Source organism: Balaenoptera ricei, chromosome 5 (assembly GCF_028023285.1).
Source record: "Balaenoptera ricei isolate mBalRic1 chromosome 5, mBalRic1.hap2, whole genome shotgun sequence".
Taxonomy (NCBI): Eukaryota; Metazoa; Chordata; class Mammalia; order Artiodactyla; family Balaenopteridae; genus Balaenoptera; species Balaenoptera ricei.
Genome location: NC_082643.1, coordinates 138,974,995 through 140,102,753, shown reverse-complemented (window position 1 = coordinate 140,102,753; position 1,127,759 = coordinate 138,974,995). Strand labels below are relative to the sequence as shown.

The 1,127,759-nt window shown below is 53.2% G+C and overlaps 9 protein-coding genes and 2 long non-coding RNA genes across 40 annotated transcripts; 7 read left to right on the top strand and 4 right to left on the bottom strand.

Moving 5' to 3' along the window:
• Nucleotides 1-33,564: 33,564 nt before the first annotated feature.
• Nucleotides 33,565-185,892, top strand: ABLIM2 (actin binding LIM protein family member 2). Of its 22 annotated transcripts, none has more exons than XR_009503383.1 (24): nt 33,565-33,691; nt 73,864-74,007; nt 82,418-82,601; nt 89,777-89,892; nt 96,825-96,951; nt 99,927-100,020; nt 110,518-110,605; nt 114,923-114,981; nt 123,422-123,499; nt 130,846-130,992; nt 132,453-132,572; nt 133,179-133,211; nt 134,879-134,999; nt 136,409-136,507; nt 143,610-143,711; nt 144,269-144,322; nt 149,509-149,628; nt 150,592-150,644; nt 151,149-151,287; nt 162,919-162,980; nt 168,388-168,442; nt 169,818-169,883; nt 170,049-170,129; nt 184,119-184,207. XR_009503383.1 is itself a non-coding variant. In XM_059923664.1 (21 exons), exons 1-21 carry the CDS (start codon nt 33,682-33,684, stop codon nt 184,230-184,232), a joined length of 1,938 nt encoding a protein of 645 aa, XP_059779647.1. In that variant the 5' UTR covers nt 33,565-33,681; the 3' UTR covers nt 184,233-185,892. The 22 variants fall into 22 exon arrangements, 2 of the variants coding, with proteins under 2 accessions (XP_059779647.1, XP_059779646.1); XR_009503382.1 differs by having other exon boundaries at nt 151,146-151,287; XR_009503386.1 differs by lacking the exon at nt 132,453-132,572 and having other exon boundaries at nt 151,146-151,287.
• Nucleotides 185,893-202,372: 16,480 nt separating this feature from the next.
• Nucleotides 202,373-353,230, top strand: AFAP1 (actin filament associated protein 1). Of its 2 annotated transcripts, XM_059923658.1 has the most exons (18): nt 202,373-202,572; nt 260,404-260,532; nt 263,722-263,819; nt 274,660-274,768; nt 282,558-282,769; nt 286,652-286,831; nt 302,622-302,717; nt 306,245-306,326; nt 313,098-313,247; nt 320,865-321,076; nt 325,897-326,042; nt 333,054-333,171; nt 336,378-336,644; nt 339,271-339,388; nt 344,108-344,272; nt 346,455-346,645; nt 349,672-349,836; nt 352,581-353,230. In XM_059923658.1, exons 2-18 carry the CDS (start codon nt 260,406-260,408, stop codon nt 352,605-352,607), a joined length of 2,463 nt encoding a protein of 820 aa, XP_059779641.1. In that variant the 5' UTR covers nt 202,373-202,572; nt 260,404-260,405; the 3' UTR covers nt 352,608-353,230. The 2 variants fall into 2 exon arrangements, with proteins under 2 accessions (XP_059779641.1, XP_059779640.1); XM_059923657.1 differs by lacking the exon at nt 336,378-336,644.
• Nucleotides 353,231-369,054: 15,824 nt separating this feature from the next.
• SORCS2 (sortilin related VPS10 domain containing receptor 2) lies at nt 369,055-875,835 on the bottom strand. 3 transcript variants are annotated; one of them, XM_059923655.1, is made up of 28 exons: nt 760,056-760,123; nt 687,309-687,376; nt 561,258-561,357; nt 499,936-499,974; nt 459,924-460,088; nt 448,691-448,764; nt 444,628-444,692; nt 440,790-440,908; nt 438,208-438,297; nt 427,105-427,284; nt 422,180-422,326; nt 416,870-416,972; nt 409,565-409,641; nt 403,766-403,857; nt 402,743-402,850; nt 395,043-395,163; nt 394,061-394,194; nt 393,170-393,298; nt 390,597-390,768; nt 385,055-385,241; nt 383,820-383,953; nt 382,532-382,655; nt 381,090-381,202; nt 379,979-380,104; nt 376,738-376,837; nt 376,145-376,247; nt 373,362-373,507; nt 369,055-371,565 (listed from the first exon to the last, which is right to left on the bottom strand). In XM_059923655.1, the coding sequence occupies exons 1-28, from the start codon at nt 760,077-760,079 to the stop codon at nt 371,501-371,503; spliced, it is 3,105 nt and encodes a 1,034-aa protein (XP_059779638.1). In that variant the 5' UTR covers nt 760,080-760,123; the 3' UTR covers nt 369,055-371,500. The 3 variants fall into 3 exon arrangements, with proteins under 3 accessions (XP_059779638.1, XP_059779636.1, XP_059779637.1); XM_059923653.1 differs by lacking the exons at nt 499,936-499,974; nt 760,056-760,123 and adding an exon at nt 875,362-875,835; XM_059923654.1 differs by lacking the exons at nt 499,936-499,974; nt 760,056-760,123 and adding an exon at nt 875,362-875,835 and having other exon boundaries at nt 373,404-373,507.
• Nucleotides 643,734-658,382, top strand: PSAPL1 (prosaposin like 1). The gene is given in 9 exon segments (XM_059924319.1): nt 643,734-643,792; nt 644,771-644,916; nt 646,669-646,790; nt 650,927-651,013; nt 651,140-651,250; nt 651,340-651,402; nt 656,625-656,896; nt 656,898-657,022; nt 657,025-658,382. Coding segments are annotated over 9 exon segments (2,343 nt in total).
• A 93,072-nt stretch (nt 875,836-968,907) lies between the features above and the next one.
• Nucleotides 968,908-969,525, top strand: LOC132366686 (ADP-ribosylation factor-like protein 6-interacting protein 1). The gene has a single exon (XM_059924290.1). The coding sequence runs from the start codon at nt 968,911-968,913 to the stop codon at nt 969,523-969,525; it is 615 nt and encodes a 204-aa protein (XP_059780273.1). The 5' UTR covers nt 968,908-968,910.
• Nucleotides 969,526-980,820: 11,295 nt separating this feature from the next.
• LOC132366685 (uncharacterized) lies at nt 980,821-982,262 on the bottom strand. The gene is made up of 2 exons (XR_009503497.1): nt 982,175-982,262; nt 980,821-981,702 (listed from the first exon to the last, which is right to left on the bottom strand). It is a non-coding gene; the product is annotated as an uncharacterized LOC132366685 (long non-coding RNA).
• Nucleotides 982,263-982,568: 306 nt separating this feature from the next.
• Nucleotides 982,569-1,003,335, top strand: GRPEL1 (GrpE like 1, mitochondrial). Its single transcript, XM_059923649.1, has 4 exons — nt 982,569-982,678; nt 985,084-985,246; nt 986,593-986,674; nt 999,957-1,003,335. The coding sequence occupies exons 1-4, from the start codon at nt 982,584-982,586 to the stop codon at nt 1,000,301-1,000,303; spliced, it is 687 nt and encodes a 228-aa protein (XP_059779632.1). The 5' UTR covers nt 982,569-982,583; the 3' UTR covers nt 1,000,304-1,003,335.
• Nucleotides 1,003,336-1,005,219: 1,884 nt separating this feature from the next.
• On the bottom strand, nt 1,005,220-1,018,333 carry TADA2B (transcriptional adaptor 2B). Its single transcript, XM_059923648.1, has 2 exons — nt 1,018,027-1,018,333; nt 1,005,220-1,006,271 (listed from the first exon to the last, which is right to left on the bottom strand). The coding sequence occupies exons 1-2, from the start codon at nt 1,018,294-1,018,296 to the stop codon at nt 1,005,279-1,005,281; spliced, it is 1,263 nt and encodes a 420-aa protein (XP_059779631.1). The 5' UTR covers nt 1,018,297-1,018,333; the 3' UTR covers nt 1,005,220-1,005,278.
• A 428-nt stretch (nt 1,018,334-1,018,761) lies between these two features.
• On the top strand, nt 1,018,762-1,021,806 carry CCDC96 (coiled-coil domain containing 96). The gene has a single exon (XM_059924289.1). The coding sequence runs from the start codon at nt 1,018,911-1,018,913 to the stop codon at nt 1,020,585-1,020,587; it is 1,677 nt and encodes a 558-aa protein (XP_059780272.1). The 5' UTR covers nt 1,018,762-1,018,910; the 3' UTR covers nt 1,020,588-1,021,806.
• Nucleotides 1,021,807-1,025,415: 3,609 nt separating this feature from the next.
• TBC1D14 (TBC1 domain family member 14) lies at nt 1,025,416-1,127,328 on the bottom strand. 5 transcript variants are annotated; one of them, XM_059923643.1, is made up of 15 exons: nt 1,127,290-1,127,326; nt 1,115,949-1,116,687; nt 1,082,199-1,082,319; nt 1,059,357-1,059,475; nt 1,057,721-1,057,803; nt 1,056,311-1,056,428; nt 1,054,083-1,054,189; nt 1,050,542-1,050,622; nt 1,049,362-1,049,456; nt 1,047,054-1,047,125; nt 1,046,230-1,046,358; nt 1,043,592-1,043,701; nt 1,031,731-1,031,989; nt 1,028,072-1,028,145; nt 1,025,416-1,026,600 (listed from the first exon to the last, which is right to left on the bottom strand). In XM_059923643.1, exons 2-14 carry the CDS (start codon nt 1,116,668-1,116,670, stop codon nt 1,028,080-1,028,082), a joined length of 2,082 nt encoding a protein of 693 aa, XP_059779626.1. In that variant the 5' UTR covers nt 1,116,671-1,116,687; nt 1,127,290-1,127,326; the 3' UTR covers nt 1,025,416-1,026,600; nt 1,028,072-1,028,079. The 5 variants fall into 5 exon arrangements, with proteins under 5 accessions (XP_059779626.1, XP_059779628.1, XP_059779627.1 ...); XM_059923645.1 differs by lacking the exons at nt 1,025,416-1,026,600; nt 1,127,290-1,127,326 and adding an exon at nt 1,126,245-1,126,367 and having other exon boundaries at nt 1,027,876-1,028,145; XM_059923644.1 differs by lacking the exons at nt 1,025,416-1,026,600; nt 1,047,054-1,047,125 and having other exon boundaries at nt 1,027,876-1,028,145; nt 1,127,290-1,127,328.
• On the top strand, nt 1,065,733-1,084,503 carry LOC132366147 (uncharacterized). Of its 2 annotated transcripts, none has more exons than XR_009503378.1 (7): nt 1,065,733-1,065,828; nt 1,066,851-1,067,435; nt 1,069,551-1,069,716; nt 1,072,792-1,073,322; nt 1,073,471-1,073,684; nt 1,079,463-1,079,567; nt 1,084,092-1,084,503. It is a non-coding gene; the product is annotated as an uncharacterized LOC132366147 (long non-coding RNA). The 2 variants fall into 2 exon arrangements; XR_009503379.1 differs by having other exon boundaries at nt 1,069,551-1,069,881.
• Nucleotides 1,127,329-1,127,759: the final 431 nt, after the last annotated feature.

The following is a 1,127,759-nucleotide window of genomic DNA, read 5'->3' as shown; positions in this document are numbered from 1 at the left end:
AGGCCGGTGACAGCTAGAAGGTGAGCCCAGAACCAGGTCTGACAGACACTGAAGCCCCTGGGCTAGGTTTCTAACTGCGGCACTGCTGACATCTGGGGCGATTGCTCTTTGTCCTGGGGAGGGGGTTGCCATGTACACTGTGGGAATTTAGCAGTATCCCTGGCCTCTACCAACTGAAGCCGACCCCAGCTGTGACAACCATTCACATCTCTAGACACTTGTCTCCTGGGGGCAATGTCACCCAGAGTGAGAACCACTCAGGGCCGAGATATTTCTGGGTGACCCCCTCCCACCCTGTCTGTCCTTTCTCAGAACAACTCCCAGCATTAATGCAGTCACCCCAATGTCACAAACTCCCTCCCCTCCCCAGTGGGCCAGAGCCCAGGTGTGAGGGGTCAGCTGGAGACGTGGTGGGCACGTGTCCACCTCACACCAGCAAGGTCCCCACTGAGGGCCAGCATGAGGCTCAAGCCCCTCACGGAGCAGCTCTGGCCACTGAGGTCCAGGGTAGGCAAGCCGCTCCCTCTGGGGGCCCCAGAAAGGCCAGGCCCAGAGCTCGGGCTGCCCACACCCCCAGCCCAGCTGGGCCGCACCCCACACGCCACCAACATGCTCGGGGACCACACGGCAGGAGCCAGAGGCTCCAGGTGGCCATTTTCACTGTCCTAGACCACAGGCCAAGTAACGGGGGAGGATTTCACGCCACCCCCTGGGTCCTAGGGGACCAGGCAACTGCTCCCACCAGCAGCTCTCCCTCCCCCGCAGGGAGGTGTGACCTCTCCAAGCCTGGCCTCTGTCTGTGGACTGGGGTCCCCCAGTTCTCCAGCCGGCTCTCCAGAACCCCACATTGTGCGGAACATGAGCTGCTCGCTTCTGCTCCCTTTGTTTTTCTGGAAACTGTGTTGAAAGAGGCCCCAGACGGGCTCCACATCCATAAAAGGTTCTGGACACGTTTCCTCTCCTGGCCATTGTGCCCCGCTGCGGCCCGAGACCCCGTATCCTGTTTGTCTCTGTAGCTGCATTCTTGGCCCAAGGCCGGGGGGGTTTCCAAGAGCCTCCCCCACTGTGCCCAGCATCCTTCAGCTCTGCACAGAGCACCCCAACTCTGCATATTCTACCCCAACTTCACAGAGTGCACCCCAACTCTACAAGTGCACCCTAATAGCCTTCCAGGGAAGAATGCGAGCCTTTCAGGCGGGGAGGGCCTTTCCAAATAAGGGGTCCCTCCTGGAAGTTGCACCACAGGGCAACCCTATATAGCCCTGCATGCAAGAGGCTGGTTTCAACACCAGCCCAGCCCAGGCTTCGGGTGCCCCTGAGAGAGCCTGTCACCCCATGGGCCTCGCTCCCCCCCTTTTAAATGGTCAACTTGGGCTTAGAGATCTCTACGTGCCCTCCCAGGTCAGCAGCTCTGATCCCTGCAGGGTTGTAATAAATTCCAATTATCACTTGCCAAAAAGATGCTGGATCCGTGGATTGTAGCCATTCCAGTGTATTACCGCCATCCCACTGGACTGAGTAGCAAACGGGCTTAGGAGAGGCAGGACCTGCCCCAGGTCAGGTCACACAGCCCCCAGGCAGACACCAGGGCCGCCCGGGGCCAAAGCAGACCCCCGACACTCTAAGGCAGGAGACACACAGCCAGAGGAAGAGCTCTCAGGAACTTCTTGTGGGAAAACCTGTGGCCACCCACCAGCAACCCAGCTGCAGCTTCTCTTTAACCATCCCTGAGGGTCTGAGCTGGCCCCCTCCCACCTTCAGCCCGCCTGGACTCTGCTCTGCCATTGTGGACGGAGGTTCCCAATGAGCCCCCAGGACGGCTCCCGCCTGATTCCTAGACCATAGACGCTGGCCCTGGGCTGCCATCCAGAGCCGGGGGACAGGGGCTGTGGGGTGCCCTGCCTTCCATCCTCTGCTTATTTTTTAACTCATGGAGCAAATAGCAACAACTATGGTCCTACAAAGACAAAAAGCAATTTCTAACTTTGTCATGTCATCTTAGAGCATGTTCAGTCCTCTGGGCCTGTGAGGGGCTGTATCAGCACAGTCTTGGGCCAGGAAAGGTGACCTAGCCCAACCCCCAGGCCCAGCTGGGATCCCCTGGACAGCCTCCCTGGCACGTGGTCCAGCCTCTTGCAGTCACAAGGGTCCCCCACTCCGCCTTGTGACTGCTCTGCACTTTGGGGTCCAGAGCTACCCCTGCCACCACCCACCTTGGCTCCATCACCCCAGTTCTGACTTCAAGTCCCCACCCACAAGGGGGCTCAGACAAGTTGGGGTTACAGACTTGGAAACAGACTGGGATGATGTAGCACGATCTGTGCAGTGCCAAAGGAAGGGGAAGAAGAGGAAGGCGAAATCTAGGAAGGCTTCCTGGAGGTGGAGTCTCCTCAGCTGAATCTTGGAGGAAGAGGGACTAGGCAGAGAGAAGGTGTAAAGGTCTACCTGGGGACAGGGCCAGCCAGAAGAGCACGTGAGCCTGGCCTGCTCCAGGTATGCAGCTTGCTGAAGCATCCCACAGCCATTTCTGGTGGCTGCAGATTCTGGGGGCAGGTCACCCTCTCGCCCTGAGGGTTAATCTACAACAGGCCATAAACATAAATGGTGAATCCCAGGAATGCAGAGGCCCTGGGGAGGAGGTGGGTGTAGGGTTGGGGGACAGGACTACTCCCTGCTGGGTCTCTGCAACAGCCCAGACAGTGGAAGCAAGACGTACAGGTGATTCTAGAGCAGGGGCAGCAGATGCTTTCCATAAAAGGACAGAGAATAAATAGGTTTGGCTTTTCAGGTCATAATGTGGGCTCCACCACAACCCCACGGTTACAGCCTGAAAGCAGGCTTAGGTGATAGGAAATGAGTGGGCCTGGCCCAGTGCCAAGAAAACCTCATTTGCAAAACAGGGGTGGGATTTGGCCCTGGGTATGGGCCCTGCTCTAGAGAATGGGGCAGGATGGGGAATTCATGGAAAAGCACCTCAGGATCACCCTGCCACTGATGCGGGAAGGAGTCACCACAAAACGTCCCCTGCCACCCTGGAATTGGGATGTGGAAAGGTTCACCATTAGTGAAACAGGGAAGAACAGAATCTGACTCCATGTTGGATCTGTTTCTTTTACTTTAATCTTTGCTTTTTGCTGCTTTTGTTACTATAATCACTAAAAGGATGCTGCCGTTAGCTGCAAGCATAATGGCCTGCCTCAGGGAACCCTGCCCCTCTGCCTGAATGTTAAACTAAAGTGCCTTTCTTCACCTCACAGGAAGACATTCTGACCCTGCCCACCTGTGAATGGCTGCAGAAAAGAAATTAACACATCCCCTCCCCGAGGCTGGCCAAGCCAGGAGATATTTTGCAAGACATGCAAAAAAATAAAAGCCTTTTTGCTTTACTTCCTCCCTGTCTCTGTTCTATAAAAGAAACTGGCATCCAGACCCTGATAAGATGGTACTCTAGGGTATTTCCCTGGTGGTGCAGTGGTTAAGAATCCACCTGCCAATGCAGGGGACGTGGGTTCAAGCCCTCCAGGAAGTTCCCACATGCCGCGGAGCAACTAATCCTGTGTGCCCCAACTGCTGAGGCTGTGCTCTAGAGCTTGTGAGTCACAACTACTGAGCCTGTGTGCCACAACTACTGAGCCCACGCACCACAACTACTGAAGCCTGCGTGCCTAGAGCCCGTGCTCCGCAACAAGAGAAGCCACCGCAGTGAGAAGCCCGCGCACCGCAACGAAGAGTAGCCCCCGCTCGCCGCAACTAGGGAAAGTCCGTGCGCAGCAACGAAGATCCAATGCAGCCAAAAATTAAATAAATAAATAAATAAATTTATTTTAAAAAAAAGATGGTACTCTAGGACATTAGTCCTCCATCTTCTCAGACGCCCGGCTTTCCAAATAAAGTCGCTATTCCTTGCCTCAACACCTCGTCCCGATTTATTGGCCTGTCGTGCAGCGAGCAGACCGAGCTTGGATTCGGTAACATTAGGAGAGCATCTAAGTAGAGAATGGCGGAGCCGGCACCAGCACCAGGCAGCCTGGAGGACCAGTCATGACCAGAGAGCTGAAGACCGTCCTGTGCTTGACGCCGGCTCAGGACACGATGCAGGAAGCTGCACCCTTCCTCCCTCCTCCCGCTGGTTAGGACTGTAACTGCTGAATTATCGAGGGTTACCAAGAACCAGCACTTAAGAATGTTCCCAATAAAGACAGGTGACTGGGCTGTGAGGTAGCAAAGTCCGTCCTTCAGGCTGTGGGGAAACTGAGACTTGGGAAGAGAAAGCCCTTCACCCAAAGGTCACAGGAGGGGGTGAACCCAGGGCTCCCACTGGTCCACGCCAAGCAACGCCCCGTCACCTTTCCTGGTCTCTGGCTCCACATCTGTCAGATGCAGATGTGACCCGACTAAAGCAATCTCCCAGAAAGACACTCCTTCCAAGGCCAGTGCATTCCTGAGCCCCACCCGGGTCTAAGGAGCAATCTGCCTGAGAGGTCCTTCCTTTGCACATCCAAGTCTGAGGTCGGAGCCCGGGACAGAGGGAGAAGCTGCTAGTCTGGAGCCTGGCACGCGGCTGCCGCTGGACCTGCCGAAAGGGCTAGAACCATGTGTGTGCTCAGCAGAGCTCGGTCTGTGTTTGTTGTTTCTGGCCTCAGCAGCTGAAACCAGGCCCGATCAAAGATGAGCAGAGCTCTAGGCCCCGTGATTTCAGGAAATGCTCTTTGCAAAACAAGGATATCGGGACCAAACAGCCTTTCCAGATGACTGATGGCCACCCGGGCCGGGTCGAAGGCCTGCAGGAAGCGGTCAGCAGTTCCTGTGGACCGGAGACGCCACCCGCAGTGGCCGTGGCCCCAGGCCGTCCGGCTCTGTCCGGGCAGGCGTCGCCCTCTGCCCAGGAATCGCTGATTCTGCTGCCCTGGCTTCCCTCCTCGGCCCACGAGCTGGCCAGGTGCCTGCGTGTGTTTGTGCCTGGGACTCCTCCACATTCAGAAGAGGGGTACTCCCTCGTCAACACCCCAGATAATGGGACAGGGCACTCGGAGGAAGTTGGTAAGAAGGGACAAAGGCTGTTTTCACAGCCTATAAGGGAGCAAGGCCCGGACTGGCATGTCCTCCTTGTCACATCCTTAGGGGGGCCCTGTGGTACCCACCAGTTCAAAGCAGCCCCTTCCTTTAAAAAATAAGGGACAGGGTGGGGACTCCCCTGGTGGTACAGTGGTTAAGACTCCACACTCCCAGTGCAGGGGGCCCGGGTTCAATCTCTGGTCGGGGAACTAGATCCCACATGCCACAACTAAGAGTTCACGTGCCACAACTAAGGAGCTGATGAGCCACAACTAAGGAGCCCTCGAGCTGCAACTCAGACCTGATGCAACCAATTAAATAAATAAAAATAAATATATATAAAAAAATTAAGGGACGGGGTTCAAAGCGGCCACACAGCTGGCAGTGGCCGTGTCTTAGAGGTTCCTCCCATCATAGGACAGGCTCGCCCCACTGCCCTGGACCATCCATCCCCTGAGTCGTGGGTGACCAGGAGGCGGCCGCCTGGAGGAGGTGGGAGTAGGGGGCTCCAGACTGGGAAGCACGGCGTGGCCTTCACGGCTGCCCTTTTCCCTGGGAGCCTGGGGAAGCCACCCAGCTTATAAACGAGACCCCAGGGACACCCCGATCCCGTGGGCCCCCACTCCCCAGAGCACCAGCATTCCTGAAGCGGGGTGTGGCAACCCCACTGGAATTCTGGACGTTATCCCAGCCCAGGCACCAGGGGATGGATCTTGAACTTGGCTGTGCAAACATTAACCCAGGCCCCAGCACACACTTCCCAGAGGCCTGCCAGCCAAGACCCACCACTGCAGGTGGGACAGGGCAGGAGGGCTCGGGGGGAACTTCTGCAGGCCCCCCCCGATGTCGCTCCCTGCTGGGCCAGGCCTACACGTGGGTGACGCTGCCTCGGGGGGTAGCCCCCGTTTCAGCCCCCGTTTCATTCATTTGGCTACTTCTCATCTCTGCTCCCTTCCGGCGAAACCTCCAGAGCCTTCTACCCCAGCCAGCTCGGTACCCCCTCCTGAGCCTCACTCACCCACTCCCCAAAACTGCCCTTGCCCAGGCCGCCAGCACCTTCCGCGTTGCTAAATCCCATGGTTTCGCCCCCGTCCTCATCTCACTGGCCCCTCGGCGGTCACCCTCTGCCTCACCTGCCACACTGCTCTGTCTACACTCGCTCTTAGGTGTGAGCGTGAAGGTCGGGGACCTCAGAGCCCTCTGCCCCCACTGACAGTCCAGGTGCCACCTCACACCTGAGGGCGGTGCCAGGCCTTCTTCTCGGTGGGACTGGACAACAGCCCCCATTGGCCACCACCCACCCCTCCCTCCCTCCCCCGGATCTCAGAAAACAGCACCACCAGCCACTCAGCACCTGGTCCTTCACTTTCCACTGACCTGTCACACTCAGGCCACCCCGTTCCCCCGATGGTTGGGGTCCTTGGGCTCCCTGATCCCCTGTGCCCCCCCACTTCCCCTGCATTTGCACATCCTCTTCCTGGTCACCTTCTCCTCCAGGCTGTGACCTCAACTCCTGTCTGTCTCCAAAGTCTCCTTCCTGCATCGCCTCCTTCTGAGGCCTCGCGGACGTGGACAAGCCACCCCTTCCCCAGCCCTGAGGGCCCTGGGCACATCTGTGCTGTAACTGGGGTTTGTGTCTAGGCTGCCGCTAGGCTAACACTCGAGGACCCTCAAGGGCACTGCCGGGGAAGTCTGCGAGCGTTTGTTGAATGACTAACAAACAGGCACCTGAACAGGAGCCCCTGTGCGCAGGACCCGCCTGTCCCAGACACGCAGAAAGGGCAGCCCCCTGAGTTACTGCCTCGGATAGGGCAAAGCCGTGCAGGACGCTCACCCCTCTCCTCCTGCCCGATTTCCAGTTCCCCACTTCCTTCCTGGCTCTCCAGGGTGGCAGCTGGGTGGCAGGGACTCAGGTCTCATCCACGGGCCACCGCAGGCTCCGAGCAGCAGCCCCGCCGCAGCTGGACATCCACACCTGCGCCCTTCACACGCCCGGCCACCCAGCTGCAGGTTTCACAGGCCACGGCGTGGGGGGCCTGGCTGGAGCACCCACCGATCTGGTGCCAATCCAGGTGTGAGCCCGGGGTCTCCCCTCACCATGCAGGTGGGCACGGCCTCCACCCCTCTCCCCCCACAGAGCCCTCCTGGCTTCACAAAGGTCAGCTTTTCCATCCCAGCACCTCACGTGCCAGTCTTGTTAATGCCATGCTGACCCCGCACAGTACGCGCTAAGGTGGCGAAGAGCACAGATTCTGCCCAGGTGTGAACCCTGGTGAGTACTTCACTCTTGCCCTGGGTCGTCTGCCCAGGCCCAGCCCCCGCCGGCGTGGGGAAGGGGGGTCCACAAAGGAGAGCGATTATTATCATTATGGCCAGCGGGGGCAGGGTCCGGCTGCTGACAGCATTGCCCAGCCCCACCCTGTGCCTAGCTCAGTGTGGACACTGGGGACCTGGGTGAATGGATGAATCAGGCGACCCTGCCCTCCAGGGCTCTCAGCCTAGTGGTAAAGACAGCCAAGGAAACAGTCGGAGTGACTGTGACAGAGGGCGAGCAGAGAGGCCGGGGCCACCAAACAGCCCCCATGTCAACTGGAGATAGCCGGGTGGGGGGGGCTGCCTGGACGAGGGGGCTCCGAGCCTGGCCTTGGCACATGAAACACATTCCCTGGCAGGAAATGTACACAGTGAGCCTGGGACATCTTGTAGGGCCAGAGAATAGGAAATGGGATAGAGAGGATAGATAGACAGACAGACAGACAGACAGACAACAGATCGATAGATAGCTGATAGATCCAGGGATCCCCACAATGATGGGACTATGTCCAAGAGATTCAGGGGATGACAGAAGAGGTCTCGATGGCGGAAGCTGGAACAATTTAAGGAACAAAATAAAGTTGTATTGGATTATAACCCCAGGTATAAGATGAATATTCCTAAATCCATGCTGATATAAACAAAAGATTACATAACTAAGTAGTAAATGGAGGAGAAAGAAGCAAATCTCCCATGCAGTAGAATTCCAAGTGATTTATGTAGCTGCTCCACCCTCCCCAGCCCTCAGGCGTGGCTGGGCAGGTGACTTGCTTCTCAGGAGCACTTCATGGAAATAGAGGGGAAGGGTAATTTCATGGGAGGAAACCTGACAATCACCACCTTGGCCTGGGCACGCAGGCCGACCTCAGCAGTTATAGGTCATGTCAACAGCAGGTGCCCTTGCTGGGATGGGATGAGAAGGGCACTTTACCTCTGTGACCTTCCTCTCCCAAACTCATAACCCCAGCGTCACCATGAGAAAAACATCAGACGAACCCAAATTGAGCATGTACAGGGGTGGGGTAGGGTGGCAGGAGTGAGGAGTGAGGAGATTAACTCAGCTTGGTAGTCAGGGAAGTCTTCCTGGAGGTGGTGACATTTGGGCAGTGCCTTGGAAGATAGGTCAGAGCAGGCAAGGGAGGTTCAGGTAGAAGTCCCAGCACGGCCAGAGGGCAGGGCTGGATGGGGAGTGACCAGGGAGGGTGGGTGGCAGCCACGTGAGAGGGGCCCGCACAGCCAGCCCCTGCAGTCCCTTACCAGGAAGGGGAAGGAAAGTGGCCCACATGGGGGCCAAGTGACAGGATGGGGTGACAGACCTCATCACGGCACCTGCATCGAGGCAACAGTGGCCAAAAGAGGACAAAGGCTCTCAAGGCTGGGGGCCCTGGTGACTGAAGCTCAGGGACCAGGACCGTGGGTGGTAGGCTCACAAGAGGCTGATTGGGTTCCTGCCAAAGTGGACCCCCAACCCCAGTTCCTGTCTGGGTTTTTGACTCTAATCATGAACCCAAGGGACAGGCAGACGAGGCCAGGGGTTTCTAGACACAAGAAACACGCATTCCTGCGGGAAAGACAGGGGCACAGGGTGGCCGGGAGAGACCCGGGAGCCCTCTGCCTCTGGGTCTCCCATCATCGCCCACCCCACACACCCTGTCAGGCAGCAGGAAGAAGGGAGATGTCCGCACATCACCACACTTGGCCATTTCTCATGGGGAGGACTCAGCTCAGGCTGCTCCAGTGCCCAGAACGCTTTCATTTCTCCCTTGGCTGCCTGGCAAACCCTTACGCATCCTACCAAACCCTGCTCAATCATCACCTCCTCTGGGAGGCCTCCCAGATTGCTCCCAGTTCTGGGAGGAGTTAGGGGAAGAGGGGAACAAACTGCTCTTCCTTTGCCCCTGCCTCACGTGGGCACTGACCATCTCACTGCACACTCCACCCTGTGTGTCCACTACAAGTCTCCCCTTCTTTCTGGTCCCTTCATCAGAGCCAGCCACTTGCAGGCTCTAACCTGGCTCTCATTCACTTACCCTAATTCCAGATTGGCCTCTTGCTAACAGGGTGGCTTGGGTAAGGTATTTTACGTCTCTCAGCCTCCATCACTCTATCCATGAAATGGGACCACAGTCCTGTCCTATGGGATGGTGCCGAGGTTCCAGATGTGGTTGAGGGTGGACGTGACTTATTAAAGAGAGTTTCTGGGGCGGCACATGGACCAAGCAAGCAGACCCTCAGACTCGGTGGTCGGGGTCTGAGCCCAGGCAGCTGCAGAGCACAGCCTCTGGTCCCTTCACTTTTTTTTTTTTTTTTAAAGATTGATTGATTGATTGATTGATTGATTGCTATGTTGGGTCTTCGTTTCTGTGCTAGGGCTTTCTCTAGTTGCGACAAGCGGGGGCCACTCTTCATCACGGTGCATGGGCCTCTCACTATCATGGACTCTCTTGTTGTGGAGCACAGGCTCCAGACGCGCAGGCTCAGTAGTTGTGGCTCACGGGCCCAGTTACTCCGCGGCATGTGGGATCTTCCCAGACCAGGGCTCGAACCCGTGTCCTCTGCATTAGCAGGCAGATTCTCAACCACTGCGCCACCAGGGAAGCCCCCCTTCACTTTTTTAAGTGGCTCTTTTTTTGTCTCATTTTGTTTTGTTTCAGTGGCTCCTTGTCCTTGTATTTTTTTTTTAACTAAACTTTTTAATTTAAAATAGTTTTAGATTTACAGAAAAGTTGCAATGACAGTGCAGAGATCCTCACGTGCTCACGCCCTGTTTCCACAACATCATCTCATGTTGTTATGGTACGTTTGTCACAACTGATGAACCAATATTGATTGATACATCACTATTAACTGAAGTTCATACTTCATTCGGTTTCCTTGGCTTTTCCCTAGTGTCCTTTTCTGTCCCCAGAGCCCACTGGGGACACTGCCTCACACTTAAGTATCATGTCTCTTTAGGCTTCTCTGAGCTGTGATGGTTTCTCAGATTTTCCATGTTTTTCATGACTTTTGACAGTTTTGAGGACTGGCCAGGTACTTTTGCAGATTGGACTTCAGCTGGGATTTGTCTGCTGTTTTTCTCAGTCCCTTTACTGTTCATTTTCAACAAACAAAATCTGCTGCAGGTTTTGGTTCCGAGTCAGGCTGGAGATGGCCCTCTCCCAGCAGCTGTTTTTAATTAAACCGCACCCGAGATGCTGACCCCCATATTCAATGCTGGAAGAAGAGACCAGTGACTCTACAGAAAAGCGTGGGGACTCGACAGGGGCAGTTCCTAACTGTCCGTGTCCTTGAAATGCATGACATGCATGAAATGATGCTTGGAAGTGCAAAGTGGTCCCAAGAGACCCTTTGTCACTTCCCAGCTCCACAGCCGCCGGCATCTGTCAGGACACCCTCAGCAGGGCTGCGGGGAGCTCGGGGCCAGGCCAGTCTGAGGCTGGGTTACCAGCCAACTCCTATAAAACCGCAGTGCTCACCCTTTGCCTGGCAACCCACCTCTGGCATCACTCTGCAGATGACTGCCTGCTTCTGAGACGGCAGGGCTCCGAGGGGGCGGGGACTCTTTATAACAGTGACTTCTCGGAAGTAACCCAAGTGTCAAATAAATCACGCTGCAGACTCGCACCGTATAGTAGCACGAGGCCTGTCTCCACGTGCCAGCGAGGGAGGATCTCTGAGCCCCATTAAGTGGGAAAAAAGCAAGATGCAGAGTGATTTGTGCGCTACATTTTGTGTTCTAAACGGGAGGTTAGAATATCTTCATATTTCCTTGCATTTGTGAAAAGGAACTGGAAGGGTCAACCAATCAGCGGCCGCAGAGGGCTGAGTAGGGGAGCCTGGGAGACTTTTTCGGGTTGCGAAACTCTGTGTGATCCTATGACAGTGGATACCTGACGCTGTGCATTTGTCAAAAGACTTTAAACTTTATAGCACGAAGTGAACCTTAATGTATGCAAATAAAACAAATCTAGGAGGACAGGGGAAGCCCGGGTTGGATGCAGAGTTAGACAAAGCAGTGAACAGTATTACAAGCGTACGAAACAGCGTCACCGAAGAGAAGGGAGAGGTGCCTGCACATCAGTTTGGCAACGAGTGGAGGCTGAAGATTGAAGGCAAAAGGCCTCACACATGTGCCCTGGGCTCTAGCTGGTCGTGTTGTTCCCCACGGGGGCCTGGGTTACAAAATCTTACGCTTCTATACGTGTGTCCCGTAGTCAGAATGTGAATAATTAAGTAAATGGGTGGTGGGTGGTGACAGCCGGGTTTCTCACTGTGGGAGTGGGAGCTACAGAAAACCAAGGAGAGGAGGCTGGAGTGACCCATGGGTGACGGCTTAGAGGTGGAGACATCGCTGTGAATTCGTGTTTCACCTGATAGAGATACACAGGTTACATATAGATACACTTATTAGGTATGTGTGTATACGCGGGTTAGTATACATGTATATACATGCTAACTTACAGATCTGTGTATATAGATGGGTTAGTATACACATACGTACACACTAACTAATAGATATGTGTATATATATGGATACGTGTACACACGAGTAGACACTTATAGATACGTGCGTATGCACGGGCTAGTATACGCATATATACAGGCTAACTTATAGATATGTATATTTACATGGATATGTGTACACATGAGTGTACACATACATGTGTGTTTATACATGGGTTCATATACACATATACATCTGCTGAGAGGTCCTAAAAGAAAAGACACCCAGGTAGCAACAAGCACACACAGAGTGCAGGTAAATCTTGGTTCCTAAGACTTTTCTCCCACAAAAGAAATCAGGACTCTTGGAGAAATGGCTGATTCTAGGACTGGGCCAGGATAGAGACACGATGAGCCCGGCTTGTAGTGGCAGAAAAGTAAGGAAGGACATGAATGAACCAACAAATGAATGAAATCCCACCATGATGGGACGTGTCAGAGGGATGCAGGGCCAGCTGAAAGAGCCCCCAGTGGCCAAAGCTGGAAAAACTTGAGTAAAAAAAACTAATTAGCATTAGACTATAACACATAATCCCTGTCTAATCAGAAAATTCCTAATTGAGGGGCATTTTACAAAGCACCAAACCAAAACTCCTCAAAAACAAAAGAATTAAAATAAGGAAGGCTATACAGATGGCCAACAGGCACATGAGAAGATGCTCAACATCACTAATTATTAGAGAAATGCAAATCAAAATCGCAATGAGGTATCACCTCACACCAGTCAGACATCATCAAAATGTCTACAAACAATAAATGCTGGAGAGGGTGTGGAGAAAAGGGAACCCTCTACACTGTCGGTTGGGAATGTAAACTGGTGCAGCCACTATGGAAAACGGTATGGAGGTTCCTCAAAAAACTAAAAATAGAGTTGCCATATGATCCAGCAATCCCACTCCTGGGCATACATCCAGACAAAACTATAATTTGAAAAGATGCACGCACCCCTATGTTCACAGAAGTACTATTCACAACAGCCAGGACATGGAAACAACCTAAATGTCTGTCAACAGATGAATGGGTAAAGATGTGGTACATATATACAATGGAATATTACTCAGCCATAAAAAAGAACGAAATAATGCCATTTGCAGCAACATGGATGCAGCTAGAGATTATCATACTAAGTGAAGTAAGTCAGAAGGAGAAAGACAAATACCATATGATATCACTTATATGTGCAACCTAAAATATGACACAAATGAACTTATCTACGAAACAGAAACAGACTCACAGACATAGAGAACAGTCTTGTGGTTGCCGAGGGGGAGGGGGGTGGGGGAGGGATAGAGTGGGAGTTTGGGATTAGCGAGTGCAAACTATTATATAGAGAATGGATAAGCAACAAGGTCCTACTGTATAGCACAGGGAACTACCTTCAATATCCTGTGATAAACCATACTGGAAAAGAATATGAAAAAGAATATATATATGTATAGCTGAGTCACTTTGTTGTACAGCAGAAATTAACACAGCATTGTAAATCAACTCTACTTCAAAAAATAAAAGAAAAAAAAAAGAAGAAAGAAAGTCTGGGAAATTGTCACAGTCCAGAAGCCCTAGGAGATGTGACTACTAAATGTCACATGGGGTCCTCGATGGGGTCCTGGGGTCCTGGGACAGAAAAGGGAAATTAGGTAGAAACAAAGGAAACCTGAATGAAGTATGGGCTTCACTTAGTAATAATGAATCAATATTAGTTCATTAATTGTGACAAATGTACCGAACCCATGTAAGATGTTAGTAATAGGGGAGACTGGGTAGGGCTTACAAAAACTCTCTGTGCTATATTTGCAATTGTTTTGTAAATCTAAAACTGTTCTCGGACTTCCCTGGTGGTGCAGTGGTTAAGAATCTGCCTGCCAAGGCAGGGGACACAGGTTCCAGCCCTGGTCCGGGAAGATCCCACATGCCGCGGAGCAACTAAGCCCGTGCGCCACAACTACTGAAGCCCACGCGCCTACAGCCCGTGCTCGCAATGAGAGAAGCCACCGCAACGAGAAGCCCGCACATCGCAATGAAGACCTGATGCAGCCAAAAAATAAATAAGTAAATAAATAATAAAATTAAAATTAAAAAAATAAAACTGTTCTTAAAAAAAATCACATCTTTTTTTTTTAAAGAGGTCCAGTAAGGTGGAACAATCTGCAAGTGTGGAGAGAGAACGATGAAAGCCCAAAGACACCGGAGGGCATGTCCCAGGCCTACTCGCCGTGTGGCCTTGGGCCAGCCTTGGAGCTGCCCTAGGCGGCACAAGGAGGGCAAGAGGGGCCGAGCCTGGCTCTCCCTGCGCTCTCCTTGCGGTCCGGGGGCACTGGGAAAGCCGAGGCAGGCCTTCAGGGGAGGCCGCGGTTCCAGCCACGACCTGCGGGTGATCTCGGGCAAGTTACGCCCCCTCGAGCCTCGGGCCCCCTCTGTAAATCCGGCGTGAGGCCAGGCCCCTCCACAGGTCACCTGAGAATTGTAGGCTCTGTTTTGTGTAAACAAAACTCAGCCTGGGGCCTGACCCGCAGCCCCCGAGGGGGGGAGGGAGAGCGGGAGGGTCACCAGGCTCACGGTGCCTGAGGATCAGAGGGCCACATTCTCGTCTGGGCCACAGGGCTGCCCCTCACCCCACCCCGTCCCCGTGCCCGCCATCAGTCTATGCGAGGTCTGCAGTACACCCCAGGGCCGTGGGGCAGGGCCGTTCGCCACCCCTTCCACCTGCGCCCTGTCCCCATTCAAAATCCACTCTCAGGCCCACTGCCCAGTGTCTCAGGGACTTTGGCCCCTGGGGGGTGGGATGGGGGCCGGGGGAAGGAGGAGGAGCAGAGACCCCCGGTGCTGATGCCCAGTGCGGGCGGGGCAGCCTTAGAGGCAAGGGGAAGCCGGGACCTGGCCCCCAGCCCAGGGCTCCTGCTCCTCTCCAGGGCCGTCGGCGCCGTGCCGCCCGGGCACACCGTCCTGGGCCCCAGCACGGATGCTCTCATCTCGCAGACGGCAAACTGAGGCTCAGAGGGGGAGTCACTTACTCACAGGCCAGGGGCTCAGCCAAGATCAGAATCCCCGGGGCTGCTGCCTCCTGGGCCCTCAAGAGCCCTCCCCACTCCCCCCCACGAACCCCACCCGTGGGGAGGCACCTCCCTGCCTCACAACTGCCACCCTGACAACGTCCAGCTTCACCACCAGCCCTTGGCCCCTTTCTCAGGCGCAGGGCCAGCTGAGCACTGCCCTGCCGCTCCCCGGCCAGGACTGTTTTGGGGACACACGCACACCCTCCCCTGGCCTCACCTGCCCCTGCAGGTGACCCTCAGCGTGGGGCTGGGGGCTGCAGCGTAGGGGCGGCTCCTCCTAGAGCAGTCTTGCCCGGTGGTCTGGAACTCACCCTGCCAAGGAAGGGAGGGAGGGAGGCTCCCGGGGGCCCCTCAGGATGGTCCCCGGCCGTGCGATGCCTGTCCCCGGGCAGGAAGGCGCACATTTGCAGCAAGCCAGCCCTCCAGGCTGCGATCAGGCGGCCTGAGCTGTCAGCCCGGGTCATTGGCTGTGCCCGCGGTCAGCCCGCCCCGCCGGGAAGGGGCCGAGAGTCCTCCACGACCTTCCTCCTCCTCACCGGCCATTGGAAGTCAGCAATCGCGGTCAGCATTCCTGAGCTGGGCGGCAGGCGAGGCCCGCTGGCTAGAGGAGAGCAGGCAGCCTGGTTCCCAGACCGGCCTGTGTGCCCGCGGATGCGGGGACGCCGGGTGACAGGTGCCACCTCCCTGGTCCCTGTACCTCAGAGAGGCAGGAGGATGGGCCCTTGGTCACTGCTAGGCTGTCCAAGAAGAGTTCGCCCCTCTTGCTGGGGCTGGTTTCGGTAGCTGGGAGCTCAGCAAACATCCATTGAGCAACTGCTGTGTGCTGGGCCCTGTGCGAGGCCACGGCAGATCTCAGGGCGCCCAGAGAGACTACTTCCCAGAGTAGCTCCTTGTGAGTCACCGGCGGTGGCCTTACAGTTACAGATCCTTGACTCCAGACCCACCGCGTCAGCACCTTCCAGGGCAGGGCCCGGAAATCTCGATTTTTAACAAGTTCCCAAGGGGCCCCTGAGCACCCCGTCCCAAAGACACGTCTATCCTCAGACATTCACATAGGTGGGCAGAGTCACCTGTGACAGGCATGCGTCCCCTGCCCTCCACAGACCCCTGAACCACGAGGGGCGGGGCCCCTGCTTCCAGGACTGGCTGTGTGACTTGAGGCAACTTTCTTAACCTCTCTGTGCCTCCCTTTTTTTTGTTTTTTTTTTTGGCCAAGCCATGAGGCATGCAGGATCGTAGTTCCCCAACCAGGGATCTGGGGATCGAACCCGGGCCCCCTGCAGTGGAAATGTGGAGCCCTAACCACTGGGCCGCCAGGGGAGTCCTGTGCCTCCCTCTCTCAGTCTTTCAAATGGAAGAATGTTAGATACTCGGCCCCCCCATCAGTGTTTGTGAGAAATAAAAGAGTTAGTAAGTGTTAAGGGCTCAAAACATTGCCCTACATACACGTGCACACACACACACACCCCAGATGTGCATTTTCATCAGGCATCCTGCTGGCGCTGACTTAGCCACCCGGGATGATTTGTGCTGTCTTGGGGGAAGAGCTGGCTTGGGCAGGAGGCAGGAGGTGCTGGGCCTGCGCTGGCCTTGGGGCTGGATAAGAGCTGGCCGCTCAGTGCCCGTCACCCACGTGGATGGACGAACGAACGAGTGAATGAATGAGGTACGAAGTGCCTGACATTTTCTTTGCTTTTACTTACAAGAGCACGGAGTTGGTTCCCACAGCGCCCCGCTGGCTGACACCTGATAATACTGGTCACCGTGGTCCCTGACACTCTCCCTTCAGTCCAGAAACCTGGGCTCGCTTCCTGGGGCCCCTCGGGCTCACCTGGGCTCACCCTGTCTGGCCTGTCCCGGGACTGGGGCTCTGGCCTCAGGGCTCACATTCCTGCGGGTGTCACCAACCATCAGGCCGCAGGCGAAGGGCGTAAAGACGCTGATTCGTCTTCAACCATGGAAAGTAGAGATTTCACACTAAGACAGATATCTGGCTGTTCTGGAAAGTCGGGAAGCCTGGACACACGGGGCAGCGTTCCCCCGCCGCTCACCAAGGGCCTGCTGCCCCTGCATGGAGGGTGAGCTCTCCCATGGCCACGGCCACCGGGGGCTCCCCTGGCTCCCGAGTTGGCGCCCTGCGGGCACTGAGCTGTGACCCCGCTTCCCTGGGCCAAACCCTGGCGGCTTGGTTCCCAGGAACTTGCCCGATGCGCTGAAATTCCTTCTCATCCCCACCAAGCTCTCTAACGCTGCAGGCTGACCTGCAGGACCCCACCCAGTGGCCAGGGGAGGGTGCTGGTCCCTAGCCCGGGGGAGGCGAGGCCGGGGGCTTAGAGGTAGTTAGGTCCTGGCCACCCTCCTCAGGGGGCCCTCCCCCAGGTCGAGGGCTGGCAGGGTGCCAGGCACCTGGCTCAGGCTTAGATCCTGAGGGCTCCCATCCCCCCGCCACTGCCCATTTCCAGGGATGGAGACCAAGGCCCCGAGGGGCCCGGCAGCTTGGACAGAATCTCCCTCTGGAAGTCCCCTAGCCAGGGTCCCACTGTGGGATTTCCCGCTGCTCAGGTCTCGAGTCTGGAAGCCCTTTTGTGCTAGAGACCCATCCTCTGCCCTTCCCTAGCCCTGTGGGTCCTCTCACAGGGCTGAGCTGTGTCAGGAGCCCTGTATTTTCTTTTCCTGTAAATTTTTTTTTTTTTTTTTTGGCACTGCGCTGCATGGCTTGTGGGATCTTAGCTCCCCAATCAGGGATCAAACCTGTGCCCCCTGCAGTGGAAGTGCGGAGTCCTAACCACTGGACCGCCAGGGAAGTCCCGTGGAGCCCCGTATTTTCAATCCCGGGGCCACTTCGGACAATACACATCTCTCTCTGGGCCTCAGTTTCCCCATTTGCAAGTGGGAAGTGGATGGCCTGGGAACCTTCTGGGGACCACGGCTCTGGAGCAGACACTTTCCCAACTACCAGACCGCAGGCATCACCGCTCCTCTCGGCGGTGCGGGCTGAGGGGCCCGAGGCCATCGTGAGCCTGCTGGGGTGCCCTGACGCCTCTCCTCAGCCTCACAGCAGCCTCACATCCGCCTCCTTGAACCTAATTCTGATGGGCTCAGGATTGGTACAAGGAACACGAGGGCTTCCCTGAGGTGCGTGAGATGTACAAACCATCTTGCCTCGGGGACTGGCACTGTGGAGCCCAGAATTCACTTATAAACAAACAAATCACCTACGTCCTAAATTTCTTGTCTTAACCTTTTAAAGACCATTTTGGAAATCTTGCTTTAAAATAACGAAAGCCAAGCGCACCAGCCGTGATCTTAGCCCCAAGAGGGAGCACGGTGAACTGGGGCTGTCTTCCGGGTGAGTCCCCCCAATGTGGAGGAGCCGGGGTGAGCCGTGCAGTGAAGGGCAGAAGGTGGCCTGAGGGGCAGGCGTGACCACTCCACGAGAAGCTAGAAGACCCTAGAACGTGTGTTGACGGGGCGAGATACCCACAGCCGAGAAACGAAAGCTGTGAATTGAACGGACGGTACTTGGTCTGATCCCTTCTGGGATAAGCATTGCTCCCTGCAGCCAGAATGACATACAAACAGGGGCAAAGACAAGGCTGAGACCTGCAGGCCCGGTGGGGACAGGCATGACCCCATTGGCACAAAGCAGCTTTATATGTGAATAGGAGGTTGGGGCAACACCCCAAGACCACGTGGCTTGGACTTGGTTCCTGGGACGGGGTCATGGGGGCTATCTCAGCGCACTCCCATAAGGTCGCTGGGGGCTCCCTCCAGGACCAGGGTCCATCCCAGCCCACAGACAGTGGGAAGTTGCCAGACAATTACTGTAGATGTTATGGCAGGATAAACACTGACTACACGAAGATATTCTCAACGTATCCTGCGAGGCCAGGCTGAAGGAGGGGATTTCAAAACATCATGGATGATCGGAGCCCATTTTTGGTTTTGAAAATGCTCTTTCGAGGAAGAAAACTGGGCAGAAGAATATGAAAATGTTCTCTGTGGTCATCAGAGTGATGAGGTCGGGGCCATTAAATGTTCATTATACTCTTTCTGTGTTTTCAGGGTGTATCACTTTTAAAATGAGAAGATGATTACTTTGTACTCAGAAAAAATGCAGCTGGTGGATAATGAAAACCATCTTTTGGATGCAAGTTTATACATGAAGGCGTTCCTGAGCAAGTTTCTGAGCCCAGGATGGGCACACTGGCAGCAGCCCTCAGAGTTCGGGCTCCTGGAGCCACTGTCCTCAGGAGGCCCCGGGCTTGGGACCCCCGGCCCCCCTCCCCCCAGTTTTTCATCCTTTAAGGTGTTGTCACTTGCTCATGGTATGTCTCCCCCCAGACTCCCACTGTGAACAGGCACGTGGATGAGCCCCAGGGGAGGGGGTGTAATTCTCTCCCTGAGTGGCTTTGAGCAAGTCCCTCCCCTCTAGGTCCCCGTTTCCCCCCCTCTAGACATCAGACCAGCTCCCTGGTGGTCCCCACTTTCACGCTCAGGCCAAACCCGGGGGTTGGGAGGATGGGGGAGTGGTGGTGGCTCCTGCCCGCCACTGCCCTCTAGTGGACGACTGAGCCCAAAGCGCAGCATGGGTCACCCCTCTGGGGCCCGCAGGGCTAAGATCCCTGTGGCACCCTCAGGAGGCGAACCCCAAGGCTGTGTTCCTATAATCACCACCCACTCCCCAACAGGTGAGAGGGGCGGGGCTTGCCCAGGAAGTGCTGAGCTGGCTTCACCTGGTTCTCTCTACTTGCTAAAGCCCTGGTTTTTCATCATACGATAGTGTAGAGAACTTAGTGGCAGATAACGCATATTAAGAGCTTGCAGTAACGATACTGTCCCCAGCCACATGGTCACTTGGGTCCTCACCTGATCACCAAAGCAGCCCTAGGAAGTGGGTGTTCTGACCTCGCCTCCTTAGAAAGGAGCTCAGAGGAGACAGAGAGAGCCCGAGGTCAACAGCTGGCGAGAGGGGTGAGCCTCAATATGGCCAGGGGCTCTGACCCCACTGGCGGGACTTGTGGCCTGCCACAAAGTGGCTGGTGCCTGGGGTGCCGTGTTCGGGGTGACGGGGTCATCGGCTGACCGAGTCAAGGGGAGGGCCCTGCACGAGCTCTCAGCCATCTCTGTTGCTCCAGACAGGGAGCTGACTGAGGGCAAAGAAGGAAGACCTAGTCTGAGTCCCACTTCCACCAGCCACCCAGCCTAAGTAACATCTGTGAGGTCACGGCAGGGATGCAGAAAGAGCCGGCCAAGCCGGGACTCAGTGCGGCAATATCCATGGAGCATGTGTGAGCCCCCAGCGGTGGGAACTGCCAACAAGGACAGAGCAGGTGCCCTTCCCTTGGAAACTGCAAGCACCGTTCCCTCCTGGCTGCCCCTCGTGGCACCCACCTTTCAGAGGAGGCAGGGTGGGGTGGAAAGAGAGAAACTCACCCGGTTCTGACACTTCCGGCAGTATTTCCTTGAGTCAGACACTTAACGTCTCCAAGCTTCAGGTTATTCATCTTCAAAATGAGCTCAGAAGCGATCCTCCCCACCCAGCAAAGCTTCGGATGAGACCACAGCCTAGCCGATGGCCTGACTGCAGCCTCCCAAGAGCCCTTGAGCCACAGAAACTGTGTGATAAGAAACGTCAGTGGCTGTGAGCCACTAAAAATCACAGGGCTCACCCACAGGACAGGAGCATGGACAGTGGCATCAACCACACTTGGGGTCTGTGCACTTCTCCGCTCTGCCATTTGCTGGCTTCGGGAGGACCTCAGTTTCCTCATCTGTGAAATGGAGCCAGCAATATTAGGGGTTGCCAGGAGGACAGATAGGGTAACTCGGGTAAAGCAAAAGCAATGCCTTCGCTAACAGGAGCACCCATTGCTCTGGGGCCGAGTCTTTGGCAGGTGGTCATTGCTTCATTAGTGTCTACTCCCTTCCCCCATTGCCCTGGAATGTCGGCTCCTTGTTTGGAGAAGGAAACACAGGAAGGCCACAGGTCTGTTTGACTGCACCTTGGGAGAGCAAATGACAAACGGGACCTGATTTTCTGGAAGGACGAGGATGAGGGTGATTTGACAAAATGCTCTGGCAGACCCCCTTGGTCGCCACAGTTCACGAAAAAGCAACTGGGATTACAAAGCACTTGATCTTGGGGGTGTTCCCGGCTCTGCTGATGGCTGGCTGTGTGACTGCAGGCAGGGTGCTCACCCTCTCTGAGCCTCGGTGCGCCCAGCTGTGAGGTGGGTCACGCGTGGACCAGGTGACACACAGACATATTGTGGCTCTGCCTATTCTCCCCCCACCCCGCCTGCCCCAGGAGTCTGTCTGGGAGTCCCTGGGTCCCCAAGTCTGCCTTCTCATCTGAGTCCAGATTTTATTGAATCAATCAATCTAAACTCTCCAGGTCCTGCTCTTACGGGCAGACCCTGTCTTATTGTACAACCGCCTGCGGATTGTCCTTCTTCAACCGTATCCCCCCCTCGACCTCCCTGTGAGGCCAACATTATCATCCACATTTACGGATGAGGAAACTGAGGCTCTGCGGGATCAGGAAACTTGCCCGGGTCACACGGCTCGGCAGTGGCCCAGCGGGGCTGGAGCCTGGGTCTCTGGCTCTCCCGGGAGCCGCCTCTTCTAGGGACCCGGGAAACCCAGCAGGAGCAAGGCCACAGGTGAGGTGGGGGCCAGGAGACCCGAGAGAGGTGGGGAGAGAGGACCCTCCCGGGGTGTTGGCTGCTCTCCCTCGTTCTGACCCGGCCTCCTTGGGGCCACCTTTGCCAGGCTGGCCGGTGCCTCTGATCTCACCCTCCAGCTCCGAGGGGGCAGGCATGGTCACCTTGGCACTGGGCAGCCATGGGCAGCTCCAGTTACGGTCAGGTAAGCGCTGCCATAGGGGATCCTGGTTAGCCAGCCACGGGGAAGGAATGAGCCCAAGCCAGCAGGCATGTCCTGCTCACACAGTGGACGGGCTGGATGGCTGGGCGGGCTTCGGCTGCTATTCCAGACCTCAGCCCAGCCCTGTACGCCTACCGTGCACCAGACCCTACAGAACACAGGGTGGACCTGGGTCTCCGGTCCCGGTGCCCTGGCCCCCAGTGACATGACCTGGGGAGACCCCTCCCTTCGTCAGCCTATTTCCTCACCTGTGTGAGGTGATCATGACACAGAGTTGGTGAAGGACTGTAGGTAAAGTATAGGAATGCGGTGTGCCCAGCACAGGGAGGGCACTTACTTCTTGCTGTTTTCATTATTTTTACAAATTTTACAAACAGTAAAATTAATTTTGCTCTGGTGTCCAGTGTTGAGTTTTAACACATATAATCGCCCCACGACAATACAAAATGATTCTGTCCCCTCTCCAAACACGCTCTGAACTACGAATGCAATGCTTTTACCTGGAGGTGGTCAAGCTGGTGGGCTGGGCCCCGCGTCCCTGTCCGGTCTGTGTGGATGGCAGTTCCAAGGTCAGTTCCGCTTTTGAAGCCTTTGCAGGGCTATTTGGATCTGACTCTCATGTGCATGACTAAGACTCTGACCCAAACTTAGTCGGGCCCCCCGACCCCTTTTGCTTTCTTCTTTTTAAAAAAATTTTTATTAGAGTATAGTTGATTCACAATGTTGTGTTAGTTTCTGCTGTACAGCAAAGTGACTCAGTTATGCATATACATATATTCCTCTTGTTTAGATGCTTTTCCCATATAGGCCATTACAGAGTACTGAGTAGAGTTCCCTGTGCTATACAGCAGGTCCTTATTAGTGACCTATTTTATATATAGTAGTGTGGATATGTCAATCCCAATCTCCCAATTTATTGCCCCCCTCCCATGCCCTGGTAACCATAAGTTTGTTTTCTACATCTGTGACTCTATTTCTGTTTTGTAGATAAGTTCATTTGTACCCTTTTTTTAGATTCCACGTATAATGTGCCCAGTGTCCGTTCTAGCTTTGTCCTAAAGAGCCAGAACCCAGCTAAGCCGGTCCAACGCCTCAACCCCAGCGCCCCCTAGTGGATGTCCGATTCCCAGCCTTCAGCAAGGACGCTGTCTGGGGGTTTAGCCAGAACTTCTCTCACCCCGATGTTCCCTCTGAGTAATCTTCCATCCAGAGGCCCCACCTGCTCCTGGGCCATAAACCCCGCCTGTCCACCCTGTATTCAGGACTGAGCCCACTTCCACCTGTTGCAATAGTCCAGAATAAAATCCCTTTTCACTGCTCTAACTGCCATCCAGCTCTGGGTTTTCTCCGACATGCACCCCCCAGGATTCTCTTTATGGTCAGAACCTAAAGCTCACGCAGCTTGGGGGTGGGCTGCCTCCTTGACCCCACCCCCCACCCCCACACCCGTCAGGCCCAGGGAGAGCGCTTCACGGAGCGGTGGTGGGTGTTCTGCTCATGGTCGGGACTTCTGTGGCGGGAGGTCCACGGAGGCCAGAAGGACTGAAGCTGCTAGAGCCGGGGGCACTGAGGGGCTCTCACGCCCCCCGTTCGCCTGTGGCATGGGGGACGGGTCGCTGAGCACCGGCTCACATCACCTCATTATTCTGTCCCTGCCAGCCTGCGAGGGCCCTAGGATTGTTCCCATTTCAAAGATGAGAAGAGTGAGGCCCGGAGAAGGATGACAGCATGACAACCGCAAATCCTTCCTCTGTGGCTGGCGGTTCGGGTTGTGGGCATAGTTGCTCAGAAAACCCACGTGTGGGCTTTTCCTTCGTTAGAAGTTGGGGGCTGCAGGGTCGCTACTGTCTTTTCTCGGCCTCTGTCTCTCCCTCTAGCTGAGTGTAAGAAGACAGATAGTTTGCTGTTCAGAGAATAGGTCAGATTACCTGTTATCAGCAAGAATCCTCCTAACTCCTCCCCCGTCTCCCTCCCAGCGGCCTGGGACGGGCTTAGAGAAACTAGAGCAGTATCCAGGGTGCAGGATTCTAACGCCAATGAAACATCTCTTGCCTTTTTCTTCCTTTCAACCGTTCTCATCAAGGATTCCTTGAGAAAATGGAGCTCTAATACCCTCAGGCATCCATCATTCTAACGAATTAACCCCCTGCCACCCCCATGCAGCTGGAATGTCCTCGGCTAAGCATCCCCGAGAGAAAACAGGCCCGCGAATCACTGAGTCCTGGGTTCAGAACTTGGCCGGAGAAAGGCGGCTCGGCTTCCCTTTCCCATCACTCCCAGCTCCCGTTTCCCTTCCCCTACCCTCAACTCCTCCTCTGTTTTTTCTCTGCCTCTGTGTCTCTCTCCCTCTCTGCCCACCCCTCCTCCCCACGTGCTTGACGTCTCTAGTCTCTGCCATCTCACAGTCACTCAGATAGCTCAGACATGAGACTCGGCCGCTTTGATTCTAAGTTTCCCAGGAGCCCCGCCGCCTGGGATCTGCGCCTGGTATTCAAGGCTCCCACCCCCCAGCCTTGGCGGCCTCCTCTCCTGCTGGCTCCGACCCCTCCCTGTCTAAGCCTGGTCTTCCTTCCCTAACCCCACTCCAGAAAGGGAGACAGGGCTTTGAAGAGGAAGTTGAATGTAAAAGTGAACCCCGGGAACAGGAGTGAGGCCCGAGGAGAGGGCCGCAAGGCGGGGTGGGGGGCGGTGATGAATGGAGGACGTTGTCGAGCTGGTCACCCTGGGCCTTGATCGCTCTGAGATCTTCGAAGGAGCCGAGAGGAATGTGCCTGGGAATTGTCCACTCGAGCCTTGAAGAGGGGCCATGGGTGCCCAGACTCCAGCCCCCTCGGTCAAGGGTGGCCTTGGCTGACGGTGGTCTTGCACCACTGGGTTGGCGGACTGGCCAGTCATGCAGGCACCCACACCACGCATCAGCGAAGCCCAGGGCAGAATCGAAGAGCCGCGCAGGGCAGCGCCCGACGTGCCCGCTACAGTCCCGCCCTTGCGTGGCTCAGCTCTGCTCACGTCCCCGTCAAGTCCAGGCCGCCACGGGGCCTCTACAGAGACCCACTCAGGAGGTTCGGCAGAACAAGGTTTGGTCCCACGACTTCAGGAGAGGCTCCTGTGGACACGCGTCCTCTCTCTCCTCCCTGCCCTTGACCGGCACTTCCATCAAGGTCGCTTGAGGGGCGGGAGGCCCAGACCCTCGGCAGCCCCTACTGCCGGCCCCTTTCACACAGCGGTCCTTGCCCTGCCTGTTTACTGCCACCTCGGGTGGAAGAGCCCAGGACTGCCGCCGTGGTCCTCCGGGTTCCAGGCTTACTCCCCCTGCCCTCACTGGGGGGGTATCCCTAGCTCCTCATGATGATCGGGGCAGTCACCACCCCCTCCACTCCCACCCCCGGGAGAGTACCTCTGCCTTCTGGTCCATCGGTCTGAGGTCCCCACTCGCAGTCAGTTTCAAGTTCAATGGAATCTTTACTCCGTCCCCTGGTGGAAGCATCCCCATCCCCTCCGCCCACGCTGAACCAGGACCACTAATCCAGCAGAGCCCAAGATCGCAGAGATGAGCAGCACACATCCTACTAGCGGGTCACTGCGGATGATGGTGACAGGGGCCAGGCGCGCTTCTGCTCTCGGTTCGGTCCTGTGCACCGCCTGCTGGTTCCGGGCATGTACTGCATCCTGGAAGACAGGGCTCCATCTGCAGGGGATGGTCCCTCTGCTGAGCCTTGGACGGGGCATTCTATCAGCTGGCAGCTTCCGGAGATGTCTTTTGGGGCAGGACAAGTAGATCCCTTGGTCTGGGACTCAAGGTCATGTCTTCTTTGCTGCAAAATGGTACTCTTGGTCTGAGGCCTCTTCCTCAGGAGCCTATATAGACAATATTGCTGATTATTATTCACAAATTGAACACTGACTTCCTATCAGCCCCCACTGGGTGAAGAATTGGAAACCCAAGGAGTATTCCATGGTGAGTGTACTTCTCCTTCCAGCTCTTGGCAGGTTGACCTCTAAGAATTTCCCTGACACACAGCAGATATTCTTTTCTTGCTGAGTCTTGCCTGGAACAGAGTTGGGAGGTGTCACCTTTCTTTCCATCTCTGATGAGGGTCAGGCAAGCCAGAGGCTCTCAGGAATTCCCCCATCTCTCCTACCAGACCAGGGAGCAGGTGAGCGGGAGGGCTTCCTGGACTGTCCTGCCACTTAAGTCAAGCGCAATCCAAGCATCATTCCATCTGGAGGGAGATCCTGCCCAGGACACTTCAGTGTGATGTCGTTTCAATGACATCCCAAACAGTGATGCCTTAGGGGACTTGAGGGTGGTGTAATAAATAACAAAAGACTCAAGTCCACGTGGCTCAAAGGTCTTTCTTGGCTCATGGACTTGGAAGTCCAGAGATAGGTGGGTTTCAGTACTGGCTTGATCCAGGGGCTCTGGCCCCACTTCTCCATGATTTCCTCCTGATGTTGGCTTCATTCTCAGGCTGTCTGTATGGGGACAAAATTGCAATACATCCCCCATCACAACATCCAGACCGGGAGAGAAGAGGGTGTTCTGGAGTTCTCTCCTAAGGAAGACAAATATCTTTCCCAGCATTTCTCCCCACTCGCATCCCATTGGCCTGAACTGGGTCATATGCCATTCCTGAAGAAAGTCCTGTGTCCAGGGAATGTTGGGTGCTAATTGGTGTAGCTGATCCTTGTCTCCAGAGGAATGGAGTCACCCTTAGACCCGCCAGAACCTTCTGAACTGGGCCAGCTGACTGGGAAGCCCATGGGGACTTCTTACTAGGGTTGCATGGTGAGAAAGAATGGAAATTTGGGTGCTGTGAGAAAGCAAGGAGCAAGAGAAATGGGCATCAGGTAAACACCAGTCGGGAGACAGAGAGTAAGGAATCCCCGAGAGCTGCCCCACCTCTCCACACTCATATGCTTCATTAGGTCATGATTACAAACTACATACAGCCTCTGCAGCCAACACCTCAAATATCAGGAAAGGGTGAGAGGACGATTGAAGACCTTGCATGAAATTGCACCTTCCTTTCTCTCCCCTTGTGTTGGCTGAAGGCAGGTGCTGAGGTGCTCTTTACCAAGAGCAATGTCTGCACACCTCTCCTAGGCTGGATCTAAAGGCTGGCAATGCAGGAGAATTAGCCCTCTGTGGTAGCATGCCTGCAATTAGAGTACTCCACCACGTGGGGGCAGTGAAGCAAAGAGAATGATTGGCCTTGTTGAAACAATAAAGCTCTCTGTGAGAACAGTACGCTGAGAAGTGTGGATGATAGCATATTTTTCTCCATGAAGTCATGTTACCTTTCTGTTAAAAATATGCCTCTTCATGAATACAACTGAGTTCCTTTTAGGAAACTTTTGCTCCTCACCTGCAAAGTGCCAGGCTTTCTGTGCCCTGGACCCACAGTCAGTGCCCAGGCCTCTGTGTCCAGCCACACGAGGGACAGGCCCAAAGGGGTGGTTCGGGGAAGTGGCCCTGGGGATGGACGCTGCATGAGCTCTGATTCGTGGGTGAAGCCAGGCTCGCCTCACCCCAGGGACAAGGTGCAGGCTCCTAGAGTGTCGGAATGGAGGACACACAGCTCTCAGCAATTGTTTTCAGTGCTGTGGACACAGAGCACATGGGGCTGACCGGGTCCCCTCTCTGCTGGGGCAGTGTTCCCACCCACGGCGGGATTGGGAGCCAGACTTCCGCCCTCACTTCAATAGACTCAGCCGTTATGGGGAATCAATGTACCTTTCTCCTTCCATCCCGCCTGGAGAATTCAGGTGAACTGCAGGTGTGTGATGCTGAGCTTGGACCCGAATTCGCTGAATAATCCAGGTGTGTGGACCTGTGTTTGAGGCAGTGGGGCTCCAAGATGTGAGTCACATGTTATTTTTACTCCTGGTTTCATATGGCCTGGTTTTAAATTATTGAGTGGCTGGAAAGATCCCACAATGAAATCATATTTCATTTGTTTCTCCATTTGGCTGTTAAGTGAATCAATTTCTGGGCTGTATTTGGAGGTGAAGAAAGGACAGAGAAACCCGCGGCTTGGGCGAGAGAAGGCCTGGAGGTTCCCTGGGTTATTCAAGGCCTCTGGATGTGGCTTTTCCGTGGGCCGAGGGCCTCCCACTTGCAGGATGTCTGCGCAGCTGGGTTTCCAGGGTGACACCTTTCTACACCAGGCCCTAGGTGAGCCCAGCCACACCGTACTCTCCCTGTGGAGAAGCAATTTGTGGGAAGCCTCAGCAGGCCCAGGGCAAGGTCAGGAATGTTGGGAAGGGGCTCAGGGAGCCTTACATCTTTCCTTTTGCTGTGCTGAGCGAGAGGCAGCAAAGGGAATGTCCGTGGGGTGCACGCTGACCCTGGAGTTCAGTGGCTCCTCTCCTGCATGCTGGAGACCCCGGGATGCACTGGAGACCCTGAGATGTTCTGAAGACCCCTTGGTAAGCCCAACATAGCCCTGCTTGGGTGGTCTGATGTCTGGTGAGGGAGTCAGGAAATAAATGGCAAGAGCATAGAGTGACCTGGCAGGGACAGTCAAGGCCTCAGGGAGCAGAGGTGGTCCCTGGTTTAGCTGGGGGTTCAGGGGGTCTTCTCCAAGGAGGGACTCTCCAGTGGAGTCCAGTGGGTGAAGCTGAGCTGTCAGGTGAGGATGGGGCATCCCCCAGCGCAGGGGGCAGAGGGCCTGTCATGGTTTGGATCCAGTGGGGCAGGTCCCTATGGACCAAGCACCTCACCCTCAGCTCAGGCCCCTCAGCGTTGTCACTTGGCCTCCACAACGCCCCTTGGAGGCCCGACAGATCCAGGAGGGGCGTGTGCCGAAGCCCACAGGCTCACTCTTCAGAAAGGCCTGAGCGTGTGTCCCAGCTCTTCCACTGGGGAATAGTTTGCATTTGGGCAAGCTAAAGCCTCGATTTCTCCATCTGTTAAATGGGTGTGAGGATGAGGATGAGGATGGAGGGTTCTCTGGCACAGAGTGGTCCCAGGGCATCACAGCCCTAGTCCTGACTGCTTGCCTCACCTGGCTTGGCCCTGGGCATCCTCCTCAGCTGCAGGTTTTATTTCTGTTTTTCTTTCTTTCTTTCTTTTTGGGCCGCACTGCACAGCTTGTAGGATCTTAGTTCCCCAACCAGAGATCAAACCCGGGCCCTCAGCAGTGAAGGCCTGGAGTCCTAACCACTGGACCTCCAGGGAAGTCCCTCAGCTGCAGTTTTATACTTAACCTTGGTTCCCTCTACCTGAGCATGAGGCCGGCCCCGCTGGGGTTAGACAAAACCCCTCCACCCAGGCTCTTCTGCCCCATTTAAGAAGCCCTCTGGCCCCTCTCCCTCCCAGCCCCTCCTGGGCCGGCCTCAAGAAACCCAACATAAATCCCCACCTCCCCCAGACTGTGCTGGTCAGCAATGGGGTCTGCCCCAGCCTGCCCTGGTCCCACCCCACCACTCAGCATCCTTCACTTCCCAAGACCTTCAGGCTCCACAAAAGGGCAATAAACATTTGCAGGACAAATACCCTAATTTTGAAACGATTTGCAGGCCCTCAAAGCAGTGGTGGGGTAGGGGGTGGGCATTTGTCACAAAAAGAAAAGGTCTTTACCCACAGGTCACTGGACTCATTTCTTGAAAACCGTCACCCTGCACAGCCCATGCAGGAAAAATATTCCCCAAAGGTACACCAGGAATGGCTGTGTTTTTTTAGCTGAGCAGGGTGTTTTATGTAGTTAACAGATGCTTGGAAAGGAACACATCTGCATTTATTATTTTTGTGTTTTAGGATCACCTCTGGGTTACCAGGAATGGAACCTCCAAATTATAGCCTGGTGCCCACAAGAGAGCAGCGTTTGGTGTAGGAAGCTTGACCTTGGAACCAGCTGGGGCCAGGGGTCTGAGGCTGCCCCCACCATATTCCGCAGCCTTCATCACCAGAACAGTCCACATCCCATAAGAAGTGGTAGGAAATTTAGAGGAGGCGGTGGAGCTTCCCGTGTTTTCTCCAGGGTCCTACCTGGGCTCTTCCCATCTGCTCCTGGCCCCCTGTGCTGCCTGGCACCTGCCTGCTGGCATTGGGCACGCCCCCCCCCCCCTTTATGACCCAGGGCTCCCACATCCCAGCCCCAATTACACCACTGTCCTCCAGGTTCAGACAAGGAGGGCACCAGGTCACAGAGCAGGGGAGAGTGGAAGTGCCCGCTTCTAAGGGCTTCCTCATTCCAAAGGTGACCATGAGAGCCCCAGAGGCGGCAGGCTGAGTGCCCTGAGATCCATCCCAGGAGGAACGTGGGCCGGTGCTACTGCTGGAGGCTCTGGCCAGGGGACCTAGTCCACAGATGTCTTGGAAAGCTCAGCTCCTTCTGTGCTTCCCCTGAGTGAAGCCTGGCCTGGTCGCATCCGCTCTCCAAGCCTGTAGGGTAGAAGACCATGGCCCTCCTTCAAAGGTTTTGGGGAGGATGAAACCAAATGAGAGCTGTGAGTCCTTAGGCAGGAACGATGGGGCAAAGGCAGCAGGAGCGGGTAGAGGGCCAGGGGGCCACTGCCTGGGGCACCCACCTGCCAGGGGCTGGAAGGGGCCCCTGTGACATGAGCTGGGAACTCCCCCAGGGGGAACGTTTGATAAGCGCTTGAAGGGGGAGGGGCCCCACGGAGCAGGCGTAGCCCCTACTCTGTGTCCCTTCTGTCTGCAGGAGGTGTGAGCCCGGCAGGGGCGGGGCGGGCGGGGGGCGCAGTCCAGGGAAGCTCCCGCTGCCTCATGGGTCCTCCCTCTGCATCTGTACTCGGCAAGGCCCAGCTGTTCCTCTAATATCTGAACGCACTGGACAAACGTTGAAAGGGTCTCGGTTTGACCGTTAGCCTGTCTAGGACCTCCTTGTGTCAAGGAGGCCCTCTGACACCCCTTCCCTCAAGGCCTGCTTGAAAAGCAGGTGGTGGGACTTCCTTGGTGGTGCAGTAGTTAAGAATCCACCTGCCAATGCAGGGGACACGGGTTCGGTCCCTGGTCTGGGAAGATCCCACATGCCGCAGAGCAACTAAGCCCGTGTGCCACAACTACTGAAGCCCTCGGGCCCTAGAGCCCGTGCTCCACAACAAGAGAAGCCACCGCAATGAGAAGCCCGTGCACCGCAACGAAGAGTAGCTCCCGCTCGCCACAACTAGAGAGAAAGCCCGCGTGCAGCGACGAAGACCCAATGCAGCCAAAAAAAAAAAAAAATCAGGTAGTGGCACTTTCTCCAATGAATCATGTGACTCGTGATATAACTTTTTGCCTGTTTTCTTCATTAGAACGGTGCCCAGTTCACTAAAGGTGTTGAATACATGGTGGGTGGATGGATGGATGGAAGACAGGTGAGAAAAGACAGCAGCCTTTAAGGGCTGGTGATGGCGCATACTGCTCTCTGGTCTGCTTCAATGACAATAAATATAATAACTATCATTCACTGAGCCCTGACTTTTTGAGCTTTGAAGTGTTTTAGTCACACTACTCATGGGATCCTCCCAACAACCCTAGCAGGCAGGCACTGTGGTTTGAAGGCTAAGGAAGCTGAGGCACAGAGAGGGCAAGCAAGTTGCCCGAGGTCACAGCTGGTTCACAGCACCACGGATGACAACCGAAACCTGGTTTGGTCTACCCAAACCAACCAGTCTCTGCGGGCCCCGTGCAGCAGGCCTGGCCCACTTGGAGTTCCCTTGTGGGAGAACCAGCTGAGCCAGGGCAGAGGGCTTGGCTACAGGACACCTAGGTCAAGTCTCTGCTTGCCAACTTGCTGGGCGACTCTGGCAGGACTTCCTTGGGCTTCAGTGTCTGCCCTTGTGAAGAATGGAACCATGTGACCCCGAGGTCCTTCCTCAAGGAGTTGAGAACTGCTGTGACTCTCCAGTCCCTGTCCCCCTTGGAGGTACCTGCGCAGAGAGGTGGGGCCGGCTCCATGGGGAGCTCTGGGACCAGCTGAGAGCCAGGCCACCCACACCCACCCTCTGACTGATGGGGACTTGGGAGCAAGTGCCCGACCACACCTTCCTGTGGGGAACCTGATGGAGAGCTTCCTGAAGAGGGCGAGTGGAGGCAGGGGTGCTCCAGTGCTGGATGGGCTGCTGCCCAGGGTGATGGCCCAGAGGTGCCCGGTGCTGGGGGTCAGCACCCTCTCTCCTTCCCTCCATCCTTCTCTTTAGACAACAGGTACCCGTGGAGTGTCCACTCTGTGCCAGGCCCTATGAAAGGCACTGAGAAGAATAACAACAGCCTGATAACATCAAAGACATTTATTGATCTCAACTCCTGCTGGGGCACAGCACGCATTAGCTCGTGGGACCCCAGAAGTATCCTGAGAGGCAGAGACTGCTAACAGTCTAGCGATGCACACCGAGAAGCCAGGCTCCCCACCAGGCGGTCAGACGCCCGGGCCCCCCCACCCCTAGTGGCCTGCCTCTGCTCTAGCCAGGACTAACCAACTGAATTTAATGCTCTCAGCCCTGGTGGATCCTTCACTCAGCCACTTCATGGATGGGGCCCTGATGCCCACAGAGGGGAAAGGGACTCGCTCAGGGCTGCACTGCTGAGAGCAGAGCTGGGTAGAGAACAGGGCACCTGCCCCTCCTAGTCGCCTTCCGTCATCACATCCACTTGTGTTCTGGGCAAAATGCCCCAGGGGACAGACAGGCACTGGAGCTGGAAAGCTGCAGGACACCCACCCAGCCAGGCCTTCTGGGTTTCTAGGGTACATGGGGATTTGTGCGACCGGCCTTGCCCATGGCTGGTTCTGCAGGGCTTCGGGTCTCCCCTGGAGCCGCTGTCCTCGGGCCTCTCTGCTCCTGGCCCCTCTTCGGGGTACATGGATGCTGCTGGGGGCCAGGGAAGCATATGTGCTTCTGCCTTAAGAGTTGCGTTCAGAGACCACATCTTCTGTGGCCAGCCCCCCTCCCCCCTCGGTGCCAGGTCCGGGGAGTCCGCCTCCTGAACGCTCCTCGGGTCCAGGCCCTCCGCACCCCCGCAGACCTCTTCCATCAGTACCAGACACTCAGTGGGGTCCACGTGCTCCCACCCCGGGGCCTTCACTCTCCTGTAGCCGGACCCACGCCCTGGGCTGGGCACCTGACATCACAGAGGACAGTCGGCCACTCGGGGGCTGGGGGTGGGGGCTCGGGACTGCAGACTGCGACACCCGAGCCAGACCAAGGCGCCAGGCGGTGCGGAGCTCCGGGAGCCTGGGGCAGGCCACCGGGCCGCCGCCGAGCCCTAGACCTAGAGTCGGGAGCGCAAGCCTCGCCGGGGCGGGTGGGCGAGTCCTGCCGCCCGCGGCCCCCCGCCTCAGTCTCCCTCTACGGACTGGGGAAGGAAGGAGTTGACCCTCTGCAGCTGCACGACTCAACAAGAGCTGCACCAAGCTTGCTTCTCACTCGGCCGCCCGCCTCGCCACTCGCGGGATCTTGAAAGCCGTCGCCAGCCAGGCCGCCAGCCGGGCCCGAAGAACAACTCCGCAGAGCCCCACGAGCGACTGCGGGAGGCGGCAGCGGCGTCGCCCGCCTGCGCATGCGCGGGCCGCGCAGCCTGCCGGGACTGTAGTCCGTCCCTGCAGCGGTCTGGGCGTGAAGGTGGAGCAGCGGGGGCGCGGCGCCTACACTTCCCAGGGTGCGCCCCGCCCGCAGAGCGGGGGGGCGGGGCCGCGGGAAGGGGCGGGGCCTGCGGGCGGGGCCTGTGGGGCGGGGCGGGGCGGAGCGGACGCGCTGAGGGGCTGCGGCGGCGCTGCGGGCGGGCGGCGCTGCGGGCGGGCGGGCGCGGACAAGCGGGCAAGCGGGCGGGCGGCCCTTCGCGCCGGGAGGCGCGGCACCTGCGGGCAGAAGCGTCGGCTGCCGCAGAGCCCAGGCGACCCGACTCCGAGCTGCCGCTGAGATGAGCGCAGGTGAGTGTGGGGACCGAGGGACCCACGCGTCCTCGAGCTGGGTCGCGGCGCCGCGAGGGCTGGGGTGGCTGCACCTGCAGACTGGGGGTCTGCTCCAGCCAACTTTTGCTCCAGGGTCTTGCAGTCCCGAGGGTCCAGCGCGCAGCCCCCTGTTCTTGCGCCCCAGGCGGTGAGCTTGGCAGCGCGGACTGGGGACCCTTTGCCGGCGCGGCGCCGGGGTGACTGCGCTGGGCTGTCTGGAAGGCGACACTCCTTTGCTTCTCCCTGGCGTCCGGGGTCGCCACAGGCTTCAGGAGGCGGCCAGGGTCCGGCGAGGGGCGCGGGGCCAATGTAGACCCTGCCACGGAGAGGTGTGGTGACATGGGGCCTTTGCGGCAGGGGCCGCCGCCCTTGTGCGGCTCCAGCAGCTCCTGGGTCGGGGGGCGTCAGGCCGACGCCCGGCGCCCTGGGCTGGCCCGGGGCAAACTTGGGGGCGCGGAGCCCGCAGGTGTGTGCGACCCGCCCGGATGTGCGCGCGTCCTCTCTCCGGCCCCTCACCACTGCGTATCCCCACTGCTGCCGCTGGCGCCGCACCCACCGGGTCTGACAGCCTCTGTGCGGCGCTGGAAAATCCCACGTCGCCACAAGCCAGCCGCGCCTAGTGCGCTTGGGGAAACTGAGGCCTAGAGCCGGGGGCCTTGGCTCCTGGAGAGAGTCTGGAGTGACCAGAGCCCCTTTTCGAGAGCCTTCTGGGGCTCGCCACTGGGCTGAGGGCTTCTCCCTACATTCCCTGGCAGGGAGGGGCCGTCACCCCATTTTTAAGGGTGCGACCAAGACTCAGCAGACTTGAGTCACTTGCTCAGCTCATGCAGCTGGGCCAGGTTTCGAACCCGGTGCTTCCGGACGCCTGTGGTCTCCCCTGAGCCTGTCCGGCCACAGACTGCAGTATGGCCCCTGGCCATGGTGCACAAAACAGTGGGGACAGCTGTTTCCCCAGGGGGGCAAATAGGACTGCGGAGGGAGTGTGCCTTTAGCGAGCACTTACTGTGTGTTCTCTGCTTGGGGGGTGTGCTTCCAGGGACCACCCCCTCCCAGGGGGAAACAGTTCCCTCCCCCTCCTAGGTGAGGAAGGAGGGACCACATGGGCGGTGGGAATTGGAAAAGTGGCAGGGAGCAAGTGGCAGGCCCTAGGAGGCAGAATTCTCTAGAAGAGGATTTCTGAAATGGCCAACCTGTTCTCTGGAGGTGGCTGGGGAGCAGGGCACCCCAAGACTTCACAGAACCTCCGGACGCATTTATCTAATGGCAGGTGGGGGTAATGGCAGGGTGCACACAGGGGAATTTTAGGCTTTCCACGACCATAATTGATACCTCCGGTCTCCCCTGTAATCAGGGGGAGCTCCGGAAGGCGCACTGGCCTTTCCCCCTCCTCATGTATGGTTGTCCTGGGAGAAGGGGTATGTGGGCACCAGGGCCCTGGGGGATTATGGGCGGAAAGAACAAGGAGACTGGGGTTTGAATCATAGTGCCCACCTGCTAGTCTTGGACAGATCGTGGCCCCTTCTGGAGCTTGGCTTCCTGATGTGTAAAAGCAGTATTGCTGCTTCCCTGGAGGGGATAAGGTATGAGTGGGAAACCCCCCATGCAGTAGGTCCTCCCTCGGTAGCTTGTAAGGGTCAGTAAACCTCAGCCTTGCTGAGTTAATCGAGCCTTTCGGAACTGGCAGTGGGCATGCTCTCCCCTTGACCTGTCGCTCATGGCCCAGTTGATGATTTGCACTGCAGTGGTTTTCACCCACAGCCGTGGTTGGGGAGAGCAGATGGTGGTCCCTTGTGCAGGGCTCTTGGGCTCTAACGTCCGGCCACTGTGCACATCTGGCGGGTCAGGGGCTTCCATCATCAACAAGGTCAGGTCCCCTGACGGCCCTCCCCAGGGAAGGCTGGCATCACCCCCGGAGCTCGGCGCCAGTAGGTGTGGCTGGGATCACGTGGTCCAGTCTCCAGCTGCCCAGGCGAGCCGATGGTCAGACTCTGAGGCGACCTGTACAAGCACCCCAGGTGGGAGGCTCCCCTTTCCTTTATGCCATCGGGGCTGCAGGCATATCTTCCTTCAGTCCGATTACCCAGAGCGCCTTTGAGATGGCTCTGGCGTTGGCATCAAGGGCGCATGCAGTTGCCTACGTGCTTTGTTGCACAATCATTTCGAGTGGTCAGGGAAATTGTTTAAGTAGCACCATGGTGAGGTAGAAGGAGCTGGCATTCTGCATCAGATAAGCGTGCATCCAAGTGGGGTGCACTAGCTGTGCTTAATGTACTATTACCCCCACCTCGGTTTCCCCACTGTGTGCGGGGAACGCCTTTGGCTCTGTGTGCAATGCTGGCCCACACTTGGTGGGACCCAGGAGATGATGGTGAGTCTCGTAGTGGCTTCCTAACATCACAGCCCAGGTGGTCACGGCAGGGCAAGGCGGGGCAGAGGAAAGAACCTGAGCTGCGAGGGGCCCCGGTGCCAGCTCTGCCACCGTCGGGTCCATGCTCTCTTGGAGCCTGCATGTCCTCCCTGGGCAGCTGCAGGCCTGGCGGGTAGGATTTCCCCAGGTGGTCAGAGGTTCGTGGGGGATTGTGTTAGTCTTCCAGGGCTGCCATAACAAAGTAACCACAGACCGTGCAGCTTAAACAGCAGAAATTTATCTTCTCACACTTCTGGAGGCTGGAAGTCTGACATCAAGATGTGGGCAGGATTGGTTTCTACTGAGGCCTCTTTCCTTGTCTTGCAAATGGCCGTTCCCTCGCTGTGTCCTCACATGATCTTCCCTCTGTGTGTATCTGTGTCCTTATTTTTTTTTATAAGGACACCAGTCATCTTGGATTATGGATTTGGGGGAGGATGCAGTCCCAAAACAGGAGTGCAGGGCCAGGTGGAGAGCTGGGTGGCCAGCTCAGCCCTCTTCTGTTCCTGTGGCTGCTGTGTTAGGATCACGGAGCTGGAAGGGGCCTGGGGGATGCTGCAGTCCAAACCCACCTACCCACACAGAGGGGAAACCGAGGGCTGGGGAAGGAAAGGCAGCCATCCGGGGGCCAGGAGGGTGTGTGGTAGACAGCCTGAGACCCGGTCCCCTGCTCTGGTTGGCTCAGCCCCGGCATTTGGAGCAGAGAGACACATTTCTAATCCAAGTGTGGGCTCTGCTGTCACCACAGACGTTCACCACGGCGTTCCTAACAGCAGCAGAAAGTTAGAAACCAGCTACATGTGGAGGGGAGCGATGGGCTACTAGCCATGCGATTGTTCATCCAGTCGACAGATGTTTACTAAACACCTGCTATGTGCCCTGCACTGCTCCGGGCCCGGGGCTCAGCCGTGGATGAGAACAAAACAGCATCTATATCCACCTGAAACCTGTCCTCTGGGGGTGGCGGGAACGTTCTAGTTAACTGTATGACAGGAGTTTTTCATGTTAGGAGAATGTGCTTAATAAAAGCTTAATTTAGAAAACAGCTGAGGACAAAATTGTATATCTCATATGACTTCCACTTTACAAGACAGTGGAGGAGAGCAGCCTAGAAGGAAGTCGGTCAAGACGTCCACGGCGTCGTCCTCTGTTGGAGGTGGCAAAAGAGCCAATGCTCCCCTCTCTGCATCTTTATACTGCCCGTCACTTTCCCCAGTTTTCTTCATCGTGTGCGCCTTTCTTTTGCAATGAGAAACAACTGAGACAAGAGGGCGTTGCTTCCAGGTCTAAGGCCGGCGCGTGCTGCTTCCGGAGTCTGTGACTTGGTGAGAGGTCGGATGATTCCATCCGCAGGGGCCGCTGTCCTTTGCTCGGATGGAGGTCTCCCAGATGACAGCATGTGGATCTCAGCACAGATAACGCCACTGGTGCCCACTTTCCGTGTGTGACTCCATCTGAATTAGGTGTGGCCAAAGACAAATCATCCTGACCCAGAAACTCATCCGAAATGGCATCTGAAAAGGATGGCCATTGCCCAGGAACCAACGGGACGCTCTTTAACCCAGCCTGGGCATTCTGATCTCTGAGCTGTTGGTCCCTCACGTCCAGGGTCACTTCCTAACCCGCCACCCGAGACCCTTCGATTCTTTATGGTTTCCGTCCGTGAGGTAGTTTGGGGGTACATGGCCTATTCTCTAGACCCAAGCCCTGACTTTGGTGAACTCTTGGAAAGTCCAGTCTTACTGTCCCAGAAAAGGGAGTGTGACCCTCACTCTGGAGAAGTCGCCTGTCAGACACCCGGACCGTCCAGAGCATTGTCTGCATCGTGGGAGAGCTGTGAGCTGGCGAGAGGGAATCAGCAAGTCTGGTGGTGAAGGGAGCGGGCGGGGAGGGGTCCAGCCTCTGGACGGGTCTGTCCTGCCGCGGGGCCTCAAGGCCAGGCCAGCTGCCGAGACGCTGAGCTGCTCGCCGGATGCCTGACCCCAGAGCCCCGGCTCTGCACAGACACGGGCGCTTCCTTGGGCTCAGATCCCAGCTCTGCCGCCTGCCAGCACAGGGTCGTCAGACCTCTCTGAGCTTCTGTTGCCGCCTCTTCTGGGGTCTCCGTGGGGGCCGGGGGTGCTGAGTGCCTGGCACACGGGGGGAGCCTGGATATCAGTTAAAATAGTTGCAACAGGAAAACTTGGGTGGTGTTGAGACGGCAGCTTGTATTTCTTGATGATGATCGCGTGGTCTCGCGAGCTGCTGTGGGGACCGGTCAGATGTGTGCCCAACCCGCCGGCTGCGGCCTCGGGCCTCTAGGCCACGAGGCAGAGCAACCTGAGCGCTGCGTCTTTGTTTACTCAGGGATGTTTCCATTGCCAAGGTCTCTAGGGTGTCGGGCAGCACCCTACTTCAGTGTCACACAGCCTCGGCTTGTGGGGTACTCCCTTGGGGCCCATGCCGGGACCAGATGCTCCTGGGATCCTTCTCAGGGCCGCTGGAGTGTCCCCACCTACAGATGGGGAAACAGATGCCCGGGAGGGCCCATCAGGTGCAAGGCATCACGTCATGACATTTGCAAATGACAGAGCTGCATTTGAACCCTTTTCTGCCTGACTGGGTGGGCGCTGTCTGTCTGTCTGTCCCCCTGCATGAATTAGCTGGTTACAATGGTAACTTTGTAACGTGTGGCCGAGGTTAGGATGGGTAAGGCCTGACCCACTGGGGGCATCACGATGACGCTTTCTAGCGTGAGTGGTGGTTACAACCCATCTCCTCCCCTGAGCCGAGGAGCGTATTCCCATTTCCAGGTGTGGCGCCTGCCTGCATAGCCAGGAAGGCAGAGCCAGAGCCAGCCCTGCTCTGTCTGCCCCCAAGTGTGTGCTCTTTCCCTCCAGCGGGGGCTCCTGTCTGGGGTCATGGCGTGGCCCCAGGCATCCACCTGGGGATGGACAGCTCGGACCGTGAGAGAGTTTCACCAGGTCAAGTCCACATGCCCCCCTGTAACCTTGCCCCCTGGCCCCAGTTCTTCCCTCTGCTGGGTCCTTGTGGCCTTCCGGAGCTGGAAGACAGCATTCATGGCCGTCCCAGGCCTCTCCAGCCCCAGCTCAGCCCTCCAGAGTCAACCAGCCCCATCAGTGCCTGAGTTCCTTGGACTCTCAGCCCCACCTGCCGGACCTCTGTGTGACCTCGGGCGAGCCGACTTCCCTCTCTGGGCCTCAGTGTACCTGTCTGTAAAAACAGGGACCACTGCCATCCTCAGGGGTGTGACTGGCTTTCTTCTGACAACCCTGTTCCCCCACTGCCCCCAGAGAGATCGTCCGGGTTTGAGGCTCAGCCATCGTTTCAGGGAAACACGCCATGTGAGCCAGGAGGTCTCCGATCACCCTTCTGTGCCACGTAGCCCTCATCTGACAGTTTCACGGCAGGAAGCACTTTGCCCTTTACGCGAGGGTCCCAGCGTACGGGGGTTTACTCCACAGCCTGCCAGGGATCTGTGGATGTCTGACTGATACCCAAGCCAGGAGAACATCTGAGTCCATGTCCGCAGGAAGGCCTGGGGTGGGTGGAAGGTGTGCTTTGAGTTCTGTGATGCTCGCTTTGCCTTTGACTCAGCCAACAGCAAGCCCTGCGGGCGCCTCCTGCCCTCGGGGAGGCTGCTGGGCTGGTGGGGAGCCAGACCCATGTTAAACAGGTCCCGTTGCAAAATGATGTACTGGGGGGTTTCATGCACCATGTTGCCTTGGCTGAAGAGTTCTAAGCAACAAGGGAGGTGGTCTTGATGCCCAGGTGGCTTTGGGGTCAGAACACCTGGGCTCCGGTCCCAATTGTCACCTCTAGGGGAGCCCAGAGGCGGGATGAAGGCGGGCAGCACTGTGCAGCCGCAGCGCCCACAGAGGCCCCACGGGCCCCGATGTGGTCCAGCCTCAGTCTGGTCGGGGCCCCCTCTGTTCCCAGCCATCAGCCGCCTCTTGAGGGCTCACAGCTATTCTGGAATGCTCGTTTACTCGGTTTATTGAGCACCTACTGTGCGCAGAGCACTGTCCTTGCTACTTATCCCCAAACACTGCCGCCACCTTCTCCCATCCTCCCCACCCCCAGTCCTGGAATTCCTCCTCCTCCTCCGTCTCCCACGCTTCCCCCGGAACCCAAAACGTCCAGGACCCTTTCCTCCACTCCTTTAGGATCCTCCCTCATCAGGACCGTGGGCAGCAGGCGGAGCCAGGGGCTTCTGCCGAGGACTTGCGCCTGGTCCTGCCTGCTGTGTGACCTGGGGCTAGACACTGCCCCTCTCTGAGTTGCCTCATCTCAGACTGAATAACGGCCCCCCAAAGATGTCCCTGTCCTCATCCCCAGACCCGGTGGGTGTGTCACCTACGTGGCAGAAGGGACCTCGAGGATGTGATTAAGTTAGAGAGCTTGCAGTGGGGGTGAGGTGATGCGGTGGGGTCCATGCCATCGAGGAGCAGGGGGCAGGAGGGTCAGAGAAGAGGGGCTGTGGTGGCGGAAGCAGAGGTCAGAGAGGAGAGAAGACGCGGCCCTGCTGGCTTTGAAGACGCGGGAAGGCGCCACAAGCCGAGGAAGGCGGGCGGCCCCGTTTTGCCAGCTGAAGGTTGTTCGGGAGCTACGTGCTGTGCTGTGGCGTCACACGCAGCCGGGCCTCTTCCTACTCAGGCTGCGTCTGCCTCCAAGGGCTTTAATGAGCACCTTGGGGGGCCAAGGAGGAGACAGTAGCACGGAGAACTGGCCGATCCAGGCTGCGGCCTTACGCCCGGGGCGTGGGATCCCCCGCTGGGCTCAGGACATGCTGGGCGCACGCCGCGTGGTTGCACCCCTGCTGAGTGGGGCGTCGGGAACCCTCGTACATATTCTGAATGTTACTCCTGGTTGTTTGCAGTTTACTGGTAAGGCAACTGAGGCTTGACAGCAGGGGTGTGTCCAGTAACCTGACAGCCAGGATTCTAGCCTGGCAAGTTGCCTGGTCCAAAACCCGCATGGCCTCCTGCTGAAATAACCCTCCCGGCCCCCGGTCGGCTTCCCGCTCCCGTTCCCCGAGTGAACACCTGACCCGTGGAGCTTTGAATCGTCCACACCTGCCGGTTCTGCGGCCACACTCTCTGCCAGCTCAGGTGGCCCAGTCTCCCCCGCTGGAGAGGGCGCAGTCTGATGCCCCCGGCGTGCGGGGGCCCAGGGGGGGTGAGGCTGTGTGAGACCCGCGCGCTCACACGGGAGTGGGACCCAGGTAGGCAGGGAGGTGGCGAAGGGTCAGCAGACCGTCCCGTGTGGCTGGAGTGAGCCAGCCGCATGGGAGGGGCCGGGCTGGGCAGTGAGGGGAGGGCGTCAGGGTGGGTGAGTGGGTGTGAGCCCAGCGGCAGGCCCAGGGCCTCGACTCGGCCAACGCCCGCAGCCCTGAGAATTCCTGCTGCTGCTCTGACCGCGCCCGCTTTGACTCGGGGCCCCCCAGGCCCTCTGTGACACCCCACTCGCCGGTGTTCCTCATCGTGTTGCTCTCCTCCGGCTCTGAGACCGGCCTCGCCTGCCAGGCGCTTGGAGGGTAGTTGTGGAGTGCAGGGTTTCAAGCATCGGTTCCCTTGAACACACCTCCGACGTGCCGCGGAAATCAGGAAACGTGATATGTGTGCAGAAGCCCGGCGTCCAGCCAGGTGCCTCCGGGGCTGCCTGTGACGGGTGTGGGACGGGCGTGGGGTGCAGCACAGGCGTGGGGCACAGCATTGAGCGTGGGGTGCAGAGCAGGTCTGTGTGCTGAGGGTGAGGGGTGGCCCTGCCAGTGCCCCCCAGGGCCGCCTCTGGAATCCTTGGGCAGGTCTCCCCGCCCTCCCGACCCCACCAGACCTCAGTGTTGCTGTGACTGCTCTTCCCTTCCAGCCCTCTCATCACGCTGACTCGTTCTCTCCCCTCTGGCCAGGCTGGGCCCCTCTGCAGCCCTGCGAGGCCCGGAGCTGCCACGCGAGAGCTTTATTCTGCCCCTGCCACGGCTGACCCGTCCTTTCCTCCATTGGCACCCATCTCCTGACCTGACACCCCAGATTCCTTCTCTGAGAGCAGCTCACTGGGGCACAACGGAGCAGCCAGCCAGCGGCCTTTGAAGGAGCTACGAGGAATTAAAATAGCTGGCAGCAGCACACACGCCGAGCCCCTAAGTGAGCCAGCCCCTTTGGGAGGCACTCTGCAGCCCACGGCGAGGTTTTCTGACAGCTCATGCTGTTGGTGAGGGAATGGGGCTGGCGAAGGAGGGCTCAGCCTCCGTCACTGGGGCGTCCAGTAGGAGGCGGGCTGCTGGAATGGAGCACCGTAAACCTCGGGGCTGAAAACAACAGAAGCTTATTCTCTCACAGTTCTCGAACCCCGAGGTCCAAAATCCACGTCACTGGGCTGAAGTCAAGGTGTCGGCAGGGCTGTGCTTCCTCCAGAGGTTCTGGGAAGAATCCGCTCCCCGTCTCTCCCAGCTGCCAGCGCTCCTTGGCTTGCGGCCGCCTCGCCCCGACCTCGACGCCAGCATCTTCAGATCCCTCCCCTCCCATCCGTGTGTGTGGTCAGATCTCCCTCTGCCTCTCTGAGGATGCTTGTGACTGCGTTTAGGGCCCGCCCAGATAATTCAGGATAATCTCCCATCTCAGGGTCCTTAACTGTATCACATCTGCAAAGACCAACCCCACGATTTTTAACCATGTAAGGTCACATCCACAGGTCCTAGGGATTAGGACATGGATATATCTGGGGGAGGCATTATTCAGCATACCCCAGGCAGCTTCTCAGACGTTCTGTTTCTGGGACTGAAACCCTTTTTCCTTCCTGTGCGGGTCTCTAGAGTAGCTGAGGGTTAGAGGAAAGACCCGTCGTAAGTTAAAAATTGTTACTGTTAAGTCAGCTAATTGTACACATCCCCCGACCCCCTGAGCTAGATGCCGTCAGGGACGGCTGACCATCAGTGTGCATAGTCTCTAAGGAGCAGTTAGGCGAGATGCATTGAGCCTTAAATATGTTCATGCCCTTTGGTAGAAGAAGGCGGCTGATATGATTTGTGCATAAAAAGTCGTTCGCTGAAGGGGTCACGTACTCTGCAGGGTGAATGTCCAGCCACAGATGCTGGGCCAGTTAATCATCGTCCGTCCATCCGTAGCAGCTGTTCTCCAACTTTGAGGGCTTAGGACCCCTTCACTCAAAATTATTGGGGACCCCAAAGAGCTTTTGGTTGAATGCATTGTATTTATTGATATTTACTGTATTAGACCTTAAAATGGAGAATTTTTAAATAGGCTTAATTCATTGAATAAGAATAATAGCCCTTTGTATGTTAATGTAGGAGTATTTTCAGGGAACAGAGTGGCATTGCTTTACCGTTTTGCAAATCTCATTAACGTCTGGCTTAATAGACGTCTGCTGGAGCTCCTGTCCGGCCTGTTTTCTATCAGTTGTGATGTCACATGTCACGGGGCTTCCAGAAAACTCCATTGTACACTCAGGAGGGAGTGGGAGCAACGGAAGAAAATAACATCTCAATCTTTTTTATTTTTGCCTGCGCCGTGAGGCTTGTGTGATCTTAGTTCCCTGACCGGGGATTGAACCTGGGCCCTGGCAGTGAAAGTGCCGAGTCCTAACCACTGGGCCTCCAGGGAATTCCCCATCTCAGTGTTATTATGAACATGGCTTTGACCCCGCCGGTGCCCTGCTAGGGTATTGGGGATCCAATACCCTAGAGCAAACTTGGAACTGGTGATAAAAGATGGAGTATTATGTAGCCGTTAAAATGATTGTGAAGGAGGAGTACAGTGCATGTGTCCATGCTGGTGATAAATGAAGAATATAGATTACACACAGCGTCATCTGCAAAACATGCAGACAAAATGCACCGGAAGAAAATACATCGAAATGCAAGAGTTACGGGCAACTCTGCCTTTTTCCCTGATGCTTGGCTGTTTTATTTCCTTGCTTCTTCGTTTTAAGGATGTGAGGGGGACAGGATTGTGCTCGGTATGGGTCTCAAGAGGCTTGATTGGAGAGCAGCTGTCTGACCTGCTGGCACCAGCCGACTCCTGTTCCAGGGATAGGACGGCGTCCTCTATTTTGGGAGGTGGACTTTCACTGCGGAACGAGGCCTTTGAGTGGCACTGACATGATACAGGAATTTTGTGTGTGTGTGTGTGTGTACTCTTGGGATAATTTAGTCTACCGTTTTGCTCTGGGGCAAATTTCTCGGTGGCCGATGAGGAACTGGGAGCTGGTCTGAAATTCGGCATCCTCTGCAGGAATGCCCAGCCCCGGCAGGGCTCCAGCGGAGAGCTAAATATATCCTGGGTGTGTGCTGGCAACCTCGGGCACCCCAACACCCACCCGGCCACAGAGCAGAGCTCAAGGGAGTAATTGATTTGTCTAATAAAGTTCAATGTCTGCCGTTGATGGAGCATCTAGTAACGCCAGGCCCGGTAGATCGTCCAGGCTCCGTCTTGAATGCCACAAATCCCTGTGGGACGAGGATTCTTGCTCCCAATTTACAGATGAGGGCAGGCAGACAAAGGAGGCAAGACCCTCCCAAGGTCAACCCAAGGTCAACGGCTGGCAAGGGAGGAGGTGCCCCGCTCTGGGAGCACCCCCAGTGCAGCCTCCTCTGCGTGCGTGCGTCTCCCCACTGGGTCTTCTGAGAGACCAGAAGCATCTTTATGCTTTTCCAAGGGCTCAGGCGTCGCAGGTGGAAGAGAATGGCAATAACAATAATAGTAACGGCCCCGGGCAGTATCACTCATTGAGTCCTCCCGACGCTGCGGGGGTGGTTTCCGTGACTGCCCATTTTACAGGTGGGGACACGGAGGCCAGGTGACCTCGAGAAACCCGCCCCGAGTACCCAGCTGGCGGTGGGAGAGCCGGCCTGTGGACCCAGGCAGCCCCTCCAGACCCTGGGCTTCTGCTGAGCTGTGTCTTCCCTCCCTCGTAATCTGCGTTAAATGTAGGTCAGCTTGCTCTCGGCTCAGAATGAGCCGGGCTTTGGGTGCCTCCACGCCTCACGCTGCAGAGAGGGTGGGCTCCTGCTCCTCTGGTTCCTCCTCCGGCTGGACTGGGGCGTGATGGCACAGGGATGTCGTCACCCGGGAGGGGGCAGTGGGGGGGGCAGCCTCTGAAAGGGACTTACAGAGAAACTTTCCCTCTTTTCACTTAAAGTATGACCCAAAGCCTCCAAGATTGGCACCTTGGGCAGGACATCTTGCTGGAAATTGGGCCTTCAGGACATTCCTGCCCCCCCGTCCCCCAGGCACAGGGGCTGCTTGCCCATTGATGCCCTGCTCTGAGCTTTGCCGCCCCCCTTCCCCTCACTCCCAGGGCACCCCTGCAGCCCCGCAGGAGACCTCAACAGGGCTTTGCTCTGGATTTGGGGCTGACAGTGGGAGAGCCGGGCCTCAGACTGCTTCCTAGCCGTGGCACCTCCTGGGAACCCCCTGAAAGCAGTCTGCAGGGAAGGGGTGGCTCCCTGAATCCTCCCCAACAAAGTTCCTGTTTCCTCTGTGAGGGCCTGCCCCTCCCCAGGGTGACTGACACCGGGAAGGACACCCCTTTCACAGGAGACCCTCCCCCCCTCCCTAGGTCTCATGGACAGGCAACGAGTCAACCCAGCATCCCCGGGCTGGGGGTGGGGGGCAGAGCGGGTGGTTTCACTTGAGTGTATGGATCCCTTGGCCAGGCGCTGGAGGTGGCCTTGATGGAGTTCTTCACTACAGGAGCTCCCAGCCGAATGAGAAAGGCAGACAGCATGTGAGGAAAACACACCATGAGAAAGCACGTCTCTGGGGAGGCTGTGGGGACAGAGAGGAGGCAGGTAAGGAACTGCTGTGAGAGAGAAATCCTGGCAGGCTTCCTGAAGGAGGTGACATCCCACTAAGTAGGAGTTAGCCAGACAAAGCAGTAGGAGAAGGGCATCCTGCAGGACATGCAGAGGTGTGAGTAGAGGGAGTGTTTGAGGAGCTTCATTCATGCCTCTGCCCCAGGCTAGGCCCTGGGTAAGGTACTGGGCCCATGGCAGGGGCCACAGCCCATCTGCCTCTCAGGCACTATGTCACCTCTCAAGGTACCTTGCACGGCACCTCGCTTGCAGGAAGCGCTCAGTGATGACATGGCCGCAGGGGCCGAGGAGTCACCGCATCCAGAGAGGAGAGAGAGGGAGGGAGCGTGGGACCATGTCTCTGCTGAATTCAGGCTCCTGGGTGTCTGCTAGAGCTGCACCACGTCCCCCCTGCCCGCCCCCCCGTGATTCCGGGCAGAGCCAGGGCGGGGATGGGGGTGTCAAGCCCTCTCAACACGTCTAGCTGTGAAGGGAGGGAGTAAAGGCCCCAGCGCAGGTGTGGCCAGGGTGCGGGGAGGCCTCACCTGTTTGTCATTATGGATGGGAGGGGAGATGGGACCAGCAGAGGGGACACGGGTGCCCCACTCAGCTGTCTTCCTTGGCCGCTTGTCCTCCCCCAGACCTGGGACTCATCAAGGGCCATGCCCAGCCCACTTCCTCTCAGAGGGCAAGGGGCCTGGCAGCTTGATTAGGAATGGTGGCCCTGTTCTCTGGGGGCAGGGGGAGGGCAGAGGGAAGCGGCACCTTTCTCCAGCCGTGCAGGGACAGCACTGGGGGTCCAGGTGGAGGCGCGGCTCCTGTTTAGGAAGCCTGGGCCCCCTCCCTGCCCAGCATCAGGGATGCCCACGACCCAGTGCTTGACAGCTGACCCCACGAGCCCTTGCAGCCCAGACACAGCCCTGTGCATCATTTCATTCAAGAGTAGCAGACGGCTTGGGGCACAAGTGGCCTCTTCTGAGGCTTTAGCACATCTTATTAAACCCGGTAGCTCTTCAGGTCTGGGATGAGGAGGGCCACCCGTGACCCTGGGTGACGGGCACCTGTGCCCACCGCATCTGAGGTGGGAGCCGCGCGAACGGCTGCGTGCTTACCCTGGAGGCTGGGGTCCCTGCCCGGTCCCCGCTGGGTAATGCCAGGCAGCGCCCCCCTGGAAGTACCGTCTGGCCAGGGAGGCGGGCCTGGGAGTGGTGGGTCACAGCGGTGGGCTTCAGTGCCGTGTAGATTGGTGAGACCCAGGGACACAGAGAGGGGGCTCGGGACCCACTGTCCCAGTTCTGGGAAAGGGGTTACACCAGGAATAGAACCTTTTATTTCCCACGGCACCCCCTGACGCTCGGGGCCACAGCAGTTTGGAGAGGAACGGCGCCAGCGGCTGGGATCTTGGCTCGAGGTCAGGGGGGACTGTCACCGGCCACCTGGGCAGCATTAGGACAGCCTTGTCCAGCAGCGCCTCCCCTGCACCAGCCCTCGGGGTGTTTTATCGCCTCCTGCTCGGAGCCGGGGAACAGAGCTCGTGCCCAGACAGTCATCCATTCTCTGTCCAGTGTGACGGACCCACTCGACACGCAGGCTACCGCTTGGGAAGTTTGGGGGGCTTGGCCCCAAGCACGCGGATGGAAGAAATTTCACGATGGATCCCTGGACCCCGCCTGGCAAGCCAGCGCCTTGTCACAATCGTCCTTTTACTTAGGGCTCTGAATCGCCTTCACTTGTGGATCAGCTGTGCTCAATCCTGTTTACAGGTCTGCTCGGAACATTAAACACAGTCTCACCCACCCTCCCCTCATCTGTGGAAGCAGAAATATTCAGATAGTGATTCCTCGGCTCTGCTGGAGCAAATAGACCCGAATCCTGTTAATATTTGGCAAAGGCCATTTCCCTGGGTGCCCGCGAGCTGCAGGAAGAAGAATTGCACAGCAGGCTCTGAACGAGGCCACGCGTGGCCGTGGTCCTGCCCAGAAGGGGGAGGGGCTGGTAATTAACTGCCAGCCATGTCTGGGGCCCAGACTTGTGGGTCTTTCTAGGTCTTTTTGGTTTTTTTTTTGGCTGCGTTGGGTCTTCGTTGCTGCACGTGGGCTTTCTCTAGTTGCAGCGAGCGGGAACTACTCTTTGTCGTGGTGCGTGGGCTTCTCATTGCTGTGGCTTCTCTTGTTGCGGAGCACAGGCTCTAGGCGCGCGGGCTTCAGTAGCTGTGTCACGTGGGATCAGTAGTTGTGGCTCACGGGCTTAGTTGCTCTGCGGCATGTGGGATCTTCCCGGACCAGGGCTCAAACCCGTGACCCCTGCATTGGCAGGCAGATTCTTAACCACTGCGCCACCAGGGAAGTTCCTTTCTAGGTCTTATAATCCATAAGATTACAGCTCACATTCGCTTGGGCCATTACTTCTCTGAGCGCTCAAATGTTTGTGACCTCATTAGAGTTTCCCCAGAATCCTCAGAAATGCTTAGGGCTCTAGGGGTTGGGGGGAAGGGGCGGCTGAGGTCACACAGCCAGAACGGGGCAAAGCTGTGATTCGAGCCCAGGGCTGTCTGTTGGTCCCAGGCTCTCCCCACCACCCGGCGATGGGTCACAGGAGAACGGGGTGTGCAGACAGCGAGAGCTGGAGGTCAGGTGTCATGACCTTGCAGAAGGCGTGTCCGCAGGGAAGCAGGCATTGCCGTTGGTTTTAATGAGAAAAGAGGCTTAAAAAGACCCTGCTCACACACCCAGACCTCCTTGGCATTGATTCAGACTCTACTGGTCCTCCAAACTTCTTCTCAGCTGCCACTGCGCCGCCCTGACCCTCCAAACTGGCAAGCCGGACCATGGGCATCTCTCTTTGGAAACAGCTGGCTCTTGCCTTCCTTCCACACATATCTGGGTGCCACCCTCTGCCACCAGGGACCTTAAAGGGGGGACCTGACCTCTTCTAGGGGTGTCACGCTCACTTGAGTTTTTCAGAGTCTGTTTTATTATCATTAATTGTACAATAAACAAGACAGGTGTTTGTTTTTGCAAGAGCGGACGATTGAAGAGGAAACGGTGCGTGACTCTGGGGAGGCCCGTGGCCGGCTCTCCCGTCTGCGTGGACCCCACCTCGGGACCCCACCCAGCAAGCTTCCCTCACACAGGACATACGGTCCTACAGCACGCTTATTAGCAGCTGCGTGTGATTCCGTTGAGTGGGTTTTCTGTGGTTTGGCCACATTCTCTTTCCATCACTAAGTGCGGAGTGTTCTTTGCATTAAAAAACTTTTTCTATTGTGGTAAAATATACGTAATATAAACTATGCCACTTTAACTGTTTTTGAGTGTACAGTTAGTGGTACTAAGTACATTCACATTGTTGTGAAACCTTTACCACCATCCATCTCCAGAAATTTTTCCATCTTCCCCAACCAGCTCTGTCCCCATTAAGTTAATTCCTCATCCACCTTCCTGCCCCCCGACCCCTGGTGCCCACCGTTCTGCTTTCTGCCTCTGTGGACATGGCAACTCTAGGGTCCTCATAGAAGTGCAGTCAATCATGCAGTGCTTGTCCTTTTGTGACTGGCTCATTTCACTGAGCCTAATGTCCTCAGGGTTCATCCATGTTGCAGCAGGTGTCAGAATTTCCATCCTTTTCAAGGCTGAATCATATTCCATTGTGTGGATGGACCACATTTTGTTGATCCATCCATCCTTCCGTGAACACGTGGGTTGCTACCACCTCTTGACTGTTGGGAATGATGCCACTGTGAACACAGGTGAGCAATATCTATTCAAGTCCCTTCTTTCATGTCCTTGGGGCACGTCCCAGAGTGGGATTGCTGGGTCAAGAGGTGTCTGCTTCATTTCTTGAGATGCCATGATGCCGTTTTCCTGGTGGACTTTACCATCGGCGAGGGGTGCTTTGAGGGCGGGGCCTCGTCTGGTGGGCCTCTGAGCCCACCTTGCCCCGGCCGGACTCGGGGTGGCTGAAGAGTGTCCCCGCAATCCCACGTGCTTACTGTGCCCGGCCGCCAGGCTGGGCTCTTGGAGGTTCCCCAAGTGGGCCACCCCCTCCCCATCCCCACATCTTTGCCCAGGCTGGTCCCCTCCTGGGGCGCCTGCCTTCCCTGCCCCTCCCCGCAGTCCTCCAGCATCTGCCCTGCAGGTGGATGTCCTGCCGGCTCCCTGACCCTGTCCCTCTCCTGTGTCAGGGTGAGGGTCCCAGGGCCACAGCTCCCAGGACCCGGGAAGCGTCTCTGTCCACCAAGGCAGCCTTGTCCCCGAGGCCTGAGCGGGAACACGGCCATGCTGGCGAAAGTTGCAGCTGGACCCAAGGCCACAGTGCAAGACGCTGCCCCAGGCAGCGAGGGATAAATTTAGCCACGTTGATGAGAAAATGTCCTGTACCTTCCTTCCTCTACTTCCCTTAGTCTGTGGATGTGACTCAGAGGGGTATAGTTGTAACTCCCCTTAACCTACCCCGTTGTCAGGTGATGCAGAGATGCTGGTGGGTGATGGTCCCCTGACCCATAAAGCAGACCCGACGGGGTCAGTGGGTGAAGCCCCTTCCTCCCTTGGCTCAGCCAGAGCTCCCCCGCCCCCCGACCGCCAACACCTTACTGCTTTGGAGTTTTCGCTGACCTGGGCACTGGGCCAACTAACTTGTGGTAAAATAAATACAACATAAAATTTACCATCTTAAGCATTGTTAAGTATACAGTTCTGTGGCATTAAATACATTCATCCTGTGCCACCATCAGCACCATCATTTCCTGAACTCTTTTCATCTTGCAAAACTGAAACTCTGTCCCCATTAAACACCAATCCCCCACCCCCTCCCGCAGCTCCTGGCAACCCCACTTCTTCTTTCTGTCTCTATGAGTTTGATGACTCTAGGGACCTCATAAAAGTGGAAACATATAATATTTGTCCTTTTGTGACTGGCCTATTTCAATGAGCATAACATCCTCAAGGTTCATCTGTGTTGTAACCTGCGTCAGAATTTCCTTCCTCTTTAAGCTGAATAATATTCCGTTGTATGAACAGGCCAACTTTTGTTTGTCCATCCATCCATCGGACTGTGGACACTCGGGCTGCTCCCACCTTCGGCCGTTGGGAATAATAACGGGTATGCAAATACACAGTTTGGGTTTTCATGGTCCCAGCAGCAGTGCTGTGGCAGGTGGTCCTGTGGTCATGCCACAAGCAGACCAGGCCAGAGCCCTTAACATGTGGGACTTCGCTGGTCCTTCCCCACCATCCAGTGAAGTGGGTACTCCTTGTGTCCCTGGTGTAGATGGGTAAAGTGAGGCCAGCAAGGTGAAAGGACTTCCTGCCATGCCAGCCTCTAGGCGAGGTGTCGGGGCACTGGGTGGAGGGTTTTCCACACTCAGAACCCACGCCATCACCTTTCCCATGGAGTGTCCAGTCGCCTATGTGCATTCATCCATTCTCTCGGCTATTTGCTCGTTCATCAGATACTGAGTGGATCCACTCTCCTCCTTGCCCTGGGATGGGCCAGGCGAGATGCATCAGCTCCATCCCACCCTTAGGAGCTCACAGGATGGGGACCGAATCACACGGACACAAAGAATAGTTGATTGACTATCTATGTCTGCCACAGATACGGGCAGTGGGGGTGTGTGTGCAAGCCGTGCATTTGCCAACTCTGGCTACAGGTGGGGAAACTGAGGGCCAGGAGAGAAGACGGTTTCCTCAGCCACAGAGCCAGGTGTTCTGAGCCCCGGGTCTGTCTCTGTTGCTGCAGGTTTTTTCCAGGATCCGTGAGGGTAAAGTTAGCGGGTCATGATCTATGCTGTTTCTGGGGGAATTCTTTGTCTTCATCAGTTTCTCCCCCAACTCCTTCTTCTGAAAAGTTTTAAGCATAGAGAAAAGTTGGGGGGAAAAGCCAGTACAATGAACACCTTGTAATACTTTTATCTAGATGCATCAGTTATTAACATTTTGCTACATTTTGCTTTCTCTCTCCATCTCTCTCTCTCTTTTCTGAACCATTTGAAAGTGAGTTGCGTCATCACACCTAGGCTTTAGCACATGCCTGTACCCAAATATCACCCACAGAAAGTCCCCGGTCCTGTTTGCCCACCCCCAGGGCTCCTTTACAGACGTTTGTCTACCTTTTCTTCTTCAGGAGTCAGTCTAGGGTCACACGCCACAATTGGTTAGCACGTCTCTCTGTCTTTAGTCTGCTTTATTCTTGAATGTTCTTCCCACCTGTTTTCTTTTGTTTTTCTTTCATGCCATTGACACTTAAAGAGTCCAGACCTGTTGCCTTGTGGATCGTCCCCCATCTGGTTGGGTCTGTTTCTTAGTGATGGGATTCGGGCTGAGCATTTTTGGTGAGAGGCTGCTGTGTGACCTGCTCCCCGCTCAAGGGGTGCACAGGGCCCGCTGGTCCCGTGTGCTTTCAGATTTTTAGCACAGCCTGTGCGCATCCAGTGGGGATGAGGATTCTCGCACGTTCAGCTTTGCACCCATGTGCAAATAGACCTGTGAGTGGAAGGTACAGATATTCCCGGAAGCAGAAAGTTAAATGGGAATATCGTCTGCCGACCTGCTCTCCCTGGAGCTGGATCCAGTTCACACCTTTACCAAAAGGGCACCAGAGTTCCTTGTCCCCGTCTGCTCCCTGCCCAACACGGGGCACCATCAGTCTTTTCATATTTGCCAGCTGATGGGAGAAGAACACCTCCCTGCTTTCATCTGCCTTCTCGGGCACCCGAGGGTATTTTTCTGGCTTCCGGGCCATTTGTGTTTCTGTGAATTTGCTGTTTCCTCCGCAGCTTATTTTCTGTGGGGTTGCTTGTCTGTCTGTATTGACTCAGGAGGCGGATGGGTGTGTACCCGGCGCTCTGTCCAGCAGGGACATGGAATGGCTCTCCATCTGAGCGCGGGCAGTGGGGCCTGAGAAGGGGTGTGTGTTGGGGGCAGTGGGCAGGACACGGGCACCGCAGGACCGCGTCCAGGTGTGTTGTCGGGCGGGGAAGGCAGCACTGGCTGAGGAGGGGGTCTTCGAACAGGGAGACAGAAACTCGGTCACCTCCGATCAGCCTCACGGGTGATTTCCCTGCTCACCAGGCTCGGGGGGCTGCTGAGACCTTCTCCCATGAAATCAGAATGCGTCTTGGCACCCAAGGCCACCTTTGGGGGCTCTGGGCAACTTCCTCCTGGCCTCGGGGGCCTGACACCTGCGGACTCCTCTGCTGGTCTCAACCGCCTACTCTTTAAGCTTTTTCTCAGCCTTCAAAGTTCGTTTCGGCTTCATTTCCTCCGAGAGGCCCTCTGACCACCTGAGCCCAGCAGCTGCCAAGCCCCACTGCCCTGCAGCAACCGCTGGGGCTGGCCCTGCTTTTCTCCTTCGTTACACTGATCGCAGGTCGGGCCTGCACGTTCATGTGTTTCCCTGGCTGTGTTTGTTGCCCTGCTAATCTGCCAGCTCCTGGCGGGGGGCTTAGGACTGGCAGATTCCCCCCTCACCGGGCAGAATACCCTGCCCGACTCATTCCTCTGTTATGTGGACGGGACAGCCTCCAAGTAGCCCAGCCCTTGGGCATCTGGGTCAGTCTGGCTGAAGCCACCTCCTGGCTGATACCTTGGGGGGCCTTGCTGTCCTTTGCCTTAGGGGACCCTGGACTTACTGTCTCAGGGGCATACATGTCACAGATGGTCCTGCAGATGCTGTGGGGACCCACGGTGTGGCCCTTCGTGAGCACAGCTCCCCCATGTGGACGGGGGCAAGAGGAGTGGAGTGAAAGGCTGTGGTCCAGCCAGGCTGGGTGTCTGCGACAAGGAGTTTGGTCTCAATCTGGGAGACCTCGTGAGACCCCGGGGGTGGTGCTCGGCGCTGGGGACCCGGAAGTCAGTCTGGCGGGGCGGGGAGGACCAGTGATGGGGGACAGAGTCTCAACCAGGTGAGAAGGGGTGGGTGGGAGGGGCCAGAGAGAAGAGGAGGCCCCGTGAGGTACAGGGAGAAAGCACTACCGGTAATGCCGACGTTTCGTGCTGGCTGCTCCGAGACGACGGATGATTTTGGTGACAATGGGAAAGTCCGTGTTCTGGGTTGAATTGTGTCCCCAAAGAGAGACGTTGAAGTCCTGACTCCGGTCCCTGTGAATGTGACCTTATTTGGAAATAAGGTTGTTGCAGACGTAACTGGTTAAGATGAGGTCATATGGAGTAGGGCGTCCTGATAAGAAGAGGAAGAGAGACACAGACACAGAGACACAGAGGAGAGGCCACGTGACCACAGAGGCAGAGGTTGAAGGGCTGCAGCTCCAAGCCAAGCATCGCTGGCGACCGTCAGGAGCTGGACGAAGCGAGGAAGGATTCTCCCTTATGGGTTCCAGAAGGAGCACGGCCCTGTTGACACCTTGATTTAGGATTCTGGCCTCCAGACCGTGAGAGAATAGATTTCTGTTATTTAAGCCACTCGGTTTTTGGTCCTTTGTCCCAGCAGCCACAGGAATCTCATACAGTTAGGAATTGGGAAAGAAAGATGCCACTTACCAAGTGCCCATCACGTACCAGGCGAGGTGCCTGGCCCCCTCACACGTATCATCTTGTTTGGTCTCTCTGCAGCCAGCAGGCAGGCACCCCCATTATATACATCGGAAATTGAGGCCCAGAAAGGTAGAGCCACTGGACCAAGGTCACACAGCTAGTGAGAGATGGAGTCAGTTGCAAAGTCTGCAACACAAGTCTGCCTGAGTTGCAGAAGGGGAGCCAGCTGGGTAAGGGTATTGGTGTGTGACCTGTGGCCCTGTTGGAGGGTGGGGAGAGGTGGGGGAGGGAGGATGGCAACAAGCCAGACATTCTCTTTTCTGACTGTGAGGTTCCTGGGGGGCTTCCAGGTGGAGGCGTCCGGCACGCCGCTGGCTCTGGGGGTTGAGTGCTCAGGAGAGGCCCGGCTGGACTCTTAGGAATCCTTGCCCAGGGACTGGACGATGTCTCAGATCCCTTCAGACCTAATTTTTTATGCCCCTGGGAAAGCGCCAGTGTCTTCCTGGCCTTAAACTCACCTGGAAAATCTGTACCATCTGTCGTAAAGTTTTCAAGTCCTTGGTTTCATTTGTTTCTCATCTTTTAAGAGGCATTCAGAAATGAAGATGTGAGTGGGCGTAACTAGTGATGGCACACTGTGATGGCACAGTGATGAGTGGACGTGGTGTGGGGCTGTCAGGGGTGAAGAATTATTCTGGAATATGGAGCAGGGGGTCTGCCAGGAGGAGGGGGAGTCAGGGGCTTGGGGAAGCAAGTGGAGCTACCAAAGCCACCTGCGACCACGCTCCCCCTTGCTTCTCTGGTCCGGGCCCCTTCCCAAGTCACCTGATGACTGCGGGGGCTGCAGGTGGAGGGCCGTCCATGGGGCAGGGTGGCCTGGACCATGTCCTCGAGTTCAGGGGTCCTTCCAGGCACCAGTCAGTCCCACCCACCCTCTGTGTGCAGAAAGAGCGCGTTTCTCTCCTTTCTTTAAATCATCATCATTTTTGCTGGGTCCCCCACCCTAGCAGGGGTACAGGCATAGAAGTTAGGATGGAACTTTCTACACTGCGGGTGGCGACCCATTTGTGGGCATGAAATCAGTTTAGTGGGTCACAGAAGACTTTGTTACGTAAGAGGTTGAATCGAATGAAAAATAGCAGACCCAGCCCAGGAAAAAAAAAAAAAAAGAAAAGAAAAGAAAGAAAAATAGCAGAGCACATCCCGAGTAATAAGGCTAGGTATTGTTTGGTGAAAAAAATCTGTTATGTATTCACATATCATATAAACTATTGCTGCGTGTGGTAGGCTGAAAAACGGGCTCCCCAAAATATATCATGTTCTCATCCTGGGACCTGTGAGTGTTGCTTTATTTGAAAAACAGGGTTTCTGCAGATGGGATTAAGGTAAGGATGCTGAGCTGGGGAGATTATCCTGGCTTATCTGGGTGAGCCCTAAATGCCATCACAGTGATTCTTAGAGAGGCGGAGGGAGGTTACAGACTGACACACAGAGGAGAAGGGGATGGGATGTGGGGGAGGGGCAGAGATGGGGTGATGCGGACATGAGCCAAGGATGCCGGCCGCCCCCAGGATCTGGAAGGGGTGGGAAGGATCCTCCCCCAGAGCCCAGAGGGAGCCTTACCCTGCAGACACCTGGATTTCAGCCCAGTGGTACCGATTTTGGACTTCTGGCTTCCAGAACTATTGCTTTACCGGTTTGTGTTGGTTTGTTACTGCAGTTACGAGAAACTAATACACTTTGGAACAAACAACCCCAAAGCTCAGAGGCAGAAATCAGAGATCAGTTATCCTGGCTGGGGGCCTGCGGGCTGGCCGGGGCTCAGCTGACCTGGCTAGGCTCCGTGGGGGTGGCTCTGCCCCATCTCGCACCCTCCTCCTGGGACCAGCAGGCTGGCCTGGGGACGCACTCCATGTAGGGAGGCAGAAGCACAGTAGGGCAGGACTCAGAACTGGCACATTGTCACTTCCACCCGCGTGCATTGGCCAAGCCAGCCGCGTGAGCCAACACAAAGCTATGGAACTGGAGGAACCCTCTCCCTCAGAGGAGATCCTGGCGAGGGTGAAGATGCAGGGAGAGCCCAGGCTCAGTTCATCCCACAGGTGTGCACACCTGTGCCTGTGAGGCCACTGCCTGGTGTACCCCTCTCTCTGGGCGCTGATGTTGGAACAGTCTGGAAGCCACTGGCCGGTGGCAGAGGACCTGGCTCCAAGTGCATGTCCCCCGTGCCCTTGACCCTGGCGTTCACGGGTTTTCAGGGCCTGGCTCTGCCTCTCTGCGACCCTTCCTGAGAATCAGTCCGGAAGGTTCCAGGTGGGGCAGGAACAACATCTCGCCTCACCCCCTCAGCACCACATCCTCAGAGGAGGAGAGGGGCCCATCCCGCAGGGTCCAGGAGGGAAGAGGACTGCTTCCCCAGCCCCAGCCAGTCACGGCCCCAGGATGGGACGTGCAGATCGAGAATTAGCATAAGCTCCTCTGGGTCCTGGTCATCTGCCTTCAGACCACACCGGGGACCTTGGAGAGGTCATGGGGCAGGGAGCTCCCGCGAGGCCGGGCGCCACGGCCTTTCCTCCCCATGGGTGTTGGCCGTGCCGCCCCTCCTGCCCCCTCCACCCAGAACCGACGGGGAAGGGGCAGGGCTCAGGCGCCCCCTTCACCCCTCGGCCCTGGGAACCACCTGAGGCCGTGGGAGAGGAGGCCATGGGTCTCTGGACCCCTGGACCTCTGTGGGTAGGGGAGGGGTCCCTACGAGCCAGGGGCGGCCTCCCAGGGGCCCGGCTGCCACTACAGACAGGGGAGCAAGGTGCGTGGGAGCTCGGCTGCATGGGGGCATTGGTGTGAGGGGAGGGGGGCAGGGAGCCGAGGGTCGGGCGGACGCCTGGAGAGGCACGAGCTAGGCCCTGCGCTGATTTCTGCCCAAGGGTCCCAGGGGCCAAGAAGCCCCTACGCTAACGTGCCCATCTCCTGGGAGGCTCTTCTTGCAGCGTTGTGGCAGATGGTCCCATGCACAGGTGTCCTGGCCTCCGGGCAAGATGAACAGGAGGCACCAGGCCCGTGGGGGACCCTGGTGGGGAGGATGCCGGCCCTGGGGAAGTGTGGCCCGAAGGCAGAGGGCCGGCCTTCTCTGGCAGAGGGAGCCAGCGGGCTCGGGGTTCGCGCCCACGCTGTCCTCAGGCGGGGCTCGTGGGAGGGGGAGGGGGTCCTTCCGAGGGTCCTTGTGACGTGCTGTTTCCAGAGCCGGAGCAGCGCCTGCCCAGTGGATGGATGGTACCCACGGCTCCTCCTGCTACGATTCTCTTTCAGACGCCTGAGCAAACCCTCAGCCTCCCTCATTCTCAGGGTGAGACCCATGCTTTTCGATGGAGTGCCCGTTGCCCTGGCCCCTGCCCACCCCCCCACCCCAGCCCCGTGCAGCCGAGGGCGCCCGTCCTCCTGGGAATGTGGACTGGCCTCGCCCCCTTTCCAACCTCGCACAGGCTGTTCCCTCTGTCTGGCTCGCCCTTCCCGCTGTTGAGCAGCTAGCTGCCCCTTGGCCTCTGAATCTCCCGAGGCTCTCTCCTCCAAGGAATCCCCTCGACCCTCCGGGAGCTTGCTCTGTGTTACCCTCGATCGGGCACTGGGCACCCACCATGTTGCCCCTCGTTCCCCGTCTGACTCTCAGGTTGGGTAAGTAGGGACATGACAGTTCCTGTCTCAGGTGTGGTGCAGTGTGTGGAGCTTGCTGAGCGGGGGGCTGCTGTCATTGTCACCGACACTGTTGTCGTTTCTGCCCTGAGCTGGGCACGGGCCGCAGGACGTAGATAGCTGCAGAATAAGCGAGTGGAGAAACTCTTCTCATTTACAAGCGCGAGGGGCTCTCATCCTCTGCCTGGGATGCATCGTCCGTGCCCACTTGCAGGGCCCGTGGAGTTTGCCGCAGGGATGGTGGGTACCACCCCCTGCCCGCCGGGTGGAGAGCTTCAGACCAGTGTGAGTAATGAAAGTCAGATCAGGCCAGGGAAGTCCCCGCTGGCTGCCAGCACCTGCTCCGACTCTTCAGAACCGATGGGATGAGGTATTTTCTGCTGGGTGCTGGTGGAGGGGTAACGCGGCCCACCCAGAGCCTCGGCAGGCAGAGTGGTGGGAAATGTGACTCGGGCTTGAGGGCGTGGCCCCAGAGCCTCTCAGCTGTGGGGTCCTGGCCCGGGTTCACTAGGCTCGGTTTGCACACGTCACGTGCATGATTAAGCAGGATAATGCCTGCGGGTTCTATGCGGCCGCGTGCTGGGGGCAAAGCGGTGCTTCCTGCTTACGCAGCTGACAGGTCACATCGCATTTCTGCCCCAGGAGATCTTAAAGCCGAGTCTAGCAGAGAGGCACCAAGGAGAACGGGGGTCACCTAAGGGACCGGGCTGTCAGCCAGACCCGGGCAGGACCCCAATGCTGCCTTTCGTGCCCAGCGGCCTCCCGTTGGTCTCCCGAGCGTCCCAAGCCTCAGTTTCCCCTCTGGCACGCTGGGGCTGTGGAGTGGGTTAAGTAGGTCGGCCCCAAATTCATGTCCACCTGGAATAGGGTCCACCTGTGACCTTATTTGAAATAGAGTCTTTGCAGATGTAATTAACATAAGGATGGAGATGAGGTCATCCTGGAAGAGGGTGGGCCCTAAATCCAGTGACTGGTGTCCTTATAAGAGACAGAAAAGGACACACAGAGACGTACAGAGAAAAGACGGCCATGTGAGGACAGAGGCAGAGATGGCAGTGATGTGGACACAAGCCCCCAGAAACTGGCCAATATAGGGCAGTATCCTCCCCCAGAGCCTTTGAGAGGGCGTAGCCCTGCCTACGCCCTGATTTCGGGCTTCTGGGCTTCTGGCTTCCAGACTGGCAGAGAATAAATGTCTGCTGATGAAGCCCCCTGCTTGTGGGGCTTTGTCGCTTTGTCAGGCAGCCCCAGGACATGAATGCTGGCTGGGAGGTGCTGGGAGGGCTTGTGGGCTGCGCCTGGCACATGGGACAGTAGATGGTCCCGGCCCTCCCCCAGTCCCTCCCCCACTGCCTTTGCAAAGTCCCTTTCCCGGACGCCTGGGAACAGGTGCATTGTGGAGCCGGGTGGGAGTCTATTTCGGTGTGCTGGGAAGGGCTTGGCCCGTCCCTCCTCGGGCGTGAGGGTGGGCAGCTGCCACGTGACCCTCTGGCATGTCCCTCTGGAGCCATGTTGGCCTCAGAGGCTCAAGCCGTCACCCAGCTGCCGCCGGCAGCCTCCAGGGTGCTGGCCCTTCGGGTGGAGGCCACAGTCCATGGGGATGCCCGGAGGAGGGACAGGTAAGGCCCACGCTGCCCTGTCCACTGGGACCATCAGCCCAAGAGGACGGCTTCTTTTCTAACTGGAAGTCTCGAGTCCCCCAGATAAGCTCGGGGTCCAACACGAGGGGGGCAGTGTGAGCTCTGCCTCTGTTTATAAAGGCACAGAGGACCAGCGCTCACGCATGCCGACTGTATGCCCGGCCTCAGGGACTCTCTTGTGAGCTCCTGATGACAGCCCTGTGCAGTGACCCGTTTTACAGATGAGCAAGCTGAGACTCGGGCAAGGGGAGGGTCTGGCCCAGCGTGGCACCGTGGTGGGTGTTGGTGCTGGATCCTATAGTCTGGGCCGAGTCCCTGGGCCCTCGGCCCCTGCGCCTGCCCTTCCCGCCCTCCCTTTCTTCTTTCCTTTAAGGCGGTTCCTGGTTCTCAACCAAGGGTGATTTTGCTCCCGGCGGGGGGACATTTGGCAATGTCTGGGGTCACTTCTGATGGTCACAACTTGGCGGGGGTAAGGGTGCCACAGGCAGCTGGGGGATGGAGGCCGCAGATGCCACTCACCGTCCGGCAGTGCACAGGGCAGCCCCACAGAAGAGGGGTCCAGCCCAAAATGTTAGCTGGGCCGAGGCTAAGAAACCGGCCTTAAGCAATATTGTACAAGACTTCAGTCCTTCCGGTGTCGACGCAAAGAACAGGGCCCATCAAGCTAGTTAGACAGAAACAATAAGTAACTTGTAATCCACTCAAACGCCACCTGTTGACACGGTGGCCTGCGGTGAGGGTGACGGGGAGAAAGCTCTGGGGCAGGGTCGGGGGTGGGAGGAGGAGACAAAGGGGGATGGAGAGTGAGATGGAGGAGGGCAGGGGGAGGGACAGGGAAAGGAGCTTGGAGCCCCGGAAGCAGAGAGGTGGGTCGAGCCTCCGCGGGCCCAAGGTGTGCAGGGGCTCCAGCCGGGGTCCAGCCTCCATCCTGAAATGCTCCCACCCCTGGTCCTCAAGCCTCCGTCCTGGCGCGAGGCTCGGTGCCCAGCGGACCCCTCCTCTCTGAGCGGCCACAGCAGAGCCCTGCCCTCACTGGCGTCCTCCTCTGTGGCCGCGGAGTCTGTCCAGAGGCAGGATCCGGGACCCCTCGTCCATATGTCCCCATCAGCGTCCCGCACGCTGAGAGACTCGGGAGATTTTTTATTGAAGGAAGCAGCTCTGGGGTGGGGCAGTAGCAATGGCTTTGAAGCCAGACCAGTGAAGCGTCCAGCCCTGCCTCTGGCCTGACCTCACTGTGGCCCTGATCAGGGTGCTTCCCTGCTCCGGGGGGGCTCAAGGACCCCCTCTGTAAAATGGGGGTGATTACATTCCTCCCTCCCAGGGTGCTGTGGACCAGCATGGCAGACCCTCCATCTTGGTCCCCCCAAAGCGTGTAGCTGTGGGTGCCCCCTGGCCTGGCCAGGCTCAGCCCCCCATGGAGGTCTCACTCCAGGCCTTACAGCACCAGTTGGCTTGGGGTCAGGTAACATCCCCCGACCTGCTCAGTGTACTGGATTGTTCTGAAAATAGCGGCAGATTCCAGGAGCTGAGACATGTGACGATCTTCATTTCTCAAATGGAATTTCCATGTTGGTGGTTGGGCGGGTCTCCCCGCTCAGCTGAGAACGCAATGTCCTTCACTCCCTGCTGTGCTTTCACCAGATGATGGGCCGTAGTTCTGATGGCAAAGGGCAAAACAATAGTAATATTAAAAATTGCACAAACCCAGTGAAATAAGCACTGTTGTTCCCAATTCACAGATGAAGAAATGGCATCTTGTGATAAAAATAGCAGTAAGGGAAATGTGATTCTATTTATGTAAGATTATAATAAGAGCTAAAAGTAAAAAAAAAAACCCAACAAACTATAAAACTTTTAGAAGAGACTATAAGGATAAGTCTTTGTGATCTTGGATCGGGCAGTGGTTTCTTAGAAATGACACTACGTACACAAACAACACGAGAAAACATAGATAAATTGGATTTCGTCAAAATTAAGCACCCTTGTGCTGCAAAGAACATTATGAAGAAAATGAAAACACAATTCACAGAATAGGAGACAATATTTGCCGATCATATATCGGATGGGGGGCTTGTATCTAGAATATGTAAACAACCCTTATAACTCAGTCAGAAAAAGAACCAAATTCAGTGGACAAAGGATCTGAACAGACATTTTTCCAAAGAAGATATTCCAATAGTGAACAAGCCCATGAAAAAGATGTTCAACATCATTAGTCACCGGGAAGTGCAGATACAAACCACAGAGAGACAGACTTCACACCCACCAGAGTGACTGTGATGAAAGGACCAGCAGTAGCTGATATTGGCAAAGATGTGGACAAGCTGCTGGGGGGAAGGTGAAATGGTTCAGCCACTCAGGAAGATAGTTTGGCACTTCCTCAGATGGTTAAACAGAGTTACCATAGGACCCAGCAAGAAAGGGAAACGTGTCCACACAAAAGCGATTGTGCATGAATGGTCAGAGCGGCTTATCTGTAACAGCCCCAAAGTGGACACAACCCCCAAATCAACGACGAATGGGTCCATGGGGTATGTTCATATAGTGGAGAGTTATTTGGACATAAAGAGGAATGAAGCACTGACACCTGCTGCAACGTGGGTGGACCTTGAAAGCGTTATATGTGTATATACCTGTACGATATGGGCTCCCACGCTGCGGTGTCTCACAGCACACAGCCTGGAGAGTAAGGGTCCCTGGCGGGATTAGCTCAGCCCTCACAGACCCTCTCGGTGGGAGTTGACAGCTGGGGCTTGGGATCCTGCAGGCCTGGGCTCCAGTCCCAGCTGTGCTGTGTGCCCATTTCCAGCTCTGTGACCCGGGTCATTGGTGGAAATCGCCCAGCGCAGTGCCTGGCCCTTAGTCTGGGCACAAGAGCTGAAAGACGATATTGTCACTCAGACTATTCATTTTCACCCCTGCAGGGCGCTGTACTGGGCCCTGAGTCACCAAATGCATTCCCTGTTTCCCATTAGATTTAAGGAACCTTTATGGGACATCTTCTGTGTGCTGGGCCCGAGGCATACATTGAAGACCCAGATGAGGTCACTGGTGGGTCCAGTGGTGGCCGCCCTGGCTCACGGCAAGGTGACACCAGGGACATGCACTGGCCTGGGAGCCCAGAGACCCAAGCCATGGTCCTGGCCTGGTCTCAGACTTGCCATCTGTGGCTCCCCCTGTGTGTGGAGAGAGGGGATGGGCCCAGGTGCCCACTAAGCCCTGACCTTCCGTGAGATCCTCAGACACCTCTCCGGTCAGGAAGGGCTGCTCTTCCGGCGATGAAATAACACCCTCCAGGGACGTGGGTGGCCAGGGCACCTGGACCAGCTGCTAGAAGCTTCAAGAGTCTGTGAGTTGCTAGAAACTCAAGCTGAAGGTAACTGGGTGCCCCTGTGGGCAGCCTGAGCTTCCAGGGGGCTGTTCACTGCCGTATTCTCCCAGCTTCTGCCTCTGGAAGGAACCCCCCAACCCAGCACACACCACCCCTGCCGAGCCCCTGCCATGTGCCAGCCTCCAGAAGCCCAGCCTGGGGCAGCGCCACTGTCCCACGCTACAGAGGAAGACGGGCTCAGACCGGGAGCGGGGAGCTGGCACGTCCCAGGCCCTGCTCCAGCGCTTTCTCCCCACAGGGCTGCTTTCCTGGGGCCACCGTAACAAATGCTGCAGACGTTATTCTTGGACAGCTCTGGAGGCCAAAAGTCCGAGATCAAGGTGCTCCCAGCGTGGCTTCCTTCCGAGGACTGTGAGGACAGATCTGTCCTTGGCTTGCAGATGGCTGTCCTCCCCCTGTGCTTCACACCATCTTCCCTCTGTGCGTCTCTGTGCCCTAGTTTCCCGTTTATAAGGCCACAGCCATATTGCATCCAGACCCACCCAAATGGCCTCACTTTAACTCAGTCACCTCTCTCCAAATCAGGTCACATTCCGAGGTGCTGAGGGCTAGGACTCCAGCACGTGAGTTTGGGGGACATAATTCAATCCATCACAGACGAGTCCCTTTCTGTGGCCTCGTAGGAGCTCCCCCCAGCGTTTTCCAGCTCACACACTCTAAGAGTCAGGGAGACAGGGCGGCTCACTGGTTTTCCTTTTCCTGCCACCCCTCCTCCCCCGCCCGACCCCCGGCCCCAGCCCTGAGTAAGAGTCTCATTTCAGGCTCAGTGGGGCTGCTTGTGACCCCGTGGCCATCACGGTATGGCTGAGAGCGACTTTGTCCGAAGGCTCCCCTGCTTCAGGACAGGAAGAGTCCTGGGGCTTCAGGGACTGCACCCCACCTCACGGAGCCCCCCAGGGGTCTGAGCTGAGTTGGCTGGAATCTAGAAGCCAAGCTCTTCTCGCTCAGCTAGAAATCCCTTCTGACTCTTCGGCCTCCCGGGGTCAGTGGAGTTTAACCTCGTGAATGTCCCCCCACCTCTCGGTCATGGGGGGTCTTGGGACCCTGACCTGCCAGAAAAGGACCCAAGCATCAGTACCGCCACTGTGGGCATGGGGACCCTGGATTCATTACCCAAACTGAGACACGTTGGACAGAATAATTGTGCTGGGACAGCAAGCAGCACCCAGGATGGTCCAGGTGCACTGGGTCATTTGTTCCCTGGCCCGGCGTAGGTCTTTAGGGGGACCCGGCAAGCAGACAGGAGCCTCCAGGGGTGTCTCCACCTGGGGAGCCCAGACTACCTCCTGCGAGTCAGAGGCTCGCTTGCCATTGTGGAGAGGTGACCTGACTTGTCCAAGGTCGCACAGTCCGTGACCCAGGGGGACGATGGGCAAGTCCCCTCACCTGCTGTGCCTCGGTTTTCACACCTGTAAAATGGGTACAGGTTCTTACAGGATCACTGTGCTATGGGAGACACTCAGCACACAGTGGATCGGTACGGAAGAGGCCCTGGACGGGGGCCTTGAAGGTTGAGCTGGGTTTTCACAGGCGGCGATGGGCAGGCACAGCACCTCCAGGAGGGGACGGTGGGAGCCAAGGCTGGTGCTGGGACCCCTGAGGACAGCTTTGGGAGAGAGTCTGGGCTCATGGGGCGGTGGAAGAGAAGTCAGGGGACCAGGTGGGCACTGGGCTTGGAGGCTCGGTGGTGGCTCTGGGGAGCCATGGAAGGTTCCTGAGCAGGGGCGGGAGCTGCATGTGCTTGTGTTCAACGCCACCCTCCCCCATCCTGCCACCTGGCCAGCTTGGAGAGCTTGTCTGGGGGCTCTATCGTCCTGGCTGTCCCCTTGCCGTGGGCTCCGTGGGACTCCAGGGGACACTGTCCCACTGGGTCAAAATGGAGAACTTCTCAGATACTTGAGCCTTTAGAGGTCAACTCAGATTAGACACTGGGCGGGGGAGGGGGGACGGGAGGGCCAGGGGGCTGCTCCAGCTTGTTAGGTAAGACGGGCCTCGCTAGGACTGGAGGACATGTCTCCCAGTGGCCAGCTCCTGCTCAGGGTCTCAGGGGGCGCCTCTGGACATAAGCATCAGGGTGTTTTTCTGCAACCGTGTGCCCTTGTCTCCTGAGACTCACTAGCCACCAGGTCAGTGTCCAAGGACTCCCTGGGTCCTGGGGACTGCGGGGTGGGCTCCTGCTGTGTGCCTGGCTTGGTGTCCACTCCCTGCCTGCACTCTCTGACCCCCACTCCATCAGAGCTGTCGCTGCCCTGTACAGATGATAGGCGAGGCCCAGGGGTGAATGGCCACCCAGAGCCCTTGGCCCAGAGCTGGCCTCCCATTGCCCTCACTGGTTGGACCTTAAAAGCCTCCTGGGAAATCCACGGTGGCTCCTCTTCCTGGTCACCGTGGGGTTATCATGTCTGGCTAAGGGGGTCCCTGCATGAAGCAGGAATCTGGGGTTTTCCCCCCAGTGACTCCACCTGAGCTCTGCCCTTGGTCACTGGGGGCCAGGACAGCTGGCCTGCAGTCTAACCTGGCATCTCCCCAGGCTAAGCAGCTGGGCACCAGGCGCCTGGGGGATTTAAGTGAGATTGCCTCATGGGAACTGGCTAGGACAGCTCTGGTTGAATTTGGAGCAGGCAGGACCAGTTTCTGGAACCAGACCCAGAAGGTAGTAAACTTGTCCCAGTGCAAAGAGAGCTCAGAGCTGTCTTCGCTGGATGGAGGACAGGTGAATGACGTGCCTGAAGAGTCAGACAGGTCTGGCAGTGCGGGGACAGCCTGAGACCCTCACAGCCGGCTGGCTGGGTCCAGGCTGCTGATGGCCTTGCTGAGAACAGGTGGGAACAGAGAGCCGCTTACTGGCTCCTGGTTATAATTAGCAGTCAGCCCTTAAGGAGGTTAAGATGGAAGTAATGACGTGTGATTTGGCTTGATTTTCCAACACATAACGCTTGGGAGGGCGGGAAGTGAGGCCCCGGCCTGTTCCTGAACCAGAAGAAACCTATAGAGGACGTCCTGAGGGCAGGGGAGACAGACCCCCTAAGACCTTTGTGCCATTAACTCCATATTTAGAAAACCAGTCTAAAGAAACCCCTGTGCTGGAGGGCGTGCTAGCTGCAAGGATGCTTGTGGCCACGTGGTATGTGAGAGCCGTCTGCCAGCCAGACCTGGCTGAGTGCATCTTGCTCTGTCTGCACTGGTACCCAGTCCTAAGGAGCCGCACTTCTCAGACCTGGCCCCTGGCCCTGGGGGCAGGTAGGCAGATGGCCAGTAGGCAAGGGCCACCCAACATGGTCAGTATTGTGATGGAGATGAGCACGGTGATGTGTGCTTGCTGCTGTCCCAGAAGGCACCTGTGCATCTTGTGTCACCTCCTCCTGGAAGCCCTCCCTGACTACACACAGGTTCACCTCCCCACATCCCTGTGCCTCCTGCCATAGTTCTCTGCTCATTGTCACGGTTAGAAAGAAAGGCCTGAGGGGAGGCAAGAACTGTGAGCCTGGGAGCCGCTCTAGGCAGATGGGACTCTCAGGAGAGGGTGTGATGCATGGTCATACAAAGCTTTCAACAGTGGAACAGAGTCATACGATGTGGAAACCCCAAGCCAGCTGTTTGCATAATACAGAGAGCAGGGTGGAGAGCTCTACAAAACCGCCCCGGCTGATGGAGCATGGGTTCCAGTTAGATCCCCAAGGATGCAAGGAGCTCCACCTCCTGGTATCAAGGTGGATTTGCCTCAAGAGCAAACCCTGGAAAACAAGCTGAATGTGAGCTGTTGGTCTTTGGCCAACCCAGCAATGCCTGCTCGTGGGTCCAGCATTAACTGGGCCCTTCGAGAAGGGACAGGACCAAATGCAGAGCCTTTGAGGGAGAGCGGAGATAAACAGTTGAAAAAGTCCCCAAGGACCACAGAACGACATGTGCTGTGCTGTCTGGGAGGTGAGACATGAGATGAATCGCTGGAAGAAGAGGGGCACCTGCCCCCTCCACGCCCACTCCCTGGGCCCAGTGTGTCCCCTCTCCTGCCGTGTGCCACACCCGTGCCTGGCCAGTTTGCATACCCGTCTCCCCGGATGCCCACCAGCTCCTCTGTTCTTGTTTGGTGAACGAGCGAGCCCATGATTTGGGACTTGCAGACCAGCAGGTGGCAAAGGGGATGGTGGCGTCAGACACCTGAGGGGGGACCCCAGCTGAGTTCCTAATCCAGCCCTGTGGCTTTGGGAAAATCCCCGTGCATCTCTGAGCCACCATGTCCTCGTCTGTGAAATGGGGGTGATAGGCCATTCCTGTGGGGTGTGGTATGGACCAAATGATGGCCAGGACTGGGTCTGTTTTGTTCCAGTGGAATCCGGGCACATAGTAGGTCTCAGACATTTGTTGGGTGAATGAATGAATGAACAGCAAACAAGATGAAGAAGAGCTTTATTGTTTGGTGTTTGGAGTTGAACGCACTTTGGCCGAGCACCTTGCAGTTTTGCCGTCAGAATGAAGTCGAGGTGACCTGCAGCGGTTTCCGTGGTTAGGGCACCGTGAAGGGTCAGGGTAGACGCTCCTTGGCAGAAGGCAGGGCCCGCCATGCTCCCTGCACAAGCGAGGACCCCGTGGAGGAGAGATGGTGGACACGTGTTCACGTGGCATCACAGCTGGCTTCCAGGTCCCATGGCAGGAACACATGGCACATCTGCTTGTGCGTCTTGACCGATGCCAGCTTGGTGAATTTCTATGAACAAAGTGGGAAACCGCACCCAGGTGGGTCTGTGCGAATGGAGTGGAGGGGAGAATGGAGTGTTTGGTGGGTAACCCGGCCAGAGGCGAGCTCCCCCAGCTCGCTGGGCAGAGGGTGTTGAGGCCCCATCTATCGAAGTAAGGAAACCTACAAGCCCCCTGACGCTCTTGCGCAGCGTCCTGGGGGTCCGCCCGCCAGGATGGACATGGAGCTGAGAGCCTGACGTTGACCTTGGCGGTGATGCTTCCATCACCATGCCACCATGCCTGCTTCCCGAGGCGAGCACCAGTGAGGCCCAGTGCTGGATTTGGGTGGATCCCATTTGGAGCATCAGGACTGGGCACAGCTGGGCCAAGCGCTGGGGGGCAGAGGTCAGTGTCGAGAAGCCCCCACTGATCCGGAGGTCGCCATCAGACCCTCTCTGCAGGGAGCAACTGTGTCACCTGCACCCCATCACAGTCCTTGCCTCCTGTGCCTGCCTTACCCAGCAGGCGCCCAGGGGGTCGCTGGCTTCATGTGTGTTCTTATCTGACCCAGACAAGGGTCCCACATTTGGGAATACTTACCCCCATTTTATAGAAGGGAAAACTGAGGCTCTGAATGGTCACATGGCCTGCCCCGGGTGACAGCCATGGAGGGGGGCAGCTGGGATCAGTGCAGGCTGCCCCACTTCCTGCTTACCCACCCAGCCACTGACCGAGGCCAAAGACAAACCTAGGACAAGCTGCTGATGAGGCTGCCGAGGGAGCAAAGGTGTGGCCCCCGGGAGCTCCAGGTCCCCCTCCCGACAGCCTCTGCCCCTCCCCACCCCCAAGTCGCGGGTTTGCCTCTGAGACCCGGAAGGACTAAGCCAGCAGCTGTTGGTCCCCACACCTGTCAGGCATTGTACCAGAAGCTTTCTCCACTTCACTGGGTTCTAAATGATGCCTCCTGAGACCAGGCTCCAAATTACAGTTGTGAACACAGAGAGGCTTCTCAGAGCTCAATCAGCTCTCAAGGTCACACAGCTGCCCCTGGACGGTGGGTGGGTTCCAAACCCGGCCCTGCCGGCTGCCGTCCTGGCTCCTCCAGGCCCCGTACCTGGTGGCAGATCAGGACGGTACCCGGAGGGATTATAGAGGCGGGATCACAGCGACTGCCGGGTCAGACCCAAGGAAGCCACGTCCCTCCACTGTGAACGTGAGCTCTGTGCTGATGTTACCGGTAATCGTTCTTTTACTCCCGGCAAGGATCCCCAGGCTGGGATTTCATTATCACGGGGGGATTAAGTAGTCACGGCCCCGTGTGATTGATCCTTACCACCTGACTTTATATTTTACGTTATTATTATCATCGCAGTCAGAGGCTTGTTAAATGGAATGTTACAGCCGATCCAGAAATTGTAGAGAAATGAGCCTGCTGCCTTCAGGGTTAGGTCTGGAGTGTGGTAGTTTGCGGCTCTCTCCGTTTCCCTCTCTCTTTTAAGTTTTTTTTTTTTTTTAAATAGACTTTATTTCTTAGAGCAGTTTTCAGTTTATAGAAAAATTGAACAGAAAGTAAGGAGTTCCCATATACACTCCACCCCAAATCCCCAGTTTCCCCTGTTAGCATCTGCCTGTTGCATTGTTGTAATGTTTGTGTGTGCTACGTTTGTTACAACTGATGAACCAGTTTTGATATACTATTTTTTAAAATTTATTTATTTATATTTTTTACTTTTGGCTGCGTTGGGTCTTCGTTGCTGCGCGCGGGCTTTCTCTAGTTGCGGCAGGCGGGGGCTACTCTTTGTTGTGGTGCACGGGCTTCTCATTGCGGTGGTTTCTCTTGTTGTGGAGCACGGGCTCTAGGTGCACGGGCTTCAGTAGTTGTGGCTCGTGGGCTCTAGAGCGCAGGCTCAGTAGTTGTGGCGCACGGGCTTAGTTGCTCCGCGGCATGTGGGATCTTCCCAGACCAGGGCTCGAACCCGTGTCCCCTGCATTGGCAGGCAGATTCTCAACCACTGCGCCACCAGGGAAGTCCTTGATATACTATTACTAACTAGAATGCACAGTTTACATCAGGGGTCGCTCTTGGTGTTGAGTGTTCTCTGGGTTTGGACCAATGTATAATGACGTGTATTCACCCCTGGGCTCCACCTAACTCACCCCTCCCTCCCCACCCCTCACAACCACTGATCTTTTACTGTCTCCGTAGTTTTGCCTTTTTGATGATGTCATAGGGTTGGAGTCACGTGGTGTGCAGCCTTTTCAGACTGGCTTCTGTCACTTAGTAGCATGCATCTGAGGTGCCTTCGGATGGCTTCATAGCTCGTGTCTTGATAGTTCTTGATGGAATGAGGTCTGGCCACAACCGCCCCATCCCTGTCTAGGGGCCCACTCCTGTCCTGTCCTGCCACGCGAGGGTCCCGATCCCTCCTTGTTGCAGTCACGTACCAGCTGGGCCGGTGCTCCTGGCCCCAGTCCGCTCGCTGGGCGGCAGCAGCAGTGACCACAGCACTTGCTCTGCCGGCTGTGAGCACCAGTCCCCTTTGCAAAGCACCCGATCGGGCAGCTGCAGGAGGTTCGAGGAATAAGTCCATCCTGAGGGGTAAGAAGGCCCACACCTCAAATCCACAGGATTCTCAGGCTGTGATCCCAGGGCCAAGGGGACAGATGCGGGCTGGAGGGGAACACCTGCGCGGGTGGTACCTGCACAGACAGGCCCCCTCTATGCAGTGTCTACTTCCCACCACCAGGGGGCAGCACCCTGCTCTCTCGCCCTGCCACCAGAGGCCCCAGGAGGTTTTGGAGGAGACTCCAGGCGGGCAGAGTTGGTGCTCCCATAAAAACGATCCTCCTAAAGCAGTTTTCACCCCAGATCAAACAGTATTTCCAGTAACCAGGAAACTGGTGATGTCAGGCTGTGTATCCTTGAAAATGACAATGGCTATTGTGTATTGAGCATTTATGGTCTGCCAGACCCTGGGCTGCTTGCTAGACAGACATTTCTGCCCATGGTCCTAGCATCCCCTGGGGCAGATGCTGTGAGCAGGGGGCGGATGGCAGATGGACAGACGGCTGGGAGTTCCAGGTTACTGCGTGTAGGAGGTGAAGCTGGGCTGCACCCGGCCGTCTGCCCCTAGGGCTCTGACACCGATTTCCCCCCGCCACGTGGGTGGAGGGTAGACTTTGCCTGGCTATTCATGGAGACATGAGGCACATTGTCCTTTGTATGCCTAATGGATGAAAAGATAATCGTGTTGAAGATCTTTGTGGCCACACCCTCAAATCTCGATTTAGCCTCCGTGTGGACGGGGTGACTCAGGACCCCATCAGCCCCAGGTGAGCCCTGGGCAGCCCCAGGGCCGTGCACAGCCGTGAGCCGGCTCTGCCTGAGGTTTCAAACTTCAAGTCCAATGGCTCGTTCCGCACAGGGAGCCTTAAATTCTAGCCCAGGACATCCTTGCTCTCTGCCCCCTTATACCAATTTTATTAAGTGCTGGATGAGGCAGTTTCTGTGATTATCCTGTGTTGACACTTAAACCAGAGTGGAAGTGTCAGCACAGCTCCCAGGACGGCAGACGGAACTCCGGGGCCCTCGCTGGGCTCTGCGCTGCCCAGTTTGCCGTTTGGTCCTGACACCCTTGGAAACACAGTCAGACCTTGACACCGGGCCTGGGGTACTAAGGGCGACACCAAATGATTTTTTGGTGCCCATCGTCTCCTTTCTGGCACCTGCTTCTCCAGGCTGTGTGGCTTTGGTCCCCAGACAGCTGGCACCTGCTACCCTTGGGGTCTTCAGAGCCGCCTCCTGGAAGGCCTGATGTTCCCAGCGTGGCCCAGGCCCTCGCGGGCGGGACCCAGAGGAGGAGCCCTGTGCTGTGGATCTGGGGCTTCCGGGACGGGACGGGGTCTGGGGGCCTGGGGGGCAGGCTGGAAACTGGATGGAGAAATGTCCTCCTGTCTGACATCCACCTCCTCCGCTTTTACAAGAATGAGGAGACCTTCTGGGCCTGATACTCAATCAGGGCTGGTGTTCAGCGATTTTGTAAATGTGTGTGTGTGTATGTGTGCATGTCTGTCTCTCTGTGTGTGTCTATGTGTATTTGTGTGTCTGTGTGTGTATCTGTATGTCTGTGTCTGTGTGTATGTCTGTCTGTGTGGGTGCATATGTATAGTTGTGTGTCTGTATGTATGTGTATTTGTGTGTCTGTGTGTGTGTATGTGTATTTGTGTTTGTGTGTGTGTGTATCTGTGTGTCTGTGTGTGTAGGTATGTGTATCTGTGTGTCTGTGAAAGTGTATCTGTGTGTATACGTGTGTGTGTATGTGTGTGTCTCATGTGTATGTATGTGTATCTGTGTGTGTACGTGTATGTATGTCTGTGTATCTGTGTGCCTGTGTGTCTCTTTGTGTATGTGTATGTATGTATGTGTGTGTCTGTATGTACGTGTATGTCTGTGTCTGTGTGTACATATGTGTCTCTGTGTGTATGTACGTATATGTCTGTGTGTCTCTGCGTGTGTATTGTGTGTGTGTGTGTGTGTGTATGAATACGCTTAACTCTTCAATGAAGCGTGGTGTATCTGCGGCAGGCATCCCAGGTGGCGGGTGTCTTCTGGGCCCGCACCACCTCCCCTGGGCCCCCCTGTGGCTCCAGCGGTGTACAGGTGGGTGGTGCACCTGGGCCTGCGGACTCCCCACCTCAGGTGCCCGTGGCTCCCTGGCTCTTTCAGCCTCTGCTGAAACCTCAGAACTCATTCAGCCCAGGGAAGGGAGACAGGAGTTCTAGCTTTGGGGCAACCCTCACCAGGGGGACGGGAGCAGGACCAGTGCCCCGGCCCCCTTCCTTCTGAGCGACGCCCTGGAGGGGCTCCAAGGGAGTGACCAGCTCAACAACATGCCATCATTGCCCCCACTCCTTCCTGCCACCCGGGGCCCCCTAGGTACACCACCTGCACCCTGCCCTTGCCTCAACCTCAGGTCGGTGACCCCAGACCAAGATGGGAGCATGGAACTAGAAGATGTGGATCTAAGCGGAGACTCGCACTTGAGAAAGGCAAAGGCTGTTTGCTCAGAGCTGGCTGAGCGGGGGGTCAGCCTTTGTCACTGTGCCTGGCAGAGACCCAGAGTCAGATAGAGGAGTAGGGGAGCTTCCCAGTGGAGAAAAGGGGGCTCAGGGGCCTCTGATCGGTGCTGGGAGCCTGGGGAGGCTGGGGGGCTGCTACAAGGGGTGTCCCCGGTGACTGGCTAGAGGCAGGCTGCGCCTTCTTGGGCTGGTCCCGAGTGGGAGGTGGATCCGGGCTGCTTGGGGCCCCGTCGTGGGCGGTGCTCTCTGCCTGCAGCTCCACCTCCTCCTCGTGCTGGGAAGGAGCTGGTCCCCAGCCCCTAGGCATCCCCCGACCACAGCTCTGCCGCTTGGCTTGCAGCTGGTGCTCCCCTGGCTGTCGCCACTGCTGGGCTGGAGCTCCCTGAGCACAGACCCGCCGTGGGCCCCAGCGTCCTGCACGCCCGGCCTCCGCGGGCACCTTTGGAGGATGTGGGTGAGCGACGGCCCTGCCCAGACCCCAGGAGCCCCACGGTCGGGCCCTTTGACCGTCCACCCTGACCCGTCCCTCTGGGGGTCTCCAGTGCCTCCTCAGCCATCCTAGGTCATGGCTGGCTCTAAGGGGGGCGGTGACAATTTCAGGTCACTGTCCCCAGGGCACAGAGGGGATTCAGAGCGAGCTCGCAGGAGGATGTGATTATTGCACTCTCAGAAGAGAGGACCTGGGTCCCTGGCTGCAGAAGGGCTGGCCAGCTCACCAGGCCCCTGAGGGCCACGGTCGTGCCGGGTCAAGGCCGCAGGGGGATCGGCTGCCCTTTGGGAGGTGGGCACACAGAGGTGGGGGACAGGACCGCCGTCGGGGTCTCACATTACCCGACCTCCGCTGGTCCCCCGACGCCCTCTGGGTTGTGCTGGGAGATGCGCTGGGCCCCGAGTCCTCGCACCGTTGCTGTTTGCTCACCCGTGCCCGGCATGTCCCGCTTTCTAACACGGTGCCTTTTCCCCACAGTGTCGGAGCCCCAGGCTGCCCACAGCCCCCCGGAGAAGCCGGCCAGCACGGCGATCCTGTGTAACACCTGCGGGAACGTGTGCAGGGGGGAGGTGCTACGGGTGCAGAGCAAGTACTTCCACATCCAGTGCTTCATCTGCAAAGGTGAGCGCCGACCCGTCTCCGCTACGGGGCCCGGCACAGCCCTGCCGTGTGGCCGAGCCCGCCTCCCAGCTGCCACGCTGGGCCCCGGACACTCATTAGATCTGGGAGGCTGGAAAAACTGATCCCAAACCTTCAAACAACAGCGTGATCTTTTCAGCGTGGCCCGTGTCCCTTATGGGGGTGACGGGGGCATCTGCCCAAGGGGGAGGGTCAGAGGACGAGGTCCAGGTCCCGGGCAGTGTCCTCGGATGGCTGTAGCCATGTCCGTGATCCACCGGCCAGAGCAAAGTGGCCACTTGGGCGCCGTAGCCACACAGTAGATGGCCGTCACTGGTGGCGTGAGCTCAGCACCGCAGGGTGCACGGGACCTAAGCTGGGCCACGAGCCTCGGGCGCCCCGCACCCTCCCAGAGCGGGACTGGGAACGTTACCGTTCACTCCAAATGAGCATGGCTTTTTCTCTGATTATAAAAAAGAACACGAATATCACTAAATTCAGATAATACCAAAAAGATAAGAAGAAAGTAAAACAAATCACGTGAAGTCCCTCTATCGGAGCCAGGCTTTGCTCAGAACATCCTTCCAGCCTGCCCTTTCTCCCTACGCTCAAGTTAGTGCATGTTCTGTCGTGTACAATGGGGTTTTGTGTATTTGCATTTAGTTTCCTGAGAATAAATGAAAAGTAGCACTTTGGGGAAGGGATGGGCAGATCAAACCAATTTGACACAGTGTCCAAACCCAAAGGATTTGCAGTTTTAAAGAAAGAATTCTTTTAATGGTCCTGCAGACCCCTCCTCACCTCTGGACAGCAAACGGTGTCATCACAGGCTGCTTTCCTGTGGGTTTGAAGCGACGTCCAGAGATGCACAGACATTCGCCTGTGGGCCTCGACGGGCCGCGGGGGCAGTGAGCGCCTGGGCTTTATGGGCAAAGATGGGAAATACACCACGTGTAAGATAATCCAGCGCTGTGGCTTTTATCAGCACCACGGGGCCCGTTAACTGCCTGAGTCCCCTCGGCCCACCATGGTCTCAGGAGGCCCTACTGGGCACCAGGCCCGGCTTTGGAAAGCGCTAAGTAGGAAGGCGTGAGGTTTAGCTTTGACAGGTGAGGTCTGGTGAGGAGATAAATCTACCAGCTCGCCGGGAATAGTTGGGTGTTAGTGGTAGAAGCCGAGTGCTGGGAAGGTGGCCCACCGGGAGGGATCTGGGAACATCCAGAGAAGGCTTCACGGAAGAGGTGGCGTTTCGGCTCTGAGTTCAGCCAAAGAAAGAAGAGGAGAGCTGGGCCGTCGGAGGCGGCCAGGCCTGTGCCCGCGGTGTGGGGCGCAGTGTGGAAGGTGCAGCGGGGCCGAAGGAGGGGGACTGAACCTCGGGGGCTGCCAGGGGGCCTGCTGGTTCTGCCGAGGAGGCTTCCTTCTCTCACCTTCTCTCACCTTCTCTCACCTCCTCTCACCTCCTCTCACCTCTGCTGAGCGCTTCCTGTGAGCTCAGTGCTTTCCGTGTGTTTTCTTCCAAAATCCTCCAGTATTGGGGGGGCTGAGGCGTTATCTCCACTTAAAGATGAGGAAGCAAGGGTGACGTGACGTGTGACCTGCCTGGTTGTCCCCTGTGGGAGCAGCTGGCGAGAGTCGGGGGAGCCCTTCCCACGAGCCTCAGCTCTGCCCCAGACCCAGCGTGGAGGGACGGGGTGCAGGGCCCCCAGCAGGGTCTGCGTCCCAGTGAGGAGGGGGCGGACACGCATCTGCTCACCCACAGATTCATTCTGTGCCAGGTGCCGTGTCAGCCTGCAGACATAGCGGGGCCCCTGCCCTCAGTAGGTGGCATGTCTGCTTCACCTGCTGAAGGATGACGGAGAGCAGCTGAGATTTCCTGCAAGCTTTTAAGAAGTTGTGTTTTTTTAAGCTTGAGGATTGCATAGTCTTAGATTGATCTTTTATCCAGGCTCTCATGAAAATGCAAAGTCTGTGAATCATTGAGGGTGCCCTTGGATGAATAAAAAAGAAGACCCAACTTATAGTGTCTTAAATTACATGGATATTTATCACCTTAACAGGAATTCTGGAGGTAGCCTCCTCACCCCCAGAGCTGGTTAATTTAACAGCTCAAAAAAGTCATCAAAGAGTAGGTTCTTTTTCCACTTCCCCACCCCCAACTCTCCCCCCCCCCATCTTATACATGTCAGCAGTGCCTCTCCTCATGGTCTCAAGATGACTGCTGTAGCTCCAAACATCACATCCTCACAGGTTGACAGCCCTGGGGAAGAAGTTGGGCAGGGGTGTGCACAGGCAAAGGGGCCCTCCCCCTGCATGATTACTCTGATTGGGTAATCAGGGTAATCTCCCTTCCATCAGGGAGGAGAACCTTTTCCCTGGAAGCCCGCACAGGCTTCCTGTATGACTCGCTGGCTAGAACTAGGTCACACATCCACTCCACCGGCAAAGAGTAATGGGAGGATGGGGACTGACTGACTCCAGCCATGTTTGTTCCAGGGTGGGTGTGTTGCCAGGCCAACCGAAGCAGGGTCTGTTAGCACAGAAGACAATTGTGTCTAATTCTGATCCAAGAGATTCCGGTATGTTGGGTTCCTGCCGACCAGGGACTGGCTTGACGTGCCTTGGTTTACCTAAACCTGAAAATCTGTGAAAGAAATCACATAATTCTCCAGACCGTCTTGGCTGCCTCAAGCTTGGGCTTTGATGCCAGAAGGTCTGGGTTCAATTCCCCCCTCTGCCACCCCCAGCTCATGTGGGTCTTAGACATGTTTCTTAGCCTTAGTTTCCATTCAACAACCCAATTGGGCACATACTCCGTGCTGGGCAGTGTTCTGGGTGCTTGGGATGCATCCATGAACAAAACAGACATCCTTGTCCTCGTGGAGATCACATTCTAGGGCAGGGAGAGAGACAATAAGCACTAGATAGAATAAACAAAGAAATTTCATCATATGATGAAAGTGAAGTGCTAGGAAGGGGAAGACAAGGAGCAAGATAAAGACAGGATTGGGAGTGCCAGGGAGTTACTATTTTAAATTGGGTAATCAGGGCAGGCTTCGTGGAGGAGGTGACCTTTGCTTGAAAACCTGAAGGAGGTGAGGGAAGAGGATTGCAGCCAGAGGGAACAGCCAGTGCAGTGACACTGAAGCAGGGAAGTGTGCCTGGCAGTTTCCAGGACAGCACAAGGCCTGTGTGTCTGGAGTAGAGTGAGGAGGGGGAGTGGGGGAAGGCTGGGGGGAGGGGGTCCTCATGAGGACCTGGGCTCCGACACCGCGGGAGAAAGAACACAGGAGGATCCTGTCCATTTTAGTTTCATGGACCACTGGGTGCTGTGCTGATGCGGGGAGGCCAGGGCAGGGTGGGGAGAAGGGCCCGGGCCCCCAGCCCGAGACCATGGCAGCTTGGATGAGAGTGTGAGGGGGCGTCTGCTTCTGGATTGTCTTGAAATCCAGCCAGCTCTAGTTTCACACTACAAAATGGGAATCTGTGTAAGATAGAAACATAGCAAACATCCAGCACATAGTACATCCTCAAGAAAAAATGAAATCTGTTACCATTGCTACAACTGAAATTTTCACAGAAAAACAAATCTGGTTCTCTTGACCTTTTATGTGTAGTGGAGTTCTGCGCTTTTAGAACTTTTGTGGCAGGGGGGCCGCACCACGCAGCATACAGGATCTTAGTTCCCCGAGCAGGGATTGAACCGGCGCCCCCTGCAGTGGAAGCACAGGGTCTTAACCACTCGACCGCCAGGGAAGTCCCTAGAACATTTGTTTTCAACCAGAATCTTTCGTAGCCCTGCTCGTGGTGCCTTGGAAACAAGGGCCCCGACTCTGAAATGATGAAAAGATGAGGCCACAACCATGTGTGACCTCAGGAAAGCAGGCATTTTCTGATCTGTGTGGCAGCGGGAATGAGCACACTTATGATTGCAGAAAGAGCGAAGGAAACAGGAGGGAGGGAAGCCTGTGTGTGTGTGTGTGTGTGTGTGTGTGTGTTGGGGGAAGAGGCCACCAGCTCTGCCTGTAACTTGGTAACAGCAGGTGGGGTGGTCCACAAGGACACAACCACATGGGAACCATGAAGATCCACACCCAGAGCTGGTCTTAGCGACTGGGGGTGACAAGGGAATGGGGCAAAACGATTGCGTCCCAGGGACATTTATGGGAACGGGATCACATGGCATAATTGTGGAAAGTCACGGCAGGAAGGAATCTCCGGTGACGTGGGCCTGTTATTTCCAGATGGAGCATCTGAGGCAGAGGTTAGGTTAGGACCTGGGCTGGCAGTGACCACGCTGCCCTGAGCCAGCTCCCTCCAACTCATGCGAACGCCCTGGGGTTCTCGGTCTGCTTTGTGTTTTGACATCAATCGCTCTCTCCTCTTCCCAGACACCAGTACAAGAGTATCCCTCAGCTGACCACCCCAAGGGAATTGCCGTCCGTATTTGGGTAGAGAGCCTTCCAATCTTTTCCTTTGTAAGAGTCTTTTCAATTTGAAGTCCTGTTGTATATATACTTTTGTGTCCCGATTTATCCTCTTTAAGGGACCGTGTAAGCCCTTTCCCCATCATACATCCTTCAACATCAATTTCAATATATACCCAGATTCCTTCAGCTGCCTGGCCCGCAGCAAACTTAGCCATTCCTCAGCTGTTAAACGTTTACATGGATTCCAGCCCAGCACTGGGCTAATCAGTTTCCTACGCCTCATCTCGTTGATTTATTGTGACAACCATGAGCGATCAGTATGCTTAACCCTTTGTTACAGATGAGGACTCTGAGATTCAGAGAGGTTAAGTAACTTGCCCCAGGTCACACAGCCAGGAAGCATTCATGCCCAGGCTGCCTGTCTCTAAAGCCCAGCGTTTATTTACTGCATTATACTGTAGTGATGCTGCAGCCAACCCCATTCTGTGGACGTTCATGGTCAGTTCCTTGGGATAGAGTCCCAGAGAGAGACGACTGGGTCAAAGGGTAGGAGCTGTTTTCACATTCCTTTGAGTCGATGCCAAAGGGTATTCCAGAAAGTGGTACAGATTGTCTTCCCACCATGGCCCGCCCCCTCCCGACCGTTTCTCAGAAATGACCACAGTGACCGCCAAAGACGGGGGGCGGGCCGCTCCGAGTCACCCACAGCTGCTCGGTGCCCTTCATTGGGTCTCGGCTACTTGGATAGGCAGATGGAATGTAAGGACAATATGTTGTCTTGATTAGGACGTTAAAAATTATGAACGAATTTGGACTCTTTATTTTTAGCGGGCAGAGGTCTGGGTTTGCTGTCTGGCCCTGACCTTAGAGGACCCAGGCAGCTACAATCCGGTCAGTAGCAGAGATGACTGGGGCGGGGCGGGGAGGACGTGGCATTGGCCGGGCCCGGCTCTCGGGGCAGGAAAGCTGCTTTAATTCGGTCTCCTGGTGCCTCCGTGATGTAGATGCAGGTTTTAGTGGGGCACTAGATCCCTCTTCACATTTTTCTCCTCCGAGGAACAGTCAATACCGTCATATCTTTAAGAAGATTAGAAAATGAGCCCTGGAGCTCGCACGCCACTAGAGAGAAGCCTGTGCACCTCAACGAAGATCCTGTGTGCCGCAACTAAGACCCAACACAGCCAAAAATAAATAAAATAAATAAATAATAAATCTTTAAAAAAAGAAAAGAAAATGAGCCAAGTACCAGAGCCAAGGGTGTCCGTGAACCAGCCTATCACTCAAGGGCTGAATTGTTACAGGCGGCGTTTACTGAGAAAGACACTAATTCTCCTACAGAGGCCTCAGGGAGCCTATCCTTCCCGAGTCGGGGTACATCTGCTTGGCCTACGCTGTGGTGCAAGATTTTTTTTTTTTTAATAAATTTATTTATTTTGGCTACGTTGGGTCTTTGTTGCTGCACGCAGGCTTTCTTCAGTTGCGTCGAGCGGGGGCTACTCTTCGTTGCGGTGCACGGGCTTCTCATTGCTGTGGGTTCTCTTGTTGCGGAGCACGGGCTCTAGGCACGCGGGCTTCAGTAGTTGTGGCTCACGGGCTCTAGAGCGCAGGCTCAGTAGTTGTGGCTCATGGGCTTCAGTAGTTGTAGCATGCGGGTTTCAGTAGCTGTGGCTCACGGGCTCTAGAGCGCAGGCTCAGTAGTTGTGGCTCATGGGCTTCAGTAGTTGTAGCACGCGGGCTTCAGTAGTTGTGGCTCACGGGCTCTAGAGCGCAGGCTCAGTAGTTGTGGTGCACGGGCTTAGTTGTCCACGGCATGTGGGATCTTCCCAGACCAGGGCTTGAACCCATGTCCCCTGCATTGGCAGGCAGATCCTTAACCACTGCGCCACCAGGGAAGCCCTGTGGTGCAAGATTGAACAAAGGGTTTTCACGCTCTGGCTGGGTGAGAGAAGGATTTAGAGCTGGGCACCAGCCTCGGGCCTCCTGGGGTAAGTGACGTCAGTAAAACAATGGCATGGATGGTGGCCCCGCGCGACTTGGGGCTTATGTCGTGCTAGCATAGGATGCGCCTCTGTGCTGCCCTTCTCACCTCTGAGTAGGCCCAGATGAGGACTTGGGGGCCCAGAGAGATCAGGGACTTGCCCAGGGGCACACAGCATAGTGCACGAGAGGAGCCTGCGTCCCCCCGGCAGCCCTGGAGCCTGGGCTTTCAGCTGCTCAGCTTTATGTCCGAAGAGCCAACAGCTCCTTGGCGATGTGGAAGGAAGGATTTCCAAACCACTCTGGTGGCTGTAACCGGGGAACAGCACGTGCAGCCCTGTGGCCCAGGCGAGAGGACAGGGACACCCGGGAGAGGCCCGCCACCTCGCCCTGTGTAGGGGTGGGAGCTGAGCTGAGTGGGTCCCACCTGGCAGGGCCACCCAGAGCCCCCAGGTCCCGGGTCGTGTGCACTGACCGGTACATGAGCTGAAAGGGCACTGCTGACCAGACCAAGCAGACCTGACCCCCGGGGACCCCAAGACCCTTGGAGGTTCAGACTCCCACAGGTGCTCTTCCCAAACTGACCAGCCTGAGAAGCCACCTGCAGTGGAGGAAGGCTGCTAGACTGCCCTCGCCTTCCGATCCGCCAGGGCACCAAACAAGGTGGAGTTTAAAAGTCGGGGCTCCCTTGATCAGACACCAGGAACTCCCCTCGACCACCACCATCCGTGTCATCAAGAGCTGCACTGTGAAAAGCTTGTCCTCTATCCACGTAATAATAATTTACCAAAATTTACAACATATGTGTTGTTTTGATAGCTTTATACTAGTAGCTGTTATAACAACCCTATCCAGAATAAGCTATTAAATATTTAGAGCCTTGTGACCGTAAGAAATTCCCAATAAATCAATTTCCACGTAGACTGAGGGATTTTTGTTGCAGAGAACCATAGGCGCTTTCCATCTCTAAAACACGTCCCATGTGCATGCGGTTCTGTGGGGGAAAGAGATGGAAATAGGCTTTCCTAGCAAGAGAGGAACAAGGTGAAATGCCTGCTTTTACTCAGAGCCTGACTCTGGGTTTTGTAAACAGAGGTCGGTGGTCTTGCTTTGGCATCTACGGTCTACTAGTTAAATTTAAAGATGCCAGTACTTACAATTCACCAGAAACTACATCCTCTGCAATCAGTTAAAGTTTTGATGAAAATTTTTAGGCGTTGATTCAAAGATGGGCTACGTGGTATTTCAAGGCTCTGGCTAGGGGGCTGCAACCCGCAAAGACCCCGCCCTGACCAGCTGGCAGGCTGGGCCTCCGCAGGGAGGGGCTGGGGGCAACCGGTGCGCCGAGGCTGCTCCCTCTGGAACCAAGCCCGGTTCCCATGTGCCCTGGGGCCTGTCCTGAGGGCAGGCACTCCATCCTCCGCCTGGCAACGTCCCCCAGGTCCCCCCTGGGGCAGGAGGTATATTAGGGGTCAGTGCGAGTGTGCCCGGCCTCTCTCCCTTTTGCAGGCGGTCTGGCCTCGTCCATGTTGGGGGAGACGGGTGGACGGGGGTCAGGAAGCCTCACTGTGGTCAGGGGACCCTCCCACCCAGAACAGGGCCTAGCACGCAGTAGGTGCTCAGGTGTTAACCGCCTCCCCCGTCTGTTATTTTCCTGCTGGGAACAGCCCACCTGGAGGAGCGGGGGTTGCGGGGGGCCCCTGGGGCATCAGCACTTCATCCCTGGTGGGCTCAGGAGGCGAGGAGGCGCTGGGCTGGCCCCTCAGCACAGCCTGCTTCTCATCCCGGGTCCGTGCCCCTTTCTAGAAGCTTCCACAAGAAAATCCACTCATCTCCAGGCTGAGGGGCCGGAGCTGGAGTCTGTGCTTGGGGCCTGGCCCCCCGAGGGTTCAGCGAGCCACCCTGAGTTCGCACCGAGGCCTGTGTGTGGTGAGGGATACGCCTGGGGCCCGTCGGGGCCGGGGAGCAGGTGGTCACCTGCTACCTCGGCCCCTCCCGTGTGTCCCCAGAATGCGGCTGTGACCTGGCCGAGGGCGGCTTCTTCGTGCGGCAGGGCGAGTACATCTGCACCCAGGACTACCAGAGACTGTACGGGACCCGCTGCTTCAGCTGTGACCAGTTCATCGAGGGCGAGGTGGTCTCGGCGCTGGGCAAGACCTACCACCCCAACTGCTTCGTGTGTGCCGTCTGCCGGTGAGTGCGGGACCTGCAACCGCTCCTCCCCAACCCTCCTCCCTCCCTCCTCCCTCCTCCATCCCTCCTCCATCCCTCCCTCCTCTCTCCCTCCTCCCTCCTCTCTCCTTCCTCCTCCCTCCCTCCTCCCTCCCTCCCTCCTACCTCCTCCATTCCTCCCTCCTCTCTCCCTCCTCCCTCTCTCCTCCCTCCCTCCTCTCTCCCTTCTCCCTCCTCCCTCCCTCCTGCCTCCCTCCCTCCTCCCTCCATCACTCCCTCCTCCCTCCCTCCATCCTCCCTCCCTCCCTCCTTCCCTCCCTCCTCTCTCCTCCCTCCCTCCATCCTCCCTCCCTCCCTCCATCACTCCCTCCTCCCTCCCTCCATCCTCCCTCCCTCCCTCCTCCCTCCATCCTCCCTCCCTCCCTCCTCCCTCCCTCCTCCCTCCCTCCTCCCTCCCTTCTCCCTCCTCCCTCCTCCCTCCCTCCTACCTCCCTCCCTCCTCCATCCTCCCTCCCTCCTCCATCCTCCCTCCCTCCCTATCCTCTCTCCCTCCCTCCATCACGCCCTCCTCCCTCCCTCCATCCTCCCTCCCTCCCTCCTTCCCTCCCTCCTCTCTCCTCCCTCTCTCCATCCTCCCTCCCTCCCTCCATCACTCCCTCCTCCCTCCCTCCATCCTCCCTCCCTCCCTCCATCACTCCCTCCTCCCTCCCTCCATCCTCCCTCCCTCCTCCATCCTCCCTCCCTCCCTATCCTCTCTCCCTCCCTCCATCACGCCCTCCTCCCTCCCTCCATCCTCCCTCCCTCCCTCCTTCCCTCCCTCCTCTCTCCTCCCTCTCTCCATCCTCCCTCCCTCCCTCCATCACTCCCTCCTCCCTCCCTCCATCCTCCCTCCCTCCCTCCATCACTCCCTCCTCCCTCCCTCCATCCTCCCTCCCTCCCTCCATCCTCCCTCCCTCCTCTCTCCTCCCTCCTTCGATCCTCCCTCCCTCCATCACTCCCTCCTCCCTCCCTCCATCCTCCCTCCCTCCCTCCTTCCCTCCCTCCCATTGTCTCATATGGCTGGGAGGGAGGCGGGACCCAGCCAAGGGGTGGCAGGTGGACCCTGGCCCTGCTCCGAGGCACACCTTCGTCCAGCCCCACACCTTGCCGGCCCCCACCCCTTGCCCGCAGCACAGGACCAAGCCCTCCTTCCGGGATGCAGAGGCCCGTGGGTTCTGAGGCTGCCAGCACGAGGCCTCTGATGGCTTCTGGGGAGGTGCTCTCCCCCCGCCTGTGCCTTCTCGGCCCTCCCCCACACCAGCCCCTCTCCTGTCCGGAGCCTCCGCCTTGTCTCCTCTCACGTTGGTGCCTGCAGTGTCCACGCTTTGGCCTCTCCATGCCCACCCACTGCCGCTCCCCTCTCCTCCACTATCCTGGCACATCCCACCTGCGCACCCCGCCTCTCTCTACCCAAGTCCCTGATCTGTAGGTGGCACTGGCGCCCAACCCATCAGACACACGAGCCCCAAGCATGGGCGTCTTCCCAGGTCCCCCCAACCGTGAACTTCCGAAATCTGCCCAGCCACTGCCTTACTCAGACCCAGAACTCACCTGCCTGGAGTCCTGCCAAGGCCTCCACACTGGGGTCCCTGTTTTCCCTCTGCCTGTCACTCCTCCGCGCCACCCCCATGGCCTCCAGCCTGGCTGAGAGGAGCTTCACAGTCTGTTCCAGTCCCTTCATTCCTTTGTTCATTCATTTATTCATTCATCCAGGCTTTTCTAAGCGCCTACGTGGGCCAGGCCCCAGGCTGGCTCTGGTGACTTGGAGCTGCATTAGCCCAGACCCTACGGGCGCAGCATCTGGGGACACAGCAGTGCAGCAAGAGCTGCCTCCCCCCAGCCTCCCCCCGGGAAAGCAGCCCCCTCCCTCTCCCTCCTCGCAGCCCCCCTGCATCCTGGGCCCTACAACCCTTCTCTGGCACCGTGTCCCGGAGCTGCTTGACGGGAGCCCCACGTGGGCAGGGACCGGATCTGACTCTTCTCCAGCGCCTGCCGCCTGGCACGGAGCAGGTGTCCAGTGAATGGCCGCTAGAGACAGAATGAGGTCCTCAGCCCCGGCAGCAAGGCTACACCCGCTCCCCTCTCTGCCCTGCACCTCTGGGGCTCGGGGGTAGCAGCGGGCAGCCCTCCCACGTGGGCCTCCTGCCTCCCCCCTCCCTCCCTCCCTCCCCCCCCTCCCTCCCACCACAGCCCCAGACACATTGCTCCCAGGGGGAACGTTCTGTCTAGAAAACAAAGAATGAAACCCCCAGAGTTTATTCTCTGTCTGTTCTCTCTGTCTCACCACACCCAGTTGAAAGGGGACTTGCCGAGTGTTGTTACCGCTGTTTTCTGTAGTTGTGGCACGTGCTCTAGGCGGAAGGGGAAGCTTTTGTTGGGGGTGGGAAGAGGTGCTGGGCCAGGAAGGAGCAATGACAAGGGACATTTCTAACGGAAGAGTCACTGTGTGTCATTGCAGCGTGCGTGGGTCAAGGTTCCCCCAAGGATAATCTGCATGTTTGATTTCTGTGCACGTAGCTTAGAGACAAGGGGTGACATAATCACAGTGGGTTTGAAAGATCGCCTCTGTAATCCGATATGTTAAAAATAATAGCTGACAGCTGTGTCGTGCTGGAGTCACTGGGCCTGGACTTATCCACCCACTATAAACAACTAGAAAACTGGAAAAAATATACAAAACAACTGTTTTGGGATACTGGGACACAGGCACCTCAGGACTAACAGAAGGCAGCCGAATGAAGGGACCCCTGTGACCACCCAGCTTTCTGCCTGGAGGCTGTTTCTTGAACCAGAGGACAAGCAGGGAACCAAGTAGGGCGTGGCATCCTCCCCAGGCTAAGAGACAGTGATGTGAGAGACAGAACAGCATAGCAGGGGGGAGAGAGCTATGCAGAACGAGACCTCAGGAGAGCTGCATAGAGGTGCCTTTGAATCTTGGACTAAATACGAAGCCATGTAGACAGAGAGGAAATTTCACAAGGTTGGGCAAAAAATGACCAGGTTGCTGTAAGCTAAACATTCCCAGGGCTGGGAGACATTCGAGTTCTGGCCAGGTGGAGATTCCTTGTGGAATACCCAGGTATGCAGTGGGGACACCAAAAGCATCATGCCGTATTAGTGGAACTGAAATTGCCCTAGAGTGAAGGCATAAACCTGCTCGAAGTTCAAGAACAAGCCTCAAAAAGATCACGCTGGTCTGCAAGTGAGCTAACTGCCTGCCAAAGTAAAGTATAACACTCTTTGCAGAAAGAGAAGAAAACCCAGCCCTCGACAACATAAAATCGACAATGTCCAACACCCATCAAATGTGACTGGTCATAAGAAGAAGCTGGAAAACGTGACCCAGGGCCAGAAGGAAAAGCAGTCAATAACAACAGACCCAGAAATGAGATCAATGGTGAAACTAGCAGACGATGACTTTAAAACAGCTGATGTAAATATAGGTAAGTATTCAGAGGAAAACATGAACATAAGTAGGAGCATTATAGAAGACATAATGTAGAAGAAAAGAAACCAAATGGAAATTATAGAAATGAACATTGAAATTTCTGAAATAAAAAATTCCCTGAAAGGAATTAGCAGTAGATTATATATTATAGAGGAAAAGATGGGTGAACCTGAAAACATAACAATAGAAACTATTCAAACTAAAGCAATGACAGGAAAAAAGACTGAAAAATATGAAAAGAGACTCAGCGATCTGTGGATATAAATTTTTCTGTCTAGATTGGGAGCGGGGAAGACTGAAAATTTTTGAAGAAATAATGGCTGGAAAATGTCCAAATTTGATGAAAACTATAAACTCATCTCAGTGAATCCCAAGCAGAATAAGCACAGCAAAAACCTACCAACTTCATCATAATCAAACTTCTGAGTGACAGTAATAAGAAGAAAATCTTAAAAGCGGTAAGTGGGGAACAAAACAACCCAGTATGTGAAATGGAACAGAAGAATGACTGCAGACTTCTCATCTGAAACAATGTGCACCAGAAGATGATAGGACAGCATCTTTAAAGAGCTGAAAGAAAAAAAATCTATCAAACAATTCTATACCAAGCCTCCCCCACAAAAAAAACTTTCAGAAATGAAGGCAAGACTGCCAAATGGTACTGCATCTCTTTTTGGGGTGATGAAAAATGTCCTCAAATTGATTGCGGGGATTTGATTGTGTATTCACAACTCTGAATACAGTAAAAACCATTGAATTGCACACATTGAATGGTATGTGAATGTTATAGAGCACGTGAATAAAATAATGTCAGTAAAGCTGCCACACACACAAAATGAAGGCAAAACACTTTTGCAGACACACAGAAGCTAAGAGGATTTGTTGCCAGCAGACCCGCACTATAGAAAAGTGAAGAAAAATAATATCAAAAGACAGCAAGAAAATGAAAAAGCAAGCCATCAGCTTAATAGAGGATATATATCTGGTGAAACACAGGTATCTACAATATATAAAGAACTTCTACAACTCAATAATAAGAAGACCAAAAAAACTATTAAAAATGAGCAAAAGAGTTTAGCAGATACTCCACAAAAATGTATGTAAATGACCAATAAACATAAGAAACGATTACATTAAGATCACTAGTCATCAGGGGAATTCCAATTAAAACTTGTTGAAATACCATCCAATGTCCTCTAGAATGACTCACAGTAAGAAGATGGATAGTGTCAAGTGTTGGTGAGGATACAGAGTGAAAGGAACTGTCACATGTCTCTGATGGGAAGGCAAAGTGGTACAACCTCTACAGAAAGCAGTTTGGCAGTTTCTTGTAAAGTTAGACACACAGTTAGCACATGGCCCAGCAATTCCACTCCTAGGTATTTACCCAGGAGAAACAAAAGCACACGTTCACACAGACTTGTCAGCAAACGTTCTTAGCAGCTTTATTTGTAACAGTCCAAACTGGAAAGAAGCCAGATGTCCTTGGACATGAGCACCTCACCCGTGCAAAGGAGCAGCATTTGACAATCAAAAAGAACAAACCAGTGGTGTGTGCAGCCGTGTGAGTGAATCTCAGAAACATGCAGCAGAACAAGACATCAAAGACTGCATACTGTGTGATTCCATTTATACGCAGTTCCAGAAAATTAAGGCTGATCCATGGGACAGAATGCCGATCATAGCCGCCCGGGGCCGGGGTGTGGGGGGTGAGTGTGGACAGTCACAGCAGGCTTTTTACAATGGACAAAAATGTCCCATACCATGACTGTGGTCCTGGTTACATGAGTGTGTACATTTGTCAAAATACACTTCAAGGAAGTTGAACTAATAAAATAATAGCTACCATTCATTCAGCCCCTCCTGGGTCCCGGGCGTAATGCTAGAGCTTTCCGTGCTATAGGTCAGATGCATGGATGGATAAATAACAGCCCTGAGACATAGATGTTCTTAGTCCCATTTTACAAGTGAGAGGCAGGCACTCGGAGAGGTTAGGCAGCTTGCTCTGGGTTACACAGCCAGAGATTCTCTCAGAGCGCATCCAGGGATGGCAAGGGACTCCCGCTGTGGCCCAAGACCCCCCATTACCAAGGCAGCTGCAAGACAGCAAGAGGGAGAGAGGTAGACCCCAGCACTAACCACGCATGATGCAGCGCACGGCGTCAGATAGCTGCCAGGGCGGCTGAAGGACGGAGAGCGGCAGGACCATCTTGCAAGTCTTGGGATGGGGGTCAGCTCAGCTTATATATGTCCTTGCTCCCTAAGAGCCGAGACTGGCTGGCTGGGGCCCAAGAACACACCTGCTGAATCCACCTAGGGCCCTGAACGCCAGCCCCACAAAGTGGGGGGCTATGGCGGGGCTTTTTCACGGGAAGACTTGGCAGCCTCATGGGTCAGAATGCTCCTCTGGTCGCAGAGTCGGGGCTGGACCGGAGCCGGCGTGACCCAGGCAGGCTCCGAGAGGAGGCCCTGCAGGGGAAGGCGGCTGAGCTAGGCCTCCAGGGGGACCTTCAGTTATTGACATGTTCACTTACTTGCTCATTCATTCACTGACAGTGACCTGTCGAGCGCCTGGCATTGTCCGGTCCCGAAGGAGGCAGGGGGGACACGACAGAGGCTTAAGCCAGAGGACGGGGCGTGCCCTGGTCCAGATAATTCAGAGACTGCTGCCCGCAGGGCTCAGGTTCTCTTGCCGGGCTGAGCTGGGGGAGGAAGTGGCCCAATGGCAGTAGGTGGCCTGACCCTAGCTCACCAGAGGCAGGCACCCGATCCACCTCTGTCACCAGAGGGGAAGTTCCGGGGCTGCAGCAGGTGGGCCGGCTCTGCTGCCCCCACCGGCCTCGCTTGGGCAGCCCAGGGCCGTAACTTCACCTTGCCCCAGGGCTGGGACTAGGGTGCAGCCGGTGGGTTACTTGCTTTGGATGCAGAATTTAAGGGGAGGCCAAAAAAATGATCAAGGTAAATGATATTTTAATGTGATATTTTAAAAATTGAAATTAATGCAAAAAAAAAAAAGCCATGATGAACAAAATGCCAGACTTTAAATACGGAATCCAGCATACAGTCTTGCATGCTCCTAGCAGCACTGTTTTCTGAGAGACCCAGGTAGGCAAATCACGGCGTTTTGGAGCCAGACAGGTCTTGGGTTGAGTCTGGTTCTGACAGGCAGCAGCCGTGTGGCCTTGGAAAAGTCAACTATCCTCTCTGAACTTCAATTTTCTCACCCATAGAGAAAAATGAAGCAAAGACCAACTTGGGCAAGCATCTTAAAGGTGACAGATGAGGCAGGCATTAAGGAATCTGTCATAGAACCTGGCCTGGCACCTAGTAGATGCTCAGTAAACGGTGCTGTTGCCATTAGTATTGAACTGACAAAGCATCCTGGGCGGTCAGAGGAGGCAAGGTTGGATGGAGGAGGCCAATGGCTGAGACTGCCCAGTTGATCGCCGTGTGCAAGCACTGGCTGGCCCCCACTGCTCCGGCCCACTGCACCGTGATTCTGCCTGCCGGTGCCAATGAGGAGACTAAGGCTAAGATGTCAGTGACCAGGCTGAGGTTGCCCAACGGGGCCACGGCAGCGCCTGCATGCAGACACCCTGGGCCTGTGGTCCCCGGGGAGGTGACGGCGTGGTGTCTAGGATGGGGCTCCCCCCACCCAGGAGAAGAGCCAGGAGGTGGTCCTGGCTGGTAATGCGCTGTCTTATTTCAGGTTGCCCTTCCCGCCCGGGGACCGAGTGACCTTCAACGGCAAGGAATGCATGTGCCAGAAGTGCTCCCTGCCCGCATCAGCGGGCAGCAGCGTGCCCCTGTCCCAGGGCCTCTGGAGTAAGTGGACGCAGAGCTGCGTGGCGGAGGGGGCTTGGCAGTGCTGGGTGGCAGGCCTGAGAAAACTGGGACCAGAAGTAGTGGAAGCGAATAACTGTGGATGAACACAACGAAGGGAACCAGGGCCAGGCATCTCTGGGCTACTCCTGCCTCTAAACCTTTGCTCAGCCTGTGCCCTCCCCGCTTTGTGCCACTCCATCTTTCAGCCCGGCTCTAGCCCACCTCCTCCAGGAAGCCTTCTGGCCTCCTTCTGGTCCTCTCCCCCCAGCACCCACACTCAGCTCCCCACAGTTATTTCCGGAGCATCCAGGAGCCCTTCGGGAGAGCCACTAGGAGAACAGTGACCTCTGGGCTCCTGTGGTCTGGGGCTCTTGGATTATCTGCTCTGTCCCCTGGGAGCTGGGCCAAGGTGCGTATGCAGTGGGTGCTCAATACATGCTTCTTGCATGAAGAAGGGGGTTGTTAGTGAAAAAGAACCAGTAGCAGGGGCATGTCAGGAGCTTGTGGATGTGGGGCAGAGAGTGAGGCGGGAGCAGAAAGGCGCTGGCCTTTCCCTGTGGGTGGCTCTTCCGGGACCAGAGATGGGACACAGGGACAGGGAGGGAGCCCAGCGCCCCAGGCCTGCTCCCACCAGGCTCCCACTGCAGAAACGGGGTGTTCAGAGCCCATCCTGTGTGCAAGGTGGCTGTGGTGTCCCCAGTGCCAGGGCCACGTGTCCTGGGACAGAGGAGGGGTTTGTATTGACTTCCGGAGCCCGCCCCTGGCTCTCCTCACTCTCCTGTCCTCTCCTGCCTCCTTGTCCGCGACACTGAAAGTCTGTACAGAGGAGACTGCACATCCTCCCAGGAGCCGAGTGTAGGCTTCAGGGACTGGTAATAATTTTATCTGGGAAATGAGGTGAAGCCTTCATCCCTTGGGGAGGCAAGTTCTCAGCAGTTGCAATTGGTGAGGCTGTTGCTTTGGGGTCTGCTAGGAGAGTTCTCCATTCAAAACTTTCTCTCCAGCTGAGGTCTGGATTGATTAAATTTTTGAGAATTTGCTTCAACAAACAGTCCTATTATCATTAAGCCTGAAATAGTAATCAAAAACTACAGCAGAATTTGAAAAGGCGGGGATTAGTTTGAAGAGTTTGTCCAGAGCTTCCTGGCAGCCAAAGTAAAAAGGGAAATATGCCCAATCACAGACTCATTGTCTGAGACTTTTTTGAGATTTTTTAAAATGTCATGGGCAGAAAGACTGCCCTCTCCAAATGGAAATTTATTTTAAAATATCAAATTTGTGTTTTCAAAGAACAAATGCTGCCCTCACCCCCAGATGGGTCTATAACCTACCCCTTTTATAACCTATCCCTTCTCCCAGTCCATGGTGAAAATCCCCAGCTTAGAACCGTTTTTGTGCCTAGAAGGCATTAAACATTCATCACCAGCTCTTGGCTTCTGTGTGGATGTCTGCATTGCCTTCCCAGCTCCCACCTCCTTTTGTCCCCAGAGCAGCCTGGCCAGGCAGGAGTCCCTCCCTCCTTCTGCAGGAGCATAAGTGCCCTGAGCCTGGTGGAGAGCAGGGGAAGTGCTGGGTGCCCAGTGTCCAGCTAGGGAGGGGTGGGGCTGAGGTTTGAGCCAAGGCCTTTAAAGTCCAAAGCAGGGGAGCCCGCCCTGCTGTGACCAGAGGCTTTCTGAAGAGGTGGGCTTTGTTCTGAAACCTAAAACACAGGTTTTCATAGGTAGGCATTGAGGGAAGGGCACTGCATGAGCTGGGCCTAACTGCCACCCCCATGTGAGTGGACAAGGCGGGGTGCTGTGTGGGAGCAGGGAATGGAAGTGAAGAAACCAGGCGGCAAAGCCATGCCAGGGAGCTCCAGCTGCATCCTGGAGGCAACGAGGAGCCACAGATGGCTGTTGAGGGAGGTAGTGCCGAGGTGGGTTGGGAGCATGCTAGGAATGTGAGCCTGAGCAGCGTGGTCTGCCCTGCAGGTGGTGGCAGCTGGGGGAGGGACGCAGCCCTTCTTGCACGGGGTGGAAAGCCGCAGATGGCCACCTGTGGGGGCCGCCTTCCCTGGGGGAAGCGGAGAGTGGCCGGCTGCTCCCGTGGGGGTCAGGCTTGGTCCCAGGGACCGGAGCTTCCCTCTTCCGCTCATCGGCCTGAGCCTGTTGCTTAGTAACAGGATCCGCGCTTCCTGCTGGATGCCCGCGCCTTGGGGAGGGGGGCACCCCTCCTTCTGGGTGGCCAGCTCCTCCGCCGCACCTGAGCTTTCCACGCTGCTTCTGCCCTGGACCGCCTCCCCGACTGCCCTGGGGGGAGGGCCTCCTCCTGGAGAGCCCGCTTGGCGCCCATCCAGCCTCCCCTTTTCCGGGCTCCTCCCGGACTCTCCAGCTCTGAACCGGTTGCTGGTTGGAGCTGGTCACAGGGCAGCCCTCAGAGGGGCCCGGCGCCACTCCAGTCAGGGCGCAGCTCTGAGCCCGGCTGTGAGGAATAGACCCCGCCACTCACCACCTGGGTGCCCTGGGCACGCTGTGTGCCCTCTCCGGGCCTTGGGAGTGGATATGGGGTCAGCGGTGGGTGTGGGCGGTGGCCCGGAGGGGCAGCCTGGTGTGGCAGCAGCCAGGAGCTGGGAATGTGGGGCCTTGGACCGGGCCAGCCCTGTCCAAGCTGAGGAGCCCCCGTGGCCCGTTCCTGGGCTCGGCTCCACCTGCTGGGGCCCAGCCCAGCCAGGACGGGGTCACACCCGGAACCTGGGATACACTCGGAGCCAGGATCAGGCAGCCCGCCAGAGTCAGGAGGGAAGGGGCAGGAAGGGGCAGGGCCCTGGCATCCAAGGCCTCTGCTGGCTGTGTGCCGACGAGGGGCCGTGCTGTGGATGGGGCGGGTCCTCAGGCCTTCCGACGTGCATCCTCACCACCTGGGCTGTGGCCCTTGGAGCCTCTGTGTCTTCCGCCCACGTGGGGTTGCACTGTCCATGTGCTCAGGGGTGGGTGACGGGATCAGAGCCCCAGTCCCCCTTCTGGAAATGCAGTGAGCCTTTCTTGTGGCAAGGCTGAGGTTAAATGAGGGGATGACGTGGAAAGATGAGGAGGGGCTGGGCCCCATGGGGGGAGCAGGCACACGGGCTGCCTTGTGGGGTGCATCTGCCTTGTGGGGTGCAGTGGCTGCCTTGTGGGGGTGCATCTGCCTTGTAGGGTGCTGTAGCCCCCAGGAACCAATGTCCCTCCTGGCCGCCACTCCCCACCCCCCAGCCACCGCGTTGCAGCCAGGGGGTCGAGTTGCCAGTTCAACGCAGAGCCCAGTGGGTGGGATGCACTTGAACCTTTTTTCTCTCTCCCAGCAGATGCTTGCAGCTCCTCCTGCTTGGCCCGGGCTCCTTAGAGAAATCGCAAGCCAAGCCCATAACGTCTCAGGCATTTTAAAGTTAGAACCCAGTCGGTTCCTTGCCATCAAAGGTCAATCTCAGATTCGACCCAGACGCCCCTCCACTCCCAGTTAGATCTGAGGAGGACAGTGGGCGAGGAAGTCCGATCCTGCGCCCCACTCCCACCCCGAGTCCACAGCTGGGGCTCAGAGAGGCACCCGACACGTCCTGGGTCCCATGCGAGTTAGTGGCAGAGCCGGGCCTTTGAACCCATGACCACGTCTGCTAGAGGAGGGGGCACTTGAGGGGAAACAAGGAAACTTTTTGGAAGGTTCTAGAAGGGTCATGCTGGGGAAGGGGCCCAGGTCCATCCTGTTGCTGTGATGGCAGAGCCAGGCCCAGGGTGCGAGGGCGAGTGGATGGTAGGCTTTGGCCCTTCCAGGCCAAAGTGTGTCCCCCTTCTGCCCCCGGGCAGTGGGGACACACTCCCACAAGGACGTCTGCGCGTTGACAGCTGTTGTCAAGCAGATTCATCACAGAAGATTCACCTGTCATTTGCAAAGCCCTGCGAAGCTATGCTGAGCTCCAGATGTGTTTAGAAAATGATGATTGCCGTTTCCATGACAACAGTCCTCGCACCCGGCTCTGGCCTCCACGTTCACGGCTCACTATTAGTGAGACTCTACCCCGAGTTGATGGGGACGAGGAGGGGGTGTGGAGGTGCGGGCCACGTCCCCCCTCGGCTGCAGGTGGCACGTTTGCCCGGAGCCTCGGACCCTGCCCTGGGGGGAGGGGCACACTGCTGATACAGGAAGAGGCAGAGCGGGGGGCTTCCCGCAGGGAATCAGCCCCTCACAAGGTATCCCCCTCGAGACAACAGCGGTAATAGTTCGAGCGTTCAGCTCACGTGCGCTTATTCATTCCTCAAACGCGTCCTTCACACCACAGGCCTGTCTCTGTTAGCTCATGACAGCTGCGTGAGGCTGGTACTGTTGCTACCCCCATAAAATGCGTCCTTGTCTTAGTGGGCACGGAGACGTGAAGTGACTCGGTCACTGTCACACAGCTGGCGGGGGCAGCCTAGCTCCAGGGTCCGTGCTTCCAGCCACTGCCGTGCCCTGCCTCACCCCAGGCCCGGCGTGGTCCGGGATGCTCCTTTGCTTTGCCCGTCTACGAAGACCTGAACCGAGGCTCCAAGCAGGCTTTCTCGACTTCAGCGCTGTTGACATTTGGGGCCTGACGATTCCTTGTGGTGGGGCCCAACCTGTGCCCTGGAGGGTGTTGAGCAACATTCCCGGCCTCCGGGACCCTGGGGCACGACCCCCACCTTCCCCGCCCAGTTGGGAGGACCAGAATTGTCTCCAGACACGGCCAAAAGCCCCCGGGAGCAAAATGGCCCTGGTCGAGAGGTGCTGGCACAGAGCGTGCCGTGTGTGCCCGCGGTCACCCGCTAGGTGAGGGCCCAGAGTCAAAGCTGTACGGATCCAGCGTTGGGAGGTGGTGTCGGCCCTGCTCTGCTGGGGACGGACTGAGGGGGCGGGTGGGGAGGGGTCTGGATGCCTCCTGAACTTGAGGAGGGAGCTTCCTCTTGGCTCCGATGCGTTCCGGCGTTCGTTGACTGGGCTTTTCTCTGCCGCCAGCCTGGCTGGGCTCCAGGATCCTGAGATGGCTGGGAGGTCCCCTCTTCACTCCCAGCCCTGGACCTTGGGGTTTGAGCCTGTTCTTTGGGTCTTTTCCAAAGTTGCCAGTGGATTTGACGGTGTGGTAAATTAAGAAATCTAGAGTTTGACCAACAGTTCTGTAGATATTAAATATTTTTTATTCTTAAAGATAACGTGATGCTGCGCTCTGCCCAGAAGGAGAGCAAATCCCTGTCAGAGCAGAGTCTGGCGAGCCCGCCGTGCGTCGGGCGTGTCCCGGAAGCATCAGCACCTAGACGTGCGGGCTCTGCTGTCTTCATATGAGATCTGTCGTTGAATGTGACCGCCCCGCCCCACCCCCCTGCTGGATACAGGGCTCCACACGGAGAGGAAAGAGGCTTGTCCAGTGTGACCCCGAGGAGTAGGGCCAGGATTGGAGCCACGCTGCTGGACCTTGGGCCTCATTCTTTCATCTTGGGTAGGGGGGTCCCTGCCTGGCTGAGCCCGGGAGCTGCTGAGTCCCTCAGGGCACCCCCTCCTCACCTCTGCTCATCAGGGCCCTTTGGGGTCCCCAAGGCCCCACCCTTGTCGTGTCCCTGACACACACAGATATACACGGACATACTAGACACACACAGACACACACACAGACAAGACACATAGAGACACACACGTGCAGCCACACACAGACACACACAGAGACGGATAGACCTACATCCAGACATACACACATTTATGCACAGACACACTTACACAGACACACACACACAAATAGACTCACGCAGGGACACACATTCACACAGAGACACATACACTCATGCATACACATGACACATCACACACACAGGCACTAACACACACATACGTAGATACACTCATGCACACACACCCCTGCACACAGTCACATACAGATACACTTGTTTGCACACAGACGTGTAGTCACACAAAGATACAAGTGCACATAATCAGACACAGCACATGCACGTAAGATACACGTATACATACTCGATACAGACATGTTCACACACCCCAGGCAGGTCATGCTGCCTGTCTCTGCCCCTGACGTTGCCCAGCCTGCTCCACCCCCTGGTCCTTCAGCACACGTGGCACTGACTGTGGGAGCCCCCGGTGCAGCTGCCCCTGGCTGGAGGGGTCGGGAGGCAGCAGGGCCGTGTACTGAGCACCCGAGACCCCAGGGGGGGCTTGATCAGGGACGGGCGTGGCTGGAGGGGCAGGGGGGAGACCGGTCAGGGGCCCAGACCAGGCTGAGGGCCGTGGGAGGGAGAGCACCCATCACCCGGACATGAAGGCGCTTCCTGGGGCCTGGCTCCGACCTGGGCTGAGACCGGGAGCAGGAGCGCGGGTGGTCAGCGTGTCCCATGTCCGGGATGTGGCGCGGATGGCCACAGAAGGAGCTCAGAAGCCGGGGCCGGAGGGCTTCCTGGGAGGGGCACCCTGGCAGGCGAGCGCTTGGAGGACAGGCATTGGGGCTCCAACCTCTCTAAAGCGGCACCTTTCCTGGGGGGGCACAATTAGGTTCAAAGTCCGCCTGCCAACAGAGCAGGACAGGCGAGGCCACCCAGAGCTCCTGCCATCATGGCACCCTGCTGCCCGGGCCATGCTTGGGGCAGTGCCCACAGCAGGGTGCCCATGTGCAAGTCCACATCTGCTTCCGCAGGCCTGGACGCCCATCTCTGGAAGGTGGGGCCTCTGTCTGGTTCATCCTGGTATCCCGGGCTCGCGGCCTAGGCTGCATGCAGTCGGCGCTCAATGCGCGCTCACACCGGCCGTCGTGTAACGCCCGCAGCTGGACGGTTCCCCCTGTCCCGGCCCCCGGCCCGCTCTCACTGCCCCTGTGGTGTCTGAAGTCCCGGCGGTGCAGGGCCGCCACCCCGCTCCTCTCGCCCACGCCCACGAGGATGACGGCTGTTCTCCGTTCTTTCTTCCAGGTTGCAAGGGCTGCGGGGTGGAGATCAAAAACGGCCAGTCCCTGGTGGCCCTGGACAAACACTGGCATCTGGGCTGCTTCAAGTGCAAGACTTGCGGGAAACAACTGAACGCGGAGTATATCAGCAAGTGAGTGGGCGGGGCTCGCCCTGTCACCGGGGGGCAGGGCAGGGCTCGTCCTGTGCCCACCCTCCTGCATGCTCCTCCCGTCTGTGCCAGGGGAAGAGCCCCAGCTGGGCCCCTCTCCCTGCCAGTCTTGCTTCCTCAGTGTGGTTTGCAGACACTCCCATGCTGTTTCTGTTCACTGGGACAGAGACGTTAGCGCTCTCACCTTTGACCTTGTAAAACAACTCCCCGCACGGCCCCTGGTGCCACCCTCACTCGTGGATTTCGCCCCCCTTGCTGGTGCCTGCATCCTCTGCAGAATGCAAAGTGGGCGTCAGCTGAGGCTGGCAGCAGAGCAAGGAAGAGAGGGCTGACCGGGCTCAGGTGTCACAGGTGTGACAGCACAGCCCCGTCTTCTGCCGCAGGGCCATCGGGCAGCTCCCGCTGGCCGACACAGGGTCCCTGATGTGTGCTCAGGATGCAGCGATGGCTGGTTTGGGGTGCGGGGGGAGCGCTGTTATCCAGAGGCCGTGGGGAGCGAGCTTCTGGGGATCGGGCCCTGAGCAGGGGCAGCTGGTCTGCCAGGAGTGGAGGTGCATTCTAATCCCTGGAGATCAGGAAACTGAGTCAGGTGAGCCCCCAGACAGCACAGGGGAGGGAAGGGTTACAGGCTGAGCTCAAAGGAGCAGCTTCTCTGAGTGCAGAGCGGCTCCCTCCTGCCAGGAAGGGGCTTTTTTGGCAACTTCTGTCACAGACTATGCTAGTTCTTGATGCCCTGAGGGAATAGAACCATCACAGGCATTGACTGGGGTAAAAAACTGCTGCAGTAAAACTTCAGAGAATAAAACACACACACATACATGCATGCACACACGTGTGCATGCGAGAGTGGGTGTACACTGGGGGAATCCGAATCGGGTTGCTGCATGTGCCAGTGTCAATTTCCTGGTGGACCTTGTACTCTAATTCTGTAAGATGGGATCCTTGGGGAAACCTGGGGAAGGCCATCCTGGTTTCTCTGTCCCATTTCTTACAACTGTGTTTGGATCCACAATTATCTCAAAATCAAACATTGCCGGTGAGAGTCCCCACACCAAGATGAGCCTCTGTCCAGGCTGGGGGGGTTCTGGCCGCTTGGGCCAGGACCTGTTTCCTCTGTCATAGTAAAGGGAAGGGGTGAGTGACAGGCCAAGGCAGCCTTGGGGACAGAGCACTTAAAATAAAACAGAATGATGCCCAGCCCCCAGAGCGCTGCAGCCCCTCTCACCCACACAGCGTGTATGTTACTTAGCAGCCTCCGGAACAGCCCCGGGATTGATGATGAGGGCGCGGTGGTGTTGCCATGGAGACGTTAATCTTTGAACCTCCTGGATTTGCTGCATGTGCAGCCTTTTGTGGGGAGAGGTCAGGGCCCTGAGGTCAGGGCATTTGAAGGTGGACCCTAAGGGCCCAATATACACGTCCCCTCCCCTGTGGAAGGAAGGGCTGCTTCGTTTCTGAGGCTGCAGAGAAACACCGGGACTTCACCCCTCCTGCTGGCATCTGTGTGACCCAGACAAGGTCCCGAGCTTTGAGGAAAAGAGGGCGCCACTAGCTGCAGTCTCCCAACAGCTTGAGAAATCTCACCTTCTGTTAGCAGCTGAGCAAAAATCAAAATCAAACTGGGGCTAACACGGCAACGTCAGCAGTGCGGGTGGGGGGGAAGATGCACCAGAGTAACGCCCCCGACCCTGCACCTGCCGTGCCAGTCGCCTCCACATCCAAGTCCCATTGGGCTGGACCTGGGGCCAGGGGGACAGCCCCGGTTGGCGATGACAATGACAATGGCCTCAGCCACCGAGTGCCAGGCGCCGGCCATACCTTGTCTTACTTAGACCTTGCTCTTACCAATCCCACTTCACAGCCAGGAAGCTGAGGCCCAGACAGGTTAAGTGACAGCTGGGACTGGGCATTTGAGTGCAAGGCTGTTCACTCACCGCTGCCCAGCAGGGAGCGCTGGCAGCACCTCCGACATCGTCACTGCCCCTCGTCCCGTGGTGCTGACCGCGTAATGATAATTAATGAGCTCCGACTGCAGGCCAGGTGCTGTCCAGGCCTCATGCCTGCGTTGTCTTCCGTCCACCACCTGCAAACCAGCTGTCTCCTTACAGTTCAGTGAAGGGGGCTCAGCGTTTGAGCCGCCCACCCACGGCTGCCCAGATATTCAGGAGCAGCGCCCACGAGGGTGTCCCGCTCGTCCCAATTTCCCAAAGCCACAAGCCACGTGCGTGGCGCGTAGTAAGCCCGCCATTGCTGTGCGCGGGGAGCGTGGACGCATCGCCGCCGTGTGGTCCTCCCGCTCCTTCCTGCGCAGCCTGATGCCCCTCGCCCCTCGGGTTTCGAGAGCAGGAAGCTCCCAGCCACGCCCAGGAGGGTGAGGGTCGGTCCCAAGGCACACCTGCCACTTGGCATCTTGTCACCCTCAGACCTGGTCTCCAACGTGGGCGGCTTGGTCACACCCCCTTGTCGGCTCACGTTTTTCTCCAGCACCCCAGACCCCTTTCAGAAGGAGCAGGAAGCCACCCAATGGGTAAATAGACTATTTCCCACCCCGGATGTTAAACATCGGACAGAATGAACTGGAAGGAAGAGCCACGTCTGCGGAAACGTCTTTTATTTCCGAGACGCAGCTTTGATTCCTTGGGCTCAGCCTTTGGAGCCCTCCACCAGCCCTCGCTCGCCCCCTGGGCAGGCGGCCCCACCTCTTGCACCTCAGTTTGTCCACCTGTGAAATGGGACGATCTTTGTGGTATTTCTCATGGGGCTGCCCTGATGACCGAGGGGGCGTGCTGGTGCCCGTAAGTGCCCCATACATGCTGTCTAAGGGCTGTGCTGTTATCCAGAGTAGGAGGAAGTGGGCGTTTGCCCCTTGGACGTGGCCGCTCTCGTTGGCGAGGACTCTTGAGGGCTTGAGGGTCCTGGGGGTGCCCCCGCCGTCCTGACTGCCGGCTCTGTTGCAGGGACGGGCTGCCCTACTGTGAGGCCGACTATCACACCAAGTTCGGGATCCGCTGCGATGGCTGTGAGAAGTACATCACGGGGCACGTGCTGGAGGTAAGGAGGCCAGCCTGGAGGCCGTGAGCGCGACACTCGCTGGCTCTGAGCTAAGTCCTGCTCCGGGCGCTGGGGCCTGCCCGCCCCCTAGGAGTTAACAGAGAGGATAAGAAGGTGCCTCTCGTGGCGTCTGCGGCGTATGTTTGTGCAGGAACCCGCGCCCCCCTGAGCCTTTGCCTCCCAGCTCTGCCAGAGGACACCTTCCAGGGTCGGCCCAGTGAGCGCCACCTCCTCCAGGAGTATTTCCCTGCAACACTCCCTCACCTGTGCCCTTTACACGTTGACAGAGAGGTGGGAAGAACTTGCGATCCTGGTTCAGCCCTTTGGCATCTAGATGGGAAATCTGAGGCTTGGCGGGTTGAAAAGGGAGCCTGGGAGGCAGGGCTGGGTCCACAGAGGCGGCCAGGTCACCCAGCGATTTCAGGTTGGGGCGTTTCTGGGGTGCTGACAGGTGCGTTTCTTGATCTGGGTGGTAGTTACATGGGTGTGTCCCTTTGTGAAAATAACACGTGTTATGCACTTTACTACATTTGTGCAGTAAGACCAATCCCATGGGGTGAACAGGACCAAACCCACCCCCCTGATGCTCTGGCCCAGCCTGCCCCTCCACCCCACTCTGCACCCCTCCTGGGCTCTGCGCTGGGGCAGGTGGATGGGCCATCCCTCGTCGAGCATATGGTCTGTTGGGGAGGGCAAAGGTAACCAGAGGACCTGGGGGATGGGGAGGGGGCAGAGCACTGGGAGGGGAGGGGCCCTGACCCAGCCTAGGGGCCTGGGAGCCTTTTCCGAGGAGGTCACAGAAGCAGCCTCTGGGGGTGGGAAGAGAGGTTGGGGTCTGAGGCTGCAGGACCCAGGCCACCCTCCCAGACAAGGGCTTCTGAACCCTGGAAAGCCTGGGTCGGATTTGCATACTAGAGAGCTCCCTCAGGCTGCCACTGAGGCTGGACTTGAGGCCAGAGGCCGGGAGGCCAGCCAGGAAGGGCTGGGCATTCCCGCATCCCCAAGGACTCCTGCCCTGCCCGCCCCACAGCTAGAGCCCAGCGGTAGCAGGGCTCAGAATGCCTTGGTGAATTGCACATTGAGCCCTGAGCTGCTTTTCTTGAAATTACACTTGACATCAGAGCTGCAGGGAGAGAGTTGCCCTGGGGCCTCAGCTCCAGGTAGCGGGGAGGGGAAGGGGGTGGCCACACCCACCCAGAGGGCAGTGAGGCCCTCCCCACCATCTCCCCATTTCCCAGATGCCACAGCGGGAATGGTCCCAGGCTCTGTGCAGGGCTGTGCCCTTCTCTGCCCAGAGGCCCCTGCGGGGGGGCTGTGATTACACCCTCAGTGACTGTAGAGAGTTTGCAAAGCACAAACAAGGGGGGAAGTCACCGACATGCGATCATATTTAGCTGAACTTTTTGGCTGGATTCCTTCCAGTTTTTTCTCCCTCCACGTGCCAGAGTTGGCATCAAACCATTTATACATTATATCCTGATTTTTTTCAACTCCCATGTCCTATTTAATAGATTCCTATGTTTTTGTTTTGTGTTTTATGGGTCTTTTTGTAAACAGCTTTATTGGAATATAGTTCACATACCACGCAATTCACCCGTGTAAAGTGTGCGATTCGGTGGTTTTTAGTATCTTCACAGAGGTGTTCACCCATCCCCACAGTCCATTTTAGGACGTTCTCATCACCTCAAGAAGAAGCCTGTACCCCTTAGCTATTCCTCCCCTACACCCTGAACCCGTGGAAGCCACCAATCTACTCTGGACTCTGTAGAGTTCCCTGTTCTGGACACGTCATATAAATGGAATCATCCACTGTGTGGTCCTCTGTGATTGACATCTGTCTCGCAAGATAACATTCCCAGGTGCATCGTACATAACAGTGTTTCAGTGTTGCTGCATCGTATTTCATTGCAGGAGTAGACCAGAATGTTTTAGGCTGATCATTCATTGTTGGACATTCCACTTTTTCACTACGATAAATAACACTGAGATGAACATCTTTTTTTTTTTATTGCATTTCTAGTTTTCCTTAAGATTAATTCACAGAAGTGTAGAAACTGAGCCAACAACCATGAACTTTGTAAGGGTTCTTGACACTTATAAATTGCTTTCCAGAAAGTTTATTCTGATTTACATGCTTATCAACAGAACACGATCTTTCCCATCTCCCACCCTGGCTGTAACCTTTATGAAATCCTATGTCAAGTTGATAGGGGAGAACGTGGGGCCTCGCTGTTGTTTTCTTCCCTCCCACCCCTAGTGGTGCCGGCTCTTCTTTGTCATTTTTAGCCAATCAGAGTTCTTGCATTTCAGTTATCTTCCGTCAGCATTGCCTGTTTATACACTGGGGGCTTCATGTTTTTCTGACGGAGTTGGGCGGGTGGTCACATAATGAGACTGTTGACATCTCGTCTGCTGAACATCTTGTATGTTTTTCTTGGGTGGTGATCACGCCTCATGTTTGTACCCCCATCCTCCGAACGTGCACGGAGGATGCGTCCTCCCCCCGTACCCCACGGTGACGTCTCACCTGGCCCTCCCGTCTCTCCGGGGCTCTCTCCTCACCCAGACCCTGCTGCAGACCCTGCTCTGGGGGAGTCTGGGCACCCGCCACCTCCGGCAGCAGCACTGAGGCTTCTGGAGGATTCCCCCGGCCAGGGCCCCACCTGCCACAGTGCCTGGCAGTTCAAGCCTGTTTCTCTCTGTTCCCCCAAAAGACTATTCCAGACGTTCCTCGCTCTCCTGGGCTGCTCCCCTCCCACCCCAGCCAGCCAGCCACAATGACCTTGTCTAAGATTTAACAGAGAGAGGGTCAGACGTCACTCAGGGCTGTCTGCGAAGCTTCTACCCCACCCCCCTCCTGCCCTTCCTGACAGAGGCTCTGCCTCTCCTCCCAGCCACAGCCGCCAACCCTGTGCTCGGGTCCGAACCCCGCCCGCCTCCTCTGGAGCCTTACCCTGCCATCTCCTTTCCTCCCTGGGGGCCACAAGGCACCCTCCTGGTGGCTGGTTGAAACAGCTCAAGTCGCCCCCATTTGAAAAGACTAGAAACCTGTCACCCTCACCTGTCCAGGTCCGCCAGCCGCTGCACCGTCTCTTCGAGCAGCTCCCCAGAGCGCCGGCCCCCCAGCCCCGCCGTGCCGGCCCCCTCCCGCCCTCCTTGGTGCCCTCACTCTGTGGGCTCGTGTCTGTGTGTCTGGGAGAGCGTGTGCCGGGCTATCGGCCGCACGCAGGGCCGAGCCCACTCGAACCCAGGAGGCCCAGCCGGGCTCCCGGTGCCTGTCCTACGCCCGACCGCCTGGCCTCTCCCTGCGTAGATGTTGGTTTGTGCTCTGTTTCACGCCGCGCTGTGATACCTGATGGCCTGAGCGGGGAGCCTCTTAGGCTCTGTGGGCCGAGCAGTTGCCGCTACAGGTGTGCGACTGGAGCCTGGCCCGCTTCCGGCACCCTTTGGGGTGGGCGGGACACACCAGACCCAGCCCCGGCGGCCCGCCCTGCCTCTCCGGGTCCTGATCCTGAGCCAGCACTGTGCCCGCCGAGGCCGGTCCATAGACGTCAGCAGAACCTCCTTGGGGATCCGGCGGGTCGTGTCTGCGGAGCGTCCCCCAGCTCAGCGCCGGCCACGAGGTGGCTGATGGGGGGTGGAGGCTGCACTACCGTCGCTGGGCCGTCAGCGGGCCTCCCCCTGGTGGACCGGGCGGGGAGGGCAGGGGTGATTCCGTCCGCAGTGTTAGCGTCCCTGGTCCTTAATGGGCCAAGTACGGACTCGGGGCGTGTGGGGCCTGTGGATGGGGCCCCTCTGGCGCACTCGGGTTTATCCTCGGGAAGGGGACCGCCTGACTTGTGAGGAGCAGGAGAGGAACAGGCCTGGGGTGGAGGATAGAGAGACTCCCGGGGAAGATGAACGCTTCTGCCTTCGCCCCTGCGGGCGGGCGGGCTCTGTGGTGTGTGGCAGTTGAGTCAGCGGGCACCCTCCCCAGCGAGGCGGCGGCAGCTGCGGGCGGGCGGGCGGGGACGAGCCGGCTGCACAGAAGGGAGCAGCCGCCGTGCTGGCACCACCCGCCGTGCTGGCACCACCTGGGCTCGGCCCGGCGCGTGCTGGCACCCAGCTGGGCGTGCAGTGGGCTCCTGAGGGGCGGCAGGTGGCAGGGGGCAGGACCTGGAAAAGAAAGAGAAGGATCCCGACCGCTGGCTGGAGGGTGAGGGCATCTCTGTGCCCCCGTCCTCACGGTCACACTGTCTGTTCCTGCCAGCCCGTCCCGGGAGCGGGGCTGGACAGGGGCTGAGGGGCCGACTGCTCGGACCGGGCTCTGGTGCCGGGACCCCGTGCAGGTAGGAAGCTCCCTGGGCTGATGGGGAGGCCACAGTGGCTGCAGGTGGGTGGGATTGCAGGGAGCGGGGCAGATCAGCCAGGTGCAAGACCCCCAAGGCACCTGCCACCCCACACCGATTTGCCTCCTAAAGTGCTTTCCTCTCTGGAGTCTGAGTAGGAGAGCAGCCCAGGCCCCTTCCCCGCCCCCTGCAGGAGCCCTCAATCTGTGCCGCGTCTGCGTGCGCCGGGCCCGGTGCCATCTTATGCTGGGCGCCCGCCCGTGAAATGTGCATTTGGTGGTAGTGCAGTTCCCCCCACTCCCTCTGTCACTGTAAATATTTAGCATCCTCTACTGCATGTTTTCCTGCATCCTGCGTGTCTGGGGTGTCTGTCCTGAGGAACCTGCTCCGTGCCGGGTCTGGGTGTGGGAGCGTCCTGGGTCCGGCGGGGACCTGGGAGGGGCTGACACAAGCCCCCTCCCCATCGCGGGGTTGGCTGGCTGGGAGGGTTGGGGGGGGGGCCAGGGCCAGGAGCAGAGGTAGGGGGCTTGGAGCAGCCCTGCTGCAGTGCTGGCTCCTGGGGACGGGGTCGCTCCACAGAGAGAGCTGCAAGGTGGCTGTGAATCGCCAGGGGACGGCGGTCTAAGCACATCAACCAGACCAGAGCTGGATGAGCGGAGGGGGAGTTGAGTGAGAGGGAGTCCCTGGCCGAGTCCCTGCCATCACCTTGCTCTCTACTGGTTCTCACAGTATTAGCAGGAACAGGTGGGTGGGGGCGGGGAATGGGGTGCGTCTTGCTCAGCCCCATCCTCCTTAACCCTGGCGGGCTGCTGTCTGAGCCCCACCTGCCTCCTGCAGCCTGGCTGTCTCCATGGTAACGAGAAGCCCAGGGTCCCCCTGGGACCACTAATTAATCCCTTCCTCCCTTTATTCCTTCCTCTGTGCTTCCATCCCTCCCTCCCTCCTTCTTCCCTTCCTTCCGCTCCTCCATCCAGCACCCACATTTCTGAAGGCTCACTGTGTCCCACCCTGGCCTGGGGGCTGAGTTCCCGGTGAGGACGGTGGCAGGGGTCCCCCGGCCTGACCTGGAGGAGCCCTGGAGGGAGGGGGGCGGCCAGCTGAAAGTTTCTCCATTTCAAATGGACCCTCTCCTGCGACTCCAGACGCTGGTGTGTTTATTTCTTCCTCTTTTCTCCTTGGCACTTCCTTTTCACCCTCCTAAGCCAGCAGGACTTTTATCATTGGGAGAAAACAAACCCTGAGTTCCGAACAAATAAAGGCATTTCCTAAGGACAGAGGTGAAGTCAACTTCCCAAGACCCCAGCTTCTCTCTCTTTTTAAAACTTAATGAATGTGTTTATTTTAAAAACACTCTCAGAGGGAATACCTGTTTATCATAAAAGAAAAATCATCCATAATGAATGTCATCACCCAGAAAAACTACCATTAGCATTTAGATTTCATCCTTTTAGATTGTGTGCACACACACAGACACACGGACACACACACACACAAAGACACACACAGACACAGAGATACACATAGTCATACCTCTGCCTGCAGCTCTGCTCTAGGGCCTGGGACAGCAGAGAACGAGGGGACAAGGCTTAGTCCTGGAGCGGTCACCCCGGTCCTGGAGCTGGAGGAGAGAGAGGAACAGAACCCAAACAGAGTCAGGGAGCCACGCCAGCCTCCATGTGGTCCCCCAAGACCCTGAGTCCGGAACGAGACCCCGAGCCCAGAGCGAGCCTGTCCCAAGGCCTGTGGCGTCAGCAGTGGGGAGGGGGCGGGGCTGAGTCAGGGGTTCTGGGGAGGGTCTTTGCTGACATGGCACAGAGCTTGGGAGGGTCTGGGGTTGCAGGCCCCCCTGTGAGGGCTGCCAGACGCTCCCCCCTCCCCCGACTGCATCCTTCCTGCTAAAGATTTTGATGAGCTTCTCGGTAAATTTCATTTGATCGGTGCGCTCTGGAGATTAGGCCTTTTAAGATCTGGATCCAGTTCTGGTCCTTCACAAAGGAGACTAAAGCTTCAAATTGGGGGATATGCCAGGAGCAGCCACTGGGAGCTGGCTGGTCTGGGCTGGGGGATGTGTGCCCTGCAGCGGGGACCCAGGGGAGGGCTCAAAAGCAGGCGGAGGCACAGCCGGCTCTCCAGGGAATGGAAGAGACCATGGATGGCTTTAGGGAGGAAAAGGGGGTGCCTGCTTCCGATGGGGTAGGGGAGGTCCATTCCTCCGTGCTTCCCACAGCTGGGGGAGGGGGGAGGGGTTGGCTGCTCCTCTCCGCAGGGAGGGGAGGGAGTTTCTGGAGCCCAGAGACACTGCCACATCTCCACGGTGCCAGCCCGGTCCCTAATGCCCACGGTAGGGCTGCGCTCAGTACCCTCTCCACTCTGCCTGGGTACCGCTGAGGAACAGAGCTCGCTCGGTGCCCTCGGAGGCTGCGTTCCTAATGAGCCTGGTTCTGTCTGATGAAAGATGACAGCCCCTTGTCAGAAGGCACAAGACATCGTTTTCAAACCATGCACTGCAAAATCTCATGGGCTTTTGATACACTTTTAAAATCTGCGCCATCTTGAGTCCCACCTGGGTAAGGGGCTGCGCTACCTGCCGGGCTGGGGGCTGGGCTGATGGCACAGATGACTAAGGCCCTTCTAGGACAGTTGTGGGGAGGAAAGGGCTCTGACAGAGCAGGGGCTGCTGCTGGGTTCCGATCACGTGGAACGCCCCGGCCACCGTGGCCACTGCGAGACAGCGGCAGCAGCAGCGGGGATTGATGCAAGGGGTGAGGACACTTTTATTTTTGACTTCATGAGCCTGTCTTAGTCGGCTTGGGCTGCTCTGCTATGAGCTGCGAGGCTGAAACAACAGACGGTTATTTCTCATGGCTCTAGAGGCTGGAAGTCCAAAATCAACGTGCCAGTCCGCTGGGTTCCTGGCTTGGAGAGGGTCACCTTCTCCCTGTGTCCTCCCATGGCAGAGAGCTCTGCTGTCTCATCTTGTAAGGACACTAGTGTCCTTATAAGACATCATGGGGGCCCCATGTGGCTTTTCATGGCTTAATAACCTTCCATTGTGTTTATCACACTCACATTTGGACATTTGGGCTGGTTCCACCTTCTGACTGTTGGGAATAATGCTGCTGTGAAGATCTATGTACGCGTTTTTGTGTGGACCCATGTTTTTATTTTTTTTGTTCTCTTCCTTTTTCTTAAATACCTAGGAGTGGAATTGCTGGGTTGTATGGTAGTTCCGTGTTTAACTTTTGGAGGCACTGACAAAGTGTTTTCCACAGTGGCAACACCATTTTACATCCCCACCACCGACGTGCAAGGGTTCCAATTTCTCCATATCCTCACCAGCACTTATTTTCCATTTTGTTTTGTTTTAATTATTGTCGCCCTCGTAGGTGTGAGGTGGTATCTCATTGTCGTTTGGATTTGCCTTTCCTTAATGACAGTGATGTTGAGTATCTTTGATTTGCTTCTCGGCCGTTCCTGTATCTTCTTTGGGAGAAAATGTCAGTTCAAGCCATTTGCCTATTTTTTAACTGGACTGTTTGTCTTTTTGTTGTTGAGCTGTAAGAGCTCTTTATATATTCTGATCCTAAACCCTTATCAGATCTATGATTTGCAAATATTCTCTCCCATTCTATAGTTTGTCTTTTCACTTTCTTGATAACGTCCTCTGATGCACAAAAGTTGTTAATTTTTATGAAGTCCAACTTATCTATTGTGTTGTTGCCGCTCACACTTTCCGTGTCGTATCCGAAAATCCACTGCCGAATCCGGGGTCAGCAAAATATACCCCTGTGTTTTCTTCTGTGGTTTTATACTTTTGTGGGAAAACTCTTTTACTGGCACGTAACACACAGAGGAGTCCATGAATCTCACGCACTGGACACACCCAAGCCACCAGCACCCAGACCAAGAAAACACATGCCCAGCCCCCTGGGGCCCCCAAAGCAGCCACCACACCCTGACTCTGACCATATAGATTCATTTGCCTCGTTTTGAACTTCGTAAAAATGGAATCTGCTCTGCGGTGTCTGGTTTCCTTCCTCAGCCTTGCGTCTGTTCTAAGCCTCCAAGTTGATTGCTCAGGGCGTGGGGTTTGGGGGTGCATGGGCATGAGGTGCACACCACAGAGTCAGGGATCCCCCGGCTGGGGACAGAGGCCACAAAGGCCAGACTCCTGGGCGCCAAGCCTTGCTCCACCCCCTCCTGCTGTGTGACCTTGCTCAGCTTCCTCCACCTCTCTGTGCCCTGATGGAAACAAAGATAGTCATGAACCTCACAGGCTGTCACAGGATGAAGACCAGTTAGTGTGTGAAAGGGCTTCTTGCCTCTCCCTGTAGAAATAAGCGGTATCCCCGTTGCTGCTATTTTTGGAGACCGGGGGCGTTTGCCAGCTGCTGGGTTGGGGGGTGCTTTCCAGAGGGAAGAGTGTGGACGCTGGGCCGGCCCCTGGCGGTGGCCACAGGGCTGTTTCTCTGCTCAGCCTTAATTCTCATTGGTCGGGCTGGGGTTTCAAGCCTGTCCCCTTACAGACCGTCCCCACAGCTTTCTCTCTCCACCTGACTCAGTGTAGACATGCCGTGTAGATGTGCTGTGTAGACACCAGTGTGTGCTTTCTCCCCCAAGTGGCTGTCACAGAACTCCTGCTGTTTGATGTCATGAGGGTGGGTTGTCCCCCCGACCCAGAGTGAAGGGGGTGCCTGCCTGAGGAAGGCGTGAGGACAGGTCAGAGGTCACAATGTTTAAAGTGCGTGAGTCGTCAGTTGACAACTGGGACCTGATAACAGGTGGTTTCTGTTAAAGCTACAGTGCTGTTCCAATCCCCTGTTTGTACCTCAAGGACGGAGCTGCTCTGACCGCTCAGCATTTTAAGGCTGAAATGGCAGCTTCACCCTCACTATGCCTGGGCCCAGTGCCGCATTGTGACCTGCTCCCCAGATAGATCCCTGAGACTAGGGGTTCCTGCAGTGGCCCCGTGCCAGGCCCTGCCCTCGGAGGCTCACTGTCTAGTGGGGAAGAATCACCCGAAATAATTGTCAAACCCTGTGAAAATGGGGCTGTGGGAGCCCAGAGCAGGGAAGCAATCACGGGAAGCTTCCAAGAGGAGGTGGCGTTGGAGATGAGATCGGGAACATTCCAGGTGGTCCCGGGTGGGAGAGTGGGGAGGGCAGTCCAGGTGGAAGGGGCTGCAGGTGCAAAGGCCCGGAGGCCACAGAGCCGGCAGGACTGAGCACTCAGCATTCTCACGCTTCCCCAAAGCATCCCTTTGCCTGGAGACATGGGTGGGCCACGCAGACTGGCACCTCCGGCCCCACGCAGGAGGGGAGTCTGTTCTGGATTCTTCCTCCCTGATACTCAGGGGGTCCCCCTCGGGCCTGGTTTGCACCGAAGGCACCGGTGGGGACGGGGAAGGAAAGCGAGGTGCTTGTAATGAATTTGCACCCCGTTACTTACTGATTCAGCAGAGTATTACTAATTCAGTTTCAGAGAGTGGTGATTAACCTTCACATCTCAGGAAAGAGTGAGGGGGGTTACATCCACATTTAGCAGCAGGCTGCAGCTACCCCCAACCCAGGTGAAGGAATAGTCACTGTACAGTCATGCTGAAGACAGTATTTTGGGGTGACTTTTTTGGTACCGTGTAGAAATAAGCCAAACTTGCCAATGTCCTTTGTTTTGGTTATTTCGGTATCAATATTTTAATCGAATTGAATGGGTTTCAAGAATGATAAAAACAGCAAAACACTCATTGAGAAAATTGAGCGATACAGAGAAACGAAAAGAAAATGATCTATCACTTTCACCCCAGCTGTCCTGTCCCTCCATCTGGGGAAATAACGTTAGGTCCTCCCTCCCCGCCCCACCAAGATACAGAGATGCACGGGACCTGGCCCCCCTCTGCCTCGTGGGTGGGGCAGACCCATCCACCGCTGAGCCGGGAGGAGTGGGCGACACAGGCGCTCTCCTGGAGGCTGGTCTCTGCTCCCAGGCGTGGCCCCAGCGGGCAGGGGCCACATTCACACACCCTGGACGGCCTGGGGCACCACCGGTCCCATCCCATCCCCCTGGGTGTGGGCTCTCCACCACACAGCCTGCCTTCCTGCCTCACCTGAGCACCTGCGTGGGGACACGCCGTGCCCTGAGCAGAAACGCCCGTGCTCTGTGCTTTTTCCAGGCCGGGGAGAAGCACTACCACCCTCTGTGTGCGCTATGTGTCGGGTGCGGCCGGATGTTCGCGGAAGGCGAGGAGATGTATCTGCAAGGTAAGAAGAAGACCGTGCTGCTCGGGACCCGAGGGCACCAAACAGGCGGCTCCCGGGCCCACGCCCTGTGCTGGGTGTGCCCTGGCGGGTCGGCGAGCTTTCCCGCTAGTTAGGGAACCCCGCCCCCCAGCAGGGGTGGGGGTCCAGGGCCCAGCGGGCTCTCCCCGCGGAGCACCCGCCGGCGGCGGCAGAGTGACAGCCTGCCTGGTTCTGCATCGTCCATCCACATGATGTCCGTGAACCTGAGATGGACGAGATAAGAAAAAGGCCAAGTTCAAGAGCAAGGTCCAGGAGTGTTGGAAATTGGGGTCCCAGTAGCCAAACGTAAATGGATGTGTTCTGTGTGTCTGTGGTCGCTTCAAGCCTGTCCCGAAAGCCCCTCAGCCCGGGGTCCATGTCTCAGGGCTTCCCCCGCACTACCCTCCCTTGATTGATGAATGAGTGTGGAGACCACGGGCCGCTCCTGAGGCTTTTTTCCTGGTCAAGGGAGTCGCCAAAGTGTCAGTAAAGAGAGTTCTGGAGAAAAACATAGCCAACCTTCTAACCCATTTCGTGGCATTTCATGGGAAATTCCCAACCCATTCACCATTAAAATAATAATAATAACAATAGAATAAAGACGAGGTGTTCTGTGGCCACCAGACCTGCAGAAGCAGCAGGTGACAGCCAGTTGTCCCCTCCCTCCTTCTGCAGTGACCCTGTTCAGCTCCTTGCTGCTTGTTCAAAAAATTACACCAACACTCAGACCGGAGCACCCAGCTCCCAGCTATTTCTCTACATGTTTATTAACCGGGGTGCTAGCAATTCTCCTTCGAGCTACACTTAGTTTTATCACCTTGAAGACCCACCCCATCCCTGTGGCTTATTCATTCCCAAGCCTTGATAAAGAAAGATTATTTGGACACTTGTCAAAACGGTAGGAAGACGGTATTCAGGACATGGCAGAAGGGCGGGGGGATCAGGCCAACTCCGAATTCGACAAGGACGGGGGATTTATAGCCAAGGAGGGGGTGGGGATTAGGGGGGACGGGTGGGTGGAAAATTACCAAGAGGAAAGGCCGAGAAGGATTCCTGCTGAAGACAGGCCAGCGGCCTAGACGCAGGGTCAAAGGTGGGGCTGAGGCTCAGCAGGATCCTTGCTGAAACTGGGCTCGCAGGTTGAAGACCTTCCCCGAGGGACCTGGGCGGGATGGGTTAGATGCTGAGACCCCCTGTCTCTGTAGTCACATTGTCTTTTCAAGGACGTCTGTGTCTCCGTGACCCCGGAGGCAAGCTGAGTAGGGCCAGACGGGCCATTGGATGACCTCACCCGGCATCCTTCTGGGGCCGTGTGTCACACAGGCCTCCCTTTCTGAGACTGAACCTCATGGGGTGACGTCAGCCAGGACTGCCTGGTCCCCAGTGTCCCCTCTTGTTCTTCAGTCTTGAGAGCTTATGAAAGGGGTCCTTTACGCCTCTCCCAGACGTGCTGGTATGTCTCGGTGGGGAGGGGTCACCCTTCCCGAGGCGCCCACGCCCACCATAAGTGGCACCTTCAGGACGTACTGACGCCTAGCACAGTGGCATCGAGCCGGCAGCTTGGGGACACGCGCTGGCCATCAAGGGGACCCAGTCTCAGAACAAAGATGCTCTTCATGGCTCTGGGCTCCCTGTTTCTAATGCGGGACCTGCCCTGACTTTCTGTGGGATGTCGCAGCCCATCCCGTCCCCTCCCAGCCTCTTTCCCAGTCTGTGCCGGAAGGATTCAGACCCGGTCGGTGATTTTCACGCCCCACTCCACGCAGCACCAGAGTCCCACAGTGAGGGGTCCCTTTGGGGCTCTGGCCCTTCCCTGCATGGACACCCCAAGACCCTCTGCCTGGTCCACCTGGATGCTGGGACTCTAGGAGGGCGTATTTGACGGGTGAATCCCATGCAGTAAAAGCTCCAAGGAGCAGAGGTCCCGGTGAGCCCTTAGGCCTCCGAGGGAGATGAGGTGCCCCCCGCCAAATACCAGCACTGCCACCCAGCCCTGGATGCACCTTCCTGTCTGCAGACTCAGCGAGCGTAGGCGGGGGAGTCTGACTCTCACTAAATATCAGGGAGACCCAGATTAAAATAGCGCGTTGATGTTATTCTTCCCGCTGGGTTGACAAGGGTTAAAAGGAAAGACACATCCCCATGCTATGGGGATTGGAGGAAACGGGTGTCTTACCTGACTCGTGGGTGAAAACTGGAAAATTGCCAAAATGCCTCAAGAGCCTTAAAAACGCCCACACCCTTTGAGCCAAGACCCCACTTTTGGGAAGCCCTCAAGTAAATCAGAGAGATGGGGTGGAGCTCGTGTACCATGGACTCCCCGCAACTTTTTTTTTTAATATAAATTTACTTATTTATTTGGCTACGTTGGGTCTTCGTTGCCGCGCACGGGCTTTTTTTAAAAATTATTTTTGGCTGCATTGGGTCTTCCTTGCTGCACGTGGGCTTTCTCTAGTTGTGGCGAGCGGGGGCTACTCTTTGTTGCGGTGCACGGGCTTCTCATTGTGGTGGCTTCTCTTGTTGTGGAGCACGGGCTCTAGGCACGCGGGCTTCAGTAGTTGTGGCACGCGGGCTCAGCAGTTGTGGCTCGTGGGCTCTAGAGCGCAGACTCAGTAGTTCTGGCGCACGGGCTTAGTCGCTCTGCGGCATGTGGGATCTTCCCGGACCAGGGCTCGATCCCGTGTCCCCTGCACTGGCAGGTGGATTCTTAACCGCTGCGCCACCAGGGAAGTCCCTCCCTGCAACTTTATTTAGAAATAAAACATTGGAACTAACAGGCAAGGAGCAGATAGAGATATTCTCATCAATCCGTACGATGCAATATTATGCAGCCCTTAAAGTTACAGTTTTGATATTTAATTACGTGGAGAAATACTAAGACACTTTTAAGCAAAAATCGCAGGATACAAAACTGTGTACCTACGTTGTATTTAATATGTATGTGTACACTGGAAGACAGCCCGACCCAAAGTGGGTAGGAGGTTACAGACGATTTTAATTTTCCTATATATTCTTTTTTAGGCTTGTTTAAATTTTAATTAAAAGAACAGCTATTACCTTTTGTAATCATAAACAATATTTTAAAAAAAGAAAAGCTTATGCACAAACCAACCAAGGCCCGGTCTCTCTGGGAGCTCCGAGTTGGTGCAGATATTTTTCCAGGGAGGAGCAGAAATAAGTTCCCTTCCCCGGTGTTACCTCATGTGACCTGGAGGCTTTGCAGGCAGAAATGGGGTGTAGCTCCTTCCTGCCACCACACTTTTAAGCCCCTGCTGTGTGCCAGGCCCCTACTACGTCCACTCTGTGTGGCTTGTTCGGGGGATGTGAGAATGGGATGGACAAGGCTACCTCCACGCGGGGCGTGGGCTGTCCTGGCAGCGGTGGATGTAGACGCGGACACAGCAGCCGTGGCCACCCGCAGAGGGCGCGTGAGTGGAGTACGGATGGACGGAGGGAGAAAGGGGGTCGGGCTGAGGTTTAGGGAGGCCCGAGGGGGGAAGCAAGCGCTCTGGGCCCTGAAGTTCTTACCCCTATTTAGTTATATTAAATTCTGCCAAAGGCCTGACCAGGTAGGATTATTGTCGGCCCTGTGTGCAGGTGGGAAAACTCTGAGACTCGGGGAGGTCGAGTTTGAATTAGAAAAGAGCAGGGCCCTTGGGGTCCTTGGGGCGCTTGGTGACCTGTTACCTTGAGGGTGGCGCCTGTAGCTGTGGAAGCTGGGCGGAGCCGGCATGAGCGAGACAACTCAGACACCCCGCGAGTGAGTGGGGGGGTCGGGCCCCCAGCCTGCAGCCCTGATCTTCACCGCACACCTAAGGTTCCCACCTGAGCGTCCCCGAGGAGAGCCCCGCCCCGAAGCCCTCTTTCCCCAGGCAGGTCCCACTGGGCTCCGGCCCCCCACTGCGCCCGTGGCTGGGCCCGGCCGCTGCCCACCCGCACAGAGAGGAGCCGGCGGAGGGCGCACGGCAGCCCCTCTTCTCTCCCCTGCCTCTGACTAGAAGCCACCCGCACAGCCCCCCTGGGAGAAGCCTCGTCTGGGTGCCCGGGGATCCGAGGGACCCCATGGGAGCCTCAGCTCACGGTGGGACGTCTCCTGTCTGTTTCGTGTCCTCCCCCTCCCGGCGGGGCTGTGAGCCCCCGCGATCTGCCCCAGGCCCAGCCCTGACCTGCGACTCCGGCACAGACGAAGGGGAGTGAGGGTCCGAGTGTGGACGCCGGCTCCCTCCTCCTGACCCTCCGCACGGCCCCTGCATCTCCGGAAATACCACTAACACGTCCCTCTTGGGAATCCGTCCACAGGCTCCTCCATCTGGCACCCGGCATGTCGACAGGCAGCCAGAACTGAAGACAAGAGCAAGGTTGGTGGAATTCAATCTCTTCCGACGCCTTTTCCCCGGCTTCTGCGCTATCGTCACACGGTTAGGAGGACGCTGGCTGCGTCTGCGGGCTTGCCGGCCGGTCCCCACCAGGCTATGGGGCAGGTGGCCCAAGGCCTGGCGGTGCTGAGGTGTAAACAGGTAGATCAGCTGCTGGGTGGGACCAGGGGCCTTCCCGCACTGGCCCTGCCGACCTCTTCCTTTGTTCAGTGGACGCTGATGGCTGCGAACGTTTTGGGACAACTGCAAAGTTAGCGGGTCTCCAAACAGTCCCAAGACCATCCATAATTCTGACGCCAACGGCTAGTTCGAGGGGTCCTCACAGCTGCCTGCAGGTTCATTAGTGTATCTGAAGGACTCACAGAACTGTTACAGCCCCGGTTACGGTTTATCCCGGCAGGGGGCAGTGGGGAGATACAGAGTGAAATCAGCCCAGCACGGGGCAGGGTCCAGGAGGGGTCCGGACACACGGTGCCATCGTCTTCTCCCCGTGGAGTCCAGACTCGGCCCCTCCCAGTGATGGGTGACAGAGAGTATCTCACACGGAGTATTGCCAACCAGGGAAGCTCCGGGGCCGGAGATCTTAACGGTGCTCCATTAAATGATTGATTGGTTGGTTGGTTGATAGATTGGTTGCCATGTGGTTGATTTCACTCTCCAGGTGACATGACCCAAGACCACCAGAATCATAGGGTTGCTCTTTCTGGCATGGCCAGCCCCACTCTAAGAATTTTGGGTGCAGTTAGCCCCCTCCCTAAACAGAGACATCCTATCGGGTACGATCACCTTCCAGAAACTAGGGCAAGACCTCCCTCTGGGCCAGGCTAGACCACCTCTAGGCCAGGCCAAATTCCTTGCCTCTCAGAGGCCCTGTGCTGGGCGCCAGGCTGCAGGTGCAGTGTGAGAAAGGAGGCCGGCATATCCCTGACCCTTCCGGGGCTGGTGTCCCAGAGAGAGGCAGAAGCAAATAATGCAGCAGTGATTGGTGGGGCAGGAGAGCAGGGGAAGGAGCGACTTTACCTGGGATTGTTGTGGGGGTGGAGGCGGTCCTCCAGAGGAAATGAGCAGGAGCTGAGCCAGAGGATGAGAGGGTGCCAGCCCTGAAGAGAGGGAGAGGGAGTGCGGTTCCAGGCAGGGTGGGGGTTCGTGCAAAGGCCCTGGGGCAGGAACAGGGCAAGCTCCCTTTGGGTTGGGTGGCGGTGCAGTGAGCAGGGGAGGGGTCCCGCTGCCCCCGGGCTGCCGCGCCTCTGTCCTCACTGCTCCCTTTCTCCCCCGCACCTTCGCAAACGCGTTCCTTCCGCCGGAGATGCCCTCTCGTGCCCTTGCATCACGTATCCTGGCAAACTCCTCCTTTGGGTTTTAAGATTCTCCCAGAATGTCAGCCCCCAGAGACCTTGCCAACTCCTCCTCCTGCCCCACGTCCTCAACTCACACCCCGCATGCAGCTTCCTCTTCCCTAAAAGCCTGGAGGAAAGGCTCCAGTCTCTCTGTCCTGAATTCCCGGCTCCCACACGAGTCCTGACAGGTGACACACTCAAGCATTTGCGGGCTGAAGGAAGGAAGTGAATCCAGGGTGAACTGCAGCCCAGGGGACCACAGGCCCTCGAGGGGAGGCGTGTCAGCCAGCTTTGCTCTGTCAGGCACTACCAGGCCCTGTACCAGGGAGCCCCCCACCCCTGCAGGACCCCCACTGGGAGCCACACCCTGCAGGGCCCCGGGATAGTGCAGATGGGCCCCGGGTGGCGAGTGGTGTATGACCCACAGGACTCCTGGCCCGGCCTCAGGACGCCAGCAACCCCTGGCTTTCCACTCTGTCCCCCATGCGTGGTGTCCCAGGCATGCCAACCCTTTTAAAGCCACCAAACAGGCTCCGGATGAGCCGGGTGGCGGTGGGCCCTTGAAGACCCTGGCTACTCAGATGCCGCGTAGCAGCGGGTCTGCATCCATGTTTGGGAGATGGACGGGAAACTGCTGCAGGGGGCGGGGGGACCCACGGGGTTGCTACTGTGCCTGCGTGGGGTGTGCAGAGTGACGCTGGGATCACTGCGGAGCTCAGACCCAGCCTTCTCGGACCCAAGCCCGTGGGATGCCCAGAATTCCTTTCGGGGGTGAGGGGCTCGCTCTGCTGGTGGCAGCTCTGGGCCAAGAGGCCGAGGTGACCAGGGTCTCTGGGTGGAGGTGGGGAGGGGCTGAGAGGAGCAGAGCCTGGAGTGACTCTCAGCCCCTGCCCCCTCAGTCAGACAGTTCCCCCGGGAAGAGCGTGGGAGGCCGGCCGATCCGGGGGTCTCGGTGGCTCCCTGAGACTCCGGCAGCTGTGTTTGGCAGGAGGGACCGTTGCCCAGAGGAATTCTGCTCCAGGAGGAAAGGGACGGAGCTCTGCTGTTGGGCGTACTTCGCTCTTTACTGTTGATGCTGGTTCTGTTCGTTGGGTCCTTCAATAATACCTTGCGCTGTGGGAGCGAGGGGTCAGGGCTGCGGAGTCCCCCCACCCTTGGCTGTGGGGAGTGAGCAGAGCCAGAGGAGAAACCTGTCCCCAGACCTAGCAGACACCGCGGGGGCTCAGGGGTTGGGAGTTCCTGGTGGGGCTGGATGGAGACCCACCTCATGAACTTTGGCCCAGAAGTCGTGATGGGGGCATGGGCTGGTGGAGGGGACCCTCCTCGTATCGGGCCCTCGGGGTGGGTGGGACCCAGCCCAATTCAGCACACTCTTGCCAAGCCCGTTCTGAAAGAACTGAACAGAGGGAAATCCTCCCATTTTCTTTAGCAGTTGATTTCAGTAGGTTTGGAAGCCGCTGCTTTTTGGGCATCTGCCCCTTCGTGAATCATTCATGGCTCTCGGCTTGCGGCACTGAGGTGACTAAATCTCAAGCCCTGCTGTTCCTGATAGAGGCAGGAACAGGTGGACTTAGGTGCACGTTACGTCTGAGGGCCGTGGGGACCATCCTGCTACCCCTGGTGTGTCATGGCGACCTGGGGAAAGGTGGCCCTGAGCCGGGGTGGGAGGGCTCCGCGGAGGAGGACCACGTGCCCCGGGTCCTCTGTGTCCCCAGAGCCTCCCCTAACCAGGTCGGCGTGCCCAGCACCAGCCCCTGGATTCTGGACCTGCTGTTGAGCTGGCCTCGGGGCCTGCAGGGAGCCCAGCTGCTGCCAGGCCTGGTGGCAGCAGCCACCTCTGCTCTCAGCCTAGAGGCCACTGGCCCAGCAGAAGGGAGGCCCGCTGAATGCTGAAGGCCGGCAGGGCAGGGAGGAAGGGAAGGCTCGTTGCCCCGGGGGCTGGTCTTTGCCCTGGAGTTGGCTTCCTGGGCTTGTTTCCACAGATGCTTTGGGAACATTTGGGGCAGAGGCCAGCAGCCCGACAACAGTTGCCCTTCCGTGTCCTGGGACAGGATCCAGGCCCCAGTCATGCCCTGCTTGTCCCTCGTTTCACCCTCCCCGGGTCCCAGCCCCACCTCCGCCCCTCAGAGCCTCTCCTGTCTCGCCCGGGAAATGAGAATAAACTCTGGGCCTGGTGGGCCGGGCAGTGAGTGGGCACCGTCAGTGGGTGGACAGGGCAGTGGTGGGTGGGGCAGTGGGTGGGCGGGGCAGTGAGGGGTGTGGCAGTGAGTGGACAGGGCAGTGGGTGGGCGGGGCAGTGGGTGGGCGGGGCAGTGAGGGGTGTGGCAGTGAGTGGACAGGGCAGTGGGTGGGCGGGGCAGTGGGCGGGCCGGGCAGTGAGTGGACAGGACGGTAGGTGGACAGGGCAGTGGGTGGGCGGGGCAGTGAGGGGTGTGGCAGTGAGTGGACAGGGCAGTGGGTGGGCGGGACAGTGGTGGGCGGGGCAGTGAGTGGGCAGGGCAATGAGGGGGTGTGGCAGTGAGTGGACAGGGCAGTGGTGAGTGGACAGGGCAGTGGTGGGCAGGGCAGTGGATGGGCGGGGCAGTGAGGGGTGTGGCAGTGAGTGGACAGGGCAGTGGGTGGGCGGGACAGTGGTGGGCGGGGCAGTGAGTGGGCAGGGCAATGAGGGGGTGTGGCAGTGAGTGGACAGGGCAGTGGTGAGTGGACAGGGCAGTGGTGGGCAGGGCAGTGGATGGGCGGAGCAGTGAGGGGGTGTGGCAGTGTGTGGACAGGGCAGTGTGTGGGCGGGGCAGTGGCGGGTGGGGCAGTGTGGACAGGGCAGTGGGTGGGCGGGGCAGTGGCGGGCAGGGCAGTGAGTGGACAGGGCAGTGGGTGGGCAGGGCAGTGGCGGGCCGGGCAGTGAGTGGACAGGATGGTAGGTGGACAGGGCAGTGGGTGGGCGGGGCAGTGGGCGGGCAGGGCAGTGAGGAGTGTGGCAGTGAGTGGACAGGGCAGTGGTGGGTGGGGCAGTGGGTGGGCGGGGCAGTGAGGGGTGTGGCAGTGAGTGGGCAGGGCAGTGGGCGGGCAGGGCAGTGAGGAGTGTGGCAGTGAGTGGACAAGGCAGTGGTGGGCGGGGCAGTGGGTGGGTGGGGCAGTGAAGGGTATGGCAGTGAGTGGACAAGGCAGTGGTGGGCGGGGCAGTGGGCGGGCCGGGCAGTGCGTGGACAGGACGGTAGGTGGACAGGGCAGTGGGTGGATGGCACAGGCACAGATGACTTTCCCTGGGCACTCGGGTCCCCTTGGAGATAGTTCTCCCGGCCAGCTGACTGCTCCCTGCCCGGGCAGCGGGGAGAGAGCTGTACTTTTCTGTATTGTTCACTGCCTGCAAGGCAGCTAATGCACATGAACCAGCCAGACCCGGTCAGCTCCGGGTCAGCCCAGCGGGGTCTGCTCAGGGGGCCATCAGCCCCTGAGAAGTGCAGCAGAGGTGGCGTCACTAACTCCCTCTGAGTCCGGCCTCTGGGTGGAGGCAGCTCCACTGTTATGTGGTAATCCAGACGAGAGCTAACTCACTCGTCTGGAGGGCTGCTCAGCCGTCATCTAACTAGTGCCCCTCACGCCAGGCCCAGTGGGCTCCAGGACCCCCGGGAACCAGCTCCATTTCTGCGTCCAGCAACAGGGGCCAGCACCGGAGTCCGTGCCAGGCCGAGCCAGGAGAGAGAGGGCAGTCCTTCCTCACTGCCTGGAAGGTCTCCCTGACCGTGTGCTCCCCCGGGGGATGGGTGCCCCCCAGGACAAGGACGTGCGTCTGCTGAGCGTGCCCAGGGAAAACCCGTCGGAAGGCTGTGGTCCTAACTGCCCGTCCCCAGTGCATCGTTGGGCATTGGATCACGTGGTCATTCAACCCACAGCCACTGAGCACCTGCTGTGTCCCTTCCGGGCTGGGTACCGGGAGCACAGAGGTGAATAAGACCAGCGGGTCCCTGCCCTACAGGAGGGCCCACGTCATCTGGCAGGGGAGACAGATGGGCAGGTCCAGGGTGCAGGATGCTTGCCTGTGACAGGGGGAGGGACGGGGCCAGCTGGATGGGCCGCAGGGTGAGGGGGAGGCCAGCTTCCCGGAGCTGAGACTTGGCAGGTGTGCGGGAGAGTGGGTCACAGGGCCCAGCCCTGTTCTGGCTCTGGGTCCCGAGTCTGAGGAGCCGCGATCTGCTGGGGATTGAATGCGGGTCTCAGAGCCATGGCAAGGGGCGGCCCTTTGTCAGCTGAGTAGCTGGAGAGGAGCTCCTTGCGTGGAGAAGGTGGCCGGGGACAGCCGGGCGGGCTCCTGCTCTGGTGGGGGCAGAGGGAGCCTGGACTGACCGGGCTGGTCCCCCAGGCTGCGGGTCTCCACGGTTACCGTGTCAAGAGCCCGTGTCCTTCCCCACCCCCACCCCCAGCCCGGGGCACAGAGGTCCGGGCTGCTTACCGCGGGGGGACCTGGGAGGAAGCAAGAGCCCCTGCGCTGACTGTGAGGCCGCTGAGCAGGGAGAAGACAGGCTTGTTGAGATGGTCCTAGAGGCCCAAACGCAAGGACGGGGTGACTGAGCATGAGTGAGAACGTTTTAGTGGAATTCGCAGCGGCCGCCAGGGTGGGAGAGCAAGCCTTGGTGTTGGACTCTGCCTCTGCCCAGCTGTGTGACCTTGGGCAAATCACTAGCCCTCTCTGAGCCTCAGCCCCTAGGCTTTAAGTTGGAGATGAGTGGGTGCTGACCCCTCACGCGGTGTCCATGCAGCTTGTGTGTGAACTTAATGAGAACCAGGCGCCCCCATCACCGTTGTACGACGACGCTTCCCGGGACCAGGCTGAGCGGTGGGGACAGGGCTGGATGAGCTGCCCGGTCCTTTGCAGGTGTGAACAAGGCCCTGGAGAACACAACTGGGTATTGGGTTTGATTGTGAGGCTCCTTGGAACGAATTGGAGTCAGGGTAGGGAGAAAGTGAGAGAAAGCCCAGGTCTCCTGCCTCTGGGAGAATCACCTGGACTCGGCGCCCTCGTGTCTGGGCTCCCTGACCTGTGGGACGCGGGGACGCCCTGCCCTCTCCGGGGCTGGGAACCTGGCACAGGGAGGGGAGCACCGTGCAGCCACCTGCCTGCTCGGGACCCTGAAACGTGCCAGAGCAAACCCAGGTGCCCGCTGCCGCTCAAAGAGCCCGAGCCCCCTTCCGTCGGGGTCATGGTGACAGTAAGCCGGTGCCGCCCCACCTGTGCCAGGAAGTGTCCCTCTTGGTCTGGGGGACAGTTCTTGTGCCACTGCTGCAGCTCTCAGCTTAGGGGCACTTTTCTTTTAAAGCAACCAGTGTTTGTCGCCTTTGCAAAGAAGGGGCTTCCTGCCGTGAGCTGGAATAAACGGAACAGAAATAGAAGTAAGGATGATTTACCAGTGCCAAGCCCCTAACAGGCTGTGCCTGAGTCCTCAGAAACAGAAAGCGCCTTCCAAGCAGGTTATTCCATTTCATAGAGAAGGAAGCTGAGAGTCAAAGTTTTCTTTCAAATGTATTAAATGTGTGCGTACATCATTTTTGCCTAGTAAAATAGGCAACCTGGCCACAGGGGCAGTGATAAAACAGACCCAGTGTTACTGGCCTCCGATGGTGCATCTCCTTTGCAACAGCACTTGACGTTGTGTTTTACTGGGGGTGGCCGAGCCTCAGGGGTCAGGCTGAGCTCCTTGAGGGACCCCAGCCCCTGCCTCCGAGGGGCCCGGGGAAGCAGGGCAGGCCTCAAGAGGATGCCAGGGTCATAACTGGGGCAAGGAGAGGGGATGGACCAGCTGGACGAGTGACCGAGCGCAGAGATGACCACAGAGCAGCACACCCTCGCCCTCTTCTCTTTCCCTTCTAGATGCAGAACAGGCTTCCAATCAGGTTTACCCAGGCACCACCCCCTATGCCTTTCAGGTTTGTCCCTCCCACTACCGTGTCGGCCTCACATCTGGTCCTGGTGTTGTCCCATTCTCGCTGGTGTTGTGCTGAGCGTAGCCAGACCTGGGGGTCATCCACTTGGCGGGGGTCTATGACGGGTGTTAGCGTCCTGGGGCTGCCATACAAAATGCCACAGACTTGGGGATCTTAAACAGCAGAAATGTATTTTCTCACAGTCCTGGAGGCTGGACGTCCAAGATCAAGGTGTGGGCAGGTTGGTTTCTCCTGAGGCCTGTCTCCTGGGCGTGTAGAGGGCCGTCTTCTCCCTGTGTCCTCACATGTCATCCCTCTGTGCATATCTGTGTCCTAGTCTCCTGTTCTTCTAAGGACACCAGTCAGATTGGATCCAGGCCTGTCCTAAAGACTCCGTTTAAACCTAATTGCATCCTTAAATGTCCTATACAATCACATTCTGGAGAACTGGGGTGTTGACTTCAACGTATGAGTTTTGGAGGGATGCAATTCAGTTCATAATGCGGCCCCTCCCAGGCTGCTGGCGCCATTGCAGCGGGTGTGGACCACTGAGAGGGGCTGGACAGAATTCCAGGGGGTGGGAGGAAGGGACTTGCTTAGAAAACAAGAGAGGAGCCATGAGTGGGTAGGGAGAGGGGGGCCCTTTGTGGAGATGGGTCCCGTTTAGACGGGGCACGTGGGAGGTGTGGAGAGTTAGGTACGTGGGTGGTCCCAGCAGGGGTGAGGGCCGCCGAGTCAGACGACAGAGGCGGGGCTGGTGGAACGAGCTGCAGTACGTCCCCGTAATCGACATGGAGAATACGGTCTCTGAGCAGCGCAATTCTGCCTTTGCCGTTGCAACGCGCAGAAACACAGAAACTGCATCGCTTGCTCTCATCCTCCGAAAAACAGATAATCTTGACGCCGTGAAAGCTTGGTGATCACGGGAGCGGTTCCGGCCGGCGCTGAAAGCGTGGCTGCTTTGCTTGCAGCCAGGGTCACCTGCTGTGTCTTCTGGTTACAGCTGTGCTGTCGTTCATTCAAGCCTGCATGTTTATTTTAAGAATCCTTTCAACCTGCAAATGAAAAGTATCTCGTGAGCCGGCATTTCTGTTGGAGTGTAATTGCCTCTGAAAGGTTCTTCGCGTTGACAGTCTGCCTCAGCCTCCTCCTATCTCCTCCTCTCCTAGGAAACCAGAACCTCTGCAGAGAGCATCATTTCCGCCCCTGCTTCCAGCACCTCAGGGTCTCCGAGCCGCGTGATTTATGTAAGTTGGATTCTCTCTGTGGAGAGTGGGGAAGGGCCCCGGGGCCTGGGGTCGTTGCTGAGTGTGCCCTCGGAGTGGGGGACCAGGGCCAGCACCCCCCACGAGGCCGCGGGAGGGATTGGTGCAGACCGTGAGGCTGGGTCGGAGCCTCCAGTGTGGATGTGCTGTGTGACCGCGGCTGCCCCGGGATATGGCGACAGGTGCACGGAGGGGTGTGCTCACAGCTGTGGCTACAGAGGTGTCGGTGAGTCACACCCGCATCCCCACAGCCAGGACTCACCTGCGTAAATAACACTCGGGCACGTGTCACAAATAACAGTGCAGATCTGTGCCCGCTGCTGTGGAAAGTTCCTAACGTGTTTTTAAAAGACGCATGTGAAGGGTAATGTACGTTATGTGATCCCATTTTCGTTTGTGTGTGTATGTATTTGTGTGCACATGTATGTTTGGGTACATTGTGTGTGTGTACGCATATGTGTATATGTGCACGTGTGTGTGTGCGTGCATGTGTATTATGGGAATGGGTATTTGTGTGTGTATGTGTGTACGTGCACATACAAGTCTAAAAATGATTGGGAACATCTTAGCGAATAGTTAATAACAGTTACCTCTGGGTGGTGGGATTAGAAATGGAAGGTGATTGTTGTAATTATTTGCTAGTTTACTTGTCTAAGTGGCAAACTTCATTGTCTGGGAAAGAGCCTGTGCAGGGTTGGGGAGGGGAAGGGGGGGCGAGCCCTGGACTGGGTATCTTGGCCCAGCTGCACACCCGAAGGACAGCCAGTGACTTGGGACAAGTCGCCTCTCTCATCCCCCCTGCCACCCGGCCAGGGCCTCATTTTTCTCTCACACATTGGAGATGGGATTCGCTCTTCTTAACACTGCTTTTCACTCCCCGAACTCTCATTCTAGTTGGGCTAGGGCCATTCCTGACCCGAATTCCGATGGGTGATAATAACAAGGGTTCTAGTCCGGAGGGTAAATTGCAGGATGACTCTTTGCAGATGCAAACCCGGAGGCTCAGAAAGGCAGCATGAAGTCACCAGGCAGCTGTGTGCCCTTGGGCGAGATGTTAGCCTCTCTGAGCCTCTGGGAGCTCACCTGTACCTGGGGACCCACAGAGCCTGCTGCCCAGGGCCACTGAGGTACTGAGTGGGAGGCCCCGGGCCCAGCCCTGAGCCCAGAGGGAAGACCGGAAACGCTCGCTCGCTGGGATTACTGTTATGACATCTGTGCTCGTTTGCTGGGGCCGCCGTAAAGTACCGCAGACCAGGGGGCTTCAACCACGGAAATGTATCTTCTCACCGTCCTGGAGGCTGGGAGTCTTGAGTCAAGGTGTCTGGAGGGTTGGTTCCCTCGGAGGCCTCTCTCCTGGACGTGTAGACAGCCGTCTTCTCCTTGCGTCCTCACGTGGTCGTCCCTCTGTGCACTTCTGTGTCCTAATCTCCTCTTCTCAGAAGGACACCGGGCGCACTGGATCAGATCCCACCCTAACGACCCCTTTTTACCTTAATCACCACTTTAAAGGCCCATATCACCAAATGTAGTTACTTCTGTGGTGCGGGGGGCTAGTGGTTCAACATAGAAATTTGGGGGGACACGATTTAGCCCCTAATACCATCATCATCATGAATAATAATAATAATGACTATTATTATTTGAATGAGATAGTATTTGTGAAGCACTCGGCATGCGGCCAGGCATGGTCGTGTCCCCAGACTTCAGCTGCTGCTGGGAAACTGCTCATTAAACATGAACTATTATTTTTTGAACAAATTGGTGCTTGTAAGAGGCTTAGGCACGGTAGTGACCACGTAACCGTGCAGTGAGCAGGGACAGTGGTCTCTGAGATCACTGTTGCTTTAAAGGTCATGCAGCGGTAAGCAGCGGAGCTGCCTTTGAACCCAGGTCTCCGCCACCACAGAGCTTGGGTTCTTCCCAGGGAATCCCGCTACTCAGCGCTGAAAACCAGCCCTGCTGGGTCCCTTCTTCCACCTGGCAGTTCTCAGCACAGCCAAGTCCACGCCCCTTGATCAGGTCACATGGCCTCCCCGCCCTTGGGGAACACGAACTTGCCAAGGATGACGGTGGGCAAAGAAGTTGCCCACCAGCTGGGTGTGCCTTCAGCCGAGGTAGATTCCAGCTGGTCGCACCGTCCCAGCTGAGATAGACTTCTTGCTCAGCTAATACGAATGTTCTGGATTCCAGTTTTAAACAGAAGGCCTTGAAGTGTACACACGGCTATATTTTTAAAAAACTAAAAATTAAAAAAATAAATAGAAGACCTCGGGCGAATTCATTGAATCCTGTCTCCTGAAATCTGAAGCACCAGTTGTTAGTTTGACACTGCAGAGGTGCCTTGAGTCCTGGGTACCAAGGAGCGTACTCTGCTGTCTCCTCTTGCCTCTTGGCGTCCCAGTTAGGTGCAGCTCAGAGAGGTGCAGAAGCTAGTCTGTGTCACAGCCTCTGAGTCATGCAGCCACCGTCCAAGGACCTGCATCCATTTCTAACACACGGACTCCCAGCACCATGGCCAGCGCCCAGCCGGGAGACGTCCCACCCTGGCCATCCCTCCCAAGTCAGGGTTGGTATCAGCACCAGTTGGCAGGGCACATCCATGCAATTCCTTCACTGAGGAGACGAGAGTCTGGTCAAGCCTGCCCTTCTTATCTCAGGCTCAGCCCCTGCTCTTCCTTCCATCTCCCTGTTGGTATCTCCTGTCACCCTACCGTGCACCCGACTCTGCTTAGCGCTGGGCACACTCAGGACCTCAGGACGGCGGTCCCAATCCATGCACCAGCTCAGCATGCTTAAAAGGATGCCAGCCGCCTGGGACCCGCCTGCTGTGGGACGGTTGTTCTCAAATGCAGCCTCCTCTCCCTCCCTCCCCCTTCCTGCCCATCAGGAAGAGATCAATTCCCCGTGATGTCCCTGTGCGCAGGAATGGCAGGGAATTTATCATGTGATGTGGCTACCGTCTCCCACACGGGCTGTGAGCTCCTGGCGGGCAGGGCCGTGCCTCACTCACCTTAGTATCTAGGATAAAACATGCACACAGTAGGTGCTCAATAAATTGTGGGTTTTTAAAAGTAATCTTTTCACTGCCTTTTTCTTGATTACAAATGTAACCCACATTTATTAGCAAAAAAATAGTGATTGGCGCAGAGGTGAAAATGAATACCATTTATAATCCTCCCAGCCAGAGTAGCCACTGTTAATGTTTTGAAGTACGCCCTTTAGGTCTCTTTTTCTCTGTGTGCATGTATTTTTTTTTAACAAAACGAGGTCACATGGTCACATTGGCTATATTGCTTTGTAACCTTTCTTCACCGTGGCAATAAAGCAGTCAGTCGGCATGGCATAAAAGCAGCATCATAAGATTATATTATCGGTAGGATTATATTATAGCTAGAACATCATCTATGGTCGTATCTTATTATTATTTGTTATGCTGGATACAGCGTAAGGGAGAAGAAAGCTAAGGGAAAACACTTGTACGTACACACACTCCAGTGGCCTTCCGCCAATTAGACAACATAGCCCACTGTCATGGCAACCGCCGCAGAACTTGGATGCAAGGAGATGCATCTGTGAGCCCCGCTGGGCAGGACAAATGCTGAGGAACCAGGAGCACAGCCGCCTAGCCGGCCAGCTGGGGGCGGGCAGGCTTCTTTCTGAGCAGGGTCGTGTTGGTGGCAGTTGGCGTCGTCGAGCTGCCTCCCTGACCCCCGCTGTCAGGGCAAGGCGGGCGCTGCGGACTGTGCAGCTGGGGCTGAGAAAGCCAGCGGGCACTGAGTGCTGTGACCACAGCAGGACAGAGGCGGGCGGGTGGACACAGCCTGCACAGTGACCTGTGAATGCCGGCCTCTCCCAGCCCCACGGCAGCATCGCCCTTTATGTCGAGCCGTGTTGATGGCCACGAAATCCAGCAGATGGACAAGGCCCAGGCGGTACTCCCGTTTTCAGGGGGAGACAAAGACCCAGAGAACCCAGCTGGCTTTGGCAAATGCGCGATCGATTCTAGTTCCATTCGGCATGCCTGCCCCGAGGACCTGTGCCGTGTCAGGCGTGGAGTTAGGGAGAGGGACTCCATGGTGAATCAGGGTCCTGAACCCCTGGGAGCCACCAGCCTTAGGAGAAAAGGAGACAGATGCGCCCACAAAATCAGCACCTTTACTCACAGGAGAAAAACGTCCAACTCAGGTGGCGGAGGGGAAGCAGGCTGAATCTGGAAGGACCAGAGGATGAGCCGGGCAGAGAGGCCTGGGAAGGGCATTTCGGAGAGAGGGAACAGCATGCACCAAGCCCTCATGTAACCGAAAGTGCGGTCCGGCTGCTCGCCGCTCAAAAGCCAATGAAGAGGCAAGGTTGGTGGAAAGGAAACTTTGCTTTATTTTGGATGCCGGCAACCGGGGCGGGGTAGAGGAGGGTGGACTCCTGTCCAAAGGCTGACTCCCCCCGCTGACAATCACTGGGCAAGAGCTTTTATAGACGGAGGGAAGGGGCTACGTGCAGAAACTGCACAGTCAGCTCTGACAGTCGTCTTGAAATTGGTCATCGGCGGTCTGACCAGCGTCATCTTGATTGTTTTAAGTACAGTTAGTCTTCAGTTCCAGGGTCAGTTTGTTCCCATTTCCTTGAGGCCAATTCTTGGAATTGTGGCCACTTACGTCATGGCTACAGTCTGGTCATCATGTAGTTAACTTCTTCCACCTGGTAGGGGTTTCAGTATCTGCAAGTCAGCTCCCAGGATACAGCTCAGAATATTATCTGTAGCCCTTAAGGAGGAACTAAAGGTCTTTGACTTTGCTTAATGATTAAACTATTATTATTTTGTCTCCTTTGACTGTTTTCCTTTGTTTCTGCATCTTCTCACTTCTCTGATTAAACTTATTCTTTGGCTGAAGGTTTTCTACAGACGAAAGGCAGGCAGAGGACATGGGTGGAAACACCATAGGGTCCTGCTCTGTTTCACTCAGGCTCTGGATGTTCTGGAAACTGTAAGGAGTTGAGCGTGACAAGGGGCATGGGTGGGGGAGTGAGAGGCTTGGATGAGCAGATACACAAGGGCCAGATCCCCAGGGGCCTGAGTTCAGATTTCCCCAGAAGACAGAGAGGAGCAGCTCAAAAATGCTGATCTGGTGGCACCACAGTTACAAACGACAGACTCAGGGTTTGAACTCAGGTCTTCTGAACGTTGCCCAGGGTTCCCAAGGGAATCGCCAGAGATCTGAGGCATCAGGTGTTCACTCTCTCAACCTACGTCACAGATGGCAGGGATTGCCCCTAGCGTACCCAACAACTCATGCGAGCCTTGGAGTTGGTGGTCAGGGAAGTCTTCCTGGAGGAGGTGGGCTGCCGGACTTCAGAGGATGAAAGAAAGCTGGAGGGTGGAGGCTGAGCCTGGCACACTTGGGGAAGAAGGAGGAGACACCTTATGATGAATGGGCTGGAAACATCAGGGCCAAGTTTGGAAACTGCAGTGAGGGCTGTGTCACCCATCCCGGAAGGGGCTGCCGGAGGATGTGAGCTGGAGGACGACGGGGTGCAGCTGGAGTTTGAGCGACGTGGCCCTGGCGGAGAGGAGAGCCATGGTGGGGAGCATGGCTCTGGACTCAGACAGCCTGCGTCTCCTCCCTGGCTGTGTGACTCTGGGCAAGTTACCCGGCCTCTCTGGGCTCCGGTTCTGCCTCTATGAAGAGAAGGTCCTGTGAGTGCCCCCTGGGCTCAGCCCAATGCTGTCCAGGGCGGAGAGCGTAGTGTCACGCTGCTGTTGGTGGTGTTTGTTAGAAGAATTGCTGGCAGGACAGCCCCCCAGAGGCTGTGGCTGGATAGGGACGCGGGCAGTGAGGGCCTTGACCAGAGCTGCCTGGGTCTGGGAAGGGGCAGAGAGGAGGGCGGGGGCAGCGCTGACCTGGCCGGGGGCACCGAGGGAGGCCGGGGTTGAGATGAGGGTTCCTGCTGGGTTTGGGGGTTGAGCCGAGCCAGCGGGGGCAGCCCCAGTGGCCAGCTTTGCCTGTGGCTGGCAATGCCAGGCTGAGATTAATCCTCAGAGGGGACCCGGGGGAAGGAGGTGACTGGTGTGTCAGCTCCAGGAGGGACGGGAGCCTGGGCATCTGCCCCACCAGGAACTGGCTCGTGCTGGGAGCAGGCTGGGGCCTCATATCCTCTCTTCCGTTGGGCTCGTGGGCTGTAAACATTCCGTCGGCGCTGGAGGGGTGCTGCAGGGACACGGGGACTGAGACCGGTCTTTGGGGGGGAACCTCGGCCCTGCTGTGAGAGCCAAGCCGAGGCGGCCACCCCGCTCCAAGGCCTGTCCTGTCACGCGCCCCCAGGCAGCGCCCGGAGCCAGGAGGAGGGGCCGGCGGGCGGTGCAGGGGAGGCCGGGCCCAATCGCAGGGGAGCGAGCACCCAGGTGGACCTCACCTAAGCAGATGTGGTGGCCCCAGGTGCGTCACCACAAGTGAGCACCTCTGCAGTGACCTTGCTGAGGCCACACAGCTGGCCGGCAAGCCGCAGGCAGTTGGCTGCGTATTGAAAGCGCTCCAAAGCCCTGAGTGTATGTGTGTGAGTGGCTGGGTAGGGAGGTGTGTACGTGTGTACTAGTTTGGGTGGGTGAGGTTGTGTGGGTGCGAGTGAGTGTGTGGAGGTGTGGGTGTGTCAGTGTCTCCCCTCCACAGTTGTAGGCGGGTACGTTCCCTGTGTGCGTGCATATGTACACATCTGTGTGCATACGTATATTGTGCGTGCAGGCCTGCATGTACGTGTTGGGTGTTTGCATGTGTGCATTCATGCATGCACACATCGTGCATGTGTTTAAATGCATGTATGTACATCTTTTACGTATGTGTGTATTTTATGCGTGCGCACGTGTGTATGTGCGTTGTGTGCATACAAGTATACTATGTGCCTGTGTATCTATGCATCATCCATGTGTGCATTTGTATGCATGTCTACATGTGTGTGTTTTCTGTGCCCGCATGCACATTATGTGTGTGTGCAGGTCTTTGTGTTTGTATGTATGCATCCAAGTGTGTATGTACGTATGCATGCATATATGTGTGTATGTGTTTTCAGTGCCCGCACACGTGTATTTGTTTACACGTACGTGTGTATGTATGTATGCAAGCATAGATGTGTGTGTGTGTGTGGTTGTGTGTGTATTTAGACCACGGGCTGAGTTCTCACTGTCTGCGGGGACGCAGGCCCGTGTGCCACGAGGCTTCCCCACGCCTTTGCCCCTCGGCCCCATTTTGCTCAGACCCACCTCTACCCATGGCTGCCAAGCGACCACGCCTCCAGGTGTGGGTCTGACCACCCCCTCGGCTCTTTCCTTCCTCTCGCAGGCCAAGCTGGGCGATGAGATCCTTGACTACAGAGACCTGGCCGCTCTCCCTAAGAGCAAGGCCATCTACAGCATCGACCGCCCCGACATGATCTCCTACTCGCCCTTCATCAGCCACTCGGTGGGGGACAGGCAGAGCTGCAGCGAGGTACGGCCCTGCCCGGCCCGGGGCCAGCCTGCGGGGCGTGGCGCCCATAGCCGGTCCCCTTGGCGTCCGTCCCCACGGCCGTCCGGCGGCCTCAGCCTGCTTTACCCCCTCAGATAACCTGCGCCTCCTCTTTAAAGAATTCCCAGTGTGCTCTGGCCCCGAACTGCCCCTCGCAGACACACTGACGGAGAGGGTCTGGACAGGCCCCCTCGGCGGGGGCAGAAAGCAGGAATCTCGCTGGCGATCAGGAAAGTGACAGGAGCAAAGCGAGAGTCTCTTTATTTTCTTAAGTTGGGCTGATGTTCATCATCGGGAAATGTATCCTGTTCCTTTGTCCAGAACGCTCCAGGCCACGCTCCGGCTCTCCCAGCCCTGGCCTGTCCCCCCGTCCCGTGAACTCCCCGGGCTGATTTGACCCCTGGGTGAACCACAGACAACTTCTTGCCCGCTGTCCCGTGGGCAGTGTCCTTTGCTGGGCCTTCCTAATCACGGCTGCTCCTCTCCATTTAACCTGGAATTTGCTGATGAAGTCGCTTTTCCTTCTTGAGACTTCAGTGTGACCAGGCCATGGGGATGGCTGGGATGGTGAGGCGGTGTGTTTGGCCAGCTGTCGGCCGTGTCTGTGTGCCGGTCATGTGTGGTGGCCCAGCATGGGCGCCCCACTCTGAGTCTCCCAAGGTGTAGCCGAGGCTCCGGGGCGCCGGGCTCGATGGGGTCGTGCAGGCAGGCCCAGCCTGGCAGACACCTGCTGTGGTCCAGCAGCTGGCACAGCTGCAGGGCGTGAGCACAGGGCGGGGACAGCCCAGGGGTCCAGAGGTTCACAGCACACTCACCGGTCACGCCGTGGTGGCTGGTCCTTGTCGCTGATACCACAGTCGTCACCCGTTCCTCAGGCCCGCTCTCACTCTGCACTGACGCTGGGCTTCTGCGTCGCTCCACTTCCTGTGGCCCGGCACTTTGGGAGTGACCGTCCCAGGATGTAGAAGAGAAGACGAGGGTGAGGGAGAACGAGTTGGGCCCAGGACCGTGCGGCTCACGGGGGCAGAGCTGGTGCTCGGGCCCTCGTGGCTGACTTTGGTCACTGCTGCCTCCGTGCCGGCTGCGGCCGTTGCCCAGAGCGAGGTATTGGGGTTCTGTCCCTCCTCCATCTCGTGGGACCTCGAGGCCTCTGCCCTCCGCAGGCGCTGCCATGCCCGGGCTGGGAGGCTGCTCAGAGGTGGTCTCCGTGGGAGCCCTTCTGTGGGCAAATGGTGGAGTGGGCCACAGGACGTGGGTCAGCACGCTGAGCTGAACAGACACTGGCCTCGGGGTCGGACCGCTTCCCCTGCTTCTCTGGAACTGCAGCCTTCCAGCAGTTCATCCGAGTGTGGGAAGCTAGCAGAGGGAAGAGCAGTGGGCTGGGAGCACAGAGATCTGCCAGCCTTTCTGAGCCTCAGTCTCCCCTTCCATGAAATGGGAAGATTGGGAAACACTTTCCCCTTGCCGTGCTAATGGTACGAGCAGACGTCCCCAGTCGCCAGGGCTCCTCCTCGGAAACTCTCCACGGCGTCTTCCTACCTGTCCAGGAGAGGGGGAGACAGGTGAGCTTTCCTGCCTAGAAGCCCCGTTTCCAGAGCCCCTTCTGCCACGCACTCCCTCCCTAAGTCCTGGTAACACGTCTGTAGGTGGCAGGCGGTGCTCACCTGCTCCAGCGGGAGGTGCCTGGCCGGGGAGGCCGGTCACCTCTCCCCAGGGCCCCGATGACCCCCCCCTACCCCGCCCACTGGTCCTCACGCCAAGCCCCGAGGCTCCGAATCGCGCTTCCTTTCTCTGGACCCCTTTTCTCTCTTCTGAAGAAACCTGAGGGTGATGGGCTCGCAGGGTGTGGCCACCCAACGCCCGGAACCAACAGGCTTCCCTTCGGAAATGGGTCCTCGTGGGGGAGAGGCAGGGCGGGGGCGGGCCAGGATGAGACGAGGTCCAGGCTCATCCGCACAGAGCACTGTCCTGGGGGCCTTTTCCTCGGGTGCCATTGACTGTATTTCTCCAAAAAAGGAGGTTTTGGAACGTGTGTTGGGTCTCGTGCTGGGGTTCCCTCCCGTGTGGAGGGGGGTCCGTGGTGAAGCTGAGCCTGGGCCGGGGCGCTCTCCTCCCCGAGTGCCCACCAGGCGCCGGGCCTAACGGGTAACTCTATGTTGTGTCCACAGTCCCCTCGGCTGCTTTCGCCAACGCCGCCTGAGGTAACCGCCCCCGGCCCACCCCGTTTGCTCACGGCGCTGCCGCCCGGATGGTAAAGATAACCGCCCGAGGCTCCCCTGGAGGGTCTCCCAGGCCCTTGACTGCGGCCTCTGACTGTGGCATCAGGCCGTGACCCTCTGAGGCTGGGGCGTCCTCCTCGGCGTCGGTTATTTTTATAATCATATCTCATCTGCATGCTTCCCTTGCGTCTGTCGGTCCTGCGATGCGGACACCTGGGACACCTGTGTCTGACCTGAGGTCTGGGTCACGGCTTTCTTTAGAGAAAAAGTCCAGGGGCTGGGTTAGCCTGGGCCACCTCACGCGCCTCCAAGTGGGACTTGTGGGAATATCTTGGGTCCTCGAGGACACATGTGCTGAAAGCGTTTCTCTATCAAATAGCACGAACTAGCAGCCAGCTCTTCTTTCTTGTTTCTCAAAACTGATCCGCGACATAGACAGCCACCAATCAGACTCCAGTCTGCATGGGCGTCAGACCTTGGGTCCAGGAACGTGACAGCCAAAGCCTGCATGTGGGCACCTAGCACCGAGCTGCCACGCCCACGTGTGGCCGCGAGCCCCGGGCACAGCGCAGGCGAGAAGACAGGACGTCTGTGTGGTGTAAACTGGCCAGCGGGGCTGTGCAGAGGATGCCCCGGGGCTGGAGACTAGACTGCAGGGCTGTAGCCATCCCAGGGGAGCGCGCGTGCCCATGGCCGGGATGGGCCGGGCCAGAGGGGCTCGGGGTGAAGCGTGGGTGGGGCCTAGCAGGTGTGCGCCCAGCATGAGGGCTGCCTGAGCGGAGCGCGCAGGTGGGCACACAGGCAAGCTTTAAGGACAGTGGCTCCGTGGGTTCTGCTAAAGAGCAAACCCTAGGAGGCGGGAGGTCAGCTTGGAAGGGCGTGGGAGCCGTGAGCGCCAGACCCAGACTCTCCCATCGCTCATCCCACGCCAGCCTGCGGGGGCAAAGCGGCAGCGTCCACCCCACGGCAGGACGCTGGCCCGTGTCGTGACTCAGGCCAACGTGCCGAGCTGTGGCAGGCGGGCGGTCTGCTCTGCCCCCGTGCCATGGTGCCACGCCATCTCACGCCACCTGTCACCTGCCCTGACCACTCCGGACAGCGGCCATCCTGCTTGAACGGAGTCTGCGTTGTCAGTGCTTGTGGGTCTGACTCAGCTGGGCTTCTGGGCCGGGGCGGGCGGGGGGGGGGGGGGCTTCTTCTTACTGCCCGCACCTGGGGAGCCCCCATCAAGGCCGGGGGGAATACAGAATCTCAGTGGTTCTCAAACTGTATTCCAAGGGGCCCTGGGTGCCGGGAAGGATGGGGCAAGAGGGAGCTGAAAGACAGAGGTAGATGCAGGTGCCTCTGCCTCCTCTGTGGGAGCCCCAGCCGCAAGGAGGGGCTGCTGGAGGCGTGGGCGGGACCCTGGCCTCCGGTACCTGGCAGGCACGGGGACAATGCTCAGGCCAAGGGGAGTGTCAGCACCAAGGCCAGCCCCCCATCTGCCTCTGCAGATGTGCCCTGGCCGGTGGGGGGGCTGCGTCCTGGGGCCGTGTTGAGTCAGCCTCTTGGGTCAGGAGGGCAAACGCCCGAGTGGAGGGCGGAGGGGTGGGTGGATAGGGGTGGGCAGTGCTCTCGGCTCCAGGGTTCACCAGGCTGTCTTCTCCCAGGGGGATCATGATGACCGCTCCTACAAGCAGTGCCGGACCTCCAGCCCGAGCTCCACCGGGTCGCTCAGCCTCGGCCGTTACACCCCGACCTCGCGGTCGCCCCAGCACTACAGCCGTCCAGGTACACGCCCCCCGCGGCCTCTTTTTACCCCCAGGAAGCTGTGCTTCTTGTGGCTTTTCCTCTTATGAGTCTGTCTCTTACTTTAGCACCTGGAAAAACGACCAGCAGGGCGTGGGATTGCCAGTGGGTGATGGAGAGCCCGTCCTTTTAATGACATAATGAAAAGGCCCTCTCCTGCCGGGGCAGGGAGGTTAAGTGCAGAGGCAGCTGGTTACCCCGTTGGTTAGAGGAGCCGGCCTGTGAAACACACAAGGCAGCGCTGAGCACGTAGAATCCAGCTAGTGTGTCCGTAGCGAGAGATGTCAGGAAGGTAAAACAGCACAGAGGGCAGGAGACCAGAAGTCACTTAGTTCCAAGCTCGCGTGGTTCTGGGAAGGTTTGCACTATGAAGACAAAATCAACAAACAAAAGCTAGAGTCAGCATATGCATTGACACTTCACCGGTAGCTGGGTTAGTGGCCCCAAGGACAGCTGTCCCCATGGGAAGATTTGCAAGGGGCCACTGCCAGCCCCCTCCCAGTGGGGAGGAGCCCGAGGAGGGTCCTCTACACCATCCCACCTCATCCCCTGCCTGGCGCCCAGCTATGTATTCCATTCCTTTCCCTTTAAAAATCCGCGTTGCCCTCAGCGTGTCCAAGCCACGGGGACTCCGCACAGAGGCTGCTTCTTGAGGGATTTTTCCAGGCATCTCCTCCTCGGCCAGCTGTTGCATGGTTCCATCCTCACCTCCATGGACTCAACTCTGATTTTTGCAGCCTTTGTGGAAAAATCAAAACTCATTCATTTGCAAAGTTATTTTCATGGACTCCCTGCGATGGGCCTGGTACATCCTGCTCAGCAGATGTTTGGAAAGTGGGTGAGTGAGTGAGTGAATGAATGAATGAGTGAGTGAGTGAGTGAGTGACCAGGCGAGCAGGTGAGTCCAGGAGAAGGGCTGTCAGCCTCTGCTGACCCCTGACCACCATATTTGGGTCTTCTGGCCTTGTTGGTTGTGCCCGGTCAGGTGGTCACCCCAGAGCCAAGACCCAAATCTCTCCTGGGCAAGGCCGGGGTACCTGTCGGGTGACAGATCACTCCCTGGTCTGGCCAGCTGCCCTCCACCTGGGCCCTGGATCCCAAGGAGCCCCCTAAGTGGGGCAGTGGGCAGGGCTCAGGGGCCAGCAGCTCCCACCCAGCAGGCCCGGGGGCGCTGCCACCCTGACCCCAGAGGGCAGGGCTTCCTCACTCGGAACCCGGAGCAGACTGGCCCAGAGTGTACTTAGCGGCCCCCCTCCAGGTGCCTCAGAAAGGTGTGCATTCTTCGAGAGAGGAAGCAGAAATGTTCCTAGCAGAGCGGGGCCTAGGAATATTTTGCGGCTTTGTGGCCACAAGTGCAGGGCCGACTCTGACTTGCTCTCTGTTGCCCGCAGCTGGTACTGTGAGTGTTGGTACCAGTAGCTGCCTGTCCCTCTCCCAACACCCAAGCCCTACCTCCGTGTTCAGACATCATTACATCCCCTACTTCCGAGGTAAGGTGCGCAGGGCTGCGGGCTGCGGTGCAGGGCCGGCCGTGCGTCTGTGTCTCGCTCTCCTGCGTCCGCCGCATGGCTTCCCCGAGCCCGTGTCTCACGCCCGTGCTCCGCGCTTTGTGTCTTGTGTGCCCAGCTCTGTCGGTGTGTAAACGTTCCCAGGAAGTAACTTGTGTCAGGGAGCAAGCGGCGAGGCAGGAAGAGGGGTCTCGGACCTGCCCAGCGCCCACCCTTGGGCTGGTGCCCAGAGCCTTTCCCTAAGTCATCTCCTTTTATTTCCCACGTCAGCTCGGTGGGTGCGGGGACCGCTAGCCGTGATTATCGGGAGCAAATGCTAAGGCACAGAGGCTGGAGATGTCCCCGACCTCAGCTCCTGGTGGCCGGGCAGGAGGCACACCCCGCACGGCTGCAACTCCTCCCAGGGCGCAGACCCACCCTCCTTCCCCACCCCTGCCCGGGCACGCGTATGTGAATCACACCAGGAAAAGGACCAGTTCCTTTTCAGTCTGTATATTACGGACTGAATTATGTCCCCCCAAATTCATACATTGAAGTCCCAACCGCCAGTGTGACTGCATTTGGAGAAAGGGTCCTTAGGAGGTTATTAGGGTTACATGAGGTCATACAGGTGGGGCCCTAATCTGAGAGCGTGGGTGGCATTTACGAAGAGGAACAGACGCTCTCTCTGCACACGCTCAGAGGAAAGGCCACGTGAGGACAGAGCAGTTGTCTTCAGCCAAGAAGGGAGGCCTCACCCAAAACCAAGCCCTGCCAGACCTTGATCTGGGACTTCCAGCCTCCGCAGCTGTGAGAAGTGAATGTCTGCTGTGTAAGCCACCGGCTGTGGTCCTTTGTTATGCAGCCCTAGCTGATAAATACACCATGAAAAGGCTCCCAGGGCACGAGAGGAGCAGCGATGATCTCTTGCTGATTCCCCCAGACGCGTGTTAAGGTCCCCGTTCCTTACAGTTGCTGAGTGGTGAAAGTTTCAAGGGAATCGTCTGTCCCCAAGGGACCAAGGGAGGCCAGCTCAGCTGGATTATTCCATCACTGGATGGTCACCCGGCAGGGCTCCTTGGAACCTGGACGGTTCTCATGTGCGTCATCGTCACCTGTTTGCATGACTCCATCAGCCTAACTGAGAAGAGAACCCCTGGTCATCGGGGTGCCTGGGGGCGGCTTTGCCTAGATCCGTCCAGGCTGGGGCAGGAGCCAGAGCAGATCAGGTGATGGCCCTCCTCTGCCCCTTCTGAGCCTCCACGTCAAGCTCCTACTGCGTCAGGCTGAGGCAAAGCCAGGATGGGACCTCAGCCAAGGACGGGCCCCCTGGGCAGCTGCCCCCGGCCTGCAGCACCACAAACTCAGCCACATGAGGGAGGGCCAGGGGGGGAGGCCGACGGAAGGGCAGCCCACTCACCTCGGGTAGGAGCAACGAGGCCCTTCCTTCCATCCTGTGCTGGGGCAGGCAGTGCAGGCGGGCCCCCACCCCACTGCCCACCAAAATGTGGTTTAGAAACCACATTTCTAAATGTCATAGCCCTTCCAATGGTGTCCCTGAGGTCAGGGGGCACGGTGCCCTGCGGTCTGCTCTGGGTGGGCACTGGCCCCGCGGTGGGCAGGTCTCTGCCCCAGTTCCCTCCTGGCTGCTTCGGCCCCAAGTTCTCTTTTTTTTTTTTTTTTTAACATCTTTATTGGAGTATAATTGCTTTACAATGGTGTGTTAGTTTCTGCTATATAACAAAGTGAATCAGCTATATGTATACATATATCCCCATATCTCCTCCCTCTTGCGTCTCCCTCCCACCCTCCCTAGCCCACCCCTCTAGGTGGTCACAAAGCACCGAGCTGATCTCCCTGTGTTATGCAGCTGCTTCCCACTAGCTATCTATTTTACATTTGGTAGTGTATATATGTCCATGCCACTCTCTCACTTTGTCCCAACTTACCCTTCCCCCTCCCCATATTCTCAAGTCCATTCTCTACGTCTGCATCTTTATTCCTGTCCTGCCCCTAGGTTCTTCAGAACCATTTTGTTTTCTAGATTCCATATATATGTGTTAGCATACGGTATTTGTTTTTCTCTTCCTGACTTATCTCACTCTGTATGACAGACTCTAGGTCCATCCACCTCACTACAAATCACTCAATTTCGTTTCTTTTTATGGCTGAGTAATATTCCATTGTATATATGTGCCACATCCTCTTTATCCATTCATCTGTTGATGGACACTTAGGTTGCTTCCATGACCTGGCTATTGTAAATAGTGCTGCAGTGACCATTGTGGTACATGACTCTTTTTGAATTATAGTTTTCTCAGGGTATATGCCCAATAGTGGGATTGCTGGGTCATATGGTAGTTCTATTTTTAGTTTTTTAAAGAACCTCCATACTGTTCTCCATAGTGGCTGTATCAATTTACATTCCCACCAACAGTGCAAGAGGGTTCCCTTTTCTCCACACCCTCTCCAGCATTTATTGTTTGTAGATATTTTGATGTTGGCCATTCTGACTGGTGTGAGGTGATACCTAATTGTAGTTTTGATTTGCATTTCTCTAATGATTAATGATGTTGAGCATCCTTTCATGTGTTTGTTGGCAATCTGTATATCTTCTTTGGAGAAATGTCTATTTAGGTCTTCTGCCCATTTTTGGACTGGGTTGTTTGTTTTTTTGATATTGAGCTGCATGAGCTGCTTGTAAATTTTGGAGATTAATCCTTTGTCAGTTGCTTCATTTGCAAATATTTTCTCCCATTCTGAGGGTTGTCTTTCCGTCTTGTTTATGGTTTCCTTTAATGTGCAAAAGCTTTTAAGTTTCATTAGGTCCCATTTGTTTATTTTTGTTTTTATTTCCATTTCTCTAGGAGGTGGGTCAAAAAGGATCTTGCTGTGATTTATGTCATAGAGTTTTCTTCTCTCTATGTTTTCCTCTAAGAGTTTGATAGTGTCTGGCCTTACATTTAGGTCTTTAATCCATTTTGAGTTTATGTTTGTGTATGGTGTTAGGGAGTGTTCTAATTTCATTCTTTTACATGTAGTCGTCCAGTTTTCCCAGCACCACTTATTGAAGAGGATGTCTTTTCTCCATTGTATATTCTTGCCTCCTTTATCAAAAATAAGGTGACCATTTGTGCATGGGTTTATCTCTGGGCTTTCTATCCTGTTCCATTGATCTATATTTCTGTTTTTGTGCCAGTACCATACTGTCTGGATTACTGTAGCTTTGTAGTATAGTCTGAAGTTGGGAAGCCTGATTCCTCCAGCTCTGTTTTTCTTTCTCAAGATTGCTTTGGCTCTTCGGGGTCCCAGTTCTCTTTGTTCAGAAATTGGACAACGCCCCCTGCCCTCCTCTCTGGTGCAGTATGCAGGAGAGTCTGGCACCCATGGCTCTGCCCCCTGCCAACTTCCAGGGCCGTCTGTGACCTCGGGAGCCCCAGCCTTTTGCCAGGACTCACCCCTAGGGAGACTGAGGCTCAGGGACAGGTCGCTGGGCTGAGCCCAGAGGCAGGCCCTCATTCTCCACGTGCGTCCACCTGCCGGCCGTGGGGCCACCACTTCTCCCCGACACCTCTCACTGAGGCCCGCGGGCTCTGGCACATCCCAGCCTGTGGGCACTCTGCAGCCAGCTGTGCCAAGGGCCGCCTGCCTTCTTCTCAGCTGGTCACGGGGCCTGGCATCCACCCACGCTCTCCGGAAAAGCCTTCCCTGGTCTCTCCTTACAGCATCTTCAGCTTCTTTGGCTCCTTAGGTGGAGATTTTCCCTCTGGACGACACTGTGGGTGGAGGGCTCACCAAGGAGAGGCCAGCGCTTGCCCTGCTCTGGCCAGATGCCCCTCCTTCCCCCCCCCCATCCCAGACACACCTTCCCACCGTGTCCTGGTGCCCGGGGCCACCCTCCTGCCAGGACCTGCGTGCAGCGTAGGTGCCAGTGACAGCCGTTTACACTTTAGTATGAATTTCAGTCCCCAGTGTGTCCCCCGGGACAATGTCAGGTTTAAGCCTGACTTCTCACCTGTTAAGGAGCAGGCCGCAGGTCCGCGGGTGAGTGCAAGCAGAAGTGATGCTGCCGAAACCATCTTGCTGGGCAGTGACGGGAAGTGGCCGCTGAACCTGCTCCCCACAGGGCGTGAGAGGGAGAGGAGGGGCTGCAGACGCGGAACCGCAGGTCAAGGCCACTTCCCCACCCACCCGCCGCGCCCGTGGGCACCTCTTCATCTCGCCCCCATTCTGGGACCCTCCGCCTGGTGGCCGTGGCTGGCTCAGGTGGCACGTGGCAGTGAGCGGGGCAGGTGGAAACCCACCCACGTCTCGGTGAGCCATGGGGTCCCTGCAAGGGGCTGGGGCCTGGCCTCCCCTCTGGTCACCTTGAGAAGATCCACAGGAGCAAGTGAGGGAGCTCCCGACGGCAGAGCTGGGACAGCTGAGCAGCAGAATGAAGGACGTGGTGTTGGATCGTAAAGCAAAGTCCAAATGTCCACGCGTCCACACCGATACAAAGGAACGATTGGATAAATAAATAACTGGGGGAGAAGAGACAAACTCCCGGCAGAAGAATCCCCAGTAATTCACGCGGACCCTCCACCCTCCAGGAGGGGCCCCCCGCCCCGTGTCAGGTGTGGGCTGTGCACAGCGGCTCCCTCCCAAAGAGCACAGAGTGGGGGGGTGGGAGGAGCCGGACGGGGAGAATCCTGGCCAGCACGACCTCGGCCGTGGGGTCAAGGTCAATCGCAGTGGTGGGCCACGTGGATGGCAGTGCCCCTGACGTGATGGGAGGAGGGCGCCTCCCCTCTGTGCTCTTCCTCCCAAACCCGTAACCCCCGTCCAATCATGAGAAAAGCATCCGACGAACCCCAGCCGAGGGACAGTCCGCGAAACACCGACCAAACACTTCTCAAAACTGCCAAGGCCGTGGAATGCAAGGAGAGTCTGAGAAACGGTCACAGCCCAGGGGAGCCTGAAGACGCGTGAGGACCAGTGTCGCCTGGTGTCCTGGACGGGTCCTCAGATACAAAAGGGGAAAACGGGTGAAACCCAAATAAAGTAAGGTGTTTAGATAACACCCGCGTGGCAACGTGCTGGTGGCACGTAAAGTAACGGAGGGAATGACGTGCGGTCCGCAGGAAGGCTCCGTGCTGCCCGGAAATTCTCTGCAACAAGGCATCAATTTGGACAAACAGGCGAGGTGGCCGCTCACCGGCCAGGGGTTCCCCGGCATCCTCGCGTCTCCCTGAGGGTGCCGAGGGCCCCTCCCTGACAGAGGTCAGAAGCGGCCTCGGTCCTGACCCATCTCCAGGAGAAGCCACGCACCTCGGCCCAAGGGGCTCCGTGCCTTTTCAAAGTTGCTGCTCAGCTGGGTGACCTCTGGCTGTCCCCCATCCCCGGTGACATCAGTGGTTGGGGTTTTTGCCCCCAAGGCCCACGGGGGAAGCTGGCCCTCAGAGCAGCACCTGGGGCCGGGCCTCACCAGGACACTGGCCCCTGCAAAAGGCAGTCGTGGCGGGCAGGAGTCCTGTGACGTGTTAGAGACTCCAGCCACCTGGGCAGCGGTGGAGAGAAACAGGCCACTGGAAGCTGTGTCAAGACGTGCCCGGCACGGTGGTGCCGCCTTAAGTGAGCGTCCTCGGCGGCTCTGGAGTCCGAGCAGATGCAGTAAAGCCCCTGCTTCCACCATATGCTCCGCTGCCCCTGGAGATGGATGAGCCACAGTCGGCAGGACGGATCTGAGGTTTTCTCTGCGTGCCCGTGGGCGTGGTCTCCCCGGGTGCAGGAGTCTGGCCTGGCGTGAGGCTCCAGAAGGCTCTGTGCTGTGCTGGAAGGTGGCAGCTAAGGGTAAAGCAGGGTTCATGCCCCGAAGAGGTGGGCAGTCATCTACCTGAAGCTCCATCCACGCTGACAGGTGAAATTGGCGCCACGCCCAGGAAGATGCTTAAGCTGTAGTCAGCAGCCCCCATGTGGCCTCAGCCTGGTTCGGGCCGCTGGCTGTGCGCTGCTGAGCCCACCCCGACCCGCGGGCCCCCCTTTGCCCTCAGCACACCCCTCTGCCAGGCAGGAGTGTCCCCCATGAGCCCGTCTACTGCGTCTCCCCCCATTAGCCCGCCTCCAGGTTGGGCCCAGCGCTCACTCTGCCTCATCACCAGGTCACCTCGGGGTCCTGCGGCTTGCAACCGGGGCTATTTTCAAGTCAGGGGTGTCCGTTTCCCTTTGCCAAGCTGTCACATAACGCGGCGAGGGTTTCCTGGGGCTAAAGGGGAGGAAATGCATTGTGCCTTTGCGTGTCTCGCTAAAAGGAGCCGTATGCCTTTTGTGCCGTGTTCGACACGCATCACGCCCTGTGTACCATCCCATTCCTCAGTAGGTGTGGTGCGGGGCAGGGAGGGTCAGTGGGTGACCACGGCTGTCTAAATTTGTGACTTGATAATCCAACCTTTTTCGCAAAACAGAAATGACAAATCCAGACGGGATGAAAATCGGGGCCAGAATCAGAGGACTCTTTCCATTTAACGGGGCAAAAAAAAAGCTTTATTTGGGAACATGGTAGCTGATTAATACCAATGGTCTCTTATTCTCCTGTGGCTGATCGAATTTTACTCAGTGGCTTTTCAGGACAGATGTAGATGAATTCTAGCCCTTTAATCCCGATTCTGAATGGCTAATTTGTGAATTCCCCAAGAAATCAGCGTCTTTTTACGCAAGGATACTTAGGACGTGGGGGTGGGGGGTGCTTACTTTTGGTGAATTTGTGAGTCTCTGGCTTCCGATGGCAGCCACGGCAGAGCAGCCGCGTGGCTGGGCCCGGCCCAAGGAGAGGGAGTTCTGCCGAGGGCCAGGCCAGACTTCGCAGGAACCGGGAGCCAGCACGGGCTCTGCCCTGGGCGTGCCTGTTCCCTCACCACGGGGCCAGCGAAGGGGGTCCCTCGAGGTTGGATTAACAAGCCGTGGGGCCCACCTGGAGGTGTCGGTGAGGGTCCCTCTCCCTGGGCAGCGGGTTCGGGCGGCCCCGCCAGGCAGGGGAGAGGGGCTCACGAGCTTTCATGCTTGAAATGCTCTCCTCTGCTTTTCCCTTCCCGCCTTCTGTCTGCCGGCTTTGCTTTCCCGTCTGGAGGCAGTGAAAGTGGCCGGAGCACCTCCAGCCTCTCCGTGCTCTCAGACAGCAAGCCTCCCCCCTCCACCTACCAGCAGGCTCCTCGCCACTTCCACGTCCCAGGTAGGCGCCCAGGACACACGGCCGCTCGCCAGGCAGACCGTCTGTCCGCCCCCGAGCTGTCGGGGCAGGGGGGTGGGAGCGGGCCGCCGTGCCTCTCGGGGGTGGCGTGGTCCCCGAGCCTCCCCATCTCCCTCACCCCTAAATTCCGAGATGCTTTAAAAGTCCGCCAATGGGTGTGCGCATCCCCAAAGTGGCACGTGTTTTGAGTTTCTCCCGAAATCTCCACAAACACCAGGGAGGCATGGCTGCCCTCCTGAGAATGGGCTGGAGAGAGGGGCTGACCGGGTCACAGCCGTCGCTGGACCCCCGCCCCAGCCGCCTCTGTCCCTCTGCCCCCCTTCACGCGGCGGGTGGCATCGGGGCTGAGCAAGGCTGACGTGCAGTGTGAGGCCTGGGTGCCAGTCGCCGGGGCGGGTGCCAGATCCTTGCTGGGGACTCTAAACCTGGGTGACGGACTGCTGCTGACAAAAGAGCGGTAGAATGGAAACCATCACAATCTGCCTGCTCACCCTGCTGTTCTCTCCTTTTTTTTTTTTTTTTTCTTTCTTCTTTCCCAGACACTGGCGTCAAAGATAACATCTATAGGAAACCCCCCATCTACAAGCAGCATGGTACCTACAGTCGGATTCCTCTGCTGCTGTATTCGCCCTGCATGGCTGTCGGTGCCTTTGCTTCTGAATGCTTCCTGTTGTTGTGTTCTGAGACATGAGGGGGAGGGTACCTCGGGGGCCCCGCGGTCTAAACATTAGGTGCAAATTTGCCTGTAGGCTCCCGAGAGGCCCCTGCAGAAATTACAACAAAGGGTGTGTCCTACTAAGGACACCTCTGTGTGTCTAAACCCGGGGCTAACACACGTGGGCCGGGGCCGGGGCTGGGGATTTGTAACCAAGAGCTGGTCTCGGTGTGTGGCTTCAGGGATGATACTTTGAGAGAGGCAGCCAGACTGACTTTAGCCAAGGTGATGAAGGACGGAGGTGCTTGGACCACAATCTGACCCAGCCTGGTCTTTGTAAAACAGAACAAACCAGAATCAGTCATTTATTCCTCCATGAGAATTTAAGTCCTGTGTTTTGAGAATTTCTGATGATAGAATAAATGACTCAGCCTTTGGTTGAAGGGATTTCTTGCATCAGCAAAGAGGGGCTGGAGATGCTTAGTTTCAGGGGCGTCTCTCGGCCCCCCAATTTCCCTCTCAGAGGTGACCAGCCACCTGCGCTCCACCTGAGCCTGCAGGGGACAGGTACACAGGGGACAGAAGGCTCCAGATCTCACCTCTGTTTCGTCACAGAATCTCTGGTGATTTGGGGCTTGTTGCTTCGCCATCCTGAGCCTCTGTTTCCTCATCTGCAAAACAGGACCGACCCTCCACTCTGCCCTTTTCACAGGCTGGTTGTGAGGACTGGATGGGATAATGAACATGGAATCATGTTCTAAAACTGTCAAGTACGGTGCACGTGATGGGGATTGTTCTTAAGACACCAGAGAGGTGGGAAGAGGAATCCCCATACTTAAGTTCTTGTCTAGATGCGCCCAAAAAACAGCCACATCCCCCGTTGACAACTGGGTGGACGCTGCTGGGTGGAATCTATAAAAGTGCGTTTTCTGAGGCTTACTGACAAATCGGTGCTCTAGTTGTGCAGGCTTTGTGTGTTTTATCATTTTCTCCTTGACTGCAGTAGGCCCTGTGCTTTGTGTATTTCTTCCTCTTCCCAAGAAAGAAAAAGATGAATGGGAACTCCTGGGTTTCCGGAAGGCTATGCCTTTCGCCGTTGCCTCTCAGTCGGAGAAGCAGGGAGCCCAGATCTTCCCGAGGGATCAGAGAGAGGGAGGGGCGCGTAGACTCCAGGGCCCTCAGAGGTGGTCCAGACCAGCTCCCTGTGTTACCGGCGGGGAAACTGAGGCGCAGGAAGGAAGGAGCAGGCACAGAGCGGTGTCTTTCCATCGTGGCGCCCGCACTGCAGCCAGGAGGCTGTGCGTGCTGTCTGCGTCCGCGGGAAGGACTGACTGACTCGGCCTTTTATCAGCCGCTAGCTGACGCATCACGTACGCACACAGGGTCGGAGGGCCGGCCCCTGGGAGGGGAATAGGCAGTAAATCAGATTAGGAAATTGCTCACTAGCATCTGACGGAGCCCGATCTAAGACAGAGAACTTCTGACAGTAAGGCCCTTAACCGAATCGTGCAGTGGAGATTCGGTTTATTCACCCTTTTCTTTTTTTTGGCCATGCCGCGCGGCACGCGGGATCTTAGTTCCCCGACCAGGGATCGAACCCCCGTTCCCTGCAGTGGAAGCGCGGAGTCTTAACCACTAGACCGCCAGGGAAGTCCTGGTTTACTCTTACCAGGGGTAATCTCTGTGTTTCTTTTTTAATCTGGATAGAAACACCTCTTCTATCCAAAGGCAAGTGAATTCCTCTTTGACTGAACCCTGAACAATGACCCAAACCCTCTTAACGTTCTAGAATGTGGGTTCATTGATTATTTTATGAAATAAACTTTACAGAGCGCCTGCTCTCTGCCACGCATTCGGCCACGTCGTGGGGATGAACATGAATACAGTCTGTCCCTGCTTGACTGTAAATGGGCCATGAATGAAGTGAGCGCTCACGGGTTCTGTGTAGTCCTCTCCACCAGCTCTCCTTAGACAGCCGTCAGGACATCACGGATGTGGGAATTCCCTGGCGGTCCAGTGGTTAAGGCTCCACGCTTCCACGGGAGGGGGCTTGGGTTCCATCCCTGGTGGGAGATCTAAGATCCCGCATGCCGCGTGGCATGGCCAAAAAATATAAAAAAGAAAATACTAAGGACATAATGGATGTGATGGGATGCATTTGATTTCCAATAGATTTGAGATGTCTTAATTTTACAAGATTTGCCCCATTGAGCTGGACCATATCCGGGCAGAAGTGCATTGGGGTGGGGGGGCATGCATGTGTGCATCATACATGTGTATGAGCATGCGTGTGTGTGAGCATGAGTGAGTGTGAGTGTGCATGTGTGTGTTTAAAGCCCACGTGCAGCCACCAGCCCCCCATCTCAGCAAACTGACCGTCCCCTCATCTGTCAAGGGAGAGAGGCACACACCTCAGAATGGAGAACCCATCCTTTTAATAGCCAGACTTTCCAGAAACAAACTCCGGGTGATGATGTTGAGTCCCTGGACCATTTAATTAGCCTAAGATAATATATTCAGTGAGTTTTAAAATGTTATGCTTTTTAATTAATGTATTTACCTTTCAACTTTTTATTTCCAAGTCATCAAAAGTTGTTGGTTTTTGTTTTGTTTTGTTTAATTAGCAGCACTCTTCTCTGGTGCTCTAGTCCCGTTGCTGTTTTTGGGAAATGAGCCTCCAGCATGAGGATGGTCAGGCCTGGGGACTCAGTGGGGGTGGGACCCTGGCGTTGAGGACAAGGGTTAGGGTTAGGATTGGCAGTCAAATAGCTGCCGCTGAATGCATCGCGTGTGCTGGGGTTTCATCTCAACACAGCCCTGAGGCAGGTATTATTAGAGACAAGGAAACTAAGGCCAGGGCCGCAAAGTGACCCCGTCGATGGCCAAGTCACACCAGGTCTGCCTGACCCCTGAACCCACCACTCTTATTTTACATCATTTTGCATCATTAGAGACCAATAGTATTTTCTTAGACTACCTTAGTTCCAATTCTACTTGTTTACAATTTAATGGCTTCAAAAAAGAATAAGAGAAGAAAGGAGGCTAAAGAACTGAATGGGAAATAAGAAGGAAGGGGAAGAAGGAAGGGAAGGAAGAACCGCATCCCGTCGGGCAGAGATGCTGCAGGACCAGCAGAGGGCGTTGGACGGGCTGGGAGGTGGGGTGCGGGGGACCTCCCACCACCCGCTAAAGGTCCAGCTGCTATGGGCACGTTTTTGGTGTCTTTTGAACGGTCCTGAATCAGTCGCAGTGTTGAACCCAGGATTCTTTGTGAGGCAGACAGGATTCCAGCCGCAGCCGCTCCCCTGCCAGCTCTGTGTCTCGCTCTGGAGAACGGGGTTCTGGCTTCGAGGGGCTCTGCGTGAGGCCACGTGATGCTTGGCACAGAGCAGGGACTTTCCTCTCAATGGAGTGAAGCTGGCCCAGTTTTTAGACTGTTTAAAATGAATTCAAGAGGAAAAAGTAACGCCTCCCCCAAATTTCCCAGGAAGCTGACTGTCCAGCTGCAGGGACAGACGTTTTGTTTGCTTGGTAAGCGCACGTGAGCCGTCAGATGGCAGTGTGTGTGCAGACGCTGGCCCAAGAAGCAGGGGTGGCGTCTCACCGCCTCCCACACCTGCAGACAGTGGGGGGCTCGCTGCCACCTCCCAGAGCTGCCCACCCACGCCAGACGGTAGAGGCGACCCATGTAGCCTGTACTCTTAGCTCTTTCTTTGGCGCCTGGTTTAAGACGGGAATTAATCACATCTCATGTGTCTCTAGGGTTCCTTTGTAGTGGGGTCGAGTCTCATTTTGGTTTGGGGATGGGAGGAAAGGGAATGGCCCTGTATCCAGAAAGAAAATTAGAGACCTCCCACTCTAGTTGGGATGCTCCCTATAGAGGTCCCAAGGGACGCAGGGAGTGGGACGTCAGCCTTTCCCAAGAGGGTACTCACTGGCAAATACTTTCCAGGGCTCAGAAGGATGCTGCCTTGTGTGATAGGAAAGACACACGCAACTCGATTTCTCTGCTTGTCCTGAACTGATCTGTCTTTTCCTGAGACTCTGAAACAGCATGTTACAAATTAGCTGCCCGGTTAACCTCTCGTTTTATTCCTAATATTCCAAACCCGTAAGCTGAGCTCCCCATCATGTGACAGCACCTGCGTGTTATCTCATGCGATCCTCGTAAATTGGAGGGGGTGGGCGTCATTTGCCCATTTTACGGATCAGGAAACTGAGGCTCAGAGCTGTTAAGGAAGCAGCCCGAAAATAACACAAAGCTCCGGGTTCCTCTATTTTCCTAGCCATGCTCCATTTCTCGAGAGAATCCGTTGGGTGTTTTGTGGGCTGGTAGACTGGGGCTCTGGAAAGCCCTTGGTTTGAGTCTGGTTAGCTTGTGCACACCTCGTGGAACTGGTGGCGTTTGCAGAGAAAACTGGCTAAATCTTGGTGGGATATCCCCCTTTTTGGAGGTGGGGCCCTTCTTTAAGCCCTGAGGTAGCTCTACAGCCAGAGTTAGTCTGGCCCAATGTGCTCCCCGAGGCTATGGAAAGTCCTCGGACCCAGGAGGGCCGCTGTGATCTGAACTCCTGGGATCTCACATCCCCAAAAGCCCTTTGGTTGGAGCCACTTAATTGTTTTTGCATTTGCAAATTACCCCAAGTGTGGCAGTCCATTCGGGGGCCTCTGTGGGCTGTTCAAGGATCCAGCTCACTTACTTTTACCAGCAGACCTGGCCCTGGAGGCCTTCTCTGGGCTGGACGAGGGCAGTGCTCTTAGAGCTCCAAGTAGCCGCTGGCCCGATGCCCCTGGGGCGACCATGCAGCTGCCAAGAGTCCCGGCTGGTGTATGGTCAGACGCTCAGGGCTCTGCTGTCTGGCGACCGCCGTTGTCCAGGCAACAGGAGAGCCTACCCTGACGGGCGTACGCCCCTCTGAGCCCCCTGCTCCCCGCCTCTCCTGCACGGTGCCCCGCACGCAGGCTTGTCATCAATTTGCCTCTGCAAGTAGACACAGGAGGGTTTTTATCTTCACTTTGAAAACCACTGTCTCTCCCGGGAGACGGAGAAACAGGTAGCCGTCGGGAGTAACGAAATGTCAGTGTATCCAGAACGGTCTTCAACTGTGGCCTTATCTTGTCAAGGTCCTGTAGCCCAATCCCCAATTTCCAAGCTCTCGGGCCTGATGTCAGTCTTGTCCTTGGTGGTGCACAAGGGAGGGTGCTCCAAAAGGCTAGAAGGTCCGAGCCCTCCGCAGGCTGCAGGTAAGGAGCCCACCCTTGGCATGTCCTTACTATGGCCTCGGTCTCTGTGGCAGGTGGCGAAGGACACTGGGGGCTTTCCTTTCATCGTTCCTTGCATGGGGTCAGTGATTTAGCTTGGGAGGCACAGAATGGGTCTTTACCAAACGGGACGCTGAGAACTGTCAACCTGCCCTCGTGTGATTTATCTCATCATGCTTGGTTGGAGATGTCAGCCCGGCTGGGTGACAACCCCCCATCCCAAAACAGGCAGATGGAGAATACAGACACCTCTTGACTCAGCTCTAGATAGTCTGCTGAATAACAGACGTTTGCTTGCTCTGTTCCGTAGAGCGCACCTCTGGTTGTATGTTGTACCCTCTTTACTGCTGTTCGTGGAATTCTCCCAGTGGCATAGCTCACTCACCTTTTTGTGTTTAGTGAGCAGTGAGGTGGGGCAGACAGAGGAAGGACTTAAAGTCAGACTGCCTGGGTTCAAATGCCAGCCTCTGCCACCCGCTGATCCATGATCTTGAGAAAGGCACGTCATGTCTCTGAGCCTCAGTCCTCTGATCTGTGAAATGGGTCATGTGGGGATGAGCAGTCATGTCCGTGAAGCACCCAGCTGAGTCTGACCCAGGAGGGGCTGGACCACTGGGCCCTTCTGTTCCTTTGAACTTGGAAGATAGAAAGTATGTTCTTCGAAATGCCAAGTGGCCGCAGGGTGGTTGGCTGGAATGTAAATGAGGCATCACTTCACACATCTGCTCTTGATTTAGCACATCCTGTGCAAGGCCCCAGGCACTCCCCAGGCCACATTCCTGTGGGGACCTTCGCCAGCTGGTCTGGTTCCTCAGCCCTTAAAAGTACGAGTGCTGGCGACTTTGATTATTTTCCATTTTTGAGCATGACTGTGAAGTGGGAACTGACACATGGAAACCCAGCATCTATGGTGCGCTGCTTGACAGATTGATTTTTCCCTTCCAGCCGCGAGGCAATCAGATGGGGAGGACGGAAGTTTCGACCCGGATAACAGGAAGGTAATGCAGGGGCAGACCTGGTTTTGTGGGGACTTCTCCAGCTTGAAGCCTCAGGCTCCTGCTCTTAGGTTGTGCTCCTTAGGGATTAGGCAGGGCCACATGGAACGGGGACCAAATTTAAGAGGTGGTGCCACCAGCCCCCTTACAGTTAGGACTAGCACATCTACTACCAAAGTCCTCATTCTATGCTGTGTAACTTGGTCATGGTTCTATAACCAAGGAGATGGTCTGAAAAGAAAGGAAAATAAATCAAAATGCATATTTTAGGGTTTGGCCCATGGGCTGAGTTTGCCCGCCCACCCTGGCTCAAGAGGTGAGACCCCCTTTGCTTGTCTTTAAGGAAGGTAGGTGTGTGTGGAAAGAGCCCAAGGCTGGCTTACCCGGCTCTCCCCTTGTGAAGCCATGTGAGCCCCGACCTCCCTGAGCCTCAGTTTCCTCCTCTGTAAAGTGGGGCAATGCCACTGCAGGTGACCTCAAAATTCACTTCTTTTTTTTTCTCAGCAGAAGACCAACTGGCTGATCCTCAAGGGGGACACAGACACTAGGACCAACTCTCCAGACCTAGACAGCCAGTCTTTGTCCCACAGTAGCGGGACCGATAGAGGCCCTCTCCAAACGATGCCAGGGGACAACATTTACTCACGTGAGTGGTTCTTTTGAGCAAGGAGCTGACAGTGTGGCCTGAAAGTCCTTGCAGAAAAGGGGCCCACAACCTCGAGCCAATCCCCCCCAGATCTAAGCCTTGCTCATGAAAAACTGTGAGAGCAAACCCACAGACAGAATGGCCAGCCCGGTAGGAAGCAGACCAGTAGCCGTGTGCTGGCTTCCCTTGGTGACACCCTGATTCAGCCAGCCTGCTGCCCAAGGGCCATGCCGGCGTCTCCCGGAGCTCTCCAGAGCTGGCAAGAGGGCAGAAAGCCAACTCAGCCTCCTGGGCTCCTTTGGGAAAAGGGCTTGCAGGCTGCCAGGCTGGAAGTTGAGGGCCCGTCTCCCTCTGGAGCGGACAGGAGCATGGTCCAGGGGGGCGAGTCCAGACTCGGAGCCGAGAACGGCATTATCGTGTCTCCTGTGCTCATCTTGGGCGAGGGGCCGGGAGCTGGGACTCCAGATCCTCAGGGAGTGCAGGAGACAAAGACCACGTCTGCCTGATCCGGGGGGTCGTGAAGCTGCAGTAGGCGTGACCTTCAGATGTCGGGCGAAACTCCCCATAACGTTCTTCACGTCCAGAGGCTGTAAATTATAGGCAAAAACAACGGCAAGCTGCCGTCTGATGCCCGCAGTAGAGGGTGGGCAGAGTCTTTGGGTCTCAGCAGCTGTGGCTGGGTTTCTGTGGACAAGCTTGAGGCTTAGCTTGGAAGCAGAGGCCAGGAGGGGATGGTTGTGGATGTGAGAAAGCCGAGGAAAGACACTGGCTTTGCCATGAGACAGACCTGAGTTCAAATCTCGGCTCACCACTCGCTGGGCCTCAGTTTCCCCTGTGTGCCTGGCGGGGTCGTGAGAGACCCGGAGGAGGTGCCGCGTGTGCCGCCAGCACTTGGCCGGGCCCGTAGTAGATGCGCACCACCATCATCACCATTCTCGTGACTGTAAACCGTCTCACAAATGAAAGTGCGTGTGTTCCGACGTGGGAAGAGGGTGAGAAGCGTGGAGATGATCACTTGTTAAAGAAGACGTCTAAACAGAGAAAGCGTGTGTTGTTTTGTGTGTGATCTCTGTAAGCAGATGTCTGTGCGCCCCGGGCCCCGTCCACCTGGGCCTCTGCTCTCTAAATGGGATCCAGAGCCGGAGCCCAGGGCTGACATCCCCGTGGGAAGGTCACACCGGAGAGTCCCCCAGAGGGTCTCGTCCATCGGAGGCGTGCTCCTCCTGGGGAGGATCTGGAAGGGCCGAGGCAGGCTGCCCATCCCACCAGCGGCAGAGTGAGGGGTGAGGGGTGCAGGGCTGGTTACAGGAGGACCAGTGGGCAGGCTCTGGACCAGGCAGCACCAGCCTCCAGCCCTGTTCTGCCTGGTGATGCAGGACTTGCATGTGGCCCCCGGCCACCGGCCTTGACCATGGCCTTTTCTGTTTTGCACTTTGTTTTTCCTAATGCAATTGAGTTTGGAAGGTGGAGTGCTCCTGCTGTGCCAGCCCCCCAGCAGCCCCCAGTAGCCCCCAGTAGCCCCCCATGCCTTGAGGGCACCAAAGCGTTAGTCGCGGGACTCGAGAGCACCCAGGAAAGGACTATCTGGGGTCCTCAGGGTGGTCTTTTCTAGCTTCAGTCCTTCCCTTGCTGGGAGGTGGGTGGGCCTGCATCTGCAGCTCCCCGCCCTGTCTCTCCTCACGGGGGCAGCTGCTGTCCCCAGGGAGTCCCACTTCTGGCCTGCCTGTGGCTTGGGGCTTAGGGAGGTGGGGACACCATCTGGGGAGAAGCCTGGGCAGGAGACGGGCCGCCCCGTGGGGACCTCCCTGTGCCGCGCTGACCCGTTCGTGTTTCCTCACCTCTGTGCACTGCTTCCTCATCTGCACGTGCTGGACGAGGCGCCCTGGTGTCGTCCCAGGCGGTAGACCCTGTGAGACCCGCAGGCTGTGCAAGTGTTTTGGCCAGTCACACACCTTCAAGGTCTGTTTGTCAACCCCGTTCCTTGCTGCTGTGTTCCCATCACAAGCTGCAGGTGTAGCCGCGGATGGGAATGGACCGCCTCCCATCCAGGTGCGCCCGGCCGGCAGGAATTGGAGAGCCTATGCTAGAATTCGTGCTCTAACTGGGGCGAACCCTCCAAAGTACAAACAACCTGCGTGTGTGTGTGTGTGTGTGTGTGTGTGTGTCCTCCTCCTTCAGGGATGCAGGCTCACAATGACCATGACAATGGTTCTGTCATCCCTTCGCTTTCTACACATGTTCTGACGTCAATTCCTCCGAATGGGAAACCTACTGTGTCTAACAATTGCAGCTGTGCCTTTATTTCTGTGCTGGTGACATCGCCTTGTTTCCCAATGTGCATGGAAATAGCAGCGAGGACCCAGGCTGCTGGTGGTGCCTAGGTCAGGCGTGCCTTGCTATCTGCCGGCCTCCTGAGACATTTGGGCGGGATGCGCACACTCTTAAACTGAGAAGAGAGGGGTATCCGCCTTCTTTTCTCGGGTTCCTTCCAGTTTCACCCAGTAGCCCCCAATTGTGAGTCCATCGACACCAGTTTCATTTGCAAACAACCGTTATTGAACAAAGTGTTTGCATGTGACAAGGCACGCCTCCCTGGGACATCCATCTGTAGCGCACCCAAGGAGGGTAGGATTGTGACATTCAACACAGTGGGCGCTCAATAAATGTTTGTTGAATTGAGATGCATTAAATTCAACGGGTATTTATTGAGCACCCACTCTGTGCCAGACGCTGTGCAGGGCGCCGAGGGGGGAGACCGAGAAGACAAGAGCAGCCCCTGCCCCAGAGACGCGTGCAGGGAGCTGGGACAGGCAAAGACGGCATTGAGAGCAAGTGCACACGCACCCTGCCGCCGCCTGCCTGGGGTCCTCCGTGGGGCCAGGCACAACCTCATCCCACTCATGACACCATCAGCACATCTCACCTGAGACTGAATTCATCATTCAGTCATTCATCCACCCCTTCACCGGACGTTAACTGAGCACCTACTATGTGCTGAACACAGTGCTAGGCAGCGGAGAGGAGGTGGTGAATATGGCCCAGTGCCTGTTCCCCAGGGAAGCAGACAACTGACAAACCAGTGTGACATCTCTCTCCGCTATGGCAGTGGTTCTCAGCCAGCACTGCCAGCCCTTCCAAAGGAGGTGTCATTGAAACACACATTGTATGACAGACCGCTCATTTTCCTTTATGCTACACTGAGGGCATTATCTGGACTATGCATGTAGGAGGTTATATTATTGATGGATCTGATATCTGCACAGGAAAGGGATGGTATTGATTTTCTGTTACAAGAAGAGGGCCTGGAGCCCTACAGGATGAGATTCACTGCCCCAGAAGAACACGAGGTGGTGTGTGGGCCCCCCTCCCCTGGTCTAGACCCTGTGGACCGGCCCGCTGCTGCTCTGGGTCCCACCTTCCTAACCCTTCACGTCCTGTCCTCCCTTTTGAGGTTTTCCCACATCCCCCTCCAGGTGGTCACAGGTGTGCTGAAGTAAGACAAAGCCCCAGGCCAGCTGGAGACCCTTCCCTGAGGACTCAGTGATCCCTGGAAAGGACCCTACCCTTCCAAAGGGAATAAGGCCCTTCCTCAAATCCCAGCACGTGAGGGGAATTAGGGTGGGCTTGGAGGTCGGGGTGAGGAAAGCTCCACGTTAGAAACCAAGGCAGTGCAGATGGTTGGTCCCGTGGGGACCACTGCACGCCCACCCTACCTGTGGTTTTGCTGTTTTACATCACCTTCTGTGTGTCTGTCCCCATGGAGTCCCATCCCCTTGTCTTCGCCTGCTGCCCACCCATTCCGGGCCTGGTCTGGGGCTGGGATCCGAGATTGCTTCCTGGGTCCCTCACCCCCAGTGCCCACCAGTGTGAAGGTCGGGAGACAGCACCTCTGTTCCACTTTTCCTTCCCTGCTGGCAGGAGGAAAGCGGGTTTGAGGCCTGGCCGGAAGTGGCTTTCCTCACCCCCTTTAGTCCTCTGGAGTTTCCAGGCAAGAAAAAGTCATTCTCACATTTCTTAGTCCACGGCTGAAAGAGAGAGAGACCTGATTCGCTGTCTGCCAACCCCATGAGAATTTTGGGGGGTGGGCAATCCTCAGTCTGGGCGTTGGGACCTGAGGACCGCAGGGGCAGAATCCACAAGCATCACACTGATGGGACCTCAGTCCTGGCCCTCATTTTTGGACAAGCAAGAGAAGGCCCAGGGACAGGGTGTGACCGCCGAACAGGTCCTGGGGCCAGAGCGGAGGCCAAACACACAGCAGCACCCCGGCCCCAGGAGCTGACGGTCCAGAGGAGGCAGGGACACAGACAAAAACCACGTTAGAAAGTAAGGCCTATGGCGCGTGCAGGTCGGGGGGCCAGGCGCTGCCGATGGCTCGGGGGAGGGAGATGCTAAGTGAGCGGGCTTGAGGGCTGCGGGCTTGAAGGAGTAGGTGTGGGAGTGGGCCCTCCTCCCAAAGGTGAAGCCTGGCCGCTGGGCTCTGGGGGAGGGGTGGAGCCTGGGACGTGCAGGGTCACAAAGGGCGTTATGGGCCTTGGGGGGGCTCGGCCTGGCCTCCAAGTGGAGGGCGGACCTAGGGGTTCTCAGCAGAGCCCTGGCCGCCTCTCACTGAGGTTTCAGCCGGACTATCGGGGCAAGAGGGGCATTGCCATCACCCAGGCTGGGGGAGGGTTCTGGGGGAGGTGGTCTTTTGGGGGTGTCCTGGGGGGTGTCCTGGGGGGTTCTGAGCAGCACAAACAGCATGCACAGAGCTTCGAGGCAAGAAGCAAGGTGGCAGTTTGGGAAACAGGAAGCCAGTGGGGAGGCGGGCGAGGGCAGCCAGAAACAGCTGGTCTGTGTGTGATGCTGGGAATTTTCTTCTCTGTGTGCTGGGGCCTGGGGTCGGTGCGGCAGGGCCGTGAGCAGGAGATGAGGTGACGTGTTTTATGTGTTTAAACACGGACGCGCAGCTTTGCAGAGGATAGACTGGAGGCTGCTGGGCTGGGGCTCAGGGGACCAGGGTGTCCAGATAAGCCATGGGGAGGCCCCCCTGAACAGTCTAAACAGCAGGACTGGTGCGAGCGGTGGAGGAGGGGCGGGGCGGGGGGGCGGAATCAGGGATGACCCGGGGCGTCCTGGCTCAGGTGGGTGGAAGCACCTCTATTCAGAGCTGGGCAGGAACCAGGTGGGTTCTTCATGTTGAGTCGGGAGGCTGAGACGCCCAGACGGAGCTGCCGGGCCGTGGACGGATGGGCTGGGCGCTCAGGAAAGGATTCTGGGCTGTAGGCAGAGTCACAGGGGTCCTCGGCTCCCGGATGGGCCTGGGGGCGTGGGAGTGGGTCACCTGAGACCCAGGCCCTCCCCCAGGTGGGTTCCTGAGCTGTGGTACTTCTGAAAAGGGTCTGAGGCCCAAAGAAACCGTGACTCTCCTGCTCAACGCCTACCTCACTCCCACTCCTCAGCCTCTGTTTCCCATCTCCATAGCACGTGGCGGGGAGGATGGAGAAAGCGTGGGCAGGGGGAGGCCCAGGGATGGAGAGAGCCCGGGCCAGCGGAGGGGTCGGGGGAAGGCTGGGAGGGAGAGGCCCGAGGGAGCGGAGGGCTTGCGTCCGGCACCCGGCATCCAGCAGGTGGCTGGGAGTCCCCTGGGGCAGAGACTGCTGGGGAGGGCATGGCCCGCCCGGCCTCCAGCTGGAGGGACGGAGTGCCCTCTGCCCCCTGCTCACGTTCGGCCCCAGCAAGAGCGGTGAGGGTTCCAGACGTCAGGGAGGGGACCTTGGCCCAGGAGAAGCCACCTCCAGGTGCGAGAGGGGGGCACCAGGACAGAGCCCTCTGTCGTTGTCTGGGGGCTGGCTGGGACTCTTCGCTTTTAGCAAAGGTCCCTGTGCCCCCCGTGATGGGCAGGCTTGCCCCCAGCTGGGGAACTGGATGGGGTGTGGCCTCAGATTTGCGGGCAGGGGCACAGGCAGTGCCTGAGACCCTCAGGTGTCCGGGGAAAGGAGCCCACGTCCCAGGTCACAGCTCTCAGGGCCTCCTCTGTCCCCCTACACACAGCTCTGCCCGGGTCTTGAGGTGCTCCCGCCCACCTGGGAGCTCTGTCTCCCCTCCCCCGACCCCCGCCGGGAGCCCCTTATCTATGACCCTGTGTGTCCTTTCTCCCCTGAGGACTGTTAGCTCCTGGGGAGCAGGGTCCAGATGGGCCCCCCGTGCCTCCCCCTGTGCCCGCAGCAGCCCCCCAGTGAGTGCCTACGGGGCGGTGGGTGCCCAGGTCTTCCCTGAGCAGAGCCTTCCTTCCTTCGTGGGCCCCAGCACGGTGGGGGGTAGGGGGGGAGCGACAGAGTGCATGAGATCACATGAGGGGTCGGCAGCGGGTGCGATCCCGCTGGGTTGGATCCTAGCCTCTCACTTTCTATGTGACCTTGGGTATGAGAGCAAACTTCTCTGAGTTTGGAATCGCCTCGTCTGTAAAAGTGGGGATGATCCAGTCCTCCTGGCAGGTGGCACCTGGGCTTTGGGGCTCAAACGTGGGCATCCTATGGGCTGAGCCCCGGGGTGTCACACAGAGCTGGTCAGGTCCATAAGCCAGCCATGGTGAGCCTTCAGTGGGCCCCTCTCGCTTGCTTCTGAAGCCTGAAGCTCAGACGGCCCAAGGGGCCTCCTGTTCCTGTTCCTAGGGGCTGAAGGGGGTCCCAGCCCCTTCTTCCTCAGACGGGGATGCCAAGGCTCAGAGAGGGGACCCGAGCCTGCACAGGGCCACGCAGCTGCAAACTTACATATTCACATGTCAGTGAACTGAGAACCATTCACCATCCTGGTGAAACTGACGAAGATCTGCCCAGGGAAACGGCTTCCTGACCGTTGTCCACAAAGCATCCTGGATGCTGTGATGAGCCACGTGCCTGTAGCTGCACCTGGAACAGTCCTCCACCTGCAAGGGGCCTCTCCTTGCCCATCCGTCCAGTGGTTGCTCTAACCTCTGACAAGCCAGCCCAGAAGATGGACACACCCAAGGAGACCCAAGATCAATCCCAGCAGAATGCTGAGGGCAAGGCTGCCACAGGTGGGCTTCTGGGAGGAGGTGACAGGGAACCTGGTTAGGCTGAGCTTGGACATGGGGCGTGGGCAGGTGTCCAGTGGCCGCAGGGCCTGGTACAACTCGAGGTCGTGAGTACCCAGCTGCCACCTGTCCCGGTCCAGCGCACCTGCCTTCTCCCTGTGCGCCTTCTCTCTCTCTCTAATACACACACAGCACACGCTCTTAAGGCCAGCCAATGCCGTATGCCAGGCAGGTCCCTAGAAGGCTCCCACGCCTGCAAACCCTCACCAGGGCAGAGCTGCTGGAGCAGATAGGGTTACCGGTTCCCGAAGCTAGGGTCCCGGGAGATTGTCTCACCCTCTTCGTGAGTAACAATTTGATCTTATACAGGTCACTTAATTTCACTAGGCCTCAGCTTCCTGAACTGTAAAATGGGCTCATGTGTAATGCCTTGGCTTGTGACAGTCAACAAAATCTCTGAATATGTGAAGGGACCTTTTAAATGGGTTGTTCTCAATCTCGGCTGCACGTGGGATCCCGGGACCTCTGAAGTCTACTGATGGCTGGTCCCATCCAGAGAGAGGCCAATTCTAATGGATCTCAATAGCATCCCAGGGATGTGATACTGGAGACTCCTCTCTCCCTGCTCTTCCCCACTCAGTACAACTGAAAAGCCCAAGAACAATAGGGCAGACAATCACAGAACTCTGGAGGGTAGAGAGAGGAAGCTGGACTGTTCAGAGACCTGAGAACTTGAGGAAATACGCAGGACCAGTGTCTCTCACCTCCCCTGCAGTAGACAAGGTGACCAAGTAGATGACTGCCCTCCCTGGTACCCAGCAGGAGGCCCACTGGCGCCCAGCAGCCTGGAGAATAGGCCCAGGGAAACACTCTCCATCCATGGCTGGTGTCTCCCACCCCCACCTCGGGGTACGGGGCAACCAGGGAAGCACCTTTCACCCCAGGTTGCTACCAGAAACACCAGGTGGACGCAGCAGACCAGAAGAGCACTTTAATGAGCATTCTGAAAACTAAACTGTCTTCGGACTCACAGCCCGTAATAAGCCATGCCCCACGTGTTAAACCTAAACACAGTGACAGCCTGCTAACATGGAAAACTTAGCTAGGATCCAGGTCTCCCAACATAATACCCGAATGTCCAGGATCCAGTGGAAAATCACTCATCACACCAAGAACCATGAAGATAACTATTTGAATGTGAAAAGGCAATCGACACATCCTAACACTGAAAAGAATCAGATATTGGAATTATCCTGAGAAGGATTTTTAAGGCAGTCATCACAAAAATGCTTCAACAAACAATTGCGAAAACTCTTGAAACAAATGAAAAAGAAAAAAAGAAAATCTCACAGAAGAAATACAAGTTATAAAAAAAGAATCCAGGCTTCCCTGGTGGCGCAGTGGTTGAGAGTCTGCCTGCCAATGCAGGGGACGCAGGTTCGAGCCCTGATCTGGGAAGATCCCACATGCTGCGGAACAACTGGGCCCATGAGCCACAATTACTGAGCCTGTGCGTCTGGAGCCTGTGCTCTGCAACAAGAGAGGCCGCGATAGTGAGGGGCCCGCGCACCGAGATGAAGAGTGGCCCCCACTCGCCGCAACGGGAGAAAGCCCTCGCACAGAAACGAAGACCCAAAACACAGCCAAAAATAAAAGAAAAAAAAAAGTAACAATCAAAAAAAAAAATCCAATGGAAATTATGGGAAAGAAAAATAAAATAACCAAGATTTAAAAATTCACTGGATGGTTTCAATAACAGAATAGCGGGATTTGTCAGAGGAGAGAATCAGTGAACTTGAAGATAGAACTACAGAAATTATCCAACTTGAACAGCAGAGAGAAAATAGCAGAAAAGAATGAACAGAGCCTCCGAGACCTGTCAGACAGCACTTGTATCACTGGAGTCCCAGAAAGAAGAGAATGGGTCTGAAAAATGTTCAAAGAAATAATGCCTGAAAACTTAACAAATTTGGCAAAAGGCATAAACTTAACATGCTCAAGAAACTGAGTGAACCCCAAGTAGAAAAAGCTCAAAGTAATCCACACCAAAACACACCATAATTAAACTTACAAAAACTAAAGACAGAAAAAAATAATACTGAAAACAGCCCGAGGGAAAAGACATATTATTCTCCCTACCGGGGACACCAATGCAAATGACAGCCAATTTCTCCCCAGAAACCATGGAGGCCAGAGGAAGATGGCACCTATTTCATGTGCAGAAAGACATTTGCTGTGGATGTGAATTCTATCTTGGATGGAAATATCCTTCAGGAATGAATGGAAAATGGAGACATTCTCAGACAAAGGAAAACTAAGACAAGTTTTCACTCGCAGACGTACTTGGCTAAAGGCAGTTCTCCAAACAGAAAGGAAATGATAAGAGAGCTCGGAAATTCAGAAAGGAAGAACATCAAAACAGGTTACAATACGGGGTCAATATAACAGACTGTCCTGCTTGTGATGAGTTTCTTAAATCATTGATGATCGAAGCAAAAATTGTTACACCATCGGATATGGAAGCTCAAGGCAGGTAGAAGAAAGAGCGAAGACAGTCATAGTTGATGAGTGAGGAAGATGAAGTGGCCTGAGTGGAAGTAAGGTCTCTACACCTACTGTGAGACCAGAGGCCGGCAGCCTGAGCACAGGGGATTTTAGAAGCTGGCTAGGTGATTGCAGTGCATCTGGGTAGAGAACCCCTGGTTTAGAGCAGGTAAGGCTGGGGGTGAGGGCGTAGTTGTTCTCGGGGCCCTAAGGGTTCCCAAGCCTTAGTGTGTATCAAAATGCCCTGGAGGGCTTGTAAAACACAGACCGCTGGACCCCAGCCCCAGAGTTCTGAGTCTATAGGTCTGGGGTGGGGCCCGAGAATTTGCCTTTGTAGCAAGCTCCCAGGCGTGGCTGGTGCTGCTTATTGGAGACGCCGCTTTGAGAAGACTACTCTAGCATCCCCGGCTGATGAGGAGCTCCTGGGTCTCAGCTGAGGGTCCCTTAGATCCTCAACCCGACAGCCTCACATGCCCGAGTGTGCCTGGCTCTGGGTGTAAATTGGGAAGCAGGTGTGTCCTGGAGGGACCCCAGGACTGTAAGTCAAGAGGCCCTTGTCTTGTGTCCCAGGGCTGGGTGACCTTGGGCAGGTCCCTCTGTGTCCCTGGGCCTCAGTTCCCCTTCTGTGAAATGGGAGGAGCTGGCAAGGTCACTTACCTGGCGGAGCCCAGGGCGACCAGGAGGAGGGAGAGATGCCCGGTAGGCCTGGCCCGAGCCTCTGGCCCCGCTTCTCTCCCTCCAGCTCCGCTCTCCTCTGTTTCACGTGTCGGAGTTTTCACATAGATTTCCTGTGACAAGAGGGCTCCTCGGCTAAAACCAGTTTGAGAACCCTGCCCTTGATGTTGTGAAAGGCCCTTCCTGACCCACATCTGGAACCTTCCCACAGACCACCCTGGGACAAACAAGTCCCCGAGGCAGGTCCCCAGCTGAGGACTTTCCTGAGTGTGGCCTGTACAGAATGTCTTCTCTGACCCTCCAGCCCACAAGACAGGCACCTGGCTCGATCAGCGTCCTTTGCTCAGAAGCAGGCCTTCCTGGAGGGGGCGGGCGGGTGGACAGACGGGCGGTTCTGTGCACAGCGCCCGTCTCACCTTTGGAAGCTCAGTCCTCCGGTTCACAGCCTCGTGGACGCAGAGGGATGGGACCCGCCGTCCCCTCTGAGCCCTCGCGGGCAGCCCGGTGGCTCCCAGGAGCCAGTGCTATTGCCTGAGCTGTGGGGGTCAGGGACCCCCAGATGCAGCAGACATGGCCCCTGCTTTTTACGGGCCCACGGGCTATGGGAAGACAGTTCAGGCAGCCGGGAAAGGCCTCCTAAGGGTGGTGGCAGTCCCCTGCCCCTCCAGGGGGCCCAGGCTGTGCCCCTTGGGCTCCCTTCTGGGGCACATCCCACACTCACTTCTGAGCCAGGAGTTTCTGCTTTGCTCTCTCCAGACATGGCACTGAAGCGGTTAACCGGGGGGGGGGGGGGGTGTCTCAAAGTCCTGGGCCCCCCAGAGCGGCCAAGGATGTGATCAATGGAGGGAGACCAGGTGTGGGATTCCCACAGGGAATCCAGGACCCAGTGTCTCAGACTGGCCCTTTGAGAAGCTAGAAATTTGGATTTTAATGTGAAATCCCCCAACTGCAAACAGCTCAAGGGTTTTGAAAAAATAGTCTGCAGGCCACCTCTGGTGGTGCTGGGCCTCCGCTGGCCGCCTCTGGCACAGCCCTACCCTGCATGGGGGCCCCTTCCTCCCTCTGCCCCCCACTCTCCTGGTCAGCCAGGTGAGGAGCTTGGCCTGGTGATAGAGGCTTCCAGAGGATGCGGGTGCCTGCCAGGCCGGGTCAGGCTCTGTGATGTTCCTGGTGTCATGGGTGGGCTCGGGGACGTCACCCCCTTCCTGGCTTCATCCTCAGTCAGTGCCCTGGGGCTAGAGGTCTCGAATGAGGCAGGTGGGATCTTCAGGGCCATCCCATGTCACCTGCGCAGCCCCGCCGACCTGGGTGAGCCCCCCTCCTGCGCCCGGTCGAGCCTGGCTGCGTGCGTGACAGCTGTGCTGTGTCTGTTTCAGGGTTCCCCTATTCCAAGTCTGACCCTGTCCCAGGACATGGCAAGAATGGCTTGGACCACCGGGTAGGTACTCAACCCCGCACGCCCCGCACGCGCGTACTAACGGTCGCCGTGAGCTAGGGCGGCTCCCACAGCTTGGTGACCACACGGCCAGGAGGATGGGCCCTGGGGACCCTGCTCGCCCACCCACGTCTGCCTGCTACTCCACCCAGGGCCAGACCACCACCCGGCAACACCCCTCCTCCCCTCTGCTCCCAGCCCCCAGCCCCCAGCCCCCAGGGAGACCTCAGTGTCGGGGGGCAGGGGCAGCGGGGCCACCCAGAGGAATCAGACCCTCTTTAAGGCCCTCCTGACCGTCCTTCTCCTGTCACCTAGAGCCTAATAAGGATCTTAAAGGATGGAGGGGTTTCGTGGGCCATGTGGGCCCAGACTCCACTTCCTTCCCTGGAGCGCCCTTCCTCCCCGGCCCCCGGTGTTAGTACCATCACCATGGTTACCACTGATGATGCCCTTAGACTGTGACCGTTACTGGGGCCACACCGAGGGGCCGGCCTTCTCTGCCCACTCCCAGCCGAAGGCTGCTTTGACTGCCCCCTTCCCAGCTCTCTGAATCCGGGGACATGAGACCGTGAGCCCAGACAGCGTGCTGCCTGACTTGTCCCCCGCAGCTGGGCCCTCGTGTTTGTCCCTCTCCCCACAGCTTTACTAGGCCTCCAGTGAGGACCCCTCAGGTGGAGCAGGCGTGATGACACCAGACCCCCGCCAACCCCCGACACACACACACACGCGCGCGCACACACACACACACACACACACATAGACACACAGACACACAGCCCCAGGAGACTTGCTACCACTGAGGCAGCCTTTTCCCGGTCAGAGGAAGTTTGTCCACAAACCGAGGCCATTCACCCCCCAAGAGAAGCCACTCAGACTTCAGTCCCCGTGTGTTGCCCTGGGGCGCTCCCAGCCACAAGTGTGTAACGCAGGGGACAGCGACCCCTCAGGCAGACCTCAAATCCAGGGTCCAGGCACAGGGGCACATCCAAGATCAGGGACGCCACCACGGAAGCTGCGGGTGTCCTCGGGCCTTTCTCAGTCATTCTCGAGCTCTGTGGGCCCTGCCGCTGTGTGTGTCCTGGGCCCAGGTGCCTCTGCACGGTTTGCTCGAGGGAACCCCACCCATCCCACTAACCACTCCCCCCCACCCCGTTTATTCAGAATGGGCCGAGTTGGAACGGGCACGTAGCATGCTTCTCTGAATTCCCTTCTAAGGAAGGATGCAGGAGGCATGAGAAAGCAGGAGTCCACGGAACCCCCACAGCGCCGGGGATCGTGGATCCTCAGGCTCAGCGGGAGGGTCCTGAGGGCGGCGGGCACCAGTCAGAATGTTCTCTGTTCACCTGGCACGGCTGTTCTCTGACTCAGGGGCCGTGAGTGCCGAGGTCACGGACTGGGCCACGTCCACGCCAAGGCGTCCCACTCCCCAAGCCAAGTCCTGGGGTTTCTCTCAAAATAGGGGAGACAAGAGCATGGACGTCAGCACTTCCAGGCTTGCGTCATTGGCGGCCGGGCTGTGCATCCTCTAGGGAGAGTCCCTTCTTGGTTGCCAGGCTGGAAGGACGTGGGTCGATGGCTCCCAGCACCTGTGGGGAAGGCGTGGCCTCCGGAGGCTCCACCCCCAAGGAGTCTGGGAACAGCTGATCCAGACACTCTGGCGGGGACACCATCTTCAGGCCTCTCCTAGAGCAGAGAGCAGACTCTTAAGCTTTACAGAGTCGAGAGCTGAACCCTCTGGGAATGTTTCCCCTGCTGGCCTCAGGGTGGGGAGCAGAGTGTCAGAAAGCCTGTGAGTGAGTCCTGCACATCTTGGGGAGGCGATAAAGATGGAATTCATCACCACAGGAGGATTTTTAGCTTTTCACATTAGAATATCCAGGAAATTGATAAAAATTATTGTTGACTTTTTGGGGGGATTCTTTTTTCCCTACTAATGTTCTCTCCTATTTTTTTTTCCTTCACTCTTTCTAAGACTCTAATGTAATCGTATGCCTGTTTCTCAGCTGAAAAGCCAGATAATTTGATGACCAGTCTTTTACAGCTCAGCCATGTCAGATTAAGTTGTTCCTTGGTTTGTTTTTACTTTCTGAAAGGATTCCAGGTGACCTAAAGTAAAAGCCCAGATGCAGAGTGACCAAAAACCCAGTAACAGCAAATCCCAAAGGAGAGGAAAAGAAAGAAGTAGGAGAAAATTACATCAGAGACACACAGAAGAACACTGTATGGGAAAAAGCATCGACGCTTAGCTGTGAGCTTCCTGAGCGTGACCAGTTGTGTAGTTCTTATTGTCAAATGGAAGGAAGGAAGTCAGTAAATCAGGGGAGGCAGAGATGTGCCTGATTCTTGTTCTGGAAGGGATTTGTCACAAGGGGCCAGCACCATATGTCCCAAAGCTTGTTAAAATGTCCTGATAACTAGCCTTCCACAGAGCCTGACACGTGGTGGATATTCACACCTCTCTGTAGAATAAATAGGGAAACAGCCACCTACTAAAGGCTTTCCTGTGGATGAGACAGCATTGGTTCCAACATGTGCCACCTGGTCTGCTATTAAGAGACTGACCGCTGGTCACCGACAGATCCACACGGTAGCCCCTTGGAAGGAGTCCCATTTTGAAAAAACCCTGATGCTAAATAAGAACAGACTGAATTTTCCTACTAAATGACAAAGACTCTCAGGTTAGATTTTTTTTAAAAATAAAAGAAGAAAAACATGTATCATCATGAGATAAACACAAATTATTTTTTACTGGATTAGAAGTCAAAGGATGGGAAAGAGTTACCAAAATCACAAGTAGAAGGAAAGCATGAGTGGCAGTATTAATGTCAGATAAGGTAGAAGTTAAGGTTAAGATGAGTCAGTAGAATTTGTGGTAAAAAGAAGGAACACTAGTTCATGAGGACACAAGTTATAAAGCAGTTAACAGCATTCATAAATTTAAATGTGCCAAGCAACATGGCAATGCCAGAGACCTTGATAAAACGCAAGTATGGTAGGCCGTTTGAACATGACTCTTTTGAAATCAGACATGGATCTAGTGAAGGAGAAAAAAAGTATGGAGATCAATTTAATAGTGCAAACAGCGAACTTAATCTAATAGGCATATGAAAAAAATTCGTATCTTTTGAATCGGGTTTTCACATATCCCTAAAACATTAATAAAAAGGTTCATGTATGTCACTACAAAGAAAACCTTAACAAATTGTAAAAGTCAGATATGCTGGAAAGAACACATGCATTATCATCAGGCAGCCCCGAGTTCAAATCCCAGCTCTGCCACTTCCTGGGTGTGTGTTTGGGCAAAAGTTACTTAAATTCTATGAGTCTCTATTTCCTAGTCTTTAAAAAAATTATCCTTACCTCTTAAGGTTATTGCCAGGACACATAACATTATAGTCGTGAAATCTTCTAAGTTCTGTAGCGTGGTTCCCAAACGAATAGCTATTATAAAAGCAAGTCTCTACTCCTTCTTACTTCCACCTCAGTGGCTAGTGAGTAAAATGGCACACTCCAATGTGAGCTTTAGCAAGAAAAGAACAATGGTGAATGGCCACGATTTCCTTCTCACCGTTATCAATCCCAGTATAATTTTTGAAAAGTGAAATGCACGGGTTAAATTTTTTACAGTTCCATATATTAGCTGTGTGACCTTGGGCAAGTCGCTTCACGTCTCTGAGCCTCGGCTATTAAATGGTGATAATAATCACCACTTGGCATTTAGAAGGCCAGGAGTAGAGAGCGCTTTCCCTGCTCTGGACTGACACGGTGACCCCCCCCCCCTCCACCCGGGGGATGCCCCACCCTCCCTCCTGAGAGTCTCTGTCTAGTCTCAGAGCCTGGCAGACCAGAGGAAGCCGGTTCTGCTGCCAGGAAGTGGGTTTCCAGCTGCCCAAGGGGGTGGCGGTGGCCAGGGAGTTTACAGCCTGTGATGCAGGGCAGCGGGCACTAGGGGGCGGCATTTCTCTTTCGTATCGCGGCCGGGCCAGGTGGGAGACAGGTTTGCCTTGCTTTATGCTGGAGCTTCCCTAACCAGGCAGGTGCACGGGGGTCCTTGTCAGTGGCCTGAGAAAACGTCTGCAAATATTGTTCTTGAAAACTCCCAAGGGGAATCATTCAGTCAAGTGGAGGAGGTGCAGGGTCACGGAGAGTCACCGGTGGGTGCAGGGTTGCCGGGCTCTGGGTCCCAGTGCTGGGACTAAGGTGAGGCATTCAGGGCACTTACCAAAGGACTCAGTAATCAAGGTAAACAAGGTAATACAATGTTTTGAAAAATCCAAATTAATGAGAAAAATCCATGATGGACAAAGTATCAGAAATATAAAGACCGGCTCCAACCCTCCACTTAGGTGCTTACCCGCCTCGCTGCCCTCATCCCGGCATCTCTGGGCCTCAGTTTCCCCTGTTCAGGATGAAGGACTTTGGACTCGGTGCTTTCGGAGGCCTCGTCCTGCCCCCGCGCTCGCTAGGGCTATGACCAGCTCCTGACTTATCACCTCTTGCAGTAAATTAGTGCTGAAAGCTCTTTCCCTGTAATACAACCCAAGGGTGAAGAATATAATCCCTTCTTGAACTGCAGAGCTCTCTCCGTGGAAATGTAACCCCTGTACCCAGTTCCAGAAGCACTGGCCAAGAGCCCTGACCCCGTGTCAGACTCTGTACCAGGTGCCAGGGATACGGGCACAAATAAAACATTTTTCTCCACTGTGGGCAGTGGATGCAGGACCAAGACAGAGTTGGACAGGAGAGGGACTGACTGACCCTGTGGGGCCTCAGCACCTGCATTGTGGGGCCGGAACCCTCTGTCGAGGTTTGCAGGATGACTTTTTCAGGTGGGCAGAGGGAAAGAGAATTCCAGACATCAGAGTTGGCTGCTGGTGCCATGGAGAGGTGAGGGAGGCACCTGAGGCAGGTGGCCGGGGTCCGAGGTCCGTGCCCCCTCCGGGTACCATCCCTGGGCATCGTCAGCAATCACAGCCACTGTGATCGTACGGGGTGCTCACGACACTTGGGGTCTGTGCTGGGGACTTTACGGACACCAGCCACCTGAGCCCCTGGGGACAGTGCGTCTGGAGGGAGCAGAGCCGTAGCCCTAGTGAGTGAGCCTCCCTCCGGGTCCAGGCCAGCTGCGGGCCGAGGGGCCGGGCGCCCTGGAGCTGTCATCACAGCAGGAAGCAGCTGGCTGGACAGGCAAGGGCAGCTCAGGCCTGGAAGGCGGCGGGAGGTATGTGAGCAAACCCGCCGCGTGGGAAGCCGGCAGCCCCGACGAGTGTGGGCGGCCACTCGGCCCTTCCAGAGCCCGGCCTCAGTGGGCACCGTGGGCTGACCCTCCTCCCCGGCCAGGCCGCCAGGACCCCGGCGACAGCCTGCCCCCTGCAACCTGCCCCTGCCGCCCTCTCTCTTTCTCTTCCAGAATGCCAATCTGGCCCCTTGTGGAGCAGACCTGGATGCCAGCTGGGGCACGCGAGGTACAGGAAGCGGGGACCCCGTGGGTCTCTGGCTGGGGCAGGGGTCGCTAACAGGTTTCCACGAGTTTCGTTCTGAAACCACCCCCGACCTGGGCCGCTGGCAGAAGGCTGTGAGCCTGGTGGAATCGGGGAGCCTGGGGCAGTCATGTCCCCGCCTCTCCCGGTCAGGGATGGCTTTACCTCCATCCTAACGTTGCCTGAGATGCTTCCTCTCCTCCCCCCTCCCTCCGGCGCTCCCCACCTCCTAACTCAGATGCTCCTCCGGTTCCTGACCCAGGTGCTCACCTCTTGAGCGCTGCCAACCCCACCCTGACTTACTTGTCACTCCAGGTCACCTGGGGAGAGATCTGTGTTTGAATGACCGTCCCACGCCAGGGCTGAGGCCAACCCAACACCTACTGTTAAATTCTATAGCAATAGAGGAGGCAGAGACACAGTGAAAAGCCCTCGGGTCTGAAGTTGGGGCAGATCCTGCCCCAGCCCTGCTCTCCGCGTGGCCTCCCAGGGCTTCACACCAGCAGGGTGGCCTGCAGGGAGGTTGGTGTAACTAGAGAGACCCGGTCACGTGGCAGGCGCCTGCCCAAGGGCTCTGCCAGCCCTGAGCCGCCGGGCCCCGCGATGCTCACTCATGATTGTCCCCCAAGGGTGACCGGAGCCCGCTCTCTTGGGCTGCTTCGCGCTGGATGTGGGAGTGGAGGGAGCTCTAAGTGGCCTCCAGGCCCCCGGGCTCAGAGCTGGGGCGGCCAGGACCCTGCATGGCACGTGGGGAAATTCAAGGACCGGCCCGCCGGTGCCCAACCCCTCGCCAGGGTCTCCCTGCCGAGACAGGCTTGCTTGTGGCCGAGATCCAGAGATGCTGCCCTGTGGTTTCTACGTGCTCACGGAGGCCTCCCATCCGTACAACTTTAGTTTTTAACAAGCCGCTTTTAGTCTGGAAGAAAAAGCTTTTAAAAAGCTAGCATGTGGAGCTCTGTATTGAAAAGGAGTAGCTACAGGGTAAAGAAGGTAAAACAGTAAGAGGCAGGGGGGTTCAACCCCAGCAAGGCTGCCTGTCTCCACGGGGGTAAACCGAGGCAGGCCCGGACCACCAGGGAGACAGCAGCACAGCTGAGGGAGAACACGGTGCCGCGTCTGGCTCCCAGTCTGGCCTCCGGCCTCCCGACCATGCCTCCTGCTCCTAACCTCCTGCCCCTGGCTTCCCGCCGGAGATCCCAGAGCCCGTCCCCCTGCAGCTCAGAGGATGCTGCGGGCAGGGATGGAGACCGCAAGGCCCGGCCCGCCGCAGGGTGGGGTCCTGGACGGGCTTGCTTCCACCTTTGGGCCGAGCTCGTGCGTGTTCTAACCCAGCCCCTGTGGTCTCTGCTTTCTCTTACAGAATACAAGGTAAGAGGGGCCGCCCGCTCCTGCGCTGACCTCCAGCTGCCGAGCTGCACCTGCCCAGGTTAAAAGTTCCTTTTGTTGTGCTTTCCCTGTGAAAAGCAGACATTTCCCTGTGAAATGTGTGTGTCAGATGCAGTATGTACCTCTCTGCTGGCCTCGGGCTCGGCTCTTTTGTCCCCGCACATGCTTGCTTCCTGAGTGAACCCGGACTTTCGTCTCCCCGCAGATCTATCCTTATGACGCCCTCATTGTCACAAACCGAATCCGCGTGAAGCTGCCCAAAGATGTGGACCGGACAAGACTGGAGGTGAGGGGGGCCCCAGGGGTGGAGGGTCACGTCTGCCGAGCGAGTCTCTGCAGCTGCCTTGACGTCCACAAAGTCGACGTTCATCGCCCCCAAGGTCCCTGTGGCGACCGCGCGGTGCCCGGCGATGGGCTTAGAGTCAAGGTCCCTCGTTGTTTCAAAGACCGGAGAACGTGGTCATGTACCCAACAAAGATGGCTGTGCAAAGTGGGACACAGCTGCTTGCGGTTTGGGGCAGGGAAGCCTTCGTCACTGTGCTTAACTGGGTAACATTCGCCTCTTCCCCGAGCGCTGATATTCAGAAAATCGGCCCAATTCATGGCTTCCCGTTTGACCACTCTCGCCCCGATCTTGAATAATACTGAGCTCTGGGAGCAAGTGTATGTTTAAAAGACCCGCAGGTCAAGGGCACAGACATCTGTTGACTGGGCCCCACCACGAGCCACGGTCCCAAGTGGCCAGAGTGCGTACTTCATCCATCCTCACTGTCCTCCCACAAGGAAATCAAGGGCCAGCAATGGACTTCACCTCCCGAGCCATGTCAGGAAGGTTTCACTGGGGTGAGGGCTCTGGAGGCTCCTCAAGGCCCAGGGCCAGCCGCCCCACCTGTGCCCGGGGGGCTGGGAACACCTGAGGCAGAGTGTGTGTCCGGCCAGCGCCAGCCCCTGCCCTGCTGCCTGTGTGGGCGGGGGCTCAGGTGGCTGCTGGGAGGGAGCCGTAGGGGCGTGGTTGTGGTTGAGGGGCACCAGCAGTGCCCCGGGGCTCCGGAGGGCTGCCAGGTGGGAGCCAATCTGAGTGGAGAGCAGGCAGATCTGTAAGGAAGCCCCGTCTCAGGTGGTCCAGACAGATGCTCTGGCGCCCTGATCTCCGCCCTTTAAGATGAGGATATTGATAAGCACTGGGTGGGTGGCTGTAGCCACGAGAGGTCACATAAAGCCCCTCGCCCAGGGTACGGGGTAGTGGTGGCAAGGAGGGGACAGGGACGCCGGTGTGGCCGCAGCAGTTGGGGGAGGCGTGTCCATTTTGACTTCTCTGTTGCAATAGTAGGAACTTGACCCGAAGTGGTTTAAGCTAAAGGGGAATTGCCAGCTCGTACGACTTGACGGGTCCCTTCGGGTGGGGCTTAGTCATGTCTCCAGACCCAGATTCCCTCCTTCCATCTCCTGAATGTTTCCTCTGTGTGTGTTGGCCTGACTGATGGACAGATGTTCACCTCCCCTCCCCCGGGGCTCAGAGTCTGCAGGGAAGAGACTCGGGGTGGGGGTGGGGTTTCCTAGAGGGGCTCTGGGACCTGGGACCTAGAGACAGGGAGGATGATGGTGGGCTCACACAGCAGCAAGGGCTTGGCTGCGGGAAGGTGGGGAGCTGAGGCCGGGGGGGAGGAGCCGCACGGCCAGCAAGCCCGTGGACGCTGTGGTCAGGCAGTGCAGCCCACCCGCTGAGTCTTGGACTCCCCAGGGTGTGGGCGGCATCTTGCCAGCAAAGGACCACAGAGCCGAACGACCCCAGGGCCTTTGCTCAGGAGGCTGGCCACTTAGCAGGACATTTGGACCTCACCCCGTAGAAGAGGAAGGACGACTGGAATGTCCTGACCCGTTAGGACGAGTGCGGGTCACTCCCGGGGCTGGGGGCGGGGCGGCCGGACCGGCTCGGAAGCTGGGGTGTGAGTGGGGGGCAGGGGGAGCACGTGGAGGTGCTCAGAGCAGGCCCCGAATCAAGCTTAAGGGATGCCTGCCCGGTGCTCTGGAAGGCGAGGTCCTAGGCAGCCTCTTCCTGGGCCTCACCCGTGACCATCCCCGCTGCCTCTGCAGGGGACACACTCTTTGGCTCCTGCTGAAGTTGAGCCCTTGTGAAGGGTGTGGTCTTGTCCCACTGCTGTAAAACAGGAGGCTTGCGCTGCTGGGTGACTCAGTCAGGACCCGCCTGAAGGGCTCCCATTGTTCTGCATGTTTGTTCCTTAAGCGTGGGTGCCCTGAGGGCTCCTGACTCCCACCGAGGGGCGCTGCTCCAGCTCCTTGCACAACAGCAGCCTCGGGACCACCCGCCCCTTGGGACTTGCTGCTTCCCTCTTGGGTCTGGGGTTCGCTTTAACCAACTCCCATACCCCACCCCTTATTTTGCTACAGTACAGAGTGAAGGTGCAAAATATCAAGTGGTTAATACATGTAAATGTTTCCCTTTTAAAAAAAAAAACCTTGGAGGACGGGGTAATGCGTTTAATCACCCAAATCTCCAAGAACACACCCAAGGGTGCGCCCCTCTGTAATCATTCTCTTCCTGATCTCAGTCAAGCCAGGAGGCAAATTGGAAGCATTATCACAAACGGGGCACGTCCCACAGTCTTCAGGGTCTGGAGCTGGGGTGTGAGCCAGGAGGGGCTCAGGAGGGGCTCAGGAGGGCCTCCATCCCAGCAGGAGAGGAAGGGACACCAATGTTTTTATTTCAGGGGAGAGAGCTTTATTTTTAATATAAAAACAATTCATAACTCTTGTAAAAGTCCAGAAAAACACAAAGAAGAACGTAAACATTACATGGAATTCCCCTACCGAGTCAAAACTCCTGTTAGCTCCGGGGCGGACATGCTTCCGGAAATCTCTTTTTTGGCACAAATACCCAGAGATAACTGAATTCTCTTTTGGATAAGTAGCCTCGTACTGTTTATGCAGTTTGACATCTGCTTTTTCTCTCTGAAATTTTATGTGAACATTTTTCCATCCCAATTCATGCGGATCCGCCCGTCCTTTTAGATGGCTGCGAGGTGGTCCTGCGTCCTGTTCTGCTGCCGAAAACTTGGCCTCTGTGCACTGGTGCTGAATTGAATCTCGGAGACAGAGTTTTGGGTGAAGTAGAAGAAAATAGCTTTATTGCTTTGCCAGGCAAAGGGAGCCACAGCAGGCTCCTGCCCCCAAAAACTGTATGTCCCAACCTGGGTGGATTTGATGAGGAGTTTTCTAGCAATGGTTCAAGGGGGGGGGGATTGCTGATAAGATTAGGGTGTGTGCAGGGCCTGCACTCCTTTATTCTGGCCTCAGGTGGTCTTTTCTGGAGTGAAGAATACTGACATCTTCCATTTATTGGGGTTCTAGTTCGATAAAGAGCTCAAAATATATTGTTATGTGTATTCCTTGAGGTGGAACCAAGACCCTGCCCCAAGGCTGCACTATCGTTTCTTGGCTGTTCTTCCCTTGTTTCTGCATCCCATCCCTTCCCTGATTAGCAACTGTTTGAATCTGCCCTTTGGAACTCAGGGAAGGTCATGGAGGCTGGAGTCTGATCCCTACAAACAAGGAACAGGGGGCACAGAAAGGCTTCCGTGCCCAGGAGCCCCACAGTGTCCTGCTAGGCTTCAGTTCCACACAGGGGAGGGTCCCAGGGGCCAGGCTGTGGAGTGACAGACCGTTGGCTGGGGCTCGGTCACATGGCAAAGCTGCGGGTCTGCTGTGTGCCCAGCAAGGGGAGAAGATGGACGTGGGCAGACAGCTGGTGGTGCCCACACACCTCTGTAGGGTTGGTCCCTGGAAGGAGGACCACTCTGTCCGTCAAATGGTCAAGGCTTGTTATCCATCCTTTACTGCCAGAGTACTTGGCTGAGTCTCAGTGGTTTGGTGAACACGTGCCAGGCACTGAGCTGGGCCCTAGGGACGCACAATGAGCAGAAACCAGCATGAGCTCTGCCCGTAGACGCCGCCTGCTGGGAGGTAGACGTCAATCAACTGATGACCCAGATGAGTGTGTGAAGTTATACACCAAGATAAGGGCTCTAAAGGAGAGGAAGGTGGGCCTGTGAGCATTTGAAAGGGGGTAAAAGTTAACTGGGTGCAGTAAGTGTGCCTGCATGTGTGTGTGTGTGTGTGTGCACGTGCACTTGCACGTAAGGTGAGTCATGGCAGGTAGGAAGAGAATTCCAGGAAGAGGACACAGCAGGTGCAAAGGCCCTGGGGCAGGAGGCAGCATAGCCTGTTTGAGAAGGAACTAGCTGTGCTTGAGCGGGTGATGGGCAGGAGGGGCCAGGCCTGTTAGGGCCCTGAGCCACGATAAGCAGTTTGGTTTCTAGGAAGGGCAAGGCTTTTACACGGCAGGATGACCTGATTACGTAAGTAAAACAGCGCCCCGAGGCTGCCCTGTGAAGCCTAAATTGGCTATGTGGATGCAGGGAGACCTTTTGGAGGCGGTTGGGTTGTCCGGGCAAGAAATGATGGCATCTTGGACAGGGTGGTGGCAGTGCGGAGGTGAGAGGCAGGTAGATTCAGGCCCTATTTGGGAGGTCAAAGTGGGAGGGGCAGGGGCACGCCTGGCGTGACTCCGGGCTGTCGGGATGGGGTGCTGGGTAAGTAGCGGTCACTCGGTGCAGCAGGACGAACCCAGGTTCTGATGACGTTTGTCGCTCTGGCCTGTGAGGCACAGACAAGGGAATTCAGGATGCTCAGCCTGACAAAGAGAAAGGCGCCACATAGGCACCTGGTGGCCCACAGTAGGTGCTCAGTAAAGGTTGGTGACTCATGGAGGTGTTAGGAAGGAGAGTGGCAGTCCTCCGCCGCTCTGGAAGCGCTGTCACATAGAAGGCAGTCAGATGAATCGTGTGATCCCAATGCGCAGAGCCAGGATCAGGCTTCCCGGGGAGACCCGTCCGGGGCCAGTTTTACACCATCCCTGAGATCCAGCACTTTCTGTCCTGGGGGGGTCTGGGTCCCAACGCCTACCCCTGGCACCCAAGGACCTCATGCCTTGGAGGGTCTCAGATCCTTCCTGCGTTTGGCTGTGCCAGGAGCTTCCACTCTGAGGGGGAAGAGCCTTGCCTGCCCCGGGCAGACTCAAGTGTCCTCTTACCTGAGGCCACTCCTGCAAACCTCTGCCCAGCTGCCCGGCATTTGCCGAAAGACGTGGCCATTTTGCTCGTGCATCAGCCTCTTGCCATCCAAAGGTGGCATCCTGGTGGAGGGAGAGAGCACTTAGGGTCGGGATGACCTCGGTGTGAATCCAGTCTCCATAATGTCTAGCTGTGTGACCGCGGACCAGTTACTTAACCACTCTGAGCCTGACCCATACCTGTCAGATGACATCGCTGTTGCCTGTCCTGCTGGGTGGTTTGAGCATCTATTCAGTTGTTCAGAAGTAGCCGTGAGCACCTGCCGTGAGCGAGCCCCAGGCAGGTGTGATGTGCACACGGTTTCAATTATTTTGTCCATGTCACCCCCAGTTTACCAACCTGGGAACCGAGTAGGCCAGTATGGATTAGAAAAAGGTTTCCACGGGGATGGGGTGCTATGGGCTGGCCAAACAATGATTGCTAAGAACTTAGTGGAAGAGCAAGGTGGCTGGCTGTGAATGGAGGTAGGATCAGCCACAGGCTTGGCCGCCAGGAGAACAGAGGTCCCTCCTTGATGCCCGATATGGGGTAAAAACAGGATGTTTGAGAATTTATCAGATTTGGCTTATTTACAAGCACTTGATCACTAGGCTGTTCCAAGCACTTGACACGTTCCTGTACTTGGTTTTCACAAGTCGGTGCAGCAGCTGCAGAGGAGGCCTTGGTGGGAAGGGGTGGGGGTGGGGGAGCTGGAGGACGTCCCCAGGCCCTCGGCTTCTGGGGGACAGACCTGGGGTTCCGGCTAAGTAGTCACACAGGGCCACTGTGCTGTGCATCTTCCTGGATTAATTACAGTATTAAAAGTGAATTTCTAATCACCCTTCCTTGCCCCAACCTCCCAGAGCACACATTCGGCTCCTTAGATAGGAAGGTGTATCAGCCAGGGCCCTCCGGAGAATCAGAACCAACAGGAGACAGGTAGACAGACGGACAGACAGATAAGGACATAGATATGTATTAAGAAATTTAATTTAAGGAATTGGCTTCCCATGGGGCTGGCAAGTGTGGAATCTGCAGGGCAGGCCAGCGGCAGGCTGGATGGACACTCAGGCAGGAGCTGACACTTAGAAGCAGAATTTCTCCTTCTCCAGGAAGCCCTCAGTGATTGCCCCAACGGAGTGAATGAGGCCACCGCATTATGGAGGGTCATCTTCACTTAAACGCTGATTGTAGGCATGACCACATTGACAGAATACCTTCCCAGCCACCCCTAGACTAGTGTTTGGCCAAACAGCCAGGCACCAGGGCCTGGCCAGGCTGACTCATGCAGAGAGCAAAGGCTGCCGGCTGAACAGGTTTGGAAGGAGGGTGTGTCCAGGCGAGTCCCCAGGGTCCTCCTTTCTGAGTGCTCAGCAGAGGCAAGGCTGAGCGGCTCCTCTGGGGCCACCTCTGCCAGACCCTGAGGCTAAATGCACACCTGAGTTTGCTCAAGCAGGAAAAGCCCAAGTTGTAGGAATGTGCCTGAAAAATAAGGTCCCGCAGTTAAAGAATACGTCCTTTGTTTAGACTCATCTGACCGGTCTGATAAGAACCTGACAGACTGATGGTGAAGTGTGGGTTCCCAGCCACTGGGTGTGTCTGGGAGATGGGTCTGCCGCAGCCTCCGGGACCCTAGGGCCTCCCAGGAGAGGCACGGAGAACAAACAGGAGCAGTCCTCCAAGGCCAGGCCAAGTGGCAGGGACTTAGGGGTGGAGGGTGGGGAGGGAGGAGAGAGACGCAGTGCAGAGTAGGGCAGGCAAGTGGAATGGGCTCTGAAGGAGGAGAGAGGAAGCTGGGAGGCAGTGTGGCCGGCAAGGTGAGAGCACAGATTTAGATTCAGGGATGCAAAGAGCACAGATTGTCCCTGGATGAGGATGGCAGACAGGCCCATCCTGCCCTACTGGAGCTGAGAACCAGATGAGATCAGCAGTGACTCTGTACTGAGAGACATACATGGCCCGGGGCCTGCTTGCTTGGCTAGTGCAATGTGGGAGGGCTCTCTGGAGGAGGGGGACATTTGAACTGGTACCTGTAGAAGGAGGAGGAGCTGCTGTGTGAAGTGGAGGGAGAGCACTGCAGGCTCTGGGTGGCAAAGAGCCTGGCGTGTTCCAGAACCCGTAGGTGCCCACCGTGGAGCAGAACGGTGGTGGAAGAGGTGGGCAAGGACACGGTGAGACAGGGCCTCCTGTCTGCAGACAGGGCCTCCTTGTACAGTGTGATGGGGCAGGGAGGCACCGTGGGACCCAGGCCTCAGAAGAAACGTGGGCCCTTGCCGGTCCAGGATTCGCAGGCTGAGCGGGTCTGGGGCCTGAGCCCACCCGATCGGCCCCCATTGGAGCAGGGGGCCTGGCAGTGGCCGGTGGGCTGGCGTGGGGCATCTGCACTTGGTGAGGTGGGCAGGGGGTACTGGGAATGCCCTGCAGGGAAATCGAGGCAGGCCAATCCCAGCAGGGTGGCGGCTAGCCTGGGGTACCCTGCAGAGCAGGGGGAGCGCAGGCCGAGGGCCTCCACCACAAAGCCCCGGACGCTTCCAGAAGCTGCATCAGGGGGCAGGAAGTCAGGGCTGAGGGAAGGGCCCGGGATCTCGAGCCACCTGGCCTGGCGCCCAGGCTGCACGCCCTCGGGCAAGGCATGGGACCTCTCCGAGCCTGGGTTTCCTGAGGTCGTAAAATGAAAACTAGAATCTCAGGGCAGGTGAGGATGGCAGCAGCTCTCATAAAGTCCCTTCCCGAGCCTGGCCAGTGGTCCTCCATCAGTGCAGGAGAATGGCGGGGTTCAGGGTCCGAACTGGGATCCCCGAGTAGGCCTCCTGGACCCGGACTCTGCGTGTATGAGTGTGTGTGATTCTAGCAAAATGGGCCACTGCGTCGTCGTTTCGGAGGGTCCGTGACCCAGAAAAAGTGGGGCTTTCTGCCACAGAAGGACACAATGGATGGCCCGGCTTCCAGGTAGACAGACCTCCGTGGGCCCGTCTGCCAAGGGGAGGGTAGCCCCCCCAGCTGCGTGGACCTGCTGGTCTGAACGGCACGGTGGTCTCAAGGAGCAGCAGGCGGCAGCTTCTCAGAAAGAGCCCTGGACCCCCGGCCAGAAGGTCCGAGTTCTAATGTGCCACTTGCAGGCTGGGTGACACGGGAGATGTCCCCGTCTGTGGCCCGGTCCACGTCCTCTGGGCATCACCAGCTCCCACACTCGTTGCCTCCCTGGGTGTGAGTGCGCGTGTGCATCTGGCACAGAGCCGTGTGTGCCCTGGGTTCCCGGCTGCTGTCCCTTGATGAGCCCTTGCTGCGAGCAGAGGTTAGTGGCCGTTACTGATTCCTGTATTCAGGGAGCCCTTGGCGATGAAGCCAGGTTACAGGGTTAAGTCAGATCACGTCCCTCGGAAAACTACCTCTGGCTGTAAGATGCTGGTGGCATGTCATCAATGCTTCACAAGGCATCAAGGCCTCCAGGTCCCAGGCCCTCGCATGGACTTAACTGTGCTCTGACCCACCTGCCTGGCAGGTGTGAGATCTCTGTGGGGTGGGCGCACCTGCTCTGGTTTATTTCTGCGTCCCGGCACCTGAATGAGGAGAGAGCAGAGCGCCTGCATAGGACCAGCCCTTCCCCTCCCTTCTCTCCGCTCACCCTACCGCCCAGGAGCGCCCCAGGCAGGGTCCCAGGCCCTGTTCCTGCCCGGGGGTGCTCGTTACGGAGGGACCCCTAGCGCATCCGGCTCGCTCAGAAATCAGGGGCTGCTAGAGCTGCCCCTGTTGTTATATTTTCAGGAATTTCCCACGCTGGTTGTTAAACCAGCCATTACTGAAAAACAAATGATGTAAACTTATGATTATGAAGATTACATTTAAAGCAAAGGTGATAAATACTCAACACTCCCTGCTCCCTATTCTCTCAACTACATTTTACTACCATCTGTGCTCCCGAGGTTACTTAACCTAACTAACCGCTACTGCATCTGTGTGCGGGAGGGACAATCTGTGACGATGTGCCCCCGGGCCTCTCTTTCCAGCTCTGCATTCAGGGGTGTCACGTTGGAAGCTTGAAACTGGCCGTGGTGTATTTACACCACGGAAAGGAGGCTTGCGGGTCTGGGAGCCTGGGGTGACGGGTGCAGTCAGGAGAGACTTCCTGGAGGAGCTGACACCCAAGCCCAGGTCTGGGGAGTGAGTAGGGGTTACGTGGGCAGAGGAGGAAGGGCCGGCATTCCAGGCAGAGGGAGAATGGGTGAAGGCACAGACAGGATTATTCCGATTTTACAGACATCACAGCTGAGGTCGTGTCACTCAGCACAGCTGGACAGGCCTGGAGCCAGGACTGGATTCTTGTGTGTCTGGCTCCTGAGCCCGAGGTCTTTGCACGATGCTGCCCTGGAGGGTGACACGTAGGCAGACCCCCGGCAAAGCGTGTGGGACCCCTACCATGCTGCAAAAATGGCCTCCTCCCCAGGGGCTCTCCCCGGTGCACCCCAGAAGCGAGGCCATCCTGGAACGTCCCTCGGCCCAGGCACCATGCCCTGGGCTGCCTTCCTGCCGGCTCAGGAGGGAACTCGGCAGTGCCTGGCTTTGGAGGGTCAGGGGAGCCTTCAGGAGCCAGCGGCCGGGGGAGTTGGGCCAGGGTCAGAAAGCTGGCTCTGGCCTCTGGGGTCAGCCATGCTCTGCCACGTCCCTCCTGCTGCGGCAGGCACTCGGGCGGGCAAGAAGAGCCCTGGATGGGGGGCCCTGACTCTGCCTTGAGAGAGATTACCAATTTCTCAGCTGCCAGGAGTGGGAGCCCTTAGCCCCTTCTTCCCTGGGAGGCCGTGGGATCAGCCAGGTGTGGTGAGATACTATAGACCACACAGCTGGAGCTGGGATGGCTGAGCACATCCCTCTGCCAGGCCTTCCCCATGTGACCCTCTCCTGCCCTCCAGAGCCCTCAGGCAGCCAAGTTTTGTTCTCAGCCTACAGATGAGGAAGCAGGACCAGAGCCCGGGGGTCCCTGCCAGCCCCCAGGACTTGCCCTTAGCCTGAATCCCCAAACCCAGCTGCCATCAGCTGCTCTGGGAGGGATGTGACACACGCGGGCTCCTGGGCCCCTAAGGCTGCCTTGGGAGGTTTTGGGGGGGCGGAGGGGAGGGGGCAGGCACTCTCAGATGTGACAAGCACCCCGGGGCATTGTGACAGGGCTGCGGGGTTGGGAACTCAGCTGGGACACCGTGCAGCACCCCTCCCTCCCTCCTGCTCCCGGCTGCCTCCCCGGCAATGGGGGTGGGCTCCTGTGGCCAGGTGGGGGCCAGGCGGGGGGAGCAGGGTTGGGAGCGCCAGCCCCAGAGTGTCCTCTCCTTTGCCTCTCCTCCCGCCCGCTAACCCACCACATGTCCCCAGTTCTCAGGCCCCCAAGGTTGGGTGTCCCCTTGCCCGTAGAGCCCGGGTTTCTGTGCAGCTTTTCGGACTCAGTCCTCAGGACATCTCGGTCTGGAGGCTGGAGGACGGGCTGCATGAGGCCTGCGGTGGGTGCCGGGGTGAGTGACTCCTTGCGCCCCCTTCCCACCCCCCGCAGGCCCTGCCGTGGTCCCCCTGCTGCTAGCGGGAGGCTCCCGGGCCCTGAGCACAGGGTCACCCTCACGCGCCGCTCGCCCCTTCCCAGCTTAGAGCGCGGTGACCTGTGTCGCCGCTCTCCCCTCTCCTCCCCTCTGTGTGTCACCGCCTGGGAGACCCAACCCCGGAGACACCCAGGGGCCCTAAAGCAGGAGATCACAGGCTGCAGGGGCGCTGGGCGCCACCCCGCGAGCCCGCTCCGTGCCCCCCTGGGATCCCTGCTCACGGTCCCCTCTGGGCCCCTTCCCCTTGCTTCCACCTCCCCAGGGCCCGGCCCTGAAGACCCTCGTCTCGCTCAGGCCTCTGATCTTTCTCTGCCCCGCCGCGCTCCCATGAACCACCCGCAGCCACGCCCCCCCCCGGGGCCTCAGGACCCCGGCCTGTGTCAGGCTCCCGCTCAACACTCATCCAATAACAGGAGACGCGATTTTCCTTTTATGCTTCCCGTTGGGCATCTTGGTTGACCCACAGTCCTTGGGAAGGTTGTGACATGGTACCTGGAAGTGGGTGCTGCTGTCTGAAATGACAGTTCTGAGTCCCCGTGGGCTGGGTTGTGGATTCCCCACATCGGCAGGAAACCCCAGTGTCAGCACCATGCAGGTGGCTCGTTTCTGGCATGTGCCAGAACCTTCTTCCTGGTTGCAGGTCCGAGATGGCAGCAGGCGGCTTACAGCCCTTCCCTGGCAGAGACTAGCTTGATGGTGTGTGTGTGTGTTTGTGTGTGTCTGTGTATGTCTGTGTGTCTGTATATGTCTGTATCCTTGAGTGTGTGTGTGTGTGTGTGTGTCTGTGATGTGTCTGTGTGTATCTGTGTCAGTGTGTGTCTAGTATGTCTGTGTGTATCTGTGTGTCTGTGTATGTGTGTGTCTGCATGTCTGTATATGTCTCTGTGTGTGTGTCTGTGTGTATCTGTGTGTATATGTCTATGTGTGTGTGCTGTGTGTGTCTGTGTATGTCTGTGTGTGTGTACGTGTGTGTCTGTGTATGTCTGTGGAGTCTGTGTGTGTGTATCTGTGTATGTCTGTGTGTCTCTGTGTGAGTGTGTGTCTAGTATGTCTGTGTGTATCTGTGTGTCTGTGTATGTCTGTGTGTCTGTATATGTCTGTATCCCTGAGTGTGTGTGTGTGTGTGTGTGTCTGTGATGTGTCTGTGTGTATCTGTGTATGTCTGTGTGTCTCTGTGTGCGTGTGTGTCTAGCATGTGTGTATCTGTGTGTCTATGTATGTGTGTGTCTCCATGTCTGTATATGTCTCTGTGTGTGTGTCTGTGTATATCTGTGTGTATATGTCTATGTGTGTGTGCTGTGTGTGTCTGTGTATGTCTATGTGTGTGTACGTGTGTGTCTGTGTATGTCTGTGGAGTCTGTGTGTGTGTGTGTATCTGTGTGTGTCTGTATATGTCTGTATCCCTGAGTGTGTGTGTGTGTGTGTGTCTGTGATGTGTCTGTGTGTATCTGTGTGTGTGTGTGTGTCTGTGATGTGTCTGTGTGTATCTGTGTATGTCTGTGTGTCTCTGTGTGAGTGTGTGTCTAGTATGTCTGTGTGTATCTCTGTGTATGTGTGGGTGTCTCCGTGCGTGTCTGTGTGTGTCTCTATATGTTTCTGTGTGTGTGTGTGTGTGAGAGAGAGAGTGTGTGCGCCCTCTGAGGACCCCAGGCCCAGATTCTGTTAGGAGGGCCTTTTGTGACTCAGCAAAAATGGGTCCCTTGGGTTCCCTCCCCCATATCCTGCCGGCAACTGGGCTCCAAAACCCAGTGCGTGCCACACAGATTTGGTGATTTTTACGAAGGACACAAGTGGCAGTGACTGAAGTTTCTGCTTTCCATAGTTAACCATGTGTCTTCACACCGTTTTCTCTCTTGATCATCACAATAACCTTTAGTATGAGGTGTTTTGTTTTAAATGTAAGGAAACCACTCTTTTGGGGACAAGAATTGGGTTTTTTAAATTATAAAAGTCACAATTTTAACCATTTTAAAGCGTATGACTGAGTGGCGTTTAATACATTCTCAAGGTTGTACGAGGTCCTCCACTACCTCTATCCAATGCCAGAACACTTTTATCAGCCCAGCAGGAAACCCCGTACCGTTGACCAGCTATTCTCGGGTCCTTTCCCTCCCCAAGACCCCGGCAATGACTACTCTGGTTTTGGGCCCTGTGGATCTGCCCATCCTGGACGTTTCGTATAAATGGGATCAGCCTAACGGCCGTGTCCGTGTTTTAGTGAACGTCAGAGCTTCACGACTTTGTATGGGTGAACCGTGTTCCCGAGTCTGAATCGAGCTCATTTTGTTTATCCATTTGTCCTTCGATGGGCAGTTAGGTTGTTGCCGCTCTTGGCCCTTGTGGGTGATGCCGCTGTGAACGTGGGTGTGCAGGTGTCCGCGCGAGTTTGGGTCCTCTGGGATCCACCTGCGAGTGGATCTGCTGGGTCGCGCGGTGATCATGCTAAGCACACGGAAGATCAGCCAGACTGGTTTCCACACGGCCACACGGAAGCCACGCTTCTCAAATGGGGGCCAGAGGGGGGATTTGAACCGGGTCCTCTGGGGCCAGAACTTGACCCCACCCCTCCTGTTGCAGACTGTCCCCCACCTCCTTTCCGTCTTCCCCTCAGCCCTCCCAGGCAGGAGGGGGACAGCCTCACTCCCCCTGGGAAGCCCCCCGGGAGATGGTACCGTGCCCACCCGAGCCGGGTCTCGAAGGTCAAGAAGGAGTTACTGAGGAAGACAGATGTGGGGTTGATGGGAGCAGAAACCTGCAAGGAACAGTCTAGAATTCGGGTGGCAATCAGGGGAAGATCCACAGAGGTTGCTCCATCTCGGATCCTAACAAACGTGCCCAACACACACTGGCCCTGCCCGTGGCCGGGCTCAGCCCTGAGAGCTGACCTGCGCTGACCCACTCACCCACGCAGCTCTGGGGGGGTTGCCAGGGTGACCCCATTTACAGGTGAGTAGACCGAGGCTCCAGAGGCTAGCTGGTGCAGGTGCCCTTGACACCGTGCTGCTCAGCCTCTCCATTGTGCCCCCGGGATCGGGCTCAGAGACACAAAAAACTCACTCATGGTCACACAGCAGAGGTGGGGAAGAGGGAGGATTTGAACTGAGGCTCCTTTGCTCGCCTTCCACACCTCAGCGTCCTCATCTGTGAAATGGGGGCGAAATAAACCACCCACTTCCGGCTCTCAAACGGCAGCCATGAAAATTAAATGAAATCATGAATGTGCCCACATATGCAAATCTCCTGAAATCTCAGCCATTTCCAGGCAGGAGGAAGTCCTCTCCCGGGTGTGCTTTCAAACTTTGCAGTGGGACACGTGTCTGTAGGTGTCAGGAGTCAGGGCTCTGGCCCCGGTTCTGCAGCTGGTCACCGTGGGGCCCTAACCAGATCTCTTTCCTCTGGGCTTGGTTCTGTCCGCTGCAAAGCAGAGTGATGGGGATACAGAGGGAAGGTGGGGAGCCCGAGGGCCCCGGGTGCGCTGAGGGGGACCACCCCATCCTTGCTGCAGATCCCGCCTCGAGGGGCGAAGTTGCTGACCGCTCCCCTCTGGGTTTTCCTTTTTTTCTGAAGAGACACTTGTCGCCCGAGGAGTTCCAGGAAGTGTTTGGGATGAGCATGGAAGAGTTTGACCGCCTGGCCCTCTGGAAGAGGAACGACCTCAAGAAGAAAGCCCTGCTGTTTTGACGCTGCCGAGACCCCTGACCACGGGCACGCCTGCGGGAACCACCAGACCCCTCCTCTTGCACTTGGCTTTGGCTTCTCCGTGTCCACGGTGGGCGGTGGGCGCCTGGAAGGGCCGGGCTGGGGCCTGGGGGCGGGAGGAGGTCCCAGAGCAGGTGCAGCCCCCCCGTTTCTGCCAGCACCGCTCCCGCCCGTAGTTTAGGGCCCAGACGCCTGGCTTCGCACTATTCCTTCCCCGCTGTTGCTTGCCATCAGGGAGACGCTGCGAGTCACTGCCCCGGAGATGGGGGAACAGACAAGTGCAGCCCACCTCCCACGCCTCCGGGCAGTGCCCACCCCACGCTGGGCCCTGGGGCCACAGAGGCGATGGGACCGGAGATTTGAGGAGGCCTGTCGATGACAGGCGCTGACAGGGTCATGGGTGGGCGGGCGCACGGCGTGGCCCCCCTCACCCGTTCAGCCTCAGGAGGCACGGCCTGGCACATGGGCCCCCCACCCCCGAGGCAGGGGGAGTGCCACCCAGGGCTGCAAGAAGCATGGGGGCTCGGTTTTTACGGCCTTTGTGATGAATCAGTGTTTAGGGAGGAACTTCAGTCTAAACAGGCAGCTTCTGCCAGGGCCCTCCGTGCACTGCATTCTTCTTCCAGATCATCCCTTAGATGCCTAAATGATATCTTTAAAGTAACACAGAAGTTTTTATTTTATTAAAAAGTAGAGCCTACTTAAAGACGACATATATAAAGAGTTTAATTCTATGGTCCCGCTGAAGGGGAACACCTCCAGCCTGATTCTCCACTGTTCGCATCTGTGTGGTTTCGGGTTTTGGGTGTGTTCCTAATACACAGGACTCCTTGTCTGTTTTCTTTGTGCTTTTTTGCTCTTTGACCTGTCGTACAGGTACCCCAAAAGGCAGACCCACTCCCCGCCCCCCCCACAATGCTATTTGTAAGTACGCGTAAAATACAGCCACCACTGTTTTTCTCGCTGTCATTTTCCAAGTCTTGGAGAGAAGACATCCTCCCCTGACGGCCAGTGCCCCAGAATGAAGGATTTCCATGCCCTCTTGGTGACATGGCCAGGGGCGTCCCACCTTCCCCCCTTCTCCCCCATAAAACACGGACACCCCCAGGGAAGGATGCTCGTGCCGGGTCCTGAGACCGGCAGCCAGACCCTCGGGGAGACGGGATGGGAGGTGCCGCCTAGATCCGCAAAGTCAGCAGGGTATCCACGGCAAGAGGCCGGCGGGTCCCCCGCTGGAAGACGTCCTGCTTGTGACTAGGTGTGGGCTAGAGCGTGGTGCCGGACACGGAATGTTTGTCAATGCGTTGAGAGGCCTGTGAAACACTGCAAAGGTGTCCCCAGAGTCTGTCCCCCTCCCCGTCTTTGTGAAGCTGCATCTTCCTGTGTGTCCTGGATGTTCCCATCCGTGAGTCAACGTCACTCAGCTTCCTTTTGGCCCCGTAACACGCCAGTCCCTCTGCGCACCTGGCTTCTCACCAGCCCGGCTTGGCCAGGGAGGGGAGTTCTCAGCACCTAGTACGCTTCCCTCCACTTCGCGATCTGAGCCCGGGCCACTGGAAACCCCCAGTTTCTCACTAGCGAACGTCATGTCGGACTAGGGGAGCCTGGAAAAATAAAGGATGATGTATTATAACTTGTGAAAGTGAAAAGCCACTTCTTATAAAGGCGCGTCATTTCTAGGCATGGACCCCCTTCTACTGACAGTCCTTGGGGAGAGCATCTGCCGAAAGTGGTCGCCCCGGAAGCGTGCACAGAGCCGGGCAGGACGGCCCCGGGGTTGGCATCGGGAACGCCCTGGGACAGCGCTCTCAGAGGCAGCCCCTAAGGGTGGGGCCCTCTGCTTGCTCTAGAGCCCCTCAGCTAGGCATCAGGTGCTGAAGGGAGGGATGCTTATGCCTGCCCCCAGTCAGGCTGGGGAGACAGACCAGCAAACAGACAATGACAACAAGACTGACCCTTTGGAGAAGGTCCAGAGGAGGCACCATATACACCCCAGAGGTCAGGGGGCCGGGCTTTCTGAGAAGGTGTTGCCAAACTTATTCTTGACAGATGAGGAGGTGTTCCCAGAGGCCAAGGAAGGGAAGGGTGTTCCAGGTAGAGGGAACAGCAGGAGTGGACACTGAGCCAGAGGCAGCTTCCCAGGTTCCGGAAACTTGGGTTGCTGGTTATGGCTGGAGCACATGGCTAAGGAAGGGAAGAGAACGAAGGCCGGGCTCCCTCCAGGGAGGGCCCAGCAGGTCGGCAGATGTCATCCTGGGATGGAATGCTTTATAATCTCTACCTTTGTTTGCTCAGGCTGCTGTAACAAAAACCATAGACCGGGGGCTTAAACAACAAAGATTTCTTTCTCTTGGTTCTGGAGTCTGAAGTCCAAGATCAAGGTGCTGGCACGATTGGGTTCTGGTGAGAGCCTGCTTCCTGCTTACAGATGTGTGAGCTGTGTCTTCACAGGGCAGAGAGAGATCATCTCTCTTCTCATCTCGCTCAGCTTCTCAAAGGGCACTAATCCCATTGTGAGGGGCCCACCCTCACAACCTAATCACCTTCCAAAGGCCCCCTCCTAATCCAGCACACTGGGGATTAGGGCTTCAGCATATGGTTTTGGGGGACACATTTAATCCACAGCAGTTTCTAATCTTATTCCAATGACATTAATGACTCTCATAAAGCCCCAGAAGCCCGTCCACATGTACACAATCTGCCCCATTTTAGTATACCCGGGTTTGCAAGTCAGAAACCAGCACATTCCTTCACCCCCAAGGACGGCCTGTCGGAGGTCCTGGTTCCACCCTGAAGCATCTCTCTGTATCTCTCCATCTCAGCAGACACTGTCATGGAATTATCCAGATCAGAAAACATCCTGAGAGTGGATGGTGGCACCGTTACCAATGACCCAGGGACACAGCATACACCTGGCCTGTCCCAGGCAAACTGGACATGTGGTCACCCTGACCATATTCCCTCCCCCCTCACCTCTCACCTGGGTGAACCCAGCTTCCCAATCAGCCTTCTGTCCCCACTCTCACCTCCTGGACCTGTCATTTTTCACAGACAGCCAGAGTGATGCTTTACAACCATCAGTTGGATCATGTCAAGCTCCCAACAGCACCTTCTATGACCCCCCCGCTCTCCCCTCTCCCTGCTCCACACAGGATCGACCTCTGTCCCATACGTCACAGCCACGCTGCCTTCCTTCGGCACAAGCCCTGAGCTTTTGCACGCGCTCTCCTCCCTCCTGGAGTTGGGGGCGTGCTTCTTCTCCAGGCAGGGCCCCTCTCTCCCCTCTTGGTTTGGCTCTGAAGTTCTCACCTCAGACAGGCCCCTCTGCTGACTCTAGGAATTTCCCCACCAATGCCTGCCCCTGTGTCAGCACATTCTTCTTCTTTTTTTCCCAAATTACAGTTTCACTTTGATTTGGGGACATCTTGGATTTTCTCTCTTCTTTTAATTTTTTTTTAATTTTTAAATTTACTTTATTGAAGTATAGTTGATTTACCATGTGGTGTTAGTTTCTGCTGTGCAGCAAAATGATTCAGTTATACCCACATGTACATTCTTTTTCATATTCTTTTCCATTATGGTTTATCACAGGATATTGAATATAGTTCCCCAGCACATTCTTCTTACCTGTTTACTGATGCTTTCCCTCCAAGAGGGCTGGCAGTTTTATAACAGTGCTCTGTGACCCGTCATTGGAATATTTGGTAACAGGACTGGAGCCCAGAGTTTCTCCTGGTATCGGTGCTTCTAGAGCAGCGCAGCCCAGTAGAACTTTCTGTAAAGCATTCTGTACCCACACTGTCCAGTATGACAGCCACTAGCATTTGAAACGTGACAGGTGTGACTAGGGAATTCAGTTTTAAGTTTTCATTAGTTTAAAGGTCAGTTTAAGTAGCCACGCGTGACTAGCAGCTGCCGATTAGACAGTGCAGACCTGGAAGATTAGAAACTTCCAGTGTCCTGACCGGAAAGACCGGCTGCTGCAGGAGGCTCGGGTCCTGTCATTCTGGCTAGTGGAGTGTCCGTTTGGTGCCTGGTGTGTAGGGTCATTTAGAGTACATTTGCTGAGCCCCCGTCTGCGCCTGGCACTGTCCCGGGTGCTGGAGGTATGCACAACCAGCCCGTGCCCCCCAGAGCTTACACCCCCACCTGAGCCCCAGCTGTCTCGGGTTCTAAGGAACTGCCCACCCCAAAGTCCCAAGCCAAGTCCCGCCCCGTTCTCCACGCCAGCCTTGGTGTCTGCTAATGGCACCAACCTTCCCGAATTGGCCCCAGCCTGGGCCTGTGTCAGGAGCCCCGAGACTGATGGGGCAGGGAGATGTCAGCCTACAGGCCTCCTTTCTGGACCCTTCTCCCCAGGGTAGCTGTGCCTTCTAAGCCACTGAAATCTCAACCCAACGCTTCAGAATTCACTGCTTTGAATGTGAGGAGGAAGAGAGGCTGGCAAATCACACAGCCCATCCTAGGGTTTGGCTCAGAAGTGACACGTGTCACCACCAGTCAGGCCCATTGGGCAGAGTTAGTCACGTGGCTCCACCCAGCTGCAAAGGCATCTGGGAAGCACGACACCTGTGTGTCAAGAAGGGGAGAGGACCCACTCTATTGGTGGGCACTCCCAGCTCTACAGCCCAGGCTCCCCGAGGCCTTCTTGTCCCCATGTTCATCCCCCGTGCCTTCGGTGGCTCTTTGTACGAATCGTCAGGAGGCCCTCAGCTGCCCTGGTCACCATCCTCTGCAGGTGAGCTGCCCTCATTCATCAGTGCCCAGCTGACCACCAGCACCACACGGACCCCAGTCCCTCCGAGGCTTTGCCGTGTTCCGCGCCCCCTCCTTAATGCGCTTTACCCACAAATCACCATGTCCTGCCCATGACCTGCGGCCCCCAGCACAGGTAACCCGACCAAGAATGGCCCCTGAGACCCCTGCAGAGCAGACTCCCTGGTTACCCTGTGGGGCATTTCCTCCCCAGCCCCAGCCCGAGAGGCTTCGTTCTGCGTGGAGATGGTCCACCCAGTCAGCACTCTCTCAGGGAGCCGGACGATGAGATGCATGAACCAGCCGGGGGGTGGACAAAAGCAGGGGACACCCAGCCGGAGCGCAAGCCAGCAGGGGCCACGCGGTAAAGAGGGGGCACAGAGAGAAGTTGGTCAGGAGAGCAGGAGGGGGAAGCAGGAAGGAGACGGAGCTGGAGTGGTCCGTCACAAGCATGCAGGACATCGTGAGTGGCCCTGGGGGTGGCTTGGGGCTGTCCTTAAGCCCACCCACCCCTGCTCTAAGTTCTGAGCCAGTTGAGAACCAACAGGAGATGGACGAGGAACCAGGGACTGTGTCAGTTTCCTCAATGCACCGGACTCCGAAACGCCAGTGCAGAGCTTCTGGAACAACTGAGTTGGAAGACGTTGCTTAGTGTGTTTTAGCTCAGAAAAGTCTGCAAGAATGGTCCACTTCCTACCCGACCCACACCTGGACCTAGGGTCCCACCGGCTGACACCTGGTGGCACAGGGGGTGGTAGAAGCACCCTCGCTGGCCAGCACCACCAGAAGGGGGCCTGCCTGTGAGCCCGCCTTCCCAGGGAAGCAGAGGGAGAAGGGCCTCCAGGCCCATCCCCAGAACCCAGGCCTGGGACCTGGCTTGGGCACAGCTCCCGCGGGAGGTGAAGAAGTGAATCGTTGTAGCGTCCACTTACAGATCTCACTGTCTGTCCCGCCCTGTTCTGAGCACCTGAGGTCCTCACAATAATACTATGAGGCGGACCCTTCCATAATCCCCACTTTGCAGATGAGGAAACTGAGGCACAGGGAATGTCAGATAAAAGATCTAAAGTCCGCCCTCTGCATTTGGGCAAGGGGCGTCGTCTCCCAGGTGCCTGCCCCGAGATCCCTGGGCAGAGCTTGGGCGCAGGTCGCCCTCAGGCCAAGCCCGCAGCTGCTCCATCTCACCACCCAGAGAAGCCTCCGTCTTTGTGGACAGTTAGGGACACTCTCCACTGCGCCAGCGAGGGCGGTGGCCAGCTGTGTCCTGGATGGGGAAGATGCTGTCCCAGGCCAAGAGGGAAGTCACCTCCAGTCACCCTTAGTTTACGAGGATCCCTAGACGGCCCGCCAGCCCCGGCCCCGAGGGCACTGAGCGTGCCCTGCTTCTCAGTCTTCGGCAGGTGGAGGGTGGGCTCCTTCTGGCCGAGCCCCAGCTGCCCCTCCCACTGCCACTGCCCCCGCCTCTCCCCCCTCCTCCAAGGCCATCACCCCCACTTTCCTTCTGCTCCTGTCCAGGCTCCCTTCCCCTACATCACCTCCACCCCTTGCCATTGTCTTTCTTAGTTCCCAGGCTGCCGCTCCAGAGGGAAAGCTGTCTACTAAACAGGTGAAAGCTGGATCATTCCAGAAGCCAGTTCCCCTGGCCCCTTGTCTCCCCCTCCCCGGCCTCCACCTTCCCCACCTTCAAGAGCGGAAGAAACCCTGGTATCGGGGAAGTCATCCACCTGTGCTACGCGAGCCAGGACCTGGCCCAGTTCCCAGCCCATGGGCTGAGAGGGCACGTCCCCAAGTGTGAGAGCACTTCTGACAAATTAAATGAGAAAGGAGATCAGTGCCTCCCTGGTGACCGCCAGAGGCTGCCAGGCTATTACTGAACCAGGTTTCATGAATAATAGAAGCTTCCTTTTCTCCTGTCTGCAGCCTGAGCACCATGAACCCTCCTCAGCTGCACATCGTTTCTGAGCGCTCCACGGAGCAAGCGCCACATCCTGCCCGTGCTTCCCGCCTCCAACGCCCCGAATCTCTCTGTCCTGATACTTACGTGCCGCATCATTCCCCAGTCCACACTGTGCTCAGGGGCCCGCAGAAACTGGTCTGTAGTGCAGGCTTGACTGTGCCACCTCCTGCCTGGACACCTCACTGCAGGGACCTCCGTGACCTGTCCTCCGACTCCTTCACGGGCACCATCTGGCCACTGATTCCCTCTCCAGACTCTTCTTTACTCCTCCGTTCTGGCAGCCTTATTTCTGGAGCATCATCTTCTCACCTCTCTCCCAAACATGGCGCCCTTAGCAAGGGCTCTTTGCTTGGCCCCATCTAGCAAACTCCTATTCATCCTTCAATACCCAGCTGAGACGTCATCCTCTCTGCAAAGACTTCCATGATATGACCCCTCTCCCCAAACTGTTACCACCCTTCCTTCCATTCATATAACCCTGTTTACGTACAAATATTACTGAGTTGGGCGTGACAAAACAGAGATGAAGAAGATACTGTCCCCGGCCTCAAGAACTGATCACAAACCCATGGAAGAGATGTGCTATGGACTAAATTGTGTCTCACACACACACACCCAAATTAATATGTTGAAACCCTAACCCCCAGTATGACTGTATTTGGAGATGGGCCTGTAAAGAGGTAATTAAGGTTAAATGAGGTCATAAGGGTGGGGCCCTAATCCAATAGGGTCAGTGCCTTATAAGAAGAGGAAGAAAGTTTTCTTGCACAGGCCCTAGAAAAAGGCCATGGGAGGACACAGGAGAAGGTAGCCATCTACAAGCCAGAAAGAGAACTCTGTCCAGGAACTGAATCTGCCGGCATCGTGATCTCGGACTTCCCAGCTTCCAGAACGATGAGAAATAAGATAATGTTGTTTAAGTCCCTGTCTGGGTATTTTGTTATGCAGCCTGACTGACCGGTACAAGGGTCACAGGAACAGGCAACAGCAGCACAGGTAGAAGTGCTGTGATGGAGGGTGGGGGCATGGGAAGGACCCTAACTGGGAGCGGGGCGGGCATCTGGGAAGGCTTCCTACACCCAGCCCCACTACAGCTGAGTTCAGAGGGGTGAGCAGGGGTCAGCCAGTGAAGGCCAGAGTGAGGACGGGTGGAAGAGGCATTCTAGGCCGAGGACACAGCACAGCGAAGGCTTAGGACCGGAAGCTGCCTGGAGCCTCCAGGAGCTGCACGGTATATCTGGGGTTTGGGGCCCTCCCTGCCCTGGGCTCCACAGTAGCCTGGCTGTGCCCGGGATACTTTCCACCTCGGCTCATAATGACCTGTGCACCCTGCCAGGGAGACGCTGCTGGGCCCTGCCTGGAGGCCTGGGGCCCGCAGGATCCGCGGATCACCTGGAGGCTCCTATGAGAGCATCTGCATCTCTGGCCTTGGGCTCTGCTCAGCCTACGTGAAGGGCAGGCCTGGAGCCCCAGGGAGTTAACCCACCTCCGGGGCAGCCCTTAACCAGTGAGGCTCCCCAGACCCTCCGCCATGGGCGGGACATCTCGGAGGTTGTCCACACTGGGCTTGAGTTCCCACTGCCCACAGCGGCCACCTGCTCCTGGACACGCCTCCCTTGGCACCTTCCTTACCTTCCCCGACCCTTCCCTCCTCCATGCTTAAACCGTTTGTATGGAGTTCTGGTTTCTGGGGCTACTTCTGGGGACACCTGTCTTCCATCAGGCCACCCCTGCTGGGGGGCGGGGAAAGAAAGGTGTACTCTTACAGCCAGCCTAGTGCTCTGGCCTTCCCAGGTGTAAGCAGAGCCATCTGGCATAACCGCGCAGGGCCACGGAGGGAGCGTGGGTGATTGGCACCGCTGCTGTTGCAGTAGGGCAGGGGCCCTGCACCGTGGCCTCACCCCCACTGCTGATCCCAGACACGCTAACACACGGAGCTCTTTCTCTCTCTAGCCTACAGAAAACACTTTCCGCATCTCATGATGGATCCTTCCGGAGTGCCCACAGGAAGCTTGGTAAACTAGGTAGTAGTATCTCCATTTTACAACTGAGGAAACTGAGGCTCAGAGAAGTTAGATAAATGGCCCAAGAGCACACAGCTAGTAATTGGCAGACTGGGATTCAGACCAAAGCCCATGTCTGTATCCTCTGTAATTGCCGTGTTGGAGAACGAATTGCATGTCAGGCGTGGGGCTAGGAGTGTTACATACCTTACCATCTAGCTTAACAAGCACCCATTTTACAAATGAGCAAACTGAGGCTCAGAAACGTTAGGTGACTTATCTACAGTCATATGGCTGCTTAGCAGAGGTGCTGGGACCCAGGACCACCGAGCTCTAACCCTCCTCCTTCCCTACCTCCCGCACACAAGGCTCAAATTCAGCAACTTTGAATGAGGCCTGTTATGTGCTTATTTTTTTCGATAAAGAGTCCCAAGGGAAAACTACTTATTGGCACAAGTTTCTGTGTGAATCATTTTCTTGTGTAAAGATGCACAACTTACCACCGCCGGAAGATGAACATTGGATGAATGCATGCGTGCACCAATGGGTTCACATTCAATCAATCACATTCACCCTAGTCCAGAACAGAGTGATGTTGGTGGTGTAGAGGACCTTGGAGACCAGTCAGTCCCATATGGGGATACATTTAGGGTTTGGGGGACAAGGGCACCCATACCTTTATTTTGTCACTGGTAGGCTGGCTGGTCAGAAATCTATGTATGTACCAACCTGTGACTTAAACTTTTTTAAATAGTAAAATACAGCTTGGTGGCTTTGGTTGAAGTGGCTTAATCCACTTGCTGGGTAAAAGCATGTAAGGTTCTGGACAATGTGGTGAGAATACTGAGAGATTTAGCAGGTCTCTCGCCTTCTGCACCAGCCCTTTCTCTGGACTCCAAGCTGATGTAGACAGGGACCAGCCCCCGCTTTATGGACCAAGACCTCCTCCCACCCCAATTCTGCCCACACAAGGCTAGACTTCCGCTGAAGGACAGGGAGAGAGGCCAAGGAATGAGCGTCACGCTGCAACCTGGGGTTAGTGGAGGTGCTGGGCGAAGGACTGGCCTCTGGACATCCCTGTTTAAAAAGTCCCAGGCTGACTATGGAGAACAGTGTGGAGGTTACTTAAGAAACTAACAATAGAGCTACCATATGATCCTGCAATCCCACTCCTGGGCATATACCCAGAGAAGAACATGGTCCAAAAGGATACATGCACTCCAATGTTCATCTGTTTTCATTAGCCAAGGCATGGAAGCAACCTAAATGTCCATCAATAGAATGGATCAAGAAGATGTGGTACATATATACAATACTCAGCCATTAAAAAGAATGAAATAATGCCATTTGCAGCAACATGGATGGACCTAGAGATTGTCATACTGAGTGAAGTAAGTCAGACAGAGAAAGAGAAATATTGTATGATATCGCTTATATGCAGGATCTAAAAATAATGATACAAATGAACTTATTTACAAAACAGAAACAGACTCACAGACTTAGAGAAGGAAATTCTGGTTATCGAGGGGGGAAGGGTGGGAGGGGAGGGATAGTTAGGGAGTTTGGGTTCAACATGTACACACTGCTATATTTAAAATGGATAACCAACAAGGACCTACTGTACAACACAGGGAACTCTGCTCAATATTCTGTAACAACCTGAATGGGAAAAGAATTTGAAAAAGAATAGATACATGTATATGTATAACTGAATCACTTTGTTGTACACCTGAAACTAACACAGCATTATTAATCAACTGTACTCCAATATAAAATGGAAAGTTAAAAAAAAAAAGTCCCAGGCTGTAACTGCCACTAGACTTTTCCCAACAACCAGCTTCCCACTACGGCCCCTTTCCTCTTCTCTCCCGGCTGCCCTCTCCCCTCTGCCGTCTTCATTTCCCCTTCTCTGGGGGTGCTCCGGGGTGCTCCCAAACGCAGCTGCCCATCCGTTCTTGTCCAGAGCAGTTTAGCTCTCTTTGTTTCTCTGCCTCAGCCCCTCCACTGATGACCAGTGGGTCTTTATAATCAAAGCTAACCTTCAGGGTGGCTTCCCATACAAATATATGTGCTTTTCTCTGGGAAAGGAATTTTGAGGTTTGCTCTTAAAGCACTATCTCCGCCCCCTTCCTTTGCCTTGGGCTGCTCCCAGGAGAAGAGGTTGGAGGGGCCAGGCCTTGAGGCAGAGAGACTGATAGGGATACTTTTGCCATGATGCTGGAGAGAGATGCAGCTTGAGAGGAGGTCGTGGCAGGGAGGCTGGGGTGGAGGATATGGGTTCCAGAAGGAGATTCAGCAGGACCTGCTGATTGGGCTGGAGGATGAGGGGCCGGGAGGAGTGCAGACTGGACCCTGCTTTCCCACATGGCAATGGGAGAGATGGTGGAGGGGCGAGGAAGTGGGGGGGGGGACAGCAGGTTTGGGGTGCGTGGAAGAAGACAGTCCTGTCTATTGCATGTCACGCATGAGATACCCACCTCCAGGGGGAGGTGCTCCGGAGAAAGCTGGCCATGAGGCTCAGCGGATGTCTCGAATGTCCTCACGGATGTCTGCGAGGGATGAACAGAGTCACAAGCTTGCGGGAGACTGTCCCGGGACATGGTGCTGAGTGAGCAGAGTTTGGTGGAGAAGAACAGAGTACAAAGGAGAGTAAGGAGGGGCAGCAAGACGTGGGCAGAGAACCAGGAGGGTGTGGTATGACCGAGCTCAAGGGAAGAAAGGGGTCCAAGGAGGGAGGGCTTCAGAGAGCGAATGGCCAGGTGAGGGCAGTCCGGTAGGACCCAAGTGCATCCTTTGGGTTTACTCCCAGCGAGTTCGTTGATGACCTTGGCAAGGAGAGTCATGTGAGGTGGAGGAGGTGTACAGCAGACAGAGTGGACTGAGGTTTGGGGGGAGGTACAGGAGGCACCTTGGGAATACACATCTGAGTCCGAATGGGGGAGAGGCTCGGGCAGTGGCTGGGAGGGTGAAGGGTGAGGCAGAGGGAGGGCCTGTTGGCATGGATGATGGTGTAGGGGATGTGTTATTCTTTTAATGGGAGAGACCTGAGCATAAAAATACCAACGGGAAAGAGGCAGGGGAGTGATGGAGGGAGAGAGGAAGTGAGAAGAGGAAGAGAAACCAGCATGGATTGGGAGCACATGCCTGCCAGGCAGACTGGAAACGATTTGAACCTCCTCAACCCTATGACATTAACTGACTAATTCAGCAATTATTGAGTGCCTACTATGTGCCAGGCACTCTTTTGGGAACTCAAGATACAACAGTGAACAGGATAGATAAAAATCTGGAGCTTACCTTCTATCTGGAGTGGGAAGAGCAGACAGAAAATACGTGTGTCAGGAGAGGATAAATACTAAGGAAGAAACAAACAGGATAAAAGGAGAGAGTGACAAGAGAGGGTGTTTTTTATACAGGGTGGTCAGTCCTGGGGGAGGGGAAGTCCCTTCTTCCATAGTGACAGGGAAGGAAGGAGGAAAGGAAGGCTGTGTCGGAAATAGGCTCAGCATAAGCACAAGGTCTGGACAACACGTTTTAACCCTAAATTGTTCCAATCAAATAACAAATGTCCATCAAGCACATACAATGGAGCCAGGTGCCTTGTGGGTACCAAGGAGATAAGTATGAATCAGACACACCCTGCCCTGGAGGAGCTTGCTGTTACATGGGAGAGACAGATCTGGAAACAGACCATGACGGTGCAGGGTGTTAAATGTAATAATATAGGGCAGGTTGTTCAAGCAGCAGTGAGATCATGGTAGAGGCAAGGAGGCCTTCCTGGGGAGTGGAGGCAGCTTCACAGAGGCGATGACATTTAGCTGGGTCTTGAAGAATGAGTAGCAGTTTGCCAGGTCAGAGCTTGAGCTGGAAAGGAACTTACATCTATAAGGTGCTTACTAGGTGCCAGGCAATTTACATATATGATCTCATTTAATTCTCAGAAAAATCCAGCATGGTAGGTATCATGCATATTTGACTCTTGTGGCTACTGAGACTCAGAGAAGCTAAGAGACTTGCCAAGGTCATACAGACGTTAGAGCTGGGTTTCAAGAGATGGTTGTTATTACTCTCAAACTTATGATTTCTCCAAACACCAAGCCACCAGAATAACTTGATAGGCCAGTGTTTGCAAAGGCACCAAGCAGAGCAGGAGAATGACATGCTTAGGGCTAACTAGGAAGTGGCTCTTTTCCTATCATACCATGTGCATGAAGGAGACAGAAAACAGTGCATGTAAGTGGTTGTAGCTTTTGGAGGAGACGGATTAACAGTTTTGTTGTGTTTTTGTTTTTTCTTTCAACATTATGAGACTGTTATCCCATTGTCTTTTGACTTCCATTATTTTGGGTAAGAAGTTATCTGTAAGTCTTACTGTTATTCCCCAGAATATGGTGTTTGTTTTCTATGTCTGCTTTTAAGATTTTATTTTATTTTATTTCATTTCATTTTATTATTTTATTTTATTTTCCACCACGTGGCATGTGGGATCTTAGTTCCCTGACCAGGGATCGAACCTGTGCACCCTGCCGTGGTAGTATGGAGTGTTAACCACCAGACCGCCAGGGAAGTCCCAAGATTTTATTTTAATCATGAGTTTTCAGCAGCTTGGTAGGCAGCCTCTGAGAAGACCCCCAATGACCCCTGCTTCCTGGTGTTCCCACCCTTGTGTGGTCCCCTCCCATTGAGTGTGGGCTGGACCTTCTGACTTGCTTCTGATTGAACACAGTGAAGTTGATAGTAACTTCCGGTAACCTGTGTAGCTTCCATCTCAGGTGCTCTGGGGAAAGTCAGCTGCTGTGTTGCGAGTGGCCCTGCATAGGTTTCACATCTTGTGAGGAATGTGGCCTGCAAGAAGCCATATGAGTGACTTGGAAACAGATCCGTCCCCCAGTCAAGCCTTCACATCAGACCGTGGCCCTAGCCAACAGCTTGGTTGCAACCTTGTCAGAGACCTTGAACCAGAGGCACCCAGTTGAGCTGTGCTAGATTGCTGACTCACTAAAACTGTGAGATAATACTTATAAGTTGTTTTAAGCCTCTAGGTTTTGGGGTAACATGTTATGTAGTGATACATGACCAGTGCGGCAGCCCTGTGGGCTTTCAGTGCCTTGGTGAACTCACATCACATCCTAACCTGGGCTTGGATTTCCCACAGGTGCCCAGTTGCCATAGATGATCTTTGCTCCCTCTAGGCTCCGGAATCTAGGAAGACTGCATCAAAGGTGTCATGGAAATGCACCTTACCTTGTGATATAAATAGTTTGTATTTAATTTTCTCCCTCAAGAGATGTGTTACTGGAAGAATCTGGAAGAGATCTCTGGTCACTAACCCTACCTCATAGCCCTTCACAGTATCAAACTAGGTCAGGAACTTCTACAAAGAGTGTTGGCCCAGCTCTTGGATCAATAAACCTTGATTTATTTTCCCATCAAATGAACACTCTCTTTACATCAGAAGGGCTGTGGTGGCAAAGAGGGATTGGACTTATTTTCTGAGGTTCAAGAGGTCCCAAAATTTCAGTTTTATATAGGGAAAAACTTTCTACTAGTCAGAGTTGTGCAATCATACCCTGACTGGTTTAATGGGTGGTGAGTTTCTTGTTAGTGGACATAAGCCCAAACAGGATGACCACTGATGAGGAAGGATGGTCAGGCTGAGTTTATTAATTTGGCAAACATTTCTTGAATGTCTACACACTTCAGTTAGGAATTCTGTAAGTAACACAAACATTGACTAACAGTGGCTTACATCAATAAGGCTTTTGTTTTTCCTACCTAATAGAGAATCTGGAGGTAGATGATTCCTGGTCCTGATTCAGTGGCTCCGGGGTAGGAGAGTCAGAATCTCTCTGATTCTGACTTTTGCTTGTCGTTGTGAGATGGCTGCTACAGCTCCAGACATCACATGTGTGTTCAAGGTACTAATCCCTGCTGCTTAGAAAAAGCTGTATCTATTCCTTTCCTGGGGGAGAAAAATCTTCCCTAGAAGATGTGCTGGTAAATCTTCAATTACCGGCATTCTAGGGATGGAAGGAAGGAAGAAAGTCCTGATTTGTAGCAATTACCAATTTCTGTGGTATAAATTCTCCTACCACATCTGATTTCAAGCTACCAACATGACATTGCTAGCTGCAGGTATGGGAAGAGATGGCTGTAGCACGCCGTTATATACTATTTCTATCGTACAGTTACGATAGATGTAAAATCCTCAGTGGCATAGATCATTGTAAACTGCAGTGTGAAATAATGAGGAAGGAAGGAATTTTTAGTATTTATTATCTTTGCTTTTAATATGATTCTCATTGTAAGTTTATATAATTTAATTTTTGAGTAATGATTGGGTTTAACAACTGACTTGCAAAATTCCTAAACAATGAGCAATTGGCTCTCATGGTCTGGTCCACAATGGCTCCAGGACACCACTGCTGGAAACATTTCTGCCAACTTCCCCTGTGTCTCACTGGCCAGGACAATAACACACGGCCACCTTGGGCTATAAGGGAGGTTAGGAAGGCAGTAAACTATTCGCGTGTCTCTAATGGAATATGCGCAGGGAAAAGGGGGCTGGGAAGGACAGTAGGGTCAGCCAACCCGCTGATGGATTGGTCTACCTTTGACCAATCACCTTAGAAGAAAACTGTGAGGGCATTTGAAGCACAGTGATGAGCAAGACACACTCCATTTCTGTTCTCATGGGGCTTTCATGCTGGTGGCAAGAGAGCGATGCTAAACAAATTAGTAGAATTGTGATGAATGCCAGAAAGAAGTACAGGGGGCTATGAGTATATGTATGGGGGAGGGGACCTAGTATTAGTTTTTTATTGTTTCATAACAAATAACCACAAATACAGCAGCTTAATGTAACACACATTTCTTAACTCAGTTTCTGTGGGTTGGAGTTTAGCCCATGTTAGCTGGGTCCTCTGCTCAGGGCTCACTCAGTGTTTTGTCTGGGCTGCATCCTCACCTGGAGGCTTGACTGGGGAAGAGTCCTGCCAAGCTCCTTCAGGTTGGTTCCAGAAGTCACTTCTGCAGGCCTGCCTGACCGGGAGCCCAGCTCTTGGCTGGCTGTCAGCTGGAGGCAATGCTCAGGTCCTACAACCATCTACAGGCGACTTCTCCAAAGCCTGTAAGTAGAACCTCTCCTTATAGTCTAAGACAAATTCTTTTTTTCAAATTAATTTTTATTGGAATATAGTTGATTTCCAATGTTGTGTTAGTTTCTGCTGTACAGCAAAGTGAATCAGTTGTACATACACACTTATCAACTCTTTTTTTTAGCTTCTTTCCCCAAATAGGTCATTACAGAGTACTGAGTAGAGTTCCCTGTGCTATACAGAAGGTACTTATTAGTTATCTTTTTTATACATAGTAGAGTGTATATGTCAATCTCAATCTCTCAATTTATCCCTCCCCCCCCCCCTTACCCCTGGTAACCATAGTTTGCTTTCTACATTTGTAACTATTTCTGTTTTGTAGATAAGTTCATTTGTACCCTTTAAGACAAATTCTTATGTAATGTAATGTGACCTGGGAGTGACAGTTCATCACCCCTGTCACCTGTATTGGCCAGAAGCTGTCACAGGTTCTGCCTGCACCCAAGACGGGGAGATCATCAAGGGTGTGACTCACTGGGGGTCACCTCAGGGTGTGTCTGCCATGGTTGTTCTTGTCGCGGAGGTGGCTACAAAGCCTTCCTGGGGAAATTGACACTGAAGGTGAGACATTGAAGGGTCAGTGGGAGTTGGCCAGGTAGAGGGAGAAAAGTGTGTCAGGCAGAGGGCAGCATGAGCAAAGAGGTCTGGGACCCGGTGCTGTCCTTTGCAGTAACTACTTTCCTTCCTGAGATTTTTTGTTCCTGATCTCTGAGTACATCCGCCAAACATGGGGCCTGGCTGAAGAGGCATAGGGAAGTTTCTTATCTCCAGGGAGGAATTTGGCAAATCAGACTGGAAACCGGGCTTTCAGTGGTGTGCCTGTGTGTGTGCATGTGAGTGTGTGTGTGTGTAGAGAGATGGGCATAGGGTCTGCGCCAGTCACTGTCAAGACCTTATCCATGCATTCATTCCTTCTACCAGCAACCCTGAGTGCCTTCAGGGTGCCGGGCTCTGTTCTGCACGAGAAATGACTCAGTCAGACCCCTGCCTTGTCCTAGAGAGGTCACACTTCACTGGGGGTGAGAGGAAACCACTCAGATGGAAAGCTCCAGCTAGTGCTGTAACTAAGGTGGCCACGGAGGCGTGGGGATGCAGAGAAGGCAGGCCTGGCGGTGGTGGGGGGGGGGGGGAGGGGGGAGGGGAAGAACGCAGTCCAGGAGGATTTCAGGTTTCAAGCTGAGCACCTGGGCGGATGGAGAGGCCATTTACTGAGAAAGAAGAACGTGGAGGAGCAGGTGGGGGGCATTGAATAAAGCACTTTGTTTTGATGGTGAGACGTTTGAGATGCCTCCTGGGCGTCCAGCTGCGGATGCAGGAGAGGTCAGGGCTGGAAATACAGAGCAGGCAGTCACCACAGTCTGTGGACGGTTGAAAGCCTGGGAGAGCCTGAGATTCTCCGTAGGAGGGTCCATGCCCGAGCCATGGGCCACCCTAACACCCCAGCACCGAGAGGTTGGGCAGAGAAGGGGTGTATCCCGGAGACTCCCGGAGGAGCCGCTAGTGATAGGGAGGAAAACCGGGAATGCGGGGGTCACACGACGCCCAAAGATCAAAGACGGCGAGGACAGAGGTTTTATGGATGATTGGTACTTGGATATACGGGGGGTGACAGGTGGGGAGAGGGGAGCATTGCAGATGGGGAACAGCGTAGCCACAAAAGCTTTGAGGTAGGAAAGGGAAACAGCTCTGCTCTGCACTCCTTTATCCTGGGTTAAAGTAACTCCGAGAAATCTCTGGTCCTGCCTGACGGAGCTCCTTAAGGGAGGGCCAAGTTTGCCTCTACTCCACTCCGACCGTACACCTTACAGGCTGCGAAAATGTTTGTTGAATGAATAAAAGATGAACGAGTGAATGGAACTTTGTGACGTGGGGGGCAGGTGGTCTCGCTCCTTCGGCCTCAGTTTCCCTTTCTGTAAAGCAGGCCAATCCGATAAACTTGAGTTCCGGGTTTGGGATGAGCACGGCTTGCTGAGCGGATTCCAAGTGGACTTTACGCCCGGCCTCCCCGGGTCGGACCGGGTTGGTCCGCGGATCCGGTCGCTCTGGGTCCGGCCCCCGCGGGACCCAGCAGCCCAGCCCTGGAACGGCCCCGCCCCACCTCCCTTTGTTTCTCCAGGCCCCGCCCCCTGCGCGCAGCTCCCTCTCCATTGGTTGGGGGGCGGGCCCCGAGCGCCGGGCGCCGCCGGGGGCGGGGCGGAGGGGCGCGGGCGGGGCGAGTGCGCCTGCGCGTTGCCCCAGCCCAGTTGCAACCTCTCGCCGGCAGCTGCTCCGCGCAGAGTGGGAGACCGAGCCCGAGCCTGAGCGCGAGACGGGCTGAGACGGCTGCGAGGCGGCCCCGCCCCGGGGCTCCATTGTTGCGGCGACTCCGGCTCTGCGGGCTGCTCGGCTCCGTCTCGCTCGGCCAGTGCACCTCCGGCAAGGAGTGAGCGCTGCCCGGGAGGCGGCCTGAGGTGAGGCGGCGGGCGGCGGGGCCGGGCCGGGCGGGGGTCCCCGGCGGACATGGGTTCCGGGGCTGGGAGAGGGTCCCACGGCCGGGCGGAGGTCCCGGGGCCGGACGGGGTCCCAGGCGGCAGGGGTCCCAGCCGGGCGGGGGGTCCTTGGGAGGCAGGGGTCCCGGAGCCGGGCGAGGTTCTGGGCCGGACAGGGGTCTCGGGTCGGGCGGGGGACTCAGGCGGCAGGGGTCCCAGGCCGGGCGGGGGTCCCCGAGAGGACCGAGGTCCGCGAGCCGGACGAGGTTCCCGGCCGGGCGGAGGTCCCGGGGCTGGACTGGGGTCCCAGGCGGCAGGGGTCCTGGGCCGGGCTGGGGTCCCCGCCGGGTGTGGCAGGTCCGAGAGGGGCGCCGCGAGGTCGCTGCCCGAGTTGGCGGCCGCCGCCCTGAGCGCCTGTGGGACGGGGACGCAGAGGGGGACTGACCGGGCCGTCGCGCGTCCGGGCGCCGGGCATGGTCTCGGCCTCGGGGTGGCACCGAGGGGGCACCGCGCCTGCCGCGACTCCGCGTGGATTCGCGCGTGACGCCCCGCGCGGGGTCCTGGTGACCCTGAGGGTGGGGGACTGTCTCGGTCCCCACTCACTCGGAGTGGCTGGTTCGCTGTGTCCCCGAAGGTAGCTCTGCGTGGGCCCTCGCGCGTGGGGATCCCGGACATCCTGAGAGTGGGAGACTGTCTCTGTCCCCCCTCCCGTACCCCCCTGGTGTGACTGGTTCGCTGTGTCTGCTTGAGGGTGACCGCGTGGACCCTCGATCGTAGGGATCCTGGGCACTCTGAGAGTGGGGGCTTTTTCTCGCTCCCCACCCCCATGACTGGTTCACGGAGTGTTTGTGTGTCACTGAGGGTGGCTCTGCGTGGACCCGCGCGCGCGGTGTCCTGGCCACCCTGCGAGTGGGAGGGCTGTGCCCCGTCCCCTCCCCCCGCGGCTCGTCGGGGTGTGATCAGTACCGGGGGCAGGCTCCCCTCCGTCCCCCAGCAGTGTGCGTGTGCGCGCGCGCGTGCGTAGGTGTGTGTTGGGGGTTCCATGTGTTTCGGGGTGTTCTTGTGCGGGTAGTGGCGCCCGTCGGGCTGTAGCCGGCTGTGCGTGGGGCACGCAGATGGCCTGCGTCTGACAGCTGACCCGCACTTTTATTTATTGCCTTATTTGCCACTTGAGCAGAAGCGGCTGCACTTCCCCGGGAACCCGCTCCTCTCCCCGGCCCGGTCCCCGGGGAGCGCGGGGCTGTCACCGCGCCTGGGGACCGCGAGTCAGGCCGCCGCGTTTCCTGCTCAGGCGCGAGGCTCGGCCGGCCCGGCGGGAGCCGGCTCTGATTGGAGGGAGCCTGGTCCCTCTGCCCGGCGCTTCTTGATTTCTTCCGTTAGGATTGGGAAGGAAAAAAAAAAAAAAAAAAGGTCTGGAAAGCCAGATTTAACTTTGCAGCTCTCTCAGCGCCTGGAGAGTGGAGGAAACTTTCCCAAGAATTTGGCGGGCTGGAAAGTGCGTTTGAAGGAGGGGAATCCACCCCCACGGAATGAGGCCAAGGCAGTTACAGTTAGAGGTCAGGTTTACAGAAGGAATAGCGGGGGTGAGGTTGTGGATCGGGAGACTTGGGTTTCAGCCTGATGGCAAGATCTGATACCACCCTGCAGGCTGTGTATCTCTCAGCCACTTAAATAAATTGGGGTCATTCATTTACCCTTTTATCAAACTTATGAAAACACCTATTATGTTCCAGGGATGATTCTTTTCCCTGGGGAACGAAAAGTCTAACAAGCCTTGTTAGTCTTGCAAGTCTAACAAGACTCTGAAAAGTCTTTTCCTTTTCAGAGTGTTCTGGTCCAAGACAGGAGACTGAGCTATAGGCACAAGTAGCTGTAATGTCCAAATGGAAATTCTTTGTGAACAAGATGGTGTATAAATAACATGAATGCAAGATGAAAATGCGGTCCTAACTGCAGCTGTCGCTGTTACGAAGTCCAGACAGCCTGCAGGCCCTTCCCTCTGCCTTCTCTGCCCTCTCTCTTCCATCTGCCCTACGCCCAGCTCCAGGCCTTCACCCATTCTTACAGTCTCAGTTAGGTGACTTCTTTCTGAAGTCTTCCCTGACGTCCTCATGCCCAGCCCTCTGAGAGCTGTGGTCTTCAAGGACAGGGTGTTTTGCTGTAGTGCCCAGAGAGGAAGAGGTGTATCTAAATGAGAGGTCCTTCTAAATGAGAGGTCCTTCTAAATGAGAGGTCCTTCTAAATGAGAGGTCCTTTTTCCGTACCACAGAGCCAAGTCTTTCCCGTGATTTAGAATCTGCAATTCTTCAATTCTCCTAAGGGTTTTTAGATTAACATTTGCTGTTACTTCCTAGTGTTTGTTGCACCGTGTAGAGTACTTGATTCGAATTTGTTTGGTCTGATTCTGGCTCTGGAATAAAGTTGCCATTCGTTCCTGCAGAACCACTAGGCTTCAGTTTCCTCACCTTTGAGGGTTTTAAACTAGGTAAGAACCTTGTCAGCCCTAAACCTTTAATTCTTTCAACCAAATAAAGCAGAGGAAAGTTCTCTTAGTGGCAGTTGTATAAATAATGGGGATCTTTGAAAATGTAGATTCTGAAGTAGAAGTTCTTTTTCTTTATTCTACCTTTTTTTTCTTTCTTTTTCACAGTTGCATGGGTGTATACTTTGTCTCAGAGTTGAAGGAGCAGGTCTATGATGGAAGCTTAGGCAACTTTTTTTTTTTTTAATATAAATTTATTTATTTATTTGTTTATTTTTTGGCTGCATTGGGTCTTCATTGCTGCATGCGGGCTTTCTCTAGTTGGGGTGAGCGGGTGCTACTCTTCGTTGTGGTGGGTGGGCTTCTCATTGTGGTGGCTTCTCTTTGTTGTGGAGCATGGGCTCCAGGCGTGCGGGCTTCAGTAGTTGTGGCGCGCGGGCTCAGTAGTTGTGGATCGCGGGCTCTAGAGCACAGGCTCAGCAGTTGTGGCACACGGGCTTCGTTGCTCCGCGGCATGTGGGATCTTCCTGGACCAGGGCTCGAACCCATGTCCCCTGCATTGGCAGACGGAGTCTTAACCACTGCGCCACCAGGGAAGTCCCTAGGCAACTTTTTGATATTGTCTTGCATCTTCTTCATAACCACATTTTGCTTGCAACATCTGTGCTCTGTCAAATTGGCTTGAAGTTTTCCTTAATGAAGTTGTTGGGTGCAGAAGTCTTGGCAGGACCATGTTGCTGATCTTTTGAGTGTCATATGAAGTCGGCCAACTGCAGGCTTTTTAATGCCCCAGTCTCTAACAGAGATTTTAATTTGGAGACTCTGAAATAAGTGAATTTTGGGAGTACCTTGAGTAAGTGAGTGTGGCTTTGTATAACGGTTTAAAGCATAGTTTAAAATTATTACTTGCAAAAATTTACATATGTTAAATGACCTATAAGGAAACTCCACTTCTAAGGACTCTAGTAATTAATCCTTCAAAATATTAATCTCCCAATTTATCTGTTTGGCAAGATGGGAATTTGGTGTGCTCGATTATTTTAAAGCCACATGTCTGTCAAAAGGGTACACGACTTTCTCTGCTATTCTTTTTTTGTTTGTTTGTTTGTTTTTTGGCTGCGCTGCACAGCTTGTGGGCTCTTAGTTCCCCGACTGGGGACTGAACCCGGGCCCTCGGCAGTGAGAGCACAGAGTCCTAACCACTGGACCGCCAGGGAATTCCCTCTCTGCTATTCTCATTTGGATGATTACAGGGATTAAACATAGATGGTAGCTGTTTGGTCAAGGAGTGATGCCATCAAATTATATTTTCATGTTAAGTAGGATTTTTGTCCTTATTTTGATTGGCGGTCTTTAATTAATTTTTAAAAAAGCGCTCTGTTACATACTCCACGTGGTTTGTTTTGTTAGGGATCTTATTTTTTGGGAGGGGTCTTCAGAAACGCAAATGGGTTTTCTTTGTGGTTTCCTTAGATTGTCTTTTTTCTTTGATTTTTTTCCTTAGATTGTCTTAATGTTTTCACTGAAAACTAGTTAATACTTGTTCTGCAAGAAGGCCTGATTTTTATATGGATTAACTGAAAAGGGTGTTTCACGGAAGAGAATGCCTGGGGATGGAGAAGATAGCGTTTGAGCTCTGCTTTTCCATGTTGTTCCTCTTGTTCTTTACTGGAGGAAGAGGGTTAACCAGTTCTTCCCTGGTGGCCTAATCAGAGCGCTGAATCTGCCCCACCTTAAAGAACTGATGGTGCTTTCCCTAGTTTTAAGATGATGATATTCTATAAACCATCTTGTTTAAGCATTGTTTGCCTAGAACTAGAAATTCAGTGATAAATTTTTTCTTAGACTATAAATCTAAGTCTTTGCTGTTACTTCCCCCCGCCATCCCACATCACCTACCAAATGGTTTTTTTTTTAAAATTAATTAATTAATTAATTTTTGGCTGCGTTGGGTCTTCGTTGCTGCGCATGGGTTTTCTCTAGTTGCGGTGACTGGGGGCTACTCTTTGTTGCGGTGCGCGGGCTTCTCATTGCGGTGGCTTCTCTTGTTGCGGAGCACGGGCTCTAGGCACGCGGGCTCAGTAGTTGTGGCGCACGGGCTCAGTAGTTGTGGCTTGCAGGCTTTAGAGCGCAGGCTCAGTAGTTGTGGCACACGGGCTTAGTTGCTCCGCGGCATGTGGGATCTTCCTGGGCCAGGGCTTGAACCCGTGTCCCCTGCATTGGCAGGCAATGATTCTTTTTTTTTTTTTTTTTTTAATTTTTTTTAAAAATAAATTTATTTATTTATTTTTGGCTGCGTTGGGTCTTCGTTGCTGCGCGCGGGCTTTCTCTAGTTGCTGCGAGCGGGGGCTACTCTGTTGCGGTGCACGGGCTCTAGGCATGTGGGCTTCATTAGTTGTGGCACGCAGGCTCAGTAGTTGTGGCGCATGGGCCCCACTGCTCCGCGGCATGTGGGATCTTCCCGGACCAGGGCCTGAACCCGTGTCCCCTGCATTGGCAGGCGGACTCTCAACCACTGCGCCACCAGGGAAGCCCAAGGCAATGATTCTTAACCACTGTGCCACCAGGGAAGCCCTACCAAATGGTTTTTTCTTCTTTCTTTTCCATTTTAAATATCTTATCATGTTCGTGTCTATCACTGCTGGCTACATCAAAACCGTTTTGAATGTTGACAGGATGTAATATGAATAATGTAGTAAAGATAACTTACTCCTGTTCTTTTGCACAGGAAACCTGGCCCCAGTAAGGCTTTTGTTAAGTCCAAGTACTTCTCTGAACTGCAGTTCCCTCACTTGTAAAATGGAGTTAATCGTTGGTAGTACCTGCTCTATCTAGCTCAAGAGATTGTTCTGAGGATAAAATGAAATCATGAATGTAACGTAATTTTGTAAGTTGTAAAATATTATGTTGTCAGGGATTTTTAAAAAGTGCTTCATTAAGAATGTAACGAATCTGGGTTTTTTAAAACTCCAAATGTTTAATGTACAGATGATCCTTAGCTTGAAGGGTGTCAGGCAACTTCATTTAAGATTGTTTTCTATCTTTCATTGGCCAATGTTGTTTGATATCTTAGCCTTTTGGGGGAACATCAAATTCAAGTTTCAGAGACGTGAATCTTTTGTAAGTAAGGCTACTGAATGTGCAGAAATGTAGCCTTTAACAGTCTGTCTCATATATATGTTCCTATGAACCTTTCTTTAATGAAGCATAATTGCTGGGCACTTTAGTTCCTAAGTGCCCTCTCTTGAGATCGGGGAAGGCATAGGCACCGTGAGGCCATGATCAGCAAAACGCTGGCCTGTTCACCTCTGAAACTTCCTCAGCACCACAGTGTCCTTGGGCCTTCTCTCCTCAAGCCACCTTGGAAACTGCAGTGCAGTTTATACTTTAGACGCAGATGGTAAGTTACACTGTCATATCTTTTGACAGCCGTTCAGATAGATGACCCGTGATGTGCCCGAGTATGGGCTACATGCAGAGGTTCGAAGGTGGGACCCAGTGCCTCACTGGAGAATTGCTGGAGGCTCACAGTGTAGCGGGAGAAGCAGACCTGGTATCACTCAGTGCAGGTGGTGGGTGCTGCTAGGGGTACGCAGAAGAGTTTGGGAGCCGGGTTGGTGCACACAGTCCAGCATTTATTCTCCTACGTGGCACTTAGAGTTTGTCAGGCAAGACAGGCAGTGAAAGGTTTATAAATTAAAGGAAGGGCAGTGAATTACCTGAGGCCTAGAATATGTAGATATTCTGGGCAATTTATAATTCCCCAAATCTGCATTTATCAGAACAAGTCTATGGTCTGTTGTTTTGGATGGAGTATGGCCGTCCCTGTCTTTTGATTTAAGGAAGTCAGTTGACTCTTGTTGAACGTCGATGATGTGACAGACACTGCTGGGTATTTTCACATATATCACTGTATGAGTTTCCTGTTTCTGCTGTAACAAATTGCCCCACACTGAGTGGCTTAAAACAACACAGGTTTATAATCTTACAGTCTGTAGGTTAGAAGTCTGACTCGGATCTCACCGGGCAAAAAACAAGGTGTCTGCAGGGCTATGTTCCTTATTGGAGAATCTGGAGGAGCACTGCAGGAAACCTCATTCAGATTGTCCACCGAATATATCGATAGTAGCTGGCACTTGTAGGACCGGGGACCCTGTTTCCTTGCTGGCTGCCAGCTGGGGGACTGCCCCCAGCTCCTAGAGGCGTCTTCCTGGACCTTGCTCGGGACCCCCTGGTCCCAGAGCCAGCAAGGGCCGGCCAGTCCTGGTGTCCCCTCTGCTTCATCTCTCTTCTTCTGCCTGGAGAAAGTTCTCTGCTCTTAAGGGCTCATGCAATGAGATTGGGCCCACCTAGAACCCCAGGATAATCCCCCTATCTAATACCCCTGTCTGAGGTCTGTAGCGAAGCCCCTTTAATATGACAAATGTGACAAATCACAGGTTCCAGGGGATGCACATGGGCCTCCCACAATTACCCAATCCATTTATGACAGCGTCCAGTGACACTGTTATTGTCACCCTCAGTTCGCAGAGAAAGAAAAGGCATAGATATTTTAAGCAAATTGGCAGGATCGTTAAGATCCTTGTTAAATGGCAAGACAGTTCTTCTGACTCGACGTGGAGCTGATGGTGGGGTTTATAGCAGCAGGTCAGTCAGAAGCAGAGTAAACTTTGTGTTTTGGAGTGCTTAAATGGGCCACTCTGATTACAGGACTTTCACCAAGAAGTCATCAGAGTAATTCCTTTGTTAGAAAAAACACCCACATGGGGGATTTGGGATGTGAAGGACTCTTCCTCATGGGGTGAAGAGTGCATAATTCCATGTCCAGTTCTAGAATGGAAACAGCTGAGTCAACCCAACAGGGATTCACATTCCTGAGCTTTAGAGAACCTGTTTCAAGGCTGAAGCAAAGCACAGTAAACAAAGTTCAATACTTTCTTTGATAGTTAGGAATGAGGTGCATCTTGCGGTCAAGGAAACAGCAGGTGATGGTCACCAGCATCGAAGACCAAGCATGATCTCATTTGATCGTGTAGGTGTTTTTAATAGTTTTTCATTAGGATTTTTTTTTCCCCTTCTATAAGAAAGCAGAATCTAGAAATCCTAAGGCTTTTAACCTGGCCTTCAGGAATTTACCAACTGCCTGATACCCTTTGCAGAAATATTGTGTGTCTGTGCCTGTGTGTGTGTTTACTGGGGGGAGGACTTATAGCTTTCCGTTCTTTTTCGAAGGGGTTGGATTCCAAAAAGTTTAAGAACACACTGCTTAATCTGATATTCTTGCCGGTCAAGTATCAGATTTTGTTTAAAAATTAAATACCCCATTTTAAACAAAGTTATACAGGCGCATAGTTTTAAGCGTCAAAAGTTCTACAGGATTTAGAACAAAACACCAGCAATCACCTACCCCACCCTTCTCCACCCTGATTCCTGCTCCCCAGGGACTTCCCCTTTCAACGTTTCAGCTATTTCTTCCAGATTCTGGGTGAGAGACATCCTGCTAAGGAAGAAGACGATTTAGGTCACCTACCCACTCCTTGCACTGCCCACTTCTTTTTTCCTCTGTCCTCTCAGTATAATTATGTTAAAGGTTTTGGTTAAGTATTCAGCAGCGCTCATTATGATTATAGAAATATTATTCACAGCTGAGATATGTAGTCTATTTTGATTACATTTCCCTTCTGCTACAGTTTTTTTTTTTCTTTTTCCTAGAGTTGAGAATTGCCCTGCTTTGTTTTGCTAAGTTTTCTGTGCTGTCACTTCTCCCCCTTCACCCCCCCAAAGCCTCGTTCTCCTCTTTGTATATTCACACACCACAGGGCATCATCCAGTTTGTCCTTTTCTTAGGATAATTCTTCCTGAACCTCTCACCAGCCTGCTTTCCTCTAAATTGGTTGCTTCCTAGACCTGCTGCACATTCCCTATCGCCCTGAGAATTCCTTTCACCTCTTTCCCGGGTAAGATGCCTTCTTCTAAAGTTTTCTCTCTTATTTTGGTTGAGCATGTTCACCATAGCTTTCCAAGAAATACATTTTTTTGAGATCTCGTATAAGGTTGGAACGTTTTACTCTCGTTCAGTTGATAGTTTGGCTGAGTATAGAATCCTGGGTTAGAAATCATTTTCCTGAAGAATTAGGAGGGCACTGCTCAGTTGACTTCCAACTTCATCGTGACAGTTGATGTGTCCAGAGCCATTCCTTTGTATGTGACCCGTGTTTTCCTCTGTGTGAGTTTTTAGGCTCTTCTTGATATTCCTTGTGTTTGCAGATGTCGTGGTGGCTGCGCTGTGATGTGTATCTTGTCTCATTCATTGTGATGGGAACTGAGTGGGCCTCTTCCATCTGCAGACTGCCGGTCCTCTGTTCTGATCCTGAATCTCCTTAAATGTCTTCTCTTTTCCCATTTCTTTGTCTTTTTGTTTTCCTTTTTGGGATTTCTCCAACTTCTCCTCTAAACCCTTCTCTGAATTTTGTATTGCTCTGATTATTTTAATTTCAAAGGCTCCTTTATAGTCCCTGAAAATATTTTTCAAAAATACCATCTTTCCTTGTTTCGAGGATGTGGTCAGAGGTTTTATTCCACCTGTATCCTGGAGGAAAGGTTTATCTTTTCATGGCTTTTCAGCTCGATTATCTAATAAAGCCCGAAGGATTTGAGAGTAGTTTCATGATACTTCTGTAGTTTGAAAGAAAAATTTCTGTTCCACCCGTTATCTATTCTCTAATATGGAAAAAAGACTTAATTTTCAGTCCTTGGTGGTATTAGAAGGTAGCTTTTTTTTTTTTTTGGCCGTGCTGAGTGGCATGCAGGGACCTCTGTTCCCGACCAGGGATCGAACCCGTGCCCCTCTGCGGTGGAAGCGCAGAGTCCTAACCACTGGACCGCCGGGGAGTTCCCTAGAGGATAGCTTTTGTATGTCCTCAAACACCTCCATTGAGAACACCTCTTTTCCATCCATGCCCATGCTGCAGCTGACTTTGCCTTCTGTTTTGTGTACTTAAGATCGTCCACTCAGTATTCTGTGAGGAGCCGCCACCAGTGAATTCAGGGTTTGGAAATCCAGTTTCCTTTTACCTGACCCAGTGTCCATGGTCTATGCAGCGTCTCTGGGGGCAGTAGCATTGCGAAGGCTCCTTTTTGTGGGTTGTACTTTCATCATAAGTTTATCAAGAAAAGCAAAAAGAAGTAGTAAAAATGATGGATTCTTGCTCTGGACGTTAGATAGTGGTGTGACAAGCGAGGATTTTTTTTTTTTTTTTTTTTGGGCCGTGATGCACGGCTTGTGGGATCTTAGTTCCCCGACCAGGGATCGAACCCGGGCCCTTGGCAGTGAAAGTGAGGAATCCTAACCACTGGACCGCCAGGGAATTCCCAAACGAGGGGTATTTTTTGCCATGGTAGGTGGAGCTAGGTTTGGGGACTGTCATCTAGTCTGGACCTTTCTGTGAGAAGGAGTTTACAGAAATGGCTTGTTGGGAGCGGGACACGGTGCCTCCTAGGTGGGTATTTGGTGAAGAGGTTTGTGGCGGATGTCACAAGAAAGGAGAATACCTCTGAAAACTGTTTTGGAGCCATACTTTTTGAATGACTTTTGAAACCTGTACAGGGTTTTCCCAGACATTGACAGCATGTGATTCTGAGTTACTTTAACTGTGAGAGTCAGGATGGCTCTTGAGGATGTGAGGCATGATGCTTTCTTTTTAAATCCCCTCTTCCCATGAATACAGATTTGTGTGTTGGGAGGTCCTAAGTTACGTGAGATTTTTCTCTCCAGATGGGTTGATTGTTTAAGTCTTCCTGTGCTTGAAGTGTGACCCTCTGTCTTAGTTTGTTCAGGTTGCCATAACAGAATGCCATAGACTGGGAGGCTCATAAAGAACAGAAATTGGTTTCTCACAGTTCTAGAGGCTGGAAGTCCGAGATCGAGGTGCTGGCAGGTTCCCTGTCTGGTGAGAACCTGGTTCAAGACAGCATATTCTTGCTGTGTCCTCGCCTGGTGGAAGGGACGAGGATGCTGACCGGGGTCCCTTTTATAAGGGAACTAATCCCATAGAGGGGGGCTCCACCCTTATGACCTATTCATTTCCCAGAGGCCCCCCTCCAAATACTGAGACACTGGAGATTACTGGAATTTTGAGGGGACACAGACATTCAGTCTGTAGGACCCTCTAAGAAGCTCAGACGTATTGTGTCTTCACGATAAGGGAGACCAAATGGTTCAAAAAGGCTAATGTTAATAGTCTTTCGGAGTTTGTATCACCACCCCCATCGCTACCGGCACTGTTTGCTGAGCGCTTATTATGTCCTAGGCACTGTGCCAGACACTTTACATCTGTATCTCTTCTAGTCTGTTCAGCAACTTCGTGGGGTAGGTAATGTTCTCAATTTGCAGTTGCCAAAATGAGACGGAAGTCTCGTGGTGGCCAGGGTTAACAGTACTGTATTGTGTATTTGAAAGTTCCTGAGAGAGTAGATCTTGAGTTCACATCACACACACACACACACACGCAAAAATTGTGACTACGTGCAGTGATGGACGCTAAGGAGACTTACTGTGATCCTTTCACAGTTCACACATATGTCCGATCGTTACGTTGTCTGCCTGAAACTAATACAATGTTGCTCGTCAGTTACATGGCGATGAAAACACTGAGGTGAAGAGACAGGGAGGAACTCGCTCAAGGTCACGTAGTAGGTGGGATCTGACTAGCGTGTGGCCCGGCCTCCTTCTTTGTTAGGGCTTTCCAGCCACTGACGCCAGGTGACCGCTGTGCCCGAGAGCTGTTACAGTGCGGCCTCTCAGAGCCGGCCAGACCTGTCGCTGTTCCTGCTGTTGACCTGCATGGCGCTCCTGGCGGTCCTGGTGGGCCTTCGGTGTCTGTGCCCCTGCATCCCTTCTCTTCCCCACTCAGTGGTTCAGAGGGTGTGCGTGCAGGGGTCCCCGCCCCGGCAGCTGCACACAGTGGGGGGCCATGTGTACGGGACTGACCGTAGAGGCCGTGACAGATGCTGTCGGGGGGGGTGCGCAGGACGCTGGGGTTTCGGAGAGGAGGTTGGGCAGGCACCTGCGAGGGGGCGGTTGTGAGGGGGACCGTGCAGGGGGCGTTGGGTTTCCACGGTGGAACTGAGGCTCCGAGGCTTTCTCAGCTCTGAAGATTCCAGCCGCTTAGTCTCACTCCGACGCCTTTTCCTGAATTCTCTATTTCTCAGCGCAGAAAAGGGTGTCATCTCTGTGCCGTTAATTTCTGCGAGTCCTGCGTTTAGTTTTGGACGTTCAGCAGATTGGGGCAGCCTGGGCTGTGAGAGAGAAGCCTGCATCTCCCGCCAGCGGGCCTCCCGTCAGGCGCGGCGCAGAGGAGTGTCACCAGACGGGGGCCCCGAGCCTCCAGCTGCGCAAAGACGGCTGCCACCAGCGCCGAGAGACGTTTCACCTGAAAAGACAAGACCCAGAATAGTTAGTGTGTCCCCCGAATGGGATAACCTCCCGGAACGGAAGGGTTTCTACTGATTCCCACCCTGCCTCCTTCCCGAGACTGGACCATCCTTCATACCACAGCAGGAGGCATTTCTGGCCATCTGTCGGCATCCATTGGGCCTTAGGCAGGGCGGCCAGCATCACAGGCCCTGTCGGACCGGGGCTGGCGTTCCGGCTCTGCCACCCACTCATCAACAGTGTGGAATCTTGGGCTGGTCCCTTAACCTTCCATGAGCCGCGTCCATAGGAGGGCAGTGCAGTACCTGTCGCCAGAGGAAGAGGCCAGGATGGCCGGGCTTCCTCTCTGAGGGGAGCAGTGGACGTTGGGGGGGGGGGCGTCCGGTGAGCACTGAGTGGAACGAGGCTGACTGGCCCTGTCGATAGTAGTTACAGCCTTTCCTCGTGAGGAGATGATGAGGGGTCCTCCTGGCCGGGCCACCGTGATGTAGGAGCCAGTGAAAGAGCCTAGAAGAAGGTGACTTCAGGTAGAGCCTGGGGAGGGTTTGTTACTATAAATAGGTGAAGGTTGGGCTCTTCACTAGCAGCCAGACGCCTGCTTTATCTCGGGACTCCCTGAGTCGTGCACGGCAGAGCCGGGGGATTGTGTCACAGTGGGATTGGTGGCAGTTTCAATTCAGCTAAAGCTGCCGGTCGAAAATGCATCGATATGATGTGAGAAAGCTTGGACTGCAAAGCAGAGCTGAGTCCAAGTTCTGGGTCCGTAACTTGAACTGTGACTTCGTAGGTAAAGGGAGGTCCAGAGAACCCAAACGTTTTGTATTATGACAGTAAGAAAGGGCTCGGAGCGTCTGCATTGGTTGTGTACCAGTTCATTTAAATGACCTCAAAGCATTTACACTGGAACAAGACTTGATTTCTCTCATTTCCATTACTTTACCTTCCTGGAACAATCTCATTATGATTCGAAGATTTTTGGGCGTCAGAATCACATGGTCCAGCTACCTGTCTTGGAGCAAATTTAGGCACACACACATTTGTTTAAATATTTCGTGTGATATAGGCATAGACACATAGAGTAAAATGCTGAAGTTTGCACCCCTCCTCTAGGGTAACCACTGTTACTAGTGAAGCTTGTATTCCACACGTTTTTTGTGCATTATAAATATAATGGGAGTATACATATATATTTATAATATCTACTGTTTATTCAGTATTCAGGACGTGTCTATGGAGCTCCCTGTCCATGCCAACTCATTTTATTTTTAGAGCAGCCCTTTTTTTAAAAATATTTTTATTTATTTATTTTATTTTTGGCTGCATTGGGTCTTTGTTGCTGCACACGGGCTTTCTCTAGTTGCGGCGAGCGGGGGCTACTCTTCTTTACGGTGCGTGGGCTTCTCATTGCCGTGGCTTCTCTTGTTGCGGAGCATGGGCTCTAGGCACGTGGGCTTCAGTAGTTGTGGCACGCGGGCTCAGTAGTTGTGGCTCGTGGGCTCTAGAGCGCAGGCTCAGTAGTTGTGGCACACAGGCTCAGTAGTTGTGGCTCGCGGGCTCTAGAGCGCAGGCTCAGTAGTTGTGGCGCATGGGTTTAGCTGCTCCACGGCGTGTGGGATCTTCCCGGACCAGGGCTCGAACCCGTGTCCCCTGCATTGGCAGGCAGATTCTTAACCACTGCACCACCAGGGAAGTCCGTAGAGCAGCCCTATTACTGTGACTGTTTTACAGTGAGGAAACTGAGGCACAGAGAGGTTGGGGGCCTTGCCCAACATCACACAGCCAGGAAGTGTTGGAGTTGGGGTGTGAGCCCAGGCAGCCTGGCCCCAGAGCTCTGAGCGATCATTCTGGATTGCCCATGGAAACCTCATGCTCGCAAACCTTGCCTCCAGCGAGAGTCCACGAGATATTTGTCAAAGTGGTGTGTCTACCTGAGTTTTCTTTACCTCTTAAGCCTAAACCTAAATCTTGGAATTGTTCTAAACCCTGGCTGGGACCCCTTGAAGACTGAACAGAGGTACTCTTCAGGTTAGTCTAGCTGGTTGGAAGGTGGAGGGAGAAGGGGTAATATTGCCAGAGAAAAAGGCCAAGGTGGCTGGGCTCACTCCTCTGACAAAGAGGCCCTGGAGCAGCTTCATGACCTGGACCACTTGGACGGAAGAGGAAGAAGGAGACCTTTACCCGTGATGGGTGACCTTGACTGCACGAACAACCTGTGTGCTGGTCCTCTTCCTGGAGCAGATGATACGAGGTGCCAATAAACCCAACTTCTGACCCTGCCAGGGCAGGGCAGGTATTTGTCCAGCCCCCTGTGAACATAAGTAATGTTCTCACATTCTCACAGCCAGCCCAGTGTTCCAGAACCGCTTTCTTTTTTTCTTTGGACAGAAGTTCAGTTTGTCTCATAGGTCCCTTTCTGCTTATAACAGTGTCACAGATTAAAGTTTTGTTTTTGGTTCTGAAGAGGATTTGGAGTTAATAAAGTCTGCTAAAAATACAACTATGGGGTAGTGTAGAAAAATCACTTCCTTATTATGGATCATATAATGTGAGTTAGAAGTGACCCATACCCAGTTGAACACTGGAAACAAATCTTGTCTTTTGGTAGCACTCTGGATACCCCTGCGACTCGTGTGAATAAAAGGTACCCAGGTGCGGGGGTCACCAGTCTTCTCTTGGGGCGTCTTGTGTTCCTCCTTGCGGGGGAAGGTGGGCCGGGAGGAGGGGGCCCACACCTGCTGAGCACCCAGTACTTGTCAGCTACCTCACATAAGTGTCCCATTTGATACAATCTTAGAGGTGAATATTTCTATTGAAGATGAAGACGGAGGCTTAGAGATGTTAAGAAAGTTGCTCAAGGTCACATAATTATAAGTGGAAAAATGAAATCCTTGATGAACTCAGGGGTTTGACCTCAAAGCCCTTGATCTTTCCTTAACACTTGGTTACTTCCCTGGACGGCGGGGGAGTGACTGAAAGCTCAAGGAAGTGAGGTTTTGTGGAAAGAGGGCCTGGAGAGGGAAGTCTCTCTAGACTTGGGATCTGCCTCACTGGGCTTCTAAGTTAGGGACTGACCATCTGGAGGGAAGCCCCTGGTTTAAGACTTTTCTTTGTGGAAATAGACAAAGAGCAACCACATGGGAAAGGCAAAAGCTATTTATTCAGAGCTGGCTTGTAGCAAGGGAGTCGGCCACAATCACTTGTGCCTGGCAGAGACCCAGAGGCAGGCAGAGGCGTGGGCGAACTTCCCAGTGGAGAAAAGGGAGCTCAGGGTGCCTGATGGGGCTGGAGGCCTGGGGGGCTGGGGGGTGTCTAGAAGGGGGGGCATTCCTTGTGACTGGTCAGGGAGCAGGTGGGACCTTCTGGGGTTGGTCCTGAGTTGGAAGCAGGACAACAGTTATGGAGGCCGTCGGTATTGATTGAGTCCTGGCCGATTTTCACAGGGGTGGCTGTTTGGCTTCCTGGCTTGTCACTAGAGACAGCAGTCTGCCCTCCTGCAGGTCTGACTCCCAGCAGGCTGGCTCCCGGGGCTGGCGGCTGTGGGCCGAGGGTCAGATCTCTGCTTTTATATGGTCTGGCCATTGTCATTGTATATTGTCTTTCATCTTTCTCTTGTTGGTAAAAATATAAAATAAAAAATTAGATGTGTTAGGAGTTGTTTGGATGTCACGCCTTCTGGAAGAAGTTCTTCACACTCACATTCAGAGTGACTCTAAACTGTTAGGCTTGATCCTATTTTAAAGACTAGAGAACTGAAGCTAAGAGAGATTAGACAGAACCCACAGTAGATGGTTAAGCTCAGACCTGAACTTGGTCTTCTAATTTCAAGTTTTGTTTTCTTTGGAGGCAAGCTGGTATGAAATATATATTGCTTTTGACAAGATAATACCTAGGCTCTATTTAGTCCTTCTCCTAGATTATAAGCCTTTTTTGGGGTGGGGATTTTTTGATTTAGAGAATTTTTTATTGAGAGTCTAGGACAGTCCTGAAAAGGCAATGCAGATCATAAAATAATGTAGATTTTTCTGCTTTTTACTCTCAAAACATATCTAAATTGTCTTTTGATGTTGCAAACCTTCTGCTATAAAGATATATTCTAAGGGAGAAGTCCAGGCCACTTGTCTTTTAAGGATTGCAATTTTCTTGGTAAGAGAAAGGGAACTTTGTTAGTAACGCTTTTAATTTGGGAAGGTCTTCTGTGTTCAGTGAACTGTATTTTCCATATGAGTTAGAAGATTGTCTTGAGACACAAATATAGTTTAGCAATGAAGTTCACCCCCTTGATAATTAAATTAGCTTTCCTTCTTTCCTTTGTCCATTATAGTGATAGCATAAAATCTGCTTCTAAAGCCACTGGGTTTTGCTGTTATCCAGAGAAGGGTGACCCCCAAATATGGAGCATTGAATACCAAATTATAAATTTGGTCCAAAAAGATTGTGCATGGTTATTTTGACATTGTCAAACTTCCCACATATATGAACTGAATAATCTAATTCATATATGAATTGATTGTGTGTGTATATGACTATAAACATATATTTATTTATTTATGATGTAGGAATCAAATAACACTGTGTAAATAGCCTTTCTTACAAATTCCAGGTAGCCCTCTTATTCCAAAAATGGGGAAATTTTGCATTCATCCTTAAAGTGTACACGCGCTTATCTGATAGCTCTGTATTTTAACAATGATGTTACTAGTGTCATGGGTCTATTTAGCATCTTTCCTGCTCAGGTGGGGTTTCTTTGTTTGGTTTTTGTTTTGGTTATTGAGCTCGTGATAACCTGTGTGAATTCCCTTCCCCATCTTGGCCACATTCTCTTTGTGATGGGTCATCTTTCTGTCTCATTGGACTTTACTGTTTTTCTAACAGTGTGAGTTCAGGGCTCTGGGCCGAGCAGTTTCGTGGGAAATCATCCTCATCGTCTGTAGTGGTGCATGTTTTCAAGGCAGAAGAAACAGCAGCAGTTCTTACGGGGCTGCCTATCAACCTGGGAGTCCCGAGACCTGGCCTTGCCCTGCTTCCAGCAGGTAACTAGTTGAGTTACCAAAAAAAAGCCAGGTCCACTCCCTGGTCTGTGTCTCTGTAAGTAGAATGGCAGATGGTGTGTTTCCTAAGGTGCCTTCCAGCGTGGTCAGCCGCTGACCTGTTCTCTGCACCATGCCAAGTACAGTGGAAACAACAAGGAAACGCCAGGCGCATTTGTAACCACTAGGGTTGCAATCTAGTTTCAGACACAGGACGGAAGCTGACAGAGCTGGGCAGGGGTACAGACCGAAGGCATTTGGAAGGGCGGTTCCAAATCCCTCAGGGTGCTTGATGTGATCTGAGGAAGACACATGCAAAAAGGCACGAGGTTGCTGAGAAAAATCTCGGTGTCCGTGTCCTGGATTATCTCACCAGCGGGAAGGTGGAGGTTGGAGTCCTGAGTTTGCAGAAAGATGTGCTGTGATTCACAGGGGCTTGCCCAGCCTGGACTCGACACTTAGGTTCATTCAGTTTTGTCCTCTGTTTCCACCTTCCTGATGCACCCCCTTGTTTCTCCAAAAAATTTGCAGTGAATTTTTTGGAAAATCTTTATAGAAGGAATAGATGCTCACTGAAGGTAATTGAAATAGTACATTGGATGAAGAGCAAAGGTAAATCTTTCTTTTCTTGCTGTCTTTGGGGTGACCGCTATTTTTTTTTTTCTTTTGGCTGCGTTGAGTCTTCGTTGCTGCGCGCGGGCTTTCTCTACTTGTGGCGAGCGGGGGCTACTACTCGTGGTGTGCGGGCCTCTCATTACGGTGGCTTCTCTTGTTGCTGAGCACAGGCTCTAGGCGTGCGGGCTTCAGTAGATGCAGCACGCGGGCTCAGTAGTTGCAGCATGTGGGCCCTAGAGTGCGTGGGCTTCAGTAGTTGTGGTGCACGGGGTCAGTAGTTGTGGCTCGCGGGCTCTAGAGCACAGGCTCAGTAGTTGAGACACACGGGCTTAGTTGCTCCGTGGCATGTGGGATCTTCCTGGACCAGGGATCGAACCTGTGTCCCCTGCATTGGCAGGTGGATTCCTAACCACTGCGCCACCAGGGAAGTCCCAGGGTGACCACTATTTAACAACTGCTGTATTTCCTTTCAGATCTTTTCCAGTATACATGCAAATATATATGTACATTTGGGGGATATTTTTAAAAAACAAAATAGCATTTGATATATGCTGTTCCACAGCTCTACCCCAGCAGTGCACAGGGACAGCCTTTCGTGACGATATATTTGGATATGATATACTCCTTTTGCCCTTGGAGAGCCAGGTACTAATAGCTCATGACAGCTGGCGTTGACTGTGCATTTGCCGTGTGCCAGGTCCTGTTTGCTAAGCTCGCCACACGAATTAGGTCTTATGATTTTTCCCAACCACCCTGTGGATGAACACTGTTATTATTAAACATTTTACTTGATAAAACTGTAGTAGAGAGCAGCTAAGCTGCTTGCTCAAGCTCGTGGCATTATTTCCAAGAGAGACAACATATTTTTTAAAAGTCTTGTTAAATTGAAGTAATTTACATTTGCTCATTTCAGGAAGTATTTATTGAGTGCATCCTGTGTGTTGGGTGCTGTCCTGGAAGCTTTTCCTGAAAGCACATTTGGGATGGGGTAACAGTGAGACGGTCCACGGGCACGGGGCCCCACTCATGCAAGGAGGGAGGGGCCCTGTGGGAAGCAGAGGGCACAGGGAGGGGGTCTCTGGACACTGCTTGCGACGTCGATGTTTGCGCCAGTCTGGCCCAAGGCCCAGTTCTTGTACAGACGCTTCCAGAGAGACCTGATTTTGATTTCGATTATGGCTCACCTGAGACTGAGTGACCGTCGATTTAAAACTGCCCGAGTCACAGCCTCAAAATTTAGTGCTGGTGCCCCTCTAGCTGGCCTGCTGTCACCCCCCGACTCCTATGGAAGGGGAGCCACCCAGGGACTGGAGTGATGTGCCTGCCAGCAGCTAGGTGGGTGTCTCCCGGTAAGTGGATTTGATGCTGTTGGGATGGATCAGACCTTCCTGCTCTTTCCCACTTGGAAGAAAACTTTTCACTTGTCTTTGGGTTTTGCTGCGGGGCTGCAGGGTTAGAGCAGGGCCTGGCAGTTTGCTGGTTGATACACATGTTCTGCGAGCGCAAAAATCACAGAGCTTTGGGAAATGTGGACAGAAGTAGCACTCAGGGCAGTGGGGTCACGGGTTATAAATGTTTCTGTAGCAACGGCATCAGACTTGCACACAATGGCATGGGTTTCTGCTATATGCTTTCCCTGCTATTTTGGCGAGTTTGATTTGGGTGTCTCCCGTACAGAAGCCGTGACATCAGCTTCTGCCATCAAGTATTTATAGCAGTTGGCCAGTTGACGTGGGTCACTTTTTGGGCTGTGATTTCTGTAAGGAAGTGGTAGCTCTCCTGTCCAAAGCATGCTGCCCGTTTCAAGGTGTTCCCGATTTCTGAGCACCTTGGGAGATGGTGCTCTGGATAGGGGAAGTACCCCTCCCCATGTGGTGGTCTCTGATGACTGTACAAGTCAACAAGGCCTGTAATGAGTGTCGTCCTGGCATTTGCGAGGTGCCAGACCTCTGTCCTTCCTGTGCCTCCTCTTCCTTCTCCTCCTTCTCCCTGTTTTCTTTCTTTCTTAAAAACATTTCTTATGAAAAATTGAGCAAGTATTTTGGTTTCCTTCATTTGCTGTTCTTTGCTAATTGCACGAAGAGTGAGCCTGGGACAGTGAAAAAGTTTTTACTTCCCTTCAATGATGATAATAGCTACTCTTTTTTATTTTTTTTTAAATTTTATTTATTTATTTATGGCTGTGTTGGGTCTTCGTTTCTGTGCGAGGGCCTTCTCCAGTTGCGGCGAGCGGGGGCCACTCTTCATCACGGTGCGCGGGCCTCTCACTATCGCGGCCTCTCTTGTTGCGGAGCACAGGCTCCAGACGCGCAGGCTCAGTAATTGTGGCTCACGGGCCCAGTCGCTCCGCGGCATGTGAGATCTTCCCAGACCAGGCCTCGAACCCGTGTCTCCTGCATTGGCAGGCAGATTCTCAACCACTGTGCCACCAGGGAATCCCGATAATAGCTACTCTTAACTGAGAGGCTGACCGTGTACCAGGCATTGAGGAGTGGCTTTCAATCTTCACACTCAACCAGCTGGGATAGGTTGTGTTTCCCCCCAGTTACTGAGGCGGGTGTTCAGCTCAGAGTGCTTGAGGGGCCCTCCCAAAGTCACACAGCTAGAAAGTGGCAAAGTCGAACTAAACACAGATTGTCTGCGTCAGACAGATGGTCTGATTCCAAAATGGGCTCTTAAATCCTGGGGCCAAGGAGCTGAACTTGGATTGGAATTGCTATGATGTAGAGGGCCTTTTTGTATCTTTGTTATTGACCCTAGACATTTCCTTGAACTAAACTTTCCTGCCTTCAATAAATACGAAGTATTTGAAAGTTTAAATTTCAGCCCTGAATTTTGCAATATAGAGAAATAACACTTTAAGTTTGCTTTGGATATAAATATTTATTTTCCAGTCACAGGGCTTTACAATGATGACCTTTCCCCCCACAATTAATGGGAAATAAAACTCTAATTAATAGACACACATACTAATCATTTTAATTATTATACATTTTTAGCTGTTGTTCAGGCTTTGCATGTGGTACTCATGTCAACAGGATCTGATATCATAGGTAGAAATCAGAATATTTAGGAAAAAATACTTAGAGTTATATTTTTCAAACTTTCAAACTAGACATTTTACATTGTTCAGTATACAATTAGAATTAAAGCTTCACAAAACAATACTTACCTGTAATATGGATGACGCACTAGCATATTTTTAATTTCATTAAAAAAATGGAGCTCATTGCCTGGAGCAATTGGACATCCACAGACCAAAAAAACAAAACAAAACAAAACAAAACCTTGACCTAAACATCACACCTTATATACAAAAATTAACTCAAAATGGATCACAGACTTAAATGTAAAACTATAAAGCTCTGAGGAAACAAAAACATAGAAACTCTTTGAGATTTAGAGCCAGGCAAAGAATTCTTCCTTGGACTCGACACAGAAAACACAGCCCATAAAAGGAAAAACTGGTAAGTTGGATGTATTGTAGAGCACAGAGAATATAGCCAATATTTTGTGATAACTTTAAATGGAGTATGATCTATAAAACATTGAATCACTATGTTGTACACCTGAAACGAATTTAATATTGTAAATCAACTATACTTTAATAAAAATAAATAAATCAAACATCTGAGTTATCTGTGCAGAGGGAAAAGAAAAGACTGTGTTAAGAGGATGTAAAGACAAGCTACAGACCAGGAGAAAATATTTACAAACCACATGTGATAAAGGACTAGTATTTAGAATATATATTAAAAAAACCTTGAAATTCAACAGTAAAATAAACAATCTAATTAGCAAATGAGTAAAAGACATGGAGACATTTCATCAAAGAGGATGTACAGATGAGAAGTATGCACATGAAAATATTTTCAACATCATTAGCCATCAGGGAAGTGCAAATTAAGACCACAGTGAGGTATCACTACCCACCTACAGGAATGGCTAAAATAAAAAATAGTGACACCACCAAATGCTGGTGAGGATTCAGAGAAACTGGATCATACATGGCTGATGGGAACATAAAGTGGTGCAGCCACCCTGGAAAACAGTTTGGGAGTTTCTTAAAAAAAACTAAACATGCGGGATAGGGAGTTTGGGATTGACATGTACGCACTGCTATATTTAAAATGGATAACCAACAAGGACCTACTGTATAGCACAGGGCACTCTGCTAAATATTATGTAACAACCTAAATGGGAAAAGAATTTGAAAAAGAATAGATACATGTATATGTGTAACTGAATCACTTTGCTGTACACCTGAAACTAACACAATATTGTTAATCAACTATGCTCTAATATAAAATGAAAAGTTAAAAAACAAACAAACAAACAAAAAACTAAACACGCAACTACCATAGGACTCAGTAATTACAATCCGGGACAAATTTATCCAGAGAAACGAAGACTAATGTTCGCACAGAAACCTGAACGTGAATGTTCATAGCAGCTTTATTCATAATACCCAGAACCTAGAGACAACCCAGATGTTTTCAGGGGCTGAGTGGGTTTATCCCTGAAGGGCTGTGGTACATCCACTCGCATGGAACACTATGCAATAAAAAGGAACATATTAATACACACAATAACCTGGATGAATCTCCAGAGAATTATACTGAGTGAAAAAGAAAGCCAATTCCCAAAGTTTAAATAAGTATAGGAATCCATTTATATATAGCATCCTTGAAATGACAAAATTGTAGAAATGGTGAACAGATTAGTGGGCCAGTGGTTAAGAAGGGGGGAGGAGGTGGGTGGGGAGTGGGAGTGACTATAAAAGGGCAACTGAGGAATCCTTGTGGTGCTGGAAATGGTCTGTAATTTGACTCTTCTGATGCCAGCATCCTGGTGTGAGATTGTACTATGGTTTTGCAAGATGTTACTACTGGGATAAATTGGGCAAAGAGTATGTGGGATTACATGTATATGTATAAGTGAATCACTTTGCTATACACCTGAAACTAACACAACATTCTAAAGCAACTGTAGTCCAACATAAAATAAAAATTAAAAAGAAGAGTGTATGGGATTTCTTCTTCTTTCTTATAACTGCATGTAAATCTACAATTATTTCAAAATAAAAAGTTTAATTATTAAAAACATGCTGGCTGCTGAGCATTCAACTGATTTCATTATTTACCGGAAAACTCTTCTAGAGGAATTTAAATAAGAACTTTTGGCTTTTTGAAAATCATTGAGGTTCTTCTGAGATTTTATTTGCGCATTATAAAGAAATCAAACAATGCAGAAAAGTACACACGTGAATGTTTTAAAAATCACTCCAAACCCACCCTTCAGAAGTTACCGTAAATTTGAAAAGTATACTATTTCCTTCACCACACATTCAATTTGCTTTCCTTCTGAAGGCTGTCATGGCAGTGATTACTCTCATTTTGACATTAGGAAATCAAGGCTTGGAGGATTTAGATGACTTGATCAAGGGCAAACGCTGAGTTAGTGGCCAGGAGCAGAGCTGGCTCCTCTGCGTTAAGACCCTTCCCAGTATCTTGTCTCGGGCCAGCCCTGCCCCATCCTCTCCTTGTCCCTGGGAGCAGTGATTCTCCAAGGGCGGTGCTCCGGCCCGCGCACCTCTGTCACTTGGGAGCTTGTTACCAATGCCCCCACCTGTGGAATCAGAATTTTTGTTTTGATAAGGCCTCTGAGTGGTTCTGAGGATACTCTGAAGGGTATCGCCTTGATGTTTGAACAGCAGACTGGTGCACGTTAAAAAACAGAAAACGTGGGCTTCCCTGGTGGTGCAGTGGTTGAGAGTCCGCCTGCCAATGCAGGGGACACGGGTTCGAGCCCTGGTCTGGGAAGATCCCACATGCCGCGGAGCGACTGGACCCGTGAGCCACAACTACTGAGCCTGCGCGTCTGGAGCCTGTGCTCCGCAACAAGAGAGGCCGCGATAAGTGAGAGGCCCGCGCACCGCGATGAAGAATGGCCCCTGCTTGCCACAACTAGAGAAAGCCCTCGCACAGAGACGAAGACCCAACACAGCCAAAAATAAATAAATAAATAAATAAAAATTAAAAAACAAAACAAAACGTGAATGAACTTTTGCCACCGCTTCTGCTGCTCCTTCGCTTCACGCACTTCTGTTGTGATTCGTGGATTGTCCGGTCATTTGTGTCTCTGGTTCGGTTCTGAGCTCCAGGTTGTGGAACAGGTTCTGCGGGGGCGTCCAGCTCATCCAGGCACTCAGACAGCTGTTGACTAGGTAAAGGAGCCGGTGAACTTGACATGTTGATGATTGCTCAGTTTCTGTCCCAGCCTCCAGCATCTGGAGACTAGCCACCTAATGGCGGTTGCCACCGAGTTCCTTTACGTGCCTTCCTTCCCTTCCCCAATTTTAAGTGTCCAGTTTGGTCTGTGCTGGACTTGGGAAATCAAAAATGATCGCATGTGTCCCTCACCTGGAGTTGCTCCTGCATCTCAGATCCAACCTATCCACATCGTTCTTCCAGACCTGCTTCTCCTGCCTGGTTTGTTTTTACTCAGTTTATGGCATCCTTACTCATCCGTCTTTCAGACTAGAAACCTCCATGTTCTTATTCCCCTTCTTTCACCTCTGGGTCTAATTGGACCTCACCGTACATTTCTTTCAACTGTATTTTTTTCCTCTATCTAGCCTCACTGTTATGGCCCTGGGCTAGAACCTCATCGTGTTGCATTTGTTGTAATAAACATTTAATTCCTTCTCTGCCTCATCAGAGAATACTTGCCGCCCTGCGTTTCCACATCGCCACTAGAATGATCTTTTCCGAAATGCAAACGAGCTCGGCCTAGGTAACCATCTCAGCAAGTGTATGCTTTTTGTTAGAAATTTTATTACCTATCTTTGGGCATCCCAAGGATTCTAGGGAGACAAACCTGCTCATTTCTAAGATCAGGTGAGAATCCCTGAGGGACCATGTGGAATGTCGGCAACAGTATGGGTTCTAGAAATGACACGTACGTGCTGCTGAATTGAAAATGGATAACCAACAGGGACCTACTGTAGAGCACAGGGAACTCTGCTTAATATTCTGTAACAACCTAATTAGGAAAAGAATTTGAAAAAGAATAGATACATGTATATGTATCAATGTAACTGAATCACTTTGCTGTACACACTGAAACCCCTTGTCCCGGTTCTCGTCCTCTTCGCTGGAAAAGTTACTTGATGTCTGTGAGTTTTGGTTTCATTCTCTTAAAATAGGCGTGTGATGAAACGTACCCTGCAGTCACACAGGGCTGCTGGGAGGAGCAGAGGAGATGCAGGGCGGAAATGTTTTGCAGCCTGTAAAGCGTTCAGTGCATGTGAGGGGCGGAGCGGCGTAAACAGCGTTTCTGGGATAATTGTATGAAACGCTTTAAAGCACGGTCGTAGGTCTGCCTGATGACACCCGTGGGTGCCTCCTATGACAGGGGGGGCCCAGCTCAGCTCAGAGTCTCTCCTGTTGCAGAGTCAGAGGTGCCCAATAGGATGCCCCTCCCCCGCCCTCAGCCTAGAAAAGACGAGGCTCTTTCCTGCCTATATTTGGTGGCATCAGCTCGGTGCTTTAGGGACGACGGGAATGAGCAGTGGATTGTGGAGAGGAGAGCTCACTGCCCACTAGCCAGTTAGCCTGCACCCCACGGTGATGGGGCGGGGCGGGGCGGGGAGAACGGGGAGGGGGAGTCGCTTCGTGGTAACTTGCCAAAGGCTTTCTGAACCCGTCTGCTCACAGAAGTGACCAGCATGAAAAGTAAAAGATCTGTTAGAGGCAGATGGACTGTATTAGTCCCGTACATTTATGGCTTTTGTGGCCTCAAAACAGCCCGTGACAGAGCTGCCAGGACTTGATAGCTTTCTGGGGAATGCTGGGTCAGCCAAGGGGCTGGGGAAGGGAGGGGAGACCGTCCATGCCCTGCTGCTCTGACCTGGCTGTGGTTACTGAAAAGAGACGCCTAAGTGGTATCTCTCAAGTACTTTTCTTAACCTCTTTAGGCTGCAGTAATTTTCATCGGTAACAGCAAAGGGCTTCTCTGACAATTAGATGAGATTAATGCAGTAATGTATGTGGAAGTTTAGGAGGCTTGCAGGAAGTGAGCTTGAATTAGGGGCAGTGAGGAGCATTTGGCACGTAGAAGGTGCTTCAGATATTTGAGGAATGAATGAATGAATGCATGAACGAATGTGCAAATGAATGATAATCCCTCAGCTGTTGGGGTGAGAGTCAGAGCATGTGTGTCCCGCTGTCCCAGGCTACGAAGTAGGATGGATGCTTAGTTCTCTGCTTTCCCATTGGACTTTTTAAGAATGGGAAAAGGTCCTTCCTTGAGTTATTTTTCTGGTCAGTGGCAGAAGCTCCTTTTTACCACTGTTAGACTCTGGAGCTTGAAGCAACACCTGTCTTTTTTTACACTTGACCCTCTCATTTAACTGTTGGTCACCCTGAGACCAGAGAGGAGGATGGACTTACCTAAGGTGACATTGCAAATTGGCCCCGGGGGCCAGGATTAGAGTCCCCAGCCCCTTGATTCCCAACAGCTCTGTTTTCTGTATTGCGCTGCTTTTCTGTTTCCACCCTTGACAAAACAGTAAATCTAAATTGTACTGTGCTCTCTCAGCGGGGAGGGTGCACTTTAAGTATGGCAGGTGGCCCAGACCTGAATTTTTCTTTCATGCTGTGTTCTCATGGCTCAGAGTTAATCCCTGGCTACTGACGGGGAAGATAAAGGAAGTTGTTTTGTATGTAAACTTATACAAGAGTATTTTTCCACCTGGGAGTTGATTTGGTTTGGACTGGAATAAATCTCTGGCACTGGTTTCTTTATCCTAAAAGCAGAGAGAACTGTAAACACTTTTTTAGGGGGTTGAGCCTGACTTGTCTTACTTGACCTGGGTTCCTAGTGCTTAGATTCTCAGTAAGTGTTGGTGAACCGGGCGGAAGTGTGCGAGTGTCAGGGCGGTGGATTGCGCCGCCTCTCCTGAAGTGGAGGGTGCACGCTCACTGCACACCTGTTGAAACAGAAGGGAGCCCGGGCGTCTGTAAGTTTTAAAAGAGCCCCAGGTGACTGTGGTAGACGGTGAGGGTTGAGAACCCCTGTCCAAGGTGAGTGGGAGTCCTAGGTAACACAAGTGTTTTCTGCTTTCATCAGCTTAGAAGGGTTTTGGGTGCTTTGGGATGATTAAAGAACATCGTGCAAATAGATGTGGAACTTACATAAACGCCATATCCTGCTACCATCTACCATGAATACGTTTACCAGTCCCTCAGTTTATTCTGATGTCTACGCATTCTACTTTCTCTGCACGGAATAACAATTTGACAGTTAGTTATGCAGGGCTACTACAAGTCTGGTTTGATTGGCATGGAAGGACCTGGGGTGAAGTGCTGTGTAGGTATTTGTTGCACTCCTGTCTGGTCCAGCTCTGTGCCCAGCAGCTGATAAATATTACCTCTAAGCAAGGGCTGTGGAGTCAGACTGCCTCGGTCTTGCTGACCAGCCGTGCAATTTGGGGAAAGTTGTTAAACTTTTCTGAACCTCACTTTCTTCCTCTATAAAATGGGAAAACAGGTGTCATTATCATCTCACAGGATGGTTCAGAGGTGTAAGTGCAAACATGGATATAAGTGCATAGCGTAGCGCCTGTACCTAGCACATAGTAAGTGCTCAGTAAAGTTGTCATGATTATGTCATCATCATAGTTTTTCTTTTTTTATTAGGTTTTTTTAATAGTTTAGTTTTTCAATGTACATATTCAAAGCTAATAAATTTGTCAAAGATAATTCATCCTTAGCCCTTGAGCCAAGGATTTCTCTAGTTTTAACTGGTAGGGTTAATTCACCACTTAAATACGGGCCTCTTTAGCACCTTGTTTCAAACGAGTGTAGCCAAGGGATTTCACAATTGGAACCTTGCGTCTGAAAGCTGATTTTAATCCGTGTGAGTGATCAGTCCTGGAGCTCCATTTGTTTCTTTGGTTTCTTCCTGGACACTCGTCTGCGGTGAGTTCTGGTACTGAAGGGGTGGTTTTATTGCGGCTTCATTAGTAACCTTAGGGAATATGACCTTATGCTGTAGGAAGCGCTGAGATGGTGTTATTTATGTGCCATCTGGGCAAAGTTATGTGCTTCCCATGGCTACCTGTGCTTTTTCTTCTTAGCTCTCTCTCATCAAGCTGATATTTTTTTCATCCGTTCCCCATTAGACTCGAAGTTTTATTTGAACCGGGACTCTGGTTGTTCTTGTCACCGCCAGGTCCTCCGTGCTTAGCAATGTCTCGCACATAGTAGGTGCTCACTAAATATTTAGCGAATGATAATCCAGCTGAAAACAGGGTAAATCCACAAGTTAAGATTTAAGCTGTGTGGTATGAATCCGACATCAACCCAACTTAGTACATCAGTTTTGTTAATGCAAGTTGAAAATGTTTTAGTAGCTAACTTAGTTCAGTAGTCATTTACTGAGTGTCGTACAGGCCAGGCATTGGGGCTAGAAGGATGATATCTGATCCCTGCCCTCATGAACAAGCGGTCTGGTGAGGTGGATGGACACACAGCTGTGATATAAGATGGTACGGGGCACACTGTGTGCCATTGGAGCAGAGGGTAGGGTTTGTGCTTTATGAACACGGGTGACAAGTCCAAACACAATGGAAGTCACTTGTTACATATTCATGCTTGTATATTTTACAGGAAGCACCTACCTTTAAGTAGGTGCTAAATAAACTCTCTGATGGCTTTAATATGGATTGCATGGCTTTTGGCTGGGTCTCGTTTTTCTTTCCTTCACTAGGAAAAAAAACACAGGGTAGCATTGCTGTAGGAGCTGTGGACCAGAGGCTAGGCGAGTAGCTTTTGGTTCTGGCTCTGTCACTAAACCAGACTATTTACTTCCGTTACCTGGGCACCAGGAGGACTGGGCCATCTGATGTCGAAGCACCTTTGAGTTCTGACTCCGAGACTGATCCTTTCAATCCATCTTCCTCGGGAGTGGAGAAAGGACAGGGCAGTTTGGGAATTGTTCACCTGGGCTCCTGGGACTCTGCAGCCTAATTTTGGGCGAAGGTCGCCATCAGCGAGGTCAGGGAGAAGCATCCGCGAGCTGTCTGCTTGGTGCTCAGCTGCGAGGGGTCCGCAGTGTCTTAACTTTCCTTGGCGTTAGTGGAAGCGGCGTTGAGGTCCAGGCGTTAGCGGATGCTGAACTCGTTGAAGCAGCACTCACGGAATCTCTGCCCTGAATATGTTTTCAGGATTCCGCCCAGCGTGATGTCTCTGGATTCAGCACAGGAAATTGAATATCATCATGTGACATTCGAATGCTCTTTTACCTTTGCTACAGGAATGTGCAAACACAGCTGTTGAGTCTAGCGGAGGCAGACCCCTTCTCTGCTCAGCCCTGCTCTAAGTTTGGGTGACTTCAAGCCCACGGAGGAGATAAAACGTGGTCTTGTATGTCAGCTTGCTTCTCTCTTGGAGACCTTGGGGGGAGTGACGCAGTGCCAGTCGCGGGCTGTTTGCACCTGAGCCCTAGACCCCGGCTGCATGTTACGTTGCTTTCGGTTGGGAGAAGGCGGGGGTGAGGGAGGGGAGGCTCTCGTCTTAACTCGATTTTACATGGTTGTTATTAATGGTAACCATGGTTTCTCACGTTTGTGTTTAGCTTCATAGTTCACTAGGAATTTTTAAATCCATTATCTCATTTTATCCTCTCAGCAGTTCTGTGAAAAAGGCAGGTCCGCGTTCATGCCTTCTGTTTTCCAGTGACTTTACCGTGACTTGCAGAAGTTGAGAGCCTTGATCAAGGTCGTGGGCTGAGTTAGCGGCCGAGCTGGGAGTAGATCTCGGACCTCTGGTGACCCCGTTCCTTCCTCGCTGTCACACCAGTGCTCTGCACCCCGTAACGGCACACATTCGGGTTAGTCTTCTGTGGGTCCCTTACATCTGGGGAGGGGTTCTGGGAGGTTTCAGTTCAGTTCAGAGCCTTTCGATGTCCCGTCTTCTGTCTCCTTCCTCCCGATGCGTGGGCATCCCTGAAGGCCGCAGGCTGACCTTGTGTGTGGGGCTGTGTGAACCTGCTGAATGAGCTGTAGACGGGGGACCCCCTGTGCCCACCTCCACATGCCCGGCTTGGACTGACCTGAACATCACTCTCCTTACAGGAATGGGATATGGTGTGTGCTAGGTTCTTTTCTTTTTGATTCAAGCTAGTGAGGGCCAAAGTGGAAACCAGGGATGGCAGTTAGCGAGCTGCCTTAAAATCGTGATGTAGAATCTCGCGCTCCCCAGTGTGAGCTCCTCAGGGCTATGGCCGGGTCGCGTTCCTCTGTGTCATTGCCGCAGTGCTACCTGGGGTCTGGGTCGCAGTCAACGTGTGATCAGTGCTCGCTGTGCCTGAGTGGAAGGCCAGCAAAGGTAGTAAATCTGGAAAACGGCAAGTCAGTTAAAGGAATTTTTACTAAAGACATTTGCAAAAGAAATCTTTTTAGAAAAGTGGACCTGTTTCTCGGTTCGGATTTAATTTCAGCTCCGAAAAGCAGCTGTGTGCCTAGAGGGCTTTGGGGTTTCACTTCGTGACACATGAACTTAATTCGATGTTGTATGACTGTGTTATCCTTTTGTGGCTTTACTGGACCTTTCTCCCAAATGGAGTAGATTTTTTCTATAAAATCACGCTTCCTTTTTGAGAAGTCTAACAATAATTTTATGGGACGATCTCCTGCTTGTTCAACCCGAAAGATGACCTGCCAAGAGCCAGACACACTGCTTTCGGCTCTGGGAATGGGGTCTGCTTTCCGCCTTCGCAGCCGAAGGGAGAGGGATGCTGTCAGAGCTGAAAAACAGGACACGTGTCTGCGTCCTGGTCCTTCCCCTTTGCTGTTCCATGTCTCTAAGCTGGCATCTCTTTCAGCTTTGAGGAGCTGAATGGGTGTGTGTACACAGGCTGTAGGGAGTAAGGTGTCCTGGTTTTCTCCCGCCCGGCTCTCTGACTTTGGATAAGTCACATGGGGTCACCGAGTGACCGTCCCTTTCTGTCATGCTTTCCTCGAAGGGTTTTTGGAAGAGTCAGTGAGGTAATACGTGTGCAAGTGCTTTGTACTTTTTAAAAAATTGAAGTATCGTTGATTTACACAATTATATTAGTTTCAGATGTACCGTATAGTGATTCAGTATTTTTATAGATTACACTTCATTAAAAGTTATTGGAAGATAATGGCTCTAATTCCCTGTGCTATGTGTACTTTTAAATTTTGGAAAATTTCAAGCCTGTGTGTATTTTTGAAGCATATGTAATTGGCTGGGCTCTGGGCACTTGGATCTCAGGACGGTGCCACCTCCCTACTGGTAAGAGCGCCTCCTGGGCCTTAGCTGTTCTGCAGACAGACAGTATGGTTCGTGCCTCAACACCTGCTTTCCGTCTGGGAGTCTGGAGCTTGACACGCCAGGCAGAGGGGGCCCGTGGGACCAGCCCCCAGTGCACTCTGCACTGGGTCTCTGACGAGCTTCCCTGGGGGACAGTACTTCGCATGTGTTGTCACTGTGTGACTCCACTGGGAGAAGGTGCTGGAAGCTTGTGCCTGGCTTCCTCTGAATTTCGCCCCGTGTGCCTTGTCGGTTGGCTGACTCGCTTTGTACCTGCCCGCTGTGACAAACCGCAGCTCTGAGTGTGCCTGTACACTCTCTTGGGAATCCTCCTAGCCGACCGTCGACCCTGGGGGTGGTTGACAGAGGTCCTTTTCTTTTCTAAGCATTAATAAATATGTAGATGTTTTTAATAAAATGGGTACTGTATCTTTTTGAGATCTCTTTTATCCAACAAATACCAATGAGCATTTTATCATATCATTAAATATTCTTTCAAAACATGATTCATAATGATCTCAAATTGTGTCTTAAAGGTTTATGCAGTGTTAGGAGTTGGAATTTTCCAATTCATAGCGCTCTTATAGGTAATGAAAATCCTTGTTTGTAGAACTCGGTGTGCATCTGTGATTATTTTCCTGGGACAGATTGTTCTTGGAGTGAGAAGGTGACAGGACGTGATCACGCGTGCGATCTGACAGACACGCTACATTGTTCATCGGAAAGGTGGTCCCCGTCCGCACCACCGTGAGCAGTGCACACGAGCAGCCCTGTCCGTGCGTCCTCGCTGATACTAAGGATGATCATTTAAAACAGTTATTTGTCCATTTGATAAATAACTGATGGTATATTTTAACTTGCATTTTTGAGTGTCAGCGAGGTTGAGTGGTTTGTCATGTGTTCGTTAGCTCTTTTTTCTAACTCATCTGTTCATATCTTTTGGATCGAGAGTAGTGGGATTTTCCACCTTTTGCCCAGATATTTTCTGCTGTTTATTCTGGGCTGTGGCGGTGATCTCTGAGGCAGAAGGCCCTACACCCTCCCTCTGCTGTGTCTGCTGTATGCCTGCACAGCCGGACGTCCACGGCCGGTGCTGGAGAAGTGGGCTTTGGTTAGGATGAGAAGCGTGGCATCTGTCACCCACTGACTCAGCGCATCCTTAAAAAAGAAGGCAGCAAGTATGCATCGTGGTTAGTATCTGCCGTGGGAAAGAGCCAGTGAAATCCCGGGGACGACAGTGATGGCGGTGGCAGCTCTTGGGAAGAGACTGGACAGGAGGAGGCCCTCCACATGTCACTGTTGCTGTAATGGTGTCAGTATCTCCGCCAGGATGGCTCCATGCCTTTATCAGGAAGTATGAAAAAGACCCACAAAGGGAGAACCTGAATAAGTGAACTAATCCTGCAGAATTGTGAAAACAACTCAGGAGATGGTTGAGGGCAGAAGCGAAAAGTCAGTTGTGCCGAGGATGTCTTCAGGGGGAGCATAGATTCTGTTGCAGCTGGGTTCTGCGGAGGCACATGTGGCTGCTGGAAGATGTTAGGGTCAGCGGCAAAGTGCGATGCAGGCCTGGGCCAGCTGCCAAGGCGCCCCCTTCTGGCTAAAGTGGCCTGGCCTTTTACCTCCTTTCGGGGGACAGGCTGTCCATACTCTGTTCATTTGAGGTGGTGTGGAGGTGCCTCGTGGGTTGTGGGAGTGTCGCAGCTAAAGCCCCCTCAGGCCCCTTGGGTGATACAGCAGGGATAGCATGTGGTATTCATCACACGTGTGTGCGGTTATTCCTGAATGCGAGGAGGAGGGCGCTCTGGAGGGACATATGACATACTGTTACCATCAGCTGCCTCCGAGGATGGGATTGGGATTGGAGATTGTAGTGAAGGGGGAGATTTCCCTGTTTTGTATAAGTCTGAGTGTTTATTCTGCTGTTTTATTATTCTCTGAGTCTCGACTACTTTTAAGTTTTGATAACATTTGCAACTGAAGCAAGATTTACTTTTGAAAATTTGAAAAAAAATACTGAATAACCTGTGACCATGGAGAAAATACGTGGTTGCCTCATATTTTCCTCCTCGGTTTCCTCACCTATAACATGGGGATGATGTGGTACTGATTTAATAGGGTTGGAGCGAGAGAAAACTCAGAGCCTGGCACCTTGTCAGTGCACAGTAAATGTTGTTATTATTTCAAGTTTTAGAGGAAAAAGTATTATGGGCTGTTGCCGTGTTGGAAAGAACTTGAACTCAATGCCGTATAAATCGTGTGGTGGGGAAGGCATCACTTTGGGCATCAGGAGACTGCAGCTGTGTAATCTGGGCAGCTTTCTGGATTCCCTGCTCCCCTGTTCTCTCACCTGTAAAAGGGAAGCATGTCTGTGTTGCAGGACTGCGGGAGAGGGTTACAGGACACGCGACAAACCTGAAAGTTGCCTGAGATGACAGAGCAAGAAAACGCAGGAAGCAGTATTTATCGGGAGAGCAAAGTGTTGTCTGTGTGTGTGGCGAGCTGCTGCCTCCTGTTTTTCACGTGTCAAGGGAAAGGGGGGTGGCCTCGTGGAATCCATCTGACAGCCGTCTGATTTGGCCAGTTGTCATTTGCTGTCATCAGAGCAGCAGTTGCTGAAGGGACAGCTTGCCTTGATCTGCATATTTGGGTGTTTGTGCTATGTATAAACAATTAGAAAAGACGTGGAAGGCTGTGTACGCAAGCTGGCAAAGGCAGCAGAACACGGACCGTCTGTTAGCCCGGGTTGCACGTGCGCGGGCACAAGGCAGTGAAATAAACAAACACATTTGCCCCTATTTAAAAGTTTCTCTGAAAAAGAAAAAAAGGCATTCAGCCATCGGCCATATGGTTTAGAGATTTTTCCTTGAAACGTGTGAGTTGGACTATCAGACATCTGAAATCTGAAGCTGTTTTAAAACATTGCCCTAATTTTGATGAGTTCCCCGCCACCGCCTCAGCACACATACACTTTTTTTTTTTTTTTTCCATTATGAGGAGGGAAGGATGGAGGGGAGGAGAGTGTCAGTTTGCAAAGGCCTTTGTTCCAGTCGGTCTGTCCTGTCCTTCCTCTGGTACCCTGTTCCCTGTTTACGTTTCAGGACGTGGGCCTCTCGGTGCCTTGTCTGGCGGTAGAGACATTCGTTCTCCCCTTTCCTGCTCTGTTTTTTCCTAGAGCATTTCTCGCTCTCTAAGGTGTTTTTTGGTTTGTCTGTCTCCACGTCTCTGAAGGCCGAGATGACTGTCTGTTGTGTTCACTGCTTTGTCACCGGTGCCTGGCACGTAGATTAATCAATACTTGTTGAATGAATGGGCTGAAAAAAACCTGTCATTCTTCTTCCTTCTGCCACGTCATGAAAAATGCTTTTGGACGAAGCTGTCTGAAAGGGAACGGGGAGTAGTGTCAGCAATTGGGGTTGTGCAGGTGGCTGCCAGATGGCTTTTCATCCCAAATACTTCACCTGGAGGAAGGTGTGTGGCTGGAGTACAAGCACGGAGAGGGGTCCTTTGGGAAATTAGCTCAGTGCCCCAGCTTTTCAGGCAGGGGTGTGATGTTGCCGTCTGTATTATGGGAAGGGCTGCTGGAGCCTAGAATCTCAGGCTTATAAAACCCAGTGCAGATGAAAATCAAGCTTGAGGCACAAGAAGGTGATTTGCCCAAGGTCACCCAGGTAGAGTTGGGACCAGGACCTATGCCTGTCTTCCCAGGACCTTTTAACTGCCCACCACACGCCCTCTTTACTGCTAAAGCCATCTGCCTTGACTCTGAATATGTAATAACACAGGAGAAAATGTTCTCAGGTGTCCCAGGATGCAGAGAGAAAAAAAAAAAACCCAGCAGCTTAAAATATAATGTTCACAAATCTTGTATCCAGAGTGAGTGGCGCTTTTCCACAATTCCTTTACATTTCACAACGCGTTTCATTTTCTCCTAAGTTTTATAAAACAGGTAAGACCAAAGAAGGAGTTGGCGGAACAGCAACTTTAGAAAAAGGAAAAAAATCAGATCAGGGAGTTACAATTTCTCTTTTATTCCCCATCTAGAACCTCAGGCTTCTGTCTGAGGTGCAGCTCGGACCCGATGAGGAACTACAGTGTGGCTGGTCATTATTCACAATTTTAGAACAACAGATGCGGCTCCGACCCTACCCTCTAATAGTGGTCTTATTAATTTTAAATTGGAACGACGGGGAAGCAGATGGCGAGGTGGGGGTGCGTATTTAGATGTTCGGCCATCGATAGCTTTTACTTCCGTGCATTGCATTGGGATTTGAGACTGGCTGAGCCCACGGAGCGCTGGTGATTATCCGTCCCCTCACCAGCTGGGTTCCTTTTCATCGCCTCCTGGGTCCAGAAGGATTGCTCCTGTAGCAGTTAGTAAAGATAGATTGCTGATTGTTTTGAAAGCATGAAAGTTTATTTGCACCACCCCAGATTCTGAAGCAGAGCTATCCAAAGGTTGTCTTCTCTAGTGTAGTTCAAAGCTGGGTGATTTTTAAAAATTACATTAGCCAACAAAAGTCTTCTTTACTCGTTAATTGTGTATATTATTGATGTGAGTGAGGTATACACCACTGCAGAGGCCCTGGGACTTTGTTGACACGAAGATGTGAAACTTCCAACATAAACTGGATTTTCTAAACGATTATCGGGGCATGACGCCGTGCACCAGAGACGTACGTTTATTAAAGAGATCTCCTTCTGTTTTGTCTGTGTTCACAGTTTACGTCAGTGTTTAGAAAAACAGCAATAGAACGAGTCCAGCCCCCTGCTCATACCTCCATAAAATCCGAAGGAGCTTGCAGGGTGGCGTGTTCCCTGCCTCTCAGAGTTGGATGGCTCAGTCATTGAAGGTCCTTTCCTGGCTCCGTCACTGAAGGTCCTTTCCTGGCCACGCACCTTTCCCCTCCACCTCTGCTCTCTCACCAGAGGGATGGCCCTGCCGCAGTCTTCCGGGGCCCGGCAGGCCTGCGGGGTGAGGCGTGGGGCTGCTGCAGCGCCTGCCGACCCGGCGGAGGTCAGTCTTGCCACTGCTGCTGCATCTGGCCCTCGTGTAGCGCACAGGAAGCATGTGTCGTTCCGCAGAACAAGAGATGAAGGTGGTGGGAATGGGATCTCTTCATCACAATGCGCCGGGTATTTTAATCGTGGGTGGAAAGCCATGGAAAAGTCTGTGATACCCGACATTTGATGTCAGAAAGAAGTCAGGGATGTGGAATGAGAATAGAGAAAGTTCCGGTGTAAGAGGTGCACCAGCTTCATTAGATGAGCCATTCTTCCACCTCCTACGAGGCAGACACGGACGATCGCTCCATCTCACATCTTGCTTATGAATTTGCCGTATAATCATGTGCAAAGTTACGTGATTCAGTGATACTTGTAATCATCAAGAATGTCCTTCTTGCAGGTTCTAAGAGGTCAGGATTTATTCAGTGTTAATTTGCTATTGAGAGCTTTATTCCTGGTCAGATATGTAAGTTAGATGTTCTCCTGGCAGGGTTGTTGCAGGTGTTTGCTATGGCTCAGACCTAAGGGAAGTACATGAGTTTGAATACAGTTTAAACCATGAATAACTGAAACACAGCCAGGTGCTTTGGGCCGTATTGTTTACTAATCACTGTTATGCTTCTCAGTCAGGACTACTGAATTCTTTTTTTTTTTTTTTTAACATCTTTATTGGAGTATAATTGCTTTACAATGGTGTGTTAGTTTCTGCTTTATAACAGAGTGAATCAGTTATACATATACATATGTTCCCATATCTCTTTCCTCTTGCGTCTCCCTCCCACCCTCCCTATCCCACCCCTCTAGGTGGACACAAAGCACCGAGCTGATCTCCCTGTGCTATGCGGCTGCTTCCCACTAGCTATCTGTTTTACATTTGGTAGTGTATATATGTCCATGCCACTCTCTCACTTCGTCCCAGCTTACCCTTCCCCCTCCCCGTGTCCTCAAGTCCATTCTCTACGTCTGTGTCTTTATTCCTGTCCTGCCCCTAGGTTCTTCAGAACCGTTTTTTTTTTTTTTTTTAGATTCCATACATATGTGTTAGCATACGGTATTTATTTTTCTCTTTCTGATTTACTTCACTCTGTATGACAGTCTCTAGGACCATCCACCTCGCTACAAATAACTCAATTTCGTTTCTTTTTATGGCTAACAGGCCTGATGAATTCTTGAGCCCTCCTACACACACACACACACTTTTTTTTTTTATTTTTATAAATTTATTTATTTATTTATAGCTGTGTTGGGTCTTCGCCTCTGCGCGAGGGCTTCTCTAGTTGCAGCGAGCGGGGGCCACTCTTCATCGCGGTGCGCGGGCCTCTCACTGTCGCGGCCTCTCTTGTTGCGGAGCACAGGCTCCAGACGCGCAGGCTCAGTAGTTGTGGCTCACGGGCCTAGTTGCTCCGCGGCATGTGGGATCTTCCCAGACCAGGGCTCGAACCCGTGTCCCCTGCATTGGCAGGCAGATTCTCAACCACTGCGCCACCAGGGAAGCCCCACACACACTTTTTTTAAAAAAGACCATAGCCCTTTGGGTGGCCACTATCATTCAGGCCCCTATTTGCCATCTCTGGTTCAAACGTATCCCAAGCCCAGTGTTCCTTCTGTTTCTCTCTCACTTCCCTGGTATCACCAGTCAGCCTGCCTCTGACATCTGTCCTCAGCTCTTGGAAGCCACAGGGGCTGGGCGCGCCTTCACGGTTACCAGGGTCTTACCCCGCCCTGGGGATGGGAGGGAGTCACCAGAGGCTGGGCCTTGTTAGGTGCATGTGCTATTTGTTAATGATGAGATTTTATTTTGTGCAGGCAACTCATAATGTGCTTAGTAGGGTGGGAAATGTTTTGACTTCTGCCCTTCCTAGGGAGAGAGAGCTTGTGAACCCACCCTTGCTTCCCACAAGCAAAATACGATTTGCAGATCAGCGCATCCTGTATGCCTGCACATTGACTGACAGCTGTCCTTGACCTCATCATTCACTCAGCCACTGCTTCTTGAGCAGTGCGTGTGGTCCTACCATGGTAGGTACTCTGCTAGGCTCTAGGAACAACCCGTATGAAACCAACGGTGCAGGGAACTAATATGCAGAACGGTTAGATCTTTGTAAGCGCCGTCGCGGGGATGCTGTCAGATGCTGTCAGGTGCGAAACAGCTCAGGTATCACCTCATCCACGAGGTTACACATCTTATCAGCACGCTTCCATAGCTCTGCACCCCCTGTGGAGTGCTCATTACATCGTTGTGAAATTCTCTGCTCATGTGTCACTCCTTTCTGTTCAGTTGAGAACTGTCTAAGGATAGGCTGTGGGCTATGGATCCAGTTTTTTTTGTTGTTGTTTTTATTCACACTGCCTAGCACAGTAGGACAAGATAGGCAAGGGCTTGTTAGTGTTTCATGAAACAATAGATGGGCTTAAGGGAGTTTGTCCCCAGGTTGGCCGGGGGGACACAGGATGGGTTCACAGAGGGAGAGAGTGGGTTTTGGTTGTTTCACAACTCTTCCATTTGAAATAATTCAGACTTATGGAAAAGCTGCAGAAACAGTGCAAAGAATTCTTGTATGCTGTTCACCCAGATTTCCCCAAACATTTTACGACACTTGCTCCTTCTCTGTCTGTCTCTCTCTCTGTGTCTCTATTTTTTTTCCTGAAATGTTTGAGAGCGGAGGATAGGTTACAGGGGTGGGGTGCAGAGGTGGAAGAGAAGAGGTGAGTTGGGCCTGGCTGGGAACAGCAAGGGAAGTGAGAAGTGGTTAGGCCTGGTCCATATTTTGAAGGGAGACCTTTTAAGATTTGCTGATGGGTTGGATGATATGAGTGAGAAAAAGAAGCTTTGAGGATGGCTTCAGGAATTTTGGCCTAAGTAACCAGAAGACCAGAGATGCTGTTACTGGGATGTGGAAGACATGGGGGAGGGGGAGTGGGTTTGGGCAGTTTTGGGGGGGTGGTTATGCTAAATCTGAGGTCCAAGTGCAGAGGCCGTGAAGTGTTGGGGAGAGAAAACAGAAAGCAGGACGCCAAAGAACACGAGTAATTCATAAAGATAGAATTAGCTGCTTTTATCATTAAGCAAAACAAATACTCTGCACACAGAGCGGCTCCAAAGCTGTTGGGTATTTTCAGCTCTGTTTACCTGGGGTGAAACCTGCCGTCTCTATACATTTTCCCTCCAGTAGTAAACGGCCGGTATTCAGCTTGCATCAGCCATCGCACTGAGCTTGCTCTGACCTCCTGGTTTTCGTAAGTCGCCATCAGTTTCCTCTGACCTCTTGTTTTCATGATTCGTTGTCACCACCGCCTGTCCTTTGCCCCCACATGGGATGCGCCATCTCCTTCAGCATCCCGCAGGAAGGTTAGATTCAGTTCAGTTTCCCCGCAGAAGGCGGCTGGAAATATGAGTTTGGAGTTGGGGGCAAGGTCTAAACTGAAGGCAGACATTTAGGGGTGACCACTGTAGTTAAAATCATGGGCTTGGAGGAAATCACCCAGGGAATGAGTATAATTAGGGGAGAAGAAAAGCTCAAACCTGGGTCCCTTCAACATTTGGAGATGGGAAAGATGAAAACAGCAGGGGAAGCAAGGCGACAGAAGGAAAGGAAGGGGTACCCAGAAACCAAGCTAGGAAGTGTTTCCAGAAGGGCAGGTGATGGGTATGCCGTCAGACGCCGCCAGGTGGGTGAAGTGAGGGTGGGGCTTGTGGTAGGTGCCACGGGTGGCTCTACAGGAGCTGTGTCAGGAGGGTGGGGCTTGTGGTAGGTGCCACGGGTGGCTCTACAGGAGCTGTGTCAGGAGGGTGGGGACAGAGGGATGATGGAGCCGGACAGAGAGGGGGATGTGACGTAGACGTCTCTGTGGAGGTGGTTGGTTTGACTGAGTAAGGCTTGTTTTAGATGCTTGATCATGATGGCATGAAGTATGATTTAGTATATCTTTTAACCTCTGGACCCTCACCCTGGGGAGCAGATGAGTGTCCTTTAGCCAGAAAACTAAATGTGTATAAAAAAAAAATCTCTTTTAATTGTGGGTTGGAGGTGTTTTGAGCTTTACAAAGAAAATTATCTCTGTAGAAATGGGGCTCTTTGGATTAATTCTAAAAAGAAATATTTTGTAGGAGGATACACGTTTTATTATGTAAATGGTAAGGTGAGAGAGTGGGGTTTTTAATGGAAGCAAAGATTATTGAGCTGGTAGTTGCTAAAACGGCTAATATTTTTGAGAGAGAGACGTTGTTAATGAGATGTCAGTCTGTTATATATTGGTTCTGTGTCCTTAGGTAAATTATTTATCCTCTGTGAGAGTTTTCTCTTCTACGAAATGACAGTATCTACCCTGCAGGTTAGATTGTTATTAAGTTTTTTTTAATGACTTGTTTGGAAGAGCAGTTCTCCTTAGGTTTATTGGTGGTTCATGAAATATACAAGGGAGAGTAGATTTGGTTTCTCTGGGGCAGGAACAGCTGCAGTTTATTGAGAGCTTACTATGTGCTGTGAATGATCTGTATTAGGCAAGCTATTTAAAAAACAAAAAACAAAAAAACCCAAAACCTGTTGACAAGGCTCTGCTCACCCTCATTTTATGGAGGGAGGGATGATATGTCCCCGTGTACGCAAGGCCGCATCCAGGTAGCGGTGGAGCAGAATGTCACCCCAGTCCCTTCAGCACCAGAGTCCGTGCTCTCTCGCTGCACGGGGACCACGCTGTCCCCCCAGTTTGGATCCCTCCCGGATCACGTGCATTCTCTGGGCGCTGCGGCTCCAAACCCTGAAAGCTCCTGTGAGACCACCCGCCTTCTTTAATTGGCTTCCATTAACACATGGACATATGTCACCCAGACATGGGTGCCCACGCCCTCCCCATCCGCACATCACGGTGCCGGGCCCCATCTGCCAGGGGAGCAGGGGCCGGGAGACAGACGGCCGTCCTGCCGCCTCCCTGGGGGTGAGCCCGGCAGCCCCTCCTTCCCCTCCAGTTTGAGCCTCATTCTGTACCTGCTGTCAGGAGCCCTGGAGGCTTGCCCTCTTCTGCTGTCAGAGAGACCAGGATGGAAGAAGAGCCTGGGGCCTCAGCCTCTCCCGCTGGCATGTGGTAGGAACCGGATTAATTCAGAAGCCCAACTTCAGGCTTGTCCATTGGAGGCCTGTCACATAAGGGGGCCGTGAAGGAAAGGATGATGGACCAGATTTCCATAAGGAGTGGAAACAGTTACGGAGACTGGTGGATTCAAACACAGATCATACTCTGTCTCCCTGTGATGCAGAGTCAGCATTAACAGCAGGAAAACCACTGCACTTGGGCAGTGGGCTGGGCCTCTCATTTCTAACTGGCATCCCTGTTTTCTAGCTTGTACCAGGCTTGCCTTAAAACACAGTTCTTCCCCCCCCCCCCCATTTAATGTATGCTTTATTGGTTGTAAATACTGGTACATATTGAATTTTTAAAATTACTGCACCATGATTTTTAAAATGAGTTTTTTCTTGTCCCTCTTATTGGGCCCGTCACAAGTGGACTAAGCACTTCAATTATGCTGTGTCCCTATCAGCAGAAGCCCCCTAAAATACAACTCTTATCTGTCCCCGAGTTTGCATTGCTCTAGTTGCTTCTGCAATGTTGGAATTGTTTCCAGGGTCTTGGATTTCAGGGTTTTCTTTTCGGAGTTTATTTCCCTGAATACCCAGATCAGAGGTGAAAAAACTTTTTCTATAAAGGGTCACATTGTAAATGTTTTGGGCTTTAGGTCACTGTTGCCATCACTTTACTGTGCTCTCCTAGCATGAAAGCAGCCTTAGACAATACATAAATGAAGGGGCGTGGATGTGCCCCAGTAAAACCATATTTACAGAAATAGGCTTCCGGCCAGATTGGGCAGTTTCCCCTCCACCCCCCAACTTAGATGGATGAGGCTAGGGATAAGCTTATGCACACATTGAACCCTGGTATCCAGTCATCTTAGATCTGGTTGAACCTGACCGTTTGGAGAACATCAGCCAGATGCAAGCACGTCTTTGGGGTTGTTATTCCTTATGGCGCTCTCTCCTCTCCTGCCTGCTTTGCTGGTGGTTTGGATTAGGGTTCTGTTGAGGCCTCCGGTGCTCACGGAGGTTGTGGCGGGAGGGTGAGTGATGCAGCAATGTTTCCGTTGTCTCTTTAAGGAGCGTTGCTGCTCTCCGCGTCTGCATTGGACACGCCCTTTCCTTGGTGCATCAGACTCAGTGTGGCTTAGGGCCTGGCTTCTCTAAGTGGGACCCGTGGACTGGGGGCTCCTGAGAAATGCAGGCTCTTAGGCCCCACCCCAGACCTGCTGAGTCAGCATCTGCATTTTCACCAGACCGCTCGGTGAGCTGTAGCCCATGAAAGTTTGAGAAGCACCAGTTTACAGTATTCCAGTCTTGAGGATGGAAAGGAAGCATTGGAAAAGACCCTTTTATCTTCAGCTTTTTAACATTGAAAGTGTAATCAACTGTAGAGCTGTGAAGGCAGTCTTGTGTCTTTTCAGACATCCTATAAGTGTCATAATTGACTGTTCTTTTCCTGACTGGAAAGGGATGTCACGGCCCACTAGTGGCGTGGTGTAAAAATTCTAGACTAGTTAAAGGTTTGAGGCTGCAGCGCTGCCCCGCCTCGCAGCATGACCGGGCAAATCCCTCCATCTCTCTGTGCCTGAGTGTCTCCCGCGTGGTACAAGATAGTTAGGACAGGCTGATGTGTAAAGCTCTTATTGGTTGCAAGTGTTCTATTTTATCTTTTACGGGCAGTGTGCTTTGATCCTTCTCCTGCCCCCGCCATCTCGGGGAGATTTGGAGATTTCCATTCCCCGTTCTCATATAGGCCCCCCTCCTCCCTTTCCCCTTTTGACTGATGCTCTGCAATTTCAGCGCAGCTGGCAGGGGTCAAGGGTGAGATCTAAGATGGGTTGTAACTGTAGAGCTTCAGAATTGCTGAGAGGAAAAGCCAGCATGCCGAGGGGTCGCCATTTCCGTTTGTCGTTATGACATAGTTCTGGGGAGTTACAGGCAGTTGAGGCTTGCTCGCTGGGAAGGTCTAAAGTCTTAGAGGTATTTTCAGCATCCAGGAAGCCTCTGCCTCGACTTCATCCACCAGATCCGAAGGTCTCGTTTCAGATGACTTAATTAGGGCGGGCTTTTTGATTCAAATAAAGTAGTGGCTGGAGAGATGCTATAATCCAGTTGGAAGTGTGATAGGAAATACCTATTGCCTCAGTTATGGGAAACATGATGTCTTACAGCTGGCAGCGCATCCTAATGGCCCTGGACCTCCCTCCCCTCTCCCCTCAGGGAGTGCAGAGCTCTGTGAGCAGCTTTCTCACCCTGGAACCTCTTGCCTCTCCTTCCTCCACAAAGCCCACTGTCCCAGTCGTCACCCTGGACATCTGCAGAGCCTTAGGTGTTCCGACTGGGCAGCTGGTGGCCGCAGCACAGGCTGGCAGGGCGATCTTTCATTCTGAGCAGAGAGGCCTCAGTGTCTTTTTAAATGATGCTTCTCCATTTAGAGGTGGTGCCAGGGCCCCTTTTGTGCCCGAGGGCTTGAATTAGCACCGTCCCCAGGGGGCTTTAGGGGCAGGGCGGTGTCATAGGAAGCGCACTGTCGAGCAACCAGACACGCACGCGTGTGCCATCAGCTGGGCTGGGGCCTGGAAGTCCCTGTTCCTCCCTGAGCTTCCAGGGCTACATCTGTGAACCCAGAGTTTTAGGTAAGGAGCCCTTGTCGTGTGGGGAGAATTCAGCCAGTAGGATGGCAGGCGCCTTAGCAAGTGCTTCAGCCCCTCGCTGCCTCTGTGTGAAATTGACCGCAGGAGGGATGCGTGATGGGGGCGTCGTGCAGGGCTGGGGGCTGGGAAGCGTCTCCTTCCCTGTACACCTTGCCTGGGTTTCGCTTCCTCGCCGGGTCTTTGGGGACCCAGGGGTGGCACGTGGCCTGTCTCCCTGCCTGGTGGAGGGGGACCGTGAACTCATGTAGCCAGACGTCTCCCCTCCCCCTGCCCAACGGAGAGGCTTGCACTACAGCAGGGTCTTGTCACCTCTGGAAGGAGATAGAACTGGTTGGGGTGAAATTTGTTGCTTCCTCCCAGCGGTGTGGGCTGCGTTCCTGCACCTCACCGGTGACACGAGCGTAAAGCCTGTTGTTTCAACGAGACCATGTTTATACGTTCAGCCTTCCTTTCCTTTCCCCTTTGTTTGTTTGTGTTCCTTCTTCTGATTAGAAGGAAAACTCATTCATGAATAAAGATACGCTGCAACTTTATGGTAATGAAGAGAACTCAGCTCATTAGAGCTTTCTGAGTTTTTCTTTTTTTTAAAAATTAATTAATTAATTTATTTATTTTTGGCTGTGCTGGGTCTTCGTTTCTGTGCGAGGGCTTTCTCTAGTTGTGGCGAGCGGGGGCCACTCTTCATCGCGGTGCGCGGGCCTCTCACTGTCGCGGCCTCTCTTGTTGCGGAGCACAGGCTCCAGACGCGCAGGCTCAGTAGTTGTGGCTCACGGGCCCAGTCGCTCCGCGGCATGTGGGATCTTCCCAGACCAGGGCTCGAACCCGTGTCCCCTGCACTGGCAGGCAGATTCCCAACCACTGCGCCACCAGGGAAGCCCTGAGTTTCTGCCTAAGATTAGGAACCCTGCTTTCTTCCTTGTAAACACAGAATTAGCTCTCCATGTACCAAGCCAGTCCAGTGCTCTTACTTCCTGTTTATTGCTGTTGTGTGGCCGAATCTTTTCTTAAAACTCCATTTACCTAGATTTTCTTAAAATTCCATTTATCCAGCATTATCAGATGAAATATGCAGAGTGTCTTCTGTTTAATTTTACTTCACCTTCACTAGTTAGGTTTTCTTTTCCCTCTGACTCTTAATTCCCACCTCTGATGCGCTTCCCTTCAGCCCAGAGTCCCCGTGCATGAAGACAGGAGCGTGTCCGTCACCCGCTCAGACCAAGGCAGCCACTGATCTGCTTTCTGTTAGTGCAGATTAGTTTTGCTGATTCTAGAATTTCTTAAAAATGGGATCATACAAGTATGCCTCTTGTGTGTCTGGCTTCTTTCTCTTAGATTCCTTTTTGAGATTCCTCTGAGTTATGCATTGGATGGTTTGTTTCTTTTTATTGCTAAGAAATATTCCATTGTATGAATACTTTGTAATTTGTTACCAGTATGTTTGTTACTGGCTCTTTAGGTTGTGTGCAGTTTTGGGCTATGATGAGTAAAGCTGCTGATGTTTTTGTGTGGACATGCGCAGTAATTTCTCCTGGGTAGATACCTGGCAGGGGAATTACTGGATCACATAGTAAACGTCTGTTTAACTTTACAAGAAACTGCCAACTTTCCTGAAGTTGTACCTCGTGGAGTCCCAGCAGGAGAGTGCGGATTCTGCTGCCCAGGCTTGATATGAGCAGTGCTTCCAATTCCCGCCATTCTGGTGGATATACAGGGGTACCTCGTGATTTCAATTTGCATCAACCTGATGATTAATGATGTTAGCATCTTCTTATGTGCGTATTGGCCATTTGTGCGTGAAATATATTTAGCTCCTTTGCCTTTTTTTGTGTGTGAAATATATTTAGCTCCTTTGCCTGATTCTTTAGGCAAAGAATTAGGTTATCTGTATACATTCTCAGAATTGCGAGTAGGTGTTGATATAGGTGCTCTGTCAGCCACGTGCATTGCAAATACGATTTCTCTCAGAAAGTCCAATTTATTAATTATTTTCTTTTATGTGAGTATTTTTGGTGTCCTGAGAAATCTTGGCCTACTCCAAAGTCATAAATAATTTCTCCTCTGTTTTCTGCTAGGCATTTGAAGTTTTACTTCTTATGTTTACGTCTCTGGTCCATTGGAGTTAATTTTTGCGTATGGTGTGATGCACGGGGTGAGTTCAGTTTTTCCCACGTTGGGATCCACTCCTTGAGCACTATTTCTTCCAAGACTGTCCTCTCCTGTGGAATTGGCCTCTTCGTCAGCAGTCATTTGGCCGTTTGTGTGGGGATTTCTTTCAGGACTTTGTTCTGTTCCGCTCATCTGTCCTGACGTCGAACCACACTGGTTGGTTATTGTAGGTTGTACTGAGCCTTGAAACTAGGTGATTTGGGTTCTCCAACATTGTTCTTTTTTCTCCCCCAGCGTTTGGCTATTCTAATTTGTTTCATTTTCATGTATTTTAGAATCAGCCGGTCAATGCACTTTTGCAAAAAAAAGCTGCTGGGATCTTGACTGGCATTGTGTTGAGTCTATAGATTAATTTGGGGGGAGAATCTCTCAAATCAATGACTATGGTATCTCTCCTTTTGTTTAGATCTTCACTATATTTTTTCAGCAGCGTTTCATGGTTGTCAGTTTATAGGCCTCTCACTTATTTTGTTAAAATTTATCCTTAAGTATTTCATGTATCTTAATGCTATTATTATAAGTGGTACTGGATTTACTTTTTCTTTCACTTTTCAGTTGTCCCTTGTTAGTGAGGAGTTTATTGTTTTATAGACAAATTGAAAAATAAGTAGACAGATGAGGGGCATTCCCTCTCCACTGAGTTGGTTTGGGAAGGCTTTGCAGAAGAGGTGGCATTTGGTTGCACCTACAGAAATCTCGGTTGGTAGACAAAGTGAGTGCCAGGGCGAGGGTGTTTCAGAAAAGTGCGCGCTAAGGTCAGGTGGGAACACGAGGAATGTTCTGAAAGTGAGTGGTAGCTGGATCAGGCCACACCAAAACATGAAAGGTGGAATATGGCAGGTGATGAGTTTCTAAGGACATCGGGGCCAGATTGACAAGGGGTTTACTGCTGGACAAGGTGAAAACTTTATTCAGCGGGTGCTTGGGAGCCCTTGTGTGTTTATGAGCCCAGGAAATAAGCCATTCTTTTTTTAAAATTTATTTATAAAAAATCATAGTAAATATATATAACAAAATTTACCATTTTAACCATCTTGAAATATATAGTTCAGTGGCGTTAAGTGTGTTCATGTTGTTGTGAGACCGTCACCACCATCCATCTCCAGGACTTTTCCATCTTACCCAAACTGAAACTCTGCACCCATTAAACAATAACTCCCCACTCCCCCTCCCCCAGCCCCCGGCATCCGCCATCCTACTTCCTGTCTCTAGGAGTTTGACTACTCTGGGGGCCTCATATAAGTGGAGTCATACAGTGTTTGTCCTTCTGTGACTGGCTTGTTAACTTAGCATGATGTCCTCAAGGTTCACCCCTGCTGGAACATGTGTCAGAAGTCCCTTCCTTTTTAAGGCTGAATCATATTTCATTGTCTGGATAAAACACATTTCATTTACTCATTCATCTACTGATGGACACTCGTGTCGCTTCTACCTTTTGGCTGTTTTGCATACAGAGCCGTTCTTAAAAGCAGAGGACCTCTGAGATGAAGTAGGGATTTGGAGCCAGAAACTCCAAATTTCACCTCCAAATTTCAATGTCTATTTCACCTAGTTTCAGGCATCATTTTCCCCAAAAACTCCAAATTTTTTTGACATAAAATTGTTGATGGGTGCTTTTTTCATGGTATCCATCGTAATTTCTGGCTGTTTTTATTTGCATACTGTTTGTCTCTCTGACGTGAATATAAGATCATGTTTGTTTTGCTTATCATTGTATACCCCACAATTATGACCTCAGGTATTTTTGCGAGTTTTTTTTAGTAAATATTTTAAATATCTTACAATAAATAGAGCATCAATTTGCATTTTTCTTTTCCATCCTCCTATTGCTGTCATTCTCCATATCCTTTTTTTAAAAAAATTAATTAATTAATTAATTTATTTATTTATGGCTGTGTTGGGTCTTCGTTTCTGTGCGAGGGCTTTCTCTAGTTGCGGCAAGCGGGGGCCACTCTTCATCGCGGTGCGCGGGCCTCTCACTATCGCGGCCTCTCTTGTGGAGCACAGGCTCCAGACGCGCAGGCTCAGTAATTGTGGCTCACGGGCCCAGTCGCTCCGCGGCATGTGGGATCTTCCCAGACCAGGGCTCGAACCCGTGTCCCCTGCATTGGCAGGCAGATTCTCAACCACTGCGCCACCAGGGAAACCCCCCCCCCCTTTTTTTTTTAACATCTTTATTGGAGTATAATTGCTTTACAGTGGTGTGTTAGGTTCTGCTTTATAACAAAATGAATCAGCTCTACATATACATATATCCCCATATCTCCACATCCTTCTGACTGAGTGTGCCTCTTCCTTCTCCAGCCTCTCGCTACCCCAGTTCATCCTTAGTGCCGCTGCCAGCATACATCATCTTTTCAGAGATAGAGCTCCATCAGTGGCCCTTTTCCTGACAACCCGTGACTCTGTCTTTCATAGGATAATGGTTCTGTGAGTCCAAATGTTTATCTCCTGCTCTAGATGGTGAACCCTTGGATGTCAGAGACTTGCCTTCGAAGACATTGAGAACAGTGTCTTAAACAAGCTCACGTTTCACAACTTGTTACTAAATTAAATTGAACTGATGTAAGTGGAATGAAAATATATGCTCTTGATATCTTATTTAAAACTATTGTCAGCAACCAGCTTGGTTTTTGTCAAGTCTTCTTTTTAGTTATTTATTTATTAACATCTTTATTGGAGTATAATTGCTTTACAGTGGTATGTTAGTTTCTGTGTCAAGTCTTCTTATACCAGCCTAGGAACCAGGCTTCATGAATCAGGAAATCCGGTTCCTGTGGTGTTGTCAGGTTACACAGATTATTATGATTAATAAAAAACGTGTCCAGGTCCAGGTTTTGTCTTTTACTTTCTACAAAACAATAGCACGATATTTCTATTAGGGCTTGCATCATCCATCCCTGTATTAGTCTGACCTTTGAGAATCATGATAATTTCCGGAAAGAATTTGTTCTGTGGATTTTTATACCAGTGCCTTTGGGGACTTCTTGTTGGCTGTGTATAATCCAGAAGGGAAAAGAGTCTCAGGACTCAGAATGTACATGTACGCACCTACCTTTTTAGAGACACAGACTTTCCTTTAGGATATTGATAAAGCTTTTAAAGATTCAGAGTCAGTGCTGAAACCGAGCTGTGTTTGTCCTAAGTCCTGTTCAGAAACCTGACAAGTAGAGAAGAGACCTTATTTACTTTCTCTTTTCAGATTCAAATTAAACTAGCCTTGATTGAATGTCCCTGAACCCAGAGGCTTTTATTCACAGTGGCTTCTGGATTCTCCGCCGCAGTCTTGCTGACACAGAACTGTGATTATGCCCAAGTTACAGACAAGGGCCCCAGGAGTCAAAGAAGCTTAGTGGTTTGTGCTCAAAGTCATCTGGTCACTCAAACGGCGGTCATCTAGAGTTTGAAGGAATTTTAGATGCAGTCTAGCCGAGGGAAACTTTCCAGCCAGACAGCATCTACAGCTGTGCAGCTTTTCTGAGATTTCTCAGATCAACTTGTAGGCAGCCCATTTGGATTATCTGCGGAGGCCGTGGAAATGTTTGGAAGAGTCTGCATGAAGAGTCTTAACTGCAGCCCTATAAGGGAAAATACGCAAGTGCTTTGCCTGAGTGTTGACCACTTGGCTCAGCCGCAGCCGTCCTGCCCCTAAGCCTCTTCCGAGTGCTCTCCTGCGGTGTCTCTGCACCTTAGCAGCACAGGGCCCTGACCAGGTGCTGGTCAAACTGAGACCGTGAACTCGTCAGAACCATTCTTTTACCGCTTTTGATGTGCACGCTCTAAGAATATCCCAGGAGACGCAGTTACTAACTGTGAGAGGGCGATCCATGGCATTTTTCTCTGCAACTTTCTCCCCAAAGCAACTCTCAGGAACTTTGTCTATTATGGAGATCCAGAAACAAGCAAGTGAATTAATTCACCAAACGCATACTGAGTGTCTCCTGTGTTCGAGCTTCCGTGTCAGGCAGTGTGCGCAGCGTTCTAGGTACAGAGAGAAGTCAAACGTGGTCCCCGACTTCAGCCTGCCTCGTGACGGGTGCAGGGAGGGACAGATTAACCCCTCGTTACAGCATGAGGTGAGGACGGCGATGCAGGTGGCCTAGAGTCTCCAAGGGTAACTAGGTAAGAGGTCGCTGGTAAAAGACGTGTGTGGGGTGTGTTGGGGACGAGACAGGGTTAAGGCACAGCGCAGAGAGCCGCAGTGCGAGCCGAGGTCCAGGGCAAAAGCAAGCCTGGTGTGTGTGGGAAACTGAGTCGTTCAGAAGAGCTGCGGGTGGGAGGTGGAAAGAGGGGTCTGGAAAAATAAGCAAGGGCGAGTTAAGATTCTGCCACAAGGTCAGGAGAAGTCACTGAAAAGAAGAATGAATGTAGGAGTCAGGGCAATTTTCTGAGGCGCCTCCAGCGTAGCCCAGTGGTCCTCAGTGAGAGGGATGAGATGGGATTTTATGAAACCAGTTCTCCAGGGTCCTGACCCTGGACCCAGCCTCTGGAGACAGTCAGCTTAAAGGGCAAGTGCATGGTAGGCCAGGGATTTTTCCATTGGCCCCAGGAGTTTATGGGATGCACTGTCTGTGTGAGTTCTGTGCAGGGCGGGTGGAGGAGACGCCGTCCGTAATTCGGTCCTTATTCTAGGTGCTCAGTCTTTTATTTTCTTATAGTCTCATCAGTCAGTCTTGTCTTTTACATCTGAGTTTGAGTCAGAGTTAGAAAATCTTTTCCCATACCAAGGTTGCAAAGGAGTTCACCTACTCTTTTTTCTAGGACTGGAATGGTTTCATTTACATGCTCAGGTATCTTTGATGTTTTTTTCTGGTGTAAGATGTACTTAATTTTATCTTTTTCTTTTTTTCCCCCCCAGATGGCTACCAGTTGTCCGGACCCCAATCATCAAGAGGTCCATCTTTTCCCCACTGATTTGAGATACTAGCTTTATCATAGGCTATATTTCTATATGTATTTGGGTCTATATCTGGGCTTTCTATTCTATACTATTAATCTTACTGGGAATTTATGTATTAATATAACACCATTTAAATGATAGAACCTTTATATTATGTTTTAATAGAGGATATGGCTGGATCCTTTTCATTGTTCTTAGGCATCCCTTATATTTCCCTATGAACCTTTTAGAATCAGTTCGTCTAGTTCGAGACACAAAGCAAAACAAAATTTGTTATATATTTATTGGACTTGCATTAGATTTAGCTGTTACCTCGGAAAGAGTGACATCTTTTGGATGTTAAGTTGTTCTGTTCAAAGGCAAGGGGTACTTTCCGTTTGTTCAGGTTTCCTTCTTTGTCTTTCAGGAGTGTTTTAAAATTTTTCTTCTGTAAGTTTTACATGTTTCTTGCTAAATTATTTTAAGTATTTCACTTTCTTAATTGCTTTTTTAAATGGAATTTTCTCTTCCATTTATACCTTCTGTTTATTGTTTGGTATAAAAATCACGTGCAAAAGCAATAGTTTTTATATATCCTACTTTATTAACATTTTTTTTGTAGTAGTTTTATCATTGATTCTCTTGGGTTTTCTAGGTATACTTTCACATCAGCTGCACATAGAGATAATTTTATTCTTTTCTATTCTGAAGTTTCTAATTGCATTGGCTAATACTTCCAGTGCAGTGTTAGAAGTGGTGGGGAAATGGGCTTCCCTGACTTGTTTGCGACCTTACTGGGAATGCCCGCAGTGTTCCCTCATTAAGTAAGATGCAGTTTTTGTTTTATGTTAATGTCTTAGTCTGTTTGGGCTGCTGTAACAAAATACCACAGACAGGGTGGCTTATAGACAACAGAAGTGCATTTCTCACGGTTCTGGAGGCTGGATGTCCAAGGTCAGGGTGCCAGCGTGGTCCAAGTTCTGTTGAAGGCCCTCTTCTAGGTTGCAGACGACTGTCTTTTCGTTGTGTCCTCACATGGTAGAAGGGGTGAGAGCGCTTTCTTGGGCCTCTTTTGTAAGGACACTGATCCTGGTCATGGGGGCTGCACCCTCATGACCTGGTCACCTCGCAAAGGCCCCCCCTCCTGACGTCATCACACTGGGGGTTGGGATTCAACAGAATGGCAGAGGGGATGCAAGCACTCAGCCTATAACAGTTAGTGCATGTATTTCATCAAACTAAAGTACATATCAGTTCCCATTGTGTTGACTTAAACAAATCAGGAATGGGTACTGAATTTTCTTGAAGGCTTTTTCATCATCTGGGGATGATGAGAATCATATGATCTTCCTGTTAGATCTATTAATATGGTGAATGTATATTAGTAGATCTTATAATGTGGACTCATCCTTGCATTCCTGGAATGAATTTCATTTGGTCATGTGTGCTATTAAGGTATTGTGTTGGTTTCTGTTTGCTAATATTTTATTTAGGAGTTTTGCATTGACATAAGTAAGATTGGTCTTTGGTTTTCTTTTTTGTGCTATCTCTACTAGGTTTAGGCATCATTTTTATACCTACTCCTAAAAAAGAAAGAATTGGAAAATTGTTTATCTGTTTCCATCTTCTGGAACAATTTATGTATTTTTTTTTTAATTAATTAATTTTTGGGTGTGTTGGGTCTTCGTTTCTGTGAGAGGGCTTTCTCTAGTTGTGGCGAGCGGGGGCCACTCTTCATCGCGGTGCGCGGGCCTCTCACTATCGTGGCCTCTCTTGTTGCGGAGAACAAGCTCCAGACGCGCAGGCTCAGTAGTTGTGGCTCACGGGCCTAGTTGCTCCGCGGCATGTGGGATCCTCCCAGACCAGGGCTCGAACCCGTGTCCCCTGCATTAGCAGGCAGATTCTCAACCACTGCGCCACCAGGGAAGCCCACAATTTATGTATTGATAGTAGTCTTGATGTTTAAGGTTTGGTACAATTCCCCTGTAAAACCATCTGGGTCTGGTACTTTTTTTGTGAGGACAATTCTTTGATAACTTTCTTTGCTTTCTCTGTGTAAGCTTTCTGTAATTTGGTAAATAGAGTTTGGTAAATTACATTCTTTTCTGTGAAATTGTCTATTTCACCTAGTTTCAAATGTATTTGCGTAGAGTTGTACAGAATAGTCTTTCATGGCTTTTCTTAAGGCAGAGGTAGATATTTAAGGACTTCCTAGTTTTAGAAGACAAGAAGTCATGGGTCATGTCTACTTGCTGTGTTTGTGGATCCCAAGGCTTAAAGTTCTAATAAGATGAGCATATGCTATAATAATGGTAATAGCTACCATTTGTGAAATGCTTGCCTCTGTATGGATATCAGCTCATTTTAGCCTCATTACAATCCTGAGATACCTAATAATCATCTCATTTTAAGGATGACATAATTTGGGGGAGTTACCCATTTTTCCAAAACAGAAATAGACTCACAGACAGAGAAAACAAACTTATGGTTACCAAAGGGGAAAAGGAGGGGGGAGGGATAAATTAGTAGTTTGGGGATTAAAAGGTATACACTACTATATATAAAATAGATAATCAACAAGGACCTACTGTATAGCACAGGGAACTATATATAATCTACATTTCAATAAAAATTTTTTTTAAATGGCCATAGCCACTCACCAGGCCAGCGTTATCTCAGCGTAATTCATGGAGTGATTATCATGAAGTAGTCAAAGCAGGGCCTTTGGAGTCAGAACTGCATTCAGATTCGTTCTGTTACGTTCCAGCCCTGTGCCTGTGAGCATATTATTACCTGGAGAGGCTCAGCCACTTATTTGCTTAGCAACCTTAGGTAACCTCTCTGAGCCTCAGTTTCTTCACCTGTAAAATGGGGATAAGACCAGTTTCTACCTCCTGAGGTCTACCTCATGAAGTCATACGTGTAAAGGGACTAGAAGTGTCCCATGCCTGTGATTGCCATGTAAACATTTGCTTAAAGAAAAGTAAACAAACGGGCCGTGGCTTCTAATTCCCCCGTGTAGGGGGCCCATCACGTCTTTGCAGCATTATTGTGAGAATTAAATAAAGTGTCATGTGTAGATGCCTAGGACAATGCCTTTCACACAACAGGTTCTCAGAAAATATTAGTTCTCTTACTTTATTAATTTGCTCATCAAAAATCCTTGCATGCTTTCTACGTGGCTTGTACCGCTAGGCTGCTATAAGGTACTTGGAGACAAGCAAAGCATAAAGTCTACTCTTAACCAGCTGATGAGCTATATTGAGAAAAAAAAAAAAACAAACCTTAAGGTCACTCAGTACCCGGTTATCAGTACAGCTGGTAAGAGACAAAAGAATTCAGTAACTGGGGAGGATTTTATTTGGGAGGAGCTTGTGGAGGATGTTGAATTAGAGGAGGCTAGGAGAGAGGGGATGTGAGTTTAGGTGTTTGAAGGGCCTGTTGAGGGTAAAATGTGGTTTGTTTAGTCCATGCAGGTCCTAGGAAGGAGGAACTTTTCTAACAACTGCATCTCTCTGATTTGGGGATGTTTTGCTTTCTGAGGTGCAAAGAGCTTTGCTTTGACAATCTTTTGGGTGCAGTTTCAGGTGAAAAGAAAACCACACAGTAGCTTAATAAACAATGAAGTGAAAATTCATTAGAAGGATGCAGATACCTCGGGGAATTCAGTGCAGCCCAGGTTCACAGGTAACCGAGACAAGTCCAGGAAGGTCTCAGGAACCCATCCAGTGCCCTGTCTGTGCGGCACTTCCTCTCTCTTGCCTCTGAGCATCTGAGGGTGTTAACTTCATTCTTTCTTCCTCTATTAATGACTTTCACCCACTGGCACATACATGGCGAAACATGGCAGCTCCGTAGCTCCTGAGTTTACTGGTCTTCAGTTCAAGAGATCGCAACTGACTACGAGTTCCTGTCCCAGGCAATATATACAGGAAGGAGACTCTGATGGACCAGTTTGGGTTAAGGTGGTCCAATTATGACCTGGGAGCAGGAGGTGGCCTGCAGGGCCCGGTGGTATAGATGTAGCTGGCGGGAGTCCAGCTTGTAGCTGAGGGCATTGCTCTCTGAGGACCATGGGCCGGGCAGGAACCTGACTGTGGTTATGATAAACTCCCAGCCCAGAGGGGCCTGCATAAAATCCCCGATGGGAGCTCTGTAAGGGAGGCTCAGGTTGAAGACGAGATAGGACAGGTGCATGCAGTCTTTGGTCCTCTTCAGATATTTTGATGCTGCTAGGTGAAACCCAAGTGAAATCCTGCAGGATAAATATGATTTGGCTACACGCAAGCGAAGCATTTTTGATAAGAGTATACGAATGGGGATGGAGAATGGGTTCTGGAAGTTTAACATAGACCCATAGCATTTTTAACGTTTTTGCTTATAGCTTTTAGCAGCCCTTCCATTTTTGGACAAGGTTGATTTTGTTTTTATTGTGGTAAAATATACATAAAATTTACCATTTTAAACCTTTTTGAGTACACAGTTCAGTGTCATTAAGTACATTCACATCACCACCATCCGTCTCCAGAACTTTTATCGTCCCCAACTGCAACTCTGTCCCTGACAAACACTCACTCCCCATTCCCCGCCCTGCCCCAGCACCTGGCACCTACCATTCTGCTTTCTCTATGGGTTTGATGACTCTAGGGACCTCATAGAAGTGGAAGCATACAGTATTTGTCCTTTTGTGTCCGGCTTATTTCACTCAGCATAATGCCCTCAAGGTTCATCCATGGTGTGGCATGTGTCAGGATTTTCTTCCTTTTTTAAGACGGAATAATATATCACTGTATGGATGGAGCACATTTTATTTATCCATTCATCCTTCAGTGGACATTTGGGTTGTTTCCACGTTTTGGCTATTATGAATAATACTAGCAGCCCATCATTTTTAAAGTATAGATGAGATCGTTTTCTACTTAGAATCATCAGGAAGTTGTTCTCCTGATGAAAAAGACCTTAAAGACTAACTTAATCCAGCCCCTTCATTTCATAGAGGGGAAATTAGGAAATTGCCCAATTAGGAAAAGTGAACAGCCTCGGACACACCTCGCCTACTCTGAACTCATTTGCCATTTCTCTGCCCACTTGTCTAAGATTATGAGAGCTTTGATAGTTATAAAAGGGTGGCCTCAGTTAGGATCTTGTATTCTGGAGTGTGTTGTAGACTTGTGGAATTGTAAATTTGGGAAGAATTCCATAGACCAGTGGTTCTTGAACTTTTCTGCTTAGGACTTTCTGGTCTCAAAATATATATTGAGGACCCCCAAAGAGCTTTTATTTATGTGGTTATATCTGTAGATAGTTATCATGTTAGAATTTAAACCTGTCAGATTTTTAAGATATTTATTAATATATGTATGAAAAATAACTGCATTACGAGATAATTTGTGAAAGAGTGGCATTGTTTATATTTCTACAAGTATCTTCAGTATCTGGCTTAACAGAAGAAAGCTGGATTCTCATATCTATTTCTGCATTCTATTGTGATGAACCGTTGTTTTGGTGGAAGTACATAAAGACGGATCTGGCCTCACAAAGATATGTACTTGGAAAAGAGAAGAGTATTTTAGTGCCTTTTCAGAAAATTGTGGATATTCTTTGATACTACACCAAAACTCAACAAGTGGTAGTTTCTTAAGGTTAGTTGCAATGTGGAATCTGGCGCTGTATCAAAGAACACTTCATTTTCTGTTACATGAAGATATTTCAGCTTATTTTACACATTAGATGGATCTTTACCCACGTGTGCTTTTATGACATCATGGTTTCCTGAGTTGTGTAGAGCTTCCAAATGTCAACACACTGCTTTATGCACCAGGAGATCATGTACCTCAATGTCATTCCTGATCTCATTAGAAAAGTCTCTGTTGAGAAGCTGTCATGCTCCTAGTGGTGGATACACATGTTCAAAACTCTGTTTTCCCATGGAAGCTCAAATTGTATCATTGGCAACAAATGGTGTCATTGTTTACCTGGACGTGATAAGCTTACTTTGTTCGTTTTTGAGAAAATGTTGGTCACATACTCAAGTCTGAATAATCGCGGTTTGTCTATCATTTCTTCTTTGGTGCTGCATGAAAAAAGTGGCTTCGTGTAACTCACAGCTCAGACAGTTGTACACGTGCTTCTTCTCTAGACGACCATGGTACTTGAGTCTGCAAGAGAAGTGCTTCATGCGTACTTCCCACCTCACCACACAGCACGTGATAAAGGTGTATCCTCCAGGGTTGAGATCTAATGAAAACAGTGATTTTTACTGCTTCATCAAAGACACTCTTAAGTGAAAGTAGCATTTTAAAATTTTTATTTATTTACTTATTTTTACTGCTAGTGTGTAAGTGAAGGATACAGTATAGTATAGTTTGTTGTCACTGCTTTGATTTGCACTAAGATGCCAGAAGTTTAACCACCCCTTCATTTACACCATTAGCTCAGGAAAAAGTGAATAATGTCATATATTATGAAAATAGTTTGACCTCGCGGACGCCCTGAAAGGGTGTTGGCATCACTCAGAGGTTCACATCATGGGGTAAAAATTGCTGACATCAGCCCCATAGTGCGGTCTTGTGGGTGTCAGAGGGGAAGTCTGCTGTAATCCCAGAAAGAAAAGACATGATGGAAGTCAGGACCTGAACTTATATCGAGGTCCTCCCCGGCACCCAGCATCATTGTTGTAACTGTAAAGCGCTCACAGTCTTCCTGGGGAGGGAGCCAGACCTGCAGAAGCACAGAGTTGGGTGTTGAGTTCCCATGTCCTAGTGGTTATCTGAAGACTATTTGGCATTTTAAACTCCCGTCTCCTTCTTGACACTGAAATTTAATATCATCCAGTTGACAGCAGATGATGCTGTCAGGCTCTTGGGTCGTGACTCCATCTGTTGGCAGCGTGGCTTTGGGGCTTCTCCCAGCCGAACACCTCTGCCTCAAAGCAGAAGTGATGGAGGAGCACATTTGTCTAGAAGATGATACGTGAATCTTTTAGACGCCCTGGTTTCAGCTAACTTGCGTTTCCTGTTGGAAAACAATATTCGGCCATCAAGCTAAAAACGAAATGCTTTGAGTAAAATTTAGCATTCGTGTTTTGACATTTGCAAGTTGGTGCGTCTCATAGTACCTTTCCTCTCTCCTTTGTTTTCAGCAATGGAAGAGTTAATCGTTGAACTTCGTCTCTTTCTTGAACTCCTGGACCATGAATATCTAACCTCAACTGTCAGGGAGAAAAAGGCAGTTATCACAGACATCCTGCTGAGGATACAGTCATCCAAAGGTACGTCTCATTCAAACTGTTAGTCTTTCTTTTTCCGGGCTCTTTTTGCCTCTAAGCCATCTTTAATTCTCATCTTTCCAAAACACAGTCATGAATGCATGTATTCATTCATCAAGCTGTCATCGAAGGCCTTACTACGTGCCAGGTACTGTGTTAGTCTCTGGGTTTAGAAAGATAAAGCCTTTAAGGAGTTAGGCTTAAAGTAGGTGTGTTGGGCGGGTCCCTAAGGGCACCCCAGCACTGGGAGGTTCGCTAGCGGGACTCAGCATGGAGCTGTACTTTCTCATGCCTGGGATTCATCACAGAGGTAGTAAGGATACACAGACAGATTATAAGGGGAAAAGACTCAGGCCAAGTCTGGAGGGGCCATGCACAGGCTCCTATGCTCCTCCTCCCACGAGGCTCATACAGATCCCACTCTTTCCTCAGCAACAAAAATGCAGCAGCCTGCGTGCAACGTTGCTGTTCAGGGAAGCTCGCTGGAGACTCAGTGCCCAAGGACTTTACTGGGGGCGGGTCACATAGGCACCCTCCGCCTGGCACGTACCAAAATCCCAGACTCTCAGCAAAGCCGGTTTATTAGTCAGTGTTCCCCAGAGAAAGAGAGCCGATAGGATAGAGGGATAGAGATAGAGATAAAGAGGAGATTTGTTGTAGGGATTGGCTTCTGTGATTACAGAGGCTCAGAAGTCCCACAGTCTGCCCTCTGCAAACTTGAGACTGAGGAAAGCCAGTTCTGTAATTCAGTTCGAGTCCAAAGGCCTGAGCGTCAGGGGGGGCTGATGGTGGAAGTCCTGGTCAGAGAACTAAGAACGCCAGCGTCCGAGGGCAGGAGAAGATGGGCGACTTGGCTCAAGCAGAGGGAGTGCACCCGCCCTTCCTCGGCCTGTTTGTTCTGTTCAGGTCCTCAACAGATTGGATGATGCCCACCCACCCTGGGGAGGACCATCCCCTTTTGAGTTCGGCAACGCAAATGCTAATCTCTTCCAGAAACATTCTCACAGATACACCCAGAGATAACGTTCTACCAGCTGTCTGAGCATCCCTGAGCCCGGTCAGGTTGGCACACAGAATTCGCCATCACAGCAGGTGTTTGGCATGAGATCATGTTGTCTGCCCAAACAGTCTAGGCACAGTAGACCAACCTCATCGATTAGGGCATGGTGGGAACACTTCTGAAAGCCACATTCCCAGATGCCAACCCTTGTAAAGACAGCAGCCTCAGGCCTGCTGTGTTAACTCTTTTGTGCACAGTGGGTAAGACAGAATAGCAGGGAGAGGGCATCAGTGTTAAGAGAACACCCAAGAGGAGGGTCCAAACCAGTTTAGTGAGAGAGAGAGCGTGGGGGAGGGGCTGGGGCCAGTCCTCGGAGGATATGGTGTTAGGATCCTGACGGCTGGGTAGGAGATACCTGGAGGAGATGTAGAGGTTTATTGTAAACAGTTTCACCGAGATATAATTCACATACCGTGCACTTTACCCATTTGAATGTACAATTCGTTGATTTTTAGCGTACGAAGCCATGATTTGACACAGTTAGATTTGCATTCCAGAAAGCTCACCTTGTCAGTCTGGGCAGTGGGTTCAAAGATCTGGCTGCAGATTGAACGAGAGCTACGTGAGGCCCCAGGTGGATGGTGGGACCAATCCCTGAGGTAGGAGTGTAGGATGAAGACCATGTTTGAGGGGCAGTAGGATAGAGAGAACCAGTAGGATAGATAGAGACAGTGACAGAGATAGAGATAAAGATAAAGACGGAGATGAAAGTCCACTTTGAAATGATGTTGCTGCTTCCCTGCCTGGACCCTTTCAGTATCTTCCGTTGCCCGTGGATGAACCCCAGGCCCCTTATGACGTGTGGTCACACCTGTCTACTATACAGTCAAAGGGGCTTTGATTTCTGTCTCTGCCCATTACCCAGTCTGTGGCCTCGAGCACGTTACTTAATCCCTAGATGCTTCAGCTTGCTCACCTGTAAGAAGGGCGGACAGTAGCACCTACCTCGGAGGGATGTTGTACGGATTGACGAGATCATATAAAACATTTCCAAGCAGTGCCTGATGCACGGCAGACGCTCAGCAACTATTGACTGTTATTTCCTACTGTTGCTTTTACTAGTAGAAGTAGTATTTCTTTCGACCTCATCTCCTCTGCGTACACCTGTTTCCCAGTCACTTCAGACTAACGGTCTGAACACACTGCAGTTTGGGCCTCCTGCCTCTGGCATTGCTGTTTGCTTTCCCTTGATTTCCCTTCCTCTCTTGCTCTGCCCAATCAGTTTCAGCCCCTTCTCTCTCCATGCTTTGTTCTGGATGTTATTTTCCAATTCACTGATTTTTCTCTTCAGCTCTTTAATTTGCTTGAAACTCAGCCACTGATTGTTTGATGGTAGAATTTCCATTTGTTCTTTTTCTTTCTTTCTTTTCTTTTTTTATTGTTTCCAGGCCTCTGCCAAAATTCCGGTCTTGTTGTCGCTTCCGCAGGTCAGGGTCTTTGTCTTTTCCCAGCCTGCAGCGTCGTGCTTGACCCATCATAGGTGATCATTGTTGAGCGGTTATTTTTCTAGATCTAGAAAGGTGAGTCCTTGGCACGTAAATAACACTGTGCCCAGGTTAAAGTAGTTTCCTCCTCTTTCCTGCCTTCACTGGTACAGTGCTCACCACGGTTTCTGAGAGTCCGTTGTACGTATGTTTGTCTTCCCAACTTGAATATGATCCCCTGAAGGTATGAGCTTAATTATCAGTCTTGTCAACAATAAGCATGTCTGTTACAGCATCGGACCTTAGGAGAGTACTTGATGCAGATTTACGGATTCCCAGGAAAGCATCTGCCCCCTTAGTACGTGGGTAAGTATCAACACTAACCTGAGTGGAAGTTCAGGAGAGGCAGCTCGCCTTTGAGAGGCTGCCTGGCGTTGGAAAGGATGTCGACTTTGGTGCCTGCTCCGTCATTTCTACCTGTCAGCGTTCCAATTAAGTACTTTAACCTTTTTTTTCAGCCATAGATCCTTCACCTGTAGAATGGAGAAGAAGAATACCTACCTTGCAGGATTGTTGTAAAGGATTAGAGAAAATAAATACGTATTTGCGATGTATTCAGTATGGGGCCAAGGAGGTGATAGCTGCCAGCGGTGCCATCTTTATCTTCCTTCTCCTCCTCATACAGTTCTGTGGCTTTGGTTGGTACAGGTTTTGAAGTGAAAGATCATGCTACGAAGCCAGAGACCCCCAACAGCCTGCCGGCCCCTCCCCAGATGCCTCTGCCAGAGATCCCGCAGCCGTGGCTGGTGAGTTAAAGTCCCACCATCACAAGAATCACCTGATGCCTGTGTTACTTTTGGTTCCAGGGGCAGGTGATGAAAGCCCAATTCTGGAAGAAAGGAGGCCACGTGTTGCTCAAGGCACTCCTCTGAGTGTGTTTTTTGGATGCTAGTAATGGCCAAGTGGGAGGCTGTAAATGTAGCCTTCTCTTAGGAGGCTGATGGTTCTTTAAAAATTGCTGGAGCTACAGGTCCATGGAAATCCGTTCTTAAGTTGGATTTTAAAAAACTCAGATGATTTAGCAGGCAAAACAATGACAGTAGAGCCTAGGGACTTGCCCCTCTTTCTAGGTTAACTCTGAATTTGAACACCTTAGCCTGAAACTTTAATGCTCACTGCTATGCTTCTTCTGGGATTAAATATTCTTTATTTCCCCCCAAGAAGAAACATATGTACATAGTCCAGGAATGTGTGTTTTATTTGATTTTCTGCATTCAAAATTGGTTTTGGAGTTCTTTTACTATTTTCGCAATCTGGGGATTCTCACGTATGCCATTTTTCATGGACCATTCAGCTTTTTCTGCCTTTTGCTATTTTCTAATTTGCTTACTCAGGGAAATGAGGCTTTTATTCAAAATTAGAGCAAAATCAGTTACTTAGCAACTCTCTTCCTAACATTTGCTTTCTCTGTGAATCATCTGATTATCTCTCTACCAGGAAAGGAACTGCAGGAAAGCAGGGCCCCAGCACATGGCTGATGTCCAGTGGGTACTCAGTAATTATCATTGTAGAGGGGACGGAAGGAAATCAGTGCTTACTGGGTCCCTACCACCTGTCACAGATCATACTTGCTCTTTTTTCACTTAAAATTTCATTTAATCCTTACATCCTGACCTCAGGGAACCCCTAAAATACCCCTAAACATGTGAATAGTGTGTATTTCCATTTTCCAGAAAAGGAAGTGTGGGTCCAGTGAAGATGTGATTGCTCAAGGGCAGTAGGAAAGGCAAAAATACCATTTTTTGTAACGTATTCTTTTGATTTCAAATCCAGCCTTTTCTCAGCAATACTATTTGGGGAGGCATGGCAGCAAAGCTGATGCCAGCATGACTCACCGATGGGAGAAGGTTTTCTTAGGAACCTAAGCCTGTTCCCGAGCTGGGCTCTGGGGAGGCTGCGGGGTCCAGGGTGTGGATGGGAGCACGGTTCCTGCGTCCAAGCACCAGCTCTGACGCTTACTGTGTGAATTCAGACTGTGGCTTTCACATCTCTGTGCCTGAGATGCCTCATTCTGAAACGAGTGTAATAATAGTGCCCACTTAGTGCGATTCTTGTAAAGATGAAAAGAGTTGATGGACCTCAAGTGCTTGGAATATATGCCTTGCATCTGTTAAGCCCCGTGCAAGAGCCAGCTATTACTTTGTAGGGCTGTGGTTCTCAGACTTTCGGGGAGTGTGTTAAAAATGGATATTCTGATATGCTGATAACGTGAATTATATTTTAGATATATTGAGTTAAAGAAGATGTATTAATAAAACCAATTTCATCAATTTCTGTGGCTACTAGAAAAATTTAAATTACATATGTAGCTCACATTTGTAGCTTGCTTTATTTTTCTTTTGTTTTATACATTTAATCTCTCCACTGTGGAAAGCATATTGAATGTATGATTTTTATATGCTGTTTTTATTTTTTTAACATTATGTATTATGTATTTTTCCTTCTTTATAAACTTATTTTTAATAATTGTTTTCCTTTTTAAAAAAATTCTTCCTGTTTCTTGTGGAAACTGTGACTCAGTTATAGCTCTTTTTCATTGTCTCATTTGATGTTTTTAGATATAATACAGAATCATAGTATTAATCCTGTTTACTGATATATTGTTTGTCTACAAGATAAAGAACTAGATGTGAGAAATCAGTAGTTCACGAAGCTCCTGGTTTTTGTACTCTGGTTTACTTTTATTTTTCTTTCTAAACTGACTTTATGATCTGTCTCAGTACGCTGTGTCTTGTATTTCATCAGCACAATGCAGGTTGGGAAAGGTGTTTCAAGACTGAAGGTGAAATGCAAACCTCTAGAAGCAGCCAGAACAGTAGTGATGGTTATAGGAATTTCATGGACTGTTCTTTAGTGGTACATGAAGTGCCATCCAGCCAGCCTGGACTAAAATGCTTGTCTTTGATGTGCCAGGCCCAGAGGAGTGAATCTCAGTTTCAATGCCAATTTCAAACAAAGAGTACTCATTGGATGGTCAACATTTTGTACCATCTTTGACCGTTGAATAGTCAATCCCTTTCTGTGGATTTTTCCTCGAATGCAGTTTATTCTTCATCCACTATTTTCTCTCCCTCTTCTCTCCTTGTCTCCTGCCCATCTTTGACTGCAGCGTGGCAAACTGCTGTGGTTTAAGGTGAACGAGAAGCTGTCCTACCAGTGGAGTCGGAACTGGTAGCTGGTTAATTAAAAATGTTGGTTAAAGTGAGGAATTCTAAAAGGGGTACCATGTGCTTTAAACATTTCAAATTTAAACCAGTCATTTTTGAGTAGGAGTTTGACCAGTGGGTAATTCCCCCCTACTGGTGGCTAAACATGGGTGTCAAGAGAGTTTTCCAAACTCAGCCTCTAAGCCAATGCTGTTTCTTGATATAAAACTCCCAAGACATTGATGTAGGGCCAAGAGCTGCGTCCACTGAGCATGGGGCTACGGGTTGTCTTTTCTACGTAATCCATACCTGTGATACAGGACTAATAATTCCCAGTTTTTGTTTCCTTAAAGTGGAGTTAAATTCAGACACTTGCGAAACGATCTGATTTTTAGAGTCCCTAGAATCTTACCAGGGCTGCTCTTCTTTTACAGCTGACTTGACCACTCCTAATTGAATAACTGTGTCTTTTCTTTTTTTGCAGTTTGTCTTGACTGAACCTTTCTAAAGCATCTCAGAGAATCATCAACTCTCCTTTTGCACTTGTTTTTGCACTGATTTATTTATGTAGTAGCTAACCAAATAAAGTAAAATAAATAATTATAAGTGTAAGAATTTAAAGAGCAAAGCTGACTGTTAGTGATTGTTCAGACTCAGCCGATGGCACTGTTTTGTAGGCGCTCTGGAGAGGAGCCCATTGGCCACGAACGGTTAGCATTTTGTGGATATCCGTCAGGGCATTTTACAGACAGAATGAAGAACATCTGTCAGCTCAGTGAGTCAGTGAAGTGGAGAGGGCTTAAGACAGCTCTGCTGTATTTTCCTGGTAGTTTATCAGGGAATTCGTTATTCAGCAAGTAGGCCTGTCATTCAGTAAGTTGCCTTTGGTGAGGTGGCTTCTGTCTAGTTGGTCATTCGCTGCTGGCGCGTTGACTTCCAGGAGAACTAGCTGGTAGTGGGCTAGAAGTGGGATTGGGTAGGAGGCTATGCCAGGCAGAGGGCGTACCACAAATTAAGGCACAGACCCGAGAAAGACCCCGATGGACTAGAGCATTACAAGCTCCTCTATGTGGCTGAATAATAAGATTTGGATGAGTCGTCCGCGGATGAGGCCGGAACACGCTGCGGGGGTTAAACCTCGAGGGGCCCGTGGGCCTGCAGAGCAGTCCGGAACGGTCCTCAAGGCAACTATGAATGACCGAAGGATTTGTTTTTAGTGTAAGACTTAGGATGCTCCAACCAGGTATTATTTCTTACTCATTGGAACCACGATTGCATTTTTTACTCTTTCATGGCATGTATTGAAGGAATACTGCCTTTTATCACAGCTATGTGGGTTACAATCTCTGAGAAATGAGTCCGCTTCTATCTTTTTATCCCTTTTAGTGCCGAGCAGTGCTTTATGCAGTTATTGTTAACTATCTCTTGGCATCCTTTTCTTATCTGGACCCTCGAGAGGCGGGGCGGGAGGGTGGGGTCACACTGGCCGCTTTCCCGAGCACGCTCGGCACCCCTCACCCCGCATTTCGGGCCTGGCGCACCCCTGGCTGAGGGCCCTCACCCGGCTCTCTGCGGCGCTCTCAGGCATCAGCGCTCCCCTCTTGCTGGCTGACACCCAGGTGGGCCCCCCACACAGGTGTGGCAGAGACTGGACAGGTCTCTGTGCCCCGGTTGGCTGGTGAATTACACTCAGGTGGTAGCAAAGAAAAAAAATAAGGGATCCAGTAGATCTCTAAAATGTGTCCATTTTGCATAACTGAAACTTTATACCCATTGATCAGCAATGCCTCATTTTGACATTCTCTTAATTAAACTGAACTTTAACCTTTTGAAGATGATGCTTGTTTCTCTCCTTCTTGGTGTTCCTCATATCACAAAGCAGAAGATGCCGACGGCCGCTCGAGGTCAGGAGCCGCATCAAAAAGTCCGTCTTGTAACGTTGAAGATGCTTCTGTACAGGAAGGGAATAGTGCATGTTTCTCTTTTGCTCTTGGAGTCAATGCGGCTGCAGCCCAGGGTCCTGGGCAAACCGGCGACCCCTTCAGTGTGGCTGGTGGAGCTTGGGCCGGGCGGCGGGAGTGTGGGTGTGCGCTCCGTGGAATTCAGAACTTCCCTCGACCTTTGAGAGCGAGGTACGGGTGTGCAGCGTGTTTACAGACCCATCCGGCTCCCTAGCTTTCCAGGGGAGATTGGAGCGGGCCAAAATATGCATATGCATAATGAAAACATTTCCGGGAAGGGCTGTTCTTCTCAACAGATTTTTGTTTTTGTTTCACACCAAGAGTTCTGCAGCTATCAAAGGGACGGTACTTAGTTAGCATGCAGCCTGTGCTGAGGGAGCGTTTGCGAAGGCGGCCGGTTCATCCGGAAATGGGTCCCATCTGTGTTGACATTGGCCGCCAGGCCCCACCGCCCAGCCCACCAGCCGGCTGTGATCCAGACAGTCGGGAATTGTGTTTCCTGCCCTCCCCTCCTCCGCTTCAGAGGAACAGTGCGTCTACGGACAGGGAGACTTCAGACCTTCCTGGCTGAGAGAAGAGAGTGAGGAGACCCCTTTGGGGGCTATATATGATCTGTATGATACCCCATCAAGGCATTTTCTAGAAATATTTTTATTTGATCGTTTAAACGGCAGAGGGTTGCACTGTGTTTAGATGGGGTAGAAGACGCGATTTAGTGTTTTGCTATTTTAAGGCTAGACCTTATGTAAATGTGATGCCTTATTATACCAGCAGATAACAGCAAGGTCGTTTTTTTAAAAATATTTATTTATTTATTTAGGCTGCGCCAGGTCTTAGTTGCAGCATGCGGGATCTTTAGTTGCAGCATGTGGGATCTTTAGTTGCAGCATGTGGACTTCTTAGTTTCGGCATGCAGACTCTTAGTTGCAGCACACAGACTCCTTAGTTGCGGCATGCACGTGGGATCTAGTTCCCCGACTAAGGATCGAACCCAGACCCCTTGCACTGGGAGTGCAGAGTCTTACCCACTGGACCACCAGGGAAGTCACAGGTCGTTTTTTTATTGTGGTAAAATACACATAACACAGACTTTATCATTTTAACCACTTGTAAGTATCCAGTTTAGTGGCATAAAGTACGTACGTTGTTGTGCAACCATCTCCACGATCCATCTCCAGAACTTTTCATCTTTCCAAACTGAAACTCTGTCCGCAGTAAGCAATGCCCCCCAGCCCCCTAGCCCCTGGTAACCAGCATCTTACTTCCTGTCTCTAGGAAACAATGATGTTTTGGTCCCAGCCCTTACCACCTGCCTGCTGATGGCATTTTATCCTTCCTAAAGTACTTTCACAGCAACTTCATTATCTCTAGTTGACAGATGGGATTATGAGATTCTTTGAGATTGTATAACAAAATCAGGTATTTTATCAGTTGCAGAGTTTCGACTAAAGCCCAAGATTTAAAATAACAAAACCATTTTATTTTCCGGAGAAGTCAGATGTGATCCTTTCAGTGGCCGTGAACCATTCTGTTCCTTTTCTCCTTGTCTTTCGAAAATCGCAGAGTTTAGTGTCACATCTCATTCCTGTGGCATCTTCATCTTGGATTTATTCCATGTCCCGTTGGCACTGCTGTTGCGCTGTCCTGCCTTCCCTGTGGGAGCCCGCCTCCTGGTAGAGAAGGAAGGGAAGAAGATGTGCCCCACGGGCTCTCATTTTTAGTCGTGTATAAATAAAACTTGAGAAAATATGTGTGAATAATTTCCCAGTGTTTACTCAAGTGCTGTTGGAATGCAAATTAAATAGTGATCAGAATGGAAAGGGGTGTCATTTGGATAAAAACTTTTATTTTGCCAAGAAGAGTATCTGCTCAAAATTCTTGATGTTAGGATTGAAACCCTGTTTTGCACTTGAGACCATAAACTTTTGTTATCTGTTGACAACCCCTCCCTTCCGGTCCTCGGGAAGCTTAGGTGATGGTGTGGAGTGCCAGAAAGGGTTTTGCTGATAGGTGGCAGAACTAGAGCATGAACCCTCCTTGTCTTCTGTCAGATCATATCGTTTTTAGCTGCGACTCTTAACAGATTTTAATCACTGTAACCAGAAAGATAGAATCTGGACGTATCACGGTATATACAGAATTAAAGTCAGAAAGCGATTCCAAATTCTAGGCTGGTGTTTTTCTCTGCTAAAATTAGGTCTCAGGGTTCACTGGCGTGTCTGGTGCAAAGGACTGAGTGATTAATGGGGGCCGGAGGAGGGGAAGGTGGGGCGCAGCAGCAGAGAGGAGACGGAGGAAGGGCAGAGGGGGCGTGGAGGTGGAGCCGGTGTGGACGTGCCTTCCGCAGGAGCGCACGGATCCCGCCGTGCCACAGGAGCCGGGAACATTGGGTTGGATCCAGTGGCCTTGGCGGGTTGCACGCTTCCTTCCCTGCCTCCCATCTGGCTCGGCCGCCGCAGCAGTAAGCGCTCGTCTGTGCCCACCCGGCCGACTCCTGGCTTCTCCACTAAGCAGCTTTGCAGCACGGGGGTGCAGGGCAGGGTCTTGCATCCCCCTCGGTTTCCTCCTTTGTAACATCAGAATCAGAATACCAATCTCTCAGCGCTGTTTTCTCAACAAGGGAAAAAATATATAAAGTGTTCCAGAACAACGCGTGACGCACGGAAAGCAGACCGCAAATAGTCATTATTATGATTTTGTTGGAATAATAGCAATAACAATAATAATCATTGTATTTATGCCATATAATTATATCTTAATATTTATTATTATTAATGGAAAAATTTTTCTATGAGGCCTTTCCTTAAAGTAGCGAAGACAAATACTGTGTTGGCCAAAAAGTTCGTTTGGGTTACATGAATGAACTTTTTTGGCCAACCCAATACTAATGGGCTTTTCTTTCCAAAAAGGTAGAAATTAAATTATGGCCAATATTGTGAGCCAAGCAAGCCTGTCGATTATATTCCTATCCAGTTGTAAGTATTGGTTTTCTCTAATAAGACGCTGACACCTTAAAAGAGAAATTTACAATGCCTAAGGCAGATAAGATTTCCTGAAAAAAAGTCACATTCACTTAAGCATTCATTCGTGGGAGAAATATTTCAGTGAATTTAAAGGTTATCTAGTAACCGGTACCATGCCATTTCTACTTCCCTGTCTAGGGTGCAGCACAGATCAGTCATTCCTTGAGGAAAACAGTTTCTCATCCTTCTATGTCAGTATCTGAGAAGGCTGTGAGGGTTAGACTTGAGTCCCTTATTCTATTAGCATGTGTTTTCTGAGAGCCAGTCCAGGAAGACCCTGGTGACCAGTGCAAGATGGTGCCAGAGCTCTGTGCACGGACCGGGTCTCTTCTAGCCTTGAAGGGAAGCTGCCAGATCCAAAGTAGAGTGATGCCACGTTGGTGTGTAGCCTTACTGTTGGAAGGTACATTTGAGTACGTGCTCTGGCCAGAGATTACAGTGTCCAGAGATTACAGTGTCATCAGTCAGGTAGCGAGGAGCCAAAGTCAGCTCTCACTGCAGTTTTGAAATGCGTAAAGTTGGCTTTATTGCCTGATGACCTGCAACTTTATAAGGATACTACAGTTGGAATCTTAGAGCTGGGATGGACATCAGAGGTTATATGATCTCACGCCCTCATTTACAGGGAGGAGATTGGTACCCAGATATAGAGGAAGGCTGCATAAACCAAGGCCGAGGCTGGAGCTAGGCCTGCCACGTGCCAAGTATTGGAACATTGCTCTTCTTCACCCTACGCGCTGGTTTCCTGCCTGTGCTCTGGTTTCCGTGACCCCCTTTGGAAACTTGCCTTCCTCATTTTGTACTGTTTAAAATTCCTGTGAATGGTGATTTCAGCGAATTCTGACCTACTGGAAAGGATGTGACAGAAGTTTTTCCTCTGAAAGCAACGGTGCTAAGTAGTGGCTCTGATCCACCCATGACCTCTATTCTCTTCCATTCTCAGCGACATCTTTCCTAGTCGTTTATAGGATATAGGTGGGGTGAACTAGTTAATGAAAGGGAAAACATTTTTTCTGTCTCTCCCTCATTTGCCCTTTAACAAACCATCAGACCTCTGCCCGTGTCTGGAACCCCTGTGGCAGAATTTCAAGGGCAAATGGTATTTGGGAGTGGAGTGTGAGATCCTTTCTGGAGAAAGAGAGTGCTTCTCTAGAAGTATTCTTTTTTGAGGGGTATTACTTCAAATGAAAGTCATTTTTTTCCCCTGGTTTTAAAAACAATATTATGTAGAAAATGCAAGCTATATGGATGTGCATAAAAAAGCAGTAACCCTGTGTTAACATTTTGGTGAGTGACCTGCCCTTGTATAGATGTGAGCGTAAGCGCGGCTCTGATAAAAAGGCTAATAGTGTACCTGTTTTCTTTCACTTGGCAGTATCTAGTAGAGATTTTTCAAGTAAATGACTGCAGATGTGCACTGTCCTTTTACATGTCTGCACCGGGCTGTGTCAGGATACCTAAGCAGTCTTCTCTCAGGGAATGTTTAGATTGTTTTTAACTTGGGAGGGAAAAACTTTTATTGAACATCCTTATACGTTTTTGCTTGTATGACCAGTTGACCTTCTTGGCATATATTTCTAGAAGTGGAATTGTGGATTTAAGGGCATACGTATCGAGTGGTTGTGTCGAATGCACGACCACCAGCAGGGTCTGAAAGTCTGCTAAGTCCCAGCAGCTGAGAGTCAGCGCCTGCCTTACACACCTTTGCAGCACTAGGAAGGGGCCTGTGCTAATTCGTAAACATGCGTTCGATCCAGCCACTTGTCATGCTTTTCTAGAACGTGAATAATCCGACTGTTTCAACATACTAAGGGGAAGCTGAAACACCCTCATTTCATGAGTAAAAACACTCAGGGAATCAGACAGCCCCCTTCCACAAGCACCACGCGGAGGCTTTCACCCTGGCGTGGACTCCTGTTCAGACCTCTCCCGGGGAGGACAGTGTGTCAGGTTACACTGCAGGCACCACCTCTCCTCTCCAGATGATAGGAGTGGATGTGGTCCAGCGTGAGAGCACAGGGTGAGGGAGGGCGGGCCTCAGCCTGGGGAGGGGAGTGCACGGGAATCAGGGCCCGGGGGTGGAAGGGAGATAACCGCCTTCAAGGATGGGAAGGAATACTGCGCAGATGACCTGGAGTAAATTATCTTTGTTCATCTGGCGAGAGGAAGGAGTGGGTTGAGCGCACAGTGGTGATTCGTCATTCGCAGAGGACTTCTTGGCTTCAGACTTGAGTTACAGGAAAAGCGGTGGAGTTTCACATTCTATGGAGCATTGTTCTTGGAAACTGCACTTGGTCGATCTTCAGTTTGGGGCCCTCTGTTCTCTTCCGTTCTCAGCGACATCTTTCCCATTCGCTTATAGGATATAGGTGGTGTGAACTAGTTGTGAAAGGGAAAGAGAGCGAGAAACAGAGAATATGAATATGAAAAAGCTCTTTACTGGACAGATCTGGTGCTCGAAAACCCCAGCTGTGTCGTGGACCAGTGTCAGATCTTGAGAAGGAGGTTTTAGACTGCGAGCCTCACTTCCCATATCTGTAAAACAGAAGGTGATGTAATATCGACCTTGAAGGATCCCTGGATGGACGGATGACTGATGTAGCCTGTAACCAGTGCCGAGGCTGCTTAGGACAGTGGCAGGCAGATAGCAGGTGTTTGGAGGACCAGTGAGGGGTGGAACGAGCAGATCCCGTACGTGTGCATGCGAAGAAGAGGTGGGCCTGCCTTCGAGTCATCAGGGACATTTGAGAGAATGGTGCTTCAGCTGGTCTTGCTCGAATCTGGATGGTCGTGAGCCTGCCAGCTCTCCATGCTCTGAAGTTATGGCTTCGAAATCAGGGTGCCTCCGTCTCAAGAGTCTGTCAGATTCCTTCTCCAGAGAATAATTTCCAGTTTCTTTCAGAGGTGGGCTTATAGGTGATTTCCTCTTCTCTTTTTTTAAAAAGTTTCCCTGGCACACATGAGGAGTGTGGTGAGATTGTGGGCAAACATAACTCGTCTGTTCAGTCGCTGTGTCACTAGTGCTTGCTCTGTGATGAGCATGGGTGGATCTGAACCACCTCTGTGCCCCCCAGGGGTCTCCAGTGTGGGACGCAGGCCGTGAAGGGGAGAGTCAGCTTGGGCATCTGGGAGGGCAGTGGCGTGGGGTAGAGGGGAGGAGAGACGCCTGTCTCTGCTCTGGGAGAGGGGTCTGCGAGGGCCAGCGCGCGTCTGGTGACAGCCGGCGGGTTGTGTGGGTTGAGTGGCATGGCCAGGGCCGGGCTGAGGGTGGCCATGAGCAGGCGAGCAGCGGAGATCCCGCCAGGAGCCGAACTTTGGAGGCTCTTTGGACGATGTTCTTTTTCTCCAGGGACTTTACAAAGGAGGGAAGAATATGCCCATCGACACCTGTTAGGTGCAAATCCAGAATTTCCTCCTAATGATTGTGCTCTGTTGTTTTTTCCTTCCTTCGCTCAGCCGCCTGACAGCGGGCCACCGCCGCTACCGACATCCTCTCTCCCGGAAGGCTACTACGAGGAGGCCGTGCCGCTGAGTCCCGGGAAGGCTCCGGAATACATCACCTCAAGTGAGTGGCCCCCGACCTGCCGGGCTGTTGGGGAGCCCTCCTGCTTTTCGAGTGAAGGGGAGTAGGGGCATTACACAACACCGTGGAAATGTGGACTTCAGGAAATTCTGAACCCAAGGAGGGAGATACAGAAAGGGTTTTGAAAAGTCTAAGGTGTCCACCAAATACCTTCGGTAATTTCAGATTGTTGTCTTTCTTGTGACTCAGAATTAGTGAAATCTTGTTGCTGTGGGAGCATGCATCAGCCAGTGAAACGTGTTCCCTTTGGTCAGAAGAGAATGACTTTTTGAGGCATGTTTTCATGGGGTCCCTCCCCGCCACCTTGACCAGGGCACATCCCTCATAGGCTGCATTCATGGTGCCACCAAGAAAGCGTGTCTATAAAATAAATACAGAACAAGCAGGCATCTCATCGTAGCTGTTTGTTTGTTTTTCAATTTATTTTTTATTGAAGTATAGTTGAATTACAATGTTGGGTTAATTAGTGCTGTACAGCAAAGTGACTCAGTTATGCATATATATACATCCTTTTTCATATTCTTTTCCATTAGGGCTTATCCCAGGATATTGAACCTAGTTCCCTGTGCTGTACAGTAGGACCTTGTTGTTTATCTGTTCTGTATACACCAGTTTCCATCTACTAATCCCAAAACCCCACTGCAACCCTCCCCCACCCCCCTCCCCCTTGGCAACCACCAGTCTGTTCTCTATGTCCCTGTTTCTGTTTCATAGATAGGTTCATCTGTGTCATATTTTAGATTCTACATGTAAGTGATATCACATGGTATTTGTCTCTCTCTTTCTGACTTACTTCAGTTAGTATGATCCTCTCTAGTTGCATCCATGTTGCTGCAAATGGCATTATTTTTGCCCTTTTTTATGGCTGAGTCATATTCCATTATGTATATGAACCACATCTTCTTTATCCATTCATCTGTCGATGGACATTTAGGTTGTTTCCTGTTTCTTTTTTTGTTCCCCATTCGTACAGGTTTTACAAGAATGCTTTGGCCTAAGTTAGGGCTGTCATGACATGATCGTTAGCTGCCTGCTGGCACTCCGAAGTGCCCCTTTGTAGGCAGCCGGCTTTCACAGTCACAGAAAGAAGGGCAGTGGCGTTGAACACCTTTTGTAACTACCTCTGGAATTTGTTCTTAGATCTTTGCCTTTGTTTCTGCTCCCGATACTCTGGCAGCAGGCAGGGTGCTTTGTCTCGTAATGAGGCAGATGTGGCATATCTGAGTGTGCTGCCGTAGGGAATCCAGCTTGCCTTTCCTGTAAAACATGCGTAAAATGGGGAGTGAAAGAGTGATCTGCTCGTGTCATGGAGAGGCTCCCGTGTGTTCACATCTTGTGTCCCGTTCTCCCACCTCCTCCCTATGCTCACGGAGACGCTCTCCATTGTCGCCGTCTGCATGTCCCCTGAAGTCTCTGCTTCATGCAGACTTGGAGTTTTCTGATCTTTCTCTCCCCTGGCAGCAAACAAGCAGGGCCATTTCAGCAAAGCGGAATCTAACTTGATTGTTCCAGGAAATCCCCCCGGGATATTTTCTGACCGCGAAGAGGGTCACACAGAAGCCAGGCGAGTGGGACCTTAGGCCCTGGAGGGCAGTGGCCTTTCCCACTCACTCGTGCCTGTTTCCTCTGGAGCAGGCCGACACAGCCTCAGCCCAGCATCGATAGATACTTGAGGCCCTCTTAATGACTTCTGAATGAGAGACGGGACAGTTCTGACAAGGAGGCTATGAAATACTGGGTTTTGATATCCGAATATTAAATATTTTAATTTCTCTTTCATTTTAGAACCATTTGGGAAAAATGCATTCAAGTAATTTCTAAGTGTCCACTGTTTCAGAAGATAGTAAATTAATTAGAAAACACAAAAAATTAAACGGCTTGATATAATTCAAAACTTCAGTGGATTCCTCTCTTTCTGAAAACAATGAAAAAGGAAAAAAAGTTGCTGATGAGGGTATTTCCCACCGTTGGGAACGTTGGGTCCCAGCCTTCTCCCACCTTCCTTCCCCCGCTCCAACATACTTTCAAGACTAGAAACCGAGAGTAATTTTGTTTGACTTGTGGGGACCTTTGGTCATCTTCGGTCCGAGAAGGCCCACGCGACCGGTGTGTCGTGTCCTTAACTGCTGAGGTCGGGCCCCTTTGGTTGAGCTAAGCCCAGAGGGAGGGCCATGGAAGGACTGCTGCCTGGGGAGAGACAGCGGGTCCGCAGTACCAGCACTTCGCTCCGACGTCTGTGCCTGAGCCTCGGCTGCCGGCCAGGACCCTCCACGTGGGGAGCCGTGGCAGGGGTCTGCGGCCAGGTCGGGCCAAGGTCACGCCGCCTTTGCTTACTCATGGGCTTCTGGCAGCGTTGTCGAGCCTCGAGTCAGGCCCGGTTTACCGGAGAAGCAGAACCACGTCGTGGGGCAGGGGCGTGTTGTAGACGCGAGACCCTGTGGGGTCATGGGAACCGGGACAGACGCGTGCCGGGGGGCCGGCCGGCAGCAAGGGGAGCTGCGCGAGGCCCGGGGCGAGGAAGGATGCTGGGAATCCCCCTGCCTCTCGCTCCCCGACGCGGGGCCCCGCGCGAGAGGCCGGACCGCGGCTCCGTGGAGCTGCATGCACCTGGCCAGGACCAGAGGCGGCCGGGCAGGGGACCCTGCGGGAGTGCCGCCGACGAGGAAGGCCTGCAGCCCAGCACCCGCGAGCGCAAGCTGCAGCGCCTGGCACCCTCCCGACCTGCAGCCGCTTCCCGTCGGCCGTCCAGGTTGCTCACAGACTTCTCTTGTGGCCAGTCCTAACCCAGGAGCATCCAGCAGAGGGCATCTTGGGGGGTGTGTTCCAGCCCTGCTGAGCTGATACAGGGTAAAAGCACCACCACCGCTCCTGGGTCGCCTGGGATCCATGCACCCCTCTTTACCCACAGTGGATTTGCAAACGAAGACGGCAGCAGAGTCGTGGTTCAGCGTAACGCGGTTCAACTGTGACTCGTGTGACGGAAACTCCTGGACTCCCCAGAGGGTATGACATCCTCTGTCCACTTCGGGGTGACCTCGTCCTCTTCTGGCCGAGTCACACTCTCCCCTTTGGGAGCCTGCCACTAGGAGATGAATCCAGGGTCCACTGCTGTTAGCACTTCTCTGTTAGATGGTAGGGGGCGTGAGAGGGGAAGAAAAGGATTCGATTATACGTACACAGATAGATCCCTATCAAAATACGGACAGAAACCTCGTAACGGGGTCAGTCCTCAGTTCCACAAACGGTCCATGGTCCTAGCTGGTATTTATAACTTCCTGCATGTCCCCTTTGCCTTCAGCAAGCACCCTGGTTGATGGTCCAGTACAGTGGCTCAGCTTTCCTTCCTGAAAGCTCTGGCCTCCAGCAGGACCACCTGTACTGGACGGTGGCAGTGTCCCGCTGACTTGAGTGCTAAGGGCATCCCAGGGATCTCCTGGACCTGGACGTGCTCTTCTCCCCATGTGTGGTCACAGCTTCGTGGTGGGCGGGACCAGTCACCCAGTCACTGCAGTGACCACTAGTTTGTCTGTTGTCTCCACTTCGGGGTCAGTGGAGCCATCACTGTGTCCCTTGGAGGGGACATTCTGCCCCTAGAGAGTAAGACCTGTGGCCAGCAGAGCCAAAATTTCCAGGAATGGAAGCAGAATTTTAGTGAGTGGACGTCTAGGGGTAATAGTGAGTGGAGTCACTACCATTTCACCCCTGGGTTCCCAGACCTGTGCTTGGAGATATTCTGGAAGATCCCACCCCCCAGCCCCGCAGGTGTGACCAATCAAGCTGGGCCTGAAGCGGAATATTCCGAAGGGATTGCACTGGTCTGCTGCGTTGGCTGCTTCAGGGCGATGAGGACAAGGCAAGACCGGTGAACTTCATGAGCACAAACCCACTGCTGTCAGCTTCAGTTGCTGTAAAATGAGTTCCTTGGTCAGAAGCAAGGCTTCAAGCCCATGGATGGCGCTTTCTGCAGGAGCATTGTGGACAGCGGGTTTACTTTATCCCCTTTACTTTATCCCCTCCAGTGAGAATAAAGGGCTGCCCCTTCCCTGGTGCACGTCGTCCAGGGATAACCGGTGAGCAGGCGGCTGGCTGACAGCCCAGGGAACAGTGTCGTGTGCAGGCAGGACACTCAGAAGTGCCGGGGGTCAGATGGACCTTGCCGAGAGGAAGTGCATGTTGCTGAGTGCCATGTGTCACCTCCGCCCCTGACACCAGCTGCCTGTGCAGGAGTCCATTCGGACAAGAAATCTGGGCCAAGAAGCTCGCTGATGTCTGTACGGTGGGTCGTGTGGTTACCTGGTGGCGATCTTCTGGCGAGGTTGCCCTTTGCTAAGCATTCACCTGACACGCAGGTGCTCACCTTCTGAGCCCATTTGTGGAGGTCTGTTCACAGCCCCTTCCGCAGACCTCTTTGCTGCCAGCCCCTCTCAAGTCTTGACCGTCCAAGCAAGCGCCAGGCATGTTCACGAGCCAGTGTTGAGTGGAGAGGCAGTGCGGGGAGAATAGGGGCACAGGCTTCTGAGCCACTTGGCTTATGCCCCTTGCTTACGTCTTCAGGGCCCGATGGAGCCCAGCGGACGCGCGCCTGCTTCGATGCAATGCCGCGTGCTCCTCGGTGGGTTGGATGACCCGGAGCCCTTGCGGGGCAGCTCAGGTTGATCGTAGCCTGTCGCTCCACGATCAAGCGTTTAGACTCTACTATGGCGGTGGCGGCGCGCCCAAGGCCATTTCTCAAAATGCAGTGGTTCTCATCAGAGGCCGCCAAAGCTGCGCCCTGAAATCCTGCGGGTCGGCACTGAGCTTCACCCGTGAGAGCCTGCCAAAGGCCTCTGTTTCCAATTTCTAGAGCAGGGTTTGAGCAGAGGAGAAGAAGCACCATGAGGTGGAATAGGAGATTTATTCCAGGGGTTTGACCTCACACGATGGCGGAGCTGTTGAAGGTGTTCCCCGAGCACCTGGTCAGAACGGCCGTCGGGAAGGAGAGCTGGAGGAGATAAGGACACGCCGTCGGTGATTCTCTGCTCTCCTCCCCAGCTCTGTGTCTTTCTTAGCTTTCCACAGGGCCCTCGTTACCTCCTAACGAAATCCCGACCCCAGCCCTGACACTGGACCCCTTGACATCCTGTTACAGCCCCCAGGAGGAACCCTGGACTCTGTTGGGTGACCGCCCAAGAGACTTGCCACTGAGCGGGTTGTCCTGTGGGCCCAGACTGTTGCTCCTGATTGCTTGGTTTGCTGCTAAGTTGGCTGACGTTCTTCTAACACGATTCCATCAGTCCTGCTCTCTCAGAAGAAGGTGGGCCATGAACTTACTGTCTTTTCCAGCCGTGGATCTCAACCCCTGGGTAGCCAGGGGCACGGTCTACTTTTTCAGTTCAGAATCAGGTTTTGGCTTCATCCTTCATCAGGATGTGGTCTTGGATGAGTCACCTGATCTCTCAGCGTCCTCGTTCCTTTCCTCTGAGATAAGGATACTGCTCTTTGCCCGCCTCTGGGCGGCTAAGAGGACCAGCAAGGCAGGGGTTGTAAGTGCAGAGCTGGCTTCCTCTTTTCACAGCCTTATCCCACAGCAGACAGATACAAGTATAAAATATACTGCCTGACACATAGTGAGCGCTCAATAAATATTTGTTGCATGAATGAAATGAAATTTTCCCATTTCTGACTGATTTAGTCATTAATTCTCTTGTTCATTTGTTCATTCAGTGTTTACTGAATTTGATGTTCTAGAAGGTGAGCTAAGCACTGAGGGGTTCATGGTCCCCCAAGCTGCTGTGAGCACCACCTTTCTGGGATAAAGTAGGACTCGGTCCACCGTCCGTCTGAAATCTCTCAGCGAACCTTGGGCCGTGGAGCAGCACGTGGTCTTTCAGAGTTTCATACTTCCTTCCCCGGGTACTACGTGCCCGCTGTGCTAAACTTAAAAAAACTTTTATTATAAAATATATTTATCAAAAAGTGCAGAAAATATGACTTGCCAGAGTTACCTCTTCGGTCATCCTAGTCTCTTGCTTAAAATCTTTCCTTGACTACTTTATCAGGATTTAAAATTCAACCTAAACTGCCAATCTTTCTATTCCCCCCCCCCCCTTAGTAAATAATTCTTTGTGGGGAAATTAACATGCAAGCATGACCACAGAGTACAAATCAGTCCAGTTTCCAGTGAGTTCTGCTCTGTGCAAGGTCGGCCTTTTCTGCCCCTTCTCCCGTCGTGGTTGCTTCATCCGTGGTTTCTCCTTATCTGTCGCTCATTCCTCGTTTAGGTGTTCATTCCTCACGTGTGTTGTGAAAGCAAATGTATTCCAGATGTGTCCGGGGGTTGAGGGGAGTGCAGAGATGAATCAGACACGGCCTCCAGGACCTTATGATCCAGCAGGGCTGAAATGAATAAGATCACTCACAGTCACTAGTATTTATTCATCACTTTGAAGATGCCAGCCATCCTTCTGAGGGCTTTGCATTGAATTTCAGTCGATCTAGCTGTTCTCCCTTCTACAAATATTTGTTACTTGCCCTGTGCCAGGTAGTTTGTTAAGTGCTGGGACAATCACATCCAACAGGGTGGTCTCCCTTCCTGCAGGCGACTTGCAGCCTGATGTGGGACAGGCAGACAAACAGGGGTGACAGTACAGTGAGATAAGTTTTGTGTTGGGTAGTGTGGAAGCAGAGGGGAGGGGCATTTCACCTGGTGTCTTAGCTCAGGCTGCCGTAACAAAATAGCGTAGACTGGGTGGTAAAACAGTAGGCATTTATTTTCTCAGAGTTCCAGAGGCTGGAAGTCCACGATCAGGGCGCTAGCATGGTCAGCTTGTGGTGAGGGCTCTCTTCCTGGCTTACGTACACCCGCCTTCTCCCCGTGTCCTCACACGGCAGGGAGAGAGCGTGGGATCTCCCTCTTTCTTTTCTTCCAAGTGGATTACGACCTCATTTTACCGTAATTACCTCCTAAAATTCCTGTCGCCAAATACAGTCACACTGGGGTTTGAGCTTCAACACGTGACTTTGGGGGGCACCCAATTCAGTCTGTAGCAGTCAGCAGTGCTGGCGATCCAAGGAGGGCTTCAGGGAGGAGGTGCTGTAAGTTAAATCCTGAGGGATGAGAGCACGTGTGCAGGCAAAGGCAGGAGACTGAGTGGGATGAGTGCGAAGCCTGGGTGAGAGCAGCGTGTGAGACCCCGAGGTAAGGGAAAGTGGGATCTAGCTGGGAGACTGCAGACAGCCCGGTATTTAAGTGTCGGTGCATGGCAGAGCCACAAGGAGGTGTGAACCTTTCTGAAAATCCCACGGATGACCTGAAGGAGAGGGGTGGCCTTGGGTTGGATCTCGAACCTTAGGAAGGGTTTGTGCGTGTGGCGATGCCAGGAAGGAAGAGGGCATTGCAGACTTGAAAGGACTTTAACATAAAGGTGTGGGTGGGAGTTTTCTTTGGCGAAACTCTCTGCGAGATGGGGGTCATGGTGCCCGGCAAGAACGCAGCAAGGATTCGACAACGTAGGGTCTGCAGGTGCTGGGCCCGTATAGAACGGTCCAGAAGTGGTTTTTATAAATACAGCATTCTTAGTCACTTCAGTTGAAAACTCTTCGTTGAGTTTCCGCCGCCCAAGCCTTAGTTATTTTTTCCCTGTTTTTGTTAACTAACGTCTGCCCAGTTCCCCGAAGGCAGAAGCCTCTTTCTCGTTTATGAATATGATAATGTGCCCTGGAGCCCGTAGGTGGTCCTCAAGATAAGGCTTTTGTAACGAGGTTTTTTACTTTTATTTCTTACTTCTGACAGATTATGACTCAGATGCCATGAGTAGCTCTTACGAATCATACGATGAAGAGGAGGAGGACGGAAAGGGGAAGAAAACGCGGCACCAGTGGCCCTCGGAGGAGGCCTCCATGGACCTGGTAAAGGATGCCAAGATCTGTGCCTTCCTGCTGCGGAAGAAACGCTTCGGGCAGTGGACCAAGTTACTCTGCGTCATCAAAGACACCAAACTACTGGTAAAGCCTTGCGACTTGGTTGCTCTTGTGTAGAGTCGGTAAGATGTGGTCGGCCGTCCAACTGGGCGGAATGTATACCCAGGCGGGTGGCGGTAACGTCGGCGGGAGGGAGAGGGAGCAGCGGTCAAGGGCGGGCCCGTGATGGGCCGTCAGCGAGCCCTGGCCGAGGCTGCCACGGCTTTAACGCTGTTGGTTTCGCCAGCCCCCCTAAAGCAACCAGCGGGCAAAACCATCCCCATCTCGGGCCAGCGTCTGCGGTTCATGTCAGTGGAAATGCACGCTGCTTTAACTTGCCAGAGGTCGCAGGATGGATTTTCTCATTTGTAGTGAGTCAGTGAATTCCTCAAAGCCAGGTCATCGAAGTGGGCCGGGTAGGCCAGGCGAGGTCTGGGGGAGAGTTCCCAGGAAAGGAAATTCTTTTGGAAAGCTAAAGGCTGACTCTTTTTTTTTTCTTTTCTTGTAACTCAAGAGAGGCAGAATAGAAAGATAGAGTAAGTAACAGAGGAACGGAGACAGGAGGACACAGACCCTTTGCTGTAGGGGTTAGTCCACCAGGGAACCTAGTAAGGAAGCAAGAGCCTTTGAGACACACCGTCTGTCCCTCCTCCTTTCTCCCCAGCTTTAGAAACCATGCCTGGTTATTGGCATTGTGAATGTTAGGAGTGTGTTATTGTATTTTGTTTTCCCTTCAAATTAACCTTGGGGAAAAAAATCATTCAAAAGTATATCATTAAAACAGAACACATGAGAATGTATGATTCTGTAACTCACTTTTCAGTGGAGCAGATAACCCCCTTTTTAAAAAATAGTCTCATCTGTGAATTATGGGAATCTGATTTACTAGATTCTTAGGACATTGTATGTTTTTTAATTAATGGTTTTGTTAAAAAAAAAATTTTATTTTAAACAGTGCGAGTACATGTTTTTTCCACATGTGTGGCCTGAATTTCTCCCAAATTTAGAATATGCCAAAAGTGATGATGCCGTGGGGGAATTTTAAAGTAAAGAACGAAAAAAAAAAGATGAAAAAGATTAATATGGTCCGTATTTACAATCTGACATAATGGCTGCAAGAAGTGGATATGTTATATAGACATTTTAAAACTACACAGTCGACTCTCACGGAAAACGCGCTGTGGGAAGCTTGTGGTGGAGGGTGGGGTCAGCGGACATCGGACCCTCTGCCCCGGCCCCGGCTCCACCCACCCCCGCTCTCGTCTCCTCCCTCCCTCCCTCCTCATCTTCTGTTTCTTGCATCACCTACCGGGTTTCCCATCTTCCAAACCGGGATGATAATGCCGACCATTTAGAGGAGTCGTAAATATTTAAGAAGAGATTAATGGAAAACCATGTGAAAGCACCGTCTTTGATGAAATGCAGAATCAAAGTTCCATTACGAAGCATTTTTTCATTCAAAAATGACCTATGATCCGACTGCCCAAATGACCCCTATTGATGGTGAAAAAAAAAAAATTGACAACAGAAAGCTATGAACAGAAAACAAAACGCCAGCCTCTTCCCCTAAGTGCTCCCGGCCTGTCTTCGCACAGGCACCACCACGACCAGCTGTTTTGAGTAGCCTTCCAGAACCTGCTCGTTTCTATGCCCAGGCAACTCTCTGGTGGACACTATCGTGTGCTCAGACCCCCTCGGTTCCCTCACTTGCGGGGAGGGCTGCCGGCAGACAGTTGCCCAAGGTCACGTCCCTTCCCAGGGGGTCTGCATCCCCTGTGATGCCTGAGTGTGCATGCCCCGCCTCGTGGGACCAGCCTGCAGGCGCGGTCCAGCCCCAGAGCTCCCGTGGGGTTCGTCAGGGCTGTGTATTTGAACTGCACTGAAGCTTACCTTCTTCCTCTGCCCAGTCCTCCTCCTCCTCCTACAGGTATAGCTCTTAAATAAATGCCCCTTAATAAATATCCCGTGTGCTGCTCTGTTTTAGAGCCATCTTCCCTGGGAATCCAACCTGCAGGGAGCTCCAGATGTTACTGTATGGTATTACTGATAACATATCCATTTTGAAGTGTTTAACTTAAGGAAAAATATAAGCTATAAAATTTCCTGGGACTTCCCTGGTGGTGCAGTGGTTAAGAATCCGCCTGCCAACGCAGGTGACACGGGTTCGAGCCCTGGTCCAGGAGGATCCCACATGCCGCGGAGCAACTAAGCCCGTGCGCCGCAACTACTGAGCCTGCGCTCTAGAGCCCGCAAGCCACAACTACTGAAGCCCAAGTGCCACAACTACTGAAGCCCGCGAGCCTAGAGCCCGTGCGCCACAACAAGAGAAGCCACCGCAATGAGAAGCCCGTGCACCACAATGAAGAGTAGTCCCCGCTCGCCAGCTAGAGAAAGCCCGCGTGCAACAACGAAGACCCAACACAGCCAAAAATAAATAAATAAATTCATTAATTAAATTTTAAAAAATTAATTAATTAATTAAATTTTAAAAATTTCCTTTACAATTCCTTCTACCGTTAGTTTCCTTTTCACTATTTTTTTTTTTTGCATATACTGAGAATGTGAAAAGTCTGGTAAATGGTAAACATTCATAGCAACCTGAGATTAGTTGTTTTTGGTGTATTTTTTTCTTCCTTTTTAGGCAGGGTGGCCATCAGTTTTACCTCTTAAAAAAGTGGGTATCTTCCATACCTGTGCCATTTAGGAGCCAAGGTCTTAGAACTGTAAAACAGGAAAGAGCTCTAGAAATAATTTCTGAAAAGAAGTATCTGTTCATTCATTCCTTCATCAGTAGATGGATTAGGGTCCTGGGTGCAGGCTCTGCACTCACAAAGTTTGGGGCTGGAGCCCTGGCTCTGCCACTGTTCAGGATGCCTGATTTTGGACTAGTTTCCCAACCACCTGAACCTCAATTTCCTAATCTGCAAAATGGACAAATGTGACGATTAAATGAGATGTATGAAATGCCTCATATAAGGTAGACACTCAATATTTGGTAGCCGCTGTTATTGTTGCTAATTATTTAATAATAATGTAATTCAATAAAATAATAGTAAAAACAGCAATAAATCATTTCACAAAAAAGGAAGCAGGCTCAGAAAGCTTAAACAACTTGTGGGAACCCAGATTAAATTAGTAACAGAGCTGGGACCCAGGTACCTGAACTCTTAGACCATGTATTGCCATTACGGGGTGTGCTTTTGGTCTCCAGTAATGCAGTGAACCCAAGGCAGGAGGGGAAGCCTTTGGGCAAAGATCTGGTTTGAGAGGTCTAGGTCAAGCGAGAGTGATGGGAGCTCAGTGTCAGTGTCACCACAGCACTGAAAGCTCTAGGGTGAATGTCAGTGATGCAAACGGAGCAGCATGCGTTTTGGACCCTCTACTCAACCAGAAAGCAAGCTTTGCGGACATTTTTGTCCGTTATATGTTGATATGTATACTCTTCATAAAATCATTCACCTGTCTTTCAGAAGGAGGATAGGGGTGGGATAGGAGGACACCAAACAACATAGGTTGTGAAGTAAAGTACCCAAGGTCCTGTCTGCCCACATTAGGGCGGCAGCGCCATTTCAGCAAATCTAATATATTCGTGTCGCTTAATCGGGAAGCTCCACTAGAACGTAAGCTCCATCGGAGCAGGGACTTTGTTTCCCACTGAGTCATCTCCTGGGCGCTTGGTAAATTCTGCTGAATTAACGAGCAGGTGTTTCTGCACTCACACGGGGGTGAGGTGTCGGTGCGGAGCGGTGCCCTGTATGTGAGCCCCAGTGTCTGCAGATCGCTCTTGCAGTCTCTGAGTATCTCCACCCTTCAGTCGGACCTCCAGGTGCTTCGCCAGTACTCCCGTTTTCATCGTGCCGGAGTTTGATCAGCGTTTCTGCTTGGACTTCCTTACAGCCTAACTTTGACTTCTCCTGTCCAATGCAGTGCTACAAAAGCTCCAAGGACCAGCAGCCCCAGATGGAACTGCCGCTCCAAGGCTGCAACATTACATACATCCCAAAAGACAGCAAAAAGAAGAAGCACGAATTGAAAATTACTCAGCAGGGCACAGACCCCCTTGTTCTCGCTGTCCAGAGTAAGGAGCAGGCCGAGCAGTGGCTGAAGGTAACTTGTTGCTTTTGTTTCTGAGGCATTTTCTTTCCCAAACCTCTTTCTGAGATCTGTTTTATTTAACTTGTACTTTTTTCCAAGCGTAGGCAAACAATGGATTAACCTGAAGAGTTTTGTCTTTGAGAGTGGAATATTCTGATTACTTTGAGGTTAATCACTTTAAATTTTGTCTTCAAAAGGCAATATACCCCCTGTTGACAGGCTGCTTCTAGAGCTTTCTCTTTTTTTTTTTTTAACATCTTTATTGGAATATAATTGCTTTACATTGTTGTGTTAGTTGCTGCTGTATAACAAAGTGAGTCAGCTATATGTATACATATACCCATATCCCCTCCCTCTTGCGTCTCCCTCCCACCCTCTCTATCCCACCCCTCTAGGTGGTCACAAAGCACCAATGATCTCCCTGTGCTATGCGGCTGCTTCACACTAGCTATCTATTTTACATTTGGTAGTGGATATATGTCCGTGCCACCCTCTCACTTCGTCTCAGCTTACCCTTCCTCCTCCCTGTGTCCTCAAGTCCATTCTCTACGTCTGCGTCTATATTCCTGTCCTGCCCCTAGGTTCTTCAAAACCTTTTTTTTTTTTAGATTCCATATATATGTGTTAGCATACGGTATTTGTTTTTCTCTTTCTGACTTACTTCACTGTGTATGACAGACTCTAGGTCTGTCCACCTCACTACAAATCAATTTCGTTTCTTTTTATGGCTGAGTAATATTCCATTGTATATATGTGCCACATCTTCTTTATCCATTCATCTGTTGATGGACACTTAGGTTGCTTCCACGTCCTGGCTATTGTAAATAGTGCTGCAATGAACATTGTGGTACATGACTTTTTAAATTACGGTTTTCTCACGGTATATGCCCAGTAGTGGGATTGCTGTGTCATATGATAGTTCTATTTTTAGTTTTTTAAGGAACCTCCATACTGTTCTCCATAGAGGCTGTATCAATTTACATTCCCACCAACAGTGCAAGAGGGTTCCCTTTTCTCCACACCCTCTCCAGCATTTATTGTTTGTAGATTTTTTGATGGTGGCCATTCTGGCCAGTGTGAGGTGATACCTCATTGTAGTTTTGATTTGCATTTCTCTAATGATTAGTGATGTTGAGCATCCTTTCATGTGTTTGTTGGCAATCTGTGTATCTTCTTTGGAGAAATGTCTACAGAGCTACAGTAATCAAGACAGTATGGTACTGGCACAAAAACAGAAATATAGATCAATGGAACAGGACAGAAAGCCCAGAGATAAACCCATGCACATATGGTCACTTCATCTTTGATAAAGGAGGCAAAAATATACAATAGAGAAAAGACAGCCTCTTCAATAAGTGGTGCTGGGAAAACTGGACAGCTACATGTAAAAGAATGAAGTTAGGGGGCTTCCCTGGTGGTGCAGTGGTTGAGAATCCACCTGCCGATGCAGGGGACATGGGTTCGAGCCCTGGTCCGGGAAGATCCCACATGCCACGGAGCAACTGGGCCCGTGAGCCACAACTACTGAGCCTGCGCGTCTGGAGCCTGTGCTCCGCAACGAGAGAGGCCGCGATAATGAGAGGCCCGCGCACCGCGATGAAGAGTGGGCCCCACTTGCCACAACTAGAGAAATCCCTCGCACAGAAACGAAGACCCAACACAGCCAAAAATAAATAAATAAATAAATAAATAAATAAATAACTAAAAAAGAATGAAGTTAGAACACTCCCTAACACCGTACACAAAAATAAACTCAAAATGGATTAAAGGCCTAAATGTAAGGCCAGACACTATAAAACTCTTAGAGGAAAACACAGGCAGAACACTCTGTGACATAAATCACAGCAAGATCCTTTTTGATTCACCGCCTAGAGAAATGGAAATAAAAACAAAAATAAACAAATGGGACCTAATGAAACTTAAAAGCTTTTGCACAGCAAAGGAAACCATAACCAAGATGAAAAGACAACCCTCAGAATGGGAGAAAATATTTGCAAATGAAGCAACTGACAAAGGGTTAATCTCCAAAGTATACAAGCAGCTCATGCAGCTCAATATCAAAAAAACAAACAACCCAATCCAAAAATAGGCAGAAGACCTAAACAGACATTTCTCCAAGGAGGACAGAGCTTTCTCTTTTACTTTGATTTTCTGGTTTCACTTTATTGTGTCTGGATGTCAATTCTTTTTTATTTATTCTGCTTGGGATTCCCTGGGATTTTTAAATCTGTGGATTGGTATTTTTCTGTTTTGGAAAAAATTTTCAGCCATTTCCCTTAAAATATAACTTTGCCTCATTTCCTCTTCTCCCCCTACTAATTTAAATATATGTTAGACTTTTTCACTGTATTCCACTTTTATCTTCTCTTTGTGTTTTACTACCCTTTTTTTCCCTTTAGTCTGGTTAATTTTTTTCTTGTTACTTTCCAGCTCACTATGTCTCTCTTTAGCTGTATCTAATCTGCTGTTAAGTTTGTTCCCGTTCACTGGATTCTTAATTTTGGTTATGGTAGTTTCCAGTTCTTGAATTTCCAGTTGTTTCTTTTTAGGAATGTTTGTTTGGCTTTTCTCTCCAATAACAAGCACATGACAGACATAATTGTTTTGACAGTGGTTTTGGTTGAGTTTGGACCTGGTTCTGTTATCTGTTGTGCCTTTTCTTGTTCATGTCATTTTGTCTTCTTGCATACCAGGTTATCTAATGATCATGCTGGGCATTATATTTGGAAAAAAATTATTATAATAATTTATAATAACAGCTTATTGAAGTATAATTCACATATCATGCAATTCATCCTTTTAACATATGATTCAGTGGTTTTTAGTATATTCACGGAGTTGTGCAACTATCACCGTAATCTAATTTCAGAACATTTTCATGAACCCAAAGAGAAAAGCTGTCCTCACTATGCTAGCAGTCATTTCCCCCACCCCCAGCCCCAGACAACCACTCATCTGCTTTCTGTCCCTACAGATTTGCCAACGCACTCATACAACATGTGTCCTTTTGTGACTGTCTTCTTTTACTTAGCGTAATGTTCTCAAGGTTCATCCATGTTGTATATGTGTTACTATTTCATTCCTTTTTATTGCTTTTTGTGTCATTTCTAAGAAACCATTGTTTAATCCTAGGCCTTAAGATTTACACTTATATTTTCTTGTAATAGCTTTATAGTGTTAGCTCATAGATTTAGTCTGTGATCCATTTTGATGTAGTCTTTGCTTGTAGTGTGAGGTAGGGGTCCAATTTCATTCTTTTTCTTGTGGGTGTCTAGTTGTCCCTATAGAAATAATCTGATTCTCAGCACAGTGCTTTTTTCTATCCAAGAGCATTTGCCTGTGCCACATGCTTGAGGGGGCAGTAGGTCACCAAAATCAGTTTAATTTAATTTCAGAGCTTGAGATTTTCAGAGCCATCCAGGTGACTTGAAGTCAGCCTGCAGTCCATTCAAGGGCAGGCTTATTTTTATTTCAGTCTTACTCCAGCTCCTAATCTTGGGGCCCTAATATTAAGTGTGAGGGTTTTGCCAGGGGCCTCATCCTTGGCGAGCCCTGGACTCCAGCTTTCGGTCCCTATTCTGCCAGAGCTGTCAGAGTGCTACCTGGCTTCTTGGCTACCTCCTCTGGGGGGTATCAAAGGCAGTCCCGGCTGCTGGGCTACCTCTCCGGATTGCCATCTACTTCTGGATCATGGCCAGGTGATTCCACACTGTGATAATAGCTCTTTCTTGCTCTTAGGAAGATGCTGTGTATGTTTCATCTTGCTTTCGTCATTGTCTTTATCAGGAGAATTGGTCCAAACCTTCTGGTCCATCATTGCCTGCTAGTACTTGCTTTGAAAAACCGGTTGGGAGCGGGTGGGAAAGGCTGATGAGACATTTTATAACAATGGTTCTTATAACGTGCCAGCGTCCTTTCAACCTTGAGCCTCACTTCCCTCTCATCCCCCAGGAAAGTATAAGGGTCAGACTCTGTGATGACAGCAATGATTGTTTCTGTTGGGGCAGAACACATAGATGTGGCTTTTCTCATCTCTGTAATTTGGGAGGTGGAGCAGAGCATTTCTTTTTTAACGGGAGTCCTGTGATGGGGAGTTTCTGCTACTGAGATTGCTCAGCCTTCCAGACACAGAATCTTAGTACGTTACATGTCAACCACTGGTGTCGCCAAAGCACTTTTCCATCATTATTATCTCTTAATCCTCAAAACGGCTGCCTGAAAAAGGTGTTACTCTTGGCCATTTCATTTTACAGGTGAGATACCAAGTCCCAGGTAGACGGGATGTCACAGTGATCAACCAGTTGATGGAGCCAGGAGTTGACCTCTGAATTTCCTGGCTTCATTTTCATTTTCATTCTGCTGGGCCATCTTGACAATTTGCCATTTTCTCTTTTTATTCCTCTCTTCTAGGTTCTTAGCACCATTCCTTCAGTAAGGAGGGAAAGAATGAGGAAATAAACGAGGAGCCTTATATATGATTCTGTTTTCTTCACCTGGTCCCACTCTTGGTTACCTGTATCTGGCCTTCTGCATTTTGGTGTTTACCTGTACCCTGGTGGAGAACCCAAGAAAGGACGCTCTGAAACCTAAGCTTTCTTCTCTTTTCCATCTGTTCTCACAGTTTGTTGTGTATTTTATGCATACTAAAGAGTAGCTCCCTTGTTAATGATATTGGTCTAACATGAAGTCATCTAGCGTTCACTGGGTTTTACTGTTTCGTTGGGAAATAGCAATGAGCTGACAGTGCAGCTCACAAATAGACAAAGACAAAACTTTTTCAAGATGTCAGGTGCTGATGGAGTGAAATAGTCTTACACCTTATTTCAACAGATGTGAGATACAGATCACAGGCACTCAGCTAATTATAGAATGATGACTCTGTCAATGGGAGCTTATCTGCAAAAACTTTTTAGCATTTGCTGATATTGCTTTAAAAAGAAGTAAATACATGGTAAATTATCTTTTTCTAAAGGGTTTAAATTGATTAATTACTCCACTTAATGTTTGTGCTTTACTTCCATTGCATATTGTAATACAAGAACCTAAGAAGTCTTGATTAGAAATGGAAGTCTGATGACAAAACTAGTTTCAATCAATCAGTTACAGAATTTTAATTTTTTAAAATCAGCAGAGACCTGAGATGTTTTAGTTTAGTTTCATCCAGATATTGTCATTAGATTGGCTGCCTTATCAGAATCAACTGGAAATTAAAACAAACAAACAAACAAACAAACCAAAAAAAAAAACCCCTAATGATTAGATTCATTTGGGACCTAAGAATTTTTTTTCTTTTTACTTTATATCTGTTACCCTTTTTAAGATCTAGAAAGCCACAGATGTAATTGAAATATGCCTGCCCTATTAATTCTTTCTCCCTCGATTGTGTCTTTTTATTCTTTTTGAACCATTTATAAGGGCTTTATCATTAGTAAAGATGTTAATCATTAAAAATAAAAATTCCCTCCCTCTTCCAAGGTCACTTGTATCTTGAATTTGGTCTTTATTATTATCTAGGTATACTTTAGAAATACTTCTTACTTACAATGTCTGTACTCATAAACAAGAAATGATATTATTCTTCATGTGTAAAATTTCCATGTAAATGGCTTCAAACTGCACGTGTTCTGCAGCCTGCTTTTTTCACTCACTCATTTGCTTGCACCCTCTCACTGTCATGGGCAGTGTTCAGTGAGCGTTCTCGTGCGGGTCACCTGGTCTCGGTGTCCTGGTTTCTCTAGGATGGAGACCGTGTATTGGAATTGCTGGTGTTGATATGTGCACATCTTCAGCATTACTTGAGCCTCACAAATTGTTCTCCAGGGTTGTTTGTACAGTTGTCCTTCTACCAGCAATGTGTGAGAGCAGTCACTTTGCATGTCTCCTTTGAGTTTCTTTGTACCTATGCAACAGATAGAAATGCAAATTTCAATACCCGTCCCCCAACCCTCATAAAAAGGGTGCAGGAACAAGGTTCTGCACCTTGTTTTTTTTTCCTAAATAGAGTATCTTGGAGATTTTTTTTCCTCCAAGTTAGAGAATAGAGCACTTTTTCTCTTTTACAATACATAGCATTTCATTTTATAAATAGAATATACTTTAAAAAAATCTTATCTTCTATTTGTGGATATTGGGTTGTTGTCATTCGTTTGATGTGACAGGGAGTTTCTATAATGTTAATCCTGTGCCCGCATCATCTCACGGTTTTGCTAGTCTGTAGACTGCATTTCCAAACAGAGGAATTGTTTGCCTGAAGGTTATAAGCAATTGTAATTTTGAGATACAGTTGAATCACTTTGTAGGTTTACCAGTTTACCTTCCCACCAACAGTATGTGAGTGCCTTTCCCCCCGACAGTGTGTGAGTGCCTTTTCCCCCCAACGGCATGTGAGTTCCTTTTCCCCCCTACGGCATGTGAGTGCCTTTTCCCCCCAACAGCGTGTGAGTGCCTTTTCCCCCTACTGTCCTGCCAGCAGCCTGTGTTATCAACTTTTGAATTTTTGCCAGCCCGATAAGGGAAAATGATATCTCATCTAGTTTTAATCTGCACTTCTCTCATTATGAATGACATTGAGCATCTTTTTATAGGGTTCAAGAGCCTATGGCTGTATTACTGTTTCTGTGAACTGTCTGTTTATATCCTTTGCCCTTTTTGTAGATATTCTGCTCAGAAATCTATTTTTAAGGAACCTCCCAATGCCCGAGGCCAAGCCAGGTTTGGTAATCACAGCTCTAGCCCAGCCTGCTCATTTCCACTTGGATAAAAGTCCTCATGGAAGAGAGCGTTGGAGAGCAAGTAAGTGTTTCTGCAGGCAGACAGGTTGTTAAGGTAAATGGCATTGCACAGCCATTTCCACTAAAGTTTTATTTGACTCTTATAACTGCTTCTGAAATTCATTATAATAACTATAAAGGAGCCGGGAAGGAGAAGGTGGTGAGCCAGCACTGTGTAGAAAGACAGTTTCGCTAGAGCTCAGACTGGAGTCCGACGCTGGGTTCTGACCTCCGCCCCGCCAGTCACTCACTGAGTGTCTTAGATGAGCTCCTTGACTTCCCCGTGCCTCAGTTTTCTCATCTATGAAAATGCGAGGGGTTGAAAGTAGTGTCTGCTTTTTAGAGTTGTTGTGAGGCTGCAACCACGTTAAGATATAACGTGTTGGGGCTTCCCTGGTGGCGCAATGGTTGAGAGTCTGCCTGCCAGTGCAGGGGACACGGGTTCGAGCCCTGATCTGGAAAGATCCCACATGCCGCGGAGCAAATAGGCCCGTGAGCCACAATTACTGAGCCTGCGCGTCTGGGGCCTGTGCTCCACAACAAAAGAGGCCGCGATAGAGGCCCGCGCACTGCGATGAAGAGTGGCCCCCGCTCGCTGCAACTAGAGAAAGCCCTCGCACAGAAACGAAGACCCAACACAGCCATAAATAAATAAATAAAAATTAAAAAAAAAAAAAGATATAAAGTGTTTAGGAGAACACCTCGCCTGTATGAGCACATATGTAAGTGCAAGCTGCTATTATTGGTGGTGTTAGTAAACATACAAGCTCCTGTTGAAATCTGTTTGGAAATCAAGATGACAGCAGGCTGTTTTTAGGGGCCAGAGCTACGAGTGTTCACATCCCTTCCTCCCACCCTCCTTTGCCCAGACCTGCAAGGAGTCTGGGAAACATCTTCCTGTGTGCCCACAGAGAGGAAACCATGTGCCAGTCATCTGCCATATCCCCTATTGCAAATAAATTAATAAACATCCCAAAACGACTCTTAAAGGTCTATACCAAAGAGGATGTTGAAAGGAAATTGGCTGCACTGTAGACACCACTGTCCTTTTCTAATGAGAAGCCATGAGAGTCCTAGTGCTGACCTTGGTAAATTGCATCCGTCCTTTTCTTGCTTTTCTCCCCCACTCCCTGCTGGGTAATGTAGGGGTTTTACAGCACCTCCTGGTTTCAAGCAGTTTTAGAGGAATACAGTTGAAAAGAGTTTTCAGCATGATTTAATGTGCTAGGAGAGTATCGCTGTGGTTTTGCCAGACTTCTCAAGGAGGATCACAAACAAGTTTATTGTATACTTGAGCTCATAGAAGCTGACCCTGTGTGTCCTTGAAGAAAGGTTGATCTTAGTTCCCTGACCAGGGATCAAACCTGCACCCCCTGCAGTGGAAGAGTCTTAACCACTGGACTGCCAGGGACGTCCCAAGAAAGGTCTTTCGTATTCTCCCAGGCATCTCCCCTTACTTTGTTCCTTCCTGAAGAAGGGCCTCCATGTAGTATCATCATTTCCTTTCACCCTAAAGAAATTATTAAAATAAAATGATTTCTTACAGAGCAGACCTTCTGGAAATAACTCCTTTCCACTTTTTGTTTGTTTGTTTTTTCTTCTCCTTTCAGCTTTGACTGGAAATGTCTTTATTTCACCTTAACTTTTGGTGAGAAGTTAGCCATCACTTGTATCAATTGTGCCTTTGAATGTGATGTGTCATTTTTTTTTTCGTGACTCCCTTTAAGATTTGCTTTTTTAATCTTTGGTTTTCAGCAGTTGACTGTGAGGTGTCTAGGTGTGGCTCTATAGGTTTTTATCTTAGAGTTTTTTTTTGTTCTGTAGGTTGATGTCTTTCATCAGTTTGGGACCGTTTTTGGCTATTATCTCTTGAAATGTTTTTCTGGCTCATTTTTTCTCTCCTCTCCTTTTAAAATTTGTTGGTACATGTTAGGTCATTTGGAATATCCCATGGATTTTGGTTTCTCTGTTCTGCTTTTCTTCACTCTTCCGTGTGTTTCAGTTTGGGTGGATACTTTAGATTTACCCATCCTCAAGTTTACTGGTCCTTTCCTCCTCTGTGTCCAGTGTGCCCTTAAGCCCATCTTATGAATTATTCTTTTGTGACATCCTATTTTTCATTTCTAGCATCTTTCTTTTGCTTTTTAAAAAAAAAATAGTTTCCATCTCTCTTCTGAAATTCCCTGTCTCTTCACACATGTCTTAATGCCTTTTTCACGATCTGTTTTGACTTCCTATCATAGTTATTTTAAAGTCTTTTGTAATTCTGATGTTTGGATCATCTCTAGGACTGTTTCTATTGAATTTGTCTCATGAGTTTACATTGTATTCCATCTGGTTTGTGTAAAAGAGCAGTAGAGACTGAAGTAATTACTGTTTCCTTCAGAAAAGGGTGTGTCCTTTCTCCCGTCTGCTGCTCATAGGTGGGCTGCCTCCGTCTCACCTGTAGTTGAGGCAGATCTGGACTGGGCTGCAGCTTTACTTTGATTCACTTTGCTCTTGCCTTCACATGGTTTCAGGGCTGGATCTGGAATTTTCCATCAGCGTGGTTCAGGTTCTGAGCTGTGGTGGAAGTCTAGAGGTCTCTGTATGCTACAGACACATGGTAGCTTTCTGGACCAGCTTGGTTTTCTTTTTGGCCTGATGCTGGCCAGCTCTTTGGTTTGCTGGGGTATTCTCTCTGAAAAATTCTCTCTGAATATTTTTTAGAGCTCACCCACCTTGTTTTAGTTGTCAGGGTGAGAGTGGTGGCCTGCGTGCCTTTCTATGTGGCAACCAGAAGTCAAGATACCATGTGCTGCCCTTTTTTCTTCATCAGTCTTGCCAGAAGTTTATCCATCTTATTAGTTCTTTCAAAAAAACCAAATTTTTCCTCTTAATTTTTCTCTATAGTACTATTGTTTTCTATTTTATTAAGTTATCCTCTTCTTTCACTTTGTTTTGGTTTAATTTTCTGTAATTATCCCAACTTCTTGAATTGTGTACTTAGATAATTGATTGTTAGCCCTTTCCATATGTGTGTGTGTGTGTGTGTGTGTGTGTGTGTGTGTGTATATGGATTTAAAGCTATGCATTTCCTTCTAAGTACAGTTTTAGCTGCATCCTCTATTTTGATTTTTTTTGTGTGTGTTTTTATCATTCAGTTTAATGGTTTTTTTGTTTCGTTTTTTGGCTGCAGTGGGTCTTTGTTACTGAGCGTGGGCTTTCTCTAGTTGCAGCGAGTGGGGACTACTCTTCATTGCGGTGTGTGGGCTTCTCATTGCAGTGGCTTCTCTTGTTGCAGAGCACGGGCTCTAGGTGCACAGGCTTCAGTAGTTGTGGCACGTGGGCTCTAGAGCGTAGGCGAAGTAGTTGTGGCACACAGGCTTAGTTGCTCCACAGCACATGGGATCTTCCCAGACCATGAATCGAATCCGTGTCCCCTGCATTGGCAGGCAGATTCTTAACCGCTGCACCATCAGGGAAGTCCCCTATCATTCAATTTAAAATATTTCCTAATTTCTGTTGTGATTCCCTTTTTTACTAATGGTTTATTTGGGAATATATTGCTTAGTTTCCAAGTATTCAGTGATTTTTGAAAAAATTATCTGATTGTTTTACATTTCTAGTTTAATTCCACTCTAGTCACAGAACTTTATATGGTTTCACAAAGTAGAAATTTATAGACTTGATTTATTGCTCAACATGTAGTCAGTTTTGGTAAGTGTTCAGTGTCTACTTGTAAGGGATGTGTATTATGCATTTGCTTGGGGTACTCTTCTATATATGGTTGTTAGATCACAGTCATTAATTGTCATGTTCAAATCTTCTATATCCTTACTAATTTATTTATTTGTTTTATCAGTTACTCAAAGGGAGAGATTTGGGAATATCTACCACTTTGATTATGAATTTATCTATGTCTTTTTTATTTCTGTTAGTTTTTGCTTAATATTTTTGAGGCTATGTTATTTGTTGCGTACAGAATTTAAATGGTTATATTTACTGGTAGTTAAAACCTGAAAACCCTCTTTCTCTCAGTGTTTCTTGCCTTAAAGAATTACTCTCTGATTAATCTGTAGATTAATTATCTTCTTTAATGGTACCTTTTGATGGACAGGAATTGTTAAATCTGAAATCTGGTGTATCAGTCTTTACCTCTATAGTCAGTACTTTTTGCATCCTGCCAAACCACCCCCCCCCCAATTTTAGCATATTCCAAGTCACCAAGATAGAACCTGTATTTTCTTCCAGAATTTTACTGGCTCAGTCTTTACATTTAGGTCTCTGATTCATGCATATTGGTTTTCATGTACAGGATGAGATGTGGGAGTCAAGATTCATTTTCTTCCATATGCATAGTCAGTTATTTTAGTACCATTGAAATGGACTTAATTGCCACGATTGGAAATCAGTTGATTGTGTTATGTGTGGGTCCTTTTCTGGGCTCCTTGTTCTATTTCATTCGTCTGTTTGTATATCCTCATGTCAACGCCACATTGTCTTGATTGCTGCAGCTTTAGAGAGCCTTGAAATCAGCTAGTATGTGGCTTCCAACTTTTTTTTTCTAAATGATTAAAAACTTTGAAATCATAGTTTTATGTGTAAGAAGTCAATGCTGTCATCATGTTTTTTTTATTTCACCTTGTCAAGGCCACATCTTTATGACTGAAGTAGATTCTTCTTCGTAAAGAACTATATAAAAGAAACAACCCTTCTTTATCTTGATGATAGCGTGTTAGAGTGACAGAAGATTGAATGAAAAGTCTGGAAATCTGGAGTATATTCTGAGAATGCCTTTAACTCATTATGATATTTTTGGTCAGCAAACTCTTTCCCATTTATCTATCAAGTGGAAATAATACTGATCAGAATGGTCAAAAAGCTAGAATGAAAAAGTTACATAAACACACTCTTAGAACTGTAACAAACAGTTGAAATTTGTGATTTATTAGTATCACGTCTTAGGATTCTTTCTGTGAAAATTCTAACAACTCTCCGACATGAATTGCTTTGTAAAACGGATGCCAAGTCTTTTATTCATATAAACTCCTCTTCTCCCATACTGTCCTAAACCTATTATCCAGGTGTTCAGTATTTCAAAACGTGGCTTCAGTGTAACAATTAAAGACCTTTTCGGTAAGTCACACACACTCCCTCTGTCAGGTATGAGAAGCCTGGGGCTTTTGTTGGGCCAGTACAGGACTTGACAGACACTTCTTCAAGGATCGTTACCAAATTTATTTCTGTCCTTTTGGTCTGCAACTTCCATTACCAGCAGCTCTTGCCAAAGTTCACTCTCGGTGTGTGTGTGTGTACAGATGCTGAAAACACGAGCCATCTTGTTGGGGCTCACTCGGAAGACAAGAGTCAATGTTCCCAGAAATGCAGCGGTCAGATTTCCTTAAAAAATGTGCAGAGATTGTGTTTCTGGAGATGCAGGCTCAAGTTAAAAGCAAACAAAAATACCACAGAACATATAACAATTTGTATTTTGAGAGATTTGTGATTCTGAATTTGGATCCAGTTCTCTTAAGTACGTATTAAACTTCTCACAGAACATGGCTCTTTCAAAAGAAGTATATTAGTATGAAAACCTCATTTGCAGCTATTTGAGAAATCGGGTCATAAACCTTTTATTTACTACTTCTGAATGAACTCTGCAGGGGCAATATGGCAATAAACAGCGATCAGAGAAGAAAGACAGTTTCATGAAGATAACCTGAAATAATCCAACCGTTTGATAAAACCCATGGAAAGAAAGGCTGGTTTCTCTCATTGATCTTTTCAGCAGTGCCTTTCTCTGTACCTGGGATGTAATTACTGTTATTAAATAGTCTCATGTTGCTGGGATACGATGAATAACCCCACCTGGCCCCAGGCGTGCTGGGTCTCCTCTGGTCTACCGAATCCACCTCATTCTATTCTCTCCACGAGGAATTTAAGTTCTAGAAGGGAGAAACTAATAGGGAGGAAGGGGTATAGTTGATCTATGTACAGCATTGTAAGCATGCGGATATTTGGGTTGGCTTCATCAGGAAAGGCTTCTCAGAAGGGTGATTGCATTTTGTGAGTTGGCTTTAACGGCTCGGTAACCTCCCCTGGCTTCAGGGATTCAGAGCTTCAGAGATTCCTCAGTTCCCCAAACGTTTGTTTGCGGGAAAAACAGGACCTGATATGGGACGGGGGAGAGTGGAGGGGACAGTCCAGTGACCAGGAGAGTGGGAGGAAGTTGGCGAGGCTGGGATGTGTTGGTGCTGCAGGCATGGCTTTTAGCTGATGCTCTTTTTCTTTCTCTCCCTTTTTTTTTTTTTTAAATTAATTAATTAATTAAATTTTTGGCTGCGTTGGGTCTTCGTTGCTGCGTGCTGGCTTTCTCTAGTTGTGGCGAGCGGGGGCTACTCCTCGTTGCTGCACGCGGGCTTCTCATTGCGGTGGCTTCTCTTGTTGCGGAGCATGGGCTCCAGGTGCGTGGGCCCAGCAGTGGTGGCTCATGGGCCCAGTTGCTCTGCGGCATGTGGGATCTTCCCAGACCAGGGCTCGAACCCGTGTCCCCTGCATTGGCAGGCAGATTCTCAACCACTGCGCCATCAGGGAAGCCCCCAGAACTTCCTTCCCCCTTTGGAAAAAAGAAAAAGAAAAAGGAAAGAAAAAAGACAACTGTGTTTTGCATAAAAGTTTTTGCCAGAGATAGGTTTCTGCAGGTAGTGTTTTGTGGGGTTTAACCTTCTAGTGTGAAACAAGGACCTCAAGACCCTTAGCAGTGTGTGTACAATTGAACGCATTTTCGTGTATGTACCGCTCTGGTCGCGAGAAGAGAGCGCACGTTGGCGTCCTTGTTGAGCTGTCCCAGTGGGCGTCGCTTTCACACGTTCTGGGCAGAGACGGAGGCTCACAGCCTGGGTGGCTCAGCCATGCCTCTGGAGCTGGTGGTGGGACTGGGGTTTCAACCCCAGCTCCCGTCAGATGCAGAAGCCCAGGAGTTTTCCATTGCATTATACCCTTTCCCAAGAGGGAAGAAAAAGTCTCATCCTTAGGTCAGATAAAAGTGTGCCTTGTCAATTGAAGGTTTGAGAAACACAGGGGAGGTGAGGGAATAAAGACCTGCTGCAAAAGAAGCAGCAGTGAAATTAGCATGAAACGCGAAACTGAGGGAATCTTTTCCGCTCGGAGACATTCAGGAGGCGCAGGTCACCTGGGTTGGGGTCACCTTTGCTTACGTTTTCACACCTCAGACTCAACAAGGAGAAAAACATTGCAGCAAGCTCTCTGGATTTCTTCTTTTCCTTTTTTTCCTGTTCTATTCTCCAACGTGGACCTCACTCCATTGCTTTTTCGTGAAGCAGCTGAGCGCAGGATGGCTGGAGATGCTGTTCCGGCCTGCTGTCAGTTCCTGGCTCCCATCCCAAGCCCAGAGCAAGCCAAGGGAATCTGGATGTGTCTGCTGAGATCATATTGCAAAGTCACTACACAGATAGCTGGGGCTTTGGCATTGCTTTTTTATTTTTTTCTCCGAAGGCACTTGGGTTGAACCCAAATTGCAGCTTAGTTCCAAGAAGAATAGAAGACATTTTGAAAGCTTTGCCTGCTAGCTCTGCATTCACCAGAGTGTAAGTTGCACCAACCCGGGAGCTTGTCTGTCTTGTTTGCTGCATGTCCCCAGTGATCAGAACCACGCCCAGCTCCTTGCCAGGAGCTCAGGAAGGACGGAAGGGACAGTGGGTGGCCGCAGGGGTGGCTGTGATCGCCAGTAGCGCCGCAAGATGGTCCTGACACCTGCGGGTCTGGGCCAGGATCCCTTTCTGAGCTCTCAGCATAAACCGTACAGGTGCTTGGCAGTGATGATGGTGCTGGTGACAGCGGCCACCATGTCTTCAATGTACACGTGCAGGTGCTGGCTGAGGCATCTTGCATACAGGGTCACGTTTTCTCTTCATTCAGCCATAAGTACAAGACAGGTCATGTTGATAACGCCTTCCTTTGCTAGTAAGGACGCTGAGGTCAGAGAGGGGACGCCTCTCGGCCAGTACTGATGTGCTTGCCTCACAAAGCAGTCAGGCGCCTTCTCAGACTCCTGCTGCCGCCTGCGCCAGCCTTCCTGCATCCTCCCCTGCTTCTCTAGAGCCCCGTCCCCCTCCTGTCTCTGCAGAGGCCTTCCTCCACTCAGCTCCTCCCTAGGTGTCCCCTCCAGCCGTGCCCACCCCATCCCAGTCCCTCCGCCTGCCTCAGAGACACTCTTCTGGGCACCAACTGCCTTGCCGTCTCTCCCAGCTCTCTCCCTCCTGCTCCCTCTTCTTGGAGGTGAGCTCTTCTGGTTTGCTTCTGGCTTCCCTGTCCATTGCGTCTCAGACTCTTCCAGATGCTTCTCTCCTTTGGCTCCACCCCATGTCCTGACCGGCTTGAGGTCTTCTCCTGGGTCTCCGTTCTGCATTGTCTCCCCCTTCCCCCGGCGGCTCATTCCATTCACGGCCAAGAGCATCAGCCTGTTGAGCTCCCGCTGGCCCCTCCCAGCCCATCTCCTGGCCCGTGGTACTCTGGGTCTTCCGTAAGCTCTTCACATCCCCCACAGGACCTTGCACCTTGTCCCCTCTGCCTAGAACCCTTTCCGCCGGTTCTTCACGCGGCTGCATCCTTCTGGTCGTTGAGCTCAGCTCTCAGCTCACGTGTCATCCCAGGAAGGCCTCTCTTGATCTAAATCAGCCACCCCTTTTTGTTAAAGACCCTCTTCTATTCTTTGTAGCACTGACTGCTGTCTTACCTCCATTTTTTGGTGATATTCATTGTTTATCGTGGTATCTAACTTCTACTGGAGCGGAAGCCCCATGAGGGCAGGACTCTCACGTACACCGTTCCCTTCTGTATCCCAGAACCTCTGTCGGTACCAGGATGGGATAGACATTCGGTGAATGAGGAGTGAAAGAATGAACAAACGAGTGCCTGGCATCCTGGAGCTTAAATCCAGATGCCTCTGACCCCTCGGACTTTCCTACCGCACCTCCTGCCTCTGCTTGGACCCTTGTGTAACCATCTCTGCCCTTGTGCACTCACCACAGGTGGTCAGAGAGATCTACAGCGGCTGCAGCGGGCCAGCAGACTCGGAATGTCCTCCCCCCTCCAGCTCCCCGGTGCACAAGGCAGAACTGGAGAAGGTAAGGGGCGTGTTTCTTTCTAGGAATTAACCTTACAGTTAACTCGGGCCTTCCTCGAAGTTTTCATACCACCTCTGATATTTCAGCACTTCTGGTTGAAAAAAGAAAAAAGGAAAAAAATAATGCAGGCCTGCTTCCTCTCTGCCTGCTCTGTACGAAGCTCAGGTTAGCTGTTTTACAGATTGCATGGGTAGTTTTATCCTTCCCAGCTGTAGATGCAGGAATGGCTGTAAAGGGGGCACAGGATCACCTGTGAGGTGATCAAGGTCACCTGCTGTTACACAGCAGCATGAGATCCGCAGGCAGCTCTGTGTTCTTCTGGAATACAGCAGGTGCTTCGTCAGTGCACCTTCCCAGAGGTTTATTCCCAACAGACGCGTAACACTTCCCGTCTTTCTCTGCTCTGTACTTGGGCGCCGTGAGCACGCAGCAGGTGGGTAGGGCTAGCCCTTCCTGCCAGAGCGCGTGAACTCGCCACTCCTGCTGTCTGTCCCTGATGGAGCTCTGTTTGCCTGTATGTGCAGAGATCTCGTTTCCATGGAGATCCCTGGCTTCCTGCCCCACCGTGTTCTGTCGGTAGCCTCTGTCTCAGGAACTTTCTGAGCTCTCCCTCTTTGGCCCCTTCCCTACCAGTGAACAGATCCTTTTTTGTCTATTCTTGTTTTAGTCAGGGTTCTGCAGAGAAACAGAACCAGTGGGGTGTGTATGTATGTATGGGTACACAAATTTTATATATATTATAAAATATACATAAAATTTCAATAAAAATAAAATTCTGCATATAGAATTATATACATACTGAGAGATTTATTATGAGGAATTGGCTCACAAGGTTATGGAGACAGGTAAGTCCAAAATCTGCATCTTGGGGCCTTAGGCTGGAGACCTAGGAGAGCTGATGGCACAGGTGAAGTCTTCTGGAGGACTGCCCCCCACCACCCCTTGCTTGGGAGACCCATTTTTTATTTTTTTAATTCAGACCTTCAACTGCTTGGGTGAGACCCACCTACACTATGGAGGGCAATCTGCTTACTCAAAGTTCACCAATTTATTTTTTTATTTTTTAAAATTTATTTTATTTATTTATCTATTTATTTAGTTTTGGCTGCGTTGGGTCTTCGTTGCTGCGCGTGGGCTTTTCTCTAGTTGCGGTGAGCCGGGGCTACTCTTTGTTGCGGTGCGCGGGCTTCTCATTGCGGTGGCTTCTCTTGTTGCAGAGCACGGGCTCTAGGCGCGCGGGCTTCAGTAGCTGTGGCACGCGGGCTCAGTAGTTGTGGCTTGCGGGCTCTAGAGCACAGGCTCAGTAGTTGGGGCGCACAGGCTTAGTTGCTCCGCGGCATGTGGGATCTTCCCAGACCAGGGCTCAAACCCATGTCCCCTGCATTGGCAGGCGGATTCTTAACCACTGCACCGCCAGGGAAGCCCCAAAGTTCACCAGTTTAAATGTTAGTTTCACCCACAGACACCCTCCAAGTTGACATATAAAGTTAACCTCACAACCCTCACCCTGGTATTGTGACATAGCAGGCCTATTTCTCTTTTTTCCTGATTACAAAACTAATGCCTGTTCACTGCAGAAAATTTAGAAAGTAAAGAAACAGAAATAGGATGGATAAAGTCACTTAGGAGTCTAGAGCTCCTCTCAAACCTCTGCATGTTTTTAAACCAGTTTTTTTCTATTCATGTGTTTCTTTTACAGTTTGGATAATTTGATGCATAAAATTTCTTATGCTGCTTTTTCCTTTTTTCTTTTCAGTTAACCTTTATACTGTTAGCAGTTTTCTAGGTTTTTGAAAACACATAACATGCAACAAGCATGTTTGCATTTTTATCACCTGAGTAATATCAAATTCATATAACTCTATTATTTATATACACCCCCCATTAGGCTCTTTTTTTTCTTTTTTGAGTCGTGTAAAATAACCTGACAATTTTGTGTAAATCTTTGCTGCTTCTCTGACTATTACCTGAGAAAAGATTCCTAGAAGCTGGCTTACTAGACCAAAGGATAGAATTTTTAAAGATTTTGATTCATGGGGCTAAGCAAGTTACTTTCCAGAAGTTTGATCCTATTCAAGCTTTGATGCTGGTTCTCATCAGCAATACGTCAGGGTTGTTCTTTCACCCGCTCACACGGGAATTGGCAGTTCTCTTTTACTATCTTGGTTTCTAAGGTGGTATTGTTAGTGCCTGGCTGGACCTGTTGACCCGATCCCAGGGGCGCTTCCTGGCCTGAGAGCTGGGCTTTCAGTCCTACTATCACTGGAATATGGCACCTACTAGGGTCCCACTAAAGCCATAATTCTTTTTTTAAATTAATTAATTTATTTTTGGCTGTGTTGGGTCTTCGTTTCTGTGCGAGGGCTTTCTCCAGTTGGGGCAAGCGGGGGCCACTCTTCATCGCAGTGCGCGGGCCTCTCACTGTCGCGGCCTCTCTTGTTGCGGAGCACAGGCTCCAGACGCGCAGGCTCAGCAGTTGTGGCTCACGGGCCCAGTTGCTCCGCGGCATGTGGGATCCTCCCAGACCAGGGCTCGAACCCGTGTCCCCTGCATTGGCAGGCGGACTCTCGACCACTGCGCCACCAGGGAAGCCCGGCCATAATTCTTTTACTTTGGCTCTTGCCGGTGCCGCTGGGGTTTACTGGCACCTGCCTGCCATCTTGGCCCAGCACTGCCTGGACCCCTTATCACGAGGTGAGCGTGTGTGTCCCTGTGTTCTGGTATCATCCGGATATTTTGATTGTCTCCCTGCTGGCCAGCCTCTGTGGCCCTGGGGTGTAATTTGAGGTTCTGAGGAGGGGTGTTCGGGAGCCATTTCCTTCACTGTGACTCCACAGGGTCTCTGGTTGGAATGGAAGAGGTTCTGCTCATAGAAGAACTATGTCTCTTCTCCTGATACTAACCTAGAGTCCTAATTATGCTCCTCAAATCCATATATTAGGACTAAAATAATTACAAGTATCCCTGTGCCCTTTGATGGTTTTGATAGTAACTCATCTCTCTGTGTATATTCTGACTGTATTGTTATGAGCAGATACTTGACACTCGCCCAGTTATTGGTGAATGCTGGGAGGAAATTAAACGAATGGCATAGGATTTATTTCTGGAAGGATAATGTGGCTTGGTGAGGGGGAATATTTTATGTACTCCTAATATTTGGTTGGCCAAAAAGTTAGTTCGGATTTTTCCGTAACATCTTACGGAAAAACCCGAACAAATTTTTTGGCCAACCCAATATTTTTTTCAAAATTATTTGCAAGAAAAAGTGATTTGATTGAAACAAGCTTGGTACTATAGCGTGTGTTAGTGTAACCTCAGCAACTTTTTTCTTTGTTCTTTCGATGTTTTTAAAGCTCTTGTAGCAAACCAACCAGATAGTCCGTGTTATAGTTGAGCCCTGTCTCCAGATTATTAGGAATGTGGCCCACATTTTCTTTCCCTTTTGAGATGCCTTTTGATGGATCCATGATGCATCACTTGGTCAGTGTGGCCATTGTAAGAATAACTTAATCTTTTGATCCTCACAGAAACTGTCTTCGGAGAGACCAAGCTCAGATGGGGAGGGTGTTACAGAAAATGGAATTGCTGTGTGTAACGGAAAAGAACAAGGTGAGTTCTGTTCGTGCCAAAAATAGATAAACCAAAAAAAAAACCAAGAACCCAAAACAGAAGCACTGCAGCCGGGTCTGTAAACTCTGTATGGAAAATGTCCTCGGTAATTCAGTTATTCAGATGTCATCATTCTGTGTTACACCTGCAGAAATCCAGAGAAACCCCTTTGGTTGATACTACTCCTCCGTGTCTTTCTTTCAGTCCTTCCAAACGTTGGCCTAGGTTTTCTCCTACTGTTTTGATATGGGCCCTGCGTATATTTTAATTTATGACTTATGGCAGGTTACTTCCTTACCTGATTTATCACTGAGACAGATTTGCATTGGGGGGCCGCCAGCATCTTGCTGGGAGACGTGATTTTCAGGGAAAAGAGCTTTGGATGATGAGACCGGGAACCCACATGCCCATCTCAATGCTGCCTTTGCTGGAGAGTGAGATTCTGAGCAAGTTTTTCCTCTTTGGTGAGCCTCAGTTTCCCCATCCTTAAAATGAGGAGATTTCTGATCTTTTTAAAAAAGATTGTCTGAAAATATCTTTATTTCACCTTCATTAAAAAAAATTCTTTTTTAATTGTGGTAAAGTACAGATAACATGAAATTTACTGTCTTAACCATTTTTAAGCCCAGTTCAGCGGCATTAAGTATCTTCACAGTGTTGTGCAGCCGTCCCCACCATGGGTCTCTAGAACTTTTCTCATCTTGTAAACTGCAGCTCTGTCCCCATGAAACACTAGCTCCCCATTCTACCCTCCCCCCGCTCCTGGCAACTGCCATTCTACTTTCCGTCTCTATGATTTTTGATGACTCTAGAGACCTCATATAAATAGAATCCTATAGTATTTGTCTTTTTCGTGACTGGCTAATGTCACGTATTTCACTCGGCATGCTGTCCTCAAGGTTCATCCACATTGTAGCACGTGACAGGATTTCCTTCCTTTTTAAGGCTGAATAATATTCCCTTGTGTGGATGGACCACATTTCGTTTCTTTGTTTATCCGGTCATCCATTGATGGACAGTTGGGTTGCTTCCACCTTTTGGCTATGGTGAATAATGTTGCTATGGACATGGGGGTACCAATACTGAATTCTTTTTTTTTTTAAAGTCAGCTTTATAAAGGTGTAAATTATGTACAGTCAAATTCACCCTTTTTGGTGTACGGTTCTTTGACAAACACATGCATGTACCCTTCATCACAATCGAGATGCAGAACATTTCTATCACCCCAAAATGTTCCCTGGCAACCACTGGCCTGTTTTCTGTCCTGTAAGTGGAATCATACAGGGGGCAACCTTCTGGGTCTGGCTTCTCTCGCTCAGTGTATTGCATTTGGGATGCGTCCACGTGGTGGGTCAATAGTCTGTCCCTTTTCTAGGCTGAGAGGATTCCAGTGTGGATGGACCAGTTAGTTTATCCACTCCCCGACTGAAGAACAGCTGGGCTGCTTCCAGGTTTGAGTGGTTTACAAGTAAAGCCGTCGTAGACATCCACAAACAGGCTTTTGCGTGAACACGTTTTCATTTCTCTCGGCTGATACTGCGGAGTGGGACTCTTGTGGTCACAGGCATTCATGTGCCTTCTCACCAGCCTTTTATTGTCATCTTTGTTTTGTTTTGTCCTTTTCTTTTTATTTTAGCCATCTTGATAGGTGTGTAATGCTGTGTAATTGTGACTTTAAAACACATTTCCCTACGACTAACAATGTTGAACATTTTTTAGTGTGCTTTTTTGCCAGCCGTTTATTATCTTTGCATATTCTTATTGGATTTTTTTGTTCATACTGACTTCTGAAATTTCTTTATCTATTCTGAATGCAAGTCCTCTGTCACAGTGGTCCCCAGCCTTTTTGGCACCAGGGACCAGTTTCATGGAAAACAAGTTTTCCACGGACGGGGCCGGGGCGGGGGATCATCCAGGTGGTAACGCGAGTGATGGGGAGCAGCTGTAAATACAGATGAAGCTTCGCTCGCTTGCCCCACCACTCACCTTCTCCTCTGCAGCCTGGTTCCTAACAGGCTGCGGACCGGTGCTGGTCCGTGGCCTGGGTTTTGGGGACCCCGGCTCTATCAGATGTCTTTTGCACACATCTTGTCCCAGTCTGTGGCTTGACTTCTAGTTTTCTGCACAGTGTGTGGGCCCAGAGGAGGGGTGGGGTTAGTGGGTGGTGAGGAAGTTTTCCCTATGCAAGGCCAGAAGCCTCTGTGCTTCCCAGGTGAGCAGTTCTGCCTGCCCAGCTCAACTGCACTCAGTTGCTGGGGTGGTGCAAGTGTCTTCTGGCTCAGAGAGACGCAGAGGTCTCCTGGCCTTAAACCAAATAGCAATTCCGGCCGCTAAGAATCTTGGAGCCTAAACCGTCTGGGCTATTGTGATATTTCAAGGTTCACGCCAGAGGGTCGTGATCTCTGCCTTGGCCCATGTGTTTTCTAACTCGGTTGTATCTTGAGTGTAATTTTAGTTCTTTCCATCGGAAGTTATTCAGTGGAAGGTATCATCTGTGTCTTCACAGGGCACATTATGTGTAATCAAAGACAGGAAAGCTATCTTTAAGTTTTGCCCTGAAACAGAACAACATACAATCTCAGGGTTCCTGCTCAGATGCCAAGGCTCAGCGGGCATTGCTTTGGCTGGTCTCTTTTCTTGTTTGTGATTTCCTCTCCCAGTGCCCCTGCATGAAATTAGGTTCTACAGAATGATATATATGTCTAGATATACAGGTAAGTGAATATGTCTGCATCTGATAGTCTTCTGTTTCCTTTTAACAAGAGCAGCCTTCTGTGCTTTGTAAAGGTGACCTTGGTTCAAACACTTTTTGCCTGGCAATGGTGCTTTGCCTATAGTAGACCCCCAATGAATAGTCACTGAAGGAAGCTAACAGCCTAAATACATTCTGACCATCTACCTTAGCTTTTATCCTTGCTGCGCTCTCTTGATTAGCTTGTAATTGAGAAATTCTAGTAAAGCTCCCTTGATCCCAGCCATGTCGTGACTCAGACAGATTTCTCTGCTGGTTGCATGGGAGTAATCCCCAACTCCTGCAGCTTCTCCTAAATGTTAGACTGTCAACTGTACATGGACACCATCCAGATTCTGTGACCAAAGCCACAGGCAATGACTCTAAAACTCTGGTTTCTTCTTTCAAGGTGTCAGGCCCTGGCACGTAATGAGCCAGTATGGTGGGCTTTGGGGTGAAGTTAGTAGAGTTCCTACAGATACCGCAGCTGACGTGAGCAAAGAGAATTGAGTCCCTAGGGCTGATCTGTGTGGAAGTGACAACTGTCCCCAACTCGCATTGAGCACGTGTACCATTTAATCACAGGTTAACGGGTCTGTTGGTAGACTTAGCAAATCAGTAGTCTGATGATATTCCTCCCACCTGCCTAAATACCAAAACACCTACACTCCCATTTATGTAGGATAAGAGGGAACCATCTGGGTTTATGACATTTACGGCTTTAAAAATGCTGCGAATTAGCTTTGCTTCAGTGCCTGTCAACACCGCCTCCACCCCAGCGCACCACATTGACACTGATGCCATTTAAACTCTGCAGCCTTTCTATTGTACAGCTTCAGTGAGTTGAGAGTTCTGAGTTTTTAGGTTTTTCTTCGTAATTCTATTATGTGTGCTAAATTCTGAGTTTTGTTTATTGAATAGCATCAACATATTCTCGTGATTTCTTTCTCACGTTCCTACATCCTGTGGCTTTTTCTTCCAAGGACAGCCTCACTTTTGCTTTTGCAAAAAAGCAGTGGACGTTCAAGGAATTAAAAGTCTTTATTATGTCCTTTCTTTGTAGCCAGAGTCCAGCAAGTACTTTCCCAACAGGAGCAAATCCTAGTAAAACTGGAAGTAAATCTAACATCCTGGCTTTCTCACTTGTCACTCTGAGATGCAGGGAAGGACTGATTCGTGCTCCTGAGCTTTGCAGAAGGTCCCTTCCGGGCACTGACTGTCCTCGCTGAGAGGATCTTCTCTTTTTAAAGCTTATTAGCTTGAGTGGGGTTCTGGTCAAAGACCAACTTCAGGCTCTTTAGAAACAGCTAAGAAGGGTCATCCACTGCTGCTTTCACTGTGGGTTTGGTTGAACTGAAATCAATGATACAGGTATTCCAACCTCGGACTCCATGTCTGATGGCAACTGGGGAGGAGATGTGCCTTCAGACCAAGAGATTAAAGTGGATTCTTGGTGCTTTATTTTACAAGGGGTTGCGTGTGGTGGGAGAGTGTCAGGAGCGGGTGGGAGTGACAGTCATGTGTTCTGTGTTTCTAATATGACCTGATTTGTTTAAAATAACGTAGAAGTGCTTGTACTAGTCAACTCAGGCTTCCATAACAAGATATCACAGACTGGGCGGCTTAAACAATGGAAGTTTATTTCTCACAGTTCTGGAGGCCAGAAGCCCGAGATCAAGGTGCCGTCAGTGTTGGGTGCTGGTGAGGGCCCCCTTCCTGGCTTGCAGACGGCCACCCCTCACTGTGTCCTCCTGTGGCCTTTCCCCACGAGTACACCAATCCTGTCGGATCAGGGCCCCACCCTTAAGACCTCATTTAACCTTCAGTGCTTCCTTAGGGACCCCATCTCCAAATACAGCCACACTATGGGGTTAGGGCTTCAACATGTGAATTCTGGGGAGATGCAAACATTCAGTCTGTAGTGCTGATTACCCTGAAATGTAGTGCGGCTTCTTTTTAAAACTATAATGTAGCACCTCCTGCCTCAGACATTGTTAACTGTCGTTTCTTTCTGGAGAGGAAATAAATGTTCAAGCACAGTGACTGGCCTCACGGGACCTCACTGAGTCCGGGGGGTGGGGTGGGGGGAAGAAGATCTGCAGAGCCCAGACGAGGCAGGCCCGGGCGTGGGCGGATGCGCGCTGGCCTCGTTCCCTGGGCGTGGGGCGGGTGGCAGAGTGGAACTAGAGAAGGGGACGGCTTCCCCGCCCCCCAGTGAGAGCAGCTCATGTGGTAGAAAGGAGGGGGGAGGGCATACGCTTTTAGAGGGTAGGTTTAGGAATGAGGCCCATAGTTTATAATCTCACATCCCTGAATCCTCTTCCTCTGAAATTATCCTGTGTGATGTTCATGCATGTTCTGTGTCCACAGGGAGAGGGGTGGGGAAGGAATTCTTGACTTTCATTACATTTTCCGAAAGGTCCGTGCCACCCTCTGAGTTACAGAGGGGTGAGGGGTCCTCCTGGAGAGGACCGAGCAGGGGCTGTTGGGGGTCTCGGGGGTTCAGGTGATGGTGTCTGGCCTTGATGCTGTGGGTCCCTCCAGGGCCCTCCCAGCCCATCCACACTGAGCGAGGCCCTTGGTCCCAGCACCAGGCACAGAACAGCCCTCAGGTGACAGCTCACCTGCCCAGAAGTGCTCTGGCGGGAGGGGTCTTGTCCCTCAGTCCTGGACACATCCTTAGCGTCCACTCTGGTTCTGCGCCTGGTCCCCACCCCTGTGATTCTGTCGGAGGTCGTAGACAAAGCCCGCAGGGGCTGGAGAGAGCAGATTGCCGCCACGGGTCAGGCACAGGACAGCAGCCGGCCGCTGGCGCTCAGTGGGCTGGGGTCCGGGGACTGTCGTCAGCTGGGCACGTAGGTCCTTGCGCACGGCTGCGGCTTCTCAGGCCCTGTCCCCGCCCGCCGTCGCTTACCAAAATGTGGGTTCAGAGTCGCCAGACCTTCCCGTTTTCCAAGGGAAGCCAGAAGCCATTCATCTTCATGCAAAACATTCCTGAGTTTTGTGCATACGGTTTAGCACTGCAGGCCAAACAGAACACACGGGGCTGGAATGCAGGCTGCTGGTCTAAGAGCTCCAGATGGGGCGGAATCCCGTGTGAGTCTGACAGGTCAGTGACGGGCTGGTGGAGGCTCGCTGAGTCCCCCTGCCCCCTCACCTGCCGGACCCCTCCCTGTGCAGGCCAGGTTGCAGCTGCCCGAGCCTGTCTTGTGTTTCTAGACGTGTCCGGCTCCTTCCAGCATCACAGGCTCTGTGTTAGCTGATGCTCTTCTTGCCCGGACGGCTCTTCCCTCGGGTTTCTGCACAGATGCTGCCTTGTATTGGTATTTAGCTCCTCTGCTTCCTGATGGCCCGGTCACTGTACCACGTAACCCTAGTTTAGGTCTACAAAGGCCTTTCCATCATCCGACCTCCCTCGGGGGTGTGTGTGGGTGTGTGCGTGTGCGTGCGAGCACGTGTGTACACGTGTGTGCGTGTGTGTGTGCGTGTGCGTGCGAGCACTGTACACGTGTGTGCGTGTGTGCGCGAGCACGTGTGTGCGCGAGCGCGTGTGTGCGCGTGCGCGCGTGTGCGCGCGAGCGCGTGTGTACGCGTGTGTGTGCGTGTGTGCGTGTGCGTGCGAGCACGTGTGCGTGTGTGCGTGTGTGTGTGCGTGTGCGTGCGAGCACTGTGTACACGTGTGTGCGTGTGTGCGCGAGCACGTGTGTACACGTGTGTGCGTGTGCGCGTGCGCGCGTGTGCGCGCGAGCACGTGTGTACACGTGTGTGTGCGTGTGTGCGTGTGCGTGTGCGTGTGTGTGTGCGTGTGTGTGCGTGTGCGTGCGTGTTCTCAGCCTGCTGTGGAACACAAGCTTCCTGGGAGCGCCTGTTTTCTGCTGTGTCCTCTCGTATCTAGACGAGTAGCTGATGCACTGCAGGTGCTCAGTAAGTAGAAATTTGGGGAAAGAAAATCGGCCATGAGTCATGCTTCATTTTGATGTTTCTTTTCAGTTAAAGTCTATCGTTGAAACATGCTCTTTTGTTGTCACCTTTCTTCACAGTTAAGAGGAAAAAAAGTTCCAAATCAGAGGCCAAGGGAACTGTGTCTAAAGTCACTGGGAAAAAAATCACCAAGATCATCGGTTTGGGAAAGAAAAAGCCATCGACAGATGAACAGACCTCCTCAGCGGAGGAAGATGTGCCTACTTGTGGTAAGACGGGGGTGCGTGGGGTTGCCAGATCTGCGCCCTCTCCCCGAGCACGCGGAGACCCTCTCCGGGGAGACCTCTGTATCATGTTCTTCTAAGTCTCACTGATGGGGCTCTTTTGCATTGGTCTTGTGATCAGTTAAATTGTGGAGAATGGATTATATTTTACTGCTTATTAATGAAGGCCTTGCAGGGGTTTGAGATGATCTCTGAAGTTCTCTCAAAACAAAAAACAAATTCTCTCTTTGATCCCATGAGGTTCTTCCAAATCCCTTTTTTTTTTTTAACTTTATTTTTTGTTGTATAATTATTTATTTACTTATTTATTTATTTGGTTGTGCAGGGTCTTAGTTGCGGCTCGAGGGCTCCTTAGTTGCGGCTCGAGGGCTCCTTAGTTGCGGCTCGAGGGCTCCTTAGTTGCGGCTCGAGGGCTCCTTAGTTGCGGCATGGGAACTCTTGGTCGCGGCGTGCACGCGGGATCTAGTTCCCGGACCAGGGATCGAAGCCGGGCCCCCTGCCTTGGGAGCCCGGAGTCTTCACCAGCGGACCGCCAGGGAAGCGCCCAAATTCCTTTTAAGCGTCTCTAAAGGGAAACGTACCGTGGGCGGTTGGCCAGCGGAGGGGGGTGTGTAAGGCGTGTAAGAGCGTTTACAGGGTCCCTGGCAGCCCCTTCCCTTGGCCTGACGTCACACGACTCAGCTTTCTGGGGCTGCTCCACTTCTCAAGCTTCCGCCTCCAGTCCAGTCGGGCCGGCTGACCCCCTCCCCTCATGGGTCTTCGTCCAGTAAGTGTTCTCTGGGCAGCTGCTGGCGGTGGGGCTGCGCCCGCGGGGCGGGGGGCGGGGGGTGTGATGACCAGTTGGCTCCTGCGATCCCGCTGCACCCACTCTAGCGCCCGGGGGGCGGCCCGAGGCAGGGGTCACGGACACAAACGTGTGGTGACTGACTCTGGTCACGAACCCGGCGGGGATACGAGAGGGGCAGCGGGAGAGTCTGGCGGGGGTGTGACTTACACGGAGGCACCGCAGGGACCACCTCCCTGGAGAAGTGAGACCGTACATGCGCAGTGTTTCCTAGGCAACCGCGTTTACGAGAACATGCGACCCCTTTAAGGAGAAACGCTTTAGAGGCTGAAAGATGGATATTTACCCTTTAAGAAAAATAAGAATGGGCTGTACTTTCCCATGCGGACCACAGGGCACATCACACGTCAGTCCCGCAATGCCTTTTGTGTGTGCTCGCCGTTTACCTCTCTCGCTCTCTTTTTCCCCTCTCTCAATGAGCATCTCTTCCGTCCACGGTTCTGGGTAACTGAGGATGCCAAAAGATAACAGCATTTAGATGCCGCCCGTTAGTGCCTAAGTTGGGCCACACACGCAAAAATGCATTTATTCAGCCGATATCACGTCCCAGGGTGTGGCTTGTGCTGAAAGGGCGGCGTGAGCCCAGAGCTGTGCCGGTGGGCAGGAAGGGTCGATTGTGGAGTGCAGCGCAGGTAGACTTGGGGTGGGGGGGCTCCGAGGGGAGGGCAGGGGGGACTCGCAGCCCCTCACAGGCGTGACCCTAGGAAGTCGTGACAGACTTTTGGTGGCACGGTAACCCCCCGGGGTGCTGTGCAGAAGTGCGTGTGGAGTGGAAGATGGCTGGGCGGGCAGTGGTCGAGGCCCCTCGGGGTTGAGGTGCCATCCCAGGGAGGCCCCCATGAAGCGCCCGCCTGTGGGTTCAGCTGGGAGGGGAGATGGTGACCCCAAATGGAGGCCAGCGGTCTGGGAGCCCCCGTGCACGCAGAGGTCGTGAACTTGCCCCTGGTCTGACGGCGTCGGGTCACAGAAGCACGCTGACTGATGCCCTTTCCGTGGAGAAGAAGCGCCCTGCAGAAGCTGAGCCAGCGGGACAGAGCCCTGGCGGGAGGGCAGGGGCGGGGCAGCTGTGGACGCCAGCGGCCTGTGGCCCTCTGCCTTTCCTGGAGCGGCTCACAGCACTGGGTGATCTGCGGTTGTTTCCCTCTGGCATTAGCCCTGGAGAGGAGATAGGAGTTAGGGGTTACAAGTGGAAAGAGGGAATTACCCAACAAAAAGGGAACTCCTTTCTTAGGGTTTTTTTTTTTTTTTTTTTCTTAAAACTGCCCTAGGTCAGCGAAGGAAATAGAGGTTCTTTCATGAAAAACAATTAAACATTCATATGGAAGGCAACTTAGCAACTGTGGTCCAGACCCCTCCTTTTACAGTGAGGACACCGAACTCGGGAAGGTCGCGGGACTTGCCCTGAGTCACACGGCCAGGCCCGCTGGCCAACCCTGTCGCTGTCCTGCAGCACAGGTCTTCCCTGTCCCCCCCCCCCCGTCCCCCAGGGCTCGCCACCCTCGTGACTCCTCATAAACAGCCGTGTGGGCACTTGGCCTGAAGGTGCAGTGGAATTGCTCAGAGAGCAGGCCTGGTGCAGCCGCGGCCCCGCACCATCACCTGAGGGTTTCCGCCCGGCTCTCAGTGGACATCTTTCACCTCCACTAAGGGACCATCCTCTGTCCACAAGGTTTTAAAATTGTCCTCTAGTTCTTTGCTGGGCCAGGGGACGGGGGGGGGAGGTCTCTGGAGAAGTCGAGGGGGAGAATGACTGTCTTCAGTTAGGTTAGGACAGGTGCCAAGTCTCAGGCAGGAAACGTAGCTGGATGAAGGCCCAAGACCCCCATCCTGCCCAGCGTGCCAAGTGGACGGGGCACAGACGAGAGCGTCCCCAGGGCAACTGGGAGCTGAGTCCAAATCCCAGCTCTTCTGGGAGATGCAGCCCCATCAGCTGGGGCTCTGGGTGTGCAGGAGAAATGCCGGCAGGTAGGAGAGGGTTCTCTGCAGATTTCCCGCAGGCGGGGTGGGAAGAGGCGCCCGCACCAGCCCCCCGCTCCGCCTGTCCTGCCTGGCTCTCACCCCTTTCTCGGGCCCTCAGCCAGCGGTTGCTGCGCTTAGTCCCAGCCGGGTCCGCTCCCCAAACAGCCACTTGGACTCTTAAGATGATCCGAGACTTGCACACAAACCCCTAAGCAAAGATGGGTCCTTTATTTTCCCATCTCCAGTGCTCAGGATTTCCGGAAGTATTGTCACTGTATAAAGGCATCAGGAGATGCCTTTCACGTTTTTCTCTCTTCCCCAGCCCGTTTCTGTCTTTCTGTTTGGACTCGTCCACAAGCCTCTCGACTGTCCACCTTCTTCTCCTCTGGATCCCTGCAGGCCACCCCGTGGGACTTTTGAAACCTTGGACTAATCGTATCATCCTGTGCTCAGTCAGTTCAGGGCCTCTAACAATCTTGTCTCACTGAATTTTCCAGCTTTTTCCTCTCATTACTGGATTAAGATGCAGGTCGAATTCACCCACCGGTTGTGTTCCCAGCACCGAGCACACAGCCTGGTGGATAATAGCAGCTCAGTAAACACTTGTTAATTGAATGAATTAACTTAAGCAAGTCGCACGCTTCTCTGAGCCTCAGGTTCCCCACCTATGAAATAGGCTTATACTTAAACTACTTTCTTTTCCTTAGAATTGAGGATAAAATCATGAAACATTAAGCTCATTGCCTATTTCATAATTTATGCTCAGTAAATGGTCGCTATTATTATTCATTTGTTCACCTGAAAAAAACCTGAGTGTACCAGACATAGTCAAGCCGACATGAGGGCAATGCCAGAGGAGTGGCATTGATAATATCGATAATAGAAATACAGAAGCTGAGTGAAAGGAGTGGTCCCCAGGTGCTAGGATGGAGGGCTTCCCGAGGCAGGGTAACCTGGGCTAGTTGGAAGGACCTTCTGGTTATTTCTGGGGCCACTTCTGGCTCTAATGGTCTGTGACTTTGTGAAGTTTTCAGCAGTAGGATTTTTGGTGGATGTGCAGGAAAGTTACATGCCTCTCACTTTCTATCGTAATCCACCCGACAAAAGGTCAGGTGACATTTGATCAAGGAGGAGGGACGCGTTCTTGACGTCAGTCACCACGTCAAAGGTGTCTCGGGTTCTTTGGGTGCCCGCTGGAGGGCGCGTGCCTCTGGTGGAAGGGAGGGTTTCGGCGTCACGGAGCGGGGATCAGCTCTCGGCAGCCCCTTTCCTCTCAGCCGATCACAGTCTGAGGCTGGCTAAGATGAGACGAGCAATTCGGTGAAAGTCCTCACAAAAGTGTGACCAGAGCACAGGAGACGCTGCCCTTCCCGTGCTAGAGAAGAAGTCAGGGGACGCGGGCCCCCCTTCGGTCAGGCAGCCCTGCCTGCTCGTCTGCAGCTGCTGGACCAGAGGCGCCAGGTCCCCGCGCAGCTGACCGCGGGGGCGTTCACATCTGTCCCCTCCTCCTGTGGTTGTGTGTGTTTGGTCAGCCTCAGGCCGTCCTCATGAAACTTCACATGCACTTGTCACCAAGCTTTTGCAAGAGGCCTTGGAGTTCTTTCTTTACAATTCGGAGCAAAGATAACCTCAGAACATCAAACCGAGATTCCCAGATGGTTACGATACCGTAACATCTCACCATAACGTGATAGGTGGGAACAGGCAAACACAAAATCAGATGATACTGGAATCGCCTTATTAGCAGGGCGCTGACCTGACCTGGGCGAGCCTGCGAAGGGGCCCGACTGCTCTTTGGCACCACCTGGTGGTGGGTGTCTGCTCAGGCTGATCGTCTCCGGGCTGATGGGATCCTGTGTCGGCAGGGATTCCATCACAGCCTAGCTGTGTCGTGGCGGGGAGAAAGAATATTAGGGGACATGGAACCTGCCCTCTGACTCCAGGGTACTTCGGTGAGCCACCTGCCATGTCCGTGCGTGGTCCCTCTCTCATCCGGGGTCCCTACCCAGAAAGTAGGAATTTCGGCCACCTCTTTGGAGAAGGCGGTGAGCCTGCCAGGGGGGGCCAAATGCCAGATGTGGGCTTGTTTCCGTGGCGTTTGCTGTTTACAGAAACAGGCCTGTTACCCACCGTGATTCTCGTTTTGCTTTTCCCTTTTGGGCAACTGTAACTCATTATGAGGAAGGCGTTAAAATATGGTAATTTCCTTTGAAGTCATGCTCTAACTAAAGTGTGGATCTGTCCAATGTAATCATTCCTTTTGTGACTCACATGTCAAGAAACCCATAGCATTTGGTGAGCCGGTCAGGGAAGAAAACCTGATGAGCGCCTTCCCCTCTTCAGGAGATGCGTCATTCGTGTGGCTGGCCGAGCCATACTCAGAAACTGCGGCCCCCCTGCGCTGGGGACAGGTGCACCCACGTGGTGAATTCTAAGATCCAGAAGTCCTGTGGAAGTTGAGAGGAATCCCCTCACTGTTCCTGAGAAGGCAGATGTGCTTAAATTCCTCAATAAACATTTTGGCATCTCCTTCCCCATTGTGACCCCCGCCGTCTTCTGCAACAAGGACAGGCCCCTACAAGTAGCTGCCGAGGTTTTCCGTGACCAGGTCGCTAGACGTCTCAGGTCTTAGTTCACCGCGCTCCCCGCTTCTCCAGGCCTGAAGGGATCCCCCCACCCCTTAAGGCCCAGGTGAGGACCCGCCCCAGAGCACATGTAAGCCTCCACTCTGCCAGCCCCAGTGGTCACATCCATCAGTGCCCTGGGCCTGAGTGCTTCCTTCTACAAACTGTTCACTCGCCTGTCGACCTTGTGTGCCCAAGAAGACTAAGTTAGTTGAAAGCCATCCCATGCTTCCATTTATTTCTTCTTAATCATATGCCATCCTACTGTCCATAGGCCACGTGTGTCCATTCATGCTCGGAACATACTTACGATGGATCCAGTTGCCAGCTATTTCATAAAAATCCAAAGATGTGGGGCTTCAGCGTGATTAATGACTTATAGACGGAGATATTAAATAGTTCTAATAGCTGTTGCTCAGATGTTCAGCTATTATATTTGACTATATGTTTTAAGTAGAGCTTAAAAAAAAAGAATAAGTTGTATCAGAACTATGTCATTTACAAATAGTATTTCCCAGAATGAAAATAGCAGCTCTTTCTCTTCCATCTTTGACTGTCAAAAGAGCTTCAGGTCGGTCTTCGCTGGGTAGCCGTGAACAGGAAGGAAGAAGATCAGGGTGTGAGCTTCCTCCGTTTCTTTCTGGACTCTGCTTCTCCAGCCTGTCTTCGCCTCCCTCCAATCCCTTCTAATTGTGCAAAATACAAGGAGCTTCAGGTCCCAGGCACTTGAGCTGATAGGCTTGCTTCTCCATTTTCTCTGTAATTTTACAAGTATGGCAACGTGTGTCCCAAACTGAAGTTTTAGTCCCAGGTACCCTTTAGGATTATATTGGCAGAACTGATTTACATTCAGCTGAACGTACATTTAAGTATTATAAGCATTTTCCTAGTGAATTCATTGAGCTATTATGTATAGTAATGTCTGTACGTAAAAGAGAAGGCATCATTCTGGGCCTTCTAACACCCCTATTTGGGGTTTTGTTTTCGTTTGGTTTTTGCCTTTATAGCATTTATCCATTGCTAATAAAGTGTGTAAGGTGTAGAACAGAAAAGAAGCAAAAGGCATCGTCCAAATCCCTTTTGGAAAGACATTTTAAAAAATCAGGATCAGAAAGGATTTTATTTATTATTTATTTTTTGAGCTGCACGTGTGTGCGCACGTGTGTGTGTGTGTGTGTGTGTGTGTGTGTGTGTGTGTGTATGAATCGAAAGAGCAGCTGAATGACTTAAGGAGTCCTTGTTTCCCTTCTTCCTTGTTGACCTGGACTCTATAAGCTGTTCCACTCACTTCCTCGTCTTACTAGCATTATGGACTGGCCAGAAGTCACAGCCACCCTGTGAAATCTGTTTGTCATGCCTTGTTATTTCCAGAAAAATGCACCGTATGTTTGTGACAAGTGAAAACGATCAGTTTCTTGTCTTTGAGGCGATTTCCTTTTTTTAAAAATGAGGACAGTTCTTCTTGTAATTCCATCACATTCCATCCGTAATGCATTGAGGATGTGGTGCAGCCTCAGAGGCATGGATGACGAAATTCCACATGCATCAGACTCAGGCCTTTAGACCTCAGCGGTCAGACAGAGTCCTCCAGTCAGAGGGCACTGAGGAAGGGCATCTCTGGCCTCCAGGCAGGAATCTCATCCCGAGGATTTGCCGTCATTTGCTGGAATACTTCCAGTGGTGGGGAACTTATCACCTCCCACGGCTGCCTGTTTTGTGGAAAGCTTTCATTTTCAGATAGTTTTATTCCTCATGTTAAGCCAAACTCTGCCTGTCTTGTCACTTTTGCCCTGGTGGTGTCATTTGCAGCTACTCGGAATGAACCCGAACCCTTTCCTGGGTGAGGTCCCTTTAGCTATTTGAGGACGGCAGTGTGTCCTCATAGCCCATCTCCTGCCAACCACTGACGGCTCAGTGACCTCTCGTACCCCGGGCAAGCTCCGGGTTCCCGTAGACGGTCCTCGGCACGCGTCACACGGTGCATTCGGGCTCCTGGGTGGCCTGTCCTGTCTCAGCCCCCAGAGCTGATGGAGGTCAGTCATCTCGCAGTGGCGGCTCTCGCTGCTCCCAGGAGCCTGCACTTGCAGACGTGCTGTGTGCGGGGTTCGTTCCGTCTTCGCGGCCTCCTGGGGCGCATCCTTCCTGGGGAGGCTGACCGGCCTGCTCTCGTTGCAGGCTACCTGAACGTGCTCTCCAACAGCCGCTGGCGGGAGCGCTGGTGCCGCGTCAAGGAAAATAAGCTCATCCTCCACAAGGACAGGGCCGACCTGAAGACCCACATCGTCTCCATCCCGCTCCGCGGCTGCGAGGTCATCCCGGGGCTGGACTCCAAACACCCCCTGACGTTCCGGCTACTTCGCAACGGCCAGGAGGTGGCCGTGTTGGAGGTGGGAGCCACGGGGCATTCGCTCGCGGTGGCTTGCCTTCTAGGGTCCGGCCTGGACGCCCCGTCAACTCCTCACACCCGGCTGATGGCAGCTTTGGTTCTGTCCCGTCCCACGTGTCCTGCTTTTCTTCTCCGAGGGGCCCCAGCCGTGTGGACGGCACAGCCAGTTCTCTGCACGGTGTCCACGGTAGACTGCCTGCCAGGTCACCTCCTTGTCTGATACCCTCTCTGTTCGTGTTTGTGTGGAAGTTCAGTACACAATTCCAGGCAGTAGATTGCTTTCTAAGAGTGGCCACAAAACAACTTGTTTTAAAATTTCCAGTAAAACTTCTCCCCTAACCGTGGTCTGCCTCTGAATTGGTGGCATTTCCTTCAAGCTGTCCTTTGGAATGTTCTGGGCTTCTTCACAGATGGAGCAGGTGTTTTCTGACTACCAGTTGCCTATCGACAGTGGCCAGAGAGCCAGATTACAAAAGAACAAAAAGAACACCTTTGGTTTTTAAGAACCATTGGCTTTGCATGCATTTTATCGTTTGGCTGCTTTTTCAGACCTCCTTATTCACGAAAGCAGAGAAAGGCAATTAAAACTAATTTCTTAGCTACACACTTAAAACTTTCGTTTTTGAAATTTAAAATTTTTTGTTTATCATCTATTATTAATTTATTTCTACCCAATATTAATTCAGACCTTTTTTCCTTTGTCTTTTTTTTTTTCACTTAGCATTATCATGATTAAGATACAAAGACACACACATGTATATCCGTGCATACACAAATATCAGAGTGTAGAATTTCCGGAGTACATGTAAGTATATTTATGCTATACAGTTGATAGAAATGAGGATATTTTGGGTTTGGTGGCATTGCTGATATGTGTTCTAAATTAATCAGATGCAGAGCATAATCTAAATGACTGCAGTGTTACTGACCAGTGAAGGAAAGGGCACGGGCTTATGACCAAGATCAGAGGGGCCCCAATAGCCAACCTGGAAGGTCTTGGTAGGAGTTAGGAGTTAGTTTCAGAGACTGCTTTTTTTTGATGGGGACAAAAAAGAGATTAAGAACATAGTTCTTTCTCACACACAGCTCCTTGCCCGATGGTTTGGATGGTTTGAGATAACAGGTCGAAGGACCGAGCCTGCCCTAGTGGCTGACTTCCCAGAAGGGAGGCCAGGCCTGACTGGAATCAGGGTATCTGGGCCCCAGTCCTAGTTCTGTTGCAGACTTTGATCACAACCCAATCTGTTTTTCTCTCTCGGCTTCTTTATTTGTCTGTAAAACAGAGCACTGGGCTAGAGTCGGTGTGCTTTGTAAGCATTTATGAGGGCTGAAAGCTATAGGGTGGATGAGAGAGGAAAAAAAGCCAAAAACGTAAATGAGGAAACTGTACTCTTGATGCAAACAGCTCAGGTGTCACGTGAGAGCTCTGGCAGCAGATCTGAGAGAGGCTGCGAGGACAGGAAGACACACGCTGTGGGTTGGCACACGCTAGATTCGGGGGTGAAAAGTGAGACGTTGGCCTGGACACCGGGTGGTGACGGGAGCCCCCGTGGGGAGGGGCAGGGGCAGGGCGGAGCTGGGTGAGAAGGACCCTGTCCTGTCTTTGCTCCCAGCCCTGTAGGTGCAGCCTCATGTCCCCCAAAAATGGTGGTTGTGTTTCATTGCCTTTCCCTATTCCAGTTATTGAATCAAATGCACACACACACACACACACGTAACCACACTCAGCGTTCCAACATAAGCAAAGAGTTTGCCTGAATCAGTTAGGAAATGCAGTGATCCGACCAGTAAAGTTGTATTCTGTACTTTTTCTAAGACCGTTTTATCTTAACTTTTGAGATAATTTCAGAATTACAGAAAAGTTGTGAAATTAGTACAAATAATTCCATATACCCTTCACCCATATTCCTCCAATACTAACATTTTACCATGTTTGATATCTCTTGCATGGTCTTTTCCCCTCTCTCTCCCTCTCTCTCTTTCTCTCTCTCTGTCTCTGTGTAAATTTTTTCAGAACCTTTTACGGACGTGTTGCCCCTTTATCCCTAAACACTTCAGTGTGAATTTGCTCAAAATGAGGGTATTTCTTTACTAAAACCACTGTATAATTATCAAAATCAGGAAATTCACACTCATGCAATACAATTATCTGACTTACAGATTTTAATCAGATTTTCTCAGTTATCCCAATAATGTCCCTTGTCAGCAGAAGGAAACCCCAGGTGGTGTGTTTCATTCAGCTGCAGTCTCTTTGGCTTTCTCCGTCTGGTTTCATGACATTGATACTTGGGACGGGTACAGGCCATTACTGTGTAGACGGTCCCTCAGTTTGGGCATATCTGCCATTTTTCCTTGAAATTCGAATCTGGGGTAGGCATGCTTGGTAGGGGCACGTGGAAGCAGTGGTGTGTTTGTCACTGCATCACTTAAGCAGGTACGCCCGTCAGTTTGTCCCACGACTGTTGACGTTAACTTTGATCTCGCAGGTGGGATGTCTGCACGGCTTCCCCACTGCAAAGTTACTGTGTTTCCCGATTGTCTTTAATAAGCTTCATGCGGGAAGATTCTTTGAGACTCCTTCAATATCCTGTCACTCACAATTTCACCCACTAATTCTTAGCGTCCATGAATGACTCTTGCCTGATACAAGAGTTATTAAAATGACAGCTGCTAAATGGGGACTTTCTAATTCCATTATTCCTTCCATTATTCCTTATTAGTTAGTATCTACTTTAAGGAAGATTTCCCTTTCTCTCAATTAATTATTCATTCATTTATATATATGTATGTATATCAGCAGGGGTTCATAGGTTATTGTTTTAATCAGTGATTATAATCCTTTATTGTCATGATTTATCCTGGTCAAATGAACAGAGTTGGTCAGCAGAAAGCCCTTTGAGCCATGTGGCCTTTGCTATGTCCCTGTAATAAAGGGACACAGTCCGTGGTCCCCTTCATTCTTTGAGCTCTTTCCTCATGTTATGATGCAACAAGATGTTCCAGGCTCATCTTGTACTTTTCTCTGCCCCAGGCCTCTTGGAATCAGCCATGTTCCGAAGAGCTCTTAGTGAACAACTCCTAGTGGATAATGGTATTTAGAAACCAGGATCTGGGTAGAAGGTGTGCTCAGAGCTACTGGGGTGTCATTGCGCCTAGGCCTTTTCAGTAGTCATAGGAAATTGTGTGTATGTGTATGTTTGTATATACATATATTCAGGCATGTTTCTGTGTTATACATTTTACACACACGTATATGCATATATACATGTATACACCTGCATGTATACCTATTTATATACTAAAAGCCACAAGATCGTAACTAATACTTCTAATTTTAGTCCAACACCACAGAGTTATTATTTTTTAAAAGTCTACGAGGAAATTTCTTAAACAATGAAGAAAACAGTTAACAGTGTAATGGTATCAACCACATCTTAGATATTATGTTAACATACTTTTAAAAATGCTTAGATGAAATAGTTATAGATACATGGATATAGATTCAGTCGTAGATACATTCTTGACATAGATTTCGTTTGGGAGAGGACAAAAGACCAGTGAAGAGAACATATTTGTGATTTTTTTATTATCCAAGCACTCAAATCAATTCATTTCAATTTAGCAAACACTGATCACATTCTTACTCTCCGTAAGGCATGTAACTGGAATCCATTCACTTTGTCCATGGCCGCATATGATACTGTTGCTTGTACAGTATCAGTAGCCAATTCTGTCAGCACACAAAAAACAACTGCTTCCTCGTCAATGGCTCTTCCTCCCGAGAGCTTTTTGTGCCTGCCATGGGGTATATATGATTGCTTGTATTCTGATCAGTGTTCAACTCATCAAGGTTATAATGATGAAACCCAGTTTTCTTTAAGTCTTGAGGCTAAACTTACAGATCTTTCTTTATGTAAAAAATTTGTAATTTTTGCAAAAAGCTAAATATTTATTTTTTCTTTGACATTCAGTTAACTCACACATTTGATAGCTCAGTTTCCCCTAAACTTTAAATATGACTTACATAGTTGATTAGCCAATAGTATTTAGACATTTGAAATACCATTATGAATGTAATGTAATTAATTTTCTAAATCACATAAGAAGGACGGCTTAAAATTTTAATGAACCAAATCTTAAAGATATATTTCAGACTTGCAAATTAGGCAGATGACATCCGGGGAGCATTTCAAACATCTTAAAAAATAACATGCACAAAGCAGCCCAACGATTATAAACATTACACCTATATAAATACAACTAATATGAAAGTGAAAGTAGGTTAATTTTCTGTACCATCTAATCAGGGAAATAAAATTGCCATTTCAGGCCCATTTAGGAGACCACAGCAAGGGCTACTGGCCACCAGAGTTGGTGACCTACAGGGGCCGTGGCCTGGTGCGGTTTCCAGGTTAAGCAGCTGTGGTTGGAGGGGCTCCTGCTCCCCAGATTTTGTTGCCAAATTAAGGAGCCTTTCTAAACAGCTTCTTTTAGCTGAGATTTAAATAATCCCATTAATTTCCATGTCTTCCACCCTAGTGCCTTTCCCCAAAATAATTGGGAGGCATCTTAGGACCTCGGGTTTTTATTTCCTTGGGAATAACCGTTGTGCAACTTCCGCATTAAGGCTTGGAGTAAACGCGGTGTTAATCCCGTGGCTCAGGCAGTGGCTGCCTCCTTGTTGTCGTCTACATCCTCAGGTGCTTCGTGTTCCACCGCCTTTCCTGTTAGGTTGTCTCTTTTTTGACATTTTAATGAAAATGTTAAAGCTCTTTACTGTTACTTAAGTAAAATGCACTTCTCCCCCCTTCACCTCAACAGGCATCTTCTTCTGAAGACATGGGCAGGTGGATTGGGATTTTGCTGGCTGAGACGGGGTCCTCCACAGACCCTGGGGCACTGCACTACGACTACATAGACGTGGAGATGTCGGCGAATGTCATTCAGACGGCCAAGCAGACCTTCTGGTAAGATCCACTGCCGTGCGAAACGGCACTGAAATTGAACAACTTTATTTTTTCCCTAATTTTCTTTTCCTTTTATGTACGTGTATAGCCTTCAAGGGAGGGAAAAAAAAAACAGCTGAAGACTCTCCTTTTTGTATAATATTAACCCAAATTTTGCTGAAATGTTTGTCATTTCAACCATCTGTGTTTTCTATTAGGACAGGGGTTGGCAAACTTTTTCTGCGAAAGGCAAGATAGTAATATTTTTGGCTTGGTGGACCCAATGTTCCCTGTTAAAACTACTCAGCTCTGCCACGGCAGTCACATACGTAAATGAATGGACATGGCTGTGTGCCAATAAAACTTTATTTGCAGACACAGGCAGTGGGCCAGATTTGACCCATGGGCTGTAGTTTGCTGACCCCTGTATTAGGGGAACAGTTCTATAAAGCATAAATAATTCGACATATTGCTGTAGTGACGACTGAGTTTTCAAAGCCATCAATCATATACTTTTAAAACTTAAATGTGATTTTTTTTTTTTAAAAGTGCTGTTATGTACAAAAACATTCTTTTAAACCATGAATATTTCCTTAACATAATGATGGCAAAGAAAATTATAGCAGCAGTTCTCAAAGTATGGTCCACAGACCCCTGGGGGTATTCAAGACCCTTTCAGGCAGTCCCAAAGATCAAAACTATTCTCATAATAATGCTAAGAAATTATTTTTCTTCTTCGCTGTAGTGACATTTGCATCGATGGTGCAAAAGCAACAGCAGGGTGTGGGGGGGTAGATTGGCAGGTGTTAGGACCATCAGTGGTCACTCCGCACTGTGCTGTGACCATTGCATTGCCACTGCCACTCGCTTGTAGCAAAAGGAAATGCTGTGTTCACTTAAGATGTCCGTGATGGGGACTTCCCTGGCGGTCCGGTGGTTAAGACTCCACGCTTTCACTGCACGGGGTACGGGTTTGATCCCTGGCCAGGAAACTAAGATCCCGCAAGCCGTGCAGCGCGGCCAGAAGGAAAAAAAAAAAAAAAGATGTCTGTAATGAAGCAGTACAATTATTACTTTTTCTGTGAAGGGCCAGATAGTAGATATTTTTATTAAATCTCTTGAGTACGTGTCTTTTTAACATGTACATAGTGGGCAGGACACACAAAGCACTTACATTGACTGGACTGTCATGTTGTCTTGAGGAAATGCTCTTGTAAGACTGAGTTGCTAACTCAACTAGCTGCTCCCTAATCCCACCACCATTTTTTCACTTTTACTTGAAAGAACAATTAACAGGTGAACTGTGGTTATTCAGACGTAGGTATTTGCAGACACTTTTTCAGAAATGAACCGAGTGAGCCTCTCACCTCGAGGTTGGCAGTGTTTGTTGCCTGCAATGGAGTTGAGCTTGCACTCAGAAATGAGAATTTGGGGAGATTTGTATCTGCCACTGTGAGCTGACAGCTTCCCAGTACTCAGACTTTTCTGATAAGATTGGTGGTGATATTGAGTGTGGTTTTTTTGATATAGTATAGTGAAGTGTGTGCATTTGACAGGTACGCATAAGTCATGCACAGGTAAAAGGTCCATCCCATGAGCAAGAGAAACTAACGGGTTTTCATGTAAAAGAGGACTAAAAGTTCATTGATACAGTTTGAGATTCTACATGGCAATTAATCATTAAGAAATTACCACTTGTTGAGTTTTGGTGTAGCATCAAAGAATATCTACCATGACCTGGAAAAGCTATTAAAATACACCTCCCTTTTACAACTGGATATCTGCGGGAGGCTAGATTTTCTTCATGTGCTTCAACCAAAACAACTTGTTGCAACCGGTTGAATGTTGAAGCACGTGTGAGAATCCAGCTGTCTTCTCTTAAGCCAAACATTGAATAGATTTACAAACATGTATAACTACCACTTTTCTCACTCACTTTTTTTTATTTTGGAAAATATAGTTCATTTTTATAGAAGTATGTTTAAATATGGTGGATTTATTCCCATTATTTTTAAATGAATAAAAATGAATACATTTCTGAGTTTCAATTTCAAATACAGTCAACACTGATCGCCAACACCCACATAAACCAAAGCTCTTTGGGAGTCTTCAGTAACTTCGAAGGATGTAAAGACTAAAACACTTGAGGATTGCTGGTTTGTAGGAACGGATCTGTGAAATTAAGAAGTGTCTGGTTCCTATTTCATGCTGTCCACTGTCTAAAGCAGGGGGTTGGTCATACTTTTCTGTGAAGGGCAAGATGGTGAACATCTTCAGCTTTGCAGACCACATGTTCCCCACTGTGACGACTCCTCTCTGTCGCCACGTTCAGCTCCGCGTGGCCGGGCAAAAGCAGCAGGACAGTCCTGAAACCAGCAGACGTGGCCATGCTCGTCAGGAGTTTGCTGATTCTTGGTGTAAAGCGGTGCCCGTGGGATTGCGAGGGGACACACTGGGCCAGGAGGAAGGAAATCGGGTTCTGGTCCTGCTGCAGTAGTTACTAAATGGAAAGTCTGGGCAAGTCATTCCTAACCTGTTAGTGTTCCAACTTCCTTGTGTAGAAAACAGAGAGTTTAGGCGACATGATGTCTGAAACGTCTAGCTCCCATGGCTCTGATCCCTTGATGCCCACTTCTGTTTCCCTCATCCTTAGAGAGTCTGGATTGGGGCCAAGGAGAGGCAGATTAAAACAGAGCAGGTGATGGAGTTACATAATCAGCAGGTGATGATAAACATTCTATCAACTTCCTGCCCTTTGAGTAGGAAGAAGATAAACTCAAATGTTTACGCTGTTATTTGCCTGCTTCATAAGAACAGCGCCATCTAGTTTTTCCACCCAAGTGGTGTTTATGGGAGATTGGAGCAGTCTTCCTTTGTATCTTGAATGGGGTTGTAGAATGAATGTTTATTTAATGATTGCTTGGGACATTCTGGGGCTGAGTAAAATGAAGATAACGTTTGCGCATATTAGGAGTCAAGCCACCATGTTACACCCAATTAAGGTAAATAGCCTTGACAAAATGAATTAATCTTGTACAACTTAGCCGGGAAATCTCCAGTAATGCTGGAGGATTTCTGAAGTGCAAACTACTTATTCTCACTACTGTTCTTTTGTGTGAAAACCAGGGTGACATAGTCAAGTGCTGACTGTTCATCCTCGTTATTTTTTCCGTAATAACATTCTATCTAATCAGCAAGGTGTAGGTAAATTACAATGAAACTCCTAATCGTGCAGTAAATAAAGCACATTTAAAGTAGCTTTTTAAGAAATGTAATATCCTTAAGTCCAGTTTTGCAAAGTCTACACACCTAGAGTGACATAAAAGAAAGGAGCTTATGGTTGTTAACCGTACTATTTTGGACCTTATTAGTTTCCAAAAAGCCTCTCCTAAGTCCATATGTAACTTCAGCAATAATAAGCAAACTGATAACCACATTAAAGGGAAACCCTGACTAAAAATGTTTCCCCTAGAACACAAATGAGTGTGGAATATTCACCTAAACCAAATGTGGGAAGGTCACATTTTCGAAAAAGGAATGTAGATTGCATTTCTGAAAACTGATTTATTAAAAATATGCATGTAATGCGTTTGTGGCTGCAGGAGTCTTTGCTACCCCATTAAAACCTTTATAAGAAAAACCTTTATAGGAGAAGTCACTTAGCAATAAAGTTTATTTTTATTTATTAGTTTTCTGCCAAACCTTCTGTAAAAATTGAGAGAAGAGATTTAACAAGGAAACAGCGTTCAAAATATAAAATATGGTAGCTTGCCAATGTGATAAATAATCTGAGGTTAAATTAATTTTTGCCTTTATGTAAATTGGCAGCCAGTTAATGAATCTTCTCAGGGTTATTAGTGGAATTTTTTGTACATTGGATTATGTCTGAGGGAGAAAGGTCAATGGTGTGTTTTGGGAAGAGGACAGTAAAAGAAATAATAGTCATGTAAAGTCTCCCAGAAAAAGTGGTTTATTTAAGAGTACTAATAATAGTAAACATTTGAAACATACTTTCCTGTGGCCTATTTTTAAATGAGATGTATATAGATGATATGATACAGGGCAAATGTTCTGAAATTTTCTTCTGGAACTCTTTTCAAGTCATGCTGGGTTGGAGCCCCATAAGAAAGCTGTGACAACATTGATGGTGATAAAAGTGGTAGATCAGTGTGGACACAGAGAGGGGAGCAGGCAAACGGACAGGAAGCTTTCACCTTGAGTCACCCTCTCATCTGAATCCCTGGGAGGTTTTATTCTAAAATATATTTCCTGAAAACATGAATGAACCTTGAAGGTATTAACGCTAAGTGAAATAAGCCAGACACAAGGGGACACATACTGGATGATCCACTTAGGCGAGGTACCAGAGTAGGCAAATCCATAGAGGCAGGAAGTGGGGTGCTGGGTGCTGGGTGCCAGCGCTGGCGGTGGGGGAGACAGTGTTTCAGCTTTTTGGGAAGATGGCAAGTTTTGGAGATGGGTGGTGGTGATGGCTGTACAACAGTGTGAATGTACTTAGCGCCCCAGACCTGTACACTTAAAAGTGGTTAAGATGGTAGGGACTTCCGTGGTGGTCCAGTGGCTAAGACTCTGCTCTCCCAATGCGGGGCGCCGGGGTTCGATCCCTGGTCGGGGAACTAGATCCCATGTGCCGCAACTAAGACCCGGTGCAGCCAGATAAATAAATAAATAAATAAATATTTAAAGAAACGTTAAGATGGTGACATTCCTGTCATGTATATTTGACCTATACTTTTTTTTTTTTCTGTCTTATGTTTTTGGTTTAACGAGTGGCATATGGTCTCTTATCTCATTTCCACTTTCCTATTTGGCTAAACATCCTATTGTAGGAAGAGTGCCAGGCCAGAAGGTGAGGGGCCTCTTACTCGGTCTTGGATCCACTCGCTGTTTCGGGCCCAGAGACTTGTTCTGGGGGCCCAGGTCCCTCTCTGTGAGACGAGGGGCAGCCTAGCTGGTGGCCGAGGTCTCTTCCAGCTGGGACAGGACATCCTGTGTGTCTGTGACCTCCCCTTACGTTCCGTGGGTCAGAAGCAGCCTGCTGGTGTCCATTCCAAGTGAGTGAGCCTCTGTTCTGCCCCCTCATGGTCCACGCTCCTTCCTGGCATCTGTGTCCCAGTGTGAGTGCCAGGCTGGGCGCCAGAAACCAGAGACACAGATCAGGCAGGAGACAGTCCCTGGGCAGGGGGTCCGTCTGCCAGGATGTGGCACAGATCCGGGTATCAGTGCCCACGGGCAGTGGAGCGTCCTGGGACCACAGGCATGGGGAGGGCGTGGTCATCCCATGTCCTGCCTCTCACATGACCAAACCCTCACCCCCAAAATACCCTCAAACGGGATGTTTAAACCAGAAAACTTCCAATATGTATCTAAAAACAAGGAGAATCTTTCTTGTATTCTTTCTTTTCTATACGTTTTCTTTTCCTAAATATATGTTAATATATTTTAAGTATAGAATAATGATATACGTTTTTGTATCAGAAAAAAGCAAGAAGAGTTATTTTGTAAATTAAAGAGAATACCGTGTCCAGGGTGGGACTCGCCGTGTGTGCTGTGTTGTCCCAGCAGAGGGACACCTGAGCCGCCTTCCTGCAGCCGGGGCTGGGTGAGTGGAAACTGCAGCTTGAGCCGGGGGTGGGGCTGACCCTTCACAGCCCCTTCCTCTCACCCTCTTCAAAACCAGAAATCCCAGTGTCGTTTTGTTGCAAGACCTCTTGTCAGAGAGGCAGTTCTCACCTCCCCTCTTACTGCCCTCACTTTTTCTCATTTGCTCTCTTTTTTATTCATCTAGTTACCATAGAAATGTAAGATCCCAAGAAGAAGCAAAATTGGAAAAAAAAAAAAAAAAACTATTTTTTTCATTTCAGGCTGTTTTAGTTTTCCCAGTTAGGAGAAAGATGTTATCTAGATGTTGAGGTTTTTCGCTTATAACATCATGAGCAAACCATTCATGCATTCCTTCCTTCATTCATTCCCGTGTTCATTCATTCGTGCAGCTCGTACTTGCCAAGCACCTTTTGTGTGCTGGATGAACAGAATTGGCAAAGGCCGTGTCCTCCTGAAGCTCATGTTCCGGTGAGGAAAGCCAGACAGCAGACACACGATTGTGCAACACGTTAGGTGGTGATTAGTGGTAGGAAGGAGTACAGGGGACAGGACAGGGACGCAGAGGTGGGAGGTTGTGGTGACCGGGAAGTTCCCACCGAGACTGAAAGAAGGAGGGGTCTCAGAGAAGCGCTGTGGGCAGAGGGGGTGCCCTTGGCCAGCGAGCGAGAGCTACCAGGAGCCTGGGGTGAAGGCAGCGGACACGGCGCTCGGAGCCTCGCAGGCCATGCAGCACTGGATTTTTCTCGGAGCCACCGGGGCTTTGAGCAGAGCCGTGACACGCGGGACGGAGGTGGCCACTGTCAGAGGCTCCCAGAAGTTCAGGGCCGTGCAGGGCAGAGGGGGAGGTGGGTAGTGACGCTGAACGAACACTGAGAACTCAAGAAATGCCGTGGGACAGACGTTCTAAAACGCTTACAGAACAGGTCCGTGGACTTTTCCTGAAAAAAGCCAGAGAGCAAATATTGATACTTCAGTTTTGCAGGCCAGATGGTCTCTGCCTTTGAGAATTAACAAGCTCATGAAAGAGGCATGTGAAAATAAAAGCAGCCACAGACGATTCGTCAACGAAGAGTCCAGGTAAAGAAAGGTGTTCCAGTAAAGCTTTGGTGACAGAAACAGGCTGCTAATACAAATGGTGGTTATTTGCTGAGTGCCGGGTGTTTGCGGGCCTTGCTCGGGGAGCCCGGCCGGGTCATCATGGGTCTGGGCCGCAGTCCTCCGGGCGGGTGGTGTCCTGTCCTGCAGGTGAGGAGTCTGGCCCATGGCTGTAGGAACACCCGACTCTGCCTGGGTCCTGTGCTAACACTTCTGTACCCTGCGGCCTCAGACAGAGCCCGAACATCCATCAGAGCTCCTGGAAGCCTTGGTGATCAATTGGAGGGTTGTAACTCGTTTCCTCTCTTTCAGTTTCATGAACAGGCGCGTTCTGTCCACTAACCCGTATGTAGGGGGCACCGCCAACGGCTACGCACACCCCAGCGGGACGGCGCTGCACTACGACGACGTCCCCTGCATCAGCGGCTCGGTGAGTGCGCCGCGTGCAGAACGAGGTCAGCTGTGCGGGAAGGCGGGGGTCTGCGGATCTCTGTGACTTACACCCCTGCTTTCTGTCCAAACGAGAGAAAGCTTTCTTACGCTCTGAGGCAAGATGAAAACTCCACCCCATCTCTCTCCTTTTTGACACCCTGTTCATCTTAATCCGCATCCGAACACGCAGGTAATCGGACACCAGTAGACAGTTTGTCATTCCTGTCAGTGCCATTAAACACCGTCAGAAATCACCATCAGAAAGGAGACGCCGCAGAGTAACGACCGTACTGCCAGCTCCAGACACGGTCCCGCATCCTCCGGGTGGGGTGCGCTTGTAGCTGGGGCCCCCATCTGGTGGAGAAGGAGGGGAGCGGGAAGGAGGAGCCAGCCCGCCTGGCAGGGTGCGTTCAAGCGCAGATTAACGTGAAAGGGGCTCACGTTAGGACGTGGGTGTCGGGGCGCGGGCCCACATTGAAATCCCGTCCCAGCTGCAAAGCCCATGGGATGGCGTCCCCTCTGAGTCCGGAGTGGTCTGGGGTGGCTGGGGCATGGGTCCTGTCCCACAGCAAGAACACGTTAGGCCCTGTCGGTCCCCTCCTTGCCCCTCCGCGGTCCCACCACCACCTTCGCCTCGGGGTCTGCAGGGCTGGAGGGGCTCTGGTGCCCACTGTGGCCGTAGCCGTCCGCCCTGCAGAGAGTCTTGTGGAAGCCCACACTCGGGGAAAGCCCGCGGTGGCCCGACAGGAGCCGGTCCCAGTCCGGTCTCTGTGCCCCTGCGTCCTGGCCGCTGTGCCCTTTCCAAGGGGGCCCGGCTCTCAGCCTCTGCTTGCTGGTCTTGGTGGAACCTGCCCTCACCGTAGACCTGACTGCCACCTCATCCTCGTAGGACACTCTGAGCCTTGATCTCAGCGCAAGCTTTTTTGGAAAGATAAAACACGCAAACCTGTCTCTGAATCTTCCCGCCCGAAGGCCCCCTCGTGTACCTTTCCCCAGAGGGGTTTCTCCCCATGCACGTGGTTTAGAGAAACCATGGACCTACACAAACGCTGGTCTAGTTCCCCCATCCCTTCATTCCCGTTAATACTACACAGGTTCAGGCACCCCCAGGAATGAGCTTTCTTTAGGTCACGCACAGCTTAAGCTGGTTTAGAAATGAAAAGCTGCCCTTCTCCAAGGCTCTGCACTTAGGAGTTGTTTCTGCGTATATATCGCTGGGCGGGCGACATAGGAGATTAAGACAGAACGTCCAGTGCCCAGTGTTTGTGGCTCACTTGCTTGTTAAGGGCTTCCTTGACGTTCAGGCCTCTCTTTAAACTGTTGTTCTTCTTGCTGGGCTCTGTGACCGAGCCCTTTGTTTTGCGAGAGCCTGAACTTCTCAGTTTTATAAGGTTCATACTTTTGAGCCAATACCTGACATTTTAGCAATGTTTCAACTTCAGTAATTCTTACCCATTCAACGTTCCCCCTGAGGCCTAGATGAAAGTGAATCTCAAAAAGGGTCTTCTGACAAGCACACACACACTTTTAATCTAGAAGTTCTCTGGAGTTTGTTTTCTAAGTCTTCCATGTGACTTAATCCTTCGGTATTTTAGGAAAATGATGGTCTGGTCTAGACCATTTTAATAACCCTGGACAAATATATGCGAGGTTGCCATTATGAAACTCACATCCACGTTTATCTACATGTACCAGTATTTTTAGGTTGTAGATGGGTCCCCGGCATCACAAAAATAGACACACTGAAGTGATTGCAAAGGAATGAAAAACACTCTTACTGTGAAATTTTAAACCTTTTCTATTTTTATAACAAAAGGCTGTAATTATATCCTGGCAGAAAGGAACTCTGCAAGAAGGATATAAAAATAGAGTCAGATAAGTATATGAATTAATATTTTCTCTTTTTTAAAAAAAATGAAAGCAATTCCTTTAAAACTTAAAAGAATCTGGCTGTGGTTGTAAGTTTGGGTTTTAATTTATACTTTAATGTCCATGTTCTAAAGTGGCTTGTAGCTATTTTAATCCTTTGTAAAAAGGTTTTCCTCTAAAGTAATGCCATTCTATCATTTATAGTTTGAAACATCCTATTTTCTATGATTATTCGATTTCTTTCTTTTAACAGCCTGTGTTTTTGGTTACTGCACTTTCTTCAGGCATAACCAAGTGTGGAACAGGGGTGGTGCTGACAGTTGCCCATAGAACTTAAATCCCCGATGCCCACATAGCAGGCTTGGAAGGGTCCAGAGGTGTTCTGGCATCGAGCCCCTCATGCTATCCTGGAGTAGCCTGAGGTTCAGACCCCAAGCAGTGTGTAGTTATGAGCACAGCCCTAATCCAGCTCTGCCTCTTACAGCTGTGCGACCTCTCTGCCTCAGTTTCCCCCTACTTCATAAGATTCCTATGGGAATTATGTGAGTCGTTTTTACTGTGAAATAAGAAAAGGTGCTTTGGGGACTTCCCTGGTGGTCCAGTGGTTAAGAATCCGCCTTCCAATGCAGGGGATGCGGGTTTGATCCCTGGTCGGGGAACTAAGGTCCCACGTGCCACAGGGCAACTAAGCCCGCGTGCTGCAACTACTGAGCCCACATGTCACAACTAGAGAGCCCGTGTGCCGCAACTAGAGAGAAGCCTACGTGCCGCAATGAAGAGCCTGTGTGCCACAACTAAGACCCAACGCAGCCAAAAAAATAATAATAGTAATAAAATACAGATAATATCTGTCAGTATTTAAAAAAAAAAAAAGAGATAAAGTGCTTTGCTGGGATCTTAACATGTTTTCTCAGTAGAATCAGAGCCCCCGGTCTCTGGACGGACCCCAGTCCAGCATCCCTTTCGTCACATCCCATTGCTTCAGCTTTCTGGGTCAGGAGGACTTCCGAAATCCAGTTCTTTAAAGAAGTGTCAAATATATATATATATATATATATATATATATATATATATATTTTTTTTTTTTTTTTTTGCCTGCTTTAACAAACAAAACAAAAAAAACTATCGTTAACCAATGGCCCTGGGAACGACTTAAGGAAAAAAGAATCCTTAAGTCCCCAAAGGTAGAAAAGTTCTTCTGAATCAGTCCACCTAGTTGAGTGTGTGTGTTTTATTGGGGGTACGTGCACGTGTTTTGGGGTGCTTGCTGATAACATCTCAATGTGCTTTGCTTCCTGTGGCCGAGGTTCTAACGACGTGCTGTGTGTGTTACAGTGGGGACCCGACGGTGGCTTTCCCGCTCCCCGTGGCCGAGGCCTGGGAGAAGAGGCGCTCTATGATAACGCGGTCCTGTACGATAACTTGCCGTCTCCGAAAATCTTTGCTCGCTACCCTCCTGCTGACAGGAAGGCCGCTAGGCCACCTCCTGACAAGCTGTCCTGTAACCACTACAAACACCCTGCCTCTTCCGGTCCGCCGTCCTCCCCGTCTGTCACTAACACCTCTTCTCTGGGGAGGGCATCTCTCGGGCTCAGCTCACAGGTACAGCACCTCCTTCTGTCTTCTAGAATCGCCTTAAGTCACGGCCCTCCCTCAGGGCTTTGCAGTGAGAGCTCTCGCCACCAGCTTGTGGTCAGTGAGCCCCATCAAGGGTAAAAGCGCAGTTTTTTCCCTCAACTAGAATGTAATCTGCAAATACACAGCGTTTGGCCACCCAGGAACAGATTAAATACAGTAAGTCCCCTACATACGAACCTTCAAGTTGTGAACTTTTCAAAGATGCGAACATGCCCCTGTACGCCAGCTGTTGTACTGGGCTACTGTACTTTTCAAGGTACTGTACTGTAAGATGAAAAATGTTTTCTTTATTTTTCGTGGTTTTTTTTTTTTGTGTTATTTGTGCGATTATAAACCTATTCTATAAACCTATACAGGTATTACTAACCTATTATATAAACCTATACAAGTATTATAAACCTATTACAGTACAGTACTATATAGCCGATGGTGTTAGTTGCGTCCGCAGACTAACTTTACAAACAGACTGGACTTACGAACACGCTCTTGGAACAGAACTCATTCGTATGTAGGGGACTTACTGTACACCTAACTAGTTCATGGTTTACGTTCTGTATTTCTTTGCCTGTGCCTGGCTCTCTTTCCATTCTTGGGAAGTTCCCCAGTGAATTTTGTGAATTACGGCAATTAAAGGCAAAGATGTTAAAGAGGGCAGGGACAGTGGGACAGTAAAAGTCTTCAGAAGATTTTTGAGCTGCAAGTTCCTTTCCTGTGTTTCCATAACACGTAAGTGAGGAATGGTGGGCTTCATGTGGCAATTGCTTTTCAATCTTTAAACATTAAATAGGTTATTCCGAGACCTACAGTATTTTCCCATAATGTACTCCCTAAAAGTGTACTCCCTAAAACCAAGTAGATAATAAGGATTTCGGATTATAATTGAATGGTCAAGTAACCTTGATACTGAACTATTGTCCATCTCACACACCTCGTATTTGTGGCAAACGGTAACATTTCAGTGTAAATATAATTTTGTGTTTTCATGCATGTCAGCCTAAGATTTTTTTATGCTTTGAGTAAAGATCTAAGCACCACATGGAAGAATATTCTACAAACATAAAGCAGAGGGGCACATTTTTAATTTTTTTCTTTTCCTTCCATTTTTGGAGTAATCTTAAGAAAACGATGAATGCCAAGTAAGATTCTAGAATTTCAGAGAGTTATAGCAGTTCTTCGAAACCAATTCTTTTCATCAAACTCACGTGAGAAGATTTTTGTTTGTTTTTTATTTAAAACAACCGTTAGAGATTCTCATTCACTGAACTGAGGGGCCCAGGCCGATGTATGGTCAGACATGGGAGCCGTTGGCTTCTAGTGTTTTTGAGTATTTAGTAAAAAGTCTGGTAGGTCATGTGCTTCACCCACTAAGTGAATGTGTCTCTGGCGATGTATTTATCTGTCTTTTTATTGGTATTAGAGTTCCCTTGGGTAAAAATTATGGGACAAAATATACTATCTTGTACATTTGGATTGTCCCCAGATTAGTTTGGAATCAGTCATTCGATACGTGGTTCATGTATGTTTGTATTTTGTTCATTTTTATTTTAAGTAGGAAACACATTTGCAAGCCGTTTACCTTTAGCTTTTGTGTCCTCATTTGGCCGTTTGAATGGAGGACCTACTATTTAATGGAGAGAGCTCACACTCCCTACACACCTACCGTATGTGTGCTGTAGGTGTGTGTGCTGTGTCAGTTAACCTTCTGAGGAACCGTGTGGGAGACATCAGTATGTTTATATTTTTAAACGAACACACGGAGGCTCAGAAAGCGTTAATGATGTGCTCAGCGTCTCCTATGACGGAGCGGGAATTTGAAGCTTCCAAAACCCAGGCCCACGACAGTAAGAAACGTGGTGCAGCAGAGGAGCTCGGGCTTGGACGTGTAGAGTCAGCCTTTGCCGTTCGGCTGGACTTACGACCCAACCAAGGTACACGTGCATCACTTAAGCAAAATGCAACACGGGTCGGCTTGCAGCCATCAGAGAAGTTAGGGGTATGTTGAATTTTTTTTAAAAACCTGTGGTTAGTTAAAATTTAGTTCATACTGTTTCTATATTTTGCCTCTTTTGCTTCCTTCCTCAGACCCCGTCAGTGAATCAAAAGGTAGTTATTTATCCAATTAGGACATCAGGATAGAAACCCTGGAAGCTGAACTCTTAAGTGCATGGTCATGCTACTTCCCCGAAGAGCATTCCACCAAAATTAAAGCTGTTTATCTTTGGAAACACAGACTTTTAGTAATCTCAACCAAATGCTCTCAGATACCCACTGTCTGGGCCAGTGTCTTGATCGGCGTGTGTGAGCTCCTGGTGACACACCAGTCGAAATAGGTGACTTTTGGTGCATTCCAGCTGAAGACATCCTAGTGTACCTCGTTTGCTTTGAACCTCGGTGCTAGAACCTTCTTAGCTGCTCTGGGGAAGTCACAGCAGTGCAGTGTTGGGAAAGCAGATTGGTTTTCTACTGCCCGCATTTTTGTCTGCCCATGCTACGTTCTACTTGAAGAACTAGGGACGGAAACAATTTACTGCAAAAACCCCAAGGTTTTTGTCTGTTTGGTTTTAATTCTCTCATTTGTTTATTTCAACAGTTGAAGGGTAAAAAGCCGCCCCCCGTGGCGTCCAACGGGGTTACGGGAAAAGGCAAGACTCTGAGCAGTCAGCAAAAAAAAGCTGATTCAGCGGCTGGCGTGAAGCGGACGCCTTCAAGTAAGTTGATCCTTCGATTTCCCACGTTCTAGCTTCGGGTGCAGCGTGCAGAGTTGGGGCTGTCTAGCCGCCTTCCTCCCTCACCTGACCAGGTGGAGAATGCCAGGTTGGGGGGCCAGCTGGAGAGATGGCACCATTTGCATCTGCATCCTTCCCCGTTTGCTGGATTGAGGAATGGCCACGATTTTTAACCCAGCTTTTATTCTCTGACTGTTGCATATACAAGGAAAGACAAAGCTGGCTGAACTGTAGAATTGGCTACGCGTATTTCCGGGTGAGGCAGTTTGTGGATGCAGCTGGCAGTGCTGCTGTGAGCGGCCCTGGACCGGTGGGTGGGGACACCTCGGTTTGTGTCCTTGATCTGCTGAGTGAGGGAGTGACTTGGGTTGAGTCACATAGACTCTCTGAAGCCAGCCTCTGTGTGTTAGAGGTGTAGACAGGTGGCTGCTATGTTTTCTGTGACTGAAATAATTGGGGTAACTCGTGTACCTCAGAGCTCGGGAGACTATCAGGATCTGTAAGGAATTCTTGCCCCCGCTGTGCCTCCTAGCCTTCAACCAGCTGTGATTTCTCTCCTCCCGTGTCATTCTCCTGGCCGCTTGATCAGGGCGGTGCCGTAATCTACCCCACTGGGCAGATGTAGACATAAGCTCAGAGAGGTGGCGTGGTTACCCCGAGGTCCCACCGCTGGCAAATGACAGAACCAGCGTGAGGACCAAGCTTTCAGGTTCCAGACCTGGCAGGGGCTGGACCGGGCAGAGGAGCGGCGAGGAAGCGCGCTCAGCTTCCCCCCGCATCTGCAGATACACGACTCTAGGGGTACTGTTATCGCATGTGTTTGCATTTGCTTCAGCCCTGGCTGTGTTGGGTGGATTCCTCTTCAGCCAGCCAGCCCGGCCGTGTCTATTCATTCCGGCCCTCTGCTTGCTGCGGGGACTGCAAAGGTAAGACAGAGCAGAGGCCGGGTCCCCCACGCAGACGCAGGCTACGGGCCTCAGCACAGGCTCTTACCAGGCTCAGAAGCTCCTCAGCGGCTGTGGGCCTGTCGGGGACGGTTCCCAGGAGAGGAAGATGGGAGTTAGCCTCGAGCGCGAGGAAGTTTGATGTGAACACCTGGGAAGCCGTGTCGACACTTTCTGAACCTGGTTCAGCGTAGCTGGTGGACCAGGCTCCCTCCAGGTAGTAACCCTACACCAGGTGACAGGTCACCTAACTGCTGAGCTCCCTGTGTGCAGCCGATTGGATTTCAGAGTCAGCACATGGGGCGGTGAGAGGTGGCTTTGTCCTTAGCCTCACGTGGACGGACGAGCCCACCATTGTTCCCCCGGGGCTCCTGCTTCTGCCCCGAGGAAGCGTGTGCTTTCTTTTTTTTTTTAAACATCTTTATTGAAGTATAATTGCTCTACAATGGTGTGTTAGTTTCTGCTTTATAACAAAGTGAATCAGCTATACATATACACATATTCCCATATCTCCTCCCTCTTGCGTCTCCCTCCCTCCCACCCTCCCTATCCCACCCCTCTAGGTGGTCACAAAGCACCGAGCTGATCTCCCTGTGCTATGCGGCTGCTTCCCACTAGCTATCTGTTTTACATTTGGTAGTGTATATATGTCCATGCCACTCTCTCACTTTGTCACAGCTTACCCTTCCCCCTCGCCTTATCCTCAAGTCCATTCTCTAGTAGGTCTGTGTCTTTATTCCCGTCTTGCCCCTAAGTTCTTCATGACCTTTTTTTTTTTTTCCTTAGATTCCATATATATGTGTTAGCATACGGTATTTGTTTTTCTCTTTCTGACTTACTTCACTCTGTATGACAGACTCTAGGTCCATCCACCTCACTACAAATAACTCAATTTCATTTCTTTTTATGGCTGAGTAATATTCCATTGTATATATGTGCCACATCCTCTTTATCCATTCATCTGTTGATGGACACTTAGGTTGCTTCCATGTCCTGGCTATTGTAAATAGAGCTGCAATGAACAGTTTGGTACATGACTCTTTTTGAATTATGGTTTTCTCAGGGTATATGCCCAGTAGTGGGATTGCTGGGTCGTATGGTAGTTCTATTTTTAGTTTTTTAAGGAACCTCCATACTGTTCTCCATAGTGGCTGTATCAATTTCCATTCCCACCAACAGTGCAAGAGAGTTCCCTTTTCTCCACACCCTCTCCAGCATTTATTGTTTGTAGATTTTTTGATGATGGCCATTCTGACTGGTGTGAGGTGATATCTCATTGTAGTTTTGATTTGCATTTCTCTAATGATTAATGATGTTGAGCATTCTTTCATGTGTTTGTTGGCAATCTGTATATCTTCTTTGGAGAAATGTCTATTTAGGTCTTCTGCCCATTTTTGGATTGGGTTGTTTGTTTTTTTGATATTGAGCTGCATGGGCTGCTTGTAAATTTTGGAGATTAGTTCTTTGTCAGTTGCTTCATTTGCAAATATTTTCTCCCATTCTGAGGGTTGTCTTTTGGTCTTGCTTTCTTGACATCAGCTCACCTGCGCTTCCCTTCTCCTCGGACACACATTCAAGCAGCCGGTTGGGCCAAAACCTCCTCCTCATCATTCGTTTACTGTGCTTCTTTTTTCACCTTATTTTTCTGGCAAATCTTATTTCCCTCATGCAGTTGGGTGTATTTATATTCACTTAAAATTTGAGTGTTGTCCACTTGGGGAGGGGCAGGTGGGGGGAGGGAGTAACGTGTCTGAAAAGCTTTGTTATGTGAGACCTGAACCGCAGGAAATCTCTGTCTGCATAACATCCCTCTCTCTCTCAGCACCTGTGCTTATTTTATTTCTTAGATGATGCATTCCTTTATTTTATGAGGGCTTCTGTAGGGAATTTTTATTAACTTTGGTGACATCCAATGACGAAAAAAGGGAAAAATAATTGTGCTCCGTGTTTTTTGCTGAATTCAGGCAGTTGCATTATAGCCTGGATGGGGTTTATTGCATGGGGAGCAAATGATGTGGAAGGTGGTAAGGGATTGCATACAGGTTTGTCGGGGAAACATCCTAGATCAGAAATGAGTGGACAGAGTTTGGACTGTGCTCTGTTTATAGAACCTGTGGTTACCCAAGCCACTGAGAGCAGTGCTTTTGTTGCAAGTTGTTGATTTGGTCATCCTCATGCTGCGATCCTTTTAATATCATTCTGTGTGTGGGGTTGGTTGGTTTTTAGAGAGGGGAAGATGGAGCCGGGAGTGATGACTTTGTACCTGCCTTCATAAATGCAGTTTTCATGCATTCACGATGACTTGCCGTGTAAGAATCGGTGAATTCGGTGTTTAGGACGGGCGCTAGAAATCGTTAGCAATGGCTCACCATTGTCTGGCAGAGTGGACGGGGTTCCGGGGGCTCCGTTATCACTGACAGGGATGAGAGCCGCCAGGGAGTGTCCGCCACGGCCCAGGCATCACATGATTCTGTTAGGTGGGTTTTAGTACATGTATCGAATTTTTTTTTTTAACCCCACAAGTTAGGCCTTAGCACTTCTGCTTTATAGAGGGTGAAGCTGAGCCTTCGGGGCATTAATTGCTTGTCCACAGTCATGGTCTCTTCCCTGGTCAGCTGCCTTTATTATTAACCATTACACCGCCCTCCATGGCTTCTCCCCAGAAGTTGTTTCTAGTCTAATAAGGGAGTCAGACATGCAGATAAACCAGCAGGGTATATCATGGCATGTGAGCTCACAGGTACAGGAGGTGCAGGTGGCCTTGGGTCGTCATCAGGTTTGAGCCGTTAGCTGTCAGGAGTCATTGGGAGACCAGAGAAGCTGCAGAATTGTGAACCCTTATTACTATTGAAAGGCCAGAATAATTCGAGGACAAGGGCGTTGGGTCAGGATTTTAACACACTATTAACTAGCAGTGTGATGTTGGCCAAATCTCTAAATTTTCCTTAAGGCTGGTTTCCTCTTCATTCATTTATCCACTGACTTTATTTAATGAGCATTTACATAGTGGCCATTCAGAGTTCTGTATAAGTATTACTTTAATCCTCATAACAACCCTGTGAAGTACCTGCTCTTATTACCCCCATTGCACAGATGAGGAAACTGAGACACGGAGAGATGAAGTGCCTTGTTGAAGGTCACACAGCTCAGGTGGCAAGCTGGGATTCCCACCTAGGCGGTCGGGCTCCAGACACTGCCCTGGGTGCCCCTTCATTTTCTAATTGGCTCAGTCACTCACTCAGCGGATATTTATCGTGTGCTCCATCCACGCCAGGTACCCACCCCACTGGAGGTGGGGATAGCGCCGTCAGGTCAGCAAAAGAGTTGGACAGCACGGTCGTAAGGATCAGACGTGACAGTGTAATGGAAGTGTTTTGAAAAATACAGAGAACTACACACATCGAGAGATTATTTCTGATGTCAGGAGACCCCCTCTATTCAGATTACAGAGTGTTTTGTTCACTCTCGACCTTGCTGAAGATTATATGTTGCATGCCTCAAAGGGAGGCGTTAAAGGAATTTCCTAACATTCTATTTTCCTTTTAAAAATTTGTTTCAAAGAATATTGGATAATCTGAACCGGTCACTTTTCTGTTTGGTTCAAACCTGTCCTGTTGTCTTTCTTGTTGAATCAGCAAAATGACTAGCTTTGAGTTTATTTCACTGAGTAGGCTGATTAAACGGGCTTTATGAATTACCCTATCAGCTACTTGGTTAAACCTAATTTCCTGTTGATGCTTTTTTTTTTTTTTTCAAGATGCTGACCAGTACAAATACGGCAAGAACCGGGTGGAAGCAGATGCCAAGCGACTGCAGGCCAAAGAGGAGGAGCTGCTGAAGAGGCGGGAGGGCCTGCGGGAGAGGCTGGCCCAGCTGCGGAAGGAGAGGAAGGGCCTGAGGGCCGCCATCGAAGTCAACACGGGTACGAGCGAGCGGCCTGCTTCTGCCGGCGCCGGGGTCTAGGCGTCTCCTCTTCCGCCCTCGGGGTCTGCGCCTCGCGGGGCTCTCCTCTTAGTAAGGCTGTGTCATCCCACGCCGTGCTTCTTGCAGTTCGGAAGCCTGGGTGCTAAGCCCAGGGCGGGGCCACAGTGTGGAATAATGGGCCAGGCCGGGCCTGGACCTCAGCTCGCTGGCTGAGGTCGGGTAGGTGCCGGGGAGCTGTCCCAGCCTTGGGGGCTGCCGGCAGAGGTCGTGGGGAGCGCAAGCCTCCGGGCTCAGGAGTTATGGTCACTGTGTGTGAGGGGTGGTGTCTCAGCCATGAGGACGGGTGATACTCAGAAGCCCAGCTGAGAGCTCTTTGCGTGGGTAGAAGGAGCCCTCCGTTCCCTGAGGAGGGACTGGGGAGGGCCAGACCGCGATGGATTCGTGGAAGGGACCAGGGGAGTGGGAACAACCCCAGGGAGGAAAGAAGAGGGAGACGTGGGTGAGGACCACAGCTGTGTCTCTGGATCAGCCCGTCTGTCCTCGTTGGCAAGAGCTGGGCGTGTGGTTCCTGGTTCCGGCGCTGGGGCTGCTGAAATGTATGTCTCCTCAGCTCAAGACTGAGTCTGATCCTGGGGCAAGGCCGACCCTTTAGATTTTTGGCCTCGGGGGGTGACGAGGAGGAATGTAGAGACCAGGATGATCCCGAGAGGTAGAACCTGCTTTCCAGCAGCTTCTATGCCGGAGGAGTTGGCGTGTATACAGCAGTTAGTCGTCAGGTCCAGCCTTTCCTGACTTGGTGCCTATATGGTTTTTAAGAAAGAAAGTGCTTTCAGAGTTTAAAGAACGGGAAGCTGGGTGTGGGCTGAGCCGGTTCGAGACAGCCCGTAGGAGGGGCAGGAGGTGGCATCTTCCATGAGGGCCCCCCGGGGGATCAGGGGCTCTGTCAGAGAACTGGACGGGAGCCTCCAGGTCAGCAGGACAGGAGTAGAATTTCTCCCCACTGTTGTTTCCAGTTCGTAGGACAGCGAAGATGCAGAAAGATGAGACCAGCTTTGGGCCTTGAAAAAGAGATTGTCACGTGCTACCAGGCGGTCGGCCAGGGCCGTGCTCACAAGTCGGTTAACCCTCAGGATCACTTTCCTTATCTGTCCGGAGGGCAAATTGCCTGCCTTCCTGTGCCACTGTAACACATTTCGAATAAGATGAATAAAGCGAATGTGCTATGTGCTATGGAGCTGCAAGCTCTACTGTATTCTGACCATAGGGGCAAGTGAGATGACTCAGAGTAGAGAAACATATTCGGACTTTTCAAGTCAGTGGCGCCTTTGGAAACCACCTGGTCCAAGTTCCTCATTTTAAAATGAGTGTATTCATATATACGATGGAATATTACTCAGCCATAAAAAAGAAATGAAATTGAGTTATTTGTAGTGAGGTGGATAGACCTGGAGACTGCCATACAGAGTGAAGTAAGTCAGAAAGAGAAAAACAAATACCGTATGCTAACACATATATATGGAATCTAAAATAAAATGGTTCTGAAGAACCTAGGGGCAAGACGGGGATAAAGATGCAGACGTAGAGGATGGACTTGAGGACACGGGGAGGGGGAAGGGTAAGCTGGGACGAAGTGAGAGAGTGACAGGGACATATATACACTACCAAATGTAAAATAGCTAGCTAGTGGGAAGCAGCCACATAGCACAGGGAGATCAGCTCGGTGCTTTGTGACCACCTAGAGGGGTGGGATAGGGAGGGTGGGAGGGAGATGCAAGAGGGAGGAGATATGAGGATATATGTATAGCTGATTCACTTTGTTATAAAGCAGAAACTAACAGACCATTGTAAAGCAACAATACTCCAATAAAGATGTTAAAAAAAAATAAAAAAATAAAATGAGTGTATTGGGGCCCAGACCCCAAACTCCTGGCATTTGTGAGAATCAGGGTCCCATGCTTCCTGGTCCGTATTCTTCCAGCTGCGGCAAAAGAGAGCAGTTAGGAAGGGACCCTGCTCCTTTCAGGAAGGGCTGGATTTGAGTTTTGTGGGAAGGACCCTCGGCAGGGGAGCGCAACCCCCAGATTGTGCTGAGCTCCTTTCAGGGGCACTGAGTGTCCGTCCTCTGTTACCTGGAAATCTCTGCCTTCGGCTGGAGCAATAGCATTTCTCCGGGATTTCAGGCAGGAAGACGCAGGTGATCCTGGAGGAGAAGCTGAAGAAGCTGGAGGAGGAGTGCAAACTGAAGGAGACGGAGCGCGTCAACCTGGAGCTGGAGCTGACCGAGGTCAAGGAGAGCCTCAGGAAAGCCCTGGCCGGCGGGATCACCCTGGGGCTGGCCATCGAGCCCCGGTCGGGGACGTCGAGCCCGCAGGTAACGCCTGCCGCTCCCCGGGAGAGGGCCGGGGGTCGCTTTCTCAGGTCGCCTCTCCTCCGTCGTCCCCAGCATCAGCACCGCAAAGACGCGGCTCCCGTGTCCATTTCAAACACTCTTCTTGGCTGTGGTCTAAGTTCATGAACGTGGAATTTTCTTATGTCTTTCACTGAACTTTTTCAAAGGCGGTGGAAACACTGAGTCTATTTTCTTTCTCCCCTTGTGCAAAATCTGAGTATAATGGGTGCAGTTCTTTTTATCTCTTCTGAGCCATGTCCTCATTGGATGCCAGTTCATTAGATAGAAACCTTTGTTCAGTGTGGCAGATTTTTATAACATGTCTAGCATGTGTGTCCTGAGAATGATGCCAGGTGCTGGGGACATGGAAGTGAGCGAAACCGTCTGTAACCTCGGAATCTAGCAGAACGAACAAATTAGACGCGAATTAGCACCTCGAGTGATTTGCTGCTCACTGTCATTGGAGAACTTGCTCTTTTCCACCAGCTGTTCCGTCGAGTCAGACGTGATGGCTTCTGTTTTCCAGATGAGGAGCTGGAGGCCCAGAGAGCTTGCCTAAGAGCACAGCCCTGGGCCAGCTCCTCCAGCGTACTGGGGCTGGGGGGGACCCACAGGCAAGGTTTCTGGGTTACGGGTGTGTGGCACCCCTGAGGTCCTGTCACCCACCCTCACCGCCCCCCCAGGCAGTGGTCATCTCATTCTCCCACTGTCTGCAGAGACCATCTCAAAACTCCAGTCGCCGGTCCCTCTCCAGCGACCGCCCCTCACTTTCAGAGGATTCCCCCTCTACCCCCAGACCGCTTGGCAGAGCAAATTCCAGCAGCAAAGTGCGGGCTTCCACCACCAAAACCATGACATCAACCAGCCGCCCGTCCTTTGGGGCACAGCATGGCAGGGAGTTTAGGAAAGCAGGCTCTGTGAGCAAAGAGGCCAGGGCTCGAGATGACTTCCCTTCTGTAGGCCTCGATTTTCCATCTGTGAAATGGGGATGGTGCTGTCGCCTCCTGCGTGGGCTCGTGTGTGCGAAAGCTCTGGGCGTGGTGCCTGGCCTACGAAAGTATCCATCTACTCGTGTGTTCACCAGCTCGTAGATATGTATTCACTCCTTCAACAAATTAGATACAGTGTGCTGTGCCCCATCTGCGTGCCGGAAACGGTTCCAGGCGCCAGCAGTGGACCTCGTAGATGAGAATCTCTCTTTCCGTGGAGCTCGTATTGTAGCAAGGGAGGACCGCTAGACCAGGGAAACGCGCTCACATCAGGCACTGAAAGGTGCCGGGGGGAGCAGTCCAGCAGGGGAGGGGGCTTTTCAGCGTCCGGCCGAACCGGGGACCGAGGGTGTAATAAGGTGGCCGGTTCTACCCAAAGAGTGGTGGCGGGGCTGTGAGTGCTGCTGGCCCATGCGGGGCAGGGGTCTGTCCCAGGGGCCCCCGGGGACCTGTGTCGGAGGCAGACTGGAGGCAGGAAAGCCTCTTGACCTCCCAGGAGGGGCCTGAGGATTCGCTGGCATCGCCGTCCGTGGTCCCATTGGATGGAGATGTGGCTCCAGACCCACCCCCTGCTGACCCCGCAGGCACCTGCCACGCCCCCTCTGCTGTCTCGTCACCTCTCGTCCCTCCTCGCTTCCTTCAAAGCATCCACAGAGTCTGTAGTGTGTCCCATCTTACATACCAGATTCCGCCCCAGCCCCACGTCCCCTGCAGACACTGTCCTGTGTGCCCAGGTGCCCACTCACCCACCTGCGGCGGTTCGGCTGCCCTGGAGCTGCCTTCCCTGACGTGACCCCCGCCCTCACCTCCCCAGGTCTGGGCGTCCCCGGGCACCGCTCACCGCTCTCTGTGTCTGGGGTGACCGCGCATTCTCCGGGGCTCTCCCTCCCTCTTGAGGGTCTCCCCCTCGGCCCCCTCTGGTCAGCTCTCCTTCCTTTTGCCCTGTCCGCTTGAGGATGCAGCCCCGGCTTGATAAAGCTCCTGCTCTCAGGCCACGGGGCTACTGCTCCCTTCGGAGGGCCCCTCCTCGGACCTCGTGCCACTCTCTGGCTGGCGAGCGGCTCTCTGCCTTCTCCCCACCCTGACCACGTCCTTGGGCCAGCAGCTCATTAGCCGTCCTAGGGGAGCGCCATGGGCCGCCCTCCTCGGAGCCCAGCTTAGCCTCCCGGGGATGGGCGGCGTGGTCCTCTCCTTCCCACCGGCCACGACACCCACACCCCTCAGCCAGCGTGGCGTTTGCAGGCATTTCCAAGTGAGCGAGCACGTGGGGAAAGCTGGCCGCTGGGGACCCGCGGTTAGTCGCCCCCAGAGGGGTTCTAAGCAGCCCATTTGCATGATCATTAAAACACCGTTCTCCTCAAACGACGTTCTGTGTCATCTAACCGGTATTTTAAGTGACATGTTAACACAGCCAGAGCAGGGAGAGGTCAGTCTGCGGAGACCTCCTTTGTGGGGGAAGTACAGCAAATTGTCGACTTTCTCCCCAAAGAGCAGCTTGTAATCTCACATGGAGACTTGGCGACTGCAGATTCACTTTGTTCCATCTTAAGTCTTGCTTTGACCTGCGGAGACCGTGCTGTAAACAGTCGGGGGAATCCTCGGTATTGATGCATTTGGTCGCTGCGGGGAGCCCCACCCTGGGGAACTGGATCCCGTGAGCTTGTGCCCCCCCCATCCTGGTCACTGGTGGTTTCTGCTCCCGGTGCTGTAGCCTAGGAGCTCCTTGAAATCGGAAAGGTCTTTACAGGCGTTCACGAGGCTGCCCCACAGGGTTGGGAGAGCCCGCGCTGAGTGCGGGGCAAAGCGTCCTTCAGAGCCTCAGTCTTTCCATCTGTAAAATGCATGTTTTAAAGGTGCTTTTAGAGTGGGGCTCTGTGAGGTGCTGCTTATTACTGTTGTTACCGTTTTTGCCCATTTCCAGAACTTGCTTTATTCTTTAAAGTAAGCCATTTTCCTAGGGGAAAATACTGATGACGTGGAAACCATACCTCACCCAACGTCTTCTCTTTCCATGAACAGTCTCCAGTTTTTAGGCACCGGACTCTGGAGAACTCGCCCATGTCCAGCTGTGAGACCAGTGATGCAGAGGGCCCAGTGCCCGTGAACAGTGCGGCCGTCCTGAAGAAGAGCCAGCCGGCCCCCGCCAGCTCCCCCTGCCGGGGACACGTGCTTCGGAAGGCCAAGGTGAGCTCCCGCCCCTCCTGCTTGTGGGGGAACGCCAGCACCGACGGGGAGCAGGCATCCCAGGGCGGGTGGGGCACGCCAGCACTGGCACAGGCAAGTTGTGGTGAGGCACTTCAGCCTCAGAGTTGGTGGGTGGGGTGCAGGAGCTCAGTGTGGCCTCCTGTTCCAGTTCTGCAGCTTCTGTATTAGATGCCATTTCACGAGTATCTACCCAGTTTTTTCTAACGTCAGACCCTCCTATAGGAATCTTCCTTTTCAAAGGCAAAAAAGACCAGAACTTGTCTCTAGGCCTGGACCATCGATTTTCAGGAAAACCAGCAGTTCTGGTTCTATGTCCTGGCTTCTCCTGACCTGTTCTTTCACTGGTGAAGTAGAGATTGGCCAGTGACCGCTGGGATCCGTTAAAAAATCAAAAGTCGAGGCATAGACTCTTCTCCATACCCTCTTCTCCCCAGCCCCGCCACAGCCTGTGATCCTGTACCCGAGGGGCCATTCTGTCCTACCTTCCAGTCTTCTGATGGGATTGGCCACTAGCGATTTTTGATGCTAAGCTTAAAAAATCTCAGAAAATTAAAAAAAACTATAGTTTATCAAAGCAAACAGTTCCTGACGGCTGAACTGAAAGTGTCTGGTATGAAAAAATCCCACTTGGTAGTCAGGCTAACGCATCCAGATGAGTTTAATTTGTTGTGACGAACGTGGAGGCCAGACATCTTCCCTGCACTGTCTCTGGGACCCTCTCTTGCCGTCGTTACCTTTGTTCTTTGGCAGCTTTGGAACCCATTCCAAATTGGCTAGCAATCTGTTGTTTTCTGAAAAGCGGATGTGGTGTCAGATAAGAATGTGAGAGTTAACCTCTGGCTGCCGTGTTCACGGAGGGTCCCTGCCGACGGTGGTTATAAACAGCATCCTGGAATATCTGTCTTCGTAGCACGTGCGTTTGACTGAGCCTGTGTGTTGGTAAATTCGGGGAAAAGAAGAATTGCTGTGCATCATTTTTACTTTCCTTGGCATGCGTCAAGTGTTCTTCGTTTGCAGAGGAGTACACCTTGCCTGAAAGATGTTTAGAATAGAGCTGTCCCGTAAAGTCCCCCTAATTATTTGCAGAAGGGAAATGCAGTAAAAATATTTCATTTATTTCTTTACTGTCAAAGAAATCAGTTTCCAGTTCTGTAAGTCCAGCCTCTGAAAGGGCTGCATTTTCCATGCCTGCTCTCACCGTCCCGAGGCTCAGTACTTTGCACTTCCTGCCCCCTTTTCACGATAAATGTAAAACGTGTGGTTTTGGCCTGTTCAGATGCACAGCTGGCCGTTCAGACCGGCCCACATCCTCCCTGAAGGAATGGGATCGAGCAGGGGTTTCCCAGGATTCCTGAGAATAGTGGCAGGGGACCCACGGCTGGAGGGCGGGGCGGTGGCCTGGCCTCTTGCCTCTGGGAGCGTCCGTCCGCCTGTAGGTGCATCACACACGTGACCTCCTCTCGCACCCTGGCCTTTTTCTGAGGACCTTTCTGAGTCTGACTCGGGAACCGTTATCCCAGGCTGTCTTCCTAGAATAATTTCCAGTTCCCGATGAGGGGTGCTCTGAGCGTGAGAGAGCGCGCTCCTGAAAGTCAGAGGGTTTCAAGTCACCTGTCACGGGGTTTCCCGGCCGAGAAGGGGGCTGAAGGGCCCCGACGTCCAGCTCCAGGCCCAGCATTCTCCCCGCAGCCTGGGAACTCCGGGTGCCGAGGGACGTCCTGGGAGCCGGGGCATGTTGGCTGCAGCGCTTTCAGAGCTGACACACGTGCCCCAGGTCCCAGCGTACCAGGACTGGGCCACCCCGAGCGCGGGCCGCCCGCCTGCGTGCAGCCTTTTCAGTGACACACACGGCGGCCTTGGGTCCTCCCCACGTCCCCCTGGCTGGGCGTGTCCGTGGAGTGCCCTGCTTGGTGGCCAGCGTGACCTGTGCTTGGTCACACGATTACACGCGTAATCGTGCGCGTGAGGCTTTGGCAGCGTGTGCGGGCACATACACACGACTCCTGTCCAAGCCGGCGCCGCCCCGGAGGCTGGCGGCTGAGGAGGGAGGCTTGCCGGGGCGCTGGGTCCCCTGCCGCCCGGAACATCGCCTTTGCGCGGAGCCGCCGGGCGTCCTCTCTGGGGAGCCCGGGATTGGGGGTGGGGCTGTGGGAGAGGCCGCGAGGTCGTCCGCGCCTCTGTAGGACCGGCGCCTGCACGTGCTCACGAGGTGCAGGCGGCTCAGTTTTGGTTTTGTTTCTGCCACGTTGGCTAACGCCCTGCTTTTAACCATTGATGAAGCTTGTACGTTCGACGCTAGAAAAAAGGTGAGAAATTCCTAATTTGATACAATATGAGAAGGTGTGCAGTGTCCTCACGGCCCAGTTAATGACCCCCTGGGGATACAGTAGGAGTCAGGCACTTGCATCAGACCAGCACTGCCGCGCTCGGTGCCCCCAGGGCAGGCGGGAGAGCGCCGCTTGGCGCCAGGCCCCGTGTGGGGGCCGCCGCGCCGCGCACACGTTCTCTAGATTTGCCCAGAGTCCTTAGTGGGACGCGGGCCGATCTCGGTTTGGGCCGTGCGCTGATTCTCGGCCTGTTGCCAGGGGGCCTCGGCGCTGTTTCCACGGCAGCTGCGCCCTCACCCTCTGGGGCACAGGTGTGGATGGGATGCAGCCTGACGTGTCTCGGCCCCGCCTGTGCCCTTTTGATCTGTACACGCTTCCTCTTGCCTCGCTTGGCAGGAGTGGGAGCTGAAGAACGGGACATAGAGCTCGCGGACGCCCAGCTCACACAGCGTCGTCCCATCGCGTGACCGCAGGGAGCTGGCCCGGGGGCTCCAGCAGCAGGACTCGGGGTTTGCGGCCGGACCAGGACCCAGGACCTGGGTGCCAGGACCCAGACCTGCCCGCTGTATCCTCTCTACTGTATAATGGTCCCCTTTAAAGAGATTTACTTGTAACACTTTGGCTTCCAACTTCATTTGTTTAAAGTCAGAAAAGGGACGGAAGGTATTGTGAGAGCCTCCCCTGGCGGATGGAGAAGCTGCATCTTCCCACCCAGGTAAATGATTGTTTTCACCAATCTCGGCACTCCCACCCCAGACTGAAGATGAACGGCCAACGGGCCCTGGACGTGCTCCGCGCCCCCGGCGGGGGTGTGAGTGTGAGGCTGTGGGCATTGGGCTGCCCGCCCCTCGGCCAGGAGGATCCGGGGATGTCGCTGCAGCGCCAACAGCAGGAAGTCGCACCCCGAGTCTCCGCGTCCCTCTCCCCACATGTCCGGCCCCCTCATCACTAGGGGTAATGGCGCGACAGAATTGTGCTGTGAAGCATTTTTTATCTTTTTCAAAAAAATTTTCTGGACAGATGCTTCTGTCACCAGGACATGAAAAGCTGCCACTCTTCTTTAAACTTTAAAAAATTTTCTCTTTTTCTCCTGTGTCACGCTTAGCTCCAAGGGTTTTTCAGAGATTCTGTATCGTATTGTGTTACTTGTACTGCTTTTGAAAGGCAGCAGAGTGTTTTTGATATTTCACACATATGTGTCCTTTCCGGCTTTTGCCAGCATCCAAACCCCTTCTACCCCTTCAGAGCCGGCGGGTGGTCCTCAGAGACCTGGTCGGCCTCGGGGTGATGGTCACACTCATTCCCGAGGGGCGCGTATGCCCTTTGAAAGGCAGCAGGTTCTGGGAACTGTGCAGCTTTAGGGCAAAAGGAGGACCCCTGAGAGCTTCTCTCCCAGCCCCACCCCTGTGACCCGCCAGGGGACTTGGTTTACTGTTTCCCTCGGGCGCGGCCGCCAGCCAGGGCCTCTCTGAGTTTCCCCGTTTGCCTCCAGAGGGATGTTTCTCGAAGCCTTCAGACACTAAGGCGTGAAGGGGACAGGCCAGTTCACAGGTAGAGGTAATGTGGGTCCAAGAACCAGGCCGGCTCTCCTCTGTCTGCAGAGGGACCTCTCAGGAATTCTCCTTGTGCAGCCACTGCCCAGAAAATATATCTGTCACCCCGGAGCCCTCTGCAGACTGACCGATGGGACCACATCACACATGGGGATGGGCTCTTTCTGCCTGCAGCTGGTGCAGGCCTGCCGTCCTCTGCTTCTCATCAGATACGGGAGCAGGAAGCAAGAAAACAGGGCGCCTGCGAGCACATCCCGGGGCGGCCACGGCTTCCGCAGGCCTTGCCAGTCAGGGTTGGAGTGGCCCTCGAGGCCAGCACGGGCCCCGTTTGGTTTCATTGACCAGAGCCGGAGTGTGATCTCGGCGGCTAAGAAAGTTCTGCCACAGGGCCTGCAGGCTGTTTAGCTGGGGTCCACCTGAAACCTGGATTTGTTGCAAAGCCGTCTGCCAGGTCCGTGGGCTGCCTGCTGGCGGCCTCACGCGCAAGCTCCTTCTCCGCTGTTTACAGGACGAGGGGGTCGTGTCTTACCTGCACGTAGCACGTTGGGCCCCCCAACCCTGACCCCGGGAAATCCAAGTAGGAAGCGGGGAGCCAGGGGCCTCCCCAAGCCTCAGGCCCATCTTCCCGGCCCTGCTGGGGAGGAGGAGCCCCCCTCCCCATGTTCTTCCATCAGCGTAGGAAGCTGGCATCATAGGAAGCTAATTTTCTGTAAAGGGGAAAAGTGTGATCTTCGCTGCCTTCCGGTCAAATGAATGTTCTCCAAATAAGGCTCTCAGGCTATTCTGGTTGGCAGCCAACTTGGCCCACGACAGCAGCCAGATTTGGATTGTTGCTCAGAAGGGAAGACATGACCTTAGCCCGGGAGCAGGTGGGCACAGGTGGGTGGGCCGTTAGCAGAGGTCACCGCAAATGTCACCTCGACCATCGCTGTGGGTCACGCCCAAGGACACAGCCAACTGGTGCCAGAGCCAGGATTTGGACCCTGGCCTTAAGACTCCTGGTGTATATATTTTGTGCTTAAAAACACCAGGTTTTTAAATTCACTTTCACAGCCATAAGCCTTTTAAAGAGGATGGTGGATTCAATCCTGTTACGTCCCCTGGAGCCATTTAGAACGGCCCCGCGGAAGCCAAGGCCGCCAGCGTCGGGCTCCTTTGATGCCCTCGAGGTGTTCCCCTCGATGTCTTTAGATTTGATCAGAAAGTTATTTTAAAGCATTTGCTTCAAAATAAGTTATTTATTTGTATATGTTCAATAAATATAGTTTTTAATTTATATCTGTACATATTAGACACACCGTGGACATCCTGCCAGCATCCAGACAGTGGTCTCATTACCCCCCTAGATGTGCCCCAGGGACCTGCCCCCCTTATCTCAGGGCAGCTGGGAGACAGCGGTGACAGAGCCGGGCTGCGGGGGTGGCCCGGCCTCGGCCCTCGCTCCGGGGTGCAGGTCACCATCCGCTGGGAGAAGTGGATTCTTGAGAAATGTCCCCCTTCCTCAGACAGACAGTCATGGTTGCAGAGTGCTGGCCAAACTGTAACAGGATCCTCACCGAAATGACACACGTGGTGGCCCGACCGGGGGCTGGCGTGAGGCTGCCACCCTCTGCGGGCCACGGGGCCCTTCCCTTAGAACGGGGGCCACCATCAACCTCAGGCTTCTGCTTCCGGCTTTGGTAAGGGGTCATCAACTTCAAAGTCCTCTCCATTTTTATATTTTTATAATGTTTTTCATTCACTCACCAACCTTTTGCACAGAGATACATTGATGGTGAGAGGGCGCGCTGTGTCACCCCCGACGTGGGCTCAGGTGGAGGTGACCACCCCCTGCCCAGAGGCTGCAGACGGTCGGCCAGGGCCGGGGAGCCAGCAGCCCTCCCGCCCGGCCCCGGGACGGTCCTCTGCGGGGACCCGGTGGGTCTGGGGAGGCTCCCAGCTGCGGGGCCTCCGCACAGCGGTCTGCCCGGGGCTCTTCTCTTGGCCGCATGTGTAGAGCTAGTCGTGGCCCCTCGGTTCAGGCACCTTGGCGTTGTCCAGCTTGACCATCCGCCTTATTCATGTCACTGGTCCCTGAGTCATTTTGGGCTCCTTCTGAAAACCCGAGACAATTCTGATAGGTTGGAATGTGCCACCTTTGAAAAGTCTGTCTCAAAAACCGTGTGTCCTGGGCCCTGAAGACCGCCCCCAGGGAGGAGTTTCAGATTTCCTGTTAATCGTGACAACAGTTTGGAATTTGTGTACAGGTTTCCAAGGGGACAGCTTTGCAGCTGGGGTAGGCCCGATGGCCGTGGGCAGAACTCCTTTGTTGGCGGTCCCATTTATTCTTTCCAGAAGAGTGACTCTATCAGCACGCTATTTTGAAGGAAATGTAAGTTTTGCCTACGGACCTACTTCACCAGGCAGCGTTCTCTGGTTATTCACCACGTCCTGCGACAGGAACCTTCCCAGGCTGGGCACGGGGGTGGGCACTCGGGCAGGACCTCTCCCGCCAGAGCAATCAGGCGTCTGCGGCAGCTGCATCCCAGCCCGGCCCCTGCACAGCCCAGCGGACGCCTTTTCCAGGAGCAGGAGGCCTGCCCGTCTCCACCGCGGCTCACATAAAGGTCACGGCAACACCTCAGTGTTAAACTATTGCCTTCCTCTTTTTTTTCTAAATTAAGTTCTTTAAATAATTTCAGATTGTGGCATAGTTTTAAAGAGGGTAATTCTATTGTTCTTGTTGTCATTACTGTCTTATTATCCCCACGATGGGCTGGGTTGATACTGTGAAATAAACTAAAAATAAATAAACTAACATTTTCATGCCCCCCACACACACGGTGCAGCATCACAGAAAGCCTCTCGGTGACTCCCAAGCCATAGCGGGATAGCGTGTCATTCGTGAAGATGAGGGAGCTTCACGCCCAGGGAATTGTTGGCCTCACATGCACCCTCTTGCTCATCTTTTGTGAAATAATTAACTTATGTCCTTCCAGAAAAGCCCAACTTGACAGCATACAAGTATTACCAGGTATTTCTATTAGTTGCCATGGAAGAAATTTTCGAGATGGGATCATCAGATCATAACTCTTAGGGACCAAAGGTGTTTTTAATAAGATAATCTTTGTATTTGATTTTTTTAACAAGAAAGGAAATATTAACTTTAAACTTTAGCATCAACTTTTAAATTATAGAGATTCAGCATTAATTGACCATGGCTATAAGTTGTAAAATGTTTTCATATTAAGAATGTAATTATTTCCTTATTGTATTTTTTAAAAACTAAAGTCATATTTAAAATTCTCTTTGAAAGAAACAGGCAAGAAACAGGAAAGATTTTTTTAATTAAATATGTTGGCAGTGTCCATTTTAAATAACTGTAAATATATTTTCACTGTGTTTCGCAATGTATTTAATTCATAAAGTAAAAAATTTTATCAGAAGAAACTTGCATTGGAAATATTCGTTTTCAGTCCATTTGCCCGGATTTTGTAATAGCCTCACTTGAATTTTCTGCTTTACTAATGGATTTTTCTGCAGTTTTACATGGTGTAGCCCGCAGACTGGCGCCCTCGGGCGTGCCTCATTTGTGTATTGCTAATAAACTCGCTGTTCCAACTCGGCCTCTGCGTCTTGACCAACTAGGTTTGTGGGCAGACGGAAGGACTTTCAGGTGAACGGAGGCGTTTTGCTGACAAGGCATTTTGCTTGCCAAGTAGGGAGGGGTGTAAGAGAGATCAAGGTGGGGCAAGTGTTTTATTTCTTTGGCAAGAATCTTCTTTCATGAAAGAAACGTTGTGTATTTTATTTTATTTATTTAATTTTTGGCTGCACTGTGCAGCATGTGGGATCTTAGTTCCCCGACCAGGGATCGAGTTCGTGCCCCTGCATTGGGAGCACAGAGTCTGAACCACTGGACCGCCAGGGAAGTCCCAAACATAGTGTTTTTTTTTTTTTTTTTAAAAGGTGGTCTTTTTTTTTTTTTTTTAATTAATGGGTCTAAGCCAATGAGGTTTTCCTCTTTTATTTTTTATTTTATTTATTTATTTATTTATTTTTTAGAATTTCACTTTATTTATTTATTTATTTTTTGGCTGTGTTGGGTCTTTGTTTCTGTGCGAGGGCTTTCTCTAGTTGCGGCAAGCGGGGGCCACTCTTCATCGCGGTGCGCGGGCCTCTCACTATCGCGGCCTGTCGTTGCGGAGCACAGGCTCCAGACGCGCAGGCTCAGTAGTTGTGGCTCACGGGCTTAGTTGCTCCGCGGCATGTGGGATCCTCCCAGACCAGGGCTCGAACCCGTGTCCCCTGCATTGGCAGGCAGGTTCTCAGCCACTGCGCCACCAGGGAAGCCCAAACGAAGTGTTTTTTAAAAAGTTGCTTTTAGTCCAAGGACCCGGATATCCGGGTCAAGGGGTGTCTGTGCTCCTGCTGAGTGCAGCTCTATGCCCCGGTGCCCAAAACAGGACCAGATGGGGTGTGACTCTGTTCTCAGGACATTCACTCCAGCCAGGGACACAGACGTGTCAACAGGTAACTCTGAGTGTGGTACTGGAGAGTTCTGGAACCACAGGAGAAAGAGCGGCTGCCTTTCAGGCGGTTGGCGGTGGGGTTTGCGGGTATGGGTTTTTGAGCTGGGTCTTGCTGTTTAAATAGGAGTTCAGCAGGGAGAGAAGCAGGGGAGGCGTAGCAGGAGCCCAGGGTGGAGGGTGAGAACATGAGCCGCAGTGGAAGGCGGCTCTAGAAGAGCGGGCTGGATCAGCTGGAGGCCTCCTGTCTGCAGATGGTGGGGGACTCAGGAGTGCATGCAAGGCCTCTCTTGGGGGTGGTGGTTGGCCATGTTTCTGGTTTTAGACCACTGCCAGCAGGACGGGAGTGAATCCCACTGAGACCCAGGCAGGCATATGTGGCCACACTGGCCGGGAGCAGAAAGGCCGCCGCAGATGCACAGCCCACCCGAGGGCTAATGGAGATACAGACGGAGGAGCCCCGAGGAGCTGGCCCTGCCGCCAGCCAATCTGTCACCCGACGTAGGATACAGGGGAGCAGAGCCTGGCCAGAGCGGCGAGGATAAGGTGTCATCTTGGATCCTGCAGGACACCTATGTCAACAAACGGGACGCCAGGTCTGATAGCGGGAGGCGTGGCCTGTGTCTGTGTGTGACTTGGGGATGTCAAGGTGACACATTACCCACCTGGACCCACCTTTCAGCGGTCAAGGACCAGGTGAGTGGGTGGTGCCTCCTTCGCCCCCATTCTCCTCTCCCCGGGGATGGGGTGGGCATTGGCTGGTCGTGTCCCAGATAATGAGGGGCCTCTTCCATTGCCAGACTGAAGCAACCGCCCTGAGTCGGAGGTGAGGTCAGTCCTCCAGCCCACCTTAGATGACAGGAAAGTCACTGTCTGCGTGCTCTCAGCTTGACCCGATGCCCTACGAGCAGTCCTCAAAGGCGGTCCTCTGCCCCAGCATTTGCTGTCCAATGACGGGTCATTCATCTCAGCGAGGGGCCTGGTTGAGCTTCATTAGACCTGTTTTTAATTGATGCTCCTCCTTGGGCTTGAACATGGGGCACGTCCCGGTGGGCTGCCAAAGGAAAAGGAAGTGCCTCTTTAATTTCTTTTAAAACTTAGCAAAAGGACACCAGAGCTCTCGGTTTTGCTTTTTAAAAGCATGGAGATGACTCAGGGATATCACGCAAGTTATAATTTTGGGAGCAGGCAACACAAAGCCTCGCCGGCATAAGTCAGGAGCCCAGCTCTTTAATGGAAAGCAGGGAAAACATTAGCTGATGTCTGTGATCCAGAGATTTTATGATGGAAACTTCATCGATTTTATGATGTAAACTTCATCAATTTTATGACGCTGTTTAAAATGGCTGGCTTTTCACACAAAGGGACCAATTAGTCAGAAAACAGGGCAGGAAACATAGCAGGGATAAAGTGGGTCAGGTATACTCACCTCCCCACCTGGGGGGCTACTTTGAGCTGATCCCGGACACTGAGAAGTTGGTCTGTCCTGGAACCACCCCCAGGGGTGGGCGGGCAGTGCAGCAGAGCTGAGAGCTAGCCGCTTCCTTCCTCAGGGAGGCTGGCCTCTGGCTGGGGGCGGGGGGTCTGCCCGTGTGCTGAGCGTCTCTTCTTTTTCTGATGCTTTGACACCTGGGACCTTGCTGACCACGGAGGGACAGCCCTTCCCAGGGCCACCCAGTTGCTGGAGACGTCAAGGACTTGCCTGCAAACAGGCCTTTCATATGTGAACCAACCAATGCAGAGCTCACACCCCAGCCAACTCCTTTATGAGGTTCACACATGCTGCACCACTATCCCCTGCCCTAATCACCCCCGGGCCAGGTGCCTGACAGCTGGGACAGCCCCTGGTCCCAGAGCTTACTGAAATTATTCAGACCAGCCCATCCTAAACCTGTTTGCCCTGCCTCACCCATTCCTTCCTGTGAAAACCACAGTAAAGGCTCTTGTTCCCATTTTTCCCCCTCCCTCCGCCTCCTGACCTGCCCTGGTGCTTCCCCATGTGGCCCTGTGCGGCCTGGCGTGGCCTGTTGTGGTGTGGCCTTATGGGGAACGGGGAGTGTGACAAACTTTCCTGTTCAATGGCAGTCATCTGCTGATCTGTTGGCCCTCCCTCCATGCTGCGGGATAATAAAGCCTACGGTTTAAAACCCCCTGGTCCTGTGGAAAGGGCATGGGCTGAGATTCATGCGTATCAAGTGATGGGAGATGACCCATCCGTGAAATATCCTGCAACACCTGTAAGACTCTAATTGAGCTGAAATCCTTTTCTCTGTGGGTTATCTTTCCAGCAGGATAAACACTGCCATTTTCTTCAACTAATCATTTATTCATTTATTCATTCGGGGACTACTTATTGAACACCTACTGTGCCTGGGGCACTGGAGACAGAAAACTGTGAACAAAACTGTTAGCACTGGTTCCTCACTGCTGCTGGTAATCAACACGCACCTGGCACAGGTGACCTGGCTAATAAACACGCAATTATAAACTGTGAAAAGCCATGAAGAGTGACACCCAGCTTCCGGTGGTGACAGACTCGAGCCGTGGACAGCCCTCCATGGGACACAAGGAGAAGAAGTCTCCCCGGGGCGTTATCATGCTCATTCCCACCCCTCTGCATCAGGGGCCTCGCGGGTCCCAGGAACACTCCTGCACCAGTGCTGGGAGAAGGTCCCTGGCACAGGGGGTGTTCTTCAAAAGCTCCATGGTGGCTGCTTTTTGCAAATCCGAGCTGAGAGTAGGAGCTCTCACCCCTGAACTCGGGTCCCTGGATTCCGTGGGATGAAGAAGATTCTGGAGGAGGAGGGCCCAGGTGATGTCAGGGTACCTCATTGATCGTGGTGTCCCTAGGATTGGGATCCACGGACATCTCACTAAGTTCTCAACCTGACCGCTACAGAGCAACCTGCCAACACACTCTGGACCTGGTGATTCAAGACCAACTTGAGTCACCACGACAGTTGGGACCGTTAACACCTCCCAGACCTGGATGGTCACACACCTGGAGCCCCGGGAGTCCAGGGGAGGTTGCATCCCCTGGAAACCTGATGCCGAACTGGATCTGTAATGTGCATCCCCTCCTAACCCTCCCCACGGGTGCGCACGTTGGGGGAGACTGCGCTGGCGGTTGGGGGAGAGCCCGCACACTCTGGGGGGGTGATGGACACTGGCTCTCGTCCGAGGCAGGTTCCTGGGGATCCCCAGTTCCATTGAGGCCCTCCGGCCAGAGCAGAGTTTGCGGGGGTCGGGTTCTTGGTGGAGCTTTGGCCCCTGCCTGGGCCACAGGGGTTCTCGTGTGATGATTCCCCTGGTTCCTGAAAGTGTGGGTGGAATACAGCCTGGGCCATGGGAAGAATCCCCTCTTGGTTTCCAGACACAGTCGGTTCCTGTGGTAGGAAGCCCCCCCAAAGTCCTCTTCCTCCTAAAACAGGGAACAAAGCAATCTTTCGACCCTAGAGGAACTGCAGACAGTCCTGCCATCCGGGACCTGAAGGTCACAGGGCAGTGACTCCGCCCACATCCCCATCCAATTGTCCATTTTCCGTGTGAGAGGCGGTGGTGAGCGCATTGCAGCTGCTGATGCAGATGTGGCACCTTTTACGGGAATACGCACAGCTCCCAGTGCCTGGGATGCAGCTGACCCTTTTTGTTCCGTGCCTGTTGGTGAAGTTGCTCCCACCTGGAGGGAATCAGCGCATCTCACAGGTCTAGGCAAACGCTCCAGCTCTTTCTAAGCGGCCAGGGAGGCTGGCATCTCCTTCTCCAGAACCTCAGCAGCACCAATCACGCTGATTGGGTCTGGTGAGGAGAAAACGGCAAGTTCTCTCCAAGCCTTCGTGGGACACAGATGACCAGTGGCTCTGGGCATTGCACTCCTGGAGGATTTCGGAAAGGGAGCTAGAGGCTTGTGCAGCTATGAGAAGGGCTGGTGGCAAGCAAGTCAGGAATCACTTTTGATTCCCTAAGTCATTGGCGCTAAAGAGGGCAGCTCTCGAGAACCAGAAGCTGCTGCAAATCTCAGGAACCTCTTGGAAATTCTCAGTAACTGCCCGAATCTACGGCAGCAAAGCAAACGTTCCCAATCTCGTGTCCACCCGTACATCTACCTGTATCCAACTCCTGGGATAACGGGGCCCCAGTCCGTCCAAATCCACACATGTGCCTCTTGTCGGGCAGATGCCACCTCTGTCCCAGCTTCTCAGGAGACCTTCCAAGGGGATGTTAGTGATGCTGGGTGGGTGACAGACAGTGCGGCACGTGGAACAATGGAACAAGTAAAGGCAGCAATGCATCACCTCGTGGGCCATTCCTGTCACGACGCCAAAACAGAAGGCGCAGGAGCCAATCTAAGCACCCACATCTCACCCTGCAGCTGTCCTAAGTCTCACACCAAACCTTGGGTCTCAGGCAAGTGCACAGGGACCTTTGAGCTTCTTGCTCTCTTTCGTTTGCACATTTATTACGATGAATATTGTCACGTGGTACTGATGCCACCGCCGTCCCCTTCTGCCTCCTAAATTGCCCACGAGGGGGGTGCTTGCTTTTGAACCACCCCTTGGTTTATAAAAAGGTGTCTTTGAGGTTTTTTTTCCTTTGGAAGGCGCACAAATGATACGTTTTTGAACGCTTCAAATCTACGTGTGCCCTACTTCCTTTACAACGGAGTAAAACCCAGGCAGAGCTGACTCATCACAACCCTCCCAACATCTCCCGGCCTCCGGAACAGTAGAGAAGCCTCAGCCCTACTCATTCCCCCTGGTAAGTATTCTGTTTATTCTGTTTAGGACTTTTTAATCTTTATGGTTCAAATTCTGAAATTCTTACAGGATGGACTTTGGCCCAATACTACATAGGCCTTTTGATCTGCGGGCTCAGAATTTTTCCAGCTCCGCTTGTGTGCCCTGATTCCCAAGGAAGCCTGTGTTTCACGGAGACCTCCTTCCCTCTGTCTCTTACAAGGCTTGTTTTTACTCGATTTCTCATTCCCTTGTTATTTTTAGAGATTCGTAATCCGTTCTCTTCCGTGGTGACCTGCCTTCACTTTCTTTTTTTTTTTTAATAAATTTTTTTTTTAATAGCTACTTTATTTATTTATTTATTTTTATTTTTGGCTGTGTTGGGTCTTCGGTTCGTGCGAGGGCTTTCTCTAGTTGCGGCAAGTGGGGGCCACTCTTCATCGCGGTGTGGGGACCGCTCTTCATCGCGGTGCGGGGACCGCTCTTCATCGCGGTGCGCGGGCCTTTCACTATCGCGGCCCCTCCCATTGCGGGGCACAGGCTCCAGACGCGCAGGCTCAGTAGTTGTGGCTCACGGGCCCAGCTGCTCCGTGGCATGTGGGATCCTCCCAGACCAGGGCTCGAACCCGTGTCCCCTGCATTAGCAGGCAGACTCCCAACCACTGCGCCACCAGGGAAGCCCGCCTTCACTTTCTGCTCTTTATTATCTTTAATGCAAATAAATGCTAATTCCGCTCCTGCCTTTTCACTTTCCTTCTCACTCCAGTGACTCCCCTCCTACTCAGCCTGTGAACTTCTACTCTCTGGTTTCAAAGAGGGCACATTTTCTGACATTCATATCGAGACACGACGCATACAATTCTGAGCTGTGGTTGTGTTTCTCTTCAGTTACTTATCCTTGAATGAGGAGCACTCCCTCCAGGCCAAGTGTTTTCTGGCTCACGAGCTGTGTCCTGTCTCCTCCTCGCTGCATTCTTAGCTGCTGCTGGAATCCTTCTTTTCCACGTTAATCTCAAAGGCAGCGTGATGCGCAGCCCAGACCAATTGTGGGTATCTAGCAGGGCATCGCTGTGTGTGCACCTCTGGAATTGACCCCGTGGTCTGGGGTTAAGACTGCAGCCGAGCGTTTACATCGGCATCATCATCAGCCCTCTGCGGTGGTTCCTTGTCCCGAATGCAGGGATACGTGGTGACCCCATCTCTGGCTCGGGGTGAGGGTGGGGGAGCATGTAGCTCAAGATTAAGACAGCGAGCTACAGGGATTCCTCCAGGATGACCATGTGACCTAATCAGAGCCTCTAGACTTTATGTGAGGAAGATGCCCAGGCTGGAGCTGCTGCAGCCATTTTGTGACCTGAGGACACCTACGTGGCTCTGTACCCCAGCAGTGGACTGTGGCTTGGAGAAACAGAGCCATGCCAAAGATCTCCATGTAACACTGTGACGCAAATCTTCAGTGGGGCCTCCGCACTGCTGACAATTTTAACAACTTCCTTAGCCGATCCACTTTCTCACTCTCCCGATAAAATTTCACACCTTTGGGACTTCCCTGGTGGCGCAATGGTTAAGAATCCACCTGCCAATGCAGGGGACACGGGTTCGAGCCCTGGTCTGGGAAGATCCCACATGCCACGGAGCAACTAAGCCCATGCGCCACAACTACTGAGCCTGCGCCCTAGAGCCCGTGAGCAACAACTACTGAGCCCACGTGCCACAACTACGGAAGCCTGTGCGCCTAGATCCCATGCCACTCGCTGCAACTAGAGAAAGCCCGCGTGCAGCAACGAAGACCCAATGCAACCAAAATTAATTAATTAATTAATTAATTAAATATTTTAAATTTCACACCTTCTCCTGTTTCCCTGGCCCCTTTCCCTCTTCTCCCTTTCAGGGATGACCTTACCTGTAACTCCCCTGAGAACACAGAGCAGCCGGAAGAGAAGCTCCCACCCCACGTGCTTCTAAGCCCTCCGGTTCCCCAGGGTCAGGGGTCTCCGCTCCCACGCGACCTGGCCCCTCCGCTCGTGCTTGGGCTCTGTCCCGCTCACCCCTCGAGGACTTGCTGCTGGGTACTCCCTCCTCCCCCTCCTGCACCTTCTGTCTCTCCACGTCTATTAGCTCATTCTCGCCCACATGCCCCCTTAGCTGCTGCCCCAATTCTCTGCCCTTGAGTCACCAGAAAATTCCAGAAAGCATTATTACGTGCACTGGCTGTCCAGTTCCTCACCTCCCGTGATTCCCTCGACTGGCCCCCAGGAGGGGTCTGTCCTCACGCCTGCCCGTGCTCTGTCCTCACGACTTGCCCGCTTGGCAGCCCCGGCCCTGCTGACCCAGCCCTCCTCTGAAGCACCCTTCACGTCCCGACACGGGGTCCTCCCTCTGCCTGCAGAAGTGCCGTGGTCGGCGGAGGGCCTGGGCTGCCCAGGGGTGTCCGCCTGAATCCCAACTCTAGATTGCTTTGCACCTCGCTGCCCTCGACTCTGGGGCACCTATCTGGTGGGCTTGCTGTCAGCGCGGTTTACGGGCCCGCGCGTGGAAGTTGCCCACATCGGACTTGATACACGGCGGAGACTAAGTGGGAGCTGCTGTCACCACTGCGGTCACCTTGGCTTGTGGCTCTGCTGCCGGCATGGCCCCTCCCGCGCCTCCGCAGGCAGGTACTGCTGGGCCGTTGACAGGGCTGAGCGCCGGGGCCGTAATCTGTGAGCTGCAAATGATGAGAACGGTGCTGCGTCCCAGCGTGGAGCCAGGGGGGGTTTTGGAACGAAGTGCCATCTGCCCAGCCCGGTACTGTCGGAGATTAACAACCTAATTATAGCATCATGCAAATGCCAGTGGGTTATGAGCACAGGCTATTAAAACACCTGGGCTGGTGCACTTAGTGCCTGCAACAGGCAAGTCTGAGCTCGACGGGCTGCCAAAGCCCCCGGGCCTCGCGGGACCCGGCTGTGGAGATGAGGCAACAATGGGCCACGCACAGCCGGGAGAGGCTGGGAGAGGCTGGGCCGGCCCCTGGGCATCGCTTCCCGGTGGAAACAGCAGCGCGTGGTGATCGTTCCAGCAGGCCGGGGCCTGTGAGGTGTTTTCACGTCTAATGGAATCGGGATGAGCAGGGGCTGAGCTGCAGTGGCCAGAGCCCCGCCCCGGCCTGACCCTCACCACATAAGCCGGGTGGGCGCATCTGGCCGCTCTCCTTGGAGCTGAGCTCAGGGGACGTGGGTTTCTCCTCCGGCTGGTCCTGCTGAGTGGACAGCAGCTGCCGCACAGAGACTGCTCACCCCCCAGGGCCACCCCTGTCTCCTTAGGACCAAGGGTGCTGCCGCGGGCACGGCTGGTCCTCATGAAGCGGGGGGACCATGCCCCTCGGAGGCCCAGGGTTGGCTGGGGGTCCCAGAGGTGCTGGGAAGGCCTGGCCGAGGGTGGGCCTGGGGAGGGGATTTGGGGAGGATGGAAGAAGCCGGATGCCTTGTTGTCGGGAAGCGGGGCCACGCGGTGACTGGGCGGGTCCGTGACCTGGTCTGGAAGGAGGGGCTCGGGGCCTGAGCCGTGATGGTGAAGGAGCCGCCCCCGTGCGCTCAGCTGGACGGCACGAGGTCATCAAGGTCATCGCCGGCTGGTCTGTGTGCAGATGTGATCACGGCTGGCTCTCAGCTCTGTCGCAGAGGCCTGGTCTGCTGCCGGTGACCCTGTCTGTGTCGGACGGGGGAAGGCGCAGCGCGCGGTGTGCGCCCGGCGGTGCCAGAGGTCAGGGGCCACCGTGCTCTCTCTCATCTCAGTGGGGTCCTTCTCGAAAGGGTCTTGACCCTGACTTTACACGAATCCCCACCAGAATGGGTGTTGGCCTTGACACCAGACTTGGCACCTTTCGGGGGAAGCGTCACCGTGTGCCGGGGCGTCTTCTGCAGGGGTCCCTGGGCCGTGCCACACAGGAAGCAGGTGACCACCTCCCCTTGGGGATCCGCCGTGGGCAGGGGGTGCTCCTCCGGCCCACAGTGTCGCCCGCTGGCCTTGCAGCTGCTCCCTGGCCGGAAGGAGGCCCCCAGGTCCTTGGAGGGGGACCCTCTGTTATTGACGACACGAAACTGGTTGGGTTTCCGTTTTAGTGACAGAGCTGGAGGGATGAGCCCAGCGGATATTTGAGGAAGTATTTCTGCTCCTCTGATTCCAGTTTGTCAAGGGCATTGCATGTTTCTGTCTGTTCCTTTGAGATTCGTTGCTACCTGATGACTCTGGACGCCAAACTTGGGTGTCTTGGGTGAAAACCAGCTTCAGTCTGCCTGGGATTTGGGGTGTCCCTGGAGCTTTAGAGCAATGCCTCTTATTTGGGCTAAAAATAACTTCCCCCTCCGAGCGCCTCAGTCTCCTCTGTGAACAGGGCACACTCATACCTGCCCCGCTCACGGGAAGCTCAAGCGTGATCACAGCACCTGCACTTTGTAGCCGGCCATGTGGGCACGTTTGTGTCCTCGACGTCCTACCACGAAGCTGTCACTGACTGCGACGTGGGGCGTCCTGAGAGCCAAGGCCCCTACGTGGCTCCCTGGCCCCGGTCTGGTCCATCGTTCAGGAAAGTGTTCCAGACGGATCGACATGGGAACAGCAAACGTCTTATCACACCCACCAGCCTCTGCCAGGGAGAAGACCCCCGACAGAGCCGCCACGCACGGAAGTGGGAATCAAGATCATCCACCAGAGGGGGAAGGAATTCTCCCTGCCCCCCACTGCCCCGAGGCCTGGCAGCTATGACAGGAGAGGAAAAGGCCAGTTTCTGAAGCTCTCCAGACGCACCGTGGGTGCCAGCTCCCGGGTTCTGTCTCTGTCTCTCCACGCACACCACACAGACACACACACACCACACACACACCTAGGCACACGCACACCTAGACACACACACACCCCTAGACACACACACACACACGCCCCTAGACGCACACACACCACACACACACCTAGACACACATACACCACGCACACCACACACACGCCTAGACACACACACACCACACACACGCCTAGACACACACCACACACATACTACACACACGCCTAGACACACACACACACCTAGACACACACACACACCACATAACACATCACACACAGACACCACACACACAGACACACACACCACACACACCACACACACATAGACACACATCACACACACCCCCATACACACACACAAACCACACATCTCACACACACACCTAGACACACACCACACCGCACACACACCCAAACACACACACCACACACACCACACGTCACACACACGCACATACACGCTCCACCCTGGCCTTGGCACAGCACCCCCACCCTCGATGGTCCCACGCACCCCCTCCTTCTCGTCCTGCTGGCCCCACTCAAACATGGGCTCTGATGGAAGGATTGGTTGGGGTCACTGCCCCTGGCCCTCACCTCCCTGTTGGACCCTGTGGTCATCGCCAGCTTCCCCGCCGGCCCGGGGTCTCCTTCAGGCCCAGGGACATCGTCTCGTGCACTCATGGCCCTGGCCCAGGGCCTGGCACCGGTTTGCAGGGGCAGGAGATCTGGCAGGAAGTTTTTGAGGATGTTGATACTGAACTCCACATACTGTGGTCCAGAGAAGGAGGGGGGCATCTGTATTTGTGTGAGTCAAGTGTGTCCGTGTGAGTGTGAGTGTGCGTGTGCACGGGAGTGGTGAGCTGCCCACGTCCAGCCTTCTCCTGTCTGCTCCTGGCTCCTCTGCCTCCTCGAAGACAAGCGGACGGCATTTCAGGGACAAGGGGCTTCGGTCCGGCTGGGGTGCACCTGCCAGGCTCTCAACCCCTGGCCTCTGTGCCTCACCTGCAAACGGGCTGTGCTCCAGGGCCCCTCAGCCGGCCATCAGGGGAGAAGTGAGGTGACACGGGTGTGAGGGTGTGGTGACATCACTGCTTTGGGGTGGCACGTCCCGATCCCGTGATGGAGACGGTCAGTGTCACGGCACCTGCCCCCCAAAGTGCGGGAATTCCTCCTGACCCCTCCCAGTGTCCCTGACACCGAAATTCTAGGGCCCTGGGTGAATGTTTAGGGAAATATTGACACAGCTTCATAATAAGGCAAACGCTGATCGTATTCATTTAATCTTTGTTAAAAGCATCACAAATGATTTATTGTTTTTTAAAAAGGAAAAATAAGAAAGAATCGATCGCATCTCTGTTATGTGCATATACGAAGTATGGGCTCAACCCGGTTGAATGAAACGTTAGCTGCCCAAGCCCAGCCCATTATTCCCAGGTGCCTGCGTGTACCTGTACACCAAATACACAGAACCTCAAATGTAGAACCAGATAAATCCATAGACCTATGTGTTGATCGATATGATTATGAGGATGGGAAAGTATCAGGTTATAGGTGCCGACTTATTCCCAGGTTCTTGGGTCCACACACCCAAAATGCTCTTAATAGAAATAATGACATAAAATACATGAAAAACACAAATAGCGAAAGCGAAAACCCTACCCCAACAGAGAGAATGAAGCTGAGGGTCAATGAAGGGCAAAGGGGTCGTCGCCCGCAGGCACTGCTGAGCTGGGGGCTGTGTCCTTGCTGACCTTGACCTTGGACCTGGACAGTGCTGACTCATGTCTGACCCTGGTTCTGACACTCACAGGACGGGCCGGGTGCGGGTGGACAGCGAGACACAGGGTTCCTAAGCCGTCTTTGGCGACCTCGGGCAGGCTGTGGGGAGGCAGAAGTCCCAGAGAGCCCAGCCTCTCCCACACAGCCCCCCAGCTCCAGCCTGGGGTCCGCTGCCCCAGCCCTGCCCCGAGGAGGGTCTTGAGGATGGCTTGCAGGGCGAGCTCTGCGGGTCTGGGCCAGGAGCTCCAGGCGGTGGGCCGGCAGGGTGGGGAGAGGGACGCCACCGTCGCCTGCCCCGTGACGTGCAGTGACCCCTTCTGAGTTGGTTTCGGGTGGTCTGAGTCCCCGTTTGTGACACAAGGAGCTGGACTCCAGGGGTCCCCCACTCCACAAGGATTCAGGGCCCCCCACGTGTTCTGGGTGTGAGAATGCATCCCCTCCCGCAGGCCACGTTTCTTTTCTGGGCAAGTGGGCTAATGCCCCCCAGGCTTCATTCCGGACTTCCCACGGCCAGGGAGTTCCTAGCCTGGGCTCTGGTGTCCCCACCTCTGAGGGGAAGGCCCCGGCCGCCTGAGAGCCCAGCCTGGCGTGGGGGGAGGGGGAGGAGGGAGAGGATGGGGAGGGGATACTGATTTCCAGTTTCAAGGCAAAAGGTGAAAATCTGCCCCCATATATCCCTAGTGTCCCTGATTCTAGGCGTCTGTGAGTGAGTGGAATCACACTGCACGGGCAGCAGGGGGCTGGCTCCTGGGCACCTCTGCTGCCGTCTTGCTGTGTGACCTTGGGAAAGTCACTCCCTCTCTGGGCCTCAGTTTCTCCATCTTCAAAACGAGGCACACACTACTTGGCGGCCCTTCGGGCTCTGCCATTCGAAACCCCTCCTGGTTCCCGGTTTCTACGTGCGTCCCTCAAGCTATGAGGAAGCACAGAACACTCTGGGCATCTAGAGGCCGTTCCCACCGCGGCCACTAAGACGGGATCCCGCAGGCGGGAACCCCGTGCGAGGGCGCCGCCTGCTGGCTTCCTTCGGAAGTGCAGGCGCTGGATCCCTAGGACCCTGTGGGGGGCTGGGGCGAGGGGGGGGGCAGGGGGGAAGCCAGGGAGAGCCTTGGCCTTGTGGGCCCCAGGAGAGAAGGCTGCCAGAAGGGGCAGAGAAGCATCCCTGGGCATTCTGGAAAAGGGGTTCCCGAGAATGGGGCTACTGCCTGGCAATAAGAATAGGAAGTTGAACACCCCCCCTCCCCCCACAAAATGCAAACAGCTACCTAGAGAGGTATTTACATTATCTGCAGTTTAAAAAGAGGAAGGACAGCGGGAGGTGTGGAAGGCGGTATTGGGAGGGCCTACCACTGGCTTTCTGGATTCTGGAGGGGGCGGTGGACACCCCTGCAGAGGGACGGCCCTGTGGGTGGGAGCTGCTTTCCTGGAGGTTATGAGGAAGGAAGCAGGGCTCCGCTGTCCCTCTGCTGGGACGGGAGCCCGCGGCACAGGTGATGGGGCGGGTCTGCGGTGCTGAGAGCCCGGCCTCTCCCAGCCTCAGGGGGACCAGCCTCGGCCCCGAGAAGTCAGGCCCGGCTGCGGTGACCAGCCGTGGGCAGCCAGGGCGGCCGTGTGAGGTCCAGAGAAGTGCCCAGAGTCTGGGGGGGGGCAGGCGGCGCAGCGGGCGGCACGTGGCCTGGTGTCCGGGGGGGGCGGGAGCTGGCGGGTCTCCTGGGCGGCCGTGGGCTGGGCGGGCTTGAGCTGGACAGAGGCGCATCTGTCGCCTTGCGTGGACACAGCTGGAGGAGGAGGCTTTTCCGAGGTCTCTGAGGGGACGCCGGTCCCAGCCCCGTGCCGGTGGCACGTGTGGTCCTGTGCCCTCCACGGGGGATGAAGCGGCGGAGAGGAGAGAGCTCTGGGCGCGGCCTCCAGCGGCATCAGCCCACCAGGTAGCTGTGCATCTCTCGGGAGTTGACGCTCAGGACCACGCCGGAGTGATTCCCTGGAGGCACAGAGACGCCAGGCGTGAGCACACGCCCGGCCGAGGGGCAGAGAGAGGACGGAGGGCCGTGCGGGACACGGTGTGGCCTCGACCGGCGTGTGGGGCATCCCGCGCTTCCTGCAGCCCTGCGGGTCGTGCCTGGACGCGGGCGCGGAGGGGTGGGCGTCTCTAGGTTTCCTGGGGGGGTGACTGAGGGTGGGCTCTCCTGGCGCCGGCACAAGCAGTGGACCCAGGGGGCCTCCGGGGGTGAGGCCACGCCCGCCACCGTGCACCACACCCACTGCCTTGCAGTGGCCGGCCCGGCGTCGGCAGCAGGGGGAGGTAGGAGGGGCTCTGTGCCCCCCGGGCAGGGGGCACTGCAGGGCGGCGAGGCAAGGCCCCGGGAGGCAGCAGGAGAGAGAAGGGCACAGCGACGGTCAGAAGGGCAGGGGTCTGCCGGGGTCCTGGGCGGGGCTGCCTTCTGAGCCTGGGGGCCAGAGGCGTGGCCGGTGGAAGGAGCCGGCACGGGCGGCCCAGAGCCCCCCAGCTCCCGGGCACGGGGGGGAGGAAGCGGCCCAGAGCTTCCGGCGGGGCCGCGGGGGGGCATGGGGTGGTGAGCCCCGCGTGCCGGGGGAGACCTCATCAAGGCGTGTCACCTCACGGCCTCGGTTTTGTCATCTGTAACTTGGGGACGATAATATGGCCTCCCCTAAAGGATGGTAGGGGGGTCCAGAAGGGACTGCCCCTGAGGATTTGGGCAGGGCCTGGTGCACACTAAGTGCTCCATTGAAAGAATCCCTTATTATTACGCTATCGCTGCTCTTCGGGGCTTGGAGGCAAAGAGCTGCGGAGGCAGGAGGGTCGCTCTCTCATCTCCCTGGGACGCCCAACCCTCTGCCCGAGCTTGGGAAGCCCGGGTCCACCGGGAGCCTCTGCCACCACCTTTCACGTGGGGTACGACACCGCCTGATGAAGATGGGGGTGACCACTCGGGAGGCCGCATGGGGCCCCGACACTCTCCAGCCACCGCGGCCCTGGGCTGAGGGGTCTTGGGGCGCACGGGGGAGCTGGCCCTGAGCCTGGGCTGCAGCGCGGGGGAGGGGCACAGAATCGGCTGCGCCTCTTATCTGCTAAGTGACTTGGGAGTCTGAGTGGCTGCTGTGAACCTCAGCTGTCCCATCTGTCAAATGGGCACACGGCCAGGGCCTGCCTCCCAGGCTGGCTGCGAGACCGTGTCGGGAAGCACTGGGCCTGGTGAGGAGCAAGTGCCCAGGAAATGGCAGCTGTTGTCACGTTTCCGGGAGGCTGCGGACCATGGCTCTGAAAGGAGCCCGGCTGGGCTGGTGGCCCTGGGAGACTGTGGGGCTGCGAGGTCGGGGAGCTGGAGGAGGGGGTGGTCAGCTCCCGACCACTCCAGGGAGAAAGGAGGCACGCGGGCTTTGGGGTCCGGCCAGCCTGCGTCTGGATCCCAGGTCAGCCACTGGTCCGCTGTGCTGCCTGGGCGAGCAACGTCACCTCTCTGAGCCTCACCTCCAATCATTTAAAAGGTGAGGACAGCGATTCCACCTCCCACAGCTCCGGGGACACAGTGGACACGGGTGGGAGGGGATAAAGGGGCGGTGACAACACCACCCACGACGGTGACACGTTTCTGGTGTGTCCTCCTGGCTGCTTGTCTGGGGGCCTCACAGCAACCCAGGGGTGGGGCGGTCGCCGTGTAGGGGGTGCAGAGAGCGGCTGGTAAGGGTGGGGAGAGCCAGCGGGCGGCGGGGGCAGGTGGCGAGGGAAGGGGAGGGGGTTTTCGGGGCGGACGTTACCTAGAGTCTGTGAGTGGAGCTCATCATCTATAAACTCCTCACCCGGGATGGCGCTCTGCACGTCCTGGCTGTGGCTCACGGGGCTCGTCATTTCCTGCTCCTTCTCGTTGTGCATCTGGGCGTACACGGTCCTGCCGGGGCGTTTCCTGCGGGACGGAGGTGGGGACTCAGGGCTCTGCCCAGGATGCCTGTCCCCAGAAGCCCCCAGCGGAGCCCTGGGCCATCCCTCTGTGCGGTGCTGACATCGCTCCCGGGTCTGCCTCCTGCCCTGCCTCTGCTCCAAGCCACCTCCTCCAGGAAGCCCTCCCTCCTGTGAGATCCCGCGGCCCTGGGTTTCCCTCTGCCCCCGCACACGGGGTGCTTGCTGTCCATCCGTCTCCCCTCAGGCATGTTGCAGGGAGAGGCTGTTTTATTTTCTTTCGGGTCCCCGTCACCTTGCACCTCAGGGCTCTGGCTGGGTTGGCATGCGTTCCCACACGGCACGTGATGTTGACCGGCTCTGAGAGGTGCTTGCTGAGCCCTGCCCGGGGTTCTGGGGCTGGCTGCACCGTCCTCAAGTTCCCATACCCTCCAGGGCAGAGGGAGAGGAGAGCAAGGGCACAGCCCCCTCTGCCTCAGCTGGGACTGGGCTCGGGGTCCCTGGACCAGGCTCCTTCATGTTCAACACCCCAGTTAGTTGGAGCAAAACCCCAAAAGAGCCCATGGTCCCAATTTACAGAAGAGGGAACTAGACTCAGTGGGAGAGTGGGCTTCCTCAGAGCCACTCACCGACACTGGCAGTTCTCTGGAAATATTGAGATGGCAGGATGCACATTCAGGGCCCAGGGTGGGTTGGGCCATGTGGCCGGACCCAGTGGACTGTAGCACTTGATGGCTGTGAGCCTCTGAGACTTAGGGGCTGTTTGTTACGCAGCTGGGCCCAGCCCACACTGACTGCTGCGTCAGCCAGGAGAGTCCAGCTCCCTGGGATCCACAGAGCTTAAAGCCTCTGGACAAATGGGGCATTTCTCTCTGCTGCTGCAAGGTCCTCCCCTTCGTCCTCCCTCCCCCTCCTCTGGGGACAAGGTAATAGGTTCCTTCTGGGCCATTTACACTGTGTGTGATAAATCTGGAGCAATTTGTGGAAACTGCAATCTGGCCTTCAGGGGGTCTGAAGAAGGCAATTGACAGAGACCAAAATTCTGCCCCTTTCACTCCCAACCTGCCAGGCCTGCCTTCTGCCCACCCCCAGACAATCCTGCCGCCCTGCAATTCTCAAGTGCCCTGAGAGAAGCCCAAATGGGTGCGCCCAAACGGCGGTCCAAGGGGAAAGAGAAAGGGGTGGGGGCAGGTCCCGACTCCAGCCATTGCCTCCAACTCGGCTCTGACTTGGGAGGCGGCGTCTAAATCCTTTTCTCGTTCAGCCTCTCAGGACTCACACCCCATGGCCTGCCTCAGCCAGGTCTGAGCCGGGCGGTTTTCACAAGGTCCCAATTAAACACGGCGTTATGGCAACAAGGGAGACGGGCACAGGAGAAGGTCTGCAGGAGCTGGGGGCCTGCGTCTGCGCCTGCCCACCCCCCTCCCCTCCCCATCTTCCCCTCCCTCCCCCCTACTCCTCTTCCCCACCTTCTCCCCCTCTTCTTCTTCCCTTGTCCTAGCCTCTTCCTGCTTAGTCTCCTTTTACAGATGAGGAAACTGAGGCTCAGGGAGGGGAAGAGACTGGCCAGGACCACAGAGCTGGTCAGCAGCAGGGCAGGATGGTGGCCCGGTCTTCGAGGCTGACCCAGCCCTGCTGCCATCTGGGGTGCCCTGCAGGTTGGGGGGCTGTCACCCAGTGTGAACGGTGCTGGAGGACAGAGACCCAGAAGTGTCCAGGGCTCGGGGGAGGAAGGACCCTCGGCCTCAGAGGAGCAGGGAGGGGAGGGTCAGCTCCGTCTCTGGACTGTTCCCTAGGGCGACCCGAACCAGGGAGACCCCAAGGCCACTGGAGCCAAACCAGCAAGATGGGGAGAAACAACAGGCTCAGATCTGGCAGCTGCGTTTTGCAGGAAATGAGTCTGGTGACACTTTCTGGTCGTTTTGCTCATTCCCAGGCCCAGAATCCGGGTAAGTTCAGATTCACCAGGCCCTCGAGGGTGCCCACGAGTAATCCCAGCACCGAGGGTTATTAAACCCATTTCACAGATGAGGACTAAGGTCAGAGGGGGAGAGAGGCACCACAACCCCTCCCAATGACCACACGGTGTGCTTGCCACCCACCCAACCTCGGCTCAAGCCCCTGCCCGCTCCCACCCTGGGTGTCAGCCGCCCCCCGCTCCAGCCCTGGGTGTCCCGTGCAGCTGCTCCATCTGGAGGCTGGAGCCCCCTCCCAGTGGAGTGCCTGGCACACGGCAGCTCTGGATCATGCTTGCGGAGGGAAGGGGTGGGTGAGTGCTGGGGGAAGCATGGGGGGTGGGCACAGCCTGGGGTCAGAGCCCCACTCCTCACTCCTCAGCTGTGTGGCCCTGGGAAAATCACTTAACCTCTCTGAGCCTGGGTTTCCTCATCTGTAAAATGGGCGGGTGGAGCAGAGAGGAGGATGGGGGTGGAAGATGCTCCTTGGGTTGTGAGCGGTCAGCTGTCTCCTCTGGGATCAAGGTGACTCAGAGCCAGGCTGTGGGTCCAGACGAGGCCCCTCCCCACCCCACGACCCGTCGCCGGCACAGCCACAGCCCTCCAAGGCCCTGATGGAGAGCTGCGCCCCCTCCCCCCCAGGCCCCGCCCTCACGCCCGGTTAGCCCAGGGAGGCCGGGTGACCTTGCCTTTTGAACTTGTAGAGGATGAAGGCTCCCACCGCGAACAGCCCGATGAGGATGAGCACTGCCACCGCCCAGTAGCCGCCACCTCCTCCCAGGCTTGGAGAACCTGTGAGCAAAGCAGCCTGTGAGTGGTCAGTGTGGGCACCGGCCGGCCTCCTGGCACCCAGGACCCCCACTGAGTAGATCCCGGCCCCGGTCCTTCCTCCTGGAAAGCGGACAGAACGCCTCCGTCCAGATTGATGCTGGTGTGGACATGTGACCGCACAGAGCAGAACGCAGCTCTTCGGCTCCTGCAAAGATTCTTGCCCCAAAGTGGGGAGGATGGTCCACGGTGGGGGGCGGGGACAGAGTCACCTGAGGCTCTAAATGACATAAATTAAAGCAAGAGCTCCGTGCTGTGTCCGCGGAGAGCACCGTGAGGCCCTCGGTGTGACTGGGTTTTAACCGGAGGCAACCACCCGGCCAGGAGGAGCGTGCGTGCGGGCGGCAGAGGGGGTCTCTCTGCCCCCAGTGTCCACGGTAATGGGTGTCGTCTGAGGGGCCTGGACACACGCCCACCCCACCCTACAGAGGTGAGCTCAGGCCAGGCCTCTCACCTGTGTCCACGTCCCTCATGGCCACCAGGACCCGGACCCCACCACGCAGGAGGAAGCTGATCTTCTGTGCGTTCAGCACCTGCTGGATGGCCATGAGCCTCTGAAAGCACAGGGCGGGGAGTGAGGGGGTCCTCGGGGACCCAGCAGAGGGAGCGGGAGAGCTGGGCAGATGTCCACCCTGACCCTCCAGAGCCATGGGGCTAGGGGAGGGCCACTCAGCCTCTCTGGGCCTCAGTCGCCTCCTCTGTAAAATGGGAATACTAGCCACCAGTGAACTCTCACCAAGAACCGACAATGGGACACAAGGTGACCTAAATGTGGCCCTGCCCTCAGAGAGCTCTAGTTTTAGTCAGGACCATGGAGTGTGGTAAAGTTGGGGAAACCCAGGGATGCTCCAGGAGGCCCCCAACCCCAGAAGTAATCAGGGGAGGCTTCTTGGAGGTGGAAGACCAGGAAGAAGGCAAGACAGAGACAGGAGAGGTGACCCAGGCAGGCAAGTGAGCCCACACCTGAGGCAGAAAAATCCCAGGAGGTGATGTTGCTGGATCATGGTGGGGGGAGGGGGCAGCTGGCCTCTGGGGCGCCCAGCTGGTGTGGCAGTTCAGGAGGGGGGAATTTTCCTGATGTTCAGAAGGGAACCACTCAGTCCACGTGGGTGTCAGGCGTCACCCTCTGCACAGGTGGGTGCAGATGTGTTGGGGGAGGGGTCCCCCTCAGGGATGGGGTCCCCGTGGCTCTGCTCCCTGGGCCTCGGGGGGATATACTCTGGGGACTCTGCTGGCTGCTTCCCTGAGCAGCGTTTCAGCACCTGGGACTCCACGAGGCCCGTTCCCTGCTCACGGAACGAGGGTCCTGAGTCGGGAACTGTGTAAACGACAGGCCAACAGCCCCAGACCTGAAGGGTCCGGGAAGACACCTGGTTCTGCCCCTTGACCTCATGGCCTGGAGGGGTCGCTGCACCTTTCCGTTCTCAGGTCAACGTGAGGATTCGTAGGAGCATCGGGCGTGGCGCCCTGAGCCCCGCGCTCCGCACGCAGCAAGGCAAGGCTGCTGTCCGGGGCCGTGGCGCGCGGCTAAGTTTTCTCGCTGGCTTCGGGCGTGTGGCAGACTCTGAGCACTCAGGACAATGGGGGTGGGGTCCCCCCGTCTCTCACCTCCTTCCCTTCCAGCCCTCACTCGGAAGCGCCCCGAGTGGGTGCAGCCCCCGAGCCCCGTGCTGGCACCTGGGACCCCCGCAGCCTTCCCCTCCGCCCTCAGCTCCTCGTCTGAGAAGTGGGTCGATGCCTCTCAACCCGCCACTGACCCACCTCCAGAGACACCGCATCAGCGGGGGCTGGGGGCTTGGCCAGGAGCCCCCAGGTGCGGATGTGGACGCCCTTTGGGACGGGCTGTGGGTCAGGCTGGCACAGGCACAGGTCCACCAGGAGGCCGCCCGGGAGTGGCTCGAGCACGGTTTTGCAGCCAGAGTGACAGTGGGGCTCCACGCCCGCGCTGTGCTTCCTGGTGGGGGCCTCACTGAGCCTCACTTCCCTCGTCTGTAAAATGGGACGCTACCACCCAGCCACAGGTGTCCTGCTGGTCTTGCTGTACCCGCGCCTCCATGCGGGTCACTCTTTCCAGACCGTCTGCATGAGCATCTGTCTTCTCGATCAGCTCAGAGCTTGCCTGCGGTTCTGATTCATCTTTTTTTAACATTTACTTTCTTCAAGTGTACAATTCAGTGGTTTTTAGTATATTCACAGTCATGCCCACCACCACTATCTAATTCCAGAACATTTTCTTCCTCCCAAAGGAAACCCCTAAAACCGTGAGCAGTCACTCCCACTCCCCATCCCCCAGCCCCCAGCAACCAGCAATGCACTGTCTCTGTGGATTCGCCTGTTCTGGACATTTCATATAAATGGAATCACACAATCTGTGGCTTTTTGTGACCATCTTCTTTCACTTTACATCACGTTTCCAATGTTCATCCAAGCTGCAGCCTGGATCAGAATCGCATCCTTTTTGATGGCTGAGTAATATTCCACTGTGCGGATGGACCATCTTCTGCCCATCCACTCACCTGTGGGTGGACACTTGGGTTGTTTCCGCTTTGGGGCTGTGAACATTCGGGCACACACGTGTGTGTGTGGACGTATATTTTCAGTTCTCTTTGGTACACTCCCGGGGGTGGGGCTGCTACATCATTTGGTAACTCCGTGTTTAACTGTTTGAAGAACCACCAGACTGTTTCCACGGTGGCTGCACCATTTTCCACTCCCCTCAGCAGTGAATGAGGGGTCAGTTTCTCCACATCCTCGTCCACACTCATTACTGTCTGCTTGGTATGGAATTAAACCGCCCTAGAGGGCGTGAAGTTCTTCCCATTCATCTTTTTTCGATGTGGACCTTCTTTCTTTTTTTTTTTTAAATTTATTTATTTATTTTTATTTATGGCTGTGTTGGGTCTTCGTTTCTGTGCGAGGGCTTCCTCTAGTTGTGGCAAGCAGGGGCCACTCTTCATCGCGGTGCGCGGGCCTCTCACTATTGTGGCCTCTCCCGTTGCGGAGCACAGGCTCCAGACACGCAGGCTCAGTAGTTGTGGCTCACGGGCCTAGTTGCTCCGCGGCATGTGGGATCCTCCCAGACCAGGGCTCGAACCCGTGTCCCCTGCATTAGCAGGCAGATTCTCAACCACTGCGCCACCAGGGAAGCCCTGATGTGGACCATTTTTAAAGTCTTTATTGAATTTGTCACAATGTTGCTTCTGTTTTATGTTTTGGTTTCTTGGCCCTGAGGCATGTGGGATCTTAACTCCCCGAACCAGAAATCAAACCCCCAACCCCTGCATTGGAAGGCGAAGTCTTAACCGCTGGACCATGAGGGAAGTCACCCCCCACCCCCGCCATTCATCTTTTGAGTCCCCGTCCTAGTTGGAGGTTCTGAAACTGTTTCCCGGGTTCCCCTGGCTGGTGCTCACCCCTCACAGTGAGGCTGGGGCGGTGTGACCAGCTCTAGCCAATGAAATGGGAGTGAAAGTGGAGCGTCCCCCTGAGGGGGTGGTCCTGCCCAATGCCCTGGTCCCCCCCACTCCCCCACCATTGTGACCTTGGTGTAGCCACAAGGGGGAGGAGGGGCAGTGATTGGTGAGAGATAAGCCTTTACGTGATGAGGAGACGCCGAGGTCCCCGTGCCTGTCGGGAATCACCACCAAACCCTCGGCAGCATGGGGAGGACCCGGCCCGGTGGCCGCAGGAGATACCTTGTCACTTGTGAGGCTCCTCTTCCTCGTGGGCGTGGGAGGGGGCAGGAGCACGTGCAGGTCAGCCAAGGTGGGCAGCCCTGACTTTACAACGGTCACCAGCAGCTCCTCGGGGATGCTGGTCTCCTGCGGGGACACAGACAGCCATTCTGATCCACCGGCCTTCTCTGTCCCCTGCCACACTCCAGGGGCCCAGGAATACCCTCTCTCCCTGAGTGGCCTGAGTCTTGGCCATTTCTGACCCCTGTACACCTGGAGTCATGGCCCCAGCAGCTTATGGCACTGCCTTCTACCTACTGCAGCCCAGCGCTCCTGGTCCCTCAGCCTTTGGCCACCGCCCCAGCCTCCGCTTGGCCAGGCCTGCCCCCTTCAGCTCATTCCTCCCACCATATCCAGGTGAGCAGGCCCCTCCCTGGCTACTGTCCTCCCAAGTGTCAGGGCTCCTGACCACGCAACTCCCTCAACCCACAAAGCTCTGTCTCCTGAAAGTCCCACTCCACGCATGTTCATCTGGCAAACTCCTATTCATCCTTCAACACCCAGGACAATATTACCCGAATTATTAATGGGCCAAAGGGAGGCATGGCCAGGGTGGGCCTCAGTCTGTGACAGCCTTGGATGACTCTAGAGGGCTGGGTTTTCTCCCACTGGGGGCCCAAGGGCCTCGAGTGCCCTATGCCCACCCTGACGCACTGCCTTTGCTTTCTGTGAGCTCCCTGAGGTCAGCCATCACACTGACTCATCTCTCTGTCTCCAGTATCCAGCCCAGAAGAGAAACGTAGTGAGTAAATGAAAATCCCTTTAAAGAGATTCTGTTGTAGGACAGCAACTGTGTCTTGTGCAAACAGCTGGTGCTCACTAGATGTGCATGGAAGAGGCAGTCCTGTCCCTCCTCTGCAAGGTGACAGTCTGGCTGCATGTCCCCCAGGGCCAGGTAAGAGGACCCTACATGGCTTCCAAGCGCCACTGTCAGCCGATGTGAAGGACAGAGCATCAGGACCGCAGAGCAGCCCGCCTGCCCGCTCCTGGGGGCTCCACAGCCCCCGCTTCTCTGGGGCACCCACAACCCAGAGGTGGGCAGGTGGTTTTGCCAGTGGTGGGCTGGGGGCACCTTGGAGAGGAGCCGGGACACCACGAGGCCAATGTCCTCCCTCCACTCGGGGGTGTTGGGGTTGTGAGCGTCCAGGTCCTTGGAAAACTGCAGAGGCATGACCTGAAATTGATCTGGAAAGAGGCAGAGACGGGAGAGTGGGTCAGTCCTGGGCGCCCGGCCCCGCTTCCTCTGTGGACGGTGGCCACACCCCCTGGATGGTCCAGGGCTGGCCCTGGGTGTGGATCCTGCGGCCCACTTTCAGAAAACAAGATGCTTCCCAGTCTGTGTGCCAGCAGCTGTCCCGGGCAGGGCCCACTCCACTGGCTGCCATTTAATAATAATAATAACGACAAAAAAGATGACAATGACGAGGACAGCAGTGCTGCCCTGGAGGGAGGGCCAAGCCTGCTGTGTGATTTGCCCCATCAGCTCACAAGGACATACACGCCCTACGACGTTGACTTCTCGTCCCCCAGGGATCCATGGACTTTGACTGGGCTGGTCCCCCCACCAGAGTAAGAGTCCCTGGAGAGCAGAGTCCCCACTTTCTCTGTCTCTCACATTTCCCAGGGTCCGCAACTCAGAAACCTATTCTAGAGCCACAAGCAGCAGGGGGTAAAAAAGACCCGGCACCAGGAGTCTCAGAGTGAACTGCAATCTCTCTGTTTACCTCCCGAGACTTGGTTTCTTGATTTGTAAAATGGGAGGAGGCTTTGCAGGGATGAGCAGCTCAAGGGACAAGTGCCTTGTGAACCGTGACCATGCAGTGCAGGTGGAGGTGACTGTTTCAAGGCTCTGGGCTCAGGGCCTGCTGCCCTCATGCTCGTGAATGAAGGAATGGCTGAGGGCAGTCCCCTAAATATTTAACTGATGGCTGCTGTCCACAGGAGAGGCTGTTCTTAAAGCAAAATGAGGGTTTATCAGTGTGGTGATGAGGGCAACATGGTGCCGGGGGGCAGGGGGGTCTCTTCCATTCTTAGGACTTATTTTCTATTGTAAATGTCTCCCGGGGGGCGCAGAGCCCCCAGTGAGCACCGATAAATGGGACACGGATTCAGAGCAGGACTCTCAACAAAATTGATATAATCACGTGACACTCCTCAGATGACGGAGATGCTGGGGACAGGCACCCGGTGGGCAGGCAGACCCGGTGCCCGACCCCAGCTCTGATGCTGCTGGGTGACCTTGTCAAGCCCCTCAGCTGCGTCCTCATTTGTGCCATGTGGGGCCTGTGAATGCCATGGACGTAGGAATTGTCGGTATTTATTTTACAGATGGGGAAATGGAGGCCAGCAAGGCCGGGGGCGTCAGAGCTGCGTTTGTTGGCCCCTCTGCCCCGCTGGGTCCTCCCTGGGATGACCAGGACATCGGTGGCATATACACCGCCTGCCCCCCACCCTGAGCTCCTGAGAAGGAGAAGCTGTGCTGCCTGTCCCGGGGGGCGGGGGGGGGTAACTCACCCAGCACGCGGACCACCTTGGAGTCCTGCAGCACAGAGGTCCCGCAGGCAGCCTGCACCGTCACGCGCACGTCCCCTGTGTCCCCAAACCGCGTTGTCACAGAGTTCTCCAGGGACAGCAGGGGCTGCGGGCACGAGCGGGGGTCAGGGCTGGGCCGGAGAGCTGGCCCCGGTGTGCGGCCAGGGCCGCACTGAGAGTGCTCACTGAGAGCCCCCGGGGGGTATGGAGAGGGCCCCCCGAGGCGCCCGGTCCTGAGCTCCCCAGCACGGACGCCGTCTCCCAGTGCCCCTTCCCTCCAGAGGCTCCGAGCCCCGCTCCGGGGATGGCGTCGAAGGCGCATGGTGGTTGCCAAGCAGGGCCTCCCCCCCGATCCCTTTCACCTTCTCGCCCCCTCCACGCTCAGCCGGGCTATGGCACCTTCATCCTCGGACCCCAGTGGCCGGCTCAGCACCCACCCTGTGGGGTGGGCACACACATCTGATTGGGCCTCACTATTACCTCGGACCTTGTAGACGGGGAGGCAGAGGCTTGGGGAGGTGCAGCGACCGGCCCCAAGAGCTCGGCTGCAAGGGGCTGAGTCGCCATTCGAACCCGGAGCCCGAGCCCCTTCCTCGACCCTCCCCATGCCAGGGAAACACAGTCTGGAGCCCAGAGCCCCTCCCGGTCTGGACCCTCAGCCGCTGTTTGGGGCTTTCTGCTTGGCGGTGAAGGGCTGCCGTTTGCTGAATAAATGAAGGATCCCCCTTTGGGTCTTGAGGCACCCCCCGGCCTAAGGATGGGCAGCTTCACCTGCAAAGGCCCTGAGGGTCTCCTACCAGGCATCTGCCCTTGGCTCCCCACTGCCCACGGGATACAACCCATAGCCCTGGGTGAGGCTTCTGAGGTTGGGTCCAGCCCCAGGGACCCCCTCCTCCATGAAGGCTTCCCTGACTACTCCCATTCTATAACTAGAAATGGCCTGATCTCTTCTGGAACTCTCAGACGTGTCACCTGTCTCCTTCCTGTGACACCTGTCACACACTAACTTAGGTCACCTACTATGTTCCCACATCTTTCCCTAGGAAAAGGCAGGGTCTGACCCGATTCATCCCCCCTCCACCACACTCAGACATGGCCGGACCCTGAACAGATGCTCAGGGTGAAGGAAGAGTCGGTGTGTGCTTTCCTCACCTCCACGGTGTCACACACTGTGTCCTGCCCAGTATGGAGGGTGGGACCTGCCCCACTCTCCACCCCAGATGGGAGCCTGTGGGAAGGAGGGGCTGCCAGGGGCCCGGGGCCAGCGTACCTGCAGGCTGTGACCAATCCACCAGTAGAAGACGGTGAGGTTGGGGTTCAGGGGCAGCAGCACAGCTGTGAGGGTCACCTCCTGGTTGATGCCAATGACAGGAACCACTTCGAGGTAGAGGGCCTGCAGGGGGGCTGCAGGGGACAGAAAAAGGTTAGGGGTCAGAGGGCATCAGGGCGCTGGCCATGTCCCAGGCTGCTATCAGTCACTGTCACAATCAACCTCATCACCACCATCACCATCATCACCACCACCATCACCAACATCACCATCACCACTACCATCACCATCACCATCATCATCACCACCATCACCAACATCACCATCACCACTACCATCACCATCACCATCATCACCATCACCACCATCATCACCATCATTACCATCATCTCTATCATCACCACCATCACCACCGCCATCACCATCATCACCACCACCACCATCACCACCATCACCTCTATCATCATCACCATCACCACCACCATCACCACCATCACCACCACCAGCATCACCACCATCACCTCTATCATCATCACCATCACCATCATCACCACCATTACCATCACCACCATCATTACCATCATCTCTATCATCACCACCATCACCACCGCCATCACCATCAACACCACCACCACCCACCACCACCACCATCATCACCATCATTACCATCACCTCTATCATCATCACCATCACCACCACCATCACCATCATCACCACCACCATCATCATCACCATCACCACCACCATCACCATCATCACCACCACCATTACCACCATCACCTCTATCATCATCACCATCACCACCACCATCACCACCACCACCACCACCACCACCATCACCACCACCATCACCACCACCATCACCATCACCACCACCATCACCACCACCACCACCACCACCATCACCATCATCACCACCACCATCATCACCACCATCACCTCTATCATCATCACCATCACCACCACCATCACCACCACCACCACCACCATCATCACCACCATCACCTCTATCATCATCACCATCACCACCATCACCACCACTATCACCATCATCACCACCACCATCATCGTAACCATCACCATCACCACCATCCCCACTGCTGCACAGACCACCATGGGTGTGGACTCCAGCCCAGCCTGCCTGCCTCCCTGCCCTTGGTCTCCCTGTGCTTCCCCAAGAACCAGGTCTCTGTCACAAGGAGAGACACTTGGCCTCAAAGGGATGATGGACTTACAGTTGACCTGGACAAACAGCACTGCTTCGTCGTGTCCTGCCATGTTCTCCGCCCTGACGGACACGCGGTAGACACCAGGGTTCTCATAGCGGTGCCGGATGGGCTCCCCGGCCAACGTGAGGTTCATGTACATGGCCTTGAAGCCGTCCCCCAGGTCCACCTGGTACTTGGTGGTCAGGACATCGCCCTGCAGGAAACACCACAGGGCCACTTAGGAGTGGCCTGCAAAGCTGGGGGCCAGCGATGGGGCATTCACTCACTCATTCAATCATTCATTCCCTCATTCCTTTCCTCAAAGTGAGTGGCCTGGGGACCCCAGGGAACCAGATCTGTTCTGCCCTTGGGGCTCCCAGCCTGGAGGGCTGGGCTGAGAGCTGTAGGACGTGGGTGGAAGCAGGGGCCAGGGCCAGGTTTGCATTAGAAAGATCACCCAGCTGCAGAGAGGGAGAGGGGTCAGGGCCCACGGGTGAAGGCAGGGAGGAAGTGCAGGGGTGGGGATAGGGGCCAGGGAGGCCCACCGAGGCCTCAGCCAGGAGCCGGGAGGGCGGGAAGGGGCCTAGCACATGCTGGACGGTTTCAGTAACACGCCTAGGAAGATGTGTGCGTGTAGGAAGACCCTTAGTCTCCCAGGAAATTAAGAAAACATTATGTTTCCCTCTGTGATGCTGCGATTCCTGCATTTTTCTTTTATCTCATTCTATGTTGTGCCAGGAGTGATGGTCGTATGCACGGGCTCTGAGCAGGAAGGGGCTCCCACCCACCGCTGCCTCTATCCAGGCGTTTCCCCACCCACACAAGCTGTCCAATCATCCGTATACTCCCCGCCACGAGGCTTATCCTTCCAATAACTGTATTTTCCTCATAGAGTCGTGGGGAGGAAATTGAGTGAAGGGAACAATAACTTTTTCAACTTTCTGGCAGGAAGTCCTCACATTCAGTCTCAGGTTCTCCCTCCCTCCCCTCACCCCGCATCGTCCCTTCCTGCCACCCCTCCCCCAGCTGCAGGAACACCCAGGAAACCATTTCCTAGTGATCAAGAACAAGCAGGGTCATCACTAACTGTTTAGCAATCCTCTTATTTTACACCTGCCAAACCTGAAAACTGGATAGAATACTTTTAAGTAAATTATGTTCATCTAACTTTCTTCACAAATATGGTGTAATAGGTTGAATAGTGTCCATCCCTGCCCCCGCTCCAATTCAGTCCACTTGAAACCTCAGAATGTACCTTGTTTGGAAATAGGGTGTTTGCAGATGTCATTAGTTAAGATGAGGTCACACCGGATTAGAACAGGACCTAAATCCAATGACTGGGGTCTTTATAAGAAAAAGGAAGGGGATTTGAGACACAGGGGAAGCCATGTGAAGACAGAGGCCGGAGGGAATGCGGCCACAGCCCAGGGATACCTGGAGCCCCCAGAAGCTGCAGAGACAAAGGAAAGATCCTCCAGAGGGAGCCCAGCCCTGCTGACACTTTGATTTTGGACTTCTAGCCTCCAAACCTGTGAGAGGAGAAATGTGTGTTGTTTCAAGCCACCCAGTTTGTGGCCACTGTTGTGATGGCCTCAGGGACCTTATACAGGTACGTTCTATTATCCCCATTTTATAGGTTGGAAGACTGAGGCTCTGTGAGCCCAGAACTCGCAGGCTGGCCCACGGGCCGGTGCTCTCTCCGTTTAAAGGCAGTCTCATGGGGGCCGGGTGTCTCAAGTCCGATTTGTTCCGAGAGGGAGGGGTTTCCTGTATTGCATCCTGGGAGAGGAAGGTGCTTCTGGCTGAGTCGGGACCTGTGGCTTTGATGGGCAGGTGCCGCCCCCTCCTGGGGACCCTGAGTCCTGCCTGCAAGCAACTAAGACAGGTGCAAGTTTAACTATTGAAACATTTCCTTGTTTAAAACACCTCGTCATAATCAGGAAAGTAATACAGTGTCAATGTAGGACAAGGAGAGAATACAAAAGGCAAAGCGAAGGAGCTAGAAAGGAAAAAACGGTAATGTCACTGCAACACCCGCCACCCACACCGTGGTGTTTCCAGGCAGATGTGTGTGTGTGTGTGTGTGTGTGTGTGTGTGTGTGTGTGTATTACTGAGTGCTTCAAAAACACTCAGATGTTTCATGCTGAGCCAACTGCCAATTCACATGTAACTGTAACGGATAATACAGAGAGCCCCACGTCCCTGGTACCCAGTTCCCCATGTGCTAACATCCTGCAGAACAGCAATATCACAAATAGGGAATCCACACTGATTCAGTCACCACTGGGGTCCCTCCTGCTGCCCTTTCACAGTCATACCCGCCCCTTCCAATCACATCCCTGACTCCATGGGATTAGAACCTGCTCTCCTTTTCTATAATTTTGTCATTCTGAGAATGTTCTATAAATGAAATCGGAAAGTATGGAGTCATTGGGATTAGCTTTTGCATTCAGTATAGCTCTCCAGAGATTCACCCAGCTTGTGGTGTGTAGTCTGTTCCTTTTTATTTCGGAGTACCACCCACGGGATGGACGTGCCACCATCATTATCCACTTGTCCATCCAGGACATCCGGTTGTCTGCAGATTCTGGCTGTTATGAATAAAGCTGCTGTGAACCTTGATGTAAAGGTTTCCCTGTGAATGTAAGTCTTTATTTCTCAGGAGTGTAATTGCTGATTCCTATGGTAGTTGCATGTTTAGCTTTTAAAGAAACGACCAGCTTTTCCGGAATGGCTATACATTTTACGTTCCCATCAGCCATGTAGGAGGGATCCAGTTTCTCTGCAGGCTCGCCTGCATTTGGTGGTGTCACTATTTTTTAGTTTAGCCATCCCCGTAGGTGTGCAGCGACACCTCTTTGAGGGTTTGATTTGCATTTCCCTGATGGCTAATGATGCTGAACATGGTTTCGTGTGCTTATTTGCCATCTGTACACCCTCTTCAGTGAAATGTCTCTCCATGTCTTTTGCCCATTTTCTGACTGGATTGTTTGTCGTCTTACTGTTGAGTTCTGAGTGTTCTTCATGTATTCTGGGTACTAGTCCTTGTTGGATGTGGTTTGTAAATATTTTCTTCTGTGGCTGCCTTTTCGTCTTCTTAGGGTCTGTCGCAGAGCAAAATGTCGCATTTTGACGAAGTCCCATTTATCAGATTTCCTTCACGGATGGGGCTTGTGGTGTCAAGTCTGAGAACTCTCTGCCTAGCCCTAGGTTCCGGCTATTTTCCTCTATCTTTTTTCTAAAAGGTTTATAGTTTTCCATTTTCCATTTAAGTCTGTGATCCACTCTGAGGTGATTCTGCACCAGGTGTGAGGTTCATTTTTACCGGCTCTTCATGTGCTCAAGCCCATCCTCCCTCCACCGAGATGCTTTTGCTCCTGGGCCAAAATCAGCCAGGCCTGCTTGTGCGGGTCTGTTTCTGGGTTCTCCATCAGCTTTATTTTCAGTGCTTAAATATTTACGGAACTTGGATCCCCCTAAATCCAGCGCTGTTTCCACACCTGGGTTGGGTGTGTGCGTCTGTGGTTGTGTTACGAATGTGAATGCGTGAACACGTATGTGTGTGTGTGAGTGTCCGTGTGTGTGAGAACGAGTGTGCAACAGTGTGTGTACCCACCTCAACCCTGCACCCACTCCTTCCCAAGGCTCCGACAGGGGAGGCAGCGGCGTGTACTGGACTCTCTCTCCCAAGAGCATCTTTCTGTTGCCCCCTCACCTCCGCCTGCTGCAGCCGAGAGTGCCAGCCTGCCGGGGCGCTGGGCTGCCAGGCGTACCCAGTCCTGGCTCTGGACAGAGCACTGCAGGTGTGACTTAGCTTCTGGGACTCCAGGCTCTAGGGGGCAGCAGGCGGCCGTTTTTCTTGCAAATCTGTCCCGGAGCTCCGGGCGGCAGCTGGGTCCCCTCTGAGGGTCCGGGTGGTCCCAAGCTGGGCAGGGGGCTGCGTCCTCCTCTGCTGTGAACAGGGTCCCCCACCACCCCAGGGCTGCCCGAGGCTGAAGCGTGACTCTCAGAACCAGGCTCAGTCACCACGGGGACGGGGACAGGCGGGAAGGGGAGGCCACCCCAGGATCAGCTCATTTCTGGGGGCCGTGAACCAGGCGCTGTCCACACGGAGCGCCAGGCCTGAACCCAACGCCAGCTCTGTCACTGTTACTGTGTGGCCTCAGGTGAGTGGCTGCACCGGTCTGAGGCGGGGTGTCCCCAGCTACAAAGCCGGCTGATGGGAGCACAGCCCTTAGACACGGGGAGGGACGACACACGGGTGCCCACGAGTACAGCTCTTTGCTCTGGACCAGAGCCCCCGCTTTCCAACATCAAAGACCTCTGTCAGCATCACCCTGCCCCACCTGGGCACATTTTGAAGGACATCTTCTAAACGAAGCACATGCAGTTACAAAGCCCCACTCATTTCACGCTGCATATTTGTTAACCGAAGACCCAAATGCGCAAGAGAGCCATGCGCCTGGGAGAGGCTGGGACCCTGGGGGTGGGAACAGGGGGTTCTGACCTCCCCTTTGTGCTTTTCTGTCATTTTGAATTTCCTGCACGTTTGTAACTTTTTCTAATTTCTGCTTTTGAATGTTCTACAGTGAGCATTTGTTACTTCTATAATCAGAAAAATAAGCATGCTGCATATTAGTTTAAATAGACTAGAAGGAAATAAAAAAATTAACAGTGGTTACCTTGGGAGAACAGGATTTTTGGTGATATATTCTTATGTTTTTAATGTGGTTTTCCAACATTCTACAATGAGTATATACTGTTTTTAAAATCAGAAAAAAATGTAACACTTGTACTAAAGAAAAAAAAAGAAAGACGAGGAGACGGGGAGGAAATTTATATATTTATATATAGGTATGTGTATATATATATTTTTGTGTATGTATATATGTGTGTGTGTATATATATATATATATATATATATATATATATATATACAGACACACAAAATATTTCTATATCCATCCATCTATATTTGTATCTATGTCTATCCATTATCTATCAGTCTATCATCTATATCTGTTTATCATCGATATCTATCTCTCCATTTACCTATCCATCTATCTATCATCTATTACGGAATTTGTCTTTGGCTATGAGATTATATGTAATGGTGGGTTTTGTTTGTTTGGTTTTTTTTGGTTTGCATCATCGCATTTATTTATTCATTTATTTTTACAGTTTTTTTTTAACTTCCTGTTTTTCTTATGATTCCAAAATTAACTAACTCAGTATAATGAGAGGTTCAAAAAGTTTTACGGCCGCCCACAGGAAGGCAGAAATCTGACGTCACCGCGCGGTGAACACACACACAGAGATGTTTGAAGCCACGCCCCCCTGGGCCTGTGCCTGCTGCACGCGGCTCAGTTCCCTCCCTGCCTCCGCCCTCTCGTCCCAGTTTTCTGTTTCATCGTTTCAGTGCTGGTCTGGACCTGGGAAGGGGGGAAGGAGCCCCCCCGGCCCACTCTCCCCTCCCGCCATTCGGGAACCGATGGTCCAAAGACGCTACGTGGAGGCGGAGAGAGCGCCGCCCGGCGCCCCGTGTGCCCGGTTGCAGCGGCCGCTCACCTGTTCCTGCTGTACCACGAACAGCACGTCCTCCCCCGGCCGCACGGCCACCGCCTCGCCGCGGATGCTGACGTGCAGGCCCCGCGGCGGCAGGAGGGGGCACTGCAGCTGCGCCGGGCTCTGCCGCGGGTCCACGCCACCCTCGCACACGTTGGACACCACCTTCCGGTACCTGCGGCCAGACAGCGAGTCAGACAGGCGGGGGTGGGGCGGGCCCTGCTGCCCGGCCGGACCTGCTTGTCGCCGAGAGGTGGCTCTTGGCTTGGCGAACTCCATTCTTCAACTCCCTCCCTTTTCCCGACTCCACCTGTTTGCTATTTCTGCCCCATTTTGGAGATGGGAAAACTGAGGCTCGGGGAGGGAATGACCAGTAATGGCAGGACCTGCTTCCGTCACTGGATGTTTCCTTGGTCTGCTCGTATTCTTACAATAATGGTAACAGCTGTTGTTGCTGAGGGGCGGATTGAAGGAGTCAGTCTGAATTTCGTGGCTTTGCTGGGAAATACGGTCCTGGGAGGACAGAGTGCCCAGGAGGGGCCGGGCCTTACCGCTGATGCGCCACATGGCTGTGAGCAAACATGCTCCCAGGGGGCTCCTCTCCCATTACGTCAAGAGAGCGGGACCAGATGACACCTGATTCACCAGCTCATTCACACAACACGAATTTACTGAGCATCTGCTACGTGCCGGGTGCTGGGGTACGAGGTCATCACTCACAGCCCTGCCCTTGCAGAGAGGACTGTCTAGTGAGGGAGGGAGCCCTCACCAAACCGTCCCCCACATCAAGGCAACATCGCATCTGGGACAGGTGCTGGGGAGGCGCAGCACCTGGGAATCTGGTCCCTGAGAAAGGGGCTTTCAGCTAAGACCAGAAGGGTGAACAGGAGAGGGAAGAGCATCCTGGGCAGCGGGAACAGCATGTGCAAAGGCCCTGTGGTGGGGGGGGGGAGCCAAAGCCCAGCGTGGGCAGCAGGTGTGGGATGAGAGTGGGGAGGGGCTGGTGGGCAGAGCCTAATGGGCTCTAGTAAACATTTAGGGGGCGACGGGAAAACCACTGCTCGGGTGGCATCTTCAGACTTGCCACTTGTGATGCTCCCTCGGGCGACACCGGGATTCTGGGTCTGCAAAACTCACATTACTGCCAAAGTGCCTGGATCTGCCCACCTCCTGTGCCTGGTGCCCCGCCTGCTCTCACAGCTCTGCCGCTGAATGAACATTCAGAAGTTTACCATGCAAAGACGCATGTGATCAGTTTGGAAGAAAATACGCTCCCTACGAGCTACCCAGCCACAGCCCCTTGGCACCCAGAGTGTGCAGATGGTATGAAATGAAACCCTCTGCCCTTGATACGGGTCCTGGCTCTGCCATTTCAGACAAGAGTTCCTGCGTGCCAAGCCCTGGTGGGTGCCCTGGAGCAGCTGCTGTGGCTCCCTGAGGGAGGGAGGGATGGATGGACGATAGATGGATGATGGATGAACGGTTGGAGGGATGGGAGGATGGATGGATGATGGGTGAGTGAGGGGAAGAATAAATAGATGGATGATTGGATGGATGGATGGATAGATGGATGATGGATGGGTGGGTGGACGGATGAATGGATGATGGATGGAGGAATAAACGGATAGCTGACTGGATGACTGGATGGATGGATGGATGATGGGATTTATGCCGCTGAGGTCCAAGACTGCTTTTCTGCTTCGGCTTCTTTCTTCTCGGGCTTTGCCCTGCCCCATCCCCAGGGGCAGTAATGAGGATTTTCTAATAAGTCCATAGGCGGTTTACTCCCTCTCAAAACTTCCCCAAAGGGAAGCAGAGACTTTTAGATAAAGCTTGTTTAGGGCCTCTGGAGCGGCAGGTTCACAGCCTTTACACACCTAACATTTTTATATGACGTTCATCCTTGACACGCCACATGGTCAGCCTCTGGTGGAGGAAAAGTGTCATAACGGCTCACACCTGTGGAGCACTTAACCCTCACGTACAGCGTGTGTCCACCACGCCACACACTGAGGGACCCGCTACGTGTCGTGGAGCTTACCATCCAGTCGGGGGGATGACTGGGTGAGTGTGACAATAACTGGGATATGCGCCCTCACAGGGTAAGCTCAGGGCCCAGGGTGAGTCAGGGAGGCCTTCCTGGAGGAGGCATCGTTCAAGCTGAGACCTAAAGGGAGTGTGAGCACCTCCGGCCCAGCTCAGGCCGGCCTCACTCAGTGTTGGTAAATGGGGAAGGGTCATCCCAGCACTGCAGGGGCTCAGAAGGACCAGGCGAGGGGTGTTACTTCTCTGGAAGGGCTCGGCCTCTGCAGCAGGTGTGAGCTACAAAGCCCATGGACCTTCTCTGCCTATTGTTCTCTGTTCGGAGCCAGATCAAGGCACTTGTTCTCCCTGACGCTGACCCACATGGGCTCTGATTGGAGAGCCCCGAGGGGTCAGTGCCTGGGGTGACTCTCAGGAACCCCGGCACACAGGCCATTCAGCCCCGACTTCTCTTTCCCTGACTCCATGCGGGGAGCCATGGGCACCAGGCAGGAAGGCAAGGGGCCACCCTGGTTCTGCCCCGTGCTACTCACCCGAGACTGCTGGTGTAGGTCTGGCCCAGGACACAGTCGTCTGGGGGGGACAGGGGGTTAAACCAGAAGTTGGCAAAGCACTTGTTGGCGTCGGACTCGGAGGAGGGGGTGCGCTCAAATCCGTAGTCACTGGGAGGAGGGAAAAACGGCCGTCAGGAGACAGCGTGGGTCAGGGGCCAAATGCTGAGGATGCAGAAGGGGATCCACAGGGCCCTGTCCCAGAGGGAAGACAGGACTGAAGGCCGACAGTTACGTTCCAGGTGAGAAGGGATGCAAAGGGGATTCTAGCAAATCACAGGAGAGCACTGAGCCCAGCCTGGTTGTCCTGGAGGGCTGCCTGGAGGAGGTGGGCTGAATCTCAATGGAAGATCAAGAGGCAGTCAGGGAAAGAGGGGGGAAGGGCACTGCAGGCAGGGACCGGCCCCTTCAACACTGGTACAGGGAGACAGTGGGGAAGGTGGCTGACGGAGAGGGCTGAGGATGGCTGGGGAGGGAGGCAGGTTCCAGAGCTCGGACATCCTCCTGTGGGCAGCAGGCGGCCACGGGAGTCCTTGAGCGGAGGCAGGGGAGTGGTCAGGGGGCTTTCGGCAGAGTCTCTGGACAGAGGAGAAGGGGCTGGGTGGTATAGCCGGCCCCCGGCATGCCCTCCGTGTTCCTCAGTTTCCCCTCCCACCTGTGAGCAGTGCCACGTGCACTGGTTTTGGAACGAGGCCCACGAGTTCTTTAATGCGGGCTGGACCCAGTGGCTGGGTCCTAAGGCACAGAGTAAGGGGGAAGTGACGGAGTGTGACTCCTGAGACCTCCCCCGGCATCACCTGCGGAGACAGCGGCTGCCAGGTCACCAGGCTACTCAGGCAGCCCCAGGGGCCCGTGGCAGAGCAGGACCCTCACCAGAGGAAGTCCGAGTCGCGGCACTGGCACACGCGGGCCGTGAGCGCCGCCGTGAAGCTCCGACCCTTGATGCACCAGGACGTAGGCTTCCTCCTCCGGAAACTCCTCTGCTGGCCCAGGACGCAGCGGTCGCCCTGTGCAGGAAGGCCAGGGTGAGGGCCACTCTGCATCGGCTCCCACCCCTCCTGCTGCCTGTTCCTCACTCGCCGGCCGGGAAACCGGGGCCCGGGGGAGGGGTGTGCCTGCCTGAGGCCAGCCTAGGGCAGCCTGGCCCTCATCCCACCCGCCCTGGCATTCACTGAGCTCCCACTGTGTACAGGCTCCGTCTGGGCCCTGAGGGGTGGCAGGGTTGCTGGAAGAGGCCCCTTGCGTTCACTCCTCAGGCCTGACGGTGCCAGGTGGGCCCTGTGCAGCTGGGGTGAGCCGCGGCCTCCAGGACACACAGTAGGTCCTCAGCCGATGATCAGAAGAGGCCACACCTGTGTGAACGGGGGCCGTGGTGCAGGGTCCCCCCAGCAATTCCAGAGCCCCCCCTCACTCTGAAATCCTGTCCTGTGGCCACACCACCTGCTCTGAACTGCACTGGGAGGCCATTGCGATTCCTCATTTATTCCTCTCTGTGTGAATATGACACACTTTGCTGTAGAAACATGTATGTGTTTGAGATTATGGGGTGGGGCTGCCCCAGACCCACTGGGGTGTTACCTAATATATGATACACATGCCCTGTTACCGTCCCTCGATCTGGAAACTCCTGGACCCCGAGCACGCCTGCCTCCAGGCTGGCTGGGGCCCTGTGCACCTGTTCCCCTGAGTGTGACTGCAGACTCTGGCCCAGGCAGCCCCAGGCCCCAGCGGGGGCCAGAGCACCCCGAAGGAGGGCTGGGCATCTGAGGGAGGCCCTCGGTCCCACAGGACGGGGACTCTGTCTGGCGGAGGGGGCCCTGCGTGGTGCCCACCCCCAGCCTGCGGCCAGGCCCACCTGCAGGTTGGTGAGGTCCCAGGAGCTGTAGTCCTCCTCGCTGCACTGCCTGGAGAACCAGGGCCGGAAGTCCACCTTGACCAGCTCCCAGTCCGAGCGGAAGCTGATGTGGCCGAAGACGCTGGGGGGGGGGGGCGGGGGGAAGGGCGGGAAACCACCTTAGTCTGGCTTGTCCCCCAGGCGCCCACCGCTTCCCCTGCGGGCCTCTGTTCCCACCTGCGCAGCGGGCCCCGTGGTCCCTCCCCTGCCCCCGCTGGGCTGCCCTGGGGCCAGGCACCTGCCCTGGGCCCGGCTGGCCACGAGCATTTGGGCGTCGGCGTTAGTATTCCCACAGTCCTCACACGTAATCTACGGCTCGTTGATGGCGTTGGTGGGGGTCATCCCACCTGGCCCCCCGATGGACGAGGAAGCCGGCACGGTAAGGTCAGGAGCCTGGACCCTCCCACAGCCCCCATGCTAGTCCCTGCAGAATTGTTTTGCAGAATGATTCGTGGTCAGGTGTCTGCGTCCTGTGCTCTCTGGCTTCTCCTCGCCTTTCTTCCCACCTGACCACTCCAGGAGGCCTGCGCTGCAGAAAGCCAGCTCCGCCTAGCTGGGCCGCAGCCTTTTCACCCCAAGCAGAACCGACAATCCAAAGAGAAGTAACGAGTCATCACACCGGCTCAGAGCGGCGGGGTGGAAAGGATCTCAGTGTGGTCCTTGCTGCGTGGCCCCGGCCTCGGTGGGTGGAAGAAGCAGAGGACAGAGCACCATGGGGGCTCTGCAAAGGCCAGTCCTCTACGGAGCATGGGCAGTGTGCTGGGAGCCCCGTGTAGGCTATCTGGTCTAATCCTCACCACAGCCCACTCTACAGAAAGGAAAACTGAGGCACAGAGAGGTTGAGTAACTTGCTCAAGGTCACACAGCTTGTTTGTGCCATTTCTTCTCCCTCAGCAGGCATTTGTTGAGTTGCCTACCAGATGCCTCGCTCTCTGGGAAGGCTGCTGCTGAAGGGATTTCCACCTGATCCTCCCAACACCTCACACGTGGGCTCCAAATACCACCACAGAAGAGGGGACCAGTCTGTACTTCTCTGGTCCTTCTCTAGTCCACACTATAGTACCCAGGCCATATTATCAGAGGTCAAGCATCTGGCTGGAAGAGGTGAAGCACCCACTCTGGTCTTGGTCCCCTTCTGTGCACACCGACAGGAGCCGGATACTCGGGGGAAGCCAGTCATGGTCTGAAAGGGTGCAAACCCCGTTCTAGGCGAGTAGTTGAGAAGGCTCTTGGAGTGTTTTCTGGGGGATACGATGGCTGGCTCTGAATGTCTGAGGCTGACATTTGAAGAGGAGTTTTGGAGTTTTGGCTCCATAGGGCACCTCTGAGCCAGGAAGGCCTGGGCTGATACCCATTTACTATGTCTGTGACCTTGGGCATGTCCATTCTTCTCTGTACCTCAGTTTCCTTGGCTTTAAAATGGGGACAATAACACTGGCCTTTCAGGATCGATGGTGGATTAGCAATGGTTTGTGTAGGATGCTTGGCACTTAGTAGGAGATTTATACACACATATGCACAACACACACTCACTTGTGCACATACACCCGTGCACACGCACATGCTCACACATTCTCACGTGCACACACATTACCTCTACTGCCCAGAACAGTCCCCCGAAGCAGATACCATGATCTTTATTTTACAGACAAGACCCCGAGCCTCTGCAGGGGCCTCCTCTGATCCTAGCAGCCCCGTAGCCTCCCTCCGTCTCGGCCTTGACCTGCCTCTGTGGCCCACCTCTCCGTCCTCCCGTCCTGGGCTCTGAGATCACTCTCCCTCCCCGATCGCCGGCAGCCCTGGTGTCTGGAGACACCCTACGCTCCTCCTTCCAGTCCTGGCCTCTCGCCCGCTTATGTCTGGTTGTGAATAATCCATTCTGCTTTTCTCCTGCCCGAGGTGCAAGTCGGAGCCCCCGCCGCTGTCTCTCAGCCTGGGGCCTCTCCTGATGCTGATGGACGTGGCCCAGCAAGGACCAAACGGCCCGCTTCTCCTCCGCCAGGTCCAGCTGCGCCTGCAGATGCTGTTTCTGATGGCGAGGTCGTAGGAGGCCCGGATGGTGGTGACCGTGGCCGTGAAGGTGTGAAGGTGTCTTGCTGGTCCTCTGTCCCGACTCCCATCCTGACACGGACAGCCCTCTCCCTGGGAGTGTCACCACGTGGGGATTTTCTTTGTCACAGTGTCCCCTTCTCCCAAGCAAAGCCTGCTGGGTTTGTTACTGAGAACGAGGGGGTCTTAGCTCCCTGAAGCGATGTCTCCAAGGGACAATTTCCGGGTCCTCACACGGCCTGAGCTGCGTCTCTTGCTCTTCTGGAAGCCACGTTATGATGGAGGTGACAACAGCAGGAACTGCTGGCCTATACTCTGTACCTGCTACACGCTCGACCTTCCATCCTCTCCTCCTCGCCAACCCCCTGCGGAACGTACTGTTAACATTCCCACCTTACGGACGAGGAGACTGAGGCCAGGGACCCCCTCAGGATGGCACGGCAGCGGCCCACCTCCCAGGGGAGCCAGGGTCGGTCCCTGGGTTGGCGACCACGGGGCTGGGATGCTTTGCCCGGGAAACACGCACTGGCGCGAGCATGACCACCGCGCAGTCTCCCAGGCGGGCGGCACAGGTGCCGCCGGGGAAGTCCCTGAAAAGAGGCTGGCTTGCTTGATCTAACTAATCCCCTCCGTGTCTTTGAAGTCCTGCCTTTTATGAAGCCCAAAAGCTCAGCTGATACTTCGAGAAATATCTGTCATCCGGCTGATTCTGAGTTTTAGGAAGGAGATGCCAGAGGGAGGCGATTTATTGCTTCACAATGCATAAGGAAAATGTGGGTCAGCCTCTGCAGGTTAAGGAGGAGCCCCACGCCCTTCAAAGAGCTCCCTCCCCTCCCCTAGTGCAGCCCGGGGAGGATCTGGGAGCCCCACTATCCCCCCCCAGGGTCTGGGGGGCCCTCACCCCTCTGAGGCTGCACCGGTGGGGACGGGAGGGTAAGCAAGGGTGATCCAAGCTGAGGGAAACATCCCCAAAGGTGACTACGGTCAGCTTGGATGTGACCTTTGGGCAGATTTGGATAAAGAACCATCTGGGGAAATGCTCTCAACTGTGCAGGAAATAGGACAGCGAGGGATAGAGAGAGAGAGAGGCAGAGAGACAGAGGATGGGGAAGGGAGGGAGAGACACAGAGACACAGAGAGGGAGAGAAGGAGAGAGACAGGAAGGGAAGGAGGGGGAGTGGAGAGGACGCTAGGTCCGGGTGGGAGCAGTTCCAGCAATCTGGAGAGATGCACCTTTATTCTAACATGCCAGTATGTTCCCTCTTTCAGAGCTGGAATTATTTCTGTGTCAACTGGAATTTGAAAGTGGTCTGACGATGTGGCACAGTGAAGTAGGAGGCCTGTAGGAACAGTTCCGATGATTTTTCAAAAAAAACTTGAGGTTATAGCATCTGGCTCTGAATTCTGCCAAGAGTGTTCCAGGAATAAAATGCCCCATCTGTTGATGAGTGCTGAAAACCAGGCTGTTTCTGGGGCCAAACCCAGCACTGATGCAGTGACAAAGGGCTTGACACCCTGAAGCTCCTAGGTCAATGCCCTGGGGTAGAAAGTGCTCCCATTTCTCAGCTGGGGAAGCTGAGGCCTCAGACCCAGCTGAGTTGTTCAACCTCTGCAAAACCAGCACGGGCCAGCCATCTCCCCTGGTGTTTCTGACGCTTCCCTCGTGCTCCGTGGACTCTGGTCCTGGAAAACTGGTCAACCAGCAGAGGGTCCAGGCTGAGCCCGGCCGCCACACCACAGAGAGCCCTGCATCGGCCCAGGCTGGAGTCTTCCTCCCGCCCCTGCCCACCCCAGACCGAAGCCTCCAAGAGCACGAGGAGAGCATAAATATGTGACGTCCTGAAAGATTTAGCTCATTCCAGGGCCAGGGAGGAGAGGAACTAGGTGTCCAGGGAGAAGCACAAGTGGGGCGTTTAGGGAATTAGAAAGGTGATGATTCCTGACCCAGTTTTTATAGGACAGCCTCTGGGGTCCCCCTTCCAGCTCTGGCTCTCCAGGAACCATGCAGAGCTGATGCGAGGGGTCCCCCTTTCCCACCACTCCCTCGGTGCAGAATTATTGAGATTTTTAGCACTTCTAGAAGACGGGAGAATAAATCATCCCTGGAGATTTCCTATGAGAATAAAATGAGATAACGTAAAAAAAATGGACCCATAACGTATAGTATGTGCTCAATAAAGCTTCATTACAGAACTTGTTGCAAGAGGCCATACTGGGAAAGATGTAGGGCGGATGCCAGGCTGCCTCAGTCCTGGTGGCAGGGGAGGCCCCCTAGAGGGGCCACTGAAGCCGGATTTAGTTCTGGCAGGAGCTTAGATGGCTCTCCTGTCTCCAACGTCCTGAGAAAGGAGTCCGCACTACTGTTTCCACATCCCTTTGCTCCATCTTCCGTTCCCAGAAGCCTGGGCGGTGGGCACACAGGTGGCCATGGTCCCTGGTGGCCCGCGGTGGGGAGCTTACCAGAGCTGTGCTCCCAGCCCCCATCCCAGGCAGCCAGAGGAGGCTGGCACGGGGGCGTTCACATGAGCACCCACAGGAGCCCCAGGGCAGAGGCGGGCCTGGAGGGGTAATGTCCCCCCTGGGCGGTTTCCTTCCAGTTCAGGCCTCGGGCTGGGGGCCAGGCACCCCTGGGGGCTTATCCGAGTGGCCCCTCTGGGGCATTCAGAAGGGTGAGGGCCCGGATCTTCACAGGCGATGGGGAGCTGGCCGGGGCAGGGGCGTGAAAGCCATCGTGAGCTGGAAGGGCAGACAGGAGGGCATGAGTTGTTCTCTCACCACGGACTCACTCCCAGGCAATGACTCCAGCTGGGCACATGGACCTGGGCATGCTCTCCAGGCCGAGCGGGCAGGGTGAGGGGTCCTGGCACCCGGCCACTCCGCTGGGAATGGACGGAACCGGCCCATCTGCTCCAGAAGGGCTGAGCCAGAGCTGGGGCACAGTTCAAATCCTCACGTGGAAAAGCATCAATCCTTCTGTGCCCACAGCTCGTCCTTGGGCCTGGGTCTCACTGGCCCAGTCCTGGTTCAAAGGTCAGCTGCTCCGAGACTCCTTGATCACCACCCACCCCAAAAGCGACCCTTCAGCCCCCAGCCCCTCGGCTGGCTGGCCCTGTTGTATCAGCATCTTTCACGTTATCGAGGAACCATGTCACTCTTGGTTATATTTGATCTGTCTGCCTGGGCCACCAGCTCTGTGGGTCCTTGGGGTCCCTGGTGCCCAGACAGAGGGTGGCACGTGGCAGGCCAGGCTGGAATGACCGGAGAAGGGCTGGCCTTGAGATAGGCTGGGACCTGGGACCCTTTGCTGCAGTGCTGGCACCTGGACAAACGTCTCCTTGAGCCACAAAATACAAAGAAACTATAAGGGACTAAAAATAACTGCGTGTATGCCCAGTTGGGGCAAATTATGGACAACAAGATACAAAAAGACCAAAAACACAACTGCCACTTCTGAAGAGCCGGCAACAAAAGCAGGGTCCTGCACATGCCCCCTGCACACAGCCCCACCTAACAGGTGGGCAAAACACCTAAGCCACCCCTCCGGCTGACCCCAGGACACACTTCTACCCTCACCCCATATAAGGAAGCAGCTCGCCGCCCCCTCCCCCGTCCTCGGGGATCAAGCAAGGGAACCTCTTACTTGTTTTCACTTCCTACTGCTACAGCAGGAGCCTTCCTGGGCTGGGGACTCAGACCCAGCCCTGCCCTCTGGAAGCTTCCTCAAAGTCTGCTGGGGGGAGAGAGGAAGTAACTTGGGAGGCCAACCAGAGACCGAGGTGTCCAAAGTGCCGGGTCCCCTCCCAGCGTCAGTGGCCCTGGCCTACATTGGGCTGTCATGAGGGGAAGAATCATGGGGCCTTGGGTGGCTTCCTGGGGCCATCTTAACTCATTTCCACAAACTCGTGCTGGGAAACATATCTCCTCACAGTTCTGGAGGCCAGAAATCTGCGATATAGTTGTTCACAGAGCGGGCTTCCTCTGCAGGCCCCAGGGGAGGTTCCTTCCTGCCTCTTCCAGCTCCTAGGGCTCCAGGTGTGCCTGGGCCGTGGCCGCATCACCCGGGCTTCTGCCTCCGTCTTCACATGACGCTGTCGCTGTGTATCTAACCCTAACCCTCTTCGCATAAGACACGAGTCATTGGATTAGGGCCCACCCTCCTCCTGTGTGACCTCATCTCAACTAAGCACGTCGGCAAAGGCCCTGTTCCCAAGTAAGGCCACATCCACAGGTTCCGGGTGGACGTGGATTTGGGCGGACACCGCTCTCCCCGGTACAGGCGTCGTCAGTAGAAGCCAAGCAGAGCGCGCAGGGCCCGGCCTCCCGCACCCAGCACGGCATTGGCGGGGCTGTTAGAAATGCGGAGTCTCGGGCCCCACCCTGGCTTGTGAATCAGCTCTGCCTGAACAAGTGCCTAGTCGGGCGAATCACCCAGGAAGGAGGCTTCCAAAGGCGGACCCTCATTTCGTGGTTTCTGGGTGAGCACCTTGTCTCCCCAGCGGGGCCACAGGGCACAGTCAAGCCCTGTGTGCCTTTTTCAGTCCCCGCCTGCTCAGGCTCTGCTCCTGGGCTGTGAGCCACTCTGAACAGGGATGCGCTTGACCTAAGCCAGGGTCAAGGGGCTGGGTTCACGGCCTGGATCTGCCCTTCACTGGCCCATTGGGGTCTTAGGTCCTTTCTGTGCCATGTGCCTCCAAGTTCTTCACAGGTGCCAATAGCCAATAATCATCACTACCGTTATCACCCTCACCATCAGCATCACCTTCATGATCACCATCATCACCAGCATCATCATCATCATCACCATCATCATCATCCTCACCGTCATCATCACCATCATCACCACCATCATCATCCTCACCATCATCCTCACCATCACCATCACCTTCATCATCATAACCATCACCATTATCATCATTATCACCATCACCACCATCATCCTCACCATCAGCATCATCATCACTATCACCATCATCAACACCATCATCATCACCCTCACCATCAGCATCACCTTCACTATCACCATCATCAACACCATCATCATCATCATCACCACCATCATCATCCTCACTGTCATCATCACCATCATCACCATCATCATCCTCACTGTCATCATCACCATCACCACCATCATCACCACCATCATCACCATCATCATCATCCTCACCATCATCATCACCTTCATCATCATCACCATCACCATCACCATCACCATTATCATCATCATCACCGTCATCATCACCATCATCACATTATCATCATCACCACCATCACCATCATCATCAACATCTGAAAGGTTAAATGGAAAGTGATCCAGAGCTGACCCTTGACTCTTGGTTCCGCCCCTCACCAGCAGGTGATCCTGGGCAGGTGACAAATGTCCCTGACTAGGGACAGAGTGGCCACTTCCCAGTGGCTGAGGATGAGAGGAAACAGTAGATGGTAAGAGAAAAGGAAGCAGGTGTGAAGATGGAGGTCAAAGCGAGGAGGATGGGGAGGAAGGCTGGGGGTCAGTGTTGAACCTGCCTAGAGCAGCAAGGCCCACGGTGGCCCTCCGCCACGGCCCGCCTGGGGTTCGGCTCTGACCTGCCTGCCCACCTCCCGTGGGCACTCACGTCATGACCAGCGTCTCGTCCCCCGGCTCACTCAGCAGCCCGTCCACAAACACGGAGGTGCTGGTGAAATTATGCGTGCTCCAGGTGAGGCCCTCGTCCACACTGAACCTGCCGAGAGAAGGGGAGTCATCACCTCGGGGCAGGTGGGAACACATCCTGTGTCCGGGACGAGCTGCCTCGCTGGACCCAGCCCTGCCCATGCCCAGGGACCAGAGCTGTCCAGCTGAGGCGGCTGGGAAAACAGGCAGGAGCAGTGGCCAACCCCAGGGCCAGTCCAGTGTCTCGGCCACAACAGGATCCCTGACCTCACGCTCTCCTGGGAGGTCACAGCAGCCACCCACCACCAGCAGATGGCATCCACATCTGCTTGGTGACACCACAGTCAAGGAGTCCTGGGTGTGTGGTCTGGGTCCCGAGCTGCTTTGTACCCCTTGAATTGCAGTTGGAAGCATCCAGGTCAGCCCCACCCAATGCCCGAGCCCAGCCCGGGGTTTGCCGGGTCATTGATGGGAGGTTACTGTCTCTCAGTGAGGCATATCAGTATAGCCAGCTGCAGTGCAGAAAGATTTTTTTCAGACTAAAGTGATATTGGCTTCCTGGCAGCTCCCCCAGCTCTGCCTTCCAAGTCCAGAGTTCATATCTGCCCTCACTTCCCCACAATAAACCTTCACCTGTCTGAAGCTGATGCCAACCCCACTCTCACCTGGGCACACGCTGCTGGCTTCCTTCTCTGACCCCACCTCCTCCACTGAGCTAATTCCTGTCCATGCATAAAAGTCACCTCCTCTGAGAAGCCCTCCCTGCTCCCCCCAGGATGGGGTGGGTGGGGGCCTCCTCACAGCCCCAGGCCTCCCTCTGGCCCACCGACCATGCTCGGTCATCATTCCCCATGTCCTCACTTCTCCAGGCCCGGCCAGAAGCAGCTCTTGGGTGGGGGGACTGGGGACTGTTCTGAGAGGTTCCCAGGTGGGGAGAAAGAGCCCCTACCACCCCGCACCCAGTGCTGGGTCCCGACGGCCTTACTTGAGGATTTTCAAGGGGATGGAGGTGTCCTTGATGGCCACGATCACACCGCCGTGGTCCAGGTAGAGGATGTGATGTTCCTCCTCAAATACCTGCAGAAGACAGCGGACGGGGGTCTGAGGGCGGGACCCTGAGGAGGGTCGGAGGTTGTTCAGGGTCTGGGGTTGCTCTCCAGTGGGGCAGAACTGCCGACACGCTGCCTGGGGGGTGGCAGCAGAGTCCAGTTCCCTGAGGCGGGGCTGGTCTGAGGGCTCCAGGTGTCCCCAGGCCATCCCCATGCTCCCCCAACCACCCAAACTCAGTACGTGTGGGATGAATGGATGCAGATGGTGATTTCTAGACCATTGACAAGAGAGAAAAATGCAAATAAACACTGCAGGTGGTCCTGCCTAAAGGAAAAACTCATGCACCAAAAAGGCCGACACATGAGAAATAGTGGAATTTAGAAAAGCATTTAGGATAAGCGTCACCAGTAAAAGCAAACCTCTATTTGATATTAAGATAGTCCATGTACCACCTCCTTCAGGAAGCCCTCCCTGATGCCAGGTTGGGTGGGGAGCATCTCTGGGCCCCCTGCCCCAGCACTTACTGCACTAATTTTTCATTGTTTCCTCCAGCCAGGGAGCTCCTCAAAGGCCGGTCCTGCCTCTGAATCCTTTCTGTGGCCCGGCACATGCCTCAGCTCACAGCTGGGGGTGCCTGTGCTCAGGGAGTGTGTGGGGGATGAATGAATGAATGAATGAGTGAATGAGTGAATCTCCACCAAGTCCTCAGGGGACAAAAGGTCGAGTGGCCTGGACAGGGCTCTTGCAGGAGGAAATACCTCTGGTGGCCTCGCTTGTCTGCAAAGAGCCCTGGGATGGGGTCCCATTTTACAGATGAGCAAGCTGACACTTGGAGCTGTGGGGGCCAAGCCAAGGCCTCAGAGCTGGTGGGTGGCAGAGCCGGGTGTGGCTCTTTAGTCCTGTCAGGACACCGGGCGTCCCCGTCTAGATCGTCCATGAACGCAGATATCTAGACGGCCGGCCTGTGTCTTGACTCCGCACAGAGAAGGGCACCAATGTCGTCTGCCACGTCCCCTGCAACCCTGTACCTCGCCTACAGGAAGTGGCCCCATCACGACCACCTGCAGTGGGCCAGGGCCCCATTCACCTCCCACCCTGTCTGACAGTCTCAGGGCCTGTGGGTTCTGTAGCAGGGGTGCAGGGAAACTCAGGGGGAGACGGGGTGGGGCCAGGACCCCACACCCACAGCCCCTCGCCGGGGCCCGCGCGCTCACGGGTGTCAGCCGCTCCGCACAGGGGCCTGGCTAGCCCTTTGTGCCTATGGCTCTGGGGCCCCTCCTGGGCCGGGGAGGCAGCTGCTGCAGAGCTTGGGGCCGAGCGAGGCCGGAATAAGTGCATCTCCAGGCAGATGTTGACCCAAACGTGGCTGCATCTGCACTTGCCCTGGCAGAAAGAGCCCCGAAAGCTCCCACAGCCCGGGACCCTGTTCTAGAGCAATGAGCGAGCAGGAACGGGGAAATCATTTAAAAAAAAACCACACACACCCACACAACTATTAACTAGCATCTTCCCCCGATCTTCTATCTTGAGTCTTCCTTTGTTTGAATGTCTGTTTTTCCAGAGCCAGCGGGAGGCCCTCGGGGAGGACCCAGAGCAGAGGCCTCTCCTCTTAGGAACGGGAACTTCAGCAGAGCTGGTGGTGCCTCCAGGCCAAGCCCTCAGCCCTGATATCCCATTACCCCCACACCCCCTAGCCCCACCAGAACCTTCCAATGGCCCCCACGGCCCTTAGAATCACATCCAAACCCTTCCCTGGTCATTGGGGCTCTGTATGAGAGGCCCTTGCCCACTCTCTCCCACCTCCCGTATACCAGTCACCCTGGCCTCCTTTCCCTGAACACGTCTCAGGCCCTTTGCACATGCTGTTCCCTGCCTGCAAAGCTCTTCCCCAGATATTTCCACCTTCTCACCATCTTGCTGGCTTTCCCGCTGCTCACAGGAATTCTCTAGGAAACCCTTCTGGCTTGACTAAAGAGGAGAGGTCCCTTACGAAGAATGGTGGAAGAGACCTGGATACCTGTGAACTGTGCCCTTAAACATGTCTGGTGCGGGGGAGGGGAGAACCGGGTGACTGGCACGTGGGCCTCTGCTGCGCTTACAGAGCCTTGTTTCATAGCAACCACACTCAGAGGTCATCTCCCCATTTTCCGAAGGGAGACCAGAGGCTCCGAGACACACAGTGACTTGCCTGCAGCCACAGAGCTGGTAACGGGCAGAGCTAGGGTAGAACGCAGGTCTCTGACTCGACCGCCTGCCGCTTCCACCAGGAGCTCCTGTCGCCACGAGCAGGACACGCTCAGCGGGAGGAGAAGCTGTGCCTTGTGCGTGATGAGGTCGCAGGGTGGAGTGGGGGCCCAGAGCACTAGCTTGGCTCCTCCCCAGATCCACCCCTGTATCTCCCTCCCACCAGATTCCACGGCCACGCCTGCAGGGGTCAGAGGAGTCCCTGGGCCTGGGTGTCCTAAGCTCTGGGAGGTGTTCTGGGTGGCGCTCTGGATGGCGCTCTGGATAAGTGTGCTGCCTGAGGCTACATTAACCGAGATGGCATCTCCCAGATGAGGGAGGTGATGTCATGCGGATTTAGGTACAGAGGGGAAGAACTTCTCACAATTCCCCTCCCCATCTCTCCACCCGTCAGACAAACCCAGTGTTTCAGGTCTCCTGTCTGGGTCCTGGGATCCAGAGGTAGAAATGAAAGTTTCACTCCCCAGAAATTCATAGCCCAGGGAAACACCACCCCCCACCCCCCGCAAGGAGGCAGACCACCTCCACCCAGTGACTCGCCCACTCGGATGCCAACAACAAGCAGCCCATCGAACCCACCCTCTCTGCCCAGCGCTCGGCCCAGGTTCCGCCACAGCACAGGGGTCCCAGCCAGTGGCCTGGGGATGAATGATGTGCTCCAGTTAAACTCGAGAGCTGAGCCAGCGGGCACCCCAGGGAAGGGGTCACAGCGCGTTGGGCGGGGCAAGGGCATTACGGGCGGGGAAACAGCGTGTGCAGAGGAGGGTAAAGAGAGCAGTGTGGCCGAGGGGCACGAGCTGCTTGCTGGGGCTGGAACTGCGGGCAGATGCAGAGGCTCGCGGATGGGCCGGGCAGCAGGGCACGTGGGTCAGCCGATGGTCGGGACTTCCTCCCTCCTGGAGATGGTGGGGGACACCCGAGGTTTGCTTGGGGAGTGAGGAGGACAGATTCCCCTTTTAGAAGCTTCCTGGGGGAGGGACGCTGAGGGGGGAGGGGGAGGTGCAGCAAGCAGCCTTCTCCTCCAGGAAATAGTGAGTGAGCTCTCCGTCCTGGGGATTATTCAAGGAGAAGCTAGGCTCCCTCCTGGGACCTCCGGGCTGCCAGACAGGGTGGCGGAAACCACGCTGGGTCCCGTGACGTGGTCCTAGAGGCACACTGCATGCCGCAAGCACATCCGTCTCTGCCTTTGAACTTGCAGAGGCCTCTGCCCACCCGCCCGGTGGGAGCCCTCCTTCCCACTCCACTGGGGGCCTAACCCGCTTCCTTTCCTGGGGAGATCCGCAGGGGTGGTATAGTGAGAGGTAAGCCGGAAGTGGGTCCTTGGATTGCTCCCGAGCAGGATTTACCTCCGGGGCGCGGCCCCGAACGTGTGCACAACCCTCACTTGTGCTCAGACCCCACATCCTTTGCACCCTCCTCCCGCAAGGACAGGCAGGGGGGCGTTTGTCCTGTCCATCCACTGAGGAGATGGGGTGCCTCCCAGCCATCCCAGGGGACCCCCACGGGCAATTCCACTCTCGTTAGCTTGGGACTCAGGAACAAGGGGGCTCCAACACCCACCACTGGATCACAGGGTCTTTGTACATCCGTTGCTATGGTTTTCTGTGCCTTGACCATCGCCCAGGCAGGGGTCCCCCAATCCTTTCTCTCCCAAACCTTGAGTTCTAGAGGGGGCTCCTTAAATGTGTTCTGGCTATTTTTTGATCATTCCAGGGAAGTCATGTTTTTAAAATGACACATTCCCCTGCTCCCCCCCCAAAAAATAAAATAAAATAAAATAAAATGATACATTCCTTAAGCATCATGCATGGTGTTATTTGTAATTCACATTCTAAGAGTTTTCCTGTAGAGACAGCTCATTGCATCCTTGACAAACCGGCCGGAGCTCACCTGGTCGTCTGGCCTTCGTGCCTTTGTCTCACCCTGGCCTCTGCCTACTGCCCCCCACCAGTAAACGCCCTCCCTCTGACACGCACGCGCACACGTGGGCACCCCCCGCTCCTCTGCCAGGCACCCGAGCCCCCCTTTCCCCACCCCTCCCCCATCACTGGGGAAGAAATGGGTACCTCAGCTCAGTCTTGAACAGACATTCTCCCATTTAATTCTGACAAGTTCTCAAGTTTGAAGTCTAAGCAAATTGCTTGGCAAAAGTGGCCACCGTGAATACCTTTCTCTTCTGTTTCACCTGGTCTATTAAGTCTAACAAGGCGGGAGCAGGGGCGTAGGTTTCTCTAATAAGTGGACAGGTGGTGACCTTTAAGAAAGTTTAGACATGTTTCACTAGTTTTAGTGAAATAGGAATATTATAACACAATAAATCTCTTTTGCCCTTTTCAAAATTCCTTGTTTCTTGCATATTATTAAAAAACGCCAGGGCTTTCAACCCAGGATGAAGGTGAGCTTCACACTTTGGGGGTTAACATATTTGTCCAGAGTGGTACCTGGGCAGGGGGCTCTAAGTGGGATACTCAGGGGTGCAAAAAATTGACCTGAAAACAGAGCTTCTTACATCCACCGAAAGAGGAGATGCGCACGAAAATTTAGCGCATTTTCTTAAGCAGTTAAAGTAGAAACTGTCACTCCATGAAGCTGGCAGACCAGATGAGGCTTTTTTTTTTTTTTTGCTGGAAAGAAACAGCAAGGGTAGAGGGAGACGGGGCCTCTCCTGGGGCGGAGCGCTTGGGTTCGGCTCCTGGGCTGCCTGACGGCACAGGGCGCCGAACCGTCAGCCTTCGCTCCCCAGCCGCCCTGCTCTGCGTGACGCCCACTGGCCGGCAGCACCCCGCCCTCCAGTCTGAGAATTTGAGCCGCATGTGGGCGCAGCAGGGAGGGGTCCTCACAGGGCGACCCCGCGTGCCGGGGGCCGTTCCCTGCGTAACTGCTTTCTCCTGTCTCTTCTCCCTTTCCTGCTTTTTCTTTTCTCGGGCCACGCTGAGCATCAAGTCATCATCCCATGGATGTGTCCCAGGAGGCCCAACCCAGACTCGCCGTGGCCCCCCCACACCTGCTCTTCCCCATTTTCTCTTTCTCTCCCAAGTCTGTGCCATCCACCCAGCAGCTGCCCCTGCCAGGAACCCCGGGGGTTGTCCTCGGGGCCTCCACTTCCTGGCCTTTGGGCTCAGCCAAGCTTCTGAGTCCCCGTGTGGCTTCCTGCCGGACAGCACCTCCACCCCGCCCCTGGCATTTATCCCCATTGCTTCGATGTTCACGGTAACCTGTCTGACCGTGGGAAGATGCGTCAGATCTGGAATTCTCCAGCAGTGGCTGCTGAAAGGACAGCAGCGGTGTGGGCAGCCTGACCTGGGCTGTCTTTTCACAGATGCTGATGTCACATCTGCTAAAGGGAGCTGTGTGCAGCCCCCCAGGCCGGGGAAGATGAAGAAGCGTGTCTGAGAACTCCTCTGGGAGGGAGGGGCTGAGAGGACAGACTCTCCCAGGAGCCTCAGCGGAGTGAGAATGGTGGGCTCCAGGCCCCTCCCCGCCACCTTACCTGCCTCCAGGTGTGCCCACAGTCTGATGTGATGTACATTTCTTCTTTATATTCCACCAGCTGGGAGCCCAGGTTACCTGGTCCAGAAGCAAAGTGGCAGGGTTGCTCTGAGGATCGGCCACTCTCCCCCTTACCAAGGTCTGAGTGCAGCCAGATCCCCAAACAAGGCTGGCGTTTGATGTGCTCTGGGTCTACACCTCCCATCACCAAAGCCACCCAGCGGATGCCCCTCTCTGCCCTTCTTGTATAGTGATGGGCCTGCTGTCACCAGTACGGGTCCTAGTCTGAGCAGTAAAAGATTAACTTTGCCCAGAGAAAGCCAGCCTCAGGCAGCTCCGGCTGAGCCCAGGTGCAGGCAGATCTTGGGGGCTTCAGGGGGACCCACGGTGACAAGTGTGATTCAGGAATAAAAAGCATGGAGTGGTGGTCGGGGACAGGCTAGAGGGGACGCTGGCCAGGTGGGCAGTGTGGGGACACAGCAGCCCCTGATGGGCTTTAAACTGGGGCAAGACATGGCTGGGCTTGCATCTGGAGGCCCCCTGGGGGCCGGGTGCAGGGGAGGCCAGAGGCAGGTCCAGGGCAGTCTGGGGCAGTCCAGGTGAGAGGCAGGGTAAGCACAAAGTAGGCGCTCATTAAATATCTGTTGAGGGGATGTTTGGGAGGATGGTGAGGTGGGCACCAAACCAGCTGGTCAGCCAGGAGTCTCCTCCTTGGTCCTGGTTCACTTGAACCCCTACCAGCCTGGCAGGTGGGTCACCAGCCTTGAAGGCCACTCTGAGGGGCTGGGACTTAATCCTGGGGGTGCTGCCAGAGGGGGAAGAATCCCCACTTAGCATCCAAGGTGACTCCAGCTTACAGATAGGAAACTGAGCCTAAGTGGACCCCTACAGAAAGAACGATGGCCACCTAGAAGACGCAGCTGCGGGACAATCACGGTGGTCTCTGAGCTGGGCTGGATGGCCCTAAACAGCCTCCTGGGAAGGGTCTTGGACAATGGGATTTTCTGATGGGTCAGACTGGGCAGGCTTCTGTTGTGACCACATGATGATGGCAGGGACCAGGGGCCTGAGCTTCCGGGATGAAGGGGGCCTGTTATGAGGACACTGAAGCTGTCTGCACTCTCTCCTGGAGCCCCTGACCTGGGCAACTTGTGCACCACTTGCACTTGGGAGACTTATTCATGTGGTGCTGTCAGGAGTCTCTCTTCCAGAGCCAAGTTTAGATGTCACTGGAAAATCCCAAAGGAGATGGATTATCCTCAAATAGATGAGGCAAAGTGAGTTCAAGTAGAGTGGCAGAGGGTTTGTGTGCCTGCCTTTTTTTCTGAGGTCCAACCAACCACCAAATCTTCCATCCAACCATCCATCCATCCATCCATCCTTCATTAATTTATCATCTGCCCATCTATCCATCCGTCATTAATTTATCATCCATCCATCCATCCATCCACCATCCCTCCATCCACACATCTGTCTCTTTTTCATCAGTTCCACCCACTCACCCACTGCTGCACTTATTCATCAGCATTTGCTGAGTGCCTGCTCTCTGTCCAGCCTTGTGCTGAGCTGTGGGGAATCCAAGCTGAGTAACCACGCGCCTGCTCCCAGGGAGCTCTCAACCTAGCCGGGGAAGAAGGGTGCCCTGCAACTGTGCACAGAGCCAGGATGCCTGTGAAAGCAGAGAAGGGAGAGCTAACGGACCCCTGCAGGAGGGGAATCAAGGAGAGATTCCAGCAGGAAGTGACCTCTGCACTGTGCCTCAAAAGACAAAATGCCACTGGCCAAGGGAAAGGGGCAGGTGTGCCAGGCAGAGGGACCGGCCTTGGCGACAGCATGGAGGTGGGAGGGGAGGTCAGTCAGGGGAGGTGGGGCAGAGGGGCAGGTGCTGAGCTGGGTTCCCTTCTACCCGCCTGGCCACCAAAAGGTGCTGAGGAAAGGCTGCTGAATGAAAAGAGGGAGATGAGTGAATGAATGCAACAGCTGAGGGTGGGCAGAGGAAGGAAGGGGAGCCCTTTATCTCCCCATCCTTCCAGATGCCAGCAGAGATGCCAGGACCCACGCATCAAATACAGAAGCCACGCAGCAAAGGATGCGGCGTCAGCTCAACTTCCCAGGCAAATCTGCAGTCCGTGATTTCAGGGGTGCGATGTCTGTCTTCTAAGTGACGCAATCTGTTTTCCTTGTTCCATCTACCAAGGCTGTCGGGCTGCCAGTCACCTAACAGGCACCGGGGAAAATTAAGGGGAAATTCACAGAACGCATCCACAGGCCACCAGAGTGGGAGGCTCTGCAGGAACACGGGGGCCGGTGCCCTCACTTTACGGAGGGGAAACTGAGGCCTGGGGGACGAGGCTAAGAAAGGCCTCCCTGCTACGTCCCCTCCGGGCTGTTCTGGGGTCTCCTTGGGCCTCCTCCCCCGACACCCCGACCCCTCCACCCCGCTTCTGTGCTCTCAGGGCCTGGTATACAGTAAGCGCTCACTCAATGTGCATTTCCTCTCCCTGCTTCCTCGAGCTTCAGGTTGCAGAGTGGCTCAGGCCTCAGGGCCAGAACAGAGCAAAGCGACAGCACAAGATCCACCCCAGCCCACAGCTGGCAGAGGGGAAGGGGGCCTGGACCCCTCCCCGTGGCCCCCAGTGTGGCCACTGAGATGCAGCTGGAACAGGAGCAGGGGAACCGCCCCTCTGGTCCTCCGGCTGCTGTCAAGTCCCCAGCCCCACAGGGCCCGGGTGACCCCCGCCCGGCTGATGGGACTCAGGTCAGCTCTTGACCTGTTCACGCCCCTCGGCCTCTCAGCTGGGATTGACGAGATTGATTGATGGGATTGATGGGTCCCCGACTGGCTGAGTCCCAGAGGAAGGGACTCTGCAGGAGGGCTGGGAGGCAGGGCTCCTCCTGGGAGCCCCGGGGGTCTTCCCGGCACAGAGCGGGTGGGGGTGCTCCGAGCTCCCCGTCACGGCCCCTCAAGGTTTTCTCAGTCATGTGACTGTCAGAGCCAGCGTCCGGGAAGCATTTGCAGCCTGTGCTCTGCGTGGTCCTGAGGATTCACGTCCGGACGAGGAGCCGGAAGCAGCGTGTGCTGCGTGGTGGCCCAGGACGGGTGCAGGGCAGTGGGGCAGGGAGGGCCTTCCACCTGCATCAGACCTTTCAGTGCCCCCAAGTCCGAGATGATTAGCCTCATTTCACAGATGAAGAAACTGAGGCTCGGGGAGGTGTAGAGCCCCAGCGCAAGAGCTCAGAACGGCCCAAGTCAGAATTGGGCCCGGCGCCCTCTGTCTCAACCACCCATCTGTGATTTGCTACCTCTGCGGGACTCATCCCCTTGACACGCCCAGTCAGGAAGAACATTCCAGCTGGCACTCTCGGCCCGCTGGGTTTATTTCTGGGTTCACTATGGCTGTTTCTAGACCCTGGCAGTTAGAAGCTCGAGTTCCGGTCTTTGCTTCTTGAACCATCCTTTTCCCTTCCTCATTGGATTCATGGCTCCATTTTCTGCATCCATCTGTGGGTCTGGCCTCTGTCCACTGAACCGGAGGACAGGTCCCCGGTAGAAGGGCCCTGGCATGCAGCCCGGCACAAGGGCAGTGGTGTCCAGCCACTGTTCAAATGACAGGGCCACCTGTGGAAACACACCTGGCGTTGATGCTTCCTACCTGATCCCCAAATCAGCCTTACGATGGAGGTTTCATCCTCTTTTTGCAGGTGAGGAAGCTGAGGTTCGGAGGGTCCTGTAAATGCCCAAGGCCCAGCAGCTGGAGGTGGCAGAACCTGGGGCTTGTAACTCCCGCCTGCCTGCCCCAGGGTGGAATGAGGGATGGATGGCGGGGAGATCAGGAGAGAGACTCCCTGGAAACAGGCAGCCATCGCCCCCGGCTGCCTCGGGAAGCTCAGCCAGGCCAGTGGGAAACTGGTCCCTGCTCGGCGGCTGCCCAGCTCATTCCACCTTCCCCTCTGTTCCCAGCAGACGCTCAGGGCTGGAGTGGAGGATGTAAAACATTTACACCTCAATTGTTTTTTTTTTTGTTTTTTTTTTGGTGTTCATGGAGTTTATTTATTTATTTATTTATTTATTTTTAAACATCTTTATTGAAGTATAATTGCCTTACAATGGTGTGTTAGCTTCTGCTTTATAACAAAGTGAATCAGTTATACATATACAATATGTTCCCATTTCTCTTTCCTCTTGCATCTCCCTCCCTCCCACCCTGCCCATCCCACCCCTCTAGGTGGTCACAAAGCACCAAGCTGATCTCCCTGTGCTATGCGGCTGCTTCCCACTAGCTATCTATTTTACATTTGGTAGTGTATATATGTCCATGACATTCTCTTACCCTGTCACATCTCACCCCACCCCCTCCCCATATCCTCAAGTCCATTCTCTGGTAGGTCTGTGTCTTTATTCCCATCTTGCCACTAGGTTCTTCATGGCCTTTTTTTTTTTTTTTTTTTTTCTTATATTCCGTATATATGTGTTAGCATACTGTATTTGTTTTTCTCTTTCTGACTTACTTCACTCTGTATGACAGACTCTAACTCCATCCACCTCATTACAAATACCTCCATTTCATTTCTTTTTATGGCTGAGTAATATTCCATTGTATATATGTGCCACATCTTCTTTATCCATTCATCTGTCGATGGACATTTAGGTTGCTTCCATGTCCTGGCTATTGTAAATAGAGCTGCAATGAACATTTTGGTACATGACTCTTTTTGACCTATGGTTTTCTCAGGGTATATGCCCAGTAGTGGGATTGCTGGGTCGTATGGTAGTTCTCAATTGGCCCACATCGCACGGATGGATCCATCTCAGGAAAGCCATGGCTAGATTAAAAAGCAGCAGAATGAAATATAAATGTAGCATCCTGCCCTTGGGGGGACAGTCAGAGGGAGGGAGGCTGCCAGGGCACCCCCTCCGCTCCCCGTTCTCCGTGTGACTCGCGTACAATGAAGTGAAGCTCCTGCAGAAACTCACAGCATCCCTGGGGGGCTGGAATGGTCATCCAGAGCTTTCAAGGCCTTTGAGCGGTGGAAACATTTGAAATTCCGCCTTTTGTACTTTGGTCAAGAATTTGGGGTCTCAACCCATCACGAACATGCATTTTAAATACACCATTGAGCTGATCTCCCTGTGCTATGTGGCTGCTTCCCACTAGCTAGCTATTTTACATTTGGTAGTGTATATAAGTCCATGCCAGGTGGGATAGGGAGGGTGGGAGGGAGACGCAAGAGGGAGGGGATGTGGGGATATATGTATACGTATAGCTGATTCACCTTGTGATACAGCAGAAACTAACACACCATTGTAAAGCCATTATACTCCAATAAAGATGTTAAAAAAAAAATACACCATCGCCTTCAGGTCCAGGGAACAGAGTCCACAAGACAGGGGGTGCCCGACATGGGCGACCCAGCCCGTCCCTGCATGGGACCTGGAGCCCCATGAGCTGCACTGAAATCGAGGCTGATGTGTGATTTTTCATTGATTGACGCACGTCCGTCATTGAAGCGGGCAGACCCCGCCCCAATCGCAGTCACTGACTAAGACCCCCGGGACGTAGATGAACAGAAGGACACTCTGAAGATGAAAGGTTTTACTTGCAGCCTTCTCTGTCTGGTTGTGTCGCTCGCTCCCCTACTGGAAAGCCCCCCTCTCCAGGATAACGTGAGACGCCCCTCCGATAGCCAAGGTCTCCCGCCATCAGAGACCCACAGAGCGGACAGGGGGGTCTCACCTCCCGGCCCCTCCGTGGGCTCTGATTCGGTCGTTCTGTAAAACACGTTCCCGCCTCTGCCTGGAAGGCCATTCCTGCCATCTCAGCATGGCCACTCGTTTATTCATACACTCATTCACTCACTCATTCACTCACTCTCTCACGCACAGCCAGGCCCGGCCCTCAGCACTGGGATACGTCTGCTGAACGGGCGGATGTGCCACCCAGCTCAGGGTCTGGGGCGCGAGTCCTCCGGGTCGCAGGTGGTGCTGGAGTAGACAGAGGGAGGGAGCCCCTGGTTCAGGAAGCTGTGAGCCCCGGCCCAGGCCTTGGTGGTCCCCCCTGTGTGATGGGCAGAGACACTGTCTCTCCGACTGCCACTCGCCCCGTCTGCACCCTGGCTGTGCAGAGCCTCGGCCTGGCCATTCCACAGCCCGGATGAGGGGCGGGCCTGATGGGCCCGCCCCAGAGCCTTGCCTTCTGCAGGTTCAAGGGGCACGGCAGCCCCTCCCGGGGCTGGGGCTTCCCTTCCCTGAGGAGCCTGGGGTGGGTCTCAAGCTTCCTGATGGCACCTTGCAAGCTGGGGGCAAGTCTTCCCTCTCTTTGGGCTCGTTCCCTGCTCCATAAAGTAGGGGTATTGACCTCTCAGGGTTGTCATGGTGATTAGAAGAGTTCAGGGCCTGGCCGGGGAGAAAGGGCCACTGTAGCAACTGTGGACACGACGGACACGGTCCTGCCTTCCCCACCTTTGTCTCCATGGCGTCAGGGACCCTTCGCCGGACTTAGCTGCTGAGAGCTGGTGAGGCTATCCCCACACTGATGGGTAAAAGGAAAACCAGACACCAGCCGCTACCTGGCAATGGACTTGTAAAACATGTGATTTTATTTGGAATGATTCTTCTAACTCACATAAACCTTATTTAAGAGTGTTATTAGATCAGCATACATTTAGTGATCCCTGAAGAAGGTTCTAGTTTAATGGGGTAGACAGACACAATCACAATGTATACTTCTTTTTTTTCCCCTTATGTTAGTTGTATATGTGTCTCTCTCTCCCCACTAAACTAGAACCTTCTTTAGGGACCAATAAAAGTCAACCATGATGCAAATTGTCCTCCCGTCCATCTATCCATCCACCCATCCATCCATCCTTCTATGTATTCATTCACCATTTTGTTATCCATTCTTCCATTGGGCCATCTGACTATCCATTCTTTCAACTATCTAATTTTCCTTTCACCCATCCTCCCACCCATCCATCTATCCATCCATCCATCCTTCCATTCTTCCATTGGTCATTCATCCATCCTTCCATCCATCCTTCCTTCCTTCCATCCTTCCATCCATCCATCCATCCTTCCGTCCATCATCCATCCACCTTTCATGTAGTCAACACATATCAGGTGCCCACTCTGGGCTCTGCAATCACCCCACAGGGTGATGTGCCAGGTGAGCTGGCTTCCTGGAGATACTGTGGCACTGCCCCCAGTGGACACACCATGGCCCCAGGCCCATGACCATCAAGTTCTACCCTTGAAGTTGGAGCATCCTGCAGGCAGTGATGGCTCCTGACCATAATGGCAGCCTCTTACCTGCGCCCATGATGAGGCCGGGGGCGGTGTCCTTGGTGTGCACAGTGCCTGACACGTAGGGGTTGTCTGCCCAGCGCAGGTGCAGGTGCAGGTGGCAGTCCGGCTGCGGGGGGGAGAGAGGGAGCCACGGTCAGCACTTGGGAGGGAGAAGTGACCTGAGAAAAAGCAAGGCTGAGGCTGAATCCACCCCTGCGGCTTTTTGGCGGCGAAGGTGGGATCAGGAGTGCTTCAGAGGAGTCGCGGGAGGGCGGGAAGGAGGCCTGGAGGCTGACGGCCAGCTGAAGGCTGTCAGCTCGGGGCCAGGTGGGCTTCTCCAGTGGAGGGTTCTCCCAGCCTGGGTGCTGGAGGGTGGGCCCCCCCACGTGGCCTCTGAGTGCAGAGCTGGGCCGCAGAACGGGACTCCGGGCGGGAGGCTGCACGGTCCATGCCCACGTTCATTCATTCATTCATCCGCCCAGAACATTTACCGGGGGGCCTCTTAGGTGACCACGGTAGCCTGGGCGTCAGGCGACAGCTGCGGGACACCCCGTAAGCCCCGCGCCCTGTGGGAGAGGCAGGGGGTGAGGTGGGCGCGCTAGAGCCCAGTTTACCCACAAGCGTCAGTGCAACCTTGACGCGGCCCCGGCTGGTGCCCTGGCTGGAGGGGCAGAAACACCGGTTGTAATAAGAAATCCAGCGGCAGCTCACGTTGCTGTTCGGCTGCCCCTGGGCAGCACCAGCACTTGACAAGGTGTGCGTCCCTGAATGCTCTCAACATCCGTACTATCATCCCTTCTGCGTTGATGGGGAAACTGAGGCAGAGTGCATTTAAGCAACTTGCCCGGGCAGCGGTGGGGCTGCGACCACAGCTGAGGCTGTCTGGCTCCAAAGTCCATGCTCTGAGCCCCGCGGCGGGTCTGGTACTTCCGGGCAAACTGGGCCGGCGGCCCCCAGAATGAGGAAGCACCAGCTGTCTCCTGCCCGGTGCTGCCAGACCCCTCATCTGTCTCCACCCCAGCTGCCTGCATCCCCACCCTCTCCTGAGATGGCAGAGGCCACCGCCAGCTCCCCTGGGTGGGGCTGGGGGATCCCGGGGGAACAGACGAGCTGACAATGATGTGTCCTCTGGACTGACCTTCCCGAGTCTCCTCTCCCCTGGCCTCGGTGACTCAAGGCCGCAATCCCTCTGTCACATCCACAATAGACCACAAGACCACAGGGCACGGGACAAGGCCCAAGGTCTCCGCACAGCTCCCTCCAGGCCACCGGACACGGCACCGGGCAGTGACCCGCCAGCCATCAGCCAGGGCTGCCTGTCGCCCACATCTCCAGGGTCATTGCAGAGCTCCACTGTCATTGCTATATTCTACTGTCTACCGAAATCCAGCCGAGAGAGGTTTTTTCTCTACAGTTTATGTTTCTTTAACACTTTCTTCTGGTCCGTGAACTGAGTATGTTTTACACAGATTATCTGAAGTTAAAAATGAAAGCGATCAGTAGGTTGGATAGGGATCTGGGTCAGATGCCACCAGGGCCCGATCCAGGGGGAGATGGGCTCTACTTGTCTGTACCAGAGTTTACAAAAATGTATTTGTTGCATCACATGCTGTATGGTTCCACTGACAGGAAATGTCCAGAGCAGGGAAATCTAGAGAGGCAGAAAGTGGATTAGTGGTTGCTCAGGGCAGGGGGTGGGATGGGCGATGGGGGGTGGTGACTAAAGGGTACAGGGTTTCCTTTAGAGGTGATGAAAATGGTCTAAAATGGACCACGCTGGTGGTGGCACAGCTCGTGAAGATACCAGAAACCACTGAATTGCACACTTTAAATGGGTGAATTGTATGGGATGTGACTGGTACCTCAGTCAAGCTACTAAAAACAAACAGGATAAGAGGTGGCAAAATGAGCTGAAAGAGGCCCCCTTCTGAAGCAGACTTGGTAGGCTAGAGACCCTCCCTGGGGCAGCCTGGGGAGCCCGAGGCTGAAGATGGCGGGGCCCCGTGGAGGGGGGGAGCCTGGTCACGGAATCACCCCGGAGGACAGTCCCCACCCAGGAACACCTGGATTGAACGGGACAAACTTGACCCACTGTGGAAGGTTAAGCTGTCCCGCGTCCTGGATTTCTCCTGGTTTCTTACAGCTGACAAGCAGGTTGGTGACCTAATGCCTGTGGTGACACCCTTCAGCCTCCTCGCCCATCCAGTGACCAGGCACTAACGGGGAGGGCGTGTCCAGGGCAAGGGGTGCCCATGACCTCTCTGAGCAGGGCCAGTATCCACCTGCAGCAGGAAGCTCTACGGCAGGAGGAATAGGAGCCTGGGCAGGGACGTGGCCCGCCCTCCTGTGTCCCACTGGCACGCTCCCGGGCTGAGAAGGTCCGGCCCAGGCATGGCCCTGCTCTGGTGCCCCAGGGATCCCGGGGGGGCCAGGTGGGGTCTGGAGTGGCCAAGCTTCTGGGCTGGTCTCCCCAGGCTGCAACCAGCCTTTTCCACATTCCCTGATGCGCTGTGCACACAGTATCACTGTCTCTGAACAGTGCAGTGAACAGAGCAGGTCAGAGGCTGTGGCTCATAGAACCTGGCTGCCCTCCCCCTCCCCGGCCCACTGCTGCTCTGTCCTGACTGCTGGTCGCTTGCTGCGACCAGAAGTGGAACACTCCTCAGGGTTCCCTGCGGTCGGCAGTGGCCCACAGACAGAGCTGCGGTCCCCTTTGGCGCCATGGAGGGCGACCCAGATGTCTTCCAGCCGGTCCTGGAGCTGTAGCGGGTGCTCTGCTGGTATCTGACAAGCTGACGCAAGGCCCAGCCGACTGGGCTGAGCTGATAAAGGGTGTGGAAGGCCAGGCAGGCCTGGAGAGGCCGACCCCCAGGGCACTGGGCACCCGCACATGTGATGGGACGGGGAGCATTGAATGCCAGGCTGCTCTTGGGGTGTACAGTCAGGCACGGCAGGGTCCCCCGAGGACACCCAGGGCAAGGGTGGGAAGACCTCAAGGGCAGGCTGGTGCCAGGGGAGTCGGTGCTGAATGCCTGGTCCTGGTGGGGTGGCCCGGGTACCTGCAGGGCTCGGGTGGATGTGATGCGGACCGAGCTGGGAGGCCCACACCGTCCCAAGGCTCCCCCTTCTCGGCCCCTCTACATGCAGGAGCTGGCTGGTGCTGTCAAGAGGCGTCGGGCAGAGACCGCCGGAGGGCTGGAGGGCCACACTGCCAGCCGCCCCTGCCGGACACGCCACTGCTCGGCTCAGTCCAGATGCTGAGAAGAGCTACCACGGGCGGCAAAACGAATGGGTTTTCATTCTGAATCCAGATGTCAGCAGATGCAAAACCGTCTTCCAAGGGCCATTTCTCATCCTAAAATAGGTCTGAGCCACACTCACCTATTCCCTGTCACTGGAAGGAAATCTCCCCAGCCAGAGAGCTGGTCAAATGGCCCGGGAAAATCTTCATGACCCAGAGTTAAGAGAAAAATGGAAGACTCAGAAATCACTCATGTGTCAGGATCCCAAAGAGGACTTTCTTAACGTGAATATAAGCCAAAGGATTGACAAGAAAAATGCCCGATTACCATTACTTCTGGGTGACGTGGTTACAGGTGTAACTTATTCCCCTTTTTATACATTTCTGCTTTTGCCAAGTATTCTGCCATAAGCAGGAATCACATTTCTGATGAGAAATAAACCCTCAAGTGTAGCTTGCCCTGTGCAGTTGGAGGCTGCGTGGCTGAGTGGACACAGAGAAGAAACCCAGGAGAAGGGCCACGCTTGCCCACCTGGCATGCCCCCCACCCGCTGCTGCCAGGTCTACACACACAGGGTAACGGGCCTCGGAGCCAAGGCTGCGATTCCTGTCTTTTGTGCCCAGTTGGGTGTCCCGGTACTTGTCCTCTGTCCACTGTGCTCATCGGGCTCTCTGTGTGCCTGCCTGCCGCCACGCACTTACCAGCTGACCCCTACTTTTATTATTTTAAGGCCGGGACATAAATCTTGAAAGGTTATCTCCTTGCTGAGCTGCGTAATTGCAGACAAGAATCTATTCTTAGCGAAAACTTGCTTTGACAGATTAAAATGGCTTAACTTTGTCGATGATGATACAAAAATTAGCCCTTTCACAGCAATTTTTTTCTCAGAAGAGCTTTTACAAGGGGCAGGTGATTAATTCTCCCCCGCTGGTCGACAGGTGTTATTATCCCCTGTTATTAGCGGGAGGGGGGCTTGCGTAGAGGCCGAGCGCAGGCCCCTAGTCGGTGAGGTCAGGGGGCGAGGGACTGACACTGCCCAGGCCGAGGCTCTGCCCAGAGAGCACAGAGCCCCACCCTGGCCCTGGCGGGTGGTCAGTGGCTGTCCAGGCAGGGTGCCTACCATCTTCGGGGGCCCTGCAGAGATCCAGGCAGATCTCGAGAGGGCAGGATTGTTTGCTGTTTTGTGTGCTGATGTATTCCCAACACCCAGAACAGTGCTTTGCACATAGTAGGTCCCCTTACGTGTTTGTTCAATGACTATCCCTGTGAAATAGGCACTGTTATTCTTTCTAGTTAGAGAGGCACGGCAATGGATGGGGGTCCTTGACTGTGAGGGGCTTCCGGTCGAAGCCAGGGGGAAATAGAAATAAGTGTGCCCAGTGAAGCCTTCTCAGTGGAGGGGACATCTAGACAGGGTTTTCAGGTGTCAGTAGGAGTTCACTGAATAAGAAGAAAAGGGCATTCCAGCCCTCTCCACTCCCAAGGCAGTGAAGACACTGGGGCAGCCTATACTCATATTCATGTAGAAAGGCACCCTTGGAATAGCTGGACTGGCTCAGGGCTCATGACATTTGGGCTGTGTCCTGGCTCCCCCTCACTTATCCAGCCCCCCACTTCCACAGAGTGTACTTCCTGGCCCTTGACATTGGCCAACAGGGCTTAACAGATGCAGCACAAGCAGGCTTGCAATGTTTCTGCTCACTCTCTTGCACCTCTGCTATTGCCTGAGAATGTGCCTGGGCTGGTCCCAGAAGAAGGATACTAGATCCCTTCCTAAATTGACCAACCCCCAGGTGCATGAACTAGCCCAGCCTCTCACAGATCTCAAGAAGAGTGATTGCTGTTTGGGGCAGCTTGTTACACAGCACTGTTGCAGCAGGAGCTGACTGATACACTCTCCTCTCTGACTTCCAGTTAACTCTTCTGTAAAGCAAGGAGTTTCATGTGGCCCTCTCCACCACACCCAGAGAAATAGGTGGTTCATGTCTCCCAGATGGCCCTTCTCAGACATCAGCATCTCTGACCCCTGGGTCTTGTGGTAACATCTAGTGCCCACTCTGGGGAAGGTGTATGCAGTGAGCAGGGCACTTACAGGCTTGCAGTTGGTTGGTTTCCCATTCATGTCCGTGCTGGGAGGCCTCAGGTAATCCCAGTCTCGGCCCTTGCTGTAGGTTATAAGCGTCACCACCTTGCCGTCAACTTTTTGGTTCGCCAGAAAGACTCCTTTCACCCCTCGGACCTGGGACAGAAATACAAGAAGGATGGCAAAAGCCTGCCCAGCCCCTTGCTAAGAGCTCTGTGTGCACGGCCTCATTTCACCCCAACAACAGCCCAGAGCTGAAGCTGACTATATACCCTGGAGGCAAGTGGGTCTGTGGGGAAAAGGGACCAGAGACGCTGGCCTGAGCTTTGACTGGGAGCCGGTACTGTCTGACCCCAAATTCCAAGTGCATTTCACAACACTGAGCTGTCCTCCCAGGTCCAGACCCCGGCTGTCGGACGGCGAGCAGAGCCCTGGTCCCGGAGTTGCCTGTGCATTTCGGTCACGCTGTCTTTAGCCGGAGCTCCTGATTCAGAGCTCTAGCCCCTCGCCTCCCTCCCAGTGGACCCACAGGGCCTGGACCCGTGGAGTTGCTCTGGGCTTTCCTCCGGGGACTGCCTCAGCTCAACCCCAAATGCAGATGCCAGACTGTGAGGACAGGGTCCATGCCGGCCCCAGCCTGCCCTGGATGGGGGTCGAAGTTCCCTGTGCCCCCTTTCTCAGGGTTTCTGGAGGGGCCCAGGGCAGTGACCACACACATCCCATAATCGGTTACTGAGTTCGCGCACAAGAAAGGGTCAGATATCAGCAATTCCCAATTGTTCAACCTCCTGGTTCCACAGAAATGAACTTTTTCGGCAAGTTCCTTGGACACGGAAGACTCGGACCCAGTGACCGAGGCCCGCTGGTGTGGCCTGAGTTCCTCGGAGCCCCCGTGTGCCCGAAGCAGCTTTTGCTGCTCTATAAACAGCATGAAGCCAAGGCAGCTGAGGCTGAGTTGTGGGATTTACCTGAAGTTCCATGGCCAAGTGTGATGCTTAGGGTGAGAGTGATAATACACAGTTGTTAAGTGCCTTCTACGTGGTGGGCAAGGGAGCTAATGTGCCACCTCATTAAATTCTCAGGCTCCAGGAGGTTGGTGCTTTCCTAAGCCTCAGCGCCAAGTGCCTGACAGGTGGGGAGCAGGCCAGGGCGGATCCCAGAGGTTCGGACGCACAGTGAACTGTGTATGAGCTTCCTGTGGCTGCTACAACAGGTAACAGACAGAGGGGCTTAAACTACACACGTTGATCATGCTATAGCTCTGGAGGCCGGAAGTCCAACACGGGTCCCACTGGGCTGAAAGCAACTGGAGTCTCCGGGGGAGACGCGTGTCCTTGCCTTTCCCCGTGTCTAGAGGTGCTGGGGTGCTTGGTTTGTGGCCCCTCCTGCTTCTTCAAAGCCAGCGGTGCAGCGTCTCCCTGGCCATTCTTCCATGATTCTGTGTGTTTTTCTGCCCTTCCTTCTGCCCCTCCTTCCACATGTGAGGACCCTAGAGATTGCAGTGGGCCCCGTGGAGAATCCTGGAAAACCTTCCCATCTGCTGATTGCTAACCTCAGTCCCCCTTCGCCTGTGTCTTCTGCTAGGATGCTTCTCTCTGGGTTGGAGACCAGGGTCTGGCCCTCATCTCCACAGACGAGGCTGAGGGGATGGTCCTTCTGGGGGACAGCCCCAGGGGCAGGAGGACCGCAGCCCCTTCTCTCACTCATGGTGACATCACGCTGTCTCTGGCTCACCTGGTGACATCACGCTGTCTCTGGCTCACCTGAGGCCTCACCAGGGGGCGGGCATCTGGCCTGCTCGGTGCTGAGTCTAGATGCCTCCCCTGATGTCCTAGGGGCAGACAGGTTGCCGATTTGCCCAGTGATGGCTTGCTTTATTCGGAAAGCGCTCTTTTATATCCCGACTGGTCTCCATGAAAACACTCAGCAGTAAATAACGTGGACCCTCTCATCCCAGAAGAGGTAGTAACAGGCCGAGTTTCCCTGGGAAGGGTCTGATCAGCTGAGTACTGGCTCCCAGTATTGACGTACCCACTTCACATAACTGCCCTCTTCATGGCTGTGCTCACTTCCTGGGAGCTGCCGTAACAAAGCATCACAAACTGGTGGTGGTGGGGAGGGCTTAAAACAACAGAAATTTGTTCTCTCACAGTCTGGAAGCCAGAGGTCCAAAATCAAGGCGTTGGCAGGGCTGCCCTCCCTCTGAAGTTTCTCAGGGAGGATCCTTCCTCGTGTCTTCCAGCTTCAAGTGGCTCCAGGTGTTCCTGGGCTGTGGCCACATCACCCCGCTCTCTGCTCCATCTTCACGGGACCCTCTTTCCTGTGTGTCTGTGTCTCCTCTTCTGATCCTTATAAGGACACTTGTCATTGGTTTAGGGTCCAGCATGAGCTCATCTCAAGATCCTTCAGTTAATGACAGCTGCAAAGATCCTTTTTCCAAATGAACTCATGGTCACAGGTTCCAGGGATTCGATGCAGCTGTATCTTTTGGGGGCCCCCATGCAGCTCACGACAATAACTGTCTCCCAGCTGTGGCCAAGGCTCCTCAGGGTCAAGCACAAGACTGGAAGACCCCTCAACCCCCTTCCTCACCCAAGCTCCAACACAAAGAGGCCCCCAGAAAAGGGTTGCCGTCTTGTCTGGAACCAGGACCCATCCTGCAGAGGTGAGAGCTCACAGGCCCTTGAAAGCACAGGTCTCTCGGGGCAGTATTTGCCTGTGACGTCTGGGATAAGACATTTTTCCTGGATCTGCCACTGGATGAACGATAACCATGACAGTAATGGAATTGGGGCATGTGTAGAACCTCTAGGCCAGGCCCTTCCCATGCACTATCTCGAATCCACAGAAAAGGCACCTGCAGTGAAAACTGTCGAGAGCTTACTGAGCACTGAGTTGGCACCAGGTGCTGCTGTATGTGTTTAACGGAAACGGAGGCCTCGAATGCACACAGCAACCCTCTGAGGAAGGTACTACTGTCGTCCTCATTTCACAATGGGGACACTGAAGCACAGAGTAGTTAAGTAATGTGCCTAAGGTCACACAGCAAATACGTATCAGAACTGGGATTTGAACCCCAGCAGTGGGGCTCCAGAGTTGTGCTTGTAACCACTACCTGTGATCCTCATGAAGTGGATTTCAGAGAAGCACAGTCACTTGTGAGGGGGCCCAGCTTTGGATCTGGCCACTGTGAACCCCCTCCCATCCCCACGGCCTCTCACTGCCTGGTCTTTGGCGTGAATCACTGTTCCCTGGCTCCTCAGCTGGCTAACTTCTGCTCAGCCTCAATTCGGTCTGCACCCCTTCCTCCAGGAAGTACTCCCTGACTTCCACCCTGGGCTGGCCGACTGCCCCTCATGGTGTCTTCTAGAGGCTGACACACCAGGTGGGAACCACTGTTGGGAACTGGTCTTCCTGTAGAGTCCGGAGCCCTGTGAGAGGTGGTCTACTCCTCCCTGTGTCCCGGGGGTAGGGCCTGGAGCCTGGCGTGCAGTACAGGAGCTACATATACCCGCAGTGGGCCGTGGACGCACCTGCCTGAGGTGCCCTCCTTACGTGTCGGTTACACGCCTGTCCCGTGTGTAACTTTCAGCAAGCGGCAGTGAGCCACAGGCTGTCCAGCTCGGGAAGTAAACCCTGACAAATGGGTCCTCATTGTAAACAAATGATTACATTCATTACTTCCTTGGTTCTGCTCAGCTGTTGACAACTCAGAGGAAGGCTGCAGCCCTGGCTCTGTCCAGGAGGACGCCTCCCACCCGGATTGACCCGCACTGGTGCCCAAGGCTCGGCTCGCCACCCACGGGACACCCTCCCCAGCCCCGCAGGGACAGCAGAGCCTGGCAGGACCGCCACCAGCGTTTACTACGAGAACGCATGGCCCCTGCAGGCGAGCCCACTGGCTGGGGGCTCCCCGAGGGCAGTGATGAGGGAGGAATTTAAGGGTGAATGGCCTACCGAGGAAGTGCTGGCCAGGAGGATGGATGGAGCTTGGACCGACAGACCTGGGCTGCTTCTGGTTTTTCGCTGACTTCTGGTCTACCTGGGCAGGTGGCTTGCCCTGTCTGAGCCTCAGGTTCCTTACCTGTAAAGCGGCTGAGGGACCCCCTCCCTGGCTCTGGTGTGGACAAGAACAGAGGAGGTGACCGTGAAAGGCCAGGTCCAGGCTGGGCCCACGGTGGGTGGGGGATTGACATTTGCGGAATCCAAGTACAGGATGGTGCCGTGGGTGTTTTCTCGGGGGAGGGAGCCCGGCGTGGGAGCCAGAAGCCCCAGTTCAGAGCCTCTGATCTGCCCCTCGGTGTCACGTGCCAAGAGCAAGTGGCTTACATGGGACACAGATGGGGGCGGGACCCCAGGGAGGGCACAGGTAGGTCTGAGGGCTACAGGCGGGGAGAGAGGAGCTGCAGGGCCAAGGGAGGGACAGAGGGAGCGAGAGACAGCCAGACGGACATGGGATACACAGAGGGGAGGGACGAGGAGACCAGGGCTGGGGCCAGGGAGGCCACGAGACCAGAGATGGACAGAGGAGGGTCCCAGCTTCTGTCACCTGCCTGTTTCATGCAGTGGCGTTCAGGGCAGGAACGGCTTTACAGATAACAGATGGTGATCGAGTCAATGATGGGGACCACTAACCTGAACCCCAACTCAGCAGAATGTTATCCCCCCCAAATTCCATTCTTCTCATTAGCAGACCTGTATCACAAGGTACTCCATTACTGTTACTTGAATTTCATCAAAAAGAGCAAGTTTTCTCTCTTGTTCTAAAAGTACCTGCGTAGTACCCTTTTGACCGGCAAAGCCTAAAATATTTGGCCCTTGACAGAATTTTGGCAGGTCCCTGGGTTGGAGCAGTGGAGATGGCGGGGGGTGGGGGGGGGAAGCCGGGACAGGGGTGCCACCTGGCCCACCACAGCCCACACTGAGGGTCCCACCTCGAGGATGTCGATGACCACGCTCTCCTCCGCCTGCCGCGAGCTGCGCACGTCCCCCAGCACCAGCGAGTAGCGCACGCCGCGCGGGTCCGACTGGTAGAGGTTGTAGGTGTCGGTCTGGTACCACTCCTGCACGGCCACGAACACCTGGCTCTCGTCTGTGCTGATGACCTGCAGATCCTGGGGACGGCGGGGGAGCCGGGGTCAGAGGCGGGCTGGGGGCCCACGCGGGAGAGGGAAGCTGGCCTGGGGGGAGGGGGAACGGGGGGAGGGGGGAGCAGGCCTCGGGGGCGGGGCAGGCCTCAGCCCTGGCGGGAGTGGGGGGCTTGGCCACAGCCCTCTTGGAGTCAGGCTGATCTAGATTATCATCCTGGCTCTGCCCTCTCGGCTCTATGACCTTGGCCAAGTCCCTTTACCTCCCTGCGCCTCCATTTTCCCACCTCTGAAATGGGGATGACGTTCCCGCCCTCTATACTGGGTGGGGCGCAGTGACACTCCTCCCATCTGTCCCTGCAGCGAGGAGGGGGAGCTTTCCTCCACGCACCCCCAGACCGTCAGGATGCACCCCAGACCATCACCTCTGGGAGGCGGGGATGCGGCTCCTCCCGGGCCCCTCCCCCATCCCATCCTGAGGTTCAGGCAGGTCATCTGTCCGTTCATTCATTCAACACGTATTCATTAAGCGCCTACTGTGTGCCAGGCACTGTTCTAGGCCCTGGGCTACACCAGGGGGTCACACTGGCCTCTGCCCTCTGGGAACGTACACTGGCGGGAGGGATGGATTAATTCACTCCAGCCTCACGCCCGGGACCGCATCACCGGCCTGCTACGGGAGCTGCCCTTTGCCCACAGCTCCTCCTGGCCAGGCCACGCTCACCCTTGGCCCCCGCCAGGCACACAGCCAACAAGGCCCCCTCCTCCAGGGCAGCGGGGTGCCCAGGGCCTTCTGGGAGCCGAGGGCAGGCAGCTGGCCAGTAGGCAGGCGGGGGGGCTGCCCTGAGCAGGGGAGCAGCCAAGGCCAAGGCCCAGAGCCTGGGTTCCACCTGGAGCAGGAGGCCAGACACCTCCCGAGGGGGCCGGGCAGCCGTCTGGGGCTTCAGCGCCAGATTTTACAATTCAGAATTTAAAAAAGCAAAACAAAACAACCAACTGAATAAAAAGGAAGACGAAGAAACCCAGGGCTAACCTTAGTTTCTTGTTTTTCTTTTCATTCCCAGCCAGCGCCAACTACTGCACGGGAGGCACGTGCAAAGGCATCTGAACAGGCCCATTTCAAAGCCATAAGGAGCTCTTTTTCTGCAGCCTCTACCGTTTGCCTTCTATCACTCCGAGACTTTTATTGCCCCTCTGGCAGTAGAGCTGCCAAGATCCAGGAGCTGAAGACGGGTGGTGGGGGGGAGGGGGCTGGTTACAACCCTCCGTCCCGCCCACTGCGGGTGGTGCAGTTTGGGGGTACGCTTCCTTTTGCGTTTCTCACCTGATGTTAGGGCACAGCGACAGGAAATGTTTCTCTTTCTCTAATAGCAGATCGGGTCCCTATTCTGTCCAGCCGAGCAAGACCTTCAATTGACAGAAGAAGAGGCCGCCTGGGCAGGGCACAGGCTGGTGAAGGCCCCGTCCCCTCCTGCCTGCGCCCCCCCCCATCTGTGAAATGGGACAGTAGGGTGGTGGGGCGTCTGAGGGATGCCTGTGAAACCTGGGAAGTGAGGTCATCTCTGCTCCTCTCGCCCACCTCCCCTCCTATTTCTCCATGCTCGGCCACGGGCCAGGCTGCACTGTGTCCTTTGGGGTACTCGTCATTCTGCGGCCTCAGCAGGAAAAAGCCTTCCATCAGCCCGAGTTTCTGAGCTCACGCAGTGCCCGGCATTAATCACACGAGAAGCAATCAGTATTTATTGTTATTGCATTAATTCCGACTTTGCCTTCCCCGCACCTGGGTAAATGTTTACTATCATCTGGGAAACAAAGAAAAATGTGTAAAGGAGCAAAAGTTTCCTGTAGTGCTACTCCTAGAGAGACCTGATATTAACATTTAAAAATGTTTACTTCTGGGCTTTTTCCCAAGTGGGATTCATATACTTTTTCATGTATGGTTTGCACCTTGCTCTTTCACATTATATGGGGAGCATTTTCCTCTGTCATTAACATTATTTATAAACACCACTTTTAGTGACTGCATGGTATTCCCTTTTGTGGATGTACCGTATTTCATTGAATATTTCCCCACTGGTGAGCTTTTAGCATCTCCAACATTATGTGCAAGACAGTCATAAACATTCCCAGACATAGATCTCTGCATCTCTGTATTTCTTCAACATAAATCTAAGAAGGGAAATTGCTGCATCGGAGAGTAGGAACATTTTTAAAGCTCTTGTTACATGTTGTTCAATCATCGTCCTGAGAGTATACGTTCCTTCCCCACCAGCAGGGCTAGAGGGCACTTCATGCATTGAAACAGTCTTTTTAAAATCTTTGCTGATTAGAAAGTGATAAATAATATGCAATTTTTCCTTAAATTTGCCTTTACATTATTCTTTCTTTAAAAAGTTAGAAGCAGAGACATTTGTTGACTCCATTTCTAAACAAAAGACATTAAAAAAATTACACATATGTATATGTGTTTGCATGTATATATAGCTATATGCCCTAGAGAAATATGTGGAAAGAAACACCAGAGTTGCCAATGTTTGTTATCAGGTAGAATTAGGTTTGATTGTAAGTAATAGAAACTGGAAAAAAAAGTGACTCAAATGAGATAGAAACTCATTTCTCACGAATGTAAAAGAAGTCCAGAGATAGACATTCCAGGATGGAAGCTGGAATCACCAGGGACAGAGGCTCCTTCTGGGTCACCATTCTACTGTCCCATGATATGGCCCTTGTCCTCATGGTTCAAGATGATTGCTAGAGCTCCAGCCATCTTGTCAACATGCAAGGCAACAGGAGGGAGGGAGGAAAGAGGGAGAGAAAGGCTTGCCTTTAAAGGAGGGCTTTGAGAAGTCTCCCAGATGTGACAATTCCACTTAATCTCACTGGCCAGATTCTAGAAACAACCACATGTAGCTGCAAGGGAAGCTGGGAAATATAGTCCTAGCTGGGAAGCAATGTACCAGCTAAAATTTGGGGTTTGTTAAGCTAAGATGAAGAAGAAGAACGAACATTAAGATGTCTCTAAGAGTTCCTACAACAGTTACTCTGAGGAATGAAGAAGTGAGATTGTCACGGAAAGGAGGAATGCAGAGGTAAGCGGGTAGAAATGGTATATATTTGCACTATTCCATCAGTTGTAGTGAAAACATTTTAAAGAAGTAACTTTGGAAAGTTTAAAAACATTTTTAACAAGCATGATATGGGAAACTTCCCCATAGATTTTTACATAAAATCCAAGGAACAGCCGAATGAACGAACACCTTCACCAAATTCTTTCAGCACTTTGAATATAGCAACTCACTGCCTTCTGGCCTCCAAGGTTTCTGATGAGACATCTGCTTATAATCTTCCTGATGATCCCTTGTATGTGACAAGCGGCTTCTTTTGCTGCTTTCAAGATTCTTTCTTTGTCTTTCTACAGTTTGATTATAATGTGTCTTGGTGTGGAACTCTTAGTGTTTATACTACTTGGAGCTCACCAAGCTTTTAAAGACATTTACAGTCACGTCTTTCATCAATTTTAAGGAAGTTTTGGGCCACTATTTTTCCAAATAATTTTTCTGCCCCTTTCTCTCTCTCCTCTCCTTCTGGGACACGCATTATGGAATGCGTGTATTGGTCCACTTGATGGTGTCCCACAGGTCTCTTAGATGGTGTTCACTTTTCTTCAGTCTTTTTTCTTTCTGTTCCTCAGATTTTATCATGTCAGTTGTCCTATCTTCAGGTTCTCTGATTCTTTCTTCTGTCTGCTCAAGTCTGTTTTTGAATCTCTCTTTTGAGTTTCCATTTCAATTATTGTTCCTTTTAGCTCCAGCATTTCTTTTTGGCTCCATTTATGTGTTCTATCTATTTTTTTGGTACAGGCATACCTTGGAGATACTGTGGGTTCAGTTCCAGACCACCACAATAAAGCAAATATCACAATAAAGTGAGTCACACGGATTTTTTGGTTTCTCAGTGTATATCAAAGTGATGTTTACACTACACTGTAGTCGATTAAGTGTACAATGGCATTACGTCTTACGAAATGTACATACCTTAGTTAAAAAGTACTTTATTGCTAAAAAATGCTAACCATCATCTGAGCCTTCAGTGAGTCATAATTTTTTGCTGGTGGGGGGTCTTGCCTCTCGATGTTGATGGCTGCCCACTGATCAGGGTGGTGGTTGCTGAAGGTTGGGGTGCCTGTGGGAATTTCTTTAAAGAAGACAACGATGAAGTTTGCCGCATCAAATGACTGTTCCTTTTATGAACACTTTCTCTGTAGCAGCAATGCTGTTTGATAGAGTTTTATCCACAGTAGAACTTCCTTCAAAATTAGAGTCAGTCCTCTCAAACCCTGCCACTGCTTTACCAGCTAAGTTTAGGTAATATTCTAAATCCTTTGCTGTCATTTCAGGAATCTTCACAGAATCTTCACCAGGACTAGATTCCATCTCAAGAAACCACTTTCTTTGCTCATCCCTAAGTAGCACCTCCTCATTCCTTAAAGTTTTCTCATGAGGTTGCAGCAATTCAGTCCCATCTTCAGGCTCCACTTCCAATTCTAGTTCTCTTGCTGTTTCCACCACATCTGCAGTGACTTTCTCCATGAAGTCTTGAGCCCCTCAAAGCCATCCATAAGGGTTGGAATCAACTTCTTCCAAACTCCTGTTGATATTGATACTTTGACCTCTTCCCAAGAATCACAAATGTTCTTAAGGGCATTTAGGATGGTGTATCCTTTCCAGAAGGTTTTCAATTGACTGCTCAAATCCATCAGAGGAATCACTGTCTATAGCAGCTATAGCCTTATGAAATGCATATATTAAATCATAAGACTTGAAAGTCAAAATTACCCCTTGATCCATGGGCTGCAGAATGGATATTGTGTTAGCAGACATGAAAACAACATTAATCTCATTGTATGTCTCCATTAGAGTTCTTGGGTGGCCAGGTGCATTGTCAAATGAGCAGTAATATTTTGAAAGGAATCTTTTTCTGAGCAGCAGGTCTCAACAGTGGGCCTAAAATATGCAGTAAACCATGTTGTAAACAGATGTGCTGTCATTCAGGCTTTGTTCCATTTACAGAACACAGGCAGCGTAGCTTTAGCATAATTCTTAAGAGCTATAAGATTTTGGGCATGGTAAATGAGTACTGGCTTCAACTTAAAGCCACCAGCTGCGTTAGCCCTTAACAAGAGAGTCAGCCTGGCCTTTGAAGCTTTGGATCCAGGCACTGACTTCGCCTCTCTATCTATGAAAGTCCTAGATGGTATCTTCTTCCAGTGGAAGGTTTTTGTTTACATTGAAAATCTGTTGTTTAGTGTAGCCACCTTCATTAATGATCTTAGCTGGATCTTTTGGATAACTTGTGGGAGCTTCTACATCAGCACTTGCTGCTTCACCTTGCACTTTGATGTCATGGAGGTTGCTTCTTTCCTTAAACCTTGTGAACCGACCCCTGCTGGCTTCAAACTTTCTTCTGAAGCTTCCTCACCTCTCAGCCTTCATAGAATTGAAGAGAGTTACAGCCTGGCTCTGATTAGGCTTTGGTTTAAGGGAACGTTGTGGCTGACTTGATCTTCTATCCAGATGACTCAGACTTTCTCCGTATAAGCAATAAGTCTGTTTTGCTTTCTAATCATTCATGTTTTCATTGGAGTAGCACTTTTAATTTCTTTCAAGAACTTTTCCTTTGCATTCACAACCTGGCTGTTTGGTGCAAGAGGTCTAGCTTTTGGCCTGTCTTGGCTTTCAACATGCCTTCCTCACTAAGCATAATTATTTCTAGGTTTTAATACAAAGTGAAGGAAGTGTGAATTTTCCTTCCACTGGGACACTCAGAGGCCATTGTAAGGGTATTAACTGGCTTAATTTCAATGTTGCTGTGTCTCAGGGAATAAGGAGGTCCAAGGAGAGGGAGAGAGATGAGGCAATGGTCGGTTGGAGGAGCAGTCAGAACACACACGACATTTATCAATTAAGTTGGCCCCAAACAATTATAGTAGTAACTTCAAAGATCACTGAACAGAGTTCACCATAACAAATATGGTAATAATGAAAAATCTGAAATATTGTGAGATTTACCAAATGTGACACAAAGACACAAAGTGAGCAAATGCTGTTGGGAAAATGGCACCAATAGACTTGCTCCATGCAGGGCTAGGGTTGCCATAAACTTATAATTTGTAAAAAAAAAAAAACAAAAAAAAAACCCACAACATCTGCAAGGCACAATAAAGTGAGGTATGCCTATATTTCTAATTTATTTGTACTTTGTTTTCTTGACTTTCTCCACATTTCCTTTAGTTCTTTGAGCACCTTGAAGACAGTTGTATTAAAGTCTTTGTCTAGTAGATCTGCCATCTGGTCTTTCTCAGAGACAACTTCTGTTGGTATCTTCCTCTTTGAATGGATTGTACTTTCTTTGTTTGCCTTGTGGTTTCTTTGTTATTGAAAACTGGATGTTGGAATCTAATATTGTGGTAACTCTGGAAATCAGATTCTCTCCCTTCCTCAGGGTTTGCTGGTTTTTTAAATTTTTTACTTAGATTTTATTGCTGCAGGCTATCTGCGTGTCAGGGATCAGCCTGAGGTGTAAACTGAAGTTCTCCTCAGGTCTTTTCTGAGCCTGAGCTTTTTCCTGGGCATGCTTGGTGACTTTCTAAATTCCTCCATATGTGTGGTTGCTTTTGAATGTCCTAGTCCTTAAATGTTGGCTCCCGAAAGGGAAAAGAAGGAAAATAAAGGTGGGGTGGCAGTGGAAACAGGTTCTGGCTGTAACTGAGCAGGACCTTGTGGGGACTTCCCAGGACAGACCCCTCCTCCATGTGCTCTGCTTTAGCTCCTCTCTAAAGGACATAGATAATAGTATCTGATACACATTTTCTGAATTGTTTTGCAGATGCTAATACCACCACCAAATGGGAGAAGTTAACTACTTGATCATGAGCATGTAGCCCCAGAACTACTGGTGCCCAAGGATTGATAATGTCAACCCCTATGACCCTGCCCTCTTACCTCACCATCAACCAATCAGAGAATTGCACATGAGCTGATCACATACCCTGGGATGCCCCTCTCTCACCTTGCCTTTAAAAATGTTTTGCTGAAACCTGTTCGGGTATTTTGAGCACTAGCTGCCTGGACTCCTTGCTTGGTGCCCTGCAATAAACACCGCACTTTCCATCACCACAACCCGGTGTCAGTGGGTTGGCTTTGCTGCGCGTGGGCGAGTGGACCCAAGCTTGGCTTGGTAACATGGCCCTTTAAATCCCTTGGAAGCTGCTTCAGCTGGTGGTGGCTGCAATAATAGCTGTGGGCCTGGGTGTCTGCATGCATGATAAGAAACACCAATCAACAATCAGAGCACAGACTCCCAATATTGGGGGGCAAGGTCCAATATTTAAGGACAAGGTCCTATGCCCACCCTGGCTCCGGCAAGCTGTGTGTCTGCTGCTCTAGGAATATGTACACAGCTGCTGGCCACGCGGCTGGGGGGCAGGAGTGGGAGATGGGGAGCTGCTTCCTTGGGAAGAGCTAAAACTGTGGATATTAACCTTGATTTATGGTGCAAGCCCTCCCCTGGAAGCTGCAAGCCTTTGAATAGACTCCGGAGTTCCAAAACAATTACATCAGGCAGATTCGGCCAGTGGATTGTTGTCTAAGTGAGAAGACAGACTCCTGTGCTTTCCACTCGACCCTCTTCCCTGACGTCACTTCCTCCTTTATTCTTACGCTTTATGGGTTTTATTTTATTTTATGTAAACAAATTACAGATAAAAGACTATTTACTTTATGCTTATGAAAGTTTTTATATAATCAATAGTTACTTGGATTTTTCCCCTCTTTTGTCTGTTTATAGCCTTTGCCTATTTTTTTTTTTCTGTTAGGGAACATGAGTAATTTTTTTTTTTTAATCTCTACAAGTAAACAATTTAAGCACAAAGCATGCTGGTAAATATAATAAAAACTGTTTACCCATTACAGGTTTCAGAGACAGGTGAATTAAAACAGCAGAATGGTACCTTTTATACCTTTTTAAGTACAAGGAAAATAGAATTGATACAACACAAAATTTGGCAAAGCTGTGTTGAAACTGGTCTATTCTAACTTTGCTGGTGGAACCCTTTTAGAAAGCAACTAAGCTCCACAAAGATTTATATCCTTTGTCCAGAAGTTTTTCTTAGACTGACTTGAGAAAATAAAAAAGGAAATACCTGTGGGCACAGATATATTCATGGCAGCACTGTTTATAATTATGAAATATGGAAACAACCCAAATGTCTAAACAACAGGAGTCTGGCTTAGCTGAACAAGGTATGGTCTCCTGAGTTGAAAGTTTCGCAGCCGTTTAAGGTGGATATCATGTGTCATGTGGGAAAAATTCTCCTGAGACATGTCATGTGAAAGCCAGGCTGTAGACAGAGTGCCTGCAATGATACAGCTTACAGCAGTGTCGCCTTGGCTTGGGGCCCAGGACCGAGGGAAACCATACAGGGCTCGGGAGGGAGGGAGGGAGGGAGTGGGGGGAGGGAGGGAGGGAGGCTGTGGTGAGCTCCCCTCTGCTCTGATTTCTATTGTTTCCATGATGTTACTTGGGCAATTAAAGAAAAAAAAAAAAAAAGATGGGGGTGGTTTGCGGGGGAGGAAACAGGCAGGAGTTACAAATTCACCGTATAACAACAAAATCTGATTAGGAAATTCAATTAGCTAGCTCTCCGTTGTTGGTGGGAACACGGGTCTGGGTCTGGCTGCTCTCCTGAATTTGGTGGAGAGGAAGCAGGCAGCTCTCTGGACGGGCAAGGTGCTCAGCAAAGATCAAATGTGGTCTTGAGGACCCTGCAGGGCTCGGGGTGGGGGCGGGTGATCCCTGAGAGCAGCCTGACTTGTGCGTGGTCCTCCACTGCCTGCCGCTGGGCCCTGGGCAGGACCCCCGCGTGAGGACACGTAGTGCCAATGCAAATGCCACCGATATAAGTGGGTTCCTGGCCATCCCTTGAAACTGGATGACAGGAGGGGCATGTCTGCGTCTGGTTTCTGTCACCACTTACGATGCGGGGGCAGTACCTAGCATCACAGCCTCACGACTCTTTTCAATGACCCCTGATTTCCGCAGACACAGGAAGCTGGCAGGTAGCACGTGCTGTCAGGGGCCTGCAGCGGGACTCGCAGGGGTGCTTCCTGCAAACCCCCCCAACACAGAGACCAAGAAACACTCACTGCCGTCTCAGCCACGGGCCAGGGAGGTGCAGCCAGGGCTCAAGGTCACAGAGGTCATGACTTGGGGCTGCAGTCTCCTCAGAAGACCCTCAGAGATGGCCTGGCCGCTGGTCCAGCCTCCCCCATCCCAGGAAAGGGGCAGCATCTGCCCAGGTCCCAGTGCCAGAGGGGAGCAGGGAGAGACCCAGGGGACCACTCAACCCGCCCCCCCCAACACCAGGACAAAGGACGCTGCTGCTGCTGCAGCCCCCAGTGGCGGAGGAACAGCCTCTCAGAAGCTGAAAGGCCCCCCCACCCCCCAGAGATGCCAAAGGCATTTGCCATAAATGAAACCATTAGCTTTTCATTTATTTACTCGGACAACACTGGAGGGACTTTATTAAGCTTCCTTCTTTTCTTTCTTTTTCCTTTCCATTTTTTCCCCCTCTTCCTTTTCTTTTTCTAAAGAGATGCTTTTAAAAGGTTTTAAAAGTCTCAGGAACTTTTCCCATTTCTGGCTCAGGAGGGGTCTGTGATGTCCCGAGCAGCAGCTCCAGCATTCAAGGCCTTTCCAGCAAGCCACAGCCCCCGGGCCTGCAGGGGCCAAGGCATCACCTCCTCTCCACCCTCCAGCCAGGTCTCTCCTGCCCCAGGGCCTTTGCACCTGCACTGTCCTACACCTGAACAGCTTTCCGCCAACCTCCGGGCTTCAGATGAAACATCCCCTTTAGGGAAGCTTCCCCCACCCTCCATCACTCTCTGCCTTGGCCTCTCATTTCCTTCGCAGTACAAATCACAGCTTGCAATTATTTTACACATTTGTCTGTCTGCTTGACTTTCTGCCTGTTTCCTCTGAAAACCCAGCCAGGGCAGGAAACCGGGGTGTCTGACTACAGCTGTAGAGTCTGTTCCTAGCTTACATTTCATGCTCGATAAGTATGTGGGGGAGAAGGGCTGCTTCAATCTGCGCTTCTGAATTATGTACATGGGATGGAGACCGTCCTCTGGAGGGAGATGTGGCAGAAGGCTGGTCTCAGACTCGCCTGGACCTCGGACCTCGGTTTGAAACCTGCTTTGGTTTCTTACAAGCTGTGTGACCTCAGACGGGATATTCAGCCTCTCGGAACATCAATCACCTCCTTTGTAAAGTTGGAGTAAAATATCAGTAGGGAGGGGGCTGTGGAGTTCACCCTGAGGCAGGGCAGGGGCAGGGTCTGGACAGCCTCCACGTCCCCCTTCTTTGCCTGCCAGGCAAGGGGAAGGAAGTAGCATTAATTGAACACCTACTATCTACCAGGCACTATGCTAGGCAGTTGGAATGCAGAGGTGAATAAAACAGAAACTGCCCCCCAGCCCTGGAAACTCTAGTTGAAAGCAGGCGATGGACACACGGGGTTCCCAGCACCCTGAGTGTCAGGAAGGAGAAGGGTGCAGTGTGAGCAGGAAACCGAGGCCTGGACCAGCCTGGAGGGTCGGTGGGAAGAGACATTTGCCTGAAACATCACATGTGCAGGAGTCTGGGGAAAAGAAAGACCAGGCAGAGGGAAGAACATGGCAGAGGCGCTAAGACAGAATGAAGCTGGGCACATATGAGGATGGAGTGGAGGGGGAGGGGGCAGTAGCTGGAGGGGAAGGGGGGCGTAGCTTGCTCTTATCTATCCTGACCTGGCCACCACCAAGCACAGGTGCAAAAGCCCTGCAGCCCCACGAGTCAGGGCAGGCTCAGCACCCAGCTCAGGGCCCGGTGGAACGGGGAACCCACTCGTACCTTTGGCAACGCATACTTCGGCAGCTTCATCAGGACAAATTCATTGCGACGATAAGAGATGTAGTATTTGGTCTGGTTTGTTGAGGTTGCCTAACAGGAGGGGAAAAACAAGTTTGTAAGGGACTAGGCTTCTTGTCAAGCCAAATCCTGGTGCAAATGTCCTTTTACTTTGCTTATACATGCTCTGCCTGAAATGGGCAGACTCCTATTCATCCCTCAGAGCCCCACACCAAATGCCCCACCACTGGGAAGTCTTCCTCCACCTCCCTCAGTTAGAACTAACCTCCTTCCCCATGCTCTCTCAGCACCTGGCTTCCCTACATCTGAGTTACAGACAAAGTGAAGAAAATTCTGTTCCCCAGAACTCCTCTTAGGGAGAGTACTTGGTGAGCCACTGAGTGGAGGAAGAGGCAGGCCAAAGGTAAGCTCAAGCCACAAAAGATGACCACCAGACCACGAGGCGAGAAACAGAACGAGAGGCAACACTCCTGAGACTGTCATGTGGCCAGCACTGTCCCAAACATCTCATCAGTATCAAACCCAACAACTCCACGACCTGTGATCATTTCCATTTTAAAGATGAGAAAAGTGAGGCCCAGAGATGGAGTAACTTGTCTCCAACGGGATATAATAGAAGACCCAGGAAAAGAGCAGCATTTGCTTCTTTGGGGAAGGGGCAAGGAGGAGGGGGTGAGAAGGGAAGAGGAGGAGCAAGGGGGCAAACGGGTGATGGGAGAGGGAGTGGACCAGGAGCTGGACAGAGCACAGTGGCCCCTGACCTCTGGCCCCGGCTGGGCATGCACCGTGGGCTGGGCCTGCCCTCGTCGGACACAGACAGGGTCACCAGTGGCAAACCAGGCCTCTGCGACAAAGCTGAGAGCCAGCCGTGATCACATCTGAACCCAGACCAGCCAGTGATGACCTCGCGCCATCCAGGCTGAGTGCGCGGGGCGGCTCCTTCACCATCACGGCTCGGCCTCCTGAGCCCCCTCCTTCCAGACCAGATCACCGAGCAAGCCAGTTACAGCGTGGCCCCACCTCCAGACAGCACCCGATCCGGCATCTTCCATCCTCCCCGAGCCCCCTCCCATGGCCCACCCTCGGCCAGGCCTTCCCAGCACCTCTAACTGAGTCCCCCACCCCATCCCGGGGCCCCGTGGTGCATGGTGCCTACTGCTGCACGAGGACCAGCCCAACCTGCCCAGCCACAGCTGTGCCCCCGGGGTCTCAGGCTTGGGGCGCTGGCAGACCAGACAATCACAACATTTAGAAAACACTCAACATGAGATATGGTTGCCCAAGAAGCCAATGCTGTCATTGCTCCAACCCTTGGTAGATATTTGCAGAAACACAGTGGGAGGTGCTGGGAAGACAGTGGTGCTGAGAACAGACCCGGAGCCCCTGCCCGCACCGGACTACAGGGTCTACGGTAAACAATAAAGGACGACAGTGTGGCCTGGCTGTGACGGAGGAAGGCACAGAGCTGGGGGTGCTCCGAAGAGGCAACCTGTGGGCCTGAAGTAGAGTGGAAGTCAGGGAAGGCTTCCTGGAGGAGGTGGTGCACGACAGTGTTGGAGAAGGTGGTGAAGGGGGCGCGAGCGGTCCACGCCCAGGGAACAGCGCATGCAAACACACAGAAGGGATGGGAAGCCGTGGGGCTGGGCGTCAGCAGAGGGTGAAGGAGAATGGGGGCGGGGCTGGGAGTCAGGGGCGGGGCTGGGAATCAGGGCCAGTGGTGGCAGGAGCCTCTTGCCTGGCCTGCTCTAATGGGGACCGTGACGCACCCTGCCAGTTCCAGCCCCCAAATCCACAGGAGGCCCTGGTACACTCTGCGTGTGGAGAAGGGCACCTGGGGTGATGAAACGTCCCTGAGACGGGGGAGCCTTCAGGGGAGAGAACACCAGCGGCTGCCCCTAAGGGGCCATCTCCATAGGAGCCTTTGGATTTGTCTCATGGGGTCCTAGAGGGCGGAGCAGGGGTCACTGGATGAGAGTAGAGGAAACACTTCGTCTCAGTGCTGGAGTGACATTTCCAAAGATTTGAGCTATCCAGGAGAGGGGTAGGCTGTTTTGGAAGGAGTGAGCTCCTCGTCGGTGGAAGTAATCAAGAAGTGGTATGACCAGTTGCTTCCTGGAGTGTCTGAACCGTCAGACCACATGGTGGTCCCAACTGTGATGTGAGTACCTGTGTGTACAGGCAGCAGGGCTTGGTCCCTGGGCTCTGGACAGCTGATGCCTGGCAGCCAAGAGAAATGACCAGAGACCACAGCTCTGAATATCATTTCACAGTCACCGGAACCAGATGGAACAAAACGGGTTTGGGCTTGGGGGCCCTGGGCTGTGGGAAGTTCCTAGTGGGCAGAAGGGAGAAGGAGCAGGTGGCATCCCTGTGTTTTGGCCTTACGGGGTTTGGGGGGTGCCTTCCACCACCGTCACAGGGGCAGGGGAAACTGAAGTAAGTAGCACTTGAAAGTAAAATAGCCATTTTATTGCTTCCTGTTTGAGTGATTCCATTTTCCCCCGAGTGGCTTATATCCCACATCACCTATTGCCGATTTCCAAGAGCCCCAGCAGGAACCTCACCTTAACGAAGATGTAATCGTCCTGCACGGTCAGGGAACTGTGGTCAATGGGGCCTGCGAACGGCACTGTCAGTGTCTTATCGGAGCAATTGTGGATCTGGCAGGTGACGTACCGAAAACCTGCAGGAGATAAGAGCCAGCCACGCGGTGCATGAAATCTCAAAGACTCAGACTCTAGCTGAAGGAGTCAGACACAGCCTCAGACATGCTTAAGTGCTGAACTTTTTTTGGCTCGGTCTGCGTTCCGATACCCCTGCCGCCGGTTTTGTTTGTGGGTCTGAATTTTAAACGGTGTGCCCTGTGATTACACCTGCTGCTGAGCGGGGGCAGCTCTGTGCCAGGCGCGCTACTGCGAGGAGTTCTTTTAATGCTCAGGACCATGCAACGATGGTCCCATCTTCCAGATGTGGAAATTGCGGCTGAGCAAGGTTAGGAGACTTGTCTACCTCAGGGCCACCCGGACTGCCTCCAGCTTTTCCTAGAGGAAGTTTCACTGGAACACAGCAGTGCCTGCTCGGTTACGCGTCACCCGTGGCGCCTTCGCCATACAATGGCGCCGCCGGCAGCAGAGACCACACGGCCAGCCGAGCTAAACCGTTTACTAGCTGGCCTTGACGGGAAGCGTTTGCTGACCCCAGGGGGAGGTCGTGCAGAGGAGCACTGCCGTGTGAGTGCAGGACTTGATCCACATTCCGTCCCATGCGCCCTCTGCCCCTGGCTTCGGGTTAGGGTTGGGGTTACGCACGGCACCTGCACGCCCGTGGCCACCTGTATCCTCTGTCTGGGAGAGGGACCTCGGAGCAATCCGGAGAGATGGTGGGCAGGAGAACCCCCACACACACATCTCCCCCCCGACACACATCTCCCCCCCACACACATCTCCCACCCACCAGCCTTCCCTGGGCAAGCTGGGTGCATGTGGTCACCCAGGGAAGGGACAGTGCAGGGCCGTGGCTGGCATCTATGGCACCCATCACGACTCGGGACCCCTCCCACCCTCCTGGAGTCTCTCCAACTTAAACGGGTGGGTGTGGGTAGGACTCAGGGGTTCTTTCCCCCTTAACTTTAGACAAACACTTTCATCCTTTTAGAAATATCTACGATCAAGCAAGTTGAACCCCTGTTTGGCCAGGCAGCTGCTGCTCTTACGTCATGCCCTCTGTTTCCCGGGTTGGGGGCCCCAGCGGAGTTGCGCAGAGGCCTGGAGCCTGTGCCCCGGGGGAGCTCGTCTCTACCGCTTTCGGGCAGGAGCGGCGTTTAACCACAGGGGCCAAATGGAGCCCAGCCAGGGAACTCACAGACGTCAGCGCTTTCGGGGCACATCCTGCCCACAGCCTCGGGTGGCCGGGCAGCATGGAGAGTGCCAGGGGCCCGGGCTGGGGGCCGGAGGACCTGCCCTAACTCACCGGCAGGGTCCCCTGGGTCTCAGCTCCTCCACTGTAATGTGGGTATTAATGCCCAGCTCAAGAGAGCAGTTGAGCGTCTAGGAGACCGTGCGCACAGTAGGCCCGCAATCAGCCACGGCTGTGCCATGGCCCCCTCCTGAACCACTTCCATCTCCCCTCTAAACGGCCTTGTCACTCCCTGTGGTCAACACTGAATTTCCTGTCGTGGGCTTGCCTGGCTGGACACGCCGTGGAGCTGAGCCCAGGCCAGACTCAAAGCGGACCACCTGCTCACTCATTCATTCATTTACTCACCTGCCCACTCATTCGTGCGTGCATGCATTCATTCATTCATTTGTTCACTCATCTCACTATGGTCAGGCCCTCCCTGTTCCAGCTCTACTGCCAACGAGACAGACAAAGACCACCTTTCACGGGGCTGATGGTTTGTGCAGTGGGAGAAATGCTGATTCACAGCGCTTGCCAATTTCTCTGGTGTAAACCACCGCGCCCCCCCGGGGGGGGCAGTCTCAAGCCGCCGAGATGAAGTTTCTGACCACGGGGCTGAGAAGGGAGGTGGACGCTCGGCTCTCATGAACCGGCACCAGCTGCAGCTCCGGGGAGAGGCAGACGGACCGACAGTGACCACGTGGTGTGACAGGCACTGAGCGTCCTCGTGTCCACAGCACGGATTGTGGCCGCAGGGTCCTGCCACGTTAGCGCAGGGGCCCAGCATCTGCTCAGGGCGACTGGCACCTGGCCGTGTGCTTATTCATTTGGTGGCTCTACTGGGGACACAGAGGTGAATCGATCAGGCCCTGCCCCGTCCCCGAGGAGCTCCAGGCCCGGGGAAGTGTGCAGAGCTGTGACAGAGCAGCCCGGGTGCTCCGGAGCCCAGAGGAGGGGGTGGGCAGCCCGGGAAAGACGTTCAGGGTGGACAGATGGGGTGCAGCCTTCCTGCAGGGGCGAGGACAGGTGTAAGGTGACCTTGGGGAATGGCCCGTAGCTCAGGCTGGCCGGAGGGTAGGTGGGGCTGGAGAGTGGGGTGGGTCCTAAAGGCCCGGAGGCTGTGCCACCAAGCTTGGCTGGACTGAGTTCTAACAGGGCTCCCGGGCTGGGGTGGCTGGAGGTAGGGGAGACGGGGGAAGGACGCTGCTCCGCCCTGGGGGATCTTCACGCGCACGTCACAGCTGCTAGGCTCAGGGTCCCTCCTCCCCCGGGGAAAGTGGGCTGCGCGGAATCATCGCTGGGTGAGAACGGCGCCCCTTGTTGAGGATGGAGGCCTGGCCTTCCTCCTCACTGGAGGTGGGAGAACACGAGACATCCCCCGCCTCTGCTGCGTTGAGCCCCGCTGGGGATCAGGTCGCCGTGAGCGCGGCCGGGATGCTTTTGGATTTGTGTGTGGAGGATGGTGGGGCTGCGGTCTGTCCCGGCCCGTGACCCTGTGATTTGGGGCAGCCTGGAGCCTCTGTGAGCTTTTTCTGCTCCTGGTCAGTGAAGCTGAAGAAACAGTAACATTCCCGCAGGACAGGGGGTCCAGGGAAGAGCCGAGGGCTTGGACGTGGTAAAGGGACCCACCGCACGTTGATACACAACGTCCCCAGGCTGAGCGCCACGTGTGGGGCCCATTTCACAGACAAGGAGGCCGAGGCGCAGGGTCACTTCCAGGGTCCCGTGGCTGGCACGTGGCGGGCAGGGAGCTGACTCCAGCGCCTCTGTCGCCAGCCAGGACTCCGGTGCCTGGCACCACTGAACCTACCCTCCACATAGTATGGCCCAGCCAGGGGACAGCTGTTTGCACTTGTCAGCTCCCACTGTTGGTTAAGTGTGACCCTGCCCGGGTCTCCACTCCGAGAGAAACCACCAGGAGGTCCCACCAGGCAAGGGGCAGGGCTGCGTCTTGTACTTGACCCTGCTGGGGACCCTGCTGCATCCCCAGGGATGTGACTGGTCCACAGGGAACTCAGTCAGTGTTTGTTGAATGAAGGCACAATCTACAGGTCCTCTCGGCTCTGATGTTCTAGAACATTCCATGGTTCTGCCGCCAGTGCCACTCCTTCAGGAGCACAGAGGACCTTTCTCATAGCATGCACGGCCCCTGGGCTCATCGGCCACAAAGCCCCTTGCCCCACTGGAGGGGGGCAGTCATCGGAGGCCCTGCCCCACCTCAGCACTCAGCAAGCTTGGTGGGGGGCAGGGTGGGTGCTGAGAGATGGGGAAACACTCAATGCTCAGGGGCCAGAACAAGTCATCCTCTCAATAGACTTTGCCACTGGAGTGGGGCTCCTGGACTTCAGTTTATCCCCGGTTGGAAAACAAGCACATTTAAAGTTATGCCTCATCGTAACACAGCAAGGTCAGCCGTGGAGGGCCAGCCACGAAGGACAAGGGCAGCCGAGCCGGCCACGGGCTGAGCAGACTTGGGGCGCTGGCTCCTGTACCCTCCCGGCTTACCTCCTCCGAGCTCCTGGGCCTCCACGTGGACCACGTCAGGGTCAGCGTCCACCCCAGAGACAGCCCTGGAAAAGAATGGCCGAGGTTGGCGTCGGGAATGGAGCCCCCAGGCCCTTCTCGCGGGGCCTGTGTGGTCCCCGAGCCCGAGGCAGCCATGTGGCCTCCCGGATCTGGGGCTCAGAGGACACGGTCCTCCCCGAGAGCCCACCTGCTCCTGGGAGGCCGACGGAGCCCCGGCCTCTGCCTTGCAGGGCCCAGGGTTTGCTGGGCATTCTTCCGTTTAGAGTAGTTTAGAGAAGACTTTCACATCCGTGCATGTAGGTGTGTGTATATGTGTGTGCGTGCGCATGTGTGTTAATGATCAGAACAATCCTAGGGGCAGGAGGTGCCTGGGAATGTCACCCTAATTTAGCCACTGAGGGCACGGAGGCTGCCCACGACGGAGCGTTCAACATGGCCCGAGACGAACGGGACGAAGACACACCCTGGGGGGGGGCAGGGACTGGGTTGCCTCCTCCAGGGGAGCTGGGCACAGCGCTGACCCCCGCCCACCCAGCACAGGGCCTGGCACCCAGGAGGCGAAGCGCAGGTTTTTCAACTGATGATGTGACATGGTCCAGGGTTTCCCAGATTTTTACCGGTTCCAGGTATCAACTGGACTGTCATCTCCTGCCATGTTCTGTATGTCAGCTCCCTTTAGAACCTTCTATCTACTTCAGCCATCTCCTGAGCAAGAACACCCGGACGTCATGGGTGTGCGGAGCTGATTATATTTGTTATAACGTACATTCCAGCCGGTGTGACTGTTTAACTCCATCCACCAAGCCGACCCTCTCACAGACAGTGATCTGAGGCAGCACCTTGACTTTGCCAAAGAGCAAACTGAGAGTCTGATGCAGAGGTCACTTCCCACGGCCACTCAGCGCCCAGGACAGGCATCCCCATGGCCCCTGCAGGCCAATGAGATGTCCCTGCCACTGACAGTCCCCGGAGTTGGCCCCTCTCAGCTCTCAACCCGATTCCTAACGGGCTTGGCACCAGGGTGCCTGTCTGCTTCACCTCCTCCAGGGGCCAGGTGGTCCCAGGTGGACAGGGGAAATCCACAACGCTCCCCGTGGCGGGATGTGCAGTCTGTGATGCTTCAAATGTGGGTGCCGGCATAAATCACTCTGACTCTCCATAGAGCCTCCATCGCAAGGTGAAGTGTTGATTTAGGTTTTGTGAATAGACCATTTGTAAGCTCCTTGGAAGGAGGTCTCCTGCCTGACATTTTCCTCTCTTTTCTGAATAAAGAGAGACATTGTTCCCTTTACCAGGAGCACTGACCGGCCCTCAGCTGGGCAGATGGAATTTTAGTTTGCCCATCCATCATCTGTAAATGGGGTCATGACACTCGGCCTGTCACTCATCCACTCACTCACTCTCTCATTCCCTCCGTCTCTCTCACTCACCATCGGAGCCTCTCCCCTGCCACTTCCCAGCACGCCCACACCAGGCCCTGCACCAGGCAGGGAGCACAGTGGGCCTGAGGTCCCTGCCCCAGAAACCCTTGGTCACGGGTTTTGAAGACCACGTGAAACTCTGCATCTACACACCTCAGATGAAGCCTGGCTGCCTGTGGGAAAGGACAAGCATTGAGCCCTGGGCCTTCTTGTTTGTCAAGGTCCCCAGAGATAGTATTTGGGGAAGGGCCCTTGGTCTATTGTTTAGAAACAGCAGTCACATGAGAAGACCTGTGGCCATGCAGGCTCAACAAAGAGCACAGGGAGTTGATTGCTACTCCTTTGGATACTAAGGGAAGCTCTGATGCAAACAGTTCTGGTAAACCCTCTAAGACACCACCACCAGGGCTGTTGTGGGATGACCTCTGTCTTCCCCTCACCTCCCTTCAGGACAGAAGTACTGCCACTTGCCTCACACCTGGGCAGGCACTGGAGCTCATGGAGGCGGAAGGCTGAGGCTTTACGGGTGAGCGTGGGTTCGAGGCGGGAGGAAGACTTGGAAACGCCTGGGGAAGTGCAGGCGGCCAGTCTGCCCGGCAGAGAGGCCAAGGGCAAGGTCACTGGCTACGGACAGAGGCAGCCATGGCCCATGAGCTAGGACAAGTGCCCTGGCCTCTCTGGGCCGCCGCTTCCCCTCTGCAACGTAAGGGGAAGACAGTTGGGTGTCGTGTGGATCTCATAAGAGGATGCACTTGGACCCGAGGTCTGGCGCCCGGTGCGCAGTCAGTGTTCACAACGTGGCTGCTGCTGGGCGGTCCTTACAATGTCATCCCAGTGCCGTTGAGAGACCAGCAGGGAGGCGACGCATCAGGGCATTCGTGGGCCCAGAACGTAGTAGGTCTCCCAGCCCCCGGCCACGGCCCCATGAGGCCAGTCTAACGAGCTCACTTGTTTAAGCTTCTCAAAACATTAAGGGTCTGAGTCTCAGACAGAACACGGGGCTTCGGCGATTCCCGCTGTCAGTTCAAGGACAGAGAGCGCCTTGGAAGTGCTGTCAAAACAGCATTATTCACTGTTTACAAGAGGGGCCCGTCCCTGTGCTGTCACCACGTTCCCGGGGAGACTCCAGGGCCCCGAGCAGACAAGTGTCTGGCGTGATTATCCCTCTCGCATAACGACTTGGAGCAATTTGAGAAACCTGGGGGAAGACATAATTTGATTTGCCCGTGATAACAACGTGTCTGAATGAGCACAAACTTAGTTTTCAGTGCCTGCGGGCTGTTTCTCTCTGTGGCCCCAGAGGGCTCCCTGGGACTTGGACGTGCTGGCAGAACCGCTCCCCGCCAGTCCCCCCCATTCCTGATCTGCCAACTTCCCAGGCCGCCCTGCTCAGAAACCCCACCTCCTGGCCCCCCTCCCCACCTCCTTGAGCCCCTGCGGGCTAACAGTTGACAAGAATGACAGGGCCTGTGATTGATGCCGCGCTCCAGTTTCCGAAGAAGGACCCGGGACCTCTCGAGGGCGGCCACGTGGAGGGAGCCCTCACACCACCACCCCCCAACCCGGGGCGGAAGACACACCCCCAGGCCGTTGTTCCGGAGGCGAGACCAAAGCTTCCCTTCAGCCTGTGGCCCTAAGTCCGCAAACTAGTTCCTGGCCCCGATTAGCATGAAGACGCAGAAGGAGCAAGAGGGGGACGGGAAGCTCGTCCCACAGCGTTTGTCCTGGGGACGCAGGGCTGTGCCTGGCTGGGAGGCCTGGGCGTGCATGTGCAGCCCAAATGAGATAAGAAAGGAGAGGACGTGAGTGTGTGTCACTTTCACACTCAGGAAAACGCAGTTTGGTGGAAAGAGCCCGTGTGTCACTGCACGCATCTCCGGAGGTAGTTTAGGCGGGGGTGGGTGGCAGCCGGGTCAGGGGCGCCAGCGTGGGCTCTGAGCCCCGCCTTTGGCTTCTGCTTCCTCTGCCCCTGGACCTCGTCCCTGTCTCATCTTCGTGGGTTGCACTTGCTTATCCAACAGGCGTTTCCTGCGCACCGGAGCCTCCTTGCTGGGGCGGTGAGACTAGAGTGCCACGCAAATCGATTGTTGAGGGGCTCCCAAGAGATGACACAAACGCGGAGGGGGCCCGGGCACCAGCTGGGGCAGGAGTGAGGGTCCAAGACCGGCAGGGGCTGAGGAAGCCATGGGGCAGGGGAGGCTGCATCGCCGGGCCGTCAGCCGGGGGCCAAGTCGGGACCAGGACAGGAGAGGCAGGGGCAGTGGGAAGGGGGGAGGGGGGGTTCCGTGGGGAGGGGGACAGTGGGCCTGCTGTGTGTCGGGCACTGGGCCAGCTCTATGTGCATTAGTGCCTCTCCCTACTACGGGGGAATCGGAGGCCCAGAGAGGGAGATTCACGTGTGCGAAACTGCACAGCTGGTTCGTGGGTGCACACGTGGCCTGAGAGGCACCAAGCCCCAGCTCTCAACCCTTTCCTACGCTGTCCCGGCAGAGCAGAGAGGACGCCCCGGAGGCCCCCCTGGGATGAGGAGGGCAGGGCTGGGGCAGAGAGGAGAAGGTGGGGGACCTGAGCTGGGGGCCGAGGGGGCTGACTTGGCCTCGCCGGGTCCTGGGCATGCTCACCAGAACACGTGGTCTTTGGTCACTCGCTCCTGCAGAAGAGTCCACTTCTTCCCCAGGTCAGACGATACGTAGAGCTTTAGGGTGGAAGGAGGAGAGAGAAAAGTTTGGTCACGACATGAGGAGTGAGCCACTTCTGAGAGCTGCATCACCCTTGGATGATGACTGCCCCGGGGGAGGCTGGCCGGTCCTGTCCAACCTGGCGAGGACCTGTTGGGGGCAGGCCCTGTGCTCCAGGTGGGTACAGACCAGCCTCCGAGAGGCGGAAGGTCAGGCACGGGGGCTCCATAAAGGGCCAGTCTCGACCCCAGGCCAGCTGGTAGGAGGCCAGAGACAGGGGCAGAGGTCCCCGGAGGAGGTGTGTCTGAGTGCAGGCACCCAGGAGGCACTTGACTGTCCTTTATGCATGTGGGGCGGGGGGAGGGCGCTCTGGAGGAGGGAGCAGGAAGGGTGAGACAGTCAGTTCAGGACACAGCAGAGACCTCTGAAGCCTGGTTGGGGCCTTCACTGCTATGGTAGCCCAGGGCCTGTGCTTGGGGTTTAATGCTCCGCGGTCGCTAACTTGAAGGACCTAATAATTTTATCTCTGAACTCGAGATTTGTGAGCAGAGCCGGACGGATCAATGAGCTGGTGTGGGGCTTGGAACCTGGGTTCCGGTGGCTCTGCCAGCGCCTCCAAGGGCGCTGCCACCTTCCACCCCTGAGGGGGGCCTGGGCCTGGGGAGGGTCAAGGTTGGGTGGCCGTGCGCTGAGTCCTGAGGCCCTGGGAGCCTGGAAGGCCTGCGTCCACCCTGCCTGTGTCCCTGTGCACAGGGAGTATGACATTAGTAGCTAATAAAGACACCGTGACAGCTGGAGAGAGACCATGGAAGAAAGGGTTTGTCCCAATTTTTAAACGCTTCTCATTTTGCACTGGACCCTGTAAAGTACACAGCCAGCCCTGCCTGAGACCACCAGGCCGCTGGACAAGATGAGGCTCTCAGGAGGGCTGAGGCCAGCTGCCGTGGGGCGGAGGCAGGGAGGCCCCAAGGAGGCCAGGCCTCAGTCCGGCCCTGGGCTGCAGGCTCATGGAGGGGAGGAAAGGGCTCCGGAAGGTGCCTGTTTAGAGAGCTGAACAGGTCCTGGGAGGAGGGAAGGGGGAGGCGGCGTCTAGGGCTCTGACCTGGGGACCTTGGGTGGGGACAGAGCCTCGAGCGAGCAGAGTGGGCTTGGGAAATGCCTGCAGGGGCCACAGGGCAAGACCTGAAGGGGAGGGAGGGGACAGCTCTCTGGGGATCACAGGACAGGGTGGGGGGGAGGAGCACCCACATTGGAGCGCCCGCTCCATCCTGCTCCAACCTCCGCTGGGACTCAGTAGCTCCATTTCTTTTCTTTTCTTTTTTTTTTTTAATAAATTTATTTATTTAATTTAATTAATTTATTTATTTTTGGCTGCGTTGGGTCTTTGTTGTTGCACGCGGGCTTTCTCTAGTTGCGGTGAGAGGGGGCTACTCTTCGTTGCAGTGCGCGGGCTGCTCATTGCAGTGGCTTCTCTTGTTGGGAGCACAGGCTCTAGGCGCGCGGGCTTCAGTAGTTGTGGCTCACGGGCTCTAGAGCACAGGTTCAGTAGTTGTGGCGCACAGGCTCAGTAGTTGTGGCGCACGGGCTCTAGAGCGCAGGCTCAGTAGTTGTGGCGCACGGGCTTAGTTGCTCCGAGGCATGTGGGATCTTCCCAGACCAGGGTTCGATCCTGTGTCTCCTGCATTGGCAGGTGGATTCTTAACCACTGCGCCTCCAGGGAAACCCCTCAATAGCTGCATTTCTTACATCAAGGCCCTGGGAGCCAGTGTAATGTGCAGGAGGTGGCCGTGATGGGTGTGGGCTACCCCATCACAGCCCTGGTGCTTCCCCAGATGCGTCTCCACGCCCTGGAGGCCAAGAGAAGCCAAGTACAGCACAGGCTCCCCGGCCCAGAGCTCCGGGGCTGAGCCACACCCGGCCCTGCATCTGCAAAGCTCGTGGTCCAGGAGGAGAAACGACAGACCCGAAGGCAAAGGATTGCCCCTGAGCACAGACACTTGCCAGACGCTGGGGGAGCAGGAGGGAGGATGGTGCCCAGGGCCCTGGGGCAGCTCACACAGAAACACGTGTGCGAGCACCCCTACAATGCATACACGTACTCAGAGACATGCACACACAGAGACAGACACACAGAAGCCTGCATGTGCACAGATACACGTATACACGCAAGCTCACACGCTCAAGCATATACACACAGGGAGACACACAAGCGCATGCGCCACCCGGCCCCCAGACACAGACATGCACGTGCTTACACACATGCACACACATGTGAATGCACACAGACACAGAGACACAGCTACGCATGCACGCACCCATAGACACATACGCACACACACGAGCAAACCCTCCAGTCGTCACTGGGGCCTGGTGGTGGGCGGGGAGCCGGCGCCTGTTGGGTCCTGGCCCCATGGGGCTGGAGTGTGCACACACACACATGCTCACACACGCGCGCCCATGTGGGATCCTGGCCACCACATACCCCTCCCCTCCCCCCCAGCCTGGGGGTGGCGGGGATGTCTGCAGCCTCTGTTCTGGGGATAAACCGCCATCCTGTTTTGCTCCTGTTGCCCTTCCGATGCCTTTGTAACCAATTCCCTGTGTTAGGGACCCTCCGTGAGCCATCTGGAGGTTCCTTGTTCATCCCTGGACACCACTTGTTGCCTGGCATCAGTGCATCATCAGGGTTGTGGGGATGTCTGCAGGCAGAGGAGGGCAGAGGCCCTTCCATGGGGAGGGAGCTCCCGAGCACAGGCCTGGGAGCAGGAGGTAGGGGGTAGGAGGTGCTCAGCAAACAGCAGGTGCTCAGCAAACAGCAAGTCGGCCTCCAGGTGCTGGGCCTCAGTCTGTGCAAAAGTGAGGCTCACAGCCAGACGCTGAGGATGGGGCAGAGCTGTGACTTCATCTCTTAGGGGTGGGGAGTCAGGGAAGAGTTAAGCAGGTGGTGGCAGCTCTGCTCACATGGTGGCCCTCCGTCTGCTCTATTTGGGAGGCTAGTGGGATGGGGAGTGGTCCCTATCCTGCTGGAGGAGGCCTGGCCTCCTCCTTCCTCTCCAGAATGGCTGGGCAGTCCCCAACGGCAACACGGAAACCCAGGCCCCTGTCTCCCAAGTTTGGGGCCGGCACACCTGGGCTCAGATCCCTGCCCTCCCTTTCTGGAGTCACCCAGGTGAACCTCGGCTTTTCGCAGTTGTAAAACGGGTGGCATCCTCCTTCAGGAGGTCAGGAGGGTTCCAGTGGGTCCCGCGTGTCAGGACTTCACGCAGGCAAGGCGTGCGCTGAACTGGGGCTCTGAAGCCCCCGGACTGAGCGTCGTGCCTACCGTCCTCCTAGACAGAGCTGCCCGGGGCGAGACGGAGACTGCGGATGTGAGCCTAACACTCCCACTTGGCCCCGCGATCCTGTTCAGTTCTGCTTCTGCCCACACTGTCACTCTGGGGTGTCCGAATCGCCTTTCCCCCTTGCCAACAACAGCCCTGAAAACTACAGATTCCCCAGCTGCCTAGGAGAGAAATTTCAGGAAAACGTTCTCTCCCTCTTCCCCGCAGCTGCAGAATTGCAGACCGGCCCCTGCGTGAGTGATTCCTCCTTGAAAAGGTCATCTCCTAACCTCGGGGTCTTGTGAGAAGACGCCCCACTTCAGGATAGCTGTCCCTACCCATAAAAATCACCGAGAGCCTCTAGAAAGAAAGTCACTCTGAATAGTTGTCTGACTGACACTTTGTGACCTGGTGACAATTGCATAACAGTTGTCCCTTTTTCTTAAACTTGGGAGTTTTCTTTGTTAAGCTCCTCTCCTCTGCTCTCACCGGCAGGGAGAAAACACTCAGGCTGCGAGATTTTCTTACTCAAAGAGGCTGAGAGTCTGCATCTTAGTCTGTATTCCACCCGGTGCCAGCCGCTGCCCCCAGCTACCCCTTCAGGGATCCCCAAACCCTGGCTACTCAGAGCCAGTGTCCCCTCCCCAAATTCCTCAAGCCCCAGGCTCCTGCTATATTCAACTCTTGCCGTTTGCTGGACCCACCTTTTTTCTCTCTCTTGCCTCTAGGCCTTCGCACATGTTGTTCCCTCTGCCTGGAACACCCCTCTTCCCCTCTCCCACCACCCGGCCGACTCCTCCCTCTCAGGGCAGTCTCACTTTACCCATCTGCAAATCGGGAGAGCACAGCTCATATCCTCAGGCAATAAGTGAATAAAAAGGAGTCTGAGGCCACCAGTCTCAGGATTATGTAACCTCCGGATTAACGGATGGCGTTATCGTTGCCATCACCACCGACGCACTTGCCATTTATGACATCTGCCCCAGAACTTTATGAAGCCTTTCCAATTTGCTCTCATGGGAGGTGATTGCATAACACACAACCAACTGCTGCAGAAATAGAACATTTCTGCTGAATAAAGGACAAACACCGGCAAATAAACACGTCAGGGACATCCTAGTTACTGCAGCTAAAACCCACACAGCGATGTCCTGGGGAAGGGTTGACTTCCTCTAGACCACTCCTCTAAGAAAAATAAAAAGATCAGAAGATGTTCTGATCTGCTGTAAAGGTAAAACGATCAGAAGTGAGAACAAGGGCGAAATAAAGGAAAAGGAGGAGGATCAAGTCAGAGGGAAGGTGCATCCCATTCACAGACATGTGTGCCAGTAAGTCTCACACAATTATTAGAAGCACTGCAATTCCGCCCGGCTTTCAGTGGTAGGTTGGGTATGATGGTTGGAACTCAGCATCCTTCCTTCCCTTGCTGTAGGGCACCTGGGCACACTGCAAAGGCTGAAAAGCTGAGATGCAACATGACTCAGACTCCCTTGCAGCTAGAATTCTGGGTCAGATAGATGCACGCATGCGAGGTTTGGAAGGGGACAGTGCCATGGAGGCAGTTTCCTGCTGCCTCGGGCCATTTATTTTATCATATTGAAGTACAGTTGATGTACAATGTGTTAGTTTCAGCTGTACAGCACAGTGATTCAGTTTTATATATATACATATGTATATATGTATATATATATTCTTTTTCAGACTCTTTTCCCTTATAAGGGAATAGATTACAAAATATTATTAGAAAATATTGAGTATAGTTCCCTGTGCCGTACAGTAGGACCTTGTTGTGTATCTGTTTTATATATAGTAGTGTGTATATGTTAATCCCAACCTCCTAACATATCCATAGGTTTGTTTTCTATGTCTGTGGCTCTGTTTCTGTTTTGTAAATAAGTTTATTTGTATCTATTTTTTTTTAGATTCCACATATAAGTGATGTCACTTGGTATATGTCTTTCTCTGTCTGACTTACTTCACTTAGTATGATCATCTCCAGGTCCATGCATGTTGCTGCAAATGGCATTATTTTATTCTTTTTTATGGCTGAGTAATATTCCATCATATTGTATATATGTACCACATCTTCTTTATCCATTCATCTGTCGATGGACATTTAGGTTGCTTCCATGTCTTGGCTATTGTGAATATTGCTGCTATGAACATAGAGGGTGTATGTGTCTTTTCGAATAACAGTTTTCTCTGGATATATGCCGGGGAGTGGGATTGCTGGATCATATAGTCACTCTGTTTTGCTGGCCAGCAAGGTCATGGGTTTGTGTTCGGCAGCCATCTTCCAGGTCTGTGGGGTGGAGGGACAGATGTGGTGGAGGCAGCAGCTGGACAAACCTCTGTCTCTGTGGACGTTCCCAGGCAGTGTGGGCTGCAGCAGTGGTGCTTTCAGATGCCTGGACCGTGGCCTCAGCTGCATGTTCTTGACCTTGGTGACCCCAGTGGAGTTCCCAGTCCCCCATCTTCCCCTGCTGGTCCAGCTTCACAGGCTTCTGGGAGGATCCTTGGGAGTCTGGCCTGAAGCCGCACCTCTAGCCCTCCCAAAAGTTTAGAGCGCACCCAACGCCCCACGCTAAATCCTTTTTCTGCTTAAAATATCCAGAGTGAGTTCTCGTTCCTGCCCTGAGCCTTGTCGGACACAACAGTCAGAGCAAAAAGGAACACACTCTGAGCTGTGAGATTCTCACTGCTCACAAAGCTGTTCTCATGATCACAGTACCCTCTACTCATCCCTTTTTTTTTAAAGTTATTTTTAAATTAATTTATCTATTTTTTAAAATTTATTTTACTTTTGGCTGCCTTGGGTCTTTGTTGCTGTGCACAGGCTTTCTCCAGTTGTGGCAAGAGGGGGCTACTCTTGGTTATGCTGTGCGGGCTTCTCATTGAGGTGGCTTCTCTTGCTGCCAAGCATGGGCTCTAGGCGCGCGGGCTTCAGTAGCTGTGGCATGTGGGCTCAGTAGTTGTGGCTCACGGGCTCTAGAGCACAGGCTCAGTAGCTGTGGCACACGGGCTTAGTTGCTCCGCGGCATGTGGGATCTTCCCGGACCAGGGCTGGAACCCGTGTCCCCTGCATTGGCAGGCGGATTCTTAACCACTGCGCCACCAGGGAAGCCCCAGACTCATCCCTTCTTAAGAGAGCTCTTGCCCGCCCCACCCCACCCCCTTGATAGCACTCCTCCTCCTTTTCAGCCTATATAAACGCAAACACAGCTTCATTTGGGCTGGAGGATTGCAGGGGTTCATTTTTCTTTCTTTTCTTGTGCGATCATCTTTGTGGTTCTGAAGTTGTATTAAAAAGTAAATTTACATCCTGGCTCGTTCTCTAAGCCCCTGGTCAATCCCCCTCCTCCAGGAAGGCTTCCCTGATTGGCCACCCAAGGTGTCTTGTGTCCTCTACTAAGTTTGTGGAAGGCAGTCTCAGGCTCAGATCAATTTCTCACAGTGCTGGGAAGCAGAAGAGGTTCTCGATGGGAAGCAGAATAAAACATAAGAGTGGGTCTATTGATGTTTTAGAGGTAAGTGCCCAGGGCTCTGCCTGTGAGCAGGTCTGAGGTCCGAGCAGAGGGGAACAGGCTGGTCAGTTTCGTGCCAGGGGTCCCCAGCGAGCTGGCGTGGGGAGGGACTGCCCAGCTCTCACATCCTTTTGATTCCAGGAGCCTAATGCAATTTGCTGAGACTTGAAAGAAAAAAACCCACTGCATTCAGCTCTCACCCAAGGAGGCTGTCCAGGCTCCAAATAAGGTAGCCTCAGAGCGCCCCAAATTCTAATGACACAGTAAAGGAGGGAACTAGAAGTAGGGGGGCAGGGCAGCCTGAGGGGTGGAAGGACAGTCTTTGCTAGAGGAAGGGGCAGGCATCTGGGAGGAAAAGGAAGGGGAGGGAATAGAGGAGAGCGTTTGCTTTTGTAAAAATCTGCAAGTCCTTGTGAGCGAGATATTTATGTCCAGCCTGTGGACTCTGGGTTTGGCATATGAGTTGCTTTGCCCAGCGGGAAGGGATGTGATGTTTTCCAGGTCAAAGCAGACACGTGGAGGTTCTCATGTGGTTTCCTCTGCCCCTCGGAGCCTCTGCCCTCCATCATGAGAACGGCATGTCCGCAAGCAACCGCTGGTTCCAGAACAAGAGACCTGAACCCTGGCAGGAGGCACGCCTGTCTAGTCAGTCCTAAGCGAGCCCGGCAGGACCCCCGCTGACTCGCAGACGCAAGAATAAGAAAGAATGCTTGTTGTTGTGAGCCAGTGAGGTTTGGGGCTGTGTGTTACTCAGCATTATAGCAGCAGACGCCTACCGAACACACCAGATCCGTTGGCATCAAAGTCAGTGTTGTCCGACCAGCCATCCTGCTGAAACCATAATGCCTAAAAAAACAGCCCTGCTGTCATTGTTATTAATGTCCTCAAATTCTTCATTCCTTTTACAACCACAGTGAAGCTTTTCTTCCCTCCTTTTTCTTTCCCCATAGTCACAGAAAAGACCCAAAGAAAATAACTGAGATTTCAGCTCCATTAATTTTCCAGGGCACCATAAATTAAAAAGCAATTGCAATGCAGTCAATCTCTGTGGGAAAATAAGTCTCTGTGATTGTGCTTTAGTCTAAATACATGGAAGGCTAAGTAGCACTATTAATACCCAGAATACATGCTGCTCCAAAGGAAAGCACCCAGAGCAGAGGCAGCTCGTGAGGCCAGGGAATTTCAGGGACATCCTGAAATTCAGTCAGTTAGCAAGGACCAGACCTTGGCACAAGACTTGCTTTGGCCAGTGATGTGTGAGGGGGTGTGATGTATTCCAGGTCAAAGCAGATACACTAAACTGAGGACCAGCAAGGAGGCCAGGTCCTGTAGACAGCCATGGCTCAAGCCAGCCAGGAGTCTCTATGTGGAGGTCCCTGACCTGGGTGATCCCTCTTGGTAGAAATTCATTCATTCATTTTTCATCCATCCAGCTGCCATCCATCCATCTCCATGATCCATCCACCCCCATGCATGCATCCATCCACCCATCCATCTATCCGTCCATCCATCCATTCATCCATCCATCCCCCCATGCATCCATCCATCCACCCATCCAGCCACCATCCATCCATCCACCCATCCACCCATCCATCCACCCATCCAGCCACCATCCATCCATCCATCCATCCATCCACCTATCCATCCATCCACCCATCCATCCATCCATCCTCCCATCCATCCATCCATCCTCCCATCCATCCATCCACCCATCCATCCATCCATCCTCCCATCCATCCATCCACCCATCCATCCATCCATCCTCCCATCAATCCATCCATCCTCCCATCCATCCATCCACCCATCCATCCATCCATCCTCCCATCCACCCATCCACCCATCCATCCATCCACCCATCCATCCTCCCATCCATCCATCCATCCATCCATCCATCCAACCACCCATCCATCCTCCCATCCACCCATCCATCCACCATCCACCCTTCCATCCATCCATCCATCTATCCATCCACCCATCCATCCACCATCCACCCTTCCATCCATCCATCCATCTATCCATCCACCCATCCATCCACCATCCATCCACCCATCCATCCACCCATCCAGCCACCATCTATCCATCCATCCATCCATACATCCACCCATCCACCCATCCATCCACCCATCCATCCATCCATCCACCCATCCAGCCACCCATCCATCCATCCATCCGTCCATCCACCCATCCATCCACCCATCCAGCCACCATCTATCCATCCATCCATCCATCCACCCATCCATCCATCCATCCATCCATCCACCCATCCATCCACCCATCCATCCATCCATCCATCCACCATCTATCCATCCATCCATCCATCCATCCATCCACCCATCCAGCCACCCATCCAGCCACCATCTATCCATCCATCCATCCATCCATCCACCCATCCACCCATCCAGCCACCCATCCATCCACCCATCCAGCCACCCATCCAGCCACCATCTATCCATCCATCCATCCATCCATCCACCCATCCAGCCACCATCTATCCATCCATCCATCCATCCATCCACCCATCCATCCACCCATCCAGCCACCATCTATCCATCCATCCATCCATCCATCCACCCATCCATCCACCCATCCATCCATCCATCCACCCATCCATCCACCCATCTATCCATCCATCCACCCATCCAGCCACCCATCCATCCATCCATCCACCCATCCATCCACCCATCCAGCCACCCATCCAGCCACCATCTATCCATCCATCCATCCAGCCAGCCAGCCAGCCAGCCAGCCACCATCCTTCCATCCATCCATTCAATATTTTCAGCCAGGAACTTGAGGTAAAATGGTGAAAAAAACCAGGCACAGCCCTTACCCTCAAAGAGCTTACCCCAAGCGTGTGTGTACGGTGCAGACAATAATCAAATAGTGGCACAAATACATAATTACAGTCCTGGGAAAGAGAGGCACTGGAATCTGGGAGAGTGTGGAACAGTGGGTCCCAAGCAGGCCTGGGGGCTGCCAAGGAAGCTCCTGATCTGGACGGCTCCCACCTGCTCCAGACCCAGGCTCTGCCTTCTCCACCTTCTTCCACCCCTGGGGGCTGGCCCTGTGTAGACGCCATCCACAGGCTCCTTCTCTCTGGCTTCGGGTGGGATTCAGACCACGGGAGGCACCAGCAGAAGACCGGAGGGCGGGAGGGGAGAGCGCTGGGTGCCATGACCCCTGTTCTCCGACTGCCCAGCCGCCGTTCCTAGGGGCTGAGCGACCCCCTCCTGGACCAGCCTCCTCCTCGCCCTTTCCTTATGACTCTGGGGATCTGGCCTCCTACTGGGCAAGGTGGTTGGCTGAAAAAGGCCCCCCAAAATATCCATGTCATAATCCCTGGAACCTGTGAATGTGACCAGATGGAGAAGAAAAAGACTCTGCAGGTGTGATGCAGTGAAGATGTTTAGATGGGAAGATGATCCTGGATTATCCGGGTGGGGCAGAGGGAACTTTCACACACACGCACACAGACGCATGCACACATGTGCGCAGCAACGTGAAGATAGAGCAGGAAGAGTTGAAGACGCTGCCTTTGAAGATCCCAGTGACCCCTTCACACGACACAGAACTCCAGAAACTGGGAGAGGCAAGGGAGGGATCCTCCCCAGAGCCTCCAGAGGGAGCGTGGGCCCACAGACACCTTGGTTTTCGCCCCATGAAACTGATTTTGGGCCTTTGGTCTCCGAAACTGTGAGAGAATACATTTCTATTGTTTTAAGCTATCAAGTTTGTGGTAATTTCTTACAGTGGCCTCAGGAAACCGACACAGGCCTTTCCTACAGCCAGGGTGGCCCCTCCTCCACGGGCCCTTAGCAAGCTCCCTCCTCAGCCCCAGGGTCTCTCCTACCCCACCCACGCTGGCCCTGGAGAGAGCCCCCCATTACGCTCTCCTCTGTCGCCCTGTGAAGGTGCCCTGTGTTCCTGGGGCCCTGCCGCTCAACCCCTCAGAGGAGGGGACGCTGATTTGGGGTCTGAAGGACGATTCACTCTCATGGTGGAGGTGGAAGAGGCCTCCTGGCTGAGGGGAGGGCCTGGCGTGGGAGGGTGCGTGGAATGTTCTGGAAGTAGAGGAAGGCCCTGTGGCTGGACTGCAGAGAGAGGGGGACAGAGTGGAAGGGTCCCCATAATTATCCACCATCTATCGACCGGCTCTCGGGCCCATTTGTGCCAAGCGTGCAGCTCACCTCCCCCGCTTGGTTCTCCTGCAAAGCCTCGAGCTCCTGGTGGGCATTCAGCCACACGGCCCTGGGGAGACGGGGATGATGGGGGTGTCCTGGGCCCCACGTGATGGAAGGCGCCGTGCCCTTGTGCGTCACCAGGCCTGCTTACCTTGCCCTCCCGGGTGTAGGCCAGGACCTTGTCTTCCACCCGGGGGTGGAAGATGAACGTCTCCACGGAGAAGGGGATGACCTGCTTCTGGAAGGTGGCGCCCTCGTCCGTGCTGAGGAACAGGCTGTGGTCCCGGTCGCTGAGGGAGGCGCTCACGAGGATGATCTGAAACACACAGTGGGGCGTGAGGCCTCCCCGTGGAGATCAGGCGACGCGTCTAAAAGCCAAGGGCTGCTGGAGCTGCCAGAAGCCGGGAGGGGGCCTAGAATGGGTTCCCCGCATCCCCCAGAGGGAACCAGCCCTGCCGACACCTGGCTTCGGACTTCCGGCCTCCAGAACTGAGACGACAGATTCCTGTGGTTCGAAGCCTCATCTGTGGTACTCTGGTACGGCCGCCCCAGGACACTGACCTGCCCGGCGGACAGCTCTACAGCGGGGAGGGCTTACCGTCAAGTACACCCAGGAGCAGGGGCCATTTGGGAGGCTGCCTCGCCCTGCGGTCACTTGGTGGAATGACAGGGCCCCTCAGAGGGACACGCGAGAGCTCCTGTGTCCCTGGTGCCAGGGAAGGTCGACCGGCCCGGTGGGCTGCGACAGTGCCAGGAGCACCGGCACGCGGGGTGGAGGGGCCGCGAGCCGCGTGGTTCACCGCCCAGCGCTGTGGCCCCGACTCCCCCCTCCAGCATCATCATAAGGTCCGTTCCCCACACAGGAAGCCAGGGGGTCTCCTACACACGGACCTTGTAGAAACTTCATGGTTCCTGGGAGCCCCAAGGAGACACAAACCCCCCTAGCAGGGTCCCCAGGCCCTTCCTGGACCGGCCTCCCTCCCAGCCTCCACTTGCACCCTGGCCATGCCCAGCATGGGCCACAGCCCCACCCTGGCGTGGGCCTTCCTCACAAGCTCCTGCCACAAGGCTGCTGGGGACCCAGGACTTGCCCATCACATGCTCACCCCATTTCGTGGAAGCGGCCTCTTCTCCAGGGACTGAGGCCCTGTTGGGCCAGGGGCCATGTCTGTGGAGGTCACTACTGACCGCCTCCCTAGCCCCCCCACCCCCTGCAGGGCCTGGGCACTCCAGCCGTCAGATGAATGAATGAGGGAATGAGGGGATGAATGAATGAACCATGTGTGCTGGTGGAGTAGGGGGCTGGGGGCACACACTCCGTCTCCAGATAACCCAGTTCAAATCCATGTCTCTGTGACCAAACACCCTCTGTGCCTCAGTTTCCTTGTCTACAAAATGGGTGGCTTTCCCCGGGAGGGCGTGAGGCAATGAGATGCCCCCCAGGATGGCCTTCCTCAACCTCCGACACTGCTCTAGAAGACAATTAAACACACACAGCACAGCTCAATGAACTGCACAGAACTCCTGTGTCATGTGAACAAATGATAACCCAATGTGTTCTTTCTTTCCAGGGAAACCTAACGAGCTCCCCAGGGGCGGTCATTCATCTCCTCCAGCACAAAAGCCTTCTGTCTCCAGCAAACGGAGGGTCGTGGAGCCTGATTCCTGCAAAGATTGTGCTCGCAGATGTTCCTCATGGTGTGATTTACATGCAGGAAAAATGGGGCGGGGGAGAATGGTCAGGGGAGCCAGAGAGCGTGTACAAATGTTTACAGAGAATGTTTAGTGACAAGAGAGCTCATGCACACATGACATTTAAAAAGCAGGGCACAAAATTATAAGCGAGTCTAATTTCTGTACATTTCACATTGACAAAATTGTAAGGAAGTATATTATAATTTTGTCAATGGTAGGTGTATAGAAGTAAGTATAATTTTATCAGTGGAAAATGCATAGAAAGAAGAATGGAAGGATTATTATTCGGCCATAAAAAAGAATGAAACTTGCCATTTGTGACAGCATGGATGGACGTTAAGGACGTTTTGCTAAGTAAAATAAATCAGAAGGAGAAAGCAAGTACCATGTGATCTCACTTATATATGGAATCTAAAAGGAAAAAGGGAGGGAAAAAACAAGCTCATAGTTACAGAGAACAGACTGGCGGGGGGAGGAGGGTGGGCAAAACGGGTGAAGGGGATCAAAAGGTACCAACGTCCAGTTATAAGATAAATAAGTACGGCATGGTGAGTATGAGCAATAAAACTATACTGCATATTTGAAAGTGGCTATGAGAGCAGATCTTAAAAGTTCTCATCAGAAGAAAAAATAATTTTGTAACTATGTATGGCGACAGATGTCAACTGGACTTATTGTGATCATTTCACAAGACAAACATCGAATTATTATGTTGCACGCCTGAAACTAATATAACGTTGTATGTCAATTACATCTCCATTTAAAAAAAAGAATGGAAAGAAACACAGGGGGATGTTAATAGTGGTGGGTTTAGAAGGATTTTTTAAAAACTTTAAATAAACTTTTTAGTTAGAATAGTTTTAGATTTACAGAAAAGTTGCAAAGATAGCACAGAGAGTTCCCATATGACACACACCCCGCTTCCTCTTTCATGAATAGCTGACGTCAGGATCATACATCTGTCACCACTAAGGACCCAACATCGATACATTGGTCTTATCTAAACTACACACTACATTTCACCCGTTTTTCCACCAACGTCTTTTTCTGTCCCTGTTCCATGTTCCCACGTGACGTTTAGTTGTCATGTCTCCTCCGGCTCTTCTGGGCTATGACAGTTTCTCAGGCTTTCCTTGTTGTTGATGACCTTGGCAGTTTTGAGGAGGACTGCTGGCTGTTTTGTAGTAGTTACCTCCCCATTTGGGTCTGTCTGATATTTTTCTCGTGCTGATGCCGTGGTTCTGGGTTTGGGGTGGGGGAAGGAGCAAAATGAGGGGTGCCTCCCTCATTGTAGTGGACGTGCAGTGGACGTGACCTGTCACCGATGATGCTGCCCTCGCTGGCCAGGTGGCACTGGCCAGGCGTCGCCCTGTAACGTTACTCCATTCCTCCCTGCCTCCATCCTGTCCCTTTGGGAGGAAGTCGCCTTGCGCAGCCCACACCTGGGGCGGGGAGTGGGAGGGGAGAGGCAGGCGGCCCTCCTGGAGGGTGGAGTAGCTATATACATTATATGGAATTCTTCTGCCTGGGAGATTTGTCTTTTCTCCCCCATTTATTTACTTATTCAATCATGTATTTATATCACTATGAACCCACAAATATTTAGTTTATGCTTTGAGTTGTATTTCAATAATATTTTCTTATTTTGCTGCCCAAATAGGTCCAGCTCTGGCTACTGGGAGGACTTTTGGGGTCCTGTGTCTCCTTTGACATCGTCCTTCAACTCCTAAATGTTCTACACAGAACCTGGCTTCCCTGGATAATCAGGAGAAATGAAATAAATCACCAGGACTCCTTCCACATCTTTCCCGGCTACAGCACGGTTCATTCAGTATCCACTGGACACTCTTGGCCTGGCTCCGCGCCCCATCCCAGGGCAGCAACTCTCACGCCCGGCTCCATCTGGGCCGTCTGGCCAGGGAAGCTCGTTAAAGCACTTTGCTCGTGATGCATTTTCCACAATGTTTTTACAATACAACTATTTACTTATTTACCTCCCCCACTAGACTGTGCCCCCTGATCTCAGGGGTAGGGAATCTTTTGGTTTCTCTAGCACCCTGCACAGGCCTGACTCCAAGCTGTCGGTCAGCCAAGCCCGGATGGATACACGAAGGAATGCACGCATGCATGCATGAATGAATGAGCAATTCCAGCTCAGTCTGTGCCTCCTAAGAGAACTGTTTGTTTGTTTTTCTCCTCTGGGAGGAAAACATCCTTAGGGATATTTAAGTACCTGGAGAACAGAAGGCATAAATAATCTCATTCACTTATTCCTGTTCACCACTCAAAGTTTCACACAGCAATGAAGGCTCATTCGTTCGTTCATTCATTCATTCTTCCACAGTTGCTAAAACTGCAAGGTCAAGCAAGGATTTAGGTATGCACAGGGCTTTATGGGAGCAGAGCAGGGGGAAAATATCATCCAGGTGCAGAACAAAAGGAAGGGCTTCCTGGAGGAGGTGATACCCAGACGAGCCTCGAAGAATGAATGGAAATTTGATCCAGACCCAGGGGAGGGTGTTTCAGGCAGAGAGGACAGCATAACCAAAGGCAAAGAGGCGGCGTCCCAGCTGAGACCGCTCACATCCTGACCACCTTTGTGTGTCTTGTTCCCTTTGGCTGGAGGGCACAGCAGGATCAAGACACCCCCAGCGTCACCACCGGTAACTCAGAATCAGGTTTTAAAATCTCAAAATGTCACAAAATCCAAGCGTGATAAAATGAAAATGGTTTCTTTGAAATGTTCTGAGCCCTGAATTCTGGGCAAGTTCAACAAAGCTGAATGTTTCTCATTTATTTTTGGCGTCCCTGCTTTGCCGGTGCCCCCAGCATGAGTGTAGCCTGTTTTTATGATGGGACATCCTCCCCCTTTTATCTGCTTATCAAACGCCTCCTCATCCACCGAGGCACCTTTAGAAGGTCACCTCCTCCAGGAAGCCTTCTGTGATACACATCCTCCAACAGAGTTTTCCTCATCCCTCCTCTGCCCCTTCCCCCAGCATCTTGTACATTCATTGGCTCCAGACCAACATTCCTAGGGTTCTCCGCAGGGAACCCTCGGAGAGCCTGCCTTTCCCTCCAGGTGGGGAGGCTGTGCAGCCTGGCAGGGCCCAGGTCCTCATCATTGCCATCCAGCCCGGAGCACGGGACCTGGTCCAAGAAATGGGTATTTGTTTTCCCACACAGAATGAGGGCTCTAGGTACCGGGTCGCCTCTCCACAACAGCCCTCAGTTACAGCCAAGGCCCTACCCACGGTGGCAACTGAGGCGGAAGGAAAAAGAACCTGAGGAAGTGATTCTGGCCGGGGGCCCAGCAATCTGTGGTTGTGGGCTATTTTTGGCCTCAGAGTGGGACAAGCCAGGAAAGACGGGGGAAGGAAAAAGTGAAGACAAGGAAAGGATTATTGGAGCAAAGAAAACAAAGCAATTAGCATCGTGCAGAGAGGAGGCTGGCAGATTGTTCTTCCAAATTGGGAACCGGACAATTTTAAATGGTGTATTTTCACTGCTTACTATTCTGGGGAAACATATGGCACCCGAGCTAGGTTCTGGGGGCCCTTGAGGCTGGGTGTCTCAAAATCAGAGGCAACACAGTCGAAGACAAATATTTGATAGATTCGTTGGACTAATGGCCAGCCCATCTGAAGCATGAGTTCCAGGGTCTAATTTGCCAGGCCAAGTACAAAGTGCAAATGTGGGGCTCCTTGTTCAAGAGGAATTAGGAATTTCAAGATGGTGCCAGTAGAGCATCAAACCAAGCGCAGATCCTCCTGCGATGGCCTAGGTCACACGCCCATAAAGTGGGCTCTTTCCAAAGCTATTCAGTTAATACACTCTGGGACCAGGAGTAGCAGCAGCCCCGGGGCCTGTTAGGAACACAGTGTCTTGGCCCCATCCGGACCCGCGGGATCAGGGTCTGCATTTTCTCATGGCCCCCGGTGAGTTCTGAGCGCCCTCCCCTTGTCGGCGGGGGAGCTGCTTTAGGCCGCAGCTCCTGCTGGTTTCGGCCCTGAGTCCATTAGCTGTGCAACTCTGAGCACGCTGGTGGGCCTGGCCTCTGCTCCCCACCAACTGACAAGGAAATAACCATTGTGAACTCGAGCCCTGTCCTCGGGATTTTACTCCTCCCAGCCCTGCTCTCAGCCGCGCTGATGGGGTCCTGCAGGATGGGGGGACCCATGATGATCCCCGGGAGTCCAGGCCGCGCTGCTCGTGGAACACGTAGCCCATAGCAGAGGCCTGGTTGGACGGGAGCAGAGCAGGCTCTGGAGGCCCACGGAGCTGGGCTTCAGCCCTCCTTTGCTCCTGTGAGCTGTGCAACGTTGGGAAAATTACTTCACGTCTCTGAGCTGCAATGTCCTCCTCTGTAAAATGAAGATAGGAATTACCATGGCAGAAGCGAGTTGAGAGTTAAAGGAAACAAAGTATATAACAGACTACCCCGGCGGTGCAGTGGTTAAGACTCTGCACTTCCACTGCAGGGGGCAGGAGTTTGATCCCTGGCCAGGGAACGAAGATCCCGCATGCCATGCAGTGGGGCAAAAAAAAAAAACCACAAAAAAAACAGACTTAGCATAGTCCTGGGCCATGGCAAACCTGCCGTAGGTGACAGTGGGTTTATTATTGCAGCATTTTTCAAAGAAGTTTGGTTCACCAAACACCTTCGTGGTTCAGGGTCCCAGTGCTGAGGCAGCTCAAAGGCGGTGGTGAGAGAGACAGTCCAGGGAGCATATGATTCCCTCGCACCAGGAAACCCCAGGACAGACGAGGACAGAAGGCAAAGAAGCTGTCCCAGGGTGAGCGAGCCGTCTCTCTGGGGGGTGAGGGGGGGCCAGGGCACCTGAGTTTGAGTGCCTCCCTAACTGTATACCCTAGAGCCTCCCTTGCCTCGCCCTAGGCCTGACCTTGGGCTGGGGGCTTCCTGGAGGGGGTGGCACCTGAGCCAGCCCTTGAAGGATGAAGAGGAGTTCGCTAGGGGAAGCCAGTGATGGTGGAGTTCAGTGGGACCGGCACATCGATTCTGAGTGGGAGTGGCAGGGCACTTCTTCCAAAGAAAGTCACCGGCTTGGGGATTTTTTTTTTTTTTTTTTTCAGATCACATTATTGACATGTGCTTTATTGGATAGGCTTCCCCGACCACCAAAGTCTATCGGCAGGTCCGTAGATGAGATTTGCTTCCCTCTATGCAGGACTCATGGTAGAAATGGGCGGTGGAGGCCTGACACCGGGCAGCGGGCACAGAGGAGGGCCAGCCCAGTGCAGGACACAAACGTGGTACAAGTCACTGTGACACGGAATAACAGGAGCCGCCATCGAGCTGGCATGCAGCATGGATGCGGGCAGAGAGAGACACAGAGCTCCCCAAGGTCCCCTCCCGGTGAGGACGGAGCAGGGGCGCTCGACTCCCCGAAGGCCGAGCTCCCCGGGCCAGTCTGAAGGCGGCTGGGCAGACAGGCCCTGTCTTCCCCCAGCCTCTGCATCACCCCCACGGAACCCGTGTTAAAAACAGATCTGCTTAGCTCTCTCAGCCGGGATGTGCTGGGTGGGAAGCCTGCAAAGTGGCCGGGGCTCGGATGCGTGGTAATTAACAACCCTTCTGTTACTTCCCATCCAAGCCTGGCAGCCAGCCCCAGGGCTCTGCCAGCATCTGGTTGGAGAGATGCAGGACGTACTAGCAGGGCAGCTCTGAGGCAGCGTAGAGATGATGGGCAGGGGCAGGTGAGGGGTGGAGTGCATCGCTTCCTGCACTTAATACAGCACATCTGCTAAGTAGGTGCGACCATCCCCATTTCTCAGATGGGGAAGCTGAGGCCAGAGAGCCCTTGTGGGGTCACACCCAGCTCTTCCCTGTGTCACTCATCGGCATCACATCATGGCCAGTGATGTGACTGCATCAGCCCGGAATGTAGCAACAACACGGGGGTCCTGATGCAGCAGATGTGGGAGAGTCCAGACAGATTCCCCCCACTCCCATCCCAAAGACTATTAGGCATGGCTTCCAGATGTCTGCAGGTCCGTCCCGAGTTTTGGGGATGATTTCTGACCACATGAAGGGGCAGAGGAGGGCGGCGGCAGCGGGGGGAGTGCCTTTCTTTTCCTCTTCATCTTTGCTTCCTCTCCTTGGTCCACCATCCTATTCTTTAAGACCATTCACTGACTCATGCAGCTGTGCCTCGGGCCCCAGTCTGGGAGATGAACCTCACAGGATCCTTGCCCCGGAGGAGCTAATAGCAGACAAGGGAAGTCATTTACTGGTGTGAGCAGTGCCCTGGGACAGGGGACCCTGAGAAGGGAGGCCCCTCCCCCAGGCGGGACTGGAGGAGAGGAGAGGCCGTCTGGAAAGTTTCCCCGAAGGTGAGCTGCACGCTCAGGAAGACGGCGGGAAGACCGCGTGAGATGCCCACGTGGGCCTCCTGTCTCCCTCTTGGCCAGGTCAGGAGACCTGCCTGAACCTGGCACCCTGGACGCCCTAATGGGACCCTTCAACACGGGCCTGTCCCTCCCTGCGTGCCCGGATCACGTGCGCCTGGCCTCCTGCTCGGATCTGCCTGCCTGAACCACCCCTGCACGAACCAGTCCAAGTCACCATCCCTGGTCCCCTGCTGGGCTTCTAACCCATCTCCTCCAAAAGGTGGTGCCAACGTGCCAGTCTGCCTCGCAGCGAAGCTCATGCAAATCATAGCTGTCGAACCTCAGAGTTAAAAAAGGAAAACAAACAGCACCCAGAAACTACTTCTCACCTCCGCCAGAGCTCTGGCTGAATGCGCCACAGATGTCTGGTTTCCATTCAGACTCTTTATCAAGGAGAGGATTTGTTTTTAATCTTCTCTTTACCAAGTGGAGCCCTAAAAGGGTTCCCTCCCCACCCCCGGCGATGGGTGTCATCTGGAATTACCTTTCTATTTGAAACCCAATCGCCCAGTCTATTCCTTGCCAGACAGATGTGCCCAGCTGGGGACACAGAAAACTTGGCTTTGACGCCAGGAGAGGCAGACAGTGGAGACAAACAAATACAGGTGGCATCCACCCCCGGGTCTCAAATTAGAATCTGTGCAGAGCGTCTTATACACGCCGGTGTGAGTCACGATGAGCAAAAATAACTCTTCTACCCAGTGCTTCACTCTTGTGGATGAATGCATCTCCTTGGGCTACTCAGCACAAACGCAGATCAGCTACCCAGAGTTTTAGGAGAAAGTCACTACATGTGATGGTTTTTGGTCTGAGTAGCCATAAGCAGAGGAGAGGCCACAGGATATGAGTCTGATGGAGATGCGGCTTTGCTCAGTGACCTTGGGCTAGTCACTCCCCTCACCTTGAAACTGGAGGCAATCATCTCTCTGGGTAGAGGTTCCAAATTAGGCACAACATGTGAAACTGCTGCAGAAACAGAAGTGCTCTTCACAACTTTTGTGCTTCCTTAAACCAGAAAGGTCTCTTCTTGAAGAACTTATGGATAATTGGGATTTACGTACACGCAAGCGTGCGGTATCATGTCCCTGCTTGAAACCCTTCAGGGCCTCTCCTGCCCCTGCTCCTGAGTCTGGCGTTCATGCCTCCCTCCCATGACCTCACCCTGCTGACCTTACCTCCACACGGCCCGGGTCCAGCCGCCCCGGACTGCTTCCAAGTCCCCAGATGTCTGCTGCACCCTCACACCCCCTTTGCCTGGATGCCCTAGCTGTCCCCCTCTGACTGCAGTGAGGAATAGGGCCTGGAGGGGGCAGGCCAGAGGCTGAATTGGAGGCCACGGGGCTCACCCAGGTGAGAGAACCTGGTGACCTGGACTGGGGCAGAGGTCATGCAGAGGAGAGGGCGGGTGTCCATGACATTTCATAGAGTTCAGTGGGTGTGGCGAGGAGGAAAGAGACGGAGAAATAAGGGAACACACCTAAGTTTTCAGCTCGGGCAGGTGTGTGGAGGGAGGTACCGTGGATGGAGATGAGGACACAGGAGGGAGAGCCGGCTTAGGGGAGATGAAGAGGGGGCCAGTTTGAGCCTCACGCTGGAGCTGAGCCTCCTGAGGGTCACGCAGGTGGAGGGAGAGGCTCGGGAGGTTGGGATATGGGCTGAGCTCTGCAGAGAAATCTGCACTGGGGTAGGTGCTCGGGGTAGGTGCACAGACATGTGACTGGTGGTCCTGGGAGTGGATGAGCCCCCCTAGGGGCTGTGTAAAGTGAGAAAAGAACTGACCTGGGATGGGGACCAGAAGGAACCCCACAGAGAGTGTGGAGGGGCAGCTGGAGGGGGGGATCTCCTGAGGGCCAATGTGGGGGCAGGGAGAGTCCGTCTGCCACTGTCCCATCCCCTCCTCCTGCACTGTCACCTGGGGCCGCCAGCACCCACAGATCTCCCTGCTTGTCCCCCTCGGCCCTCGGTCCCGTGTGACTGGCCCTGATGGGCTTTGCTTCACACCTGCCATCCCTCTGTCACTTCACTCCGGCCAGCCTGGCCTCGGACTGTTCCCGTTCCGTGGTCTGGCTCCAGGGGGGGCCCTTTCCAGAGGCTTCGGGGCCGCTTCCTTCTTCACTCAGCTCCGACACCACCTTCTAAATCGGCTCTTCCTGATCCCACGATCTAAACAGGCCCTGACACCAAGGTACTCTTCTACTGTCTTAAAAGCAATTATTAACACTTTCCAGAAACATCCATTTGCATTATTTTTTAAATTGTGGCAAATATACAGAACATGAAATTGACTATGTTAACTCTCTTGGGCAGACAGTTCAGTGACATTTGCATCGTTTACACTGTGGTACAGTCGTCACCACGCTCCGTCTCCAGAACTATTCCATCATCCCAAACAGAAACTCTGTCCCCACGAAACACTAACTCCCCACCCTCTCCTTCCACATTCTTGTGTCGTCTTTCTTCCCGTCCAGGCCCCGCACATATCCCGCCGTCAGGGAATGCACGCGTTTTGCTCATTGCTGAGTCCCAAGCCCTCACCTGGCACAGAGTAGGTGCTCTGACATTATCTCCTGAACACCGTGGATGGAATGTATTTAAGTCTCATTTTGGGCAAAAGTTTAATGTATAAGGGAAGGGCATTCTATCCGTGCTGATATTCAGGCCATCTCAGCCCTGCTCAGCCATCCCTGAGCCCAGGAGCTGGACGCGTGGAGACCACATTCCCGGCCTCCCCAGCCGGCGGCCTTCACGGGACAGCCAGTAAGATGAGGAAGCCATAGGCCTCCAGCAGCATCTGCAGGCAGGCGCAGGGCCGAAGGTGTCTCCAGCAAACCCTGGACTACCCACTCGGCTGCAGCGGGCAGCTGACATCGGTGGCAGCGGTTTCCCGAGGTTCCTGGGCTCCTGACCTCCTGCCGTCAGCAGCGCCCCCCTGACCTCCACCCCCAGCCTCCCATCAACTGCGTCAGCCTGCACGTGTCTGCATTAAATCCCTCCCCACTCCAGTTGCCTCGAGTGTTCCCAATCAAGCTCTGACTGGTGATGTATGTAGAACCATTTTACCGAATACGAGTTGATCCCAATTCCCTTTCTCATACCCACCGGCCGCAGGCCTTCACGTCAGCCATTGTGTCTGCCGAACTTTTTTTTGGCTCACTCCTGCCAAAGGTCTTGAGACTTCTCAGTTCAAGGGCCAGGAGCTTTGCTAAGACGCTCCAGTGCTTCCTCAACCAACAGAGGCACATCACGAGTTAAAGCGCACTTCATTGCCAACCAAAATATTAATAGGATCTCTTGGTGAACTATAGATCAGGGCAAGAGAGACCTCCATTTGTTCAAAACATGGATCCTAAAAGAGCCTTGCAAAATATATTGAAATAGGAGGGCGAGCCCCCTGTCCCCCATGGACACCTCTTGGAAACTTTTTAGGAGCTGAGTAGACAGACGTCAGGGCTTAGGTGGGTGGTCTTGCCCATCCTTCCTGGAGCAGGGATATTTAGAGCCTGCCATTCTGAGCAAGATGCCCCCCACTGCCCTCCGCTTAGCTGAGGGCATCTGTAAGAACCCATGAAGCAGGAAGTTCAGGAGAACTATGCCCCAAAGACCAATATCACCGAGGAGGAGGAAAGACATACATGTGAGATGCCTATTTTTCAATTTGTTGAAGATGTCAACACATATTTATTGAGCACCAGTGCTGAAGAGATGATGGTGAACAGGACGGGACAAAATCCCCCTCCCACGGGCCTTACGTCTGAGTGGGAGAGACAGGGAGTAAAACAAATGCAGGAACACGATGATCTCAGATAGTGAGAAGTACTATGAGAAAAATAAAATCAGGTGATTAAATGACTATATGCATATATGTGTGTCCATGTATACATACACATAAACTTGCAGTATATATGACACACAAGCTTCCATATATGCATGTGTAAAGAGATATACATATGCATGAATATATAGAAAAAGAATGAATGAAACAGTCCAGAAGGATAAAAGCACTGTGTGTTTCTGGCTGATGACACTTTGGGTATTAAGTTTTTTCTTTCTTAGAGTATGTTTCTGGTTCCATTCTTAGTATGTAATATGTAATCTAAGATGGGAGAGGTACTCAGTACATATTTTTGGAGTGAATAAATACATTTTATAAATAAATATTTTAAGATGAAAATGTGTTAAATGTGTAATCAGAAAGAAACAATAGTATACTTTTACGAAAAGAAGAATTTGCTTGTGGGCAAAGGCCTAAGAATGTGTATTCAGTTCTCTACTGAGTAGACAAGATAGGAAGAGAATTTTTTTTAAATGAAGGTTTACTTCTAGATAATCCGTGAACAGTTATTAATATTTTAATTCAACTGTATTTCCTTCCCTCTCTCTACCCAACATCCAACCACCCATCCATCTATCCATCCATCCATCCATCCATCATCCATTCATCATCTATCCATCATCCATCCATCTGTCCACCCATCCATCCACCCATCCATCCATCCATCCACCCATCCATCCATCCATCCATCCATCCATCCACCCATCCATCCACCCATCCACCCATCCACCCATCCATCCACCCATCCATCCATCCATCCACCCATCCACCCATCCACCCATCCATCCATCCATCCACCCATCCATCCATCCATCTATCCATCCATCCATCCATCCATCCATCCATCCATCCATCCATCATCCATTCATCATCTATCCATCATCCATCCATCTGTCCACCCATCCATCCACCCATCCATCCATCCATCCACCCATCCATCCATCCATCCATCCATCCATCCATCCATCCACCCATCCATCCACCCATCCACCCATCCACCCATCCATCCACCCATCCATCCATCCATCCACCCATCCACCCATCCACCCATCCATCCATCCATCCACCCATCCATCCATCCATCTATCCATCCATCCATCCATCCATCCATCCATCCATCCATCCATCCATCATCCATTCATCATCTATCCATCATCCATCCATCCATCATCCATTCACCACCCACTTAGCCATCCATCCAATCACCCTTCCTTCCTCCCTTCCTTCCTTCCTTCCTTCCTTCTTTCCTTCCTTCCCTCCCTCCCTCTCTCTCCCTCCTTCCCTACCCCAATTCACCATTCATCCTCCATCCATCAACCCATTGAAAATTGGTGTGGGGAGAGACTGTCAGAGCTCACGGGAAGGGAGTGTTGCACACTGAGCCCTGTGCACACTTTAGTCACCGGCTGTAAGCATCACCGTGCAGCCAGCTCTGAAGCCACCCTTCTCGGTGTGGGCACCAGTAGCTTGGGCCTCCCAGTCTTGTCTCTGCATAAACTTGAACTCCGTCAAGTAGGGGTGGGGAAGTAAGAGGGAAATAACATTTACTGAGCACCTACTGTGTACCTCGCCCTGCACTAGGCACTGGCATTTTATCATTTTATTTTCACAACAGCAACAAGGTGGGTGTTTTTGTTTCTATTTTATAGCCAGAAAACCCAGAAGCTCGGAGGGGTGAGATGACCCGCTCCAGCCCACACAGTCTGTGTGCCTCGGCCCCGGCATGGACCCGACTCTGAGGCTGAGAGCCCTCGTCCTGCCTCTGTGTCGAGACCGACAAGCATCCAACACGATTTAGTAAAACATCGACTCAAACACAATTACGGAACTGATTGTCAGGAAAGGATTGGTTCAATTTTAATTACCAGCCTGACAATCACTGAAATGCCAGGAAATATCCCCGAGAACATTTGTAAATTGAACGGAGAGGCAAACATTTTCCCTTTGGCCGGAGGCTGACTTGGAAGATCTTGTGTCTGGATCGATAGTAACCAGATGAGGCAAACATATTTCAGGACATATAAAAACAATTCATCACCAATATTTTAGAGCCTTGACTTATTAATAATCTTGTCTGCAGCATTCGTGAAATGAGATGCCCCCGCCTCCCCCCTAATTATTGATGATCTGAGTTCTCTAAAGGGGCTTACGCTGAGGCTTTGGTGTGAGTAGAGTGTAATTGTGTTCTGTTTGGCTGTCCGAGGACATTTTGCAGACAAAGCTAAAAAGCCTTCTTGCTTGGGCAGAGCGTGGCGGACAGTTAATTTTCTGGAGTGACTGTGTTTGGGGAGACTGTCTTTTATCAGGACAGTTGTATTAACAATGCATGATTAGATCTGTGAACAATTTATTCATTCATCTGCCCCTAATTGAACAGCAGAAAGCAAGGGACTGGATCTCAGTACCTTCGCAGGGTGCCTTTTCCATGCTGGTTTGCTCGGGCAGCCTCCTGGCTAAAGACGATAGCTTTTGGAAATGACTGGAATCTCCAAAGGCTCGCTCTTCAAATCTTTGTGATTACAGACCAAGATATTATTGCCATGCTGGTTTGGCAAAGCATGGCCAAGGCCACGGTCATCAGTGCAGGGACTTGATCTTCTGTGCTCGTAGGATCAAGTAAGGACACAGCTGAAAGGCGCGTTACTGCGGCTTCCTGGTATCTGAGGGAGGAAATTGACTCTCCACCTGGGGGACCCCCCGTCAATGTCCCATAGCGGAAAGCACCTGGATCATGGTTTTCCTGAATGAAACACTCCAGCATCACGTGGAGCGGATAACAGCACTGGTAATGAAGTAATCCTACGTGGCATTAATTGAGCACTTACTGTATGCCAGGCAGCGTACTGAATGCTTGACTCCTGTTTTCAGCAGCCCTGCAATGAGTGGTCGCCGTTATTATCCCTGTTTGGCGGATGAAGCAAATGAGTCCCAGGGAGGGCGGTGACTTCCCAGTCACACGGCGGGAGCTGAGGTCAGGATGCGGCCAAGGCAACTCCTCCGTGCACGCTGCAGAGGCGGGCCGGGGCGCACGCTGCCCTTCCCTCGCTCTTTACTTGTGCATCACGGAACCGATGTCGGCTGGTGATGGGGACACAGTGGGCACAGCCTAGCTGTCCTTGGCTTCAAGGAGCACCCAGTGCGGTGGCAAGACAACGACCAAAGACGCTTATAACTGGGCCATCATGGACTCTGGGGAAGGTCCAGCCACTTAACGACGGTGGGGAGCGGGGAGGGCCCTGGCAAGACCACAGAGACAGTGAGGTGGGCCGGGTCCAGCAGGAAGGGGATGGGGAGGCCGAGGGTGGGGAAGGGAGGACCGCGGGAGATGCGGAGAAGGTAGACCTGGGGGACTGGGCACCCACTGGTTGGGGCAACAGGGAGCCTGGAAGGACCCCCGGCTCCTGCCTGGGATGCTGGGAGGAAAGCAGTGAACCAAATCGACCCGGTGCCTCGCCGGTGGCACTGCCAGTCTCCCCGGTGGCACTGCCAGTCTCGCCGGTGGCACTGACAGTCTCCCCGGTGGAAGGAGTGTTGGAGGAAAGCTGAGCCGGAGAAGGAGACTGAGAAGAAGTGGGCACCGAGGTGACAGGAGGACCAGAGAGCACAGGGCCAGGGGAGCCACGGGCCAGAGGTGATGGGCACAGGGCAGCGCCACAAAGAGCTCAGACATGGGGAGGATCCAGCAAGCACCATGATTGTCAAAGGTGGGGCACTTCTGTCCCCAGGCGCCACTGACCGTCACAGGTGGGGCATTTGTGTCCCCGGAGGAGGGATGGCGTAGGGATGGTGCCACCTGCCATCCCTTTTTCCTGTCCTGTTACCCATGTGCCATCAGTCACCAGTGAGTCCTGTGGCTTCTACTCCTTAGGGACAAGGAGTGGCCCTGAGGTCTGGCCCATGGCCCATGTCAGAACAGACGCTTCATAAGTGGTGAATGAATTGAACAAATACGCGGGGATAACGGGAGGGATGAGTAGTAGTCTGTCTAGTCAATTTCTTCTCGTCCGTCGGACCGCAAATGAAAGATGATTTAATTAAAGTTCCTGGGGAAGGAGCTCTGCGGCAGCAGATTCCCGAGGGCTCGGGATCATGTGGAGACCGAGGTGAACCCAGGCTCTGGTCTCCTGTGAGAACCATCAGTGTGGACGTTTCTGGATCGAGGAGTATGGATGTCCATCCTGCATGAAGGCTCCCGGGACCTCTCCCCACAGCCCTCCAGCTGCGGGCCTGGCCTTCCCCCCACCAAAGGCACAGACCGAAGAGACGGTGGTGGGTGGGAGGTGGGATGGGGCAGATCCAGCCCCTCCTGTCACTCAAGACACAGTGACGCCCAGAAATAGGTGGTCGGCCGAGTCACAGAGTCTCAGAGGTGGCCGCAGTCCCAGCCGGACTGGCACGATCTCTGATGCTGGAATTGCTGTGATGCGGTCCCTGTCCCTCTGCTGGACACCCTGTGACAAGGGGTCCCTCACTTCACTCACTGGACAAGGGGCCCCTCACCTAACTCACTGGACCATACTGCATTTGCCACAATAGTATCCTTGCCCCTTTGCTTGGTTACCTCCAGTGACGAGGGGCTCCCTACCTTACTGACCGTGTGTTTGTCTTTGAAACAAGCTCAATGCTGCAGGACACAGAACAAAGGGCTTTGGAGTCCAGCAGACCTACACTGAGTTCTGGCCCTGCGCATACAGCAGTGTGACCTTGAGTCAGGTCAGTGGACCCGGGATCCCAGACACCACCCTTTAAGAAGGAGGGGGACACCCTCCACCCTTCTTGCTCCCCTGCTGGTCTTGTTTTTCTACCCAAGCCTCAGGATGAGGTGGGAGAGTGGGTGATGGGAGGAGGCCCCTGGGACGAGCAGGGTGGTCCTGAACTTCCCCCACAGCTACTCTGCGGGCATCTTTCTTCGGAGCCGACCTGGGTGAGGGGTTACACTCTGGGGAGGGTGTGGGCATTTCTGGGCCCTTCTCAGACCAGAACGTCATTCAAATCCCACACCATCCTTGATCACGCTGATTATTAACTCACAGGCTTGCTGTCAGAGTGTACAGATGTGACAATGTCCAGAACTCACCAATAATCATAGCAATAACGATAACCATAGCAATAACAATAATAGTAACAGCACGGTGGGCACTCATTCCGGGCAGATGCTGCTCTGAGCGCTTTATTTGTGTCCAGTCACTGGTTCCGCCCGAGAAGCTGTTCTGTTATTGTCCCCACTTTCCAGAGAGGAAAACCCCTTGCCCAGAGGCCCCCCAGCTCACAAGAGGCTGAGCTGGTGACAGGGACTCTCCAGGCCAGCAGCCGGGCCGCCTTCTCTGATCGGATTTTGCTCAGCAAAAGGTATTGATGTTAAAAAAAAAAGACATAGCTCACCGCAATGATTTTGTCCAATCACCATCACGCAACACACACACACACACACACACACACACACACACACACACACACCCCACATTTTACAAATGAGGGGAAGGAGTGTTTAAGAAAAGCTTCTTCAGGAGAACCGAGGAGAAGATTCCTCTGCTTCTGTGTGCTGGGCGCCACCCATGGGCCGGCTCTGGGCTGGGCAGGCTGCCCACATTCCCACTGGCCCTGAGCACACCGCCCAGGGCGGACTCACCTTCTCCCCACAGGGGACGTATCTGAGGTTCAGAGGACCCGGGGATCCCTTCACCACGGTGGCCAGAGCTGGATGGGACCCAGACCTGTGTACCTGTCTAATCCACAGCCAGTTACCTCCCCTCTCCGCTGGCCACTGCCTCCAGGGGTCTCAGGCTGGTGGATTAACTATGGGGGTGGCAGACAGGAGAAGGACGGTGGGAGGTGGACCACGCAGGATGGTCTGGAGTCCTCGGGGCGGGCCTCGTGGCCAAGAAGCAGGAGAGCCAGGGAAGAGACCCCTGCCTGGGGACCGTCAGTCCTGGCCTTCCAACTCGCCAACCCCCAGGCCCGCGCTTCCGTGTCTAATCTGTAAGAAGAGGGCAGGTAACTCCCACCTTGCCAACCTGCAGGCCGGCCTATGGGAACCGAGACAAAGCCAGCTTTGTCACAGTATCAAGCTTGCAACAAACACCCACCTCGATGGTGCCCGGAGCCTCGTGGCTGATGCCGTGCTGAGTCCCAGACCCGTTGGCCGCCAGCCCCTTCCCAGAAAACTGCCCTCAGCTGATGAGAGCCCCGGCCTGGGAACTGATACCGTCCCCCGGAGGACCCCAGACAGTGCTGTATGGACGGGGGAAAGGCTACTCCTGCCTCAAGGAGGGGCAGCTCTGTGGCTCATGCTCCTGGACAGGTCACGGACGGGGCCTGGCCAGACTCCGCCTGAGAGCGCGTCCTCCCTCGGCCACTTCCTCCCTCAGGTCCCTCCCCAGAGCTCCCCGCTCAGTACACTGCGCGCACCAAACCCCTGCCTCAGGCTCTGCTTCTGGGGAACCTGACCTAAGCCTGCTGCGTTCTCTCCAAGCCGTGGTCTCCCGAGGCAGGGCCAGGTCCTGCACAGCGGGGACCTCAGCCCCACTGTCCTCATGGGCCTGGCACACGGCAGGTAGGACTCCATTAGCGTGGGCTGCAGAAGTGAACGAGGACCCACTGTGAAGACGCAGGTCCACAAAAGGCTGAGAAGCCCCAGAGACCAGCGGCCACACACTGAACCACGACACAGGATCAAGCAAGCCTCTGCTCTCAGCAAAAGCCCAGGCCGATTGCCTCGTGTTTTTAAGATGGAGGAAGACAATGAAGAGTGATATTGTGGCACGGGCTGGTCCAGGAAAGGTCTTCTCCAACCGGAGCAGAACCTACGGCAGCTGAAGAGGTTTCAGGGGTGAGAAGCGCCCAGTGGTCCCCAGCACTGGGGCTGGGAGGTGGGGCAGGCAAGAGACTCCATGGGGCCGAGCTGGGCCCCGAGCTGCATGATGCTGATGCCGGGACAGAAGACTCTCCCCCGGCCCTGAGCATGGACTGCAGACGTGGCTGGGTGGACTGAGGTACTGCTGGCCTGAAGCTCCCGGGCTGGTCTAAGAAAAATGCCTGCTGGGAGGACATGGAGGCATGGGGGTGGCTTGGGCCACGGTGCTGACCGTGGGGTGGGAAGTGGACAGGGCAGTGCGGTTTGGACACATCAGATGGAACTTGCCGATGTACTTGATGTAGGTGGTGGGGCAGAGGGGTCGAGGGTGACCCCGAAGCTCTTGGCCCACCTGGGGGTGGCCCCTTGTTCCGGCGAGGCGATGGGAGGAGTTCTGGCTGCAGCTGACGCTTTGAGATGCCTGTTAGCGATACCCTGCAGGAGTCGTGGAGACCGCGGTAGATCTGAGCGTGGAGCCTGAGGGAGACGCTGGGGCTGGGGGTAACTGGGGGGCATACGTGGTAGGTGAAGCCATTAGACTGGGTGGGATCAGGAAGCGAGAGGGAAAAGCAGGGGGATCCGGAAACATTCCACGCCCACCGCTGTGAATCCCAGAGGGAAAGTGAGCTGAGAAGGTGAAGCAGAGCTGGCATGGAGGCCGGTGGGAGGTGAGTCTCCCCTTTTACAAGTGAGGAGACTAAGACTCCGTTCCAGAAACACAGCCAGGGATGGCGGAGCCAGATTTTGAACTCAAGGTCCTTGATCTTAAACTTCAGAATTAAAAGTGTTGCTTAGAATGCCCTTCCCTCTTCCACATGGTCAACACCTATCCATCCTTCAAAGGCCAACTCAAATGTCCCCTCTTCTATGAAACACTCCTTGTTCCCTTCTGGTGCCCAATCCCCCATCGTAGTTCCATAGAAACTTAGACACACCTCCACTTCAGAACTTAGTCTACCTCAGGATCGTGGTTCATGAGCCCCCTGGGCCGTGAGCTCCTTGAGGTCAGGGAATGGGTTCTGTTCCCATCCCCCTCCCTCCACTTGCCCAGAAACTCAAATGCAAGGTGTTCTATAAAGGCCTGTTGAATGGATGGATGGATAAAGGGATGGATGGATGGGTGGGTAGGTGAATGAGTGGGTTGGTGTTCAGGTGGATAAATGGGTGGATTTAATGGTGGATGAACATGTGGGTAAGTGGCTAGATGAATGGATGGGTGAGTGGATGATGGATACATGGAGGGATGGATGGAGGGATGGATAGATGACTGTAGAGATAAATGGCCCATGGATGGGTGGATGGATGGATATATGGGTGAGTGTGTGTCTGTATATATATGGATGTATGGATGGATGGACATACGGATGGGTGGGTAGCTGTATGGGTGGATGGGACCATCAACGGAGAGATAAATGTACAGAACAATGGCACTTGGTTCGGTGGTTGGACGGATGGGTGGATGGCAGGCACGGTAGAAAGACAACACGACTTGTAGTCAAAATATTCAGAATTTTGTCCTGGCCTCACTCTTACGAGCTGCCTGGCAAGCATCACAAAGTTCCTGTTGCTGGTCCCTCTGCCCCTCACGTTTCACGTGGAGAGGGGTGGCAAGTTGTCTGCCGGCTGGGGCTCTGCGAGAGCAGCTTGGGACGGTACGGGCTGTGCACACGCGAGGCGGCCTGGCACGGTCTGCATCACCGCAGAGTTCTCTTTGCCAGAAATCACCTCCAGAACGTACATCGAGGGAACATAACTTTCCACATGGCTGGTTTTAAAACCAAGTAATTAAGTGGTTTTACAGTTAGTTTTTAAAACAAGCTCTTTAAGTTATGAGTATAAAGCATGCCCCTATAATAGCCAAGCTGTTCTGTTTTGTGATTTCTGTTGCAATGGATTTTATAATTAGGCAGAAAGAAAAATCTATCCAGGGCCAAGGCTACTTTACTGAACTCACAGTTTGGCATGGTGTGATCTAACCAACCCACAGAGATGGGACTCCCTCAGGACCTGGCCCACGTGGAGCCTTGTTAGGGGGTTTGAGGTGTAGAGGGTGACTGACAAGGACAAAGGACAGCCCAGCTAGGATGGAGGGAAGCCAGGGGCTATGGCTCTGTGTGTGTGTGTACATATGTATGTGTGTGCATGTAGGTGTGCATGGGGGCGCTCAAAGGAGGGGGGCATTCAAGGAAGCCTCCAGATGAAGGCTATATCCCCAGCACCTACAGCAGTGCCAGGTAAATCTCTGATAAATTAGTATTGAGAGGGGGAGGGGGAGTAGATGGATGGATGGATAAGGGCATGGATGGATGGATGGATGGATGGATGGACAAATGGATGGATGGATGGATGGATGGGTAGACGGGTGGATGGAAGAATAGATGAATTGCAAGTTTCAGGATGGCAGGGCCCAGACCTTCCATCTGAACGGATGGAAGCCTCCTCCCTCCCCCTCCTCCCCTTGCTCTTCCTCCTTTTCTTCCCTCTTCCCACCCCCCCCCCCCCGCTTCTTCCCCCTCTTAGAGTCACAGCTATCATTTTTTCAGGTGCCTACTGTGGGTCAGGCCTGTACCAGCGCTTAACTTGTATTATCTCCCTTGTCCTGGCAGCTACCCGTGGGGCAGGATTAAAGGCATCCTGGATGTGAAAGGACATGGCAAATTGGAAATTGCTGCAGTGATGTGAGGGGTTATTACCGATATTGCTTTCTGCCAACATAACAGGCCCTTGATGGAGAGGTAAGGTGTGGGGAGGGGGCGCGCCTGCAGGGACCTAACACACCGGCCCAGACACTCCTTTGCAGGGTTCACGGAAGGGAGGACGGGGACAGCAGAGCAGGCCTGGTTCTTGGGGGATTCAGGTGCAAGCTCCAGGGGCTGCAGACGTCACCCCCCTCCCCAGCCCAGCGGCATGCCTGGTGCGGGGGCCACACTCCTGGGGACACCGAGGTGACTCAGGCAGAGGAGAGAGCCCAGCCTGCTCCCCTAACACTGGCCGTGGACCAGGCAGGGGGCAGCAGGAGGGCACGGCTGGCAGAGCCCTAGGGACGTGCAGGAGGGGAGCGTCTCTGCCCCAGCCGCTGGCTCCACGCCCCTCTCTTCCCTCCCAGGCCTGAGCCACCTTGCCTTCACCCCTCGGCCTCCACGAAACCATCTTGGATTCCTATTCTGTCCTGTCCGGGTGATCTCATTGTTTTATGAAAAAACTCCAACATCCTGGCTGCAGCCACTCAGATGGGCCTCCAGCCCAGCCTTCTCCTGAGTGCTGGACAGCAGCCTGCCAGCCCTCGGGCACGGGGCGAGACTCCTGCCCCGTCCAGCAGGTAGTGAGGAGGCCAGGACCAGGCTGGGTGACCCTGCTCCGAAAGGACCAGAGAGTCACCCTTTTAGCCCGCAGGCTGCACAGCCTCGGTCCTAACTACTCAACTCTGCCGTGGAGCGAGCGTGGCCTGGAGCAGCCACGGGCAGCAGGTTGACAAACGGGGGTGGTGTGTGCCCGTAAAACTTCACAGCTGTGCTGAAACCAGACATCAGCTCATGTGCTGGGAAAGATGATCATCCTTTTAATTTTTTTTCAACCACTTAAGTTTTTGTCCAACCGTTTGTAGAAAAACCGTCCGTGTCCCGATTTCCTGGGGCTGGCCCTCTGGAGGGATGTGGATGGGCGGGGCGGTGACACCCTGATCCAGAAGTTTACGTGAATGAGTGAAAAAACCACGGATGGAGAACTTCTCCCAAGCGCTTTCTGGCTCAGCACAGCTGGGTGCTTCCATCCTGCTGGCCCAGCTGATTCCCTATGGGACCTGGGCAGTGGGAGGGACCCCATACGCAGGCAGTCCGGGACTTGTCCAAGTGCGCCACCCCACCCACCTCAGCCCAGACTTGACCCCGGTTGCTCTGGCTCCGAGGCCCAAGTTCCTCTGGATCCTGCTGACTTCCAAGCTCCCGGCTTCGTTCAAGACTCCTTGCAATGCTAGGAAGCACTGGCCCCACGCAGGCTCCACGCAGGGTGCCGAGCGGTCACGGTTTCTTCCTTGAGATGCATAGTCCTTTGGAGAGAACTGTCACTCAGCCCCAGGGTGTCTGCATGTTTCACGGCGCCAGCAGCTGCTAGGAGTGGGGCGCTTACTATGTGCCGGGCGCTGCGCTACTTAGGGCCCACCCCCCCATTTCTCCTGCAACCACGTGTGTGCACAGGTGCAGGGGAGCGAACGGGTGTGAGTGGACGGCCAGGTGCCCATTGACTAGAAGTCTTCATGAACCGCCAGTAACCAAAGGATTGCATGAAATACACATCAAAAAGCCCAGCTCCAGGCCCTGCACACCCTGGGGTTTAAGTGCTCGTGAGCCCTTCCCTGCTTCTCCCTCCGCCTCTGCCTCTCTTCCCACAGGACAGGTGCCAATCACAGCACCAGCCAGGTCGGAATATTTATTATCTCTGCACTTGGTAGAGCCTTTGTTAGGTCAGGAATTCCTCACCTTCTATGGTTCTAAACCCTGAGAGAATCTGTTGGGAGTGATGGATTGGCTGCCTAGGAAAAGTGAGCATCGAATATGTCTCTACACACACATTACACACACATTACACACACATTACACACACACACTACACACACATTACACACACACACATTACACACACATTACACACACACATTACACACACATTACACACAACCCCTCACACACATTACACACACACACCCCTCACACACATTACACACACACACACACCCCTCACACACACACACACACCCACACACCACATACACACACACCCCTCACACACACACACACCACACACACACACACTACACACACCCCTCACACACATTACACACACACACACACACACCCCATACAACACACACCACATACACACACCCCACACACACACATTACACACACACACCACATACACACACCCCTCACACACACATTACACACACACACACACCACATACACACACCATACACCACACACACACACACACACACCACACACACACACACACACCACACACACCATACACCACACACCACACACCACATACACACACACACACATTACACACACCATACACTACACACACACACACACACCATACACCACATACACACACACACATTACACACACCATACACTACACTACACACACACACACACACACCATACACCACACACCACATACACACACCCCTCACACACATTACACCACACACACACACCATACACCACATACACACACACCCCTCACACACATTACACCACACACACACACACACACCATACACCACATACACACACACCCCTCACACACATTACACCACACACACACACACACACCATACACACACACACCACATACACACACCCCTCACACACATTACACCACACACACACACACAACCATACACCACACACCACATACACACACATCACACACACACACCATACACCACACACCATACACCACACACCACATACACCATACACCACATACACACACACCCCTCACACACATTACACCACACACACACACACCCCTCACACACATTACACACACACACACACACCCCACACACACCCCTCACACACATTACACACACACACACACCACACACACATCCCTCACACACATTACACCACACACACACACACACACACCACATACACACACACCCCTCACACACATTACACACACACACACCACATACACACACCATACACCACATACACCACATACCACATACACACACACCCCACACACATTACACACACATACACACACCATACACCACATACACACACACACATACACACACCACACACACACACCCCTCACACATTATACACACACACACCCCTCACACACACACACACACACACACCCCTCACACACACACACACACACCCCTCCCACACACATTACACACACACCCCTCACACACACTACACACACACACATACACACACACACACCACATACACACCACATACACACACATCACACACACACCCCTCACACACATTACACACACACACACCCCTCACACACATTACACACACACACACACCCCTCACACACACACCCACACACCACATACACACACACCCCTCACACACACACACACCACACACACACACACTACACACACCCCCACACACATTACACACACACACACACACACCCCATACACACACCCCACACACACACATTACACACACACACACCACATACACACACCCCTCACACACACATTACACACACACACACCACACACACCACATACACACACCATACACCACACACACACACACACACACCACACACACACACACACACCACACACACCATACACCACACACCACACACCACATACACACACACACACACATTACACACACCATACACTACACACACACACACACACCATACACCACATACACACACACATTACACACACCATACACTACACTACACACACACACACACACACACCATACACCACACACCACATACACACACCCCTCACACACATTACACCACACACACACACCATACACCACATACACACACACCCCTCACACACATTACACCACACACACACACACACACACCGTACACCACATACACACACACCCCTCACACACATTACACCACACACACACACACACCATACACACACACACCACATACACACACCCCTCACACACATTACACCACACACACACACACAACCATACACCACACACCACATACACACACATCACACACACACACCATACACCACACACCATACACCACACACCACATACACACACACCCCTCACACACATTACACACACACACACACCATACACTACACACCACATGCACACATATCACACACACACACACACCATACACTACACACCACATACACACACACACCATACACCACACACCACATACACACACATCACACACACACACACACATCACACACACACATTACACACACCATACACTACACACCACATACACACACACATCATACACCACACACCACATACACACATATCACACACACATTACATACACACACCATACACCACACACCACATACACACATATCACACACACATTACATACACACACACACACACCATACACCACACACCACATACACACGTATCACACACACACATTACATACACACACACACCATACGCCACACACCACATACACACACACACACATTACATACACGTACACACCATACACTACACACCACATACACACACACATTACATACACACACACACCATACACCACACATCCACACACATTAATACACACACACACCATACACTACACACCACACACACACATTACATACACACACACCATACACTACACACCACACACACACATTACATACACACACACACCATACACCACACACCACATACACACACACACACATTACATACACACACACCATACACTACACACCACACACACACACTCATTACATACACACACACCATACACCACACACCACACAGACACACATTACATACACACACACACCATACACCACACACCACATACACACCACACACACACACACATTACATACACACACACACCATACACCACACACCACATACACACATATCGCACACACACATTACATACACACACACACCATACACCACACACCACATACACACACACACACACACATTACATACACACACACACCATACACCACACACCACATACACACACACACATTACATACACATACACACCATACACTACACACCACATACACACACACACACATTACATACACACACACACCATACACCACACACCCACACACATTACATACACACACACACCATACACTACACACCACACACACACACATTACCTACACACACACCATACACTACACACCACACACACACATTACATACACACACACACCATACACCACATACACACACACATTACATACACACACACACCATACACTACACACCACACACACACTCATTACATACACACACACCATACACCACACACCACACACACACACATTACATACACACACACACCATACACCACACACCACATACACACACACACATTACATACACACACACCATACACTACACACCACACACACACACACACATTACATACACACACACACCATACACCACACACCACATACACACATATCACACACACACATTACATACACACACACACCATACACTACACACCACATACACACACACACATACATTACATACACACACACACCATACACCACACACTCCACTTGGTCTGCATTTTTAAGGCACTTGACTCACCCAACCGCAGGAGAAAGGACCTCACTGCGGACTGGGTGTTTTTAGGCTGCCGGTCTTGGGGACCCCAGCCAGCACAAGAGAAGAGTCAGCTTCCACTCTGCAAACCAGTCACGGAATGAAGCGCGTGGGGCCTCGTCCTGAGCGCCATCCGAGCAACGGCAGAGGCGGATGCAGACACGGGGACAGACAGTCCCAAGAGAAGACGAAGTCCGCAGCCTCTAGGGCCCAGCCCCACACGCTCACCCCCCCCCCCCAAGCGTACCCTCCTGCAACGGGCAGCTCGGTACGGCCCGCCCCGTGTTTGGGGAGGGCCCACGGGGGTCTGGGCAGTGGGGTGGCTGTGAGCCCGACTCCCAAGCTTTCCTTTTCCAACAAGTCCCCACTTGACACAGCTAATTGCATCTTCTGAACGCACTGACACTCAGTAATTTCAGAGCGGGTAAGATTTCCAAAATTCCCCGACACCGTGAACTTGACTTAGCACGTCTTGCAATAATTAGTCTGGGGGCCCCAAGGAGGCAGTCCAGGGAGAGGGCATTAGTGGGCTGATCTTCAGTCTCGTGATTGAAAAACGGGCCCGTGGATGATTATGGTCAAAAATTCACTGGAAAAAAAAAAAATTCACTGGAGCTGTTCGCCCAGAGCACAGTTGCTAAGTAATGAAGGAAAATAAGATGCCAGGTTGCATTAGCCAAAAATAAAATACAAAGCGAGAGGCAGATAGCTTTTGTGTTTGGAGTCTGGTGGACCCCATCCAAACAGGCTGGGGCTGGGGGCACTGACCAATGATGCTCAAAAGACATGTCACCGAGGGGGTGACCAGCAGAGCCCCTCGCCCTCCTGGCTCGGCCCCATCTCACCTCCCAAAGCTTATCCTGAGCTGATGGGGTGGGGTGTGACTTGAACAGCTCCCATTCCATCCTCTGGGGCCCGTGTCAATGCTCACGGCCCCTCTGGCCCTGATGCTTCCATGCTGATCATTTATCTGCCAGGCTCTGGGTCAAGGACACAGAGCAGGACATGGTCCGTGCCCTCCGGAAGCTCAGGGTCTAGAGGAGGAAAGTCCTTTATAACACGGTGGGGAAAGGGCGAGGGGAGGAAGCCCAGAGGTCGAGGAAGAGCCCAGAAAGGGGAGTATTTAAGTCTGTAGGGCATATCAGGGAGGCTTTCTGGAGGTGGTGACAGCCGAGGGGGAGGCCGAAGACTAAGACCGCACCAGGGAGAGCAGAGGATGGGGGAAATGGGAGTATCCTGCTGGGATGACCGGTGACCTGGCAGTGGGAAGGCAGGCGCAGTGCATTGTAGGCAAACCTGCAAGTCTGCAGGCTGAAGGGGCTCTGTTCCCACGCTTTCCGGTCCTGTGGACCGGCCATCACATTCTATGAGAACAGAAGCGTTGTTTGGGAAGCACAGGGGTGGGGAGGGCAGAGAAAGGGGAGGCTGAGAAGGGGCAGGGCCAGTGGGTTTGAAGCAGGGCGGGGCGTGGTCAGATCTGGTTGTGAAGCAGGCTGACACCTAGAGGGTGGATTAGAGGCCGGCTGCTGGCCCAGGGTGCAAGATCTTCCTCCTCATCCTTCCTGTCTGCACCCAGGAGAGGGCTGGCAGGCTCAAGCCTTGACCTTCTCATCAACAGAACGAGCAGGGCGATCGATGCTGCCCTGAGATCCCATCTGCCCTGAGATCCTGGTGACGCAGGGTGGCCCAGAGGAGAGAACCAAAGGGACTTTGCTGGCACCTCAGATTCACCGATGATTGGATGGAGTTGCCTTGAGAAAAAGTCACTTCCTTCTCTGAGCCCCAATTTTGTCTGTAAGGCCGGGCTATGGATTCTTGGCACCTAGAGCTGTCGTAAGGGTGAGATGAGGTTACCCCTGCGACAGCAGGCGTCCAGGAGGTGCTTGGAACCAAAGCAGGAGGGGCGGCGGGAGGATGGAGGGCTTCACGGAGGAAGAGTGACACGGGGCCGAACTGGGAGGAGGGGACAGTCCATAAAATAAGAATTCTCCCAGGTGACTTCTCCACCTCACCCCGAGGACCCCGCCTCCAGAGCAGAGCACGCACTCATTTAAATGCTGGACACAAATTTCTTTTCATTATTGCAAGGCCAGTGAAAGATACAAATTAACACCAGAAACACAGAGAGATCACTTTCAAGGATGGCAACACAGGTCTTCCTAAGTGTGAATCTGTGGCCAGACCACACAGTCAATTAAAATACCTAAAGTCAAAAGCTATCAGCAGGGCTTTTCATCAGTAAGCGGGTGACAGGAAGATGGATCCTGGTCTAGGGGCTCTCGGGCGCTAAGCTCAACGCTCATAGTTAAATAGCTTCAAAGGAAAAGCTCAGTACGGAGCGTTATGATTCAACAGCACCAGCCGCAGCCCCACCCCGTTTATTCAGGAAGGCAGTCAAGGGGTCCCCAACAGCCCCGGGGTCCCCCTAAACGTTTTCATGGAGGATGTGATTGCAGACGCTAATTATGCGCAGAGGATACTACGCTTGGGGTCGTGATCAGCCGCTCAGCCCTCACCGTCCTGACAGCCTCGCCACGCGCCATGCCTGCTCCGCAGAACGCAGGACGAAGCGGGTGCAAATGGGGCCGGTCCAGTGGAGCCCGAAGGGACAGCCCCGAGGACACACGTCCCTGTTCTGGAGAAGGTGCAGAAGCTACGCCCTCTTAGAAGCCTGCCACCAGAAAGGCACCTTGGAAAATTCTGAGAGGGGCGAATGAATCTTCAGGTCTGGGACGCAACCATTCCCAGCAAAAAGCCAAGAGTCAGAACGAGATGCCAGAATGCCAGGGAACCGTTTCAGTGCTTGAATTACAATCGCTGGAGTCTTAAGGCCACAGAGACAATCCTTCAATAAATACTAAAAAAAATGCAATCCACAGTCAAATGGGTTTGAATGGATATTATCCATCGCTAAAAAGACCCAAGCCTCTCTTCTCCAACAGGCCATAAAGTGCAAATTGTTCTGTGATTTAAAGCAGCTCCTCATTGGAATAACTCTACTGCAGCTCAGCTTAAAGAGTCATAAGATCTTTATATCCAAGGCATTGAAACTCAGCTTTAAAGAGTAAATTATTATCAAGAAAGGATGGATCATGGGAATGGAAATGGACTGGTCCAAGTTCAAGGGCTAGGAATTAAAGAAGCAGTGCTGTACCCCGACTCATACAGCTGGCGTCCCCTCTCTGGCACCAGGGCACCCCACTCTCCGCACCCGGGGTGCCCCAGGTGTGTTCTTTCAGCACACGTGACTTTGCTGATGCCGCTCCCCCGACCATCTCCACCGAGACCACCTCCTGGAGGATTGTTCGTGGGCTTTTGAGGCTGTTCTGCTGCCTGATCGCCTACTCGCAGCAGCCTCCCACCCCAGGCGGGTCTATGCGACCCAGCTGTGCCTTTCCCACCCCCAACCCCAACTTAGGCCCCACCAGGATCGACATGGAGATGCACATGTGTTTGACCACTGTGTGAGGAATGGAACTGAACAGAGAGTAGAGCCAGGTGTGAAATAGCAAGTTTTCCCAAAAAAGTCCACCTGGGGAGACTTCCTTTTACAGGCAAGATGGCAGACTAAATAGCATCGAATTCCTTACCACACAAACAAGAACCAAGCTTAATTAAATGTACCTTAAAATATCTTAAAGTGCATTGTTGAGCTGGCAAACATAGGAAACTTTAGAGGTCAAAACCCAAAGTAGTCACAGAGCTAGCTTTGAGCCAGCTTTCCTCCAGTGTATCCACCACATCCTGGAGTGGCAGGCTCCAGAACTGCAGCCATCCTCCTCTTCTTCCTAACAATAGAACTGTCAACTTTCAGCTGGACATATGACCACACAGAATAGAGGCCACACTTCTCAGACTCCCCTGAAACTTGGGCTGACTATATAACTAAGTTTGACCCAAGAACATGAGCAGAAGTGTTGTATGAAGTACCTAGGAAAAGTCCTTAAAATGACAGCACTTTGTTCTGCACCCCCTTTCTCCTTCCCAGTAACTGGAATATGGACACAATGGCTGGTATTGCAGCAGCCATTCTGGACTGTGAGGGACCTGGAGTGAAGCATAAAGAAGAAACCTTGATCTCTTATGCTGAGGATCAGCAAACCAGCCCTGCACTGACCACTGCCAGATTTATTGGTCATAAGAGAGAAACAGACTAGTAAACATCTATCCTAAGTAAGTCGCACTGGTTTGGGTTTGTATGCTATTATTCATGCCCGAAATGAATCCTAATACAATGGGAGATCTTGGATCTCTGTTTTGATGGCTGCGTGAAAGGTGGGGGTCAGAAGACAAAGCCAAGAAAGGGAACCCAGTAAGAAGCCCTCTGCTCAAAGCTGGAACCCCAGAGGGCTATATCTTTGATGTAAGAGTGAACTAGAGAGAAACTTATGATGTAGAAGGAAACCTGCCCATCTCTACCTTGTCCCTGGGAAGAGGAGTAAAGTACATACAAATACACACACACACGAGTCACACACACACACACTCCAGGCAAAATCTTGGCCGGACGGATGAAAGTTCACTAATTTAATGATAAAAGGTTCAATTTAAAAGAAAGATATAACAGTAGATAATATTCTAACCTCATAATAGAATATAGCCTCAAAATAAATAAATCAAAAGTTGACAGAACTACAAGCAAAAAAGTCACAAATCTGCATTCAGTGCAGACATTTTAATACATCTCTCTCAACAATCAGTAGTCAAGCAGACAAAAATCAGTGAGACTACAGGAGATTTGAACAACAGTTTAAACAAGCTTGATCCAAGGATATGTTTGGGGCACCCTAACCAGTTCTTTTGGACACTTAGGGAAGAGGCAGCATAAACGCACTATGTCAAAAGGCAAGTTTCTTCTGATTTAAAGGACTCATGCAGGCCACATTCTCTGTGTGGCCACCTGGGGGGCTGGCAGAATAATGCCCCTACCCCCAGAGAACCTGCATCCTTGGAATGCAGGATCCTTGGAACCTGTGAGGATGTTACTTTCCATGGCCAAAGGGACTTTGCAGATGTGATTAAATTAAAGATCTTGAGCTGGGAAATTATCCTGGATTATCTGGGTGGACCTCATGTAATCACAAGGGTCCTTGTAAGAGGGAGGCAGGAGGGTCAGAGTGAGAAGAAGAGGTGTGACAATGGAAGCAGAGGGACTGAGTCAGAGAGACAGATTGAAGATGCTTTGCTGCTGGCTTTGAAGGTGAGGAAGGAGCCACAAGCCTAGGAATGCAACTCGAGGCTGGAAAAGGCCAGGAACAGAGTCCTTGCCTAGAACCTGTGCAAGGAGCATGGCCCCGTCCGCTCACTGAAACCCATTTCAGACTTCTGGCCTCCAGGCTGTAAAAGAATAGGTCTGCTGTTTCAAGCCACTGGAAACTAGTACAACATGCCATCAAATTAGAAACTGACTAAAGAAAGGTTACATAAAAACCCTCATACCTTTAAACACTTAGAAAGCCCTCCCTGGCCCTCGCTGCTGTTCTTAGAATGATGTCTAAGCTCTAGAGCAAAGACCCCACTCTCCCCATAACCCGGCCCACACCCATCCGGCCCTCGCATCTCTCCCAGCTCTTCCCCATCAATGCTCGGCTCCAGCCAAGCTCCTCAGAGGGAGGAGGGAGCTGCCCCTGGACTGTACCAGAATCACAGTGAGAGTCGCCAAATGGAACTGTGCACGTAGGCCGTGTGTGCAATTTGTGGGGCGGCCTGGGGGCAGAAGCTAGAGCAGCAAAGGAATCTGTGTCCTGGGGGAGCTTCGTGGTACACGGCTTGGGGCCCGGGGTGGCCCAGTTTTCCATTTGAAGGCCCCCGTGGCACACCTGTCTTCACCTGGTGCCTGCCAGCACCTCCTGCACGTGGACCCTTCCTCCGAGATCCACATCCGGGTGCAGGTGGGCAGGCTGGCGTGAGGATGGGCATTTCTAAGGCTGCCAAGGAAACCACCTGTGCCAGTGCTAAGTGCCTGGCTTGGTGCCTGGAGCGTGGACAGTGGTCACTTCCATTGTCACAGTTGCTGCTCCAAGGCCACACCAGTCCCCTCCCAGCCCCAGCTGGCTAAGCTGGCAGTGGCTGAAGGGCAAGGGGGGTGCATTCGGAGTCAGGCTGACTGTTCAGCGGCGCAAGAGCCCTGAGGACCTGGGGGAGCCAGAGCCCAGGCTTCCAGGCCGCTGTGGGTATTACTCCGCAGAAGGAAGCCTTGTCCCCTCCTGGCTTAACAGCCGGTGTCCCTGGAGGACAGGTCTCAGCAAGGTTCCCGTGTGTCAGCAGCCTCTCCTGGCCCCTCTTCTCCCGCTGCCTTCCCGGAGAGCCCGTGCTTCAGTCCTGCAAGAACATCATTGCCAGGCAACATCGAAGCCAAGGAGGCGGCCGCGGCCCCCCACGCGGCAGGGGCTCCACGTGCTGCAGCAATGGTGCCTTGATGGCAGGACCCAGAGCAGCTCAAGACTAAGCCGGCTTGAGGAGATCGCCCCCACCCCTCGCGAGGTGCTCACGGCCAGGGCAGGCTCGCTGTGGCGTCCACACTCCACTTCTGAGAAATGTGAGAATACCGTGTATTAGAAGAAACCGCTGCAGGAGGTTCTTAGGGACAGAGCTCAAGCGAGCTTGGCAGGAAGGATGTTCCAGTGGCAGAAAAGCGGGGCGGGGAACGTCAGCCCCTGTCTGCTTCCCGCCTTCTGCCACGCTTCTCCCCACCCCTCCAGGAGCCTGCCTGCGAGCGCGCCCTGCGCACAGTAGGTGCACCCCTGGCACATTTACCCACCCGCCCATGTCTGCACGTCCGGGCTGTGCCAGGCTTGGTGCGGGCTGGCCTGATGCGTGATCACAAGTGCAGATGACTAACCAGTTCCAGATGCAGAGGGTGGCTCGGATGCAGAGCCCCTGGTCGCTCTGGACCAGCTGCACCCTGAGCCCTTTGGAAGCCCCTTCCCGACAGACGTACAGAACTCAGAGGGGTTTGGGCGGACGGTGGCAGAGCCGACACCTGCCCCAACCCCAGGTGAGGAAACTCTTCCTCTGACCCCGCGAAGCAGCTTGACCATGAGTCAGATCAGCGGCTCTGCGGCCTCCTCTGAGGTGACAGCGTTGAACTTGACCTGAGCCTGTGCTGCCGGAAACGCCGATGGTGAAATCCCTGCCATCTGTGTTCCAGAAAACAGCTACTGCAAGAACCCCTGCTCGTGTGACTTAGAGAAGATGCGGGTGCCCCCTCGTGTACTTGTGACACAGACCCCCAAGTTCCCATTCTCTGCTCATAAAAGAATTGCCAACCTGCGGACCCCACTGACCGAGCTGGACAAAATGCCGACAATGCGCCTTGACTGGCTTCTGGCCGGCCTCTCTCCCGCCTACAGGCTGGAACTGACTCACCCCTGAGGTTAGCAAACTCGGGGACACAGAACGACCTCTCTTCCACAGCCCCTCCTGACAGTCAGCTGACCGCAGAGCAGAACACTACCTGCTGACGCCGCCCCGTTCCACTCCTTCCGCCCCATTTACTCCTCCCCAAAAAAGAAACCCTCTCCCCTCACCTGTGGGATGCTCCAGGTCTCACAGTCAGAGCCCTTGCCCAATTGTAATAGCCCCACCTTATTGTAACAGCCCCTCCCCTTACTGTAACAGCCCCTCCCCTTATTGTAACAGCCCCTCCCCTTATTGTAATAGCCCCTCCCCTTATTGTGATAGCCCCTCCCCTTATTGTAACAGCCCCTCCCCTTATGGTGATAGTCCCTCCCCTTATTGTAACAGCCCCTCCCCTTATGGTGATAGTCCCTCCTCTTATTGTGATAGTCCCTCCCCTTATTGTAACAGCCCCTCCCCTTACTGTAACAGCCCCTCCCCTTATTGTAATAGTCCCTCCCCTTATTGTAACAGCCCCTCCCCTTATGGTGATAGTCCCTCCCCTTATTGTAACAGCCCCTCCCCTTATGGTGATAGTCCCTCCCCTTATTGTGATAGTCCCTCCCCTTATTGTAACAGCCCCTCCCCTTATGGTGATAGTCCCTCCCCTTATTGTAACAGCCCCTCCCCTTATGGTGATAGTCCCTCCCCTTATTGTAACAGTCCCTCCCCTCAGTGTAACAGTCCCTCCCCTTATTGTAACAGTCCCTCCCCTTAGTGTAACAGTCCCTCCCCTTATTGTGACAGTCCCTCCCCTTATGGTGATAGTCCCTCCCCTTATTGTAACAGTCCCTCCCCTTATTGTAACAGCCCCTCCCCTTATGGTGATAGTCCCTCCCCTTATTGTAACAGTCCCTCCCCTTACTGTAATAGTCCCTCCCCCACTGTAACAGCCCGGCTCCGTTGTAATAGTCCCTCCCCCTATTGTAATAGCCTCTGCCCCGTTGTAAAAACCCCTCCTCCTGTCGCAATAGCCCCTCCCCCTACTGCATCAGCCCCATCCCCCGACTGAGACAGTTTTTTCAAATCAAGTCTCTCCTAAGTCTGGACTTATTTTTTATTTGACAGAGGAAATCCGCCCCCAGGCACAGCGCAGTGTCTCTTTCGCTGTGTGACACTGTGTCATGGCTCCTTGAGGTTTCCTACTGGGATTTTCCAAATTCAAAGAGCTGAGCCCCTTACTCTTTGAAAATCCCCGGGGCGACCTGTGAGCCCGGCACCACTTGAACAGGAGTTGAGTGCCGTCCTGCCGCCACAGGAAGGGTTGGACTGGCCTCTAGGGTCCCCCGACACCTGTCTACTCAGCTGCCCCGGGGTGGTGCATGCTGCCGGGTGCCAGGACATTTCCTGCAACTCCGGGTCGAGTGGGTGTGGACAGCGAAGACCCCAGCGCAGCGCCAAACCAGCGGAGCCTGGGAGGCCTGGGCAGAGACGCATGCATTCCCGAGAGCCACAAGGTACCGGAGCAGCTGGGCCCCAGCTGCTCCCCAAAGGAAGGCGGCTTCCTCCTAGAACGTTCCTTTTAAATTAGATTTAAAAATTAACGAGCTTGTCAGAGGGAGGATGGAAACGGGTTACTGCACAAGAGGAGAGAAAATTTGAAAGAACAGGTTCTTCCAGGCCAATTTACCCAGAATTGGGTATCTTTTTGAGCCTGCCAATTAAACAGCGCTTTCCCTGAGTCAAAGAGCTGAGTCTTGGCACCAAAGACACTCTGCAGACAGAATCTGCCACGCAGGTCTGGCCAGCCCCTATAAAAAGCCACCTGAGCAGAGAGCACTGCCTGTGCGTCAACCGGGAGAGGAAGCTGTCCTCCCGCGGAGGAGGCGTTAACCACGCCCGCTGCCTTTAGCGTCTCATCGGTTCCCTTCGCATCCTCTTTCCTCGCAGAAGGTCCTTGAACATCCCCCGTTGCACATATCTGCGCCAGGCTCACAAATCCACTCTTTAATAATATGCTTGGTTTCTGCTAATCCAACGTGGAGTTGTTTTATGCCTTCTGAAAGCAGCAGAACCGATTAAAAGGTGCAAAATGCTTCTGAGTCAAATCTGTGAGGAGGGGCGCTGCTCACGCCAGTGAAAGCCTCATTTGCAGTCATGCAGACTTAATAGACACCTGCCAGTTCCTGCAGCAGTAACGCAGGATGGGGGAGATGGAGAGAGCAGTGCTGGGCACTTGTGCCTCCCCCCAGGCCCAGGGCAACGCAGACGCCAGACCGCGACCCCCGAGGGCGGTCGCTGGCCTCCGCTCCTGGCGCACCATGAAATATCCAGGTGCAGCCCGGCACCGGGCACCTGGTAAGCATTCAGTGAGCACCTGTGAGCGCACGGACACTAGAATAAACAGACCCGCTGCCCACTGATACCGCTGTATAGGACAGCGAAGGGATGAGGAAGCCACAGAATCCTGGCATCCGGGTACTGTGGCAGAATAAGAAGTCTCTACTTGGTCTTTGTCCAGGTTCCTCCCACACAAGTCCTAAAATCTTGGGAATCTCCGGAGTGATAAGAGTTGCTTTCATATGCTAATGAGAGGATTGGGGGCTGGGGGTCCCTGGATAGTTTCAGGATGGGGGCTGGTCACCAGCAAGACCAAGGCGAGATTAGAGGGTCCGAACTGTCAACCTCCCCCCACCCTTGTCTCCAGCAAAGCGAGAAGGGCTGGAGCTTGAGTTCAATCACCAAGGGCCAAAGATGTAAGCAGTCGTGCCTACGTAATGAAGCCTCCATACAATCCCCAAACAGTGGGTTCCAGAGCTTCTTGGTTGGCGAACACATCCAGGTGCTGGGAAGCCCCCTACCCCACCCCCCCCAGAGCCCACCTTCAACTGCTTGTCCTGAGTTGTGTCCTTTATAACAAACCAGCAGGAGTAAGTGACGCTCTATTCTAGCTCCGTGAGTTATTCTAGCAAATGGTCAGCCCTGGGGAAGGGGGTGTGGGAAGCCCCTGAATTAGTAGCAGATCTGTCAGAAGCACAGGTGACAACCTGGGACTTGGAACCGTTGCCTGAAAGGGGGGCAGCTTTCTGCAGTGGAGCCCTTAACATGCGGGGTCTGTGCTGACCCCAGATGACAGTGTCAGAACTGAACGGAGAGCTGAGAGGTGGTGTTGGGGAGGGCGCCGCGCATTTGGCCTCACGTGTTGATCTGGTACAGCTCACGTCCCATCTCCTTCAGTCCTTGAAACAGCTTCTCGAAGTTGCCACTGTCATTGTCCTGATTTTGCAGATGGGGAAGCTGAGGCACCTGGACGATGCATCCCTTGAAGGAACAATGGCTAACGAGGGAGCATCAGAGCCCAGGGCACACCTCTTAGACGCTCAGAACTCCACCTGGAACCCCCGTGTAGGGCCGCTGTTGACGAGGAGAGCCCCCAACACCCCAAATCAGCACCCCCTCTGTGACCCACGAGAGAGATGGGCAGGCCTCCATTCATTCTGTAATTTCTGAAAGTGCATTCACTTTATTTCCCACTCAAGGCCACGTGCAGATCCTGCGGCAGGCGATGACCATTCGTGTTCGTGAACCCCACCGACACCGAGGCAGACAATTGCACCTGCTTTACTGATGGGGAAACGGAGGCACAGGGCGACTGAAGCTCAGGGGCCAAGGTGCTTCCCCAAGGCACACAGCTGTCGGCATCTGCACTGGGATGGGGGCCCAGCACCCTCACTCTGGGCAATCCATCCCATCCCTCTCTGTCCTTGTTTTATTAATATTTCCCTAGCGACCAGGGACATCTGAAGCCAGGAATTGAGTGTCTTTATTTCGGTATCACCTGATCTTTCCCAGGTCCAGGCAGACAAACGTGCTCAAGAAAGGCCTAATAAACGAACAAACTGAAAACTGCCTCGAAGTGGAAAATGTCAGGATGGTTCCCATAAACGCCCGTCTGGTCTGCCCTCTGTGCTTCGTGAGCAGTGATTCTCCACGTGGCATCTTCTCCTGCACAGGCTCCCAAGAGGGGCAGAGGTATCGCTGCAGTTGACGAGTCTACCCATAATGACAGTATGATTCGTTTAAAATTGGGCAATTTCTGTACAGTAAGTTACAACGGCTCAGCTGCAGGCTCCTGTATTAATTGGCGAATGGCATCTCCGCCTGCTACTGCAGAGTCTGGCCTTGTTTTCTTTGTCCCCTGGGGCCACCCCGCCTCACAGACGCCCTCGGGGCGGCCCGGTCTCTGCAGGGCTCTAAGCAGCATCACGTGGAACCGATCTGGTCTTTCAAGGGCTGTGAGGCCCGGCCAGAGGCGAAGATGGCAGAGCCAACACTTGGAGAGTGAGAGGCAGGGGACCAGGACAGCTGGGTGAACTTATGCCCCCGCCGCCCCAGGATGAGTCCATTTGTGATGACATCGACAGATGTTCTTGCCCCTTGATTACAGGCACCTGCAGCAGACTGCATTTTCCAGCAACGACTGCTGTGGTATCTCCCACCTCACCTGCTCTTGTGACGCGTGACCTGGCCGCTCCCCCACTAAGTGGCAGAGTCTCTTTCCCCTCCCCTGATTCTGGGCTGGGCTTGGTGACTTCCTTGGCCAAAGGAATGCAGCAGAAGTGATGTTCCAGGGCTTCTGAGGCTTGATCGTAAGAAGTCTTTCACGTCTGTCTGGGCCTCTCGAGATGCTTAGAAATGTTCCCTCTCAGAACTGAGCCACCAGGACACCCAAGTCAATGCAGAGGTCACATATAGGTGTATACGTGCTCCAGTGGAAGTCCAAATGAGCCCTCAGCCAACTGCCGATGTCAACTGAGGGGGCAACCTCGTCCAGCCCAGTCGAGCCTTCAGATGAGAGCAGCCCAGCCAACATCCAACCAAAACTACATGGGAGACTCAAGCAAGAGCCTCTCAGCTGAGCCCCGTCAACCCACAGAACCCTGGGAGACAAGGACGAATTGGTGTTTTAAGCCAGCAAGTTTGGTGCTTTGTTATGCAGTGGTACAGAACCAGAGCAGCCCCTGTAAACTGGCATTTACTTTCAAGTGGGGAAATTTCTAGCATTTATGGTACACCTACCAGGAGCCAGACATTCTGCTTGGTGGTTTATGTCATTCATTCATTCGTTCATTCATTCAACAAATCCTCACGATATTATGAAATAAGGATTATATTTTAGAAAGGATAGGCTAGGTTTGGCTGCAAATTCAGGCTGCAGTCCCAGCGACCTGACACATCAAAGGTTTCTGTGTTGTTTGTGCCACGTGTCAGTCGAGGGCTGACAAAGGCTCTGCTCCACACAGCCATGCCGGGGTCCAGGCCAGCAGAGGCTCTGCTCTCTGGACCCTTGCCCTTCCCAGTCGTTAGATGGGGAGGGGGATTGGAGATTTGCACGTGGGCTTTTCATGGTGCTCCCCTGGAAGAGACCCCCATGACTTCCCTTCCCACATGGCCACACCTGCTGTGAGGGGCTGGGGAGCTCCAATGTCCACAAAGCCTAAGGAAAGGTGAACCGGAGGTGGGGGAAGCGCTAGAAACGTCGGCCCCTCTGTTCTCCTGCTCTATTCAAGGGGCGGGGGAATGCCCAGGCTGGGGAGCCCAAGTTCATTACTGTGGTCACAGGATTAGTGAGTTGGTTGCAGAACTGACCTGTTTGGCTCCAGATACACCAGTGTATCCCGGTGCAGGCTGCACTTTAAAAAAAAAAAAAAAAGATAATCATTAGAGTAGCAACAGAGGGCTGAAAGCGGCCAGTTGGTGGAGCCCACAAAAATAATGAACAGGACCAGCGTTATAAACAACAGAGCCCTGGAGAAAATGAAAGGGGCTTTGTTGAGAGGTCTAAACCAGAGGCTGGTCTTTTCAAACTATAAAGAAGAGAAGCTCAAGGCTGCGTGTAGTGTTGAAAAACCTCAAGCATGACAGCCCGGCGGTTTCCTGGTTGCTTTGCCAATTTAAAGGAGGCTTTTTTCCCTCACCCGCAGCCTGCTGGGGTTTTCTGTTTGTCTGCTGAAATGGCCCCATATTACCCTTTGAGGAGGTCTTGAATGTCCCTTGGAGGCTGACACAGAAGCCCAGAGAAATGGAACCGCTGATCCGAGTGCCCCAGATAAAAGTAGACACGGCCGGAGGAGGGCAGCGGGCGTTTGTAGGAAACCCACCCACCCGTCCGTGGGGTGGGCACCCCTGACCAGAGACCCGCGGGGCTGCAGGCCTGCCCCGGGATTCCAGGGCCTTGGGGCTGCTTCGGGAAGCCCTGCGGGGTAGGGCGGGGGTGGGATAGGATTTGCATCAAATCTAACACCGCCTGCCCCAATACCGTCTTCAGTCCTCGCGAGCCAGCTTCCAGAGGGCTGCTGGCAGGAGCCTATAAACGGCCGAGGGCTGACGGGGCTGGAGGCTCAGCCCCACGAACCCACCCCAACCCTCCAACCCCCCGCCCGCCGAGTTAGGACGACTGTCTGCTCCTGCCGGGCCCAGGGCTGCAGTTTCCTGTATTAATGGCTGAACTTGGGCCTCACTAGCTGTGCCGAAAACCACCCCCCACCAAAAGCCTTCCAGAAGCTCCTCCGGAGATTTCCCCCCCGGACCAGATGAAGCAGAGGGGCTGCCAGTCTTGGAGGGGCTCCAAACAGCTCCCAGGCTGGGCTGCAAAATGGAATGGCAGCTCTGTGGGTTGGTGCAACGTCTTAGGCTGTGGACACACCCGCAGGAAGGCGGAGGCGGGAGGGAGAAGGGGAGGGAAGAAACGTGAGGTGGTTTGGAAGAGGGAGGGAAGAGGAAGTGGAAGCAGGAGTGGGAGAGCCGTTTGGAAGGACAGAGGGAGGGAGGACAGAGAGAGAGCGTGGCTGGGTCCAGTCCCGGCTTCACCGCCATGAGCCTGGGGGCTCTTTCAACTTGTCTCCCCGACGGAGAGCCGGCCTCTGGACAGGATGTATCACTGAGCGGCCTAGGGTCAGAAAACATGGCCACGCTAACATCATGTCTGCAAAACCACTTTTGGATTTAAACTGCCGGCAAGCTGCAAAGAAGATATTCTCTACATTTCAAAGATAAGAAAGTTAACTCATTGAAATACAGTGATGCCTTAGTGTTCTATTGCTCCCATGACAAATGACCACAAGCCGAGTGGCTTAAGACAAGACACGTTTATTATTTTACGGTTCTGAAGGTCAGAAGTTGAACACGGTCTCGCTGAGCTAATGTCAAGGTGTGGGCAGGGCTGAGCTCCTTCCGGAAGCTCCAGGGAGAATCCGTTTCCTTGCCTTTTCCAGCTCCCAGGGGGACCTGCATTCCTTGTATTTCTTGGCTCATGGCCCCCACCTCCATCTTCAAATCCAGTAATGCACACGGCTCTGCCATTCTTACAAGTCACGTCTCCCTCCAACCAGGCCCAGAAACGATCTCTGCTTTTAAGGACCGGTGTGAGAGGATGGGGCCACCACGATCCTCTGGGATCATCCTTCTGCCACGTCAGGTGACACAGGTACAGGTTCCAGGAAAGAGGGGCCATGACTCTGCCTTCCAAAGTGGGCTCTACCAACAGTGTGTAAATATGAAGCCAAATGCCAAACAGCTGTGCTCATGCTTAGGCTGGTTTTCTGCTCACAAACTGTCAGGTGGGAAAGGGGTGTGGGACCCAGTTTATCCAGGGCAACCTCTCCCGTGGACAGAGCATGAGGCTAAGAGCTCAATTCAAATCCACTCAACTCACTTCCGCAGGTATTTGCCGTGAGCCTCCTATGCTGGGGGCACCGTTAGGCAACCATTGCCCTGTGCCCCTGGTGGGAGCTCGGTGACTTCCGTGGATCGGACAAGTGAATGGAGGTCTCCAGGGCAGTAAAGGGTCACAGGATGAGGTGATGCTGAGCCCAGCCCCATTCCCTATTAGCAGCGTGTCTTTGCCAGTTTCTCTCCCGCCTCAGTTTCCACATCTCAAAAATGGGTACGTTTATCTACCTCCCTCATCCACTGTGTTTGGATGTGATAAAGCATGTGAAAATGATTCACAATGGACCCAGCGCCCCACTCCCAGCTCCTGTGAGGAGAGTCAAGCCCCTGAACTCCCAGACTGTTCACAAGCCCTTCCCTCCTTAGAGTTAGCAAGTAACAAAGAGAATCCAATTGGCAAGATGAAAGCGCAGCCATGAATATGCATGCCTCATTGAGTAATCAAACACCCCAAGTCCCTTCCAGAAGAAGGGATCACGGCGTAATTTTCCGCCACATACTTAAATTCAAATTAGTCATTATTTAATATTGGGACAGATCGCCGGAGAAGGTCGTGTTTTCAGTTTAATGTTTCTTAAGAAGCAAGGCTGACTCCCCAGTAGGGTACACATGCCCCAGTAATGCCGTGTTTCTTTCTCTTGTTCTACTCATGCTGAAGAGATGCACCCTGGAAACAGCGGTAAACGGCCACTCCCACTCCCGGCTTCCTTTTCTCAACGTCCTGCCAGCCCTTTCCCTCCACGTCTCCAGCCTCCTCCAGTGGCACCATCTCTCCCCCCCGACCCACCCCGGTTCACGCACAGATCTGCCGAATCTTCCTGTTTGTCTCCAGACAAATCCAGACCATCTGGGTTCAAATCCTGCTCTGCCATTTCCCAGCTGTGTGACCTCAGTTATATTACTTAACCTCTCTGAGCCTCAGTTTCCTCATCTGTCAAAGGAGGATAATAGTAGTTCCTACTGCTTAGGTCACTGTGAGGATTACTATATGCAAGATGCTTAGAAAGGTGCTTATCCAAGGGTCACACCCATAAATGTCACCTATTACCGCATGCTATTATTGTTGTTATTACTAATACAGCCAGCCATCAATACAAATATTCCATGCCCTAAGTCTCTCCCAACCTCTCCGCCCTCATTGTCAATGTCAGATTTCACCCCTGGGCTATTGCAATGGCCTAACTGGCCTCCTACATGGAATTTGTGGGCTCCGACCAGGAGGAGCCCAGACTCTTTGACACAGCGTTCAGGGTCCTCATAATCTCACCCTGCCCTGCTGGATGCTTCATCCCACCCCTCCCTCTCCTGCCCGTGCACTAGACTCACTGGGAGGCGCCCCATCTCCCAAACAGGCTACACTCTTTCAGTACTCTGTGTCTTTGCACATGCTGTTCCCTGGGCCCACAATGCTTATCCACTTATCTCTGAATTGCCAGTGACCCCCCCCAGAGAAGCAACTTCATTTTCACGTCCTCTGTGAAGTGTCCCAACCCGGGCTGTGTTAGTAGCCAGCTCCTCTGTGCTCGGAGAGAAAAGGAACAGAACAAAATGAAAGCAAAATAATACAGAAATCTTTCCCACACCACTGTCTGAGCGTTCACCGCACTGTGTTGTGGATGGATGGATGGATGGATGGATGGATGGACACGTGTCCGTCTTCTCTACCAGCTCCTTCTCCTCCAAGGCAGGAGTCCTGACTAGTTTCTCTCTGAAGGCACGTCTAACACCAATTTTCCAAGATGGAAAATAAAGGCCTTTACAAGGACTTGTACACCAACTACTGTCTGTGGACAAGGCAAGCCCTTGCAAGTCCCCTGAAGTGCAGTCAGAAGGGGGTCTTCAACCACAGACAAACCTTGGTCCTCTGGGTATCATTCAGCAGATTCCAAACTGGGTTCCCAGCTGCAGCTCCCTTAGGACCAGATCGACCCTAAAATGTGCAGGGGCCAGAGCGAACCCCAGGGCCTGCTCCCTGAGCCCAGCGACCCCAGGACACATGGAGACATTTCCAGGTATAAGAGGCCACCTACTCAGAGTCCAAGTTAAAATACAGCCTTTCCTTCTAATAAAAAACAAACCAGCAGCCACATGTTCCATCAACCTATAGAAACCCAAGGCCAGCTTCGCCCACGACATTTCACAGCCCCAAGCTGCCTCTGGCATGACACTTGAGAGATGGGACGTCACTGCGGCTTGGCTGCTGAAACAAAAGAAAGGATTTGCTGACCCCAGAGGATGCTCGCTAATCAGCCAGTTCCTTATGCAGAGAGACCAGACGGGCGGCCGTTCTCATGCCTGCTCGCTCCTCTCCCTGGGGACCCCGGATGGAGGACAGAGGACATCGCAGGCTGTCAGACAGCCAGGAAAACTCTGTCTCTGGGAGCTGCGACAAATCCTCAGGGCCACTTTTTACAGTTAAAGAAACTGGTTTTAAAGTCCTGATAAAGTGCATTCTGTTGTTACAGAAAAGCAATTCATCTTTTTTCGTGGTTGGCACTGAGATGACAAATTGATTCTTTAAAAAAAATATCTGCTCCGTATCCCTGAGGACAGTCCAGCTCGTAAGACACGGCACTCAAGGGAGAGGGTGCTGGAACTCTCCCAGCACAGGTTAGATCTGCTCGGAGGACCCCGCCAACCCGGGCAGGGGTCGGGCCAGCTGAGCTGCTGTCATCCTGATAGCCCCATGGGCAGGAAGCGGAGGTGTCAGGACAGAGTCTCCCTGACTGGCTGCTTCCTATTTTCAAAGTGATGGGGAGACAGGCAAACAGGCTGGAGCCAGCCTGAAGTGGTACCCACCTTCTCCCCTGCTGTGAGAGCCAGACTGGGGTGCCTGGCGGGGGTGGGGGGTGACTCCAGGCACAGTGGGTCGCTATGGAAACCCTGCAGGCAACCGCCTTGGGCCTCACCAACCCACCGCCCCATGGACCAAGTACCTGCTTGAACATGGTCCCCACTGTCAGAGAGGAGACCCGGGCTCACCTCAAGGTCGCAGAGCAGCTGAGCAGGTGGCAGTTACCCACAACCCAGAAACCCTCAGCCCACCTCCTCTTCCAACCCAGACCAACACCACAATCCGGAGACCCGACATCTGAGAGCCGAAGGACGTCCGGCCACCACCCAAGACTAGACACATTTCCACGACATTGTTCCAAGGGGTCGCCTGGCCTCTGTTGTACACCTCTCGGGACAGGGCATTCGCTCCCTCCCGACACTGCACGCCCCATCTCTGAACACCTGTAGCTGCTAAGGGGTTGTTCTTCATTTCCGGCTGAGGTCTTGCTTCTCTGTCGCTCCCAGCCATCTGTCCCCAGTTCAGATCAGAGTGGCCTTTGGAGGGAAGAGCATGGGCCCTGGATGCCTCGTGCTGGGTTCAAATCCCCCTCTGCCATTTATCGGTTGAATGAGCTCAGGTGAGTTACTCAATATCCCTGGGCCTCAGTTTCCTCTTCCTGGGACGGGGATAATAGTGGTCCTTGCCTCGCAGGGCTGCCCTGAGGGTTGAATGTACTCCTGTGGGTGTTTAGAACTGGACCTAGGTACTGACATCCATCACAGAGGCCCCTGGCATCACACGGAGGCTCACAGACCTTCAACACTGTTAAAGAATAATGTTTATCTGAGATATAAATCCCCAAAGAATTAAAACCAAACAAATACATGCACATTTACAGCAGCACCGTTCACAAGAGCCAAAAGGTGAAACAACCCACGTGTCCGTCAGTGGATTTAGTGGATACACAAAATGCAGCATATTCGTGCAATGTAATACTACTCGGTCATAACAAGAAGTGAAGTTGTGACACTTGCTACAACACGGGAGAGGCTCAGAAACCTGAAGCTAAATGAAAGAAACCAGACGCCCAAGGCTACCTATTCTGTGACCCCATTTCTATGCAAGGTCCAGAACAGGCAAATCCAGAGAGACAGAGAGCAGACGACCGGTTGCTGGCGGTGGGAGGGGCTGCTTCCTGGGGGCAGACTGTTCTTCCAGGGAGATGAACATTTCTTGGAACTAAATACAAGTGGTGATTGCACAACCCCGAGAATGTACTAAATGCCACAGAATTGTTCACTTGAAATGGTTAATTGTATGTTAAGTGAATTTCACCTCAATTAAAAAAAAAAGAATATTATAGAGAGAGTGATAGAGATATAGGTCTAGTCCTTTCTCTCCAATTAGAAGAGACACGTTAGTTATTGATGATATAAGAAAAAATGTAAAGTGGAAAATGAAAATGAGATATATTCATATATGGAGGCATTTTGTCTTTTTCTTGGTACACATATCTTACTTTTGGTAAATTAGGAGACGGACATGCATACTTTCGGTTCCAGCTTTTTCACTCAGGTACGTTCCTGGGGTCTTAAACATTCTTCGAAACATGCTTCTAAGCAACTGGACACTTAGCCCTCGTGTGGACTCAGCACAACTGTTTAACTTGGCCTGTGTTTATCTTCAGAGGGGCTGAGATAAAGCCCCTCTGAAGCGGCCACGTGGAGAAGCGTGGTGTCGTGTGGTGAGCCCGGCACCACGCTTCTCCACGGCAGTGTCCAGCACAGGATGCAGGCCACATTGTCATCCACTGGTGACCTGCAAAGGAGGGAGGGGACAGCAGGAGCGGCGCCGGCGTCAGCCAGTACAGACCTGGGTCTGCCAAGCTGTCCCTCTTCACAGTCAAGGATGCTTTTCTGAGAAAGGGACCTCAAATCCGCTCACTTGGGACTCTAGACAAACCACTCACCTGCCTTTCATCGCATCTCTCATCCCTCCCGAGATCTGGGGGAAGGAGTGGGGTCTGAATCTCTGAGTACTTCTTGCTTGCCTCTGAGGGCTGAGTGTCACTTGCTGTTTTTATTATTTTTAGCTCTGAGCATGGCCTGGCTGGCTTTGGGGATGTCAGCCGAGCAGCCAGTGGAGGACTGGGGGTGGGGTGTCCGTGGTCGCCTTCCCTCTGGGAGAAAGATGGGGGCATGTGAGGAGGGTGAGGGAGGCCCTACTATGCACCCAGCAGAGCTGGGGAAGAGATTTCTGCTCTTGCATTGTGTTGTAAGAAAAGATTACTCCTAATAATACTGGTCTTTATACATGAAGTACTGGAGGTGTTTGAGCTTTGTTCTAAGGAATTAGCCAATATAATTCCCATCACAACACTGGGAAGAAGCAACCGTCATCATCCTCATTTTACAGACGAGGAAACTGAGGCACAGAGAGGTGAAGTGACTTGCCCAAGGTCACACAGCAGAGCCAGAGCTCACACGAACCCGTCTGGCTGCACTGCCGTCCTTGACTCTCCACTGCATAGCCCTAACCCTGTGGGACCAGGGCTTTCTGAGGTCCAGCCTTCCCCCACCCTGTGATTACTGACGGCCACCACGGGAATCACAGCAGAAGTCCACAGAAAACGAGCCCATTGCTGCATCTTGAGCACCGCTTGAGCTCAGATACTGGCAGATAAGCTTCCTGGCTGTCAGTGGGAGCCGCTGTCCCACAGTCTCCCCATCCTCGTCCTTGTTGTTGTGACGGGAGCATGTTATGTGGAAAGGAAAGCTTGGGGACTTGTTAATTGCCTGCAATTAATTACCTGTGGGACAGCGCAAAACAACATGCAGAGCGAGGCAGATGGAGAGATGCTGGTCGTATTTTTCCTTCTTTTTTGGCAGGAAAAGAGCAAGGATCAAGAATTGGATACTCTTGGCTTCCAGCCCCTGGCTGGCCACTTGTGTAGGTGTGACCGTCTCCGAGGCTCCATCTCTTTATGGAGAAATGGGATCAAGAAGACGGTCCGCCTTGCCAGCTCCAAGGTCCCAGTGTTATCTTCAGCGTCGGGGGCTTGGCTGCCGTGCTCTGTGGGCGGATCTCAGAGCCTGTGCACAGACGGGGCCTCGGAACACTCCAGCCTTTCCAATTCATGCCCGTCAGGAACGGCAGGGGCTGTTTTGATGTGGCTGGAGCACTGCCCCAGACCTTCCCATCAGACTCTCTCTTGCTAAATCTCCTGGGTGACAAAAGCTCTCCAGGAGCAGGTGACAGGAGCCGGGGGCTCTGGTAAGGGGCCCGTCGCATCCTGGCAAGAGGCAGATGTCACCGTAGGGGCAGGGCACGCTGGGTCTGTAACTTCTCGTGAATTCTCCAAGACCAGAGAGGGGGACACACATCAAGGAGAGATGACCTCGGCCAGCGGAACTGTAGGTGCCACGGAGCACACGAAACAAGGCTGCAAATGCTGAAACTCCCTGACAGGGCCCCGAGGACCCGAGCGGCTCAGACCCAAGTGGATAGCGGGTGGGGCTAAGCAAACCCACACCTCCCTTCTGCTATGGGTAACGTTCTCCTTTGTCAAAGATGGGTAAATAGAAAAACAGAAGGAAAAACTAGCATGGCGCTTGTGAAAGAATGCCACAGCCGAGTTAAAGGAACATTATCCTGAAAATTCAGAGAAAGACATTCTCTCTGAAAAGGACTTACCTCCAAAACCTGGGTAACATGTAAGGAAACTTCCAGCTGGCATCCTCAGGAGGATGTGAGAACATAACGGGCTTTCAGAAAGAGGAGACTGAAAGGAAAACCTCAGGGTAAGAGTGGGATTTAAATTGTCAAGGGGGGCAGGCAGAGAAGGTAGATGTCGAAAAAGAAATCAGGGATATTCAGAAATGCTTGTGAAACTCTCCCAGAAGGTAGCAGAAGAAGACAGACAAATTAAATTAACAGGAGAGAAAAGTGGCCTTAAAGATTAGAGCCGGGGATCCATCCTCAAAATCGTAAGTGTTCCTAAGCAGCGAGAACAATTGTAAAGGAGAGATCACCAAAGGCAAAGAAGGAATCTTACAGGTCGAAGCAGCTCAGTTCAGCTCAGCCAGGACAAAGAGAGGAAGCGAAGGTCAGACCCATCCTCGCGAATGAAGACATTTAACCATAAGGAGGGGGAACATCTGACAAAATAAATGAACAATCAGATTGGTGAAAGGCGCCTCCACAATGCTAAGAATCAAGCAAGTCGAGCACCCCCTTTGGATGCTTGGGACAAGAGGGGTGACTCAAAAATCTATATTGGGGGCTTCCCTGGTGGCGCAGTGGTTAAGAATCCGCCTGCCAATGCAGGGGACACGGGTTCGAGCCTTGGTCCGGGAAGATCCCACGTGCCGCGGAGCAACTAAGCCCGTGCGCCACAACTACGGGACCTGCGTTCTAGAGCCCGCGCGCAGCAATGAAGACCTAACGCAGCCAAAAAAGAAAATAAATAAGTAAATTTATATTAAAAAAGAGCTATATCTTCTACATTAAAAAAAAAAAATCTATATTCACAAGTTGTCATTCAGTGGAGTCAATAAAAGAAACTCCCAGAATGCACGGCCAACCCACAAAGTCAGAACCTGACTTTGTCACCATTGCTGTCAATGTGCCTTATCTCGGCACGACCCGCACACTCATCCTGACACAGTCTTCAGCATGAATTCCAGCCAATCCAAAGGTGATTCACAACTACCTCCAGAGTGGGAGGGACTGGAATAAAAACCACTGTGAAAAGCCATTCACCTATACGGCTGCCTTCACGATGGTAGCAAATACAATTACAAAACACTGAAAACGCTGCAAGTAATTCTCGAATGCAAAGATGTATGATGAAAAAGGAATAATTCAATGACCGTCATCTATAGATTGTGTCTGCAACCCCCGGGGTCCTGTGATAGTCCAGTTATCTGTTCTGGAGTTTCAGCCGCGCTGGGACACAAGAGACACACAGAAAGATGGGGGAAGTGATTTGCCTGATGTGGGGAGGAGCGCTGTCCATGAGGGTTTGCCTTCTCTGGCTGCTTCTGTGACCAGCGCTCCCCTCCCATGAGCTGGTCCAAACCCTTCCTTTGAAGTGCCACGGCTGCTGCAGGAGTGCGACCCCGTTAGGGGTGAAAGTTCAGCCAAACCCCCCGTCTTCCTCAGAGAAGCCACGACCCCACATCAGGGAGATGCAAGAGCCTCCACAGCCCATTACGTCCGTTTTCTGCTGTGGAAAATATGGCCCGAAGGGGGAAATTACATTCTTCACTTTCATACTCTCAGATCTTTGCTTTCCTCTCCCTGATCTTCTTGTGCCTCCAACAAAGCAATTTTGAGGACCTATGACATATCGGACAAGAATGATGTCACTTCTCTCTCCCTCAGTGTGGGGATGTGGAGAAACAAAGTGGCACCAAGAATCACTACGAGATACTGACGACACAGGTGCACCTCGCTTTGCATTTTGCAACGTGCTTTCCTTATCTTGACATCCCTTAGCGCCTGGCATCGGAGGCTGCAAACAGAGTCCACATCATCAGGCAAATGACATTGACAATCTCAGTTCAACTGGGTGGCGGCAGCGTTTATTTCAGTTTGGAAACCTCACGTGCACTCTGTTGAGGGCTGCAGAACTATGACGCTCTCGGAACTCTGCCTGCAAACCTGCCCAGGCTTGGATTCACTCCCTCCAGTGGAGTCCAGCTGTGGTTTCGTGGTTTCGGCCCTGGGTTGGGGAGGGGAAATAGGCACGTGATCTCACTGGCACTTTTTGGGGCCGTGGAGGCAGCCTCATTCCCTGCAGTAGGAGCAGCAGAGGGACCGACTTGTTACCCCCAGAACCTGAATTATCCTCATTTCTGTCACTGTACAACCTTGAGCAAGTCCCTTACGTTCTCCAGACCTCAGCGTGCCCCCTCTAAGGTGAGGGCTGACACGGGAGCATCTAAGTTCCTGATTAGGACTAAATGTCTGTTAAGCATCTCTCTTCCAGCCTGCCGAGGCGTGGAAGCATCTTTTTCTGAAATGTACTCTCCGTTTCCAAAGCATGACGGGTGTTGGACACAGACCTAGCTGTAGGGTCGGGAGATGGTGCCTCCAGATTCCTAACTCCACTTTATCCATGCTCCCTCCATGTCCAACTCAGAGGCCACTGGAATTCCCATTCTCTTGTCACTGATAAGAAGGAATTCCTACTCCTTATCAGCGACAATGATTTGTTACTACTACTAATAACGGTTTATTCCACTGGCATTTCCGGAACGCCTGCCATGGGGCAGACACCATGTTAGGAGCCAGCGTGTGGACTGTGAATGAAGAAGACGAAGACACTGCTGTAATACAAACACTTGCACGTTAGCGTCTGCAAAGCATGGCCACAGACGCTGTGTCAGTCCGCCAAGCATCTGTCTCTGGAGCAGGTCTTACGAATCCTATTTTACAAATGAACGAGTGAGGACACCGAGACATCGGGGCTGCAAGTAAGACACAGCACATCAGAGGCGGAATCTGGGTCTCCTGGCCCCAGACCCTGTGCTCTCTGCACTGTACCGAGGCTGGTGATGAAACTGACCGCGTATGAGCCTCAAGGGGACAAGGACCCCTGGGCTGAGCGTGACGCCCAGGGTGTAGCTCTGCTTTGCTCTTACATGGCGGGTGACGTGTGCGAATCGAGTCCAGGTTTTAACCTGTTTAATTTAAGTCCTCTAGAGAGTGGAGAGAGGGGTTGGAATTCATAATAATGTCTTATCCAGAGCAAACCACTGTGTTGCCTGCACGCTCCCAAAAGCAAGCTCTCCAGTGGCACCCCTCACATCAGAAGGAAAGGAAGACTCGATACTTGGGAATCATTTCAAACCCTCGGACACACCTGAGGTGGGGTCAGCATGGTGACAGGCAGGTGTGCTGGGCCCTTCCACAACCCCTGCATCTTCGCACAGGGCAGCTGCTGTGTCAGGCTGACCCGTCTTTGATCTGCCTGTTGTCCCAGGCAGAGGTGCTTCTGGGCAATTCTCTGGAGCTGGGTTAACTTTGCCAAGGTTCTCAGGAACACAGAGCCAATTGTCTTCACGTCAACAAATGTGTATCGAGCATCTGCTCTGTGCCAGGTGCTGGGAAGCTACAGCCCCATGTTCAATGGATGAGCCCAGGGTGGGCGGAGACCTGACCTGAGGGGAGCCCATGCATAGGAAGGGCAGTGAAGTAGGGTGTGGGTGGCCGTGATCGAATGGACCACTCAGACTGCTTCTAGGCTAAAACCACAGCTGTAGCTGCTAATGGAACTGATTGGTCCAGGCAGCGGGTTCAGTGGGAAGGGGGCATTCAAGCAGGGGCTGCACACTCTCTTGCCGGACGTGGCATACCCATAGAGGGGGAAGTGGAAAGACATCAGTCATGCCTCGGGGTCTCCAAATCTCAAACTTCTGTGATCCTTTCATCTTTAACAATATTCTATGTGACAACACAAAGCCGTCTAGATGTCCAACTACCCAGTGATGGGTAAGTGAATTATCATATATGCATGGTTTATTTAACCATTTTATGTAAAGGATTGCTGAAGGCAGTGTGGTGCAATGGCAAGGTCATGGCCTTTGTCATCAGGCACCTACTGATTCAAAACCATCTCTGCCCCTTACTGAGCTGTGTGATCTAGGGCAATTTACTTACCCTCTCTGAGCTTCAGTTTCACGATCTGTAAAGTTGGGAATAATAACACTTTCACTTCAAAGTTCTTTTGTGTATTAGAATTAATGTTGTAAATACCTTAAGGTCATGCTGAGAACATAAAATGTCTCCAGTAAATGGCAGCTAACTGTAAAAATGGCTACACCATCATTATCTAAATCACAGACTATTTTGAAGCCATTAAAAGGATGCTTACAAAGCATTCTTAATAATATAGGGGAAAACTCATATGATGAAAATTCAGAGTATAAAAGTGTCTCAATGACATACTAAAGATTCCTAGAAAAAAGACAAGAAGGAAATATATCAAAATATTACAAGAGACCACCTCTAGGTGGTGGATTTACAGGTATAATACTATTTTCAGTGTTTGAGTTGTCTTCAGTAAGCAAGCGACGTGCAGGACTCAGGTTCAGGGTAGGTTTCTGGCAGCAGGAGTCCGTGCTCAGCACAGGAGGACCTGGCTGGGGCTCCTAAGGGCACCAACCAAGCGGCGTAGAGGCTTAGCTGGGTCAGTACCATGGACAGAGCCCAGGGCAGGCCCAAGCACTGGTCAGCATGGAGCTCCTGGCCCTGGCTGGGGAGGTTTGATGGGCCTCAAATGACCAGGTCCAGCCACCGTTAGGCAGGCTCCCCTCATAGCAAGTGCTTCTGTGCCCCAGATGTCATGCCAGCCAAGAAGACGACAGATGCCTCGTTTCTTCTTCAGGACAGAGTCTGCTGTAGTCTTTGATTGAAAGATCACCGACTTTGGTTTAACATTCTGTTTTAAACATAACAATAAGGTGAGGAGAAGCACATACTGCCAGAACTCCTATTTCCTTATATCCTGGTCAAAAGGGATATTATCATTGATGGTACCTCAGTTTTTTACCAACTTAAGAACTAAAAAAAAAAAGGGCATCAGCTGTTTGGTTTGCTTTTCATTAAGAGGCTGAACATCTTTTCATATGTTTATTAAAATCTGTATTAAATTTGTTATATTTCTGTACAATGCTTTTTAAATGTCTTTTTCCTTAAAAAATTCTTATTGTAACTTTTTTTAAAAAATTAAGGACACGGGAAGACCAAAAGACTTTGGTGTTAGATCTGGGTTCAAGTCTCGGGTCCACCCTCTCTCGCTGGATAAACTTGGGCAAATCTCTTCTCTGAGCCTCAGTTTCCTCATCTGTAAAAGGATGATAGGTCTTCCTTGTAAGGCTGTTGTAAGGATTTGTGTATAAAGCAAAGAATATACAGCCCAGAACATAGGTAATAGTGACATTTGAGAATGGTCTCCCACTGTCCTGCACCTCCTAAAACTGGCCCACAGGTCTCTAACTTCTGCACGATGCAAGAAATTCACCCTCCTCAGGTGTTTGGGATTCATGCTCTTGTCACGCTTGGTTCCTGCCCCAGACACTGTTCCAACTCTTCCCCCATCTCCCCAAGCCCCACCATTATGCAGGGACATTCAGTGATGCCCCAAATAGCTCCCAAACAGGTAGATATTAGAGACGATCGGTTCCTCCCTTGAGACTTTCCGTGGGAGAAATTTAAAAGATCAAGAAATAACTTTGTAAAGAAGTGGGTAAATATGCAAAGCAATTTCTATCAGCTGAGAAAAAGGACTGCTTGTCGATGTGCATAGGAAGTGACAAGTTAAACCTACCTGCCATAAAATTGAAAGAGTTTGCATTAAGCCTGGGTTTTGGAAGCCCAGCCGACAGGGTGCACTGGTTTAACAACACCCATTTACATACCTTCATATGCATATACATCTAACTGCATGAAAAAATCATGCCCAAATCTTACTATGAGCACAGCTGCCTCCTCTTCCAGGAAGCCTTCCTGGGTCCCTCCAGGTGGAAGGGATCTTTATCTAAGCTCCCCTGGTACTTTGTGTCTCCATGTTCTGGGAGTCCCAGAACATGCATCGGTTTGTCTCCCTGACTAGAAGGTGAGCTCCCTAAGACAGGCCATGCCTCATTCACCTCCACATATTCAATGCTTCACACAAGGCCCAGGGCAGAACAAGAGCTCTCCAAGTGCATTCTACTGAGAGCCAAGATGATGCAGAAGATGTAACGAGAAGCCTGGCTCATTTCTTACTGGCCCTGTGGCCTCAAGGATACTTGAGGGAGTCTGAAAAGATGAGTAGGGTTCAGGAGAGCTTGAGGAGTTTAAAAGAACCAAGCCTCGTGTCTTAATCCTGGCTCCCCCATGTACTGCTACACGGGGAAAATAAGTTCTTATCTTATATGGGTGTAGGTGTAGATGTGACCTAGGAATTTTGTAGGGACTCAGCAGGTGGTGACTATTATAGAACTTAAAAATAATTATAATGATACAAGTAAACTTTAAAATCACTCATGCATCATTATTCATGGATGGGAAAAGTAAAGAAAGATGGGAATTCCTCACTGAGGGATGTCGTCTAGGATCTGGGAAGCCCCGTGTGGTGTGGGTCTGAGGGGTTGGTGGATTCGTGTTGGAGCCGAGAGGGGGCTACTTGGGCTTGGTCGGGCTCCATGAGATGGGCTTATATGCAGTAAATAGAAATGTGAGGTTTAAATCATCAACCTTTTCCAGGAAGTATGAAACCAAGCACGATTCCAGGACTGGGGGAAGCTTTGAGGCCAAATACTCCACTTCGTCCACTTTATAGATGGTGAAAGTAAGTCCGTCCCACAGAGGTTACGTGTCTTGGCCAAGGTCACCAGCCAGTCACGGAGCTGGAACCGGAGCCCAGCTGGTCTGGCTGGCTCTGAGGCACCCAGCACTCACTCTCGGCTCTGTTTGCCTTTGACACACTTCAGAGGCACAGGGACTAAACACTCCCTTGAGCATACAGTGAAAATTAAGAAAACTCCTCACCCGGCTCAAGCTGAGCAGGACAAGTTAACTGGAAGTAACTGTGATAGATAATTTGGTCGTAATTCACAGGCGTGAACGTGAGCTGCTGGCAGTTCAGTGTAAACCTTTCAAAGTACTTTCAATCAAGTGCCCCTTCATTTGTCTGCTCACCTGACTTCACCTGTCTGCCCCTCCTACTTCATCCATATGCCCCCTGAATTCATCTTATGCCACCTGACTTCACCTGTATGCCACCTAAGTGTGTCTATATGCTCACCTGACTTCACCTGTCTGCCCATCCTACTTCATCCATATGCCCCCCCTGAATTCATCTTATGCCACCTGACTTCACCTGTATGCCACCTAAGTGTGTCTATACGCTCACCTGACTTCACCTGTCTGCCCATCCTACTTCACCCATATGCCCCCCTGAATTCATCTTATGCCACCTGACTTCACCTGTATGCCACCTAAGGGTGTCTATATGCTCACCTGACTTCACCTGTCTGCCCATCCTACTTCATCCATATGCCCCCCCGAATTCATCTTATGCCACCTGACTTCACCTGTATGCCACCTAAGTGTATCTATATGCCCCCCTGACTTCACCTGTTTGTTCACCTCAGTTCATCTCTATGTTCACCTGACTTCACCTGATTTCACCTGTCTGCCCACCTGACTTCACCTGTATGCCCACTGGAAAGCTGGTACCGGGAGATGCAAGGTGCCCTGCCTTTAAGGCACCCAGTCCTCCTTACTTACACCTGTCACCTCCCTTCTACCCTTCCTGCTCTGGAAAAATGCCGTGATCTCCTACTTGGACCCACCTGCAGCTCACACCCTCCACGTGAGCCTTCTCGCCGCAGTGGTGGGCATCTCTCCAAAGCAGGAGCCCGACTTGATCAGCCTCCCTGAAACCTAACAGACCCAGCAGACGGGCTGCCAGATGACCCCATCTGTCCTCACGGGGTTTCAGCAATTGTGAAATTTCATATGAATATCCACAATTCTGATCTCCCTTGTAATCTCAGAAGATAGTGGCAACCAGGCCCCATTCCCAGATGGTAAAAACTGAATGGACCCGAGTAGCTGCTGCCCTCTCAGGCGGGGCACACACACTCCACTGCCGCAGTCCCAGCTGGCGCCATGAGCCAGGCCAGCTCCATTTACCACCCCTGTGGCCGCTGGAGCTGGCATCCTCTAGGTCTCCTGCACAGAGTCTCAACCCCTTACCTGGCTGTTCCAGGCCCTTCCTCTCTGACGCTTGCTCCATTTTCCAGATTCTGCTCTCTCTCTCCACCCCTCCATGGCCACACCTTACAAATGTGTCCCTCTGTCACCACTTTTCAAATAAGCATACCTTTGAACACAATTTCTTTGGATCTTTTTCTGGTCAACCCTCAAAGCCCAGTATAAATGTCACCTCTGTAGTAAGATGCACGCCAGGCTGGATTCGACCCCTTCTCGGTTACACAGAGCTTGACACCCAGCAGGCACTTATCTGGTTGGCCCTTTCCTACTGCTTTCTTTTGTTAAATCCAAGGAGATGCTAATATTAATTGATGTCATCAATTCGTGTTTTAAGGTCTTCCAAAAAATGATTACTGAAAGTAAGCTCCTATTTTTAGAAGGAAATTACTCATTAACAGATTCCTACTGACGTGTTACTACGTGTAGGCAGCCAATTCCTCCCAGCCACTCACGGGGCCTGGACACACAGTTTCTCTTGGCTGCTTTGGCATTTTAGCTGAGCTTGTGGCTTTGGTCAGAAAGGAGAATGTGGTGTGGAGCTCTCCCTGGCGCCTACTAACCCTCTTTCCAGGGAGAACATCCTACTGTGGGAGCTCACACTTGCCCTTCCTACGTCACCACATCCTAACACATAGCTGTGCACCAGTCATTAAAATCTTGTCTGTTCATTGAGATGTGACACCCCGCCCCGAACGCCGAAATGTGACAGTCTCAACTGCATCAATTCACGAACAAATGGAGCTCTGCAAAAAACTAATTTCTCAATTATGAACTCAGATCATTCATTTGTCAAATTACCGGACAGAAGCGGAAACGACAGATAGTTTACCTTTCTCACCGCACGGCAAACACTGGACTATAAACACCTCAGCAGTCAGACATGGATGCCTGCTTGATTCAGCTTGGAAAATGCAAAACAAGGGCAGCGTGAGTAAACACACTGGCTAATTCACTGGATAAAAAAGAGCGAGCACGGGTGCCATCCAATTGGATGCGCCCGTGTGACTGAGGAACTGCCATTTTAATTTAATTTAAATTAAATTAAATTAATTTAAATTTAATTTTTAAAACTGACACTTGCTTGGGTTATTGGAAAACTCAAGTATCTTTGGAGCAACTCGGGCATGCGAATCCACCTTTTCAACTGCGAATTCTATGAACTCTAAATGTAGATCAAGTCCTTCCAATGAAAATTTAGAAACTGAATTGAGATGCACGGTCAGAATAAAATATAAACTGGATTTCAAAGACTTAGTGTGAGAAAAAGAGTGTAAAAGATCTCCTTGGTTATTTTTCCTTCAATTATTCATTGACCTGATAATCCTGCCTTAAATAAAATATACTCTTAAAATCGACTTCACTGTTTCTCCTTACTTTTCAAGTGTGGCTATCAGAAAATTTGAAGTTTCGTATGTGGCTCGTATGGAATGTCTATGGAACTGGGATGGGAAAGGTGGACGGAGATCTTCCTTTAACAGGAGAGCGCCTGAGGCAGGCTCTAGGGACCGGCTTCCTCTCCTGGGGTCTCCAGTGGAGGCCCGGGCTCCCGACTCCAGCCCCAGGACCTACTCGGTGGGCCATCACACCAGGACCCCTCTGTCATCTGACTTTGTCTCACTGTGTACTCCGCTTGAAGGTCAGACAGCAGGACTCTCAAACCTCGGAAATGTGCACGGCGGTTAGCCCAGGCCAGAAAAGAGCCACCCACGGTCAGGAGACGGCCATTTCTCCATCTTGAGGAGAAGAGCTAGCAAGAAAGGCTTGCAAGACTGAAACACTCACTCCAGGTGTCCTGGAAGACAGGCGGCACCAGCACGGCCCCCTGCATCTTTCCCCCGAACACTGCCACCTCCTGGGTTTCAGGCAACGAAGCTACAGGTTCTCCTGCTGATGTGGGCTGACCTTTACGAGTCCTGAGCTGGGGGAAAATGGCCTCCTCAGTAAGTGACCGCCCTCCCTCCCATCTCTCTCTCTCCTGTAACAAGACATGGTCCCAGCTGCTGCCCCGCCCCGGGCATCTGCATCACACGTGCGGTCAGGGCTGGCAGGAACTGTCGTGACAAGCTTGCGGCCGGGGCAGGGGAGTTGGAGAATTTCATCTCCCCTTTAAGACCTGAATATCAACAGCTCCCTGTTCTCTAAGTGAAGACGCGTATTTGGCTCTAAACATGCAAGCTTGTGTTTTTGCTCCCGGGGAAGGACCCTCCTCCCTCAGTCCATCTCTGCGATGGGCAGGCGGGTCACCAAGGTCACCCGTGGGGAGAAGGGCAGAAGAGCCACCAGGTACATCTTGTCACTGGGGCCGTGAAGGAACACAGGACAGAGCCCACCTGAGCTTGACTCACACCTGAGCTTCGGGGAAAACTGGCTGAGAACAAGGAAACACGCGAACAAGATCCAGTCGGCCCTCTGTAGCCGTGAATGCGGAACCCGCGGATACGGAACCCGTGGATGCGGAGGGCCGACAGTAAGGGACTTGAGCATCCGTGGATGGTCCTGGAACCAACCCCCCATGGATACCGAGGGACAACTGTAATTTCCAAACGCGACGAGAGCTTTGAAGAAAATGGAGCAATGGAAAAGGGCTGGAGAGAACCTGGGGGAGAGATGGGGGCCATTGCAGACAGCTTTCTGCAAAGGTGATGTTTGGGAAGAGGCAGGAGGGGGGCCGAGGAGGGGGGCCTGTGAGGACCTCTGGGACGATGTGCCCTGGGCAGAGGGAGGTGAGTCCCAGGAGCAAGTCCGTGCTTTCCGGGCACAACCAGGAGGCCACAGGACCCTAGTGAACACGGGGCGCACGCCCTGGGGGCCAGGATAGCAGTTTGAAATGTATCCAGTGTGTGTCAGTTGAGGATTCAGAAGCCTGAAGCCACCGGGGCAACTCTAATTTATTTATTTTTATGGCTGTGCTGGGTCTCCGCCTCCGTGCGAGGGCCCCCTCCAGCCGCGGCAAGCGGGGGCCACCCCCCACCGCAGTGCGCGGGCCCCCCGCCACTGCAGCCCCCGCCCCCCCCCCCCCCCCCCCCGTCGCGGAGCACAGGCTCCAGACGCGCAGGCTCAGTAGTTGTGGCTCACGGGCCCAGTTGCTCCGCGGCACGTGGGATCCCCCCAGACCCGGGCCCGAACCCGCGTCCCCTGCACTGGCAGGCAGACTCCCAACCACTGCGCCACCAGGGAAGCCCAACCGGGGCAACTCTTTATCCAAAAGACACCGGGAAGCTTGAAGCCTGGCAGGGGCACTGACGTGTAGCTTCTTATCAGACGCTTTGCAGGAAGACTTTCCTTTGTCCTTGGAATTCCTTGAGGCCGGAGGAGGGTTATGCAACAAGAAACTAGCAGAACTCTGTTTATGCTTATTTGATCTGAAAAGTAAGGAAGAAATTGGCTTTCCTTTTAACTGGATTGACAATGGTGCCACCACTCTACCTGCCTTGTCACATGCGGTGACCAAGGTCTTACCACTGTGACCTGTTGACACTGACCTGCTAAGAGGTGTCCCAGAATTTAATTTTATAAAGACAACACCCTTCGATAGAAGACTTATGTTTTCTTTTTTGGCCGCGACGCACGGCATGTGGGATCTCAGTTCCCTGACCAGGGATCGAACCCTTGCCCCCTGCAGTGGAAGCGCGGAGTCTCAACCAGTGGACCTCCAGGGAAGTCCCAGGCTTTCGTAACGAGATGTGCATGGCCGCGGAGAGCGTGTGAACTTGCCAAAGTCAGGTGAGTAGATATCTCACAAACAAGGAACTTTCAAGAGCTGTTGAACTTGAAGATGAATTCCGCATTTTTTTTTTTTACTGAAAGACACAAGTTCCAAATGGAAACCGAATGCAGGCTGTTATCACCCGTGGGCTACTTAGCTCACATTTTCAAAAAGAATCAACACAGGCCACTTATCCCCTCAAATCAAAGGCTACTTTAATAATAAGTGAGAAAATCCCTCTTTTCCAAAGAGATTCAGGCTGCAGTAGGAGTACTTTGAAAACGGATGTTTGGCACTATTTCCAATGTTATGAAATGATGTATATTGCTTATAAAATCTCTCAAAGGTGCTACCTTAAATTCTTGGAAACAAACATATCTAGCCTGTTTCAAAACGTTCCAAAGGGGCTCAGTATGTGTTTTAGCCCACTTGTTAAAAAATATTAACAATGCAGCGCTTCTCAGTGAGTTTGCTGTGCAGAGGGAGGGAAGGATGTCCGCCCCCTGCTCTGGGGGAAATTCTCCTCTGCTTTCTCTCGCTGTTAGGAGGACCACCCACCCCAGGAGGACGCCCATCCCCTCCACCATCCACCCATTCAGCCTGCAGTCACTGGGTGGACAGGTGTAAAGCCACACAGGCTCTGACAAGGCACTGACAAGGACAGGACCAGCCGTGAACAAGACCAACACAGGCCCTGATCCCAGGGAGCAAATGGGCTGGAAGAAGACACAGGAAAGAGCCTCACTGTCGCCTCAACAGGTGGAACAGGAGCACGCAGGGCCCCATCAGGGGACCAGGCCTGGTCAGGCTCTGGAAGGCTGCCTGGAGGAAGCGGTTGGTTCCGAGAGCTGAAGGTGAGAAGAGGGGGTTAAGAGGGGAGGACGCAGGGCTTCTCGCCCCCATGCTGGCCTGATGCGGTCAAGGCCCTTACTGAAGGGCAGAGACTGGAGCCCAGAAGGGGGTGGCGGGGGTGGGGATGAGGTCTCAGAGAGGGTGGGGCTCGAGGTTGGTTCTGGGGAGAAACGGGCAGCCCCTGCAGGGTCTCCAGCCCGGGAGGAACAGACAATCAGACCTGCATTTGGACCTGTGAACACACACTGCCACGTCCTCCCACTGTGGCCAGACCACGCCTAGCGCCTGACGGTACTCGGCTCACGACGCACCCTCACTGCATTGAGTGAAGGAGGCTGAGAAACCCTCCAAAGAGCAATTAAGTGATGGCCCATCACCGCACAGGGGTTGGTGGGTCCCAGGAAGCCAACTAGTCACACTTGTTAACAGGATAAACTCGTCCTTTCCATTACTGATGATAATCAGCATTATTAACATGGAGTGAGGTTCGTAACTTAATGCTGTGCCTCCTCTGGGGCTGAGGCTTTGAAGTGGCCTGCCTGGGGGGCCGTTTTCCCCATGACATGTCCTGCGGGCTTGCACAGACCCCCAGTCTCAGCCCAGTCCCCTCCTGCAGCCCTGCACCACCCCCTGGCCCCTAGTCACTCTGAGCGTCTCTTGCCATTCCCTGTCGCCTCTTTCTCCTTGTAACTCACACTGGCCTGCTCTGATGGGTCCCAGTTCTCCTGTCTCATTCATCTCAGAGTCCGCCCCAGCTACCCACACGGGCCTGGCACAGAGCTGCAATCAGCAACCCTGGGATGCGCGCAAGTTCCCGTCCAGGAACTGGTCCAGGGACCAGCTCTGTGCCTTTGCCCTGGCCGTCCCAACCCCCGGGATGCCTTCTGCTTACTCCCAACCCGGCTCAAGTCTCCCCCTTCATGGTCCAGCTTAAAGGCTATCTTGCACGGTTTCTCCAGCCAGCAAAGACCTCTTCCCTTGTCTGCTTCTCCTGAGGCTGGGCCTGCATCTGCTCCACTTCCATGTCCGTGGCACACAGCTCTAGGCAGAGGTCATGCACAGAGAGCATTTGCTGAAAAAACTCAAAGAACAAATATTGCAAAAGCTCCTTGCCATTCTCTCTGCTTCTTGAACAAACAGCATTCATTATTCTAATAAATACGGGATGCTCCAGCTCGGGAGGTGTGGACAGCTTGGCAAGATGCTCATTAAAGCTGCAAGCATAGATTTCCATGGAAAGCAGCTCCCTCTGAAGTCTCTCTGGGCTGCCTGGGGATGAAAAGAGGCGGCCAGCAGCCGGGGACACAGCCCCTCCTCCCAGTCAGGCTGCACACATCGCAAATAAACTCACCACATCGTTTTCTCAAAATAATACCTCTCAGGAATTGCGTTCTCATATCACTGCTCCCCCGACCCTGCCCACATTTGAATGCTAGACCATGGCTTCCTGCACTGATGAAAACCCCCTCTTCTGGAAGAAAGCTGGAGCTTCCTGGAGACCAGAGGTTTGGTGCCAAAGCACGGCAGATGTAGTCTGGCATGAAGGAAAGGACTAAATCAGGGCCAGGAAGCCACTTTCCAAGTCACGGCACCTCTCTGCGTGCCCTCCCCCCCCCAGCAGCCCCAGGGTCCCCGCCGGCCTCCCGTCCTCATTAAGGGGGGCCGGTCCACAGGGCAGTGTGGGAGGCTCATGGGATCAGACTCGCTTCCCTCTGAGAACAGTGAGAAATGGGGGATGTGGAAGGGCCACTGGCTTTCTGGTGGCGTCTCCAGCCTGCACGGGAGGGCGGGTCTCAGAGGAGGGGACCAGTGTGGGCATTGAGCGGGGACGAGCAGCCTCCATCAGTGGGCACTGAAGGATCCGAGTCACCTGAAGTGCCTGGAGTTGGGCCAGGGCTCCCCCTCCCCCCCCATGGACGCGCACGTTCAGGGCCCGTCTGTCCCCCGGCTCCACCGGCCGCTGCTTTATGGGCCCATAAATCGGGACTCCACAGGAGGCAGGCCGCTTCTAATCCATTACTCACTGCCATCCCCTCCGCAGCCATCGAAACCCAAAATAATGAATTTCCCCGCTCCCTCTGGCTGGCTTTATCAGTAACACCTTAGACCAGGCAATTAGCATTTAGAACCAGGGTCAGATCTGGCCGGGGTGGCCGTTGGCGGCGGGCGCGGGGGTGGGGGGGGGTGGGGGGGGTGCCTGGTCTCATCCCCTGTAGTGGCGGATTGCACCCCTCCCTCCTGGAAACAGGCCGTTCGCTCCTGTTCCTGCCGGCAGGGCTGGAGAACAAAGCACCTTGTGCCCCACTAACAGATCACCCCAATTGTCTTTAAAAGCCCATCGATCCGGGTGGGGAAGAGGAGGCCCCAGAGTGGCTGCATCCATCCCGTGGCTCAGAAAGGACAATTTACTTGGGCTGAGAGCAGTTAAACGGTGCCTCGCTCTTTTCAAGATACTCTGTGTCCTATATCACCCGGCCTCCCCCGGACCACTGCCCTGGGGTAGAGGGGAGTGCCTTGCCGTCCCCCACGAGGTGGGCTTGAGAAAGTCAAATTGACCTTGAGGAGGCTTGAAAAATCTCCGCAAAAGAAGGACCATCCTGTTGTGTGTACAAGACACACACGTTTTACAAGTGGAATATTACATCTATGTGTCTATGTGCTCCAGACACATATAATACGATATGCATGGACACACATGCCCGTGCATGACACGTGCAGTGATTGACAGGATGAAATGTACATTCTTTTGCAAAATAGAACCTTACAGCCTTCGTTCTTTAAAGCTCCAGCCTCACACTCAGCAGGCGGGGGCGGCCCGTGTGATCGTCACCCTGGGGAGGCTCCGAGGGCAGAGGCTCGGGGTGGGGCACCTCGCCACACGCGCGGCACCTGTCTCCTGGGGCCGTGGCGAGCAGAACCCATGAGGCGTCGCACCTGCTCCCTGCACCCACGTCCCTTCCCACGGGCACACGCTTGAGTTCTTGTGGGTTAAACACGTGGATAAGGCCACTCGCCTGTATTGTCACACTTCTGCCCATCTTGCAGAGGAGTAAACTGAGGCTCAGGGGGCCTGGGTAGCCACCTTGCCCGAGGTCACACAGTTAGAGAGTGGCAGAGCCCAGCCCCAACGGAGGGCTCCACGTCTGCTCCTCCCCCAGCTCCCAGCTCCTTTCAATGGCGACATGCTCCCCGCGGTGGCCTCTGGGCTCAGCCCCCACCCCAGGACTTGACCTGGAAGCATGAGGTGGAGGAATCGAGGGAGGTGGTGTATGGCCAGGATGTGAGTCCAAGGTCTGAGAAGGTGTGCAGTGCCCAGCAGGTGCACGCACCCCGTCAGCAAGTAATGGTGGAAAAAGAATGAAATAATGCCATTTGCAGCAACATGGATGGACCTAGAGATGATCATACTAAGTGAAGTCAGACAGAGAAAGACAAATATCATATGATATCGCTTATATGTGGAACTTAAAAAAAATGATACAAATGAACTTATATACAAAACCAAAATAGACCCACAGACATAGAAAACAAACTTATAGTTACCAAAGGGGAAAAGGGGGGTAGGGATAAATTGGGAGTATGGGATTAACAGATACACACTACTATATATAAAATAGATAAATAACAAGGACCTACTGTATAGCACAGGGAATTATACTCAATATTTTGTAATAACCTATAAGGGAAAAGAATCTGAAAAATATATATATGTATGTATAGCTGAATCACTTTGCTGTACACCTGAAACTAACACAACATTGTAAATCAACTAGACTTCAGTTTAAAAAAATTGAATTGGTAACAATAAAACTGCATCACCTATGTAAAGAAAAAAAAGACAGGATGGAAAGAGAGCAAAAAAGAACTAAAGAGGAACTAAAAAAATAAAAGCAAAAGTTAAGAGGAAATTTACAGTTGAGAAACCTACAAAACAGCACCTCAGCCAGGTGATCAAGGTCAATATCCACAGTGATAGGTCATGTTGACAGTATCTACCTTGACATGATGTGATGGAAAGGGCACTTTACCTCTGTGGGCTTCCTCCAAAAAGGCATAACTCAAGTCTAACATTAGAAAAACGTCAAACAAATCCTAATTGAGGGACATTCTTAAAAAAAAACCTGACCAGTACTCTTCAGAAATGTCAAGGTCATCAAAAACAAGGAAAGTCCTAGACCCTGTCACACTCTAGAAGAATGTAAGGAGACAAAACAACTAAATACGACGTGGTATCCTGGGTGGGATCCTGGACAGAATAAGGACATAAGGTAAAAACTAAGGAAATCTGAATACAGTGTGGAGTTTCATTCATAACAGTGCATCAGTGTTGGTTCCTTATTTGTGACAGATGTACCATACTAATAAAAGATATTAACAATAGAGGAAACCCTCTATACTAGCGTTACAATTTTTCTGTAAATTTAAAACTGTTACAAAATTTAAAACTCAAAAAATAAATACACTTGAAAAATAACTGTGGGTGTTGAAGTCAGCAGGCCTGGGTCCAAATCTAAGCTCAGGTGCTTCCTAGCTGGGGGGAGGGGAGGAACCGAGAAAGTTAGCATCCGCCAGCCATCCACGGGCCCACGGCTCCCAGTCTCCCTCGGGTCAAGCTGGGCCGCATGACTGGCTCTAGCCAATTGGCTAAGAGACAGCACACGTGTCACTTCCTGACCGAGGGAGCTAAGAACTGAGTGGCCTCAGGCTTCCTGAGTGAGAAATGGATTTGTGTTGAACAACCGAGATTTGGGGGTTGGTCTGCACGGCAGCTAGTGTAAATTACTCCAACTCTACCCAGCTGTGAGACCTCTGCTGGTCATTTTCCTCTCCCTTAAAATGGTGATAAAGATGGGAACATTAGGTGGCACACAGGAGGCTCAGTAAATGATAACGGTGATGGCTATCACCATCATCGTCATCTTCATCATCATCATCACCATCATCATATCATCTTCATCATCATCATCATCTCCATCATCATCATCTTCTTCATCTTCATCATCATCTTCTTCATCATCATCATCTCCATCATCATCATCATCTTCATCTTCATCATCATCACCATCATCATATCGTCTTCATCATCTTCATCTTCATCATCACCGTCATCATTACCATCATCGTCATCATCATCTTCACCATCATCACCATCATCATATCATCTTCATCATCATCATCTTCATCTTCATCATCATCATCACCACCATCATGATCATCACCATCTTCATCATCATCATCTTCTTCTTCTTCTCCATCATCATCATCACCATCATCACAAGTCCCTCATCATCACCATCATCATCTCCGTCACCACCATCATCACTTTCTGATGAAGATGCGGCCCATAGCCTTTATCCCGAGGACGGGGCAAACCCCTCACCTCTCACCTTTCTGTCAGCCCGAGAGAAGGGTGGGAGTTCCCGTCTTGGGGGCAAGCCAGGAATCCGTTGTAAAACTCTTCTTCCTCAGGGACTAGTTTTTCATTTTAAAAATCGTGTCTCATCGATCCTCAGTCAGGAGAAACAAATGCGGCCTGAGCAAGCGGAGTCCCCACAGAATCCAGCGATGTCAGGCAGCCCCTGCTCTGTCCTCCCTCCGAGCTCGTGGCAGCGAACAAATAAGCCATCAGAGTGACGTGAGGAGGAGTACCAGAGGAGGGACATTAATATCCAGAGCCTGCCGGGGCACCGCGTCATGTCGGAGAGAGCCGAGGGCCGCTCCCCAAGTCAGCTCTTATGGTTAACAGCGGGGACACAGGAGCAAGCCAGACATCCGCCAGAGAACTTGGGGGGGGGGGTTCTCTCTTAATTACTGGGACCATTTGCTTCTTCTTTCTAGAACACTCACTGCAATAGTCGCCATGGCCTTGGCTTTCCTTCTACAAAGAGCTTTGTGCAGCCCGCCGCTGCGGAGACCAGCACAGGATGAAGGCCTCGCGGGGCCGCTCCCCGTCTCAGCAGCCTCTTCCCGGCCATGAGCTCAGGCAGCCGCCTCACCTCCCGGGGCCGTGGTGTCCTCATTCGTGAAGTGGGAACCCCGCAATCCAGGACCAACGACCCTGTGAGTGATGTCCCCAAATTCCTGGGTCGGAGTCCTAACCCCCAGCACCCCAGAATGTGGCCTGATGTGGAAACAGGGTCTTTACAGAAGGAACCAAGTTGAAATGAGGTCATTAAGGCGGGTCCTGATCTAACATGACTGGTGTCCTCATAAACAGAGGCAATTTGGACACAGACAGGCACACAGAGGGGAGGCCACGTGAAGATGGAGGAAGAGATGGGGGTGATGCCAGCTCTGCAGGCCGGCAGCCTTCCTTCTCTCCCTCCCTCTCTCCTGCCCCTCCCAGTCCTTCTTCCCTTTTCTCCCTACCATGACTATTCCTATGTCCAGGCAGCAATGCAGGGGCGGGATGCCTCGGCCGACACGACAGACACAGGGACATAACAAATGCTCCATTCACTGCCTAGCTGTGTGTTCACCCTCCTCGGGGAATAGAGCCCAGGGACGCAGACCCACAGACACGCGGTAGGCCTCAGGGTCCCGAGTGTTCTGGCAGGAAGCGGCTTCCCGGAGAGGATGGAGGAGCCCACGGGGCAAAGCGCAGGAGACAGGCGGGGGGAGGAGCCTGAGGGAAGGACCAGAGAGCGATGGATTCTGGAGCCCTGAGGATGCAGTGCTGGACCCCGACGGGGGGTGGTGGGTATTGAGGGGCTGGAGAAGGTCTCAGGAGCCAGTCCTCGGGGCCTTGGGAGAGCCAGAGAAGGAGCCCCAGGACCAGCGCCAAACTCTAGGGAGGTGAGAGGAAGCGGAAGGCCTGTGGAATTGCCCCCTGCTTCGTCCCCTCCAGCCCCAGCCCTTCTGCAGGATGAAGCCCCTTCTCTCTGGAGGGAGCCAGGGAGGGTCCAAGCTTCATCCTCTGAATGAGGCTATTTTCAGGGCAGAGGGAGTGGCGGCATCCCTGGATTTAGAGGGAGGTGTGGAGCGGTAAGAGGCAGCTGCTAGCTGGGGCTGGCAGGACAGCGCATCCCCTGAGATTTGAAGAGGGAGATGGACGACAAAGACGTGGGTGGGATCTGGGAACCAGGAAAGAGGCTGAAAGAGTTGGCCATCCCAGGCTCGAGAAAGAGATGCAAAAGGGAGATTCTATCTTGAAACGGAGTTGACAGCGACTGGGTCCAGGAATCCAGGTTCCTGAGACCTTGCCCTGCAGCATGGGCAGGCAGGGGGAGAGGGCCTGAGGTCTGGGGCCGGAGGCGCTTGGCTCGGCACGATCCCCACGTGGGGCGGGAGCTGGCGGGTGGTCTCTGTGGGCAACAGGACGTGGAAAGCTCCTCCCCCACACACGCCCCGAGATGCGGCCACACGTGGGATTCGTGGCCGCCTGGCTGCTTCCTGACGCTCTTGCTGGTCCCGTGTCTCATTCCTTCCCTTTCACACTCCCCTAAGCGGCTCTGCCTGGGGATGCTTCCCTGTCTCTATCTGGGGTTCCTTTCTCTGACCCTCACGGGGCTGCATCACCACCCGGGGTTCCTGCTTTGTTACTGACTGGAGGCCTCACAGAGCTCCCGTTCTGGGAGGTCCCTGCTTCTCTTGGTGACAAACAAGCCCTTTTCTGCTCTGACCGCCAGGGACCCACTGAGACCCCTGGGGTGAACAGGGTTGGGGAGGGTTGGTGGGGGGAGACTCTGTTCTAGCCAGGGGTCGGGGCAGGGGAGGGATCAACCTGTCCCTTGATGGGGGCTTCCACAGATGGGAAACATCCATGAGCTTCTCTCTTGGGGACCCCCCACCCCAGGTTCTAGGCACCCATTGGCAGGAGCTGCCTCAGAAGGTGCAGACTAGGGCAGGGGCGTTGAGTCGAGGTTCCGTCACTTTCTAGCTGTGTGGCTTTGGGCCGATCACTTGACCTCTCTGAGCCCCTACTTCCTCATCTGAACGGGGAGGAGGTGAGCAGATGTGGGGAGCACCAGGTCACGTAGGTGTGGGCACCCCTCCTCAGGAAGACCCCAGAGAGGGCTCTGCACGTGGCACCCGGCTTGTTGTCATGGGCTGTCAGCTCGGAGACAGGGAGGGGATGGATGGGGGCTGGGGCTTCCCGGAGGAGGACGTGCCTGCCCAGGGTCCCTCCCCCTCAGCGTGGCAGAGCGCCTCCTCCAACTGCTGCCCACCCCGGGTGGCGAGGGTCGGCAGGGATTTGGTCTAGTCACTCAGAGGATGCTTGGCCAAAGCAAGTGAGGGCTGTGCAAACGGTCCTCCTTGTTTCTGAGCACCCCGAATTTTCCAGAATGCTCTGACGGATGAGGCTGCATTCATTCATCAGGTACGTGTCGAGTGCCTCCTTCCTGCTAAAGACAGCTCCCCGTTCCAGAGACACAGGAATGAAAAAAGTCATTGTTCTTCCCATTCGAAGGTAATAATCCACCAAAACAAATGTTTTTAAGGAGAGAATTTGCTGAGCGCCAACTCTGTTTAAGGAGACGCACAGTGCAGTTTCACATATAATCATCTCTTTTCATCCTTGAACCGCCCAGCGAAGAGGCAGAAAAATCTCCTTTCCACAGATGGGCAGCATCTGAGACTCACCCACTCCTCTGCCACCAGCTGGACAGAGCACGGACAGCAGAGATTTGCAGCCGGGTCTGCACCCCACAGCCCGCCCCGTGCAGGACATGGCCCGGCCAACAAGTACTCAGCAAAGCAGGGAGATGAAATTCTCCCCATGCCCGCCGAGAAGTATCCTTCGAGCTTAAGCTAAAGTCTTATGCGGTTGCCCTGGCAGGTTTCTTTCTGCTAAAGCAAAAACACCCAACTTGGAAAAAAAAAGCAAAGGAGAAACATGTTATCAAATAAATTAAGCTGACATTTTATGTTTCATAAAGTAATCTCTAACAAGCATTGTTTCACTGGAATTAGGTGGTTTACATTTTAGCCAAATTGTTCCCACTTGCCTTGCTTAGCGATAGTCAAAAGCAATAAAGCCCTCTGTAGTGACAACAGTTTAAAAAATGACAAGACTGTTTTGGATTCTAGAACGTGTAAGTGCACATCAGATAAACAGGCATGAATGTGTGCTGGTGTGGGGAGAGGGAATAAGCTCACTCTCTGTAAACTAGAACGTGCAGGACTGAGCTTCCCAGCTGAGCAGTGTGTTAGAGGCAGTGAGTCTCCCGTCAGTGGAAGTATGTAAGCAAAGGAAGATGGCATCTGTTCAAGGGGAGTCCTTCTAGGAGGCGGCTGGGGCTGGTCAGACTCCCTTCCAAACCCTGGGGTTCTGGGAGCGCACTTCCCATCCCAGTCAGCGGTGATGCCCACCTGGTGGCAGGAAGAGAAGAGCTCCACCTGCAGAGGAAATAATCCCCCCAAAGACTTTGCTCCGCATGAAGATGGTGAGACCTGGTCAATGGGGAGATGGTGCAGGGTAGTCGAGACAAGGTGTGTGGACTCAGTAACAGTCGGAACTGGGGCCAGTTCAAGCCACCTCCTGTACTGCCTGCTGTACCCTGCTTGCCCTGGACGGGTCACTCACTCCCCTGAGACTCAACTTTCTTGTTGCTAACATGGAAGAAAAGGATGGAGGCTCCAAGAGGGACAATTGAGCATGGTGTTGACTGCTCTGTTCCCAGCCCAGAGGGCAGGCTTACGGCGGCACATAGTAACTGTCTGCACAGTCCCTGAGGAGTGGGAGTGAGATGGAACACTGCACGCCAAGCTTGCCCTCATGGTCCCCACCTTCAAGCCCATTCCTCGGCCCCTCCGTCAGCAGAGAAGGGAGGACACCCATTCTCGGCTTCTGTTCCTCTAAACCAGGGGTTGGCAAACTGCCACGTGCTGGATGAATCTTGCCGTGGCCTGTTTTTATACAGCTGGGGAACTAAGAATTATTTTTACATTTTTAAAGGGTTTCATAGTGGGTTAAATAGTGTTCCCCCAAATTCATATCCTTTCCATAACCTCAGAATGGGACCTTATTTGGAAATAAGGTCTCCACAGACATGATTAGTTAAGATGAGGTTATACTGGAGGAGGCTGAGCCCTACACCCAATGACCGTGACCTTATAAGAGGAGGTGGATTGGGACACAGACATACACGGAGGAGGAGAAGCCATGTGATGACAAAGCAGAGATTGGAGGGATGCAGCCACAAGCCAAGGTTTGCTGACACCACCAGAAGCCAGAAGAGGCAAAGAAGCATTCTTCCCTAGAGTGTTTGGAAGGCGCATGGTCCTGCCAACACCTTGATTCCAGGCTTCTGGCCTCCAGAACTGTGCAAGAATAAATTTCTGTTGTTTCAAGCCACCCAGTTTATGGGACTTTGTTACATGGTACTTTGTTACAGCAGCCACAGGAAACAAATACAGGTTATATATTAAAAAAAATGTAAATCAAAACAAAAAAAAGAAAAGAAAAATATGCAACAGAGACAGTGTGTGCCCCACAAAGCCATTACTATCCAGCCTTTTATAGAAAAAGTTTGCCCACCCCTGTTCTTGAGTAAAACCAAACTCGCTATCACCACCACAGCCTCAGAGCTCGCTGACCTCCCAGCCCCATCCCAGGTGTCTCCACCTCTCTACCCATCTCTCTGGCCCCAGGGCCTTTGCACATGCTATGATCACAGACCACACACTTCCTCAGCACAGCCCTCTCTCTCTACAACTGTTCCCAAAGTGGGTCAAGTGCTTTGCTATATGGTCACAGGGATAATTAAGTACAATTAACAGTGAGTGATAATTAGTTTAAATCGATAGTTAATTGTAATTAATCAGGCAATTATTCAGTCACTGCTTGCTCTCACACTAGGCTCTCAACTCCATGGGGTAGGAGCTAAGTCACTGGTGTCCACCACAGTGCACTGTGCAGATCAACTAAGCTCTTTAGAAACAGTTGAGGAAGGAGGGAAGGAAGGGAAGAAGGAAGGAAAGGAGAAAGGAAGGGAGGAACGAAGGAAGGAGGGAAGGAAGGAAGGGAGGGAGGGAGGGAGGAAGGAAGGAAGGAAGGAAGGAGGGAAGGAAAGAAGGAAGGAAGGGAGGGAGGAAGGAAGGAAGGAAAGGAGGGGAGGAAGGAAGGGCGGAATGAAGGAAGGACGGAAGGAAAGAAGGAAGGAAGGGAGGAAGGGAGGGAGGAAGGAAGGAAGGAAGGAAGGAAAGGAGGGGAGGAAGGAAGGGAGGAATGAAGGGAGGACGGAAGGAAAGAAGGAAGGAAGGGAGGAAGGAAAGTAGAAAGGAAGGGAGGAACGAGGGAAGGAAGGAAGGAAGGAAAGGGGAAAGGAAGGAAGGGAGGAAGGAAGTGGCTTAATTTCAGGAGTTCCAAGTCTTCAGGCCTAATCCTGGGTTCCTTCCTGGCTGGAGACTCACCTGAACCTCAGATTCGGGAGCTACGTGGGGCTCGAGTTCCCAGGCCCTGGTGGCTCTGTGTGACTATATACAAAACATCACGGGTTCGAACAAAGTGACAGGAGGTGCCTGCTCTGGTCCAGGCTCCCACTGGGCCCCCATCACCAAGTGTTTACTGGACACCACCTCTTCTCTTGGGAGACGTGTCTTAAATCACCCTGACCTGGGCAAGATCCGCCAGGTGGGGGAATGAGGGTGTGGCTAAAACTGCCTGAGGCAAGGCTTTAGGGAGGAAGCGACATTCAAACTGTTCACCGGGTGGGCTGGGAAGAAGGCTAGACTTGGAGTCAGAGTCTGGGTTCCAGCCTAGGTGTCTGCGCCTGTCGCCCATTCACCACCGTCCCCGAAAACAGCAGCCAAATCCATCTCGCTTCTCGCGGCCACTACCTAGAAGGCTTTGCTTCCATCTCGCTTGGCAAACCTCAGTCTCCCTAACTACCAAGGCTGCATTTTAACCCACAGCAGCCTCTGTGGATAGGGAAATAAGTGTCTATCGACAAGGGGAACAAGTGTCTCAGAGATGATCAACATGCTAATAAAGGACACGTTATTGGTCCTAAAAGGACTAACATCAAAAGAAGGAAATGCCGCACAAGTATGCCCTCCCCACTACAGCAGGCGTGTGGAAGAGCCATGGGAAGGTGACGGCGTGAGGGTCTCGGCGGCCGGGCCGCCCGTGCCCTGAGCCGGCTTCCTTCCCTTCCTCTGAACCTGGCTGTGCCCGGGCAGGGGCGGCAAAGAGCCCCGGGACTCGGGGGCCGTGCACAACGTGCTGGGCAGTGCCTTGGATGCTGTACGTGAACCCTCTCCTTCACTCCTCCCCGTGGCTCAGGGAATGGGCGCTGGGGTCCCCTCCTCCCCTCCTGATGGCCGAGGCACCTGCCATCAAGGAGGGGAGGCACAGCTTCCGTCTGCCCAGCAGCTGGGTCCACCTTCTTCCTTCCCACGACCACCCTGCCTCCAGCCAAAGAATTCCTCAGAAATTACCTTTCGGGTGAATAACAACCAAGCCTCACTCTCCCCTTCCACCCACAATCCCACCCTGACCCTAAGATGCTGTGTCCTTCGTGGCTCCTTAGACCGCTGAGTGAATAAAGACAACCAAACCCGGACAGTCTGCCCGAAGCTCCCCAACCCCGGCCAGCCGGATAGGGATGAGCGAAACAGAACAAACAGATCAATAAATGTAATTACCAGCTCTTTCGGTGGGCTCGGCGGCCAGCATTTTTCCTGCACTTCTCAGCTGCCAGGATGGGAGCATTTGTCAGAGCATTACATGTCCCCGGAGTCCTGGCCGGGCTTCAGCAGTTCAGCCAGCCTGTCACCAGCAGGCATGGGAAGGACAGTCGGTCCTGTGCCTGCTTCCCAACCAGGATGGCAGGGAACGATGTCCCTGCTCCACAGTGTCTGTGGTATGGCCGAGGGTCGTACCTCCTGACCACAGATGATGGCAGATGTGGATGTCTGTGAGTGGTCGCTGGGTACCAGCCACCGGGCTAAGCCCGTGTGGCGGCAGTTCATTCCTCTCGTACAACCACCTGGGGGACGGTACTGCTGTCATCCCCATTTTACAGATGAGGGGGCTGAGGCACAGGGCAGACGGGAACTTGTCCGAGATTGCACCGTGGGTTCCAACCCAGGCCCTTTGTGCTGTGCCACCTCCCGCAGCGCCTCGGCCCCAGCCAGGGGCTCAGGCAGCTGGAGTCCCTGATGCAGGTGGTGACCGCCTACTTGGGCCTTCCCTGATGCCACCCTTGGGACCTCTGCCTGTCCAGACTGCCTGCCCCACGATTCCGGGCCTTGAAGTCCTGCATGAGTCCTCGGCTGGCAGGGCTCTGGCCTCCGTCTGTCCCTCACAAGGTGCCCATGCCCTCTGGTGGCTTGGCGTGTCCACCGGGCCATCCACAGCTTCAGTGCTCTTCAGTCCAGCTTTGCAGAGCCGGGCTGGGACCTGGGCCATCTCACTGGGGTCAGAGATGAACCAGGCCTGGCCGGGTCTGTGCGGAGCTCACAGGGGCTGCAGGAGGGGCTCAGGGGACACTAGTGGGCGTAGGGACCATGAGCTCTCATGGAGGAGGGGCACACAGGATCGGCTTGGAGGGCAGAGCAGAGTTAAGCGGGGGAGGGAGGGCTGGGGGCAGAGTGCCCCAGAGAGACCCACTTCCCCGCTGAGCTGCTGGAACAGCAAAAGACGCAGAGGAGACATAGTTCTGAATGTGCAAAGAACAAGGAAAACTGGCGCCAGGGTCAGGGGAGGAGTGACATTTGGTGGGTCAAAGGTTAAGGGCAAGGTGGGTCAGAGGAGGACAGAGAGGACCCCTGGGGTTGGGCCACGCCGGGGAAGGTCAGCCCAGGGTCTCGGGGGACAGGCTGGGGTGGGGAGGAGATGAGGCATGGGGCCAGAGGATGCCCCCTGGGAGTCTGCAAGCCAGCCCCATCTGCCCAGGGAAGATGCCGAATGTCCCTGCAGACCCGGCTGGCAGGGCAAAGGGCAGGGCACAGGCGGGGCCACACTTAACATTAGCTCATGCCCACATCACGTTGTCAAACGCCCAAGGTCACGGCCCAGCCCAGGGAGCTGGGATCCCCCCTGCAGCTCTGCTCTGAGAGCTGGGGTCTTCTCCTGTCACCTGGGAGAGGGGTCCCCATCAACTGGGAGGGGGACAGTTCATCTGGGTCTTCCTCAGTCTAAAGCAGTGGCTCTAATTGCAGGGACTTTTACCTCCAGGGGTCATCGGCAATCTTTGGAGACGTTTTTGGTTGTCACCCGGGGAGGGTGGTACTGCTGGTGTCTAGTGGGAGAGGCCAGGGATGCTGCTAGACACCTCCCAATGCACAGATCAGCGCCCTGCCCACGTCACAGAATTACCCAGTCCAGTGTCAACAGTGGCAGGTTGAGAGAGCCAGACTGGCCCTGAGGACATGTCTCCAAATGGAGTTGTTTATTCAGCCTTCCCCCATTTACGTGTCTCTCGTCACCTTGGCCAGCTGAAGGCAGTGTTCCAGCACCCCAAGGCAGCCTTGGGAGGAGGGGACCCCTCCTCCCTCCACAGACACCCCCTGCTCTTCTGCTGCAGGAAAACCAGAGGCTTTACCAGGGAAGCCACCTGGCTGGACCCCGGCCCCATTGCTTATCTTCTCTGTGTCTGCAGGCAAGTCACCCTACAGACTCCCTGAGCCTCACTGTCCTCATCTTGTTGTAGCATGAAATGTGCCAATGGATACAAAGCGCTTAGAACCTGGCTGTCGGGAGCTGCTCTTCCTCCGACGCCAGCCGCTGTGCTCCCAGCTCCACTCCTTCTCCAGCGAAGGCATCACCCATACGGGGGCGGCATCACATAGACTGAGTCTCAGCTCCAACCACTACGTTCTCCAGAGGAGCCCCGGTACCCCCCGTGCTTTTCTCAGAGGCATTTGCAAAGCAAGGTGCTTCAAATGGCTCATCCATAGGAGGACGGACCCTTTTTAAAGGCACTTGACACGGGAAAAGCACTTGGTAAATATTCATTGGGTGAACAAATGATTATCATTATGATAACAGAATCTAGCCCAGAGCAGTTAATCCAGTTCTCAGGCTTCATGCTTGGCTATTAATCTCTATCTACTTAACCAGTGTGATGAAGAGTCCTTGCATTGCCAGGACGCTGTACAGTCTATAAAGCACAGACAGTCTTCCAAGCCTTTTCTTATCTGTATGTCATTTGTACCACACAACAGGCAGAAGCCAGAACAGTGTCGCCCACCCCAATTTACAGATGAATTAATGGAGGCTCAGGTACGAGAAGAGATATGCCTCCTCCCCGTCCTCATCCTCTGCCCAGTTGGATGATGGATCTGAGATCAGTGTAAGAGGAAGGAACATGGAAAGACCTCAGGTTCTTTCTAGGAAGAATGACTAACTGATTGAGTGATTGATTAATTGAACTAAATGAGTGAATTCAGTGACTATAGGGGTGTAAATGATAATTTAATATACAGACAGTTTCAAGTCCCTGCAAACACTTTAGAAGCACCAGTTGGCTCATGAACAATTGATAAGCTAATGGCAGACTCTTCTTATCTACTTCTTATCTACTCCTCAATCCCCACCCCTAAGGTGAGCCAGACCCAACCTGGGCGTTCATCTCTCTGAGCCGTCACACATGCCGTTCTCTCCAGGATGCTGAGTACCCTTTCTCCTTTTTGGTCTCTGATTGATCCTTCACAATCCTGTGGAGTTGTCCCTCATCCAAACCCTTACCCCTACAGACAAGGCAGATTAAACTGCCCCTCCTCTGTGTCCCCACAGGAGGACTACCTGGTGACAACTGCCCTCCTTGTATGTGATGTTTGCACACTTGTCCCTCCATTGAGCAGAGAGTGTCTCCGTGGTGTACCTGGCACAGGTGAAGTGGGAGAAAGGGTGGATGGATGGATGGAAACAAAGAAGGAAGGGAGGGAGGGAGGGAGAGAGGGAGGAAAAGTGGATGGGTAGGTGGGTGGTGGATGGATGGATGGATGGATGGATGGAAAAGTCAATGGATGGATGGATGGGTGGATGGGTGGATGGATGGGTGGGTGGATGGTTGGATGGATGGATGGATGGATAATGGGTGGGTGGGTTGATGAATGGATGGGTGGATGGATGGATGGATAGATGGATGGGTGGGTGGATGGGTGGATGGATGGATGAATGGATGGGTGGATGAACAGCAAATTCTGGAGCCTAGTTGTGTGACTGCATCTTCTTGAACTCTTCTTCTTGTGCAGACTGGACTTGCGTATATTTCCCACCAGCCTAGGACTGGGTCTGGGTCTCTTCTGTCTTTGCACGGTGTCTAGCTCAGCCCGTCAGCTCTGGGACCAGGCCTCTTCCTCTCTGGCTCTCCACATCCCCTCCGGGAGAATTCCTCGGTGCCCAAGTTCTAGCTGACACGTGCTGCCCAGGAGTCTCCAGCCCAGCGCTTCCTCCAAGCTCCTCACTCACACATCCAAATGTCTGCTTCCCACTCGGATGTCTCAGGGTTCTCCAAAATCAACATGCTCCGGAGAAAATTCATGATTTTCACCCACAAACCCACTCCTCCCCCAGCATCTCCCCCTCCAGAGGGGTGACCCCACTGTTCCCATTGCTGAAACCTGACTACCACAGTCCAGACCTCCATCACCCCTCACCTGGATGATGGCAGTGGCCTCCAGCTGGATCTCCTCCTACCCCACCATAGTAGACCTTTTCAAATACAACCCCAGTGTTGTCATTCTCTGTTTAACACCCTTTACTAGCTTCCATCTCTCTTGGGAGTCAATGACTGTTAAGATGTTAGTGGAATGTGTAATACACAGACTGTTTCCAGAACTCTTAACCACTTTAGATGCACCTTTTACTAGTGGGCAATTGCTATGTTAATTGCAAACCATCTCATCTATTCCTTTTGAACAGTTTCCCCAGACGGCTCTGCAACCACGCTGGCTTTCCTCCAGCTCTCTCAGCCTCAGGACCTTTGCACCTGCTGTTTCCTCCCCACCTTTCACCTATGTAACTCCTGCCTTCGGATTTTGGCTCAAGTGCCACTTTTGCATGGAGAACTCCCCACAACCCTCTACCAGAGCGACTTTTAAAGCAATGTGTTCTCCTAACACTTGTGCATTTCCTCCACCACCAGGGTTAGCTTGAGTCAATGCCACTTTCCCTCAGGGGAAGGAGAGCATGCGTGCTGTCTGTTTTGTTCCTTTTCTTATCTCTAACACTAAATCATTGATGGATGATGAGTGAGAATGGGGTGCTTTTCCCAAATGTTGGCTTTGGGTGGAGAGATTCCCAGGGCACCGCTGAGTGGACCCCACATCGGATCCTCTTCACCCACCAGGCAGCACATGCTGGTGAGGGTGCTGGCGTTTTCCTCTGGGTTCCGCCAGCCCACGCAGGTGGGCGGGGAGTTGTGTGTCTCTGCTAGAAAGCGCCATCAGAACGCTGCCCGCTGTAAGTCATTCCCAGACAATTTCGGAGGGGCTTGTGCCTAACTGCTCCTCGGGAAAGTGGCCATTAAAACGAGGTAGTTTAATAGCGACCCACTCACACAGCCGGAGGTTCTGGAATGATCCATCTCGTGCAATTACCATCACGTTCATGCGCAGGGTGTGTTTATCCTGAAGGGGTCCCAGCAGGTCGTCTGCGTGTTTTGGATCTGAACTCCGGCTTCCAGGAGAGGCCTAAACAGGACACGCGCCTGGACGATGCTTCTCCATCCTCCTGCTGTGATCAGCCCAGTGATCTGCCAGGCCAAGTGGAGGATTCCAGGCAGAGTTGTGGCTGTGATGACTTCTCTGCATTTTCCCCTGAGCCTCGGCACCTCAGCCTCCAAGCACTTAGCTTGCATCCCTCACACCTGTCCATACGCACCCGTCCCTACACACCTGTCTCTACACATCAGGACATTTATGTCATCAAGCCTTTCTCAAGTGCCCTGCTCTCCCTGCTTTCCCTCCCATGGCCAGCTCAGCCCACGTGGCGTTTCTCTCAGGGATCTGGCCTTCCCTGTGGTTCCCACAAATCTCAACATCGCAAATCTCAACGTTGGCACTTAATTCTGTGTCTCTGCCAGGTATCCAAATGCCCTGCTATATCCACAAGCATACGTAAGCATTCAAGTTTTCCATCTCCAATTTCCATCTCAAGACCATTTGAGCTTGGTCTTGTTGGAGAAATCCTTCCTTATAACAAGGTCAGGAAAATATTCTCCTGCTTCATCTTCTAAGAGTCTTATGGGTTTGTCTTTCATGTACAAGTGTCTATTTCACCGGAAATGAATGTTACGTAGTGAGGATGGGGTTTCAGTCTCACTTATTTTCAAGGGCATCACCAATGGCCCTGCCACCCTTTTAAATACTCCATTCCTTCCCCACCAACCAGCAGGGCCTAAGGTTTCTGGACGTATCTGGGTCTGTCTCCGGGCACTTGATTTGGTCCCATCGGTCAATTTGTCTTTCCAATGTCTGCCAATCATTGTGATAATTCTGGGTGTTTTCAGTAAAGCAAGGCACCTGCTTTGCTCTTCAGGGGTGTTGAGCCTTCTTTGGCTATTCTTGGTCCTTTGCTTTTGATATTCATTTCCAAATCCGCTTGCTAAGTTCAAACAAAATGAAACAACCCCAAACCTACTGGTGTTTTAACGCAGAACTGCATTGTCTACAGATACATTTGAGAACTGGCTTCTTTGCTAAGTTGGTTTCCCCCCTACCCATCAACACAGTATAGTCTTCCTTTACTGGCATCTTCTTAAATGTGTTTAAATAACTTTCTATAATTTTGTCCACAAAAAACATGTCCTGAGGACAGTGCAGGCACCTTTTCCATCTTTCTATTTCCACATCTTCTAAATAGTTTACCTCTAACTGCTTCAAAGGTGTTTGTTAAGTCTACTTGGGGACTTGAAACTTTAATGGCGGAATGGCTAGCACCAGAGTCACCTCCCAGGGAAGATATTCTCAGAAAGAGGGCTGGGGTGGGTCAGCATGGAGAGGATATGATGGGGGAGGGGGGCGGTCCTTCTCTAGTCCCTCAAATAATATTATAATGTCATTCACTGGTGTCATCTACCCATCCGTGATAAGAAACACCTTTCACACTTCACAGCTTGCAAAGCATCTTCAAGTTCACAGTATTCAATCCTCCAGCATCAGAAGCGCATCAGGTGAGACCCCCGGGAGTATTTTAAAGCAGGTGAGCTTCCCCCTTTGGCGTCCTGTGTCCCTGGTCCATCCCTCCCAGGAGGCTGAGTGCTCAAGGGCAAGGAGTCAACGTCTACTTCACGGTCATGAGTGATGTGTGACTTATATCAGCTCCCTTGTTCTAAACACTTCCTTGCTGTGTCACGCACTCCTGTCTTTTGCCACGTGGTTGTTTTACTTGCATTTATCTTCTCCAGGGATGTGGGCAATGAACTTCCTGATTGGATTCAACTAAAGATTATTTAAAGTTTCTAAAAAATATTCTTCAGTTTATGTTTTTCCAAAATAAGGAATGAAGCGTGGCTTTGACTTCCCTCAATGTCTGGAAAGGAGTCCAGAAGCTTCTCTCCCACCTTCATCTTCCTCCTCCCGCTTCCCAATATCACAGTCCTTATTAGTATTAACCAGATTTCGGATGAAAGCTTTTCCTTTCCAAAAAATATATTTTTGACATGTGCATTTGGTTTCTATCCGTTGTTACAACACCTGTTTGAGCTGCATCTGGTGTTTACCTGGCCTCAGTCCTCCCCTGCTTCTACGCCAGACCTTCTCGGCCCTCAACTGCCCTCAGCTTAACCCACCTCTCTGCTGCCAGAAGATCTCTTCAAGGCATTTTCCTTTCAAGACTGATGCCTGGCCATATAAGTTAGATGCCTTGGTATTCCCTAAACCTACAAATGACAGCTGACCTGGGGATTAAATTTTGAGATCACAGCTTTTCCGTACTTCTCTGCAGACCTCGAAATCCATTCTATTATTTTGAAATGTAATACTGAAAACACGTCTGTAATGGCCTGGCTTTTATTCTTTTATAAACAATTTTTCTCTTTTGAGAAAAAAGACATTTCCCCCTCGTCATTAAAGAAAACAATTCAGGGGCTTCCCTGGTGGTGCAGTGGTTGAGAATCTGCCTGCCAATGCAGGGGACACGGGTTCGAGCCCTGGTCTGGGAGGATCCCACATGCCGCGGAGCAACTAAGCCCGTGCGCCACAACTACTGAGCCTGCGCGTCTGGAGCCTGTGCTCCGCAACAAGAGAGGCCGCGATAGTGAGAGGCCCGCGCACCGCGATGAAGAGTGGCCCCTGCTTGCCGCAACTGGAGAAAGCCCTCGCACAGAAACGAAGACCCAACACAGTCATAAATAAATAAATAAATAATTAAAAATAAATAATTTAAAAAAAAAAAAAAGAAAACAATTCAGAATGTGAGGGAGGCTTAACAAGGGCTTTTTTTTTTTTTTTTTTTTTTAAGGGATTTTCAATTTTACTCATTTTTTTTTTTTTTTAAGTTAATTAATTTTTATTTTTGGCTGTGTTGGGTCTTTGTTTCTGTGCGAGGGCTTTCTCCAGTTGTGGCAAGCGGGGGCCACTCTTCATCGCGGTGCGCGGGCCCCTCACTATCGTGACCTCTCCCGTTGCGGAGCACAGGCTCCAGACGCGCAGGCTCAGCAGTTGTGGCTCACGGGCCCAGCCGCCCCGCGGCATGTGGGATCCTCCCAGACCAGGGCTCGAACCCGTGTCCCCTGCATTAGCAGGCAGACTCTCAACCACCGCGCCAGCAGGGAAGCCCAAGGGCTTTTTTATTTCACTGAAGAACTCACCCACTCCCCAAAGCCCACCCCGCAATCTTTGATCACTGCTTCCGGTCCCATTGCCCCAGATTCTTATCTGGATACACCTGTGGTTCTCAGGCAGGCCCTCTCTCTCCTTCCCTGTCTAGCATCTTCCTTCTTATGACCCTTTTGTCTCGAGCCTCTTTATTGGTGAGAACTTCCTGAGTTTCTCCTCCGCATCACTGATTCATTTTCCTTGCGGTGTCCATCCTGCTCTTTCACGCCTCGAGATGCCCTTGGTCTGTCATTGAAATTTTGGTGTCTTACAAGTGTTCCTTAACCCCCTCGCTGCCTTCCCACTTCTTCCTTCTCTCTGGGAGCTGCATTTCATCACTGTCCTTTCTCCTGAACTTCCGCCTTCCACCCACACTGACTGTCCTGCGGGGACCGTGAACCACAGGACGTAATCTCCCCACAGAGGTACCCACACCCCACTCCTGCCTTACAGGCTGTGCAAGTACAGAGGTTCGGGGTATAGATGGGGCCGAGGAAGAGAGGAGCATGCCTTCGCCGAGATGCCCACCTCTTTCCCAGCCTCTTGCTGGTGGGCAGGGCTGCTCTGGTTCATGAGCGTTCTGCTAAGTGGAAGGTCTCAGGTCCTAGCTTGGTCTCTGTTTCTGGCATTTTATCTATGCTCCGTCTTCCTAGCCGGTTTAGAGGGAACTTGAGGAAGCCTGGGGCAGGGGCTGACACTGTTTGTCTGAGAAATCAGTGCCGTGGTCTAGAGATACCCCTACCCTGGCAGCCTTCCTATCCCCATCCAGGTTTTTTTTTTATTTTTTGGCCACGCCGCACAGCATGTGGGATCTTAGTTCCCCTTCCAGGGATCGAACCCGCGCCCCCCTGCATTGGAAGCGCAGAGTCTTAACCACTGGACCGCCAGGGAAGTCCCAACCACCACCCAGGTTTTAGCACAGGATCACCCTCTATGCCTCGGTGAAAGTGCTGGTGCCCAGGGGGGCAAAGACCCCTTCCTGGGGATCTTTATCTTCCATGCAAAGGCCAGGAAAATGACTGGTCAACTCAGAGAACAGAAACCCCAGTGGCATCACACACACCGCTGAGGACCCTCAGAAACTTTCTCTGCTCGTCTCACGAGGGCCCTCGCTCTAGGGGAGAAAAGGTATTTATTTCCCTGCCGGTGAGGGAGATGGCCACATTTTGCTAAAAGTATCACAGGACTTCGGAGGACATATAATGGCTAATTTATGTGGGACAAATAACTATTTAATAGCTTTCTAATTACATGACAATTAGAATTCCTATCGTGGCTGTGTCCTTAGGTATCTATTTATGGGCTGCGTGGAGCGGTTATGGCGCCTGCGACCATTAAGAACACCAGGCTCCGTGAAGCGGGCAGCGCTGACAGCTACAGAGCATAATTACCCATGCAATTATTCTCCTCTACCTGAGTAATTACATGGTGGTATTATTTGTGTGGTATTACAATTTATTCATACACCTAATCACAGTCTCCTTTCACAAACTGGGACCCGGCCCAGGAGGTGCTGATCGATTTTTTAAAAATAACATAAAAGTCATCTGATGAGCAGCTTGGTTACCAGGCTGCTTTGTGTTCACACGGAGCGGCGGCCAAGGTCTGGGGGGAGGGAGTTGGGAATTCACACCAGACACCAAGTTCATGGCGGCAAAGCCCACCCAGCCCGACCGTGAGCCATGAGACAGGAGGACGGCTGCCCTCGGCACTGTGCCCACTTGGGTGGGCTCTTTGCTGCTACGTGGCGCCGTGGTCTCTGCTTGGTGCCTCTCTGCAGGTCCCAGCCCTCGGCCACCCTCTGGCCCAGCATGCATGACCCACCTGTGTTAGGACCGCCCGTTTCCTTGTCTGTCGGCTCTCCTGGACTTTGAGACTCACCATGGCAGGGCCCTAGGAGGGTCTTTATGTTTTTCGGTGGCGCACAGAGAAGGGGGTCACTGTGTACCCACCAAACCAGGCTGGAGGGACAGGCCACATTGAGCTCTGGCCCAAGAATCCCACTTATAAAAGCAATCCTTTCTCAGGGTAGGAACGGGGGGAGGACGGGCTGAGAGATTCAGAACAGCGATATCAAAGTTACTTTCCCTTAAGAATTTCAATCACATTTTTTATAGCTCCATCCAGCATCTCTTGCGTGGCAAGCTACAAGCAATCAAGGGTGTGGCCAAAAAACTTCAGGAACAGAGTAGCGGGCAGGAGAGGCCAAGTCCCTGGCAGTCGCTACTCCTGTCAGTGCAATTATCAAAGCTCAACCTTGAATCAGACACCCCAGGTAGAAAACAAGGGCTGAGACAGGAGGTGGGCAGGTGGCGCCCTGGTCCCCAGCAGCCCTGTCCCCACCCTGCGGCCCTCTTGCCGGTCCAGGGCGCTAGATCTTTGACCTGAACAACGACGACCGCCCGCAGCCTGGGAAGTGAGGGTCACGGTTCCCCATTTACCAGGCGCACCGCTCTCTCCAGACTGCAGGAGGAAGGGCCCCTCCAAAGATGGTGAGTGGCAAGAGTGTGCCAAAGGTTAGAGCTTTCTCAAGGTGACAGCACCAAGGATGGTGGGTCTCAGGTCTGCAGTCTTTGCCTCATGGGTGGAGCCTCTGTGGCCACAGCACCTCGAGGCCTCGTGTGGACGGAGGTGACATTGGTTGGGAACCTGCTGTGGGACGTCTCTCCCACTGAAATGCTAGGGAAGGTGACAGCAGGTGCCGGGAGCGTGTGATATTTCCTGTACCTGCTGTAACAAAGCGTCACAAACTTAGTGGCTGTAAATAGCCCCGAGGTACCTTACCGTTCTAGAATCAGACGTCTGAAATGAAGCTTATGGGGCTTAAATCAAAGTGTCAAAGTGTCAAAATGTCAGTGAGGCTGGTTCTTTCTGGAGGCCCCAGAGGAGAATCTATTTCCTTCCTTCTCCAGCTTCTCGAAGCGCCCGCATTCCTTGGCTCGTGGCCCCTCCTCTGTCTTCAAGCCAGCAGCACAGTGTCTTCAGTCTCTCACTCGGACCCTCTGATAAGGACCCTTGTGATGACATTGGGTCCACCTGGATAATCCAGGATAATCTCCCATCTCAAGATCCTTAAGCTAATCCCGTCTGCAAAATCCCTGTTCCCACCCATTTATGGTGACATTCATAGGTTGTGGGGATCAGGATGAGGACGTCTTTAGGGGACCTTATTCAGGCCCCAACTGTGCACAGTGGCTATGCCCCCGTGGGCCTGCTGTCATCCGTCCTTGTCACAGAGGAACCAGGAGGCCCAGACGTTACGTAACAGGTCCAAGGGCACCCTGGCTGACAAACTGGAGGGTCACACTGGAACCAACTTTGTCTTTTACCGTACCCTGTGGTCCCCTGTCAGACAGATGGACAAAGAGGCTCGGACACTTGGACATTTTATTTCCCCCCTGTGTGGTCACAGGCACCCACTCCCGTTTATTTGGGAAGACTCTCCCACCTCCCACGGCGGACTATCACGTTGGGACCATCCATCAAGGCCCCTCCTTGCCTTCGCAAGTGGCAAGTCCATGATCTCCCGGAGACACGGGGGTGGGTGACACTGGGTTCTTTGTCCCTGCAGCCTCCCTGCCCTTTGCCAGCCACTTTCTTGTGGTTCTAATTCCATCTGACATCTTTCCAGTAAAGATCCCTCTGCTGCTGCCGGCTTGCACTGGTTTCTGCTGACCGCCACCAAAGCCCCCCAGCCACATAAAGCTGCAGTGCTGGGGGGCCGTGGACTTGCAGGAGGCTGACATTCCTTTTGCAGGTGCAGAAGCTGAGGCCCAGAGAGATGCTGTCCTCTGCAGGCAGCCCTGGAGGACAAGGCAGGGGCAGGCCCGGAACTCAGGTCCCCACTGACTCCCAGCCTTTACCCTCCACAGCACAGTCTTAGGGCTGCTCAGGGCCAGGGAGCCCCCCTGGTGTACACACACACACACACACACACATACACACACACACGAGGAACAAAAAGACGCTGTCTCCCTGCATTGTAAACAGGAGCGGCCCTGCAAACAGGTTCATCTGTACCATTTTTCTAGATTCCACATATATGCGTTAATATACGATATTTGTTTTTCTCTTTCTGACTTACTTCACTCTCTATGCCAGTCTCTAGGTCCATCCACATCTCTACAAACGACCCAATTTCGTTCCTTTCTATGGCTGAGTAATATTCCATTGTATATGTGTACCACATCTTCTTTATAGAGACACAGACATAGAGAACAAACATAGGGACACCACCAAGCGGGCAAAGGGGGGGTGGGATGAATTGGGAGATTGGGATTGACATATACACACTAATAGTATAAAATAGATAACTAATGAGACACTGCTGTATAGCACAGGGAACTCTACTTCACTTTGCTGTACAGTAGAAACTAACACAACATTGTAAAACAACTATACCCCAATAAAAAAATAAAAAAGAGGAGTGGCTATCTCCGGTCGCCACCAGCCCTCCCCCAGTCCTGCTCACCAGCAGATTTGTGTTTGAGCTATGTTGGACTCATTCCAGTCTTTGGGAACGAACGCTAGGGCTCACTCCATCTCCTGATCCCATCCCCCCGTCCCCATGCCCCCAGTGCTGGGAGATGATGTGGTACATTCTAGTCAGTTCCCAGGGGCCCATGATGTGGTCGTCCTGAATGAGCCTGGGTGATAAAGTTGGACAAGACGTGGTGCTGGCCCAGGAGGAGCCTCCACTGGTCTGGAGAGAATGGATGAGATGGACCCTGACAACGAGCCCTGTGCATACAGTGGGCTGTGGGTGCTCATGGGAGGCAACAGGCGTTAATTGAGCACCTACTACATGCCCAGGCGGGTGCTGGGCCCTTCATAAGCTTTGTCATATTTTTTCTTTCCTGTGCAGAGCACATCATGTCACATTGAGGACACAGGGTCTTGAGAGGCCAGTGGCTGCCCAAGTTCACCCCACCCCAGTAAGAGCAGGGGAAGTGACAAGTGACAGGTAGATTATCAGTGCCCCAGGTCCTGGCCTGGGTTCAGGGCCTGCTGGCATGGGGAACACCCCCCCAGCTCCTCACACAAAGGCCCCCCCACCCCCACTGGGGTCCACATCTGGAACACTGTGAGGGCAGGGCACCTCCACGGGAAAGCAAGTTGGCTAAAAAGGCTGGCTGTGAGGTCTTTCTTTCAAGCTAAAAATATACACTTACTGCTGAGTTGAAAGAGGCAAGAAGAGGGAGTTTGAGATTTGAAAGAAAAATTCCTCAAATAAGGAATGATTTTTTTTTAACAGTATAGTTAGAAGAAACTCAACAGAAGCAATGTCAGTAAATGCTGGTTGACGTGGGCACATGGGCTGTTCTTTCTTCCCCCTGTTCTTGTTAACAAAACCTTGCTTGCCTGGCTTGGGGACCCATCTTCCCTTCACTATATTCCACTTGGGTGGGCTGACCCTGCCCCCCAGAGAACACATGACCAGACCTGGCCAATCAGAGCACCAGCTCCCTCTGGCCACACCCACCGCTTCAGGAACAGGTCACATGATCCCAGCCCAGCCAATGGGAGTCTTCCTTGGGATCTGTGCTGAAACTACTGGGAAAGGACCCCTGCTCCTTCTGAGATCATGGTGCCAAGGATCACATGTTCCTGGGGCTGCCAAAGGTCATCTTTTCCACCAAACAATCCAATTGTGCCTGAAACTGAAGCCTGAGCTCAGGAGAGCAGAGCCGAGAGGTGGGGAGAGACAGACTGATTCCTGATGTCTGTCACTGTTAGAGGCCCTGGATCAAGCTGTGTCTGAAGGAAGCCCTACCCCTGGTCTTCACAGTTACATAAGCCAATGTATTACTCTTCTTGTCTGAGTGACTTCATATTACTTGCAATCAAATGAGTCAGCATGGGGGGGGTATTTATTTGGTGGCTGGTTTGTCAAAGGAAGACAAGTAGAACAGAAAACACTAGAAATAGAAGGCCCCACAAAGGTCACGCGCAGACAGCTGCTATGTGACATGGGTGCTGCCACTCTATCCCTTCGGCACCCAAGCCTGACACCACTGACCAATCAGGCCTCCTTCCCACTGCACTAACACGGCCCCAAGTCCTTCCCATAAAGACCTGCAGAGAATGACAAAGGTCGGTGGTGATATACCTATTTCCAACCAACGTCTAGTTCAGAGAGGTGAAGTGGCTTGTCCCAGCCTCCTCACTAATCAAATCCAGGTACGTACATGAGACACTTAGTTCCCTTGATGTATATTTTCCCTCATGTCTGACAATTTCTCCTAGTGTGGGAAGCCACCGGATAAACCACACAACTTGCCAAATTCCCGGAAACCGGGGCATTTGTACGTGAGCGGAGGAGAGGCATTACCAGTACCTTTGTGAATTCTAGAATGCAACTGCCAAAGCTGGGTGACAGACAAATACCGAAAATATGCATACAAAGCACTTTCCCTGGGCTTCCCTCTGCCTCACCATCGATGTGCCCTGTACCCCCGACAGAGCCTGGGTGGCAGGAAGGGCACAGTAAGAACCCCCGCCCAGATGGGGGTCCAGCTCCTCCACACCCCCCACACTGCTCTGACCCCGAAGAATTACTTCATCTCTCTGAGCCGCAGGCTGCGCACCTGTAGGGGGAGGACACCTGTGGTTCAGCTGCCGTGTGGCTTCAGTGCATAATGATCAATGCCATCAGCACTGCTCACGGGACGGCAATGGCTCGGTGCCCGACCCCGTGCCCAGGACCCCGGAAAGCACCTCGTTCAACCTTTACAGAAACCCTGTGATGAGGGCGCCCATTTTACCGACAAGGCTCAGAGGGGCTCAGGAAATAGCCCCAAGTCCCAGTTCTTCCTAGATCCAGGACCTGCGTCTCCACTGCTGGGATGTAGAGGAGCTGCACCCTCGTCTCGCCGGGGCTGCTGTCAACCCCCGACCCCGCCTGAGCCAGCATCACCACGCCCACCAGTGCCATCCACGGGCACACGCCTGCCCACGGTTTTCCGTCCAGGCCCTCACATTACAAAGCTCCTTGCATTCCGAGGAGAAGCCCTTCAACCCTCGCCCCAGATGGCAATGGGACCAAAAGGGTGTGGGACGACCTGGACCCCGGTGGAACCCAATGGTGCCTGGCTCTCCACGGGCTCAGACGCCGTGGTATTCTCAGGTCCCTGGCAGCTTGGGGACCCTGGGACTCTGGGTAGTGCATGAGTTTCTTATGGTTGCTGTGGTAAATTACTACAGCTTCAGGGCTAAAATAACACAGGTGTATTGTCTTACAGTTCTCCAGGTCTGAGTCCCAGATCAGTGTCACTGGGCTGAATGAAGCCCAGGCGTGGGCAGGGCTGCTTCCTTTCTGAAGGCTCCAGAGGAGAATCCACTCCCAGCCTTTCCCACCCCCTAGAGCTGCCCGCATTCCTTGGCTCGTGGCCTCTCCCGTCTTTAAAGCCAGCAGCACAGCATCTTCCAGTCTCCCCACTCCCTTCTCTCCCCGACTCCCCCTACCACCCCGTGACCTTCTGCTTCCAATGTCACATCTCCTTCCCTGATCCCCCTGCCTCCTCTTACAAGGATTATTGTGACAACGGTGGGCCCAGGGGATAATCCAGGATAATCTCCCCATCTCAAGATTCTTAGCTTAATCACATCTGCACAGTCCCCTTTGCCATGAGAGGTAACATAGTCACAGGTTCTGAGGATTCGGATGTGGACATCTTTGGGGGTCATTATTTGGCCCTAGCAAGGGGATGGAGAGGTGTCGTCTGTCCTAACTGCCTTAGGGGAGGTGTGGCCCGGGGAGGGTGTACCCTGAGCGGGAGGAACATGGGGAGGGGCCTGAGCTGGAAGGGAACACCACTCCTGATGGCCAGCTGGCCAGCGGGCACGGGCCTGTGGGCTGGGGAGGCGGGCAGTTTGGGCTTCACACGAAGAACAACAGAAGGCCAGGCGGCCCAGACAGAGCTGAGCTCTGGAAGCTGAGGGACACAGGTTACGGGGGTACTGGGGTGATGGTGAGGAGGTCACTGGGGTGAGCCAGGTCAGAGGAAGGGTAGCTCGGGCGGGGGTGGCAGAGGACACGGAGAGAGGCCCAGGGCATTGGCGGGAGTCCACAGTGGGTGGGGTGTGGAGGGTGAGGAACTTGGCGGTGCAGAGGACCACGCTTGGGGTTCTGCCCATGTGCCCGCGGGGATGTGGCACCATCTGTGGATAAAGGCCTGGAGAAGACCAGCTTACACGTCAGGATAGCAGTTGATTTTGCAGCCTCGGGGTGGAGCCGTGGGGAAAAAAATTCAACCAAGGTGCTGATGCAAAAAAAAAAAAAAAAAAAGATGCCAGAAGCTGGAGGTGCTCTTAACCTATCAAGGGCCTCCTTGCGGTGACTGGGCTTCCCCCATTGCGGAAATCACTTTCAATTTTAAGTCATTTTTCCCAGGCTATGGTCCTTCAAGTCTCCTAAGAGCCCCCACGGCACAAGGACAAACACATCACCTGCCACGCTTTTCTGAGCACTTGTCTTTGAAGGGAAGACGGGTGAGATTCAGGCTGCAGCCGACAGCTGATCAGAAGCAGTTCTCTTAAGCCCCGCCCTCACTTAACGGGAATGCTGAGCAGGTATGCCCTGGGAAACTGGGGTGGGGTCTGCGCTCTTCAGGAAGCTTGTGTTAGTGCCCTCAGCCCGGAGGCAGCTTCCCTCCCCACACCGGCTGCACAGGACACAGTCGATGACCTTCAGTGCCACGCGGCGTGGTCACCCTGTGTTCCTGGGTCCCCTTGGCGGCCCTCAGGCACGAGGGAAATAAACCCATCACCTGCTCTCCCCTCCAGAGGACAGCACCTTCCATTATGTACCTCGTGTTGAGCCAGCCAGGGCTTCTGTCACTGCGATGGTGGCCACGTCCAATATAGAGACAGGGCCACGATGGGCCAGGAGGGGGGTCCACACTACAGGTGAAGAGGAAAGACAGTGATCACCAACCTCCCGGTCCCTGGGATGCAGCAAAGGTGGTTCTGGGCCAAGGACACACACCCTGGTTTGCCCTGAAGACAGAGCCAGCCAAAGGCTTCAATTTATGGGTCAAGTGAGGGCAGCAGGTCTGGCAAACACCAGGGCCTCCCAGGGCCTGCGGCGACGGAAGAGTGGACTCGTGTGACGTGGGGCCCCGAGAGACACGTCCACATCCCGCTCTCCACCCCATCGGCTCACTCCGCAAGCCTCTGTTTTCCCATCTCTGATATGTCGGCTACAGTCACTGCCTTGGGGTGCCACCGTGCCCCTGGGTGACGCCCCATCGCTCTCGCCTCCCCGGCCCCGGCCCGGCCTCTCTCCCTCTCACTCCACCCGGCCCGGATGGACGGACACGTGCACACACAGAGCACTGAGAAGAGCACAGTAGGTGTGCATCAGGGGGTCCCTGGGATCCCGCCAAAGAGGATGAAGTCCCTGACACACAGGTGCGTGGCCCCGAGACGCCCCCGGGATGGCCTTTTTACATTCTACTTGATTTCGTGGTTGTGGTCTTTGGGGTTTCAGAATCTGCACCGTCTGCAGAAGAGAGAGTAAATCCAGAGTCTCTTTCCCTCTCTGTTTATTAGTTCCAGAGGTAAGAGCCCAGGAGACGTGTTTTCTGAGAAGTAAGGCTTTTTCCCTTTCTCTCCTCTCTCCTGCAAAAACCTACTGGCTTTAAGAGGGCATCATTTTCCACACATTAGCTGAAGTTTCGAGGGTTTTGCTCTATTTCTGAGACAGAAGCTCTGTATACCGACAGGCCCAATTGAGCCATTTTTCTCACGGACAGGAGAGGACACTCGGTGCTCTGGGGAAATGAAGCACATCGCTGACTGTAAGTGAAGGCCCATGTAGCACTAGGTCTACTTCCCAGCACCCCCAGGCCCCCGCAATCTGGCTTGTCTTCCCACCAGGCAGGGGCTCCCACCCCTGGTAACTGATCTCAGGGCATCTGGCCACGCCCTGAGCGCCGATCCGGGGGAGGGGGTGACAGCTGGGGACCGTGGAGGCGGGGTTGGGGAGCCCTGGCTTTACCCTCAGAGAGCTGGGGGTGCTGGGGATCAGTACGCCACCCCATCTGCCTCGTCCTGTGTGCCGAGGCTGACCAGAGAACTCCGGAACAGGAAAGAGGCCTGTCCAGGCTGAGGGGAGCCCCCTGAGAGGCCACCCCCTGGAATCAGAACAGCAGTGGCACACACGGCTCTTCTGTACTGCCAGCCCTGACTTGTCTCCTGCTCTGGCCTGGCCACCCTGAGGGCCTCCTGGGCACCACCTCTGGATGCTGCAGGCCAATGGACACAGTGTATCCCATCCTGGGTTCTTCATGCTCCCCCTAAGGTCTACCGCCTCTCCAGGGCCCCCCCGTATCAGGAAACAGCACCCCCATTCACCCACTGCTCATACCAGAAGACTGGGGGCATCATCTAATCACAACATGTCTCCTGACCATGTCCCTGCCCTCCCCGTGAACCTGTCCACCCAGGATCAGCCTCATCATTGCTCACCTGGACCCCACAGGTGTTGGAGCCACACAGATGCCCATCAGATGGCTGAATGAGTGGATAGATGGACGGGTGGATGGATGGGTGGATGGACAGATGGGTGGACAGGTGAGTGGATGGGTGGGTGGGTGGATGGATGGATGGATGGGTGGGTGGATGGGTGGGTGGATGGGTGGGTGGGTAGGTGGATGGATGGATGGGTGTATGGCTGTATGGGTGGGTGGGTGAGTGGGTGGATGGATGGATGGATGGTGGGTGGGTGGGTGGATGGATGGATGGATGGATGGGTGGGTGGATGGATGGGTGGGTGGGTGAGTGGGTGGGGGGATGGATGGATGGTGGGTGGGTGGATGGGTGGGTGGGTAGGTGGATGGATGGATGGGTAGGTGGATGGATGGATGGGTGTATGGGTGTATGGGTGGGTGGGTGGGTGGGTGGATGGATGGTGGGTGGGTGGGTGGATGGGTAGATGGGTGGGTGGATGGATGGGTGGATGGGTAGATGGGTGGGTGGATGGATGGATGGATGGATGAGTGGATGAGTGGGTGGATAGATGGGTGGGTGGGGTGTGGATGGATAGCGAGATGGGTGGGTGGGTGGATGGATGGGTGGATGGACAGGTCGATAGATGGATGGATGGATGGGTGGGAGGATGGATGGATGGATGGATGGGTGGATGGATGGATGGGTGGGTGGGGTGTGGATGGATGGCTAGATGGGTGGGTGGGTGGGTGGGTGGATGGATGGGTGGGTGAAGAGTGGACTCTCCTTCAGTCCACGCCAGTCTCCCCACCACAGCAAAAGAACTTTCTTAAAAGATAAGCAAACCAGCACATCTGATCTCATCCCATGTACCCTTCCAGCCTCGCCCTTGAGAACAGCCCACTCAGGGCTCCCAGGGAGCCCTGGGTCCGCCCACCAACAGCCTGCGTGCATCCTGCCTGGAGAGCGTCATCCAGGCATGACTTCAATTTGCAAGCATGCAGGAGCACAGGGTGCCATGAATGTTCCCTGGCAGGCAAAACTCTACAGCAGAAACAAAGATCAACAAGACCTACCCACCTCCCATCCCAGAGAACTAACGCCGTGGGTGCCCAGCCTCTCCTCACGTCAACGGAGCACACACCAAGAGGGTGCATCTGGCGTCTCCCCGAGGTGTTTCACATTCAGGTGGCAGCCCCGGTCCAGGCCCAGGTCCCAGGGTCCGGCGAGGCGTCCTGAGCGTAAGCACTGCATGTGAGGGCGCCACACCAGGGTGCCCATGTCCCTGTGCCATGGAAAGCCACAGATACAGATGTGGCCAGCTCTGCAGCAGCCCAGATCAGATATGGACACCCCTGAGCTTGCCGCCTTAAGTTCAGTGTGCATCTCAAGCCCATTTTCTGACAACAGGGAGGAGGCGGGTCCTCCCAGGGTGACGGGAGGACAGAGTAGGGGTCCAGGCTCAGGCCTGATGGCACTGTTAGTCCTGGGAAAGATGCGCAGTGGCGAGGTTGGTCCTCTCAGAGTCCCCGCTGTGTGCCAGGCACTGTGCCTGCAGGCCCATGCACTGGCCTGGCTCAGCGGTGGGGGCACTAGCCCCTGATGCTGTACAACACACACACTGCGTCTGCGACACGGGGGCCAGGCACTGTGGTACATCGTGCATCATCTCATTTAATCCCCAGATTACACCTCAGAGAGCCAGGAGGGGGAGACACCAGGATGCGAACCCCCTCAAAGCTGGGTTCCCCCCACTCTGTGCCTCGGTCCCTTCCTCATGGCACGTTCTTGGTCAGATGTTTGGGCCAGAACAGGGAAATGCTGGTCAACACTCGGGAAGAAGATTTCAAAGCAAAATATAACACGGTCACACAAGCATCTCAATGAGAGGAAAAACAAACAAAACGAAGTCCTTGCTGCTTGGAACACTTTTTAAACACACAAGCAGATCCTGGGCTTCCAAGCTCCTGGAAACAGGGTCTGGGGATCCCGCAGGACACAGCGGGCAGCAAGTCTGCCAGGGGCTGCTGCTTTCCACGTGGGGGGAACAGACAGAGATCGCCCCACCTAGCAGTCCTCTGAGCAACAGGAGGGTCTGCAGGTGGCCATGTCCATGGGACGGAGCTAACCTCGGCTCCCTCCCGAGGGCCGACCACCACCATGCACCGCCGGGGCCAAAACAGGAAACAAGACAGGGACTGATCCAAGAGGTCAGCTGCCAGCGAAGAGGGGGCGGGGCTCCACCCAGAAAGGGGCGGGGCCTCCACAGCGGGGCGGGGCCTCTGCACTAGAGAGGAGGGGCCTCCACAGCAGGGAAGGGAAGGTGCCTCCATACTAGAAAGGGGCGGGGCCTCTATACCAGGGAAGGGGCAGGGACTCCACAGTAGAGGGGAGGGGTCTCTATACCAGGGAGGGGGTGGGGCTCCACCCAGAAAGAGGCGGGGCTTCTGCTCTAGACAGGAGGGGCCTCCACAGCAGGGAAGGGAAGGTGCCTCCATACTAGAAAGGGACGGGGCCTCTATACCAGGGAAAGGGCAGGGCTTCCACAGCAGGGAGGAGGTGAGGCCTCCACACTGAAGGGGAGGGGCTGCCAGGTAAGGGGCGGGGCCTCCATACCAGGAAGGGGTGGGGCGTCTATACCAGGGAAGGGGCAGGGCCTCCACAGTAGAGGGGAGGGGTCTCTATACCAGGGAGGGGGCGGGGCTTCCACAGCAGGGAGGGAGTGGGGTCTCCACACTGGAGGGGAGGGGCTGCCAGGTAAGGGGGTGGGGCCTCCATACTAGGAAGGGGAAGGGCCTCCACAGCAGGGAGGGCCTGGAGGGGCCTCTATACTAGTGAGGGGGCTCAGCGTTGGAGACCAGGTTTGGGATAAAAGGCAGGGGAACTGAGTAGAGAAGAGAGAGACAGAGGCAGAGATGGAGAGACAGAGAGAGTGCCTAGGACCTGTTCTACACCTGGAACAGAAAAGACATCCAGAGACAAAGAGTGGAAGAAAGTGCTTACTTTCGTGTTTTCACACCCTGTGAGAGTCCCACGGAAGCAGACATGCCACGGGCTGTAGAATAATTCACAAGCCCCAGCCTCGCCTGAGCTGCAGGACACAGTTGCACCAATGCGGCAGCAGGGGCGGGAAGCAGCACCACCCGTCTCCCCAGGGAGAGCTCTGAGGTCCAGAGAGCTTGGTTAAACTGCTGCACTGGGATTTGAACTCGGCTCCCAGGCCTGTGCCCTCTCCCTTAGGCTTCCCGCCGCCCGGAGGGGGCGGCCTCGGTGACCCTGAGGACAGGCTGTTAGGTGTGGGAACAGAGCTGCTCACAGGTGGAGCTGGCAGTGGGAAGGGCAGTGACAGTAGGGCCACCTGGGCAGGGTGCAAACCGTGACTTGGCTGTCCACTGGCGTGTGGCCTCGGAGAAGCTCCAGGACCTGTCTGGCCTCGGTCCCTTCTCCTGTGAGATGGCGCACAAGTCCTGACTTTGCCAGGGGTTGCAAGGATCAGAGATAACGTACCTAACGCTCCTGATACGGAGCCTAATACATAAAGAGCCTTTGGAACTCGGGCTGTTCCGCATCACGACCAGTGCCGCCTCTTCCCAGCCATGGTTTGCTCTCTGCGACACTGAGTTTCTTGAAGGCAAGATTTTGGTCAGATTCATTTTTCGATCCCGAGTGCTCGGCATGTGGCAGTTTCTCAAAACGTCTCAGGTGAGCGAGCAGAATGAATGAATAGGTGAATTGATGGAGATCTTGTCCTGACCCTGTGCTTCTCAAATTAGGAGTCATGTACCCAAGAGGGTCCACGCTGGTGGCTGGGCCAGGGGTCCTGAGGCTTAAAACAAGAGCATTCTCCTGGGTCATCAGGTTAACAAAAACTTTTTGTTGAAAGTGTGTGTGTGTGTGTGTGTGTGTGTGTGTGATTTTAGTATTCAAACCAACACTGATATATCATGAAGTAAAGTGAAAATTCACATGACACTTGAAAGCAATTCCATGCCGTGGCCAGCTCCCCGGGGCTGTGCCTTCACACCCTCTCCCCGTGCCATGGGGTTCTCGTGCCGAGTCAGAAATGTACTGCTAGTCCAAAGCCAAATCGGGTATTCAGACAGCACGGAAGGCATACGGGGGATGCTGAGGGATCCTCAGGGCCCCCAGGGTCTCAGGTCATGCCATGACAATGGTAGAATGCCTCGCCCATGGGCATCAAGGCAGGAGCTCTGACTATATTACAGGCAAGACAAAAATAAAAGGGAATTCATTTTGTAAGACAGGTTGCAAAGTGGTCTCTTAAGAAGCTATAAAGTACTGCTTAGCCTGTAATTGTTGTTAAATGGACTCCTAATAGCATTCACGTCTTCCTGCAAAACCTATCCATTACCGATAACTGGAGAGGTAGACCCTCCGCCCATGCTCAAGCAGGCGCCCCTGCAAATAAAGAACCCCATCTTTTCCCAGATCACATTCACTCTGGGGTAAACCTGTCCTGCTAGAGGCCGACTTTGGCCCCTTTTCTTATTCCTCCCACAGAAATGCAGCAGGAGAGGTTCGGTTTCCCAGGGCTCCACCAGAGCCTCAAAGGTTCAAGAAGGATCAAGTTGCTTGTCCAGTTCACCTTCACATCCCAGCACCCAGCAAAGGACCCCAGCACATAGTAGGTGCTTAATGTGCAACTGATATTTACAAGATTGGACCGAGGGTTCTCACCCTCCAGCACCAAGCATGCAGCCTGGCACACAGTAGGACCTTGACCCACATCTGCCGAATGGATGGGGGTCGGAGTTGAGACACAGCTTGGACATCTGGTGAAACCTGCCCTCTGGCGGAGGAGAAGCCAAGACACGTGGTAAACAGAGCAGAGTCTGGGCTCCGCCCACGTGCATCTCATACCCCAGCTGCTGCTCTTCCCCTGGGAGGAGACCAGGAGAGTCCAGAATGCTGGAGCTGGAAGGGGCTTTGGAGAACCCCCAGTTCAACCTCCTGATCTTATGGAGGGGGGACACTGAGGCCTGGAGAGGAAACAGGGTCTGCCCTGAGTCACACAGCTCAGCTGCGGTCAGATCGAGCCCTGTCCAGCCACAGTGGGTTGCACACTCCCCAATTCCAGCACAGCAGGCTGCGTTGGGCTTGCACAGACATGGGGAACCCCATCTGCTCCCTGGAACCTTGCTGCAGGGTGCCTGGTGAGCTCAAAGTCATGACAGAGGGTGCTCTGGCATCTAGCAGAACTGGATTTAAATCCTTGCTCAATGCCAAGTACAGAGACACAATATGTTTAATGCATCGGTGACAGCTTTGCTACCTACCAGCTGGGTGACCTGGACTATTCTCCCAGCTTCCCCCGAGCCTCTGTTTTCTCATCTGGGCAATGCAGGTGATGATGTAAACCCCCAAGTCATGCCCCACCTCCGCACAAATAAATGACTATGATTGACATCTGGTTCTGGCCTAGGGCCTGGCATACTGAGAATGATCGCCAGGGGGTGGCTTAGGAATTGAGAAGCTAAAGATGAGCGAATAAATGAATGCAATGACAAGGGGAAATTTTTCCTTTCATTGAATGGAAATCTCTTTCCCTGAAGGCGTCCCACCCCATCTCCAGTCCAGCCCACTGCACCCGTATTTCCTGAGTGTTGGCTGAGGGCTATGGGCTGTGCACAGTTGAGGAGATGGACCTGAGTAAAATCCAGTCTCCACCAAGCAGTCTGCCTGGACTGCTTCCCGATGCCTAGGACCGCCCTTCAGAAGTTGGAAGACCAGCCCGTGGCGCCCAAATCTCCCCTCCACCTTCACCAGCCCCCGTGGCTTCCGGTTCTTTACTTGACATGGTCTCACATCAGCTTTTTCTGTGACAGGCACTGTGGCTTTTCTGCTCCTACATGCATTTAAAACATAAGGTGACATTCACAGGTGCCAGAGATTGGAAAGGGGACACATTTGGGAGCCGTGATTCAGCGGATGTTCTAAGTGGCAGTAATGAGTGAGGTTCTTTCAGCATTCACCCATCAATCTCCCCTCCATCATTGCCCCTGTTAAGAGATGAGACACCCTGGGACCTCCCTGATGCGCCCTCACCGGAGGGTCACGGCAGAACTGGGCTGAGGATGGGGCTCCCCGGCCTGGGTGCTGTCCCCCAGACCACCCTACAAATGCAGGGTGCCCCACGCAACCCCAGGAAAGAGCCTCGGGCTGCACGCCTACAGGCCCCATCCAGGTGCAGGGGCAGCCTGCGGACCAGGTGCGCGGCTCGGCCATAGCGTCCATTCAGCGGGACCGGCTGCTGCTTGTGGCACTCACTCATTCATTCGTTCGTTCATGCATTCATTCATGCACGCATTCATCCTTTAACATTGGCTGAGTGCTTGTGCTGGGCACAGGGGCCGACCACACCCAGCCTCTATCCCCAGCGATATTTCCAGGCTAAATGTCCAAATTATCAAATAACCTCTCACAGGCATCGCCGATCAGTGTCCTATCTTTTTTTAAAGATGCGCACGTCTCCCTGCCTGCATCCCCATCCCAATGTTGCCTGCAGAGGAGGTCCTGCTGAGCACCCCAATCAGAGCCCCCAGCTCTCCATCGGCCCCGAGCCCCCAGGTAACCAAAACTGATGCTTCACTCCTGGTGCCCTTTGCCTGCCCGGATGCCCTACGTGACCTAGAAGCCCCTTTGCTGAGCCCCCGCCCATCAGCTCATTAACCCCCAGCCACCCCCTTTACAGCAGGACACAGGCTCAGCAGCGGCTGCTTTGCGCAGGACCAGGGTCTGTCTGGCCTCACTGCCGGCAGCCTGGCAGCCTTCCCTGACCTCACGCCTCAGAGACTCCCCGTTCTGTGACTGCCACTGTTGCCTCTGCCTTTCTCGCTTCCAAAGGAGGACGTGGCCTTTGGGGCCGGCCCTGGAGCCACCGTCACATCTGGGCACCTGTGGGTCCTCCCAGCTGGTGAGGGACGGCAGGGTCAGCTTGGAGGAAGGTTCCAGGACCGGGCTGGCTAGACAGACGGAAATTGGAGGACATGCAGGAGATTGGTGGCATGGCCTCCCGTGTCCACTGCTGGCTGGAGTTTGGGGGTGATGGGGGGGGGCCTCTGGCTTGGGTCAGCACCAGCCCGCGGCAGCCCTCCCTTGTCTCGCATCCAAATCACAGTGGCCCCAGGGAGAGAGATGACAGCGGGCAGGGAAGCAGGATGTCTGTCCTTGCCCCTTCCAAGCACTCAGCTCTCCTGGCCAACGAAGGTCTCTGTGCTATGCACATGCTGCTGCACCCAGGCCTGGGCTAGGGTGCTGCCTGGGCATTTCCCTTGCTGACCCCCGCCCCCCAAGAGAACCCTGTGGCTCAGAGGGCGGGGACGGCACTCAGGAAAAGCGCTGAGCTCACAGCAGAGCAAGGGCTGCATTCTAGCTCTGACTCCTCACCAGCCCGGGCTGGGGCCGACCAGACACGGGACGAGGACAGCTCGGGGAGCACGCGGGCTGAGCTGTGGGGGGTCGGGGTGGGGTGGTAGTTGGGGGGTCATTCCCCCATACTTGCTCTCACTCCTGCACAAGAAAACCCCTCAGCTCTGGACCCACATGAGGCTGGGGTCAAATCCAGGCCTCCCACCACCAGCCGTGTGATTAAGTGCTAAGTCTCACCTTCCTATGCCTCAGTTTTCTGCCCTGGAAAATGCGATAATAACACCTCCTTCCTAGGCCCCTGTGGGACAGAGTGAGATCGTGCACGTGAAGTCCCCGAGCAGGGCCCAGGGAGACCCGGGCACTGGCAAAACCAAACCCCTGCCTCTCTCCGTTCAGTCCCGAGTCCCCTCCGGGCAGGCGCCGGTGTCCCTGTGAAGTTCCCCTCTCTCCAGCAGCCCTCCCCACCTCTGCATTCCAATTCTGTCCATCAGGAAGCTTTTACAGCAGTAAAAGTCAAGGAAGGGGGTCGGCGGAGGGGGGAGACCTGCTTTAGAAAGCTGACATCCCATTAAAAAGTGCCATCAAGATTCCCTGGACAGCCCCCAGTGAATGGCAATGCACGTCAGTCTTCACGTCCCGTAAACTCTACGAGGGGGCCTTGGTCCCTGCAGAACCTGCCAAGTTCACGCACACACCGACTCCTCTGAGCCCAATAACCTGCCGTCAGTGTGACCGGCAAACCCTCCAGTGGCCTCCGCATCCAGCCATCTGGCAATGATGACTGTCTTCCCGGGACGCTCATCAGTCTACAGAGGTTTTCCGGGCTCTACGTCGCGTCAGAGCATCTATCGGTGCCCGTGGGCTGGGCTCGTAAGCAAGGGCTGGGCTCTGGGTTCTAATCCCCAATGTCACAACTCTCTGGGGTTACATCCCATTTCCCAGGAGGAACCTGATCCGTCCAAGTTCCCCTCTGTGACAGTGATCTACTTCCCTGCATGGAGTCATGTGCACAGGACGGCTCTGCCCTGGTTGCTTCCTCTGACCTCAGTCTGGGGTCCCGAGGTGGCTAGGAGACAACCATGGCTTTGCAAAAGGGTCTTCTCACGGAACCTGGCGGAGGTGGCCGTAGCCTGGAAATGACAAAGTTCCCTGATCCACAGTCAGGCAGACAGCAGAGTCAGAACACACGCTCAGACCAAGAAAACAGAAAGTGAAGCTCAGATGAGACACCAAAGCCAAATCAAAACCAAATCAACAAATAAAAAACCCTGCAGGAGATCGGGACTGTTCTTCACTGCTTTCCAAGGACGCCAAACCAAAGAGAGATATTCTTTCTCTCCTCCAGAGTGGCCACTCCTGCCCCTACCCGGCTTTACCTGGATGGATGCTGGCCCAGGGCCGGGGAAAACAAACGCACCAGGTCAACCTTTCTCCCGAGGCCCAGCTGCTGCTTTGAAACTTAATTCATCCATATGAATTAAGGCGGAAGCGGGAGGGGTGACGCAGAGAGCTGGGAGGTAAACACCTCCGCCCCGCTGTCAGGATCCTGGAGAAGCAAGGCAGCAGCGGCTCCCGCTGTGCAGAGCCTACCTTTCTCTTGTTGGTCGGGCAGATGTAGAAGTTGTCGATGACGGTAGTGACGCCAGGCTGAAGGGTAAGCTTGGTGTAGGTTGTCCCGAAGTCCGATGACCTGGGAGGACAGGAAGACAGCTGTCAGTGACAGGCCCCTGCACGTGCAGTTATCCAGCCTACACGGTGTCCCCCGCCAGTGTGGGTGCAGCGCCCAGGACACCCTCGGGTGTATCCTCTCCCTTTCCCCGGAGCAGCATGCCCCAGGGGGCCAGGAGGAGACTGGGGCTCCCTCGGGGACACCCAGGACGAGCCCAGGTCTGGAGCTGCGAATGTCAGCCAGCCTTCCCACGAGCCACCTGCCCTGGGCGGTCCACAGTCTATGTTAGCTTTACTGTATCTGCGTCTCGCTGGTCACGAAGGGTCTCATATGTACTGGCCACGTCTAGGTCCGTCCATCTTTTTGATTCCTCGGAAAACCTGGACAGATATGTCACTATGGCCATCTCGAAGATGACCAGAGGACCAGGAGGAGGCTTGGAGGGGATACATCCTTGCCTGAAATCACTCAGCTAACAAGTGGCCGACTCAGGATGCGAGCACGGGCCCCCCACGAACAGCTGGAGTCCTGTTTGCTCTCTAGAAGTTCCCCGCTGCCCTGAGGCCTGTCTGCTTGTCTGTTTCCCTCTCTGGACCCTGAGTTCTTCCAGCGAGCGGCACCCTCCGCCCTGACCATGTGCACCCACAGGGCTGCAGGGGCGGCAGCAGGTACCCAAGCTCCAGAGCTGCTGGGAATCAGACCCCAATCCCTATGCCGGCCAGTGGGTGTCAGCATCCGCTCGCCACAGCCAGGCCGGGGCCAGTCCCTGCCGCCCAGGGGGGTGCCCACTTTCCTGTCTGTAAGGCAAGGGCTGCAGGAGAGAATCTCTGAGATCTAACCTCCGCCCAGAGCGGCCGCAGCAGTGAGAGGGAGATAAGGCATCACGGGCAATTTCACAGCAACCAACACGTCGGGACATGGGATTAATTCCATGCTGAAGCTCAGCACCCTCCGCTGAGCTCAGCTCAGTGACTCTGGGCCCAGCACTCCTTGTGACCAGCTGGTTAAAACGTGCTGTGGCCGCAGAGAGCTGGAGACATGGTCAGGCCCAGGCCGCACTTGCCTCCAGTCCTTAAACCAACGTGCGTTATTCCAGAGACCTCAGCTTCTCCCAGGGTGTCCTGTCTTCTGACCAGTCAGGACTCACCCCAAGGCGGGGACGGGGCCAGGAATGGGGGCCCAAGGCTACTGAGGCCTGCCGCGCTGGGGCCCCTCGGGCCCGTCCATCTTTCTGATCACCACTGAGACCGGCCTGCATGGAGCTGAGCTCCAGGGCCAAGGGCGGCCGATCCCAGCTGATGGGAGGTGGAAGGGGGGCCGGGCGGTCACCTGGATTCCTGTCCTCGGACCCTAGCACCGCGTGGAGCCCGGCCTGCAGGCGGCCCAAGCAGCCCCTTCCCCTCTCTGGGCCCACGGAGGGGCTGGACCAGGCCGTGAGTGTCAGACTTGCCCAGTGTAGCCTGGGCTCCTGGGGGAGCCCTGGAGCTGCTCAACATAAACACCGCACCCCACTGGCAGTCTTTCAATTCCATCCCATAGTACATCCTCAGCACTTTCTACAGGGATGTACTTCCTCTCTACTTCTTCCCCAAGCCTTCCGTTTCACTGAGGCCCCAGGAAGGTGGGCTGTGTTTGTGGCCTTTGTGCTCAGGGGCCCCATGTCCCTGGAAGTCCTCAGGCCCCAAGATCCTTCCCAGGCCAGGAGAGAAGGCAGCCCCTGCCCTCTGACTCCCAGGGAACTCCAGCAGGGGCCGCCCCGCCCGACCCCCAGTAGGGTCCCCTGGGCCTCTGCCCACCCCTGGCCTCCCCAGGGAGGGCCGGCTGGAGAGAACAAAGCAGCCCCACTGGAGGTGTAATTAGGGAAGGACTTACTCTCAAAACCTCTGAGAATTGATTTTCTTTGGGAAGGAGGGAGTCAGAGGCCCATTAGCAGAGGATTGATCCAGAGACCCAGGAAATTCTAGAACCGCCCCCGACCCCGAAACAAATAGCTGTGCTTAGGAGCTCGGTGCCTGGTAACCTCTGAGCCTCTTGGTCCCTCACCTCTACCCCAACCAGCATCTCTAAGACCTGCGATTGATTCTGCCTTCCAGACACGGGGCAGTCCACTCCTCCCCTCCATCCTGACACCCACCTGCCCCAGCCCAGCTGCCTCCCCGGGGTCCAGCCTCCCCCCTAGTCCCCCGCCTGTGGCCACAGCAGCCTGTTTGCACCTGCTCACTCAAGGGCACCTGCTGGTGTGGGCCCACAGCAGGGAGCAAGTGGGATCTAGGCCCTGCTGCCCGGGAACCTACATTCTAGTGGGGCCCGGGGACGAGGGTGATAAATAGATAAGCAAAAATATAGCCATGTCAGAGGAGATAAGGGCTGGGAAGAAGAATAAACAGGGTAGGGGGATGGAGGGGGCAGTGGACTGCTGTCTCAGAGAGCGTGGCAGGGAAGGGCCCTCAGACCGGTGATGTCTGGGCTGAGACGGGAAGGAAGGAAGAGAAAGTGCTATGCGCCTGGCTGCGGGAAAGCCACCTGTACTGGGTTAAGTAATGTCTCCCCCAAATTTATGTCTACCCAGAACCCGTGAATGTGACCTTTATTTGCAAATAGGGTCTTTGCAGATGGAATTAAGTTAAGATGAGGTCATACTAGAGTAGGATGGGCCGCAATCCAATGACTGGTGTCATTCAAAGAAGGAAGTGTGTGCAGAGACACACAGACACACAGGGAGAACGTCATGTGACCTTGGGGACAGGCAAGGACACCAAGGATTGCCAGCCACCCCCAGAAGACTGGAGAGGGGCACGGAGCAGATTTCCCCTAGATCCTCCAGAAGGAACCAACCCTGCCGACACCTGGATCCCAGACTTCCAGCCTCTAGACCGCAGACAACAATTTCCATTGTCTAAAGGCAGCCAGTGTGTGGTACTTTGCATGGCAGCCCGAGGAACTAGTACAGCATCGCAGGTAGAGGGAAGGGCAGGAACAAAGGCCCTGAGGATGGGGGCCCCTCTCCCTTCTCCCTGGACAGGGAAGGATGGATCTGTTTAAAGCAAAGTCCTACCACTGCATCACCAGCTATGGCAGCGTCAGAAACACCTCACTCCGCCAGACAATGCAAATCCAATTCCTCAGATAGCCATTAGCCCCAAGTTCCAGGCCACCTGCCAGAGACTGGGACATCAGTTCATTCATTCATTCATTCACTCTTTCATTCAACATTTGTTCAGCTCTTTTATGCTTTAAGCATCACACTGGGACTGGGAATTCAGATTTCTTTATTTGTTCAAATTCATTCCTGCCACATACGTTTATTGAGTACCTACTATGCGCCAGTCACTTCATCCCCTGGTGAGTAGGACAGACACTGTGGGACAGAGAGAGCAGACAGATGGACACATCCAGAGAGCCTTGGGAGACTCTAAGGGGGACGTCACACCACCCGGGGCCAGGGGCCATCCTCGGCTGCCCCGCCCCCATACTGCCCCCACTGCCCAGCTAATCCATCTTGCTGACTCTTCCTCCTAGATCATTTACATTGCATCCCAACACCTCCATCGCCCCATCCCAGGCCCTCTTCATCTCCCACCGTCCTTGAGGGGGTCCTGGTGGACAACAGGCTCCGAGGAGAGGGAGGCCGACGCTGGCTGGGGGGGCCGTCACCAAGGAGGGGACTGTAGAGTTTCCAGTGGGTGCTGGAACAAATTACCACAAACTCAGCGACTTAAAATAAGGCACATGCATTATCATACAGTTCTGGCGGTCAGAAGTCCAAAATGGTCTTATGCGCTGAAATCAAGGCCTCTGCACCTTCTGGAAGCTTCAGGGGAAAATCCGTTTCCTTGCCTTTTCCAGCTTCCAGAGGTGCCTGCATTCTGTGGCTTGTGGCCCATCCTCCACCTTCGAAGCAAACCCTCCAGTCTCTGCTTCCATTGTCACATCTCTTTCACCTGTAGTCAAATCTCCCCTTGACTCCTTCTGTGACGACCCTTGTGATTACACAGGGCCCACAGGGCTAATCTAGCATCATCTCCCCAGTGCCCCATCTTTTTTTTTTTTTTTTTTTTTTTGGCCTCGCCGCGCACGTTGCGGGATCTTAGTTCCCCTAGGGCCACAGCAGTGAAAGTGCAGAGTCTTAACCCCTGGACCGCCAGGGAACTCCCTCCCAATCTCCCCATCTTAATCACACCTGCAAAGTCCCCTTTGCCACGTGACATATTCACAGGCTCCAGGGATTAGGATGTGATATCTTTGGGGGGTATTATTCCTCCTTCCACAGGTGGGCATTGGAGCCAGGTCTAAGGTAGGGCTTTGGAGCAGGGTGGGGAGCAGGAGGGGCTACAGTGAATTGTGAGAGAGATGACAGGGCCAGAGGCTGACAAGGTGGATGACAGGGGCAGATGTGAACGACCCCAGATGCCACAGAGAGATCTGGACCTGCTCTGGGTTACAGCCCCCGCTAGTAGAGAAAAAAGAATGTAAACTATTTTGAACTTCCCTGGTGGTGCAGTGGTTAGGAATCCACCTGCCAATGCAGGGGACACGGGTTTGAGCCCTGGTCGGGGAAGATCCTACAGGCTGCGGAGCAACTAAGCCCCTGTGCCACAACTACTGAGCCCATGTGCCACAAGTACTGAAGCCCAAGCGCCTAGAGCCCGTGCTCCACAACAAGAGAAGCCACCGCAATGAGAAGCCTGTGCACTGCAACAAAGAGTAGCCCCCGCTCACCACAACTAGAGAAAGCCCGTGTACAGCAACGGAGACCCAACGGCCAAAATTAAATAAATAAATTTAAAAAAAAAGAATGTAAACTATTTCATTATAATGTTATATTGATTGCATGTTGACATAATATTGTGGATATACTGAGTTAAAGTCTATTATTAAGATTAATTGCACCTGTTTCTTTAGTTAATAGAGTTAAATTTCTAAGAGCAGTTTGGGGTTCACAGCTAAACAGAGGAAGGTGCAGAGATTTCCCGTGTCCCCCCTGCCCCCAAACGTGCATAATCTCCATCACGTCATGCACCTCCCTCCCCCGCCAGAGCAGCACGTGTGTTACAGCTGATGAACCGATACTGACACACCATCATCACCCAGAGTCTATAGCTTATGTGAGGGGTCACTCTTGGGTTGACATTCTATGGACAAGTGTACAGTGACATATGTCCACCATTATAGTGTCATACAAAGTAGTGTCACTGCCCTAAAATGCCCTGGGCTCGCCTATGCACCCTCCCTCCCTGCCCCACCCCCATAACCACTGATCTTTTCACCGTCTCCATAGTTCTGCCTTTTCTAGAATGTCATCTATTGGTCTGTAGCCTTTTCAGACTGGCTTTTCTTACTTAGTAATATGCCTTTAAGGTTCCTCCAGCTCTTTTCAGGTCCCCGGTTTCTACTTTTTAATGACAATCCACGCGTGGCTTGCATCCTATTCCTGCCGGATTCACTGGTCTGGCCACAGGCTGAGGCTGTGGGTGGAGTCTGCAGGGTGTTAGCGGGGTTCTGCAGGGTCAGGTCCATGTCCCCATCTGGAAGGGGATGAGTGGAGTGACCGTGGGAGAAGTGTTAGACGGTGTCTCAAAGCCCGCATGGTAGGAGTTTGTCATCGCTACTATTTTAGGAAGACTGGGGTGACCCCAGGTGGGACACATGACTGAGGCGGAGGGAGTGGCAGTGGAGAGGAGCAGAAAGGAAGGGCAGGGCACACGCCCGGGAGCTGGGGATGGCAAGGTGTAAGGCCGAGGGAGGAGATGGGAGGCGACCCGGGTAGCACGGAGGATGGAGGGCGCTGCTTCAGACGGGGTGTGGCTCGGGGAAGTCAGGACAGCCCCTGGGTGAGGCTCACTCACCAGCACCCACTAAGCCTGCAGGGCACGGCGGGGCTCGAAGATGGGCGAGTTCAGAGCAGCACGTGTCTCCCTGTGTCCACGGCCTGGGCCACCTCCTCACCTGGCACTGGTCAGGGGGGTCCTGAGATCCCGTGAGGCCAAGAAGAAGGGGTCTGGCGGTCAGGGGTCTGGCCATGCCCCCTCGCTGCTACTGAGAGTGAGCTCCCGGGCTCACACTCAGGATGGGGCATCGGTTTCCCCTCGAAGCATCAGAGAGTTGGAGTCAGGGGTCCCTGGGGTCCCCATGAATGGAAAAGGCAGTGGTCACATGCCCTTCACCTGCAGTGTCCTTGCCTGTTCCCTGGGCTCCCGGCCTCCCCGACCCCGAGGCCAGTCCTTGGGGAAATGCTTGCCCAGGCAGACCTCGTTGCCTGAGGCCACGCAGGTATCTATATTTCACTTCATTATTTCCCAAGACCGCTTGTTTCTCAAAGACTTCAAGTGAAGGAACAAGTCTAGCAGTGATGGTATCCGTGTTATGCAGGTTATTCCAAGAAAGGAAAGTGGAAAGTGACGGAGTGTTATGTGGTCCCTGCCTCGCCCTGTGTGTCTGAGGGCTGCTGAAAATAAGCACCACTCAGGATGCAAACCGGAGATGCCCAGGGACGCTCAAGATGCCCGATGATGGAGGATCCTGTCTCTTTCCCAGAGTGCGCAGATCTCTGTTATGAGCTCACCAAGCTTGAGACAAGGATGACTCAATTAAATGTCTTTCATTCCTGACTCTTATCTAAATCCCCCACAGCCCCAGGGCACCAACCCTGAATCTAATGCCGCATCCTCCTGAAGTCCCTACAGATCACCCAGTTGGAGTGAGGACAGCGGTCACCAAGATCATCCAAGAATCCACAGGTCAGGCACACAGCCAGCACTCAATAAATGCTTGTTGGATTCCTACGGAGGTGCACCAGGTACCAGACCCGAAGGCTGTGTGACCTCGGGTGAGAGGGTATCCCACTCTGGGCAAGTTTTCCATAGAAACTGAGGGGACTGGATTTGATTAATGTCTGAGCACCAGCCAAAAGTGACCCCTGAACTTGCCTGTTGGGGAGAGACTCCCCCTCTCATCTCAGGATCGTGAAAATGCCTGTGAGAGCTCTCCATGTCCAGAAGGAAGGATAGAAGGGAGGGAGGAAGGGGAGGAGGGAAAAAGGAGGGTGGGGGAAGGGAAGAGGAGGGGGAAGGAGGGAGAAGTGTGGAGGAACAGCCCTCACCCTGGGTCTCCTCTGTGCCAGGCTTCCTCCCCACACCCACCCCAAACTTCCCCAGCACTAATACCATCTCCAAGTTCTTCTAACTGCACCTCAGAAAGTGATCATCCAATCTAGATTTATTCAAATTAAAAATTTTGGAAAAAAAAACCAGACTCTAAAATAGGGCAAATAGATACATGGAAGACAAGCGCAGTTGGAAAATTTCTATTTGAAAGTCGGCTGCTTAATTGCTGTCTGTACATATTCACTTTTTTAAAAATTATTTAATTAAGCCATTTTCATACTCTATAATTATTTCATTGGCAGGGACATATGTTCAGCTCCGGCCCCTCCCCCTGTGCGGATGAGCCCCCAGCTCCCACGGCCTCCCGGTTACTTTGGGAAACCACACAGGTGGGAAACGGGGGCGCCCCCTGCGTGGCTGGTACCACCTGCAAGCATGTGGCCTTGGGCAAGGCCTGGACCTCTGCGAGACTCGGTTTGTTTATCTGTAAAAGCGGTCAACGGCACAGACCTCAGATACCCACCGTGAGACTGGAGCCGGTGTGAGGAGGGAGAACACAAGGCGGGCTCGTGGTCACGGGCAGGTGACAGGTCCCCGCATCACGGAGCCTCCTGAGGGGCACTGATGCCGCACCGTATCCGTGTGGACCTCGCTCTCGCCGGAGGCGTGGCTGTGTGGACTCGCCTCACGCGCCCTGACGATTACCCAGAGGACCGGCACTAGCCCTGCACTGTCGGTGTGCAAAGCACCCGGGCAGACCCCAAAGCCACACCAGGGATAGGAACTCCCACCTGCGCTTTTCATGTGGGGAAACTGAGGCCCAGCAAGGAAGGGACGTATGCAGGGTCCCCTGGGGATCCGTGGCACAGCCAGGACTCAATCTCGGTCTCCGGGCGTCCACCCTGGGCCCTCCCACCAGAGGAGGTGACGTGTGTTAGGATGGTTTCCCAGCTGATCGCCCTGCTGAACTTTAGTCTGTGATGTGAGACGAGAAGGGACGGATGTCGAGAGGCCACCAGCCAGGGGCCACCCTTGTCCTCAGGAACCGACAACTCCAGGGGCCCTGGAAAGACGAGGCTTTGATCCGCTGCCCGGGACTGACAAATAAACCCTCTTGGGATCAGCCAGGGAGAGAGAATTAAGGTGGCCCGGGGCACTGATAGGCCGGTCAAGTCATTCAAGAAAATTCCGTGACGTGGCTAGAGATTCTGAGCGTGAAAGGGGGAGTCGGGTGCCAGCCAGGTGGGTGAGCCGAGGGAAGGGGTCTCAGCCTGCCCTCAAGGGGGCGCGATGGCAGTGGTGGGGCGACGCCAGGCAAGTTGCCCCGAGGATCTGAGAGCGTGGTCTCCCTGCAACGGGAAAGGCCTCTTGGGGGGATTAATAGACACAGGGGCTCACACGCTCTGGACACCAGGCCAAGGGCGGAGCTCAGCCTCCCGGGAACAGGACGATAGCATCGACCAGGAGCATGCCTTCCCATTTTACAGGTGAGGAAACTGAGGCTCAAGGCATATCACCTGCCTTGCTCAGGGTCACACGGCAACTACAGGAAACTCAGTTTAAGCCCAAGCTGTTGGCTCAAGTCTGCCTTCTCTGCTGTACCCCAGGCCATCCCCCGGGCATGCACTCCTGTCCCTGGGGATGCTAACAGGGCCGGGCACCCACCCTGCGTGTCTGGACTTTCTGACTCTATTTCTTCCTCTCGCAGAGCCTGGCGGGTGATGCTCTCTGCCGTGTCAGCATTTGCACACTGACCGCAGCCCTTCCCCGCTCAGTAGTCCTGTTAGTATTACCTATGGGTTTTCTCCCTGGCTTAGGGCTTCTCCTTAACTCAAGCCCAGTCTTTTTTTCTTTTTTTAATTTATTTCATTGAAGTATTGTTGAGTTACAATGTTGTGTTAATTTCTGCTATACAGTAAAGTGATTCAGTTATGCATATATATACATTCTTTTTCATATTCTTTTCCATTTTGGTTTATCCCAGGATATTGAATATATTTCTCTGTGCTATACAGTAGGACCTTGCTGTTTATCCATTCTCTATATAATAGTTTGCACCTGCTAACCCCAAACTCCCACTCCATCCCTCCCCCAACCCCCTCCCCCTTGGTAACCACAAGTCTGTTCTCTGAGTCTCTTTCTGTTTCATAGATAAGTTCATTTGTGTCGTATTTTAGATTCCACATGTAAGTGATATCATATGATATTTGTCTGTCTCTGTCTGACTTACTTCGCTTAGTATGATCATCTCTAGGTCCATCCATGTTGCTGCAAATGGCATTATTTCATTCTTTTTTATGGCTGAGTAGTATTCCATTGCATATATGTACCACATCTTCTTTATCCATTCATCTGTCGATGGCCATTGAGGTTGTTTCCATGTCTTGAACTCAAGCCCAATCCTAAGAGGGCCCAGACAGTGTTCTGTGCCGGCCCAGAGGAGCACCCTAGCAGGGGCCCCAGATCTTCCACGCTCGAACTCACAGTCACGTGCCAGTGCCCGCCCCTCTGAGTCCATCCCGGGAGCTCGTCTCCCAGCCAGCCCTTCCACATGTGGTTTCTAGCCCCCCTGCCGTGGCTCTGCTGATGCTCTGTGCCCACGTGTGTTAGGTGCTGTGAAGTCAGTGGATCTTTCCAGAATGAAGCTGGGCTGGGCAGGGCCTGGTCCCAAGGACGGCCTCAGTATCCCTGCCTGCAGCTCTACCAGCAACTTAGGGATGGAAATTGGTGCAGAGCCCGGGGACCAGGCCACCCTGCAAGGCTGCTCGCAGGACTTTCTGCTCAAGCTGGCTCCCAGCCAGCTGCACCTCCTTACTCCACAGTAAGGGTCACCTCCCTTTCAATGAATCCCTGAGATGAGTGATTCCCTCAGCTCAAGAATGCCTTCCAACACACCCTTCCCCAGCGCCTATTCTGTGCCGGCTTTGCGCCGAGCGCGGAGTGCAGAGGGGGTGGGCGGGCGTTTCCACGGCTGGTGGTGCCAGTGCAACTGTACTTCCTGTTCAGATCCTGAAATAATTCCACACCCATCAGTCAGCAGACACTGCCCACACCCCTCCTCCTGGATGCTGTCCCTCCCAAGACCTTCTCACACACCAGGAAGAAAGGGCTTACACCCAGCTTAGCAGGGGGCCACCAGGAGCCTGCTCTGGGCTGTGCCAGCGCCCACACTGAAGGAGCAAAGCTCCTGCCACAGCTGGTGAGGAGCAGGGCAGGGCAGCCGCCTCTGGGGAGCCCCAGGTCCTGGGGGCGGGGCTGAAGCACAAGAAAAGGACCTTGGATATGCAGCCAAAGAGGAGGTCAGAGCCCGGAAACGTGCCAGGAGCTCTCAAAGACTGGGGAAGGTGCCAGGAGCTCCCAGGGAAACTGGGGAAGGTGCTAGATGCTCCCACGGAACCTGGCGAAGGCTCTGTATGTGCCTGGGGGTCTGGGGAGGCCTGGCGGAGGAGCTGGCAGGAACTGAGGAGGGAAGGGGAGGAAGAGGGTACTGGACAAAGGGGTGGGAGTGATTCCTGAAGCGCCCCCGACAATCAGCCTCAGGTGCTGGCTGCTCTGTGCAGCTGTAGTGAAGCAATGAGGGCCCGAGGCCCAGGCAGAGGCTATGGAGTAGCAAGGGCCAGAGCCCGGAGGAGACACAAGTAACGCACGGGGACCTCAGCCCCGACCAGGCGGCCGGGGCTGAGGCTGCTGCAGGCCCAGGATAAAGACGCTGGCTGGGTGACCTCATCTAATCTCCATTCCAGCCAGCGACTCTCAAGGCGCAAATGAAGAAATCGAGATGCAAGCAGATGGAGTCTCTTGCTCGGCTCATAAGGGACAAAGTGAGACTGTGTCCTACGTGGGTTCTAAACTGGGCAACTTCTACCGGCTTCCAGCTCTATGAGTGGTTCTGTCGGTTTTATTTCTGGAGGTTTTAAGATGACCCGAGGTGGGACCTTTGCCATGGCTCTTTTCCCAGCTGGTGGGGTCCTTAGAAGTGGGTTGGAACCATCGGGACTAAATGAGGCCTGGGTCCCCGGCAGTGTCCCTGGGCAGTGTCCTGGGGTGGGCAGAGCTCACCTGGCTCAGGCAGGGCTGCCTGCGGCTCACCTTGCCACACAGGCCTCATCAAAGCCCAGCAGACGTCCCTGCTTTTACAGCCGCTCTGCAAGCCCTCAGCCGGGCACACCTGCAAAGGCCAAGGAGAGTCTGGAGACCCTGATGCGGAGGGGGCGTGGAGAGGCTGGGAAAGCAGTGTTTGTCGCCTTGGATTTTGCCGGGAAGGACACACAAGCACGTCCTACAAACGGGACAGGCCAGTTGCTACCCAGGAACGGGCCCTGCCGTGTCCAGCTTCTTTCCCCCGCTACCCGGGGTGAAGTGCACTGATGCACACGATCTCCCAGGGAACCCGCCGATTTGGGAGGATGCCAGGCCCCTCCAAAGCCCAGAAGGGTCATTTCAAATAGGAAGCACCCAAATATAATGAGACAAATCATAACACGAAATGACCTGCTGCAGACCAGATAACGCAGCTCCGAAGAGCTTCCCCATCCAGCAGCTGCCTCATTGTGGAACTGGGGGTGCAGCTAGGAATTCCCAGCAGGAGTGGGGAGGGCAGAGGAGCCGGAAGAAAGCTCGAGGCGGGGGAGTGGGAGCCACAAAATCTGGAACCGTGGCTTAGCATCAAAGCCGGTTGGGGGCTGGGCTGGGTTACGCTTCCCTTGTGAACTGGAATCTATCCTGAGGAAAATTCCTAAAATTTAGCAATCCACACCCAGGAAAATCTCCTTCCCTCACAGGCTGATACACCCTCCACTCTTCTTGGCATCATTTAAAAAATAATAGAATAAGAACAACAGAAGGCAGCTACAACAATAACAAGAAAAGAAGCTTCTATTTCAACCATCAGCTGGGTCCCGTCATCCCTCTGTACCTGTCCAGCCCTTGTCCGCAGGTGAACATATTTCTAGTACGGCCATTACGACATGTGCCCAAATTTTGGTCTGATTTTATAACTAAATGGTTAGCGTTTCCTGCCTGCTGTGTAATACTCCATCCAGGGCACGTGACATTACTGACAGGCCATTGGCTAGGATGAACTTTTTTAAAGCCTCTCTAAAAATACTGAGAGCTTACTATGTGCTGTGCATTTTGGAAATTGACTTCTTTCTATTCTCCTATTAGTTCTATTGCAAGCCCCTCTGCCCTTTATAAAAATTTTCATTGCTTTAACACATGCTGGATTACTCCCTAGGATCAAGTTCCAGGAGCGGGGCTCTAAGCTTCTGCATGGCTTTTCAAAAGTGTACTCTTAGATCCAAGAAACTCTTACAAGTCAATATTTTAAAAACAAGGGTCCTCATTTATTCTTAGGGGTTCCTGGCATAAAATGGTAACATTTTTATATGCCAATTCCCGAGTTATAGAACCTGACACTCTAAATTGATTTTTTGAGTTAACTGTTGACTCTATCCAGTTTCTATTAAAGGCAGTGCAAATGATATACTGAACATTTTTAAAGAGGGAAAAGAATGTAAAGAGACATTAGCAGATGAGATATGGGCAATCTGGAAGGAAATTCTATTTTTAAACTGAACTCAGAGGAATATTTCAATACAAAGTCCAAAAACTAAGCAGGAAATAAGACAGGTTGAACACAACTCCCGGTCTCAGTAAACATCAAAGAAATGCTGTAAGTCATGAAATCGGGGGCATTCGATTGACACTCTTTAATGGCAAAAAGATCATGGAATACAAAACAAAAGTTGATTCAATGACAAAACTGAATAGTTAAGTCAGTAACCTACAGATTTCCATTTCCAAACTGTGTCCTTAAAGACACACTCTCCCACACCTGCCCCCGGGTTTCTGCAGGCCCTTGGCCTCCCATTCCTCAGCAGGAGGCCCCCTGACCTGCTCTGGGTTGAAGTTTTGAGATCTGGGCTTGTATATGCCCCCATCCTTTGCTAATCCTGGACCTTGGACAAGTCAACCAACATCTCTGAGACTTAACTTGCTTGTGATATCAGGTGGCAGTAATAAGAATAATGGTAATCATCATGAATTAATACTCATCAATAATTATTCCCCCATACGTCAAGTTGCATGCTGAGTGCTTTGGATGGACCAGCTCTCTTAATCTTCCCAACCCTCTACACGGTAAGGACGAGGCACCATCCCATTTTCCAGAGGAGGAGACTGAGGCACAGAGAGGTGAAGTAGTAAGTGGCAGAGCTGAGTGTGAACCCCAGCAGTCTGGCCCTGAGCCCATGAACTTCAACCCCACCACATGTCGTCCCCCAGTCCTCACCAGGAACCACTTTCCAGAAGGGAGGGTGTGAAAGGAGAGGCCTCTCCAACCTGTACCTGCACACGTGGCTGTAGATGGGGGAGTCGAACAGGGAGACGGAAGCACCCAGAGGAGGTGGAGGCTCCTTGCGAATCGGGAACTTCCCCTTCCTGGTCCGGCTGGGGGCAGGAGGTGAGCCTGGCCCAGGTCCATCAGGGGCGGGGGGCACGCCATCTCCCCAGGAAGCACCCTGCCCTCCCACTCACGCAGTCCTGCGGGGGCCCTGTGTGCATCAACCGTATACAAGGACGGGGCCCTCCACGGAGGGTAAGAAGCACCTCTGCGTTCACACCCGCACGGCCTGTGTTCTCCCAGCCGATAGGACCTGCAGACGTGCCAGCCAGAGGCCCAAAGTGCTCTGTCCCTCCAACCTGCGCTGGTTTCCTCTTCTCCCAAATCATGCAAATCACCCTCTGAACAACCTCCAGCGTGTCCCTAGGGCCTTCAGGATGGAGCCGGAGTCCCTCCCAATAGCAGGCTCTGGAAAAGCACACGGAGTGGGCGCTGTCAGCTACGCATTCTGCACAGGAGGGAAGCGGGACTCAGAGAGGAGACCCTTACTCATGGCAGAGCCTTCGGCAGGGGAAGACAGAACGCGTGAAGCCCTTGGACCCTCGCTTCCCTCCCACGCGGGTCCCCTTGCTGCCCTTCTGCAGGCCCGCCGTCCCCCGTGACACCTGCTCCGCCATAAATGGATTTCCTGTTCCCTTCACCCACCTGAATGCTCCCTGACGGCCAGGACAGTATCTGGCCAGCTCTCTGGCCCAACACCTCGCATGAAGTGAGTGCCAGTAAACGTTGGTTGAACGAGTGCATAAATGAATGAATGAGTGAATGAATGAATGACACAGTTCTCAACCAGACGCCGTCAGAGTTATTGCCGACGCCTCACATAAGCTCTCAGCACCCAACCTCACTGTAAGAACCAAGAGGGTCCTCGAAACCTCTGGGTCTCCGACCACACCCCTCCCATGAATACGACACAGGCCCAGAGAAGAGCAGTCACTTGTTCAAGTTCACACAGCAGCTGAGCAGCCAAGGGGGTGACTCTGACTGAGGTCTCCTGGCCCCAAGGTCAGCGTTTCTTTTTTTTTTTTTTTTAAATATTTAATTATTTATTCATTTGGCGGTGCCGTGTCTTAGTTGCGGCATGCGGGATCTTCAGTTGCGGCATGCGAACTCTTAGCTGCGGCATGCGGGATCCAATTCCCTGACCAGGGATCAAACCCAGGCGCCCTGCATTGGGAGCACGGAGTCTTAGCCGCTGGACCACCAGGGAAGTCCCCGCCAAGGTCAGCCAAGACTCCAGGCTCTCTAGGGCAGACAGCTACAGGGCGGATGTTAGAATCACTCCCCACTCCTGCCTACAGTCAAGAAGACAAGACAGACCCAACCCCTCGCACCACCAAGCTCCAGAGGCTTCTTCAAAATGCATCAGGTGAGTGATTTGGGAGCAGAGCACAAGCAGTTTGCAGCAGCGCATCTGTCCCTGCAGCCCCGGGGAGCCGGCAGGACAGACAGGCATCCAGACATCCTTCTCTGAATGTGCAGAGACAGCTCCCTGCCCACTGGGCAAATGCCCGAGCCTGCGCACCAGGTGCCCTGGGAGAGGGTGTGCTGGGGCCACAGCAACAGCCTGAGGAGGTGAGTAGCTCGGCCGAGGCCGTGCAGCGGAGCAGGGCCTGCGGAGCTCCCTACCCCATCCAGGCACTTTCCTGGCTGAGCCGGCGGCCAGCCCAGGAGAGGGCCACATCTTCCCCAGAGCCAATCTCCTGCAGGCACCTCCATGGTTAAAGCATCATTTGAAGAGAGCACCCGTGGTCCATGTCATGCTCACGTGGAGGGGGTGTGCTGACAGTCTGACACCACAGGCTGTGTGACCTGGAGCTGGTCACAGGAGTTACTGGACCTCAAGGGTCCCTTCTGTACAATGGGGACATGCCTTCCACCCCAGGGTCGTCACAAGGGTTAAAGGAAGTGACAAACCTGAACCTCCCAACACAGTAGCTGGCCTGGGATGCAGCCCTTCCCTTCCTCCCCCTCTGCGCCCCGCCTGGGAGCAGAAGGGATGTGGTGATGGTGCAGGAAGGGGTTAACTCAGCAGGTCCGGATTGTCCAAACCCCGCACATTCCCAAGAAAAGTCTGGCCCTTGACTGGCACCCGGAAGGTCACCTCTAAGCCTTGGAAGGTCCTGCCTGTTAAGAGTGCCTCTGTGTCCTGAGGCCTTGGGCCGGCCAGTTAGTCTATGCTCACAGTATGATTCCTGGCGGGGTCTTGGGTCAGCGGGTCTCCGCTTTACCTCTGGAGGGGCTGGAGACTAAGGCCAGCCACAAGGCTACATGACCGACCCCCAGTAAAAACTCTGGACACCAAGACTCGGGTGAGTTTCCCCGGTTGGGGTCCTTCCTATGTGCTGTCACATGTCATCGCTCAGAGAATGAAGCCCGGTCCATATGGCCCAGGCAATGCGACCAGGGCCTTTGCACGTGCCGCTCTCCGTCCCAGATCCCCACAGGGACTGACTCGGGACTGACTCCTCGCTGCATTCCAGACTCTGCTCGAATGTAACCTCACCGAGGAGAATGCCCTGCTCCTCCTACCCCAGTAACTCTCCCGCTTGGCTTTTGTCCACGGTGCATATTGCTACCTGACGCTGCACATGCATCTTGCTGATTTACTGTCTGTCTCCCTTTAGGACATCAGCTCCCGGGAGGAGAGTGCTGGTGTCTGGTTTCCCTCCAGACTGGGAAGCTGCAGCAACATCTCCCTGCCCTGGGGGCCCCATCACTGATGCCGTCTTGGGGTTTTATTTCATGTGCGATCCAGGGTCAAGTTTTGTTTTCCCCCGAGGGCTGCTGCACTTACTGAAAATCCTCTTTCCCTCACTGCCCTGTGTAGCAACCTTGCTTGTAAGTCAGGGCTGGTGTGAGCTCACTCGGGGCCCGTGGAGCCGCCTGCCCCAGGTTTGCCACCTGTGGGTCTGTCCCCCAGCTCCTGTGACCCTGTGAAAGCTGCAAGACCATGGCCCTCACCTTTGTGTCCCCTGCTCCCAGCCGAGCAGACAGTGAAAGTTTGCTGAAGTGAATGAAGGATGCCCAGACTATTTCCATCATGGCACTAAATGACAGTAAAAGTGCAGCGAGGGGCCGGCAGCGTCCCCCCCTCCCTTAGGCCCTCTCTCTGCAGAGGGGCCCCCTTGCTCCACCTCCACCCACGGGCGCCCTGTAATAACTTAATGCACTTGGTTCTCCAGGCAAGGAAACCAAAGTGGGTGGAAATTGGCAGAAAGTATTTCTCCAATTCCTAAGAATCCCATTTGAGAGTTAAATAATGACAAGATGCCTTTAAGCGCTTGGAATTTTTGAGCTAAGCCATTCTCAGGGAAGGCGCGTCATCCAGCAAGAATTGATGGTCTGCAGGAGGGGCGGGCGGGGAGGGAGGGCTTTGAACGGGGCGGCGGTCAGGCTGGGATCCGGCTCCTCTGAAGCATGCGGGCGTCACCCGGACCCGGGAATCCCACCCCACTGGCAGGACCTGCCACCCCTGCACTGCCTCGCCCTGGCTGCCTGCCAGCCTCTCTGTGCCCAGGGGCGCTGGCCAGACGGTGACAGCAGTCCCTGGCTCTGGCCAAGGTCCTGGCAGACCCCCTAAACTCCAAGCCCTGTGAATGGAGAATGTGGCCCTTCATCCACGCCTCACTCCTAGAACCAGGCTGAAACGGGGTTCCCCCTTCCAGGGGAGCTTCTGCTAGGAGTGCCATCTCAGCGGGGTGGGGTGTGAGGGCTTCTGCCACTGGGGCTGGAACTCCCACTCATCCACAGCGAAACTATTTTTAAAAGTCATGCAACTTAACACCTGTGTGCACGTCCTACTTTTTCAAAGTGCCCTCCTGCACTGTGACCACATAGGGTCCCATTTTAGAGACTAGAAAATCAAAATCAGAGAGGTTAAGTCACTTGCTCAGAAACCCACAGCGAGCAGGTGGAGAGGCAGGGTGGACCCAGGCCTGTCGCATCCTACAGCCCTCGACCTTCCCCTTCTGCCTGCAGAGAAAGCAGCGGCTATGGTCCTCTGAGCAACCCTGTGTTCCGGAAACAGTGCCGCGGGCTTTACCTGCAGACTCTCATCTCACCTTGCAGCCCGGAAGGAGGTGTGAGAATCTGCCATGAAAAAGGAAGAAACAAAACAGAGGTTCTGGGACCAGAAGCAGCGTGGCCAAGGCCCTATGGTCACTAACGGCCTCTGGGACAGGCTCCGATTTGGAAGAAATCTCCCACCACCTGGGGTTCTGGCCTTGCAGAGATGCAGGGGTGCGGCTCACGGAAGGACAGCCACACCTGCACGTGCCCATCAATAGAGGGGGCGACTCCTCCCACGGTAACATGGAAAAGGAGGTGAACATGGGCCTGAGTGGGTCCTGGGAGGTGGGGATGGGGAGGGAGGGAGCCGACTTTCTCTCATGTTCTGCCCTTAAAAAGCCTGGGGGGTAGGTAGATGGTGGTGAAGATGGAGTCTGAGAGGCGGAGCTCGGGGAGGGACCAATCCCGTGGATCAGCACTGTAGACCAGTGAGCCATGCCTTGTGGTATTCTGGGTTTGTTTTTGGTTGGACACCCCCAGCCCTCTAGGGACACTTCCCATCTGCTTCCCTAATGACTGTCTACCCATCCATCCACCCATCCATCTATCCATCCTCCCATCCATCCATCCACCCATCCACCCATCCATCCACCCATCCATCCATCCACTCATGCACCCATCCATCCACCCATCCACCCACCCACCCATCCATCCATCCATCCACCCATCCATCCATCCACCCATCCATCCATCCATCCTCCCATCCATCCATCCATCCATCCACCCATCCATCCATCCACCCATCCATTCATCCATCCTCCCATCCATCCATCCATCCATCCACCCATCCATCCATCCTCCCATCCATCCATCCATCCATCCATCCATCCATCCACCCATCCATCCACCCATCCATCCACCCATCCATCCATCCACCCATCCATCCATCCACCCATCCATCCATCCATCCTCCCATCCATCCATCCATCCACCCATCCATCCATCCACCCATCCACCCATCCATCCTCCCATCCATCCATCCATCCATCCATCCACCCATCCATCCATCCATCCTCCCATCCATCCATCCATCCATCCATCCACCCACCCATCCATCCATCCATCCTCCCATCCATCCATCCATCCATCCATCCACCCATCCATCCATCCACCCATCCATCCATCCTCCCATCCATCCATCCATCCATCCATCCACCCATCCACCCATCCATCCTCCCATCCATCCATCCATCCATCCACCCATCCATCCATCCACCCACCCATCCACCCTCCCATCCATCCATTCATCCATCCATCCACCCATCCATCCATCCATCCTCCCATCCATCCATCCATCCATCCATCCACCCACCCATCCACCCATCCATCCATCCATCCTCCCATCCATCCATCCATCCATCCACCCATCCACATCTATCCATCCTCCCATCCACCCATCCATCCACCATCCACCCATCCATCCACCCATCCATCCATCCACCCATCCATCCATCCATCCTCCCATCCATCCATCCATCCACCCATCCATCCATCCACCCATCCACCCATCCATCCTCCCATCCATCCATCCATCCATCCATCCACCCATCCATCCATCCATCCTCCCATCCATCCATCCATCCATCCATCCATCCACCCACCCATCCATCCATCCATCCTCCCATCCATCCATCCATCCATCCATCCACCCATCCATCCATCCTCCCATCCATCCATCCATCCATCCATCCACCCATCCACCCATCCATCCTCCCATCCATCCATCCATCCATCCACCCATCCATCCATCCACCCACCCATCCACCCTCCCATCCATCCATTCATCCATCCATCCACCCATCCATCCATCCATCCTCCCATCCATCCATCCATCCATCCATCCACCCACCCATCCACCATCCATCCATCCATCCTCCCATCCATCCATCCATCCATCCACCCATCCACATCTATCCATCCTCCCATCCACCCATCCATCCACCATCCACCCATCCATTCATCCATCTATCCATCCATCCATCCATCCTCCCATCCATTCATCCATCCATCCATCCATCCACCCATCCATCCATCCATCCATCCATCCATCCATCCATCCATCCTTCTGTCTGCCACCCTCCTGTCCATCAACCTGTCCATCTACTCTTCCTTACTTCCTTCCTCCCTTCCTTCCCTCCCTCCCTCCCTCCTCCTCCTCTCTTCCTCCCTCCCTCCCCCCTCCCTCCCCCCTCCTCCCTCCCCCCTCCCTGCCCCTCTCCCCCAGCTCACACACCACACATTACTGGGTCCCTGCCCTGTGCTTGGCCCCAGGCTGGGCTTTCAGATGGGGACACAGAGCTGCCCTGGAGAGGCTCTTCCTCAGGAGCACGGGGGGCATCTGACTGGTGACTGAGGGAGCCTTTAGGATGCTCTCCCGGTCACCGCCTGCCTGAAAGGTCATCACTGGTGCTCGTTTACTCCATCATTGTGTCCCCTGTATCCCAGGACCTGCTCCTGGACTGATTCCAGAATGTGACTCCACTTTTCTATATTAAAGGCACCAATTTGCCACCCGTGGTGTCCTTTGGAGGGAGCGTTTGAGTGAATCTGAGGGGCCCACACTGCTGCCCACGTGGGGGGCATCACGTATCTTCAACAGCAGTGTGCCACCTCCCAGGACCTGCTAAAGAAGAATGTGTGTGATTTGGGCCCGGGGTGATGTCAGTTCTGTTTTCCTCCCCATTAAGGAGATTTTCTCCTGAGGACAGATTCTTACCTGGAAACGGGCCAGGCCAAAGCTCGTCTGAATTTTCTGCGTCTGAGTGTCTGCGGGAGCGGCAGACAACTGACGCTGGAATACCAGACACAGTGAAGGACAGGCGCTGGTTTTTCAGCGCCATGAAGAAATAGCCGTTCCGGCCTTTGCCTGGCCCCGTTGGCTCAGGCCTCCCAGCCCCCAGGGGTACCTCCGGCCTTCACCAGGTGCGCCTGGACCGTGTCTGCAGAGACACTCCCCAGAGCCCGCCTCTCCATCTGTCTCTCTGGGTGTGGACCTCTGGTTCTCTTTCTGCACCTATAACTCTGTGTGTCTTTCTGTTGGTATCTCTGTCTCTCTGAGGGTCTCTTCACAGATGCAGCTCTGTCCTTGCCTCCCTTGATCTGTCTGTCTCTCTCTCCACGTGTCTCTACTTTTCTGTGTGAGCCATTCTCTCCTCCATTCACCCCTTCCACCTCCCCATTCCCTTTCCCCTAAGGCCATCTCAAGAGCAGACGTCCCATGACAGGAAGGTCTGGGGACAACACATGGCATCTCCACTTGGCCACAGGAAAGCAGGAGATCTCCCTGCAGGGCTCCTGATCCCAGGGAACTGACTGATGCCTTGGAGGAGCAGGCGAACGATAAGTAAACAAAGTGAATTACAGTGTCGGGTACATTGTGTACTATGAATAAAAGAAAAAGGAGTGGAGATGTGGGGCAGGGGGGTGCTATTTCAGGCAAAGTGGCCTCTCCTCAGTGAAGGGACCTTTGAACAGAGACGGGAACGCATCCAGGAGTCAGTCAATGTGGGTATCTGGAAAAGAGGTGAGCACGTGCAAAGGCCCTGAGGTGGGACTCCACACCCAGGCTGCGTTTCCTGGGCATGTTGCCTCTGGAACAGGACATGTCCTCTCCCCGGCTCCTTGCTCATGGTCATTGCGTTCCAGGGACCTGGAGTTGGCCTGTATCATGAAGCCGGGGCCCTTTAGATTTCAACCTCAGCTGGTCTGGCCAACATGGTGACTGAGATGCAGGAGACGGGGCTGGCGGCCGCCGCACACACGGGAGCTCTGACAGCTGGGGGGCAGGGGCACCATCCGCTCTCCAGGACGAGACTCCACCAGAACGTTCGGCAGGGGCAGCCTCAGCCCCTGTCCACCTGCTCAACCTCCCCTGCCAGCCCGGCACTCAGGTGGGCTCCTACGAGCCCTCGGGAGGGAAGGCTTTGTGTCCATGTCAGTCTCAACCCGGGGCTATGAACACAGCAAGGCCGCTGAACCGATCAGACCGCTGGTCGAAACCCGCTTCGCGAGACATCCCCACACTTTCTTCTGACATCACATCCACGCTAATAAGGCAAATAAACATGGCATTTAAAGACCAGAGGCACCGCAGCTACAGTCCATTAAATTAAATTCAGCGTCAAGGATGAAAGAGAAGACAGACTGGGGTTATTCTAGTCATGGCAATTCAGACCAAAAAAAAAAAAAAAAGGAAGAAAGGGGTGTTTTGAGAGATGTAATTTCGCGGTCCCTGAAGCAGTGATGGCGGCTGCCTTGCTTCAGTCTGTGGTTGGGAAGGCAGGGCTGGAGTGGGGGGGTCTCCCCTCCCTACATTCTGGCTCCACACGCCCAGTCAGGGCTCCCTCCTGAGACACAGCCTCATCCGGGGCCCCGAGGACACAGCCCGTCAGGGTGGGGAGGCCGAGCCTTCTCCCCAGAGCCCAGTGTGTTCCTTGCCAAGAGGCGAGCATGGCTTTCCCGGCCTCCCCACAAGGCTGTCTCCTCTTCTCGTCCTACACAGCCCTCCTCAGCCGGCAAAGCCCTTTCCTGCTGGTTTCTCCAGCCCTCTTGAAGCTTCGCGTTTCCCATCCGTGGAATGGGAATGATAAGGGTGCCCTCGGTGTCTACTTCAGGGTCCTCCTGTTTATGAGGACAAGCAGAAAGGACTTGGAAAGGTCTTTCCTAGCTGTGCCGGCCACCCTCCCGTTTCCCTCCAAGTCCATTCCCTGACCCACTCTGCTCTGAAACACGGGAGCCCCGCCCCTATCCCAGCCTGTCCATTTCCCAGCCGACTTCCTGTTGGGCTCAGCCAATGGGAGGCTCTGGTGGGAGGCTGGGGGGCGGGACGAGGGAGAAGCCGGGGTATTTCTCCTTCTGCCCTCTGCCTCCAGGGTGTCTCCAGCAGGGGCTGCGTGTGCTCCAGCCCCTGCTGGGCCCCGGCTCCTGAGCTGCAGGAACACCACCCTCTCTCTTCGTCCTTCTGCCCCAGAGGAAGCAGCAAACCCCGCGGTCCTCATCTCCAGCTGTCTCCCCGCCCCTGGTGGCTCCAAGGCCTCACCACCACCATGGAACCCACTCTGTTCCACGTACTTCAAGCAGGTGCTGATTTCCTGTTTGGGCCTTGACATACGCTATCTGCACCGAAATTAACAGTGACGGATGATGCCACCATATGTACTTGGCGTGTCCACTGTCGTCCCGGGCTCCTTTGCTGCCCTGCTCAGTGTGACACACATTCCCAGGGAACGTGGTTCCCTGGCGGTTCACGTCCAGACTTCCTGTTAGCCCTGCCATACTCTAGCCCTTTCTTCCTTTTTCTATGTCGTTTTCTTTCTATGATATTCTCTGTCACTTTTTTTTTTTTTAATCAATATCAGGTTTAATTTCAATCCTTTGGGTCTCTCCTCGGAGCTCCGACACATGGTATAGTCATTTTTTTCATGCAACGAAAATAGCTTTGTTGTTTAATTTCTGGTTATATCAATCACACTTGGGCATTGTAGAAACCTGAGTAATGCACACACATATAAGAAAAGAAGGATAAATAGTCTGAAATCCCACTGCTGCCCTGATGTAACCACAATTGTAGGTGAGCTGGCAAGTGAGGACGGATCCACCCTTTATGTTCCTCTCTCCCTCCTTCCCTCCCTTTCCACACCTTTTATAAAATTCAGAGCCCCCCGCCCACCGGCCCCTGCCTATAGAGTTTCCCTCCACCCACTCCCAGATAAGCAAGTCAAAACAAACATCCCAGCAAGGACCCCTCTGCATCTTTCTACAAGCTCACATATACGTACACACAAATGTCAACACCTGGGTGGCTGTCTTTGTTTGTTTGTTTATTTTCTCACTTAATAACGCAAAGTAGAGGCCCCTCCATGTCGCCTAAGAACACCCCCCTCCATGGCTGCCTGAGGCCCCCTGATGGGGACGCACTCCCCGTGGTGTCCTGTTTACCCGCCTTGCTCCCTGCTGTCCATGCTTGTTTTTGTCACTATCGACCATGCTGGATGCAAGAAACATCCCCAACAGCAGAACCTTAAAAGCTGCTGCTTTCACTGCTCCAGGAGAGACAGCAGGAGTGGGACTGAAGAATATGTGTCTCTCCTGGTGGCAGATGTTGCTAGCTGGCTCGCCCCACCAGGAACACGAGGGATGCTCGCCTGCTCCACTCACACTGTTTCCAGAAGCTCACTGAGAAGAGGATTCCTCTCTCTCTCTCTCTCTTTCTGTCCCCCTTATTTATGCCTCTCTGATGGGCAAGCAGACAGTGGCAAAATTCTCTCTTTACTTTGCATCTCCCTGCCTGCTGGAGACTGAGCATCTTTGCCCTGGTAATTGTCTTTCACCAGGTAATCCTGCTGTCCTGTGACTATCTAGCCACCTCCCATCCTTCTGCCCCTCTTCCCGTCCTTCTGCTATCCCCTTATAAGAGCTCTCTAGAAACACATCAGAGCTAGTTGTCATTCGCTATTAACCCTGTCCTGGTCAGAAGCGTTGAGTTTCTCAGTAATCCATTTTATGTTGATTTTAGTTTCAGTGTTTTTGTCTTACACGCAATTATGTTTTATACATCAAATGTGTCTAGATTTTCTCTTATAAATTCTGGGTTTTCTGTCTTGCTTAAATGACTGTATGTATTCTCCTTTCCTTACAGTATTTCTTTACAATGTCTTCCTTACAATATTCTCCAAATCCTTACAGTATTTGGATTTTCTTACTTTAATTTCACTGATGTGTCTGAAATTTTTTGGGGCACATGGCTTCAATCTGGACACACTACCCCATGTTCCCACCTAGTCCCTCGCCAAAAACAGGGCACAAAGTTTCCCCCCATCGGAAGTGCTAAATGGGCCGGTGACATTTTTCCCCACTGACTTGATAAACCACCTTCCTTGTTAATTCTTGTCTGCCAGTGTGAGTATGTCCATTGGAGTCTGTTTCAGGGGTGCTCATTCACCCACTGATAGAATATTTCTGAAGGCAGCTACTTTATGGTAAGTTTTAATAGCTTCTAAAAGAGTTCCCTTTCTTTGGTATCTTTTTCTATTTTTAGAAATTTTTGCTATTCTTGAATAGTTATCCTTCCACATAAACTTTAAGAGAATTTTATCCACATTCATTTGTATACAGTAAAACATCTAAGCCTGTGGTTAAATAAATGTTGGGTTTAAAATGCCACAATCTTTGATTAAGCCAGAAATGCTCAGAAACACACTTAATTCTAATAGTCACAACCTCCTGCCAATTATCACAGATTTTGAGGGTTTTTTGGACAATTAGATGCTGGTGCTTTCATTGGTTCAAGTAAAAACCAGCTAATGTGGAGGAAATATTCCTAAACTCTCAATACAGTAGATTAATGTAGTTTTCAATCTACGCCACTTGTACTGCTTTGTTTTCTAACTATGTATTAAGGAACAAGTGTCTATCTGTCTCCTAAGATCTGTCTCAGGCTTTGCTGCTCCAGGAAGCCCTCCCTGACCACACCAAGCCTCAGGAGATGTTTACTAAGCTCCTACTACATGCACAGCCCATGCACTTTATCGATGTTGTTCCATTCACACCTCCCAACAGACCTACGAGGTCAGAAATAAGGACTCACCCTTTAGAGGTAGGAGCATTGAGGCTCAGAGAGGGGAAATGACCAGCCCAGGGACACACAGCCGGTTTGTAGCTCCCTCACACCACTGGTCATCTTGCTGCCCTAACAGACTAAGATCTCAGTAATGTCCGCTGAGGAGTGAATGGATGAATGGATGGACGGACACACAGGTAAAACAATTCTGTCTGCAGCTTCTGGAAACTGCCAAGTGGAAAAATACAAATCCCTTGCCGTGGGAAACAGGGAGTTAATTTCCCCCCCGTCCCCAACGGAGCAAATACAACCATGCCAAACGCAGCTGGATGCCAAATATTTACCACCGGCCACAGCGTCCACTGTTGACATCTTCAGGCCTCATTAGGCTCAGACCATAGCAGCCTCCTGCGCTTTGGTGGAAGCAGTTTATTCAGATTTTAAAAAGTTCCTTTTCCCACACGCTGTTTCCTGAGGTTCAGGCAAGTAAGTCACCGTGGCTGACAGCAGATGTAGCCCCCGGGCTGTCCCCGATTGTCCCTCCTGGCTCCCAGCAGCCTCCCCTGAAAATTAACGCCTGCCTAGAGAGTGGGGATTTAACCCTTAGCTGGGCGCTGCATGACTGTTCCCTTTGCCTGGCATCCTTGCAACAACTCGGGGAGTCATGTGCCGTTACCCCGATTCTACAGACGGGAAAATGGAAGCAGAGAGGACTCAGGGGTTCATGACGTTCACCGGCACCTCTATGCTAAGTGTCGTTCACGCGCCACCACCGAATCCTCGCTCTAGTTCCGGGAGGACTGTTCAGCAATCACCCCATTTCTCCTATGAGAAAACTGAGGCTCTGGAGGTCCATTCACTCATGAAGGTCGCACAGCAGGACCGGGCTTCGAACTCAAGCAGCCTGCGGCTAAGCCCTCACTGTCCGCCTGCTGGGAGGGACGGCCTCCCGTGCCAAGCTCTGGGCGCTAACTGCTTCCTTGTAGGACTTTTTCTTCCTCTCTGCAACCCCGGCAAAGTGGGCTGGTCTACACAGACCGTTCAAGTGTCCTGGGCCTGGTCAAGGACAACCTAAGTGGCAACGCAGAAGGTAGGGTGGAGTGCCAGCCCGGGGGTCAGCCAGGTGAGCAGGGGAGGGGAAGAGTGGGTCGTCCCACAGCAGGGCCAGGAGCACTTAGGGGCCAAGAGCACTTTGGGGCCAGGAGCCGCCTTTGGGAACTAGCATGAAATGGGCGGGGCGATTGTGAAGACAGTGACACTGTAGGGTCTGAGCCATGGAGGGACAGGACGAGGCTGAGACTCCCAAAGAGAAGAGGCCAGACCTGGGTCCAGCGTGGGGCAGGGTGGCCAGGGTCCCTCCCGGCGGACCAAGCTGTCTTCACGGGCACACGGGGTAGTTGGGGTGGGGGGCGGGTGGCTGATGAGACAATTCACTGTGGACGGGCCCCAGGCCAGTGCCTGGCCCCCAGCAGGCGGGATAAATAGCAGCTCTCACGCCCCTGCCCCACCCCCGTGGACCCTCCCCTGCCGCGACGTTGGATTCCCTGCACACCTTTCAAGGAAAGTCGTCTGGCCCGCTGATGCAATCATACTTTCTTTTAAAATTAAGTAGGTCTCAGTGGAGGGAAACCTGTTCATCAGTTTCTCACCTTAAAGTTTCCGTAATATTAGTCGATTCATCCAGTTTTTGCCATGGGATCCATAATCATGACTCCAGTTCCCACTTTTACTCCAGAATCCTGCCTCGGTGGACCCTGTTTACTTCGCATAACAGGTGAGAGGCCAGGGTTTTGATCCTTTGATTGGCTCTGGGGTGGAATTTCTCCACTTCTAGAAGGAGCGTGTACAACAGGTTGGCAGGAGAACCTGGGTCCCAGGCCCATCAGATGGCCCCAGGGCTTTCCTTCTCACCACTGGTCTCTCCTGGTCCCTGATGGTCAGGCTCCAGCTTGACCAGAGCAAGCAGGTGGCAAGTGGTGACAGAAACATCACACGTTCAGGCAGGACTGGCCCAGGGCAAAGTGAAAATGCCGGCCCCTTGGTCAAAAGTTACCAGGAATTTCAAGACGGCAGCAGGAGAGCATTTAACGTCGTGGATCCCGCTAAGTGTGCGGTCCTCCGGACCCCACAGGTCACCAGCCCCGGGGCCAGGAGTTGTCGGAGGGGTGTGGCTTCAAATCCCAGCACAGCCACTTATTAACTGAATGATGGTAGCAGTGACTTAACCTCTCTGAGTTTGGTTGCCTAGTTTATAAAATGAACAAGGATTAGTACTAAAGTGAAATAAATTGATTTATGTCAAAGGACTTAGTGCAATCCCAGCACCCGATAGACACCTAATATCAATACGTCTCTGAGCCTTCTACTCTGTACCCCCAACAAAGTCACAGGAACAAGAGAAGAACTGAGCTGAGTGCCAAAACCACTTGAAAATACTCCGGGTTCTGCACTGGGTTCTAGGTTCACCAAAGGCACATGGGTTTGAATTTATGTTGACGAATTAACTCAACGGCTACTTCAACAGCACGTGCAGTAAAAAGAGCCTCGAGCAGGAGCCAGGACCACCCCCTCCCCCCCATCGTTCCCAACTCCAAGCTGATGGCTGAGCTTCAGAGAGCTTAGGCTGAGACCACGACAGGCTGCATTGCAATGAGGCCCTGCCCCTCAACCCTGGCACTTGGGCAGCAGTGAGATGACCTAGGCAGAACCAAGGTGAGGTCTGCAAGGGCTCAAGGCCAGTGGCAGGAGCTGATAACAGCACCAGCTCCTTCTCTCTGCCCAGGGCCTGGGGGATGGGGGAAGCACAACACAGTTCCGAGTCAGAGGGGAGGGGCCGCCAAAGGGAAGCCTCTCTCTTCTAGGGCCCCAGAACCATCCCCCATGGCAACCAAGAAGCCCCTTGCACCTGGCCTCCAGCCTATGGTACTCGGTGGAGTTTAAAATGAGAAATATTGAAATATGATATCCAGCCAGCCAGGGGTCGGGTCAGTCTGCTTAGTTCAAAGCATGCTGCATGAGCATCTCTTCTGGGCTTGGCCCCGTGTTAGCCCCTGGAGAACACATGGTCATTTCCATCTGTATCTGTACCTGCATCTATGCCCATCTGCATCTCCGACTCCATCTCCATCTGTATCTGTATCTCTCCCTGTACCTCCATCTATACCCATCTCCATCTGTTACTGAATGTGTAGGTGTATCTGTGTCTGTGTCTGTATCTGTATCATCTATATCTGTATCAGTATCTGTATCTCCATCTCATCTTCTTGGGGTTAGGGCTGAGGAATCTGTGTGGACTAGATTCAAGTGAAAGTCACCACCAACTTTGTATTTCTGAAAGATAATAAAATTTGTACCAAAAACTGTTACTTTATTTCTAAGCAAGTAGTCTCACTACTTTCTTTCAATAGGCCAGGAATCCCAAGGCCCTGAATATGGGTGACATATGTCTGTGCATTTTTTTCCCCCTTTGAGTTTGGATTTCCTTGTTCTATGAAGGAATAGTTTTCCTATTTGGGGCTTCTGAAAAGATGACAAAGATAAAATATATATAAGTTTATGTAAAACATACATTTTAAAAAAAAATTTATTATTAGTTTTTGAATCCCCAAACCCTCAGCTGACTTTGGGCTCATGCACAGAGAAAGGCCTATGATCTAAATGCCAGGATGCTATTATGGGCAGAGCCTCTCTGCTCGGCTGTTTAATTTTAAAACATGAAATCGGGTGGAACTTGTCCAGTTAATGCACTGAGAGATAAAGAAGTAGCCAGATTCTTTTTAAAAACATGAAATAGCATTTAAATAGGTTGTGCTTCCCATGGGTCACTGCTAACCTAACGGTTTTCTAATATTCTTTTCTCTCTCGGTTGCTGAGGCTGAAGAAATAAACCTTGCAGCAAAGCGTATCAATGGGCTGCCTCAGAGGGAAGGGCCAGCCTCTCTTTCTCCTGCACAGCGAACCTGAGTACAAGGATCATATCGGTAACATGGCTCTAAATTCCAGCTTTACTCCTTCCGGCCGAGTGGCCTTGGGCAAGTCATTTCCACTCTCTGCACCTCACCTGTGCTCCCTGCCCTCAAGGCGGTGTGGGCCAGAGGGGAGACAGACCTGTAAGCGGGAGTCATGGGGAGGGATGAGGTGATCATGGGCGCTGTGACCAAAGAGGAGAAGCAAGAAAGGCTGCCAGTGGTGGTCCCACAGACAGACCAACTGAATCCACACAGCTCCTCTTTATAAACGGTAGTAACTATTCTGATCACACCCCCGACCACCCCATTTCCACATTTTGACGGCTTTCATTTGCATTCACACAAATTGTCCCTTTGAGAACAGAGATTGCTAACCAGCTCAGGGTTCAGAATTGTTGATCAGCCTCATGGGGATCACTATGACCACAGGATCCTCTTCCCCGACCAGGGAGAAGTCATCCTCAGACAGAGGTGCTAGGTATGGTTTGCTGAACCCTGCAAGGCCTTGTTCTGACCTCCCAAGAAACTTTTCCCTGGTAAGCCCCTCTGGTTCTAACCTCACACATTCCTTGTTTTGATGGACAGTTAGACCTCAAGAGCCAGAAGCAGCCTACAGGCCACCTCCTCACTTCTGATGGTGCTACTCATGAAATGGGACAATGACAACCCCAGCTACTCTGGGCTGCCTCATGAGGGACGGAGCAAGGACACACTTAGCGCATTTGGGCCAAGCGTCTGTCTCGAGTCCACAGACAGATTTCAGGCTCCTCAGACACCCATGTTCGCTGCTGGAGCCCATGCTTCCTTCCTGGGAGATCAGGGGTGACTGTTCTTCCAATGTAATTACAGTGGAAATTAAGAAAATCACTAACCCTACTGTCAGGTGCATAATTAACTTGAGAAACTTAATTGTGTCCTAGCAGGGGAGGATCTCCCTGGTCGAGACGTACTTGAAAAAGAGAGAAAGAGGAAGAAGGGAAAATACACCTCCAGATTCCTTCAGTCTCAAGGCATAGAGACACAGTCAGACAACAAAAAGGTCCCCTTTGTAGGCGGGGATGCCGGGGTGCAGAGAAGCCTGCTGCCTTGCCCTGTGCCCAGTTTTGGCATATTTGCCATGGAGGAAACCGCCCAAGCCACAGTGCCCCATGGGCCTCGCCTTCAGTCCTGGCCACTAGCGCCAGCCCGATGCCCGAAAGCCGGATGGTCAAACTGCACAAAGGTCCCACTGAAAACCAGGATTCCAGGAGGGCGGCGATGGCTGGCCCCCTACCCACCCCAGGCTGTCCCCTGCTAGAACAATCCAGGGCACCCCTCCCACCTCCCTGTCTTAATCCATGCACCGCCCAGGCCAGGTGGGAACCATAGCGGAAAACCATCTCTCAAAACTGTTCCTCCCATGTGCATTTATCTGCCATTTTTACAAAGTTCCTGGTGGCCCTCTGGCTTCTGTATTTCATGGCAAGGAATTTTCTGGACAGACGATAGAACAGGTCTCCCGATTTTGAAAGTTTGTTGTATGCCACTCCGCTTTTACAAAAGATCTACATTAGTACCTGTTTTCGCTAACCGAAAGAAGTTGATTTTCATTTTTATGGAAAAAAAGGTGAAAAGAGAAAATAACATTCAACATGTGTTTTGCAGCTAGCTGTTAGAGAGGCAGTGCACCCCCCAAGCAGCAAGAGCGGCACCCCCAAGCCCCTTCCCTGGCAATTGCACTCGGCATCTCAGCATCCAGCCGCCAGAGCTGAGAGCCACGTCTGTGAGCCTCTGTGCTTTATCTCGACGTGCATCCGTCAGCGAGACGCGTCCTAAGGTAATTGTTATTTCACTTCATGCCATTTCAGCTTAGGAAAGGTTTCGTAGCAAGGCTCCACTTTGGATTAGCAGGGAAGCCTGTATGGGGTCTGGACCTGGCTCTCCCACTAGGCCGTGACCTGGGGCAAGTCACTTCCCCTCGTGATCCTCAGTATTCCGCTCTGTGCAATGGGATCACGGAAGCACCTGCCTCCATGGGTCATGTGGGAAGGAAACGTCTCAGTTCCCAAGTGCAGGGCCCGGCACAGAGGGCACCCTCACTGTGGCAGGGGCGGTGACTATGAACTAATGGAGAAATCCAAGCTGGGATTCTTTGGAGGTGATGGTGTGACTTTTGTGACCCTCAGCTGGGACCCAGCCAGGCAACGAGCCACTGGGGTCAGCCTCCTGCTGAGGAGCTGGGAGGCTCCTGGCATGAAGGGCAGCAAGACGGGCTTGTCCTCGACTTGGTGTGAGCCAGAGCCTGGCAAAGGGAGGAGCTCCGGTTTACGAAGCTGCACAGCCCTGGGCAAGTCCTGGACCTTCCAGACCCTCTGTCTCCTCATCTGACAGTAGCAGCAATCCCACAGCACTGTGGGGAGGACTGGAAAAAGACCCTCCTCGTGGGAGGCCGGGCTGGGTGAGAGGCACAGCAGGCCTTCCCCATCCTCCTTTCTCTCCATCCTTCAGGGACAAACAGCCTGACCAAAGGAAGAAGGCACGTCAGAGCATGGCAGGGTGGGGAAAGACAGTGGGATGTGGCGTCCTCAAGCCTGAGGGCTTAGCCACTGAAACCAGCCACGTGATGCCGCTGTCTCTACCACTCTGACCCTCGGTGTCCTCTTCTACAGAGTGCCGATAGTCATTCACAGTGTTGATGTTTGCAGTAAATGAGGTCACGTGTGTAACGATAAGGGCCCCCACCTTATTTGGCCCTCCTACCACGTGCAGGTAACTGCACAATCCAAACCGATGAGCAGGCCCTGGGTACCGAGGTGCCGAGCCTGGCATTGCTGGAGTGGCAGCCCTGGCCTCTCTGATAGAGCTCAGCTGTGTTTGCAGCCACGGGATGTCCACAGCCCCTCGGCCCCTTCCCTGATCAGCAGGTCCCTCCCCGTGGCCGTGTCCCTCTGCAGGGCTCCCTGTCAAGGCCCCCTTTTCAGACGCGGCCCTTCCACTCACGCCCACTTCCTTTCTGTGGCTTTGGCCTTTTCAAATGTGGCCCATGAATAATGAATCCCTGTTATAAATTTAGAAAACGTCCTTTCTCCCTGCAACTTGGCCTTTCTCTTTATTTTTATCATGCTGGTTTGTAAGAAAAAGAATCTCTTGAAAACATTTTTCCCTCAACTGATTTCCTGACAACCAAAATTAAGTTGCTAATTTTACAGCGTCTGTGTGGAGCTCCACTGGCTTGCTGCCCCGAGTCGGGGGTCAGGGATGGGATGGGGAGGGTCCCAATAGTTTTCCAGAAAGTTCTAATTCCTGGGGGCAGGGTGGTGCAGTGGGAAGGGCATGGGTCTTGGAGTCAGACCCAGATGGGAATCCTCGCTCCCTACTCCCTGGGCGGCCTGGGCAAGCGCCTCATTTCTCTGAGCTTTGGGTCTCTTATCTGAGCGACAGGGAGAAGAGGACGTTCTTTGCAGGCTAAGGTGGTGATGATGGTGACGATGATGGTAGTGATGGTGATGATGGTGGTGATGATGGTGTTGATGGTGATGATGGTGACGATGATGGTAGTGATGGTGATGATGGTGGTGATGATGGTGATGATGGTGATGGCGATGATGATAATTGTGATGATGATGATGATGGTGATAATGGTGATAATGATGATGATGGTGATGATGGTGATAATGATGATGATGGTGATGATGGTGATGATGGTGTTGATGGTGATAATGATGATGATGATGGTGATGATGATGAGGGTGATGATGGTGATGATGGTGATAATGATGATGATGATGATGATGATGATGGTGATGATGGTGATGATGGTGATGATGGTGATGATGATGATGATGGTGATGATGATGATGATGATGGTGGTGACAATGATGATGATAATTGTGATGATGATGATGGTGATGGTGATGATGATGGTGACAATGATGATGATAATTGTGATGATGATGATGGTGATGGTGATGATGATGATGATGGTGGTGACGATGATGGTAGTGATGGTGATGACGGTGGTGATGATGGTGGTGATGGTGTTGATGGTGATAATGATGATGATAATTGTGATGATGATGATGGTGGTGATGATGGTGCTGCTGCTGCTGCTGATGATGATGGTGACGATGATGGCAGTGATGGTGATGACGGTGGTGATGATAGTGCTGGTATGACGTGTTGGGGGAAGGTGAAGGGAGCCACCGCTACTAAGGACCTCTTTATGCCAGATGCTGTACCGGCTGTTTTACAATCATATATCAAAGTTCTGAACTTAGTGATGCCCTGATTCACTGGGTGGGCCCAGTAAAGGGCCCAAGCCCTCTGGGTCTCAGTGTCTTTCCTGGGTCCTTTGGTCTGAAACTCCTTCACAGAGCTGTCATGCAGCTCAGATAAGAAAGCGGAGAGTCAAGTGCAAAGGGCTCCTGTTGAGCCAGAGCCTGGGCCCAGGCATCAGCACTGCAGACACCAGAGGCCACTCCCCTCCCTCCTGAGTCTCAGTTTCCCATCTGCACAATGAGGCGGCTGATGTCCACGATCTGCCAGGCCCTCCAGCTGAGAGATGCCATGAGCCAATGGTCCTCAGGGCAACTATTTATTTCCAAGATGAACAGGGGATACTGAGGCTTGGGTGGGTGGGGATATCAAGGAGGGAATCTTCATGGGTGCCACCTGTGCTGGGGACAACACTTGACCTCGCGACAGCTGCTGTTCCCATTTAATAGATGAGGAAACTGAGGCCCAGAGGACAGGGGAGAGCTGCCGAAGGACACTCAGCTGGTTGGGACAGAATCTGCCCGCAGGTCTTCCTCGGCTCAGGTAGATTAAGGAGGATGTTTGAAAGGGCATCCTGGAATGTGCCCAGCTCTCCCCTCACGGCCCCGCACCTGCCTGTCCTGGCTTCCAGGGCCTGTGCTTCTCATTTTCTGCATTTTCGATTCCAGCCTGTTGGGTCCACCCCGTGCAATCGTGTGTGATACTGGTAAGGGGAGGGGAGGGAGGGCCTTTCCCAAACCGCTGTGGGCTGGCTGTGAGGCCCGGCGCCTGGGGTGTGTGCGGGGCGGGTGCTCCGGGCTCTCTCCACTCCCGGCACAGTGAGGGCAGCCTCCTCTCTCCCTCTGTTTCTTCTGGGTGCTAAGCAGCTGCGTGTGCCGGCTGACTGCCCTCAGGAGCCTCAAAGGAAGCAGGAGGGCATCTCGCATCCTTAACGGCCCGGCCTGAGCAGGCAGCCTGGGGTCCTGGGCCTAGCGCCACGCTGGAGCCAGACAGACCACGATTCGATTCCCAGTTCTGCCGCGAGGCAGCTGTGTGGCCTGGGGCAAGCCGCACACCCTCTCTGAGCTCCCCACTGCCGATGGGGCTCCATCACAGCACAGCCTCGTGCGACTGCCTTGAGGCTGAAGGCAGGGAGCACACTTCAGGGCTTGGCGTGCCCTAGGTTCTCGGCAAACGAGAGTGCCCTTCCCCGACTCCTCAAGGGGCCACCACCAGGGCTAAAACATGATCACTTTTGGACAGTGCTTGGCACAGACTAGGGGCTCAGGGAAGGGTACTGCCCACAGCAGCCACCATCCTCCTGAAGCCTGTTTCCTTTGTCAGCATCAGAAGTGGAGGAGGTCCCCTGCAGGGTGGGGACACCATGGTGGTCACCAGGGCCCCCCACTTTCCAGTCCATGGGATGCAACCACACACACCACCTCTCCTGTGTGAAAGGCAAGGCCAGCCCAATCATTCCCGCTTAACAGATGAAGATCCTGAGGTTCCAAGAGGAGCAGTGACTTGCCCAGGCTCCCAACAGGTCAGGACTAGAGCAAGGCTTGGGCTTGGGTCTGGGGAAGCCCAAACACCAAGCTCGGCCATCTCTCCAGGGTCAGTGGGCACATCCCAGTGATAGCTGGAGCCAGGGAGGGCACCAGGAGGGAGGAAAGGGTGACCGAAGTGGGCAGCCTCAGAGAAAGCTGGAGGAGGCCACAGCCCAACAGAGACCTGGCCCAGACCCACCATGCCGGTCCCGCTAGGAAGCAGGTCATGGAGGCCAATGCCAGCCTGGAAGTCCTTCCCCCCAGACCTCAGCTGACTGCAGCCCCACCCCTGACCTGGGAGAAGATTAGCTTTAAAAGACACAAGAGAGGACTGGGGTTGGCTCGCGCCACATCCGTACCCCTCCCTCCCCCGGGCCTGAGTGAGCCAGAGCCCCCGAAGCAGCTGCTCCTTTAACCCCGTCCTGTCTGAGTGAAGAACAGACGCCCTCAGGCGACCTACACGCAGAGGCGGGTCCACATCCAAAGCTGAACCCGGGGAGCTGTGCGAACAAAGAAGAGAAAGGGAAATCTCTCCCAGCAGCCTCAGGAGCAGCGGATTAAATCTCCACAATCAACTTGACGTACCTACATCTGTTGAATACCTGAATAGACAACGAATCATCCCAAATTCAGGAGGTGGACTTTGGGAGCAAGATATATTATTTTTTCCCCTTTTCCTCTTTTTGTGAGTGTGTAGGTGTATGTTTCTGGGTGAGATTTTGTCTGTATAGCTTTGCTTTCACCATTTGTCCTGGGGTTCTGTCCGTCCGTTTTTTTTTTGTTGTTTTTTTTTTTAACTTTAAAATTTTTTTTCTTTTTTTCTTAATAATTATTTCTTATTTTTTTATTTTAATAACTTTATTTTATCTTACTTTATTTTATTTTATCCTCTTTCTTTCTTTCTTTCTTTCTATTTTTTCTCCCTTTTATTCTGAGCCGTGTGGATGAAAGGCTCTTGGTGCTCCAGCCAGGCATCAGGGCCGTGCCTCTGAGGTGGGAGAGCCAACTTCAGGACACTGGTCCACAAGAGACCTACCAGCTCCATGTAATACCAAACGGCGAAAATCTCTGAGAGATCTCCATCTCAACACCAAGACCCAGCCTCACTCAACGACCAGCAAGCTACAGTGCTGGACACCCTATGCCAAACAACTAGCAAGACAGGAACACAGCCCCATCCATTAGCGGAGTGACTGCCTAAAATCATAATAAGGCCACAGACACCCCAAAACACACCACCAGACGTGGACGTGCCCACCAGAAAGACAAGATCCAGCCTCATCCACCAGAACACAGGCACTAGTCCCCTCCACCAGGAAGCCTACACAACCCACTGAACGAACCTTAGCCACTGGGGACAGATACCAAAAACAACGGGAACTACGAACCTGCAGACTGTGAAAAGGAGACCCCAAACACAGTAAGATAAGCAAAATGAGACGACAGAAAAACACACAGCAGATGAAGGAGCAGGGTCAAAACACACCAGACCTAACAAATGAAGAGGAAATAGGCAGCCTACCTAAAAGACACAAGTGCAGGGCAGTGTGTTTGCATGTGAAGGGATAAGAAGTAACATCTACGGAGCCCAAACCACATGCTGGGCGTCCCCCCGTGGGCACTCAGACCTCTCTGTGAGCAAGACGTGAGGGTCCCCATTTTACAGATGACGAAACTGAGTCTCAGAGAAGCGTGGAGGCTTACAGGGTCACACAGTTGGAAAGAAGTAGGTGACCATTCGAGCCCAGCCTCGCTTCACTCCCAAGTCCTCGCTTTCTGCTGCGTCCTCCTTTACTGCAGTGGACGCAAGACACCCTGGGGCCTGAATCAGAGACAGATTGCCAGTAGTTTCCGCTGCATCCAGCATCTTATCTGGGCAAGCGAAGGCACGGCACTGAGGCTGGATTACAGTCCAAGAGCCCACACACAACCTCCTAGCCCACTGCCCTCGGCCTGTGGGACCCTGAGCCAGCTGGGTCTCCGTGGCCTCCCTAACCTTACCCGACAAACAGGGATAAGAGTAACACTGCTGCCCCGGATGACGGCTGTGAGGCACAGATGAGTTACCGTGCGTGCAGGAAGGGCTCAGAGGAGCATGTGGCACAAGGACTTAATAAATGCTTAATAAACACCACCTGCTATTGCCAAAGGAGGGTTCCTTTTACAGATGCAAACATGCAAGCTCAGAGAGGTTAGGTGACGTGCCCAAGGTCACACAGTTAGTATCAGGAAGAGTCAAATCCAAATAGATCTTAATCACAGCAATCCCTCTCCATTAATTCAGTCGACAAGCATGAGATGAGCACTTACTGTATGCCACACCCTGTGCCAGTGCCTGGGTATCTGGGGACACCAACGTGCAAAGTACAGCTGCTGTGTCTGCTCTCAGGGAGGACGTGCTCTTATAGGGACCCGGGGACAGAAGCTGCAGGTATGATTCATAGTCAGGTGCAGGAAACCTCGTGACCAGGGTACAGAGCTGCTGTAGGAGCAGAGGCGAGGGTGGCCCACACCAACACAGCCTCAGGGGCCACCTAGCCCCACGGACAGCCTCCTGGGGGACAGGATATCCACAGAGGACCGGATGGTGAGTATAGGTTACTCACGCGAGAGGGTATAGGGAACAGCATGTGCTGAGGTCTGGAAAAGAAAGGCAGCATTGTGTGCTCAGAGGACGTCGAGGAGGTTCAGGACGGGAGGAACTCAGAATTGGGGAGGTGGAGAGCTTGGGGGGAGGATTTGCTTTATACCCACAGGAAGGCAGAGGGAAACCAGTGACAGGATTCACTGTCAAGAAAAGCAGCACGGGGAGGACGGACTGGAACGGGCAGGGCGGGCAGCTGGCAAGGAAGGGGACAAGCAACCTGTCCCCCATCACTGGATCCCTCCGATGGGGCGGGCAGATGGGTAGGGTACGGAAGGAAGCAAGCTCCGGGGGCTGTGATGCACGTGGAGCTGTCTGTCTGTCTGTCTTTCCTCTGCGTGTTTGCCATCCCCACTCCTGCTGGGCACCCCCCTGCCTGCTTTAGGGAAAGGCAGTCTCTAAGCCGGGTTCTCTGGGCTGCAGTGGCTCTGAGGCTGGTCCCCCGACAGTGGCTGTCCGGAGATGCCAGCATGGCCCCTAGGATGGATGCTTTAGAAGGCCAACCCAGGGGGCAGGGGCATTCCTGCAAGTGAGCTCTGTGGCCTCCTCAGAGGGCACCCCTGGGCTCTGCCCGTCCCAGGAGGAGGGCTGCCCATGAAGGTCTCGCCTCCCTATACTGGCCCTGCACTGCCCAGGCCGGGCGGAGGGACACGCACGTGGGCCCTCACCCGGCCCTAAGCTGAGTCGGGTTCCCCACACAGAATCAGAAGGGAAACCGTCGTTTCCACGGTGAGGGGAGGCCGGCACAGCTTCCGGGACCCCCAGGCAGGTAGGCAGGCAGGGCCCAGAGAATAAATAACCAGTGTGGAGAACTGCAGGTCCCTCTGCAGAGTCTGGCAGTGGTCAGCACCCCTTCCCCAGCTCAGTCTCGGGCTCACAGCCCCTCTCTGTCCCATCCCTGCTGCCCGAGTGTGGCCCTTGGGGGTCTGGACTCCGGGACCCTCTCGGTCTGCCCTCCCAGGGCCCGATCTTGCCCCTTGCATCGTGTCCTGCTGCTGCCTGGTGCTTACCGCCCCTTCACACCGCCCCTACCCCTCTGACCCCCTCCATGAGGCTCAAGAGCCCTTGCTGAGCTCACCCTGCCCAGTCCACGCCCTTACCAGCAGGACTTCTGAGGGCTCGAGAGCCCAAGCAGGGGAACAACGTACAAGTGTTTCCCTGAAGAGGAAGGTTTTTCACTGGGCTTTGATGGGGCGCCTGTGTTTCCCCAAACACAGACTCTGAACGTCAGAGATGGGGCGTTGATCTAAACCACGCGCGATTATTTTGATTCTGAAATGCCATGCCTCACTTTTTGTGTACAGACAGAATTTTCAAATCTGAAATAACAGGGTTCATATTGCCTTGTTGGCACGGAACACCAAATCAACCACAAGACACCATGGGCGAGGTCCAGGGGGGCCGGCGACACATCGTGTGGATTATTTGCCACCAGGAGGAAGGCGACGTCTTGAGAAAGAATTCCCACGTGTGTAAGACCCTCCAAAATCGTAACGCTGCCTGGAGAGCCGCAGTGATCGGCAACGGGGGCTCCTGAAATGAGGGTGCTTAGAAATAGCAGCGTCTGATAGACACACTACTATGTATAAGATAGATAACGAATGGGAACCTGCTGTAGAGCTCAGGGAACTCTACTCAATGCTCTGTGGTGAGCTCAGGGAACTCTCTCAATGCTCTTCACCTAAATGGGAAGGAAACCCCAAAAAGAGGGGATATATGTATACGCGGAGCTGATTCACTATGCCGTACAGCAGAAACCAACACAACATTGTAGAGCAACTATACTCCAATAAAAATTAATTTTATAAAGTTAAGACACGTTGAAGACTTTGACATCGTCACTTGTTCGATTTTTAAGAAAAGGCATTTTAGTCAATTGTATGGAATATTCTAAACTATTAATTAAGATTTTAAAAATGTGTTCCGGCTGGTCATGGGAGTCATAGGTGTCAATCTCAGTTAATTAGGGTTACCAAGGGGGAGGGGGGTTGGGGGAGGGATGGAGTGGGAGTTTGGGGTTAGCAGATGCAAGCTATTATATAGAGAATGGATAAAGAACGAGGTCCTACTGTAGAGCACAGGGAACAATATTCAGTATCTTGTGATAAACCATAATGGGAAGGAACTTTTTTAAAAACATATATATAGGGCTTCCCTGGTGGCGCAGTGGTTAAGAATCTGCCTGCCAATGCAGGGGACACGGGTTCGAGCCCTGGTCTGGGAAGATCCCACATGCCGCGGAGCAACTAAGCCCGTGAGCCACAACTACTGAGCCTGTGCGTCTGGAGCCTGTGCTCCGCAACGGGAGAGGCCGCGATAGTGAGAGGCCCGCGCACCGCGATGAAGAGTGGCCCCCGCTTGCCCCAACTAGAGAAAGCCCTCGCACAGAAACAAAGCCCCAACACAGCCAAAAATAAATAAATAAATTTATTAAAAAAAAAAAACATATATATATATGTATGTATATATATATGTAACTGAAGCACTTTGCTGTATAGCAGGAGTGAACACAACATTGTAGATCAACTATACTGCAATTAAAAATACAAAGAAAAAAAAAAGAAACAGCATGTCCGGAAGGGCGAATTCAGGGAGGCCAACCTGAGTGCAGGATACAGGCAACAAACCCCTGCTCCCTGCCAACCGGCCACCGGAGAGAAAGTCAAGGAGCTGCAGGGTCCAGAAAGACGGCTTCCGGCTCCAGCACTGCAGGAGTTTGAGGCTCCTTCTTACCGTCTCTGCAATGATTTCAAATAATTACTGAATGAATGAATGAATGAGAAACGCATGGATACGTGAAAGAAGCCAGTGACCCAGTGACCATTTACCCTGAGAGTAAGTATGGGCCTGTGGGTAGACAAAGGTGGACGTACCTGCCTAGGATGTTTTCACCGTGGAATTCTGTGCTCATTTATGAGGCAACTTTATGAACTGATGCCAGATTGTGATTTATAATGAGAAATATATATTCTCCCTCCATTCCTGGCGCGGAGCTCCTAAAACCCTGGGAATTTCCCACACGACAGAGTCATAACTGTGTTTTTTGTGATGTCAATGAGGTGACTTTTGGAAAGACCCTAGGTCACCTAAGGATGGGAGTTGCTAGCCAGTGGAGATGACATGTGATTGGAGGGTTGGAACTTTCAGTCCCCGCCCCCAACCCAACCCACTCCCTCCTGGGAGCAGAGAGGGACTGGAGGTTGAATCAATCAGCCAACGGCCAATGATTTGATCAATCACGCCTGTGTAATGAAGTCTCTGTAAAAACCCCCAAAGGACAGTGTCCTAAGAGCTTCCAGTTGGTGAACCTGCAGAGGTGCAGGGCTAGTGGTGCCTGGGGGACATGGCAGCTCCGGCCCCTTCCCCAGGCCTTGTCCTCTGCATCTCTTCCATCTGGCCACTCCTGAGTTATACCCTTTCTAATAAACTGGTGATCTAGTAAGTAAAACTTTTCTCTAAGTTCTGTGAGCCATTCTAGCAAATTACTCAAACCCAAGGAGGGGGTGTTTGGAACCCCTGATCTGTAGCTGGTCGGTCAGAAGCTGGTGTCTGTAGTGGGGAGCAGGGGGCAGTCTTGTGGGTCTCAGTCCTCCCCCTGTGGGGTCTGACGCCCTCTCCAGGTAGACAGGGTCAGAACTGAGCTAGACTGTAGGATACCCAGCTGGTGTCGAGGACTGTTTGGTGTTGGAAAGAACCCACACATCAGAACTGGTGTCAGAATCGCAACTACTTTGCAAGGGTCTAAGGTGCAAGGGTCTCCTCTCATCTCCTAGGTGCTCAGAAGACAGAAGAACAGGCAGCGGTCAGCACTGATTGCACATCCACAAACAGGGTGTGACGCTTTGACATGAAGTGGCAGTGACGTGGGTGCCACTGGTGGTCCCTTTGTAAAAGGAGCAGGGTTCTGTGGGGTCTTCCCAGGACAGACCCGCCCCCGATCATGTCCTCCACCTGCCTCTTGCCTATAGAAAAACTTTAGCCAAAGAGTAAATTTAATCGGAGAAGTGAGAAACTGCAGAAGCAAAGGAAAATAGTTGAACAAGAAAACATAATAAGAGCTTAGTCATAAAACAAAGTCAAGGACCTTTAGTGCCTCCTCAAGGGCTACAGATAATATTCTGAGCCGTATCCTGTGAGCTGTCTTGTAGATACTAAAACCCCCATCAGGGGGAAGAAGTTAACTACACGATGACCAGACTGTAGCCATGACATAAGCGGCCACAATGCCGAGAACTGGCCTCAAGAAAATAGGAACACACCGACCCAGGAACTAAAGATTAACTGTACTTAAAACAATCAAGATGATACTGATCGGGGCTTCCCTGGTGGCGCAGTGGTTAAGAATCCGCCTGCCAATGCAGGGGACATGGGTTCGGGAAGATCCCACATGCCGCGGAGCAACTACGCCTGTGTGCCACAACTACTGGGCCTGTGCTCTAGAGCCCACGAGCCACAACTACTGAGCCTGCGTGCCACAACTAATGAAGTCCGCGTGCCTAGAGCCCGTGCTCCGCAACAAGAGAAGTCACCACAATGAGAAGCCCACGCACCACAATCAAGAGTAGCCCCCGCTTGCCACAACTAAAGAAAGCCCGTGCGCATCAACAGACCCAACATAGCCAAAAATAAATAAATAAATAAATAAATAAATAAATAAATAAATAAAATTTATTAAAAAAAAAAAAGCTGACACTGATCAGACTACCAACAACAAATTTCAAGATGACTGTCAGAGCTGACTGTGATGTTTCTGCAGGGAGATCCCCTCCTCCACCTGTACACCCCTGAAACTCCCCTTTAAAAGCTCTTGGCCTGTCAGCAATGGGGAGTGGGTTCTTTGGGATGTGAGTCCACTTTCTTTCCAGGACTGCCGGCTTCCTCAATAAAGCCATCTTTCCTTTTACCCAACATTTGTCTCTCGATGTTGGATTCTTGAGCAACGAGCAGCCAAAGCTGAGTTTGGTAACACCTTCGCTGAGCCTGTAAACAAGCGGCCACCCCTGTCCTGCGAGTCTCTGGGGCTGTGGAGCCCTAGGCAGGGAGGTCTGGGAGGTGCTATATAAGGGGTGGGGGGACACCGGGGAAATCGGGCAGACGGTCTGCAGGAGGCCGGGTCTACACCAGAGTGGGTCTGGGGGCCTACATAGGTGAAGGCGTCTATACCACATGGGGCGGGGGCAAGCAGGGCACGTGGGGACAACTGCCCCTTCTTTCCAACCTGATTTCCCAAACTCTGAGACTGAAGCTGACCCATGGGGCCCCAATCAGAGCCCCATGACCCACTCTGGACCCTACCTGTGGGACCCTCCCAAAGACTGCACAGCTGTGGCCACCACTGTGGGTCTCGGTGAGCTCTGGCGGGGCTGGAAACACTCCCTTGGTGACAGCAAACCAGGGGGCCAGATCCGAAGGACTTGGCCAGAAAGGTAAATCGATGGCGCACGAAACCCATAGCCCTCCTCCTGAGTCTATGGCAGAAGTCACTAACTAATCACCACACTGTCACTGAGACTGTCTTAATTTCAGAATCTCTCCCAGCACAAAGTCCAGGCACCAGACGAGCTGAACTACCTTAACTGCCGAAAACTCTTACCCCCTCTAGGCTAAACTCCTGGGGAAGAAAGCTCACAACTTGCCTGTGAGCAAGCCTCTCTGCCCTGGATTCTTTCTCCTTTGTCCCTGGGTGGAATCGGGCCGTGCCTGATGTCTACAAAGAGGAATTTTAATAGAATCGTGGCAAGCCTGGGAAATACTACCATTCGCCGTGACCCCTAATTAAGACGCAGAGAGCACACAGCCAGCGTCGCTCGGTGCCGTAGCTGCTGGGGCTTAATTGAGGGAAAGAGAAACGCAGAGGTAGGTGGCCGGGCAGCATGGGGCTGGGGCGGGGAGCTGAGCCCCTCCAAGGCGGCTCTGAGCTCCTGAAATGGGGCCGGACCATCACATTAAGTGAGTCTCCTGGAAGTTGATATTAATACGCCGTCTCCCCACAGGCTGGTAATCCCCAGACGGCAGGAAGGGCAGAGGCCAGCGGAACGCTGCTTGGTCTCTCCAACACAGGCGGGTGAGAGAGAATTTTAACAGCTCCATTTTCAAATTTTTCCACAAAATTTAGATCATAGCCAACAAGCCACCACTCAAGTGTCAATGCTGGCGGCGATTTTCGGGCAGCCTGGACAAGGGGCAAGGGTCTCAGGTTCAAGACCATGCTCTGCCTCTCCCCATGGGGATCCTGGGCACGTCACGGCCCCTCTAGCTTCCATCCCTTCCCCTGACAGATGGGGCAGCTGGACCCACAAGTGAAGGTCCTTCTGATGATGGAATGTCACAGGGACCTCGGGAAAGCAGAGCTTCGATTCATTCCTGAGAGATGACTCCTGCTGCTTCTGATGTCATGGGCTCCTTTGTTCAGGGAAGAGGTCACACTGAGGCCCCTCGTGCACACACGTGGAGCGTGAGTCATCCAGCCCCACCTGGGAGGGGAGGGCAGCGGGGCTTTGTGCCCTCTGAGCAGGCCCTCGGGGAGACAGAAGAGGGGTAGCGCTGGGACCAGGAAGCATCCTGGACAGAGAGGGATTGTAACCTCAGCCTCTTCCCTTTGGGATTTGTAGGGGGTTGAATAGTGACCTCCAAAAGATACGTCTGTATCCTAACCCCCAGAACCTGCGAATGTGACCTTAAAAGGTCTTTGCAGATATAAGCAAGTTAAGCATCTCAAGACCAGATCATCCTGGATTATCTGAGCGGGTCTTAAACCCAGTGACAAGTGTTCTTATAAAGAGGCAGAAGACGGGACACACAGACACACAAGGAGGAGGCCTGTGAAGACGGAGGCAGAGACTAGAGTGATGCGGCCACAAGCCAAGGAACGCCTGGGGCCACCAGAAGCTGGAAGAGGTAAGGAAGGATCCTCCACTAGAGACTTCGGAGGGCGCACGGCCCTGCTGACACCTCGATTTCAGATGTCTGGCCTCCAGACCTAGAGAGAAGTCTGTTAATTTAAGGCCCCAGTTTGTGGTAACTTGTTACAGCAGACCCAGGACACTGACCCAGGCTCACAGTTATCGGGCGGCGGTGGGGGGGTCTCAGCTGGGCCAGGAGGGGATGGCTCAGCCCCAGGTGCCCCGAATGGGACCTCCTCGTGAGAAAAGGGGCTCCATTCTGGTGACCCTGCCTGGGGCCCCGGGGGTCCCGGAGGAGGAAGCTGAGTCCAGCCCCGTGTACAGCTGGGTCTGGAAGACCCTCTGCCCCCAGCTGCTCCAGCTCTGCCGACAGCCGCCCTGCAGGCCTGTGGGGACTCAGGGCAGCATGTTGGGGGTCCCTCAGACTGGACAGGGCTCGTTTTCAACCGCTGAGAAGAACATTTGGAAAAAGCCTCAAGAATGCTGGAGACCCTGCTGTTATGGCACGCAGAGCTCCAAGCAATTCAATGGAACAATAAAGAGATGTTTCTTCCCGTGAGCGGGAATCCAAGGCGGCGATGACGGTGACCTCGACGGGCCTCGTGGTGCCTGGTACCCGGCACGAGCTATCGGACAGCGGCCAGGATGGTGACCGCGGTGCAGGCGGTGGTGACGGGGCTGTGGGTCCTGGCTGGGTTTAAGGAACTCCCGGGGGCGAGCGGCCACACCCCGGTCCAGGTCCTGAGCCGCCTGACGCCCAGCTCCGGGCCTCACTCCTGTCTCTCCGGTTCCCAGGCTCTCAAGCCAGCATCTCGACCTCCTCCTCCGGGCCTTACTCCAGCTGGCTCCCTCCCAGAGTCTCCTCCCGCCTCTCCCTCCATCTCACAAGCCGTCCCCATGGAAGCTGTCCTCCCCGGAGGAGCCAGCCCTGGAGCTACCCGCGCTGTGCCCCAGCTCCCCACCCCCACTGCTGTGCCCACACCAAGGCCTGATCGGTAGGACCTGCAGGCCAGCCGACCCCATGACCTCTGTCTCCCCTCTCGTGTTTTCCATGGTGAGGAAAAGTAACGAGAGTGCTGGGACGTTTAAGGGAAGAGCCGCTGGAGGGGGCGGCTTCCCTCGGGCTCAGGAGGCTGACAGGAGGCTGTGTGGGGAGGAGGCCCGCAGAACCAGCCTGCTGTGCATGAAGGGGTCTCTGCAGGGCCAGGCTGGAGCCCCGAGTGATGGGGAAGTCAGGGCGGCAGCCCCCAAGGCTCCGGGCTGGGATGGCCCTGGTGCTCTGCCCAGAGCCTGTCCTGCCCAAAGCAGCCGCGTTCCCCGTAACCTGGAATATGCGACAGTGGGACCCGGCTGTCCACAGCAACAAAAGGGGCGAGCAGGTCTCACCTGGAGATCAGGACTGCGGTAGGCTCAGCGGGGCTGTGAGGACCCCCGGAAAGGGAATGAGGGTATGCGGGCTTCTGGCAGGGCTCTCGGGAGCCTGTGCCCCCAGGGAGGCCCTGCCTGGGGCCAGAGCCCTGCATCGCTCTCGCGCGCTCATTCATTCAGCAAATGTCCCCTGAGGGACTCCCCTGGCAGTCCGCAGTCCAGTGGTTAAGGCTTCGCCTTCCAATGCAGGGGATGTGGGTTCGATCCCTGGTCGGGGAGCTAAGATCCCACGTGCCTCGCGGCCAAAAAACCAAAACATAAAACAGAAGCAACATTGGAACAAATTCAATAAAGACTTTAAAAATGGTCCACATCAAAAAAATCTTAAAACAAACAAACAAAAAAGCTAGCAGTCTCAGGGCTGCTATGTTAAAAAACAAAACAAGACAAAACAAAAATGCCCCTTGAGCACCCACCTCGAGCCCCTGCAGGAACCAGCCAGCCAGGGTCCACACTTGGGGAGGGGCCCCCCTTGCGGCAGGAGTGGCAGGCAATACATACACACACACACACACACACACACACACACACACACACACACGAGAAAGGAAGAGGGGACTGGCCGGAGGCACGGGGTCGGGTGCAGTGAAGGCGGCTCTCACGAGGTGACATTTAATCTATAACGTCCCTTCCAGCTCAGCATCCTGTCGTTTAAAGATCGCATCATTTTGTTTTTTCCTTTTAAGTAAGATCAGAGTGGAGGAGGTAAAAAGGAGAGGAAAACCCCCACGGGGGTGTGAGCGAGCCCAGGAATGAAACTCTGTTCTTTCCACATTATCATCAGCGCTTTCTGGCCAAAGCCTTCTAGATCCTTTTGGGGCCCGCACTCCTGTTTGTTCCACAAATCTCACTAAAGCAGGCTTCGCGGTGATAGTATTCCTTCTCGCGGCAATGCTACCGTAATCCCCAGCCAGCCACTCCGTCCTGGCCCCATCAGAAAGAGAATCCATAAAATATGAAGAAGATAAACTTGATACGGTGCCGGTCACTTTGGTTCCCGACTTGAGAAATATGGGAGTGTGTGAGCCGGATGACAGGCGCGGTGGCCTTTCGTAGGGACGACAGAGATGTAATTCTCAGCGCACCTAAATCAATCACCTTGGAAAACACACTTGGATGCAGCAGGCGGCAGGTGAGTTCCCGCGAGTAGATGACCAGTCCCGTGGGAAAGACCAATATCGATTGCTCTTTCATCTCTTCTACGACGTCTCACTCTAAAGCACGGTGACAGTGCATAAGACTTCTTGGCATCTGTGTCATCCCCTCACTAGACTGTGAGCTCCTGGAGGACCGGGGACAAGTCTCTTGTCCGTGTTGTGATTCCCCAGGCCTAGCGAGCCCCGGAATGTCACAGGCACTCCAAAAGTGCTGTTTGAACTAGATTAAATTACTCTGTGGGCTCCTGCCCAGCAGATAACTTTGAGTTTTGTTATCCCAGGGCTGGCTTTGAATTAGCTGAGGTGATCACTACATCAGCCTCCACAGTTCCAGGAAAGCATCAGGGCAGGAAGAGAAGACAAGGTCCAAAGCCCGAGTCCTGGGTCCAGCACACCTTTCCCAGGAAGGGCGGGGGCCAGGGCAGAGCATGTGGTTTGGCGGTTACCTCCCTGCCCACCTCCCCCCAGCACGTGCTTCACCCCCGATCTCATGGTTTCACCATCCTCCCCGCTCCAGTAACCCCCTGGCAAGGCAATCTCTGACTCTATGACATGGCAAAGGTGGGGCAGCGTCTTCTATCCAACACGAAGCGAATCAGACCCAGCATCCAAGAATATCAAACAACAGGTTCTAACCAAGCCGACCCATTTCTGAGACCACCCCTCCTCCGACAAAGACGGGGAGCTGACTCGCCCTGCTGGGCGGGATGGTACCAGTACTTACTTACCCACGTGGTGTGACCAGCCCAGGCCACCGGCCTCGGACCCCATGAACAGGGCAGCCCTCTCCCAGCACACACCACCGAACACTTCGCAATCCCACTTGGGCGAATTTTCGATGGAGGACCTCCAGCAAGTCTTTCTAACAGGACGGGGTTTGGGGGTAGCGTTGGGAGTGCATTTCATTGAGGAAAAGTAGGCCGGGCTGGCCTCACTGCCTGTGCCTCGCATCGGGGTCAGGGGTTTGGCACAATCTAGTTCAATAACGGCCACATGTCGGGAAGAAACTGGGCTCCTGGTAGAGGCGTCGACCCAGGAGAGAGTGTCCATGACAGCTCGGCCTCTGCAACAAGCCAGGCTGCTGCAGCCAAGGGCCACATGCTGGGGCTTCAAACGATACACATTTATCCCCTCACAGTCTAGGGCCGCAAGTCTATCAAGGTGTCCCCAGGGCCACACTCCCTCCGGAGGCTCCAGGGGAGGGTCCTTCCTGCCTCTCCCAGATGCTGGCGGTCCTTGGCTTGTAGACGCGCCCGTCCAACCTGCCTCCGTTGTCCCCTGGCCTCAGCCTCTGCGTCTCCTCTGTGTGCCCCTCCCCTTCTTATCAGGACCCCAGTCACTGGGCTCAGGGCCCACCCCGCTCCAGTGGGGTCTCATCTACGTTACCTCTGCCAGGACCCCATTTCCAAATACGGTCATGTTTGGAGGTTCTGGGTGGGCAGGAATTTGGGGGGAAACTATTCACCCTAGGGCAACAAGCAAAGTGCGTTCTTAGCAGGGAAGGAGGTCTGAACGGAAGCTGATGGAGGAGACAGAGGAGGAATCCAGCAAGACTCCTGGGCACGGCAGGGTGACACAGCTGCTGACACTCTTCCGTCTTCACTGCGCACACCCTTCTCCCTTCGGACGGTCTCTAACACTGGCCTGGGCTCTGTCCACCCGGGGCACCCACTCTATTTTCCCACAAAGACCCAAGTATCCCAACAGCGCTTTCCCCGCCGCAGGGGCTCGGAAGGCCCTTCCCTTAAGGTTCCAGAGAAGCACCTGAACCGTGGCCCGAAGTTAACTTTCACGTGTTGAAACCCAGCATCTCAGCGTCCCCAGTGGGCTCAGGGGTGGGTCCTGACCAGGCCGGCCATGGCGACGGTAACTCACATTCAGGACCGCCCTCAGGTCCCCCAACCTCCCCAAACCTTCAGGCTGGGGATGCCGGTCCCGACTCTGCATCTCTAATCTTGCCAGGTCCCCCCTGCCGCTCGGGCCTCCAGGACCGCGGCCTCCCAGAACCCCCATGCCTGGCGGTGTCCCTCCCCGACCACAGAGCCCACCCGCCTGGCACTCGTTCTGTGCCCTCGCTCCCCTGTGTGCTGTGATGTCCCCAGGGGAGGGGACGGCAGGATGAGGTCTAGGTGCAGTGAAGACCCCCGTGTGCTGAATAAAATGAATGGAATCACCACGGCGGGTGTAGACTCTTTGCAAGGTTGCAGACGCCCTGGGCTCTGTACTCTTCCCTGCAGACACAGCTCCAGGGAGCTCACGCCCCAGCTCACAGCTGAGCCTTGGCGAGATGGGCCCGTGAACTGGTCTTCCGAGCCAGGGTCAGGTGGAGGGCGGGGCGCCCAGCATCTTCCCTGCGGCTGGATCACCGGGAGAATCGCAACAGCGGCAGTAAGCGCACACCTCCGAGTGCCACTCTGCTCTGCATCGGTCACATGCAGTCCCACTGTAACTGAGCAGCCACCGACAGACAGGGAAGCCAGGGCCCCAGCAGGGCCACCGTCGGCCAACACGTGGCCTCGGGGGAGTGTGGCTGATCCGTCCCCACAGCCCCGAAGCCTCAGAGCTTCGGGTCCCCGCCGGGTGGCTCTGGGTCCCCTGGGGCAGGCTGTCTCTGTTTTATGCAGCAGCTGTGGGGAGGGGGGCAGGACCTCACCTGGGCTGAGCACCTAAAACACACCTGGCATGTGCCCCTGCCCTCTCTGTCTCTCTGTACTGGTCACAGGCAGCGGGGACCGCCAGACCACTTCCTCCACGTCCTGGTCACTGACCGAAGGGTCATCAGGCACCCACAGCCGGGAAGCCCTGTGGCGCACGCGCCGGGGGTGCAGCAGTGACCGGAGTGGACCTGCCCCCCCCGCAGGGAGAGGCCCTGACACGTGTGTTGGGGACCTGCCAGGTGCTTGGTCCTCACACGGGGGAGAGAACAGGACAGACCCAGCCCCTGCCTCCTGCGAAGGACAGGAGACACGCAATGAACAGCTAGATCACAGAGTCCAGAGGTGGCCGGTGCTGAGGAGGGGAAGGGATGGGTGATGAGTGATGGGCAAGGATGGTAGCAGCTGGGCCGGGGGTGCTGTTTTAAAGAAGGGGGCATGGAAGGCCTCACCCAGAAGGACATTTCAACACAGACCTCAAGGAGGTGGGGCAAGTCACGCAGAGCCGGGGGAAGGTCTCCTGGGCTGGTCACAGCACCCAGGAGGAAGCCCTCGATGCAAAGGTTCCTTGGCCATCACTGAGTCTTTAACCATTTCTTTCTGCTTGTTCCTCCCATGTTACTGCACACCTACTATGCACCGGGGCTCTTCTCAGACTGCCTCACGGAGCAGACATTCATGCCTCCACGTTCATCAGGGCTCACAGGACAGGCTGACCTGCCGCCAAGGCCCTGAGCCTCTCACAGGCAGCTGCTTAGCGCGCTGGCCCTTCGCTGCGCCCCTGTACCCACCCACCTGAGGGCTAGAGGGCCCTGGGGGCTGGGGCTGGGGGCCTGAGGGCAGGGGTGTGGGTCCCAGGGCTCGAGGCCACATACACGGCTGCAGGCCGGCCTCCTCCACCGCTGACACGGAATCTCTGCACCCAGTGCCACGCTGGGAAGGGTGGTGGCCACACCCTCTGCCGGGGGTGGGGGGACGCTGTGAGGAAGGGTGCTGGGGCCTCTCCGGCATCCCGGATCAAAAGCCCCCTCCACTTGGTCACCCCAGTCACTCCACCGTCACCCAGGGGAGGCAGGGGTGATGGCTAGCCTCACCCTCCCTGGGGTCCAGAACCACACTTGGCTGAGCCCTCACCCAGCACGGACAAGGGGTCTGCTTGCTTAGCCGCTCTGCTCGCCCTGCTGGGAGCCCTGGGCCTCCATCAGCCTGCGGGGCCGTAGGGTTCACCACTCGGCTCCCCTACAAGCTCCCCCATGGCCACCACGATCGCCCAGTGGCCTTTGCTCTGACTGACGCCCACCCGAGACTCATACAAAGACTATGTCTCATACAGACTCGCTCCCGAACACCAGTCCTGCCTCTGACCCAGCCGGCTGAGCCCCTCCCCAGGGCCCAGAGGGGACCCTGAGGGCTGTTTCCAATCCCTGGTGGTCACTGAAGGCCGTAAGGCCTCGCGTCGGGGGTGCCGGCACCCCAGCTATGTCCCCAGCTGGGCCCTGGGGTTCTGGCGTGGCTAAAAGGAGACGGGTAAGTTCACAGCATCTTAGGGGATTCTTGTAGATGCCAGGAGAGCCAAGCAGGTATGTGTCTCCCTGACCCAGCCCTAAGACAGGCTTTCTGAGCTGGCTACTTGAGGAAAACCTGCCCTTCCATTAAGGGAAGCGGGCAATAGGCCAAAGCCCGGGAATAGGATGTGAAGCCGCGACCAGGGTCACGGGGACAAGGGCAGTGCAGTGAAAGTTTGGAGTGGGTGCTGGATGGAGCTCTGCAGGGAGGGGCCGGGGGTGGGGGAGGGGCCAGCCTGGTGACCTGTGTGTCGCGGGCCAGCATCCTGGCTTCTCTGGGGCATTTTCCACTTTGCTTTTCCCCGGGCCCATGTCCCCACTGCTTGTTGTCAGGGAAAGTGGCAGGCCACCTGTGACAGTTCATTGTCAACTGGACCAGGGCACAGCCCCAGTGATTCTATCAAACATGCGTCCAGGCATTGCTGTGAAGGTGTTGTTACCGACCAGGGTCCTTGGCCTCCTGTTTCAGTATTGTGTCAACATGGTTCACATCTATGGTCAGTGAGGAGATTATCCTTTACCCTGTGGAGGCCCCTTATCCAATCTGCTCAAGGCCTTAAGAGCAAGTTTCCCAGAAAAGAAATTCTGCTTCAGGACGGCACCATAAACTCCTGCCTGAGTGTCCAGCCTGCAGGCCTGCCCTACAGCGTTCTGACTCACTAATCCCCAATTACGGGGACCAAGTCCTTAAAATAAATCTATTAACCTAGCTTTGCCTATGGGTGTAGCTATCTATCTATCTTTCTATCTATCATCTATCCATCCATCCATCCATCCATCCATCTACCTACCTACCTGCCCATCCATCTCCTATTGCCTTTGTTTCTCTGGAGAGTCCTGGCTGACACGCCGCCTGTGCCCCATGCACCTGGGGAGCCTCTCAGGAAAGAGAACCCTCTGGACACTCACCAGAGCCTGCCCTCAGCCCCTGCCTGCTCCCCACTGGGCGTTGGCACGGTGCCCTTCTGCAGTGCCTCGTTCACTCCCCCAGGCGGCCACAGAGCCCCTGATCCTAGCCGCGGAGGCCAGGGTCCTTTGTCCTAGCCCTGTGTGAGGGGCAAGAACGTGAAAATGGCAGTGGCACCCAGGGCCAGGGGCCCAGTCTCTCCTTCGGATCAGTGTTTTCAGATGCTGAGCCCCCACCTGACCTCCCCGAGCAGTGGAGGAGAGTCAGTCACTGTACTGTTTTCCGAAAGCCGGGGCCAGGCCCATAACCGCAGCACCGCAGCCCAAGCCTGAAGCTCTGTGTGTGTGTGTGTGTGTGTGTGTGTGTGTTTGCACACACGTACGTGTGCATTCAGGGTCCCTTGTGAACCGATCCCTTGCTCCAGCCTCATCCCACCAGGATCCCTATAATATGACCCCTAGACTTCCGCCTACCCACCTACTAGAAGGTTCCAGGCAACCCGCCTCTGAACCTTTGCACCTGCTGCTGCCTCTGCTCGGAGCAGCCGCCCTCCAGCCCGACCTGAGCCCACGGGTTGACCCCCATCTCTGGAGCCGTCCCCGGTCAAGGTAGGCTCTTCCCCACATGTGCCTCCTGACACACCCATCCCCTGTTGGACATCGTTGGCCCTTTAGGTATCTAAGTCACCCCACCAGCCTCTGGGCTCCAGGGGGACACACCCTGCCCCTTGCACCTGGGTTCGCCCAGCATGTAGCAGACCTTCCCCCCTCTCCCCTGGGGCTGCTGACCCAGTCCCTCACACTCCATTCAGCAAACACATATCTCTTGATGCTTTATTGATGGGATATTTGTCCTCGAAACAGTTTTTCATGTTTACTCATTAGCTTTGGCATTCCTAATAACATTCCTCCTTCAGATACTTTAATACCAAAAAATTAAGAATCAATGTCCAGAACAAAGGTTGGCTGACATCGTGAGCCTAAAGGTGTTAGTTTAGCAAATTCCTCCGTGTCCAGCATACAAAACCACATGCGCCAGGGGCTCATACAATTTCTGTGAAAGAAATCAATGAAACAAAGTATCTAATTGACACTTATGTCTCCTCTGGAGGATGAAGAGTTTTTTTTCTTATTAACCCTTTCGCCCCACTCAAGTCATGCTTTCCTCCACAATCCGAGCTGATGACTTTTTTTTTTTTTGATGACGCTTTGACGATGAAGTTAATCCTGTTCCGCCTCCCCATCGAATCGGTTCCAGAGGGTGGGAGGCCCCCAGTGGGATGTTAACGACAAACATGACGAATTCCCACCCGCCCCGGTGTCGGGGAGCCCTTTCCTAATGGGGTCGGCGGGACGTGTGGCCGGATGCCCTCTCTGCCTCTCCACGCAGCTCCCGGCTCCTTCCGAGACGTGTGCGCACGTGGGGAGGGGGTGAGGGATGGGCGGAGGGTCTCTGTCCACCCCTTCACCCCCCTCACAGGCCCCTCCTGGAGGGCAGCGACCGAGCGCTTGGGTTCGGCACCGACGTGCAAGGTCCTTCGAGACCTGGGCTCGTCCTTGCCACCTGCTCCCCCATGCCTGCCCCCCAACCCGGTGTGGGCTCTCTGGAGGCTCCACGTCCCCTCGTCTCCCTAAGGCGGGGAGCCCACCTAGCTCGGCCCCCTCTCCTTGTCCCTTCCCCACCCGGTGAACTCCCACTTGACCACAGCTCCTTCCAAACCCTTCCCTGAATCTTCCCCAGCCAGCAGGCGAGGGAGGTCCCTCTGTGCAGCCGGCCGCTGGCCCTTCCCTCTATCCCAGCACATCCCGGGCCTGTCCATCCCCTGTAGGTTGAGGGCTCTCTGGACATGCGTCCGAGGCCCCTCTGCCGCCAACAGCCAGCCCAGGGGCCGCCGGGAACAGTACTGGCTGCAAGAGCATCCTTGTGTGCTCTGCGCTACCCGCAGGTGTCCCAGCAGCCCCGGGCGGGGACGCTCCTCCCTGCTCTGTAGACCAGGAAATGGAACCTCAGCCGTCAGGGTCCGGGAGCGAGTGAAGAGCCAAGCAGACTCGGACGCCCAGGTCTTCCACCAGAGCCCGGGCTCCTACACCTTACGTCTCAAGGCCTGGAAGCCCGTGGGCGGGGGACAGGGCCGAGACAGCTTGGACCTTGGCCTGCAGCAAAGCTTGTGTAAAGGCCGCCCATCGAGGGTCATTCTGCAAAGCAAGACTTGTTTCTAGACCCGGAGGAAGGAGCCTCACTGCTGACCTGGCCAGCAGCACCAAGGGCCTGCCTCGTCTGCACATGCCTGCCCGGGGAATGGCCTCCTCCCAGCACCCACGCGCATGCGAGGGGACGGGACCCGCTCAGGCCTCCTGCAGGTGCCCGGTCTGCTTGCTGCATGACGGTGGGGGAGGGAGCCCAGCAAGCCTCTCCTAGGAGCACTGCTGCCCCTCCCCTAGAAGGAAGGTGACGGTGACGTGGCCAGGACGCCCAGCCCGGTCCGATCACTCACAAGGGCCATTTAGAACAAATTAGGGCCCGGGTGGCAGCCACGGGCCTGAGGCTTTTCATATGAATTCATGAATGGGGCCCTGGCAGCGTCCGGGGTTTAACTGAGAAGATCATCACAGGGGAGCACAGAAGCTCCGTACTCACGACGGGAGAAGGCGTGGAACTGCTCTCTGGAATCTGAAGTGGGCTCCGTGAATCTGAGGAAGGTCTCTTCCGAGCTGCCTCTGACCCTGCAGGACCCCAACCTAGAGCTACAGAAACACGCACCCAGGTCCCCAGCCTTTGTCTCAGCTGTTCCTTGGCCTGGAACTCTCTCCCCTTTGGCCCCTCCAGGGCTGGCCACCTCCCTCATCGAGGGCCAGCTCAAATGGCTCCTCCTGGGGGGGAATCCCTGACCACCCGTCTGAAACACCACCTCTTGTCCCCTCCACCGTGGTCACCTGCCTTCTCCACTCACCACGCTGACGCCATAGATGTTCACACTCGAAATGTTCACCCGGCACCGAGCACCACCGAGGGCTCGGGATGAAGCAGTGGGGCTAATGGGGTAAAGCATCAGTATTTCTTCTTTCAATGGGCTGTCTCCTGCATGGGCTCGTGAGCTCCGAGGGGCCAGGGCGCTCTGTTCAAGTGCTCAGTCCTGATGGTCCTCCTCCCGGCTCGGGGCCCGGCGCATGTGTCCCCACACCTCTCTCCAGGAACATGACAACAGGCCCTCTCTCTGAGGCATCCTGTGGCTCCCTCAGCCCCAGGCAGACCAACTTCCCGCCCGGCTTGAGCCAAAGCCACCACGGCACGCCCACGCACGTGTCCAGCCAGCCCCTACCTGCGCCTCAGCTCCCACCGCCCTCTGGACTCAGGACGGCCCCAAACACTCCTGCCTTCTCTTTCCTGCCCAGGCTGTCCCTCCCCACCCAGACCCCCCTCCTGCAAACCTATCCAGAGACTTAACTCGGGTGCCACCTACCTACGGCGACCTCTGAGATCACTGCAGGCAGAATAACTTAAAAAGCTCAGCTGCCACTTAATCAGCACCTAAAATAATCACGCCCTCTCCGAATACCTTAGGGATGGACCCTCGTGATGGTTCCAGTGAAGTACGAGGCAGCACCTCAGTGTGCAATTGAGGAAGAGGAGGCCCAGAGAGGTCGGGGCTTGTGTCCTGAGCCACACAGCCCTGAGATGCTCATCTGAAAGCCGTCTGCCCCCAGCCTCACTCCCGCCCCGGCTCCCTGCCTGGATGGCTTCTACTCTGCATCTCAGGCAGCCCTGATCACACCCCGCTGTGTCTGTCACTTGGTGTCTGCTCTTTCCCAGACACGGCTATAAGCCCCTTGAGGGCTGCACCCTGTCTTAGTCTCCTTTTAAATCCCAGCACTGCCTGGGCCAGGGGCCAGGAAAGAGCACACGTGCCAACGAATGGGATGCCCCCAGGGGACTAGAACACAGGGTGCCTCCTACTCATACTAGAACTCCTGCATTTTCTCCTCTTATAACAAGACTGGGGTGGGAAAGTGGATGGATAAGAGAATCGGAAAGTGGATGGATGGATGGATGGATGGATGGATGGATGGATGGATGGGAGAATGAATGGATGGGCAGTGAATGAGTGGATGCGTGGGTGGGAAGGTAGATGCAGAGATACGGTAACTTGCTGTGTGACCCTGAGCCACTCCCTTAGCCAATCTGAGTCCCATGTATTCATTTGGGGAAAAGAGATGATAAGGCCCCGGAGGAGAAGGAAAGGTTTATCCCTCGGCCACAAACCTGCCCGGGGAAGACTGGCCCCCCTAGTCCTGCGACTTCAGTTCATCTGTCCCCCTCCTTTGTGACCTCTGACCTCCTCTATTTTTCTTTTCAATATGGCTGAACGTGAGGACCACTGTCTGATAATAGCTGCCTCCCTTTCTCTGATCACAAACTCTGGCTGGGACACTAATCTCACCTCCCTGCCAGACACCAGGTGGGAGATTGTTTTTTAAAAGCGCAGCAGTGTGAGAGAATGAAATTCCTCACAGGGTTCTCAGCCTTGGCTGCATATGGGATCACATGGGGAGCTTTTTAAACAGACACGGGGGCTCCACAGCAATCCAATTTACTCAGAATCTCTGGGGGTGGGGTCCAGGCTCATAATTTTTAAAGCATCCCCAGAGACTGGGGACCAATTGACTAGAGACTCAGCAGCCCTCGGCAGCTGGAAGAAAGCGACAAACTAGACGGGCATTTTGAGAGCAGAACGTGTCTGGATAAACAAGACTCCTCCTGGAGGTTCTGATCCATCACCTCCTGCCCTCCCAGGAGTCACCCAGGGAGCCCGAGGGAAGAGACATGAACCGCACAGTTTACACTCAGGGTCTGTGCCAAGCCAGCTGTGGCTTCTCAGAGTGCTGAAGCTCTTGGAGAAACAATCCTCATCCAGGAGATTAATCACGTGATCTCTGTCTCTGTCATCCTCTTTTCAGTTCCTTGCTGTGACCTTCATTATCTTCATCACCATCACCATCATCATCATCATCACCATCATCATCACCATCATCATCGCCATCATCACCATCATCATCATCACCATCACCATCACCACCATCACCATCATCAACATCGCCATCATCATCACCGTCATCATCGCCATCACCACCATCACCACCACCATCACCATCATCAACATCGCCATCATCATCACCATCATCATCACCGCCATCACCATCACCATCATCATGGCCATCACCACCAGCATCACCATCATCATCGCCATCACCCATCACCATCTACATCACCATCATCATCACCATCATCATCACCATCACCATCATCATCACCATCACCACCACCATCACCATCATCATCACCATCACCACCATCACCACCACCATCACCATCATCATCGCCATCACCCATCACCATCTACATCACCATCATCACCATCACCATCATCATCATTGACATCACTGCCATGTCTAACATTCATTGTCAAATTCTGTGCTGAATGCTTCCTTGTTGTTCCTCACATCTGCCGTCACAACGACTCTTCAAGATACTGCAGTTTATTTCCCCTATTTTCAAATGAACACATGGTGGTTCAGAGAGGTTAAACAACTTGCTCAAGGTCCCACAGCCACGGGATGGTGAGGTGGGGGTTTGGATGCAGGTTTGCCTGACACCCAATTTGGTGCTTTTCATGGGAAGGGGAAGATGTCAAGACCCAAACTCCTGAATGCCCAGGAACAGCCTAGCCTTTCCCTAATCGAATACCCCCACAGGGCTGACAGTGAGAGTCTCCCAAGGTCGAAGAGACAATTAGAATCCAAACAACCAACTGAGACTAGGCAGTGCATTTCAACTGAGGAAGATGAAGTTGGATGAGGAGAAAAGCAAGGCCCCGCTCTTGCGTTGTGTAAGTTCATTCACGCATTCATTCATTCATTCATGTATTCATGCATTCCTGCATTCCACAAACCTTCCCAAGTGCCCCCTGCCCCTGCATCCAGAACCACGAGGCCACTCCGGCTCTCACATGGGCAGAGGGTAACTCCAACCCGTGATGCTTATACATGGTCTTTTTGCAGAGCGGACTCCTGAAGTCGTTCTGGAACACCTGCTCTATTCCAGTCCCCAGGCTGGTCCCAGGGATACTGACATGACTGGGACGCGGATGAGGGAGACAAAGCAGCTTAAGGGCAGCCATGCGCAAAAGGCTTTGGGTGCCATGGGGCAGTGAGGCCAGTGCGACGCGGTGCAGGACTTGGCCACCATACACAGGGCTGCAACCCGAGGCTACGTTAACAGACACAGCTCTGTAGCTAGAAGGAGTGTGGGTCGTCCCACTGGGACCTGGGCTATTCACACAGAAGCCTCGTGACCAGTGACTGGGGAGAAGCGGACCTGGAGCATGTTCACAAGAGGGTGACAGAGTTATCTGGGGACAGAGATCCTCGCCCTGCGGTTGAGATGGAGTCAGGCGTGGGAGCTGGGCGGGGGTAGCATGAGGGGCACAGACCTCGCTTCTGAAGCCAGGAGGGCGGAGCCTTAGACAGGAGCCCACCCTTCATGAACCCGGTAGGCATCTCCAATGTGCAGTGTGGGGTGACAAGTCACTCGGCCACACTTGGCGGCTTCTAACAGCAGCACGCAGGCCCTGTGGATCACCCAGACTGCCGTCCGGATGTCCAGGGGCCTGTGTCACCTGATGCAGCCCAGAGAGCTGCAGCTGCCAGCACCTGGACAGGAGCCAGGCTGGCTGGGGCAGGGATCCCAGATGCTGGGGTGACACTAAAGCATGCCACCATGTCCTCCATCCATGAAGCCTTGGGCACCCACAGCCTCACACATCTCCAGAGGGAAAGGCAACAGCGTGTCCCCCGCGCCCCCTGCACCTTTCAGACCCTTCCCAGTCGGCGCTCTGTCCAGACACACCCCAAAGAGAAGCCAAGTGATGGTGTCTGGCCAGGGTCCTGGGCCCTCCTAGGGTCTCTGCCTCACCAGACCCACAGCCCACCCGGGGGCTGGCTCCAGGGGTCTGCTCAGAGCCCCCTCCCCAAAGCTGTGCTTCCAGACTCTCCCCACAAGCCTTTGTCCACCAGCAGCCAGAGGGATTTTACAGACACGATTCCACTTTGGGAAATGGGATGAGTGTAGGTGGGCGGGTAGGTGTATCAAAGAAGATGCAATTTCCCTAAACTGTTCACTAAGCTGCCTCCCACCTCCCCTGCCCCTGCCCAGTCCCAGACCACATCTCCCAGACCCCCTTGTATGAGGTGTGGCCAAGTGACTGAGCCCTGGCCAGGGGGATGGGTGCCACTCCGGACTGGGCCATTAAGTCCCCCACCCTTGCCCCCTTCCCCAGGACCTCGAGGACCTCGAGGAGGGCAGAGGAGCCACAAGATGGAAGGAGCCTGGGCCCCTGAATGACCACAGAGAGTAGAGCCCAAGGCCCCACCCACCCCACAGGCCACGTCAGGCTGGGCAAGGCCAGGAAGACACCTCCAGGTTGGGGGGTTGTTGGTTAGAGCAGGTAACACCCTGAGACAATGTTTGGCTTCATGTCCCTGTGCATGGAAAATATCTGGAGGAAGGTTCCCCGTGTGGAGAGCGGCGGTCTCCCGCCAGTGAGATTTGGAGTCATTTGGTTTTAATTTCTAACAAACCGGACTCTGCAGTCTGACTTCCAGCCCTGGCCCTACCCTGGCCTCTCTGAATCTCAGTTTTCCTCATCTGTAAAATGGGAACAAGAGAGAACCCCTCCCACCCTCAGGACTATCGTGCAGTGACCCTGTGACTGTTTAGTTCCAGAACAGGCGCTGCTAGTAAGTCATGCTTTCTGCTTGACTTGTTTTCTATCTTTGTCTACAGAGATCATATATTAGCCCTATTTAAAAATGCATAACTGTTAGAAGGAGTGAAGCCTCTGTCTTTGGCAAGTGCGATTAAAGGTGAATCTTTTTCTTGTCAACATTTCTTACATTTTCTATAAAGACTCTGTTTTTATGAAGGAGAAAAAAACAAACTTAAAAAAAAATGATGAATGCACCTGTAGCACAGTCCGCTGGGGAGGGGAGACGTGTCACTACAAACGTCAAAATCAGCAGAAACAAGAACACCCAGCTCCTCCCACCGGCTCCCCACCCCCACCCCCCAGCGGACTCACCGCCTCCCTGTACTTGACCCCATGTTCCACCTGGCTGCGGAATGAAGCCACATCACCACGCATTTTACACTGTAAAGAAACCTGCAAGATTTGTACTGTTCTGCTAAATTAAAAAGAAAAAGTATTAGCAGCTCAAAGGAGAATCGCAACCATGAAGATTAAATATTTATGCCCTGGGGACTCTTTGGGGCTAAATGTAGGAGAACATTCCAGACACTGGGAAAGCTGAAACTAGCCTCATTTCACCTTCGCAAAAGTCCTGTGAGGGGGCGTTTTTAGTCCTCCTTTTACAGAGAGGTCAGGTAACTTGGCCAGGACCCCCAGGACCTGGGGCAAAGCCCCCAAGGGCTCCCTGGACCTCAGCCCGAAGTGAGGGGGAGCCAGGGGGATGCCCAGGGCGCTGTGGGACCGGCTGCCCACCTCTCCCCTCTCCAGGCGCCCGCTTGGGCTCCTCCCCCCTCTGCACCAGGCCCTACACCTGCCAGAGTTCCAGAAAGTCTGGGTACCGGAGGAAGTTTAGGGTGGGCTTTCATTCTGTTTTTCATTTTTCATTGATTTCAATGGAAATGGTCCCAGCACACTGTTTCTTGGGGTCCCTATGAATGTGCGTCCCCCCATTTCTACCTCTCACCACCACTGAATGGATACAAACACCCTAAAATAATCCATTCTTGAGGCAACACATACCTTCCCAGATGACAAATCTGACCACAGCCCTCCTCTGCTTAAAATCCTGCTGAGGCTCCCCCTGCGGTCAGGACTTGGCCTTGGCTCATGGTTACCTCGGTATTCAAGGCCTCTCATTGGCTGCTCTCTCCTTATTTCTCCCTCCACTCCATCCAGCCTACTCCTCACCCACATGCCTCTCCCATTTCCCTGAATAGACCACAGTCCCTCAGGCACCCTGAGCTCAGGCTGCGCCGTCTCCTATAGCACCCGATTTTCCCCCCAGTGAACTTCTATTCATCCTTCAATGCCCATCACAAAAGACCCCACCCGTCCCACTCCCATGGTGGCTTCTCTGACTCCCTCAGCTAGTCAGCAGCTCACACACGAGGGTTTGGGCAGGTTCTGTGGTTGGATCCCAGCACTGTGACATCACATGATAGTGAAGCTGTCTGGGTTCAATTCTCTCCTCTAGACTGGAAAGTTCTGGATCGTAAGGATTTATCCCATTCACTGTGACATCTCCAGCTCTTAGCTTACTTCTGGCCAGAGGAGATGCTCAATGCACGCTTCTTGAGTGCAATAATCGAATTAATTAATACTGTGATTCACAACTGGTTCCAAAAGCCAAATCAAGAAATAAGACCCTCTTGCCGCTTCTCGTTCTGCGTCCTGAGACCCACCGGCACAGGGGTTCAGGGTGGCCCGTTTGAAATCACAGCCGCCCCACACCCTGCTCGCTGCTGCTGTATCTAGGTTCTCAGTGCGTCCACTGGGAAACCAACGTCATGCCAGTCTGGTGCACATCAGTATGCAGGCGGCGCAGGCCTCCTGCTGAACAATTAATCAGTCCATCTGTATGCGCTGCGCTCTGGGACCGCGAACTAGCGGCACTGCCGTCTCCCCAAATCCACCCAACTTTCCTCCCCACTATTTCCAAATTCAATAAGCACAAATCACTGAGCTAACTTTTTCCCAAAGTTAAAGAGCAAATTGCTTGGCCGGCTCCAACGTCTACTGTCTTAACAGGACGCGGGGAAACAGCAAAGCCTTTATGAGTGGATCGGGGTTTGTCCCCAGAGGCCCTTGAGCCGGGCCCCCCACCCAGGGAGATCAGATAAAACTCACACCTCCACTCTGGGAAGGAAACATTTACTAAGCACCTACTATGTGCCGGTGTCTCTTTTTAAAATACATGAGTGGGGCTCCAGGGAAGCCAAGTGACTGCCCTTCCTCCCACCCCCAAAGCTGCACACCTGGAATATGTCCAGGATTCAGATCTAGGGCTCTGACATCAGGGCCCCATTTGCTTTCCACTAACAGGCCATGTGGCAAATCCTATCAACGTGGGACTGAATTCCCCAGAGCCCTTGTTGATTCCTGCCATCACTCACTCAGAAGGGCTCCCCAGCCCCAGTGTGGCAGTCAGAGTTGGCCTGGGGGCCCCACCCCTGCCCCTCGCTCCCTGGGTTATATAAGGTCAGCGACTCAGTTTCCTCACCCGTGCAATGGGGCTAAAGACAACAGGACCTCCCGGGAAGGGTGGTGGTGAGTGCTGCATGAGAAGCACTTAGAAGCGTGCCTGGCACAGAGTGAATGCCCGGTACATGCCATCATTATCCATCCACTGGACAACCACCGGGCAGCTGCAAGGTGCTAAGCAAAGTAGGCACCGGGGACCAGCCAACCTCCCATATTCATTTAACTCCTCCTATGTGCCAGACCCAGAGCTGGGTCCTGAGGTCACCGAGTCCTGTCCTTGGAGAAGGTCATGCTGGGCAGCAGAGGGCACCCTGGAAACAGACCCCAGTCACATGCGTGCCGAGAATGTACGTGGCCTCCCCAGTGGGGCCGCGAGCCGAGGATTTTGATCCAATCATCAACACAACATTTCTGGAGTGTAGACCACGTGCTAGGTGCTCTGCCTGTTTTCACCTGGTCTCCTGACGTCAGGGATCCCCAACCCACCAATCGGCCTGGAAGAAGCACAGAGAACACTCCAGCGCTCTTAGTCCTACCCCTGCCCCCCAAGCCCATCTTTAGATCTCGTGCTGTCCTTCTCCCCATTCCACAGGTGAAACAACTGAGGCTCACAAATGTAAGTAATTTGCTCACAGCCCTAAACTGACTCCAAATGTTCCCCACCCACCTGCCCTTCATAGGGCGCCTGGTGGGAGAGCTGGCCCCTGGTGCAGCCTCAGCAAATGCCAGCCCCTGCCCTTCCTGCGGTTTCACAGTTTTCACCTGAAGCTGGGCGCCAGCAGAGGGGGAGCCAGTGAACACACTCTCTGAGTGTCACCCCGGGCATCCTCTCCGTGGCACTCGTGCTGTGGCTTTTCTTGAAGGTTTGGTTTTATTCCTCGGAGCTTTGGACCTGGAGACAGCTGGGTCTGATGCAGTGACTGTCAGACTCGAGCTGCGTCCAGAGGCCACAGGACAGCCGGGGATCCGAGTGATGAGACCCCAGCTTGCGCCATCGAGAACAGGGAGAGTCGGACTGGGCTTGTCTGGCAAGAAGCCACAGTCCAACTGGTGCCATTAAAAATCCAAGCCCCTCTTCCTGATCCTGCCCCACCCCACCTCCGGGGAAGAGGAGCGAGCACGGCAATGTTCTGGAATGTTCTCAGTGCCCTGCTCAGAAGCCTGTGTCTTTGCTCACTGCCACTCTTCGTCTCTCGGAGGAAGCACGAGGTGGACCCTCCCTGCACCGTCCTGGCCTCTAGCCCTTGGCCCAGAGCCTGGCCGTGGAGGATTGGTGAGCAGAACCGACCACCTGTACCTGCAAGCCCAACACTGGGCTCTTTCACAGCCGCCGGTGACGTAATCCACAGGTCTCTCTGGCTAGATGGGTGTCAACGACCCCACTTTACAAATACAAAAACAGATGCTTTAGGAAAATACAACACATTCGGGTAATGAGTGCAGGTGCAGTGTTCATACCACAGTGCGGCAGGTCGTGAAAACACCTGCGTCTTTGCCACGCGACGTCACTGCCCCTCCATAAAGGCAAGTCTCTTCCTCCACCTGCATTCTGCATCTGACAGGCACGCGGCCCGGTCTTGCCTGCTCCCCGGGGACAGAGCCACTTAGCTGATCAGCAACTGACCGCAGATGCCTGGGTGAGCTCAGCCCAGAGTGCTAACCTCCAAAGTCAGCTGTAGAAAGGGTTGTTTTTTTTTTTTTTTTTTTTTTTTAAACATCTTTATTGAAGTATAATTGCCTTACAATAGTGTGTTAGCTTCTGCTTTATAACAAAGTGAATCAGTTATACATATACAATATGTTCCCATTTCTCTTCCCTCTTGCATCTCCCTCCCTCCCACCCTCCCCATCCCACCCCTCTAGGTGGTCACAAAGCACCGAGCTGATCTCCCTGGGCTATGCGGCTGCTTCCCACTAGCTATCTATTTTACATTTGGTAGTGTATATATGTCCATGACACTCTCTTACCCTGTCACATCTCACCCCACCCCCTCCCCATATCCTCAAGTCCATTCTCTAGTAGGTCTGTGTCTTTATTCCCGTCTTGCCACTAGGTTCTTCATGGCCTTTTTTTTTTTTTTCCTTAGATTCCGTATATATGTGTTAGCATACTGTATTTGTTTTTCTCTTTCTGACTTACTTCACTCTGTATGACAGACTCTAACTCCATCCACCTCATTACAAATACCTCCATTTCATTTCTTTTTATGGCTGAGTAATATTCCATTGTATATATGAGCCACATCTTCTTTATCCATTCGTCTGTCGATGGACATTTAGGTTGCTTCCATGTCCTGGCTATTGTAAATAGAGCTGCAATGAACATTGTGGTACATGACACTTTTTGACCTATGGTTTTCTCAGGGTATATGCCCAGTAGTGGAATTGCTGGGTCGTATGGTAGTTCTATTTGTAGTTTTTTAAGGAACCTCCATACTGTTCTCCATAGTGGCTGTATCAATTTACATTCCCACCAACAGTGCAAGAGTGTTCCCTTTCCTCCACACCCTCTCCAGCATTTATTGTTTCTAGATTTTTTGATGATGGCCATTCTGACCGGTGTGAGATGATATCTCATTGTAGTTTTGATTTGCATTTCTCTAATGATTAATGATGTTGAGCATTCTTTCATGTGTCTGTAGGCCATCTGTATATCTTCTTTGGAGAAATGTCTATTTAGGTCTTCTGCCCATTTTGGGATTGGGTTGTTCGTTTTTTTGTTATTGAGCTGCATGAGCTGCTTGTAAATCTTGGAGATTAATCCTTTGTCAGTTGCTTCATTTGCAAATATTTTCTCCCATTCTAAGGGTTGTCTTTTGGTCTTGTTTATGGTTTCCTTTGCTGTGCAAAAGCTTTTAAGTTTCATTAGGTCATATTTGTTTATTTGTGTTCTTATTTCCATTTCTCTGGGAGCTGGGTCAAAAAGAATCTTGCTGTGATGTATGTCATAGAGTGTTCTGCCTATGTTTTCCTCTAAGAGTTTGATAGTGTCTGGCCTTACACTTAGGTCTTTAATCCATTTGGAGTTTATTTTTGTGCATGGTGTCAGGGAGTGTTCTAATTTCATACTTTTACATGTACCTGTCCAATTTTCCCAGCACCACTTATTGAAGAGGCTGTCTTTTCTCCACTGTATATGCTTGCCTCCTTTATCAAAGATAAGGTGACCATATGTGTGTGGGTTTATCTCTGGGCTTTCTATCCTGTTCCATTGATCTATATTTCTGTTTTTGTGCCAGTACCAAACTGTCTTGATTACTGAAGCTTTGTAGTATAGTCTGAAGTCAGGGAGCCTGATTCCCCCAGCTCCATTTTTCGTTCTCAAGATTGCTTTGGCTATTCGGGGTCTTTTGTGTTTCCATACAAATTGTGAAATTTTTTGTTCTAGTTCTGTGAAAAATGCCAGTGGTAGTTTGATAGGGATTGCATTGAATCTGTAGATTGCTTTGGGTAGTAGAGTCATTTTCACAATGTTGATTCTTCCAATCCAGGAACATGGTATATCTCTCCATCTATTTGTATCATCTTTAATTTCTTTCATCAGTGTCTTATAATTTTCTGCATACAGGTCTTTTGTCTCCTTAGGTAGGTTTATTCCTAGATATCTTATTCTTTTTGTTGCAATGGTAAACGGGAGTGTTTTCTTAATTTCCCTTTCAGATTTTTCGTCATTAGTGTATAGAAATGCAAGCGATTTCTGTGCATTAATTTTGTATCCTGCTACTTTACCAAATTCATTGATTAGCTCTAGGAGTTTTCTGGTAGCCTCTTTAGGATTCTCTATGTATAGTATCATGTCATCTGCAAATAGTGACAGCTTTACTTCTTCTTTTCCGATTTGGATTCCTTTTATTTCTTTGTCTTCTCTGATTGCTGTGGCTAACACTTCCAAAACTATGTTGAATAATAGTGGTGAGAGTGGGCAACCTTGTCTTGTTCCTGATCTTAGTGGAAATGGTTTCAGTTTTTCACCATTGAGGACAATGTTGGCTGTGGGTTTGTCATATATGGCCTTTATTATGTTGAGGAAAGTTCCCTCTATGCCTACTTTCTGCAGGGCTTTTATCATAAATGGGTGTTGAATTTTGTCGAAAGCTTTCTCTGCATCTATTGAGATGATCATATGGTTTTTCTCCTTCAATTTGTTAATATGGTGTATCACATTGATTGATTTGCGTATATTGAAGAATCCTTGCATTCCTGGGATAAACCCCACTTGATCATGGTGTATGATCCTTTTAATGTGCTGTTGGATTCTGTTTGCTAGTATTTTGTTGAGGATTTTTGCATCTATGTTCATCAGTGATATTGGCCTGTAGTTTTCTTTCTTTGTGACATCTTTGTCTGGTTTTGGTATCAGGGTGATGGTGGCCTCGTAGAATGAGTTTGGGAGTGTTCCTCCCTCTGCAATATTTTGGAAGAGTTTGAGAAGGATAGGTGTTAGCTCTTCTCTAAATGTTTGATAGAATTCACCTGTGAAGCCATCTGGTCCTGGGCTTTTGTTTGTTGGAAGGTTTTTAATCACAGTTTCAATTTCAGTGCTTGTGATTGGTCTGTTCATATTTTCTATTTCTTCCTGGTTCAGTCTCGGCAGTTTGTGCATTTCTAAGAATCTGTCCATTTCTTCCAGGTTGTCCATTTTATTGGCATAGAGTTGCTTGTAGTAATCTCTCATGATCGTTTGTATTTCTGCAGTGTCAGTGGTTATTTCTCCTTTTTCATTTCTAATTCTATTGATCTGAGTCTTCTCCCTTTTTCTCTTGATGAGTCTGGCTAATGGTTTATCAATTTTGTTTATCTTCTCAAAGAACCAGCTTTTAGTTTCATTGATTTTTGCTATTGTTTCCTTCATTTCTTTTTCATTTATTTCTGACCTGATCTTTATAATTTCTTTCCTTCTGCTGGCTTTGGGGTTTTTTTGTTCTTCTTTCTCTAATTGCTTTAGGTGCAAGGTTAGGTTGTTTATTCGAGATGTTTCCTGTTTCTTGAGGTAGGCTTGTATTGCTATAAACTTCCCTCTTAGCACTGCTTTTGCTGCGTCCCATAGGTTTTGGGTCGTCGTATCTCCATTGTCATTTATTTCTAGGTATTTTTTGATTTCCCCTTTGATTTCTTCAGTAATCACTTCATTATTAAGTAATGTATTGTGTAGCCTCCATGTGTTTGTATTTTTTACAGATCTTTTCCTGTAATTGATATCTAGTCTCATAGCGTTGTGGTCGGAAAAGATACTTGATACGATTTCAATTTTCTTAAATTTACCAAGGTTTGATTTGTGACCCAAGATATGATCTATCCTGGAGAATGTTCCATGAGCACTTGAGAAAAATGTGTATTCTGTTGTTTTTGGGTGGAATGTCCTATAAATATCAATTAAGTCCATCTTGTTTAATGTATCATTTAAAGCTTGTGTTTCCTTATTTATTTTCATTTTGGATGATCTGTCCATTGGTGAAAGTGGGGTGTTAAAGTCCCCTACTATGATTGTGTTGCTGTCGATTTCCCCTTTTATGGCTGTTAGTACTTGCCTTATGTATTGAGGTGCTCCTATGTTGGGTGCATAAATATTTACAATTGTTATACCTTCCTCTTGGATCGATCCCTTGATCATTATATAGTGTCCTTCTTTGTCTCTTGTAATAGTCTTTATTTTAAAGTCTATTTTGTCTGATATGAGAATTGCTACTCCAGCTTTCTTTTGATTTCCATTTGCATGGAATATCTTTTTCCATCCCTTCACTTTCAGTCTGTATGTGTCTCTAGGTCTGAAGTGGGTCTCTTGTAGACAGCATATATATGGGTCTTGTTTTTGTATCCATTCAGCCAGCCTGTGTCTTTTGGTGGGAGCATTTAATCCATTTACATTCAAGGTAATTATCGATATGTATGTTCCTATTCCCATTTTCTTAAATGTTTTGGGTTTGTTATTGTAGGTGTTTTCCTTCTCTTGTGTTTCTTGCCTAGAGAAGTTCCTTTAGCATTTGTTGTAAAGCTGGTTTGGTAGTGCTGAACTCTCTCAGCTTTTGCTTGTCTGTAAAGGTTTTAATTTCTCCATCACATTTGAATGAGATCCTTGCTGGGTAGAGTAATCTTGGTTGTAGGTTCTTCTCCTTCATGACTTTAAGTATATCTTGCCACTCCCTTCTGGCTTGCAGAGTTTCTGCTGAAAGATCAGATGTTAACCTTATGGGGATTCCCTTGTGTGTTATTTGTTTTTTTTCCCTTGCTGCCTTTAATATGTTTTCCTTATATTTAATTTTTGACAGTTTGATTAATATGTGTCTTGGCGTGTTTCTCCTTGGGTTTATCCTGTATGGGACTCTCTGTGCTTCCAGGACTTGATTAACTATTTCCTTTCCCATATTAGGGAAGTTTTCAACTATAATCTCTTCAAATATTTTCTCAGTCCCTTTCTTTTTCTCTTCTTCTTCTGGGACCCCTATAATTCGAATGTTGGTGCGTTTAATGCTGTCCCAGAGGTCTCTGAGACTGTCCTCAGTTCTTTTCATTCTTTTTTCTTTATCCTGCTCTGCAGTAGTTATTTCCACCATTTTATCTTCCAGGTCACTTATCCTTTCTTCTGCCTCAGTTATTCTGCTATTGATCCCATCTAGAGTATTTTTAATTTCATTTATTGTGTTTTTCATCATTGCTTGATTCCTCTTTAGTTCTTCTACGTCCTTGTTAAATGCTTCTTGCATTTTGTCTATTCTATTTCCAAGATTTTGGATCATCCTTACTATCATTATTCTGAATTCTTTTTCAGGTAGACTACCTATTTCCTCTTCATTTGTTAAGTCTAGTGTGTTTTGACCCTGCTCCTTCATCTGCTGTGTGTTTTTCTGTCGTCTCATTTTGCTTATCTTACTGTGTTTGGGGTCTCCTTATCACAGGTTGCAGGTTTGTAGTTCCCGTTGTTTTTGGTATCTGTCCCCAGTGGCTAAGGTTGGTTCAGTGGGTTGTGTAGGCTTCCTGGTGGAGGGAACTAGTGCCTGAGCTCTGGTGGATGAGGCTGGATCTTGTCTTTCTGGTGGGCACGTCCACGTCTGGTGGTGTATTTTGGGGTGTCTGTGGCCTTATTATGATTTTAGGCAGCCTCTCTGCTAATGGATGAGGCTGTGTTCCTGTCTTGCTAGTTGTTTGGCATAGGGTGTTCAGCACTGTAGCTTGCTGGTCATTGAGTGATGCTGGGTCTTGATGTTGAGATGGAGATCTCTGAGAGATTTTTGCCGTTTGGTATTACGTGGAGCTGGGAGGTCTCTTGTGGACCAGTGTCCTGAAGTTGGCTCTCCCACCTCCGAGGTACGGCCCTGATGCCTGGCTGAAGCACCAAGAGCCTTTCGTCCACACGGCTCAGAGTAAGAGGGAGAAAAAATAGAAAGAAAGAAAGGAAGGAAGGAAGGAAGGAAGGAAGGAGGAAGGAAGGAAGGAAGGAAGGAAGGAAGGAAGGAAAGAAAGAAAGAAAGAAAGGAAAGAAAGAAAGAAGCTATAATATAGTGAAGTAAAATAAAGCTATTGTAAAGCAAAGCTATACAGACAAAATCTCCCCCAGAAGCATATACATATACACTCACAAAAAAAAAGGAAAAGGGGAAAAATTAATATATCCTGCTCCCAAAGTCCACCTCCTGAATTTGGGATGATTCGTTGTCTATTCAGGTATTCAACAGATGCAGGCACATCAAGTTGTTTGTGGAGTTTTAATCCGCTTCTTCTGAGGCTGCTGGGACAGATTTCCCCTCCTCTTCTCTGTTCGCACAGCTCCTGGGGATCAGCTTTGGATTTGGACCCGCCTCTGCGTGTAGGTCGCCTGAGGGCGTCTGTTCCCCGCCCAGACAGGACGGGGTTAAAGGAGCAGCTGCTTCGGGGACTCTGGCTCACCCAGGCCGCGGGGAAGGAGGGGTACAGAGGAGGCAGGGCGAGCCTGCGGCGGCAGAGGCCGGCGTGACGTTGCAGCAGCCTGAGGCGCGCAGTGCGTTCTCCCGGGGGAAGTTGTCCCCGGATCACGGGAGCCTGGCCGTGGCGGGCTGCACGGGCTCCCGGGAGGGGCGGTGTGGAGAGTGACCTGTGCTCGCACACAGGCTTCTTGGAGGCGGCAGCAGCAGCCCCAGCGTCTCACGCCCGTCTCTGGGGTCCGCGCTGATGGCCGCGGCTCGCGCCCGTCTCTGAAGTTCGTTTAGGCGGCGCTCTGAATCCCCTCTCCTCGCGCACCAGGAAACAGGGAAGAAAAAGTCTCTTGCCTCTTCGGCAGCTGCAGACTTTTTCCCGGTCTCCCTCCCAGCCAGCTGTGGTGCGCCAACCCCTTCAGGCTGTGTTCACGCCGCCAACCCCAGTCCTCTCCCTGCCGCCAACCCCAGTCCTCTCCCTGCGATCCGACCGAAGCCCGAGCCTCCGCTCCCAGCCCCGCCCGCCCCGGCGGGGGAGCAGACAAGCCTCTCGGGCTGGTGAGCGCTGCTCGGCGCCGAGCCTCTGTGCGGGAATCTCTCCGTTTTTCCCTCTGCGCCCCTGTTGCTATGGGATCCGCGCTGGTAGCCGCGGCTCGCGCCCGTCTCTGAAGTTCGTTTAGGCGGCGCTCTGAATCCCCTCTCCTCGCGCACCAGGAAACAGGGAAGAAAAAGTCTCTTGCCTCTTCGGCAGCTGCAGACTTTTTCCCGGACTCCCTCCCGGCTAGCTGTGGTGCGCCAACCCCTTCAGGCTGTGTTCACGCCGCTAACCCCAGTCCTCTCCCTGCGATCCGACCGAAGCCCGAGCCTCAGCTCCCAGCCCCGCCCGCCCCGGCGGCTGAGCAGACAAGCCTCTCGGGCTGGTGAGTGCTGGTCGGCGCCGAGCCTCCGTGCGGGAAGTGCGGGAATCTCTCCGCTTTGCCCTCCGCACCCCTGTGGCTGCGCTCTCCTCCGTGGCTCCGAAGCTTCCCCCCTCTGCCACCCGCAGTCTCTGCCCGCGAAGGGGCTCCTAGTGCGTGGAAATCTTTCCTCCTTCACAGCTCCCTCCCACTGGTGCAGGTGCCGTCCCTATTCTTTTGTCTCTGTTATTTCTTTTTTCTTTTGCCCTACCCAAGTACGGGGGGAGTTTCTTGCCTTTTGGGAGGTCTGACGTTTTCTGCCAGCGTTCAGTGGGTGTTCTATAGGAGCAGTTCCACGTGTAGATGTATTTCTACTGTATCTGTGGGAAGGAAGGTGATCTCCGCGTCTTACTCTTCCGCCATCTTCTCTCCTCCCCCCGAAAGGGTTGTTTTTAAAGCCCCTAAATTTGTGAGTGGTTTGTTACACAGCAAAAGCTAACCAGCACACACAATTTTCTCATTCCAAAGCCCCCTCTTTGCACTACACCATGCTGTTTCCTGACAGTCCCAAAGCATCAGGAGGCCAAGAAAGCAGCTTTATTCACACCCACCAAATGTGCATTCCTCTCCCTTTGTTTGTAAGTGGCTTTGCATTATTACTGCATGCACTCCACATGGAAACCCTCTTTCCTGAGAGTTTGTGAGGCCCCACTTCACAGATGAGGAAACTGAGGCTTGGGAGGGGTCCACATTAGCAAGTGGCAGAGTCAAGATGTGGCTTCAACCACCAAGCTCACACCCCAGGACCCCCTCGCGTATCTTCCCTCCCCCCAACCAAGGCCCAGCCTCCGAGCATCTAATTCAGGAGAACCAGGGGTGGGGACGGACACCAAAACCACAAAGGGTTAGGGCCATGGCCTAGGAGATTTCTAGCTGGTCCTACTTGTCTAGAGGACACATTTGGTGGTGTTGGTAATCCCAGCCATCTGTAAACATATAACACCTGCCACTTACACAACCCAGTACTCGTGCCAGGGTGAGGTCCCCTCCCTCCCGGGGAGGACACTGGGCTAATGGCCCCTCGGTTCTCACTCAGCTGAGACAGGAGGAATCCAGGCCCAGCGCATGTGAGGAAGGCGCCCTGAGCTCCAAGCCTCTGCAGCTTACTGAGGTGTGCGACCCCCAAGCAAGGTGCTTCACCCCTGGCTGGACGCCCTCACCTGTGAAACGGGAACCAGACTCTCTTGCCCTGTATCTGTGCAAATCAGATGAGGATGTAGATAGCCTTTTATATACCAACAAGTGTGGTTCTCTAACAACAGAAAAACAAACAATCCGATTAAAAAATGGACAAAGGACTTGAATAGACATTTCTCCAAAGAATATATACGAATGGCCAATAAGCACACGAAAAAGTGCCGGACATCACTAATCATCAGGGAAAGGAAAAACAAAACCACAATGTGATACCACCTCACTGCTCTTAGGATGGCTCCTCTTTTAAAAAAAAAGAAAAAAGAAAACAATAAGTGTTGGCAAGGATGTGGAGGAATTGGAACCTTCGTGTACTCTTGTGAGAATATAAAGATATTCCCTGGATATATACCCAAAAGAATTGAAAGTGGGGCCTTAAAGAGATATTTGCACACTCACGTTCATAGCAGCATTGTTCACCATGGCTGAAACGTGGAAGAAACCCAAGTGTCCACTGATGGATGGACGGATAAGCCAAATGTGGTCTACGCATACAATGAAATATTATTCAGCCTTAAAAAGGAAGGAAATCCTGTTACATGCTACAACACGAATGAAAGCTTGAGGACATTGTGATCGGTGAAAGTAGCCAGTCACAAAAAGTCAAATATGATTCCATTTATATGAGGTCCCTGGCGGAGTCAAAACTCAGAAAGTAGGACGGTGGGGACTGGGGGCTGGGCGAGGGGGTGGGGAGTGAGTGAGTGATGGAGACAGAGATCATTCACTCACTCCCCAAAAGAGTTCTAGAGATGGATGACCGTCCCTCAGGGAAGCTTCCAGAGAGAGAGGCCTGGGCTGTGATTGGAGGAGACTTGGGGAGGGTCGGGCCGTGGGACCGGATGGACAACGCAGCCAGGGCCGGTGACCAGGACTGGAGGGCAGGATTGCCTGGCAGGGGCAGGGTGAGGAGAGACCCCCGGGGCCCTTAGGGCAGCGCCGTTCCCACGGCGGGGTGTCCGGACTCACCCGAGGGTCTTGTGCAAAGGCGAACTCCGACAGGGCAGGTGTGGGCAGGTTCTCAGACCGCATTTGGGGTAGCAGGGGTTTAGAGAGCTAAGCAGGGGTAGAGGCGCTGCACCCAGAATGCCCTCCCTGCCCAGCTTTTGGCTCCGACCCCGGAGGAGGCCAGCGGGCCCCGGAAGGGCCTCAGCAAAGACGTCTGATCACTGGCTTAGCTCCTGCACCAGTGGGGTCGCCAGTAGGAGCCTCGGGCGTGTGACAATTTTAGAGCTCCATTTCACATTTTATCTCGCCTCTGAAAATTTCTATTCTGAGCATAATTTCATCACATCCATAAAACCCTAGTTCAGGAATTAGAGCCCATGTCCGTCGTGGATGTTCCACCTTTTTCCTAGTTGATCACATAGAGTCTGCGGCCGCCATGCACAGAAGCAATGGCCAGGCCGGCGGCCCAGAGGCCAGGGGGAAGCTAGGCCACTTAGGGGTGGTGGGTGAGGCCGAACCCAGGCAGAGAAAGTCAAGGTGTAGGGGGCGCAGAACTGGCCCCAGTTCTTGGCTTTAACCGCTTCTTTCACATTCAGACGTGAAGTAAGTCCCTTTAGAGTAGGGGAAAAAAACCAACGGCAGAAATTATTTTATTAAGGACCAGGGAATAATGAATAATTTACTTTGCAGAAAGGATTACACCACTGATTGAATCTCCACGTCCTCAGGCCTGACATTACCTTCTCTCCAATTTCTTTTGACATTTCTGGCGGCGGGTCCGGGGGGGGGGCCCTCGGAAGCTTCCGGCACACTTTAGCTCTGCCTCGGGGTGGGCATTCCTGACACTCCCCTGGCGGGAGGTGGCCAGAAGGGAGAAGAGGAGGCTGGAGAGGGCGGAGTGGGGAGAGAAACAAAGTCTTTACTTGAAACGTGGTGCCTTTTCTCAAGCGTGGGGACGTGAAACATTTCAATAACTCAGCCGCGTATACTGAATGCACCGCCCTAGGCCTCGGGAAGGCCAAGGCGAGTTCTTAGCGGGGCCGAGGCCGGCCGCAGTCAAAATACAGCCTCAGCCGGACCAGGATGGGGGATGCAGGATGGGGGATGCGTCAGTTACTCCCAGATCCGAACATCCAGCCAAGTGGTCTTACCTTTCCCACCAAATTCCCGCTCACAAGAAACGAATCTTGCCCAATCTCGATTACACAGCTCTCCGCGTGTAATTCCGACAAGCCTGCGGTTATTCCCACAGACACGGAAATTCATTGTGTCACTGAGCTGCCCAGATTGCCGCGAAGGGCTCTGGATGCGGAGGCACGACAGGGCTTGTTAAAGCCAAAAGGGAAAAGTGCTTTTGACGTCGCATGTAATTTAATATAAATCGGACCCTTTATGGGAGTCTGGGATTCAAGCTGCAACTTCAGGCTGTTTTTCCACCTTGGGGCAGCTCTGAAGGGTGGGGCTGGCCCCCAGCCGTCTGGGCCTCAGATGGTGCATGGGGGTCTCGCGGCTGCACTGGCCACAGACTGGGGGCTGCTGCTTAGTGCCCAGGTGGGTCCCGGCGGAATCAGTGCATGAAGTGCCCTGGGATGCGTGCGCTGTGCCTCCCTCCCCCTGGGGGTCTGAGATTAATCAGCCCCCACCGGGTAGGGGGGAGGCTGGGCTCCAAAGACAAGAATGATGCAGCGTGTAAGTGTCAACACCCACCCAGGCTCTGGAAACCCAGAGGAGGGTGTGTCACCAGGTGGGCGGAAGGGGGTGGGGCACGCGCGTTCGGGGGGTGGGGGGAGGATATTCACGCAGCTCAGTGCAGACAGAAAGCGAAGGCCAGAGCCACCGGCCTTTCTTTCCACCTTCCTGGACATGTGAGGGAGCCCCTCCGAGCCTCAGTTCCCCCATCTGTGAAATAGGGGTGATAAGCACGTGTCCTCCTTGCTTCTGGCGCCCAGCGCAGTGCCTGGCACACAGCAGACCCACGGGAGATGTTTGTTGAATGAATGAACGACTGTTGGATGGGTTGAAGAGGCTCACTTACAAATGAGCCTGACTCGGGGGTGGGGGGGGGTCCAACGAGAGCAGCTCTGGGTCGCTGAGGTGAAAGGGTCCTAGAAAAAGCCCTTGAAGTCGCATGGTCGGCCTCGCGGGGGGTGTTTCCTATCAAGGATGGCAGTGAAGCGAGAACTGGAGCGTGGATCCGAGAGAGCGCTTTACACACTGGAAGGGTCCGCACAGGGGGAGCCTGGGGTCCCTGCTGTCGCAGCAGGAGTGTTTCTGCTGAAACAGGCCCGGGAGCACTAAGGCGTGTGCTTGACCCCCTGCTGGACACGGGGACCCACTTACAACAATGATTCGGGCTGGACGAGGAGCCCAGGACATCCAGGAGGAAGGGCCGTCTCTGGCCCGTGGACCTTGGTCTCCCCGCTCAGGGTCCTTCTGGGCATCTGCTCGGTGCGTGTTTGCTGAGCAAGGGGGCAGGGGTGTGGGAGGTGGTCTTTCCCGTGTGGCTGAACACGGATGTGGAAAGCTGGCTGGGGGGACAGGCCGCTGGGGAACTTCAACAGGACTGTCTGTGCAGATTCATCCTTCCTCAGGAATCTCTCCTGCTCCTCTGAGGCCGGATGCCCTGAGAGGTAAGAGGCTGGTGAGGTAACACGGGTGCCGGCTCCACAGGGCGGGGCCCCACCAGGTTGTCTGTGTGAGCCTCTGGGTGTCTGTATGTCCGCGAGGCATGCCCATCTTCCTTTCGGTCAATTTTATACAGACCAAATACAGATAAGACACAGACCAAAGGAGATTGGGTAAGTCGGCCTAAAATACAAATTGTACGTGTGTTGGACCTTTCCCGAGCACGCCCACACAGAGACAACAGTGCTTTAGCCTCGTGCAATGGGAGGTTCTGGGAGCTGGTGGTGCAGCTGGGAGGCCCCTGGGGAACATGTCAGCATAGCCTCCAGACTCTCCGTGGACATCCAGGGTAAGAAAATCCGTCTCAGGGCTTCCCTGGTGGCGCAGTGGTTGAGAACCCGCCTGCCAATGCAGGGGACACAGGTTCGAGCCCTGGTCTGGGAAGATCCCACATGCCACGGAGCAACTAGGCCCGTGAGCCACAACTACTGAGCCTGCGTGTCTGGAGCCTGTGCTCCACAACAAGAGAGGCCACGATAGTGAGGCCCGCGCACCGCGATGAAGTGGCCCCTGCTCACCACAACTAGAGAAAGCCCTCGCACAGAAACGAAGACCCAACACAGCCAAAAATAAATAAATAAATGAATAAATAAATAAATAAATAAATAAAAAACCAAAAAAAAACCCTAAGCTCTTTAGCTCAAACTTTCAACCCCAACGTTCACTATGCATCTTTAAAAAAAAAAAAGAAAACGAAAAAGAAAATCCGTCTCAGTCTCATAGGTAGGTCCCGGGTGAGCAGCGTAGAGTCAGGGAGCCTCTGGGGCAGCCCCGGGCTGGGACTCAGGCTGGGGGGGGACTGCAGTCCCCTGATGCCAGCCTGCAGTAGGGACCCCAAGGAGGAGGGCCAGGCCTGGAGGGCAGTGGTGTTGGCAGCCCAGAGGGGGAGCCTCGTGCTTCTGGGGACGGGCAGGAGCTCAAGGGCAGCCCAGTGTGTGGGCTGGAACGGGAGGTCCTGGCCCTGCCTCCCTGACGCTGAGAAGACAAGACCCCTTGAGCGTCCGTCCCCATCTCAGAGTCGGGCGAGCTAGGCCAAGCTTCTTGCCACGTGAGGGCCCGCAGGGACGGCATGTCCCTCACGAGCTGCCGAGATGCAGGACAGGAGTTGTGCGGCACAGGTCCTCTTGGATTCTGGCGCTGCGCTCCTCAGCATGGGGACCCCAAGATGCCACTGCCCCAGCTCCCACGGGCCAGCCCAGGGGTCTGCCGGCTAGCAGAGGGCACTGGCGCTCCAGCAGGCTGCTCCGGCCGTCCTCCCCCAAACTCACCGAGCACCCAGGAGGGAGGGTCCGCAGGGCCCCTGGGTCACCGCTGACGAGGTGGAGGGGCGCCGAGCACTGCGCCTGGCACCCCACAGCACCACGGCCTCCCTCCACCCCCCCCCCCCACGAGCTGGGACGCTGAGGACACCGGGCCCTGCACGGCGGCCCCGCGCGGCGGCATCGACACGCGTGGAGGACGTGGCCCCTCCGCCCTGTCTGCTCTGCCCAGGCTCCTGGCTGCTGCTCGCCCCCCTCCATCCCCGCCAACCCAGAGGCGCTTCTTCCCAAGTGGACGGCCACTGGCTAATGTCCTTGATGCGACCAGTTGGCATCACACAAACCCCAAGGCTCTGGAACCCAACCAGGCCATGTCCCTGGATACCCCAGCCCTGTCCTGTCCCCTCTACTGCCCCAGAGGGTGACAGAAAAGGGGCTGGCCCTGGGGAGGCTCATCCAGAGGTGGGACACTTGAGGCCAGGCTGGGAAGTCAGATGCCCCAGGACAGCTGCCCCCGGGAACTCAGAGTACAGAGCCTTGCCCCAGGGGCCAGGTGGCACTGCGATGGCAAGGCTCGGATCTGACCCCACTGTGGCCCAGTCCGATGTCACACAGTCTGCACTGCACGTCTTGAGGTGAGACCCTGGAGGGCGTCCACTTTCAAAACAATGCTGAGGAAGAGCAGGCTCGTTGCCTAGACAGTGGGGAAGCTTCCAGGGCTTTGCCTTAGAGCCCCCCAGACTCGTTGCCAGCCCCTCCATATACCCGCTACTAATCCATTACTCGGACCATGTACTCCACAGGCCAGAACCTGTGTCCTCCCCCCAGCAGGCTGGTCTGTCCACCTCCACGCCTTTGTACATGCAGTCCCACCTCCATCTCCGGCTCATCCTTTAGGGCTTCGGGTAAGCATCACCTCCACCAAGAAGCCTCCCAGGCAGGGCCCATTGTCCTGGTGCTGGGGCTCCCCTTGGCCCAGCCCTGAGCCCTGGGACTGCCCCACAAGACGGTGGGCTCCCCTTGGGCCAGGACCACGTCTTGGCCATCTGACCCAGCATTGCCCAGCCCAGACCTTGGAGGAAGGAGGCTCAGGTCACATGTGATGAATGAATAAGTGAAAACGGAATAATACCACATCAGTCTCGCTTATTAAAGGATTTTAACAACTTTTAAGCTGTAGGACCCTTTGTCCAAAATAAAGTCTTACCCAGAAGCTCGTGTACCGGAAATGAAATAGATGAAAGTGAGCTGCTTGGCTTGAGGACAAAAGGGCCGTGAGCAGAATTCAACCTGCCTTCCCCTCATTCTGCTCAGCTCAGTGGCCCCCAAAGGGCTCAGGGGAGCACAGCTGGGAAACTACTATGGGAACGCGTTAGACTGGCTCGATATGCAGCCTTCCCTCGCTCAACAACATTCAATATCTCCCCAGTACCCACAGTGCCTTGTCCTCGCCTGCTGTCCACAGCTCCCACCCTCCGACCTCAAACTTCCCTACCAGCCCAGCACCGCAGCCCCACATGCCCTGCCCGCAGCAAGGCTTCCGTGGGACCCCCTCCTTCACACAGGCTGGTCTCTATCCTCTCTTACTGAACCGGTCTTCCCTCCCTCAGATTTTCCGCAGCGGTACTGTGCCACCCACAGTGCCCCGAGGCGGGTAGGGTACCACCCACCCAGACCAGTGGCCAGGTTTGCTTCAGGTTATCCCCTTCTCCAAGACACCGCAGCCCACAGGCCAGAGATCCCCTGCCCTGCCCTGGAGCTCAGGCCAGCTCAGAACTGAAGCCCAGGGACCCTCCAGTCTCCCTTCCTGGCCTTTCCCAGAGGCCAAGAAAGCCGAGCAAGTCAGGCGGAGACGCGGAGACACACACGAAAGGAAAATGCATTTGGTGCAGCCCCTGCTGAGTCAGGCCCATGTCTGTCACTTGGGATGACACGTGGGGCACTCAGCTGGCTCGCTGGCTGAAAGCCGCTTGGGGCCACGGTGTTGCTGTCCCCTCCCCACCCCGGGCTGGGCCTCCGCCTCCTGTCCTTCCCGGAATAAAGTCACCCGGCTCTGAGGCCAAACAGCGCTGAGATGAGAGGGCAGAATTCAGGCTGAACAAACAGGATGCTGGGGAAGAGAAAACGCCCTCCGGGGAGGGCCGGGGGGCAGGAAATCTGTCTGCAGACCTATTAGGTGCTACATTTGTTGAGCACCTACTGTGTGCTGGGCCCCGGGAAGGCCTGGGGATGCCACAGAGAGGGATGTACTGGAAGAGTGCGTCCACATGGGGCTGAAATGCTGGGCGCCGGGCCGGGCTTGGGGCTTCACGCTGACCCCACAGCTCAGCAGCAGGCACCCCTTCTCTTCTTCGGGGACAAAATGGAGCCAGAGCAGTGGAGGGGCCGGCCTAGGTCAACACCCAGGAAACAGCAGGGCGGAGCGGGCAGTGAGGTCTGAGGCCCCGTGCCCAGCGTTACCAGGTGTGAGCGTGGCGATGTGGCCAGGCACCCCGGGTCTGGGCCGCTGGGTATCGGGTTTCTCCATTTCTGCAGACCCAGAGTTGGGAACTCTTCCATTCACATCGGCGAAGATCCAAGCATTTGCAGGAAGAAGCTCCCTTCCTGCTTCCCTCTTCACATCCCAGATGGAGATGGAGCTGGTGGTCACAGAAACCAAACCCTCCAGGGAAAAAGTGCTTCCCCCCCCCCCCAAAAAAACGTGGCTGCATCTCTCCTATCAAGGTTTCTATCCTGCAAGGAGGTCCCTCCCACCCACAGACACAAGCTTAGGGGTGGGAAACAGAGTGGAAAAAATACATGTAAAGGCAGATTTGTAACTCGTCCCGAATGTAAAACAGAGACAAGCTCCTTGGTGCCTCTGATTTCAAGAAAGGAAGTATCTCATTCATTCATTCACCTCACAAACAGCAGGGAGCACCTGTGGTGGGCTGAATCGTGTCCCTACCGAAATCCATTACGTTGAAGTCCTAACCCCCAGCCCTTCAGAAAGTGGCTGTAATTAGAGATCAGGTCGTTGAAGAGGTGATTAAGATTAAATGAGGTCATTAGGGTGGGTACCAATCCAGTCTGACTGGTGTCCTTATGAGAAGAGGTGATTAGGACACAGACATGCACAGAGGGACAACCACGTGAGGACAAAGGGAGAAGATGAAGACGTCCGTCTACACGACACGGAGAGAGGGCTCAGGAGAACCAAACTGTTCCCACCTTGACCTCAGACTTCCAGCCTCCAGGACTGTAAAGAGATAAGTTTCTGTGCCCAGTCTATGTACCGTTATAGCGGCCCCAGAAAAATGATGCAGCACCTGAAGTGCGTGTGCTGAGCGCCTACACTACCAGGTGCTGCTCTGATTGCTTTACCTGTGTTCACTCATTTCATCCTCCTGGCAATCCTATGAAATAGGGCCTGTTATTAACCCATTTTGCAGAAGCAGAGACTGAGGCACCGAGCAAGTGAGTCACTGGCTAGGCACTGAGGATAAAGAGATGGCCATGACATTGCCCTGCCCTCAAGGACCTCGATGTCCCATCCAGGAGTCCGGGGTGTGGACAAACAACTAGCAGTGGCTCAGGGCTGGGTCAGAAACTGCACAGGTGGGGCCATCGTTTGGGCTGAACCTAGAAAAGCATTTTAGCTTTTGGCAGGCAGAGGGGGTGGCGGGTGGAGCCTTCCAGATGGAGGCACAGCTGGAGCCGAGGCTCAGCAGTGCTGGGTGCATGGCGTGTTAAGAAAAAGATGCCAGAAGGAGCCCAAGGAATAGACTCTTGAGGTTAACCCAGAGGGGCCCCCAATGCCATGGCCAAGTGTGCACACGCCGAGAGTTTTGGGAGAATCCCCTCTTGTGAGGGAGGAGGAGGTGCTGTGATGTCTAGGCGGGGAGTGTGGGTGAGGTCTCAGCTGTGTCGATGTCATGGGGGCTGGGGAAAAAGGGGTGGGTGCAGGGGTCCTGAGTTGAGCAGGAATGACAGGGGAGGGGCAAGTTCCGGAGGGTGGAGCAGACTGTCAGAGCAGGGCCTGAAGGCGGCTCCTTCCACCCAGCTCCTCTAAGGTGGAGAAATGGGAGGCTCAGAGAGGCTGAGTCACCTGCGGGAGGTCACACAGCACTGGTGGCAGGGCCTTCCCATGGATGCCTGGGTGAGCCTCTTCTCTCCAAAGGAAGGAAGGAGAGAGCCCTCAACAGGCCCCACACCATCCACGCTGCCCAGTTCAGCTCTCTCTAGGACCTGTGCCCATTCCCCACCCCAACGCCCCAACCCAAACCCCACCTTCTGGCTTGGAATGTTCTCCGCCTTGAGGGGGAGAATGGCTCGCCTTGTCACCCACCCTTCAATCCTTGCTGCCATGCTGCTGGCTCCTTGGGGAGAGTAAAGGGAGGTGGTACATGCCAATCTGAGGGAGGCGGGGGCGTGAGCAAAGGGGAAAACTGACCCAATGGCCTGTCTGCCACTGAGGTTACCTACATGTCCAGAGGACGCAAGAAATTCCTACCTGGCAGCTCTGAGTAGCTCTGGGGGGTGGGGGCAAGGTTAGACACCTTGTTCCTCGGGGCCCAACTGGAAGCAGAGCATCTCCTTTTGCTGTCCCTCGAGAAGCCTTGAGCTTCCTGGGAAAGCACCCTTTGTGTCCCAATTCCTAGGACTTGGGATAACTAAGATGCAGGAGGAATCAGTTTAGGCAAACCAAAGGTCAAAACCAGCTGGTCCGGGCTGACTCTGGCCCCAGAAGGTCAGTTCTGAGGGGGCTGCCTGTGTGTTGGGAGACACCTGGGCTGACCATCCGGCCAGGGCCTGCGGTGGGCCAGGCTCTGGGCTTCCCACAAACGCCCTGCAAGGAGCACACTGGCCCCATTTACAGATGAGGAGAGTGAGGCCCAGCGTGACCAGGGGCCTTGATTAAAACCCACTGGTTGTTCAGAGCAGAGAGCGGGAGGAGAGAAGCAAACAACCCGAGTCAGGAGACAGACTCTGAATTCCAGCTCTGCCAGAAAGTCACCTGCTTCCCGGGCCTCAGTATCCTCACCTGTAAAATGGGGCTAATAACATCACCATGGCACAAGGCAGCTGCGAGGATGATGGGGAGGGCGTGGTCAGCGGGGCCAGCACCAGGTAAACCCAGAGGAGAACTGGCTGGCCGCTTTTCCCAGGTTCTGTGCCAGGCATTTGACCCGTTCTACTTTACTTCCTCCCTGCCACCCACCTGCCGCTGAAGAAACAGAAGCTCAGAGGGATCAGGGTTCTCCTGAGGCCACGCAAGGAGGGAAGGAGGACAGAGAGAGGGAGAGTGAGCTGAGAGAAGCCGAGGGGCCTCACGGCCTCCCCTCTGCCGGTCAGCTGGGCCGGTGGGCCGCCTCTCTGGGCTCCGTGCCTTGGTCTGGTCCCCTCACGCCCTGCACTCCTGCAGAGGTTGGGCCTGGGACTCACAAGGCCAACTCCACTTGCTCCTGCCCTCAGCCCCTCCGTGGCTCCCACTGCCCTGGAGACAAAGCCCAAGCTCCCCTCAGGGGCCGTCCAGGCTCGTCCCGACCCAGCCTGGTCACGGCAGCTGTGTGCACTGCTTAGCTGTCCACACCTCAGAGCCCGGCCTGTACTCTTAGGGGTGGGGACAGACGGGCCAGGGGGCTGGGGATTCCTAACGCCCCATGGTGGGTCCCACACAGGGGTGCCCTGTGGATATTTGTGAGTGGGTAGAACCTGGAAACTACCTTCCCTGTGCCTTAAGGGTAAACTGAGGCCCAGTGTGGGCCGTGGCTTGGCCTCCAGGCTGGTCTGTGGTGGAGCCTCCCAGCCGCCAGGCCAGGCTGCGTCTCCTGCTGAGACCTGGGTCTGGGCCCAGGTCACTTCATTCATTCACCCACTCACCTGGTCATTCATTCATTCATTCACTCACTCACTCGTTCCGTGGCTGATGGACACCTCCCAGGTCCTGGGCCCCCTCCAGGTGCTGGACACCCGAGAGGAGAGCCCTGCATGACTGGACCACATGTGTTGGGAGAAGCAGCGATGGATTGGATCATTAAGCAAACAGCTTGCAAACGTGGTGAGCGCTACCCAGCTGGGTACAGGGCCTCCAGATTGTGTAACTAGCTGTGGGGGGCTGGGGGCCCCTCACGTGGTGCGGGAGAACTTGTGTGCAGGAACCAGGCTGCTTCTGAGCAGGAATGAAGAGGAGATGGTCTCAGCTGAAGCCTTGTTCATGAAGCCCGACGCTGCTGGGAACCGCAGGGTCCCAGGCAAGGGCGGGGGAGCGGGAGGCCAGGGCCGCTCCCCCTGTTCCAGCCACGGTTCCTCTAGTTCTTCCCCTTGGCTGGGGAGGTGGCCTGGTACCCACCAGCGGGACACCGGGGAACCCAGCTTCACCAGGCGGGCCTCACGAGTCAGAGAAGACCCTTCGCCAAATCCCCCAGACACAGATGAGAACACTGAGGCCAGGGAGGGCACACAGGCCTGGGGTCACAGCCGGTCCGCAGGCCGGGCACCAGAGCCCAGATCCGTGGCTCTGCAGGCCCCGCCCACGTCCACGTGGGACCCTCCATCACCATGAGCAGGAAGACACAGCCACCCCATGCGTCCCAGGGGGCCCCGTTCTTCAGGTTGTTTGAAGGGTAAAGCGAAGAGCAAATGGTATTTGTTTAACGAATTTCAAAGATCAAGAATTTCCAGATGTTTCCCCAGGTCCCACCCCTCTGCCTGGCCCCAGGTGCCTCCCTCACAGAGGCCCCTCTGGGGGAGAAGGGGCGGCTCCCTTGGGACCCCTGGGCATGGCGGAATTTCTGGCTGTCAAAACTCCACAGGGAGGAGGCCGTCAGATTCCTGGAAAACTGGAGTGATTTTCCAGGCCAAAGACCGCCAGAGACAACACAGAATCCACCTGAGAAGCTTGACCTCGGGGCCCAGTGGGGGAAGGGGACGTGCAGGAGGCTCCAGGGGGCCTGGCGGGGAGCTAGCCCACCCACGCGAGCACTGACGCCTCAGGGGGTAGATGGACGGATGGATGAATCAACGAACGAACAAACGACACTGCCGACATCTACTGAAGGCCGTGCCCTACGCATCACCCATCTGAGCGAGACTCCGGGTCCCGGGGGGAATTATCACCCCACCTTACTTACAGGCAAGAGACAGAGGCACAGCACCACGTGGAAACTTGCCCCAGTTCACCCACCAGCGGGTGGCAAAGCAGGGATTTGCATCCTGGTCAGTCAGTCTGTACGAATTCTACGCTGCACTATTGTGCAGGTGCCGGGGAGGGGTCAAGGGAAGGAAGGAAGAAAGCGGGGAAGGGAGGGAGGCAAGCAAAAATCTTCCTTTGAATACATGAACTGGAAGTCCAATCTTTGCCTCTGCCGGGCTGGCATAGGGCTCTGGAGCACACCTTGGCCACATCCAGTGACTCAGGAGACGCTCTGTGCTCCGACCAGCAGTCCACCCCCAGAGGACCACACCTGAGATCCTGGCCGGCTCCCCACGCACGTGTACCGGGAGACCCACACAAGGCTGTTGGCTGTGGAACTGGCCAAAATAGCAAACAAAGTGGGAGGAACGAAACACAGTGTCCCTCTGAAGGGAAACAGATCGACTGTGGGTTATCCATACAACGGAATCCCACCTATCAACAGGGATCCATTTCATAAACACAGCACGGAGTGAAGAAGAACAAGCCACAAGCAGAGACATCCAGCGTGGGAGCACTGGTGCCGATTTAAGGCGCACGACGCAACGCCATCCTTTGTTTATGGACACAGACAGATGTGGTGAAACCATGAAAACACGGGTGAGGATGGAACACATCAGAGTGAGTGCGGGGGTCACGTGGGCGGAGGACGGAATGCACTGGCTGTGTCTGCAGTGCTTCACTGCTCTCAACAACCTGCAACACGGATACAAGACGTTAACATCTGCCTAATGTCCACGGACATACAGGGGTCGGTGACATGGTTTCCCATGGCCTGAACTGTTTCATAACTGCGATGTTTTAATGTTAGGATCCATCTTTGATGGCAGCAGCGTCTTCCTGGCAGGTGGCAGAAGCCAGGATTCCTGTCCTGAGCCTGCTTCCCTGGATGTGGAGCCCGGAGGACTCCAGATGCTGGCTCTCACTGCCATGGTTTGAAGTCCACATTCCCAACATGTGGAATCATTTACTTGTCAACCGTGCGTCTATCCCTCCATGGAAAATAGAACATTTTCCAAGATGGGATTAACAAACAAATTAGCAGTGACAGGATCCAAGATGATGGCTGAACCTGAGGAGAGTGGTTCGACCTCTCCAAGCCTCAGTTTTCTCATCTGTGAAATGGGTGAGAATGGACACTGCGATACTGCCCCACAAGGTCGTCCTGGAGAAGCGGTGACCGTATTCAAGGGGTGAGCAGCTAGCACAGGGCCCTGCGTGTCCTAAGTGACCAATTAAGGGGAGGACAAGCCACCGCGAGGTGGGTCCCATGAGCCGGAGCCCTGGGGACATCAGGCCCCAACAGTGAGCACTGTCCATCCATCCGACAGCCCCTCTGGGGGCCCAGAAAGGGGGCTCTCAGCCAGGCCTCTCCGTCCAGGTTCGTCAGTTGTTTCACAGACCCACCCTCTCCTTCCAGAACGAAAGGGAAGCTCCTCCTGCGGCATCGGGGCTGCTTGGAAGGGGCAGGGACAGTGGCTGGCAGCCCTTCCACCAGTAGAGGAAGTGCCTCGCTCCCCCTCCTCTAAGGAGGGGTCTTCTGGCCGTGCCCTGGTGAGCAGGGCCTGTATGCCCCCAGCCAGCCAGTCTCCCAGCAGAGCCCGGGCCTGTCTAGCCCCACCCCACCCCCAGAGCAAGGCCCTCCTGTGCTCAGTAGCTCCCATAGCTCCCCAGTGCCCTGCCAGACCCTTCTGGATGGGAGAAGGAGAGAATGACCTGGATCAGGAAGCCTGGGGCCCGTGCCTGGGAGCGTTCGGCCCCGGTTTCCTCAGCGGGAGGACCAGGATACCCTAATCTCTGCTCCACACCCCCGGCTGCCACGGGATCCAAAGAACCCAGTGTGCGGAGAGAGGAGGAAGGTAGAGGGTCCCCAGGGAACCAAGGCCACGGGGCCTGGGGACTCAGAGGGCGGCTGCCGGGTGCAAACCCTGGCCCCAGCTGTCTCTGTGACCCACAGGTTCTTAAACCACCAGATCTCACCTTGAAATGGGGCAGGCACACGCCTCCCTCCGGGCTGCGGGGAGGACTACCCAGGGGCGTACCTGGGCGGGCTCAGCACAGCACCTGGCGCAGGTAGGCCCTACACAACCCCGTGGGCAGGACGGCAATCCCACAGTCCTACATATGGAAATGGCAAAAGCCCTAGAATAGACAAAACAATTTTACAAAAGGAGAACTTTAGAGGACTTATACTGCTTGCTTTCAAGGTCTACTATAATCAGGACAGTACGGTATAGACAGGAGAATTGACATATGGATCCGTGGACAGAACAGACAGTCCAGAAATAGAGCCACCCATATATGGTCAATGGAGTTTTTGACAAAGCTGCAAAGATAATTCAACGAGGAAATGTTAAAATGAGGTCATGCCGGAATAGGGTGAGCCCCTATCCAATATGACTGGTGTCCTTCTAAAAAGGAGGACATCTGGGTAGACAGGCACACAGGGAGGAGGCCATGTGAAGATGGAGGAAGAGATGGGGGTGCTGCTTCTAGAAACCAAAGATCGCCAGCAAACCCCCCCAGAGGCCAGGGCAGAGGCCCGGGACAGAGGCTCCCTCACAGCCTCAGAAGGAACCAACCTTGCAGACACCTTGATCTTGGCCTTCTGGCCTCCACAACTGAAGACGATAAACTTCTGTCGCTCAAGCCCCCAGCTTGCTTTGTTATGCAGCCCAGGAAACTAACACAAGGACGGATGGAGAGGATGCCGCAGGCTGGGTTCCAATGAGAGAAGTCGGGTCCTTCTGGGAGGTGGAGAGCTGGGCGGAAGTGCAGCCATCCCACAGTCGAAATCTTCAAAGCCCTTCCACGCCCCCCTCCCCCATCAACCGTGGCTCCTCTCCACCATTTGCCTGGCATATTCTCAACCTCGGAACCTCAAAGACCACCCAGAGGCTAAGACGTCCAGACTTTCACGCTGGCCTGGACCTCCCCACTGAGCCCCGACTGCCTGTCCCAAAGCTGCTCTCACCCTCGTCACCTCCATCCAGAGATCACCATTTGCCGTCCCCCAACCCACCCCTCTCCTCCTGGGAGGAAGGCCTCCCCCCATCCTCTCCTCCCCTGTCTCACCACCCCGGGCGAAGGTCCCGTCCTCAGTGTCCCTCCCCTATCCTGCACGCCACGCCCTGGGTCAGGCACCTGCCTCTCACCTGGATGTCACAACAACAGGCCGACAGGTGTGCCTGCCTGGATCCGCCTCCCCCAGACCAGCACCCAGCTGCTCAGGTCAAACATGTGGCTGGTCCCTGGCTCCTCCTGCTCACGTTTCACATTCAAACCGGCAGCACATCCTGTTGGCTCTAACTTCAAACAGATGCAGAATCCATGGCCACCACCCACCCCTGCCACTCAGACCCTCACCTGGATCTCACCTGGATCACTGCAGTGACCTCCAACTCTTCCTGACCGGTGTAGTCTCCTTGCTGTTCCTGCACCCACCTGCCACAGGGCCTTTGCACAGTCCCTCTGGAGCATGCTTCCCCCCCCCACCTGGTTCTCAGCCACACCTTCTCAAGTTTTTACCCTGATATTGTTGAATCACTGATCACCCCCACTTCTGACCCCTCCCCAAAGTAATTTCTCTCCCTCTCACTCATCACCTCTTTCCATCTTACACCACCTCCTTATGTATTATAATTGTTGTTTAATTTCTGCTTCCTCCCACTAGTTCCAGGAACATGGGGTTTTTCTGTCTGTTTCATTCATTCAAATGTCCCCAGTACTTGGAACAGCAGCACTGAGCCCACAGTAGGGGCTCAATACACAATTGCTGAATATGCACATGAAAGTAAAGCAAAATAGACACGGTGTGGCCCGTCTGCCCTTAGGATCTTCTTATTTTCCCTCTTCTAACAGAGTAAGAGGAACTCTGCCCACATCACCAGCCTTCTCCCTGCGCCCGTGAGGATGAGATGAGCTACTTCACCTGCCGGGAAGGCCCTGCCAGCTCCCCCAGGTGCCCCTCCTGCAGCCGCCACCTGGGGCAGCCCGGCTGAGTGGGGCTTGCTATGTTAAGACCGTCCTGGAGCTGCAGCCTGGCCTGGGGAGGTGGCACACGCCACCGGGCGGGAGGGTGCCTGCGGGAAAGTACCTGTGCGAGCTGCAGGATGTGTCAGGAGGAACAAGGACTCAGGGGGAGGCGCACAGGACCACCCCGAGCTGCTGGGCACAGGGAGACACTCAGCCAACACCGATGTCCTGGGCCCCCGAGGGAAGGTCTCCGGGCTCTGGAGGCTTGTGTGTCGAAGGCCCTGGCCATCAGAGTCCCAAACACTTGTGTCTACACCCGCCCCCCATGCTTCCTGGCTTCTCTGGCCTCCCTTCTTTATGCCCACCCACCCTGGGGGCTATGTCTTCACAGCCTTCAGACAGGGGTCCTAAGTGCCTGGTGGTGGAGGCCACTGGGGCTGGAAGATCCAGTGCCTCCCAAGGCTTTTGGGTTGTAGGGACCAGGAACTAGGGGCTGCCCTTCAAAGGCCCCTGCCGCTCAGGCCTGTGTGTCCTGGAGCCGAACTCCAAACCTACGAGACTCGCCAGGGGCTCAGAAGAGCTTCACAAACGCGTCCAGTGGCTGGCGTGTCGCAGGCGCTCCACCAGCACCCGGGCACCTCGCCCCAACCCCAGAGGCTCTCCGTGCAGGGGGGTCTCTGCCCCAGGCTGCCCAGGGCCAAGGCTGGATCCAAACCACAGCCAGTGTTTAAGGTCAAGGTCAGCAGTGCCCAGAACCCCTCTGCTGTGGATGGAATGAATCGTGTCCCCTAAAAGACAGGCTGAAGTCCTAACCCCAGGACCTATGAATGTGACCTTATTTTGGAAATAGAGCCTTTCTAGATGTAACTGGTTAAGATAAGGTCACACTGGACTCGAGTGGGCCCTCTCTGATGACTAATGTGCTTATAAGAGGAAATTTGGACAAAGAGACACAGATACAAAGGGAGAAGGCCATGTGATGACCGAGGCAGAGATTAGAGTGACGCAGCCACAAGCCAAGGACACCAAGAAAGAGGCAAGGAAGGACCCCTCCCTCCCCCCCCAGCTCGGCCCTCCCAACACCTCATCCTCAGACTCTGGCGGGGGCCGTGGTCTCTTCCTCGGTTGTTACTGTGAAGCCGCGGCCCCAAGGGGGGCTCTCTGAGGGCAGCCAGTCCCCGGTGGGCATGTCAGGTTCAGCTGGAGCGGGAGATGCCGAGCCCGCCCGCCCTCCACATCACGCGTCTGTGAAATGACGATCGCCCTGTAGCCTCTAAGTCCCGGGAACCACCCCTCCATCCCTCCAGGAGCACGTGCGTCTCAACGTGAGGGGCGGCGTGGGCAAGCTGACCCCATCCGTGGGAGTTGGGGGCACAGGCCTGGCTGTGGGGTGGGCCCGGCTTCCCGGGGGCTGTCTGGTGGGCTGGGGTGGTCTCCTGGAGGAGGCCCTGACCCTGGCCTTGGGCTCCCCGCCCATGCCCGTCACCTGGGCGCCCTCTGTCCCCAGACCTCCCAGAGACGGTACTTGGGTCAATCCGACCTCCACTTCTCGGAAGCAACAACGGCCCTTGTGAGGGCTCCGGAGGCCCAACCGCCTCACACCCTCGCCTCCTGGCCTGGCCGCTGAACCCACAGGAGCACGCACCCACCACCGGCCTCTGCCCCCGCCACGCCTCCCCCCTGCGGCGTTTCCCCTGGGTGCTCACTGTATCCAAGCGCTGTGCTCATGCCACCTTCCCAGAGGGGCCACGCGGGCCGCCCGGCCGCAGGGGTGGCCAGCCCTCCACTCCGGTTTAGGCTTTGTCCCACCTTCCTGCATAGAAGTCATTTCCACCTGGCATTAGAAGGGTCACTGGCATTTACTTGTCCATGGTTTGTCCCCAGGACCCGAATATCCGCTCCTCGTACATCTCCTTCCGTGTTAAGCCCCAGCTCACAGCAGGGGCTGCAAAAATACACGGGAAATGAGTGATTTCATGAATCCCACCCCTGGGTCCCAGCATGGCCGGGCAGAGCAGGTGGGTTCTGGGCAGGGACAGGAATGTCACCCAGAAGAGGCAGGAAGGGCCGAGAGGAAGAGAGGTGGCCCTGGGAGGGGCGAGGGGGCGTCAGCATCGGGCAGGGCCGCGGCAGAATGAAGGGAAGGGCTGGGAAGAGCGGGCACCGCTGTGCTCAGAGATTCCAGAACACGGGCTGGGGAGCTCCGCCGGGCTGCAGCCTCTGTCACTCTGCGTGGGCAGAAGAGCGAGCAGGTGTCACCATGTACCTGGGGACAGCTCCTTCCGGCCCACACGGCAGGGCGGCCTTGGGGGCTGGTGGTGAAGTGGCGGCCAGAGAGGGCTGGGCGAAGTGCTGAAAAATGGGCCGTGTTTTCTGTCCTTTGAGGCATCTAAACCTTCCTGATTCCCTCCCTCTCCAAGCTGGTCCTCCTGGAAGCAGGCGGCCAGCAAGCTCCATCCCCACCTCCTGTGCGTCCCCTCCTGACCTTGGTTCTACATAAGGGTCCCACCCACAAAACACCCCCCTCTCGCCCCCCAATCCCAGTGGGACCAGGCTTATCTCTACTTGGGAAGAAAAAGTAAATCACTTCCAGAGAAGTTTTTTTAAACAAATGGAATTTATACAAAATACAGCAGTCGCTGCCATTTGTTGGGCTGTGGGTGGAGGATGAACGCTGGTCATGTGACTTCCAGCACTTTCTGTAGGGTGACATGAGAGCCGTGTGGAGCAGCGCTGCCGAGGTGACAGGGCCTGGGGCCGCCACGTCAGTGCCTGGTGCATCTGCTCAGCCCACACGGGCCCCGTGCCCCAGGACGCGCAGAAGTGCTCCAAGAATGGTGGACACACATCAGAGACGCACAGGCAAGCTCAAAGGGACCCACTGATCTGACCTGAAGCATCAGAGAAATCTTAGTCATGGATTACAATCTATTAAATAAAATAAACATTCACGAGTCCACATAGGAAGGAAGGAAGGGAGGGAAGAAGGGAGGGAGGGAGGGAGGGAGGTAGGAAGGAAGGAAGGAAGGGAGGGAAGAAGGGAGGGAGGGAGGTAGGAAGGAAGGAAGGAAGGGAGGGAGGGAGGGAGGAAGGAAGGGAGGGGAGGGAGGAAGGGAGGGAGGGAGGGAGGAAGGAAGGAAGGGAGGGAGGAAGAAAGGAAGGGAGGGAGGAAGGGAGAGAGGGAGGAAGGGAGGGAGGGACGAAGGGAGGAAGGAAGGTAGGAAGGAAGGGAGGGAGGGAGGGAGGAAGGTAGGTAGGTAGGAAGGAAGGGAGGAAGGAAGGAAGGAAGGGACGGAGGACGGAAGGAAGGGAGGAAGGGAGGGAGGGAGGAAGGAAGGGAGGACGGAAGGAAGGGAGGAAGGAAGGGAGGGAGGGAGGGAGGGAGGAAGGAAGGAAGGGAGGGAGGAAGGGAGGAAGGAAGGGAGGAAGGAAGGAAGGAAGGGAGGGAGGGAGGAAGGGAGGTAGGAAGGGAGGAAGGAAAGGAGGGAGGGAGGAAGGTAGGAAGGAAGGAAGGGAGGGAGGGAGGGAGGAAGGTAGGAAGGAAGGAAGGGAGGGAGGGAGGGAGGAAGGAAGGAAGGGAGGGAGGGAGGAAGGGAGGTAGGAAGGAAGGGAGGAAGGAAGGGAGGAAGGAAGGGAGGGAGGACGGAAGGAAAGAAGTGGGGGAGAGAAGGAAAAACTCTTTTTTACAGAAGAATTCCAACATAAATACAGAGGGAAGGTGGGGTTAGCAAATGATCAGTGATGCTAACAGTGGATAAACATTTGCTGAGAACAGAATAGTTACATACTCTCAAAGTACCTTTCTAAATATTATTAATTACAAAAAGAAACAGTAACTTCACAGAGGAAGAAACAGGCAGATCTTCAGCAAGTGACCCCAGATCAGCAGTACTGTGCTGGCTCACAACCACCCTCCTCACGTGGCACACAGAGGGATCCTGCCACATCTGACTGCGAGGAAACCTGGGCAGACCCAAGGGGAGGGCATCCTGCAAAATAACCCGCCTGGACTCCAGTGTCACAAAAGACACATGAAAGCTGACCGAGGAGCCGTGGCGAGCACACACAGCCCGTGACCCTGGAGCTGGGACACGGACACAGAGCAGACCTGGGGCCACTGTGCAGTTTGAACATAGGCTACAGGTTAAACAATAATGCTGTGTCAACATTACAATCCTTGATGTTGATAAATGCACTGTGATTATCTGAGAAAATGTGCTTGTCCTCAGGAAAGACACACTGGTAGTTGGTTGTAATGGGCCACAATGTCGCCATACTCTCAACAGGTTAGGAAAAAAGTATCTGTAAATATAAATGCATGAGGACGGATGGGTGGAAGAGAGGAAAGCGGGGAGGGGAAACCACAAAGCCAACGGGGCAAACACGCCTCAGTGACGGGTGGCCAGGAGTTCCTTGCTCTATTTTTGCAATGGTTCTCTAAGTTTGAAATTACATCAGGATAAAACATAGCCTCCCCCAAACAAAGCACACGTGGAGCAACCAGAACTCTCCGAACGCTGCTGAGTGGGGACCGGTACAACCACCGTGGGAAATCCGTGTGTCGGCATCTACTGGACGTCTGCCCGCTGACCCCCGCAATTCCGCTCCTTGAGAAAGTCCAGCAGAGATGGGGAGATGCGCGCCCCTAGATGTGCACAGAGATGTTCGGAGCGGCACCGTCCATGCCAGCCCCAAACTGGACATGACTCAGATGCCCACGAGGGTAGACTAGATTAATAAACTGTGAATTCACCCAACAGATTCTGCACAGAAATGAGGACCCGCCCAGCAGCTCGGAGGGATCTCATAGGCGCAATATTGCACCGAAGAAGCCAGACACGAACCAGTCCGCTTCCAGGCAGGGGTCGGGGCAGGGGTGGCCGGAAGGTGCGCTGGGGGCTGCCTGGAATTGACACTCTGTCTGGGTCTGCGTGCTGGCTCGGTTTGTGGACCTTCACTGAGCTGAACACTTACAATCTGTGCCTTCTCCTGTATACATACAATTTTTTAATAAAAATGTAAAAATTAGAGGGAGTTCCCTGGCGGTCCAGTGGTTAGGACTCTGCACTTTCACTGCCTGTGGCCCAGGTTCGATCCCTGGTCAGGGAACTAAGATCCCGCAAGACGCACTGCACGGCCGTAAATAAATAAATGAATGAATAAATAAATAAATAAATAAATATTAAAAAAAAAATTAGAAAGCCCAAGAGAAAAGTTTCCTATATACTTTTTAAAAATAAAAAACAATTCTGTGTTTCATCAGTGAGAAGGTTCTGGGCCTCTGGGAAGGGCAGACCACAGACTGGTCCAGGCCACGGGGCAGGGCCTCCTGCCTGCCGGCTCCAGTGCCCACAGTCCTCGTAGGATGCCAGCGGGTGCTCTGGAATCCCAGGCAATGCCCTCAATGAAAAGCAGGCACCCGGAGAGTGTGTTGAAGTGCCTGTCCCAGGCAACAGGAGACGGGGCACCCACACCTCCAGCCCCACCTTTCCGGGTGAAACCCGGGAGCTGGGCAGCCGCTCGCCTTGGCTCACTTCATCCCAAAGGCCGTCCCTCCTCTGGTCCAAAGGAGCCACAGTCCTAGGGCTGGTGGGAAGAGCTCAGCAAATCCTGCTTTCCATATGCACTTCCCAGCCCCCGCACCCCAAAGGAAGGCAAATGGAACCAACCGGTCACATTCCTCCACCGAGGCTGCTGCAGGCCCCAAGGCCTGACCCACATAGCTGGGGGTGTGGAATGCCCCCTCTGAACACTCAGAGCCCCAGAATCTGAGAGATGGCACCACGCAGGGGGCTCACACCCACCGAGGGACTCGGGCGGCCCCAGGGGAGCCCCTACCCCCAGGCCCCTGACCCGTCCACCCCTGGGAAGGCCCCATGGGAGCGTTGAGCTGTGTGGAAATCAGGCCAAAGGCAAGGCTAGCCCCGGAATTCTCCATTTTAATGAACAGGTCCAACTCAGGACACCTGTGTGTATCTCCCCAGCGCTGACTCTCTTGCTTGATAATTCATTTAAAAACTAAGGAAGAAAAATAATAAGATAAAGAGTGACACAGGAATGAAAGAAATTCCTTTCGTGTATGTGTACTTTCAACCAGCACTTTCATATCAACTGTGGACCAGCCCACATTCAGCCAAGTTTCCAGAAGGAAGAAACTGACTGGGCCCAGGGACCCGTTTTCTGGTGGCTTCCTCACACGTGGCTATCCTGGGTGGCCGATGGGTGCTCTCATCACAGATGAAGCCGTGCGGGTCCCCCACATGGCATCGCCTGCCAGGGCCAGGAGCAGAGCCGGCCAGGCAAGTCATTTCAAGGCCAGATGTAGAAAACAGAGCTTCAGTAGTTGGTCAGTCATTAAATTCACTTAATCTTCTGGCATCAAAAGGACAGAATGCCTTTACGGACTTCCCAGAGGGGGACAAAAATTCCCCCAAGGGTCTCACATTCTAGGAGGGGACCCAGCCATGGGGACAAATCAGGATGGGATGAGGAGTTGTGGGGAAGAGGGCAGACGGGCTTCTAGGAAAGGGGTCTTGGACCTTTGAGTTGTGCTTCATTCAAAAACGAGCTGGGTTTTGGAAGATGAGTGAGAGTTTATACCGGGGGAAGAGGGAAGAACGGTGCTCCAGGTAGAAGCGCCCTGCACCAGGCTGTGGGGATTCAGGGAATCGGGGTGATGAGGCAGGCTGCCGGGAGGGCGGGGCCGCCCCGTGCCACTGCTCAGGGGCCAGGCGGGACCGCTGGGTTCATAGCAGCAGCCAGGAGGACGGCAGTGGAGCTGGCCAGTGACAGAGCATCAGGCTCTGGGCGCTGCTTCTCCGGCCCAGCCTCCTGGGCGCCACCCCGGCCGGCTCCATCTCTGGCCCTGAGGAGTGTGCAAGGGCTCGGCGGTGCGGCATCGGGACCTGCAGGTGGCAACGAGGTGCGGGCCGGTGGGGCGGGGGGGGGCACTGCCGCAGCACCGCCTGGGGCCAGCCCTCCGCCAAGTGCCTGCCCTGCGCCGTGTGCCCGGACGTGGCGGCCGCTGCCAGCAATGCACTGAACCCCGAGGCCATGGAGACCGATCCTGGCTGTGGTGATGAAGAAGACTCCGAGCCAGGAGTCTTCGGCCAAGTGCAAGGGGACGGTGGACGCCCACGGCTCGACCATCCTGAGCGTGCTCGGCGGGGCCCCGGGCAGCGCCCCGGCACAGGGGTGTGCCAGCCACCGCGGAGGCTACCGGCCACCCCGCGACCGCTCTCCGAGGAGGACACATCCGAGGTGGTAGTCCCATCCATGGCCAGTGGGCCCCTCAGCTCCCGACCTCCACGGATTCCCGTGAGCACAGGGTGCCAGGGCTGTGTCTGGCCGGTCACCCGGCTCCGGGACACCGTGGGGCCCAAGCTGTCCAACCGGGTGGAGGTGACCACAAGGGAGCAGTGCGAGTCCCTGGGGCCGGGCCTGACTCTCCTCTGCGAGGACTACATCTGCCAGCTTTTTGCCCCTCCCGAGCAAAGACTGAGGCTCGTGCCGCCAAATGAGACCTGCAGGAAGGAGGGCTTCTGTGAGGAGCCGAAGGAACGGGCCCACCTGGCTCACGCAGCTGCTGTGGACGGGGTCCCTTGGCTGGCGCTGGCGTCGCCGAGGAAGAAGGGTGAGGTCCAGAGGAAGGCTGGCATGCCCTGTGAAGTGTGTCTGCAGGTGGTCCAGAAGGTGCTGGAATCCAACAGCAGCAAGCTCGTCAGCCGCGCCCTGGAGCGTGTGTGCTCGGTGCTACCCGCTCCCGTGGTCCAGAAGTGCGTCAGCTCGGTGGATACCTACGGCCCTTCCTTGGTGGAACTCCCGACCAGAGCCACCGCAGAGAAGCTGCGCACGTGCACGCGGCTGTACGGCAGATGGAGGCGGGCCTGGGCAGCCCACGAGGGTCCTACGACGCTGCCACCGCCCCCGCTGGGAAAGGAGAACCAGGGCAGCTTCTGCAGTGGAGGCAAGTGGCTTCTTGGCATGTCCGCCCACAACCTGCAGCAGCAGAGCACCAAGCGCCGCGTCCTGAGGGCCTTCAAGGGCGTCTGCCGCATCCTGCCGCTGCCCCTCATGGTACAGTGCGACCACCTCATAACCGATTGCCAGCCCGTGCTCATCGAGACCCTCGGGGAAACGATGGACCCCACGGCCCTGTGCGCGAAGATGGCCTACCACGCTCCCACGGCAGCGCTGCTGGGCACCGACCGGAGCATCCTGGCACCGAGCTTCTGGTGCAAGAGCCAGGAGGCCGCCGAGACGCGCTGCTCCGCGGAGCACTGCCAGAGCCACGTGTGGAGAGAGACGCCCTCCCCACGCTGGAGAGCACGCGTGACCACGGCCGCCCGAGACCCGGCGCCGGCCAGCACCCCCCACCCCCGGGAGGCCCTCATCTCCCCGAACCCCACAGGAACCCTACAAGGTGGATCGGAGCTAGCTGACTGCGCTGCCGCCGCCCAGCGCACTGCCCCGACTCTCCATCCCTGTGCTGTGGCTGACGGTGCGTGGGGCCTGGCGCTGGCCGCTGGGGCCCCCTCTACACCTTGCTGACGGGTCCTGACCGGGGTGAGCAGTGGCAGGGCCGACTGCGGGTGGAGAGGGGCCATCAGGGATGGAGGCCCATCCCCCTTGTCACACAGCTGGGAGGGTGGGGCTTGGTCTCACCCATAGGCACCACCACTTGCTCAGGCCAGACCTCACCGCTCACTGCTCAAGCTGGGGTCCTGGGGGTGGCCGCACAGGTGCATACGATGTGTGAGTGTCCGTGGGCCTTTCTGGGGAGGACGCTGGGTCTTTGACTAAATGCTCCAAGGGGTTCTTGGGCTCAGCGCTGTCCTTCTGACGCCCCTGCCCACCGCGGGACCCTACCCCTATACCCCAGACTCTAGGCTGCCCTGGTGATAGGCGGAAGGAAAGCCTGTGCTGTGCTCTAAGTAGGGAGAGGAAAATGTAACATGTACGAGCCCACGGGGACAGCCCAGGGGGTCAGGTGATGGTAGGCAGATCCCTCCACCCGTTGGAGCCTCAGTTTTCTAATCTGTAGAATAGGGGTGATCACACCTGTCTCATGGGGATGCTGAGGCAGACCACTAGAGGAGATGTCCATGAGCTTCTTTCCCCCAAAGAACCAGCATCCATCAGTCCGCTGGGGCCAACAAGACCCAGCTCAGTGGTCCCCAGCAGAATCTGGCTGTGCACGTATTGAATAAACTGCAAGCTTCCTCCAAATGGCACGTGCTGTGTTTTCATTCTCATGAAGCCCTGGTCCACGAGCTACTGCAGCGCCCCCTCTTTCTGGCCTCGCCCAGGCGTCTCCTCCTCCAGGAAGCCTTCCTGAGGCTCTCAGCCCAGTTTAGGCGCCCGCTGTTGTTTCCCCTCATGCCATATTGTCATCATCGGTCCCCCCAGCACACTGTGAGCCCCTCTGGGGTGGCCACGGGGCGTGACCCCTACTGTGTCTCATGCCCAGCACAGAGCTAGCACACAGTAGGTGCTGAAACATTCGTGGGACACACGAGTGTTTCAGTTGAGGCCTGGCCTGGAGAGGCCCAGTGGTCACTTTCAGATGAATTCCTCTGGAGGGAGAGGGGTGCCCAGGCCTGGGTTAAGAGACCTGAGTGGGCGCTCTTTTCTGAGAAGGCACACCTGAGCTCTTAGGTAAATCTCCTGGGCCCCAGCAATTGCCCCAGGAAGACAGGTGCCCTCGGCCTGAGTTTCCAGACTCAGTGCTGGTGCTTGCTGGCTGGGGCTGGGCCCACTGGTCCACTGGTCAGCCCTGTCCAAGTCCAAGAGGAGGACCCCGTCCAAGATGGTGATTGTACTGGCCCACGGACCTCAGGGCCCGGACATGGGCAGGAGAAGGCAGCTCATGCCAGGTTCCCAAACACGATGCCTCGTGATGGAGGGACTTGGAAACTGCTGGACTGTGCACGATTCACATCTCCGGGAACAGCCCTAGAGGCTGCTGGTCTGGTGCGTGTCCCCTCTCTGGAACAGGACGGGACTGCAGTCCTCCTCCAGCCTGGCTGGGGGACACCTGCTGACAGTTGTACGGCAGATCTCAGCTTCCTGGGACATCACTGGCCACACACGGCGGCCTGTGAGAGCCCAGGAGGGGTGAGCACCACGTCTCACAGGTGCCCCATCCATGCAGAGCTGAGATGCCATCCCATCACCGTCCCCACAGCCCAAAGCGACCTGAAGTGGGCAGTCAGGGCAGGGTCTCCACATGCCCCTCCCTCTGCCCGCCCCACACCCAGGGCTGGGAACCATCTGCTCCCACCAACCCACTTCAGAGCTGTGACTGCACGTAAACCCAGCCATACACTCGGGCAAGCTGGTCATCCAAGGACGGTGACCACCGATCACCTACCGAGGGCTTCCCACCTGCCCCTGCGGGGCACTGCCCCGAGAGCTCTGCCTGGCTTCACTCCTCACCCTCCACAACCACCTTGAGGGAGGCACCATTATCACCCCATTTCATAGAGGTGGAAACAGGGACCAGAGAGGTTCAGTAACTGGCCCAAAGTCACACAGCCAGTAGGCAATGAAGCCAGGAGTCCAGCCCAGGCAGGAGCAGGCTCCAGGGCCTGTGTTCCTGACCCTCACAGCCACTGGTGGAGTTCAAGGCCTGACTCCACCAGTCCATGGCCTCTGCCTCCGTTTCCCATTCCTGAATGGATGCTCCCACCTCCAGGGTCCTCAGCAGGACCAATGACAGTGCAGGAGAAGGGTCGGCTTGATGGATGCACCGCCAAGGATGGGGGCTTTAAAACCTCTTCCTCCCACCGGGCACGTCTTTCTGCGTTTCTAGGTTGCCTCTTAAAATGTGCTTCATTGTTTTCTTTTTGCAAATCCTCCTCCTAAGACGCACTGAGATTTCTCGATCGGATACGGCTGATTTACTTTCCCCGAATGAGCATCTTAGCCACTCTCTGCTGTTTTCTTATCGTTTCCCTCATCAAATTCCTTTTCGATTAGAAAGCTGGGGGCCGGGTAAATTAGCTGATTGCTGCTGCTGAGGCCGTGAGAGCGAGCGCGCAGGGGCGCCAGGATGCCTGGCCGCGGGGAGCCCGCCAAGGTCTCTGCCAGGCGGATGGAGGGCACCAGGGGAGTACTCGCTCAGCCTGGGCACTCGTGACCTCGCCATCACCCGCAGACCTCTAGGCACGGCGTGTGTTGTAGGCGTGTGTCTGTGCACACACTCACGTTTGCACAGACGTTTTGTGCAGAGCCCAGAGTCACGGCTGGGCCAGCCCCATCTCACCACACCCCGGGGGGACGGTGGGGAGCAGGCCAGCCCTTCATGCTCCTTCCTCTGCCTTAATCTCCTTGTCTGGAAAATGGCCCCAGCAACCCCAAAAACGAATCCCGGCAGTGGAAGTGCATCACAAGCCAGCCCCCTGGCTCGCTGGGACCAGTGCAGTAGACACCACCAACCCGGGTCTTGCTTCCTCCATGGCTCCGCCCCACCCCATCTGTCCTCATCCTCATCTCAGTGACCCAGGCCTCTGCGAGGGTCCCTCCCTCCTGCGGAACTCCGTCCCCATGTCACCTCCCAGTGAGGTCAGGTCTGGTCTGGTCCCCAGCTCGACACTTCCTAGCCCTGCTTGCAGCTCAGCTTCTACCTTAGCTGTTACCACCCTGGGACCGCCTGTTGATTTCACTTGCCTATCTCGTCTGCGGTTTGCCTCCCCTCGGACAACATGACCCCCCAGGGGGCAGGGATTTTTGCCTCAGTGGGCCTCGATGTGTTCCCCTCTCCCAAGACAGAGCCAGCTTAGAACCGGGCCCTGCGTTTGTCGGGTGAATTAATGAACGCTACGTGACCACCATCTTCAGCCTAAACCTCCCTCTGCCCTGCCCTTTCTGGGCAGACCACCAGGGCTGAGCATCTCCATGAAGTCAGGTGGTCCTGAAAAGGCCCAGCCATGGCCAGACCCCTCAGGTATAAAATATGGACAGTCCATCCTTCAATGAATGAAAGTGAATCAGTTCTGCTCCATCCCAGCTGCCTTTCCAGGGACCCTATGAAAACAAGAGTATCCTCCATGGCCTGGGGGAGGCCATGGCCAGATGGTCTGCATCCCAAGGACCCACGGCTGACAGCTGGCCCGGGCCTGGCTGTGCACAGGAGCTTGCTTCCTTCCCAAGCAGCCCTCCAAGCAGAGCCCCGGGTGAGTGTGCCCTTGCCACCCTCTGCCAGCATCCGTACTCATCCCCAGCATGACGGTCACTGTCAAAGGCTGCTGGGTCCCTGAATCCGGGCACACTCCAGCTCCTGGACCCTCCCCACCTTCCCACCTTCCCACCTTCCCACCCACCACTGCTATCCCCACTTGTCCTCACTTAGACACTCTGGCCCATCCCACCCCCGCAGGAGCTCAGGGGTGGTGACAGATGGTGGCCCAGGGCCAGAGGCTACCCTGGACTTGAGTCACTGTTAGTTTTGCTTCACTCCCTGCTGGGTTCGAACGCTGCTGAGGGAGGGATGTTACAGATGCCCAGCCCAGCAGGCTCAAATCTCTGTGGTCCAGAAAGGGATGGGGTTTTATCTGGGCCCTGCCATGGGGTTCAGGCCCCAGGCTGAAGCTCCGATTGCATTTAGGGTCTGGCTCCGATGCAGGGGCTGGGGTGAGAAACAGCTGCATCCGATCAATCAAAGACCCGCAGGGGCCTGAGTGCCCCGCTCCACACACACGAGGATTTGCTCTTCCCTTCCCAAGAGGCCCCCGACACTGACACAGCTGCCCGTAACACTACCCTGGAGACCCAGTCTGTGCCAGAACTCGCCTCAGGACAGCCAGGACTCTCCAAACCCAGGCGCTACTGTAGAGGCCGCGCTGGCAGCAGGCAGCATCCGTCATGCCAGGCCCAGAAATGGCCCCATTTCCCCCAGCTCCTATCACCATGGAGACCTCCCTTGTCTGGACGGCCCAGCTTCCATGGACCAACCCCGCCACCCTGGGAAGGCTGCCCTCATCACCCCGTTGCTCTGAAACCCCCCAGATTCACCGTGTCCCCACTGTCATTGGGGCCGGGCCTGACTTAGCACAATGGGACATTTCTGGAACAGTCATGGAGTCTTTGGGGCCACTCGGCAGAGCAGAGAGAGCGCAGGCTGTGCAGAGGGGCCCGTTCAAGCCTGGCTTCACCACTCACTGCTGTGTGACCTCGGGCAAGTTCCTTAACAAGTCTGAGCCTCAGTTTCCCTGTGCATACAACTTGTATAATAAAGGTACCCCTCCCGTGGCATCTGCTGGAGGATTTATAGAGGTACCACGTTGGAGCTGGGCACACATGGCTGCAGATGCCTGTGTTACCCCATCGAGTTATGACACCAGCCCCTGCCTGAGCCGAACGTTTGCAAGTTCCTGCGGCTTGGAGAACACCGGAACTCGGGCCAAGGCACGCCGCCCAGAGGGAAACCCGGGCCCGAGTTCACCAGGTTGGCCTTAGAGAATCTGTTGGTCAGATGTCCTGGCCACTCCCAGAAATCCGTTCCACTGAGTCAAGTCTAAATGCTGAGGTTGGCTGGGAGATTCTGACGGACACAGGAATGGTGGGTAGTGGGAAAAGAGAGAGAGGAAGTGAAGGAGACAGGGAGACAGAGAAGGAATCTTCCCGTCTCCGTAAAGTAGCCTGTTTTCCCTCCAGAAAGTGGCACCTGCCACACTTTGAAAGCACATGCTTGATAACTGACGCCCGAGGGCCTCGCTCAGGTCAGCCGTGTGTGCTGGGAACGTCCTTTCCAGAGGAAACCCCGGTGGCAAGGCCCGCACAGCCCTCCCAGCTCTCCACTGGCTCGGGGCCACCCACCGGCCGGCCCCGGGATCCAAGCACGTGCTCGCTGGCCGTGGGAAAAGATGCCCCGGGAAGAGCAGGGTCGACCCTGAGATCTCTCCCTGAGATAAACTGGGCGCTGGTCCCCAGCCGCAGGTCCGCAACCATCTTCCCGGGTCTGCAGCCAGACAAGTGAGATGCTTCCTGCTGAGGGGTAACAGCTACAGTTCGGAAAACCACCACGCTATGCCTTCCTGGGTCCCGCGGGGCAAGGGCAGGGTTGCCCCGCTGCGGACCTGGGCTGTGGGCCCGACTCTCAGGACCGGACCACCACTCCTCCGTACCTCAGTTTCCCTTCTGTAACCGGAAGAGGCTGGATGAGATGGGGACAGAGCACAAACACCCCAGGGCCCGGGGGTGGTAGACAAAGGCCGAGGCTAGGCCCCTTGTAGGGGGCAGCCCCGCGGCCCGGGGAGGACGCGGCCCATTTCTCCAGAGGTCAGAGCGCCAGGCTGCCTGTGGGAGATCTCGAAATTCTTCAAGACTGAAAGCTCAAGAGTCTTATTTTAAAGGCCCCTTCTGGCCAAAGCAAACATGCCTGAAGAGGAGGCCTGGCCCATAGGGCCCCAGCACATGACCTCCACAGGCCAAGGGTCCCCTGCTGGAATCCAGCACCCGGCCTCCTGACAACTCCTTGAGGCTCAGAAGCCCAGCCTGTTTCTTTCTTGTTTTTAATTGAAGTAGAGTTGATTTACACTGTTGTGTTTAATCTCTGCTGTACAGCAAAGTGACTCAGTTATACACATACAGACACTCTTTTTTTTAATATATTCTTTTCCATTATATTCGATATCCAGCCTGTTTCTTTCTGATTCCTCATCCAGCCCCTGAAGGCGCTGGAACCCCTCTGGTGTCAGGTTGCTGACGGGAGGGGATTACGTTTCACGGAGCCATTTATTTAGGACAATGGGAGTGATCACAATGGAAGGGAAAGCTTCATTCCCCCAAACCAGTTTCTCAGGTTGACCTTCCCAGGGGAGGGGCTAGATTAGGAAACCAGGGACAGCAGAGAGGGAGAGAGGGGCCTTCCAGGGGCTGTCTGACCTAAATGTCACAGGGATGGGATGCAGAAGCTATGTATGTCGCCCAAGGCCACTCTGGCCAGTACCGGGGGTGTCCACACTGTCACTCCACAGCCATCCAGGCACGGAGATTGGGGGCACCCAGCAAAACTGAAAACACAAGCTCCAGCATCACCGTGCTGGTTGCAGGCAATGTTAGTTTAGCAGAACCTGATGCTCTGGAATGTGACCCGATGAAGAAAGCAGAAGAGGGGTCACGGCGGGCCTTGGAATCCTCCACGCAGGGCTCCACCCTCACCTGCGCTCCCAGCCCCCAGGCTCCTGGGCTCAGCCCACATGGGGCCAAGGTCAGGGGCAGGGCGGGGTCTGTTCCACCCTCCTGCCGATCCCACACCCCACGTGGGCCAGACAGCGCCCCGCCCCAGCTGTCCGCAGAGACAGCACCTGCACCTTCAGGAGGCGGGGAGCGTAGGGGCTGTGGTCTGAGGTCACTTACACCCCGACTTCGGCGCTGGCTGTGATGGGCACTGGCCGGTGACCTTCCTGGGACAGGTGGGAACCACTTACCAGGTCTCGTGTGCACCCCTCAGGGATGACGCAGCAGTGGTCCCTTGCCCTGCTTCTCCTGCTGAGACCCTCCCGGGAAAAGCCATCACCCACAGGGGCTGTGAGCCGAGCAGCTGCCGGGAGCCAGCCCCGCTGGGGTGAGGAAGGGGGCAGCCAAGAGGAGGGGCTGCTACAGACGTGCTGGGGGACTTCGGGCAAGCCGCTGGATGGCTCTGCTTCCCCACCTAGTTCAGAGGGCCGTGTAGACCCGGGTTCTACAGCCAAGAGGCAGCCTCGGCCTCCACACTGGGCAGACAGAGGCAGTGAAGCCAAGAGAGGGAAAGGGACATCTCGGGGAACCACGGCACTCTGGCCAGGAGCTCCCAGGAGCTCCCCAACCCTTTCTGCCCTTGGCACTCCTGCTGGCAGAGGGTTTTCTGAAGAGGGGCGCGATCGTTACCCCACTGTTCAGAAGAGGGACCAGGGTTTTCTGAAAAGGGGCGCGATCGTTACCCCACTGTTCAGAAGAGGGACCAGGGTTTTCTGAAGAGGGGCGCGATCGTTACCCCACTGTTCAGAAGAGGGACCAGGGTTTTCTGAAGAGGGGCGCGATCGTTATCCCACTGTTCAGAAGAGGGACCAGGGTTTTCTGAAGAGGGGCGCGATCGTTACCCCACTGTTCAGAAGAGGGACCAGAGGCCGGGTCCAGTGCCCACCACCGCCTCCTCACACACAGCTGGGAAAAACGTGAGGCACCAGGGTTACCGGCCAGGGCGAGAGGGGACCAAGGTTCCTGGGAAAAGCCAGCGACATCCCGCCTGCTCAGCTGGGACGGCAGCAACCTACCAGCCAGCTGTAATGGTAGACCTACAGACTCCTAGAAGGCTGGAGGGGTCCAGAATCTTCCTAAACGACAGGGTGCTGGTGCCAGCTCACACCAGCTCACACCAGTGAACCAGAGCTGATGGAGCTCATCTCCTCCCAAGGCTGTGTTCAGTGACTTCCTCCTGGAAGCCTGAAATCGACCATGGTGGGAAAATTTACACCGTGGACACCGGCAAGAACTTCACATTAGGTGGATTTTTGTTTTGCTTTGTTTTCTGTCTTCTTGGAGTGATGACTGTTAAACATTTACCACTGTTCCTAAAGCTCCAGAATTCAAGAACCGAAGCCAGCCTCACGGCCCTGAGATACCTGCCCGGCCTCTCCAGCCTTCCTGACTACTGACTCTGCCCAACACTGGGCGAGCGTGGGCGCTGGTCCCAGGCCCAAGGCAGACCTGCCCCTCCCCGCCTAGAGCAGCTCCCAGACCAGCCAAACAGAACTGCCAGTCTCTCTGCTTTCAACTCCCCGGGTGGACCTCCTGTGTGCCAGGCACCGTTCTAGGCACTGGGACACGTGCGTGAACCACACAAGCAAGGCCGCTGCTCCCTAAAGGCTGCTGCCTGATGGGGGCAGACAGACACGCCATCTACGAAAAAATAATACCAATGTTTGGAAATGGAAATTTCATTAAAATAATATCATCACAAATAACGCACTGAAACCCTGAGAGATTATGATAAATGCAATGCAGAGAAAAGAGCGGGGAGTAGGAGCATCTAACGGGAAGAGCTACTAAACAGAGAGGGTTGTCAGGGGCGGCGGCTCTGGGCTAACATCTGGCTAACGGGAGCCTGCTATGTCCAGGGAAGGGTTTCCAGGAGAGGGACGAGCTGCGGCAAAGGCTGGGGAGTGGGAGAGCGGGCCGGGAAGGTGGGTGTGGCTGGAGTGAGTACCAGGGCCACGGGAGAAGCGACCCAAGAGGTAAGAGGCATTCCTTGGGGGTCCCCGTGGGATGCAGGGAGGGGCTGCAAGGACCTCCAGGTGTGATGGAAAGCAGCGGGTCGGTTATAAGCTGGGCAGTGATGGATCCCCTTTGCTCTGTGAAGCTCACTTTGGTGGCGGGTGGACCCTAAGGGGGAAGGGAAGGAGCAAGGGGGCCAGAGCAGTGGCTGGTGCAGGTGTCCAGGTGCTGGAGGTGCCATGGGGACGGAGGGGGCGGGGGTCCAGGTTCGGGATATATCCTGGAGGAAGAGCCAACAGGGTTTGCTGGTGGCTTCGATGGGGAAGAGATTTCAGGAGGATGTGAGTCTGAGAAAAGGTGTACAGAATGGTCCGAGTCCTAACACATCCTAGTCCTAACATACAAAGGGCCTGGGGCAGGAGCACAGATGGGGGTTGGGGGCCACCCACTTCTCCCCCCACCCAGCTCTGTCCTGCACTGCGAGGGACCTTGGGCACGTGTGTGGACTGCAGCCCGAGCTTCCCCTCCGCATCCACACACAGCCATCCCAGCCCCCTTCCCTCAGGAGGGCCGGGGGAGGGGCCTGCCCTGGCTGCGGAAGGGGGCGGGGCCTCCACTCTCCCAGGGCTGCAGGCTCTGGGAGCAGCACATCCCCTTGGCCCGTGGGACCCTCATCCTGTGGGAGCGTGTGGCCTGAGGAGGCCCCGAGAAGGGTGCTCTGAAATGAAGGGGGTCCTGGCCGCCAGGTCTAGTGGGGGTACCAGAGGTGGCACAGTCCACGGCGATGAGGAGGTGCGGGGCTGAGCGCAGGTCGGGGGATGCGGGGCAACGGAGTTCGGTTCAGACACATCGAACCAAGGTCGCCTGTCTGATCAACCTTCACAGTTTGGTGGGCTCCGTCTCCAAAACGAGGGGTGCAGGAAAAATGATGGAAGGTGCCATCGAACAGATTGGTCCTTCATTTCACAAGTGAGGGGTCGGGGGTCAGTGAAGTCAGTGAGTGGCTGAAGGTCACATGGAGGGGGAGAGTGACCTTCGGGTCTGCCCCCCTGCCTCTGGCCGCCCTCTCCTGCAAGCCAGCCCTGCCCTCTGGATGTCCTTCTCAGGGCAGCAGGAGGACTCAGGCCATGATCTAAGCTGCACAAACACCCAGGGGACTGGAGGAGGCCAAAGTGGGGACAGACTCAAGTGAGGCCTCAGCAGTCGTCCAGCGGAGAGATGATGATGGCACAGACGAGGGGGGGGACACAAGAGATGGTGACAGAGTCTCCGGACCCCTTGAGAGCCATGGCTGTGGCTAGTCACCCCGCTAGCCCCAGGACCTGGTGGGCAGAGATGCTGGGCCGGTGGCTTTGGAGACCACATTCACTGCACAAAGGGACTGTCAACTACAAATTGGCACTCGCCACTGGCACTTGCCATCTACCTCTACAAGGATTAAACTACGTGCTGCTGCAGCTTCTGACCTTCAACACCCGCTGAAAGGAGTTCAGGGTGGAGAGCAGGAATGAGGCCCTCTGTGCTCTGGGAAAAACTGGCAGAACAGGTCTTCAGATAGTTAGATATTCTCAGGAGATGATTTTATGAGCCCAGTTCTTGTATCTCCTCATATCTAGAAAAGCACTAAATTCCTTCATGGTGACGTCTGTTCCTCATGACTAGCAGAAACCTTCTGCAAAAAATATGTGCTTGATTGCATGTATTCCCCCTTCGCCAAAATCACAGATATACTGACCTTCCCCCCTACCTCTTTGGAGCAGTTTCTCAGAGCTATCTGAAATGCTGTCTCCCAGGCTATAGTCCTCATTTTGCCCCAAATAAAACTTAACTCACAGCTCTCACGTTGTGCTTTTGTTTAAAGTCGACAGGACTCAGGCGTGATTCAGTGACATCCCCTCCACACTGCCTCAGCCAAGGGCAACAGTGCTGCTTAAAAAAGGACGATGACATAACAGCCAGTGCTTCCTACGAGCCAGGCACTGGGTTACATATTTTCCATCCATTACCTCACTGGACCCATTTTACAGAGGGGGTAACCTGGGCTCAGAGAGGGGAAGTGACTTTCCCAAGGCCACACAGCTAATAAGACAGAGCCAGGAGGAACTCATCTCGGGCCTGAAAGCCTGGGCTTTAGCACCTCTCGTGCAGTCTTCGGGGGAGAGAAAGCTGCAGAGGAGCTGTGAGAACAGGGCGTCTCCTGGGAAACGTGTGACATAGTGGCGCAGGGCAGGGGCTGTTCCCTCTGACACACCACCGAGCCCACAGCCCTCTGGGTGCCTGCAGCCAGCATCCTGCATGGGGACCCAGGCAGAATTTCAACTTCACATACCGTGTAGGCCAGGGAAGGAGCAAAGCAGTGGCAGGGTCCCCAGTCTCCAGGGAACTGGGAACCAGGCCCGGGGCTCTGTGTCCAAGGAGGAAGCAAAGCCTAGCAGAAGTGATGGCAAACATCTGCTGGGCGCCCTGGGCACGGTGCCCGCCTCTCCCACGGCAGCGTGCAGCTCGGTGCCAAGCCGCGGACCCACTTAATCTCTGTTTGGCATCATGCATGCCATGCGGGCTCTGGCTGGCGGCGTATGACAGATGGGGTCTGAGAAGAGGCCCCAGGATCACTCCTGAATCCCACCAACCCCCTGAGGGACGCTCAGCGCTGTGATCTCAGAGGGCACTGTTTCCCTAGCACCTGGGCCTGCCGCCTCCCCCCCAACACACATCTTTCCTGATACTCAACCCTCCCCCCGTGTCCGAGGTCACTCAGTCCACATGGAGGCCTCCACCACAGAAAGGCCCCCCAGGATGGAACCCCAGATCCTAGCTCTGCCTTCTGGACCCCCCAGCACTGCCCACTTCCTGGCCCCCAGGACAGCACTTGGTAGTCTGGGAACAGCCATCATGCCCTCTTTAAACCTCCTCGTCTCCAGACCAAGCCCCCCTGTTGCCAAAAACGGCCTGCACGCATGCCCCTTTGCAATGGCCCTCCCCTCCAGAGATGGAGTTATTTCCCTAACCCTTGAACGGAAGCTGGTCTCGCCCCTGCTTTGGTCAATACAACGTGCGGAAGTGATGTCATATGAGATTCAAGCCCAGGCCTGCAGCCCATGTATTTCCCTTCTTTCTCAAATCTCTGTCCAGCTGCCACGTGTGCAAGCCAGGGCCAGCATGCTGGAGGACAAGAGCGACAAGTGGCCCAGTAGCCCCTCTGCCCCAAGCACCGGCCAGCGAAGCCCCAGAAGCAGAGCTGCCTGGAGGACGGGCTGCAGACACACGAGGAAGCCTGGCCGAGAACAGAAGCCCCGCCAGGTTCACCCACCCACACTGTCCAACCACAGAAGCATAAGCCAAATGGACGGTTGTTATTTTAAGCCACTAATGTGGGGGGCTGGTCGTTACACAGCAAAAGCTAACCCATATACGTCACCAGCCCTGCTCCGTCAGTGGTTTGTCCTGCAGAGGGCACGGCTTCCAGCTCCCTCAGGGTCTGAGCTAGACATCTTTGAGACGTGATGTCATTTTTAGAAGGTCCCCTGCAGAGTGGAGACCATGGCCTCTGCTGGCCTCCACACGCCTGCCTCCCTGCTAGCACCAGCTGGCACAGTGTCCCTCCCGCCCTGTTTCTCCAATTCTCCCCACTCTCTCCCGTTCCAGGACTTGGCATGGGTGGTCCGAATCCCCCCCAGCTGCTCGCTCATTTGGGTTCAACCCGAAGTCTCAGTTGGATGCTGCTTCCTCCAGGAAGCCCGTCTAACCTCTGGTCTAGCGTCGCTCCCCTCCTCTGCACCCCACACACTTCCTCTGTGACAGACAGCATCCTGGCCACCTGTCTGCCTCCCCCTCGACTGGAAGCCCCGGGAGGGCAGGGGCCAGGTGTCTCCTGGAACTCTGAGTGCCCCAGGTCTAGGAGAGAACCCGGAGCGGGTAAGTGCCCAGAAAAACTAGCTGAGGGAGGGAGGGGGCATGGAGAGGAGGCACGGGTGACAATGTCTAAGGTTGGTAAGGGCTTCGGGCTGATGGCACCTACTATGTGCTTCACAATCAGGTCTGATTGTGTGAAACCAGTCCGGAAACTCAACCTCATTCGGGATCCTTCCAACCCTCCGCGGGCTTTTTCCCGTATGTTCCCGTGTCGTCAGCTGCAGATGCACCAGCGCCAGAGCCCCTTGAGGGGCCGCTCCCCCCAATCTTCTCCCACGGGCCAGGGGGGAGCCTCGCTGACCCTCCCACCCAAGGCAACAGGGCGGTCCTCGACCCACTCCCCATGGACCTGACCAAGGCTCTTCCCCCTCCCAATCCTCCAGCACTGGCATCGGCCTGAGTGCCGGGACTAGATGTCCCGAGTCGAGACAGAGGCAAAGGGTCACGCCCGGCAAGGGCAGCTTCCTGGCGAGGCGCCCCCCAGTAACCGCCGCCCCTGCTCTGCGGAGCTGCGGGAGGGAACAGACCCATCTTACAGGTGGGCAAACAGGTTGAGAAACGGTGAGCCGCCTGCCTGAGGCCAATCATGAATGGCAGAGCTGGGACCTCCAGAATTAGGTGCCACAACAAACATTAGTTTTTACCCCAAAACAAAGTAACTAACATTCCTAGCATCATAAAAATGGCTCCGTGGGGCGAAGTGAGAGGGTGGCATGGACATATACACACTACCACATGTAAAACCGATAGCCAGTGGGAAGCAGGCGCATAGCACAGGGAGATCAGCTCGGTGCTTTGTGACCACCTAGAGGGGTGGGTTAGGGAGGGTGGGAGGGAGATGCAAGAGGGAGGAGCTATGGGGATATATGTATAAGTATAGCTGATTCACTTTGTTATACAGCAGAAACTAACACACCATTGTAAAGCAATTAGACTCCAATAAAGACGTTAAAAGAAAAAAAAAAAACACAACAGCTCCGCATCTTGGAACCTGTGCTAAGCAAACTTTACCAAGAGTATCTCGCACTCCACCCCAGCAGGTCCCTTTTTATAGAGGAGGCAGCCGGGGCTCAGGGAGATGGACCGACTATCCCCGGCACCGACTGGTCAACGGCAGAGCTGGCCAGGCCCCTTGAGGCCACTCGGCCGCAGGCACATTCCCTGGACGCTGCTCGGCCAGTAAACAGGTTTATGGCTCCATCCTTCAAAGCACACTCAAGCGAGGTTTATTACATAATAGAAAACAAAGATAGTTTTTTTCATATGTTTCCCACTCAGGGAGTTTTATTAAAACGCAATAAATCTCCAGGACAGAGTGTGACTTTAATGCAAAGGGCAGGAGATGCAGCTCTGCTCTTCTGCAGACCGCAGGGAAAGGCGGGGTGGGGACGGTGCAGGATGTGAATGGGGGGAAGGAATGCAACATTCTGGGTCCCGCCCATCCCAGGCTCAGCCCCCCCAAGAACCACAAGGAATGGGACTTTGTACTCAACTGGGTCCTGGAGCACAAGGAAAATGAGGCTTTGTGGTCCAAGCACCTTGTCATACCACCTCCCTGCTCCATGGTTCTGCTAAACTATGTCCCCCTACACCCTGCAGTCTCGCTGTCCCATCTCGCTGTCCCCTCTGAACGCTGCAGCCCTGTGTTCGCTCTAATCCACAAGCCCCCGCATAGCGCCCCACCGCCTATAAGACAGAGTTCAATGCTCTTGGGCTGGCACACAAGGTGTCCTTGGTCCAACCCCTGCTGGACTCCCCAGCGTGGTCTCCCACCCTCCTCTGCCCACCTCACGTTTTCGCCACTCCAGACTTGTTAGGATTCCTCTCACACCAGGCTGGTTCGTGCCTCTGTGCTTTTGCACATAATGTTTCCTCTGTCTGGAAGGGTCTTCCCCTGCCTGACGGCCTGGAAAACTCCTGTTCATCCTTCAAAGCCCAGTTCAGATATCACCTCCTCTGAAATGACCAGTCACCCTCTCCCATGGGTTCCTTAACAGTAGATAGATGTTGGTCCCTCCTTCAGCTCCTTCCTCTCTGACAAGGTTGGTGTCTCATTCATGGCCAATCCTAAGGCCTGGCAAAGTGGCCTAGAGAAAAAGAAGATGCTCAAGAAATACTTACAGAATTCGATTATCTGAAAACAGTCTTACTATCTCATGTTCAATCTTGGTGTCCCAGCCAGGGCTTCAAGTGACCATCAACAGAGACAACCTAAGGGCCATCACCTGTGGATGCCTTCATGCCCTGTGTGGTCAAAAGAATAATGAATCCCCAAACGTGTCCACATCCTGAAGCCTGGAGCTTGTGTGTTACCTTGTAGGCAAAAGGGACTTTGATGTGTAAATTAAGGACTTGGAGATGGGGAGGTTATCTTGGATTATGCCAAAGAACCTAATCGAATCACATGGGTCCTTAAAAGGGAGAAACTTTCCAAGCTATGGCTAGAGAAAGAGATGGGGAAACAAAAGAAGGATCAGAGGGAGGCAACACAGAGGAAAAGACCACAAGCCAAGGAAGGCAGGCAGCCTCTAGAAGCTGGAAAAGGCAAGGAAAAGAGCTGCCCCTGAAGTCTCAGGTAAGGAAGTCAGCCCTATTCGCAGTTTCATTTTAGCCAGCGAGACCCACATCAGACTTCGCCCTTCAGAACTGTATGGCAATAAATTTGTGTTGTTTTGAGCCGCTACGTTTGTGGTAATTTGTTACAGCAGCAAGAAAAAATGCATCCTGTGCACCAGCCTGGCTGTTTACCATGGGTTTCTCCCAATCCCTGGGCATTGCCCAGCCTCTGCACCATTGCCCCACTGCCTAGATTGCCTGCTCCCCCCCCCACTTCACCTGCCCTTTTCTGACCAGTGAACTCCTATTCATCCTTCAGAACCCACTTCCCAGGTCCCTCTGATGGGACCCTGTGCCCTGGGGTAGGCCTGGACGCCGCATCCCCTGAGGCTCAGCCATGCCTCCCAGTGCACACACTGTAGGGCACCATCTTGGATTCTCTGCTCTCCCACCGGTTGGCCAGATTCTGGATGGCAAGGGCCCATGCTCTGTTGATTCTGAATCTTTGGTGCCAAAGCAGTTCCTGACACATCGTAGGACCTCAGGAAGCAACTGGTAAGTGACCAGGGCTTGGGGTGGTCAGGGTCAGAGGCCTCCACCTGTTTGTGGAATTTGTAGAACAATAAGGGGGACCTCACTTTGCTGCCGAAGCTTTCCTTTAGCTGGAGGTACATTCGCGCCAGGAAAGAAGGCACATTTATCTTATTTCCTCTTGCCTAAATGGCTCTGTAATTTCTCTGCTCCCAGTACAATCAGTAACAGCCTCAGGGACAGACTCTCCATACACTCAAATATACGGCGGAAGCCCAATACCCTGTAATCCGATAGGCAGGAAAGAAAGTCCACGCTTAAAATTCATCCTAAGAAAATAATCAGAAATGTGGAATAATGTACGTACCGGGCCAAGAACACAGCTTTCTTTACATCTTTACGTTAGTGAAAACTGAAAATGACGCAGATGTCTAAAAATGAGGATTTGGCTAAATAAATAATACCTCTTTCATCTGAGGGTATATTACATGGTCACTAAAAACAGTGGTTTTGAAAATATGTGGGAGCATAAGAAAATGTTTAATACATAATATTAAACTGGGATTCAAAATTTATAAAACATGTATATATTTACATCTTAAAAAGACTGGTGAGGGGACTTCCCTGGTGGTGCAGTGGTTAAGAATCCGCCTGCCAATGCAGGGGACACGGGTTCGAGCCCTGGTCCGGGAAGATCCCACATGCCGCGGAGCAACTAAGCCCGTGCGCCACAACTACTGAGCCTGCGCTCTAGAGCCCGTGAGCCACAACTACTGAGCCCATGTGCTACAACTACTGAAGCCCACGCACCTAGAGCCCGTGCTCCGCAACGAGAGAAGCCACCGCAATGAGAAGCCTGCGCATCGAAACGAAGAGTAGCCCCCGCTCGCCGCAACTAGAGAAAGCCCGCGCAGCAAAGAAGACCCAACACTGCCAAAAATGAATAAATAATACAATTAAAAAAAAAAAACTGGTGAGAATATTCATCTTAAACATTAACATTTGTAATCTCATAAGGTGGCTTAACACGGGATTGTTTTTATGCTTCATTTATTTTATAGTTTCTAAAATTTCTGTGATGATCATGTATTATTTTTAAAAAGGAGATTTTTTTAGGGAGAATTTTCTGGAGAGGAATTTAGCAACACCCTTACCAAGAATATCTTTTAAAAGGTTTAATGGCATTATACAGCGTCCTATTTTGAGGAAATGGTAGGTGGTTACCACTGAATTCACTGTAGATTTCAATCAAGCTCAGTAAATCCCTGGGCACATCCCTGTTGCGAGCTTCTGCCAGGTGCAGAAACCACAGGAAACCCAGATCCCAGCAGAGATGAGGAGGCAGCTGTGGGATAGGGCCTGGGAGAGCCCAGAGAAGGGGCCTGACCCAGCCAGGGCGGGGGTGGGGATGGGGGACTTGGGAAGGACAGAGGGGGAGGGGACACCTGGGCACAGCGGGATGGGGAGACAGGGAAAGCAAGAGGGGTCCTTCAGGGGGCTGCTGCCGAAGCCCGGCGGCGGGGTCGGGCTGCTGCCCTGCCGGAGGGGCGAAGGTGAGGGTGGGGGAAGGACCCTAGAGGGAGAAGCTGCAGTGTCAGGAGGACCCACGAGATGGTTCTTAGCTAAACGCAGGCCCGAGAAACAGAGCATCACCTCAGAATTCACAGGCCGCCCCTCCCCACTGAGCACCTGTCTCCCATTTCTCAAAAAAGCATCTGGGACGATCGTGGATTGGGAAGCTGTGCTGTGTGCTCAACGTGTACAGGGCCGCCTGCGTGGGCCGGGCTGCCGTCATCGCTGCCAGAGAAACCAGATGCCCCTGCAAACCGTCAGAAAGCTAAAGTCAGAACCAGCACTCTGCTTGGGGCCGTCCTGAAGAACCCGGAACCCGTATGCTTTCTGATCTTGTCTGCTCTGTCCCTGAGAACTCTTCTAGAGCCCAAGGAAGGCCTTTCCAGCCTTCAGGGATGGGGTTGGGGGAGCAGGATGTCGGAGAGGGAGAGAGGAAACCACAGATGCACACGGCACGCAGGTGAGCCCAGGTGGGCAGGGGCTCCCTAGGGGTAGGTACCACACGGGAAGCTGGGACGCGGGCCTGACTGGGATAGAGGAGGCCAGATGTTCCCATCACCTCCCAAGGCCAGCAGCTGCACTCCTATGATGCAGCCTTCTGCGGGTGCAGAAGGAGTTTTGATACGTGTTGCACGTGGATCTGGCAGAGCTTGGCGGGATGGATGCTGGCGAGGGTGAGGAGGAGCACACATGAGATGCCACTGTAGCCATAGCAACACGGAAGACACTGTGTAGTAGGGAGAGCTGCCCTGGAAGAGCAGGGAGCCTGTGGTGCCCGAGGACCGGGGATGAAGCTTCTTCCGGAAAGTCCTCCCTGACTACCACTTCCTCTGCTCAGCAGAGTGGGGCTGTCCAGTGCTCCCCTGGTTCTCTCAGCCCCATCACAGTGCGGACTACCTGCATAAGCATGGGTCATTTGCTTATCTGTTAACGCTACTAAACTATGAGTCTTGGGGGTCATTACCGTACCTCACTCAAATACAGAGCCTGGACGGAAGGATGGGTAGACCAATGACGGATGCGTGGGTGGATGGACATGCACAGATGGAGAGATAGGGGATGGATGCACCAATGGATGGATGGACGATGGATGGGAGAGAAGAGGGGAGGGAGGCAAGGGGGATGAGGAAGAGAGAAAAGAGGCAGAAAAGGAGGGCAAGCCAGTCGGCAGAGAAGACAGTCAGTTCTAGTGACCGGCAGGGGTCCTTGGAGCTGGGACAGAGGAGCCAGGACCTGAGGAAGGCCAGGTATTGGGGTCAAGATGGAGGAAGAAGAGGCCTGGGGGTTGGGGATACTGAGGGATCTCCTCAAACTTCCTGTGACCTCTCGGCCACCCCAGATCTGTCCCAGAGTATTTTGCAGGCACCTCGAGGCCTTGGAGGCTGACCTCATCCAACTGTTGATTCCAATTGCATAATTTATTGAATAGACTCAAATCCTGGAAGCTTTTAAGTCAGCACCTCCCTCGATTCCTATCTGCTCTGAGTCTTGTTTAAATCAAACTCAGATCTCCATGGTGATGCTCAAGCAAACACAGAGAGGGACTGGCCCAGGAGTGGAACACGGCTGGTGGAAAGCCAGCCGGACACTTTCGGGGAAGAGGCCGAGGCAGGAAGCAGCCCCCTGACACCTCCTAGGTGCCAAGCATCGTACACGCAGGACCTGTTGTCATGCTCACGGCCACCGCGAGTTCTGTGCCATCAGGCTCATGATACAGATGACGCCGGGGGACGGAAGGCACAGAGCCAGAATGGAAACCGGATCTGTCTGGGGACAGTGACCACACAGCCACCCAGCCCACAGAGGAATCCCAGCACCTGCCGTCAGCCTACTGTCTAAGACTTTCTCTCTAAAATAAGCCCCGCTCTTCCCGGGCCACAAAGGGCAAGGCTTATCACCTGTTTAACGTTCCTTACGAACACTCAGCACTGCCCACCTGTAAGGACCCTAACAGCACAACAGCTCTTTGCCCAGACATTCGGGGCCCCTAAGACACAGGCTGTGATGACCGAGGCTGCCCATGGGCTTCTGGAACGCTCTGCACATGGCTTGGCTCTGCCCACCTCACCCTCAGGACAGCCCAGCTAGGCAGACGTCCCCACCCCCAGGCCATCATCCGCCTCCGCAGAGAAGGACCTTGATGCTTCTTTACGTTAGTGAATGTCAAGAGGTCATCGTCTGGGGACTTCCCTGGCGGTCCAGTGGTTAAGACTTCACCTTCCAATGCAAGGGGTACGGGTTCGATCCCTGGTCGGGGAGCTAAGATCCCACATGCCTTGCGGCCAAAAAACCAAAACATAAAACAGAAGCAATGTTCGAACAAATTCAATAAAGACTTTAAACATGGTCCACATCAAAAAAAAAAAAAATCTTTAAAAAAAAAAAAAAGAGGTCATCGTCTAGTTGTGGTTTGATGGCTCAAATACCCTAGACTCTGCATCCTCAACACATAACCCTAAAATTCTCTATGTTAAAAAAATGGAGAGAGAGGGAGATACCCTAGGACCGTAGAACCAAATCTGGTTTGAAACGAAATGGTATCAAAACACAGTAACATTACAGGTAAACAGAAGTGGTCTGGAAATCTCAAAGGCCAGCTCATCTGGAATGTAAAGTCTATACAGCAGAGCCTCCCGAAGCTTGTTCTGTGGAAAACCAACCCCAGGAAATGCTCAGCAGAACAAAAATAAAATAATACTTAAAAATTAAAGTGTATAAATAAAACAAAATTTAAACAAGTAATTGATGCAAACAAAAATTAAATTAAAATTTAAAATAAAATAAAAATTTTTTTAAAATGAAAGCTCATGGAATCAGCTGGGACAGAGAAATGCCACACGACCTTCTCCTGGAGATGTACGACGCCCACTGGTGTGTTAGAGATTCCAGTACATCCTACTGCAAAGGACCCTGATTGGTTTTCTTCCACCTAAATAAGTTTACCTGACTTATATGACCACAAAACATGTATTTTCTGGAAACAGCTATGACCACCTGTGATACTTTTGACTGTCATTCAGCAAACATTCACTTCACTCCCCTCCCCTCCCCCACTGGTGTTGGGTTTGACCTGTGACTTGCACTGGCCAATGGAATTTAGCAAATGTGAGTGAACAGAAGCCTTATATGTTCTTGGGGGGTGGGGAGGGCTTGACTCTCTTGCTCCCATGTTGTGCATGGGAAGAACAGGTCCTGATGGCCTTTGGCCAGTCAGCTGGGCTCCCAGCACAAATGCAGATGTAGCAGAGCCAAGCCCACCAACCTGCAGCTCAGGTGGAGCTGCCCGGCCACCCCAGCCTAAGGCAACCAAACCACAGTTGCCCCAGGGGGAGAGAAGTTCCTGGTGTTTGCCACTGAGTTTTGGGTGACTTGTTACACAGTATCATTGTCACTGTGGCTGACTAATACACCAGCCTACAAAAATACTCTTCTAAGAATCGCACTTCTAAGAATCGCATATTAAAAAATATGACATAGAGGAACATTCTTAGGAGGAAACATTCTTAGAAGGTGTTGGGAAAGAATGAATGGCACATAGTAGGAGCTCAGGACACAGTTGGAGGACACCCATCTTAAAATTAAGCGTCCTGGAGAGGACTTGTGTTATTCACAGCGGAGAGGCAGGGTTGAAGAAAAAATTAAGCAATAGATGGGCACAAGATATGAACAGGTAAGTCCCAGAGGAGGAGACTTGAATAGTCAATAAACAAAGGACAGTATGTGCAATTCCATGAAAAATCATGCAATTGCAAAATAAAATAATATTGAACTACGCTCTCACATCCACTTGAATGCAGACATATAAAGTCTGATGATTCCAGAGACGTGGGGCTGGAATCACTCTGCAAACAGATTGACAAAGGAAGAGAAAAAGGAAGGTGGAGACGTGGGCAGATAGTCTCTGCAGCCCTGATGGGAACAGCTAAATCCGGGAGATAGAAATTCTCGCGTTCCCACAGCAGGGGAAGGCTTAGCTCAACCAGCTTACGTGGCCTACAGGGATCAATTACCAATTACTCAGCGGGAGTATCAATCACACTTCTAAAGGCAGCACGATGCCATTTACATTAATTTTTAAAACACAGTAAACCGTAGAACATATTGATTGTGGACAGACTCGTACTTGTGTACTTAACACATGATGCCCCCGTGGGGATGATCCAGGCAGGGTTACCTCTGGGATGGGGAGGGCGGGGCATGGGGGAGGTGGAAGGAGGGAGGAGAGAGCCGGGCTGGAACAGAATCTGGAGCGGTGTGTTTCTTTAAGAGCTGGAGATCCCAGAAAGAAAAAAAAACTAACATCTATCACAGCTAGGGAACCGGTATTGGGCTAGACTAGTCTCTGCTGCGGTAACAGCTGAAGCCCTAAATTCCAGTGACTTAACCCATATTATTCCTGCTCACCATGCACTGGCTCAAACAAATCATATGACCCCAAAATAACCACAAGGGAGACCAGGGAAGGGAGGAAAAGCTTGGATTATTTGGTGAGCACATAGTTGTCTCTGGCACGTGGGTACCCAGGGAAGCTGGCACACCACATTCCGCGCTTTCTGTGCGTGTTAAAGATTTCATGATTAAAGTGAGGATGGCGGGAGAGAATCGCCCTCCCCCCACCCCAACAAAAGGGTGGGAGTTCCACCAAGTCACTCAGAGAAAACCTGAGACCCGCCCCATGGGTATTCCCGAGGTTGCCCCCAGCTGAAGGTCCTGCTCAAGGTCACAGGTGCGGGTAGAAGGGCAGGGCTGGCACGGCCTTCACACCGTCCAGGCACAGTGTGAACAGGGCCATGGACCAGGGGCTGCATCACAGCAGAGGGAAGGTGGGCCAAGGTCCACTTTCTCTCTGGCTCAGAATGCTCCCAGCCCCTCTTGTTCTGTCTGACGGTACTGGGGCCAACTCTGTGCTTCTGGCTCCTACACCACCTGCAGGGATGGCCTCATAGATGCGAAGGGTCTTGTAGGTCCTGGTGTTTCCCAAGGACCGCATCTCCATACTTCCATCCATTCATCCATCTGTCATCTGTCCATCCGTCCCTCCATCCTCTCAGTCGTATGCTTATCGGTACATCTATCCCTTCATCTGTCCACCCATCCACCCATCTGTATATGCCTCCATCCATCCATCCACCCAACGCCCAACATCACCTTCCGTGCCAGACCTGATCTAGGTTCTGGGCATCGGGAGATCATCAAGGTGGACCCCACAGGTCTCCATCCTCAATCAGTGTATGTTCTGCCAGGCAGGTGGAGGAGGGAGTGGGGGGCACGGGGAGAGAAACTATACACAGGAACCCCTACACTCAAGGAGCGATGAGATAAAGAACGCCTGGGGACTGCTTTACGCTGAGTAGTGGCGTGGCTTTTATGAGGAAACGAGATTTATGCTGAGATTGAATGTACCACAAGGAGCCAGTACCTGAGCGTCAGCGCCAAGTGTACGCTGTACCAGCTGCTGCAGAGGGACGGGCCCTTGCACAGTCAAGTTTCAGCCAGCAGGCCGGGTGGCTGGAGACCCAGGAATAATGGGGCGGTGGGGAGTGGAGGAGCTGGGGTGGGGGATGGGATAGGAGTCAGGGGCTCAGCGTCTCTGCGGGGGATGTGACGTGGGTGCCAGTCCAAGTGCCCTGGGACGCCGGCAGGATGCTAAGCCTCACTGCTAGCCAGCCCAGCCCCTGGCTACTCAAAGTGTGGTCCCTGGACCAGCAGCCTGGGCACATCCAGGAGCCCGTTCGAAATGCAGACCAGGGAAGTCTGAGGTGCACTGCTCTGGACCAGCCCTTCCTGGGGCTGTTCTCCCCTGGGGCACTTCTGAGACATCCCCACACTGAGTCCACATCTTCCAAGGCAGGGCCCAAGCGGCGGTAGTTTTTAAGAGCTTTTTAAGTGACTTTTACGTACCTCCCGCTAAGGGCCCACTGCCTACCCACTGGCCATTGCTCAGCTCTCGAGGGCTTGCGTCTACCTTGTTAGGAGCATTTGTGAGGCAGCCGAGTCTCCCTGGCCATTTGGGATCCAGCTTCGGAGACACAAAATGGGCCTCTCAGGACCCCAGCCCGGGTTGGCCAGCAGCAATCTGGGCTCTTGAAACTCGGCCCTGCGGTCGCCCAGACCAAGTAATGCGAGCCGTGAGCATTGCCCAGCACTGCTCAGAGTTTGCCTAGTAGCCCAGCAAGCTCAGTGTCACCTGAAACTTGTTAAAAATGTGGCGCATCAGGCCCCGCCCAGACCTGGGAATCAGAGTCTGAATTTCAGCCAGATCCCAGGTGATTCACACGCCCCTGAAAGTGGGAGAAGCCCTTCTTTGGGAGATGGATTTTTCAACTGGGGACAATATCGCCCCCAAGGGGGCACAAATTGGTTCTTGAGGGGTGTGAAGATTCTTACCGTTCATGTATAAAGCACGTATCCCACATAGAACTTAAACAGAAATACAGTGATGGACAGAGGAGGGATTGGGAGGAGAATGTCTAGGAAGGCTTCTCGCAGGAGGGAAGGGGCAATCATGGAAAAACAGTGGGTCTCCGTTTGCACACTGAAAGGCCGGCCTCCTGGAGCCCCATCAGTTCCTGTCTGTCACCCACTCTGCCTGAACTCCCTCGGCACCTAGGAGAGAGCCCTGAACCACGGGAAGAACCTCTGACATCCTCCTGCAAGACGGGGTGCAGGAACATAAGGGGACACGTACAGATCACTCCATTCTAATTTTCATATTTCTAAGACTATTTATCCTGATCTTAAAATCGTTACAGTTCTATCATGGAGGAGATAAAAATTGCACGTGAGGCCTTTAGATGCTCCATGAGCATCCTTGTTCTTCTATACTTGCCACTGCAGCTTCTGGCTCTGCCCACCGAAATCCCCCTGCCCGGACTTGGATGGGGAGTGGCGGCGATGCACGGGTGTTGGCCACGGGGGCAACCAGGGCAAGTAAGCAGGACAAGATGTGGGCGTGTGTGCATGTGTGCATGTCAGGTCCCTAAGGCCTTGCAAGGAGAGGGGCTGGGGGGTGGAGGCAGTGAGGTGGGCTGGGATCCCCTGAGGATGTAGAGGGGAGCGTGGCTGCGGGGAGAGAGGACAGGGACAGGTGCAGGAGCCATCGAGGCAAACAGATCCAGGTGTGATGCCACAGCTTGGCGATGGACTGTGTACTGGGCTGAACGGTAGCGCCAGAAAGGTCTGTCCTCATCCTAACCCCCAGAGACTGTGTGCGACCTTATTTGGAAAAGAGGCCTTTGCAGATGTAATTAAGTTAGAGATCTGGAGATGAGATCACCCTGGATTACCTGGGTGTGTCGTAAATCCAAAGATAAGTGCCCTTATAAGGAACGCACGGAGGAGAGACACACGCGGTGCAGGGGGGAGGCCAGGTGAAGATGGAGGCAGAGATGGGAGAGATTCGGCCACTAGGAGCGCCACCAGGAGCTGGAAGAGGCAACAAGGCTCCTCCTCTAGAGCCTCCAACAGGAGCCCGGCCCTGCCCGCATCTCGATTTCGGACTTCTGGCCTGTAGGACTGCGAGAGAACAAATTCTTCTTGCTGTAAGCCCCCAGTGTTCAGTCATTTATCCCAGCAGCCCCAGGACATTTGCACAGACTGGACATGCAGGCCAGGGCAGGGTCAGCCGGCTCCTCTAGTTACCATTCGCCTCAGGAGGCTCCAGGAGGGGAGGCGGACCAGCTCTGTTCTCGTCCAACCCCTGATGCCAACCAGCAGCTTTCTCAGTGGGGCGGGGCTCCCTCCCTCCCACCCACGCTTGCACTGATGCAAAGGGGCCCGGAGGCTGAACAGAGAACAGCACCCACGCAGAAGGAAGGGGCAGAGTGCTAGACCATAGAAGCCAGCCAGGGAGAGACACTCCTGACAAGTGGCCCATGAAATGCAGGACAATTAAAAATGCATTCAGCTTAGATTTCGGAGAGCCATTTCCAGAATGTAAATACCACACCTGTCATTAAAAATGTACTTATTGCAATTACGCAGGAGAATTCTTGGGAGGCTGGGTGCACGTTCAATAAGTGTGTCTTTAATAACTTCATTGAATACGTGTTGCCAGGCACTGGCACCCTTAACCTCCCTCCACGTGCACCCTAAATGGCAGACAGAGGGCGGGTGGCATCCCCAAAAATGACCGATGCCAATCTTGCCCCTTCCAAACAAACTCGCACAAGTCTCAAAATAGAGAGGGGGCTTCGCTTCCCTGGTGGCGCAGTGGTTGAGAATCTGCCTGCCAATGCAGGGGACACGGGTTCGAGCCCTGGTCTGGGAGGATCCCACATGCCGGAGAGCAACTGGGCCCGTGAGCCACAACTACTGAGCCTGCGTGTCTGGAGCCTGTGCTCCGCAACAAGAGAGGCCGCGATGGTGAGAGGCCCGCGCACCGCAATGAAGAGTGGCCCCCGCTTGCCGCAACTGGAGAAAGCCCTCGCACAGAAACGAAGACCCAACACAGCCATAAATAAATAAATAAATAAAAATTGTATAACTTTAAAAAAAAAAAAATAGAGAGGACATGAGTAGACGATGCTCACAAGAGAAAATGTGCTTAAACACAGAAACTGCCCACCCTTGCTAGGAATCACAGGCATGCAAATGAAAATGGCACTGCAGTCCCTTTGGGCCGGTAGGTTAGCAAGTTTTAGAAAAGCTGTCAGCCTGAAGCTGGCCAGGAGGCAGGGCACTGCCCCAGGTGGAGAGTTGCTTTCCTTCTGGAAAAGAATTTGGCCCTTCAGCACGCCAGCCGTAAATCTGCTCAGACCGTCTGGCTCCGAAATAGAACTCCCTAAGATGCTTCCCAGGGAACAAAATGGAAAGGAAAGCGCCATGCCGAAACTTCTTACAGCAGCAGCAGGGCTAAGTACTAGAATGAATCAATTCAAGGGGCGAGTGCGGGGCCATAAAAATATCGTGACGCAGCCCGTGGTACAACATGGAAAAACGGGAAACATCTTGTATGTGTGACAGAAAGAAGATTCACAACTTTATTCTACGTTTCCCTGTACAACTATCTCAGCATAAGAGGGATGAGATAAACAAAGAAAGTAATTGGGCCCGACGCGTGGGGATGTGGGTGAACTTTCTTGAAATGACTGATGCTTCTGCATGTATTTTTAATAAAGGAGAGAAAATGTCTGAGTCTAGAGACAGGAATGAGAAAGGAATGTGGAAAATTTAAATCTGTTGATTTGCTTTGGAGAAAAACTAACTTTAGAGGGTGTGCTGTCCTGGGGACGATTCACAGGTAATCTCCTTCAGCTGCACAACCTCCCATCCAGGGATATTTTATCCCCATTTTACAGACAAGGAGACTGAGGCTCTTGGGAAGAAAGAGAGGTCCCTGTGGAGCAGCTCTGAGGTGGGTGGTTTGGCCTCCTTGAGACAGGCTGGGACCTGGGACCCTTTGCTGCAGCGCTTGCACCTGGACAAACATCTCCTCCAGCAACAAAATACAAAGAAACTATAAGGATCTAAAAATAACTGCGTGCATGTGCAAAAAGACCAAAAGACGAAAAGACCAAAAACCCAACTGCCACTTCTGAAGAGCCGGCAGCAAAAGCAGGGTCCTGAGCATGCCCCCCTGCCCCCCTGCACTCAACCCCACCGAAGGGGTGGTCGAACCACTTAAGCTGCCCCTTCCCTGGGACCTGCCCCTCCCCTCACCCCATATAAGGAACCAGCTCGCCCCCCTCAGGGACCGAGCAAGGGAACCTGTTGTTTGCTTTCGCTCCCCCCTGCTGCCGCAGGGGCCCCAGTAAAGCCTTGCCTGAATTTCTTGTCTGGCCTCTGATCAATTTCTATTGATTAAGGAGGCCAAGAACCCTGGTCGGTAACATCCTGGTTTCCCTACCTGCTTCTGAAGAATTCTGGGTCTGGAGGCCTGGTCCCCATGCTGTGGGGCTGGCCAAGGTCTGTTCCACCCGCCACGCTACCCCGACGAGGACTCCTAGCAAATTTTAACCACACCCAGCAACTCTGTCTGAATCAGCACACATTACACCAGGAAGGCCCGCTGACTACCCGAAGCAACATTTCCGATAACCTCACTCTCTCCGTCCCCAGCGGTGCTGAGATGCTGCGAGAGCAGAGGGAAGCTGGTACCCACACTCCGGGTGGATTAGCGAACGTTCATGGAGATCTGGGCTGACAGGCAGGAGTTGGGGAATGCGTTCGTTAGTCGAGGAATTCCGCTTGGAGGAAGAGAAGACAAGTGCCTCTCTCCACTTTGCAGCCAAGGGGACCTGTCCTTGGACCATCCACCTGGCAGGAGGGAGCCCTCCAGGGGCCGGCCCTTCCCGAGGAGACTGGCCCTGAAACCAGTCCTCAAATGTGAATCTTCAAAGGGCAGCCGATGAGACGTCACTGGAACTTAAATGCTCTCACCACTTCCTGCTCTCATCCCAAACAACGAATGGCCTTATCGGACCCTGGAGGGGTATTTATGAAAGCAACCTCCTTGGTGGACGTGTTGCTTCAAGGCACGAGATTAGAACGTACCAACACACAAAGAAGTTGGGGGTCTCAGCAGGAAAACATCTGTCGCAGACTGCTTGTCCTGAGGCCGGCGATGGAATTGGAAAGCAGGCTGGTGAGTTTGGGAGGCAAATCCACGGCTGAGAGGGGCAGGCTAGGAAAGGTGCTTCTGTTGGCAAAGGGAAGGAAAACACCCGGCTCCCCGAACCCCACATCAGCACCAGGGCGACCAAGCCGGCTGGTCCAAGGCGACACTGCTCCTCATCTAGCAAAGAAAGCACCCAACTCAAGGGTCATCTCGGCAACTTGCCAAAGCATTACGGAATTCCCTCAGTAAGAACCAACAATGAATCACGGAGCGCCTTCCCTAAAAGCAAAGCCAAAAGTCAAAAATAAATCATCTCAAGGTGGTTGCACATAAATCAGGAGTCCTGATCAGCAGGTTTCGGTGTTTTTAATGGATTTCAAATAAAAAAACCAATTAATTATTACTCAAGAAACACATCTTGGAAAGCAAAACGGTTCAACACCCAGAGAACATGGGAATGGCGCACGGGGCCGGAGGACCCAGCATCCTTGCCTGAGAGAAGCTTTGAAACCACAGCCCAAGATGCTGGGAAACTTCCTTCCCCTTCCTGGGTGAGCAGACGTAAATACAAAGATGATCATTAACCAAAATGACTTCTCAAGGCCTCCTTCTCTCCCACCTCATTTAAAACATCAAAGAGGCTGCCTAGTTCTGGGGCTGAATTCACATTTCACATATAAAGAGATAGTACCCGTTGTTGGCCGGGGGCGTTATTTATTTACCAAGCTCTCGGGCTGAGCCAGGAAGAAAAAAAGACACCCGGACCGTGAGGATAATCGGCGTGTTTGGGGGACTCCAGGAGCTGTGTCGGAAGCTCAGAGTACAAGCAGAGGAAATTGCGCACTGACCTGAATTCACAATGCAAACCCCCTTCCCCGGGGGAGGAAAAAAGGCGAGGGGAGAAGAACACACACAGAAAGGAAAGAAAGCAAAGAAGCTTTCTGAACAGTTGTCTGTTCTCCAGCCCTGTCTGTGTCACTGACGAAACTCTTTATTAGCTTTCAACTTCTGTATGCATTTTCTAGCCAAAGAAAAGTCGAGAGGCCGCCAGCATACGGGGGCTGCTCCAGCCGGGCCTTGGGATCTCAGACCCCGGCCTTGGAGACGCGCAGGTATGGGAGGAGAAAAGGCCCACCCTCGGGCTGACTTACCGCCACAGAGAACTTTCCAGAACCTTCCCCATGTCTGCATGGTAATACTTCGTCAGGATCAAGATCACCTGTGGTGGCAACAAAGACAAAGGCAGAAATCAGTGGATTTCAAGGTTCTGAACGGGGGATATAATATAAAATGACACTTCCCCCACCCAGGATTTGGGGTCTCTCCAGTGTCAGCTGCCCGGGCCTCTCTAGTTGACCCCGGAGTCCTGGCCACCTTGCCCCAGAGCAGACCCGGCGCTGGTTTCTGCTCCTCAGAATGATTTTGGGAACATCCCAGTTCTGTGAGGTCCACCCAGTAGCTGCCACTCGGCAGGAATCACTCCAGCTCGGGCCTGGACTATCTCAAACTGTGGTCCAAGGGATGCTGAGGTGGTGGTCCTGGTGGGCACAGGACGCATGGGGCAAGGCTTCCAAAGAGGGGCTTAGTCCCCACCAGCGCCTTCGAGAGTGTCCAGCTGGCACGCAAGACAAGACAAGGGCATCCCCGGAAGTACTTGGTGTCATTACGTACCCCGGAGTGGCAGCTGATGACAGAGCCCGCGACAGCGGGCTGGGAAGGTGGGCGAGGAGAGCTGGGACAGCTGGAGGGGCCCATAAATCATCGACGGCACACACACTATTTATTGGTGCTAAACTATTCACCGCACACACTGGGCCCTACGTAACAAGACATCTTCATTTCATGCCTGTGCAGCAAATGCAACTGTTTATAAAAATGAAAATAACTGTGTGTAAGAGCACCCAAAAACTCTCCCCTCAAAAATGTAACAATCACAAGGAAACGAGGCTTCATTCACCTGCCGGGCAGGAAAAGAGCCCCCTCCCCAATTACTTCACGAGCCACTGCATTTTCCTGTACATCAAATTTCATTTCACTCACTGCCAGACCCTATTAGCTGCTCCTAACATTCCCGTTGCCATGGGAACCCCGGAAGGTAAAGTGGGAACAGCCCTTAGGTCCCAGCGGAGCCGTTGGCCTGGTTAATTTAGGGTCACCACACTGGCCATCCCCAAGTTTGGTTCCTTCTCACGAGCAGGACTTTCTCTGCTCTCCGTCTTTGGGGGCGTAGCCGTTGCAGCAGTTTGGCTGGTCTTTCTTTCCCTGGTGATTAAAGCAGGGAAGATACAAGGAAGGGATGTCAAGTGAAACAGGACAGTGTGCATTTTAGAGGCAGCGATGATTAAAAAAAAAACAAAAACCAGAGGTCTTGTCACTGGAGGCGCGATCAGCCTGCCTTGCTCGGGAACAAAGCTATTTTCTCCTGCCGGGCTCTCAGGCTGCCCTAGTCAAGCAGGAATCCTCTGAAGATTGGGGGAAGGCAGCAGAATGACAGGCCCTGGGCGCAGGAGACAAGCGTATTTTTAACCTATTGATTTATATTTTATACTCTTGCTGTTCCCAGAGGGGATTTCAAGAAGCGGGAGTGTGACAGCTGGAAGGGACCTCAAAGTCTGTTTAATCCGGCCCCATCCAGGGTGAAATCCTCGCCCCCACAGCCTTCTCGAGCACCTGCCATCTGGGCTCTGCTCGCACACCTGGAGGGGCGGGGGACTCAGCCCCTACCGTGGTGCCCGGGCCCCTGCGTGGGCTGAGCCCAGTCTCCCGGTAACTTCTGCCCATGTGGACTAGTTCTGCCGCTGTGGACAATCACCAAGGGGTTCCCCCTCCCACTCCCTTCTGGGTGACATTCCCCACTCATGCCCACCCCCTTCACCCTAAGCTCCAGCCATTCCTGGCCTTTACACAAGCTGTTTCTCATCTTGGGACCCTCTTCCCCTCACCACCTCTAATGCCTTGGTTAAATGCTACTCAGCTTTCAGATCTCAGGCTAATTGACACCGCCTCCAGGAAGTCCCCCAGACCCCTCCCCTGGATTCAACGTCCCCTCCAAAATCCTTCAGACCCTGCGTTTCCCGCTCCCCCAGCACAGCTCACGGGGTCTGTTACCAACACTGGGTAATGAGCCCTTTAGGGAGGGGACTGTGTCTTGTTTTATGCCCAGCACTGGGCACAGCGCCTGCTGTATTATGAGCACTCAAGCCGCTTGTTGGAAGAAACAGAGGTGGCATTTCTCTAAGTGACAATAATTAAGGCAGTGAAGCCAGGCAGAGGCGATGCCCTGGACATCCACTCACAAGCCACCCTCTTCTGTCAAGAGGGCACCATCCCTCTTCATGCAGGGGGACGGACTCGCTCTCCCAGCACCACCCTGACCTACTAAGCCAGAGGAGAGTCTGGGGTCCCGAGACCAGGACCCGGGTCGTGCCTGCTCGGGGCTGACGCAAGGAGCTGCCCAGCTGGTCAGCCTGGGGGATGGAGAGAACAGGGCAGCCCCAGCCAGCACCCCTGACTCTGAAGTTGGCAGCGGGAAGGACCCCTCTGCTTTGGGGGCAGAACCTTCAAGCTCCAGGCACCTCGGTTTCTGGATGTACAATGAGGAAATAATACCCAGCATCCCCTGGGAGGATGGGGATGAAGTTGTCAGCAGCACCTGGGAAGTGACCCCCACACACCTTGTTAACACTCGCCAATGCCAGCTTTGTCACCGACGTGTGGGCACCAGGGCACGCGGTTCACCCACGTCAACTCTACCCCCGGGAACCCTATGGGGCCACCGTGTTATGATCCCCATTTGACAGATGAAGTAACTACAGCAAAGAAAGCTTAAATACTGCGCCAAAAATGACTCATCCAGGAAGCAGACGAGGGGGATGTCTGCTTCCCGGATGCAGAAACTATGGGACTTCAGAGCTAACTGCCAGGCTAAACCCATGTTCCAGAATAAACGTCTATTCAACGTTGTTTCAAAGAACTAAAATGTATGACGTGCCTTCTGGGGCCCTCAGCTAGTGGGTTTGGAAATGAAATATCCCAGGAGCTATTTTTCCAGCAGCTGGTGTGTTACTGCAGCTCTGGGGCGCTTTGATCTGGGCGGGAGAAAAATGCGGAATGTGAGTTGGGGCTTCCGTGTTCGGGCCGTTGCCAAGGGTCTCCTCCCCGCCCCAGGGGCCGCCTGAGCCCACAGCCCACTGGAGTCCCAGGACGGTAGGAAATCCAAGGAGAAGACAAGGATTGTGAGCTGCCCCTGCATCACGAGGGAGGGCAGGCCACAGCAACACTATCACCACACTATCCCTCATCACGCCCGTGTCCTGCTTTCTGCCTTCCGGTCCTCTGGGCCCTGGGGGTGGGCAGGCTCATGATGGGGGCGCTGGGGGCTTACGCTGTGCCAGTTCGGCACGTTTATCATCGGATCCTCACTCGGCCCCCCAGCGAGGGGTCGCTACTATTGTTCCCATTTTACTGATGAGGAAACCGAGTCACAGAGCTGACAAGTGGCTCGTCTGACATTGTACACCACAGAACCAGGGCCTCTTGTGGCCAATCCAGGGCTTTCATTGGCTCTGTTTCCATCCCCCGGCTTCCCCGTGATGTCTGCCTTCCCGGCATGGGACGCGCAGACGCCCCTGGCTTCCTGGCTGTGCCCTCACCAAGGTCCAGCCAGCGGCCCTCCGCCCCGAGAGACCAAGCCGTGACCCCAGAGGAGCCAACCTCTCTGGACTTTCCCGAAACCTGCCTGTCCCTGAGGCCGCTGGGCCGGAAGCTCTGGGAAGGCAGAGGTTAGGGTTAGTGCTCCTTCGATCCACCCTAAATTCCCAGAGCTGAGCTCAGCGCAAAAGTTCACCAAAGTTTGTTGAGTGAGTGAATGAATGAGTAAAGGAATGAATATCCCCGGACAGAAGCTGATGACGAGAGGAACCAGAATCTGTCCCTCAGGCCGAGCCACAGCCAACCCCACTACCCCGATGTCTGGTTCCCTCCAGAGCCCGTCTGCCTGGACCACCCCTCCTTCTGACCCCAGCAGACACCACCCGAGGGTGCAGAGCACGCCGGGTTCTTGAGCCCTAGGCTCACTCACAGCAATGCCCAGCCCGACCCTCAGGGCGGGAGGCTCAGGAAGCCTGGTGGGCGTGAGATCCCCCAACCCCCTTACCCAGCGAGAGCGTCCCCGGCAGCCGGGCCAGGTGGGCAGGCACCGGCCTGTGCAGATGTTCGGGCCTGCGCTCAGGAGGCCCTGCGCTTGGTTTAATTCTCTGCCGTCACTGTCTTGAAATTCTTAAAAAGCTTGAACAGGGGCCCTAGGTTTTCACGACGCACGGGACCCTGTGAACAACGTAGCTGGTCCCCAGGCAGCTGCCCGCGCCTCTGATGTTCCCAAGTTCAGTGCCCCTCCAGCCCTCCCCATGCCCTGGAGAGAGCGTGTCTACTGGACTCCCAGTTCCACCAAGCCTGCTGAGCCCTGTATCCCCAGTCAGGGAAGCAAGGAGGGCAGGTCAAGGTCAGGGGCTGGAAGGAGGCCCACATGGGCACCAGCTTAAACACCAGAACCCATGGGAACCTGGGACAGTTTCCTCCAGTGCCTCACTCTAGAAGTGGGGAGAGTGAGGTTGAGAGGGAAAGGGGCTCAGTGGGGACAGACGCTGGTCCCCAGAGATCCCGGTCCAGAGCCGAGCCACGCACCCACCGCCCCTCACGTTAATCCAGGGCCCGTGCCAGCCTGCTCCCTCACTGCGGGTGGCCAAGGGCTCTCTCCTTAAGAAGGAAAGGAAACCCTGGCATCGACGACCAGCTCATGGAGAGACCCCCAGCTCCATCACCACCAGCCTGTCTCCGGCCCCCACTCCACAGTTCAATTCCAAACCCGACAGTGAGTCATTCAATGTGCTCTTCTCTCTTCTCTCCAGTGAGCCTGTTACATTCACTGTGCAACAGGGCGCCGGGCCTGTGTCTCAAAGCGCCTGAATGGGGCTTATGGTGACAGCCCCGTAGGTGGAGGAAGCCCCGCCCACCAGCCGAGGACCCAGATGTGTCATGAAGGGATCTCTTGCTCTGAGGGCAGGCTGGTGTGGGGGAGTCTCAGTGCCCGGGGCTGATGGAGGCCAGTCCCACCTGGAAACAGTGTCCACAGCGCTGTTTATATTTTCTCCATCAGGTCTCGCTGGCACTCCCGGCACCGCTTCTCAGAGGCATGAGAATAAAACGAGGCGGGGGCAGTGCAGTTGGACCACTCTGACCAGTCAGTTAAACCCTCTGAGCCCCAGTTTCCTCATCTGTGACATGGAGCTGATTCACATAGGACCTCACAAGGTTGCTGGGAGGGTGATATCTATGCACAGGAGCTTATACCAGAAATCAGAACACAGACGCCAGGGCTAAGGCCCCGCCCCCTGAGCGGCCACTGGCACGTTTCCAGGTCAGTTATTTCCGGAATCCTGGGGTTGGATTTGCAAGACCATCACCACTGATGGAAAGTTGCTGGAGCCTCTTCCCCTCAGTCGGTACCCATATGGGTCGGAGTCAGCAAGGCGGCGATGGCTCGAGGCACGGGCTCTTGGAGGGGCAGAGCGCTGAGCCGAGAGCTGGTCTAACCCCGGCACCAGCGTGGGTTTCACCGAGCTTCATCTTCACCGAGTTTGCCATTAGGAGCGCTCAGCGCTGCCACCCAAAATGTGCCCATCTCAGAATGAGAAACATCCAGATCACCTCCAACTTAGGGCCCTGAGCCTTCTGAACAGCCAATAGGAACAGACTTTCAAGCCTCCTTACACTTGTGGGCCTTACAAGAGGTCAAGAATAATCAGAGAAAAATAACAAATACTCAGGCTCAATTCTGCTGTCAATCAATAAGCACGTTGCACAAAAAAAAGGGGGGGGGGGGAGCAGCAAGAACTCAGGACTAATTGTGAACTCTGAAATCAACTTCCCATCAGACAAAGGGAAAACTTAGAGTTGGCCCATGAGGCCCCAGGAGGCCCCCCTGCATCACTGATGTCCTCCAGGCCAAGCAGACAGAGCCAGCCATGGTGTGGACTAGTCTGGGGCCTCGCTACTCACGGTGGGGTCTGGACCAGCCACACTGGCTCCCCAGGAGATCCTAGAAGTGCAGAACCTGGGTGAGGCCCCACCCAAGACCTGCTGATTCAGAATCTGTGCTTTAATGTTTGAGAAGCTGCACTGTCAGGTCCTCACCTCCCCAGGCCTGGATCCCCATCTGCTCACCTACGTGAGAAGCTGGGTCTCCTCATATCACCCAAGAGGGCCCTGTCCTCTCCATTCGCACTCTGCTGACCTGTTCCTATTGACCTGGCAGGAAACACACTCTACCCTCAGGCATGCACTCACTGCCATGACTGTCAGTCACCCCAGGGCCTTTGCATATGCTGATATCTGTATGTAGAGCACTTCTCTGCCCCTCTGCACTATCTCCCTCCTGCTGTTGAGTGAATTAATCAGTTGAAAATTGGCTCCAAAAAGCCAAGACCATCTCCCGGTGTGGCCTTTCCCCACCCCCACCCCACCTGTCCACTTGCCCAGGTGCAGAAGTTGACGCTGGAATGTGTATGACATTCCATCATCTTGGAACCATCTTGCGGGTTTAGGAGCCCACCTGAGGACTGAGGCCAGAAAGCGGAAGGATCCAGCCCAGGGTCACCTGGTAGATACGTCCTCTGGCAGAAGCCCACTCCTGGCTCTCTGCACCGTGATGCACTGCTCCCTGTAGGAGAGATGCTGAGGGTGGGAAGGAGGTCAGGGTCTTTCACCAGAACCTCCACTGATGACAGCAAATGCTTATACACCACCCACGCCACACCTTACATGCACCAACTGTTCCATTACACAGATGAACAAACTGAGGAAGAGAGAGATAAAACAATGACCCCAAGATCATAACAACTTGTATCAATACGTGGTGGGCCTTGGATGTGGGAACAAGTACAACAAATCAGGAATCAAACATTAGGAGGAGAAAACAGAGGTCAAAAAAGAAGGCAGAAAATAAAATTTTTTTAATGGTGACTTCGAGTATTCATTCAGCAAACAGTCTAATCTCTCAACATGCCAGGCGTGAAGATCCACAGAGAAGAAAGTAGCCAAGGACCCAGGGCCCATTGATAATGACATTGCCTCTGCACATACGCTTCCGGGATGCTCGGAAAAGCGCTGCCCAGGTGTAGGTATGTTTTTCACTCTCTGTAAACACGTGTTCACATATAGAAAGTGTGGGAGGCCAACCACACGCGGGGATCTTCACATATGATATTATGGAGGGACTGTGGATCACACCCACACACAAAGGGTTGCTTTCTGTACCGAGCTGTAAGCTAAAGGCATACCCCCCGCCCCCAGGTGAGCCTTTGTGGAGGCCTGATCCAGCCATGGCATCTTACACCCTGTTCCAAAGAAGATGAGAGTCTCAGAGAGGCCGTGGGGGCCTTCCTGGGCCCCAGCAGGGGGACCCTCACGATACAGAAGGCCCCGGCTTGTTTCATCTGTCCCACTGCTGGTCATGCCCCACCGGTTGGGCAGATTCTCTGTTCCCTTGAGTCTCAGTTTACTCATCTAAAAAATGGGAACAAAAGTCCCTGCTCTATCCACCCTAACCTCGTTGAAAGGTGACGGTGCATCGGAGAATGGACAGATATCAAAGGACTGTAAAAACTGTAAAGCACTCGTTTACAATAGCCAAGACATGGAAGCCACCTACATGTCCATCAACAGAGGAATGGATAAAGATGTGGTACATATAAACAATGGAATACTACTTAGCCATGAAAAAGAATGCAATAATGCCATTTGCAGCAACATGGATGGACCTAGAGACTGTCATACTGAGTGAAGTAAGTCAGACAGAGAAAGAGAAGTATTGTATGATATTGCTTATATGCGGAATCTAAAAAAAATTATACAAATGAACTTATTTACAAAACAGAAACAAACTCACAGACTTAGAAAACGAACTAATGGTTACTGGGGAGAAGGGTGGGAGGGAGGGATACTTAGGGAGTTTGGGATTGACATGTACACACTGCTATATTTAAAATGGATAACCAACAAGGAGCTACTGTAGAGCACAGGGAACTCTGCTCAATATTCTGTAACAACCTAAATGGGAAAAACATTTGAAAAAGAATAGATACATGTATACGTATAACTGAAAGAAAAAGACTAAATAGAGAAGATTCACACCTGGTCATAATCAGGTAACCACTTTACTAGATTCCTATTTTTAAAAATAAAAGTTATTTACAAAAAAAAAAGAAAAAAAACTGTAAAGCACCATCCCAGGGGAACGGGCTGATTATCAAAACCCAGGAGGGGAGATTTTCATATCGTTGACTGAAAAGAAAAATCACCCAAATATTCACAGTGAATTGGGAACTGGACCAGTTTCATGAGAGACCTGCATCTGCCCACCCTGGGCTGGGCAAGGAGGCTGATCTACAACTGGTGGGCGTCGGGTGACCTCCCTCCTGTGCAAAGTCCCTCCTGGAGAAGGGACTGCAGCCTTGACCCAGCCAGGGCACGTCTGGGGGTGGCAGCTTGCTGGCTGACCTGGTGTGAGGTCTGCGGGCACCTCCCTGCCTTATGCACCCACTGCCAGAGCCTGAGACCTGCCTCGTGTCACCACGTCCCTTGGCCTCTCTGAGCCCAGTGTCCTACTCTGCCCTGGGGGATGGCGCAGGACTCGACAGATTCCTCACCCAACAGCAGAGCTGTTCCTGGGCCCACGTCTTGAGGATGAAGCCCTCCTACCAGACAAGCCCCGGCTGGCCCCGGTGTCCTCGCTACCTGAGCTTAGAAGGATGCCAGCCCAGGGAGGGAAAGGCTGGGCCAGGACAAGGGAAAGAGCCGCAGGCAGGAGGGGCAGGAACCAAACTCGCTCACGATGGAGCCTCTTTCCAGGCCCCTGGGACCCAACAGCCAACAGAATCACAGCCCATCTACCCCGTGGCCCGGCAATTCCACTCCAGGGAGCTCTTCTGTAGACATCCTTGTGCACATGAACTGAGGGATGTCCAAATTTATTGCCTGCGATACTGTTTATAACAGCTGGAGACCAGAAACACCGTGCAGATCCACCAACAGGCCCCGCCCACTTGCCAGGGCACAGCTGCCCATGGGAACACCGTGCAGCCGTCCAAGAGCAAAGATGCCCCACGGACAAGGCAGAAATGGCCCCAGGATGGTGAGCTCAGTGAGAGGAGGCGGGGGGGTGGGGAACAGCACGGTGTCACTTTTCTGTTAAAAATAGGAGAGGCAAAGCCACTGAATTGTACACTTCAAAACGGTTAAAATGGTGGATTTTATGTTACTTGAATTTTACCTCAATTAAAAAAGTGAGGGTGGGGAATAAGGATCGATATTCATTTCCACTTGAGGATGCATGATGACACGCTGGAAGGGAATATAAGAAACTTTTTAACGTGGTGGCCTTTGGAGGCGGAGGGGTGGCAGGAGGGAGGGGAGGTTTTCAGTGGGGACATTTTACTATCTGCAACCCTTTGAACCGTTGGCCTATCACCTCTTCCATCTGCACACGTCAGGGGTGTGCATGCACGTCGTGCATAGGTGTGCATGTGTGTGCGTGTGTCACTACGGGCCGCAGGGCCACTCCAGTGCCTGTCACCTCTGATGAACGGGGCCCTCATGTCTGGCCACAGTCTTTCTCCCTCCTGACCTCAAAACATGAGAACGACGCTCATTTTCATGCCGGTGTTGCTGGCGCACGTGGCGGACAAAGACTAGACCCCGACGAAAGCATTCAGTTGGCGCTCAATAATTGCTTCCGCTCCCCCAGTGAAGACCACTGAGAAATCCCTTCCTAAATGAGCAGGCTGCCTGGGCCCTGGAGCAGCCCTGCTCCCTCCGGGGCAGCGAGGTGTTGCACCAGGTGACGAAAAACCGAGGGAGGGTCCCCCCCCCCTCGCCACGCAGACATGGCTACGAATCACGACGCAGGGGAGGGCACGGACCCCTGCCCCCGCAGAAGCACAGGGCTCTTCCCCGAGAGCTTGCACACAGGGGACCGGGAGAGAATGATGCTCATTTTCCCATCATTTGGTTCCCTCCACAGCCCTGTAAATGGGCATCGTCATTCCCACATCCCAGATTAGAAGCTGAGGTGGGAGGAGGGCAGTGGCCACCCCAGAGGTGCCCTCGAGGGACAGCAGAGCTGGAACCAGACAGGACGGCCTGAGGCCAAGACCATGGCTCTTTCCAGAACCGCCCCCTGCGGAGTTCTCCCCAGCCTGAGCAAAAGAGGAGGGGGCTTCCTGTGACCCACAAGCTGGATGGACAGCCCAATCCCCACTCCCCCGGGAAGGCTGCCAGGCTCAGCACTGGTCGCCTTCACCCCAGATGCATCCTCTGCAGAGAAGTCAATTCCATTTAAGAGAAATTGATTCTGCACTTATTTACCAGGGGGAGGAATCCTATTTTTCTCTGCTAAAGACCTCCAAGGGGAAGGGTGAGGGAATCCCTTAGGCTCAGAAAGCTGCACGGCGGGTGCTGGTTCTCCAAAGTCGGGCCTCTGTCAATCCCAGAGCCACCCGGCAGTCACCCAGCGCTGCTGGCAAAGGCTGCCAACCCACCCCGGCTCACTGCCGCCACCCCAGGAGGCTCACCCACCCTCTCCCCCTGCTCCACAAAGCCCTCCAAGCTGGGGGGGATCCCCACATGCTCCGGGAGCCTCCCTGGAGGTGCTCACGCCCAGTGGGCCAAGAAAGGACTTGTCAAAGCTGTTGATGTCACCAGACACTTCCCACCAGAAGAATCTCCTGCAGAGCAGAGAGCCTGGGTCCCCACACCTGCCAGACCCTTCCTCCTGATTCAGTGCCCGGGACCCCCAGCTCCAGGCGCCTCTGCAGAGCCTGGAGGACTTCACAAGGGGACGACCATGTTCCTGGAGCCCAAAGGGTCTTGTCTGCATCCTGGCCCCATCGTGTATGAGCCGCGTGCTCCCGGGCTTAACCTCTCGGGGGCTCAGCGTCCTCATCTGTGACACAGGGGTGCTGCTGCCAGCTCCCAGAGCTGAAGCAGAGATGAAATGAGTGTGGTGGGTCCATGGCGAGCTAGGGTTAGGGTCTAGGGTTAGAGTTAGGACTGAAGTTAGAGTTAGTGTGAGGTTTAGGGTTAAGGTTAGAGTTAGGGTTGGGTTTAAAGTGTGGGTACAAATAAGGTCACAGTAAGCGCTAGATTCAGGGGTGGGGTAGGGACTAGAGTCGGCATGGGCTCTCTCTGTGAAATACCATTCTGCATCTGGTGGTTCGGGCAGTACTTGTTTAGTGACATTTATGAGAAATACTGTGTGTAGCAGTGTAGGTGAGGTGCTATTGTGCACAATGAAATACTCGGGGAGAAGTTTGTTAAATAAATAAATCAATGAATGGTCAGACCTACCTACTCACCACCATAGGCTCATCTGCCCACCTCCGTGCCCATCCTCCTTTCTCCCCTGGCCCAGATCCCTGCACCTTTCCACCTCCTGGGCCTGTGTAGCTGCCACCTCCTCCAGGAAGCCTTCCAGGATGTCTCCAGACTAGGTTGCTGATTTGATTACATCTGATCTTCCGGCAGGAGGCGTGAGCTCAAGCATGATGTTTTGAGGGCTGGGGCCACCCCCTCCCTATCTTCTCTGCCCTGCAGCCCAGCGCCAGGGTGAGGCTCCTTGCAGGGGAAGGTGCACAGCCTTGGACCGGGCCCGGCCCAGTCCACGTGCGAACCCTCAGTGCCGTGTGGCGTCCCTCCCTGTTCTAGTGTCACCTGCCCGTCAGCAACACTGGAGGATACAGGCCACACGTCTCCGAGTGGCTGTGACGATGCAGTGTGATAACGTGTGTGGAGGGCCTGGCACCCCGCTGACTCGACCAACGGGGGCGGGGCAGTGACCGTCCCTTCCCTCCTCAACGACTTGCGTGAGCACAGGCAAGCCGACCTCGACCTCGGTGATGCCTTGCCGGGCTCTGAGTCACCCGACCCCAAACAGGATCCCTTTCTTCCCACAGAGCTGTGACCTCATCCGGCCATTCTGTCTTGGGTGCTGGGGGCCTGGCAGCAGCCCAGCTGCAGGAACAGAAGTCAGAGGCCACCCAGCAAGTCCTGAGTTGGACCTCGAGATCCGTCTTGCTGGTGGTGATGTGCCACCTCCCCCCACCCCCACCAACAGGCTTAGGAGAGGCGGGAGGGAGCGGCTGGTGCTTCCAGGAGCAGGGGAGGACCTGGGAGGGTCTGGGAGGTCCTGGGAAGGCGAGACTGCTGCTCTCTGTAGACGCAGAAGGCAGATGACCCGACGCAAGGCCCCTAGTTCCAGAAGCTTTGGCCAAGACAATGAGGCAACCCGAGGACGGCATTTTGGTGGCTTGGGGAGGGCAGAGGAGGATTTCTGATGAGGGTCTGGGGTGGGAGGGCGCTGGTTCCTCTCCCTTCTAGGAGGAATGACGTAGATGCACATAGAGGATGTTGACGAAACAAGGCAGACAGGGCAGTCTGGATCTGAGCACCAGCTTTAACCCAAATGCAGGATTCCCTGCAAAAGAGGCTTGACGTCAGTTTCCTGGTTCTGACAGTGGGTACGTAAAGTAACGTCATCGGAGGGAGCTGGGTGAAGGATACATGGCTCTCTGCACTATTTCTGTAACTTCTTGTTATTTTTAAATAAAATGGTGTAATAAAGAGAGAGGCTTGAGAGACGGACCAACTAGCTGCAAACAAAAATAAATGGTTTGCGACTATGCAAGCCTCCCACCTCCCCCCACGCCGAGGACCTCAGGACGTGCCCGCCTGGAGGGCCCCCTGAGACATGGCCGGGCCTGCGGCCACGCTCGAGCCTGCTGTCCAGCCGGCCCCGTGTTGGAGACCAAGGCCCATCACAAACGCCCATCGGGGAACAGCAGCAACGGTGGGGTCCCTCCGCATAACGGGAAGGCCCTGCCCAGGTGTCCCCAGCACGTGGGGACCAGACACTGCCCGGGATCTAAGAAGTAAAAGCGGAAGTTGGAGGCAAGAAAGAGAACAATTCAGGGGAGCCATGGCCTTGAACCCATTACCCCGCCCACTGGTGGCCAGGGCCCCTTCTCCCTAGGGGAGACAGTACAAGATGCACGGTTCCCAACGTAGGGTCCTGGGGGGGCCTTCTCCTGGCCCCTACGGTGTCCACACTGGCAGCTGAAGCGCAGTCGTCTGCAGAGGCACATGTGTTCACCTGAAGCCGCTTCCTGACGCAGCTGCCTGGCCTCCCTGGGAAGCAGGCGTGGCTTTCGACCACCTTCCGGCCCACAGGGTCCACAGCACACGGGCAGCAGCGTGTGTGTCTCGGGCGTGCCTGAGCCACGAAAACCTCTTTATCATCACGAGCGTTAAAATCACATAGGTTTACGCTGTCCTGGCCCTGTGCTAAGCACTTTACAGACGTTAGTCCGTTTAACCCTCCCAGGAGCCCTGGTTGCTGGGAACCCTTTTGTCCCCATTTTGCAGGGGGGAACATAGAGGCACACAGAGCGAGGCTTCTATGACTCCAGAGCACAGCCCCCCCAGGCCTCTGGGGGCCCGGGTGGGAGAAAGGGCGCCCTTCGCCCTATGCGTCCCCGTGGACCACGCCAGCGTGGGGCAAGAGGGCGGCGAAGCATGCGTCCCACTGTAACCAAACTGCCGTCCCGAGCTTCGGCCTCCGGAGGTGCCCAGTAAAGCAGGCTCCGAACCGCCTCCCTCACAGTGGAGCCCGGGGCTCATGGACCCCAGCGCTGCCCGACGGCCGACACACTCACTACTGGTTCAGTGCTGGATGCCCCACGCTGATGGGCTTTCCTTGACCTTAGTGTGTCAGGCCCCAGGAGCCAGGCTGGGCTCGGGGCTTCCCGGGGACCCCAGCACCCCTCCCACCCCAGCCCGCCACGAGCTGGCGGTGACCCGGCCAGGTCCCCAGTAGCCCCTCCACCGGCTTTGCACGGGATGTTTTACGGCTCCAATATCAGACTGTGGCGTGGCCGTCTTTCACCACTCCTCCGAGAGCCCTCATCCAAACAAACTGCTGCATTAAGGTTGATTTATTCATAAGGCCTTGAAACCACTGCACAAACAGGCTGACTCCCGGTGCCTCTGGAGCTGGGGCCGGGTCTCCAGCCTCGCCTTTGGGGCAGCACTTGGCAGGGTTTGGGGAATGAATGACCTAACGAATGAACAACAGCAGGCACAGGTGGACAGCACGCGCCAATCAGGCAGGACGGACAGCCGCCCACCTGGAACAGGCCCCGCCCCCTCGCACCTGTAGTTCTTCACCTTCATCCCGCTCTCCTGCGCCCAGCCTTCAGCTCGCTGTTCCTAAACATCCTTGCCCGCCACCGCCTGTCCTCCCCTCACCAGGCACATCCCCACTCCTACCAGGAGCTCACCGCAGGCACGTCTGTCTGGAAAGGCTTCCAGAACCCTCTGCCCACCTCCAGCTCTGAGCCCCCTCAGACCCTGGACGTAGTGGGTTGGATGCAGCCCCCCAGAGAATGTCCACCAGGAGCCTGTGAATGTGACCTTATTTGGGAAAAGGGCCTTTGAGGATGTATCAATACTTGGAGATCTCAAGATCGTTCTGGATTATGTGAGTGGGCCCTAAACCCAGTGACAAGTGTTCTTATGAAGAGGAGGAGAAACGATACACAGGGAGAAGGCAATGTGAAGATGACTGCAGAGATCGGGGTGATGCATCTACCAGCCAAGGAACCCCAAGAATGGCCAGCAAACCCTCAGAAGCTGGGGGAGACGCCTGGGACAGAGTCTAGCTCACGGCCTCGGAAGGAACCAACCCTGCCAACTCCTTGACCTTGGACTTCCGGCCTCTACACTGTGGGAGAATAAATTTCTGCTGTTTAACCGCTCAGTTTGTGGTACTTTGTTATGGCAGCCCCAGGACACTGATATAGGCACTCGCCCATTTTCCAGATGGGGACACTGAGGCTCAGCTTGTTGGAGGTGACAGCAGGGAACGGGCAGGGCTGGGGTCTCCACCAGGGGCTGTCTGACTCCAGATAGGGACCACTCCCACTGCCCCAGGTGCCCCTTCACACAGAGAGCTGGCCCCAGACAGAAGGGGGAATTGGGAGGCTCCACACGGCAGCCCAACTCCCTGGGGGTCCCTACTCACTCCCTCCCCGAGTTCCCCTCAGGAGATGCTGGGTTCCCGCCATGGGCTGTGCCCTAACAGAGAGCAAGTGAGAGAAGCTCAGCTCCTCCATCAATCAGCCGCCTTCACAGGTACGAAGCCCAATGTTTAAAAAAAGAGTTGAGAACTAAGCTTTGAAAGGCTCCCTATAAATCGAAATCAGCCAGCAGAAAATAAATGTAGGAACATTACTGATCTGTGGAGAATGGCACTTTTCCACCAAATCTGTATATTTTAATAGGTGGGTCTTCGTAGACGTTTCCACTTCGGCTGTCTTAAAAATATTATTTACTGTCCATTTCTCATGACCTGATTGAATTTTAATTTCAGCCACCCCTCCTTTTTAATAATCACCGTAAGTAAAATTTTTAATGAAATTACAGGATTTTTTTGTTTCTTTTGGCCGTCGTTATTCAAAATGATGTTCTGTGTTTCTACCTGGAAGAGTTGGCATTTTTCAGATCTATTTATGGTAATGAAAGGTGATTGGAGAAGCTGTTATGCTGCTGGTGCCGCACTTCTCTCAACATAAAAAGTGCCCGGGGTATCTCCTGGAGGTGGGTGGAAAGTGCTTATCCTGTTTTTAAAACAGAAATCCTTCCCCAGGCTCCAGTGCCCTCCCCCTTCTCCCCACCAGTCTCCAGCCAGGAAACCACATGTTCATTACTTCCAAGAATTTCTCTTTGGAAATGATGTTGTCACATCAGAATAGAGGAGCCCGGAACAAAGGACACGTAAGTGATGGTATAGTGAAGCCTTTGGTTGCATCCAACTGGGAAGGCTGAGATTTTGGCCACAGCAGCCCCTGAACAAGCTCCCTTGACCTTACCGAGTCCAGACAGGCCGGTCACCCACAAAGCCCTGTCCCTCAGGAGTGTCAGGAAAGCAGGGGGGTTGGTGGATCAGTTACCAGCTTGGGAAGAAGCCCCCAGGGCGCATCTGAGCCCTGCAAAGCCTAATTTATCTTTTGAGAAAGCCAGTGGGAGAGACCAACAATGGATTCTGTCCTGGTTTCCAGAATCTGCTCCTCTGAGCCATCTGGGGTGCAAAATGACTTCTGGGGGCCTGAGGCATTTGGGCCTCCGTGGACCACTTCCTCCATTAAAAAAAATTAAACATTTCTATTTTACAGCTGCACTGGTGTAAAAAAAAAAAGAATATATTCTTATTATATATCAAAACATTTCCTTGACGTAAAACTTTCCTTCTTCTGATTTGAAAGGAAATTAAAACATTTTTGTGGGTCTCTAAAGGTCTTGTGGGCCCTGGCACGCAGCCCTGTGTCTGCAGGAGACCCCCACTGGCCCACCACAGTCCAACCCGTCCTTCCCTCCCTGGACCCCTGGGCAAGCACCCCATCCCCGCTCTCCAGACCTGCAGCCTGCCCCCCAGCCCTCCTTGCCTGCTGATTCTCGAGGGCAGATGTATCAGTGATACCCGCCCCCTCACCTAGGAGGACAGTGCCTTTCACATTGCCTCTGGAAGGGCACCCTGCTAAGAATCTCAGGAAATCTATAAACATATAGGCGCATAAGCACAATTTTCCACCCCATTTCAGGGTTTACAGACCAGTGTGGGACCCAATCAATCTATGGGGCCAATAAGCCCTTTCCATTTCCCCCACAGGGCAGGCAGGAAATCAATTCCAAACTCATCTCGGTGGCCTTGACCTGCCTTGGGGCCCTCTCCAGAGGCGCCTGGTCTCTGTGCCTCACGGGGCCATTAAGCGCGGGGACAACCTGGAGACGTCACTTGGGAACTCGCTTTACAACCAGTGATGCTACATCAACGCAGATGAGGATGGCAAGGCCTCCACTCCCAGGCGTAAGCACCACCCGTGTCTCCCGCTGCCCAGACCCCGCACCTGCAGTCAAGACCTGCGGGACAAGACCCCCCCAGCACCCCCCCACTCAGCTCCAGGCACCAGCTTTACCCCACTCCTCGCCCTGAAATGCCTTCCCCAACCCAAGTGACACCACCCACCCTTCAGGGGCCTCCGGAGACCTTGGTGCCTCTCCCGTCTCGGGCTTTCCCGGTGATGCCGTGTCTTCTGACCTGCGTCACTTTCTTCCTCGTATCCCACCCTTGTGCACTGGCCCGTTTTCTCCCTGGAGGCTCCTCGAGGGTGGGCTTTGTGCCCACCGGCCTGGCATCGGGAGGGGCTGGTGCCATCAAGGGGGGTTTGTTCCTCACCACTGCTACCGACGGCATGGCATCCTGCCTCCTCTGAGGGTTCACAGGTGGGATCCGTTCCCTCCTGGAGCACAAGGACCAAGGGCTTGCCTGTCCTGCTTCCCTAGCGCCTGGCACACAGTAGGTCCTCCAAGGGCTTGCCTGTCCTGCTTCCCTAGCGCCTGGCACACAGTAGGTCCTCCAAGGGCTTGCCTGTCCTGCTTCCCTAGCGCCTGGCACACAGTAGGTCCTCCCGCTGTGAGTGGCTGCAGGCCAGGGTTGCTGCACCGGAGTCTTGGGCTGTCACGGCAGAAGGGGGCGGGAATGACACTGCCCCTCCCACTGGGACATCTCGGGAGGCTTGGGACTAGACGTGTCCGCTGGTCTAGGACATTTTTTCCAAGAAGGTTTCAATCGTACTCTGAGGAAGAAACGGTGGAGCGGGTGGGGCAGGTGGAGGAGACTTTCCTTCTGCACCCAGACCCCTCTCGCTCCCCAGCCTCCGTCAACAACGCCATGCTTGCGGGGAATCAGCCCGCCCCAGGGAGGAGGAGGATGGCTTTGGGAAAGTGGGCTTTCTGTGGAAAGGGGCCAGGGCGGGGTGGGGGGCAGGAGGGCCCTTTGATGTCGTCTCCTGGGGAAGGTTGTCCCTAATTCGGGGTGGCCTTGAGCACAGCCTGTTCCCCCTGGGGCTCATCTCCCAACTCTGGGCTCCCTGTCTCTCTGGCAACACCTGAGCCCGAACGCTCTCTCGGCTGGGCTGCAGGTCAAGGTGGCCACCCTGCCCCATTCAAACAGGGCCAGGGATCCTTGTCAGCGTCGGGCAGCCGAACGGCTCAAGAAACCCATGTCTGGTCATTCAGGGGCCACCTTCAGCATGTGCACCAGGATCACCTCCCATCAGGAGGGCACCTTATGAAATTTTTTTAAATCAACCCACTGCTTTTACTTAAACGGGAAACTTTCACACCATTTCTATAAATGGAAAAGTGAGCACGTCTGACACGGAAGTCGATGGAAAGTAACCACAAGACAAATACAACTTCAGCTTCTGTAAAACCAGGCTGAAAACAAAAGCCCATCCCCTACAAATGCTATTTCTGTAAATCCAAAAAGCTGTGGGAGCTCGCAGACAAGATCCGTATTCGTGGGCAGAGATTCTCTTCAAATAGAGCCAGGCTTGCATGGCGACTCAGGGTAAGCCCCAAATCCCAGGCTGGTGTTGAGTAGGTCTTTGAGAACGGTCACCCCGGCCTCCATCGGCCCTTATCGGGGCTTTCTTTCTGCCACACAAGCACCATCACCGAGGCGGCCTCTGAAAGACTGTGCCCCTTGGGAGGAGACTCTCCTGGTGACATCCCCAGAAACCGCTTCCCTGGGCAATCTCGGATGCTCACACCTTTTCTGGAAGTGGCTGCTACTGAGAAATCTTCGAGGGCCTGCGACCAGCGATGTCCCACATCTCCTAACTCTGTCCCGTATCTCCTAACCCTGGCTCGGGGCAGGTGCGAAGGCAGAATGTAGCCAGCAGACTGGATGTAGGGAGGACCAGCTACAGGAAGAGGCAAATCATCACAGTCATGCTTTGAACATCTGAGACTAAGTATTTTAAGAAAAGCGTTTTTAAAATAACATTTGGTCGTTTCTGAAAAGCAAATGTCTACAGCTGTCTTCACCGTGTTTTCTAAGCACACCACAGCCTAAAAGAACGTGGGACGTTCATAGTGGTCTTAGTATAAATCCTCCAAACAAAGTGACATATTTCTACTGAGTCCCTTGCCTCTGCTTAGAAAAAGAGTCCCAGAAAATCTCAGGGTCTACAAGGTTCTGTCCCATTCTAGCTAAGCAGTCTTGGCAAGTTGTCCATCACTCGGAGCCTCGGGCATACCATCTGTAAAATGGGACTCCGATAATATCTGCATGCCTATTGTGAGAAGAATGTTTAGTGAGGAGACTAATACCATGTAAGTCTCACCTGTGGATGGCGAAGCCTCATTCATACACCGTTATAATTGCAGCACCCCAGCCAGCGGCCTTTTAGTTTGCATACCTCATATGATGGGATGCCCCCCACTTCCCAAAGCCCCTCCTCATCTTTAGCTGAACCCGTTTCCCCCAGTTTCTACCCATCAGTCCCAGCTCTGCTTCATGGGACCACACAGGCTGCATCTGCTCCCTGAAGTCACTCTACAGACACCGAACAGCAATCCTGACCGAGGCTCAAGTAGCCCAGCTCCCACTGAACTTGCCACAAACCAATAAACTAGGGAGTAAACCACAGCCCGCATGTGATTTCTAAAAGAGTCCTTATTTTCAAAGCAAGTCCACATGGAGAGGTGGCCCGATCTCCAACCTGCCTCTCTCCAACCCAGGCATCCTCAACCAACCCTCCCAGGCACAGGGTCTGGGGTAACAGACTTCCATGATAACTGCCCACTTCCGTTTCAAATGTGTGATTGACATACTGATTACACCAGATCAAACAAAGATGGGCTATGTATGATATTGGAAAACTGAGAGGGATCTGACAAAAGGCTCTGTTTTGCTCCCTATCTCAGCCAAAGTCAATTACAAATGCCAATAATTAATCTGAATCCATGCTGGACAATGGGACAAGAAGAGAAATATGACCCTTCTTCTAACTGAGACAGTCACAGAAGGGACCCAAGTTTGGGTGGGATGCCACGGGCAAAGCCCTCCACACGGGGTTCTCTGAGCAGCGGGGAAGGGAAGGCGTCCCATACAGATGCTTTAAGTTATCTGAATGAACCCCCCGCCCCCCGCAATAATAAACATTAGCCAGGAGAGACGCGATCAAGTAAACTTCAACAGAGATGATGGTTTCATTCAAGGTCACTTTCATCAACCAAATTGGTTTCATTTTCATGGCCAAGAAAAGCCACCATCTTCCCACATTTGTATTTGATATAAATATACCTGTAATAAATAAACATGACCCTGCTTCTCTAAATACTTCAGGTTAGCCTAAGGAATTCTAGCTAAAAGCAGAGGAAAAAAAAAATTATATATATATATATATAATTGAAGGATATATATGTATTGATGAAGGATATATATATATATATATATATATCCTTCATCGTGAAAACTGGCATATATTGGTAACTTGTTTGAAGAGAAGAAAATGTTGGAAGGGTTGGGTTCCTGAACACAAAAAAGATCTTCATTTTTGAAATCGAATTTACAAGCTCTCCCCAGGGTGAAGTCACTGTATCTTCCTCCAAAGAACGAGGCGGGGAACAATTCTGTTGAGACCCAACATCTGGCTGAAGTGTACCTTATGTACATGAGACAGAATGCTCCCTTCACAGGAGTGACTTGTTATAAAGCAGGCCTGTCAAATCCAGTTCCACATGTAAACTTCCTGAGCTGATTTAGCTAAATCACAAGCTGTGTTGGAGGGCGTTCTGCCATCCTGAGTGAAGGAGCACCCCGCCACCATCACACCAGGGCTAAAAACAGACCCATCTCCATCAGCTTGACAGAGACAAAGAAACGTGAATTAAGAGCCCTGTCTAAAATTAACAGTGATTGAAAGTTAATGATGGGGCAAATTTGGCCAGAATGATTTCAACATGCATCAAGATGTGGTCTTGGCTTTCAGACCGGAAGCTGAAGTGGTAAACGTCGCTGGAGCTCCAGCTGAGACCTCGGCCGTGTGGCTTTGTGAGATCCTTCCTTCCACTAGAATCAGACCCTTGGCGGAAGGTCTGATCTGTCAGCCCATCACCGCCCTCAGCTCTGGCGCTGGGCTAACACATCTGCTTGTCAAACATTCAAAGCTGTGTCTGCGTGTCATCTCGGCACTATTGACTTAGAATAGCAAGCCAGCAGCAGTGTCTATTGGGTGAATAAACTGTAGCGTAACCATTTAACTCAATCAGCAAACACAAATCACGGGAACAAAGTCAAACAACGGTCCGAGAAAATACTCATACGCAGTATCACGAGAGTTATTTGAGATTCTATACACAGCAGGTCCTCTCTACACTTTCACAAACACGTTGAAAATCTCTGTGTGTGTGTGTTTCCTCCATGAGACTATAAACGCTTGGAAGGCAACCACCATGACCCACATCCATGTCCCAATCCCAGCCCTGGTGCAGGGCCAGCACCCAGTGGAGGAACCACAAACTCTTGATAAACTAACTGGGAATGTTGCTCCTTGTAACTGTTAAAAACTTCATACACGCACACCTATGTGCAAACCCACAAAGACATGGGCACGTACACACACAGACGCAGAAAACGAGCCAGATGGAAATGTGTCTGAGTGGAAGAATGGGTGTTAGTGAATTGTTTTCTTTTCTCTTTTGCACACTTGCAGGTTTTTCTGTAATAAGCATGCTTTGTATTTACAACCTGGCGGGACATTCTGTGACAGCAGAGGTCGTGCTCGGTACAACTGTGCACACTTACAGAGTTCTGTCCAGATGGGCTTTAAGGTGGCCAGAGGTGCAGACTCAACTAATCCAACTGCGCCCCTATTACGTACCGAGAATCGTCTCCACATCTTCATGCACTGAATTCACCCAGCTCTTGTGATTATATCAAAGGCGCTTATTTAGAACTTTCTAAGCTATAAGCATTCACCCAAACTAATCTTCATAACAACCCTATGATTAGGTACTATTATCCCCATTCACAGCTGATGCTCAGAGAAGTTAAGTAACTTGCACACAGATACCACGCAGCCGATGGTAGAGAAAGGGGCTTGAATGAGAGCGACGGACCGGCCAGGTCTACTGGACGAGAAATCAGACCCATTTGTTCCCACCCCTACCCCCATGCCGTGGACACTCACAGTTCTGGTCGCCCGAGAGCCTCACAGACACCGCTAAGGATTCTTGGGCGGGTGGAGGTTTATTTCATCGCAGCCGAGATATGCAAACGTGCGTGCTGCTTTGTTTGGGTTTTTGTTTGGCTGCTGTTACCATTTCCGCTGGGCCAGCCCAGGCTGGCTCTGGGTGGCCAGGCCTGAACTGAGACGCCCCTCCACGCAAACTGAGGTAGTGGGGTTTGGGGTCCCCTCGTGCTCCCCACCACTGTTCACAAGAACTGGATGAACGAGACAAGGATCCCCACCCGCTGGCCCTGGCAACCCCGCCCCCCTTCAGAAATCCCACAGCAGTGCGCTAACCGCCAGCCCCGCGATGCTGCCAGGCCCGGAAACAGATCTCTTACCCAGCCCAGGAAGTGGAAACGTGGGAGTTTTCATGCCCTGAGACACAGGTCCATGGAGCTGGCCTTGATGCTTCTGGAATTTTTCCATTTATCATCTGAATGAGACACTGATACAGACACCCAGCACCCCTTTTCCATGATTCCCCATCCCCAGCCTTGACTCGGGGGCAGGAAAAGACACAGGCGTCCCATCTGAGGCTGAGTGTCCCCTTGATCAGAGCAGTGAGCTCCTCACCACCAGGGGCGAGCAAGCAGGCACCCAGGCAGGACCTGGACGAGGTGTCCCGGGGGTCCACACAAGCCAGAGCTGGACCAGGCAGCCTCACAGGCCCTCCCGCGTCTCATGAGCCCATCCTGCACATCTCCTTTCCTCATGGCCACACCAGGAGCCCAGTGAGGGATGGACTCGGTCAGACTTTTCCCTTTGAGGCTCCCTCCAATCCCGGTCCAGATTAGCGACCTGTCGATGTGTCTGCAACAAAATCCCAACCGAAGCACAAAGGCCCACTGGAAGGCGAGCTGTGGCTGGGATGTCCCAGCTCAAGGCCATTCCTCCGTGAGCATATTGTCCATCCAGGCACAGATGCGGACAGGGGCACGTGGCCACTGCGTTCCCGTCGGGCAAGGGACGCAGCGGCCGGGGCCCCTTCTGGACACTACCTGCAAAGTGTGGTCTGCTCAGCGACTGGAGGCCTCAGGCGTTGATGGCCACCAAGACGCCGGCCTTGGGCCCAGCAGGCACTAGGCCACACAGGGTCAGGGGCGAATTTGGCCAGAAAATATGAATAGAAAGGTAGAAAATGGGCAGGTCAGGACATTTCATCCAAAAAACCAGTGCCCAGGGGTCTGGGGGGTGTCCCATTGCTGTTGCCTACGTGGCAACCAATTTCCACGGGAGAAACTCAGCAGAAACAAGCTACTGAGTGACGAGTGGGGACGGAACCCACGGCGAGCTGACGGGCCCCCCCACCTCTGTGGCTCCTGGGGCCTGCGTGTAGGCAACCCCACGGAAGCTCAGTTCATCTACACGTCATTACAACCTACAGCTCCCGAGCCCGTGCCGCACGCCGGGAATTCCAAACTGCCCACCGGCATCTCATAGTGTCCGGGCTCCTTTTCAAACACAGCGATCCTCGGTCCCCGGGGAGAAGGAAATAACTCCGGCTCTGACTCAATCCGTTTTTTCTACCAGATAATAAGTGAATAGAGTCCTACCAAGACATCGAAACGTGGAGGCTGAAGAAGGAGGAGTGCCAGACCTAAGTATGCAATAATGAAATTATAATCCCTCTCAAGAGCAGTCAGAATGGAACTGACATCGCCATGGAAACCAGGCAAGTGTCATGAGGTTCTCCACGAGCACAGAGAAGGGCTCTTCAGATGTGCTCCAGGCTGCAAGGGGTGAGTGAGCAGCCCACCGGCCAGGGCCTCGCCGGCCTCAGATTCTGATCGGCACCCACCCGCCAGGGTGCGAATGGGCAGCTTCTCAAACCAGGATCGGTGGGGGGGGCCTTGTGCCCTCAGAATCTGCAGTCGGTACACAGGTGGGCACAGCCCCTTGCAAACCTCCACAGAAATGCAGCAGAAGGGTCCTCGGGACACCGTGGACCTTGGGACAAACAGCCCGGCTCTGTGCATGAGGTGCCGAGAACGATCGGCAAATGCCCGGCTCTACTTGGTGCCGGGGAAGCCCCTCTCTGTCTTCAGGAGCCCGTGGGGCAGGGAGAGAGCCCTGAGTCAGACCGAGGCCCGGCGCAGGTTCCTGGAGCACAGACACCCGGGAGAGGCTTGACCCAGCAGCAGAGCTGCCTGGGGGACGGGGTGGGGCTGCTCGGGGCAGGTGGACTCAGGAAGGAGGAACAAAGCACGTGGCGACGAGCAGAGCAAGTGACAAGCCATGTGCACAAAGGCAGGGACTTAGCTGGGATAAAGCACAGAAGAGAGCATAAACACTCTTAGAGAATAAAAGCAAGCAACTCCAGGCTGCAGCCAAAAGGCAACGGGCAGACGGAATACAGTCGATTTGCCCAGAGAAATACCACCTCGGCTGGGCATGAGGATGGTGACTGGGGCTGCAGAACAGCACAGGGTGGGCGCAGTGAAAGATGCACGGGCAGGAGATGGCCCAGGAGTTCCAACCGCAACCCTGCAAACCGGCTGCGTTTGCACGCAGGCCATTGGAAGAGGAAAATAGTTGCCTGATGGCGATGGGCGACCTTGTTTCCTTTTGGAAAAGCTTTGATAGTGTTGATGTATACTTTTTCAATAAAAATTAGTCAGCCAAACTGCCAAGGACCCTAATTTTAAATAGTTTTCCTCGAGTTGTTAATCCTATTCTCAGCTTCCTTGTAACTAATTATCGAGAACTGTAATGACGAAGCTCCCAGATGGCCCGTCCGTTCTCTGAATACACACTTCTCCCCTCCTCCTCGTCCTTGCCCGGCGCCAACCTGCACACGCAGAGCAGGTAACTGGGGGGCCCAATGCTACCCCTCCCCCTGCCCAGGCCCATACATCAGAATAGAAGAACAACTCTGCGGCAATCCTAAGTGTTTCTCGGCCCTTTTGGTGCCATGAACACAGCTCTGGCTGGAGGTCATGGACTCCTACCCCCGCTCAGACGTTAGAAGCTGGTGACCTCGAGTGAGGCCTACGCCCTCTCTGGCCAACACAGTCTCCCTCAGGCCCTTCCTGGGCGTTGAAGTGGATGATCTGAAAGGAAACTCCAAGCCTGACCGTCCTGGGCGCCCAGCACAGGCCAGGCACACAGCAGACACTCCACGACACGACTTGCTCATGCTGAATGTGCTGAGGCTTTTGTGCATTATCTCAGCACTTTTGTTTTTATTACTGTCATCATTACTCCAATTTTTTTTTTTTTTTTTTTTTTTTTAGTTGTTTTGTTTGTTTTTTTATACTGCAGGTTCTTATTAGGCATCAGTTTTATACACATCAGTGTATACATGTCAATCCCAATCGCCCAATTCAGCACACCACCATCCCCACCCCACCGCAGTTTTCCCCCCTTGGTGTCCATATGTCCATTCTCTACATCTGTGTCTCAACTTCTGCCCTGCAAACTGGCTCATCTGTACCATTTTTCTAGGTTCCGCATACATGCATTAATATACGATATTTGTTTTTCTCTTTCTGACTTACTTCACTCTGTATGACAGTCTCTAGATCCATCCACGTCTCAACAAATGACTCAATTTCGTTCCTTTTTATGGCTGAGTAATATTCCATTGTATATATGTACCACATCTTCTCCAGAAAACTCTCCAGAAAGTGGGCATAGAGGGAACCTACCTCAACATAATAAAGGCCATATATGACAAACCCACAGCAAACATCATTCTCAATGGTGAAAAACTGAAAGCATTTCCTCTAAGATCAGGAACGAGACAAGGATGTCCACTCTCACCACTATTATTCAACATAGTTTTGGAAGTCCTAGCCACGGCAATCAGAGAAGAAAAAGAAATAAAAGGAATACAAATTGGAAAAGAAGAAGTAAAACTGTCACTGTTTGCGGATGACATGATACTATACATAGAGAATCCTAAAACTGCCACCAGAAAACTGCTAGAGCTAATTAATGAATATGGTAAAGTTGCAGGATACAAAATTAATGCACAGAAATCTCTTGCATTCCTATACACTAATGATGAAAAATCTGAAAGAGAAATTATGGAAACACTCCCATTTACCATTGCAACAAAAAGAATAAAATACCTAGGAATAAACCTACCTAGGGAGACAAAAGACCTGTATGCAGAAAACTATAAGACACTGATGAAAGAAATTAAAGATGATACCAACAGATGGAGAGATATACCATGTTCTTGGATTGGAAGAATCAACATTGTGAAAATGAGTATACTACCCAAAGCAATCTACAGATTCAATGCAATCCCTATCAAATTACCAATGGCATTTTTTACGGAGCTAGAACAAATCATCTTAAAATTTGTATGGAGACACAAAAGACCCCGAATAGGCAAAGCAGTCTTGAGGCAAAAAAATGGAGCTGGAGGAATCAGACTCCCTGACTTCAGACTATACTACAAAGCTACAGTAATCAAGACAATATGGTACTGGCACAAAAGCAGAAACATAGATCAATGGAACAAGATAGAAAGCCCAGAGATAAACCCACGCACCTATGGTCAACTAATCTATGACAAAGGAGGCAAAGATATACAATGGAGAAAAGACAGTCTCTTCAATAAGTGGTGCTGGGAAAACTGGACAGCTACATGTAAAAGAATGAAATTAGAATACTCCCTAACACCATACACAAAAATAAACTCAAAATGGATTAGAGACCTAAATATAAGACTGGACACTATAAAACTCTTAGAGGAAAACATAGGAAGAACACTCTTTGACATAAATCACAGCAAGATCTTTTTTGATCCACCTCCTAGAGTAATGGAAATAAAAACAAAAATAAACAAGTGGGACCTAATGAAACTTCAAAGCTTTTGCACAGCAAAGGAAACCATAAACAAGACGAAAAGACAACCCTCAGAATGGGAGAAAATATTTGCAAATGAATCAACGGACAAAGGATTAATCTCCAAAATATATAAACAGCTCATTCAGCTCAATATCAAAGAAACAAACACCCCAATCCAAAAATGGGCAGAAGACCTAAATAGACATTTCTCCAAAGAAGACATACAGACGGCCACGAAGCACATGAAAAGATGCTCAACATCACTAATTATTAGAGAAATGCAAATCAAAACTACAATGAGGTATCACCTCACTCCTGTTAGAATGGGCATCATCAGAAAATCTACAAACAACAAATGCTGGAGAGGGTGTGGTGAAAAGGGAACCCTCTTGCACTGTTGGTGGGAATGTAAATTGATACAGCCACTATGGAGAACAATATGGAGGTTCCTTAAAAAACTAAAAATAGAATTACCATATGACCCAGCAATCCCACTACTGGGCATATACCCAGAGAAAACCGTAATTCAAAAAGACACATGCACCCGAATGTTCATTGCAGCACTATTTACAATAGCCAGGTCATGGAAGCAACCTAAATGCCCATCAACAGACAAATGGATAAAGAAGATGTGGTACATACTCCAATTTTATAGACGAGAAAACCAGGGCTTAGAGAGGGGGATTCACTTGCACTTGGTCGATTTCATCCTTAAACACCGCTTCGGGGACCAAGAGTCACATCTTTCAAACCATCTGGGGGACATAACTTGGCCTGTCATTAAGGACCAAGGGGTGGTCCTGAGTGGAGGAGACTTTCCAGGGGCTGCACCCGAGGTGGGTCAGGACCGAGCCCTGAAGGTGAGGCTGAAATCTCCCCCAGGAGGCCAGGCCCTGCTGTAGAATAGAGCCCCCTGCTTGCTCTCCCCTCCCCCGACAGGTGAAAAGGGGACACGTAATCTGGGGTAGGTGGTGATGTCTGGAAAGCCCTTTGTAAGAAGAGGGATCCCTCAGTAGTTAAGCTGCCCTCCAATCCCCCGTAAATCTTCATGCAGCCCGGAGCAGAGGATTTAGGTCCATAGGAAGCTCAGCCATTCAGAGGCAAAGCTGACACACTGCTCCCGCCCTGGGCGGAGCGGGAAGGCGGGCGGGCGGGGGCGTCTGTCACCAGCTTGAGCTCTAGAGCTGGGATTTGGGGTCAGGTTTTGGGGCCCTGCCAAAGCCTCCATTATGCTTGGAGAATGTTCTTTTTAAATTGTCTCTTTTTGTTTTCCCACTCCCCCAAATTTATTTTAAAATAAACGGCGTGAATTCAATGCACGCTTTCACAGCCCCATAATAAGCAATTTCCTAGTGAGTGTCAGAGCCAACACCACCTCCTGAGCGCGCACGCACCCGGGCCTGTCAGCGATTTGCAGACCTGAACAACCAACACCCAAGGCCAGAAGGGTGGCAGGGGTCCACTCGGAGGACTCACTTGGCAACCACCGTTTTCTATTGTGTCCTGTCCACTCTTACTGTGCTAGCCACCTCCACAAAGATGCTATTGTTTAATTCTCCAACAACCCCGTAGCATAGATAAGATCATTCCTATTCTACAGATGAGGAACTCGAGGCTCAGAGAGGTTAATGAACTCGCCCAAGGTCACACAGCTAGCAAGTGGCAGAGCAGAAACTCAAGCCCAGGTTGTCCGAGTCCAACGCTCTGTGCCTCACAGCTGTGTATATGAATTTGCTGGTTCCCCATTCTGGCCACTGTGTTCTGGACACCCTGAAGGTTGTCGTCGCCCCTCTTAAAGTGTGACCTCACCTGAACAGTATTCAAGGTGTAGTCAGGTCACTGAAAAGTACAACAGACTATCCCTCCCTTGCCGTAGACCCTATACTTCTGTTAATGCGGCCTGGGGTGGAAGGGTCACATGACTCCCCTTTGGGGAGCTGGTACTCCACGGAGACCACGGGGCTCTTCTAACTTTCTGCTGCAGCTTGGAAAGGATTGCCACCTGCTTCTGGGACAGCTGGATTGGGAACCTGGATGCACAAATTACATCCATCCTCATAAGATTGCTTCTGTGACTTTAAGTCCCTCCAGCCAGGTCAGGCTCTGCCATTAACCTGTGCGTGGACTTGAGGCAGGGCCTCCCCTCACCTCCCAGTGGCCTGGGCCATGGTTTCCTCAACTATTAAAAGGGATCCGAAGGCTCGACAGAGCGGCTGCCCAACCGTGGCCTCTCAGGGGCAGATGCTCAATCAGTGCTTCGGAGAATAAGTGAACAAATGAATGAAGGAATGCTTTCATCCAGCAACTGCATCCCGAGGACCTGCCGTGTGCCCGGCTCTGTCGTGAACCGACCCCGCGGAGCAGGCTGTGTCTCAGGAGAGAGGTAGACGAGCACACAGACTAGGGAGCACACAGCCTGCCGATGGCGACAGAGTCCGTGGAGGTGCCAGGGTGAGGGGCATGGACAGCGTCTCAGGGGAGGGGGAGGGGGGAGGGGGGGGGAAGGGGGTGGGGGAGGGGAGGAAGGAAGAGAAGAAGGCGATCACGGGGAGGGGGGTGCCCCACCTTTCTCTCCTTGTCCACAGAAGGACAGGAGATGCAGGATGTGCCGAGGAGAACGAGGGTGCTGTGCAGGGATGCTCAGGGAGCCCCACCCGGGCCCAACCCTCCGCGTTGGCCTCTGGCACAGGCTTGCGTGTCCACGCTGACGGACGCTGCTGTGACACACAGGACAAGGGACACAGAGCCCACTTCCCGTACCTGTCGGTGGCAGATCGCACACACTGACAGCCCTGGGCTTGTTTGGTCTGGTGGTAGGGGCACGGCGGCCCTGGCAGGGGCATCAGTGGTCCCTGCCAAGCAAGGCAGACGGGCGGGCCGGGGGGTGGCTGTGAATTTATGTGACACTCTGCAAAGAAGGTGCCCAGTTTTCTCCCCTGGGGAGTCCCAGCGGAACGGTTCACATGTCGCTCATTATCACTAGTGCAGCCCTGGCTGCGGCGAGTGTGGTAATGAACACAGGTACGTGTCGGGTTCCCGGGGCCACAAAGCTGCCCCCGTACACACGGGATCCCCACTGCCGCCCCGGGAGGCCTGGGGCTCCACACGACACCCACGGGCAGGGCCGGCTGGTAGACACAAGGTCTCTGTTTTGCACATCAGGCTCTGTTTGAGATCCTTTTTAAAAAAAAAAAAAAAAAAAAAACTTAAAAGAATTTTGTTTATTATTATTTTTTTTTGGCCGTGCAGCGCGGCATGTGGGATCTTAGCTCCCCAGTCAGGGATCAAACCCGCACCCCCTGCACCGGAAGCGCGGAGTCTCAACCACTGGACCGCCAGGGGAGTCCCTGAGATCCTTTTTGAAGAAATGGCTTTGGACCTAAAAAACATTTGAAAGCCGCTGACCACCGGGTCCAAAATGGACCTCCTAACCGCACCAGACGTCCCAAGCCCAGCCCTCGTCCGGGTCCCCATCTCAGGCTGCAGTACCATCCACCCAGGCACCCCCAAACAGAAGCCTGGGGATGCTCTGACACCCCCTCCTCCCCCACCTCCTGCCCAAGTTACCACCAGCCCCCATCCATTCTCATCTCCCCTGCACCCTCCACTTCCCGCCTGCTCTGCTGAGGTCACCCTAGGGGAGCCCCCGCCCTCTCTCTCCTAGACCACTGTAGCTCTCCCGGGTCCTCACGGGGACACCTGGGCCCCCTCTCTTCCCATCTCCCACGCTGCAGCCAGGGCCATGTTTCCAAAAATGTCAGTCTGATCAGGGCCCCCTTCCGTGGCCCCTCACAGCTTTCATCCCAGCTCATAAAGCTCTGCCCGCCTGGTTCCGCCAACCTCTCTCCCCCCCCTGCGGTGACAGCTCAAATCACAGCTGACGTTGCTGAGCTACTGAATTACTCGTAAAGCCCGACAGCATCTCTACCAAGCAGGACGAGCTCCACCCCACTCCACCGATGAGATCTCAGAGGCACAGAAAGATTTTGAAGCGTGCAGCTCGGATGTGGCAGAGCTGGGATTTGAACCCAGACCAGCCGGCTCCAGAGCGCACTTCTTCCAGGCTCCTTCTGCCCGGGAACTTCAAAGCAGAGGAGCTAGAAGTGCCATTGGTGTGAACGCTGGTGAACCCATGTTCTGTCACTTATGTACTGCGTGACATCGGGTAAGGTTGTAAGCCCCGTGCCCTAAGGTTTCTCTTCTGTAAACTGGAACTAACAACGCTGGCCTCAGCAGTCACTGCCCGGTCTGAGGAATCAACGTGAATGCCGTCCGCACAACAGGGTCTGGCACATAGCAAGGACTCCAGCCAAGGTTAGTTCACCACATTTCGTTCTGTTTTGTAAAGGGAAGTAAGCAAAAGCCATTCTCAAAGGGAGAGAAAACGTTACTGCCAAGACTTCTTCTCTGCCTGAGCCTTTGCTAAATCCCTGTGTGTCACCCTGAGCGGGAAGATGGCGACAGCCCAGCAAATGGAGCCCCTGTAGGCGGACACCACGAGAGGTCCTCCCCAGGCCCTCAGCAGCGGGCCGCCTGACAGCACACCTTGTGGACAAGTGGTGATCTCCAGGGACTCTGGAGCCAGCCCAGAGAAAAGGTCAGTCACATGGCTTTTATCACATTGAGAGAAACAAGAACAAAATGTCACCATGAAGACAGGTGCCTTTCCCTGTCCAAGGACAACCCAGGATATTCCCACGTGGAAAGAAAGATGCTCACAAATAAACTCAACTGATCTAAGATCAGCCAGGGTGTATGAGGCCCCTACTTGCGAACGAGACCTGTGCCGGACCTGGATCCTAACCCCCAGCCTGTGCATGAGACTTCACAGGTTACGTAGGCGGTGGTGCTGGTGGTGGTGGTAATGTTGATGGTGATGGTGCTGAGGATGGTCATGATGACGACGGTGATGGTGATGGTGGTGGTGGTAATGCTGATGGTGATGGTGCTGAGGATGGTCATGATGACGACGGTGATGGTGATGGTGGTGGTGGTAATGCTGATGGTGATGGTGCTGAGGATGGTCATGATGACGACGGTGATGGTGATGGTGACGGTGCTGATGTTGATGCCATGGTGCTGGTGGTGGTGATTAAGACGATGACGATGGTGACGTTGATGGTGGTGGTGGAGGGGATGGTGGTGGTGATGGTGATGGCGGTGCTGACCACTAACAATTATTGAACTCTCTGCACTGTACAAAGTGCAGTAGATGCTTTGTTCCACTCAACTCTCACAACAACCCTGTGAGGGGGTAGATGCTATTATTATTCCCATTTCACAGATGGACACACGAGCCCCAAAGGACTAGGTGTGTTTCTCAAGGTCACATCCCTATTCACTGGCAGAGCTGACACTTGTCCACAGATCCGTCTGACCCCTGACTACCTGAATGTAACTGCGGGGGGTCTGCCGGTTGAAGAGGCGGGCTGAGGAGCTGCAACAGGATGAGAAGTACATTTACAAGGAGTCACGAAAAGTCCCAATGTGTTAGGAGAGCCTCAGGAAGGTCCCCGAGCTGGGCGTTAGTATGGGGGCTTCTGGGGCAGAAGATGTGGCTAGAGTTGGCCAGGAGAGCCTTGAAGGCCAGGCCAGGGGGCTCAGATATCATGGCTGGGCAGTGGGGTGCCAGCAGAGGACGCCAGCGGTCAGCACAGCCCACGCCCTGTCATGGCAAGGTCGGCCTCAGTGGTCATCCTTCACCCGGAGCTGCAGCTCTGCAGGGCAGGACCCTCCTCCTTGGCCCCAGGTCTTTGCCCCCAGCAGAGACAAGCTTGCCCCAGAAGCCCAGGAGCTGGTCCAGTGGCTGGATGGGTGATGAGCGCATAGAACCAGCTCAGTGAGTACCTACAAATTAATCCATCATGAAAAGCCAAATAAAGCAAAAAACGCCAATGGCAGCTTCTCCAGGGCCCAGGGCCAGGTCTCTGATCTTCATCTTGGCGGGTAAAATTATCTACCTGGAAGAGGTGTGAGATAGAGGGGGATTCGTTGTGAGGACACCATTTCTTAGCAAGCCTTGAGCTCATTTGTTAAAATGCCAGGACCCCTCACCATTCCTGCCTGAGATGCGCGTTCAGAGGGTACCAATCCACATCAGGCCGGCAGGTTCTGATATTTGGGATACACGGGTTCGTTCACCTCAAGTCGCATCTTGCCCTCCTGTTCTCTCAGAGCCCCCTGCCTTTGCATAGGCTGTTCCCTCTGCCCTTCCACGTTCTGTCTCCCTGGCCCAGGATCACAGAGTCGGTCCTGGGGTGAGGACCCAGATCCAGGCTTCCCGACTCCAAGTCCAGTGCCCTTTTAGTCCCACGCCTCCACCTCTCAGACAGGTGACATGGGGAGCTCGCGTCACAGACCAGGTCAGCACCAAGAGGAGGCGTGCATGCCCCTTCCGGGCAGGGCCAAGCCCCGCTGGCTGTGCTGCGTGCCTGCCCCTCGGGGCTCCTCAGGAGAGCACGGGGCTCCTGGAGGGCCTGGGCGTCTGTGTCAGCCTCAGCATTCAAGCGAGGTTTCCGTCATTAGCATTCAATGTGCTAATGAATGAGCCAAGCGGCTCATCAGTTTCTCTTTCCCTCCTTAGCCATCATGTGAAGGGCAGTTTAACAAAAGCCTTACAGCTGCCAGCAGCAGGACCCCCAGCACCCGGACGCCCCAACACCCCCTCTCTCCACGCGGGGACACATCCTATTGTTTTGGAGTCAGGCAAGCAGGTTCTGTATTTTTTCTTTATAAAATAATGTTATTCATAATCACTGACTCCCTGGGATGGTAATAACAGAAGCAGGGGGCCGGTGCTGCTATAACGTGGTCCAGCCCACATCAGGCAGCCGATCGTGAGACTGCACCAAGGGCCTGGCGGCCAGGCCGTGCTCCCCGTGAGAAGCTGCTAATTTGGGCAACAGCTGTAGGCGTTCACTTCCAAATGAACGCACTAAACCCAAATCAGATCCCGCTACCTTGCCTCTCTGCTTCCTGGCAAGGGGCGACATTAACGGGGGAAGCAGTCACTGGAGACCCACTCTCATTTCCAAAATCATCGTGTTGACAATATTTCCACGAGGAAACTCATAAGCGATCATCATTTTTAAAAACTGCTTGGCATCTACGTGCCACAATTAGGCATAATGAAGTTACCTCCAAATTATGTATTTTGTTCACTAAAATAACGATGCTACTGACGGGGAGTATGGGGGGGCAGATGGGGAAGGGGCGGGGCCACCACGAAGAGTCTGATAAAAACATGAAGGAGAATTTGTAAATCCCCGTGTGGCTGCGAGGAAGCCGAAGGAAGGGGGGTGATGGGCATGGAGCCCGGGGCTGGGGCACGGGAAGGGGACAGAGAAACTGAAACCAGGGACCAAGGCCTGTCCTCTCCAAACTAGAGGACACTTATCATCCCCAAGAGCAGAAAGATGCATGAAGAAGGGACCAGGACGGCCTTTGTGGAGCCAAGCCGGCTCCATCAGTCTGGCACCAAGGTCTTCCAGCAGGAAGACAAAGCAGTGACCGTCTAGAACCTTCAGCCTCCAGGGACAGAGACTCGCCCCGATGGGCTGGGATAACGTGGAGGAACCACCACGAACCCACGTCGGGAAGAGGGAGACGGTGGGAGGGAACCAGCGTTTGGGAGCTCTCCGTTCCCCAGACGTTCGTGAGCTCTCCCTTCCCCAGACGTTCACCCACATGACTCACTGAACGCTCACCCTCCACCCTCGGAGGTGGGCACTGTCATACCCATTTCACAGATGGGGAAACTGAGCCTCAGGCTCTCGGTCCAAACTCAGACGACTGGCGGCTGATCTGGGACTCCGACAGGATCTGGCTGACTCTCTGGGCCATGTCACCTGCTCCCAGTGAGACTGGGGGGCTGCCAGAGGCCCAGAGAGGGGTAAATGTCCCCATTTCTTTAAAAAAAGAGGAAATATCTGAATCCAGAAATAACGGCCTAGTAAGCTTAGCATCAATCCTAGCACAATAATGGAATCAATGTAAAACAGAGAGCTTTGAGAATTCAAGGAGAGAGACCATCAGGACTCAAAAATATGGACTCACCAAGAACATACAGTGCCCTTGGGAGTCAGTCAGGGGACGCGGGCTGAGTGGTCCATGGACTCAGAGATGCTGTGGGCCCAGAACCATGCCCGCAGGACCTGCATGTGGCCTGAGCTGTGACCATTTAGATCTGTCCTCACGGCTCTTGCATCTCTGTCTATCTCACCTAGCCCTCACGCAACACAAGGGTCCCAGCAAAGTCCCTTAAACTGAGCGCTGCCTTAGAGGGAAGATGCAGAAAGATGCACCTGAAGGTGAACAAGATGGAGCTCAGGGGTCACTGTGGCTTCCCGTCCATGTGGCCCACGGGAACGCCCATATCCGCCGCTTGACAGTCAGAGGCAGGACCCAAAAGCATACGCAACTCAGCAGGTGGGGACTCTGAAGCTAGACACAGATGAGTTCAAATCCCAGTTTGACAACCTCCTTCACTGGCCCGTTCATCCATTCACCCCTTATTAGCTGGGTGACCTTGAGTAAACCACTTGACTTCTCTGAGCCTCCAATTCCTCATCTTAAAAGGGAGATAAAAACATCACCTAGTACATAGTCAGGTGTGTCGTAAATGCTCAAAGATTTTAAATTTCTTTCCCCTCCTTTTGCTGGTTTTTTTTTTTTTTTTAAATTTATTTATTTATTTATTTTTGGCTGTGTTGGGTCTTCGTTTCTGTGCGAGGGCTTTCTCTAGTTGCGGCAAGCGGGGGCCACTCTTCGTCGCGGTGCACGGGCCTCTCACTATCGTGGCCTCTCTTGTTGCAGAGCACAGGCTCCAGACGCGCAGGCTCAGTAGTTGTGGCTCACGGGTCTAGTTGCTCCGCGGCATGTGGGATCTTCCCAGACCAGGGCTCGAACCCGTGTCCCCTGCATTAGCAGGCAGATTCTCAACCATTGCGCCACCAGGGAAGCCCCCTTTTGCTGTTTTTATAATCCACAAACAACTTGAGAAATGTAGCCTCACGGTAAAATTTCAGAGGCGAGTGTCTGCCCCCGTGCCTGATGCATTTCTGTACGGACCCCGTGGGGCCTGACCGCATCCTTGTGGTACCCAGCCTGCACAGCGCTGGTCTAAAGTCTCGCACGACACATCAGACGTGGGAAGTTTCAGTGTCCTGCGGTCTGACACCTTCCATCCAACTGCCAAGTGAAGGGATTCCCTCCCACCAGGCTGCAGGCCACGCCCAAAGCAAAAGGGCAGCAGCCGTGTGCTTCCCACCCCAGAGCTGGCAGTGGAAGACACGGGCCCTCCAGGATGCGGGACAGCGCTTCCCTGGCACCATGCTGCCCCCACGGGCCACGGCGCCATCTGTCCGGCCTCAGGAGGACACAGAGGGCCCGTGCCCATCCTCTTAGGAGGAGACAGGAGGAAACGTATCCCATACCCTCCCCCCAGGAGCCCCATCCATCCAGGCAGGTTGGAGCTGATCCGTGAGGGTGATGTCAACCAGGTCCCTGTTCCAGCCACAGGCCAGGGCGGGATTGCGCGGCCCTGTTGTGGGTATGAGGATGGGTCGGTCATCAGACAGTCTGATGGGCCACTTCCTGCGGCCTCCAGGAGCGGTGATGCTCACAAAGGCTTGGCGATGCGGGAAGTGGGGAGGGAACGGCTCTGCTCCTCTTGGTCTGGTCGCACCACCTCCGGGGGCCCTTCCGAGCTGGGCTTGCCCTCCGCACGTGTCCAGGGGAGGACGCCCGGATGGTGAGGGGAAGGATGGAAGGCGCCAGGGAGGGGTGACCACAGTCAGCAGACCTCGATGCTGTCCCAGGGAAAAGGATGTGGATGGCTCTACAAGACTCCAGGGGGCCCCGGGCGGGAGCTAGAGAGAGAGCCGCCCAGGATGGAATGGGCCTTGCAGGGGATGGGGGGCCACACAGGACCACCCAGCAGAAAGGGTGGGGGATGGGGGGATGGGGGGATGACGTCAGACAAGGCTGGACCCTTTCCCTGCCACTGTCCCGCTGTGACGTGTGGGCCATGTCACCTCACCTCTCTGAGCCTCAGCTTCCTTGTCTGTAAAATGGGAATAAAGCAATACGATAATGATATTATGAAGACTGCATAAGCTAACGCAGAAACAACGCCGTGTGTTGTCAGGCAAACAGTAGGCAGATCAATGGCATTTAATACTGACCAATGGCGGGAATATTAAAAAGATAATTATCCACCTCGTGGGACATTAGCTAAAATAATAAAATACTGTGAAGATTAATTAAAATAATACCTGTGATCATTTTAATATGCTGGCTGTTACAGGGCACACTCTCAAAGTGATAGCTACTATTACGACCGCTCTGCCTAATTATCATGCTCGCTGGCTCCTACCCCAGTGATGGCCACAACAGCAGGCCTCCTGTGCCCCAGGTTGCCTTCTCGCTGTCCCTCTGTCACCTCCTGCAGAGGGAGTCCCTTGGGGACACCATCTTGACCTCAGAAGAGCTGCCTCTCAGGCGAGGCTGGCCCCTTGGTGGCCCATTTGTATTCTTCAGGTTAAAGTGTTATTTATTCTCAATCCTCTTGACCTGGTTTTAATCCCGGGTACATTAATGTCTACAGCCATCGAATAGAATACATTCCGTGGAAAAATAAATCATTCTCACAGAACGACGCTCTAACAGCAGCCGGCAAAGGTCAAAGACAGAATGCATTTTCTACCAGCTGTCAGGATCTCCAGCATTGATCTTTAGAAACTCGATGGGCCCTTTCGAAGCGGGAGCACAGATGAGGAACTCGGCTGGGGTATTTTTAGATCCTGCCGTGGCCCCTGCTTACACAAAGCCAATTAAACAAACAGCGGCATCCCTGAGCACTTTTCCTGAGTGGTTTTTCCTAAAAATAAATTACCCGGCGTCGCAGAGCCCAGCATCCGCGAGTGCCAGCAATTGTCAGATAAAATATCTTGGTGGAGAAGCTTCAACACGTGCATTTGCAAACGGGGACCCTTCAGAGGAGTGTGCTGAGTCGGAGCTTGACCCCGATTCACCAGCCCCACCGGGAACTGGACATACTATTATCATCAACGATAAAGAAGATGGCCCATCGAGGGGAGACGGTGTGCACAACCCCATGTTCAACTGCATTAGGTCACGTGCTCCCCACCACAACCCCAAGAGTGGAGACCGTGTGAACATGATGGACGCAGCAACAAGCCTTCGGAAGGTTCTGTGACTCGCTCGAGGTCACTCAGCTGTGACGTGGGTCAGCTGGGATTTGAATCTAGGTCTGCCGGACCACACAGCCCGTGCCTGCAACCAGTATCCCAAAGGTCACACAGTGATGCGTGGGGGGGCAGGAAGACCCCACAGGCGAGGTGGCCAGGGTGCAGGGCCGGTGACAGCTCTGAGACGGTGCCCAATGTGGCTGGACTCTCCAGATTTTCAAGAGAACCTGAACGTCCGGACTCTGAAGCAACAGCTCCCACTTTTTAAAGGTTAGTAACTATTATGAATTGAACTGTGTCTCCCCCAAAAATTCATATCTTGATGCCCTAACCTCCCAGCACCTCAGAATGTGACCTTATTTGGAATAAGACTGTTACAGATGAAATGAGTACGATGAGGTCATGCTGGTGTAGGGTGGCCCTAATCCACTCTGACCAGCGTCCTTAGACAAGAGTACCCGTGTGAAGAGACAGAGGGCAGACGGCGTCTCCAGCCAAGGAGGGAGGCCTGGAACAGACCTCCTCCATAGCCTTGAGGAAACCAGCCCTGCTGACACCTTGGTCTTGGACCTGCAGCCTCCAGAGCTGGGAGAGAATGAGTTTCTGCTGTTTAAGCCACCGGGCTGGGGTTCTTTGTCCTGGCAGCCCTAGCAAACTGATAAAGTTTCTCATTCTCAAATGTTTGAAGTGCTGTGGGCGACAGACAGCAGCACCGTGGTCCACGGCTTTGCAGCCTCTGTCCTGTTCTGACCTGAGTGGAGTCCTGGCATAATGAGTGAAGTCACCTTTACGGGGTGACAAAAGAGACTTTCAGGGCTTCCCTGGTGGCGAAGCGGTTGAGAATCTGCCTGCTAATGCAGGGGACGCGGGTTCGAGCCCTGGTCTGGGAGGAACCCACATGCCGCGGAGCAACTGGGCCCGTGAGCCACAACTGCTGAGCCTGCGCGTCTGGAGCCTGTGCTCCGCAACAAGAGAGGCCGCGATAGTGAGAGGCCCGCGCACCGTGATGAAGAGTGGCCCCCACTTGCCGCAGCTAGAGGAAGCCCTCGCACAGAAGCGAAGACCCAACACAGCCAAAAAAATAAAAATAAATAATAATTAAAGGTGCTGATAATTAAAAAAAAAAAAAAAACAACACAGTGTTGGGACTTCCCTGGTGGCGCAGTAGTTAAGAATCCGCCTGCCAATGCAGGAGACGTGGGTTTGATCCCTGGTCTGGGAAGATGCCACATGCTGCAGAGCAACTAAGCCTGTGAGCCACAGCTACTGAGCCTGTGCTCTAGAGCCCATGAGCCACAACTACTGAGCCAGCAGGACACAGCTACTGAAGCCCACATGCCTAGAGCCCGTACTCCACAACAAGAGAAGCCACCACAATGAGAAGCCCGCGCAACGCAACGAAGAGTAGCCCCCGCTCGCCACAACTAGAGAAAGCCCACGCGCAGCAATGAAAGACCCAACGCAGCCAAAAAAACAAAAACAACAACAACAAAAAAGAAAACCATAGTGTTAACTGATAACTTAAAGCAAAAAAACAGCATCTTCTATTGCCCATCGGACAGCCACAAAAATTGACGCAATATGGGCCACGAAGAAAACCTCAATACGTTCCAAAAATTCCTTCCAGAAAAATGAATGTCGCTGTTGTCAAGCTCACCCCTCTACTCATCAAATGGTCAGACTGAAATCTACATCTGTAACTACAGGTGCCTCTTAGAGTGTGTGAATCAATGCACCCTGGTGTAAAGGCTTAATATTTAAAAGCCAATAGTTTAAAATTAAATTGAAAGTCAACCTCACAAAGAGGAAAGAACACAGCCTCCGTTTACTACGGGTGGACCCGGAAAATCCATTACTTTCCATGCCTCAGTCTCCTCTCCCATGAAATGGGTATAATTGTAACCTTAATAACAGAAGGGCTAGCAGCCCTCAGGATTGTGACCTCTATGGGTCTCAGCCCCCTCTTCTGTGAAATGAGAATAAAGAGAATATAATCATAATGACAATACCGCCAGCCTCTCCGGATCGTGACCTTGGGAAAGGTAACCTCTCTGAGCCCCCGTGTTGTCATCTGTAAAACGGGGTTACTGGAAATACTAACATCAACCCAGGTGGCTATTGCAGAGATAACGTAAACCAAGTGCCCGGTATGCAGAAGGTGCTCACGGATGTCAACCAGTGACCCCTCTCCTTAATCAGGTCACACCAGCTGGTCTCCCCGCCCACGCTGTCGCCACGCGCTCCCGGCAGATCTGAAGTTGCACCGATGTTAAGAAAACTTGTCTCTCTGGGACCCTTCCGAAGAGAACAGATCCCACATCAGGGACACCTGGTGTAGTATTTCCTTTCTGACCTGCTCAGGAAACCCGAGCCTGCTCACCCCCTTTCTTGGGAACAGGAGATACGCAAATATTTTCCATTGGCAGCTTGTGTGGAAGCAGAGTCCCAAGGGGCCCACCTGGAAATGGTCCCTCACTGGAAGAACCACATTCCTCCCCGAGTAGCCATCTGAAGCCGACGCTGACAGACGGCACTGTCCACAGACCCCCATGCCCAGCCCCAGAAGGTAGAGCAAGCCAGGGGGTAGGGCCCGGGATCTCCCTCAGCCCCCAGCCCGGCCTGCAGCTGAAGGCCAGGACGGCAGGCGTCACGCCAAAATTAAACCTCTCATTCCAAACCAAGAAAGGATTTGTATTTCTCTATTTTCCCCCAACAGAGCTCACATTGTATTATCTCATGGAATCTTCTCAAAAACCCTCACCTCTAAAAGGTTAAGTCACCTCGAAAGAACAAAATTATCACTCAATTAGCAGTGCTGACGATTAGCGATTATTAACACTTTAAGTGTGCAATTAGCACCTCCTTCAATCCAGTTCCTTACCTAAGTGTTCCAGCCCCCGAGTCTGGCAGGAGTCGGGCCACTCAGAAAGCCACCTCAGGGACCGAGTAGCACACGTCACCATCAGCTGACGTTTTAGACAAACTTTCAGAGACAGCAGTCTGTTATCTGCTCTCTCCCTTCATTAAGCAATCCAAATGTTCACATCTGGGATTAGGAACCAATAGTCATGCCAATATGCGAATGTTTTATACTTTTTAATTAGATTTTTCAAATAAAAGAGCTGAGCCCTGAAGGCAGATTTGAGCTGGAACCTTCCCAAGTCCCAGGGGCAGGCGGTCAGAGACAGGACTGGAGATGTCTAAGTGGAAGGAACAGAAGTACACACAAGGTCACGGACAGAGCTGCCAGGGCTCCCGCCAGGCCCAGAGGCCGAGGGAGGGGGCAGGGTTCCGGTGAGCTCCAGCCCTCCCCCAGTTTCCTCACCTCTACAACAGGGCTCAGAACACCAGGACTCACACAAGACCACATTTCAGTCTCCCCTGAAGTTGAGTTGAGCCCTGGGGCAGAAAGAACGGGAAGGTGGTTTCCCCGACGTTCAGCCCGAGGCTCTCTGCGCTGGGAGGGGCCCCCGACAGGTTTCATTCACAGCTGCCTCCGCTGGACCTTCACTCCCTTGCTACGAGCCCCCGCAGCCCTGTGTGACCCCTCCTTCCCACCCACGCGGGGGGAATGGAGGACACAGCAGAGACGCAGGGTGAAGGCACCTGGGTCCCCGCGTCACCGCCTGCAGGAGCCCCAGCCCCCCAGGACCACCCCCTTTGGTTGCTGCATGAACAGAAAAGTAAGCACTTCGTGTGTAAAGCTGTTAACTTTGAGAGGGATTTTTGTTACAGCAGCAAGCCTCCGCTGGCTGATAGAGATTGTGTGGCAGAGTTATTTGTCCAAAGATGTTCTAAGATTGTCCTAAACCAGAGGGATGTGTCCTGAGGCCAGGGGAGGCCCCGGGGAGGCCCGGGGGACACCATCAAGCCAGAGGAGCATGAAGGGGTTACCTGGAAGGTCTGTCTGAGGCGGACAGGGGAGAGGGAAGAGGGGCTTCACATTAGGGCCCAGGGTCCCTCCCGCAACTCAGGAATTATGCAAACCAATAAAACATCATTAGCTGGACAGATAAATGGAACAGACTGAGTACTGTCAGTAAGATGTGGGGTTTCTTTTGTGTGTGTATGTTTGTGTTTTTCTAGCACTTGCTATTGTTTGGAAACAAAAGATGAGATTGGGATAAACAAAATATTAATAAAACCCGCATCATATTTAATACGGAGGTAACAAACATCCCCGACAATAAACCTCCCCATTGTGTAAAAAGAGTCAATCAGTGGTTTGGCTGATTAATGAGGTTGAATCTGGTTTTCACGTATTTTGGAGTTCAGATTTCCCACGTGAGCCCCAGGATCCACGGGCTGTGGGTCCACGGGGTCCTTCACCCCCTCGCTCCTTCCCTCTCTTGCCTTTCAACCCATGTCAGGCATGCTTTCTTATTTAATTGGTGCAGGTTTCCTCCCTGCTCTGGTTTGTAAAATGCCCTCGGAGGCCTCTGCGGAGGTCACACGAATAGAAACCAGGTCTCGCTTTATCGTGGGTGGATGGGTTCAAGGTCTGCCTTCCGATCAAGAGGTGTGCGTGTCCTCCAGCTGCCCCCCTCACCCCAGGCGGCTGGGCTGTCCCCTCGTTGCTGCCCAGCACTGCCCAGGCCTGCAGCAGCTGTAGGAACTCTGGCCCCCGCTCACATGGCACGGAGCTGCCACTAGAAGCATGTTGTCACCTGAAGAGCAGAGACGTGGCTGCTCAAAGCTGAAGATTCCAGAAATGGACAGAGAGAGGGCTGGGCTTCGGGTAACGCCTGTGCACCCTTCAAGGGCTGTCTGCACAGAGCTTCCCAGGCACGTCCCACTCCCAGACCCTCCAGATCCCAAGCACAGACATCTACACACCAGAATTTATGGAAAGCTGTGATATGCCAGGTACCTCTGTACTAGGTGCTGGGCATTAGGACATAGAAAAAGACCCAGCCCAAGCTCTGGAAGCATTCAAAGTCTGGCGAGAGAGGCAGAGCTGCACAAAATATTTCACAATTTAAAAGCGATTAGGATTGTGAGACGTGGATACACAGAAGGGTTCAGGGAGCCCAGAAAAGAAAGCCACTAACTCCATCTGCCTTGTCTGTCACTGTGTCCCCAGCATCTGGCACAGAGCAAGCTCAGGAGATGTTGGGTGGACGGGCGGATGTGCGTGGTGGGTGGGAGAGAGGACAGGTGAGAAGGTGGACGGACAGACAGGGGGCCTCCGTGGCGTCTCAGAGGAGCACGAGCTGTCCCCTCCTCTGTGGCCCCAGAGAAGCTCACTCAGAGAGAACTGCTGTCCAGACCCTTTTAACAAGACAGACAGACAGACAGAGATAAGGGTGAAGAGACAGATAAGCCAAAGACAGAAGGAAAGGAGAGAGAGAGATGGAGAAGTAACGAAGGGAAGCAGAGCTGGAGAACACGATGGGAGACAGGACAGAGCTGGAAGGAAAGCAGAGAGAGGGAACGTGCCGGCCGTGTGCAGTGGGCAGTGGGGGAGGTGAAGGCGGCCAGGGTCCACCATCCACATGGTTAACAAGGCGACAACCCAGAACACCGGTGTCACCGATGACCAGGTGACATTCTGAGCAGGCCGCTGTTGTGCTGTTTTATGAAGATCTGTCAGGAAGCAGCAAATGCTCCGTCCCGGGCTTACAGTTACATGGCGTGTGACAGTGACCCGAGCAGCAGAGAGCTGGTGGCTCCCTCCAGCCAATGGGCCAGGGGCTGGGAGGGACTAAGGGTGGTTGGGGGCTGTGTGTGCTAGGCACGAGGACACGGTCACGGCCCCCCACCACCCTTACCGGCCACCTGGTCCGAGAGGGGCAGGCAATATGTAAACATGAGCACAGTGACACTACGGGCACCCGATTTGCAAACTCCAGCCTGGGACACCCCGACAGGACCGCAGGAGGCCCCAGGCTGGCCGAGCACTCCCGCCCCCCTTGCCACCCCTGCCCGGCCCCCGTCAGTGCCCCCGCACCCCCTCCCCCAGACAACACAGCGAGGGAAGATGTGCCCGCGTGGGCCCCCGTGTCCAGAGGAGTGCAAGGAACAGCCACTGTGCCGAGCAAACACAGAAGAAGGAAGCCGGCCCTTGGGGTACCTTCCAAAGTGAGCCCGACTCTAACAGGGAGATGAGTGATTACAGTAGCGATTAAGAGCAGTGCATTTCGGGGCTTCCCCGGTGGCGCAGAGGACAAGAATCCGCCTGCCAATGCAGGGGACACGGGTTCGAGCCCTGGTCCGGGAAGATCCCACATGCCGCGCAGCAACGAAGCCTGTGCGCCACAACTACTGAAGCCTGTGTGCTGCAACTACTGAAGCCTGTGCACCTAGAGCCCGTGTTCCGCAACAAGAGAAGCCACCGCAATGAGAAGCCCGCGCACCGCAACGAAGAGTAGCCCCCGCTCGCCGCAACTAGAGAAAGCCCGCGCGCAGCAACGAAGACCCAACGCAGCCAAAAATCAATCAATCAATCAATCAATCAATAAGAGCAGTGAATTTCTCAGAGCCCATTAAAATATATATGGAATCTAAAAAAAAAAAATGGTTCTGAAGAACCTAGGGGCAGGACAGTAATAAAGACGTAGATGTAAGAATGGACTTGAGGACACGGGGAGGGGGAAGGGTAAGCTGGGACGAAGTGAGAGAGTGGCATGGACATATATACACTATCAAATGTAAAACAGATAGCTAGTGGGAAGCAGCCGCCCAGCACAGGGAGATCAGCTCCGTGCTTTGTGACCACCTAGAGGGGTGGGATAGGGAGGGTGGGAGGGAGACGCAAGAGGGAGGAGATATGGGATATATGTATATGTATAGCTGATTCACTTTGTTATAAAGCAGAAACTAACACACCATTGCAAAGCAATTATACTCCAATAAAGATGTTACAAAAAAAAGAAAAAAGCAATTGTGGCCAATAGGCTTGCGTGTGGCCTTGGTGAAAATCTCTACCGCCCAGCCCTCCTGGTGGACCTGGCCACGCCAGGCACAGGCTCCCCCCCACCTGCCTCCCCAGGTCTGGCCTTCCGGATCCCCCCGACCATCCCCTGGGTCCACCCCGCAGCCAGCGTGCTCCTTTGAAACACGCCTACCTAACGTCCTGGGCGGCTCCGTCAGCTCTGCCCGCTCTCACGGAGCCCAGTCGCACCCTGGTACTCAGCTGGCCGCCCAGAATCTAGGTCCAGCCACGCCACCCTTCAGCAGCGCACAGCCTGCCGGGGGTGGGGGCCTGCAACCCAACATCGGGGGTCAAAATTCCTAAGCACGGCACCCGACACCCTACTGAACCCGCCCAAGGACGCACCCCGTTATCCATGTATCATAAGCTCTTTTTCCATTGTATGCTCTTCAAAGGATCATTTGAAATTATTTAACACCAATCATCACAAGAAGTCAGCCGATTTACTTAGGGACAGCCCCGCAGTAGGGCATCGTCATTGCCTCCTAATCGTCAATGCCGTAAATAACACTGATGTGCACATCTTCATGTGGAGTGCCTTCCTGATCGTGAATGATCCATTGTCTTCAGAGAAATTCCCAGAGTGGGATTCTCCAGTCACAGGGTGAGTGCACTTCTTAAAGAGGCTGCGTCAACTTACAGCAGTGCAGAAAAATGCGTGAAAATACCCTTTCCATTGCACTTTTGCTAGCTCTAGGTACTACCTTTGGTTCACGTGCTCCCAGCCCCTTTTTAAAAACTTGCCGTACATTTCTGCCGCCAAGGCATCCAAGAAAATGATAATGTGTTGATTAAATGCATGTGGGGAAGGCGAAGGGATGTGCAGTGGGTTTGCAAAGGGCACCCCCTCAGGGTGTTTAAAATAGAAAGGCTGAGACACCAGCGCAGGTGATCTGCAATTGTCCAGAACAGTCACCGAGGCAGAGCGGCCCTCGGCCCCCCAGGCACAGAGGAAAGGGCAAGAGAGTTGGAGTGAGACGGACGAGGACTTAAATCCCAGCAACTCCGCTCGGCTGTGCCGCCCCTGGGCCTCAGCTTCCCCGCATAAAAACTCCTCTCTCAAAAGCCTGCTGTCAGGATGAAGCATCTCACATATTCGGAGCGCTAGCTTATTAACTGGCACAGGAGGTAGGTGTTCCATGAAATTGAGTTTCTCCTCTGTAGGGTAGGTAAATTACATGTATGGAGAGGTGTGTGATCTCTGCATCCTCTGTCTAGAACCGAGGAGAATGTTAGCATCATATTCCAAATGTGATTCCAGCAACATATTCCAAATGTGATTCCAGCAATGTAAACCCTGTCCTTTAATAATAGCTTGCTTTCTGATAGCAAAAAGGCAGAAAAAGATAACTGTTTAAAAACACAGGATTCAAAACTGATCCCAACCAGCCATGTGACTTGGTCCAGTTACTCTGCATCTGGAAACCTCAGTTTCATCAACTGCAAAGTAGGCGTTGATAAAGGAGCCAGGCTACTGGGGTCGGGGGAGCTGAATACAAGAATGCACCACGAACATCTGATTTCAGTGCCCGACATATTGTCAGAACGCAAGAAATACGAGTTATTTTTATTGTTCCTCAAGTTCACAGAAGAACTTCCTCACACGATTTGCTTTCTTGGAATGAACTTCAATTTCCTAATTCTTGCAAGAGAGCCAGCAGCGTTGGAAGAATGAGCTGCCTGACGGACACTCAGTTAATGGTGAATAATTCCCCCAGGAATTCCAAAAAGGGCAACCCAGGGAGGCAAGCTGATCTCACGTCAGCTGCTTGGTCTTACACGCAGGACTCTCTCAACTAACTCCATCTTTACGGCTAATCTTAGGACATCATTAGACAATTGCAGAAATCATCCTCACTCCAGTTCGTCAAAACTGGTTGCCTGTTCATTTCACGCGATTCACAAAAAGTTGTCCTTTTGAACTAGCATGGTTTCTGGTTGTTAACTGCAAGTCTATTAGCACAGACATGGTAATAATGAATTGAAATTTACATCGTGTGTAATCTCATTAATTGTGCAATCATATCGGGTTTGACAGTTTTAATGCATTACTAAGGGAAAATAGTCTAATACATGACATTAAAGATCTTATCAAAGTTAGTTTGCCTTAAAATGTTGTTACTACATAATTTTTCATCTCCATTTTAGATGCTGTGGTTTAAACACACGGCGCTTTGATCTGGGAGGAAAGTATCCACACACACTCACAGAATCAGAGTGGCATTCCTCACCTCTCAGGGGAGAAGGGAAGACTGGAAATAAGCATGGGATTTGGAACCACTCTGGTAAGTTTTTCAGCTCTGCACTTATGTGCTGTGTGACTTCGGACAAAATGCTGAACCTCCCTGGGACTTGAATTCCTCATCTGCAAAGGGCTGCAGGAATCCCTATTTCACTGGATTGTCATGAGGCTGAAACAGGTACAGAGAAGGCCCAGCAGAATGTCTGGCACATAGTAGGTACTTTTTATTCTTATTCACCATCGCATTGTTGATAGCTGATACAAGGCATGGCACATGGGAAGTCCACTTTAAATGGATCCAGGGTTGCCAAGGAGACCACGTGCAAAGAGACAGATGGACAACATCAACAGACAAGCCAATGACAAATCAAATCCAAAGAGAGAGTGGGGGAGACTGGGGCAGGTGCCCCACCTCAGACAGGTGACGCTGAGTGGTCCCAAACACAGGAGACCTGGAGGAGCTGCCCTGACAGCTTCCCTCGGGACGAAGGCTTTAATCCTAGCTCAATTCTGTTGAACAAGCATTTATGTGGCACCTAGGTAGACTGGGTCATAGCTGTCCTCAAGCACTAATTTTTTTCACATGTTTGTAGGTGAAGACAATGCTGCATGACAGGAACAATAATAAATATTATTATTAATATTAATATTATTAATATTATTATTAATAAATATTAATAAAATATTCCTCATAGACATGATCTTATTCATTTGATCAGCAAATACTCACAGAGCTCCTATGACTATGTACAGGCTCTATGTTAGGTGTTGGGCATGAAGAACTGAATAGGTTTGACATTCTCCCTGGCCCCATGGATCTTTCAAGCAATTATAATACAGCTTGGTGAATGTTATGATGGGGAAAATACAAGAAGTCATAGGAAATCATGGCAGAGGAAACTGGTGCCATCGAGATCTGGGAAGACCTCTCCAGAAAAGGGACATTTAAGTTAGGCTGAAAGGATAAGAAGGGTCAATCCTTTAGGAAGATATAACAAGTACAAATGTATATGCGCCTAAAAACACAGCCCCAATATACATAAAGCAAAACTGTCAGAATTGAAAGGAGAAAAAGTAAATTCAACAATCACAGTTGGAGATTTCAATACTCCATTTTCAGTAACACTTAGAACAACTAGACAGAAGATCAGTACGGATATAGAAGACCTGAACAACACTATCAACCAACTTGACCTAATTGGCACTTATCCAACCCTCTACCCAACAACAGCAGAAAAAAACAGTCTTTTCTAGGGCACAGGGAACATTCTCTCATATGCTAGGCTGTAAAACAAGCTTCAATAAGTATAAAAGGGTTGCAACCATACAAAATATGTTCTCTGACCACAATGGGACTAAATTAGAGATCACAACAGAAAGAAATTTAGGAAACCCTCAAATATTGCAAAGTAAATAACATACTTCTAAACACCAATGGATCAAAGAGGAAATCACAAGGGAAATTAGAAAAGATCTTGAACTGAATGAAAATGAAGCACAACACATCATAATGTATGGGATGCAGCTAAAGCAATGTGAAAAGGAAAATTTTTAGCTTTAACCGCTTATATCAGAAAGGAAGAAAAATCTAAAATCAACCATCTAAGCTCCACCTCAAGAAGCTAGAAAAAGAAGAGAAAATCAAACCCAAAGTAAGAAGAAGGAAGGAAATAATAAAGATAGGGGCAGAAATAAATGAAATAGATGACAGAAAAGCAATAGAAAGAAATCAATGAAACCAAAAGATGGTTCTTGAAGAAAATAAATAGAAATGATAAACTTTTAGCTAGACTGACCTTGAAGAAAGAGAAGGAACTGGGCAGAGAAAAGATAGCAGGAAGAAGATGAAGAAAGGAGGAGGAAGAAAGTGTTCCAGGCAGAGGAACCAGCTCGAGTAAAAACCCAGAGACGAGAGAGGATGGGGGATGTGGTGACACTCCAGAAACTGAAGCATGGGGTAGGGGAGAAGGCTGAGCCTTGTGGCTTTGTCAGTGTGCTTAGGTTCACCTCAAATGCAATAAGCCATCACTTGAAGGTTTTAAGCAGAAAAGAGACACAGTCAGAGGTTTTTATGGTCATTGCATCTCAAAGATGGGAAACTGAGACGTGGAGAGGTCTTGGGACGTGCCTAAGGACACACAGCTGGCCAGTGGCACTGCTGGAGCACACAGCAAATTCCAACAAATCATCCTGGACAGAGTACGGGAGGGGCAGTCGGGATAGCCCCAAGTCGCCGCCCATCACTGGGGAGGACTGTACATTGACGGAGCTACTGGCAAAGCTCCCGCAGCTCCTTCCAACAACGTCATGCACGATTCTAAATAAAGAGACAAGTTCTGCTGTCCTGAAATCATATTTAATCTGTTTTGCAGGCTTTATATTGGTCTTATGAGCACAGCACAACTCAACTCTTCCTGCGCCACACGCTATGAAGTTTTAAGATTTCAAAACAGACACGAAGCAGAAATAAATACCACAGTCTCTACTCTCTGGAACAGGCTTCTGCAGCTCCCAAGTTCTCCTCGGAAAATCAGGCCCCAACACGGTATAAGGGACATTTTTATCACAAGATAAAATCCCCACCCATCCCCATCGAATCCATCCAAATCCCTGGAGAAGAGTCCCAGCCTACTCTCCCAGCCAGGGACACAAAGGAGGGCAGAGGAGGCCCCAGGTCCCCCCAGGAGCCAAGAGCAGCTTGGAGGGGCCTCGGGAAGGAGGACCACCATGCCGTCCCCTCCCACAGTGTCGGCGTGATGCAGGCTCTGCGTGGCCCTCGGAGCTGGAAGGCAGAGCCTAAAGCTTCCGAAGCCCTCGACTCCCCCAGAATCCTGGGCCTCACCCCGGTTCAGCCGGGCTCCTCACAGAAAATGGTCCTGAACGGCTGTTTGTGCAGATAAACGATGAGTCGGGATGTGGGGACCCGGGTGTAAGCGGAAGGGGCTTTTATCAGCTTTGCAGTGTCTGCCTCACTTCCAAACCAGAACCCATTCTCCCAACTTCTCATCCGGCACGGTGCCCCCTCCCTACCTCCTGCCCCCGTCTGAAAAGGGCTGGCTGGGCAAGGGCACATTTCTGCCCCTCACTTCATGCTTCCCCCTCGGCCCGACGGGTGGCAGGGACCACCCAGACTGCTCCGCCTTTTCCCGGTGCAAGGAGAGTTGAGGGGGGATACCTGTCTCAGTCGTCTGCCCCCTCCTTGCTGCCCCCAGCCCTGCGGGAGGGGTGCTGCCACCTGGTGCCTCCACTAGGGCTGTTCTGACCCCCAGCTGACTAGGGCGGCCCCCTGCTATAACAGAACAGCACCCTGACCCTGACCCTGTCTAACCTTCTCCTTCCGGCCAGCAGCGGCAGTAAAGGCCTGGGGGTGCTGGGCAAGTCGCCTGGCTTTCCTCCATTTCTACAAGGTTCCATGCGATAAGCCAGGCCCAGCCTCCTGGGGGTCCAGTGTCCCCTGGAGGACACTCAGCCTCTACTCTGAGGGCCCGACGACTGGGGACTCAGCAGAGAGAGCTCACTGAGACCTCAGATCCCACCCCACCCCCAGGTTGGGGGCAATCTCACTGGCCTGATCAAGTCCCAGCGACTGTTCAGGTACACACTTTACAGATGGCCTCTCGGAGGTTGCTGGCAGTGCCACTTCCCAGCGGCAGGCCTCGAACCAGTCACTGAACCTGGAAACCTCACGATCCCCCTGACAAGACCTGTCTGCCCCTCTCGGGGACACAGGTGTGACAAGGCAAGGTGCTTTGTAAGTGGAGAGAAGCTTCCATTTTGAATATTCTGTGTATTGACTCACTGAATCCTCCAAACACGATGGACATAGGTACTCGTATTATTAGCCCCATTTTCCAGATGGGGAAACTGAGGCAGGAAGGTTGGGAAACGTGCCCAGGGTCACCCAGGTAGAAATAGCCACTCCGGGCTCTGCAGCCAGAGCCGGAGGCCTCATTCTCTGTGCTGTACCTCCTGCCACTGATGGAGGTCAAGTCTTTCTGCAGAGGGAGCAAGGAAGAAAGACTCATGGGCACCCTTCGCGTGCCAGGCACAGGGCTGTGGTGGGCACGTGCCAGGTTACACCTGCCCCGTCCCAGGTGTTGGGACTGCTATGTCTACCTAACATATGCCGAGGCTGAGGCTCAGCTGTGTCACCTGCTTCAATCTGTGTCACTCAGCTGAGTGAGTGGACACGCTGGGAGCCAAACCGAGACCCTCTGGTTGCAAAGTCCCAGGTGCAGCGTCACACTGCCCACTGCCACTCAGAACTGCCCAGACCATCTGAGTCCCTCTGAAACCTGCGCTCTCGACCGTGCTCTCCACCGACCCTGCAAACGGCACGGGCAGACCGGGCTCACGCCTGGCGCTATCCTTTTAGCCGGGCGGTCCTGGGCCGGACCCTTGGCTTTCTCAGGTGCAGTGTCACTTTGTCCTAACGGCAGAGTCACGTGACGGGAAGAGCCCTAGCAGAGGATGCACAGAGTGGTGGTCAAACGTCCTTCCGTCCCCATCCCCACCTTCGCTTTCCCACACCTGTCCACACCTGTCCGCAGGTGTGGTGTCCACCTCACGCGCCCACGGGCCCCTCCACCGCCAGGCTGGCACCCCAGGCGGCAGGCGTCTCCCCCTTCAAGGTCACTGCGTCTTCTTCCTGCCTTGGCAACTGCAATTTACAACTGAACATGTCACATCGGCTCCGTCTTCCTGCTCACAGCTCCGAGGGTTAGTTAACAAGCGTTATCGTTACTGCCCACATCAGCGGTCCATTACCCAGCTCGGGCCATTCTTTAAGGCAGATTACTTTATATGAAATTTTATAGGGGACACTTCATTACCCAGGCTTTAGAAATCCGGCAGGGAGGGAAGTCTGGAAAAGGGAGGATGAGAAAAGCCTCGCAAGGCCTCCTCCGCGGGCTCCGCTCCGGAATGCCGAGGGGGCTGAGCCAGGGTCCTTGCAGGCACCCCGCACTGCCCTTTCAGACCCACATCTCCAAGGACACGGGGACACAGCGTGGCCTGCCAGACAGCCTCTTCCACGCGTCACCACCGCACACTGCGCTTGGCTCTTGTTCGCTAAAGGAAGACCAGAGAAGTGAAGGCAGTCACACAGCCCCCCTGGATCCATCCAGGGCCGGCTGCATAGCTTGTGAGGCCAAGTATAAAATGAAGATGCAGGGCCTCTTGTTAAAAAATGATTAAGAACGTCAAGATGGCAACAGCAGCGTAAACTAAACGCTGGGCCCTCCCACGTGTGGGGTCCCCTGAGTGTGGAGCCCAGAGCAGGGGCCCGAGTGCAGGGACCTGCAGGACACCCCAGTCTGCAGGTGGAGCAGCCCTGACAGGGGAACAGAAAGTACCGCCTAGAGTCTGGGGCACCCAGAGCGACAAGCTTTGGGTCACAGCGCTCTGGCCACAGACCACTTTTGAAAGATGACCACTTGGTTCTGCCCATCCCCAGCCCAGAGAAAGCTTTCTGAAAGTCATAGTGCACGATGCTCGGACACAGAACCATCTGCAGAACCAGGAGGGCTTCCTGGAGGAGGGGCCTTGGAGCTGGGCTTTGGACAGGTGGAGGGGGAAGGACACTCCAGAGGGAAGGAACAGCTAGAGGCGGGAAGGAACAGCTAGAGGCTGGAAGAATTCACCGGTTTCCCACAAATGCTCTCAGGGGTCAACCCCATGCCACTGACATGCTTCCATTCAGCAAACATTTCCTGTGCATAGATGCTGTGCCAGGCAAGGAGCTAGGGTCTGTGACCCAACAGTCAACAAGACCATCCCTCCCGGGCTGTGCATGACTTTCCTTTCTGAGAGGTGGAACCACTTCCTCCTTGCTCCTCATGCTTCCTTTGCTGCTCAGGGCTGTGGCCTACAGGCTGGGTTTGTTCCAGCTGCTCTGGCCATGCAGGAGGGTTGAGGGCCGCCACTGTCCCATGACAGGGCTCAGGGGTGAGAGAGGAGCAAGTCCTCTTGGCTACAGACCTAAAGCCGCATCCTCGAAGGCACCCTTGACAATAATAAAGCTGCCATTTGATCTCTGATGTTTGCCGCCTGCGTCTTATTGCTCAACGGGTCCTGAGCTCAGGATGGGAATAGGGAGTGTCACTGAATGTCCGTGGGACCCCACTCTTCCTGTTGAGAGACACATTCGCCTCTTCCTTGCCTGGCCTCTACCTCACTTTTGGCCCTGATGGGCCTGCAGCCAGGCCCCATGGCGTTGACACCCACAGGGCTGGAGGGGAAAGGTGTGCAGGTACCACGGGCCTGAGAGCGAGCCTGCAGAGGGATAATCACATCTGTTTCATCGGGAAGACGTCGCCTTCAGACCCAGCAGGGCGTGAGGAAGGCCGCAGAGACTGAGCAGATTCATGAAACCCAGGCGGGAGGAACCTTTCCAAGGGGGGAACCTGGCATCTTTCAGGTCAGGCGCAGGCTGAGAGCCGGGCCTCTCCCACGAACACGAGGAGATGCAGAAACGCCGCCGCAGCTCAGGCGACGGTCCCTGCCCACCTGGGACCTGAGAACCACGCAGCCCCGGCAACCCGCCCCCACCCAGCCTCCCTGACCACGGCAGCACCGGTGAGCACGTTCACTCTCCGCTGCAGGAAGCGCCGTGTGGGTCTCGGGTTCGAGTCCTGACCCGGCCTCTTACTAATCTAACCGTGGGGCCCCGGGCATTGTCGATCTGCCTCCCAGCCCCAGTCTCCACGCCTATCGGATGAAGATAGGGGAACCAATCAATCTTGCAGGCGTTTCTGCATCATAGAGACGCAGCGTGGCAGGGCTGACACGGTTCCTGGCGCCCCGTGGGCCTGTTGTAGGTGGCAGCCTAACGTACAGCCCAACGGGCAACTCTACTCCGAAGGCCCCCCTTGCACCCTGTGCCCTCCGTGACCACCCAGGTCTGTCTCGGTCCTAAGCTGCTCCATGGGTCCTGCCCTGCTCCTCCCTCCTTCAGCCCCTCATGTTACCTACCGGCTGCCCCTCTTGCTCACGTCCAAGTCAGAACCAGGTTAGAATCCGGGCTGTGTCATCTCTGGCCCTGGCCAGGCCCTTCGCCTCACCGAGCCTCAGGCTGCTCATCTGTAGAATGGGGGTAACTGCCCCTGGCAGCTGCTAGCTGCAACTTGGCCTCAGCCCAGGGTGGTTCCTCCCTCCAAATCTCTGCTCTTAGACCCTTGGCCTTTAGGAGACATTCATCCCAAGACTTCCCAACCCCCAAATTTACAAATGTGGAAAAGTCTGAGCTGGTTTTTGGCTTTCTCCTGTTATGGGTTGAAACTCATATTAGAGCCCTAACCCCCGGTTCCACAGAACGTGACCTAATTTGGAGACAGGGTCTTTACCAAGGTGATCAAGTTAAAATAAGGTCATTAGGGTGGGTCCTAATCCAATATGACTGGTGTCCTTATAAAAAGGGGACATTTAGACACAGGCACACAGGGAGAAGGCCACATGAAGATGAAGGCAGAGATCAGGGTGATGCGTGTACAAGCCAAGGAACCCCAAAGTTTGCCAGCAAACCCCCGTCAGCTCGGGGAGAGGCTGGGACAGATTCTTCTAGCCTCCGAAGGAGCCCGCTCAGCCCCGCCACTGATCTCAGACTTCTGCCTCCAGAGCCAGGAGACAGTAAATGTCTGTAGTTTAAACCAGGGGTCCCCAACCCCAGAGCCCCGGACCAATACCGGTCCGCGGCCTGTCGGGAACCAGGCCACACAGCAGGCGGTGAGAAGCAGGTGAGCAAGCGGAGCTTCATCTGCGGCTCCCCATTGCTCCCCATCGCTCCCATTACCACTTGAACCATCGCTCACAACCCGTGGAAAAACTGTCTTCCACGGAACCGGTCCCTGGTGCCAAAAAGGGTGAGGACCGCTGGTTTATACCACCCAGTCTGAGGCACTTTGCTACCCAGCCCTGGCAGATGGATACACGCCCCCGGTCACGCTCGGTTGGGAGTCGTGTTCCTGGGTCATGTGACAGCTGCCTGGTCAACTGCACGGACCTCCTGCCCCGCGGGATGGCTGCTTCTCGAGGACAAAGCTGCTGACCGCGCGAGGAGAGGCTCGGGCAGGCGGCGCTGGCACAGCGGCGGCTGGACTTTCTCCCCAGCAGATGGACACGCCATCGCCCAGCCCCTCTGGGCTGCACCCCAAATCCAGGCTGCAGCAAAACGACAGGTGACCCCCAGGGTCACGCACGAAGCATCCAAGTCGCCAAGTTCAACCTGCTGGGAAGCCCTCAAGTGGGCCGAGGGAACCTGGGGAGGCCCCTCTGAGACGGGGTCTTCACGGGGGTGGCCGACGGGCGCTGCCGTGTCCCCGCAGACTCTGCCCTGAGGCATCGCATCTGGTCTTGCTGGGTCTCTGCGCGTCTTCCATGGAGGCAACGGCTGCTGCTGTGGGAAGGGCTTCGGGGCGGCATGGGCCACGTGCTTCCGAAGGAGCTGCAGACACACCTCCAACAGCAGCTCCGAAACAGCCCGTGGGGTCCCAGGAATTGTAACCAATCGCGGCAGCTGTCTGGTGCCCTGCCACTTGGGATTAAATAAATGGCTTCCAACTGTGATTGAGGCAGTGCACGAAATATCTCAAAATTAATTTTTAAAGAATAAGTGAGGGTATTAACATTGTATGTGCGAGCTGAGAGATGGGGACAGCAGCATGGGGGGAGGGGTGGACAGGACAGTGCTACAGAAACAGCACCGGACCAGGAGTCCCAGAGCCTCCCATCCGGCCCCACCCCAGCCCTGCGGGGTGACTCTGGGCCTCGGTTTCCACACCAGTTCAGAGACGCTTGGACCAGATGGCCTCTTAGTCCACGAGCTCTGTTCAGCACGCTATTCCTTCCTTCCTTCCTTCCTTCATTCATTCATTCAACCAGCATATGCACGGTGCCCCTCCCAGGTGCCAGGCTCTGTGCTACTGCCAGGAAACTCAGATCCCAACAGGGACCCAACTACAAGGTGGGGTGGGGTATAAAGGCAGCTGCAGAACATCTGCAGGGACCCACACACCCGACCCCACGCAGAGCTCACAGGTCAGGGAAGGGTGTTTCCAGTGGAGGAACAGCATGTGCAAACGCAGACACGCGGAGAGTATGCTTGCTGCGGAAACTCGAAGGAGCCCTCGGTGCCTGGAGGGGGAAGACGGGAGGGAAGGCTGCAGGGCCAGCTCTTGGGCGGCCACAGACCCCCTGCTAAGGAGTGCGGACCTCACCGTACTCGCTGGCTGAGGGCGCTCAGATCCCGACCTTCCATCAGGCTTTAGACCCTCGCACCACTCTCCACACTGCAGCTAGGCTGCAGAGCCGGCCCTGTCGCGACACGAGGAGCCCTTCAGGGGCTCCACGCCATCTTCAAAGTCCGAGCCCCTTACTGTGGCTGGAAGGCACACTGCACGGCCTTCCTGCCACCCCCCTGGCCAGCCACCTGACCTCCTGCCGGTTCCTCCAACAAGCCAGATTTCCCCACCACAGGGCCTTTGCACTTGCAGTCCTGCTGCCTAGAACGCCCCTCTCCGGACTCTGCCTGAACTTCTAGCACCCATCTGTCCACAGGTCACCTCCCCAGGAAAGCCGTCCCTGTCCAGCTCCTGACCCTCCCCGCATCCTCTCCTTCCTCCGAGCACCAATCACTATGTCCCCAGTTACCTGCACAAGTAAGTATCTGCTTAGGTTCCCTCCCGGCCACCAGACCGCACTTTCCAGACAGGCAGGGACACGCGCCTTCCCATCAGTACTGTGTGCTGGCCCCTCCCACCAGGCCCTGCACAGAGCAGGTATCTACTAAATCCTTGCGAGTGAATGAACGCATGGACGAAATGAATGGGTTAATGGAAACCTCTCTGGTCCCAACATTCTGAGATTCTGTGACAGGATGTCTGTCGTACAGTAACCCTCAGGTAGATGGGGCTCTGATGTGTAGAACCGGATCTTGTCAAACTAAGCCTTCCTCCCGCTTCAGCCAGCAGTATTTATTAAACTCCTCGTGTATGCCCAGCCCTTTGACACATCATCTCAATGATCCCCACCACCGCGCCGGCCATAACAGCCATGATTCCTGCTTCTCGGGTGGAAACAGGGGCTCAGGGCAGCTTCGCGATGGGGCCGGGTGCAGAGCGGTCTACCCCCAGCGCCACGCTCTTTCTGACTCAGCCAGCGCGGCCCTGAGCCCGAAGCACAAAGGTCGTCTGAACTCTGGAAGCTGCTTCACATCTCGGGCTTCGGAACAGCACCTGGGGCCCGGATCACTCAAGCTGCTCTTGGCGGCTCCGCGAGGATCTGGGAGGACAACCTGTGACCAGAGAAACCCCATCCTGGGAGACAAGAGCCCTTCAGCCGCCCGCTCGCCTGGATCCTCCTGGCCCAGGACACAGCCCTGCAAACGCCCCTCCCTCCCCAGCCCCGAGGAGGGATTACAAGAGGTTAGGGTCTCCCCCCACCCCGGGAGCACAGCCGTCACAGGGAGACCACGCTCACCCCTCCTCCCAGGAGCCCCCCACCCGGTCGGAGCCAGTATCACTGAACTATCTGCCAGATACACTGTCACCTCCCTTCCTTCAGCAGAGCAGGGGGTTCACAAAAGGGTGGGTAGGGGCCCGCCTAGCTCATCTAGTTTCTTCCCTGGGGAGGTGGGGCAGTCCATGCCCTCCAGGACAGGAGGGCCTTTAGCTCCCGAGGCCGCTGTCCACGCCCTCGGACGACGGCACAAATCGGGGCACGGAACGAGGCAATTGTCCCCTGTCTGAGACTCCAAGCTAAAAAGTGGACCTGAGCGCACAGCCGGGGTGGGGAAGAAGTGGGTTATCAGTTACTGTCCCCCAAATCGCACATGAGGAAGCCAGGCCAACCCCAGCCAGTAGGGGGCAGAGCCGAGACGTGAGTCAGGCAGCCTCTGAACCCAGCAGCTGAGGTCCCCTCCCAGACCCCAGCCTGTCCTCCGCCCCCTGCACCACCCCAGGCATCCCCACCTGCAGGAAGAGCCGCTCGGCCGCGCCCACCCGGCTGGGAACCTGGATCTTCTGACCTCACCAAGCCTCAACCTGCTTACAGGTGAATGGGCTAACGCAGCCCACAGGGCGGGCGGCTTAGAAAGATGGGAGGGGCTGCCTGCGTTTAAGGATGAGCGTTGCTGAGGAACAGCCCTGGAAATTCCACCTCCCTCCAGCCTCTGGCAAGACACACCTGCCTTCCCGAAACAGCCACCTCCTGTTTGCAGGAAGATGAGAAAGTGGCGAGAGGAGAGGGAAGCCGATGGTAAGGCCCACGAGGGGGAGAGAAGCGTCCCCCGGGAGGCGGTCTCAGCAGGTCTGGGGTCTGATGGGGGAGCCTGGAGGGGGGGCTGCTCCCACGTGTCTGGTTCTCTGCAAAATGTTTGGGTTATCAAAGCACCCTCCCACCCTTTAAAATTCCCTTCACTCCCAGGGGAGCGTGCAGAACAAAAAGCAGGTTTCTTTCTCTTTTCTTCTCCCCCCTTTCCCGGACTAAGTGGAGACCTGTATAAAAACCACTAAAAACAAGACATCTCTTGCCCTGTTGTTGGGATTCAGGGGCTAAAACTCAAAGAGTAAGGAGGTGAGAACTAGAGAGGTGGGGGTGAGGAGTGTCCTGGACAAGAATTTCCAGGAATTTGGGAATTTCAAGCAGGAACTTGGATCTGCCTTTGCACTGTTTACCATCTCTGGGCTGGGTGAAGGAATGTAGATGCCCTCTGTGTAAAACCCTCCATGGCTCCCCGCTGCCACCAAAATCTAGTTCAAAGTCCTTAAGCTGGCAGATTGCAGCTCACTTCACCTCCTTAGCTTTATTTCCTCCTAACCTCCAGCCACAGAGCTCTCCTCTCTGTTCGGAAAATGCCTGGTACCCTCACCCACACTGTTCTCTCTGCCAAGAATTCCCACACCCACCAGCTTCACCAGCCAACACCTACTCATCCTACAAAGCCTGCTCAAATGTCACCTCTTCCGTGAAGCCTTCCTCAGCATGTCCTGAAAAATAGGTCCCTCCCTCTGTGTCCCAGGGCACTTTATCTACCACCTGATCACAGTGGGCTACCATGATCTTGCCCCGCCCCACCTTCCACAATGGACGGTGAGCTCCAAGAGGGCAGACACTGTGTCCAGCTCTGCTCTGTATCCCCAGGCCTTGGACACATCTCCTCAGCTTCGATCCTCTGTTTGTGGCCCAGGGCCATGTGGCCTCCTACAACAATCAATGAGGTCCAGGTCGCCAACCTGGCTAAGCCCAGGATTCATGTGCATCTGTGAAGGGCTTCAAATTACTCACAAATAAAGCTCAGCCATGAGACTGTCCACTCACTCACCTACCCATCTATCCATCCAGCCAGCCAGCCATCCATCCAGCCAGCCAGCCAGCCAGCCACCATCCATCCATCTATCCATCCATCAACCCATCCATCCACCCACCTACCTTTCATCCATTCAACCGCCCATCCACCTTCCTTCCATCCATCTGTCCACCCACCCATCCATCCATCCATCTATCCAACACACGTTTCTTGAGCAACTACTATGTGCCAGGCCCTGTGCTAGGCCTGGGGAATAAACACAAGAGGCAAGTCCTGGCCCTCACAGAACTCACAGCCTCAAGGGTCTGACAGACAACAAAGAATCAAAGGGTGCGATGAGCGCCTGACAGGACCACCTGGGGGCTGCGGGTACCTGGTGGGGTCTGGGGAATCAGGAGTAGGAGTCACGACTGGCTAAGGGAAAGGGGAGGAGGGCGTTCCAGGTGAAGGAGCCAGCACAGAAGAAAGCTGGGCAAGAAAGGAACCCCAGGATGGCTGCGCTAGGGAGGGGAGGGTTGGTGAGAAAGAAGCAGGGCCAGGACCAGGGCCAGGACAGCGAGGCAGCAAGGGCGCAGCGTTCTGAGGGGAACCTTGCTCAGAGGCTCCATCCCTGAGTGAGGACCTCCTCGCATTCTGTGCACCAGATGCCTCACCCCGGGCAGGCTTTCAGGGGGCAGGGGGGTGTCGATAGGAACAAGATGATGGGGGATTCAGACGTCAGTCCAAAACAGCGGAGAGCCACGTAAGGCTCTGGCACCGGACCGTGTCCGGTCAGCTCTGGTTTTAGGAAGCTCCCCTTGGCTGTGTGGAGGCGGCACTGAAGGAGCAGAGATGGGGGATGTTAGCTCAAAGACCAGCCCTGCAGTTTCCCGCCCCATGAAATGCGAAGCTGGCTTCTCTCTGCCAGTTTCAGGCCCACAGTTTCCCGGGCCCACTTCCCCAGCCCAGCAGTTTCCCGCCCCATGAAATGCGAAGCTGGCTTCTCTCTGCCAGTTTCAGGCCCACAGTTTCCCGGGCCCCCTTCCCCAGCCCAGCTCAGCGAGGAGAAATGTTTTCACAGAAAGAAACGCTGACCACAAGATGATACAACTTCATGTTAAAGGTATTTCATCCATAAGCTGCTTCCTATTACTTTCAGATGGTTTGAAATAACTGTCTTGGAGCCTTCGGTGGGGAAACCTGGGCCGTGGGGCAGGGGGCCAAGAGGCGGAGGCTGGATCCGGGTCTCAGGGAAGCACAGGCACACGGGTCTGGGCCCCGGCTCAGCCCCAAGGGCCAGGGTGACCCTGGGCCTCAGGGTCCCCGTCATGAACGGAGAGGTCTCCAAGATCAGCCCCTACGACGTGCCAGGCCCTACGCAGTCCAGCCAGCGTCTCCCACCCAGACACGCGGGGGTCCCAGCAGCCCCCAACAGAGCAGAGGAGGACTTCCTGTCCCCGGGCTGGAGCACCAGCCGGCTGTTAGAGGGCCTGCAACCAGGGAAGCTGGCATCGCACGGAGGACCTCACCACCTTCTGCAACTGCATCGGTAACGGGCAGGCCCTGCGGGCCAGCCAGCCCGCAGGGCAATTTCCTTTGGTGTGAGATGAAAGAATAAGCAGAGGACAGTGGGGGACCCAGACATTAAATTAACTCCACCCTCCACGGACAGAGGGAGCCGACAGGCCGCCCAGGGGCAGGTGTGGACGCAGGGTCCCGGCCTGGCTACTCCTAGTCCCAAGGCAAGTCAGAAACGGGAGCCCTTGGGGGGAGCCCTGGGCCGGGCGCCGTGGGCCAAGCTGCCCTCCTGCCTGCATGGCCTCGGCCATCTCATTCCCTCTGCCTGTGTCCTGGTGTGATGACCACAGCCAGGACGATGCACCGTGTGAAGGACGACACTTCCCAGCATGACCCTGCGTGGGTCACTCCCGCCCTCGGCGCCACGCTGCCACCAAGCCCGACCTTCTCCTCGTCTTGCTGATACAGAAGCTGAGCCTGGCCCAAGGGCTGAGTCCGGTAAAAGGCAGCGCTGGCACTCGAACCAGGTGCATCAGAACCCAGAGCCCCTCCTTGTTCTGCCTCCCCTTCCCCCAGCTCTCCCCTCCCCCGTGGCCGGGCCCCTGTGCCTGGGGCCACAGGCAACCAGAGAGGTTGAGGGTCTGGCGATTAGGTTGTGCTCATGACGGCATGTTCGGTTAGAAGTTCTAGCCCCACCCATGGCGCACTTTCACCATCTGCCTCTGTCCAGTTGGGCCTGGTGGGTGAAGATTAAGTCCTTCACAGCGGGCCCTCCCCATGTCCTTCCAGACCCTTTGCAGGGCTGAAAGCTGCCCCGGAGGAGGCGCCCAGCCAGGAGAGCCACTGCGACATCACCGAGGTGCGTACTCCAGTCACCCGGCCCCGGGGCCGCGAGCAGGTGGGGAAGGCGATTTCTCCAGGCTCCATGTGACCCCCTAGCTCTCCCCTTAAGCCCAAGTGGAGGCAAGTTTAGTGTGAGAGCCAGCCGACCCACTCCTCTGAGACACCACCATTTCATCTGGAAAACAGCCACCAGCTGCTGGAGACCATGGGCACCCGGGCGGTACTGATCCTCGGGAAGCAAACAGCCTCAGAGAAGCCGGGAGGCACACGAAGCATCTGACAAAGTCGCCCGGGCTGCTGGCACGTCCAGCAGGTGCTTCTGGCCATCATGGGCCTGGCTGGGAGATGCCCCGTCATCGTGACCTTTCCTGAGCACCTACTGTGTGCTGGACGCTGCAGGACCCAAGAGAAAGCTGCTGTCCCTGTAACAAGGATCAACAAGGTAACACACAAGGGGACTGGCACGTAGTAGGTGCTCATTAAACACGGTTCTCTTCCCACTTCTCCCGAGCCATGGTACGCCTGTGGATGTTGGTTCATTCAAAAGCTATACCCCGCAAGCTGTCCCCCGCCACCGTAAGAGCCTTTGCTGGGCTTCCCACCTGCCCCCCTGGACTGACCAGGCTACTTGGGCAGGCACCCTCTCTCAGGATGGCCTGGTGGGGGGTGGACGTTGGAGACGGTCCTGCATTCCAGCCCCCACCCCACCCCTTCCTGTGAGATCTCCAACAACTCACTTTGCCTCTCAGAGCCTCCGTGTCCCCATCCATCATATGGGGCTCCAGAGGTCCACCCAGCAGGGTCTGGAAGGTTTACACCAGATGAAGAAGGACTGAAGCCGCTTGGCCCTCGGCCTCTCACAGAGCCCCACGGAGCAGCCTCACCGGTCACCTGGGAGCTCATCAGAAACAGAATCTGGCCTCACCCGGACCCACTGAGTCAGAACCTGCATGTTAACAAGATCCCAGGGGATGGTGGGCGTATGAAAATCTGAGAAGTGCTGCTAGGAAGACCCAAAAGGGTGGGCCCTTCCCTCTCTCACCACGCTTGGGTTTGAAATCAATCCCTGACTCGCTCCAGCTCCTAAGCCCTTTCCTCCCACCTGTGGCTGGATTCCGCCTCAGCTGTACGAGCACCTCTCAACTCCCCAAGCCCCTCACGTGCGGGTCCCGTCACTCCCAGCTTCGCAAAGACACACACTGCCACCCACTAGGCACCGGCCCCAGCTCCCAGCTGCCTTGACCGAGCTTCACGCCGCCAGCCCTGGGCTCGGAGAGCAAGACCCTGCCCCAGCCCTGCCCAAAGAACCTTCTCAAGCCCGAGGCTGGCGATGTGAATGGGCTTGAGTCACACGAGTCCCACACTGACCACGCCCCCCCCCCCAGCGGTTTCCAGACCAAGGAGAAAGAAACCCAGACTCCTCCGTGTGGACAAAGCCTCCACCGTGTGCCCCGACCTTCCCCCCTCCTCCGCCCTGTCCCCCAGCATCCGGGCTCTGGAACACACCAAGCACAGACTCCCTCGGGCCTCTGATCTGCTGTCCCCTCTGGGTCCCACTTGTGGAATAAACATGGTGGGAGAAACCCAGCCGGCATGGGCTCACCAGGAGGCTCTGAGAACGTTCCTTCTCTCTGAGGCTGTTTCCTCCATATCATGAGCAAAACGAAACTTGCTTCTCAGGGCAGGGGCAGGGGCGGGGGCAGGGGCGGGGGCAGGGCTCCCGGGCTGGCAGGGGTGCGAACCGCACCGCAGGGACCAGAGGCCTGTCCCCGGCGGCACTGATCTTCTAAATTCTTATTTTGCTTCTAAATTCTTCTATTTTGCTTCTAAATTTGCTTCTAAATTCTGGGGGCACTATACAAAGTAGAAGGAGCCAGGAGACCCGAATCCGAGGCCTGGCTGGGACACTGCATGCTGTTTCCCCGTCGGGGAGACGGTGCTGGACTGGGTGTGTCCAACACGGATGCCCCACAGGCCAGGGGTACGAGTGGTGGTGGAATCAGAGTCCCACCCTCCAGGGGGAAACGCAGACACTTTTGGCACAGCTGCCCTGACCTGGAGCTGGCCAAGAGGCTCTTTGCGGCCAGCTAATGGCCCCCAGAGATGTCCATGTCCTAATCCCCTAAACCTTGAATATGTCACCTCACACGGCAAAAGGGATTTTGCAGATGAGGTTAAGGATCTTGAGATGGGGAATTATCCTGGATGACCCAGGTTGGCCCCAAACGCAGTCACAGTGTCCTTATAAGAGTGAGGCTGAGGGAGATTTGACCACCAAGGAGAAAACCGGACATGTGACAATGGAGTTCGGGATGGAAGCAGTGTAAGGAAGGGGCCAAGGAATGCAGGCGTCGCCAGAGGCTGGACAAGGCAAGGCTCTGCCCTGGAGCCTCCAGAAGAAGCGGGCCCTGCACCACCTACATTTAGCTCCTTAAGACTCAATGCAGACTCCTGGCCTCCAGAACCGCAGGAGAAGAGATCTGTGTTGTTTTCAGTCATTGAATTTGGGGTCACTTATTACAGCAGCCACAGGAAACTCATACACTCTTCTTCACGTTTCCCTCCTGAACGGACTTTGGCACAAGATTTTGTGCTGAAGGTTTTCACTAAAGAAAACTGGCTGGGGATTGACACAGACACACTACCATATAGAAAATCGATAATTACTGAGAACCTACTGTGTAGCACAGGGAACTCTACTCAGTACTCTGTAATGGCCTATATGGGAGAAGAATCTAAACCAAGAGCGGACATGTGTATGTGTATAACTGATTCACTTTGCTGTACACCTGAAAGTAACACAACATTGTATTATAAATCAACTATACCCCAATAAAAATTTTTTTTAATTAAAAAAAAAAAGAAAACTGGATGTGAACCGGGCTCTCCCACAGGCTAAACTCCCGTGTTCGCAGTTGGGGGGGGGTGCCCATGACCGGTGGTTCAGATGACCCCTCAGCTGCATGCATGACCAACAACGCAGACTCTAACCGTTCTTCACGCGGCTCCGTGTGGCTGGCGGAAGCTGTCCTCGGTGGGCGGCGGACTTTCCTTTTGACATTTGGCTCTGCCCCAAGCTCGTCCCACTCCCTCAATTCCTGGACCCCCTATGGGTCTTCCCAGGTAAGCCAAGCGTTAACTCTGCTTTCCCTGTGTGGGCCGCGGACAGATTGCCCCCCCTCCCAGCAGCCGGGTCCCAGCGCAGGCGAGTTCTCAAAGCCCCTATTGAGTGCTGGAGCTTGACCCAGTGGCCTTGCTGGGGAACTCTGAGTCACAGGACTTGGAAAGAGCCTACGGATTCTTTCCCAGAGCCAGGACACAGGCCCGGAGGGATTCAAAAGCCACTTTTGCTCCAACTTGGCCTTTGTGCATGAGGCTTCCGAGTCTGCCCGGGACTCGAGGAGAATGCACCCCACCTGACCACTGTTGTCGGCCAGCATCAGTCTGTCTGGGGCCTCTCAGGATGCAGGACTCCGGTCCTGCCTGAGCTAAAGGACAGGGTGAATGCAGCGAGCAGGGCTGCTGGACGCAGAAGGCTCGTTCTCAGGCCGAAAGGGCCCAGGGATCAGCTGGCTACATGTGGGGAAACCGAGGTCCCCAGAGGGGCTGCCCTTGGCCAAGGTCACAGACGGGGTCAGTGGCAAAACCGGTGCCCTTCACAGTGTGGTTAATGTTAAGGCATTTGTCTTTCCATCCTCACAGACCGTAAGTCCATGAGGGCAGGATAGGGGCTGCCAGCTGCCCGCTAGGTCCCTAATGCAGAGCACGTGGAAGGCGCTCAAAAAACAATTTTTGAATAAATGAACCAATTCCAGACTCTCTGCCTGGGGCTAGTCCTAGGACAGCCCGCGAAGGTCACTCACGGATGGACCTGAACAGACCTGAGTGTCAAACCAGCTAGCCTCAACCCCACTGGGCAAGTGATAACCTCTCAGAGCCTCAGTTTCTTCATCTGTAAAATGGGAAGGACAATAGCTCTGCCTCCTGGGGTGCCCATGAGGATTCAACAGTGAACATACGTCAAAAGCCTGGTACCATGATGCCCGGCTCAGAGCAGGTGCTGGACCTGTGCGGATGGGGAGAAGAAGGAAGTTACTGAGAATGTCAGGGTGCATCCCCAGCCTCAGGAGCCCGTGGTCCAGAGGGAGACAATAGAAACCTTTGCATGCCTTCGACAGGGCACAGTGTGGGCGGCGGCCCCATAGACGCCAGAGTGAGATCCGGGGGCATTCACACATGGAAGGGTCCGCCCTCACGTGCCTGGGAAAGAAAAGAGGCTTCACGGAGGCGGCCACGTGAAGACTGAGCCTTGAAGGACAGGAAAGCTTCCGACGGGCCACCCGAGGGAGAACGCGAGAGCCCACGGGTGGTTCCAGAGCAGGAAGCGGTCTGGGGCGGGAGGAGCAGCGACGCCGCTGGGCCTGGGTCTGGATGCTGAGTGTCTACCGGGACCTCAGAACAGGAGCTTTTTCAGAAATGGGGTCTTTGCAGATGTGACCACGTTAGGATGGGTCCGCGCTAGATTAGGGTGGGCCCTGAATCCAATGACTGGAGTCTCATGAGAGCAAGGACGGTGGCGGGGTGGGGGTCCCGAACACAGGCCCTGGGGGAGGAAGGCCATGACGCAGCTGCAGGACAAGGAAGCCCAGGACGGCCGGAAGCCACGGAAGCCGGACGAGGCACGGAGGGATGCTTCCCAGAGCCTCCGAGGGACCGCGGTTCGGGCACCGCGTCTCACACGTCTGCCCCGGACTGTGCAGAACGAATTCTGCCGTCTTGAGCCCCCAGCTGTGGGGTTGTTCATGCAGCCCTAGGAAACTGGTGCAGCGCCCAGCCCACGGGCCGCCGGCTCTCACGTGAACCAGGTCGGAGCAGGAACGGGATGGTTGGGTCCGCGGCGAGGGGACGCAGCCCTGGGAGCCCTGGCCAAGCAGCTGTGAGCAGGGCGGAGGCCCGGAGACCCCTGAACTGCGGGGGATGGAGGACAGCAGGAAGGCCGCCGTGTCCCCACTCCCACCGCCCACCCATCAATGGGGCCCTTCACGAGCGGCCCGCTGGCCCCGCTCCAGCACCCTGCCCTTCCACCTCCGCAGCCCGTGCTTCCTGCCCGACGCTGCCCGGGGAAGCAAGGCTGGCCTCCGGCCAGACCCAGTGGGACCACACTTCAGCGTCCCTCCTGTCCCAGGCCAGGAGGGTGACAAGGACATCAGCCTGTCATCACTATCGTCACCAGCCTGCCTGGGTGCCTTGAGGGTCTAGAGGGGCCTGGTGGGGAAAAGTGAATGAGGCTGGGGTCAGGCCCCGGGCAGGCAGTGTAGTGGGCCCCAGGCCTCAGTTTCCTCCCCTGTGGAATGGGCAGAATTCCTCTGTCGGGGTTTGCCGGGATCAGAAAAGGCAGCACAGACCCAGGGCATCCCGAGCCCCACACGAGGGATGTCTAGTTCTTTTGCCGCCATGTGCCTCGGTTTCTTTATTTGTAAAACCCAAGTGGAGGGGTCTGGATGATGGCTCCACGGTTCCCGAGGACACAAGCTCATGGCTCCAGAGGACACAAGCTCACACGCTACGGAGCCGACCTTCGCTGTCCAGAAAGCGGATGCCGGATGCTGAGAACCATGACGTCTCTGTTTGGGAAGAAACCTCCACCGTGAGATCCCCCATCCTGGCCACTCAGAGCACGTGGATCCTACTTGGGGCCTGGCCTCGCGTCCAGCAAAGGACACAAAAGCCCCTGTGTCTCACGCCCCGGGGAGAAGGCACAGGGGCGACCGTGGGCACCCAGCTCTGTGACCTCGGATGCCGAGCCGAGCCTTTCCGGGAGCCCCACGGCCCAGCGAGGAGTCGGCACCCCAATACTCAGCCCCCCAGGAGAGGCAGAGTGAACGCACCTTTCAAGCTCACACGTCGCATCTCGGAGCTGGGGGCCCTGGGGCTGGGCTGGGAGGTCCATGCCGGCACCCTCTGAGCCCCAGTGCCCCTCAAGTGACTGACAGCAGCTCCACTTTGACCGAGACAAGAGATTCAGCTCAAGTGACCAGGTTGCCCAAGAAAAAGACCTGCGCAAAGGCCAGTGTACGCGTCGGTTTCAGCAGCAGTGATGTCACAAGCTCAGGCAGAGGAAGGGAGAAAAGTCAACGGCCGTCGGCTCGGGGCCATGCGCCCTGGGCTCCACTGGTGCCTCACGACACTGGGGGCCCTGCTGTCCCCAGCTGGCGGGAGAGGAAACTAAAATAAATCCCAGGGTCTGCTCAGGAGTCACTCGGTGAAACAGATCCTGACACCCCTCTGCTCAAGGCCCCCTGATGGACACTCCTGCCTGCAGGACAAGGTCCCTTTGTTTTAGGCCCCCAGTGACCTGACCCTAACCGGCCTGAAGCCTCCTGGCTCCCACTGCTCGGCTTGTGATTCGGTCAAACACTGCTCCAGGAACTGCAGGACACAGACTCTCACCACCTGCCCCTGAGCCTCTGCAAACGCCAGTCCTTCTAGCCAGAACGCCTTCCCTTGCTTCGACATCCCATGAAGTCCGACTGGCTCCCAAACAATGCTTCCTCTGAGAAGCGCTCCCTGCTCACTCCCATGCCTCTCCTTGGGGGTGTCGGGGCTCCCACCCTCACCTGCCACCCCCAGGGGTGGACCCCCGAGGGCAGCACCTGGCACACAGTAGGTGCTCAGCACATGCTTGCTGAATGGTGATGGGTGTCACTGCAGGACAATCCACATCTGTGTGCCTGACGAGCAGGAAAACACAGGGGAAAAGCCCGAGAGCTCAGGCTGGGCGGAAACCGGTGGTCACTCAGTCCCCCGATCTGAGAAGGAGTGTGCCTGAGAAGCCTTGCCAAGGGCGCTTCCAGAGCTGTTTGCATAATCCCAGGGATGGTGAGTTCACTCCCTCTCCAGGAAAGCTTAGTCCATAGCCATAGAGTTAAAATTGCAAAATCACTGTTCAATGGAGCGGCCCCTCTCAGCCCCACCCTGGCTCTCAGGGCACCCAGCAGAGACCCCTGTGTAGATCTGTGAGGCCAACAAGATTCCCTAAACTTCTCCCTTCCGAGATACAGAGAACCAGTTACTTTCTTTGGCTGTTCCTTCCTGCCCACTTTCATTCATTCATTCATTCATTCCCTGGGGGCTAGGGACCACAAGAGGTGTCTTCGCCCACATCATCTAATTTAAACCTTATCATGGCGACAAGCCCCATTTTACAGATGGACACACTGAGGCTTGTGGGGGTAGGTAGGTGTTGGAGCCACACCTGCCTCACCTGCTACTCCCATCTCACCCCCGCGCTCCACCCCATCCTCCCAGCATCTGCTGGCCTTTGTCCCGGTGAAAAAGCCCCCCCACCAGGCCCCTGGCCCCCTGTGCCTCCTCGTCTATAAGTGGAGCTCACACCCATCCCACCCAAGGGCTGAGAGGGTCCAGGAGATGGTGCCAGCAAGCCCAGTCCCACCTCCAGTGGCCACACCTGCGAGCGGGCCAGTCCTGGCTTCACTTACACCAACCCTCTTCCTCTGATGGGGTAGGAACCCACCCCATCCTCTGTGCCACCTTCAGAGAGATTAACCCACTCCTCCCTGGACAGGCAGCTCAGCAGAACCGGATTGAAACCCAGGCGCAGGACACCAGCACCCAGAGCTCAGCCACTGCACCGCGCTGCCACCAAACGGGGACAGAGGCCTAGGCCCAGGGAAGGGCAAACCCCCATCCCATCTGTTTCGGAGGAAGACAACAGCTCTTGCACCTGTCACTCACACGTGGCAAGTCTGTGACTTTCTAAACCCTGGTTCCCACCCCCGTACCCTCACTCTGAGGCTGCCTTCAAAAGCAAATGGAACTCAGGATGGGTTTGTTTAGGGAGGGGAAGGAGAGGAGCTCCTGGCAACCAGCCAGTCGCCCCCCTGGTGCCAGGACACCCAGGCTGGAGTGGCCCAGAGGGCAGGGGAGCGCTCCTGTCCTGCCCTGTCCTACTTCACTGCTGCTATGCTTTGCTGAGAGACCGAGGCGGCTGGGGGGAGGTGGGAAGGGGGAGAGACAGAAGGGGAAAGAGAAGAGAAAGAGGGAAAGAAGGGAGACCCCACTTCAAGGGCTCAGCTGCAGCTCCGAGCTGATACCCTCTCTGACGGCTGGGTGGTGGTGGGGTGACGCTGGGAGAGCATTTAGGAGTCCTGCTCGTTGGCCCCATGAGGCCCCGGCACCTCTGAATCCCTCCCCGCTCTGCAGCCCTGCCTCACCCCTGCCATATGACAGGCCATCAGTGCAGTGACACCCCCGGGTGGGCGGGGGACGGGAGACGGACCAGAGCAAAACCCAAAGCTGTCTCGCCGAGGGCTCTGCCGAGGCAGCCTGGCTTAGTGGAAAGGGAGAGAGCTTTAGAGCCAGACTGCCTGGGTTTGAATCCCAGCCCTGCCACCTGCTGGCTGTGGGGTCTGGGCTCCCACCTCTCTGAGTCTGGAGCACTCTGTCCATCCGACAGGAGATCCCCGAGGGAGGCACCCCACCCAAGGTCGGTGTGAGCCTCTGACAACAAGTGGCACACAGTGGGCCCCTGGCAAAAGTCAGTCCTGTCCCCTCCCACAGGATGTGTGGTGCACACCTATGTCAAGAGCACAGCCCCTCAAACAACAAGCACTTAAGCCGAATGATGCTTTCAGTCTCCTTGACCTTTGAAGACAATTGTCCCATCCTGGGAGGAGAAGGGGGTTCTGCTCCCACTTCTCAGATAGGGAGGCTCTGGGGGGGGGGGGAATTCACCTGCAAGTAGCAGACCAGGACCGGGCACCTGTGGGGAGAGGGCTGACTCCCCTGGCCCCTGGCAGTGGGCTCCCTTGTGACTGTTGGGATTCCTAGGCAGGAATCCAGGAATCAACCTGAGACTGAGTTATTAACGACCCTGTCCCTCCTTCGTGGGCTGGGGCACACTGCCTCCTCAAAGGTGCCTCCCCAGCTCCTCCCAGCCACCCTGATATTCTGCCCTCCTCATCTGCCCTCAGCTCCAGAGCCATGCGTGTGGGAGTCTGAACCTGCCTCCTCAAAGTCAAGAGCTACCTCTTACTTAATCCCTTGGGTTAACGGTGCATCACTGAGCAATTTCACACTGCGCCCCATCAGAAGGCCCACAGGCTACATTTCACTCAAGCCCAGGGTCCAAAAAAGCTATGATTCTCCTGGACAGTCAGCTTGCTTTATCTATGGACCCCAGGATGTTGTAACCAATCCTGTTACCCTTTTTGCTTTAGTTGCTAGGATGCTCATCTTACATTTGGTTTTTGTTCTTTTCCTACCATTACGTGCCCTTTGTACTAATTCCCTCAACTATTTGCTATTTTCAAGTATAAATGCATATTTTAAGTAAGCCCCCTAAAGCCATTTGTGGAACTAGGCAGTTATGAATACGTAAATAATATTCAATATCATTGCAAACTGTGTAATGATGCAAAATTTACAAAGACTTTTCCTACATGTTACAACACCCAGCAAATGCACAGTTATAGGAACTAGAATTATCAGAACATCGTGGAAGGAAAAGGTCGAGGGGGTCTCAAGGACGTGGCAGATTTCAAGGGCAACAGAGCCCTTGGCCGCAGGGTGGAGTGGGGGTAGCAGACAGGCTCAAGGCGGGCAGGGGCTGCTCGGTGCCCCACAAGCCTTGGTGCTCTGTGGAGGGCACTGGAGTTCCAGACTTCCTTTCAGCACCTCATTTGAAAGTCAAAACAGGTCCTCCTCTATCTGAATCCAAAGCACAAGTTCTCCAAGAAAAAATTCTCTTTGCAAAGCTTAACGGAGGACATGCAGACTGGGGAGGGCCCAGGGGCTGTGACTTTTGAGGGGCTGGACAAGCGGGAGTGGGGCGTCACAGCCTCTCCCAGGACATCCCCGCCCCCTCCCTGCATCTCCAACTTCCTTTCCCTGTTAGTCATTTGATGACCATCAGCGGTCCTCGAGGGCACAACTCCCAAGACCCTGGCAAAGCCGAGATGATCCAGACACGGGCTACCCTGGAGGAAGCCACCACGCAGCGGGGAGCTGGGCACATCACAGACACCGAGGCCGTGAGGCTGAGGAGGCAGGGGCAGGGCCGGCAGGAGACAGGAGTCAGGAACACACCGAGCCAGGTGCAGCCAGGCGGAGAGAGGGAGGGAGGGAGCACGTTCTGTCCAGAGGAAGAGCCTGTGCTAGGGCCCAGGACAGAGGAGGGTGTGACAGGGCACCGAACAGGGCAGCGGGGAGGCGGGCCGCTCCCTGGAACCGCAGCTTCATTCTGCAAGCGGCAGAGAGCCACACTTCAAGCAAATAAAGGACGCGGTCTGAATTACTCCCAGTCGTGTCCAGTTACGGAAAGGCCTGGCCTCGAGGGCTCGCCTCCCAGGGCCCCCTCGCCTCACTCCCCAGAGTGTCTCTGCATTGCCCACTGCCCTCTCGGCTCCACACGCCTTCCCTGCTGCCCGTTCGGACACCGCCCTCTGGCCACCCGCTCAGTGCCCATCACACCCGCTTCCTCGTCCCCATCGTCCTCTCTGCTCCTGAGGACAAGCGTCGGGTCACTTGTCTGGCCATCAAATCTCATATCCTCCGGTCAAGCAGCCTCTGGTCTGACCAGCCCACCGCTGGCCCAGCCCGTCTGATGGCAGGGGCGTGCTATGCCGCTCACAGCTCAGGGGACAATGGCCTGTTTCTTGGTGAAATCTCACCGGGAATGAGCCAAGTGGCCCCGACTGCTTTGTCATTTTCACCCAAGAGCAAAGGTCAACAGAGTCGCCCAAGTGAAAAGCACATAAGTCATGCTACTGCCCCACTGCCTCCTCTTGCACTTGGAATAAAATCGAGCACCTTCCACATGATGGAAACCCCCCTCACACCCTGGCTCACCCCGGACACTCACCCTGGCACTGCACATACACAGCATGCTCTCGCCACAGGGCCTTTGCCCTGGCAGTGCCCCCGCCTGGACAGTCTTGCCCCACATCCGCAGTGCTGGCTGCGCTTCATCTGGGTCTGACGGAATGGTCCAGAATCACACACCCCCTCCTTACCCCGCCCTGCTGGTCACCCGTCAGCTCCCTGACCTGCTCCTCAGTTTCTACGGCACTTATGTCCACGTGAAATTACCCGTTCACTGACTTGTCTGCCTCCTTGTTTTGCTTCCCCTGTTAGAACACGAGCTCCGTGAGAGCAGGGACTTTGTTCTGTTCACCATTATGTAAGAACAGTAAGGACGGGGCGCTTCCTTTAAGTGAATGCGCGAACGGAGTGCACGGGGGTGACCGGACGGCACAAGCAGACTGGTGCCCGCATCACTCCACCCAATCCACCCCTGACCCTTTCCAACCTTCCATGCGCAAGTGACAGTGACACGGGGGCCCCACCTCCATGGTGTTCAGAGTAACTCTGGCCAACATCATCAAAGAGTCACACGCTCTGCCTTTCCTTCCAGAAACAGCGGCTCACCCAAACACGTGGATGTGTTTGCGTTTCTAAATCCCCCACGAGCAGCCAGTCTGGCATACGTCAGCTGTCTCTCCAGCCATCTGGCAGCAGACTCAGAAAGCTGCGTCCTCTAAATAAACTGTCAAATGTGAGTCTTCCCAGCAGGTAATAACACACACCTCAGGTGGAGGTGGAAAGCCTGGGCTTTTCCGTGTTCATTGTTTCCAGACATCAGTAAAAAGCCTTCTCTTCTGTGGGGATCAGTGTCCATCCCTAAACCCTCAGCTCAGATGGCAGAGGGTGTGCGATCACCTGTGCTCTGCACCGAGCTGACCCAGAGGGAATCAAGAAAGTGAGGCTTTCCTCAAGCCTCCACTATATGGAAAGAAGGGATCGCTGAAGTTGAGTTTTCTAAAACCTCCAGCATAAACCTCTCTAATTATTGCTTTAATTCTATCCAATGTGGTGGAAATCTATTTTTAAGTGATGCATATCTTTCCCTTTCTTTTTTAGAAGAGTACACTGAGTATCATTCAGTATCTGACACCACAAACCCAACCATCTGTGAGAACCAGGAAGACAGTATAAAGAAGAAGCAGGGTGGGAGTGCACATTAGGGAGGAGGGGGGGCCTGAAGCAAAGCAGAGAGCACAGGCCCTGCCCAATGTCAGCTGCACAAGCTGACATGCGGTAATGAAGGACCAGTGCTACCAAACACTTGACTTACCAGTCTCCTGATTTCTCAAGAGAAGCCAGAATTCCAAATTTTTATGTTAAAGTTCATGCTTTTTAAAAGCTGGAAAATGCCGCACTAGCTGGATAGGACAAGTCAGAGGGTCCAGTTTGGTCCTTAAGCAACAAAACTCAAACCCAGCTCAATTCCTAACTAGAAGGACTGAACCCTCCACACTAGCAGCCGGATAAAGGAGGAGGCAGGCCCATTTCCAGGCATAATACTATTTACCTCCAGTCTACAAACAATGACTAGCACTCAATCAGAAGTTACAAGACACGTTTTTCTTTTTTTTTTTAAATAGAAACAATCCAAATGGTGAATGGAAAAGCACAAACTGTGGTCTCTCAGTACAATGGAACATTGTTCAGAAATGAAAAGGAAAAAACAACGGATACATACTATAGCACGGATGCATCTCAAATGCGCTGTATTAAGTGAGAGAAGCCAGACAGACTCAAAGGCTACACGGCATAGATTCCACTTACACGACATCTGGAAAAGGCAAAACTACAGACAAAAACCAAGTCAGTAGTTGTGTGCCTGGTTGTGTCTGGCACACAGTAGGTGCTCCATACCTACTTGCTGAAGACGTGGCTGGTCTCCCAGCTTCTGTATTTGGAGTCATTGGATGTTTATGCCAACCTAGCCTCCTGAACTTTGTACAGACAGAAAATTCCAAGTAACTGAAGCCCAAGGCCCTACAACATCAAAGACTTGGGCAGGGACAGAAGGGTTAACTCCCCGTAGGGGCTGAAGCAGGAGAGAATCCACAGGGCAGTCAACAGAGTCATGCTGGATGGCCATGACCTTTCATCCTGCGCACCACCACCACCTGCATCAATTACCCCAGACGGGCAAGCCGCGTGCAGCCGTGCGTGTTGGTGAACTTAGAAATAATGACCTGTGCCCCCTCCCCTCCCCGAGTCCAGAGGGCTGAGGCTCCCGCAAGACCGCTCGTGCCGGGCTGGTGGGTGGATGCGAGACACACACCAGGTGTGCCGGAGAACCCCTCCTCCTCCACCTGGGCCTCCCCCCGCCCCCGGAGCTTGTCTGAACCGCCGTGTGAATCCCACCTGTGTCATTTACAGACTCCGGAAGCCCCGTCCTGAAGGTGAAAGGGCTCTCGTGCACCCATGGGAGCAGCTCCGTGGAGCGCCCACCTGAGGCACCCGAGCCTGGAACAAAGTGTTGGGGGCTTTCTGCTCACCCACATTCCTGTCACAGTGTACAAGAAGTGGGGAGGCCCCGGGCTCTCAAAGGAGGGTCCTGTCCACCCAGTGGTATGGGGGTGTCACATCACGCCCGCCCTGAGGGCCAGGCCGTCTTGGACTCAGGAGTGTGGACTAGGTAGCAGACTCCAATCCTGCCTCCCCTGCCCACCGGCTAGGTAGCCTGGGGCAAGTGGCTCAGCGTCTCTGTGCCTCAGTTTCTCCAGCAGAAGATGGAGAGAATCCTGGCGAAGGTCTTAGGAGAGAGGGGAGCAGAGTGAGGGAGCATTAACCGTCAGCGGCTACCAGCAGGTGCATTTCAGGCCCAGGTAAACTGTGCTCCGGCCCAATTGTCATCGGAGAACATGGCTTGGGGCCCGGGGGGTATCAGTTTGCCGGAGCTGCCGTAACAAAGTACCACAGACCAGGTGGCTCCCACAACAGGAATTGATTCTCTCGATTCTGGAGTCTGAAAGCCCAAGGTCAAGGTGTGGGTAGGAACGATTCCCTCGGGCCTCTCGCCCTGGCCTGGAGATGACCACCCTCCCCCCAGGTCCTCACATGGAATTCCCTCTGTGTGTGTCTGTGTCCTGATCTCCTCGACCAGTCATACTGGATCGGGGCCCACCCTAGTGACAAATTTTACCTCAATCGCCCCGTAAAGGCCCTCACTTCAAATACAGTCACATTCTGAGGTGCCAGGGGTTAGGGCTTCAGCATGGATTTGGGGGGAAGCACTTCAGCCCATACACCCGGGCACTTGCTCAGCGTTTAATCGGCTGTTCCTGGGGCCCCCACCGGGTTCTCGAGTTTCTGCATGTTTGTTTAATCCACTGAGCCCTGGGAGGTGGGCAGGGGGACGGTCCCATGACTGGGAGCCCCTTCTCGCCTTCAGAACGTGCACCCGGGGACCTGGAAGGGACACGGGAGAAACCCACATTTCACTGCCTCCCAGCCGGTTTAAGACAAGGGGGAGACTTAGGTCCCCGAAGTCCTAACCTTCAGCCCTGGAAGAACAGGACAGAAGAAGCCATGATCCCTACAGTGTGTCGGGGAGACAGACAGACCCCAGGAGGCACCCCCTGCTTACGCAGAAGAGGAAGGGCTGGTGCAGAGGGCGCTGGAGGCCAGGGCTGCACTCAGGCTGGGGGCAAAAGTGCTGGGTGATGCCAGGCCTCGTGGACACACAGACACCATGCTGCGTGCAGCTGCGCCTACCCCAATAGTGGTCGCCACCCAGGCCTGGAGGAGACATGCCACACGTGAGCACGCCCAGCCTCCGTGCACGCTGGTCCCCCAGCACCCGCAGGGGCCGCCTCCTGCCCCAGCCCGCTCCCCGCCAGTGCCTTATCCATCCATCTAGTCTCAGCTCAAGGCCCCCAGGCCGGGTCCCTCCTCCGGGCTCCCCCATCCCACATGCATCCGTCACTCCTGGTGTTACTACTGCCACAGGCAGCTCTGACACTGCTGAGCCCGCGGCCCACAGCACGGCACCAGGCACATCGCAGGTGTGCTAATATTTATTGAACGAGCAAGCTGTTGATCTGTAAACACTGTTTTCTCAGGGCACCGGAGACCCCTGAAGCTTTGCTCTGGTGCCCTTAAGGGTCTCTGGTGCCGTGACTGCTCGGGGAGAGAGACAAGGACTCTCTGTGAAGCCCCCTGAGCCGGGGGTCTCCCGTGAAGGGCTGGTGGGAGTCTGTCTGCTTCGGAAGGAGCCAGTGCCAGTGATGGAAATGGACGCCTGAAGAGACCCCAGTTCCCTCATTCAAAAGCTCCAGAGCCTGAGGGGTCGCCCGCCTCTGGGGTTTCACCTCCCTTCCACACGAGGCGGATGCCCCTCGTACCCAGCTGTGTGTCCTGCACAGGGAACTGGGGCTGGGACTTCCCGTACCACGTCCAGAACGGCCGGGAACTATTCAGGACACTGCTCAGAAGCCACAGATGGGACCCACGGGAGTAGAGGGCAGAAGAAGCTGACGCACGTACGGGAGATGAGGAGCCAAGGGCCTCCAGAGGTGAGAGAGAGTCCTCATCGCTAGGAGAAAGAAAGGCTTCCTGGAAGAGGTGGCATTTGGGCTGCACCTATACAAGTTACCGTGAGGGCTTCCCTGGTGGCACAGTGGTTGAGAGTCTGCCTGCCAATGCAGGGGACACGGGTTCGAGCCCTGGTCTGGGAAGATCCCACATGCCGCAGAGCAACTGGGCCCGTGAGCCACAATTACTGAGCCTGCGCGTCTGGAGCCTGTGCTCCGCAACAAGAGAGGCCGCGATAGTGAGAGGCCCGCGCACCGCGATGAAGAGTGGCCCCTGCTTGCCACAACTAGAGAAAGCCCTCGCACAGAAATGAAGACCCAACACAGCCATAAATAAATAAATAAATAATTCCCATTTTAAAACCACAATGAGACACCACAACATACCTAGAATGACTAAAAATTAAAAAAAAAAAAAAAGTTACCGTGAGAGATGTAGGGCAAGGATCCTCCTGGAAGGGAGGAGGATGTGAGCAAGGTGACAGGGTAGCAGAGAGGTGACATGCACCTCGGGGTCACCAGCCTCCTCACCTGGCTCCCTCCCGCAGCCCTGAGCCCTGTAGCTCGAGGTCCAGCCACGTCCCTCTCCTCCAGCAGCACCAGTGCCGGCCCGACCCAGGGAGTGCGCTGACCGGTGGTGAGGACTTACTGCTCCGACGGGTTCAGCTCATGCTGCGTGTCCGTGTGGCCAGACCCCAGGATGTGATCACGTGAATGAACACAGCAACGACCTGGGCATGCTTACAAATGGGAGACCGGCCTGCCCTGGGTCACACAGCCAGGGGCTGGCAGAGGCTGGCTTTGAGCCCGGGGTAGCTGGCTGGAAGCCCCCGACCATCTACAATGGGGGCAGGAGAGGAACAGGGTGAGCGGTGAGGCCCGAGCACAGCTACACACTGGCCTTCACGCCCATCCCTGTGCGGCACGGCAACGTCAATGTACAAGACCTCCGGGGCCCTGCGCCCTCTCCACTTAACATTTCCTAACGATTCGTCAGGACGCGTTAAGAAAATCCATAATTTTCTTAGGAAGGCTGGAGGAAGGAGTGTGTGAATACCGAGCCATGCCTCCCGTTCTGCTGCCCCATCCTGCATCAGTGCAGAGCCGTGGACGAGGCCAGCCTGCCTGGCCTCGCCGCTCACCGGGCGGGCTGGCTCGGCCACTGTCACCCCTGTCACTGCCCTGTGGCCACGTGAAGGAGTGAGACTCCAGGTGAAAAAGAGAAGGTGGCTGTGCAGCTGAAAGGACCACTCCTATGGGGAGAAGAGGGGCTCTGAGGGCTCCAGCCCCCACATGAGTTTCTGGCATCTTCCTGGACAGAATCCCAGCTGCTACCCAGGTGTGTCCCCTGCATGTCACTCCTGCATTCCCTGAGCGCCCGCTGGGGTGGACTCTGGGGTCTGGAGGAGGTGAACATGCTGCCATTCCTGCTTTCAAGAAGACGTCTTAGTCTGTTTGAGCTGCTACAACAAAAATTCCATCACTGTGTGGCTTAAACAACAATCATTTATTTCTCGCAGCTCCAGAGGCTGGAAGTCCACGATCAGGGTACCTGCAGACCCAGCCTCTGTTGAGGACCTGCTTCCTTCTCACTGTGTCCTCACATGGTGGAAGGGGCAAGCAAGCTCTCTGGGGTCTCTTTTGTAAGGGCACGAATCCCATTCACGAGGGCTCCATCCTCATGACCTAACCACCTCCCAAAGGCTCCACCTCCCAACATCATCACACTGGGGGTTGGGATTTCAACACACGAACTGGGAGGACACAAATGTTGGGTCTGTGGAAGAGGTCCAGGTCTCTGAGGAGTCAGAGACCTTTGGCTGGCCCAGGTGACGGGTGTGTGGACAGGTGTGTGGACTCATCACTGTGGACCAGGGAGAGGACCCAGCTTTGCGGGAGGGCCCGGGATGCCCCACAGAGGAGGCGATGCTGGAGTTTGCTGAACTGAGGAGGAAAAGCAGGGCCTTCCAGGCTAAGGGGACAGTGCGTCAAAGGCAGGCTTGTGGGGAACGACCAGGGGAACTTGGTGCCTAGGAGGGACTGAGCGGGGAGATGTCCTGAAAGCAGGGCAGGGCCCAGACTGGATCCCATAAGCACTGGGGAGCCACTGAAGGCCTTGGAGCAAAGGAGTGACACCGTCAGAGCCATCTTTGGCAACATCACCCGGGACAGTGTGAATGTTGGGGAGGCTGGAGAAGCAAAGCCAGTGGTGATGAGGCAGGAGATAGATGGGTCTCAGGCTGAGCAGCTGCCACTGGTCTCCTGCTGAATAAGGTACCAGCAGGAGCATTGGGCCCTGATTAGGTGAAAGACAAAGCCACCACAACTTCCCCATTCTTGTGGTCAAGGGGATTTCCCCGCCCCATGCATATGCAGAAGAGGTCCTCAGTCTAGGGGAAGGACCAAAGGAGGGAGGAGATGCCAGCCCATAATACGTCCTGCCAACCTCCCAGACTCATTCACGCTGGAATCCATCTTGGCTGAGATACGTGCGTGCACCCACCAGGAAGGACCCCGAGTCAGACCAAACGTGGGCATAAGCGAGATGACTGGCCAGAGACAACCCAGAAAACTGCCTCCATGTGAGCAACCTAAGCCGCCCCTATTGCACACAGCTCACTACGAGTTTGCCCCTGTGCTTTCCCACACAGGCTTTGCTTCTAATAAACTCTGTCTCTATTTCACAATCGTGGTTTCTTTGCTGAATTCCTTCTTCAAAGAAGACAAGGACCGAGGTCAGGGAATCCCTGGTAGGGGAACTAAGATTCCGCAAGCCGTGCAGTACAGCCAAAAAAAAAAAAAAAAAAAAAAAACCACACACAAGGACAAATACCGAGGTCCTTCTTCCAGCCATTCCATTGTAGAATCAGTGAGGCTACTGCAAACAGACAAAGCCATGCATGTGTCCAGAAAAGAGCTCTCTGGGGTCTCTTTGGTAAGGGTACTAATCCCATTCATGAGGGCTCCATCCTCGTGACCTAATCACCTCTCAGAGACTGCCCTTAGTGACCTCCAGCTTGGGCCAAAGGGGTCTTTCTGTCCCCAAGGCTCCCCTGCTCCTTCCTCTCCGTCTTACCCCAGCCATCCCCCTGCCAGGCACCCTCTCCCAACCTCCACTCCCCACCCGCCCCAGGGTCAGCTCCTCTGCCCTTCATCCTCAAGTACTCCTCTCTCCTGTGCTGTTCTCCTCCCTGAAAAAGGAGGGCTGTGTCCTCCTTTGCTGCCTTTGTATTCCCAGGGCCCAGCACACGGTAGGTGCTCCGCGATTTCCGAATGACTGAATGGGTGATATACGAGCATTCCACCCAGTTGGTGCCACGTGGTGTATTGATCTGAACCAACTGTGTTTACACCACTGCTCTCCCACATACTGGAGTTCAATCAGTGTGTCGGACATGGAATCCATCATCCGGGCACCTCATCTGCTTGAGAGAAATTAACCATCCCGTCCTCCCCCAGTCTGGGTGCTGCACACAGTAGGGATCCACAATTACAGGGTGGCCTGGCGGCCGCAGCACCCTAAAAAACCACACTGAGGCCCCTCAGGCCCCAGCAGGCCTCCCCCTGGCTGCACAAGCCATTCACGAGGCTTGGGGAGGTCGGCCGCCCCGGAGCCCAGCTGTGCCCAGACACTTACTACTCAGCAGGCTCCGGCTCAGCCCAGAGGCCTGGAGATCCACGGGGACACCTGGCGCCGATGCTGGAGCCTCGTGATGTCCAATTACGCAGAACCCGCGTCATGATGCAGAGAAGGGCCCCTGATCGGCAGGGTGGCCAGCTAGAGGTCTGGGGCTTCGGCCAGGACCATGCGAGAGCTGAGCAGGGTCATGACTTTGCCCCATCGGGCCCCCAGGTGGGCAGCAGAGTGTCTGGTGCACAGTAGGACAGCTGGTTCATCCCCTACCAACTCAGAAAAGTCCAAGGGCAGGACACCAGCGTGGGCTGAGCACCAACCATCTCCTCTGTCTGTGTAGCTCGTTTGATCCTTAAAACGTCTGCATGGGGGTGGTATCGTGATCCCAACTTCAGGAAACTGAGGCTCAGAACCTGGAAGCCACCTGGCCAGGGACACGCAGACAAGAAGTGGCTGCTGCACGTGTGGCTTTAGGCACCGTCTTAGCTTCCTGAGGCTCTTGCACCAAAACACCACAAACTAGGGGCTTAAAACAACCGAATGTGTTCTCGCACAGTCTGGAGGCCAGAAGTCCCAAATCAAGGTGCTGGCAGGGCCAGGCTGCCAGTGCAGGCTCTCGGGGAGGATCTTTCCTGCCTCTTCCGGTTTCTGGGGGCTCCAGGCGTCCCTGGGCTTGCAGCCGCGTCACCCCAACCTCTGCCCCCATCTTCACACAGCTTCCCCTCTGCGTCTACGTCCAAATCTCCCTCTTCTTATAAAGTCATCGGATTAGGGCTCCCCCTGCTCCAGCATGCCCCGCTCTTAACTAGATCACATCTGCAAAGGCCCTATTGCTAAATAAGGTCACATTCACAGGTTCCGGGTGGACATGAACTTGGGGGGAACACTGTTCGCTACTGTGAGCAAACACTGTCGCCCGCCCTGGTCCCTGCTGGACCGTTCACGTGGAAGACAGGGGCTTCTCCACAGCTGGGGAGCTCATTTCGGTCACGCCCGCCAGCCTCCCCACAGAGATCTTCCGTCTGTCTCCTCCCAGAGCTCAGAGCTCCAAGGCCTCCTTTCCAGAGTTCAGGTGGGCTCACGTGGGGAGCTGGTGACTCTCCAGCTCCACTGGGGTCCCCACGAATCTGGAACTTTCCGGGACATCTGGCGGGGAGGCTCCTGGCCGAGGAGGAAGCTGTTCACATCCATCACTGTCCTCGGGGAGCTGCACCTCGCGGCCGTGGCCAGGCCCGCTCTGTGAGGCCACGTGGGATCCCAGCTGTGGCCTCTGGCTGACCTTTCCGTGGCCCCTGTAGACGTGAAGGTTTCGGTGTCCCCAGGCGGGCCCAGGGCTTTTGGGGGTAATTCGGCAGCACCTCCACACAGGCAGGGCCCATAAGCTCAGTTCCAGCAAGTTCTTCCTGTGAAGGATTGACAGGTGCTGTGTGGAAATGGGAAGACCCCCCCCACCACCGCCAGGCCACGGGCTGCAACAAGGGGCACAGAGAGGCTCCCCGAGATAAAGGGTGGGCACCCCCTCTGCATAACCTGGCTCCACAGACACCCCGCCCAGAACCGCAGCAACAGGTGGCAGCACAAGCTCCAGGGATGGCGGTCCAGGCTGGGCACTGTGAGACGCAGGAAAGATGGCCTGGGTCTTGCTAACACCTGAGGCAGGTACAGACAGGAGGAGGAGGAGGCGGGATGGGAAAGAGGACAGAGGGCCCAAGGCAGAGAGGGGCAGAGGGCTAATCCTCCCCATCCCGGGGAGAAGCCACGTGGGTCCCCCAGCTCTGGCGGGGCATGGGGACAAGATCTCTTAGTTACTCCACCAAAAGCATGATGCCGAAAAGAGCAACAAAAATACAACACATAAAATTGATGGATTGCACTTCATCAAAATTGAATGCTTCCATCTTTCAAAAGACACTGTTCTCTTCAAAAGAAGAGAAGGAAAAAGACAAGCCACAGACTGGGTGAAAATATTTGCAAATCACACATATGATAAAGGACTCGTATCCTGCATGTATAGAGAACTCTCAAAACACAGCAACAATGACGAAAGCAACAACTTCAAAGATGGACAAAGGATTCTAGCAGACACTTCACCAAAGAAGACAGAAAGACAGATGGCAAATAAGCACAAAAAGGGATGCAGACATCATCGGTCATCAGGGAAATGCAAATCTAAACCATAGTGATCCCGCCACACACCTACTAGAATGGCTGAAATGAAAAAGACAGAGCGTACCAAGTGCAGACGAGGCTGGGGAGGAACTGGGATCTCATTCACTTTCATCGCTGGTGGGAATGTAAAATGGTACAGTTGGCAGCTTTCTCAGAAGCTCAACCTGCTTCAGCCGTCCCATCCAAGCCTAGATATTTACCCAAGAGAAAGGATGGCATGGGTCCCCCCACCAACTTGTACAGGAATGCTCGTGGCGGCTGTATTTGTAACAGCAAAAAACTAGAAACAAACCAAATGTCCTTCAACAGGCTAGTGGATCAACAAATAGTGGGATGTCCAGATAGCGGGATGAAAGGAACAAACCACTGATGCATGGACATGGCCACGTGGATGCATCTCAAAACAGCTACGGGGAGTGAAAGGGGACAAACAAGACGTTGACACTGTATGATTCCACTCACGGAACAGTCGAGAAAGGCAAACGGATTGACAGTGATGGAGCAGTGGTTATCTGGGGAGCAGGTGGGGGGATGGTGAGAGGACACAAGGAAACCTTGGGGGTGACGGTTACCTTCCCTGATGTGACGGTGGCTTCACAGGTGTATCCGTGTGTCCAAACTTAGCAAATTGTACATTTTAAATACGCACCATTAATTGCATATCAATTAAACCTCAATAAAACTTTTTTTTAAAACCCTGCTGAAGGCTGGCCGGTCCCTCTAGCTCGTGCTGAGCATTTCACTCTGGGCCACGTTGAGCAGCATCACAGATGCACAGAGCGGGGGTTCATTCACAGCTTTCTCTTTGTAGACTCGCCAAAGTTTCCTGTTAAAATCCATCTTTGCAGCCTAAGATCTTCACAGACCAGGGCAGGACAAACTCACATAGAAGGTGGAGGCCATGGAGGGAAGACCCCTCCTCTCCTGACCCGGCTTCTGTCTGCCTTTTGCCCCCGACCTAGGGTGAGCCTATAGGAGGCCCAGGGCGTCCCAGGCGCCACGTCCTTGCGTTTCTGGAATTGTGGCCTGCTCAAGTCTCCTATAGGTTTCTAGCTCAAGTGGTTCACAAACCACTGTCAGAATGAAATCTATTTGCAAAAGCCAACTTATAAAGTGGACAGAAGTACTTTATCAATATGCGAGTTTATTTAATAAATTCAGCTTTTAAAGCCAATCCAAGGCTTCTCTGGTGGCACAGTGGTTAAGAATCTGCCTGCTAATGCAGGGGACACGGGTTCGAGCCCTGGTCCGGGAAGGTCCCACATGCCACGGAGCAACAAAGCCTGTGCGCCACAACTACTGAGCCTGTGCTCTAGACCCACAAGCCACAACTACTGAGCCCACCTGCCACAGCTACTGAAGCCTGCGTGCCTAGAGCCTGTGCTCTGCAACAAGAGAAGCCACTGTAATGAGAAGCCCATGCACCACAACGAAGAGTAGCCCCTGCTCACTGCAACTAGAGAAAGCCTGTGCGCAGCAACAAAGACCCAACACAGCCAAAAATAAATAAATAAATAAATTTAAAGCCAATCCACGTGGATAGGGAGGCTGTCCCCAAGAACACGCGTCCCCTGGGACCGCCCCATCCCTGCCCGTGTCCCCACTGCATCCCGAGCCGCCTCTGTCTTGTGGGAACCCTGATCCAGACAGAAAAGGTGCATCACTTATGGAATCCTCCCCAAGAGACACACTCAGGCCTGAAAGCTATCATCTATTCGCGGGGGCTCAGACACACGCACACTGACGGCCGGCGGAGCTTTCTTGCATGGTCCCTACAAACACAAGGTGTCCGGGCCCAGTGGTCAGGGTATGCACATGTCTTCATTAGTGTTTAAATAGTCAAATGCCTATAAACTGACATCCGAATCAAATGTTTGTGGCACCCTGAAGTCTGCCCCAAGGAACCCCAAGCTTCAGAATCCACGTTTCACGTACACATCCCATTTCGTCGATGGGCAGCTAGGGCCTGGAGGGTGCCTTCCCCAGAGACCTACCTGACATCTTGGACGCAGGAAAGGAACCTGGCCCTGGAACGATGCCTCGGGCCCTTCCTTCTTCTCCCAACTTAGCACCTCTTGTAAATGAATCAAGAGGCCAGGGTTCAAATCTCAGTCTACCACTTAGTAGCTGTGTGACCTCGGACAACTGACTTAACCTCTCTGTGACTCAGTTTCCATGAGCTGTTGAGGAGATTAAATGTGATGCTGCAGGTGCAGGGCTTGGCAGAGACCAGGCCAGGGGTGGGGCCGGATAACCATTAGTTCTGCACGCCAACATCCCTCTGGCCCTCCCACGTCCTGCTGTCGTCCACGCTGCTCCCTGTTCCGCCAGTGCCTCTCTCCCTGCTCCAAGTTCCCCAAATCCACCCATCCTTAAGCCTTCTCTAGGAAGCCTTCCCCACGCCATAGAGTGGAAAATCCACATGTAAGAATTCCCACCATTTCACAATGCTGTGATCTTGGTCAATTCAGCCGCCTCCCTGAAGCCCCGTTCCCTCCTCTGCCCCTTGGGGTGACACCCCAGGCTTGCAGAGCAGCTGCAGAGAGGGAATAAGCAGACACACGGAACCGCCTGCCGGGTGCCCACCAAGCATATATGCCGGCGGTGCTCCCTGGGTGATCTGATCTTGGCCGCGTTACACAGCTCCGTCCCTCTGCCCGCGACGGAGCTACACAAGGTGGGGCTGAGTCCCTGCCTCCCCCTGGAACCCAGCCCAGAGCCGAGAGGAGAGAAGATGCATTCGTAACCACTGATTGAACAGAATTCAATTCCCACAGCTTTGCAGCTCCACTTCAGAAGAATTCAAATAAAGGAAAATATCTCAAAAACGTTTAGCAGCAAGCAGAAGCAACGTGCCTGTGTGGAAGGTTCAGTTCATGCTCCCCTTTCAAATGCTTCAGAAAAAGAGCCCCACCATCTCTGCTCTCCTGGTGTCAATGAGAAGTTCAAGCTGGCCCTGACTGGGGCATCGTACAAGGAAGAGGTCTGACCTTTGGCTGTCAGGAGGGTCGAAGCCCTTGTGTGGTTTTCAGGTGCATAAAAAGCGCTCTGAATCCCTGAGTCCCCTGTTGCTAGGAAACAGACCCAGAAGTCAGAGCCCTAAACTCCATCACCCACGTGTCTCCAATTTGCTGGGCCACCTAAGCGAGTCACTTGACCTCTCTGGGCTGCTTGCACATTTGTACACAGGAGATAAAGCACCCACAGTTCAAGGGAGTTCAGGGCCATGCACCAGAGTGTACACGGTGCCTTAGACCCTACCAGGTGCTAGTGACCACACCATCAAGGGCCTCCAGGCTAGTAGGATGGTAGACCTGGAAGCCCACCACCCAACGTGCAGGGCCGGGATGGGTGGAAGGTGGCAGAGGGAGGGGTGATTCGCCGGGGGCTCCAGGAGTGCTCCCTAACAGAGGAGGCCACCAGGTGAGCCTTGCGAAGGAGGAGAAAACACGGTCCTGTGAACAGTGGGCGCCGGGATTCAGGAGGAGCCTTGGGGGCAGGAGGCCTTGGCGTAGAAGGTGAAAGGTCATGGGCGTGTGGACAGAGCCGCTCGCACGGACCAGGCCAGGGTCTGCGGGTTTATCCTGGAGAGACAGGAGGAAGGGCAGAGAGAGGAGGGAGGGGCTGGGGGAGGGGGAGGGGTGGTGCATGAGGACCAGAGGTGCTGGGGGGGCCGGCAGGGAGCTGGGGGCAGGCGGGACAGCCAACTGACTCCTCTAGGGACAGAGACGCATCCAGCCCTGAGGTTGCTGGTGTGTCTGCAGCGTAAATCCCACTCCATCACCCTCCGCAGAAAGTCCCCAACTCTCCGGTGCTCCGGGTACCAAGCCAGTCCGATGCTGTTCTAGAGACGAGCAGGTGCTCGCCCCAAATGCAGAACCCAGCGCCCCCCTTTGGCCTCCATGGCGGGGTGAGGTGGGAGGGGCTCAACCCCATTAACCCCAAGTATGCGGGTCGTTCGGAAGAACACCCAGCTGCCCCCTGGGGCCCACAAAGGTCACCAGTGACCAGGAGGCGGCTGACCAGCAGGGGAGGCTGCTCAGGCAGAGCCCAGGGTCACCAGGTGAGGCCGGCACAGAGCAAGGGAGAGGGGAAGTGGGGGGCAGGTTCCCACCGTGAGGCCAGCCAAGCATCCACCATCCTGGTGCAGGAGAGCCGGCTGGGCAGAGATGAGGAAGCGCCCCTGAATGGGGGTGGGTGAGGGGGCCAGAGGGGCGGTTCCCCTGACACCCCGCCTTGGAGCAGGGTCCACACGTCCTACCTGCACCAGAGGCATGAACAGAGGGACTAGAGGGGAGCCACAGACAGCTGGTGAACAAGCAAAACGGCAGGAGCCCACACCCTCACAGTACGCTAGCCCGCACATGCACACACACGCGTGCGCACACACACACATGCACGCGCGCGCGCGCACACGCGCACACACACACGCACACGCGCACACACGCACACGCACTGGTCTCAGCTCCGTGCCTGCCCGTCCAGCCGGCTGAAGCTCTGCTCTCCTCCCCGTGTTTACGCAGCAGCTGTCAGCACCCACCCGCAGACATTCCCTCCCTGCGAGGACAATGCGGACACAGCAGACAGCTCGGCACAGAGGGAAGGAGTCGGGCAAAGCCTGGAGGGAGCAGTGGCCGAGGCGCAGTCCCGCGTTCCGGGGGGGCCGGCGTGGTCTGGCAGGCACCTGGCCCCCGAGCCTCCACTTCCTCGTTGACAACGTGCGGGAACGCTCCCCGACGGGAGTGGCCCGAGGGCACGCACAGGAAGCTGTGCACATCCAAGGGGCTGCTTTTCTTCTTTTCTGGATGAATTGGTTATGGAAGGAACTGCCAGGCTGCTTGGAAGTGAAGGAGAGGTGAGTCGTGCGTGGAATCTTCCGGAATCCCCTCCCGGGGCCTGTGCGCGTCCTTCCAGCACAGCGCGGTCTCTGCCTGGCTCTGAGAGCAGTCGGGGGCCGGGAAAGAAGGGGGTTGCACACCGACAGGTCCTCGGACCTGATCAGCCAGCCGCTCTGCCCCTTCCTGGGAACCTTTGGTCAGACCCTGCGCCCCACCGCAGCCTCAGCCTCCCCAAAACACAGCAGACCCTCGAGAACTGGATTGTCTCAGGAAACCCAGGAGGTGCACAGCGTGACCGCCAGGCGCCAAAATACCTCTGACCCCCCAGGGGGTGAGGGTCAGACAGACCCCTCCATTGTCAAAGAACTAACTCTAGGCGCTGGGCGTTGGAAAGGTCCGCCCCCCCTGCAGCTTAGGGGTCCCCTACAAGTTCTCCCGCCCACCGTCCCACCGACCTGACATCAGACCTGGTTGTCTGCACTGTGCCTGCACCCTCCAGGGACCAGGCCACCCCTGGCCTCTGAGCAGCTCTGCACATCACCCTGAGCAGAGATCTTGTCTGCAGGAATGACGCCCAGACCAGCACAGAGCACGTCTGACCTCCCCCTTCTCCTGGAACGGACAGTGACCCCCATGCATACCCCCAGCCCGGGAGCCCTCCCTCCTGTGGGCCCACCGGGAATCCCGGCCCTGCTCTGCTCCAGCCTCTCTGCTCTCTACCCAGCCCAGGTCCAGCTCTTTGGAAAAGAAACCTGAGAGGGGGCCAGCCTCCACTGAATACTCACGGTGCGTCACAGACAACACCATAGCGCTCGCACAATCCTGAGGACAGGAACAGGGCCCGTGGACAACGCAGCCCCAAGAACCATCCGTTCAATGAGCACCCTGTACGGATGGGAGGAAGGCAGGCCGCCCGTCCACCCAGATCCCACCTCTTCCCCATCAATCCTCCCACCGGCAGAGCCTGGAAGAGATGCTAAACAGGTGTGTGTGTGAATCAATGAACGAAGGAAGGAAGGAAGGGAGAGGAGACAGAGGGACGGAGGAAGGACGTCTTCTCTCCCCAGAGCATCGACCATAAACCGTCCCTATTCCTAACAAGGAGGAGGGTTTTGAGTCCGACAGGTCCACCTGTCTAGCTGTTGATTGTTTCTTTATTGCCTTTGGTCTTGTATCTGTGTCCTCCATCCCCAGATGAGAATATAAGGCCAAAGAAAAAAGAGAAAGGTTTGGTCTTTTGCCCTTCGCTGCATCTCCAGCACTGAGACCATACCTGGCATACAGCAGGTGCTCGATAAGTATGTCGTGAATGAATGAATGAACGATATGGAGTCTTAGTAAACAAACTGTGCATCGGTTTCCAGCTATAAATCGAGACTGACAATTGCATTTCCTCCCTAGAGCTCTTAGGAGAAGCCCCCGAAATCACTGTGCACAGGGCCTGGCTAAGCGGGAGTACCCAGCCACGGTGACCCCTTCACCCTCCTGCCTCTGGCCCCCTTCCCCCAGGGTGCTCTCACAGCGGGTCCCACAGTGAATGTCACCGTCACCTGCCAGGGTGGTAAGCTCTGCTGAGTTCTGTGCCCAGGGCTCGGCTGGTTTTAGATGGTGTTTTTCTTCATCCGTGATTCAGCAAATGATGGTTAAGCACCTACTGTGTGCTGGCCCCATTCAAGGCCCAGAAATGAGGAGCAGGCAGTGGATGATGAAAAGATACTCAGAATTCAGTACCACAAACCCTCAGCTCCCCAAAGAGTCTGTGGGGTACGGAGGCCACCCCAAATGCCAAAATGAACTCTTCTTCAACAAGTCTCGTTAAACTTGGCAGTGGCACTAGGTCACCGCAGCCTAGATTAAAAAAACAAATGCAAAGAAGAACAAGAAGGGACCAAGAGGATTTGATGGCATCCTGGGATGGCGCAAATTCACACCTAATGCATTTCAAGGACCAGCAAGAGGCGTGGAGGAATCTTAAAGCAACAGAAAGCGATGAGATGGCTTTCTTTTTAGAAGAGGAAGAACCGGAGAAACGAAAAGAGAAAAAGCATGAAAGATATCATCGTCACCAAAGATAAGATCCATTAACAACTCCTTAAAATCGAGTTCCCAACACAACTTAAAAGTTGCCGTCTTTACTTAATGAAGGTGGGGAAGTCCCATTGGTTTGGATATTGTGTGTCCCTGGGGAGGCGCCTCCCCTGCTCTGGCCGTCTTCTCTGACCCACCACACCAGCTCCTTCTTGAAAAGGTCCTCCAGAGCACTAATTTTGGAAAACTGAATTACATTTGCTTTCCATTACTCTGTCTGAGCTCTGTTCTGCACACAAGAAGGAGGGCCACAAGTGCCTGCTGCGTTAATATTTCATCATGAACACGGCACCCAGGGCCCACGGACACCCTCGGCCACAGAGATTTGCTGGTGAAATCACTGCCTGGCTGAGACGCTCACACAGCCAGGGACACAAACCTAAGCTATTAGTGCATGATTAGGGAAGCTCTGAAGTGCTAATCAGATGATAGTCATATTTATTGACACCATAAAATGCTATTTGATATCCTTATTATAGCATATAAAAAGAGACACACATATATACACACACCACACACACGGATTGATTGCCCACTGTGTGCTAGACATCATTCTAGAAGCTGTGGGTACAACAGTAGACAAAATGGACAAATGAGTTTTCGTCCACTGGGGGAGACAGACGGTAAACAAATCAATAGGCCATGGTTATGTGTAACTGGCAAATGCATGGAGAAAAACCGAACGGAGGAGGGGCCCAGAGCAGGTGGGGTGGGCCCTAGGTTGTGATTCTAAATAAGGACATAGGGAGGCCTCACTGAGGAGTGACGCCTGTACAGCGCCTGAAGGAGAAGACAGAGCCGGGCAGACATTTGGCTGCAGGAAGGGCATTTGGGTGGAGGAAATGGCAAGTGCAAAGGCCCTGAGGCAGGTGTGTGCTCAGCAGGGGGCCTGTGTGCTGGAGCAGGTTGTAACCGGAGATGAGGCAGAGGAGGGGGCGGTGTGGATCTCAGAGGCCCGGTAATGAGCTTGGCTTTCTGAGATGGGAGCATCTGCACAGAGATTAGTCATTTATGCATCTTTTCTCCAGCCACATGCAAGCTCTTTGAGGGAAGGGACCACGACTGACTCCACCTGCAACCAGCATCCTTGCAAATGCCTGCCCCATACATCCAGGGACAGGAAATAGCGAACAAAATGCCACGTAATTGAGTTCTGAGCCAGGAAAGATGTTCTGCAGGTGTAGACAGTGCAGTGTAGACGGCTGGCCCACCCACCCAATTTCTGTGCTGCCTGTGGTTCCCAGGTGGGCCACAGAGGCCCCCGCAGGGGCGACGGGAGACGCTGGCGAGGGAAGGTGAGGACGGGGACCACGGCACGTACGTGGTGCTGTGTCCGTCGGGTTTGCCCAAGAAGGAAGCGAATGATGCAGGAAGAAGGATCCTAGGTGTTAACCACATCCTTCCAGATCAACGACAGCGCAATCCAGAAACATGTGCCGAGTGACAAACCATTTGGGAGGTCAGCTCAGCTAATGGAAAAAGAGCGGAAACTGCCCATTGTCACCTCATTTTGATTATTTCAGGAAACACTCTGCCCTGCGACCCGCCCCCCTCCCCCCCCCCCCCCCACCCCACCACCGAGGATTCACAGCACGCAGAGAAGGCAGAGGAGGCAGCTGGGTGGATTTCGACCAGCCCCTGGGCTCAGGCGGCAGCGAGGGCAGCCTAGGCCTTTGCCCTGTCGGGGGGAGGGGTCGGCGAGCTCTGTCCACAGTGCTCCCCAGGCCAGGCCAGTGTGCATCTCTGCCACGGCTGGGACCACAAGCCGGGTGTCAGCCTGGCCCCCCGAGCCCCGGACTCAGCCCTCTGGGACGTAGAGACCAGCCTCTGAGAACCCTGTGTGACGCTGATCCGAGGCCCATTCACTCGTTCGTTTGTTCATTCTCGGGGGTGTGTGATCACCCCATTTCCATACCCCTGGTCACCCCGAGTGTGTGTAGAGGATGAAGCATTCAGCACCGGCTCCCTGACTCCCCCATCACAAGGTAGGCGCCATGAGAGTGGGGGGTTCTCTGTTTTGATCGCTGCTGTGTCTTTGATGCCTGGCACATAGTAGGTGCTAAACAAATATTCATGGAATGAACGAATGAGGTAGGTGAAAGGACACTGAAGGCCGAGCTCTGGGCTATGTCGTAGGACCCAGAGGTGAGCCAGGCAGTGCCCCACCCTGCCCCCAGGAAAGGGGCCTCCACTCCCACCCAGAGTGCCTCCTGCTCCATCCCTTGGAGAGGACCCTCTCCTCCCTCAGGCCCTCCCACTCCTGGGCCCCCTCCTCCAGGAAGCTCTCCAGGCTCCCACACCACAAGAATCCAGCTCAGCTCCTGATCAACCCACTAGTCAGTGGCTCTGAAGGAAGGGACAATGCCTTTCCCATCTCCAAGTCGACAGGGACCAGCAGAGGGCAGGTCGTTCTCGCCTGACCCAAATCTGCCAGCCTTTAGTTGTCTTATCAGCTTCCAACGAGAAAAGCCAGTTCCATCTGACCCTCCCTCCTGCCCTTCTAGCTCAGAGGGGTCTCTGGAATCTGCCTTGCCGCCCCTGCCCTATACTCTTGCCTCAGCTCGGAGGGCAGTCAGAGTCAGGGCAGGGTGGGTGTCTGGCGTCTCTGGGGGAAGGATGAGTCAAGGTCAAGGCCAGCTCTCTGGCTCACGTGCCTGGCTGGGTGGTGAGATGGGATCACGGGGGGCTCAGGGGTGGGTGTGCCGAGCTGGAGCCCAGGCAGCAGAAACGGACCGCAGGCAGCCGGACCGGCCCATCGGGCCCCAGGGGATCAGGTGAAGTGCTCGAATCAGGGATGCCCACGAGCAGAAGCCCTGGGCCACAGGGTTCCCGATTCCACGTTTTCAGACACCTGGACAACCAGGGCTGTCTAAAGGCCCTCGGCGCCTTTCCCGTATACCTTTAAGAAAGAACAACAAAAATCAACCGGGTAGAAAATTCTCCGGGCTCTAACACACTCTCACTTCACAGAAGTGTGGGTGCTTTCGCCTTGTTTTAAAAGCAGGGGAATAACATTATCTCCAGCTGTTCTTTGATGTTCCAGGCCAGATGGTCTCGGAGAGATTTACCCGGGGGGCCGCGCAATCCACACCAGAAGGAACTTAGCCTTGCTCAGAGGGAGAGCCAGCTGAGGCGAACCTCTCTAAGGGGAAGGCGGTGAGTTGACTGGGGCGCGGGGCTCATCACCAACTGCTCATCACGGCCCAGCCCCCCAGCCACTCAGACGCACCCGGCGCCCACCTCCCGGGGGCTCCCAGCTGCCAGGGCAGCCCCTGCCCCCGCCAGGCCACCCACTTTGTCTGCAAAGTCCCTATTCATCCCTGCAAACCAAACCACAGTGAACCCCACCACCGCAGGGCTCACTCCTCCTGCCCTCTTTTCTGCTCACCTCCCCACCGGCTCACCACCGTTAGGCTTTATGCGCTGAGCTGGGGTTTGGGGGCCGGGAGGGGTGGCAGGGCCAGGGTGGCCCTTTTGTGAGGCTTCCCGCTAATGCCCCGCTAATCCCGCAATTTTCACAACTCTGCAGTGCTGGGTCACTTTTAATTATCTTCCCACCAGGCCCCGTCCGGGAGGAGGACAAATGCTTGTGGGAAGGGAGGCCGTTGGCTCTGAGAAACACACTGCCCACAGAGGCCCAGCTCCAACACATGGGGCTTCCAGGCCACTGGTACTGACGCTGGCCGGGGCCGCCGATCCCTCCGGGAGCCGGAGAAGGCTCCGGCCACCCTCCCCAGAAAAGCGTGCACTGTTGCCCGCGATTCGCAGGTATCCTGGCCTCAACGCTCATCCCAGAAGCCAGATGCGACCCCAGGAGAGACCCAGCCTGACCTCCGGCCTCCCATGAGTCCCTTTCCAGCATCCCAGCCGTTCCTCGTTCACCCCTGCGGGGGCTCCTCTGTGCCCGGAACTCACCCCTGCCTCCCCCGAACACGGGTAGAGCCCAGGACTCAAGGACAAGTGGATGCCTCCAAACCCCCGCTCTCCCTTCCCTCCACAGCCCCGTCCTGGACCCCGAGCGGGCCTGCACACACGCGCGTGGACGCCGGCACGGACCCCAGCTCCATTCCCCTGTGCGCCCACCTGTAGCCTCCCTCGGCCAGACCCCGGGCTGCAGGGACACTGGCTGCACAGCCCACTCTGGGAGGACAGACCCAGAGAACAGGTTTCTCAGGCCCTGGACGCTAGCTCGGGCCATCTGGGCACAGAATCACAGGGTCCCAGGTACCCCGGCTGTGGCCTGGAAGAGGGACCATCTCCAGGAGGCCCATTCTCCCGGCTCCCACCGACTCTTTGGCCCTCGGAGAGGTCACGACTCGAGGAAAGGCAGAGCTGGGGCCCCCAAGTGGCATTATGGGTCCCCAGCAACTCCTTAGACAGGGCCTAAGTCTGGGGCTGGCCTGGCCCTTGGATTCACAGAAAATATGTCTCACACTCCCTCCTCGGCAGGTCTTCTGTCGCTGGGTTGTAAACACAGATTCTAAGCCTCCAGAAGCTCAGACGGGGACCTGGGAAAATGGGCCCCGTGAACACCAGACCCGGAAGGGAACTTAAAGTCACTCAGCACAACCTCTGCCTGCGACTCAGCCGGTGGCAGCAGCTAACCCAGGGCCCCAGAGCCTTAGGGGGCAGCAGGACCAGAGTTGGGATCCCCCTCCCAAGCCAGCACACCCCACCCAGCAACATCCCCGGGGAGAACAAATACAAAAGCAGCATTCATGCAGGGACGGGGCTGCAGCCCGATGACGAGAGAGGCGGGCGGACGGCCCGCTTCTCCTCCCAGCCCGACTCGCTGGTTCCTCCCGCAGCTATTGAGCACCACATGGGACCCCGAGACGGGCAGTGGGAGTGCGGGGGCGACTCAGCCGGGGTGTCCGCCCTCCAGGAAGTAGGGAGCGTGCATGAGGAATCCCTGCCCCCCCCACCAGGCACAGAGCGGAGGCCCGGAGAGCGAGCCCACAGGCGTCCGCGGAGGTGGGGAGGACACCCCCAGAGAAGGAGAGAGGTCAGCTGAGTCTTGAAGGCAGAAGACAGTGGAGCAGGGCCGCGCCAGATGGGCACCTGCACATGTGAATCCAGGGCCTTGAAGACACTGATGTCTGGGGAGCCGGCGGCCACGAAGCTGGTTCTGGGCATCTCAGACGCGGCCAGGCGCGTGGACTTTACCCAGCGGTGGCCGAGAAGTAGAGGCACCCATGCCCCTCCTGTCCCCAACAGACAGGGGCTGCCGAGCGGTAAGAAGGCCGCTGCGGGCTCTGCCTTCTAGACAGAGTTTGCTGTTTTCGGCTGCTGACCTGCAGGAGGGAGCCTGGCCTTGTCTAATGTTTGCAAGTATTAACACATTCACCGCCTCCCCACAGCCCTGAGTGGCTGGGATACTGATTCCCATTTGACAGGTGGGGACACTGAGGCTCAGAGAGATCCAATCACCTGCCCAAGGTCCACACTCCACCAGGGCACAGTGTCCTCAGGGGCAAAGGAGAGGGGGGCCGCTCGGGGGCCCAGGGGGGCCTTTGGAAAAGAGGCCACACACAAGGCTCACCACTGTCACCACTGGAGAGGAAACAGTGTCCGCCAGAGAGGAAGAGACTTCCGGCTCCTAGTGGCCATGAGAGGGCAGGGGTTCAGCGGGGGTTTCCTGGGTGGCCGGCGAGACGGGGGCACCAGATGGAGCCCCGGCCACAGGGTCAGCCTGGGGCCGGCCAGCAGGTGGCACTGCAGCCACAGTGCTGGGCGCTGGGTTCCAATCCCCTGTGGATGCCCCGTCCATCCCCATGGGGATCAGACCCGTGCTGACTTCAGGGGAGGCTGGGAGCTACTTCCCATCTGCGAGACAGAACTACCCCGGCCATGGGAGGGTTGTCAGCCTTGCGTTCAAGTGTAACGGAGCACCTGCCATGTGCTCGGCCCCTTGCGTCCCCATCCGGGCGGGCGTACCTCAGCCCAGCTGGGGAGGTGTTAGGAGGCCCGTCTGGCAGGTGAGGAAACTGAGGCTCGGGCCAAGGAAGTGTTCGCTTGCACAGCGGGGGCACCACACCCACGCTGGGCACGTCCTACCACCTCCCCCCCCCGCCACCATGACACATCAGGGTGATGGAACGGTCCTGTCCACACGCGTGTACTGGGGCCGCTCCCCCCCCCGCCACCATGACACATCAGGGTGATGGAACGGTCCTGTCCACACGCATGTACCGGGGCCGCCCCCCCCCGCCACCATGACACATCAGGGTGATGAAATGGTCCTGTCCACACGCATGTACCGGGGCCGCCCTGCAGGTGCCCCCGCGCACGGGACCAGAGCAGGCGGAGTCTCAAACCAGAGCGTGCAGTGCTTCGCCAACACCTCCCACCCGCAGAGCCCTGCCCCCGGCTCGGGCCCCTGCGGACCACTCCCACGGCCGGGCGGCTCAGCCCCCACTGGGCATGCAGCCCCCACTGCCAAGGCAACGTGGCACCCGGCCAGGGCTCTTCATCCGCAGACAAAGCCCCAGAGCAAACCACCCGGCTGGCCGCCCCAGCTCAGGTTGCCGCCCGCAATGGCCCTGGCCGGGACTCCGCTTGTTCATGGAAATCAGGCCTCCACCATGTTCCTGGGGTTTCTGTGGGGCTGGATTCACAATCGCCTCTTTGTGTGGGTGGCCATAATGGTGTCTCTGGAGGGGAAGAAGGAGGGAAGGAGAGGAGGGGGAGGGAGGGGAGATGGGGGAGAGGGGGGAGGAAAGGAGGGGGACAGAGGGGGGATGGAGAGGAGGGAGGGGGAGGAGGAGGGGAGGGGGAGGAGAGGGGATGGAGGAGGGGGAGGAGGAGGGGAGGGGGAGGGAGGGGGAGGGAAGGGGAGGAAGGGAAGGGAGGAGGGAGGGGGAGGAGGAGAAGGGAGGGGGGACAGGAGGAAGAGAAGGAAGATGGAGGAGGTGGGGGAGAGCCAGCAGCCGGGTGAGGGCGTTCCCCTTTCCCATGGCATTTAGATACTGGCTGGGCCCAGAGGGCAGAGCAGACTCTCCCCTCCACAGTTCCAGAGCCCTGCACCCACACCACCACCAAGGCTGGGGTGACAGTGCTCCCTGACAAAGGCGCTCCCTGGACGCTGTCAGAAGCCACGCTGGTGATCTGAAGGTCTCCGTGCCCCCTCCCAGAAGGCCTCAAATGTACCTCCCAGGGTCTCCATTCTGGGGGGCCGACGGCGGTGGGAGACCTGGTTCTGGCCCTTGCGGGCTTTATGTGCAAGCAACGTGGTCCAGGACAGCTCGATGGTTAAAGACCAGAACAACTCCCATTCATCCAGAATCCGGATGGCCAGGAAGCCCAAAGAACCAGAGTGGTTTTAGAGGATAAATAACAAAGAAACGGGGTAGGGGTTTATTTTGTTTTCTAATGAACTTCTGGGAAATGAAGTCAACAGGCCAGAGAGCACACTGATAGCGTGTTTGACATCTGCAGTCGAATTCAGAGACATCTCTATCCAGAAACCGCCAACAGCTCTGCATTACCTACAGGATAAAATCCAGACCCTCACCTTAGGTGTTCAACACCTGCGAGGCTCTTCAAGTCTGGTTCTGACCCACCTCCCGCCTCACCTTCCCTCCCTCCTTCCCTTCACCTCCCAGCCCGGTCCCGGCTACTCCAGAGAACGCACTGTTCTCCAGTTTCTCACCCCTCACATCCCGTCACAGACCTTTGCTTCGGATTTTCTCTCTATAAGAAACCCACCCCATATCTGCCCATCCACACCACTTCCAAGAAGCCCCCCCAGATCACCCCTTCTCCACTTCCCCAGCACCACCTCCTGGATCTCTCTTAGTTGCCACAGATGAGTGAGCTGTGTGTGTGCATGTATGTGACGCTCAGAACCTCTCAGTTAATGAGGATGCAAATGAACCACAGCCAGCCTTCCTCAACGGCTGCATGGATTTGAAGGCGATAGCCGGGCCTGGCGGGAAGGCAGCACTGCGGCCTCAGAGCATGTGAAACCATGAACAAAAACAAAGTGGACGATCAGCAGCAATGATGAGTATATGCTGACTGCCTTTGGAAGGAAGGAAAGATCCCAGCAGGCCAGGCCGCACAACGCGACCTGCAGAAGGAGGCCTCGGCATGGTTAAGACCGAAGAAGTTTACAGCAGCAGTGCTAAGGAGAGCCGCTCGGGGGAAATGAGCCCTGTTGTCCTTCTCGGCCAGGGAAAGTATCGCATCTCGACCTCAGTGGCCGTCCAGGGAGCAGCTCCTGGAAGGAGGGTGCCTGCACCAGCATCAGAAACATCGGCCCATGTCCGGCAGCCCGGGTGAGACAGAGCCCTCCAGGGAGTGAGAGGTGGGCTTTACACACATCCCCCAGATGGTCACACCTGTGACGGGCGGTTCCACTTCTAGGAATCTCGCCTAAGGAAAGAGTCTTAAACTCCAAAAGTGGTATATCCATACTTGTGGAGAACTAAAAAGAACCAAGAGCGAAGGAACAGTGGAAAAAATTTGGGAATATCCACTCGATGGACATTTAGGCCGCTGTCATAAACAGTATCTGCAAGGACTGTGGAGGGACGTGGGGAATGTATATGATACAAAGCGCGGTGAAAAATAAGTCAGGACACAAATGCCTGCGGTCAGGAAAGTCTCAACACCCAGACTCCCGAAAGGAAGAAAGACTGGAAGGAAATTTACCAAAGATAACCGGCCAGGGGCTGTGTGCATGCGGTTGCCACGGCCACCCTCCTTCCTGCTTTTCTGTATTTCCTAATGAGCACACACTAGTTTTCTTTTTAATTACTAAGTGTCTTCTGGACAAACACATTCAGCACGCTGCCAAGTTTCACGGCAACTTCATCTTCATTTCCGGCACCAGGACAACTTTTCCAGGAAGCACTGGAGATTGCCGGCCCACCAGGACCACCACGCAGCCCCCTCCCAGCTCTGGCCAGCCCAGCAGGATGCAACTGGGTGGCAGACGGATGTCACGGAAGTCCGCAAACCCCTCCTTTCGTTAGCTCATTTCCTCGGTGGCCCACCTCCTCTCCCTTCACGAGCTACACGGGATGATAACAGAGAAAATAAACAAGGACAGCCTCAGGCACATACAGCCTTTTTCTCCTGCGCATCCTGAAGACACAGTGATCGCCCCTCCCAGGTGCAGCCGGGTCCCCGTGAGTCTGTCTGTAATCGTGGCCTCCACAGTGGCCCACCTGGGAAACACAGGAGAGGGTGGTCTCGGTACATCTACCGCGAGGGGAGGAGGGACTCAGCTCGCCTGTCTCTACGAGAGATGGGGGCACCCAGAGCACACTGGGTGTGCGAAAGCCGAGTCCTGGCATCCCTCAGCCTGCAAGGTTGGTCCGGTTCTCCGTGCAAGTCCCGGCCCTGAGGGACGTCCTCCCCAGACCACACGCCACCTCCCCACACACTGTCTCCTGCCCCTTTCCTCGGCCCTGTGGGACCAGCGTGGACGCGTCCCCAACCCGGCTGTGGAGGCATTTAGGTGAACCTGGACAAGCCGAGCGGCCTTCCTCTCTGGGCATCAGCTTCCTCATCCGTAAAGACAGAATTTATGCTGCATTCTCTGGGCCCTGGTGAGAATCACACGCAAAGGCCTGACCGTGATGGGGACACAGCAACTGCAGCATCTCAGTGACCTTCCTCCACTTCTCCATCCTCGGAGATTCTGATACATCAACTCTTAGACCTCCCCAGACTCAGTTCACTGACCCTTTCCACCCACGCTGAGGAATTTCCGCTGCTGTAGGAGAAATGCTGGCCTGGATCCCCCGGGGCCCGGTCCTCAATCTCCACGCGACTATTCTCTCCCAGCAAGGGCACCACTGTGCAGCCGGGGTCCAGCCAGAAACCCGAGAGCCGTCCTGGAAGCCTCCTCCTTCAGGGGGCCCTCCGCCCATCGCCAGTCCCGTGGATTCTCTACCCCGTCCTCCTCTCCCCACACCCCCAGCCTCCAGGCTGGCCCAAGCCCCAGGCCTGGCTGGACAGCAGTGGTTGCCTCACGCCCAGGGCTCCGGCCTCCTCCCGAGGCCTCACTTCACCCGTCGTGCACCTGCAGCCAGAGGGATCGTATGGAAAGCAAGCCTGATCATATGTCCGTCCAGCTGTTCAACCCTCTCCCTACTTTCTACTGCTTTTGCTTAAAACTTCTCTCACTGGCTACGTGACCCTCGTGCTCTGCGCCCCTTCTCCCGCCCCATCTGCTTCTATTCTATTCCAGCCACCTCTGCCTTGAACAGCATGGTCGTTCCCACCTCAGGACCTTTGCACATGTCACGCCCTCTGCCTGGAACACTCCTCCATGTGCTGCTTCACTCAGCCATCCCTCATCCGTCCTTGGGGAGTCTCTGCTAACACGGCCCCTCCGCAGAGAGGGCTCCTGACCCCCAGGTGAACCGCTCTCCCAGCACCGTGCTCCTTTGCAGCAGTGCTCAAGGCTGGCGTAATTAAATCACTAACCGTGAAATTAGTTCGTTAATGTCAGCCTCCCCTGCCAAGCGGGCCTGGCCGGGACCACGTCTGCCTTGCTCCTCATCATCTCCTCAGCAGTGCCAGGCTCAGGGCAGGCCCTCAACCTTCACTCACTGAACAAATGAATGGAGAATAAATGCTGGCTTGTACAGTCACTTCAGTCAACAAATCAACTCAGAGACCAGCCCCTGCCCCCACTCCCCCGCACGCGCACACGCACACACACGCGCTCACACATGACGGCACGGGAGGGACACCGGCTGGGAATCCATAGACCTGGATGCCAGGCTCCATCCTCTCACTGAGTCACTGTGGTTCGCGGCAAGCCCTTGGCCTTTCCAGGCCTCAGTTTCCCCATCTGGCCAATGGGTTTGTGGGACCTGGGGACCCCTAAGGGCCTCTAAGCACTAAGCTTCCATCGACGATGCTACAACCCCTGTGGAAGGCACAGGGGGCCCAGCGGTGTGGAAGACGCGCCCTGCCCTCGGGAGCTCAGAGCCCAGCAGTCCGCGCGGGAAGCAGGCACAGGCGGGGACGGCCCAGAGGGGCAGCCGTGGAGAAGCCTTAGTGAGGAGAGCCCGCTGGCTGCGAGGTGAGCACGGAGAGGTGAGCATTTCACAGGTGAGGAAATTGAGGTCTGAGCCCAGGCGGCAGCCACGTCTCCCCTCTCCAGGCCCCTCTGCTCACGGAGCCCAGGGACAGAAGAGCAGGGAGGGTGGGACCAGAGGAAACGAAGGGAGGACCTGCCCACGGAGTGGAGAAGGGGAAAAAAAGATCTCCCAGAAGTGAGAAATGAACCCAGGAGCAGGGCTTTGTCCGCAGGTGAAGGGAGGTGTGTAAGCCCCGGTAGGTCCCCCTCACAGCCCTGGGATCACGTGTCAGTCAACACTCTGCACAACCAGGTGATGGTCTGTCCTCCTTCCCTCCTGTCTAAAGGGCTGAAGTCAAGGCCACGAGGTTCTGGAGCCACACGATGGAGGGGCCCAGGTCACCGGTCACTCCCCACCTGCACGAGAGCAAAGTCAACAGTCACCGTGTCAGCACACGGAGATGCTTGTTACAGCAGCCAGCACTGGTTGTCCTGACTAGTACGCAACAGACGGCAGTAATCCTAACCCCCGAGGGCCCTTCCTGTGGGCCTGCCATGCACCGTGGCCTGTGTTTTACAGCCGCTGCTGTACTTAACCCTCACAACCGCACTAGACAGTAGGGGCTATTGTCTCCATCCTACAAATGGAGAAGCTGAGGCCTGGAGAGGTTCAGTGGCTCGGCCAAGGCCACGTGGTAAGCGTGGACGTTCTCCTCTGTTGTCCCTTTGACTCTGCCATCCGCGGGGAGGGGGATGAAGGACCATATTCAGCGTATGAAACAAGCACAGAGAAGAAGTCCAGGTTCACAAGGATGAAAGGTTCAAAGAAAGTTGGAAATGGCAGTGGCTGTCACACCCGCCCCACGCCAATGCCCCACTCTAACCCGACCACAGCCGGCAAGGGAGGGGCAGGCCGCAGCCCCTCCCCATCACCCCAATATCAAAAGTCCTGTGACAGACACAGAGAAGGACTGGTGGTTGCCAAGGAGGAGGGGGGTTGGGGAGGGATGGGGTGGGAGGCTGCGGTTAGCAGATGTAAGCTTTCACATAGAGAATGGATAGACAACAAGGTCCTACTGTACAGCACAGGGAACTACATCCAATATCCTGTGACAAACCATAATGGAAAAGAATATATTTTTTAAAAAAGGAATATATATATATATATATATATATATATATATATACGTATAATTGAATCACTTTGCTGTACAGCAGTAATTAACACAGCATTGTAAACAATGATATTTCAATAAAATAAAAAAAGGAAATTAACGCAAAAATACACAAAAAGTGTGTCATTAACGAGTGATGCATAAGTGATGCATACCCCGTAAATGTAAGATTACTTTAATGTTTGAAAAACAAACTTAGGTAATTCACACACAGACAGAACAAAGGATTATAAATAAATAAAATTTTCTCAATAGAGGCAGAAAAAAAGAGTCCTGTGACAACCTAAAAGTCTGGCCCAAGTTTGGAGCAGCAAAGTCTGACACACACCCTCCCACCCCCCAAAATAGGAAAGGGCTGGGAGAAAGGGGGGAACGCCAAGATGGGACCCGGGGTTGCCTCAGCCTTAAAGGGACCGCTGCTCTGTGAGCTGCACTGCGCTGTTCTTCTACAGCGAGCGTATACAATTATTCTAAGGACAGCAGGAAATTAGACAAAGGGAACGCCACTCGGTGGGGCCTGGGGACAGGGCTAAGTCTTCCAGCTCGTTCCCCGGAGCTGCGGTTCTGCGGGCCGGCTGGTCTTGCGCCCAGTGACAGTGGGGATGAAAGCCTTGTGGGACTCCCCAGTAATTCCCACCAAATCCCAGACATCCTGGGGCTCACAAAGCCGGGCCATAATGGAGTTGACCGGCCTCCCCTGGGGCCAGCTGTCAGGATCCTGCAGCGCGGGGTCACGCAGCTGCCTACAGCCCACCCCCGTGCAGTGCCCTCCCCCAGATCCCCAGGAGGGTCAGGAGACGACTCTGGGGGCTGCTTTTCTGGCAGTAGGAAGGGGACTCTTGTCCTTCTCCTCCGGTAGCAATCAGGTGGCTCCAGGTCACGGTGGCGGCGAGGAGGTTATGTGTTAAGGGTCCTTTACGGGCCGAGCACAGGCGGGGCCTCACCGCATCTCCGGAGGGCCGGCCGTGCTGACTTCCATCTCTATGTGGGATGTGCAAATAGCCTGTGTTTGTTCTCTGACACCCGCCTTCTGCAGCTCACAGCTTTCATCCTTGAAGAGCTGCTGATAAGAGAGTCTGAAAAATGCTAATACCAGAGGAAACTCCCTGCAGAGTTATAATGAAAAGCTTTACATAAATTGTGATATTTTACTAATGTCCCAGGTCTGGGAGGGCTTTATTAACTGCAGCTCGATCTTTCTGGCGGTTGCCACTGATCCACGTTGCCGACTTCAATGAACCCAATTCATCAAACACGTACTGAGTGCCCACTAGGTGTCAGGCACAGTTCCAGGCGTGAGGGGAGGCTTCCCTCCATCAACAAATATTTACCCAGCACCCACTCGGTGGTAGACACTGAACAACAACGGGGAGGAGAGACAGACCTTGTCTGCAAGGCACTGAAGACAGATAAGTGACTGCTCAAAGGCAGCATGGTGGGCTCTGAGCCGTGCGCTCCGGAAGACTTCCTGGAGGAAGAAACATGAGGCTGAGTCCCAAGGAGAAGTGGGCCAAAGGGAGGGGAAAGAGGGCATTCCAGGCGGACAGACAAAGGCCCAGAGGCATGAAGCCTCACAGTATGTCCAGAGAGTCACAGAACCAGATTAGTTCAATCACTAATCCTGAAAGCACCCAAATCTCCAGGAATACTCCCCAAACTGCATCTGGGTTCTCTGGATGGGAGATACTGGTGTACCATCCACCCTAGATGGATGGTGATTTCCAACTGTTAGTCCCTCGAGGTCTAACATTAGTGCCAAGCCCAGAGGGTGAAGGACTAATTGACCAATAAAGTCAACACAGAAGGCCACAACCCAGGACAGCACAGGGCACCCCGGAAACCTAGAGGAGAGAAGGGAAGGCTTCCTGGAGGTGGTGGTGCCTGGGCTGTAGAGCAGCCACCTCAAGCAAGGAGGGCCTCATACCCACAACTCTGCTATGGACTGAACTGTGTCCCCCCCAAATTCATGTGCTGAAGACCTAACCCCCAACGTGATTGAGGTAATTAAGGTTAAATGAGGTCACTCGGGTGGGACCCTAAACCAATAGGACTGTGTCCTTACAAGAGAAAGAGAGAGATCTCTCTCCACCATGTGAGCACACAGTGAGAAGGCAGCGTCCGCAAATCAGGGCGCAGACTCTCACCAGCTACAGAATCGGCCGGCACCTTGATCTTGGACGTCCAGGCCCCAGAACCGTGAGAAATAACTGTCTGTGGTTGAACCCCAGTTATGGTCACGGCAGTCCGAGCAGACTGAGGCCGACCCCCTCAGGCCCCTCTCTGCCTCCAGGGGCCTCCAACACAAAAGCAGTCTAGAAAACGAGGGGGACCATGAGGCCAGCGTCCCCGGCAGGGCACCTGCTTGCGGTGGAAGAGGCGCCTCCGGGGCCGGGTGGAAGGTTCAGGTTCTCACGGTCCAGTCAGCCTTTTCCTTCAGGTGCTGGTCTGAGAACACGGGTGACGATTCTGGCCCATGCATCGAGCTTTTCCGCGGATTAACTCGTTAATTAATATACTGCACTTTTGAATTTTTAAGCGGCGCATCAGAGCCCCAGGGACGGCTGTCTGAAACCATCGGATGCAGCTGAATGGCATGAATTGGTTTTCATAAAGGCCCCCTGCCTCCCTGAGCTGGATTAGTGGGCCAACAACCCGGGATCCTCCTCCCACACGCCCAGAGCAGCCACAACAAAGCCATCAGGAAAGGCTCCGGAGGGCGATCTGATGGGGCTTTCAACGGACAGTTTAATGCTTTCCTCCAAACAAGGCACCACTTTTAAAAGAGCAGACGAGGGCTTCCCTGGTGGCGCAGTGGTTGAGAATCTGCCTGCTAATGCAGGGGACACGGGTTCGAGCCCTGGTCTGGGAAGATCCCACATGCCACGGAGTGGCTGGGCCCGTGAGCCACAACTGCTGAGCCTGCGCGTCTGGAGCCTGTGCCCCGCAACGGGAGGGGCCGCGATAGTGAAAGGCCCGCGCATCGCGATGAAGAGCGGTCCCCGCACCGCGATGAAGAGTGGCCCCCACTTGCCGCAACTGGAGAAAGCCCTCGCACGAACCGAAGACCCAGCACAGCCAAAAATAAATAAATAAATTAAAAAAAAAAAAAGTCCCAGCAACAGTGATATGTCTCCTTTAAAAAAAAAAAAAAGAGCAGACGAAGCGGCCTTACCTTCAAAGCGAAAACCACCTTAAATAAACCTACTGTGTCCTTCGCTCTTTTATCCCCTAAGACGGGAAACCCACCTCCGCCTGCAACATGGATCAATACTCTGAATTCCTAAGATGGTATTTTTTTCTCTCAGTCAAGTGTCAAATTAAAGACAGTCAATACTAGTATTGTAGTGTCTTTCTTTAAAAAAGAAAGAAAGAAAGAGAAGACAAATAATCTTATTGGATGAACTCTAAACCTGTAAAATTAGACCTTTTCCCCAGAGGCTGGCGGGAAGCAGCTGGTGTCCGGGCCCGTGCGCTCCCGCCGTGGACGTGGTGGACGTGCAGCGGGGCTCCGGCACTGGCCTTCCCGCGGCAGCAGAGAAACCTGGGGACCCCCACAGACACCCCCATTCCTGCCCTCACGAGTGTGCAGATCAGGTCAACACAGAGGGCTGGGACCCAGGGCAGCACAGGCAGTTCGCCACCCAGAGGGAGAAGGGAAGCCTTCACGGAGGAGGAGGCCCCCAGGCTGGGCCGCAGCCACTGCCCGCAAGAAGGGCCCATGCCGACGCCCCCGGACTCCCGTCTCTGCCCACAACGACCAGTCCCTCCTCAATCAGACCCACGTGCGGCGCCAAGTTCACCTTCCCGAAGCTTCCTCACAACGTTCTCCTCTCACAGCCTGTGTGCATCCCGATGCCTGAGATGCCCCGTCCCTGCAGCCCGGGACCCAAGGCCCCGCCCCGTCTGCCTCAGTTAGCACCCGCTCTGCCCGGGCCTGCTCTGCTCTGGTCAGCCGAGGCCCATGAACACTCAGAGACCCGAGTTCCAGTCTCGACTCTGTCCGGACCTTTGTGCCCATGAGCAAGGCTCTCTCCGGGCCTGCGTTCTCCACCTCTGCAACCGGGGGCTGGCCTGGGACCAGTGGCGGCCACGCCCCCTTCTGGCCCTGGAACCGGCCCAGCTCCAGGCCAGACCAGCCTGCCACCCTTTGTCCTGCCTGGCCCCCTCGGACCTGCAAGAGGAGAAAGGAAACCGGCCTGGGCAGACGGCGCAGCTCAAACTTCAGGCCTCTCCAGGACCCCTCCTTTCTCACGCACCCCCTTCCTCTGTGTTTCCCACAGCGCCCGCCCGCCTTCCCGGCCAAGCCAAGCGGGCGGCTGCCTCGGCTGCCCCCCGGGCACAGGCTGCTTCCACGGCTGCCCCCCGGGCACAGGCTGCTTCCACGGCTGCCCCCCGGGCACAGGCTGCTTCCACGGCTGTCCCGGCCTGTTCTCTCCTGCAGCATCTGCTCTCCCGGTGCCTCCCAGGAGGCAGGGCGATGTTGCGCCCGTCACACAGGAGAAAACTGAGGGCCCGAGCGGCACAGCGAGAACAAGCACAGGCCTGGGGACCCGCTGGTGACTCTAGGAAACTGTTTACAAGCTCACGGGCTAGGGGAGGGGTGGACAGTAACACCCACCCAGGAGGGGACCCAGGAGGATGCATGCGGGACAGTAGGAGGGCAGCTGGCCCTCAGCAGGGCACGGGAAGGGCACCTGCTCATGGTGACAGTTAATGGTGGGCCAGTCCCAGCACCAGGACCCCCAGGTCTGGATCCCGGGAGCCTCGCCCGAGCCACCCAGGCTCATCAGGGCCACACTACACATCTGAGAAACTCACCACCTCAGCAGGAGAATCTTTCATTTGCTTTCAGTTTTGCTTTAATAGCCAGTGACCCATGTGCTCCCGGCCCCCTTGGGACTCCGGAGCCTGAGCCAGACCAAAAGAAAAAGGGGTTTGACTCGGGTTGGGACTGCTCTAGAAGGCTCTGCTGGCGGTCTTGTCTCCCTGAGAGGAAGGAAGGGCTGAGCCCCCAGGCAAACGGCCCCCACCCACCCCTCCTGGGCCTCCCCGCCCCCGCTTGGCCAGCTGTCAGGACCTGGAGGGCTGGCGGCAAAGCACAGGGAAAGCCTGGGAAGGAAGGGCTCCAAGCCGTGGCTCCCGGCAGCCGTGCCTCTGGGGAGGGAAGCTGCAGAAAATTCAAATCGACCCCCCACCACGGCCAGGCTCTTCCAGCGTGGAGCTCCTGCAGGGTGTGTGAGACGGCAGGCAGGTGTGGTGGGCCGAACGGGGTCCCCTCAAAGATACGTCCACGTCCCAAGACCCAGACCCTGTGATGTGACCCGGTGTGGACAAAGGGTCTTTGCAGATGTTAAGATGTTAGTAGAAAACCAAATATCGTATAGTAACTCATATATGTGGAATCTAGAAAATGGTACAGATGATCTTAGTTGCAAAGCAGAAATAGAGACAGAGACACAGAGAACAAACGTATGGATACCAAGGGGGAAGTGCGGGGAGTGGGATGAATTGAGAGATTGGGATTGACATATATAAACTATCGATACTCTGTACAAAATAGATAATCAATGAGAAGCTACTGTACAGCACAGGGAACTCTACTCAGTGCTCTCCAGTGAGCTAAATGGGAAGGAAATCCAAAAAAGAGGGGATATATGTATACGTATAACTGATTCACTTTGCTGTACAGCAGAAACTTAACACAACATTGTAAAGCAACTATAGACCAATAAAAAATTTTTTTTAATAAATAAAAAGATGTTAGTGAAGGATCTCGAGGTGCGAACATCCTGGCTTAGCAGGTGGGCCCTAAATCCAGTGACAAGTGTCATTAGGAGGGCACTGTCCTACCCCCTTCCTGTAGCTGTTCACAGGCCACCCAGGCAGAACTGTACAAGGCAACCGTTTCACTTTGAGATGGCTCACCAGCACCTCGGGTCTCCCCGGCTTACAGCAAACAAGCCGCGCTCTACTGGCCCCCATCAGGGCGGCCAGTGAAGGAACCTACAAACAGAGCCCTGCAGGCCAAAGGATGAGGCCCACAGCGCAAAGGATCCCCTCACTTCCATGGCCCAAGTCCTTCCACGGCTCCCCAACCCCATCAGGAGGAGCCAAAACTGGCCTCCAAGGCTCCCCACATTCCTGCCCCGCCCGCTTCTCCCACCTCCCTCTCCCCCGACTCCTCACCCTGGATGCTCCAGCCAGACTGAGCTCCTCCCAGCTCCCGAGGGTGCCTGCCCTGCATTTGGTGGCAATCGCAGGAGAGAAAGATGGGCATAAATCACCCGCCTGAGCCCCTGTGCTTCAAAACCTGCCTTTGACTTAACGTCAGCCCACGGGGGTGGGCACGGCCGAAAGGGAAGGAGGCCACTCTGCAAACCTCCAGGCAATGGCCCAAACGAAATGACCCTAGAGTAGGGAGGCCTTCCCTAGGCGGCTGCCCCAGAGACAACCCATCTGGGAGTTGGGAAACTTGGATCATCATTCCAGCCCCTCCACTGCCACCCCGAGCCTGGGTGGCTCGACTTCAAAGTGCCCTCCACTCATTCATCCATTCACCGTGCCCTTCACTCACACATTCATTCATTCACCCATTCATTCCTCACACCCTCCATTCCTTCATTCACCGTGCCCTTCATTCATTCATTCATTCATTCACCCATTCATTCCTCACGCCCTCCGTTCATCCATTCACCGTGCCTACTGTGGTCTGAATGTTTGTGCCTCCCCCAACTCAAATTCACACGTTAAGATCTAATCCCCAATGTGACGGTGTTAAGAGGTGGGACCCGGGGAGGGGGTCGTAGTTAGTGAGGTCATGAGGACGGAGCCCTCACGAATGGGATTAATGCCCTTGTAAGAGGAGGCCAGACGGCTAGCTCGGCCCTTTTCCGCCACGTGAGGATACAAGGAGAAGGCAGCTGTCTGCAACCCGGAAGAGGGTTCTCACCAGAACCGGGCCATGCTGGCACCACGCTGTGGGACTCGCAGCCTCCATGACTGGGAACAAGTACGTTTCTGTTGTTGATAAGCCGCCACGCCTGTCGTCTTTCGTTACGCGGCGCAAACAGATGAACACAGTGCCTCCCCTTCACTCACTCAGCACAGACGCCACTCAGTCAACACAAACACATGCGCTAAGTGCCAGACGTTCGTCCCACCTGCCCTCCCAGCCAACGGCCACTCCAGATGAGAACTCCACTGCCGGCTCCACCTCCTCACTCCACTTTCTCCCCCACCCTCTCCCGCTGGGCGTTTGTACTCGCGCTCCCTACCGCCCACAGCTGCCCTACGCCATCTCCCCCGTGTTCCTGTCCGTTACCCGTCCTCCCCACTAGGACACAGAGCCCAAAGAAGCAGGGACCTGGTCTGGTTCATCACGGTGTCCTAGAACAGTGCCTGGTACACAGCGGATACTCCGCTTACTGAGGCAGTGAGTGAATGAGTGAGTGAAGGAATCCACGCGTCAATGAATGAATCCTCACCTTGACTTTCCACCGCAGATGTTCACACCCTCCCTCCCCGGGGCCGGCGGGGACAGGCGAGCTTAGTGAGCGGTGTTTGCTGACGGAGGCCCTGCCTGCCGTGTAGCCTGGGGCTGGGCACAGAGGCCTCAGGACAGACACACCTGGTTTTGATGCCAACTCCACCACCTGCTGCTGGGCGAGCCTGGCAGTGAGATCATTTCACCTCTCTCGGCCTCAGTGTCCTCATCTGTATACTGGGAACATCCAATCTGGGGGCCTAAGGCCCTGACGTGACTGTCACCACACACAGACAAGCACGGCTGCCCTTAACCTCCAGCTCTTGCCAGCCTTGCCACACAAGTAGTGGAAGAGCTGAGAATAGACTCTGTGATCCAGGCTGCTTTGGTGGCCCCTATAACATACAGCTACATCCTCATTAAGTCAAGATAGTATATGGCACCAAACAGTCCAGTAATACAAACTGAGTTAATTTATACCTCGTAATCCCGAGTCCTTTGCATTCAGAATTAACAAGGTATATGGGCTTATGCATTCAAACCTTGATATTTTTCCCCAAATGTCATTGCATGATCTACTTTGTAAGGGGTGGAGGGGGGACATTGTTTCATAAACATGTCCATAGCTCTGACAAAGCTCTAAGCCCTCCAGAAAGTGCTTGAATAATTGTATGTTGATATTTAAACATGCATTGGGAGGCAAAGGCCCCCCTGGCCAGACACAGATGTGGCAGCAACCTGCGGTGATAACATCACCCTGTCAGAAACATCAACCTTCATCTCTGGGCCATTGGCCAGGCCTGGGCATGGGGCCAGGAGGGTGGCCCAGGGCTGAGTAACATGGGAAGAACCATGAGTCTAGTGAAACCAGACTCTGTGGTGAGAGGGCGTGCAGAGCGAAAGGGGAGCCCGATCAGGTTCCCTTCCTGACGGAGCCCCTGGGCAGAGCAGCTGCCCCAGTTCTGAGCAAAGGAGGCACTGTCAGAGCTGGAATGTGTTTGTGAGGCCTGGAGCGAACGCAGCCACTGAGGCACAATGAGTACTTGAAGATGAGGATCCTCTGCATTGATTTCTGGCCCGAAAAGGAGTAAGAAGGAACCAGATGCCCCAGCCCCCACCAGCGGACAGCACTGAACCTCAGAGGCCACTGCCATTATAGCACATGAGGACTCACGCCACAAGGGAGGGGACAAGAGGTGAGAGGAGGGAGGAACCGACACAATTATTCCCAACAGAATAGCCCACCAGGCTGCATCACCACGGTCTGGACACACTGCCCACCCAAATGGCTCAATGGAGGCTTAAAAGTTCTCCAGGTTTGCAAGAACCGTTGGCACGAAATGAGCGTTCGCGACACGGGTCTGTGAGGAAGGGAGGATGGAAAGTTCTAGAATAAGAGCAAGATGACCAGATCCACGAACAGCCCAGAGCTGGAGAGTCCAGAGAAAGCCCTTGTGCTCGGAGGCTGAGGGGAAGGGGGGCAAGGGCAGGAGAGGGGGACATGGGTTTCCAGCAGGCAGCCGCTGAATTCAGACCTTCAGGAGTCAAATGACACCCCAAATCCAAACGAGGGGGCTACACAGGAATTAGGTTTGCAAACATGTCAGGCAGCACTCGGCTGACAAGCAGAGACAGGCGAACCGGTCCACTCGAAAGATAATGATTTCTCGCCAAAACAGCATTCCCATCTCAAGAGCAGGGCGGCAGCTGTCACAAGAGTGACCCTCACACGCCGATTCCATCAGCAAGACTGACAAGTAAAAACAGTTCTGTGCAGCATGTAGAAGGCGGAAGGCCTCTGATTGTCCTCTGCTGGGTTTTACCACGTCCCTGCTTTCCCCAGGGCTGTGTTTCCACAATTCGGGGACATTCTGGATGGCGGCACAGTTCTAAGAGTGACTTGATTTGTGGTGTGGCAGGGCCATCATGTTTTCACGGAACTAATTAAGCTCTCACACCAGGCTCTGCAGGAGATGGGACGAACGGCCTCGATTATTCAGTCGCAGGTTAATTCATTTATGTAGCTCTCTTCAGATGCCTGCTGCACGCCTGCTAGTGACACTTCCTGGGTACCAGGCGCTGGGCGAGCGCTGTACTCGGGTTAAATCCCTCCTTCCTCACTACAACGGGACAGGGTCAGTACCGGTCACCTCTGCATTTTACAAAGGGGAGGCTGAGGCACCAAGAGCTTAAGTGACTTAGTCAAGTTAACTGAATCCCAGCACCTGCCCTCCTAACACACCCCAATCCACCTCCACCCACATCGCCACGCTGAATCAGACCCAAATATCCCACTAAACACTGGCCCGCCCAGAATCAGAAGCAAGGTTCCCTCCCATTTAGGACACAAGAGATACAATGAGTGAAAGATGGTGTTATCCTGCTTTAAGAAGGAAAAGAGAGGGGGTCCCCAAATACCCATTCTGCCACAGTTTAAGAATAAAGAGACTCTTTCATATAAATTCTGGAAATGCCAACCACGGTTCCAAAACCCAGGGATTTTTCAAAGGTTGACTTTGGTCCAATCCGTCCATCTTCACCTCTTGAGAATGCAATTGTTTTTAAAGATGTGCCAGCACCATCATCCCTCTTCCTAAAGGGGCACAGAAATAAGACGGTGACCTTGTGCACGTGGAGCCCCTTTTGCTCTGTGGGTGCCTGATATGAAACTGCGGTGGGGGGCGGGGGGGGGGTGTGGCCAGGCGGGCTGGCTGCTCTCCGCCCGAGTTCTGACTTCTTAGTCCTTAGGGAATATGAGTGACACCACCCAAAGAGGAGGCAAGAGGCCTGAATTCCAGGCAACTTCCTAGTACCCTAAATGTCCCAAAGGTGTCAGAAGCTGCAGCAGACGGCCATTTGATCTGCGTGCAGCCAGTTTTCAGAAAGAAAGGTTTGAGGTTCGAAGGTTAAGGGCAGCTTGTAGTGTGGGTGTAAAGACAATGTCTCCCGGGCAGTGATCACACGTTAGAGCTGAAAGTTGCAGAAATGCAACATGGAGGACTAATCGGGCAGGAGGCAAGTGGGAGGGGAGGGGGCAATCCAGAAATAAACACTTTTAAACCAAATTTTATTATGAGTTCGTCCTACTAGCTATAAATACAAACGTAACCCACGACAGGTTGATGAGCATATAGAATGCTCTCTTCATGCGTGTCTCCAAATGCGGCAGATCCGTATCCCTGGATACGGGCTCCCTCAGCACCTATCCCCTGCTGCTTCCGGTGTGTCTCCCTGTGGTGCAAGGCTGGACAGCTACCACCTACGTTTCCTATACCACATGGAGTGGAATGCCTTCACCGTCCCTTGACAACGCAGAGACTGCTGCCTTTCAACTTGTTGTCCTGGTTTCTGGCAGAGCCACCCTGGTAAACTGGGGTTGGGGATTAAGCCACCAAACTGCATTTTGAGCCTTTATAGGTAATAGCTGAATAAAACTGACCATTGCATTTTCTGCAAGGATATGGGATCACCCCAACAGCCACTGGTATCACCATTCAGTTCAGAAAAGCTCTCCTGAGCAACGGGTTTACGTGCATCTGTTCTACTTTCCCTCTTTACTCTCACTGCTAGGAAGCTCAGAGCCAAATCCTTGGCCCCCCCCTTTAGCAACATGGCAAGTATTTTATGCGCTGAGCCTGTCCCTAGCTCCATCTATTTTTCTCGTTTTTTTCCTTGCTTAGTTTAATTTTATGTTGCTTTTACATTATTGTAAGCTACCTCAATTCCTCTTTTCGAAAAACAACCAGAAAAAGAGAAGGTACATTAGTAAACAGAAACATTTAAAATACATTTCTAGGACCCCCCCTTACAGCTAGGGTCACAGCTGGGATGTCAGTTCTCAGAAGCACTTCAGCAAAACTTAAATTAGTGGCTGAGTTGGGTGCGGGGGAAGGTGGTGTGTGGAGGCAGCTGCTTTGCAGGGGTGGATGGTGACCCGCGAGGGTGGCTCCACAGATGGGCTTACTGACCACTGGCTTCCTGACCACGGGCCAGGTGGGGGGTTTTCTAGAAGCTTCATCTTGGAGATGCAAGCTTGGCTTGCTCTTCAAGCCTTTCCACGGATTTTGAGAGCAGGTAACCCCTGCGTTAGATATCATTTCAGGAAGTCAGATAGAAGGGTCTCCTTTCTCTGTAGCTGCATCCCGACTGATCCATTTGGTGTGAAAAGAGGGAACCTTTGGTAGCAGCAAAGGCAAAACATAATGCCAGGCTGCTCTCTGTGCTCTAACGTCCCATCCCTGGTGGGCAGAGCTGCCCCAGGGATGTGAACACGGGTCCGCACGTTTTGCTCACAGTACATGTTCAGTCCAGCCTCCAGATCAGAGAGCAATCTTCTACAACAAAGAAAATCCCAGAGCAAACGCTACTCCAGGAGAGGATTTATTCATGGTGCCAGGAAGGCTGTGAGGATCTTGGGTTAGAGAAGCGGGGCTGGAGGGTCCAACAGGCTGGGACCTGACTCTGGGCACTGCCCAGCCCGGCCCCTTGGCCTGGCACCATGGGCTTCCGCTCCAGTTTACGCGGTGGGCCGTGTGGTCTCCCTGGTGGGTGGGGTAGGGGGCATGGGTGGATAGGGACTTTTTTGCTTCCAGAAGTTCAGCTGAGAGTTGGGGAGAGCGGAGTCCAGAGCCCAGGCGGCGACTCATGTCTCTAATTTAATCTAATGATCTTTCCTTCTGCCCTTCAAGCAAATCAGCAGTTTCGTGGGCAGATAATGAGGCCTTGGTTTGCCCCAGGAATTCCGAAACACAAAGGGCATGTCAGATCCTCAAAGCTCTACGTTCTCCCTGGGACTCCTGGTTACCTTTTCAGGGCTGTTTTTCTTGTCTTCCTCATGTCAAACCTGTCTGCATTCGGCGGGCGGGGCTGCACCCACGTATGAATCTGCTGCCATTTGGGGGCAACGCAGCTGGTGATGGAACGCCTGCAGCCCAGGTCACAGAAACCTTCGGCTTAAAAGCCTCCTCTCCTCGATGGAACATTTGTATGTCAGAAAATCTACCCCCGCCCTGGCCCCTCTTCACCTCTGCTTCCCTCCTCAATCCCCTGCCCCTGCAGTCAAGTTTAAGCTGGGCTTTTTTTCTTTTTTTTCTTTTTAACATCTTTATTGGAGTATAATTGCTTTACAGTGGTGTGTTAGTTTGTGCTGTATAACAAAGTGACTCAGCTATATGTATACATATATCCTCATATCTCCTCCCTCTTGCATCTCCCTCCTACCCTCCCTATCCCACCCCTCTAGGTGGTCACAAAGCACCGAGCTGATCTCCTTGTGCTATGCGGCTGCTTCCCACTATAAGCTGAGCTTTTGGAAGCCAAAAGAGGCCTCCACCCACCCATGCACTAACCACTCACCCACTATCCACCCTCCACTCAGCTGAGGGAGGCTGGGGAGGCCCTCGCCATGCCTGGGGGGCAGAGAAAGATTCCTGAGGGAGATGCCGCTGAGCTGGGTCTGGAGGGGAGCTATTAACGGAGCCCAGATGTTTAAAGGCCCAAAGCAGGTACCAGGCACTTGGTCATTCCAGTGTGGACAGTACACCCAGCGGTCATGGGATGCGGGGCTGGAAGGTCCCGAGCAGGGAAGTGGTTTTTAGAAGCTCCCTGGGTGCAGGGTAAGTTCTGTGGGCGAGAACCAGGCCTGCCTGAGCCCCCCAGGTTCCTGGAGGGAGGGGAGGCCAGGAACCAGTGGGGGGCCTGGGGCAGAAGCCCTTCACCAGATGCCGGGCCAAGGGGCTGGCAGGGAGGAGACGGCTTTGATAGACAGGAGGGAATCAGAAGTGACTGGTCTGGGGAATGAGCCGGGACCAGCAGACATAAAGTCCCTTCGGGTGGGTGCAGGGACTCCTGCTCTGAGCTGGAGCTGGGAGCTCAGCCCCGCCCGTGTCTGCCGGCTGGGGCGGCACCAGATGTGGGCCCCGGGGCCCCTTGCACCCCAGCATCTCCTGCACGCGGTGTAGGGGGGGCTGCCTTTCGAACCAGGGGGTAACAGCAGTCTTTCCAATGTCCTAGGACATCTCAGCGGCATTCTGGACGATTCTCCGCACCGCCCAGCAAAGCGGGGCTTGCCTCTGGGAGTAACAGAGGCCACAGGTGTCCAGCGGCTGGAAGGCAACCTGGACAGTCAGTGCTCAGCTCACACGGGGCAGGGTGGGGGGGTGTTAACTTCCAGTAATTGACAAAAATCCCCTGGTTATGCGGTTGGAGCAGCGGTACCCCTCCCTCACCGCGGGTTTTCCACCTGGCACGTCGCACTCTCCAAGCCGAGGGTGTGGGCACTTGTGTGGACGCACGTGGCCTTGCATTCTTGCATGGGGGTGCCCAGTGCAAGTAGGAGGAATAGAGAATGAGGAAATAAGAAAGACAGGACACAGCAGCCAGACCCTGGAGGGAAGCCCGATGCGTGTCACAGTAAACGTCACATCACTCCACCCGAAGCTCACGCACCTCCATCACGGGAGAACTACCTCAAGCCCTCCCTCAGAGCTTATGTGCTCTTAGTTTGCTCACAAAGCTAGTAAATTTAGCAGCGCAGCTTTCCAGACCACAGGAGACCAGAAGCACAAAATGGCAAGGGGAAGGAATTCCAGAGGCCACAGGAAGTGAGCGCAGAAAGCCTGGCCACTTCATTCTAAAGGAAAGGCGACCTGTGAACTTGATCCACAGAGAAACACAAGACTCCAACCTGCTGAGATTTGCTTCCCGGGCCCCTGCTGGGTCCCAGGCTACGTGGCCCACCTAACGCTCACAACAGCCGAGAGATGCTCACCCCCGCTTTACAGATGAGGAAACTGTGACTCGCATGAGAGAATAGCCAGGACGCACTTGGCAGGTGACAGAGCTGCCCCGTGACTCCCAGAAAAGCACATGAGGCCTACTGAAAATACTGTCATCAAAGGTCATTACAAGAAAAGAAGCGCTGGCACTGAAAGTTCGCACTTAGAGAGCTGGGGTTCACAGGCACGCCCCGCTCACCTCAAGGCCCCAGGCACCCTGAGAAATGCACGCCAGCACACCCGTTCTAGGGAAGAAGAAGCCGCGCTCGGTGAGGGGCGAACGCGGTGCGGAGCGGTGCGGCCAGGACCCGGACCCAAGGCTCTGAGCCCAGTGCAAGCATCTCGGTCGGGCCGGCCCGCACCTCACACTCCGAAGAACACTGACTCGTGCCGCGTGGAGCAGACTCTGTACACAAAATTTTAGGATGAACGAATGAATGAACAAACAAGCCCTCCCTCCCCGTGACAGAGAAGTGAAGTGGAACCATATTCAATTCAAAACGCCTCCGACCTTCAATACTTCACAGCCACTGGCCACGGGGAAAGGACACCGAGTAACGAAGCTGTTTTCAGGCCGACTGGGCAGTGAGCGGACACCAGGAAGAGAGCAGAGAGGGGGTGAAAGGTCACAGGAGGGAAGACTGCAGTTCATAAAGCCCAGGCCGCAGGGCGGCCAGGGGAGATCCAATTCCGTTCGGAAACTTGGAGTGCTGGATATTGATAAAACACGGTGTCTGAGGCATGGTGGCTGGGCGTCTGTTCTTCCCGGAGGGGTCTGTTGGAGGCCAGGCCCGCGAGCAGTGGAGACCAGGGTGCTCCCACTGGTCCCTTGGGATCCCCCCCCCCACCAGGCACCCAGCTTTCTTATGACCAAGCACCCAATCTTCCCAAACAGCCTGGGAAGGAGGCACTGTGCCAGAACTCTGTTCACACACGGGACACTGAGGTCCGGTTCAGAGAGGCTGGGACGGTGCCCAGAGTCACACAGCTTTCAAATGATGGAGCCAGATTTTACCCCCCAGCTGTCCTGCTCCAAAGCCGCGCCCTTAACCCTTTGATCAAGGGCCCCCTGCTCCTCGCCTGGCACACGCAGTAAACCCTGGAGATCCAGGGGCTGCCTGACTTTCAGTCAGATGCCAGAGGGAACAGTTCAGCAGGGCAACTTGGTCACCCTACCCCCCAGGTCCCGTCTGGTGGCTTCTGAGGTTCTAAGAGCTTTGCCCCCAAAATGTGCACACACCCCTGGGTCCTCCCCGCAGCACCCTGCAGCCCGGCACACATCGGGAGGTGAGCGAGGCATCCTCTGGGGCTAACACTCCCCTCTTCCGGGTGCTGCCCCCCACCATTCCCACAAAGCCCTCTCACCTCACGGTCACGGTCAGCGCTGAACTGAATCTCCCCATTTCGCAGATGCGGAAGAGGGGTGCGCAGGAGGCCAGGCGGGGACCCGACTGCTCCAGTCATAGTTACAACAGTATCAGCAAATGTGATACAAGCGACGTCTTTTTTTTTAAAACCTTTTACTTTATATTGGAGTATAGCCGATTAACAATGTTGTGACAGTCTCATGTGCACAGCAAAGGGACTGAGCCACACACATACACATATCCATTCTCCCCCAGACTCTCTTCCCATCCAGGCTGCCACATGACACTGAGCAGAGTTCCCTGTGCTGTACAGTAGGTCCTTGTTGGTTATCCACTTTAAATACAGCAGCGCGTACATGTTAATCCCAAGCTCCCTAACTATCCCTTCCCCCCATCCTTCCCACCCTGGTAACCGTAAGTTCGTTCTCTAAGTCTGTGAGTCTCTTTCTGTTTTGTAAATAGGTTCATTTGTATCATTTCTTTTTAGATTCCGCATATAAGCGATATCATACGCTATTTGTCTTCCTCTGATTTACTTCACTCAGTATGACCATCTCTAGGTCCATCCATGTTGCTGCAAACGGCATTATTTCAACGTCTTACACTTTCAAAGTTTGTGCACCTACACGCCTCAGAGGGGAGATGCCGAGACTCAGGACCGAGCCCTCGGCACCCCCCTCACGTCCCCCTCGGCCTCACCTCACACACTGAGGCTGCCGACCAGACACACCTGAGACCCCCGATGCGTGCTCCGCCCCGTCTCCCCAAGTCCCCGAAGGGACGGAGCCCCAGTGCCCGCAGCGGAGGCCGTGTGATCGTGTGTGCTGCTCACTCCCCGCCCCCCCTAAATTCCGGGGGAAGTGAACCACAATGGGGGAAGAGACAGGACCGGCAGGCCGTTGTCAGCCAAGTCTCCATGTGGGTCCCCGGGGCAGGGGAGGACGGGGTGGAGGACAGGACGTGCTTCCACAGTCCCAGCAGGCACAGAGCACCCGTTTTCCTTCTCTCCACCCACCTCCCCAGCCTTTCCCAGACAGGTCACATCCCCTGATCCTTGAGATACTGTTGGTCTTTGTTTTCATTGTTGTGCCTTCGCATCTGCCTTGTGTCCTCCTCACTACTCCTAAGGGTACTGGGAGATTACAGCGCAAGCTGCTGGCCAGATGCCCTTTTGCACAAGTCCCGTCCCCACCTCTGGAAGCGCAGGTTCTAACGGCCGCTCAAGACAACAGCAAGCACACAGCTCGTCCCGTATCCCTGGATGGAAGCCCGGCACCGCCCACGCCACGCGGCTCCCCTCACCCCGCACTTGGCCATGTCGGTCCAGGGCTCGCTGGGTGGGAAACACCAGCCCCCAGGGGGATGAGTAGAAATGATGACAGAGCAAAGGGGGGGGGGGGCGTCTCGCAGAGCCCGAGCCAGTGGGGGAAGTCGGAGTGGAAATGCTCTGGAAATTTTTGCTTCTCTGAACAACCTTCCGGCCTCCTTGGGAGTTCAGCTTACGCCCCGGAGCACAGGATCTGACAGCGATTATCGCAGGCCCGCTGCTGCAGATAGGATTACTCCATCTCAAGTGGCCCAACCCTGGGAAATCCCAAGCCCACTTCATACGGGAGGAGTGCCCCACTCCTCCCCACCAGGGTTCACCCTGAGGAAGCCTGCACACATGTACCCAGTGTTTTAGGGCTCATGCTAGCTTGTCTGGTTTGGTTCACCAGAACATCAGTTTGACTGGATGCACTTACAAAAAGAAACTGGTGCGCTACCCCGCATATCCGTACATTCCATTACTACCGTATCTCATAGATTCTAAGACCTGTGGGCTTCTTTTTTTTTTTCTCACATTTTAACTTCTTTGAAATTGGAATGTGGCTTATAATCAATGCCATTCCTTAGTGGTGAATAAAATAATGATGCAATTTAGAGAGCATCTAAGAGAGTTTTTAAATTGCGTGAAACGCAGCAGCTGAAATGTTTAAATACAGCAAGGCTAAGATTGCACCTCTTTTTCTGGCTGACACCCTACCCTGCCGTATCCAGATCAACTCACGGCAGGCCTTTCATACCATCCGTGGTCACAAGAATGGAGTCCTTTAAAATGGACTTGCACTGGAGGTAGAAATGGTTCATGAAAGTGGCGAAGGTGACCCTAGCAAATCATAGAGAGACCCCCCCAACCCCATCCACATGACCTCAGCACATGTTCACACACTTCCCCATGCCAATCTTGCTGCCTCCATGCTTAAATGCCCCAGAAACCACCCGTTGCCCCTGGGTAAAGTCAAGACTTCTTACCAAACTCCCAGAGCCCACCCCCCTTCTGAGCTGGCTCTGCAACCTCAATCTCCCATCCAGGGCCCACCCCCCGCTTCCCTGAACACACACACTCTTTCTTGCCTCAGTCCCTTTGCACATGCTGTTCTCTCAGCTCTTCTCCAGCTGGGAAACTCCTATTCATCCTTCAAGACCTCAGGCTACTCATCACGCAATCATCATTTATTCAGCACCTGCTACATGCCAAGCCCTGTCCCAGGCACTGAGGAAGCCACAGCAAACAAAACAGGCAGAGTCCTGCCCTCCTGGAGTTTGCATTCTAGAGGAGGGGGGAGCCACAAGCAAAACAAGTGCGCTGGAGTGAAGCCATTGGGAAGAAGCATAAGAAGGGTTGGGGTGTTGCCATCTTAGATAGAGCAGCTAGGGAAGGCTCCCTGAGAAGGTGACTTTGGAGTATAGACCTGAAGGAGTGGGGGAGGGGAGGCGTGTGGCCATCAGGGGAGGGCATTCCAGGCTGGGAGAACTGCAAGTGCAAAGGCCTGAGACGGGATCATGCCTGGAATATTCAAGTAGTAGCGAGGAGGCCAGTGTGTTTGGGTGGGAGAGAAGCAGGAGATGAGATTGAATAGGAATGGAGACTGGACCCAGTAGAGCCTTGTGGTCCACTGGGATCATGTGACTCTTTCTCTGAGAGAACTGGGGAGACCAGGGAAAGCTCAGAGCATTGCCATCCTCACAGCTCAGGGTGATATTTTCACAGGATCCCTGAGTGCAGAGCAAACCAAAGGGACCAGGGCAGGAGCACGGAGACCAGCTGGAAGGCTGTTGCAGTAACACCTACCTCCATCATAGAGCTTCCTGCAAAAGCCTCAGCATTTGGAGTTTGGCCTGCTGTCGTCATGGAAACGCCCGGTTCCCTTAGCAAGAACTGTGCTTCACCCTTCCAAGTGTCTGCCCAGTGCATGCGACCGTGTCAGGCGCAGGTGTGAATGAATGAATGAATGAACTGATGAACAAATGAAGGGATGCCGGAGAGGACATTATTATAACCAACGCTCTGCTGTCTCTCGGTGCCCAAGAGGAAGGCCAGCTCAGCTGGGGGTGGTGCGTGGCTAGTGCAGAGGGGCTGGCTGGGTTTCTAACCATGAACTTCATTCCTCGGTGGGGTGTACGGTTCTAGCTCAGAAAATAGAGGGTTTTTTTCCCTTGACGTCCTGAAGCTTCTTTCTACTTACTTTACATTTGGTAAAATGCTTCACAAAAAGAACACTAAAGCTCTGTTTTGGTCCTCACCTCCTTGACAGTGGCTTTAAAGAGAACTCTTGGATCTAGGCAGGATCGTTTTTATCATGGAAAGGCACATTTTCATTTTAGGTTAAGTTTTCTAAGCAACACTTTTCATAGCAACTATTAGTCCCCAGACGTGACTTTAAAAACATGCACTTGGCAGAGATGTGGCGGTGGAATCTGTAAGTGACTGGGCTGGACCACCGCGCTCCGGGCCAGAGGGACGGAGGGCGGGGTCGGGGTCCCATGCTGGAGGGGCCGGGACACGGGCCACGCCGGCATCACGGCACCGGGTGTCTCGGATGGAGGGGCAGGCACGGTGGCCGCCAGGCCCTCCTCCTGCTGGAGTTTAGATCAAACGCGCTCAGCCAGCCCTGTCAGGGTGAAGGCGCCAGGAGGGAGCCGCGGTATTTCTGGAACACAATGTGCTTGCACGGCACGCCAGCCCACGCGCGCGCACCCCGCTCTGCCTCCACCGCGCATGTGCGACCCGACACCCGCAGATGTCCCTGGATGGATGACGGGGCTTTAAGCCCACAGCATGTTCATTTCCCGCGGCTGCCGTACAGATGACCACAGACCGGGGTGGGGGCGGGGGGGAGGTGCTTAGAACAACAAAAATTTCTTTTCCTCGCAGTCCTGGAGACCGGAAGTCTGAAAGCAGCATCCCTGGGCAGAATCCAGGTGTGGGCAGGGCTGGGTTTCCTGGGGGAGAAGGAGCTCTAAGCCCCTCCTTGTCTTTGGTGGCGCGCAGCAATTCCGGCGGTTCTGGCTGCATCCTTCCCATCTCCACCTCTGTCTCCACATGGCCTTCTCCCTCTGCATGTCCCTGTGTCTCAGATCTCCCGCTCCTTTCCCAGGTAAGGACACCAGTCATTGGAGTTAAGGCCTGGATGATGTCCCCCCGAAATCCTTAATGTGATTAATTCCTCAAAGACCCTGTTTCCAAACAAGCTCACGTTCCCAGGTACTGGGGTTGGGACATGGACACATCTCTGTGGGGGACGCTGTTCAACTCACTACACCCACCATCAGGCCAAGGGGACATGAGCCCCGGTCAACACTGCAACCCCACCCCCGCCGAGCGTAGGTCCCTCGCACCGACCCCCAATCTCCCTCTGCCACTGGCTGCTCGCCTATCTCACCCACTCCAGACCTCTGCTGTTTCAGAGAACGACAATGCCATCTTCCCAGGACACCACCAGCAAGCACCCTGCTTCCCAGCTGACCCCTCCCCATTGTAGCTCCCTTCCCTCCACAGACATGCAGACACAAGACACGTGGACCTTGCCCCATCCAGGGGCCTGAGTCTCGGGGTCCTTCAAGGATATGGACCACCCCGCAGCAGAAGACCTGAGGGGTATGAGGCTCGCTCTGGGGGCCCTGCAGGGGTCCAGGCCCGCTACTCAGATCACGTTTCAGGCCGTGTAGACGACCAACCGGGTTCCCTCCTGGAAAGCCCCTTCTCCACACAGCTGGCGCCAGCTGGCTCCAACATGCCCAAGGCAGGTGGTTTGCCAAGTTTCTTGAGCATAAAGGTCACCTACCTGTGGAGTTGTCACAAAGGCAGACCTTCACCAGCAGCAGCTGTTCCTATTACTTACTGACAGATGGACTGACAGCCCCGCACCCGCCGTGCCCAAGACAAGCCCATCTTTTCATCCTTTCAACCTTTCCCTCCTTTATCCAACAAGCAGGGCCACGGGGGCTGCCAGGACCAGATGCAGAGAAGCATGTCCCCAGTCGGCTCCAAGGTGGGGAGACAGATCCCCCCTCTGCAACGGGACCCTCAGAGCTGGAACCACCTGCGGGGGCTTCCCCAAGGACCCCAGGCTCTGCCCTTGATTAAGCAGGTGTCTTGTGCAAAGAACTGAAATAAACATCTATGGATTTACACACCACTCTTAGGTGAAAAGGGAAAAAAAGTTAGCAGCCGTAGTAATACTAAAAAAACAATGAAATTTTAAAGGCTTGGGGGAAAGGAAATGCTTACTCATTTCTAACAATCCCTGTGTCTGTCCCTTGTGGTAGTAATTTTCCAGCTAAACTAGGAATGAGGCGCTTGTTTAACCCATTGATTCAATCAATACACATTTACTGAGAAACTATCAGTACGAAGTGCTTGGAGGGGGCTACAGCCCCGCGTCGGCCCTGATACCAGCCGCGCCCACTGGCAGTCCCAGGGATGCCCCAGCCTGCCACGCCTCCTCCCACCGAAAATTCAGGACACCCCACGAGCCAGCCACAGTGAGGGGGGGCACTGCGGCTCGGAGGGGGTCATGACCATGCCTAATGTTCCCACCACGAGTGGTCAAGCTGGGACTTGAGTGCAGGCAGCCTGGCTCTGGCGTTTCAGGCTGAGCACGGCAACGCCGGACAACTGAGGCAGAAGGTGACCCGTGTTTTTACTGACATCCAAAGCAGCAGAGCCTGAGTGGCCGCTCCTATAGGTCCCGGGCAAACAGGGAAGGCCTCCTGGAAGAGGTGGCATCTGAGCTGGCCCTCAGGACACGGGAGGTGAGACCTGCTGAGGGACAGGCCTGCTCGTCTCCACACCCTGGTAACCAGGCTGGAGCCTGACACACCGGAGCACAGGGAGTGTTTGTTGAATGAATGAATGAATGAATCACAGCAGACTGGTGTGGAGACAAAGAAAGAGGTCCTAATGCTGTTTTGGGTAGGAATCGCTGTTTCTGTGTCATCTTAGACACATCCCAGGAGACGATGTGAGGTCATCCTGAGCAAGCTCAGAGCACAGCGTGCATGGAAGGTCTGAGCAAAGGTCCCTTGAAGGAAGGAAAGAATGAGGGAGGGAGGGGGCGGGAGGAGGAGTCCTCAACCTCCCATTTCATTCATAGCCATTCCCCAAATCAAGGCCAGATCTCAGATATTTCAGCCACTGAGTCCACAGCCTTCCCCCGACTTCCACTGAGAAACCCTGAGCCACCAAGCTGCCTGCCCAGGCCAGGCCACCAGCTCCTCTGCAGCCCTTGTGGTGAGGGGCACAGGCTTTGGGGGTGAGCCGAGACCCAACTCGCGGGTGGCAAGAAAGCCCCCCACACACACACACACAGCTCTGCAGCAGCTCGGAGGGTGGGGTGCAGGACCCCAATAAAGGGGAAAAACGCAGGGTGGGTCTGCTGAGACCACTGCCCTGTGGAAGTGGGGCTGGGGGAGGAAGGGGAGGAGTCTGGCTTTCCACAAATGACTGCAGCCTTGGCCCTGGTCCTGGGCTGAAAATAAAGATAGAACAGAGCCAGCCCCCCTGCCCTTGGGGGAGAGAATGAGGCCCTGCGGTGGGCAAGTGCCCCCCACCCAACATACGTCCACATCCTAATACCCCAATCCTGCCACGTGACCCGATTTGGACAAAGGGTCTCTGCAGGTGTTCAGACGTTAGTGAAGGATCTCGAGGTGAGATCATCCTGGACTACCAGGTGGGCCCTAAATCCAGTGACAAGTGTCCTATGAGAGACAGAAGAGGAAAAGGCAGAGTAGCAGGCCACACGGGGACAGAGGCAGAGACTGCGGTGATGCGGCCACAAGCCAAGCAACACCTGGAGGCACAGAAGCTGGAAGAGGCAGGAAAGAGCCTCCCCTGGAGCCTCCTGAGGGAGCCCAGCCCTGCTGACACACCGACCTTGGACTTCTGGCCTCCAGAACGGCGAGAATAAATTCCTGCTGTTTAAATCGCCCAGCGTGTGGCACTTTGTTACAGTGTTTGAGAAAAGAACACAGTCAGGCTGGACCCTGACATGGGAGAGCGAGACCAGAACCAGACAGAACCGGGCCACCCCCGAGGCTGGGCTCTACCTGTGGGCCGGGGCCTCCTGTCCCAGCCGGGCAGCCCGGCCTGGCGGTCCTCACCCTGGGGCACCGAAGGGCAGGACGGCAGGAAGCAGACCGCTGGCCTGTGGAGGAGGTCCCCTGCTGCGCCTGCCCCCAGCCCCAGTGTCTGAGGGCTGGGGAGAGACCGGCCTATTTTCAGTCACAGGAGAAAACGAACACCCTCAAACAAACGTGCCGCGTGGCACTTGAATGAGAACCGCGCGGCCTCGCCACCTGTAAACATGAAGCGTGCCCACTTCCCAGGGAAGGAGGACGCTCCCCTCGCTCTGTGCACAGCCGGTCAGCACGAGCCACCGCAAAGGACTGGAGGAGCAGACAGAGGGGTCCAGGTGACAGCGGCTTGTGCTCTGGGGACACCCGAGGCCAGGCCAGCGGGGGGTCCCGGCACCCACACCTGCAGAGTCGCGCACCCCACGCCCGTGGCCAAGCGTGCGAGCAGCGGCCTGCCGCCTCTTTCTCACCTGCTCACTGAACAACGGCAGCTCGAAGGTCACCTCCAACGCCCCGCCCTGGGCAGGAGAGCTCCGGCTCCCCTTCTGCATCCCGCAGCCCCACCGCGATCCTCACCTCGGCGCGGGGCCCCAGGCTCTTTGTTTACCTGTCTGCTCCCCGACCTGGCCGGAGCCCCGAGGACGCTGCCTTAGGCCTGGCACACACAGGTCCTCAGGACACGTGCGGAGGATGAATGGATGAGAGCGTGAGTGGACGAATGAAGTTCTCGGCCGGCTCCCAACATCCCCGGCGTCCGTGGCATTCCCGGCGTTCCCGGCGTCCCCGGCGTCCCCGACGTCCCCGGCATTCCCGGCGTTCCCGGCGCCCCCGACGTCCCCGGCGCCCCCGACGTCCCCGCCGTCCCTGGACGTCCCCGCCGTCCCCAGCACGCCTCACGCCCCCGGCGTTCCCCACGTCCCCGGCGTTCCCGGCGTTCCCGACACGCCTGACGTCCCCGGCGTCCCCGACGTCCCCGGCCTCCCCGATGTCCCCGACGATCCCGGCGTCCCCAACACGCCTGACGTCCCCGGCGTTCCCGGCGTCCCCGACGTCCCCGGCGTCCCCGGTCAACAGCGAGGAGGAGACACAGGTCGCGGCAGGTTCGCTGAGCGACCCGCATCAATGCCAAGTAGAGCCTGGCCGCAGGCCCCTCGCCCAGCCCGGTCTGGAGGAACCCCAGGAGGTGGGTGTCCACTGTGCACCCTGCCACTCCCACAACCCCAGCACAGAGGAGGGGCAGCCCCAGGATGGTCGCCGGCCCCCGGGCCATGGCCACCTCGAAGCAGCGTGAGTGGAGAAGATGGGTTTAGTGACAGCCTCTGCCCACAAGGCTGCTCGGCCGAATGCAGGAAGAGAATCCCAGAGCCGGGAGGGGACCACGCGAAATCCACGCCGAGGTCACACACACACAGCAGGTTAAACCAGGTCAAGACGTGCCCGGCTCCTTCCCGGGACAATGGGGAAGATGACAAAGCCCAGGGCGGGTGTCCTGCCCATCTTGGATCGTGAGTGGCGATCACTCACTCACGTCCCAGGAAGCCAGCACGGGAGGCTGGGTCACGGGACCGGCAGCAGAGGGGCTGGGGGAGTGGAGTGTGGCGGCAGAAGGGGCCCACGGCTGGGCAGGGAGAGGAGGAGGCCATGGGGACAAGCACGCCTGATCCACCATCTGAGTCCTTGGAGCATCTCCCCGAAAAGGAAGCTAAGGCTCAGGAAGGTTCCAGAACACATCCACGGTCACTGGTCAGTGGAGAGGCTGGCGGCAGACGGTCCTTCCTCCACACCGCCTGGCCTCGAGGGGCAGCACTCGGGGGAGAGACAGTGCCCACCCGCATGAGGACAATCCAGAGCCTTCTTCTTGGCCAGGGGATCCGAGGGGGTCCTCCTGGCAGCCGCAGTCCCTGGGGGCACTGCCCCCACTGCAGATCCGCCCGGCCTCGGCCAGCCCCACACATCACGTGCAGCTGGACCCTCTCTGCTGCTCCCTCGATTCACTGTGCGGACACACACTCAGCCAATCCACCCATCGGAGGGACGTGATAAGCCACAGCCATGCGGTTTCCACGGCCACAGTTGCTAAGGGATATCCTGGAGGTCGGTACCACAATTTGCCCAGTGGTCCCCTCATGAGAACCCTCAGGAGGGTGGCCACGTGCTCTCAGGGACCCTCCTTGGCCACCTCACCAAAGAGCCCCAGTCACCATCCAGCCTGTCTCCTTGCATATACAGCTGACCCTTGAACAATGCGGGGGTTGGGTGCTAACCCTTTGCACAGTCAAAAATCCGTGTGTACCTTATAGCCAGCCCTGCACATCCACAGTTCTGCATCAGCAGATTCGACCAACTGCAGATCTGTTATTAGCACTTAGTATTTACTATTGAAAATAACCTGCATGTAAGTGGACCCACGAAGTTCAAACCTGTGTTGCTCATGGTTCAACTGTATTTCCTTAGTAAAACCTATCCCTACCAGCAGTTACCTGGGAATCCTATTTGTTGATTTGTTTCTTGTTTTGTGTCCCTCATACCAGACTGAAAGCTCTGAGAGGACAGGGACCTGTAACAGTCTTGTTATTTCTCTATCCCAGAGCTTAGACAGTGGCCTGTAGGGGGAGGCCCTCAGTGCACTGTGGATGGATGGATGGATGGATGGATGGCCAGGTGGATGACAGATTCGTGGATGGATGGATGCATGGCCAGGTGGATGACAGATTCATGGATGGATAGATAGGTGGGTGTGTGGATGGATGAATGAGTGGATGGGTTGGTGGTTGGGTGAATGAATGGATGGTAGCATGAGTGGATGGGTGGGTGGATAGAAAAATGGGAAGATGGGATAGACGGATGGATGGGTGGATGGATGGAAGAATGAATGAATAGAAGGAATAAAAGGAAGAAAGGAAGGAAGGATAGAAGAAAGGAAGGGAGTATCAGCATCTCCTGCCCCTCTTTGCAAAGAATAACAATGGAGTGCCGCACAGTTTCAAAAGGAAGGAAGGGAAATCCGGAGAGCTTCTTGGAGGAAGTGACCTCTGAGATACCCCCTGAATGCTAGGCACAGGTTGGCTGGATGGAGAAGAGGGAAGGTGCAATCAAATCCTGCATTTCAGCTGAGGCCCTTTGGAGTTTTCATTATCACCTTCCCACTGCATTAACACCATTTTTATAAAGCTAATTTCCTAATGCACCTCCACCCCCAGGACTCCTATATCTTGCTCAAATCTATCTTGTATACGCATAAAATGTATTTATCAATATTGTTTGGTTTTTTCCCCTGGAATGGAATGTAAATTGCATTTCATATATGATGCAGATTCTCCAATCCACACAAATCAAATGAAAAGGACCTTGGATGGCTGGTTCGCCCATTTCTTTACAATGTCAGGACGCACAGAGGGCCACATTCAGGGAACCCTGGCCTGCGCATAACCTCTGCGCCCTCTGTCACTACCAGGTAACGCTGCTGTAAAGGGTGTTTCTTCCTTTTATTTTTTCTCAACCCAGTGTCTCAGGCAGTTTGCTGAAGAGTCAGGTTCCCAATCCACTGTAATTGAATAATCAATTGCTGCTTCCTTAATAACTGAATTTATTAAATGCAGAATATATACAGCTGATCATTCAAGGAACTAATCTGCAAGTCAGAGCTTTTGAGGGGTTGTTTAAAGAGAAGATCCATATGTTTCATAAATCTGGAATGTGGAGGAAGGAGGGAGTAATAGCAAGACAGGGAAATAAATTTCCGTGGCGTGATTTGCGTTCGATAAATATAATCTCATGCCTTGGCCCTGGGGGTCTTGGCAGACAAACGGCACACTTAACTAACAAAGCAGCACGGACTGCCTGGACCAAAAATCAAGACGTGGTGCATTGGGGCACTCACGGAGCCCCACCTGAGCTGCCTGGAGCCAGACCCTCCCTTTGAGGGACCTCCGAATTCCACCACCTAAAATCCGCTACATGGGACTCGCCAGCCCCCACGGCCTTCATGGGCTGGACCAAATACCTGCCTTAAAAACGTAATGTTAGAGGGACTTCCCTGGTGGTCCAGTGGTTAGGACTCAGCGCTTCCACTGCAGGGGGCACGGGTTCGATCCCTGGTCGGGGAACTGAGATCCCACATGTCATGTGGCCAAAAAAAATGAAAAGAAAAACCAAACCAACAACAGCAACAACAAAAGACACATAAGGGGAGAGAGTGTAAGAGAACCCCCAGGCACGCCAGCACCTGTCACAGTGCCCGGCACTCAGAGGGGGAGACAGGCAGTGAAGGAAACTTCGGACTCTATTCTGTGAGTCAGCCTTTCGCAATCTGGTGTGCCCTACAGATGTTACAGGTGTCCTGGGGTGGGGGGGGAAACCAGGCTTTCATGATCAAGTAAGTTTGGGGACACTCTGTTAAAGTTAATACACTTCTCCACTACAGGACTTGTCAGAGCCTTTAAAGGCAGCTGGGCAAGCTGAGGCTGTAGGACACTCTCCCAGCTCCTCCTCTTCCCCTTCCCAGCACCTGTTAGGAGAAACTAGACCCGCTGTTCCCTGGCGCTCAGCTCAGGAAACGCTACTGAAAGAAACTGAGAGCCACCGAAGACTCATCTCCCTGATCCAAAGGATGCCTCCCATCACGAACTCTCCTTGGCTTAGAGCAGCGGCAACGATGGGCAGGCAGTCACACCAAGCGGACCCAAGCACATGCATGCTCTCCAAGGACGAAGGCACCCAGCCTAGGCCAAGCCAGGAAGCTCCGTCTCCCACTGACCCAGCCAACCTGGGTCCTGGGGCAGGTCTGGGCATCACACGGCTGACGTGAGCTAGGGGGTCACACATGAAGCCAGCCTCTCTGGAGGGTGGGAAGGGCACGCGGTCACTAATCCTGGAAACCCTCAATAGGTGCAGAAATGAAGAGCCAGCCCAGGGCTCCCTTGCTGGGGAGGTCACGCTCCGGCCCACCCAAGGGAGCCCACCCATGGCCAGCCTGGGCTGGATGCTGCCGACACCCTAACTGGACCACCTATGGCCTCCTCCACGGGATTCCTGGTATAAGGAGCGCCAGACAAGCCCAGAAGCAGTGATCACACTCACAGAGCTGGGATCAGGGCTAGGAGGGGCAAAGGGGGCAGAGACAGAGGCTGTGGGAGCTCAGAGGCTGGGCCTGACCCAGGCATGTAACCCAGGGAGGCTTCCTGGAGGCTGCATGGGGGGGCAGAGGTGAGGAACTCGAAAGATCCTGGCCTGAGAGGAGCCCACGGTCCAGCTGTGGAGACATGAGAGCAGAATTGATGTCAGGCCTCGGGAATTCTGGGGCAAGTCCTGGTACCCTTCAGCTCTTTGCCAGATGAGAGGCAAACAAGGAGGCCCTGACACTGGGTATCCCCTATTTCCATCCCAGACCCCGAGACCAGAGCCCAGCCAGGCACTGGCTCACAGAACCGTCTGGTTTAGTCTCCCACTCTGCTCCAACCTTGGTCCAGGCCCAGGTCCCACTGCCCCCTCACACCCCACCCCACCCCACCCCTGCACATGGCCCAGCAAACCAAGGTGCCTGTCACTCCTGCATGCTCACTTTTGCTGTTCCCTCAGCAGGGAATGCAATTCCACACATCTTAAGCCTTCAAGGACCTGCTGAAATGCCACTTCCTCCAGGAAGCCTTCCTGGTTCTCGTCTCCTCACCACACTGTTCCTTCACTCTGAGCTGGAGCAACCTCCCTTTCCCCAAAACCCTCCTGACTCTCTCTGTCTCTCTCTATCTCTCGTTGGGGGGCAGAGTGCTTTCCTGCCTGGTTTAGGGTTACTACATTGGTGCGTCATCCCCAGAACAGCCCGTGAGCATTTTGGGTAGTAATCATCTTAGCTCTCACCCACCCATTCATTCACTCCTTCCACAAACACCTGTTGAAGACCCTCTGGTGCTGGGGACACAGTGGTGAAGGCCAGGCGGGCACATGGTGACACGCTTCTCTCCTCACATTGCCCCTTCCGTCCTCATGATGCAGCGACATGAAGAAGGAGAGCCTCCCACGGTGGTGGGCCCGGAGGTCCTGGGGCACCCAGAGGGGCAGCCCCTCTCCCGTACTCCTGCTCATTTCCCTCACGCTCACAGACAACAATAACTTCCTGCATACGGGGCTCTGTGTGTGCCAAGTCTCGGAGGAAACAGGCAGGAGGGCCTCCATCCTACCCCTCCCACCTGAGCCTTCTGGGGCCAGGAGAGGGGCAGTGGGGGTAGGAGGCAGCAGCAGCAATCACAGATGGGGGGGGCCTTCTGCTTTTCCGCCCCCAAATACCCCTCAACACCTGCCAGCTCCAGCCTGGGCATCAGGGGAAACCCTTGTCCCGCCCAGCAGGCTGGGTGGACCAATGGTGAACACTCAGGGCTTATATTCAGCCCAATATGGGAGCAAATCTCTGCTCCATCCTCAGTGATGCAGGGAGCTGACGGCTCCTCTCTGAGTCTTGGGTCCTCGCCTACAAAACAGGGAAGATGCTACAAACACCAAGGGATGTGAAGAGTGCATGAGATGACGACTAGGAGAGAACCAGGAATCACAAGACAGCGGGGCACGCAATCATCTCCTTGGACACTGCAGGCGTGAACCTCTACCCCGAAGAATGGACAGGCCTGGGCAGGGCACGGGAAGCAAGAGGGGTTCTGGGAGGGGCAGCACCAAGGACTCGGGCCACTGCTGGGCCATGCAAGGACAGCTCCTGTCCCTGGGCAGCTCCACTGCTCTCACGGAGAAGCACACAACAGAGCACCCTTCCCTGAGCTCCTCCTGCAGGCTGCGAGCCTGGGAATATAACCCCTTTGAGCCCCCACGACCTCGCCGGCGGGTGTGCACATGGGCCCTAAGGATGTCCTGAGTTCGAATCCCCCAGGCAAGTAACTTCACTGCCTGGCCTTCAGTGTCCACGTCTAAAAGATGGGTGATAATGGTGCTTTTGCACTGGGAAGAGATATTGTGAAGATTAAACAGATAACAGGTCTGTGTCAGCTGGGTCTGTGCAAGAAACCACAGGCCCATCAAAAGTTAATGGCAGGGGCTTCCCTGGCGGCGCAGTGGTTAAGAATCCGCCTGCCAATGCAGGGGACACGGGTTCGAGCCCTGCTCCAGGAAGATCCCACATGCCGCGGAGCAGCTAAGCCCGTGCGCCACAACTACTGAGCCTGCGCTCTAGAGCCCGCGTGCCACAACTACCGAAGCCCGCACGCCTAGAGCCTGTGCTCCGCAACAAGAGAAGCCACCGCAATGAGAGGCGCGCGCACCGTGACAAAGAGTTGCCCCCGCACACCACCACTAGAGAAAGCCCGCGCGCAGCAACGAAGACCCAACGCAGCCAAAAATTAAAAAATAAATATATTTTTTAAAAAAAGGTTAATGGCAGAGGATCTGCAGCGCGAGGGTTCACAGGGATGTGGGTGGCGCTGGGGCGAAGAGCAGGGCTACTGAAGCGCCCTGAGCCCACAGCCCGAAGCCTCACCACCCAACACGGAAGGGGGAAGATGCCCGAGCAGAAGATAAGGGGGCCCAGGTGAGCAAGGCCGCCAGCGCCCAGGGCACAGAGCAGGATGGAGACGGGCAAGTGGCTCTGGGGGAGACCAGGGGAGCTTGAGCCACACAGAGTGTAGAGCGCCTGGCACCTCACAGGAGCCCCAAATGTGTCCAGTCAAGGAGGTTAAGAGACTTGCTCGCAGACACACTCCCTCGCGGTCAGTGAAGGAGCCGGACGCCAGCCCAAGGCCCTGCTCCTTGGACAGCACCGAGCAAGGCAGCCTCTTCCAGATAAGGGCTCTTACTGGCAGGTGCCCCGAGCCCAGGCATGCAAGCCTGACCTCCGGATCCATCCTGCAGGTTAGGTTACTGCCCTGTGTAAGGGAAGCGGGAGATCACTCCTCTGCATGAAAATATCACTTCTGTCCTCTGGCCAGCTGCCCACCTCCAGGGCCGGAGGGAGAGGGCCGATGATTTGCACATTCTCATAATACCCTGCCCCCTCTCCCACCCTGTGGGCCCCAGATGTGAAAATATCAAAACCTGCTCTGTTCAAGAAGGACTGAGAAATTCCCACTGAATTTCTCAAATCACCAGCAAATGCCCCAGAGCCGTAAATTAACGATGATGCCATGTGATGGGTGACAGACTGTCTCCATGGCACCCCTGACGCCCACATCTGCAGGGCACTGGGATGAGTGGTGCCCACACCCTGCCAGTGAGCGCCGAGTGACAGCGTGAAATGTAGACAATATCTGGGGAGGAGCAGCAAGCAAGGGTGAGGGAGATCTCCCAGGTGAGAGCGCGGCTTGGGTGGGGCCTCCTCTCACAGCGGGGCCCCTTCCTCCGTCCCCTGCCCCGCTGCAGGTGGAGAGCCCTGTGAAGCAGCACCTGCCCACAGCGACGCACAGGAGGCCTCCGCGCTCCTGCAGGAAAGGCCGCCGGCACACGGGGTACAACCAGGTCCTCTGGAGCTGGACGGCCTGGGTTCAGAGCTCAGCTCAGCCACTCGCCAGCTGTGTGACTTGAGGCAAGCTGCTTAATTAACCTCTCTGTGCCTCGGTTTCCCCCACCTGTACAATGAGCCTAATAATTGTAGCGCCTGTCCCACTGAGGAGGCGTGAGGATGAAATGAGTCAGCTCACCGTAAGGCCTGGCACACAATAAACTCTCAACAAATGTTAGTCGTCTGTATCATCTTCCCCCTAAGCTGCTTATAATTTGCAAGCAAGGCAGAGTCTGCTAGAAAGATTCAGTTGCTGGTACGGAACTGTCAGCACTCAGGTGCTTCTCAGCCAAGACCAGAAGTCGGCCTGCGTGGCATCCTTCTAGAACAGGAGTCCTCAACTTCGGCACTACTGACATTTGGATCCAGATCATTCTTTGTCGTGGGCGTGCATTGCGGGATGTTTAGCAGCGTCCCCGGCCTCCACCCACTAGATGCCAGAAGCACACCCTGCCAGTCGTGACAACAGAAAACTGCCCTCAATTGAGAAGCCCTCCCTGATCTAGATGGAGGAAGGACTCCAGTGTGTCCGCGTCTAGGGGGAGAGAAGGGGGGGGGGGGAGGAGAGGGGGGAGGGGGAGAGAGAACGTCTGCCAGGAGCCACATCTCCATTCACAAAAGCCAAGTTCAAATCCTACGACCATCCTTGGGGCTGGTTCCGCAGGGGGGCTATGAGGGGCTCTGATACAGAGGGGGCTTTGCTTTGCCCCTGGACCAAGCACGGAAAGGGATTGATCTGGGGTGTTTTGTTTTAAACAAACTTTGTTATATTAGAAGGTTTTGGAGTTATAGGAAAGTTGCAAAAATAGTGCAGAGAATTCCCGAGTCCCACGCACCCAGTTTCCCCCAGTGTTAACATTCTACATTTCCGTGGTACATTTGTCACAGCTAATGAGGCGAGATTGATACATTACAATTAATGAAAGGCCACACTTCATTCAGATTTCACCCGTTTCCCCCTCACATCCCTTTTGTATCTGAGGATCCGTCCAGGACACCAGGCGACACTGGTCCTCACGCGTCCTCAGGCTCCCCTGGGCTGTGACCGTTTCTCACACTCTCCTTGCATTCCACGGCCTTGGCAGTTTTGAGAAGTGTTTGGTCGGTGTTTCGCAGACTGTCCCTCGGCTGGGGTTCCTCGGATGCTTTTCTCATGATTGGACGGGGGTTACGGGTTTGGGAGGAAGAGCACAGAGGGGAGGCGCCCCCCTCCCATCACGTCAGGGGCACTGCCATCCACGTGGCCCACCACTGCGATTGACTTTGACCCCGCGGCCGAGGTCGTGCTGGCCAGGATTCTCCCCATCTGGCTCCTCCCACCCCCCCACTCTGTGCTCTTTGGGAGGGAGCCGCTGTGCACAGCCCACACCTGACACGGGGTGGGGGGCCCCTCCTGGAGGGTGGAGGGTCCGCGTGAATTACTGGGGATTCTTCTGCCGGGAGTTTGTCTCTTCCCTGGTCTGGGTGTTTCTGAGTTGAGTCCCTCGGGACGACCAGCCTTGCTGAGCACCGACCTCCCAAGCCCCAGACCAAGGACCCTGAGTCCCTTCTGACAAGGAGAGGGGTCACGGTGGCTGGCCCACGCCCAGGCCTCCGCAGCCGGAAGCCACTCGACGAAGAAGTCGGTCTGAGCTCTTCAGCGGGACGTCACGGCCTCTGGTCACGTTCCCAGCACCGCCGATCTACTCTGACCCCGACTCGCCACTGCCCCAGCCCCTCCAGCCAGACAGGGCTCCCTGCCCCTCCCCCCCAGAGACCCCCGCTTCCCACCACCGTGCTGCCTCGCCTCTCTCCCGCCACCCCTTTCTGCAAGATCCCACCGGCTCTGGCATGAGCTCGGGACCCTGGTGAGGATGGGACGACCTGGTGCCACTGCTCGGTGTAAACTGAACGTGTCATTTCCCGGGGGTGGAAGAGGCAGGACGCGGCCATGGATTCAGGATGGAACCTCGGGGCCTTCGCACCCAGAGCCAGCCTGGGGCCCCTCCTCCCGCAAAGCCTGAGCGTAGCAAACCTCGGTGGGGAGGACTCCTGGGGACGGGGGACTTGGACGGGGGGATGGTAACAGGCTGCCCAGGAAGCTCACAGGTGGGGAAGGCCGGCGGATTCACTATTTAAATGCCTAACTGCTGTCATGACCCCCCAGGTCCTCCAGATGTCTCTTGGCTGGGAGAAACCCGGCCACGGGGGTCTGCGTCCAGCTGGGCGAGGCGGGGGCTGAATCCGAGCAGTACAGGGGGTTCCAAGCTGGGGTCTCCACCCAGAATGCGGGTGCTGAATTGGGACCAGCCACGCGGCTCCCCAAGGCTCCATCTGGCCAACAGAGATGATGCCGCCCGGCCCAGTGATCTGCTGGGGGGATTTTCCATTTGACTGCTTCGTATATTTCAAAACGAAATGCAGCATCGATTTCAGATGCCACCCTTGAGGACCCAGGCTGGCTGGAGAGTTCTGTCTGTAATCGTCTGTAGGATCGCTCATCTACTTGGAGAACCAGTCGCCCCTGCAGTGGTCCCTGCTTACGTCTAAAGTTCCACCGACACAGGAACATTTTAAAAAGGGGGGTGGGGAACACCCTCCTGACCCAGCCCCCCAGAGTGGACATTTCGCCCCAGACACGTGCACTTCTGGGCCCAGTGCCCTGAGCTCTGCCCTGCCCCATCCAGGCCCCACCCGTACTACGGCTGCGTCTCTCTCTACATCCCAGCCACACCCACGAGCTCCCCAGAGCCGCCTAGCACGGGGCCTCACCTCGGGCAGCACCCCCCCCCGCCGGGAGGCCCCGGTCCCACCCACCCTCCTGCCTCAGCCCTCCCCTGGCCAGCCCCCCAACCCCTCCGGAGCAGTGGTTCTCAAACTCCAGGAGCGTCAGCACCCCCCAGACGGCATGAAAACACACTGCTGGGCCGCACCCTGGAGCTCCGGATTCAGCAGGTCAGGGGCAGGGCCGAGTGTCTGCACGGCCCAGGCGGAGGCGATACTGCGGCCGCTGCAGCTGGTCCAGGGAACCCCATTTGAGAACCACTGTCCTAGAAGGCTTCCCCCACACCCTCCCCGCCTCTGTCTCACGACAGAGGAGGCCCCGAGATGGGGCTCAGGGCCCACACACCCCCCCGCTCTGCCAGGCCACGGTGGTAACTCATCAGTTGCCCGGGGGCGCTGGGCGGCCTGGGCCGTGTCTCTCCTGGTCACTGCTAGTGTCTGCAGTGGAGCAGAACTTCTCAGAGTATGTTCCATGAGGGGGAGCGAGGGGTGATTGGAAAAGTGTCCCATCGTCACGTAAGCCTGGGAGACAGCGGGTTAAGTGGAGGTAAACTGCTTCTTTACAGGACTTGTCAGGGCCTTTATGGTCACTGGACAATGCGCCTCTCGAAGAGGGCACAGGACCCAATCCCCACACTTGCCTGACCGTGGATCCCTTTTTACACAGAGCAGCTTATGGGGTTCCCGTCCCAAGTAACCTGTTGTTTGGGAGGGCCGATGGCACACGCTCACTCACACACACACACAAGCACAACACAATTTTACATACAAAACCAAACTAAACTGACGCCTGTGCGTCAGCTTCACACTCACTACCACACTCTGGCGCCCGTTCCCGGGGCAGAAAGACACGTGCTATATCCATGGCTGCAGAGACCTCATTTCTTTAACCAACCCCGTACGTGAAACCGTGTGGGTCGTTACCAATTTTTCGCCATGATAAACAATTACAAGAGGGGTCTTCTTATCTGCGTGCATCCGGTTACTTGCCCAAGCGCCTGGGCTGCTTTGCAGAACTTCATTACACTGTAAAGTTCTGTCCGAGTATGCGTGGTAGGTCTGGATACAAACAATAAAACACACGCGCCCTGGAGTCGCGGGTTCATCAACGGGCCTCGTAGCGTCCCCGGACCCCTGATGCGGTACCTGGAACCGCAGGAGGGAGCTGCCGCTTCCAGAGAATTCTCGAGGGAATGTGGAGCCCCCAGCAGGGAAGGCTTGCCCCACAGTCTGCCCTGGAGCCCACGGACGCCCCCCTCACTTCCCAGCCATGCTCCCGCCCGGCCACCATCCGGCCAGCCTGCCCACACAGACAAGTGATAGGTGACGACATCTCAGCCTCGACGGCCCCTGTGTGCCCGAGACCGCCGCTGGGTGTGCCCGTGCGGCTCAGAGGACCCGGGCCTGCCCCAGGGGCAGTAGCCCCACCCTCTCATCCCCGCTGCTGGGCGTCTCGTGGGGACCCCCCCCCCGGGGAAGCATCTTGGGCAGCGCCCCCCCCTCCTCACCCACTTCGTCTCTGAAGGGGCCCCTGCACGCAGTGGGGCCTTTCCCTGCTCTGTTCCTCCTCCTCCCCCACCCCCTCTTCTGTGATGAACCTGCCCAATTCCACCCCCTTGGCGACCTGCCACGGAAGCAGCTCTGACGGAATTTCACGGATGTGTTCAAGGCTGCAGGGGCTTGGGAAAGGAGCTCTTAGCAGAGGGTGACCGGACCCCAAGTCTCTGACTAACTGGCAACCGGCTAAATTGCACACACACCCCAATCCCTCCCCATTGCACAGATGGGGAAACTGAGGTCTGCAGATTTCCTCCTTGCCGACCTAACCCCGTTCTGTCCTGGGAGGCAACGTGCTCAGCTAAGACCCCAGCCTCCTCGGACTCCGTGGCTCTGGGGGTGGCCGTGTCACCCAGTTCTGACCCACAAGACAGAAGCGAAAGTCACTGGGTGGGGCTTCTCAGATCGCTCTTTTAAAAGGCGAGGCTCTCTGAAGGTTTCCCTTTACTCCTCACCTCCCTACCTGCTCCTTCCTGCTTAGAATACAGACGTGATGCCTGGAGGTATAACAGCTGCCTTGTAAACCTAAGGATGAAGCCACATGCCGAGCCAGCAGAGCAGGAAGGCAGAAGGAGCCTGGGACAGAAGCTGCCACCCCAGCACCAGCTGGCTCACCCAAGACGTTTTCTAGTGTGGGACAAATATACTCCTAACCAGTTAAACCACCAGTGGCCAACTGCCCCTCAGAGCAAGGGGCTGAACTAAATTCCAATCAGATGGACAAGAGGCAGCTGGAAACTGATACCAAAGGGACCAAGAGAACTTTGAAGCACACAGATGTCAGGGAGAGAGGTAACATTTGGGGAGCACCTGCCACACCCCAGGCACCAGTCTAAGTTATTTCTTCACAACTACCCAATCAAGGCACCAATAGATAGTATTCTATCAATTATGGAAAGGAACAGGCTGAAGGAGGAGAGAGCTCTCCCACCTGGAGTCTCAGACATTGTGAAAATACCAGAGCAAAGCTCAACATCCTGGTCATCTTGGCTCAAAACTTTCTTCCCCACTGCGTTATAACCACCCCTTGTCCAAGAACAGCATCTTATGACTTATACTGAGGCCTCCCATACACCATGAGGTGAGATCCTCTAACAGCTGGACAAGGCAAAATGTATCCCTGGTCCCCCAACCCATCCTCCATGTTGTTAATATACGTGTGTATATTTCTTAAAAAAAAAAAAAAACCAAAAAATTCCTGTTTGTTCAATTCCTTAGGAAAATTTTATGGGGACTCCTCACAAAACAAATTCCTCTAGAATTGGTTCCTTCACTTAGCAGAGACAGAACAAGAGAAAAAGACAGAGCTCAGAAGACATTGTTTGAGCCCCTGGATCAAGCCATACCTGAAGCTAGAGCTCTACGCAAATAAAAAGATATTACCCTAATGCACCCACTTTAGAGATGAAGAGACTGAGGTCCAAAGAGCTCTATCTTACCCTGAGTCAGTCAGCTTTTTGGCGGCAGAGAAGGGACTCTGCTCTAACTCCTGCTCCAGGGTCCTCGCCGTCTTCCACGCCGCCTGGGACCGCTGCCCTCAGCCGACTGGCCAGCGCCCTGGCGCCGCGGCGGCTCAGGCAACCAGTCTCTACTAAAAGGCCCAGTTCTTTTGGCTTCAGTGAAAGCCTGAGTTCCTCTTATTAGGCGGCAAAGCAAAAGGGAACCCGCTGTTCTTGGCAGACATATGCCGACTTCTAAACAGCCCCAACTGCGGATGCGACAGCCCCACGTGCCCAGATGCTCCTCACCTCTTTGTACCCAACATCTCGCCTTCTCAAGTACACGAAAGACCTCAGGCTGGCTATGTCCACCCTGCCTTTATTTCATACCCAAATATCCCCAACATCTGCCTCTCAGCCGGGGAGACCTGCAGAATATCAGGGGACGTCTGGAAGATAATTATTCCATGGGATCCAAAGATACATCTCGCGGACATAAATCGGGAAGTCTCTATGGAAACACACAAAAATGCATGTTATTTTATTAATACTCACAACGAAATGTCTCTGGAATACGCTGCTCATTTTAAACCACACCAGAAGAGCCAGCGTGTTTCTTATTAAAGAGGATCTGTGGGGGTTTTTAAATTATGGATGGAGCAGCCTACAGAAAAGAAATCGTGCAAGTCCAGGAGGCCCAGGTGATGGGATAGCTGCTAGGCTGAAGTAAACTGTCATCCCTTTCTTACATAAGACACGTTCTTGCCTGAGCCTGCCAAGGGCAGAGTCCTGCACGCGGGGCCAGCTCGGGGCCGCTCAGGATAAACGTCCGTTCATAAATCCAGCTCTTACCAGAGAAGAGGAATCTGCAGTCTCCAGTACCTTCTTTGTTACTGTTCACACACATCTGTGCTGCAGCGGGAAGGGAGCCTGGTTCGACTCCGACTCCCCCACGTACCCCTGTGAGGCCTTGAGCACATTACATCCCCCTCCACCTTTATTTCCTCATCCATAAAATGGGCATCTCATAGTACCTATCTCTTGGAAACTTTGAGGCTTAAATGAGGTGAAAAGCCTTTGATGGGTCTCTGGTCCAGGGTAAACTCTCACAGATGGTGGCTGCGGAGGAATAAAAAAGGCCACGAACGCTCTGGCATCACTCCCATCAAGAGGCGAAATCCATATCCCCCTCCCCTTGAACCTGGGCCGGCTCTGTACCTTCTCCAACCAAAGAACACAGCGGAAGTGACACTGTGCCAGGGTCTGGCTTCAGGTCTTAGGAGACCAGCAGCTTCCACTTTTTGCATTTTGGGACACTGGCTCTTGGGACCGCCATGGTGTGAAGAAGTCCAAACCCATGAAGAGGCTGCACGGGGAGAGAGTGACACCAGCCTGCCCCAAGCTGTCCTGGCCGTTCCAGCCCAGGTACCCAAAACAAGAGTGAGGAAGCCATTGCGGACGTCCAACCCAGCCGTGCCTTCAGACAGCTCCAGCCCCACCATCATCTGACTGCAAGCAAGCAGGACCCGTGCAGGTGAATCCAGTCTACCCGTATAACCATAATAATAAGTGACTGTCTTAAGACAAGGAGATCTGGGGCTGTTAGTTCCTCAAGCGTTATCTAGATACCCTGACTGATGAAACCTCAGCATCCACGTACCACTGCCAAAGTGACTTAACAACAACAGGTAAGGGGAACGAGATGCTTCAGAAACAGACGGCTAAACTCTGCTGGCCTGGGGACTCCCCTGGTGGTCCAGTGGTTAAGAATCTGCCTTCCAATGCACGGGACGCGGGTTCGATCCCCGGTCGGGGAACTAAGATCCCACATGTCGCGGGGCCACTGAGCCCACGCGCCGCAACTACTGAGCCCGCGTGCCGCAACGAAAGATCCCGCGTGCCGCAACCGAGACCCGACACAGCCAAAAATAAATCAATAAATGCTTTGTAAATAAATAAATAAACTCTGCGGCCCACCAAGTCATCACCCCTCCAGCCCCAGACACACGCTCTCGGGGGTCCCGCCCCCTCAGTTCTCTCCACGTCCTGGCCTAACCCAGAGGCCAGCCTTTCCCACTAAGACCACGAGTGGAATACTCCATCTCTGCAACACTGGCCCTCTTAAGGTACTGACGTATTTTTGCAAAACTCTGATTAAAGCACAGGGCTTCAAATACTATAAATGCTACAGAAGAATTATACACCTGGGAAGAGAAATAAAATTAAATAAAGGACAGAGACCTTCAAAAATCAAGTCAAGATGAGAACACTGAGAATGAGACATGCCAGGTGCCCAGCCAAGGTCTCAGAGAGTGATACTGATAATCGCCACCATTTCCAAAATGCTTTCACACGCCAGGCACTTCAGGAGGCAGTCTCTAATTCTCATAAGAAATCGTCCAGAAAAGGCCGTCCTCCTCTTTTTTAGAGGTAAGGAACCAGAGGCCCAGAGAGGTTAAGTAACTTGCCCAAAGTCATACAGCTAGGGCACACACCTGGTGTTTGGGTGTAAAGTCTGATTCCAGCCCACTGCCCCACGCTGCCCTGTACCTCACCAGAACGAGGGGTATTACCTGTAACCTCAGTTAACATAGGTAGAGCGCCTTCCAACTGGTAAAGCCTCCACCGTGCACCATCTCTCCATCCAGCCCTACCTGTGGGTCACGGGAACGGCCCCAATTTACAGATGAGCATCCTGGGCTGGGGAAGGCTCCGTTGCCTGTGGCCACACACGGTGAGAAGCTGAGCTGGCGTTTGATCTCGGGCCGGGCGACTCTCTCCACGGAGCCTGGGGCCTCCCAGCTATGTAAGTGCTGGGCTCAGATCTCAGGTCCTGACAACCCTGCCCAGGGCTCCCCTTCCTCAGGGCACCTCCTCACGTAACACAGGGAGTGAGGAGTCTGGCTTTTTAGGTGACTGGAGCGCGCGGGGGTAGGGGTTTGGGGCAAGAAGGAATGGCACCCTCCAGGGATTTGGATTCTGGTTATAAGAAGGGTTTACAAAGCACTTCCCCCCGACCCCGACCATTGTATTTGACCCCTGACGGTCCTCAAGGTGAACTCCCAGTTGACATCACTGGTGAAGAGGAGACTGAGGGCCAGCGAGGGAGGAACCTTGGCCATGACCGCTCGTGCGGACACAGCAAGGCCAGCCCTCCCTGGGCCTCAGTTTTTACATCCGCAAGGAGAGAGTCGCCAGCCCTCCGGCTCTTCTAAGACTCTCTGTGTTTACGCCCCAGATCCTCCAAAGAAAACATATAGGAAACATCCCCATGAAGACGAATAAATTTGCCTCTTCGTTTTGTCTTACGACACCATTTAGGGTTGGCCAAACAACCAAAACACTCCAAGTGTCGAAGAAATGTTTTTCATTATATTTTAAAGGAATGTTTGGGTACAAATATTGCATTGTTTATTCATTCCAATAATTTTCTCTTCCAAGTATTCCACTGAAAACCGGATAATGGATTTCATTACCCAGAAACATTAAAGCTTCCAATGAGCGCAAAAAAACCACTGAAGACAGCGTCGTCCGCCTGGAGTATGTAATTCTCACTCAGCCACATCAGCTCCACTGGAAACAGAGCCTTCCCGGCTCTGCACTCAAGCTGTGCCCTCTGCCGTGCACACCTGCTGGCCCCGGGGGCGGGGGGTTCCGCTAGAGACCAGTGCCCTCGGGGAGCACACACCGAGTCGGGGCCAGGGCAGCACGCCACCCCCCATCCCACCGAGTGCCTCTGGCCTTCAGAGCAAGGTTCTCACCTCTGCTCGCTTTGCACACACCTCCTGAGCACCGGCTGTGTGTCCCGTGGAGAAGGCTGGGACGGGGGACATCAGAGCAGGCTCCGTGGAGGAGAAGGGAGTGGGCAGCGCATGGCAGGATAGGGGTCCCGCCCGTGGAGATGGCGGGGTCGCGGGAGGACAGCACCGCTGGCGGAAGGGACAGCAGGGTCGGGGGGGAGAGAGAGCTAGACGCTCATCACCGTCTCCGTGTGGACATTCACCTCCACGCCCGAGACGCAGGGACGGGGTAACACCGCCCTGGGGGCATCTCCTGCAGGCGAGGCGGGGCTCTGCAGGGGAGCTCAGAACGGCAGTCACGGACTCGCCTCTGGCCCTCACCAACCCTGCCCGGTGCCGCCCATCCACAGGGCCCATGGGACCCAGAGGTATTTGGTGCCAAAGAGGACAGGAAAGAGTCAGGTGGGCGGTGTGGTGCCACGTGACCCATAACCTCTGAACCCTGAAACCTACAGATTAGACACAAGAATGCAGGTTCCAGTGAAGAAAAAAGGATAAGAGCAGGTGCAGGTTCCTGAGTGGATGTGGCCAAGTTCCCCGAACACAGACTCAGGGGCACAAGCTGGGGCACAGAGGACCCAGGCAGTGGAACCTTTCAGCGCTCTCACCTGGTGTTCTCTGCACGGCTGTGGCTTTCAGTACTAGCCCAGGACCGAAACTCTACAGTGTGGAATTGCTGACGGGCAGCTTAGTGGCCCCTTAAAAGGGACTTTCAGGAACTCCTGGTAGCCCGGCCAGGACGCTATCCACTGAGCCGGAGCACCCAAGCCCCTGCGCAGAAAACCAGGGCGGGGTCAGCGTCACGGACCTCGGCCAACACTCGGGCACTAACTGCAGCCCGTGGTCCCCGGAACTGGGAGTCAGGCCCCGCGTCCCAGCCCCGGCCCCCCCAGCACCTTTGGAAAAGCCCCGTAACTTCCCAAGGGCTCGCTTTACTCATCCATACGGTGGGACACTGGCGCCCCTTGGCCGGCCTCTCAGCACTGTGGGGTGAAGGCTGCCTCCATGCCAGCCCTGCCGCCCCTCCAGGAGACGGCGTCCACCTCCCGTGTCACCCTGGAAGGAGGAACAGCTGCCCTTCGCGGAGCACGTACATGCCAGGTGACATGACCAGCAAGGGAGAGCTGACAGGTGACAGGGCACAGCACATGTGCCGGCCCGACTCCCACCTTCCAGACAAAGACAGAGTCCCAGGTGCACAAGACTCGAACCCTGGTCCCTCTGACCCGGACCTGGGCTCTCTCGCAGCATCGTTGGAAGCCACTACTTTTCCATCTCTCTGATATTTGGAGGCAAAATATCCCTGACAGACCTCAGATCGCTGCAGGGAGAGCAGAAGCAAAGCTGACTGTGGCCAAATTGGGGTTCAGTGTCCTGCTTTCAGCAGATTCTCCCCATCCCACTCCCAGCTCAAGGCCCTAATGGGGTCTCCCAGGGGCCAGAGGTCTCCGCAACAGTCAGAGGTCACAAACCAGGACCCCAGGCCAAAGCTGGCTGAAAGTCAGGGTTTTTTGACAAATGCACGGTCTTAAATTCTTTTAGGTTTGAATACCTTCAGATGGGGTTCTGTCTAGCTTGCCCTGCTCCCCACCACTCCCTACTGTCTCCCCCAGCCCCCTTCACTCATTTACATGACCCGCCAGCATCTCATGGGCAACCCCGCAACTATGACCCCTGCCCAATACTGGCATTTTTTAGAGGACTGCGGGGTGCTGTGGATGGGGAAGTTAGGGACAGAGTGGCTGCAGCAACCCCTGCGGCTGGCAGAAGGGACTGCGGGGCAGGAGCAGAGAGGCCCCGGCCTCGGGACAAGGGCCTTTTCCCTGATGTGCTGGTGGTGGTTTCACTTTGCAATCAGAGATCAGAGGATAGAGAGGTTCCTCTGTACTCCCTACACACCCTCAAAAGCCAGGGAAGACGCCCTGATCACGTCCTGAGTTCAAGTCCCGGCTCCCTGCTTGTTTGGAGCCTCTACATTTCCGTGTTTGGGCAAGTGAGCCCCAGTTTCCACGTGTGTAAAACAGGGACACCAGAAGTTCCTGTCGTGCTGGGTTACTGTGAAAATAAGTGAGTTCATGCTCATGCCGCTGCTAGCGCAGCACCCGGCCCGGAGGAACAGGTGAACATCCTCTGAGGGGCGGCCGTTGATGGTAACACTACACCAGGATGCAAGCCCCAGGAGAGCAGGATCTTCACCTCCAGGAAGTCTTCCCTGACTGCCCCGGCCCTTCCTGACGTCCATGTAACATGGATGGTCCAGCTTGTGTGACCCTGACTTGGGACTTCACCTCTCAGGGCCTCGGCTTCTTCATTGGTAAATGGGGGACACCTCTTCCCCTCACCCACTGCCGTGAGGACCAAACGAGATCCTGTGTCCATGTCGAGCGGCCTGTGCTGAGCACACAACGAGGGGTCAGAGCACATTTCCCGGCTGATTTCCCGGAGTCTGCTTACAGTGAGGGACTTGAAGCGCCCACCCTCCCGGGAGCCTCCAGCAGCCCCGCGCGGATCTCTAAGTGCGGCTCTTGGTCTTGGCCAAAGACAGCAAGGTCAACGGCTGGGAGGGTGCAGCAGGTCCGCGGTCAGGGCCGGGCTTGGAGCCCGTGCCTGGCGTCTTCCTGCGCTCTGGCCCCGCTCTGGGCACCGGGGAGCTCGGGAGTCAGAGAAATTCTACCAGGCCGACCTGCCCCCGCTACAAAGGCATCGTAATCCACCTCCTGCTCCCTCACTGGGGCCTCCAGCCCCGTCCCCAGAAACACATCAGAGTCTCTGAACTCACTCACTCCCTTTGCTGGGGCATCTCCCAGGCCCCGTGACGGGTCCACGTGTTGACGGGCTCCACTCCGGGGAGCTCAGCGGGCACTTCTCCGCCTCCCCTTGTTTCCGAATTAAGCCTCCTATTTCTGGAGCCAACTGTGCCCTCTCCAAGCCATCCCATCCTCTGATCCCTCGGCCCACCGAGTTCCAGGGTTCAGCCAGAGGCAGCGAAAGCCAGGGTCTTAACACAGGAGCACCTGACCCCTTTAGTGCTGCCAAACCAGTCACCTGGTGGCTGTGGGCACATCTTCCAGAGCAACAAGGAAAATATCCACCCACGGGAGACTCCATCGCGGGATGTCAAGGGCTCCTGAGTTTCTGGGATTTGAGGAGAACCTCAGAAAAGAGGGTTCAAGGGGCCACAGGGCCTGCAGGGCTGTGTGCAGATGGCAGGGTCACCCCAAGACTCCCTGAGCGCCTCGAGGGCCCAAAGGGATCCTCCATCTCAATGATGGATCGCCTCCAAGCTGAATCCCAGCCCCAGGCCTGGACCCGTGGCCCCCTCCCCAGGCCCCTCCATCTATCTGTCTGGGTCAGAACCAGCCCTCCTGGCCTCACTCGCAGCCCCCAGGCCTTTCTCAACCCCTCAGGCTGGAGCAGCTGGGACTCCGTGGTGACCTCAGAGCCTGGACTTCAGTGCCTCTCCCCACCTGGGAGACTGTCACTGCCCCCCACCCTCCTGTGCATAGAAAGCGCTCCAGCCTCACTGCAGGCCAGACACGGATCTGTGGTTTCTGCTAAGCTGACAGGTGCAAATGGTTTCCAAAGGCCAGAGAAGGCCATCCCGGCTACAGACGTAAAGTCTGAGCCCAGCTCGGAGGCAGTGCCTTTTAGGGATCCTAATTATGCTGCTTCATACACCCCATTCGTGGTCGCTCAGTCCCGCGGGAGTGTCCCTCAGCCATGCCAGCAGTAACTGTGACGGTCCACTCCGTCACTTACTGAATATTCGCTGAGCGCACACTCTGGTGCCAACGCTGCAGCCCTGCACATTTAACCCAGAGCACTGGGAGCCCGGTTGGGAGCACTGCACAAGTAAGTCACTCACTGTTTCCTCATCTGGAAAGCAGGGTGGTCCTGCCTACCCTTCAGGCCCCCCGACCGGGGCCGCGCCCAGGCCCCCAACCCCTGGCGGGGACATATGTGTCCACGCAGCACGGGGCCAGTCACCTGTTCCAGCCCCACGCTGACTGAGCACCTGCCCACCCCAGCCTTGCTCTGGCGCTGGGGGATGGGGGGAAATAGAACACGACCACCAATAGGGCTGGACCCTCATCCAGCCCAAGCCAGGTGCTCCCTCAGCACCCCGTGCACATTGGAAACCCTCCCCACAGGCCTGTGCGGAGGCACTGTTCCCATTTTACAGATGAAGAAACAGAGGCTCAGGGGAATAAACCGAGGCCACATGTGCAGTGAGAGCCAGAGCTGAATCCGGGTCTTTCTGAGCCTAAAGCCCGAATTATTGCAGAGAGAAACGAAATCAGGCAGGACTAATGGATCTGTCCTACAGCCAAAATCCCACATCGGTCCTAAAGCAGGTACTTAGAGCAACGCCGGGCGCACCCAACACACTACGGTAGCAAGAGTAAGGGTGTTTACCGCGCGCCAGGCCTGGCTATGCCGAGTGTTCTCCCCACCACCCGCGGGGTCGGGGTGGGGTGTGGGCACTACTATGATTCTGCCCATTTTCTGGTCAAGGAGACCCTGTCTGTACAGGTTACCAGCTGGTAAGGGTGGGGTGGCGATGGGGACGAAAGGGGCTTACTTCCAGGCTCCTGCAGAGCTCAGGTTGGGGGTGGAGATGGCCTGACCTCCCCCGCTACTCCCCCTGTCCCTACACCCTGGCACCTCCAGAGCACAGGGGGACCCATGCCACCCACACCTGCTGGAGCCTGAGCGCACCTGGGCCCGGGGTGGGGAGGGCGGCCGCCTTAGGTCCCCGTGGCTGCTTCCTCCCCTCCCCGCTTCCCACACAAGGACAGGCCCAGGGGCCTGGCTGACTTGCACACGAAGGCGCTCTGGCTCCCTCCCCAACATTCTGGAACCTTCCGCTGGGCAGAACAATACAGTCAGAAGAGCCTGTTTGGGCTGCAACCGCCTTTTCCTAATTGCCTCAAAAGAGTTTCCCCTAGTGGTTTAAACAAGAGTTTGGGGGGTAGGCAGGGGTCGGGGTGGGAGTGGGTGGAGGTGCCGGGGGCAGCAGCTCAGAGGCAGGTCTGCCAGGGCTTACGGGCTGCCCGGCTGGTTGAACGGGGCCTTGGGTGCTCAGAACCGGGGCTGCAGTGCCACAGCCCAACTCGCACTCGCCTGCTCCAGGCTTTCCTCGCCTCTGAGAACACACGGGCCCTGAGAAGGGCCTTGGCAGGTCTGCCAGCACGCACTTCACATGCAGGGCGGGCGCCGGAGGCGGCGGGGAGAGCTGCAGGGACGTCACGCCCAGGGTGGATGTCATCAGCTCCTAGAGGGACAACATCGTGTTCAACCGGCAGCCGGCAGCAGCGGCAAAAGCCGAGGCCACAAAAAGCCTCACACGTGAATCTTGAGAATGATCTTGGAGATAAATCACCATGTGGGTTAGCACCTGACTCTGGCTGCCCACAGAGGATGGATGGAGAGCCAGGCAGAACCAATATGGCAGCTGGGTGGGTCTGGGAGGCCGAAGCCGACCAGGTGATGAAATAACCGAGAGAGACATCGCAGGAGGTAACTTCCTCATCAGCCAAAGTGGCAGCCTCTCCCTGGTGCCGCTGTGGTCTCTGCCAGTCTGTTTGTATCCCCAAGAGAGGACACACAACATGGTCAAGACAGCCAAGAGGGGGCGTCCCAAAATTAACCAAACATGCAGGAAGCCTTCCATTCCTCTGTCCACCCGCTCTCCCATTTCCTCTGCAGCCCCATCAGATCAGCAAGCAGATTCGGAGAATACAGAGAGATGTGTCCAAAACGGCGAGTGGAAGATAAAATAAAGCGGCCTGACCAGGACCACTCAGAGAGTTCGTGGTCACCAGAGGACAACCAGCCCCAACTCCTGGGCCGTCGTTGTCCTGTCCCTTCCCCATGGTGCTGGCCAGGGTCCAAGAGGGACACAGAGCACCAAGTCCTGGACTGAGGGGAGAAGCCGGGACTTTACAAAACTTGGTACCCTCGGCCCACCAGCCGGGCCCCCAAGAACGCCTCTTTACCTACCCCGCAGCATGAGACGGGAATCTCTGGAAGGAGCTCTGAGGCTGACAAGGGCTCATGGGGTGGATGGGACAGCAAGGTGGGCATTTACAGATGTGTGCGGGGTCACACCGCCTCACTGCTTCCAGCCACCCTGGGGAGTAAGTGCAGCAGGAATTATCACCCGCCCTCCCCTGCGTGCAGAAGGGCAGAGACCTGGCAGTTATGCAACCAGCCAAGGTCCCAGGCTGCTTAGGGTAGGCTGCAGATTGCAAATAAAAATATAGGACCCACAGTTAAATTTGGATTTCAGATAAACTACAGAATATTCAAGTAGTTTCTTAGTATGAGTATGTCTCTTGCAAGATTTGAATTTGAAGTTTGAATAAACAACATTTTTTAGTATAAGCACATCCTAAATATGACATGGGACACACTTAAACTAAAAAAGTATGCATTGTTTATTTGAAATTCAAATTTAACTGAGCATCCTGTATTTTATCTGGCAACCCCAACTGAGGGTCAAGCCGGGTCTGAAACCCCTGTCTCCTGCTACAGCTGCTGTCTTTTTTTTTTTTTTTAATTTTTTATTTATTTATTTGTGGCTGTGTTGGGTCTTCGTTTCTGTGCGAGGGCTTTCTCTAGTTGTGGCAAGTGGGGGGCCACTCCTCATCGCGGTGCGCGGGCCTCTCACTCTCGCGGCCTCTCTTGCTGCGGAGCACAGGCTCCAGACGCGAAGGCTCAGTAATTGGGCCTAGTTGCTCCGCGGCATGTGGGATCTTCCCAGACCAGGGCTCGAACCCGTGTCCCCTGCATTGGCAGGCAGATTCTCAACCACTGCGCCACCAGGGAAGCCCTACAGCTGCTGTCTTTAAGAACAGAGTCTGGTGTGCAGGGTCTATGATGGCTAATGTCGTGGTCACCCACCGCCTCTCCAGGGAGAAGTCCATCAGTTACAGCCACAGGATTCTAACAGGAACCAGGGCTGAGAAGGTTAAATCCTCTTTAAAACACAGTGCCCCATGATCCAGCATGATCCAGCCCAGGAAACAAACACAGGCCAGAACTCATCAGGCAGCAAAGCCTCAGAGCAGGGCCCAGGGTGGCCAACCTCTGCTCCATTCCAATCTCGAGAACCAGGAATGGAGAAGTGATTTGGCAGAATCAGGAGCAGATAATCACTTCTAATTACCATCTCTCCAGCCTCCGTGCTCCCCAGCAAATTAGAGTTTGTCTTTCATTCCAGCTGACACCCTGATGGCTCCACATTCTGTATCAAACAAATTACGAATCCCCAGGAAGGGCTCCTCACGGTAATTTCTGGTAAAACATTTTTTGCATTAGTAAACCCTGATTAGAACAAAGCTTGCCCGTGTGCACCTCTCCTCCGTCCTCCAGAGCAGCTGAAATGTCAGTTGCCACCGTCAGGGCCCAGCGCTGGGTGACCAGGGCCCTCCCCAGGGAACGAGGGCTCCCCCCCGTCAGGGACGATCATGCTTGCAGACACCTGAACGCACCCAGAGCACACCTGTGACACCATCCCCCGTGGCCCTGGGATCACTGCCCCAGCCTTGAGCTGTGAGGTCAGGCCACTGGTCCAGTCTCCACACCTTGCAGGGGCTGGAGCTGAAATGCGAACCCACGTCCACTGTGGAGACCAGACTCCTTCCCGTGACCAGAACAGCCATCCTGCCCACAGACGGGAGACCAGCACGGTAGCCCTCGCTGATGGTTCCACAGCAGAGTCCGGCTTCCCAGAGCAGTTCACCAGATGCATGGATGAAGGCAGCATCGCCCCGTTAACCCTCTTCGACAAATACTTGGGTTTTTATCTTCAAAGACAAAGGAATCAAAGAGTTGTTTCTTTTCCCTTTGGTAACATCTGAAAGGGCAAGGCGGGCTTCTCAGGGCTTCTCACCCAGAACCTCTGGTTTCTAGTTCACAGGCAGGAAACAGCATGCAAAGGGCTTGACCCACTGCCAAGGTCAGGTCTTACCCAGAGACCAGTCAGGCCCTGCCCAGCTCCTGGAAGGCCGTCCTCTCTAAGTCCCTTCCCACAGTAGATCAGCAGCCCAGGGCCGACTTACATCTGGGGGAGGGTACAGGGATCAGGAAGATTCCAAATGGGAAACTGAAGCCACCCCGCCCAGGAAGCCATCAGGGCAGAGGCAGAAAGAGAAGCGCAGCTTTGTGAGGGTCACTCGTTAGGGCCTTGAGGGTTCCAATTAGACACACTCTATCAGCAAGCAGCTATTCTCGGCAGAGAGCTTCCCCTGCCCACGGGAGGCCGGGTCACCTCGCGGCCACGGCCCTGCCCCAGTCCCTCGTTCCCGGCCTGCGTCGCCTCTGCGGAGGCCCAGAGGCTGCTACTGTGTCCCTGCGGGGCCCTGCCAGTGGGGAGAAGCGCTCCCTGACACTGACCACGGGTCGAGCACAAGGAAATGCCCCGCAGGGAGTGGGAGGCAGAGGACCAGAGCGAGAAGGAAATGAGGGACAGGACACGGAGAAAGACTCTCCAGGAGGCAAAGGACAGGGACACAGACGCAGAGAGGAGGACAAGTATGCCCCTGGGAGGAACGGGGGCAGCTGTGTCCCGGCTCCCGGAGCAGCGGCATCCGGAGTGGCAGGTGCCCGCCCGCCGAGAGAAGCCCAGGATGGGGAGAGCACGGGTGGGGGACAGAGGGGGGTAGGAAACAGGTCACACCACCTGCTCGGCTCCAAGCAGGCGGCTGGGGGAGAGGCGGCCACGCACTCCAGACACTGCAGGAGGCAGAAGAGTGATAGCACCGTGCGCGGGTCGCGGGAGCAGCTGGATTCATGAGCTGACGCCACGCGGGGGGACAGCACAGCCCACACGCCTCATCACGCCACCAACACAAACACCTGAGGACACGTGCTCCGCCCCAACTCCGCCCTCCCCCTTCCACGCACGCACGCACATTCACGTGTGCACGCACACGCCGGCCCCCTCCCTCCCGAGAGCAACCAAGCTGTTCTGGGCGGACAGCGCCACTCAGTGGTCCACAGAAGAACTGCCTGACCCGCCGCCTCTCGGACCCCAGCCGGCCTCGTAACAGCTGCGTGGGGATATACCTTATTTCTTTAAAAAAACGTCGACTCAGTCTGGATTTGGTTTTATACACAGTAAAGAACATCGCCGGCAGCATCTATAGCCCTTGTAGTTCCCAGGGAGCCCCTTTGTATCCTTCACAAATCCTCCCTCTACCCCTACCACCTCTTCTAATTAAATCTGTTTTTCCTCAAGCTCTAGCATCCACAATTAATAAAACCGTTGTTTACTCTTTTGAGTACATCTGGGCCACTGAACAGTCGTGTTCTAATCATTTCATTTTGCCTCTGCAAACGCAGCCTCTTCATTCCCACCACAAGTTAAATAGAATCTTGTCTACATTGCCTTTGCATCAGAAACAGCATTGTTTCTGAGAGAAAATGCATTTCACGTTTCAGTTGACAGACATTCAACAATACCCTTGGTCCACAGTCCATTAGTATCTTTAAAACCCCTGAATGTTTTGGCACCGTGTTCTTTCATTTGTGTTCTCTAATTCAGAAGCAAAAGAGACCCCAAAAAATCACATCAGGTGGATCATGGTGCAGATCTTAGAGAAATTCAGCTCAACAAAATGTCCACAATGGAGCAACTGAAGGAAAAGGAGGAACCAAAACTCCCCATCCTTGGGACCAGCACCCTACTGCTGCCAAAGAGCTTTCTTACATGTGATGCGAGGCGAACCCTCGAAACTCCCCTCCCCCGCCCCACGATGTGTATTATTATTCCCACTTTACAGTTGGGACGCCAGAGGCTCAGAGAGACAAGACTGACCAAACACTCCAGGATACAGAATCATCTCTGCTCTCCTCACAACGGCATCCGTGGCACCAAGCACAATACCTGGTCTGCAGGAAGGACTTGATAAAATTGCTGAATAAATATGTGAATAAATGAAAACAGAAAACTGGTAACACCAGAGTCAGACCCCAGTCCTGGAACTCCCGGGTTCACTCCATTTGCTCCCTGGCTCCACTCTGTTGAGACAGATGGGTGGGGTCCCATCAGAGGAACAGCCGGGGCCACTGTTGATGCCTGTGAGTCAAGAGGGGTCTCTTCTGCAGAGGAGTTCGTGGGTACGACTGGAAAGCCATCAGAAGAATGAGGTCTTTTCCCTAACCCGATAAAAACTGTTTTAAGCGGGAATCCCTTTGGATGATGAGCTTTCACTGGGCATTTTGAAAAGGCCATCTACTTTTATTGCCATCAATTTTGTTAAAGTTGGATTTCCTAAAGAAGAAGAGGGAAATTGCCCACGTTATCTGCTGCTTGTCAGAAACCACATTTCTATTTCCATTTGCGCTGGACTCGAGGCCCCTGCACCTCCGCCTGTGACTAAAAATAGCCTCCTGCCACCGAGCGGCCAGCCACAGAGGCCTGTGTCGTCAGATGGCTGAAACGGAGCTCGGGGTCGGGTGGGGGGGGGGCCCTGCTCCCCCCCAGGGGAGCCGTCCCAACTCCCCGAAAGCTCGGGATCTCCATCTAGAAAATGACACCTGCTTCTCACTCCTGTGAGCTGTGAGCCTGCGTCAAAAAGTTAAAACCACAGTTAACAAGCTGTTCACAGTCACTGCAGGGTGACACGCTGAGGGGGCTGAGAACACAGGCTTCGGCCCCCCCTCACCTCCTGGCCTTGTCTCCTACCACGCTCAGCCCCTCACTCACTCCCCTTCACCGACTGGTGCTCCACTGGTCCTCACACAGACGGACACGTTCCTGCCCCAGGGCCTTTGCACTTGCTCCCCGGCCTGGGTGCTCAGGCCGCAGACACCCCTGCGGCTCATTCCCTCACTTCCCCACAGGGATGGCATCTCTGGCCACCCTCCCTAAAGTGTCACCTGCACTTCCAGACACTTCCTTCCCCTCCCCGTCCCTTCCCCTCCTCCTCCCCCACCCATTTTTATTCTCTCCATGGCACATTACACACCCTCACACGGGTGAATGCATGTACATGTGTGTGTGACTGTATGTAGGCAGGTGTTTTCTCGTTCCTGTGATTGCAGCGGGCCCCTTCTCCACGAGGATGCCAGGAGGGAGGGAGTTTCAGCTATTTGGTTTCCTGCTTTGTTGCTTGCACCTAGGACAGTGCCTGGGCGCAGTCAGTGCTCAGTAAGACTTGTGGAGGTGTGCGCACTCCCTCAGGGCTGGGTGGTACCTACAGCAGATACTTCACAGGTGCTCACGTCTGCAAATCAAATTTGGGCGCTAGCCACGTGACCAAAAGGGCTCGCCCACCCCGAGAAGCTGCCCTTGGAATCCAGACAGGTGCCTCACCCTCACTGTGAACTCTAAGTGTCTCCGCCCCTGAGCGCTCATCAGCATGGCCCCCGTGGACCCCAAGGGACGAGGTCAGTCCCTGCAGCAACCAGGACCTGGTCTCTCAACAGTCACTCAAGCAGCCAGGATGGATCCCGGTGGGGGCTCAGCCAGGGGCTCAACAGCACCTCCCCGGGAGGCTGTGCCCTCAGGAGCCTGGCTGCCCAAACACTTCGCTCTAATCACCCCCAGGGAGCGGTTCTCATCCACCCACCTCCAGAGCCAAGGCACAGGCTTCGAGGCCACAGGGACCGCGACAGGACCTTCTGCGTGACCTTGGGTGAGTGGCCACACCTCTCTCACCCTGCTCTGCCCGTCCTGCGGGTAAACTCCCGCCTCTGTCTCTACGAGCCTCCACCTGTCTCCTCTGCAAGGCTTCCCCAGCCTCCAGCCCAGAGCAGTCACTGCCCCTGACCCCTGGCTGCCGTGACAGGCTGCCTCGCGGCCGGAGCCTGGGTGGTCCTCTGTCAGGCAGCTGGAGGGGCGGCAAGCTGTACCAACGGTACCCAGAGCTTCGGGAGTCTGGACCGAGCACCATCTGCGTGCCGGGCACCATGACAACCAGACACGGGACCCTGCCCTGAGGGGCCCAGGTGGCGCCTGGGGGACAGATCACAAAGGACAGCGGTGGAGGGCAGCCCCGGGACCTCAAGCCCATAGCCGGGGTGAAGCTGGGGTCTCCTCACGCTCCGGAGGCCCCCCAGGGAGGGTGGCTGTCTGACTCTCTGGCTGTACTGCCCACGGATGCCCCAGAGCCGTCACCACGCAGGGTCACCAGGATGAGCCCTCCTGGAGATCCTCAGGCCAACAGCCCTCCGAGGGCACAGTGCGTAATTCAAAGTCATGCTCTCTTCCTAAAAAGAAAGACCAAGAAATTGACAATGGCTGTCAACTCCTTGGGAGCTCAGCACCGCCCTGACCCCCTTCCCCCAGCTACTTGAAATCAGTTCAAGCCATCAAAGGAATGGGTACATGTGAGGGTGATGGACAAACCTGCCACCTTGGTGATGGTCCAAATCCTGGGTCACCATCGAGAACCCCAGCGCCTGGGGAGACCGGGCCACCAGGCTGGGGGCTCAGTGAGGGTGATCGATCTGGCATCCCCAGCTCTCTCTTCCCCAAGCCCAGGACCACAAGGCACCCGGGCCTGCCCGCCGCAGCACGTGGCCCATGCAGAGGCTCACGTAGCCCTCTCCCACCACTTCCAACCTGTCCCTCAGGTCCAACTGCCCTATTCTAGGGATGAGGAAACCGAGGCCTAAGAAGGGGACAGGACAGTGTATTACTCATGTCACTCTCTGAATGCTCATAACCACCCTCTGATGTGTGCACGGTGATGACGTCCATTTTACAGACGGGGAAACTGAGGAACGAGGGGCAGGGACTCGCCTGAGGCCCCAGCAGGCAGAGCCAGGGACCGGACCCAAATGCAGGAAGGATGGCTCTGACTGACCCGGAAGGTGCCTCACGGTACAAAACAGGGGGGCCTTGTCAACACCATCTGGGGACTTTATGATGCCCTGAGAAGTGCTCTACCACGTGGTAACCACCAGCCTCGGCTGGAGTCTTCCTCTGGGCCGCGTGCACCCAGCCCCACGGCAGCGGGAGTCTGCTGCGCTCTGAACCCCTCGAGGTGTGGTCCACCGAGGCCGAGTCCTGGCTGCAGGTGTGAGGGGTCGGGCTCCAGGTGATGCACTTAGGGCCTCTGTCCGCCATGGAGCTGGAGCTCAGCAACGGCCAGAAGACACGGTCACGGTCACCCCGACTGTGCTCACGGGGCTCCCGTCCCCTCACAGCTTCTGCAGATCAAGGCCACAGTGAGCAGGGTGGCCCCCGGACCGTCCCTCCAGCTCTCCGGGCTGGCCTGCACTTCTCCCTGCTGCAACACATCCCAGGCCTTCACCTCCTCGCTGTTCCTACCGCCTGGGGCGCCTCACCTCTTGCAGCACAGGGGTGGGACCACACCTGCCTCTGGCCCATCTACCTCCACCACTGGCGGACTATGGCATCAGACTCCTGGGTTCAAACCCCAGCCCTGCCACTCTCAGATGTGTGACCAACCCTCTCAGTTCCTCAGCTTCCCCACTTGTAAACAGGTGGTGATACAGTAATGCCGGCCCCATGGGGTTGTAATCATAACAGATGAACTGACCTGAAGCACGGGAGTCCCAGAGCGGGCCCTGGTGGGGCAGCCCTGAGGTTTGGCTACCACGGTGCTGTACCCATCACTCTGCCCCGCCATGCCTCACCGTGGCCATGCAGCCGTGTCCCCGTGGGACCCCATGATCCCCAGGGGCAGGCATGTTCAGAGCTTTGCCCAGCCTTGACCTTGACACCTGGTGCCTGTTGGTGCCTGACAGTCCATGAAGTGGAATTAAACTGACACCTGGGCTCCTCCACCGCATCTCCCACAGGTGGGAGGGGACTCACGGCATCCCTCCCACGGAGGGTCCCACAGTGGCCCACCCCAGGAGGGGGGAAGGCAGGCGTCTACACAGCGCGGCGCCTCCCCCCGGAAACGGCTGCAGCTGGCCCAGCGGGAGCCCACACCTCCTGCAAAGGCCGGCGGGCTACCGAGGGCTCCACTGAAATGTCGGAACGTCGGAGCCGAGCGGGAGTCTAAAGGTCACAGACCTCGAGGCTCGGCAGGCAAGCAGATTAAGAGCTCCGGACCAGAACCCTGGAGGGCTTCAGAGACAATGAAAAGAATGAATTCGCCGTCCTGGGCACCGTGCGTACTGGCATAATGAGGCCGCGCACCACGCCTCGCTTGCTAACTGGAGCTGTCCGGTGACCAAGCGCTGGGCCAGGGCCCCAGGGCCTGGACGCCCTGGGCAGCTCACCCGGGAAGGGGCACCGCACCACGATGCAACCACAGCAGCCTCCCAGGGCGGAGGCCACGGCATCATCGGGGTCCCACCTTCCTCCCCTCTGCCAGGGCGGCCTTCCCACCTGTCCCTCCCTCCTCCTCGCTGGCCCGGCTCCCGGGGTGACAGCGCTGGCGGAGACCCTGCCCCCGCGGCCATGCTACCAAGGGGAAACTGGGCTCCCGACCTGAGCGTGTCACATGGGGTGACGTCAGGTGCCCTGTGCCACCTCCCATCAGTAAGGGCCACCTCACTCTCAGGCCCCATGAAACGCGGTTTCCTAGAGAAACTGAGAACCACGTGGGGTGTCTCGTCCCACTCCCTGCAGCGGGGGCGAAGCCAGGGCCGCAGGGCGGAACGCAGAGCCAGCGGTGACCAGAGCTCCAGGCGCCCCGACGTGCACGGAAATCACGAAATCACGGAGGCCTCCCGCCCGCAAGGCGGTTTGAGCCGGTCTCGTCTAGATGTCAGGAGGCAGGAAAGCCACAGCCGCCGTCTGGCTTGCATCTCAGGATTGCTCAAGTAGCGGGAGACCCGCTGGCCGGCTTCCTGAGCGTGTGTGAGTGTGCACGGCCGGTGGAGGCGTGTGTGGGCGACGAGGATACACTCACCCCAGCCCGCGATGCCCGGCCCGCTTCCAGCTGCGGCCCCGTGAGGCGCAGAACTAACTTGCTAGCAAAAAGCACGTCATTCAGTTTAGATGCTCGTGATCTTGGCGACAGGGAGGCCCAGAAGTGAGAAAACAAAGACAGGAAAAGCCCGCGCCCTGGCTCTTCCGGGGGGGTCCTCGAAGACACAGAACAGCTGTGCCACCCATCCCCCCACCCCAGAATAGAGCAGGGCCTGGCCATGAACTCTTGACCAGCGAGACTCCCTGCCACAGTGGAGCCACTGTGTCTTAATCTGAACGGTGACACTGAACAGGAGGTAGCCTGTGAAAGCGGGGACAGATGGCGGTCTGGATTAGTGGGTCTCGGGGGAGGGGCCAGTGCGTTCCTTGTCTTGCACGGCATGTAGCAGGCTGTTAGGGCCTGCAGAACCACGGCCCTGCGCCCTCCACCTGTTAGGAATAAATCCGGTCATAAATATCCCCTTGCTGGGTCCGTCGTAGACATCAGGACTTAACCCTCCAGCACACAGGATGGCACCAGCCACAGCTATGGGGCACATTCAACACAGCTCTGTCACCTCCTACCCTGGACCCCCCCTGCTGGAGGGGCGTGTGGGAGCTGAGCAAGGCCGGGCTGGGGGTCAGGTGGACTCAAGTTCAAATCTAGGCTCTGCTCCTTAGGCTTTGTGACCTCAGGCCAGCAACGTGGCCTCCCCCAGCCTCGGCTGTAAAGGAAGTGAGTGATGCCCGCCTCCCTGGGTCCAGAGCAGGGACAGTCGTGCCTGCACAGGCCTGCTCCAGCACACGTGCCGTAGACATGAGCCAAGGGCTCTGACCCTCCCGGCGCGATGGAAAGCTGTTATAGAAGATCAGAGGCCGCTGGACTGGGGATGGGAGGGGGTTGCAGGGGGGCTTCAGACCTGCCACAGCTGCGATTTCTCACCCTGGTGGTTTGAAAACACAGATCCAAACGCTAACTTTGCTCCCATGGCCTATGTTCCCTCCCCTGAACCTGGACAGGCTTGTGGCAGGTTGGTGGTGGAGGTGACACTTTGTGAGTTCCAAGGGTGCGTCCCAAAAGGCCACAGGGCCTCCACTTCTCTCCAGGAGCCCCACGGTGGAGCTCAGGACGGCCACACGCACACTCCACTGCTCTGAGGCCACCGTGCCAAGAGGAAGCTCAAACCGGTCCACGGGCAAAGCCCTGAGAACCCTGAGAGCTCGTGAAGAGAGGGGCGTCTACACCGACCCCAGGGACCCCCTCCAGCCCCCAACTGTGGGAGCTCAAGCCGAGGCTGCCCCGCTTGACAGTCTGGGACCACAGTGGGGTGCCAGGGTCTCTGCCGCTTCCCAGGACTGGACCCAGCACACACATGGTTCCATCCTGACAACTGCCAGGCTGGCTGAGTTCAAACAACTAAGAGGAGAAAAGAGGAAGAGTTCAGGAAACAATGCAACAAGCATCCCTGCCGTGCTCTGTGTCTGGCCAAAGGCTGTTGTCAGTATTCCTTTCCATTCAACAGTCGTTGTGGCCCATTCTTAGCCAAGAGCAGTGCTGCACAAAGATGAAGATGCAGTGGTCCCTGCTGCCCAGAGTTCCTGGTCCAGAAGGCCACACCCAGACACCCAGGAACCGTAATGACGGTTGGGTATGACCCAACAATGATAAAACCGTGTGTGCAGCAAAGCACCGGTGTGAGCAATCAGTGTGACTCTGTCCAGGGGAATCAGGAAAGGCTTCATAGAGAAGACACTACCTCGTTAGGGTTTTGAAGGATGAACAGGAGTCTGCCAACATATTTTATATAATTGGATCCTACCCTCAATCACTTCCTTTTCCTCCCTCTCTCCTTCCCCCCACCCCCCGCCTTCTTTGAAGCATTTTATGGGACATAACATTCGCACATCACTCCTCCATCACTAAGGTGGAGGGAAGACTGGTCTGTTTACCATCATGCAGACGAAACACCCAAGCAAAGAGGGCAAATGTCTTCCCTAAATAAAATGCATAATGAAGCTCAGAATCCTCGCATCGGCCCATGTGGCCCCCAGCAAGCTGGTGGGACAGGTCACAGCCTCAGGACTGCCCTGGAGGGGAAGGAAGGGCAGGCAGGGGAGGGGAGGGGAAGAGGACGGGATGACCTCCAGCTCCTCCCTGATTTCACGCTTCCACCGCCCCCAGCCAGGACCACCAGGATCACGAGGTGTGGGCAGAAGAAGGAGGTGACCAAAGCAGAAGACCAATCGGCAGGGTTTTTAAGGACAGAAAAGACAGCTGCCTAGTGCCTACGGAGGCAGATCCCGTGGATCTGGGATCACAGCTCTGCCTTCCACTCACCCCACCCCCATCACAGATTATTAAAAAGTAATTCCGAGTCGCCTGTTTGGTGCCTTAATGGTGGATCGCCTCACACTAGAGGATTTGGCCAAAGGAGGCAGAATTAGAGGACAAAATTAAACGCTGTCAAACCTGCCTTCCGCAGCCTGCTCAGCCAGGCTCCGGGCGCCGTGCCCTGCGGGGCTCCTGGATCACCCGGCCAGGGCTGAGCTTCTCGGGAGCTTCCGCCCTCCCAGCAGGTGGGTCTGACTTGGCCTCCTACCCACAGTGCCTGGGGGGCCCTGGAAACCAGCACACCAGGCCACCGCAGACTTCCCCAACCAGCCCAGGGGTCCCCCCATCTCCTGTGGCAGCCACACTGTGGTTCATTTGCTGATACAATCAAGAATAATAAGATCGGACAGCCGTCAAGCTCCTACTCCGTGCCTGGGAGGTATCAGTAATCCCGCTGAACGCATGAGAAAACCGAGGCCCAGAGAAATCACCCACCTCACAGCTGCTTAAGAGCATGGATTCTGGAGTGAGGCGGCCAGGTTCAAATTCCAGGGCTGGCCACTGAGCTGCAATTTACTGAACCCCTTTGTGCCTTGGCTCTTTTATCTGCAAATGGGGTGAGAGCAGCTCCCGCCTCGTGGGATTGTCACGAGGACTGAACGAGTTCACTCATGTAAAGCCTGAGCATGGACCTGGAGCAACAAAGCACCAGGTGAGCGCGTGCTGGGGGTTGGGAGGGAGAGACCCCAGCCCAGCCGGGCCACCCCCATCACCCCTGGAGCCCTGGTCTGCCTCCTTCCTCGGGCCCCTCACACCGGCCGGGCAGCAGCGGCTGAGATCTAGGCTGAGGGTGGGCCCCTTCTCGGTGGATCCCAACCTTCACTCCAGCAAGCCTTCCCAGCAGGAGCCTCCCAGTTAAAGAGCCTGTCCTGTCCAAGGTCACACCTGCAATCAGACACACGGCAGCCTAGCCCGCCCCCCAGGCCGCCACTGCCTTCCAGGGCCATCATCCCCCTCACCCAGCAGGCGTGTACATACCAGCGCTCCCCAGGGGCCCCTACGTTCGTGCCCAATTGCAATCCATCCACATCTGACCAACCATCAACTCATTTATCTGTGGAAACCAGAGACCCACGTGGGGGACCGACCTCCGTCTTCCCGGGACACTGGAGTGACCGCTGCCCGCTGGAGCGGCAGCTGAGAGCCACGGCCCCGAGCACTGGGGGTGGGCCGTGTGTGGGTGCGTGTCCAGGGGCCCCTGGAACCCTCTCGGTAACCCAGCACCCTCCTGTGATAAGCACACCCGCCGGACCAGGCTCTGACCAATGAGTGACTCCTGGAATATGCAGGTCACTGGTGAATGGACCAAGGCTGCCTTGCTGACCGGCACTCGGAACACTTCAGAACACTGAAGGAAACAGGCCGAAGGCTCAGCTATGCGAGTCATAAAAGCCTTCACTAAGTAAAGATTCCCGGATTTCCTTTTTAATCTTCCAAGAAAACCTCAGCAAAGACTCGGGCAGAGAGGGGCTCTAGGGTAACCACAGCCACTATGAGATCACGGGAGAAACACTTCTGGGCTGGCTTCACTTCCCCCAAGGGAAGAGGCCAAACAGCCTGTAATAAGCGCAGGCCAAGGCTGACGGGCTTCACCCACGTGCGAAAATAACTGTGGCGATCCAGGCCCAGCGGGAGCCCAGAGGCCAGCCTCGGCAGCCACGCCCACAGGAGGCTGGAGGTCGAGTCGGGGTGCTGGGCGGGGAGAAGTGAGCGGCCGGCTTCCCGGCCTGTCCATCGCTGGCGGAACCACTCAGCTTTGGACCCTCAGCTCCCTCACTCCCTCCCCCAGATAAAGGTGTGTGTTCCAGCCATGGAGACTTTGCACAAGCTGGTCCCCACTGCACCATCCCACAGTGGGCCTCGCCGGACCATGCAGCCTCCAAGAAGCCCTTCCCCAGCCCAGCCCTTCGCAGGAAGGGACCAGAGAGCCTGTGTGACACCTGCACTCGGAGCCACACTGTGACTCTGGGTCACATCAGTGGATCTTTCCAGAAAACATCTGCATAACGGCAGCTGGTGTGTTCAAGGTTCATGACCTTTGACTAGTGACCCTTTCAGGGAATCTGTCCTAGGAAACTGTCGGACACATGGATAAAGAGTTGCCTCCAAAGGTGTTGATTTGGTTAATGATGTCAGTACCATTGTTCATAATAAAAACTGAGCTTCCTTCCAAGAACACAACTGTAGGAAAACAATAAAGAAATGACAGTTCTTAAGAGGTACAAACTTCCAGTTGCAAAATGTCACAGGCATGAAATGTACAGTGTGGGGAATATAGTCAGTAATTATGTAATATCTTTGAACGGTGACAGATCAAATCAAGATTTATCATGGTGATGATTTTGAAATACACAGAAATATCCAATCACTATGTTGTATAACAGGAACTAACCTACAGAGTTGTAGGTCAATTATACTTCAAAAACAAGCAAACAAACTCAGAGAAGAAGAGATCAGATCTGTGGCTACCACAGGTGGGGTTAGGGGGAGGGGGAATTGGATGAAGGCAGTCAAAAGGTACAAACTTCCAGTTATAAGATAAAGAAGTACTAGAGATGTAATATACAGTGTGATAAATATCATTAACACTGCTGTATGTTTCACATGAAAGTTGTTAAGAGAATAAATCCTAAGAGTTCTTACCACAAGGAAAAAAGGCTTTTTTTTCTATTTCTTTAATGTTGTATCTATACAAGAGGACGGATGTTCACAAAACTTAATGTGGTCATCATTTCACAATGTATGTAGGTCAAATCATCACGCTGTACACCTTAAACTTATACAGTGCTGTATGTCAATTACATCTCAAAACAGGAAGAAAAAAAATTTTAATAAAGCTCTAAAACAACAACAAAAGAAGTGATAGTTCATTCACTGTAGTTTTCAAAGGATATCCAACGATGGAAGAAAATGCTGACAACAGCAAAATGTTAAGTGTACAAAGAATTCCAAACTGTATCACCGGGTTCTAATCTTTGCTCAGAAAGGGAACGATCAAAAGGTTGGACACTGTTATCTCTGAGGATTATCGGTAATTTCAGGTTTCCTTTTTCTTAGAACTTCCTTCTTGCAAGGTCTAAGATGAGCATGGGTTACATCCTTAATCGATCGTAACATGAGTCCGGATTTTCTGCTGTTCGGTGGGTCGTTGGTTTTTAATGAACTACACACCTTGGTCAATTCAGGGCTCTGGAGGTCTGAGATTTCAGCATCTGGGGGCCCCATTAGGGAGCAGGACCAAAGCAGAGGAGCCCTCCCTCCACTGCCCCGGCAGGGGTCTGCCCGAATAAGAGACAGAAGAAGCCCCTGCAGGGTAACTAGTGGATTAACTGAGGCAGAGTGGTGAGAGAAGAGCAATGGTTTTCCAGCCTCCATTTGGTTCCTCTGCAGCAAATCTCTCCAGGCCTGCCCCGTGACCACCCTCAGGGATGCCCACACCTGCTGTGCCTGGCCTCGCCTACCTGTACACATCCACACCCACCTCTGCCATCCTGAGCCTCTCCAACTGTTTCCTGAGGCTCCAGCTCTCTCTAGCCACTGCCCGGGGTGCCCCTTCTCACCCCATCTGTTCCCCCTGCCTAACCACAGCACCTGCCCCCCCATCCCTCTGCTCCAGCCACGCCACCTTCTTTTTAACAGCTTTGTTGAGATAAAATTCACACACCATAAATGTGTCTGTTTAAAGGGTACAAGTCAATGGTTCTTAGTGCATTCACAGAGTTGTGAAAACATCACCATATTCATTTAGAATATTTTCATCATCTCAAAAAGAAACCCCATACCCTTAGTTATCACTCCCCATCCCGCCATCCGTCCATAACCCTGGCCCCTGGCAATCACTTCCCTACCTTCTGTCTCTATGGATTTGCCTATTCTGGACATTTCACACAAACGAGACCACACAATATGTGATCTTGTGTGTCTGGCTTCCTTCACTCTGCATCGTGTTTCCAAAGTTCATCCATTTCGTGTATCAGTACTTCATTTCTTTTAATGGCCAAATAATATTCCATTTATGGGTATAGCACATTGCTTATCCATTCATCAGTTGATGGGCATTTGGGTTGTTTCCACTTTGGGCTATTGTGAATAATGCTACAATGAACAATCACGTACACATTTCTATGTGGACACAGGTTTTTACTTCTCTTGAGTAAAAACATATATATACATATATCTAGGGGTGAGATTGCTGGGTTGTGAGGCACTGCCCTTCTTTCTGTCCCCCAAACCTGCCAAGCCCATTCCCAGCTCAGACCCTGGTCTTGCATGCAGGCTCCTAAGCCATCCCTGATCACCACAGGTCATTGTTAGTTTGATTTTCTCCGTAGCATTTACCACCATCTGAACTTACTTTGCTGGCTTTAGGTTATGTGTCTCTCTCCCCTGCTAAAATGCAAGCTCCACAAAGGGGATTTGTCTGATTTGGTCATTACTGAATCTCTACCACCTAGCACAGGGCTGGAGACTCAGACGATACTCAATGCATATGGGCTTAATTTAATTCCCCACATCTCAGTGAAGGGCCTCCTCTTCCAGGAAGCCTGCCCTGATCCCGCCCTAGCAGCCCTGGTCACTGCTTACTTGTCCATCTGCTCACTGGACTCGGGGCGGCTGGAGGGCAGGGCTTCCATGTTTTCTTTCTCTGCCTCACACGTGCCCACACAGGCCTGGCACATAGCAGGTGCAGGTGAGTTTTGCCAGATCACAGGTCCCCTGACACCACTCCACCTTGCGATGGCTCACACCGCTCAGAGAATTGGGTGATTTTCTCACCTGTCCCCCGATTCAATCGCCCTCTTGCACACCTCGAATTGGAAGGACACTGAGTGTAACCCCGGCCACCAAGGAAGTCCCGACAGAGTTCTCTATCTTGCTGGTCACACTGCCTGAGAGAGAGCTCCCCATGGAGGGGTACAGCCCAAGAGCTCGTGGGAATCCAGGCACTGGGCCCGCCCGCCAACTCCCACTCAGGACATTGGAGGTGAGTTCTGGCCTCTGCCTTTATAACAAGCTCCCCCAGGAGAGTCTGATACACACCAGTTTGGAAATAAGTCTTCGAGGACATCAGTTCAGCAACTCGGGGGAAAACATAAATAAAGAGAAGGTGATACTATTTGCCCACCAGAACGTGGGGACATCTGGTCAACCCCAGGGGTTGGGAGCCGGCTCTGTCAGTGTGAAGGAGAAAGTCAATGTGATTAGGTGCTTAATTGGGCGCCGCCCTGAGCTGGTGCATTTGCCCACGTAAGTAATTATGATTTCTTAAACAGCATTCTGCTTATTAAAACCTTTCCTCTCTCTGACAAATCAGTGGGGCTTTACTTCGTTTTGGAAAATCATTCCTTTTTTAAAAAACTGTGTGGGTGCTGCTTAACTAATCATTTACTTTCTATAGCAACTTGGAAACAAACTAAATGTGCAGTGTGCTGAAATCATTTCTTGGAAGGTTCACGCAAGCTCACCCCCTAAATCCCTTCCCACTGCACAGTACCCAGCAAGCACTTGGGAAGGGCCTAAGAACGGCAGTGTCTGAGCACCAGCCTGGGGAGGGCACCCCACAGCGCTGGACACAGCATAAGGGCACCTCCCCTCAGCCAGGCAGCAGCCCCAGCCCTTGCCTGAATCAATCCCACCCATCAAAATGAACACTGAGCAGATAGATATGTCCAGAAAATCAGTTTGAAGGGACACCAACATGCAGGCCTGCCTGAGACACACCCATGGCCCCACTTGGGTGTAGGAATCAGGAAAGCAGGCCCCTTCCTTTCCTTCTTCCTCTCCTCCATCCATGTATTTCTATACTCCAATTATTTTCTGAGGTCCTACTATGCGCCAAGCCTTCACTTAGGTATCAGGGTGCAGAGGTGAATTGGAGGCGCCCTGTTCCAACACCGCACCCTCCAGTGGTGGAAGGTCACAGCAACACCAATAGGTACCACACACCAGGAGGGCGTGGCCCGGCCCCCTCTCGTCCCGAGCCTCCGTCTCTGCTTCAGGAGCTGGGAAAACAGCACGGAGCTGGCCCTCCTCACTCCAGGGCGGCCTCCCCACATCAGGGCTGCAGCCAGGGCTTGATGACAAAGCCAGACTCAGAATCTGCAGCCTCAGCCCAACGCCAGCAATGCTAAGCCTACTGGGCTGGGTGGCCAGTACCGGCTGCTGTTTTAACGCCGTGACTGCTTTTCGTGGAACTAGTACTAAAATCCACTCCACAGATCTCTGGCTTCTTACACCGAGTGAGCCAAACGCTCCTTTATTTTCACACGGACACGGAGGCGTGACTCTGAGGCCACGTGGTAGCCCCTGAGGGGCCTGGGCTGGGGCTGTTCCTCCCTCCACATCGGGGTCCCATCTGCCCTGCAGGGCCTCCCGCGTGCCCGCCAAGTTCCCAACCCGTGACAGCAGGTCTCAAACGTGGCTGCAGGTTACAATAATCCAGGTGCCCAGGCCTCACCCCAGTCCCACGAAACCAGGCTCCCGGGAGTGGGGCCCAGGCAGCAGAAGCCAAGTTAGGGACCCCCGGATCCAGAGGACTTTGGCATCCGGGGCACCTCAGACTCAGCATGGCCCCGAAGTCTGACACTGTCGCACGTGGCACATCAAACTCAACGTGGCCCCAAAGTCTGACACCGTCCCTGTATTCAGGAAACTATCTCTGATAGAGACAGAAAAACAGACAGACAGACATGCAGAAAAAAAGATAAATCAAATAGAGTTTGCACAGTGTAATTAAGGAAACGGGTGGAGACTAAAAGGACACGTTTAAGGAGACTGATGGGAAGTCTTTGCCGAAAAGATCCCCAAAGTGAGACGGAGGGAATCGCGGGGACACGGAGGCTGAGGTGGGGAGGGCCTGGCACGTTCCAGAAGCTGAAAGAACAGGGCTCTACAGAGGGCAGAGGGCAGGGTGAGTGGAGGCCAGGCAAAGAGTCTGGATTTTACCCCAAGAACAGTGGGAAGCCCCAGGATGGTTGTCCACATACAAACGTGCGTGGAGGGATGCGTATTAGAAACAAGACATGACATCCCCATCCAGATCCATCGTCACAATATTAAAGGGCTGCCTTCTCGACCTTTATCGTCAAATTCCCACCAGCTTCAGAGACTTGAAAACACACATGGAGTATGGAATCAACAATTAGTTAAATACAGGAAAGGTATCAAATCATTTTTAAATTCCCTAATCTCCTATTTCCATCCCATATGCCGAGCAGAAATAGAGAAAAAGAATATGCATTAAGTTTAACAAGGCACAGCATTTTAAATGTCTTTAATCTCTGGAGGGAGGAGTTATTTCAGCAGGCTGAAGCCGATATCTATAATTAATATCTATGAAAAGTTGAACCCAAGAAAAAAAGTTTTTCAGGCTAAAAACCCTCATGTGATTTCTAGGTAATTAACAGTTCGGTCTCCACCACGGTAAAAATAGGCTTCCACCTGAAACTAATTCCCTTCTTGGCTACCAAGGCCATTCTTTGAGTGATGGAGGAGAAGAAAGCTATTTGAATCCATTTACGCAGCACAAATAGGAAGTGACACCTGGTCGAATGGGAGGTGAGCCGGCCAAGTGCAATTTGGAGCACAGAATCTCCTTGTTTGGGTTTCTTTCACTTTTTAGCACAACCTTCTACTTCAGCCAAGTCCGACGGCTCACAAACCTCCAAAGATGAACTTCTGCTTCTGGAGGGGCCCTCCTGAGTCCTGGCCCATCCAGTGGCTCAGCCCGCCCCGGCCACTCACCCTGGTCTGCAGCGAGAGCCCCGCATCACACGTGGGGCAACCAGGCCACCGAGGGGTGCGCTGGTCCGCCCAAGGTCACAGATGACCAGCGGAAGGCGCAGGCCTGGGACCCTGTTCCCCAAGTTCACCATGACCCCAGCTCCGCTTAGCTGTCCCCTCTCCAGGGCTCTCAACCGTCCCCCAGATCCCTCAACCCTCACCATCCTAAAATCCAGGCATCCATTCAAGACCCCGGCCCTGCAGAAGGAGCTGCCCACCAACCCCCTTGAGGCCTCCTTTCCTGCTTATGCTTTAACCACTGGGTGTTTCTCCATTTCATCCATTTGTGCACTGTTGTCACACACACATCCACACACAACTAAATAATAAGTAACTTGAGAGGAGAAGACACAGGCCTTGGGCACTTTTGTTGTGGGTATGAGGGCCACATCCTTTCACCCACCCCGAGGGATCCGCCTTGTGTTCACAAATGTTCAATAAATATTTGCTGATTCGATATCATTCAAAGTTGGCCATGGGACTTCCCTGGCGGTCTAGTGGTTAGGACTCCGTGCTTTCACTGCTGAGGGTGCCGGTTCGATCCCTGGTCAGGGAACTAAGATCCCGTAAGCCGCGCAGCGCAGCCAAATTAAAAAAAAAAGTTGGCCAAATTTTACCTCCAAGCGGCTTAAAAACCTTCATCTTAAGTAAAAGCATGCAGACTCAGGCCCCTGGTAGGGGCTGTTTGTCCTGTGGACCCCCAAGCAGGTCTACAGGCAGAACGACGGACCCGAGAGGCCAAGAAGCAGCCAAGTCGGTTAAATGCGCTTTAAAAATAACTTTCATTTACCTGCAACTCACTACAGACTCTTCCACTTGCCCGTCTGTTCCACAAACATTCACTGGGACCCGCTATGCCCAAGGACTCTGGCACCTGCAAGGCCGTGGGGTCCTCGGGCCCCAAGCGGGGCCACGGTGTCCCGGGGAGATGAGAGAGGGCACAACATTATGGTCTTGAGTGTGGGCTCTGATGGGGGCAAAGCAGGGGAGGCCAGCAGTTAGGAGCCCAGGCTGGAAGGTCCCAGGTTGAGGAGACGCGGTCACAGGGGCAAAGGCCAAGAGAGAAGGGCAGGGAGGGACCTGAGAACAGTCGGTGGCAGCTGCAGCATAAAGGCCAGGCAAGGCTGGTGAGAGAAGAGGGTGGTGACAGGCTGATAACAGCCCCCAAAGATGCCCACGTCCTAATGCCCAGAACTGGTACCTATGCTACCTCGTAAGGGACTTTGCAGATGTGATGAGGGATCCTGAGGTAAGCAGCTTGTCCTGGACTATCCAGGTGGGCCCAATGTACTCATGAGGGTCCTTGTAAGAGGGAGGCAGACTGGACTTCAGCCCAGTGAGACTGCCTGTGGACTTCTGACCTCCAGAACTGTAAGAGAATACATCTGTGCTGTTCTCAGCCACCGAGTTTGTGTTGTTTGTTACAGCAGCCAAAGGAGGAATCAATGCAGAGAAACGTGGCCTTGGGAGAACGGCCCTAGCCACAGACCCCACCCGTCTGCCCACCAGTGCTGGCCCCAGGTGGACCAGTCCTGGGCTGGGTTTCCACTGGGGGCAGTGCTCACCATTCACAAAGACAAGGCACGCTGATCTCGCCTTCACCGCTGCTTTCTAATGTATGCCTTCACCTGGCGGCAAAGCTGGGGCCGTTCAGCAGTGCTGCGCGTCACCCTGCTTTCCCTGAGGTTCACGAGTCAACAAGACTCACAGCCCACAAAGCCAGCCAGCAAAGACAGGCATCCTCCGCGTCCATCCGGACGACACACCCTGCTTGCAGCACCGCCTTCTGACACAACCTCAACTCGGTGCTGACCTCAGCTGCTCTCAGCAAGCCCAGACACCCTGGAATGTGCCGTCCCGGGAAGGGGGTGAGCCTCCCGTCGCTGGGAAGATCCCAGCTGGGACTCGGTGGCCTCTGAGCACCCTGGAAACTCTGAGGCTTCTGAGTCCACCCCAGAACTCCTCCTTGGCAGCCATCCTGCACACAGTAGGTGCCCACGTGGCGGCTGCTGAATGAATCTGCCCCGAGGGTCTTCCCACCCAACGGCTGTCCTTTAGGTGGAAGAAGCTGACTTCCTTCTCGAAGACAAGCGGAGATCCATCTGTGATTCACCTTCTCCTACGAGTCCTGTCAGACACACAGGGCTGGGGATTGGAGGCAAAGACACCAAAACAAAGACTCGAAGCCGACTTCCTGCCAGAGGGGAGCCAAGCCCTGCCCACGGCTTGCTCACCACAGGGAACTTCGCAGCTCAGGGTAGAGACAGAAATAAAAGGCTGGGAAGGCTGCTGCAGCCACCCCAATCCCTGGAGGCTCAACCAGGGCTGCTCGGGCATCTGAGAGCCTTTCCCAGGGTCCCCACCCCCCCGCCCAAGGCCCTCTGGGTCTCCATCTGGAAAGGGCCCTGGCCTGGGACCCTGCAGACCTGGACTAGCCCTGCTCTGCCACCTGCAGCTTTGGACTCTGTTCAAACCACTCGACTTCCCAGGGCCTCAGTTTTCTCATCTGTAAAATGAGGCCACGGGGCTCTGAGATGCCTTACGACACCCACAGCCCCTGCTTGAACTCAGTGGCTCTTGACTTCTTTGGGTTGAGATTTTGGCAGCACAGGGACGGAGAGACTCAAATCACGGCCGAATGACGGGAGCGCGGGGCCCCTCAGCTCCAGGCCAGGATGACCACACCAGACATGGCCCACTTCCCTGACCGCCTTCTGTCCATGTCACCATCTGAGAGGGCCGCCTCCGGCCTGCCTGGGCTGTCCTGTGGTCCACGTCCAGGGCGCCAAGACCTCGGGTGTCCCAGGAAACGCCCGCCCCTGCCCGGGGCGGCATTGGCTGCCCCCTGCACTTCACCCCACGTCCAGCCACCGCCGCTAGGCCCCAGCGGACCTACGGTGTGCACTGACCAAAAGACAGCACAGGTAGCCCGCAAAGGAGCATCCAAGCGACCGAGAGATGCGGCGAGGGCCACATACCAGGAGTCTCCTCTACTCCGAGCTATGTGGACGCGGGCATGGCCCCCAGCAGAGCCAAGGGGCCCTGGCCGACAGGCCTGGGGCTTCACCGCTCAGCACACCATGAAAAGCAGAAGTGTGGGGCTGCCTTGGCCTTGACCGTGTGGAAATCACGCAGCTCATAACCGACCCCTCTGGGAGTGCAGGGCACTGGGGGAGGGAGCGGGGTGTCATCGGCGGCCATGGGTATTCTCCCAACGTGGGACGATGACCCTCCAGCGACAAAGCCGGGAGAGACGCGAAGCTGCTGCTGGGCCCCCAACTCACGACAACGCCCTCTGCAGGGCCCTACCCAAAACTACGCTCTCCGTCTAGTCTGCGTGGGTCCAGGTTTGGGGCCCTGGCCTGACAATCAGCATGTCAGCCCTCTGGCCGAGATGATGGGTCGGGGTGGGCATGTGACCCATGCCGGCCAGTGGGTCTCTGTTCTGGACTTCCACCGGGAAGCACTGGCGGACGGCAGCATTCTCTAGCCTCAGGTTCTCAGGGAGCCGTGACCCGGGTGGGCTGTCGGAGAAGGAGGCCAACACACCGGGAAGCTGAGCCCAGAGACAGAGACAGAGGCTGAGGGACAAAGGCTGAGAGACTGCACCTGGGGCCCCTGGAGCCAACCACCCCTGAAGCCAGAACCCTGGACTTTCTGGACCTGTGAGCTTACAAGTCCACTTTTTCACTTAGGCTAGTTGGAGTCGGGTTTCTGTGACTTGTGACCAAGAAGCTTGCTTAACACACCCCCTTCTGTGCACAGCCTTACAGAAGCCATGGGAATGGCAGGAAATAAGAGCACACCACACCCTCCAGTAACCTTAGACCGAACCAGGAAGATCTGACCAATCAGCCCAGATACACCAGGTGGGGACACAGGGTGTGACCAGTACTGCCCATTAGAGGCTGGGGGAGAGCAAGACCCCGGAGGGCCGAGTGACAGGAGCCAGCTCTCACTCCTGGGCCCCCTGCACTCTGTGCTTTCTCTTCTTTCCACAAGAATTCCTCTCCCCGCTGGGGGGACGGGAACTCCACCAGGGCAGCCGCGGAGATTCAGGGCACTAAAGGAGACTTAACCACACATACTGCTGGGAACGTTCTTGAAAGAATTAGACAGAAACAGACACCAGATAACATTCATTATATACTTGCACTGCTACAGAAAATGGCCAGTACATTCTCCTCCAGGTGGAGAAAGAATAAAAGGAATTAAGGATTAGCTGACAGAGTCTTAGCCACTCGCCCAGGCCCCCTCCACCTCGTCACACCCACTTCCCTCCTAGTGATCTGGGGACGTGTATGCACTTGGTAGGTGATCCACGCCTTCTAAAAGGCACCATGACATATGAAGGAACCTAGCTACAAAACAGAAACAGACTCACAGACATAGACAACAGACCTGTGGTTGCCAGGGGCGGGGGGAGAGGGATGGACTGGGAGTTTGGGGTTGATAGATGCAAACGATTACATTTAGAATGGATAAACAACAAGGTCCTACTGTAGAGCACAGGGAGCTTTACTGAATATCCTGTGATAAACCATAATGGAAAAGAATATAAAAAAAGAATGTCTCTATGTGTATGACTGAGTCACTTTGCTGTACAGCAGAAATTAACACAGCATTGTAAATCAACTATATTTCAATTTAAAAAAATTTTTCAATTAAAAAAAAAGAGGGCTTTCACTAGTTACAATTTCTATTATCTCTGTTAAACTCTGAGAACTTTATTTGATTTCTTTGATATAGCATAGATGAAAAACAAACAAACAAAAATAAAAGGTACCATGACAAATGTTAGGCAAGTGACCGTCCCAGTGTCACCGCCTGGCTCCTCCCAGGGACTCTCCCTTCTGGGTTCTCCTTCCCCCACCCCACCTCAAATTCCCAAACTCACCAAGCTGCAACAACAGGCCCAGCCTTTGCCCTGCTGTTCCCACTACCTGGATGCCCTCCTTCCTCCCACCCTCCTTTCCCAGCCACCACCTCTGGGAAGCCTTCCCAGATTTCTCCAGGAAGGGATGTTCAGGCGGAAGTTTTGTTCCCTGCAGTAGGATGAAGACTCAAAGTCAGAATTTATTGACTTCAAGAAAAAAATGCAGACACATGAAATTTCTTGCACCGTGAGTCTGTGGCCCTGACTCAGCCCTGCTATAAACTTTCAGGCGTTCTGAGGAGCAGAGGGAGCTCCTGGAAGAGCCCTGTGGGCACCGAGGTGCTGGCAGCTGGCAGCCCACCACCACCTGCCCCAAAATGTCTCTCTCGTAGGCTCAGGAATGGCCGATGCCACTCAGCAGGTGGCAGATCCTTGTACTCCCTTCCTGGAATAAGAGGGGTGCCAGGCCCAGTGGGGTCTTGACTGGGAGAGGACAGGCGGCCCTGAGCAGCACAGCCACCGTCCCAGGCACTCCCAGGTCCAGAGCAGGACGTCGGACAGAGAGAGGGAGGGAGTAAGCGCCACGGACAAGGGCAGCCTGCCTGCTTTCCCTGAGTGCCCCCCACTGCAGCCCTGCAGAGCACCGCCCAGGTCATCCTCCAGACCTCCCGGAAACGCCACCCCCTCCTTGGGACCCCTCCCTGACCACTAGCTCAATCGGGCCCTTGCTTCCCCTACCCCAGTTAGAGACCCCCATCACCTGTGCCTTCCTCCACAGCAGCCCTCCCACCTGCCCCTGTCCTTGTGTCCCCAGGTCATCAGGTCATTGTCTGCCCCTCTCACCAGGCAGGGACCATGCTTCATCCTGGCCACGTCATCCCTTCCATCTGGCAGAGGGTCTGGCCCATAACTCAATATCGATGAATGAATCAACCACTGCAAAAGCCTCTCTGAAACACTCTGGGGCAAATGCAAACTCAGGCCAAGCCCCCATGGGCATCAACAAAAGCTCTGGATTCGCTGGTGAGTGGGGTCATCTGGCGCTCTGCCCTCCTCCATCACGCTGAAAACAAGGTGAAGATGGCATCGGGGTGAGTTAAGAGGGATGGCAAACACCAGACTAGAAACGCTGACCTGTGAGTTTGGGATCACCTGCACGTCAGGCCAGCCGCCACAGTTAGGGAGCTCTGCCCACCCCGTACCCAAACATGCAACCCATTGGGGGCCGAGCCCACCCACAGCATCCCAGCAGAGGGGCATGTCCCGGCGCCTCCAGCCGGCCTCACCGCTGGCGGGCCACCTTCCAGCGGGGGAGGTCCAAGGGCTCCTACCAAGCGGGGGCATCTGGCCCAACGGTCCGCACAGGCCCGCCCCAGTCCTCCCACCCACCAAGCCCAGAAGGATGGGGTGGCATGGAGGGGCCGAGCAGAAGCTGGCCGCCCAGCGTGGAGCCGAGCCCCAACACGCACCGGCCTTCAGTCCACAAGGCCCGAGTGGGCCTCGTCACCCCTCTTAGGTTGAGAAAGACAAAGCTCCACAGGATTAGGAGCTGGCCAGGGCCACACGTGGCCGAGAGGCGACAGAGCGGAGCGGACACCCCAGTGGAGGGCGGTGGGTGTGAAGAGGGCCTGAGTGTGGTCGGGGGGCAGGTGGGTGAGGCAGGCAGGACCACCCTCCGGGCTCTGCCCGTCCCAAGCCAGGGCAGGGGTGCCAGGCGGCCCGCAGACCCAGCCAGCGTCTCGGAGCTCCTTCCCGTGCTCACGAGACCCAGACCGGGACACGGCCGCAGGCTCATCCAAGAGACTAGAGAAGATTCATCCCCCCAGAGGACCCCGGGGACGCTGAGGGAGACAGAGCACGGCAATCCCAGCCCGGGGGCCCTGCTCGGCCCCAACTGAGGCAGAGAGGGGACAGAGCCACAGCCTCTCGTCCTTAAAAGGCTGCGTGGGCCCTGCTCGCGGGCTGCGGGGCTCGGGGGATAACGCTGCACGGGCTCTGCACTGGGCACAGGACAGGCAGGGCTGCGGCCCCATCACGTGACAGGAGCCTCAGCCAGAGCCCCGCCTCCGGTCCCCTCCCACCAAGACCCTGCCCTGGCGATAACTCCCCATCACTGCAGCGGACAGCGTCGCTTGGATATGCTCCAGAAAACAGGACTCTCAGCAGCCCTGGAGAACTGAGGGCAATCCGCTTCCTTCCCCCATGTGCCGTGTGGATGGGCCCCAGCCCCACCCTTCTCCCAGGTCAGAGGTCAAGGTGGCCGGCACCAAAGTCGGCCGAGTCTCCACATCCCAGAAGAGCGAGGTGCTGGGTCAGGCAGGCAGGGCAAGGCCGCCTCAGTGTCCAGGGTCCGTCTGCTTGCTCCTCTGTGCCAGGGAGGGCACATGTGACTGCAGGGCCAGCTCCCCTCCCTGGGGCAGGGGAAGCTGTGGGATCCTGGGGAAGCAAGTCCCAAAGGGCCCTTCCCGCCAGACCCGCCCGGAAGGCCATGGGTTTCGGGCTTCCCCTTGGCTGCCTGCCGGGCCTCTGCTCCGTGAGATGGAAAGAAAGTCTGACTTGACCTTAGGAGGTGAGCATTCCAGGCGATAATTCATATCAGGAAACTTGCAAAAAAAAAACCAGACGTCAACGAGAAATACTCCCTTTAAAAGTGGGTTCTTGGAGCCAACACTGCTGGGCTTGGCTCTGCTTTAGCAAACTACTCAGGAAATGGGACGAAAATGGAACCACATAAAACTCCGTGGCGGATGCCACCCCCAGCACATCAGCGGGGCCCTGGCCAGATGCCGGGGTGCGCTCCGAGCCCGTGCACCCCTCAGCCCCCCAGGGGTAAGGGGTGGGTGCAAGCACGCAGCCACAGCCTTCACAGGTGGCACCTTCTCAAGCTTCAAAAAGGTAACATGCTGGGACCTCCCTGGTGGTCCAGTGGCTCCCAATGCAAAGGGCCTGGGTTCGATCCCTGGTCAGGAAACTAGATCCCCCACGCCACAGCTAAAGATCCCACACGTGGCAACGAAGATCCCACGTGCCGCAACTAAGACCCGGCTCAGCCAAATAAATAAATAAATAAATAAATAAATAAATAAATAAATAAATTTTTTTAAAGGTAACTTGCTGATGCGACTTTGAAGAAAAGACATCGGCAAACACAGAACGAAGGTGACAAGGACCAAAACCATTTTCAGGGGGCCCCACCCCCACCCCAGGGCTGATATCGGAACCTGGGTATCCCCGTGAGGCTGGCCCAGAGGAAACGCTCAGCGCAGGTCTGATGGATGGATGAATGAATGAGTGACCAAGCGAGTGACACTTAGAAAGACACCCATCAGAAAGCCGACCTTCCCAGTTTCCCCCAAGGTGGCCGTCCGGGAAAGCTCCTCCGTGTTTAAACCCACCCAGAGTTGCTTATCTTTGTTGAAAAGCTGAGCCAACCATCTCCTGGGTGCTGTGTTGTGTTTTATGTGAATGACACGAGGCTGGGAGCAGAGAAGCGATTTAAAAGCGCCAGCTTAATTTTGGGACCGATGCTCTCTCCCCACTGAGCACCCTGGCTCCTGGCTGACCCACCCCAGCCGAAGGGCAGAGGCCCGGCCAGGGGGAGGCACGGGGCGCCGTGGCCTGGCTGCACCGCCACTGCTGCCAGTCGAAGCTTCTGGGCAGAAAGCTTGGGGCAAGAAGCAGTCTCTCCATCTCCCCCAAAGTGCTCTTCCCTACGGGGAAGCCTCAGGATCCTCACTGAACACAGGTGGGGACAAATCAGTGCTTTACAGAGCTCCAGAGGTCACATGGGGAGCAGGCAACTGAACAGGGAGGCCAGCTCTGTCACCCACCGGCCACGTGGTCCTTCCCAGATCCTCGGCAGAGGAGGAGGTGGGCCGGGCCTCTGAGCTGATAGCCCTTCAGGACCAATGAGCCCCTCCCATCCTACTCATCTGGTAAGTTGCCAATGTTTACTGAGCATCTGCTAAGCACCTAGCACTGGGAGACGGCAGAGAACAGACAGACCAAAGCCCCGCCCTCCCGGAGTCCACACCCTTAGGGGCCTGTCGGGGCCAAGGAGGGGCTGGGGCCTGGGGGAGACAGGACACTGGGAGCAGGCACGGGGGTGGGGGGTGGCGGAGAAGAGAATCATCCCCACGGGGTCCGTCTGTCCCCTCTTTTTCCCAGGAGCCACGTCCTACCTGGCATTACCTTCACTTCTATCTACTTCACTTCTACTCACCTGTGATTCCCCCGCCAGCTCTCCTGGGACCACAGAATCCAGGGACCCATGAACTTGGGTGGAGAAACAAGACCTTGGTTTATTTTCACCAACTCCAACTGAAACTGGGCGTTTCCTTCATCATGAAGTAGGCAACAAGTCACAATGTTGTCATTAGTACCTGGGACTTTCTCACCAACAGAAATCACAGGTGTTTTCCAGGGCACGTTGACAGTTGTTGCCAACCCCAAAATATCGTTTATATTCATCACAACTTCAAAACTGTGGTACTTGCCACACTTGCTGCTAACTCTTGTTGATGTGTTACTAAAGAAATTACTTTTAATATTCTGGTAACTTTATCTCCACAGAATTTATTTTTTAATAATCATCCTTTAATCCTATCTATTTTATGTTATGCTGGTTATAAAAACTACATTCTGAGAAACTTCATGGGCTTCTCCAGACTTGGTGGGGGGGGGGGGGAGTCTGTGGCACAGAAAGAGCTGAGAACCCCTGTGCCAGGATGGGGGGGTCCTTGGAGCCGGGAAGCCCCTCCACGTGTGTCCCGGGGCAGCCCGTGGTGTGACACCCAGCAAGGCACCTCAAACGACTGAGAGAGAACGGCTGCAGGAATTAAATAAAAACCCCGAAGCCCCTCAACGGTCCAGTGATAAATCAGAACATAAACTTGGATGGGGTTAAGCAGTATCGATGGGAATAAATTGAGAAAAACATAAGATTTTTTATTGAGTGCTTCATTTTTACGGAGTGAAAATTGAATTATTTAACTGGTCAATGAGCTAGTCAATAGGGAAAAGGGCCTAAAAGCAGGGAGGAAGTGAAGTGTACGTGAACTTGAAATACAAACGGTTAACCTTAGGAAAGGCAGGAGCTCCAGACCACGCCCCCCTGGACCATTTCCTACCCACCCCCCAGCCCCCCCACCGCCAGACCAGTCAGCCTATTTCTGACTTTCCAACATTGATAGATCTGGATGTCCTGGGCTCCAAGCAACAGCCCCTCCCCTTGGGTCACACATAGCAGAATGGGGGGTTATCAGAAGAAACCAGAAACAACACCACTCCCACCCACTGTACTGTCTCCCTGCTGTGTCCTTTCCAGGTATGGGATGGCCCTTAGTGCTGTGAATATTTCTCCCCCAAAACCACAGAGCGACGGATTTCTTTGGGATTGCAACCATGCAACTAATTGGCACGTGGGCAAACACTCAAAGCAGACACAAGAATGATGTCTGCTGTAGTTAAGACCTCAGGCTCAATCCAAAAACTAACACAGAATTCCACAATCCCACTTCTGAGGATACACCCAGAAGAAGAGAAAGCAGGGGTTTGAACAGACATTTGTACCCCAATGTCCACAGCAGCATTGTTCACAACAGCCCAGAGATGGGAGCAGCCCAAGTGTCCACGGATGAATGAACAAGTAAACAAATGTGGTCCATCCACACAGTGAAATATGATTCAGCTTTAAAAAGGAAGGAAATTCTGACACAGGCTACAACATGGATGAACCTCGAGGACATTATGCCCAGTGACATAAGCCAGTCACATAAGGACAAACACTGTATCACTCCATTTATATAAGGTCCCTACTAGAAAAAATAGCCAAATTCACAAACAGAAGTAGAATGGTGGTTTGCAGGGAAAGGGGGAGACAGGAGGCGATGGGGGGCTAGTGTTTAATGGGGACAGAGCTTCCATCTGGGAAGATGAAAAAGTTCTGGAGATGGATGGTGGTGATGGTTGCATAACAACGTGAATGTACTTCATGCCACTCAACTGTACACTTAAAATGGTTAAGAGGGTAAATTTTAACTTATTTGTATTCTATCACCATTAAAAAATAACAATAAAGAAAAAAGAGTAAAAATATTTCTTGCACTAAAAAAAATAGCACTCAGGGACTTCCCTGGTGGCACAGTGGTTGAGAATCTGCCTGCCAATGCAGGGGACACGGGTTCGAGCCCTGGTCCGGGAAGATCCCACATGTTGCGGAGCAACTAAGCCCGTGCACCACAACTACTGAACCTGCGCTCTAGAGCCCCCGAGCCACAACTACTGAGCCCATGCACCACAACTACTGAAGCCCGCATGCCTAGAGCCCGTGCTCCGCAACAAGAAAAGCCACCGCAATGAGAAGCCCGCACACCGCAACAAAGAGTAGCCCCTACTCGCCACAACTAGAGAAAAGCCCGAGCACAGCAACGAAGACCCAACGTAGCCAAAAACAAATAAATAAATTAATAAAAAAAAAAAAATAGCAGTCAGGCTCAAGCGTGAAGAATGAAATCACATCTCAGACCCTTTTTAGCTGTGTGACTTTGGGCAAGTCCCCTGCATGCTGTGAACCTTTCTTTTCTCGTCTGTAAAATGAATATAATAATCGTATCTATTTTTTTAGGACTGTCTCCAGGACTAAATGAGTTAATCCCTGTGATGAGCTTGGCACAGCCATGGACACATAAAAGGGGGCTGTGATTATTAACTTCATTATTACTAATCAGAAGCAATATGTAAGTAATGAGAAATTGTTATTATAAGATAAAATTACCTCCGAAGGAGAAACAGGGAGGCGATCCTAAATGCCATCTCTCTGGCTAAGGCCTGGAAGATGGTATCTCTACCTCTGACGCCTCAGAAATATGCATGCACAGAAAGCTCATAAAGATCCCTTTCTGAATTAAAAGTGATCTGAATAGAAGCAGCCACACTCGGCCTGGCTCTCTTCTGACTTTAATTTGAACTTAATTTATCTCTGAGCATCAGGAAACGGCGTCATGCAAGAGATGTGCCCTGTCGGAATCAAGGCGAGCTCAACATTGCAGGAAATTATCTGCTTTTGCAAGAAAATCACGAAGGAAGGAGGGTGCTGTTATTTTAAGATCTTCGAGCTGGTGTGAGAAGAAACTAATTAAATGATTGTAATTTTCTGTGCAAATGCAGTAACTTGACTACTGCAGAGATGCAAAATAAGAAGGAACTTTTCCACCTCAAAAGAACATCAGAGTCTTAATTTTTTTTTCTTTCCGGTTCTCCAGTGAGAGCTCACATTCAAGTACTCCTATTAAACGTTTAAAACAACAAACAGAGCTTAAGCGGGACAAAGATGACGTGCACACTGTGTGCCCTGGGACGTGTCCTGGGATCACGGGGCTGGAGTAGAAACGGTGTGGTTGCTGCCCTCAGTGGGCTGCCTGTCAGTCGCCAGCTCACAGCGAGACTGGGAACAGGTCGCAAGAGTCTGTGCTCATACAACGCACCGGAGCAGGTCAGGGGTGGCCGCATCGTGGGAACCAGCGTGGGGCGGAAGCGGGGCCTTCGCCATCCCCACCATCCACTGGGCAGAACCGGAAGGGCCACGGATGCATGTTTCCACGGCAGTTCTATGCCCAGCGTCCAGGCTCACACCCAGAATGAGGCTTTCAAAGGGCTCCCACGGCAAGAGCAGGCTGGGGACAGACCCACACGCATGCTTCACCCTGCAGATACTGGGATGGAGACCTTGCCGTGACCACGACGAGAGCCAGAGTTCCCCTGCTCCCTGAGCGTCCACACCTGGGCACACGCTGGCCAGGAACAGGGCTGCAGTAACAGCTGGCTTCACGGGTCATCGCATCCCTCCGTACTCCAAAAAGCACTCGTGCAAACTCGGGAATTAGGAGCGCGAGGGCGAAAAGGGCCATTGGTAAGAATCTATAAATAACTCACTCTTCGGATGCTAAAAAAAAAAAAAGAAAAATGAGAAAGCTCCCAAACAGAAGGCAGTTTACAAGCTCGCCCTCCGGGTCTTCCCGAAATGGAAACGCTCAGGGGTGCTCAGCGTGTTGCCAGCGCATGTTCTCGTGGCTCCAGCTCTGCACTCCCATGGCGTCATCCTTGGGGGCTCAGCCTGCCTCTGACAAATTATAATAAAATAACATGTTAAAACAACAGGAACTCTGAAGAAGGCCTATGCAAGCACTGGGCTGCCTTCTAATCTGAAGGGGCGTGCAGAAGAATGAAGTTAATTTATGACCTCTTTAAAACACTCTCAGGAACCCTCATGCAACCACAAATTAAATAGCCACTTCATTCAAGTAAAAGTAGATTCGTGCAATGTGTTCAGGAACATTATTAACAGGGCTGTTTTTATGCCTTTGAGCCAAGCTTCTTGATTGATGGACTTGTTCTTTCTCTGCCTGGTGCTCCGGGCTTTTCAGGACCCCGGGCCTCTCCCTCAGCCTGCACAGTCTCACCATCCCAACCTCCTCCTCAGCCCAGGTGACACTGACGCTACCCACCCTTCAGAGCTGCTCGACCATCACCTCCTCCAGGAAGTCCTCCCTGACCTCCCCAGCACAGATCCTTAAAGCATCCAGAATTCTGTCATGAATTCCTGTCCAGTCCCAATGTCCTGCCAGGACAGGGGCCATGAGTGATTTTGCTCGTCACTGTACTCCGGCACCTAACAGACCCTCTTAGAAAGCCGCTGCTTTGAAGGCTAATATGAGGTCTCTTCTCACCTGGGGCTCTCAAACTTTGTGTGATCTCTCCAGGCACAGACAGAATGCAGAAGGCCCTAGGTGGCCCTGGGCACAGGGCAAGCATACCCCCAAGTACAACACTGCCGCCTTGCATGCCAAGACTTCCCCAGGCTCTGCCCACCGAGCTTACGTGCCCACTGAGCGTCACCCGTCCCACAGCACAGGCTGCCCTCGCTCTCTCATCATTCTTGGTCCAGCCGCCAGGCCCAGGGTCCCCGACAGGTGGCACAGCTGGCTTCCTGGCAACAACTGTGACAGGCACTCAGTGCTGGTCACCACATCCCGTGACCTCTGTCTGCCTCTGTCCCTCTCTAGGTGGCCACTGGCCGCCCTTGGTGAAGCTGCCACGACAGAGAAGTGCTTCATCTGGGGGCAGAGGCCCACCAGCCAAGCACTGAGCAGTCACAACTCAGCCACCCATGAGCCAGACTGCTCTATCCAACGCAGTCCCCACCCCAAAACGCCGGGAGGCACGCACTCTGGTGGCCTGGAATTCCGAAATTTCTCACGGAAAGTTCAGCAGACTTGGAGCCACCAAGCCCACCCATAAGAGCGGAGTGGAGCTGTCACCACGAAACCACAGCCATCAGACTCAAGGCTACAAATCAGCTTTGTCGCTGGATTCATTCAAGAACCTGAAGGGCGGGCTTCCCTGGTGGTGCCACTGGTTGAGAATCTGCCTGCCAATGCAGGGGACACGGGTTCGAGCCCTGGTCTGGGAAGATCCCACATGCCGCGGAGCAACTGGGCCCGTGAGCCACAACTACTGAGCCTGCGCGTCTGGGGCCTATGCTCCACAACAAGAGAGGCCACGATAGTGAGAGGCCCGCACACCGCGATGAAGAGTGGCCCCCGCTCGCCGCAACTAGAGAAAGCCCTCGCACAGAAATGAAGACCCAACACAGCCAAAAATTAATTAATTAATTAATTAATTAAAAAAAAAAAAAAAAAGAACCGGAAGGGCTTTCCACGAAGGCCTTCATGGTCTCTGGACGCTGGAGCCTGGCCGTGAGCTGTGAGGCCTCCGTGGGGGGTTAGGGAACCATGTCCTGTCCATCCTCACCTGAACCCTCTCTCAGACCTGCTCTTCCCTCCCTCTGCCCCCCTCCAGGGCCCTGGGCCAGGCCTCACTGTCCCAGCAGCCTCCTCCCTGAGTCTCTGTACAAGGTCTCACCTCCATGGCCCCTCACCAAGCCCACCCTGCACACTGCGCCCGGGTCACTGGTTGAAACTCAGCCCAGCCCTGCTATCACTCCCTGGGCACCTGCTGCAGGCCAGACCCTGTCCGAGCACTTTACGTGGACTATCCTACTGAACCTGCACCACAGACAGACCTATGAGCCTTCACTTCCCCCAAATCTAAGACACTGAGGCCCAGAGGGTTCAGTCCATCCACCCCAAATCTCAGAGCCAGAAAGGAGCGGGGCCGGGTACAAACCCAGGCAGGCTGAAGCTCAAGCACCAATAACCACCACCCCGCACTGCCACGCTAGGCTGTTCAGCCTCATATTTAGGACCCATTAGGAGTGGACTTCAACCAGTTTTTTCCGAACTTCTTTCCTCTGATTTCTCTCCACACACAATGCATTCACTGTCTCTGTGTATGACACAGACATACCTTCAGATTCCCACCTCCCAGACCCTGCTCAAGCAGTTCCTCCCCCAGAACGTTCCTCTCCATCTCCCATATGCTCCCCCTACTCGTTCCATAAGTCCACCCTGATGCCACCTCTTCCATGCAGTCTTCCCTGATTTCCCCACTGGGGAAGATGGTGCTCACCCCTCGTATCCCAACTGTTCACGTCCATCCCTTTTTTCCCCACAGGACTACTCTGAGCTCCCCTGCGTTAAGCTCAGGGAATGCAAAAGTAATTGAGGCCCCTTCCCTGCTGTTACGAGCTGAACTGTGACCCCCTCACCGCCCCCCACAAATCATATATTTAAGTCCTAACCCCCAGGACCTCAGGATGTGACTATATTTGGAGATACGGTCTTTAAAGAGGGGATTAGGGTAAAATGAGGCCATTGGAGTGGGCTCTGATTCACTATGGTTGGTGTCCTTATAAGAAGAGATTAGGACACAAACACAAAGAGAAGACAACCATCTATAAGCCAAAGAGAGAGGCCTCAGGAGGAACCAACCCTACTGATCCCTTGATCTTGGACATCCAGCCTCTAAAATGGAGAATGCATTCTGCTGTTAAAGCCGTCCAGTCTGTGGCACTTTGTTGTGGCAGCTCGAGGAGGCTAATACACCTGCCCTCAAGGAACTTGACATCTGACAGCTGTGTTAGGTGTGACCCATTTCACACCTTCAGAAGCTCCATGCTTCTGATTTGGAGCTCTGGCTCTCTGGGTATAAAATATGCACAAATATCAGGTTCCTGAAGATCCCTGAGCAGAGAGCATGAATAGTCAGGGCAGAATTACCTCTGCATACAGCTCCCCTCGACATCCTCAACCCTGCAGAACAGCACAGAGCAGATGTGGAGGCGGGAGTGGGGGACATGCCGATCTGCTGACCACCAGCGACAAAACTGAACCAACTGGGCCTGGCTGCAGGAAGTTCACATTCTAGTCCACTGACGCATCAAAGCTGAAGTTCCAGTGCCGTGAGGGAAGGCGTACAGGTGAGTTGTACTTAAGTATAACAAGCACGCGATTTCCCAGAAATGGTAAAATTGGGACAGGGCACAGCACCATCCCATTGGGGTAGCATGAAACCCTGACCTCGGAGGCAGGGACCTGCATTCTGTCACACTTGTCATACTTGTCTCCAAATCACACCTCTGCCTCTGAGGGCAGCTCGGGAGACCCAGAACCTGGAGCCTCTGTGCATGACCCGTTCTGGATCCATCGAAGGTAACACCAGTTGGTTTCAATGAAACATTCATTTCACACCTAACAATTCATTTCTACAGCTAAACAGCAGACAGAAAGGCAGTGTTTGAACTTCCAAGCAAGTCCCCTTCTGTATCTCCATGGGAGCGGGAAGAAACCAAGCCTTTGGAAGGAAAATGCACATATGTTCTCAGTGCTACAGCGACGGGGCCTGTCCTGGAATAAGCTCGAATCCTGCCATTCCTTTCTGCAGATGCTCTAAAATACCATTTTAAAAAGTCTATCCCTCTCCAAATGCTTTTTTTAACTTTGTAAAACACCTGACATGGTAAAGCAAACACCATCTCTGCTCACGTAGAGCACATCTGCAGAGCGTAGCTCCTTGGGTTCGGATACCTGTGCAAATCAGATGACATAAAATTTTTAAAAGACTCTGCTCAGCAAATCAGCCTCAAGTTAGTTTCTTTTCCGTTTTAGCTTTCAAAGATGGTGCTTTCAAGCGGAGGTGAACCAAGTGCAGAACCCTGGCTAAAATCCTTAGCCCTGTGGCTGCCAGGGGGACCGAAGCGCCTTTCTGAGACACTTCACGTGCGGAGAAAACAATGCAACGCATGCGCGGAGTGCTGAGAAAATAATGGTTAGAAAAAAGGGTTTTACTTGGCTCTCGGTTACAGCTTTCACTCCTCTTGAGTTTTTCCCAGGCAAGTGAAAGCATCTCTTCAAGCATCACCTGCTCCCCAAGTCAAAGGATGATGCGCTTTTCCAGCGAGATCTCCCGTCTCCACGACTTCCCACGCCGGAGAATGGGTGAGGTGGGGGGGGGGGGGGCGGGGCTGGCAAGCGAAGTGGGAGGTGCTTGAGCCAAACGCCGGGTCAGCGTCTCCAGAACCACAGCCGGTAACAGTGATGAGTACTCGGGCTTCGCCCCCTGTCTGCTGAGTGCCAGGCCACGCCCTGCTCTCCACAGCCACCCCTGCCCCCCATTTCCCAGCGGCCAGGGGAGAGCTGCATCTCTCAAAGCTCCTCCCGGGATCTGGACTCCCCACCGCCCACTAAAGAGAAGTCAGCACCTCCCCACACTCCCACTCTCCACTCCCAAGCCCCGCCTCCAGGCATTCAGCTGCCAGCAGCCAGGAAACAGTCACACAGGAGTCACTCAACTCAGCCACTGTCCCCAAGGAGCAAAGCCAGTCGGGCTCCTCTGCCAGGCCCTGCCCCCAGGGCCCCCGCCCCACTGGCCCAGACTCCTCCTCAGTCTCTCCAGGGGAGCTCTGTTCTCAGGATGGGGGTGGGCGGGCTGGGTGACAGTGAGCCCTGAAGGTGCTGGTCCCGCCTGGGAGGCTGCTCTCCACCCCTCTGTGTCTCTCCCTAACTTCTTTCACCCCTACCGCCCCTCACCACGAAGCTGAAACGAGTGAGCTTCTGGAGGAACAACCTGGGGGGAGGGGGCTTGGTTTAGATGTTCTGGCTCCACTGGTCTGACTGATAGTGTTTACTGGTTCCTTTGAGTTACTGGTATCCGGGTTACCTTGCAGCCCCTGAGCTACAGCGCACGGTACACAGGACGCGATTCGCTCCCGAGTGTTGGGAGGGAAGGAAGGAAGGAAGGAAGGAAGGAAGAAGGGCGGGATCCAGCTGCACGTCAGGGGTCTGACCCCTCTCTCCAGATGTACGTGGGGACGGCCCCCCAAGGGCTCTTCGAGGGAAGGGCGCCTGCTCCCCTCCCTAAAGCACCGCCCCTCAGGGCCCTGCCTGCCCCCTGCTGGCCAGCGGAGCGCAGGGGGTCAGCGCCGCCCCGCCCCTCCCCCCAGGGCTTCCAGTCTGACTGGAGATGGCAGAAGTGACCAAGGACCAGAGACCTGGCACATGCGTGAGAAGCTGGTTGGGGAGGGGCTCCGGCAGGGCGCCGCTCTCTGGACCAATCAGGCCCATCCAGTGCTGCCCCTGCCCCAACAAGCTCATCCACCCGCCCCATCGCTTCTCCCGAAGAATCCCCCAGCAAGCGGGGCTAGACAGAGGAGGTGGGTAAAAGTGCCGCCCAGCCCAGGCTACACGCCTACGGTGACTAGAGAAGCGCCTGCATCCCCGCCCCTCCACTCCCAGTGGATGCAGGGGCCCTGGCCCAACGCGGCTTCCCCAGAACTTTGGGAAGCCTTGGTCAAGGAGAAGGGTCAGGGGTCAGCCATTGGACAGTGAGTGGACACTGATGGAAAGGAGTGAGGAGGGGCTCCCACCTCTTCTCCCCATAACCGCACACGCACACACAGCTGCCACCTCCCTCCACCACTCCCGCTCCCAAAACTAGAGATGATCCACGTGGGGCTGCCGGCAGGTGACCCCAAGATAGATGACCACGGGTTATCCGCTCCCGCGGGAACAGAGCGGGGTGGGAGGGAAACGACGCTGTGGCACCCCCCGGGGAAGAATATGAGGGTATCCCCATGCCCGGGACACACCACCAAAAAGGAAGAGGCGGGATCCAAGAGGGGCAGGACCCACAGAGCTGGTGGAAGGAGGCGCTGGAGGACCTTAACAGAAGCGTGTTTGCAGGGCAAGGGGTGTCGAACTTCCAGCTGGAGCGAGGCCAAAGTAGCAGCGAAGGTGGGGGAGGGCAGGGAGCCCACGGAGCTGGCCGCCGCGCCCAACCCCGTGGGTAAGCAGATCCCGGCGCATCCAGGTGTGTCCGGCGGCGGGTCCTCAAGGCAGCCGCGGGTCGCACCACGGGAACGCGGGGAGAGAGGTGGCCCCAGAATCGAGGGTCCCAGAATCGGACGCCGGGCTGACCGGGGAAGTCCTAGAGCCCGTGGAGGTGCCACGAGCGGGGTCCCGGGTACACCAGGTGGAGAGGGTCCTGGAACCAAAAATCCCAAAGCAACGCTGGGTGGACCGGGTGGAGTCTGAAGGCGATCGAGGCGCAACACCGAGTTGTGAGTGATCTTAAAGGGCCTGGGGGCGCCCCACGGTGGCCGGGGTCCCGAAACCTCCGGAGACAACCCCCCCCCCCCAACCTGCGATCTGGAGGCCAGTGGGGCCGCCCCTGAGGTGGCTCAGGGTCCCGGCAATCAGTGGAAATGCCCCCCGCGGTGAGGCAGGGCGCTCACGTATCTGGTTCCCAAGTAACCAGTGGCCAGGGGCCAGCAGGGGCGCCGCCGAGGTGACTCGCGTCCCCAAGTCTCCGAGAATGCCCGGGGTGACCGCGGGGCCGTCCGGAAGTGGGGGCTCCGAGGTGTCCGGGGCAGGGCCCGGGGTGGGGGGGGGCGCGCGGAGGTCACTTACGCTGCTGTTCTCGCCCGTCCAGTGCACCATCGCCTGGTTGTGCGTCGCGTCCCCCTTGAGCACGAACGACGTGCTGATGAGTGAGACCTGCGCTCGCGAAGCCGCTCCGGCCACCGGCGCCGCCCGTGCCCAGCGCTCCTGGCCCGCGGCGGGGGCGCCGTCCTCGCCGGGACCTGGAGCCGGACCGGGACCCGGGGCGCCGGGCTCCGCGCCACGCGCCTGCCGGTCCTCGCCGCCGCCGGGCAGCGCGCGCCCCGCAGGCGGGCTTGGCGGCGCCCGGGTCAGCCGGGCGCGGGGACCCAGGCGCCAGGATTCGGGGGAGCGCCCCGCCGCCCCGCAGGCGGCCAGCAGCAGCAGCAGCAGCAGGAGCGGCCGCGAGCGCGGCGAGCACGGCGGCGGCGGCCCCCGGGGGCTAGGGGCTCGGGCGGCGGGGCCGGGGCCCTTCGGGGCGCGCGGGGGTCCCCGGTGCGCCATGGTCGCCGAGGGGCGGCGGCGGGGCCGGCGGCGGGGCGGCGCGGGCGAGGGAGACCGCGGCCGGGAGAGCGGAGAGCGCTGGGGAGCGCGAGCGAGAGCGCAGAGAAAGGAGCCGGAGAGGGGAGGGAGCCGGCGGGAGGAGGGGACTCGCCGCTCCGCCGCCGCCGCCGCCCGCGCAGCCGAGGGCGCACCGCCACCTGCCGGTCGGCGCCGTGCCCGCCCGTGCGAGCGCCAGCCGCTCAGGAACCAGCGGCCGGAGGTCCTGGAACAGGCCGCCACCCTCCAGGGCCACAGGCCACAGACCCCTCTCCTCCCTTGCTCCTTCCCTCCTCTCCCGCCCTCTTGCCTTCCTTCCGCCCTTTCTTCTTGTGTTTACTGACCACCTACTCTGGGCCAGCCGAGTTCCAGGCAGTGGGGACATAGGGGTAAACACAGCCAGGTGCCTGTTCCCGCTGCTGAGAGTCTGATGTGGGAGAACGACCACACCTAAGTGGACACGTTCACGGACAAAGTCACCCCAGAGAACCAGAATGAAGCCAGACCGTAAGTGGGGAGGTGGTCTCCGGTAGGAGCCTCTGAAGGAGAAACAGTGGAGACAGGACCTAGCTCCTCGAGGGTGAGGAGGAGACCTTCTAGGCAGCCGGAAGGCCCTGCGAATACGCTAAGGCAGCTTCCAGATGACCTACGGGTGCAGCCACTCCTGTGGCTTAGGCTTCAGGACTTGCAGACAGTGGCTTTATGTCCCAACCCCAGGGGCCACCAAGGGGACAGTCCCTGAACATAAGGACAGACGCCTGGGTGAGGAGAGGGTGTGGGGCAAGGTCCCATTCAGAGCCTGGCAGGCCACGGTGCAGAGTTGGGGAAACAGAGGCTCAGCGCACAAAGTCCCCACCCAAGGTCATGAACCTGCTTTAGGTAGATTTCAATATAACTTCATTGAGCACCCACCATGTGCACCGCACTGGCCTCAGGGAAAAGACACAGGAGCAGGAGATTCTCTGAGGCAAGGCCAGGGTCAGAGTCAGCTGTGCATCCTCAGCCAGGGGCCACCCCGCCTCCTCCTTCCCCAGTGGCCCCCGCATTGGATAAAAATCCTCAGGCTCGGGCTTCCCTGGTGACGCAGTGGTTAAGAATCCACCTGCCAATGCAGGGGACATGCGTTCAAGCCCTGGTCCGGGAAGATCCCACATGCCACGGAGCAACTAAGCCCGTGCGCCACAACTACTGAGCCTGCGCTCTAGAGCCCGCGAGCCACAACTACTGAGCCCGCATGCCACAACTACTGAAGCCCACGCACCTAGAGCCCGTGCTCCACAACAAGAGAAGCCACCACAATAAGAAGCCCGGGCACTGCAACGAAGAGTAGCCGCCACTCACCGCAACTAGAGAAAGCCCGTGCGCAGCAACAAAGACCCAACGCAGCCAAAGATAAATAAATAAAATAAATAAATTTTTTTAAAAAATCCTCAGGCTCAGCATCCCTGTCACACTCACCTCCCAGTTGGGTCTCTTTGCTCCAGAGAGAGAGAGAGAGAGAGCAGCGTGAGAGAGCCTAACGGGGCAGAGGAGCAAAGGCTCAAACATTTGGGAAAGACAGACAGTGGGGCTTCCCGCTGGCCCCCAAAGAGCTGAAGCACCCAGCACCTTCTCTTCTGCTCGCTCACCCAGGCTCACCCGGAATTCATAGCCAATAACAGACTGGGCTTGCCCTCTGCCCAGCGCTGGGGTGGGGGGCGGGGGCTTGGCTGGATACCTATGAAGTCTCCTACCTTGGAATGTGCCCTCGCCCCCTCCGTGGTGTAAATCCCCAATCTGTCAGAGTCTAAATCTCCAGCTCAGGCCCAGGGTCGGGAGAGAAGGGGGAGCCAGCAGCTGTGGGAACATCTGGTCTAGCACAGGGAGCAGAGAAGAACAGAACAGGGTCAGTGCAGGGCTGAAGGGAGGGGAGACGAAACAAAGTGGCAGGCGGGCACTAAAAAGACGCTTACAAGCAAACCAACACTGCAGACAGTGGCTGGCGGGAAGGTGCTCGCTGCACAGCGGTCAGGAAAGAGCTGGGTCTGTCCCACCTTAGACACAAATTCACCAAGAGGCTCCCTGATGCTGGCTGAGCCTCCGTCTCCCCAGCTGTAAAGGGAAGGGGGCTGCACAGTCTCTAAGGTCTCTTCCAGTTGTTTGTTTGTTTGTTTTGTTTTGTCTTGTTTTTAAATAAAGGAAAGGGGCTTCCCTGGTGGCGCAGTGGTTGAGAGTCTGCCTGCTAATGCAGGGGACGCGGGTTCGAGCCCTGGTCTGGGAAGATCCCGCATGCTGCGGAGCGGCTGGGCCCGTGCGCCACAACTACTGAGCCTGCGCGTCTGGAGCCTGTGCCCCGCAGCGGGAGGGGCCGCGATAGTGAGGGGCCCGCGCACGGCCGATGAAGAGTGGTCCCCGCACCGCGATGAGGAGTGGCCCCCGCTTGCCACGGCTGGGGAAAGCCCTCGCACGAACCGAGGACCCAACACAGCCAAAAATAAATAAATAAATAAATAAATAAATAAAGTAGCTATAAATAAAGGAAGGCCTCCAAGTACTGTCCTCAAGAAAACTTGACAGTGACACATCATCGAGCACCTACTATGTGCTGGCCACTTTCCTAGGGACTGGCTGTGTCCTGGAAAAGAAGATGGGGGCCTCTGCTCTTCGGGTGGGTGATGTTGCAGGTTATCATATTTAACTCTCACCATCAGGCTGTCCCCATCTTACAGACACGGAAACAGACTCAGAGTGATGACTGCCCAAGGTCACCTGGCCAGAGTCAGAGGCCAGACTCCAGGCACGTTTTCTGGCCCCAGGGTGGCGCTCTTTCTGCCCCACCCTCATTACTTGCCATCTGTGCATGTTACCCCTCTGAGGCTTGGAGAGCTCAGCCAGGCAGGGAGGTAATGTGAACACACATCACCCCCAGGCTCAGACCGAGGCCACATCATTAGTGATTTGGTTAATGTCCCAACAAACTGGGGAGAGGGTCCAGGTCTGGAATGCAGATGCCACAATGCCTCACCAGTGCTCTTTCCAGAACAACTGGCTGCCTCTGCCCTAATAAGGCCACAAGGCATTCGGAAGAGCAGGACTGATTCATCCCTTTTCTGAATCCAAATCCAGAGACGCTGTGATTCCCCGGATCTCTCAGCTCACAAACATTACTGGACCCCCAGGAACACAGTGATGAGGGCGACAGACAAGTTCCCTGTGCTGGGGAGGAGCGTCCGTCCTCATGCAGCTAGACAGATCCGGGGGAAAACCTAGACAGTGCTACGAACCCAGGAGAAAATAAGGCAGGTGTGCGATGGCGCTGAGGAGGTGCTGGGGGCCAGGTAACTTGGAGCTGAGAGGCAGAGGGCCCGGCATGAGCCTGGCGGGAAGAGCCATCCCAGCAGAGGGGGAGCACGTGAGCCCCAGCCCGGCCCAGAGCAGCTGGGTATTCAGAGGAGGAACTGCCGGGCTTGATTTGTATTCACAGACCGCTGCAAAGCCTCTGGAGGGTTTCAGGCAGGAGAGTGAGACCAGCAGCGTTCTTACAGCATCACTCTGGCCGCCAGGAGAACAGGTGCAGGAAGGCACTTAGGACACGACTGTGCAGGACAAGAGAGGGGCTGTGGCAGCTGGGCACGGGCAGTGGGCAGCGACGGAGGAGGCGGGAGTGGAGGGAAGCCCGCTTCCGGGCGCCTTCCCCACCTCAGTCTCACCCCCCTACCCCCTGCGCTCACCCCCCTACCCCCTGCGCTCATCCTCCTTAGTGACCCACATCAGGGACTCAGGGACGCAGATGCAGGAGAAAGATGCAGGCAAGTGTAGACAGCAAAGGAGAGCTTCCATCAGGCATCCTGTCTGACACCCCCGGTGCAGTGGGGTCTCCGGAGGCCACAGAGGCAGTGTCTGCGGCACCCACCGAGGTGGCCGACAGCTCAGCAGGTGTCTGGGCATGAACACATGGAGGCGGGCCACGTGCAGAAGCCGGGGTTCAGCGCCTGGCATCGGGGTGCGTGCGTGAAATAAATATTAAACCCTCCCCAGGTCTGTAACACCTGATTCTTCACAACAGCAAGATCCTAAGACGGGGAAACCAGCCCCACTCATCCTCCCTCTTCGCCCCCATGCAGGGCACTGGGCTCCAGACCGAATCAGGCCTGGTCCTGCTCCTGGGGAGCTCACAGTGTGATGGGGGAGGCGCACAGGTGAACAGGGACGTCAGGGAGGTGGGCGATCCCAGGGAGGTGTCTGGGGGCCTAAAGGAAGGGGGAGCCGCCACCTGGCCCTTCTGCTCAGAGGGGGTGCTCAACTCATCCTTCCAGGTAACAGTACCAATGACAACTGAGACTGCCACGTGAGCGCCTCCTCTGGGCCAGGCACTGTTCCTGATGGAAGAACCCAGTGAACCTCTGACTCCCACAGAGGGTAAGTACTGTTTTCCCCAATTTAAAGGTGAGGAAGGTGAAAGCACACAGGGGGCAGTAATTTACCCAAAGGATTCAAAGGCCCACGTCTTCATATACCAACTGGGGGTCCTGAGCGTGGCCCAACTTCACCTCTCTGTTTCATAAACTGCCTCACCTGTGAAATGGGGCCAGCACGGCCCTGACTCGGTGGCTCTCCGTGTGTCATCCCTGGACCCACAGCATCTGCATTAATGGGTTGATTTCTGGGCCCACCCCAGACCTACTGAACCAGAAGCTCTGGGGTGGGGCCCCGATCTGTGTCCAACACGCCCTCTGGGTAGTTCTGACACACCCAATGGTTCTGGGCCCAGGCTGCACAATTCGCATCACTTGGAGGACTTTAGAAAAATACCGATGCCCAAGCCCCACTCCTGACCGCACCGTCTCCGTGGGGCATCTCTCAGCTCCCAGGTGACGCAGATGTGCAGCCAGCCGTGAGCCCCTGGCCTGCAGCACAGCTTTTTATAAGGATTCGTGAGAGGACAAATGCCAAGTGCCTGGCATACAGCTGGACCACAGTAAACAGTGACTTTCCTGAGAGGTAAGGGGGGGCCCCTGGAACCCCAGGCCAAATCTTTTAGTTTCAAGATCCACCCCTGCTTCCCCATTCCATGACAATGCTCTCATCCAGAAAGCAGAAGAAATACTTTGTCACTCCAACTTTTAATCAGACCGCTTGCTCATTAAAAGTCTCAAGCTTTTTTAAATGATCAAAGGTCTCTAGTGATAATATTTTAATTTCTCTTTATAATTGTGACAAAGCCCAACAGATGCGGCTCCCCGAGCAGGCCCGTCTCAGAGACAGTCGAGGAATCATGAGCAATACTCACCAGGGACACTGGGGGACCCAGCAGGAGGGAGACTGAGGGAACAGGCTTTTGGGGTGCTGGGAGCTGCTGGGCTCCACAGAGGGGCGCCCCGGCCACTCCCTCAGCTGCCCAGCTCGGCCTCCAGCGACACTGAGAAGCTCTCTGCCTGCTCCGGGGCAGGAGGGCAGCGGTGACTTGCAGACAAGTCTCCTAATGACTGTCAGTGAACAACAAGGGTTAGAGGTTCCGGCTTTGAGGAGAAGGATCGACCAACGCTACAGCCACATTACCAGGTTGGCAGGGAGAAAGCAGTGGGGACAGCTGGTCGGGACATTAACTTGGACCAGGACGAAAGTCTGATCCCGCGACGGCAGGGAAATGCGTCCAGACAGAGGAGGAAGACGAGGCCCCACAGCGAGACAGTGGGCTGGCTGCCCCGAGCCCAAGAGGGTGGGGAGACGGGGAGGAAAGGGCGGCAGCTCCTTGGGTGGTGCCTCGCGGGGGTGCGTTACAGGCAGTGGTGAAGGTGGTTGCTTTTTGGTGGTGGCAGGGATTTCCACCCCCGGAGCGCCAGCGCTGTGGGCCACCGAAGCCCTGACGTGTCACAGGCTAGCCAGGCAGTAGGCCCGAGCTGGACAGAGGGCAGATGGCAACTGGCCATCTCCCGGCCATCGGGGCTCTCTTTAATCATGGACACCGCACAGTTAGTGCCTGCAAACGGCTTGGTTCATTTCTTCCGCTCATCAAATGTTTACTGAGCACCTACTGTGTGCCTGGCGTGAGTCTAGGTCCCAGGGAGAGAGCAGGAAATGAACCAGACCAAATCCCTGGAGGCATAAACAGGAATTGGTGGTGAGACCGGGAAGAGTGGTCCTGGCAGAGGGACCAGCGTGTGGCACGAGCTGGAAGAAGACAGCGCGGGGACCTTAGAGGAACCAGCGGGCGAAGAGCTCCAGGGAAGCTGAGTGCAGGGCGGGGCGGGCAGGGCCAGTGACAGCGGAGGCTCCACGGTCCCTCGAGCGTCCACCACGGTGTCGGGGGACCAGGCGATGAGCAGAACCAGCGCCCAGCCTCAGGAAGGCCAGCGCCAGCAATGGGGACAAGCAGGTCAAAGACACTGCAGCAGAGACGCAGCTACCTCCCCCGCACGGGGCACCAGCCCTGCTCCAGGCCTCGGCAGGGTTACCTTGCTCCCCGCCCCGTAGCTGGGGGGAGGGGTCCGTCACCATCTCCTCTTCACACAGGAAGAAACTGAGGCACAGCATAAGCAAGCAGAGGGGCTCGCCCAAGTTTACATCAGCAGCAAGAGGGTGGCAGAGGGCCACGAACCCATGCTTCCGCATGTGCCAATGAGCTCTGGGGAGTGGGGTGGGCCTGGGGTCCCCCACCTCTCCCCAGGCCAGGCTCCTCTGCCTCAGCTTTCACATCTGTAATCCTCCCGACCCTGTGGGGCTGGGTTGATTGTCGGCTCCACGGATACCCGGTGAGACCAAGGCTCTCAGCGTGACAGTGACCAGCCTAGCCCGTGCAGCAGGGAAGCACAGGCGGTGGGGCTAAGCCGGGGCCACCCAGAGCCCTGCTGGTCCCCACTCTCCATGTTGCACAAAACACCGTGGAGACACAGCAGAGGCAGGGACCACGCTGGCCAGTGCAGGGAGGGGTGCCACCCGATGCCCCGCTCTTACTGGGTTGGGATGTGGCTCAGAAGTGAGCCCTCAGGGCCTCGGGGCACTACAGTACCTGACCATCTCCTGATGGGCACCAGGGAAGGCTGGGAAAGTAGCCTCCATGGGCCCAGGGAAGTGGGATCCCCTGTCGGTCCATCTGGGGCCAGAGCCCAGTTTGGTCACCGTAGTGGGCAGGGCAGAGAGGAGGAGGGCTGGACCTGGGAGTGACATACAACCAAACAGAAACCATCCTTGGGGAAGATGGCAGAGGCCGGAGTCTTACCACTGAAGCCAAATGCACAGGCCCTGGGCTGCAGTAGGAGCCCAGTGAATGTCTAGGGACCAAAGCAGGGAGGTGGGAAACGGGGGGGACACAGCCAGCCCTGGGGGGCACAGCCTCCCTCAGCCCCACCCACACGGTTGAAGGCAAGTTCTGCCACCCACCCCCCGCCCCACACACCAGGGTTCACTGGAACTGGGGAGGGGGCAGAACTTGCCAATTGCCTCCCATGTGCCAGTGTTTGGGTGCATCGTTATTTTGTTGTTAGAAACGGAGGAGGAAACAGAGAGGCCCAGAGAGGCTAAGTCACCTGCCTTGGATCACACAGCTGGAGAGCGGCAGCCCTCGGGACAAGGATGCTGATAGTAATGTTTCAGGTGCCGCTGTGAGGACACTGGAACACCTGCCTCACAGGTGGGCGTCCTGTGTCTGAACGCGCCCACCTCATCAGTGTGTAATTAGCGTGCACTGGGGGGAAATGAGCTGAGTGCGGGCGGGAAGCGAGGCTGGAGCTGAACTCCGTCCCAGCCCTGCAGGGCTCCAGGTGAGTCACTGAATGTCTTTGTGCCTCTGTCTCCTCATGCGTTCAATAAGAATGGTCATCAGTCGTTGTGCGGATAAATGAGTGTCTGTAAGATGCTCAGAAGGGCATTTCTACAGAGTGCGCTGCAGAGAGAAGGCCTTCACGGGGGACAGTGACAGAACCACCCACAGTAAGTCCCGTCTGTGTCACACACACACCTCATCTATGGTCTGTGACAGTCCACTCTGAAGACTCAGTCCAGACCCCCAAAAGCCCCGGCTGGGATGCAGCACATATTCATTCATAATGGAAACCTTCCCCGAGGCCGGGGCGGAGCAGTAAGTCCCACAGATGCTCAGTGGATGGGGGTCCCTGACTCAAGGGGCCCCCCTCTGCCCGCAGGGCAGCCCCCTGGGAAGCCAGCTGCCTCAGCCTGGCCACTCAGTGCTGTGTGCCTGGGGCCTCAGTCTCCCAACGGGTGAAACGAGGGGGTGAGCTACATAAGAACTTCAGCAGGACACGAGCCCAATGAGACACCCTCCAGAAATGTACCTGTGGTTTAGGAAATGCCTCTGAGTCTATCCCGTGACATGTACGTATTAAGGACGGAAAAGTTCTGCAGTTTAAAAATCTGTTTGATTTTGAGTACTTCAGTTTTTCCCCCAACTTTCTGACCCTGTAGTTCTTTACTTCTACTTAACAGCACGAACACCCCAGAGAACACGGGCTATTATGGAAATATGAGCACGGAGGAAGAAATGGAGGGAAGAATGTATTCTGCCTGAAGTGTTGGTGTCAGAAAAAAAATACATTTGAGCAGGTCTTGAATGATGAGTCGGGACCCAGCTGGAGTAAAACAGAGGGTACGGCACATACAACGGACAAAGGAATCGGGGTGCCTGGTCCGCACAGGGCGGGCACACGGGCCTGGCCCTGCAGGACGGAGCCGTGGCTACCAGACTGGAGGAGAAAGCGGGCCCAGGAGCTACGGGCTTGCGCCTTCTCCTGAGGTCAAAGAGAACCTTCTGGGGTTTTCAGAAAAGGTTCAACAAGATCAGATTTGTGTTGCGGAAAGCTAATTCTGGCAGCTTCTGAAAGCTGGAGCTTGGAAGAGAGACAGAGAGACCAGCTGGGGGGCCATGGCATTGGTCCAGGAGAGCAATGACGAGGCCTGACCAGGACTGTGGGGAGCAGTGGAGAAGGAGAGGTAGAGGCGGGTCCCCAGAGCCTCTGATTACGCAAGAGGAGAAAGGGGTAGGAGTCAAAGAGGCGCTGAGATATTTGGGAAAGCAAGGATGCCATGTTCCTCATCAGGGAACAAATCTGAAGGAGAAGGTTTCTGTGGGGCATCCTGAAGGTATTAGTCAGGCGAGGCCAGGCGGGGCTGCAGTAACAAAGAGCTCCAAATCTCAGAGGGGTAACCCAAGAAAGGTGTATCTCACCCATTCACGAAGTCTTACGCAGGTCGACTGGGTCCCCTCCATCCCGTGGCCCCGCGGTCTGGGACACGTGACCTCCAGGGTCACTGAGGCAGAGGAGAGAGAGGCACACAAGATGTTTTGTGGGGGTCAGACCTGGGAGGTGCTCCATCACTCACATCCTGTCGGCCAGAGCCTGAGTTCATGGCCTCCACCTACCTGCAGGGGAGGCTGCAGATGTAGGAGCACATGGACATTTGGCGAGCCCTACGTGCCACTGTCACACTGGCAGGGAGGCTCCAGAGGCCCTTGGAAATGGTGATCAGCAGAGTATCAGGGCTTGAGATGTAGATTTGGGCATGATTGTTGAATGAGATCACCCAGGGGAAAAAAAACAAAAAGGAAAAGAGAACAATGGGGTAAAATAGGTAACACCTCCAAGGTTGTATTTGGGAATTCCCAGAGGATGACAAGATTTAGTCCAAAGTCTCTTGTTTCCAAATATCTGATTATTTGTTGTCACGTAGACAAGGCATCCAGAATTTTTCCTGAATTTTTCAGTTTCCATATGGTTCCTTGGCATCGCACAGGCAGCCAAAAGCAGTTGGCAAGTGGTTGAGTACCACACCACTCCATAATGCTCTCTCTGTGTAAGGCCAAGGGCCTCACGAGGACAGATTTGTCTGGAGCAGAGGTTTTCAAGGCCTTCAATTTCAATAAACGTTTTGAAAGAGACCTCACCGTATTCTTGCCTTTAAGATTCACTTCAGAAATCAAAACTTTTGCTACAAAATTAATGAATATGAAACCGATTTTTTTAATTTAAATGCTTTGTACACTTAACATTTTTTTTCAAAAATAAAATTGTCCACAAATAAAATTTTGGTTGAAAATCATGGTTTGAGGGAAAACTCACTGTTTTCCTTGGAAAGTGCTCCTGCCTTAATCAAGACTACCAGAGAAGCAGGGGATGCTTCTTCCAAATGGCTCCTGCAAAGCCTTTTCCTGAGGCTAGGGTCCCCCCTCGGAGACCATAAGCTTCATGAGCCCTGGGACTGGGTCAGCGTTTGTCCTCCACTCATCCTCACCGTCCAGCACCGAGCTGGGCACAGAGTAGGCACTCAATCCATATTGGGTAGAGGGATGGAGGGATGGAGGGATTGATGGGCCTGTTACATTGGAAACCCCTAGACATTCCGACTTCTAAACTACAACTGCTAAAATGAGCAGCAATTTGCTGGAAGGGAAAAGCATTGGACTGGGAGTCAGGAGACCCAGGTCCCGTGTCAGCACTCCAGGGACTGAGCTTTGAGAACTTGGGAAAATCCCTTTCCCTGTGGATACTACTCTTTTCCTCCTCTGCTAAATGAGGTCTCACCACTCAAGCCAACCTTTATACCCTCATACCCCGTCACTTCTCCCCTACCCACATCCTTCCAAGGGCCCTGAAATGTGCCCCAACATTCCTAGTCGAAAATGCACTTCAGGGAGGCAGAACTTCCACTTACGGCCAAGTGAAGAAGTTGGCAAATCCTCTCTCCAAAAGTCAATTATGAAACTGCACAAATTGACCAAAAACAACTATTTCCACACTCTGGAAGCCAGCCAAGAGCATGCAACCATGGGAGAAGTGTTTATGCTTGAAACCTGCTGAACTTCAGGTACAAACACTGGGAGTCTGCAGCCTTCTGGCCCAGGGCTGCTCCCATACCACCGTCCCAGCTGGGGAGACTCAGAGATTCTGCAAGGTGGGGCAGGCCCTGAGGACCAGCAGCTGCCGTGCCACGGGGGAAGGGAAATCACACAGTTTGGAACAGTGGGTGATGGCCATGCCCAACAGCATTGTCCATGGCAATTACCATCTTGGAGGTTGTGTAGAACGACTGAGGCTATGTGACTCTGGAAAGGGCGCAAGCCAGCCACAGACTCCTAGCTGACCCTAAGGCCATGTATACGCACATAGGAAACATCCAAGGCCTAGTGAAAAGGAAAAGCCAGGCAGACTTGAAAATGCCTAAATTTTGAATGTGTTCCTCTTCTCTCCACACACAGGTCTTTGACCTGTGTCAGATAGATAGATAAAGGCTTACTAGATCAAGGTGTTTCAGAACGACGTCTGATCAAAAACCGGCTGACCTCTAAGCTATGCAGAAACAGGGGCTCAAAAGCCGGATTTAAAAATAAAAATTAGAAACTTAAAAAAAAAAAAAAACACCGCAGCAGCAACTGCACACAGCAAGGGAGATGAATTTCACAGATTTAACCCAGACATGTTACTAAACAAACAAACAAATGAACAAGCAAAAAATAGCAACAACCTTCTGGAGGAAATCAAAATCCAGAGTTGCTACAGTATATAACCTAAAATGGTCAGTTTTCAACAAGAAAAAATTTATTATAAGAAATGCAAAGAAACAGGAAAATATGACCAATATCTGGGGGTGGGCAGTCTTTAGAGGTCTCCAGAAATTGGATTTGGTAGTGAAAGACTTCAAAGCAGCTATTAGAAATATGATCGAAGAATTAAAGGAAAGTATGACAATAATCAGTCAACAAGTAAAGAGTCTCAATAAGGAGGAGAAATAATGTAAAAGAACCAATGGCAGATTTAAGATAGCAGGAGAATCAGTGAACTTGTAGAGTAATGCAAATTATCAATATGAAGAACAGAAAGAAATAAAACATTGATGAAAAATGAACAGAGCCTCAGAGACCCATAAAACAACATCAAGCACACCTATGTGTACTGTGGGTCCTAGTGGATAGGAGAGAGAGAATGGGGTTGAAAAAACACTTGAGAAATAATAGCCAAAAAGTTTTGAAGATTGATGAAAATCCTTAAACATCCAAGAAACTCAAGAAACCCCAAGTAGGTTAAATACAAAGAGATGTGCACCTAGGCACATCATAAGCTGTTGAAAGACAAAGAGAAAAGCATGAAAGAAGCAAGAGAAAACCAGCTTACTAGGTAATGAGGAACAATATGATCAACAGGAAAAAAAACAGGACAGACACTGTGGAATGACATATTCAAAATGCTAAACGAAAAAAAACTGCCACTAAGAATTCTATATCCAGCAACACTATCCTCCAAAAAAGGTAGATGAAATCAAGATATTCCCAGATAAACAAAGAGCGACAGAATTCATTGCTAACAGACTTGCCTTACAAGAAATACTGAAGGAAGTCCCTCAGGCTGAAAAGAAATGACACCAGATGGTAAATGAAATCAATAAGAAGAAATAAAAAGCACCAGAAATGGTAAATATGAGGGTTAATATAAAATATTCTACAAATACTCTCTTAAATTATTTAAAAGACATTCATAATAATCACAACTCTTGTTGTTTGGTTTATAACATTAAAAATGTAATATATATGTGATAATCATACCACAAAGAGGGGGAAAATTGAAACTGTATTAGAGCAAAGTTTCCACATTTGATTGGAAGTAAGTTAGTATTAATCTGAAGTAGATTGTGACAAATTAAAATGTATTTTGCGGGGCTTCCCTGGTGGCGCAGTGGTTGAGAATCTGCCTGCTAATGCAGGGGACACGGGTTCGAGCCCTGGTCTGGGAGGATCCCACATGCCGCGGAGCAACTGGGCCCGTGAGCCACAATTGCTGAGCCTGCGCGTCTGGAGCCTGTGCTCCGCAGCGGGAGGGGCCGCGATAGTGAGAGGCCCGCGCACCGCGATGAAGAGTGGCCCCCGCTTGCCGCAACTAAAGCCCTCGCAAGGAAGCGAAGACTCAACACAGCCAAAAATAAAAATAATTAATTTAAAAAAAAAATGTATTTTGCAGTCTCTAGAGCAACCACTAAGAAAATAATTTAAAATATATTATTTTTTTAAAGGGATTAAAATGGGACATTAAAAATATTTCTTTGACACAAAAGAAAACAATAAAGGAAGAAGAGAAGAACCAGACAACAACAATAGCAACAACAAAACCCACAGGAGAAATAGAGAAAACAGCAAAATGGCCAGTGAAATGACATATATATATAAATTACATTAAATGTGAATTAGACTAGGGGACTTCCCTGGTGGCACAGTGGTTAAGAATACGCCTGCCAATGCAGGGGACATGGGTTCGAGCCTTGGTCCAGGAAGATCCCATGTGCTGCAGAGCAACTAAGCCCGTGTGCCACAACTACTGAGCCTGTGTACCTAGAGCCCATGCTCTGTGACAAGAGAAGCCACGACAATGAGAAGCCCGTGCATCACAATGAAGAGTAGCCCCCACTCGCCACAACTAGAGAAAGCCCGTGGGCAGCAATAAAGACCCAATGCAGCCAAAAATAAATAAATAATAAAAATAATAATTTTTTTAAAAAAAAGAAAACAGAAAAGCAATAGAGAAAATCAATGAAACTAAAAGCTTGTTCTTTAAAAAATTAACAAAAATTGACAAAGTTTTAGCTGGATGAACAAAGGAAAACAAAAGAGAAAAGATGCACAAATTACCAAAATCAAGCATGACCAATAATAGAGAAATTAATGCCAACAAATTACACTACTTAGATAAATAAACACATTCCTAGAAATACACAAATTACCAAAACTGACTCAAAATGAAATACAAAATCTGAATAGATCTGCAACAAAGAACCTGAGTTAATAATTTTAAATCTTCCTACAAGAAAAGCCCAGACCCACACAGCTTCACTGGTGAATTCTACCAAATATTTAAAGAAGAAATTATCAATCCTTCACAAACTCTTTCAGAAAATAGAGGAGGGAACACTTTTCAATTCATTTATTCCTCAATTTATCCCGTATTAAACTGATACCAAAACCCTTAATAAAATAGCAACAAACTGAATCCAGCAACATGCAAAAAGGATTCTACACCATGACCCAGTGGGATTTATCCTAGGAATGCAAGGTTAGTTTACATCCAAATATCAATTAATGTAATACAGTGTATCAACAGAATAAAGGAAAAAATCACATGATTATCGTACAGAAAAAGCATTTGAAAAAATTCAGTACCCACTGATGATAAAAACTCTCAATAAAGTAGAAATAAAAGGGAATTCTTCAGCCTGATAAAGGACATCTACAAAAGTCCACGGCCAATATTATACTTAATGATGAAAACAAACAAACAACAACAACAAAAAAAACCCTGAATGCTTTCCCCTCAAAGATCTGGACTAAGGCAAGGACATCTGCCTGTACCACGTTTATTCAATATTTTACTGGAGGTTCTAACCAGAGCAATAAAACAAATAATCAAAAGCGTCCAGATTCAAAATGAAAACATTAAACTATCTTTATTCACAGATGACACGATCCTTTATGTAGAAAATCCCCACAGATCCATAAAAACTCTATTAGAACTAACAAACAAGGTTAGCAAGGCTGCACAATACGAGATCAATATACAAAAAGCAATTGTATTTCTACATACTAGCAGCAAACAATCCAAAAATGAAATTAAGAAAACAATTCCATTTATAATAACATCAAAAAGAATAAAGTGCTTAGGAATAAATTTCACAAAAGAACTGCAATACCTACACTGAAATCTACCAAACATTGCCGAGAGGGAGAAACAAAACATGCTCTAAATAAATGGAGGAATATTCCATGTTCATGGATTGGAAGACTCAATATTGTCAAGACGGTAATTCTCCACAAACTGATCAATAAATCCCATTAAATCCCTGTCAAAATCTCATTAGACTTTTTAATGGAAATTCATAAGCTGATCTTAATTTTATATGAAAATGCAAAAAGACCTAAAATTGCCAGAACAATTTTTAAAAAGAACAAAGTTGGAAGACTTATTCTACCTTTCAGACTTCCTATTAAGCCTCAGTAGTTAACACATTGGGGCGTTCATGGAAGGACAGATGTATAAATCAATGGAACAGAATTAAGAGTCCAGAAATAAAGCCTTACATTAGGTAATTGATTTTTGGCAAAGGTGCCAAGAGAATTCAATGGGGTAAAGGATAGCCTTGGAACCAGAACATATGGACTCTTAAAACTTGAGAAGACCCCCCCAAAAATAAAAAGCAATTTAAACATAGACAAAAGAATTGAATAGACATTCCACCAGAGGAGATATGCAAATGGATAATAAGCACTTAAAGAAACATTCAACACCATTAGTCATTAGGGAAATGCACATTAAAACCACAATGAGATCCTACTACATACCCACTAAAGTGACCATCATAAAAAAGACAGACGTGAAAAAGATATGGGGAAACTAGAGCTGCACACATTGCTGGGGAGGGAATGTACAATGGCACAGCCACTTTGGGGGAAAAAAGCTGACAGTTTCTTTAAAAGTTAACATGGACTTTGCATAACACACTCAATGCCCCGGAGCCTTACTCTCCTCATCTGTAAAATGGGGGTGACTATAAGCATGCCCACCTCGCAGGGATGTGAGAGCAATTTCACTCCTAAGAATCCACCCGAGAGAAATAAAACATCCACCCACACAAAGAATATACGTGAATATTCACAGCAACGTCACCCATAATAGCCCCAAACTAGAAACCACCCAAATGTCCATCAAATGAGTGGTGGATAAACAAAATATGGCAGATGCATCCAAGGAAATGCTTCTTTATCAATGAAAGGGAATGAATGAACATCTGACGCCTGCTACACCATGGACAAACCTCAGAAACATCATGCCAAGTGCAAGAAAGCCAGACTCCAAATATGACATACTGTATGATTCCATTTCTTTCAAATGTGCAGACAAGGCCAACTTGTAGGGACAGAGAGCAGACCAGTGGTTGCCTGGGGCTGGGGGTGGGGATGGGGGCTGACTGCAAATGGACACAGACTGGGGTGGTGGCCTTGCTCCCAAGCTGGATTGAGGGATGACTGCACACATCTAGAAACGTACTGAAAGTCGCCGGATGGTACACTTAAAACGGTGGATTTTACGATGTGTACATTGTACCTCAATAAAGCTGTTTTTTAAAAAGAAAGAAAAGTGCTTCGGGCTTTCATCCTTCACTTGTTTAACCACCATTAAGACATGGAGTGTTTCCCCCATGTGGCCTCTGCTGGCTGCTGGGCACACGGGGTAAATTATAGTACAAGTAGCTAACGGAGACGAGAAGGCCACTGCTTATCTTACCTCGCCTCTCATCCCTCACAAGGGCCCCGTGAGGTGGGCCCTGTGACCCTCACCCCCAATTTACAGATGGGGAGAGTGAGGCTCCCAGCGGGAGTGTTGTGCAAAGTAACCCGATAACCGTCAGGGTCAAGGTTTGAACTCTCACAGCCCTCAGCGCGGCCCTCACTCCCACCCCCTTCACCTCCACCTTGGCCCTCACACTTTCCCCTGCTCTGGTCCAGCACAGCACCACAGAGGCAGCCCGAAAGCCTTCACCCTGGGGGCTGGCCTCCACCCCTGTGGGGGACGACCTCCCCTTGCTCCTTTGTACCTTTGCTCACACCCCTCCCACCCTGCAGTGGCCTCCGCTGGCTGCCTCCCCCGATTCCCATCTGCTCTTCAGGACCTGCTCTCGTGTCCCTCCCGTCCTGAACTTCGTCCTCCTCCAGCACGGGGTCCCACTCAGGGGGCACACCGCCTTGACTTGGCCTGACATTGGGGTCCCTGTCTTCCCCACCCCCCCAGACCTTGGGGGCTGGTCTAGGGGGTGAAGGTCTGTAGTGAGTTGACTTCTGTCCCCCAAGAAGATCCGTCCAAATCCTAACCCCCAGAACCTGTCAATGTGACCTTATTTGGAAATAGGATCTTTGCAGATGGAATTAGTTAAGGATCTGGAGGTGAGATCATCCTCGTGGGTTCTAAATCTAACCACCAGTCTCCTTATAAGAGACAGAAAAGAAGACAAAGAAGGGGACGGCCGCGTGGAGATAGAGGCAGAGACCGCAGTGATGTGTCTACAAGCCCAGAAATGCCGCAGATCGCCAGCAACCACCAGAAGCCAGGAGAGAGGCCTAGAACAGGTTCCCTTCAGCGCCTCCAGAAGGAACCAACCCTGCCCACCCCTCGACCTTGGCCTTCTGGCCCCTCAACTGTGAGAGAATAGCTTCCTGTTGTTTTCACACATGCAGTCTGTGGTCATCTGTTACGGCAGCACCAGGAAACTCAGCCAGAGTCCGTGCCCAATGCGTGTCTGCACCGCCGGCCCTGACACAGCGCTGGCCCCATCTGGGAGAACCAGAAACGTGTTTGAGTCTAAACCTCCTTGCCCCTCTGATTCATCAGTTGGAGCTTCCTGCCTGAGACGGTCAGAGGTCTTCCAGGGATGGTTTTGTTTTTTCTAGAAAATCGGACGCTGCATCCGTGATCCGCGGCCTGCCCTTCTTTACCGTGAGCTCCTCACCACTCCAGAGCAAGAGGCTCTGTCCTCACAGCAAAACCAGTCCAGGGGGCTTCCCTGGTGGCGCAGTGGTTGAGAATCTGCCTGCCAATGCAGGGGACACGGGTTCGAGCCCTGGTCTGGGAAGATCCCACATGCCGCGGAGCAACTGGGCCCGTGAGCCACAATTACTGAGCCTGCGCGTCTGGAGCCTGTGCTCCGCAACAAGAGAGGCCGCGATAGTGAGAGGTCCGCGCACCGCGATGAAGAGTGGCCCTCGCTTGCCACAACTAGAGAAAGCCCTAGCACAGAAACGAAGACCCAACACAGCCATAAATAAATAAATAAAATTAAATTAAAAAAAAAAAAAAAAAAAAAAAAACCAGTCCAGGACAAAGGCCACTTCGAATGAGAACAGAAATCAGAATGTCATGGTGAAGGGCGGGGGCGGGCACGTGAGTTACAAAGGAAAGAACAAAGAAGCTCAAGGGGGCTCCTGAGGCAGACTGTTCTCCTTCCTGCTCTGGGCGCTGGGACACAGGTGCGTTCAGCCAGAGAAATCACAGAGCTGTTTCCTCATGATACCTGCCCTTTGCAGGCTGTATACTTCACTTCCATCAAACGTTTTACAAATGGAGCCAAGAATTATGAACATGAACTTATTCTGCCCTCTATGTAACAAAACCATAGATATAATTGGACTAAAGGGCTGGTTTTTAGGACCAGTCAAATAGAAGTCAAAGCTTGCAGTGGGGTATTTTCCAGTGTAATTTTTTTCTAAGAAAGTTCTGTGATAGCGAAATACAACATCCTTCACTTTGGTTTTTTTTTTATGACTGGCTCACTTGACACCCAGAGAGCGGGTAGAACATTACTTCTGGGTGTGTCTGTGAGGGTGTTTCCAGAAGAAATTAGCATTTGCAGCAATGGACGAAGGTAGATGGTCCCCCTGGATACAGGTGGGCCTCCTCCCATCCACTGAGGGCCTGAATAGAGCTAAAGGTGGAGGGAGGGGGAATTTGCTCTCTGTCTGGCTGCTTGAGCTGGGACATTGATCTGCCCTCGGTGGCCTGGTTCTCAGGCCTTCAGACCCGGACTAGAATCTACACCTCCGCTCTCTGGTGCCCAGGCCTTCAAACTACACCACTGGTTTTCCTGAGTCTCCAGCAGCAGACAGCAGGTTGTAGGGCTTCTCAGCCTCCATAATTGCATGAGCCAACACCTAGAATGAGATTTATTATAAGATACAATATATATTCTACTTGTTCTGTTTCTCTGGAGAACCCCAATAGAACAGTGAAAGCGGGTCCTTTCTACAGCATAGTTGAGGGCTTCACCATATCAGAGTGTTCTTTTGCGAGCATCTTGCCGATTCCCTGTTCTTCTGTCACTTGCTGTCTAATAGCACCAGGCTCTCCTTTGCCACTTGCTTGTGACCGAAGCAGTTCCCTGACCTCACCTGCAGGACTTCATGAAACTCTGCACCTTTGCCGAGAGTCACAGCTTGCCTTTGCTGTTGGTCTGCATTGTGTTTCCCTGACTCTGGAGAAGGTCCAGAGTCCAGATATCAGAGAGACACGAGCCACGCTGACTTGGCAGGTGAGAGCGACTCCTGCAGTCAGACACAGGGTGGCGACCAGGGACTACCTTATAAATGGTCAGGTCAAAGTACCGGAAACTTGGGGCTTAAAACAACAAATTTTATTGTCTCACAGTTCTGGAGACCAGAAGTCCAAAATCAAGGGGTTGGCAAGGTCAGCTCCTTCTGAAAGCTCTAGAGGAGAGTCTACTTCCTTGCCTTGTCCAGCTTCTAGAGGCACCCACATTCCCTGGCTCGTGGCCCCCTCCTCCCTCTTCAAAGCCAGAAGCCTGGCATCTTCCCATCTGTCTCTGTCTGACCTCTCATTCATCATCACATCTCCTTCTCAGACCTCTTGGCCTCCCTCTCAGAAGGACCCTGGTGATTACCTTGGGCCACCTGGATAATCCAGGACAATCTCTCCATCTCAAGATCCTTAACTTCTTCATACCTGCAAAGTCCCTTTTGCCATATGAGGCAACATCACCACAGGTTCTGGGGATTAGGGTCAGATATCCTCGGGGGGGGGGGGGGAATATTCCACATTATCAGCCACCTTCAACCCCCCCCAACCCAGCCACCCCCTGCTCCTTGCTCTCCCCTAATTGCCCAGAGCCCACCCCAGGTCTTCCTCCTTCTCTGGCCAACCAGCCGCCCGTGCCCTGCTCGGGGATGAGTTCATCCACGCTGAGGACTGGATGATTTCCACCACCAGTCTGTCGCCTACTCCTTGGGTGACTCAGGAGGAGGTCAATGAACGTCCAAATCTCCACCCCAGTCTCTCAACGACAAGTCTCATCTGCCTGCCATGTCCACAGCGTGGGAAGGGACATTTTCCTCTGTTCAGCCCCTCCTTAACCGTCCCCCTCCCATTAGTCAAGGTCCAGGCAGGTGACAGGGTCACGTGAACAGGTGGGCAGGGCCCGGACATCAAACGTTGTGCAAATCTGCCTGCTGCTTCTGCCGTCCGGGCGGCGGGTGGGTAAATGCTCGGGACGGGGCTTCCCTTGTCCGCCTTCTCCAGCGGCATCCACAGTGTGGTGAGTCCGAGACTTAGAATCAGGAGGAGAAGGTCTCACAGAGGTTTCGACCCCAGACACGTCCACTGTCCCGGCACTCACGGGAACCCCACGTTCCAGCGCTGGACATTCATGTTGAGATGGTGAAGTGGGCTCAGCCCCCTCAGAAGCCCCAGGAGGAGGAGAAGGGCGTGGCGAGCCCCAAATGGTGAATTTCTGGGGTCCGGACTATTCAATAGCATCAAAACCAAAAACTGCTACTCCTGTATCTGCCCACCAGGGCTGTTGTGGGACTAAATGAGACTGACGGGGGGGCTTTGTAAGGGGCATAAACAAAGTACAAAGCCATGATGGACCAAGTGTCCATCGAACATGGATGGATAAGCAAAATGTTGTCTGCTCATACGATGGAATATTATTCAGGCTTAAACAGGAAGGAAATCCTGATGCAGGCTGCACGCTGAGTGAACCTGGAGGACGTGTGCTTGGGCAAACAAGCCAGTCACACAAAGACAGATACTGTATGAGTCCACTTGCATGAGGGACTTGGAACAGCCAAGTCCCCAGGGACAGACACTGTAAAGGTGGTCGCCAGGGGCTGGGGAAGGGGCGCGGGGAGTTGTTCACTGGATACAGTTTCAGTTTTGCAAGATGAAAAGAGTTCTGGAAATAGATGGGGGTGATGATCTCACAACAATGTGAACATACTTAACGATTTTCAACTATACACTTAAAAATGGTTAAGATGGTAAATTTTATATGTATTTTACCACAATTTTTTAAAAAACATAATGAATTACCACCACCACCTTCATCTTCTTCCCCATCTTCCTCATCCTCATCTTCATTCCCCACCGTGGATTCAGGCTGGGACGGCTAACAGTCTCCACCCACGTGCTGACTGTGATCCAATGGGAGCGTCTGCCTGGAGCTGCCCCCTGAGATCAAGGCTTAACAGGACCCTGTGCCTGATCGATGACTGACGTCTGCTAGGGGATTGTCAGCAGCTGTGTGGTTCATCCGTCCTGGTTTAAGGTGTTGTGCCTCCCGGGGCATTTCACTTTAACAGGAGGATCTGAGGGTTGTATGTTCAAGGGTGGAATTTGTAGCACAGGTATAATGGGAGGAGCCATTTGGGGGAGGGAACTTTCCTAGGAGCTCCCACCCACCGACGAAACTACAGAGTGATTTCCAATTCCACGGAGAGGTCAGGTCTGCAATGGAACCTTCCACCATCCTGCAGGACACCTGATTTTCCGTGCCAAGCTGTGGGTGATTTTCCCAGCTTCCTTTTCAAATCGATGAAATCAGATGTGGTTTGACTAGAGAAAGATTTGCAGGGCCGTCGAGGCAAAAGTCAATTTCCATCATCACATGGAGATCCTGATAGGTAAGTGTGCCGACAGGTGACTGACCGTGTGATTGAAACACATTTGTACTAAAAATATTCTAAAAGCCCTTCTCTTGATTTATACCCAAAAGAAAATATTGCAAAGGAGAATGAGTTTTCAACTCAAGTAGCACTTATGCTTGATCTAACTACATTAAGCTCTTTTGAACGGGTGGTTTTGCTCTGTTGCCTGTAATAAAAATAACACTAATGTGCATTTAGAGGGTGTTGCATCCTCTCCAAAGCACAGATCTTTCGCAGTGTACAGTCCCTCTCATCCGTGGGGATGAGCAGCGGAGTGACAGGCAAGGTGGGATGGGGGTTTGAGGGCATGAGTTAACAGCAGCTGATCACATTTGGTAAAATCAGCAAATTTCAAATACACAGGAAAGCCAATGTCACAGTGCTCTGAGGCCTGGCGACAAAGAGGCCAGAAGCCGGGTCTTCCCCTCGTTATGGACTAAAGCATTTTCCCCCCAAAATTTATACGCTGATGGCATTTGGAGGTGGGGCCCTGGGGAGGTGATTAGGTTACCTGAGGTCATGAGAGTGGGGCCCACAGGATGGAATTAGTGTCCTTATAAGAAGAGGAAGAGGGACTTCCCTGGTGGTGCAGTAGTTAAGAATCCGCCTTCCAATGCAGGGGACACGGGTTCGAGCCCTGGTCGGGGAACTAAGATCCCACATGCCGCGGGGCAACTAAGCCCGTGAGCCACAACTAGAGAGAAGCCCGCGCACCACAACTAGAGAGAAGTCCATGCACCACAACGAAAGATCCTGCATGCCGCAACTAAGACCTGACGCAGCCAAAAATAAAAATATATAATTCTTTTTAAAAAAGAAGAAGAGGAAGAGACATGGCCCTTCTTCTCTCCCGCGGCCATGTGACAATACCGTGAGAAGGCAGCCCCCACCAGACACTGGAACTTCCAGTAATCTTAGACCTTGACCTTGTACTCCCCAACTTCCAGAACTGTGAGAAATACATGTCTGGTGTTCAAGCCCCCTCGTCTGCAACGTCCTGTTCTGGCAGCCTGAGCTGACCAAGACACCATCCTTTCTCTGAAGTTTGAGCTTGGGGCCCTGGTGTAGGGACGTCAGGAGGTGTAGCTTCAAGTCTCAGGCCTGAGCTGACCACGAGCAGCCTCGGGACACATCCCTCGTACATGGAGAGCGCTGCCCTCCCTCCGGCTGGCCCACCCAGAAGCCGCACGGGTGAAAGGCAGGGACTGGCCCAACACCAGGCTGTGTGCAGTTCCCACCACTCCTCTCCTGTGACCCACACATTGCTGCCTGACTTCAGGTGGTTCCTACGCACACATTCCCCGGCCCCTTCGCCCCGGTTAATTCCTTCTTGCTTAGCTTTTAAAACTGATGCTGGGCTTCCCTGGTGGCGCAGCAGTTAAGAATCTGCCTGCCAATGCAGGGGACACGGGTTCGAGCCCTGGTCTGGGAAGATCCCACATGCCGCGGAGCAACTAAGCCCGTGAGCCACAACCACTGAGCCTGCGCGTCTGGAGCCTGTGCTCCGCAACAAGAGAGGCCGCGATAGTGAGAGGTCCGCGCACCGCGATGAAGAGTGGCCCCTGCTCGCCGCAACTAGAGAAAGCCCTCGCACAGAAACGAAGACCCAACACAGCCAAAAAATAAATATAAATAAATAAATTAAAAAAAAAAAAAAACTGATGCTCATTCAATGCCACCTCCTCCAAGAAGCCTGTCCTGACCACCCACCCCTCAGAAGGGTGACGACTCCCTGCCCTCCTGCAGCCTCCTGCAGATCCCAGCACTCACGGTTGTCAGTGTCTCTTGCACATCAGCCCCGCCCCCCGGAGCGGGAGCCGTCTGGGGCAGAGCATGGGAGTCACCCCCCAGCCAGCACAGAACAGGCTCGACAGATGCTTCGAGACCTCAGCTTAACGTGAGGCTCGCTGGTCCCCACCTGCAAGCTCAGCCCTGTCACAGGTCTGGGGGGACTTGAGGCGCCTGAAATCTATGCCAAGTGGCTTGTCATTAGTCCACAGCCCAGCCTGCAGTTCAAGGACCTACTATGGTGACTTTGTAAAACAAGCCCCCAATCCAAACTCAGCCCAAGACAGGGACTGGGGTCCAGCTCTGCCCCTGAATACCAGCCCTAAATCACAGCCAGGACCATCTGTGGAGTGAGTCCTACATGTGCCAGCCCATGTGGCAGCTCTTTACATGAGTCACCTCCCTCCATCTTGTATGACAAGCATCATCACCCCATTTCCCAGATGAAGAAACTGAGGCACCTGGAGGGACCTGTTTGGGCTCCCATCGCTGGCAAGTGGATGGGCTGGGATTGAATCCCACCTGACTCCACAGCCAGAGGTCCTCACCCAGTGTCTGGACTACCACACGGGCAGCTGGGTCCAGGGGAAGAAGGGGGTGGGGCCCCTGTCAGAAAGAGTCCAGCATTTTCTACTGTTCTGGAATGTATGCTCTCCTTGCGGACGCTCTCACTCACTCACAAAGGAGCGAGCTCGTCTCTCTTCTTACCCTTGACATTTTTCTTTATATTGAGATTATTTTCATCACAAGCGAGGGCATCCCAGGCAAAGTGCACAGCATGGGCGAAGGCATGGAGGTGTGACACGGGATAACAGATTTAGGAAGCTATGAATCATTCAGGGCGGGGCTGCCAGCAGTGGGCACGAGGCTGGAGAGGCAAGCCTGGGCAGAGTAGTGAAGGGCTTCAGATACTATTCCCCAGGCCGCGGGAGTCCCAGTGGGCCCCACACATTGTCCTTCAGGAAGCGCCCCCTGGTGGCTGCTCAGCAAGGGGGTTGGTGGGTGATTCTGTGCCATCCCTAAATTACTCACCCAGACCTCTCCTCCAAGGAGTGTCAGCCCCAGGGCGATGCCAGGAGTAGCTGACCAGAGCCCGGCCCACCACAGCATCTGGGGACCCCAAACCTGGACTCACCACCCTTCCCCTGGGTTTCCAGGCTTTCTTACCCTCAGGCAGCCTCTCTCCCCACACTCCCCATTCAATGCGGTGATACGGAAAACACAGGTAAAGAAAACACAGGCTGGGACATGAAAGGGCATCAGCTTTCATTACGGAAAACAAACAAGGCCCCGGAATGCCAGGGAGCTTACGCTGCAGAAATTCCAAGGCTCCGTGGATGAATAATATATGAATAATCATATAACTTTGCACTTTTAAAATGCTTTAATCCAAGGGTTTCAGGCCCTTTGAAAATCACACATTTGATTCAGGAAACATCCTCTAAACACCTCCTCTCTAAGCTGGGCGCTGGGTAATCCGGAATCATCCGTGCATTCAGGAAAGACCCAGGGGTGCTGTCTGGGTGCCTCACTCAGAGAGGTGATGACAATGGTTCAGTGAAAGGGCTTTCACACAGGCACGGGCTGGGGTTGAGGGATCCCCACAGGACGATGTAGCTCTCCAGGGTCAACAGCAGGCAGTGTCCCACTCCTCCTAGGCCTGAAGGAGCAAAGGGGCTGATTGTGGACACAGGGACATCTGTAGCCATGAGTGGGGCCTCTGGACAGGAGAGCACAGCCTCTTCCAGGACCGACTGCAGGCAGGTAGGAATGGAGGAGGAAATACTCCGGCCTCTCTCTCACCTGGCCTTCCAGCCTCCCGCTGGTGAATCCCATTGGCTGAACACGACAGGAAGTCAGAGCCAACTGCCTGGATGGGCACATCCGTAGAGGTCAGCTTTTGGGGCTGCAGCAGGGTTGGGAAGGGGGATTGAGGGGGTCTGAGGGTGGCAAACAGACGATGGCCTGCACACTGGGAAGGTACAAGGACTCAGAGGTACCAGGGCTGCTGCTGGTCCTCGTGGCATCACTAAGAGATGGATATAATTCTTACTGTCATTTTACAGTTGTAAAGGATGTTATCGGCTGAACTGTGTCCCTCCAAAATCCACATGTTGAAGTCCTAAAACCCCAGCACCTCAGAATGTGACTGTATTTGGAGAGAGTGCCCTTAAAGAGGTGATTAAGGTAAATGAGGTCATATGGGTGGGCCCTGATCCCACATGACTGGTGTCCTTATAGGGAGAGACTAGGACACAGACACACAGGGATGACCATGTGAGGACACAGGGAGAAGATGACCGTCTACAGGCACGGAGAGAGGCCTCAGAATAAACCAACCTGCCTTCACCTTGATTTGAGACTTCTGGCCCCCAGAACTGTGAGGAAATAAGGTTCTGTTGTTAAGTCAGTGGTCCCTTGTTATGGTGGCCCCAGGAAACGTCCTACAGAGGAACTCACCAAAAGCAGCACAGCGAGAGAGTGGGATCTGGGAGGGCAGCCAGGCCTTGCTGCCTCCAGACCCTCAGGCCAGTCCTCATCACCATGCTGCCTCCCCGCCCCCATCACCTCCCTCTCCCACATCCTACGTCAAGGGCCTGACGTACCTACTTCCTGCTGAACCCAGGGCGCCTCATTCCCAGTACTCCATAAAAGGCCCTTATTAGGAACAATGTCTGCTACCTCTCCTGACCCCATTGATGCTAAGCAGACATGCCTTATTTCTCTGGGACGTGGCACCAGAGCAGTCTCTGCTCCCCCAGGTCAGAATTCCAGGGGAGCGGGTGACCCTGAACCAGGAATCACCAATGAGAGCTCCTCTCTAAACCCACCATGGCCCTTCTGTGGAGAACAAAGGTCTGTTTGGGGCCTCTCCCACCCAAAGAGGTGGTGAGAGTGACCCAAGGAATTGGAGCTGGGGACACAGGTTCCATCGTTCACCCTAATTTATATAAATCAAAGTACCCGGCCCAAGACTTGAACACAGGTCTTTTTTTTTCTTAACTTTTCTACTGTGCAGTATTTATTAGTTTCCCAGGGCTGCTGTCACAAAGTATCACAAATCGAGTGGCTTAAACAACAGAAATGTATTGTCTCCCGGATCTGGAGGTTAGAAGTTTGGGACCAGGCATCAACAGGCTGGGTCCTTCTGAGCCAGAGGGAGGATCTGTTCTAGGACTCTCTCCTAGTTTCTGGGGGTTTACTGGCCATCCTTGGTGTTCCTTGGCCTACAGATTTCTGCCTTCATCATCACATGGCTTTCTGTGTGACCCCATATCCAAATGTCCCCATTTTTAAAAGGACACAGTCATGTTGGATTAGGACCCATCCTAATGACCTCACTTTAATTTGATCATCTGTAGAGACCTTGTAACCAAATAAGGTCACATTCTGAGATCCTGGGGGTTAGGACTCCAGCATATGAATTGGTTGTGGCGGGGGGGGGGGGGGGGCGCGGGAACCACAATTAAACCCACAGCACATAGTACATGAAACGGAAATCTCCAGCTTCACCAGGACTCTCACCCAAGTGACCACAACCCAGGACAAGAAGCAGAACGTGGTGGCCCCAGAGGCCCCTGTGCCCTTCCCGAGGTAGCCAGGACCCGACTGTGATGTCACGCAGCCTTGCCGTGCTGTGTGGTTCCGCACCCACAACCCATGTGCATCTAGACCCAGAGCTCAGCTGTTACGACACCACATAAATGGAGTCACACACAGAGGCTAGCTTCTTTTGCTCATCCTGTTCGTCAGGTTCACCCTGTCACCGAGCATGGCTTCCCGCGGCGGGAGACCCACCCAGGGCCCCGTCGTGTGACCCATCCAGGGCCCCGTCGTGTGAACACAGCACCGTCTGCACCCATCTCCACTGTGTGGACACGGCACCATCCTCTCGGGCTGTCCACACATCCCTGCCCACGGAACGTCAGGGTGGATCTGCTGGATCCGGGGAGACGAGCATCTTGACTTCCCTGGAGAACGGCAAGCTGTTTTCCCAAGTGGTGGCGCTGCCCGAGAGCAAGTTTCAGGGAGAGAATGGCGCACGGCATCCAGAGGAACAGAGAACGTCTGTTCTCCAGAGCTGGGCTGCCGGCGTTCTCGGGAGAGGGGCCTTTCCTGGGCACCAGCTCTGGGCCGGGCATCCGTCCGCTTTGTCTGGAATCATCTCCTAACGGCCCTGGAAGGTGTGGTGCACACGTTCCCACTTCCCAGGTGAGAAGTGAGAGGGCTGAGTGACGGGTCCAGGGTCACACGGCAGATCTGAGTTTGGAACCCAGACCTGTCCGTGCACGTGTAAACGTGAGGGAACACACAGAAGGCAGTTGGGAAGAGAGAAACTTTCAGCTCTAACACCCTCATGCCAGGCGTAAGCTGAGAAGAGCAGAACAGGAAATGACATCTCTAAACAGGCACAATATCGCTTAATTCTCCCCGGCCCCAAATCCCTCACACTATTAGCTCCTGGACATTCGGGAGCCCGTGCTCTGACTCCAACAAGCTGCCCTAGATGTGTTCAAACCTCGGGGCGATTTAAATGTGCTTTGTGCTTCATGATTTATAGATGAAGCCCTGGAGAAAGCCTGCTCAGGTGGCCACAGCGCGCATGTTCGTAGAACAGCAGTCACGTGAGTTATTTCTGGTCTGCTGAGCGGGAGGACCGCACTTCTCCCTTCTGCAAGCCTTGGAGGATCTGTCCTGACCACGGAAATCTCAGAGAATTTATTCTTAGGTAGAATCTGGGCTTTGCTCCCTGCTTTCCTAATCATCTCTCATGCAGTAATTTTCAACCGTTCAGAGCAGTGAGACGTGCCAGCGATTAATCAGAAACATTAATTCTCTGGAGTCCCATTTTCAGCCCATCTTGGCACCCTAGTGAAATCGTCAACATCAGCTAAGTCTGTCCTCGTGGCTCTGGGCCTCTCCTTCCACGGGATCAGGACCTGTCCCCCAAGCACCACGGTGGCTTCCAACCCAGGATAAGTTACCCTCAGCCAGCTTTTTTTTTTTTTTTTTTGTAACTTTTCAGGTTACAAAGCCCATTCATGGGGGGCAGACATGTGGGTCACCCCTTGGCGAGGAGACAACGGGTGGCCCCGTTTTACCAGATGAGGAAACTGCAGGTCTGGGAAACAAGCCACCCGGCACAAGAGCTAACATCAGGGCCGGAGCCGGGACCACACTGCTCTTCCCCACGGCTCATCTGAGCGCTGTGGTCACAGGACCATGGATATCCCAGTTTCCAATCTGCCTGGGAGACTGACATGGGGGGAACAACTTCTATCGAAGCGGCGAGGTTAACAATGTTAACTGCCTGGGATGGTTTGAATTGCATCCTCCTAGAATTCATACACTGAAGTCCTAAACCCTGTGCCTCAGAACGTGACCTTATTTGGAAATAATAAGTTCCACTGCAAGAGTAATTAATTAAGACGAAGTCATGCTGGAGTTGGATGGACCTAATCCAACACCGACTGGTGTCCTTCTAATAAGGGGACATTTGGACACAGAGGCACGCAGGGAGGAGGCCATGTGACGATGCAGTCACAGCTTGGGGTGACGCTTCTGGAAACCAAAGATCACCAGCAAACCCCAGAAGCCAGGGCAGAGGCCTGGGACAGAGGCTCTCTCTCGGCCTCGGAAGGAACCAACCCTGCTGATACCTTGATCTTGGACTTCTGGCCCCCGGAACGTGGTAGGCCCCCAGTCTGTGGACCTCGTTATAGCAGGACACCAGGGCACTGCCCCCTGCTTAGCAGGACGTGCAGGATCTTGAGGCTGGAGTCCAAACTTCGGCCCTGCGCTGCCGGCAAGGTGCCCTGGACTGCGCCGCCCACCCCCGTCGGAGCTTCAGAGTCTTTAGGAGTTAAGGTTGCCTTTGACAGCAGATACTTAAATCTCACCCCCAAATGGCTTAAACAATAAGGAAAAGGTACTATCCTCACGTCACAAGAGGTCTGGAGGAGGGGTCACTCGGGGGCCCTGAGCGGAGACCCAGCTCACCCTGCGCAACCACCTGGCCCTCAGAACCGGGAGGTAACGAGTGTGCGTGGTTTCAGGCTGCTGAGTGCGGGGTCGTATGTTATGCAGCAGCGGGAAGCTCATACAGTGCAGAACGATGTGAAAACGGAAGCTAGCTCGCGGCCCCTCCTTGTGGGAGCCGGGAAAGCTCATTCAGACAGGAGATCACAATTGAAATGAACTAGATCCATGTGTATCAACACAGATAAATCTCCAGAAACATGGTGTGCGGTGAGCTGGGCGAGTTGCTAAGGGGATAACCGTGTGGCCCTCTAGGTAAATATGGGTGACAGCACGTATCACTACAGCTAAAACGCCCTTCGGTGCAAGTGCCAAGCCTCCCTGCGAATGGCAGCGTCACCCTGGGAACAGGGGTTGCTTCTGGGGATGGGAGGAGGGGCAGGAGGGATCAGCGCCCACTCTGTATTGGCAACATTCAGGTCCATGGACGGATCTGGAGAGAAACAAATCTAAAACTGTAAACAGTGTCAATGGTGGGTACATGGGTGCTTTCTGGTTATTTTCTGAATTTCTCAGCATGCGTTAAGAGTTTTAAAAACATTTACATTGGTTCTAGTACCTGGGCCTGCCACTTATAATCCAAGGATTTGGCCAAACTTGGAGAAAATCTCCAAATGTCTTGTAGACCTGTGGGTGGACCCATCCCTCCATCCCTTGGTCCAGCACCGTCGCCCCTGCCCCTTGCCCCCGAAGCCCTCTCGCGGGTCACCGTGGTGCCCTTGATCCTCCTCATGGAGAATCGGAGCCCTAGATCTCCCTGGGGTTGGCAGTGTGTGTGAGGCAGCTCGAGGATGCACAATGCCGCCTCCTGGGGTTGCGCAAGGTTCACGCGGCACAGATTATGGGGCAGCCCAGCCCGTTAAGATCTGTGTCCAGCACTAGTTCTAATGGATGAAGGCGGAGAGCCTACCTCATCAAGGCCGTCTGAGAGGCAAGATCAAGCCCCAACCCTCCCACCAGGGGATGGGACTCCGTGTCCTGAGCCCCATCACAGGCCAGCTGCTCCTTGTGTTGTCTGTTTACCCTCCCCCACTCCTCCCACCCGGGCAGAGATTAAGCTGCCCCTTCCTCACAGCCTCCCCTCTGCCTCTGGAACACCTCCTAAACTGCTCCACCCCACTCCCCTTCTCCCCCACCTGCCTGGCTAAGGCCTCGAAGACTCAGCTCCGGAACCACCTCCTCCAGGAAGCCTTCCCTGATCCCTGAGTGCGGGACTCTGGGCCCCTCCCCGCTACAGCAGCGCTTACATGTCACCCACATGGAATGAAGGACGTCAGTGCGTGTGTCGTCTTCTCCACTAGCCTGTGGGCTCCCTGAGGGCAGTGGCCACGTCTTATTCCTCACACCCGGGGCCCAGCGCGAAGGAGCCCTCCGGGGGATGACGAATGAACGAATGAATGAACGAGTGAGCGAAGTGACTTGCCCAAGGTCGCAAGCACAGTTAATGGGCCACCCTGTACCCTTGATGCCAAGCGCACCCTCCACCCTCACAGTGACAGCTCAGTAAACACGCCAGCCCCACTGGAGCAGGCGTCCTGAGCAGTCTACTCGCGGCACTCCAAAAGATGCCCGTTCCAGAAGGAACCAGAGCTCCACTCCAGCCGGCCTCCCCGAGCCAGGACACCCAGGGCCCCAGAGGGCCAGCGCTCCCCAGGAGGGGCCAGCCTGGCCATGCTGTTCAGGGTTCCTCTGAGCTGTTGAATGTAGAAGGAATGCATTCCTGTTGAAAAAGAACCTCAGCGTTCAGATGCATGTAAATAAGCACATAAAGAGTAAGTGTGGGTCTCTTGTAGACAGCATATATATGGGTCTTGTTTTTGTATCCATTCAGCCAGTCTATGTCTTTTGGTTGGGGCATTTAATCCATTCACGTTTAAGGTAATAATCGATATGTATGTTCCTATGACCATTTTCTTAATTGTTTTGGGTTTGTTTTTGTAGGTCCTTTTCTTCTCTTGTGTTTCCCACTTAGACAAGTTCCTTTAGCATTTGTTGTAGAGCTGGTTTGGTGGTGCTGAATTCTCTTAGCTTTTGCTTGTCTGTAAAGCTTTTGATTTCTCCATCAAATCTAAATGAGATCCTTGCCGGGTAGAGTAATCTTGGTTGTAGGTTCTTCCCTTTCATCACTTTAAGTATATCCTGCCACTCCCTTCTGGCTTGCAGAGTTTCTGCTGAGAAATCAGCTGTTAACCTTATGGGAGTTCCCTTGTATGTTATTTGTCGTTTTTCCCTTGCTGCTTTCAATAATTTTTCTTTGTCTTTAATTTTTGCCACTTTGATTACTATGTGTCTCGGCGTGTTTCTCCTTGGGTTTATCCTGTATGGGACTCTCTGCGCTTCCTGGACTTGGGTGGCTATTTCCTTTCCCATGTTAGGGAAGTTTTCGACTATAATCTCTTCAAATATTTTCTCTGGTCCTTTCTCTCTCTCTTCTCCTTCTGGGACCCCTATAATGCGAATGTTGTTGCGTTTAATGTTGTCCCAGAGGTCTCTTAGGCTGTCTTCATTTCTTTTCATTCTTTTTTCTTTAGTCTGTTCTGCAGCAGTGAATTCCATCATTCTGTCTTCCAGGTCACTTATCCGTTCTTCTGCCTCAGTTATTCTGCTATTGATTCCTTCTAGTGTAGTTTTCATTTCAGTTATTGTATTGGTCATCTCTGTTTGTTTGTTCTTTAATTCTTCTAGGTCTTTGTTAATCATTTCTTGCATCTTCTCAATCTTTGCCTCCATTCTTATTCCGAGGTCCTGGATCATCTTCACTATCATTATTCTGAATTCTTTTTCTGGAAGGTTGCCTATCTCCACTTCATTTAGTTGTTTTTCTGGGGTTTTATCTTGTTCCTTCATCTGGGACATAGCCCTCTGCCTTTTCATCTTCTCTATCTTTCTGTAACTGTGGTTTTTGGTCCACAGGCTGCAGGATTATAGTTTTTCTTGCTTCTGTTGTCTGCCCTCTGGTGGTTGAGGCTATCTAAGAGGCTTGATGGGAGGCTCTGGTGGTGGGTAGAGCTGACTGTTGCTGTGGCGGTCAGAGCTCAGTAAAACCTTAATCCACTTGACTGTTGATGGGTGGGGCTGGGTTCCCTCCCTGTTGCTGTGGCGGTCAGAGCTCAGTAAAACCTTAATCCACTTGACTGTTGATGGGTGGGGCTGGGTTCCCTCCCTGTTGGCTGTTTTGCCTGAGGCAACCCAACACTGGAGCCTACCCGTGCTCTTTGGTGGGGTTAATGGCAGACTCTGGGAGGGCTCACGCCAAGGAGAACTTCCCAGAACCTCTGCTGCCAGTGTCCTTATCCCCACGGTGAAACAGAGCCACCACTCGCCTCTGCAGGAGACCCCCCAACACCAGCAGGTAGGTCTGGTTCAGTCTCCCCCAGGCTCACTGCTCCTTCCCCTGGGTCCTGATGCACACATTACTTTGTGTGTGCCCTCCAAGAGTGGGATCTCTGTTTCCCCCAGTCCTGTCAAAGTCCTGCAATCCAATTCCCACTAGCCTTCAAAGTCTGATTCTCTAGGAATTCCTCCTCCCGTTGCCTGACCCCCAGGTTGGGAAGCCTGACGTGGGGCTCAGAACCTTTACTCCAGTGGGTGGACTTCTGTGGTATAAGTGTTCGCCAGTCTGTGAGTCACCCACCCAGCAGTTATGGGGTTTGATTTTACTCTGATTGCGCCCCTCCTACCGTCTCACTGTGGCTTCTCCTCTGTCCTTGGACGTGGGGTATCCTCCTTGGTGAAGTCCAGGGTCTTCCTGTCAATGATTGTCCAGCAGCCAGTCGTGATTCTGGTGCTCTCGCAAGAGGGAGTGACAGCACGTCCTTCTACTCCGCCATCTTGGTTAATCTCATGGTGCCTAGATTCTAAAAGGGAGTGTGAAAAAGATATTCCATGCAAATGGAAATCAAAAGAAAGCTGGAGTAGCTATACTCATATCAGATAAAATAGACTTTAAAATAAAGAATGTTACAAGAGACAAGGAAGGACACTACATAATGATCCAGGGATCAATCCAAGAAGAAGATATAACAATTATAAATATATATGCACCCAACATAGGAGCACCTCAATACATAAGGCAACTGCTAACAGCTATAAAAGAGGAAATCGACAGTAACACAATAATAGTGGGGGACTTTAACACCTCACTTACACCAATGGACAGATCATCCAAAATGAAAATAAATAAGGAAACAGAAGCTTTAAATGACACAATAGACCAGATAGATTTAATTGATATATATCGGACATTCCATCCAAAAACAGCAGATTACACGTTCTTCTCAAGTGCGCACGGAACATTCTCCAAGATAGATCACATCTTGGGTCACAAATCAAGCCTCAGTAAATTTAAGAAAATTGAAATCATATCAAGCATCTTTTCTGACCACAACGCTATGAGATTAGAAATGAATTACAGGGAAAAAAACGTAAAAAGGACAAACACATGGAGGCTAAACAATACGTTACTAAATAACCAAGAGATCACTGAAGAAATCAAAGAGGAAATCAAAAAATACCTAGAGACAAATGACAATGAAAACACGACGACCCAAAACCTATGGGATGCAGCAAAAGCAGTTCTAAGATGGAAGTTTATAGCTATACAAGCCTACCTAAAGAAACAAGAAAAAGCTCAAGTAAACAATCTAACCTTACACTTAAAGAAACTAGAGAAAGAAGAACAAACAAAACCCAAAGTTAGCAGAAGGAAAGAAATCATAAAGATCAGAGCAGAAATAAATGAAATAGAAACAAAGAAAACAATAGCAAAGATCAATAAAACTAAAAGTTGGTTCTTTGAGAAGATAAACAAAATTGATAAGCCATTAGCCAGACTCATCAAGAAAAAGAGGGAGAGGACTCAAATCAATAAAATCAGAAATGAAAAAGGAGAAGTTACAACAGACACTGCAGAAATACAAAGCATCCTAAGAGACTACTACAAGCAACTTTATGCCAATAAAATGGACAACCTGGAAGAAATGGACAAATTCTTAGAAAGGTACAACCTTCCAAGACTGAACCAGGAAGAAATAGAAAATATGAACAGACCAATCACAAGTAATGAAATTGAAACTGTGATTAAAAATCTTCCAACAAACAAAAGTCCAGGACCAGACGGCTTCACAGGTGAATTCTATCAAACATTTAGAGAAGAGCTAACACCCATCCTTCTCAAACTCTTCCAAAAAATTGCAGAGGAAGGAACACTCCCAAACTCATTCTATGAGGCCACCATCACCCTGATACCAAAACCAGACAAAGACACTACAAAAAAAGAAAATTACAGACCAATATCACTGATGAATATAGATGCAAAAATCCTCAACAAAATACTAGCAAACAGAATCCAACAACACATTAAAAGGATCATACACCACGATCAAGTGGGATTTATCCCAGGGATGCAAGGATTCTTCAATATACGCAAATCAATCAATGTGATACACCATATTAACAAATTGAAGAATAAAAACCATATGATCATCTCAATAGATGCAGAAAAAGCTTTTGACAAAATTCAACACCCATTTCTGATAAAAACTCTCCAGAAAGTGGGCATAGAGGGAACCTACCTCAACATAATAAAGGCCATATATGACAAACCCACAGCAAACATCATTCTCAATGGTGAAAAACTGAAAGCATTTCCTCTAAGATCAGGAACGAGACAAGGATGTCCACTCTCACCACTATTATTCAACATAGTTTTGGAAGTCCTAGCCACGGCAATCAGAGAAGAAAAAGAAATAAAAGGAATACAAATTGGAAAAGAAGAAGTAAAACTGTCACTGTTTGCGGATGACATGATACTATACATAGAGAATCCTAAAACTGCCACCAGAAAACTGCTAGAGCTAATTAATGAATATGGTAAAGTTGCAGGATACAAAATTAATGCACAGAAATCTCTTGCATTCCTATACACTAATGATGAAAAATCTGAAAGAGAAATTATGGAAACACTCCCATTTACCATTGCAACAAAAAGAATAAAATACCTAGGAATAAACCTACCTAGGGAGACAAAAGACCTGTATGCAGAAAACTATAAGACACTGATGAAAGAAATTAAAGATGATACCAACAGATGGAGAGATATACCATGTTCTTGGATTGGAAGAATCAACATTGTGAAAATGAGTATACTACCCAAAGCAATCTACAGATTCAATGCAATCCCTATCAAATTACCAATGGCATTTTTTACGGAGCTAGAACAAATCATCTTAAAATTTGTATGGAGACACAAAAGACCCCGAATAGGCAAAGCAGTCTTGAGGCAAAAAAATGGAGCTGGAGGAATCAGACTCCCTGACTTCAGACTATACTACAAAGCTACAGTAATCAAGACAATATGGTACTGGCACAAAAACAGAAACATAGATCAATGGAACAAGATAGAAAGCCCAGACATTAACCCACGCACCTATGGTCAACTAATCTATGACAAAGGAGGCAAAGATATACAATGGAGAAAAGACAGTCTCTTCAATAAGTGGTGCTGGGAAAACTGGACAGCTACATGTAAAAGAATGAAATTAGAATACTCCCTAACACCATACACAAAAATAAACTCAAAATGGATTAGAGACCTAAATATAAGACTGGACACTATAAAACTCTTAGAGGAAAACATAGGAAGAACACTCTTTGACATAAATCACAGCAAGATCTTTTTTGATCCACCTCCTAGAGTAATGGAAATAAAAACAAAAATAAACAAGTGGGACCTAATGAAACTTCAAAGCTTTTGCACAGCAAAGGAAACCATAAACAAGACGAAAAGACAACCCTCAGAATGGGAGAAAATATTTGCAAATGAATCAACGGACAAAGGATTAATCTCCAAAATATATAAACAGCTCATTCAGCTCAATATCAAAGAAACAAACACCCCAATCCAAAAATGGGCAGAAGACCTAAATAGACATTTCTCCAAAGAAGACATACAGATGGCCACGAAGCACATGAAAAGATGCTCAACATCACTAATTATTAGAGAAATGCAAATCAAAACTACAATGAGGTATCACCTCACTCCTGTTAGAATGGGCATCATCAGAAAATCTACAAACAACAAATGCTGGAGAGGGTGTGGTGAAAAGGGAACCCTCTTGCACTGTTGGTGGGAATGTAAATTGATACAGCCACTATGGAGAACAATATGGAGGTTCCTTAAAAAACTAAAAATAGAATTACCATATGACCCAGCAATCCCACTACTGGGCATATACCCAGAGAAAACCGTAATTCAAAAAGACACATGCACCCGAATGTTCATTGCAGCAGTATTTACAATAGCCAGGTCATGGAAGCAACCTAAATGCCCATCAACAGACGAATGGATAAAGAAGATGTGGTACATATATACAATGGAATATTACTCAGCCATAAAAAGGAACGAAATTGAGTCATTTGTTGAGACGTGGATGGATCTAGAGACTGTCATACAGAGTGAAGTAAGTCAGAAAGAGAAAAACAAATATCGTATATTAATGCATGTATGCGGAACCTAGAAAAATGGTACAGATGAGCCAGTTTGCAGGGCAGAAGTTGAGACACAGATGTAGAGAATGGACATATGGACACCAAGGGGGGAAAACTGCGGTGGGGTGGGGATGGTGGTGTGCTGAATTGGGCGATTGGGATTGACATGTATACACTGATGTGTATAAAACTGATGCCTAATAAGAACCTGCAGTATAAAAAAACAAACAAAACAACTAATACTAAACTTTCATTGGGTTATTTGTATGGAAATATGTTAATATAAATGTTTCAGACATTACATGAAATTTCTAAAAATCTTATATTTGTATTTGTATGGAAATATGTATGGAAATATGTTAATATAAATGTTTCAGACATTACATGAAATTTCTAAAAATCATATTTGTATTTGTATGGAAATATGTATGGAAATATGTTAATATAAATGTTTCAGACATTAAAAGAGTAAGTGTGCCCTCCCCTCCCCCACCCAGCCATTGTAAACAAGTAGGTGTGGATCCTTCCAGATGTTTGCTCCCTCCCCCCCCCACACACACCAGTGTTTACTTCACGACGCCTAGATTTCAACATTGACATTCTGCCCTCTAACTCCAACGAAGCCTTGCATGCTTTGTCTAAAAGTAGATTCTAAAACACAGCGTCCACCACACAGCCTTCGTAAAGATGTGGTTAAATAAATATTATCCACTGCCCAGAATCAAGAAAGCATTTAAGACGCATAGAGAAAAAATGTAATCCAACGTCATTAAAACCACCACTCAAAAGAGACTCTTCTTTGGGTCAATGAGAGAGAATCTTCTTTCATTCTTTCATGGAACAAATATTTATCGAGTGCCTATCACGGAGCGGATGCTTCTCTAACTGCTAGGAGGAAGCAGCACACAGCAGGAACCCCTGCCTTCTTGAGCTTATTCTCTAGTGGAGGGAGGGAGACCATAAACAGAGAAATAAACAAAACTCTATAGTGTTTCAGACACTATGTTCCAAGGGAAAAAACAAAGGCAGGAAAGGGAGCCGGGGGTGCAGCGGGGGTCTGACCACAGATCCTGGGCATCGCTCCAATCACTGGCCCGTCTCCTGCCCCCCTCTCTGTTGGCACCCACCTGTGCCCAGGGCCCAGGCACTTTCAGATTGGGAGAACACATCACACCCTGAGCCTGGGATCTGGGTCCCTGAATGGCCAGGGAGGGCTGGATGAAACAACACAGAACTGTGAGTGGATTAACTCCCAGGACGTGAACCTTAACCTGTGAGAAATGGGATGGAGAGAAAAGGTAGGCAGACACATCCCACCTCTGTGCTCTCACCTGTGGACTCCTCCAAAACACGACCCCTTCCTGCAAACTTTCTGGAGGATTCCTGTGCACCAAGCGGCCTCCTGTGCATCGCCACGGTTCACCGTGACACCCGTGACACGGCGGTCCCTTCCCCCATCCTCGCTGGTTCCCTTTCCCCTCATCCTCACCAGCCTGGACTGCCACCTCCCAAGTGAAGCACGAACACCGCAATCCTAGCCTCAGGCTCTGCTTTCTTTAGGACCACAAGATGCAGTTTTAAACATTCCAAAAGGCACTATCCTCACTAAGAAAGGACATTTGCCAAAAGCCTCAAAGAGGAGAGAGAAGCAGCCACGCGGATATTTGGGGAAAGAGCATTCTAAGCAGAGGAAACAGCAAGTGCAAAGGCCCTGAGGCAGGAGCATTTCTGGTGGTTTCTAGAGACAGCAAGGAGGCCAGTGTGGAGGGAACACGTGAGCAGGCAAGAGAAGCAGCGGGGGTGACATCTGAGTGAAGTGGGAACCAGCTGGAGGTCTCTGACCGCGGGGTGACTTGATCCAGCTCAAAGTTTTAAAAAGGTCACTCTGGCTGCTGAGTTGAAAATAGACTTAGGGGGATGCAGGGGGGAGGCAGGGAGACCTGATAATTCAATAATCCAGGTGTCAGAGGGTGGAGGCTTGAATCAGGATGGAAGTGGCAAGAAGAGGAGAGACTACAAGAGGGACTCTGGATATATTTGGTTGGTAGAGTGAACAGGCTGTGTGGACATACTGAAGATGGGGCATAGGAGGAAGGCAAGATTCAAGGATGACCCCCAAGACTTCCTGTCTGAGCACGGGAAGGGTGGCGTCACCATCAACTAAGATGCGAAAAAAAGAGGGAGGAGCAGCATGTGGGAAAGGGCAGAAGTTTGTGTTTGGACATGTTAAGTCTGAGCATCAATTATACTCCCAAGGTGGGAAATCATATAGGCAGCCGGACATACAAGACTTGAGTTGAGGGAGGCAAATGAGGATGGAGATGGATATGTGATAGTCCATGTTCATGTTAATGCTTTGAGACTAGATAAGATCACAGGGTAAAAAACATAGATTAATAAGAAAAGAGTCCGAGAATTGGGTGGGTGGATGGATGGATGGATGGATGGATGGATGGATGGATTGATGGTGGGTGGATAGATGCATGAGTGGATGAGTGGGTGGGTGGATGGGTAGATGGGTGGGTAGATATTAGAATGGATGGATATCTGTTGGGTAGATGTATAAACAAGATAGGTAGATTGATGAATGGATGTTATGATAGATGGGTATTTGTTAGATGGATGGATGCATGGATAGGTGTTAAAATAAATGGGTTTTGTTGGATAAAGTTTGAATGAAGATATTTGTTGGGTAAATGGATGGTTGGGTGCATGCATGAGTAGGCGAATGAGTGGTACCTCTTGGGATGTTTAAAATGCTTTAAGTTCTTAAAATGCAAGTGTTCAAGAAAGTTCACTGGGGCTTCCCTGGTGGTGCAGAGGTTGAGAATCCGCCTGCCAATGCAGGGGACACGGGTTCGAGCCCTGGTCCGGGAGGATCCCACATGCCACGGAGCAACTAAGCCCATGCGCCACAACTACTGAGCCTGCGCTCTAGAGCCCACGAGCCGCAACTGCTGAGCCCTCGTGCCACAACTACTGAGCCCACGCGCCTGGAGCCCGTGCTCCGCAATGAGAACCCACCGCAGTGACAGGCCTGCTCACCGCGACAAAGAGTGGCCCCTGCTCACCGCAACTAGAGAAAGCCCACATGCAGCAACGAAGACCCAACACAGCCAAAAAATAAATAAATTAAATAAAATAAATAAATTTATAAAAAAAAAAAAAAAAGAAAGAAAGAAAGTTCACTGGCCAGCCTCATTTCTCTCAATGAAAGTGTCTCATGGTTCGGTAGTTATTTGTGAAAAGAAAGAGCACTGGCTTAGGAGCATAGGACTGCTCTCAGGGTTGGGCCAGGGCAGGTAGATGGTTCAGAAGCCTACACGAGCTGAGCGCTAACTGTATGCAAGTGTCATGCAAGACACACACGTTACGTTGCTGATCTTCACAAAGCCCCTGTGATTAGGATGACGGTGAAATTTATTGTCCAAACCCAGCAGGGACCCCGTTGAGATGAAAGTGAGCACTCTCAGTCATTACACTGTGACAGCACGCACACGCCAGGACTGTCTCAGGCAACGGGACACGTGGTCACCTAGCTGTGCTGTACTATTTGTCACCCCCAATTTAAAGATGAGGAAACTGAAACTCGGGGACATCAAGCGGCATTAGAAGGTCCCCTCCTTCTCACTGGCCCCCTTCGCATCATTCCCAGCACTAAATGCACCCACCTGACTGGGCAACCCCCCTCATCAGGGCCATCACCACTGACCTCAGACACCACTGCCCATTCGGAGGGCTTGCCCACCACCCCTGTGCAGGCACAGACGTACTTCTCCACGCGACCCTCCATGGCGCTGAGACCCTCGCTTCCACTGGCTCTCAGCTTGGAGGAGCCTAATCCATGCTGCTCCCCCTTCTGTTCTCGGCCACACTCTTCCCAATGCCTGTGTCTGACCCGGGGGATGGAGGACGTCCTGACGGGGGTCCCTTGCCACCCTCGGGTCCCCGGCTCCGGGAGCAGCTGAGAAGGGAACTGAACAGACATCTCTCCTCCGACACCATATCCTTACTTCTTCTCTTTTTGGAAGAATAATTTATCATGAGTTGAATAATTTGTCAAAAATTTATCACAAAGTGAACAACACTCACGTAACCACCGCGCAGGTCAAGAAATGGGTCATTGCCAAGACCTCCAGCGCCCCTCCTTGAGCCAGGCCCCCCTCCCGACATAACCCCTATCAAAAGGTAACACGCTGGGAACTCCCAGGCGGTCCAGTGGTTGGGACTCCCCGCTTCCTCTGCTGGGGGACCAGGTTCGATTCCTGGTCAGGGAACTAGGATCCCGCAAGCACGCGGCCAAAAAAAAATTTAAGGAAAACACTTCTATTCTTTATAGATTTCTATCTAAGCCAGCATCCCAAGACACTATATATTTTAACAGCCTTATTGCAGTATAATTGACAGATGATAAACTGTACTTATTTAAGGTGTAAAATCTGATAAGTTTTGACCCTGTACAGCTCGTGAAACCATCACCATAATCAAGAAAATAAATGCATCACCCCAAATGTTCCTGGTGCCCTGTGTAACCCTCTCTCCACCGCTCCCTCCTCCCCACCACCCTAATCCCTGGGAAACCACTGACTTCCTCCCTACACCCCCCTGAGGCTCCCCACCAAGCCTTTGCTCCCTCTGCAGCCCCCATGCAGCTCACCTGCACCCCAGATGCCACCTTCTCTGTGCGGCCACACCGTCTGCGTTATCACTGTGTCCTAACTGCTGCCTGCTCGCCCAAAGGCTCCAGACCAGCTCTAGGTTAGGAAACCCAGCCGAGTTCTCTGCTGTCAGGTAGGCTGAGCCACATCCCCTCCAAGGCCCGAACCCAGCCCTGGCGGGAGAGGGGCCCCTTCTTCCTGGTTTCTCTCTCAGCCCTAAGCGACCATATAGAGTTTCCCTATACCTATAGGCACTCTTTCATCAGAGTTTAACTGTTCTTTACATTTAACTTCTCTGTTTGATACACTGTGTGGTTTTCACCTCCTGACTGGACCCAGACTGCGGCAGTGACCTTGCCCTGAAATTGGAAGGACGTTCTCTCTTGGTATAAAAGTCTAGGTTGCTGTTTACTGCTTCCAGCTCTTCAGGGATACCGTTCGCTGTCTCATGGCTTCCACTGTTTCTGTTGATAAGTCAGCTGACGCTCTAACCGTTGCTCCTTGGAAGGAAAACTGTCTTTTATTGCTGGCTGTTTAAGAGTTTCTCTTTACCTTTAGTTTTTGGCAGTTTTTACCATGGGGTGGAGAGATGTGGTTTTATTTATCCTGCTTGAGGTTCATAGAGATTCCTGAATCTATGGTGTACTGTCTTTGTTATGGCTGAACTGTGTGTCCCCCACCCCAAAAAAAAAATTCCTGTATTAAAGCTCTAATCCCTGATACCTCCAAATATGATTGTATTTGGAGACAGGATCTCTGAAGAGGTGATTAAGTCACAATGAGGCTGTCAGGGTGGCCCTCATCTAATATGACTGTTGTTCTTACGAAAATAGGACATTTTGATACAGACACACACAGAGGAAAGGCCATGTGAAGACACAGTGAGAAGGCGGCCGTCTGCAAACCAACAAGAGAGGCCTCAGGAGAAACTGTCCCCGCCAACACCTTGGTCTTGGACTTCCAGCCTCCAGAACCATGATAAAATAAAGTTCTGTTGCTTAAGCAACGCCCTCCTCCAAACCTGGCATTTTGTTATGGCGGCCCAAGCAAACTAATATAGTCTTCCATCAGTTCTCAGCCATTATCTCTTCAAATATTGTTTCCACCCCATTTCTTTCCTTTTCTCCTGGAATTTCAGTTACATGTATGATAGATTTCTAACCGTATCTTATCGTCTGTTTCTTACTCTCTTCTATTTTCTATACTTTGACTCTGTGCTTCATTCTGGTTATTTTCTTTCAAGCCTTCTTATGTCACCAACTCTCTCTTCAGCTGCGTCCAATCTGCTGTTAAACCCATCCACTGGGTTCCCAACTTCATTGAGTACACTTCTGAGTTCTACAATTTCCAGTGAGCTCCTTTCTATAGTTTCCAGCTCTTCACTGAAATCCTCAATCCCGTTTTTTATCCCTTTGAATGCAGGAAACATAGTTATTTTAAAGCTCATATCTGATAACCACTTTATCTGAATTCCCTGTGGGTCTGCTTCTTCAGTCTGTTGTTTCTGTAGCTTTTGTCATGCTGCCTTGCCTCCTTACATGCCTGGTAATCTGTTATTGTATCTAAACACTGTATTTACCTAATTGAGGTTTAGGATGATACCATCTCTGTCCAGAAAGGATTTACATGTGTCTGTTGGTTGTCTGGGGCAGCAGCTATCCTGGATGATCTCAGCACAATTTCAGGGATTAGGATTATGTGAAGCTGGAGTGAAGTGAAGTCCTGCAAGGGTCTGTCTACTCCTGTTCACCCTCACTTATAAGGTGCAGCCCTTTGGGGTCCTAACTCAAAACGAGGTGGGTTGACCAGGTCAGGTTGCCTTGGAGGGTCCCTGTACTCATTTCCTGTGGCAGCTGTAACAAATTACACACAAATTTGGTGGCTCGAGACAACACACATCTATTTTCTTACAATTCTCGAGGCCAGAAGTCTGAAATCAGTTTCTCTGGGAAAAAATCAAGGTGTTGACACGGTTGTACTCCCTCTGGAGGCTCTGGGGAGAATCCGCTTCCTTGCCTTTTGCAGCCTCTGACATCGTCCCACATCCCTTGGCTCATGGCCCCTTCCTGCACCTTCCAAGTCATCAGTGTGGCATCATCCTTCAGTGGCCACATGGCCTCACCTTCTGTCTCTGTCTTCTCCCTCTGCCTGCCTCTTACAAGGCAAGTGTTAGCACTTTGGGCCCAGTCAGATAATCCAGGACAATCTCCCCATCTCAAGATCCTTACTCACATCTTTAAAGCCCCTTTGCCATGGAAGGTAACACTCACAGGTTCCAGAGATTGAGACCTGATGTCTTTGCAGGGTGGGGGAGGGGGGGCCATTACTCAGCTGACTAGAGCCCTGGACTCCCGCTCCTGTCCCAGCACCGCATGACGCTGTCGAGGCATCACTCAACATCTCAGAAAGCATGCTCCAGGACAGCCGTGGCCCCAGATGCCATGCTCCCCTCCCTGAGCCTGTATCTCCCCTGAGACCCTGCCCCATTGTTACTATCGCTCCATTTTCTAGTTATCCTTCGTGGGAGGGACAGTCCCCCTAAGCCTTCTAGGACACAGAAGTTCACCATGCTCTCTCCATGATGAAGTGACAGTGGGCAGGGGTCAGGCCCCAAGTGAGATCTCCCTGAGGGCTGGGAGTTAGGTTTTCCTATGTGCCAGCCTTGGTAGTAGGTCATAAGGACCCTGACTTTTATGTGTAAATTATCAACCCTTTCTAATTATAGAGCACTTTAGGGTTCATATTAGTTACTCCATTCAGTAATATTTATAGCACTATTTATTAACTACAAGCTATGTGCCAGATGCTGGGCAAGCACTTTCCCTACTATTCTCACTTTTAACGCTCGCGCTGAGCCTGCAGTGAGAGGACAACTGTCATCCCTACGAGATGGAGAAACTGAGGCTCAGTGGGCATGGACAGACTGCTTAGTCTTGCACAGCCGGCGAGCAGCAAAGTGATGCTTCGGACACAAATATTTCTGACTTGAAACCTTTAGGCTTCCTTACGTTGCGCCTAGGAACACAAACACGTGAGAGGCTTGAGCGAGGCAGCACAGCAAATTCCTCACTTCAAATCCCCCTCCTTCCTGTTTTCAGTTCTTTCCCTGTTAAAATGCTTTCTCTGGCCCAGGTGAGTCAGGGAGGGACTTGGAAACAAGACCAGTTTGACCTACTTTGAGAGAAAACTGTACCTTCTAAGAGTTTCCAGAAAACTTGGCTCACATAAACCCCGACCCACAATTAAGGGGAGGTGACCCTCCCAGGGACAGAGACAAGGTGGGAGTATTGGAAGCCTCCAGGGGCCCCAGGCATGCAGGTAACTCTTGAAAGCTGTGGCCTAACCCAGGACGGTCTCTGCTTGCTGGGGACACCAGAGGGAGGAGCCGATGGGGACCAATGAGGGATTAGACTGTGTTTAATCCAGCAACATCTCTGCCAGGACAAGGGGGATGTGCTTTCAGAAAGAATCCCTGGGAGAAAGAGAAGGGTTATTCCTTGGGGGTTTCAGCCTGCTAGAAGTAGCTGTTGAGTATAACTAAATCCATGTGTCTCATTCCAGAGCTCTCCTGTGAGAAAGAAGGAATCAGTCAATAACAGATCAATCATTGTAGCTCGAAACCTTTTGATAAATGAGTTCAGCTAATACCAAGACACTGATTTCTAAAAACCACCCTCTAAAAGGAACCAAAGCTCCTAGGAAAAATGGCTAACTCCAGGTCTGCGGCAAAGAAACTGGGTCTGCAACATCTTGCTGGTATGATAAAGAGTAACTAACAAAGAATCCAAAAATCATGGGGACACGTCAAAAGAACAAGATGGGCTCCCACCGCTCAAATCTGGGATAGTCTGAACATTAAAAAAAATTAATGACAATGACAGATGGTAGCACACTGCGGGGGGAAAAGGAATATATACATTAGGTGTGGAGTGGGGGAGGGAACACTCTGTTCAGAAGAACGGACACGATTAAATGGAGACAGAAAAATACAACTAGAAAATCACCGCTTTTTGGCCATCATTGTACTCACTGATTCAGGTAAGGACCACGGATGGATGCTGAAGCCACTGGTGAAGGGATGCTGGGTCATGAGCTATTCCCACAGTCTCAGAACATTACCTGCTGGGTCACCGATGAATTACCAAGGGAAAGGCATCTTTATACTGGAGAAACCAGGCGGAGACCACCTTAACCAGGTGACCAAAGGGGACAAAATGACTTCATGTGCCTCCCGGCGTGATGTACCGGGAAAGACACAACAAATGTTTGACCTGAATCTACAGTGAGGAAAAAATCAGCTAATCCAAAGCGAGAGACACTCTGAGAAATAAGTGGCCTGAATTCTTCTAAAGCGTCAAGTTATAAACGTTTTATAAGGGGGGGCAGGGGGGGCGGGGCTGTGCTACGTTAAAGCAGAGCAGGAGGCATGGCGACTAAACACAATGTGTGATCCTTGACTGGATCCTGGCTTAAAAAAAGAGCCATAAAGAATATTACTGGGGGGCTTCCCTGGTGGCGCAGTGGTTAAGAATCCGCCTGCCAATGCAGGGGACACGGGTTCGAGCCCTGGTCCGGGAAGATCCCACATGCCGCGGAGCAACTAAGCCCGTGCGCCACAACTACTGAGCCTGCGCTCTAGAGCCCATGAGCCACAACTACTGAGCCCGCGCGCCACAACTACTGAAGCCCACACGCCTAGAGCCCGAGCTCCGCAACAAGAGAAGCCACCGCAATGAGAAGCCCACGCACCACAATGAAGAGTAGCCCCCACTCACCGCAACTAGAGAAAGCCCGCATGCAGCAGCGAAGACCCAACGCAACCAAAAATAAATAAATAAATTTTAAAAATAAATAAATAAATAAAACCACAGAACTCAGCGAAACCACGTGAGCCATGCATCACAACTTCACTGGCATGAATTCAACTTACACGCACACACATGGGCTCACCAAAAGCCCCAGCAAACCAGAAGCAACCCACAGACCAGCCCCTGTAGAATACGGAGGGGAACAAAGGGGCTTTGGGCGACGGTGTCATTCTGTTTCTTGACCTGGGTGCTGATCACACAGGTTTAGTAAATATTGTGAAAATCCTTCTAGCTCTACACTTAGGATCTGTGTACTTTTCTATGTGTGCTTTCTACGTGTGTGATTTTTCAATTAAAAGTTTACTCAAAATCCATGCCCAGAAAAGATCTGTGCACACTTTATAAAAATGAAGATGTGCATTTAAACACTTAGAACAGTCCTCTCGGGGGGAGGGGGGCAGGAAGGGAAGAGCGGGGAATGGGGATAGGGGATCACGGGCCATGAAGTGAGGACAAGCCCAACCCGGGGCCCCTCCGGACGGGGCAGAGGAACCAAGGGGTTGAAGTGGAAAAGGAGATTCACGCCGTATCACGACTGTCCTGGGTTGTATTAAGAGCCTTCACTCCTCAGCCAGTGAGAATTGTAAAAGTTGCCAACAGTCAGAGCCGTGAAAGTGTGACTCGACCCTAACTCGCGGGCGATTTTTTGATCTCCATCAAAGCTGTAAACACGTGACTTTTTTGACCCAGCAATTTGTTCCACTTCTAGCAAGACACGCGGTTGAGAACCGGCGGGCAGGCGCTAGCAGGCAGGCACCAAGGCACCACTGCGGCGATGTCTGTCAGCCAGGACACTGGGAAACACCGAAGTGTCCCTCAGCGTCAGCCTCATGATGTGCACGGGGGACAGTCAGACCCAAACCCAGCCAGCTCCCGGCCACTGCGGAATGAGGTGGCCTCCCGCCCAGAGGGCAAAGGCCCAGGACAGAGCGAGCACGGAGAGCAGGCGAACAGGAGGCACCAAGCTCTGCTTCTGGAACTCAGTTCGACGTTCATACATTCACTGAACAAATCACAGCAAATCTGGAAGTCCCCGCCAAGCTGGGGGGCGGTCACCTCGGGGCAGCGCTGGGTGGCCGGGGAGGGTCCCCCTGTACCATCTGACGCTCACGCTCTCACGGCAGATGCACCGCTTCTGCAGTTTTTAGATGAAACCCGGGTGGGAAGGGACAGGCTAGCTGAACACAACACCAGGTTCCTTGTCGTGAGAAGGGCCTGGAGAAACACGTCCCGTCTCGGTTTTGTCCTGTGTTCGCAGAAGACACAGGCCAGGGGCAGAGAGCTGGGTTCTCACCGCGGTGGGAACTTGAGCCGGGCCCTGCTCTCCGGGCCAGAGCTCACTGGCAGGTCGCGATCCCGGGAGCTGAGCACGATCATCTCCTGCTGCCCATCAGAACCTGCTCCCACAGGTACCCTCTCCCCTGGCCACCTGCGTCCAGCCTCAGAAAGGCCTGTGGTTGCCCACCTGCCTGCGGGCCATCAGCCACCATGAGGACAGCAGCGGGTGGGGAGACACTGGCCTGGCCAAGCTCACCCGTGCTGAGCTCGGAGCTACCGGCTCTTGGCTTCTCACTTCTGACCCTGCCCGGGCGGTTCCCGCTGGGTCCAGAGCGACCTGCCCCGCCTCCTGCCCCTTCTTGCCTGGTGGACCCCCGTCACCTGCCGCCGCGCACGGACCAGCCCTCCAGCCTTCACGCGTCTGGTTCATCATCCAGGTACTTGTCAGCCAGGCCCGCGGTCTGGAGGCCGCCCCGGTGTAAGGGTGTCCACGCATCTCCTTATCCCAGATGGGGTTCAGATGTGGTTACTGAAGCAGGGAGGGCCCTGCAGGTCCCCTGACCCCAACACAGCCCTGCGAACGGTGCCCTCATTCGCCCCTGTCCAGTCACTCCCCTCTGGAGAGGGGTTAAATGGGGGCCCCAGAAAGATATGCCCACATCCTCACCCCCAGAACCTGCGATTATGGCCTTATTTGGAAACAGGGTCTTTGCAGATGTAATTCAGGCTCTTGAAACGAGACCATCCTGGATCTAAGGTGGGCCCTAATCCAATGACCAGTGTCCTCATACGAGAAAGGAGGGAGACTGCAGACACGGGGACACACGGAGGAGACCGTGTGAGGACACAGGGAGAGCCAAGCCACCCCGAGGACTGCTGGAAACGGCTGGGAGCTGGGAGAGGGGCCCGGAGCAGACCCTCGATCCACGTCACCAGAGGAGCCACCCTGGAACAACCCTGGTGTCCGACTCCTGGCCTCCTGGACTGTGAGAGCAAATCTCTGTTATTTTAAGGCCCTTAGTTTGTGGCAACTTGTTCCAACAGCTCTAGGACAGGGACGCACCCTCTGGGGCCCCGGTGAACACAGGGCCACAGAAGAGGGGCTGCGGACCCCTCTGCTCTGGGCCCTGCACCCCAGAGAAATCACAGCACATCCAGCATCCAGCATCAGCAGGTCTCGCTTTCCCAAAGCTGACGCCACCGGGACAGATGACGGAACACACAGCTCAACGGACCCTCTCTCCAAGGGGACCCGAAAATCTGTCTCAGAGGTGTCCCCACTCTGCATGGTGTGTGACAAGCCAACCTCATCCGTCGACGGCGCTGCTCAAGCCACCTTTGGGGGAGGCCCACAGAATCACGTGGCCAAGAGGGGGGCCAGTCCCGCCAGCCCCGCACCGCCCCCCGGCTCCCAGCGGCTTCTCCCTGCAGCTCTCGGGCTCATGGACATGGCCAGAACTCGGCCTGCAGGGAGGATCCGGGGCCTTGTGCCAGGACATCAATCTCGGCGGCTGCAGTTTTCCCTTGTCCTTTACTGGCTCAGAACAGTGTGAAGCCGCATCTGGAGACGGACACTGTTATTTAGCAAAAGCGAATGTTCTGCAGGGTCTTTCTTGTCAGGAGAAAACACAGCTGAAGCCTCTGGGTTTGGCCAATTTCGTGTTCTTTCTCCTTCCTATCAGTCTGTCATTAGTCACTGTCTGAGTCAGCTCGGCCTGTCACGTAACAAAATACCACAGATCGAGTGGTTTAAATAACAGAAATATATTTTCTCACAGTTCCGGAGGCCAGAGGTCCAAGATCAAGGTGTTGTCAGGGGCGGTTTCTGGTGAGGGCCCTCTTCCTGGGGTGCACACGTCCGTCTTCTCGCTGTGACCGCCCATGGTGGAGACGGAGTGAGTTCGGGTGTCCCTTTTTATAAGGACACTAACCCCAGAGCGTCGGGGCCCCACCCTCATGGCCTCATTTAACCTTAATCACCTCCTTAAAGCCCCTGTCTCCAAATACAGTCACACTGGGGGTTGTGGCTTCAACACGTGAACTTGGGGGACACAATTCAGCCCACAGCAGGTGTCTTTATCCTCTTGGGATTTCATCTTTTGCATTTGGTCCAGTGCGCAGGTCTCTGCAGATGGAGACAAGGACGGGCTCTGCTGTGGACAGAAGCCCCCTCCTCCACGGAGGCTCACCCCCACGAGAATCCCAAATCCCCACCTGGCTGGTGACAAAGATGCCCTCCTCGACCCAACTCGAGACAGCCTGTATGGAGCCCTTTCTCAGGCCTCAACCTTGGCTGGCAAAGACTTGACCAAACACCACTGTAGTTTCTAACAGCTCAAGACAGCCTCCCTAGGAGGACCCCAGGCCCCCTTGAAGAGCCTGCTTGGGAAGCTGAAGGCTGACAAGAATTGACTGTTTTTTCCAGCCCATACCTGAGGTGGGCCCGTGTCCCGGCCTCCGTGGGAGGGGAGGACCTAACTCCAGAAGCACAGTCAGCAAACCCAGATGGGTGTCACACGGACCCATGCCCCGTTCCACTCGTTGTAACTTTCAGCTCCCCGACTCCACCAAGCCCCCATCTCCCTACTCCCTCTAAGACGCCCAGTCACCTCTGCACAAATCCAAGTGAAGTTCGGGACACGCTGGACTCTTCCCTACTGTGACAGTTATCACTGGTTGAAATCTGTCCTTGCCACTGTGGCCAGTGTCCGGCTTTGTTATCTTTGACACCGGCCACCAACCCAGTGCACATGGGGTCTCCACAGTTAAGCCTAATTCTCATGCCAAACCGCAGGTCAGAGCATGCAGAATCATCCACTCGCCCATCCCTTTAACAACCCTGCCTCCTACTGTGTGCTGGCATTCACAGTAGACACGCTTGAACTTGAACCGCTTACACTGGCAGTCCAAGGAAGTGGGTGCTGTTAGGAGGGGGCCAGCCAGCAGGGGGCTGGGGTCCCAGCGGGTGCAGAGAGCCAGGCTGAGTACGGCACGTGACGGGTGACACATGGTGCGTGGAGGTCCCCGTGCACACACACTGCTCCTGCCATGCTGACCGGCCTCTCCCCTGACGTGCCAGCTGAGTGCCAAGGTTCTTCCCCCACTGGAGAAGCTGCCCTCCTCACCGTAGTCAGGAATCCTGACTGGCTCCTGAAAGGTCCAGAATGCCTCCCAGGGCAGCAGCCCACACCCATGAGCAGACTGTGACCGTGGACATGACATGAGCCTTTGCAACAGGGACACGCCGTGTCCACCGCCACGCCCCATGAGGGGCTCCCATGATTCTGGACAATGGCACCGCCCAGAACTGCCTGCTTCCCCAGGCGCCAAGCTGGGGGACGTGTGTTAGGGCCAGGAGCTGGGGAGAGGGCAGGTGGAGAGCCCAGCCCCAGGCCTGCATCCCCAGCACAGCGTGTCTAGGGCTCTGTCCCCATGGCTGTGTGCCCTGGGCAGGTTACTCAGCCTCTCTGAGCCAGTCCACACAGAGGAGCGAACACCTGCCCTACGAGCCAGCGTGGACACACGTGCTGGGTGACAATCAGTGCACCTGGGCCCTAGGTGGAAACTATGTTCACCTTTCAAGGGACAGGAGCTACTTCTCCGAAACCCAGTGGCCTGGCTGTGGCTGATGTGGAAGGGGTGCCCCAGGGGTGAGGTTAAGAGTTGCTTCTCTTTCCTCACAGGCCGAATATATTAACCCACCAAGGCCACTGTCATTATTGCTACTATTTTATTATAAGCTGAAACCTGAACCAGGAAAGGAAGCATCATGTGCAAAGGCCCAGAGGCAAGAGAGACGGGCTTCACCCTCAGAACCACCGGGCTGGGACCCGGCTGGAGCAGGGGCACATGGGTGAGGGTGCCAGACAGGCCTCCAGAGTCAGGTCAGGACAGGGCCTCATGACTGCAATGGGGTTTGAACAGACATGGCAGAGTCAGATTTCCCTGTGAGTGGACATGCTCTTGCTAAAGTGTGAAAGACACACTGGGGTGTATGAGGCCCATGAGGCAAGAGAAGGCTCTGAGGTATGAGACGGTGGGTGTCGGGGCCTGGGCAGGGCCAGAGGGAGGATGCCACAGAGACCAGAGCTATCTAAGAGGGAGAAACAGCAAGGCTGGCACGTGTCAAGGTGGGCGCAGTGCGGCTGAGGGTACTGGAAGCGTAGGTACCATCTTTCATCACCCATGGCACCTGGAGGCCCAGCCTTGGCTAGACAGAGCGCTCAACTCCAATTGGCCAAGGACACTGGGAACGGGTGCTGGGAGACAGACTCCCGCACCACGGAGCTCCCAAATCCTACAGGGCCCCGCCTGCGTTCACGGTACAGTCATTCTCATCTCCCTGCACACAAATGAAGATAATCAATCTCCCTCTGGGGTAGGAAAAGGGGATAAGCATTGTTACCCACATGAGAGAAGTAAAAAGACCGCTCTGAGAGACAACTATGATTAATAGCCGGGGTTTTGATTTATGAGGGGAGATTAAAGGAACCCAATCTGGATCGCTAGAGGGGGTGAGATGGGCCAGAGCTGAGGGACGTGCAGCGGAGAAATTCCATTTCGGGTCTGATCCGTGCGGTAAGACCGGCAGAAACGCTGACAGATGAACACGCAGTTTGAAAGTAGGAAATGACTTTCCAATATTGAGAGGGGATTTCCTGCCAGGAGTGGAGAATCGCCCCACAAGCAGCAGAGAGCAGCAGCTCCCTCTCTGGACGTGCAGTTAACACAGGACTGCCACGCGTCTCTCTAGTGTGGAAGCCAGGCCCTTGGTGTCCAGAAGTCACTCATCCAGGGGGCCATGCAGGACTCAGGCCCTAACAGAGGTGACAGGAGGTTCTCTGACCTGGCCCTTGAAGGGGTCTGTAGCCGTCAGGGTTCTCCAGAGACACAGAACCAGCAGAGTGAATGTGTGTGTGTGTGCACAGAGAGAGAGAGAGAGAGAGAGAGATTTATTTTAAGGAATTGGCTCGTGTAATGGTGAGGGCTGGCAAATCCAAAATCTGCAGGGCAGGCCAACGAGCTGGAGACCCCGGGAAGAGCTGAAGGCCGTCTGCTGGCAGACCCCCCTCTTCCTTGGGGACTTCAGTCCTTTTCTCACTAAAGCCTTCACCTGATTGGGCGAGGCCCACCCACGCCACAGAATGTTGTCTGCTTTACTGCAAGTCTACTGATTTAAATGTTACTTTCATCTGAAAAATACCTTCACGGTGACACCTGGACTGGTGTTTGACCAAATATCTGGGCGCCGCAGCCCAGCCAAATTAACACGGCAGGCAGACCCTAGCGCATGCAGGGAGTGGCCAGTCCAGGAGAATCTGGGCTCCGACGTTGGGGCAGGTCACCTGACAGCTCTCTCTCCTTGACACTGGGTTGGGGCCCCAGCTCTGCCACTTACAGGTGTGTGACCTTGGGCGAATCACTGAACCCCTCCGGGCCTCAGTGTCCTCATCTGTAAATGGGGACAATCACAGTGCCGACCAACAGGGACGGCTCAAACGAGATCAACACACACAAAGCACTTAGAGCTCACCTGGCTGGAAGTGAGCTACCGCTCGCTGCTCCGTTACCAGGCTGCCCTGTGGCACAGTTTTTCCGTTCTTAGATCAGATCTAAACTCTTATACTTTGGGAAATAAAAACCAGCTGGAGACGTCCCTGATAGCATTCTGGATATTTTGAATTTATTTTTCTTCCCACCCACGTATCATATGGTATAAATAATTTTGCTTTTTTCACTTAAAATGTAACCATAAGCGTTTTCCTATATTATTAAAATCTTTCATCAGCCCCATTTTTATGAAAACGATATAAAATCTTCTAGCACATAAATATATAATAACTTATTTATTATCATCTATTGTTTCAAAATTTTTACTGTTGTAAACGATTTTCATAAACATCTTCTCACCTCTTTATTTCTTTGTCCAAATTCTTTTTCCTCCCTTAATTCCCCAAAGTGGAATCCCTAAACCAAAGAGGAAGGCTCTTGAGAAACAGTGATGAATCACTGTTTCACTCTGGGAAGTGATGAATCACTTCCCAAAGACTTGTTTTAATTCAGCTGCCTAAAAGCCTCCTCTGCAGCTGCTCAGACCCCGCAATGTGCATTTTAGGGGCTACTCTCTGGCATCGTCTTAATCTCTTTTCTTTCTTTTCCCTTTAATGCCCACAAAGTTCTAGTTGTGAAAACTTTCAATCCCAGGCAGAGCAAGGTGGCGCACACCTGGGTATTCATCATTCAGAACTCACAAATGATAGATTTTTCTTACAGTTTAAGAAAGTTCTTATAGTTTCTTAAATTCTTATAGTTTCTTACAGTTCTTACTATCATTGCTTGAGGTCTTTTTCTTATAAGAAACAAAACACTGCAGACATAGGCCTCCTTCATATCCCTGGGGCCTGTCGTCCCTCCTCTCCCAGGGCAACAATTACAGTGAAGTTGGTAGACGGACAGCTAGTCTACACCTTCACGACTATGTGTCCATAGAGAAGTTAGAGAATTGTTTTGGTGTTTTTGAAATGTATGTAAACGATGTAAAGCATTAATTCTGCACCTTGCTCCTTCCCAAATGTTGCATTAAAACAAACTAAAACACAAAATAAACAAAAAACACCTCTTAAGGACCCTGACAGGACCTATATCACCTGCGCTAATAACGTCATGTCCCACCATTTCCTCTCTTCCAGAAAACAAAGTTCATCATGGGTCCAGTAAAAAACATACAGATGTTTTTAATTCCCAGAATCACATGGTAATGAAAACACTGCATATCAAAACTTGTAGAGAACAGCTAAAGTTGTTCTTACAGGGAAATGGGTAGCCTTAACAGTTTACACTGGAGAAGAATGACTGAAAACCAATGAGCTATAAGCATCTAACTTAAGACATAAAAGTAACAGCTGAATAAACCCCAAAAAAGTAGAAGGAAGAGGATAAATAAGTGAAACAGAAAACAAAGAAAAATATAAATAACCAACGTCCATTATTTGGGAAGGCTAATGAAATACAGATACTAATCTCTGGCAAGAATGATCAAGAAAAAAAACACATAAATAAACAATATTTGGAATTAAATGGATACGACTATAGATATATTAGAGATTAAAATACTAATAAAACAATATGATAAGAATCTTCATAACAATACATTTTAAATTTAAAATAAAATAGACAGGACTTCCCTGGTGGCGCAATGGTTAAGAATCCGTCTGCCAATGCAGGGAACACAGGTTCGAGTCCTGGTCTGGGAAGATCCCACGTGCCGCGGAGCAACTAAGCCTGTGCACCACAACTACTGAGCCTGCGCTCCAGAGCCTGCGAGCCACAACTACTGAGCCCACATGCCACAACTACTGAAGCCCACGTACCTAGAGCCCACACACCGCAACAAAGAGTAGCCCCCGCTCGCCACAACTAGAGAGAGCCCACGCACAGCAACGAAGACCCAATGCAGCCAAAAATTAATTAATTAATTAATTAATTAAAATAAAATAGACAAATTCCTAACAAGAACTATGACAACTGAACTTACTGAGGAAAAAATTTAAAATTTGAAGAGCCTCATGATTTAAAGTAGGATAACTGGGGCTTCCCCGGTGGCACAGTGGTTAAGAATCCGCCTGCCAATACAGTGGACACGGGTTCAAGCCCTGGTCCGGGAAGATCCCACATGCCGCGGAGCAACTAAGCTGTGCGCCACAACTACTGAGCCTGCGCTCTAGAGCCCGTGAGCCACAACTACTAAGCCTGTGCACCCTAGAGCCCGTGCTCCGCAACAAGAGAAGCCACCGCAGTGAGAAGCCCGCGCACCGCAACAAAGAGTGGCCACCGCTCACTGCAACTAGAGAAAGCCCGCACACAACAATAAAGATCCAACACAGCCAAAATTAAAATAAATACATTTTTTAAAAAATAGGATAACTGAATCAATAGTTTCTCATAAAGAAAGCACCAAGCTTGAATGGTACCAAACTTTCAAGGAACAGATCATTCCAGTCTTATCCAAACTCTCCCATTCTGTGAGACTTGTATAACATGGATGCCAAAACCAGAGACAAAATGCATGAGAAAGAAAAATTTAGCTTATTTCACTCATAAACAAAGATGGAAAAATCCTAAACAAAACATTAGCAAGCAGAATCCAGCCATATACACAAAATAAAGGTAAAAGTGAAATGTAAATACACCATGACCAAGCTGGGTTTATCCTGGTAATGCAAAGATGATGTAACATTAGAAATTCTTAAGTGTGGTTTACCATATGATCAGATTAAAGGGAAACATGATCATCTCAATAATGCATAAAAAGATTTTGATAAAACCCAACAACCATGATGTTAAATAAAACAAAAAAACATTTAGTAAATGAGAAATGGAAAGACATTTTCTTAACTTGAGAAGTATATCTACCAAAACCTAAAACAAATGTAATCTTTCCTGGGAGAAAACTTTAGAAGCATTCCCTCTAATAAGAATCAACACAAGGGGCTTCCCTGGTGGCGCAGTGGTTGAGAATCTGCCTGCCAATGCAGGGGACACGGGTTCGAGCCCTGGTCTGGGAAGATCCCATGTGCCGCGGAGCAGCTGGGCCCGTGAGCCACAGTTACTGAGCCTGCGCGTCTGGAGCCTGTGCTCCGCAACAAGAGAGGCCACGATAGTGAGAGGCCCGTGCACCGCGATGAAGAGTGGCCCCCGCTTGCCACAACTAGAGAAAGCCCTTGCACAGTAACGAAGACCCAACACAGCCATAAATAAATAAATAAACAAATACTTTAAAAAAAAAGAAAAAAAAAGAATCAACACAAGAAGTCCATTCTCACTGCTTCTATTTAACACTGTACTAGAGATCCTAGCTACTACAGTAAGGCAAGGAAAATAAATACAAGTATAAGAAAGTAATAACAACTCTCATTCACAAACAACATATCTACATAAAGAACACAAAAAAGACCTACCATCAAATTATTAGAAGTACTAAGAGAATCCAGAAAGCTTTTTGGACGTAAGCTTTATAGAAAAGACTCAATTCTATTTCTATACACCAACAACAAACAGAAAATGTAATTTTAAAACTATACCATGTAGAATATCAACACAAAATATTAACTACCTAGAAATAAACCTAATAACTATGTGCCAGACTTTTATGGAAAGATACTTTTGAGATATAATGCATATACAGTTAAACCCACCCTTTTTTGGTGGACAGTTCTGAGTCTTCACAAATACATATAGTCATGTAACCACCAGCACATCAGGATGGAGAGCATTTCCATCACCCCAAAAAGTCCCCTTGTGTCCCTGAAGCTGTCCTCTTGGGCCCAGTGTCCTGTGTACCCAGTGGAATGTGTATGGTACTTAGGACAACACCATCCTATACCAAGGGGCTGAGCTAGGGAAGGGTGAGTGGTAACAAAGGACAGGATAGACAGGAATGTTCCATTAATGTGACCCTACTGGACAAAAACTAAGGTTCTTAGGCACAAAGCAGTTGGCTGTTTTTGTTCAGTGGGACAACAGCTTTCCCCACACCCATGGATTTCTCCAACCTCTAGCCCTGAAGCCCAGAGAGGTTAAGTCATGAACCCAGAGTCACACAGCACCTGGGTGGCAGAAGTCCCAAACTCTCTGCCCCTCCACGGCCACAGACCCCCTACTGTCCCCCGCCCAATCACAACCTCCCCACCATGAACTCTTCTTGCTGGCCTTTCTCTTCAGCCCAGAGGCCCAAGGCGTAACAAGAGGAGGCGAGTGCAAACACCACATGAGCTTCACACTGACTCTTAAATGGTTTGGTGAAACAAGGCCTCCAAAGGCAGGTCTAAATTCTACCAGATGAGGTCAGGAGGGTGGCGACTTCACAGTGGCTGCAGCGAGCGGGGTGGGAGGGACTCGGCTGCCTCTGGGCCTCGGCGCCAGGTCCACCACCAAAGCCCTTTCGTCCCCAGCAGAAGTGGTACCTGGCTTCCCGGCCCACCCCACCTGGAGATCAGGTGGGCCTCAGAGGAGTGGAGGACTCCATGCCCCATGCTCCTCCAGGGCTCAGCACCAAGTCATCGGCAGTGGGCCTGCCCTTCCCACTGCCCTGGTCCCGGAAGAGCCCCCAGAGGGCAGGAGCCAACCCCGTTCAGGCCGTGTGCCCAGCTCTCAGCGCAGTAACCACAGGGCATGTCTGCAGGTGAGTGGGTGGTGGGTGGAGACAGGGCACCCTCAGGCCTCCCCACGTAGACCTTCCCCTCTCCCCTCCAGGGTGGCCGCCCCTCCACCCATCGGCCTGCCAGGTTCCCACCTGGGTTCAGACTCCTCAGTGTTCCCCGGCGATCCTGTGGCCCTGCATGGTGACGGCCGGACTAGACCATGAACACCTCCAAGGCAGGACACAGCTGGGCTCCAACCCTGTCTTCCCCACTTATTTGCTGTGTGACCTTAAGCAAGTCACTTAACGCCCTTCTGCCTGTTCTTCATTTGTAAAATGAGGTTAATAATAGCACCTAACTTACCACTTCACACCAGTCAGAACGGCCATCATTAAAAAGTCTACAAATAACAAATGCTGGAGAGAGTGTGGAGAAAAGGGAACCCTCCTACACTGTTGGTGGGAATGTAAGTTGGTGCAGCCACTGGAAAACAGTACGGAGGTTCCTCAGAAAACTAAAAATAGAACTACCATATGATCCAGCAATCCCACTCCTGGGCATATATCCAGACAAAACTATAATTCAAAAAGATTCATGCACCCCTATGCTCATAGCAGCACTATTCACAATAGCCAAGACATGGAAACAACCTAAATGTCCGTCAACAGATGAATGGGTAAAGAAGATGTGGTACATACATACAATGAAATACTACTCAGCCATAAAAAAGAACGAAATAATGCCATTTGCAACATGGATGGACCTAGAGATTATCATACTAAGTGAAGTAAGTCAGAAGGAGAAAGACAAATACCATATGATAGCACTTACATGTGGAACCTAAAATATGACACAAATGAACTTATTTACGAAACAGAAACAGACACACAGACATAGAGAACAGACTTGTGGTTGCCAAGGGCAGAGGGATGGAGTGGGAGTTTGGGATTAGCAGCTGCAAACTATTACACAGAGAATGGATAAACAACAAGATCCTACTGTATAGCACAGGGAACTATATTCAATATCCTGGGATAAACCATACTGGAAAAGACTAATAACAATAGCACCTAACTTGCATGCATTTTACTTTAGCAAATTAAATGAGTGAATACATATAAAACGTTTTTGACATTTATCATCTGTGTCCCCAGTGCCCAGGTCTCAGAAACACTTGTTGACTGACTCACTGACTGGGCAAACAACTTTGCCCCAGCCACCTCGCCATGGCCTCTTTCTGGTAATAATGCTGCAGGTGCCAAGCAGTGATGTGGAGGCCACAGAGTATAGACTCTGGAGCCAGGATGCCAGGCTCCAATCCCAGCTCCGCCAACTTCTCGCTGTGTGACACCAGGTGGCCCCTCAACCTCTCTGTTTCTGGGCTGTAAATGGAGGTGGTCATGTTCGTGCCCTGAAGAACAGCTGGGGGATGGCACAGAAGATGCATAAAAGGTGCACGGTGAGCCCTCAAGAAGTCACTGTCATTACGACCATTAATAAGTTTACCTTTCCTTGCCCTCCGCCCCTCCTCCTCCCTGGAAAGGCTGGGAAAGGGAGGCGGGGAAGCCGAGGACAGGAGAGTGATGAGGCCGTGATCACCCCGTCAGAAGGCTGATAAATGGAGCCGAATCCAGAAAGGATTTCCCAAGCCCCTCAAGTTGGCCGTAAATAAGGTGCTGGAGCTCAGGAAGGGGCTGCCTCGGCAGAGAGAAATAGAGACAGACGGCCCGCTGTCCATCGCCAGCAACTCCACCGGAGGCCCCAGCTCCGGGGCTGGCGTGTCAGTGGGCTTCAGGAGGCTCAGAAATTACCCCCCTTTCAGTGGGTGCCCCCTGAAGATGGGGGGCAGGGACAAGCCAGGCTGGAGGGGACAAGTAGAGAGACTCGGCAAACAGTGGAGGGGCCTGCAGCCCCCGAACATCCCCCAAGTCCCAGCTCGGGGCCAGGCTCTGCGCTTAGCAGCAGAGACGGTGGAGATGAATACAGCCCAGCCCCGTCCCCAGGGAGCCCACAGCCTGTGAGAGCCAGCGGGTGAGAGCCCAGCCCTGGAGCGGCTGATCCAGGGCCAGGACGCTGCCTGGAAGGAGAGCCCCTGACAGATCTCAGGCAGACCGGGTGCAGGAGCAGGTGCTGAGCGCGGGGAAGGGCCTTGGTGGGGTCCCTGGTCCTGTCCAGAGTGTGAGGAGACAGGCGGAGGGGGCGGCGGGGGAGGCGGACAGGCCCAGGTCACGCCCACACTGCCCTAGGGCCTCACACATTTGCTCATCTGACCCTACATCACCCTGGGGGCTGCTCTTATCCCCATGTAAAGATGTGGAGACTGAGGCACAAAGAGGCTAAGAAACTTGCCCAAGGCCACTTGGCTAATACGCTGACTGAGCCAGGATATGACCCCCCCCCAGAAGCCGGTGCCTTAATGCCTCCCGGGCAATAGGGAGCCACCGAAGGTTACTGAGTGAGGGAGGGGCCTGGCTGCTCTACATGGGGCTGGGGGGAGGGGGAAAGGAGGACGAGGCTGGAGGTGGAGGCCTGAGCACAACCCAGTGCATGGCAGTGAGGAGCGGCACCGGGACAGCAGAGCCAGGGCCACGTCAGAGCTTGGCAGTGATGGCAGCAGATCTGCCAGCCCTGAGGGCGGGAGGGGCAGGTCTGCAAGCCTCCTCTGATTGGCATTTCCCACCCCTTCCTCACGAGGTCAAGGACAGGTGGCCCACAAGTCCACTTCCCAGCTCTGCTGCCAGGCCCAGCTGGTGCCCACTTCCTCTCTCTTCCCAGAACCCACATCCCCAGTCCAAGGCCGGGGCCTCCTGGCTGCTCTGAAACACGGCGATATTGATGATGTGGCTTGGGACACCCCATTTTCAAAGTCCCCACTTTACCTTTGCTGGGGGAGGCTGGCCCCAGTCTTTGCTGTTCTGCCTTGTTGTTCACCTGCAGCTGAACTATCCAAAAAAGAGAGAAGCTGTTTCCCTCCATCGGGTCTGCGACGGGGGCAGGGAGGACAGGTGGGTGGCATCCTCCCAGCGAAGTCTACGCAGCCCCGCCCTGCCTGGCACAGACACAGCTGGGTCTGCAAGAGTAACAAAACATGAAATTCAGATTAATGTTCTGTTTAGTCAGGATGTGACTTTCAAATCAGGCCCCGAGTCCATTCAGATTGACTGTAACCCACCTCCCAGAGCCCATCAATCAGCGCCTGGTCCCCACACGGCCCGCCAGCCCCGTCGGCATCCAAGCAAGCGGCTTTCGCAGAGAAGCCCAGCACATCGAGACAGGCGGGCGGGGGGCTTTGTGCCAAGACAGGCAGGTTGACACGTCCCAGGCCCTGCCTTCCAAGGTCAGGGTCCCCCCCCAACCCCGACCTGGGCTTCCACACCAGCCTTCCCCCAAAACCTCCGGTTGATGTGGGGTTTTCCAGCTTTCTTGAGGTACAACTGACAAATGTGTAAGATATTTAAAGTGTATGTCACGGTGATTTGATATACGGATACACTGTGGGAAGATTCCTCCCATCTAGTTAATTAACACAGCCGTCACATCACACATTTATCATTTTTGCCTTTCTTTCTTTCTTTCTTTTTTTTTTTTTTTTGCTGAGAACATTTAAGGTCTACTCTCTTAGCAAAGTTCAATTATACAATACAGTGTTATCAACCATAGTCACCATGTTTTACTTTAGATCCTCACCCCTTATTCGTCCTACAGCTGAACGTTTGTAACCTCTCACTAACCTCTCCCTCTTCCCCTATTCCCCCACCCCCCAAGCCCTATTGCCCTGGCAACGACTTTTCTACTCTCCGTTTCTATGAATTTGACTTTTTTTTAAGATTCCACATATAGGTGATACCAGGCAGTATTTGTCTTTCTCTGTCTGACTTACCTCACTTAGCATGGTGCCCTCAAGGTCCAGCCATGTTGTCACAAATGGCAGGATGTCCTTTCTCGTGGCTGGATGATATTTTGGTTGTTTTTTTCCCATTAATTTTGCTGCACTTTGCCATCGGCTGCCATCGGTCCACACGAGAGCCAAGAGAAGATGCAGTCACTGGCCTCTTCGATGCATTCACCTTTCCATGTGGCCCCTCCGGGCCTGGCACTGGCCAGCTGAAGGCTGTCCCTGCACTGGGACACCAAAGACACTGTGACCTGACGGTGTGCCCTGTTCCTGGCACCGCCTATCTCACGCTCACCTCTGGCAGGTGCTCGACTCTCCTGACAGCCATTTCCGCACCTGAGAAATGGGGCGACACCACCTCCTGCAGAGACCTGGCCGTGCCTGCATGTGATCGGCTCAGCGACGCTCAGCAAGTATTTATTCAGGCCTCCCACGTCCCAGGCCCCATCCTGGGTGGGTAAGGGGGTCAAGGGTGGACACCAGAGTGAACACACGGACCAAACTTTCTGCCCTCACGCAGCTGATGTTCCAGGCAGTGCTTCTTAACAGGGGTGGGTTTTTTCCCACCAGAGGCCACTTGACAATGTTGAGATGCGTCTGGTATTCACAAACCTCGGGGTGGGGCTCCACATCCTCCAACGGGCAGGGCAGGCGCCCCACAGAGGGTGACGCAGCCCAAAACAGCAAGCGTGCCAATGCTGAGGACCACTGTTGTACAGCGAGAGACAGTAAACAAGACAAACGGAGAAAACAAACAGACTGCTGGAAAGTGCTAAGAGCTAAAGAGTCAGCCCCGCACACGGAAGCAAGAGCCAGGCTCCATCTTTCCCAGCACAGCAAGAATGAGATTTCGCAGGGAGGAAGTGCCCCCAAGCCTGAGACCCAGAGGCAGGCTGCCCACCTGGCACTGACCCAGGCTGGAGATGGGCCACGGTGGCTGCCGGTGGACGCGCCTGGGCCCCCAGAAGCCCCGCTGCAGCCCTTACAGCAGGCCCCGGGACCCAGAAGTGAAGGGGACCAGGCCCCTGCCCCCCGAGACCACCAGCCCAGCAGAGGAAACACACACACCGTGCCCGGTGCCCTGGCCACCTGTGGGCTGTGTGCTCTTCAGCAGGTGGCCTGACCCTCTCTCCCAGCCTCAGTTCTCCCATATGTAAAATGGGGACAGTGGTGGCACTATTTTACGGTCAAATGGGACCTAGTCACAGGAGGTGCTCAGTCAAGGGTCACTGGTGTCATGGTACACAGTGGGGGGGGGGGGCGGGAGGTTCTGGAACACTGAGAGGAGGGAATGGTGAGTATGCCATCGGGACACAGAGGAGCTCAGAGAGGTTTCCCTGGGAAGGGACACCCACCTGGGGTCTCAAATGCAGAAGTTCACCAGGTAGTTAGATCAGGAAGGAAAGTAAGACAAAGGGAGCCACTGGGTGGGTGTCACTGGGGCGTACATGTGTGTGTTTGGGAAGAAACTGGGGAACAGGGAGGGACAGGGCAGGAGATGACACTGCAGCCCAACACCTGCAAGGCCGTGATTGCCATACCCAGGACTTTACTTCATCCTCATCTCCTAACTGCCCCTGACAGTCTGCTCTCGACTCAGCAGCCAGAGGTTCCCTTGAAACCCAAAGCCTGACCTTTCCCTCCATCACAGGCAGTGTGCAAGCCACGGCCTTACAAAACACCACAACCTATTGGGACTGACATGCACACACTGCTGTATTTAAAATGGATAACCAACAAGGACCTACTGTAGAGCACAGGGAACTCTGCTCAATATTCTGTGATAACCTAAATAGGAAAAGAATTTGAAAAAGAATGGATACATGTATATGTAAAACTGAATCACTCTGCTGTACACCTGAAACTAACACGACATTGTAAGTCAACTGTAGTCCAATGTAAAATAAAAATTAAAAAATAAAACCCACAGCCGACACTACCCAGACCTCACCCTCTCAGCCCCTCTCTCTTACTCCCCCACGCCCCCTCTGCTCCAGCCACACTGGCCTCCTTGCTGTTCCAGAAACACTGCTGGCACACTCCTGCCTCAGGGCCTTTGCATCTGCTGTGCCCTCTACCAGGAGTCCGCTCCCATCAGTACTCCAGGGTTTGCTCCACCCTCCTTCAGGGCTTTGCGCAGTCAGTGATGATGTCACAGAGAACATGACCTTTGAGCTGGGCCTTGAGGGAGAGTAGGGGTTTGTCAAACGGAGGAAGGGAGCCCCTTCCAGGCAGAGGGGTCCTGCATGGCTGGAGGGTGCTGTGTGGGAGAGCACGGCAGACGGAGCTGAGGCCCAGCAGGGAGGCCTGTTAGAGATGACCCAGAGGAGAGAGGCAAGGAGGAGCTGCCACACCTCAAAGGTGTGGAGCTCGGAGACCCGGAGCTATCAAGGAGGGGGGCTCTGAGGGTCTGGCCCCATCCAGAACGGACGGACACCATCCACAGACACCATCTCCATCCCATGTCACTTATCCTCCTTGGAAAGAGAGCCCGGCAGGGCTGGACTTTCCTGGTGGCACAGTGGTTAAGAATCTGCCTGCCAATGCAGGGAACACGGGTTCAAGCCCTGGTCTGGGAAGAACCCACATGCCACGGAGCAACTAAGACCCTGCGCCACGACTACTGAGCCTGCGCTCTAGAGCCCGCGAGCCACAACTACTGAAGCCCGCCCGCCCGCCTAGAGCCCGTGCTCCGCAACAAGAGAAGCCACTACAATGAGAATCCCGCGCACCGCAATGAAGAGTAGCCCCCAGCTCGACACAACTGGAGAAAACCAGCGCACAGCAACGAAGACCCAACACAGCCAAAAATTAATTAATTAACTTTTTTTTTTTTTTTTTTTTAAAGAGCCCAGCAGGGCCAAACGGCTTGCCCCACCTCCAACCCAAGGTAACCCTGTCTGGATGCGGCTGCATCACTCCCTTGCTTTCCTTCACAGGTAAGTCGGCATCATTGCCAAAACCTCTGTATTTTGTTTTTAGGTTTGTACGTTATGGCGCTTACTGACTCTATAATCTTTTAAACGTACCTTGTCTCGCAACATCATACTGTTAATTAAGATCATCTGTTCCGTCGCACGCAACTGCGGCTGTTGATTTTGCCGGCTGTGTGGCATTCCACTGGGTGACTATTCCGTAGCTGACTCGTCCAATCTCCGGGCGACGTGCACCGGGCTGGTTCCCAGGGAACCAGAGCTCTGAGAGCGAACAAAGAGCTGCTGAGAACACTCTGCCGCGCGGCTCCTGCTGTGCGGGTGGAACTGCTGGTCCTGAGGCACTGAAGGCCCACCTTTAGGAGATCCTGCCAAGCCTGTTTCCAAAGGGCTGGCACCAACTCGCACGCCCACCCGCTACGGACAAGCCTCCCGATTGGTCCACATGCCTGCCAATGATTGGTCGGGGCATAGGTACGTGGTGTCCATCTGGCCAATGAGATTGAGGAGAGGGCTGCCCCAAGGGATGCCGGGAGAGTCCCTTAATTCCAGGAATGACTCGTAGAGAGAGAGCACCTCTCCTTTCCGTCGGGACATCATTGTGTCCGGATGTGATTCTCCAGCCACCTTGTGACCACCAGGAACGCCCAGCAGAGCAGAGAAGTGGAAAGATCTGGGTCTTAGCGTCCATCACGGAGCCCCTGAATTAACCACCCCTGGAGCTGCCCTGCCTTTGGATTTCCGCTTGTTACAGGGAACTGTGAATTTCTTTGTTGTTTTAGTCATTCTGAGCCGAGTTTGCTATTACTTTCCGTTGAATGCGCCCCAGCTGCCTCCCCACCTCGTTGTCCAGCAATTCCGTGGTGACTCACTCTCCTTTTCAGCAAATTCTTTTTCTGCTTAAATCAGCCAGAGTTGATTTCGGTTACTTACAGCTTAGAACCCTGATGATACAGAGGAGAGTCTGAACGCAGGCCTGTCTGCCAACGAGCAATGGCGTTGAGACAGAAATGAGGGAGTGTGCTCGGAGGTGGAGATGAGAGAAGGTGGAGTTCCGAGGGTTAACCACCCCCTCTCAGGTGGGAACCTGGGAGGTCACAGGGCAAGAAAACAGCAGGGGGCAGATCTTGGAGGGACTTGAACACCGAGCAGAAGAATATTGAGTTTATTCTTAAGGTCATGAGATTTTGACCAAAAGGGTCACCTACTGGAATTGACATTTCAGGGAATTTGCCTGGACTTAGGGGCCTTGAGGAGGGGCCTCTGGCATCCTCTGAGCTCCTCCCGTGGGCCAGTCAAGTCCCTGCACCATCTCAGCGAATCCACACAGCTCCCTTCTGAGGGAGAGATTAATCTCTTTTCCAGATGAGAGGTCTGGGGTGCAAATCGGGAAGCGACCTGCCCACGCTGGCCAGCTGGGTAGGGGCACAGCGAGAATTGACAGACGCCAAACCTAGGCTTTTTCAGTCACATCCTGCTGCAACCCCATGCATTAGAAGAGAGTTTGCACTCCAGGTCTGATCCTGCCAAAATCATCTGTGCCACTCCAGGAAGGGAGAAACCTCTACACTGATCAGCAAAATGTTTCTGTAACTCTTAAGAGCCAGTGACCAGGTCACTAGCTTTAAGGCTGTCTCGTCACACGGCTGCCAAGGCCAATAAGTGATATTCCATCTTTTTATGCAACATTAATTTAAACAAAGCCTTTGCCAGACGATGATGCTTGTTTGTGTAATAAAGGAAGTTGAAGACATTTTAGAGCAACGCAGGAGCAGTGAGGGAGAAAGGTCAAACTTTGTCGGGGTCTCAGGGCAACCAGGGGTAGCTCTTAGACCCTGGCCTGGGAGGCAGAGTCCAGAAGCTGTATTGCTTCTGCAGGCAGCTACAGAGAGAGGAGTCTGCCAGGAAACCCCCAGCTGAGCTCTCTGCCAGCCTCTTCCCAGCCTGAACAGGGTGCACAGGGCATGGGAACTGTGAGGCTCTTGCAGAAACTCAGGGACAGTGATGAAGAGACAGCAATTCCTGCCATCTGCAGGGGCCGGGCACTCTGGGGATAGATGCTGTTTGATTCTCTCAGTCACCCCCTAAGGTAAGTGCTGCCCTTACCATCCTCATTGTATAGGTGGGAAACTGAGGCCCAGGGTTACTGGGGGACTTGCTCAAGCTCACACAGCTGACAGGGCCTGGACCCGAGCCCAGGGCTGTCTGATTCTGAGTCCAGTCCACTCACCTGCCCCTCACTGTGTGAGCACAGAATGACCAGGGAGGCTTCGTGGAGGAGGAGGCATTTGTGCTGAGCCCTGAAGGGTAAGTAAGAGCCAGAGCGGTTTAGGGCAGGGAAGGGCCTTTCCCACAAAGGGGAGAAGGATGAGCTTAGGCACAGAGGTGAGCAGCCAGGAGGGCAAAGCTGCAGGTCAAAACAGAGTCCCTTCAACCCTCCATGATTCTCCCTTTTAAATTCATCTCAAGATGGGGAGCTGGAAGAAGCTACGTCCCAAAGGAAGATTTGGGGTTCACTTTCTTCCTGGAACAAAACTCTTAGGCCAAATTTTTTTTTTTCATTTATCTATTTATTTTTGGCTGCGTTGGGTCTTCGTTGCTGCGTGTGGGCTTTCTGTAGTTGCGGCGAGCGGGGGCTACTCTTCGTTGCGGTGCGCAGGCTTCTCATTGCGGTGGCTTCTCTTGTTGCAGAGCACGGGCTCCAGGCACGCAGGCTCAGTAGCTGTGGCTCACGGGCTCGGTAGCTATAGCTTGCGGGCTCTAGAGCGCAGGCTCAGTAATTGTGGCACGCGGGCTTATTTGCTCTGCGGCATGTGGGATCTTCCCGGACCAGGCCTTGAACCCATGTGCCCTGCATTGGCAGGCGGATACTTAACCACTGCGCCACCAGGGAAGTCCCAAGGCCAAGATTTTAAAATTCTTTTTCCTCTTGGAAAAACATCTCTGGTTTCAAGCCTGCATTTTTGGCAACCTCATTCCCAGAGCCTCTCGCCATTCAGGAGAAACAACGCACTCAGACGGAAGGCACACGGCATGCAACGGGGAAAGAAGCCTGGGAGGCCGTGAACAGACAGGGTGGGTGCAGAGAAGGAAAGGGAAGAAAGGAGGCCTGTGAGGGGTTCTGATCCGGAGGGGGTGCCACCCAACAGAGGAAAGGAAAGGAGCACTCACTGAGCACCTACTACGTGCCAGCACCACCGCCAGAACCGCTGCTCACGCCTGCCTGGCAGCCTGCTTGACCTGGATGACACCCCAAACCCCAGTCCACCTTCCGGCCGGCCAACTTTAAAAAAGCACCTGCTGGGTGCGTGATGCCACTGTGTATCCGAGGCAAAGAATTCAGCCTCTCTGACTCCTTCCCCATCAGGAGAATGAATTTACTTCCTACATCAGAAGGAACTAACATAATCAATAAGATAAGTGAGGAATAGGAGACATTCATTAATTGAAGACAGCCTCAATGGAAGGAGCACTTGTGTGGACAGACCTAGCAGCTGGTGAGGGCAGCAACAGGCAAGCAGGTGGCCCCAGGGGGTGGGGTCAGCTCTTCAAGGACTCTGGGCACCCACTCTTCACTGGCGCTGGGACCACGTGAGACTCAGGCACAGGCCATGAGAAGTTCACAGTCCAGTGGAGGAGCCAACACATAAGCAACATGTGTGGAGGATACTTCTCTGCCCTACCAGGTTTGGCTTGGGGCCATGGCGTGTTAGAGGACGGGATGCAAACAGAGGCTTTAAATGCACCTGTGTCGTGAGACTTGGCCTCTTGTGCTCTGGTGATCCGCCACAAGCCTGGCCCCCAAAATGAGACACGTGGAGGAAACCTGAAACCAACCCAAGGCTGGGAACCAAGCCCTACTGACCCCCAGCCTTGGCCAGACTTGCTGCAGCCATCCTGAAGACCCATGAGTGAGAAAATAAGTACTTCCTGTAATAAACCACCTAATTTGGGGATAATTTGTTATGCAGCATTATTGCAGCCATAACTGACTGATACATAATGACATGGTACAATCAGTGCTTGGTTGGAAGTATACCCAGGTGAGCTCAGAGGAAGCCCTGAGCCGTTAGAGAAGACTTCTGGGAGGAGGTGACATGTGGACTGAGCCTTGAAGGATAAGCATGAAAAGAAAATAAGAAGTCTTTCCAGGCCGATAGAGTAACCACAGAAAAGGAACAAAGGCAGGGAAGAACATGGGCTCAGTAGGGAAGCTGCACTACAGGATGCTCAGTGTAATCAGAGCACGTGGGACATGATCATCACAATAACAGCCGAGCTGGACCACGGCAGAACAGGAAACCTACACAGTCCCTGGCAACTGTCAAGCGTGAGCAGTAATTCTTCCTTGGTGAGCCAATGGCCACTCTCATACTGCACCTGGGAGATGTTCTATTGCCCACTATTCTCCACAGCCGTGGCTCAGTGCTCTGTGGGGAGGGAATCTGCTGGTCCCTGGGTCTCCACGGCCACCTCTGAGATGGTCATTGGAGAGAATGCCATCATTCCTGGGGGCCAACCCCTTCATAGCCCACCTGTTGCTGGTGCAACTTGGTTGGGGAGCCCAGGGACAGCCTTAGGGGTTCAATAGCCTCGAGCCCAGACAGATCTAAGGCTGCTTTAGTAACAGAAGCCCCTCAAAAACCTAGAAAGCTTCCAGTCCTTTCCACGTGCACACATCCACAGTCTCGCTTAGGCTCAAAGCATGAAGACTCTAGTGTGTCCACCCCATGCTCTGCCCAGGGCCCCAGCCTTAGCCCAGCTGTCTTCATCTTGAGGTCATTCAAGACACCAAGCTCCAGAGAGAAACACCGCCCTCAGCTGGATTCTTACTGGGTTGTTCTCTCAAGAGTACGTGCTGGCAGGAGGATTAGGGTATCCGACCCATTTCCTGCTACGCCCATGCCCCACCCTCGAGTCTGCCCACATCACTTTCAGTTTGGGGTAGACAAGCACTGACCCTTTCACCTCTGGGAGGCCTGAGCTGGTCAGCATAAATGGCGGGCATGGCCTCATACTCACTGTGTCCTCCTCCATCCCTCCTTATAGATGGGCTGGCTCTAGTCTCAGCTCACACGTCTCTTGAGGGACCCTTCCAAAAGCCCCGAGGAACCAGCCCACGCCAACATTCTGAAACTTTCCCTCCATCCTCCTCACGCTGCGACCAGACAGCACGTGGCCTTTGTCCAAAGCGGAGCAGAGGACCGTCAGATAAAATATTTCTCCACCCCATCGCATGGGTCACCAGCTTTCCAAGCTGCCATGAGTCTGCACTAACGTCCCCTCCCGCCCTTTTCCATTCAACCAAGCCCACATTTTCAGTGTTGTTACTCATGGCATGCGCTTCTGGGCACCAGAGTCCGCTTCGGCCAGGATTCCATTCAGCTGCTTGTAACGGCAGCCTCCTTTCCGCAGCCAGAGCCCCAAGGCCGGGCTGGGCTGCGTGGGACACCCACTGTACCCATGGGCACTCGGGAGCCTCCCTGGGAGGAGGACAGGCCCTCGGGAGGGCATTGGTTGGGGGGATGGCGAGGGGGGTGGGGCGTGGACTTTCTGCTTTCACCAGAGGGTAAGTTTTCATGAACCACATCGGGGGAACTGACCCTCTGGGGTAGAATGGAGATCACCCCCCAGACGCTCCATCAAGGAAGGAGGGAGCCAGCCTTCAATCCCCACCCCCTCAGGAAAGTCCTCAGCTGCCGGGCTCTGTGCCCAAGGCCACGCCCTTGCAGGGCAGCCCACATCCAAGGATGGTCCAGGCTGGAGTAGAAGGCCCTGACCATTTTGACCCAACATTTAACAACTCTGAAGGGCCTTTTGGCTCTAGAGCCCTCCATCAGGCTAGACAGGGCTGCCCCTGGGCCTGAGCTCAGCTGGACTTCTCCTCCTGCCGAATCCTGCTTCTCTCCCCTCCCTTTCCCGGGGCTTGGTTCCCAAGGTCACTCCCTGATACAACCCCGCACAATAACACCACCTCGGCGTCAGCTTCCCAGGAGGCCCCGCCTGGGACACCAAGGAGTAGCATGTGCATCCCCAGAGGCGTGGTAGACGCTCTCAGATACAGCACTGGACGAACAGCCGAGTCCCGACAGCAGACCCAGGAGGAAAGATAAGGGCGCCCTCACGTCTCAGGGGCCAGAACTGCGAAGCCCCTCCAGCATCCAGGAAGGACGGGTCCTGGAGCCGAGGGTCCTGTGAGCAAGCCCAGCAGTGCAGCGGTGGGAGAGGAGCGGGTGGGCGGCAGGGGCAGGGCCTGACAATCCCAGCCTCGTAAGCAGAGCCCGCACGTGTGCACGCACACACCTGTGGCTGCCGTGGTGCCCCTCCAAACCTGGAGAATCAGGACAATCGTGTCTGTGTGCAGGAATGAGAGGCGCAGGAAGGCTGCCCGGGGGGGGTGGTGCTGGGCACGGTATTTCAGTCATCAGGTGTTTGAACAGCCATGCGGTCCGGAGAGGTGCAGCAAGCCATCACCCCCACCTGCCTGGGTCACAGCCCCTGGCCAGTAGGAGCCCCTGGGCCGCCTGGGATGCTGGGAGCCTGTGAACCCCGCTGCCACGTTATAAATGCTCAACCCCCTTCTCTCTGCAGCTGCCATGTCCTGGGTCTGAGAACCCGGCACACTTGGGCAGCAGCCTGGGGTGGCAGAGGCTTTGCCTCCAGCTGGGGAAGAAGAAAGGACTCAGAGGGGGGTTTCAGGGCCCTCATGGAGGTGAAGGGGCCCTCAAGGACACAGAGGGGCTGAAGTTGGAGGTGAGGGCTGGGAACAGGAGGAGGGTGAGGCTGGTCTCTCCTGAGTTCATCCTGGGATGCTCCATCAGGGGTAGCAAGGGCCAGAGGAAACAGGGCAGACTGCCTCAGGCAAAGAGCCAGGAAGACTTGGGGATGCATTCCATTCCCTGGACTCTCCAGCTATGTTCTTATCTCCATTCCTTGGAACAGGCTGTTTCCTGCACTGTGAGGCTTTAGAAGGTTCTCTCCCGTCACCCTTTCTTAGATAACAAGCAGGCTAGATAGCAGCAGTCCAGGGATCGTTGGGCAGTTCCAGAACTTGTTCAGGGACCCAGACTCTTTCTGTCTCTAGGATCCTTGGAATAGTGTCTCTCCTTATGGTCACAAGACGGCTGCCAGAATACCAGGCATCACATTGCCATTCCAGGCAGGAGGGTAGAGAACAGACCAAGTGCAAAAGACGTTCCAGAAGCCCCACCCAGGAACTTCCACACACATCTCATGGCCAGCACTGAGTCCCATGGCCACCCAAACTGCAACAGAGCCTGGGGAATCTGCATTTTATCCGGACACAATGCTGCCCCGCACAAAATCAGGGTCTGCCTGATGTAAAGAGGGAAGGGACTCATCGTTGGGTAGGCAACTCATCGTCTTCCAACTGTGTGGAGGGTGGGTGGGAAGGTTCAGAATGGAGGCAGGATCCCAGGGAGGGGCTGGGCAATGGTCTGGAAGAGAGCTGAGAAGGCCATGGGGCAGGAGGAGAGGACAGCCTGCCACACAGCAAGGCCACCTCCCACTGGTCCATGGGAGGAGCGAGCTGGCGGGGTCTGAGCCAGCGTGCAGGTGCCCCAAAGCCCGTGACCTTGTGAAGCTGGTGGTTTGGGGCCGTGAGCACGTTCCCATAGCAGCCTGGCCCAGGCCCCCTCGCGCAGCGCCCCACCCCGGGCCCTTCCGTCCTCCTCGCCCCAGTTACCTTCCTGGCTTTTCCCTGGCGTCCTCGTCCTGGGTGCCCAGCCCAGGCCCGGAGGAGGGGCGGGCAGGGGGGAGGTTGGCAGGACAGGCCCAGGGAGGCGCTGTTGGCCCTGCACTTGGGGCTGGGAACAGTCCTTTTCTAGGAATTCCCGAGTCAACTCCTTTCCCTGCGCGGCGGCGGGCACGTGTTAAAGCCGCCTTAGACTGGAGGGCTGTGGGTGTCGGTTGTTTGGGTGGTTTTCTTAACATCCTCCCAGGTTTTAATTCTGCGGCGTTTGCCAAAACCTCTGCCTCGGAAGCCGCCGGCTTGGGAGATCTGCAGGGGCTGCGGCAGAAGGCAGCTCAGCTTTCTTCCCGGCCCCTGTGGGACCGCCCGTGACCACGGACCACGGGTAGAGGGAGCGGATCGGCCTGGCCCGGGGACCTGAGCCGGACCTTCTCCCTGCAGGGCCCTGTTCCGACCCCCCTCACCACCCCCAAGTCAACCTGCCTCAGTTTCCCTCAGCTGCCATCATCCCTTCCCTGGCATCTGCCCTGCAGCCCCACCAGTGGTGCCTCTACCTCTGCCACCTCCACGTGCCCCAGCCCTGAGAGGACACACGTTCACACACAACTTGCACACATGTGCATGTTTACACATACACTATGCATACGTGTGTATGTGTACACACAGGTACACGCTCACGTGTGCACGTGTACACACTCACACGGGCATTGTACACACCACACACATTCCCACACGTGTGTGCACACGTGCACTCGTACACACATGCACGTGTACACACAGGTACACGCTCACATGTGCATGTGTGTACGCACACCACACATTCCCACATGCGTGTGCGTGCACATCTGCACGTGTACACACTGTCTCACACGTGTGCATACTCACACATTCATACACGCCCTCTTCTCCACATGCTGGCACGCCCACCACAGCCCACACCCACCCTGCCAGGACCGGACCGTCCCGGCTCTGGCCCAGTGGCCCTGCTGTGGCCCCAACACACAGCCGGCCTTCTCTCCCTCCCCCTCCCTCAGGGCAGCGCAGGGGCCCTCACGCCTCCTCCAGCTGCGCCACCTCCCTGGGCTCCTTTCCCTGTGCAGGCGCCGTGGTCCTGGCCCATGACTCCAGCAGACTCCCCAGGCAGTAACTCTGTTCCAGCCGTCCCAACACAGCCAAGACCCTCCACGGGCCGGTGGAGGAGCTGTCTGGCTGCTTCTGTCTCTGTCAGAAAGTTCTGGTTGTGTTTGGGGGTCCCACTGTGGCCCCCCATCTCCCACCCCAGGGCCCTTCTCAGGTCAGAATCAGAACTCCACCATCACTCCCTCCCCGCTGGTGGTGCCAGGGTTCAGCCTCCTGCCCCTCCCATGTAGGTGCCACAGCCTTGGGGGCCTCTCTTGTTCTGATCCAGCTGTGTGTCTTAAGGCAGGTCACTTAACCTCTCTGAACCTCAATCTTAGGACAGGGATACTGGACTCTGCTTCAGTCCTGCGTTCAGCTTTGGCCCAATCATTGCATGCGGGGTATAGGCCACTCTGACCTGCCTGTTGAGGTCTTGTGCCCACCCTGTGGCAGGGAGGTCACGGCCCCTCCCTGACAGCCCCACTGGAGCCACACGGAAGCGTGGGGGAGTTCCCAAAACTCAGGGGTGCTGGACAGACGGATGTGCCTCTGTCCCTCCGGCATAGGGGTCGTGAGGATCATTGGTTCGGTGCCCATGTAGGGCTTTCTACCTCTAAAGGGGGATTTAGCTCGTCCACTTTTCTGAGAGAAAAACAGCCACCCCTCCCAAATAGAAGCTCTTCCCATGGCCCCAGGCTGGCTGCTGGCTGGAAACCTCTTGGTTTTAACTTAATCTCCAGAAGGTCTGTTTTCTGGACTTGGGTCTGGAAGGAGGTGTGGACCAGATGGAGGGAAATGGGCCTGGATGGAAACTTGCTGGTCCGCAGAAGGTGCAGGCAGGGCCCCAAAGCAGGAGACACACCATAAAAACCCCACTCGGCTGAGTTACTGCCAAATTCTCATTTCCCCACAAACGGTCCCTCTCATGTGCGCGTGCGCGCGCGCGTGCGCGCGCGCGCGCACACACACACACACACACACACACACACACACGTCAAGGTGACGTTTGCATTGTCAGGTTCCAGCTGGAAACACACCCAGTGGTCAGGGTGCTCGGGGCATGGAACGAAGTCCTTGCTAAGGAGAATCAGGCAGTCTTGTGTCGTCCTCATGCGCCCTGTCAGGGCTGGGGCCTTGGTCCCTGTTACCCTTTTCTATGCACACAGGATGCACCGTACACGTGGGGAGGCACCACACACGTGCATCTCCAGCAAAGTCACACACTCCTTACACACATAGAGAAACATTACTCTGGCTCCTCCTCCCTGCCCGGCCTTTCTTTCTGGTCCACAGAGCTCACAAAGTTGCAGCAAGGGCTTGCCTTCAGCATCCCAGCCCCCAGCTCGCAGGTGGAGGCCACATGGAGACCAGGGAAGCAGGGGAGGGGAGGGAAGGTGGGGAGAACCCGGGAGATATAGAGTTTACAGGGGTCCCCAGGATAACACATTTGCCTGGAAGAGATTCCGGAATCCCCAGGCACAGCAATGAAATTGAGCTGTTTTCCTGGGCAGTAATTGAAAGGTGCAATCTAGCAGAAACCCATTTTCCTGCAAGTATTTCCTATGAAATGACCCAAGAAAGGGGTGCTTTGAATTTAATGACATGCCCCCATCGCCATGCTGAGTTTCACATGATTGTTAATGCTTGGGGCCCATTTTCAGAGTCATTCACCTAACAAATATACTGATTGAAAGCTTTGCTCTGTCCTAGGCCCTGCTCTGGGCACTGGTAATACAGCAGTGACCGAGACACGCAGGACCCCTGGTCTCATGGGGCTGATGTTTTAGAGGAAAACAGTGAAGGACATGTCAGGCGAGGGTGCTATTATTGTATCTGTTCTCTCAGCAGCTTGGGCAGAGCAGCTGTGGGGCTTGGCATCTGCCTTTACTACGCTACAGCCCTCATGCAGTAGGTGTCTTGGGTTGAATGAATGAATAAACAAATGGAAAATAAAATGAGATCTGTAGGACCAATTTGCTAGACAGGAATAAAGTAACCCAAACATAAATCATCAGGAACACAGCTGTGGCCCAGAAGTAGCTGATCCACCCCAGCCCTTGTTTTATCCTCCACGCTGAATCTCTCTCTCTCATGGGCCTCTTTCTCTCCTTGGCAGGCTTGCAGTTTTAGCAAATAAAAATACAGGACCTTCAGCGAGATCTGAATTTCAGATTAAGCAATGAATGCTTTTTAGTAATAAGTATGTCCCATACATTGTTTGGGATATATTTATACTAAAAACGATTCCCTGGGAATTCCCTGGCAGTCCAGTGGTTAGGACTCCGTGCTTCCGCTGCCAGGGACCTGGGTTCAATCCCTGGTCAGGGAACTAAGATGCCACAAGCACAGCCAAAAAAAAGAGTCTACAACTCAGTAAAGTAGTCATTGAAAGAAGCTAGAAACCATCAAAATAAAAATCCTACTTTGAAAAAAATACACATTAAAAAAAATTAAATAAAAATGATTCACTGTTTATCTGGAATTCAAGTTTAACTGGGCATCCTGTGTTTTACCTGGCGACCCTATTCCCAGGCCAGGCCACGAGGTGCTGGGCTGGTGACCGTAGGGTCAGCTGAGGACGGGCTGGTGGCTGAGAGGGAGATGGATTTCTCAGGACCTACCTTTTGTACATTTTGAGTTTTGTACTGTATACGTGAGTTACTCAATTTTTTAAATAATTATTCTGATACACTGTAATGAGACTCACAGTTAACATTAGGGGAAGTTGATGTTCGGCTCTTTGGAAACTATCTCAAAGATAAACGTAAAGAGGGAGAGGGAGAGGGAAATTCCCTGGTGCTCCAGTGGTTAGGACTCTCTCTGTGCTTCCACTGCAGGGGGTTCAATCCCTGGTCGGGGAACTAAGATCCCGCAAGCCAGGTGAAGCTGCCAAAAGAAAAAAAAAATCCCAGAGAGAGGGGCGAGACTCAGCCAGGATCAGATGCACCTGAGCCCACACCTCCAGCGAAGGCAGGGCTGGAAGGGAAGCTCCTCCAACCACGGGGGCCTCCTGGTTTCCCCTGTTTTCCATTTAGGGCCGACACTCCCTATTTCTCCTTCACCAGAGTGATGAAGATAGGAACTTCTGTTGTGCACTGGAGCGTGACTCTCCTCCGCTCAAAACGCTGCCACCAATGAGAGCGTGTCCACACGGTACCTTGCACACGCATGTTCACAGCGGTACCACCCACAGTCGCCAAAGGGCAGGAACCAGACGCATCCACGTGGGACGAAGGGTGAACCTAATGTGGTCCAGCCACACAGCAGGATATTATTCAGCCGGAAAAAGGAATGAGGTTTACGCAGGCTACAACAGGGAGGAACCTGGAGGACATGGTGCTCAGCCAGAGACAAAAGGCCACACCCTATGGGATGCCATTCATACGAAATGTTCAGAACAGGGCAGTCTACGGAGACAGAAAGCAGGTTAGTAGCTGCTCAGGGCCTGGGCCGGGGAATGGGAGGGACGGAGGCCATGGCTAAATGGTACGGGGTTTCTTTTCGAGGTGATGAAAATGTTCTGTAATTGACTGTGGTGATGGTTGCACAGCCATCGAATGTATTAAATCTAATTGTCTATTAAACGGGTGGATTACATGGTCTGAGAATTATATCTCAATAAAACTGCTAAATTTTTTTTAAAAGACGCCGTGGCCCCTGTTCGCCTGGGAGAAAAGGCAGGAGACCTGTGTGGTCTGGCCTCCTCTCACTCCCCTCCCCACCGCCCGCCACCGCCCCTCCCCCTCCTGGAACATTCTCCCCCAGATGCAGCTCCCTCACCCCGTCCACGTCCACGGGGCCTGCCCCAGCTCCCCATCTCGTCCGGCACACACCCTCAGCTCACATGCGGCGCAACCTGCTTGCTTGCTTTGTTTCTTGTTTGCGGCCACTTCTCCCCGCTGGACCATACGCACCACTCGGGGGAGGGGGGCTGTCTATGTCGTTCCCAGGTGTATCCCCAGCTCCTAGGACAGGGCCCAGTACCCAGTTGGAGCTTAAAACATATCTGGGAAATGGCGAAGATTGGGGTGGGTCGGAGGGAACAGAAGTGAGGTTCCTGAGCCCCCCAGAAGAAGCAATGACTAGAAATGTCTGAGAGCTCCAGAAATAAAGCAGAGGGACTTGTAGATCCGATGGTCCCCTGGATTCCCACAGGCGTCCAGACTCGGCACTTGCAGATCCAAAGGGCAGTCTTCATCCGTCCCTGCACCCGCCTCCCTTCCCTTCCACTCATCTCAGCAAACAGACCCACTGCCCACCCAGGTTCTGCCTCATTCCCCGCTCCGAGCCATGGCAACCCTGTGACATTGCATCCCCCTGTGGGGCCTCCCTCCATCCGCTCCCCATCGCACTGCCACCTCCCCAGTCCAGACCCCCAAGCATTGTCTGTCTGATGAGTAGCTTTTGAAGACGCCAAGGAAAGGCCCCAACAGAAAGTCCCCGCTTTGGGGGGAGGGGTGGCCACGGGGGTCCCGCCTCCCTGCTGGAAGAGTGGGTGTAGAAAACCAAAAGGTGATTTGATTCCTCCTCATTCCCTTCGTCTTCCTAGGTTGTACAGCATCCTCGTCCAAGTTGTTTTTATTTAAACCTTACCCAGGGAGCTGTGCATAATGATTTCCTCGTCAGAGGCGAGCGTGGACGCAGAACAGGGGCCAGGTGTCCGGCTGGGGTCTTGCCCTCTCCGGCCCCAGGCAGCAGGTTTGCTGGGATGGACACGGCCAGCTCAGCCTGTGGGCAACACTCAGGAAAGGAATTGGAGGAGCTCTTCTGCTTGGGAGAGAAAGTTGGCACAAGTCTGTATCTGCACATTGAAGGACCAAAGTTAAAATATTGTATCAAAAAACAAGAAAGGTTTTCATACAAGAATCCCTTTGGATGATCAACTTCCGCGAGGTGTTTGGAAAGGCAGCTACTTTTACTTCAATCCGTCCTCAGAGTGGGCTCACACATAACGAAGATAAAAAGCACGTGGGGCCTGTGACGCCCACAGTCGATGTTTCGTTTCCATTCTTGTTTGGGCTCTGCCATCAAAGCCCTCCCCGCCCTGTGAGGACTCCGTGCCTTGCCAGCCTGCCTGCCTCTCCTCCCTTACGCGTGAGGTCTGCTGGACCTGCCAATCCCAAATCGATCTTCCTGACACATGCCTAGCTCGAACCCTGGCCTGGGAACCAAACTAGGCCCCAGAAGGTCTCCAAAGACTGGCGCCCTGGGCCAGGAGGGCTGGGGAAGCTCTCTCTTACTGTGGGATCTGAGTTCTGGGAACCACGGAAACCTGGATTTCGGGCCGTCAGCTTCCCCAGCCGCCCGGAAGAACTGCTCGATAAAGTCGAGGCCCAGTGGAAGGCAGACCCAGGAGGTGGAGAGAGAAGCACACACAGCCCCGCCGCCCCCAGGTTCAGCAGAGCCCGGGCCAGCCCAACACCTGGCCTTGCTAATTACATGAGCCATCAACTCCCTCGCTGGAGCCAGCGTGAGCTGGGTTTCTGTCACCTGCAAGTGCAGCCAAGAATTCTAAAACTAGCTGCGTGGGGGATATTGTTTTTGAGAACAGCCTGCTGAGCTGGGCTCCATGGACCTGAATTCTGGCACTAGCTTCACGACTAACCAGGTGATCCCAGCCAAGGCGTTGCATCTTCCCACGACTCGGTCTCCCACCTATAAAATGGAGCTGATATTCATAGCTGCTCCTCAGCACCCGTGAGGAAGTGACGAAACAACAGAGGTGAGAGGCCGCCAGAAAGTCAAAGTGCCGTCCAGAGGAACGGTTGGCGTCTCCCACCCAGTGGCATCACCTGTCCGCTTCCGCTTCCCCCTCCAGACCACGGCTCCCTGACAGCAGAAGCCTCGGCCTCCTCACCTCTGTGCCCCCGACACCTGGCGCCAGACCCGGAAAGTGCTAGAAACCTGGGGGGGTTTACAGCCAAAACAACCGAAAGCAGGGCCTAGGACAGATGTTTTTGCACACCCACGTCCACAGCAGCATTGTTCACAACAGCCCAGAGGTGGAAGCAGCTCTGGTGTCCCTGGATGGATGAATGGATAAGCAAGATGCGGTCCATCCACACGGCAGAGTAGCGTTCAATCTTAAAAAGGAAGGAAGTCCCGGGGGCTTCCCTGGTGGCGCAGTGGTTGGGAATCTGCCCGCCAACGCAGGGGACGCGGGTTCGAGCCCTGGTCCGGGAAGATCCCACGTGCCGCGGAGCAACTGGGCCCGTGCGCCACAACTACTGAGCCTGCGCGTCTGGAGCCTGTGCTCCGCGACAAGAGAGGCCGCCATAGTGAGAGGCCCGCGCACCGCGATGAGGAGTGGCCCCCGCTCGCCGCAACTGGAGAAAAGCCCTCGCACAGAAACGAAGACCCAACACAGCCAAAAATAAATAAATAAATAAATTAAAAAAAAAAAAAAAAAAAGGAAGTTCTGCCACAGGCTACAACATGGATGAACATTGAGGACATTATTCCCAGTGAAATGTCAATCACAAAAGATAAATCCACTTATATGATTCCACTTATATAAATCCCCAGAGCAGTCAAATTCCTGGAGACAGAAAGTAGAATGGTGGGGGCCAGGGGCTGGGGGAGGGGGGAATGGGGAGTTGTTGTTTAATGGGGACAGAGTCTGGGAAGATGGAAAAATTCTGGGGACGGACGGTGGTGATGGCTGCACAACCATGTGAATGCACTTGATGTCACTGAACTGCCCACTTAATGGTTGAGATGGTTTTATGTTATGTGTATTTTATCACAACTTTTTTTTTTTTTTTAAACATCTTTATTGAAGTATAATTGCCTTACAATAGTGTGTTAGCTTCTGCTTTATAACAAAGTGAATCAGTTATACATATACAATATGTTCCCATTTCTCTTCCCTCTTGCATCTCCCTCCCTCCCACCCTCCCCATCCCACCCCTCTAGGTGGTCACAAAGCACCGAGCTGATCTCCCTGTGCTATGCGGCTGCTTCCCACTAGCTATCTATTTAAAAAACCTGGAAAGCAGGACTTGAAACACACTGAATGGGAGGCATTAAGTAACTTCAGCAAACAAAATAGGGAAGCCCAGCGCAACTTGTTTGCCATGAAAGTCGCTCTTGGAATCATAACAGGAGTCACGATGTTTTGGGCCTTTGCAAAACGCTAGTCAAGAATCACGCCTGCTCAGTAAACGCGTCTCAGGGCTTTGAAACCACAGTTGTGGAACAAGCCGACACTGCTTGTGACAAAGCTGTGCCTAGTAAAGGTCATTCAATCCCCGCACAAAAGGTAGAGACGATTCTCCTCCCCAGTGTAAACTTGGCAAAGCCGAGGCTCGGAGAGCGTCTGGAACACGCCAAGAACGTGCAGCAGTGAGGCCAGCACGACTTCTGTGGCTGAGCCTTCATACTTTCTAGATGTTTCTGTGTTTACCGCATAAACAATGTTAACAGTGGTGAATCTTGGGATTTGGAGAGAAACCTTTCCCATTTTGTTTACCAGCTTGCATGTGGCTCAGCTTTTTTCAATCCACATGTTTTAGTTTTGCAATTAAAAAAGTTTAAACAAGAAAATTTCATTTACTTGGGAAGGTAGAATTCCATAAATCAAAAATGGGTGCAGCCTTTGTTATTTACAGAGACCTTATACAGCCACTGTTTTATTTGGTCTCCAAACGACCTGGGAGGAAGGATCAGCCCATGTTAGAGATGGGGGAGGGGTGGTGATAAGATTTCAGTCATCGTCCAACTAGAAAGGAATGAATTTGGCTGAGCCCAGGGCCAGCCCAGCACCTGCACTTCACAATTCCAGGAGCCAGACCTTTTCTTGTCACCTGGCTGCCTCTCACCTTCCCGACCTCTGACCTCCGTGCTCCTTTCACGCCTGTGTCATCACACCACCTTTGGTGCCTGCTTTGGAGAGAATTGGAATAACCCGTAAGACCGTAACAGAAGGGCAGGCGGGTAGCTCATTCACCCCTGAACCCTGAGCACCTAACATCAAAATCAGGGACTTACATAAATACAGAAGAATGGGAGGGAGGGAGTGGGGAGGGAAGAGGGGAGAGGAGGAGGGCAGATAGGGGGGAGGAAAGGGAAGGAGGGATGAAGGGAGGGGGAGGGGGAGAGGGGAAGATTAAGGGGGCAATTGTCAGCCTGGTATTGACCGAGCAGGGGCTTTGCACATAGATCTCTAATTGCCAGTCTTTTAGGCAAAATAAAGTAGTCATCAAATCTGAGTCACAGGAGCATGGAAAGGAGCCAAGGTGTCTTTACACCTTTACAGGAATTCCACACTCCAAGGACCAGGCAGCAAGTGGACAGCAGGGTTTCTGACCCTTCAGCACATGCTGTCCGAGCCCTGGCTCTGGCCAACCCATGGGGTGGACGAATCACAGCTCTGCCTTCAGGGAGCCCGTGTCTGTCCGATCAGAGGACAGACTGCGTGTGAGCTTCCTTGATTGCCCACAGAGCCAGCCCGGCTCACGCTGCGGACACTCCTGGAGCTATGTCGGGCGACGTCCGAGAATCACTTAATCCTCACAAGCTCCCCATCAGGTGGGGTGGGGGGGGGCTGGAAGGAAGCAGAAGCGGAGAATGGGCGTGGTAGAGACCTGCCAGGTCTCCAGGCAGGTCTGTGGAGGAGTTGGGATGTGAACGGAGGCAGCCCAGCTCCGGATCCCCGCGTGTGGTGCTGACCTGCCTCTCGCGGGAGCGCAGGACACTCAGGAGCCCCAGCATGGAGGGCCCCGACCCAGCCTGGGTGGGAGGGGCTGGGGAGGCTGCCAGGTGGCTGGGGCCTGAGTCAGAGAAGCAGAGGGGGGAGGGAGGAGACAAGCTCTCAGCTGGAGTGCGGCCAGGGGCCAGAGCCAAAATCCATTCCACTGGCCTGGTGTTTAGGGAATTGGGCAGAGGAGAGGTGATCTCACAGAGGAAAATGAGGACCAGACCCTGGGCCCCTGAGACTGTGTGAAGCAGAAGTATTTTACCCTAAAGGCAGTGAGGTGGCATGGCAGGGTTGAGGCGGCTGGTTGCCAGGGTCAGATCTGCCTTTTAGAAAGATGCCTCTGGATACTGCACGGAAGGTGGGTTTGAGGAGAGAGGCGAGGCTGAGGCTGGTAGAAGCCATCTAGACCACCAGGACAGTGGCCGTGGGGCTGGACAGAAGTGGACACACTCAGGTGGACCATTCTGGAAACTTGCTGGTGACTGTAGAAGCTGCACTGCACGTGCCCACAGCAGCCTCCGGCCTTGCCTCTGCCCCTTAAGCCATCACCAGTAAAGAAAAGATCACCCACTGCTTCCCACCAGCAGGGAAAACAAAAATAGCATGTGTTTCCGGTAAACCAAGAAAAGAAAGAGAGGGCACTCAGCACTCTGGCACTCGGTACTGAGCCCGGAAAGAAGAGGGGTCTCCTGTGGACTGAATGTGTCCCCCCCCAAATTCATATGATGAAGCCCTAACCCCCTTCCTTCCCCCCCGACCCACAGCGTGAGATGGTATTTGGAAGTGGGCCTTCGGGGTGATTAGGTCACGAGGGTGGAGCCCCTGATGGGGTTAGTGCCCTCCTAAGAGGAGGAGACACCAGCGCCCTCTTGTGAAGACACAGGAAGGAGGTGGCCATCCTCAGGTCAGGAAGAGAAACCCACCAGGAGCCCGACCATGCTGGCACCCTGATCTTGGACTTGTTGTCTCCAGAACTGTGAGAAATAAGCCTGTGCTGTCTGAGCCCCCGAGTCCGTGGTATTTTGTTAGGGCAGCCGAGCAAAAACAGGCATGACCACAGCAGCCTGGGATGTCAGCAGAGGGCCTTCTCGTCCAGGCTCACCTTCTCATTTTGAGATGCACAACCCTGGGGGCCTGTCCCCATTTGCAGATGAGGAACTGAGAAGAGAAAAGTGACCTGTGCAAAGTCACACATTTACTGAGGGGCAGAGACACCCCTCTAGGAGATACTTGTCATAGAACACGAGACCCAGGCTCAAATCCTGAGTCACCCTGTAAGGGCATCACCCTGGGAAATTGACTTAACCTTGAGCCTCAGTTTTACTCATCCATAAAATGGGGATAATAATATTTACCACAAAGAATCATTTCGACATATAAATGAAATTACATATAAGAAATACTGTCGTAAACCGCAAAGTTCTAGGCATCCGTGAGTTGTGATGCATTTTACTTCCTGAGGAAGGATGACTTTTTTATTTAGGCGTCTTCTCCACCGGAAGAGCTCTTAACCCTCCTTCAAAGCCCCTCCCCAACATCCCCCCTCTAGGATGTTTATCGTGACTCTACCCTGCGGGATTCCGGGGTACAGACCCCAGACCCAGCTTTCCCCCAGCACTGCGATGATGTGCCAGCGTAGCTGTCCTCGCCAGTCCGAGCTCATGGAGGGCAGGGATTGGCACCAGCTCCATGCTTGGTCCCCCAGAGGGGCTCAGAAAGGTTTGCTGAATTAATGCAAAATAAAGAAATGCACATTTACCTAGCGCCTACGTGGCATAGTCCCTTAAGCTACATGCTTACTTGCTTGCTATCACGCTTGATAGAATCCTCCCCCCACCCCCAGGTGAGGACTATCATCCCCACCCAGGAGAACTCGGGGGCAGGTCCCAGTCTTCAGCCAATAAAGCATGAGCACCTGTAGCCCCCATCACCTCTGGCGGAAGCTTCAGCACCAGTACAGGACATCTCATCCCCTTGTCCTGCAGAATCACTGGCAGCTCTTCAGGGAGTGGGCTCCCAGTCGGCCTGGGTTCCAGGGCAGAGCAGACGGGGTTGGTGCCCATCCTCGGTGTCACTGGTGCTTGGGCTTCCTTCCAGGACCCCGGCTCTGTCTCTGGGTGCTTGGCCTGGGTTTCTTTGCAGGCGGGTGAAAGTACTGGGCAACCCACCTCCGGGGCCCATGATGAACAAGACTACCCGCAGCTTCCTTGCCCTCGACGAGGTAACCTTGCCTTTGGGTGGGGCTGTTCTATACCGTCTCCCAGGGCCCCGTGGGATTGAGCCCGTTGTCCACAGGGGTCGTCTGCCCCAAATAAAGCAGGCTCGTATGGCTCCTTCCCTCCCTCTCGCCTTCCCCTACTGGCACTTCCTGCTGTCATCTCCCAGGTAAGCTGCTTGCAGGCAAAGATTTATCTCAAGGACGGCTTTTGAGGACCCCAACCTCAGACAAGGGATGAGAAAGACGTCTTGCAGGGCCCTCATCTGGCCCCTGAGGGGCGTGGGATTTGAGCAGGAAACAAGCCTTTGCTTCAAGCCCCTGAGATTGGGGAGCCGCTTGTTACGGCAGCAAAACTCAGCCGAGCCGGGAACTATGAGCCAGGTTGGAGATGCAGACGCAAGGCTCAGGGAGCGAGTGGCAGAGGAGGAGCGGCCCACAGCGGCGTCCCACTCCAGGGCAGGCGCCCTTAGCCACCTACCAGTGCAGGAGGAGGCGGGGAGGGAGGTGACTCCTCCCAGCCTGCAGGACCCACAGGGCCCAGGGCTCCTGGCTTCACCGTGAGCAGCCAAGGCTCTGCAACTGGTCCATTGCAATCCTGCATCCTGTGGCCGCTGCTCTCCTCCCCACCAGAGGCCGTTTCTGCTCTTCAACCAGACCTTGCAGACCAGCACACACACTGGCCCAGGGTCTGGAAAAGATGACAGTCTCCTCTGGTGTTCATATTCTCCCCCCAACAGAGCAGTATCCCCTTTCTCATCCACCTGGGGGACGCCCACCAGCCTCTGCACACAGGCACCCCACTGAGATCGGCCTTGGTGCCCCTACTTTGGACCCTCCTGGGGATGGGGTTCTGTCTCTGGTGGGGAGTTTGGAGGGAGGTTGAGGGTGAATCTTTCTTCAGACCCTCCTTGGTCGGGCCAAAGGATCATTGCCAACTCTTTGTTTTCCAGAGTCTGCAGTTTTCTTGGCAGCTCCGTGCTGGCTCTGGAAATTCTCAAGGTGTTTTTTGTTAAGTACTCTTTTAGCTTTAATGAGAGAGGAGAGAGAAGGGGGCGAGACACAGAGACGGAGAGACAGAGAGGGAGACATCCGAAGACCCACTTGGATCTGGTTCATCTCTCACAGCCACGGGCACAAGGGCGAACCTGAGGCTGGGGGGAGGGCTGCAGAGATCTGCTTAGCAACTTGAAAGCCAGGGGCTGGACGAGTCCACCCCCTGACCCCTGGGCCTGGCTAGAAGGCTGCATTTTTATAGGCTCTTCCTCTAGACACCATGGCCGGAGTGTAGATGGTGCATAAAACTTTCCTGGCTGAGTTTCCATCGTCTGTTTGTTTTCCGGCCTCCCCAGGGACTGAGAGGCTCTCCCTGTTCTCACAGTACCTGGCCAGAGCCGCCTGGCCTGGGCTGGTGGAGAGCTCCCCGTCGCTGGATGCGTGCAAGCCAGGGATGCCTCCGATGGAGATGGCTCCCAGGCACCCAGCTGGATGTAACCCTGCCTAAGTGACTTCTCGCGGGGGACACTCCCTGCCAGAGTCTCGGCTCCAGCATCTGCCAGGGGAACGTGGTCAGGCGCGGACAGTGGTGGCTTGGGGCAAGTCCCCACCAGGTGTGACCTTGCACACGGGACTGTGTCACCTGTCCTCTTTTCTCCATCTTTACAAGGGACAGGGGCGGCTCCTGCCTGGGTAAGGCCACGTGTGCCCAGACTTTGCACTGCCTCACCGCCCCGGCCACCACCCTATCTCCGACCCGCACACCACCAGGCTGCAGGCAGCACCTGGAGCCTTCAGGATCTCAGAAAAGGCAGGTTCCCCCCAAGAAAGGGGTGAGTCCTGATTGGCCCACACCAGTCCTGGCATCACATTCCTCCGGCCTGCGACTGCTTAAAGGCTGGGCATGTATGACCCGGTGGTGACCAATGAGATATAAGGGGGCTCTGATGGAGGAGCTTCCCTTCTTGACCCCAAAAGCAAAGACCATGGAGGGAAAAGGTCTTGCTGTCCTCCATCTTCCTGCCTGGGATGTGGATGTGATGTCTGGAGACACAGCAGCCTCATCCCTGGCAGCATGATGCAGCAGCCGAAATCATGCCAGGGGCCACTCCCTCCAGACTCCTTGTTCTGTTCCTTACAGGAGGAACATAAACTTCTATATGTTCAAGTCCCTGCTGGTCAGGTTTTCAGACTTGCAGCTAAACTCATTCCTAACTGACCAGCTAAGGGCCTCCCCAGACCCAGTGACTACCGAGGCAGAAAGCACAACGTTCTCACTTTCTGGGGGCCACTCAGCCTCAGCCCTGGGAAGATCGGGGAAGTGAACTTTCCAAAGAAGGGACCCAGCCTTTAGAAAAGCCCCATCTCCCTCTACCACGGGGAGCAGTGTCCCTCACACATCACTGCCCACCATCCACCCTCCTCTATCTAACTTCAAGATCACGCCCTCTTACAGATAAGGATACTGAGGCTCAGAGTGATTAAGCAATTTGTCCAAGGCCACACAGCTAGGAAGGGACAGAGCCTGTTTCAAATAAACTAACCAAGCCAGCCTTCTCTCCCGCTACTGCCTCCCCAGAGAGGCTAGCTGCAGGGTCCGGATCAGAGGCCAGCTCCTGAGCTTCTCAGGGGGTGCACATTTCTGGAGCATGTGGCCACGTCTTCACCCCAGTACACTGCCCCTCAGGGCCAATATCAATAACAGTGACTGCTGTTCTGTCTCGAGCACCTGCTCGGAGCCCCGTGCAGTGCTGAGACCTTTCATCTCCCTGAACCTGCACAGCATCCTGTGGGGCTGGTGCTGCTTCCCCTGTGTTTCTAGGGGAAGAAGTGGATGCTTGGCGGTGGGGAATTACTAGCCAGGGAGGGGTGGAGGTGGGCTAAAACTTGAGTCCATCAAACTCCAACACTCACGCCCTCGCCCTGCCCCGGACATCCCCAGAGAAGGTCCTGCAGGTAACGGAGCCCGGGGTGCACCCTACCGTGGCAGCGAGGGGCAGGAACCCGTCCGGGTCACCGAGAGTGCAGAGAGGGGGAGCAGGGCGGCCCCGGCTCCAGCTCCCCTCCCTGCCGTTTCCTCAAGACTTTTCGGCACCTCCACTGGGCACGCACGCAGCCAGCGGAAGCCTGCACTGGCTAGAGCGGGCAACCCACTGCGTCCCGCCCCTGACTGCGTGGACGCCAGCTTTTATTAAGTTAGCTCAACTTGACACTCATGCACCTGTACCTTCCAGGTGCCCGGCCCCGTGCTGGATGTTGGGGATACACAGGGCGCAAGACAGAGTCCTTGGCCTCAAGGAGCTTGTAGTCCGGGGGCCAGGGTGGGGGGATGAACTCGCAAAAAGGGCTGGCACTGCACGTGGCAGGTGACTCCGCAGAGGAGGTCCTAGGGAAGGGTTCTGACTTATACATCGCTTTTCTGACTGTCTCACCTGGGGCACTTCTAGAGCAGGAGCGAGGCATCTCACCGCCTCCTCCAGCGCTGATACCCGCAGCCGTGCCCGGCGCAGGGCGGATACCTGTCGTGTTTGTTGAACAGGCGTCGGCCCTGGGATGGGCCGGTTCCCAGGCACTGGTGTACGTGAACGGTTGGTCCCGGAAGCCCAAAGCGGACCGGGCAAAGAGAAGCAGGTACCGGGAGCTCCAAGTCAGGCCGGCACACAGGCCACAGCCCGGCCCAGGGCTTACAGACGCAGCCCACTGCTGCAAGTCCCAAGCAGCTCCCAAAACAAAGGCCCTCCATGCGCTCCGCGATTTTCTGCAAGTTAGAATTCTGCCACATACATTACCCTGTATGTTGCCTTTTTGAAAATCATAACCTGCGTTGTGATCGAATACAGAATATTCCCTCTCAGAGTTGCAGGAGACACTCAGCTGCTTTTCTCTGCCTGATGATCAGGTGTTGTGTTTTGTTTTGCTTTGTTCCTGCCATACAGGCGTTCCTGCTGAGGTGGCTTCGTGACACAGGGCCACGTCCTCTGCCCAGGCTCGGGATCCTGCAGGGAGGGCCATTCTGAGGGCGTATTGTCACGTTGTTCACTCAAAACCCTCATGAGCCCAGAGGTACAAATAATACTTCCCCGGCTGTACAAAGCAACCAGAATGCCTGCTCCCCCTCCGCTCTCTGAAGACAAATTCCAAACGCCTGCAGTCATTCTCGTGGTGGACATCCATCAGTCCAGGTGCCTCCCCTGCTGGCAGAAATAGAAATGCACCGGCAGAAGGAAGTCCACCTTTCCCAGCTAAGGAGTGTATTTAACATCACTTGTTGCATGGGTTTTTCAAAACATAAATAGTGTGTGTAAGATATTTCCAGGAACAAAGAAACATTGGGGGCCGCTTATTTAAATCATCCCTCTGGACTGAACTCTTGGCAGAGTTGGGAGTGGCGGGGTGGAAGTAGCAAGGTGGCTCGGGACTGACCCAGAAACCACGGCTGGGCCGAGGCCCATTGGGCCACATTTATCACCTGCCCATTGAGCCACATTTATCACCTCGAAGCAAATCGCTTGCTTCTAGACAGGACCTGGCAAACGGCCCGACCCGCCCAGTAAATCAAGGCTGGTGTGGAACTGAAGGTGGGGGCGACCCGGAGAGAAGGCTGGACTCTGAGAGGGGGTGTCAGCGGCGCGGAAGGAGGCCGCTTGCAGCTCTGTCATTATCCCGGCAGGCGAGGGAAACAACACATTGAAGGAGGACCAGGTGAAGCTGAGGAGGAAGGAAGGGACCAGGAGGGGGCAGTGATGGGAGAAGGACGGGAGGAAAGACAATTCCTTCTGTTCAGCTCAACGCCCTGAGAGGAGTCAAGCTGAACCCACAGCTCAGCCAAGACAAGAGCAAAGACGCCCACACATGCACACACCCCTGTGTGGCCAGGGCCCCGATGGAGGAAGACACAGAGGAGAAACCTAAAGCAGCCTGGGCAATCTGGGCAGGGCTTCCTGGAGGAGGTGACGGCCAGGTTGGGACCTGAGTCAAAAGATAGCTATCAGCCAGGCAAAGGGAACTTGGGGTGGGGTGTTCAGGAGGAGAGGAAGGAGTGCTCCAGGCTGAGGCTCTAGAGACCAGAGGGTCTGCAAGATGTCAGTTCAGTGTGCTGATGGGGTCTGGAGGGGCACGCAGGGAGCTGAGGCCGGCCATCCTAGGGATGTGAGCTTCATCCCGGTGGCAGCAGGGAGCCACCTGTGGGTGGCAAAAAGGAACCACGTGATCAGATGTTCCCAGGGGCCCAGCCAATGGCTCCTCTCCTATGTTTTCAACAAGAAAAGATGTCAGGAAAATGACATGGCAGATAGGAAACCAAAATATTCCCTCTGTTGCTGGGGCAGCTGATTTTGGAGAATGTGGCTTCTATCTGCGGGCCAGTGGGTCTCCTGACAGCGGGCCCCAGGCCTCCCCAGTGTGGGCAGGCATCCTTCATCGGGCCAAGAGAAGTGTGCTCCGTCTCTGCTGCCAGATTTCATGTACTAGGACAGCCACCTGTCACTGGCTCAGAGCCCAGAAGCAGAGGTCTGAGTTAGTGCTTGTCAGGTTCTCCAAAGAAACAGAACCAGGGATAGAGAGAGATTTATATAAGAGGAGGTTTATTATAGGACTCAGCTCACGGGGTTATGGAGGCTGAGAAGACCCACAGTCTGCTGTCTGCAAGCTGGAGACCCAGGAAAGCCGATGGTGTAATTCAGTCCAAGTCCAAAGGCCTGAGAAACAGGCAGGCATCAGGTGGAAGTCCTGGTCTGAATCCAAGAGCTGGAGACCCAGGAGCGGGTGCCTGAGGGCAGGAGAAGATGGACGCCTCAGCTCAAGCACAGAGATCAAATTCCTCCTTCCTCCACCTTTTGTTTGGAATATTCTGGAATATTATTCAGCCATATAAAAGAATGCAATACTGGGACTTCCCGGGCAGTCCAGAGGGTAAGACTCTGCGCTTCCACTGCAGGGGTTCGATCCCTGGTCGGGGAACTAAGATCCCACGTGACACAGGGTACAGCCGAAAGTAAATAAATAAATAGTAATAAAATAAAATAAACATTTTTTTTAAAAAAGGGGCTTTTAAAAAATTGTTTTAAATAAAAGAATGCAATACTGATACGTGCTACAATAGAGATGAACCTTTAAAACATTCTGCTAAGTGAAAGCAACCAGTCACAAAAGACTTCATATTATATGATTCCATTTTAGGAAATGTCCAGAATAGGAAGCTTAACAGAGACAGAAAGTAGATTATCAGTTGCCGGGAGCGGGAAGAGGAGAAAATGCAGAATGACAGCTAATGGGCACGGGTTTCTCTTTGCAGTGATGAAAATGTTCTAAAACTAATTGTGGTAATGGTTGTATACACATCTATGAATATACAAAAACCACTGAATCGTATACTTTAAAAGAGTGAATTGTATGGTATGTGAATTATATCTCAATAAAGCTGTTTTTTAATCTTTTAAAGAAAGGAAGGAAAGTGAAATATTGACGTCAGCTTCTACCATAAGAAACCAGAAATATAGGAAAACTGAAACCCAAAATAAACAGAAGAAAAGGAATAATAATAAAAATAAAAATCAGAGTAGAAATCAATTGAAATAGAAAACAGAAAGCAATAGAGAAAATCAAAAGTTGGTTCTTTGAAAAGGTTGATAAAATTTATAACCTCTAGTTAAACTAATCAGTAAAAGAAAAAAAAAAAAAGACGACATATATTACCAATATCAGGAATGAGAGGTAACATCATTACAGACCCTACAGATACTTTTAAAAAATTTTTTGCTCAGTTTGTGCCCAAACCACAAGCTTCTAATGAAAAACACTTTTCAGTTCTAAGAGATGTAAAATCTCAGGAAGAAGAAACAAAAATTCAGTGGAAACCATTTTGCTTTGTTTTACAAAATGCAATCTTGTGCATTTTTTAGATTGTTTCAGGTAAACAATTATAAAACAGTGTGATAAGCATTGTGATAGAAGAAGCCAAGTATTACATTTTATTCAGATTATGTATTAATGTGTTCATTTTCCCCATCAGATTCAGGGATTCTGTCTGACTTATCTCAGGATCCCCAGGACCAGCCCACAGTAGGTGTGCAGTGAACAGTGAGTGAGTGAATAAATGGGTGTGGAGGTACCCATTCCCTGAGCACCACCTCCGTGCCAGGTCTGGGACACAGAGAGGAGCACAAATTTGGGACTTTGACCTGATAGTATTTAGATGAGATTTTGGACTTAGAATTGACGCAGGAATGGTTTAGACTTGGGGGGATATTGGGATAGTGTGAACGCATTTTGCATGTGGGAAGGACGTGAATTGTGGGCAGCCAGAGGGCAGACTGTCATGGGTTGAATTGTGTCCCCTCCAAAGATACGTTGAAGTCCTAACCCTGCCCCTACCCCATGCCCGTCAATGTGACCTTACTTGGGAATGAGGTCTTTGCAGACAAATTAGTTAAGATGGAGTGGGGTGGGCCCTGATCCCATTTGACTGGTGTCCTTTAAGAAGAGGGAAATTTGAACACAGTCACAGAGGGAAGAAAAAATTTCTGTTGTTTTAAGCCACCTGTATTAGTTCCCCAGGGCTGCCATAACAAAGTATCACAGACTGACTGGCTTAAACAATAGAAATTTATTGCTTCACAGTTCTGGAGGTCAGAAGTCCAAGATCAAGGTGTCATCAGCGTGGTTCCTTCCAAGCTTGAGGGGAAATCTGTTCTCTGCCTCTCTCTCCTGGCTTCTGGGGGTTTGCTGGCAATGTTTGGTGTTCCTTGGCTTGTAGAAGCATCACCCCAATTTCTGCTTTCATCTTCACATGACATCTCCCTGTGTGTCTGTGTCCAAATTTCCCCTTTTTATAAGAACACCAGTCATATTGGATTACAGCCCACCCTGATGACCTCATTTTAACTTGATTACTCTGTAAAGACCCTGTTTCCAAATAAGGTCACATCCTGAAGCACTGGGGATTAAGACTTCAACATATAAATTTTGAGGGGGTGGGGGGGAGACAAAGTTTAATTCATAACACCTGTTCAAGGCTGGTTTATATCTCATCTTAATTGAAGATTTACAATGTAAATGGGCCATAAAATTTATCAATCCTGTTTTTGTGAAAAGCTTTTATGTTGTTGGTCTTGTATGTTTTGCTACTTAGAAGAAATTGAAATTGACTAAGCAAGAGGTCTCAAAGAGGTTTAATTTGCTTCCATTCCTCCTGATACTCTGCCAGGATTTTCCCAAGCACGTCCATGCCCATGTCTAGTAAAATTTTTCCAAACCCATCCTAGGTTTTTTTTTCTTACATTATTCATTGTTTTTGATTGTGGTAAAATATAGATAACAAAATTTTCCATTTTAACCATTTTCAAGTACACAGTTCAGTGGCATTAAGTGCATTCACTTTGTTGTGTAACCATCACCACCATCCATCTCCAGAACTTTTCGAAACAGAAACTCTGTCCCTGTTAAATAATCACTCTCCATTCTCTCTCCCCTCTCAGCCCCTGGGAACCACTATTCGATTTCTGTCTCTATGGATTTGCCTAGCCTGGATATTTCCTGTAAGTGGAATCATACAGTATTTGTCCTTTTGTGTCTGGCTTATTTCACTTAGCATAATGTTTTCAAGTTTCATCCCTGTTGTAGCATGTGTCAGAATTTTCTTCCTTTTCAAGGCTGAATAATATTCCACTGTATAGGCTAGGGTTGTCGTGAGTGCCTCTGAGGAAGGCCGGGTTTTGGGGGCGTCCTGCGCTCGCTGAGGGGGCACCTCAGGAACAATGGCGGAAGGAGATAATCGCAGCACCAACCTGCGGGCCGCAGGGACTGCAAGTCTGGAAGAGCAGCTGCAAGGATGGGGAGAGGTGATGCTGATGGCAGAGAAAGTCCTCCAATGGGAAAGAGCCTGGTTTCCACCTGCCATCATGGGTGTGGTTTCTTTGGTGTTTCTGACTATCTACTATCTAGATCCATCCGTTCTGTCAGGTGTTTCCTGTTTTGTTATGTTTCTGTGCTTGGCTGACTACCTTGTTCCCATTCTAGCACCTAGAATTTTTGGCTCCAATAAATGGACCACTGAGCAACGGCAGAGATTCCATGGAATTTGCAGCAATCTAGTAAAAACTCGACGCAGAGCTGTGGGCTGGTGGAAACGCCTCTTTGCGCTAAAGGAAGAAAAGCCTAAAACGTACTTCATGACCATGATCGTTTCTCTTGCTGCGGTTTCTTGGGTGGGACAGCAAGTCCACGACTTCCTTCTCAGCCACCTGGAAAATAAGACTTTCTTACTCTTGCTTCCTGGACTAAACCAACATGGGATCATTTCGAAGTACATTGGAATGGCCAAAAGAGAGAGAAACAAGCTTCTCAAACAAAGAGAAAAGAAAAATGAATAATGCATCTGCTTTATTCAGTGTGATTAATGGCGTATACGTTGTCCTTGGGGACAGTGTCTGTTATGCTGTCTGGATACTAAAACGTTACAGATGTAGCTCTTTGCTGTCCCTCATTCTGCCCTTAGTTAGTAGAAATTCCCACCTGCCAAGTAAGGCTTTATGCCCAGTGTCTTCAAGGGTGTGTTGTCATCAGCTGGCCTTATATGGACAACTCATTCATCATTACCACTTGTTTTGGTTTTTCTCACCCAAGGTTAATTGAACTCTTACTTTTAAAATAACATAGTGGTGAACTTCATCCTTTAGTACAGTTAACAGTGGCTTGGGAGAACTGTTCAAGTTGATCTTTGCTTTAGCTGGATACAAGATCGTGGTCTGTGGCTACAGAAAGCTTGTTCTACTGTCTGCTTCCACAGTCTGCTTAAACAACTGTCTGGCTTCGTGAATATAGAAACCAAGTTTACCACTTCTGATGAAGAGACCAGTTAAGATTCATTCCTCATTCTGTTTCGATACTGTGGGAGAAGAATCCTCATGGAATAAAATGAAAGTAATTCCATGGCCTAGTATGTGTTGGCTTCTCCCTTGTGCAGAATGTAGCAATTTGTTGGAAACATTGATCCTTCCTCCCAGATGGGTAATCTGACAGGCTTAGAACTCTCGTTCCCGTGCACTTAAACTTGAAGTTAGTACATCCTTAAGGGCTTTTTAGTAGCAGGCTTACGCCAGATGGTATTTAGGATTTTTAGCATATTTTAATTTCAGATTTTCAGCTAACTGAAACTAAAGTACATAATAGGTTAAGAGTCATGTCTATGACCTTCACTCCAAGACCAGCCAATAAAGAACAAAACTCGGGCTTCCCTGGTGGCGCAGTGGTTGAGAATCTGCCTGCCAATGCAGGGGACACGGGTTCGAGCCCTGGGCTGGGAAGATCCCACATGCCACGGAGCAACTGGGCCCGTGAGCCACAATTACTGAGCCTGCGCGTCTGGAGCCTGGGCTCCGCAACAAGAGAGGCCGCGACGGTGAGAGGCCCGCGCACCGCGATGAAGAGTGGTCCCCACTTGCCGCAACTAGAGAGAGCCCTCGCACAGAAACGAAGACCCAACACAGTCATAAATAAATAAATAAAAGAACGTGAATTTCTTAAAAAAAAAAATCTACAAAATATCTCTAGATAATATCATACTTAATGGCCAAATATAGGATGCTTTTAAAAAAAAAAAAAAAGAACAAAACTCATCCTGTGTTTAGTCAAGATTCATTTCAGTAGAAAATCCTACTAGTTTTTCGAGACCAGAATAAGCCTTTAAAGGTAAGCCTCAAGATTCTCATTTTATGGTAACACTGGCTGCTTTTTGTCCCCATAGATGGAGTAGTTGAAATCTGTAGGAATGAACCTCTGAGGGCTGGAAATGTGACATATTTGGGAACAGTTCCTAAACTGATTAACTAGCGGTGATATAGTTTTGTGAATTTATTGCACTGATGCTGTAAAACCTGGACCTTGTGGTCTATCTGTTCCTAAATAAGTGCTGTTTTCTCCCCTTCAATATTGCTGTAAACAGTGGCACTCATGTAGCATATGTTTGCCTTTTCTTTTTTAATGTTTCGTATACAAACTCCCGTAATTTACATGTGTTTCCTCATTGTAAATAAGCTTGTCTTCCTAGATTTTTGTGTGTATGTGTGTTCTACCAATGAACTACTTTTGCAGTTTTAATCCTGTGTTATTTCTTCTACTTTGTTTTGTGTAAAAGGGGAAAAATAAAAAAGCTGGAATCCCCCCCCCCCCCAAAAAAAATTCCATTGTATATACATAACACATTTTGTTTAGCCATTTATTTGCCAATGAACATTTGGGCTGTTTCCACCTTTTGGCTATTGGGAGTAACGCTGTTATTAACATGACTGTGCAAATATCTCTTTGAGTCCCAGCTTTCAATTCTTTCGGGTGAATACCTAGGAGTGGAATTGCTCATCCCAGATGTTTAACTGTCAAAAATCTTTAGGTCTGTGCACTTGGGTCTTACCTGATTGTCTAATAAATTAGTAGAAACCAAACAGCTCCCCAGGGATTTCTAATCTGAAACTCTGGGAAACTCACCGTGTCCCCTGGAGGGAAGGATGTGAGGACTGACCTCTGACGCTCCTCCTGGCATCTCTGCACAGCTTGACTCAGCATTGATCCTTCAAGGAGGTGGGGGTAAAGTGGTAACCACCTGGGTGACTCCAGACTGGTTTGGGGTGGACTTGAGGATTTCCACACAATCAGTTTACAATGAGCACAGATTGAATTCAGTTGGGATAAAAGCCCAGCAGGAGTGCTGTTAGGTAAAGGATCCTGGGTTGAATAATGGGCAGCAAAAATCACAGGGGAAGTCAGACGTCTGTTATATTTGAAAAGTAAGATAACACCAGGATTAAGGCTACCAGAGCCAGGACACACACACACACACACACACACACACACACACACACACACAGACAAGCACACAGACAAGACACAGAGACACACAGAGGTACACACAGATACACACACACACTCAGGAGGGGCCCCTGTGTGGAGCCCCCAGTGTGAAGTGAGCATCAGAGCCGTCGAGGCGAGTGAGAGAAACCAGAGGCCCCTCTGTGGCCTGGGAGGGACCAGGTGGGCGGGTGGTGACAGGCGTGACCGAGCAGAGACAAGGGAGAGGCCAAGGTGCCCAGAGGCGGGAGCAGTAAACACAGCTGCACAAACCAGAGGCCCGGCCACCGCCTTCACCCACCTGCCCCTGAGTGCCACCCACCGGCTGGCCTGAGTCTGGGTGCTGGCGGGAGGGCTGAGGGTGCCCGCAGGGGAACCACCTGGTCCAGAGGCCACGCCTGGGGGCCCCGAGGCAGTCAGCGGGGCCGCAGCCGGTCTGGTGGGAAGACTGTGCAAAGACACCAGGGAGGCCACACGGCCCAGATGGTGCCACCGCCCAACGGCAGGCCCTTGTCCCTGGGCTCCTGGAGCCCCCGCCCCTAGACACGGGGCGTGAGCACAGAATCCCCCTCACCGCCGCATGGTAGTGATAAAAGAAATGTTCACATGTTTAGGTCTGGGGAAGTCATTCTGGCTTATACGTGAGTCACCTTGAATTTCATGCTAACTCAGCCTGTTTGTGGCCTGTCAAACATACATTGTCCATCTGTTTAATTACTGAAGAAAAGGGCACATTGACCAGATGTAAAGAATGTCCACCTTAAAAATAAAGGTTAAATGCCTCTGTTCCTGGGACTCCAACACTGGTCCTCCTTCTGTAATAGGGAAGAACCTTTTTGTATTCTATTACAAGTTCATCGCTAAAGGGATGTTGCCAATAAGCTTAAATTACACATAATTGTCCATTTCTGGGAACCCTGCTTCCCAGGTAATGAGCATTAAACTAAAATACCTTTGTTCAGCTCACATGAAACATCCTGACCGGGCCCACCTGTGAATGACCGCAGGGGGAAGAAATTAACACATCCCCTCCGGAGGCTGCCGGGAACCAGGAAGTGTTTGACTTTGCTCCCTCTTCTTTTAGTATAAAAGGAGCCTGAACTCTAATTCAGACAAGATGGTTCTTTGGGGCACGAGCCCACCATCTTCTCGGTCAGCTGGCTTCTGAATAAAGTCACACTATTCTTTGTCCCAACAACTCCATCTATTGGCCTGTTTTGCGGCAAGCAATACAAGCCTGGCCCCGGTAACAAAATGAGACATAAATAACAGAAAGGAAGATAGAGAGAAGTCATAGCTGACTATACAGTTACTTGAAAAATAACGTTAATCAACTGAAAACAACTTTAAATAACGATTCAGTAGGTTGTAGTGAGTTTGTAGTGAGTTTGAGGATTTCAGGGCAGATCAAGGAAAAAGATCTGACCTCAAGGTGGCAGGAGAGTGGGATGACCATCATTTGGGCTGCCTTTTGTCATGGTTGGATGGGGGAGGGGGAAGTCCCTCACAGTGTGAAACCTTCCAGAGACTGCAGCCCAGGGCCACCAGCCAGAGAGAGAGGAGGGCACAGGACCTCCAGGGGAATCACTGATGTCGCTCGGCACCATGTGGGGTGTCTCTGGGCCAGAGGGCTCTGAAGAGCGGCAGCTACCTGGAATCTTCCACAGGCCCCGTTTGCCGGCAGATTTCACATGTGCAAAGGAGGCAGGCACCAAATGGCAAAAATATGCTTATTTGGCGTATATTTAAAGTAACTGGATGTGTAAAAATTTGAGCTTGGGGCCAGCAGGCTTTGGGCTAACGGTCCAGGCCGCCGTGAGGAAGTAAGCAACCCAGGGCCAATATGGGGCCATCTTCAATGCATTTACATAACATGAGGTCAACATATGAACACCACAGGCTTCCTACACACCAGTGGCCAATTTGCAAGGTCACAGAACAGCCCTTTCACACAAGCAGCAAAACCTGTACAACGCCTAGGAAAACTCTACCACAATATACGTGCGAGAAAACAACAAAATCCTTCCTAAAGAAAAATTTAAGGGGATCTGAATAAAATAATTGTATCATTTTTCTGGAAGAGACAATTTAATATTATAAAGATGCCAGTTCTCCCCCAATTAATCTATACATTTAAACCTAAATATTCCAGTTCACGGGACTAAGGAGCTGACCCTAGAGTTCACCTGAAAGAGAAAAAGAGTAAGGATAACCAAAAAATGTGGCTTTGATGATGGAAAAAAAGAAACAACCTAAATACAATATATTCATCATTAGGGAAATGGTTACATAATCAGCAGTTGCCAGTAAAGAATATATTTACTGGCAGGAAATCAGTCTTTTTATTAAAAAAAAAAAAAAGGCAAGTGTAGAACATAGAAATAACATGAGGAACCCATCTTTATAAAACCAAATCTATTAGCTAGTGGGAAGCAGCCGCATAGCACAGGGAGATCAGCTCGGTGCTTTGTGACCACCTAGAGGGGTGGGAGGGAGATGCAAGAGGGAGGAGATATGGGGATATATGTATACATATAGCTGATTCACTTTGTTTTACAGCAGAAACTAACACAATATTGTAAAGCAATTATACTGCAATACAGATGTTAAAATAAATAAATTAAATAAAGAGACGCAGTGAAGACGGAAAAAAAAATTCTATGCATTTACCTATATATCTACCTACCTATCACCTACCCACATACACACATATGTAAATGGCTAGGAATGTATCTGGAAGAATACATGACGACCTTTAAAAGTAGTTGACCATTTCAGGCATGCAGACTTTCATTCTGCGTTGTTTGGATTTTCACAAGAAAGTATTCATTGACCACTTGTGTAATCAAAAAAGAAAATGTCTTTGATAATGCAGAGGATTTTACCCTGCCCCTGATGTGGTGAGTCCTTCTACTGCCCTGAGCACTGGGTCAGAGGAACGTGGTTCTCCCCGCCACCTCTTCCCACCAATCCCTCTGACACTCCATCCCTCGTCTGCAGGACGGCATGAAGCCCCGCCTTGCAGAACTGCTTCAGAACTGCTTCGGGCTGAGACCAAGAATCCCCTGCCCAGGGCCCAGCACGCGGCTGGTAGGTGACGTAAGCAGGAGAGGGCACGGAGGCCCCTCTTCTCATCAGTGCCATTGTTGTTGCTAAAGTTACTATCATCACACCAATAAGATGATAGTGAGAATTTCAGTGGAAGTAGATCGCAGGCAGTGCCATCACTCGGGGCAGGTTTGTGGGTGTTCTGATCTCTGTCACTGCACATCACGCTCGGCCACTTACACACCTGCTGAGGTCCTCCTGCTGGCCTTATGTGTAGCATGGGGCAGTGGGTGGCACCGTGCAGGGGGCAGCCCAACCTCTGCCCCACAACTGTGCGTCGTCTGGCTCCGAGCCTCGGGTTCTTCATCTAGAAAACCCTCGCAGGGCTATGATGAAGCAGTCACACTGAGGTTGTCATGATGTAATTACACAAGAGACAGTGTGTGCTGGAAAGAGCACGAGGTCCAGATTGGCATCTGGATCCTGGATGCACCACCTGCTCTGTCCATTGGGGTTACGGCCTTGGAAGTGACTGTCAACATGAATGTTAGTGAGGACCATCAGTTCTAAGGGACAGAAGACCAACTCAAACCAACTTAAGCAAACGGGGCTAATTCGTAGTTGGTTCTCAAGGCCGGGACGGATGCTGAAATACCTCAGGAGTGAGGAAAGGGCTGCCAGAAGTGAGGATTTGGACACTGGAACAGGGACTCAGGCCCTCAGACCTCAGTCTCCCCACCTCCCCTCTCTACTTGTCTCTGCTGGTTCCCTCTGGTGGGGGGGGGGGCGTGCGGCAGGGATCACAGGGTCCAGATCTGTCTCCCAGCATGAGAACCCTGGCAGTGAGAGAGCTTCCCCCAGCTTCCATATAGCATTGCCAGGGAAGGATCTGATTGGCCCTGCCTGGGTCACATGGCCAGTCCTTGGACCAACCACAGTTGCCAAAAGGATGGGCATCTATAAAAGCCTGGGTCCCAGGCACAGCCTTCTGCCCAGTCTGTCACAAAAAGAAGGGAATTGAAACACACGCTGGGAAGTTCAAACAAAACAAAAAAAGCCAGTTGTAATTGTTTATTACAAAACAAGATAAAACAACCACAGGGGCCACAGGATTCAATGAGTGAAGGTTTCTGATGCACTGGAAGAGGCCCTGGCACACAGTAGGTCCTCAACATGGGACAGAGAACATGCAAATGAGGTTCCCTTCCCCCAGCTGTCACCGCCACCCCCCACCAGCAGAAAATCCTCCTCAAAAAACACTTTAAAGCATTGTGCATGTTTTTTGAACCCAATTTTTGAGAAACAGTATCTGGACCGAAGCATGTTTGCTTTGTACTCAAGATGCTTCTTGTTCAGACATGAAACTCGGAACCGGCCATCTGTAGACTATGAAGCTGGGCAGATGGGCCGAGGCCCAGCAGGAGGGCGGGGAAGCCGGCCGGGAGTGGACGGGCTTCTCCCTGGGGTCCCAGCCCCAGCCAGGCTCCGATCGGCTTTTCTACTGCCTTGGAACGCTGGCCTTGTCTCTGTTGAAAGGAAAATCTTCAGTTTTGAAAACTCACCTTAGAGCAAGTGCTTTCTGGGGTTCCACACCTAAGGGAAAAGCAGTCAAATCCGTGAAGCAGCTATAACTTTAATCATATCATGGAGAGGGAAATAATTCTCACGTGGTCATGAAAGGGAGGTTTTCTCCCCGGACTTCATGAAACCCTTATTCATACACCCACTCACCTACGGGCGCTTGCACTGAGCCCCAGGGGCTGTCATGAGCTGTTGAGATCAGCAGCACATAAAACAGACCCCTTCTGCCCTCATGGAGCTTACGTTCTGGTCAGGAGAGGTCCGCGGAGGACGAGACGAATAAGCAAGACAGATCTGCAGTGGGATGGACTTGTGGGGCGGGGGGATGTGGACACGGGGAGCAAATGCTGGAAGAAGCAGCCTGGCTGGCGAGGCGCATAGTGACCCAGTGTCCCAGCTTGCAGCCCCTTCCACGGCCCGCTGAGGGCAAAAGGGGGCTGAGCTCGGGGCTGGGCTTCCCCGCCAAGCCCTGCAAGCCACGTCCTCATGGAGAGCACCTCTTTCTAACTGGCACAAAGGCACCCTAGGGGCTAATGGTGGCCACCGTGCCTGCTATGAGCTAGTGGACGTCAGAGGGCACAGGGGAGAGGGCAGGTGGGTCCCAACGTGGGGCTGGCCTCGTAGCCGGGACTGCGTGTGTTGGGAGCGCTCTGTGCAGCGAGGACTGGAGCAGAATAGACTGGGTGGTACCACCGGGGGGTGTGGTCGCAGGGGCTGGAGGTGGACCTGTCCCCAAGGCAGAGCAGCAGGACCTGCTGACAGACGGGGTGTCGGGGGTGAGAGTGGGAGGACCCCAGGGGTTTGGGCCAGAGAAGGGGGCTGTGGCCAAGCACGGTTGAGGGATTAGAGGTGGGGTGTGGGCCCGGGACAGACCCGGGCTGAAACCCTGGTTCCAGCACGCATTGGCTATGGACTTCACCTCTCTGGGTCTCAGTTTATCAATCAGTGGGGTGGGGAGAATGAGCAGAGCCTAGAACTTGGGGGTGTTGAATGAGTGGATGGAGAACCCATCCCTCACAGCCTGGTGAGAGCATGGCCCTGGCTCGTAGAAGGGGTTTGCTCCAATCCCTGGGATGTCAGGGAGGGGGTCCCCCATACCCAGAGGGAGTGGAGGGTCACGGAAGACCCCAGGTGGAGCTGTTGGCTGGTGTCCCCAAGCATCCTTTCTCCTCTGCGGGACTAGAATTTTAAGCTGGGAAGGGATCACTAGGAACAAAGACCTCTTTCCCAGACTCCCTTGCAGCTAGGTGTGGCCATGTGACTAAGGCCAATAGGGTATAAGCTGATATGGTACCTGGCACCCTGGCAACCTCCTTAGAAGACTCCCGCAGTGAGGCCTTTCCCTCCCCTCACCTCCGCCAGCCTGCTGTTCGAGATATCGCTGTCAGGACCAGAGAGGTCCATCCTCACCGTGAGGGCGAGGGCCCTGCCCTGGGGAGGGCAGAGCTGCGAGCAGGAAGGAGCCTGGGCCCCCGAGGACCTGGAGCCACAGAGCCACCTGGCCTTTTGCAGATGGGGGAAATAAACTTTTCTGGTTTGCTCTGGCTCCTGATCCAGGAGGGCTTAAGGATGAGAGCAGGGGCAGGTGTGCCCGCTGCTTCCGTGGCTGCCCTGTGTGGGCCCTGCGTCCGTGTCCACGTTTCCTGACAGGCACCCGAGGCCACCAGTGGCAGGGGAAGGAGGTTCCTAAGCACCCCGGGTTCAGCCACAGCTCCTGGGAGCCCCTCTGCCCTCGAGCCCTGCTCGTGGGAAGCCCGGGCTTTTCACAGTGTCATTAGCCTCGTGATACAGGCAAGAGACCCAATCATCTCTGCTCATCACAGGGTCATGGCTGTCACCTCAAGATGCCTCTGGCTCTAGTTCTGGGTTTGTGATCAATCCAGGGTCAAGGGGAGACAGAGAGTGCAGGTGCCCAAGGTCCCAACAGGGATGAGAAAGAGGAACCCAGGAGGGAAAGGCTAATAGTCCTATACTCTCCTACCATTTACATTTTGTAACATTTCTATAATGAGCATCCATTATTTTTATAATGAGAAACTGTCCCTCCTGCCAACTCTCAGGCTTTGCACCCTTCTGACTTTTCTTCTGGCTAATGGCTGATTCGACCGACACACAGGAGAGTTCCAATCACAGTAGGCTTGTGATGAACAATTTAATCAGCCTCGGATTCAAACTCTCTGGTGTCCAAGGGCTCTTTAAGACACTCTCCTCAGGATTGGGGAGTTTGCCGCTGCTCTCTCCTTCCCTGCCCTTCCAGGGTCTCTGTGGGAGGAACTGATGGTGCCGAGGGCTACACCTGAGTCATACCTGGAGGCCACTAGTTCCAGCCGGCTGCTGTTGGCCTTCAGATGCTCTCGGGGAAGCGGCTGCCAGTTAACGTGTTTGCTCGTTCCTCATGCAACTGATTTGGCTCTTTCTGCAGAAAGTTATTTCAGCTTGAACGTCTGTGGTCCCTTCTGGTGGCATTTTCTTACCAAGAACATACATTTCAGTTTGGAGCCCGTGTGCTTGGGAGGAATGTCAGTGAAATCTGCTGCCGGTTTCAGGTCCCTCTTCCAGGAAAGTCTCTTAACCAGGGAGCCCCTGTTTCCTCCAGGTGGAGGTTTTTATTTGGTGGGGGTCTCCTGTAGCACGGAAACAAATGAACAAACAAACAAAAGTGGGCCAAGAATAAGACCCCATGACGGGAATGGGAACAAGGTTTATGGTTACTCCATTCTGTGTACTGAGATCCCAAATACAGATAAAGTGGAGAGGAGAGAAGTAATGCCCCTCAAAAGGCCGGGCTGGGCTCTGGTCTGGGGACCTGCGCAGATGGCCTATGGAGTCCAGTGCCCTGAGACAGCAGATCTGAGGCCCTCACATCCTCGCTGGTGGCCAGAGGGGGGCCGCTATCTGCTCCCTGAGGCCACCTTCTCACTCCCCTGCCCATCTTCACACCAGCAGCAGTGATTCGAGTCTTTCTCATGCTGTGAAGCTCTCTGCCTTGGCCTCCTGGAGGAAACTCTCTGCTTTGAAAGGGGTCACCAAGGTCAAGCCTCCCAGATACTCCCCATGAAGGTCACTGACTTGACACGCCAACTACATCTGCAAAGCCTCTTCACAGCAGCACCTAGATTGGTGTTTGACTGAATAACCAGAGGATGGGTATCTTGGGCCCACCTTTAGAATTCTGTCCACCACACCCATCATACCCATATATATATTCTTTAATTTGCTTATTTCAGAGTTAAAGGATGAAATTCCATGCTCCAGCTGGGGACAATAATAATAATAATAAAGATGACGATGCACCTTGTGGCAGCAGCCAACATTCTGATGAGGGTTCTGGCCCTGATGGTCACATGGGCTGGGATTAGTCGGGAAAAACAGGCAAGAGCTCTGCCTTCTCCCAAGTGTGACGAACCTGGCCCATCCCCCATCCCCCCATCACTGCAGGGCAGGCTGGTCCAGGAGAGGACACCTGCATGGAGCCTGGCACTTGTGGGCACTCAGCTGTCATGAGCATCACACCCACAGCCCACCTGCTGTTGTGCCTTCTGCACGACCTTCTCCTGAGGACATTTTCTTTTAAACACAGCCCCATCCTTTTTGGGGTCACCATGGGCTGTTTAGCTTGCTCTTCCTGCACCCCCTGTCCGGGCCACCCACTCTCTTTGCTAGAAATTCATTCCAAGGGCTGATGCAGGAGTCTTCCCACACAGGCAGCTTCATCTCCGCGTGCTGATGACTTGCAATGAGGTGACAAAGAAGTTCCAGACTTCAGGGAACTACCTGAGCAGGCTCCCAAGGGCGTAGTTCCCAATGCTGCCACGAGGTGGCAGCACAGACAGGCCTCTGTTCCGGAAAATCTGCCGTTTGGGATGTAATAGTAATCTGGGGCCTGGCCTCTCGGCTGTCCTGGACGGACCAGGGATTCAGTGTCCCAGAAACATCGCCACAGCAACAGCCAGTGCTTGTCTCTGTCTCAGGACACAGCGGCTACCACTGTTGATCGTCCCCATGCTGCACTGTGAGCTATTTACAGCAGGATTCCCATCTGATTCCCTTGAGCCCTAAGAGTTAGGAAATGAATAGTTGTACCTCTTTTAAACCTCACAATAAATGATATAATCCCAGTTCTACAGGGAGGGAATCAATGCTGAGAGCAATTAAATGACTTGCCCAAGGTCACAGCCAATGAGAAACATGACATGTTTTAAGTTTTTAAAAAATTTTATTGGAGTATAGTTGATTTACAATGTTGTGTTAGTTTCAGGTGTACAGCAACGTGATTCAGTTATACATATACCTATATTCATTCTTTTTCAGAGTCTTTTTCCATATAGGTTATTACAGAATATTGAGCAGAGTTCCCTGTGCTCTACAGTAGGTCCTTGTTGGTTATCTGTTTTATACATAGTAGTGTCTGTGTGTTAATCTCAAGCTCCTAATTAATCCCTCCCCCTGACATGTTTTACATTTTATTACAGAAAACTTCGGGGCTTCCCTGGTGGCGCAGTGGTTAAGAATCCGCCTGCCAATGCAGGGGACACGGGTCGAGCCCTGGTCCGGGAAGATCCCACATGCCGCGGAGCAACTAAGCCCGTGCGCCACAACTACTGAGCCTGCGCTCTAGAGCCCACAAGCCACAACTACTGAAGCCCGCGTGCCACAACTACTGAAGACGGCGCGCCTAGAGCCCGTGCTCCACAACAAGAGAAGCCACCGCAGTGAGAAGCCCGCGCACCGCAACAGAGTAGCCCCCGCTCGCAGCAACTAGAGAAAGCCCGCGCGCAGGAACGAAGACCCAACGCAACCAAAAATAAATTAATTAATTTAAAGAAAAACAAAAAAAACCCCAAATATGACATGCAGGCAGCACTGCACTTGGGACACCACGGGCTCCAGCCCCGGGATCTCAGGGACGCCGCAGGCTCCAGTCCTCCGTCCTGGCGGAGAGACAGCAGGCCAGGCAGTGCTGAAGCAGGGGCCACGCCAGAGCTCCCAGGGCGCCTCGCTGCAGGGACAGCAGCTGAGGGACACCTCCTCTTCCAGCACCTCGGGTCCTTCGTGGCACATGATACGGTAGCACTGACCTTTGACAGATTAACGAAAACATTTGGATTTATGAGCTTTGGCTGTGTCCCCAGAGCCTTCCTCGGTGCTGTTCTTATCTTGTTATGCTTTGTGTTTTACTCTGATAAAACTGAAGGTGAAAGAAGAGCGCAAACAGAAAACAACACACACCCAATTCCCCTCACCCAGCATCAACGCCTTCCTGGGTTTTGGTTTTCGCGTTAATAAAACTCACAGGTAGCGACGGAGTCCCCTCCGGCCACCAGCCCTCGCCCCTTCCCCCTCCTCCGCCGCCGCGGAGCCACAGGCAGGACGGGCGGTGCTCCCCTAACACTGTTTTAACCGACTTTTCTAAAGTCCTGCGGTTGCCCGTGGACGTGCTTTTGTCCTTGGCCTATTTGCATTTAGCCCACACTGAGCGCCCGGTGCCCGGTACTGTTCCAGGAGTTCGCGCTGCAAGTGAGAACGGGGCAAATGCCAGGCCCAACTCACCGCCGACACCCAGAGGAAAGGGCGGCTCGAAAGCTGCAACGCGCGACCAGACGGGAAAACCGACTAGCCCCTCTCTGCGCTCTCAAGCTCGCACTTCCGGCGCCCCACCCCCATGCTCCCTCCCTATTGGTTCTTCCTTTGACCACGCCCCTCCGCGGAGAATCTCCTCCCACGGTTTCCTTCACCTTTCACCTCCTCACCTTCTCGGGATCTGGAAGGCCTCAGACCCCGCCCACCGGGGGAGGGGAGAGTGCGCCTCCAAGACCTGCAATTAGTGGTGAGTATGATCTGTCCATCAGAGGAGAAGCGGTGGTGGATTGGCTGAGGGGAAGTAGTTGGGCGGGGAAGGAAGCACAGAGTCTGCGCGAGTGTCCTGGTGGCCGAGGGGACGGGCCAGCCGCCTCAGCGCATGCCCCGTGCGCGCGCAGTGCCGGCGGCAGTGATGGCGGCTCGGTGTGTGAGGCTGGCGCGGCACAACCTCCCGGCTTTGGCGTTGTCTCTCAGGTAAGGGGCGCCGGCTGCCTGGGCTGAGGAAGGGCGCGGTGCGCGTGCCGCCCCCGTCCCCTCCGACCCGAGCCCTGCCCGGCTCCGGCCCGGGCGCTGTGGGCGGCGGTTCCCCAACGCGGGGCGCGGACACCGCGGGACTGCCCTGCGGCCTCGCTGCCCGTGCTGCCCGCGGGGCGGGCCCTGGGAGGGTGGGACGGCGCCCCGCGCGAGCCCGAGGCCGCGCCGAGCCGCCCGCGAGCCCAGGCCGGCACGAGGCGGCCGCGTGTGCGGGTCCCCGGGGCGCGGGGCGGCGGCGCGCTGGCTCCTTCCGGTCGGCCCGAGTCCTCGTCCACCTCCGCGTGCACCGGAGCCTGAGGTCAGAAGGGCAGCGGCGCCTGCCCCGCCGTGGGGACAGCGGCTTATTTCGACAAGAGCGGTGACTCCGCGGCGGGGGTCACGAGGCAGTGCCCTCACCTTGGCTTTTCTTCTTTCGTGTTTTTTTTTAAGCCTGCGGTTTCTGCTTTTTCACAGTCCAGCATCGTAAGTTAGTTTAGCGAGTGCTTAGCACCTTCTGCGTTGGGGGAGCTTCCCAGAACCAGGTTATCTGGTAGAAGACAGGCTGGGTAGAAGGTGCGCAGAGCAGGAGCTGGACTTTCCCCGCAGGAGCTGCTTGAGTGATGGGGAGAGCGGGCCGGGCAGCGGGGACTACGGTAGTGCGCGGGGATGCAGCTGCGATTCCAGCCCGATACAAGGTGTAGAACTGTGTGGGAACAAGCCCACCTGGAAAGCCCGAGTGAAAAGGCCTCTTTGCTCAAGTAATTTGTGATTTTTTTGTATCTGGAATTAATTGCCAGGACAGCGTGAATTTCTGCTCTGAGAGCTGGTTTTGTGGAAAGAGGTTCAAGTTGGGGAGTCTAGAGAGCTGAATTGTATGCGTAGCTTTCGGAGTAACTGAGCCCCCGGAGCCTCCGTCTCCCTCCCTGAAAAGCAAAGCAAGACTCGCTCTGGCTGCTGCGGAAGCCTCTGGCGCTCCAGGGGGGTCGGTAGAGCGGAGGTGACCTGCAGAAGGGCGGTGACTGTCGCACCCAGAGGTCAGGACATCTAGGAAGAAAGGCAGGCTTCACAACAGCACACTCAGTTTTCAGATTATCAGGGTTTTTTTTCATCACAAAAGTAAAAATAACAGTAAAAAGTTATTGCATTTCAACCCCAGGGTAACAGACTAATGAATCCTCTTATTGCTTTCTGCGGGCCTCAGACACATGTACCTACACAGGATTTCTGGTTTGAGTTTATAAAAGCAGGGTCGTGTTTTGTGCATTTCTCTAAGTTGCATTTCTTCTTGCACAGTACACCCGTGGTGTAGCCAAAAGATGGCAGTTTAACATATTCTATTTGGTAGCTGCTCAGTATTCCAGATCACGGAAGCAACAGCTTGTTCAGCCATCTCCTTCTGACCAGCGATCTGTTTCCGGTTGCTGTAAACATCCTTGTACATATGTTCTGTGTACTCCTAGCTTTCCTGTTCATCGAGGCAGTTTTTTTTAATCTGGGAAGAAATCGCATGTGGTTTATTTTCAGGTTGGACTGTGGCATAATTAAGAGCTCCACTGGACCTGGTGCAGAGATGTGTATCATTCCTTAATGGCTTTGTGGCCTTGAGTTTATCACTTAACCTTTTTCATGTGGGGATCAGATTGGGTAATACTTTAAGTCTCTTGCAACATTAGTTTTAGAGCTCTTTGTATTTCCCCTGTACATACCATCCCCATGCTTTTCCAACCTCCATGCCTTTGTCCAAGCCCTTCCCTCTTCCTGAAGTGGGTCTGTCTCGTCCATTCCTGACTCTATGTGAACTCTTACTTATCCTTCAAAGCCCCGCTGCACAAACCGTTTCATTGCCTTCCATTTCCCCAAAGCTAGAAGTATTCTACTCTGAGCCTCCCAAAGTGCATGGTTCCTCTTTCATCACTTTCAACCTCACATTATGGTTCTTTGTGTGTAGATATCTTTTTTGCATGACCCAAGTACCCTGTGGGCAAGATCTCTGCCCCTTAGCTTTGTAATCAGCATCAGCACTGGGCCTCACCTCCAGTAGTAGCTACTGCATTGCTATGTGGTGGGGTCTGGATGACCATATCTCAGAAGGAGATGTTTAAAGTGGGGAGAAGAGGAGGTTAGTACCATAGCCTTGGTACACTGACATACTAGTTTAGGCATGTGTTGCAGAAGACTTTATATCAACAAACAGCTTCTATACGTCATATGCAGTTTGCCTTTATTGGATCTAGAGTAAATCCTCTCTCCCCCATGAGTCAGTAGCAAATAGTTTTAAATCCGCTCTGATTTCTGAAGTCATACATCTGACTTTACGAAGCAGAAAAACCATGATCTTAACTTCTAGCATGTGGACTTGTCTTTAGGTCCTCTCCTCGGCTGCTGTGCACAGCTACAAAGCAGAAGAACAATGGCCAGAACTTGGAGGAGGACGTGGCTCAGAATGAACAGAAGACAGATCTGCCCTCTGCAGAGAAGACACTGATGGAAGAGAAGGCCAAGCTGGAAGAGCAGCTGAAGGAGACCATGGTAAGGCTGCGGGCTCTCTTGGGGAGCGTGGTCTTTCGAACTCCAGGTGAGCCTTTTCCGAGGACGTCTGGCCAGCCTCCGTGACGACAGAGACGGAAGCCGGACAAATCCCATCATTGTCCAAGGACTACGGCTGGGTCCTACAACAAGTTACTACCAGAGAAGGGATAGAACCCAAATCCTGTGTGGCTCTGGTTGTCATGAGGGTCATCTCTGTGTGCTACCTAGGTTATATTGAATTAAGGCTTAAAATGGTCTTTACAGGTGAGGACTATTCAGTAGGGCCCTTTAAGCTGGTCTTAGGGAAGGACAAGGGTGGGGGGCAGAGGTACGGCCACGTGGTGCTCTCCTAGGGAGGTAGGAGTTTTATGAACTGATTAGTAATATGGATTATGATCCCATGTGGAAAAGCATGAGTGGCACAAATTGAGCTCTATAAGCATTTAAGAATGATAATATCAAATACTGTGTGTTGGGGCTGTTTTAATCCCTTTATTTATATTAGTTCTCACAACAACCCTGTGAGTCAACCGTTAATATCCCTGTTTACAGATGAGGAAACTGAGGTCCAGGACGGTTTGGTAAACTTCCAAAGGTCACCTGGCCACTGAGTGGCAGGGCGAGGGCCTGAGCCTGGGAGGCCTTGCTCTTAACCACGGCATTGGACTCGCCTGAAGGCTGAACACAGTAACCTGGTGCACATGAAAAATAGAAATTCCAGGAGATGGATGAGATTACAGGAAAAGCTGGTTCAAAATGAGGAAGATACCAGAATTCAGATGATTAGTACACAATAAACGTTTCAGCTGAATCATATCTGGGCAATGTTAACAATACCAAAGGTTCATTGATGGGGTTTTTCCTCTTCTGTGGCGTAGAGGCCAAAGCTGTCCACTCAGGTTCGTTGTTCTCCTAAACCTCTCTTCAGGGTGTGGGAACTGAGGCGGGTCAGCCCCTAACCGGGGTTCTAGGATTCCCTTAAGTTGGAGACTCTGCTGAGGAATGAATGAATGGTCCTTCCTTGAGGAGAACCATTGGAACCACGAGAAACTAGAAGCTTTTCCTTGTCCTTTCCCCAGCTATACACTGAGAGAGAATGGCCTTGGGGGCTCCATGAATATGCGACACCTGCCCATCTTATTCCCCACTTGGTGGAAATAGTGACGCAGGTTAATTTGTTTCTGTTTATTAAGCAGCAGCTGTCTAACCCAGAATCTCAAACGTGATGATAGCTGTTACTTGTGTTTTGACTTGGAGTTTATTATATCAGATTTGCTTTCCTATGAATTTGTTCCATATTTAATTCATGTGAATCAGTCTTTCTTTCTCCCTTTCTTTTTTTTAAGGAAAAATATAAGCGAGCTTTAGCAGATAGTGAGAACTTGCGGCAGAGGAGCCAAAAATTGGTGGAGGAGGCGAAACTATATGGTAACTTTCAACATTATATGATATTGATCGTGGGGAAACATGGGGCAAGGAAGGGGGGTATCAGAGTGCCAGGCAAAGTGATTAGCCCCGTGAGGAGGTGGGGAGCCTGCTGGTTGCACCCCCTCCAGTTTCTGAGATGGGTCAGCCGTTGTCTAGAAGGAGCACAATTGCCCTTATGACTCGCACTTGGAGTGGTGAGCGTGATTCCTTCAATGAGGAGCGTATCGTTTGCTCTTCCACACACAGACCTCAGTGTGAGCCTGCAGGTAACTAGGAGGTCCGCTCTGTGAGGCTCAGTTCCTTAGCTGGAGCAGCCCTAACATTGGTCTCACTTAGGACCTCCTCAGACGCTGTCTGCATTGTCACCTTTGTATGTTTCTGTCATCATCCTTCCCGTTTTTACAGTCGAGATCAGTGAGGCTGAAATGACTTGCCATTCAGCACAAACCTGGTAATGGCGCTGGCACTGAGGCTCGTCTCCCAACCCCAGATGTGTTGTGTTGATTACCCAGGCTACCATTTGAGTACCTATGGGGACGGAGCTTCCGGTCCCCTTGTTGTAGATGCAGAACCTCAGGTTCACAGTAAGACCTTAGGTGCTCACAGTGGAAACTATTGATAAGATCCGAGTTCAACACAGAGAACAAATCTTTTTTTTTTTTAATTTTATTGAAGTCTAGTTGATGTACAATGTTGTTAATTTCTGCTGTACAGCAAAGTGATTCAGTTATATATATTCCTTTTTTTATATTCTTTTCCATTTTGGTTTATCACAGGATATTGAATGTAATTCCCTGTGCTCTACAGTAGGACCTTGTTGTTTATCCATTCCATATATAGTAGTTTGCATCTGCTCATCCCAGACTCCCACTCCATCCCTTCCCCACCCCCCTGCCTTGGCAACCACAAGTCTGTTCTCTGTGCCTGTGATTCTGTTTCTGTTTCATAGATAGGTTCATTTGTGCCATACTTTAGATTCCACATATAAGTGATGTCATATGGTATTTGTCTTTCTCTTTCTGACTTACTTCACTTGGTATGATAATCTCTAGTTGCATCTGTGTTGCTTCAAATGGCATAATTTCGTTCTTTTTTTTATGGCTGAGTCATATTCCATTGAATATACATATATACCACATTTTTTTATCCATTCATCTGTCTGAACATTTCTATGTTTCCATGTCTTGGCTATTGTAAGTAGTGCAGCTGTGAACATAGGAGTGCATGTATCTTTTTGAATTATGGTTTTGTCTGGATGTATGCCCAGGAGTGGGATTGCTGGATCATATGGCAACTCTAGTTTTAGTTTTTTGCGGAACCTCCATACTGTTCTCCATAGTAGCTGTACCAATTTACATTCCCACCAACAGTATGGGAGTGTTCCCCTTTCTCCACACCCTCTCCAGCATTTGTTATTTGTAGACTTTTTAATGGTGGCCACTCTGACTGGTGTGAGGTGGTACCTCATTGTAGTTTTGATTTGCATTTCTCTAATAATTAACAATGTTGAGCATCTTTTCATGTGCTTATTGGCCATCTGTATGTCTTCTTTGGAGAAATGTCTATTTTGGTCTTTTGCCCGTTTTTTGATTGAGTTGTTTGGTTTTTTGTTATTGAGTTTTATGAGCTGTTTGTATATTTTGGAAATTAAGCCCTTGTAGGTTGCATCATTTGCAAATATTTTCTCCCGGTCTGTATGTTGTCTTTTTGTTTTGTTTATAGTTTCCTTTGCTGTGCTAAAGCTTATAAGTTTGATAGGACCCATTTGTTTATTTTTGCTTTTATCTCTATTGCCTTGGGAGACTGACCTGAGAAAACATTGGTACAATTTATGTCAGAAAATGTTTTGCCTATGTTCTCTTGTAGGAGTTTTACGGTGTCTTGTCTTATATTTAGGTCTTTAAGCCTTTTTTTTTTTTTTTCACACACACACACACACTGTATTTTATTTTTACAAGATATAAATAGACTGACACCAAGCATTGTACATGGATGACCACAACAAAAGCAACAATGATTGCAATTACCAAACCTGAAACACACTCATACTATGTTATAATATTGACATTCAGTCCAGTAATCCTCCACTGTAACAGCTCCTTTACTTTGCAGTGAAAATTGATTTGTATATTCTTTGCCTCTGAGACCTTGTGGGATTTTTTTTTTTTTAATTCAGACAGAAAGTCACAAAAATTATACTCATCCTCATCAGTTCACTCAGTCCCCTGTAATTAAATTTTTTTTTTCATCTTGATCTTTTGTTAGCACTTTTTTGAGTTCATCAGTTTTTCATTAGAGTTCTGAAAATGCTTATTCATTCAGTTCAGCAGTACAGTCAGTTACCAGAAACCTGTACTTGTCAGAGTCTTTTCCATGAATTTCTTGAAGATGAAACCCTTTTATAGGAACATATTTGCAAAAGCATCAGAGTACACCCGGAACTGTCTGTAAATGACAAAAGACTTAAAAATGACCACGGTTAAAGATTTGATGAAAGTTCATAATAATGCAATTGACAAGGAAATTTAGTTATTTCTGAGATATACATTTTAAAGTAGTAACTAGAATTATGACTTATAACATTACACCAGAACATATAAGATTTTTAGAAATTTCATGTAATGTCTGAAACATTTATATTAACATATGTCCATACAAATAACCCAATGAAAGTTTAGTATTAGTTGTTTTGTTTGTTTGTTTTTTTATACTGCAGGTTCTTATTAGGCATCAATTTTATACACATCAGTGTATACATGTCAATCCCAATCACCCAGTTCAGCACACCACCATCCCCACCCCACCGCAGTTTTCCCCCCTTGGTGTCCATATGTCCATTCTCTACATCTGTGTCTCAACTTCTGCCCTGCAAACCGGCTCATCTGTACCATTTTTCTAGGTTCCACATACATGCATTAATATATGATATTTGTTTTTCTCTTTCTGACTTACTTCACTCTGTATGACAGTCTCTAGATCCATCCACTTCTCAACAAATGACTCAATTTCGTTCCTTTTTATGGCTGAGTAATATTCCATTGTGTATATGTACCACAACTTCTTTATCCATTCGTCTGTTGATGGGCATTTAGGTTGCTTCCATGACCTATTGTAAATAGTGCTGCAATGAACATTCGGGTGCATGTGTCTTTTTGAATTACCGTTTTCTCTGGGTATATGCCCAGTAGTGGGATTGCTGGGTCATATGGTAATTCTATTTTTAGTTTTTTAAGGAACCTCCATATTGCTCTCCATAGTGGCTGTATCAATTTACATTCCCAGCAACAGTGCAAGAGGGTTCCCTTTTCTCCACACCCTCTCCAGCATTTGTTGTTTGTAGATTTTCTGATGATGCCCATTCTAACAGGAGTGAGGTGATACCTCATTGTAGTTTTGATTTGCATTTCTCTAATAATTAGTGATGTTGAGCATCTTTTCATGTGCTTCGTGGCCGTCTGTATGTCTTCTTTGGAGAAATGTCTATTTAGGTCTTCTGCCCATTTTTGGATTGGGGTGTTTGTTTCTTTAATATTGAGCTGAATGAGCTGTTTATATATTTTGGAGATTAATCCTTTGTCCGTTGATTCGTTTGCAAATATTTTCTCCCATTCTGAGGGTTGTCTTTTCATCTTGTTTATGGTTTCCTTTGCTGTGCAAAAGCTTTGAAGTTTCATTAGTTTCCATTTGTTTATTTTTGTTTTTATTTCCATTACTCTAGGAGGTGGATCAAAAAAAATCTTGCTATGATTTATGTCAAAGAGTGTTCTTCCTATGTTTTCCTCTAAGAGTTTTATAGTGTCCAGTCTTATATTTAGGTCTCTAATCCATTTTGAGTTTATTTTTGTGTATGGTGTTAGGGAGTATTCTAATTTCATTCTTTTACATGTAGCTGTCCAGTTTTCCCAGCACCACTTATTGAAGAGACTGTCTTTTCTCCATTGTATATCTTTGCCTCCTTTGTCATAGATTAGTTGACCATAGGTGCGTGGGTTAATCTCTGGGCTTTCTATCTTGTTCCATTGATCTGTGTTTCTGTTTTTGTGCCAGTACCATATTGTCTTGATTACTGTAGCTTTGTAGTATAGTCTGAAGTCAGGGAGTCTGATTCCTCCAGCTCCATTTTTTTCCCTCAAGACTGCTTTGGCTATTCAGGGTCTTTTGTGACTCCATACAAATTTTAAGATGATTTGTTCTAGCTCCGTAAAAAATGCCATTGGTAATTTGTTAGGGATGGCATTGAATCTGTAGATTGCTTTGGGTAGTATACTCATTTTCACAATGTTGATTCTTCCAATCCAAGAACATGGTATGTCTTTCCATCTGTTGGTATCATCTTTAATTTCTTTCATCAGTGTCTTATAGTTTTCTGCATACAGGTCTTTTGTCTCCCTAGGTAGGTTTATTCCTAGGTATTTTATTCTTTTTGTTGCAATGGTAAATGGGAGTGTTTCCATAATTTCTCTTTCAGATTTTTCATCATTAGTGTATAGGAATGCAAGAGATTTCTGTGCATTAATTTTGTATCCTGCAACTTTACCATATTCATTAATTAGCTCTAGTAGTTTTCTGGTGGCAGTTTTAGGATTCTCTATGTATAGTATCGTGTCATCCGCAAACAGTGACAGTTTTACTTCTTCTTTTCCAATTTGTATTCCTTTTATTTCTTTTTCCTCTCTGATTGCTGTGGCTAGGACTTCCAGAACTATGTTGAATAATAGTGGTGAGAGTGGACATCCTTGTCTCGTTCCTGATCTTAGAGGAAATGCTTTCAGTTTTTCACCATTGAGAATGATGTTTGCTGTGGGTTTGTCACATATGGCCTTTATTATGTTGAGGTAGGTTCCCTCTATGCCCACTTTCTGGAGAATTTTTATCATAAATGGGTGTTGAATTTTGTCAAAAGCTTTTTCTGCATCTATTGAGATGATCATATGGTTTTTCTTCTTCAGTTTGTTAATATGGTGTATCACATTGATTGATTTGTGTATATTGAAGAATCCTTGCATCCCTGGGATAAATCCCACTTGATCGTGGTGTATGATCCTTTTAATGTGTTGTTGGATTCTGTTTGCTAGTATTTTGTTGATGATTTTTGCATCTATATTCATCAGTGATATTGGTCTGTAATTTTCTGTTTTTGTAGTGTCTTTGTCTGGTTTTGGTATCAGGGTGATGGTGGCCTCATAGAATGAGTTTGGGAGTGTTCCTTCCTCTGCAATTTTTTGGAAGAGTTTGAGAAGGATAGGTGTTAGCTCTTCTCTAAATGTTTGATAGAATTCACCTGTGAAGCCATCTGGTCCTGGACTTTTGTTTGTTGGAAGATTTTTAATCACAGTTTCAATTTCATTACTTGTGATTGGTCTGTTCATATTTTCTATTTCTTCCTGGTTCAGTCTTGGAAGGTTATACCTTTCTAAAAATTTGTCCATTTCTTCCAGGTTGTCCATTTTATTGGCATAAAGTTGCTTGTAGTAGTCTCTTAGGATGCTTTGTATTTCTGCGGTGTCTGTTGTAACTTCTCCTTTTTCATTTCTGATTTTATTGATTTGAGTCCTCTCCCTCTTTTTCTTGATGAGTCTGGCTAATGGCTTATCAATTTTGTTTATCTTCTCAAAGAACCAACTTTTAGTTTTATTGATCTTTGCTATTGTTTTCTTTGTTTCTATTTCATTTATTTCTGCTCTGATCTTTATGATTTCTTTCCTTCTGCTAACTTTGGGTTTTGTTTGTTCTTCTTTCTCTAGTTTCTTTAGGTGTAAGGTTAGATTGTTTACTTGAGATTTTTCTTGTTTCTTGAGATAGGCTTGTATAGCTATAAACTTCCCTCTTAGAACTGCTTTTGCTGCATCCCATAGGTTTTGGGTCGTCGTCTTTTCATTGTCATTTGTCTCTAGGTATTTTTTGATTTCCTCTTTGATTTCTTCAGTGATCTCTTGGTTATTTAGTAACGTATTATTTAGCCTCCATGTGTTTGTCTTTTTTACGTTTTTTTCCCTGTAATTCATTTCTAATCTCATAGCGTTGTGGTCAGAAAAGATGCTTGATATGATTTCAATTTTCTTAAATTTACTGAGGCTTGATTTGTGACCCAAGATGTGATCTATCCTGGAGAATGTTCCGTGCACACTTGAGAAGAACATGTAATCTGCTGTTTTTGGATGGAATGTCCTATATATATCAATTAAATCTAACTGGTCTATTGTGTCATTTAAAGCTTCTGTTTCCTTATTTTCATTTTGGATGATCTGTCCATTGGTGTAAGTGAGGTGTTAAAGTCCCCCACTATTATTGTGTTACTGTCATTTTCCTCTTTTATAGCTGTTAGCAGTTGCCTTATGTATTGAGGTGCTCCTATGTTGGGTGCATATATATTTATAATTGTTATATCTTCTTCTTGGATTGACCCCTTGATCATTATGTAGTGTCCTTCCTTGTCTCTTGTAACATTCTTTATTTTAAAGTCTATTTTATCTGATATGAGTATAGCTACTCCAGCTTTCTTTTGATTTCCATTTGCATGGAATATCTTTTTCCATCCCCTCACTTTCAGTCTGTATGTGTCCCTAGGTCTAAAGTGGGTCTCTTGTAGACAGCATATATATGGGTCTTGTTTTTGTATCCATTCAGCCAGTCTGTGTCTTTTGGTTGGGGCATTTAATCCATTCACGTTTAAGGTAATTATCGATATGTATGTTCCTATGACCATTTTCTTAATTGTTTTGGGTTTGTTTTTGTAGGCCCTTTTCTTCTCTTGTGTTTCCCACTTAGAGAAGTTCCTTTAGCATTTGTTGTAGAGCTGGTTTGGTGGTGCTGAATTCTCGTAGCTTTTGCTTGTCTGTAAAGCTTTTGACTTCTCCATCGAATCTAAATGAGATCCTTGCCGGGTAGAGTAATCTTGGTTGTAGGTTCTTCCCTTTCATCACTTTAAGTATATCATGCCACTCCCTTCTGGCTTGTAGAGTTTCTGCTGAGAAATCAGCTGTTAACCTTATGGGAGTTCCCTTGTATGTTATTTGTCGTTTTTCCCTTGCTGCTTTCAATAATTTTTCTTTGTCTTTAATTTTTGCCACTTTGATTACTATGTGTCTCGGCGTGTTTCTCCTTGGGTTTATCCTGTATGGGACTCTCTGCGCTTCCTGGACTTGGGTGGCTATTTCCTTTCCCATGTTAGGGAAGTTTTCGACTATAATCTCTTCAGATATTTTCTCTGGTCCTTTCTCTCTCTCTTCTCCTTCTGGGACCCCTATAATGCGAATGTTGTTGCGTTTAATGTTGTCCCAGAGGTCTCTTAGGCTGTCTTCATTTCTTTTCATTCTTTTTTCTTTAGTCTGTTCTGCAGCAGTGAATTCCACCATTCTGTCTTCCAGGTCACTTATCCGTTCTTCTGCCTCAGTTATTCTGCTATTGATTCCTTCTAGTGTAGTTTTCATTTCAGTTATTGTATTGGTCATCTCTGTTTGTTTGCTCCTTAATTCTTCTAGGTCTTTGTTAATCATTTCTTGCATCTTCTCAATCTTTGCCTCCATTCTTATTCCGAGGTCCTGGATCATCTTCACTATCATTATTCTGAATTCTTTCTCTGGAAGGTTGCCTATCTCCACTTCATTTAGTTGTTTTTCTGGGGTTTTTTCTTGTTCCTTCATCCTGGTACATAGCCCTCTGCCTTTTCATCTTGTCTATCTTTCTGTAACTGTGGTTTTTGGTCCACAGGCTGCAGGATTGTAGTTTTTCTTGCTTCTGCTGTCTGCCCTCTGGTGGTTGAGGCTATCTAAGAGGCTTGATGGGAGGCTCTGGTGGTGGGTAGAGCTGACTGTTGCTGTGGCGGTCAGAGCTCAGTAAAACTTTAATCCACTTGACTGTTGATGGGTGGGGCTGGGTTCCCTCCCTGTTGGTTGTTTTGCCTGAGGCAACCCAACACTGGAGCCTACCTGGGCTCTTTGGTGGGGTTAATGGCAGACTCTGGGAGGGCTCACGCCAAGGAGCACTTCCCAGAACCTCCGCTGCCAGTGTCCTTGTCCCCACGGTGAAACAGAGCCACCCCCCGCCTCTGCAGGAGACCCCCCCAACACCAGCAGGTAGGTCTGGTTCAGTCTCCCCCAGGGTCACTGCTCCTTCCCCTGGGTCCCGATGCGCACACTACTTTGTGTGTGCCCTCCAAGAGTGGGGCCTCTGTTTCCCCCAGTCCTGTAGAAGTCCTGCAATCAATTCCCACTAGGCTTCAAAGTCTGATTCTCTATGAATTCCTCCTCCCGTTGCCGGACCCCCAGGTTGGGAAGCCTGACGTGGGGCTCAGAAGCTTCACTCCAGTGGGTGGACTTCTGTGGTATAAGTGTTCGCCAGTCTGTGAGTCACCCACCCAGCAGTTATGGGATTTGATTTCACTCTGATTGCGCCCCTCTCACCGTCTCACTGTGGCTTCTCCTCTGTCCTTGGACGTGGGGTATCCTCCTTGGTGAAGTCCAGGGTCTTCCTGTCAATGATTGTCCAGCAGCCAGTTGTGATTCTGGTGCTCTCGCAAGAGGGAGTGAGAGCACGTCCTTCTACTCCGCCATCTTGGTTAATCCTTTAAGCCATTTTGAGTTTATTTGTGTGTATGGTGAGAGGTTGTGTTCTAACTTCATTGATTGACCTGTGGCTATCCAACTCTCCTAACACCACTCGCTAAAGAGACTGTCTTTTCTCCATTGAATATTCTTGCCTCCTTTGTCAAAGATTAACTGACTGTAGGTGTGTGGGTTTATTGCTGGGATCTCTATTCTGTTCCATTGATCTATATGTTTGTCGTTGTGCCAGTACCATGCTGTTTTGATTACTGTAGCTTTGCAGTATTGTCTGAAGTCTGGGAGGGTTATGCCTCCAGCTTTGTTCTTTTTCCTCAGGATTGTTTTGGCAGTTCTGAGTTTTTTGTGGTTCCGTATAAATTTTAGGATTATTTGTTCTAGTTCTGTGGAAAATGTCATGGGTAATTTGATAGGGATCACGTTAAATCTGTAGATTGCTTTGGGTAGTATGGCCATTTTAACAATGTTAATTCTTCCAGTCCAAGAGCACAGGATATCTTTCCATTTCTTTGAATCATCTTCAGTTTCCTTTACTAATGGTTTACAGTTCTCAGCATGTAAGTCTTTCACCTCCTTGTCAGGTTTATTCCTAAGTATTATTTGATGGGATTTTAAGAGGTTTTTTTTTTTTTTTAACATTCCTTTTCTGATATTTCATTGTTAGTGTAAAGAAACGTAACCAGTTTTTGTATGTTAATCTTGTATCCTGCTATGTTGCTGAATTCCTTTATCAGTTCTAGTAGTTTTTATATGGAGTCTTTAGGGTTTTCAAAATATAGTATCATGTTATCTGCATATGACAGTTCTACCTCTTCCCTACCATTTTGGATACCTTTTATTTCTTTTTCTTGTGTGATTCCTGTGGCTAGGACTTCCAGTACTGTGTTGAATAGAAGTTGTGAAAGTGGGCATCCTTGTCTTTTTCCAGATTTTAGTGGGAAGGTTTTCAGCTTTTCACCAAAGTATTATGTTGGCTGTGTGTTTGTCGTAAATAGCTTTAATTATGTTGAGGTGTTTCCTCTATACCTACTTTCATAAGAGTTTTTATCATGAACGGTTGTTGGATTTTATCAGATGCTTTTTCTGCATCTACTGAGATGATCGTGTGGTTTTTGTCTTCTCTTTTGGTTTTTTTTTTGTTTTTTTTTTTAATTTTTATTTATTTATTTATTTATTTACGGCTGTGTTGGGTCTTCATTTCTGTGCGAGGGCTTTCTTCTAGTTGTGGCAAGCGGGGGCCACTCTTCATCGCGGTGCGCGGGCCTCTCACTATCGCGGCCTCTCTTGTTGCGGAGCACAGGCTCCAGACGCGCAGGCTCAGCAATTGTGGCTCACGGGCCCAGTTGCTCCGTGGCATGTGGGATCTTCCCAGACCAGGGCTCGAACCCATGTGCCCTGCATTGGCAGGCAGATTCTCAACCACTGCGCCACCAGGGAAGCCCTCTTCTCTTTTGTTGATGTGGTGTATCGCATTGGTTGATTTGCATATGTTGAACCATTCTTATGACCCTGGGGTGAATCCACCTTGGTCATGGTATATGATCTTTTTTATGTGTTGTTGGATTCGGTTTGCTAATATTTTGTTGAGAATTTTTGCATATGTATTCATCAAAGATATTGGCCTGTAATTTTCTTTTTTGGTGGTGTCTTTGTCTGGTTTTGGTATCAGGGTGATGGTGGCTTCATAGTGTCCTTCCTCTTCAGTCTTTTGGAAGAGTTTGAGAAGAATTGGTATAGGATCTTTGTGTGTTTGGTAGAATTCGCCTGTGAAGCCATCTGGTCCTGGACTGTTGTTTGTAGTGAGTTTTTTATTTATTTTATTTTATTTATTTTTGACTGCATTGGGTCTTCGTTGCTGCGCACGGGCTTTCTCTAGTTGTGGCGAGCGGGGGCTACTCTTCGTTGCGGTGCGCGGGCTTCTCATTGCGGTGGCTTCTCTTGTTGCGGAGCACGGGCTCTAGGCGCGTGGGCTTCAGTAGTTGCAGCATGTAGGCTCTAGGTGTGCGGGCTTCAGTAGTTGTGGTGCATGGGCTTAGTTGCTCTGCGGCATGTGGGATCTTCCCAGACCAGGGCTTGAACCCATGTCCTCCGCATTGGCAGGCGGATTCTTAACCACTGCACCACCAGGGAAGGCCCAAGGCCTGTTTTTAGTGTGGATGCCTGCCGCCTCTTTCCTCATCGTGTCCTGGCCATTATCCCCTTGATAGGAGGTGTGACTGGTGGTGTGGGGACCAGAGTCAGCACTGGATTTGAGCGGGGCCTCCTCTCTGCTCTGTGGCTGTCACAGCCCTGTTGGGGGCAGGTCCTGCTCCCTGGTTGTTGGAATAGAGGCCCCCAGATCCGCTTCTGAGCTGCCTTGTGGGGCGGGCAGGACTGGAGCGCTCCCACTGGAAGGGGAGCCACTCACCGTCCCTCCACCAGGGAGTGTGCTCTGTGATGCCATCTGTCACCCGTTGTGCGGGCTCACGAAGTTGCGCTGTTGTCACACTGCCCTCAGCCCCGCCTGCGCTGTGGGAATGCAGGCAGTCGGCCCTGGGGTCCCTCAGGTGCTCTGTGCACAAAACCACCAGCACAGATCCAGAGGTCAGGTGCCAGGACCGGAGTAGTCGTGCGCCGGGACCTGCCGTGGGAGCCGTGGGGGCAGCCCAGACCCCGGCCCTGCCTCTGTGCGTGCTCACAAAGCCCACAGCAGCGAGGGCCGGACCTGTCCCCGCCGCGGGAGCACCCGTTTCCACTCGCATGTCCCGCGCGCGCTGCTGAGTTTACAGAGTCGGCGGCAGTGGCGTGGATCATACGGCCGCGGGGAGGGGGCTCTGCTTTCAGTCTCACCTCCGCGTGTGGGCAGCCCCCTGGCACTGGCACCCCCAGAGCTCATAAAGGCGGCACCCAGCAAGAGGCTGCCATGGCGGGCCCCACCCTTCCCCTCGCGGGCCCCTTAACAACGGCGCTTCACTTCTTCTGGGAACACTCTTCGTTCCTGGATGCAGTCACCTCAACTCCTGTTCTTCTTCCTCTTTCTGGTCATCCCCTGCACTGGCTGCGTGTCTGTCGCCCTCCGCGTGTCTGGGTTCTTCAGGGCGCGGAGCAGGCCTCCCCTCCTCCTCTCGCCGTCTCCCCTGCTGACTTGCCCTCCCACGGGTCTGGATGGCATCCACGCACAGGTTCTCTTTCCAGTTCAGACATTTCTTCTGCGTTCTAGTCCTGTGTGTCTTTACCTGGATGTCTCACGGGTATTTTAAACTGGATTCTCCCCTCTGCCTGTGCTTCCTTTCTTCCTCATGTGAGTAAATGATACCGTTGCCCACCCAGGTGTTTAGGTCAGGCATGTGAACTACCCTCTCCTCCCTCAAGCCCACTCCCCTCCCTTCCAGTGAGTGGTGATGCCTGGACTCTGGTTCATCCACTTGTCTCTGCTGCCTCCGCTCTGGTCCAGGCCAGCTTCAGCTCTTGCATCCCTGCTCCACACCCCAGGCAGAGTGGCCACAGCAGACCTCTGCCCATTCCACTGCCCCATCTGGAACCTTCAGCTACTCTGGGTCTGCATCTTCCTGGTAGGCTGGCCGCCCTCAGTTCCTCCGACGCGTGGCTCCCTCCCGACTCTCCAGGCCTCAGTTCCTGGAACCTTCCTCCGCCTACCCTGCCGAACCACGTCCCTTAGGTTAATCTGTCCTCAGCACTCATGAGTGCGCCTTGTGTAAGTATGATTGTGATTGTACTTGCCACTTGTGTGACCATTTCCTGCGTGTCTCAGAGACCATACGTTCCATGTGGGCAGACATTCCCCGGGAGCTAGCACAGGGTTAATCGTTAATAGACGCTCCCATCTTTATCGGATAGGTGGAATTTTAATTTCATTTTAAAGCAGTGGGGTGAAAACCCTGTGTGAAAGGGTAAAGCCTAAAACGAGCGCTGCCTCCTTCGAAGCGCACAGCCTTCAAGACCCGAGAAGCCTTGAGTGGGCCGCGCTGGAGCCTCACGGTTGCTGCGCTGCCAGGGCCAGGGTGGGGCGGGCCAGGGGAGCTGACCCCATGTGGGCCTCTCACGCGCCCTGACCTCCTTCGTTCAGCAGCTGAAGTATTGTCTTGGAACCACAAACGTCTGTATTTATGCGAAGTTTTTTAACACGTTATTTCTTTTGTTAGGTAAAGGTTAAGGCTTGGGGTGTGTCCCGGTAACTTTTACCCCACGGTGCCAAATAATTGCTAACGTGTATTGAGTACTTAGTGTTCTAGGTGCTCTGAGTGTGTGTGGTTTTGTCCTCATAGCCTCACTGTGTTAGGTACTGTTATCCCTGTTGTATAACCAAAGAAGCTGAGACCCGGAGAGGTTAACCAGGATCACACGGGCAGTTCGGTGATGGCCAGGAATGTGGCCCCAGGCCCCATGCTCTTTAGCTGAGGCGGCCACCTGGGCCCCTTCCTGGCTCTGCTGTCTGCGGGAACGACGTGCTCCGGGGTTTGCATGTCCTCTTAGCCTGGAGCAGGACTGATGGTGGTTCTGCAGGTTTTCCGCTGCTGGTCTTTATTCCTCATTGGCTTTTGTCTAAACCCCAGAAAAGTTTGTCTGTTTTTTAATCCAGCCATTGAAATTCTAGGGCAAATTAGTGATTTGAAAAGGTGTCATTAAATAGCCCACGTGTGACATAAACAGGGCTTATAGTTTTGAGTTGCCCATGCAGTTGATACGGAATGCAAATGCTGTTCTTCTTTAACTTCGTGTAGGCATTCAGGGCTTCTGCAAGGACTTGCTGGAGGTGGCAGACATTCTGGAGAAGGCAACACAGTGTGTCCCAAAGGAGGAGATTAGAGACGATAACCCGCACCTGAAGAACCTCTACGAGGGGCTCGTGATGACTGAGGTCCAGATCCAGAAGGTGTTCAGGAAGCATGGCTTACTCCGGCTGAACCCTGTGGGGGCCAAGTTCGACCCCTACGAGCACGAGGCCTTGTTCCACACGCCGGTTGAGGGCAAGGAGCCGGGCATGGTGGCGCTCGTTAACAAAGTGGGGTACAAGCTGCACGGGCGCACCCTGAGACCCGCCCTGGTTGGGGTGGTGAAGGAGGCGTAGCGGCCCTCACGGGCTCCGGGGCTTTGTTAGGATCACTCGCTGACTCGGGCCGCTTCATCTTTTCTCGTCTGCGGGTGCGCTTGACCTTTTCCTAAACCTTGTTGCCAGGCTTTAGTGACCAGTGGCTGGACAGGAAGTAAGCCAGTTGCACAGTTGTGTTAATGAACATTCGGGAGTTACTAGTTCCACGTGCTTACGGGACAGGCCGGCGGGACGCTACTGGACCCTAGGGTATCGGGAAAAACACCGTGTCTGCTCAGACTCGGGGGACGTCAGAGTATTTCAAGTGAATAAAAGGTCTTCGGGAATCCTGCTGTTGGCTAGCTGGCTGCGCCAGCTGCACTGCGTCTCCCCGTAGCACGCGACTTCCTGGACCGCTCAGCCCCGCCACCCGTCACTCGGGGAGGGCAAGGCGAGGGGTTAAACATTTTTCTTGCTGAGAAAAGTTGTACGATGCCCTTGGTGAGGAACATATTTGAGTTCGTTCATGATCAGTTACTGGCTCGCTGCTAAGAGCGATCATCTTCTGGCTTTGGGAGATGTGAGACCCGCGGGCACACCCTAACGTCCTCGCCTCCTTATTTTGCCAGTAACTGAATTTGACACGCTCAGTTACTTTTGTCCTGTTTGTTCGTCTCTTTATAGAAAGGTTTAAATCTATACCCAACTAGTTACTAATGATCAGAAGGTACTTTCCCTAGTAAGATGGACTTTCTTAGAAATCTGAGGACTGCGTGCTTGGTATGTTTTAAATGTTAAATTTAAAATTTTATTTCAGAGGATTAAAGCCCTGTTGTTTATTTTCCTACGTTCTGCTAGCTCTGTGCTTTGGTGGAGGAGAGCAAGGAGACCCTTACTAAGCGAAGTGTGACTTAGCTTCCCGGGTCTTTGCTCACTCCTGCAGCTGTGTGCCTGACACGCGCAAACGTGTTGGCTTCTGTCCCGGGAGGGGACCGTGGGCACTCGGGAGCAGCAGCAAGGACACATGACCGGCAGGCGCTGAGCCTGTGACTCGCCGCAGGACCCTCCGTTCCTCATGTTAGGGGAAGAGTTGAGTGAGTGAGGCACTCTTATAAATGAGGGAAAAAAGTAACCTTCCACTAGCTTTGCTTCTGAGAGGTACTTCTAGGGTTAAAGGTCAACACTGTTACTTCGATTTACTGCACAAAAAAGGTGGGCAGTCGATTTGAAAGGTGTAGGTAATATTCCCATAATTAAAATTCCAATTTATACCATTTCAAGAAATTTCCCCCCTTTTTATAAATTTATTTCATTTTCGGCTGCATTGTGTCTTCGTTGTTGCGTGCAGTCTTTCTCTAGTTGCGGCGAGCGGGGGCTACTCTTTGTTGCGGTGTGCGGGCTTCTCACTGCAGTGGTTTCTCCTGTTGTGGAGCACGGGCTCTAGGCGCGCGGGCTTCAGTAGTTGTGGCACGCAGGCTCTAGAGCGCAGGCTCAGTAGTTGTGGCGCACGGGCTTAGTTGGTACACGGCACATGGGATCCTCCCGGTCCCCTGCATTGGCAAGCAGATTCTTAACCACTGCGCCACCAGGGAAGCCCGTCCCCCTTTTCTTTTAAAGCTGCTTTAAATAACTTGGTCAAGGGCATAGCCCGGAACTAAAGGCAGCAGTACAGCATATTGAGAAACAGCCGAGAGGTACGCCTGCTCTTCACACTGTGGCTGTGAGCACAGCCTTTCACCTCCCTGGACTCATCTGTAAAATGAGGGTGAATAAGAAAAGTAATTTTCGGGGCTTCCCTGGTGGCGCAGTGGTTGAGAATCTGCCTGCCAATGTGGGGGACACGGGTTCGAGCCCTGGTCTGGGAAGATCCCACATGCCGCAGAGCAACTAGGCCCGTGAGCCACAACTACTGAGCCTGCGCGTCTGGAGCCTGTGCTCCGCAACAAGAGAGGCCGCGACAGTGAGAGGCCCGTGCACCGCGATGAAGAGTGGCCCCCGCTTGCTGCAACTAGAGAAAGCCCTCGCACAGAAACGAAGACCCAACACAGCCAAAAATAAAAAAATAAAATAATTTTTTTTTAAAAGTAATTTTCAAACTAATTTCTGTGAACGTGTGCAGTCCCCTCCCATCCCTTTTCACCTAGAGCTGCGCCTGCAAAAAGGCGCTAAACCTAGAGATGGTCTCGCTTAAAGGTGATCAGCTATTATTTGTTTACTGTTTCACTCATCCACAGTCACTGCTAACAGGAAAACATTTAATTTTGTACACACTGACACTGGCAATTAAAGACCCGTGGGCCGCACCGTCGTCGAGTTCCTGGGTTTTGCGTGATCGCGGCCTGGATTCGTAGCACGGTGTAGGTGAGAGAGGCGCGCTGTCTACTCACCATCGGCTCTCCCCGCCTGGCTCCACGAGAGCTCTGGGTGTTCCGCTTCTTTCAGGGAAGGAGAGTGGCGTGAAGGGTTTTCTGCTTAACTGAAATCTATTTTAACTCCTCACAGTTTGGAGGAAAAACTGGTGTGACACGTTAGTGCCACACTATGACGTCACGGGCTGTCTGTCCCCCATCCTGATTTTGAAGGCTGGCTCATAGCATCTATGAGACTGAAAAGCTAAGGCTCCAGGGGCAGGCGGTAAAAAGCAAGCAGTGACACTATTTGGTTCTCAACCTGTTTAATATGTAAAAGGGAAATAAGAACAGTAGGCAGAGTTTCGGTTTTAATACATTCTCGGAATGTTGGCCACCCAGAGCATTATTCTGAATAGCTGATTATCTTTTGTGACTCAAAGAGTTTAAATTCTGAAAAGACCTAATTAATTCCATGGGATTATGGTGACTAATTTATCATGAGAATTAAATATAGAAATTTAAAGGCTCCGAGCTAACAGCAGGGTAAGGACTAATGTGACAGTAATAGCTGGAGTTGATGGGATAAGAGGCAACCAATCGTAAAATTACATTTCCCTTGTAACGAAGCGTTAATACTTTAACATAAATTATACATTCATTATGGTGTTTGTTTGTTTAAAAACAGTCAAGCCTAAATAAATTCTTCATACCATCAAAAAAGATACACATACTGAAAACCTGCTTAAACACAAAAGTTTTTCATTTGACAGCTCTCAGCCAGGGCCACGCACATTTACAGGGAGCTTTTGCTTCTCAAGCTTCATGAAAGTCTGGCAATCAATCATTTTATATAAAAATAAGACTAAAGTTAAAACCTCATCAAACTAGGAATCTGATGTAGAAAATCAATGACATCAGAGTAGCTAAAGCCAGTAGTTCTCAAACTTCAGCCTGCATCCCAGTCACCTGGAAGGCCAGTAAAAACACAGCTCCACGGGCCCCAGCCCTAGCGTTTCTGAGGACGGGGGCGGGGCCCGGGTACCTGAATTTCTAGCAGGTTCCCAGGGGATGCCGAGGCTGCCAGTCCAGGAACCCCAGGTGAGAACACTGGCTGGAACACCTGCGGACACGTAGCACGGTCTCCGTCTCTGCTCAGCGGTAGGCAGGACCTGCGCTCTGCCAGCCGCCGTTACCCTGCGGGGCGCCCGGGAGCAAAAGCGCTGCCCGCTACTGCGTGCTCACACAGACGTGCCGGGCTCCTCGTTAGGTCACAGGCTGGAGCGCTTCCCTGCCAGCGTGCCACGCAGTTTACAACTAAAGCCATATACAGTGTATCTGAAGGGCTTATTTAATGCTGAAAATTTTACCCTAGAGGACAGAAGAACGTAAGAAGAAAGGAAAAGGCACCGTAATTAAGTCGTTCTTGGAAATGATGAGGTTTTTCTTCTTTTTTCTTTCAAATAACTTCTTCACTTTAATGTAACTTCAAGCCCAGACACTCTGGGAGGTAAACAGTCTTGGTAGCTGTGAGGGAGGAGAGGCAGGACGTGCCCCGGGAGGAACCGACCGCTGGGCTCTGGCCACTCCACCAACTCCAAAGCAGGGCCTTGGACACAAGAGCCCTGAGCAGCGGGAAGACGAGGGACTCCTCAGGTTCCAGAAGGAAGGTACCGTCCAGGTCCACGAAAGAGCGCCCCTGGGAGCATCTCTAAACAGGGCCGGGCAGAAGCCACCTCTGAGTGGGGTTCAAGACGGTGACCCAGAGAAGCGGTGCCCGGGCCTCGCCAAGCTGAGCGCCTGACGCCACCCCAAGTAAGATGCAGGGCCACAGTCGCAGCGGAAGAGGTACTTGCAACCGGGGTGAAAACCCTGGGGGGAGCTAACGCCAGAACCCAGAGAACTCTCCTCAACCGTGAACCTTCTAAAACGAGTTCTTCCAAGTAAAACGCGTGCAACTTCTCAGAGCAGCACAAAGCAGCCCCCAGCACTCTGGCAGTCCGTGCTGGGCCCGGTGTCCTCCGAGGCCCAAGGGAGCCCGCCAAGGGCCGCTGCTCCTCCCGCCGTGAGCCCCCCGGGAACAAGCCGGGGCGGTCGGATTCGGGAGCTACGGGCGCTCCATTTGACCAGCTTGTTCCACACCAGATTCCTCCTCTCCAGTCCCTGCGGACGCCCTGTCCTGTCCTTCCCCGGCCTCTCTTCCCCCTGCCCTGCCCGGCCCCCACCGAAAGTGCCACGTGCCGGGCTGTGCCGGGGTGTCAGGTCACAGGGCGCAGCTGGCAGCCCAGCAGGGCACGGCGTCCCTCTGCCCACAGCACGACAGTCATGTACCAGAGGGAAGAAACTCACAAATAAAGGGAAATTACCCAATCTCGTCATATTCTCCAAACCGAACACTTAAAGGCAAATCGTCATCTTAAAGTATTACTCTCAGGACTAAGTTAAAATAGATACTTGTCTCCCCCACGATCCGATATAAGAGTGTTTCTATTGCTTCTAAAGAGGACCATAAAAAGAATTTATATCCTCAAAAAAGAACTCAATTTGTTTACAAAAGAGCAACGGGGAAAAAAGCGTTTCCTCGCCCCTCCCCCACCCCCCCCTCCCCCGGTCACTTTGGCTCACAAGCTTTTCCGCATCACTCCAGGGCTCACAGCGACTCGCCTTCAGGAAGCATCCCTGGAAATCCAACCACTCTCCGTGAGGAAGTTTAAAATCCTCTTCTTCAGGACCTTGTCCAGGTAGCTGGGCAGGCGGCTTTTGGAGGGGATGCCCTGCCGCTTCTGGAGGTGGTCCTTGATGATGATGGTCTTCACGGTCACGTAGCGAGCGGGGCTCAGGTTCACGGAGCTGCAGAGCACCTTCTCGCGGTCCGACAGCAGCTCGAAGCCGGGCAGGTTCTCGATGGCGGCGAATTCGCTGTCCTTGCCGTCCTCCTTCCCCCGCTTGGAGCCGGCCGTGTTCTTGTTCTCCTTCCGCTTCTCCCGCTTGTGCCGGGCCGCCTCGTACTCGGCCGATTCCTCCATCTTGGTGATGCCGTTGCGCCGGTACCGCTGCAGCTCCCGGATCTTGGCGCGCAGCATCTTCTCCTTGTGCATGTTCTCAAACAGGTCGTCGAACTCCTTGCAGGACATGAACTGGTAGAGCGGCCGCAGCTTCAGCCGCAGCTCCTTCTCCTCCTTGGTGACCTTGCGCTTGGCCGTCTTCTCCTTCTCCTTCTTGTCCTTGCCCAGGAAGGCGGGCACCAGGTTGTAGTCGCGCGCGATGTTCTTGCGCCGCTGCCGCTCCTTGAGCTTCCGCACGTACATGTCCACGTGCGCGCGCTTCAGCTCGATCTCCACGTCGTCGTCGTCGTAGTTGACCGAGAGCCCGCTGATGAGCGTCTCGGCGTCCTGGTCGTACTCGATCTCGTAGTCGTCCCGCAGCGGCATGTAGCCCAGCTGCTGCTGCTCGGCCACCGAGATGTCTAGGGGAGGCAAGGGGGTGGTGAGGCTGGGAGACAGGGGGCCTCCACTGGGGCAGGTGTGGTCTGTCACCCGATTGGGGATGGTGTCGGGGATGCAGGCTTTCCCCAGGTTTCCGTGGATGTACATGCTTACATAATGCTCCATCACTTCCTGGGGAGTCCGGGAAGCGCCAACGTGAGCAGCCATATCCTCCTACAACGGCAAAGGTCAGAGGTCATTTCCAAAGTCGTCGGAGTGTCAGACTCAGCGTTCGCGCGATTCCCTTAACGCTTTCACAAAGGTTCACCTGAACTACTTCCTATGGCATCATTATGGTCCCCTCCCCAGAGACACTCCTCCTGCACATTCTTTAGGGCTGGGCTGATCACGTGGAAGTCAGCGCTAGAGGGAACCTTCGAGGATTCCGCCCGCCCGTGAGAAAGTGAGGACCCAGAGAGGCGCCAACGTGCGCGGGGTCACGGTGCGAGCTGGCAGCAGAGCGGGGCTGGAACCCACGCCTGAGATCCCGACTCTGCTCCCGGCTCCCTAAGAGAGCGAGCGGAGGCCCCTGGCACGGGCCGATCTGCCCGCCGCACAAGCCGCTCTCGGGGCGGCTGTCTGGCCGAGGGGCTCACAGCCAGAGCCCTGGGGCGCACGCCTCATCCCAGCCCACCTCTCCATTCCCAGACCAGACAACAGACACGCCCGGGTCTCCATCGCGCTGCCCGCCTCCCAACAGAAAGGGCCGAGGCCCGGTCTTTGACACCCCGGCCCCGAAGGTCCGCCTGTCCCTTTCCTAGGGGGCAGTCGCGTTGAGTGGGAAAGAGCCTTTCAAAGGGGAAGGTGGGCCATCACTTCTGACAGCCCCCGTGGCCTGGCGGCTGGAAACGCCCGGGCTGCAAGCAGGCGTTCATTCCGCGAACACAGAGTTATTAATGGGAGGAAATTGTACAACTCCCTCAATCTTTTCCTTCTGCCAAGAGGCCTCTTCCTCAAAGTCAACCGCTAAAGCCACTTCAGAAAGTAACTGCCCAAAATGCGCACTCATTCACCGGCAGCCACTCAGCACCCCGCCCGCCTCGCTCAGCCCGCGCTCTGCCCTCCCGGCTCTGGCAGCCGCCGGGGCGCCGCACAGGCTGCCTTCCGCCCCAGAAACGCGCGCCCCCCCCCGCCCCCCGAGATCGGGATGGTCCCTGCACCCCCAAAGGCCAAACTGGAACCCAAGAAACCAGCCAGTCTCCTCGGGCTGACGCTGCTGACAAACTGGGCATGGAGGGGAGGGGAGGGGAGGGGAGGGGAGGGGAGGGAAGCATTAGGAAGGATCCCTGGCACAGCGACCCGACCCAGCGTCCCTCCCGGAGGTGCCGCACAGAGGGCGGGGCTGAAAGGCACCGGAACAAAGAAGGCAGGACCAGGACCTAACTGCAAGGCCTCTTTCTGAGCACCATGCAGGGAAAAGGGAGGACCACAGCTAAAGCTAGACTGTCTCATGGAGAAACTACATGGTTTCTTCTTTAAAAATCACTCTTAGCGGGCTTCCCTGGTGGCACAGTGGTTGGGAATCCGCCTGCCAATGCAGGGGACACGGGTCGAGCCCTGGTCTGGGAAGACCCCACATGCCGCGGAGCAACTAAGCCCATGCACCAAGCTACTGAGGCTGCGCTCTAGAGCCCGCGAGCCACAACTACTGAGCCCGCGAGCCACAACTACTGAGCCCGCGAGCCACAGCTACAGAGCCTGCGCTCTAGAGCCCGTGCTCCACAACAAGAGAAGCCACCGCAATGAGAAGCCTGTGCACGGCAACAAAGAGTAGCCCCCGCTCGCCATAACCAGAGAAAGCCCGTGCGCAGCAACGAAGGCCCAACACAGCCAAAAATAAATAAAATAAAATAAATAAATTTATATTAAAAAAAAAGACACTTAAAAAAAAAAAATCACTCTAAGCATCAACTCTGTCATTATCCTTCCCCAGGAAGCATTTCATCCAAAAAACAACAAAACAAAAGCAAGTCACAACCATTCCCAGCAGCTACTGTCACTGACCCAGGCTGGCCACTCCCTCCTCGGAGCCTTGAGTCCCACAGTAAAGGAGCAGGAGGCCCCCCTCAGCGGCCGGTGAGGCTCTCGTGGACGGTAACGGTCTTCCCCTGGCTCCACCTTGGGGCCCAGGAGCCCCTGTGACACACTGGGAAGACACTGTCCCTGACCCACGCCCTTTCGGGAGCATGTCACCCTGGTGAGCGTGTCTGGGGAGCGGGATTGCCCGCCTGCGCCTGGTCTGAGCTGCCAGCTCCGGGAGCCGTGCCCCTCAGCCTCTCCCCCTCACCGCAGCTTCCACCCAGGCTGCGTGGGTAGGAACTTGGGCCCCCGATCTGGGCCCCGTCCCTGGTCCAGTGCAGACCTGCTGTGAGAGCTCTGCCCTCCAGCAAGTCTGCTGTCCACCCTGAACCCCAGCGACCTGCCTCCCAGAAATCATCAGATGCTCAGAGCACCACACTGAGGGTAAAATTTAAACCCTGAAAGAACAGAAGGATTCTCGGCAGCAAAGCTGCATCTGACCAAACCAAGGTATTTTTATTGATCTGAGGTTCTCTCCATCAATCCCGACACTCTGGGAACAGAGAGCAGAGGCCGTGGAGGCAGCAAGGAAGCCCGGGGGCCGCAGGATGCACGGCGCGTCCTCCCGGCGAGGGCTCTCGGGACCTCACCCGCGTTTGCTCCCACATGGGGCAGCTGAAAACGCACGCAACAGAAGGGTGTGTTCACGCTGCTGCCCTCGTGCCCAAACGGCTGGGAGACAGAAAGCTCTCCGCCTGTGGTGCATCAGACACCTTCTAAAGACACACGATTCCAGCCCCGTCCCCCAGGGCATCAGGTGAGGTTGGCAGGGCGCCACTTCACTGCACACCTTCTTATGACTTAGCGTTTTCAACGTTATGAACGTACTGCCCATTTTTAAAACTAAGGAAAAGTCCCAAGCAGAGGGAAGCATCAGGAGAGGGGACCCTGGTCGGCTCTGTTCACCACTGTGAGGCCAGGGCCCGGCAGCCAACCCCAAATTACAGACGCCCCACAAGCACCGGGCCAGTACTCCCCACAGGTGTCCCGGGCCCAGAGACACGGAAGGAAGCGTGCAGCCCCAGAGCGGACGAGACGTGGCAGCTACCTCAACGGGGCTGCTGGTGGGACCGCGGGCCTGTCTGTGCGTGAGCTAATGGCTCTGGGCTGCTTCCTGCACTGAGCAGATGCAAGATGCTCACATTTCGGGAGGGATTCGGTGTGCTGGTTTTTCACTTCTTTTGAGTAAAACTACAAGTATTTTTTAAGTAAAGTTAAATTCTGCCTCAATTCTCTGTTTACACAGGTCTAAGATTTTCATCCAAAATGTTTAAAGGAAAAACATACAGAGCCCTTAAAAGACACGGCTCTTGTGTTCCGGGGGGCGACACCCCAACGCTTCCGTGGCTCCACGCCTTGCTCTGCAAATATCCACACTCCCGCGGCTGCGTGGCGGCCAGGCGGGCGGCCTGGGCTCCCAGCCCCGGCGGGCAAGCGGGCCACCCAGCTGTGGGCCCCGCGCTGACACCTCAGTTATATCCAGCTCCTCTTCAGGTAACAAAGGGGGTCGCTGGCTCCAGATGGACCCGGGCGATGGGTATTTATGAAGCCACAGATCAGTGGGGCTAGCGCCCTGTCACCCCCATCCTGGGCTAGGAGCCCAGGAACCCCCATCAGCAAGCACGCCAGCCACTGCCTAAGGAAGGCCACTGCTGGGAGAGACAGTGGCCGCCAGCTACAGCTGAGAGAATCGCGCCCCCAGGGGCCACCACATTAGCTTAGTGAGCAGTGAACAAGGCCCAGGAAAGCACGCAAGGTCCTAGTTTCCAAGGACCCTCGAACAGTGAGGGTCATAATGGAATAGTCTAAATGACAGCGATGGCCCAGCTCTGATTCTAATAGGAGTCCACAGAAGGTAGACAGGTTCAGGGACGCGAAACCACAGTAATGAACACATTTTGAAAGATGACGGTTGAGAACAGCAACGGCGCTCCTTCCACAGGCCCAGCACCCTGCCCGTCACACCCTTCAATCTTCACGTGTCAGTGGTCACGCAAGTGAGGGAAGTGGCCCATCGCCACGTTACGGCGTCCCACGTGACAGCAGGCGGGTGAATGGGAGGGAAGTTCTTTCCCTCACATGTTCAAGGTCAAAGTTGTTTCTTAATCCAGATAGATGGATAGACAGATGGACAGAGGATGGATGGACGGAGGGACAGATGAACAGAAGGATGGATGGACAGACAGACGGCTGGGCAGGCAGAAGCAACAAAAGTGAGTTTGGGGGAAAGAGATTTGAAGAGAAAGTTCCCTTCAAGCACCACTAGAACTAAACAAGGAACACAGCTGTATCCTGCGGTTGGCTCCGCTCCCTCCGCAGCACGCAGTACCACACCGGTAAGCAGCCCAAAGCCTAACGCTAAACGCTTAGGAAAAAAGAGACTCCCATCTTTGCCAAAAGGTAAGGAGAGTTAGGTATGCTGCTTCCTGAAGTCCTCAGAAAAATAAAGGAAAACGTGTCGCTCAGACACTGAACTGGGCCCGTGAGGTCTACTTTCCAAGGCCACTGGACCCAGGCCAGAGGCAGCCTCTCCAGGAGAGGAAGGAGGCCCAGGGGGGCAACAGCTCCCCCGGGCGCTCCGGCTGCTCGGCACGCCCTCCGGCCTTCCCAGGCGCGCTCATGCCAGCCGCCAGCACCTGAGCTGGGAAGGGAAGAAAGAACAGTCCAGAGAACCGGCAGCACTGCGGGCCGGCCCGCTCCCGCCAGCGGGGCCGCCTCGGGTCTCTCCCCTCCGTGCTGGCCGCTCTCGCCCGGGGCGGCCTCTGCCCCCCCTGACCTGAAGGTCTGCTCGCCGGGCTGCTGGGCCGACATCCTCCAGACAAATGCCAACTACTTCCCACGTGCACAGGCTGGGGCCGGGCTTCGCGACCCACTCCTGGCCCCACCCCTTCACCGCGCAGTAACTCAGACGAATCACTTCTCTGTGCCTCAGTCTCCTTGTCTGAATTACGGAGGTAACGCCACCACCTCCTTCACGGGACAGAAGGGGGAGTTAATGAGGTGACACACGCACAGCGCTTAGCCCAGTGCCGGGCACAGTTTGCCCCCGTGGATGTTGGCTATCGTTACTACTACGAAGCGGTCAGCGTCACTTCCACAACCTGTGTTTATTCTCAAGACCCAGATCATCTCCTGAAGGGCGCCTTCGATGATCCCCAGAACTAGGTTCAGATTCTGGCTCAATTACTTACTAGCGTGGGATCCTTATCCTCTCAACTTCTGCTTCTTGATCTGTAATTCCTCCTCTTTAAGGGTTTGGTCAGGATAAAACAAAAACCATCGTGAATAGTAACAGTTAACGTGTACGAGCCTTTACATCTGTCACCTCATTTCATCCTCCTAGCGGTTCCCACGAGGTACCATGACTTTTACTCCCCACGTTTTACGGACTGGGAGAATAACCCTAGGTGAAGCTACCCCCCAGGGCACCGGCCAGCACTCGCCCACCCAGTGGCGCAGGGCACACCAAGAGCAGGCCGTGCAGTCAACTGCTTTCTGAGACGTTCAAAAGGCAGCGCAAGGCCCCGCCGCCGGGCTCCCGCTCTCCTCTCCAGACGGACCGCATCACAGAAGTGCGGCCACGGCTCCCCCTCTGACCTCCGGGATGTGTGAGGGCACCGCACGACCTACTTCTTCCCGGGCAGAGAATGCAGTCCAATCTTTGTGCACAAACCAGTGCCTTTCACAGAACGACTATCTCTAGCGTCACAGAGCACCCTTCCTGTGCAGGCTGGCGGTTCTGCTCTAGAGCATCCTGAAGAGCGCACATCCTTTCCCGGCGGCAGCGTCTGCCTGGGAGGCGGAGGTCCGGAGGCCGGCTTCGCTCCGGAGGCTCAGGGGCCAGGCCTGGGGCGGGCGTGCGCTGCATCTCCCGAGAGGGGCACGGCTCCAGCTTCCTTTTTCTTTAAGGGAAGAAGCCTCAAGGGGACAGAAGCAACCCAGCAGCCCCAGGGGCTGGGGCAGAGACCCCGAGAGCAGCCAGGACGCCGCAGGGGCCCCGGGGCAGCAGAGAGTGAGTGGCCTGTGGGGCCGGGAGAGAGCGGGGTCCAGGGCGGACTCAGAGCCCGGAGGGCGCTCCATGGCCGGCTCCCCCCACGGCTCTCCTCGTGCCCAGAGGAGCGCCCGGGCCGCCCGCCACCGGGACAAAGGGCCGGAGCCTGTGACAGGGACGCGAGCAGGAGCCCGGGCACCGGCCTCCCTCAGTCACTCCTTACACTCGTCCGCCTGCCCCGTGGACTAAACCTGGGCTTCGGACCCGGACCTGCAGCCCCACCTGGGCCTCTGCGCCCCCGCGTGCACGTGTGCCCTTCTCCCGGACTGGCTGCGAGGACCCCGGGCCGGGCCAGCCCCCTGCGCCGGAGCCCCGCGCGCTCACACGGGGCCCTGGACGCGGCCACTGCCTCCTCCAGCCCCGGCCGGTCACCTTTTACAATGAAGAGAACAGCCCGTCTGCCTCTGAGGGCTGGGAGGACGCCCTGGGCCGCCCACCCCGCATCGTAGGCCCCAGACCTTCCCCTGCCTTCCAGCCCGACCCCTCCTCTGGGATGCGCTGCTGTCCGGGTCAGGGCCGCCTCCGACCGCAGAGGTTGGTGACTAACACGGGTCTCTTGTCTGTGCTTCCAGGTCATCAGCCACTGCAGGGGCCCTGTCCACCTCCCTAAACTCACTCAGGATTCACCAGCTCACACAGGGGACTGGCCCTCAAGGGGACTAAAGCCTCTCAGGTCAAATCAGGCTACCTGTGAAAGAGCTTGAAAAAGCTGTGTGCCCCACTGCAAAAAAACAGCATGGCAGGTCCTCAAAAAAATTACACAGATCCAGCAATTCCACCTCCTGGTATTTACCCAAAATAATAAGGACTCCAGGAGATATCTGAACACCTACGTTCACTGCAGCATCATTCCCAACAGCCAAAAGTGGAAGCAACCCAAGTGCCCATCGATGGAAGACTGGATAAACAAAAGGTGGTCCGTCCACACACTGGAGTATTAGTCAGCCTTAAAGAGGAAGGAAGTCCTGACACCTGCTACAACACTGACGAACCTGGGGAACATTATCGTAAGTGAAGCAAGCCAGTCACAAAAGCACAAACGTTATTACATGAACCCACTTACGTGAGGTCCCTAGGACAGGCAGACCCATAGGGACACAAAGTAGAAGAGCAAGTACGAGGGGCTGGGGGAGGTGGAAACGGGGGACAGAGTTTCTGTCTGTGAAGATGTTCTGGGGATGATGGTGGTGATGGCTGCCCAACGTGAATGTACTCATGCCACCGAACTGGACACTTACAAATGGTTAAAATGGCAAAGTTTATGTCATGTATGTTTTACAATAAAAATATGTACTTTTTTTTAAATAATAGAAGTTTTAAAAGTCACACGCCTGGGCTTCCCTGGTGGCGCAGCGGTTGAGAATCTGCCTGCTAATGCAGGGGACATGGGTTCGAGCCCTGGTCCGGGAAGATCCCACATGCCGCGGAGCAACTAGGCCCATGAGCCACAACTACTGAGCCTGCGCGTCTGGAGCCTGTGCTCCGCAACAAGAGAGGCCGCCATAGTGAGAAGCCGGCGCACCGCGATGAAGAGTGGCCCCCACTTGCCGCAACTAGAGAAAGCCCTCGCACAGAAACGAAGACCCAACACAGCAAAAAAAAAAAAAAAAAAAAAAAAAAAAATATATATATATATATATATATATATATATAAAAGAGTCACACGCCTTACTCCACATCAGTGGTTTTCGAGTAGGGTCCCTGGGCCAGCAGCAGCGTCACCTGTGAAGTGGTTAGAAATACAGATTCTCACACCAAGCCTCAGACCTGCTGACTTCAGAACCCGGAGGGGGGACAGGATTCGTGTTTAACAACAAGCCGTCCAGAGTATTCTCAATCACAATGCTCTGCATAACCGTATTCATTCTAGCTGGTTTCTCCATCCAGGCTCTTCCCTCCTCCTCCTCCCCATCCTTAATGGCAATTAAGAACCCCGCTGTCGGGAGGCTCACAGGATGGACCTACCCGTTCCCACCAGCACACAGAAGGGACTTTCGCCTGGTTGAGGAGGTGACCGTTCTCATGGTCCCCAAACGAGGCTCTGCTGACCCACTGCATTAGGACTCCCTGAGAATGTCTGTAAACACCTATTTCCAGACCTCACCCAGGGGCTACTCTGTGCACCTAGCACAGGGGCTGATATAAAACGGGCCCCAAGTAAGTGCCGGATGAACAAATGAACCAACGACTGCACAGCGCAGCGATCACCTACATATCCGGCATCACCCGGCTGCCGGATGCCTACTGTCATCTACAAGAGTAAAACTCCTTGTGCAGGACATTCCACCTGCCTCCGATAATTAGGCCGAATGTATGTGCACAAGCACAAGCCCCCGCAGAGCCCACAGAGAACTTCGCATCCTTTTTCAGTTTGAAATCTAGCTTCAAGGCCAGCTTGAACCCCACCTCCTCCTAGAGTCCTCCTGACCACCGTCTGTCTGCAGGAGCCCGGGCCTCCCTCAAACTGTTCGATGCTCCAGCAACCAATCCACAAACGTAGAATATTTCACACTTGTGTTTACGACTGTGTCTGCGTTCCTGCAGGATCCATGTCTCATTCTGAATCTGCATAGCGTCCACCACACGACCGGCTGCCCTGGGGGGAGGAGGTCTCAATACCCACGGTGATGAGACCCTGTGGGCCCACCCGCCAGCCCTGCCCCGGTCTCGCCGTCACAGCTGTGTGTACCCCCGACCCCCGCGGCTCGTCCCCAAACCCTCCCGGCCTTACTGCCGGCACCCCTCGGCCGGGCCCGCAGCCCCGGGACGCGGCGTGAGTAGATGGCCCGGGCTACACAGCGGCCTGTCCCCACGAAGTCCCCACGACCCCGCGGAGAAATCGGAATGAAGGGTGTCACCTTCCTCCGCGCCACCGTCCCCACTGCCTTTCTCCACACTCCACACTCAGCCCGTGAGAGCCAGTTCCTGCGCCCGCCCCGTCGCCGTCGCCCCGCCCCGCCCCACCCACTCACCTCCCGCCGAGCCGGGTCCAGACCTGGCTCCCGCGTCGCTCTTTACCCCGGGAGGTTAAGGCCCAGGCTCCGGGTCAGGCCTGTGTCTACACCCTGGTTCCACCGCGTGGAAGGCTGGGGCATCCTGCACGAGTACTTTAAGTCCTCGGAGTCGCTGTTCTTCAGCTGTAAACTGAGAGCCACCCCACAGGGCTGCTGGGAGGAGCGTCACCCAGAACCGGCGCTTGCTAACGACGGCAAGCGTGGGACACGCCGCTTACGAGCTCACACCTGGGAACGGCACGCATCTCAGAGCAGCAGGGGAGCTTCTGATGACGCACAGTGAAGCTCAGGGTAAAGCAGCCCCAAAGAGCACAGCTACAGACACTAGAGCCGGCGCCTCGGCGTGGCCTGTGGACCTCGAGGCCTGGCTAGCCTCCCCCAGAACCCGCCACCGGTTCAGCAGGGAGAAGCACCCGGCTGGCTTTGTCTCTCGTAACAGCTGAGCCTGCTGCCAGCCGGGAGTCGGAATCTGCATTTTTAACAAGCTCCCCGGGTGATTCATGTGCACGTTAAAGTCTGAAAAGCACTGCTTTGGAGAACGCCCTCCCCGCTTCCTCTGAATCACTGCAAGCGTCCTAGCCCCCGGCTCCTAGCCCCCGGCTCGTTTCGCGAGTGTTTCCCACAGTGCTGCAGGGCGGGCAGTGTAGGCGCAGCTGGGCGCGCGGGCTCTGGGGCCAAACCGTTCAGTTGAGCGCCTGCTGCTCTGCGCTGCTGGGAGGGCCTCACAAGAAGCGCGGGGGCTCAGCACGGTGGCCGGCACCCAGCAAGGCTCTTGGCCCGCGCTGCCTACTTTGAGCTGCTACTGTAGAGACAAGAGCGCAAGAGTAAGTGGGGAAGGCAGGGCTCTCTAAGGCACTGATGTATAAGAAGAAAGACCAGTCACGAGCCCTGATCTGGCGGAAGAACTCTCTAAGCAGAAGAACTAAAAAATGATCAAGGAGGGTAGCAGCTGGGATCCCAGGGGTAGGCAGGTACTATAAGGCCTGCAGGCCCTGACGTTTCATCTCCAGAAAACTGGAAGCCACGGAAAGCTGATGTGACGTGACGTGCCCTCAAAGAGCGCTCCGATCCTGTTGCCTGGAATGTGCTGCAGGGCGCAAGCACGAAGCAGGGAGGCCAGTAAGCAGGCCCCCGAAGTGGTCGGGCGAGAGAGAAACATCAGCCTGGACTAAGGCTGAGGCAAGCGGTTAGATTCCGGAAATATGCTGAAGACAGGCTGCTACTGAACCGGACCCAGAAGGCCCTGAGGGTGGTTCTTCATTTGTAGCCCGAGTAACTGCTCGAGGTGTGAGATCTGGGTCAAGGAACGTCGAGATGTCCGGGAGATAAGCACGAGGATGTCAGGGATGGGCTCGCGATCGAAGGCTGGAGCTCAGGGCAGAACTCCAGGCTCAGGACCAAATGCTCACAACACTGTAAGCCCCTGAAGACCCGGGTGAAGTCCTTCTGTAACATGCACAGAGCAGGTGCTCAATACACATCAATAAACGGCATTTCAGAACAAAGTGAGAAGGAAGGTTTTCGCGGGTGGCCATCATGATGCTGGTGCCTAGGTGAGAATTTGTACAGCAGCGTCTCTAAGGAGTTGGGGAGAAGAGTAAAGATTCCAGGGCTGTGAAACGGGTACTGGTCCCTGAAGACTGGCTCACTTTATAGAAACAAAAGCAGACATAAATAAAGGCAGGGTGTGTTTGGGAATGTGGGGAGAAGTGTGGAATGCCTTCCAGTAAGCCCAGGAGGAGAGGCGTACGGTCGGCCCTTGGTATACGTGGGTTCAACCCCGCTTCGCCATTTTATACAACGGACTGAGTACTGGAGGACTTTGGTGGCCTGGGAGGGTTCTGAAACGCATCCCCCATGGATACTGAGGGCCGGCTGTACTGCTGGAGAAGTGGCAGCAAGATGAAACACTGGTTCGGGGAAGCTGGGGGACCATCAAGTGGAAGGGTCTGGAAAGATGGGGAGCTGGGGTCAGGTCTCTCCTCCCTACTTCTCACAATGCCTGGAGGTGGCCGCACATCCTTGGCGGCTGCGGCCCAGAGTACAGCCAGGCTTTCCCCTTCCAATAGGGATGAGAGCTTCCTCTTGCAGAGTGAAAAGAGCGCTCCTCAGGGACCACCTAGAGAAGCGCCGCCACGTCTCTCTCTCTCAAGGAGCCCGAGGTAAACGAGTCCAGTCCAGCTCTCGCCTTTTACTCTCAGATAAGTGTCCCCATAGAAACCTCCTGACAGAGGAAGAGACCAAAACCCAGGACGGGACGCTCCTGTGGCGGAACCCACTGAGCCCTCCTCACACGAGGTCCTGGTGTCGCAGGGACGCCAGGATGAACAAGTGCCTGGCAGGGGACACAGGCCACAAAGCGAGCGGGGCCATGAGGGCAAGGTGAGCGCCTGCGAGGCGGTGGGAGAGGCCGCGGGCCCGTGTGGAGCTCGTCTGGCCTTCACCACCACTGTCCTCCAGGCAAACCCAACTCCTTCCTCGGGCGCCTACTGCTGTCAAGTCTGCGGACCTGCCTGTGTCCCCCGACTCCCACTCCGTCCGGTGTCTCGCCCAAGGGGTGCACCCGGCAGACACCTACGGAAGTAATCCCAAAGGCGGGGAAAACGGCCCTGGTGTCAGACAGCCACGGTCCGAACCCCCGCTCCGCTACTTCCTGCTGTGTGACCTTGGGCGGGTGGCTTAACCTCTCGGCGCCGGGTCTGGGGCGTGAACTGGCCCTGTCCCCCCGGCCCTCCGCGGCCGCGCCGAACCCGCAGGTGCGCCGGCCTCCCGGCCCGCTGCTCACCCAGTTTCCGAAGCCGAACTGCTCGATGGCATCCAGCAAAAGCTGCTCCTCGCGGCTGGTCCAGCCGCCCTCGGCCTCGGGCCCCCACAGCGTGAAGCGCCCGCCGTCCACCAGCTGGTAGCCGTGGTAGCGGCGGTGGTGGCCGATCTCGGCGCCGGCCGAGAAGCACTCGGGGCACAGCTCGATGTCCTGGCACTCGGTGCAGCGGAAGCGCAGCGGGCTCACCTCGGCCAGGCAGTACACGCAGTACTTCTTACCGAGCTCCGCCATCTTCCCCCGCCCGCCGCCCGCGCCCGCCGCCGCCGCGACCGCCGTCAGCGCGCCGCCGCCCGGGCCCGCCGCCGCGCTCCAGCAACCGTCGCCCGCCGCCGCGGCCGCCGCCACCGCGCCGCCCCGCCCAGGCGCCGCCAGAGCCGGCCTGCCGGGCCGCGTCCCGCCTCAACACGCAGGCGCCCTCGGGCCGGCCCGGCCGCCGCCGCCGCCGTCGCCCCGCTGCACCGCGCAGGCGCCCCGCGCGCGCCACCGCGCGGGGGCCTGGCCCGCCGCTCTGCGCCTGCGCGCCCCTAGCGCCAGCCGCCCGCCACTCCCAGAGTCTCCCCGACGCCCCGCCCCAGGCCGGGCGCGGGGAAAAGGGCGGAAAGGAAGCGCGGCGGACGCGCCACGCCCCTCGTGGAGCGAGCCTACGCCCTCCCCCAATCAACGCTACCCGTCGTCCGGTCGCGACCTCCCATTGGCCTGCTCTTGCTAGGAGGCGGGGAGAAGGGGGGCAGGGCGTCAGGCGGACGTCCAGCCAATCGCCGGGCCCACCGCGCGCGCCCCTGGTTGCCCCTGGAAACTTAACAGCCTGCAGCCGGGGTCCGCGGCGCTGGCCCGGAGGGAGGGAGATGGACGACCGCTCCGACCACACTGGCGACCCCGAGAAGGAAGATGGAGATGTGGAGAGCCTGGCCTCACGGCTGTCCGGGATCAAAACCAGCTCTGGCCCCCAGTCCCCGGCCGAACCCGCGGAGCCGGAGCCGGAGGCCGTAGAGGCTTCAGAGGAAGGCGCCGAGCCGGCCGAGTCCCAGGAACGGCCGGCTGCCACCGAGGTTGCTGACGAGAAGGGGCCCGGAGAGCCGGAGTGGCCGGCCGAGGCCGAGGCGGAGGCCGAGCCAGGGGACCTGGCGGAGGCCGGGCCTGAGGAGCCAGCCAAGCCGGAGCCCGAAGGCGGCCCCGAGGAACCAGAGAAGGAGGAGTGGGAGGAGAAGGAGGAGTGGGAGGAGGAGGAGGAGGACGAGGACGAGGAGGAGGCGGAGGTGGCGGCGGAGCCGAGGAGGAAGGAAATCCCATCGCAGGTCTCTCTGCAGCAGGCCACGGCCGGCAAGGAAGAGGCTGCGCCAGATCGAGAGGCTGAGCGGGAAGGACAGCTGGCGGAGGAAGGAGAAGAGAGCGAGGAGAGCGAGAAGAAGCTCGTGCAAGGAGGCCTGGGGAAGACCGAGGACGAGCTGGGGGATTTGGGCGAGGGGCTAGAGCTTGGGAGTTGCGATTGGACTGAGGAGGTGCAGACGCAGCAGGAGCAGCAGCTGCGCGCCGAGCTCCTGGAACAGTACCGCTCCCTGATGGTGGCGCGAGGCCGCTACCAGCGCTACAACATCTACCTGCAGCACAAGATCCTCGAGGCGCTGCGCAAGAAGAAGGGCCTGGATGCAGCCGAGGTGCCCGAGAAGGGCGCGGAGCCTGAAGCCCCCGAGAAAGAGCAAGCATACCTGCGCCATCTGGCCATGCTGGAGGATCTGAGGAAGCAGGAGTCAGATGACCTGCGCTGGTACCACCGCGAGCTGGACCAGCTGAAGCAGCAGTGCAAAGAGAAGCTCTCCTGGGCGGAGAAGGAATGGCGACGCTTGCAGGCACTCAAGAAGCAGGTGGTGATGCAGGCCATGGGCAGCTGTCGGACGAGGGGTGGTCGCCAGGCCGCTCTGCGAGAGGTGGAGCAGATCCAGGCGTTGGAGGATAAGAAGGAGAAGGAGATAAGCGCCGTGAGGCTAGAGAATGTGCAGCTGAAGCAGAGTTTGGTGCATTTTGAAAACAGGATGAGGGCCCAGGAGGACCTGACAGAGGGCCTGCTCCTGATAGATTTTGAACAGCTTAAGATTGAGAACCAGACCTTCAATGAGAAAGTCGAGGAGCGAAATGAGGAGCTTTTGAAACTGCGCAGCAAGGTGACCAACAATGTGCAAATAATAACCCATGTGAAGGAAAAGTTACACTTTGTGGACATAGAAAATGCGTGTAAAAAGTCAGAGCTTATGGAGATTGAGACTCAGGTGGCCCTAAAGAGGGACATCTTGACCAAGACTAAGCAAGCCCGAGACAGCCTGCGGATTGACAACATCAAGCTGAATCAGAAGTGCGGGCTTCTGGGCAAGGAAGCACTCCTTCGGGACATGGAAGAGAAGGTGGACAGGACTGAAGAGCTCAACCAGCGCTTGGAAGCCCTGAAGCACCATCACGCTGGGCTTATTCTGTCCTGCAGAGGCGTGAAGCAGAACATCAGGGAGGCCAAAGCCTTTCTGCCTTCTTGACGGGAAGAGTCAGCAGAACGTCTTCAATCTCAGCAAACTTCATCCTTCGTTAACTCTTATTCTCCATTTCTTGCCATTCTTACAAAGGCCTATGATGTTTGGGATGGAACTGTGTTTTGTATTCTTAATTTTTCAGCTTCCCAATTAGTGCTGCGCACAAAATTGAGTTAGCGCTCAGTTCACACAGGGTTAAGTAAAATGGGTACAGAGGAACAAACAGGGATGACTTACTTCTCATAAAAAGCTGTCAAAAGCCCTTTTATATCTGAGCAATTCCATAATTTCAGTGTCCTGACACTGAGGAGAACTGTTCTTCCTCCATGTGTGAGAGGGTTCGACAAATGGGCAGGGTGCCAACAACATTCCTGTGCATTAAGCTCAGTGTGAAATCCCCTTTGAATGCACTGAACTGTGTGGTCCTGAGTCGCCGGCTCAGTTCGAACCTCACTAATTCCCTTAGTCTAAAATTGTTATGCATGTAAGTAGCACTAGCTTCTGGGGTAATAAAAAAATAGCCAGGAACAGGAGGAATGAGAACCAGGGAAAGGAGCTGACGTTCCTTCGTCTCTCCTTTTCCAATGAAAGGAGGCTCAGTCTGTCTACTTAACTGTGAATGTTTGTTTCTGGCTCAACGAGTCTTCAATTCTAATGAAACGTTTTCTTGGATCCACGAAAGAAATGCATTGATCTGTGCCAAAAAATGAAATTTTGTTTTCCAGTGAAGACAGAATGGTGACTGTATTGTGTATTTCGCCAGGTGCAAAATATATGGACTGGCGACTGCCGACTGTCCATAAGCCTTCTGTTTTCCGCGAGATATTTTCAGATCTTGGACCCTCACTGTGCACATGATTTTCCTCTGTATCAAATATTAAAATGTCTCTCATTCCTTGAGTTCATGTAAGAAACCCCTGATAGGTCTATCTCCTTAACCTGGAATCAGTGATGAATATTTTCCGGTTTCTTTGATGCTTTTGGGAGCTAGGGGCTTGGTTTTATTTCTTCTTAATCTTAGCTTGAATTTTGAGATGTGCAGATTTGGGATTAACAGTATTCTCCCATCCCTAAACTTAAGAATAAGAAAGATCATAAGAAGGGTGATCTCTTTTTTGGTGCGAAACACCTTTAGAAACCCTTCTTTCTCTAGGCAGATGACTCAGTTGGTTGTGAGAAAATCACAATAACTTTCATCTTTTGATGACATGATTTTGTTTTCTAAAGTGTGTTCCCTTTAAACCCAATAAAGGTTGATTAAAACTCCTTTTCTTCAGCACACTTATACACTTTTTTATAACGTACTTATCAGAGCGCACAAACGTTACGAGGAGAGGAGTAAAAAGCTTTGCCTTCCTACTTCCTTCTCCTCATCCTTTACAATTTCTGTCTTCTCTCCATCCTATTCATCAAGACCTAAGTGAAGTAGTGAATCACTGACAAATAGAACTTGGTTTTCCCGGTGCCTCAAACTGAAAGCGACACAGGTGCACTAGGTTCTCTTGTGGCTGAGGAGGCTTGAAAGTCAAACTGGCAATAGGCTCGGTGCCTTCACCAAGCGAGCAGCTTTCATTATCAGTGTCCGGCCCCTTGGTTCACTAGAGAGAATAGGTATTTTCAGCTGATGCTGAACCACTGGCAGTTACCCAGGTGGATCCAAACCTTTCCTCATAAGCCTTCAACCCAGTGACTAGCAGGCCTCTGAGAGCACAAAGATACAAAATAGACTGATGAGGCTGGCCTTGCTTTAAGCAGCAAAGCTACCGATGGTCTCTCAAATTACATGACCTGTGCTGGAGGTGTTCCAATTGACTAGAAGATAAATAATCTTCTGTGGATTATTTCATAACGAGGTTCTTTCTAATGAGATTATAGGAGAACTCTTGATCATGAAACAGCAACACATTCACAAACTGTTTTAGACAGACTGCTGTCCGAGGAAGAATGCCAGGACCCTAAAGTATCCTCTCCCCTGTCTTACTGACAGCCCTCTGCACCCCACAGCAGCCTGCGTTTAGCCCCATGCCAGCCTTTGACCCACCGCTTTGTGACTGTCTGCTTCGTCCTCTGTGCCCCCGAGACAAAGGCCCCGGAACACAAGGACTGTTAGCTTACCATCCGCCTTAGTGGCCAAGCACATAATCAATGTTGAATAAATTTGTTGGACTAATGCATAATGTCAGTCTCATTTTCTGAAAATAAGGGTTACTTGAATGCCTATTGTATGTCAGGCACCAAGTTCTACGTCAGATTCAGAAACAATTACAGGTAGAAAGGAGGATTTCTCACGAAGTGCAACCACTGAAGAAAATGACAGGGGAGCAGCTTGCAGCCACGGGAAGAAGGACATACGGAGAGTTGTCCATTCCAGCAGAGACCCTGCCTTCCATGAGGGGAGAGTTAAAGAGTAGTGCCTGAGTTTGGACTAGAAACCCCTAGAACTAAGATTATTTTTATGAACACTAAAAGGCTAAAGATTTGTTTTTCATCTCCTTGTCAAAAAGTACAGGGCCTGAAAAATGCAGGCACGAGAAAATTTGAATGAGATGTTACATGAAACCAGCCTTCTGGGGTTTTTTTTGTTTTCAACACTTTATTCTAATTTCGAAATACAAATGCACAACCACTTCTAATCTTCAGGTAGACAGCCAAGGCCTTCCCTTAAGGGTAGATTCTTTGATTCTCGAATGACTGCACCCATTTTGAATTGTCTATGGATTTCAGAAACTTAAATTTCTTGTACAACAATCTCAGCGCAGACTCCATTATTATTTTCTTTCAGAATCCTGGCCACACCACTTCCTAAATCAGGCAAGTTGCTCAGCGTCTTTGTGCCTTGGTTTTCTCAGTACCCATTTCAGAGTTACTGTGAGGATCCAACAGATATTTTATATAAAGGCTTAACGTAGTGCCTGACACATAGTAAACGCCCAACAGATGTTAACTATTTTCCAGTTGTCTCACCCACACCCAATTCCATAGCATTTTAAAGAGATCTGCCTTTATTGAGACTTTTCAAAGCTTTTAGTGTTCTTAGAAACAACAATTTCTTTTTGCACCATCGGTTCACATAACATTAAATTATGTAAATACAGTAACTACTACCATTGGCATAAACAAACTTTGGAAAAAGAATCACAATGACTTACACTCAACTTGTAGATGTGGACATGCCAGAGAGCAGCCTACTGGGCCAGGAACATTCAGGGTGAACTAGCCTTTTTTAAAAAATTGGTCTGAGTCGGATGTGTCCACTGTTACAGTGGGTTTTTTGTTTGTTTTTGGCAGCAGTGGCAGGAGAGAAGCAGGCACTATCTGGATAGAGCCCCAGCCATCTGAAAAAGAAACACTTTTTTATTGGTAAATGAAAATCATTTTTTGGTGACATCACATTGGAAATGTTTTACTACGTAAGTGGAAATACATGTTCATCTGCAGCCATAATTTAGATTTTTGCCACTCAACAGGGGTGCCTGAATATAAAAAGAGTTAATGCACCCCAATTTGGTACTGTTTGTTTTAAACTTTCAGGTAAGCCTTAAGTCAGAGTGATGAAGCATGCAAATGCTATGAGTGAAAAGGACTCCAGGAGCGTACCTCCACTGCTTCCCATCTGAGGACTTCCTTGGCTCTAAGCTCCCTCCGCTGGCCGCGCCCTTCCTCTGGTCCACCTGGTGACCAACAGCTAACCCCAAGGCCCCGCTGGGTGGCCGGCACCTCCCCACCCCACTGGCAGCACCTCGTTCCCTCTCCTGCCTTCTCGGCAGGCTGCACACTGCAGGGGGTGGTTTTTGAACTGTCAGCCCACAAGTTTCTCTCGGAAAAACGGTCCCCAACTTCCGCTCCCACCCACGGCTCGCGCGCTGCACGGGGGTCCTCCCCCAGGGGCCGGCCGTCGGGCATGGCTCTACCTCCTCCGAGCTGAGGTCAGAGGTCCCGGAGGAAAGCTTCCGAAGGCCCCAGAGCAACGTGTTCTCTGGGGAGGGGTGTTTCTGAGCAAGTGCTGGGAAGCCACAAGGCCAGAGTCCGAACCCCAGCTCTGCCACCAACTGGCTGTAGGGGCCCAAGCAGATCACTTCCGAGCCGCACCTCAGAAATGGGGCAGTGACAGAGCCGCCGTGGTCATGAATGAGGTCAGCCACGGAGCACTCAGCCCAGAGCCGGCGTGGGTGGAGCAGTGAGCGAGCCCCCGGCGGTCAACCCTCGAGCACCCTCGGCCGGCGGAGGACGGAGAGCACAGGGCAGTGGCCCAGAGCGGTGAGGCAGGTCACTCGCGGAGAGAGGACCCGAACACCCCACGAGCCGCGCGTCTCCGAGCTCTGGAAGGAAGAGCGCGCCGAAACGCGAGCATCGCTCTGCCCCGCTCTGCGGGAACTGGTGGCCTTCTCCTCGCTCACCGCCGCCACGGGCGGTGCTGCTGGTCTCCACCCCGGACGGGGAGGGGCCACGGCCACCCGCTGACGTTACGAGGCTCCGAGCAGGGTCGAAGTAGTGTCAAGAGCCCGGCGGCTGGCCCAGAAAGCCCGATGACCTGCTCGCACGGGCGGCAGGCTCAGGGATGTGAGCGGGTGAGCGTGGCAGACACGTGGGGACGAGGGGCTAAAGCCACGGGCGCTCAGGCTCGAGGAGCAGCTAGCCTGGGGCTCCCATCCGCCTAGAAGGGGTGCAGCGCTAACTTTCCAGCCCTTGACTAACTTACCATAACTGTACCATCTTCTTTATTTAACTGAGACTAGTAAGTGGATTTTAAAATATTCAAACAGCATGACACTCAAATTTTACCGTACTTCAGGGTGAGAACTCCAACTTTAAAGCAAACTTCCGTGAACGTAAGTAACAATTTTACATGACTTTTATTTAATAAAACCACATATTTACAATTGAAAAAGTCCTAGTTTGATACACTTTACTAAATAAAATTAAAGGTTAACTGTACAAGCAATTAAAACATGATATGTAGCAAGTGTTATCAGGGGTTTTCTATCAGCAAACTATTTAAAACAGTCAAAAACTGAGCAGTTAAAAAGTACCCTTTAAAGTGAACGTTTTTCCAGATGGGATTTCAATGACTGGTGGGGACACAGCATCCGACTCCGAAGTGCCAGCTGCACAGAGGTCCCAAACCTGAAGCCTCACATCCTGAAAATCAATGGCACGGGAAGTGGAGAGGGCAGGGTTCCAGGGGCTGCACTTCAATTTCTGCTTCCAGTTTTCCTAAACGAGAATGTGAAGCAGAGAAGCACAGCCCTGTGCTGTCCGGCAGCCCTCTGCGGAAAGGGGCGAAGTGACCCTAGACTGGGCCTTAGAACTTCCCGGCCTCTGAAGTGGACGCATCAAACCAGCAAGAGCTCGTGTGGTCCCTGGACAGGTCAGGAAAACCTCCTTTGAACTAAAGATTTGGAAGTATTCCAGATTGGCCTGGAATCCTGTTTAAAAATGTAATGCATATATATGGTGCTATCCAAAGAGATTTATGTCAAACTGTCTGACAATAATGTTGAGGGCTGGGGTCTGACTACACATGAAGTTGCACAAACGCATTCTCAATAACTTGCCCATGCCCCTTGCTACATCGCTTTCTGTCACCACTTAAGGAACATCTGTATGTACAGTAAGAAAATATATACATCTTTCAAGAACAGAAAGCCCATGTCATGGAATAAAACCAAGTATATCCGTGAGGAACGGCGTGACCGGGCTCGCGGCCTGTTTCCCAGGCCGGGCTCAGCCTGGGTTACACTCAGCCGCATGAAGTCAGGGAACAGCTGTCTCTGGAAGGCTGCCAAGAGCTGGGTGAAGACAGAACACCTCCAGGAGGTCGGGCAAGTCAGCGTTTAAAGGCTGAGGCAGACAGTGTACCAAGACGCTCTGCAACCTCCCTGGAGAGTTCAGCCAGGAACACAAGGGAAAAAATGACACACGGAACACAGCTGGGACGGAGGGCATGAGGATGGCCACTGGCTCGGCACCTTGCTTTGTCCCTGAAGTGTCATCGGCGGATATGGCAGATATAGAAAACCTATAAAAATAATGCCGTAGTTAGGCTTTACCCCCAACCCGTATCTCCCTGCCGCGCACTATGCCCTCAGAGCCGAGGGCGCTCCCGACATCAGGAACCAGGTCAGCTGGGGGCACTCCCTGGGGGTGGGACAGATGGCTGAGAAGGGCTGCAAGGCAGCGGGTGCCCTTGAACCTGGCCTACTGAGCGCGCCAGAGACCAACATGCCAACGCGTTAGCATGGAACTGGTTTCCATGGAGACTGGCCTGTCCTTTGGACTTTTCTGTGCCAAAACTGTTCATGTCTTTGAATTTGGATAACCAAAGTCCTCAATACAAAGTTCTCCAAACTAGTCAAGGAAAAGCTAGAACAAAACAGTTGCTAACGAACTTGGGGAAAACCAGCTACGCGGGGGAAAGGCTGCCGGCACGGACACTGAGAATCCTGGCAAGACGTGTGGGCTGCTGGACGCGTGCTGCTAGCTCCTCAGTCCTTACAAGCGTCCGTCCGTAAGTCAAGTGCGTGAGGCGGGATCACCGCACGCAGGACTGCGCCTGCCGTTTAGGGGACAAGGGGAGTGCGCTGGCAGAGCAAGGGAGCAGCCCCCGACCCCGCCGTGCTGCGCCGGCCTCCACGGGAACCAGGAGGGTGCAAGAGGGCGCAGGTCTGAGCACCCTCTTGCCTCCCCTCTGGCTCAGAGAGGCCGCCGCCGTCCGTTTCCCACCAGCGTTAAGCCCGTCTCAACTGCCGCGGCATCTCTGTGCGCGGCTCCTCCTGCTCGAACTCGCCGCCACCGCTCGACAAACGTGGGCGCAGCCTCTGGGACAGCAGGGCTCCCACTGGAACCTAAGCATGCACTGTCAGCCCTCCTGCTGGAACTTTGTCAAGGCAAAGGTCGTGGTAGAAGGTCACCCTGAAGGTCAGATCGTGTCCCAGGGAGCCCACGCGCACTCGTCAGCGGCTGTCCTGTGAGAACCCATTTTCCTCTAATGTTATCTTTGGTAGTTGGGCTTTAAAAACATGACCTGCGGCCCTGGAAAGATTATCTCGGTAACTAAATCAGCAATCCCTTTCTGACGAAAATATGTAAATACGAGCCAATAACATCTCTGAGGTCTCCCAAATAACATTTCTCATGCACCCTGGCTATGAAAAATTGTAATGTACTTTCCAGTAGTTGACATAAAAGCATTACAATTTAATTAACTTTTGCTGAAATGAGGGGAGGGGATTAGCCACTGCCCTATTTTTAAACCATGCAGAATATGCAGTGGTTTGGCCATGGCCATCATTCCACTGAGCTTCTTAAGGCTTAGCCTTGGTTTAATTCTTTTAAAAGTTTTTTGTTTGTTTTGTTTTGTTTTAAGGCCAACTCCAGCATTAGGAATCAAACATGAAAATAGCCCCTGTTCTTCGGAGCTGCCAGCGTGTCCGCCTGAAACAACACAGGTGCCCCTTGGAGAACTGCTTCAGTGCCGAGCGCAAGTCCACCTGCCGCCTCAGTGTCTGAGAGATGGGCTTCCTTTCTCCATTTCCCGGCTGTCCTTCTGCAAGGCGGTCAGTACCTGGGAATCACAGGAAGACATCGGTGGGTGATCTGCAATACACACTGAGCACAGGTCCAGACAGCCTCCTGTCACCTGCCACTCCTGTGGTCCGTCTTCCACGCCTGCATCCAGACCCACCCTTCAGCACGGAGATCCAACCACGCCGTCGCCGGGCTAACGTCTACAACCACTTCCCACCAGCCAGCAGGTACCAATGTCAAGGCAGGGCTACAGGGCTCTGCTCCTTCCACAGTCTGGCTCCAGCCCCCGCAGGCCCCACTCTAGAATGCCAACGCCCTCCGGGGCCTCCACACGCAGCTGCCCCCGCTGCCCTGCCCCTCTCTCTCCACCAGCAAACGATGCATCCTTCTAAGGCCTCAGAGACATCAGCTCCTCGCACGCCTTCCTGAGAGTTCCCAAGGCAACTTAGCTCCTCCATCTCGGTGCTCGGCTCTTAGTTAACACCTTTGTTTTTAAAAACATTACATTCCACTCTGGTTGCTTAATAACAGCCGTGACGTAACAATAGGCCCCATTTATCGCATGCCCACTCTAGCCAAGCAGGGCGCTCACCAGGCACCTCCAGCGTAGCAGCTGTTTAATCCACACAACACTGTAAGTCACCTGAACAAGAGACACTCATACAAGTGACCTGCTAAAAGCCAAACAGCGCATATGGACGCAAACCCAGATCTGTCTGACTTCAAAACCACGGGACTCTCTGTAGCACCTGTGCTGAACTACTTGGGCCAGGCGCTATGCCACTTTAATTGAATTACAAAGTACAAGGGGTAAAGCAGAAACATTTTATGTGCGTTTCAGATAAATTGCACAGAAGGGCCAAGGGTAGAGAAAAGTCCCCCTCTCTACCTCTAAGCAAATGACACTTTCAACCAAACACAAACATTGAACTGTTTTGTAACGCTCACCAGGATCTTAACCTTAAGCACAGTATTTAAGAGAAACGTGCATAAACCACAATTCCCATGGGCCCTGGAACTAAATAAACTCACTGATGCCTACCATCAGGCCAACTCCTATTACTGTCCCACTACTAGAGAATGTCCTACTATTTAATAACCTTTGACCTGGTTTTAACCAATAATTTTCACCTAAAATGCAAGGAGCAAAATGACAGATCTGAATTCAGTCCTCCTCTCTTTGCGTGTCTCTGTGGGTATGCGGGTGAGGGTGGGGATAGAGGGAAGGACCAGTGAAATACCGGGATGGCCAAAAAGTTCGTTCAGGTTTTTCCGTAATCTTACAGAAAAATACTAATACTAATTAAGGATTTCAAGATGTAGCCCCATACTTTCATTCTGCGTTGCCCATTTATTTCTTAATCAGAGAAGGGCTCTTCTTCCCTCTTGCCAGATCCCTGATAATTATATAGCCAGTCCTGCTCACGCATGAGCTGAGTTGTTTTAACGGCTTTACTGAGATACAATTCACATACCATACAATTCACCCATTTAAAGTGCACAATTCAGTGGCTTTTAGTATCTTCGTAGACATGTGCAACCCTCGCCACAGTCAATTTTAGAACATTTTCATCACCCCATCCTCCAGCTATCACAGCCCTGCCCCCCACCTCGCCCATTCCCTTGGCAACCACTAATCTACTTCCTGTCTCTACAGATTTCCCTTTCTGAAATTGCGTAAGAGTGGAACCACATAGTATGTGGTCTTTAGTGTCTGGCTTTTTCACTTAACATAATGTTTTGAAGGTGCATCCATGTTGTAGCATGAGTCAGTACTTCATTCCTTTTTATAAGCTGAACGTATTTATTTCAGAAATGCAACTCATGTCACACTAAGCACAAAATAGTGCCCACCCCGCCCTGTAAAACCAGGGGAGCATTTCACAGTATCACCCAAGGGCCCACTATAGCAGCTGTGCTCCTTCCCAAAAGCCGCAGATAGGAAGGAAGACCACCAGCCAGAGAGCATCATGTAACGGGACACGGAGGTGAGGGAGGACCAGCCCGGGAGGCAGACCAAGGGCCCAGGTGAGAGGGGAGCCTCTCTCTGGTTAACAGATAAACAGGCACTGAATTGTACACTTTCAAAAAGGTGAATTTTATGGTATGTAAATTAATAAAGCTGTTATAAAAATAAAGAGGCTGCTAACTGAGATCAAAGAGAGAGAGTCTAATCACCTATGAAGTAATCTGGCCAAACCTGAAAACTGACTGAGCCGTCAGATCTGTCAATTTACAGGAAATACAGAGTAGAAGGACCACGTTAAACACCACCACAAGGGACTTCCCTGGCGGTCCAGCGGTTAAGACTCTGCGCTTTCACCGCGGGGGGCACGGGTTCGATCCCTGATCGGGGAGCTAAGATCCCGCGTGCCGCGCTGCGTGGCAGGCATGAATGAATGAATGAATGAATGAATTTTTTAAAACACCACAGGGATAGAACCAGCAAAATCCAGATGGTGGGAACTGCTATTGGACAAATGACCTCGTTTCTTCAATGAATAAAGGGGGAAGGGAGAAGTGGAAAGGTGGGTAGCCTATACATTAAAAAAAAGACTTAAAAGACCTTTCAACCAACTGCAGTGTGTAGACCTTATTTGGATCTTGATTTAAGCAAACTATAAAGCTACTGCTGACATTTGAAAACAGAAATCTGAAACTGATTGGATATTTGACAGGCACATGGGGGTTCGTTATTCTGTTTTATTCTGTTTTTCAATGTACTTTAAATCTTCTACTAATAAGAAAGATTAATCAGGAACAAGCATCGTATGGCACACTTGAGCAAGTACAAGCCTCCCCTAGGACCTGAGGCTCAGGCAAACTGAGCATGCGCAGGGTCAGGAACCAGGGTTTTATTTTTTCCCTTTCAGAATGATCAAGACTAGAACCAGACAACTCCAGCCAATCCCACAGGGGACGAAACCTAAGAGGGATGTCCAGAGGAGAAGCGAGGAACCTAGAAGCAGCAGGCCAGGGTGGATGCGCTCCCCAGCTATCAGCTCAGCTGCTCCGCTAACAGCTGCTAGAGCCGGAGCAACATATCCCCACATCCAAGGAAGCCCTCCTCCCGCCCTCCCCACCCTCCTCCTCCCACCCTCCCCCTCTCCCTCCCCCCTCCTCCTCCTCCTCCTGCCCTCCCCCTCTCCCCTCCCTCCCCCTCCTCCCCCCACCCTCCTCCGCCTCCGCAACTGCTGAGAACACACAGTTCACCTCTTCGGGCCTCCTTTGTTTATCAGTGAGGTGGGGACAAGTTAGCTCCCTTTGTTTTCTGTCACTGACATTTAAAAAAAGGGGGGAAGGCTTGTTTTACAAAATATTATTTAACACGCAGAGAGTACTGTGACGGCAAACCAGAAGTTCTGACCTCCCAGTGCCACTGCAGAATGGGTGGGAAGGCTTTTATTCTCCAGCCCCTTCTTCTGGCAGAGACCCAGAGAGGAAACGCCTGCCCAAGACCCCCCTGTGGCAGAGCCGAGCCTCAAGCCCAGGTCACCTCACTTCCAGCCCAAGAACTACTTCAGAGAGGGCTGTTTCCTCAAAGGGCACTCGCATAACTCACTTCCTGAATCAGACTACTGAGACATTGCTCTACGGAATAGAGAACAAAAGACCCGCTTACCTGAGCCCACTTCTTGTTTCGACTTTGCATCTGAACTGTAGCTATGGAAGCAAAAAGTTCCTCTGCAGGCAAGTCCTCGGGCAGCCGCGTTAGGAACTGGGCTATGTGAATGAAGTCCATCTTGGTCAGGATGTCCTCGAACAGCTTCAGGAGGCCCAGGGCCGTGCGGAACAGAAACTCCTCCCCGTCACGACAGAACACATCCCATACGCGACAGGCCAGATCCAGGGGCAAAGATTTGCTATATAAAGTAAAGATCCTGGAAAAAAAAGTTTGAGTTTTTCACATTCTGGATGGCACAAAGAAAGAGCTCTGAATTCAGGTCGAATTCATTAAAATGCTCCCTGAGTTAGTCACTTTCATACTTACACTGCCGGTGGGGAGGAGAAGCCCTAGGCCTGCATTCACTCTGACGGTCAATTTAAACATTTTATAGAACGGCATTATCAGGGAGCTTCCCTGGTGGCGCAGGGGTTAAGACTCCGTGCTCCCAATGCAGGGGGCCTGGGTTCGACCCCTGGTCAGGGAACTAGATCCCACATGCATGCTGCAACTAAGGAGCCCCTGAGCCACAACTAAGGGGCCCCCCTGCCGCAACTAAGACCTGGTGCAACCAAATATATAAAAATTTTTTAAAAACCCAGCTTTATCAGCTTTCACAGAGAATCTCAAACACCGTACAGTTTCTGAATTAGACATCAATTACTTCTACGTGCAACACATATTTACCGTGCACCTACTATGTGCTTATTACTCTGAGGTAAGTGCTAGATATAAGGTTAATAAGGCAGACAGAGCTTAGAGTCTGGTGGGGAGTAAAAACAGTAAAAGGAAATGTATAATTCAGGGACTTCCCTGGTGGTCCAGTGGTTAAGACTCCACGCCTCCACTGCAGGGGGCACACGTTCGACCCCTGGTCAGGGAACTAAGATCCTACATGCCACGCAGTGTGGCCACAAAAAATACACACACACACACACACACACACACACAATTCAGCATACACAAGTATCCATTACTTCTGAAGAGTACCATACACTTTTCTCCCAGTAGGGGTCAGCAAAGGAACAGAGTAAATTTTTCCAAATAAATTTGACAGTGGATTACAAGAAACTGATCTTATATTTAGCAATGCAAACCATCAGATGAAAAACATAAGTGAAACACAGATATGTATTCCCTTAAAAAACTGTGATGATCACAATTCAAACTACCAAACAAATACAGTCTTAGGTGAGCAAACAGGTCTAACTAATCACCTCTACCCTGGATTTGGGCCTATGTCACAAAGCAAGGCGAGTCCAGGTCGAGATGCAGGCCAAGCTGATTCTCTGTGAATCCGCCCTCCCCGCAGCTGTGAGACGCAGCCCGGGTGCCATCTCCGGGTGCCTCCTGACCCCCACCTGCTCGGGGCCCCGCTCTGCCCCCGTGCTTTGCCCGCGAGCCGTTTGCTCCTGTCTTCCCCACGGACACTGCCCAAGAGCAGGGAGCCCGCCCGCTGCATCGCCATCCGCAGCATCTGGCGCAGCATCCGGCAATCTCTGCTGAGGAAGTGTGTCCACAAGATCCCAGTCCGCTTCAGGATGTCACCGGTGTTAGCGGTTCTCACTGCCTTCTTCCCAGCACTAGGCCTCATCACAAGTGGGGGCGTTCTCTAGCCCTCCTGCAAAATCACTTTTCCACAGGTTTCAGTATTTCCTTAGTGCCCATGCTGACTCGAGACCCACAGGGCCCGTGAAGGCAGCTGAGCTCAGGTGCTGGACTCCTTGGTCAGGAGGTAATGTCACCAGGCCTTTAACAGCAGGACTCTCACTCTCCTACAACAGATCCTACCAGAAACATTACACCGGGACTTCGCTGGTGGTCCAGCGGTAAAGAATCCTCCTTATAATGCAGGGGACGCGGGTTCGATCCCTGGTCCGGGAACTAAGCTCCCACATGCTGCGGGTCAGCTAAGCCCGTGTGTGGCAACTACTGAGCTTGCGCGCCTCAACAAGAGCCCGCGTGCCGCAACTAAGACCCGACGGGGCCAAAAGTAATAAATATAGTAAATAAATAAATAAATAATAAATCTTTAAAAAAAAAAAAAAGAAATGTCACCCCATGCTGGCAGTCCTGCTCACAGGTTTCACAGGCGCGGGCTTTCTGTCTGCCGCGAGCTCCAGGGCGCATTCTACTCTGCCTCTCTCCCCCTGGCAGGATGCTCTGCGAAGGAACATTCACACAGCGAACATTCACACAGCGTGCTGAGCCCGGATAACCTTCAGGGCTACCCCCGTCAGTGCTTCACAAGGTTCAAGAAAGGCATAATAATTTAGATTTCAACTCAGATGATGGAAGAGGGAGGGAGGCAGATGTCAGAGAAAAATCACCCCGCTCCTGCCACCAGTAACAGAACCAGACCCTGAACCCATGCCCTGAATGTCCACAGTGGGCCACGTGCCCTCAGGCAACATGCTGAGGAGGACAACCTACCTTTAAAAGGCACAACAAACCTTCAGCCTGAGGGTCTTACTGTCTCAAAAAACAGAAAACCATCTCATTACTCAGTCTAGAAAACACAGTTCAAGGGACAGCCAAGATCTTTGTTTCGCCTCTCAGTCTGAACATTATCAATTCTATCTAGAAGACATTTTATTTTTAAAAAATGAAAAAGAACTGACCTAATCCCCAGTACTACTTACCTGCCAATTCAGCAGTGGAAATCAAACCTTTACATCTTAAAAGCAGAGTCTTAAGCAAAAAAAGATGGGAAAATTGAGTGGCTATAGGCAAAGAGGGAGAAAAACAACAAAAGAAATTTCTCAAACATAATATTCTTGAGTTCAGATTTGTGTGTGGGTCTTCATAAACTACTTCAGATATATTTTGAACTTTATAAAATTAAGCCAACATACAAATGATGAAGAATGCCACATTCATCTGGGACACAGTAAGTTCTATACAAGTGTTATTATTACATTTAAAAAAAATGTATACCAAAAATGATATATATTAAACACATTAGAAGTACTGTCTATAGGGAATGGAATGGGGGGATGGGATAAAAAGGAATAACTACAGACAAACAAGAGGAGCCTTGCATGAGACAGTGACACTAGTTTACCATGAACTCAGAAGTATGATTAATTTAATCATCTTCAATTTACATTTTTTTAAAAATTCACAAGAATTTACCAATCAAGCTGTTATCAACCATTTGCTTTACTGAGTTGGCAAATACAGATTATTTGCAGGTAGCATTTGTGGTAAGTCAACGGTTCAAAGTTCAAAAAACTCACCCTGAACTTAGGATGAACTTAAGATATAAAAACTGGACTTTCATGGTGGCACAGTGGTTAACAGTCTGCCTGCCAATGCAGGGGACACGGGTTCGAGCCCTGGTCCGGGAAGATCCCACATGCCGCGGAGCAAAGAAGCCCGTGTGCCACAACTACTGAGACTGTGCTCTAGAGCCCGTGAGCCACAACTACTGAAGCCCACGCACCTAAAGCCCGTGCTCTGCAACAAGAGAGGCCACCGCAATGAGAAGCCCACGCACCGCAACAAAGAGTAGCCCTTGCTCGCCACAACTAGAGAAAGCCCACACGCAGCAACGAAGACCCAACACAGCCAAATAAATAAATAAATAAGATATAAAAACTACAGCCAAGCCAAGCCCACCCCAAAAAGAAAAAACAAAGGGAACGCCACCCTTAATGCTTGTGATGCCCATCTGCTCGATCCTGCCAACCATCCTAGGCATTCCCATTACTCCATGAGGTAACTTCTGAGATCTGAGCCCTGCTGATTCTCATCAGGTCAGTCCATTCATCATAAATATTTTTCAAAGCCTGCTCTATGCCAGTCCCTGTTCTTTGTGCTGAGGCTATACAGCATTGAACAAAACAGACAAGTTTCCCTGCCCTCAGGGGTGGAAAGGATATGCACAGAATGTCAGATGTTGATTTAAATAGAAGCAGGGGTGGGAGATTGGGACTGCCAGTTTGGGTGTGTAAACAGGACGGTCAAGGAGAGTGCATCACTGAAAAGTGACACTTCCATAAAGCCCCGAAGAGGAAGCGGCAAGGCACGAGAAAGGGTCAGGGAAGTATCCAGACAGAGGAAGCGGTGAGTTCACGAGCTCTGAGGCAGGAGTAAACCCAGCACATGCAAAGAAGAGCAAGGAGGCCGCTGGGCTGAAGCCAAAAACAGCCAAGGGGAGAACACGAGGATGCCCGTGGGGCCCAGGGGCCCAGCACACAGGACCTTACAGGCTGTTACAAGGCCTGCAGGTCTCATTCTATGAGTGGAGCATCTGACCAGGGGAGGGGCCTGTCCCCTGTGCTGGGAAGCGCCTGCAGGGGAACGCAGGCTTCACTGGGCGACCACTGAAACAATCAGGCAGGTCAGCACAGCACGGCAGCAGTGGAGGCGGCCTGAAGCACAGAGACTGTGGACAGACTCTGTGATGGACGTGTCTCACGAGAAAGGCAATGAAGGGGTCTAAGATGCAATTCAAAGGATGGAGTTCTCGTTTAAGGAGATGTGGGATCGCTGGTTTGGACAGGAAGGTCAGGAGTTGAGTTTGAGGCACGTTAAGTTGGTAAGCCAGACATCCAAGCGGATAGATGAATTCATCTGGAGTTCAGAGGGCTCTGGGCTGGCGACAGTTTGTGTATAGATGGTATCAGATAAAGGAAGTATTCTAGAATCAGAGAGTGAAGAATGTCAAATGCTGCTGAAAAGTCAAATAAGACTGAGAACTGATCACCACGCACATACTTCATGCAGAAAAGTATGAACTGTGCCATACACTATCATTTACTATTTTTTAGGTACTGAAATGGAATTCTTAAGGCCTTGAATGTTACTGTATCTTAAATAAAATGTGCCTTTCAAAGAAAAACATTTAAAAATTTTCCCCTGGCAAATCTCTACTCATCCACAGCTCAGCCTAGATGACCCTCTCTGGGAAGGCCGTTTCCTGGCCCCTGGGCTAGGCTGGGTCTCTCCCGTTAGATGTTCACACTGCACCTCATACATCCCTTTCATAACATTCATCGAATGGGGATGGACCTCCCACCCCAGCCACCTTCTGTGCTCTGAGCCTCACAGGCTCTGGCAGGCCTCCCAGCAGTCAGCTGCCGGCCCCCCTGGGATCCAGCCCGGGCCACCTCCTGCTCGACACCAAGAGTCCAGGGTCACTGCCTCCCGGTCTCCTGCTCTGGACGGCCAGCCCCTGAGCAGCGAGGTTGTTCTCCTCCCCCCTCCCCTTCAAGCAGGGCCGCTCGGATGTGCTCCAGCGTCCTCAGGCTCCCGCCCTCTCCTCCCATCTCCCCTTTCACTGGAAAACCATTCATTACCAGCAGCTTTCAAATGCTTGACTGTATTCTAAACCACATTTAGACTCAAAACCAGCTGTGAATAGGACACTGAAACAATGCCCTCCTGGTTTCCTCTCAGAAGAGTGGTTAATCAGACTCCATTCGTGCGGGTGAAGAGCCACTCAGCTCCCGTGGGGCTGAGGTGAGCCGCACCAGCCCACAGCCCACAGCCCACAGCCCAGGAACACGAGGGCTGCTGTGTGCAAAGGGCCCGCCCTGCCTGCAGTCCTGCAAGGTGTACTCTAGGCTTCTTCCTGCTCCAGCCAGGATGCGTGTGGAAGAAACAGGGGCGGACGGTGAAAGCCCCACGGGCCTTCCCGGGACTGCTGGTGTTCTTCTCCCATGGAGGAAGAGAGAATTCGAGGATTCTTCCCCCCCAAGACATGTTTGCTTTTCTCCCCTGGACCACTGCATATTACTGCACTGTATATCAAAGATGATAGTTTCAGGTACCGATTCAACTAATGCAAAAAAAGGTCTTTTCATATTGCTAAACTGATGAAGTGGCTATAGGCTCATAAAAGACAACAAACACAAATGGTGTGTATCTATTTCCCCCTTAATGTAAGAGGAACAGTTTCTGCCCTGTCAAGCCTTCACAATTTCCAGAAAGCATTCTTATCTGGCGAAGCCTAATCTAACTGCTTGCCTGCAAACAGGGGGCACAGTCAGGGAAGGGAGACGGGGAGGGAGTCCATCACTTCCTAAGCCGGGCACGGAGGCGAAGCTCCTTCTCAGAAACCAGTGGTGGGAGAACGGACACCCACCCGGGTCTGCTCCTCACAGGCCCTGGCTGCGAGTAAAACAGAGCCGCCAGGAAGCACACACTTCCCGGGGCTGGGCGCTGCTTTATAAGCTCCTACCTGGATTACCCAGGTTATTCCTTGAGGAAGTACAACAATCGTCTCCATTTTACAGGGGAAGAAACCACAAATAAAGGGAGGCTGTAGGAACACAGACTTAGCGTGAGGTAAAAGAGCAAAGGTCACCTAGCAGTCTCCCTCATGGAGAAGCCACCATCAGAGACGTGGACCTTCAGGGCCTGACATCACCGATTTCCAGCTGTGCCCAAGTTTTCCCACCCTGACCAGTTCCTAAGAATGAGCCTTTGTCCCCAGAGCTGGCTTAGGAAGTGGCCCTGAACCCCACTCCCAACCCCACCATGGTGCTCCCAGCGCTCTAGAAACTCAGACAAGCAGGGAAGACGCTGCTAGATAACTACCTAGCCTCCTAAGATTTTGTGAGGATTAAATAAAACAACATTAAACACCCAACGCAGAGCTGCATTCATTAAAAAATTGAAGGCAGTTGTATGTGTGTCGGTTCAAACTTAATTAATAAGCCCAACCCCTGCCCCAGTCCTGGAAGCCATCAGCCGGATCCACCTCTGAGCCCCCAGAGCACCCTCCAACTTGAGCCCAAAGGTGTTCTCACCTTAGGTGCCAGCACCAAGCAGTAGGTAAACAATGTGACCCCTGCATTAGCACCTAGGCTCCATCCCAGCCAGGCTGCGGTGCGCTGGTGACCACAGGCCGTGTGGGCCCTTCCTGCGAGCAGCTTTCCCACCTGCGGGCTTGGAACCCCCCTCCAGCCCTCCACACGCGCTGAGGAGGCCCCCGCGCGGGCCAGATGCTGCTCCGGATGCCGAGAGCTCAGCGAGACAGCCCCACCCTGGAGGAGTTCTCAGGCAGACCCGGAGGTTAGAAGCTAGTGGTGAGGGGCTTCCCCGGTGGCGCAGTGGTTGGGAATCCGCCTGCCAATGCAGGGGACACGGGTTCGAGCCCTGGTCCGGGAAGATCCCACATGCTGCGGAGCAACGAAGCCCGTGCACCACAACTACTGAGCCTGCGCTCTAGAGCCCGCGAGCCACAACTACTGAGCCCATGCGCTACAACTACTGAAGCCCGTGCGCCTAGAGCCCGTGCTCCGCAACAAGAGAAGCCACCGCAATGAGAAGCCCGCGCACTGCAACAAAGAGTAGCCCCCGCTCGCGGCAACTAGAGAAAGCCCGCGCGCAACAACGAAGACCCAACGCAGACAAAAATAAAATGAATAAATTAATTTAAAAATAAAATAAATAAAAGCTAATGGTGAAATGTATGCAAGATGCGATGGAAACTAAAATCTTCCGACAGTAATTTCACCTTGAACCTGCCTTTAAGGTAGAGACTGAGTGTAATGACAGGATCTCCAAGTATCACCAAACGTCATTCAAGAAACATTAATCAGGATAGAGAAAGTTCTGCTTGACTCTTTTACTAACTCAGGATTATATATTACAAAGCCTACTCACGCCTCCGAATAATTCTGCCGTTTGACAGCAGTGGGAAATGTTTTGGTAAGTTAAATGACCACGTGTCAGTCCTCTGCCTGAACACTCAAAACTCTGTAGGAAGATGAGCACAGCGGGCGAGACCCTGTTGTGACCCTCCCGTCTCTGTGTGAGCAAAGAAGAGCGACAAGCACACTAAACAAGACCCCTTGCCAGGAAGGCGGCATCGGCAAGTGAATCTAAGTCTCAGCTGTGAAGTCTCTGTAACACTGGGTAGACGGCAGCCCCCAGTTCACGTGGGGAGGCTAGCACCCGAGTGGGCCTCGGGCTGGACTCCATGGATTTTAAACCCAGGAAGGGCCCCTCAGGAACAGATGCGTTCTTGGCTCTAGGACTCTGAGCCCAGCACGGGGCCAGGCACTAGGGACACAGAGGGGACTGACAAAGCTCAGTCTGTCACCGGAGCAGCAAGAAACCAACGATGCTCTCAGTGGGTCGGTGCCGTGATGGACAGAAGAATCAACTGCTGGGGTGGAGGGGAGAGAAAAGAGGATTCTGGAAGAATAACCCTCAAACTGGGCAAGACAATGTCCTATAAAGTTACAATGTTATAATCCAGGGGGTGGAGAAACTGTCCTGGGAGTGAAGAAGGACAATTCTTAGATGGCCTCTGGTGGGCAGACGGCGGGGCAGGAAAGGAGATTTTGTCATCTAATCTGAGCACCTACACAGCTCACCCAGGACGCTCGGCGGCCGAACCACAGGGGCTCCACAGCCCTCCGACATGGACACGGAGAGTCAGCTACCAGCACCCTCTGCAGACCACACACACAGTGCAGCTCCACCAGGCGTGTGCAACTCAGGCCCTGATGTCAGGGGTGTAGACGTGGCTTTGGGAAAGTGATGTGATGTAGCAGAAGAAGCAAAAGCTCTGGAGAGAGACCGATCTGGACCGCGCACTACGGGGGTGACACTGGGTAAGGGGCCTCGGTGGCTTCCTTTGTGCTAAGACGGACCTGCTCCAGATGCTGTGAAGGTGAAACAAAGCAAGGAATGTCTCTGAAATGCCAGCTTCTAGGGCAGGTCCTGAGCAACACCTGCTCTTTCCCTGGGCCTCCTTCCCATTGCCCACCCCGTTTCTGATCTGAGCTTTTACCAAGAGCCTGAATCACTGCAGACCATCTATAAATGTGGACTGCAAGGAATAAATCACGAATGCATTCAACTTAAATAGTTACTAAAGGCCTGCGCTAGGACTGCAGATACAGGCAATGTTCTACTTGGTCCGAATTCTAGAAAGCAGTCAAGCACTTCACGAAGAATAAGCCAACACCAGCAGAGGCCTAGGCATCAAAGCACAGCGGGCAGCATTCACGAGGCATCAGGCACCAACTACATCACATCACAAAGGTCTCAGGAGAGGAATCCTTGGAGCTCCCTTTCATTCAGACACCCAGTGCTCTGCTCCACGTTCAGTGCCCACGTGTCTGACGCACCCTGCACACTCTCTCATCAGAGTGCTGATGCGTCTAACTAAATCCCTTAGAGGGGACTCTGTGGGGAAGCGCACAGGCTCTGGAGCAGGTGGCTTGTGCCTGAACACCAGCGGTGCCATCCAGCTAGCCATACCTTGGGCAGGTCTCACTCTGCCTCTCTGGGCCTCAATTTCCTCACGTGTAAAACAGAGGTGTTACAATTCACTCCAAGGGCTTGTTCTAAGGGTTAAATGAGATCATGTGAGAAGCACTGGAGTCAATCAGTGCGAGTCCCCTTGGCCTCTGCCCCCACTGGATTACAGCCATCTTCGGCCTAGAACGAAAACAGATGAGCGCGCTCCAGGACAGCGCCCGCACACTGCCCGTCGTGACCATCGCCGATCTCTTGCACTGTGACATCATCAGAGTGGATCAGCACCAGCTCTTTCTTGAACAAACAAAATAAGAAATTTCAGAGCGCTCTGCACATAGTAAAGGCTAGGTACTGTTTCCTAAAACCTGTCTCAGTCATATATATATATATATATATTACATTGCTGCACACATGGCCACACACCGGGTCACAACATAAAATTTATTTCCTTTTGCAAGTCAGGGTGAAAAAAGTTTGAAAGACACTATTCCAGGACAGTGTTTTCCAAACCTCCCTTTACCCTGGAATCCTAAGAATCTAACTTGGGGGCCTAAAACAGATAAGGTAGAAGCTGAAGACTCTGGTCCCATGTGATCCTCTCCTAACACCCTCCCCGAGGGGTCATGGGCCCCAGGCCTGGGAATCTGTGAGGCCAGGGTTCATAGTCAAATCACAGCACAGGTGCACCAACAGGGGTGCAGAGGCACAGCCTATGCAAAAGCTGACTGTTCATGGTGTAGAGAAATCATTTGTTGGTTAAATTAAGGTGGCCTTTTAGGCAGGCCCCAAACACTCCCACCCGGCATAGCCAGAAAGGTGAGCCCAGCACCCCAGCAGTGGCCACTTCATGGCCTGATGTCTGTACTATTCTGTAGTGACGCCAGCACTTGTGGCCTCAGATATGAGCTCTGACCTCCAAACCCTTGTTCCCAGCAAGAATTCAGCAGAGTCACAACAGTCTCAGGGTTTAGAACAGAAGCAATGAAACGCCAAGAGTCCCAAAGGCTCATTCCCATGGGTGCAGACAAATCAGCTTTATTTAAGGGACTGAGCCTCGTTTCAGATGACATTCGGACTTTACCTTCTAGAAGTAAGCCTTTTGTCTCCTGAAAAAAGTGAGCCGAAAAAAAAAAAAAAGTCAAACCAGCTACACGTTCCCAGCAGTTTTAGATTCACTGCGCAAATTAGTGCTGGAGCCCAAACGGTCCTTTCGGTCGAAGTACATCTTTCCTTCTGCACGGCAGGGTGGGGGGATGTAGGGTGATGACCTTACCAGGCCCTGAAACGCTAACCATCTGGGTAGACAGATGAGGAAACAGGCTCAGAGAGGCTCCATGGCCCTCGCTCAGGCCACAGATAAGTAACGAGAGAGGCCGGGGGTCGGGCGGGACTGCAGGATTCTGGAGCTGACACTCCTCCTGCGGTGGGGGCCTGAGACACTGCCCCCTCTGTTCCCCCGGCTACCGCCAGCCTTCTCAACTGGCCCTCTGCGGGTGACATCCCAGCCTTTCCCCAGGCCACCACATCCACTGTGTGGGAAGACTTGCCGGTCTACCGCTCCACCCCGGAACTCTCTGGAAGCCTGTAAGTATACTCCGATGTCCGACAGGCTCCCTAAAGCTGCCGTGTCGCCGCATCCGGCCCCTCCATGCTCTGATCTCAGCTGGTGGCACCAGCAGTCCCACGGGTCGCGTGGCCACAGCGCTTGCCCTGGGACCACAGCCTGCCCTCGCCAGCGCCTCTCCCTCACCACTCTCCACCCACTTCTGCAGCCTCAGCTCAGGCCCTGCTCTTTCTCCCTTCGTCTGTCTCCGCCTCCAGGCTCCCCCGCCTCCCCTAACCTAAAACTCACTTCCGACAGAACGCACCTCAATCCTCACCCCAAGCAAAGGCCTTCAACCGCTCCCTCTGGCCCTGGTAATCCTGCCCGAGCTCCTCAGCTTGGCATCCAAGATGCACCAGACTCGGCCTCCCGAGCTCTCGCCTGCCACTCTCTGCCCTGTGCTTTAGGCTCCCACATCACCACACCAACTGCTGCAGCCCTGATGATGCTGCAGCACCGCATGCTCACGTCACGTCTTGGCTCAAACTCCCGTGTTGCCTTGTGTACCTGACCCCTCGGCCTGTCTCCAGGGCTCGGTCCCCGCCTTGTCCCAGAGACAGCATTCATCCCATGCTGCTCAGCCTCGCTGTGTGTGCTCCCCCTAGACAGACGCTCCGGACAGGCAAGCGCCTGCCTGTCTCCGATCCCAGCGGAGAGCCCGCACAGACCTGGTGCTTAGTGACGTCTCGCAGAAGGAATGGGTAAACGGCACCTTGGAAACTGAGAGTCCAAGACACCCTTCTCCCCTGGAGGGAGCTCAGGAGGACCAGTCAGAGTCACAGGCAGTACTCAAGAGAGCAACAGAGCTGAGCAGGTGACCAGCAACACGGGGCTGAGGACACAGGGCGTATCACGCTCAGGGCGGCTGGGGAGACTGTAAGGGAGGACGCGGGGCTCAGCTGAGCCCTGAGAGAAGCTGGCAGTGAGGAATGAAAAATGGGGGCACGGAGATGAGAAAACACTCTGAAAACACATAAAAATGCAGTCTTACCAATCGATTAGGTAGATGTCTGGAGTTAAGTTGTTTTTCTTGAAATGAGCAAATAATTTCGGCAAATTTTCTTCAAAGAATACCTCAAATGCAGCAAAATAAGTCAACATCTAGGGAGATAATGTGAAATACACTAATAAACTCATTATCAGCACAAGTTTCCAATCTACCCAAAAAAGTCAATATACTTAACACCTTTAGAATCTAACAATCATCTTCGTATGTAAGTTCTCACACACCTTCATCGGCAACCCGAAACTAGGCACTACACAGGCAATTTCTAAATAAGCCCACTCTCTAACCTCATATAACGTTACCGACTATATCTTATTATTTCTTGCATTTGTAGATAACTGAAACCCAGAGCAGTTACGTAGCTTGCCTAATGAGGTCACATCACCAGCGTGTGGCAAGGCAGGGCCCTGAACCCATGCCTGTCCCGCAGGCTAGGCTGACTCCTGATGGGCTCAGTCTTTTCTAAGAACCAGGACCGAATTAACTGTCGAAAATGATCTCAAAAAACACGCCTGCCTCCCTGCCGACCCGCAGCATTTCCAGAGGGCATATAATGCTGATACTGAGGCAGGGCAACAGCGCTCTGGCTCAAAAGTGCAGCTCTTTTGAGGCACTGAGGGAGAAAACGCTGAAGGGAAAGGGAGCGGCCACAGCCTGTTTTATGAGCACATGCTTTTCAACTTCTTACAGGGTTTGCAGGGAAACGAAATGCACAGAGCAGCGGTGCGGTGCTGAAGCAGAAAGAACAGCTACAAGTGGGTGGGAGCCATCCGAATCTGAGAGGCTGGATGCACGTGGGCAGATGGCAACTCCCGGATGTTGTTTGCACATCTTAACGAAGGCGTGTACGGTAAACCGGGGGTTCCCAACTCGGGGGAATGTGCCTCCCGGAGGACATTTGGCTGTGCCTCGGGACATTTCTGGTTGCTCCATCTGGAGCAGGGGTGCTACTGCATCTGGTGGGTAGAGGCCAAGGATTCTGCTAAACAGCCTCCGATGCACAGGACAGCTCCCACCGCGGCCATCCGGCCCCAAACGTCCACAGCGCTGCTGCAGAGAAACCCCGCTGGAAATGCAGGTCCCACTCAACGTTATGATTCTATGATCTTTCCTTAATGATACAAGCTAAAATGTTTAAGTGCAGTTTTTATCATGTGTTTCCAAAGAGGAAGCTGGGGGTCTCATCTTCAAAATGAGAAGGTATTTAGATGTAAATCATTTTATTATATATGAAGAGTTTTTTCCTGACTATGAAAGTAGTATCTGTAAAATGCTCACTGTGGAAAACTTATGAAGTACAGAAATGAATAAAGATCATCCATAAACGCTGTTACTATTGTGGTATACTTCCTTTTATCGTTCAATATGGTAGCTATTATGGAATACGTTCTGTTTTACATGCTTTTGAAAAAATTAGCATTTTATCTTAAATATTTCTCCAATACAATGCTTTGCAATCAGTACTGCGCTGGATATATTTCCAGATTTTAAGGAACCATTCTGCATTCCCTTAAATCCCCATTTTTAAATGTTTTCATTTTTCACAATGAAAAATAATTTTAAATTTTATTGAATAATTACAAACAACCGTGTAATAACCACCTTTGTGCAAAGTGCCTTGCCCACACTTGAACCTTCTTAGAACCAATTCTTACGAGCAGAATTATATACCGACGCCATTTACTGCTACTGACATCTAACACCAAACTGTCTTCTAGAAGGACTCTGCCGATTTACATTTCCCTTCACAGCCAGCATTCAGCAGCAGCTTTAAAATACTTTTTAAAAAAAAAAAATGTACGTACGGCCTGAGCAAGAAATACTCAGGAGTCCTTAAGGTATTAAGGAGAAAAACTGCCTAGCTGATCTAAACTGTTAGATCGCTTTGGTCCTGAAGTACTGACGATAAATTAATTATCAGTGAACTATCAACAAATGATCAGCAAATCAAGACAACGTTAACTAAAAAGCTGATGATCTGTTGAACGGGTGACTCCTCGTCTGGGCTACGGGAAGCAGAAGGGGTTCCGAGGCCGGCTGGTCGCGGACCAGCTATGCGCCTCGAAGGAACCCCGTCACTCCCGAGCCTCGCTTCCTCACCGCGCCAGGAGCAGGTGGGGCCTCCCCAGGGCAAGGACTGCCAACTCCTTCCTGAACACGCCGCCGCCCATGGAGACGCTGGTCTCGATCCCATCTCCCCTCCTGCGTACCAGCCCACCGCGTGAAGCAGAGCCCCGCGTGGCAGCGGGCAGCCACGGGGCCCCACTGTGCGACGGGCTATTTGACAGACCCTAACGTGGGGCCTGCGCCTGAGCTTCTGCTTGGACACAAAGTGTGTACGTTTGTGCAGGAGTCTCCCTCCTCCCTCACTTGAAGAATGTATTTTCAGAAATACTTTCTGAAAGAAGGTACTAAGAAATTCATCCGTATGGCTATTGACCACATGTTTTTAAAAGTCCAACACAATGCCCCAAATGAGCCGCCATGTTACCTAGGGCGACTTATTCTAAGTATCTTAGTGGAGGGAGAATGCATTCTTTTTCCCGCCGAAGAGAATGATTAGGCAACGCTTGCTGTGTGAGGACACAGCACCCAGGGCACAACACACACAGGGGATACTTACAAGGCCGTGGTCCACTCGGAAAAACGCCATTTGACAGGGTTTATTCAAAAGATTAGAAAAAGCAATGAAGGCATCTGCAGTATCTAAGTTCAAGATCAACACGGCCGCTATGAAGGACATGCCCTGAACCTGAGAGGAGAAGAGAAAGGGGCGTTAAACGAACGGCAGCCACCACGGTCAGAGCAGCTCTTCCATCTTATTGAAAGAGGAACCCAAGCACCCTCACGCTGGAAGGTCCCACACTGCGCCCACCCATCGCCACCCACCAGAGGCTGGACCGACAGCCTCATGGATCCCGACCTGCCCTGACTCGGAACCAGCGCCCTGGCGCGCCAGCCGCCTGTGTGCGCTCCGTCAGTCCCACCCCTAACACGTGGGAAACCATAACCGCCCCCCCCCACCCCGCATCTGACATGCTGCCCTGCAGAAGGTACAGCTTCCCGGTGCCGCAGAAATGTACGTCTGAGCGAACGCGTCGCTCTGTCTAAAGCCATGCATGCACACGTCTGCTAAGCCACAGCAACGTCAGCAGCATAGTTTTAGAAACTGTTACTGCTAAAAGCTTTTCTGATTTAACGCTGAGAAAAAAAATCACATGCAAAAAATGAAAATCAAACCCAGTTAAAACGTAGTCAATGCCACAGAGCGGCCACGTCAGCTCCATTTCTCTACGAGGAAACTGAGGCAGGTCATTTACCGTGAGACTTTCCATACCCAACAAAAAATGGCATTCAACCCGACATCCGCAGCTACGATGCGCCGGGCAATATTGTGACTTTCTCTCTAGAGGAGAACATTATAAAATATTGGAAAAGTTCACTTACATAACCCACATCCGGTCGGTAACAAGTGTAAGCGCCCAAAATGCTGTGCAACATGTCGTGGTACGGGCCACCCTACAGGGACCAACACACCAGAGACACGCGTCAGCCGTGTTAGTGCTTGGGAGATGGATGTCGCCGCCACCAGGCACGCCTGCTGTTTCCGAGCAGAACTCGTTGCCAAGCATTATTTAGCAGCTCGGCGCGTATCGCGTGACTGGACAAACACCGCCTACCAACCCACAGCTGAGCAGGTCATCTGTAGCTCCGCCTACAAAGCTGCGCTGAGCGGGTGGGCCAGGTGTGAGCGCTGCGCTAGATCTACTCCCTCAGCTTGGCTGCTGCTGTGTAACTGTAGTTCCCTGGCAAGTTCAGCAGGTGACCAGGTACCCAGGCTCTTCAGAGCCGGTGCGTGCCCACCGGCGCTCTGCCCCCCCAGCACGCCCCCCTCCTGACCACCCTTTCTGCCTCCTCTGCCCTAACGGCCACTGTCTGTGTTTCTTTTGTATTTTTCAGCATGGCAGGTGCAGGAGATACACTCTAATTCTTAAGTCCTAATAGCTACCTTTTTATTCTAAGCATTCTCCAGCTCTCCCATCCCTCCAAGATTTCCATCTGTTCCTGTAACTTCTTCCAAAAATTTAAGTGTTGGAATTTCTTTTTGCTAACTGAGCACAGAGGTGCGTCGCACCGATGCTAACGTGTCTGAAGACACTGGGCTGATGGGCTCGGCCCACATCATGTGCTCACTGTGCGCGTCTACCGTGTGGCTGCACGAGAGTGCCATGGCCCAGCCATCCCATCCTGACGTGTAAAAAGAAGAGGCACTTCCGAATCACAGAGGGACAAAAGCAAACAGCAATGGGAGGGTAAAAAGACGACATCCAGGGCTAAGCGGGTAAGAGAAGGGGGGACAAGGAGGGACCCTGTGGTAGCATCAAATGTCCACCTGAGGACTAGTGTCGACTGTCACCAAGTGAAATCTGGTCTAAGGCCAAATGAGAAAAAAGCAAAAGCACTATACTGAACTTTCCTTAAAGCTAAATGTTCTTAACTTAAAAGATTTTCCACCACCCTTCTGATTATGTCCCTCTAACTTTGGTGCTAAATGTCCTTTGTTTGATGAAAATATGGTACTAGTAGATGGCAGTTCCGTATTTTAAATGTCCTTAACTTGTTTTGGACATTTCATAGTTTCCCCACACTCCCCCTTTGTTTTTTTTTAATACTGCCCATTTATGAAATCTAGAACTTTGGGAACCACAGACTGAGAGAGACACACCCGAAGGAACCCAGAGCAAAGAGAAAAGCCATTTGTCCCCAACCTCACCCGGAAGAGATCCCTAAAGCTCTCCTCCTCCTCTTCTGAACACGTCTTTCGGCACCAAGATAATCACCCGGTGACTCTCAAAGTCAGTGATGCCGAATCCCCAAGAGATGTTCCATGGAAAACATTCTGGGGCCTGGGTCTGGGAAAGGCTGGACCTCGGTGCCCACAGGGTGCAAGCACCCTCTCAGGTCCTGTCCCAGTTCTGTGACGGCCCTTCCTGGCTACACTCCAGGTGTGTCTCAAAGCTCTGCCCTTACACTCTCTTTCCTCCAGACCAGGGACTGCCCTGCAGCTGGTTCCTACCTCAAATAGAGCAGCCAACGGTTAGTAAGTAGGGTCCACGGAATTGAGCTGTACCCTCTCTGTTCATTCCTTTAGCGAGGTTCCCTCTCCCAAAAGGAACTGGGGATTCCCTGAACCATAAGCCGTTTGATGCTTCCATTCCGGTCCTCCTTCTGCCCGGAATGTCTTTCCCATCCATTCTCTGGTCAGACTGTCATTCAAACCTAGTCCAACCATAACCCAAGAGCCACTTCCTCAGTGACAGCATGCCCGACGCCTCATCCCTGACCTCTCCCGGCTGCCGTATACACTACCAGGAGAGTACCTGGGACACGCCACACTTTTGAAAAGCCCAACTGTGTCTAAACTCTACATCTCCTGGCTCACTCTAGGTGGTCGCTCACTGATCTGTGGTAATTTATTCCACTGTCCTTTACTGGTTACCTAGTGTGTACAAGGCATGATGCTAGAAACAGGGGCATGACAGAATCAGACTGGGTATTCCTAAGTCATATTAAATATTTGTTGGAAAGGATCAGTTACCCTTATTTTTAAAAGTCTAAATGTATTAACAAAGGACCCTCCCTCCCAACAAAAACCCCTAGTACTTTTCACACTTGATTACAAATACATGCAATTTGACATCTGTGAATTTTAGACAAAACATACTTCGAGCAACAAATCACTGCCACCACCTACTTGCTGGAAAATGCAGAGATTAGGGAACGTTCTGGAAATGTCCAGTTTAATAAGCTCCAGACTGGCTTCTCTGTCTGCTGCTGAAAAACCAGCATCTGTCAAAAGATCAAGAGTCATCACACCTCTCAGAGGTGAGCGTGTGGAATATCTGTGAGGCTTAGAACTTTTACAAGAATGAAACAAGGGAAGGAAGTTCTTCAGAAGCACATGGGCCTAATTACAACTTGAACCAACAGGATCAACAGTTTGTAGGATTTCTTGCTTTAAGAGTAAAAATCTCAGAGCACCATCTAATGTTAGCCCATCATCGGACATCTTCTAGAGTCTGAAATCAAAATCTAATTTGAAATTACCTTTTATCAACGATTGTCAGTGGAAGTAAGGGCAAGTCAGGGAACAGACACAAATGAATTCCAGGCACAGAAAACACCAAAAGAATCATTATTTAATCCAGAACATCACTGGTATGAACGTAGAATATGTGTGAGTTACTGCAGTATAACACTCATGTGTACTATTTCTAACAAATAATTATGAATAACTTGCTTTATATTTTTTAAATTCCAATACCACATAGACAACATTAAAAAAGAGCAGCAAAAAAGATACTACTTAACCAACAGAAGTAATCATAACCATTCTCGTGTGTCATAGAAAATTCTAAAAGCATAATCTAGGAAATAGGCAGTGTTCTTGTCTCTTTGGAAGTAGCTCTGATGCTCCTCTATAAACCAACACTCAAGCAATCCTGGGTGCCCGGCTACTGTACACCACGTGAGCAGTGAATAAAGGAAAAGGTACTGGTCACGACCAGCCCTCCAGCATGCTAGGGCACTAACAACTCAAAGGAACTCGTATAATCTTTCTTATAAAAGTTTTCTTCTTTAACCTGTTCGCTCTAAAAACTCCCTTTTCGGGGATTCCCTGGCAGTCCCGCGGTTAGGACTCCGCGCTTTCACTGCTGTGGCCAGGGTTCAATCCCTGGTCAGCGAACTAAGATCCCGCAAGCTGCACTGCGTGGCCAAAAAATAAAAATAAAAAAAATCCCCTTTCCCATGAAGCTTTTATAAATTTGCACCAACCACTACTACTTCAGTTAAGTAAACCTTCCTTGTTATGTACTAAATAATGATACGCGTAACTGACCAAAGGAGCCCACCGGGGTTAGCGCCATGTATACCTTCATTCTCCACTTCAGAGCCTCCCGTGCTAAAGCACCGCCACCGCTCCTTGGCTCGGGCAAGACAGATGTCAAAGAGCTCTGGAAGAAAAGCCTTTGGGTAAGTGTCACGTGCACACGTGTCTCCTCAGAAACACCAGAGAAGACACTGCTGCCTCGTTCAAATATTTACAGTTCAACTACACACCACAGGCTTATTACAGCTACTAAAACGATCCCCCCCAACTTGGCCAGAAGGTACTTCTGCTCTATTGTCTACAGACATCACTATATACAAAGAAATACATAAAATGCCTCCATGCCTGGTATTCACTCTGTTACACAACCCACCCATAAAGCTATATTGGTTTGATGTGTTTGTGGGTCTATCGCCTACTAGACTGTGAGCTCCTTGGGGTAAGACCATGAGGGTCTCTCATTCATGTCTGTATCCAGAGCAAGTAGCTCTGGGATTGACACAGATCAATATAATCAATGAATCTCTGACTGATGAAGAAAGGAAGAAAAAAGCAGAAGACCCAGAACAAGCAGAAAATCTGATTTCAAATAAAGACAAGATGGAACCGCTACCTCCTGGCCCAGTCTTCCTGAACTTGCTGCCCGAAAGCGGGATAGGGGTGCAAGCAACACAGGCAGAAGTTTCAAAAAGATAAGGATTCTTGGTGGCAGAGATGTTATCAAGACAGGTCTCTCACAAGACAGCTTCCAAATCTCCTCCATATTCAGAACTTATTTTTTCAATACTTCTTCTCTTTGGGTAGTTTGGCAGTAGTGAAATAACTCACGCTCACAAATCTCACTTTTATACCCAGACCTCCAGGGGTATAGCCATGCCCCACTCCTCCTGAAAGACTGAACCCACAGAGAGAGGCCTCCCAGGCCTCTGCGGGCCCACCCATCCGGCTGGGCGCTTCCCGCTCCTCCGGCTCCGATGCTTCCCAGCCACCGGTTGCCCTGGATCACGAACGACCACTAGTCAATCACTAAGACTTTAATTGCAGCTACCCAGAGAATTTCTACCACTTTATTTTTTCCATCAATACTTCTGGAAAATAAAGAAGAGCACATCTGCCTTCCGGACAGTATATGCTATTTTTTTAAATACAAGTCAAATTCTAGTAACACTGTTGTGTTTCAACAAGCTAAATTTTGATTAACGACCTTCTTCTAACCTTGTGAAGGATCTGATTTACAATCTACACTAGTCTGCAAGGGCAGTACAATTATGAAATATAACTTCATACTACATCATCCCCTGGAAGGACTGCATGCATCTTAACTCAAATGCTTATGGAACAAATCTGGAGGTGTGCTGAGCTGCAGGCTAGAGGGTCTGGGGAACTTCTGCCCACTCTCAGCTTCCAGGAGGTGGGCTTCGCTTTGCTCATTTTGGCAGGAGGTGGAGGAAACAACTGTGTGGCCCCTGACCACCGGGAACAACTTTCCAAATGAGGTACTTGACAGAGCACAGATGCTGGCAGCCTCAGGGTAAAATGGGTCAAAGTGTCAGTTTTTAAAACACCCCCACGGTTTTACTGGCGTGTGTCTGTGGGGGGAGAGGGAGTTAGAACAGTGAACACACCTTCTTTCCAGACGAAGCTTCAAAGTACAAGGCTGACTTCCCAAAGAGTGAAGTTTAACAGTACGACTAGGTTGACTTTCAGCGAGTTTCCAACTGCACAGCCACAGAAAGAGCAAAACCCTGGGGCTTCCCAAATCGCAACACAGGCTTCAGAGTCAGCCAGTGGCTGACTTTCTCAGTAGGGAAATAAGGTCAACAATACCTGCCCCTCAGACCGCTGCCAATGTTAACTAAGACGTGAGTAAAGAACCTAATCCGATGCCAGGCCTCAACAGCAGACTTCAAGATCATCTGTGTTGTCACACTGGCTTGAATATGCAGCAAAACTGAGGTTAAGAAGGACCCAAGAAGGTGGCACTCATTCACTCATTCATTCATTCAGCAAATACTTCCTGAGGTCGTGATTGCACAGAGAGCTGTGCTGGGCTCGGGTGACAGAAAGGAAAGCATGACAGGTGACGCCCCAGCTTCCTGAGCATCAATTCTAGGTGGGCAACTGACGTTAGGCAGCTAATTATACAAGAAAGCCACAATTTAAATAAAACGAGCCAATATCAAAATTTAGACAAACTTTCAAGGCATGTGACTGATTAATTAGCCATTTAGCCTGATACACTACGATATGGTCTATGAAGGATTTTAATTTAAATAAAATCAGTGCAGCCAACAGTGAGAACCAAAAATTAAAGACACACACACAGAGTACTCTGCATTACATCCAACTGGTGTAGAGCTGTTGGTACAGTTTAGAAATTTTCAAGAACAGGGACTGAGATAAATGGTCATCCATTTCTCCAGACATCTACTTCCAGGGAAGCTGCTGAAAAACCATTTCCACAAGTTAAATGCTATACATCTTCTCACGCACAGATGTTAAGTTTTGGGCAGGTATGGATTAGCCAAAAAAACGGAACTTTGAGGAGATCACAACGAAAGGAAACCAGTCACCATTCACCCAACCAGCTGTCATTACTCAAGATGCAGCACAGTGCCGGCCAAGGCTACCATCGCACGTGATGAGATCAACACCTGACAAAATAAAAATTACAGTAACGACACGAACCCGAGCCACACAGAGAAGATACAAATCAATCTATTTTAAACTCAAGGGCCTTCAACAGGGTAAAAACTGCCACCACCAACTCCACAGCTGGGCACTAATACAAAGAAGACAAGGAAGGAGTTCTTGTCCTGAGCAGCTTAGACTGCAGACAGGGAGGAAAAGGGAAAAAGGAAGGATTACCATTTCTTCAGCACTTAATTGTAAGTCTATGAGCTCCTAGCGTCGGTTTCACTCTGGGTCACAGCCTGCAGAGCTCTGGGCAGAGAGGGGCGTGAACCAGTGAACACACTGGTGGAGGAGAAGCACACCCAAATTGTACGAGTGCGTGTGGCGGGACAAACAGCCCTAAGAAAGGAGGGTACAGAGCTCACCTCCCTCTGGACTCAAGCTACTAGACCCTCAAGGACCCAGTCCTAGCACAGTATGCTGTCCCCTTCTAAGGTGCTGACATATAAGATGCCTGGGGGAAAAAAAATGTCAGATAAAACCAAAAGTACCCCAGATACAGCACTTCCACAGAAAGAAACATCCCTCCCTTCCACTTTCACGTCCCCATCAAGGCTCGCTTTCTGCAGGACTCTGAAAGAGATCCGAACATGGCTCAGCCCACTACAGCTTTGAGCCCCAAGTGTGCTCCCCCGTGTACTCAGGGAAGATGACAGCTATGAGGAAGAAGGCGGCGTCTGCTCTGAACTGACACCAGATAACTGCAGCACCCAGGAGTGAGCCCCGGCTCCCCACCGGCTCCGCTCCTGGAAGACACACTCACCTGGCCTCTCCGAGGACACAGCGGCGTGGCGATGGCTGCCTTTCTTCCTAACGGGGCAAATGGGACAGGAGAAGCCACAGGACCCAGGGGTGGGTTCCCCAGGCCTAGGATCATGCAAGCCACTCACCGTGGGTGATGTTTAACTCGTTGCCAATGGCTAAGCTCCAGACTTTGCCTCTCACACTGGGAGGGATTCCCTGCCACCATAAATCTCGAACTTTTCTAGAGCACCACCTGGACAAAAACGGAAGCATGAGTTTATGAGTTTGTTCTCAGGGACGAAATATTTGTCTGCCCACGTGCTTAACCCCAAACCACAAAAGCGGGGGAGGCACAGTCGTTATGTCACAGCCCCTGGCCTCAGGGAGCTTACAGTCCGCCGTTCCAAACAGACAGACCAGGAGGTCGACGACTACCTTCCACTGGGCTACTGCTGTGCCAGGTGTGCCACAGGCACTACACACGCAGAGATGGGCGCCACAAACCAGAGGAGCCCAGAGCGCTATTCTGGCGCCAAATTCTCAGTGACCAGTCGCAGTCGAAGCAGAGGAACGGTGGGAAGGACTTTCTGAGCAGAAAGCACAGCAACAAGAAATAACCTGGCCTGCTCCAGGAACGGCAGGCGGCTGGGCACGGTGTGGGGAGCCAGGAGGCACTGCCGCAGAGCTGCCGATGGAGGGCAGACCCCAGGGGGCCTCGTGAAGGGAGCCCGAGAGCACAGCCGCCAGCCTCTGCACAGCTGCACACACACAGGTGAAGAAGCGCTCAGGCAAGGCAACTCCGACGGCAGGACGGCTCTGCTAACTCAGAACATTCGGAACTGCAGAGTCGTTGAGGTCTGCTGGTCACAGTGAACACACACTGCTAACAGACTGGGACAGACATAAAGGTGCCAAAGACTCCCAACATGGTGCTCCTCGGCACAGCACCGAGGGGAGAGCACGGGCTGACGCTGCAGAAACCAGGGCTGCAGCCCCATGACACCCTCACCTGGGGAACCCGGAGCAAACTCCTTCTCCTCTCTCACTCAGTATCATTCTCCCTAAACCGAGATGATGGAACCTGCCCCCTGACCCCAAAGGGCTGCTGTGAGGATTAAGTGGGACAGATCAGAAGGGCGCCCGGCACCCAGCTGGTGGTCATTAAGTGGCAGTTCCTGTACGAATGCACGAGTCCGGGCCACATCAAGCGTCAGTCAATGTAGGCTGGGCCAGGGTTCTGCAGCCACACAGGGGGTCAGTCAGTCCAAGGGTTCTGAGGACCTTAACTCTTGTTACTGGGCCCCATTTGAGAAAAAGTGTTTCCTGACCATGTCCAGCCTATTAAAGACACTGCCCAGAAAAGCAGGCTCTGGGCACAGCTTGTGTTCCCCGTGCAGAGCCTCAACAGGGCAATCTCCGCTCCCCCCGACCCCACCTCCATAGTGGGAGTGAGTGACACCCAAGTAAGTGCCAGAAGCAAGTCCCCAACAACCTGACACACGGTGCAGGTTGGAAGAGAAAAAAGGAAACTGGCGTCCAAGCTCCCCCAGCTCCTGCTGATAGGGGGAGGCCCAAAAGGAGCCACCAGCCTCTGTGCGTGGCTCCAGGACTGCTGTCCAGACACTGGCCCCTAACCATTCTGACCACGCAGGAGGAAAGACCCACAGCTGTCCCTCAGACGCAAAGGAGACAACAGTGCCGGACTCTACTGCATACCAGCTACTGGGGGCTGTCACCAAAGCACACCTAGCGCCCCTCCTCAAGACAGGACAACAGAAACTTGAGCAGACAGATGCAGTGTACCCAGCGGGGTCCTCTGCAGGCACCTGGAGCCAGGGCGAGGGCGGGAAAGGCTTCTTCAAGGAAGACTGAGCTTTAAAGAACAAAGTGTTAACTGGATGAGGAGATATAGGGCAAGAGCACTCGATGCAGAGGGAATGGAACATGCAAAGGCCCTGAGGCTCCCTAAGGAAAGGGCACTGTCCAAGCAAAGGAGAGATGAAAGGTGAGGCTACAGGGAAAGGGACGTGCTGTCCCACGAAGGGTCCTGTCGGCTAAGCTGAGCAATTCCAATTTTACACTGAGAGTCATAGGAAGTTACTGACATGTAAAGTATGGAAGTGACACAGATTCGTGCCTTAGAAGATCCCTCTGGCTGCTGAACAGAAGACAACTGGAAGGGGTGGGAGGGGAGCTGTCACAGTACCAGGTGAGAAACGACAAGGGCTGAACCAAGGCAGGGGAAGGAGACTGTGCAACTTAAACTTATCAGATAATTACATCAGGGGCTGTGAGAGGAGCTACAATTAATATACAATTAATACAGCTGCTTCCCATGAATTCTGCAAAGAAATGTAAAGTCTAGAGAGCTTACATTGTTTCCCAGTTAGGCAAAATCTCATTATTCCAAGTGAGGACAGCATTTCCAATACTTTCTTCTAATCTGCATCTTTCTTCCAGCTGCTTTTTCCTCCTCTGGGCTTCTTTCAGCTCTAGAAATCACAGTTAAAAGAAGGAAACATCTATTAACTGATATCCACTGATTTCAAGCTAGGTGACTTTTCTCAAAGAGCCAGGCTGCAAAAACACCAGGAAGAGGGCAATGAAGTAGATAGAGCACTGAGACCTGACCTTCCAAGACTCATTTCACGCCTTACGGAGTTTAGAAAGCTTAGGCGTTATCCATCTTTTAGTAAGCTTTTTTGTTACATACCGTATAACACATACACAGAAAAGTATACAGATAAGAACCTAACGAAATTATCACAAAATAGACAAACCCATGAAATTACAGCCCCAGTCAAAAGACCGAACAGGAACAGACACCAGAAGCCTCTCTGTGCTCCCCTCACCCTTTCCAATGGAACCTGCAACTTCACTTCTCACAGCTTAAGAATAACTCTTACGGCATAACAACAACTCTGAGAAATACCATGCATTTTCATTTATATATACTTTTTTTGTATTTTTTGTAGTAAAATACACAAAACATAAAATTTACCATTTTAAGCGTACACCCAGTGGCATGAAGCATATTCACATTGTTACGCAACCATCACCACCATCCATCTCCAGAACTTTTTCATCTTCCCAAACTGGAACTCTCTCCCCACGAAACACTAACTTCCCACCCCCTGACACACACCCCCCCACCCTGCTCCCCAGCCCCTGGCAACCTCCATTCTACTTTCTGTCTCTATGAATCTGACTATTCTAGATACCTCATATAAGTGGAAAAATACAGCATTTGTCCTTTTGTGTCTGGCTTATATCACTTAGAATAATGTCTTCAAGCTTCATGTTAAGTGTGTGTCAGAATTTCATTCCTTTTTAAGGCTGAATAATACTCCATTGTACAGACAGACCACGTTTTATTATACATACTTTTTAAACATCTAAGAATCAGAGGGTTTTTAGGTGTCACAAGGCACTTTATCGAATCCCATCACACCTTCTTGTAAATAAGGAAAACTGAGCCCACGGACAGAAAGAGATCTGCCTCCCCAGCATCAATGGCTAAAGCTTTCTCCAGCCTAGTACTTTTATCCTACACAGTCTCTTTCCTTGTGTAAATTCAAAGTGTTATTATCTTGAATAAAGTAACCAGAAATAAGCAGTTAGTAGAAACATACATTTTCGATGAAAAATTATAAATCTCAAAATATTAAATAAAGCATTCACCAAAGTTCAGGTTCTACAGCTCCAAAAGGTAAAGAGAAAATATCCATAAAGACACAAAATCTTGTGCTGACTTACATAACCAAACACATGTGAATTCCATTACCTCGTTTTTTGGCCTGAACCACCATTTCTTCATACTGTTGCCTGTGTTTCTGAGCTTCTTCAGCTGGCTTTGCCGGGAGATTTCTTGATAGAAAATAAATGATTTTTCACCATTTTAAATATTAAATAAGAGAAACTTGAAGCATCATTTACTAAAAAATGAAAAGCTCAAAGACCAAAACCACATTTGTTAGATGGTAAAGACACAGCTCTTTCATAAACTAAAAATATTTTTTTACAGAAGTATTAAAATAAGCTCATTTTTAAAAACTTGAAGTCTAAAGATTAGCAGAAAGAAGAAAATAGCAATTAACCATAACTCCAATAGAGATAAACACTTAATCTTTGGGTGTTTTTTTTTCACCCCAGTCTCCAAAGAAACTTTGATTTGACCACGTTGCACGAATACAATAATTGTCAACAGTTACCCTCGAAGGAGAGTACCCTAATGGCATATATTATTGATACATCTGTGTATGAATATATTCCCTGGCCAGTTTTTTTAAGTGTGTAAGTTTCATACTAGCTATGTGGTTCATCTCATTTATACACACACACACACACAGATTCATACAATAGTTCTAAACAACTAAACGTGTGTACAACTTTGAATCCTGGTTAAAAAAATAAAATGCATGTTCTCTTTCAGAAACGTGGTGGTGAATTTGCTGGCCCCTGAAAACTGGGAGGGCGGCAATGTCTGGCTGTCTGTGCACATCACAGTGTTTTTGCTGCAGGAGAACAGGGCAGGATTTCCCACAGCTCATGTTTTAGACAGCATTACAAGGACTGATCCTCACAGTGTGGCGGCTTTTACCAATAATCTCTACCTACCTTTTGAATCCTCCATTTCAGGGTTTCTCTCCCCATCTACCCACACATCCACAATTTCCAAGGACCAAAAATTAACATCAGAAGACACATTTCTTCTGCAGACTTCATCAATTTTAAATGTCAGGGTTGACAGGGACCTTAGGGATTCTAGCCCAATGTTTTACAATCTCTCTCTTTTTTTTAAAAGCTGTGGAATCTTTCTATTCAAATACAGTGTTCTATGGAAACTCGATGCTTAAATAGAGATAAGCTATGGCCTGGTACGATGGAGCAATCCCTTTCCCTTACTAAGTTCTCCAAACACGATCTACAAGCCCGTCATCAAAACCCATCTCTCCTCATCAGATGGATGGAAACCAGAGGCCCAGAAGGGAAGGGAACTTGCTGGGATCACCCAACCTGTTTTCTGTAGATCCCAAAGAACCAGCAGGCTAGTCCAGGAATTGTTCTACAATACCGGGGTGCCTCCAAAACACCCACTTTAGAGTATACTTCCTGGTGTTTCTTACCATTACAAGCCAGTCTATAATTAATAACAGCTATTTAAGCATTTGGAAATGCTAAATTAAAGTAAAATATCACCTGAATGGAAAATCCTGATCAAGACTTCTATGTTAAATGAAAGTTTTCCAAATTAGTCATGCTATCATATAGAATACACATTAGTAGAGGGTATAAAGAGGGGCCCCGCATTTTTAGTAAGTGACGTGCTAATTTTTCTTCCCCTTTTCTAATGAAAAGGTGACTAGCAAATGTACTTATCCCCGAAAACAAACTCTCCACAGACTCTTCTTCAGACTCACGCTGGTCTGTCTTCCAGGATGAGCGCGGTGGTGGAAAGAGGCTCAAAGTCAAGATGCTTCCTCACATTCTGCTTTGGAGAGGGTGGCCTGCTAGGTCGTCCAGCCTTGTCTTCATATTCCTAGGACAAAGAAACGAGGGATAACTCCAGGCCCCGCCAATTCTGATATTACGAAGCCCTTTTCAAAGTAAGAAAGGTGTTTTGTTATGAAGTCCTTTAAGTCGATTTTGAGGATGAGGCACTGAAAATATTTCTTGCTCTTTAGAAGGAAAAACTGCCAATGAAAGGGGTTCAGCTCTGCAGTTCAGGCCATCACTTTATGGGGACTGTGGGCTTCCCATACTGGTAGGGAAGTCACTAAGGATCTCATCATCCCAGCTGCTCCTCTAAAGGCCCGCAAACATCGACTCGGGTCTCCTAGGCTTTTTCTGGGTAAGAGGTGTGTATTCTGTCTTCTGGACACCGTAAATTTGAACTGATTATTGCAGCGGCCACAGGGAAGCTCAGAATCAGAGTGATAGCCAATTCTAGCATTCATCTGACCCCCACCCCTGGCTTCATCTCCCACTCCCACCCTAAATTTCTAATGCATTTCCTTTTACCCCACCGCATTTTATCTATTTTTGTTTGCCTTTCAAACCTTTCCTGAAATGACGACGGGCTTAAAAATTAAAAATCTTTTGCTTAAAGATGATTAAAGCTGTTTCATTTTCTTAAAGCAGGAACGTCAAAAAAGAAATTCTTTAACATCTTTGTGTGAAGCCATCACTGCAAGCTGTTACACGAATAATTGTGCCATGCCCTGGAAATCTACGAGCGGCCTCCACACTTCCGGGTCACTAATTCGTCCTATGAGCTGCAACCACAAAGCCTCAGTCACACCTGGTGACCCACATTCCAAACACCCAACCAGCAGAGCTCAGGAGAGCCAAGTGATTTGTGCCCAAGAGCCCAGTTTCTGAAACTGTGTGTGTGTGTTATGCGCGCCTGTGCATGTGTACCCTTAGCCCTCTGCAAAAATAAAAAAACAGTATTTTCTTGTTGCCTATTATAGACAAGGCTCTCAGGACCCTCCCTTAAGGGAAGGCAACCTAACTGGGAAGACAGGACAAACAACCGAGTAGTTTAAACTAAGATTTAAATAACCACTCCAGATACAACAGAAGCAGTATCAGGAGTGGAAAGTGATGAATTGCTAAATGAATTTTATTAACACTAGTTGTCAAGTGGGGTGTTACTGGTAAAATTACTTGGCAAGCAATTATTCTCTCAGCCAGAAAAGCCTACAGAGGCTTCTAAAAAGTTAAAAGAAAAAATTATTTCCTCAAAACCCACAGGCTATGAGAAGGGTGTGTACCAAGAAGCAGGTGGGTGGGGCAGTTTCTGTACGTCTGGATGTACAAGGTTAGATGTCTTAACATCGTTTACCCTAGTGTAAAATGGTTCCATTAAAATCTAAAACGACCTCCACTCACCCAAAGCTGAGAAAATGGGCTCACTTTTTCATCCATTCAAACATCTGAGCACCTCCACGTGCCAAGCACTCAGCTGCAACTTAACATGGTACTAAACAGTCATCAGGAGTATCATATGTAGCACCCAATGTAAAATCTTGTATTTTATAGGAAATCTACCAAAAGTCGTGTGCTGAGAAAGATCCTGAGGCACGCTGCATATTAACAAGAATTGTTAGCGAACGCCCTGTAAGGTGCTACTTATTTGCTGATGCTGGTCTAGTGAGCTATATGCCAAGGCCAAAGATGCTGAGCCCCGAAGTCAGATGCCCCAGCATGTGGATGCTCACTTCCACTTGCTTTGTGTGCTTTTACAGACATAGTTTAACTTTATCTCCATAACGATCTCTATGGCGAGCGTCACCGCATTTTACAGGTAGGGCCACTGAGGTTCAGAGTGAAGTGACTTGCCCCCAAGTCCATAGCCAGCAAGGAGCTGGGCCTGCAGGACTCCCTACTCCGCCACTCTGCGCAGGCCCAACCTCTCCTGTGGATAAACTCAACAAACAGGAGTGCAGTTCTGGAGGGAAAAGGCCGGGTCCTACTCGAGTTAAGTGTGGTCTTTGGGGCCAGACAGGCCTGGGAGCAAATTCAGATCCACCAGGAACCAGCTGCGACCACCGGCAAAGCTTAGAATCCCCGCACCTCGTTTCCACATCTGCAAGAAGGGAAACAGCACCTAGCAGAGAGGGCTGTCTAAGGAGTGGGGAGAGGCTTGTGAAGCAGTCGGCACAAGCCTCTCGGTGCAGAGGAAGTGCTCCATGAAGGCTGGCCCTGGCTGCTGTCTGCCATGTCCCTTTTTCTCCTCGGGCTTGAAACTGTATAAGGCAGAAAAAATGCTCTATGGCCAAACAACAATCAAGGAGCCCTGCAAAGTCTGCAAAGAGCACAGATACGAAGACGCGTTGCAAAGTTAATTAAATGCCTTGACTTGTGATCTTAAAAAAATCAGTCTCTTCAGTTAGAGCTCGGAGGCTCCATCACAAACGGTAACAAGCAGCACAGTCGCAAGGGGCCAAGCACTTTCCAAGGGCTTTACACACACGGAATAGGTTCAACTTCCCCTTCACACCAGCTCCCCACAACCCCGAGAGAGGAGCTGCCATAAGGTGGAGGCCGGGCTGGGGCTGGAGGAGCTGGACCAGAAGCCAAGCACCCCGGCTCTGCCCCCGCACTGCTCACCGCAGACTGCCACTCGCTAGAATGCATGATCCAGTTTAATCATTTATATTCAGTCTAAGTAAAGCTTTCAACTATGACACAAACCTGTAATAGTGAATTAAGTGCAGATGCAAGGCAAATACTTATGTTTTAGTCCCATAGAGCCCTGCATGATTAAAAAAAAAGGAGGCCTGGCCTGTCCATACTTGAAATCCCAGGGAAAGCCTTTTCAAAATTCTAAATGGCATTTCAGAATACGAATGGCTTTGGAAATTGTGAACAGATCCTACTCCAAATGTAGTTCTCACGCTGCTACCTAGAGGGGTCGACAGTAAGCTCATCTTCCAAGCCAGACAAACCAACTTCAGGAACGAGAAAGAGGACGATTCATTCTCAGGACAAACAACTTTCAGCTGTTGAGTTATCAACGCTGAGGTCAGCATGTGATATGGCAAGAGCTGGGGCTTTGGAAGCGAAAAGACTGAGTTCTAAGTCCTGGCTCTGATCTGGGGCGAATCATCTTGCTTCTCTCTCGACTATAAAACGGTAGCAACTGGGAAGACTCCTGTGATGATGAGATCAGGAGACATACATTCAACGGCTGCCCATAAAGTATGAGCCCTTTCCGTGTGCCAGGCAAATGGTGGGGTCGGCCCAGACTCGGTGCAACTCATCGTTCCAAAGTTTCTTCTCCTCTTGGGGCCCTTATGGGATCAAGTTGAAGTCTCTTGGTTTAAATCAAGTAACAATGCCATTCGCTGCTGTGCTCATCAGAAGTCCTGCAGGCTAATCAGTATAACCCATCCATTCAAGGAACCGCTACAGATTCCAACACCCTGCATAACCCTAGAGGGAATTTAGAACAGGGTTCTGCAAAGTTCTAATGGCAAATCAGTTTAACTGGTCACGACAGTATTTTTTTAAATCAAACAACACAAAAATACAGAGTGCACATAGTAAGGACAGTTTGTCTCAGTTCTATACCTACTTATAGCTATGCCTTCATGAGAGAACTGAGTCTCAACCTAAATTTTCTAACCCGGGGATGGGGGTGGGGTGTTGTGTCAGAATAAAAAGTTTACAAGTCACTAATTTAGAAGAGGTCACGGTCCCCGCCCAGAGTTGTGTGCCTTGTGTCCTGCTGGGAAGGTAAGACCGACACCAGAGAGACAGCAGCAAACAAAGCCTACTGCACCCAACTGGGGGCTAAGTGCGGGGTGTGGTCTGATGATGCAGCAAAGGTTCAGGAAAAAAGCAGTAAGCCAGGGCAGCTGAGCAGAGCCTCAACTCCACACACGGGCCAGGAGCTCATTTGTGAAGGGGCCGCATGGGGCCTGGCACTTTAGGAGACCTGCAGACCCCACCTTGAAGGGCTCACTCTAGCAGGGGCAGTACGATGCCAGCAGAGGCTATGAAACCAGAGCAGACGATAAAAAATGTGGGAGCCCCAAGGACAGGACACCTATGGCTGGAGAGAATCAAAGAAAACAGCTCATAACGGGTGCCATCTCAGTGGACAAAGGACAGGGGAGAGCCGGGCTGGAAGCCGTGAAGGAGGGGCGTCCCGACAGCACAAGCAGCAGCCAGGAGATGACGGCGAACAGGCTTCTCTGTGGGTGAGCACGAACACTTTACGTGGGGAATGACGCCGAGTCAGAGTTCTGTCCTAGACTTCATGGTCTCAACAACAAGCTACCCAAAGCTGATGGGACAAGCTGAGACCAAGCGAGAGAGAGAAAGGAAGAGCTAGACTGGGTGTAGAGCCAGAAAGTAAAGTGTGAGGTGTGATGAGCCCATTAGATACATCCAATGGCAAGGTCTACATCATGTGCATGATCTGAACAGTGCTGAAGATAAGGACAGGGCATTAGACTCCTAAATAAAGTGTATAATCTGCCAGTTGAAGAAGAAAAGAAAAAAAAGTCTACCTCGACAGACATTTGTGTAAGAGAAAAAGATCAAGATTCTCAAACGGTGAAAACAAAGTATTCCTGGTAGGATGACAAGAGGGGTGTCACTGCTACTCACAGAACTGGAAGAGTGCTGTAAAAGACAGCCAATTACGCCCAAATGTGGTAACAGAAGCCCCCTGCCTTCCTGGAAATCTATGTTAGCTACAAGGAGAGAGGGTCCTCAGTTAAAACCTGTGCTTAAGCCTTGGACTCAACTGGTTACAGCATCAAGATTAGCCTTTTAAAATAACCAGGGGGTTTTAGAGGTATGTCTGGAATAAAGCACAGCAGGTCACCACGTGGCACCTATTAACAGACTGACGCGAACCAACACGAGGGACAGACAGCACAGCAACCATGAGGGCACCGGCTGAGGACCCTGCGGGGGAAGCACTGGGAGCTGGCGGCAGGCCTGGGTCTGAACCATCACCTCCAGATCATCACCACCAGCAGCGTGACCTTGGGCATGTCCCTTCACTCCTCCAAGCCTGCTTCCCCATCTATTAAATGAGAATGAATTAACGTAAGACACATGGCCATAGCAGGTGCCCAAAAATGACAGGGAGTATTACTGTCATTATTTTGCTACAAAATTACTTTTCACAACATTTCCCGCCAAGAGCGGTGCTTAATAATGTTGTGGTGAAGAGTAGGTGAAAGTACAGAGCCCAGAACACTGCAGCTGGCTTCAGACTCTGCCATTTATAACAAGCAACTTTTGGGGGGAGACGGGTGTTGTCTCACAATCTGGGACGAGATCTGTTCTATTTTGCCATTTTTAGTGGGTAAGAGTGGCCTGAACAGGTCTTACAAATGCTGGGGCTCCCAAAACGACAGTCTTGGTGACCAATGAGGCTGACCTCACAGTAAGAAGGACCCTCCGGAATCCTCTGAAGGGCTCCTCATACTTCAACTCTTTTATCTCCTTACCACAGTCTTTTTCCCATAAAGCATCCTCTAGGTTACCAGAAATGTTGGCATTTGGGACAGCAACTCAGAAGGCCTTTCTAATTGTCATGTTACTTACAAAACATGTAGAACACAGAAGTTCATCTGTGGACTAGTGAATGAAATGTGTTAAAACTGAACTGCGGGTTTTAACAAGCTTGGTTACTGTTGTGATCTGACCACCTTACTCGGACCCGGAGCAAACGGGGTACAGCCTGAGCTCCGTACAAAGGCTTCTTGCCCCCAGGATCACGGGCAATGAATGCCATTCAGGCCTCTAAGAGGGGTGCCTGGCCTGGACTGACCTCAGTCTGAACACAGGGTGCGATCCCCCTCTGGGTGGTAAGAATTAGGACGCGCTGGCTCGCTCTCTTACAGTCCCCCACTGTACCCATTAAAACTCAACCCTGTGAGGAAATTACATGGAATCACAGACAAAGAATGGCAGGGGGGAGGAAAGCGCATCACCGCGGCCACATGCAAGCTTCAGCTCGTTGGAACAGATGCGTGTAACACACACACATGCACACGGGCGCACCCACGCTGGGGCCTCCGGCCGGTGACGGGCGGACAGACCCCCGGAGGGGCGCGGGCGGGGCCCCGGCCCCACTCACCATGAACGCCGCGGGGCTCAGAGGCGCGCGGCCGGCGGCTCCATGCCCGAGCGAGCGGGCGAACGAGCGAGCAACCGGGGCTCCGCGGCGGGACCTCGGGCGGCGGCTCCGGCGGCCGGGCGGGGGCGGCAGGCCGCTCAATCGCGCGCAGATGCCGCGCAGCCGATCCGCGGCTCGGTTTCGGTGCGTCAGGCCTGGCTCGCCGGGACCCTGGGCGCCGGGCGGGGCTGGGGGAGGACCCGGGCCCCCCAAGTCCCGCGGGGGTCCCTCCTCTGGCCGCCCAGGTAGGGAAGGTCGCGCGGCGCCCTCCAGACACCAGACGTGCCCACGCAGGCGGGGAGTCCAGACGCGGGATGTCCGCCCGCGATACAAACCGGGCCTAAATGCTCGCGCTAAGCGAGTTAGGCTGCGTCCTCAGCACACACATACCACGCTGGAAAACGTACACTCCAAAAAGGAAGCGGTGACACGCCAAACATTCGCCAAAGCTCTGCTTTGTGAGATTTTTTTAAAATGACACACGTACATTACCAGAAGGAACTACATAAAAATAGTAACACTAGTAACCTCTGGGTAGTGGAGTGATTATGAGCCATTTTATTCTCTTCTGTATACTCTACTGCGGTTCAAATGTTTTCCACAGTAAGATCAGTGCAATCAAAGCGTCAGGGTGCACACAGAAACACATAATGATGGAAATCTGACTAGTGATTGCTTCTGGGGATTAACTGGGAAGGGGCAGAACGTATCCCCAGGGGGGTGACAGAAGTTTTTTTTTTTTTTAATTTATTTTATTTATTTATTTTTGGCTGCATTGGGTCTTCGTTGCTGCATGTGGGCTTTCTCTACCTGTGGCAAGCAGAAGCTAGTCTTTGTTGTGGTGTGCGGGCTTCTCATTGCGGTGGCTTCTCTTGTCGCGGAGCACGGGCTCTAGGCGCGTGGGCTTCAGTAGTTGTGGCACGCAGGCTCAGTAGTTGTGGCTCACGGGCTCTAGAGCACAGGCTCAGTAGTTGTGGCTCGCAGGCTCTAGAGCACAAGCTCCGTAGTTGTGGCGCACGGGCTTAGCTGCTCTGCAGCACATGGGATCTTCCCAGAGCAGGGCTTGAACCCGTGTCCCCTGCATTGGCAGGTGGATTCTTAACCACTGCGCCACCAGGGAAGCCCAGAAGTATTATCTTGATAAGCATTCATCAAAACTAACTGAATAGTACACTTCAGATGACAGCATTCCACTGTTTGCAGATCATACCTCAATGTTTTCTTAAGTCTTTAAAATTTGCATAAGGTCAAAATTATTTCTGGTCAGCCCATAGGTCCAGTGTCCAAGTGCTGAACAAACTGGGTTTGAGACAACACAGACTCTTCTTCCGGAAGGAAACTCACAAGTCCCCAGACCACGGTACCACGCTTTCCCCAGCTGATTTTTCTAGATAACAGCATTACCAAATTGCCACCAGAAACTTCTTCACTCAGAAGGAGTCTACAATGTCCATCAAGCTATAATCGAGAAGACAGACAATGACAAGAGATGGCGAGAATGTGGAGAATCTGGAATTTCATAAGTCACTGGTAGTTGCAGCCATTTTCGAAAACAATCTGGCAGTTTCTTACATAGTTCAATATACACCTACCACACTCCTAGGAACCTACCCAAGAGAAATAAAAAATACATCCACAAAAAGACTTGCATGCAAATGTTCACAGCAGCATTATTCATAAGAGCCCAACACCAAAAAAAACCTCCAAAAACCCATTAAGTGAGGAATGGATAAACAGCACTGACACAACAATGAAAAGGGCACTGATACACGCTACCACATGGACACCACATGGACACCACACGGGTGAGCCTCAGGGACACTGTGCTGAGTGAACAGATGCCAGACAAAAGGTAATGTGCATGAGTCCATTTATGTGGAATTTCTTTCTCTAGAGAGAAAGCAAATTAACGTTTGCTTGGAGCTGGAGGCGGAAGCGGAGATCCACTGCAGACAGGCATGAGGGGACTTTGTCGAGGGGTGAAAATATTCTAAAACCAGATTGCAGTGACAGTTGCATAGCTGCATAAGTTTATTAAAAGTCATGAACATGTACAATGAGTGAATTTTATGGTATAATAATTATACCACAATAAAGCCATTTTTTAAAAGTAGTAGGAGGATAAAACTGGAGAGGCTGATTCTGGCTGGAATGATTAGGGAAAGCCTTGTTTAAAAAAAAATTATTCAAAATTTGGAAATAAGACAAAATCATGGGGGAGAGGTGCCTTTTCCATTTATACCTGGGCGTTTTTAATATGCCTGCCTGAGGTTTATTTAATTCTCTAGGAGAATGTGCCTGTGCTACTTACTACTCTGTTAGAGCCCAGACACTGTGAAGTGACATATTAACTTGTGGATTTATGTCCAATAGAATAGATAACTCTGAAGATGATGTTTTCTTAAATCTAATGTAGCAATCTTATTCTAAGTTTTTTGGTTTTATGTCTATAAATACCTAGTTCCTCAAATGCCTTTGGAATCAATTTTACCATCTTACTGGTTCATTTAACTGATTCATTTAATGCATCTCCTCAATGTGTTAAATGAACCTTTAACCCATGATCATTCAAAAAAATAAAAGGTAAATGTCATGAAAGAATGGTAGAGTAACTTTTCTATTAAGAGAATAAAGTGACAAATAACTAAAGGCAATACACAAACCTGACTGGAGTCTGGTTCATAAAGAACAGTTTGGTGTAACTAGAGAAAGCAGAACATGATCTGGTCACAAACATGGTCTGAACATGGTCATGGTCAGATGCTATTATGGAAATTAACTGATAATTTTCTTAAGCCTGATAACACCTTCATGGTTGTGTAGAGAGCTGAATGAATGCTGATGTATTTATGGATAAGATGTCATGATATCTGCAACTTACTTTCAAATGATTCCATTTTTTTAAAACTAGAAAGAGGCACAATAAATGAATATGGCAAAATGTCAACAACTGTTCAATCTAAGTGGAGCATATATGGCTGTTCATCATTAAATTATTCCTTGAACCCTTCTCCAGGTTTGAAATTTTTCTTCACAAGGGGAATAAACCAGTAAGAAGGCTGATGACCAGTCCTTCAGATCTCATCTTAAATACACATCCCCACAGAAGCACTTCCTGCCCTCGCATGTAAACTACAGCAAGGCCCTGGTTCCTCTCTCTCCTAGCATCAGGTTCTGTTTTCTCATAGCACTTAATCACAACTTGTAATAACATGACTCTCTGATTAATATTTATTTCCCTCAAGAGACTGTGAAACCTCTGAGGGCGGGGCCTTGCTGTAGTCTTCTCCCCGCCGATTGCTGACAAAGTACACGGCACAGAGGAGACGCTCAGCATCACTGTTCCATCCTTCATTGCACCCGTCCAATAAGCACTTCTGGTGCTTGGCCTTAAGAATAAAGAAGAACAAGGTCCCTGCCCTCGAGTCCCTCACAGACCAGCAAACAGACAATTACCACACTATACGGGTGCTCGGTCCTATGACTGAGAGAAATCTGAGGGCTCCAGGAGCCCCAGGAGGCAGCTGACCCGGCCTGAGGAGTTACTGGTGACTTTCCAGAAATAATTCCTGCAACTGGAAGAGAGCTAGCATCTTTCTCACAGAGAGGCATGGGTTCTCAACCCCTCCACGCCTCCTACCAACACCTAGTGCCACGCATACTGTAGACATCAGCCAACCGGGGCCCACAGGCTCACTAAATTTAAATATGAGACAGACGCATTAAGCATGTGTTAAATACACATTAAGATGTGCTTCCAAAGCACACTGCTTATCTCCTTTGACAGGCTGTAACCTGCAGGTTACTTTACCAACAGTTTCTATCACATATTTCGGAACTGGGTACCATTCATAAAGGTTTAACTATTATACCATGTGATGACAGGTTGACTTTTACTAAATTTTGAAACTTAAAGCAAAAATAAGACGTTAACAGAGCCTTTTTCTCTATCTCAATCTGGCATTAGATGTGACTTCTATCTTAATCCACCTGAAAAGAATTCTTCCTCCTGAAGTTTTTGAGTTAACCAGCGCTCATCCCCCGGCTTCCTGTATCTCCACCAGCACACTGGATTTACTTGCTTATTTGATTAACCTACAACATTGTTGTCTCTATCCTTTGAGATCAAGGAGGTAAGACTGGGGGAGCTGTTTGATGCAGCATCCTAAGAGACAGGCTGACAAACCCAACCTTGCTAGACCGGGTTTCACAGGATCAAAAGGTCACTGAAGGAACGACTTCAACCTGGGAGACTGGTTAAGTGAACCATGATACAGCTACACAAAGGCCATTACTTAGTGAGTAAAAACGAGATCATGGAAGAATATTTAATGATATGGGGAAATGTCTCTGTTGTCATAGAGATAAGGAGAAAGTCTACAAAGTGGTATGTTTTGAAATGTTGACATTCATCCATTTAACAAACCTGTATTAACCATTCACTAAAGCTAGGTACCATTCTGGGCCCTGGAGATAAAGTGAGAACCAAACAAGGTCTGGTCCTAGGTTTCATGGGCTGTGCAGAAAATATCTGAGAGTTCTGTGACAGAGTGACAACTGATGGGGCGACGGCGTGTGGTTCTTCAGATGGGGTGGTCAGGGAAAACTTCTTAGAAGACACCACCTAGGAGGGAGCATCTGAGCTAGGACCCGATGAGTCTCATTCAACCCTAACAATCCCATGAGGTAAGTACTGTGCTGGGCTGAGTGACGGCCCCCAAACATGCCCATGTCTTAATCCCTGGGACCTGTGACTGTTACCTTACATGGCACAAGGACTTTGCAGATGGGATTAACATTATGGACCTTGAGATGGGGAGATTATCCTTGATTATCTGGGTGGGCCCAAAATAACCACAAGTGTCCTTAAAAGATGGAAGCAGGGACTTCCCTGGTGGCGCAGTGGTTATGAATCCGCCTGCCAATGCAGGGGACACGGGTTCAAGCCCTGGTCTGGGAAGATCCCACATGCTGAGGAGCAACTAAGCCCATGCACCACAACTACTGAGCCTGTGCTCTAGAGCCCGCGAGCCACAACTACTGAAGCCCACGTGCCACAACTGCTGAAGCCCGCGTGCCTAGAGCCCGTGCTCTGCAACAAGAGAAGCCACCGTGACGAGAAGCCCGCACACCGCAACGAAGAGCAGCCCCCGCTCCCTGCAACTCAAGGAAGCCCATGAGCCGCAACGAAGACCCAGCACTGCCAAAAATAAATAAATAAATTTATTAAAAAAAAAAAAAGATGGAAGCAGAGGGAGCTGTGACTACAGAAGGGGAAGGCAGTGTATTGATGGGAACAGAAATTCCTTGGCCACAAGCCAAGGAATGCCAGCAGCTTATAGAATCTGGAAAAGAAAGAACAGATTCTCTCCTGGAGCTTCTAAAAAGACCAGCCCTGCCAACACTTTGATTTTAATCTGGAAGACTCATTTCACACTTCTGACCCCCAAACTATAGGAGAATAAATCTGAATTGTTTTAAGCCACCAAGTTTGTGGTAATTTATTACAGGAGCAACAGGAAACAAATATAGGTACTATCAGCATCATCTCCCCTACCCCCCTCTTCTCCCTAGATGCAGCAACTAAGGCTCTGAGTAACTTGCCCAGTTAGGTAACAGCTGGTCAGGTGCAGGGCGGGATTTCAACCCAGGCAGTCTGGCTCCAGAGCCTCTTTCTATCAACTCCCCTGATGCACTGCCTCTGAACTAGGATCCCAACACAGTGTTCCCTTCGTGGCCCTAAGGCCATGTTAACTACCAGACACAGGCATAAGATCAAGGAACAAACGCAACACTTGCCTATTAATCAGGGATACCATGGAGTTTCCAGCACCAAAGAGAAGACTCTACCCAAAGTGCTTCCACACGCTGACAAGATGTTAAGTAATATTCTGAGTCCAACTTAGACAAGCAACTTAAAGGGGAGTTTAGAGGAAACTTAAAGGAAAGCAAGGTTAACAGCCTTGCTCTTCTCAAATCTGAGGTTTCTCCAAGTCTACGCGGGCACTTGCCGATGACGCCTCCTCACGAGGGCCAGCTGTGCTCCGGGCCCTGCACCACGCACCACAGCCCAAGACAAGCCAGACAGGCCTGGAAAAGACCCAAGAAGCGTCTCCCCTGCTGATCCAACAGTGTTTAGAGATTATCAAATACTTTAAAATCTCAACCTTCCATCGGGAATTAGAACAATGTGAAAAAAGCAGTTTTCTTTGGCTGTCAATATTTTCATATCAACACATTAAATTGCTGGGGGAAGGGCAAAAGCATCTGAAAGCTCCCAAGGGCCACCTCCCCAGGCCTTCCTAGGAAGCTGCCTCGATTCAGCTACTTCCATGAAACATACTTTTCTGGTTCAGCTTATTCAACAGGCCACCCAGCTGCAGACACTATCGCCTGAGCCCAGAGTCAGTCAGAAACTGGATTCAGAACATGGACGGTCGCCTCCCAATAGCCCCGGCCACGGCACCTTCAAGGTCAGTGCTGGGCAGGTCGCCTGAGAACCGATCGTGTAAACACCAGACAGAAGCTGCACAACCCTCTCACAAACGTATGCATGTGAGTGAAATGTACACAAATGTAATCTGGCTCAGAGAAAGGCCTGGGAGGGTGGGCACTAAACGGTCAGAGACTACAACGCGGAAGGGGCTGTGGAGTCTCGGGTGAAGAGGGCTTTCCCGTTTGATTCTGCCCACCGCCATCATTTGGGTATTTTACAGGTATTTTTTCATGAACTTTTTTTTTTTTTTTTAAACACATTAGGTTTTTTTTTTTTTAATTTTATTTATTTATTTATATTTATTTTTGACTGTGTTGGGTCTTCGTTTCTGTACAAGGGCTTTCTCCAGTTGCGGCGAGCGGGGGCCACTCTTCATCGCGGTGCGCGGGCCTCTCACTGTCGCGGCCTCTCCCGTTGCGGAGCACAGGCTCCAGACGCGCAGGCTCAGTAGTTGTGGCTCACGGGCTTAGTTGCTCCGCGGCATGTGGGATCTTCCCAGACCAGGGCTCGAACCCGTGTCCCCTGCATTGGCAGGCAGATTCTTAACCACTGCGCCACCAGGGAAGCCCATGAACTATTTTTTATAATTTGAAAAAAAAACAATTTTTAAGCCATTTCAGATGGAATCCAAGGCTGATTTTGGCAACTGCAATTTCCAAAACACACTGAACACGCCTGAGCAACAGCAAAGTTTTTGTTTTTATCCACTCAGAGGAGTAAAGATGTAGCCATGATGTAAGACCAGAACGAGAGAAACCACTGACCTTTACTGAGCTCCCACTGGACACCAACCACTGCTCCGGAACACCCACACTTTGTCCCTACTGAACCTTCATGAGCACAGGCAAGATGGGCATCATCTTTGCAGAGGAGGAGACCAAAGGTCAGAGAGGCAAAGTCAAGTCGGCGGCCTAAAGTCACACAACTGACTGTGAGTGACAGAATCAGGACACAGACAAGGGGCTCTGTGATCCCAGAGTTAGAGCCCTTCCCTGGCCCCCTGCCTTCCCAAGCCTGAGACCCCTCTGACCCCAGCACTGTTAGTGGTCCCAGTAAAGATCTGTCCGTCTCCTGTTCTCTGAACCCCTGTCTCTTCCTGGGAGCCCCGGCGGTGAGACTGAGAGTGTGCTCTGAACGCTGCCCTCTCAGACTGACGGGGAAGTGTCCACCTTCGGAAAAATAAGCGAACCTTAAGAAGCACTACGCACTAGAACTTCAGCTTGTATTATTAAAGGCATCTGAGGTAAGAGAGTCATACTCCTCAGATCAACTAACTGTTGCCGCGACAACAGTGGGAGACAATCTATCCACAGAATAAAAACAAAGTTCAAATTAAATGACCACGCTGCCATTTCCCTTTCTTCTCTCTTCCCCTTTTCTTTCTCTTCCAGAAAGGCATCATGTAGAAATGTGATACGTAATTAACTCGCTGCCTCTCTAAAATCCAAAATTAATAGCACTTACGACATTTTATGAGGTGATTTCCTGATAGGCTCACCCTCAACCGAAAGGCCCTGATCCTGTACCAGCGTGCCGTCTACCACCTTGACAAGCCAGAATTTCCAGAACAGCCTCAGCTTCCTACTCTGGATCACCACTAGCTGGGTAAAGTTTCCCTCTTTGCCCTACCACTAAGAAGCTCAGTGTCAAATTTGCAGTGTGCCTCTATGAGCTACATGGGAATTTGTGAGCTGTAGTTTGGGGTATCCATTAGGCTCTTGTTTCGTCTTGTGGTCCTTTGCCCAAATTCCTTAACACTTTTTGGTCTACCATTCTGCATACTTTTTAAAAACTTTTTTTAGAGTAGACGTGCACACAAAATAAAATCCAAAAGGTATAAAAGGGTAAACAGTGAAAGTAGGTCTCCCTCCTCCCCCAGTTCATTTGCCTCTCCAAAGCAATGCTATTATTATCAGTTTCCTAAGGGGCCTTCCTGATACAGTATCCGCACTTACGAGCGTATGCATGTATCTCATGCATACAGAGCACACTAATGGTTATTCAGCTTGCTTTTTTAAGGTATGCACTGTATTGCGTTTAGGAATTTAACCAATTCCCCACTGCCAGGCATTTAGATGGCTTCCGGTCTTTTCTAATCAATCATTTTTGTAATCTTCCCATCTTTCGCAATCAATACCCTATAAAACCATCAGTTGCAGAAACTCATCTGTAAGATAAATTCCTAGAAGTGGAAATGCTGGGTCAAAAGTACCCTAACTGCTTGACTGATTGAGTCATTCATTCATGTTAGTTTTATTTTTTAAATTAACATATAGTTAGCTTTTTGGTGGGTAAGTTCTATGACTATTAAAACACGCTGTCTTGCAGCCATCACAATCAAGATACAGGACAGTTCCATCCTCCCCAAAACCTCATCCATGCTCTCCCTTAGTACCCACTCCTGGCACTGCAGCTTTATCTCTTTAAGCATATCATATAAATGAAATCATACAGCACATACGTAACCTTTTGAGACTGGATTCCTACAGTCAGATAATACCTGTGAGATCTGCCCAAGATTGTTAAAATAGTGGATTACACTGATTGATTTTCAAATAATAAACCAGCTTTGCATTCCTGGATAAATGCCACATTTAAATGTATTGCTGAATTCAATTTGCTGATAATGTGTTGAGGACTCTGTGTGTCTTCATAAGGGATCCTGGCCTCCAATGTGCTTCTTTTGTACTGTCCTTGTCTGGTTTTGGTATCAGGGTAATACTGGCTTCATATTATGAGTCACTCCTTCCTCTTCGAAAATTGGTGTTAGTTTTCTTCAAATATGCAGGAGAACTCATCAATGAAACCCCCTCTGGGCTTGGAGATTTCTTTTTGGGGAGGCTTTTAACTAAAATTTCCATTTCATTAATAATTACAGGACAACTTGGGTTATCTATTGCATCCTGGGTGAGTTTTGGTGATTTGTGATTTTCAAGGAAATGGACCATTTCATCTAAGTTATCAAACTTATGTACATAGAGTTATTCATAACATTCTCTTATTATCCTTTTAATTTCTTCAGGGTCTATAGTAGTATCTCCTTTTTTCATCCCTTTTACTGATAATTTGGTTCTCCTCTCTTTTTGTCAGTTTTATTAGCATTTGATTTTGTTGATAATTTCCAAGAACTAGCTTTTGGTTTCATTGACTATTAATTTTTCTGCTTTCAATTTCAGTGATTTCTGGTCTTATGTGTATTATTTTCTTCCTTTTGCTTGCTTTGGGTTTATTTGCTATTTTTACAGTTTCTTAAGGTAGAAAATTAGATTGGAGAACTTTTTCTTTTCTAATCTGACTGGTTTAATGCTATAAATTTCCTTCTAAGCACTGCATCCCACAAATTTTGATAGACTGTGTTTTTGTTCGGTTCAAAATATTTTCTCATTTTCCTTGTGACATTATTATTGTTCCAAAACATATTTAGAAATATGTTACCTGTTTAATTTCCAAGTTTGGGGGGATGTTCTTGTTATCTTTCTGTCACTGTTTTAGTGTAATTTCATTGTGGTTAGCGAACGTATTTTGTGTAATTTTAATCCTTTCCGATTTAGTTTCTTTTATAATGCAGGTTACAGTCTATCTTGGTGACCATCCACGTGTGCTTGAAAAGAATGTGTGTTGTGCTCTTGTTGGAGGGTGGAGCGTTCTCTAAATGTCCGTTAACTCATTGACGGTAGGTTCTTCTATGTCCTGGCTAATTCTGTCAATAGTTCTATCAGTTACAAAGAGGGGTGCTGACACTTCAATTGTAACTATGGATTTGTCTACCTGTTTCAGATCTGTCGGGTTTTGTACCATGTATTTTTGCAGGTCTTTTATTAGGTACACACTCATTTAATAGCATTATGTCTTCACTGGTAACATCTCACCTTATCCCTGGTAATTTTCTTTGCTCTGAAGTCTACTTTTTCTGATATTAATGTATCTACTCCATCTTCATTTTGACTAATGTTTTCATGGTAGTGTTATCTTTTTCCATCCTTTAATGTCAACTGCCTGCTTTATATTTGAAGTGAATTTCTTTTAGACAGCAATCTGTCAGGACTGAGCATTCAGACACACAATTGGTATGCTCACACCATTTACATTAAGGTAAATTATTGGTATATTTCAATTTGGGCCTACCATCTTATTTGTTTTCTATTTTTCCTTCCTCTATTTCCTCTTTCCTGTCTTGATTTCAGTTCTTGGAACTTTTGAGAATTCTATTGTAACATACTGTGTTTTTCACTCTCTCTTTGTGTAGTTTAGTGGTTGATCTGAGATTTACAATATATATTTTTCACAATCTAATTAGAATCAATATTTTAGCACTTCAAGTGGAATGTAGAAACTTTACCATCATATCCCCTCCTCCTTCGTGTTTTATTTGTAATACGTATTACATCCACATGTGCTGAAAACCCCATACAACATTATACTTTTTGCTGAAACCAAACATATTTAAAAGAACTCATTAAGAGAACAATGGTCTGCTGTATTCATCTGGACATTTACCATTTCTATTCCTCTTCCTTCCTAATGTTTCAAGTTTCCTTCTAGTATAATGTCCCTACTGTCTGGAAAACTTCCTTTAGTAATTTTTCTAGATCTGCTGGCAACAAATTCTCTCAGTTTTCCTTTATCTGAAAAGATCTTTATTTCACTTTCATTCCTGAAGGGCATTTTTGCTGGATATAGAATTTGGGGTTGATAGTTCTTTTCTTTCAGCACTTTAAAAATGCTGAAATCACTTCCTGCTGGCCTCCATGGTTTCTGATGGGAAAATCACAGTCAGCTTCCTTTTTCTTAATTTGTTAATATCTTATACATCTTTTACACGTTAATATAACTGAGAAGTATTACTAACTTATCTAAAGGAACCCATTCCCCATTTCCCAATAACGGACCACAAAGCCACAACCACCTCCTGCCAAGGCTACACCAGGAGCACCTCTTTAAGAAGATTTCATCCACACGACCTCACTGGAGCAGAGGCTCAAAATTTCCCAGCCAAGTCACTACTTCTCAAACCTTACGGCACATCGGATTCACCCACAGAGCCTAAACAAAAACAAAACACCTGTTAGACTGGAAGCGAGGTATGAGAAAGAGAAGTCAAGAGCAATTCTGAAGTTTCAGACCTGAAAAAGAAGGCTAAGGCTGTCATTTACCAAAATGGGGAAAGCTGCAAAGGGAACAGGTCCGACAGAGTGGAAAAAGAAAATCAGAGTTGGGACTTCCCTGGTGGCGCAGTGGTTAAGAATCCGCCTGCCAATGCAGAGGACACTGGTTCGAGCCCTGGTCTGGGAAGATCCCACATGCCGCGGAGCAGCTAAGCCCGTGCACCACAACTACCGAGTCTGCGCTCTAGAGCCCACGAGCCACAACTCCTGAGCCCGCATGCTGCAACTGCTGACGCCCTCGTGCCTAGAGCCCGTGCTCCGCAACAAGAGAAGCCACCGCAATGAGAAGCCCACGCACCGCAACAAAGAGTAGCCCCCGCTCGGCGCAACTAGAGAAAGCCCGTGCGCAGCACTGAAGACCCAACGCAGCCAAAAATAAATTAATTAAATAAATTAATTTAAAAAAAAAAGAAAGAAAGAAAATCAGAGTTTAGCTCGGTGCTTGTTAACCACGAAATGTCTATCAGACGTCCAGGTGGAGCTGTCCAGTAGGCAGCTGGCTGCCTACGTCTGGAGTTCAGGGGTGAGGGCCTGGCTGGTGGTCAGCGTAGGCATGACATTTACAGCCTGCGTCCAGCGGAGATCTCGCAGAGGCGCCCACGGATGAGGAAGCGCTCGAGAGGCACCCTAATGTTCAGAGGGCTGGAAAGCTGAGGGCGCCCAGCAAAGGAAACTGAAAAAGGGGGAAGAGTGTGGTGACCTGGAAGCCACGGTAAGAAAGCCTCCCAAGGAGCAGAGAAGTGGACAAGGGCTGAGCGAAATAACCGTTGGACCTAGCAACTGCAGGTCACCTGGAAACCAGTCTCAGAGAAATGTGCTCAGTGGTACAGAAGCGTCTCAGGATGGCTGCACTCTACTTTTCCTTCGCAACGTTTATCACAGCTACAATTATCTGTAGGGTTATTTGTTCAAATCTTTCTTTCCCCGATCCCTGGTAAGTTCCAGTGAAGGCAGGGGCCGAATGAGTCTTTGCCCTTCATTATAATAACCAGGATTGATCCACACAATGTCTCAAATTTGTGGAACCCGTGAAAGGACCATGGAATCCAAGAAAGAAGGTTCCTCTTCATTCACAAAACAAAGGACTGTACTTCTGAGACAGCACCGCCATCCGCGCCAAGCTGGCCAGAGCCCTGGTCCATACAAACCCAGCGACAGGAGACCTGAAGGCAGCTATCTTCAAATACATTCTCCCCAGATTTATTCTCAAGAGCTTCGCCAGTCCACCAGCAACTGCCAAAAGTAAACATGGCATACTTGGGCCCATTATTTAACCCGCTGTGGGCAAAGACGGCTATTTTCCTCCTAACAGCCAGCATTCCCTTCTCACACGGCAGTGGTTCTTAAATTTTGGTGTGCATTAGAACAAATGCCTGGAGCATTTGCTAAGACACAACTTGTTGTGCCCCAGCCCCAGAGTTTGTTTCAGTGTGTCTGGGGTGAGAGGCCTGAGAACTTGTGTTTCTAACAAATGCCCAGGTGATGATGATGTTAGCTTGGGGACCACAATTTGAGAACCACTGGTTTAGTGTGATTCTCATAGTTATTCTTGGTCATTTTTGCTTCCCCTAGGAAAAATCATAATGCAAGCTGAGAGAAAATTACTTGCATTTCAAAATTTTTATGAAATTTGAAAAGTTAACTGAAAGTATCAATAACATTTCATCATTTCCTTAAAAATGGCAGCCAAAAAAGAAGGCCCAAACCAAGAGAATGTGGCGCAGTTAGAGTGAAGTCAGCTGTGCCCGCAGCGCCCTGGGCAAACCACACACAGCGCCCAGTGCGCTTCACGGGCCAATTTATTAACAAAAAGTCATGACAGCCACACCCCGAGTACTAACTCTGGGCCACACACTGTGCTAAACATTGGGCAAAAATACTTCACATACATTATCTGTTAATTTATAAATTAACAGGCCCATTCTGCAGATGAGGAAACAGAGAAGTCACTGGAGCAAGGTCATACGGACAAGAAGAGGGGACGCCGGAAATCAAACCCGAGCCTTCAAGTCCAAAGATCTTGGCTGGTGTTCGTACCTGAACCCTCGGCTCACCACGGGCTCCTTGAGACATGTCTACCCATCCGCTTTTGTGTTTCCAGTGCCCAGTACAAGACCTGGCCCCAAAATGGCACAAGGTTTGCTGAACAAGCAAACTAAGGGATCTATGGAGGGCACAGGCTCACCCTCTCACACTGTGGTCCATTTCTCATTCACAGGAAACGAACAACGATACCAGCAAACACTTCCTAGCACTTGCGACATTCATAACTGCTTGGAGCACATGATGTATACTCACTCATTTAATCCTCACCACCTTGGAGGTAGGTACTATTATTCTTCTAATGTTAAAGAGCAGGAAAATGAGGCTCAGAAGGGTTAAGGAACTTGCCCAAAGTCACACAGCCAAAGTGTAGCAGAGCGGGGATCCAAACGCAGTAAGTCTGACTCCAGAGTCCATGCTTTTAAATCACTACGTGATGCTACTTCTCTCAAGTACAAAAAACTTCCAAAGAGAAAGGGAAAAGGAATTAGAGTTTACTAAATATCTTAATTATGCTTTAGCTCTAACTAGAGTTATTGTCACCATTTGGGATCACAAGTCTGGACACTCGGACCCCAGTGATGGGCTCTCTAAAGTGGGGAGGGGAGGCTGTGTGAGCCGACACCTGTGACAGCAGCCAGCTCGAGCGTGGTGCCCAGGAGCTTCCTCCCAGGGGCAGGTCCCTGGCTCTGGATCCCTCTCAGGCCTTGCCAGCTTGGGGGAGGAGGGGACAGGGTGACAAATGAGAGGGCCAGAGACACAAAGCACGAGCAAACAGGACAGAGGCAGAATTGTATGACGCTGCAGGTACGATTACATCCTTTATTATTGATGGTTAGAGCCAGATGGTCCTCTTCTTTGCAGTACTGTGTTACTACATAATTAGCTGACCTAGTCATTTCAGTTCACAAAAATCCTTTAAGTCCAAGAACATAATCCATGTTCACCTTAAAAAAAACAGGGTACGACACGCATAACAAAGAAATTCAAACATGACGCAAGTGACATTAAGAGCCATGGGAAAATCTATTTAGCATAATGGTTACTTTTTTGAAAAGCGTAGATTTCTTTAAGAATTTTATAACAGCTTAGCTACTGAGTTTCCTAAGAAATGTATAGCTTAGCTCTGCATACAAACGCATCATATTTTAATTGTATGCTATTTTAACAAGCCTACACAATAAGTGATTCAAATGCAAAATGTAACAGTCTATAAAAATGAATTCCAACACTGACTTACATTGTGAGCTTCCTAGGTCCAGAAAACTGCTATAAGGAACACTACACAACATTCAAAACATCTTTAATTTGACGAGGCATAAAAAACGAAGTATGTGCAAAGCCAGCTTGTTGTCCAAGCCAGAGCCCCAGCACGTGCTCACACACTGCACCCCTGGACCTCACATGTTTATACTCAGAGGGCCGCAATACTCTGCAGCCCCACTGCCACCACTGCACCGAGCCGGACCCCACTTCTCCCACCTGGGCTAGTCCAAGAGCCACACTCTCGCCAGCGGGACCTCCTCACTCCCTACATAAGTAAAACCCTTCAGGGGCTCCCCAGAGCCTCCAGGTTAGAGACAGGTTCCGAAGGCATCACATCCCGCCCCACAGGCCCCATGGACAGCCCCTCTCACTGCTCCCTGGGTTCACGCTGCACGAGCCGCCCAGCGCCTGCCCCTCCCTTCCTGCAGGGGCAGCGCAGCTGCGAGGGCCCTGGCGCCCAAATGCCTGGGGCTGAACTCCAGCTCTGCCGCTTACTAGCCGCACAAGTCACTCAGCCTGGTCTCAGGGCTTCTTTGGTAAAATGAAGACGGTAACAGTACCTTCTTCATGAGGTTGTTGTGAGTTTTCAATGAACTAGAAGCCCACGTGCTGGCTCATTTATCGCCAGGACATAGTGATCACTAAGTACACGATCCCCATCACTGTCAATTCTCTGTCACACCTTTAAACCCAGACTTCTGTGCCGCCTCGCCCATCAGGCCCGGCCTCCCTCCCCACGCACCTGTGCTGCTCCCTGCGACACCTGCGCTGGAATCACTCCCTCACCAGAGGGGTGCTCTGGAGCTTGCGTGCAGTGCCATCTCTCTAACTCCAGTGCTGGCACTTAGAAGTGTTTGCTGAACAACTGTCCGTGAATACAAAACTGAGGTTGGGGGGTAAGGCGGCTGCGGGTCAGTGTCACAGCACCGGGCAAGCACCGCACTGTTAGGATGGCTGGGACCCAGGGCCAAGCAGAAGATGCGGGTGGTAACAATCAGGGCTGCCGAGGCCGCTGACAGCCCCGGCCTGGCTGAGTCTGTGCTCGAGCCCCCCTCCCTGTAAAGATGAGCACACGCCTCCAGCGGCTAGCATCACTCCCTCCACGGGGAGCGAAGTAGCCCAGCGGTGGTGAGATTGCACAGGCCTGGCCTGACCCTGAACCCCATCCTCTCCCCCCAAGACACGTGGGCAGCGTCGGCCCGCGAGGGGAAGAGGTCATACTGCAGCCCGGGTAACGGTGGCCTTAGGTTTCCTGGTCCAAGGAAGCACTGGAAGGATTAAGTCCTTCCCAAGAAACCCCTGGGATCAGAGAGGGAGAATTCTTTAACATCAAACACAATTAATAAAAGTTTGATAGTAAACACATTTGCAACTCTTATTGAAAAAAAACTGACTAAATTTCATCAAGTTATAAATATCTAAAGCCCAGCTCTCTCAACTGAGCTTTCCTATGTGTGCATACAAGCTGTAAGAAATGAAAAAGGTTAAAGTCATCCACATTCTGAAGACAGACTTAAATTTTAGGTACTTAGCATGCAAGTTAAAACAAAGCTTTCCAATTTCAAAGCCTCAATAATGGACATTTTTGCACGGTTCATAAATGTTGGCTGCACAGCATATTTCTGTGTTTTTGTATCTTGTATACCTTTTGTATTTTCTTTGACTCTTTCTGAGCATTCTCTCGGAGTGGTACTTTTCCAAATAACTTCCATCCCAAGTCATTTTGTTTGTCAAGTCTTGCATTTTGTTTTCTAGCAAGCAAATTCCTATAGGAAGAAAATAAAAGGGTTAGGGAATTGTTGGGTATTTACAGAAACACTAGGACAGCCGAATCACTCTCTAATGAAAACAGGTAGACTTTCCTTTGAGAGAACAATGTGATGAATCACAAACTTTAATTCTGCAGATTTGATTTTCATGTAGACAAAGAATTATGAAGCAGGTGAAAAGACCTTGAACCACAATAAGTTTTTTGTTATTCAACAATAACATGTACAATTTCTATCATTTAGAGTAAGGAAATATATTATAGCGTAACAAAGCATATCCAAAAAAGTGAGCTTTGAAGTCAGACCAAACTGAATTGAAACCCTGGCTCAATCACTCACTAGCTGTGTGACTCTGACCGGTATATTAACCTCTCTGAGGCTCAGTTTCCTTATGTCTAACAAGGGTCACTATATGAATTAAAATTACAGGTACATGATCAGTGCTCAAAGGATAACAGTTGTTTTACTACTTAAACCTCTAGCTTAGTTTAAATTATCTATAAGGTAAATCTATATTATCTATTTATAAAGAGTCTCCATGTATCATAAAAAGAAAGCCACTCATGAGATAATCACAAGGTCTTCTCTCCCAACAACATGTAAACAAACCCAGATAACATAAATAAATCCCAAATGGTACTACAAAATGAACTGTGTTTTGGAATGCATTGTATTGGTGCATTCATTAAAAACAAATGGTTTCTAGGGCTCACTGCAAAGTATAAGATGAGCATGAAGCATCTTGTGTGCTAGAAAGAAGGTGCTCAAAGAAATATGGGGACAAGTTTAATGAAAACAGTACCCAGCTTGAAAAGGGCTCTCACTAGCTAAATCCGGAACAATGTAATCATCAAAATAAATAATGGGATTATAACCCATTAAATGAAAAAGAAATCCATGAGCCCAAGTGGATATGGATACAAATACACAAATAGAGGAGGAAGGAAAACTCTTAGAATGCCCCCTAATAAGTAGAGAAAGATTGATGGGGTTAGGAATTAATCAATGGATGCTAAAACTAGTAGGTGAAAGTTGGATGAAGAAAAGGAATTTTACATAGTTTGAAAGTATCTCCCACAAATTACTTGTAATTACAAAGGCAAAAATAGTTAACTTTACAGTCGAGAAACCTCGTTAGCCAAGTGATCAAAGCTGGCATCCCCAATGTCACATGTCACCTGCTCTGATGCTGAGAACAACACACCATGTCGATAGTGGTTACCAAAAATGCATCACCTGAATGTAACCATGAGGAAATGCAGACACACCCAAACTGAGGGACAGCCTATGAAATAATGAACCTGACTCTAAAAATGTCAGTGTCACACGTGGACAAAAAAATAGTGCCTGTCGTTTCGGTAAACAAACAACGTTGCCTCCATCCAGCCATCAGCCACTGTAGCCATCTCAACGGGGCGCCCTGAGGAGATTCTGGATGGAGGAAAACCGGGATACTGGCCCTAGATAGTGAAGATGCATACCAAAGGGATAATTTCAATCAGCCCAGACTCCTACATCTCCCCATACAATCGTTAACTTGAGATGTCTGTTTTTTGCGATTAGCAGTAATCTTTTGATGTTCAACTGCAGGGTTTTTTGTTTTTGCTTTTTTCAGCAAAAACTCCTATATATCCTGGCTCCTTGCTTATCTCTTTGGAACAGTCCCTCAGAGCTATCTGAGAGGCTGCCTTCCTGGGCTATAGTCCTCAGTAAGGCCACGAAATAAAACATAATTCTCAACTTTTAGGTTGTGCTTTTTTTTTTTTCAGTCGACAGAGAAAGGCTGAAGAATTGTTCCAGATTAAAAGGAGGCTAAAGAGACCTGACAATTAAATGCGGTAGGTGGATCCTGTACCGCATCCTGGACCATGGGCCTAGAAAGGTATAAAGAAGACTATCGGGACAACGGACGCAATTTGAACATAGAGTATAGAGGAGAACAGCATTGGGTTAATATTAAATTTCCTGATCTTGATAACTGTACTACGGTTACAGAAGAGAATGCCCTTGTTCTTAGGAAACATACTGACATACTTAGGGGTAAAGGGCATGATGCCGCCAAATGATTCTTCTAATGCTTCCTCAAAATTCTCACACACTTACATAGAATGGATACCACGCTCACAGAATGAATAAAACACTGGAGTGAAATGTAAATGGCTAGTGAATTTGGGTAAAGGACATAAGGGAATTCCCTGTATTTTTCTTGCAAAGTCTCAGGAAATTTGAAATTATATAAAAAAAAAGTTATACAAAAACTTTCAAACAAGGTTTCTTTGTATTCTTCCTTGTTTTTCTGTTGTGGTTATAATAGAACCTATTTCAGAAATGGTTTCATACCCCAAGGCAATTTCTATTTACATTAGTAAGAAATGAAGTTTGAGGTGTCTCCAGGCCCAACCTGTTGAACATCTAAGATTCAGCCAGCCGTGAAAGACTTGCGCAATTAAAACCAAGCTAAAACCTCAGCCACCCAGAAAGGTTCTAAGAATTTGGGCATCCAGAGCCTGGATTCACTAAAGGCTAACATTTTGCTAAAGAGGAGTTGCCTCTGAGGAAGGGAACTGGGTGCAAGGGACAAAAGGTGAGGAAACCAAACGCACCCAGAAAGGGGAGGGGCCAGGAGTGAGAGGTACGCCTCCCAAAGGACCCTGACCTTGCTCTGGAGGGATGTGAGTTGCTGAGGGTCTAGAGGGGTAACAGTAGAGAACCGCTAAGAAGGGACTGGGTACGGGGAAACTCGAAGTCTGGCCTTTGTGATCTGGGAGGCTGAGTGTAAACGGTGGTGCTATTCACTGAGACCGACCAGCAGGAGGTGAACCAGGAGGAACAGAAAGAAGCCTTGGTTTCTCCGCCCACTGCTAAGGCTACATAATTTCACACAAATGTAGTGCAGATAAAGTTTATCAAAAATCAAAGTTGTGGGACTTCCCTGGCGGTCCAGGGGTTAAGACTCCGCGCCTCCAGTGCAGGGGGCGCGGGTTCGATCCCTGATCGGGGAACTAAGATCCCACGTGCAGCATGGCGAAGCCAAAAAAATCAGAGTTGCAGAATTATTTTTAGCATAAGAGCTTAAGCTATACATAATGGGCCATGACTTTTGAAAGGTCTGTAAAAGGTATCTTTGGATATATTACTTTCTGTGAAGTTGAGGTCACCACAAGTACCAGGAGCTCTGAGCAGAAAGGAATCCCTCCCTAGCTTCAGCTGTTGTGCCATCTGCAGCCCTGGTGCAGGCACAGGGAGCGGGGAAGCCCAGCCAGAAAACAGTTCCGGCCCCCTGCTCCCCTTTCAGGTCGAGGGTCATGCGGAGCCTGGCATGGAGCTGGCTGCTGGGCCCAGGAGCCAGGTGGCCCCAAGGACCCGCCTCTGCCCATCACACGACCCAACCCCACTCCGGGGGCCAGGTGCAGTGAGAGAACACGGGCGGCGGGGCGAGCCGTCCCTTCGGCACCTGTGCCGCCTTCCTGACTGGGTCTCAGAGGAGCCCTCAGGGACGCCCGCAAGTGGCGAGGCTCCTCCCCAGTCCAGGAGGGCCCAGAGGGAAGACGCGACTGTGGATCCCTCGGGAGGTCCCCACGTGAGCTGTGTGACCACAGCGTTAGCCCAAGCCTGGCCCTCAGATGCCTAAGAGCGCTCTCGTGCTGCTGGAGAAGGCAGTGGTCACAGCCGCCATCCCTGACACGTCACCAGGTGGCAGAACACGGGGGCTGTGTGACTGAAGCTTCCTTTAGCAAGTCCTCACTTACTGAACTCGGGTTACTCTGCAAAGCCTTCCCTGTCTGGCTGCCACCAGCCCAGCCGTTTCTAGAGCACTCACCAAGTTATTCCGTGTTCGTTGGGGGCACTCTGTCTGCTCCCCTCTCCACACACCTTTCCCCTGGGGTGGGGTGGCCCAGACGGCAGGGCAGAGTCATCTCTGCACCCCCAGCGCTCTATCCAGCATGTGCCTGCTGGCAAACGGAGCAGCCAGCATAGGCGTCTGCAGGGGACGTGAGGAGGCAGGGCGGGAGCCGCCCCAAGGCCAGCGGGGGCCACCTCCAAGGGTGGGGCACACGCGTGGGCACCCTCAAGGCAGGGCTCAAGGCAAGAGAGACGTGTCTGGAAAAATCAAAGCCCAGGACTGAGAATTACACAGAGGTGGCCTCTGAGCGGGGGTAGGAGTCCCCCTGGAAAGGAGGGGCAGTGGAAGGCGGGGGGCTGGGCGAGGTCGGGGCAGGGGGTGGCAGAGGAGAGCACCACAGCTGGCTCCTGGGGGAGGCAGCCAGTGGGGGCTGATGGATCCAGGGGAGCGCCTGAGCACCGTGCCGAGGAGGCGATGAGAGCCAGGCATCCCAGTGAAGGGCCCTGCGGTGCGAGGGCTAAAATCCTTCGCCGTAAGGAGAGCAAGCACTTCCTCTATTGGCCGCATTAGAGACCTCGGCTGATGGCCTCAATTCGGTCTCTGAAGGGCAAAAACAACACAGAAGTGGAGGAGACGCTTACCTGCACCTGAAGGGAATCAGACCACCAAGGGCTAATAAAGAAACCGTGCCGTTCCTGGATACGTCCCCTGTCTCCAGTCCACAGGGCACAATGACAATCTTACCAAAACTGTCCACATGGAGGTTCCCTGAGAGCCACCCAGGACTCCAGATGATGAATCCTGCCCCGCCTACCTGCACACATGCGGACACAAGCACACCAAGATGGCACCCCTCACCCCCGCCTACCTACACACCACACACACACACACACACACACACACACACACATGCGTGCGTGCAAGAGGGCATGGCTTAACTCCTCACTAGCCCCCTTCTTCCAAGGGGCCACTCAAATCCACTCAAATCTACCCTCCTCACAGCCGGCAGGGGAAGCACCTGAAGACTCTTCCGAAGACAGAGGACAAGCATGTCTCCCAAGAGGCTGACCGTGACGTCAGGCCTCCACCAGCCCTGCCCCAGAAGCACCCTCTACAGGCAGGGGACCAGAGTGGAGATGCCCCTCAACAACCCACCAGGCCTCATTCATTCAACGAATACTCTCTGAGGGCCTCAACTATATACTGAACAACAGAAAAGGCAGCCTTATGTGCTTAGACACCTTCGGCCTCTCCTCAGGCTAACTGCAAACCGCTGGACCCAATGGCTATGGTCTGGCCGCCCCCTCGGGCCCGGGCCTTTAAGGGCCTGTGGTCCCGCGTGTGTTCGCCCCACCCTTTCCCCCGCTGTCCCTCGGGCACGGCTCTGTGACCCAACAAGCCCTGGGCGCCTGCAGAACTCCAACGCCATCTCTGCACACAGCGGCCAGGGCTGTCTCTTGAAAGCACGGATGGACCTCGCAGCCCCGGCCCCAAATCCCTTCAGTGGGTTCCAGCTGCTTGCGGCACCGTCACACATGCTGTTCCCTCTGCCCTCAAAGTGCTCCTGAAAGAGGAGCCACGAGTGCCTGCCTCACGGGGGGTCGTGAGGATTAAACGAGGCACTGGACCCCGCAGGCCGCACAGGCACTTGCACTCACACTTGGCCACCGAAACTCCGCTTGGGGACTGAGCGCTGGCGAGCAGGGAGTGACTGTCCCCAGGCTCAACGCCCTTCAGCCCAGCCAGCCCTCTGCACCCGAAGGCAAGGCTTCAAGAACTGCGGGCTGAAGGAAGGTGACCTAGGAGGCTCCGGCTCCACCTCAGGAAACACACTTTGGGGGCTGTCAACGGTTAAGCCACATCCAACTGCAAGGGAAGAGCCTCATCCTGAAAGTCTGAGGGAGGCAAGAAAAAGGAGCCAGGGTCTCCCCTGGCATCTATCCCAGGGCTTTTTGCAAAATATTTATTCTTGTCTCAATACGCACCAACTCAGAGGACAAGACACGGGACACCGATGACAAAGTAATGTCCAACGTAACAGTGCGTCAGGTCCTGCCAGCTCCCCCGTGGGGCTGGACGTACACAGGCACCGCGGACGCCATGCCGCAAGAAACTAGCGCCATCAGATTTAGGAGCAAGCTTGCTTACTGACATTTAACTGGGACAAGATGGACCTGTAGGATCCCAGGCCTCACCAGGAAGAGTCAGGTATGAGCCCGCTCAGATCCTGACCACACCTTCCCTTTCCTCAACCTCCTCTGCACTCTAAGTCACCAGGATCCTTACTGCTGCAGGCTTGTCCCCTGTGCCCCACTGACAGGAGGTACAGAGAAAGCTGACATCTGAAGAGGCAAAAGGCGGCTGAGTGTGAGTGGGGAAAACAACACCTGGAGACTTGAACACCCCTCACCTGACAAAAGGTTTGGCCCTGCACTGACCAACACCAGAGCCACTAGCCACATGCGGCCACTGAGCACTTGAAGTGTGCACATGTTGAAATGATGTATTGGATTAAAAAAGATTTTCTTTCAAGTGTCACAAAAAGACTGAAACAACCCAAGGGTTCATGATCTATTCATAGGCAGGCTTAAAGGATCAGGGGAGCCTTGAAGCTTACACAATCTGGGGAATCCTCTTTAAAGAAAAAAACCTAATTAGGTACAAGTGAGGGGTCCTGAAGGTTAAGTATCATTAATGTGGTCATAAACCCAATTCTATGTCTTTGGCTTCTGAAACCTGGGACGAGTGACACAGTGGCTGCCGGTGCTCACAGGTGACGAAACTCCAGCAGGTGAAACTCCAGCACCAACTTATGTCCAACGTTCCATGTCTCTGTTTTTAGACAAGCGATCGTAGAGCCAAAAAACCAATACCCTTTCTTCATAGGTGTTGTGAGGCTGAGGTTGTTACCTTCACCTCCACCCCCCACGAACTTAACTTTCCCAAGTTCCCGAAGCCAAAAGAAGGCGATTCCGGGAGCAATTAAAAATGCTCGCTGACGAGACTATGAGGTGCTAGACCTGGGTCCCTGTGCTCGCGAGCATCAAGGCACTGTGCGTGCGCTGATAGGAGTGCGGGCCCTACAGCAGGCACTCAAGTACCTTCCTAGATACTATTGACCTGTGATTTTGTCTTCGTCACCGGAATGTAAAGTCCACGAGGGTGAATGCTGTCTCTTCTATTTACTGTGGTGCCTCTAGTGTCTGGAACAGTTCCTGGCATATAGGAAAAGACTCAAACTTACTGAGTGCATGCTTTTTCAGGGAATTTTCATAAAGATTACATGAGAATTATTCCTGCCCATTTAAAATAGGAGAAGCTAGGATTCGGAGAGGTTGAGGAGTCCTGCCCAGAGAGACACAGCTAAACGACGCAGAGCGAGGCTGCTCCCTGCCGGGTCTGGAGTCAGGGCTGTCCCAGAAGACGGAGGACAGCTGGGACGGAAGGACGCAATCCTCCCTGACCTGGTGGGGCAGGTTCCACAAGCCACCGACGCTCCTCAGGGGTCCTCAGGGGTTTCTCAAAACTTCTCAGAGTCTTAAGAAATAAACCTCTAAAGTCCTCCTCCTTCAAGACAATGTACGCTTGAACTCCCGTTTGTAATTCAGTAATTACTTGGGGCTTCTTGCCCTCGCCCTCCTGTCTCATTAACAAACTGTTAGCAAATCCTGCTTCCAAAGCAATCAGAAACGAGCGGAAACGTAGCATTCAGCTGCCCCGAGAACTCCCTGGCCCAGATGGGTATCTTCTCCACCACTTCCTGCGTCACAGATCACCTGTCGGGCACTGGTCCTGCACCAGGCACTTCTAGTGTATCTTATGTGTGAAACAACCCTACAAGAAAGGTATTATAGTTACTACCACACAGACAGGACACAGGCTTGGTGAGGTTAAGCAATTTGCTTCTCAAGGGACATATCAATCGTGACGCTCATCTGAGGTAGAGAAGGGAAAAATCTCCACTGATTCCACTAAAGTTCCACCTCATAGGTAATTTTTCCAGATGTCCACCCCTCAAAAACTGACATGCTCCACTGCCACATATACTTACGCTGCGCCTCTGACTCCGCTCTGAAAACGCAAGGGGAAGAGGCTAGCCCACTTCAACTGCCACAGAAACACCAAAGATAAAACAGCATTGGGCAAAGCAAACCTCCTGTGTGATAAAATTCTCCCTCCCCTGTGGGAAATAGGAAATGAGTAAGAAAGACACTGAGGCGTTATTACTGCGATCAAAATCATTGTGCCAAAAGTTCCCAGCTCCACACACAACTAAAAGTACCCGGAGTCTCTCCTCTTTCAGAAAATGTTACCCAAGTAGCATCTGACGCTAAACATTTAATCCCCCAAAAACAGTGATAACACGCAAGGGAGGGGGGCGCAGGCAGTCAGCACGGATGTAAACACAGGCCCAAGGACTCGGGCACACACACAGCACACCCTTGCTGGATCAGACCCATTTTAAACTGAGGAACATCCAAGGAAACAACTCTGCGCCCACGGTGGGGTGGGCGGGCTAAATCATGTTAAAGCCTCCATAACGTGGTAGAAACCTTGCTCCAGTTAAGTCTCCAATTACAAAAGCAAGAGAGGCAAGACAGCAACCACAAGCCTGGCCATTAACAGGAGCGCCGGGGAGCAGGCCACCACATCTACTCTACGGTAAGCACCCGGGTCTGCAAGAACAGCCACAGAGGCGCTGACCCTCCCCTGGAAACATTCCTGACCAGCTGGAGCCACGGTCCCAGGAAGCACCAGGGGCGCCCTTCCGAGCCCTGCTCCACACCGTCTGGAAGGTTGAGGCATGCAGGGCGGAGCGGACCAGCTGGAAAGGCAGGCAGTGCGGGTAGGCAGGGCTCTGACTCCTAACTAATCACAGGGAGGGAGGGTGCGGGCAGTCTGGGAAGCAAAGCTGAGTGACCGGGTTCCTGGGCCCCAGCACAGCTCTGCTCTCGCATCTCAGCGCCCTGCCGAGACCCAGAGCCACACCACGCCAGGACAGGCGAACGACCACCAAACCCACGGGCACTGCTGACTGAGAAGCAAGGCAAAATGTATCTGGAACCACTTGGAGCAACTCCTTTGGGCCAGACCCTGCACTTTGTGAAGAAGCAACCAGGTATTTAGGTGAGTCACAAACACGGTCACGTAAATCTCTGTCCAAATACCTGCATTAGAACCATCACTAGGGGATTCTCCCTCCATGACTTCAAGTAGGGTTAAAAAATTTTAAAGCTGAGTGACCCTAACCCTAACCCTAACCTAACCCTAGGGACCCTGACCCTAACCCTAACCCTAACCATAACACTTTAAAATATTCCCATGAAAGCTTTTTATTATTTTTTAAAATTCATATACAATAAAACTGTACAGGTTTTTGGTGTACAGGTCTATGAGTTTTAACACACTGGTCAGTTCGTTTACCCACCAGAGAAAAATCTTACAGAAACTCTTTGAGAAAACAGAAGGAAGAACATTCCTCAACCCGTTTTATAAGGTCAGCATAATCTTGATACCAAAACTTGTCAAGGACATTATAAGAAAGGAAAATTACAGGCCACACGCTTATGAATACAGAAAAATTTTTTAAAAACACAAAATATTAGCAAATCAAATCCAGTAACAGATATAAAGGATGATCTATCAAGAACAAGTTGGGATTATTCTAAGAATGCAAAGTTAGCTTACTTAACATTAGAAAAATATGTTATTCACCACATAAACAAAATAAAGGAGAGAACACATATAACCGTCAATAGATGCAGGAAAAAAGCATTTGATAAATGCAACATATTCATGATTTTTTTAAATCATAAAACTAGGAATAAAAGGGAACTTCCTTAATCTGATAAAAATATTTATTATAAAGTAAGAAATCTGATGAAAGGTATCTTACCGCAAAAATCACACTTAATGACGAAATGGTGAAAGCTTTCCCAGAGACCAGCACCACACAAGGCATTCTGCCAGCACCACTTCAATTTAGCACTGTATGGGAGTTCCTAGTCATGCAATAAGGCAAGAAAACTAAATAAAAGGTATAAGAATCGGAAAGAAACAAAACTCATCCACAGACAGCGTGATTTTTTACAGAGAAAATCCGAAAGAATCCACAGATAAACTATCAGAACAACTGAATTTAGCAAGATCATGGGATTCAAGGTCTACACACAAAAATTAACTCCACTTCCAACGAACGTTTATAAAATGACATTTTAAAAACCACCAAAAAATAACAAATATCTTGGAATAAATTTAATGAAAGAAACACAGGACCTTTACATAAAAAAAATTATAAAGTACTGTGGAGAAATTTTTAAAAACCTAAATAAATGGAAGGACATACCATATTCAGAGATCAGATGTCTTCATATAGTAAAAGATGACCAACAGAGTCAACATAATCCCAAACAAAATCACAGCAGATTTTTTGTGGTAATTGCTAAATTGATTTTAAAATTTATATGGAAATGAAAAGGACCTAGAATAACCAAAACAATGTTAAAGAAGAACAAAGTAGGAGGGCTTACTCTATAGATATTAAGACTTATTATATAGTAATAGTAATTAAAAGAATATTAGTGAGAGGACAAATAGATGACGGAACATATACAGTCACCGGATTTATTTCAAAGGCTCAGTGGGATGGATAATCTTTACAATAAATAAACATCAACCACTCACTGCCTCACACTATAACAGAAAATTAATTCCGACAGATCATGGATCTAGTTGGTAATGGCAAAACAAAGCTTCTAGAAGATAACACAGAATTTCTTAAACAGAACACAAAAGGCACTAACCATAAAAAGAAAAATTCTATAAAGCAGAATTCATTACCATTAAGAACTTTTGTTAGTTAAGAAAACAAAAGTTAAAAACATTAAGAGAATAAAAAGGTAAGCCATCGTGCAGGAGAAGATATTGCAATACGTATGTCTCACAAAGGACTCTCCTCCTGAATACAGAAAGTATACCTACAAATCAGTAAGACAACCCCAGATAGGCAGGTCACAAAGGAAGGTGCCAAATGGTCAATATGATATAAAAAAGTGCATCAAATCATTAGTCATCAGAGAAATGTAAATTGAAACCAAATGCCCTTACCCTATTACCAGAATGGCAAAAAGAAAAAAAAAAAAAAACAGAAAATTGAAAATTGCTAGTCCAAGTATATACTGGTACAACCACACTGGAAAACCACTTAGCAGTGCCCACTAAAGCAGACCCAGCGATTCCACCTGAGGTATATGTGCACCAAAAGACATTATGATTAGCATTCTCCCCAGTAGTCAAAAGCGGAACAAATCAAACATCCATCCATAGGAGAACATAAAGAGATATATTTGTTCAACTGAAAACTATACAGAATGAAAGAAAACAAATACTGCTGCCACACAATGACCACCTGGGTGAACCTCAGACAAAGTAGAGCAAAGAAAGCCAGATGCAAAAGTATATGCTGGGACCTAGAGACTGTCATACAGAGTGAAATAAGTCAGAAAGAGAAAAACAAATACCGTATGCTAACACATATATATGGAATCTAAAAAAATAAATAAATAAATGGTTCTAAAGAACCTAGGGGCAGGACAGGGATAAAGACGCAGACGTAGAGAATGTACTTGAGGACACGGGGAGGGGGAAGGATAAGGTGGCATGAAGTGAGAGCGTGGCATGGACTTATATATACTACCAAATGTAAAATAGCTAGCTAGTGGGAAGCAGCCGCATAGCACAGGGAGATCAGCTCGGTGCTTTGTGACCATCTAGAGGGGTGGGATAGGGAGGGTGGGAGGGAGAAGCAAGAAGGAGGGGATATGGGGATATATGTACATGTATAGCTGATTCACTTTGTTATAAAGCAGAAACTAACACACTATTGTAAAGCAATTATACTCCAATAAAGATGTTAAAAAAAAAAAAAGTACATGCTGTATGACTCCATTTACCTAACATCCAAAAAAAGCAAAACTCATCCAGGGAGACGGAACTCAAAACCATGGCTGCCTCTGGGGAGTGAGGTGCTGACCAGGAAGGGGTGTGACTGGGGGCACTGGGATACTCTCCAGGGCACACGAGTGAGGGCTCACATTGTCCATGTTCAACAGACACTAACTCAGCTCCAGCCACTCTCCTCTGGAGCCTTCCAGGCTGATGGGCCTCCTTCCTCCCGAGTCCCTCCTTTGTGCCCCCAAGAGCACTTTTACATTGATTTTACATTGATGTCTGACAGAGAGCTGGGGACTGTATGTTAGTTATTTATGCATCACCTCCCACTACACGGGGAGGGGTCCTCCTTGGTCTTTGTACCCCCAAGGCCTGGCATAAAACCTGCTGGATTTGCTGCATTAGCAGGTAATTCATTAACTAACCCTGAAACGCACTCCCGCCTGTGCGCCTCTCACTGATAAGTCAGAGTGCAAAACAAAATCCAGTGTTCTCCTGCGTAACGACCTCCTTGAAATCTCCTTCGAACGCTCCCAACATCTAAATACAGGAAGGAAAAATTAAATAGAGATGCCTTCTCTAACACCAGCTTAGGTTTTTACAAGGAGAGAAAGAGAAGGCAGGGTGAAAATGCCTATGTTATGTAGTACAGACGTTGCTAAGGAAAAAAATACAAATTTATTCTTAATCTCCGACTGAATACTAAAGAAGAGAGGAAAAGCAGAGTTGCTAGTCAGTAACAATCTGTAAGCATCACAAATCATGAGTGGTCTGGGGACCGCAGCGACAAGTTGAGAGAAGGGAGGATATGGCCACGTTCTTTCACTTTTAGGGAACATAAGGAATAAGATCTGCCCTGAGGCGGAAAGAGCAAACACAGGATTCAGCGTCAAGCAGATGCGGCCTCAGATCCCAGCTTCACAACAAGCTGCCTGACTTTGGGTAAGAAATGAACCTCTCAAGTTTTCTCAGTGGAGCAGAGGCACCACCGCTCAGTTACCTGGTTTGCGACTGTTAAGTGTGCTTATCAGTAACACTAAAAGCATTCATTCATTATACAGGGCCAAGCATCTCATCTCATTTCATCCTGACCCGCGTCATACATGTTATTCTTTTCATTCGACAAGTACACATTGAGCACTGATCATGTCCAAGGCTGTGTTAAGTTCAGGGAATACAATCGATGACGACCAGAGACACAGGTCCCCATCCCCAACGGGCTTCCGTGTGACTTTCAAGATGAGGAAATTCAGAGACATAACCTTGCCTAAGGTCACGCAGTAAACTGAAAGGCTTGGATTTGGACTTAAGTCACCAGTATTTTCCCCTGGTGGTTCTCAATCCCGGCTGCAAACTAGAATCACGTAGGGAGCTTTTTCAAAAATCCTAATGCCCAGCTCTCACCCCAAACCAATTAAAACTGATCTCTGAGGGCAGGGCCTGGACACTTTTTGTTGGTTTGCTTTTTAAGTTTCCCGAACAATTCTATTGTGCTGCAAGGGCTGAGAACTTTGCTCCTTAGCTAATAAATGTTCCCTTCCTATTCTATCTTGTTTCTTTAATTGATGCTTTAATCTACACAGACAAATTTAAGATTAACTCCTTTCCAGCAGTTTCCATGAAGAGTGAATTACTTTTAGATTTTGCTTTAAACTATTCCAACAATTCTACTCACTAGAGTAAAACCAAACTGTGAACACCTGCCTTACAGTGTAAACTTTTCTAGTGTCTTCCAGTCTCCTCTGTTTCCACTAACCAGGCTACCTGGTCAGGTAGCTCTGGAGCTCACCTGGTGTGCCCTCTCCCTCCACTGCAGCATATCCAGGCCACGTCCCCTGGATTTGCTGGAACCCAGCAGATCCCTATCTTTTCTCGTGTGGAAAACGCTTAGCCCAGAGCGTACACAAAGCAGGCCCTGCCCGTGGGCATTAAAACAAACCAGTCGGGCTTCCCTGGTGGCGCAGTGGTTGAGAATCTGCCTGCCAATGCAGGGGACACGGGTTCGAGCCCTGGTCTGGGAAGATCCCACATGCCGTGGAGCAACTCGGCCCGTGAGCCACAATTGCTGAGCCTGCGCGTCTGGAGCCTGTGCTCGGCAACGAGAGGCCGTGATGGTGAGAGGCCCGCGCACCGCGATGAAGAGTGGCCCCCGCTTGCCACAACTAGAGAAGGCCCTCGCACAGAAATGAAGACCCAACACAGCCATACATACATACATACATACATACATACATAAAAAGAATGTAAGCAGACAAGAATAGCATTAAAAAAAAAAAAAAAAAAAAGTTAAAAAAAAAAAAACAAAAAACAAAAAAAAAAAACAAAAACAAACCAGTCTCTTACATGCGGCTCCAGGGACAAGAGTCCATACTGTGCAAGTGAACAGAACCAAGCCACGTTCTAATGTTCCAGGGCCAGTCAAGAACATTGACGGGACATCAGTTGGGCGTCAGGCATGACAAAGACCCAGGCCCTGTCCCTGAGAGGCTCACAGTAAGAGCAAGACACAGAACAAAACCAGACTAAGCGAGGCTGCAGGAACAGAGAGCGGAATGGCAGGAGGAAGCTGCCTCTGCCCTGGCCACGCTGGGAAGGCTTCACAGAAGAGGTGCCAGCTGTGCTGCGCTGTAAAGCTGTGCGGAAATCGGCCAAGGGGACACAGAGCAGAGGGGAAGAGAGACTCTCAGGTAAAGGCGGGGCAGTGTGAACCAGCAATGCTGGGCTCAGAGCATTCAGTCCCATGAGCCAGAGCAAGGGCCCAGGAGAAGCAGATGAGGAAACCAAAGGCATCTCTGCATTCTGTAGACCGTAGGATCTGGAAGGACAAATCCTCCCAAACTTCAATTTACAGTAACCTGAGGCCAGAGCTACGAGCAATTCTAACAGTCCATCAGCTCTCCTTGAGAGTTTCCTCATTCATAAAACAAAGGCTGGACTTTCACTGCCAGTAAACTTGCACCAAGGACAGAGGGCTCCCAGAGGTTTGCCGTCATCACCTCGGGAGAGGGCAGATCAGAGCTGACCGGGGTCAGGACCGTGGTCAGGAAGCAAGAAGCACTTCTGGGAGTCTGTCCCAGGGAATCATCTGAAATGCACACAATGCACACTGAGGTGCACACAGGTGATTTTATCATCAAAAAAGCAGGAACATAAACTATTTCCTTATTGTTGGATAAGTAAATGATTCACTGGACGGAATACCACAAAGATAGTAATAACTGTATGAACAATTAATTTTTAATCATGTGAGAAAATATTTTCTATAAGTATAAAAAAGCAGGATGCCAAGCTGTAGAAACAAAACCCATTTTTATGTTTAAAATTCACAGCAAGTCTGTAAGGAGATAACAGTAAAAAGGAAAATTAGTAGTAGGTGTAAAAGTGGAAAGGACAAAAACAGAATGATGAACATAAAAAGCCCAAAATTTTCCTACATATTTTTAAACAAAGAGAAGCTTTAAGAAAACATAGGTAAAGAAGGTTTATCGTCAAAAACAAAAAACGAAAACCTCCGAGAAGAACATGCCAGTTTCGCAGCCACCCCAGGTGTGGATGCCACACATGCAGTCTGAAACCTACTCTGATGGGTGACCTGACAAGGGAGACCAAACTGTTGGGGGGGAGGGTCTTCTCCCAAATTCTAGAACAGTAATAGAGCCGAAAAAGAAACTATTTAGATTTTAAAAGTTAAGTATTCCAGATCTCTTTATTACTTTTTTAGACTTACAGTCTACCCCTCCATCCCTTAAGATTATTTACTGAACATCTACTAAGTGCCTGCACTGGCTAGGAAAAGAGAATGAAGACGCAGCCCTGGCCTTCAAGAAGCTCGTGAAGAGGGTGTGGGTGCTGTCGCAAAAGAGAGGGGGCTGCAGAGGGTGTGGGTGCTGTCTGAGGGCTCTGGAAGGGGGTAGGGTGATCAGAGAAGGCTTCCCAGAGGGGGTGTCACTTAAGCGGAATCCTGAAGGACAACAGGAGTTTGCCAGGCAGAGGGAGCAGAGCGGGCAAAGGTGCAGGGATAAGACACGGTTGGTTCAGAGAACTCCCTTTTTTTTTCTTTGGCTGCGCTGCACGGCACGCGGGATCTTGGTTCCCTGAGCAGGGCTCGAACCCGCGCCCCCTGCATTGGGAGTGTGGAGTCTTACCCACTGGACCGCCAGGGAAGCGCCCAGAGAACGCTGAGTAACATTTTGTTGGGTCTGTGGCTGGAGCACAGGGCGGAGATGGAGGCCTGAGAGGTGGGCAGCGGCTGGATCCAGAATGCCCCTTACAGTCAAGTAGTTTGGAGTTTATGTTGCAGGTGGTGAGAACTACCATGTAAGCAAGAGAATGACACAGCATTCAACTCATGGACTCCAGGCATCTAATTCTCATGAAGAAGGGGAATCAAGAAAAATGATCCCGGGCTTCCCTGGTGGCTCAGTGGTTAAGAATCCACCTGCCAATACAGGGGACAAGGGTTCAAGCCCTGGTCCGGGAAGATCCCACATGCCGCGGAGCAACTAAGCCCGTATGCCACAACTACTGAGCCTGCGCTCTAGAGCCCGCGAGCCACAACTACTGAAGCCCGTGCACCTGGAGCCTGTGCTCTGCAACAAGAGAGGCCACCGCACTGAGAAGCCTGAGCACTGCAAAGAAGAACAGCCCCCGCTCGCCGCAACTAGAGAAAGCCCACGTGCAGCAACGAAGACCCAACGCAGCCAAAAATTAAAAAATTAAAAAAATAAAATTAAAAAAAAAATTAAAATAAATCCTATTGATCATTTAAAAAAAAAAAAAAAAAAAAGGAAAATGACCCCGAAAAATGGCCGGCGAGGCTCCTAGCTCTTCACCAAACCCGTTTCCTCACTATCCCAGGAACTGGTCCCATTTCCCAACCTCCTTTACAGGTAGGTGTGGCCACGGGACAGAGTTCCAGACAACAAACTGTGAGTGGAGTGATGTGTACCACGTCAAGTGTGCCTAGCCCAGAAAACCTCCCATGCCCAGCGCCTTCGGGCTCTTGCCCCTCTTTGGCTTGATGCAGAGGAGCCCAGAGTCCTCAGGTTGCAATCGACAGAGCCACAGATGGAAAGAACATGGCAGAGTGTGGAAATAAACTTCCACTGTGTCTGAGCCATTATATTTCAAGTTTGTTACAGCAGCTAGCACTCATCTAAGTAAGTATCAATACATATCTGTGTGTTCTCCTCACAAACTTTGACCACCACTCAATTTCTTCTGCTTTAAAGACAACTGCTGTCAAGGGAACTTCTAAAAAGAATGAAACCTGTTCATTCCAGGGTAAAGACTTAGAGTAAACGAACAGTCAGGTGCTAGCACGAGGGTGGATCAGGAAATATTTTTCCTCATGTAACTGGCCTCCTGCCCTCTTCTTCCTCCTCATACTGGGCTCCCTTCCACCTGTGGACAAAAAAATGCTGCCTGCCATTCCAGTAAACAAGGAACATTGCCCACCATCAAGCCATCAAGCCATCAAGCCATCAAGCCACTACGGCCAACCCTCTGGTGCGCCCTGAGGGGATTCAGGATGGAGAAAAACAGGATACTGGCCCTAGATAGTTAAGATGCATATCTAAGGAATAATTTCAATCAGCACAGACACTCGTATCTTCCCATACACAGAAAAGCTCTAAAATCATTAACTTGAGATATCTGGGGGGGGGGGGGGGTTTGGTGATTTAGCAATAATCTTTTGTGCCTGACTGCAAGTTTTTCTTTTTTCCCCAGCAAAACCTCCTATATATCCTGGCTCCTTGCTTATCTCTTTGGAACAGTCCCTCAGAGCTATCTGAGAGGCTGCCTTCCTGGGCTATAGTCCTCAGTAAAGCCACCGAGTGAAACATAATTCTCAATCTTTAGGTTGCACATCTTTTTTCAGTCAACACACCTCTGCAGGACGTGGATTGGGAGGCAGAGCCCGTGCCCTCCTGACCTTTTCCCCTGGACCTCCCCTCCTGGTAGGAAATGTGTTTAACCACCCAAATCTGAAACCTAAAGGAAATCAGGACTTAATTCCAAATCCTAATTTTCAAACCCCTACAAACATTTACTATTCCCTGTAACACGGTACACAGCCTGGATTCTAAAAAGCCTCTGGCTGGAAGCAAAGGGGAATTAACAGAAAACTGGACTCTTGTGGGGCCCAAAACGGCTATTAGGCAAGTCTGCCTGACTCATCATTGTTCCATGTACAGAGCCTTACAGGAATCCTGAGACAAACCACAACTATTCACAACAAAGAATCAGCAAAACTGGAACTGAAACAACTCTCGGTTACACACCCAGTTCCCTTCACATAAACAGGAACTAGCTGATTTGATGTGGCAATCCAGTAGGATGTGTACCACGAAAAACGCAGAAGGCTCAGATGGCTTTAATGTTAGCTATATCAAGTACCCAGTGTTCTACAAACAAACATGTAATCATTTTAGAATAGGCACTACTCTAGGTAGAAAACAGAATAAGGCAGTTTTAATTGTTGTATCACTCCACTAACATTTTTTAAGTAGAACAGATTTTATACCCACCTGGGCAAAGGGAAGTTAATTTATGAGTAGAAAGTAGCTGACGGGGCTTCCCTGGTGGCGCAGTGGTTGAGAATCTGCCTGCCAATGCAGGGGACACGGGTTCGAGCCCTGGTCTGGGAAGATCCCACATGCCGCGGAGCAACTGGGCCCGTGAGCCACAACTACTGAGCCTGCGCGTCTGGAGCCTGTGCTCCGCAACAAGAGAGGCCGCGACAGTGAGAGGCCCGCGCACCGTGATGAAGAGTGGCCCCCGCTCGCCGCAACTAGACAAAGCCCTCGCACAGAAACGAAGACCCAACACAGCCAAAAATAAATAAATTAATTAATTAATTAAAAAAAAAAAAAAAAAAAGAAAGTAGCCGACGGCTGAAGAACTGCTTTGCAGGAATGCGTTTGCCTGTGGGTTTCTCAAAATCCCACAAACTCCTATACCCCCCCCAAAGTGTCCTGCATTTCACAGTGAATCACCCCTCCCAGGCTGACCATAACGTCAAACTTCCACAAAGGCGCAGTGTATGATTTCCCGACAGCGCTAGCACACTGAGGGTGTTGCATAAACTCAGGAAGCCAGATGAATCCTGCAAAGAACAAATACATTCTCCACATCCTCCACTCCCCAAAACTACCTTGCTTATGGCTGTGAAATCTCTAAGGACATGAACACCTTCCAGAAGCCAGGGCAGAAACGCGGCAGAGAATCAGTGTAGCCTGTGAGGTTTACCAGAAACATACATGGTCTGGCTACTGAATAGGACACATATGCGCAGGCTGAAGACATTCTTTCTTGGTTCTGTTCAGGCCGCTCCTGAATGTTACCGATTCCGGCACTCTGCAGCGAAGTCCCTGCCCTCACCCCGGGGGCCAACCGGCATTTCAATGTCAGCACCCAACAATAAGTGGCTGAACTTAAAAGGTTTCTTTCCTCAGATACGGACAAGTTTCCTAACCCACAAACGCGAAGGAATCAGATCATCAAACCCAGCTGGGATCTCCCAGAATATCTTCCTGTTCCCTTAAGTTCTACACCTAACAGAGAACTGGCTAGACCACACAAAACCAACCAGTGGCCTGATTTTAATCAAGTCATCAGTAACGTGAAAGAAATCCATTGTGTTCACCCTTCAGGGCTGACTGAATCCATTGTTTCTGTTTTCCCTTTCCTGCTGCTCATCTCTTGGGCACGTTGGCACGCACTTACTAGCGTTCATTCATTCACTCAAGCAAGAAGCAGGGAAGAGACCCCTAATAAATTCTAGAGAGGGCGCAGCACCGGCCACTGTGCCAAGCACTTTATTATATGCGTTGCCTCCTTATCGCCACTTCAGAGATAAGGGAACCAAGGTTCAGGAAAATGAAGCAACCTGCCCGCCACCCAGCCAGGAGGGCAGAACGGATATTCACATCTTTGGCTCGACAACTGCACGCTCCGAATCCCCACTGAGTTCACTGGAGGCACAACAGACGCCTTCCGGACACACCTCTGAGGGCGCAGGCGCCTCCCCGTCCACTCTTTTTTTTTAAAATATTTATTTATTTTATTTACTTATTTTTTTGGCCGCATTGGGTCTTAGTTGCAGCATGCAGGATCTTTTGTTGCGGCGCACAGGCCTCTCTCTAGCTGTGGCACACGGGCTCCAGAGCGCATGGGCTCTGTAGTTTGCGGCACGCGGGCTTAACTGCCCCGCGGCATGTGGCACCTTAGTTCCCCGATCAGGGATCGAGCCCGCGTCCCCTGCATTGGAAGGCGGATTCTTTACCACTGGACCAGCAGGGAAGTCCTCCCCCTGTCCACTCTCAAGTACCTGGGGATGTTGAAACCTGCACTAGAGCTCACAGGCAGTGTCCAACAGGGCCGCAGGGCAGATCCTCAACACCCTGCAAGCAGCTCTCGCCCCCCACCCCTCCGTTCCAGAGGAGGAAGCAGGCCACCCTGTCTGTTTCCTCCCTCTCTCTAGGGGTCCCGTGGATGGTTCTTTCTACAGGCTTCCCTTGGCTTCATACACCTCATTACTGATTCGCTTGTTTCACAACCACCATGTGCTGCTTTTACACATGAAAACAAAGGTGAAAAATCAAGTCACAGACTGTCATCTGGACTATCTAGACCAGCACTGGACAACAGAACATCCCACAATGATGGGAATGTATAAATCTGAGCTGTCTCATGTGACAGACCCTGGCCACGTGTGGCTACTGAGCACTGGAATGTGGCCAGTGTTACTGAGGAACCAAAGTTTCCATCTAAATTTAAATAGCTATGTGTGGCCAGTGGCTAACATGCTGGACAGCTCAGGTCTGGACTCCAGCATAAGCACCAACTGTGTCCCAACGTAAGGACCCAAACAACGAAGCAGGGCGCCTCTGCTGAAGCGTGCACAAGCTGCCGGGGAACCAGGGACGTGGAGCCCACTGGTTTGCTTCTCAGGGAGGTGGGTATAGGTCAGTGGAGCCCGTAAGACACACACATCAGAGAAACAAGGCAAGTCCCCACCAACCTCAGCACCTCTGTACCTGCCGTGTCCTTCAACCAGAACACTCTTGTTCATCTCACTCGGATCTCTGCTCAGATGTCACCTGCTCAGTGATGCCCTCCCTGACCTCCCTATTTAAAACGGAACCTCCCGCAGCCCGACCCTGCACCATCCCTCATCCCTCTCCCAATACGGTGCTTCTGATCTCTCCCCAGCAGTGAAAGCCTGACACGGAGCACCTCCTGCAACCCTGAGGCCACAGCAGACTGTAAGTGCCACTCGGTACTTTTACTGGGGGAGGGGCTTGTCGGCTGCTGCATCCCCAGCACCAGGTCCTGGGTAGCTAGCGATTCACTGAGGAAATGAACGACATCTGAATTCAACTGACAAGCATCTACTGAGTTCTAACTAGATGCCAGCAGGGGATGAGTGAGATGTAGTCCCTCGGGGCACCCAGGCTGGGGGAGGGGGGGAACCCATCGGATGACACTGCACAATGGCAGCTGCCATAGCAACAGCACGAGCTGGGAGCCCTCCGCTCTTCCCTGGGAACCTTCGGTAGATTCTTCTCGTTTAAAGCGTGTGCAGCAGTGAGGGGCAGAAAGGGAACCTACTCCAGGAGGGGTCGGCAAGCCTGTGGGAGGAAAGCAGGGGCTGCACGCAGATGAGACGCTGATTCAAGACAGCTCCTCCCGCTGGGTCAACCGCCTGGCCCAACTCTCCGTTTCACACGTGGGAACACCGCCCCTGCAAAGCGACTTGCCACAGGTGCGGAGGGGGTAGGCGGCAGAGCTCTGAGGAAGAGGCCACCACCTGACGTCTGGGAGGGCTTCAATCAGGTTCCCACTGCCCTTTCCCACACGTCACTCCAGCTGAGCCCACGCCCCCCGGGAAAGGGTAGCCGCTGCTGTGTCACTGCACGTCCAGGCCTTTACTTGTGCAGTCCCCATGCTGCCCTTGAGGGGCCCCGACAGACATTCTGGGAAGTGCTATTGCGGAGGGAAGGGGGGGCACCCACAGACCTGGAACAGCCAGGAGATGGGGCCCACCAGGAGGAGGGCAGCCAAAGCCCCAGCACCGGGCAGCTGCGATGACGCACACAAGCTCCCCGGCCCCCAGTATCTTCCGTGAGCCCCCCTCTTGTGTGAACACGGGCTCCTCGGGGCACACAGAAGGCCCGTGAGGCTGGTCCCCACGTGGAGGCTGGACCGGCCCCTCCTGACAGTGGCTAAGCATCTACAGGAACGCTTCAGGGTGCAGAGCCTCAGAGGAGCACGGAGAAGGTGTCCCTGAGCGAGCAGGCCTGGGCCTGGACACGGAGGGCCAGAGGAACATCAACACAAAGGCACGGGCGGCCAGCTGGAGCGAGCGTGGAGTCCCCTGCACACTAAGGACTGAAGAAGAAGAAGGGACACCTCGCGTCCAGCTCGACAACGGTCACGTTCCTCGCAGACCTTTCTTTGTGGCATTTCCTTCCTCTCTTGCTATCCTGGCCTGGGCGGCCACTCCAGGGCACAAAGCCCCAGAGCAGGGCACCACTGTCCCATGCAGCTCCTTAGCAGTGGGGCCTGCAGTGAGCCCCGGGGAAGGGGGAGCCACACGGCCCATTCAGTGCTATTTACCACGGTTCTCCCCCGGCCCCAAACACGGGACCCGCACCCCAGGCCAGCGTCTCCCTAAGGATGGGGTGCTGTTCACAAATGGGGGTTTTCTTATACCCATGGCCAGCCCACCAGAGCAGCGCCAATCATGACAATGTCCCTGGGACAGAACCACTGCCCTCCTCTCCCTACCCAGCACGCAAGAGGAGCAGGATGAAGGCACTTCACCGCCTTTCTTCAACCTTCCCTGACCAGAGTCATCAGACAGAGCTCTAACAACGTGGCGGCCCAGAGTAGAGCAGACAGACTGGGGCTGCGGAGGAGGCGGGCTGACCCCCTCCAAGCCCCGCTGCCACCTAGCCGTGTGACCGTAAGCCTGCTTGCTCACGCGGTGAAGACACCCCGCCAACCTCGAGCCTTGCGTCTTTCCAACTGGCTCCTCTAATTTCCCCGCCCACCGGAGTCTCTGCTGAGCCGTCCTCCTTTCACTGCCCCTCACCCTCCAGACACCCCCTACCCCTGGCTCAGCTTACAGGCCAGGTCACACGCTTACACATACCCTCGGCTCCCCTGCCTGCCTCTCACTTCACTGGACTCACTCAGCGAAACTACACCCCTGCCCCACATGCGCACCCGTGCAGGGAACATATGGGAGAAGAGGCACAGCTTCTCCAGTCACGGGCCAGACCCTTGACGCCCCCGCAGCCGCACTGCCCTGCCCTTTATTCTCCCACACACCTGGATGGCGTTCACACCTCTTCCCTGCTCTTCCGTCCCCACCCTCACTGTCAGCTGAGGATCTTGCTTCCTACTTCACCAAGAAAACGATGCAACAGAAAGAGAATTCCACTGACAACAGCAAAGGCTGCTGAGCACGTGGAACAACAGTAACTCTCGCTGCTGCTGCTGGGAACGCAAAATGGGGCAGCCACGCTGGAAGGCTGTGTAGCAGTTTCTTGCAAAACTAAACATACTCTTACCAGCAACTGGGCTCCTTGGTATTCACCAGAAGGAGCTGAAAACTTACATCCACACAAAAACCTGCACGCGCATGCTTACAGCAGCTTTATTCAGAATTGCCAAAACTTGGAAGCAACCAGTATGTCCTTCAGTAGGTGAAGGGATAAATAAACTGTGGTCCATCCAGACAGTGACTGTCACTCGGCACTAAAATGAGATGAGCCAGCCAGGCGCTGAAAGCCATGGAGGAACCTTAAACGCATATCACTAAGTGAAAGAAGCCAATCTGAAAAGGCTGCGTACTGTATGATCCTGATGATATGACATTCTGGAAAAGATAAAACTATGGAGACAGTAAAAAGATCAGCAGTCACCGGGGGTTAGTGGAGAGGGAGGGATGACGAGGCGGAGCAAAGGGATTTTTAGGGCTGTGCAGCTACTCCGTCTGATCCTATAATGGTGGATACACGTCATGACACATTAGTCCAAACCCACAGACCGTACAACAGCAAGAGTGAACCCTCACGTAAACTATGGACTTTGGGTGATAATGATGTACCTATCGGGTTGGCCAAAAAGTTTATTCGGGTTTTTCCGTAAAATGTTATGGAAAAACCAGAACGAACTTTTTCGCCAACCCAGTATCAACGCAGGCTCACTGACTGCAACAAAGGTACCACTCTGGCGGGGATGCTGACAGTGCGGGGCTGCGCAGGTGCGGGGCGAGGAGGTATATGGGAACTCCGCTTCATGTTGCAGTGCACCTAAAACTGCTCTAAAAAATAAAGTCTACCTTTTAAAAAGCAAATATGTTGATTAAAATCTATATTCACACACACACACACAAAGCAATGAAGCAGCATTAAAAACAATAAAGTAGTCTCTATGCACTGAGAAAGAGAGGACTTCCAGTCTCCTATGGCCACATCTGGCCTCCAGCATCTGTGCCCACACACTCTGCTCCGCCGCCTGTCTATCTAGATGATGCCACCCGGCCAAAGCCAGTTTCTCTATTTGAGCCCTAGATCCCACTCCGGCAGAGGCAACTCAAGGACAATGCTCCAGAATTCTCTCCTCTCTCTGGTATGTTCAACTTCTACTCTTTTACTTCACAGTAAACAAAAACAGTAACAAAAACAAAAACAAAAGGATTTCTCCAATCTTAAAAAAGAAGCAAGCTCACACCATTTCTTCCTCCAATCGTAAAAAAGAAGCAAGCTCACACCACTTCTTCCTCCCTATCCTCACTATCACCCCCTTTCTTTGCCCCCGATGCAGCTAACCCACCAAAAGAACTGCCTGTGCTCGCCGCTTCCAGCTTCCCTCCTCCCATTCCCTTAACTTTGCTCCAGTTATGCTTGGTCCTGCACGGCTCCACTAGAACAGCTCTGGCCAAGGTCCCTTCGCTAAAGTCACCTGTCTGTCCTCATCTCCCCTGACCCTCGCGCACCCTCAGCCCAGCCGATCATACCCCACCCCGACGCCCCGTCTGCGCCTGGCTTCCCCGGGCTACTGCACTCCATTCCTCCACCTCCCCGGCCCACCTCCCGCGGGGCTCCTCCTCTCCGCAGGCCTCTCAGCGCTCCGTGCCTCAGGCTCACTTCTCGTTCCTCTTGGTGACCTCACCTTGTCTCAAACCCCCTACAGTGCCAACAACTCCAAACTCGCATCCCTGCTCAGACCCAACTCCCCAAGTCCAGACTCCTCCGTCACCACCTACAGCAGCCTCCAGGCCCACACGGGACCTGGTCCCACTGACCTCAGCCCCCTCCTCATTGCTCGCGCCAGGCCTGCCTGTGCCCTTCCTGGGCCTGAGGTGCTCCTCTCCCAGGCATCTGCTCCGTGGACTTCCTTACCTGCTTCAAGTCTTTGCTTAAACCTCTCCTCTTCATTCACCTGATGGGCACTGCTTTGGTGGGCAACCCTGACCTGCCTTCTCCAGTCCCCCTGCCCCTCTTACCACCTCTATTCTCTCATTTTCCTCCCAGCACTCATCACTGCCAACATATATGCTTCACTTATTTATTAATGGTGATTATTATCTGCCTCCCCCCACTAGAATGTAAGCTCTCTGAGGACAAAGGTCTTTGTTTGGTCCACAAATCAATCCCAAGCACCTAGAACAGTGCCTTGGCATATGGTGGATGCTCAGTAAATATTTCTGGAAAGAACGTATGATGAGAAACATAATTAAGGACCTAGCTCAAGGCTTGGTACACTGCAGGCACTCAGTAAATAAATTACTATGGCTGAGATTTGCTGCCAAAAGAAAACAAACAAAGCCTAGCAAAGCACAGGGAGGCAACACACCCTCAACAAACCCAGCTGTTCTTTCTGAGCACAGCTGTATCGCCGACAGAAGGGCTCTCCAAACAGCGCCTGCAGGGGCACCCAACCTCCCCCAAGTGTCCAGCACAGACGGCCGGCCTCCTGCGGCTCCCGTCACATGTCAGCAGAGGGCCACTATCTGCTGCATCCTCTCCAAACTCAAAGGACAACCTCAAATTGACGTCCACCTGGAGAGAGAGAAACATCTCTAGTCAAGGTCACCGATGACCTCCCAGGTGCCTAAACAACAGTTGGTGAGAACTGAGCTGGGCAAATAGGGGTCGGAAAAGAAGTGCAGGCATTCCGTAATCAAGGGGGCTGAGCTACTGAAAATCCATCTGGTACAAGAATTCACATGGGAGGCACTGAAAACCCTGGGGTGCGGGTTTCAAAACAGGGTCAGAAGCCCCAGGGTAAACGTGTGCCTGTGAAAACAAGGCACACAGCAAGGGCAGCACTCGGAGTAACGGAGACACCTCACAGATCTCTCTTAGGGACAACGGAACCACCCTACCGGGGTCCTTGCCTGCTAAAACCCTCCTGCTCCTCCTGCGCTCAAGACCAAGGCGGCACCTGTCACTGACCCTGCTCTGCTGCAGCCCCCCCACCTCCCGCCCCCGAGCCAGCAAGCCTCAGGACTCGGAGCTGACCCCAGCCCCGTGCCACGTTTTGGAACACCCAGGAAAGGCATTCTCCACCTGCTTGCCCACATCACCCTCCTCCCCCTCAGGAGCTCCCTCCCGTGCCCTGAGGAAGTCCCGCAGCCCTGCCCCCCGACCCACCCGGGTTAGTCTCTGCTGGTCTGGCCTGCAGAATCTCCACGCACCTCTGCCTTCAGCTCCTCTCCTCCTGCCCTCCCTGCCCAAGTCCCCCCTCCCCTTTCTGATCACGACACACACGTGACAAGGGGCAGGGCTGACGGACTCTGGAGTTGGACAAGTGAAAGGTCACAATCCCTACTCGAAGGGCTGTGAAACAAACAAACGCCTGAGGGAGAGAGTGAAGCACCTGAGGGAGAGAGTGAAGCACCTGGTGTGCTCAGAACAGGGCAGCTACTCCCTCCCCCAAGGGGAGCCCCTCCTCTAACCAGGTTCAACCCTTCTTGTCAAGGCAGCTCCTGGGCAGACCTGCAACTTACTCTGTGTGGCTCTTAACGTGCTTTGAGTGCTTTGAGCCTAAATGTGGTCCTAAAGGTCCCGCCCAATATGAGCTCCTGCCCACCTTTCCATCTCCTCTCCCACCTCTGCTCTCCATCCTGGGCACCTCCTGCTGCGGTGCTTTCCCAGAAATGCTGAGCTTTTCCCTGCTCCTGTGACTTTGACGAAGAAACACTGTCTCAACCTTGTGCACACGGAAGACACTTTTGAAGGCCTGCTGGCATGTCAGCCCTGTATTTCTTTCTGGACCTCCCCAGGGCATTTGCTGCTGTGCTCGTACCTCTTTTCAAACCCTCATCACACGGCATAGTATAGGGATTTGCACAGCCGCCTCCAGCTGTGTCTGCCCATCTTCGTATCTTCTCGCCTGGCACTTGAGCTCAACACCTTGATCAGGTCCCTCCTTTCACTTTCACAACTCAGAGGAGGACACCCTCAGCTCATTTTGCAGACAAGGACACTAAGCCCCAGAGAGGTTGAGTGGATGGCTTACCCAAGACCACACGCCAGCAAACAGGCAGATCAAGAGAAGACCAATCAGTGCTCCTTCCAGGTATCACAGCGGTGCATGTGTGTACACATACGCACACCCCAGCAGCTCAGATATACAGCAGGTGTTTTCTGTGTATCACTAATGCCAGGTCAAAGTCACCAAGAATATTGGCAAGCACATTTTACAGAAGATTCACAGTTACAATGTTATACCTCAATTCACTGATGCTAATTCTAAAATGGTCAAAGCAGTAGAAAACTACAGTCAAGCAAAAAAATAATAAACAAATAAATAAATTAGACAATAATATGCCTGCCATGTGCTGGGTGCTTCCCGTCCATGTACATTTCCTCCCCGTTTAATCCTTTGAAGCATGAACTTATTTCCGTTTTCCAGAAAAGAAACCTAAGTTCAGAGTCCCAAACCCCGTATCATCTTTGTATCCCTTGCAAGCTACTTGACCACCTCTTGCCTCAGCTTCCTCACCTATAAATGAGAATTATTACGGTACTTACCTGAATCCATCAGCTTTCAGTGCAGCATACAGAACCCACTCTAGGAATTTTAAGCAGAAAGGGATTTAACTCAAGGAATTAGATGATTTCAAAATCGTCGCAAGGGCTGAGGTAGGCGCCTCTAAACTGGGCCCCCAGGAACGGCTCCCTGAACGATACAGAACTGACGCACCAGGGGAGCGGCCACATCTGAAGTGCCACTGGAATGGAATGGAATTCCAGAATGCAGCAGGATCAGGAAGCCAGCACAACTCCTCTCAACCCTGGGATGCAGGACGCAGCCCCTCCTCCACCGCAGCTGCCTCTACAGATTCAGGCGAGGGACACGGGGGGGACGCTGCAGGTAGCCTCGCATCTCTGCGACATCACTCAACAGCAGAAAACAGCCAAAAGGGGAAGAAACGTGGGCTCCGCCTGACTTCTGCCTCCAACCTTTCATCAACGGGACCTAATTCATGCCTAGAACCCTGGCTGCAAGCAACTCTGGGAAACACACATTTTTAACACTCTGGCTCCACCGTGCAGGAAAGGCCCCTAAAAGGATGAACAAGCCAGCCCATCGAATCTAACACACCACACTCCCTCGTGTGGTAGTTGAAGATTAAACAAGGTGACCCCTCGGAAGTGCTGAGAATGGCACCCGGCAAGCACTGGACATCGTCTGTTACTCCCCGTGCCAAAGGCTCTGGCTGTCATGTGTCTCTGAAGTGCGTCCACCCTGTTGCTAAGCTAACTCACCTCCCTAAAAAGAAAGCAGGCGGCAGATGTGTTCCTTAGCGCTGCTCATGTCGCCTTTCAAATGATCAAATCCCAAATGCCTAGATCAGTACAGGAACTAAAATTTTAGTTGAGCACTTTCCCACTGAGTCAAAGTGCCCATCTAAAGATTTATTTTTCTTAAGCCAGTGGTTTCAAGTTTTTTCACATACACCCTTTCTAAAAAAGTGAAATCTTATGGGAAACCCAACAAAAGCAGAGAGCAGGGCCAGGAATCCAACCTGCTCAGACTGGGTATGTGCTCTGCCCAGAGCCTCACCTGTAGGATGTCGTTCAACCTCCACATCAACTCTTCACAAGAGGTACCATTAACCCCCTGTCACCCAGTACACCCTGGGGACCACAGAGGTTAAGGAAGTTTCTTGAGGTCACACAGGTCAAAAATGGCAGAGCTGAGGTTCAAACCTGGGTCTGAGCAGCTCCGGCTCTGAACCACCGACTCCTCTGTCTCTGTCTTTGAATTACAACTCAGTGCCAGGGCGAACCAGACAAAGACTGTGCCCACGAGGAGCTCTCAGCCAGGTCAGGAAGCGGACCGGAAAAATGCTTCATTACAGTCCTTTAAACACACCCAGGGGCTCCACACCTCCCAGCCGTCCACAAGCTGTTCCCTCTCGCCCACGTCTTCGCTTGGCGAGCTCCTTCTCACCCTTCAGATGCAGTTCAAGCATCTCTTCTCAGCAAAGGATACTCAGGTCATCTCTTCTGAGAGCTTAATAAAGGGCTGCGCAAAAGAAGATGTAAGTGATCAAAGCTAATTACTACCTTCCAGCCCGGAGCAGATGAGTAGCCTTAAAGCCTGGGCTTCACAGAAATCCCAACCCTGTCTCCTGTGGAAAGCAAGCGTGTTACTGAATTCCTCTCATATTTGCTGTGCAGCCTTTTAGATAAAGGCTGTTACGCTACGCTGGGCTCACAGGAGCCCTGAACACAGTCCCTCTCTTCTATGTAAGATGAGGATCCTGCTCAAAATATATTACATTAGTGGAAGATAGCCAATATTTTACATTAACTTTTTTTTTTTTTAGTATTTATTTATTTATTTGGCTGCATCGGGTCTTAGTCGCAGCACACGGAATCTTCGTTGAGGCATGCGGGACCTTTAGCTATGGCACGCGGATCTTTGGTCGCGGCATGTGGGATCTAGTTCCCTGACTAGGGGTCGAACCCGGACCCCCTGCACTGGGAGTGCGGAGCCTTAGCCACTGGACCACCAGGGAAGTCCCTATAATAACTTTAAATGGAGTAAATCTATTAAAATATTGAATCACTGAAACTAATATAATACTACAAATCAACTAGACTTTATAAAAAATATACATATATATATAACATTAGTAAGTTTCCTTCAAAGAAGCAATTAAATACCAACATTTACAACCTGCTAGCTCAGCAGTTCTCAACAGCTGGGCGATTTTGCCCATCTCCCCACCCCAGCCCTCCAGGGACATTCGGCACTGTCTGAGGATATTTTTGGTTGTCACAGTTGGAAAGGTGCTACTGGCATCTAGTGGGTAGAGGCCAGGGATGCCGCTAAACAGCCTTCAATGCACAGGACGGCTCCCACCACAAAGACTCACCCCTCCCCAAATGTCAACAGAGCCAAAGTGAGAAATCCTGATCTTTTTCAGTCCTGGATTGACCAAAGTAAAGCACAATATGGGGAAAAGAACTAGAGAAAGCTTTAGAAAATATATTTTTTAGAAATGATCATATTTATGTTAGAATCACTGACAGCTACTACTTACGGAGGGCCAGGAAGTGTGCTAGATGCTTCACCTATTTGATCTCTAACCTCGCACAGTAGTTTTATGCCCCATTTAAGGCTCAGGGAGGTGAAGTAACTTGCCCATGGTCACACAGCTATTAAGTAGGACAGCTAACACTGAACCCAGCCAGCCCAACTCCTGAACCAGCGCTCCTGACCTCGGTACCCCCAACACGCACGCGCACGCGCACGCGCGCACACACACACACACACACACACACACACACACCCCCGTCAAGATGCGTGCCCCCCACCCCTGCAGTGTGTGTCCATCTCCCCCACTGGAGGGAGCTCCTTAGGGCAGCGACTATCTCTAAGCTCAGGGCGGAGTCTCCAAAAGCGGTGCTTACCGCAGTCTATGTGAAGGAAGGGGCAAAGGCACAAACAGGAGCTGGGCCTGGGCTTCTGCGGGGCGGTGGCCGGGCTCAGCCAGCCCTCCTGGCGCTCCTCTGCTCCTGACTCGTCCACGCCACCCTCATCAAGCAGGCAGGTTCACCAACAGGTCTGCTCCCGCAGGCTACAAGTTCCCTGACCACCTCTACTGCTTCTTCTGAGCCCCATTCTCCTAGACTGGCCTTCCACGATGCCGCCCACACTGCTTTCTACACCCTAGAAGCAGACTCGGTGAGGACAAGGGCAACAGACGGGCACGAGGGCCAAGGGAGTCGCTGGGTTGAGGGGACAGAGTGGAGACATGGGATGACACAGAAGCCTGGGCTGGGAACCGCGAAGGACCAGCTCCAGCCCCAGCCCTGCCCTCAACAAGAACTCACACGGTCCACCGCCTCAGAGCACCTGCTGTGTGCCAGGCCCTGCCTATAAACTCACCTGTAAAATGTTTAGTGGCTTCCAGACATTTTTGGCACAGAACCCCCCTTTTTCCCCTCAAAGGAATTATGGACTGAAACTCTTCTCTAACACTTAAAACTCTAGGACAAAAAATTCACTACGCTTGGCCCGTGATATCACACATCTTGATTCACTTGTCATTAATATTCCACCTGCTTCCCAAAGGTACTTAATGATGGCTCACAATAATAATGTCACAGTCATCAAAACAAGGGGAAGGAGACAAGAATTAAGAAATAAAACAAAGAGGAGACATTTGATTTCTGTGGCACAAAGCCGAGAAAGATTTTCGAGAAACAATCTGCAGTAACTGACGGTGCTTCCTTTCAAAGGAAATGAGGCTCCCACATAGACAGTAAGACAAAGGCAAGCAGACAAAGCAAGACGCAGTCACGACCATCACAACAAGCAACGGGTGCTTCAACATTCACTCTGTCTGCGTCCGTACTAAGGTTCACACATGTGAGCCCACTTCGTCCCCCTGACCACCGTAGGAGTAGGCCTCATCATACCCATTTTGTAGATGATGAAGCTGAGACAGAAAGCAAATGACGATGGGGACAATGCAGGTAAAGAGTACAAACACGGTATCAATACACCAACAACATAATAGGCATCCTGTGCTAGGCTAGGAGATGAGATGAGAAAGCTCAGAGAGGTGAAGTAACTTGTTCAAGTCACACAGCTAGAATGCGGGTGCCGATCTGCTGAATTCCAAAGCTAAGCTCTTTCCTCTATGCTGTTTCCCAGCCACCCCCATTTTCGAGCAAGGTTTCCCAAATTTGCCAAGAACCTCAGGTGATTCTAAAAACCTGTCTCCAAAGCCCTTCCCCTGAGATTCTGATCCTGGAGTTCTGGGATGGAGCCTGAAGAGCCATATTTAACAGGCACCCAGACGGTATTCATAAACAGGCAAAGCTGAAGACACTGATCTGAGCAAAGGGAGCAGTTCAGCCACACAAATCTGATCTGCAGCAGCACTATTTTAGGGCTATGGCCTCAGTGAGGATCGTGGGTCTCCCCCACAGTTCTTGGGTTCTTCCCACTGAAGACAACCGTGGAGTCACTGAGTTCTGGGGCCAGGAATTCTCCTGGGAGTAGCACAATACCTGTCTGCGGGTGCATCAGAGAGAAGCGGTGCCCCATAAAACCACAGCCCCCATCGGAGAGCTTCTCACTCAGGACTGGTCTCGGCTCATCCAAGACGACCCCACCTTCAGCCCATGAGTGAGCCGAGGCAGCCGTAAATGGACGTGCGCGCCCACAGCCGCAGAAGCCCCCGGCTGATTCAAGCCAGCACGTCCACCACCTCGAAGGGACACCCGTACCGCCAAGTGTCCAACACGGGCTCCGCTACAGGCACAGACAGGGGCAGCCAGGTGGACCACAGCGGCGTTCCTACCTGCCAGGCCCTGGGCCCAGGCCCTCCAGAGAGCTGCTGGGGAGCAGACGGCCCTTCTGCACAGTCTCCAGGGCCCTCGGCCCTTCCCTGCGGCACTCCACAGTTTGGGAGTTCACGCTTGCCTATGTGACTGACTGATATGTCCACTTCCACCACCCCCAGCCTGCAAGCCCGCCCAAGGTCAGTACCGAGTCACTCCTATATTGCCTGTCAAGGGCAGAGCCTAGGACGCAAACACAAAACACTTGTTGAACGGAAACACGAGGGCACAAAAAAGAGGCTGTAGGAACGGCTGCACAGGGCTTAAGGTGAGACACAGGGACGCCGGCATCCCAGGTTCGGCGCCTGGGGACAGGGCACCACGGGGAGTGGGGCGCATGGCCTGCTCCTGGCACAGGTGGGGACGTGTGGGGACGTGTGTGGCGGCAGTGCAGTGACAGCACACAGCCCAGCAGCAGGCCCAGGGCCGGGACACGAACAAAGGGGCACGGCCGGGCAGGAGCACAGGGCACGCGTCCAGGGGCACCCAGAAATGCCAGCCCCGGGGTGTGCCAGGAGAGGCTGGAATTACTGACTCCGATATCACCCTCGCCAGCACCCTCCGCTTGGCCCAAGAGACTCAAGTTATCAGCATAAAGGGCCCTTCGGAGGATAAAGCTGACAAAGGCTGCTGATTTCGTAACAGTGGTCACTTACAGGTCAGCCTCAGCCACAGCAGGTCAGAGGCCAGGAAGTGACAAGAGACTGTGCGAGTGACAGGGACACAGAAGTGACAGCCAGCAGTGAGGAATCAAACAGCAGAATCACCAGTCCTCCGCACAAGTCCACAGGACTCTGGGCTACTGGAAACGGCATAGTTATCTGTATGACAGTGTCTGCTCTGTGGGCAGGAAACACAGGACACACTGCAGACAAGAACAACAACGCCACTGGTCTGAACTGAATAACCTGGCTCTTCTAGAGAGATAAAGACGGCATTACCTTGTAAAGAAGTTACTAAATGGTCCCAATATTTTCAATTTCCTCCCCTCCTCAGTTTCATCAACACAGTCCTGCTGGCGTAGGTCACGGGTTTCCTTGATGGAGCTCAAGGTGACGTCAGTAAACTGTGGGTCATCGTCATTCTCCAGGGTCACAATGGCACTGGAGCTGCTCGTGACCACGAGGTCCAAGATGTCCTCATTGCTGACGGACAGCGTGGCTGACAGCTCTGTGCCGAGGCTGGACACGCTGCAGACTGAGACATTGTCGCTGCGGTTCAGCGTTTTGGAGGTGGGGCTGTAGAGCTTCACCGAGTCATAGCCTGTCCTGGGAAACGTGGAGGACTTGCGCACACTCTGCTCCCGCTCGGCACTAGTGGGACCTGGTGGCGCGTAGGAAGGCAGTGGGCACGCGCTCTGGCAGGCTCGCTCCGGGATGATCTCCGACTCGGACTGTTTCCTCTTCACGTGGACCACGCTGCAGGGGACAGGTTCCGGGTTGCCGATCTCTAGGGTAGGGATGCCTGAGTCCACCGATTTAAGGCTGTGCCGATCCTCTAAAGCACCAAGTTTCAGCTTGGGCCCGTACTCAGACAACGAGAGGGACCTGGGTGCCTTGAGATTCAAGTGTTGCAGGCTCTGAACGTGGTTTCCTGGTCGACCGTCCAGAATGCCCATCAAGGCTACGCCATTTGTAGTGGTGGAAAGGTTTCCATCAGTCATCTTGGTCCAAGGAAAAACTAGAAAAAACACCAAAATGGAAATTAGGAGAGTGAATATAAAAGCCAAAGATGCAATTCCTCTGACGCACTTTCAAATGTTCTGACACCCCTTTTAAGAGAGGAATCCTTGAAAAAAGTCCTACATACACAACTTTTAACTCAGGTCCAGAAGCTAGAGTTTTAACATATATTACCATGATATAAAACAACAGGAAGATAATTCAAACAGAGGATACATCTAGAGTAAAAATATATAAAATAACCATCTTTATCATCACCATCACTGCCCCCAGTCACATCTGTGATCCTCAGGACAGCACTGGGAGTGTGAGGGCTGTGCCGGGCAGAGAGAAAGGGTTTTGTTTTCCATGTTTTTTTAAATGATAAACAGGATACCTCTGTCAAAAGTATGTGAATTCATAACCCATACATAAGTCAAGGTTCAACTTGTTCTGAGACAGCATAAAAATCAAGATGCCTTCATCATGACAGAAAATAAGATGAACTGTGTATGCCATGTGCAGTGAGATTACCCCAAACATGGCTAATTCAAGTTAGCCATGGGTCTCCACAATGTTTTAGTCACCTTACTCAGGTCTACAAGGCGGGGCATATTATCCCCTTTACCATGGAAGAAATTGAGGCTCAGGTTAAACGGGTCCATGAGACTTCCCTGCTGGCGCAGTGGTTAAGAATCCACCTGCCAATGCAAGGGACACGGGTTCGAGCCCTGGTCCAGGAAGATCCCACGTGCCGCAGAGTCAATAAGCCCGTGCACCACAACTACTGAGCCTGTGCTCTAGAGCCCGTGCTCCGCAACAAGAGAAGCCACTGCAATAAGAAGCCCACGCACCACAACAAAGAGTAGCCCCCGCTCGCCGCAACTAGAGAAAGCCCGCGCGCAGCAACAAAGACCCAACGCAACCAAAAAAAAAAAAAAAGAAATGGGTCCAGGATCATATTGTTATTTAGCGGCAGAGCTGGGATCTACAGGACTGACCCCAAAATAAGCCATAGTAGTGGATGAATGGCGTAGTTTGGGGTTATAAAAACCCAGGTCAGAAGGCTGGCTCAGTGAAGACGGATGATCAATAAAGGAAAAAATAAAGGCCATGAACCTGCAGTAAACACCTGAGCAAGGAGAGTCAGAGCTGCTGCTGACACCCAGGCCCCGCCTATGGTTCTCTGGCCTAAGACTGGGGTAGGAGGCGCATCAGCCTGGAGAGCACAGTCCCCTGTGGACTGAGAACCCTAGGGTGTGTTACATTACCTTCTCCTGTCCTTTTAAAACATCAAAAACTAAAGAAACCTGGTGGTGCATTTAAATTTGATCCATGGAATAGAAACCACGTAAAGAAGGGAACTTTGGGCTCAGTCCTTCCTGGGTTCTAATCCCAACTCCACTAGATTGCCTTGGGAGAATTAAATAAAGTGCCGTGAGAAAGGCATTCAGCAGGCGGCCCCCACCGCAGGCACTGCTAGTAGCTGCTATCATAAAATAGCAAACAGTTGAAGGTCTGAAGCCTGGCAATAACACTGATAACCACTCCCTTTCGGGTGTTATTTTAGCTTTTGCAATGAGCTTCCCGCTCCCCTTCAGGAAGCCTGGCCTGCCTCTCACTGTCAACACAGCCAAAGCAAATTCATTAAAAGCAGAAAACGGGGGAGGGGTAATCTCCCTCCCTCCCAGACACTGAAGGAACCAGTCACACAGTGCAGCACTGGAGCAAAAACAGAAATAAGAAGGAATGAATTCAATTGCCGAATTTGGAAATAGACTGAACTATGTATAAAAACTTGAAATATGACCCAGTGAGTAAGTAAGGAAGGGTTATTTAATCATGGTGTCATACTAATTGGTTATCAATTTTTCTTGGAAGGTAGAACTACACCAAAACAAAACAAGCAAAATTAGAGCTTAATACAAAAATGAGATTATAAAGGTATTGCACAAAATAAAGTGCTTCCCTAACCTACAGAGCAAAAACTCAGTTCATCCTCGGAAAGGATCTGGGCATCACCTCACCACATGGGAACCTGTCTTAACTGTTTTGCAGTTCACACTGCCCTGAATTTCCTGGGCAGCGGCCCCTACCCTGAGTCCCCAGCCAGGAGTCCCTCCCAGGCAAGGCCACAGCAAACTGTCTCTGGAACCCTGTGCTGGGAAAGCTCCCGAACCAAACTATGCTGTGAAACAACAGGATTCACAACGGGACGACACAGGAAGACAAATCTGTACACCAATTTGGAAGTTCTACTTTTCTTGTTTTTTAATTAAGAGAAAAATCCAGTAAGAAACATTTTTAGCACATAGTTAAGAGCTAATCTTTGGCAATGTCAAAGGTAATGAAAATTATCCAAATACCATCAACACACCAACTGGTCAAACTGGCAAAAATCCATAAACACAAGAGGAAAAACACAGGAAGCAGAGCTGAGACCCTCTGACAGCCCCAGCTGAAATTCTGGCCCTGGCACTTACTAGCTGGGGAGATGCTCAACCTTTTTGAGCCTCAACTTCCCTCCTCCCCAGGAGGAAAAGGGGGCGTTACCATACACCTCACAGGCTGGCTAAGGATAAATGAAAAGAGGTTTGGTGAAGCACCGGCATACCTGTACCTGACACACAGCAGGTGCCCAATAAATGTGAATTTCCTCCACTTCAGCCACATAAAGAACTGAAGTACCTGAAAAAAAAACACTGAATTTAAACTGAAATTTTGACACGAGAATAGGCAGCAACATGGAACAAGTGTGTTATGTGAACCCAAGGACCCCTTCTCCTCTGAGTTGCCAAGATGGAAGCACAGGAAAGAAAGAAACAAGGTCAGACAGAGTCCAAAGCCGCTTGGCGGTGGCCTCGTCCTCCGTCTTCTCTCCTCTGCCTTGGGGCCACAGAGAGAAGCCCGAGGGCCTCTTCTAGGGAGAAGCTGAGGGACCTTTGAGGCCTCCGATGGTTCCAAGTCCAGCTTAAGTTCCTTAAACTTGAGGAACAGCCTCAGAGAACAGCCTTCAGAGAAATAAACCTAAAAGGGAAAAAGTACTTCCCCTTGCAACATACTCTAAGACCAAACTCCGCAAGGGCCAAGGCCACCTGTCCTCAAGCCCTTTCACCTGGCGCTACCAGTGCCATAAAACCAGAAGCCGCACTCCAGAGCACCTGCCTTCCAACGGGGCCCGGCAGGGGGAGGCTGCACAAAGGGGGTGCTTCCAAGAGAGGCGGCAGGGTGGACTCTGGAAGCCAGCCAGGAGACCAGCTGCGGATGGCCTGCCTCCAAATCACACGTTTTCTAAAGACAGAGTAAGCCTAAATTCCCCAGGCCGGCCCAGGGCCCTCTGGATCCATCCCTGCCAGCCACACCAGCCTCATGCTGTCACCCTCACCTCTCTCAACACGCAGCCGTCCTGCGCCACTGCCGCAGGTACTCTCCCCAGCTCTGCCATCAGCGCCCCTGGGGATCTGGGAGCGTGTGCCACAAGGAGACACAGCACGTTTCCAAGGCCGCTCCTCTGAGAAGGCTTCCTCAACTCTCCCAGGAGGCTGCAGGCCCTCCTTCCTCCTGAGCTCCTTGCGGTCACACCCCACCTACAGCAGTTTCCGTATCTCTCTCCCCTGGCTCCTAAGCTTCAGGTGGGCACATGCTAACAGTTTCTGGATACCACTGCCTGGTCAAATGCCTAGCACGGTTAAGGATTAAAAAATCTATTTGCGGGACTTCCCTGGTGACGGTCCGGTGGTCAAGACTCCGCGCTTCCACTGCAGGGGGCGTAAGTTCAATTCCTGGTGGGGGAACTAAGATCCCACATGCCGCGCAGTGCAGCCAAAAAAAAAAAAAATTCTATTTGCTGAATTAATTATTACTAACAACTACATTCTAGTTGTGGGCAGGTTTCAGGGGCAATCCATCCAAGAAACATCTGTTGAGAGCTGGGCTGTGTTTCAAGAACAAGGTGAGCAGGGGAGGTCACAGAAGAGGAAGAAAATCCATCGCGCTCCCAGCAGTGCGTGCAGACAGCAGACCCAGCAGGTGAGCGGTGACCGCCCTGTGCGCCGTACCCGCCGCTAGACTAGCCGGCGAGGAACACTGTCAACACCTGACGGCTCAGGAAAGCAAAACGAAATTTCCCTCTGCAGTTGTTTCCCAAAGTCTCACACGACGCCCTGCACAGTGGCCGCCACAGCATGCGACCTGGGCTCTCAGAGTCACCCAGGCACAGCCCGGCACCAGATCCAAGTCTGATGAAGAGCAGCCATCACCGCCCGGAGGAGAGAAACACACGAGACATAACGCACAGCTAAGAGGAAGACTTTTTATTCCAGGCGGCAAGGCCACCTGAATTTTATTTACCTGCCACAAAACTGAGTTCTGCAGGAAGCAAAGAGGAAAAGTGCCCAAGAGACTGAAACAACCTTCACTCCCAGGGGCCCGTCTTTAGTTTAATACAAGTCAGAGAGTGGAGAGCAGCTCTGCCAGTGACTCTGAATAAGGCTTCGGAAAACAAGTCCATCTTGAAGCAACAATTTAATTTTCTCCTCCTTCAAAAGTAATGGGACTAAGTCTTGACCAAGTCTTCATAAATAAAAGAAACAGTCTATGAAACCAAAACTAAATGATTTAGTTAGGGTCCCAGGGGAAAACAAGTCCACCCACTGGTGGCTTCAGGGAGAGATAATTCTGCCCATCCAGGCAGACATCCTCTGCACTCATCTCCCGTGGCTCCTTCCTGCCCACGGGGCGCGTGCTATACACAGCCTCCCTTGTCCCAGCTCCTCTCTGGCACCCCCATCAGCACGGGGACGACGCCACCCTCCCTGATCCTCCAAGGAGGGTGCGCTCATCTTCGCTGCCAAGCCTCCCGTCAACCCAGGCCTGCCGCTGCTTTCCGTACCCTTCCGCTTAAGAGTCAGGCGCACACGGCCCCTTTCCATCAGCCATGGCCTGAGGGCACGTCTGTCACAGATCCAAAGTTTCAAGAGGGCAGGAACTAGGTCTGCAACTCCTGACAACACCAGAGCATCGCCATAAAACTACAGTTTCATGAGTACCAGGCCCTGTTCTAAGCTCCTAACACGCCATTCTGTTTCAGAGCCCTCAGCAGCCCTTTGCGCTGTATTATCCCCACTGCACAGAGGAGGAAACTGAAGCACACAGCTTACCCAGGCCTCCACTTTCACGAGGCAGCAGCTGGGGCCTGAGCCCAAGTCTGTGACCCCAAAGCCCCTTGGTAAGCTTTGCTACTCACAGCCCTAATGCAGACATCAAGCACCTCCTCAAATCCTCATCCCTCCTGTGAAAGAAGAGGATTCCACAGATGGGAACAACGCTGGGCTGAGCCAGAGGCAGCGACCTGCCCAAGGTCTTGCAGGGAGGGTCCCACCTGAGTCTTCTCTCTCCAACACCTGCGTCACCCTCCAGAAGGCCTCTCAGGGGTCCTTCACGTTTCCTGGTGAGGATGCTGCTGGGACCGCCAGACTCCCCACAGGAGTGGCTCCCCCAGGCCTTCACCTCAAGCCTGGACCAAACACCAAGGACAACCCACTGACCTATGAGACATCTCCCAAGAGAATCAGACATTTGTGTAGAGGGCTCACAAGCACCAACCACTGTGAGTCTCTTTCTCTTTTTAATTCAAGTCCTGGCTTAGGCAGAAAAGAGCCTGGAAAGAAAGGCATAGGACGTTCTGAATCTCAGGCACCTCGGCATTAACAACACAAGCAGCTGCCTCTGCTCACCGGTGCACGCGGCACGTTGGGCACTGTGTTTGGTGTCCACGCCCACCACCTATGATCTGTGTAACCTCCCCAGCAACTCCCAGAGCTGAGGACACCGTCATCACCATCTCACAGACAAGACCGAGGCGCAGATGGAACGCAGAATGAAGTGGTCCTGCTGGGGCGGACCTGGATCCTACACCTGGAAAGGTGCTTACTCTTTCCACTGCTGCACAAGCGGCCTAAAATAATGGATTAATGTGCATTACATAGAAAGGGAAAGTCGGGACTTCCCTGGCGGTCCAGTGCTTAAGACTCCATGCTTCCACTGCGGGGGGGGGGGGGGGGGGGGTTGATCCCTGGTCAGGGAACTAAGACCCCGCATGCTACGCGGCACAGGCAAAAAAAAAAAAAAAAAAAAAACCACAGAATGGGAAAGTTAACTAGAAAAGTAGTTTGTTTTTTTTAAAAGAGTTATTCTTTAGGATAAAAACAATCCTAAAAAAGAATTTCCTAGAAGCCCAATATATTCCTCTGGAGGGTGCACGGCAACTTTGAGGCACCTGGAACTCAACACGATGTAGTTCAATAAGTTTCCATCCATCAGCAAACCAGGCAGAAACTTGCATTAAACTGGCTGAGGGTCCCCAGAGGCTCCTTCCCAACCCTAAGGAACAGATATTTAACTTACACCGCCCCAAAGGTGGTGATGTTTAAAAGGCATAGGTGGGACATTTTAAATTAAGGACTTTCAGTGCACAGGGGAGGTTTCCCCTCTACCCCAAAATGTTTCAGCTTCATATAGCGATTTACCAAAACTAATCATCGTTAAGTACCTGTAAAGTGACCGAGAGGCAACTCACAGGTTCGCAAGATAGTCCACTTAACAAAGCCAACACAATTTATAATCTTAATTATTAATAAGACAAATAATTTACTGAATTTACCAAACACCAAACATACTAGGAGCTATCACATGCTCTAATCATCACAAGCCTGCCAAGTACACTCAAGAAACTATGAGATTCAGAGAGGCTGAGTGACACACCCAAGGTCACACAGCAAGAGAAACAGGATTCAAACCGGGTCTGACATCAAAGGCCAAACATGGCTTGCTGGAGTGCTTAAGAGTACAGACCCTAAACTTTGTGATCATCGATAAGCTAAATACAACAATATTTAGACTTCTCTGTATGTATGTTAGACTTCAATAGAAAAGTTTTAAAACTAAAATACACAAGGGGAAAAAATAATGCAGGTTCTGGAGGCAGACCGCATAGGTTCAAATCCTGGCCCCTCCGCCTAGCAGCTGTGTGACCTTGGACTAGTTTAACTTCTCTGTGCCTCGATTTCCACGTAGTAAGAGGGGGACAATAATAGACTCTATTCATTAGGCAGTTGACAAGATGGGGGGAAGAGATCCACATAAAGCCTTTAGAATCGTGCCTTGGAAGATGCTGGCTGGCGTCACTCTTCCCCGGGCACCCGACACGGCCAGCCAGCTCAGGCCCCCTATTTTAGCAACTCATTTGCATAAGCAAGCCCAGACACAGCCAGTCTGCACAGCCTCACTGTACGGCTTCCCCCTGTCACCAGCATCTCTCCTTGCACCTCCGCTGCGGCACTGACTGAGCGCTGGGCCTCAGCTTCCCCATCTGTCAAATGAGGTGATTAGCCCAGCCAAGCTACCCGAGGTCCTTCCAACCTGACAATCTAGAATTCTAAACCCAGACCCTAGAAACTTTATACCCTCCCTACAGCAAACATTAACAGACAACACGTACCCATTTTCCTAAACTCCTCTTTTACATATTAGGTATAAATGTCTAGTGTGATGACAAATCTTCTCCGAGGTCTCAAAGCTCTGCGAGCGCCCACGGCATGCTGGCCAGGCATCCTCTGTGCCGAGGGTGAGGACGCGACAGTCAGAAGCTCGGACCAACAGGCAAGACAGATTCTTAAACACGTTGCTCTGGTAAGCTGTGTCCTCTCCGTTGAGAGGTCTTCGGCAGAGCACAAGCAAGAGGAAGTGGAGGTATGATGGGCAGGAATTCACCCGCTGGACAGAGGGGAGTAGGGCAGTGGGAGGGGGAGATGGAGAAGTGGAAGGGCGGAGGGGCGGAGGGGTGGAGAAGTAGAGAGAGGGTGCCTGAGGGGAACTGCAGGGATCCGCGGGGGCCAGGTGAGGCGGCCCTGATGCGGAGCGTGAGAGGGTGGGCTGGGGGCAGACTGCAGAAACTCAGTCTGGCGAGCATGGAGCAAGCCCAGCTGGGCGCCACGCGAAGTGCTGAGCAGGGACCTGCCAGGACCTGCTGGGGCCGTGAAGGACACCGAGATGAGCGGAGCCTGGCCCCGTGACCTGCCTCAGTGTGAATGTCGTCCCTGCCTCTCTCCAGCTGGGTGACCCTGAACCAGTTACCCGACCGCCCTCGATGTGTCCCAAAGGGTGCATTCACTCAATAACCCTGAGCCCCAAGAACATGCCAGGTTCTCACGAGGGCTGGAAATCAGGTGGAGCCCACAGTCTCAAGGGGTCAAACATACCACCACCAAGACAGGAGTAAGACAGCCTGGGTTGGGGGGTGGGAGGGAGGAGCAACCCAGGTGGCACAGGGGCCAAGAAGTTGGAAAGAAGCCCTACCCAAACCTGAGACACGGGTTGGTACTGGCCAGATAAACCGGGCAAGAGGAAGGGGCTGCTGTAAGGTCTGGCCTGGTCCATGCACAGCCCCTAACAGTGCCCAGCAGCCACCCATCCTCTACAAAGGCGGCCAAGACAACGGCGAGGTGCCAACAGCCTGCAGACACGGGCCCCAAGACACCGCCCTCCCCCGTAAACGAAGGGCGTGAGTCCGTGCCCAGGAGCCTCCTGCCCACAGAACTTCCCAAAGCCAAGCTTCCACTTCCACGTCCAAGTTGGAGCAGATGGCGCCTGTGCAACTTTGAAACACACGCCGCTGCCCGTGGCCCGCTGCGCAGGCGCGGGGTCTGGGGTCCGCCGGCCGGCGCTGCGGCCTCGTGAGGAGGAGCCTTCCCGGCGGCCGCAGCCCCCCGCTCCTTCCCCGGGGCAGCTCCCTGTCCCCACGCAGCTCCTGCCCCTCAGCCTCCCGCTGGAAAGCATCCCCAGGCGCGGGTCCCCGAGGCTGAGGGGGGCTGTAGGCCAGGTACGGGGGCCCCTGAAGCAAAAGGGAGTCCCCGGCCTGGGGAGTAGGCGGTCCCAAGAGAAGGGGGGCGTCTGCGGCCCCAGAACAGGGATCTGAGAAGCAAGGGGGTCGAGAGCTGCCAGGTGGACCCAGAGATGGAGGGGGTTCCGGGCGGTCGGAGGCTCCGAGGTGTGGGGAGAGGGGCTCCGGCGAGTCGGGGACAGCAAAGTGCCGGGGGTCCCAGGGGTCGGGGGCCCTGAGGTGGACGGGGTCCCGGCGGCTGGGGGGCTCCGAAGTGGCGGGATACCGGTGTTCGGTGGCCCCGACGCCGTGGGGGCTCTCATGGGTTGGGGGGCGCCGAGCCGGCTCCTCTCCCGGCCCGGGAGCCCCGCGCGTCTGAGGGGGAAAACTTTTCGTCAAGTTCCGGGAAAGGAGCGGGTCGGGGCGCGCGTCTCACCTAGGAGCGGGCGAGCCGAGCGCCCCCGGGCCCCGCGATGCTCCCCGTGACCCACGCGCTCCCCCGGCGCGGGAGGAAGCGGCAGCCGCGCGTCGAGGGGGCGCGCAGGCAGGACCCGAACCCGCGCGGCCAGCTCCGCCCCGCCTCAGGCCGCCTCCCCGCTCCGGTAGACGCTGCAGCAGGTGGCAGCGGCCCCGCGCGCCCCGGCGCCCCGGCGCCCTCCCTCCCTCGCGGCCCGGCCCTCGCCGGAGGCCCTCAGTACCGGAGTTAGCGCGGGTCCGACGCCATCCGCGGGGCCCGTGGGCCCGCAGCCCAGGCCCTGCGGGACCCGCAACTTGCGCGGCGAAGACCCCGGCGCTGCAGGCGGCGGGCCGGGCCGGCAGGTGCCCGCGAGCCGCCCGCAGCCAACAGCGGCGCGCGCCCTCGCCCCGCCCCGCGCGCCCTCGCCCCGCCCCGCGCACCCTCGCCCCGCCCCGTGCCTGCGCGGGCTGCTCTTCCGCCCGGGCTGCCGCGCCCAGCCGGGCTGCCGCTGCTCCTCGAGCTCGACGCTCGTCCAGCTGCCCCTCCTCCGGCCCGCTCGCCCGCCCGCCACGGGCCTCGGAGCGGCGTTGCCGGACCTTTTCTCTCCCGAAGGGCAAGAGGATCCGCGAAGGGAGGCCTGAGGGGATTTTCATGCCCGCAGATCCCCTGTGGACACCCATCAGGGGCCTCCTTACCTGGTCGGCTCCACCCGCGGCCATCTTGGAAGTGGGAAGCGCCCGGGAGGGGGAAGGGGCACGAGCGGGCAGCGACCAGGCGTGGGGAGCCGAGCAACGGAGCGCATCGATGGGCGCCCCTGCCCCCGAGCAGGTGTGCGGGGGAGGAAGAGCCCGGCCCCCACCTGGCCGCAGGCGAGAGGCCAGGTGGGCAAGTTCCGAGCTCGGGCCCGGGACGTACAGCTTCGGGAAAGTCGCTTTGAGGTCTTCCCTGCCGGGCCTTAGTCTCTTAATCTGTAAAACGGGCTTTTCTGTTAGTTGTCTTTTATCGAGCTGTTACGCAATGCATAGCGCCGTGCCTCCCCAAACTTGTCTGCACTTAAGCGTCTCCTGGGGATCTTAGAAAATTTCAAAACCCAGGCCACACCCCAGGCCAACTAAATCAGTCTCTGGAGGTAAGGTACAGTTTTGGAAGCTGGGTAATGTGCAGACAAGTTTAGGAGCCGCTGGCCTAGCGTTAATGTGCATTACTTCCCGTCAATATTGCAGAAACTCCAGAGACAGGGTTTATGATCAAAACCGTCGTACAGAGTGGGAGATGAAGTCACTTACCCAAGGTTCAGGGCTGGTCAGTAGCTGAGAGGGGTCAGAAGCCAGATGCCCCGCCCCAGACCGCCTTCCAGGATCATGCAAGGCCCTGAATAAGAAAGCTCTTGTTCACTGGTTGTTGACCCCTTCCTCATCCCCCTCCTAGAATGTAGGCTCCCTGAGCCAAACCGGGCTTATCTTGTTTACTGGTATGTTCCCTGAGCCTGAAAGATTATATTCTGAGGACATCAAGGCAAGAGGAAAGACTCCAGTGATTGGGAGCTGGAAGGCCTGGGTTCCAAGCTAGGATTGGCTCCTGCCAACCAGGACCCGTGAGGGCTGTCACGGCCAGAACTACCACAGAGGAAACCTCAGAGAGACAGCCAGGGCCTGTCTAGCAGGGCCGTCAGGGACAGGAAGGGTGATCTCTCCATCACAGCATCTGGAAGCATGCAGTGGAAGATTAATTTGGGCTGCGGTCCTTAGCGTTGGGC

What these genes read in the sequence shown, in the direction of transcription:
- ABLIM2 (XM_059923664.1), top strand. An exon ending in CCAGCACTACAGCCGTCCAG is followed by an intron (nt 135,000 to 136,408) that starts GTACACGCCCCC and finishes TGTTGCCCGCAG; the next exon opens with CTGGTACTGTGAGTGTTGGT. An exon ending in AGAATGGCTTGGACCACCGG is followed by an intron (nt 162,981 to 168,387) that starts GTAGGTACTCAA and finishes TTTCTCTTCCAG; the next exon opens with AATGCCAATCTGGCCCCTTG.
- AFAP1 (XM_059923658.1), top strand. Translation starts at nt 260,406, where the DNA reads ATGGAAGAGTTAATCGTTGAACTTCGTCTCTTTCTTGAACTCCTGGAC. An exon ending in GAGGATACAGTCATCCAAAG is followed by an intron (nt 260,533 to 263,721) that starts GTACGTCTCATT and finishes TGGTTGGTACAG; the next exon opens with GTTTTGAAGTGAAAGATCAT. An exon ending in GTGTAACGGAAAAGAACAAG is followed by an intron (nt 306,327 to 313,097) that starts GTGAGTTCTGTT and finishes CTTTCTTCACAG; the next exon opens with TTAAGAGGAAAAAAAGTTCC.
- SORCS2 (XM_059923653.1), bottom strand. Translation starts at nt 875,835, where the DNA reads ATGGCGCACCGGGGACCCCCGCGCGCCCCGAAGGGCCCCGGCCCCGCC. An exon ending in GGACGGGCGAGAACAGCAGC is followed by an intron (nt 687,377 to 875,361) that starts GTAAGTGACCTC and finishes TTGCCACCACAG; the next exon opens with GTGATCTTGATCCTGACGAA. An exon ending in CAAGGTGGTCCGCGTGCTGG is followed by an intron (nt 381,203 to 382,531) that starts GTGAGTTACCCC and finishes GCCTCTTTCCAG; the next exon opens with ATCAATTTCAGGTCATGCCT.
- LOC132366686 (XM_059924290.1), top strand. Translation starts at nt 968,911, where the DNA reads ATGGCGGAAGGAGATAATCGCAGCACCAACCTGCGGGCCGCAGGGACT.
- GRPEL1 (XM_059923649.1), top strand. Translation starts at nt 982,584, where the DNA reads ATGCCCCGTGCGCGCGCAGTGCCGGCGGCAGTGATGGCGGCTCGGTGT. An exon ending in GCTTTGGCGTTGTCTCTCAG is followed by an intron (nt 982,679 to 985,083) that starts GTAAGGGGCGCC and finishes ACTTGTCTTTAG; the next exon opens with GTCCTCTCCTCGGCTGCTGT. An exon ending in AGCAGCTGAAGGAGACCATG is followed by an intron (nt 985,247 to 986,592) that starts GTAAGGCTGCGG and finishes CTTTTTTTTAAG; the next exon opens with GAAAAATATAAGCGAGCTTT.
- TADA2B (XM_059923648.1), bottom strand. Translation starts at nt 1,018,296, where the DNA reads ATGGCGGAGCTCGGTAAGAAGTACTGCGTGTACTGCCTGGCCGAGGTG. An exon ending in AGTTCGGCTTCGGAAACTGG is followed by an intron (nt 1,006,272 to 1,018,026) that starts GTGAGCAGCGGG and finishes TTGCCGTTGTAG; the next exon opens with GAGGATATGGCTGCTCACGT.
- CCDC96 (XM_059924289.1), top strand. Translation starts at nt 1,018,911, where the DNA reads ATGGACGACCGCTCCGACCACACTGGCGACCCCGAGAAGGAAGATGGA.
- TBC1D14 (XM_059923643.1), bottom strand. Translation starts at nt 1,116,670, where the DNA reads ATGACTGATGGAAACCTTTCCACCACTACAAATGGCGTAGCCTTGATG. An exon ending in CGAGTTAAACATCACCCACG is followed by an intron (nt 1,050,623 to 1,054,082) that starts GTGAGTGGCTTG and finishes CTTTTCTTCCAG; the next exon opens with AGCTCTTTGACATCTGTCTT. An exon ending in GAAACAAGAAGTGGGCTCAG is followed by an intron (nt 1,028,146 to 1,031,730) that starts GTAAGCGGGTCT and finishes TGTGATTCCCAG; the next exon opens with GTACTGACCGCCTTGCAGAA.